The sequence below is a fragment of the Pseudopipra pipra genome, chromosome 6 (genome assembly GCF_036250125.1).
Source record: "Pseudopipra pipra isolate bDixPip1 chromosome 6, bDixPip1.hap1, whole genome shotgun sequence".
In the NCBI taxonomy this organism is placed as follows: Eukaryota; Metazoa; Chordata; class Aves; order Passeriformes; family Pipridae; genus Pseudopipra; species Pseudopipra pipra.
In genome coordinates, this window is record NC_087554.1 from 17,708,115 (window position 1) to 18,673,075 (window position 964,961).

Below are 964,961 nucleotides of genomic sequence, written 5' to 3' on the forward strand. Positions count from 1 at the left end.
TGAGTGAGGAAGTTGAGATTGCGTGTGAGGTAGCAAGTGAAAAAATGAATGAGATATGTAACTATTTCTACCTCAAGATCCTGGAGCCAAACTAAATCAAACATAACCAAAGATACTGGCTGGCCTTTGTGACTGAAAGAGTTAAACAACTTGGTGTAAAGGATTCCTTTCTGTGCTGTTCTGGACAAGCCATGAAAAGGGCGTCATGCTTCTGAATTTTATTTGTCTTGGAGGTGGTGCACGGACATCCTTGTATCTCAGAGTTTCCTTTAAATGACATTGCTTGTTGGAGTTTAATAAAAGCTTCTGTCACTAGTCAGCTTTGATCCCTCCCTCTGTTTGATGACTACTGTTCACTCCATGAACACTGTGACTACTGTCTGAAAACTAGCAGAGCAGGGGGCACACTACAGAAATAACCAGCAAAATCCTGGTTTCAAGCAGTTGCCTGTTTCCTTTAAGCTTCATAAACAGCATAAGTAACCTTAGATGCTTATTACTGTTCTCCCTCTCCCCTCTCTTCCGTGTAGTTTTGCTTTATCTCTAAGAATTCTCATGTTTCATGTTTGTACTGCAAAGCAGAGAGTAATTCTATGCTCTTTTACTACAAGCACCACCATGGCTTAATAAAAACCTGGATAAATAATAATAGGAAAATTCAGAGAGATGTAAACATAATTAAAGTCTAATCTAGTATGGCAAAGCATGCATGAGTGTATTTCAAAGAACTGATTCAGACCATAGGATATTATGGTGCCTAGCACAGGAAAATCCTGATTCATGTGAGTGGAGTTCTTGGCTGTTAGGGTAAAACTAATGCCAAAGCATGCATTTAGTTTGTTCTGAAATGCCTATGCTATTAAACTACACTTCTGAACAAGCATGTGGAATGGAATTGGGTATCAAGTGGAATCTGACTTTTACAGACATCAGTAATCCCAGTTGTTCCAACACAGCTATTCATCAGTTTAGAATTTCATAAATTCTTAAGAATGTTGCTGAGTTGGTAGCTAAGCAGTACCCCACAGCCCTGAAATGGAAATGTCCTTAACAAAATGCAATCAGAAAACTAAAAAAAAAAAAAAAAAAACGCAAAAGAAAATGGAGGGGAAAAAAAAGAGAGAGAGAGTAACTAGAGCAGAATTGCCCTTTTCTTGTTACTCATTCCTCCCTCTAAAGGAAGGTTACCCATGCTGCTGCATGATTTTTGCAGAAATACTTCAACTAAAAGTCCCAGTTCCTGTTCTGTGTTTCTGTAGCCTTCACATGGCTTCCAAACAGACTGTCTTGATTACTTATATTGACCTTTCCATCAAGGAGTACATTTTTGATGTGGACTTATTTTATCTATCAGTAATTATTTTACAAGGCTCTGATTTGTCAGCATGTGCATTGTATTGGAGTAGAGCCAAGACCATGCCTCAAGGACATTTTTAGGCACCAGGCTGCAGGTAATACAACTCACCCACAATGGCAGTCTCTGACTGTTTGCTCTGTATAGATTCAATTTGTGTGACGCTGTTAAATATCTAAGCCTTTGTCAAAATGAATAGGAGATTTATTATCAGAGATAACATGACAACTACCCTCAACCTTTGCAGATGTCAAGAGCGAAGCAGTTTTTCCAGTTAGAAGGAGGACTTTGTCCGCTACCAGCAATTCATGGCGTCACACGCATGGATAGAAGTGGAGGACCCTGAAAAATCCTACCATGGAAACTGATTCAGTAAAACAAACAACCACCACAGCCCCGAACACACCAATGTTAATTGCAGAGGGACCAATCTTTTCTGCTGGGAACAATGCCTCGAGCCCCAAGACCTGTTTACAGGTAAAATACTGACTGCTTGTTTAGAATTTGACATAGTTGTTGCATGTGTATGTGTCTTATATGCAGTGTAGTGAAATGTAAATGTAACACTCCAGTAAGCAAAGAAACACTGTTGTACCAGTACAGTGAATCCTTTACATATAACTATATATATAATTCCCAGTAGCGCTACTAAGTGTTTAGAGTGTTCATAGTGGAACAGAAATTCATGGAGAAAGTAAGATTTTGAACATAATTCTAAAATATCTCATGATTTTTCTTCAAGTGTCAATGATGCTAATGTTTTCCTGAAGCTGACCGTGGGCCAAATTTTGTCCTGACTGAGCAAATCCAGTCTCCTCACTTCAGCTGAATGGAGTAGAAGAGTAGAATTGGGCTGGATTTTACCACTTCCTTAGGTAGACAAACCTAAGAAATAACTCTCTGATGACAAAATATTTAGTCACCTTTTCTTGAAGCTCATTGGAGATCTGCTGTGCTAAAAAGCTCACTTAATTTTTCGAACTGTGCCAGCAGAACCAATAAAACATCATCTCTACCTACAAACCTTATATAATCTCTGACATTCATTTGAGAGAGAGAGAAGGCTAGATAGACTTCAGAGAAGTAGTGGTACAAGTACTCCAGTTTGATTACTGATAATAAGAGAAAAAAAGTTCTTTGAAATAGCAAAAAAAAATAGACAAAAAAATCTGCACTTTCCCTGTAGATCCTATCCCTTTTGGGATCCTTGGGCATTAACTGCAGAAAGTACTTTTAATGTAAGAGTTCATATACATATCAATGCAGATTGCCTAACACAGCTGAAGTATCTGAGTCACATCCTAGATGACACATAGCCTTTGGGGAAAACAAAAGGAACAAAATAACCTGTCGCCTCAAGCAAAACACTCTGTTTGCTATTGCATTGTAGAGAAGTTTAAGGTTAACAAGATAGACCATTGATCTTCTATGCAACTGCTGATAGGTGAATAAATCAACTGCACAGCTGTGAAACTTCCTATGTGATTCTGAAAGCAGCTCCCTGTATTTCCTGGAGACTAATAACAAAATTTCTTCATAAAAGTGAAAGCTTTTGAGTTTAACTTAAAATATAAACACGCATTGTAATTTTAAAAAGTAATATGTTTAAAATAGGTATTTCGAAACTTTAAGAAGTTGTATGTCAGTAGTCAGAATGAAAGTCAGTAGGCTATATCATGTAACAGAAGAAAGGCAATATAATCATAAGTGCAAATACACATTAAGATACATGATACAATGGACATTAAGAATGAAACAAAGAATAAATAACAAGACAGACATAGCCTCAAGAAATATAAGCAGGGATAGAATTGCTCTTTCAGTAAGGTGGAAAACAGGCTGTCCTTGCATACATTCTGTTGTTTCCTTGTAAGCAATCTTGGCAGTCATGACTTTTGCAGCGAGGATACCTGAGTTCATTGGTATGACACATCAGGTTCTCAGCAGCACCAGAACACATGTATGGCACAGTTTATGGAGAGGAATATGTACAGCTTTGAGCCTTCCCTATATTGTCCTGATTCAGCCCATTGTTCAAACTAACAGAACCCTCAGGTTCGCCTGAAGATCCTGAGAACAGAGGAGAGACGTGCTCCCAGCAGAGACCAGGGGAGCATCTGCTAAGGCAGAGGTGGCTGTAAAATGCAACCAGGCAACCAGGGTCAGCCAGAAAAAACTTGCTGATAAAAACAAAGAGGTTTGGATACATTTTTCTCTTTCTTCTCTTTTAACCTCTTAAGAAGATAAAATCATACCAAATCCCAGAGACGTTAGAAGCTGGACTTTATGGAGAATGGACTAGTATGCTTTGTTCACCTGTGCATAAATTCTACGTATATACCACCTGTATAACTACTGCATGGTGTGTGCTTTGCCACAGAGGATATAGGACAGAAGACCATTGCCGTGCTCTGTCTGCAAGGGTTGAGAGGGGCTGACCCTGGGCTGCAGCAGGGCCAGGGCACCCCTACCAGGGTTGAGTGGTGTTGGGAAGCAGTTTGCCAACAGCGCTTTCCAACCCTTTACATGTAATCTTGGGCATGAGTTAACAGGTTACCTTGCTGAGGTGGATTAACTTGTGCTCCACTAAGTCATTTTGGGATGGAAACCTGTGATTTCATTTGCAGTGCCTGCTTGCATAGAGGAATGGGCATGCTCTACCCCAAATTCCTGTTGGGAAAAAAAGGAAGGAACAATTAAAAGAAAGGGAAAACAAAGTCCCAGCCCTTTCAGGCACAATCTTGGTTGCTGTCCCAGTAGCCAAAAAAATTATGTGAATAATTGTTAGTAACGACAATTATTTTAATAGTGCAAACATATGTTGGTTACTCATAACCAAATTTTAGTTATAAATTAGAGTTATAATGAATGCCAAAAGCAATCTAAGACTCAAGAAGGAAGATAATTTTTGAAACAGTAAGGTGAAAAGGAAAATTTGCTAGAATCACTGCATCATTTGCAAAAATGTACTTTCTGTGCATTTAATTTTGTTTTATTATTACATTAATAATGTTTGAATAGAACTAGTCTTTTCTATTCTAAAACTCTGTCTTAATCTGCCTGGTAGCAATAGAGCTGCTCATTTTTGCAATAGTACAACAAAACCTACTGAGGAGGAAGAAAGCTTCCTTCTTTGAGTTGGGTTTTACTATTATAAAATTTGGTTTCCATTTGTGAGTTGTGTTTTATCAGCCCAGCTCCTGAGTTGTGCCACAAACAATCCTAAGTCTTTCCATAGCTGTTTTCAGAACATGATGTGGTTTAAGCACACTTTGTCCTGCTTTTAGAGGCAAATGAATTACTTGAAGTGGATTGCTAGTCCGAATCTGAATAGACATATAATTTAAGGTTATAGTTTATACATTGCTGATAATTACAAAGCATAATTGGAAAGTGATTATTAGTAATTTGTTATTTACACTGCAAAGTTTTAATATGTTGTTTGAAAAAGGGGAAAAAATAAGCTGGTCATGCAATAGTTGGACTACATAACAAGAGCTCTGAGGGGGGGAGCAAATATATGAATGCCCAAGGAAGCGTTACTGACTGCCAATACTGAAATTAGACCCAAAATCTTTGAATGTTGGTGTTTTCTTCAGCTGGCATAACTTGTTTCCTAAGTGAATGATTTCAGTGTTGCAACTTACTTGTGTTTCAAAGATGATCAGATAAGAAAAGACAAAAAAATATGTGATGTATAAACAAGTTTTGTTATGTGGAATGGATGCTTGTAGATTCAAGACTTAGTTAAGGGCGTAATTTAACTTCTTGATCTGAAAGTAAGGAATAGTTAATGTTGCTCACTTCAAAATGCCTTGAAAGAAACCCTTTTGACAGCAAATCTGTTCTTCCAGGCCTGTAAACTGTGAGCCTGGAGCCCTCTGGTGTTACTGTCCATGTAACATACATTAACCATCTACACCAGCACAGTTCAGGGTGACCTGTGTCAATAAAGAGCTACCAAGCCAATCACTTTCTCCCACCTAATCATTTGTTGACTCTATTATTTATCTATGCTTTAAAAAACCCCCAGTAATTTAGTTTTGAGAAAGATAACTGATCTCATCCAGTTTTTAGAAAGGTTTACTTCAGAGCTATTACCCCATCTGTGTCAGAAACAGAGCAAAGATAGGTCCTGTATAAAGGAAAATTTAGGAAGCCTGTAAGGCTGCTCTACTACATCCATTGCAGCACTCTGGTTTCATTTACTCCATGTCTTGCTTCAATGAGTCCTTACAAGATCTTTCATCTGGTCTTTCATGCCCAAAGCATGTTGTCACCTGTCCTTCTCTTGAATTGAGGGTTCCCATTTGCACTCTCCTAGCACTGGGACTGCATCTGTGATAGAAGACCTTCCTTCTCCAAGGCAGGGTCTCCAGTACTTCCTCAGCCACAGGTTCTTCATGCTTCCATGATTTGCCTTGGCTTATGTGTCCTTTGCTTCCTGTTTCCCCATGCCAGGACCAAAGCCTATCTGTTCTTTTGCTTCTCTATCTGTTTTTTTTTTTTTTTTGGTTTTTTTTTTTTTTGTTGTTGTTTTTTTTGTTTTTGTTTTTTTTTTTGGTTTGGGTTTTTTTGTTGTTGTTTGTTTGTTTGTTTGTTTGTTTTTCTCATGCCATCAAATTCTAGGCTGGTTTTGGCCTCTGCTGTCCCTGTCATTATCACCTCTCAGTCTTCCCCCATGCCACATCTCCCATTCCCTTCTTTCTCACTATATTGGTTTTTGCTCTTTCAGTGAGTTGTATGAAGTGGCTAGTGGCACAGACTTACTACATATAGACATTTCCAGGGAAGAGGATAGCTTCTGGGATGCTGAGATACAGGTGTGGAAAAACAACTAATGATCTCGAAGCAATATGCACGAAATCTGTTATTTCAGTAGGTTAACTGTGGACAAGGAACTGTTGTGGACCAATAAAGTGCATAATAATTGATTTTATATTATAGACAATCTCTTTTCCCTTCTGCAGAATGAGTAGGAGAATAATAATTTCCTAGCTTGCCTGGTAAGGTCAGAGAATCTGTCACGTGTTGAACTGGTCACGAATTCAGTAATAGTGCTGCATTGAGAAGCCTGGTGGGTTAGCTGGAAAGCAGGGAACAGAGCAGGGCGCCACCTGGAGCCTCACTGGGAAGCAAACAAGCCCAAGGCTGGAAAAAACCAGACATCGAAGTAATAGTTTGTACAGGAAGCTGGGAGGGAGGTAGGGATTTTTGGCAGCGGGAAGTAGGATGTTACTAGTGATGCTCACGGAAAACTCAGTGCTCACTTCTGAGTGGGGAAATATATGGGTGGTGGTTGTTCTGTGAAAGAAAAACAGGTGTGAGAGCAGCCTAAGCTGCTGCAGGGCACCAGCGGAAAGCCTATGTTGTTACCCTGTTACTCCCTCTACTGAGCTGTCCAAACTGTAAGGTAGGAGAAACCTTTAGTTTTTTACTATTCCCCTTAGCAATCCTAGAACACTTATAAGTTATGTAAAAGATGTTTCTTGGTAGTATACAATCTGCAGTCAGATCTGTGCTGGCTGGTTCGAAGCATACTGTAACTAAAGCTGCAAAGTAACCCGTCAAACGCGTAGATTTACAATAGCACAATTTCAGGTTTGAGATTTATATGTATTGCAGTGGGCTCTAAAATATGAGACTAACTGGTTTGAAATACTTTGGATAGTTTCTGTCGGTCAGGTAAAGAACGTTTGGAGCCACAAAATATGTATAGACTCAGATGTGCTTGCTTACTGAAACTTCACTAATTCATAGCATCTGAAGCCTTGTGCTTGGAACACTAAGTATTTACCCCCTCTATAAGGGGCTCAGTACCACAGCCTAGGGTGACTTTTGACTTGGAGCTATGCTTTATGGGGCCAGCAACTCTAACTCGAGGGATTCAGTGAAAAGTCAAAGCAGATGTGCTGTAAAATGCTCAAAATTTATTAATCATCATTGCTTCCCCCCCATAAGGAACAAAAATAAAACAATATTCAAAAACAAAAGAAGGAAATATACCATACCCAGACAACATGGCTGAGACTAAGAAATGGGATAACATTAATTCTGAAAGAAATGACCCAATAAATCAGTTTTCCAAAAAAAATAATAAATAGCAATGGTTCAACTTTTACAAGCTTCCTAAGAAAGAATTTACAATTATTATTATTAATAATAAACTTTTGTTTTAAAAAAATCCTTCATATGCCCCTGTTGGCAAATATATATATATATACTTCTTCTGTAAACAGTTAACCACAAACAAAACAAAAAAAATCCATATTTTCATACGGTTACTATGCTGATGGTGTTATGTAAACAAAAAGTAGTGTGCAGCAGCTTCTCATAATAGGATTTTTTCCTTTTTCTCACAAAAAATATATAGGGAAATATGTCCATCATAAATTGTCCAAAATATTGAAGTTTACAGTTTTGAAAAAGTATGGCTTTCTGCAGTCTAAGTTTTCCTCAATGCAAAAAGAAACATATAGAAGCAGAGAGGTACAGTTTTCCTTGGTTTTTGTTTGTTTTCTGGATTTATCTTTTGATTTGTCTCAATGAACTGGAATGAAAATGTTATTAAAAATCCATCTCTCAATCTTATGTTACAGCACTTCTCAGAAGACAAATGCATAGAAAATGACAAGATGACCTTATGCTGAACTTCTCGGGGTAAAAGACATGAAAGAAAAAATGGGAGATATATCAATAATGAAAACTGAAATAATGTAGACAAGACATATTGGGATTTTATGCAGAAAATATCATCTGTTCATCCAAAATTTTAGCTGCTCTTGACACTTCCATATTTTTTCAGAGTTTTTTTATTTTAGTCTTATGTCCAGCCCTTGTTTGGCGACTTGTCTCCAGTTCTAATTTTTGACATTTGCCTGTTCCTGAGAGGTCTTTGTCTGGCTTGTCTCCTGTTGGGTGCTGTCTTGGGGAATGCACTGAGCAGTCACACAGCTGCATTTCTCCACATAGGTGTATGAGTGATCAAGGTAGGTTCCGTCACTGCATGTCAGAGTCACCTTTCTTTGGCTGGTCTTGATTTCCTGACAACATGAGCATTTGTGTTCCATTGTGTTTGTCTTTTGAGAATATCTGATGGAAAAACCAATCAAAGAGAGAGATTCAGAATTTATATGAGAAATACCACTGCCCCTTCCACCCATTACAAAACATAACCAAAATTTGTTTACTTGCATGTGGGACTATTGCTCAATATTACCATTCTTTCAGTATTGTAGTGAAATATAGGTAAGTTGTTCCTAATTATAAAAATCAGTGGATCTAACTCTTCATTAAGGCCCAGAAAAAAATAAAGGAGTTAATCCAGATCACACAGTGAGCCAGTTCAGTGAGAGGAAAACAAGAAACAAATAACCTCGCTTTTACATGGGCAAAATCTAAACTGACACTGAACAGGCCGATAAACATTGTGAATCTTGAGGTAATTTAGTACAACGTCATGTCTGTTTAAAATTCTAGTTAATTATCACAATGCAAACAGTTGATGACTAGGTGGATGTTGGACACATCAGAAAATCACTTGTAGTTTGCTTTGTGTAACTGGTGTAAAGAGTAGAAGACAAGAGACCACAATTATCTTTTATACCACTCACCGTGAGTAAGCATCACAGCTGCCTTCACAGTATGTCATCTCAACAGGTGCAGGAGATACACATCCATTATATTTGATGACAGCCGTAGTATTGTGCTTCATACAAACTAAAGCCATCACAAACCAAAAGGAAATAAGTTAAGATATATGTGCATATAAATAGATAGCTGTGTATGATAGACAGTTGGTAATCAAAAACTGAGGGATGGAGCTGAAATAGGAAATTAAGTCACAGTACACTTTTTTTTAATAATTGCTAAGGGCCAAATGAAGATTCTTGCTTTTTGTGTTATCAAATGGGTGAATTTTCCCCTTTTTCTTATGCAACTTTGGTGCAGGATGCAGAAATAAAGAGCAGTACAATGGCAACTGCTCAGTGCACACCCACCTCCCAAGACTGGCTTCCCTTTCTTCCTTAAAGAGGATGTATCTATAGAAATTGGAGGGTATTCATAGTCTTTGCCCTCTCACAAAAAAAGCTAACATTTAACAGTATGGGATGGGAAAGTTCACCATGTCTTTGTTTCCCAAGGCCCTAAAATGCATGCTGGAGATGTTCTGTTCCTTTCTTTTTCCACCTGTTTCCTTTCTCACCCCAGTGTGAAACAGCGATCCCAAACTTGGTCTATATAAGATGGGCTAATATACCTAATAAGGCACATATTATCTTTACTTGCTCTTAACAAAATTATCTTTACTTACGCTTTGGTTTTCTTCGGCACTCTATACAGCAACCATCGTCAGATAACTTGATGTCATTCTTTAGTGGGAAAACATACAAAGATAACTCAGATTTCATATCTGCATACTGAAGCAGACTTTCCCTGCTTCCTAAGTTTCTCTGGCACCAGAAGGGGGTTTTTTTGTATTGACATGGAATCTAATTTCAAGCAAGGGTAAATATTAAGGGCACATAACTACTAAAATATTAATAAGAGTTCTTTGAAAGCTGAAACAGGGAAGGACCAGAACTGCTTTGTTGTCATCAGAGTTCAGTAGTAAAATTTCAGATATAAAGCTTATAGCAAATGTAGCTCAAAATATTGAGTGACCAAAGCCAGCACAGGTGAAGGATTATGTCAGACAGGGTAACACAATGAATGAAATAACTGACTTGCCAGAGGTGTGGGGCTAGTTCTAATCTACCCTGAGTATTAATTTGAATGAAGTAGCTTGTTTTCCTTCACCTTTCCTTTCAATTAGTGAATTCTAAAAAAAGCCCCTAAAATAATTTATAATCTTAAATAATTTAGGAATAAACCCCCAATTATTTTTCAAAAATCAATATGATTTTTGCATCTATGTCACCTGACACTTTTAGGAATCCAAAACATTATGCTGTACCCTTTTCTGTACTGCCCAATCCCCAATGAGGATTGATATATCACCCATTTTAATTTTGAGTTGCTTTTCTGAAATAAAATCTCATAGGGACCAGATTCAGAGAGGACAAAAAGAAAGCTACTTCCTATATCATGCTTCTGCTAGATATTTTCCTTGGACACTATGACCCTTTTGTCACTGGTGTTAGCCACTGCAATCTTTTCAAATATGAGAACTGGTAGAGCAGTACTTACTACATCACATTCATCAGGGTTAAAGGCAGGACAGCTTGTCTGTCTGACGACTTGAATGAACTGGTCAGCATGTTTTTCACATGTGTAGACTGTACAGTTATCACCAGGTGGGTTCCAGTATTCTCCTTCCTGAAAGGAATCAAAATTAAAGTGGATAAAAATCTTCTTAAATAAAAATGAAAAAAAAAAAATCAACACCCAAACCCCAGTGTCTTATCATCACTGTGTACAGCAGTTTGATTATTCTGAACAAATTTCCTTGAATTTCAGCTGATCGTTATTTGCCATGTTATCATACTGCCACAAGTGTTTTTCATTAACCAAGTGAAGAGGTTCTATTTTTATCTGGATATAGATGAACTTTTTGTGTGAATAGGGTAAGTATGTGGACTCATTTGGAAGGAATTTTTGGGTATGTCCATTCAGATACATGGAAGAATTTCTCATGGCTTCACTGACTCATCCTGTCATAAAGCTCTCAGCTAATTTAAGATAAGCTGTTTGGAGCTGAAAGCTGCCTCCACAAATAAAATTATCCTTTGAGCAAAATGGCTGCTACATTTTCAGAGCTGAAGGGGCAAATAAGGGCCCATTGCTTTCATCTGTGTATTTTTCTATGTTGATTTCTGAAAGCTATTGTTCAGTATCACAGTTCCTTCTTGAAGTCTTAGAACTGAAGTTTCATGGCGTAAGATACTATTTAAACTGTGTGGAGGCAGTCCACTCCCTGCCTGAATAAGCATGTGTCTAACATGAGAAAAGATGCAGGAAATAAATGTGACAAATACAAGGAGCAGAAAGAATGAAAAGACTGGCAGAGTTCCCCAAAAGTGAACTAAACTAGTGATAATTACATAGACCACGTGTGTAATGTTGTGTCCCACAGTCACCACACAAGCCTCTGCCTTGCATGTGCCGCAGCATTGTCCCGGTTCCTCTGTATACTTATAACCCTGTTTTGAAAGAAATAGAAAGGAAATGACATTGAGTCAGGTCACTGACCTTAACTAGTGGTTATTAGAGCTGAGTGGGGAAGGAATTTCTGACAGCAAAATAGCACTCACCAGTGGGCAGTATGTGTCACAGGTAACAGGCTTGCACTTGACAGTAACATGGTGAGGCCTTAAGTAAGAGGATTCAGAGCAAGTGCATTCTTCGCAGGGGCCTGATGGAATGACAGTTCCAGGCTAGGAGGAGTCAGGAAAAAAGTCATTATTAGTCAGTAAACGTAAGTTACTCTGTGTATGTAAGTCACAGACAGTACAAAGATGTATAGGCTAAGCTATCCATAAATACAATTTTAGTTTTATTTAAGAAGAGTTTCTGGTTTGGTAATTACAATTTTGGAATTAAATTCTGCTCATGCAGAAAGTAGAGCAGAAAATGCTTTTGCTTTTACAGAAGGTGTTGATTTGCTAACCCTGATTAAATAATTAATAATATTATATAATTATATCTCACGCCTTTCTGCAAAATATGGACCATGATAGAGATCTCAAAACCATTGTATGGTGAGCTATGTGAAGGTGTATTTTTATAGTGATTTACTCTGTGTACTTACCGCATAGTAAGTTTCATTGACTACACAGCCATGTCCTGTAAAGAAGGAAGAAAGATGGTGTCTTAGAGGTGTAAGTTTTAAGAGGCAGAAGTGTGTAAAAAGGCTCCTGCTTTGCAGGCCTGTGGTGGTAACCTTAAAATACTCGTTCACAGTGAGGCCCAATATGATAATACAGATAATAAGGTTTTTGTATTCATAAACTTAGAAAAATATAGCAGTAAATAACACATGAAGAAAGTGCACAATACTTACTGCATTCAAAGGTAGGACAGCATTTTCCAGGCTGCATTATTGTGATTATTTCTTGTCCCTCTAAGCACTGGGGCGTGACCTCAGGGCAGAGGCTGGTGTTGCAGTCTGTTTCATGGAAGAGAATACACAAAATAATGAACTCAGAATTTTTAAATGAAAGCAATTTTGTTTGACATGAACTTCAGAAGTTTTCCAGTGGGGCAAATATGATGTTGTTTGCCTAAGACAGTTTAGTGACTATTTCAGTCTGCATGCCCAGGTGTTTTCAGAGTGAATGGGCTTTTCCATAACACTTGTAAAACAAAACATTGTATGAGAAGAACACGGTGATGATTGCTGGAAAGAGATAACTCCAAAGAGAAATTTGTATCAGTTGGAAAATCTGATGACTGTCAGTGGGTCAGGAACTTTCCTGAGCAATTTTTAAATGTTCAAGACTATGTTTTTTTTAAGTTAAGATAACTTTCTAATACTGGTCTTTGGAACAGAAAATATTGTGAATAGTTTCTGAATATTGTTTCAGATGGTGGCAGCATTAAAGTTTTTCAGTGTTAAATTATAGAAGATTTCAGTTACTTCTGTGTCTAACTATATAAAATCTTTTAATCTTTAAATTTGTTATCTTCAGACATTTAGTATATGCTATGCAAGAAGGCCCTAAAAAGTGTGATGAGGGAGAAAAGCATTATTACATCCATGCAAAGTATTAAAAAAATTGCTGTAGTTTCCCAAAATGAATATAGTGTATTCCCCATGATAAAGAACTAAGACTACTTACAGCACTCAGTCCTAGTACAGCATGGATCTTCTGGTATCTGTATCTGAACAGGCATGTAACCTGGTTCGTCACAAAATACTTGCTGTGTCAGAGAACATTTGTGTTTTGTACAGTGCACCTTAAGAGTATTTTTGTCACAGACACATTCCTGGCAATCTTTTGTCCATTTTTCTCCTGGCTATATAAAAAATAAAAACACACACAAAGAGAAGAAAAAAAAATAAGTAAATTCAAGCCAAAACAATTCTATTTCCTTTTAGTTGACATATTCATGGATACAGTGATACCTGATTATATCAGCCTTTTTGTATTTTTAGATTTTACAAAAGACCTTCAAACTGAAGCTTCTTAGGGGAAGATACTGGAGGCCACTGAAGGTTCTGAGTGTGTTCACAAAGCTATGACTTTGTTATGTCAGCATGAGTGATAAAGGATTTCTAAAGGAGAAGTGATTGAGCTTTGCATGCATTTTTGAATATGAAATGATCATATGACAAACTCATTTGCACATTAGGTTGCAGATTTGTATGCAGCTGAGGAACTAAGAATGCAGACTGTGAACAATATCAGCAACAGGTAAAATTTGTTATCCATCTCTCCATTTATAGTAACTTTAGCAAGACAAACTTCTGTAAATAAAAGAAACTGTATGTGAGGTTATTGAAAGAATACTTCACCACTTCCTGTTACATTTCTGAGGGCTGCTCTAGCACTTATTATTTTTAAGACTAAAAGGGAACCAACATTTGAAAAGACAAAGTCTTCGCCAACCTAAGCAAAGCTTTGTTTTAGTGGAACGCTAAGTATCCTCTTGTTCCACTTATCTGTGCACTTTAAGCCACATTGATTGTGATACTCACCCATCTGGGTACTCCATTTGGTTCCCTGCAAGCTGGAAAGAAAAAGAAAAAAACCCAGACAATGAAATGAATGGAGATTCACACCACTAAAAATTGACATATGTGCAGTTACAAATAAAAATATTGTGAAGATAAAGCTAACAAGAAAATGAATATGCAGACTAGTTCTGAAATATAGAGTTCTACCATCTTGGTAGGTATCATATAAGGAGGGATGATGAAAAAAAGATAATATTATTATTCAATTTTTAGATGGGGAGACTAAAGGAGCTTAAAGAAGCTAATTTGCTGATGATCTGACCATGTAGAAGACAGCAGTAGAACTCAGGCCTCCCGACTAACAAACCTGATCTCTATTTGTTCCCCAAACTAGCTACAGATTACTTACAACATTCAGGGACACAGATATTGCTCTCTGCACTCAGGAGTGTCGTTCCTTCAGGACAGAAACAGCCTTCAGTTATTCCAAAGCCAGGATGCTCAACAGAGCTAGAATGAGAGGAATGTATGTATTTGAGTACAATGTTTTTGTGATGAAGCAGGAGACAGAACAGCATATACAGAAGGTTGACATATCAGATACAAGAGACAAAAAATTTAACCTTCCTGGCGTGCAACAAGAAGCACATATAGACAGAGCTGATTGATATTTATAAATCTTGAATAAGTTATCCAAATTTGCAACACATTTTGTTATGAAATAACTCAAATTTCTAAGGAAAGTGGATAGGTAATAATAGAAAAAAAAAAAAAAAGAAAAATATAAGCAGTTGTTTCAGGATGAGGGGTTTTTTTGCCTTTCCTTACCTTTGATCACAGGTATCAGGATTAATGGGCCCACATGGCTTGTATACCAAGCTTGCTGGACAGCTGAATGCTGTATGGAAAAAGACCAAAAAAAAATTAAAAATTGACTGTAGATGCATTTTTGCTGCAAAAATGACTACAGCTTTGCCTTCGTCTGCAGCTTCTGCGAGAAAGGACCCCGCTGGATTTTTGTCGACAGCAGCCAAGTGTTAGATAGAAGACATGTTTACTGAATAAAAAACTAACTTCTACCATTTATCACATCCATTTTGAGTTCTGCAATACTTACAGCATGTATTGTTGGTCTTTCCTCTCCAGTCAATGCAGACACCTCTAGACGCACACTCTGTAGCATATATCTCCAAACTGGAACACTGCATGGATTCATCATCTATGCGACATCCATCGAAAACACAGCCTTTGAAAAATGGTTCTGGTGGTATCACAGCATGACATTCTGCAAAAATCCTGCAGACAGTAAAGAAAGCCCCTTCTATGTTAATGAGCCATTATATAAAGTCTGTTCCTGTCAGACAACACTTTCCACTTAATAGTATGTGACTTTCTGCTTCAGAAAGGAAGGTGTGAAGAAACAAACCATAGGAATGGCCAATAAACTGGGAGTTAAGTTCAGGAAAGATTAGGAAATCTGAAGCTCCTTTTATTTTCTGGAGAGGTTAATGGTCATAGTGTTTCTGTATGTGTACACAGCTTTTCATCAGTCTGAGACCATAAATTTAGTGTAAAAGGCAACTACACTGTGTTGAGGAAAAAAAAGGGTTGACAAAAGTAGTCTAGAGATAGAAAAATTGCACATAAAATAGCTCAGAACTTATAAGACAGTACAGAAAGCACATGTAAGAGGGCCTTTATAAATGACTCAGCTAAAAAAAAAGCTGTTTTCAGCGTACACAAGTATAGGAAATACTTCAGGAAACAAGCATTTGTGCTTTTGGAGCTCCATGTTTTACATAAAATGTACAAAGAATGAAGGACGCTTCTTGACTGTTTGTGTCTCATTTCTTAACCTGTTTGATAACCAGGTTCTTTATGGTTTGTACTGAATACCCAGTTCAAATGTAGAGTTAAACCTTTGCTTAATACTGTAACTAAGAGTTATTAAGCATACCCTGGCAGGATTGCAAACAGGGAGTATGGATTTTAGTGCTTGCTGCATCCCTTATATTCTCACTTCACCTCTCCTTGCTCAGTTATCTTTGGCTTGCAAGTCATTTAGGCAGAGCTGTTTCCTTTCCAAAGGCTTTATATACATGTATATATTCTGTCGTTAAACAAACATTTTCAGCTATTATAACATGGTAGGGCTATAGTTGTTATTCTTCTTCTAAGATACTGAAAGTTTTGTCTAGAAAGAAAGAATTTGTTCAGGTTTTTTCCTTACTCGCTCAAGATAAGCTTGCAGAGAGGAGGTGTTTCACAATGAGGCTTTGGTGGAGGTGTGGTTATAGTTGGTACTATTGGTACTCCATGACACGTCTTGTTGTCATCAACAATCCAGTGATGAGCCATTTGGGGACAGGAAGAAATGATCTTACCACTTGGTAAACGGCATTCATCTGCTTTGTTATTTGTACATGTTCCTGGAAGAGACAAGCTGAGTAAGTCTCATAAGCCACGTCAGAAATGCACAATACATTACTGTGCCGATATGTCTGGATGTGCTCATGAAATGCATATGGTGCCTTGCTTCATAGGTAGTGCTTTCTTTACAGTTATATGAACTTTAATTTATGTTCTAGAAAAACAAACAAGTCTAAAACCCCAGTGCCAAAGAAAAAAAACCTGATTGCTGAAATATTGAGCTTTTGATATCCTACAGAAGTTGAAGAGCAGAATTGTTTTCATTTCCATTTTACTGCTCTTTAAAAATTTCTGTCAGTCATGAGACTGCATAGCCAGAGTGGGTGAGAACAACCATGGTAGGATAGGGAAAGAGCACCACCTCCAATGAGTGCATCTGTCTTACCACACTGTCCTTCGGTGTTGTTGCCAAATTTGCTGTATGGGAGTTTCACAGAGAAGATTAGACCACTAAAGGTGATAGTTGCACCAATCTCTTTTATTTCAACAATCATATTGATGCCAAGAGTGGAGAAAGAAATGCCGTCTTTTTCGAAGCCTGGTTTGACAATCTTTTTGTTGAAGTACATCTGAATACAAGATTAAAAAAAAGAAACAACAAAAGACAACTTCAGAATAAGCACTGCTTCTGACTGATTGTTTTAAGTAATATTTAAATTTTCTAATCTTCATAATTATTGCATAAGTCCATATGGTTTTGCATCACATCCAATACTCACTGGCATCTCAATAACAGCATATGTTTACATTGATATCTCAGCTTGAACTACTATATTCATAAAATGTGATAATAAACTAAGTGGCCTTTATGTACTGTGTTTGTACAGATTGTGTGCTAATGCACGGTATTCTATATTCAAGTATTTTCTTTGTATCCCTCCTAATTTTGTGTATTGCGAATATTTTTCCTATGAAAATGAGCGGTAGTTTTCTTTAGCTACAGAAATATTTCTGCCATTGCATAATAACTTTGCTGGATAATCACACTGTTCTTTTACAACACATTAATTGGCACTGGAGGAGTTATCTGAATTCAAAATGAAGTCAGATGTCCCTAGTGCCAGTTTTATGTAGTGGTCATATTTATTTGTTAGCCGAAGCTTTTTAGTTTGCAGCCAGTATCTTATATGAGCTAACGAAGGTGAACATATTTCCCTAATAGCTTTTTGTCAGAAGTTATTCTGCAACTCCCTGCTCAGTGAACTGGGATAAAGTTAGAGTTAAAACTGTCAGTTACTGTTTTCTTTTGCAGGGAATCACTAGAACCAGCATGCCTTTCTGACTGAGAGTTTGGCATGGCTTTGTAAGGGGAGAGTGCCTATTTAGACAACCTTTTCCTCCCCATCTTTGCATTGTCTAATTAACTAATAGATTCCTCTATATAAGAGTGGGACTGACTTTTCATTTTCACTGGCTTGCCAGCGCTAGTTCAGGATCACAAAGGTGACACTCAAAGTCATTGCTTTTCTTCAGCTATACCTCTTTTCCCGGTAGGAAACTGAAGGGGGAGTCATGTCAGGGCTCTATTTGGCACCTGAAGTTCCCTATGCAGAGAAAGCAGTCCCTAGTCATCCAGCTGACAAGTGATACATACCCATATTCACTCTAAGAGTAGAATCACACTTGTGACTAGCATTTGTGTTTGCTCATTATCTGTTTGTTTACAAAAGTGAATGGCACAATGTACCAGTTTTCATGAAATATGAATCAAGCACCAGTGTGAGCATTCTTTGTGCCTTCTCTATCAGCTCTATTATTCTGTTTCCTAGTATTATCTACATGTAAACATACATAATATATAATCTGCATAATGCTAAGCTGTTTATGACCTTTCGTTCTTAGAATCCAGTGCAATCCTTTTTCCCCCCTCCCATAACAATACCCTCTGCCCTCATCACCTCCACAATATGATATTCTAATAGACTATCTCAAATCAGCATCAGTAAGGCTTGTGGACCTTATTTCTTTTTTGTAAAAATAGAGAAAAAAAAAATGTATTTTACCACATTGGTCATGACACCATTCATGAGTTCCCGAGTCAACACCACTTCTGCAGATTTGTAGAAAATAAGAATGGATTTAGGGCAGGAGAGTCCGTCTCTTGCATCGCAGTAATAATTGTCGATGTAAACACGGAAGTTGTCATATTTAGGAATAATCTGTTTCACCAGGACGTAAGTGCAGTTTTCAAGGAAAGTATAGTAGATTCCATCGAATGTGATGTAATGAGGGTCACCCCATCCACTACACACACCTGGTACAAAGGAAATATTTGGAAGATTAAGATGATAATTAATGAAGAAGAAAGATTGAGAAACTCAAGTGAATATACTGTAATTAAAAAAGCAACCTTAAGAAAAGAAAATACCCATCTAGTCCATGCAAAGCTTTGCTTTTTTCAAAAAACCTAATTCCTTTATCTACTGGTGCTTACATTGACACTCATATCGGTAACAGCAGCCATTTTCATAAGGTACTAGGACTGGAGGATATTTGTTTGCACAGGTAATTTCCTTTACAGGTGGGCAATATGTTGGTACTATGTCTATATCATTGTCTCCTTTACAGATGACTTCTGTACAGTTGGATAATTTGTAACGTTCTCCAGGCTGAAAAGGAACAAAAAATTCTTGTCACAGAAGATAGCAAATGGGTATAACCTTTATTAAATCTGAAGCAAAGACTAAAATGAAAAACTTCATTGGTAGTAAAAGATTGCCAATATTACACATGATACATTTCTTCGATGCTAAAAGAAGGTGGGAGCCTTAATTAGAGCTGTTTCTTCTGCATGAGAAGCTCTTCAGGGGTTTAGGGTGATAAGTATTAGGTTAAAGGAACTTTATACTAACTATTTATAGTGCACTTCACTGTCAGCACAGACCACCACAAAAGGAAAAATAAAAGTGTATGGAAATAAAAGTAAGAGGGCAGAAGAGAAGCAGATACAAGCCTCCAGAGGAGCTTAAATATTTCTGTTTAGTGACACAAGAAGATCCACAAGAAAACTCATTCTATTATGGCAGAGAGATCTTATTGTTGATCAGTGCATCAGTGTTTTACTACCACTAAAGTAATTAGAAAAGAATAACGTAACTTGCTTTATCAGTATAAAATCCTGAAATTAAAAAAAAAAAAAATTCAAATTTTAAGTCATATTTTGCCCATCACTAGTAAAATAATTACAACAACCTGTACATCTAAGCTTTATGGACTACAAGCTACTATGCACTGCTGTCACCTGAAAAAGTACGTTATTTCAAAAGTCATAAAAGAAGTCAGAAATTACATACCTGTAGGGGAGGATATGTATTAGAAACACAGCCGTGAAAATGAGAACTTTTTGTAGTGGTTGACAGAGGAACTGATGTTGTTGTGGTAGACCACTCAGAGGAAGTAGTGGATAAAGGAGTAGTGACATTACAAGGTACACTGTGTCGTTCAATAGTACATACTGGGCTACAGATTGCATAAAATCTACATCCATCACTATCCATTCTGTTGTAAATCAGATCACCTGTAAAAAAGGAGAAAACATAGAAATACAAAATAAGACAAAAGAGATGTTAAAAAAGAAAACAGGGAAAAAACATGATAAATAAAAATTTTAAAAAGTAACAAAAAAAAAATTAAGATGCCGCAAAATTAAAAAAAAAAATGTTACAAAATATGAACTATATTCCCCTGAAAACCAGAAAACTAACCAGGTGAAAAAATAGAGTCGCCAATCTTGCAGAAACATGGCGTTGTTAATATTGGAGATGGAGTCCTGGTCCAGAAAGGTTCACTTCTGGTACTGCTGATGGTGGGGCTGGTGGTGGGGCTTACGCAGTTGTAGTTCGGGGTGCAGCAGAGGACGCGTATCCTGTAGTTGAGGCACATCTTGAATTTTCCAGTCTGGTCCTCGTTCTTGCACACCAGTCCATAGTGGACGTCGCACTGCACGACCTGCCCCACCTGTTGGATGGGAACGTCGGGGTAGTCCTCCGCCCGGCACTCGATCTCCTTTGGACGCTGGCAGATGCGCTTCCCGGCGGCCCGGATGTGCTGGTAGGTTTCGAAGTCTCCCTGGTTGGGCCCGGCGGAGGGGAAGTCGACGTCGAACCATTCGCTCCAGGTGCACACTTCGGGTTCACAGGGGGTGGTGGATGTGGTGGAGCTCACGGTGGGAGTGGTTGTGGGAGGCGTTGGCGTGGGGCTGGTGGTGGTGGTGGAAGTGGACGTGGTTTCTGAGGAGGTGGGCAGCGTGGTGGAAGAGTGGAAGGTGGAGGTGGAGGTGGTGACTGAGGTGGAGGTTGGGAGCGTGCTGCTTGCCGTGGGCCTGGTGATGGTGGTGGGGCTGGTGGTGGGGCTGGTGGTGGGGCTTACGCAGTTGTAGTTCGGGGTGCAGCAGAGGACGCGTATCCTGTAGTTGAGGCACATCTTGAATTTTCCAGTCTGGTCCTCGTTCTTGCACACCAGTCCATAGTGGACGTCGCACTGCACGACCTGCCCCACCTGTTGGATGGGAACGTCGGGGTAGTCCTCCGCCCGGCACTCGATCTCCTTTGGACGCTGGCAGATGCGCTTCCCGGCGGCCCGGATGTGCTGGTAGGTTTCGAAGTCTCCCTGGTTGGGCCCGGCGGAGGGGAAGTCGACGTCGAACCATTCGCTCCAGGTGCACACTTCGGGTTCACAGGGGGTGGTGGATGTGGTGGAGCTCACGGTGGGAGTGGTTGTGGGAGGCGTTGGCGTGGGGCTGGTGGTGGTGGTGGAAGTGGACGTGGTTTCTGAGGAGGTGGGCAGCGTGGTGGAAGAGTGGAAGGTGGAGGTGGAGGTGGTGACTGAGGTGGAGGTTGGGAGCGTGCTGCTTGCCGTGGGCCTGGTGATGGTGGTGGGGCTGGTGGTGGGGCTGGTGGTGGGGCTTACGCAGTTGTAGTTCGGGGTGCAGCAGAGGACGCGTATCCTGTAGTTGAGGCACATCTTGAATTTTCCAGTCTGGTCCTCGTTCTTGCACACCAGTCCATAGTGGACGTCGCACTGCACGACCTGCCCCACCTGTTGGATGGGAACGTCGGGGTAGTCCTCCGCCCGGCACTCGATCTCCTTTGGACGCTGGCAGATGCGCTTCCCGGCGGCCCGGATGTGCTGGTAGGTTTCGAAGTCTCCCTGGTTGGGCCCGGCGGAGGGGAAGTCGACGTCGAACCATTCGCTCCAGGTGCACACTTCGGGTTCACAGGGGGTGGTGGATGTGGTGGAGCTCACGGTGGGAGTGGTTGTGGGAGGCGTTGGCGTGGGGCTGGTGGTGGTGGTGGAAGTGGACGTGGTTTCTGAGGAGGTGGGCAGCGTGGTGGAAGAGTGGAAGGTGGAGGTGGAGGTGGTGACTGAGGTGGAGGTTGGGAGCGTGCTGCTTGCCGTGGGCCTGGTGATGGTGGTGGGGCTGGTGGTGGGGCTGGTGGTGGGGCTTACGCAGTTGTAGTTCGGGGTGCAGCAGAGGACGCGTATCCTGTAGTTGAGGCACATCTTGAATTTTCCAGTCTGGTCCTCGTTCTTGCACACCAGTCCATAGTGGACGTCGCACTGCACGACCTGCCCCACCTGTTGGATGGGAACGTCGGGGTAGTCCTCCGCCCGGCACTCGATCTCCTTTGGACGCTGGCAGATGCGCTTCCCGGCGGCCCGGATGTGCTGGTAGGTTTCGAAGTCTCCCTGGTTGGGCCCGGCGGAGGGGAAGTCGACGTCGAACCATTCGCTCCAGGTGCACACTTCGGGTTCACAGGGGGTGGTGGATGTGGTGGAGCTCACGGTGGGAGTGGTTGTGGGAGGCGTTGGCGTGGGGCTGGTGGTGGTGGTGGAAGTGGACGTGGTTTCTGAGGAGGTGGGCAGCGTGGTGGAAGAGTGGAAGGTGGAGGTGGAGGTAGTGACTGAGGTGGAGGTTGGGAGCGTGCTGCTTGCCGTGGGCCTGGTGATGGTGGTGGGGCTGGTGGTGGGGCTGGTGGTGGGGCTTACGCAGTTGTAGTTCGGGGTGCAGCAGAGGACGCGTATCCTGTAGTTGAGGCACATCTTGAATTTTCCAGTCTGGTCCTCGTTCTTGCACACCAGTCCATAGTGGACGTCGCACTGCACGACCTGCCCCACCTGTTGGATGGGAACGTCGGGGTAGTCCTCCGCCCGGCACTCGATCTCCTTTGGACGCTGGCAGATGCGCTTCCCGGCGGCCCGGATGTGCTGGTAGGTTTCGAAGTCTCCCTGGTTGGGCCCGGCGGAGGGGAAGTCGACGTCGAACCATTCGCTCCAGGTGCACACTTCGGGTTCACAGGGGGTGGTGGATGTGGTGGAGCTCACGGTGGGAGTGGTTGTGGGAGGCGTTGGCGTGGGGCTGGTGGTGGTGGTGGAAGTGGACGTGGTTTCTGAGGAGGTGGGCAGCGTGGTGGAAGAGTGGAAGGTGGAGGTGGAGGTGGTGACTGAGGTGGAGGTTGGGAGCGTGCTGCTTGCCGTGGGCCTGGTGATGGTGGTGGGGCTGGTGGTGGGGCTGGTGGTGGGGCTTACGCAGTTGTAGTTCGGGGTGCAGCAGAGGACGCGTATCCTGTAGTTGAGGCACATCTTGAATTTTCCAGTCTGGTCCTCGTTCTTGCACACCAGTCCATAGTGGACGTCGCACTGCACGACCTGCCCCACCTGTTGGATGGGAACGTCGGGGTAGTCCTCCGCCCGGCACTCGATCTCCTTTGGACGCTGGCAGATGCGCTTCCCGGCGGCCCGGATGTGCTGGTAGGTTTCGAAGTCTCCCTGGTTGGGCCCGGCGGAGGGGAAGTCGACGTCGAACCATTCGCTCCAGGTGCACACTTCGGGTTCACAGGGGGTGGTGGATGTGGTGGAGCTCACGGTGGGAGTGGTTGTGGGAGGCGTTGGCGTGGGGCTGGTGGTGGTGGTGGAAGTGGACGTGGTTTCTGAGGAGGTGGGCAGCGTGGTGGAAGAGTGGAAGGTGGAGGTGGAGGTGGTGACTGAGGTGGAGGTTGGGAGCGTGCTGCTTGCCGTGGGCCTGGTGATGGTGGTGGGGCTGGTGGTGGGGCTTACGCAGTTGTAGTTCGGGGTGCAGCAGAGGACGCGTATCCTGTAGTTGAGGCACATCTTGAATTTTCCAGTCTGGTCCTCGTTCTTGCACACCAGTCCATAGTGGACGTCGCACTGCACGACCTGCCCCACCTGTTGGATGGGAACGTCGGGGTAGTCCTCCGCCCGGCACTCGATCTCCTTTGGACGCTGGCAGATGCGCTTCCCGGCGGCCCGGATGTGCTGGTAGGTTTCGAAGTCTCCCTGGTTGGGCCCGGCGGAGGGGAAGTCGACGTCGAACCATTCGCTCCAGGTGCACACTTCGGGTTCACAGGGGGTGGTGGATGTGGTGGAGCTCACGGTGGGAGTGGTTGTGGGAGGCGTTGGCGTGGGGCTGGTGGTGGTGGTGGAAGTGGACGTGGTTTCTGAGGAGGTGGGCAGCGTGGTGGAAGAGTGGAAGGTGGAGGTGGAGGTGGTGACTGAGGTGGAGGTTGGGAGCGTGCTGCTTGCCGTGGGCCTGGTGATGGTGGTGGGGCTGGTGGTGGGGCTGGTGGTGGGGCTTACGCAGTTGTAGTTCGGGGTGCAGCAGAGGACGCGTATCCTGTAGTTGAGGCACATCTTGAATTTTCCAGTCTGGTCCTCGTTCTTGCACACCAGTCCATAGTGGACGTCGCACTGCACGACCTGCCCCACCTGTTGGATGGGAACGTCGGGGTAGTCCTCCGCCCGGCACTCGATCTCCTTTGGACGCTGGCAGATGCGCTTCCCGGCGGCCCGGATGTGCTGGTAGGTTTCGAAGTCTCCCTGGTTGGGCCCGGCGGAGGGGAAGTCGACGTCGAACCATTCGCTCCAGGTGCACACTTCGGGTTCACAGGGGGTGGTGGATGTGGTGGAGCTCACGGTGGGAGTGGTTGTGGGAGGCGTTGGCGTGGGGCTGGTGGTGGTGGTGGAAGTGGACGTGGTTTCTGAGGAGGTGGGCAGCGTGGTGGAAGAGTGGAAGGTGGAGGTGGAGGTGGTGACTGAGGTGGAGGTTGGGAGCGTGCTGCTTGCCGTGGGCCTGGTGATGGTGGTGGGGCTGCTGGTGGGGCTGGTGGTGGGGCTTACGCAGTTGTAGTTCGGGGTGCAGCAGAGGACGCGTATCCTGTAGTTGAGGCACATCTTGAATTTTCCAGTCTGGTCCTCGTTCTTGCACACCAGTCCATAGTGGACGTCGCACTGCACGACCTGCCCCACCTGTTGGATGGGAACGTCGGGGTAGTCCTCCGCCCGGCACTCGATCTCCTTTGGACGCTGGCAGATGCGCTTCCCGGCGGCCCGGATGTGCTGGTAGGTTTCGAAGTCTCCCTGGTTGGGCCCGGCGGAGGGGAAGTCGACGTCGAACCATTCGCTCCAGGTGCACACTTCGGGTTCACAGGGGGTGGTGGATGTGGTGGAGCTCACGGTGGGACTGGCTGTGGGAGGCGTTGGCGTGGGGCTGGTGGTGGTGGTGGAAGTGGACGTGGTTTCTGAGGAGGTGGGCAGCGTGGTGGAAGAGTGGAAGGTGGAGGTGGAGGTGGTGACTGAGGTGGAGGTTGGGAGCGTGCTGCTTGCCGTGGGCCTGGTGATGGTGGTGGGGCTGGTGGTGGGGCTGGTGGTGGGGCTTACGCAGTTGTAGTTCGGGGTGCAGCAGAGGACGCGTATCCTGTAGTTGAGGCACATCTTGAATTTTCCAGTCTGGTCCTCGTTCTTGCACACCAGTCCATAGTGGACGTCGCACTGCACGACCTGCCCCACCTGTTGGATGGGAACGTCGGGGTAGTCCTCCGCCCGGCACTCGATCTCCTTTGGACGCTGGCAGATGCGCTTCCCGGCGGCCCGGATGTGCTGGTAGGTTTCGAAGTCTCCCTGGTTGGGCCCGGCGGAGGGGAAGTCGACGTCGAACCATTCGCTCCAGGTGCACACTTCGGGTTCACAGGGGGTGGTGGATGTGGTGGAGCTCACGGTGGGAGTGGTTGTGGGAGGCGTTGGCGTGGGGCTGGTGGTGGTGGTGGAAGTGGACGTGGTTTCTGAGGAGGTGGGCAGCGTGGTGGAAGAGTGGAAGGTGGAGGTGGAGGTGGTGACTGAGGTGGAGGTTGGGAGCGTGCTGCTTGCCGTGGGCCTGGTGATGGTGGTGGGGCTGGTGGTGGGGCTGGTGGTGGGGCTTACGCAGTTGTAGTTCGGGGTGCAGCAGAGGACGCGTATCCTGTAGTTGAGGCACATCTTGAATTTTCCAGTCTGGTCCTCGTTCTTGCACACCAGTCCATAGTGGACGTCGCACTGCACGACCTGCCCCACCTGTTGGATGGGAACGTCGGGGTAGTCCTCCGCCCGGCACTCGATCTCCTTTGGACGCTGGCAGATGCGCTTCCCGGCGGCCCGGATGTGCTGGTAGGTTTCGAAGTCTCCCTGGTTGGGCCCGGCGGAGGGGAAGTCGACGTCGAACCATTCGCTCCAGGTGCACACTTCGGGTTCACAGGGGGTGGTGGATGTGGTGGAGCTCACGGTGGGAGTGGTTGTGGGAGGCGTTGGCGTGGGGCTGGTGGTGGTGGTGGAAGTGGACGTGGTTTCTGAGGAGGTGGGCAGCGTGGTGGAAGAGTGGAAGGTGGAGGTGGAGGTGGTGACTGAGGTGGAGGTTGGGAGCGTGCTGCTTGCCGTGGGCCTGGTGATGGTGGTGGGGCTGGTGGTGGGGCTGGTGGTGGGGCTTACGCAGTTGTAGTTCGGGGTGCAGCAGAGGACGCGTATCCTGTAGTTGAGGCACATCTTGAATTTTCCAGTCTGGTCCTCGTTCTTGCACACCAGTCCATAGTGGACGTCGCACTGCACGACCTGCCCCACCTGTTGGATGGGAACGTCGGGGTAGTCCTCCGCCCGGCACTCGATCTCCTTTGGACGCTGGCAGATGCGCTTCCCGGCGGCCCGGATGTGCTGGTAGGTTTCGAAGTCTCCCTGGTTGGGCCCGGCGGAGGGGAAGTCGACGTCGAACCATTCGCTCCAGGTGCACACTTCGGGTTCACAGGGGGTGGTGGATGTGGTGGAGCTCACGGTGGGAGTGGTTGTGGGAGGCGTTGGCGTGGGGCTGGTGGTGGTGGTGGAAGTGGACGTGGTTTCTGAGGAGGTGGGCAGCGTGGTGGAAGAGTGGAAGGTGGAGGTGGAGGTGGTGACTGAGGTGGAGGTTGGGAGCGTGCTGCTTGCCGTGGGCCTGGTGATGGTGGTGGGGCTGGTGGTGGGGCTGGTGGTGGGGCTTACGCAGTTGTAGTTCGGGGTGCAGCAGAGGACGCGTATCCTGTAGTTGAGGCACATCTTGAATTTTCCAGTCTGGTCCTCGTTCTTGCACACCAGTCCATAGTGGACGTCGCACTGCACGACCTGCCCCACCTGTTGGATGGGAACGTCGGGGTAGTCCTCCGCCCGGCACTCGATCTCCTTTGGACGCTGGCAGATGCGCTTCCCGGCGGCCCGGATGTGCTGGTAGGTTTCGAAGTCTCCCTGGTTGGGCCCGGCGGAGGGGAAGTCGACGTCGAACCATTCGCTCCAGGTGCACACTTCGGGTTCACAGGGGGTGGTGGATGTGGTGGAGCTCACGGTGGGACTGGCTGTGGGAGGCGTTGGCGTGGGGCTGGTGGTGGTGGTGGAAGTGGACGTGGTTTCTGAGGAGGTGGGCAGCGTGGTGGAAGAGTGGAAGGTGGAGGTGGAGGTGGTGACTGAGGTGGAGGTTGGGAGCGTGCTGCTTGCCGTGGGCCTGGTGATGGTGGTGGGGCTGGTGGTGGGGCTGGTGGTGGGGCTTACGCAGTTGTAGTTCGGGGTGCAGCAGAGGACGCGTATCCTGTAGTTGAGGCACATCTTGAATTTTCCAGTCTGGTCCTCGTTCTTGCACACCAGTCCATAGTGGACGTCGCACTGCACGACCTGCCCCACCTGTTGGATGGGAACATCGGGGTAGTCCTCCGCCCGGCACTCGATCTCCTTTGGACGCTGGCAGATGCGCTTCCCGGCGGCCCGGATGTGCTGGTAGGTTTCGAAGTCTCCCTGGTTGGGCCCGGCGGAGGGGAAGTCGACGTCGAACCATTCGCTCCAGGTGCACACTTCGGGTTCACAGGGGGTGGTGGATGTGGTGGAGCTCACGGTGGGACTGGCTGTGGGAGGCGTTGGCGTGGGGCTGGTGGTGGTGGTGGAAGTGGACGTGGTTTCTGAGGAGGTGGGCAGCGTGGTGGAAGAGTGGAAGGTGGAGGTGGAGGTGGTGACTGAGGTGGAGGTTGGGAGCGTGCTGCTTGCCGTGGGCCTGGTGATGGTGGTGGGGCTGGTGGTGGGGCTGGTGGTGGGGCTTACGCAGTTGTAGTTCGGGGTGCAGCAGAGGACGCGTATCCTGTAGTTGAGGCACATCTTGAATTTTCCAGTCTGGTCCTCGTTCTTGCACACCAGTCCATAGTGGACGTCGCACTGCACGACCTGCCCCACCTGTTGGATGGGAACGTCGGGGTAGTCCTCCGCCCGGCACTCGATCTCCTTTGGACGCTGGCAGATGCGCTTCCCGGCGGCCCGGATGTGCTGGTAGGTTTCGAAGTCTCCCTGGTTGGGCCCGGCGGAGGGGAAGTCGACGTCGAACCATTCGCTCCAGGTGCACACTTCGGGTTCACAGGGGGTGGTGGATGTGGTGGAGCTCACGGTGGGAGTGGTTGTGGGAGGCGTTGGCGTGGGGCTGGTGGTGGTGGTGGAAGTGGACGTGGTTTCTGAGGAGGTGGGCAGCGTGGTGGAAGAGTGGAAGGTGGAGGTGGAGGTGGTGACTGAGGTGGAGGTTGGGAGCGTGCTGCTTGCCGTGGGCCTGGTGATGGTGGTGGGGCTGGTGGTGGGGCTGGTGGTGGGGCTTACGCAGTTGTAGTTCGGGGTGCAGCAGAGGACGCGTATCCTGTAGTTGAGGCACATCTTGAATTTTCCAGTCTGGTCCTCGTTCTTGCACACCAGTCCATAGTGGACGTCGCACTGCACGACCTGCCCCACCTGTTGGATGGGAACGTCGGGGTAGTCCTCCGCCCGGCACTCGATCTCCTTTGGACGCTGGCAGATGCGCTTCCCGGCGGCCCGGATGTGCTGGTAGGTTTCGAAGTCTCCCTGGTTGGGCCCGGCGGAGGGGAAGTCGACGTCGAACCATTCGCTCCAGGTGCACACTTCGGGTTCACAGGGGGTGGTGGATGTGGTGGAGCTCACGGTGGGAGTGGTTGTGGGAGGCGTTGGCGTGGGGCTGGTGGTGGTGGTGGAAGTGGACGTGGTTTCTGAGGAGGTGGGCAGCGTGGTGGAAGAGTGGAAGGTGGAGGTGGAGGTGGTGACTGAGGTGGAGGTTGGGAGCGTGCTGCTTGCCGTGGGCCTGGTGATGGTGGTGGGGCTGGTGGTGGGGCTGGTGGTGGGGCTTACGCAGTTGTAGTTCGGGGTGCAGCAGAGGACGCGTATCCTGTAGTTGAGGCACATCTTGAATTTTCCAGTCTGGTCCTCGTTCTTGCACACCAGTCCATAGTGGACGTCGCACTGCACGACCTGCCCCACCTGTTGGATGGGAACGTCGGGGTAGTCCTCCGCCCGGCACTCGATCTCCTTTGGACGCTGGCAGATGCGCTTCCCGGCGGCCCGGATGTGCTGGTAGGTTTCGAAGTCTCCCTGGTTGGGCCCGGCGGAGGGGAAGTCGACGTCGAACCATTCGCTCCAGGTGCACACTTCGGGTTCACAGGGGGTGGTGGATGTGGTGGAGCTCACGGTGGGAGTGGTTGTGGGAGGCGTTGGCGTGGGGCTGGTGGTGGTGGTGGAAGTGGACGTGGTTTCTGAGGAGGTGGGCAGCGTGGTGGAAGAGTGGAAGGTGGAGGTGGAGGTAGTGACTGAGGTGGAGGTTGGGAGCGTGCTGCTTGCCGTGGGCCTGGTGATGGTGGTGGGGCTGGTGGTGGGGCTGGTGGTGGGGCTTACGCAGTTGTAGTTCGGGGTGCAGCAGAGGACGCGTATCCTGTAGTTGAGGCACATCTTGAATTTTCCAGTCTGGTCCTCGTTCTTGCACACCAGTCCATAGTGGACGTCGCACTGCACGACCTGCCCCACCTGTTGGATGGGAACGTCGGGGTAGTCCTCCGCCCGGCACTCGATCTCCTTTGGACGCTGGCAGATGCGCTTCCCGGCGGCCCGGATGTGCTGGTAGGTTTCGAAGTCTCCCTGGTTGGGCCCGGCGGAGGGGAAGTCGACGTCGAACCATTCGCTCCAGGTGCACACTTCGGGTTCACAGGGGGTGGTGGATGTGGTGGAGCTCACGGTGGGAGTGGTTGTGGGAGGCTTTGGCGTGGGGCTGGTGGTGGTGGTGGAAGTGGACGTGGTTTCTGAGGAGGTGGGCAGCGTGGTGGAAGAGTGGAAGGTGGAGGTGGAGGTGGTGACTGAGGTGGAGGTTGGGAGCGTGCTGCTTGCCGTGGGCCTGGTGATGGTGGTGGGGCTGGTGGTGGGGCTGGTGGTGGGGCTTACGCAGTTGTAGTTCGGGGTGCAGCAGAGGACGCGTATCCTGTAGTTGAGGCACATCTTGAATTTTCCAGTCTGGTCCTCGTTCTTGCACACCAGTCCATAGTGGACGTCGCACTGCACGACCTGCCCCACCTGTTGGATGGGAACGTCGGGGTAGTCCTCCGCCCGGCACTCGATCTCCTTTGGACGCTGGCAGATGCGCTTCCCGGCGGCCCGGATGTGCTGGTAGGTTTCGAAGTCTCCCTGGTTGGGCCCGGCGGAGGGGAAGTCGACGTCGAACCATTCGCTCCAGGTGCACACTTCGGGTTCACAGGGGGTGGTGGATGTGGTGGAGCTCACGGTGGGAGTGGTTGTGGGAGGCGTTGGCGTGGGGCTGGTGGTGGTGGTGGAAGTGGACGTGGTTTCTGAGGAGGTGGGCAGCGTGGTGGAAGAGTGGAAGGTGGAGGTGGAGGTGGTGACTGAGGTGGAGGTTGGGAGCGTGCTGCTTGCCGTGGGCCTGGTGATGGTGGTGGGGCTGGTGGTGGGGCTGGTGGTGGGGCTTACGCAGTTGTAGTTCGGGGTGCAGCAGAGGACGCGTATCCTGTAGTTGAGGCACATCTTGAATTTTCCAGTCTGGTCCTCGTTCTTGCACACCAGTCCATAGTGGACGTCGCACTGCACGACCTGCCCCACCTGTTGGATGGGAACGTCGGGGTAGTCCTCCGCCCGGCACTCGATCTCCTTTGGACGCTGGCAGATGCGCTTCCCGGCGGCCCGGATGTGCTGGTAGGTTTCGAAGTCTCCCTGGTTGGGCCCGGCGGAGGGGAAGTCGACGTCGAACCATTCGCTCCAGGTGCACACTTCGGGTTCACAGGGGGTGGTGGATGTGGTGGAGCTCACGGTGGGAGTGGTTGTGGGAGGCGTTGGCGTGGGGCTGGTGGTGGTGGTGGAAGTGGACGTGGTTTCTGAGGAGGTGGGCAGCGTGGTGGAAGAGTGGAAGGTGGAGGTGGAGGTGGTGACTGAGGTGGAGGTTGGGAGCGTGCTGCTTGCCGTGGGCCTGGTGATGGTGGTGGGGCTGGTGGTGGGGCTGGTGGTGGGGCTTACGCAGTTGTAGTTCGGGGTGCAGCAGAGGACGCGTATCCTGTAGTTGAGGCACATCTTGAATTTTCCAGTCTGGTCCTCGTTCTTGCACACCAGTCCATAGTGGACGTCGCACTGCACGACCTGCCCCACCTGTTGGATGGGAACGTCGGGGTAGTCCTCCGCCCGGCACTCGATCTCCTTTGGACGCTGGCAGATGCGCTTCCCGGCGGCCCGGATGTGCTGGTAGGTTTCGAAGTCTCCCTGGTTGGGCCCGGCGGAGGGGAAGTCGACGTCGAACCATTCGCTCCAGGTGCACACTTCGGGTTCACAGGGGGTGGTGGATGTGGTGGAGCTCACGGTGGGAGTGGTTGTGGGAGGCGTTGGCGTGGGGCTGGTGGTGGTGGTGGAAGTGGACGTGGTTTCTGAGGAGGTGGGCAGCGTGGTGGAAGAGTGGAAGGTGGAGGTGGAGGTGGTGACTGAGGTGGAGGTTGGGAGCGTGCTGCTTGCCGTGGGCCTGGTGATGGTGGTGGGGCTGCTGGTGGGGCTGGTGGTGGGGCTTACGCAGTTGTAGTTCGGGGTGCAGCAGAGGACGCGTATCCTGTAGTTGAGGCACATCTTGAATTTTCCAGTCTGGTCCTCGTTCTTGCACACCAGTCCATAGTGGACGTCGCACTGCACGACCTGCCCCACCTGTTGGATGGGAACGTCGGGGTAGTCCTCCGCCCGGCACTCGATCTCCTTTGGACGCTGGCAGATGCGCTTCCCGGCGGCCCGGATGTGCTGGTAGGTTTCGAAGTCTCCCTGGTTGGGCCCGGCGGAGGGGAAGTCGACGTCGAACCATTCGCTCCAGGTGCACACTTCGGGTTCACAGGGGGTGGTGGATGTGGTGGAGCTCACGGTGGGACTGGCTGTGGGAGGCGTTGGCGTGGGGCTGGTGGTGGTGGTGGAAGTGGACGTGGTTTCTGAGGAGGTGGGCAGCGTGGTGGAAGAGTGGAAGGTGGAGGTGGAGGTGGTGACTGAGGTGGAGGTTGGGAGCGTGCTGCTTGCCGTGGGCCTGGTGATGGTGGTGGGGCTGGTGGTGGGGCTGGTGGTGGGGCTTACGCAGTTGTAGTTCGGGGTGCAGCAGAGGACGCGTATCCTGTAGTTGAGGCACATCTTGAATTTTCCAGTCTGGTCCTCGTTCTTGCACACCAGTCCATAGTGGACGTCGCACTGCACGACCTGCCCCACCTGTTGGATGGGAACGTCGGGGTAGTCCTCCGCCCGGCACTCGATCTCCTTTGGACGCTGGCAGATGCGCTTCCCGGCGGCCCGGATGTGCTGGTAGGTTTCGAAGTCTCCCTGGTTGGGCCCGGCGGAGGGGAAGTCGACGTCGAACCATTCGCTCCAGGTGCACACTTCGGGTTCACAGGGGGTGGTGGATGTGGTGGAGCTCACGGTGGGAGTGGTTGTGGGAGGCGTTGGCGTGGGGCTGGTGGTGGTGGTGGAAGTGGACGTGGTTTCTGAGGAGGTGGGCAGCGTGGTGGAAGAGTGGAAGGTGGAGGTGGAGGTGGTGACTGAGGTGGAGGTTGGGAGCGTGCTGCTTGCCGTGGGCCTGGTGATGGTGGTGGGGCTGGTGGTGGGGCTGGTGGTGGGGCTTACGCAGTTGTAGTTCGGGGTGCAGCAGAGGACGCGTATCCTGTAGTTGAGGCACATCTTGAATTTTCCAGTCTGGTCCTCGTTCTTGCACACCAGTCCATAGTGGACGTCGCACTGCACGACCTGCCCCACCTGTTGGATGGGAACGTCGGGGTAGTCCTCCGCCCGGCACTCGATCTCCTTTGGACGCTGGCAGATGCGCTTCCCGGCGGCCCGGATGTGCTGGTAGGTTTCGAAGTCTCCCTGGTTGGGCCCGGCGGAGGGGAAGTCGACGTCGAACCATTCGCTCCAGGTGCACACTTCGGGTTCACAGGGGGTGGTGGATGTGGTGGAGCTCACGGTGGGAGTGGTTGTGGGAGGCGTTGGCGTGGGGCTGGTGGTGGTGGTGGAAGTGGACGTGGTTTCTGAGGAGGTGGGCAGCGTGGTGGAAGAGTGGAAGGTGGAGGTGGAGGTGGTGACTGAGGTGGAGGTTGGGAGCGTGCTGCTTGCCGTGGGCCTGGTGATGGTGGTGGGGCTGGTGGTGGGGCTGGTGGTGGGGCTTACGCAGTTGTAGTTCGGGGTGCAGCAGAGGACGCGTATCCTGTAGTTGAGGCACATCTTGAATTTTCCAGTCTGGTCCTCGTTCTTGCACACCAGTCCATAGTGGACGTCGCACTGCACGACCTGCCCCACCTGTTGGATGGGAACGTCGGGGTAGTCCTCCGCCCGGCACTCGATCTCCTTTGGACGCTGGCAGATGCGCTTCCCGGCGGCCCGGATGTGCTGGTAGGTTTCGAAGTCTCCCTGGTTGGGCCCGGCGGAGGGGAAGTCGACGTCGAACCATTCGCTCCAGGTGCACACTTCGGGTTCACAGGGGGTGGTGGATGTGGTGGAGCTCACGGTGGGACTGGCTGTGGGAGGCGTTGGCGTGGGGCTGGTGGTGGTGGTGGAAGTGGACGTGGTTTCTGAGGAGGTGGGCAGCGTGGTGGAAGAGTGGAAGGTGGAGGTGGAGGTGGTGACTGAGGTGGAGGTTGGGAGCGTGCTGCTTGCCGTGGGCCTGGTGATGGTGGTGGGGCTGGTGGTGGGGCTGGTGGTGGGGCTTACGCAGTTGTAGTTCGGGGTGCAGCAGAGGACGCGTATCCTGTAGTTGAGGCACATCTTGAATTTTCCAGTCTGGTCCTCGTTCTTGCACACCAGTCCATAGTGGACGTCGCACTGCACGACCTGCCCCACCTGTTGGATGGGAACGTCGGGGTAGTCCTCCGCCCGGCACTCGATCTCCTTTGGACGCTGGCAGATGCGCTTCCCGGCGGCCCGGATGTGCTGGTAGGTTTCGAAGTCTCCCTGGTTGGGCCCGGCGGAGGGGAAGTCGACGTCGAACCATTCGCTCCAGGTGCACACTTCGGGTTCACAGGGGGTGGTGGATGTGATGGAGCTCACGGTGGGACTGGCTGTGGGAGGCGTTGGCGTGGGGCTGGTGGTGGTGGTGGAAGTGGACGTGGTTTCTGAGGAGGTGGGCAGCGTGGTGGAAGAGTGGAAGGTGGAGGTGGAGGTGGTGACTGAGGTGGAGGTTGGGAGCGTGCTGCTTGCCGTGGGCCTGGTGATGGTGGTGGGGCTGGTGGTGGGGCTGGTGGTGGGGCTTACGCAGTTGTAGTTCGGGGTGCAGCAGAGGACGCGTATCCTGTAGTTGAGGCACATCTTGAATTTTCCAGTCTGGTCCTCGTTCTTGCACACCAGTCCATAGTGGACGTCGCACTGCACGACCTGCCCCACCTGTTGGATGGGAACGTCGGGGTAGTCCTCCGCCCGGCACTCGATCTCCTTTGGACGCTGGCAGATGCGCTTCCCGGCGGCCCGGATGTGCTGGTAGGTTTCGAAGTCTCCCTGGTTGGGCCCGGCGGAGGGGAAGTCGACGTCGAACCATTCGCTCCAGGTGCACACTTCGGGTTCACAGGGGGTGGTGGATGTGGTGGAGCTCACGGTGGGACTGGCTGTGGGAGGCGTTGGCGTGGGGCTGGTGGTGGTGGTGGAAGTGGACGTGGTTTCTGAGGAGGTGGGCAGCGTGGTGGAAGAGTGGAAGGTGGAGGTGGAGGTGGTGACTGAGGTGGAGGTTGGGAGCGTGCTGCTTGCCGTGGGCCTGGTGATGGTGGTGGGGCTGGTGGTGGGGCTGGTGGTGGGGCTTACGCAGTTGTAGTTCGGGGTGCAGCAGAGGACGCGTATCCTGTAGTTGAGGCACATCTTGAATTTTCCAGTCTGGTCCTCGTTCTTGCACACCAGTCCATAGTGGACGTCGCACTGCACGACCTGCCCCACCTGTTGGATGGGAACGTCGGGGTAGTCCTCCGCCCGGCACTCGATCTCCTTTGGACGCTGGCAGATGCGCTTCCCGGCGGCCCGGATGTGCTGGTAGGTTTCGAAGTCTCCCTGGTTGGGCCCGGCGGAGGGGAAGTCGACGTCGAACCATTCGCTCCAGGTGCACACTTCGGGTTCACAGGGGGTGGTTACCCTTGTAGTGCTTGTGATCTGGGGTCCAGTGGTTTTTGTAGTTGTCATTGTGAAGTGTGTTATGGTAGTGGCAGGAGTTGTTTCTTTTTGAGTTTGTGTTGTTGGTTTTGTTGTATTTTTGGTAATAATGTAATCTGTTTGTGGTTGATGTGTTTCTGGTGGTGTTGTCTTGTGTTTTGTTATCAAGTGTGGCGTTGTTGATACTTCTGTGTGTATTGTACTGAATCGTGTTGAAGAAAGTGTAGTTGGTTCTGTTGTTTTTGCAGTACTAATACTTTCAGTGGTTGTTTGGCATGGTACTGTTATATTTTCACAGCATTTAAATCTTAATTCATAATTATAGCAAATGGGCGGCAATTGGTCTTTATTGTAACATTTCAAGCCTTCTTCTGTATTGCACAGGATGTTTTGCTCCAGGAGAGGATATGGTGTGTTAGGAAACCTCACTGCTCTGCATTCCACATCCCTTCTGTTAGCACAGACTTTGTATCCTTTTTTTTTAATGTTCTCAATGGTGTCGAAATCTCCATCATCATAACCAGACCCTGGATAACTGACATCATACCATCTGGACCAGTAACATTCTTCTTTAAAGCAAAGAGAAGGTGTTGAAGGAAATGTGGTGACTGGTCTTGTCATTATGGTTGTGGTTGTTGTTTCTTCAGATGTTGAATGTATCAATGTTGTACTTTCAGAAGTTGTAGAGACTGGATATGTTGAGGAAGAGCATGGTACAAAAACACAGCATAGGACTCTGATCTCATAGTTGTTGCACATTGTTGAAATTTGGTCTTTGTTGTAACATATAAGCCCAGCTGTTGTACTGCATTCTACTTTTTGGCCAAGGTCTTTCAGTGGTATATCAGGGAATTTTTCTGCTCTGCATTGAATATCCCGTGGAGCTTTACAAACTTCATAACCTTTAGCTCTTAAATCATTGAAGGTTTCAAAATCTCCACCGTCATAGCCAGGGGTTTGCAGACTGCCATCATACCATTCTGACCACTCACAGACTTCATGAACACATACTGACGTGGTTGGTGACACTGCAAAGGAGAAAAGGAAGAGACTATGAAACTTAAAATAAATTCCTGTAGATATGATCTTTTTATGTTATTTTGAATGGGTGAACAATTTTCCTAGTGTTATTTTTCTTGCATTGTGATCCTGTAGGGCATCAGTTTAGCATACTTTTAATTTAATGTTAAATATTAATTTAATAGGATGTAATTTCATGTGGTGTTTCAGAAGCGGATTTGTTTTATATGTTTATTTCCTTGTTACTGCTCTCATTTATTGTGAGGTTGTATTAATTTATTCATGCTGTGTGTGTGGGCATCATTTTGTAGCTAAATTTTACTCACTAGTAAACAGAATACACTCTTATGTCCTATAAAGAATTTACCTGTGGAAGTACTGGCAGGTGGTGTAGTGCTGAAATGAAATGTTGTTGCTGTTGTGGGTGATGTTGAGATTGGGCACTCATAGATAATCCTTTCAAGTGTTCCATTGGGACCACAGATTGCAACAATACACCCTCCTGTTCCATCTGTAGTGTTGTAGACCACATCTTTGTAGTTATATTTCTGTCCCTCATAGAAGCAGACACATTCTGTAAATCAAAATAGGATGTTATTCCTTGCTATCTGAAACACAGAACAGAATACCTTAAATGCGTCCTAATCATATAAAAGCAACTTTGTCAACATACCATGTTCGTCATATCTGCATTCTTTGCCATGAATTGTACATTCACTGGAAAAGAGAAAAATTGAGATTATCAATGTGAATATATCAGTTCATGACAATTTTTTTGTTTCAACTATTTTTCTATCAATCTATTCATTGTGTGTTTAAATGTAGAATGCCCCTATCTTCTCTTAGTTAGAGCTTCAATTCTGCTGTACAAATTCAGGCTAGGTTATCTTCACACAGTTCTCTGGCAAGAAAGATAACTCTTCTGTGTCAGCCCATGAAACGTGCAGCAACCTTATCAGTGCTTTTGGGAGCTGAGCAAAGGTGTGAACAAGGGTCATCTGAGATGTTCTCATCACTCTGATAGGTCTACTTATTTTTTGGAAGGGAAAGTGCAGTAAATGTATTATTTACATTCGTAAGGATATATACCAAGGATCACTGTATCATGGATGTTGAAGTAATCTACACATTTCCATCAGACTTCCAAAAGATGCAAGAATGCATTCTGGTTTTAGATGGAATTTGTCTATTATGTTTTAATAACTGAATCTTGATGTACTTATTTACAGTAACTAAGGGCATCTATACATTGAATAAACTTAAATAAATATAAATATGTACTTATTGCTTCAGGTTTAGTGCTGTTAATGGCCTAGACAATGTAGACAAAGATGTCTATGAACTGCAAAACATGCCAAAGTTGGGTTTGCTCAAATGGGCTTGTGTTAAGATTTTTTGCTATTTGCATTGCACTGCTTACTGTATTCAGGCGTAGCTACTTTAAAGGTGTCTTAAGACAATTGTTAACTGCTTCTGCTAACTTTGTACTATTTCATAGAAGGCTTAGCAGCACTTGCCTCAACTTGCCATCAGTAATGTGTGGGAATACTTGCAACTATGGGACAGTTGCAACTATGCAAGTACCAGTGAAATAGCAGAAACAAGCTCAAAACCACGTATATGAGTTGGCTGCTAACTTCTAGAGAATTTCATACAATGAGTTTAGGGATATCTTAATACAAATTCTAGAACTATTCCCTAACTATTGTTATTTTAATTTATTTTTATTTGATTTAATAATGATCATAATAATTTAAAAGCACTTTAATAAATATACAGACTAAGTAGTAAATTAATCTCTCAATGGTGAAATGTTTCACCATGGTATCATTTAAGTTCCTGGGAAGGGAAGAAAATTAGACATTATTCATCAACCTCTGACTAGTCTGCTTCCTGTTGGTAAACAACAAGTTTAATGTGTGATAAATTATGTTCCACAACTTTAAACTCAATTTTTAAAAATCTTTACTAATCTTACCATGATTCACAATTCTGCTTTGGAGGCATCTCCATTCCTGGTTTATAATTTTTCCCATTTTCATAACAGCCACAATTAGAAACACAGGTCATGGTTTCTTCATCAAAATAGGGCTTATTTTTTGGACAGTGTGGATAGCAGCCTGCAATAAAAAGAGTCAAGTTGAAACTAGCCCTTTCACAAGTAGAATTAACTCTAAACTCATATCTGCTTTCTCGAAATTGTCCCATGTGGTAAGTGGAATTTCAGACCCTCTTACTGCTATTTTGATTGCATATTAAGCTTTAGTGCATTTTGTCCTCATCTTCACTCCAAACAAGTACGATCCATTAGGTAGTAAGATACTAAATTAGAAAATCTCTTCTTATAATTTCTACTACAAGCATGTCATACACTGAGTAATCTAAATTTTGTTTATCGTACTGCATTTTAAGCTTTTATAACTAGAACAAGAAACATATTATTATGTTTACCTTCCAAACCTCTCATCTCATGAAGGCAGTTCCCACTTGGATTGTTGCAGGTCTTCATACAAGGGGCTCCACATGGTTTGTAGTGCCACTCACATTCCCCTTGTGGATTGTAGTAATCACAGAACAGAGCTAGAAGAAGGGGAAATGTCAGCAAAATACCTTTGATCTTTCAGCTCTATAGTCTCTCAGTTTTGCTGGGTAAAAACCCCATGGGATCAGCATAGTCACGTAGGTGGTGAACAGTATATTGTCTTATTGCTAATTTGATAAAATTGTTGTATTTCTACCACCTTTTGACATAAATTAATTTATAACACATAGAACAGAATTACACATTAAACAAGAAAAATCAGTTGATTAAATCACTGATTTTAGCTAGTATGCACTAGTATTTATTTACATGGAGCCTGCTATAGACAGGTGGGAGTGTAATATAATACTATAGTTCACTAGTTGTGTATTATGATTGACAAGTTAATCAGACATTAATCACACCACTAGTAAAGTTACTATCTGTGGTTTCATTTTAGTAGGATAGGTTGTCTTCCTGTGATTTACCCAGATTTCTTTGTTGGGGTTTTTCTGGTTGTTTTTTAAAGAATACAACAGTGCCTCTTACAAATACAATTTTGTCTTTTGTTTTTTCCTACTTTTTTTTTCTTTTTTTTTTTTTTCTGTTTTCTTTCCCTCTGGACCCCTCCCAAAGGTAATAGGTCGAAACTTACGACATATGGATGGGGTTCTCCATGAAATGCAAATGTCCAGCTCATTGCATGCTTGAGCATAGGCAGCTACTGCTGTGCAGAAACATTCACAGTCTCCTCCAGTGTCGCAGGCACAAGCATCATCCACACATGCTTGATAATACTCGTTTGGTTCAACCTGATGGAGAAAACATTTAAGTTTTCATGCCCTTGTCCCGTTTGCACTGTCCTAAAATAGCTGAATAAAATATCTGAAACTGACAGCTGTTTGTGAGGAAGCTAAGAAAGGAAGAAACCATGAGAATGCTTTGAAAAAATCAGGAGGAAAATGTAGACTAAAGCTATTGCTACTAAGCTGTAATACTAAGAACCGTGTGATGTTGAAGGTACAATTGCAGAATACTGTTAATTACTACAAGCTAGCACACAATCATACATATCAGGTGGCTGATATTTGTATTAGTAGAAAATGATGCCATTAGAAAATAAGCATATCCTGAAATTTATCTATGATTTGTCCTTCTATTAAAAACAAACAAACAAACAAACAAGAACAACCAATCCAAACTATGGATTTCTTTAGTGTACTTGTTCAAGGCTAAAGCTGAGAAAACCAAAGTGAAAATACTTTCGTGAAAATACTTTCCATGCAATCTCCATAGAACTTGGTCTGAGCTCACTTTGTAAAGCATGAAAAAGCGTATTTTAGGTGTCTGTGTTTGGGGTTTTTTTTATTTGTTTGGTTTTTTTTTAATCTCACATAAGAATTGATGTAATCTTTGTCTCAAGAGAATTTAAGACTAAAGTTTTTGTCATACCTGAGAGTGACACTTTGCAAACACTTCACTGGTAATGATGCTGCATTGCTTCTGTGCCCAGGCTTTCCTGTATGGGTTTGCAGTGCATGGATCCTTCGTACGATTGGCATTTGGGCAACTAGAAGACACTTTCCAGCTATTGGCAAACTCCAGCACATTTCCTACCACAGACTGACTGCGAGTAGTGAAGTCATTATTTCCATTGCCATCATAGTTTCCACAAAGTCCACAAACATGTCCCTGCATCCGGATAAATACACAAAAATTACAAAAATAATAAGGTACAGTTTCTCAGTATCTGTGAGTAACAGACCTCAGAATGAATCTTATTTAAGATTATCTGTGCCTCTTAAGTAACAGTGTTGCAAATTTTCATAAAATGCCTTTCATAAAGAGATTATTTCTGAATTGTTGCTAGGAAGGATAAACAAAGATAGGAAGAAGAGTAGACTTATGGGTTTTGTTCTTAAGTACTGAGCTATTTAGTTTTAGCTGATCATGAACATATCTCTTCTGTGAGATCTTTTCATGAGGAAAGGTACTGATGTAGTTGCTGAATAATGTAATGTAAGGAAAATGCATAGTACACAATCTGATTCAACACAGCAAGGATAATAATACACAATTGCTGCTCTTGAAGTCTTTCATGTACAGCCTAAATTTCCACACTTTTTCTTTGAGAGATAATACGGATGTGTTTCAGAATTAATTTTATCAAGGTTTTTGATTTTAAAGTGTACCTGAAAGCTGGGACTAAGTTTGATGAATATACTGGTCTTCTTGTCCCACATGAGTATCAGACCAGCAGTGGTGTCAACTACCAGGTAGATACCCATGGAACGGATTTGGAATGGCATTTTTCCTCCAGGTGTCCTCTGGATGACATCAGAGTGTCCATCACTGAGTACCAGCTCATAGTTCTAAAGACAGGAAAAGAAACAGTTGGAGGCCAATTAAAAAAAGTTATTTTGGTACAGGTTTATCTGTTGCCAGTAACTAATTGAAATAATAACTATTATCATTAAAAGGATTCTATTCGACAGCCTCACATTAAGAAATGTTAGAGTTTCCTCCTTTGCTTTCTCTAGCAGAGAGCAGAATCATTAGCAGTGAGCAAAGTAGTCTAGTAACATTTTCACTATCTTGGAGGACACTTCTGCAATGCAGTCTATCTGGGACAGCTTGTTCCACCCTTCTGGCATAACTTAAAGAAAATACTCACCCCCAAGAAAACTTTAATAGACTTAGAGCAGGTGGTTCCTGTAGTGCCACATGGAATGTTCTCAGTGATGACTCTGAAGGTTCCCTGATTCATAGCTTGTTGACCACAATAGTTCTGAAACAGAGGAATGGTATTCACTATTAACTATGCTACATGGTCATAAGTAAAATGTAAGGTACTTAATGCGAAAATCTGAGAAGGACTCTGTTACCTGGACCAGAACATATTCACAGTCTCCTTCAAAATCAAAGCGTTTGCCATCAAAGGTGGTATAATGCCCATCTCCATAAACAGAACACGTTTCCAGGCAGGGTTCCTCAGAGCAATGCCATTTTCTGTTTCTACATGTGCTACATAAGACAAAAAGCACTCAAAATGTAAAAGCTATACATACACGCAATATAGGTACATTCCTGCATTTTACAATGTGTTAAGATGCTAATGAAAAAATAAAGTTTGCTTAGTCTCAGAAATGCAGCACAGCTCAAGAACTTTTGGGATTTAGCCAAAGACTGTTACTTAATGATGTAGTAAATAATTTGGATAAAAAAACATTAACTCTTTTACATTTCTAAATCCTCCTGGATGTACTGAAATGTAAGGATTTCCTGGGAAGAAAAAAAAAGATTTCTTGACTTGAATGAATATGACAGCCTCCAAACCATAGTGTTCTTCTGACCACTTGCAACTTCTGGGCTGTATACCATCAAGAAAAACAGACAGAGCTTGCTTTTTAGGTACTAAGTGGATCATTTTATGCAGGATTCCTTTTATGAATCTTGATGCTGTTAGAGTGAAATGCTATTCACTCATATGTTACTTCCCTAGAGCTTGAAGGAAATGTTATTTTTCAATATGCTCTTACCAGTTGTTACAGCCAACTCTGATTGATTCTCCTGGATTGTAGGAATTCCCATTGTGAATACATGGACAGTCTTCTGGAGCTATACAGCCTCCTTTGCCATCTAACACTTGATCATGAGGACATACACAGCCAGAGACACAGTGAGTTCTGTACTGTAAGAACCATAGAGAAAACATGTCTTGAAACATTTCCCTCCCGGAAGAGTCCAGCGGCAGCTGGTTATTGTAAAAGAGATCTAGTTTAATATGCTCTCAACTAATTATAAAGACTCTATACTTACGCATTCCATATCTAGAGTCTGACAGCTCTTCTGGCATCCTGCTCCTACCACATCTGCAGTGGCGTTACCACAGTCGATATAAACCATGGGAGGTACACAGACTGAAAGAGAGAAAACCCATGAGAAATATGACAGAAGCCATGCATTTGTATCTTTGTGTTTCCTTAATACAGACTGAAGAAAAATGAGAGAAGACTCCTGTGTGACATATGGGTACCTTAAAATGATATGTTTGACCAGAAAGAGAAACTGATTATTGTTTTGAAATCATATTTATCTGCTTTTTGTGCTTATGCTTGGACTAATCCATTAAATTAACATTTAGTTAGCTTCGTGAAACACCTTTCAGAGAAACAAATCAAGAAAACAAAGATCTTTGATTACTTTGTTTGTGTTTTATTTTTGGCTTTTACTATTTTCAGTTAAAATGTGGATGGTTTTCCCCTCACATTCAGTGAGGTGACCTTGTACTCTTTTCTACTGGGTAACCCAGGGGGTTATAACTTATTTCAGCCATCTGAAAGGTAAGAAAGTATTTATTTATATTTTGGGAATATCCTCTACATTACAGAAGTCCTCAATTAATTTTCTTGATTGATTTCCTACTTTTACAATTTGCATCATTATGACAAAAGAGAACTGAAGAGGATGAAGATGGAAAAGGAGAATTGAAGAAAAGGAATAAACTGATATGTTACCTGGTTCAGGTTTCTCTCCAATGCAGCTCAGTTTTCCATAGGTGCAAGTGCTATTAAAAAAAAAAAAAGTAACGGATATGTTTAAACATTTTTTTGGTCAATTTTCAGCCTGTTTCCTAGTGAATTGGAAATAATGAAAAATTACTGTGTGATAAAACAGATAAAACAGATAAAACATGTCCTTTACCAAAATATTTTTTCTCTTCAAAAATATTTTATGTTAGAGCAGAACAAAATACAAGTATATTCTATATAAAGGAAGTGTTTACTCTGTCTATTTGCCTGGTTTAAAAAATGTCCTTTGGGACAATTCAGATTCTATTCATAAAGGGAATAATCTGTAACGTTATTATCAAGTATCTTTCACCATAGAACAAGTCTTTTACAGTCATAGATAAGAAAAGTATGTGTTGTGGGGGAGGAGACAGGAAGGGAGGCAGAGAGAGAGGGACTGGGTAGGAGTTTGGCTGTTAGCAAAGGCTAACCTACCCCAGTATGTTTTGTTCAATTCCTGCACAATCTTCCAAACATGGGTAGCCCTAACAATTTTTAGGAATATGTGATTTTTTAATTGAAATTATTAGGGAAAAAGGTGCATTTGATTTGATTTCGTAACATATATATGATTTCATGATTGGACATAAGCAATCTCATTTTTCTCTTTACAAATCTCTTACCAGACAACACCATTATCATGAATAACTTCTCCGGAAGACAGAGGCATTCCTTTGTAGTAACAAGGACAGCTAGATGCAGGCACACATTTGCCAGTTTCATCCATGTATGTTCCATTTATGCAGGTGCAGCCGTCAACTGGGACAAACTTAATGCTGCATGTGACATCAGGCTCACTCAGAGACCGGCAGGTGGGTTGACAGGTATCGACATTGTAAGTGTACTTCAAAGATTTCGGACACAAGGTGGTGTATTTTGCTTGAAAGTAAAAAAGTGAGTTACATTTGTAGTTCATTTAAGAATCAATGTAGGTATAAGTGAAGTATTTGAGATAAAATATATATGATAAACATGGCAATGTGTATACAAATGCTTTACTGATATCCTCAATAATGTAATTTTTTTTTTTTTTACTGCCGGAGCAAAATTTTCCCCTATAAATGTATCACAAATACAAATATTTTTTCCAAATTAAAAAGAGGACAAAGTTCAACTATATTAATGCATAGTATGTTTCTTCCTCATTGCTATTTTTACTTCTTTTTTTTTTTGTCAAAGTAAATTGAGAAACACCTTACATATTTTATTCCTATTGCAAGGGTATGGCTCTCCACGTTACTTCTGCTGGCTCTGAGCAAGTAATCTAACAAAGCCTCTTCTTTCTATTTCTAACTGTTTATTGCTTGTCTTTTATGATATTCCTTTCCTCCTCAACTTCTTCAAAGTCAATGCTACGCTTAAAACCCAGTTTAACACAATTTACTGTGGGAATCCCTGAGAGCTGCTCTGTAGGGGCTTCTGGGTGATCATTTTCAAAAGGCAAAGGAATGTAAAACTTACTGCAGGCTTTGCTTCTCCATCCAGGGAGGAGAACTCCTTTAGCAGCACAGGCTCTGACATAGCTGGAAAGGGCAGCACACATGCAGTCCTCACTCTTCTCACAGTTACACGTGTCAAACATGCAGTTCTAGGAACAGGGGATGACATATGATCATCAGATTGTCATGTCAAAGCCACGGTGCTCTATAGAGTGTTACATTCGTTAGAGGTTAAAATGAGTTTAATCCACAAGTGTAAATAAACATATGCCTATTCTTCATTGAGCACTTTCAAAGAAGATTCTTTGCATGAAGAAAGAGTAATTAGAGGTCTACAATTTTGAACTCTTTTTTTCATTTTCTTTTTTTTTTTTTCTTTTTCAAGTGTTCGTAGATTTTCCAACTACATCCAGTTTTTCCCCACTGTGCCATACATATTTAGAATAAATAGAGAGTATTTGATGCCACCCAGCTTTGGGAGCTTAGGCTTAAGAGCCTGGGCTCTCTGCACAAGAGGAACAAAGAAAACCAGTTATTTAATGTGTTTCTGTGCAGGGCAGGGATACTATAATATTGTAATTGCAGAAGATGTTTGCTGAACATAATCTTATAAATTTGCAATAACAGGGAGATTTTGTAAAGTACCCAGGGACTCTGTTACAGAGCTTCATCACCTTGAATTCCTGGAATGTTTTTGTTCACATATCTAAATCTCTTTGCTGTTTCTTACACACATTGCTTGCCTTGTCCTTTACATATATGCGAAAGCCTTCTGAGAGCAGTTCAGAGAAACTAAAGTGCTGGTTAAGATTCTGACTAAAGCTTTCCTTCTACCTCAGGAGGGACCTCATAAGGAGTCCAAGGAGTCCAAGCTCCTAGCTTAATCTTTAAGTTCGTACCTAAAAATGCAGGAGGTGCAGGAGGAATATACCTGTAAATTTATCCTCCTGGGAATGGAGGGATACCTTTGCAAAGGAGCAAATTTTATAAGAATGAACCCTTGGCTTGAAAAGAACTACCATGAATGCATATCCTCTCAATTGGCAAGTTACTCTCTCAGGTGTTAGTATCAGAAATCTGAGTCTTTTTCTCTTAAATGGGATAAAGTTAAGAGCCAAATACCTTCTGGTAAACTTCTGGATTCACTGTTGAGTGACATTCAGCAAAAGGTCCCATAGTATCAGAGAGCAGTCCGCACCAGTGCTGAGCATACTGGTCTGTGAATTGAAAACATGGTAAGAGTTTCTATTGTACTTAATTTTCAAAACTCTTGTCTCAGTTTTACTATACTTTCTGCAGGGAGATCGCAGAAGCTTAACTTTATGATATAATTTAGCCCCACATTTGCTGAAACAGTCTTTTGCTTCCTGTAAAGAGAAATACGAACTCTTGATAAACTGAATGCTCTCTAATTTGTGGTAATTGTCATGGAATAAACTAAGACATCCATAACCGAATTTTGAAAAGAAAAGTTCACATTGTAAATTACAAATATGCTTGTTCATCTGAGAAAACAAAAGAGTAAGCTTGTGAATACTCAAAATTATATATTTTATTGGCTAAAATGGAGCTTGAAAGCTTTGAAATTCTGAATTTTAAATCTGGTTCTCAGTTTAACAGTGGAAGGGACACACTGAGTCCAACATTCAGTGGGGCTATGCACAGTTTTTTTCCTATATGACAGTCAGCCCTTTCCAGGAATGGATCCCTAATATGCTCTATGGTTCCACTTTCTCTTAAGTAAGCTGGCAAAAACAGTTGCTGTCTTGATCCCAAGGAATATTTTTACAGATCCAAAATATTTTCCTAGCTATTGTTTATTAATTGAAGACTTCTAGTGTCAGCTGAGGAAAATAGTGCGTGTGCAAACAGTTCTGTTATTTTGTCTGAATACTTGGTGACTGATCAGCTTATTCTGTCTTTGCATCTTAAAAGAGAATAGAAGAAGTTACTATATGCTAAGCTTACCGTTTTGTATGCTGACAGTACAGGGGTTCTCAAAGGTATTTTTGGCATCAGGACAATCAGCCCGAGTTTTCCAAGTATTGCCAAAGGCAGCTGAAGTACCCTCTATTACACCACTGGTGGTTTTGAAATCATCTGTCTGCATGTCATTGAAGTTTCCACAGAGACCTAAAAGGAAGCAGGTGGTCTGTGAAAGTGCCCTACAGAATGACACATACTGGTGAAGGCACTTGTTACGCTAAGGTCACTTACCACAGGTCTGCCCTTTATGTGAGGGGTCTAAGTCTATAAAAAGTTGCATGAAAGGCACAAGTTGAACCTGTAGCTGAAGACCAAAGGTTGTTTGCAGAACGATGAAGAAAGATGAAGGTCTGAAGATGGTGACATTTGCTAGGGATATAAGAACAAAAGAGTTATAATTTCATATGATATGAGCATTTGAAATTATTGTTCATCACACAGAGGAATTCTACAGCTGTGTTTGATATGATCCTAATTTCTGAAGAACTGGGGGGGAAATGATCCATACAGGATTTCAAATCCAGCACCAAAACAGGCTAATATAAACACCTAAACAATAAACGTATACAAACCCTGCACTTTCTGTCAGGTGTTTTAAAATAAGGGGAAGAACACACACTGTCATTGCTATTTAAAAGGCTGCTTTTCCTTGGTGAAAATGATATAGCACTATTTAATGGAAGACTCCAGCCTGGTCCTATTAAGTCCTTTCATGGTTTGCTTTGTGTTCAGGTGCAGTAGTATCTGAGAAGAACTGTCATGAGAGAAACTCCAGAGATTAATGTGCTCCAGAGGGAACACAGGGAACTAAATTACTTGAGATATTGGAGTCCTGTTGCATGTCAGATTTTTTCTTTCATCTCTTATGTCAATGTTTGGATCTGGAAGTGTGCAATGACACTGTTTCCTTGAACTGAATCTCCATTTCGTTAGATATTTAGACCTTAATTTTGCTAAAATTGTAAGTTTTGAATAGGCACACCCTATTACATTAGAAGTGGGAGACTATGCTCTACTGCAGTACTTTGGGTAGAATTTGGCTTTAGATTAATTCATGTAATAACATTTTAAAGTAAAAAATGAGAAACATTACAGAAGTCTTCCAAAGGAACTTACCTGCTGAGAATGGCAGCTGTGTGTAGATCATATTCACAAATACACTACCAGAAGGTTGGATCACAATGTTCTGTCCACAACAAAAGGCAATTATTACCAAACATATTTAGGAAAAGTGAAGTACTTTCAAAATATTTTCTAATACTGTTCAAGATGGAGGGGAAAAAAAAAGTGGAGGGAGACTATGATGATGTTCTGATTCGTATATTATTTCTTTAATGTTATTACTGCGGTCCATTGACTGTCTAAAAAAGCAAAAGCCCAAAGTTATCTAACTAAGAGAAAACTACTAGGATCTTGTCTTCTAATGTACTTACTTTATTCTTAATTTTACTTTGAATAATGTTCAAATGAGATAAAAGGAAAAGTAAGTGCAGATTTCCTGTGTGTGCTGTTATGTGTCCTTTGCAAACTACTTGTCTGTTAAGGTTTGAGAACATCCCTGCAGAATGTTAGGTGTTTACATTTGCTACTCACAGTTTGTCCTCCACTCAGGCTGATGGCTATACCCTTGAGGCACGTCTCAGTTTCAGTCAGGCCACACTTGTGGATGTCTCCCAGAACTGTGAATTCATTGCTGTCACAGAGCTAGAAGAAGAAAACAAAAGATACCAATAAAAGGATTTGTTATATTAAAATATTGTTAACTTAAAGTTCACACTTAAGTGGAATTCTTAGTAAAGTGAATCTTTCAAAATATTGTGTATTTAATTTCTTCTTGCTCACGTGTATGTATACTGACACCAAGTCAGCTGGCATTCATGCAGTCTGCACTCTGGAAGCTATCCATTGTTCCTGACATCAAGGGCAAGTTAGACATATTAAGCTGAATGTTAAACTACCTAAGGCTTAGGTAATAGTAGTTCCTAATATTAAGGTAATACTAGTTTAATATGCTAGAGAAGAAGGACACGTGCCTTTCTTTCCCAGTGGTTATGAAGTTTACCAGGGACAGGAAAGAAATTGTTTCCAGTCTTCTGCACTGAATAAATGATCAAGGACCTTGGTGATTTGAAGATTCTTCAAACTGGTAGGAAATCATGCATTTAAATATTCTCTAACAGGAGAAAATTAAGCTAAAATCCTCATTCACTAAATTACTGAATAAAGGCAAAATTCGTTTTTTTTGTGTCTTGGTTCTGATTTTCATTGAAGTGTGTTCTGTCATCCACCTTCAAAGGGTGACTAATGGCCAAGACTTAACAGGGCAACACTCAAAGAAGGCTGTGATTCTGAATTGTCTTATCACTTCTTTGGCATAATGAAGACTAAATTGAGGATAGCTGATATGCAGAATTCCAGACATCTGGAAATTCAATATTAAATTTGTGGGCTTTTTGAACTTCTGAGTACAAATTTAGTGATTTTTCTCTACCTTCAGAAACCCTGAGAATCTAATTGGTGCCAAAAAGAGGAGTTTAAAGTGTAAGTCTGATCTATGCTTCCATTGTGGATCAAGAACAATGCTTGTGAATCTCATTCAAAAGTTTCATCAATTTAGTCTAATCTATTTCTAAAGTACTCTAGCTCCTCCCTCAGTTTTTATTATTCTCTTACTTGGTAACATTCAGACTGATCTTATTGATAACAGATTTGATTCATCATGAAGTCCTTATGAAAATAGTTTACATGACTCACCCAATACAAATAAACCATAAAAATAGCTAGGGTTAAGAAATCTAGGTATTCAGTATATCTACTAAAATCTAGGTATTTAATACGTCTGCTAAAAACTCAGTGCAATTCTTAAACAACGATCAAAGAACACAAAACCACTAGTATTATTTAGTATAACCTAACAGACAGGTTCCATGTTGACCCTCTAAATTTCATAAAGTTGATGTGACTGCCAGTAATTTTCAACAAAAAACCTTATATATAATAAAACCACTTTCCTTTAGCAAGGGTGACTCATTTTTACCTTGGTTAGGACATAGCTACAGTCTCCGAAGAAAGAGTAATGTTTCTCATCAAATGTTGAAATGTGGGAGCCTCCTTCAATACTGCAAGTCCCAGGGCATGACTGAGTGACACAAGACCATTCACCTCCAACACAGGTACTGAAATGAAGAAGGCATTCAGTAACCTTGGGTAATGCAAATGTAAATGAAATAGAAGACAATAAGGGCAGATGATGCCTCAGTTTTCCTCTTGAAACACTGATCATATTGTCAAAGAAACCAGTATTACTATGAAATATCAGAATAAGTGTGGGGCAGGCACATTTATATATTAGTGATAATTTTATATATATATTGCTGTTCATTTCCAGTCTTTGGACAGAATTCAGTCCTGGTGAACCTGTCATGCATCCTTCTGCATATGAAGTATCACTCCTCATCTCCATTAGCATGGCTCAAGCTTCAAACATGTGAAGTTTTTCATGGAAGATAACATGGTTCTTGTGTTCATACATAGATGGGTGCATTTGCAGACAGTTAATAAAACTTCAGTAGTTATAGTGATATTCAAAAAATATAGGTAATATTTGCCAAATATGCCTCTCAAATGTGATCTCCCACTCTAAATGCAACATGTCCCTAAGTGTCATGCCCTCTATGATATTTACATGAGCATCCTAATATTATACTGCAGTGCTGCAAAGGATGTAACACTAATTCACGTTTTTAAACACCTCTGATTGTCTTCTTTAATTGATAGGTCTTGAAATTGAGGCATCTATTCAAAAACTTAAATTTTGCTTCCAAGTGTAAGGGGAAAACAGACATGAACTGTCCTCTAAAACACTGTAATGAGGAAATTTCAATTGATAAGTAGTTCCTAATTTTTTTAAGGGGAAATTAGTTATTTTTCCCTGTCTTCGGAATATTCAGATAGTGCACCTAAAAGAAAAGACATGTGTGAAAGTATCTTACCATGATCTGCATTTAGATGAGAAGGAGGCACCAGGAGCATAAGTTTCACCTTCATAGGTACAGTGGCATTCTCTGCGGGGAATGCAGCCAGCACCATTAACATCATCAAACACCATTCCTAGGAAAAGAAATGGTCTGTTACTCATTCTGTGCACTGCACAGCCTGCCTTTGAACACATATCTAGCAGATGCCTGAGAACATGCCCCATTTCTTCTGTATTACACAGTACTTTAAAATAATAGGATGCAAGCTATGTAGAGATTGAAAGGCTATATGCCATTGAAGCCTACCTAAAATCCTAGGGTGATCAAAAGAGACCTCTAGGGAAATACATTTCTGTTATGGACTTCATTAGAATGGAATTAGGATTAAAATTACTAGATAATGAGGTGGAATAGATGAACATTTGTAAGACTGCCCAGGGACATATTTGTACAGTAAATATTTTTGTGCCCAGAGACAGAGGATTGTTTAAGAGAAGTCAATGCCATTACACAAACAAATGATGGTGAATTCTGTGAGACATCATGAGAATGGGCAGAAGAGCTGCAAGGAGTGAAGATCCTACCATACAGTCACTCACAACAGCAACAAAAATTTTCAGCCCCATAAGTGTGCACAAAGAAGATACACTTGCATTGTTTGTCTTGTACTGATACTCAGGTCTCATACATAATTCTCTGAAGCACCAAATTTTACACACTGCCTGGTGCTGTCTCAGCTCCTTGTTGTTTAGACACTCAGCACTTGACAAGAAGGAGATTTGGCGAACCAGATGCAGCTTTGCTAACAGGAGTTATCGTTGTGTGCAAAATCTGATTAAAGATTTCATACTTTCTGGGAACTGAATCTGAGTGCTCTTGTTAGGAACAAATTATCTTATTCTCAGTTCAGTCATTATATACATGTCTTCTCAATGTTTGTTATTTAAAGGGGCATATTTAATAATCTGAATAGAAATAGAGCATGTATATGAAGGAAGAAATGTAGCTTTTCTTTTGATGATAATAATGCTGGTGTCCTGATGAGAATGATACAGAGTGCAAAAGCTGTTAAATGTGTACAAGTAAGTATTCTAGTGGGTTTGGCTGTGAGAACAGGGCAGGAAATAAGCTTGCCTGGAGGACAGACGCAGCCATCTGTACAATGGTCTTCACAAAGTGCAGATCGTTCCGGGTTGCTGCACGTGTCAGAGCAGGGAGAGCCACACTCATGGTATTGCATGTTGAACGGACATGATTTGGCTAAAAGTAGAAAAAGTATTATAAAGCTGGCTTTTCCCCTGAAAGGTTGAGAAAACATTTGCAATTTAGGATGTTTTCTGTCAAGATATGATGGGGAATCCTGATCCAAGTGGAGGCCAAAACATTTTAGTTTTTCTGATATATATTAAAACTGTCCGTAAGGAAAATCCCCTAAACTTCCATATTCCCAAAGTCTTGAGTATGATCAGGTTGAAACTGATTTCACGATAATTGTATGCACCTTTAAACAACTGTCTTTTCAAGGAAAAAACCTCACATATTTGGAGTTTAATAGATGTGGGTAATAAGCACAGGTGGAAGTCCCTTCCTGAGATACTTACGACACAGTTGTGAGGTTCTCCAGTTCAGAGGCTGTCCACCTGCATGAGCACACTGCCGGGAGTATTCAGCAAAAGTGTTACACATACAGAAGTCAGCCATAGAACTATCACAGTGGCATAGGTCTTGTATGCAAGTTTCGATGTAGTCCTGAACATTGACAAGCATGTTGCAACTCGTAAATGCTTTACTGGTTAATACTGTCTCACAGATAGAAGCCTGGGAAGAAAAACAGAGAAGGAAACAAAACATTTAGAAAATATGAAACTAATTATTTAAGGCTTGTGGCAGAACAAATCAAGGATCCATCCACAAAACCCGTACAACAGTAGCCATAAGCAGATATTTAGGGAAAAGTATATCAATAGGGCAAGAACATAAAGGAAATCCTTTAGTTAATTCTAGTATCTTCCATATCTTGAGTTACTTTCACCTCAGGTGAGTTCCCAAGCCTTATACAATTTCTTTATATTAAGATATCCTCAGTGATTTTCTCTTTTGGGAAAATATGCAGTGTTCTCTTAGATGGGGAATTTTTTAGCATTCACTTTGGCATGTTTTTTTCCTTCTAACAAATTTTCTCCAAAGATAGAGTATATTTCACACTGAAAAGAAAAATTTTGAGAGAGAGGTTCTTACAAATTCTGCTGAGCAGTTCATCTGAACAGTAGAAGGAATAGGATCATCACACTGCTCTGTGGGTCCATCCATCTTCTGCCTATTACCAAACTGTATGGGAGTTAGTTTTGTCTCTGTAAAAAACAGTTCAAATATTAGAACAATGTTTACTGGTTTTTTGCATGGAAATGTTTTCTTTTGTGATCCTACCTGCTATCACATAAACATTGATTACCAAATAATATCACTATAGTATGAAAGGTAAAAGAAGATGAACAAGGAACTCAACCCAAAGTATTGCAAAAAAGTTTTATGTGGCAGGTCTTAAAACATCTAACAGTGATGGAAGCAGTCTAATACATCTCAAAGCCCTGACTGTGCATAACTGATATCATAGAAATACATGAAAAAGTATCACTAGTTTTGCAGTTAATACGACCCACAAGCTACGTTACAGTATATTGTAAAAGAAAACAAACAAGCACCAATACTTAATAATGCTTTTTATTACTTACTCCCTGAAATAAATTCATCATTAACTGGAATTCCATTGAAGTCCCCACAAAGTCCACAAGTCTGATTGGCATATTTCTTATCTAGTTCCACCTAAAAGACATGAGGAAAGAGGTTCATAGAAATGTCAGTCTGGATGGTTAGGAGCACAGCCTACATCAGTATTGCTTGTGTACTCAAAAATTGACATATGTTTGCTGTGCAGACTGTGTTGTGTGATAAGAAGGTAGGCATCATTGGAAAGGTCAGTGACAACCAAGAAAAACTTGCTCTTCTTCTAGCCCTGGGTTGTGAACATCAGTACATTGCCAGGTCTGGAATCTGAGGATTACTTCACTGTGAGGTGAAAATATTATAATCGGGGGTCTATTGACTCTGAGCTGAGATTGGTGGGGGAAAAAAAGGGAAAATTGGGAGAAGACTGGAAAAACAATACACTAAAAATGGACACAAATTCAAAAGCAACTAATGTCTACATGACTGATTAATACTGCAAAAACATAAACAAACTATTTTCAAAATACAGACTTTCTGCCATGTTCTGGATGTTTTCTTACCAGGAGGGCATCCTGTTCATTCCAAAGGAAGGTCAGTCCTAACTTGGCAGAAACTTTCAGATAGTTGTTACTTCTCTCTATCAAGACTCCCATATGGCTGTAGGGCATCTGAACCCTGGGGAAAGATCACCAGAAGTCAGCAGGGGTAGGGACAGAATATTCACTGAATATCCACACTGCCATTCTTTCTTATTCTCTTTGAGAATTTTCAGCATCCATCAGTGAGGAAATCAGAGCAGTAGCTAAATACAGACAACAGAGGTTTGTAACATCTTGTCTGTTTCCTGTGCAGTTGCTTCTCATTGTGCAAATGGATCAGCCCTGTTGTTCCTTTTGGCTTTCTCTCAAGAGTGTTTTTCTAGGTAAAGTGTTGGCATATGTTTTTGGTTGTATGGTTCAAAGAAGTGCTAGGAGACTCTGTTTTGCAAACAATATGCTTCAGGCCTTAAAGCATTTGATGATAAAGAGATGGACTCCAGGCTTTCTGTGACATGAGTGACATTCAAAAAGCTGTACCCAAGATAACCTTTACCCTAGCTTGTTGTACATAGCTGCTATGATAGACAACTCACAGTGGGATGGCTGCCCAAATATTTACTTGTCCTTTTCTACAGGTTTCACACCCCATGCCAAAGTCAGTGCTACAATTGCTATTATAGATTGCAAGTTTCCAGAATAGATAATTTTAAATTAACTCAGATGCTGCAGCCACCGCTTTACTGCACGCTGTTCAGTACAAAGACAAAAGCTGTCAAAAACTCCTCTCAAGAATTCTGTTCTAGTAACATTAATGGAAGGTAGGTTTTGCACCCTTTAAGTTTCTAATGCTTTGACTGAATCCAGCTTATAGACTCAGTTGTATATATACATACACAATTGTAGAAGTGGGCCATCATATGGAACATAGTTCATCTGAATAAAATGGACACAGGGATAATGTGCAGAAGTGGCACTTAGCTCACTGTCAAGCCCTCATTTTTGTTAATACTTCAGGAAAGACCTGAGCCTTCCAGTTGCTTGGCAGCAATGTCAGATCAGATAAGGGAAAGGGATGCTTGCTCAAAGAGTTCACTGGGATCAACAGCAGTGATGACAGCTGCAAGTTATGAACATACAATTTGTTGTCTAGTCGGACAGAGCCACGGGTCAGTTCAATCACTGCTCCTTCCAGCTTCATGATGACGTGAGTGATCACGGTAGCATTTTCCCCCATTGTACGCCTAATCTGGATGTTGAAGTCCTCATAGGAAGACTTGCAGTTGGATGCAAAGATGTAATTGCAGACTCCAGGGAAGTAAAAGATGTCCCCATCAAAGGTTTTGAAGTGGAAGTTACCCCATGTGCTGCACACACGGCCATTGTGAGAGGGGTTGCCAACTGTGGAGCCAAAACAAGCAGTATGAATTTCCTGTCATTTGCTGTAATACCCTCCCTTTAGATGCCCTTCCCCTCCTAGGTCTTTCAGTAGCGTCTGTCCCAAAAGCCCATCTTCTGTTTTCCTTCTTGTCATGCTATTTGCTCATCATAATTTTTTTTATTTGGTTCAGTTACTTTTTGTGTTTAATCTGTTTTGCATAGAGAAGGAGACCTCCTGGGTCACTAGATCCAATGCGCTGGTTCTGTCAACACCCATATCCTTTAAATCCTTTTGTAAATGTATGAAGTTCTAAAGTTTCACCATAAACCCAGTTTAAAGTTAGTTTAACACCAATTCATACTCTTACTAGGGAAGGCCACTCATACCTGCAACCTTTGAATGACTGGAAGACTTTTGCCGACATCTTCCAAACAATATTCCTGTCTTATGTATGCCTGGTTGTTCTTGTGCCAAAATTACACTTCACCTTGAAGGGGTTTCACCTGCCTACTACTCCCCCCACCAGTTATAGAAATCTCTTGTCTCTTTTCAGTCTTCATTTCCTTACAAGAAGGCTCTTCTATCTCCCTGATAATCTTCACAGTCCCTTCCTGCATTTCTTCCACATTTACACTCACCCTGCTTGAATTGTACCCTATACCCTAGATAAGATGTCTCCACAGTGTTTTCAACATATTAGTATTTTTCTCTCTTTGCTGGAAATATTGTGCATGATTTTTCCCATTATTGCATATATATATTTTTTTTTTTTTACAGCTGCATTATATAAACACAATGCAGGTGAAGCACTGGATTCACAGATTATCTGTGTTACCTGAGGAACTGATGACTTTTCTGTTAAATTTTTTTTCACAGTGCTAAAGCATTTTACACAATCTATTGATCTCTTCAGTCACTCCATGCTCTGTGTGATCAACAAGAACACAGATATCTGTGCCATGACATTTGGTTAACTTACCCTTTACTTTCAGTGTGTTTTGAAAAGGTGGAATGATTGTCACTTCTTGGGATTTGAAAGCTGGTAGAAAAGCAAAAGGAGAAAAAATGACCAAGTTTAATCTTATTAGAATGCTACAAAATGGATAGAGATAACATAGCCTTTTTAGTGATGAACATTTCCTACTACTATTTACACTCTGTAGGGAAGTTTCCACAAGGTTTTATTGGTGGTTTTTACACATTGCTTTGTGATCTATCTTTCTATAAATTTCACTGACAACTAAATTCCAAAGACTATGCCCTTTGGCTGTAGTACTTTCTTTCATTATTTGTTCAAGACTCCCATCTGATCCTGGCCCAGGTTCTGAACTCAGAGGCAACAATATGATCCTCAGCTATTGTTAAATAATTTGTGGTACACTTCTTGCAGGACAGACTTAGTGATCAGTTGTTTCAGCCTGCCATCACTAATATACCAGTCAGCCTTGTATCCTTCCACCCTTATTTTCCTCTGTACAGTTATGTGTCATGCATGATCTTGCAGTGCTTAATTATGCTAGCATTTAAGGTAGTTACAGTTTCCTTATTCTCTCATGAGTAATGCAGTCATCTTGACACAGCGTAAAAAAAATTAAAATGTGTCCTTTATTGCCTACTATCAAGTACCCTGGTGATACGTATGTAAACACACACCTCTTCTGAAAATACACTTTTAGATAGAAGGTATGTACCTTTCCTGAAGTTAAAGATTAGATAACTCTATCATATCAGTAGAGCAGATCCACTGGCCCAGATCTCATAGGAAGTTCTCAAGTTTAGAGCAGTCAGAGATCGGGTATATTGTACGGAGGACTTCTCTTTTAACGTGTGTGGTATTCTAGCTAGGACTAAAAACATTCTAGTAATCTTATTATTTATCAACTTGATTTGGAACAAAATCTTAGAAATAGATCAACATAAAAATACAGTTTTGTTGCTGCAGGATAGATGGAGAAATATACTTTGTTGTTCACCATCTTGGGCTTGAACTGCATCAAGAATGGTAGAAATGTTAATGTCTAATTTTCTTGAGCTTCCTCAATTTCTCAATTACATCTGTTTTAACATGTAACAGTCAGTATACATAAAAAAAAAAAAAAATCAGCAAAGATATGGTCATGTACAGGTCAAATTTGAATTGGGATCTGGGCTGCGTGCAACCATGATGGCCAAACACCACTCCTTCAGCTTTTCCTCTTTTTTGGTATGTTTTTATTTTTTGGCTGATAAATTACTGCAGGGAAGCCATCAAAAACATGCCTGTGGTAGTTTGAGCAGATCCTTATTCTGTTGCTGTCACAATGTACCCCTGCATTCCCTTATAAGCTTTTCAGATAAAGAACTTAATTTTCTTAGGTTTTATGGTCACTCTGTGCTTTAAGCATCAGTAAAGCCTTTTCTCTAGCCAGAGTGCTTTAAAATTTCCTTTTGTACAGGAAGAATTCATTTTAGGATTATAGGACATATCTCCGGCCTCTCTCACTCAGTTACTCTGTATTTCAGGCACTCTTTGCAGCAGAAGAAAAATAAACACAAAAGCCACACAGAAAAAGAAATAGGTCTTTCCAATACATACATTTGTGCCTGTTGATTTTGCCCCAAAGCAAAACTTTTTGTTTCCAGCAAAGAAACCATTTTTCATTCCATTCTACTGCAGCATCACAATAGGAATAAATACATTATCTGCAGGGACCAGAGGGGCTTTTAATACACTGCTTAGTGAGAGTTCATCACAGGGCATGTTGTAGTGGAGATTATGCTGGCCAGAGAAAACCAAAAAGGCAGGCTCACCTCCTGCTGCACCCTGCAAGGGAAGTCTGTGAGCAGCACCACTAGAGGGGCTTAGGCTGAAACCAGAATTGTAGAGAGCTCTGCAAGTCCCTTTTAGCACTACCCAGGGGTCTGCAGTTGGTGTTGGAAGGACATGCTGTGCCTTTTTTTAAGGTAGGAACCATTCAGTGCCTCTGGGCTCCTCCTCTGCCCAGCCTCAGAGAGCTTTTTGCTTCTCTCTCCATGCACTCCATTCTGTCTCATGCCACATGCATTGCAGATCCCTGCTTCCATTGCATGGTGTGGTAATGCTACAGTTAGTCTTTTGATGGGCTTTTCCATGACACTACCACTTTTTAACATAAGTTAGTATGGAATTGCCTAGGAGTAGGAAAAATATAAAATCATACAATAGGATCTGCACCTGAGATCAAAATGGAAAACTAATATTGTTGTTACCTTAAACTTTAAGGGAAATTATCTCATGAAAAAATAATTTAAAAAATGTAAAAAGTTATTTCAATCCATCTCTGACTATTAATGCCCTCTTAGAATACTTAAAGTTGCTTCATTTGCTTTTAGCCCATTGCAAACCAACCCTGTGTGCTAAGCTTTTGTGCAACCTCATGGGCAAAAGTAAAAGAATTGTTAAAACCTATCGTCCAGTGATTTTCACCAAAACCCTCCTTTTTTCAATACTCTGTCATCAGCTGATAAACAAAATCTTTAAAAATGCATGCAGACAATCTCATCCACTGACTTGTTCCTTTCTAGAGGTACTTTTGCACCTTTTGGTTTGTGCATTTAGAAATACTCTACCACCTTGAAATGGACATAAAAAGCTAAATGCAAATCTTGAGGCATTTTTGTAGAAATGTAAGTTCTGAGTGAGTTCCACTGAATGCAGGGGAGTTGTTCCAGATTTCAACTGGAGAAAACAGGACAGCAGTTTGAAAAGAGGTAATTTCTTCTTCTTAAGAAGGAAAGTATTCATAACAGAAAAGAAAATCTTGCACGAATGTAACAGGTTCATTAACTTTACAAAGCCAAGGAAAAAATGTTTCAAACTCCAAAGCAAGCTATAAATTCTTTAAAACAGTAAAAATGCCAAGAAAGTTAATCTTCCTACCTTCAATGTGTATGAAGACAAGTGCTAGTATTGATATCCATAGTGGTATTCTAGTCCCACCACCTCTGCCCATCTTCTGGAAGTCCGGTAGAAAGCTACCGAACAACCTGCCTCTGAGGAAATACCTCTCTGTTCCTGAGTCTTATATACTGAGAGAGGAGGTTTTGGCTCAGTTCCCAGGTTGTTTCACAAGGTTCTTAAAAGGTGGGGCTTCAGACGTTTTAGTTTTCCTTTGCAGGTGCACAGGTAAATAGAGGATGCTCTGACTTTCCCTCAGGTATTTACACTCTAGGAGGAGTCTTCTTTCTACAGGTCTTTCTGACAAAATGTCAGGAAGTGAGCAGGAAGAATTTTTGCTTAGGCTTAGTCTTTCCAAATTGTTGTATATTATGAGATAAACACAGTTTAAGGGACTTTTAAGTGACTTTTGAGCAGGAACTTGGAGTGAATTACTTCCCTTTTTTTTTTTTTTCCTCCTTATGGTAAATAATGGTAATTAACTTCTCAAGAAAACCCAAACAAGTTCCACCTGGTACAAATTGTTTTTAATGAGTTTGCACCTGCCTATGTAGCTAGTTTGCTTGTGAAAATGGAGAAATCAAGTGCCATCTAAGGTCTGCATTTATTCCACTGGCCAGGCACAACACAGGTCTACATAATGAAGATCCTTCAACATTGGAGAGTCAGTAATATGGACCTCTCCTTGAGGGACCGCTCTTCTCACATGGGCAGTTGTAGTGCTATTTCAGCTGTTTCCCTTCTCAGTAAACATGATTTCACCATTAAAAATTAGATTGATTCTATCTAAAAAAAAAAAACACAACCCCCAAAACAAAACAAAAAACCCGTGATGATTGCTAACCCTAGAGACACACAAATAGAGATACAAAAAGACTGATTTGCAAGAATATTCCTCATCTTAGGAACAATGAGAGAGTGAACAATGCTTTGTGAGTGTGTTAAAATAGTTATTTACAGCTATATTACTTGGTGAATTAACCTTTTATAGTGTTTTACCCTGGGATGCAGAGAAACACAGTCTCTCAGTAGGAGAACAAATCCCATAATCCCACATGGCTTCAAACAGTTCTGGCAAGGAAGAAGTTATGGGATTGTTTCCATATTTCATGATTTTCTATTATTGTTTTCTGAAAAATAATCACGGAATCACAGAATCGTGGAATTGTTTGGGTTGAAGGGACCTTAAAGATCATCTAGTTCCAATTCCCCTGCCACAGGCAGAGACAACTTCCACTAGTCCAGGTTGCTCAAAGCAGCCCCATCCAGCCCAGTCTTGAACACTTCCAGGGACGGAGCATCCACAAATTCTCTGGGCTACCTGTTCCTGTGTCTTACTACTCTCACAAAAAGGAATTTCTTCCTAATATCAAATTGAAATCTACCCTCTGTTGGGACAGTTAGATTTGAGGAAGTAACTTTAACACTAAGAAAGAAATAAAAGGCCCGATTTTTCCCTGAGCAGCAAACAGAAGCAAGAAAATACACTGGTTGTCCTGAACATTTTAAGAGTACAACTGGTTATTAATATTTAAATAAAGGTAGCATAACAAAATGAAATTGGAACTGTTGAGGAAAAGAATTGTTCCATTTCAGTCATGAGTTATATCTCTGGCAATTTCATTGACGTGTAAGTCTGTAGAATTTACCTTAGCATTATTTGACAAGGAAAAGAAGATGTCTACAAGATACTTGTATATATGGAAATACATGCAGTGAAAATTTAAGGAAATATCATTGTCTTTAATGGTTATTATCAAAGTTCCAGGATGAAGATCTAGCAAAAATAAAAAAATTTAACAGATATAAATGGCACATAATTAGAGTAATTATAAAATAGTATGGTAAACTCAGGTGGGTAACACACATAAGCATAGTAAGAGATTATGTTGGTAGGAAGAAAAATATGCTTTATGAATCATTACATTGCTTAGCACTGAAAAATCAGGTCATATCAACAGTTGCTATGCTGTAGTTTCGTATACATTTCCTTCATGTTTAGGGAAGCACTGTGATCTCTGAGAGATCCCAGTTTGGTCATCACAAATTAGGCTGAAACTGGTTTACAATTAAATTTACCCCCTTTAACTGATCTTTAAGACATCATCAAAAGTTGTTTCCCTATATCTGTATTTTTTAGTTCTGAAATCTCATATATGTCATGAATCATGTTATCCTTTCACTCCTAAATGGTTAATTCATTGATTAACTCTCTTGCCATAACTTAAGATAACTTCCTTATCTTGTGCTATTTCTTCTAAGAAATTATTATAAAATGTGTCAAAATATACTAGTCTTGCAAAAATAATCTCCAAATATTTATGATAAATTAATTTAGTAGTATTACTATTTGTTCAAAGATATAATTCCTCTTCAAATTGTATCTCACCTCCATTCACACAATAGTCATACACCAGTGATATGGGAGAGTATTTTTCTGAGATCGGTGTGGGGTAACATGTCCAATTTGTGTAACTGTTTATGATCAGATCTATACAATTGACTACATAAACAGAAGTATTAGTATATTAGAAAAATTTACTGATATAGTTATTTTTATTTTTTTTAACAGAAAAGATAGAATATTTTGAAATCGCATTTGATCTGAAAACCCTGACACTTTTTTCTATATTTTCTCTTCCTTTTTCATGGGGTCATATTCCTAATCTCTACATCTGAAATATTAAATTGAATTAAAAATTTCAGTAAAAGAGTTGCTGGCATTTTCAGAACAATTCTTTTTAGTCCTACATGATCAAATGCTACATGGTGATGATATTAGTTCCACATCTTACTCATGATTTCTGAATCTTATTCTTCATAAGAAAAAATTAGACTATCATAACTTATTTTCATACAGTGAGTAGAATGTAAATAAAATGTCATGGCAAATTTGGTTAACTTTCAGGTACAATAATGATTGAAATTGATGTCTCCATTTGTAGTTAAAAAAGACAGAATGATGGACTCAGAGCCATGTAAAAGGTGTCTAGTCCACCTAGTGTCCTCTTGGAGCAGGGACTATTCATATCAAGGGAAGGATGAAAATACCTGTACTTGATAGGAATTACTCTGTGCCAAGGTGGATAGGAATTACTCTGTGCCAAGGCTAAAATGCAAGTTAACAAGGAGTTGTCTGCTTGGCTTTTCTCTGGTCATTTGGCCACTTCCGAAGCCGTGTTTAAACTCTGCAATGGTGTTGGAACATTTGGCATTGCATTCAGTTGAAGTATCATTCTGATTGTCCCTAAATTTTAATCTGTGCAAATTCAAACTCACAATTTTTATCTGAAAGTTTCTTTGGAATGGGAGGCAACTGATCAGTTTCTACCAAAAGAAAACACTGTCCATTAACATTATAGGTGTTCTCATAGTTACTTGAAGACAAACTACATTTCAAATAGTTGCAGTAGGTATTTCATAGCATGATAGGATATAGTCTATCTAAAGTTAAAGATTAAAATGGAGATACAACTCCTTTTTTTTCCTTTACTAGATCTTACTCAAACATAGTGCCATTGATCCATTCCTTTACCTCCAAATGCTTAGATAAAACACAGATTGAAAATCAAATCACAGTAATACTGAATTTGAAACCATTTCATTAACGTGAGTAGTTCTCATGCAGTCTTTTAGTGTGTACATTGTAGAGAACCAATACATAATGCGTTGACCTCCATTGCAGTCTCTATGTTTCACCATAAAACAAGTAACATGTAACATGATTTGGATCTATTTCTTTTTTTATTTCTATTATCTGTTAATTTTAAAGGTTGATGTGTCATTTAGAAGAACCCAAGCAAAGCATAACATTTTAAATTAGGCATTGGAGACTGTAGCTGCAACATGAGAGGCTAGTTAACACCAATATGACTAGGAAGTAAGAGATATTGAGCATAATACCTCTTATTTTATTTGACATTTATGCTTTGGGAATCAAATCAGTAAGAAAACATTTTTGAGTACTGTATTAAGACATTCCACCTATGCAAGGATACTGTGCAGTTAGTAAAGAAAAAAACAATGTGCACCCTGTACCATGAGAAGTATGAACATGGGGGCCAGAGTAAGGTTTCCATGTTGTCTGAACACGTCCAGGATATCTCTGTGTATAAAGGGGATAAACACTTAAGCCTCTTTACAGTTTGTAAACACAGACACCACAACCGTGCATGCCAATATTTGCAATTGGTATTATAGACTAAAAAATTGATGTACACACACATACCTGAAGGCATATTTGCATTGTGCAGTGGTGCGTGTTGCAGAGATCCCTCTGCTAGCAACAGCCAAGGTAAATTTATAATAGGAAGTAGTGTCACTACATTGATATGAAGTTGCAGCCAAGAGAATTTGCCTTTCTCTGGGGCACTGACGCTGCAACACTGTGTTTGGGATTTGAGCTCTGCCTACGGCTATACAATGCCATAGGGTCATAGTAGTGCTGTGTAATGCCAGCTAAAAGCCTGACTCTGTTACGTAGCACCATAGTGCCCAAAATATAAAATCAGTCTTTAGAAGCAGTTGGTGTCTGCAGGCTCAGAAAAATAAATGGTACAACTGGTAAAAAAGTGGGTGAAATGGAATGCTAAGCTGAGCAGTGCATATAAGCCCTCAAAGGAACCTCTCAATGATGCACAACCTCAAAAAAATCTACATGTTAGTATACTATGGTGGACATAATTCTCCTGAATGACACTTTGTTTATTTGTAATAACGTAAACTACAGACTGTATATAAGTGGAGATATACACACACACACACATATATATATATGCTATTACCACTAGCAAGTTTTGTCAGTTCTATTATTAGTGAATGCTGTATGGCTCTTTCTCCACTGGATCCTTGAATACATATCCTTAACTTAAATCTGTAGCAGATTTTCTTTATCTAAAAAGTGCACAGAAGATATAATAAAATGCATACAAACAAGGACAAACATGGAGAGCAAAACAAAATCCTTTTGTCCATGCACGATTAAAGACTCAGAGAAATTAATAAAATTTATACCTGTGAAAAAAGTTAGCAGACACCTCTTTAGTATTTCAGTTCAAATGTTGCCATTCCTTTTAATAATTAAGGTTTCTGTTATGTCATACTCCTTGAAGGGAGAACATATTGCATGTGAGTGTCTGTGTATATGCATTCAATCTCTATTGTAAAATAACTTCTAAAAGTTCCTTTTCTAAATTTTGCATTTCAGTTTACGAACTTGGATAATGGTACAGCAGAAAAACTTAAACTAATGGAAGATGTGGAACAAAATACAGGGAGGTAAAAATTGGCCACATATTAATTTCACTTGGAAATTTGGATGAGGTTTGTATGCGTCAAAAGACTCCTATAGTTCTTCAAGATCTTATTGCAGTAGAAGGGATCAGGCCATAAGCACTGTGAAGACAAACCTGATGCTTACTCATGTGATTATTAGTATGAGACTTTATTGTCTTCATTGTTTGACTTTTATGCAAAGCTTGTATTTCTTTTATAAAATACTATTAAGTTTGCAAGGTCAAAACACCTGGACGTGTTGGTGTTAAGACCATAAGTGCAGTTCCATGAAATAGTTTTAAATTACACAAGTGAAATACTATGTTTCTTAGAGGGTTCTTGCTTTTTTTAGACAGAGCTTAGGTAATGAGTATCTCTTCAGTCATTTGTCCCATTATTTTTACTTGTGTCCTAACTTTGTTACTGTGTGCCATTCAATACCTTCACTCTAAATATAGACTCATCAATTTCCCCAGTTATTTTTCTGTGGTGTCTATCACTGGAGTACCTGAGAGGTTCATCAATAGTAATGTATTGCTTTTGAAAATATATTTTTAAATAGTAGGGGTATATGATCTTTTGTTTTACATATTCCTAGATGAGGCATAGATTTTTTGGGGGAGTAAACAGTCTAACACTCTTAGGATTGATTTTTTCAGCACTGAGCTTTATTTTGGTAATGTGCATGTTTAGATTGCAGTCTTCAGGTAGAACTGTGAAGGTGCCACAGTTCTGCAGCTGAGATGCTGAAGTGTCCAGCACAATATCTGGAAGAAAAAAAGCCACTGCATGTGAAAATTCCAGTTTAAACAGATATGCACAACATAAAAAAAATAAGGGAGAATTTTAATCCATTTCAACATGGTGGCATCTGTGTGCTATTTTCACTCCATAGCAACCAAATTATCCAGGCAATGAGAGAGAGGACTGCAGACAACCAGCACGCTCACAACATGCTCTCATTCAACCCTGAATCCGGGTTCACTCTCCCTACAGCAGGTGCTTGATGTGCACACAGTCCAGTGGAGAACAGCAGGATCCAATCATGTACTTAGATATTGTGTAATACTGCATACGCACAAAGATGGCACATTACAACTTCAGATAGCCTGAACTCTGCTCACGTAAGTAATCCTTCCTCTTTGAGCCTGAGTAGGCAGAGGAGAACTAGCCTTGAGAAATTCTCATTTCTCTGGGGTGTATAGTGTAAGCTATCATAGACCACGGGTTTTAGATATATTCTCTAAATATGCATCATGGAGGTGACTAATGGAACTTGCACGGTTTGCTAAGCTGAGCTGTCAGCCTTCTTATCATTTTTTAATGGTGAAGTGTGATATAAAACAAGAATGCTGTCAAACTTGAGCAGCTAGTCCTGTACTGTATTAAACATTCAATACGTCAGTGGATGAGTTGTCTGTTGACCTCTTTTGGAGACAGTTTTTGGTTTTATTGATGTGAAAATTACGAAAATTCTTGTCTGCTTTGGTCTGTTGCTGCAAATGGCTGAAAACTGGTGTTGCATGTTCATGTTTTGTGCATAAAAACTGTATTGACTGAAATTTCCTACCTTGACCTGAAATGACTGCCAGAGTTATGAATGAGGAGAAGGTTATTCTACTCTTTTATAAAAATTGTCATCATCAGGCAAACTTTATCCATGGCAATTTTACTGTCAAACAGTCTTCAGTAGGAGTATGATGTTATAAGCTCGTAGTGACTGTTGTAAGCATTGTCTAATTTGAAGAGTGCATCTTCTAACTCTTCACCTCCTTCAAGTGCTAGCAATATTCCTGAGGGAATGAAAGTAGAGTTTGAATTAGTACTAGTAATAAATTAAACAAAGAGAATCGCATGTAGATTTCAGATCTGAAGCAGATTTTGGTGAGCTGCTAATTAGGAAAGTAGCACTGTTTATATTCACCCTAGCCATCAAAATAATGATATTTCTAGATTACATGGACAGTGTGAAATTCACTTGGTTTTCATAAAAAAAATGGTAATCAAACGGTATTCAAACTTCATTTCTAGGGGATAGATTTACCATTTAATTTGCTTTTGTAAGTTTTCAAACGCTTGATTTTATTCTGTATCTCATCTATCTCTTGATACAATGACCATTCTGGTAAGATGGAGTACATGGATTTTTTTTGTCAAATCTTATCTTCCTGATACTTTTGTCCATCATTGTGTCATCCTAAGACTTATTCTGTGTGGTTAGTTCTAATACCTGCTTATGTGACTTAAAGAGTAGAACAGAAGAAGAGCTATGATTCCTTTTGTATGACAAAAAAGCACAATTATCGCTTGTTCATATTGCTCTTAATAAAATAAGAATTTTGTTAAAATTTCTGGAAAGTGTTTTGGACACTACAGATAGAAAACACTGCATTAGATCAAATAAGATATGCAGTAATGAATGCATCAAGTGCAGATCTGAACAATCTTACAGTCTATGCAGTAGATGCTGAAGAGATCTGAAGAAAGCTTGTCCATTGTAGAACTAATTACATGATCATGGAAATGGTTGCAAAAAATATTTATTTGAAAGACTGACTTTTTTTGAAACTGAAAGTGAAATAGTCTTTCTTATCGAAATTTATCTCAGATTAATATTGACACAAAGGGCTGTTTTCTTTTATTAGCCTTATCAGTGCAATAATGTTTTTGATAGAGAAGATATTGTCATGAAATGAGGAGATATTTTTTCTGTCTTCACAAGAATGAACAAATAAATTAGTCTACCACAAACCTTAGAAAGAAGTAGAAAAATTTGACATATGTTTCGTAGCAGGCAGTGAGCTCTTAAGCATTCTGAAACAAGCAGAATCCAGAAGGTTGTTCATCTCCATTTTGTGTTTTTGTCCAACAAGAAGAGAAACAGGAAAAGTAAGTTTGCTTTTATGGTGTGGATCTTGCAGTTTTGGAACTCCTTTGTATGCTCATTTGTTCTCTCTGAATCATTCTTGCAAACAGGTGGGGAGCGCTTTCTTTTCTTACAGGTTTTGGATTGAATTCAAGACTCCAGGAAACTGATGTCTCTTATTCTGGTCTACTTTCAAAGTAGTTCAGCATAATTTAATTGAGCTGCACAGAAATAAACCCTCATGTGAGTTCCATGCTTTTTCAATGATATTCCAAACAGCACATTTCCTAACTCAAAGATTTAAAGCCATCAGAGAACATTGTGATCATTTTGTTGAATTGCACTTCTCTATAATCCAGACTACACACTCGTACACTTTTTATCCTATATTTTTTTTCTTGCAAATTAGAAATTCACATTTCATGTAGGGTAAATCATTCCGGCAAACATCCCTTCTTGGCTCAGGAAACCCCAGTGACAGAGAATTGCCTGCATCTGTTGATAATCTGTTCTAGTTGTTATGTACTTAACATTGCTAAATGACAGCCTTATTTTTCTAAAGGAAGAGTCAAGGGGGGACAGCATACATATATCAGCAGCTGAAGAATTGCCCAGCTGCACACTAAGTTAGTTTGCCAAAAGATTTATGCCAAAATTTGGTTAAAATTGTTTTGACTGCCTTGTTTCTCATGGACAGTTTCAGCTTACAGGAACTTGGTCCAGTTTTATCTCACACCAAGTGAAGGTGGATCAGATCAAGACAGAATACTGACTGCAGGTGTTAAAAGGGAGAGAAGCCTTTCACTGTATTAGGAATTGTTTGGGTTGCATGTAGCCAGAGGTTTTGACCACATTGGAGCTGTACAACAGTCACTTCAGCACACTCTCTAGGCTTTACGGTGCATTTCAACTTTACTGTAACTGCTGCATATCAATCGGCTTAAACGATTTTGTGTTTTCTCTTACAATCTATATATCACTTACTAATTGTTGATCTGCTTATGCACATTATGGCTTGATGCTCCATCAAGCTAGACCCTTGTTTGAACCAGCTCACATTAATTCATTGTATTTACACTGATTAAGGTAGCTGAGGAAATATGTTTCCTTAGTGCATTTTCCCTTCTAGTGATTCCAAGCTGAATTGATAAGTATTACTAAGACTTCATAATACAAATTTTGTACATTTTCTCTCATGTAACGATAAATTATCCTAGATTCTTTAGTAGTAGAAAGAGGTTTCATTGTATCTGACACATAAAATCTTGATATTCAATTAAACTTTCTCCACCAAAGGTTTCCTTTGCAGATATTCACAAAATTTACTACGCTGTTCTCAAAACAAAGCCTTTGCTCAGCTTATCCTCAACTCTAAAGGAAGTAATGATTACCTCTGTGTTGTGCAATCCACTAAATTCAGTGGTCCTGAGAGATGATCCACCTTGATAAGCAATCTACTTTGACAATCAACTTTTACACTAGAGAAATTAGGGGGAAATTCCATGGGCTTAGAATATGCATCTTTTTAACTTCTAAACTGCAAAAGGTAGGTTTGGGTTTTGGTTTCCTTTTTTTTTTTTATTTGCATGAGTGTTTTAAGTGAAAATGGGTATTCACAGCTGACTCCTAGCTTAGAGGTTTAAAAATCAGAGAAATTGAAGGGATGATGATTTGTGCTGGTTCCTACCCTGGAAAATAAAGCAATAGGGTAGAAACACCTGGGAAACCTGGTCAGAGCCAGAATTGTAAATGAATAGGTAAATAAATGGGTCTAAGGACACTTTCCCTATATAAAGAGCAATGACTGTTTTACACTTTGTAGTTGCAACATGTAAGATTAGCCAGGACAAATCCCATTAAAATCTTAAATACACAACAAACCTAGCCACTGTCTAGGGCAGTGTAGAACAAAGCTCAGCATTTAATAACACAGAATGTCAGGTTAAGTGCTAAGAAAGGGTGGAGCTATGGCATTGGTGTTGATTTTAAGTGCCCACACTCTGGGTGCACAAGTTCAGTCACTCTTGCCTTTGCCATTCCCCGAAAACAAGGCATTTAAAACTCAGAGCCACATTTCAAACTGTGAAAATGGTATTTATTGAAACACTGAAAGTCAGAAACAATGCTTTTGTTGGCAGCCTTCTTGATGTGTGCCTATTCAAAGTAGGGAAGAAATGTTGTGATACACAGTATTGGAGAAACAGCTCCAGACAAGGATGTCCTCAGCATTACTTTTTCTCTTCATTTCTCTTATAGTAATGCTTGTAATAGTAAAACTACCCTTGCTGAAAATGCCACCATAGAGTGTGTCCTGGCAGGTGTGCAGAAAATATTCTTGTTCCCCTCTCATGGGAATGTTGGGAGATAAAGGAGGACAAGTGGAAGAAACCATAACTGTTGGAAGTATCCTGTGCAATGGTAATGTTGCATCTGAAACTCTGGCCACAATCATGACACAGATTTGCTTACATCACACTGTTTCTTGGAGGTATTGCAGCACTGGTTAAGGTGAGCCAAAAGAGTACCTTTGGGAAGAGGTGTTACAGACAGACTGCTTCCTTCATGTGTCACTACCATAATCTGCAAGTAAGATGATTGAGCTAAAGAGAAGGTTTACCCTTGCAATTAATAATGTATTTAGAGACTTATGGAGCTCTATAGCTTACTGGCAATTTCTCCCAACACTTGGAGTCTTACTAGTACATCCTTGACTGCCTTATTTGAGGGTAGTCTTTAAGTCTTTTCCTATTGCTAGCAGGAAATGTAATCATTGTAAGAACTACTGGTAGTTACAAATTGGAGTTTGATTTGAGAATCTCTCTTGTAAGGGTGAAGCTGCAATAACAATTCCTGGCAGCTTGCATACATAGGATTGTACAGCAATGCTGTGGAAGCATAGGACTTGCAAGCCTACCTAATGTTAAACAGGAAGTAAAATGATGCAATTTTACTAACATGCTAACTGGAAATTATAGCAAACTGTATACCATTTGCCTGGCTGGCTTTGGGCATCTAGTTCCCTTTGCAATTTCTGAATTCCTTTTGCCAACCCAAAATCAACGACTGAAATAATGTTTATGTTTTGGTTTTAATTTTAGATATTTTTCCAGTTTATCTGGATAATTTTGATGCCAATTCTTTTTTTTCAGAGTACTTATTGTCCATACAAGGTTGGTGTCATCAAGAAATGCTACTATCCAAATCATGAAAGAAACACTGAATAGAATTATGTCCAGAACAATGCCAATTTACATATTCATGTAAAGAACTAGAATGATTTGTGATATTACTATAATACAAAATAACAATTTTCTGTATTGGTTTAAAAAATTATTAATTTATAGAATTTCTGTCTTAGCAATTTCCAGTCTGTTTGGTATTAATGCAACATCTATGCTGTTTGAACATATCAGTATTTTCTATTGGAGAGAAGAACAGGTTTTTGTCATGACAGTAATTTTAAGCAAAATATCTAGCAAGTACACAGCAATAGTGAATGGACAACATTGCCAAAAAAGTTGTTCTCTCTGGTGCCAAAACACTAAATGAACAACTGTAAACCAAGCATCTGTGAAAACAAAGACTATCTTGTTCAAACCATTATCTAGGAGAACAAGAACAATAGCAAAGAATACCATTTGTTATTTAGTTTTCACCCAGAAATGTATGCTTAATACTGAGCTGTTCTCTGCAGGTAGGTATGTGAAAGGATATTTCTCATGTTGAGTAAGAACAAAGTACAGAACTCCCACTTCATTTTAGACAAGATAAATACCAAGCTTTCTCTTGATAGTAACCATACAGCCCATAACCATACAGTTCCCAAATCTGGAATTCTTGTTCAGCCAAAATGCCACTTATCAAGAACTACAAGGTTAAATCTGTTTTTTGCAATGACTGCGAAAAACAAAATTGCAATTTCACCCGAAGGGGTCTCCTGGCTCATTTAATGTAAATAGAAGAATCATTTATTCCTGGTGGGTGTTGTTGAGCACTAAGGAGTTTAAATATACTGAGCTGAGTACCAGCCTGTGTGGCTGAGCATTCTACTTCACATAGGGCTTCTAAGGATGTCAGATGACATCTTTTACACCACAGAAGGGACAAATATTACTGTTTCTGTTACAGGTCCTTGGAAAAAAACCCAAACATCAGCATGAGCTTCATTCTTGGCTGACTAAACAGCGAGAAACACATGTGAAAGGGCATGTTCTGTTTAATAGCTCTGGTGCAGCAAACAGGAGGGAGTATGCAGGTCCTCAGAAATCTGTCTTGCTACTGTGTGTGCCCCAGGTTCTTTCCATGGTTGCATTCACTCAGATTGACACATTTCAGTCAGGAAATTTAACTCTATTTTGAATCAAAACTCTGTGATCAGGTTAAAACCCGGATGTGTATTCTGTCTTTATCTTTCGTAGAATCTTTGGCTGAAGTCATGGAATATATTGACCCTATAGTCCTTGTAATTAATTATATCAAACATCTGTGCAATTATCCTGTAACTTGTGATTGTTTGCTTGGCTGTTTGAGAACATGAATACCTGCAGTGTGCAACATCCTTCTGACGAGACCGTGCATTTTCATTGCTTGGAAAAGTAGTACTTTAAATTCTGAAAATACTCAGGTGCTATCTCAGTGAAATTCAGTCCAAATCAGGCCTTGTTCCAGTCAGGTTTCCCACTTGTTTGGCAGAGATTTGGGTGATGAGTCCTGACTAGTGTCCTAGCAGGGCTACAGGGAGAAAACAAGACTCTCTGCAAGTGGGAAAAGGCAGAGCACCTCTTGAGGTCCTTTTCTGTATTGGCAAGTAGTGAAGTACGGATTCCAGGAGCAAAGCTCATGTGAGAATGGAGTGATCATAGAATCATAAAATCACAGAATCAACTGGGTTGGAAAATATCTCCGAGATCATCAAGTCCAACCCTTGATACAACACCACTGTGGTTACTAGACTTAGTGCCACATCCAGTCTCATCTTAAAAACCTCCAGAGATGGTGAATCCACCACCTCCCTGGGAAGCCCATTCCAATATCTGTCTCCCCTGGCAGAGTTTAAGACCATGCCCTTTTGTCCTACTGCTGGTTGCCTGGGAGAAGAGACCAATACCCACCTGGCTACAACCTCTTTTCAGATAGTTGTAGAGAATGATGAGCCTCCTCTTCTCTGGGCTAAACAGCCCCAGCTCCCTCAGCCTTTCCTCATAGGACTTGTACTCAAGTCCCTTCACCAGCTTCGTTACTCTTCTGGACCTGCTCCAGCACCTCAATATCCTTCCTGAACTGAGGGGCCCAGAACTGGACACAGCACTCCAGGTGTGGCCTCATCAGCACTGAGTACAGGGGAAGAATCACTTCCCTGGTCCTGCTGGCCACACTGTTCCCAATACAGGCCAGGATGCCATTGGCCTTCTTGGCCACCTGGGCACACTGCTGGCTCCTATTCAGCTTCCTGTTAATCCAAACTCCCAGATCCCTTTCAGCCACTCTGTGCCCACCCTGTAGCACTGCATGGGGTTGTTGTGGCCAAAGTGCAGGACCCGGCACTTGACCTTGTTGAACCTCATCCTATTGGAATCAGCCCAACTCTCCAGCTTGTCCAGGTCCCTCTGCAGAGCCCTCCTGCCTTCCAGCAGATCAACACTCCCCCCCAGCTTGGGGTCATCACCAAATTTGCTAATGGTACACTCAATCTCCTCATCCAGATCATCAGTAAAGATATTAACCAGAACTGGGCCCAACACTGATCTCTGGGGGACACCACTAGTGACCGGCTGCCAACTGGATGCAGCACCGTTCACCACCACTCTCTGGGCCTGTCCATCAGCCAGTTCCTAATTCAGCACAGAGTGCCCCTGTCCAAGCCATGGGCTACCAGCTTTTCCAGGAGTATGCTGTGGGAGACAGCGTCAAAGGCTTTGCTGAAGTCCAGGTAGACACATCCACAGCCTTCCCCTCATCCACCAGGCAGGTTACCTGATCGTAAAAGGAGATCAGATTGGTCAGACAGGACCTGCCCCTCCTAAACCTGTGCTGGCTGGGTCTGATCCCTTGTCCATCCTGTAGTTGTTGTGTGATTGCACTTAGGATGATCTGCTCCATAACCTTGCCAGGCACTGAGGTCAGGCTGACGAGCCTGTAGTTTCCTGGGTCCTCCTTCCGGCCCTTTCTGTGGATCAGCATGACATTCACCAGCTTCCAATCATCTGGGACCTCCCCAGTGAGCCAGTACTGTTGCTGAATGTGATGATGCTGAGGGAGTTAGAACTGGTAAGTTTGGATGAAACTGACTTCTTTTGGGGCTCAAAAGGGGAAAAGGACATTTTTCTAGTTAGCTGAGTCAGAAAATGAGGGAGGAAGATTTTAACTCTTCTCATCATAATTAATTTCATTTGCAAATACCAGTTAAAGAAGAAATTCTGCATTTGCATGAACTTATTGATCAATGGTTGTGGTTAGATGTACTTTTCTGACAATTATTTTTCTCAATAAACAGCTTCCAGATGACTTGTTTGTATCTGTCATCTTTGGGAGTCATAGAATATTTGTCTACTTTTATTTCACAGAATCACAGAATCAGTTAGGTTAGAAAAGACCTCTGAGATCATCGAGTCCAACCTATTAGTTTGTTTTTCCATATTTGTTCAAGGTGCCAGCTGGGAAGTGGCTTTTGGCAAGTACAGAAAGTAACACCTACCCTATCATGGAAACAAGTTTAGATTACATGATTCTTACATTTGGAAAATGGGTGAAAGTGGTGTTTTTCCCACTATGATGCCATTTTGGAATTTTAATGGAGAGTCATGTTTAATGCTGTTTGAGAGGAAATAAGGATTCACCAGTTCAAATCCAACCAAATAAACAGAGTTCAGCAGAGATTTCCAAGTCAAAAGGTGAATTGCCCGAAAGTGCTACATCTCTCCGCTCAATTAGGAACATGAATGCTGCAGTACTTAGTGTTTGTGGTGATTCGTCTCTGTCTCTTGCTTTGTGTAGCAACCAGTAGTGCAAAAGATTGGAAGGAGAGCTCTAATCACCCAAAGTGAGGCAACAAGACTGCCTGAAGGTACATCAGCCATGCAGACCTCTCGCTGGAGGAGGAAAAGGGAATATCTTGGTCTCAAATAAGGTGAAGGGAATACACAAAACTTAGATAAATGCTGTTTTCATATGAAAACACACAAACACATTGCATAGAAATGCAATTTTTCAAATGAATGGTGGTATGGAAGCAGGTTTTTCAGAACTCTTAAGGTTTCTGATTTCACCTCTTGTTTGATTATTGACACTTAAGTAGCTAAAGCAAGGAAGGCAGTGTCCTGAACCAACTAATACTGGCTTTTTCTGCCAGCTCAGACCCTCTGGCTCCTTTGTGAAATTGTTTCCTGGGACATTTGCTGATCTCATTTAATACTCCTTTTGATAACCAGACTTCCAGAGGTGTCTGACCACTGCACTAACTCTGCAGCCAAGAAGACAACAGACAGTAACCTTTGCAAAGCTGTTGCCTCTGAAATCATTATTGAATTTTTACAGAGAGTAACTTAGAGGAAATTTTATTGCCAATATTTAATTTTTTTTAGTTGTGTAATAATGTAAAACTTAAAAATAAGATAAAGGTATTTATAACTGAGTCCTTTGGGAAGTCTGAAAAAGTCTCTTTTAAAAGAAAAAAAATAAAGTAAGTCAAACTAGGATTTGAGGTAAAGGTCAGTTAAGCTTTTGAGTTAGACCTGGTGGAGTAGCTATTAGCCAGGTTAATTTTTTTATATATATAGATAGGCATAAATCTACTGACTTTGATTTATAAGCACAGAGCATTAGGTTTGCATTCAGACTACTCTGTAGCAGGTAATGTTCATTATATGAGTGTATAGACAAGTTTTAAACCAGATATAATGCTTTAGGATGGATAAGAATTCTTTCTTTTTTCCCAAGTTCAGTGTATGTGAACATCTAGCTACAAAAGATCTGTATTTCTAGTATGTGATGTCCCTAAACAGAGGATCACATTGGTCCCTTAAATGAGATTTCAGAACAAAGGTTGTGCTACGCTTCAGTCTCACACTTAGGCTCTCTAAATTCTTAAGTTAAAGAAGGAATTCTAGCAGAGTATATACTCTTTGCTGCCTATCCATGAAAATTAAATTTAAGCTAATGAGAATAACGTGTTATTCATACAACCCTGACAGTCCTCCAGTCTGCTAATACTTTTTGCTACAAATTTTGCCTAAACCCTTGAAAATTTGAATAAATATTAATTTCAGTAAATATTTAAGTCAAATGTCATAGGAAGCCATTGTTCAGTTGCACCTGATTGGAAAATTTCTATTCTGTTACCTAAAATTAATTGAGGTAAATTCTTGGGTACTGTAAACCAACCCTCCTTCTACTTACTTAAATGTAGCTCTCTTGATTTAACTATAAGTCTGGTCCATGAGGTACTGTAAGAGAGGAGCACACAGCCACTGAGCTAACCTTGAAAAGCGACACTACAATAGGATTCTCTTCTCTGCGCTGTGGCAATTCAGATGCATACCTGAACATTAACACTGAAACCATAATTTACATCTTCCGAAAGCCTGAGAAAGTTTGGTCCAGATCACACTCTTTTCTCTTACCTCTGGTCACAAACTGGGCTTTGCGTGTGTCACACTTGTGACAGGCAAGGGTCTGTTGTAACACATGGCTCAGATCATAGGCCTAGTAAAAATGAAATGTTGGGAATTGAGGGAAGATGGCCCTGGAACAATGACCTAAGAAAATGAAGGAGTTGGATGACCTAAGGCCAATCTTGAGGAAGTTGTTGTGAAAGGTGGTGTGAAGTCACGAATATATAAAGAGAAGCTGAACAGTTGTCCTCCTTATATATATTTATATATACATATATCTAGGTCTCAGACCAAACCTCTGCTCTGCTAGGTGTGTAATTAAAAAGCAAAATATTTCTGTCTACCGCAATGGTCTTGCAAACAAAGAACAAAACAACAGACAGCAAAACAGCCTGTGGATGGCACACAAGTAATAGTGTAGAGGAAAAAAACGCAGAAAGCGTGGAAGCAGGATATAGTGCAAGATGCACAGAGTGCAACTCTTTGAGTAAATATTAGCAAAGAATTATTACAGATATTTATCCAGTTTCAAGGAAAGTGCACACGTGTGGGAAATCAGCTGATCTGTTCTGCCACTACCCACCTGTTCTCTTGGAGGCATGCCTTCAACTGGAAGGACCAAGTGCAAGATTGAAACGCCAAAACACCCTGCCACAGCCCATTCTGCTGGACTCACAGCATTGCATAAGACAATCATGAAAGGAGAAATGCATGAAACTGTGTGCAAAATGAAAATACCCTGCAGGAAAAACGTCTGCCTCCTCTGAACGTTTCCCTTCAAGATGTCACAGTTAAGGCTGGGACTAGGTCAAGGAGGGAAATGAGCTGCATTTTAAACCTCTTTACCCTCCAGTTATTTGTGTTCAGTCAGTCACCCACAGCTAATGTTTCTCCTTTTTTTATATCTCTGTTATGACAGAATTGAGCTACACAAGATGTACCATTTGTAGAAACAGCTCTTCAGGGCATCAGGAAGTCTATGAGGACCTCCATCAAGACATATTCACTCTATCATGGTGATGATGGCAGAGATTCTCAATCACTGCTTACTCCAACAGCCACCATATATGGCTACTTCAACAGCCATGTCAACAGAAAGCAATGTTCAGAGAGGAGAATGGTTTTGATAATGACGTTTATTTAATTTCTTTTTTTCAATAATGCTCTTAAAATCAGGTTTGACAGTGCCACACAGATCACCAGTTCCCAACAAGTTTGCTGTACCAATAGGGAAGAGGAGATTTGGAGCAGAGAACAATCACATCATAAACATCATTTATCTTCTCAATGTAGTCTGGGAGGTTGACTCCACACTTCCAGTCATTTAACTGTGAGTTCGTGGATGTCAGAGGAGTAGGAAGAGTGTTAAGCTGAGGGGAAGACAGCCAGGAGGTGAGAAGGAGAATGTAAGAAGTGACTGAGTTGGAAGGAGTAAGAAGAAAAAGAAGACTATGTCAGCAATGAAAAAGGCTGTAAACTAGCTGTTTTAATATTGGGATGGGAAAGGTGATGTGATATAAAGCAAGATAACAGAGAAGATGCTAGGGGTTTTTTAAGTGCAGTGGGATTGATTCGCTTATATGTCTTGAAATATTTTGTTAGGATGTCAAATATAAAATAGGATTCAAAAACTATAATGAAAATGAAATTGCCGACTTTCCATGTAGGGTTGTTTAAAGAGCTGTGAACAAGTGTTTTACTAGTGTGATGGCTTTTGATTTGTCACAAGCAGGTGAAAATGTTTTGGAGAATCTCTGAATAAATTGCTGAAAAACTCTTGGATGTTGCTGGGTGGCAATCTGAAACAGCAACTGAAACAGAACAGAATTCAGTTCAAGTGACTGAATAATGGTATGTGATTTTTTGTTATCATTTTGAAAACCTGCAGGTTGAAACTACATAATGCTGAGCACCACACACACGTAAAGTGAAATTTAGTCACTCTCTAGTCAAACCCACACTCTGAATAGATGTGAACACTGAAAAAGAGTTATCACGTAGCTTGTTCTTTGCCCTCACATAAACCCATGGTGGAATTCAAAAGGGACTACAGATCTCTTAGTGTGGTTGTAGCCACTAGTTTACATAATTTCCCAAATTTCCTCTCCTTATTGCTATTCTTCTCCATCCTTTTCATGCTACAAAAGAGGAAAAGTTCTAGTGTAAGGAAGAGTCTATTACAAGTTTCTAAAGATTGGTGGATCGTTAATGTTTAAGCAGGTGTTATTCCAAATTATTCTTGCCTTTTACAACTACATGTACTTAAATATTTCAAAATCACAGATCTTTGTCTAGCAATCCATTACATTTCTTACTGGCTTGAGAATAGCAATTCTGAGCTAGTTGCTTCTAGGTGTAAGCCTTGCAACTTATGTTTATGTGTTCTTTCCTGGGGCCCAGTTACACAGCATATTTTACATTAAAAAAAAAAATAAAAAATTGGATATTTCAGAAGAAAGCACACAGGAAAATATTTAGAGTTCTCAGTATGCAATATCAAGAATATGAATGTAGCAGTGAAGAATTGGCATGTATTTTTCATCCCTTTCCCTGTTTTTCTTCATGGTCCCTAGATCAAATCTCAAGATATCTCCAAACATGACTTCTCATTTTTCCTCATATTTCAGAATTTTTGTGACAGTAACTCCTCACCTTAATGAAGTCTTAGCACAGATAAGTTTGGTTCAGCACCTGCACTCAGGTCTTTCAAATGCCATGTTCGCCGGAGATCAGTCAGCTCTAACAATATCTTCTGATGGTAAAGGCTAATTATAAGAATGGGTCATATAGAAATAACTCATCCCCACCTATATGCAGAGATACAGTCACAGGTCACCAATTAACTGTAAGGGATTCTTGTTCTGCTTGGTGGCTTCCTGAAATAACATTATATCAGTTCTAGCATTAAATTAGGATCCCTCTTCCATGTCAACATGGGTCTTTATTTTGCTATCAGTGCTGTGCATATGCAGATGGGTTGTGGGTCATATGTAGATTTCTGGGAGGAAGCTGAGATCCTGTAGGTGGTTTACCCTTTTGCAATCTTCATTAATAACCTCTCCCCGAGTATTGCTCCAAGAAACAAAAAGATGCACAGACCTTAATGGATGTAACACTCTCCAGCTTAATTTTGTCTGAAGTCCCTAGTTCATAGTTGCATTCCTCAAAATTAGAGTCCTCTAGACAGCAGCTTCTCCCAAAATTCAGATCCAAAGCCCCAACTTATTTGATAAACCAATTTCACCCTCCCAAGGATGGAGGGCTGTGCTGTATTTCTGTGCTTGCTGTGCAGAGGAGCAGAAGCAACACTTTAGCCTGTTACCTGACACAGCATCTGGTGACAGGTTCCTGCTGTTCTGGAGACTGTAGAGCTTACCCATAACAGCTCTCCATCTGGGCCTCCTACTGTTTGAGTTTTTGTGTGCACCAGTGAGGAGGGATAGCTGCATCATCAGTAATGGAAAGGGAGAAAGCAGAAAAAAACCTTGAAGCATATAAGCCCTCCACTGAATAATTGGTTTTACTGATGTGCTAAAATATCTCTAAAAAGACAGAGGATTTCCTGCCCACCAGCTACGTTTATTTCACCTGGGTTTTGGGGATAAGCTGATTGTTTGGCCATTTGCATGTTAGAATTGCAGCCAAAACCAGAAGAGATATGAAGCCATAGTGGCACAGACACTTCACAGGTAATTGTAATAGGATATGGTATACAGGAAAAAACTGTCAACTATTTTTCAGAAACTGGTAAACCATTTTTAACATCTAATAAAACAAAAGCAAACTCTTTTAGTCTTCCCTTTGACACACTAATGTGTCCCAGTAGAGCTCATTTTCTCTATCTAGCCAATAAAAATATTATCAGTGCATGCAAAAGTAAAGTGAGTAATACTTTCCTTTAAAAAAACCACAAAAATGATATAAAGAAAGTAGAGTTCACTTATATGAAATCCATAAATGTTCTAATAAAGGGCTTGAGATAGATATGTCTATATCAGAAGAAATCAAGCAAGAAGCTCTTAAAAAGAAGGAGAGACTTACAAGAAAGAGGGGAAAAACAGTTGGCATTAGCTGAGAAAATATCGAGCAGGAAGTTGCCTGTTTAAAAATAAATTAGAAAGACAAATCAGTAATTTTCAAAGGTAAAATACAGACAGAGGAAAGGAAAAGGGTAAAAGAATAAGAAATATATTTTAATTTGAAATAAACTCCTTTGGGAACAAAACTAATGGAAATGGCTTGTGAAAGACATTATTTCATTTTAACAGGAAGCAGAAAAATGCTAAAAGCAAATATATAAAAATAATGTGCAGGAGTAAAGATAATAGTTACAATTATGGTTATTTTTCTTTTATAGGCTTTCAAAATCCCTCATTCCTCCAAACCTTAGACCTAATTGTTTTTGAAGTTGTTTGAGGGTGCTTTTGGTTTTTCTTCTATTCAATGCTATCATAACTTCATACAAGTACATGACAGTGCTTCTATTAATGCCCACTGCTGGTAGCTCTAACTGTAGTACTATGTAGCATTAAAAATGGACTTCATCATCCACTTGGAATTTAAGTGTCTCAACCTGCTGTTCATTTCCTGTGCTTTGTCATAGTCAAATTCTTTGGCTTTACTTCTGAGTAAGAGCAGGTGTTGCTCAAGGAAGCATTTAGGCTGAGAGCATCTCTGGAAGTCCCTTTTATGGGTTCAAAAGAATAAATATTCACAGCCAAGTTCAACTAGATTTTCCCTCCTCATCAGTGGAATATACTATTCCTGCACTAGTTTATGAATGCAAAAACTTTTGAAACCTCACCGTTTTCTGTCTGAGGTGAATGCTGAACCAGGAACTGGAACATCCTGATTTAATGATTCAACACAGTCTTAATAAGGAAGATGCTGTAGGTTATTTTTCAGGTATGATAGAAAATGTGTAATCCTTTGTTCACCTCTGTGACACTTTCCCCTTTCTTCCCTTTAAACTTGGAACCACTGCTGTGAGAAAATTCTACAGTGAGTGGAAAACCACCTTTCCACCAGAAATGTAGTAAAGATATGTAAGGGGTGTCAAATTAACATCTTCAGTATATACTTCTCCCTGACTTTTTAGATGTTTATGAAAATGAGAATGGAAAAAAAAAAAGGAAGTAATTTCTCTTGAATTTTTTGCTTTTAATTTCCTTTGGAGTTGTGTTTTTTTAAAGTGCTTTCTCATTTGCTGAAAGAGCCATTTCTATCTTTAAAACTGATTCAGATGAGAAATCTTCTGACTATATTATTGCATATGAAACCTAGAAAAGTGAGAGAAGTAGAATTTTTACCTGGTCTGCAATTATTTTAAGTCTCTTGATCTTGTCTCTGGCCCGTGATGATATTACTGTGAAGCCTGTGGCAAAATGCCAGGATGAGAAGGAAGCTTTGAAATTATCGTGGTCAAATTTGTGTTACACCCTCTGTGATCTGATAGCAACAAATTTAACAGGTAAATCATTGCAGAGACATACACATTCGGGTAATCCACTTATTTGCAGACTTAAATATTGACAGAAGCAACATCATACCTGCGGGTAATGACCCACCAGGGTAATGACAGATCATAGCCCTAACTGGAGCTTGTGCATGAAGATCCTGGATGTACAGAGCTTGTCTCCCTTACTCCAGCAGTATAATGTGTTTTATTCTTTTGTGTTAAAATTGATCAAGTCAAAGGAGTGACACTGGTCTTCCTGGATCAAGTGTCAGAAGCTGCTTCTGAATGCTGCTTTGGTGATGTTTGCTACAGAACGATGTAACTTCAGGTGGAGCTATACTACATGTTCCAGTCAGATTTTAGGTGGGCTGAATGTTGTCCTGGGGGTGCCTCTCTCCACTGTTAGTAGAGTAGGACCAAGAAACTTAGTGCTGGATTTCAGACACCCAGTTAAGTCATTTCATACTCTGAATTTTTCACCTCCTCGGATTCCATTTTGGCTGGGATGCTATGGGCTAGGTGGGAGAGGTTTTGTTAGATCAGTGTAAACAAGAATGCATGTGAAAACCTATCTGCAAACTGCTTTTTGGAGAATACCCCATCCAGTTTTATAGATGCTAGAGGTTTTGGTGTGATGTGTATAGTAGAAATATAATATATTTGAATTACTGTTATTGTATTTATGTTATTTAGTGAAGTTCAAAAATGTATCAGTAATGTTTTTGTGATGGCAATGGTCTAGAGATATTTTAAAGTAATTTTTTTTGGGTAAAGATCTTAAATACAGGCATAAGTATAAAAATTCTTAGGTTTAATTGCTTTATCTTCCATTGCTTATAATATCATCCACTTTTCAATCTGACTTTTCATTCTGGAGCTCCATCCCCAGTAAAGATGTTGAGTCTGAGATGGCCAACATCACTGTAGTTCAACAGCAGAAAAAAAAAGGGAAACTCTTCTGTTATTTTTAGAAGAAAAACCACCTTCCTACATGTTCGCCAAGTACTCCTTCCTCAGTACATCTCATATACCTGCTTGATGAGGAACCACAGGCTTTAGTGTATCTGCCTCTTCAAGGAGTATACTTTGTAGGTGTGATGCCAACGTGCAGCTATGCAGTCAGCACCCCACACCTCATAGCATGGGCCCTGTAGATTCCTATCAATACAAGGGTTCTACTAGAAGAACTGGTCAGGAACATTATGCCAGGATAATTATGCTGAAAAGGTCTTTCTAGCAACCAGTCAGCTCCAAAAAAAAAATATCTCTCTGCTTCTATCCCTTCCTCCCAGCCAACAGGTAAAGCTCTCCATCTGCTTGCTTGGAAGGCTCACTTTTGGCCTGAAGAGGACCCTAATGTCAAAACCAGCAAGCAAAGACATTGCAGGTTGATTTCCTCCCCATTTTCCTTCCCTTTTCATCCAGATTTTGGGTGAACATTTCCTTCAACCACATTATAGCTTTTTCTTTTCCTTTTTAAAATAGGGAAGGTATGTGCGATTTTAATATAACTCTAATTGTATTCCATAGCTTGGTGAAGCAAAGCTAAAATTATAACTTTCATGGTGACAGTGAATCAACTTTTCTGCCTGTTTGTGTGGACATGAAGGCTAGTGTCCTGCTGGTGCCATTGACTCAAGACTCCTAAAGGAAGTCTTGTGAAGGAAAGTCTTATCACTTGGCATTTCTGACTTTCTAATCTGATTTCAAAGGAAAATTGTTTATAGGAGTTCCTGGTTCAGATCCTCCTCCTTGCTAAAGTTAATGTCAAAGCATGTGCAATGGTAACTGGATGAGCAAGTCAGGCTTGTTGAGTTCAGATCCAGATATGCTAACAATTTACTGATCTTGCAGCTCTCAGTTAATAACCAGAGAAATAGGAACCCATTCAAAGTTACTGGGTCAGACAACCTGACTTCTTCCTGCGCTGGTGCCAAAACCCAAGTCTAGGTGATGTCCCAACTCAAAAATCTCTGGGTCAATTATTGTATTTATTGATGTTCCTGGCTACATGAACTGATTAAAAAAAAACAGCCTGTGTTTTCTCCCCATTCTAAACCTCTCTTTACTAACCATTGCTATTTACATGATTTCATTACCCACACTATATGTCTCTTGTAGCATAGTCTGACCAAGCAAGTGATATGGTGAATGAAGAATGCAACTGAGACTACTTTTTGTGTGCCCATTCAGCCTCTTCCTGATAGGTTGTAGGGGAATATCAGCAGTAACAGTCTATACTTGCTGGGGAAATCACGGGAGTGGGAACAAGCTACATGGTACCCTTCACAGGATCAAATGGTAGAGAAGGAATTGAACCCACCAGACGCTGAACAGGATTGTTAGCATTTTCCAGATGTTTTCCTTATGCCCTAAATCAAGTTTCCAGTTCAGGTTTTAAAAGTCTGTATTCCTGACAACATAAAAAACGTATTACAGGAATTAGACATCTGTGGTCACAAAAAGAAGACAAAAGTTTTCATGAGTTTTTTTTTTCGTATATATTTTTTTAACCATAAAATCATCTCTCTAAAGTATTGACTCAACTTGTTCAAGTATTGACTTTGTAAAATCAATAATAAAGTTCTTACTTATTCTTATTTAGTCTTAATTTGCAAAGATTTCACCTTCATGATGCCTTTAGGGACTCTATCCAAGCAGTCAGTAAGAATCTTTATGGTGATAGACTTGGTCATGCCCACCAACAGAAAGCCCTCATCACCCAGGGTTAACAGGGATGTGGAAACCTTTTGAGAGACCACAAGATTCAATTCTGCATGGCTGTTGTCAGCACTCAGAGCCCATGGGGTTGGTTGGTCAGCTTGTCTGCACTCGTGGCCAGTGACAAACCAATATTTCTCTATGGTAACACTAACTATACATCAGTTCTCTGCAGAAAAAAAATAAAATAGTGTCCACAAAGGTGGGCCACTTGCATCCTGTTGGCACGGTCCACATTGATGGTTGTTCCTACTTGGCTCCATTCCCTTGAAGAGACGAGGAGCAGCTGTCCAGGAAATAAGCAATAGCCACACCACCCAATGCTAAATGTACATGAGCTACAGAGCCTCGATAAAGGCATGCATGGTAGTGCCAGAGTCAATTCACCTCATCTGCATGACCACGCAACCCAAAAGAGGACTGCCACAACTGGTGGGCAGACCAGAGATGTCCCATAGCTGGGATCTGACCTCCACAGCTGCCAATATTGCAGAGACTTGTGAATGATGACTCAAAACATTCACCTCTTAGACAGCAGCCCTACAGATTAAAAATTAAAAGAGGGCTGTTCTTGTCTGAAAAGGTATTCCAGTTTTCTACTAAAATATTAAAATATTTGTTACCTTAATTCCATTATAAAAACTTTTTAATCCCTTTTCCACTGATTATTTTAAGACAAATTATATGCGGAGCTGTTTCTTTATTGTTTTTTCCATTTGCCACTTATCAAAGAATGGAACACTGACTTTTATTAATTTATTGGTATAAGACAAGGCAAAAGGTAATGCTTGTCAGCTTTCTTTTCATGAATGACTGATTAAAATTTCATTTTGCAAGCTCTGTTGATGTAAATACAATTTATTTATATTTTCATAGGATAATTATAGTAGACCATAGATACTACTGCAGTTCTATCAGAGGATACAGAAGGAGTTTCCCAGACTGTACGAGGAGTGGGCTTGTACTTGTGTTGAGAATTAGAGTTCAGTAAGCGAGCCATTGGCATACCTGCCCAAGTCAAAGGGGATTTCAAAGCCTGTGGAAACTCGTTTCATGAACAGATGTCTCACTCATGAGACCTGAGTAACTCTCATCTCAGACTCACTATCATGAACTCACTTATGAGCAGATGTTTCTCAGCACTTCGTTATCTTCTTGCATCTGAGAGCACTGAGGACTCCCAGGTACAGCCTGATTTTGGACATTTTTCTTTAGGAAAGGATCCAGAAGTAGGATTTAGTTGCCCGAACACAGAGCCAGTGAAAAAGCCTTATGCCCCTTTAAGTGCCCCAAGCTACCTGAGAGTCATGAACAGAGAATTTGTGCCCTTCTACCTCTGCAACCAGAGACAATGCCAGATACTTGTGAAGAACATGGCTTGGCTATGTTCTTGTAGCTGTATCCCACCTCTTCCACTGCTAGGGGAGAATAGCAGGATGCCAGATTTGATGCTGTAAATATTCCCCAGGAAGAACTTGATTCCCTCCATTGACTTCAAAGGGAATATGGTCTTCCACCTCAGGTGTCTGTGTGCAACCCTGAAGTTGAGTTTTGTGAATATTCACTGCTGCTGCAAAGTGGACCAGCTGGGAGAAGGCAGCAAACCTAAAACCTGGTGATGGTTACAGCTGTGCCACCGAGCCAGCCACATCACTGCTGAGGCCTTCAGCAATGGCTCCCTTTGTCCCATTGATGGTGGGAGAAGGATTCAACCCTGTGGAATAAGGAGGTGAAAGACAGATTGAATGGGTTGTTTGTTCCTGTCTTACCTTGGTATAACCTGTATTATTTGCAACTGCAAGGGTTATTAACACAGACTTCCAGTCAGCTCAAAATCTGCCTGAAATTCTCCATAAACAGACCCAGTGCTTTCCCACTGGCATAATGATGCTGGTACAAAAATCTGTAGGTTGAGTACCTCTCACAGTGTAATCTTCTGCATAGAGTTTGAGCAATTTACCTAAAAAGCCTAGCTGCATTTACCTCCTTGGAAACTTAGCAATTAGGTAATTCTACATGACTCTATAAAGAACTGCCTTTCTGGAAAGCTATTAGCAATGTTGCCATTTGATGGCAGCTGTCCTGATAAGAACCCACTGAACTACAGCACAGGTTGAACAGTACTACATAGAAGTTAGGAGATGATGAATTGCAGTCAGTGGAGCTAAGGTTCAGAATTGCCTTGGTGTTGGTGGAAATAAGACTTTACGTTTCAGTACTAATTCTCTAAGCTATTCAGTATCTGCCCTTCATTACCAGGATAAACCAGTGTAACCAGAGATTATCCAAGTCTCATCTGGAAAACATACTCTGTATTTTTTACCTCATATACCCCAACTAAGTAAACTAATCTTCTTTAAAATTTATTACTGCACTAGTCTTTAGTGTAAAGTACTTACTCTGATACAACGAACTCCTGTGCATATGCATACATCATGAAACACAGAATTGATTTCCAGCTCTGCTAAAGTGCCTTTGTAAGGAAAGTGGAGCTTTCAAATCTAGGAAGCAACATTCAAATTAAACTTTCAGGTTCTTAGCTGAATGATCCCCTTTTCTGATTGCACACAATCTTTTCAATCAATAATGTCAATGCTCATTTAAGCAGTGCTCTACCACCTGATCTCTTAAGAACACCATGGGCGGGATGGGTCTAACAACGGTAAGGTGATAGTTAGGATTTTTTTTCTGTCTTGGAAGGTAGAAATTTGTTCAGCATTACTTTAAACTATTCAAAGTCAGTGTCAGGAAGGTCTTTGCTTAGGGTTTCTTATTCCCTTAAGATGATTCAGATTCTCTGATAATACAATTATAGATCTGAGGCACCTATGTTAACTGTGAATGCTTCCTTTGAAGCATGTTGGCTTTAGCAGAGTGTGGGATGGTCTTTTGCATTTTTTCACCCTATTTGAAGATAAAGCTTCACATAATTTTGTAGGGTACACCGGAAGGAATTTTTTTCTTGCAAACTTATAATGGATGTAATTTGTTTGATCCTTAAGCCTTATTAATTTCCCATGTCAGCTGATACCTTCAGCAGTCTTATTGCAATACTGCTCAGAAGCACTTCCCTGCTACTTTGTTGATCCTAACAGAATAAAGTTATTTATGCATTGGACATGTTTAACATCATTTCTGACATTGCACTTGATGAGGCCTACCAGACTATTGTGCTAAGTAACTAAATAGGAGGAAAGGTGGAAGGAGTCATAGTCTCAGTGTGCCTGGTAAACCAACTGCTGATGGTGTTTGTAACAGGACTGTGAAGCTGAGTCACTGTGTGCTCTATGTGCTAGGGATGCTGTGCAATGAAACCCAGCACACCACCACAACAAGTTGGGCACTTCTGCCCTGCAGGTTGAAATTCATTCCTGAAAGATGAGCATGTAACTACCACTGCCACCAATGCATTAGATACCAGTAAGTTGGATTTGATGATCCCTATGGGCCCCTTCCAAATTCAGATATTCTTTCTATAAGAAAAATACCCTTTCTGACTTCTATGTTTGAGTAATTCTATGTTTAAAAGCATTATTAGGGACTTGAAACAGAATATTTCTAATACATGCACAAGATGCTTTAAACAACTTTAAAATTTTTGTTTTGGTTTAAAAAATAATTTCAGAAAGAAAATTATTTCCATGCTGATCTTATGACTGGCTCTTTTGACACAGTGCGTTACTTTCTCTGACATAAAGCATTAGCAACAAGATGATGGCACTAGTATGGATGTATTTTTTATGAATGGACTTCTAAGAGTTCACTGAATGCCTTGGTTTTGTTTATGGACTCATTTTCTCTTAATTTACAGGAAAAGAAAAAAAGGAAGTTAAGAAGGCACTGTTTCTCATGCAGGAGTACAACATTAAGGTTTCTAAGTGCAGAAGAAAATCAAAGCCAAAGGTTTACCAAAAGTCATACAAGCACTCAGGAATGAGATGTGGAGTCATCACAGAGATCTGCAAGATAAGAAATAGGGTTCTGACTGGCAGCTATTCTTAAGGTAAAATTTTAGTAAAACTGCAAAATACTTAATAAAATGTTCATTTTTCTTTACTTGGTATGAGTTTTTTGCCAGTTTAACCACAAAAAGCTCGGTGTTCAGAGAATGCATTTTGCTTAGCTAAATCAAAATCTCAGCTATGTGGCAATTGAAAATGAGAAATTAGGCCCTGGGTTCACAATGTCACACAGCATTGCCAAGGCAACAATATCAAATCATGATAAGCAGAATCATGCTGAGCAGTAGACATAGCTTAAAATGAGGTTAAAACAGCTTTTTCTGAAGGTTGAAGAGCCACAACATTCACCAGTTGCCTTTAAGTAAACAGCACCTACAGTACCTGCAATATCTTTAGCCTCTATAATGCATAGCATCACTTTTGTGCTAGATATCCTATTGACTCTGTGTGACTCATATATTATGACCTCACCAATGAGATAACACCCTCATTCGATAAAAGACTATATCAATTAAGAAAAGCCCCGATAACCTGCTGCCTGATAACCTGATTAACAGCTGAGTACTCAGGGTGGTGTTGTGAGACCTTTCATTTCTAATCAAGTCTGCCTTCTTGTTGAGCAGCTTTATGGAATTCTCCAGCCTTTGGCAAACTTGTGTATGATAGTTATTGCACCTAAAGATAAATTACCCTTTATTTGTTCAATTTGCTGCAAAGTGGGGCCCGTCTGCTTGTAGGGATCCATTCTCTAAAGACTTGGTATAAGAAGGGTCATTTTCCATATAAGTGTCCTTGGGGCTTTTGTATTTTGCCATTTTTAGAAGTCAAAAAATGAAAAGAAAAAAAAATCAATTTAGAAATTTCAGTTGAAGATCAGAGATGTGCATGTCAGTTTGTAAGTTCTCTGACCAGAAACATCAGTGATTTATATCAAATTTGAGAAAAATCCCCAAATCCAGAACTGGAGGCAGGGTTTTCCTTGTCTGTATAGTCCAGTAACTGCAGATCATACAATACATTCAATATTACCACAATGTGCCCAAGCCCTTCCCTCTGTGAAACTGTTGTCACACATCACTATCACAAGGTAATGGAAAATTTGATATATACTGTGACACATACTATTACGGCTTATGTTCCCTTTTCCAAGGGTGGAAACACCTATGGGAAAATGCCATATAGTTTACTTCATAGTTCAGTTCTCCTTTTGCTGCTCCCTTTTGGATTCTAATCTGTTACTAACATGGCTGTTAACAAAGTGCCTGTGTAGGAAGGATATGTGTCCCTTTTTTCTGTTTCAGTTTAAATAAGACAAACTTCTGATAGCACTGATGTAAATAGAGTGAGGTTTTGCTACTTGGTAACCGGCAATGTTTTCTGGTGGCAGCAGAAGCTCCAGGCGGTGCTGGAAGCCATTGGTGGAGCACCAGGGCTCAGGATAAGCCTTCCTCCACCCTGTCTAACGTGCCGGCAAACCAGAAAGCACTGTGCTACTCTTTTTCATTTCTTTGTTTTGGTGTATTTTTTTTTGAAGATTCAAGCCCATCAGTTTAAAAACCTGTTACTCAGCTGACTTTTGCCGCTAGTATGACCACAGTTTTACTTCGTGAGCTGAGATCCTGTACAGAGAGTGTTTTCTCTGATAGCAACCTTTCACAACTACTTCAGAACCAAGGTGATTTATCCCCTCTACTCTGCCCTTGTGAGAGCCTACCTGGAGTGCTCTATCCAGGTTGGGGTTCCTCAGTACAAGAAAGACATGGACCTGTTGGAACGAGTCCAGAGCATAACTGTTAAGTTGATCAGAGGGCTGGGGCACCTCTCCTATGCAGACAGGTTGAGAGAGATGGGGCTGTCAGCCTGGAGAGGAGAAGGCTTTGGGGAGACTTTAGGGCAGCCTTCTAGTACCTAAAGGGGGCTTACAAGAAAGCTGGAGAGGGACGTTTTATACAAGTAGATATTGGTAGGACAAGGAGCAGTGGTTTTAAATGAAAAGAAGGCAGGTTTAGATTATATGTTAGGAAGAAAATTCTTTACTCAGGGAGTGGTGAGGCACTGGAACAGGCTGCCCAGGGAAGCTGTGGATGCCTTGGAAGTGTTCAAGGCCAGGTTGGATGGGACCCTGAGCAACTTGATCTAATGAGTGGCATCCCTACCCATGGCTGGGAGTTGGAACTAGATGATCTTCAGGGTCCCTTACAATCCAAACCATTTTATGATTCTGTGATATATTATTCTTCTGGGATATCTCAGCCATGCCTTACAATCAGCAGTTTAGAAACTTTCTGGAACATGAAAAACAGCAAGAAAATAAATCATCAGATATTTATTCACAAAACTATCCATAAGACCTAGGGCACGAATACCATAATGATGTGCCCTGCCCAGGATTGTACCAGGATGCAATGACATATGGTAAGGGGACAATCTCATGAAGTTAGGACCAGGCACCCTTGAGATTATACTAATCATATCACATTATACCATATAGTATCTTATAGATACATGTAATTATGTACACATATATGTACAAGCAAAGGCATGGAGGAATGTCCTGTCAGATCTATAAAGAGGAAGACTTCTCCAGTTAGCATGCTCACACTGGTAAATTTATAGTCTGGTAGTGGTAGGAAATCCTTCAGGTATATCACAAGCCTGCATGAATCACAAACTGCTTAATAGTGCATTGAAAAGCAGTCATTAGCCATGACTGGTAGAAGATGCACTATCTGATTTATCCTGGGCAAAATGTCCAGAGGGGGTGGTAGCACATTAAGTTAGATGAGACATCCATGGCATACCTTTCACTTGTTATCAGCTGTGGGTGATAAACTGACCCTAGAGACATTCCGGTGTGAACTGAACTAGAATTATTTCAGACATAAAGACTTCCTATTTGCAGGAAGTAAATTTCAGGGAAGAGTCACCCTAGGAACTTGTTAGCAAGCAATGAAGGTCAGTGTATATTTATAGTGAAAGCACCAAATGGAAATCATAGAGACCGGAGATTATTTTATTGGTTCTGGAATCAAGCAGTAAGGAAATGCTAATTAAAACTAGAGGGCTGGAGTCCAGAAGTTGTGGAGATCACTACAAATTTATACACACTCCATTCTTATCCTGCAGTTTTGTTTTTCCTACAAATGCTTTCACTTTTTTTTTTTTTTGCTCCCTCTGAAGTAATATGCCAGCTATGCAAATGTTTGACCCTGTGAACATTCAAAAATTGATTGTGTTTTCTGGCCTTGCTGAATACAAGCCAACCCATGTCTGCAGAAAGTGTTTTCCAGAAGTAGCAGTGAGTACACAAAGACATGTGCTCTGTACTAAGGGCATTTGCCAAAGCCTTGTGAATGTGTCCAGGAAAGAAATACTCCTGGTCAGTCAAATCACTAAAACCTTTACCATCAGGAGTTAGTAGAAAAGATCCCTCTTTTAAATAATTACTTTTTATTTATGCAATATGTGTTACACAATAATAATATGTTCCCTAGTGTAAACATCTATCTGTTCCCCAGAACATTTTCTGGATCTTTGGCCAACTTCAATCAAATTTGGTAGATGGCTGGATGTCTCAAGTTTATGTAAGTTTCTGCAAAGCTAGAGAAATTAGTTACCCAGGTAAAAGAAAGAAATTCTGCTAAAGACTTTCCATTTCAGGAAAAGCTTCAATCTTAATTAGTGTAATTCACCTAAAGTTTCAGTGGACCAAGAAGAGAGAACCCTCTAGGAAATGAGATTTTAGTAGGTCTAATACTTGTGAAACTACAGTTCAAGAGATTTTTTTGCCCTGGAGCTGAATGAATCCACTGTGGTCATTCCTCATAGTACATTACTCATCTGAGAAGGATGAATGGCTCCCCTTTTAGCTGTAAAAATAGATGTATTTTTTTAGAAAATCATAGACTTTTTCAGGTTGGAAAAAACCTCTAACATCATCAAGTCCAACTCTCAGCCCAGCACCACCACCATGTTCACCAGTAAACCATGTCCCCACGTGCCATATCCAAAAGTTTTTTGAACACTCCCAGAGTTGGTGACTACCACTTCCCTGGGCAGGCTGTTCATATGCTTGACAACCCTTGCCATGAAGAAACTTTTCCTAATATCTAATCTAATCATCCCCTGGCACAACCTGAGGCCATTTCCTCTCCTCCTTTTATGTAATCATGTACTTTCCAATCAGTGTGAGTCACAAAAGCGTTTTCAGCTCTACTGCCCTTTCTTCCCCATTCTTTGTTACTTGTGAGCCTGAGAGCATCCTGGTTGTCTGAACTGGGTCTTTTGCTCTGTTTTGCCATCTGTGCACACCAGGATAATGCTTTTGTTTGTCTGACTTTGAGAGCTTCCTACTTTCAGGTCCTTGTTCCTGGTACTGTCATTGAACTGCTATTCTTTGCAAATTCAGTCTGAACTTCAAATTTTTCTCTTGTTTACCAAACTGTTGTTAATTGTTAAATCTTCATTTCAAATTTTTTTCTTTAGTATTCAGTAAGTTCTTCTGCAGTTTTCTCTTTGGGTCACAAGGTTATTTTGAGAATTACAAAACCTGAGGAACAAAAAATAAGGCAATACCATTTCAGAGCTGGCTTCCTCCACCTGTATCTATGAACAGGATCATAACACACACAGTGCATCACAACTCGCCACTATCAGATATAAGCCTGCTACCTCATTGTCTTGCTTTCCACTGTCATTCATCTATTGTAGCTATGGACAGAAATACTACTGAAATATCTTTATTTTTTTCTGGACAGTCTTACCATTGCATTTCCCCAGTGGGGTCACTTTCTTTTGTTTCTATTTAATTTTTGTTGTGCATCTTATTTGGGAAACAGTTCAGACCCAAATACAATCAAATTCAGAGTGACTCTTGACATCTGAATAAAGGCATCTCCCATGCCCCTTCTCAGCCTTTTTGTTTCTTAAGCAATGTGTTGAAGAGTGCATTTCTCAGAAATACCATAGAAGATTCTCTTCATAGCAAATAAGCAATCATTTCCTCAAAATTACAAGGTTAGGCTTCGAAGGGATGTACTGAGGGACAAAATCCAGTGCATTACCTTGAGGATGAAAACTGTAGTAAGAAAAATAATGATGGACCTAATTCAGGCATGAGGATGCTCCCCCAGGCCTGTCTTTGTGAGAGAATGAGCACTACTTCCTCTTAAAGACGTGTATCAAGACAGAGACCTCTCGGCAGCTGCTCTCCCACACAAGATAAGTGCATAGGAAACCTGATCCAAAGTCTCTTTTCATGGACTTGGGACCTTTGCACATAAGCTTGATCTTTATATAGTCAAGTTTTGATTCTTGTGGTAGAGGGGGAACTGTGGGAACAGCATAAAGGTTCTTGAAGCCACTGCCAATCTCCCAGGGAGCTTTTCCCAGGTAAATCCATCCAAACAAAAACCTGCACAACTCAGTGCTGTACACAAAGATTCTTCAACAGTCCCTCTTTGTCTCCCTGCAAATTGGGGTCTCCCATCTTTGCTGGAGTTGGCCACAGCCATATTCCAGACAGTATTTTGTCTTCATCACATGCTCAAAGCCTAATCCCACACGTGATCTCCTGTCAGTCTTTAGCCTTGTACAAGAAACAGCCCCCTTTAACATGTTGCTACCTGAAAGTTAAGTCATATTGACCAGCATTTTCAGGAAACAGGAACTGCTCTGTCTTCCCCATTGTGCACGGAAAATTACATTACTCTCTGTCTGGAACTTAGGCTTGAATGCCTGTAGGCAAAGAGGATCTATTTCCTCAGTCAAATTCTTGATGGAGAGTGGGCAGGATGCAAGCATTTCTGTCCACATATCAGGTGGAAAAGGCAGCAAACATACACACCTTTTCAAATGCACATATAGCTCCTGGATAAATCGGGAAAGCAGGCTGGGGAATTTTAGCTCTTTGTGCGACAGTATTTTTATTTGTGCTGTTCCTGGTATGACACCTACATTTTCCACTTTACTCTCCTCTCTTTAATCCACATGCAAAGGTGAAAGAAAATCTGTTCATGAATGATTTATCAAAGTGCTATGTGAGGGTCAGTCCTTCTGGTGCCTTTGTCAAGCAATGTGACATGTTGTATTACACCACATGAGTTATTGGCCTTTGTCATGCTCCTGGGGGTGGTAGGGAGGGGTGTTGGGTTGTGCTACCAGCAGTGTAAATTTTACTGTACAGTGTGTGTGACATGGGGATTCAGAGTTTCTTCCTGGTTCTCCAAAGTTATGCATCTGTAAGGGGCACCTCACTACGTTCTTCAGCAGCCAAGAAGGAAACCTCTAGTTGTGTTATGTTCACAACAAAAAGGGAAAATACAATGCAGGAAATAATACAATTGACTTGTTTTCATTTACTTTGAGGGCTATTTTAACTCTATAGCTTCAACATGGGTGATATTCAGCTCTATTTCCTTCAGTTCTCAGTCTCCAGTAAATTTACTAGCGTTTCAGGAGATATTTCCAGATCTGGTGTCCTGATTTTCTTTTAAAAGCAGAGCTCCCTTTTCATTATAGCAGTAGGGGAGTATATGATCTGACAGGCTGTGGCATTAGGAGGTGGGAAAGGGCAAATGGGGAACGAACAAGGGTTGTTGCTCTTCCTGATTTAGGAGAATACAGGCAAGGAGCAAAGTGTCTTGGGGACCAGATAACTGAGGACAAATGGGAAAAATTCAGAGGCATTTTAAAAAATTAAGAAAGCTGTTTCAAAACTGATTTGAATAGGAAGAAGAGACTAAAACCTGTACTAAATGGATTGTGTATTTCCCTTCCCAGAGCATCTTCAAAATTCTGAAGTTTACAGGTTCAAAGAATGAGTCACAGGTCTCTCTATACACTTCACTTATTAAAATCAATCATGTTTCTTTCCATTTTCCCTACTTTGGATTTTTTATAAGCTATGGCCTTTGTGAGGAAGTTTTTTTTCCAAAAACAGGAATGAGAAAGGTAATTGAAAGACTTAATCTGGTTTTCCAAAAAAAGACCTTCTGCTTATCAAAAAATTAGGCAAGCTAATAGTGAAAAGAGTTTTACTTTGATATGAAATAACGTCTTTCTGTTTCTGGTAGGAGGGAGGTGACTAATGTTATTTTTCTTCTTAGTGTAGTGAAGCCCAAGAGAGTATTTGCCTTACTCACTTATACATAGCTGATGCCTCCCTGTTTCTATATTGCATATAACTGTGACTCACTTATTAAATAATAATAACCTTATTTGTATTATTCCTCTCAACCTTTTATTTATCTGAAAATTCAGCTAAGTGGGCAACTCAGGCAAGTTACTAAGCAGAAAATGAAGATTGCAAAAATTACATGACAGAAGCCAACACAAAAACCAAAGATATATTAAACAGGGGTTAATCTCCAGCATGCCTACATGGATGGAATGCAACAACCTTTATCTAGTTATCCTCTGACTTTTTTTTTTTTTTTTTTTTTTGGCCACAGTGAAATAAAGTTATTTGGTACATGGGAATCCCTGATGTCCTTCCTGGCTTACATGGCCTTCCTGCCTCATTTCTGTCCAGAAGGAAAATGAAAATGGGCATGCCTTGAAGGAGGCACCTGAACAGGATGTATCTGCATTTGTCAGCAACCTCTGCTCCTTCATTTTCACTAGGCCAACCTTGATATTGAGCTAATGGAGGATATGGCCTATTAGCTCTCTAACTTTCAATGTTTCATGGAGATGTGCTCCATGTCAAAGTTTAACTCCCCACTTAGAGGTTTTGCCAGGGTTTGCTGATGATGGGGAAACTATGCAACAGAAAAGTACAACTTCTTTCCTGGTTCTAGCTTTTGCATTTGCCTGACTGTTAAGTTGTAACCATGGCTGTAGGAGGAAGATATGTACAGTGTCTAGTAAATATTATATGTGTCTTAGAAATTGTATTGAATAAAGAGGAAGTCTGTAACTGAGACAAATAGGGGAGTAGCTCTGCCATCTACCTCTGTGGTCAAATTTCAGTGCTGATAAACTGAAAAGCATATTAAAATACTACTACACTATGTCTAGATGGGCAGAAAAAGATCAATTATTTATATTTGAACTTGGGAATGTAAACATCCCTGAAAAAACATTAGAGAGGTGGGGTTTAAGGTAAATATAGGGGAAACCAGAGAAATCTAAACAAACTTTTCTAACAAAATTTTAAAAAATGTGAAAACTTCAATAGATTGGAATTTGTTAGTTAAATTAATTTTTCAGGCTGGATTTTCATTTTTTCTGGTTTTTTTTTTTCTGGTTTTTTTTAATTTCAGTGTCTTGATAGACTTGGATCTGTGTAATGTATGCTCAGTAAAAGCTTCTATGTGTCAGTTTGCATACTACATTAATTTCAGTCTATATGCCTTTTATCTGCATATTTTTAAACCAATATCTTATGAAAGGGAATATTTTTTATCCTTTAGCTCTCTAAATTAGACATCGTTCAGATTTAAAGAAAACTGTAAGTGTCTCAAAGAGAAAGGAACCCTAATCTGAATCCAAAGTCAACTTCAGAGCTCAAAGAACAAGATGTTCTTCTTCAAAGGGATTCAGTCTTTCACAGACTGGAAGTATCTGTCTCTCCTACCAACACTCTCACCTCCCAGGACCGTCTGCCCTCTCAACACAGTTTGTGTCTCTGGCCTTTCTTTCTTGAAATGAGAGGAATTGGTGCTGGCAGACTCCACGTATAGTTTTCTCAAGTGCTGGCAATGCAGGAAGCCCTTCTGTGATTTTTTGGGAATCACTGTGAAGCAGTTATGGTAGGAAAACACTAAGAACATATTTACAAAAAGGTGCATCAATTCTGGCAGCCAAGCCTTTGGCAACAACTGGCCAAGTTTCCAAGGAAAATGCAAGAAACCTCACAACAGGCAGCAAAAGGAATATCTCACCATAATGTAAATGTAACTTGCACATAGCTGACCTATGTAAAGGAGCCTCAGTGATTTTCCAAAGAGAGGAAAATATGTGGATTTGAAGGAAATCCAAATGAGCAATAGAGACACAGGGGTGACAAGCTTGCAGCAGGGGTTGGTAATTCTGGTGAAGGTCAGGATGATGAGTAAGGAAGGATGAAGTTGCAGCATTCTCTGTGTAAATCTCTGTACCTCAGATGAACCAAGGGGATCCCTGGTATTTTACTCTGGGACTAGAATGAGCTAGCTTTGTCAATCTCAGAAATAATTCTATACTGTAGTGAACAAAACCTCTAGACTGAGACTAATACTTCAACTGTGAGTGAACATGTTGGGTCAAAAGCATAGATGTGCTACTGTTCACGTAAATGATGTTTATCAGTCTGCTTAAGTGCCTACTCTTAGCTTATAAAACACTTGAATTTACTGTATAATACGGTCAACTTCGAGAAACAGCTTGTAAATAAATGTTTCTGATGAAGACTGATAAGTCACAGAACCACAAAACCATTTTTGTTTGCCAATTAAGGTTCAGTGGTCTGAAGAAAAAGTAGATAAGGAAAGATATTTGTTCTCTACAAATAGCTTCTTTTTACTTTTGGTAGTTCACACATGTTTGAGATAAATGCCAGATAAACAGGGATAGCTTCTATTTCTCTCTACATAGTGCTCATGGAAGGGAAACAATGCTTTCAAGATATTGTGCTGCCTTTTGAACTATATTACTTATTTAAGAGAATATTAGTGATGTGCAAAAACCAGATTTTTTTTTTTTTTAATGCAAGATCGAGAATTTCAGACAGAACCTTGACCATGATGATTTTCACTATGTAGTATCTGATTTGTTCATGGCTTTATTTTCAGTTGCTCTTATTACTTTGAAAGAACATTATAAATGAGAAAACAAGTAGTACACTGAAGTAGTACTGAACAGTGTACACCCAGTAGCACCCAGCCGACAATCAGCACATTCATTGTCAAGGCTTCAGGGCTCTAAACGCCTTGCATGAATCACCGGATAAACTGGCATCCGGTTTCCTAAAGGCATGTCTACCCTGCCGTCACTCCAGCAGCAGCAAAGTGCAGACATACCACAAAACCTACGTAAAATGAATCTAAAACGGCCCGTGATGCTGTGGTTGATTTATGAAAGTATCTGTATTATTTTTTACATAAGCTAAATCTCTAAGGATACATGCTGTTGTGTTTAGGAAGACTCCTTTCACTTAAACTGAGCCATCTGAAGACAGCTCTCTGGTCTTATGGGTTCATATGGATCTTCATGAGAGAAGAGAGAGAGATGACCACTTCTCGAAAATGATTCCTCTCTCTTGGGGTAAGACAGGGAAAGTGAGGTATTTACGTAATCTTATGTGCCCGGACTTCAGATCCCCAAAGTTAGGTGAAAAGAGCCTTCTGCAATGTGGTTGCTCTGTGTTTCTATCCAGTTACTGTGCACTCACATATCCCTCCAAACCAGGACTCAATCAGTTTTCCATGTGACATGACCCCTTCAGTAAGGCCCCCTTTGGTGTCCCCACTGAAGGTGCTAACACAGTTCTGGGAACAATAAATTCTGATGCAATGCTGAAGACATGCACGTACAAAATGAGAGCTGTGTCAGGCTCTAATACATAAGTACATGAATGTAGAAGGCAGGTAGCTAGTCATGGAGAGGTATTTATTCACTATATTAAACTTCTATCTCTAATGACCATAGAGTTGTGCAAACAGAAACCAGTAAGTGTTTGAGAGGCCTTGCTAAAAGCAGCACAATTGCTCTAAGAGACAAAAGAAGGTGCGAGCATTGAACGTGAGAATAAAAGAAGTATATTGTGGTTTACCTTAATATCAGAACAGTCACATGGCTGCCTTTCAAGGAATAATATAAGAAATTAATCTTGCAGTACATTCATGTTGTAAGATTGAAATCTTTATAAATTGCACAGGAAAGATATTTTAGGGTCAAATATCCTTTTAAGTCCAGTAGTATTTTTCAAGACATTCGCCAAGTTAACATTTGACATTGTTTCCAGTTGTATTAGTAATATGAGTGATATAATTATAATGTTAACCAATAAAATTAGGGGTGTAAAATACAGAACCAATACAAACCCCTACAAAACACTGATCAAATAACTCTTCCTCTCCAGTACCTGCTATTCTTGCTTCTCTTAAGCCGAAAACTTTGTATGAAAAGAAAAACAGTTGTGATATAAGCTTACTACTGAAAGCTTCTAGACTATTAGAACTGCTTAAGATAGTTTCAATTACACTGTAATAAATATTGTGATTGTATTGAAACATGATACTGATTTTTAAATTGCTCTTTAACTAACCTGTCATTATTTAACATTTTATGCATGTATTTGTATATCATTGATTTTAAATACTTTGAATGGTTTGAAAGCCTTATTTAAATGTGTAGCTTTTACTCCACATTTTCCATGTTGATAATCTCTGATTTTTGTCAATCATTCCTGATATCCCTAATATTCAACATAAATTGACACCACGACCTTTAGTATTCACTTTAACGTATGCTTTTGTGGGCTTTCATGACTATTGTTATTGTACATCTGCAGGTAAAATGTTTAACTTGAAAAGTTTAACATGTACAACTTAAGTCTGTTTTTTGAAAAGCTCATGATCAAGAATTTCAACCTGGAAACACACTGTGAACTATTTTAAAACAAACAGTGTTGTATGTTGTTTTCATGTAAATCTGAAACCCTTTGGAAAGATCCATCAGTGGTAGAGTAGTGGCTTGGGGAGTCCTGCTACAGGCTTATAAACCCAAAAGTTGCTAAGTGAAAATAACACTCTTGGATGTCATTTTTAGTAACTGTGGCATCCCAGAAGCAGTCTAGTGTTTTTAAAACATCATGTGCTAGCTCATGAACTAAAGTTTTCTTTGCATTTCTAACTTTTTTCTTTTGATCAATTTGGTCAAAAACTTTCCTTTTGTTCTTTATCAACATTAGCAGCTATGCTGCAGTCACTGAATTGATAATGAATTATATTTTTTCAGTATTTGGAGATCTTAAATCTGTAACTAGGTATATACAGTATATACCAATTTGAAGTATTTGTGGTCCGGTGACAGCCGAAGGCAAATATTCCTAGTTTAGTTATATTTGCTGAAAAGCAGACAGCAAAGTAGTAAAGCTGTGAACAATATTATTGTAAGTTATTACATAGAGTATCTACACTTGAAAGAAAATATAAAACTGGTACAGTCGTGTTCAATCAGTCTATACACTGATCCTTTCTCTGGAGTCCTCCTTTTTGATATAGTTTTTCACTTGATCATATGAGAAATAGACCCATGCTGCCCGTGTCATCATTTCCTTCCTTTTTATTTGTCACTGGCTGGAAGTCCCAGCAAAATTTCTATTGCTGTTTCAGCAGTGAACCTCAGTTCCTAGTGAGATGCCTTCTTAAAGTCAGCAAAATGGCCACTTGCAACGTTCAAAACGTTTTCACAGCAATAGGGTTTTTTTCATATCTTAGTAGAAAGGTTGCTTTGTATTGACCAGAAAAACTCATTCCTCCCTTTCTATTAGATGTACACTAACACCCCAGCAATAAACATGGCCTTAGTCAATAGGTTCAGCACCTCTACAGCACTTCATCCTTGAGACCTGCTCCAATTCTTCTACATTAAAATCCCAAATCAAGGTAATGTTAACAGACTTTTAAAATAATATTTCCATCTCCACCCCTTCTGTGCTAAGCTGGTCATTGACAGTCCTCAAATCCAATTGTTGCAATTGCAGACCATTCCTCAGCAAGGTGTAATATACTGAGGCAATCACTCAATGACAGTGTGTTGTAGGATGGTAAGACCTAGTCAAGATCTTATGGGTTTATATCCCTTTTGAATTTGAAAGGGCTCTTTCAGCAAGGCCAACTTCAGTAGCTTGTATTCTGTGTTCCTTCTTTAAGCATCTAGACAGCTACTGCAAGTTCTTGCTCTAAAACGGACATCGGATACATTGTGTTACTTGCTACTTCTGTACTCTACAAATATGAAGCCTTGGCAGGCTGAAGTTGTAATTTTCATATAAACAACCTAAATACTTCTAATTGATTTGCAATTGAAACAGTCCCAGATGGCTGAATCTCCAGAAAGGCCCTGTGGCTTTTCTGACAGATTCTGCAGTAGAAGCAAGGAAGGGGTGACCACTGCCCAGCAGTGAGGTGTGATGCTGATGAACAGCTTTCTCAGCGAGCCTAAGGCTGTCATGCAGAACAGCAGGGGCAAAGAGCCTAGAGTTATTTGAGGAGCAGCGAAGCAAGATAGCAATGAAAGGTTTGTTGCTTTTCCTGTGTAAGATAGGACTCCAAGCTTTCCTCCCACACCAGCTCTTTTACACTCCTGCGCAATGAATTTCATTGACCTATACAAAGAGTCCTTTTACTTGGAAAATCACTCAGCGAGCTTCCCTATCCCCTCAGGACCAACTGCCTTGTAGAACAAAGGAACAGTGCAAAAACCCTTCCTGAAGTTGTAATTTTCATATAAACAACCTAAATCAACTTCTAACTGATTTGCAATTGAAACAGTCCCAGATGGCAGAACATAAAGTGGCATCATCTTGCAGCTCCCACATGGAAGGTGGTGTGCCTTCTACAGCTTGGAAACAAATGAGGAACTGAAGCTATTTGTTGAGGAAGGGCTGAAAAGAGAGGGTCTCATTGTTGGATAGCGTTTGTTTCTGTGTCACATGAGGTTGAAGCAGATGCTGGGAGAGAACTGTCTTATCACCTTGTTGTGCAAAGCACATGTCACTAGAGCTGACCATGGTCATCCTTTGCTGGGGAGTCTATGAGATGAAGCCAGATGCAAATCACAGACTTTCAGATATTCATCAAAAATTCTTCTTAGTGGAGTGATTTAATATGGGGCTTTACAAATTACTCGGGGCTGTTGGAAACCAGATCAGCCATATTCAGACCTGGTGATCCATTGAGCTCACGGTGTAGATGGCAAATAGAGCTTCTCCCTTGCTTTTCTGGCTGTGCATGACATTTAATGATAGTCATGTAGAGTGACCATTTTCCCTCTGGCGTCGTGTTTACCCCATTGACTCACTAGTACCAAGAGGCACCGTTCCCATGCATGGAGGAACAACACCATGAGGCTAAAGGTGCCTTAAAAAGGCAGGGGGTGAATGTGTAGATCATTATCTCTAGTAACCATAACAAACATCACTACATTGTATTGCATATTTTTACGTTAACAATATTGAATGAAAGGGTATGACGTAAAGGAGAACCTCCCAAAAGATCTGTAACAACGATAACAATTTATGGATATGGCTACTATTTCTAGAATGTAATTAATGAAACAAAAGAAAAATGGTGGACTTCATCTTATGCCCTGTTGGATATCTGCAGTGTTTGTATCAGATGCCTATACCTCTGCTTGCAATGCCAGGCCAGAAACAGGCTCTTTTAGCATATTATTCACACAACAAGATTCATAACATAGGACTGAAAGTAAGTTGGATGAACTTTATCAAAGGCATTGTGTTCTTAGGGTTCACGGAAAAAAGGTTGTGTGAGGAGTGTAGTACTGCTAGACCCTCTCAAAGATTGTACAATCTCATTAGACTTTTTTCCTGTTTCTGTATAATCCAGGAAACTGGAATGAGCTGAAAATACTGTTAAAGAAAAAAACTGAAATAATTTCTATGCAATTATCTAGTTTGTTCCGAGGATGACTTCTTTCTCTTTTTTGATGATAAACAATCTACAGGAAAAATATTTTTTTTTGCAAGAGGTAGACTCAGCCTTCCTCAGTGTTTGTGGACATTCTCATACCTACTTATATTTTTGACTAATTGCATAAAATGTTTATCACACTTTTGAGATTATCTGCAAAAGGGTTAAACTGCTACTTCCTCAAACAAAACTATCAGCAATTTCCTCAGGGCAGCAGCCTTCTCTGGACATGTTTTAGCCTCCTGGATTTCATTAGGTCTTGAGAAACATTGATTGAAAAAGAGAATTTCCTATAACACTGACGATACTGCAGCATTCATTAACTTCAACAAAAAATTGTCTGTTTGAATCCCTTTTCATCTTACTGATGCGCAGCTAGCAGGTCAATCTGTGTATGAATGTAGACAGAGCAACTGTTGGCTCCTTGTGCTTTGATAATATATTAAAGGCGTTGATCAATAAGTAGCTGTGTGGCCAATGAATGAGCCATGTTCAGTAAGTAAGTTCACTGAAGTCTCTGCACAGGTGCACAGTAACTGGTTTTGGAGAATATTCCAGATGAGCAACTAAAGCTCTGAGGAACTAAAATACATAAATATATCACCCTTGGAAATATATCACCCTTGAGCAGGCACCTGAAAATTCATTGTGAAAACAGATCAACATAGTTGCAAAGGAGGTTGCATCCAGTCAATTCACTGACAGGTTACTTTTATTTGAGAAATAAAAACAAACAAACAAAACCCCCCAAACAATAAAGGATCAATAAAGGATCAATAAAGGATATTCCAAATTGTTCAAAATATTATGTACTGCACGTGATAGATAGATAGACAGATAGATAGATAGATAGATAGATAGATAGATAGATAGATAGATAGATAGATAGATAGATAGATAGATAAAATAATTATAGGAGCAATTTGATGAGGCAAAGTAGAAACTGATTGCTGTAAGAAGTTTCCAAACCAATAAAAGATTGCCTTCTGAATGTAAATCTGACGGGATGTCCCCATAAAGCACTTACAAGTGTACTAGGCACGTATCAAAACCTGTTGAGCCACTATGGTACAGTCACGTAAAGCTCGTTTACAGTATCTTTATCTTGTCTGTGATTATATTACGATATGTGAATGTTTCCATGAATCTTGTTGCCCAGGCAAGAACTGTGAACCAGCAGCAAGGCCTAAGTAAATATTCTTAGAGATTATATGGCAGTGTGTGCTGGTCAAAATGAATGCCAGTAGTAGAGATTAGGAAAAGGTCTTCAGAAGGAAGTTTTGACCACAATGCTCTTTCTTCTTCCGGGGTCTCTAAGGTTAATCAGTTAATATAGTGGGGTACACCTGTTATCTTCAAGATTATCTTTACATTCCTAGGTATATCTTTGCTATGCCAGTTGTAGTTAAGAAACTTGAAACAATATTCCAAACTCTAGAGTAATTTTCCACATAGGTGGTTGTTTTTTCCTAGTAAAGCAGTAGGTAAAAATACCAGGAATTTTGGTATTTAAACAATCAAAAATTGGACAAGCAAGGCAGAAGTAGCCATTGGCTCATATCCATTGAAAATTCAGTAATGTACATACAAAATCACATACTTTCTCAATTGTTCTAATGGAAAACACAGCAAAATCTTAGTCATGCTGATCTTGATGAAAGTCTAAACAAAATCGGTGGAAATACTGCACTTCACTGATTTTAAAACCAGAGCCACGATGCTAACTTTAAAACCACAAGGTTTTTCAAGGGACTCTACAAGAACAGAAACCTGAAAAATATGTTCAGATGCTGATTGTTAAGACCAGCCTGTAAGAGCTTTGTTTTGGATATATTTTTGTCCATGTTTGTGTTTATGAGTTTCTCAGTGTCATGAAGGACATGAAGTTTTAATAAACGCATTACTAAAGGAGAAGTAATTATATATTCAGGAAAGTAACTGCCAGAGAACATGTCTGAATTTAGCAAATATTTCTGATATTTCCTTTATTTGGTTTTCAATGCCAGTAAGTGAGTATGACATGTGTGATTCCTGTAATTACTTTTGTTGAACACAGGCCGATAGCACAATCTCAGCCATTTTGCATTTGAATGGCACCTCTCAGAGACCCTTAATGTGTGGCATAAACAATTCAGTAGGTGACTCATTCACCTTTTATCCCAGCATTAGATCATTGTTTCCCTCCATCATCTATACAACTAAAGATGATATTTTTCTGAAAGAACAATTGTACAGGATAAAAATTGATGATCAGAGGTAAATTCAGTAAAGGAGAAGATACTAGTCCCATAGCAGTCTGATTCCAGTTTGGAGGAATTTTCATGGCTAGAAATCTTGCCTTATATTTTCAACTAAGTATAATAAAATTACTATCCTCTGTTCTCCAGTGTTTCTCTGTGCTCTGCATAGCCTATGAATGGAAATCACCTATCCACACTATATTCTTGAAACAGCCTGTGAAGCCATAGCACATGAAAGGCCCTGAATTAATGTGAGATAGTGTTATTACTGGGGGTCTATCTGTGCTGGAAGTGCAGAGAATGATGCAAGTTAAATAGCATATACTTTCATTTCAGTAGTTTTCATTCTCGTTCTGGTTCATTTTTGTCCTAACTGCCTAGCATTACAAAGTAGCAGGATTAAGGGAAGCGAAAAACCAGCATTTTTTTCTCCATCTATTTCAACAGTACAGGTTATTACCTACGAGAACTTTTCTGGAGGAAGTCAACACCTTGCTGTTTTGCCTAAAGCTTAACCACTGCAAATAATGGGGTGACCCAATGAAAGCATTCAGTGAAGAATCTGTGTACGTGTGTTCTTACAGTTTGCATAATTCTGCTATGTCAGTAAAGTTGTAGCTGTAATCAAAATTACACAGTCCCTAATGTTGGCCTTGGGCCCCTATCTGCCTTCATCTCAACCCTAAGTTTTTTTACTTGGCCCCAAACAGCAGTGCAGCCTGACCATGACAGGAGGTCTGGTCACCTCTGGGCAGCAGACTGACCTGCCTGGTGCTGGCCTTCCAGCCAGTGTCTGGGGTATCAGCCCATGTGCATATCTGAACACAGAAAGCCGATGGACAGGAATTGCACAATTCCTTGTTTGTGGCTTCTGACCTGTCAGCATACTGTGCCTCACATTCGGTATGGAGTAGAGAGATGTATGGAGAAGAAGCAAGAGTCTGCAGAGATCTTCCTCACAGGAATGGACATGGCATTCCTAGCCCTTGGCAGGAATCTTTAGTGCTGGCTTAAGAAATGCACATAGTATGTGCATTTCAGTACAGGATACAGGATACAGAATACAGGATACAGGACCTTATGTAAATGTGGGAGGGTGGCTAGTAGAGGGCAAAACAAACCAACTCCAACCATCAACAGAGACAACTTCTAAGTGGTCTTTATTCTTCTGCAATTGCAAAAAGGGTGGGGGCATTGAAGTCAAGTTCTAATTTACTTCCCAAATGAGACTGAACAGTTCAGGCATGCAGATTGTTTGGAGTCTCGAGTTTGTAAATCAATGTATGCATCCTTCAAAAACATAGTAAAAATGACTCAACTCTTTGGGACTTTTTAAAATATGTAGCAGGTCTTTTTAAACATATAGCAGATGCAGCAGCATACTATTCTCAGTGGTGCAAAATGAATGAATTTGGTGAGCAGCAGCTCCTAGGAAAAATGGGAACTGCTGGAAGGCATGTTACCGAGAAAGCTGTGGAGTATCTGGAAAATTTAAAACTGTAAACAAAACTGATAAAGGTAATGGGAAGGTTCCTTGGGAATATGATAGGCTTTAAATGAAGACAACAATCAGTTTCTTTCATGATACCTCTTTTTTTTTCCCCAAAAAAAGAAAAGGTAGCTGGTGGAGACATTTACAGACCTTGCCTGTGTTTTGCAGTATTCCTTGTTTTTAACTCCTGAGTTCCCTGAATTCCTATTGTTCCAGACTCAAACTAGGCAGGCGACAGCACTAGCTTTTGCCCTCCTGAATTTCAAACATCTGTTCATATAATTCCTAGCCCAAAGTTAGAAGTGATATTGATAAAAGTTGAAATTTACATTTGGATAATACCTTTCATCCAAAGGGATTCCTAAGTGAATTCACCAGTAGATGTATGCCAGAAATATCATCATTCAAACAGCAACATGAAACCAGAGATGCACATCAGATAATTTCTCATTCCTTGGGCAGAAATATGCAGAGATTTAAATTGCATGCCACAGACCTCCCAGGAATTCATATCTATCTAAAATTTCATAGCAGGGGAGATATCATAGCCAAAATTATATGTAGAGGGAAGTAAAAGCTTAAAGGACATATTGATGGCTCATGTCTTCATCAAGATTAACCATCTGTACTAAGCCAGTGTTACTGCTGCAAATAAGTTTGTGCCTTATCAGCTTGACCGCAAAGGTTAATTAAACTTCTTTCTGGACTTGATATCTTTCCAAGAACATGTAGAAAATGATTTGTAGAGGCTAGCCAGTTTGCTACAGGTAATGCTAATACACATAAAAGAAAGAAAAATCAATCAGAGCACAGTGAACCTATCAGAAATCTATGTAGAAAAGAGGGAAGATGTTCCACTTGCATAAAATTTCCTCATGTCAAAGAGACTATATGCTTAAAGTCAGCCTTGACATCACTCACTACATCATGACAAGCCTCAGAATCCTCTGGTGCCTGTCATAAACATAGCTGATGATGAAAGATCACATGAAAATCCCAACTTTCCATTCAAGGCAGTGATAACAGGATAAAGCTCTAAAGTCATCATGGGGCTGTCAATAAAATAAACAGTCCTATGTAGGCAGAAGACCTTGTGGAAATGTTGGAGCAGATGTCTGCTTGTCACTACTGCTGCATAAATTTCAAATGTCACTGTGCCCTTCATTATTTTATTTCCTAAAAACATTTGCCTTGCCTCTTGAAGAAATATCACATTAAAGACACAAATTTGAAATACTGCTTTCCTGGAGGAAACTCACCTGCAGGTCATAAATCAGGAAAGCATAAATAAAACAGCCTAGACAAAACCTATCTCTTTAAAGACATCTTATAATGATGAACAGAGCAAAGAGTACAGAAAAGAATGGGGTTTAAGTTTTGCTATGTACATCGACTTTGCTGAATCACACCCGTAGCTGAGAAAAGAGAAGTAACACCTCAAACCCAGCAATTCCTTCCAGTATACTTCAGAGGGAAGAAAAATTCTCTCTGCTCAAGGTCTAGTTTGACTCTCTGTGTGCAAACAGATTACAGCAGTTGGGTACCTTGGGAGGGGAATGTTGCACAAGCTTTGCTGCGCCCTCTTACTTCTGTCCAATTTCCAAGACTTTGGAGGCTGAGAATCACATCTGAAAGCCAAATCATGCATCAACAGACATGGAGAAATGATTGTTTCCAACCCTGTCCTTCAACACTCTCCCAGTTCCTGGAGCTGTTGAGAGGTTAAGGAAATGGCAAGGTACCACAACTCTAAAGTCTATTTGCAGGATTTCTCTTCCAGACTTACCTCAATCCTTCCACAGGGGTTGAGCTCCATCTTCAAGTTATTTTATTTTCTAATAGCCTTTTGGAAGACCAATGGCAAATCTGATGCTTTAAAGGTCATGACCAGTTTATCATTGTTTGATATTTTGTCTATTTCAGTTTCCAGTTTGCATCAGTTTCTTTTCATCATTCTTCTCCCCACTTCAGATTCAAACCTTTTCTGCGTATACAAAGAAATGTTATAATTCCCTCCAAATCTTTGGTTATATAGGTTATCCTCTTTTAACTTTAATAAACTACTTCATAGCTCTTACTCCTTTTAGCAACAGAGACTCAAGAAAAAAGAGATCATGTGCTAAAATACATGTATTTTATAGAAAAAGCGAAAGATTGAGCAGATCAGACAAATCAAAGACCAGGGAAAAGACACGAAGCCATCTGTATTTATATTCATGTATGTATATGTACAAGTGCATTTATGTACAAATTTGTTTTTCTCTTCATATAAACAGATATTTTACATGATTAACTGTCTCAATCTCTTATTATACAGAAAAGCTATGGACATGATGTTTTAGTACACGAAGGAGTTATGTGCATTTAAAATGTTAGAAGATACTCAAAATCACTGCCTAATTCTTCATTACCCTTCAGTAATTTTTGTCCAGACAGGAGCAGCAAGACAAGAAATTTCTGATTTCATGTGCAGTGAGAAAACATCTACATTGAGGTAAACCAATTTTTTTTGTTTCCAGACAATGAAAATCAGAAATTTTGCTGGGTGCCTTCACAGGAATGGCATTAGTTGAGAGCAGTTGAGAGCACTTGGGAATTTATTTTGGGTGGGTTTTTATTGTTTATCTGTTTGTTTCTGTCTTAACCTACCTCACAACCAGAAGTGTTTAAATCTGGCTTTTGGCTTCGGATAGTTTTTGTGTGTTTATTTGTTTTGTTCATGGACCCTGTCAGTGCAACAAGCCAAATGAAACTAAACACTTCCCCCTCCAAAGTGATTGAAATCCAGATCTGATTTATTTTATGACTTAAGTTCTTTCTTATCCTCTTGCAGCAAGTAGCTGGAGAGTTAGTTCTCTGATGAAACACTGCAGCGAACATTCAGTGTTTGATTTGGATCCTCTGACTTATCCTCTGATTTCCATGGAAATCTATATAGTCCCTATAGTGACTGCTCAGTGCTTATACAGTGATCTATATAAGCTACCAAGTCATCATTTTCTGTAGAATAAAGCTACGAGTTAACACACACAAGTTTTATCTATTCAATTGTGTACATATTAGGGAGAATTAAACAAATCAAGACACAATACCAATATTAACTTAAAAGATTTGTACTTTTTGGATGATATGTTCAAAGATGATGTCCATACATCAGCTGGCTTCCTCTTAACAAAGGGACAGCTACAGAATACCGTAAAGCTTTATTGCTCACTCTGATGTGCCTGCACTACCAGACCAAGAGTTACCCGTTTATCCAACATGAAAAATTAATATGTTCTCTTGTTAAATTAAAAGAATGCATTTTTAAGATATAAGCCATCTATTTTTCACATTGGGAATCTTAATCGATTCTGTTTTTTACTGGTTCCTCTTTCAGAAGACCTAGTAAAAATTCAGAGCAAATGCAGTATTTAGTAGTAGGATGCAATAACTTTAACCCAAACTGAGTAAATAAAGAATACTTAAGGCAAAGTCACTCAAAGGTAATAAACTGAGCTAATCTGAAAAACATTAATGAAAATACCAATGAAGCACTTTCTTCTTGAAATGAAAGAAAAAGGGAAATACACTGCAAGACCACATTAAAGAAAATGACATTTCGAATCAAGAAAAAGATGTCTCAGCAAGGTAAAAAACCTTGCCAAAATATTCTTAAATATTATATTTCTAATATATTTTAATTATTATAATTAATGCAAGTATTATAATAGCACTCTTTGTGGTTCTAACATGTATTAATTTTTTGTTATGTTTTATGTTATGAGAAAATATTTATACAAAATACATGGACTGTATTTAATACTAAGAGAACTGTATATATAGCTTTGTACACTTGCATCTGAGGGCATTTAAATAAATTGAGACTATAATACTGTAACACATAAACTGAAAACTGAGCAAAAAAAAATACTTTTTGCCTTTTTGCCACATCAAGGAACTTACTTTAAACCAACCTGAATGTTGAGTATCTTATCTACTGTTTTAGTTTTTTTTATTGAAGTCCCAGCAGCTACACTTTTCAGCTGTGTTGCTTATAAACTTTCATTATTCAGAAGCTGTTGACAGAAGACAAATTGCTAAAGTGTGGCTCTGTCCATATGTCAAGAAAAACTGAGGGATAAAGACACAAGTCTTCTTTACCTGAAACCATATGGATAATAGTCTGCACAGACAGCTGTGTTAGTGATTTGATTTCATGGCAAGCAAACAGTGCTTACTTAAACGGGATTTATTAGACTATATAAGACAGCCTACTTTCTACTTCTCTGGAAGTGTCAATATTGCTAAAGAATAATATTCTATAGACTTTATTACACTCTTAACTCTCAATTTTCTGATCTTTGGTATTCACATAACCTGATAAGGCACCACTGAGGCATGTCACTTGCTATAAATGCTTTATGTTTTTTCTCTTGTAATCTGGTTATGCTTGAGATAGATTTTTTTACTAGCTCTTCAACATCAATTTATTGCTTAGGTTTTGTTTGTCCCATTCTCCCCCACTGCAAAGCACACACACACAAGTGCACACACATAGACTGGCCTAACCACTTGGGGAAACTACACTGCCCTTCAGCCAAATTAACATCCCCTTCATGTTTCTGAATTAAATCTGCAAAATACAATATCACACTGAAATTTAACATTTTAAGATTTTGTGCAATTCTGTGCACTCCTTAGCATCTGCAGGAGTTGAACTTTTAACCCATTCATTTAAAATCATTCATTAACCCATTCACACATTAATTTCACCCATTCATTTCAACCCATTCATTAACCCTTTCACTTCTCATAGCCTTAGGGTAAAGTTGTTCCAACAGTTCTTAGGCTACTTTTTCTTTCGGACTGCTACCTTCTCTTAATACAAAAGAGGATCGTGCCTCTCAGATAAAGAAATGAGAGATACTTTGGGTAAAATTTTCAGCTGCTCTTTTATCAGGGTTTTACTGTTTTGCCTTCCCCATCTTGGTGGACTTGCTAGTCCTGCTCTGTAGTGATGCTATGACAGGTCCAGCACAAATTGGGACTGGTTTGAGGTAAGAGGCAATTTAGCCTTTAGGTTAATGGTTTCATACAAATATTTCGAAAAATAATTTGGAATGAGATGAGTATTATTATCATGAGGAATTAGCACTTCAGTTCTCTTTAGCTAGCTCATCTGTCCCTGTTAAGCCACTGAACTGGCTTTCAACGTTTAAAATTGCTCCCATGACAACTCATATTTAGCTGTAAATTGCATTGCTTTGATTCTGAGGAAGAGAAGCTGTAAACATACAAAATCAATAACTCCTGACCATTCCAGCGGTGTAACATTTTTGTCAGGAGCCTGTTTATATCAGATTTTTAAGCATCCTGACAAAAAAAAAAGTATGATTTATGGTACTTTAACCCTGAGAGCTGTCACGTAAGTAGCCACTATGAAGCAAACAATATGTTTTGCATTTTAACTGCTTGGGCTTTGGGGAATGGTTTCCTCAGGCAAAAAGCAGCCTGCTCAACCTACAACAGATCACGTTTCCTTCACTCCTGTTTTTCTTGAATGCATCTGATGGATTTTGGTATAACAGCTGACCATTGTCCCTATTCTTATTTATCTCCAGCCCTTCCTACTCTGAAGTCATTCCTGCAGTAGAAGCCAAGGATTTCTTCCTGGCAGAACTGTTCCATAGTGAACTCCATGTTCCTCTTTGCTGATATTACTAAAGCCTTTGCAATCTGTTCTGTATCAGGAGACCCATTGCTGCAAGGGTCCTGGTATTAAACATCCGTCCAGTGAATGTTGCTGTGCTCCTCACTGTCAGCACAAATGTGATCTTAAAAATTAAGGAGATATCTGCTAGGAAAATAATGGTGAATAGAGACATTCACTGCTAAGAAAAACCTGGTGCTTACAACTCAGCAACTTCTCTCCTTCATTCCTCATCATTCCTTATGCAAAAGCAGCATGGGGAATAGGAGGGGTGTATCTTCATGACGATTAGGGAAGGTAGTATAGGGAAGAGACTCAAAGTGGTAGAATAGACCTTATTAAACATTTACCTCCCTGGCCAGTTATAAGAACTGATGAGGTCTAAACTGAGCAATCCAGATTATCTCTTTAGGGTTACCTCTGGATTTGCTTCATCCAGTTATTCAGAGCAAACTGTTTAGCCTAGACTTGAAAAGTTTATCTTTAAATAGGTAGCAATGTCTCATTGAAGGAAATCTTCTTGTCTGAGTGCAGCTAGGTAAACATACAACCATTGTTCATTATTGTGGAAATGCTATCTAACTATTCCCTTTTATTTAGCTATTACTTCATCCCCCCCCCCCAAAGAAATTGATTTTTATTCACCAATGCACATTTAATTTTGTATAACAGTTTGGTGATCATATAAAGCTATGGTAGCATTTTCCTAAGTTCTATTTAATCAGGTTGTTTTTGATCTAAAAACAAACAAAGTCAAGGAAAGAAGTGTTCTTCTGAAATGGTGGCTGAAAAAAACCCAGCAAAATCCTAACATGTAAAGATTGTGGGTTATAATACTGTTTTAGAAGTCAACAATTAAACAGTACACTATACTAGTATTTCCCAGAGTTGATAAAAACCCCAATCCATAAAGAATGGTTTCATTTTCCTGGGTCTTGAAATACTTAAAGGCTTTGTGAAAGGTTGGTAAACAGGTAGAGGATAAAAAAAGTAGGATAAAAGTTCAGCAGCTGAATTTAGTGAGTGGGTCATATATTTTAGAAAAGGATTAGCCTTCATTAAGTGACACTTCATAGAGCAGCATGAAATACAGTGTGAAAATACTCAGTGTCCTGGTAACACCAATAAAGTAACCTAAGAAGTGTAAGCTTTCAGCAATGGATGGGATGAAGAAAAAGAGCTGGGAGAGAAATTCACAGTGCTAAGTTCTTCATGGGATACAAGGAGACTGGATGAACTGATGATAATAGAGATGAAGACCCCTGACATTTTGCGAAAAATCAGTATTCTTTATCATTAATATTTAGTCATATTATGGGAAGTTCCTTCTTGTTTACAACCACTTCCACTGTTCACCAGTTATGGACATTAAGTGCAGATACGGAGGCATTTGGCCTTTGTCATATTGACTAATGGGTGACTCTCTGTTGCTGAGTTATTCCTGCAGTTCTGCTGAAGAAGGTCCTTTGATTTCCTATTGCCCCTGAACAGGGCTTCTCTCCTGGCACCCTGTATTACATGTAGCTACGACACTGTTTTGGAGTCACCTGATACACAAAACCATCAAAGGCAGTGAAATGAAGATGACAGATGGCATCCAAAGCCAGCTGTAAGCAGTGAGGATCTTCCCCTTGACTTCTCTGCCCTTGAAATCTGATGCTTTGCATTAAATGGACTGTTTCACTCGGGATGCTGAAACCATCCCCAGACAGTGAAATATGGTCCTTCCTGGAAGCTCACATGTCTGCTGGTTTGAACTGTCTTCCATGAAATGCCACTGATCCCAAGAGCACACATGACAAGGGTGATGTTAACACTGGGAAGCTTTGAAGGCCTAACAGATGGAAATCTGCCTTCAGAAATCCAAGTAATATTTAGCCTGACATTTGATGACAGCACAACTGAACTCTGCTTCCCCAAGGCTGTGGAAAGTTTTCTTGGGCATGAAGTGACTACTATTTCTATGCTGTCATTCCAGTCATCACTGAGAGTCTGTAATCTCCAAGCAGACCAATTGCAGGATTTGTTGTGTATGATTGATTGTAATTTCAGGTTAGACTGTGAGCTTTGTGGACAAGAGGGTTTACAAAGCATTCAGATTATCCAAGGAGCACACAGAAGGACTTGCAAAATATCTGGATAATAAATTGCAAGATAAAGACTGTCCAAATCTGAACTATATTCCTGATGCTATCTCTCTTCATATCAGACCATACGTATTCGATGGATTACTGATAGGGAGGCTGAGAAACACTTTGTGCTCAATAAGTCAAGGAGCCTTGATAGGTTTCTTTAAATTAGTATTCACAGCAGATTCTAGTGTTAATGGACGTCAAAAGATTACTTCCCTATAAAATATGAGGGCCCACTCAATCTGATGTGGCCACCCAAGTGAGATATTTAAGTTAGGATAGAGTCAGTGAAGAATAACACAAGGAGATTTGTGTTTCTAATTGGCTGAACTGCCTTGGTGGGGTATTGACTTGGTGGGCAACTAAGGACCTTAGCTCACTAATGCACTTAAATGGATGAAATCAGATAGTATAAACTCAAGGTGACATTTGGGGTATTCAGGGTCTGACCTCATCTATACAGATTAAAACTTTAAGAGGATCTTAGGAATCAAAATCTAATTTGATGACCCCCTGACACTCCATCATACTGCAATACATTATACTGCTTCACCAAGCAAGCTGGTACCCCAGCTCTTCCTCTTAGGCACCTGTAAACATAGGAACAAATGGAACAAGGATCTACATGTTACTGTACACCTGGCTCCACTAAATTTATGATCAATGTTGGTATTATGTCAACCTACGATATGCAAGGTAGATCAAGCAGCAGGTTTTATTTTCTTATTAAATGAACTTAAAATAGTGTTCCTATGGAACTGAACTGCCAAGTACCTTCATGAAGAATGCAAGTACTTAGAAATCATCTCAGTTACCTTCGGGAAGAAGCAGTCATCTAGGAAAAGACAAGGCATAATGTGGGAAAGAAAAGAGACTGAAAATGAGATCAACTAGTCCACAAGTAAGAGAAGACACTATCATGTACTGTTCTGTATTGGGAATCTGTGTAACACTTCCACTAGTGATATTTCTTCTTTAGCACTCATTTCTTCTTCTAGAGATTAAGTTCTTTTTACAGATAAGTTAGCATAGCAGCTAACGTTATATTGACCAACTGAAAAATATCTTTGTTAGAAGAGGGATTTAAGAGAATAATACAGTGAATAGCCATTTTTAGTGATTCACTCTTAAGATTGGTTTTTCTATGTGTTACTCAAGGTGCTTTGTTACCTCTCCTAACACTCACCCCCTCCAGCTTTGATCAGTCACTGCCTACTGTTCTCCACAGTTAGCCAAGCAGGAAGACTCAGGCTTACATATATCCATCCAGCACACTTCTCCCTTCCCATTGCTACAACTCCAATCTCAGGTGCTAAACACTACAACTCTGATCGCAAGTGTGAAGTCTTCACTGAATGATACATCAGGAGGAAGACTAAATAACCTGGAAAGTTTCAGTTTACTTGGAATTGTTTGGAGTAAATTGCTAAGATTCTTTTTTTCTAAAGGTGTGACCAGATTCTACCAATCCCAACTGCCTATAACAGGAAAAGTTTTGACTTTCCCTTCTGTGTACGAACCATTAATCCAGAAAACAATACCTCAATTCTTAACATCTCTCCCTCCTCTCAAGTTGCCTGTTGCCGTTTACTCTTCATTAACTCTTCCAGCTCTACAAATGCTGTAATCTTGGGGCTATAACATTTCTGCTGTAAGTGTGGGCTGAGGCCACGTGCTGTTCCTGCAATTGCATCACAAGCACATGATATAGGAAAGAATGAGTAGAGGAATGAAGATAAGCAATGGGAGAGGCAATTCAAAAGGAGTTTAGCTTCTGCAATGCAAATGTATCACATCCTTCTATTTTCTCTTTTGGAGTTGTGAAATAGGGAAAGGTCCCATACGGAAAATCAAAATGCAGAATTCGAACATCTTAAAGTTTGGTTGGTTTTGGTTCCAACATTTAGTTTGAAAAACACCTGAAGTCTTTCAAGTTTGCTTGGGAGAAAAAGCTCTGGCCTTAGGCATAAAAGAACAGTGTGTGTACACATAGGGCCTCTGTTTATTCAGTAACTGAAGATGGTGTGTAGTGAAAGCTATGCTAATTACTCTCACTTTGAACTTCATGAGTTTTAAATCTTCTCCTTCACTTCCCTAGAGGTAAATCCCAGGTGACACAAAGGAACAATATCTATCTCATTCCAGCCTCCTTATTCTTCTGCAAAGGTGGAAGTGACCAAAACAACAACAGGAACAGCCACTGGAGAACAGTAATCTGGGGGGTGTGGGTGTGTCTTACATCATATAAGGGTAACAACATGCATGAAGTTAGTTGGGAAGGGCACTGGACCCTGATGAGCCTTTCACTCACAGCATAGTTCTGAACATCCTTGAATGGGCCTAATTACACCAAAGGCAGCAGGTCCCAACCAGGGCAGAGTCTTTATTCGAGAAGCAAATTTTAGCATCTGTTTCAACTTAGGTCTAAATTTCACTAACATCACATAAAGTCTCATTCAACTGAGGACCAAAAAATGGTGTTTAAAACTTCTTGTTTTCTCCATTTATATTATATTTCAGTGGCTCTGTTCTTTTTGCTCTGGTTTTCCTTTTAAAAGAATGTTACAGACCAATGGTAACTCTGATTATCAGCTGTGCTGATGCTGTTCTTGGCAATGAACACAGGGAGACTGGAAAATGATTTTGTTGATGGAATTTCCTCAATACCTTTGGCATTAGACACAATGGAGTGAACATGACTTTGACGTAATAAATTCATTGGAATATTTGTTTAAGACCAACCCTCTGACTCTTGAAAACCCTCAATCAAGAGGGGATGGGCTAGAAGCTCAGTAATTAATTTTTAAAGGAAAAAAATTTTTTTTTTTCTGAAATTTACTTGGCTTTAAGATCTATAAAGGCAACAGGTTGACAAATTAGGGATTTTTCATTATTAGGGCAGACATGGTCTATCCAACACTCAATACTTCCGATACAGTAACAGGAAAAATTTAATCAATTTCCTGGTACTGTGTATGTTTTGAAGTCACAGAACTGCACACTGTGACCCTTTAAGAAACAGAGAAATTCCTCTGTAAATGCAACATGACGGTTTGGGGTTTTTTGCTTAAAACTGTCTCTACCTCCTCCTCTTACCTCCTGCTCCTAAGCACTCCTCCTGCACTAAGCAGCAAAGGAGTGTCAGCTACAACTCTGGTTTCAAAAGAGACCAGCATAAAGAACTATCAATTAGCAATTGGTCCAAGATCAGAACAAACAATTACTAAAATTTAACAATAATTAGTTTTCACTTATTTGCCTTTTCCTGAAAATGGCTATAGAGTTTGGAGCAGTGGAATTTTCTGAAAGCAGAACAAAAATTTCCAGATGTGTGTGAGAGGTCTTATGATACTGAATGGTTTAGAACAGCAAGAGGAGAAAGAGCAAGTAAATTTTGGTCATGCAGAAGCCTGTTTCTGACTACAAACTCAATTAAGGTGAAATAAAATTTACTGGGGGGGCAGTGCGTCAATGAGTAAAAGATCAGCTGCAGGTAAAGATATGCTACAGTGAAGAGGCACAACCTTAAGTTCTACATGAAGCTGGACTTTGATGACACCCCAGAAGGACTGGCCAGACCTGTCCAGGGTCACACAAAGCCCACAGCGTCCCACCACACATGTGCCTTCCCAAACTGGAGTACTGTCGCCCTGCATCTCCATTCTTCCTACTCCTGCCTCTTCATGTTGTCTGACCCACACCTCTCTAGGGAAGAAGACACCAGTTTAGAAAGGAGCAATTCCCCCAGTTTCCCAGTGGACACAAGTACCACAATATGTGAGTCAGTGTACAGGCAGAAGGTCCATATCTGTAGCTTCAGCTGTTCCACAGCAATTTCTGTCTGCAGGCACCTAGGTTGGGGGCCATACAAAGTATCAAAAAAAAGATGGGGGGGGAGGAGTCTCTATGCACGTGGTGAAGTTGGTAGCCAGATGCAATTTGGAGAGGGACAGAGATACTCTCTATAGGACTTCCAGAAGGTCAGCACTCCAGGTAGTGGCTTGTATTGCTTATACCTGGAGCTCACAGAAATTAATCCACAATCTGGAAGAAGGTCCTTGGAAAATATTTAACAGTTTGCAGCTGCCACTTCCTTCCCTCCCTCTCTCACCCCACTAAGCACTCCTACCACGTGCAAACAAGGCAGCTGGGATGCAGGAATCAGAGTGCTCCCAACTGGTGAGGGGAAGGAGAATAGGCAATTCATGCAGGCTTTTGCAAAATCAGCCAAGATGAACTCCCCTCCCCTTCCCCACACTATGTAGATTTTTGTGCTATTTAAAGAGGAAATGTGTTGACAAGTCTTAGCAAAATCTAACTGGGATTGCTGTAAATCCAGAGCACCCATTGGGCTGGAGATTGTGCAGAGCAGATGGTGATGCCGGGGGTGGTGATGAAAAAGCAGTGGTGGAGTTCTTTCATTCCTTCTGGGAGAGAAGCCATGCCAAGAATATGTAATTGAGGGACAAATGGTAAAGCTATCACTAATATCCCCATCTACCTGGGAAGTTTAAAGGTAAATGGGCTCAGTGTAGGGCCCAAATGCATCAGACCGGTCACCACCTGCTTCTGTGATAGGTGCACTCATTGAAAACACTGGGCTGCTTTTTTTTTTTTCACTTGAAGTGAGTTAAAAAATTAACCACATGCAGTAGAATAGAAAAAATGCTTTAAAAGGCTGTACAACATGGAATAAAGAGGGTTTCCCCTTGGCTTACATGTGTTAGGAACATTAAGTAAACTTGTTTTGTAAGAAGAACACTGACCTCCTGGTACTGAAAAAAACCCAACATATGTTGACTGCAAAAATGGGAGAGCCAGGAATGTATTATACAGAAATGGGTCTTGCCAAGGTAAGCAAAGTGCAAACATCCCACACTTTCCAAATTATCTTTCTTTCCTGCTTAATGCACAGTAAATGAAATTCAGTTGGACTTTGACATTATTGTGGACTGGATTCAATCCCATTCCTCTTGTACATAGATAGGAACTGATGATAAAATAATATTGTTTGAACAAATAGCTCACTTCCTTTGCAATAATCCTTACAATTGTTAACATATTAATAATTATAATAATGTGTTGCATTTATAATAGAGCCTTTCTTCACCAAGAATCCTAATGTTCTTATGAAATAAAGTGATTGTTCCATGTCTATGATATCTTACCTGAAAACATACTGGACATCACAGTTCTGGTGTAAATCATGCTTTAAAACATTAGGAGATTAACTTTCCTACTAGTCAATTGCATTTTCAGTGCCTTTTTTTTTCTTAAATATGGCTCTGCTCATTCCTCCACAGACCTTATAAAATGCTTTCCACCAAAATGAATGTGTGATAAATCTGCAGCATTAGGCAACCGTCCTAGGGGAACTCTGTTTGTTTTCCATGTTGCAGGCATTCTGGTTAAGTTTGATTTCCCTTGATTCTCAAAATTACAAGTAAAAAATCAGTGGCGGAAGAGAGACTACTTAATGAACAAAATTGGTATTTCAATGGTTCCATTCAGCCATTACTGTTGACACTCTGGGTGTGAAGAAAATATGAGGTAAGGCCTCATTGCCCAGTCTTGAGTGAAGCAGGAAAGTGCATGCTGTTTTTAGTCAAGAAAGGTGTGTGAGGTCAATCTTGGGAAAAACACTCTTAAAAGTAGCTCTTGCTGCTTAATATCATTAGACTATACATCCTAGAAATTTAGGCCACCTATCTCAATTAAAAATAAGCATAAGTCATTACATATTCATGTAGATGGACTCTTAGGTCTCGAACTCAGACAGGCTTGCAAGGCTCATGACATTCACATCAGAAACAGACATATGGAGAAGTATTTAAGGGAGCCGGGTATTTCTTTAAATTCAAAAATAAAAGCCTTCCAATACAAACTTAATATGAATGATTCCTCTTTCTCTTACTGCTGAATTGTCAAACACAGGTGCTTTGGAGGAATTTCTGGGGTACTGGACAGTGAAATGCTTTCCACCATGTGTGGTATAGAGCCACTGTAAATAGAGCGTGTCCCTTTGCTGCCTACATTATTTCAGCCTTTCTGAGCAATGGGGATAAGAACATAAAATCTGTACTACCCTGAGAATGTTGAGAAATCATTAATTTTTTTCCCTCTTAGAAGCTGTGAGTCTATTATTATTATGTTTAGCCAATATAGATAGTAAAAGTAGTCAATATTGGCACTGCTCACAAGCCCAGTGTCAAGATTAAATCAATTTCTGTTCTTATTAGTATAGATTTTTATTTCTGATCTAAGAGTTAGTATGCTAGTTGTACTTATTGGCCCTTTTAATCATATGTAAAAATCAGAAAATGGGAATAAGAATGTCAATCACTCATAAAAGAAAAGAAGTCAGATGAAGTAGTCAAACTACATTTCTAAAAAAACCAAAGTCTGGAAGCTGTTTTTCCAGTAAAAATAAAACAAACAAAACCAATCCCAAATCTCTTGTTGGCCAAGAATGGAAAATGACCATTCCTTAGGTAAATGTTTAGATAGCTTAAAGAATGAGGGAAAGATGGTGACAGCTAAAATGTTTTGTGCATGTGTGATATAACAAGCTTTCTTTACAAGACAGGTGTAATAACAGTGCAAGCCATAGGAATGCCCTGCCCTGTGAGTCAACAGACTGACATGGCAATTATTTGCCTGTTTAGAACAAGAAGCAGCAAATGGTTTGGCTACAGGAGATGGAACTACAGGGCTAACATGGGTAAATAAACTGGAAGTATGCATTCTGGAATATATCCAGGATACCAGGCTGTTAGCACTTCTAGCTCTATGAAAAATACTATAAAGACCGTATTGGCCACAAATGAGGCAGAATTTTAAATGTTGTCCAAGATTCCAAATTAATCACAGAAGGCATTATAGAGACCTAACAGCAGTAAATACTGTTTCACCCGTCATCAGCTCTTGTGGGTTATGGGAAAGGTCGTGGGTTTGTGATTGATGCTCTACAGAGCCAATAGCACAGCTCTAGTCTTGCAACCCTTCCTGCCTCTTTTGAACATCTCATTCTAGGACTTACTCCCTGGCTGACCCTGTTATCCCAGTACTTTGTAGATGAAGGCAATTGAGAAAAAAAAAATGTTTCTGAAGCTGGAAAGAGTGTTTTGCTCTGAACTGGCTTTGTGCACAGACCACTCTTACTTCCCAGATAAGAGCAATTACCCAGAAAGCCAATCAATGACAAGCAGCACAGTTTAAATTCATACACACACCCTTAATCCAAATTCACTTCCATAAGGAGATAAGCTTTCAGTAAGTTCACTAATCAACCAGTATAAATGGAGAAAGCAGAATGAGAGGTGTGGTTTCACTACTAAGTTTATTTTCCAGGATTAACATTTAATTTAAATCAAAGGTAAAACGAAAGAAGTCCTCCCATGCTAGTTTACATCAGAAACATTTCTTTTTTAACAGACCAGCATTTGCTGATAAGCTCAGTCAAAAAAAAAAAATAAACTAAGGACCAAGACACAAAAGGGTTGCAAAATTATCATATGCTTGAACCACACAGAACATTGGGTGATTTGCAGTACATTTGATATGCTTCAACCAAAACCCTACAGCAACTATGCTAACACTTGTCTCTGCAGAGACTCACACTTGGAGAGTTTTCCTACTGATGTTACTAAAGGTCCCTTATTTTTTCAGGAGAAAACCTGAATGGTGCTAGTTTTCAACTATTTCTTAGGAAGTTTGTTGCACAGGAGCATTTCTGGTTTGTGAACCTGAGTTACACAGTTTAAGAGGGAGGAGATGGGTCCATTGTCTCTGCAAAAAACTTGCTTCTTTAAGTCTGGGTCATTTTTACAGGAAAACAGTCCTTGTATAGTAGACCTGGATTTGTATCTTTATTGTTTTATTATCACCTCCAGTGAACATATTGAAAGCCTTTTGCGTCAATACCTTTTTGCAGTGTTGGCCCTTATGATCTTCCCCTGTAAGTGTTTTGATCAATAGGCTGCAGGACTTCTCCAGACCCCATGTAGATCATCTGCTTCTCCCTAGGTCGCTCCTGTCACTTACACTGACACAGCAAATTTACCAAACTCATAAATTTTTCACATTTGCCATGAAGCTCACTGGTATGTGATGAAAAAGACTCAGGGCTGGACATGTATAGAAAGAATGAAGACTTTAGTGCCTTAAAAGCTGTTCAAAAGCTCTTGATCAGTTACAGAACATATAAGTTTTGTCTGGTAGTGCTTTGTCTTGTTTTCAGAAATGCAGTGACTTAAATTTGTAGCTGCTTCCTTGTCATTAACTAAGGACAAAAGCTGAACCCATGGAAATTGTACAGTAAACACTGCTGCTTACTGGTATACAGGAAAGAACAATGAGAGCACAGACTCCCATGCTAAAACCTAAGAGCAGCACCATATATTGTATTTTGGGGTGATTCCATTGTGCTGGCATTTGATTTAGAGAGAAACAGTTGCTTTTGCCAACACAGAAACAAATTTTCTCCTGCCATTATGTTTGGGCCCCTTTTCACCTCTCCTGTGTAGAGTGTTTGCTGAAGTCTGTCTGGCCAGTTAAGCAGGAGGTTAGCTGTGCTGCAGCAGACATGTAGAAAGCAATTTAATGATTTATTACCTCTATTGAACATAGGTTTTGAAAAGCAAACATTGTCCAGTGCAATATCACCACTAGTGACACACAGCAATTTGCTTCTCTCATGTTTTCTTTTAGGACCTCACGAAACATGGCAGAATACCACTGGAGTAACACTTTGTCCCACAGGACATGTAATCCTGAAAACAAAATGTGGCTAAGCTAGGATGAAGAAGATAGGGTCAAGTTTTCTGCAGTATGAGCACCAAAGAGATTCTGAATTTCTGACAGTGAATTTCAAACAACATGTGATTAATGAAACAGAGAGAGTCTCACAAGCCTCCACAGCTCCCTGCCAGGCACAGCAAAAAAAGCCAGATTACTTGATTTAATTTCAAGCTTTGAGATCAGCACATTCATGGTAAAGAAAGAGTCACAGATAAGTTAAGGGGGCACTCATTGACATTACTGTAATTATACCAGAAATTATAAAGCTGGTGCTAAAAATCCAGTGTGGGAGCTGGGTAAGGAACACTAGTTCAGGATAAAAGCTACATTAAACGCTCAGTCTGGCAAAGGTCCTGGACATGCCATTGTAGTCATGACTTATGTCAAATCATGTACTGAAAGCAAGAGGCTGAAGTTTAATTTGGGTCTCTGGACAGAAATACGCCAACAGTCCAGAACATGTTGTTCAAATAGGCAACATGGACTTCAATGTGCACTGAAAGTATCAACATAGCTTTCTTGACTTGTGCCACTAAAACTCATACACCTGGTCTACCCAAGAAATTTACTATGAACCTCAAACTGGAAGAGAGTTCTGACGTCAGCAGATTCCCTTCTTGTATCTAGAAAGAATTATATCAGGTAATCTCTCATAAGTGTATCTCTATCTTAAACCAAATAGGTTTTTTGGTGTTCCTTAAGAAAAATTATTACAGGGCCTTACATGTTCGAGGGCTTACAAAATATATCTTATTTCAGATTAAGGAAATAAAAACAAATACCTCTGTAAAACATGTTGATTGTTCCACCCTTCTTGTATTGACTTTCTGGATACAGATGGTGTGTTCATCAAGATATGCAAATGGACTCTATCTTTTATGTGAGAAAGCTGTCAGCATCAGATCTATTTGGTTCTCTACAAACATTCATATTTACAGACATTTTACAGGACTATGGTTGTAATTTCTAATTAGGAGAAATATAATGCAGAACACATAAAATAACAGGATTGTTATACAATCAAATGGATGTAGAACTAATAAATCTAATGTTTCACTCTAAACAAAAGAATAACTCTCTCTTCCCACCATTTCATTATTGTCTGAGTTCTGTTGACTTCAGTGAATTTTGTTCTAGCTTATATTGGCCTAAGTAAAAGCATCAACACCCACAATAACAACACAAGATGGTTTCAAATAAAGGGTAACACAATCAGCAGTACTTAATATTTTATCAGTATACACATATGTTATGCTAAAATTGATGCAAAGTTATCCACATTAAGATGTTCAATAACTGATGACGTAAATGTATTGAGAGAATACCATTAATAATACGAGGGTACTAGACTCTGATGCAAGCAAAAGGAAAAAAATGTTATCAAAACACATTTAGGAAATCATAAATTATATCTACAAAAATAATAGGCCATTTAAGAATAGTTAAGCCTATCCATAAGAATTATAAATAAAACTCTCATCATGCTAAATATTCTGATATTTTATGAAATGAAAGACCATCAAGTGGTTTTGACTTCAAAACTGGCTTAAAAAAATTTTTTTCTCTATGCTTCTCTTAAATCCAAAATAATTTCCAGGATATCAAGAAAATGTTAACCTAGGTTTGAGATACGGTCAAACTGTGGTGCTTTTTTTCTTAAAATGTCACCTTTGTGAATGCAGTTTAGTCAAATACTCTATCAAAATATAAGAAAGCATCTCAGTACCTTTAGGTGTAACATAGACTTCTGATTTATAATCTGTTAATAGCTTCATTGTATTAATTCTGCTCTCTAGATATTGTAAAGGAAAGATCAAGACTTACCAGAGTGAATGAACTGGCACTTTATAAAGTTTCATTTCTGGAATGCCTACAATGCTCCTGGCTATTCTTCAAAAGCCAGAGCACAAATAATATTTTTAATATACCAGTATAGTAATCTAAGTCAAAGAGTTTTAAAAAAAATCACTTTGAGAGTTTTTTATCTTGACAGTTTGTCACATTTAAAAATACTGCAGAAGTTTCAGACCAAGGTTATTTTCTGACACAATGCTTCAAATCTCAATGCTCAAAGAAAAGCAGGATTTGTGTAAACAAATAGGATGACCTTCTGAGCATTTGTAGTGAGCCCAGGAGTAATAATGTCACTGAAGTAGAAAGACAGATTTGCAAGAGTTTTCTGTTCCAGTGATGTAATTATGCACAAAAATTCAGCAGAAATTACTGTAATTTGCAGACACTTGCCTAATATTTCATGGCACAAAAGCCTGGGGTATGGCTCTGCAAAATGGTAGAGACCAGCTGAAAGTTAAACAACTAGAAAGCCAACCAATATGCCTTGGCAGGTTAGAGACACAGGCCGAGAAAACAAGCAAGGAGGGATTTTTGGTGATAGTACTGGAGGTACTAGAGTAGCTTTCTCTTCCTAAAAGGGATGCAGAACACTGCCATGTTTTTCACTTTTATTAAAAATAAAAGCCCCCAAAGTAACTATTACTGATTTTCAGTTTGGTGAAAGTAATTGCTGTTTGTTGCATGTTCTGACAAAGAGTGTGTCTAGTCCAATCCCCCTGCAGGGGCATCTTTTGCTACACCAAGTTGCTCAAAGTGCCATCTAACCTGACTTTGAACACTGCCAATGATGGGGCATTCACAACTTCCCTGGGCAAACTGTTCCAGTGTCTCACCACTGCTATTATAAGAAACATTCTTCCTTATCTCCAATTTAAGCCTAACCTAACCTCTTTCAGTTTAAAACTGTTGTCCCTTGTCATGTCACTACAGGTCCTGGTAAAAAGTCTTTCTATATATTTCTTATCAGTCCCTTTAATATATTGAAATGTTGCCTTCTCTTCTCTAGGCTGAACAAACCCAACTGTCAGCCTCTCTTCATAGGAGAGGTGCTCCAGAACTCTGACCATCTTCATGGCCCTCTGGAACTAACATGTCCATGTCTTTCTTGTACTCAGGACTCCTGTGTTAGATGTAGCACTCCAGGTGGAGTCTCACAAGAGCAGAGTAGAGGGGGAGAATCACCTCACTAAACATGCTGGTCACACCTCTTTGGAGGCAGCCTGGGATGCTGTTGGCTTTCTGGGCTGCAAGTGCACATTGCTGACTCACTTCCACTTTAACATCCCTCAGTAGCCTTAAGTCCTTCTCTGCAGGGCTACTCACCATTAATTAATCACCCAGTCTGCACTGATACCAGGAATTACCCAATACTTCTTGCAGCCTGGAGTACAACTCTCAAGGAAGCAGGAATGGCTCCTTTCCTGAGAGTAACTGCACAGGTTTAGTTTGGAGAAGATTTGGGAGGGCAAATGGATCCAGAGAGGGTGTGAAAGATACGGGTTGAGCCTGCAACAGGAATGCAGGCAGGGAGAGAAGGAGCAAGGGCTTCCTGCAGCCAAGAGCAGACCCAAAGCCAAATTTGAGAGGTGAGGGAGAGAAGGAGGCTTGCCAGAGACCTTGCCAGGGACCCTGAAGAGACCTGGCAACTCAGAGGTGCTGGCAGGGGCTGGAGTGGGGGAAAGCACATACTCTTCATGAACTGACTTCACAACTGACAGGGGACCTATGTAATAGAAACTTTTAAAATCAGATTCACCCAACAGCTCTGCAGTCCCTCTCAGGGTCATCCTATTGCAGATGATTATTTTGTACTCTAGTAAAATCCAGCTGTAAGTATCTGGTGGGTTTTGTTGGTTTTGGTTTTTTGTTTTTTTGTGGTTTGGTGTGTTTGTTGTTTTTGAAGGGAGGACCCTTTCTACTTTAAAAACATTTTACTTCAGTGAACTGGCTGCCTAGAGATCCTGTCACACCACGTTTCCATCACATCATAACACCATTTTCAATGTCAGTTTGTATCAAATGACAGGTTGGCGTTTTCAGAGAAAGCAAAGGCTTTTCTCACTTTCAGATTCTGCTGGTGTAAGCATGTATTTCACTCTAAAGGACAGTGCTGACCCATCTCATGTCTCCAGCTGTAGTGCAGACTGAATACATAATTAATTTGGTTTCCCTTCAAAGAAAACTGTGGAGAGGAAGCAGGACCTGCCAGTCCAGTCAGAATCCATTAGCAACAAAGATTACATATTTCAATGTTTGCTCTGTTGTTTTGACTGCAGGAACAAGGAGAAACAGTTCTTAATTACTAATAATCCCTTGCATGCATTATTAACAGACTATTTTGTTCAAATAGTTGGAGCCTGCAGTGTTTTACAAGTTCCACGTACAAAGTAATTCATCTTTGCTGATGATAATGAAAAATTTTGCTGTTTGTTAGAAGAATCTTTCTCAGGCAAGGCAGTCCACCTTATGAAGGAAATAAAAACTAAAAGTATAGTTCAGTTTTAAAGTTGCAATCAAAAGGTTGATTTAAAAAACCAAAAAGATTCCTGAATTATCACAGAATATGCTGAGTTGGAAGGTACCCACAAGGATCATCAAGTCCAACTCTTAGCCCTGCACAGGACTGTCTCCAAGAGTCATATATTTATAAAATAGAAAGTAGAAGAGAATCAGGCCCAAAGCTATTAGAAACCAGGGAATTCAAAGTGATACAGTACCCTTGAAATGGAACTATATTATGGAACCCCCCAGTATCTACGAGCAAGGGTGATACTACACAGTGAAGCAGAACTGTTCATCAAATAAAATAACAACTCATTTTTATAGAACAGACAATTTTGTTACCAGAAGTGCCATGCCATCCCAGGACAAATGTCAGTCAGGTAGCCCCAAGACAGAGTGGTAACCCTCGTGTCCAGGATGAAAAGAAACTCCTTTCACCAAGTTATATTCTGAAGTGAAAAATCAACATCAAAAGCAAGCAGCTTAATTCATTAGTTATTACTAAAAACACATCAGGGAAGTTGAGCACACTCATAAACATTGCTGTGAAAACAAAATATGAGACTGCTGGGAAACCTTTGGGTTTTTTTAACTTGACTGTTGTTTGGGTTTTTTTCTGATGTTTTTCAAGTCACTGAGCTTGAGGGAAAGGTGAATTAATAGGAGTAGCTTCTGTTTCTGCCAGAAATCTTTGCATGACTAGTAATTGCATACCTAATTGAATACCCGTTATGAAAGTATGGTTGTAGGATGAGAATGTGCTTGAAACTGCTTTTCCCTTTACAAAGACTCTAAGGGTCATTATTGTCATCCAGTATGAACAGCACAACGTAGGATACAAAAATGTCACCCAATCAACTACTTGCTCCTGGAAAGGCACAGGTGTCTCTAGGAAGATGTCTGGTCCAATTGATTTGGTGATGGACAAGAACAAACTTTCACACTGGTGCTACAAGGGCTGTTCTGGTACTCAGTAAACAGACTCCAGACATTTCCCCATACAGAGCAGCACTGCAGGCTATAAAAATTCTTTGAAGGATTTTCTAAAGTAGTTATTTAAGAAGAGTGTGATGAATTGTAACACTTCCTGAAAATTTTCCTGGGGTAACAGCGAAGAAAGATGGATTTATAGCATACATTACATACCCAGGAAATCTTTTCCATGCCTCACCTGAAATCTGAAAACAACAGAGAACATCATCAAAAGCAAGCAGAAAGTTTAAGTGACAAGCTAGAACTAAGTCAGGGTGCTTGGGGATGTTAAGGTGTGTGCACTGGTCCTTGAGAGAAATAGCTCTTGGGGAAAAGCTAATTCCAGGCCATAAAGTAGCAGCTGGTATGGCTACATTGCACTTTAGTAGCCTTTTGTTTATAGAACAATGCTCACTGCAGGTCAGATTAAACTCTGGGTTTAAGCCAAGATTTTATGGCATTACGGGAAATTTAGAGCAGTCAATATAGAGTAATGTCTGGATATGTAAAGAAGTGAAGTCAAGATGCTGTAAAGGAGTGGTAATGGACTTGCCTCATGATTCTCTTTGAACAGCAGTGTAGGGAGAGATTGTAACATAAACCATTTCAGAGCTGGAACATGAAAGCGTTTATGCAGTTCTTCAGTGGCCTTCAGAAATCGAAGTTGAATATAACTTACTTACACAACACATGGGAATGGCACCAAACTCACTCCCAGTTTATCCCAGTTTTAAGCTCCCTTTGATTTGCTGGTGTCACGCTAAGGGACATTGATGTAGGTCAAGATATGACTCATTCTGTGTCAGGGTTTAGAATGAGATCAGTTACTAAGGACTACATTTAAAACACCAAAAACAGAGTAAAGGGAAAATTCAGAAGACAACTACAAATGCTAAAAACAAGATGAAGCCCTCTACAAAGAACCTATCAAAAATAATGAAACTGTTCTTAACATTACTCTTACTAAAAATCAGGGTGAAAGAGTCTTTCACTGAAAGTGAAAGCACTGATAGTTGAGATGTTCAAGGTAAGATACAGGGTTGACAGAATTTGCAGTAAATATCTGGTGCTTCCTATTACAAATATATAACATTGGCATTTGGGATCAACTTCTTACATTGCTTTAAAGGATTTAGATGAAGTAGGGCTGTACTCAGACTGCCTAGGAAGTCAAAAGGAGAGACAGAGGCATTTCCAGATGATAGTTGAGCTGAGGTGAGGTGCATAGCAATTTTCAGTAACTACACAGAAAGATTACAGTGCCTCAAGTCCTGATTTATACATACTTTTTTTTCCTTTTTTTTTAGGTAAATGGGATGAACCAGAGCCTTCCTACTCAGTCTTCCGTGATTTCTTCACTCATATCAATGGGAGACCCCACTAGACCAGATCCTCGGGAGAATCAATAGTTAAATAATTTATTTTTTTTTATGGAACAAGGAGGGTGGTTTAAAAACAGGCCTTCGCAAAAGTCAAGCTCAAGTGAAACAGGGATATCTATGACCAGAACTGTCAACTCACAGTTACATAAATCCACTGTGCAGATTCCCTTTGAATTTTTATATATATATATACACACGCATATATGTATATATTAAAGCCAGTGAGTATCAATTAAACTGCCTTACAGACTACTGATGAAACCTGGACACACGTTTTAGAGAAAAGTTAAGTGTATAAGAAATGACAACCTTTCTGTAGTTCCATGATGAAACTCTGGCCTACTCCTGACAAAAAGCCAATTACCTGGGCACACCTCTGATGGGGTTGCTTTCCTAAGAGAGGGATTTCAATTGTCAAAGGTTTAAATGGATGTGAGAATGGCCTTGTACAAGGCAAACTGAGACTATTGTTGCCCTAAAGATACTGAATAATCAGATCCTTTGAAGTGGAAAAACAAGAAAGATTTTCACAACTGATACCTTTGTCCTAGTATCTTTGGAAAATTGTCACAGTTCTTTCTCCTGAAGGATGTTTGGGATACCAAACAAAAGTGTGTAGCCTTGGGATTGCAAATACCGTGCTGTATATCCCTGCAAAAAGGCTTTATGAATTTAAATGTTACAATCACATATAAGAAACAAAGGCCTACCTTTATATTAGATCAGGAAGGAAATACAAACAAGGCCAAGAACATGTCTCTGAACATACAAATCTGTAGAAGCATCAGGCAGGACTCTCAGACCACTCAATCCTTAGTCTCCCCCTTACCTGAAACAGGATCCATCACATTTGCTAGATTACTTTCTTTTCTGGTTCATTACTAATCAGATAACTTTCCCGAGTGATATTTAGACAAATTTTTTCATGTTTACCTTGCAACTTTCTAATTGTTAAGCTGGTACGCTGAAACAAAATAGGGGCAGCATTCTTTTAAACAATCCCTTCTGTATTAGAGGGCATTTACAGTTTACAGTCTTTGTTTTCAGCTTGAGATTCTAGATATCAGAATAGATTGTTATCGATAAGGCACGCTGTAGATAACACCAAAGGTCTGATTCCACAACCAGGGGATCTGCTCAGTGGAAAACTAGGTCAAAGAAAAGTGCCTCTCTCCAAATAAAAATCCGGAGCACACCCTGAATTTTCCTTTTCTCCTTGCAAACATTAATAATTGGTAACAAAAGCCAACCCAAAATTTAGCTAAACTGCATTAAAGTGGTGTTGTGAACTGACCTTTCCAAACCTCAAACCAATAGGTAAGTCAGAGTTCATGTCATAATGGCAACCCAGACTCAGAGCACACCAGTAAAATGGTAGTGCCTTAGGACTTTTCACCTGACATGAGGCAGTATCTCCAACAAATATTTATTTTAGCAATATGGGACAGTACTTCCTGGTGTGTTGGTTCAGAACTGCTCAGTGACTTGGAAGTACCATCCTTGCATGATAAGAAAAGAACAGTTACAGGCTGAAACCAGCTGAGCCCTGGCCCAACTGGCTCAGCTGAGCACTGGTTCTCCTGGGGTTACCCCATTGAAGTTTACGCTGCTGTAAAGAATTCACGCAAAAGGAAGAAACAGTACTTGGAGCAATGCCACTGATTTTTCTTGAGTTACGCCAGGGAAATATTTGACTTGCAGAGACCAGTCAGTAACAGGAAGAGATGGCTTTGGGCTACAGATGAAGGCTTGACCGTGCACACGTGAGAAGCAGCCACACAGCAACGGCAGCCAGATCATGGTCAGATGAAGCTCTTACAGGCAAATTCTCCTGGAAGAGACACCTGCGTTTAACTTTGCCCATTCTGGTGGGGAGCTTGTGGCAACAACCTAAAGAAGGACACAAAGAATTTAGTTACAGTCCAGCTGGCTCTGTGCAAACAGCAGTGATGCTGCTGCATGCAGAGGCAGTCACTGAGCAAGAAGGGCCAGCTTGCCAGTGGGGTCGATCAAGCACCCTTCAGGCTGATTTGTTTCTCTGCATTTTGGGCATGGCAGGTAGGAAGCAGAGGGGGGGAAATGTTTGACCCATTGACTGTCTCTCAGGTGAAGAAGCTGAAAGTTCTCATTAAATAGACTTTACCTTGGTGGTAGCTAAGTAGGACTCTGCACCTGCAAACAGAGGACCAATGAGTTCTCTCTAATACCCACCATCAGAGCTCTAGGTAGTATTGCATAGGCCAGTTAGATGCTGGACTGAGTGAGTAAATGAAGTGCCAGGTGTAACTGGGAATGAAGAAGTAGCATGTGAAATTTCACATAATCAAAAGCATCCTGGAGACGGAAATACACCTTTGCTTCTAGCATTTCACTTGCCTGAAAAGCAAAATACCTGCCAAAAATGAACAGGAAAGTATGCCTCTAAATCAGTGCCATCCTCAGCTTCTGTATAAAATCTCATCATCACTTAGACAGGAGAATAGAAATCTAAAGACACCTGGTTAGATTAAGTTGTGGTTTATTCCCTTCTCCCAGCTGAAAATAAGGCAGGGATGCGAAAGGTTCCTGATCATGTTCTTGGTAAGTCATGTTGCTGAGAATGATTGATTTGTGGGTTGGTTTGCAAGCTGATTTGCATGAGTGTGTATATGACTACTTACAGAGTCTGTTTCCTATTCTGATGAAAAAAGGACTCAAGAATGACCTCTCTCCCCTCAGGGAAAGGCAAGGAGGAAAGAAAGGAATGCCTTTTTTTTGTTTTGCTGCTATTCTTTGTAATAGCATGCATGCTATTGATTTGTATCAATAAAAACAGTTTTCTGGACTAAGGTGAAATTTATACATGAGCCTCAGAGTCAAGCAATTGTAACATGTGCCTTCCAAGGGAGTTACATTGCACTGACAGTTAACCAAATTATTTGGAGATTCCTGTAATTTATAATCAAGCAAACTGGTTCACTGACCAGTGCAAGGGCTGGGAATGGGAGCATTAGGTTCAAGTCAGTGGGTCCCTTACTACTTCAGATATTTTATGATTCCATGATTCTATAATTCAAACTTCATCACAAACACCTGTTTGTCGGATTTTGTTGTCCATCCCTCCCAAAGATATCTGTGGTGCACCTATTTCCACTGTGATCATTAGATACACGCAGCCTCTCTTTTATTGTTTATAAGGAAACAGAATAAAAGCAAAGGGTGAAATTCACCTCCTCTGAATTCAGCGGTCTGACCCAGCTACCCTGGCTCTCAGAACCTCTAGTGCTGAGAAACTGGTAACTTCCCAAGGGCTCTTACACCAGTGTTAGGCTGAGACAAATCATTCCAGAAAGGGGCTGGACTCCCATGCCTGTTCAAAGTTAAGGATTCCTACAATTTTAAGATCAGTAACACCATAATGAAACAGTACACATCAAAGTAACCTGACATCAGCTAAAATAATTTATTATGAAAACGAAGCAAATTAAATATTTATTGGAGCTCAAGAGCTGCAACATTTTAAAACAGAAAGCTAAAGTTTAATGCATTTCATATCTACTTGGTCAGTTCAAATGCATTCACTTCAAAACAATTCTGAAGACTCCTGCACAGCAGGCTGCAGGACACTATCTACAAAAGTCACAGTCTTGTCTCTTTCAGGTCACAGAAGACCAAATTACTCAAGTAACAGAAGCATCTGCCTTTCTTGAGTACTCCGAAGGTATTGTGGAACATTTTGGTCACTGTCCACATAAGATACTGTCACCAGTGGCACTGGACATGCCAGCTGGGAGTCAATTATTTATAACACAAATCACAGTCATGTAACCAGTACTGAGACTGAACTAACAGCTGAGAGTTTGATGCAGGCAAATAATAAAAAAACCCAGTGAGATAAGGACTCCCAGTAAGAGTGCAAATATATTCGGTTTGTAGTGTGTATGTAAAAAACATGTTTTTACACTTCTGATATAATGCTCACTGTGCTGAAGGAAAACAAAAAGCACCTTGATTTCCTCCAGTGAGCCAGTCACAGCCAAAGTAGGTTCAGGACCACCAGGGAGAACACAAATGTGGCCCTGAGCCGAGTCCTGCCTCTGTCTGAACCACAGCTGTGATTGCTGTTTCCCTTCTAAGAGAAATGAAGTGATACATGTGGTTATGGCTTTACGACATGCACTTTCTTCAGGTAGGACTTTTGAAAGGCATCACTGTCTTGAGAGTGTTTTGCAATAACCTTGGTTTATAAGCCAGCGTGGGATTAAAGACATTAGCCACCTTGCCCCATTAGCAGCATCACTGAAACAGGAGAACAAGTCCTCTTTGAAATGCAGTTTATTCTACAAACATTTAGAGTAAAATCTTAGCTAATTTCCATAACTGCATATAATACCAGAAAGAAAAAGCACTAGTATGGTCATTTGAAGGTTACTCACAGCAGTTTTCTAAACTACTCACTTGCTAGGGAAGGAGCAAATAGGAGGAAATGTTTCCTTTAGTTATGCTCATGTTATCCTCTTTGGGCATTTTGTTTCCACACATCCACATTCATCTACATACACATATGTGAACTGGACTGTCTTATGCTTAGAGCAAATCAGTTCCACCTTCACTTTGTGACTTCTTTTTTCATGGCAGCAAGTGCATTTGTGTTCCATTTCATTGGTCTCCAAGGAATACCTATAGAAATGAGGTTTTTCACATCAGTATGCTGCCTGTTATCTTCCCAAACTGATCCATATTTGCTGCTCCGAACAGAAGCACTTCTAAGGAGCAGAGGAGCAAACTTTCCCATCTATTTTTCTGCTTATTCATTACAGCCTTTCCTCAGGATGCTATTGGCCATGCAGGGCCAGATCCTCTGACACCAATGGGGAAAACCCCAGTAACTTCAGTGGATTTGGGAGTAGGCCCATTTTGGCAAGACAGAAAAGAACAACTCATGCACAGAACACAGGGCAGGAAAAAACTTCAATAAACACCACAGCTGTTCAAAAGCCACACAATGACATATTTAAGAGTATGTTTAATAAATTTAGCTGATGTCTTTCCAGAGGGACCTGTTTTCCTAGCTAAGATAAGGCCCTCCTATCACATTGAAGACATTGCTAATGGCTGTTGTTCTGCACTCCCAGTTTCCCAACCAGGTCCTTTTAAAAAGCAGGAAGCTGCAGCCCACTGGTAACAAGAACCCAGAAAGACCAGCCATTGGGGAGGATAGAGAAAGGTTTCCTACTTACACAGAATAGGTACTGCACATCCCTTCACAAAAGGGCATTGGGACTGGAGCAGCTGATCTACAGTTGTCATGCACGATATACTGCTCTTTCACGTTGCGTTTGCATTTGTGCGGCAGGTCGATACCTGAGTAGAAGAACACTTCTGTTAGACCTTTTCAGACTGAGGAATAAATGTTTTGAAAGGTATCTGCTAGTAAACCAAGGGTAGATCATCCTAGTAAAACTTTTTACAGTTCAAATGCATAACTGAAACCACAACTGAGAGTGCAAAGAGGCAGTAATTGAGCAAAACAATTTCCCGCTGGTCAAGGTACTTTTCCACTTGTGGACTAGCTTTAATCATGCAAAGATACTGTTGAACCAAGACCTAAAGGAGACATGAAGGGTTCTGGTTTTACTAAAATTGCTATAAATTACATTCATGACTCTATTCCATCCTAAGATTTCTGAGTGGATGCTACAGAAAAAAAGACCTTCCTTTCTATGCAATTTTCCAGTGGAATAACACAAAGAATATTTTCTACAAATTTTTGTATCAAGAGTATTTTTCAAGCTAACAGTATTTCAATTATTTAAAAACACATAAAAGATGATAAAAAAAAATTTAATGTCCCCACTGAAAGAATGTGGCAGATTTTTAGTCTCAGCTGAGAGGTAAAAAACAGTTCTGTTGCTGTAAAACTGTCTTCCAGTCTGTGGAAACTTCGGACTCTCAGTGCATACAGAAACAGGACTACAAGCAGGAAGAATCAAACAGTATTGGAAAAGAAAATCAGTGATTTAATGCACTCACATGTCTTACAACAGCCATCTGAAGTCACATCAACTGTCCCCTGTATTGAAAGCAACCAGAACAGTTAGTTCAGATGCAGGTATTGCTAAGGAGATAGTAGCAATTATGAGAGTTCCATTATATTCCCTTATCTCTAATCAATGCAGATTCCTCATCAGACCTATTTGTGTACCAATTATATCTAAAACTGCTTAAAAAAACTAAACCAAACCAAACCATCCAGTAAGGAAGGGAATTAACTTTCTTAAAACTATATATCCTCCTACAAGCCAGGTTAGATGCCCTGGCCTGACCTTATGCAGGTCTTATTGAAGCCAGCTTAAGAACCCCAGCCGCAGAGAATGACAGCTGCTCCTGGAGTTGAACAGCCTGGCCTACGCAGAGCCTGTGCCAAAGCTAACTCAAGTACATGGCTGTTCTTGTCCCTGCTTTGATTTTCAGATCTGCTGTGAAGTCCCAAAATGCTTCTGAAAGTTACTGGAAACCACTAATAGATGAAAACCAGGGTGTGAATGATATGACCTTGCTCATTCATGTTCCACTTCTTTGCTTAATGATACACCACATATCAGAAGGCACTGTGTTCATCAGACCCCCAAGGATCTATGGTGAGTTACCATTTGTTCAATTGCATTTTGTAACACTGATGTTTCTCAAGTGATGAAAAATCCCACTTTGCTATTGCCCCAATACCCTTCTCTTTCAAGCTCCAGTTCTTATCCCACAGCAATGTAAACTGTGTGGGTTTGTTTGCTTTACTGCCACGGCACACTTCATTTAGGCTGAAAAAGCACATTTCCTTCAAACAAGGATGACCAGCTCAGAAAGATCAAGAAATACTGAAGTGACTCATTCAAAACAATAAAGATAACTCCCAGGCCAGCAGCATCATGGCTCACTCTTGAAGTCTTTCTCTGGCTGTAAGATACTTACTGGCACACAGTTTGCTTCTTCAAATGGTAGGCAGACTTTTATCATACTAGTCAAGGAAAACTGGCCCGCTGATTCAGTGCATGTGTACTGAGTACAGTTATCATATGGATCTTTATAACTTTTTCCAACCTGATAAAAACAGGAAAAAAAACCCCAAGCCGATATAGTATAGCAACAAAAATAGAATACTGCAACAGTAATACAATCAATGAACTGGCAGAGGGACTGGGTTGTTCATATTACTCTGAAAGGGCTGAGATGTCTGCAACTCACATCTTCAAAGCTCACCTACCACTAGCCTATGCAAAATCCCTTCTGAGGCCAGCCAGCGGGAAAGAATGAGAAGCTGGTAGCAGAATGAGCATAGAGGTATGAGCAGAAATGCCAGAAGATAAGTGTGTTAATGTCTGTGAGATAAAATATACACAAAAAGAAAAATAACTCTTTTAAAAGGTTTGAACAGTTTTCATTTTTAGTAGATGGAAGAATACAAAAAAGTGTGAAAAAGGACAAAAGTCTTTGCAATAGAGGTTAATGGGTAACAGCAAAGCCTCCTCATGGAAAGAAAAAAATTGTATATTGGAACAGGAGAATCTAGCTTGCAAGATTAATTATCAAACAATAAAAGGATGAAATAGAAAATATGCAGGAGAGCTACCAGAGAAGCAATAGCATACAAGACAATAGTCACTGGTTGAAACAACATCATTAACCATTCACAGGAGTAGCAGACTGTAATAAAACCAAAGAGCTAGAATCATGGAATCATAGAATCATTAAGGGTGGAAAAGACCTCCAGGATCATCAAGTCCATCCTTTAAAGGCTTGGTTCATTGACTACACAACTCCACACTCACAAGACATGGTGTATTACCTCAGGGTGTCACCAAGTCACTACACTGCAGTAGCCATTAATTTCTGCCTCAGCAAATTCAGAACTAGTGGTAGTACAGCCATGTGAGCTTGCTCACACTATTTACCCCTGTATGTTCAGAGAAAGAAAATGAAACTGTTTCCAGATTGGAGCAGTATCATGTGAAGCCTGCTCATGTATCTCTGCAAGAGCACTATTACACAATGTCATCATTCCTTCCAAATTCTTTCTTGCTATTCCATGTCAGGATAAAGGGGGGGGGGGGGGAGACATGATTTCCATTCCTACCCAAGATACATAATTTTCAACACACTAGTGCCTGTGAGATGCACACAGTAGAGACCAGCTGTATAAACATCTACCTTTACTTTGGAAACACAGATATTTTTACATCTCCTAGAGATCCTCCCAGCCTTAAAATGCATTACACTGGGAAAAAAAATGCTGAGGTCTTTTTGGTAATTCAATCTTGTGTGCAAAGCAAGGGAGTGCTTACCTCAATGGTCACATTGCCAAATGGAAAATTTGCCACACATGCCACTTGCTGGCACTGGCTGCAGCACTGACCCTGCTCTTCCACATAGCGAAAGCCCTGTGGAAATAAAGTTTCCATTTATCCATGTTAACTGATATCATATTCATGAAGCATCTTTGGATCAAAACTACACTGAAGACAGCAGAGGAAATGAGCCAATCTCCTTGTTTCATCTTTGTTGTCTTTAGAAAACTGTTGGAACCACTTTAAGCCTGACAAGCAAAGCCAGTAATTTTTCTCCCTTATTGAACAGTGACTACTGGACACTTTAGTTGCCATGAAGACTCTGTAATTGGCTATTCTTCTTCAGGCTAACACACAAGACAGGCCAGATATATTAATTCAGCATATAATTACTTAAATATTAATTCACCACTCTGCCACCAGTGCTTGGTCTGATATCATTATCTACAAGAACTATTGCTGTCAGACATGTTAAGATTCCCTCCCCTGTGTTCTAGGTATCCATTGGTCTCTCAGTGGGTGTGGGTGTGGCTGGCTTCAGGGTAAAAGACAATTAAAGGTTCTGTCCATTTTTAATGCTGGTGGGTCTGGCCTTATCTGGGCATGAATGGAAAAGCAACCACTCTGTTTATATTCAGTAATAGACTGAACTGGTTTTGTGCTGATTCTCACAAATACTGAGAAGTAGCAGAGTACTCTCAGCTCACAAGTACTGAGAACTGTCTGGAAAAATACAGACCACTGCACAGTTTCTTCACAACCTTAATTTTTGATCTGACAATGGTCAATGCCAACAGAATGGCACAAACATCTTTCAGCACTCAAATTTTAATAGGTTTGAAATCATTTTCCCTTAGAGCATCTTTCCAAGGGTGACCTCTTTAATTTGCTAAAGCAAAAATAATTTGGCACCCTAAAAAGGACTTTACAAAAAAAATAACAGAAGAGTCTATCCTGCTATCTTGCAGTGAGAAAGCAGTTACACTATCCCGGTTTCAGAGTATATCCCTTCTACAGCCAATGTTCCTGGTCAAGGAGGTGCTGACCTGCTGGCAGGTGGTTTGGCATTTCACTGGAAGACACTGGATGAGGTTGGTCTGTGTCACGAGATCCTGCTCATCTGTGCACACACAGTTCTCACAAGAGCTTTTAGGCACCATTGCTCCCGGCTGGAAACACAGGGGGAGAGAGAAGGCAGGCCATGACAAGAATTCAGAGGGTTCTAGAATAAACATCCCCCTTGACTATCAAAAAATTAATGCTTATGAGGTTTACTTTTGGAAGAACTTCCTGAAGTGAATACTTCCAGATCTCTAAAACCTCACAATCGGTATCACAAAACGAACACAAGGCTGACACTCCCAAGTGCATCAATGATGTCAAATGAGTTATTTCATAAATTCCATGCATCTACTTTTGCTCAGTTTGACATAGAAATTAATCTTGCAACACTCAGTGAAGTTTAAAATTTGTATTCAATCATAATTCTGACCTATTGACTCTAAAACATAGGTAAGATCTCATCTAGAAAGCAGTTACTGGTCTTTAACATTACCTATTCACTAACCTATCACAGAATCACAGATTGCTTGGGGTTTGAAGGGACCTCTGCAGGTTATCTAGTCCAATGCCCATTTCCAGTAGTACATAAGACTATTGGCAGGGAAAAATTACCAGCCATTCTAATCCTGCTTTTTGTATAAGTATTGGCAATAGCAACTTCAGAAAATTCTGACTCAGGCAGCATTAACTTGTGGAAAGAAGTGTCTAGAAGAAGACCTACCTTAAATTCAACTCCTTCAGAAACACATACACCTTTTGGTACTGTAAAAAAAACCAAAATGAAAAGGATGTGCTAGGAATGATGCAAATAGTTAATGTAGTCATCTCTGAATTGTGAGTGATCCAGAGAAGTCAAAGAGTAGAACTGAACTTAATAGCCCACACAAACAGGGGAAAAAAGTAACTAGAACATGGTGCTTATTGTTATTCAGAACCCCACATATTATTCAGAAGTCCACATCTGCTTAGATGTTATGCAGGAAGTGGGAGGTAATTCTATATCCTGGAATTTTCCATAAGGGAAAATCTATTTACCTCATGGTTTTTTTACCCACACTTGAAATTACTTGACCTTTTCTTCATTGTTAACCACCTTGCTGGTAACAAAGCCAGTGGGAAGCTGGCTCATGTATGTGCATCTAGAAATGTAACTTGGCAGCAGAGCTTCTGGATGGGTTCAATTAAACCATCATTCATAATCTGATCAATAGCTTACACTCACTGAATACTGGCTACAGAGAACCTAAACCAGTTACTTCAACTCCAAAAGAAAAAGGAAAAAAAAAAGCACCACTTGTAAAGGCTGATAGAGAAGGGAAGAGGCTATCACTTATGATTTTAACTCATTCAGTAAAAAATTAAATAATTCAAGTAATAAATAAAACACCTTCAAGGTACTTACTACAGGAGAAGATAGGACAACAACCATCCTCAGATATAGCAACCACTGGTTGGAAACCTAAGTCACATCCTGTTTTGTTGATAATGCAGGTTTTTATATCACATTCTGCAATAGATAACAGAGATAAACTAAGCCAAAGCATCCCATCCAGCAGTGTTACTTGCAGACAAAGCTTGAACATCCAAGAAATTGTGTAGAAATAGATGATTCTTGCATCACACATTTTTGGAGTTTGGGACATGTTCAGGTGAAGTATCTCTAAGTTTGCTCCATTGTAAAGCTCTTCCTTGGACATATATTTACAGCCCTTGTTCCTGCTTCTCTTCCACCACTGGATGTCATCTCTAAAAAACTAAACACTCTTAGACAAGTGACAGGGAAACAAGTTGGAGTAAAGATAAATGAGGCAGAGAGTGAAAAAATGAAGAGGCAGTGGATGAGAGCCAGAAATGCAAAGGTTGGGAGGGACATGCAAGGCAAAGGACCTCGACAATGTCCACTGCTCCCTTAAGGCATCCAAGGAGCCTAATGGACCTCTTCCTGGTAGATTGAAGGGATGAGGAACAGAAAAAACATCCCACCACCATTGTCAGGATCCCCTGTCCTACATCTTGCTATAGGTGCTGGGAATGGCCAGCGTTAGGAGCAGGCTAGTCTTGTGCTGTGGTGGCATTTGAGACTGGGAGGATGCAAATGCAAAGGTGAGGGCAAACATATATCAGGAACATCCACAGGAAGCCTTCGGGGAGCCTGGAAGATAAACCTATCTTCCTTTACTGGAGGGGTCTCTGTGAAAGGATTACCCTCTCATCTCAGAAGGACAAGAGCCAGAGGATCCTGTGAAGCACCTGGTAGTCCAAATGATCTATGGGGAATATTCCAATGTAAGTATCTGTCAGGTCATGGCACTAATTTAGAATGCAAGTTGGACCAAAGGAGTTCTGTTCTGATAGCAAGAGCTCCTGGCATGTAGATAGAAGAAATGACGACTTCAGTGTTTATTTGAATCTGGTATCCTTGGGATACCAGATCTCACTGGAGGATTACTGCTGAAGGCATGATGCCACATTATGACATGTGAACTATCTACTCACCACAGACAGTCTCTGTGCAGCATGGGTCATCCAGACGTGGTTTTGTTTTGCGTACAAAGCCCTCTTTTGTGCAGTTGATGGGTGGAGATTTAGCACAAGGGCGGGGGAAGCAAGAGATATTCAAAGTCGCTTCATCACAGGTACAGTATTGACAGTCATGCTCCCAAGCCTCTCTAGGCTATGAAAACAATAAGAATAGCAGTTCAGAGAGCAAAAACTGGAAATATTATATCAATGAATGCCTGCTGCAAGACAGTGCAGGGCTGAGTTCAAATCCCGGAGGGATGCGAAGGGAACAGTAAGAAAAAATCCTATTATTTGCCACCTTCCTCTGCTGGTTTATGTGTTTGCAGAAGGCAAGCCTGGTAGTTCTACCAAGAAACCGATTCCCACAAACTGCTATTTCTGCTTCTATGCCTCAAATGATTAACTGCACTTCTGCAGGTAATAAAATCTGCTGTTTTCCTTCCCAGTGTCTTTGCAGTTCACTGGTTTTTAAGCTTAGAATTAGAAGAAACAACTCATGCAGCCATTTTTACAGGAGGTCACAGAACCCAGATATAGTATAAAGACAGTATTTTCCTTTCTCTTACCTGTTTCACTAACCCATCTTGTGCAGTGCAGCCTGTAAAATGAATTACATATTACTTTAATGACAACTGAATCAGGGAAAACGAGAGAAGCAGGAAGACAAGAATAGAAGGAAAGTCTTCAAATCTGAGAAACAACCACAAAGAGAAAGAGGAATCCAGAGTTCAAAGTCACAGGTTGTATACTCAAAAAAATCTTCCCCAAAAAAACATTCTTCCTTTTGTTCTTTCGGAAGTTGCACCTTCTGCATAAGAACAGGCAGAAACTGTCAATCTGAAATGCTTCCAGCCTAACTAGAAAGAGTCAGTATCAAGGTCTCCCCCCGTTTCCTCTGTGCCCGAAATATCCCCCTTAATGTGCACTTCTAGTGAGGATCTTACCCACCCCCCTTTCCCCCTTCCCATCACACCATTTAAATTATTTCTTACCACAAACAGAAGTGCAAATGCCATCATGATCATTCAGCAGAGTTTTCCCATCAGGACAGTAGCATCCCTCAATAAACACTGATGTGTTATTTTGGGAGGGGAGGGTGTCCATAACGACTTCTCTGCACAATTAGAATATAAACAGGAATGAATGAGAGGCAGAAATGTAGCCCAGGGCAATCAGACACCTAAATCCCATGGGAATGTGAACTTCAACTTTCCCTGTCAATTTTCACATCATGGACTTGAAAAATGCCTTAGGAAATGACCCACCTGCTGAAGCAAGTTTTTCTTCTTGCTTCACCACATGGCTTGTACACCTGATCCCGAGGACAGATGGCCTCTGTGGAGCATTGCAACACACAAGTTAAGCAGTCTAGACCCACGTGTACCCTTCAACGCACAGCGGGCAAAGCACCCACGCTATCACAGCCCACCTCGTGGGTCCGCACAGCCCAGGCTCCTGCCCAGAGAGGGGGTCCCTGCAGCTTCACCAAGACGGGCCAAAGGATTCAGCAAGGTCTAGCTACAGTACTAGCAGAGCTCACCCCGGAATCGCAGGGTCCCCCTGAGCAGGGCGGAGCACGCAGAGAGAAGCGGCGTGTTGCCATCTAGTGCCGAAGCTTTAGGAAGCACATCGGAGTCAGCTGAGCTACTCGGGAGACAACACAGGCCTGTTTCCCCCTTGTTTTGCATCAGTTCTGGGCTGGGACAACCTTTTTATTTGTTCCTGCTTTTTCCCAGGTCCAGAGCAGCTCAGAAAAGATTGAAGCCTGATGATGTGGAGGACCATAAGCAAGCATGTAGGTGAGAACAGACCGGACCTGCTTGACCACTAGCAGTGTTTCCCAGACTTACCACACTGGCCATTCGCCTGCCTCCTCCAGTCCACGCAGACCCCGTGGAGCCCGCACAAGGCTGCGTACGTCTGCATGCTCTGGCACTCGGTGCTGGGGTGCTCTTCTGAGCACCCACTGGCCACACATGCCTCATAGTAGGGCTGTGGGGGGACCACGCCGTGGCACTCAGTCAGGGTCCTTCACAAAGGAGACAGACCTTGGGTGACTTTCAAGGAAGAATTCAAGAAGCAAACCATCCACACCCAGGCAAAGCCTCAAGGTAAAGATACAACTACAAATTGCTCTTGTAGGCAATGTACCCACGCAGCTTAAATAAGAATGAGCTTTACTTCCCATTCTTTATAATGCTTTGAAAGGAAGCAATTTTATGTTAGGCTGAGACCTGCAAAGGCTCCTGCACAGCTCATAGCTATAAATCTATATGCTGACGTTTTTATATTAGCATGTTTATAAATTCTGTTTTAAAGCACAAAATTATTTTAAAAACAGACACACACGCTTACTATATTTTGATTCTGTATCTTTCAGAGCTTTCAGATCCTAAATCATAGCTAGCTCTCCAGAACTGATAGGCAGAGGGAGTGCCAAGTGGAAGACACTATTAAGGCAGGACTGATTTTGATGGTGCAGCTGAAAAATATCTGCCAAACTCAGTAACACTCACACATCAGTTCACTGCTCAGTTTCACAAGGTATGCGAGACTTCATATTTTCATCATATCCTGTAATCAGTTCACCCAAGCCATGTAGTAAAACACTAAATTATCTTGTGGACTTATTCCTCTGATACTTTTGGGAGTTGTCTTACCAGATGATTTTACACAGATTAGAAGGCTCACAGTGCTGTTGATATTCAGTCTTAGCTGGTTCTGAGACACCTGGATTGCAGTATCTGTTGGTAGGATATGGTACTTTCCAATCTAATGCCATGTCTTTGAAGGACTCAATAACCTCACCATTCCTCTTCAGAGCATCATCAGGCTTCTGGTTGGTGCAAGTACCTGGTAGCAATATAAAAGCAAAGTGACAATTCAAGCTCAGTTGATGCCGATGAAGCTGGTTTTAGAGAACATTTGGAAGGAAGTTCAGGTCTTTGTGGGAAGGTAACAACATGTGGGGTCCTGGATAAGTTCACAAAAACTTTTTGTAGGAAGAGAAGGCTAGAAGAAATAGTTTGACAGTTACTCATGAAAACCAGAATTGACATGTTGGTTGATACATTTCTCTGGGTGGCAAAATCAACTGAGATGGCTCTATCTAGGATAGGACTGTCCAGACTTTTTTACATTCCCATATAGAGTATATATGTTCAAGAGGAAGGGCTTAGAAAAAGTCTACCTCCATCCACCAACAGACTGCAAACAGAATGAAACGATGTGACTTAAAACTCTATCTCCTGACAGTGTCTTTCCACTAAATAGTGATAAATTTATTACAATTTGTGAAAAATAGAAATCAATGGAGTTGCAAGCATTTAGAGAAGTTTACAAGGGGATGAGTGAAAGAAGGAGGAAAATTTATTGCATTCATTATTATCGGCTGATGAGGACACTCACCACATAGTCCCATGGTATTATTATAAAACTTTCCAAAAGGGAGTTTTATGTAAAATGCAAGTTGACTGTAGGACACATAAACCTCTAATTCAGGTATTTCAATTATGGCATAAAGTCCAGAACTGGTTATCCTGATACCATTCTTGGAAATGTCTGGAACAACTTTTTTATTGTTAAACAAAATCTAAAAAGAAGAGAAACAAAAGGTCTCCATGAACACTCTCCTGTTAAGTAAGTTAAATGATCTGTGCAACTTGAAAGCTGAGCAGTACAAATTCGGACCTTAGGTGCACCAAATTAAGTCTTTCAAAGACAGTTATCTAAGCAGTTTCTAAGATTATTTTTAACATGTCATAACTTATATTTGAGTGCTCATATCAGGATAAAACCCACAATTCTCAATTACGTGATCTTTTCCTGGATTTTTAGAATATAAAAGTTTTTGTTGATACAAAGCAAAAAAGAGAGAAAACAATGCAATTACATTTCCTACCCATTCCGTATTTTACAAGCTTCATCCTTTGTTGTGGCAAGACGTTTGGCAGTACAGTAAACTACAGTAACTATGGCAAAATAATATTGAAAATTCATTTTAATACAATACTTTACCAAATTTGTTTTTTTATCATGTTCCATTGCTTGTGTCAGAATAACAGTAGAGTTGGAGTAAAAAATGATAAGGGACATTGAACAAATTGCTCCATCAATGGCACCACAGTAGTAGTTGTCTATGTGAATCCAGAAATTGCGAGAGTCAGGATGAATTGACTTCACAAGGACATAGGTGCAGTTTTCTTTAAAATGATAATATGTCCCATCAAAAGTCACATAATGTTCATTTCCCCATCCACTGCAAATACCTGGAAGACAGAGTGACAGTCTTGAAGTTTGGCTTATAAGCTTCCTGCAAGTACAAGCTGGTTTTAACTCTTTTACTTGCATCCAGTGAGAGCCTAAATAACCAGTTTCATAAAGAAAAACTAGCCTAACAGGGACACTCCTATCCACTTGTAATGGCCAATGTTTTAGAAGGCATTTCTGTTCCATTTTATCCTACTGAAATAATATGAATGTAATATAGATGTTGACCACATAGACTTATCCTTCTTGGATACATAACATAAATTTCAGGTGTTTTTCTGCCACTTACACTGACATTCGAAGACTTCACAGCAACCGGTTTCATCGTAGTGTTTTGTGAACGGGAAACCATTGACACAGAGTTTCAGTTGCTGAGGAGGGCAAGTCATGCTGGACAGTTTGATATTGTTTCCTTCTCCCAGGCAAGTGGCAGTCTGGCAGCGTCCAAAATTCCATGTTTCATTAAACTATTGATGGATTGAAAAAAAAAAAAAGAGGAGAGGCATATAAAAACATAATGTAATAAAATCTTTAAAATCATGCATGGTGACTGTGTTCTATTCAGTTAATCATCTAGCACGGCAAGAGTTGGCGTCTGCTCTGTGTCTGGAAACCAAGCAATACGAAACATATAGCAATCAACAGAGCCTTAATATCTACTTTTTGTATAGGACTAAATATTAAGGTCCTGACCACTTTTGATCATGGGATATGGCCAGATGTGATTTCCTAGTCTTTGTTCAATTTGGGAAGCTCTGCCCACATACAATCATTTAGATGTTTCAGGCGAACAGAAAAATCTTCAACTTATTCTCTCAGTGGAGGTTTCTGGTATAAGTCTAAATCATCTAATTCAGCCACACCTATAGTACAGCTGTAGTGGTGGATACCAGCATCAGAGGAGAACACCAGATCTTGGCTGCAGACAATGCATGAATGATGAATGATGAAACACTTGGACTTCTTCCAAGTCTCTCACCTTTCTGGGAGGAATGAGTGTGAGACAATCGCTCACAGGAGCCCTTGTGGAAGCAGGAACTTGATTTGTTGCACTGGGAGTAGATATTGGTGGACAGGTTTCAGAATCTGGATCACAGCCCTTGACGGTCTCAGTATGACCAGTTTTACACTCTGCCCAAATTAATTCAATCTGACACAAATTATTGCAGACAGAATAAGCACAACGATCCGATATATTCACTGGCAGAGAAACATTTTCTCCTGCAAGGCCAAAACCCAACTGTTAGCACCAGACTGTACATGAAATTTCTAACTCCCAAGGCCTATGCATCACAGATCAGCTACGTACTCAGCCCTGGATTTAACTATCTGGGGCTGCCTGTACCCAGCAGCCACATTCAGGTGTGACTGTCTGTCTGCAGCACCTTGAATTTAATGACTAAATGGGAGCTCAATTCATCCAAATGGCAAAGGCTGAGGGAGGGCCACAAGTGGCTTATCTGAAATTCTGCTCTTAAGTACATTAGCAGGAGTTGAAAATGAGTACAAGAGGAGAGAATACTCCATACATCACTGAGTGCATCTGGGGTCTTCACAAACACAAAACAGGAGGTAAGTGGATCAGGAGCTACTAATAGAAGAAGAACAGTCTTTCCTCCCCTGTTTTTGGAGTATTACTGTGAGTTACAAGCTTGTGTTCAGCGGTTTGGGATTCAGGTCTCTGCTGACATTAGCATCTGCTATAAGTTTCCTTACACTAGAGATATTCAAACCAGAACAAAGTTACTGAATGTGAGAGAGTTGTACTTCTGAAGCTGTTAGTTACAGTTTAAAGACACAACAGCTTCTTGTGTCTGACTGCAAGAGGCAGAATAAGCCCTTGCTGAAGCATCTTTATATAATAGTACATCTTTCCACATCAATGGTGCAGAACAAAAATTTGCATAGTTTCTCACCCATTTGTATCAATTGCCCATTGTCATTGCAGAAGCAGGGAGTGGCTACCACTGGCGATGGAGGTGCAGATGTTACAGTCTGCGTATGTAGTTCTGCAGGAAATGAAATCAATTAATATTCAAATGCTCTGCTACTCTACTTTCAAGCTCTAAGACATCTATTACATTCTTTACAACCACAAAAAAAAAAAAAGGAAAACATAATCTTTTTTTTACCCCCACTGCATTCTATAAATGTACACACTGAAACCATCCTCTGTATTTATACACACTCTATTACACAGTATGGTGCTATAATACAAACACACTTCCACTTGTAGGGAGTTTTATATATGCATACATAAAATACAGTAAATCCCCCTTCTACTCTGACTTAATCATTCCAGTTTTCTAATCCTGCAGTACTTCACCTGACTTTGGAGAGGTGATTTCCAGTGGCACTCCATTTGGCTTTTCTAAGCCTTGTGGCAAAGAAACTGTTGGTTTAAATACAGACAGATCATATAGACATTTTACTATGCCACCTACACTCTGCTTTCAATAATTCTTTCCTACCTACTACTTCATTATACTTCTTATTTCACTTGTTATCACTTAGCAAATACCAAACACACGGAGTCACTATCAAGTCTTTAGTTTTTCAACTCATGTGAGTACAGATGCTGACTTTTAATATTCCTTGTAGTCTTTGTATAACTTTGTATAACCAGGATAAAACACATTTTTTTGGCCACTTATTTTATTTACCATAATCATGTGACAAAATTCCCACTTTTCTTTCTCTCTTTTTACTTCCTAGTTTCTGCTCTTTCACATTCTCTTCACTCTGCAACTTATCTTTTGGAAAGGGAGATAACTGCCAGGCAGTTTTTTTCATGTTCCAGTTACCCATTTGAGACTCACTTATTTCAATGCAGAAAACAGTACAATAAGAACCGTGCTGTGATATAGGTGATAAGAAAGAGAAAAACAAGGTTTGAAAGTATGAAATATTGAGACTAACACCACCAGTGTCAACTATGATATGCCGAAAATTATTGTAAAATCTGTACTGAAAAATGGCCAAATCTCTCTATTCTCTCTTTACCTCACTGACAGTAAGGTCAGTAAGAATCTATAAAAATTACACTTTTGGTCCTCAGTACAAGATCCACAAGCTCTGATCCCTCATTTTTGAAACTTCAATAGTCTTAAATTCTTTGCTTGTCCTAGACACCCAGTAGGAGTCTTTGTCCAAGATGAATAGATCTTACTACCATTACAGATTTCCACAGAATCAGAACCAAACCTCTTACAGATCTAGTACCTTGTGCTGGTGTAGATGGTGTTCTGCATGTGGTAAGTGTTTTAATGATCTCTCCATTAGGGCCACAGACAGCTTCACCACACTCAGTCCCATACACATGGCTGTACACAGTTTCATTTAAGGTGTAGGTCTTTCCATTGTAACAGCAAAGGCAAACTGAGGCACCAAAAAAGCAAATACCACAGTAACAGAGGACACTTGCAATATAAATACAAATGAAAAGAAAACCAAACTCTGCATTTATAGTTTTGAAATTCACAACATCAAACACGAATTATCTGGCTGAAAAATTTTCTCAGTTTCTACTTAAGAAGCTGCACTGGTAATCTGTCTCATTTATTTTAAAGTGGATTGCATTTTTCTGGTTGCTGGTGTTTCTTGGAGTCAGCTTGCATAGAGTGATAACTGATTGGTAAAAGCATCAGAACTGGTATTGCCCTAACCCCACAGGGAACACAGGTGAATTCCCTCTTGGCAGGGAACGTGAGTGGGATTACTGCCTTGCTGAGTGATAAAACACTGGCTCAGAAGGTGTTGCACAGCTATTTCCACCCACTAATGAGAAGCATGCAGTGATAAACAATTTCATTTAAATATATGAGAAGCTATCCAGATTTTGGAGAATGTACATTCAGAAACCAAAGGAAATATATCTATTACTGCAAAACTGAAAATGTGTTGTTTGCTGGGTCACCCTGCATTTTGGGATGTGGTTTCTCCCAGATATGGGAATGAACTGATACCATACTTAAAGTGTGTCCTTTTGGCACACAAATATATCTGTCATACGCTAGCTGTCTCATCTTATTTTATGAAATTAATGGACAGGACTTTACAAGATTTGCCCTGTTCTAAAAGTACTCATTAAAACAGGTACCATGAGTGGCCTGCTACAGACTAATGTCTGTTTTCACTGACTACCAAGGAGGTGTAAAAGTGGAAAAAGTGGTATTTACCTGGATAGAATGAATCCCACATGTCATGCCTCTCTCCTTCCTCTCTATGACTATCCTTTAGACAGTACTTGAGGTCAAAGGCTGGATTTTCCTTATCAAAGTATATCTGTATTGCTGTGCATCCACCTATTGAACTACCTATCTGGATTCCTATTACCAGTATGTTTGAAGTAATATATGATATTGGGTTGTTTCAGTCTTATCATCACTCAGTGCATGGTGAAGGTGGTGAAAAGTTACCTTTGGAGTCTTCAGTACATAGTTTCTCTACAGGATCACTGAAGATAAAGAGAAAAGAAGACTTGTTTTATTGACTTGAATCAGTATTTGGTATAGCAATGCCTGCAACGGTATCTACTTTTACATAAAATCTGCTCCTGGAAGATTTAATAATTATTGCCACCACCTATGATCAGTAACAAAACATTGCCTAGCTTGTCCTTTCCAGTCCTATTCCACCTTTCTCTCCATTAACTGACCTACCATGAAGTGCAGTTGGGGAGGGAGACACACTCCCTGCTCTCCTCATCAAAATATGGCTTGTCAGGACTACATTCTGGGTAACAGCCTGGAAAGTTAAAGTAAGCAAACCATTTTTAGTCTTCATTACATAAATACAGGAAAAAACATAAATACCTCTATCAGATGGAGATTTTATTCCAAAATGAACGTGATTCCAGTATGAATGTTCTTTTTACTATTAGTTATCTTTCCATTCCTCTTTTTTCCTCTCTCCCAAAAGTTTTAATTAACTCTGTCAACAGATAATTATTCTTTGCAAATTTATATTGAATGGCTTTTTATTTCTCCCCATATTTAAAGGCAACAGGCAAATTATGCTACGAATGGTACCATCACATGGAGAGTTAGCCTAGATAAGGCATGGTCAATGAGCTTCTGGGGCAAATGGGATAACCTTTCAGTCACCTAATGCTTAAGACATTAAAAGCAGACTAGTAGCTCTTGAAAACTGCATTAAATGAAGAATTACCTTCTAGACTATACAGCAAGTTCCCACATTTCCCTTGTGGGTTCCTGCAGGTCCTTAGACAAGGGGCTCCACAGGGTTTGTAGAACCATTCATGTTTGTCAGGTGGATTGTAATAATCACAGAATACAGCTGGAACAGAAGAATAAAACACCTGTAGGTCTGAGACACTGGGCAGGGATTATTTTTAAATCTTGTTTAAAAGATTTAAATAAGATAAACAAGACTAAAAAAGCTTGTTAATCACACATGCATTGCAATGTCAATGTTCTGTCTCTTTATCTCCCATGTGCCTGAGCACATGGAGCACTGCTTTTCTATGTGCATTTTCAGGGCAATACTTACGGCAAATGGCAGGTGTTCTCCAGTTGATACAGATGCCAGCTCTGCTACAGCTTCTTGAATAAGCAGCAACTGAGGTACAGAAGCACTCACAGTCTCCCACACTGTCACAGCCACAGAAGTCAGAAACACAAGATTCATAATACGGTATTGGGTTCACCTATCAAAATAGCAACAGATCTGTCACCACAGCTGTTTTGGGTGCACTCTGTTTTAATGAGGGAAAAGGTTCTGAATTTCTGTCATGCACTGGAAGTTTGTGACAGGCTGGGATTGTCATGAAGGAGCTATGATATTTTACAACAGGTAGTTTTCTATTTTCATCTGCCTAGTAGAATTGGACTCTAATTCTTCTCATTCTCATGTGTGTAATACTGTCACTTATCCTCAAAATGTCTTTCCAGTGTGATTTCTCCAAGACTGAACTATCTTGCTTCAGCTTAGCACAACCATATAGTGTGCATTCTCTAACTGAGAGACAGTGATCAAGTGAGTATAAAAAGAAGTTCTGTTTCCACTGAACTTCATGTCTCTTGTGTTTTAACCTGTGTTAACATGAACTAACCAAGGAAATTAAATGAAGTTTGTTTTTAAAATGGCTTATTAAAGTGCATTGAAGCTTTGTATACACATTTTAATTAATAATTAGTACCCTTGTTTCTGTTTAAATTAATTCAATTTGTCTGAAATAAATCAAATAATGAATCTCTTTAGATAATTTGAATGAACTTCCTAAAGTACAGTATGCAGTTTTGGGCACCACAATGTAAAAAAGACATTAAACTGTTAGAGAGCATGAAAAGGAGGGCCATGAGGATGGTGAAGGGTCTGGAGGGAAAGCCTTATGAGGAGCTCCTGAGGTCCCTTGGTTTGTTCAGACTGAAGAAGAGACTGAGGGGAGACCTCACTGCACTTTTCAGCTTCCTTGTGAGGGGAAGTGGAGGGGCAGGTATCGATCTCTTCACTCCCGTGTCAGTGACAGGACCTGAAGAAGCAGCATGAAGCACTGGAAAAGGCTCCTCAGAAGGGTGGTCACAGCACTAAGCACCAAGTTCAAGAAGCATTTGAACAACACACTCAGGTACATGGTGTGCTTCTTGGGGTGTCCTGGGCAGGGCCAGAAGTTGGACTTGATGATCCTGAGGGATCCCTTCCAACTCAGCATATTTTATGGTTCTGTAAAGATCACCACACAAACAGACTTACACTGGCTTATCTCTGGGTTTTATGAACAACTACCTAACTTTTTAACTCTGCTGGCCCAGTATTATCCTCTTTATCTTCAGTTACTCAAAACAGGTACTGCTGTTTCCTCAATACTGTGCTACAGGATTTAATGGGCATAGCTGTAAAGTGAGGTTCTGAGTGAGGTAGCCCTTGTACTCGTGGATTCTGTGTAGCAGGCCATTATAGTAAAAATATTCATGCAAATGTACCACCAAATAGCAACAAATACCTAGTGGGAAACTACTGAGGAGGACAGAACAGGATTACCTTACTGTGACAGGCTTCAAAGATATTACTCTTAATGATGCTGCAGTGCTTCTGTCCCAAGGCAGACTTGAAAGGTTGATCAGCACACAGGTCCGTCATGTTTATATTTGAGCAGGTGCTTGTTATTTTCCAGCTGTTTCCAAATTCCTGGATGCTCATCTCCATGGACTGCCCTCTGGTTGTGAAATCATTCCTTGAGCGGCCATCAAAGTCCCCACAAAGACCACAGACTTTTCCCTGGGAAGTTTGTGTAGGCACAGTAAATGGCTTGGTTATTTTGAGTGCAGCCCACTCTTTGACAGAAATAAACTATAGAACAGGTCAAGGCAAAATAGCTGCAAGTTGCTAAACAGACATCAAAAACAGCTTAGAAAAAGCTGGACTTAAGTGACAAGAACACTCTGTTAGTGTGTTGCCAATACTGCAAAGTGTCTGGCTTTACTTTTACCTCCAAATATTTTTGAGTGTTTCATACTGACTGAACAATGAAATGAAACATAAATTATGACCTGCTTGCTGCTTCTTCTTGAACACTAAACCAAACTGTTTTCTGAACGCTGCTTTTCAAACATAACTCTCAGTCCATCCCATACCTACCTGGAAAGATGGTGCCACATGAACAACAACAGTAGTCTTTTGGTCCCACATGAAGTTCATTCCTTGATTTGTTTCAATCACAATATAACCTCCTCTGAGGTCCACTTTGTAATTTTTCTCAGCTCCTGGATCAGTAGCTATCTCCTGAATTCTTCCTTCCAAGAGCCTTATTTCACTGCTCTACAAATGAACAGAGACATTGCATGGAAGGAAATCAAGTAGAAAACTTAGTGTAACAGCACTGGTATTCTGCCTCTTGTTCTTTGCTTTATTTTTCTGTAGTCTTTGCACCATGTTGTGGTTTGCTGCCAGACGTGAGCCACAGACAAGACCCACTGAGTTTGAAGGGAAACGCCTGCCCTTCCATGACAACTCTTAACCTCATGGGCACATAAACTGTCCTCATTCTAGAGGAAGTCTATTCTGCTGGCACAGCAGCTCCTGAGCACAGGGGCAACTGGGCATGCCAGAACACCCCTTGCCACACTGCTTTGTTTAACTGCTTTGTTTCACTGCTTTGTTTCACCATCCCCTTACTCCCCACCGTGGGAGAAGAAACTCTGTCCTGTGCTCAAACCATGGTACAGAAACATGCTTCTCTAAAAGCTTCACCATCACTCCTATACCACTAATGGTACAGATACAAATACACACACACAAATGCATGTACATAGAGTGCTGTTGACTCCTTGCATCTATCTCCTCACCTGCAGAAGTGTTCAGTGTCCCTGTTAACACCAAACATCTAAACCTTTCCCATCTTGCCTGCCTCTGCTTTCTGGCTGTTTGACTTCCATAGGTGCTCTCTAGCAGCAACTAAGTAGGAATATAAGGGGATGATATACTAATTGCTACAAAATCAAGACTACAACTCCTTGGTTATAACCCATTCTAGACAAACCTCAAAAATCAATGTGATCTTTAGGGAGCAGATGGAGCGTGACTTTCCACAGGCGTTGTTCTGAATTACAATCCGGAAGGTGCCAGCATCCATGTTATTAGGGCAAAAATCCTTGGAAAAATAGATAACATTCTGTTAGATCCTTTGAGGCAACTACTCCAGTCATAAACACTTTCAGGAGCCCTAAGTGAATGACACTCTGTTTTGACTTCTATTATTTTGTCACTTCTTTATTCATCAAAACTCTAGGAATTTTAGAAGAATGCAGTGGAAGCTGACCTAGTGGCAGCTTCGCACTTGACCAGGATTTTCAAAAAGAAAAACTAAGGGAAAAAAATGAGCTTTTCATAGCAGCAGTCCTACCCAACAAAAAAGGAAATTTTTTTTTTTTAATTAGCAAAACCAACTGCAATTTCAGGATGACAAAATGTCTCACTGAGTACTGTCTCAGTACATGCAATTATTATACATGAGGCTCACACCTTAACCTCTGCATGCTTCTGTCACAACAAAAATAATGTCAGTCTTGGATGGCTAAAAGAAAGACTTTTCAACACCATGCCAACCTTTCCCTTGCAGGTGCTGGAATAATGTCCAGAAAGGGCTGTCCAACCCAGGAGTTAATCGTTTGGGATCACACAGTGCCCTCTTGTGTCACTTCTGAAGGTCAATTTGCTTTGTTTTATCTGGAAAATAGCACTGTGTGTGCTCTAGGTACAAGAGGAGGGGACTAAGCCCTGCTCATGAGTGTTGATTGTTTTACATGGGAATGCCTTTTAATTACTCAGAGTGAAGCCTACAGTGTAAGCTGTGAAAAGCATAAGGATGGAAAAAATGAAAAAAATTGATACCTGAGCTAGGATATAGTCACAGTCTCCCAGGAAATCAAACTTCTCCCCATCAAAGCTCATGTAATGCCCGTTTCCATACACAGTGCAGGTTCCCTTGCAAGGCTTGTCTGTGCAATTCCACTGCCTTTTGTTACAGGTGCTAGGAGGCAAAATGCAAAGAATCACAATGTTTGTATGAAACGTGGGTTTTCCTTTACCCCCAAAAGGGGCAGAATAATGAAAATGTTTGGGTTTTTCAGTGCTTCAAAGAAAACAATCATCTCACACTCTTCAAGCAATTTCCTCTCAACTGTTCTGAGATCATGCCATGAGATGGCATATTAATCAGAAAGTTCATGTTTACTACCCAGACACATTTGAACTTTGTCTATTTTTACTCTATTTTTTCTTTCAAATACATTTTAAATCACTTAGTCCTGGCAGGAGACAGTGGGGATTTAAGAGACAGATTCAAGATGAAGAACTGAATATTTCAACCATTTCTGAATATTAATTCTTGAGAGACCATGTGGTCAGTTCTGTTCCTGACTACAGTGCTGTAAACAAAATATTATCTCTGTCTTCCCTTGGATGTTGGGTCTGGCTGAGATGGAGATAATTTTTTCCCACAGCAGCTTTGCATTGGCATCTAGAAATGCATTAGTAACACCCCAGTGTTTTGGCTGTTGCTGAACAGCATTAAGGCTGTCTCTTCAAGCATCCCCCCCTTACCAGCTGGCTAGGGGGTAGGCAAGGTCGTGACAGGGGACAGAGACAGGACAGCTGTCCCAAACTGGCCAAAGGGATATTCCAAACTATGTGATGTCTGCTCAGTAATAAAAGCTAAGAGTATGGGGTGGTGTGAGAGGGTGAGGGGCCATTTGTTTTATGATTTTTTTTTAGGGAGCAACTGCTATACATACTGAAGCCCTACTTCCTGAGAAGTGGCTGGACATCACCTGCTGATGGGAAATAGGGAATAAATATTTTATTTTCCTTTGTTTCTGCACACAGCCTTTGCTTTTGCTTTATTAAACTCTCTTTATCTTGACCCATGAGATTTTCCATCTTATTTTCTCCCCAATGCTGTCCTGCTGAGGAGGGTAGTGATAGAGCAGCTAGGTGGGCACCTGATGTCCAGCAAAGGTCAACCCACCAAACCTTGACAAACCTTACCTCTAGTTCAGGAGGATTGCAGACAGAAAATTTTTGTTGTTATACCTTTGACACAGAGAATGCATGTTTTTTCCCATGTGTGTACTGTACTCATAAGAAAACAAAGCTGTTGCTGCAATAAAACTTCTTAATGACTCTGCAATAGCAACAACTGCTTACCAGGCTTTGACTTTACACGTTAAACTTGATTGCCTGTACCAATGGTGCTTTGACTAAAGTGTTTCCTCTTGGCAGAACTATACAGTCTCATCCTCACTAAATAATGAATAAGGATTCAAAGCATTTTACCCACCATGATTAGTAACAACAGTGAAATCTATGGCAGCATTATACCAGAAATTGGAGCAACTAGAGAATTCATTTATCTTGAGAACCATGTGACTGGAAGCACTGCAAGTCATGAGGATGGAGCATTGCAATTGCTCATGTATCTAAATTCAATCCTTTTCTAGAGTTCAGTTGTGCCCCCATAGACACAGACTCAATTCCCCCTTATTGAAGGAGCAAACACAGACCAACTAGGGTAAGGCTGTTATTTCTGAAGCTAGTGTGAAAGCAGAAAAGGATGGAAATGGTTTGACAGAAGATCTTGGTACGTGTTCTCCCCAGGTGCAGGCTCCTGCAGTGGGTTGCAGAGAAATATTTTCCCTGTTATTTTTACAAGAAGTCTGATGGTTCTAATGATGAAGAGTATGGCTCCAAAGTGCATCCTGCCCCCTGGGTGCACTATGCAAGGACAATTTTAACATATTTTCTTATAAAACAAAACTCCCTGGAATAACATACCATGTGTTGCAGTCCACTTTGATGGTTTCTCCAGGTTTATAAAAGTGTCCTCCATGGACACATGGACATTGATCTTTGGGAATACATCCTCCACTGCCATCCAATACCAGCCCATCAGGACACATGCAGCCAGAAACACATTCTGTGACATACTGCACGTTTAAAGATGAAACAGAAGTCAATTCCTTAATGCACAGAAAGAACAGGGAACCAGCAGAGGTGCTAGTTCTGGATGCCAAACTTCTAGATTTTTAAAAAAATTCCTTAACTGTAAGCTAGTGACAATCAAGCTACAAGTATCACAGCTACATTTTTAGCTGTTAGCTATAGCTGCTATGTGATCAGTAAAGCAACCAGTTTGTGAACAGCATAACATGTTACCATCAGTGTTTGTTAAGGACAATCACACATGCACAGTCATGTTGCCCCATGTTCCTGCTAGGAGGTGAAGTCCTTACACAGTGCATGTCCTGCGTCTTACAGCTTTTCTGACACTCCGACCCGATCGCCCCGGGACCTGCGGAGCTGCAGTTGAAGTAATACATAGGAGCTGGGCAATCTATAGGAGGAAGAAAACACTTTAGGAAGGTAATTTAGTGAAAGCAATAAGGATGCCACCAGCAATTGTAAAACTAGCCAGAGCATTTCAGAGGGCAGTAAGTGGTTCTCATTTAAAGTTTCTAATAGCTTTTGCTTCTGCTCAATAACAGTGCAGGGAGAAGGCAGATAACTTCAAAGCTTTGGGAAGTATCCTCATCTTTTAAAGCATCCAGTAAGGATGGTGACATTTTACAAAGACAAATATTATCAATAACCAGCACATTTCAAGGAGAATGAAAGAAATGTGCAGAATACCAAATGTTACAGAAAGTGAGAGATAACACAGAAAAATCTTATAAATACTAGCTGACATCATAATGCCATTATTTTAAAGAATCTCACCTTTTACCAGGATGGTTTCTCCAATGCAGTCTAATCTTCCTTGAATGCATTTGCTAAAGAGATTCCATAAAATGAAACACATCAGCTCTTTGCCCGTTTCTCCCTCACGAGAGAAAAAGGCACTGTAAAGCTTCACTAGTCACATTCAAATTCCTATCAAAATGAATATTTGGTACAGCTATCAGTTTCACAGACATGAATTACCATTCCCTGAAGGAAGATTAAGAGACCCTGCTCTTAAATATTTTTCCTTTATCTGTCATTGATTTACTATACATTTTCCCTAAATCAAGCTTTTCCTAAGCATTTATTTTCCACTCCATGAGATTAGAATAATACTTTATTAAATAAGAGACCTCTTAAATTACTAAATGAATATGTGTTTATAAAATAGTCTAGAGTCCTCAGTTGGAAGACAGAGAGAGAGAGAGAATATATAAACATCTGAAGATAATAAAACAGCCTTCTGGTATTTGTTTGCATTGCTGCCCTAAAGTGATTGAAAATGAGAAAATGACAATTTTTTTTCGCTGCAGATGCAAATTAATTGTACTATTTTTAGTATTTCCACTTTAAAAACTGAGATTTGGGGTTGGGTTTTTTTCCTGGACCATTTTTGGTTTTTAAATAGCCTACAGTATGGTGTATTGGAGGGTGGTTTTCACTTTGCTTTTCCATTTCAAAGCCTGAAACTCTCCTGAGCCCTCTGTCTTCTAGGAAATTTGCTCTCATTGTGTATGGATACTTTGACACAACAAAGTACTTTGCATAGAGATAGGTTACAAATATTGCTCTACTCAACACGTTTTCAGGTTCTTGCTTGCTAGAAGGAATATAAGATCTTAACATTTGCTGTGGCTGCATTTCCTGCCTTGATATTGGAATATTTGCTTTGGTACAGTCTAGGAGAAATTAATCATTATTCCTTACTGTAAAATTATACCATTTATGGATTGGAGCAGAGACTTTCCCAGTGAGCCCTGACATTCCCAGGCATGCAGCAGCCTTTGCATCACCACAGAAGCTTACCACATCAGTTTGTCCTCTTGGAAGGAGTTGCCAGGTTGAACAATCTTGCCTTTGTAGTAGCAGGGACAGTCATCTGGAGTTACACATTGCTCTTCATCGTTTAGGTAGGTCCCTTCAGGGCAACCACAGCCCTCCATAGGAGGGATCTGAACTTTGCACAGCGGATCAGGTTCATCCAGTGAGCGGCAAGACTGGTTACAGTACTTCACACTATAGTTATAAACCATAGTCTCAGGACACTCCTCAGAGGGATCTTTGTAAAAGAAATAAAAGGAATGTATGGCCTTCTTTGTGCAATCATCTCTCATGCTGTTAATGTGGCTTTCTGCACATTAGTAACCATAAATGTGCTGCTACCAAACTAGAAGACCTTGTCTCCCAGTGTTCTGGGGGAAGTCTGCTTACGTAGGCTGAACTACATAACACTGAATACTGAGATAATCAGCAGGGTATGTATTTTGTAATTTGAAGAATTTACATTTCTATCTTCTGCCAAGAACTGAAAACAGTAATTTCTGACTTGTCTCTGTAGTTAAAAATTAGTTTTCTGACCTTTACTAAAGATTTCTTTTGCTGGGAATAGCTGGGAAATGAGCATATTTTGTAAGAGGCGAATTTTGATGTTAAATGAGTGGCGACAAGGAACTTATTAATCATTTGATGCTGCCAATGAAAGTGTGTTTCAATTTTCGTGGATGTCTTGAGGAAAACTCTGTTGTCCTCCTCTGGGCAAATGAGAAACAATAGTTTCTAAGACCTCTGGATGGACCAAACAGTTAAATACCAAAATCTGAAGAGCTCAACTAACCCTGTAAGACAGTGAAAAGCTGTTTAATTTTCATAGGCTGCCAACATGCAACACCTTCAAAACTCTGTCATAAAATCTGCAGTAGTGATCCATAGGGATGACACCAAATTCTGTCAGAAAACATCGTCCACATTAAGGCTGTGGTTTTCAAGAAAGTCTAGCATCCAAATTCCTCTGAAACGCAATGAAAAATGGAGATCTAGTCATGTTGGGCCTCTTTCTAACTCACATCTGCAGATTTAATCCCACAGCTCTTTTTCAGATGTATTAGAAAGTACAGAGGAGTTGTTCATGAGCAATTGTGCTAATCAACTTTCCAGCAATACTAACAACATATTGGCAATATGTTCCATGCCTAAACAAACCTTTGTATGGTTTTCCAGTCCATAACCATAGTACACTTTCTTAGGTTACTTAGCATCCTAGGCTTGTGTACACATGCAAAAACAGCACCTCTACCAACAAAACCCATTTGATTTTCTGGTCCTAGCTGGAGCAAACACAATATCCTGTGTATAAATCGGGCAAGCCATATTCTCCTACTTTATAGGCATCCTTTGAAGATGCAGCAACTGGTATTTGTAAAACAAAATAGGCCAAATAAGAAAGATATTAATAAGGATGCTGAACATGAATTTATATCTGTCTCAATTGGTAGCTATTATTGCAATAAAATAATGTGTTTACTTTCTCACTTTAATTTTTTGTGGAGGAAAAATATCTCTTTTGGTAAAGCAAGATCTTGTAGGAGGAAGGTTATTTGCTTACAGTACTCATGGTCAGAGATTTGCCATCTTAGAGTACATATAACTGGAGGCAAGAGTGCAGAGAACATGAGCATACCAAAGATATCTTCACGCTAGCTTGCACGAGGAGCGCTAAAAAAGCAGTTCTATGATTTAGCAAAGACTACAAACCCCAGCGGTCTGCTGGGTAACCAGTAACTCAAGTAGTGGTTCATCCCTCTGCTAAAGATTGTGTAAGGCACAGCCAACAATTACCTAGAAGGCTTTACTTATTTCATACACTCTACTTACTGCAGTGTAGGCATCCACCTGGGATATAACCTGCCTTGGATGCTGCCTGCAGCCTAGCAGAGTGGACACAGCTGCAGGAGTTGGAACAGCCTTTCCACCCCCCACACTGGGATAGAACTCTGAGAGTGACTGTTGTTTCCCGTTTGTTCTTTCACTCATGAGTAGTGCAACCTTCACTCTTATCACAGGCATGTTCCCAAAAGATTATTTCTTCTTAAATAAGGCCTGAAATGATTGTGCTGATTAAGCCATTGACATTTTTTCCCAAGGTTACTGCGCTGAGTCAATATTACCTACTGTGACTTAAGTCCACAGATTTCAGTCAAACCCATGCTGCAAGCCAGTCTTGATTTGCCATGAAAAATGTCAGTAATTCCATGTTGGGAACAGAGCTTTCAATAAACAGTGGCCGTGTCTAGTACATAAATCTTCATGCTTCTAGGACTATTTACTGTGCACCAGACTGTGTTCCTCTGAATATTTCAGCACAGGTTTGTGAAATGGTTCTTAGCACAGTCTTAAATGCCTTTGACAACACACCATACAAGTTAAATTGCTAGTCTTTATTAAGTATCCCAGCTAGCCTCTAAGTCAGGCAATTAAATAGATCATAGCTGCATCAAAGTTGCATAAACATAACTGTTGCAATGTTTTCTGTTCAGATGTGCTATTAGTCAGGAAACCAATATATCTATTTTCTTGTTGATAGAAGCAAATCTCTCTTGAACTATCTGACCATCAATGAAAAACTGGAAATGTTGAAGTAAAATTCAGAATATGGGACTTTCAAGTTATATTCTCAGCTCTGATATTATCTTATAATAAATTCTGGCAGTGCCAAAGGGAGATATATACATATGTGGACTCTAGACTCAGGATTTAGTGACAATGTGTATGTCCAAGAAACTTTTGTTCATTTGTTAGATAGTCCTGAGCTGAAAATGCCTTCAAACACTTTCACCCTCTCATATATCACCAATACATATTTATTTAAAAAATTACTATTTTACTGTAACATGGAAAAATGCAGTTAATGAGAGTGATATCATTTGTATGGGGAATGTCTGAGACAAGAGGGCTGAAAGAGGGCTGCAAAAAAAGGTATCAGAATTAAAATACATGGGGAAGGCCATGTGTTCAAAAGTAACCTAATTGCTAGCTAAATCTAAAGTGAAATTAACCCTAAATCCTGTTTTGATGTGATTAATACACCTTATACTATTTTGCTTCTCTGAGTACTGAATTCAGCTTTTATTTTACACAAGGAATATGCATCATAAAAGTATGAAGCAGCCATGAACTGGCTTTGGCAGGAAGAAGAACTTTATAGAATATATGCTTATTCTGTTTTTTCAAAGACTTTCTAACTTGATGACTAAACACAAAAGACACTAGCTGACAAAAAATGGGCTCTCCTGAAGCTGTTCCCCCAAGGTATTCTAGGACACATACCACAGATGCCCTGCCTCCAGCCCTTCAGGGACACGCCTGCTGAAGCACAGTCTCTGGAGTAAGTAGAGAGCACACTACACAGTGCAACTTCACTCTTCTCAGCATTACAGGTGTCATACATGCATTTCTAAAGGACAGGAAAGGACATAGGCATTATTATGTCCAGCTCATAGAAGAAGCAGGGAAACATATAGCAATTCACAAGATAGTCAACAAATATATTTTTTAAAAGCATTATTACCAATGAAACTTAATATCTCCAAGAGAAAATGTATGCAGATGAAATACTATGCAAACCTGAGAACTAGCAAATCCATGACAGAAACTGTAGTGACATTATGTCTAACACTCATGAAGAAATGAAAAATAAGAAAGATAAGGGCACCTATAGTTCATTAAAACACTAAGAAATGTCTATACCAGTCTCCCATGAGGATGTACAATCTAGGACATGTCAAAATATGTCATCTTAAAATATACATAACTGAAAATGTTGCACAGTGATGATGGCACTTGTGTACGTATCTAGTGTGTAGATAAGATACACTCAATTACATGACAATTGCAACAGAAACACAGAGCGCTGACTTTGCTTTTCAAAGAGTGAACAATTCTCACTCTTTGAAACTTTGAAATCTTGAACTCATTTTTAGTATTTGCTTCTAGGTTGTGCAACAGATGTCGGTGGTGACAGTCACAATTATTTCCAGGGCTGCAGCCAAAAAGATCCATCTTACCTTGCATAAACTCTGATTTTGTTATTTTTCTAATCAGCATCAGTGAACTTCTTTGGGAACAGACACTATTGTAACCTCTTTCACTCCCCTAGGCCAGGTGACCTTCATGGCAGATCAGTCTCTGGACTAGATTAAACAACCCATTTAGACCAGTGCTTACCTTGATGTACGCAGAAGGGTCTACAACAGAATGGCAGGCAGCAAACACACTGCTTGTATTAGACAGAAGAGCACACCAATGCTGGGCAAATTTTTCTGAAGTGAGCAAAAATATTGTCCATAGTCACTTAAACCACATTACTATCTGAATCAATATTCTTATCTGGTACCACATAGAAGTAGAATGACCTGAATCATTTAGATAGTGCTGGATGGAAATACAAGTCATTAACACATCAAAGTGATAAGCATAGTTTGATGGGTGAGCAGCCATCTTCCTAAAAGGAAGGTTTCACTTTCCAAGTGCTAACATTACTACTGCAGCTGGATTTGCAGAACATCTACAATACCTTCCCATTTGCATTGGTTTTTATCACACTTTCCTAATTCTTTACAGTCAGATAATTTTTTATAGTCAAGCAATAACATCAAGCATCTAATAATCAGGGAGCTGCAGCTTTAATAGCATGTGACAATACCCAGGAGAGCACAGTCTGAACCCTATATATATCCAAATCCAGTCAGAGTGATAAATCAGACAGGGCACCTATTACAGTACAACGCTTGCCTAAGTCAGTATTGTTGATAATTTCTTCCTTTTGACTTCAGCTGTAGCAACCAGATTGGATGCAGAACTTGCCCAAATGTTGACAACCAAGTATGCTCTACCTTAAACCTAAATCACTCTCATTGATGCTGTGTGTGCTTTTCAAGTCATCAGTGAATAAGGTGTTGGCTCTCTTTCTCCAGCAGTGCTGTTTCTTGTTTTAAAACCAAAGTTGTAATCTTAAAGACCTGCAAAACCCAATGTGTCCTCTCTAGTAATAGCCTCAAAGGCAGTGGGTTTTGATGTTTATGAGATTTCTAAAGCTTTTTTGATCATGTGAAAATTATTTAGCACTGATAAACTAGAGATGAAAAGCGTGGTACCTTTATCCACACTGTTCGAACAAGGATCTTCAAAGCTGTCCTCAACATCAAAACAGCTGGCTCTAGTTTTCCATGAGTTACCAAAAGCAGAAGCTGAATCTTCCACAGCTCCAGTGGCTGTTCTGAAGTCATCAGTCTGGATGTTATTGAAATTGCCACAAAGACCTTGTGTCGGGGGGTAGTGGGGAAAGAAAAGAAAAGAAGAAATCACTACATGCATGGAAAAAGGAGTGGCTTCTAGATGAACACTCAGCTCTATAATGGACCTTGCCTAAGAGAAACCCATTTTCCTTCAGAGACTTCCTGATGTTCCCACAAATCAGATAAGACACTGTCTTTAGAGTGTAATTATTATTTTTCTGCATTACAGTAGCACTTAGTGATAGCACAGAGATTGGAAGCTGCTTGAATGTGCTTCAGTGAACACTAGCAGACAGAGAAGTATCTTCCCCAAAGGCTTATAAGCAAAGGAAATAACAAAAGAAAAACAAAATGGGTCAGAAAGACAGAATGTAATCCCATTTCACAGATAGGAAACAGAAGCACAGAAAGCTTAAATGATGTAAACAGGAGATTGGTGGCAAACCCCAGTACATTGTCTGTATTTCACAAGTCTCTAATGAAGGCCTACTTAAGAGATAGAGTCTAAAAGACCCGTACACACAAAACATCACAGGGATGATCTAATTTTCTTCAGCAAATTGAAGGATTTAGCCAATGCTTTGTTTCAGGACAGCTACAGATCTAACCAGCAGCTGTAACATACCAAAGTGAATATAAAATCAAATATTTTTTTCACTTAAAGAGATAGACAAGCAGCTATAATTCAGTTTAAGAGAAAACTGAAAGAGGATGATGTGTCCTACCAGATGTACGATTCTGAAAAGAATGATCTACTGTTATGGAGAGCTGCATTACAGGTTTCATTTGCACTCGAATCTGTACCCCAGCTGAGCTCAAGATTTTGATGAAAAATGTAGATTGTCTGAAGATGGTGATGCCACCTAAAGAAGAAAGAAAAAAAGGAATGTATGCACTTGCAAATTTTTATGAAACTGAGTAAACAGGAATATCCATTTACCAATGCATCCAGTGTAACACAGGAATTCCCAGGGAGTCCCAGACCTAGCCTAGTCTCCACCTAACAATGAGCAGAATCAGTTCTTTTCAGAGAAAGGAGCAGGAATCCCTCTGCAAACACATGTAGGCTACTGTGGGGAAGCTGTGAAGAAGGGCATTTACCTTTCCTTACTGGCAGCTTCACAATGAAATTGTTCATGTAGATATTTCCACAGGAACATATTTTTATAGTCTGCAGGGAAAAGAAAAAAGCCTGCAGTAGTGAATGCATATGACATGACAGACAGCAGCAACCTGACAAACTTCATTAAGCATCAAGGAATAGTGTCTTCAGAACTTGATCACCTCTGTGGTCAATGTAACTCAGTGTCCAGACACCATAAAATAATGCAAGGAAAATCTCTAGGCCTTAACAAAAAATGAAAACCCCTCTCTATAATCAACAGTTTTGATTGAATGTTCTCATACACCTAAAAGGTGAGCCATCTTTTTAGAACTGCATGTGAGATGTTCTGTGTAGGTTTGGATCCATCTCACTGGAAATGTAACATATGCAAAATGAGAGCTATCTGACTCAGACTCCCTCAGTAATCAATGGAGGGAGATAGGCCCCTCCAAAAGAACACCTCATACCTTAGGTGGGTTGACTTAACTTGTCCTTTGGAGATCCCCATCTTCCTTTATTGACTATAGAAGTAGGTTAGGATGTCAAACTTCCTAACAAGGTTAGGACTGCAACAGCTAAATTTCAGGTGTGCCAAATAGATCTGTATAATTTTAGGAGTGTATAAATACCAATCCTAACTCAGCTTCCTCTGAATTTAGTGTGAATCATGCCATAATTTTCAGTAGAAGCCTTTGGCCTTCATTTGGAGAATTCTGCTACTTCGGTCACTGCATTAGGAAAAACCTGAGGACTCAGAACTGTTGTAAAATAAAGGGGATCTTTTCTTTTAAAAGACTCAATCTTTCAAAAAGAAACAAATGAAAAAGTTTGAAGTCATGAAAAAGAGAAGGAAACTTGACTAGGATAATTTTTAGACATCTACCTCTAAAGAAAATGGAAAAGAATCCAAAAGAACTGGAAAAGAAATAACTCTTACAGGAGAAGCCTAACAAACACATGCACTGCATCATCTGCTGGTATTAATCTTCCCATCTCAGGACAGCAACAGACCAAAATGAGTCCACTGTGTTAGAGAAATCACATATTTGAACCCGAATAAAAGTGATCTATTATGTGTCACTAATTAAAGCCAATTACTCACAGTTTTTCCTAGTGTAACTAATACATTCTTCAAGCAAGTCATTGTCTTTGATGTCCCACACTGAATGATCTCTCCAATCACCACTATTGTGTCATCCCTGTTCTGAAAAGATATGAAAAAAGGGATGTGCAGACATTGTTACAGGATGGGAGCTAGAAGGGAAAAAAGTATCTCTGAAAGGCTAAGATGGAATAAGGAAAGAATAGGAGTATTTGATCTCTAACTGCAAACTGTATTTCATTGCCAAAATCAATAATGTTCATTAACTTTCCTGTGCACTCTGTTTCCTTGCTATCAGCCTGTGTGGATCTCATATTTGCAGACAGTCATATTCAACCTTTTTGTGGAAATTTTTGCTCATCCACTTCCTTTTGACAATCACACGTAAAGAAAACTTCAGAAGAAATGCTTAAATCTACACTAATACATCAATTAAGAAAATAATTTCAATTAAAAAAAATACAACTATGTTGAAGCTGCAAAACTTTGAAGCTAAGCATCAGCAATTGACATGCCATTCATTGCAAATTCAAAAATTTATGGGGTTTGAGACTGAGTATGTGTTGAAGTGCTTTGCTAAATTGGTGTCATTTAATAAAATTAAGTCATATAAAGCTCCAGCACAGTTTAATGCCTTATGCTACTCAAGAGATTTAGGATTGAAATGGGAGATTGCTCATACCTTAGCTAGGACATAATGACAGTTGCCATGAAAATTGAATCTCTTGTTATCAAATGTTGTTATATGGAATCCTCCATCTATGTGGCAATTTCCTGAACAGGGCAGAGAGATACAGCTCCAGTGGCCTCCTTTGCAAGTACTGTGCAAAACCCAAAAAACAGCAGTTAGAATAAACACAGCTTCAAGGGAGAAAAGGTGATATGCCATTTGAATCTGCACAGGTGCACTCACTTTGTCTTTTTACCTTGTCTTCTCATTAAAACCAGGTGGGAAGAAGACTTAAGGCCCTTAAAGTGTGAAGTTTGAATGACTCTCAATGAGAGAGTGAAATGCCCTGGGCTTTGAACTAACTCCCTCACAGAGACACTCAGATGGTCAAGCAAGAAATGTTTTTCAGGGCCTAAATTGTTTACTTGACCTTTTAAGGAAAGAAAGAAAGAACTTCCAACAGGATCTTGCTACATTTTGTGCTACTGATGCAACTATTCAGCAAGTTGCTGATGCAACATTTTGGCAGCTAATTGTGGAGGACCTGAGATAACGAGCAGTTATAATTCTTACACCTGTGCACACAAGAGGAAAACAGTCCTGCCACATAGTCAGGCTTTGAGAGGAGTAAGTGAGGATGTGACTACATGGGAACCACCCAAAGCCCATTAATTTCAGTTACTCAAAATTGCAGGAAATATTAATCCAAAAGAATTTGCAGAACATCTACCCCATCATGCATCACAACACATTTCACTCCTCCCTAACATAAAGGTCAGGCCTATGGTCAAGAAATGATACTGTGTCACAGGAGCTCAAATAACATATACAACTGTTCATTCACCAGATGGGTATCAGAGCAAGAAATAAAACTGTTTTGAGAATAATATACCTAAAGTTGTATCAACTTTCGCTAGTGCAGAGTGGAGATGGGTTCAAGCCACCAGGTTTTTTCTAAATCAAATCATTTTCAAGGATCATGATTTTTGAGATTCAGGCCTTTATACAGCCTTTGTAAACCCAGAGATTGTTGAAAATGTCACTTATTAACATGGTCTGACTTCTCGCCTCGCTCTAGTGGCCAATGTCTCTGAATTAACCAGCAGAGAGTCTCATTTTTCTGCATTCTGAAATCTCAAGCTCAGTTTTCACAACCATTTTCAAGTGAGAGTGGTAATAACTGTGTGAGGTTGAGGACTACCTCTAAATTTTCCTGTATTGTTGAAATTCAGACCCAAGCTTTGCATTGTTATTTAAGATAAATATCGGGAAAAGGAAAAAAGAAATGAGAAAAGTACAAAATGGAACTCATCAATGCTCAGAAATAAATACTTCTGCCTTGTTAGTGCAATCAGGATCACATCAGTACCAGTTTTGGCAGGGAGTGGAGTAAGTTCCTCCAGATGAGTAGACTTTGCCTTGAAACATACAGGGGCAGCTGTCTCTGGGGATGCATTTCTTGCCACCGAGGTCATCAAGGATCGTTCCTGTTCAGACACATTGGCTAGTTAATATTGCTTTGGTGAGTCTGGGAAACACCATCAAGGAAGATTAGAGTACGGAAAAACACTCAGGAGTATTCAGCACTTCTTTGAACGAATGGGATACGTTTTAAGGAAAACACCCCAGATGTTAATGGATGGGAAATATTTCTTACTAGAGCTCAAATCAAAGCAATGAAGAACTCAAAGAATGTTTACTGTTATGAAATTTTTCCTCTGTCACAGGATTATCTAGTGTCAGATTGCAAGGATGTAAGCCAGTTTCCATTCTTTTCTAATAGTGAATCTAACAGAAACCAGAACCTCATCTTAGACTCTATTTCACGTACAAATTTACACATGCACATACCTGGAAATGCATTTATATTATGTGTCACTTAACCTACATCAAGATCTAGTCTCACAACAGGGAGGCACCTCACCAGACATCTTCATCTGCATTCTTACTTCTAGAGTAAGAATTCTTACTTTCTACATCCGCACAATTTTTTTTCTGCCTTGTACTTAGAAATCTTTCCCTTTCCTCCTCCAGTGTCAGGATCTTGAATCTTTAGAGATCTGATTCTTCCAAGAAGAAAGTTTTTTAATTATGCTAGAAGAAACAGTTTATTTGTTGCGTAAAATGCTAAAGAAAGGGAACAACCTCCCCTTTGTCCCCCGATGTGTGTGATCGCTGGGAGAAGTGAACTGCCTTACCGGGAGGACAGAAACAGCCATCTGTACATGGGGCTTTACAAATCTTGCTCCTTTCTGGATCTGCACATGTGTCAGCACAGGAGTTTCCACATTCCATGTACTCCATGTTGTTTGGGCATTCCTGATCTGCAGGATCAAATGAAAATGGAGTCTGTTAATGATGTACTTATAAGATCTCTCAAATCATTGTACCTGACTCCTTCTTCCTCCTTTCCTGCTTATCTCATTTGCAAGACCTTCTGTCCAGATATGTCATGTTTGTTCAACCTCTAAAGGAACTTTTTATGGCCACTTTTACTTTACCTGCAGACAAAACAGTACTGCTGGGAAATATGAGCTGTTTTACATTATCTTACTAGCTCAAGGTTGGCTGATGTCGTGATAGAAGCAATGAACACCAGATTCATTTATGGAGTCATAATGGTTTATTTTTGCCTGAAGCATTAGTCATTCTGGCATGAATTTTCTATCCCAATCCACACCAGCAGTTTGGGTGAACTACCTGTAGCTTTCCCCCTGGATTTACAGTGATTTCCTGCTTGGTAACTGGACTACTGAGTAAGAAAGCACAGGATAAACTAAGTACAAACATATTATACTTTTCAGTAACTACTTCTGTCTAGTTGTCAACATTTGAAACAAGGTTATTTATGACTTAACTGTGCATGGTAAAATTCAAAAAAAGAACTGGAGAAAACTTACTTGCAAGAAGGAGGGGGGCTACATCAAGCTATAGTTCTAATTCAAGAGGCAAAATCAAATTAAATTTGTAGAAGCTTTTCCACTAACAATGTTTCTGCCTAAGTACTTCTACAGATTGATTCACAGTAGTTAACAGAGCCCCTAGCTTTGCTCCACTGGAATCAGAATACTTGCATAAATGTCTAGCCTGAGAGAAATCTCCAGAACAGTAGTTACTTACAGCAGAGTTCTTTGGTTCTCCATTCTCCAGGGTCTCCCTTCCTCAGGACACAGTCTCGAGAGTACTGGTTTAAAGTGCTGCATATGCAGCTGGAAACCAGATCAGAGTGAGAAGAATTAGCTGCACAGTGACACATATCTTCAGCACAGGTCTCTATGTAGTCATCAAATGCAACCACTTTGGGGCAGTTTCCAAAACGGGACATAAGTTTCTTGCATCTTTTTTTCTGTTAAAAAAAAAAAAAAAAAAGCTATACTTGACATTTGACCACCTCTCGGGTTTATGGATATACAAGATTTCATTGATGACAAAATTCCAGGACCACAGGATAATTCAAGTTGGAAGGAACCTCAGGAGATTATCCAGTTTAACTTTCTGTCATGAGGTTTTTTTCTTGGACTGGAAGCTGTCATTCAATTGTGCATTCTCCTGCTATCTATTTCTCTAACACTATAATAGGATATTCTTTCAGCATTTTGCTCAAATTCATGTGTAAAGTCCTGAAAAATTCAGTTTAGTGCTTGCTCTGTAATTAGCACATGTTTCAACACAGTTTCTCCAGCACTGTAGTTCAGGAGGGGTTGTACTTCTTGGTCACACATACTTACGTATATACTGCATCTATCATCTTTCCTCCTAGGATGTCTTCCAGTATGGTCATCTGGGCTCACATCAGCACACTTTTGTGATGGATCCTCTACTTTGTGGAAGTTCCCAAACTGTCTTGGATGCATTTTATATCCTGCAAAATCCCCAGATGCATGTCAGTAACTGCCTGCAATTCTTTAGATCAGTTAATGGGCTATAAAGATGCACTTAATTTTTGGTCTCTAAAGCAGTATGCACCTCACCAAAAGCCCAAATTTAACCAGCATCCATATTATAAAGGCTGAAAGCCTGATATAACTTCTGTTGAGCTAGAGCCAGGAATATGGCACACTTGTATCAAGGCCTGCTGTCAGCTTGGGAATTTAAAATCACATGAAACTCTTGACCTTTCTATTGCATCTCATCATTTCCAAAGACTTTGTTTTGTTTAGGGTGTATTTGATCTTACAGAGTTTTGTATTTGCATGTATAACAGTAATACATTTTAACTTGCCTTCTACTATCAGAACCTAATGTAAAGCCTTAGGCTTGTATGTTCTATAACATTCTCTACCTTTTTTTCCCCCCCAATGTTTAATAGACAGATTCCTGACCAGATCTATTCTCCTATACTAACTCAGTCCCCTAAATATTAATTATTTCCACTAAAGCATTGTTTTCAGATGCTTTACCACTAATGTTTTTGGAAACAGGTGATCTTTTAAAGCTCTGAGCTCTTGGAGCCACATGATTTTCCAAGGATCTCAACTGACATTAAAGAACATAAAGAACAAAGTTTCAAGATGAGCTACTTCATGTAGATATGGGATTTTTCTTCCTGATAAGAGGAAAGAGTCTGTAGGTAATGAGAAATTTTGAACCCTTACATGCAGTGGATTTTAGCCTGGACAAGTATACTGAATTCTGCCTGCTCATCCCAGAGAGAAAGTTGTACTCAGGAAAGATGTGGTAGGCCATGTGGTCCCCAGGCATGGGAACCTGTTTTATATGGAACAAGATGCATATGAGAAGAGTTTGGTTTTCTTAGAGCAATGGTTCTCAGTAGAAAACTGTTTCTGCATAAAAAATTGAGCCACCTTTAGTTTTTACATATTGCACTTGTGAAGTATAGGGCACAAACATGATTAAAATGTGTCCAATACCTAATACAAAATATGAAAATGACCCCCAAATATATTACTACAAATGGTACTTTTAATCAAACCTCAGGATTCTTTCTGAATGGGTGAGGTAGGTGACCATATTCTTCTGGTGACCTAAGAAGCCAAGGTATTATACTAAGGGATATTGTTATTACCTTGGCTTCAGTCCTGCAGCTAATATCTCAAGATGCAGGTTTATCTTCACTCATACAACCTTCTGCAGGACTTAGCCTCAGCTATTTGTAATATCTGAAGGTGTCAGTGGATGGCACCACAGTTTCTTCCAAGATGCTCAATGAAATCTCTGTGATTTCTCTGATGCTTTCATTTCATTACAGAGACAAAAATCATCACATGTAGAATGATTAAAATGGAAGAAGAGAAAATACAATCGTGCATTTCCTTAAAGTACGTTATTATCAATGGGAAACCTGGCAATGTTGCTGCAGGATAGCCAAGCAATTAATTTGGGTCAAAGAGGTTTGAGACTCTTGCAAGTTTGAAAAGAGCAGAGAAGCCCAAATCATCCCAAAAGCTCTTAAAATACATCTCCTGTATATGAAAATGTTTATGTGCCTGTCAGGAAATCCAAAACCCTGCTAAATATACAGATATCAAGTTTTATGTCATGTATTAAGAGGTCTGTTCTGTGTGGAATATGCTGTATTTATGACCTACCATCCAAAATCAAATCATTCTTCTCACTGCCGTCATAGTTCCCACATAGGCCACATATTTTCTCTTTATATGTTTCTTCCAGGTCCAGCTACAAAAGAGGAAACACAGAGTTTAAAGGCTTTTCTCCACATCAGCAGCACGTTACAAAGTCATTCATGCAGAAATGCTCATTCCCAATTTGTAGCAGTTTCCTTTTCTTTTACAATGCTGTCGTAAAACTTACCTTCAAATGTGAAGATAATCCTCTAGCAACTGTCATTCCTACCTACTAAAGAGCTAAGTGAAGCATGCTGAACACTGGACTAATCCTTGAACCAGTGTCTCCTAGTATAGAGACACCGGTATATAGACATTTTGTACCTCTTGCATGGCACCACAGCTCCTCTCCAGGCAGGTCAGATAACTGTGCTCTAATGCTGGATGCTGCAAAGAAGCACCCTCTAGTTAGCTTTTAGCCATATCTAAGAGTTTTTCCAGTCCATAGGGTAAATGGAAACCTTTATAACACTTCTAGGGATGGGTCTGCCCAGCATTACTTGTTTTGCCCATAGTTAGGGGAAATAAAGATCCAGGTTAGCACACTATTGCCTTGCTAGATAAAACTACAGCACCTAATCACTCTCACATACTCGGAGGATAGTACTGGCATCACTCACATCCACAAAAAAAAAAGGCGATGCTTTTCCTACAAGTGTGTCACCCTAAAATTGTGTCCACTCTGCAATCATGTACTGGTACTGCATTCAGTATTTTAGGTATTAATTAGTACAGGGGAAAGAGGGAAGCAAATACTTCAATAAATCAGAATTTCAGTATAACTTGATTGCTTCCTGGTTTTTTTTCTCTCTATTCACCTTTTACCCTCTCTCTATCTCTGAACTATAAAACATGACACACAATTTCAATTTAGTTAATCTCAGTCCTGATTGTGAAGGATAAGTGTTCACACACGAAAGTGTAAATACACTGTTGAAGAAGAGGATATTATAGGGTAGATCTTTAGAGGGGAATTCTCTCATAGCATGGCTTTGGAATGACAGAGGCCAATGCCTGAACAAGGTCACACAGATTAGTTTCCCATGCAAGATGTGCATGAAACAGAGGGTAATTAGCAAGTCAGAGCTGGAGGGACTAGCTGTGTTGTTGTCAGTGCCCCAAGGAGCAAGGAAGTAACTAGAGATGTGTTACATCCAGGGTTAACAGTGGCAACTTTTGTCACATAAAATCAGCTGGAAATGCCCAGGGGTTGTGACTCCATGAACTCCATGACCCTGCCCCACAAAACTATTACCTAGTTTGGTACTTCCCTATCAGCTTATGGATACAGTGACACCTCTCTCCCACAATTTCTTTCATTAACACAGTGCCTGCATCCAGCTCTGCTTTTCATCATTGATGAGTTTCACCAGGAGAAAAACAACTAACTGGTTGTTCATACTAGGAGAGTGTCAGCCCAGTTCCACTTGAGTGTCAGGCCCAGCTTGGAAGTGACTTGGAAGTAGGTACAGGTGTCCTCAATCAGAATGCTCTTCAAGCTGAAGGGCATGGGGATCCTAGAAATTGGAGGGAACAAAAGGGATTGCATTAAAAAAAAAAAAAAAGACTGATGTAATGCTCACAGAGATATAGGAAGAAAACCTAGAGTCAAAAAGAACTAAATAAGATGTGGGAACACTCTTTTCAAAATCAGCCTCCATCCATCCAATGCACTGAATTTAGGTGTGATCACATTGTCCACTGTGACCTTTGACCCACCTTAATCCACAACACAATGTATTTTGGTCATTTGTTGATACTACATTACCCACTCAACAGATACCAAAGGAGCTCTGCTTGTTTACATATCCTAGGACCTAACCCAAAAGTTTATAAGGAACAAGAAGACAATATTGGGAAAATGCCCTCCACATGAGGACACTGCACATTATCATCATCCCTCCAGGATTTCCTTGACATTTGGGATTTGCAGAGATGTGAAAAGAGCTCTGTTCTGTTACTCACCTACTGATGCGACTCAGACCTACATTAGTTTTCCCTCTTATCAAGACAATTACCGTTCATTTTCCCACAGCCTAAAAAACTTAGAAATTCAGAAAAGGGCTAAAATTTAGGAGATTTCTTGTCCCTTTGATTTAGAAGACACATATGGGCTTTGGTGCTATAATTACAACTAGTGACAAATGCTGTTCTATATTTGGTTGTTTCTAGAAGGCTGTCAAGAGAAGACAGCCCATACGCTTGCAATTTTCTCTCCAACAAGATTGTGAGGGGTTTTCCCAGAGTCAAAGATTGCCTTGGCCCTTCATAATTAAATGCTAGGAGAAGAACTCCGTGCTTCTCATGAGGACTGCCCTTAAAATTGTGCCCAACTTACAACAGTACAGTCTTTACTCACTTGTTCCCGTTCACAGTGATGCCTGTCTCCTTCACCTCCAAGATCACTCCATCAATGGTGACAGTGAAGTAGATCAGGAAGTTATTCTTGTCACTGCGTCTGATCTGAATGTTAAAGTCCTGGTAGCTGTCATTGCAGTGTGAAGCGAAGACATATGTGCAGGTTCCAGGAAAAGTAAACTTAACATGGTCGAATGTATGAAAGTGGAAATTGCCCCAGGTGGCACATTCACTCCTACCGACAGTAGAGACCTGGACTAAAGAAAAAGTCATAGGAAGAGAGCTTAGAAATTCATCCCATTTGAGGTGCTTTGCCCTTTTTTTGTTGAAAAATATTAAAGGAGAGATTTTTCAAAGGGAAAAAATAATAACTCCTGGAAGATACTAGCTTGTGGGAAGGAGTTTCATCTCCCTGATCTTTTGAAGTCAATGACAGAGATACCTCCAATGTAAGCAGATTAGCCCTGGCTCCTTTAGGTTAACAGTGAAGCAGAACAGGTTCAGCTTCCCTACCTTACATATCTGCCTAACAAGATTCTCAAAACTGCATGCATCTCTCCATTGTCCATAAAGATTGTGTCTGTATTTACACAGTAGACCCATCCAAAGTCTTGTATTGAGTCCCTTCCAGGAGATATCATAGGTGTCATGACTACAGCAAAACAGCAGCCACTGGTCTCATGGTTGAGGCTGCTACCACCTTCAGCAGTCAGCTAAGAGCTACTTGTTCTTTCTTCTCAACCAAAACTCATGTTTTGGACCTTTAAGTTGTACCTCTGTCAAATGCATAGATACATACCCTAAGTGCATATAAGATATCACTTCAGAAAGTCATTTTCATGCCACTGAGCTTCACAAAGACAACATGAATTACCCTGAATTAAATCATATATGTTTGCTACAAAATGCGTTTACCATTTCTTCTAGGCTCATCTGAAAGAATGACAAATGAAAATGGGCAAATTGCTTTGTGTTGTTTAGGAATATCAACATAGCATCATTCATCATAGATCAAATAAAAAACCAATGTAATAAAAAATTAATGCACTCAGTGAATTCTAAAATATTATTGAATATTCCTGCCTAAGAACCACCATGGGAAAACTGAGAAATTCAGATCTTAATGCTAGAAATGTGCAACACAAACTCAAGTACCATGAAGTCCTTACAGAAACACTCCCTTTTTAAAGGGACTGTTATTTGCCATAGGTTGTTGCAGCACTAAAGTGGAGTAGGGCAATTTAGCACTTTTCTACACAATAATGAGGGCAAATGAGAAAGTTTGGCTATTCTTGGAAGTAGAATTGCTAGAATTACTAAGACAGCAATAACTGTTACATGAATTGTTTGTGCATTAAGCAGCTGGGAAAAGTGTAAGACATTCAAAATCAAACCAGGAGATAAGAGTGCAGCAGACCACAAAAAATGTGATTATTCCTAATGCAACATTTCTTGCTGGTCAATCAAGTCTAGCTGCATTATGATACATACTCCTTCTATAAAAAATATAAGTGAAATGTGTTGAAAAGGATATCACCTTTTTTTTTTTTTTTTTGTGATGCAACCTGCATCCAGAGGGTCTCCTCTTAAAAATTAGTCACTTAGGACATAAAATAGTTGATACACTACCTACTAATGGAAGTAAAAAAGTAAAAAAATGGTTGACAATAAGGATGAAAATGTACAATGTTAAACAGTGTCTGGCATGTCTACAGCTCTTACATGAATATGTTACACATTATAACTTGTCAACTCTATTTTTCACCTATGGAGAGCAAAATGAGAGAAAGTAATGTGAGAATTAGATTTTTTTTCTTACCTATCTGAACAGGTTCTTTGCCCTTGCAACAACTCCAAATTAAGCAGAAGATCCAAAATGATCCCCCCTTTTTTATTCCCATCTTGCCATGGAGCTGTAACTTGAAAATCCTTTCAGGGAAGTGTTTTTTCTTGGCTTATAGGCAGATTTTTATAGTCCAGGAGTTTGGCATGAGAACAAAACATTGATGGCAGGGTCCCTGAAAGGTGGAGCTTCATTAAATTTTCTTTCAGTTGTTCATATTAGCACCCAGCAACATTCTGTCTTTCAGAAAAGACAGGTATCCAGTTCTCTCTTGCTTTATGGGAAAAGAGAGTTGTCCTTGTCTAATTTCCATTTTTTAATATAGGTCCCCCCACCTTCCTCCTACATTGTTGTTATTTCTTTGGCAACAATAGTTTTTCTTTTTCAGAACTTCTGATTAGTTAAAAGCAATCACTGGCCTCTTTCAGAGCTTTGCTCTGGCTTGCACATCAGCACAGTCCTCCAGCTCAAGAAAACTTTTTTGTTACCTCTGCTAACTTTGAATCACTAATGGTGACCTCTAAATGTTAGAGCAAAAAGTATTGTAAGGTCAAGCATAATGTATGGTTTATTTAGAGTAAAATCTTATGGCAGGAGGGCATGTCCTTTAAGAAGTGTATCCAAAAGATCTTACAAAAAAAGACCAAAGACTGACTGCTTCAACAGATCAGGAACAACATTAGGCCACAAAGTGCAAAATTCTCACATGTACTGCACAAATGGGATATAATCATACCAGTCAGTCATAGGAAGGTAATTTATTCTTTATGCACACAGAGGTAGTGGTTTCTCCAAACATCATAAAGAAGCAGTGCCCAAGTCCCATCAAAACGTAGACCACAATTCAGTCCTTCACCTCTTAAATTATGCTGCTGCAAAAGCATCCCTTGGTTCTTTCAAAGTACTTTAATACCCTATCACAGACCCATAAAAAATCCAGCAGATTCAGTCATGAGCTCTACGGTCTGTAGGACATCCTGTTACAGATGTTTGATATCAGTAATTTTAGAGTCTCTTCTAGGGATTTACTTGCTTGGTTGACACTAGCATTTCTTCACATCATCCATGTCGTGGGGGGACTGCTTCTGACATAGAGGAAGCCTCTCACCTAGACCCAGCAAATCAAACACAGATGACACACTTCCAGCTGCTCCATGCCCCTTTGGGAATATACTAATGCCAGAGTGATTGCCAGTGGTAAGCAGGCATGAATATAATTGAAGGTGGACATAGGGCTCACTCTGGTTGCAAGGCTTCAGGTCGAGCTTGTGCAGGCACCCATGGGGAAATATGCATGCCCTTTTATCTGGTTGGCAGACAGTAAGCTGGTCCTTGAAAACAGTCTCTTGCTCACTGCTATACCAAGCTTTCTGGTATTGACACAGTTGAGTGAACCAAAGATGGCCTATTGCTTCTTTCAGCTGCTGCCCCTGCACAGTTGTGAAGTGGCTTAAAGAACTGCAGGTGCAAATGTCTGCCAGAGGAAGATTTGCTGCTGCTGTTGCTCTAAAGAAAATTCAGCAGTAGCGGGCAAGAGCATTGTGCAGTACATGAAACATGAGTTCATGTTACCCCTTTGCCACTGTCCGTGTCCCATTAATTCCATTGTCAGTTCCATTTGAGGCAGGGCACTACTGGAAGGCAAAGTCTGTTCTTGAAGCCCTGCCATTTTGGCTGGAATACAGAACCAACAGACTTTATGGCACTGGTGATGGAAATAATGGACTCCTGCTGCTTTTACTTTTAATCACAACACATCTTCCCTGCTGATCTCCATCCAAACAGGTACAAAGTAACCCATGATAATATCTAGTAGATAAACCTAACCACGAGAATATGACATTGTAGATATGAGGATGGTCTGAAATAAATACAGTGCAACAGTAACACTCAAATTCAGCATATTCTCATGGTAACTTTCAAATTGAGTTCTTGTTCATGCCACAAAACAGGGCTAATGGCAGGTGTGGGGAAGGGCAGTGAAGCCCAGGAGGAAAAGCGCATAGGTCAGTAAATCACAGACACAGAGGAAGAGAGTTTAACTGAGGACAAAGATGGAAAGCCAAAAGGTAATAATTTTCCAAAATCAAAGCTAGTGTCAAAATCCAAATGTAGAACTCTGCTGAGATAAAGTTCATAATTTTTTAATCATGGTACTCTTCTTTCCCCAGTCCCGCCCAGGCAATCAAGGCATTTTGGTATGAGAGCAGAAAGAAGAATAAGATTCTAGGAATATGATTCCTGACTCTAGAAAAAAATCCCTTTATTCCCACTGAGCAGTACAAAAGCAGCAGGAACCACATATTAACTCCTTGCCAAAGATACTCTTCAGGTTGGAGTAGTCTTTTGATGAAAAATACACAGTGAGGTTGACCAGTGCAACTCTCAGCCCTTTGTCTTCTGTGCGTGGGGCAGTTCAAAAGACATGATTTCCCCCACAAGCCCCACTTAGCACTTAGGGTCATGGGAAGAGCATGAAAAGCACATGTTAAAACTGTGTTCAAGGAACAGAGAGAATAAAACAAATAACTCACTGAACCGACATCCACTTATGCTCTACTCAGCAGAGAAAGTAATATCAGTCATCTGGGATCCTCCTCTAAGAAAAGTAAGAGCACAGCTCCTGCTACTCAAAGAAACAGGACACTCAGTCCTCTTCCTTTGCATCTAGACATTTTCTTACCTCTGTTTGTCTGCTCTGTCATTTTTGCCATTCCTTTGCCATTTCTTGGGAACAGAGTTCCTGTCAGTGACTAACCAGAGCTGCTGCTTCTGGCTTCTCCACCGATACTGCAGGCTACACTCCTTAGAAATCACTGGATGCTTCACTCCCCTGAAATTATTTCAGGGCTACTGACAGGGGAAGGATATTTGCATTCAAATGAAGTTTTTATATTCAAACGTGGCAACACGGAGGTTTTCAGAAGAAACACATGGAAGCTTTCAGAAGGAAATTCAGACTGACAGGGAGCTTATAGACTGTGTTGATCACTTACCACTGAATCATTGCTATTGCTGGCATGCAAGATATAACTATTCCCCCTGCAGTGACATACTGGGATTAATAACTCTTCCCTTTATTGGATTCTGAGGCATAAGAGGCCTTCCCTCTTCTGCAGCTGTATTACCAAAAAGAACAATTCTTCTTGGCCCCTTTACCGCCCATTTCATGGATCATTTGCCACTAAAGGGTATGTGATTTCAGTAAATACAATAGGTAAATATTAACTTAGCTTCTTTATCACCACTGACTCACTGAAGATAAACCGTCATGAAGCTAATGTAATACAGCAGTGACTCACATCTCATATTTTTTGCTACACACTTGGTAAAGAGGCACTCAAATAGGGGGCATCTGGTGAATTAATATCCAGCCACTGTACTGAAGTCTGGCAGTTGAATTCGTATCATATCCTTCTGCAAAAGGTGATTCAATACATACTGTAAAGCATTAAGGCCATCTTGGATCAGTCCAAACACTTGTGGGGTTCAGCTTGGAAATCCTCTAATAGTCCGCTTCATTCAGGCAAAGTTGGTACTGCTTCTTAAAATGAGTATCCACTATAAAATGGTGTTTTACAAGCACTGCCCAAATAATAACTCTAAAGAAATGATGCATGCTTCATTAACAAGGTAATGTTAGCCAGGAAAACAATTCATTTGGATTTAGTGTCAAGCCTTCTTGTGCCAATAATCCATGTGACAAAAAAAAGTTTGAAGTGAATTTGGCAAAGTATTTTATATAACTGATAGTTTTAACAATCATTTGTGCATTCTAAATTGCCAGGAGAATTCAAGAAGAACATGGATTACATTTTTTTATTTTTTATGATATCATAGAATTTAGGAAATTTACAATAAAGATTTATTTGATCCATCAGATTTGCATCTACCACTCAGTTTGAAACAGCTGTCAGTATGTATAAGGTGATCTGCAGCAGGCAGTGGAAAAGGAGGGAATGGATCTCTGTAATTAATTATGCATTAAAATATATGAAGAATGCCTTCAGTATTTTAATTCTGATAGGTGATGGTTGAATGTTTTCTTACATTTTGCCTTAGAATGAACATAAAGCTCCTTAACCTCTCATCTTGCCATGGGGCTCCTTGACTTTTCATGAAAAAATCAGGGACATTAGTTATTCCTGTTTGCAAGGAAAGAGTTCAGCTGCTCTTTGCTGGGTTTTTTAAAGAAGATGTAGATCTGTCAAAATCCACGTACAAGGAGTAATGACACGGCTGATTGGTGTTCATGCACACAGGTCTCTTTGACCTATTGGCACTTCCTCACGTAAGAAAGACTCCCTGCATAGAAAGCCACCTCATCAGGAGGTTGGGCCCTTGAGATTTTCTACTTGAGAGATTTTTCTTTAAGCAACCTTCCTGGTGAAAAGCATGGAGTACATGCTTTTCACCTTCCTGGTGAAAAGCAGAACAAAGGGAACCCAGGGCCCCTTGTGGGGAAGGATGCAAACTTTCTGCTATAATAATTAGAGCTTTATGGGGTTTAGGCTAGAGCAGATTCCACCTCTTTTTAAAAAAGCCATTTCTTATTTCATGAGTACAAAGATAATTCAGAAGAGGCCACTGCATACTTAATACAGAGGTCTCTATAACCCTGAAATTACATAAAATTACACAGCAAGTAACCATGTTCACTGTGACTGAAAGTTACTGCAAGCCAAAAGAAAGGCTGAGAGATGGGGCAGAGAACAAGTTGATGTGGGAAGCTAAGCAACCTTGGCCTGTTTTTTTCCTAAACTGGACTTACACTATGCCCATTAATGACCTGATCTAAAACTCTGTCAGAGCATTCCTACTGGACTCACAAGATTGTGATCCTTCCAGCATAACCTGTAATATTTCGCAGTAGGCAGCTAACTTTTCTATGTCATCCAAGTTTCAGAGCTGGCCCTGCCTTGAATGCCATAGCCACCAAAACTGAAGCGGTTTTGTAGGTGGCTGAATACCAGTTTTAATTTAAATCCAAACACCTACCCAGAAAGAGGAAAACCAAGGGAAATGGGGACACAGTCTTTCCTTAGGCCTCTGCTTAGCATGTTAGGAAGGCAGAAATAGGCCACCCAGGGACTAGCTGCCCTTAGTGTGCTGTGTTTTGCTCAGACTCCCTTAAGGAGAAGAATGACCATACATCTCCCATAGATCCTGCAAACAAAGGGCAAGAAGTGCTCAGCTACACTAGTCCAAAGGGACAGGCTATTGAAATTTAACTGCTGTGTCAGGTCACAGGCACTGTGTAAAGCCACATTCCTTGATCACCGTTCCTATTGCCTTTTGTTACTGCTTAAAAGAAAGCTGCATGAACCACAGGTGCTCCTTCTCAACCCCAACTCTGCCATACTATAACTCTACTTGATTTTTGTCAAATAGGGTAGTTGTATGTATGTTGTTTCGCTCAGTATCTGAGATTTCTTCTCCAACTTGCTCCCCACATACATGATAATCTTTAGTGATTTGAAAACCTGTTATGCTTCTGTTATCATTATGCTAGACTTATGCCTTGGTATAGTCAGGAAGAAGCTGCTTATGGCTGTGGAGATTAGCATTTGTGTGACCAACTGAATTAGGCTCTCATGACTAGTTTTTCTGTTTAACCTTCAAGGCAAATGACAAGGGTTTCACCGTTCAAATATTTCATATAATGTGACCAAGAACAAACTTCCAGAATGATCTTTTCAAGCTACTCTTTGTGAGAGTACTTGTGTATCATTGGAAGATCCATGATTTCCTGGAACTGGGGAAGGTCAGCGGCATTAGAAGAAACCAGTTCTCTGTCAAATGTGGAGAGGAGGCTAGCCAAAAGAGTAGCAAAAGGCAACATGTCTTTAAACCACTCTGCAGCAGAAAGATATTCTGATATGGAAGCTGCTGCACTGAATATCAAAAATATATTGTGAGTTCTGAGTTTTATTCTTTGGTAGTTTTCTCAAAATCTTGGGATAATAACATTACGGAGGTGTTTTTCACTATTCTAGAGACAAGTTTGTGAAAGCAATTCAAGCATTTCACATATGAATTCTGAAAAACTGGAACACTTAAGGAAATTCATTTTGAACATAACAGATTTTAAATGGGTGATGCTGAAAAAGAATTTACAGGATTAGTGATGGGAATATGGCTTATGTAGCCTGGTTGGACCTGATTGGACTAGGAGGTTGCCAGTTAAGAACACAGTTTGTGGTATCCTGAAAAGATTGAATTAATTTAGGAAATTTGGCCCTGGAAGAGGGCTGCTTTACTTGAAGAACTTGTTCTGCCTTAAAATATCCCCTGCTCCTCAAAGCTTATGCTGGGAGATGAAATTTCAGAAATTGTGTACCAATGTTACAGTTATTTAAATGTATTTCTGTTTTTGTTAGACCTAAAACTCATAAGAATTTTCTTTCCTATGATCTCATAGTTTGTAAGTCTATTTCTGTCTTTTTTTCCGAGTATCTGAGTTTGCTTTTCTAGACAAATGCAAACATTGTACAACAAGAACAGTAACTGCATGATTATTTACTTAGGGCTTTGCCTTTGCTGAAGTCCTTTCATTGGGGCTTATGTGTGGAGTTGTATGTGCTTAGTTCAGTGAAGTGTGGTTTAGCAAAGTACAGTCAAACAGCAAACATACTGAAAATTTTATCTTACCTTTCCTCTCCTGCAGCACAAAATAATAAGATTATATTATATAGTTATATCAGTAAGCAATGTAGTTCTTAGATCAGAAACCTCTACCTTGTATTATTTTGGGGAGAGTTCTTTTTGGTTTGCATGTGGCTTTTTCCCCTGCTTCTGAATTCCATCTGCCTTACCTCAGATAACAGCAGTGATTTTCCATATTGCTAACAAGAACTTTCCTTTCTGTCCCTGGTGTTCTCAAAACACTTGTCCAGTAATGGTTCATAAAACAACCGTGCTCACTTTATCAGGAAATCTTCTGAGAACTCCTTTTTAACTCCAGATGAAAATTCTCACTGTATCGCTGTAGATTCATGTGAAAAACATCTAGTTTCTGGTGTATCTCCAGGTGACTACAAAGAAATTGTCTGAGATTCCAACTATCCTGCAGAAGAAGACTAAAACCCATGTGTTTCACAGATAAGGTGCATTCCACAATTGCCTTGCTTCCAGGGAAGCATGCAACCTACTGTGAGGCTCAGGGTGTGTCTAAGGGAATACTTGTGTGTATTTCCCACCCCCACCTCCTGGTGGCCCACAATGCAATAGGACAAGGATCTCTTTTGTCAGAGTGGGCAAGTGTGTTGTGAGCTGCACTGGAGGCCCTCAGCTGCAGTGCTCTTTACTCATGTGGCAACAGCACCCTCCCTGAGCTGCAGCCAACCCACTCGGGTTTGCTCCAGCATTTGGTGGTCGTCTCCCACAACTAACCCTGTGCTGTGGGGAGCTCCCTGTAAGACTGCAGCTGCCTGGAAAAGATCTTGAGCTTCCAGCTGCCTTGGCGAAGCCTGCCACTGAGGCAAGAACTCAAAGTCACAGCCAGGACAACCATGGCAATAAGCATGCTACATGTAAATTCCAACTCCAGCCTGTAATGGGGAATTTCAGCTCGCCCATATCTGCCCTTCCTTCCCCTCAGGAAAGCAACAATAAGGCCATGATTTGTCTTGTTTTGTTTTCCAGAATGTCAAAGCAATTTCAAGTACTTCTTTGAGGGCCTCGAAGACATGTTCGAACCTCATATTTAGAGGAACTCTGCTTATCTCGTGCTTAGGGACAACAAGACAAAGTGAGGCCAAACCAAGGAGCTTTTGGAGAGTAACAGCTGGGACCTTGTTTTTTGTGCCTTTAAAGGCTATATGGGTGGAAGTCTTGCTTGCATCCCAAGAAGTCTTCCTCATTTTTCAAGGCAAAACTAAAACTGCTAAGTAGCAGGAGATGAAGAAAAAGAAACAAACGAAAAAGAAACGCTTTGCCAGCAATGAAAGTGGGAGGCTAGACAGAAAGTCTAAGAGGATACAAACACAGGACTCAGGCACAGAGACATGACATGGAGCTCTTGCTACTTCTCCCTTTTAGCTATACTCCAGAAGAGAAGGAAATTCTTGGAGAATGGAGTCATTTTTTGAGGACAGAGAGAGTCGAGCCCATTCCCTTCCAGCACCAATGCACTAATGCATTGACTCTCTCTGATGCTGCCAGGGTCCCTTGCCTGGAAGACAATGAGATCAGAAGGTCCCACGATCTCCTCTGAGTCCCTAAAGGGGCAGAGGGCAATGAGAGAGATTTCTTCAGTTTGTCCCCTGGGTTTTTCAGAAGAATCTCTGTTTGTGACCTGCAGACCAAACAGCTCTTGTTTAAGAAACAAAATGCTTCATGGGATCAAATAGTACAGGTCTCCATTTACTTCCAAGAGGGTCATGGAGGGGAGCAAAAGTGCTGCTCACTGTTACTCTTTGTAGGAATACACAGTAAATGCTTCTTTCCTTCCATTCTCTCCCAAAGACTCTTTGTGGATTTCTCCACTGGAAAAAGTTTCATCTGTTCAATTTTGTCATCCAGTTCCACTGGAAATGCAGGCACAAACTGAACCTTAGAACACAGTTCTAAGGTGACTAAGAGTGCAGAAAGGGGTGGAGGTTTGACATGTACAGTTTGACCCAGAACTGCCAAGCACTTGTAAGAATTTTCTGACAGCATCCGCTTGGAAACCTGATTATGGGCAGCACAGACCCAGCACCAAAACTGGAAGGACTGCAATATAGAGCACTGTGACACCACCCGGTGCATGCATGTAAATGCCTTTCAGAATAATTTTTTTTTCAGTGCTTACTAAGAGCATACAAGTGTCTGTGGGGAAACAGGAGCATTGCTTCTTCTCAGAGATAAAACCCTCTACTTCAGGAAATAGAAACTTCCTTTCGAGGCAGCTTGCTTTTTTGGTCCGAAGTAATTTTACATTCTTAGCCATAGACTGCCCTGCAGTGGTGAAGTCAAAATCTGCAGCCCTACTGACTTACATAGAATCTTTAAACTTCCTTATTAGGAAGTAGTTCACCCATCACCAGAAGGGCCAGAAAGAGCCCATGCAAACAGAGTAAACAAAAAATGAATGCAGCAAGGAAGATTTTAGATTTCAGTGTAAATATAGTGCGCAGCAAAATGCCACTACTGGCTAGTAATAGTTTTATCTTTTTTTTCATAGGAAACAAGGTAGATTTGATCACACCTTGTATCTATTTGTGTCTGGAAGTTATTTTCTGACTTCAGCCAAATTTAACTGCAAAAATGAAAAACTCAAAGACAGCTAAATCTCAACAGATTTTGAGAAAAACAGTTTTTGCAAAAGACTAGATGAAAAGTATGGCTGTTGTATCAATAAAGAAATTGTTAGACAACAAAGAATCCACAGAGGAGAGTGACTTTGTAGCTGTCCCAGGAGGTAAATATCAGTCACATCTCACAATAAACACAGAGATAAAAATCCTTAGAAACCCATAGTGAAGCAGAAACCAGGCTTCATTAGCTGCTTTGTAAACTGACGAAACTTCCTTAGATCAGCTACCTCTCCACATAAATTAGCTCTCCACATAAATTAGCTCTCCAGTCATAGTATTGGAAAGCTTAAAAACATCTAGAGTTTCATTTTCTGCGTGTTCCTACCAGTGTCTGCATCCTAAGCTGCAGCACATTTGATAGGCTAGTAGCAGCACAAAATAGTGCCACCGATCCTTTTGGTAGCAAAGATGCTACTATTGAGGTTGGCTGTTGCTCAGGCTCTCAGAAGGGTAAAACACAATTACGTGTTCATTGACAGAGACAAAATAATACCAAAAGCCTTTCTTTTTCACATACAACAGGGGTTGTTTACCCTCATTGTACTTCAGATGATTCAAGAGATGAACAACTTCTGGCTAATCTGCTTCAGCTCCACCTATGGCAAGATCAGATAAACAGGCACTTTTGAATGCAATTCAGCTAACCTGGTTTGGATGTGTTCTTTGTTGTGAAACAAATGAATGTCAAAAATGGCTATTGCTCTCCATTTGCTGTAGAGGAAGGCTAAGATTACAAGCTTAGAGATGGGCATCTGTTTTGCAAAGGTTGGAATTTGAAGAGCTCTTACTATAGTAGTAACTGTACATCTTGAAAGCACTGTGAATGAATATATGTGAACATAGCTGAGGGACTATCTTTTTAGTGAAAATGTATAACTGTGATGACCTGAGACAGTTCCAACATACATAGCCCTCCTAAAATAAGATCTGGTGCTAAACTAGAAGTTTCTCCAAGTAATCTGAATCACTTCATGACAATTATTCATCTTTGGCTTTGTTCTGGCAGACAGAATCAACTTCTCTCCCACCTTAAACGTTGAAATTTCAATTTTTAGGGAGCCAGAAATAGACCCCCCCCAAAATTTAGGATATATATCACTCAACCTCCATTAACTTGAAAAAGAACTTTTCTTCTCTTTTAAAACTCAGACTAATGAAAACAGTACGTAAATAACTACAGAAGCCATGTGTTTTTGAAATGTGCTTTTAATCATTCAGAGAAAATAAGCAGATTATAAAAGGATCCAAAAGGCTGTGCACTTGGAAGAATACAAATTTGTGTTCTTATTTTGGCACAAATAAATAGAGCACTGTTCAAAGTAATCAGAGAACAAATAGGATGCATTTACTGGGAAAAGCAATGTTCAAAAGTAGTCAAGAAAGCTAAGAATGGTGCACAGGCCTTTCAGTCAAATGCTGCTAGTTTTTTTCTGTCTTCATTTTGATGTTAAGCTGATGGCCGTCTTGGTACGGTTCAGAGATCTTGCCTTGTTATTTTCTTCTCCGCGACTCACTGGATTGTGGGATCTGGCATTCAGTGTCTTGACAGCTGCAGCTTTCCACATAGATGTACTTATGTGACAGTGACTGCCCACCAGGACACTTCAGTACCACGTACTTCTCAGTAGTCTGTGATTCTCTGCAGCAGGAACAGCTGTGATCCATAGAATTGGCCTCAGCAGAGTATCTAGTAAAATAGAAAATGGCAACGTTACTCAGTGCCAGAAGCCAACATACAGAAGGAAAGGGTGAAATCACATACAGAACTCCTGTGAGAAGCTGCAGTTGTGGCTAATAGAAGTGCTAAGCTCATCTACCAGAACAGTGATTCAAATAATATGCTTTTAAAATTCATTGCACTTGATGAGATTTCTTTTTTTTGGTAAAACCATTCATATCAAAGTCCTATAAAAAACCCTCAGTGAGTACAAGATCATCAGCTTCCTTAGATCCCTCTCATAATCCTAGCACTGATGGATGTTAAATACACCAGATCAACAGTTTAGGGGGAGACAAAGCCTTGACCTGAATATGAAAACTGCATAGACAAAGGGCTACAAGACCATATAGAATGGCATCACATCAATCAATTGTCTACAAAAGCTACAATTGCATCATGGGAATAAAATGCATATCCCAGTCAGGGCGGTGTTAACAGGAAAGGGAAGCAGCAGCTCTTTCTGTTTCTATCTCAAAGTATTTTTTGCAGTCTTGTGTTCATCAGCTTCCCAAGCACCATTCCTAACCTGCAGAATATGTCTATATCAGGCTATGAACTGCATCAAGATCCACCTTTTTTTTGTATTTGTGTGCAGAAGCAACCACAGAAAGACCCTAGGATGATAAGGTATTTCAAAATACTAATAAACTCCCCAGCCAATCATAGTTTCATGTGATACTAAAAATCAGTTTTCTCCCATGTAAGGTACCCTGTGGCATACTCAGTGATAGGCAGCAAGTGACAGTTTCTTTGGGGAGTTAGAATTGTGTTTTTGCAGTGCTCACTACCAGGTGTCCTACTAGCCACTCTCTTATAGCCACTTTTTTGTATATTCTCTCATTTCAGAGAAAAATGTACAGTCAAAATACTCTACTAATACCATCCCTAAAGCATTAGTTTTCTAATTTATATACTGTATAAAAATTGTAGGTTTGAATCTTCCTTTAAAAGATGTATGTGTTTCATTTTAGATGTTAACTATTGAGAAGCAGCTTTTGAGCTTAAGAGTATCAAGTCTGGCTGCTCCCTGGGCTCATTCCTATTACAGGAAATTATCCACAGGAAATTATCTTTCGTGATGATTTCTAGCAAAGGTGGTCTGACACAAATGACAGACAAGACAGCTGTTACTGGGTGAATAGACCTTATCATATCTGTCTGAATCCCAAGGAAATTTAATACATTCTTCTGCTTTGCATTAAGACAAATCAACTGTTCAGTCACAGATTTCACGATTTTGTGTCTATGATTTGGGGAGCAGATAGTCCCAAGTCTTCTACCATTCTGTAGTCTGCCTATTTATTGTTCCTTTTATATAAACAAGCTCAGTGCCAGCAGAATTTAAATCTCATTGTCTGATAAGTTTACTTACAGCGAGACGGTTCCACATGTTCCTTCACACTCAGTCATGACAACTCTGTCCACGGAACGGCAGCCATTATAGACAATAAAGTCTTCTCTTTCACGGACAGAGCATGGTGTAGTGCTATCCAGAGGTGCACCTATAGGGAAAGATCAGAAAATACGCACAGTGAAATACCTCCAGAAATTCCTTGCAGTTCAGCATTCCCTCGGCTTCACTAGTGCACTCAAAGAACTGTCTTAAGTGGTTTTTCTGCTTCAGTTTAAACTTTTCCAGAGAGATTGGACAGTGAATGCTTGGAATAACAAACATAAATATAAAAATATCTATTTAAATAGAAATATATCAGCCTCTATTGCTGGAAAATGGTTTGATTAAAGAAGACAATTCATTCTCTGTATTGTTGATTCAGATACACTGGGATACTTACAGGTTTTGCAACAACCATTAGGTAAGAATGAAATAGTTCCCTAAAAGAACAAAGAAACAGAAAAAAATTATATTGTTTTATTTCTCAGTATTGAAAGAGGCTTTTAGGCCAATAACTAAAGAGAGCAATTTGTCAATCAATGGCTGGAAACAACCAGTGAACACTGCAGCATCGATCTGAATAAGTAAAGATAATGGTCTCTTCCAGACTTGAAATCTATCAATTTAAAAAGGATTGTGAAAATAAAAATAACTCTTTGAAGGAAGTCTACAGTTAACATAATGTCATTTTTCCTCAGAAACTATTCCAATAAATTCTTTCTTGAAGTTTTCTGTATTTGAATGAGGAGTATGCACAGTGTTACTGGCAGCCTATTGACTGAACAACTTCTGTTTCTGTAACATTCAAGAAAACGTGGTTCCTGTTGAGACAGGACCCCAAACAAAGCAATCAGCAAAGACTTAGTATCTCAGTGCTGACCAATATTTTGGGTACTGAGAGACAGTTACCAGTTATAAGCCTCAAATTCTCACCCAGATATTTTATACACTGTATAGGGCTGTGCATGGATGCATTAGAAACTTTTGCCCTTGTGACTGAGAAGCTAAGGTGAAGGGTCATCTGAACTTAATTTTACTTTTGTTCTTAGTTAGATGGCTGAACTAAACTGAAGTAATCTATACATGGAGTAGAGGGTAAATTTTCCATTTTTACTTACAGGTTTGCAGCTGTCCTCATTAAATGCTGGACAGGTAATCTCAGATGTGGAAGAGATAAGCTGGTTGTGGATCTCTACACAGCTATAAATGGTGCAGTTGTTATTAGGATCATTTTTAAACTCTCCAGGCTGCAAGCAAAATGCAAAATGTAATAAGAAAAGCTGAAGGGAGCTCAGACAGAAATTTTCTTGTCCTCTGACAATGACTTTCCTCTTGTTTCCCAGTAAATTATTTTTAACAGCCATTTCAGATACAGATTGTTACATGTACTGCAATGTGCCATATATGGAAAGAATCTTCAGTTTTACATGGGATTTTCCTTGAGAAAGAAAAATGCCTCTAAACTATGTAGAGTACCTTAACAAAATCACCCACACACAGCTAGACCGTTATATGCTAATTAAGAACAATCCTAAACTTCCACCCTACAGAGGCAATACAATTGTTCCATATGCAGGCTTTACTAGTGTTCATACAGAAATCAAACAACATAGATAAGCCCAAGCTTCCAGACAACTGAAAGAAAATCCCTTCCAATGGTATTGGATTTGTCATTCCAAGAAGAGCCTTCCAGAAAATTTGATTTCATGAGACCTACCTTCAGGTCAAAATATTGTAGATAGGTTTTGCTTTAGATGAGTCTTCGATCTTTCGGGTGCAAACTTACACTAAGCCTTGTCTCTGGCAAGGAGATGTTCCCCTTCTGAAACAGGGAACTTTACATATTTGGTAGAGACACAGAATGTAGAGCATACTTACACTCAAGATGAGCTCATCATTGTTTGCATGTATAATACACTTGGTCTGCACACATTTTCCACAACATTCACCTTTCACTGGTTGAAGTTCATATCCCTAGATATTAAAATTAATTAAAAATAATAGCACTATAATAGATGAATTTTTGAGAAATAAATGAAAACATACCAATCCACTGATTAATTATACTTTGAAGTGCACTCTAGATTTGTGACTTTCTGTGTTCCAACCCAATAGAAGACAAATAATAAAAGCAGATTATAGATGGAATAAATTAAAGCACTGCAATGCAATAAATATGCCTAATAATTGAATATCCCTCCATTAAGTGCTCTACAGAAATTTCCCAGCTAATCTGGCCAATATGAACTGAATACTGTCAGTTATGGAGTCAAGCTGCATGCAGCAGATTGCTCGATGGACAGTTGGCATCCACACTGGAGCTGGTCTCTGAATTTCAACTCCCTGTTCTTTGCTTAATACCACTCATTGATCAAAGTGATTTTCACATAAATGAGTATTTTGGGGTTTTTTGTTTAAGTTTGTCACTTACCGGTGCACAGTACGTATTGCATGGAAGAGGTTCACATGAGATGATATTCAGCTGAGTGCTGACGTTAACTTCATTTGTGCAGAAACAATTCTGACACTTATCAACAAAGACTGAGGAGTTAGGCTAAAAATTTTAAGAAAAAAAAAGCATATGTTAATGGTATATGACATGTTTGACAGATATTTATTAATTTCAAAAAATCTGTAAATCAAGCAATGGAAAAGGAAAAAATCTTAAAGACAATTGGACAGCTATCTGGCTAGCCATTTATAAAGACAACATTTTAAACACTGAATATAATTTAATGTGTCTTTATTGAAGTCCTACATAGCAATGATAAACTCTGATATTAAAAGGACAGGCACAATTACTAGGCCCAAGAGAATTTATTAGAAATCTAGGTTTGTTTAGAATAGCACTTATTCACGTATCTTTTAATTTTTGAAAGCAGAGTCTTAAAACTGCAACAATGTACTGACAATAAATGGGGACTGACTTTTTAAAATGCAAGCACATTTAACCCAAATCTCTCTCCTGATACTGACATCCAAGCAACTCTTCCATTTCTTTCATACACAACAACCTTTTCAGGAGAGATTTAGGCTTTGTGAAATTGTTGACCTCCTGACAGAAATTGGAAAATTTCTAAAATATTGATTGCACTGGATAAACCTCTTCACAGTATTTTTGATCAAGTATACTAACTGGTCTTTTAGGCATTTTTAGAACTTACCAAGAACTCAGCACTCTCGTGAACACAGACCCCCTTGGGAACTGTTAATAAGCAAGAAGTTAGATGTTAACGTAGGAAAAAAGAATAAAAAATGTCTTCGCACCGCTCTAGTCAAACTCATTTCTTCCACAATGAATTCAAATTCATTGGTTATTCCTCCATTCTCGTAGCAGACATGACATGTATAAAGTATAACTAATACTGCATGTGCAAAAAGGGAAGATTTGTCCTAATATATGCAGTCCAGTTCATAGCCAAGAATGTCCAGTTAATAGGTACCAAGTACCTGTTCTTTCAATTACCAAGAACAAAGTAGTCTTTGTAAAACTGTCTTCTACTGGGGATGCTTATAGGGACTTTTTGCTAGATTAAGCTGAGACCACAGTCACAGTTAATTCTGTAGCTGATCTTACATGTATTTACAATCAGGAGAATTGAACTTGAGTCACCTGAGGTGTTTCTGATTTCCTAGTTGTCATAACTATAGCAGTAGTAACCAATGTTAATAGTAACTAATTTCTAGAATCTGACTGTGTTGAATATCTCCTTCAATAGGCTATTGCATACAGTCTTACTAAGTGTAATGATCAATTCTGTAATACATAATGCCAACCATTGTAATATATTTCCAAGGAACTTACCACATTGGTACACAGGACAGCACTGACCACTGGGAATATAAGAATGAAGTTCAAATCCCAGTGTGCACTTGGGAGCTTTAGCTGTGCAGAGGCTTGTATTGCATCCTGAGGAAAAAAAAAAAAAAGAATAAGCCAAAAAGTACACTATATCACGGCTACTAGAAATAAGCATCTATCAAAGCATTTAGGATGAACTTTCCATAGGAAACAGACCAGATTCTCTTCAGATAAACAAATTGCAGAAAGGGAACATATTTTTCCTAGTAAATCTAGGCACTGGTTTGGGGGTACTGCATTAGTTTATGAAACTTTTTCTACTAGGTAATTATCCTGTATTAATAAAGTAACCCAATTCTATGCAGAGAAGTAATGAACAGCTGTTACTCTCTCCAGTATTATAGGCAACTGCTGCAAAATGAAAATCCACAGAGAATTCTTGCTTGAATAAAACTCAAGAACTAGAAATTGAGTTGTGTTGAGTCCCATAACTGTAGATTCAGTTATCCTGAATAATTTCAATATTAAAATGCATTTTAATTGCTGATTTTAAAAGGCATGAGGAAAAATACTGTTTTGGGACTAACTGCTGCAGGTCTCTGGTGCTAAAGTAGTTCAGTCTCTTTCTGTTTCTAAGCAGTATAGAAAAACTAGAAACATAGTATAAACTCACTGCAGGTGACAAGAGGGCAGCAGGAGTCTTCGGGATTGACTTCAGTGACCTGATAGAAGCCTTCTCCATTACAAGTGACATGTTGTTCAGCACATTCATGAGGCTGGCATACAATGCCATATTCCCCTTCCAGGCAAGTACAGTCCTGACAGTCTACTATAAACTTTTCCCCAAACTGTCATTAAAGAAAATAAAATTAGTGATTGCACAGTTACCAATTAAAAAGAACAGAAGTAAAATCAGGAATAAAAAGTTGGGAAACCACAAAACAAGCCTGCACCAGTGGAGACTGCTCTCTTCTCCCAACCCCCAACTTCTACTTTTAATCCAAAAGCATATGGCATCGTACCTCTCTCGGGATCATATCCACTCCAACACAGCCTGTGAAAATATCAAAATAAATCTCCATTACCAGTTACATACCAGTAGGCATCTCTAGTATATGTTGACTGCATACAGTCAGACCTGTGTTGCATACATAAGAAGGAAACAACAGAGAGGAAGGGAATATGCATCCAAGTGAAGTGGTAAAACTCACCACAGGTTTTCACGCAGACATCCACACCAGAGTCATACAGCATTGTTCCATTGGGACAGAAACAGCCTTCCACTTGTTTAGTTGAAGTTTCATTTTGGTGACTATGAAACAAAATGTTCAGAGGAACACCATTACTGTCATAGGCACATAGAGGAGGATTATGCCAAATAACCTTTCACTGAAGATACAGTGGCAAATGATCTGCAGATTTGTGATTACGGATTGTCAGTGTTTGTGTTTGGTCTAGCTGAACAATATAAACAGTAGAGGCACCCAGACATAGGATCAACAGAACAGTGGTAACAAATTTGTCAGTTTAAGATATGAAAGGAGGTTGATTTTCCTCATTCACCTGTGCATTAGATATGAGTGAACAGTTGTAGAAGGTATAACTAGCTAATTATTTACCTTGATTTGCAGGTTGGCTCTTTAATAGGACCACATGCTCTGAACTCTTTTCCTGAGGGGCATTCATGAGCTGGAATGGAAGAATAAAAAAGGAGGAAGAGCTCAGAAACTGTCATATAAAAGCCTCATGACCTTATGCCAAGAACTTAAACAGTGTTTACTCATTTTCCTATGTATCTGTGACAACCCTGAGAAGCAAGGAGAAAAAATCTCAGATATCAGACTCATGTCTCCAAATGAAATTATTTTATGCAATTTAGCCAGAGATAGGGAACCATCTTTACATTAATGTGATAAAGCCAAGAGTCTACATCTCGATTACAATTCTTTTTCATCATTTCAGTCTCTTTTGCACAAGTTCTCAGGAGGGAGTGTATTCCTACTCTTTGTCGTCCTCTTACTACAGCTGAAAAGTAATGCATATATCGCTAAACAGAGTGATCTCCTGATGCCTGCAAAACACAAAACTGTCTGTGTACATAAAAGGTATGTACTGATACAGATGTTTCTGGCACAGTCAATAGATGTTTATTTTTGCAGGCTCATTTATATTTCCATTGTTAAAAATGTTAACTGCAAAATTACTTAAGGAAAGCAGCTGGTGTGATTTATTGTTGTCTTCATTGCTCGGAAAGCAGTACGACATTACTACTGAAATGTTTCCATACAAGCTTCCTTAATAATTCAAGATAAATGGCCAAATACTTACAGCATACACCATTGGTGTGACTTCTCCAGTCAATGCATGCACCTTGATCAGCACAGGTGGCAGCATAGATCTGCAGACTTGAGCATTCCAGGTCTAGGTTGGGAAGTACACAACTATCAAAAATGCAGGCTGCATAGTACTTTTCAGGCCGCACAAACTCATGGCATGGCTTGAACACGCTAGAAACAGAAATATTTATCATGATTAGTTATTGAATGATTCATAAATTTTTCAATGTGCTTAACCTGGTATGATGTGGCAACAGAAGATGTGGACATGGACTATGGATGAGAGATTTTTACTGAGAGCACTTATCCAGATTGTAACCTTTCAACATATCTTAAAGTATTCTCCACTCACCTACAAAGCACTCAGACACAAGTATTTTCAAGCCAGGAGCTACATGAATATCACTGAGTGCAACCATGTGCTCCCTCTTTAAAGACATTTTGTTTGGGTTTGAGTTTTTTTTTAATTCTGACACGGTGTTTTAAAAATTAAGATCTTTGTTTTCAGTTGGACTCTGTTTTCTGCTAAGTGAATGTGGGAAAAGGCATAGGATAGAGGAGGGCAAAGACTGTAGAAGCACATGAGAACATCAGTGAAGGTTAACATAGCAGTCAGCGGGTTGAAAGAAACTGTTAGCAAAGAATAACAACCAGAAAAAGTAAAAGGAGTGGAAGCAACCCACAAAGCTACAAGAAATAAAAGGTAGAAACACTTTTCATTGAAAAATTAATCCTAAAATTGCCAATTCAATTGAAGATACCAGACTTGTAAACCCAAGAGGAATGTCTACCTTCCCAAAAGAAGCTCGCAGATGGAAGATTCTTTGCAAGGCTGTGCTGGGGTTGTGGTAGGTGAACTTGTAGGATTTAGGCCTGGAGAGCACTGTGGTTTGGAGGGATCAACAACCTGCCAGTGATCTGCCATGGTTTCACAGTTTTCTGCAATGTTTCCATTCGGCAACATGCAGTCATCTGCGGTGTTGTTATTGCAAGTACCTAAGATTGGTAAGGGGAGAAAGAATTCACTCACAGATTTGTTATCAAATTCTATTCATCTTTGTAAGCAGGGCTGTCATTGTGGTTTTCTGAGAGTACAAATGCAAGAGCAAGCCTTACCGCACTGTCCCTGAGTGTTGTTGCCAAACAGGCTGTAGGGCATTCTGATAGAAAAGGACAAGCCATTGTAGGTCACATTCATTTTTAGCTCAGGAATTTCCACAACACGATTTATTCCTGACTCATAGATGCTCACCCCAAACTTTTTATAAGGCAAAGCCACTAACTGATTGTTTACTGTCACCTAATAAACAAAGGAAAACAGAAAAGAGGCATATATTTAGTTTGACTTTAGAAAACAATTGACTGTTCATTTGCATTGCAGAGAGAATGTAAAGGTAAATAACATCCTTTTCATTTGTACCAAGTGTCCCTGTGTTTCCTTTTATGTTACTGGAAAGCCAAACTTTTCTTCTCTGAGCCAAAAAAAGCCTATCAACCTCTGTTAAATTAAGATAAAATTCAGGGTTTAAACTAGCTAAATCCTAACACTTAACAGAATCATTAGAGAGACTATGGCATTGAGGTCACCTCGTGAATGTGGAACATAAAATTCTCCTAAATTTATACTGTATATAGTTTTAACTTTCTTGGAATAAAGGGAATATGCTTGTTGGAAAACTGAATGAAAGAAATAAGACTAAATCTGTATTATTTATTTAAATACTGTAGCCAGGATATGATTCTGTGATTCTATGAACTAACACTACTACTTTTACTCAGCAATGGCAGATTTCTTTGCTTCAGAGAAAAAAAGAAGGTCTAAATGTTGCGAATTTTCAACAATATGCTGCAATCTGACATAATATTCTCACACAGTAATGTACAAAAATAAAGGTACAAAAATAAACCGAACAAAGAGCATAAAGCTACAAACACTTCTCATCCAATTTTGAAGGCCCAAAGCCAGGACATCATATTTATCAATGAAATAAACATGTAAGTGCTCTTATTCCAAAAGTTAAAAAGGTGAAACAAATCAGAGCTAGTAATGTAACTTTTTAAAAAGGCTCAAGGCTAGTACTTTATTGTTATGTCTACTTTACATTACCTCCTCCCATTCAACATTTATTGTTTCCTTTGTTACATTAACATTAATTATAAATCAACTTATTTTATATCCTTAACTCTTAGTAATTTGTCCACACTTGCGCATTTAGGAGAGATAGGGCACTGAAAATATTTGAGATTAAAAAGAGAAGAAGAATTTTTTCTCTCATGTTTAGAGTCAAAAAAGCAGTCCTTCAAATCAGTCCCATTTTATAATCTAAACTGTTATGGAATCTAAAACACAGATTACTTTTGATTTTTTCCAAACATTGTGAATATACTTATCATTTTGATGTGATATCAAAATCAATGGTAACATTCTCTCATACCTCTACTTCTACAGTATTTGGTTTCACCGTTGCTATCCTCACTTCCTGAGTTTCATGTCTCACAATGAGCGTTCGAGGACAGGAGACCACATCCCGTGAATCACAATGGTAGTTATCAATGTAGACACCAAAGTTGTCAACTTTCTTATTAATCTCTTCCACAAGGACATATGTACAATTCCCTTGGTAGCTGTAGTACAGTCCATCAAAAGTCATGTAATGTGGGTCTCCCCAGCCAGTGCAGTAGCCTAAAAAAGCATACAGCTAAGTCAGACTCTTATGGCAACATACAGAATCAGATCAGACTACAAACAAAATCTATAGATGTGGGAATCATCTCACTGAACTTTAAGCATTTAAGTTTTTTAAGTGTGTTTGTCAATGCAGGAGCTTGTTATGTAGGAGTCATCAATAAAAAACCAGGCTCTTTCAAGGCACAGTTCATCTGACATTACTGACAGACAACTGAGAATAGGATTAACTGTACCACAGATATATCTTTACCAATAGTCTGAACGAGCAATATATAGGCTTCTACCCTATGGTCTGCATCTGAAAATTTAAATCCTGCTTTGGGAGACCGTTTTATTCTACTAATCCAACAGTTATGTAGAAATTATGGCAACTTAAGCAAACACTTCAGTTAGCAAAAAAGAATCAATGAAGCACTCCAAACAGACCCACATTAGAAGACTGAGGGTCACAGTCTTGTGCAATCTTGTCCCCTAATAAATATTGTTAGTCATGACAGTAGTATTGTTCCCACAGGAGATTAAATACTCAACAAAATATATACTTACAATCACACTCCCAATGCCAACAGCATCCATCCTCATCAATGACTGGCACAGGAGAAAGCCCATTGGCACAGGTAGGTTTAGGAGGTGGATTACAGATTATGGGAATCACCTGGACGATATTGTCTTCTATACATATTGCCTTAGTGCAGTTACAGAGCCACCATGACTCACCTTGCTGTGTTTGAAAAGAGGGGAAGGGGGAAGACAGAGAGAAACCTTATGAAGCAGTGAGTCTGATTATCTTCTGCAGATTTTTAAAACACCATATGTTTAATGACAATTTTTCCCCAGCAGAAATCTGAAAAGCTGCTAAGTTAAAAGCATTACTTACAAAAGTCAAGGCACTAAACTGAAATGGGAATCACCTTTTCTAGTCTCAGCTATCTAAAAGTTACATGTTTGATCTAATCTCATCACCTAGACAGCTTCTCTAAGCAACAGTGAAAGACACTGACCAATATCAATGTTCAATATATGATCAATTCCCTTCCATGAATGTTTAGAACAGATTAACAGCTAAAGCTACAGTGAATCGGGAAAAAATGTCCAAGGTGATTATGTGCATGCATTGTGACTGTATGCATTTTTTCTATCTTCCACTGTTTTTTCAACCATGTATAATTTTCATTCCTGCATATCTACTGAGCAAGTTGATAGGCATCTAAGCTGTGACGAGGCTTTAGAACTGTACAAGACATTAATTTGTCTGTCAGAGATGGAGGGTTCAAAAAAAATTCAGAACTCTCAGTCAAATTTGACGAGCATTTGAATCTGGTGATCTGTTTCATAGTCCTCTCCTGAAACCAGAATATGAACAAGTATGACCCTTTCAAAACTCAGACAAATTCAACGCTCTGGTTTCTTGTTGGGCTGCACTGTAAACACACAATATTTTCCCACTTTGGACCTAGTCAAAAGCAGGAACAGAAAAGATAGTTTAGCACCACTTAGCTCTTGGTTACCTCTTCATCAAAGTTATCCTGCAACAAAGAGAAACACTGAACGGGGATCTAGCTCCTTGAAGAAAACTTTTTAAAAACGATCCTTGAAGAATTAATAGCAGTATATATCAATCTGAATATCATTAGAAGTCTCGCTGATACCCAAGAAAACAGAAAAAAATAGAACAGGCTGAATCTTCCTTTTCTATCCAGTTCAATGCCTACTCTGTATGTTACTAACATTGAAGTTATGTGTCTAGTCTCCATCCAAATCAGAATGCTAAAAAAACCATGAGATCTACTCACCTCATAAGATTCATTAGGTAAAATAGAACATATTTTTTTAGGCGTAGTTGGTGTTAGACCTGTAGTTGAACTTGAGCCACTAACTGGAGTAACGGTACTGTATGTAGAACTTCCTCTAGTGGTGACTGCAGTTGATGTTGCAGTTGGCCCAGATGCACTAGTTGAGCCAGGTGAAAGAGTTTCTAAGGTGGTGGAGGTGGTGGTTGCAGTGCTTATGGTAAAACTGCTAGAGGTGGTTCCTGAAGTGGTGGTAAAGGTTTTGGTTGGAGTAGTACCAGAGGTGGTGACTGGCACAGAGCTGGTTGATGCTGAAGACAGAGATACAGTACTGCTAGGAGTAGACCCCAGAGAGGATGGTCCTGAAGTTGTGGTGCTGACAGGGGCAGTATGTGATCCCGTTGGGGGGCTCGCGGTCCTGGTGGTAGTGGTCTCATGGCTAGGTGTTTCTGTTACTGGTGTGGTGCTGGTGGATCTTGAGGGTGTGGGGCCTGAAGGGGTAGTTTTGGGGGTCGATTCTGTTTCAGTGGTTTCAGAAGTGGTGGCTGTAAGTGGGGTTGTTGATACTGATGGTGGTGTTACAGGAGTGCTACCCAGTCCTGAAGTTGTGGTGCTGACAGGAGCGGTATGTGATCCTGTTGGGGGGCTCACAGTCCTGGTGGTAGTGGTCTCATGGCTAGGTGTTTCTGTTACTGGTGTGGTGCTGGTGGATCTTGAGGGTGTAGGACCTGAAGTAGTAGTTTTGGGGGTCGATCCTGTTTCAGTGACTTGAGAGGTGGTGACGGTCACTGGGCTTGTTGACACCGAGGATGTTGACTGCTGAATAGTGGTGCTTCTGGTAAACACTGTACTTCCTCTTTCTGTTGTTCTAGTTGTTGGCAGTGGAGTAGCTGAAGGAGTAACTGGAGTACTTGTCTTTGTCGGTGTCTCTGGTCCAGGTGTTGTACCCTCTTTATGACAGGGAGAAAACACAGTATTTTAGGTAGGGAAATTGCATTTTCTTCATAATTTCATCTCATTTTCTAATAAGCAAATGTAATTCAACAAATATAAGCATAGGGTCTTTAGATAAAAATAAAACAGAAACTGTTTTATTAATGGATTTTGCATCCAGAGGGATTATTAATAAAATCTCCTACATCTTCTATAGGAGACTGATATAAAAGCTTGATCAACAATCAATCTCAGGTGGAAGAGCTTCTGTAATGTTAAAACTTGATACTGCAGAGAAGAGTTCAGCTGTCCTAAATCCAGGGGAATCCATTGAGTGATCAATGTTCAATGAACTCTTTGATTAATTCTGTATTGCCATCTTACTATATTCTATGGACAGACCATTATTCCCTGTGCTACTTCATGTGGCACATTCATACCACCATTGATTATGCTCAGTCATCTGATTCTAACGAAACTAACTCCAGCAGTTGCTGGAGACAGTACACGTTCTATATCTAACTCCCAGATCCTTAAGATGACTCACTCATAAGATATTTTGGGATGTTAGGAACCCCAATTCACTTTTCTGGTTTTTCATTTTCACATGGCCAGTTTTCATTATGGGCAATGCAGACTCCTTTAAAATAGTATTTAATCAGCATTTTAGAAAGTCCAGGGAACTCAGAGGCCAGCCTCAGAGCCATCTGTTTGTGCTTTTTTAGCATAATGTGACACACAGTAGATAGAGTAGTACTGTGTACATAATAAGAGTGCAGTAATGATGCTGGAGGAAGTAAGATACACTGTTTCTGCCCACACAGTCCACAGAGAGAGTCCTTCAACAAAATATTAATTTGCATCTGGGTGAGAACAGGCAAACCCCTTCATGTACTTCATTGTATTCTTACAGAGGAAGATTCCCTGGGATGGCAGAGGATATTGACATTGCTGCCAAAATGTTAGCTTTGTATGATTTTTTGGAAATACACATCAACCACACTCCTGCAGAGTATAAAAACTAAGAAACATGGTAAGCTGCCAATAAATCCAAATTTCTCAAACCCACAAAGGAAAAGAAAGCCACAGAATTACCTAATGGTAATGTAGTTGGAGGCTGAGGGGTCCTGGTGACAATACTTATAGGAGGAGAGGTGGTTGTTGATAATCCAGGAACAGTTGTGGTTGTCCCTGGAGTGCTGCTGCTGGTGGTGCTGATGGGGGGCACCGTGGTGCTAGCAGTGCTGGTGGAAGTCTCCCCTGGTCTTGCAGTGGGAGTGGTTGTTGATTTTGTTGAAGGGGATGCCGTGCTCAGTGTCGATGAACCTGGGCCTGTTCGAAACAGCAGGCACAGAGAAAGGAGACAAAGGCACAAGATGCATGAGTGGGACCCAATACACACTGAACAGAAATAGCATATTATGCAGCTGACACAGACCTACAGCGCTCAGGACAGTCTTAGCACAGGAAAGACCTCTATAACTAGCCCCAAGAAAGTAGACCCCTTGCAAATCATGGCTCTCCTTTCCCAGCAAAGAGATTACGGATGGTGCTGGAAGTTGCCTCTCACAAAATCAGAAAGAACTACCAGGAGGAGGAGTAATGATTTCGAGCTGCCTTGGGGTTTTCTATCTCTGCCTCATTAACTAAACAGCTCACTGACTCATGGAGTAAGAGGTGAGAGTGGAAGCTATGATCAGGGGAAAGGACTATGCCCAGGAGTATGTCATAAGATTTCCCTGCAGTGTAATGTCAGCCCAATGAAGGGCTTCCCAGAGCACTACTGGATGTCATCAGCCAAAGACCACAGTTCACACCAAGTGGCAGTCTGCAGAGTGAAACTATTCCCTAAAGCCTGCCAAGAGAATCCTTCCTTCCTGCTGTATACCATAGGTCCACTGACTACATTCTGGACAGATGAAGGATGAGGTCCTACAGCAGCAAAAGTGAGGTTTCCCATCAGTTCAGCATCTCTCTAAGCTGGACATCAGGATGAAATATGTCCCCGCAGCCCTGTTGAGTCAGGGAAGCCAAGATCTTCTCCCCAGAAACCCTCAATTGTTGTTCCTTCGAAATAAGCAGCCCAAGGGTCAGCTTTGGGCACAGGTCACTTTCAGAGGATAGCCAGCAGTTACATCTACATCTGATCCCATAGAGAGGCAAGAATAGCCCCTGAGATTAGCTCAGTTGCCTAGAGCATGCTGCAAATAACACCAAGATTGTGGGTTTGATCCCTGTAAGAGCCATTCCATCTCAGAATATTCTTTCAAATCCTTCTGTGAAATAGAGGTGCTCATGAACCTCCATTACCCCCAAAGCAAGGGAACAGATGAAAGCAAAAAATGCAGAAGTACCTGGAGGTGGTAGGGTGGTGGTGTATGTTGGTGTGGGCGCGGATGTGCTTGAAGTAGTTGGGGTGGGTGTTGGTGATCCAGTAACAGTAGAGAATGTCCCCGGGGTGCTGCTGCTGGTGGTGCTGGCAGTGCTGGTGGAAGTCTCCCCTGGTCTTGCAGTGGGAGTGGTTGTTGATTTTGTTGAAGGGGATGCCGTGCTCGGTGTTGATGAACCTGGGCCTGTTAGGAACAGCAGGCACAGAGAAAACAGACAAAGGCACAAGATGCATGAGTGGGACTCAATGTGCACTTAACGGAAATTGCATCTTAAGCAGCTGCCACGGTCCTATAGCGGCCAGCCCACTCTTGGCACACGAAAGGCCTCTATCATTAGCCCTTCATTTCTGCCTCTAGAAAGCACACTCCTCACAAATCCATTGGGTCATGGCCATCCTATCCTGGCAAAGAGACTAGGGATGGTACTTCAGGGTGTCTCTCACAAAAACAGAAAGACCTACCAATAGGCAAGAGATGATGAGGAGTAATGATTTTGATCTGGCTGAGGCTTTCTGTATCTGCCTCATTATCTAGAATATCTTTGTACCTCATGGAGGAAGGGCTGAGAGGAGGTGTGATCAGGGAAAGAAGCATGCACAGGGATATGTTCCTGCCTGATTGTCATGTACTTGTCCTAATGTCACCCTCATGAATGGCTTCGTAGAGTACTAGAGGATGTTATCAGCCAAAGACAACAGTTCACAGGAAGTGGTAGTCTGCAGAGTGAAACTGTTCCCAAAAGCCAGCTATGGGAATCCTTCCTTCCTACGTCTATAACCACTGCCAACTGTTAGCACTGACAGGGAAAAGCAGGAGGAGAAAGTAAGGAAAGTTTGTACAGCTGTGCCCAAAGAGTGCCCGAAATGGCAGTGCCAAAAAATCCAAGCACCACTTCAATTGCACAACATGGGTCCAGGAATAACATTCCCAAAAGCTGAAGGATGAGATTCAACAGCAGCAAAAGCAAGATTTCCCGTCACTTCAATATCTGTATAATATAGGGCTACACTATGACATACCTCCCAGAAACCTGTTGAGTAAGGGAAGCCAAGACTTCCTCCCAAGGACCCATAAATCCTCAACACATCTGAAATATCCAGCCCAATGGCTGGCTTAGGGCACCGGTTATTTCAGGGAATGACCAGCAGTTTACAGATATTCCCAATCCCATACAGAGGTACAAATGGAGGTGCTCATTGAGTTCAAATGCTCCCAAAGAACAGGAACATATGAGAGCCCAGATCAGAGAAGTACCTGGAGGTGGTACAGTGGTGGTGTATGTTGGTGTGGGCGTGGATGTGCTTGAAGTAGTTGGGGTGGGTGTTGGTGATCCAGTAACAGTTGAGAATGTCCCCGGGGTGCTGCTGCTGGTGGTGCTGATGGGGGGCACCGTGGTGCTGGCAGTGCTGGTGGAAGTCTCCCCTGGTCTTGCAGTGGGAGTGGCTGTTGATTGTGTTGAAGGGGATGCCGTGCTCGGTGTCGATGAACCTGGGCCTGTTTGAAACAGCAGGCACAGAGAAAACAGACAAAGGCACAAGATGCATGAGTGGGACTCCATATGCTCTGAACAGAAATTGCATGTTAGGCAGCTGCCACAGATGGAAAGAGGTCAGCCCACTCTTGGCACATGAAAGGTCTCTATCAGTAGCCCTTCCTTTCTGGTCCCAGAAAGAAGACTCCTTGAAAATCTGTGCACAGACAGGGTCATGGCCCTCCTCTCCTAGCAAAGAGACTAGGGATGGTCCTGAAGGTGATTCTCACAAAATCAGAAAGACCAGCCAATATTCAAGAGATTGGGCAGAGCAGTGCTTTGCATCTTGATAGGGCTTTCTGTATCTGCCTCATTGCATAAACATCTCGCTAAGTCATGGAGTAAGCACTGAGGAGAAGGTGTGGTCAGCAAAGGAAGTATGCACAGGGATATGTTCCTGTCTGATTTTCATGGGATTTCCCTGTAGTCTGATGTCAGCCTGATGAAGGGCTTCCCAGAGCTCTGCTGGATGTCATCAGCCAAAGACCACAGTTCATGTCAAGCAGCAGTCTGCAGAGTGAAACTGTTCCCAAACGCCTGCCAGGAGAATCCTTCCTTTCTACATCTACAACCACTGCCAACCATTACTAGGGACAGGGAATGCATGAAGAGAAAGGAAAGAAATTCTGCACAGCTCTGGGAAAACACCAAAAATACCAGTGCCAAAAAATGAAGCACCGCTCCAATTGCACACCATGAGTCCACTGATTTAATTTTCTCCCCAGAAGCCCTGAATCCATGTTCCAAATGAAATAGCCAGCTGAAAGGCCAGCTTAAGGCACCAGTTATTTCACCAGATGCCCAACAGTTACACCCATCCCTGATCCCCCGGAGACGCACAAATGGAGATGCATACACACCTCCATTTCTCTCACAACAAGGAAACACACAAGAGCCCAGATCAGAGAAGTACCTGGAGGTGGTACGGTGGTGGTGTATGTTGGTGTTGGCACAGATGTGCTTGAAGTAGTTGAGATGGGTCTTGTTGATGAGCCAGGAACAGTTGTTGTCCCTGGAGTGCTGCTGCTGGTGGTGCTGATGGGGGGCACCGTGGTGCTGGCAGTGCTGGTGGAAGTCTCCCCTGGTCTTGCAGTGGGAGTGGCTGTTGATTTTGTTGAAGGGGATGCCGTGCTCGGTGTCGATGAACCTGGGCCTGTTCGAAACAGCAGGCACAGAGAAAACAGACAAAGGCACAAGAAGCATGCGTGGGACTCCACACGCACTGAAAAGAAATAGCGTTTGAGACAGCTGCCACAGATGGAAAGAGGTCAGCCCACTCTTGGCACGTGAAAGGTCTCTATCAGTAGCCCTTCCTTTCTGCCCCAGGAAGCAGATTCCTTGCAAATCCATACACAGAAAGGGTCATGGCCCTCCTCTCCTAGCAAAGAGACTACAGATGATGCTGGAAGGCGCTTCTCACAAAATCAGAAAGATCTCTTGCCAATAGGCAAGAGATGAGGAGGAGTAATGCTTTTGATCTGGCTTGATCATTCTCTCTCTGCCACATTACCTACAACATCTCACTAACTCTAGGAGTAAGAGCAGAGAGGAGAAGGTGTGGCCAGGGAACGAAATATGCACAGGAATATGTTCCTGCCTAATTATCATGTGATATTCTTCTGGCTCATTGACCCCCGGATGTAAGGCCTCCGAGAATTCTAATGGATCTCATCAGCCAAAGACTGCAGTTCACATCAAGTGGCAGTGTGCAGTGAAATTGTTCCCAAAAGCCTGCCAGGAGAATCCTTCCTTCCTACATCTAGAACCACTGCCAACCATTAGCAGTGACAGGACAAAGAGGGGGTAGGGAAGAAGGTCTGCAGAGTTGTTCCCCAAAAGCACCTGAAATGACAGTGCCACAAGAAAAAGTCCCACTCCAATTGCACACCACAGCTCCAGTGACTACATTCTCACCACTGAGGGATGACGGAAAAGCAAGATTTCCTTTGGACATAGGCTGTTTCAGTGCATGCCCAGCATCTATACTTAACCACAATCCCATACAGCGGCAAAATGGAGGTGATTATGGACTTCCAGTTTTCCAAAATCAGGGGAATATTCAAGAGCACAGAATGCAGAAGTACCTGGAGGTGGTAGGGTGGTGGTGTATGGTGGTTTTGGCACAGATGTGCTTGAAGTAGTTGAGATGGGTGTTGTTGATGAGCCAGGAACAGTTGTTGTCCGTGGGGTGCTGCTGCTGGTGGTGCTGATGGGGGGCACCGTGGTGCTGGCAGTGCTGATGGAAGTCTCCCCCGGTCTTGCAGTGGGAGTGGTTGTTGATTTTGTTGAAGGGGATGCCGTGCTCGGTGTCGATGAACCTGGGCCTGTTCGAAACAGCAGGCACAGAGAAAACAAAGACACAAGATGCATGAGTGGGACTCCACACGCACTGAACAGAAATAGCATATGAGGCAGTTGCCACAGATGGAAAGAAATCAGCCCACTCTTGGCACATGAAAGGCCTCTATCAGTAGCCCTTTCTTTCTGGCCCCAGAAAGAAGACTCCTTGAAAATCTGCACACAGACAGGGTCATGACCCTCCTTTCCTGGCAAAGAGGCTAGGAATGGTGCTGGAAGGTGCTTCTCACAAAATCAGAAAGATCTACCAATAGGCAGGAGATGGAGTGGAGTAATGCTTTTGATCTGGTTGGGGTTTTCTATCTCTTCATCATTACCTAAACACCTCATTAAATCCTGGAGTAAGAGCTGAGAGTGGAAGCTGTGGCCAGGGAAGGAAATATGCATGGTGATATGTTCATGCCTGATTGTCATGGGATTTCCCTGTAGAGTGATGGCACTCGGATGAAGGACCAGAGTACTAGTGGATCATATCAGCTAAAGACCACAGTTCAAATCAAGTGGCAGTCTGCAGAGTGAAACTATTCCCAGGGCAAAGAATGAGGAGAAAGGAAGAAAATCTACACAGCAGTGCCCAAACAGTGTTGAAATTAGACTGCCACAAAACCAAGCTCTGCTCCAATTGCACACCACGGGTATAATGACTATATTCCTGACAGAGGAAGGACAGGGTCCAACAGCAGCAAAAGCAAGACTTCCCACCACTTCAGCATCTGTCTAAACTGGGCACCAGGATGAAATATCTCCTTGGAGCCCTGTACAATCAGGGAAGCTAAGATCTTCTATCCAGGACCCCTGAATCTTTGTACCTTCTGAAGCAGCCAGCCCAAGAGCCAACTTTGGGCACAGGCTGTTTCAGCAGATGCCCAGTAATTACACCCATCCTTGATCCCACAGACATGTACAAATGCAGGTGCTCTTAGGCCTTCATCACTCCCATAGCAATACAAAAAATGACAACAGAGCCACAGAATCATTTGTTGCTTCTGCAGTTGGAGGCGGAGGGGTTTTGGTGGGAATTATTGGTATTGGGAACATACCTTCAGGAGTTGGAGAGGATGTCGGTAATCCAGGAACAGTTGTGGTTGTCCCTGGAGTGCTGCTGCTGGTGGTGCTGATGGGGGGCACCGTGGTGCTGGCAGTGCTGGTGGAAGTCTCCCCTGGTCCTGCAGTGGGAGTGGTTGTTGATTTTGTTGAAGGGGATGCTGTGCTCGGTGTCGATGAACCTGGGCCTGTTCGAAACAGCAGGCACAGAGAAAACAGACAAAGGCACAAGATGCATGAGTGGGACTCCATATGCTCTGAACAGAAATTGCATGTTAGGCAGTTGCCACAGATGGAAAGAGGTCAGCCCACTCTTGGCACATGAAGGGTCTCTATCAGTAGCCCTTCCTTTCTGGCCCCAGAAAGAAGACTCCTTGAAAATCTGTGCACAGACAGGGTCATGGCCCTCCTCTCCTAGCAAAGAGACGAGGGACGGTGCTGGAAGGTGATTCTCACAAAATCAGAAAGACCAGCCAATATTCAAGAGCAGTACTTCGGATCTTGATGGGGCTTTCTGTATCTGCCTCATTGCATAAACATCTCGCTAAGTCATGGAGTAAGCACTGAGGAGAAGGTGTGGTCAGCAAAGGAAGTATGCACAGGGATATGTTCCTGTCTGATTTTCATGGGATTTCCCTGTAGTCTGATGTCAGCCTGATGAAGGGCTTCCCAGAGCACTACTGGATGTCGGCAGCGAAAGACCAGAGTTCATGTCGAGCAGCAGTCTGCAGAGTGAAACTGTTCCCAAACGCCTGCCAGGAGAATCCTTCCTTTCTACATCTACAACCACTGCCAACCATTACTAGGGTCAGGGAATGCATGAAGAGGAAGGCAAGAAATTCTGCACAGCTCTGGGAAAACACCAAAAATGCCGGTGCCAAAAAATGAAGCACCGCTCCAATTGCACACCATGGGTCCACTGATTTAATTTTCTCCCCAGAAGCACTGAATCCATGTTCCAAATGAAATAGCCAGCTGAAAGGCCAGCTTAAGGCACCAGTTATTTCACCAGATGCCCAACAGTTACACCCATCCCTGATCCCACGAAGATGCACAAATGGAGATGCATACACACCTCCATTTCTCTCACAACAAGGAAACACACAAGAGCCCAGATCAGAGAAGTACCTGGAGGTGGTACGGTGGTGGTGTATGTTGGTGTTGGCACAGATGTGCTTGAAGTAGTTGAGATGGGTGTTGTTGATGAGCCAGGAACAGTTGTGGTTGTCCCTGGAGTGCTGCTGCTGGTGGTGCTGATGGGGGGCACCGTGGTGCTGACAGTGCTGGTGGAAGTCTCCCCCGGTCTTGCAGTGGGAGTGGTTGTTGATTTTGTTGAAGGGGATGCCGTGCTCGGTGTCGATGAACCTGGGCCTGTTCGAAACAGCAGGCACAGAGAAAACAGACAAAGGCACAAGAAGCATGAGTGGGACTCCACACGCACTGAAAAGAAATAGCATATGAGGCAGCTGCCACAGATGGAAAGAGGTCAGCCCACTCTTGGCACGTGAAAGGCCTCTATCAGTAGCCCTTCCTTTCTGCCCCAGGAAGCAGATTCCTTGCAAATCCATACACAGAAAGGGTCATGGCCCTCCTCTCCTAGCAAAGAGACTACAGATGATGCTGGAAGGCGCTTCTCACAAAATCAGAAAGACCTCTTGCCAATAGGCAAGAGATGAGGAGGAGTAATGCTTTTGATCTGGCTTGATCATTCTCTCTCTGCCACATTACCTACAACATCTCACTAACTCTAGGAGTAAGAGCAGAGAGGAGAAGGTGTGGCCAGGGAACGAAATATGCACAGGAATATGTTCCTGCCTAATTATCATGTGATATTCTTCTGGCTCATTGACCCCCGGATGTAAGGCCTCCGAGAATTCTAATGGATCTCATCAGCCAAAGACTGCAGTTCACATCAAGTGGCAGTGTGCAGTGAAATTGTTCCCAAAAGCCTACCAGGAGAATCCTTCCTTCCTACATCTAGAACCACTGCCAACCATTAGCAGTGACAGGACAAAGAGGGGGTAGGGAAGAAGGTCTGCAGAGTTGTTCCCCAAAAGCACCTGAAATGACAGTGCCACAAGAAAAAGTCCCACTCCAATTGCACACCACAGCTCCAGTGACTACATTCTCACCACTGAGGGATGACGTCTAACAACAGGAAAAGCAAGATTTCCTTTGGACATAGGCTGTTTCAGTGCATGCCCAGCATCTATACCTAACCACAATCCCATACAGCGGCAAAATGGAGGTGATTATGGACTTCCATTTTTCCAAAATCAGTGGAATATTCAAGAGTACAGAATGCAGAAGTACCTGGAGGTGGTAGGGTGGTGGTGTATGGTGGTTTTGGCACAGATGTGCTTGAAGTAGTTGAGATGGGTGTTGTTGATGAGCCAGGAACAGTTGTTGTCCGTGGGGTGCTGCTGCTAGTGGTGCTGATGGGGGGCACCGTGGTGCTGGCAGTGCTGATGGAAGTCTCCCCCGGTCTTGCAGTGGGAGTGGTTGTTGATTGTGTTGAAGGGGATGCCGTGCTCGGTGTCGATGAACCTGGGCCTGTTCAAAACAGCAGGCACAGAGAAAACAAAGACACAAGATGCATGAGTGGGACTCCACACGCACTGAACAGAAATAGCATATGAGGCAGTTGCCACAGATGGAAAGAAATCAGCCCACTCTTGGCACATGAAAGGCCTCTATCAGTAGCCCTTTCTTTCTGGCCCCAGAAAGAAGACTCCTTGAAAATCTGCACACAGACAAGGTCATGACCCTCCTTTCCTGGCAAAGAGGCTAGGAATGGTGCTGGAAGGTGCTTCTCACAAAATCAGAAAGATCTACCAATAGGTAGGAGATGGAGTGGAGTAATGCTTTTGATCTGGCTGGGGTTTTCTATCTCTTCATCATTACCTAAACACCTCATTAAATCCTGGAGTAAGAGCTGAGAGTGGAAGTTGTGGCCAGGGAAAGAAATATGCATGGTGATATATTCATGCCTGATTGTCATGGGATTTCCCTGTAGAGTAATGTCACTCGGATGAAGGACCAGAGTACTAGTGGATCATATCAGCTAAAGACCACAGTTCAAATCAAGTGGCAGTCTGCAGAGTGAAACTATTCCCAGGGCAAAGAATGAGGAGAAAGGAAGAAAATCTACACAGCAGTGCCCAAACAGTGTTGAAATTAGACTGCCACAAAACCAAGCTCTGCTCCAATTGCACACCACGGGTACAATGACTATATTCCTGACAGAGGAAGGACAGGGTCCAACAGCAGCAAAAGCAAGACTTCCCACCACTTCAGCATCTGTCTAAACTGGGCACCAGGATGAAATATCTCCTTGGAGCCCTGTACAATCAGGGAAGCCAAGATCTTCTATCCAGGACCCCTGAATCTTTGTACCTTCTGAAGCAGCCAGCCCAAGAGCCAACTTTGGACACAGGCTGTTTCAGCAGATGCCCAGTAATTACACCCATCCCTGATCCCATAGACATGCACAAATGCAGGTGCTCTTAGGCCTTCATTACTCCCATAGCAATACAAAAAATGACAACAGAGCCACAGAATCATTTGTTGCTTCTGCAGTTGGAGGCGGAGGGGTTTTGGTGGGAATTATTGGTATTGGGAACATACCTTCAGGAGTTGGAGAGGATGTCGGTAATCCAGGAACACTTGTGGTTGTCCCTGGAGTGCTGCTGCTGGTGGTGCTGATGGGGGGCACCGTGGTGCTGGCAGTGCTGGTGGAAGTCTCCCCTGGTCTTGCAGTGGGAGTGGTTGTTGATTTTGTTGAAGGGGATGCCGTGCTCGGTGTCGATGAACCTGGGCCTGTTCGAAACAGCAGGCACAGAGAAAACAAAGGCACAAGATGCATGAGTGGGACTCCATATGCTCTGAACAGAAATTGCATGTTAGGCAGCTGCCACAGATGGAAAGAGGTCAGCCCACTCTTGGCACATGAAAGGTCTCTATCAGTAGCCCTTCCTTTCTGGCCCCAGAAAGAAGACTCCTTGAAAATCTGTGCACAGACAGGGTCATGGCCCTCCTCTCCTAGCAAAGAGACTAGGGAGGGTGCTGGAAGGTGATTCTCACAAAATCAGAAAGACCAGCCAATATTCAAGAGCAGTACTTTGGATCTTGATAGGGCTTTCTGTATCTGCCTCATTGCATAAACATCTCGCTAAGTCATGGAGTAAGCACTGAGGAAAAGGTGTGGTCAGCAAAGGAAGTATGCACAGGGATATGTTCCTGTCTGATTTTCATGGGATTTCCCTGTAGTCTGATGTCAGCCTGATGAAGGGCTTCCCAGAGCACTACTGGATGTTGGCAGCGAAAGACCAGAGTTCATGTCAAGCAGCAGTCTGCAGGGTGAAACTATTCCCAAAAGCCTGCCAGGAGAATCCTTCCTTTCTACATCTACAACCACTGCCAACCATTACTAGGGACAGGGAATGCATGAAGAGAAAGGCAAGAAGTTCTGCACAGCTCTGGGAAAACACCAAAAATGCCGGTGCCAAAAAATGAAGCACCGCTCCAATTGCACACCATGGGTCCACTGACTTAATTTTCTCCCCAGAACCTCTGAATCCATGTTCCAAATGAAATAGCCTGCTGAAAGGCCAGCTTAAGGCACCACTTATTTCACCAGATGCCCAACAGTTACACCCATCCCTGATCCCACGAAGATGCACAAATGGAGATGCATACACACCTCCATTTCTCTCACAACAAGGAAACACACAAGAGCCCAGATCAGAGAAGTACCTGGAGGTGGTACGGTGGTGGTGTATGTTGGTGTGGGCGTGGATGCGCTTGAAGTAGTAGAGATGGGTGTTGTTGATGAGCCAGGAACAGTTGTGGTTGTCCCTGGAGTGCTGCTGCTGGTGGTGCTGATGGGGGGCACCGTGGTGCTGGCAGTGCTGGTGGAAGTCTCCCCTGGTCCTGCAGTGGGAGTGGCTGTTGATTTTGTTGAAGGGGATGCCGTGCTCGGTGTCGATGAACCTGGGCCTGTTCGAAACAGCAGGCACAGAGAAAACAAAGACACAAGAAGCAAGAGTGGGACTCCACACGCACTGAACAGAAATAGCATTTGAGACAGCTGCCACAGATGGAAAGAAATCAGCCCACTCTTGGCACATGAAAGGTCTCTATCAGTAGCCCTTCCTTTCTGCCCCAGGAAGAAGACTCCTTAAAAATCTGCACACAGACAGGGTCATGACCCTCCTCTCCTAGCAAGGAGGCTAGGAATGGTCCTGGAAGGTGATTCTCAGAAATCAGAAAAACCATCTGATATTCAAGAGATTGGGTAGAGCAGTGCTTTTGATCTTGATGGGGCTTTCTGTATCTGCCTCATTGCATAAACATCTCGCTAAGTCATGGAGTAAACACTGAGGAGAAGGTGTGGTCAGCAAAGGAAGTATGCACAGGGATATGTTCCTGTCTGATTTTCATGGGATTTCCCTGTAATCTGATGTCAGCCTGATGAAGGGTTTCCCAGAGCTCTGCTGGATGTCATCAGCCAAAGACCACAGTTCATGTCAAGCGGCAGACTGTAGGGTGAAACTATTCCCAAAAGCCTGCCAGGAGAATCCTTCCTTTCTACATCTACAACCACTGCCAACCATTACTAGGGACAGGGAATGCATGAAGAGAAATGGTGGAAAATCTGCACAACTCTGTAAAAACAATGAAAATGCCAGTGCCAAAAAATGAAGCACCGCTCCTATTGCACACCATGAGTCCACTGACTTAATTTTCTCCCCAGAACCTCTGAATCCATGTTCCAAATGAAACAGCCAGCTGAAAGGCCAGCTTAAGGCACCACTTATTTCACCAGATGCCCAACAGTTACACCCATCCCTGATCCCACGAAGATGCACAAATGGAGATGCATACACACCTCCATTTCTCTCACAACAAGGAAACACACAAGAGCCCAGATCAGAGAAGTACCTGGAGGTGGTACGGTGGTGGTGAATGTTGGTGTGGGCGTGGATGTGCTTGAAGTAGTTAGGGTGGGTGTTGGTGATCCAGTAACAGTTGAGAATGTCCCCGGGGTGCTGCTGCTGGTGGTGCTGATGGGGGGCACCGTGGTGCTGGCAGTGCTGGTGGAAGTCTCTCCTGGTCTTGCAGTGGGAGTGGCTGTTGATTTTGTTGAAGGGGATGCCGTGCTCGGTGTCGATGAACCTGGGCCTGTTCAAAACAGCAGGCACAGAGAAAACAGACAAAGGCACAAGATGCATGAGTGGGACTCCATATGCTCTGAACAGAAATTGCATGTTAGGCAGTTGCCAGAGATGGAAAGAGGTCAGCCCACTCTTGGCACATGAAAGGCCTCTATCAGTAGCCCTTCCTTTCTGGCCCCAGAAAGAAGACTCCTTGAAAATCTGTGCACAGACAGGGTCATGGCCCTCACCTCCTAGCAGAGAGACCAGGGATGGTGCTGGAAGGCGCTTCTCACAAAATCAGAAAGACCTCTTGCCAATAGGCAAGAGATGAGGAGGAGTAATGCTTTCAGTCTGGCTTGGGCATTCTATGTCTGCCTCATTACCTACAACATCTCACTAACTCATGAATTGAGAGCTAAGAGGGGAAGCTGTGAACAGGGAAGGAACTGTGCACAGGAACGAAATGACGATTGTCTTGACAGGATAAGAGGACACAGTCTCACACTGAGCCAGGGAACGCTTAGGTTGAACATTAGTAGCTATTACTTCACAGAATGGGTGATTAGACATTGCAAGGGTGGCCCTGGGGAGGTGGTGGAGTCACCGTCCCTGGAAGCATAATGGAAAGACTGGATGTGGCACTTAGTGCCATGGCCAAATTGACATAGTGGTGTTGGGTCATAGGTTGGACTCAGTGATTTCAGAGATCTTTTCCAACCTAGCTGATTCTGTGAATATGTTCCTGCCTGATTGCCATGGGATTTCCCTGTTGTTTAATGTCAGCCTGATGAAGGGCTTCCCAGAATTCTAGTGGATCTCTTCCGCCAAAGCATCAACCAAAAACCACAGTTCACAGCAAGTGGCAGTTTGCAGAGTGAAACAGTTCCTAAAAGCCTGCTAGGGGAATCCTTCCTTCCTATATCTATAACCACGGCCAGTCACTAGCACTGACACTGCAGAGCAGGAGAAAGGGAAGAAAGTCTGCGCAGCTCTGCACAAACAGCACGTGAAATGCCAGTGCCACAAAACGCAGCCATGCTCCAGTTGCACACCGTGGGTCCACTGATGTGTTCTCGCCAGCTGAACAACGATGCCCAACAGCAGCAACAGCAAGATTTCCCATCAGCTCAGCATTTCTCTAAGCTGAGCATCAGGATGAAACCCCTCCTCAGAGTCCTGTACAATCAGGGAAGCCAAGACCTTCTCCCCAGGACCCCTGAGTCCTCAACACTTCTGAAGCAGCCAACCCAAGGGCCAGCTTTGGGCACAGGCTACTTCAAGGGGATGCACAGCAATTAATCCCATCTCCAATTCCACCTAGAGGCAAAAGTGGAGGTGCCCAGGGACCTTCATTTCTCCCATGGCATGGAAACACATGAGAGCCCCGATCAGAGAAGTACCTGGAGGTGGTAGGGTGGTGGTGAACGTTGGTGTGGGCGTGGATGTGCTTGAAGTAGTAGAGATGGGTGGTGTCCCCGGGGTGCTGCTGCTGGTGGTGCTGCTGGGGGGCACCGTGGTGCTGCTGATCGGGCTGGGAGTCTCTGTTGGCACTGATGTTGAAGCAGTTGTTGATATTGTTGAAGAGATTACGCTGCTCGTTGTGGATGTTGTCGTGCTTGGGGTATGAGGTGGAAGACACTCTGGTCTGTCGGGGGTGCAGCACACACTAATCTCGTAATTCAGGCAGACTGGCTGAGGTATTATACCTCCTATGTGCTGATCTCTATTGTTACAGATGAGTCCTGTGTTAACACTGCATTCCACGATCTGCCCTAAATCTGCAATGGGAATGTTAGGGAATTTCTCTGCTCTGCATGAAATATTCTCAACTTTTGCACAGACCCAGGAGGGGTTGACCTTGTGAATATTCTCCAGCGTTTCGTAGTCACCACCATTTCTGTCAGAACTATCCGGGTAACTCACATCAAACCAGTCCGTCCAGATGCACTCACAGCCTGGGAGGTGACAACAAGATGAACAATTAGAAACAGACAGAACAGAGACAACAAGCTGGGAGCACCTGCTCACCCATGGGTGGGGCTCTGGGCATCCACTGCACACAGCAGCACCCCTCAGACACTGCCACAGCAGTCAGCCAGTCCTGACCACAACAAAGCTCACTTGTGTGGGGAGGCCTACCCTTATGTGCCCTACAAACCACTCTGGGCCCAAATCAGGACACAGGCACTGCCGAGCTATGGGTCTGCCCCTCGCAGCTCGGTCAACATTGTTTCGTTTGGCCTCTCATGTGCAGGAACCACTCACGTAAGAGCCACTCATGAGGCAGAGCAGGACTAAGCAGGGACTAACACCACTCTCTCAGCTTCTTGTACCACGTGCACCACCTCCCTGTCTCAGGGAGAAAACAGCCACTGCAATGGGTGCGAGCACAGGGAAAGGAGACGCAGGACAGATGCTGCTGCTAAAACATCAGCTGCTTCCCAGCAGTGCACAGACAGCCAGAGACAAGCACTAACGGTACCACTGGGAGAACCCAGCGGCACAGAGCTTGTGTACATAGAAAGGGGCTACCTCCATACTGATATCGTTTCCCCAGACCCTGAAGGAGAAAGCCTTCAAAGCTTCCTAAACCCAGAACTGCAGGTTAGTGGGACCAACGGCCACAGACAACACGGGCAAAAAACTGGAAGAAAGTCTGCACGGCCTGTGCCCAAAGAGAGACGGAATGACAGGGCCACACAGCCAAGCCCTGTTCCAATTACACACCATGGGTACAATGACTGTATTCTTGACAGAGGAAGGACAGGGTCCAACAGCAGCAAAAGCAAGACTTCCCACCACTTCAGCATCTGTCTAAACTGGGCACCAGGATGAAATATCTCCTTGGAGCCCTGTACAATCAGGGAAGCTAAGATCTTCTATCCAGGACCCCTGAATCTTTGTACCTTCTGAAGCAGCCAGCCCAAGAGCCAACTTTGGGCACAGGCTGTTTCAGCAGATGCCCAGCAGTTACTTCCATCCCTGATCCCATAGACATGCCCAAATGCAGGTGCTCTTAGGCTTTCATTACTCCCATAGCAATACAAAAAATGACAACAGAGCCACAGAATCATTTGTTGCTTCTGCAGTTGGAGGCGGAGGGGTTTTGGTGGGAATTATTGGTATTGGGAACATACCTTCAGGAGTTGGAGAGGATGTTGGTAATCCAGGAACAGTTGTGGTTGTCCCTGGAGTGCTGCTGCTGGTGGTGCTGATGGGGGGCACCGTGGTGCTGGCACTGCTGGTGGAAGTCTCCCCTGGTCCTGCAGTGGGAGTGGTTGTTGATTTTGTTGAAGGGGATGCCGTGCTCGGTGTCGATGAACCTGGGCCTGTTCGAAACAGCAGGCACAGAGAAAACAGACAAAGGCACAAATGCATGAGTGGGACTCCATATGCTCTGAACAGAAATTGCATGTTAGGCAGCTGCCACAGATGGAAAGAGGTCAGCCCACTCTTGGCACATGAAAGGTCTCTATCAGTAGCCCTTCCTTTCTGGCCCCAGAAAGAAGACTCCTTGAAAATCTGTGCACAGACAGGGTCATGGCCCTCCTCTCCTAGCAAAGAGACTAGGGATGGTCCTGAAGGTGATTCTCACAAAATCAGAAAGACCAGCCAATATTCAAGAGATTGGGCAGAGCAGTGCTTTGCATCTTGATGGGGCTTTCTGTATCTGCCTCATCGCATAAACATCTCACTAAGCCATGGAGTAAACACTGAGGAAAAGGTGTGGTCAGCAAAGGAAGTATGCACAGGGATATGTTCCTGTCTGATTTTCATGCAATTTCCCTGTAATCTGATGTCAGCCTGATGAAGGGTTTCCCAGAGCTCTGCTGGATGTCATCAGCCAAAGACCACAGTTCACGTCAAGCAGCAGTCTGCAGGGTGAAACTGTTCCCAAACGCCTGCCAGGAGAATCCTTCCTTTCTACATTGACAACCACTGCCAACCATTACTAGGGACAGGGAATGCATGAAGAGGAAGGCAAGAAATTCTGCACAGCTCTGGGAAAACACCAAAAATACCAGTGCCAAAAAATGAAGCACCGCTCCTATTGCACACCATGGGTCCACTGACTTAATTTTCTCCCCAGAACCTCTGAATCCATGTTCCAAATGAAATAGCCAGCTGAAAGGCCAGCTTAAGGCACCAGTTATTTCACCAGATGCCCAACAGTTACACCCATCCCTGATCCCCCGGAGACGCACAAATGGAGATGGATACACACCTCCATTTCTCTCACAACAAGGAAACACACAAGAGCCCAGATCAGAGAAGTACCTGGAGGTGGTACGGTGGTGGTGTATGTTGGTGTTGGCACAGATGTGCTTGAAGTAGTTGAGATGGGTGTTGTTGATGAGCCAGGAACAGTTGTTGTCCGTGGGGTGCTGCTGCTGGTGGTGCTGATGGGGGGCACCGTGGTGCTGGCAGTGCTGATGGAAGTCTCCCCGGGTCTTGCAGTGGGAGTGGTTGTTGATTTTGTTGAAGGGGATGCCGTGCTCGGTGTCGATGAACCTGGGCCTGTTCGAAACAGCAGGCACAGAGAAAACAGACAAAGGCACAAGATGCATGAGTGGGACTCCACACGCACTGAAAAGAAATAGCATATGAGGCAGCTGCCACAGATGGAAAGAGGTCAGCCCACTCTTGGCACGTGAAAGGCCTCTATCAGTAGCCCTTCCTTTCTGCCCCAGGAAGCAGATTCCTTGCAAATCCATACACAGAAAGGGTCATGACCCTCCTCTCCTAGCAAAGAGACTACAGATGATGCTGGAAGGCGCTTCTCACAAAATCAGAAAGACCTCTTGCCAATAGGCAAGAGATGAGGAGGAGTAATGCTTTTGATCTGGCTTGATCATTCTCTCTCTGCCACATTACCTACAACATCTCACTAACTCTAGGAGTAAGAGCAGAGAGGAGAAGGTGTGGCCAGGGAACGAAATATGCACAGGAGTATGTTCCTGCCTAATTATCATGTGATATTCTTCTGGCTCATTGACCCCCGGATGTAAGGCCTCCGAGAATTCTAATGGATCTCATCAGCCAAAGACTGCAGTTCACATCAAGTGGCAGTGTGCAGTGAAATTGTTCCCAAAAGCCTGCCAGGAGAATCCTTCCTTCCTACATCTAGAACCACTGCCAACCATTAGCAGTGACAGGACAAAGAGGGGGTAGGGAAGAAGGTCTGCAGAGTTGTTCTCCAAAAGCACCTGAAATGACAGTGCCACAAGAAAAAGTCCCACTCCAATTGCACACCACAGCTCCAGTGACTACATTCTCACCACTGAGGGATGACGTCTAACAACGGGAAAAGCAAGATTTCCTTTAGACATAGGCTGTTTCAGTGCATGCCCAGCATCTATACCTATCCACAATCCCATACAGCGGCAAAATGGAGGTGATTATGGACTTCCAGTTTTCCAAAATCAGTGGAATATTCAAGAGCACAGAATGCAGAAGTACCTGGAGTTGGTAGGGTGGTGGTGTATGGTGGTTTTGGCACAGATGTGCTTGAAGTAGTTGAGATGGGTGTTGTTGATGAGCCAGGAACAGTTGTTGTCCGTGGGGTGCTGCTGCTGGTGGTGCTGATGGGGGGCACCGTGGTGCTGGCAGTGCTGATGGAAGTCTCCCCTGGTCTTGCAGTGGGAGTGGTTGTTGATTTTGTTGAAGGGGATGCCATGCTCGGTGTCGATGAACCTGGGCCTGTTCGAAACAGCAGGCACAGAGAAAACAGACAAAGGTCAAGATGCATGAGTGGGACTCCACACGCACTGAACAGAAATAGCATATGAGGCAGCTGCCACAGATGGAAAGAAATCAGCCCACTCTTGGCACATGAAAGGCCTCTATCAGTAGCCCTTCCTTTCTGGCCCCAGAAAGAAGACTCCTTGAAAATCTGCACACAGACAAGGTCATGACCCTCCTTTCCTGGCAAAGAGGCTAGGAATGGTGCTGGAAGGTGCTGCTCACAAAATCAGAAAGATCTACCAATAGGTAGGAGATGGAGTGGAGTAATGCTTTTGATCTGGCTAGGGTTTTCTATCTCTTCATCATTACCTAAACACCTCATTAAATCCTGGAGTAAGAGCTGAGAGTGGAAGCTGTGGCCAGGGAAAGAAATATGCATGGTGATATGTTCATGCCTGATTGTCATGGGATTTCCCTGTAGAGTGATGGCACTCTGATGAAGGACCAGAGTACTAGTGGATCATATCAGCTAAAGACCACAGTTCACATCAAGTGGCAGTCTGCAGAGTGAAACTATTCCCAGGGCAAAGAATGAGGAGAAAGGAAGAAAATCTACACAGCAGTGCCCAAACAGTGTTGAAATTAGACTGCCACAAAACCAAGCTCTGCTCCAATTGCACACCACGGGTACAATGACTATATTCCTGACAGAGGAAGGACAGGGTCCAACAGCAGCAAAAGCAAGACTTCCCACCACTTCAGCATCTGTCTAAGCTGGGCACCAGGATGAAATATCTCCTTGGAGCCCTGTACAATCAGGGAAGCCAAGATCTTCTATCCAGGACCCCTGAATCTTTGTACCTTCTGAAGCAGCCAGCCCAAGAGCCAACTTTGGACACAGGCTGTTTCAGCAGATGCCCAGTAATTACACCCATCCCTGATCCCACAGACATGCACAAATGCAGGTGCTCTTAGGCCTTCATTACTCCCATAGCAATACAAAAAAATGACAACAGAGCCACAGAATCATTTGTTGCTTCTGCAGTTGGAGGCGGAGGGGTTTTGGTGAGAATTATTGGTATTGGGAACATACCTTCAGGAGTTGGAGAGGATGTTGGTAATCCAGGAACAGTTGTGGTTGTCCCTGGAGTGCTGCTGCTGGTGGTGCTGATGGGGGGCACCGTGGTGCTGGCAGTGCTGGTGGAAGTCTCCCCTGGTCTTGCAGTGGGAGTGGTTGTTGATTTTGTTGAAGGGGATGCCGTGCTCGGTGTCGATGAACCTGGGCCTGTTCGACCCAGCAGGCACAGAGAAAACAGACAAAGGCACAAATGCATGAGTGGGACTCCATATGCTCTGAACAGAAATTGCATGTTAGGCAGCTGCCACAGATGGAAAGAGGTCAGCCCACTCTTGGCACATGAAAGGCCTCTATCAGTAGCCCTTCCTTTCTGGCCCCAGAAAGAAGACTCCTTGAAAATCTGCACACAGACAAGGTCATGGCCCTCCTTTCCTGGCAAAGAGACGAGGGACGGTGCTGGAAGGCGCCTCTCACAAAATCAGAAAGACCAGCCAATATTCAAGAGCAGTACTTTGGATCTTGATAGGGCTTTCTGTGTCTGTCTCATTGCATAAACATCTCGCTAAGTCATGGAGTAAGCACTGAGGAGAAGGTGTGGTCAGCAAAGGAAGTATGCACAGGGATATGTTCCTGTCTGATTTTCATGGGATTTCCCTGTAGTCTGATGTCAGCCTGATGAAGGGCTTCCCAGAGCACTACTGGATGTCGGCAGCGAAAGACCAGAGTTCATGTCAAGCAGCAGTCTGCAGGGTGAAACTGTTCCCAAAAGCCTGCCAGGAGAATCCTTCCTTTCTACATCGACAACCACTGCCAACCATTACTAAGGACAGGGAATGCATGATGAGGAAGGCAAGAAATTCTGCACAGCTCTGGGAAAACACCAAAAATGCCGGTGCTAAAAAATGAAGCACCGCTCCTATTGCACACCATGGGTCCACTGACTTAATTTTCTCCCCAGAACCTCTGAATCCATGTTCCAAATGAAATAGCCAGCTGAAAGGCCAGCTTAAGGCACCACTTATTTCACCAGATGCCCAACAGTTACACCCATCCCTGATCTCACGAAGACGCACAAATGGAGATGCATACACACCTCCATTTCTCTCACAACAAGGAAACACACAAGAGCCCAGATCAGAGAAGTACCTGGAGGTGGTACAGTGGTGGTGTATGTTGGTGTGGGCGTGGATGTGCTTGAAGTAGTTGGGGTGGGTGTTGGTGATCCAGTAACAGTTGAGAATGTCCCCGGGGTGCTGCTGCTGGTGGTGCTGATGGGGGGCACCGTGGTGCTGGCAGTGCTGGTGGAAGTCTCCCCTGGTCTTGCAGTGGGAGTGGCTGTTGATTTTGTTGAAGGGGATGCCGTGCTCGGTGTCGATGAACCTGGGCCTGTTCGAAACAGCAGGCACAGAGAAAACAGACAAAGGCACAAGAAGCATGAGTGGGACTCCACACGCACTGAACAGAAATAGCATTTGAGACAGCTGCCACAGATGGAAAGAGGTCAGCCCACTCTTGGCACATGAAAGGTCTCTATCAGTAGCCCTTCCTTTCTGCCCCAGGAAGAAGACTCCTTAAAAATCTGCACACAGACAGGGTCATGACCCTCCTCTCCTAGCAAGGAGGCTAGGAATGGTCCTGGAAGGTGATTCTCAGAAATCAGAAAAACCATCTGATATTCAAGAGATTGGGCAGAGCAGTGCTTTTGATCTTGATGTGGCTTTCTGTATCTGCCTCACTGCATAAACATCTCGCTAAGTCACGGAGTAAGCACTGAGGAGAAGGTGTGGTCAGCAAAGGAAGTATGCACAGGGATATGTTCCTGTCTGATTTTCATGGGATTTCCCTGTAATCTGATGTCAGCCTGATGAAGGGCTTCCCAGAGCTCTGCTGGATGTCATCAGCCAAAGACCACAGTTCACGTCAAGCGGCAGTCTGCAGGGTGAAACTGTTCCCAAAAGCCTGCCAGGAGAATCCTTCCTTTCTACATCTTCAACCACTGCCAACCATTACTGGGGACAGGGAATGCATGAAGAGAAATGGAGGAAAATCTGCACAACTCTGTAAAAACAATGAAAATGCCAGTGCCAAAAAATGAAGCACCGCTCCTATTGCACACCATGGGTCCACTGACTTAATTTTCTCCCCAGAACCTCTGAATCCATGTTCCAAATGAAATAGCCAGCTGAAAGGCCAGCTTAAGGCACCAGTTATTTCACCAGATGCCCAACAGTTACACCCATCCCTGATCCCACGAAGATGCACAAATGGAGATGCATACACACCTCCATTTCTCTCACAACAAGGAAACATACAAGAGCCCCGATCAGAGAAGTACCTGGAGGTGGTACGGTGGTGGTGAATGTTGGTGTGGGCGTGGATGTGCTTGAAGTAGTTAGGGTGGGTGTTGGTGATCCAGGAAAACTTGAGAATGTCCCTGGGGTACTGCTGCTGGTGGTGCTGATGGGGGGCACCGTGGTGCTGGCAGTGCTGATGGAAGTCTCTCCTGGTCTTGCAGTGGGAGTGGTTGTTGATTTTGTTGAAGGGGATGCCGTGCTCGGTGTCGATGAACCTGGGCCTGTTCGAAACAGCAGGCACAGAGAAAACAGACAAAGGCACAAGATGCATGAGTGGGACTCCATATGCTCTGAACAGAAATTGCATGTTAGGCAGTTGCCAGAGATGGAAAGAGGTCAGCCCACTCTTGGCACATGAAAGGCCTCTATCAGTAGCCCTTCCTTTCTGGCCCCAGAAAGAAGACTCCTTGAAAATCTGTGCACAGACAGGGTCGTGGCCCTCACCTCCTAGCAGAGAGACCAGGGACGGTGCTGGAAGGCGCTTCTCACAAAATCAGAAAGACCTCTTGCCAATAGGCAAGAGATGAGGAGGAGTAATGCTTTCAGTCTGGCTTGGGCATTCTATGTCTGCCTCATTACCTACAACATCTCACTAACTCATGAATTGAGAGCTAAGAGGGGAAGCTGTGAACAGGGAAGGAACTGTGCACAGGAACGAAATGACGATTGTCTTGACAGGATAAGAGGACACAGTCTCACACTGAGCCAGGGAACGCTTAGGTTGAACATTAGTAGCTATTACTTCACAGAATGGGTGATTAGACATTGCAAGGGTAGCCCTGGGGAGGTGGTGGAGTCACCGTCCCTGGAAGCATAATGGAAAGACTGGATGTGGCACTTAGTGCCATGGCCAAATTGACACAGTGGTGTTGGGTCATAGGTTGGACTCAGTGATTTCAGAGATCTTTTCCAACCTAGCTGATTCTGTGAATATGTTCCTGCCTGATTGCCATGGGATTTCCCTGTTGTTTAATGTCAGCCTGATGAAGGGCTTCCCAGAATTCTAGTGGATCTCTTCCGCCAAAGCATCAACCAAAAACCACAGTTCACAGCAAGTGGCAGTTTGCAGAGTGAAACAGTTCCTAAAAGCCTGCCAGGGGAATCCTTCCTTCCTATATCTATAACCACGGCCAGTCACTAGCACTGACACTGCAGAGCAGGAGGAGAAAGGGAAGAAAGTCTGCGCAGCTCTGCACAAACAGCACGTGAAATGCCAGTGCCACAAAACGCAGCCATGCTCCAGTTGCACACCGTGGGTCCACTGATGTGTTCTCGCCAGCTGAACAACGATGTCCAACAGCAGCAACAGCAAGATTTCCCATCAGCTCAGCATTTCTCTAAGCTGAGCATCAGGATGAAACCCCTCCTCAGAGCCCTGTACAATCAGGGAAGCCAAGACCTTCTCCCCAGGACCCCTGAGTCCTCAACACTTCTGAAGCAGCCAACCCAAGGGCCAGCTTTGGGCACAGGCTACTTCAAGGGGATGCACAGCAATTAATCCCATCTCCAATCCCACCCAGAGGCAAAAGTGGAGGTGCCCAGGGACCTTCATTTCTCCCATGGCATGGAAACACATGAGAGCCCCGATCAGAGAAGTACCTGGAGGTGGTAGGGTGGTGGTGAACGTTGGTGTGGGCGTGGATGTGCTTGAAGTAGTAGAGATGGGTGGTGTCCCCGGGGTGCTGCTGCTGGTGGTGCTGCTGGGGGGCACCGTGGTGCTGCTGATCGGGCTGGGAGTCTCTGTTGGCACTGATGTTGAAGCAGTTGTTGATATTGTTGAAGAGATTACGCTGCTCGTTGTGGATGTTGTCGTGCTTGGGGTATGAGGTGGAAGACACTCTGGTCTGTCGGGGGTGCAGCACACACTAATCTCGTAATTCAGGCAGACTGGCTGAGGTATTATACCTCCTATGTGCTGATCTCTATTGTTACAGATGAGCCCTGTGTTAACACTGCATTCCACGATCTGCCCTAAATCTGCAATGGGAATGTTAGGGAATTTCTCTGCTCTGCATGAAATATTCTCAACTTTTGCACAGACCCAGGAGGGGTTGACCTTGTGAATATTCTCCAGCGTTTCGTAGTCACCACCATTTCTGTCAGAACTATCCGGGTAACTCACATCAAACCAGTCCGTCCAGATGCACTCACAGCCTGGGAGGTGACAACAAGATGAACAATTAGAAACAGACAGAACAGAGACAACAAGCTGGGAGCACCTGCTCACCCATGGGTGGGGCTCTGGGCATCCACTGCACACAGCAGCACCCCTCAGACACTGCCACAGCAGTCAGCCAGTCCTGACCACAACAAAGCTCACTTGTGTGGGGAGGCCTACCCTTATGTGCCCTACAAACCACTCTGGGCCCAAATCAGGACACAGGCACTGCCGAGCTATGGGTCTGCCCCTCGCAGCTCGGTCAACATTGTTTCGTTTGGCCTCTCATGTGCAGGAACCACTCACGTAAGAGCCACTCATGAGGCAGAGCAGGACTAAGCAGGGACTAACACCACTCTCTCAGCTTCTTGTACCACGTGCACCACCTCCCTGTCTCAGGGAGAAAACAGCCACTGCAATGGGTGCGAGCACAGGGAAAGGAGACGCAGGACAGATGCTGCTGCTAAAACATCAGCTGCTTCCCAGCAGTGCACAGACAGCCAGAGACAAGCACTAACGGTACCACTGGGAGAACCCAGCGGCACAGAGCTTGTGTACATAGAAAGGGGCTACCTCCATACTGATATCGTTTCCCCAGACCCTGAAGGAGAAAGCCTTCAAAGCTTCCTAAACCCAGAACTGCAGGTTAGTGGGACCAACGGCCACAGACAACACGGGCAAAAAACTGGAAGAAAGTCTGCACGGCCTGTGCCCAAAGAGAGACGGAATGACAGGGCCACACAGCCAAGCCCTGTTCCAATTACACACCATGGGTACAATGACTGTATTCTTGACAGAGGAAGGACAGGGTCCAACAGCAGCAAAAGCAAGACTTCCCACCACTTCAGCATCTGTCTAAGCTGGGCACCAGGATGAAATATCTCCTTGGAGCCCTTAAAATCAGGGAAGCTAAGACCTTCTATCCAGGGTCTATTCAGGGTCTATCCAGGACCCCTGAATTCTTGTACCTTCTGAAGCAGTCAGCCTAAGAGTCAATTTTGGAGACAGGCTGTTTCAGCAGATGTCCAGCAGTTACACCCATCCCTGATCCCATAGACATGCACAAATGCAGGTGCTCTTAGGCCTTCATTACTCCCATAGCAATACAAAAAATGACAACAGAGCCACAGAATCATTTGTTGCTTCTGCAGTTGGAGGCGGAGGGGTTTTGGTGGGAATTATTGGTATTGGGAACATACCTTCAGGAGTTGGAGAGGATGTTGGTAATCCAGGAACAGTTGTGGTTGTCCCTGGAGTGCTGCTGCTGGTGGTGCTGATGGGGGGCACCGTGGTGCTGGCAGTGCTGGTGGAAGTCTCTCCTGGTCCTGCAGTGGGAGTGGTTGTTGATTTTGTTGAAGGGGATGCCGTGCTCGGTGTCGATGAACCTGGGCCTGTTCGAAACAGCAGGCACAGAGAAAACAGACAAAGGCACAAATGCATGAGTGGGACTCCATATGCTCTGAACAGAAATTGCATGTTAGGCAGCTGCCACAGATGGAAAGAGGTCAGCCCACACTTGGCACATGAAAGGCCTCTATCAGTAGCCCTTCCTTTCTGGCCCCAGGAAGCAGATTCCTTGCAAATCCATACACAGACAGGGTCATGGCCCTCCTCTCCTAGCAAAGAGACTAGGGACGGTGTGGGTAGAGGCTTCTCACAAAATCAGAAAGACCAGCCAATATTCAAGAGATTGGGCAGAGCAGTGCTTTGCATCTTGATGGGGCTTTCTGTATCTGCCTCATTGCATAAACATCTCACTAAGTCATGGAGTAAGCACTGAGGAAAAGGTGTGGTCAGCAAAGGAAGTATGCACAGGGATATGTTCCTGTCTGATTTTCATGGGACTTCCCTGTAGTCTGATGTCAGCCTGATGAAGGGTTTCCCAGAGCACTACTGGATGTCATCAGCCAAAGACCACAGTTCACGTCAAGCGGCAGTCTGCAGAGTGAAACTGTTCCCAAACGCCTGCCAGGAGAATCCTTCCTTTCTACATCTTCAACCACTGCCAACCATTACTAGGGACAGGGAATGCATGAAGAGGAAGGCAACAAATTCTGCACAATTCTGGGAAAACACCAAAAATGCCGGTGCCAAAAAATGAAGCACCGCTCCAATTGCACACCATGAGTCCACTGACTTAATTTTCTCCCCAGAACCTCTGAATCCATGTTCCAAATGAAATAGCCAGCTGAAAGGCCAGCTTAAGGCACCAGTTATTTCACCAGATGCCCAACAGTTACACCCATCCCTGATCCCCCGGAGACGCACAAATGGAGATGCATACACACCTCCATTTCTCTCACAACAAGGAAACACACAAGAGCCCAGATCAGAGAAGTACCTGGAGGTGGTACGGTGGTGGTGTATGTTGGTGTTGGCACAGATGTGCTTGAAGTAGTTGAGATGGGTGTTGTTGATGAGCCAGGAACAGTTGTTGTCCGTGGGGTGCTGCTGCTAGTGGTGCTGATGGGGGGCACCGTGGTGCTGGCAGTGCTGGTGGAAGTCTCCCCTGGTCTTGCAGTGGGAGTGGTTGTTGATTTTGTTGAAGGGGATGCCGTGCTCGGTGTCGATGAACCTGGGCCTGTTCGAAACAGCAGGCACAGAGAAAACAGACAAAGGCATAAGAAGCATGAGTGGGACTCCACACGCACTGAAAAGAAATAGCATATGAGGCAGCTGCCACAGATGGAAAGAGGTCAGCCCACTCTTGGCACGTGAAAGGCCTCTATCAGTAGCCCTTCCTTTCTGCCCCAGGAAGCAGATTCCTTGCAAATCCATACACAGAAAGGGTCATGGCCCTCCTCTCCTAGCAAAGAGACTACAGATGATGCTGGAAGGCGCTTCTCACAAAATCGGAAAGACCTCTTGCCAATAGGCAAGAGATGAGGAGGAGTAATGCTTTTGATCTGGCTTGATCATTCTCTCTCTGCCACATTACCTACAACATCTCACTAACTCTAGGAGTAAGAGCAGAGAGGAGAAGGTGTGGCCAGGGAACGAAATATGCACAGGAGTATGTTCCTGCCTAATTATCATGTGATATTCTTCTGGCTCATTGACCCCCGGATGTAAGGCCTCCGAGAATTCTAATGGATCTCATCAGCCAAAGACTGCAGTTCACATCAAGTGGCAGTGTGCAGTGAAATTGTTCCCAAAAGCCTACCAGGAGAATCCTTCCTTCCTACATCTAGAACCACTGCCAACCATTAGCAGTGACAGGACAAAGAGGGGGTAGGGAAGAAGGTCTGCAGAGTTGTTCCCCAAAAGCACCTGAAATGACAGTGCCACAAGAAAAAGTCCCACTCCAATTGCACACCACAGCTCCAGTGACTACATACTCACCACTGAGGGATGACGTCTAACAACGGGAAAAGCAAGATTTCCTTTAGACATAGGCTGTTTCAGTGAATGCCCAGCATCTATACCTATCCACAATCCCATACAGCAGCAAAATGGAGGTGATTATGGACTTCCATTTTTCCAAAATCAGTGGAATATTCAAGAGCACAGAATGCAGAAGTACCTGGAGGTGGTAGGGTGGTGGTGTATGGTGGTTTTGGCACAGATGTGCTTGAAGTAGTTGAGATGGGTGTTGTTGATGAGCCAGGAACAGTTGTTGTCCGTGGGGTGCTGCTGCTGGTGGTGCTGATGGGGGGCACCGTGGTGCTGGCAGTGCTGATGGAAGTCTCCCCCGGTCTTGCAGTGGGAGTGGTTGTTGATTTTGTTGAAGGGGATGCCGTGCTCGGTGTCGATGAACCTGGGCCTGTTCGAAACAGCAGGCACAGAGAAAACAGACAAAGGCACAAGATGCATGAGTGGGACTCCACACGCACTGAACAGAAATAGCATATGAGGCAGTTGCCACAGATGGAAAGAAATCAGCCCACTCTTGGCACATGAAAGGCCTCTATCAGTAGCCCTTCCCTTCTGGCCCCAGAAAGAAGACTCCTTGAAAATCTGCACACAGACAAGGTCATGACCCTCCTTTCCTGGCAAAGAGGCTAGGAATGGTGCTGGATGGTGCTTCTCACAAAATCAGAAAGATCTACCAATAGGTAGGAGATGGAGTGGAGTAATGCTTTTGATCTGGCTAGGGTTTTCTATCTCTTCATCATTACCTAAACACCTCATTAAATCCTGGAGTAAGAGCTGAGAGTGGAAGCTGTGGCCAGGGAAAGAAATATGCATGGTGATATGTTCATGCCTGATTGTCATGGGATTTCCCTGTAGAGTGATGGCACTCTGATGAAGGACCAGAGTACTAGTGGATCATATCAGCTAAAGACCACAGTTCACATCAAGTGGCAGTCTGCAGAGTGAAACTATTCCCAGGGCAAAGAATGAGGAGAAAGGAAGAAAATCTACACAGCAGTGCCCAAACAGTGTTGAAATTAGACTGCCACAAAACCAAGCTCTGCTCCAATTGCACACCACGGGTACAATGACTATATTCCTGACAGAGGGTCCAACAGCAGCAAAAGCAAGACTTCCCAGCACTTCAGCATCTGTCTAAACTGGGCACCAGGATGAAATATCTCCTTGGAGCCCTGTACAATCAGGGAAGCCAAGATCTTCTATCCAGGACCCCTGAATCTTTGTACCTTCTGAAGCAGCCAGCCCAAGAGCCAACTTTGGGCACAGGCTGTTTCAGCAGATGCCCAGTAATTACACCCATCCCTGATCCCACAGACATGCACAAATGCAGGTGCTCTTAGGCCTTCATTACTCCCATAGCAATACAAAAAAATGACAACAGAGCCACAGAATCATTTGTTGCTTCTGCAGTTGGAGGCGGAGGGGTTTTGGTGGGAATTATTGGTATTGGGAACATACCTTCAGGAGTTGGAGAGGATGTCAGTAATCCAGGAACAGTTGTTGTTATCCCTGGAGTGCTGCTGCTGGTGGTGCTGATGGGGGGCACCGTGGTGCTGGCAGTGCTGGTGGAAGTCTCCCCTGGACCTGCAGTGGGAGTGGTTGTTGATTTTGTTGAAGGGGATGCCGTGCTCGGTGTCGATGAACCTGGGCCTGTTCGAAACAGCAGGCACAGAGAAAACAGACAAAGGCACAAGATGCATGAGTGGGACTCCATATGCTCTGAACAGAAATTGCATGTTAGGCAGCTGCCACAGATGGAAAGAGGTCAGCCCACTCTTGGCAATGAAAGGCCTCTATCAGTAGTCCTTCCTTTCTGGCCCCAGAAAGAAGACTCCTTGAAAATCTGCGCACAGACAAGGTCATGGCCCTCCTCTCCTAGCAAAGAGGCTAGGAATGGTGCTGGAAGGTGCCTCTCACAAAATCAGAAAGACCAGCCAATATTCAAGAGCAGTACTTTGGATCTTGATGGGGCTTTCTGTATCTGCCTCATTGCATAAACATCTCGCTAAGTCATGGAGTAAGCACTGAGGAGAAGGTGTGGTCAGCAAAGGAAGTATGCACAGGGATATGTTCCTGTCTGATTTTCATGGGATTTCCCTGTAGTCTGATGTCAGCCTGATGAAGGGCTTCCCAGAGCACTACTGGATGTCATCAGCCAAAGACCACAGTTCACGTCAAGCGGCAGTCTGCAGGGTGAAACTGTTCCCAAAAGCCTGCCAGGAGAATCCTTCCTTTCTACATCTACAACCACTGCCAACCATTACTAAGGACAGGGAATGCATGAAGAGGAAGGAAAGAAATTCTGCACAACTCTGGGAAAACACCAAAAATGCCAGTGCCAAAAAGTGAAGCACCGCTCCTATTGCACACCATGAGTCCACTGATTTAATTTTCTGCCCAGAAGCCCTGAATCCATGTTCCAAATGAAATAGCCAGCTGAAAGGCCAGCTTAAGGTGCCAGTTATTTCACCAGATGCCCAACAGTTACACCCATCCCTGATCCCCCGGAGACGCACAAATGGAGATGCATACACACCTCCATTTCTCTCACAACAAGGAAACACACAAGAGCCCAGATCAGAGAAGTACCTGGAGGTGGTATGGTGGTGGTGTATGTTGGTGTGGGCGTGGATGTGCTTGAAGTAGTAGAGATGGGTGTTGTTGATGAGCCAGGAACAGTTGTGGTTGTCCCTGGGGTGCTGCTGCTGGTGGTGCTGATGGGGGGCACCGTGGTGCTGGCAGTGCTGGTGGAAGTCTCCCCTGGTCCTGCAGTGGGAGTGGCTGTTGATTTTGTTGAAGGGGATGCCGTGCTCGGTGTCGATGAACCTGGGCCTGTTCGAAACAGCAGGCACAGAGAAAACAGACAAAGGCACAAGAAGCATGAGTGGGACTCCACACGCACTGAACAGAAATAGCATTTGAGACAGCTGCCACACATGGAAAGAAATCAGTCCACTCTTGGCACATGAAAGGTCTCTATCAGTAGCCCTTCCTTTCTGCCTCAGGAAGAAGACTCCTTAAAAATCTGCACACAGACAAGGTCATGACCCTCCTCTCCTAGCAAAGAGGCTAGGAATGGTCCTGGAAGGTGATTCTCACAAAATCAGAAAGACCAGCCAATATTCAAGAGATTGGGCAGAGCAGTGCTTTGCATCTTGATGGGGCTTTCTGTATCTGCCTCATTGCATAAACATCTCGCTAAGTCATGGAGTAAGCACTGAGGAGAAGGTGTGGTCAGCAAAGGAAGTATGCACAGGGATATGTTCCTGTCTGATTTTCATGGGATTTCCCTGTAATCTGATGTCAGCCTGATGAAGGGTTTCCCAGAGCTCTGCTGGATGTCATCAGCCAAAGACCACAGTTCATGTCAAGCGGCAGACTGTAGGGTGAAACTATTCCCAAAAGCCTGCCAGGAGAATCCTTCCTTTCTACATCTACAGCCACTGCCAACCATTACTAGGGACAGGGAATGCATGAAGAGAAATGGAGGAAAATCTGCACAACTCTGTAAAAACAATGAAAATGCCAGTGCCAAAAAATGAAGCACCGCTCCAATTGCACACCATGAGTCCACTGACTTAATTTTCTCCCCAGAACCTCTGAATCCATGTTCCAAATGAAATAGCCAGCTGAAAGGCCAGCTTAAGGCACCAGTTATTTCACCAGATGCCCAACAGTTACACCCATCCCTGATCCCACGAAGATGCACAAATGGAGATGCACACACACCTCCATTTCTCTCACAACAAGGAAACACACAAGAGCCCCGATCAGAGAAGTACCTGGAGGTGGTACGGTGGTGGTGAATGTTGGTGTGGGCGTGGATGTGCTTGAAGTAGTTAGGGTGGGTGTTGGTGATCCAGGAAAACTTGAGAATGTCCCTGGGGTGCTGCTGCTGGTGGTGCTGATGGGGGGCACCGTGGTGCTGGCAGTGCTGGTGGAAGTCTCTCCTGGTCTTGCAGTGGGAGTGGCTGTTGATTTTGTTGAAGGGGATGCCGTGCTCGGTGTCGATGAACCTGGGCCTGTTCGAAACAGCAGGCACAGAGAAAACAGACAAAGGCACAAGATGCATGAGTGGGACTCCATATGCTCTGAACAGAAATTACATGTTAGGCAGTTGCCACAGATGGAAAGAGGTCAACCCACTCTTGGCACATGAAAGGTCTCTATCAGTAGCCCTTCCTTTCTGGCCCCAGAAAGAAGACTCCTTGAAAATCTGTGCACAGACAGGGTCCTGGCCCTCCCCTCCTAGCAGAGAGACCAGGGACGGTGCTGGAAGGCGCTTCTCACAAAATCAGAAAGACCTCTTGCCAACAGGCAAGAGATGAGGAGGAGTAATGCTTTCAGTCTGGCTTGGGCATTCTATGTCTGCCTCATTACCTACAACATCTCACTAACTCATGAATTGAGAGCTAAGAGGGGAAGCTGTGAACAGGGAAGGAACTGTGCACAGGAACGAAATGACGATTGTCTTGACAGGATAAGAGGACACAGTCTCACACTGAGCCAGGGAACGCTTAGGTTGAACATTAGTAGCTATTACTTCACAGAATGGGTGATTAGACATTGCAAGGGTGGCCCTGGGGAGGTGGTGGAGTCACCGTCCCTGGAAGCATAATGGAAAGACTGGATGTGGCACTTAGTGCCATGGCCAAATTGACACAGTGGTGTTGGGTCATAGGTTGGACTCAGTGATTTCAGAGATCTTTTCCAACCTAGCTGATTCTGTGAATATGTTCCTGCCTGATTGCCATGGGATTTCCCTGTTGTTTAATGTCAGCCTGATGAAGGGCTTCCCAGAATTCTAGTGGATCTCTTCCGCCAAAGCATCAACCAAAAACCACAGTTCACAGCAAGTGGCAGTTTGCAGAGTGAAACAGTTCCTAAAAGCCTGCCAGGGGAATCCTTCCTTCCTATATCTATAACCACGGCCAGTCACTAGCACTGACACTGCAGAGCAGGAGGAGAAAGGGAAGAAAGTCTGCGCAGCTCTGCACAAACAGCACGTGAAATGCCAGTGCCACAAAACGCAGCCATGCTCCAGTTGCACACCGTGGGTCCACTGATGTGTTCTCGCCAGCTGAACAACGATGTCCAACAGCAGCAACAGCAAGATTTCCCATCAGCTCAGCATTTCTCTAAGCTGAGCATCAGGATGAAACCCCTCCTCAGAGCCCTGTACAATCAGGGAAGCCAAGACCTTCTCCCCAGGACCCCTGAGTCCTCAACACTTCTGAAGCAGCCAACCCAAGGGCCAGCTTTGGGCACAGGCTACTTCAAGGGGATGCACAGCAATTAATCCCATCTCCAATCCCACCCAGAGGCAAAAGTGGAGGTGCCCAGGGACCTTCATTTCTCCCATGGCATGGAAACACATGAGAGCCCCGATCAGAGAAGTACCTGGAGGTGGTAGGGTGGTGGTGAACGTTGGTGTGGGCGTGGATGTGCTTGAAGTAGTAGAGATGGGTGGTGTCCCCGGGGTGCTGCTGCTGGTGGTGCTGCTGGGGGGCACCGTGGTGCTGCTGATCGGGCTGGGAGTCTCTGTTGGCACTGATGTTGAAGCAGTTGTTGATATTGTTGAAGAGATTACGCTGCTCGTTGTGGATGTTGTCGTGCTTGGGGTATGAGGTGGAAGACACTCTGGTCTGTCGGGGGTGCAGCACACACTAATCTCGTAATTCAGGCAGACTGGCTGAGGTATTATACCTCCTATGTGCTGATCTCTATTGTTACAGATGAGCCCTGTGTTAACACTGCATTCCACGATCTGCCCTAAATCTGCAATGGGAATGTTAGGGAATTTCTCTGCTCTGCATGAAATATTCTCAACTTTTGCACAGACCCAGGAGGGGTTGACCTTGTGAATATTCTCCAGCGTTTCGTAGTCACCACCATTTCTGTCAGAACTATCCGGGTAACTCACATCAAACCAGTCCGTCCAGATGCACTCACAGCCTGGGAGGTGACAACAAGATGAACAATTAGAAACAGACAGAACAGAGACAACAAGCTGGGAGCACCTGCTCACCCATGGGTGGGGCTCTGGGCATCCACTGCACACAGCAGCACCCCTCAGACACTGCCACAGCAGTCAGCCAGTCCTGACCACAACAAAGCTCACTTGTGTGGGGAGGCCTACCCTTATGTGCCCTACAAACCACTCTGGGCCCAAATCAGGACACAGGCACTGCCGAGCTATGGGTCTGCCCCTCGCAGCTCGGTCAACATTGTTTCGTTTGGCCTCTCATGTGCAGGAACCACTCACGTAAGAGCCACTCATGAGGCAGAGCAGGACTAAGCAGGGACTAACACCACTCTCTCAGCTTCTTGTACCACGTGCACCACCTCCCTGTCTCAGGGAGAAAACAGCCACTGCAATGGGTGCGAGCACAGGGAAAGGAGACGCAGGACAGATGCTGCTGCTAAAACATCAGCTGCTTCCCAGCAGTGCACAGACAGCCAGAGACAAGCACTAACGGTACCACTGGGAGAACCCAGCGGCACAGAGCTTGTGTACATAGAAAGGGGCTACCTCCATACTGATATCGTTTCCCCAGACCCTGAAGGAGAAAGCCTTCAAAGCTTCCTAAACCCAGAACTGCAGGTTAGTGGGACCAACGGCCACAGACAACACGGGCAAAAAACTGGAAGAAAGTCTGCACGGCCTGTGCCCAAAGAGAGACGGAATGACAGGGCCACACAGCCAAGCCCTGTTCCAATTACACACCATGGGTACAATGACTGTATTCTTGACAGAGGAAGGACAGGGTCCAACAGCAGCAAAAGCAAGACTTCCCACCACTTCAGCATCTGTCTAAGCTGGGCACCAGGATGAAATATCTCCTTGGAGCCCTGTACAATCAGGGAAGCCAAGATCTTCTATCCAGGACCCCTGAATTCTTGTACCTTCTGAAGCAGTCAGCCTAAGAGTCAATTTTGGAGACAGGCTGTTTCAGCAGATGCCCAGCAGTTACACCCATCCCTGATCCCATAGACATGCACAAATGCAGGTGCTCTTAGGCCTTCATTACTCCCATAGCAATACAAAAAATGACAACAGAGCCACAGAATCATTTGTTGCTTCTGCAGTTGGAGGCGGAGGGGTTTTGGTGGGAATTATTGGTATTGGGAACATACCTTCAGGAGTTGGAGAGGATGTTGGTAATCCAGGAACAGTTGTGGTTGTCCCTGGAGTGCTGCTGCTGGTGGTGCTGATGGGGGGCACCGTGGTGCTGGCAGTGCTGGTGGAAGTCTCTCCTGGTCCTGCAGTGGGAGTGGTTGTTGATTTTGTTGAAGGGGATGCCGTGCTCGGTGTCGATGAACCTGGGCCTGTTCGAAACAGCAGGCACAGAGAAAACAGACAAAGGCACAAATGCATGAGTGGGACTCCATATGCTCTGAACAGAAATTGCATGTTAGGCAGCTGCCACAGATGGAAAGAGGTCAGCCCACACTTGGCACATGAAAGGCCTCTATCAGTAGCCCTTCCTTTCTGGCCCCAGGAAGCAGATTCCTTGCAAATCCATTCATGGATAGGGTCATGGCTGTCCTTTATTAGCAAAGAGATTAGAATGGTGCTGGAAGGTGTTTCTCAGAAAATCAGAAAGACCAGCCAATAAGTGACAAGGAGGTATAATGATTGCAGTCTGCCTTGGGAATTCTATCTCTGCCTCATTACCTAGAACACGTTCCCATCACACAGAGTAAGAGCTGAGAGTGGAAGCTGTGGTCAAGGAAAGAAATATGCACAGGAATATCTTCGTGCCTGATTGTCATGTGATTTTCCTGTGGTGTCATGTCAAACTGATGGAGGACTTCCCAACTAATAGTGGATCTCATCAACCAAAGACTGCAGTTCACATCAAGTGGCAGTGTGCAGAGTGAAACTTTCCCAAAAGCCTGCCAGGAGAGTCCTTTCTTCCTACCTCTATAACTACTTTCAAGCCTTAGCACTGACAAGGAAAAGGAGTAGGAGAATGAGTAGAAAGTCTGCACAGCTGTTGCCAAAACAATGCCTGAATTTACATTGCCACAAAACGAAGCCCCATCCACTTGCACAACACAAGTATAAGAACTAAATTCTTAGCAGCCTCTGGAATGAAGTCTAACAGCAGCAAAAGCAAGATTTCCCACCAGTTCAGCATTTGTCTAAGCCGGGCACCAGGATGAAATACCTCCTCGAAACCCTGTACAATCAGGGAAGCCAAGACCTTCTATCCCAAGGACCCCTGAATCCTCAATACTTCTGAAGCAGCCAGCCCAAGGGTCAGCTCTGGGCACAGGATGTTTCAGGAGACACCCAGCAGTTATACCCATCCCTGATCCCATATGGATGCACAAATGCAGGTGTTCAAGGATCTCCATTACTCCCAAGCTAAAGGAACATACAAGAGCCCCGATCAGAGAAGTACCTGGAGGTGGTACGGTGGTGGTGAATGTTGGTGTGGGTGTGGATGTGCTTGAAGTAGTAGAGATGGGTGTTGTTGATCCAGGAACAGTTGTGGTTGTCCCCGGGGTGCTGCTGCTGGTGGTGCTGATGGGGGGCACTGTGGTGCTGGCAGTGCTGGTGGAAGTCTCCCCTGGTCTTGCAGTGGGAGTGGTTGTTGATTTTGTTGAAGGGGATGCCGTGCTCGGTGTCGATGAACCTGGGCCTGTTCGAAACAGCAGGCACAGAGAAAACAGACAAAGGCACAAGATGCATGAGTGGGACTTGATACACACTGAACAGAAATTACACATTAGAGAGCTGCTATAGCAATCAGCCCACTCTTGGCACATGAAAGGCCTTCCTTCCATCAGTAGCCCTTCCTTTCTGGCCCCAGTTAGCAGACTCCTTGAAATCTATGCACAGACAGGGTCATGGCCCTCCTCCTCCTAGCAAAGAGACTAGGGATGGTCCTGGAAGATAATTCTCACAAAATCAGAAAGACCATCTGATATTCAGGAGATTGGGTAAAGCAGTGCTTTTGATCTTGATGGGGCTTTCTGTATCTGCCTCATTACATAAAGACCTTACTAACTCATGGAGTAAGAGCTGAGAAGGGAAGCTGTGGTTAGGGAAGGAAGTATACCCAGGAATATGTTCCTGCCTGGTTATCATGGCATTTCCCTGTGCTGCAATGTCAGCCTGATGAAGCAATTCTACACAGCCCCACACAGATAATGCCTCTAGTGATGGCAGCCTGAAGCATGGCCTCCTCTTATCTCACACAACCGGTCATTCCAGGAATGTTGTCTCTAGCAGAAATATAGAACCCCCAAACCTGCATAAGACTTCCTTGCAGCACAGCATGTGCTATAAAGGTTACATGCCTTTAGTAGTCAACAGGCCTTTATTTCTCCAATGGCAAGGTAAAATCAGAGAGTATTTTTCTGTTAAATACCTGGAGATGTTGAAGTTACTGGAGTGGAGACTGATGGTATTAGTTCACTTGTGGTTGAAGCGATGTGTGTGGGCGAGGTGGTAATTTCTGTGGGAATCCTGGATGTAGTGGTGAGAGGTACTGTTGTCTTGGTGGTGGTTGAAGTTGCAGTTTGTGGTGTACTAGGTGTAGGTGTAATCTCACAGGGAATTTCTTGCCACTCACAACAGTTTACCCTGATTTCATAATTGTAGCAAAGTTGCCACATAGTTACATCTTGCTCCTCATTTTCACATATTAGTCCATACGAAACATCACACTGCACTTTCTGACCAAGTTCCTCTAAGCTCACATCAGGTTTATCCTCTGCCCTGCATTCAATTTTTTCAGGAGCTTCACATATTTTGTATCCATGTTTTCTTATTTCATCGTATGTTTCATAGTCACCACCATCTTCTTCAGGATTACTAACGTCAAACCACTCAGTCCAATCACAGATTAATCCAAAGCATGGAGCTGCAAGAGAAGACAGAGATTTCACATCTGAGTTTACAGAGACTATTCTGAGAAGATCAACTTTTTATTTTTTTCCATTAAGGACTAGAGGAATGCATTGCAATTTGTCATCTTTCCAAAGAAAAGAGTTTTAAAATTGGTTCTATATTACCAGGGTTTTAAACTGGAAGTTTTGCATCAAAATAAAATCACCAAACTGACACATTTAAAGGTTCTTCTTCTGTCTATACCAATAACACTTTTGGAATTATAAAAAATTATTTATTTTTGTTTTAAATATATTTTTCTGTAGTGATTGTCTTTATTGTACTCTTCCTTTAAATATTTCTTTGACATTTTTTAACTCTGATATTTTAAAACTTACTTGTAGTCACTGGATGGCTTGTAGTGGTAACTGAAACAGAACAAAAAGAGATTACTCCATCACTTTCAAGCTTTCAAAAAATATAATAGTATGTTTAAATATCCTAATTATAATCCTTTGCTGACGCTACTGAGAAAATTTCTACTACCCCATTAGGATATTGAGATGCTAACATTTTTGTCAGAATTAGGAAGGCACCCTGTACATTTATAGTTACAATTTCTTCTATAAGAAATAAATAAACTCAAAATGTTAAAATCTTTCTTACCATAGTGTGATAAAATTGTGTTGCTCTATCTGTGTCATAAGCATTGCTCTGTGTCATCTATAATCCCATATACTTATACATTCAATATTTAAAATACTTTTCTTTAAGAAAACAATTTTTAAATCACATCTCTGTTGAAGATTTACCTGTGGTGGTAAGAGTACTGCTAGGAAATGAGGTTGAAAGGACTGTAGGTGAAGAAGATGTTGGACAAGGGTAGATTTTATCTGGAACCACAGAACCATTTTCTGCACAAATGTATGTTATACATATGTCACCATCCTGTACTTGTGCCACAGTCTGACCCACTTGATAACTCGTTCCATTGATGACACAAGGACACCCTGCAAGAAAGAGCTTTACTGTGCAATTTTTCTACTACCAGGTAAGAGGCAAAGGCAAAAAACTTATGGAAAAGAGACCATTTACATGAGTTATGCATGCTTTTTCAGAGCTGCACCTGGAGCTTAGATCTAATATATTGTGCTAATTTATCTTTACATTTAAAGTAACACGAGAACATATTTAATCAAGTCCTGCATAAAACATTTGGAGAAACCAACTTAGAAACTAAGTTTTAAGGTTCTGAGAGAAATAATAATTGTAATTTACTATCTGACAGTTTTCCATAATAACTACATATTCAGGAAGTGCAAACTCTTGTAGTGAAATCCATTAGTTTAAATACAGGACATGGGGAGAAAAAATGAAGGAACATGAGATAAAGGTTGAACAAGAAGTACTAACAGCAAGATTCAACAAAAGTGCTGCCCAATTTTCTTTGTTCGGAACTTTCACTGGCACTGGAGAGAATTATTCTAAATCAATACTAACTCTTTTGCAGAGTTAGACCTAGCAGTTCTATGCATTTTTAAACTGTTGTTTGTAGAAAACCCCAAACATTATTTACCTGGAACTGGTTTACATTGTATGGATCCTGAGGGGCCACAGACACTAAAAGAAAAATTTTAAAAAATTAAAATGTTGCTGATGTTTTATGACAGCTGTTAGCAGAGCCAAGAGCACAGAAACACAGAAATTTCTTGCTTGATCTTCATTCACACTACTGTGTATTTTTCTGGATACAATATTCTCTAGTATTGTCTATCATTGTTTCATTCAAACTATGTCATCACTTTCATTCTTTAAGTACAACATTTTAAAACTATCATGAAACACATTGTGTTGCAAGTTGCAACAGTACAATAACAACTGTTTTTCAGAGCAGTGAATTTACAGCTAGATAAGGGTCACCACGTGGAGCCAGCAGTATAAGTGCTATCATTAGCAAGGCTCTATGACTGAGCTGTTAGGACTCAAGTATCTCTTTCAGGGCTAGAATAGAGTATTTCAGATTATAGTGATTTCAGAAGTCCGGTTTTAAGTGAGAATGCAAAGCAGAGTAGTCCCTCTCTTCCCAGAGCCATGAAGAATCAAAAGGTTGTTCTAGAGACTCAGCCAGGTTTCATGCCATTATGACATTTATATCACGTCAAAGAGTATAAATAATGAATTTGGTAACACACTTATTATAACAAGGCTACCAACCAGAAATCTGGATGGTTATGGAAAATCATGAAATGCGAGAATATACTAGCTCTTCAGCTGAAGTTTCATCTCTATTTGCTTGAAGCCCAGTAAAGTAAATGAGGGACTTAGCATATATAAATTATTTCCTGAATTACTGCAAGAGTTTTTGTAATTTTTATATACCATATTGTACAGTTTTCTTCTGTGGGTATTTCATGCCCAGGGGGAACTTGAATTCCATCGATGTAACACCAGCACTGATCTTCAGGCACACATTCGTTTGTCTCTTCATTATAAATAGGCTTGTCCTTAGGACATCTGGGGTAGCAGCCTGTTGATGACAAGTAAACCAGTATACAAGAAGAAGAAAAAGTGTAAGAAGTTAACTCAGTGATAGGCTACCTTCTGAAGGTAAATGATTCTCACTGAATCAAGCATAGTGAAAGAAATCAAAAACTATTCAAATCAATACTTGAACAATTAGTCTTTCCAAAAGACTTAAACAGTTTTCATTGAAAATACTGGGGTGAGGAGGATTGAGCCAGGGTTTTGTAATGAAAACTAGGGAAGCTATTTTTTCCTACCTATTTCAACATCTTGGAGAAACCCCTAATTTATATTCATTTCTGTGGGCAGCTAGTAAGTTTAAGACAAAGAAACATCCTAGTTTTTCTATAGATCACTACATCAACAATACTTTTGTGAGGAATATGGAAGCAAATTCACTAACAAACAAGTTTTTTAATACATTTATTAGAACATTAGCACTTGTTTAAGTGCCTGTAACAGACCAGGTATCTCCACCTCAAACTGATAATTTATCTGCACTTTTCCATACCCTTGGTCAGTAATCCAAACTCCACTGCAAGGGATTAATTGACTGTCAATTCTCATTGCATTTTTCATATAAATACACTTTAAAAAATATTTAATGTGTCCTGCCTCCAAATAAACTCTTATGAAATCCTCTTTATACTACACTGGAGTTCTACATAGCCTTTAAACTGAAGTACTGTGTAATTAACTGATACTTAAAGTCACATTACACTGCCAGACTGTAATAAAGATGTCCTAACAAAAGTAGGACATGCTCTACATTTCTATTGAAGATAAACAACAAAAACAATTTAGAAAGATAATTGGCTATATAATAATCTGCCTTCTGACACTTTCCAAATCTTTCTAATAATCTAAGACAATCTATTTTAAAACATAGAGGTTTGCTGATTTTTAAAAAATATTTTGGTTAGGAATTTTGGGGGGGTTTTTTGTTTTGGTTTGGTTTTTTCCCTTGGGTTTTGTTTTGTGGCTTTTTTTTTTTTCATTTTTTTATTAGCAGTTCAAAGCAAAGTCAAGCTTGAGGCATTTCTTTTCAATCCCTAAACCGGAGATAAGTGCTTCCAGTCCAGACCAAAAGACTGTGTAGCCAAAAATGTGACTGTTTTGTCCAACTTTACCATGTGGTAAAGCAGAAGACATTTGTAAAGTCATTCACATTCTTGGATCATTGCAGTCACTATAACATGAAATTCCTTTTCAGTTGTCAAGCACAAGGACTTTCACCTACTAATATGGCATCTACAAATGAAGTAGAATGTCTGATAAGAATCCAATATACAGCAGCATCTGTGTGTCTGATGTCAAAGATATTTTCCAGGGTAAAGGTAGGAGAATGCTGCATATTAATCCAGTAAAATCAAGATGATCTGATGCATAAATAAGGTTATAAGTTGATGCATATATAAGGTTAAAAACCCCCAATTATCAGTAACTTGCTTCATTGCCATAGAAAAGATTTTTCCTTCCCTGAAATACCTTAAGAAGGGAAAAAATAACCATGGTGTAATAATCTTGCATGTATGAGGATATTACCCAAGCAGAGACCCAGTTTTATGGCTGACAGCATTTTAACTATCGCCCACTGATGTTAATAAATAATAAATTCCATGATAGAAAACATTTATGTAAGACTGGAGACAAATTCAACATAGCAGATTTAGGAACATCTCATCAAGCTGACTGATTATTCCATACTCATTAAAAGGTACACAAAGTTATACAAAACAGAATACAAAAATGGCAAGGAATTTATTACCTTCCAGGTATGCTACTGTAAAGTTGGTGCTGACATTATTAATCATCCTGCAGGTTATGATGTTACTGCCACAGGGCTCATAGTGCCACTCACACTCATCGCGAGGGTTGTAGTAGTCACAAAATATTGCTGATGGGAAAAAAGAGAAGCTGATTAAAAACAGGGTTGTCCAAATGCAGTTCTGATCAGGTCTTTAAAGGCACAAGATAAATAAATTTACATGTTAAGCCAGCAAAATTTCTCTTGAGGTATAGGACCTGGACTTTCTGCTACTATGCTTAAACTTAGGGTACAGCAAAACTCTGGTGCCCAAGATTTCTACTAGCAAACTCTTAAAAATTTTTGCAGTATATACAAAATAGTTCCATCTTGCTGTATCACATAGGCTGTGAGTCACCTGCAGCAGGCCAAGAGCAAGCATATGAGTCATTATGGATATAGCTTAAGTTCAGCTTAGATGACTATGGACAAAGGAGCTTTTACTAACTTATATATCAGAGTTGACTGAAACTTATAATTTTTTTTCACTGACTTCTTACACTGAAAACCAACAATTAGCCCTAATTCTGGAACAGAATGAATTTTTAAAATTAAAAAATTTTATATTTCTGCCATTCTCAAAATTTTGATTTGAGTACTTTTTGGGTAATAAAATTAATTTAAGTACTGTCTTACATTGTTCACAACATTAATTAGGTTCATCTACACAGGAGTGCTACATGCTTTTTGCTAAAATCAAATTCTGAATAATTTGAAGAAATGAGAAAGGAAAAAGATAATGGGAGTTGCAGTTCACTAAATATCAACTGGAAGGATGACTTTAAACAGAAAGGAAAATCAAAAAGAGAAAAGTGGAAAAGAGAGAAAGGGGAAAGGGGAAAGAGGGAAAAGTGAAAATGGGAAAAGGGGAAAAAGAAAGAAGCCCGGCTGAATAAAAGACAATTGAAATATACAAATTTACTAGTCCTGTTTGTTCCCTGATATGCTGTGAAAATAAATTTCATTGTGTAGGCAGCACGACCTTGCAGCAATAGTATTAATGATTTATTTGACTGACTTTCTGACAGCAGCTAGAAAGATACATTTGTGTTTAACTGTTACTCACGGCATATATCAGGAGTTCTCCAGAAAACACAGGCCTCAACCTTGGTACATTCTTGGGCGTAAGCAGCAACTGCAGAACAGAAGCACTCACAATCTCCACCGCTGTCACAAGAGCAGGCATCATGAACACAAGCATCATAGAAAGGAACTGGGTCCACCTGTTGGGGAAAGAAATTATGCCCCAGTTCATCTCCAAATATTTTCATCTCCAATATTTTTCAAATAAGTTTAAGAGCTCTTGAGACATGGGAATTCAGCTGAGTAGAAATGAGACCGTTTCTAAGAATTACCAAATCACAAATAAACATTTACAGGCTTGAAGCTGCTCAATATATTTTGGGTAATAATAGACTTAAAAAATACAGCACCTTCATAATTTGCTATGACTGAAAAAAATAAGAGTCCTTGGCAGTGCCCACATTTTCTAACAGAGTTCCATTTTAGCGCTCTCAAATCCAAGTTGAATTGATGCCAGTGAATTCTTATCTTCCAGCAATCTTTGCCAACCAAGTGGTGAGCAATGTCAGAAAGGCTGCTCTACATAGCAAATATGAATATTGTGCTTGTCAGTATTTAGAGTTTATCTAATGACAAATTAGCAAGGCATTTTTTTGCTTGGGACTGCAAGAGGAGAAATTTAGACTGGATTTTAGCTGCTGAAGTAGAAACATATAATAAGTTAAATAAATTGACAATTATTTGTGACTTTTCTACTATGAGTTAAGAACAAACTGTGTATGCTATGGCCATTTGGAGGCACAGTACCAGCAGCTGCCTGTCTAAACTGCATGATGTCAGTGGTCTCCAAGGAGATCCTTTCTGTGGATTGAACACTACAAGAAGCAGTAGACTCTTCATGAGCACCCTTTCAAGTATAGTATGCATTTCTGTCAGGAGATGGGTCTGATGATCGTAAGGTCTTTCAGAACTTATAATACTGACTGTCTCTCAACAAGAGGTGGTGCAACTGCAGCAAACATGACGTAGACAGGGTAGATTTATGAAGCTGACTTGCAAAGCAGTAGCAGTGAAACTGTGGTGATGAATATGGGTTCATACAGCTGGGGCTGCCACCACTGCTGACACAGTCCCACTGCCACAGAGGCTCAGCCTACTTTGACTAAGGCTAGGTGAAATGTGCTAACACCTGTAGCTATACTGAAGACTTAATTAAAGATCCCTCTATTCATTACTTCATAATAACAATCTCTTCATTAATTTTTCATGGTCTCTCTGCTGCTGCAGTAACAGAAATGCACTGTGCTGTCCCATCATCTACTTCCTTCTACAAACCTTGGAGTGACAAATTTTGAAGACTTCGCTCAGGATGATGCTGCATTCTTTCTCTGCCCAGGACTTCCGATGTGGTTTCAAATCACAAGGCTTAATCTCTTCTGTGACATCTGGGCACATGGGAGACTGTTTCCAGGAATTCCCGAACTTCAGAGCATTGGTCTCCTGCAGTCCGCTCCTTGTTATAAAGTCATTGTTCGACTTGTCATCGAAGTTGCCACACAGACCACACACTTTGCCCTTGAAAAGAAAATTGACATATCCAAGTTTTTAAATATACCATGGAAGTGAGAAACAGGCTCTGGTAAAGTAAGAGCAAAACACTGACATTAAAGATGACGGCTGACTGCCTGTGTAAATGATGACTTTCATCTTTACTCCCAAATCATATGTACAGAAAATAAATTTTTATTTGTCTGTGTACTCAGTAAACTATTCAGCTGCCGTGTCTTCCCTCCTTGAAACCAATTATATCTAGCATATACATTCCATATCTCTGTCTCCATATCCACTTAAAATGCTAAAGAGCGGCCAAGTCTTTTTCAGCTGAGAAGAATTAATTTATTTTCCATTCTTCTCAATTTATCATAGCTCAGCTATTAATATAAGTCTGAGGTAATTCAATTCAGCTCAAAACTGTTTTTTTAAAAAGCTTCTAACATAACAAGCACTACTGCCTCATCCATGGAAAAGAAATTACAGGACCCCTTTTACTTCAAAGAAAGCACTTCGCAATCTACCCTCAGTAGCGAATTTTTGGTAGAGCTATTTAAGGTCCATCAGCCTCTCAAGATATAGTACATCCCTGTTTATACAATGCCTCAATACTCTCCAATTCAGCATGCTGATTTTCAGAAACCGGAACCATCCCCATACAATGCAGAGGGAGTTTGGTTTTAATACAGGGTTGAGATTGCATGTAGGTTTCCAAGTGCTTGTCCTGTCAGTTTGCATCCCTAAATTACTTTAGATGGTTGGCTATCAACGTTCACAAACTCAGAGTGTGTTAGATGTTTAGCTCTACTGCAATAATATTCTATGCATTCTCTGCAATGCATTGTGATAGACTGTAAGAAACCCCAGCAGCACCTCTGCAAGCTGTGGTAGTAATAATGCAAGCTAATCAATGTGAAGAGGATATAGAAACTGAACAGGGAGTCAGAATAAAAGAATATTAATGTTTCCTTATCTATTCGTAATACTACTTCAGAAAAAGACAGACAGGTCCTAACTTTGTAATCGGGGCTCAGCTTGATGAAAACAGTAGTCTTCTTATCCCAGATAAGCATCACACCATTGCTAGCCTCAATAACGAGGTAGAGGCCTACTGTCCTGTTCCAATAAAGCACATCATCACCAACATCTCGCTGAATTTCTTTGTACTCTTTGTTCTCCAATTTCAGTTCAGTTTTCTGAAAGATAAAAGGAGAAATATTGTAACAGTAACTTTTATGATGAGAGAAAATATTAGACACTCATAACAGTACAATTCATTCTGACACTAATAGCTCAAAGTCTGGGATGACTTTGCAAGATGACGAGTGGTGTAGCACTTGTGTTTGTGAGAGGTTTAATCACCTGAGAATCTACACCTTTATAGATTAATTTGATATGGCCTCTAACACTGGTTACAGCTGCTTTTAGGGATGTGGCTTTGGAGTATTACTTTTTTGGTAATACTTGAATACTGATATATACTCATTGAGTATCATTACTCACCCCTAGAAACATTTTGATAGCTTTTGAGCAGGTGACTCCTGTAGTTCCACAAGGGACATTCTCTGTGATGATGCTGAATGAGCCGCTGGAATTTTTGTCACCACAAAAATCCTATTGAAAAAGAAAAAAATAAGCATGAGAAAATTAGGTTGAATATTTCATTTTAGTTCAATGTCATAATAATTACAATCATTTAAGTCTTCACAATGTACAAATCATTACTGCTGCTTCAAATGTGAGATCTTATATACATATATTTTTACAGACTCACAATCACATACACAGATTTCTCTGCATACATATAAACAGTGTCTTGGCCTGGGAAAGCAAGTAGGACAATAAAACAAACTGACAAATATATTTTTAAATATGAGTATCTTTGGTTTCTAAACTTAGAATTTGGATTTATTTTGCAATTGATAATGAGCTGTTAGCTCTCACTATAAAACAGTTCTGTTACATATAGTTTATGACCACTATATGAGAAGAAAAAGTGACATACACACAGCCTGCCTGTACTGGAAATACACAATTTCTCCCAGCAGAATGTGTGAACACCTCAGGAAAAGTGATGGCAGACAATAAAGAATGACAAAACCAAAGAGGAAAGCAGATCTTCAAGGCAATCAAATGCCATTTCAGCCCTCCTGATGAGCATTACCTGAATAGCCACATATTCACAATTCCCATCAAAGTCATAGAATTTTCCATCAAAAGTGATATAATGGCCACTTCCATATATCATACAAGTCCCATAGCACGCATTGGCAGTGCAGCTCCAAACCCCTTTTTGGCAGGTACTAGAAAAGAGCAGAGAAGTTGAATTTTTAGGTATCACCAAGAGTGGACCATTTGGAAAACTGCAAAACAAACCAAGCAGCTGCCTAATACAATATGATAATGTGCAAAATATCCAAGTCTCAATTTCAACAGTTTTGCCTGGTTTTAAGCTTATAACGTGATTTTTAAGTCTGGTCAGCTAAAGATCTTTAGATAACATTTATATTTAAAAAATGAGTGCATTTTCCCAACACCAGATGCCTACTGAAAACAGAGGTAGCTACTGCCCCAGTATTTTCAGCAGAGTCTGTGTCTCCTCAGATAGCAATAAATATTCCTGAAAATAAAAGATGATAGTTGCAGTTTTCGCAGCCACTGTAATACATAAGCCTAGACATGACTATTAATACATGGCATAGAATATATTCTAGAAGAGAGTTCAAAATTATAATTTACCAGGTGTTGCAGTCCACTGTTATCTTCTGTCCAGAAGAATACCACTCGTTGTTATGAATGCATGGGCAGTCCTTCTCCTCAACACAGCCTCCTCTGCCATCATCGTATAGACCTTCAGGACACACACAGCCTGAGACACACTCTGCCTGGAACTAAAGAATATAAGGAGAAACGGTTACCTTATGATAATGTACTGCATTTTAATTCCACTTCTTCACAAGTACACTTTAAAAACTGCATTTATAACCAAACAGCCTAATATTTATTAGTTTTATAAGGTTCTTCTTTCTAGGTTGGTAATGTTTTTCTTTTCTGTTTTGGTTGTCTAAGAACCCAAATCCTATTTCCCTTGGGAGTTACAACTCTACTGAAGACACAGTAAAAAGAAAGAGGAGAGGGAAACTATAAGGGGATTCATCATGAAAATGGCAACAGATTAACATCATTGGGGAGAAAAAACGTAAGATTTAAACCAAAGAGAAATAAACTGTTAGTTACAGCTGTATTTTCTATGTAGCACTCTGTCATTTAGAGAATACAGAATAAAGAAAACATGACCTGAAGAAAACTTGAATACATACATGATTTGTTTGAGGGGTATGACAGCTAAGTTGTACAGGTGTTTGTGAAGTCCATTCTGAGGATGCATCGCAGTCAAAGAATGTCTTGTTAGAAGAACATTCTTCTACACCTGAAAGGTATATTGTTGGCTTAGATCAGTCAAGAAAAGGCAAAAGAAATGTGTGTGAAACATGGTAGTTACTGAGACAGAAATCTCAGCACATGCTCTATCCTTTTGAAAAAAAAGAGGCTCAGTGAAGAGAGAACAAAGTGAAAATGTGTAATGTTTTACATAGAAAAAAACACACAAAACAAGTAAGTGGAGAATTCAAAAGGAAAGTAGTTTGGTTTTGAAGGTTGGTTACGGTTTTTATTTTATTTTACTTTATAGAATGTCACTTACTTTTCATTCTTATTCTCACTGAGGTACACTGGACCTTTGCATTTCGGCAAACACTAAAAAAGTGAAGTAAGTAGAAATTAAAAAAAAAACCAAACAAGCTCAGTGTCTTCAACTTAAGTCTAAGGATTGGTTTATATAAATTTGAGAGTATTTATCAAAGATGTTCTGCATAATTTCTACTGATATTTCAGGTCAATTGTATTGAAACACAGTCACGAATTTTCAATTGGAGAAAAAGTGTAGCAAGATTTTAGGTCTAATGCACAGAAAGGTTGTGTTTTAAGGAGTAACACGCACTTTTTTAATCCTTAATATTGCAGTTTTTGATGGCTCAGGAAATAGATAATAATGAAACAGATAAGAATGAGAATTTAAATCAAAGACTTCATTTGGATACACGATGTATTTTCATGCCTATTCAAGTCACATGCTGCTAATTTGTTGGCCTGTATGCTTCTTCTCCTGGGCGAGAGAAGGTAATAACAGTTTGCACCAATGACTCAGGCAGCAAACAATTGCCAAGGTTCGTGGCAAAATACAACAGAATCGTGAAAAGTTGCTTTCAAAAGCCTATGCTATACTAAATACATATCAAGGGGATCTTCCTCCCACAGAAAACACAAGTGATCTGTCTCTGCCAGGGAAGGAAACAGCAACATAACATATAGTTGGCCTTTTTTCTTCTTTTCACACCTCTGCTTAACAAAGCCCTATTAACAGTGCAGCTTCAAAGTAGTGTTTATCTGTGAAGGCCTCCAAAGCAAGCTGCACTTCTCAATTACTGATAAATTAAATTGCAAAAGCATAATACTTTGCTCGGCATGAAGATATTGTGAAATGTATTACAAATGTTCATTAAGTACCAAAAAAGCTAAGCACCTTACACCTAACAAACAATTTTTTAAAGCCTTTTATCCCAACAAACAAGAAGCCACAATAAAACATACCAGCGGTCTCCATCTTTTGTAAAATATTCCCCAGGTTCCAGGTATGATCCCTTGTAATAACATGGGCACTCAGAGATGGACACACAGTTATCCTGTGTATCCAGGTATGTATCAGATGGGCAGCCACAGCCATCCACAGGAGCAAAGTCTTGCAAGCAATACTTTTCACCATCAGCAAGGGAACGACAGGTTTGCTGGCACCTTGTAATGTTGTAAAGGAAGACTTGATTTCCTTGACAGGCAGACACTTCACTGCCTGGAGGGAAAATAAACAAAATGATAAATAAGAGATGCAGGATGGACAATTTAGCCTTGACATTTCCATTTTGGTTTCCTTGGCTGTGCAGTATGTAATGATAAAAACATTCCCTTAGATTTTATTAAAGTACAAAAATATAAGAAGTGACAAGTAACACTAACCTAACTTTACCAGTCGAAGACTTATTTTTAACTGTTACTAATAGTTTCTTTCATACCTCTATTTATTTCACATACTGATAATCAGAGAGAGAGAGCACAATATAATAAGCTCCTAGTCTCAACAATACCACACTGTTGATGAAAAGCTAGCATGATGATAAACAAAGACACTGATAAACAAAGGCAACATAAAAGCCCTGATGGCTGGGATTCCATTAATCAAAGAAATGAGATTATTACTCAAACTAGGGAAAGAAGGTGAAAGTGAAAAATAATGCTCTCTACTTTTAAATATATCATGAACAAATTACAGCTAAAGAATATAACATGAATTAGTAAACATTATAAACATTGTCTCTTTTAGGTCCATTAGACCTTTCTAAGATACTCCAAATCCCTTAACATTGAGATCACTAACAACCAAATTCAGAGAGAGCCTGCTTCTTTCTCATGGCTAATTAATTCCACAGGGATTACAGTTCCAATACTTACTGCAGACACTGTCTCTCCAGCCTTCCAGTATGATTCCTTTGAAAGCACAGGCTCTCGAATAAGAGGACAGGGCAGCACACAAGCATTCTTCATTATCTTCACAGAGGCATGTGTCATATTTACATTTCTGAAAAAAAGAACGAAAGGGTCAGTAAGCTCACAGGAAACTAATGGGCAATTGCAACTGGGTTGTAACAAAATATCTTGTGTACTTTTCCTGATGTTGTTTATTAATTCCCATGACCAGAGAACAATGGGAGGAATGGACAAAGACCAGAGACTGAAAGTGCTGCTTTATTTCATACACAATGAAAATGTTTGGATGCTTACTTCTAACCTAAGCCAAGCCTCTTGAACTTTTAAAAAATATCCAGCCTCCTGACAACACCTTTTTCAAAGGATATTGATACTGTTCTTTCTCAGTTACAAATTAGAAATGCAGAGATCCACAAAAATTAGAAATCATAATGGTAAAATATTAACCAGATCTTTGAAGATCTTCACAACATTTGAGCTCAGACTGAGTTCCAAGTATAAGAAATAACTTAGGTATTTCTTCTTTTTCCTTAGGTAAGCCTCACTTATGCTCAACACTGACGAGCACAGGGGAAAAAAAATCATGGAGATTCTGGCATGAAAATGATTTGGTGTTACATTCCAACCAATATATAGGAAATTTTTTTTCCATGACTTTATAGCAGCTAATGTTTAAGGGCAGTCAGTGCACATTTGCATCTCTTGAATCTTCTTTTCAGTTCAAACATCCAATCCAATAAAAATGTTCATTAAATACAAAATACAAGAAAGCAAACTTCAGCAGCACCCTGTAAGAATCTCATCAGAGGAGATACTTCATATGCATGCTACGCTGCTTGAGTCAATCAATGCAAAGAGTTCACCACCACTTATGGGCAAGCTACTGGGTAATGTCTCAAACATTTGAACAATGTTAAATGTCTATAGTTAACCATCTGAAATAGTGCAGTACTAAAAAGCGTGCAAGATTACAATACCTTATAGTATTCTGAAGGATCAACGACTAAGTGACATGTTGCAAAAGGACCTTCTGGGTTTTTCAGCAAAGAACACCAATGCTCAGCATAATTTGCTGAAAAAAAAAGAGAAATTCATCACATTTCCTTATCTCGCTTGTGCCACGTCTAGTTACACTGACAGATAAATGCAGGGCAACAATACAAATTAGAAAACTGCATTTTGGGGAGTGAAGAAACTACATGCAATCATTGCACATATATTTCTGTTCTTTGATTCAGAAACGTGTAATAATAAAATCAAAACCTGTATCCCACTGCTGTAACTGGTTTACACAGAATTGTGACAGCCCTTTCCATTTGAGTACCCTGAAGCTAAGTTAAACATAATGATAAACAATACTAGGAAATACAAGCGCCTTTACAAATAATATAAATTAACGATCTTGCTTCCCAATCTTCCGGCTCAGGACCCTTCTACAATCACCCCTTAAACTTTCACTTCAGTTTGGTGGGAAATGAGTGCTTGTATGTGAACATACGTGCAGATATCAATCTAAAAATTACTGCCTGTTGCAGTAATATCCAGCAAACACTGCTCATTCTGGCAAAAGCCAACCATCTGACTTATTCATCTACTTACCACTTTCAATGCTGAGACTGCAGGGGTCTTCCAGGTTTTCTGCCTGGTCTGTACAGATGGACTGAGCTTTCCATGTGTTAGCAAAGGCAGATCCTGTAGCTTCTACCAGCCCACTGGTTGTTTTAAAATCATCACCTTCCATTCCATTAAAGTTTCCACAAAGACCTATTGGAAAAGAAGGTAAAAATTTTACATAATCATTACTCATTCTCATAATAAAAGGTCAAAGAAAAGGGACAACTGGTCACAAACACTAGAAACAGAAGTTCATACAGCTGATTATTCCACCTCAATATTGATGCAAATGACAAATACTGAAGTTTTAGGAGGCCTATTTTAAATCTTCAACCTCTTGAGAAGAATAATCTTCATGAAGATATCTCTGCCTCAGGAGATTACCACCTCAACCCGTAATTTTACGCTTTCTGATGATATTGAAAACACAAAAGGCACCAAAAATCTGTTTTTGTGTATAGTTAAAATGAAACTGAATATAGAAGTAAGGAATATTCTAAGAAATATCTGTGTACTGGCACTAGAGTGATAGATCATTTCAATGTGAAAAACTAAAAACACATTTCTAGTTTGTTTGAGTCCATTTGCTTTCAATGATTTGGTTTCTGCTTTCAGTTTCCTCTTCTTGAATCAACAAGTAGCATGAGTTATCTCTCATGTAAAGAGTACATGAATCTTCAGCTGTGGAACAGCATGACTTTGCTTCCTCTTTGAATAGACACTTGCCTTGAATTTTTCCTTCAGCTGATTGATCCACAGTCACAAACAGTTGCATGACTGGAAGCAGCTGGATCTGCACCTGAAGCTCGAAAGGTGTTTGTACAACAAGGTAGTTGGAAGATGGCTGGAATACTGAGAAGCTGGCTGAAAAACAAAACATGAACTGTGCAGTAAATACACACACAAGCTGCCAGAAGAAATACTTTTTATTAGATTCTAAGGTATCACCTGTCATGAAAACTCTGAGACCAGGATCAAATTAACAATTTTTTTTTTCCTTTAAAAATCACTGGCCTACTAGATATGATGATGGTCCTCACTAATTTAAAACGCTGATTACCTGTAGTGACTCTTCTCTGGCATCAGAACCAAATGGCATACCCACACCATGTAGCCAAACTTGGAAAGTGCTAAATACCTCTCTTCACAGGCAAGGTAAATTATCTGCTTTAACTTTCCATCATGGCAATTCCTTTTTCCCAAGCTACATGCCAAAGTATGTTCAAGAGGTACGAAAAAAGTGAAAGGACTTTTTTTCAGTCATCCACTCTATACAGAGTCAGTGATCCCATTAAATCCTCAGATGTCTATTAAATCACATTCATCCCCAACTTGTTACCAAATCTGAATAAATTTCCTATGCCACTCTTCCACTTTTGCCTAGGAAAAAAACCATTCCTATATGAGAAGCCAGGTGTGACTGGAGATACAAGGCTGTGTCACTTACCTGACACATGAGGCACATTCATTGTCATCTCATTCAGTAGCACGCTGCCATCGGATCTGAAAACCACCACCTGTACAATGGCAAATAGAATCAATGAGGTTCCAAGTACTGAGAGGAAAAGGAACTAATAAAAGGCAAATTAACAAGAAAGGCCTTTTGCACATTTAGGCTGTGACTAGAACTTTAAATTTTTGAAAAGAAGAAACCATCTGAAAATTTAAATGGCAGCAGACCTGAAGGATACAAGTACAGTTTTGTCTTGCTATTCAGTGTTTCGCTCACATCTGCCTACAACAGTAATGAAATATAAAACTCATTTATATTGGGCACTTTGGTTTCAGCAAGTAGAAGAAAATATTAGGTCTTCAGGATCTGTAGCAAGTTCCTATTCCTTATAAAAGCATGTGGCAGAGCTTCAGTGAAATGGTTTAGTATGATTCCGGCATGGTCAGAAAGCAGTTTATTAAACTTCCAAGCAGTTTATTAAACTTCCTCATAAAATGCTAGTCTGTACACACAGAAATATAAAATTATTGGTTTCTGATTCAGTTTTCTTTTGTTCTAGTTATGCTGGCAAAGACATGGAAGTCCAGAAATACATGAGGAAAATTATGTGTACATGTGTGTAAAATTATGTATAAATATAATCTATATATTACCACAACCAAACAGAATACTAAATTGAATATTTGAGAAGGTTGCATTGTATCAACATTTAAAGATAGGATTTCTTCTGAAAAATATCTATAAAACTATATCTGAATAAAGTAAAATACTTTGAGGGGAAGAAGAATGGGATTCTTGCTTCCAGATATCTGGAATACTGTGAGAATAATCATATAGCACAGAGCAGAGGAGTGAAGAGGGGAAAATGTCAGTTCTTTTGAATTTCACCTTTTGTTAAGTTTAGGTCTATTTTGGATTCTCGAGGCAGAAACCTGAGTTGTTCTTTAGCCTGTCTGAGGTGCCTTATCTATCCACAATAACAACTCCAGAAGAATTAACTGTTCCTCCACAATAAGGGAAATATGCTGATTTGCAACATATCTAGCAGAACCCATAGAACAAAACTTACATTTTTTTTGTTATCCACTAACAGCACAACAGTCTTCAAGCAGGTCTGCCTGTCTGTGGAGCCACAGGGAGTCAGCTCTGCCAGGAGAGCATAACTGTCATTTGCAGTATCCTACAATCACAGGGAAATAAATGTCCATTAGTCCAATCAAAAAATCTCAAGAGATTACTTCCAAACAAAAACTAAATTTATCTGTCACAATAACTTTGCTACAGACATTAGCTATTAAGACCACCATGTCAGCACTAGCTCTTACAGCTGAACATTCTTTCAAACAAATTCAGAGGCATGGTTTCTAGTTCAACAAGATTTTTGCCATTCTCTAGAAGAATAGGCACTAGATATTTTGGGGACAGATGAATGAAATAGCTGCCTACCTCATTTCCCTAGCTGACTTCAGTACTCAGACACAGAAACAGCTATTACAGAACTGATTAAGAATTTCTGATCCTGAGATCTGCCAATTTTTGCAGTTTACCTGTCCATGTAGCCAGAGTGACTTTTTGATACACAAAGGACTCCACTGGATAATGACAGCATAGCTATCAGACTGAGTTAATCACCCACTGCAATAAGTCCCCAGCTTCCCCCTAGGGCTATTACAGCCAAGCCTGAACTTTATAGCACAACTTAGAGCATTTCTGCTTCCCTTACCCCCATGAAACAAAACAATAACTCACAGCTGTTACATATCAGCCCACAGACACTTGTATATACTCTACAAGAGAACAGCCCTACAGTACACAGTACCTTGGCCAATACATAGTAACAGTCTCCATGGAAGGTGTATTTCTTCCCATCAAAGGTCCTAATATGGGAACCTCCTTCCACTGAACATGTGCCTGGACAAGGTAAATCTTTGCACGTCCATCTGCCTGAATTACAGGTGCTATAAACAGAGAAATAATAATAAAAAAAATGCTTGTAGGTATTACAGGAGCTGAGAGCACTGAAAGCATCAGTATACCTAGCAAACAGCAAGATATCCCCAGGTTGTTTAAAACTGTATCTTTGACCATTTCCTTAAGATTTGCCCTGGCATATTCCACAGATTCAAGAAAACTTTTCAGAAATTTGATTCTACACACATGCAACATAAACATCAGGTTCAGAATGTTTTCAGGATGTCTCTTATGATCAAGTGGAAATTTGAAGAACACCGACCCACTTACAACCATTCAAAGAAAAGCGTATTCACAACCAGGATCCTTACCATTCTTCACATTCATTGGAAATGTTTTCTCCAGGTGCATACTGCTTTCCAAGGAGTTTGCAGTAGCATTGGCTAACAGGTACACAGCCTTTTCCAGTAATATCATCATACACAGTTCCTGTAAAACACAACATTAACTATTCCAGCTCTTTTTGAAACAAGCAATTTCCACAGAGGAGAAACTCTCAACTTGCCACACGCTGAGTTTATCAAAATTGTGAAGAATAGTGTTTCTACTTTTTGTAATGTAAGACACATGAAAAACACTTTTATCCACCTTTGAAAATCCAAATCTATTCATTTATAGAACTATACACAGATAAAAAAGCTTACTGTAACTATACAGGAACGATCTCAGAATGTTATATGTTTAGATTTTCAGTCCTTCTGGCATATTCTGAAGACTATCATTGTAATCTTTCCCAAGGCTGACAGTAAATCTGAGAATTTCAATCTCAGTCCCTAATTGATACTCTGGTAAATTATGTCCTTTGTCTCAGAATTATTCAACCTAAAAAGGCTGATTTTCTATATATTATCAGAAGTTCACTTATTGAGAATTAAAAAGCAGATTTACTACATCTCATTGTGTTAATATGTTCGAACTATAAAATAATTGATTAATTAATCAATTATGACTGCCTCAAAAAAATCTTATGCCTCAAAAAAATCTTATGTTCCCCTAGAGGGGAAAATAAGGAGAGCAGAACTCATTTTTAAGATATAATTTGACTATATTTAATATTTTAGCTATGATCTTCTTTGCCAGAGCTCTTGGTTTTGTTCCACGCACAATAGGCAGAATAACACTTGCCTTCAGGGCAGAAACAACCATCCATGTAGTGTTCCTCACAGAGGCTGCTGATGTCCAAGTGTGAGCAAGTATCTGTGCAGGGTGAGCTGCTTTCTCTATAGACCATGGTATCAGGGCAGGTCTTGGCTGAAAGAATAAGAAAGACACCAGGAGTTATTTGAGTGGAATATCCATAATCCCTCAGAAACCACAGATCATATACCCTATTCCTCTCAAGCCAGCGATGTCTCAAGCCAGACTCCACCTGGCAAAGCATGTTCATCTATTTGTGAAGTGCTTTCCCTGTTTCATACATTTATTTCTTTTGGTTTCAAATAGATCAAATTATCTCGGTCATCAGCAGTATCAGCCCTCTCAGTCTTACAATGGGAACTGAAATTCTGCTTGTTGAAAAAGATTTCTTAATAACAAGGGTAATAGAAGAAAAAAAAGAGGGAGAACACATTATGTAACTTATTGTACTCCTGGAATGAAATTTATAATATACGCCAATGGTTTTGTAAAGAAGTAATGAATTTAAATGTTTTGTGGTTCTATATCCATGAAATATTTGGGTCTTTGTAAAATTTGTATCGTTGCTTACGGCAAAAGCTCTGCGTCCTCCATTCACCCGGCCGGCCACCGGCGTGCGAACACTGGCGAGAATACTCAGAGATGGTGCTGCAGATGCAGAAGGAGTCCTCAGTACCACTGCAGGCACACTTGTCCTGCATGCAGGCTTGGATGTACGTTTCCAAATTAAGACGGAACCGACAATCAGCAAATGCAGAGGAAGTCAGCAGCCTCTCACACTCGTCACGCTAAGGAGAAAGAGTAATAATGTTTGAGAGATTTGTAAACATCTGAGCTTCTGTCACTTCCTATCTTGTATAAAAACTGTTGTCTTCTGAACAGTTATTCAAGAAAGGAAAAGTAATCATTTGGCCTGGAATGGACAGTCTTCCAAGCTCCTTGCAACTAACTCCCAGTAGCACAAGGATGTGTCCATGCAAGTGAAGTTCACCAGTAGAAATACTCACATGGTCGTTACAGCTTGGAAGAGCCTGAGTTTCATCTGGATCTTCACATTTGGCATTGGGTTTGTTGATCTTCTGCAAATTCCCATATGTAATTGAATTGTAGCTTGCATCTATGAGAAAAAAATTTGGAGAACTTGCTGAGCCCCAAAAATTGACCACAAGTTGCATCTGATTCATGGGATTCTTCTGATCACGGAAAACAATTACTATGGTGTCAAACACACGTCAGACACAAGTGTCTGCTCTGAATTGTGTTTAACAATACTTGAAAATGTAAAGGGGAAGAAAGAAAAGAAGGCTAGTCGAGAAAAGAACAATAAGATTCACCTGGAATAAAATAACCTTAGACCAGGAATGCAGCACTGGAACATGATGCTTAGTCTGGAGCAATCACAGAAATCTCTCAAGTGAAATTTGCTCTCTTGTGATGCTTCTATGTACAGTGCTTGTCACCCTATGTTCTGTGACAACTGTCAGTATGGTAGAATGACTCACCTCCCTTGATAAACTCATTGTAGATTGGAATTCCATTGTAATCCCCACAGAGGCCACAGGTTAGGTTATTAAATTTGTTGTCCAGCTCCACCTAAGTAATGGAAAGAAAGAGGAAAAACATAAAAGAATTCTCTTTTTTTTTTCCTCCTTTTTTTTTCCCCTATTGGGATAGAGAAATATCTCAGGAAATACCAATAAAAAGTACTTTGATTAAACATACCATCAGTGCATCCTGCTGATTCCACATCAGAACCATGCCTAATTTGGCATAAATTTTGGTGTAAATGTCACTGCTCTCAATGAGCAGACCAGAGCTGTAGTAAGGTGTCTTCACACTAGGAAGAAAATTAGAGATTTTACATTAGTTCAGAAACATAAGGCTTGACATGAATGTCTGTAATAAGCCAAATACCCTAAGGAACAGAGAAACCAGCCTCTGACTACCTCATCCTGGCTGCACAGGATGCCTTGTTTTAATGAGGCATAAAATATCTCTCTCCGACACTTGGGACAATAACTCATTGCCTTTAAAAGGCAAAGCTATTTCAGAGGCAAAGCTTACCCAAGGGTACAGGTCCTTTGATGAAAAAACCAAAATGTCAGATGTCTTCAACTTAATCAAAGGAAAATCCATCATCATTGTGCTATTAACAGAGGATATTCAAACACTCACTAAAAATTTACTTCCATGAAGGAAGCTACAACATAAATGAAAGCTTTTCTTTACCAAAAGATCTGATAACCCTTTCAGAGACAATGATTGTTCATTTGAAAAGAACTTCCTCCTCAAAAGAGTTCAAAAAGCACAGGCAGATACAGGGATTGCCAACAAAATTTTGAAAACAAAGGAGCATTTTAAGAGGAATTGAGTAGTTATTTCAGTAGTTAGTTACTTAGTTTTTGGTTGACAGAATGGTGACAGAACATACTTTGCAGAGAGTTGAGCATAGATATTTTTGTGTGATAAAGAATCAATTCACCAGATCTCTCTCCTGATTTTGTATGTCTGTCTTACAAATCAAACTGAAGTGCTGAATTTCATTCAGCAATAAAGGGATTATGGCAAGCAGCCTCATCCTATAAAATCTAGAGAACTAGAATCTGTTCAAACAGAAGTAGTGTAAAGTGAAATCCAGTCAAAATAACTGGCTCATTTTCTACAGATTTGTCAATATAATTGCTATCCATCAGGATTCATGCACGTGTATGCACATCTCCTCTTAACTAGTCTCTTGACTGGGAGAGCTTTATCTCCAGAATTCCTGTCACTGGGATTTTTCCAATTACTTACCTCACACATTTTTAACATGGCCAAATGATTTACACATCTAAATACCAGGTGCAAACACAGAAACAATTATTTCTACTTTTGAATGCATTGTTCATCCTCTGGGCAATGAATTCTTGAGAGATTACGTTTTTCAAGAGGGATTATAAAACATTGGGCATCTTTTCACCTTTCAGCTACCACTGCATGGAATATTTATCTTTTTTTCTAATTCTGAGACATTCACTCAATCAGTGGATCAGGTACCCTAAGGCAAATTCATACATTTTTCTACTTTACACTTTTCATTTTAGTACTGTGAAAGGCTATTTTACATGATAATGGATCATGTATCATTTAAAGATCAATATGGAAAATTCAGTTTTAAAAAAACTAAATTCCCCAGGCAGCAAAAACCTGTTCAGAAGTGAACCACTGTTTTATGAACACTATCTAAGACAAAAAGAGGTTTAAAAGAAACAATTTTTAAAGGATTTCTAAACTTGCTTTTTATTGAGTTCAAGACCCAAGTACCCAATAAAAAGCTTTTTCAAGTTGGGGAAACAATGCATTTTTTAAATATTTCTGTCATTTTTTTATGCATTCTGGTATGATCATTGGAAAACTGGATGCTATTTTCAACCTTTGAACATATTTTCATTCTAGCGGCTTCCAAACTTTAGAGCAAAAGTTGAAATCTCGGCTAAACCAAGTCCTACAATGGCAATAAAATATATTCTTTTTTTTTTAAATTATGCTAAAACATACTAATAGCCAGTTTCTTCAGAATCTTCAGACCTATTTCCTAACTTATGAGTTGCCTCACTTGTTTCAGTGACTATATATACACACACTGAAAGGTTAGGCTAATGATAGGAAAGACTAGGTTAAGACAGTACTTGGCATCAGTAATGCTGTTGGACTAGTTTCTTGTGTAGCCATGTTACAGAAGGAGAAAAACACTGTTGCTTACTGTGAAAAAGCACATATTGCCACATATAAATTACTGTAAATTTTGACCTGTGTTATATCTGTTAAAATCCCTTGAGAAATGGCCATTGGATCTTAAAGAATTATTTATGAAGATCAGAACTGCCACTCTACTGTCACAAAACAAGAGGAAAAGACCCCAGAGAAATGCATCTCTTTTTTCATTATTTGCTAGACCATCTGCTAAGGTAAATTCAGGGTGATGCCACAAAATAAATGAAGCTATGTCATTTTATGCCAGTGAAAGATCTGGCTCATGAACTGCATTGTTTCCTGCACAACTGGAAGAACAATTCACTCAAACACCTCTTCCTTACTTTCATTTAAATAATCCCTTGTGCAAGTGTAGGAATGATGATTAATGCTAAAGCACCGCCCCAAAACAATTTTATGCTGGATTTCAAAAGGCTTTTTTTTTTTTTTTGGATTGTGGAAATGCTTTGTAGAAGTTACCATAATGGTATATAGACAACTGTGTAAAGAATCAATCCTGCTTTTATCTTCCCAGCACATTTTTCTGAAATACTTACATTCGCCCATCCACCACAACCAGTTTTGGTTTGAGGTACACCGTGACATCCTTGAGTTTTAGCAGAATATACTGGATTTCAGGGTGGTTATCGCTGTTCAGAGCACGCTGGATGTGGACAGAGAACTCTGCGTAAGAATCGCTGCAGTCAGAAACAAAATTATACTCGCAAACGCCAGGGAATTGGTAGAAGTCTCCGTCAAAGGTTTTGAAATGGTCGTTTCCCCAAGTGCTGCAGACATAGTGGCCGTGGTTTCTTGTCCTTCCTGTTAAGTGATGAAAAGAAATAGACATGAAAAAAGTGCAATAAACAAGCTAATGTAAGAAAATGTAAGTGTTCCATTTTACAGTAGAAATCACTCGCAATTATGTGCACAGTGATTCCACAGATTTCAAGCCTGATCAACACGTACTAGAAAAAAACCAGTTAGGAAACCAAGAAAGTACCACCTACTCTAAAAGGCAAATAGTTTAAGTATTATGAAAGGACTTGTGCACAACGGGAGATTTAGGAAACTATTTCTTTTCCTAAAAGCAGTAGTGATTTCCATTACTACAGAATAGAAATTCTTCAGAAGATATAACCATGATAGGAAGAAAAATAAAGGTTTTGCAATAGCCAAAACTAAAGATGATTTATTCCCTTCCCAGCCATCTATACTGACTAATAATACAAGTTAACACAATATCTAATAAATCTCCAGGTACTGTAGATTAGGAGTGAATCATAAAAGCTAAGTATTCACGGGAAACTTGACATGTCTCTCATTTTCATAAGATTTTCTTGCACTGTTTACTATGAGAAAGCAAAACTGCTAACACAACCTCTAGGTTACTGTGCTTTGATGGTATCAATCATGCCAGATACATCCAGACAAGCTGCTATCCTTCTCTCCCCAGATGGAAGGCTGCACAGAGATTCTTCTGGAGCTCACAGCTGGGATACCAAATGCAAGGTAATGCTTTCCTCTCATTGCTGATTTCAGGACACAGCAGACCAAGCTCAATACCCCAAACCTGACCACTGGACAAAATTCATCACCTATTCCACTAAAGAACAATTTTTGGTTTTCAGTGTAAGTGTTTCACTTTAACACTTCAAAGTTGATAACAAATAAAGTTAGAGCTTTTACAGCAGGATTATTAGTGTTCTAAATGGCAAAATTAGCTTTGTCCAATGTTACTACATTCCCTTTAGAAGAAAGAATTTATGTTGTTCCAAGTAACAGAAGGCACAGTCATCCACCTCCCTCATTGTTGTAACAATGAACCTCTCAAACTTCTACAGTTGCTTTCTGCAAAGTAGTTGCCAAACCTAGGAAAGACTCAACACATCGAAAGAAAAGTAACATGGAAAATATTTTCCAAGCACATCAAACTAGATATAAACACAGTAGATATAGGAACTAATGTCTCCAAAGAAAGAAAGCCAACCTATGTCGGCTGAGTCATGCTGCCTCAGTATTTGAAAGCTTAAGAAATTTAAAGTATCCTAAAACTGCATTATTTAAGTGCATTATTTAAATGCACTGCCTCCTTCTACCTCTGCAGTGGTATTTTAATTCTCTCCCTCTTTTCCAGGAGGCAGTCTGCTACTATTTCATTTCTAGAGCTTACCTTTTCTGATTTCATAAGCATAGGAAAGAGCCAGCCAGAGTATGAAAAGGCTGGCCACTCTTAGCCCCATGGTGGCTAAGGTGGGTGACTGGGCAACTCCACTGAAAACTCTTCTTTATATATTATCCACTGATGCAATTGATTCTGTCACAGGGGAGGAGATACAGAGGGAGGAGGAAAGAGGAGGGGTGAAAAAACAGGTGTGATATTTACTGAAGATAAGAAGTAAACAGATGCATTTTTCACCATAAATGAAGGAATTCAACAGACAGGAAATAGTATAATATTGATTCAGTAACCATGCCGGGTTTTATTGCTCTATTTCATCTACAGGATGCTGTGCTTTTAAATCCTTCAAATGCTCACGCCAAGTTTAACCTTCAGTAACTCCTATAGCAAATAATGAATTTTGGGGTGGCTGAACAAAGAAATCCCTTGACAAAATTTTAGGGTGAAACCCTCAAACAGTGGCTTCAAAACCAAGGAATTTTTCATTTTCTACCATCACATAGAATGATTTCTGTAAAAATTAAATCATTCATGTGAAGTTCCTTGTAGTTAACAGTAACCCTCACAAATAAAAATGGTACATCATACATTGTAAAATTATTCTGCTGGCAATTGTTTGATTTCTTTAATTTGTAAAGCTCTGGGGAACATCTAAACCAAAATACAGGCCATACCATATATTGTGCCCAAGACATAACTGAGATGGGGTAACAAGGTAAGTTCAAAGAATTCACAGTAAAAGAGGCCCTCTTTTGAACATTGTCAAGGTGCAACAGAAAGTTCATCAAAAAGATTGTAGAGACTCTCCCATCATATTAAGCTTTAGGGAAAAAAGAAGGGGGGGGAAAAAAAAAGGAAAAATGGGAAAACATTACTGTCCATAATCCCCCTAAATATTCTTGCTCATTCTTGCTTACCTTCTCCATGAATGATAAATTTATAGTCTGCTGTCCCACATCAGATCCAACAAAAGTTATAGGGTCAGCTTTGCTTTGTGCAGAAAAAGATGAAGAGGGTTGTTGGGAGAAGAAGAAAGCAGAAAACATAACCAGGAAACAGGTCAGAATGCTGATTCAGAAATACAAGATTTCCATATGCACCTTATTTTCTGCTGAAAAGTTCCTTTGAGAAGGTGTTTCTGCAACTCTCTTCAGAAGACAAAATACAGGCTCCTTGAGGTAAAGCACACTTACTTCAACAGATCTTCTAACACATCTGCTTCATAGCACTAATAAGGTTTACTTCTTAAAGCTCCTATATTTCCTCATCAAAAGATTTTCAACACAGTGTCTAGAAATCTCTAATCCTCTTAATCATCAAGTGTTCCTTAATTTCACTGCTCATATTACCAGTAGAGCTTTTATATTTTTCAAAACACCAAGGAAACATTTTACTTAGCCGTTTTGACTGCTCTAGTCAACAAGAAACATCCTTTTATCATAAAAGTATGTTCTGTAGCTCTGTTTTATTTTATTTAATAATTTTATCTCAACTATAGCCTAGCCTCTACACAAACATCTTCCTGTTTTCCTTTAATACATGTCAAAAGGTTTTAGACTTTCTGCTCCTGCTTGAAAATACAGATTTGCACTTCTCTCATGCTTACATAGGGTATCATTCACTCAACAATCCTGACTGAAATTAAGTACTAGCCCTTTTCTCCTTTGTGAGCCTATTCACTACTAGAATATAATTTTATTTTCCTTCTTGGAAAATGAAAATAAACCCAGTAATAACCAGTTAGAAAAAATCATTTAGGAAAAAAAAAAAAAAAGAAGAAACACTGTCTTCAGAGACATTTCCCTGATGGTTACTTTAGCAGATCTAACTTCTTATGACACTTCAGAGACATATCCCAACCTGGAATTTTCTATCTTTTCTGCTACCAAAACTCTTAGTTCAGAAATATGATTCCCAAGGGTTTTGAGATTTTCTTTTCCTCCTTGTGTTTTTCTATCTAGTCTCCTGGTTGGAACTACCATTGCCTCAGAAAAAAAAAGTCTCCATGATTTAATTCATACACAGTCTTTGCAAACTGTAACAGCAACTTCATGTACACAGCAAACCTGACCCCTTTTTAGATTAAATTGGATGTGTATGTTCAGAGGTGTAAGTTGGAAAGTTGCATATTTTCCATTCAGCTTTCTTTGCCACAAAAGTTCTAGATCTGGAACCAGTCCCATTCATTTGCTGGGACTGGGAAAGGTAATCATCCTTCACCTAAGGTTGCACCATCCCTCAGTTCCATATGCTGGCATTTTTCTTCTGTGCAGGTGAAGAGTTACTCTTGGCCAAGCACCTCTAAATTTTGGTGACTGATTTTCTCCGCCCCACGTTTGTCCTGGCTGCACAGGGAGCCTGACTACTTCTTGAGATATGAAATTAAAACAGGATTATTTTCCTTCTCCAGTCTTTGCTTCTCAGAGTGACCAACAACTTCTCATTGTTTCTTCCTCTGACATGTATATGACTTGCTGTGACATTCCAAACTGGAGAATGGGGAAATCAACATGCCTTTAAGCACTGAGACCATTCTTACAGAATCCGCGCTCAAGCTTACACAGCTGCAATGATCTGAACAGAAGCAAATACAGATCCTTATCTTCAAAATTCCTAGGTACGTACTTCTGCTAGCATTAGAAAATGTCCTAAACTGCACTGTCTCTGTTTCCTTATTGCCAGAAGGGTAATGATCCTGTCTACCAGCTGCTTTATACACCTGTCAGAAATAATCAATCTTTGAGGTAGACATCATAGCCTGTTTTATTTCTTGCTCAGCTACCTTTCAGCTTTTTGGGTTATGCATTTTAATCCAAAAGAATCCTACTGTTAATGCACAGATAACACGCACATGTATGCATTAATTTATTTACTATAAATTGTTTGACAGCCTGAAGTAATCAATCATTTTGCAACAAAGCTAATTCTGCTTTAGCATTAGCATCTTTGTCTTAAGCTTACATCAGTTATCTATATCTGAGTCGACCTGTCTGTGGAACTTCATGCCACTCCTTGCTTCCAGTCATCTCGTCTCCAGTATCAGGTGTTCATGTGCCTTTATTGCCAGTGATCCTCCATGCTGCCACTGTGCAAGCAGCATCAACAGAACAATTGATGAGAAGGAGTATTTTCATATTTAGGTTCCAGAGTTGGGTATTAGCAGAGATGTGGTTTTTTTAAAGTTCCCCAAGTCCATGAATAGAAATACAACTTCCCATAATCTTTCACTATATGCCTGACCCAGGAACCCCAAAACCAGTGCTACAACAGTCATTGCTAAAATTCAAAACTTAAGAAATAAAAGCTGATTGCATGGCAGGCATGTTTGTTATAGCAGCAGATGCAGAAGGACAGATAAAAAATACGTTTTGAGTCATAGCTGTGTCAATGCACTGTCTCCCTATACTCAAACTTTTATGAGACTATTTTTAATCATTCCATCAGTGTAACTAACTTTTAACATTCATTTAGTTACAGTGTAAATTTACTTTGCAATAAAACTTCTTGTTAAAAACACAATCTGCGTGGAAGATTATCTTCATTCTGAATCACACTGCAGAAGAAAATGGCCTATATGAAAAAATTATATAACTTCATGATAAAATTTAGCAGAGACCTGGCTGGGCTTATTTAAGAAAAATAAATAATTTTTTCAAGAATGTGGGGTCTATTTCTATCTGTTAACAACAAGAGGAAATCTCATTGCAGTCTTGTCACAGCAATCCCAGGATGACCACTATACTATATGCACCTCAGAAAGTGCAATTACACCTGGTGACAGAGTTTTTTCCTTATCCTTTTGTATTCCTGACTTGCTGATCACAGGCTGTCAAACCAATAATTAATATTCTATCAGTGATGTTGCTTTGCAGAAATAGCCATGGGATTTTGTTCTACTACTCTTCCATCTGCCAGCATTTCACCAGAGCACACAAAGCCTTACACATGACCACACAACTTCACAATATACACAACACAATATACACATCACTCCTTTTGTCTCAAGCGCAGAGATGGTTTGTCTGAGCTGCCTTGGCACCATTCTAAAACAGGTCTGGCAAAATCTAGTCAGATTATGAATTAAGAGATGTATGATGATACACAACCACAGCACTTCCTTTACCAAGACTCCAGTAAGCCCTCTATAAAGTCAAAAACTTAAGAAAGAACAGAGATAAGCAGCAGGAGGGTGAACAGTGCATGAAAGAGTGTTAAAGCAATGACACAGAAGTAAGGGGGATGAATTTCATTTTGATATGCATGCTGTCAACATATTAACCTAAAATTATCACTACAGAAGGAGACAGTATTTAGACAGACATAAAACTGGTATAAAATTACTGAAACTATTAATTTATAATTTTTATGTTATTAAAGAATTAGAAACAAGTGGCAAAAAGCATCCCTAAAATGAATTTATTGCTCTCCTAAACCTTCTAATGGGGTGTCACTACCAACTACTTTTATGGAAAGAACTTTAATACACAGAATGTCCATTTAAATGTATTCAACAATCAAGCTTCTATTTAACGTAATGTTACAAAATCCCACATACTTTTGATTGCTTCTAGGTCACTTCTGGAATCAGGCTAATATCATGTAATTAATTATCCTATGATTTTACCCTAAGGTATTGATTTTCCAATTGGACTAATCTCAGCTCTACCACTAATTTCATCCCTGTGATCTTGAGCAGTCTTTGGGTTATTGGCATTATTTTTCATTCAAACAAATACAATAGTGTAAGGTATCTGCTGATGCTGTCTGGAGTATAACATTCTCACACGGCCTTCCTTAAGTGGTTTGGCATAGAAATTTTAAGATTAGCATCCATGTTCCGTTCCTAGTACTTCCTTTGGAATTTGGTAGCTCATACTCTGAGACTAAAGTTGAAAAACATTTCCTTCTCTTCCAGTTAAGTCCAAATGGGGATAAACATGTGACATACAATTACTGAAGATTAGGAAGGGGTGTAGTAAGTAATAAGTTCAATTAGTAAGGTTTCCTACTAACACAGCTTCTATAAAAGTTATGTCTGTGAAAAGACTCAGTACAACAGTTTCTACATTAATACACAAGGAAAAATACTTGATGATTCAAAACAAAATTAGAACAGTTCCCCTTTCTCAATCATCTATGGGATTTATACTAGGGAAATGGACTGAGCCAAGAAGAGATGACATAGAAAAGGCATCAAGGGACTTACACTTCACATACCTTTCACTCTGGTAATTTCACCCAAGAAAAGTAGGATTTTCCAAATCTTTTATTTTCTCTGTAGGAAATACTGGAAAGAAAAGTACTGGCAAAACATACATTTTTTTTCCTCTGGCCTCTGAAGAAGATTTTTTCTGAAAAACCAGCTCACTAAGATGCTGGGAAATATTCTAGACAAAGCTTGAGTACCTAAACCTGTGCTCTCTCAATGAAGTTCACATATCAAGGAGATGTTAGAGTTTGAACAAGAAACAAAGTGAGCATATTCGTTTTAATTGCAAATTTTCTCTACTATTTTCTACCATCTCCTTGTCTCAAAATTCCTATTGTCACCAAAGGTGGAACTGAAGTAAATTTGCATTTACTTAATATTTTCACATGGGAAATCAGACTCACTGTCACAAACAAAATTAGATAGGAAACCCTTTCCTCTTTCTTCCCCCTTTGCAGTAGCATATTGATATTGCCTCCAAGTCAACATTTGCTATGAGATATTTTTTAGCTTTCAAAGCAAGAATTTTTGAAAAACAGTGCAAAAATTATACTGAATCTGCTCAATACAGTATATTCTTCTATTTTTCAACATGGCCAGTCTAGTCACGTGACTGATAGATCAAACTTTTCATAATTTTGTCATCTCTTAATGGAACAGCTTAGTTTAAGGCACATAGTCAACAGCTCTACTGAACTGACAGAATTACATAATTTTAAGACTTAATATCAATTAGCTGAGATAAACAATATTCAGATCCATGATATAACTATGGTGGTGGTTCCACAGGACACTTATGGAAACATGAGATCATTTGCACGAAGTAAGAATTGCTAAGAATCTTTAGTCTTCCCCTTCTTACCACCAAATATTACGATCCTACCGGTACAATCTGCTAGACTTGCAAAAGTATAACCAACTTGCCACATTTATGGTGAACATTAACTTTTTTCTGTTATGTAAGTCAGCAGTTACGTAGTTAATAATGCCTGCTGTATTGTGGGAGAGGGGAAAACTACGTCACATGCAAGAATACATCTGACTCGTATCCAAGTCTTCCAGCTGCCACGCACATCTCCCAAGAACATTACTTTATAACGAACGCTTGAATCATCAAAAGGACAATATTGTCAATACAGAGCATTTTATCACAGCAACATCATGAACACAACAGTGCACACTGAAGAACATTTCGAGAGCTGCTACCTCCCACGGCAAAAGAGAGGGAAGGATAAATCAGATAACCTGAGAAATATCTTCCTTCACACAATTCCACTGTATTTTACAGTATTTGTGTTTATTTTGCATGCATTTTCAAAGTTTGAATATGATCACTTGTTAAGGTGTTTTTTGAAAGGGAGGGGAAAAAAACAAAAATAAAAACCACTTTTGAGCATTCCTTCATGCTTCTCCTTTTCAGTAGCTGCTTTTTAAAATGTCAGTTCTCAGAAGCCAATCATCTGCACTATAAAATGCCAAAGACCAGGAAAGCAGGAGTGAAGATGACTCTACAATGAAGAAATTAGAGGGAATTACTGATGAGAAGAGGGTAAAGAGGCACAATCTCCAAATCCAAACATTTGATATAAAATATAGCTCATGTGAACAGAAAATTTGGTATGGACATAAGCCCAAATTGTTTAAGGTTACCCACAAAAATGTTTCTGGGATTATGCAAAGAGAAAGATTATTAAAAAAAAAAAAAAAAAAAAAAGCTTAATTCTTATCTTGACTTGGAAAGTAAGACTTAACAGAACATATCACAACAGAACACTGCTGATGTGAAAGAGCATGCAGAATGTGGATAACAGAACATAATCATCTTTCTCTGCCCAGTCTGAAGAACAGTTATTTTTCTGGCAATGCTTACGTATGTTAGAAACATTATAGAGGAAAAAGTATTTCATAACAACTCTGTAAGAGATGTTTGCTGTAAGCAAACAGCCTAATGAAAACGCTAACTTGAAAGCAGGTCCAGCAGGTAAGTGATAATATCTTCTCTGTACTTTCCCAAGGCAGAGACTGGAGTAAAGTTTCCAGTTCAGAACAGAACTTCACCAATATTGCATTAAGTGTTGCTGTAGTGAAGCAAACCTGTAATTAGATAAAAAGATTCTTTATTTTTTTTTGCTGTGATGGGTTAAGCTGTGATGGCTGGCTGCGAACCCTCACCCAGCAGTTCTGTTCCTCTCCCTACTTGACAGGACATTTATTCCTCCCTCCTCTCTAACTGCTACACAGCATTTTACCCTTTCTTAAATATATTTCCAAATATATTTCCAAATATATAAAATTTGGCTGATGGGCTCAGCTGTGTGCTGTGGTAGGTCTTCTGGAGCCAGCTGGCAGCACCTGTCTGGCACGGCGCTGTCCAAATCTCTTCCTACAGAAGCCTCCCTGCAGCTCCCCTGCTACCAAAATCTTGCCATGTAAACCCAGACCCTGTATATAAATTATTATGTAAGAAATTATTATGAATTATTATTCATAAATTATTATGAAACATCTCTTTACCATCTCAGAGAGTCATTCGATTAAAAAAAGATCTTTTTCTAGTATTTTAGACCAGACTGAACATGTTTGTCTGTAAACTAACAATGCAATTAGTTATTTACTCTAAAGGTATTGAATTCAAGTGCCAGCACTGTCTAACAATTGGGAAATGTCCTTTAAATTACTCATCATTCAGAAAAGGTGTTTAAAACAAGCAAAACTATAAAAAATGGTCAGACTTTAATGCAGATTTATTACAAAATGCTCAAGGTATGGAAAGACTTGAGACAGGCACATGAGCTCTTGAAGACTATTACAATAAAACAAAATATAAATCATACTTTTAGCCATCACCTAAAAAATTAATATATTCTGTTAGTGTTACATGCATTTGGGAGTTAACTTTTCCCTTTCTTTGCAAGAAATTTATAGGAATGCAGATATTTCAAAGAAAAACCTGTTTTTAGCTCTTTCATCTCTTCTTCTAAATTTGTTTTTTCATTTTGTCATCACAGGAGTGTTTTCAGATTGCATCATTTGAATCAAAGCAAAAAATCCCCCTGAACTGACTGATGATGTATGAAAAAGATTTTAATTTGCCACTACTTATACAAATGACAGTATTTTTGATACACAAACCTATATCCAACATGCAGAATATGAATGGAAATACAGATTACAAAACATGGACTACCTGAGTTCTCATAGGAGCTACTTTGTAGAAAAAAAACTTCTTTTGATAAACTACCGTTTGCATGTCGTGCCCCTGAACTTGTTAGGTCTCTCTCATGTAAGCTAGTATGTGGAACATAGCCAAAATAAACTGCAAACACAAAAACCCACCCAATTTTTAACTGAGGGGACAGCACAGTTTTAAAGAGCAATTCACCTCATCCTAATTTGGGATGCCTAGATGATATTTGCATGAAAGGTGAAGGCAGTAATTCAGTAATTTTGAACTAACAGAATTTGGGTTTATGAAGTTAAAGAATATTTATATAATCCTCTATGTTATCTTGACTCTTCTTATATAAATAATGTTAAAATAAGATAGCAAACAAAGCACACCTGAATGAACTTGGAAGTGATTGATGCTTAACTTATGGCATTTACCTTCATAATAAGCTCTCTAATTTACTAAGAAGGTGTATCCTCTTTGTGTGATTACTGAGAAAGTACCATACAGTCTGGCAACTCCTATTTCACAAAGTAAATGTAAAACATATAAAGAGTCTGATGTGAACAGAAGATTAGTGTATGCTACTGAGTCACTGAGCATAAGTTAGGTAAGAGTACATGCACAGTCTACATGTGTTCTTAGGAAAAAGCTTTCTTATTTGATTATCTGGAAGAGAGCAAAATAGAGGCAAGGATACATAGTGAAAATTTAAAGAATAGAAGACTTCAGTTTCTAACTATCTACACAATCCATATCAGATATTTGCATTCAATCCAAGACTGGTATGTCAGAATAACAATTGCCTAAATATTGTCATTTGGGTTAAAAAAAAATGCACTTCATATCTTTCATTGGTACCATTCATATTCTCATTTATTATTACCCCATGAAGTGATCAAAGGCATCTCACAAAAGTTACTTTCTGTCTGGAACTGCTTCAATACAAAAATCACTAAGCAAGAGGAGTAAAAATTTGCAAAAGGAAAGCAGGACTATATTACTTGTAATGGTTTCTTGGAAAGATAAAATGCCATCACTTCAAGTGTGTCACTCCTTTCTCCTTCTTCTCCCAGCTTTATATTGCTGAGCATGAAGCCACATGGTCTGGAATATCCCTTTGGTCACTGGGGGTCAGCTGTCCAGGCTGTGGCTTATCCTTGTGGGATGTAGATTGTTCAGCTACTAAAACAGCAGTTGTTTTGGGTCAAGGAGGCACTTTTGCCTACGTAATCAACATGTGATGTGTTTTTGTGGGTGACTTTTTTTTGTTGGATAGGTTCTCAATTTCTACAGCAATACCTTTATAATATTGTTCATTTACTTTTCTTTAATTGCTAGGGGGGCGAGATTTTAGTGGGAGATTTTTTTGTTTTGTTTTTCTTGCCCATGTACATTAGCTAAGAACAAGATTTTCAATAAGGCAGATTTACAGTGCTACAGTGTTAGAAATCTGAGTATCAAGCAAAGAGAGAACCAGGTTTGCCATGTGTTTTTGTGGGGACTTCTCTGCTATAGGCAGGAATGAAGACATGAGATGCTATTACAATGCTTTAATGTACATAATTCAACACCTATGAGAGTAATGAAGCCATTAATAGCAGATTAATATTTAACTTTAAAAATAGGAAATGCCTATGAACAAACCAAACAGTCAAAATAAGGAGTTACCTGGTCACTGTTTGAAGGTACCATATTAGAGGCTCAAATATGAGAATAGCATGAATCAAAACAGGCCCAAAAAAACTAGGAATGAGATTAAAAACCATCATGGCCAAACACTGCAGTAATAGAGGCAAAATAACAGATTTGTACAAACAAACAAAAGGAGACTTTAGAATAAATTGATAAACTGAATAGTAAACAAACTACCAGGACTGGATGGCATCCCTTACGTGTTCTAAAGAAGCTCAGGTACCAAAACTGCTAAAGTTCAACAACAGTTGAAGGAAGGACAAGCTCCCAGAGGTGGTCACCTCCTGGATTGCTAATTTTTCCAGATATTTAAACAAGCTGTAGGAAAATCAGTTGACACAACAGACAGAAAAAACTGATGGGTCCTGTCAAGGTTTAAAAGCAGCGAACTGTGAAGTTACACCATTTGTTAAGATCCTAGATGACGCAGGAGAACCAAAATTAAAATTAAAGAGAACTGCTAAATTAGCCTATAATGTTGAGAGGGAAAAAACAATAGATGAAAGTCAGTGACTACCAGTATAAAGCAGTGAATTCAATAAAGGAATTCCAGTGTGCTCATGCTGTCCTCCTATCTCACACTCAAGGACACACAAAGGGCACAATGTTAATTTTCAACTCTCAGGAGAAACATCTTGAAAACAATGTGACAAGTATCAGAATAACACCAGCTAAGTGACCATGGACATTCAAAATGTTAATATAGCATTATTAAAGACATAGAGAATAAAACACAAAGTAACACTGTAATACTCTATATGCATTCATGGAGGAACCACACTTAAAGAAAAAAAAAAATTACCTCTTATTCTGGTCAGTCCATTCCAAGAAGCATATTTTAAAACTAGAAAAGGTCAGAATAGGATGCATTCACAAAAGTTCACCTCTAAGTTCTAGTGATGATCTATGAACCACTTATACAGACCCTGGAGGTCTTCAGATTCTTCTCATGGATTGAATATGAACAGTTATGGACATGGACTACTATGGCTTTCTGTCTTCCTCTGCACCATTTTTTCCACTGCTAAACGTGTGTGTTATATGTGAAGTGCCATTGAGTGTGGGTCATTATAAGTCAATGATTTCCAGAACCAGACCCAGAACTAGATAATGGTGAAATTCACTGATGTTCTGGTAGTCTGTTCTAACCCCCCCAGCTTTAGCCTTTGTAGACTTTTTTTCTTAAAGCAACCTAAAACAGAGTAAACTCACTTTTCTGTAGGACACAGTAGGCTAGTGGGTAGAGGTACGATATCTCTTGTCATGCATCTGAAATAAAATTACTAATTTGTTAAGTAATGCTACCAGGACATCAGTTGCATAATAAAAAATATTTGAAACACAGAAATGAGAAGCATTAAGCTTTGGTACGTCTTGTTATGAACTTGGCTTGCTCACCATGAAAGAGAGTGTCTTGTTGAGTACTCCTGAGGGTACTCAATGATGATTCTATCCTAAAAGGCATCATAAAAGCTTCAGGCTATTCCTCAGATTTGATCTTGCATTTCTGATGTTGTATTTTCGTGCATGCTATGTTTTGCTTCTGTTGGCCATGGACAGACAACACTGACAACATTATATGTGAGACAGATGAATACCACAGGCTGACCAAAGCAGTCACATTCAGTCACAACTACTTGTGATTCTGAAATAAAAACTGTTCAAGACGACAGCTGAAAGCATAGTTCAACCTATTAAAACATCTCTCAGAGCTAATGACACAAGATTTGGGGCTGGTATGAATGTACTGTGAATGGAAATGTGTATGTGTGTAAGCACTGGAAAAAAGGAGCAGAACCAGAATGGAAGGAGCAGTTCTCCATTATGGTGAAGAACACTGTTTTCAAGACACTGCTGCCAAGGATAAAGTGGAAGTGTGTTGTTCACATCCAGAAAAAAAAGGCCTGCACTCTGCCAAGATCACAGATGACTTGACAGAGGGAGACCCTGCATCCTGATACCAGAAGGATGGAAACAGATAGCACCATGTCACATATACCATTCCTTTTCCATTACTTCACCAAGAAAACAGACTAAAGACATGTAATTTAAATGGAGGAAAAGAGAAAATGAGCAGTAATCAGATCAAAGATTTTGGAAAGCTGAAATAAGCCATATTCTGTGTCAAATGATCATATCTTACCAGTCAAAGACTACAGATATACAGATCTGTACAAAGTAGTTTGTCACCACCAATCAAGAAGAAATAAAAATTTCAAGGGGACTTGACAACAAAGTCTCTTGTCCTCTGCTTTGCACACCTACGATCCTGGCCAAACCTGGTAAAACTCTGTAACCCAAGCTTGATGCTTGAAAATATGTGGGTGTGAAAGGGCAATTGAGTAAAACTCAGGAGAGAAGGAATGAAGAGGATAAAATAAATTAATTTAGAAGTTTTGTAAATAAGAATCACTCTCCTCTCCCATAAGATCCCACATTTAATTTTATTACAAAAGTTTTCTTATGGAGGGATATGTTACTGATTACAAACTAATTGGGCAGGGCGAGGGAGGGCATGAGTTATAAAGATAATTTTTATACCTGTGATACAGAAACAGAAAGAGAAGAACAATTGTGCACATCTGTCATATTCTTTATTCACTACCTAAGCTAAACTAAACCTTCAGTTTCATTTTTGAGTTCCTTATGCTTACACTGTTTTTCTCATGCTTGAAATATGCTTCCCAGAATAAACATTTGAACTCCTGACTAAAGGAGCTAAAGAAGAAACTAAGTAAGGCACCATTGAAGAGGACAAGACCATAGTTCACTTTGGGCCTGACTTAAAATCTGGAAAAAATCAATATTGTCTTTCACTTCTGTTTAAGAGTTTATAAATAAAGTGCAATTTACCTTACTTACTGGCAGCTCTGACTTACATGAGAGACAAACATATAGTTAATGGCTGACTATCAGGAGAAGGAAGAAATCAAGCAGTTTCATGCCTGGCAAATTTAGCTGTTCATATGCTACTGACCATCCACGGAATGTACAACCAGCAATATATCCATGGAAAAGTTACTTTTTATTATGAACGATGTATACGTTTTTCTTGTCCCTGTTACATAACCCCTACCTTTTGCCCTGGCCATGGTGCTGAACACAAACACGAGCTTGGGCAAATCATAGACTCAAAGAATGGGTGGGTTGAAGAGACCTTAAAGATTACCTAGTTCCAACCCCCCTGCTGTGGGCAGGGACACCTTTTACTAGATCAGGTTATTCAGAGCCTCATCCAGCCTGGTCTTAAACACCTCCAGGGATGGGGCATCCACAACTTCTCTGAGCAACCTGTTCCAGTGACTCACCACACTCACAGTAAATAAAAGTGAAAAAGTTCCACTTTCTGAGGAATTTTTTTCACTTCTTGTACAAAGTCCACTACAGCCTATACTGACAGGCTGCTATAAGGTGTGTGCAGTACAGTCTGACCAGCTTGAGAATTCAGAGACTAGGTGAATACCCTCCAGAAAGAATTTTTAGTCAGAAATCCATTTTTCCAAACTACCTTTTTGGTTTTCAAACCACCAAGATTTTTGGAGTTTGGAGTGGTTGTGGCTTTTTTTTCCCCAGGTGTATGTTTTAAGAGTCCATCTCACTATCTTTGAAAAAGAATCATGAGAAAAAAACAGTACCAGTACTTTCAAACATCTCACTGCTCTGCGTGTACACTACTAAGCAGACACATACTCTGTTCCCTCTGCTTCCTCTCCTAGTCCTGACTCCTTCCTCCACTTCTGACTCTTCCCATGTTACATGAAAAATCAAAAGTGCATTGATATACTCCTAACACGTAATCAACACCTTCCCTAAAGTAGGATAGGATTTTTTTGTAGGCTAGTACAGTGATTTCTGTTAGTACAATGATTTCTCCTCAGTTGTAGACACTGTTCAGTGCAGAAATAAAAATCTGAATTCCTCTTTGGGATTTTCAGAAAAAGTGTATTTTTTAGGAAGGGGAAGATACAGCAATATTAACCACTTTCTGCCAAGATTGGACTTGTGAAATAAAAGCCCCAGTTTGCCCACAATTAGAACACTCACTAATCCTCTCTCTCTGAAGGCTTGACTGCTTATTACTATCTCTTCCTATCAGTTTTGCAGTGAACTGTTATGTAATACATGGGTACTTGGTAGACTTCTTTTACAGGGTTAATTTCTTAGGCAAGACTTGTCCTCTTACCTCTATTTACCTACTTTATTTAAATGCATCCTTTTTACAAACTAAACTGCTTCTGTACACAGTAGTTTTATAGACATTAGTCTTAGTTCCTTCTTACATCATAGAAGTTATTTCAAACTATTGAAAAAAAAGAACTGGAAAAAAAAGCCACATTAAGAAAGAGTGAATATAAAACCATATTTGATCAATCAAATATATTTTGGGTTTTCCTGTCAAAGTGTACAGATTAATGTGATTGAAAGATAATCCCTAATTTATTTGAATGCAGAGGCACACAGTTCTTTTTATTGTCTCTGCTCTTTGCAGATACGCTTGCTTTCTGGAGTATACTTTTTATTTTCTTAAATCTAGCTGTAAATTACCTGGCAATTCCAGGTGCTTCCACTGCATAGTCTCCTGCTCTTATTTTTTAACTCCAGAGATAATTTGTATTCCACTTCTTGACATCTACAGGCTTTGACTAAGTGTGAGTAAGTGTTAAATTTCCCCTGGCAACTATCTACAATTGTAATTTTTCCTTATTCATGAGTTAATCATGGTGGTACAATGAATAGTTATGCCCCTCTTAAATGTGTGGCCATCTTTAGTGTGTAATAAACATACACATTTTGACACTAGCAAAACTAACATATATTGTCAATACTTGCACTGCAATAGATTGTTGGGGACAATCTAATATTTTCCATCTAAAGGAGAAGGAAATATGTTGATGACTGAACTACAACAGGAAAATTATTATTAGCAAAAAACCACCCCCATATATTACATATAGAGTGACCCTCCCTTCACATTTGGGACCATTAGTACCAGATGCCTGCTAGCACTTTGCACTGACCTCAGTTTTTTAAAGCAAAAAGTGAGTGAAAAGCAGAGGTTAAGAGATAATAAATAATAGTATGTCATTGCAGTTTAGTCTTTTCCTTTTATATGCCATCTTAAATTCACACTAAAGTCACCACACACTCAGTTTGAAAAGCAACCTTCACAAATACAGCAACTTTTCTAGTGATCACACACAAAATTAAGAATGACTGGAAAAGGGTAAAAGATAAATACTGAGAAAGGCTACATATGAGAAGCAAAAGCATGAAGTCTGAAAGAGGTATCATGATTTGCATAGAACTGTACATTTTAGACCATGGGATTTAGAGCATTTTTATATCTTGGTCAAAAATTGAAAATCAACTGAGGTAATGGTATTCGCGTTAAATCACTAAAGCTTTAGCAGCACATACATGAAAGTACTGCTTTCTTTCTAGTGTCTGTTGGCAGGCATTCATCTGACTCAAATTATAATCAAAGGCATCAATAATTCACATATTTTTCATTAGTGCCAGTGGTCACTCTGCATCAGCACAGCTGTGATGAGACAGGGTGGAGAAGCACAAAATGGCACTGACTGTGTCATATCAATATATTGGTTATATTAAATGCTTTATACCCCCAGGTCTAGACATTTATTCTATCCCTAAAGTACTGAAGTATTTGTTGAAATAAATAATGCATACTCCACACCACGTTTCAGTGCATACTTTTATTTTCAGAACAGTGAAAATTAGAAAATAATTATCAGCTCTGTGCACTGAGTGTTCTTTCAACCTCACAAATACAGCCCGCTGCTTGTGAAACTATCTCACCAACCACCGTAAGTCTATCCTAAACAAAGAATTTCTGCCTTTCAGAACTGTATTGTAACAAGCTGCACTAACATTCAGCTCAAGTGAATGATATTTCATTCATCACAACACAGATATGCCCTTTCAGTTTATTGCACGTAACACGCTCATTTTTCATTAACTGGATTCTCAATCAAAAGATAAGGCCATTAACAGTCATTGCTCCTTGTGGAGAAAAGCATCTCTAAAATTGAATCACTTTGGTACAGAGAAAACCCAGACCAGCTTTGGGGATGAACAGTGAAGAGAAGCTGATGGTTTTGAAGTAGTTTTAAATTCTCAAAACACGGTAGTAATCCTGAGATTCTGCAGATGAAAACTCTTTTTACAACAGAGAAAGAACAGCACCTTCATTAAAGTAGCTGCCTGGCTCAAGATAAACACCCAGTAAGAACAGTCATTATTTAATCTCCACCCAGTTTCCAAAAGGAACAAGCAATACATGTTACAGGAGGAGCTGAAGAATTAACAACAGCTGCTTGCCACAGCTGATAAAAAAATAGGGTATGAGAGTGCATATATGTGGAGTTTGCACCCATCTTTATGACTTATGGCAAGTTCCTGGTTCAAGGAAAGGAAGTTCCGTTTTTGTAAACAAATGTCCTGCTTAAAGCCGTATGAATATAGGATTCTACTAACCATTTCCTAAAGAAGTTAGCCTCTTCCTGTAACATATAAAGACAGTCCTCATACATGACAACATGTCATGCTTGTATGCAGCAGAGCAGATCAACAAATTTTGACTGTGACCATAGGTAAAATGCCACACATTCTGTTGCACGGCGTATTTTGTTACGCCATCATACTGAAATGGAGTGACTGTTAAAGCATCTGGATTGTAGACTGGGCTACAAACACAACACAGAGGAACAAGGAACAAACTCCTGTCAAAAGCTGAAGCATGTAGCCTAGCTTTGCTAGCATTGGAGTGAGATGTAAGATAAAATACAGGGAAATACGTAACGTGATTTAACTGTCATTCACTCATGTTAAGACATTTTGGTTGGTTCTCACAAGAGTTTTCCTTTACAGAGGATTAATATCGGGAATCAGCTGAATTTGTCATTCTCAACCTCACTGATGTTACTGTAAATAAATATTACCACTGCTAACTGTTGGTAAGAACTGGTTCACATACACATTAGACTTCACATTAAGGTCACACATCCTTCAGTAAATTAACAGCAAATGTCTCTCAAAGTTTAACTTTGCTTGATTGGGTAAGCAAACTGAGAAAACCTGAGTAAAAGGCACTAATCCAAACCAGCTGTACCTCCAGCTGGGTCACTGACAAAATAAGAGTAAACATAAAGTAACCACCAGAAAATAGGAGTATTGGCTATACCAGGATTTCAATTGCAGTATCAATTCACAGACGTACATAGTATTGTCAGTCTGACCTATAGAAAACACAAATCACAGAAAGTTAGAGTTTTTAATAACTCATTGGTCTATCTTCATTTTTCCCAAGTCCCCAGTACTCAAACTTAACATGGCAGAACAAATGACCCTTCAAAACATGGAGAAATAAGGGGATTTGTATTTTAATAAAAGAGCACTTAATATAAAATTAGGGTAAAGGAAGTAACCAAGGTTACAGAAAATTCTGCCCTAAAATTCAGGGCATCGATCTTCCTGTTATTTCCTTACTTCCCATCTCCAAAGTTATAGTTCATTACTCTTCTGCTTACCTTACCCCACTCCTTCATTCCCCCAAATTCACAATACATACTTTAGCTTCCTGCTTCAACTCTGATGCACACTCTCCTCCAACCTCAAACACCCACCACCTTCCTCCAGGGCCTAGGTATGAAACAGCAGGAGACAGCTTTGTCCCTCAACTACATCCAGGGAGCCTCCTCTTCCCCTTTACCTTCCTGCTGTTACAAAACTGAGTGTATGAAGAAGCAATGGGAATTCTGATCCAGTTTCAAACAGGCAGGGGGGATTAGCTTTAATTTTTTGCATTAATCCTCTTTTCTTATACAGGGGGTATGACAAATACTTTCTCTCCAGTATACACTTGTCTAAAGACTAGTCTGTTCATTAGAAGAATGTCAGAAATGCTCTGTCATCTGCAGCAACCCTAACCGGTTGCTTCTCTTGGCAGACAAGGAAGGAGGAAAGCTTTCAAATCAAACAATGCTGGCAAGTCATACAACCACTGAGATCTGAGATCTCAACATCTGTCAACACTGGTGTCACCATAGGCCTAAACTAGAGAGTGTTCTTTGCAAACTCTTCCCATGTTTCCTTCCTCATCCTTCCTTGAACTTAATCAGAGTTCACTACAACTTGGCCTTTAATTGCCAAAACCCAGGAATTCAGAATTATTTCTCTCTAGACATCTGTGCTATTCACATTCACCATCCTGTAAGACAACCTTATCATAGAGGTGAGATTTCTACGTTATGAAAAGCAACTGCTTCCTCTAGTCCACAGCATTTGATATCCAACAACAAATAACACACTTAATAGTCTTAGCATGAGACACAAAATTTGTTTGCACAGAGAATAAATTTATAACATTCCATTTCCAACCCAAATGCACCTTGCATCCTGCAGTTGGTGAAGATGATCAGCAGCAGAAATACTGTTCTATTTCAGGGAGAATGGTGTAGCATTACAAACCCTTCAGAGCCCCTCTGTGGTTACTCATGAAAAAGCATTCCCATGGCCTTCAAAAGGCCTGGGGTTTCAACCACCAGCATCCTGTGACATACATGAAGTCTGCAAAATTAAGCAAGGTCAAAACAGGAAACTTCCTCCATCTGTCTCCTCAGGATCATCAGTTTTCTGAAAAGAGGAAACCCAGGATCATTTATTTTGAGTTCAGAAGACAGAAAGCAACAAAGTCAAATGGGACTATAAAAAAGCAAAATATATTTCAGATAAGGAGAAAAGGCTGTTTGATCTAATTAATCCTTTTCTTTTTAATATAACCATTATAAATTTTCCTTTTGATGTTTACCAGCTTCAGCTGGCTCACATCTGTGAGTACAGCAGTATGAACAGAATTTCAGATGTCCTCAGATGACATGCTTCTCTGATGCATTCACAGTTGTTGTTGGATTTTTTTGTTTGGCTGTTTTTTCTTTTGGGGGCGGGGGGTGGTACTTTTCCTGCATTTCCAGGAGCTGCACTGTGATAATAGTAATATCTGGGGCAATAAGCAAAATGGGGTTATAAAATGGATCCAGGTTTACAATAAAGAAATTACTTAGAGTCATTTTGCAAAGGGGCAGTTGCTTGAGAGAAAAGATTTAAAATCTGACAAACTGGAGTGAAGCCGCTCTCACGAAGTTTCCCTCAAACTAAGAAGAGAAATGGGAGCTGCCCTTCCAAACTAAACTAAGTCCGAAGAATAACCTGCCAGATGTTGTATCAGACTATTTAAAGTGTCAGAGAGACAATAATGTTTTATCTGCGTCTTTCTAGATAGTGAATCAGTATACTGCTCTGGTATGCCCATTCTTGCAAAGCAGCAACATAGTCCAATATTTCTGGAGAGTATTTTACAACATTCATTCATGGACTAAGCATTAAAAGACAGATGAGCAGGGTCTTCCTGTTGGCTCTACTGCTGAGATCTCTAACTGAGGTTAGACAGCCTGAAAATTTTGTTTACTATCTAGGTGGCAACGAAAAGGACCTCCTGGCTTTAGGCATAAATTTATTCTATTTTTCATAGGAGAAAACTGTATTAACATCGTTTTACCTATTAATTAAATTAAAATGAGTATCACATTAATAATGCTTTGTTAAACTCCTTTATTAAAAAAAGGCCAATGGGTACTTGAAAAGAAAATTTCCCATGTACATGGTTTTCTGACTCAAACCTTCCTAAATAATTCATGGACCTCACACAGAAATAATTGCCTTGGTGTGGTATATATGCCCAAGAGCAATGAATCAAATGGGGGGGGGGAGGAAAGGATCTGTAACTTGCAAGCTTTATGAAGAAAGCACCAGGCCCCAGAAGAGGCCTGTTCTATGCCAGCAGATGGCATCATTACTTCTCGCTAGGAAAAGGGATCAAGGGAAAACATCTGTGTCATCAACAAAAGCTGTGGCCACTGCGTAGATATTTTTGCTCTTTTATTTTCACATAAAATAGAATGCTTTGCCTAAAGTGCCGTTTTTGTATTCCAGTGGACAGTGGCAGACAAAAGCAACAATCTGACCACACCAGGAGGCTGAAAGATACAGAAAATAGTGAATCTCACTGTAATGGTACACTATGGATCTGGTATCTGTGCCTGGGAAAAAGAATTTATAGAGAGAGTTCTGAATCTAATTCAAATCCCAGACAGATTTCTACATACTGAATACTTATTTATGACATTTTCACATAAAAACTATTTTGAATACTTTTTCCTTTTGATCTTCCCATGCAGATGGACTTAGAATTTGAATCCACTAAAGAAAAAAACCCACACCTTCCTTTGCTCATATGTCCACAAATTTTGCATCCAGATTTTGAAATCCAATGTCTCAACTGCTTTTTGTATTTTCAGCAACTATCACATCTACAGACCATCAGCAGACATTTTTTTTCCTGAGATCCTTAGATTTTCAATGATTTATCCTGTATCTCGATAGCAACAACACAGGATGACCAAGCCAAACACTGGGAATAACTGATGTCTTGCTAAAGATATAGCCTCCCAGTGTCACTGCAATATCCAGGAGATGTTCCACAGCATTGCTTAAATACCAAACATACATTTCTGCTTCTTAGTTCCCTCCATTTCCAAGAACAGAACCCAGTGGAGATCAACATGCATTTTACTAACTTATGTTTAGTTTTTCTCTATCATACACTGATCAGAGAAATTACTGGAACCAAGCCTGTGAAAATATCCAAAGCCTTCCTATAATGACTGTTTGACAACACTGTTCTGATCTTGTTCAAATACTTGGCTAAGAGGTGTTATGATCTCAGCCTTCTAAATTCTCTGAAAGACAGAATAAAAGCAAACTAGTAACACAGCCTGAACAAAAATGAGGTGGGAGAACTATTCTTTTATGTCACACTTTTCAAAAAAACATTTTATAATAAAACTTGCATTTAATTTGATCTGATACAAACTACCAGAGAGCTCTCTGTTTTTCAGCACTGAAATAATTTCCCAACTGTACAATAAAGTAACATTCATGCACTGCAGGTGAAGTATTGCCTTGCCAAAGTTGGATGCACACAGCTGCAATGAAGCTTTTTGTTTACTATGTCTCAGCATTGGGTGGGGCTACTATTAAGCCAATACGTCTCCTTTTTTTAGATTAGTTTCTTGTTTTTTTTTTTTTGCTTTAAAAGTGTGTATGTATATGTATATATACACATATTCATGCAGAGGTGTTCAATTTACATACTTTTATCCACATATCTGCAATTTGTCCAATAATACTATAGCCACTACTTTTGCTTTGAAATATCAGGATAACTATCACGAAGGAAGACAGAAAACATTTTAGAAAGTATACTTCTTGCTAGGAATGATTCTTGTATTCTAAAATTGTTATTTGGCCATCATTGAAACACAGTTAGACCTGGTATGAAGTGTAGAAGCCATTTAAGGAACAATACAAAACAGTTTTGGCAGTAATATGAAAACATACAGTTGTCAGCAGCATTGGCCTGACTGAAGTGCCCCAGAAGGCAGAACCACATTAGGCCTGTTTTTCACTACACTGGGACACGAATTCATTGCTCAGATAGAAAACATGTTATTTGTGATGTTTAAAGATCATGCCGGGCCAAAGGTCCTTGAGCAATCAGTTCCATCTGTGTCCGCATACCAGACCGGGAGTATCCCCAGCTCCTCCACGGCCTCCTGGCTGCAGCACAGAGCCATTCACAGGGACAGATCTTCACACCCACCCAGACCCGCAGACTGAGCTCTCCTGGAGCCACCCCGGCTTCTCTCTGCAAACTGAGAGGAGCCACTGCGCCGGGGTGCAAGAGCTGGGGCTTCCAATTCTGCTGAGTAAGAACTACAAGTCCCTCAAAGGCTGCGGGTGAGTGGAGGGATGTTCCCGCGTAGTCCATCAGCAGGGTGATTCACTGTGATTAGCTGTGCTGGGTTCACTGACTCACTGCGGCACCGTGTTTGCTGCAGCAACTGCTTCCAGCCTCTCACTGCGACAGTGTTCACTCCACAGGCAGCTTTTCAGTCACGACTTCTCCACTGTGCTCTTCCACCTCTCCCCCCCCACGCCACCAGCAAAGCACAGATGCCAGATGACAGGATAAATTGAATTAGTGAAGCTGCAGTAGCTGAATGATGGAAAGGGCCGGTAAAACACAGTAACTTACACAGTATTATAATTTATACAGTACATTCTAGTTTAAGCTAATCTGTTTTATATTGCATTGCCTCAAACTAGGAACATGGTTTTCAAAGATCAGCTGATGTGGGCAAATGCACTGAATTGCTGAAATTATAATCTTAGTTCTAAACTGTAAAATTAAGAAGAAGGTAGTTTTTCTTCCAAGCTTGGCACCCACTCTCCAAGAACCCAGGTTAAGCAGCAGTGTCACCTAATGCACTGCAGGACTGAGATCGGGCAGATACCTACTCTGCTTTATACATTACTCATCTCAATAGGTATGAAGAAAGTGAGCACATGGAGTAAATGAAGATGCATTAAAAGGTTGTCTGGAAGAAGACAAATACCTGAAGCATCAGCAGAGGATTAGCTATGTCAGCCATCTGGGGATGAAGTCGATTAGTGGGGAGAGGAGGACCTTGAAATGGTTATTCTAAGTGACTCTGAACAGAATACTTCCACTTTTCTAAAGAAAAGAGAAATTCCTTTCCTACAGGAACCATTTGTAGAGACAGTTTAGTACAGAGCTTGCTCTCTCTCTAGCAGTAATGCCAAAAAACTTTGTAATCGTGGATGAGTCACTTCTCCATTTTCTGCTCTAGCAGAACTAACACCATTTGCCACCCCAGCCTTGTGAGAAATTGCAAGCAGCAGACAGCCTTTACACTGTGTTCCAAAGATGAAAGTATTTGAATAAACATTAAGCAGTAGTATGCTGTCAAAATTCACTGGCAACATATGGTGGGGCTGAAAAAATAGAGACATTGCACAGGAAATGGAAAATGATGGGAAGGATGTTCCCCTGGTAAGAATTCATTGACCAAAGAAATGGGGAAAGGACAGGAAGCCTGCAAGCAGTAACACCAGTCTCTCTTCATCACCATGTTTGCTCCCTTTATTCCTGGGCAATCCCAAAGAATGCAGACCCACACTTGTTCCCACAGGAGAGTGATAGTTGCCAGTCTCATGCCCTGTGCGACCTCTAATTAGATCCTCTGTCAGCCAACTGTGCTGTCCAAATTCCAGAATACAGGGAAAAAAAAAAAAGGCAATAAAACAGTCTGTGACCTCCGAAAGTTTGCTATTTACTTTTCTGCATTAATGTGCTCTTCTACATGAGCTGCTGGTTTCCCACTGGCTTTTCACCGCATATATTCTAACATACTTCAAAGTGGGCACTCAAAACAAGACACAGCGAACTATTTCATTGTAAAGCATGCACCATGATCCAGGTCACTTACAATAAACCAACCTGAGGGAACTGTAACTTATTAACCAACTTTCTCTCCTGGCATTGTTCACAGTTCTACAGTCACAGAACTGCCGGGAGCCTGTTGCAATCACCAGCAACCAGCCTGTCTCAGGAAGTTACTCTGGGCTATAACCAGAAGGAAAAGCTGGTTTATGAAGAGTTCTTTGAAATAAGAATAACAGGATAGGTTCAAATATTGCCTATTATGGATCCAAAATTAAGCTCTTTGGACACTTCCCCACATAATGATTTATCTTTCAGATTCAGTGCTATGAAACACTTCATTGATGTTCATTGAGAATTCATGATCTAATTTGTTTTCTTTAAAGTACAGTATTTAAGTTAATCCAGTGCATTTTTGCCCCAGATATGTGGAAGAATAATGGTGATTGGAAGACTTTAAATTTCTCTTTCTACTTGCCACAGTAGGCAGAAATATAGAATAACTGTTTCCCTGGAGAGGCAAATATGTCTCAGGAGAAAAAAAAAGGAGCCATCAAACTTTAAAAGCAAATAATCCTGGTTGTGAAAATCATATGCTGCTACCATCCTGGTTAAAGATGAGACTGACTGTGCTCCAAAACAGGAAAGAACTGCTACTCCCAGAGGGAAGTGAGCACAGTGTTTATGTTCTGGAATCATGATATGCCCGTAACAGAAACACAATGACAATTCCAAAAGGGCAGGAACTCTACTTCCAGCCAATGAAGTTATAATTAATACCCATGAGAAAATTAGAAGCAATGTGAGTACATAAAACTAGCCCAGAGAGTGAGCTGTAGAAGGAAGCAATACAGTTGATCTTGAATGAACATCAAAAGAAAATGATATGAAGACAATTTGCTATCACACTTCCACGTGTGCTGCTTGTCCTGGCATGTAACAGGGAGAAGTCACAGATATTGCAACTATTTAAGTAACACAGAACAAGGTAATGTATTACACGCAACTATTCGGAATAGTTTTCTATTTTCTTTTTTTATCAGCCAGTAAAATTTGCCAAAATAGAAAAATCACCAAGATAACTGCACTGATTTGATTACATGAGCCATTTCTTAAAACGTAGCCCTCACAAATTCCTGAAATTCCACTTTTCTGAGGTAAGGATTGGTGGAAAACAGGAATGCACACAGAAGTAAACACTGCCTCCATTTAGAATAGTCCACAACAGAAAAAAAATGTCTGTAAACACATCTTTCAACACTGCGATCTGTGTTTTAACACTGCGATCTGGTTTTAACTCTGTGATCTGTGAGCATTTAGTACTTCTGTTTGTGCAAAAGTCTGTAACAACACAGCATTACAGCCATGAACTTCCCTAGTCTAGTGATATGCAAAGTGCACCAGGACATACAATCTAATCCTTTTTAAACTGCAACCAAGTATGTGCGAAATTATAATAGTGCTGGTGGTGACAGTGTAACACAGGTACAAATTCCAGAATTACTCCTGGATTCAAATGACAGCATAACATAAAATTACTGAGCTAGAGTTTTGCAGGGCCTAATAGAGGTACTTCCACCTCCCAGGCAGGTGCCTTATCCCAGGATGCTAGAGGGCTGTGATCCTTTTCAACTGTTTTATTTCTCTTCCCATGTATCTTGCTGTAGTGTGTCACAGCATCAATAAGACCATAAAAAGGAGCATTGATGCAAAGAATAGGAGACAGTCTAATGGTGCTCAGTGCACCCTGGTGAAAGTTAAGAGATATGGATTTGTACTCCCACAGACTGAAGAGGGAAGAGAACCCTCTGATTAGCTTCTTAGAGAAGACAGGAGTTCTTCAGATTTGTTTTCATCCACAAATCATTTGGTAGATAGCAAATATTCAAGAAGCATACTGAGAATTTATCTAATGCCAACATATGTACAGTCTGGCAATTGCAAATGACAAATGTTCCCATCAGTAAAAAACAACAAAGAGTTATTCCATGCCCCAGAACAGATTGTCTGGTATTGCTTGACACTGTGAACAGTCATTCTGCTCATCTATTAAGGGTAATTATAGTGACTGGATAAAATAATCTTTTCTGTCTTTTCCTGATTTTTTTCATCATTCCTAAACTGCCACCACATAGAAAATAAGATATGGTGTAGATTACTGACTCTGTTAAGCAACAAACAGGAATAGCAGAATATGGTTACTTTTATTATTTAGAATTAAAATCATAATTAACTGAGGTGAAGTTAACATCAAAATGGTTTCTAGTCAATAGGTAATAGCACAGTTCTTAGTAGCTGACAGAAGTCTACAGCCTACACTTCCCAGAAGCTGTAAAGTACCTTTTTAAAAAATGCTAAGAATGCAGAGCATCTTGCTTGCTTCAGACCAAGCTTTCCCCACATGCCGCCTAACGAGAAGTGTTAACACACGTTTGTGATCTGTCTTCTGGGTGCACTAAGATTGCTCACTGGCCTGCATTTGGGAGTTTCTTGTTGTGCATTCCTTCACCTATGTTCCCAGCTCTGATAAATGGGCAGGTTATTTGTTGATCCGCTGTACTGCTTGGCAGGGGAGAGCCATTCCCTTTTTCCACAAAAGCGTGCCACATAGAGAATGCTCACTCAAACTACATACACAACAAGAGTTTATCCATAAAACTGTATCACTGTGAAAACAAATCCAGTTCTTATATTTCCTTCTTATTTTTTTCTGTACATTACATCAGACTTTGTGGGCTAAATGGCCTGGCTGCTGAGGGAAAATTACAGAATCTTATCACATCGGACTTGAAGATTACAGAACATTTGCTAACTGTTAAAGCAACAGAAATAAACAGATGGGAAAGAGGTTAAACCCCTATCTCAAAATCAGCTTGAGATATGTAGCATTGTTTTTAAGCTCTTGAAATGTCAAATAGAAATTACTCACTCATCAGACTACTGCCATATTTAAAAAAAAAAGAAAAAACAAAAAAACAAACCAAAACCCAACAACAACAAAAAAACAACCAAACAGTATTTCTAGCTGACATGCTTCATGCAGTCTACATCTTGTAACAAAACCCTTAATTTACGAATAATTACAAAGCTACATAAGACCAGATATTAAAAAATTTAAGAGCAGGTGTTTGGAATCTAGCCAGGTATCAAGAAAGAGCTGCTCAAACTGTGATAGATCCTAACAGAAATTTCCTATATCCTGTAATACAGACACAAGGGTCTTTATTAGTCAGTACTATCCTATTGTCTACTACTTCATTCTATCTAGATAGCAAGGATTTATGAGAGAAAACTGTGTGCATCAACAGCTGGATTTTGTCTTGATGGATCCCTCCTCTAGTGCACTCCAACTATGTGACCTATCCCACTGTGTCTTCATTACCTCAATGAGGTGACAGCCCTGTAACTACTCTAAGACATTTAACTTCTGCTTGTTCCCCACGCTGCACTCATCACTGCACAGGCCTTCCAGCCCAAGTATGCTTATTCCTCAGAAGAGGCAAGACAGCTTTTACCCTGCAACTGCTCTGCAGGCACTTTCTTTTTCACAAGTGTAAGCTCAAGATTCCACGGAAGCTCCGTTTTGTTGACTGTTTTGCCACTTCAGTTCCTACCACTTGGGCTCTTGCCTTGCCTACCCTCTCCCTGATTTCCTTAGCTGATTTTCGAGGAAGAAATTCCACCCCCATTGTTTCTCGTTTAAATTTCTACCTAACGACTTGGCCCGCTTGTTGTCAAAGATGTTTTTTCCCCATTCAGTCAACTGGGCCTTGCTGCCAACATGAGCTGTGCAACTAGTTGTTAACCTGCAGGATCCAAGTCATCCTCAGACCCTTCCCCTCAGTGGCAGAATCAAGGAGAACACCTCCTCCACTCTCAAACACTTGATCACTGCCCCACTGCCCTTCAGTTGTGCCCGAAGGTCACCCCTGCCCTGGCAGTATTTTTGGCACATAGGTGGAAAAGTAGCAGTGCATAGTAGGTAAGTGTGAGGTGAGCCTTGGTAGCTTCTCCATAGCATAACAAATCTGGGCACCTAGCAAGCAACAAACCTCCCTAAAAGACAAATGAGGTCAGCAGATGGAGACATTTGTCTCTTGCAGTAGGGAGTCTCCAACCACGATCACTGGACACCTTCCTTCTAGTTGTCCCAAGTGGTTCAGGGTCAGCCACTGGAGATGCTCCATTTCATGACACTCCCTGGTCCTCATCAGCTATAAGGTCACTGAACCTATTCTGTAACTGCAAGTTGTAAGGTGGAGCTGGAGCCTTTCTCCCAGTGTGAGAAGTCACCACCTTCCAGCCTTTGCCTTGATGGGAAATATCCAGCTTCCAAATTCTAAGCCATACCACCAACCCACTACAGTTGAAGGTTGAGGTTCATGAAGCTGCAGGGTCTCAGAGTGAGTCCCATTTGATTGCTTTCTCATCCCTTCAGATTCTTCACAATTTGTGGACCTCCTCCCATAGCTCTTTCACTTGGAGGCACAGCCCACCAACAATTCACAGCTCTGGGCAGACCAGAGGACCAAGTGCCCCAGGCCCAGGCACTACAGGCTGCCTCAGACTTGAGAATCTGCATCCTCCTTTTAAAGCTCTGTCTGGGTCCAGAAGTCCAATAGTGAAGAGACAGTGACTCCAAACCTTGAATTTGGATGTAAACCAGGCCTTGATTCCCTGCTCTTAAGTTTTCTTTGAAAATGTCAGATAAAGAGACATGAGGACATTTGGTAAAATCATAATAATAGATCACAGCAAATATGTTAAATCACAAAAACCAGGAAAAAATAACTTTCACTGAAATTGTATATTAGATTTTCTTAAAAATAATTAAAGCAAAAAGAAAAAAGAAAAAAAATTTACTTCCTCTTCCCCCCCCCAACTAGAATATTTGTTTCCTTTTATCACATGATTAACAATGGATAATTTTATATTAAATGAGGTAAATTCACTATAGGCAAATTAATTACACGATGTTGAGATTTCTGCAAATAACTTCCTGGCTCCTGTATAAGGTATGCAGAAAAATCCAAGCACCTATCACTAGGCACACCTGCTCCTGCCAATAGGGTACACAGTAACCTCTTGCTTACTACTTATCAGGACTGTACCAGTCATGTTTGTTCAGTTCTTACATCAGCAAATATAAACATCAATATGAACAAATATATATTTACAAGTAGATAAATGTTACTGTGCAACACCTGTGTAAATCCACGTAAGGACTCCTATGAAGCAGTAGCTCTTGCCTATGTATGTCAGATCCAATTTTTTCCTGTTGTATGTAAAGCCAAAAATGAAAACTTGTGAACCTTTTTTCTAAATAATTAATTTGTATGTGGTTTGAAGAAGAATTTCTCGGCTTTCAAACTCAGAAATGCCCAAATCACTTTGCACAATTGCATATAAAATATGGTTAGCGCTGTTACTGTGCTGTCAAATCTGACAGCCATTCTGTACTCAGCAATATATCAAACACCATCCAAATGCAACCATACAAATGTCACCTCTGCCTGTGGAACTTTATAAATGAAGCAATATTAATCAATTAAGGGACAGTGGAGTGGATGCAGAAGCAGCCAAGTCTACCTGAGGATTACAATAGGGAGTTCTGGGTGGGTAATCAAGTTTAAACTGCAGAACTGCCAAGGCACACGGATTCTCTGTATGATAAAGCGGATTTCCGGTCACACTGAGGGAAATGGAGAAACTTTTGCTCATGGATAGACAAGAGAAGATTTTGCTCTTACACCATTTATCTATTAGATGCTACTGTACCATTTACCAAATCTTTTTACTTCTGCTCATATATATTTCTGTGAGTAGGTATGTGGCAGATCATCTACACATTCCCACTGTGAATTTCTGAAGACAGCATTTTCATATGAAATATCATGACCCTCTCCTAGGCTGTTTGGTAAGGGAGAGTCCTGTCCAAGCCTTTCAAGCAGAAATGAAGGCCCTCCAAACATAGGTTAATCTGAAGGGTCACTAAGTACCATTTTAATTACCTACTTATCCAGTACCCAATAGATCAGAAGAGTAAAAGTACATCTTGCCCCTTTACATATTATGTACCTGCTATGCTTAATGAAAGGACTTTCTTTCCAAATTACCTCACTTGTCATGTCAGATCACCTACTCCTGCAGTTTTAGGGGTTTCCCTTCACAGGAAGAAGCAACTACGCAGTATTACATACTCCTCAGAGGGGATGCTTTTCAGAGGGGGCAGTGCACACCGAATTAGTTTCTTTCCACCCTTGCCTTCACATACTGTACAAGATTATAAATTGTGTACTGCTCTAAAGGTGTCAATGTTTTTTTATAAACTAGCCCCAAAGAAACACAGTAACAGGCCATAACAGGCCACCATTCATAAATGTTGTTATTCAGAATGGCTGCCATCCTTCTTGTCTTTAAAGGGGCCAAATCGCAACAAGGTCAGCATTTCCTCAAAGCTGTTACCACATACAGACATGTGGATTATCTTTGGCAGCATAAAGCTGTTCTCAGGAGAAATGGGTGCAGCTCTGTGGTACCTACAGTCTGCACAAGGGCCTACACAGCAGAGACCACAAAGCTACATGTAGTAGGTGACAGAAGCAGAGCACTAAACAAGACAGCTGCTAGATCAAGGTTTGCCTTGGCATTGATAAAGTAGCCAGTCACTTAGACTGACAGATTTTAAAGGTGAATAAAAGAACTATAGACCCATATCTAGTTTCCTATAGCACAGGCTGGTACAAAGGATGTGTCAGTTTGTGCTGGTGAATGGTTATTAGGGGTGCTCTGATAGACACAAGTCCTGTCATTAGCTCTTGTCAGCCAAATAATCGGTAAAGCCAGATCCACTTCCACTGCTCTCTCTTCCTTTCCTAGAGCCCTCATCTTTGGATTGGCACAAATAATTTTCTTCCTGCCTGGCAGAGCAGTGTTTACCACACCCTATTTAGGAAGTATAAAGGACCAGTGCTGGTGGAAGTAGGAATTAATAATGGAAGTGGGGAATAGTAGAGATTGAATAATAGCTCCCTACCGTAAAATAGAAGTCACTTTGCTGTGCAACTCAAGGAAAGGCAGAAAAACAGATCTTGCAAATCAGTCATAGCATTTAGGCCTTGCAGGAAAAGCTCATCTTAAAACAGAAACAGCCACCGCATCCCATGATGTCAGTCACGGAATCCAACCTAAGGTCTGTAGGAGACCTCTATGTCTGAACCTTCTATAGAATGCTCTTTACAATTTCTGAGTGCTTTGAAAGATTATCTGCCTTGGGCTGGAAACATCAATGTTTTTCCTAACCTCTAGCCTCCCAGGGATTCTAGTCCTTCTTCCCAGCATTTGTGCAGTAGGCTGTAGGAGAGAGCACGGTCCAAGAACTAAGGGAGGCCTAGGCACATGAAAGCAATGAGGAGAGGAGACAGCTGAGGGAGGATTGTTGGGATATTAGCCAGGAGTCATGTCCTCAGAGAGCAGGAAGGAAGGATCACTAGAATAAAAAGCAATTAGTTTTAGCTCTTGAACAACTAATGGTTACTAAATAAGAGTAATGATTCTATTTAAGGAACTGCTTTTGTTATACTTAAAGGAGAATAGAGATAATTGGCTGGAGGTATGCAACAAATCACAGTAACTTCATATAATTCCTAAAATGTTTTGAATTTTGGAGATGCTGGTATCTTAAGCAATATTTAAGGAATCAAAACACTCTGCTAAGCCACAGAAAGAGATTTTTTAGGGGTTAGACTTTCCAGTAACAGACTGAAAGCTAGCAACACTTCTTTGAAAGTAACTGTTTGCTAGTTGGAGCAATTGATAGACAACGTGAGATCTTGGTACTTCCTCTAAGGGAAAGTCACAGCAAGCTAGAGGCCAGTCAGCCTCACCTCAGTACCTGGGAGAGTGATGGAGCAAGTAATCCTGGAAACCATTTTAAGGCATGTGAAGGACAAGGAAGCCATCAGGAACAGGCAGCACTGATTTACCAGTGGGTAAATCCTGGGTGACAAAGCCAAGTCAAGTCCGTTTTGCCTGTGACAATAACTGGTGAGTGATCTCCTCCTTGTCCTTATTTCTATCCATGAGCCTTTCACTGTATTTTCTCTCCCCTGTCCACTTGAGGAGGGGAGTGATAGAGAGGCTTTGGTGGGCACCTGGCACCCAGCCAGGGTAAACCCACCACAAGTTCTTATTTCAGATAGACAACAGTTTGCTCTGAAAGCTCTCCTGTAAGTTCAGCAATTACACCAAAGAAATACTGCCATAAGATGTCAAGAAAGCATTTCTCCCACATCTGCTCTGCTTCAGAGGATTCAATTTTGTCCTTTAAGCAAAATCTATAAAAATAGCCTATAAATTTCTCTAGATATTGTAGGTAGAAGATGAGATAAACTTGGCTGTTAGACCATCTGAGACAAAAAACCGATGCGAAAATTGCATGCATATCACAATCTGGTATTAACATCATCACTACATGCAGATGCTAAATAGTGACTCACTGACTGCTAGCAATATGTAAACATAGTCTATCTATTGATTGCGTAGTTAAAGTCCTGGAAACTCAGTTAAGAGTAAACATTTTAAATTTGATTGGATTCCTTGATATAAAAGTGATTCTTAAGATTATTAATCTACTCAGAATCCTGGTTTCCACAGATACCAAAGTGCCTGTTGACTCTCTTAGATTTCAAACAATAATACTTACAGCCAACCAAAAAAAGAAAAAAAAAAACAAAAAAAAAAAAAAAAACAAACCAAAAAACACTCATCCTCCCCCTCAAAAAAATGTGTTTTGAATAAAACATTTTCAAAAAAAATTCTATTAATTAGTCTCCTGCTCATGGCCTAGAACTTATCAACTAAACTTCTTAGCAGGCTAGATTTAAATTGCACCACAAAGATTATAGTTTTTATACCTTGCTGGTAACTGGCTTTTAAAACAGAGCATATATACTTTTGAAAAAATTACAGCAAAAAAAAAATTAAGGAAAATTAATGCTAAATTTTCAATAATCAAAATAGATGAAATCAATCCCATAGCTGAATTCAGTTTGATACACTTCATATACATAAATGACCATTATGTTTTATTAGTACTGAGACAGAAAACAGTCCCAGATCTGAAACAAACTCCATCAGATCTACACAGCCAGCATTACTGGTATACATTTATACTTTGGTATAAAAAAACCAACTTTGGCATTGCTCAAAGCTTACCTGTTATTCCCACTTTGCTGCATGACACAACCAGCCAGGCACGGTGCACCCAGTCCCACCAAACACTCCTTGAATCACTTTTCAGCGAGGGGCCCCTGACAGTAAGGGGTTCAGGGAGCTCTGGTAGACTGAGCACAGACATTGAGGATCACAGAGTGATCATTGACGGCAAAAGAGGCACCTGGGGGATACACCAGAAGGCTGTGGCTGCAGAGAGGTTTCAGAGCATGGTTTCCTTGGACTGCTGACAGAGGAGAGCCCCACTCATCCCTCAGTAGTCAGGAACTTCCTCCAGTGACTGCAGAAGGAAACTTATGTTTAAACATCTCTCTGTCTTCTGACAAAACATAAATCCTCCTGATGTACCGGAACAGGAGGTAGATTTTAACACCAGTACTGTCCCAGCTCATCCAGGCTCTCTTAGGTACTTGCACGAGTAACGTCACAAAACATAGTACCTAACAAGCCATATCAGCCCATCTCCATACTCATTCTTTTTCAAAGTACAAGAGACAGTACACATTTTGTCGATTTGTCTGCAATTTAATGTGTATTTTATAGTATTTTGCCTTAAGAAAGGGCAGATGAGCAGCGGAGAAGAAAAATGCCCCCTCCTCCCTTTCGGCAAGTGCCTCTTGCATAAGGTGCAAGGAGCGGTGCGCTTTCCCTGAGTGCAGCTGGGCATGCGCAGGGAAGGGAAAGTTTGGAAGTAGGTGGGAAGAGGACTTCAGATGCGCTCAACAGAAAGTGGGGGAACCTGTAGGATAGCGTGAATGGTGTGGTAGGGAAGGGAGAGGAGCAGGAATCCCTTCCCAGAGGTTAGAGTCCTGAGAACCCACAGGGGAGTTTGTGCTGAGGGGGAAGCTGAGGCCATGGAGGCTTCCTGGGGGGAAAATGTGCCCAAAGTTGAAAGGCTGTGCTATGAGGATACTGTGTGTTTACAGTCTTCTCCCTTTTCTTTTTTTTTTTCTTCTTTTAATCAAAAGCATTCTGATTCTTATCGTTTTAAATGGTAATGCCTCTAGTCTGTTTTTCAGGAAAACTCAATTTTAATGGGAAGGTTGCTTAAAGTCCTTCACATAGTCTGGCTCACTTACCACAGTGCGATTTTGAAGGCTCAGGTGCAGGTCTTTTTGGTTGAATTCTTGAGTCCGAGAGGAGAAAACACTCTAATTGCCAAAACCACCACTTTGTTGAGGAGTACCTGTAGTCCCGTAGCTGCAGTGCAGGCTCAGGATTGAGCTCTGGATGGCAGGAACCCCAGGCAAGGGGCCGTGAACTGCTGACTCTTTGCATAACAAAGGGCAGGGGGACCTGTGGCCCAGCCAGGGGACCGGACATTCAGAGACACAGCAGGAGCTGATGACTCTGCCGAAAGACCCCCGGCTTTGGCGCATAGACTGTGAGAGTATAAAAGCCCAGAGATTCCTTTGTTCGGGTCCCTCCTCGGAGGCACCTTTGTGTTGCTGCACCACGATTAAATTATTTTAAGGATCCGGACGTGTGGGACTCTGCTATGGGAAACTCAAGGCTAAGCCGGTAAGGAAATCTTGTCTGACTAAGTGAGTGTGGGGTGTGCAGGGAGTCAAGCGGGGCACCCCTCGGTTCACTGGAGCTGCCCGTGTGAAGGGCCCCGGTCACAGCTCAGGTGGTGGGACTGTGACTGCCAGAATGGCTCCTGGATGGTTGAACAGGAAAGTTTCCTTAACAACCCTATGAGTCGCAAAAAGATTGCTGTAGGATGGGGTATTTTACAGCCAGTGTTTGCAATGACACTAATTTCATAAGTCGTTTCAAGTAAGATTACACTGCTCGGAAGTTGAGGCTTTCTTCCTCTAAAAGGAGCCTATGAATTGACTAGAATAGACAGAGATCTTAAATCATGGTGTTTGGCTAATTTGCAAGGAAAGTACCGAAAAATTCTGTGAATCACTATAGCTCAAGAACTGATTCTGTTGTTTATCACTTTATGTGTTTGCAGTAGTTCTGAGTTGCTAGACATGACTTCTGGCTAACAATTTGCATGGTAGCTGGGTGTGCTGCTTTCAACACAGCTGAAGTGGTCAGTTAATCTCTTTGAGGGAAGCCCGCCCTAAAGACATTTGTCTTGAGTTTATGGGTTAAAATAGTTTGAGCTCGCCAAATGGTTTCTTAATCAGGCATCCCCTTCACGCTTACATGAACCTACATTGCTGTTGGAACTTGGAGAGTCATCTTCAAGGCTTGAGTCTTGAAGCCAGAGCAGCCAGAACAGCACATTCATGATAGGTTTTCATGGCTTGTAAGTAAGTCTGTAATGAATGATCGGTGTTTAGTATAATATTCAATAGCATGGGGGATTCAAATGGGAGAGTTAGCTAGTCACTGGAGAGAGAGACACACTCTTTAGCTCTGTATTTTACTCCATACCAACCATAAACAACCTACTACAGCCATAATTACAGGATTGGGTTTGGGTTTGGGTTTTTTTTTAATGTGTTTTTTTTTTATTTCACCGATGAACTGTTCTGTGTCTGCATATGCATATTTTTTTGAGCTAGAAACAATGTTATTGCATGGTAGGCTTTATTACTTCAGGCCTATCTAAGTAGGGCAATGTCACATGTGAAAAAGTCACAGATATGACCAAACAAAAGTCCTGGTTTGTCACATTAGAAAGGATAAAATCACATCTCAGTAGCTTACTATTTTTGAATGCTTCTCCCTAATTATGGATGGATATCCATAGAACTTCAGTGTCAGAGAGGTAGGGAAGAATTTCAGCATTTTTTCAAAATTTGAAGTAGAAACCTGTTAAAAATTGAGGAATCGAAAAGGTATACAAGCCTAATGCTTGGATTTTGACTCCAAGGCACTGTGAGTTGAGTTTATCTCATCTGCTCTCAGGTGGATGTCATATAGCTCCAAACTTCTTAAAGTTGCTCAGAAGTTTCTTTCTTAGATGGCTCCAAAGTGAGGATATCAGCGAAGCATGGTACCGTGTGTAAGATCACAAGTCCAGGATGCTTATGCTGTTGTTCTGCTTTTTTATTGCTACATTAGACAGAGTGAGAACAGAACTATTTGTATGGGTGATTAGACTAAAGTTGCCTGGTTCAATGAGGTATTCCACTCAGTAGCAATATTTAGCCATGAGTTTCAAGGTGTGTTACTGGTCTTTATGTGGATCATCACTGCTGTAAGATCCAGAAAGACTCACATTGATGATCTTTTATGTCTCCCGGGTCTGCAGAAGACAGCTGGGGAAACCATTATGTTTCTTTTTTAATCCGTAATATGGACATTTTAAATGCTGATACTTAACAGTACATACTTTAGTAATGATGAGAGTTTCTCGTCCTTCTCTCCTTGCCAATAGCCATGAGTGAACCTTTCCTTTGGTAGAAACAATAGCCTGACTGGTCTAAATCCAGATGCTTCAAAATGGGCTGAGTACTTGGAAAGACAACATGAAAACAGATGGGTTTCATCTTCACTAAAAATAAGTGATCAAAAACCCAGAGTCAACTTCCATCTATGTATTCTTATCTTTGAATCCGTTAAAGAATATTGCTGTAAATATTTCAAAGCCTCAAATGCTCAAGGATATCCTGATGTGTTGAATCATGTTTATGTCATTGTTGAGCTTGAGGCTTGCTGACAAGAATTTTGATCATGGTCATTTAACTGCCTTCTGCTGGTCTTTTAGGATTTAATTTAGCAAGTAGCCAATATTAAAGTGCTAAATCTTAAACTACACACAGAACATTATTTTCACATCTTGTTAAAAAACAATCTTGAGAATTATAACTTTAGTGATGCAACTCAGTGTAGCAATACAGACAGCAGTCATGTCCTAAGAGTTGTGCTGCTTTTACCTGTGAAATTGGAAAGAACTTTCTTTTAGGGAATGGCATTATAGGCAATAAATGTGGCTTCAGGAATCCAGTGGTTTCCCTATCTGACTTACTGTTAGGAAAGCAATTGCAGATGAATGATCATATAAATTATTAATGTCCTCAGCCCAGATTGTCAAGAGAATGGCCAAGATTGTTATCTTGTTTGATCCAAGATAAAGTTCTTTCCAAGTAAGAATCCATTGTCATGGCTTATCTCTGGCTGGTAAGTAAGTACCACACAACTGCTTGCTCACTCCCTCCTGCCTCCACTCTGCCATGGAATGGGTAGGAGAATCAGGGAAGGAGAAAACCCCATAAACTCATGGTTGAAGTAACAATAGTTTAATAATTGAAACAAAGTAAAACATAATAATATTAATATAAAACTCCCTGATGTTATATTAATAACTAATAATAAAACCCAAGGGAAAACCCAACCAAACAAGTGATGCACAGTACAATTGCTCACCATCCAGTGACCAATGCCCACCCCATCCTTGAACAGTGATTGAACCCATCTGTCTAACTGCCCTCAGCATGATGTTCTGTGGTGTGGAACACCCCTTTGGCCAGTTCAGGTCAGCTATCCTCCCAGCTTCTTGGGCACCTACTCACTTGCAGAATCTGAGAAACCGAAAAGTCCTTGAGGGAGGGTAAGCAGTACTTACTGACATCCAAAACACTGGTTTGTTATCAACATTGTTCTCATACTAAATCCAAAACAGTGTGCTGTACCAGCTACTAGGAAGAAAAGTGACTCTGTCCCAGCCAAAACCAGGAAACCCATGATACAGGCTGCCTTAGGCGAGTTCCTTGGTGTATCATGGAATTACCACAGGAAGTTGTAGAAAACGGTAGAAAGCCTCCATCCCGTAAAACCAGTCACTCCACTGTTCTTAGATGTGAGGAGAAATTCAGAAGATACAATTAGTGTGGCAAAACCAGCATAAGTGTTTTCACAGTCACTAATGTCCTTCAGCTGAGTAGTATTTTAATGTAACACTTGGTAGCCTGCAGCCCTCTGCAGAAAATCTCCCTCTGTTTGTCAGTACAGGCTGTAATACGCAAGTCTTCTCAAATAGCACCTAGTGGCTACAAACAGTTCTTTCTATTGTGTCTCGTTGCATATGAGGATATAAGGCTATTAAATAACTTTCAGGAAAACGTCTCGACCTTTTTATTGCTTGACAGAAATAAACAGAGTATAATAAACTGCACATGGAGTTTTTGTTACAAGGGAAATGGCTGCCAATGAAAAATGCTGCAGAGCACCTTCTCAGCAGTCCATTACAAGTATATCAGATATGTCCTTTATTACCTATGCTGCCTTCCCATGCAGTATCAAATCTAGAACTAGCCCTTCAGCAGACTCTCTTGTCTGAATTCAGTAATCTTAAAAGTCTGTTGAAAGCTCTGGAAAAAGGCTGTAGTCCTCAGCAGTGCTCTTCTAGCAAATTGGCAATCTTTTCCATAAGCTAACATTATATTTCAGTAAGCTTACCTGAGAGCCATAATGCTCCTTGCTTGGCACACAATGTGTGCAAGGCATTGACCTCAACTTTCCTTTTACATTTAATGGTGTTCATTAAACACCAGCTCTTTAAACAAGAGCTCCTCTGCGTACATATTTCTCACCCTGGTGAAGAATAAGAGGTTGAACCTGGCAGATATGTAGTCTTGTTTTGTGATGCATTACTGGAAGAAAGCAAGATCATAAGTGTGATACAGTGGAATATAGATATAGCAGTAGTAATTAGTAGGAATGCAGTATGATATTTGAAAGTCAATTTGGCTTGATCCTCAAAATAATGGTGTGTGGAAAGCCCACCTTTCTATATGCAGCCTAGAAGAAGTCTCTGAGAATTAAACTTCCTTGCACCTGTGTTTTGCAGTTTTTGCAGGAGAAGAATGGATAACATCAAGAAGGTCCTCCCATTCTTTTCTGACTCTGTATGAAACATCTGACATTGCAATGTCTGCATCTTATTGAAAAATCCAGAGGCTGCCTGACCCAGAGCACCCAGAAACGTTCACTTCCTCAATGAAGGTAAGGAATACATGACATTCCCTGCACATTTATGCAAGCACTACTCCACCACGTAGCGAGAGGTTGTAGCAATTGGTGAGAGTATATGTAGACATCATGAACTCTAGCTTTTTGGGTAAGATCAATGAAACACTGTTAAATTGAATCCTACCTGGAAATATGTGGAAGATAGATAAAGATGAAAATAGCAAACATTCCACTTTGCTGCCTTTTTTTTTTTTTTTTTTTTTAAATTGTCTTTACATTCTGGTACTTCTCAGATATGAATATTCCACTGCTTTTGAGACTTGGAAAATACTGCCTTTAAAGTAAATGTGAGTTTTATCACAGCCTTCAGCTACAGCCAGCATTCATGGGTGTATTAGTTTTATTTAATTAAAAATATGTAAACACAGGAGTAATTCAGCTTGCCAGATTCCCCACAGGCAATTTCAAGTTCTCATATTCTCAAAAAGCAAGTATTCTGCTGGTACTCGGCTGAGAAATTAAGATAAGCACATAATATACAGCTCAGCAGTCACAGGCCTTGGAAAAACTGTAACGTTAACTCAAGTGGAATTACTGACATCATACCAGAAATGCAGCAGTGAAACAAAACCTGCCCCTGCCATTTTTTCTCGTGCTTTGGGCCACATTAAGCATTTTGTTTGGTCAAAGTTTTCAGTTCTGTTTAGAGCTGTCAGCCCTACAGCAGCTCAGTTCTCTGGACGTACTAGAAAACATCAAAAGAACAGTGTGTATAGGTATATGCATACAGTATATATATGTATGTACATATGTGTGTATATGTACATGTGTATATATGTATCTGTGTGTATATACATTTATACACAGTAAGTATCAGCAGGTGGAAATATTGTTGAGCCTTGTTATAGCATTTAAGTCATTTAAGTTATTTGGATAAGATTTTGGATTAGATGCATTTGGATTAGATGATTTCTTAGAAAGTATCAACATTTTGCACCTTAGAAAATACATTTATCAAATGTCTTATATTGCATTGTAATATGTAACATCATACATGCATGTTTTTGTTATTACTCCCTCTGGGTGTTCATAAACTGAACAATGAGAAACTGGAGATTTCAAGTCAATAATTAATGAAATGGAACATGTACCTGAAAGGAATAAAAAAAGGTGGAGAACAATTTGTGAAGAGTATCTGCTACTAATTTAGCTATTACTTTGATGAAGAGCACAAGGAAGTAGCAATACTTACAAGTGTAAGCACTAAAATTAAGTCTGGATCCTACCTAAGCTCTGTGAAATAGTTCTTTGTATTTGTCATGTACATTTGCATATGAGACACCTACCACCTGACCCAAGGGGAGAAAATCCAAGCTTGAGACACTGAAGATATTACTACATGGCACAATGCAGAAAGTCAGTGCTATATTGTGCTCAGTTTTAAAAACTGAGAAGTGCAACTGCCAAACTGAAACTCCCAAATAAAGGCAATTTAACATTTAATTCTCATTTTCCAACTGATTCTTCATACTTTTTATGTTTAATCTTTCTTAGGAACATCATAGTATTAAAATTACACGTGCACTTATACAGAACTTTCAAATAGTGGTTTAGGTTTTTTTCTCATGCGAAAAACTGTTCTTACTGTGACAGTGATAACTGTAACTGATAATAGCATATAGATTTGATTACATTTAATCATTACATTTAAGCAAAGAGCTTTCAGGACAGAATCTGTAGCATATAAAATTGAGGACAAAACATTCAAATCTTTGTGAGAAAATATAGTGCTGACATCTTTACATTAAAATAAACACAAAATGGTTGCCAGACTCTCCATGCAGTGAGGTCTTAATGTATTAAATAATCCACTAATGGGAAGAGACATGACAGAAACACAGCTGTCTGGCCTAAGAAACCAAGCAGCTGTAAATAATTGGTGCAAGCTGCAGCTGCCATTCATGTATATGTAATAGGCAGAAGTAAAGACACACAAAAGCGGTGCAGGTTGTTTGTTCTTGCTGCAAGGGAGTGTTTGATTTCTAGCAATGCATTCTTCTTGTGATTCTCCATACATAGAGCTCTATGCCCATGGGAAAAATAGCCATACTGTCCTTTTTTCTTGAAACTATATGCATAGAAACCACCTTCGTTAATCCCTCCACACTTTTTACACCCTTAACTGTGTTTCATTCTTCCAATAACTTAATTTCCTTAGAACTGGAAAGATGTATCCAAATTTCAAAACAGGATATAAGTCATGTTTTTCAAATATGTTCTATCGTGATTCAGATGTCCAAGAATTTTGGAACTTTGGCAAAGTGACTATAGTGACTATTTCTATATTTATTTATTTTTTTAATTAAAATTCAAGTCAACCAAAATGCATGAAAAAGAAAAAGGATCAGAATGTATCAAGTAAAGGGTAAACAAAAGTATGTGCTTGACCATATTATCTTAGCAGATATGTTATATCAGCATCAGTTGGAGACTATCTGTTCTAAAATGCATACATATTAAAGGACAAGTTAAACATGGACTGCAACTAACTTCCTGTTCCCAGCTCTTAATATTTGTGTAAATACAGGTCCTATTTTACTTCCTTACCAGTAGAGGTCAAAGCTTGTACTTAATGAATTCCTGGTTCACACAAGGTATTTGCTTTTCATTCCATATCTGGTAACAAAATCTATCTGATTATTAAATTAACAGAGCTGTGCTGTAACAAGTAGCAAATAATTTTACTTTTTCTAAGTCCGGTTTGAACATTAATTACAAAGTACAGATTTAGCTCTGCTGTGTGGCAATTATGAGTATAGCAATTAGGAGAACTTAGGCTGCTTCCTGTTTGTATGACTTAACGAACTGAGTTCTAACTAAGCTACAAACACTTGAACCACAGCTGCTTTCATGTGTAATGCTTTCCATTCCTTTTCTGTATGGTATAGAGTCAAACTGCATATTGCCCAGAAGAACTGATGATGTATAATTCAGGATATTTCTGAATTTCCCTTAGAAAAGGAATAATGTTTAGTCATTAAAGCCTAAAAGCTGGAAAAAAAAAATCTGACCTGCACTTTCACAAATTTTTGCTCATTGTATAAATGTTCTCCATGGTAATGTAACCCTGAGGAAAAAAATACGTTAGGAATTAAAAAATAAAATCAAATTTGTATCAACATTTTCTGTTTCAGTAAAAAAAGGAGCACTCCGAGTTTGGATTTAGTTCAGCATGAAGTCTAATCTGTCTCTAGACTCTATATGAGGTTATCATGAATAGTTAAGAAATAGCAAGAAGGAATAACTTTTTTCTCTCTACTAGAAGCAAATGAAAATGAGAGAATCAATGTCTTCCTCTACAGATTACTTAATCACTAGAAGATAAATTTGGCTTTAAAAGATACTGCACAGATTTTGTTCATGATTATACTGTTTGAGGGAAATTTTACTTCAAAAGTCATACACAAGTATCAGGGGAGTCAGACATGAATAAAGGAGACATTCCTTCTATGGTCTCTCTTTCCATAACTGTATTATTCTGTTCTTCTCTGTCAGCACTGTAGCTAAAATGACCAGAATTCAGGATTGTTATAGAACAAAGTGTGCAGTCCAGACTGCTCCAGATCAGAATGCAAACCAGCTTGAGTCCAGCATCAACAACACAGAGTTCAGGAGCATGGGAAGAGACTGGGAGAAGAGAGCAAATGGAGTTTGCCTTTCCAGTGTTCCTGTGCACAGGAAGGGTAGAGTGAGAGAGCACTGTCACCGTAGTTTGGTCTTGCTTTGTTTTGTGCAGGGTATTTTTTTCCCCAGAGGGGTTTTATTCCAGAAACAGTTGAAATATTTTGTCCAAGTTTATTTTCAGGGCAGCAGATATGCTTAAGACAACAGTGGGAGTGGCAGGCTTTCTCAGCCTCTCATATTGGCAGGATATAAAGAGTGAACTACACCAACTGAGCTCCCTAGAGCTATAGTATCTGAGACATTCATCAAAGTGAGTGCCAGAGGCAGAAAGCCAACACAGGGAGGTCTCAGGCCATTGTCCCCAACAAAGTATAATTAAAAGCTAAGTACCAATCAAGGAAGTCTTTACCACTTTTAGAGACATGAGTTTTAAATTGTTTTCTACATTTTTTTTTCTAACAGGTATCTGGGAAAGATTTGACTTTACAGTCATTTAAGTACAAAAGTACTTTTGGAACAGTAAAAGAGTGCTGTTAGTTAATTCTTAGTTTGTATTCACTTTCATCTATACACACTGTAAAACAAGACATTAAATACTCCATAACACCTATAGCCACCGTGTCTCTGCACATTGCAACCATAATTTACAATGTTAAATGAAATTTTACATTTAAATATCTCTAGTCAGATGCCCAAGGACAGCAGAGCTGGCTCCAAGTGAACGGCAGCCCTAACAGTCTACTCAATGGCATTTTTTTTCTGGTTGTGTGTGAGGTGTCTCATGTATTTCAAAGGTACCAAGAAAGAAAGTTTTCTTGATTTTGGTGGCCAAAAGGAATGCAGAAAATGTGGATTTCTACTAAAAGCATAAGGTGGATTATTTAATGTCTGATGGAACAATCACACTGGGCATCTTTTAGGTACTGTTTGGGGAAGGAGTTTAAGTGTACAAAAAGCATGAAGGGAGGCAGATAGAAAGACACACAGAATGAACAAAAATATCAGGGGATTCTAAGAGTGGTGCACAGGCTGAGGATAAGGGCATAAACTAGTTATGATTTTTTGTGAATACTTCTCAGCCAAAAGTTTCTTGTTTGCCACAATTGGCATATTCTCTGAATATGTATTTATTTTACCATCAGTTTCTTTGGAAAGCGTTTTGGCAGCAGGGACAACCAGCTGGCTGTGTGCTGCCTGCCTGTTTGCCTGCCAGCTACTCACACAACTAGACAGGAGCCCCTGGTGTGTGCCATAAGCTTAGCCTAGGGAAACACCAGTGTATATGATCCTTTGCTTCCTGGCTAAATTACCTGAAAGATAATGATGAGAAACAGGAAGAAAAAAGGGGAGCTTGTTTTCTTATGTTTAGCGTATTAATGCCTGTTATGTTGTTCTTTTGGTTTATTTTTAAGTAGTGGAATGGCAGTGGAATTACCTTGTGCACCAGTGTTTCCCCAATGATTTGGCTAGTCATTATATCCCTCTTTTCCTTCTGGTCATATGTTCATAGTACTGAATATTTGGGGCTTTATTTAAGGAGCTTTATATAGAATACCTAATACTGACTACTTGCCTCTCTTTCTTTAGTTTTTCACTTAAAATTATTTATTGTGACAACAGAAGACTAGGACATAAAGTATTCAGTATGTGGAGGAATATTTCCTTTTAACTCCTTTCCACTGTAGTGGCAAAATCAAAAATATTCCACATTTGTTTTCCACAGTAGTACAGAGAAAAGGTTACTCAGTTCTTTTTATGGTTGACCATGTCCAGAAAAAAATTAATTCATTCGTTGTTTAAAGCTTTGTTCAGTCTGTAGCTAAACTGTGTTTATATTAGTAATTTGCAAATTTTGTATGAAATGCAGTCAGCATATATTCAGTTGTCCATATAGGAATTTAGTGTTTCTGCCTTACACAGCAAAAGTACCACTGTTCAGTCAAAATCTTGAGTGATATGGATCTGCTTCTAGTCTTGTCAAATGCAAATCTGTTTAAGGAAAAGGTGATATTTCTGAGTATCTTCCCCATTTTGACTACTGTACAGTCTTTCATTTTCCACTATGTGGTCTTACCAAGATTTAAAAATGGATTAGACACTGGATGAAAAATTCAGTCATACTTAATGCAAAATTTCTGAGTGGTCTTTTTAGACAGGTTACTGGATAAAAATTGGCCTGAAACCTCCTTAATGTGGAAATCCTATTTTCCAATTTAATGTTTGAAGGATTTTAAGCCTCATTCCAAGTCTATGTTCATACCAGATAAGTTCTAATATGCATACAGTTAAGATATGCTAATAGAAAATAGTGTTATCTCGAGAGAGTCTATACAAAAAAAAACCCTACAAGTTTCCCTGGAATGTCAGACTTTCCTACTGAAATTTTACAGCTCTTTGAATTACAGATAGAAAGTGAGATTGCCCTGCCAGTCACAGTGAATGTGTCTGTCAGAAAGAATGAAAATAATCCAGTTGTTTTCAAGAACCTTATTTTATGTTATTCTGATACAACATTTCTAAGACATTGAATGTTCTATTCATTATACTTAAATGATTCTATAATGAATGTTCTAAAATATTTGTTTGAAGGCCAGGCATCTAAAATAATTTGAAACTTAAAGTGCATATGATTTTAATAGTATCATGTTAATACATCTTACAATTACTTAAGATTTGAATGAGACAGAAGATCAAATTTCAGAGGTCAAAGAAAAAAACCCCACCAGAACAGCTGTTGTGTCAGATTGCTATCAAGCTGTAGCCTGTATATTTGCATTCCAGAAAGAGCAATGGAAGCTTCCAGACACAAGCTTCAAAAGTTGGCAATTGCTTGTACACCCACAGGACTTATGGCTAATCAAATTCTGTATCTTAGTATGACTCTTTAGTGAGATATGTAACTATTTATCCAAAAAATATACAAGGCTACTAAAATAATGCTCAATGAGTACATGACTGGAAATGGAATGTTTTCTTAGCGATCTTCATAAAAGCACCAAAATACTTCATAATTGATATACCTAGAATTTCCCAGGTTAATTAAACTGTGCAAGGTAGTCTGTTACTTAGTTAAAGTGTTATGACTCTCTCAATTTGCATAATTTCTGGCTTTACATAAATTTTGACGTTTCAAAATCTTCCAGAAGTATACATAATGCTGGCAAGTAAATTATACATTAAGTTCCAGTAAATTTACTGGAAAGTAAAGTATACTTCATATACTGTGACTGCATACTGTATATGGCCACAATAATCCCTGCTCTCCTGTACAACAGTTTGTGACAACTGATGATGCTACTAAACCAGTTACAATTATTGAATGGAAAAACAAATCTAGCTTAATTAGAGGCGTCATTTTCTCACTACAGTTGGACAGATAGTTTTTCACAAAGCTCTTCCACATAAAATAGTTGTCTGTGTACTGAGAATTCAGTCTCTTCTCATAGTCCTGCAGCAAATGAATTTTTTCTTGGTCTGGAGTCCTGACTTAAATGTAGTTACAGATGGATGTTTTTGATTAACTGTGTTCACATCATCATAAAATAGCAAAATAGTCGCTGAATCATAAGTATTTAAGCTGATTCAGTGAAATTCCTTCTAGGATACTTGAATGTAATATATCCTGACTTCTCAGACAGAATGAGTGTCAGCTAAGAATGTTGCTACGAACATGGAGAAGGGAAAAAACCACTACTTTCCATAAGTATTTGTAATAACTTTTGCCAGTACTTGCATTTCTTGAGATTTTTGTAAGCTTCATATAATAAAGAAATACAAGTTTTTGGTAAACATAAAGGCTACAGAGAAAAGCTTGAAGGCATGGTAATGGGAGAGAAAAATTAACTAGTAGGTGGTACATAAAGGCTTTGGTGCCTTCTCATGTGTTGCCAGTGATCTGAGTTCCATGGTGTCTCAGTTTGGTAATGATGCTCACAAGTGCCCAGCTCTTAAATGAGCAAGCCATGAAATGCTGTTGATGTCAGCTGCTCTAATTAATTACTGTTTGACAGAAAGATTATGTAAATATGTAAAAAAACCAAACAAAATAACGAAAAAATCGTATTTGACAACAACGATGAATTTTTTTAATCTTCTCTGTCAGAGAAGGGTGAATTTCTGTATGACACTATCAGTTATAAAGTTCAAGTTGTTAAGGGAGCACTATAGTCCCTTATCTTCACATTGAAGATATTTCCTAGAAGTATAAAAAATGAAATTCTGTTTTGGATTAATAAGAACTCAGAGCTAATTTACTAGAAATTAATGTGACATGTACAGTTGTGAAATTGTAATAATTATATATTTATTAGAGTATCTGTTTATTGAGGCTGTTTTGAGGACTTAGTATTTTTGTACTTTCATCAAGATTTTCAGAAGTGATTTTGTTCATTTACTTTAACTTTTTTGTATGGCAGATGCAGATAATTTTCAACAGAAATTTTGGCATTTAGCATCACAATTCTGTTATCAATAACCATATGCTTTATCCTTCAGTTGCTAGGGAGAGGAGTAAGGAATAGAGAAGGAAAAAAAAACCCAACAAAGAAAACCAAAAAGGCAGACCTTCATGTCAATTAAAATTTAATGTTTTAATTTTAATTACAGCCAAGTTGAGCCAGGGCTGAAATTACGTTAAATGATAGTCACTGTCTCTCCTGTGCTTCTTCTCACCACTCAGAAGGGGTATCTCTGAGAACTTCCCTTTCCTTTCCTGACCTTCCCTAGAGGGAAGGTGAGGGGCAATCCAAGTGTAACAGAGCAGGAATTGATCTTCTGGGATATTGGTGGGAAGGTGGAGATTAACTTGTGAAAGTTGCCAAAGTACCACAGTGCAATAGCCTTTCCCATTTTGAGCATAGATTGCCCTCTGCCCTTGGCAGTGCCAAGGTGGTAGGCAACAGCTTAAATGCAGGAAATGAGCTGTACCATGGACAGACCTTCTTACCAAGGCAAACTTTATCATTTTGTTTATAAAGTCACACAAGGGTGAGATGAACACAATCACTCAGGAGTGTGAATAAAAGTTAATGAAAGAAGAGGTAATAAAAAAATCTGAGATCTGTATCTCTGTTCATTCGTTTCTTACCATCTTTTATGCACACAGTCTTTTCAGCAGTTCCACACCTCCTGCACTTCTTTCTTCCACTTTGTGTACTGGCCCAATATTATTCCTTACCTTATCAGCTAGTGATCATAATTTGTGTATTATTTGTCTTTTTGCTTTTGGGTCTAATACCAAATTTGTTCAGTAAATGCAGTTAAAAGTGTTTGAGCTCTTACAAATAGAAGCCATTAAAAAAACCTTGTAAGAATGATAATGAACTTCAGGAGTTTGTGTTTTCTTTTTTCTTCTTTTTCTAAGTGGCTTTTAGGTGTGTTGAACTTGATAAAAAGGAGATCCTGTTTGGCGGGTACTCTGCTGTTGCAATTTCTGAGAGCTATGGGAATGAGGGAGGGCATTGCAATTCTATATATAAAGCATCCAAGCTTGAAGAGGGCTGCCTAGAAAGTGGCAGCAGTGCCACTGTTTGGAACTGAGGGGAGCTCTGAAAGAACTTCTCCAGTCCTGCCATGCATCATGTTCCCAACAGTAGTACTGCTCATCTTCTGCAGTTTTCTGCAGTCTGCTGGTAAGTCCAAGATGCCTGCCTTCCTCTTGGTGTATGGTTTGAAGGAAAGTACACAGCTATTGAAGTGAAGGGGGTGACTCCACTGCAGTATTACAATACATGAGCTTCAGGTTTTGCTCTCCTTTCCCACAACCAGCTGAACTCAATTTACACCTTTTCTTCTCCTTCACTTCATCTTAAAACACAGCTGATTGTTTAATAGTTACATTACTGAAAGAGAACTATTTGCTCTTAACCTTTTTTTTTTTCAGAAGTGTGGTTACTGGTTTGTTGTATCTGTCCCTAAAAGTCATTCAGTAGATACAGGGAATATTTTTTTAATGGGCATTCACTGTGTTTCAAGTTGCCAAGTGTCCTCATCTTTGAGATGGTCTTGATACAAGGTCCTAGCAATGTCACTGTGGAAGCTGTATATCTTCTGTGTAGGGTGATGATCAAAACTATTTTCCTTTGTTATGCCAGCTCCAAAAATATTAAACATGAGCTATGTGATGGCATTACTTTTTTTTGATGAACAATGTGGCAGAAAGAGTCCTGTGCTGGAAAGCAGGCAAATGGTTCTAGTCTAAAAATTTTACGTGACTCTTAATGTATTCCTCCATATATTACTCAGTATAACTCCTTAGTCTTTTAAAGGACTCTGTCTTGCTTTTTTGATCCAACCCATCTGAATACCAGATGAATGTGTAATTTCTAAAAAAGACTTGACAAGTATGTTCATTGGCTCTGTAGCTACTCTGCTTCCTTACTCATTCTTCTTCCTGTGTTGGTTTGGTTTTTGTTGTTCTGGAGGTTTTTTAAATGGATTTTTTGAGAGCGAACCTTTTTTACTGTGGTTTGGCATCACTTAAGATGGTTTATTTTTTGTCTCTTCTGTATATTGCTTTTAATTATCAATTATTACAGTTACAATTTCAACAACAGGTTTCAGACTGCTAAAAGGCATACTTCATTTGCTTTAATTTGAACAAAGTTAAATTTATTTCTTCTGTATTGTGTTTACTACATTAAATGAACCATATAGTTCAAATTGCATGGGGACATTCATTAATCTTAAATCAGTGACTTAAAGTGTAACACTAAAATAATTAAAATATAAGCAACTCAACCCTATTGTAGACTCTCAGAGCCAATTTCTAACCTCAGCTGTATTGTTATAAATCAGGTGTAACTCCATTCACTGTATTAGCACCATTGTAACCAATATCAAGACAAGTACCTTAACATGGGTCCTAACCCCAAATGCAAGATCTTAATCTACATTACTTCCTATGTTAGATGAGTAGATGTATTAATATAAATACTAATATTTGCAATCAAATAGAAAATTACTGTAGACAAACAGCCACAAGATTTATGTATAAACTTGGCAATTATAAATAGGGCCTTATCTACAAAGGACTAAGTTGAATTTAAACATAAAACCCTAGAAGTAGGATCTAGAAAATTCTTACGGAGCAGTTTTCTCCTTTGGGATATATCAATATTTCAGGGCCTTGAGATGCCAAGCAAGGTTGGAGACTGTGAGAACAAATAGAGATCATTCTGTCAAGTAAGATTTTGAAATCAGACCATTTTTGGGTAGTGATCTATATGTTCTAAAACAGGGCAACATGCAGGATGCTCATTGTTTTGAACTCTCTTGTCTCCTTAGAATGAATCAAATCAAAGCCAGGACTTCAGTTCTTCTCCTCATAGGTCTGCATCCAAATTCTGTACCTTGAGTCTGTCTCTAGCTAAAAATGTAAATATTCATTGTAAGGACTTATATTTGATTATTTGATGTGAAGTCTGATGGAAACAGGAAGACCCACTTCCTCTTTTTCTTGATAACTCAAGAAAAATCAGTAAACGAACATTAGCCTGAGTAAAAATAAAACCTTCAGAAGCCTAAAACCCAATTAAAACTGTTAGTTCCAGCCTTCACTTTAATAAGAGATGCTGATTCATTGATTAATTGAGGATTCATACCTTTAGTTATTTCAGTAGACAAAACTGTGCACTGGTCCTTACGAGATGTTTATGTATAGTCATGATACTTTTTCTTACTAAGTATGCAGCTAGGAAGTTACCTTAATTTATGTTGTTCAGACATCTATGTTTGCAAGAGGAAAAGAGAGTTAATAATTTCATATAGAAGAGAAATCATCATGAACATGTGCAACTGATTACTGGTATTATAGCTCTGACTATAGCAGCACACTCACCGTTAAATTTAATTTTAGGCTTATATAATTTATTTTAAAGCTCTTGTCCTTTCCAGAACATCTGACATTTCAACATTTGTATTTGTCCCAAATTAGAAGATAAAGACTGAACCCTTTATAAAACAGAAATCCTAAATTATTTCTGTTTAAAAGTACAAAAAATATTTCATTTCAATGTTTTGTTTTCATTCATTTAGCTGATGTGAAATACTTTAATTGAAGTTATTACAACATAAAATTGTATTTTCACATAGAGATATCTAGTAGTAACTGTAGTATAGGAACAAAATTACTCATTTCTTCACAGTAAGTCATGTTCCCTGACTGGATTGTATTGCTGTCATGAGCTAGCCAGGCTGACAACACAGAAAATGCACTTCAAAAGATACAATTCTCAAGGAAATTGGCCAGCTGGATTAGAGTAGGAATTGAAAGTAAAACCTCCCTTTATCCAAGAAAAGTGAAACTGATTAAGTTCTATTGAGCTAATTCAAAATTAAGTATTTCATGCTAAAGCAAAGTCATCCCATTTCTCAAAGGAAAACAGAATATTGCAGTAATAGTAAAATATCAGTAAGTAAGATTTCAGTACTTTAGAAATCTCATTTAAGGCTAGGACAGCCTTTTAAGTGAAAAATTCTTAAATGATTGAGAGGTACAGCTTCTGCATGAGGCCATGGCCCTTGCTGCATCTGTACTGTCTGCTATTTTGTGTGCTTGTGAATGGCTAATAGTGTTGCCAGGAAGATTTTACTCATCTCTTTAGAGTTAAGTGTGAGAAAGGGAATGTAAATGCTGAGAGTAATTACTGTACTGTAATTAGTATAATAGTTTGATCTGACAGGATACAGACTGATTGGCAGATAGTCAGCAAATGGCTCTGTATTTGTTTTATTAGCTATTCTTTGAGAAAAACCTGAAAGTGGATTTCACATCCTTAGTTATTTTCCTTAGTTATTTTTGATACAACTCTTTCACACCTCCATGTAACCAAGGATGATTGTTATGTTCAAATTTAGTCTAAATACCAAACCTGAAGTATATCTTACATTTTGTTTGCCATGCTTAGGTGTTTGAACTTGAAAAGCTGGCAAATAAGCTTTGTAAACCAACCTGTCCTGATCTAAAATATTTGTCTATTAATTATCAGACCTTTTGCTTTACATCAAGCTCTCTAAGTAGATCTGACTTGAAGTAGTGTTTTAGGCATATATTCAATTTCTGCAAATCAAATATCCTTGCAAGGCAGCTGTTGCACTCTCTTAAATCCCATAAAGGTAGTATTTGAAGTTTAGGATTAAACTGTAGCTATTGGAGAATAGTTAAACCAACAATAATAGATTATTGAACAAATGGAGGTATCAAAAACCAGGGGTTCAGAAATAGCAGCAGCAACTCTAGGCATGGAGAGTGTTAACTTGATAGCTGCAAACTGACTCTGTTACCTTTTGTGGTGTCCATCCTGCGATGCATGGTTCACCAGGAACTTGGAAGAAACATGTTGTGTTCTGGAAATGCCTGATGAGTTGCAGGCCAACCATGGAGGCTGTACTAAAATGCTGGCAAAATTTCAAACAATTATTGACCAGTGCTGACCAATTCTAGAGGACAAGGCAGCATGAGTAGGATCTGCAATGGTTTTCTGATGAGTGGTGTCAGACAACTTTGGAAGTTAAAGTGCTGATCATGCAGTGAGTACAGCAGCTTGCAACTCAGCAGCTAATGAGATTGCTTTGTGCCCTTTCTTTCTTGTGGAAATGTTCTTGTTTATTTTATCAAGAAGTGATTATATTATCTTTTTTATTATTATTATAACTTCAACTTAGAAAAGTTATGTTGAGTTTTATTTTCATTTGTCCCATTCACTGTCCCATTGAAATTAACACAATATCTAGGAAGAAGGGTGGAGGGAATACAGAAGGGTAGAAGGAATACATCTCCCTAAACTGCTGCCTTGGCATTTGCACTGCAGATAGTCACCTGAAGTTTCTTTTACATCAATGGAGAGAAATAAAAGTTTTGTGTATAATTCATTTGTTCCGTGTTAGCCACATGTTTTGCGAGTCAAATTGTAGTCAGTAAATTTGCATTTACTTTTACAGCCTGTGAAAGAAGCCTAGACAACTGACTGAAATGAATGCCATTTAAAGCTGTTAGAACATTTAGGGTGGGAGCACTTCTGTCACTGAACTTACATTCTTGATTTATTTCCCCTCTGTCTGTTAATTGTATACAATTTCACCAGTGTTGTATTTTAGCTCTTATAAACTTAGATTAGTTTATCTAGATAGCATCTTTTTACAATAAGTATTGTTTCAGGCAAGAATTGAGGCATAGACTGATGGGGAAGTTGGAGATATCTGGATCTCAGATCCAAAGCAAAGGCATATGCTGAAACTCTTATTTCCTAAATTCCCTCTTGTGCCTTAATCTAGCCTCACATAAAAAACAGAACCTCACCTGTTTTCCTCCAGTCCTTGAGATACCACATAATAAATATTACCTCACATTCAGCAGCACAGCATGGAGTTGGCTAGAGAGGCTGTTACAGCTGGTGAGCTCCCTGGAGGCTTTCGAATCACTGCACTGTCTAAGGAAGCAACAGAACCCTGCAGAGCTGTAGTGTATATATAGATATGTATTGAGCCTTGTCCTGGTTTATGTGATTAAAGAAACCTTCTGCCACAATATTTTCTATGTTGCAAAAGATCCTAAACATATAATAGAGAATTATATGGTTTCTATGGGATATTTGCTCCTGCTGTCTAAGAAATACCAGACATTAGAAACTGTAAAAATGAGTGTCACATTTCAGAAGCACCCCAGGGCCTTATTCTTGCATCTTGCTTTGGTTGTTACCATCCAGCTGTGGACTCTATGAAAGCCCACTCCATGCCCAGGCAGTGCACAGGGCTCCCTGCTTGTAGATTGGCTGTGGTGGCCCTTTTCCATGTCTCATTCTGATCACACTTTGGCAGGAAGCAAGGCAGGAAGGTGAAAGAGCCTTCGGGTATGTGTGAAAACGTGGTGCAGTTGTGCACATGCCGGAGGTCTGGGTTTGAGATGGAAGAGGGACCGTGCTGTGCTCTGTGTTTGCTAAACATTCCTTGGCTTCTCCTAACCAAAACAGGTTTTGTGAGGAGGTGTACAGAAGAGAGCAGGTAACACCTTCATCATTCTGCCTTAGCATGAGTACCAAAACCAACAATTAAGGCCTGGGGATTTCCCGCTCTTCACCTCCACATCCCATAATTCTTGTGAAGAACACATGGGGCAATACTTTTCCCATGTTGTCCTAGTTTTGGCTATTCCCTCCACTGCTTCTACCCAGAGGGCGGAACAAGAATTCAGAAATATGAGCAAAGATTTATCCCTCTTTTTTTTTTTTTTTTTTTTAACAGGAACAGAGGATTTTAGTATGAAGTACAGGAAGTCTCATATTGCATAGGATTTCTGGCAGATTTTCCACTATAATTTCCATTCAGTTTTGTGTGGAAGCACACAGTTCATATATGCTGACCCTGCTTTGACTTGTAGCATGGTTAAAAATAAATAAATACACAAATATTTTTTTTTTTTTGCTCAGAGGATAACTTCATTGTGTTGCATTGTTCCTTTTGCAGCTTTTGAAGGAAATTATTGGCCCCACATTTTTCTCCAAAAACAGAAAGAATCTCTGCAAAGAAGTAAGTGCCTGACCTGGTATTTAGTGTTCACATTCAACTATGAGTGACAACTCTATTCAGCATCAATTCTGTATTGCAGAAGACACTGTACAAAACACATAATAAAAATCAGTCTTTGCCTCAAGGAGCATACGTTTTGAAGCATTAGTTTTAGAAATTCTGAATGAAAACTTTGCATATAAACAGATGATAAAATGTGTTGTCTCACTCGTAAGTTTTTAAGTAAATGGAAAGTGCTTTAGTGTGCCATGCTGAGGTTTTGATGCCTAAGGATAGAAACCGTGAGCAGTTTAGTAGCCTTCCACATTTAGAAATTTGCTATTGGGGTCATTTGTGTGATATGCTTGATTTTCATTCCTACATATTACTGCCTAATACTATCTAAAAATTTAGGATATGGATTCTTTTGATATTGCAAAATCCAGGAGGTTAAATAAAACTCATTCTCTGTATAGATTAGATCTATAAAAATAATTTTAAAGATTTCAGGTTAAAACAAATTTATATGCAAATGAAAAATCAGAGTATGGAATACTTCTTCCTCACCTTTATAGCCAGCAGCCAGTGGGGAGTGAGAGTATGGACAGATCTCTGCTTCAACATTGAGCTATGCCAGCTGTAGCTACTGCTGCCACAATTCTAGTAGCTTAACAGTGGTTTTCCCATAACTCCAAAGAATGGCTTGTGTGGATGCATCCAAATCTGTACACAGAATTAACTCCAGCCACCTACTTACTGTGAATTTGTGCTAGTCCTTCTGAATCTGAGAAATATAAACAGTAAGATACTAAGACCTTACCTGTGTAAAAATGTGTTCACTGCTAAAATAATTAGTATATTATAGCTTTAAAGTACTAAAAATGTTAGCTATCAGAAGTACCGTTAGAAAGACAGATATCATTAAAATGTTAACTCATAATTAAAATGATAAATTTTGACAGCAGTGATTGTGGCATTTTCTGCTAGAAAGAAATTTTGGTTCTGTTCAAGAGGAGGCTGGAACATGTACTTGGAAACCAGAGCTCAAGGGAGGGGAAAGCAGAAAAATCCCAATAGCCTCACAAAATTCTCTGAACTGGAAATAATTGGAGACTGAGAGAGTTATCTGTGGAGGTATATATGCTTGACTTGATGGTAGTCTTCCCTTGGGCAGTCTGTTAATGATCACTGCTGGAAATAAAACACAGAGCTACATCAGCCCTTGATCAGAACCAATACAACTTTTCACACGTCCTTTTCTGAAGAAATGTGAGACATTAACTTCTAAATTTAAACTTCATTCAACAAACATTTAGTTTTCCATGTTCATGATCAGAATGAATAAATGTCATCATGCTGTCATGGGATACTATATTTTGCATGATATGTTCGTCTGTTAAGCCAGGATATGGAAAGCTATAACCCTTCTAAAACCACACATTTTCACAAGATGCTTTTTAAAAAAGTATGGATATCAGTCCTAGTATTCTGAACATTTTTTTCTATCATATTCTATTTACAAAAAAATCTTCCTAGTAATCTATAATGTTTTGCATTAAAATACTGTGCTTTACTTCTACATTCCATTAAAAAGCAATTCTTGTGTACTCCAAAACTTTTTGCATATCAGTGGTTGGCAATGAAATTCTTTTATCTAGTTTGGGGAAAATGCAGAGGTGTAGAACAAAACCAATTATATAGAATGCAAATTAATTATAATGAGAAGCATTTCTTTAGGCAGAATAAACTGAGAGTGGCTTGCATTAGCTGAATTCTCAATCAGCATAACCATGGAAATCTACATGAAATTCATCCTAAAAGTAAAAATAGTTGAAGACTTGTGATCAGACACAAAAATCCCAAATATTCAGGAACTCATCTCTGCATGCTGTCTGTTCTTACAGCAAGAGGAACAGCAGAGCATGGATATGACAAATTAAAAGAAAATCCCATTATATTAATTAATAAAAGAACTGAACACAAAAGACAAACATATAATCTAGTTTTAAACTTCCTTGAGTTATTGACACTCCCATTTGTTATTTTTCTTTGATAAGACTTAAATAAAAACCAATACACTGAACACGCTCCTGTATTTATAGAAAGGGGCCCCTATTGCACTCTGACCATTGTGCAACCCCAGCTAATCTTTCCGTGGCACACTCTGGGATTTGGTGGGCAGTGTCACTTAAACACAATATGTTAAACTAGCTGGACTTGGGCATGAAGGACCAATGATAACAATTAGATGATTCCTATTTTCCAGTCAGACCTTCAGGACAGAACAGAAGTATGGAAGAGGAATACTTTTTACCAACAGGTAACAGCTCTCTGGGAAACAGTATTTTCTACATGACCTGGATAAAACCAGTGACATTCTGTAATAATTTGATCACTCCTTAGGAGTTAAAAAAAAAATCTTTTGGCTTTAAAACAATGAATATAAATTGCAGGTAGACTTTGCTAAATTTAGCTAAGTGGCTTTGACATATATTCTAAGATACCTGACACCATAAGAAAAATATGACATATAACACTATAAGCAAAAATAATTAAAAAATGAAAATTAACAATCTGAGCCTGGAAATATGAAACCGAGGACATGATTTTAGTTACTTCAGTAGAACTATCAGCTTCAAAGGGACTGTTCAAATGCTGTAAGTAGGTACAGAACTTTTTACAACAAGCGCTGGAGTTGTATCTCTTTTTTTTAGGATTCATTTTCACCACCAAAAATCTGTCTATTCTGATGAAAAGTTCAGATTACTTCTTAAAAATGAAAACTGATTAAAACATTCCATGTATTTATAAGGCTGGTTGAAAGTTTGTCACACAAATACAGAGCCAAAAAAAGTGGGGACTGACAAGTTGAGCTTTGAAGACTGTCTTTGGATATCTAATGATTGACTGTGCAATTATTTATGATACAGTAATGCCGTAGATAGCTTGGTAAATGCTGTGTCTGAGATGTTAAAGGTCTCTCCAGTAGCAAGCTGTCGCCCTTGCAAACAGATCAAACAGACTGAAATAAGAAGGTAAACCTTTATATTACTCATGAAGGAGTTGGAATGGTTTTTCCCAAGCTAGGAAGCTGGGGAACTCTTCTCTATTTACAGTAAGTAATAATATTGCTCTCCCTCTGCATATTGTTTGACTTCCTGGCTTGAGATAAAATTCTGAGCTTACAAAAGAAAAAACAAAAATAGAGGACTAGGATGTTGTTTACAGAATTAATCTGAGTAGAAACTGAATAGCTTCTCCTACTATCTATTTGAAATGCTAGTCAGAATGAGCAAATATGCTTTTAGGAGGCCTAAATGTGTTTTTCTTTCTCTTTTGTAGTTTTGAGCAAGGATTCCTGTTCTACATGGGGTGGAGGCCATTTTTCAACCTTTGATAAATACCAGTATGACTTCACTGGGACTTGCAACTATATCTTTGCAACTGTATGTGATGAAACCAGCCCAGACTTCAACATTCAGTTCCGCCGTGGGATGGACAAAAAAATTGCAAGGATCATTATTGAGCTTGGACCTTCTGTTGTCATTGTTGAGAAAGGCAGCATTTCTGTCAGGAGTGTTGGGTAAGATTCTGGGATGAATAAGAAAAAAGTGTTTAGAGAAGGCAAGGACTTATATAGCAGTTACAGTAAAGATGACTATTTTGTTTTAAAAATTAATTAACAAATCACTGAAGTTAACACACCTAACTGGACTCTGTTCCCATTGCTTCCCATCAAGCATTACACTCTCTAGATAAGTATTGCATTTGCACTTATTTGAACCAAGCTTAGAGTACATTTTTGTAGGCAAAGGGATAAACTAATCTCCTCAGACCAAAACAGTTCTCAGACTGTAACTACAGTTTCCTAGATACTACCAGTCTGCTTATACTTATCTCTACTACAAGCACAGATGAAACAGCTTATACCCTTTAGTAGATACTAGTTGAAATTCCTGTGTTTTGTTTAGAGTTCATTTACCTTGATAAAGGTAACACATACATAGGGCATAAGAGAAACTTTGAACTCTGCAACCAACAGAGAAATACTGGATAGGTTCATTCCTCTAAACAAATTGCTCCCATACCAGGAAATTTCTCCAGGGAAGTTTTCAGTATTCTTATCAGATAGGCAGCCTGGTGCTGAATTTTTATCTCTGAGTACATGTGGATACAGGAAATAATTGACTGTGGATTGTGTGTATCTTATTATACTTACCTGGGCACAGTAACTATTACAACAAAAATACAATTTGCACTATACCTTAATTTAGCAAACTGTATTTAGAAAGACTTCCTTTTTTAATTTTTTTTCCAGAAAAGCTATATCTGTGGGCCCATTCCAGTGACCTACAGTCACAAGAACCAAATGCCATGAGCTGGTCTAGTGTTGCACATAGCCATGCTTCAAGTGGAAGGCTGGTTTGGTCTTTCAGCCCCTTCTCATAATTGTACCACTGAACACTTAGCAAAATGTATTTCTTTTGTAATGTTGTTAGTTTGTAGCATTAAAATTAATCTGCAAGGATGAAAACCTAATTCTGCTACAACATTCATATTATGGGTTTCTTTAATCTTGTCAGTTTTCAGTCATAGCAATAATTCCTATATTAATGGGCTGTAGTACATAGAGTCTCTTCAGGATAATCAAGAATAGTTGTACCACAGAAACTATTGTTAGAAGTTCTTGAAACATGCAACTATACCCTGATAAAAACAAACCAAGTGAAGAAGCCAAGTCCTGTGCAAACATTTTCACTAGTATAATCACTGTGCATCTATCTTTGGTGATTCTTCTATGAAAGTGCTGGCACTGATTTTCAATCAACAGACATTTTAATGTATCTTAAAATGTCACAGCTACGAAGGAAAAAAATTCTATTTCATATTGCTGCAAGTACTCAGACTGTATGTGTATCATATAAAACTCCCCCCACAAACTAGTTCCTGCATATTATTGGAATGAGAAGGTCAGTTTCTCTTCTTCCTTTATTACAGAATTATTAAGTTGCCTTATACTAGCAATGGAATTCAAATAGCGCCTTATGGACACAACATCCGCCTGGTCGCCAAGCTGATGGAGATGGAACTAGTTGTCATGTGGAACAATGATGACTATCTCATGGTTAGTAAAATGTTCTCATAAAGCAGAAAAGAAAATTCTCATTTTATTTACTGGAGTGACAAGAACTCTTTAGACTTACTGGGTGCTTTTGTGTGTATTTACTATTTGGGTAATTATTCTTTTCCTGTTTCATCCATTCCTCTTGCAAAAAACAACTGTTCATTTTACACCTGTGTGTTCCTTTCACTTGCAGCATTGGTAGCTGACTAAAGCCACCAATGCTGAGATTTATGGACACTTTCACACATTTTAATCTTTCCTCAGGGTATTCCAGCAGCTGCAATGTTTTACTATTGTTTAAAGTTGTGTAGAATTTAACAGTGTATGCCATAGTTTAGTCTTTTCTATTGTGCTTCCACAGAACATCTTTTGGTTTCAAACATACAGTGCTTCTACCAGTTTCTTTGTTTCTTTCCTTTTTTTGAATATTTTCAGGTTTTCCCTCCAAAATCCCCAGTACATTTTCTCAGTGTTACCTGTGATATTATTGCCATAAAAGACACTGAAATCTAAATTGATGTTTGCTAAAACAGGGAGAACGACATGTAATAAATTTTCTGGGAGATTTATCAGCATTACTATAACACATATAAGAGGAAAGGCTACTGTGATGGGTACAAATTATATTTTTTCTGTAGTCAGGTTACTTCTGACCTAAGATTTTCACAATAATTAATTGATCGTAGCCAGTAGTAATACTACCACTTTAGTCTCCAGAGCAATGGATAATTGAATAATCTTTCTGAAAACAGTTTTTCTTCCTGTAGCCTTCAATTTCTTAAGAGAAGAAACCTGAAATTTATGTTCTGTCAACAAAGATGTGAGCCAGGATACAGCATCATTTCACTTTTTTGTTTTCTTTTCTGATTCCTTAAAATATTATACCCCCCTCCTTAATTCTCTGGAAGTGTCTTCAAATCCTATTCTTTTATTAAATAGATAAATAAATAAATCACTATTTGCGTATTGGGAAAAGACATTACTATTTACAAAACTTTTCCTGCAAACAAGTAATTGAAATTAATTAGAAGGATCACCTTAAGTTGTGTCCTTGAACTGAATTTGTTTGAGTAAGTTAATGCTGTATAGATAATTTCACTCAGGGTGATCCTTTTAAATGTTTCATTCCATTTTATTTTAGGTTTTGGCTGAAAAAAAATACATGGGGAAAGTCTGTGGAATGTGTGGAAATTATGATGGTTATGAATGGAATGAATTTGTGCGTGAAGGTAAGATACAAGGACGTTTCACATGGAAGGAAAACTAGTTAAAGTGAGTCAAGGTGAAAGCTTAATACTGTAAAAGCACTGCTCTGGCTGCTCACTGAGTTTCAGAAGTGAGTAAAGCGGTTCCATGGGTCACCAACATACCTATTGTAGATTACGGTACACACTGTTATCTGCTGTGAGCATGATATTGTGGGTTCCTCAGACAAGTGATAAGAACTCTCTTATATTTTAGAAACGGGTGGTAAGGGTCACACTCTTCCAAATTTCACACAGTCTAAGCTCACAGCAAGGCCCAGTGAAGGAAATAATTACTATAGGCAGAGGCAAGGATGAGGCAATAATAAGAAGAACATAGTTGACAAGCATATTAACAGTGTGTCTCAATAATTGTAGATCTTTATATCAAAATGGTGCTGAGGAATTGAGGGGGTTCACTTCTGAGTCACTCTAATTGATTTATTGCCCATTAGTAGTTGGAGCTTGTTACTCAAGCTCTTGGAATTTATCTTTCAGCTTGGTTTAATCTTAAAGGTGCTCCATATGACAAGACCACTCCACAACAGAAAAAACCAAAAGGGGATGTTTGGAATATTTGCTTTAAAAGCACACTGCTAATCTGAATTGTAGTGCTAGTGTGGAGACATTAAATTACACAGTAAACTAATCTTAGATCAACACAGACAGATGCAGTTTTCTATACACGTCACAGAAATGAGTTCTAAAAATTATATAATAATCTTTGGGTTGTGATGAGTTTAACCCTATATATAGGGGAAGATATAAGAATGGGGGATAAGGAGAAGAGGTATGAATTAACAACTGGCAAAAGATAACACAGCTGGCAGAAAACCAATAGCAGCATATAAGGCAGTAGATGTGATAGACTGGGAAATAACTTGAAGAAATGATCACGGTAATAAAAGTACGCTCTGTTTAATAGACTCCAGGTAAAGGGCAAAAGAGGCAGTTGTTGTCATTGGGAAAATTCATTTGTAGAACATTTCACAGTCAAAGAGTAGAATTTGAGTTTTGCTACATCACAGCAACAAGTAAACAAACCAACCTGGGCTGTTTCCTGACAAATTATAACCCTTCAATTTACAGGTAAATTGCTGGATACGTACAAATTTGCTGCATTACAAAAAATGGATGATCCATCAGAGATCTGCCTGTCTGAGGAGATACCAATTTCCACTGTTCCTCACAAAAAATATGTAAGGAAGATCTTCTTGGCTTCTCTGTAGTGTGATTCTTAACAGAGGGGGAAAGATAGATAGAAATCAACAACAGAGAGGCAATAAATATAAAACTGACTTCCATGAAAAAACATAAAGTCAACATTTGTATAGCCTGATATGATAAAGAAAATTAGTTCTTTGCATTGAAATACATTTTAATAAAAGCCCATGGGCATTTCTGAGGCTGGGTTTATATCACTCATAAAAACCAACCAGTGTTTAGCTCACGGCTTGCTGGAGTTTCATCCAGGTCATCCCAGGAAATTCAGAGAAACCAGTAAAGCTTTAATAACTTTTTAGAGACCTGACATTATAAGATGTACAGACTTGAAGACATTCCCAATGCCTAAAACATGTCAGATAACAGCACAAGAGGGACAACCTCTATTAACTGCTATCACTTACAGTTCTAGATGAAAAGAAAGTCAGTGTGCCTGAGAGTCTCTGAGACCCTATACTGCAGTAGCCAATGTGACAGGGAACAATTTTCTTTCTCCTTTCATTTAGGCCATGATCTGCTCTCAGCTACTTAATTTGGTGTCACCAACCTGCAGTGTGCCAAAGGACGGGTTTGTCATTCGTTGCCAGCTTGATATGCAGGACTGCAGTGAGCCAGGACAAAACAACTGTGCTTGCTCTACACTGTCAGAATATTCAAGGCAATGTGCTATGTCCCACCAGATGGTGTTCAACTGGAGAACTGAAAATTTCTGTTGTAAGTTCAAATGGTTTATTCGTGCGAGGCTGTGCTTAACTTTTCTGTGTCTTAAATACAGGGATACTGATAAATAACTGGAGTGTAAAACAACTGATAAAAGAAGTCTTTACTGTCTTGAATCAAACTTATTTTCTTAAGAGAACAACAGTGGTCTTTGATAAAATAAGGAGTGCAAGGAAACCTTAAAGGAGAAGAGGGAAGCTTGAAACATAGCTCTTATGTCCAGATCAGTGATAATAAAACAGAGGAACATCACCAAGTGAAAACTGTTTAATTTCTCAAACTTGCAACAGGAGACTGTTCTCTTTTAAAATTTTAACACTTCTGCTGTTTGTTGCAGCTGTGGGAAAATGTTCTGCAAACCAAATCTATGAGGAATGTGGTTCTCCATGTATTAAAACCTGTTCCAACCCAGAGTACAGCTGTTCCAGTCACTGTACCTACGGTTGCTTTTGTCCAGAAGGTATCATTTCATCATATTCTAAATGAATGACACAAATATTTTTTTTTGCATATATCCACTCAAGTGGAATAGGCTGCTTAATAATGAACTAGCCGTGCATTTCGGGGCATTGTGCTGCTAGAACTGCTACTTCTTGTGTAATGTAACTGGAGTCTTGATTAATTATGATCCTTAAAGATGATTGGTCACTATTTGCAAGAACAGAGCTATGAAATCATTTTCTTCACAAAACCATGATTTGTTATGGGATAATGATGTGTTGCCTGCTCAAAGTTCTGTACTATAATTTACATTGAGTTAAGCTTAATTAATTTCCTATCCCAAACAGGTATCTAGCCCTTAAGGGCATCTGAAAGAGGTAGCATACCTCAGATGACTTCTGCAATATCATGGGCATTTTGTAAATTCCCTTTAAAATAGTTCAAGATGAACTTCCTTCAAAAATTGTAATTATTACTATCATATGCCTTGTTTCTGAGAAAATTTCAGAACTGATATATCCTCCAATGTGGGCATTTGCATCAATATCATCACCAATTTATGGCAGTCAAAACTAATGTGTTGTGAGTTACATATTTAAAACTAGACTTAGTACTCTAGGAAATATAATGTGTTTATTCTTCAAAATTCCCGAGTCAATTTAGAGTGTCATAGGGAAAAAAAAAAAAAAAAGGAAAAATAAAAATAACATTCTACCTTACTGCTATTTCAAATTAAGTTCAAATTTCAAAATAAGACATGTGCCTGCACTTTCATATTAGAAAGCAGCCAAACACTGTGAAGAGTCAGTTTTATTTTAATTAAGAGAAATTTTCCTGTATACTCTATATCAAAGTATGGACACTGACTGTGGAAGAATAGCATACTCAAGATAATTTCAGAAAGCACTGAAGCTTTAGTGCTAAGCAAGGATGTGGAAAAGTATTTTGTTTATCTTTGGCAGGAACTGTTCTTGATGATATCTCCAAGAATCGAACGTGTGTTCACATTAGCCAGTGTCCATGTACACTGAATGGGAAACCATACGCTCCTGGTGAGACAATGGAAGCAACATGTAGGACCTGGTGAGTAGCAACAGGTACTTTTATGAGAGATCACCAGGTTATTGGAAAATTTAACCTAACTTTTCAGAGGGGAGCTGCAAATGTGTCAGACCATCTCTGAGGCCACCTTCTTTCAGTGCCACATATCATACATTTGCAATTAAAGAGGTACATGTCTCATTTCATGATTAGTCTGTACAAATAAAAATACCCTTTCAGACCGTATGAAACAGTAGTATTTATATCTCCTCTTTGAAAGTGCAGGTAAAATTAGTACAAAGCAAATATCCAGTATTTACAATTTCTTTTTGGCAGTCTCAGTCTTTCTGATCACCAGATCAGTGCTGAAAACTAAATTTCTGTTTTGCAACAGAAAATAATAACTTAACAGAGTATTTTTTTAAAAGTGGAATAATTTTTTTGGTGTCACGTGTCTTGCTATCATAATTCTAACAGAGAATGTAAAGGAAAAGTGATGGAATTTGATCCTCAGAAATGCAGGGATGAACACACTTTTCATGATTCAGGAACATTAACTGACAATCCATACGAAAGTTCAACAACTTTGAATTAAGATGACCATCTTCAAATGTAAGTGTGAGGGGAAAAGTGGTACAAATGACATATTCCATTACTAGGAAGTAGCTGAGTTTTTAGAGTCTGAAGAAAATTCCAAAGTACTGAAAATGAAAGTTTAGAATGTATGTGTATGTTACTCTGTGTTCACTAACCAATTTTGCATGTTGATCAGCTGCAGAGAAACCTCCAGACAGGAGGATATCAAATCCTCAGCTGGTAAACAGGGCCTTAGTACGAGAATAACCTTACACAGAATTTCTTGTTTTCCGCAGCAAATGTATGATGGGTCAGTGGGACTGCAAAGATTTGCCCTGTCCTGGAAGGTGTTCACTGGAAGGAGGCTCCTTTGTTACCACGTTTGATTCTAGGTCGTACAGATTCCATGGGGTTTGCACTTACGTTCTCATGAAGGTAATTTCCTGCAGTTAAGAAACACAAAATATCAAATGGATGTATTTTAGTCTGTCTTTGTTTTTCTATTGAAACACAGACTGAGGTCTTCCTAAGGTATACATTGATTCTACAAATCAGCATTATTCTGACGTAGACTTCTCTTTTCACTGTTCCCCCCAGAGTGCCAGCCTGCCACACAATGGAACCCTAATGGCAGTATACGAAAAGACTGGTTATTCTCATTCCGAAACGTCACTTAGTGCTATAATTTACCTATCCACAAAGGTAGGTATTCCCTCCACAGGTTCCATCCACCATATCAGTAACCAGATAAGCAAAATAGGTACTTAAAGTCATTGCTAGTAGCCTGAACTGGAAAATTATGGGGAATAGATACTAAAGATATGTTCCTGTTCATGCACACACGGTAAAGATCTCAGTTAGTACATCAACTCAGGAAGTTAGAGTATTTTCAAAGTGAAAGCTAAAAGCAGTACATAATAATATGTGACAAAATGCTTGAATCAGTCTTTTCCTAGTAAGTGACAATATAGTTGTTTATGTTAAAGAACATATAAATACCACCAGTACAGATAATTACTTCTGATTCCATGTCCTCTTCTTACAGGACAAAATTGTGATTTCTCAGAATGATCTCCTCACAGATGATGATGAACTTAAGCGGCTGCCTTACAGATCAGGTAAAAAAAGGGGAATGTAAGTTATTCCCAAATTGCATTAAATGTCTGTTTTATACAACCCAGCATCCTTTGCAATTTCCAGTTGCTAATACCAGAGGTTTTAGAAGAGGGTTAAATTCTTTCCTGTTGCATCTGTTCCCCTGTGGAGAGTTGTGTGTGGGAGAAGAGTTGTAGACAGAATGCTAGAACACTTATATATGCATTAAAATCATTACCTTGCAATATCACCAAAATATCTATTTCTAAATGTCCTTGTTCTTTTAGGAGACATTACTGTTTTCAGACAGTCCTCAATGTACGTTCAAATGCATACAACCTTCGGGCTGGAACTTGTAGTTCAAACATCACCTGTGTTCCAAGCCCATGTGAAAGCTGGATCACAATTCAAAGGCAGAACACTAGGTAAGTAATCTAGTCATTGTGTGAAGGAGAAACGTAGGGAGTATAATTTTGAAAACTTAGTACTCATCCTTTAAGAAATAAGTTTTCTTCTCTGGATTCAAAGAAAAAAAAATAAATCTGCATTGGAAACCCAATGTGCCAAGAATTTTTTTTTTTTTTTGCTAATAACTTTAAAACAAATTAAAGAAATTAAATGGGTCACATTTTTCATGTGTAATGTAATACTGTTCTTTACATGTTTTATGTGTGCCTTTTTCAATATGTGTTTTGCTACACAGTGAAGGAGCAACAAGTAAGTCTGTGTGGTCTCTACATCTTGGAGCACATGGTTCTTTGAATGTAATGCACGATCACTGTAAACACAATGAGCCTAAGAATCTAAAAGCTTCTCAGCAGATAAGCACCAGATGGAGAAGTTTATGTTTATTGCACAGTGACATTAGCCACACAGGCGTATTTTGCATTCTGATCATGGGGAATTACAGAGAGGCTTTATCTTTTACAAATTCAAAATGCATATTTTTTTGTCATTACGGATTTTACATGCATAAGAAAACATGCAATTGCTTAAGTGTTTCATGGCCTTTCTCTTTTATATCACTTAAAACCACTTGTTTCTATAAACAAGACAAAAACTTCTTTATGAATTTGTCATTAAATAGAAGTCAACACTCTTCACTTGAGGAGGCAGAGGATCAGTAACTGAATGTGTACATAATCAAGATTCTCTGGGTACATGATCTATAGTATTCACTGACACTCTACACAGAGCTTTTGAATCAATTTTCTCACTATTATAAAATGAAACATAGGCCACTGTGTACACATTCTTTAATTGTCATCCATCCTTTGCATATCTGATGTTATTAGGTTTGTGTGGCAATTACAATGGAGACACTACAGATGACTTCATGACTAGCATGGATATCACTGAAGGGACAGCCTCCTTGTTTGTAGATTCCTGGAGGGCAGGAAATTGCCATCCTGCTTTAGAGAGAGAGACTGACCCTTGTGCTTTGAGTCAACTAAACAGTAAGTAGATGATCCTGTTGTAACTGATCTCTCCAGCTAGCTTTGTCTGACACTTCCATAAGCTCATACCAGGGAAATGAGAGTTTAGTAGAAGCAGAAACTGAGACATCACAAATTCTGTCACAATAAGACATTTCTGATTTCTAAAATTCATATCTAGTGAAAACTTATCAGATTCCATTCCAGAGATCTGGGATTGAGATGATGAATGAGAATGAGAGGGTTTTGGTGATCTATCCAGTGAAATTGCAATGTCTATGGATGTCTTAGGGTTGCTCTAAAGTACTGTGACTGAAATCCAGACTTTGCCTTCCCAAGTTTCTATTGCTATTGGTCATTAAAAAAAAAAAAAAAACCAAAAAAAAGAAAAACAAAAAACCCTACTGAGCTGTTTGTACAAAAACAGAGTATGGAAGCTAACAAGTTAAGAAGTTGTGCTATTGTTCAATCTGTCATTGCCAAAAGTTCACCTTCAGTAACATATCAGTTTTTTTAAAGTTTTTTTTCTTTTTTTCCCCTAACTTTCTATTTTTAATGTTTATGATTTACTTTCATTAGAAATATCTGCTGAGACTCATTGCTCCGTTCTTACCAAGAAGGGTACAGTGTTCGAGAAATGCCATGCTGTGGTCAACCCTATTCCTTTCTACAAGGTAGGAAATTATGATAGATGCTGTACAGAGGGAGTCCAAATATAAACCAGATTGTGCTCATAGACAGTATCCCACACATGGAATCAGCAATGCATAGAAGCAAAGGAACAGGTGTGGTTTTGAAAATTATGTCTCCTCCACACTGAAAGTCTGTCTGTTCATAGGCACCAGTCCCATTCCTATGAATCAGAAGGTATTTTTGCTCATCCGGCGGTTGTCCATGACAACTGTAACTATTCAAAGTATTGATTTTACCATGGGCATAATTGAGCTCGTTGTATTTGCCAATCTACACAAAACATTTCGAGAATTCAAAATGAGAAGCAGCGAATAAACAGGCATTTTTTAGGTATTAAGTATATTTTATTTACATCAGCAAAGCAATTACTCAGATATTTTCCCTCAGTTTTAGTTATGCAATACTGTGTATTTTGTCTGACTTAGCTCTGCCATTCAGCATAGAATCACAGAGTTTGGAAAAGATCTTTGAGATAATTGAGTCCCACCATAAATATAACACTAGCAAATCCACCACTAAACCATGTTCCTAAGTACCACATCCACACATCTTTTAAACACCTCAAGGGTTTAGCACTTCCAGATGTCTGCACCCCAGTAACAAAGTATTCTCCGTGTATTGGGTTTCAGAGATGTGTCTACCAGGCCTGTAACTATGAAGAGACCTTTCCATACATTTGTTCTGCTCTGGGATCATATGCACGAGCATGCAGTTCAATGGGTTTAATCCTTGAGAACTGGAGAGGCAGTATGGACAATTGTAGTAAGTAACTGAAGCAGCTCTTAATGGTCTTCCATCAGATGAATGCATGCATGCAGGTCTGCCTATTTCCATTTAGAATATTCCTGTGTTTGATTCACCTGTGACAAAACTGAGTAAGAACAAGAACTTATTTTAAAACAACTTGTCAGTGCTTACAGAAATAACTACATATTGCTCAAGTAGGCCAACCAGCAGGTATAAAAACTGTTTTCCCAGGAGCTGCTGGCATTGCAGATGTGTCAAAACAACAAAAAAAACCCAAACCAAAATGGTAATGCAATATTTGAAACGGTGTCCAAATCATCTTAAGAGTAATGAGAAAAGTAGTGAACGGAAAGAAGAAAAAAGCAGAAATGGGATAACAGATACCCAACTTTTGAATATCCTTCTAGTCTCTTTCAGATAAAGATTGTGATTTTAGTCTATATGAAGAAGATTATTAATATGCTTTAAGGTGAGCATGTGGATGCTTCCAGGACTTGATAATTAAGTGATGGAATAGACAGATAAATAGGGTTATACTGTACTGTAAAATGAGAATGAACTAGGAAAAACTCTGGGTGCAGATTTGATTTTGTTTTTATGCAGTTTAGGTACAGGTTTCACAGTTACTCGAATATACATTGATATTTCTGCAAAGCTTCTCTTTGCATTATTTATTCCAAGATACACAAAGAAGCAGTTACATATTTAACCTTCATGAAACTTCAAACAACTAAACCTTCATGAAACTTCCAAACAGCTACATAGTTGCTGTTAAGCCCTGGTCTGCAATATGTTTTGTTAGAGTTCCATATCCATAGGAAGAGAAGCTACTGGAAGCATTAAGCATTGAAGCTGTTGACACAAAATAAGCAGCACATGATGAGCACAGTTACCTTTCACAAGGAAGAGGATCAGTAAATGAAGTTTAACATACACTCTTCTTTTACAGCCATTACTTGCACTGGCAATCAAACATTCAGCTACAACGCTCAGGCATGTGACAGGACATGCTTGTCACTCTCCAACCGAGCCCTGGAATGTCATCCAACTGATATTCCTGTTGAAGGCTGCCAGTGCCCTGAAGGACTGTACTTAAACCACAAGAATGAGTGTGTTCGTAAATCTCATTGTCCCTGCTATTTGGAAGATAGAAAATACATCCTGCCTGACCAGTCAACAATAACTGGTGGGATCACCTGGTAAGTGTGTCAAGTTTAAAGCTTAACAAACTGAAAATGGAGGTGAGGGGTCTTCATGTGTCTCTGCTGACGGTTAAGGTCAGTAAGCAGCTAAGCATCACACAGCTGCTCACTCCACTGCAGCCAGATATGGAAAAGAATCAGAAAGAAAAAATCAAGAAAGTTTTATGAGTTGAGATATAGACAGTTTAATAAATTTCTTTATTATTAATATGCAAAAAAGCTTTTTTAATAAGTGAAGACAATGTGCAATCAAAGCTAAGTAAGAAATTAGTTCAGGACTTTCCATCAGCAGGCAGCTGCTTAGACATTTTCAGGAAAGCATGAATTTGTCATCCATTATGCTTTCTTGGGAAGACAAGTGCTGTAACTCCAAACATCCTTTCTTCCTCCTTCTTTACCTGAGCTTTTATTGCTGAGCTTGATGTAGTATAGTATGGAGTATCTCTTTGATCAGTTTGGGTCAGCTGTCCTGGCTGTGTTCTCTCCCAGCTTCTTTTGCACTCTCAACCTCCTCCCTGGTGGGGCAACATAAGGAGCAGAGAATGCTGTGACACTGTTCAGCAACAGCTAAAACAGCATTGTGTTATCAACGTTGTTTTGGTCACAAATTCAAAACATAGCACCATTGAACTGCTACAAAGAAAATTAACTCCATTCCATCCCAAACCAGTATATACTGCTTTATTTTTAGTAGGAGAAGTTTGTTTTTCAAGATATCTCTTTTACCTTTTCCTAAGCCACTATTGCCTGAAAAGAACTCCACGCCCAATTAGGTAGGAGATAAGAAAACAGAAAGCTTTAGTGAGTCACCATGCTCCAGGAATACAGCTGTCGCACGCGCCCTTTCGACCTGGGTGCTACAATTTTGTAATGATGTCCATCCAATCCCCGCTTGTCCACCCCCAATTCTGCCCCGTTCTGCCCCTCAGCACACCCCTTTGGGAATTGAGTTTGGGGCAGTTTGGGACCCCTCTTTCATCATCTTCCTGTTCATCAAAGCACATGCAGCCCTTGGAGGCCCTCCAGAGTCTTGGCCTGAAGGTCATTGTGCCCATGTTTACATTCCTTGGGGCAGGCATTAAGGTGCTTTCTACAAATCCACATTGAAAAGAAGACTAAACAACTAACAGACTTAACAGAATTTTGATATGGGAAAGGGGTAACAGTGTTGGGAAAATGTGTAAACTACTGTGCTAAGGGGTGAGGGATATAATGCAGCTACTTTAAAATCTACATTCACTACATAACTACTTCTAAAGTCTATAAAAATTAAAAAATCAAAAACTCTAAGGCAACACCACAAATATCCTTAAATGAACAAAAAGCATTTGACTTACCTTAAGCTTGGGAATGTTATAGAGAAAAATAGAAAATATTAGGTAAGATCTGATTATTCCTAGTAGGAGATTTTGTCAACAGCACTTGGACTATATACAATACACTATATACTAACTTCAAGAATGACTTGATAGACCATCATAATAGTGATGATTCCCTACTAGTGATAATAGTGATAATAGCCTACCATACGCTTCCGAAAGTAATGCTACTGTGTAATACAAAAAGTAAAGAGACAAGTTGACTTATGTTCCATTTCAAAGGATGGGAAGGAGCTAGTAACATAAATGAAATATTTCTAATGAAGTCATTTTGCAAAAAATAAAAATTTCTTTCTCAGGAGAGATTTGCACTGAATTTTTTTTTTTCTCCCTAGCTACTGTGTTAATGGAAGGCTAAGTTGCACAGGCAAACCTCAAAATCCTGCAGGTATGGGTCTGATATGGTTTACTTAGGAACATATTTTTTTCCCCTATGTTGTAAAATTACTGCTTCATGATCTTTTCAATGTTTGTTTTTGTTCCTTTTCCCTAGAAAGCTGCAAAGCTCCTAAGAAATACATATCATGTTCTGACAATTTAGAAAACAAGTATGGAGCTGCATGTGCCCCTACCTGTCAGATGCTGGCTACTGGAATTGAATGTGTGAGTTTCACAGATCTGGGATGTTTATCCTCTTGAGAGAGTTAGAATGTTCTAGTTGTTACTTAGAACTTTACTACATTCCCTCTAATAAAATAAAAGGAGATATTTCATCTAGCATGGTACAGTTAAACATCAGGCTTCTTCGAATAGACTGTGGACACAAAAAATGTACATATATTTAAGAAGTGATTAAAGGAATTAAACTGCATGAATTAATGAATTAAATTATATTAAATGAATGGAATAAAAGTCCCTTAAGGATTCTTAACTACATGGCTATCACCTCTGACTCAAGTACTCCATAAGCTGCGCGTTATGCTTCCTTTTCTATTTTTTCTCAACTCTCTGCTGCTGCCAGTCACAGAATGCAGGAGACCTGGGCTAGATGAACATCTGGGCTGTCCTGATAGGGTTTTCTTATAACTTTATATTAAGGAAACAGACTAATTGGAAGAATTGTAATAAGCTTCCTTGATATAAAGAAACTTCTGTTGTACTCTTTCTGAAAAAAGACTGATAGTAAAGGAAGAACAATTTTTCAGAGTCTTCAGGTATGTTTAATATCCCACACCACAAGTATATTTTACAACTTCAGTGAAAGTTGACTAGCACATTAGTACAAGGAACATCACAAAACTAAGATCTAACATCACAAAACTAAGATCAAGTCAAAACAGAATTTAGCACAGGTTCACTCTTGACACCCATTCACATCCAGGATAAAATACGTCTCACAGTTCTTTTCATTTTGCAATCTGTTGACCTTTACCAGATACCAACTAAATGTGAATCAGGCTGTGTCTGTGCTGATGGCCTATATGAAAATCTCGATGGCAAGTGTGTTCCAGCTGAGGAGTGTCCATGTGAATATGGTGGCCTTTCTTATGGAAGAGGTGAACAAATCCAAACTGAATGTGAGATCTGGTAAGAATCACATACTTTTTCATTGCAGAACCTCTGTCTCACTAAACTGTACAACCACATAAAAAAAAGTGTTTAATTGACAGGAGAGTAGGAGATGGCAACAGCTCAATGGAAGAAACACCATGACAAAGTAGAGGATGTATAAAAAAAAGAGTCATGGTACCGGCTTCAGGGATAATTTCTGCCTTATGCATATTCCGGAATAAGGGCATCCAGTAGGGCCTGTAACTGTAAACTACATAAGGTCAATGATTATTGACAACTGCACATAAATAAATATGAGGGCACAATCTTTCTTCTTTTCTGTAGATAAAAGCAAATCCCCCCCTCAAACATTGTTTCCATCTCCTTAGCAGCATTCTCAAAGAACTTTATTCCATTTCCAGTCACTAATCTAACATTAAAAAACCACCACCACCCCAAACTACACAGAACAATGACTTCTGTTCTCATTAGGAGCAGAAATAAATGGGTTTTATATACTCTTTGTTTCATGAAAATAAAAAGGCAAAAATTATGTAAAATTTCTTCTTTATCATGAATTCATTTTCTAGGCAGTCCATGACTTTTAATTAGGGTTCTTTATATTAACTCTAACTTGGTGTCAGTGTACATAAATCAATTAAATTAACATCTTATTTATAAAAGTGGATGTGTATAAAAAGCAGCAGATTAAGGTGGCATTTCTTTGAAATCTGAGTATGATTTCTCTTCTCATCCCAGCACTTGCACAAAAGGCAAATGGAAATGTGTTCAGAAATCAAGGTGTTCCTCAACTTGTAACCTTTATGGAGAAGGCCACATCACCACTTTTGATGGACAGCGTTTTGTGTTTGATGGCAACTGTGAATACATATTAGCTACGGTAACCTGCTTCCTACTGGTGCTTTTGGCAGTATCTTAGCATCAAGAAATAGCTTGATTTAAATGACTAATGAAAACATGATAGGATACATCAATAACCAATAGAGCACTTTGGATCTTTAAAGCCACTTAATGATTTTTTGTATAATCTATTTATTTCAGTGCTTAAGATGAAAATATTTTACTTCTCAAAAAAACAGCTTTTTAATGCAATATTAACCAATTTTAGATTTAATAACATGTTTAAATAGTCATTGATATATATGTATTCCGTACCAGACAACTATATATTTTAGGGAAGTGATGTCAGTTTGACAACCAAAGCAGAGGTCATCACCTCCCAAAACAGGCAGAATCAGTCAGGACATTTTAAGCTTTCTTTATTTCCTTATGCTTTTATATTTTGAGTTGGAAGACTCCAGACACAGAATCTATTGGGGTTTTATGCTTTTTGTTGTTTGGTTTGGTTTTTTTAGGATGGCTGCAGTATTAATAGACCTGTTTCCTCTTTCAAAATTGTTACTGAGAATGTCATCTGTGGGATATCAGGAGTTACATGCTCCAGATCCATCAGCATTTACCTTGGGGTAAGCCCTTCCTTCTGCCATTATCCAGCTGAATAGTTATTTTAAGACCATGTTTACTTTATTTTGGAAACTTTAACTGTATCTTAGAAGAGATGTCTTCTAAGTGAAATTATGTGCTAAACCTACAGCTTCAGTTTTAGTAGGAAATGCCATAGATTGGTTTTTTTCCAGTTCTCATGTTGTGTTTAATTCTCCAAGGTTCTCACATATGTAGAAGCCAGAAAATCTTGCATTTTACTTATCAGTGAATTGCTTGATCAAAAGATACTGACTTCCTGCCCCTCCCCACCTCTCTCTGCCAAACTCAGAAAAATAATAGTATAAAATTGAGGAATTCTCATTGTGGGTGATGAGCAAAAGCTATCAAAATTTCTCTAAGTCCAGATAATATCTGAAATTCAAAATATATCCAGATTTTTCCTGAGATATATCTATGAAACTAGACTAATGAGTAGTTATCCTCATTTCTACTGCAGTGTGACAGCTTCTGGAACTGTATAAGTTTTACTGTTCTCAGTTTAATTGGGCAGTAGTGCCCAGTAGTATCAGCTCGTCTTAGGATCCTTCAGTATCTGACAGAGAGAAAAATATGAACAGATGAGATTTTATCCCAAGGAACAAGCACTACAAAAAGTACACATTTGCCACACTGCTGACTAAATACTGGCAGTTCCAGTTGGTCAGTGCTGTGGTGAAAAAGTTTATTTGCTTAGGATTCCGTTTCATAAATGCATACTCCAAACAAACCTTCCTTCTGATTATCTAGACATGGAAACGCTGCAGTATGACAGGAGTAAAGTTGGCAAAGTACACACAAAAGTGGGAGATGGTTAAAGGCCTCAGGACAGAGAGCTATAGCCCCTGTTACTTTTTGACTGTCCTTAGAAACACATGAAAACATACTTCCTCTACTCTATTGGCCATATGTAGATGATGATATTATTTCCACCAAATGTGGAGTGCTAGCACACCTAACAATAACACCTAACAATGACAGATATTTTTGTTTCCTGTGAAGATTTGCATATGCATACAAAATAATTCCAAGGAGGTAAAAAAGCCTGTAAAATTGATAACAGAATGTTTTGTGGTGGAAGGGACCTTTAAAGGTCATCTGGTCCAACACCTCTGCAATGAGCAGGCATATCTTCAACCAGATCAAGTTGTTCAAAGAAAGCCCTGTCCAACCTGACATTGAATGTTTTTAGGGATGGGGCATCTACCACCAAGCTTGTCCAGGTTCCTCTGACTGGCATCCCATCCTTCACATCAGGTGTGTGAACGGCACCACTCAGCTTGGTGTCATCTGCAAATTTGCTGAGAATGCATTTGATCCCACTGTCTGTGTCACTGATGAAAATATTAAACTGTACTGAGGGACACCACTCCTTACTGAGCTCCATCTGAACTTGGACCTATTGATTACTATCCGCTAGATGTGATCATCCAGCCAATCACTTACCCACCAAATGGTCCACCTAAATCTGTACCTCTCCAATTTAGAGAGGAGGCTGTTCTGGAGGACCCTGTCAAAGGCTTTACTGAAGTCCAGATAAATGACGTCTGTAGCTGTTCTCTTGTCTGCTTATGTAGTCGCTCTACCATAGAAGGCCACTCAGTTGGTCAGGCAAGATCTGCTCTTGGTGAAGCTGTGCTGATTGTTTCAAATCACCTACCTGTCCTCTATATGCCTTAACACAGCTTCTGGGAGGATCTGCTCCATGATCTTTCCAGACACAGTGGTGATGCTGTCAGGTTGGTTCCTCCCAGGGTCATCCTTTCTACCCTTTTAAAAAATGGGTGCAATGTTTCCCTTTTTTCTGACTGCCAGGACTTTTGAAAAACAGTGGAAATGTGAAGATAGTCTGTAATAGTGTCACAGGTTCTGATCTTTAGCAGTGTGACACAGAGTAAGGAAAATACTGAAACCTAATAAGTTATAATTTCTAGATAAATTTTCTTCCAGAATTTGACAATCATACTGAGAGATGAAACCTTCGCTATTTCTGGGGAAAATCCTAGTGTACGATATCATGTGAAAAAGAACGCCCTTCACCTGATGTTTGATATCATTATCCCAGGAAAATACAACATGACCCTTATTTGGAATAAGCACATGAACTTCTTCATCAAGATTTCCAGAGGAACAGAGGTATGGCAGAATAACTTCCTCAGTAAAGTGTCCTTCAATTCAGATTGAACTGCACATTTAATTGCAGTTGCCTTGACTCCCTGTGATGGCAAAAGTTCTTCAGAAAAGCTACTAGCAATTCATTTTCATCTTTATCTCCAAAACAGCAGAGATTTTCACTAGAGCCTGATTTTTAAGTGATTTCTGTACTGCATTCAGGAAATTTTTGAGCTAAATTTTGTATTCTATAGAACTGCATGGTTGAATTTGATCTCTAAATGATGACAGTTTACAGTTTAGAAGACACATTCCTCCAGTGACAAACAGAACCTCCTGCACAAGAAGCTAAGACTGTCTGATAGAGTATTTGTAGATGACATTCACTCCTAAAGCACAGGAAACCATCGGTAATCAAAAGGGAAGGTGAGTAATTGTAACTTGCTGAACTGACACTGCTGCTTTCATTTATTCTAGGAAACTCTGTGCGGTTTGTGTGGGAACTATAATGGCAATATGAAGGATGATTTTGAAACTCGAAGCAAGTATGTGGCATCAAATGAATTGGAATTTGTCAATTCTTGGAAAGAGAATCCTCTCTGTGGGGATGTATACTTTGTAGTGGATCCTTGTAGCAAGAACCCTTATCGTAAAGCATGGGCAGAAAAGACATGTTCTGTCATCAATGGCGAGGTTTTTTCTGCCTGTCACAATAAGGTAAGAATTTATTTGCTCCTCCTTTTGCTTACAGGCATGATGTGCATTCTTCCAAAATGCCACACTCCCACAGGTGATTTTCTGTTTCCAAAAGTATTTCAATAAAATGCATATAAAATGTTTTATATCTCACACTTATGTTGATTTTCATCCTTTCTTATTTGCACTTCACCAGCCCTTTTGTAAGCACAAAAGCTAAGTGTGGTATTAACTGATTACTAGAACTACGAGTGTGAAAAAGACTTAAGAATCAAAAATTAGTCTGTTGGTGATACCTGATCAATGCACTTACTCTTTTGAAACCATTTAGTCTTTGTTATAAAATTGAACTAAAGAAAGTCCTGAAAACTCGTGTTCTCATCAGTAAGTCAACACTGTTACTTTGATGGTCCATTCAAGAATAAGATACCATCAACCCTCCTATTTGTTTTAAGTTGTCCACTTTGTGGAAATGAAAATATCACAAGGGAGCAGGCCTTCTGAAGGGAAATCCCCCATTTTTAGGTGAATCCTCCATTTTCAGGAGGTGAAAACAAGTGAAAAATGGGGATAATGCTGCCGTGTTTATGTATGTACAGAGGCTGTACAGCTGATGAACTTAGATACTTGTGCCTAAATGGATGTGGGGATTTGAGGAGTTTTTTTAGCTAACTATACATAACATGTTCAGTACCAGTATCAATTTAGAAATATGTATAAGGCAAAACATCATCAGTTTCTGTTGTTGATGTGGAGACACCTGAGTCTGGCTAAAAAGATCTGTATGATGTGAGGTTGTAATTGCTTTGACAAGTGTTCGGATGAAATACTAGTTATTCTTAGTGGAACATGTACTGTCTAGCCCAGGAAAAATCATCTTCTTAACAAATTGGCACAAAATAATCTTAGAAAATTCATTCCTTCATTTTCCGACGCAGGTGAATCGGATGCCCTATTATGAGGCCTGTGTTAGAGACTCTTGTGGGTGTGACACTGGAGGGGACTGTGAATGCATGTGTGATGCCATTGCAGTCTATGCCATGGCATGTTTAGAGAAAGGTATCTGCATTGACTGGAGGACCCCTGAGTTCTGTCGTAAGTTCATTTAAGTTCTCCTTAAACAAGTTTAAGACATTATTATTGTTACTGTGGGTATATTCATATGACAGTGCAAGAAAATTATTAATAAGCACCTCAAAGGTTGTATTTTCTCTGTGGGCAAATAGTTGACTTCAGTCACCTAGATTTTGAAATCTGTACTTTTCATTTGTGCTAAATTAAACAAATTATTATAGCTCTTTTTACCATGGAGTAATGAGAGAGAAAATAATGTGGTCACAGAAAGCAGACTGTTTCTTCTGCTACCACGGTGTAGTGCACTGTCAATTTGCCAGCAGAGAAAGCATGAAATGGTAAAAAAATATATTTCATTTTAGCTATGATGAAATCACCTTCTGTGTGGATGTCAAGGAAAGGAAGACAGCTGTGTTGGCTGGAACACTGTAAAACAGGAAAAAGATATCAAGGTGTTCCAGAACACTGTGTATAGAGGAAAAAAAAGTATGACCCTCTTATGAGTCAATGCTAGAGTTGTCATCTTTGATGGTTTCTTTTCCACATTTCACTATATTGTGCATTAAAAATTGTCAAAGTGCTTGCATACTGCATTTGCAAAAAAGAAACTGATTTCACTGAGTTAAAACATAAATTTACATCAGAAACTAATAACTTCAGTGAATTTTTTTAATTTTGTTTATTAATTTTGTCCTCCTTTTAGTACTTTAAAAATACCATGCCATTAAGTAAAAAAAAAAAATCTGATTTCTGTCTTGCTTTTACCTTTTTTAGCTGTCTATTGTGAATACTACAATTCTCATAAAAGAACAGGAGTTGACAGTGCTTATTCCTCTGACTACAATGATGAGAAATGCACCTGGCATTACAGGCCTTGTAATTGCCCAAATCAAAACTACAAATATGTCAACATTGAAGGTAATAAGCTATACTACTCTAAACCAGGAAACAGTAACATAATAATTCTTTTCAATGCTGTTTTCTAAATCAGTCATACCACAGTTAAATAATAGTAATCTAATTGATGCTATCTTTGAAGCAGTTTTGCTAATCCTTCCCTTACTACTACAATTTTAAAACACATAATTAACTCAGGAGTTGTACTACAACTAGCTTTATATTGAGCTCAGCCTATCTGGAAGAGAAATTCTGACTTGCACCTAATAAAATACACTGTACGTGGGGATGAAAACGTGTTTAATATTTTTATTAAACAAATGGATATGGCTGGAGAAACCAAGAGAATTCCTACGTAGGCAGACACTCTTTCTGAGGGTGACACTGGAAATACTTACCTGAATAGATGATGTTGCAATTGATACTATTTTTTAATAGCAGAGATGTAATATATTAGGTGCTAAATAGTATAAATTAAATGCCTTTTTCTGAGAAATGTAAAACAAACTTCCCTTTCTTCAGGTTGTTACAACTGCTCTCATGATGAATACTTTGACCATGAAGAGAACAGGTGCATGCCATGTGGTAAGCAGCATCTCTTTCTCTACAGTAATTGGAAAATAGTATAGCCTCATAGAAGTTATTTGTCCTAGTACCTCTCAATAAATGAGTGTTCATCTGAGCATAACTTTCTTTCAAAATAATCCCATTACTGTACTGCTTGGTAAATAAAGAAGTGAAAAGAACTAATTAAAAACAGAATTAGGGTAGGCAATGCTATAATACAGAAGCTGGATGAACCTGACTGATTTTAGTTAGCAGCACTAGAAGTTATGTTCATGTATGTGTGAGTACTTTTCAAAAGGTGGCTCTTCCAGAAAGTGTATTGCTGTTCTGGTCTGTGTGAGGGACAGTACCAGCAAAGCTGTGAGTCTCAGAGATATTTAACTTTTTTCATTGAAAAAGAGAACATTTAGAAGAAGATTAGACTTAGCTAATGGACTCTACTTAGCAAATCTCTTTTAGAGATTTTCTTTTTAAATTAACTTAAGATTTATTGCCATATCATTTACTCCTGTGAAAACCTATCTTATTAAATAATGTTTTAGATAGACTCAAGCTGCACAGTTTGGATTTGAAAAACTTCAGGAGAATTTTTTTCATGTTACAGAATTCTAACTTGTGTAACCAGAACCTTGGCTGCTGATCTCATTTACATACAAAGCCACGTTCCATTATCCCTGAAAAGTGAAGTGCCCTTAAGCATAAAAGTCAAAAGAAAGACAGCAAACACTTACTAGTGTTCATTATTATTTTGAGATGTATTGATTTCTTTGTACTTAAGTCCTTCCGTGTGAATGTTACCACTGAAATATGTAATATTAAACACTTTCAGGAATCCTTCACTAATTAACACAATCCTTTGAATCCAATCTGAAATTTGCCTTATTTGGAATATTTCTATATGCTTTTATTCACAAACTTAACCTGTTCTACCTTTACACAACAGGAGAAGAAAGCACTAGCACCACAATTGAAACATCTTCACCTTCACCAGGTTAGTTTACACAGTTGACCCAACCAGTATTTACATACTGATATTATGTCCTGATAAGTGTTTTCAAAGTCAGTGATATGTTTTTTTGCATTTTATAGTAGCATCACCAGTTTTACGTGCATAAGATGCAATGATGAAAAATGACCTGGTACCATAATATGCTGGGCTGCATCAAAAGCAGCGTGGCCAGCAGGCCAAGGGAAGTGATTCTGCCCCTCTGCTCTGATGAGAGCCCACCTGGAGTGCTGTGCAGTTCTCAGCTCCAGACAGTGGAGGGTCAGAAGGATGATCAGAGGGCTGTAACACCTCTCCTATGAGGAAAGGGTGAGAGGCCTGGCATTGTTTGGCCTGGGGAAGACAAGGCTCAAGTGAGACCTCATTGCAGCTTTTCAGTACTTGAACGGGGCTTATAAGAACGATAGACACAGACTTTTTAGTAGGGCCTGTTGTGATGGGACAAGGGGTAATGGTTTTAAACTAGAAGAGAGTAGATTAAGAGTAGATATAAGGAAGAAATTGTTTATTATGAGGGTGGTAAAACATTGGAAGAGGTTATCCAAAGAGGCTGTAGATGCCACATCCCTGGAAGCATTCAAGAGCAGGCTAGACTGGCCTTTGAGTAACCTGATCTAGTTGAAGATGTCCCTGCTCGCTGCGGAGTGACTGATGATATAACACTTCAACAATGTAAGAAGGTCTTCATGGAAATGTATGACTGACTGTACCAAATCCCTATAGCCTGATATAGGAAAGGAACCTATATACAATGATCTTAAATTTGTTAGAAATTGCATTAATTTCCTTGAAGACAGATGGTATTGGAAAATATTGCACTGTGGGTTGTGTGGATAATAAAATATTATTCCATTTCTGCTGATATGCACAAATATTTATGCCAAATTCACTTCAAATGAAGAAAAAGGTATAAAGCTTCTGCATGAATACCTGTTTAATGTATTCACTGCACATAATAGCAAAGGAAGCAATGGATAACTGCTCTCAAAGGCTTCATCTAAAAGGCTTCACCTGAAATGTGTTAATAGTAGTTACCGCTAATAGTTATAAAAACAGTGTTTATACTTAAAAAAATTCAATTCATATAGGTACATTATAAATAGATTATTGAGAACTATTTCTTATCCTTTCATTTTGATTTTTTTCTCTTAGTAACAACAGTGCAGCCTAAAGTAACAGGAAGCTCTGCTGCAAGCACCCTACCAACAGTACCTAGTGCTTCTGCAACTGCTGGATCAACTGAGATTACAAATCCAACAATAACTGCAAAAACTACAGTTCCGAGAACTTCACCCATACAACCTCTTGTCACAACGAAGTCAACAACTGGTAGGTTTTTAGTGTTACTGTCTAAAATAAATTACAGTGAGCTCACTCTATACATGAGATACTACTTCCTAGGAAAGAATTGCAGACTCGTACAGCATCCAAGCATTAGACTCCAAATCGTGAGGTAGGCAAAACAGGCTTCCAGAAAGGAGTTTGTCAGCCAGAAATGTTCAGAAGTGTAGATCAAAAGTGCGTGGAAAGGTAAAGGATATAGACACTAGGTTAAAAACATAACCAAAAGTCACTTGTTTGACTCATCTGAGAAGCACATTAGAAGTTCTATAGGCAGTGAGCCAGCCCAGATCCAGTTAGATTTATTAGCTCAGCTTCAGCTTCTTTTCCACAGTTGATTCAGTTATGCAGTCATATTCAAGGAGCAACCAATCTATTAGCTCTGAATAATGAAAGCAAGCCCAAAGCAGAATCACACAGGTATTAGTGTAGCAGCTTTGTCTAGGTTTCTAGAGTCCTGCTCTCAGGAGGATTACTCTGCCAACATAAATTACTTTCTGATTCTATGGCTTGTGGAGACTCATTTAGCCTCACACCAACATGCACTTCAGCTAATTAACCATCTTGAACCCTGGCTATCAGGGAAAGCAGAGTTAAAAAGAGGTCCCAAAGGATTCAAAAACTGACATGATGACAGATAATTTGGACACTGGAACAAGGAAGTCCTATAGTATAATGCTACTTAACTTTTTAATATGAATTACAGAAAGCTGAAACTGGGGCTGATTTGGAACATAATAGTAGCCAATGAAATTGTGATTTGGGCAAAGCCCATACAGACTGTAGTCAATAAGTGACAACAAAGCTAACTTCTTAGAAAAATTATATTAAAAAAAAATCTAGTACAGGAAAAATACAGAAACTGAGAACAAAGACAGACACGAGACAATAGAAAACAAATATAGGTACAGAAATATTTGACAAGCTTTTGAGAACATGAGTGCAACAACAATGCTGAAAATAGTCAAAAGATCAAGGTGAAAAAGGGTCTCTAAAATATGGGTATTTTCTTCATAATTTATCTATTTTTAATTATTCTATGAATTAATTACTCACACTGTACTATTTACCTTTACCCCAAAAGAACATACAACATCAATTTCTACCACATGGAACATGACTACAACCATCACTACTCCTTCCATAACTACCACAACAAAGAGAACCATGACCAGTATACCAAGGTCTACACCTGCTGCCTCATCAACCGCTGCTTCAACAGAGACAGAACAAGTACGGTTCACCTCACCATCCTTCAAGACCACTATCAAAAAGGAAATGACAACCTCCTCATTGCCTACTCAAACCCTGTCTCAGAGCATAACTTCCAGCGAGCCTAAACTAACAACAGCAGGTAAATATCACTTTTTGGTATCTGCCAGGTGACACCATCACTCACAAGACATATGTCAATGTATTACTTAGTCAAAAAACCCCAAGCATTCTTACTGGTGGTCTTAACATTGCAAATAGATAGGAGAGGACAAGGATAACTGAAGAAGCATGATTAAAATGGAAATTTGTCTTGCCAATGGAGCAAGCATTTGACATCCAGATATGATCTTAAACCTAACATTTCTCTTCCAACATTTCCTCCAAATTTAGACAAAATCTCTCATGTCTCAAGGCAAGTTCTTGAAAACCCGCAGACCACAGAATATATATTCTCCCTAGCCAATGTAACAAGTACTCCCAACAATAAATATTAAATAAAAGGATTTTTTTTTTCTGTCTGGCACTCAATATACCAACAAGGACAGTCTCCTCTGAGACTGTATGGCAACATGAATTACTGGATTAGCAACTGACACTAGAGGTTGGGACAGTGTGTGGTGGGAATTCTGCTGTAGTGGGAGGGCAGGTGTACACTCTCTCCCAGTCCATATGTCTCCCACAAAGTACTGCTGGGGTGCATACATCTGGGGCTCCTTGTGCGAGCAATTACAGCTTCGTCTAGGAACCTTTCCAGACATTACTAATATTCATTCTTACTTACTTACCTTACAGGCAGTGAGGAAATCCAAACAACCACTCTGCACCAACTAGAAGGTAAGAGGGAGTAGACAGATGCCCTTAGTCTAAGGCTCTGCTTCACTTTCCCCAGCTTTTCCAGGTGATATTCTTGCCCAGTCTGGAATGCCTGGGAGAGGAAACATGCATATCGAGAGAGGCTCTTTTCTGAGGAGCTTCAGAAAAAGGCAGGGGGTGCTGAATTGTCAGAGGGCACACTTCAGGCCCAGTTTTGTCCCATATTTTTTGAGGGGAGATCAATTGACCTATTTTTCCCTCTTGCCCAGTAAGACTCAGTGGGGTCTAGTTCTGTCTTTCTTACTCCTACCCCATACCATGGGAGTTCTGCCTGGGAATTGTCTACCTCCTTTGCCTTCCCTTCTTGCCCTGCCACCTCCAATCAACTTGTGCTTTTCTCTCTGTAGTTGTCACCCACATAAGAACATTGACACAGCCTGTGCAGCATCTTGTCTCTCAGACACAGACCACCCCTGCCACGTCCACCAGCAGCACCTCTGTCCCAAGAGAGACCAGTCCTGCCACCAGCCCAGGAGTTCCACTGGCAAGGACATCTCCAAGCCCGAGCTCTTTGCCTGACACCTCAGCCTCATCTGCTTCTTCCCTCTCCTCAACTGGGTCCTCGACATGGCTGGGAACATCACATCCTGGTAAGGCTTCCTCATGCCCTTCCTGCTGCTCTGTCTGCTTCTTCCAGATCCCATCATTCTCTCCTAGGCAGCCTGTGTCCCACACAGGCCTCAGTTTTGGTATTGTACCCAATTCCCACTGTTAATCCCGTGAGATACCAGCAGGTCATAGGACTGACCAACACATGACCCTGACTGCATCCTCCTCTTTTACCAATTCTGGAACTGTAGAAGTCACCCAACTTCTCATCAAATCAGCAACATAAAACTGACCTACCTGTGCTTTCCTCCCAACAGCCTTCACCCATAAAAAGTCAACCGTGCCACACACTGAGCCAACGCTGACCACGCAGAAGACCACAGCTGCCACCTCCATCAGCAGCACCTCCAAGACCTCTGTCTCCACAGAGACCAGCCCACCAAGCAGCACAGAACTCCCTCTGACAACAACATCTGCAAGACCCAGCTCTCCACCTGCCCCCAGCAGCCCACTCAGCACCCGGCTGCCATCTGCTCCAACTTCCACAGTCTATTCCACAGCAGCTCCAAGCACCAGCCCCAGGCCTACACCTACAACTCTGAGGCCCAAGCCCTCATTTCCAATGACAAGTGCTCCACAAGAGTCTTCTACAACAGAGTCCTCTGCACCCACCACAGCCAAAACCAGCACAGTGCCATCTTCTGCTCCTTCTCCCTCCTCAGCTGTGTCCTCAACATTGCTGAGCTCCACACAGATTGGTAAGTCCCACTCCTTTATGTCTCAATGCTTCTGCCTGATCTCCCTTTTTCCCTTCTTCATTTCTAACAGTGCAGAACACTTGCACATTTCCTTTGAGTTTGCCCTCCATTCCCACTTCTTTTAGCATCATCAATATGATATGGCTGTCCTTCACCATGGCCATGGGTCACTGGTCTGGCCCCTGTAAGCCTGGATTTAGAGGCTTGGAGTCAGCAGTCCTTAGAGCCTACCTATTCATTGAAGGGTGACATGCACATCTGGATAGGATACTTTTCCAGGAAGAGGCAGAGCCATCTTGGCTGTTGGAAGGCACCCTCTCCTTTTCCACACTTTTTAGAGGACAAAATAAACACAGCTTTTAGGGAGAACCCAGAGCCCCAATTCTGCCCTTTACCAGTAATACTTTATGCAGCCCACTGCTTCCATTTTTACTCATACTTCCAATTCTAAACTTATACCCATCTCCTTTCCCTTCCCATGTTGCCCTTATCCTTAACTGACCTGTGCTTTCCTCCCAACAGCCTTCACCCATAAAAAGTCAACCGTGCCACACATTGAGCCAACTCTGACCACACAGAAGACCACGGCTGCCACCTCCATCAGCAGCACCTCCAAGACCACTGTCTCCACAGAGACCAGCCCACCAAGCAGCACAGAACTCCCTCTGACAACAACATCTCCATATCCGAGCTCTCCACCTGCCCCCAGCAGCCCACTCAGCACCCGGCTGCCATCTGCTCCCACTTCCACAGTCTATTCCACAGCAGCTCCAAGCACCAGCCCCAGGCCTACACCTACAACCCTGAGGCCCAAGCCCTCATTTCCAATGACAAGTGCTCCACAAGAATCTCCTGCAGCAGAGTCCTCTGCACCCACCACAGCCAAAACCAGCACAGTGCCATCTCCTGCTCCTTCTCCCTCCTCAACTGTGTCCTCAACACTGCTGAGCTCCTCACAGCCTGGTAAGGCTCCTCCTACCTATCCCACTGCTTAAGCCTGCTTTCCCTTTTCCCTTCTTCACTTCTCACAGAGCATGTACCTTGCACTGTTGTTTTAGTTTTTGCTCTCCATTCCCGATTTTTTTCACATTGGCACAGTAGTGTGGCCTCACTTTGGTACTGCCATGTGGCACTGGTCTCTCCCACATAGCCTGGCCTTTGAATCTCAGAGTCGGCAGTCCATACACTCTGCCTGTTCCATGAAGGCCTAGATATGCATATGCAGAAAGGATCCTTTTCTAGGAAGAGGCGGGGGGATCTCTACCTGTAAGAAGGCTCCCTGTCCATTTCCTCCCTTTCTACGGGAGAAACCAGGCAGCAGCTTGGAGACAGGACCCACAGTCCCAGTCCTCTGTCTTTCACAGGAATAATCAGTGTAGCACAGTGCTGCCATTTTTGCTTATGATCACAGTACAGGGCTTTGAGCTTAACTTCCTTTGCCTTCACTTCTTGCCCTCATCCTCACTTGACCCTCCTTTCCTCCCAACAGCCTTCACCCATAAAACGTCAACTGAGCCACACACTGAGCCAACTCTGACCACACAGAAGACCACAGCTGCCACCTCCATCAGCAGCACCTCCAAGACCTCTGTCTCCACAGAGACCAGCCCACCAAGCAGCACAGAACTCCCTCTGACAACATCTCCAAATCCCAGCTCTCCACCTGCTCCCAGCAGCCCACTCAGCACCCGGCTGCCATCTGCTCCCACTTCCACAGTCTATTCCACAGCAGCTCCAAGCACCAGCCCCAGGCCTACACCTACAACCCTGAGGCCCAAGCCCTCATTTCCAATGACAAGTGCTCCACAAGAGTCTCTTGCAGCAGAGTCCTCTGCACCCACCACAGCCAAAACCAGCACAGTGCCATCTCCTGCTCCTTCTCCCTCCTCAACTGTGTCCTCAATACTGCTGAGCTCCACACAGCCTGGTAAGGCTCCTCCTACCTATCTCACTGCTTCTGCCTGATCTCCTTTTTCCCTTGTTCATTTCTAGCAGAGCATGTACCTTGTGCACTGTTTCTTTAGTTTTTGCTCTCCACTCCCCATTCTTTTCACATTGGCACTGTAGTGTGGCCTCACTTTGCTATTGCCATGTGGCACTGGTCTCTCCCATATAGCCTGGCCTTTGAGTCTCGAATTCAGCAGTCCATAGACTCTGCCTATTCCATGAAGGAATAGACATGCACATCTGGAAAACGGTCCTTTTCAAGGAAGAGGCAGAGGGATCTTGCCTGTTGGAAAGCACCAACAGGCCAGATCCTTTTTTGGGGAGAAACAGTCCCAGGCTGCCCTCTTTCCCAGGAATAATCAGTGTAGCACAGTGCTGCCATTTTTGCTCACAGTACAAGGCATTGTGCCAACCTCCTCTGCCTTTGCCTCCTGCCCTCACCCTCAACTGACCTGTGCTTTCCTCCCAACAGCCTTCACCCATAAGTCAGCTGAGCCACACATTGAGCCAACTCTGACCACACAGAAGACCACAGCTGCCACCTCCATCAGCAGCACCTCCAAGACCTCTGTCTCCACAGAGACCAGCCCACCAAGCAGCACAGAACTCCCTCTGACAACAACATCTGCAAGACCCAGCTCTCCACCTGCCCCCAGCAGCCCACTCAGCACCCGGCTGCCATCTGCTCCCACTTCCACAGTCTATTCCACAGCAGCTCCAAGCACCAGCCCCAGGCCTACACCTACAACCCTGAGGCCCAAGCCCTCATCCCCAAGGGCAAGTGCTCCACAAGAGTCTCCTGCAACAGAGTCTTCTGCACCCACCACAGCCAAAACCAGCACAGTGCCATCTCCTGCTCCTTCTCCCTCCTCAACTGTGTCCTCAACACTGCTGAGCTCCACACAGCCTGGTAAGTCCCATTCCTTTGTGTCCCACTGCTTCTGCCTGATCTCCCTTTTCCCATCTTCATTTCTAGAAGAGCATGTACCTTGCACTGTTGTTTTACTTCTTGCTCTCCATTCCCAGTCCTTTTTGCATCAGCCCTGTGATATGGCCATCCTTTGGTATGGCCATGGGGCACTGGACTCTCCCATGTAGCCTGGTCTTCCAGTCTCAGGGGCCACAGTTCTCATGCCCTGCCTATTCCTTGAAGGAATATACATGTTCATATGGAAAGGATACTCCTCCAGGAAGGGGCAGAAGGATCTTGCCTGTAGGAAGGCTCCCTGTCCATTTCCTCCCTTTGTAGGGGAGAAATCAGACAGTAGCTTGTGGACAGGACCCACAGTCCCAGTCCTCCCTCTTTTCCAGTAATAATCAGTGCAGGACAGTACTGCAATGTTTGCTTGTATCCCATCAGTGACTTGGGCCTACCTGCTTTGCCTTCCCCCCTTGCTCTCACCCTCATTTAATATGTGTTTTCCTCCCAACAGTCTTCACCCATAAAAAGTCAACTGAGCCACACACTGAGCCAACTCTGACCACTCAGAAGACCACGGCTGTCACCTCCATCAGCAGCACCTCCAAGACCTCTGTCTCCACAGAGACCAGCCCACCAAGCAGCACAGAACTCCCTCTGACAACAACATCTGCAAATCCCAGCTCTCCACCTGCCCCCAGCAGCCCACTCAGCACCCGGCTGCCATCTGCTCCCACTTCCACAGTCTATTCCACAGCAGCTCCAAGCACCAGCCCCAGGCCTACACCTACAACCCTGAAGCCCAAGCCCTCTTCCCCCATGACAAGTGCTCCACAAGAATCTCCTGCAGCAGAGTCCTCTGCACCCACCACAGCCAAAACCAGCACAGTGCCATCTCCTGCTCCTTCTCCCTCCTCAACTGTGTCCTCAACATTGCTGAGCTCCACACAGCCTGGTAAGACCCACCTCTTTTTTGTCTCGCTGCTTCTGCCTGCTCTCCCTTTTCCCTTCTTCACTTCTCGCAGAGCATGTACCTTGCACTGTTGTTTTAGTTTTTGCTCTCCATTCCCCATTTTTTCACAATTGAACTGTAGTGTCGCCTCATTTTGATATTGCCATAAGTCCCAGTTCTCTCCCTCATAGCCTGGCTTTCCAGTCTCAGAGTGGGCAACCCTTAGACTGCGTATTCCATGAAGGAATAGACATGCACATCGGGAAAAGATCCTTTTCTAGGAAGAGGCAGAGGGATATTGCCTGTTGGAAAGCACCAACAGGCAAGATTCTTTTTTGGGGAGAAACTGTCCTAGTCTGCCCTCTTTCCCAGGAATAATCAGTGTAGCACAGTGCTGCCATTTTTGCCCACAGTACAAGGCATTGTGCCAACCTCCTCTGCCTTTGCCTCCTGCCCTCACCCTCAACTGACCTGTGCTTTCCTCCCAACAGCCTTCACCCATAAGTCAACTGAGCCACACATTGAGCCAACTCTGACCACACAGAAGACCACAGCTGCCACCTCCATCAGCAGCACCTCCAAGACCTCTGTCTCCACAGAGACCAGCCCACCAAGCAGCACAGAACTCCCTCTGACAACAACATCTGCAAGACCCAGCTCTCCACCTGCCCCCAGCAGCCCACTCAGCACCCGGCTGCCATCTGCTCCCACTTCCACAGTCTATTCCACAGCAGCTCCAAGCACCAGCCCCAGGCCTACACCTACAACCCTGAAACCCAAGCCCTCTTCCCCCATGACAAGTGCTCCACAAGAGTCTCCTGCAGCAGAGTCCTCTGCACCCACCACAGCCAAAACCAGCACAGTGCCATCTCCTGCTCCTTCTCCTTCCTCAACTGTGTCCTCAACACTGCTGAGCTCCTCACAGCCTGGTAAGGCTCACAACCACCTTTCTGGTGCTCCCACCTACTCTTCCCAGCTACCTTCCTTCCATCTGTCCATCTATCCACCTCTGCCTCCAGCATTCCATCTAAGAACCACACCCCACTTGTGCATTAGTTTCAATGCTCAGCCTTCCATTCCCACTGCCAGCCTGGTTCCTGGTGTAGTCCTGGGTCTGTGCAATGACTCTGCTTGGGGTGGAGCCAATTTCTGTTCCTAGCAGGGTTCCTGGTGCTGTGTTTTAGATGCAGGTCCGAGCCAGTGTTGATGGCACACAAGTGCTTTAGAGATTGCTGAGGAGTGCTAGCACAGCAACCAGGACTTCTCTGTTTCTCCTTCTGCCACTCGGGGAGTGGGCAAGGGGTGGCCATGAGGTCTGTCAGGGACACAGCCAGCATAGCCCAAAGCCAGTGGCCAAGGAGACACTCCATACCACAGAAAGTCACGCTGAGCAGTGCAATGGAGGGGCAGGGCACTTTTTCAAAAGTAGCCATTGCTTGGAGACTGGCTGGGCATTGGCCAGTAGAGTGAGGCAGTGAGTGACTGCTTTTGCACCTCATGAGTGGGTCTTGGTTTGTTTTCCTTTAGTTTCTTCTCTTCTAAAAACTGTCTCTCTCTCCAGACACACTTGTGTACCCTTGCTTTGGCCTCTTCACATCTCTCCCTATGTCTGATGAGGGCAAGTGAGTGGCTGGGTAGGCATATTGCATCCAGCCAGGTCGCCCCACACACATTGGCCATGACAGGATCTAAGCAGGTCATGGAGGCTTCAGAAAGGACTCAGAAGCCCAATCTTCCATATTGGACAAAAGGTCTCAGTGTGATATGGTGCTGCTTTTCTTACCCAATGTATTAGCCCAAGGCTTCTGCCCACCTCCCTTGTCTTACCCTCTTTCCCTTGTCCTCAACTGACCTGTGCTTTCTTCCCAACAGCCTTCACCCATAAAAAGTCAACTGAGCCACACATTGAGCCAACTCTGACCACACAGAAGACCACAGCTGCCACCTCCATCAGCAGCACCTCCAAGACCACTGTCTCCACAGAGACCAGCCCACCAAGCAGCACAGAACTCCCTCTGACAACAACATCTGCAAGACCCAGCTCTCCACCTGCCCCCAGCAGCCCACTCAGCACCCGGCTGCCATCTGCTCCCACTTCCACAGTCTATTCCACAGCAGCTCCAAGCACCAGCCCCAGGCCTACACCTACAACCCTGAGGCCCAAGCCCTCATTTCCAATGACAAGTGCTCCACAAGAGTCTCCTGCAGCAGAGTCCTCTGCACCCACCACAGCCAAAACCAGCACAGTGCCATCTCCTGCTCCTTCTCCCTCCTCAACTGTGTCCTCAACACTGCTGAGCTCCACACAGCCTGGTAAGGCTCCTCCTACCTGTCCCACTGCTTCTGCCTGCTCTCCTTTTTCCCATCTTCATTTCTAGCAGAGCATGTGCCTTGTGCACTGTTTTTTTAGTTTTTGCTCTCCACTCCCCATTCTTTTCACATTGGCACTATAGTGTGGCCTCACTTTGCTATTGCCATGTGGCACTGGTCTCTCCCATATAGCCTGGCCTTTGAGTCTCAAATTCAGCAGTCCATAGACTCTGCCTATTCCATGAAGGAATAGACATGCACATCTGGAAAACGGTCCTTTTCAAGGAAGAGGCAGAGGGATCTTGCCTGTTGGAAAGCACCAACAGGCCAGATCCTTTTTTGGGGAGAAACAGTCCCAGGCTGCCCTCTTTCCCAGGAATAATCAGTGTAGCAGAGTGCTGCCGTTTTTGCTCATGCCCCCAGTACAAGGTATTGTGCCAACCTCCTTTACCTTCCCCTCTTTCCCTCACCCTCAACTGACCTGTGCTTTCCTCCCAACAGCCTTCACCCATAAAAAGTCAACCGTGCCACACATTGAGCCAACTCTGACCACACAGAAGACCACGGCTACCACCTCCATCAGCAGCACCTCCAAGACCTCTGTTTCAACAGAAACCAGCCCACCAAGCAGCACAGAACTCCCTCTGACAACATCTCCAAATCCCAGCTCTCCACCTACCCCCAGCAGCCCACTCAGCACCCGGCTGCCATCTGCTCCCACTTCCACAGTCTATTCCACAGCAGCTCCAAGCACCAGCCCCAGGCCTACACCTACCACCCTGACGCCCAAGCCCTCTTCCCCCATGACAAATGCTCCACAAGCGTCTCGTACAACAGAGTCCTCTGCACCCACCACAGCCAAAACCAGCACAGTGCCATCTCCTGCTCCTTCTCCCTCCTCAACTGTGTCCTCAACATTGCTGAGCTCCACACAGCCTGGTAAGACCCACCTCTTTTTTGTCTTGCTGCTTCTGCCTGCTTTCCCTTTTCCTTTCTTCGCTTCTCGCAGAGCATGTGCCTTGCACTGTTTTAGTTTTTGCTCTCCATTCCCCATTTTTTTCACAATTGAATGAGGCCACAGTGTGGCCTCATTTTGATATTGCCATAAGTCACAGCTCTCTCCCTCATAGCCTGGCTTTCCAGTCTCAGAGTGGGCAACCCTTAGACTGCGTATTCCATGAAGGAATAGACATGCACATCTGGAAAAGATCCTTTTCTAGGAGGAGGCAGAGGAATATTGCCTGTTGGTAAGCACAAACAGGCAAGGTTCTTTTTTGGGGAGAAACTGTCCCAGTCTGCCCTCTTTCCCAGGAATAATCAGTGTAGCACAGTGCTGCCATTTTTGCTCACAGTACAAGGCATTGTGCCAACCTCCTCTGCCTGTGCCTCCTGCCCTCACCCTCAACTGACCTGTGCTTTCCTCCCAACAGCCTTCACCCATAAGTCAGCTGAGCCACACATTGAGCCAACTCTGACCACACAGAAGACCACAGCTGCCACCTCCATCAGCAGCACCTCCAAGACCACTGTCTCCACAGAGACCAGCCCACCAAGCAGCACAGAACTCCCTCTGACAACAACATCTCCATATCCCAGCTCTCCACCTGCCCCCAGCAGCCCACTCAGCACCCGGCTGCCATCTGCTCCCACTTCCACAGTCTATTCCACAGCAGCTCCAAGCACCAGCCCCAGGCCTACACCTACAACCCTGAGGCCCAAGCCCTCTTCCCCCACAAGTGCTCCACAAGAGTCTCCTACAACAGAGTCCTCTGCAGCCACCACAGCCAAAACCAGCACAGTGCCATCTCCTGCTCCTTCTCCCTCCTCAACTGTGTCCTCAACATTGCTGAGCTCCTCACAGCCTGGTAAGTCCCACTCCTTTATGTCTCAATGCTTCTGCCTGATCTCCCTTTTCCCTTCTTCATTTCTAACACTTGCACTGTTGTTCTTTTGAGTTTGCCCTCCATTCCCACTTCTTTTAGCATCATCAGTATGATTTGGCTGTCCTTCACCATGGCCATGGGTCACTGGTCTGGCCCCTGTAAGCCTGGCCTTAGAGGCTTGGAGTCAGCAGTCCTTAGAGCCTACCTATTCATTGAAGGGTGACATGCACATCTGGATAGGATACTTTTCCAGGAAGAGGCAGAGCCATCTTGGCTGTTGGAAGGCACCCTCTCCTTTTCCACACTTTTTAGAGGACAAAATAAACACAGCTTTTAGGGAGAACCCAGAGCCCCAATTCTCCCCTTTACCAGGAATATTTTATGCAGCCCACTGCTGCCATTTTTACTCATACTTCCAATTCAAAACTTATACCCATCTCCTTTCCCTTCCCATGTTGCCCTTATCCTTAACTGACCTGTGCTTTCCTCCCAACAGCCTTCACCCATAAAAAGTCAACTGAGCCACACACTGAGCCAACTCTGACCACACAGAAGACCACAGCTGCCACCTCCATCAGCAGCACCTCCAAGACCACTGTCTCCACAGAGACCAGCCCACCAAGCAGCACAGAACTCCCTCTGACAACAACATCTCCATATCCCAGCTCTCCACCTGCCCCCAGCAGCCCACTCAGCACCCGGCTGCCATCTGCTCCCACTTCCACAGTCTATTCCACAGCAGCTCCAAGCACCAGCCCCAGGCCTACACCTACAACCCTGAGGCCCAAGCCCTCATTTCCAATGACAAGTGCTCCACAAGAGTCTCCTACAACAGAGTCCTCTGCACCCACCACAGCCAAAACCAGCACAGTGCCATCTCCTGCTTCTTCTCCCTCCTCAACTGTGTCCTCAACATTGCTGAGCTCCTCACAGCCTGGTAAGGCTTCCTGTTACATGTCCTGCTGCTCACAGAATCCGAGAATTCTTAGCGTTGGAAGAGACATCTGGACGTCATTACCTGCCTGCCAAGAAGGGGTCTCTTAGTGCAGGTTACACTGGAATTCATTCTGGTGGGTTTTGAATGTCTCCAGAGAGGGAGTTTTCACAGTCTCCCTGGGGAGCCTGTTCCACTGCTCTGCCACCCTAAACATAATGGAGTTGTTCCTCAGGTTGAGTGGAATTTCTTCTGCTTTACTCCATGGCCATTGCTTCTTGTCCAGTCAGTGGGCACCACTGAAAGAGTCTGCCACCATGCTCTTGACACCTGCCTTTGAGATATTTGTATACAGTGATGAGATCTCCTCTCAGCCTTCTCTTCTCTGGACTCAACAGGCGCCCAGCTCCCCAAGTCTCTCCACTGATCATCTTTGTATCCCTCCTCTGGACCTCTCCTGCCTGCTTTTCCCAGCTCACTCTATCACTCCCTCCCTTTGTTGCTCTGTGCATCCCTCTATCCCTCCCTTCTTTCTCTCCTTCCCTCTATCCTTCCATATGAGAACCAGATCTCAGTTGGACATTTCTTTGCATGCTTGGCCATCTATTCCCACTGCCTTTGGCCAGCCTGGTTTCTGGCGTAGTCTTGGGCCTGTGCAATGACTCTGCTTGGGGTGGAGCCAATTTCTGTTCCTAGCAGGGTTCCTGGTGCTGTTTTAGATGCAGGTCCGAGCCAGTGTTGATGGCACACAAGTGCTTTAGAGATTGCTGAGGAGTGCTAGCACAGCAACCAGGACTTCTCTGTTTCTCCTTCTGCCACTCGGGGAGTGGGCAAGGGGTGGCCATGAGGTCTGTCAGGGACACAGCCAGCATAGCCCAAAGCCAGTGGCCAAGGAGACACTCCATACCACAGAAAGTCACGCTGAGCAGTGCAATGGAGGGGCAGGGCACTTTTTCAAAAGTAGCCATTGCTTGGAGACTGGCTGGGCATTGGCCAGCAGAGTGAGGCAGTGAGTGACTGCTTTTGCACCTCGTGAGTGGGTCTTGGTTTGTTTTCCTTTAGCTTCTTCTCTTCTAAAAACTGTCTCTCTCTCCAGACACCCTTGCTTTGGCCTCATCACTTCTCTCCCCAGGTCTGATGAGTGGAAGAGAGCTAGTGGCTGGGTAGGCACTTTGCATCCGGCCAGGTCACCCCACCATCACCTGGCACACACATTGGCCATGAAAGGCACTAAGCAGGACATGGAGGCTTCAGAAGGGAGCAAGAAGCCGAATCTTCCCTTGTGGCCAAGGAGACTTAGTGTGATACAGGGATCCTTTTCTTACGCAGTGCCTTAATCCAAGACTTCTGCTCACCTCCTTTTGCCTTACCCGCTGCCCTTATCCTCAACTGACCTGTGCTTTCCTCCCAACAGCCTTCACCCATAAAAAGTCAACTGAGCCACACATTGAGCAACCTTTGACCACACAGAAGACCACAGCTGCCACCTCCATCAGCAGCACCTCCAAGACCTCTGTCTCCACAGAGACCAGCCCACCAAGCAGCACAGAACTCCCTCTGACAACAACATCTGCAAGACCCAGCTCTCCACCTGCCCCCAGCAGCCCACTCAGCACCCGGCTGCCATCTGCTCCCACTTCCACAGTCTATTCCACAGCAGCTCCAAGCACCAGCCCCAGGCCTACACCTACAACCCTGAGGCCCAAGCCCTCATCCCCAAGGGCAAGTGCTCCACAAGAGTCTCCTGCAACAGAGTCCTCTGCACCCACCACAGCCAAAACCAGCACAGTGCCATCTCCTGCTCCTTCTCCCTCCTCAACTGTGTCCTCAACACTGCTGAGCTCCACACAGCCTGGTAAGTCCCATTCCTTTGTGTCCCACTGCTTCTGCCTGATCTCCCTTTTCCCATCTTCATTTCTAGAAGAGCATGTACCTTGCACTGTTGTTTTACTTCTTGCTCTCCATTCCCAGTCCTTTTTGCATCAGCCCTGTGATATGGCCATCCTTTGGTATGGCCATGGGGCACTGGACTCTCCCATGTAGCCTGGTCTTCCAGTCTCAGGGGCCACAGTCCTCATGCCCTGCCTATTCCTTGAAGGAATATACATGTTCATATGGAAAGGATACTCCTCCAGGAAGGGGCAGAAGGATCTTGCCTGTAGGAAGGCTCCCTGTCCATTTCCTCCCTTTGTAGGGGAGAAATCAGACAGTAGCTTGTGGACAGGACCCACAGTCCCAGTCCTCCCTCTTTTCCAGTAATAATAAGTGCAGGACAGTACTGCAATGTTTGCTTGTATCCCATCAGTGACTTGGGCCTACCTGCTTTGCCTCCCCCCCTTGCTCTCACCCTCATTTAATATGTGTTTTCCTCCCAACAGTCTTCACCCATAAAAAGTCAACTGAGCCACACACTGAGCAACCTCTGACCACACAGAAGACCACAGCTGCCACCTCCATCAGCAGCACCTCCAAGACCTCTGTCTCCACAGAGACCAGCCCACCAAGCAGCACAGAACTCCCTCTGACAACAACATCTCCATATCCCAGCTCTCCACCTGCCCCCAGCAGCCCACTCAGCACCCGGCTGCCATCTGCTCCCACTTCCACAGTCTATTCCACAGCAGCTCCAAGCACCAGCCCCAGGCCTACACCTACAACCCTGAAGCCCAAGCCCTCTTCCCCCATGACAAGTGCTCCACAAGAGTCTCCTGCAGCAGGGTCCTCTGCACCCACCACAGCCAAAACCAGCACAGTGCCATCTCCTGCTCCTTCTCCCTCCTCAACTGTGTCCTCAACATTGCTGAGCTCCTCACAGCCTGGTAAGGCTCACAACCACCTTTCTGGTGCTCCCACCTACTCTTCCCAGCTACCTTCCTTCCATCTGTCCATCTATCCACCTCTGCCTCCAGCATTCCATCTAAGAACCACACCCTACTTGTGCATTAGTTTCAATGCTCAGCCTTCCATTCCCACTGCCAGCCTGGTTCCTGGTGTAGTCCTGGGTCTGTGCAATGACTCTGCTTGGGGTGGAGCCAATTTCTGTTCCTAGCAGGGTTCCTGGTGCTGTGTTTTAGATGCAGGTCCGAGCCAGTGTTGATGGCACACAAGGGCTTTAGAGATTGCTGAGGAGTGCTAGCACAGCAACCAGGACTTCTCTGTTTCTCCTTCTGCCACTCGGGGAGTGGGCAAGGGGTGGCCATGAGGTCCCTCGAGGACACAGCCAGCATAGCCCAAAGCCAGTGGCCAAGGAGACACTCCATACCACAGAAAGTCACGCTGAGCAGTGCAATGGAGGGGCAGGGCACTTTTTCAAAAGTAGCCATTGCTTGGAGACTGGCTGGGCATTGGCCAGCAGAGTGAGGCAGTGAGTGACTGCCTCAGTGAGTGGGTGGGTCTTGGTTTGTTTTCCTTTAGTTTCTTCTCTTCTAAAAACTGTCTCGATCCAGACGCACGTGGATATTCTTGCTTTGGTATTTGCAATTCTCTCCACAATGCCTGAAGAGGGGAAGCGAGCGAGAGGCTGGGTGGGCACTTTCCATTCAGCCAGGGTCACTCCACCATCGCCTGGCACACCGAGGGGCCATGACTGAGTCAAAGTGTGACCTGAGGGCTTATGGATGGAGACAGAAGTCCAAACCTCCCTCTTCTAACGGGAATACACAGTGCAACATAGGGCTGCTTTTCTTGCTTATTGCCTTTACCCAAGGCTTCTGCCCACCTCCTTTCCCTCCCCCTCTTTCCCTTATCCTCAGCTGACCTGTGCTTTCCTCCTAGCAGCCGTCACACATAAAATGTCAACCGTGCCACACATTGAGCCACCTCTGACCACACAGAAGACCACAGCTGCCACCTCCATCAGCAGCACCTCCAAGACCTCTGTCTCCACAGAGACCAGCCCACCAAGCAGCACAGAACTCCCTCTGGCAATGACATCTCCAAATCCCAGCTCTCCGCCTGCCCCCAGCAGCCCACTCAGCACCCAGCTGCCATCTACTGCCTCGTCTACATTCTCTTCTTTGTCTGCAACCGTCAGCACAATGCCTACACCTACATCCTTCACTACTTCCACATTTAGGTCTGCTGAGAGTACTCCATATTCTTCTTTCCAAAACACCACATTGCCTCCATATGGCAAAACATCTTCCTTAGCCGTTCCTACCAGTATCTCTGCCAAATCCACTCCAGTGTTGGTCTCGACTGGTTTATCTACAACAATGACATTTGCTCCCCTTGTGATCACTACTGCTTCTACAGAGTCGGCTGAAAGGAGCACCTTGCGAACAACAACGTTAACCACTGCCCGCACAACATCATCTCCTTTCACCTCTAGACTTTCAACATCCTTGTCTTCTATTGTGCCATCCACAGTTCCACATGGTAATGTATATCCATAGCATTTCCTATATCATGCTTTTTAATACCTTTATTTCACGAGTCCATGAATTTTTTCTTTACATATTCTTTATGTATGATACCATTTGTACCCATTGGCTCCATCTTTTCTTTTTGCCCCTTATGCAGTTACTTTTTGTAGAGTAGTTGTCTGATGTCTTAGATTTCATAAGCTGATTCCCTGCTATACAATACTGTAGACATTAAAAAACATGAGTTAAAGAGTCTGACAGGATGCAGATCAGGAGACTCACAGAACCTCTGTTTTCTAATCTTCAAAAGCACTGTAAGAAAGCCTGTTCAAATAAAAAGTATCTTTTGACTTACCTTGCAGCCCTCTTGTTAGCTCTCATATACTTTGCACAGTTCAGCATTTTTGTTCTCTCTTCTGCTGGATACTGTTTTCCCATTTTTCAAGGTACAGAGATGTTTTTTGGTTCCTGTGCATAATTAATCACCTAATAGTTTTTGACTAAAGGAATACCATTTTCTATAGTTTCCACACCATTTCATGTAAAGCGATGCACACAAAGCAATATCTATCTACTACTTTGAAATGGAACTGTCCTACTTTAGGATCCACACTATAGGAGTCAGGAACAAGAGGTGTCTAAGATTTTAGCTGTGCCCTGTATAAGTAGCAGAGGCCTAGTTTCTACTCTTATTTAGAAACAATGAGGCAGTTTTTATTCAATGCTTTCTAGGATATGGGTTAACACCTTCTAAGAATAAACCAGAGTGACACATGCACTGTTCAATCTATGAATGGAAGGTAGGTTTACTGTATGGTTCATTTTTGTGTGTTTATTTGTTTTAACTACCGTTTGAGGACCAAGAGAAGAGTTAACATCTCAGTTTGAGCCACTTTGCATTCTCTTTTGGGAGCTTTCAACATACAAAGGAGAAACTATCTGGAACGTGTACTTTAGCCACATCATACTGCCTTGTTCCCTATTGCCTTGGCCGCTGTCATATACTGACTTCACTGCTTGTTCTCGTTTTCCGTGTGTTTAATTCCTAAAGAAAGCACATTCTTCACTTGCCTTATCTTTTTCAAGAATCAGGAGGGATATGCAGCATCCTAGTAGGCCTGCCCCTTTTCTACCCTGTTAATAATGAGATTATAAGTTTTTGTATCTTTTTGTCTTTGAAGCATGTGTTCAAAACTTTTCCACAGACAAATATGCTACTTCCTTAGTTGTTGTGAATCCTCACACAAAGTCCTTCATTTTGTCATTACAATCAGATCCACTGAACCAGGAACTCTAACAGGAAGAATGAACAAAGCAGAATACCATGCTCCATTCAACCAAGACATCAGTCTTAATCCAGAAGACTGATTATACAAAGGGTTCCAAATAGTCATGTAAGAAAACTGCATTTGTGGTTAACTACTACTCTCAAAGAGTGATGTAAGAATCAATATACAATAGTGGGTACAGTTACCTGTAGCTGAACCTTTCAGCTCCATTTCCACCATTAACATTGTCGGAGTGCAGCCTGGCCAGGTCAGTCAGCTCAGCCACAAGGCATGGGAGAATTACCTACTTGCAGAGAAGTGATTAAATGCAAGTCTGTCCTTCATCCTGCTGTCACACAAGTGCTGCAGTACCAAAGAGGCTCATTGCAGTTTTAGCAGAAAAGAGCCTCAAATTGACTGACTGCTCGAGCATTGGGAAATGACAGTTTGACCCAAAGAGGCAGGATTTGACCCTGCTTGCCCTTCATCCTCATGATTTTCACCTCACAGAATGGGAATCCAAGTAAGAACTCTCATAAGCAGAAGGATTTTCCACAGTATAGTTATGGTTTAGGGGCCTGCTTTGGATTTTGTTCACATTCTTTTCCTAAGAGAAGTGCTTCCAAACATTACATTCCCAACCTAGCATTACTGACTTTGCTCCTTGCAGTCTTAGTCTACTGTCCAGTTATTAGTTGTTTTATTTTCCAATAAGAAATTCCCAAACATATACTACAGTATTAACTGAGTCTTCCCTGCAATAGTGTTCAGGTTTCATCTATAACCTACCTTTAACCAAGGAACCTGACTGTGCTCAAGAGATAATTGTGCAGGAGCAAGTGTGAGCGGTGCGTGAATTGCCTTTGTAGTATTCAACATCTTTGTTCTCCTTAAAATAAACTTCAAACACTGTGTTTAAACTCCTTGGAAAACCTATGTTTTCAGTCAGCTTTTAGCTTCATACAATGTTTAAGAGTCATGCTTCAAGTCAGGAGAAAATAGGAGATTGGTACATCAGTATGTACCATTAGGCATTCTGTCTTGTAAGGAAAGTTGTGAACTTCTGTCTGCCTACAAAAAATTACACCCTTAAAATGAGTAAGCTAAGCATTTTTCCAGGAAGTAAGATCTACTACAAAGTCTGAGAACCAGAAATAATTCCACCAGAATGAGACAGCGGGTTGTTTTATGTGCATCTTAACGTTCTCAGCAGAGTTTTTTTCCTGCTGGACTAAATTTGCACTACGTTCTTAACAGGAATTTTTTTTCCTCATTTGTAATTCCAGCAATCTCTGTGTTCTTAGTTGTTCTCCATGAAAAGTGTCTCATGCATCTTCAGCACCCAGTTTAAAACCTCCTCTTGCTGTGTTACTCACTTGTGACTTGTTAATTATCTCATGCAGTAAGAATGGTGTTCCATGAAACCAAGTATGGAGGCTTTTGGCATCTAACAAAGGTCACTCAAGACCAAGATAAATTTCTGCTATAATTCCTTCTCTTTTTTTACATTTGACAGATCCTTGTAGAGAAGTTGAATATGAAGAAACAATAACTTACAAAGGCTGTTCTGCAAATGTCACTTTAAGCCGATGCGAAGGATCATGTCCATCTTCAACAAAGTAAGGATAGCTCAGAGGCTGTAGAGTACTCAAGTTGTTTTTCTTACTAAGTCATCTGTAAGGAGTGGTATTTTATGAACTACTACTCCTTAAAAGTCAGGGAGGAACATGTGGTTAGAATCCACCCAGTAATATATTATGTTGCCATATAAAGCAGGTAACTAAAACCAGCATTAATAAGGTCATTTACCGTATAGGGATTTACATTCTAAAGAAGGAATGTCATCTCGCTTCCTTAAGTTTTTGTTGTTTTTTAAAAAAAAATAAACAGATGTCAATGCTGCAGGTTTGGGGGGCTATTTCGTTGGTTTGATTGTTGGGATTTTGGTTTTGTTTATTTGTTTGCTTTTTAAAGATGGAAAAGGTTGTTTAGACTACAAATACCTGTTTTCAAATAGCTAAGACAGTAAAATAAGAAATTTCATCTAGGGTACATAATGTTACTTCAGTTGTTTCATAACATTCTCCTGTGAACGTAATTCAGGTATATTTTATAATTACAAGTGTGCTGTCTGAACCTGTGCAGTTCTGCTTGCCCAGTAGGAGACTATTCAACAGAAAATCAAGGCTTCAATACAACTAAACTCAGTGTAGCAGTATTAGAGTTCACAATTATTTGGGGGAAAAAATCAAAATTGTTAAATTCCCAACAACCCAAGCCAATACTATGTTCAAGAAGAAAAGCAACGAAGAGTTTTGTCTTTGCAATAACTAATTTAAATTAATCCTGAAGCTAAAAGCTATCCCCTTCAAAGCAAGTTCAGGTGTCCCCCAGCCTTTTAAAAACTGAGTGACTGACTTTGTATCCTGAGAATATTCAGAAGGGCTGTGAACCCTGGCAGAAGATTTTTAGAGTTAAGGTTTGTCACAATTATTTAGAAAGTTGTAGTTAAAAGCCAGCTTTAACTGAAACCAAGCAAACTTTTCTCCCCTGCAAAGGAGATTTTAAAAAAATAGATTTTTTTCCTTAACTTTCTTGTTCACATAGCTGAATTCTAGCCTACCTTTATACTGCTTCCCACTGACAAAGAGAAAGATAGAACCAAGTCCAGCAGTAGGCTGAACACTGTCAGAAATCAACAGCGTAAGAAAACAGCAGCATCGTGAAAGACTCGAAGCCTCATGTGCCTGTTCAAACAGTCACTTCACCTACGTGTGCTTTATTACTGTGAAGTCAGCAAGATACGTGCAAGTCTACTGTGGCTTTGTTAACTGACCTCACAACCCACAACTGATAATACTATGCAGTCACCAGCTTAGATTCTGGTGCTAACTGCTCAGAGGAAGAAAGGGATTTTCCTTCCTCCATGAACCATGCAAAGGGAACACACACAATTTAGCATTTGTGTTAACAGACCATACCAGGGACCTTTTGCAAACTCTAAGTAGTCAGTGCACAGCTTTAAAAAGATTAAATCCACAGTTACTTTACAATGTTCAGAAGTCCAAAGAACAGGGAAGTCAAATCTTACTAGTTTTCCAGTGAGGTCTGAGGCCTAATAGATGACAAGAACACCCTCTTTTAAAAAGGAAGGCAGCAGCTCAGTACACCTGAGCTCTTGCAGCACCCATCATGAGAACTTCAGTCGCTTGCTGCACTGTTTGTAGTTCTCTAGCTGACAGAACCATTAAGCTGAGTGTTGTGCTCTTTGAACCTCCTACCACAGGAAAAAAAGGAAGTGCAAATACTTGAAAAGCCCGAAGCCTAAAATTCTGTATACAAATGCCAACTCATTCTTCCTCTCTCCCAAACAGGCTGAATGTTGAGAACATGACGGTCATCACAGCATGCGGCTGCTGTCGGCCACTTCAGCTTCTTAAGAAGGAATTCCAACTACCATGCCAAGACCTAGATGACCCTGGAAAAAGGCTCACTATAGACATAACTGTATTTAGTGGTTGTGTTTGTAACTTTGACAGTTGCATACACTAGACTTGCTATCAGGCTTCTGAGCAGCTGCCTGGACTGTCCGTGAACTTGACAGATAAATTATTCCTGATCAGGAGGGTGGGATGCAAAGAGGAAAAAAAGAATGGGCAGCGTGAAGTTCGGGAGGGAAGACCATGTCAGAGACTGCATGGCCTTGTTCAGGGTGATAATAATTAACCAGAGACTAAAAACTGGCCCACGCACTGTGCAGTAACAGAAATTTGACTTTCAAATAAAGTAGAAGGAATTGAATTTCCTAACTTTTCATTATTTGGCCAATTATTTTAACTGAAAATAGTCTGTTAGGTTCACTACAGCTGAACTAGGACCTGTGGAATAGCCCACCACTTCACTGGGAGAACTGACCCATTCCCTTTCCTTTGAAGGTAGACACATTGTGTTCATCATCCATAGATGACTGCTGTTGGAAAGCAAGGTGCTACATGAACCAAAAGCTAATTGTGAGGTTTCTGCATGCACCCTAGAAACACTACTAACAGACATGAAGTGGCTTTTGGATAACACAGAAATTTGACGGCATTTCCCTGCAAGAAATCAAAGCCCATATGCATCTAACAGGACACAGGTTCACTCAGAAGCAATTTCTACTTGCTGCCAGTCAAGAGAATTCTTTATTACTTTGTTTGCAAATAATTTAAGAAAAAGCTGTATGAGTGCACAAAAGCTCATATTTTTTCCCTTTTAGCAAGTTTCAGAGAAGAATCTGAAGCATACATTTAGAGCTTAAGTGATGTTATTTAGCAGTTTAGATACTCTTTACAGTGACATCAACTTTTTACAGCTCCTGCCCATATGTAATACAGATGTGTGCTGTTTAGCCTCAGCCTTATCCCACTGCTACTCCAGTTTACTGCAGTCTGCACTGTTCACATACTTACTGGTGTTGAGCACTCTAGGAAGAAAGATTTTACATCAAGGTTTTGGTTGGTTTGGTTTTTTTTACAGTAGAGTATTTATAACATGTGACTTAACACAGCAACAAAACCAAACTCACTCACTGGAGGGAACAGAGATCTTTAGACCAGATAAGATTCAAGTGAACAAAACCCACTAGTTTTCAGAAAGAAATCACATCAATTGTTTCACAACAACCATTCCATGCAAGTATTTCTTCCACTTTTATGCTCCCAGACAAAAAAAGGACAGTTTGATTACTGTTCTAATCATTTATTTAATCTTAATACGTTCTTCTGATGAATATAGTCTAATATATAGTCTTCTATATGAAAATTCTCCACTTAATTTGACAGAACTTTGTTTTATACAAATAAGACAATCACCATAAATGTTACATACTGGAGTGTAGGTCAAGAATGAACATATGCTACCTGTTTTGCTATTCAGTTATTTTCACATGTCAATGCCTGAAAATACTGTACTTAAAAACAATAACACTGTTTACTGCAGAAATTACTTTGTCTGCTTGACAGGATACATCACTGGTAAGTTAACCATCATTCACAAACAAAAAAAAAAATAAAGTATTTGTATTTAATTTGTTCACTTTTCTGCTCATGGCTTCATTGAGCTGACATTTAATATAAAGAGTGAACAGTCATAAGCTTAACACAGTCACCACTGAAAAGACACTTTTCCCTTACCCCTCCCTCCTTCCCATATTTTAATGCACATTTTAGCACAGCTTGAACCAAAGCAGAGTGAAATAAAGTAGTGCAGTTCTCAAGGTGTCCTTTAATGAGGGCACAGAACATTTTTCAGGGGGACAGATATACAACAGGATTTGGAATAGTTGAAACACAAGCTCCTCCCCTGTCTTTGCTAAGACTCCCTTTAGATCAGCACATCAGATTTGTAATGTAGCAGCCAACAGCATGGTTAACGTAACAGGACTAATAATGAGACATACACCATCCAGAGGAAAAAACATAAGGTATCCCATTAGTATTTTCCAACTGCCCAACATGACTGCAGGAACTGCTCATGAAGACTTTCAATGACAATATTTATGATCAAAGAGTCTTAATTAAGAAGTATTTAAAAGGCCTTAAAGGGGCCAGTTGTTCAAGAGAACTTTTGCAGAATGACCAGGCCTTTAGCCAAATTTTCAGTCTTAATATCCATAGTTACAAGCCATTTCTGGAAAAACAAAACATATCCCCCAAAATCCACACATCACAGCAAAACCTTTGTTCCTCATTTTTCACCTGTACTCAAGTACAATCACTAGCCTTCAACCAAATCAAGTTATAATCTTCCAGTTCCATCATTTAAACTCAAAGCACTGAAGACAAAAAGCAAGGCACACTCAATCATGGAGAATCCTGTCCCCTGCTGTGCACTGGGCAGCATGACAGCAGCCTCATTTAAATGTATTTTCAATGTCATCACTCTTACTCAAAACCTTTACTCCATGGGCACGCTTGTCTGTATGTGCGTGAGACACCAGTCCCAGGCTGCCTTTAAATAACCTTGAGGAAACCTTGACCTGAGGTTCACTTCTCACATCAGCAGTAGATGATTTTGTTCATCATGATCTGTAGTTCTCGCTTACAACTGCCCATGGTTTCTAACTGGGCTACCTCACTTGCTTTGGTTTTGCAGCCTTTGTTGCACCTCAAGGCTTGAGTGTGAGCCAAAATTTCTGCAGAGAGGCTGCGAAGAGTTTGCTGACGTGAAACAAGTTAAAAAGACTCTGGTTGTAAAAACCTGAACGTTTTTGAGTATTCCACTTAAGTTTCAACAGAAGTTTTCTACACCATGTTGGACATTTTTACCACTGACAGAAAGGAAACTGTTCAGATATCAGTTATTCGACCTCTTAAGTTTTACCATTCATGTACACTGGGGAAAATATTGTTTAAAATTACATTTTCATCTAAGAGTGCATGCCTTAGAGCCCTTCAAGGGCCCATTTCCTCTCACTTCTTTTATACAATACTAGACCCTGCAGTTAATTGTATCACATCATTAGGACTATTACTTGTGAAGTCTGATGGAAAACAGAAAAAACAGAGAACAAAGTATTTAACTTCACTGAGTAACAAGGAACAAGTATATACTCATTCACCACCTACCAGAGAAGCTCATCTCATTATTAGAGATAAGCAGAAGGATTAAGAATAGCTTTTGCTTTCAATTCACTTTCCAAAGATCAGAAAACATTAAGATGTAAAATATTACACAATTAATATTTTAAGACTCTGGTCCTGTGACATTTTTTAAATACAAAGATTGGTGACACAACACAAATGTTCACTTGAATCAGATTCAAACACATCCTGGAATCTGCCCTCCCATCCAGCAGACAACTTGTGGGAACGTTCACTTTACAAAGTTTTGACTCTACATTTAACATCTGATTTAACCTTACTGAGCAGCAGTACATTGGTTTCTTTCAACTCAGAGCAGAGGAAGTACCTGTTAAAGGTACTGAAGCAGAATGTTTACTAGCTATTTCCAGCTGAAATCCTTGATTACCACATCTAAACCAACTTCCCTTCAACAAGGTTAAAAGCCTGACCTCTGCAAAAAAAAAAGAGCAAAAACAGCCCTCCCACCCTTTGTGTAACAGACTAAAAGCCATTTTTAATGGAAAAAGTCACTTCCCTGTACTGTACATTTTATATTCTTAATTTTAAACAAGGGTCAAGTCCTATTAAGGCAGGGAGCTGGTATTGGTTAACATTGCAGTACTCAGACAGTGATGTACAAGACATTTATTTGCAGTATGATGACAGTGATATAAGTGGAAAAACCAAAACTGACATGGTTAATATTAAAACTGTTCAGACAGCAATTCACATAATCTCTGAGATACAGCTTCTTTACTTGTTCGTAGTGTGAGCCTGTACATCTGAAAAAGAACATAAAATTTTACTTACTTTTTAAACACAGTTTGGCATTAAATGAACGCACAGTCAACTAGTGAAAACTAACAGTTACCTCCTACTTGCTTTATAAGCTTTGGTAGGAAAAAGACCTCAAATCAAAACATTCAGAGGCAGTCAGCCACTGAGTAATACAGCTTTTTCAAACCACTGGCTGAACCAAACTTATATTCAAATACTTGTAGAGAATTACTTTCATTATAGTATTTTTAGCCTTCAACAGAAAGGTGTTGTCCAAAATTTTTCTTTAAGAGGAGTAAATGTTGTGGAAAAGTTTACAGACCCTCTACTACCACTTCTTCAGGGAACAGAAGACTTACCACACAAAACTTATTTTTAGTCCTTAATTAATTTTGATAAAACCTCTATCAAAAAAGCTTGAGTAAAAATATTCTTAACATTGTGTTCATGCTTTCTCTTTTAGCCACTTTTTTACTAACTTAAAATGGCAAAAGAAAGCATACTTAACCTTGTCTGAGGTGCACAAGACAAAGACATTAAATGTTTCAAACCTTCACGAGAAGATGAGACTTCAGGGACAGTCTGGAATATTACAATGATCTCTTCTAACAGGAAAGGGAATTGCTATGAAGAAGCAGCTTACCAAAATGGTATAATGTCATGCAGGACCAGCTACTACCATTTAATTTCCTGTTGGAGCCTGCAGTCACAATCTGCTATTGCAATAGTGATTTTTAAATACCTTAAGGAGTTTCAGATACACACAGATATTTAGCTCAAATGAGAACCTGTATTTAAGCTGTCGATAGTTACACAGATACCTGTGCCTGGAGGTTGGGTTCAAGGCGCAGCAAGCATCCAATCTGAGTAGTTTTTGTATGTATGATACCAGCACCAACAAAGTTGGCAGGATTGGGATCTACCTCCTCAAGCAGCGCTGATCCAAAGCCTATTATCTGTGAAAGAAATGTAGAAGATTCAGACGTGGGGAGAGGAGGACACAAATATCAAGTCTACCCAAACACAGCCACCACCAAACAGCAAAACAAGTAGGAGACTAACTTTTAAATGTTCAAGACAAAGAATTCTCCAATACCAATTTCATTACAACACATTTTTGAAAAATGACCCTGCTAATGAGCTGTTCCTGTAAATAAGGTTCTTCTCAAAAGCAACTGAGAAATAAGTTAAGATTTAACAGAAGTCTCCCCTGGTTTTGATACAGCCATTCCTGTCTTGCACAGTTACTTCTGTTTTGCCTAAGGCAGCCAGTTCTACAAAAAGTGACTTTTCTAACTAGTAACTCTAGTACAAATTAGGGCTTGAAGTATCTTCCAGTTCAGTTTTAAGCAGTGAATTGGTGTTTTCTTAAACAGCTTCAAGTTTCCAGCTGCTATTGAAGACTATATCTAATTCAAATCACAGTGAGAAACAGTCCATTCATCTCAGCACTGCCAAGACTCTGTTACGCAACATGGATAACATTTAACAGGATGATCCAATTGCCATATAAACCAAAATGCACAAAGTTTACTTATGCCATGTGCTGGTTTTGGTTGGGATAGAGTTAATTTTCTTCTTAGTAGGGTGTGGGGCTGTGTTTTGGATTCCTGCTGAAAAGAGTGTTGATAATTCAGGGATGTTTTAGTTCTCGCTGAGCAGTGCTCACACAGAACCAAGGCCTTTTCTGCTTCGCACCCCACCAGAGGAGGCTGAGGGTGCACAAGAAGCTGGGACAGGGTACAGCCAGGACAACTGACCCTAACTGACCAATGGGATATTGCAAACTACATGATGTCCTGGCTCAGCATATAACCTTGGGGAAGGAAGGAAGAGGAGGATGTTCTTAGTGATGGCATTTTCAGAGAATCACAGAATCATTAAGGTTGGAAAAGGCCTCCAAGATGTTCGAGTTCACCCTTTGACTGAATACCACCATGCCCACTAAACCATATCACAAAGTGCCACATCCACTCATTTTTTGAACATTTCCAAGGATGGGGATTCCACTACTTCCTGTATTATGGTTTTATCTATCTTAATGTCCCTATGGTGCTTTTTTCTTATTTACTGCTTATTATTCCTCTCAGGCTTTATATTGTCCTTATAGCAAAACTTGAATTTTTCTAAGAGTACAAAAGCAAAGAAGTATTTCATAGCTCAGATTATTTTTTATGTAAATTTGCTTGAGCTCCAGATTTGCTGAATATGTCTGCAAATCAGGCTTGCAGTGTTCACTGTGTGGTTTTATGTGCTGCAGTACTGAAAGGTTTCTCTGACTTTCTCAGACATTTATTGAGAGCAGACTGTACCATATCACAACCTTCACCTACAGCCAATGCTCCCATATACAGCACTAATCCTAGTAGGTAAAAACATGTCTCTGTGTAATAGTCTGACCTCAAAAGAAATCCTGTTCTGCTGTTAAAGCTGCCTCAGATGTGGTCCTGCAACTAGGTGCTGTGAAACAAATACTGAGAGCACTGACCACTCAGCTCTTGCAGCTCCTCACCATCTGAACTCCAAGAGCAAGGAGGGAAGGAGGTTGGGTAATACTTTGGTTTCGTTTCTTTTCTTTTTGCTCTTAAATTGCCAGAGCCTGGCTCTGAAGTGTGGAGGCAGAGGATGAGATATAAAATCCTGTTTTAAACCTGCACTCTTACCAGTTGCTTTTAGTAGATAAAACTGTGTATTGTTATGGCAAAGTCAACTGCCATCAAAGAGCCTTATCAAGGTTGTTAGCACTGTGTATAACCTGCTACTGTAGCAAGCTATGGAAATAAGGGCAGTGCCTCTTACACATTTGAATACAGAACACCTTTCACCTCTTCAGTGGAGGTAAGATATACATATATCATCTGTCATATATGCAGACATACATATACCATCTGTCTCTTTTGCCAGTCAGAATAAATAAATTGTGTAGAGTCCATCTCTGGTCAATATTCTTAGTTTCCTATCGATAAAGTAATCTCTCCAAGTAACTGTTACACGTGAGGGAGCCCTGCTGTCCTGGGGATGGCTGAACACCTGCTTGTCAGCGTTAATTCCTTGCTTTGCTTGCGTGCATGGTTTTTGTTTTAGCTACTAACTGTCTTTATCTCAACCCACATGTTTTCTCACTTTTAACCTCCTTATTCTTTGCCCCATCCCATGGCTGTGTGGCACCTAGTTGCCAGCTGAGGTTAAAACATGACATGCCACTAACCCCTTACACTATGAATTAAAAACACCACACTACCACCTACCTTTGCTTTTGTGATCTCTGCATCCATTGGGTGTTTTGCTTTGAAGATATTCTGTACTTCTTGTTTTGGACTGCAAGGCAAGGCAAGATAAACACGTGTTATGTACAGCATTGTTCAACAGCAATTAAGTCTGTTGGGAGAGCTTACAGTTTACAGGATTAAGTATGGGATGAGGTACTGCACCAGCTACATTCTCAATACACCTTTTTCTTCCCTTGGCCCACCACAAGAGCCCCAGGCCCAAGTACCAAGTCTTACTTGCTCAGTTGCTTCCAACGCTGAAAAAAGTCTTGAGAAGACATCTCTGTTGGCTGGAAAAACTTATTCAGTGTGATGGGTAATTTTACTGAAAGATTTTGAAATGTTCCACCATACCTGCATATGGAATAAAAAGAACACAATGTATACGGCAGTGTCAGCAGTCTCTCAGCATAAATCAACCAAGCAACAGAGGATGAACACTAAGGTCCAATTGCTTATGATTAAAATCTATCATAACCAGATGATATTTATAATATAAAGTTTAATCCACTGTTAAATGAATTTATTTGCTCTGCTTAGATAGCACACGAATTGGCCAAACTTTTAACAGGGATCTCTCAGTTTTAACATAGATTGTTATCCTAGATATCACCCAAAGGAGTGAAGAATACATCCCTGTGAAAAAATACCAACAAAACCATTTTAGACTAGAATAACAGCATGTAGCCCAGGAAGCAGGATTTCATAAAGTTGAGCTGATGTTAAGTGGACAGAACAAGATTCTATTTTTGGTTGCGTACATTTTCAGGCCAAGTCATTTGCAGAAATGTTCTTGGTTTCCAGAAGGGAGAAGTTACTGCATATATTCCTGTCAAGATTTCTTAAGCAAACAGGAAGACTGCTGTTTTATACAGATAGCAGAAAGAGAAGTCATGGAGCCATTTTATCAGTAGCTGCTTCTTGATTGTTCGTTTGCTTGTTGTTTTTTTTAAACCACATTGTTCCAAGTAGCTTAAAGCTTAGTTAGATCAATTTTTCAAGTAAGTAGTCTACCCAAGAGAGCTTTGTGTGTCCAGATTCTACATTTCAGTCACAGGACCATGGCAAATTTAACATCTTTCATCTATTTAATTCACTAGCATTTGAATCCTGTGTTTTACCTGAACTGAATGTTCAGGATTGGAGCTTCCATGAAGTCTGACACGCATTCGATGTTCACAACCTGTTGAACCTGTGCACCTCCATCCACTGTGGGGTCAACAGGTTTTGTCTGAAGATTCAGGCATAAAAATGTAGTTAAGGAAACAGATCAATGACTTGATAACTTAAAAACCAGCAAATCCTCCCATAAGCTACGTGAGGAATTAGCATCACATTCACTCATTCTCTACGTGCTACTGAACATTCAAAGCTCAATTCTTGTACAACAAAAAAGTTTGTGGGGTGGGTTTTTTTGGTTGGTTGCTGTTTTGTTTTGTTTTTTTTTTTCATACTTACATACCTACAAGCAATAACTCCAACAATTCTCAATAATTTGGATACTCTCTTAAAGATGCCCTTAAAAAGGTATGAAAGTACAGACTTAACAATAAAAACCCCAGGACTATTTTGAATATTACAGAGATACCTTGAGTCAAACACTGCTGATTACACAGTCTCCCAGAAATCCTAAATTTGCAATACCAAGCATTAAGTATGAGCCATAAATTAGGAGCTTATTTTAAAGTGCGATCATCTTGGTGTACGTGTATTCTTCCATCTCCATGTCAAGTTTTAGGTTATGGGCTAATGCAGTACTTGAAGGACATGTCTCTCCCCTGCCACTTAATGACAGTGGAAAAAGCTACATTACATATTTGTTCAGCCTAATTTCTCCTTATTTCAAGACTAAAATTTGTGTTTAAAACCAGAGCTTTAAAGAAAGAATCTTCCATCCCTGCTGAAGACTTGTTCTTTCTACAAGAACTCTGGAAAGCTATCAGCAAGTTTCCCATTTCTTCATGTTCAAGGACACCATGCCTGGATCCAGTAGCTTTATTACAATTTTGTGCAACATAAACCATAAAACCCAAATAAAACCAGACATGTGCTACTGCATTTAAGGATATTTGACTGAAGGTCATCTGAGCAGATTACTGTTGGAGTAAAATTCAAGAACTGTGTTGATGTCTTATTACCATAGAATATGAACATACGCCCTAGAAAGAAAAGGATGAGACATCAGAATTTTAGGTACACTTAATCATATTGAACTGTTCATGTTTTAATTTCCTAATACACTGCCTTCTACCTTTAAAACAACTTTTAAGAACCAAGCATAGTTTATCTTACCAAGATATTCCCAGTTCAAAATGAAATGATTTAGCCAAACCATTAGATCCCTCCCACAGTAGCTGTCACACAAGCAGTTAAATAATCAGTGGAAGTCTTCCAGTTGCTGCAGAATGTTACTTTTTATGTAAAGAAGCTACTACACCACCAAGAGTTTTGCAGAAGGGGAGAAGCAAGCAATCCTAGTCCTGGCCTGTATTCAATTCCCAGCCCTTTCCTAGATACTTCCAGGATCTCATGCATTAAATCTGAAGTGTATTGTGTCTCATACTAATACAATAAGCTATACTGTAAGATATAAAAATTGAGAAGAATGATCCTTTATAACCCTGGCTGTATCAGTCATACAACTAGGCAGCAAGAGCTGGAGTTTACAGTACCACTTAACATTCCCATTTCATCTCAGCTACCAAAAAAACCAAAAAATTTAAGGAAACAAGAGCCCACACGGAAGACAGGGATGCACAAACAGAGGGAGTCAGTCATAAGACCGCCTAGGCCTATGATCACATTTTCCTCTTAAGCAGCTGAAAATTAAGTAAGTCTATCTGCAATATCATGCTGGCATTGAGACTGATAATGCAGACACCTAACCACTTGGTCCAAAAGATCTTACCCAGGTTCTGCCGAAATTCAGATTTCAAGCCAATTTGTAGCAACTGATTTTCGAATAAGACTCCATTATTTTTACACACAAACCTAGGGGAAGAGAGGGAAAATGTGTTTTAAATTGAGCCACATTAAACAATATTTAGAACCACTAAATTCAGGGTTTACACAGAGGATGAAGATTGCGGTTAACCTAGAATGCATCAGTCTGTGAGAGAGGCCTTTGCAGAAAACTGCAGTTAGAAAAGACACTTTTACAACCAGAACCACCACTTGTAGGACACTAAAAGAACTGAAATTTTATTTGATAGGATGTCTGAGAAACTAGGAAGGAAACCACAATATGCTATACACACACACACTGTCTAATAAAGGACCAAGCAACAGACTAGGATTTTTCTTATTAGTCTTGAGAACTTCTGAAACTCATTAGGTTGGTGCAGAATTGAAAAGTTTGAAGCTTTGACTGTTTAAACCTGAAAGAAAAAAGAATCTCTTGTTTTACCATTCCTGTATCACCCAAGTGAACTGAGAGCTGTACTTTTTCCATTTTGAGAGAGAAAGCCCATTATGCAGTGATTTCAGTCCTTTCTGTCACCCCTCGCTTAAAAGCAGAAGAGGTGGTCAGCAAACATCTGCCTTTTGCATACAAGGCACTTAAAACACACTCCCAAATATCAGTACTTTTGACAAGTACTCTCGTGGGGGTTTTTTTATTTGCGAATAGTTGCAAAACTTAATATACAACTGGCACTGCCTCATTTTAGAGAAGTGTGTGATAGCACTGACTTGTAAAGGCAACCCTAACCTGTGTATTCATGAGCCTGTCACAAAATCCACAGCATCCACAGAGGTGTTCTATAGTCACAAGTCTGACAGTACATGTTTCTCTAGTTTTGCTGGTATTAAGTTAATGCACAATATAGTTTTGCTTTATAACTATATTCTGGAAATTGCCCAGCCTTGCAAGGTTTTAGTATTGCTTACTTGTGAAAAAGCTCATCAGCATCATGCACAGTATCAGCTGGTTCCTCAGAAACTACCTCAGATGAAGCCAGGTCAGGGCTAGTTCAGGCAGCAAAAAGGAAGAAAGGCAGTAGCGACAGAGATAGCAGGAGTTAGTAAAGACAGCTTAGTGCTTAGTTATTTCTTTTACCTCCTTCCTCAAAAATGGCACTGCTGAGTTTAATGCATGAAAAATTTATTAGCTGCCCTAGCTCAGTACACCTAGAAAGGTTTTAGGCATTAGGCAATGTTTTCCCCCACTTTTCTCCCCCATCCCACCCAGACTGTTAGAAAACAGAAATTCTTCATGAAGACAGGAGATAGCTGAAGGCGTTCAGTAGCTTAAATTTATACCTCTTAAAGAAGCAAGTCCTTTTCAGTGTTTAACTGTGACAGCAAAAATGTTTTAGTTCAAAATCATCAATGTAGCTGTATATTAACTACTACAAATGTGTGCATTGAAGCAGAGACCTCATCAACCTTAGCACCCCTTCTAATTACAGGTGCACAATCAGTTCCTAAAAACACACGAGTATTAAGCATAGGCAAGAATACACGGGCACACAGAGAATGACTTACCCAAGTAACAGATTAGAAACAAAAGTGACAACAGCACTAAAAAGAGGCAGGAAACTGTAAAAAGCAACTTCTCAGTATCATTAGAGAAGCATTTCATCATTTACAGACAGACCAAGGAGTTGGGCAATGCTATACTTTCTTCTGCAGAAAGAGAAAACTCTTTTTAGGTAACATTTGCTTATGAAGCTACTAGTATTGGTTTCTTTTTTTTATGCTTAAAAAAAATGCATGAACAAGCTTGTGCAGCTTCCTAAAGTCTTGGTATTGTGTTGTAGGATCAAACACCACTTATGACTTTCCAAGAGAAACACAAGATCAAATCTTAATCACTGCAAACCTGCAACAATGTATTGCCTAGTATAAAATTTTGATGAAAGAGTCAATGATCCAGGCAGATCAGTTTCCCTATCTATATCTTCTATATTAAGATGCATTGCAAATTTGTCATGTCAACATTCAAAATTTGGTCCTTGACAATTGTAATACATTCTTTGTCCAATAAGACAACTGATTTTAAAGACATTCTGTGATCTTGTGCTATTTATTCCCAAAATTTTAGCCAAATGACATTTGAGAGTAGCCCCAGTGGCTTTTAATACTAACAGGATTTAGAACACGTACCTACACTAGACTGGCTATTGTAATTAGAAAGACACTTGCATTAAATCCCCTATTAAAAAAAAAAAAAGAAAACCACTTGTTCTTTATCCCCCTTTTCACACCCGCCTGTTAGACAGTAGCAGAGTAATTTAAGTATATCTTGAAATTCTGGGAAGCAGTATCTCTGGATATAATCCATCTCACTGTTTCAGTATCAGCTTGCCATAAATGGAAAGACACAAGAAGACTTTAAGAAAATAAAATAAGAATAAATATACTCATATCAGGCCAGATAACCCCCAAATTCAAGATGTATTGAGATGCAGAAGCAGCTTAATTTAACAAAGAAGCAAAACCAGCATGAAAACTAGACACTACTGTGTGGCCAATATCCTCGGGTTGGTTACAACAGACCCAGTTTTTCCATTAGCAGAGATATTCAGTAACAGCACATCCAGCAGAGAGTTCAAGAACACCTCTCTTGCTGAAAATGTACCACCTAGGAATGCATTCAACATGCTGAAATAAAACCAAAAGTTATTTACTTTTTTCCTTCAGTCCTGTTTTAACAGACAAATTCTCCTTCAGATTCCTTTCAGGGTGACTTAATTACCTCGCAAAGTTGTCATCAGAACCAGGAGCAAGAGGTGCAACCGCAGAAGCTGAATCTGAAAATACATCCACCAGCAGGCTACCACTAGAGGAAGGTGGGGGAGCTGAATTGGTGATAGGGGCAGCACCCAGACCCAGCAGATCCGCCGATGGAGAAGGAGTAGACTAAGGAAGACAAGACACTTGGGTGTTACACTGCAGGAAAACTGAAACAAAGCTGTTTCTTTTGCACAGACAAGTAAGCTACAGCAAAGTGCCTCTCCCCACCCCAAATCAAGGCTCAAATAGATGTAAACGGGTTCACAAATGCAGTTATTAGGTTGTATTTCAACTTAAGGTCATTTACAGATGTGGTTTTCTTTTTTTCCTTTGAAGAGAGTTATGTCCATCTAAATGTCAGATAAAAAAACAAAACCAAAATTCATCTGTCTAGAATCTGATTCTGCAGAAGAAAGATGACAAAGATGACAAAGTTTTTTCTCCCCTCTCTTCTCTCTTCTTAGTTTCAAGGGAAATTAAGTACTGTAGGGAACAAAATTCAAATTTGTTGCTTTTCTTTCATGAAGAATCCAGCAAGAAAGGTAGCAGCTTTTACACAAATCAAAATCAAAGGTCATCACAGCATCTTTAAAATTGACTATCTATTTAATCCTGGGTTTTTGAAGCTTGGCAAACCTTAGAATGAATGTAAAAGCTAACCAGCAAAAAAAGCAGAGCCTGTAGCCAGTTCAAGCTGCAAACACTGAAGGAAGAGGCAAGACCTTTAAAGTATTTTTTTCTCAAATAGAAAAAATCAGGTAGCCAGGACACAATTGTGGAACAGAGGTTGCATATATGTGTCCAAGTTGCATGCAAGAACAAAGCATAGACTGTTAATCAAAATGTTCATGTTTTAGACATTAGCACCTTACAATATGCCAGGTAATCTGAAGATAAGTCATGAGATACATTTGGATTGAAACTGAAATCTTATGTTTGTAAGCCAACTCAAAGTTATTGTATACTCCAAAGACTGAAGTTGATGCAGTATAATGAAAAATTCCCTGGCAAAAAGTTTTCATAAGCCAATCATTAATAATTACTGAAAACAAACAGTTGGAGCTCATATTTGCAATGTTTCTGGCATCTAAACCAGGGTTACACCAAAGCCACTAATGAAGGTAACACAGTGCAGATTGTTACATGCCTGCAACCCATAAAGTGAAGCTCATAAAACATAATGCAATATTAACTGCCAGTCATCCCAGTCAGTTTGGCATGCAAAGAAAACTTGGCAAGTTTTCACTGGAAAGAGATTTCTGTCCAATCAAAAATGTTGCACTTGGAGTATCTACTTTCATATACTACAGTGACTAAGTATTATGCTCTAACAAACTGGGCAGGGAGCATGCTACAATACTTCCTTCTCTTAGATAATCTTCTACTGTATCTTAAATGTAATTACAAGTTATGCTAGGTACTAAAACCAGAAAGAAGTATTAGATAATGGGAAAAATTGATCCTACCAGCTTTAATTGACAATAAAATGAGAAGTTTCAGCTCAGAAGAAAAAAAACAACTGTGGCCTTGTCTATCATAACTGAACTCAAGTATTACTGTCAAATAAACAGTAACAACATTATATTGATTTAAGGACGTTCCACTTCTAGTAGAAACAGTAACAACCCAAACCAAGATGCAAAATAACATGTTGGACATGTTATGTCCACAGAACAGCTGATACTTTGAAATTCAAGTTAACTCCTTTCAAATATTACTTTTATAATTTAATAATGTAATTTAATAGTAAAATCTAATAAGAGTTTAATTTTATAATCTCGCCTTCACTGCAATTTCACCAGCAAGTAAGTTCCCATTTCTAAGTTTACAGCAACACTTTTCAAATATCGATGTAAAAGGGATTTTTTTAGGCTCAGTTTGTCTCCATTTATTTAATTATTTCCAAAGGAAAACTGCATCCAAGCATGCAGTGGGGGAAAGCAGCTGTGCATTCCCCTGCTTTATAACAAACACCCAATAGTCTTAAGTTTGAGATGAGAAGTTGTAAATGCCTAAAAAGCCACTTGAAGGAAAACATTCTTTTCTCACTTGCACACCATCTAAATTAGTGAAATAACAGCTTTTAAACTCACAACAGCACTGGCATTGACAGAGGCAGGTTCAGCACTTCCATTCATATCAGAGCTCCTCTCCTTTTTGATCTCTTCAAGGTCAGTAACTGTGCCCGGGCCTTTCTTCTTCTTGAGTTTAGCCAAAATAGAAGATTCTCTCTCTGGAAAGGGAGGCATTTCTTCCAACACTGTAGCCTTATCACAAAAAAGAGGTATTAGTTAAACTTAAGACAAAAAGCCAAACCAGCTTCTGAATCTTTGAAGAGATACACCCTTATAGATTGCATAGGGCAAAAGCAGAAGTAATTACCCACAGAGAAAATTACTATGCAGTTTATTGTACAGTGACAGATTGACTGCTTTTTAAAAAAAATAAAATATTTAAAACTTTCAGAAGTCCTCTCAAAGCAGTTGATTAAGAGAACAGGAGCATATCACTTCTCTGAAACACTGCTATTAAATTAAAAATAAAAATTAAAAAAATTAGATCACAGGAGATCTAGTGGTCTTTAAGTCAAGCAGACCTAGACTAGATCCTTGAGTAATCTCTGTGGTTTTACTCAGACCTAAGCATTTATCAGCTTTAGTCAAAACTAAATCTGCTATGCTCTGGTCAGACCTGAGAGCCCCAAGTTAAATCACTGAACTTCTAGAGACAAAAAATTACACTTTTCTTGACAACCATCAAGTAAAGTCCTCAAAGCAAAGCCCTTTGTTATCTAAATACTGTAGGACCCTGTATTATGCCAACTTTCATTAGCTTCTCAGCTCCACACTAACACGTTTTAAAGATTGTTTATCCCACTAAAGCAATAACAACTTTTAATTTAGCTCTAAAGTAATGATCACTGCAGCAGAATGAGGTAGACTAAAAGAATCAGCACCTACATTGTAGATCCTTAATCCTGCATTAAGATTTCTGATCAATCAGGTAAGGTTTAGTGGAGTTAACTTGTTGACAGAAGAGTTCTGCACAAAAAATAAAATAATCTTTATACCTACCAATATATCAGTACTAGCAATAGTACTGAGCCTCAAATACTCAACAGCTCTCTGCTGCAGCTCAACATCAGCGTTCTTTAGCTGACTGTCACTGCGTAAAACATCTTGAATCGTAGTTTTGATTTCTGGAAACAGGTTCACAAACTTGATGTAGGTAGACAGAAGCAGAGCTCGGGTAGGAACACTACACAGATGAAACTTGGAATGTAGCAAGTTGAACTGGATGAGAGGACTTAAAAATGGGAAGAAAAATAATTTGTTCAGTTTTTGTAGACATGATAACCCTTATTAATGCATTACTAAAAGCTGAATCATTTGTTAACTAGCTTTTAGGAATGTTAAATAGATATTAGATTCTCTACAGAAAGCATTACTACTTCAATTCAGTATTTTACAAGGTGTTTTACCTTGATCTTGGATCACCTGCTATCAGATTTCCAAACTCTCCCAAGATGTAGCCACCTACTTTTACAAGATTCTCATGGCATGCTGGAGCTTGAAGGGCCTGTAGAAACATATTAATAGTAATCAATCTGCAACGTATGAAAAAAGATCTTTTCTGTAACTTCCATTTCCAGTTTCCTTGTCTACTTTCCTGAAAGACCAGACCATGGGTCTAGGCACTATAGAGCACTCATGATAAAAGCATGACAGGTGGTATGACTTCACAGAAGACTCTCTAACCTAAGTTATACTTGCTTAAGAGCACTCTTTGGCTCTTCTAGCAGCACTGTGGACTTTTGAGGACAAACAGCTACCTCAGTTTCCCCTGTTATATCACATGGTGTTCACTTAATTCCTATCTCATTTTGAAAGTGAATTGAAAACAGTTATTCTCACCTCAAAAACAGTCTTTGCTGCATATCCTTGAACATCATCCCTGTTGATGACAATCTGAATAACTCGATACCACACTTCTTCACTGACGTAGTCACCAGCAATGCGAATCAGATTCAAGATTGTATCCACATACCAGGTATAATCCACTGCATACTTCTCAGCTAGAATTGCAACTTTCAGAACCTGAACGCACAAAAGAGAATACAGAAGGTTGATTAGCTTCTGCTCTAAGCTGTGCATTATGATTTACTTTCATATACACCCAGTGACACCCCACGGTAGCCTAGAAGCCTCAGTTTCAGATGCATCAGCTTGGTCACTTGTTCCCTCAGTTAAGGTAAAAGATGAACATTGAAATGCTGTGCCAGAACACAGCAGTTGCCAGGTACATAGAGTTTTCCCATAATGCATTTAAGTATGTTGTATCTTTGCCTTTTCAACTGTGTACCTAAGTGATCAAGAGCAATTTATTGAACATTTCTTGTTTGCTATACCATCTAAACCATCTCTGAGACAGGATCAAGCAGGAAATTGAAAACCTCTTAAAAAAAAAAAAAAAAGAAAAAAGGTAAAAGGTGGAAACTCAAGCTAGCAGAGACAAATCAGAGTCACCAAAGTATAGCTGACTTTTTCAGGTCATACTCAGATTCCTACATCCTGAAGCAAACAATCAGCTTAGGAGGAGACCTCTACATACTTTATTATAGTTATATTTACTACTCTTAAAAGAACAGGTCAGCATAAAGGAACAGAATGAAATTCACGTTATCTGCCAAGACAGGGGACGTTGTCAACAGCAACCAGACAGTACAAGAGGTAAATCAACTAACATTGTATTCCATATACACTTCTCCAATCAAGAAACCTCAGCACCTAACTAAGCTAAATAACTCCTGTAAGTACAAGCCTTGGCTACCATCCTAGGAAGGTCATTAAGTGAGTATTTCAACTTCTACATTTTTATCCTACTGGTAGGAAGGAGATAAGTATCAGGCCTCTCTTTCAGCAGATTATAAGGTATTGCTTTTGGGAACCCTTAGGCAGAATGTTCTCACAGCATATACAGTATAAAGTTCTACCTACAAATAAGCATTTACTACACTAATATTTGAAGCTATCGAGCGGTTGACTAGAGTAGGACCCAACCCTCAGATCTAGAGACTGTTTGCTCAGGATTGATAAAATTCACTTTGCTTTTTATATGCAGTGTTCTGAAAGCAAGATCAGTTTTTAAAATTCTTAGTTTCCAAGGGTCTCCCCTGGCCTCCTTTCCCATTAGTTTAACCTAAATTAAGAACACTCTTAGCTATTAGATTACAAACCTAGGGAATTTTTGTTTGTTTCTTTTGGTAGTTTTGTCTGTGGATTTTTTTAAAGCCACCATGAAAAATTATCTCTATCACAGACTATGCAGCATCCTTATCAATAAATGATACTTATGGTACCAAAGCCAGCTATGAAAAAAATAAGGAAAACACAAATAGCTCACAATTTCTTCTCTAATGGAATAATCAGCGGTCTCCAGGTAATTCAGCATTTCAGCCACAATCTGTTGGGCATTGCTTCGGTCACACATTGCATACAGAAGATCTACAGCTCTTTGTCGTACACTTACATCTCTTTCAGTCTGTAAAAGGACACAGTGAAAGGTTAAGGTGATTTCTTCTTTATTTGGAAAGTATATGCAACTTAAGAGATGGAACTTACTACAATCCACAGTCAAATTTAAACCAAGTGCATTTTTATCATCTTGCAGATTATGAATGAACTTACACACATAAGCTATGAGTTTCTCATTCTGTTCTCAGTTTCTGTCACCTAGAAAGAGGTCACTGGAGTCTCAGAACTTCCTGCTTTTAGATAACATCACAAGAATTCAAATCATGAGGTTTTGCTTCTGTAGCATACATATTCAGATCTGTGAGGGTGCTAAAAGAATGGAGGAGTTTGTATAGAACACTCCAGTATTACCCTAAGTAGGGTGATTTGTGGTCCACTATGCACTAATCAGCACCACTGGCCATAAATGCACCAGTAATTGGCTGATATTGTTAAATTGTTACCAGGCCAATGGGACAGTAGCTACCTGCAGGTTTAATGTCAGGCATGCCTTGTAACAACAGAAGCCCAGCTAGAACAGATATGTACACTAAAGTTAGACAAATGTATTATTAGACATCAATACAATTCCAAGCATGAGCTTGGAAGAAAACAATGCTTTTAAAAACCCAGGTGTCCAAGTAAATTTATACACAAATCAGTCTTATTCTTTTGACTTGTGCTTTGTAACATAAACACGGCCTGGGAACATGTCTTTCTGGTTGACTGTCTTTACAATTCTGCACTGGAACCTGATCTGCTCTTCTGCTTCTCATAAACTACTCCATTGAAGGAACAGTGTCCAATACCAGCAAGACAGTAACAAAACTGTCTCCCCAGCATTCTCAGTTTCGAAATTCCACATTTTTAAAGAATTATTCATCCTCAGTCTACAGCTTAAGCAGACACCATAGTGTTACAGGGGACATAGCTACAAGTATCAGATTCACCAGCAAGGCGCAGAAATAAACTGCAGCTGACCTCTAATTGCCAGCACAGCAAGATTTTGCTGGATCAAAGAAAAAAACTTGAGCAGACTTTGAGAATAACTCATCTGGTCCCCAAGTATTATAAACTGAATTGGGGATGGGGAGATAGATTACTTGGGGCAGTGCAGGAGAGGGTATTGAGGCAGGGGACAAAGACAACACTCAAAACCAGATCACACACTTAAATATTTACCTTCAATGCATTGATAACTGTTTCTATGTGTGTTTTCACAGCCTCATGTGAGAATTCAGAGCTGGCAAGCGTGCACATGCTTTCCAGTGCTAGGTAACGCAAATTAGTTTCTCGGTGCTGCAAGAACTGACCTAGCTGGTTACAGGCACGGACTAGTAGATTTGGCTCACTGCACAGAACAGGAGAGAAAGTGAAAGGGTTAAAAGCAACAGGTTTGAGAACACTCAATACAGAATACTATTTTTGCAGTGGAAATTTCTTAAAATGCCTCAAAGTGTCTGCTAGAATGCTTTGCTAGTGAAATGAAAATTCAGACACTGTGAGCAAATAATCTGTGGGATTAGAGCACCGAGGTCAATACAAAACACCAAATAAAGAAGCGGCAAAAACCAAAGCAATAAAAAATATGCTGACAGCAACACAGTTCATTAATACTGTTCAATTCAACTACTGTGGTTGTCTTCCAATCTAGCAAGCAACTTCATATTCTGTTCTCCTCCCCTTCCTCCCCCAGTAAAATTCAATTTACTGTTGAAGACAAAGTCCCAGTTTTTCATTTCAAAAAAACCCCCTCTCATAACAGAATTGTTCTCACAGCTCACCTGTCGTGATGTATAATTAAGCTTATTGCCTCAAACAGGACAGCATTCTTCGCATTTGAGTGTTGTACTTTTTTTGACTTTGGTGGCTCCTGTGCTTTGTTAAGAATAGTTTCCAGGCATTCTGTTAGACGGCCACGTACCGCAGGGTCTTCTGGAGAAGAACAAGCCGTTGGACAACTTCATCTTCCTCAAAACCCTAATCTCAACCTTAGGCCTTTCCCCTTGCTAAGTCTGAATAAACTCAAGTATTCTGATACATTAGAAACATTTACCCTCCCTCAATATACAGTTGGCAAAAGAATTCTAAGCAACAGTTCTATCTGGGTGAGAACAAAAGCCAGATACAATCTGCACTGTAATATATTTCAAGGCTTTAATATAGTTGATAACATTAAAGAATGTTTAAAACGGAAATTGCCACTAGTTTGGAAAATGTCACTGGTTTGACATTCTGTTAGAATTAAACACAACATAATTCAAAAGGCCATGTAGCTTAGAGCTATCTGAAACACTCAAGAATAAAAACCTCAGCATCCTTGTCTTAAGACAATGTGCTTGCACTCCAAGTTATGGTATAACGCTGCAGCAGAGTAACTCTTTGGAGTCAGTGTACTGCATAAGAGCTGACCACTGCTGTGATTTGTGCATTACCTGGAGGGGGATAGCACTGTAACAGCCTCAGAAGTTTCACAGATAGCCAAGGAGCAGGAACAAAGTAGTATGTGTAGTCCTGAAGATCTGTTGATGCAGAAGTTACAATCTGTAAAATAAACAGACAGTATGTCAGCTACTGAAGTGATCCACAATCATTAGAAGGAGCCAAAGAACACTGTAGTTCACCTCAGAGAGGCCTGCAAAACTGCACTAGCAATGTTTAATTCAGTAGATTAATTAGGTGCAAGTTTTCATACTATGAGTATACCATAGGAAACCCTAGTAATAGAAATTCAGTTTTACAGATACAGCAGTCTAGGAAGTTTCTTCCTGAAAGCACACTTGCTTTTCTTAGGCATGAAGATGACCATCTTGTTACACCAGAACGGTTAACTAGAAGCTTGACTTTCTTTGCATCAGCAATTCAAAGACAGATTCAGCCAACAGAAGGCAGTCTGGTGGCTGCTTGTAGGTGAGCTTGGAATTCAAGTGTAGGATCCTATGACAGACTGAACTAAAGAAAGACCAACTAACACCTTCAATAATATCCATACACCAAAGCAAAAAGGAGATGGCTTTCACAAAAGAGGTTTAAATGCATAATAAAATGTTATAAGGATCAGACTAGGTTTCACAGGGAGCACCCCTCTCCATAGATTTCTTTTCCCTCTTTAATTCTAGGGTAAGCATGAGTTTGGCATTAGCTTTGCTGGGAATAATTCTACCTTATTCTTGCTACTCAATAATAGAACAGCTATGAACTTCCCTCAGCACTCCCTTGCTTTTAAGTATTAGACAAAATCTTCATATTTGAAAAGAAATTAAATTTCTTTGAACTACAAGTAATTTTAGGGTATAAGACTACATAAATCTGGGTCTAAAATACATTTCTGAAGTAGCATCTTCACATCTTCCATACTTTCTAAAAGGAAAAGAAAACAAACCAACAAAAAAACCCCCAAAACAGTAACATCAGTTTTCCAGCAAGGAGATGCTAACTTACAGACATGCCCCTCCACTCTTCTCTGCACCTCCTGCCCCTGCTTAACCCCCTACACCCATTTACAGAATATCAAATGCTCATGATTATTAACCTAGCAGCAGTTCAAAAGAATAGGGAATAGGAAGGCAACTCATGTTGTTAGAAGCTTAGATAAAGTTCAAGCTACAGTCTGTATTTTTGAGGGGTTTGTGCAGAAGTCAGTTGGATCAGTATTTGATCCAACTACTCTTTGGTGTTTATAGTAACAAAGTGAGGATTAAGCTCAACTGCATCATGAGGATCCTTTCAAACACAAGTCACTGAGAGAGACAGAAAGACACCTTTTTGCTACATAGACTTGGAGCATAGCAGGGGTTACACCAACAAAGTTTGGGCAAGCCAAGACAGCTTTCTGTCCAGGTAAGCAACAAGCGTTAAAAGATGTTAGGTGAGCCAGCTACATGAAGTGACACTGAATCATCTTCACATTTAATGGTACACTAAACTAATCTGCCTCTACAAAGCTGAACAGTAAGCTAACCTGATCTAGAAAGCTGAGTAAATTAATCAACAGTGAAGAATTATCAGGGTTATCATTGGACTCACTCTGCTTAATCTAGACACTGCCAAGGAGACTGAAGTCTTAAACTCTTCTGGGTTCTTCTGTGCCAAAGTGGTGATCAGGCTTGTAGCTGCAGTAACCACACCCTAGAAAAAAACACACCAATACAATTAAATTTTGTATCAGTTTAAGGTGCTACCAATAACACTTTTCATTTCAACTGCTTTTTAAGAATCAACAAAACTGAGTTTATCCCCATGACAAAGCCCTGCATTAAAAAGCCTTTTATTTGGCTAGCAGCTACACTAATTCCACACCTGCAGAATCCAACATGATACTGGCAGCTTGCAGAGCATTTTATGCTATTTTTGTGTTAGCTTTGCCTCATATTTGGATAGTACATCTAAAATAAGAGAGCTGTATTAAAATAAAGCCTGGACACAAATTGTCTTGTTTTACAAAAGAAGTGTGAGCAGAAGCAAGATGCAGCAGATTCATCCAGGAAAAAATTCTCACAACCCAACATAACAGAGGACTTTGTATAACACAAACATTTTATATTACTGCAGACTAAAACACTCTTATTACTGTTGAAGTATGGGTCCTATTAGCCTTACTTTCATAAAGTAACTAGACTAGGGAAAAAAACCCAGTGTCTTTTATCTAGAACAATGGGTCTTTTGAACCAACAAGATGAGAATGACAACACAAACACCACGGGACAAGAAGTCCAAGCACAGACAAATCAAGTCTTCCATCTTTAGTGCAAGTCTAATATTAAAAGGCCTAGGAAAATTAGTATAACACCTGTACAGTATGACTTGGTATGACAAGAATAATTTATTTATAGCCAGAGCAAAAGAAGAACTTGTGCATACCATTCTTCTATCTCCAAGAAAAAGGCAAAGGTTTATTAAAAATGAACATACACAGCAACTAAAAAAGGACAAAAACTCCCTCCATTTTCTTCCCAAAGCCTGAAGAAAACAGCAACCCACTTGCTTGAAAGGGTCAAGAAGAAATAAATTGTGCATTTAACAGCAGATGTTACATAATTCTCACAGTTCATACACACTAGGCCTGAGAAGCACAATGAAGCTGATTTACCAAGTGCTGGTCATTGAGGAGATGCACCACCCTGGATGTCCAGTCTCCCATGGGAACAAGGTCAGGAGAAGTTCTATACAAACGCAGCAAGCATAAAGCAGCACTTTGCTTCACACTATCCATAGTGTCTCTGCAAGAAAATATGGATTTAAAATACAGTGGTTCAGTCACAGCACTACCTGCTGGACAGCATTATGCCAATCTTCAAACTGACTCAGCATCCCTGCCCAGGTCACATCTTTTCAACAGAAGCTGAAACAGAAGTTCACTAAATTCTTCCTATGTTCAAGTATTTGTTCTTAATTTAATCCAATAAGTTTAACTGGTCAAGTTTTCAACCATTACAAGTGTCTAGTAGTCTCTACAATTATTTGTTACAACTTCAAGTGATATTTCAAATCTTTTGATCAGAATTGAAAGTTTATCTCATCTAATCACCAGAAAAAACTTCTTCCAGACTGACCCAGGTCAAACAGTTAAGGTACACTGTGTTATGAATGCTACCAAAGCTGGATCTCCTGTATAGAAGATACAAATAGGTCCTGTATAGCAGATTCAAATCATTAACTACTCAAAAGTTTCAGTACCTATATCTAGCATGCAAGTCTGCTATCAGCAAGCATGCAAACCACAAATCTATTCACCTCGCCATCTCTGCTGCTGGCACAGGAACAGACTATTTTAAGAGCAGCATGCTACTATTCTAGTTCAGTGAACTCCCTGTCACAAAGTAGACAATTAAGCATTTTGTGTGCTGCACAAACAAAAGCTATAAAATGTACAGAGCATTACCACTAAAAGTTTTAAGAGGTCAGTTTACAGTGTGCAATCCTGATTAAATGTTTAGAAACCTCCACATCCCCAAAAATTCAGCCCAGCTATTCTTCATGAATTTATCACTTTTCCATGAGATCAAATGGTATCTCAATTAAAAAACACAAAACAAAACAAACCCACAAACCTATTCCTCCCCTGCTTCCAATTTATACTCAAGCCAAAAGAGCTACACTGAAGCTGCAAATGTAACTGACAACGCTCATTCTGCACAGGTCACTTAGATAGGACATGTACACATATGTATTTCATACATATTATCTTAGAAATGTAGAGGGAATGAGATCTTGAAGAACATAAACAGAGCTACAAGTCTAAGTTCAAACAAGTCTGAACTGAAGGTGCCACACTCTGTCTGCAATTGGTGACCTTAAGTGAAATTTTTGGAACTTTTTAAGGTTATCTTATTAAAACCCAGGACTCATCCCTGCAGTGTTGTCTCCACTGTGCTACATGGAGAATAACATCTGGCAAGGGCAGTGCTTGACATTTAGAGTATTAATACAGTTCTTATGCCACATGTCACTTTTTATATTAATTTAAGACATTAAGTTTGCTATAGAACAAGATCCATGCATATTCTAAAATATTTCATATCCATAAGAGTCTAAACACACTGTTTACACTTGGACATTTTAAGTTTCACTAAATACATTAGCCCTAGAATCACAAGTTTGACTTCACATTTACTTAACTACAGTTTCGGACATTTGCCAGGTCTGTTTAGAAACCTCTAGCTAGTTACACAAATTGCTGTTTACATGGCTAGCAGAGGAAGCAAGAAAGCCCACAAACCAGTAATGTGTTCCTTATGAAGTCAGTGCCTTTACATAAGAGTTTCAGTTTATAAAAAAAAATTGTAGTATAAACATCTATTTAGGTTCATTTCTTTCTTTCACTAAGAGAGGTAATGAAAGTAAAACACACATTTCAGGGGTGTTTATTACTACACATTTATATAGAACAAAAAACAGATCAGAATAAAGCTGTAAAAGCCTATTCAAGATACTGACAGTCTTAATTTCCATGTATTTCTACACACCTACAAGCAACTCCATACTCAGTTAAGTCCAAGTACCTGCAGCCACTGGAAACTCTCACTCTACTGTAAGCCCAGGGCTGTATAGCTCTAAGCATGGATTAAGCTGCTGCAATGCAACTGAGTTGCTGAAAAGGTTTATTGGTATTGTACTTGAGAGAAGCATCTCATACTCACCCAGCCACAAGTATTTTTGGAATTTCTCCAGCAAATGCTTCCGCCATCTCCCTGCTCCCCACGTTAGCAATGCAATGCAGAGCAAGCCCCATGAAGGTGGGGTTTCGGCTGGCCAGGTCATTCTTGATGGCATTGTTTATTAAGCGGATCAGCTCACTGTTAGAGTTCACTAGGACAGAGATGAAGAGATAGCCCTGGGAGTCAGAAAAAGCAAAACGAAAATTTATTTTAGTTGACTTCAATTCTGCTTTCTGTTAACGACACAGGTCATTCTTTGAGACATACAGTTCTCCTCCAATACTATATGGGCAGAAATAGAAATTTAGATACAGCAAAGGCTAGGAAGATTAAGTAAACAAAAATTTAAGTTTAGCGTTACCCTAATTTATCTGGTTTTAAATGTTTCATCAGTCTATTTCAGCTTACACTCAAAATACCATTTTAGATGAATGGGGGCAAATCAAGAATTCGGTTTATTATTCAGACACTAGTATGTTACACACATCTGATAAACACAACCGTACCTAGGAAGACAGAAAGAAATATTCTGAAAATTAAAAGTTTATTTACCTTTAAATGCAAGAGTCAAGGCAGTTTCTTAACAAGAGTAATAATTTTATGCAGAGCACACATTTTAGCTTTTGCAATTAGTTCAAGACTCCCTGGGCACAAAGGTGTTTAGATTTCAGAATCACTGCCAGAGCCAAAATAAGGCTTTAAGCCAGTGCAGGAGGAATGAAGCAAAGTCCTCTACAGACTCTAGAGCTGAGGCAGGATATTAGACAGACCAGCTTATCTTTTATAGAGCCCAAGTTACTCACAATCTGTTTCTCTGTATATCTATTGGAACTGAGCAGGTTTACAGCCTCCATGTGACCAAAGTCAATGTCATGGCCCAGAAGAAAGATGAAAAGCAGTTTGCAGACATATTTTTTCTTACTGTAACCATCCAGAGCCTTGTCACCTGAAAAGTAAAGAAACAAACAACAATTAAGCCTATGTTATGCCTATACTTGGTTCCACCCCCTCCTCAGTGGAAGTGAGGAACCTCATCCTATCTTACAGTAACAAGACTTACATTTGCACCTAGTAATTAATATTGGTATTTAATTCCATATGTATTGCCCTACAGAAGAGGGACAAATTGAGGGTTCAGCTACTGCAGTACTTGAATTTCACAAATTTAAAATTTATTTCAGCTGCTATTCACTCTGCAGTGAACAAAATGATAAATATATCCCTTTACCTCCAACCTAAAGCACTATAGTCTTTACATAATTTTGTGCTAAACAGATTCAAGTTACCACAAATCATCATCAGATGTCAGACAATCGAACAACTTCTGGGTTTTAAAAAAATTATTCCCAGTCACAGAACACAGGTAGCCGAAAATCTGAAGATTCTTTTGTTAATTACATTTACCATTCATTATCTATATCCTAAAGGATGGTCATAAAATAATGCTATCAGCTAGTCCCTGAATCATCCTGCAGTATCCTTAAAGTATGATCTTACTAAGAGGCAGTGCATATATGTTTGCTCAGTGGAGATTTTGCTGTTTCTTTTAAGAACAGCTATGCCTTTCATACACATGTTCTCTTCTTAAACCAATTATCAAACCTTTATTGCAGTCACAGGTCTCGATGCATGTTCTCAAGTGCACCACTGTAGAGAATTCAGTAGCAACAAAAAAACCCCAGCAAGGTGTTTTAGAAAGATAGAGTGACAGATGTATATCCCAAAGACATGAAATGAAATTACCATGAGAACTTTAAAGTGTTTGTAGATTGCAAGTATTTACAGGTGTTTCAGTTTTAGAAGAAGAATGCACCCTAAAGAGGTTTGGCCTTACATTGCAGAACTGCTGTATGTTAGAAGCTTGTAAAAGCGACATGGAGCAGCACAGCTCACAGTTCATCGGGCAGATCACTGCTTCTCCTGAAGGAAAGAACTGCATAGGAACATACACTGTCTGCATTACATTCTCTCCCCACCTCAAATCAGGAGATAAAAGAATACCCAGTAAATTAGCAAAGCCTGAATGCTAGATAGTTGAGTCAGGGTAGCAAACTTTTGATAGATGCTGCTGCCTAAAAGGCTATACAAGCTCCTTAGCCTCAGCATTCTGGGCCCAGAATAACTAGTCTGTCACATCATTGTGTATTCCTTAGCGATGGGCAAGTTCAGCCAGAACAGCACTGCATACAATAAAGCTTCCATAAGATATCCCTTACTCATCATCTTTGCAAATAAAAGCTCTGTCAGGATTTTTTTAAAAAAACTTCAGATTTCTGTAATAGGTAGTTAAATATATAATAATCTTAATAGTACAGAAGGTTTTTTCCTTCTTCCTACTCATCCACTGATACAGAGGGATGCTAAATTTCTCATGCAACATGAATCTACAGTTCCCATAGATTTCATACTACATTCAGTGATTTTTTTTTTAACTGGCACACATAGTGTTTCAGTTGCCAACAAAAAGCTTCACCTTAAAGCTATTTTTATGCTGTGCAAAGAGAAGTTGTCTTCAGGTAAGCCAATACATGTCACATTTTACTTAGATACAGGCAGCAGCACTACTGAAGATATCCATGACAGTGAAATCCTGCTACACTGGATCCTGTCAAGATCCTCTGACTACAGCCAGCTCTGCAGAAGGATGCTCAAAGACATGTTTTCTTCAAGTCACATTCACAGTTTGCTGCCATAAGGCTATTTTCCTGATGACTCAGCAAACCTATGTAAGGCATTTTGCCTTACTAGACATCTGAATAACTATTGGAAGAAGCAGAGTGAAACACCCAGGGTGGAAGGGGTTTCTTCCTTTTTTGGAAGCAATATGGCCAGAGGAAAGAGCAGATATTCAACTATGTCTGCCTACCTGCTGTGGCCTTCAAACTATGGCTTAAGCAGCAAAGGAATAAAGTATTCTGTATTTAGAACATAAATACTTCCTGCTATCCTATTTTCCCAAATGGCACCCAAGAGCACAAGTTCTTCCTATCCCATCATGACAGGGAGATGCAGATCAAAGATTCCTGGTCTCTCCTAAGGAAAGGTAAAAAACCCAAACAAAACCTCATAGGAAGAGGCAGAGAGACAGTTTCAATTTTCTAACATTTTTTTCAGATACTTAAGAAGAGTTTGTAGAAACTCTTAAAATTTGATTTAGTCAGTAATCTACATGAGATGGAAGGAAAAGAAACAATCAGTGAATAAACCAGCAGGGTTTTATATTACCCAGCAACAAAAAACATACCAAATCATGATGAGAGTGGCCAAGTCTACATAACTGAGGACTTACTATGGTATTGGAAGGCATTAATATCCTTAGTTGCTTCTCTGAGATAGGCAACAGAAAGTAACTTTTACATGAACTTTACCAAAAGTGAAAACACCCCAACCAGTCTCCAAGGCCAAGTTCCCAGCAGGCCGAGAGGTTGAACAGCAGCTTCCCATTAGTGTACAATGCACCAGCAACATACAGAAGTCACAAGTATAAAACTCAATCTCTTAGCTTCTCAAATTACTCTGGTGTTGACTTTGTGAGACCAGAAGAGAAGCAGGCATACAGAATACTACAACCCAATTGCTTAATGAAGAACATCAGCAGATGAAAGTATGAACCACATCAACTTTCACAACCAACTATTTGTCATAGTTTGGAAATTCCTTTTAGTTTTAGGACACAGCTATTTAAAGTATTATATCATTCCAAGACAACAGTATTTTAAGAGCTCAGATTAGGAAGGTCTTTGGATCTTAGGATATTTGAAGAATTTTTGATGGAAGCTATGCCAGGCAATTAAATTCAAAACTCAAGCACCACTTGACTAAAAAGCAGCTTCCTTCTACACCATGTGGTATCAAAGAACAATATTGTAAAATCAGTACCTGAGACAACTATTCAGATAACAGAAAAAATAGTACACTGACTGCTTCAAAACCTTCTCTCCCTTGTATACAGCACTGAAGGCAGTGTGACAGTTCTCAATAACATGCAAGCTTATGAACTAAGCCAAATAATTACTAGAGCTCTTCAAAGTGTTATTAGTTCCCAGCAATAACAGAATAGTCTCTTTTAAAATTTTATTATTTACTTATCCGAGCAATTTGAAAAATGAGCAGTGCAGTCAAAGACCTCACAGTAATTGTCTAACTCCAACTGTGTTTTGAAGAAGTCTGTGATTCAGATTTTTATTGAAATTTTAACTATTCCTCTCCCTCCTGTGTATCATTTACATAGAGTTATAAAGGTTCTATTTTAAACATTAATAACCAGTCTCATTGCTTAAGTATGTGCTAAAATAGTACAGCTTCCCCCAACCTCAAGCAAACATCCGAACAAGAGCAGAAGGAAATGTCACATGTTCTGTTATCTTTATTGCAATACACAATCATTTCTTTTAACTCAGCTCATTTTCAAACGCTTTCAGGAACATTTGCAAGTACTGCAAATCAAGTCAGCAGAAACAGGAAGCATTCACAACACGTCAGCAGGTTTTGAGCACAGTGGGCATTTCAAAGACTACTTGCTTTCCCTGAAAGGTTTATTAGTCATTTTTTTAAGAAAGAAATTATTAACAGCTGATCAACAAATAGTACTATTAAGAAATAATTACTACTTCCACATTTCTGTGCATCACCTCCCTAGCACTGTCACACAACTTTTGGTTTTCATGGCTCATACAAATCTTTCACACGGGCCTCCAAAAAGGAGGAAAGAAGGTACAAAAATCTTATGAGAATTATTTGGACCACAAATTAAAAACCAGCATCTGCTTTTGAATCTAACTCAGTATAGTTAAAAACCAGTCTGGGGCACAGTCAAGAAAGCAGTTGGGATGTTTGCTGGGGGGGTAGAAGATAAGGAAGCCTGACAAGTCAAATCTCACTAGCTTTCAGATGGCTGATTGCTACCTTAAAAACGTAGCTTTTAAAACCACAGCAATGGCCTGTGCAAAACAGAATGGACAACACTGTTTCTTTGCATTCGGTGTGCTTCCTTCCTAGGCTGACACTGACTCCTGGTCAGGCAGCTGGCAGCAATCCAAGGATATACTGTATCAGAAGGCCACCCCTAGCTCAGAGGCTAAGTGAATTTACTTTTTATGAGCGTAGCTACACTTTGAGACAAGATCTGTACTTCTGTAAGAGTGACAGTCCAAGCCTTCTACATCAAACACTGAGTATTTGTGGCAGACAACCCATACAAATTAATAAACTACTACCTAATTACCATACTACTACTGCCACTAGAACAGAGTAGTACTAGAGCAGCCTTACAACTCAGGTCATAGTTGAAGCCTGATTTTACTTTCAACAATTCAGTTTGTCAGTGAAGACACTATTATTTTACTGTCTGATTGTCTTCATACATCTCTTAGATGATCAGAAGACTGTGATTAACCAAATCCATCTTAAATACAAAGACTATGCTTTCACAGCCTGTCAGGAAAGCAATTTACTCTTACACAGTTTCTGCTTAAAACAGGTACTTAGAGGCTTATCTTAACTTCCTCCAAAGAGTTACCACGTATTTTGGGACAACAGAGAAGACTTGCTTGAATACGGAAAAACAAGTCAGCTGAAGTAACAAAAAACCCCAACCAAAACAACCAAAAACCAGAGATTAACAACTGACATTGGAGCACTTTTGCACGAGCCAAAATGAAGATACACTAGCATGTCTGAAATCTAGCAGCCACATTTGTAACACAAACAGCAACCAGAACAAAATTAAATTCTAATGCCAGATAAGGAAAAAAGTCTGAATCAAGCAGACAACAAAGTTCCTTCGCCTGCAGAAACAGCTTATAGATTTGTGGGCTGTTTCATAAATACACAAAGTCTAGTCTGAGAGATCAAAGTGATACAATTTAATAAACTGGTTATTTTTTCACTCACAAAGCAACTACTACTCTGACAGTCAGAATTCCAGTTTGGCTCAAACATGGGAGCAAAATCAGCTTACAGTCTGAATACATAAAACAAAAGGAATAGCATTTCTCTGCTTCACATTTAACTTCTACAACTTCTGCTTTATCACACTGGTGTCGTTTCTCTCTCTTACATTCTTATCTCAGTTAATGCAGAAGCATTTAAAGCAACTGTCAAGGACACACTGACCTCAGCAATGGAGCTTCCTCATGCATCAACAAGAGACAAAGTCACCTTGAGTACAGAGATTCTAAATTCCTGCTGAGCTTGGCGCACAGAAGCTAGATTAGAATCCAAAGCCATGGTATATGTTCCATCAGTTCAGGAAAAGTATTGCTTTTCCAGAGATGCATAGCCTTATCCCAGCCTGTTAAATACAAGGGTATTTTAAATAACAGGTTACCCAAATATAAGGCAGGTAAGAGGCTTGACAGCTACTTGCACAATAGAACAAAAGCAGAAATACTCAGCCTTTTCCGTAACAGTATAAGAATATCTTGCAAGTTACATGGGATGTGGGTCCAGATACTACAACAGTGTGCTGAAGCATGCAGAGATCCAGAGATACACCAGTCTCTTATGCTGTCAAGAAAGAAACTTATCTATGTCAGGAGGTCTTGCTTCTTACTCAGACCCTTCCCTGGTTTCAGCAATGTAGTCACTCCAACAGCTGCATCTTTGGCCAGGCAGGGCCAGTAACCCAGGACACCAGCATTCACCATAACTGTTTGACAGGGGACTCCATTTTAAGTTCACAATCACACATTTCTCTTAATCCAAATTGTTTAAAAACATTTTTTAAAGTCAGAGCTACATTAAAAGAAACTGGGTTAAACCAATAATAAAATGCATATGAAGATTTCTTTATTTTTATATAGCCCTTCTGCAAGGAATAACCCCAGGTCCATGTGGGACTTCTGCAGCAAAGAGATACAAAGCTATCAGCTTCTCACACTTTTAAGGCAGTTACACAACAAGCTGTCTAAACTCAGCTTCTTCCAAGTTGTGACATTTATGGTTTTGGTTTTGTTCAGGCTACATCGAGTTACTGCCTTAAGTAAGATTTTCCACCCAAAATCCATAGAGAATTAGTAATAAAGTAACCATAATGAAGATCAGCTATGTGAAGGTTTAGTCATCTTTCACTCACGCTACTAAATGAGCTTATACTGATACTTTTTCAAAACTATTTAAATAATTCTTAAAGGATGCTACACCAGGTATGCAGGTTAAAGTTATCACACTACTTTGCTGAAAGCACCTCCATTCTCTGATCATTGCTTGATCAGAGGTTCTGCACAGCCAGAGACTCCTATGATCATTTCTCCCTTGCTTCATGAGTAAGCAGAGAAGAATTCACTGCTCATGTACTTTTAACTATTTTTGTACTTAAGTCACAAAATACTTTGCAAAACTTGCTATTCTGACAGAATTCATTTCACTTATAGTTTCATCCTGCCAAGCTTTCTTAAAGCTAGAAATACAGTGGCTCATACTGCTGCATTTATAAAGACATTCACAGAAAAAAAACAGTGGAGACAAGCTCTACCATGGGTAAGGCAGCCATTCACCAGAGGTGACACTAGCAGCCTTCTGAATATACATTCATAGACTCTTCACAGGGCAAGACTCAGGATAACTGGCCTTGACAAAACACTGAACTGTGTGTCAGTGTTCATTCTGTAATCCCCATGCAGGATTTACTGCACTTTACCAGTAAGTGCACTTGGAAGGCATAAATATAATTAGCATTAACTTTAAAGGCTGCATTGACTGCTCTGGTACCCAAACAATTCACAGGTTCATTTTTTTCCCACTTGTACGTTCACAAAAGTTAGAGGGTGCAGATGGACCCAAAGGCAGTTTCACTTGTGTTACTCAAAATGTGTAAATCATCATTTTTTCTAGAATACTTAGCTTTCACATGGATTAAAGGTTTCAATATAGCTTCCCTATTTCATCTTGAAGAATAAAGCTTTTCACATCAGGTGAAAACATAAGCAGTTGGGCAGCAAGTGAGATCCAACTGCTGCTACCTAAAGTGGATTATTTAATAGATTTGATCACAGTCAAACACTAAAAACTGGACTACCCTGCAAGTCAGTAATTAGACAGCCTTAACCACTACAAATTTGTCTGCAATTCCATTGCATTCCTTTACACCAGCAGATTTAACTCTAGCAGTGAAGAGAGCAGGTCTGACAGATGTTCATGCTTTAAGCACACTTGAACATACAGTAGGCAGCAAAAGGAGCTTCAGTAGCTTTCTTTTTTTATGCCTTTTGAAATTTTCAGACCTTCACTGCTAACTGAAGACTTATGCTGATGAAAACCTCCAGTGAAAATTTGGTTAGGTTTTACAAACAAACTGAAGTTTGCCTATTAATCAAATCAAGATAGAATAAGTAGTATAGCCTAAAGTTAAGTTGCTGAAAGAACTAGATTTCTGTGTTAGTGTGACTGCAGCAAAGCTTCCAGCTAGGCATTCACCTCTAGGTGTCCTTGATGATGCAAGGGCATAGGTGGAGTAACTGTTAATATATCTTTATAAAAAACCTGTCCTGTTTGAACAGCTAAGTAAAGAATTTAGGTGTGGAAATGAATTTCAGCAACAGCTCATAACCAATAATCTTGCTATCTGACAGCAAGTAGTTTTAAAAACAAAGACCAAGAGAAAACAAGCAGTCTTTGTGCAGTATCTTCCAGATTAATCAACTTAATGAAATTGGTTGAAAGATAAACTAACATGAAACTTTGATTAAATTCTTATGATACAGAAATTCCTAAACAATTTTTAATTAAACTCAGCCTCTTTATCTGAAAAATATCTTTAAATCATATCTTTAATTTGTCTAATACAGATTTTGCCTGGAGATTAAACTGTTTTATTTAAAAGTTACACCTTTATGCTTAAATTTACTAGGCAATAAGAGGATCCACTTTGATCATACAGCTGGAATGAAAACAAAACAGATGTTACTCTTCTATGCAGGTTCCTAGTAGACCCTTGAACTACATCCTAACTGCTCAGTGTGCATGCATACTTTGCACATGAAGGCAGTATCTACTGGTCACTGGAAAAGAGACACAAGTGGTCACTGTGACTGGAAAATGGACAAAAAAAGTTTTAGACTTGGAATGGGTAAATGAAGAGTAAGTCCATACAACAGACAATGTTGCCTGCTACTTCTGGCAAAACATCAGTGTTATATGAAAGTTTTGCAATGAAAAGAAATTAAAAAACAATGTGACATCAGAAAGAGGTAGCTAAATGAAAGCTCCTTTTCTTATTTAATCTAGAAAAAATAGCTGTTGCAATTTCATTAGTTACCCTATGACTGAAGTCACCAATCTGCATAAAGTATGCTGAAATTTCTAAGATAAAAATGTTAGCACAGAAGTATGTTATGGCTCCTAATTCAGAAGAATTTCTTAACCTTTCTTGAATGCCTTGCACTGTGGTTAACTTTCCCCTCCTAAGCTGTTGTTGACACTTGTGTTTTTACAGGTCCTCACATGCCTTTAAGTGACATACCACTTAAAAGGTAGCAACAGATCACATGGAGCTCAGGAAAGTTATTTGTTAATGCACTGAGTATTCCAAAGAGATATGCTAGTCTAAGTCAGGATAGCTACCTAAGGTAAATGAGTTTAATACAAATACAGCAAACTCTAAAGCCACATATATGACCTCCATGCTGCCCTGCCTTATCTAACTGCACACATAGCCTCATATCTATTTAACCAGAACTTGCCACAGCCACTACTGCTGGAACTCCACTTAAAAGCACCTCAACTACCCCTCAGAATCTTTAAAATTTGAAACCACATACACAACTTGAATACAGCTAAGAGATGAGTTTTACCTTGTACCATTTAAAAATGAATTGCTGCATTTTGGAATTAGTTACTGCATATCCTTTCTTTCATATGAATAATTTGTACTGCTGTTGCTTGTTGTGAAGATGTATAGCTTCATCAACTACACATTTTAATCTTAATTCTGCTAGAAGACAGCCTAACCCACTACTTCCATAAAGGGATCAGGGCAGAAGACAGAGGAAGGAAGAGAAGTTTAAACAGATTCTGTTTTACTGGAAATAATCACATCCACCCACATATCTTAAATTATTCACATCCTCACAGTCTCCTGGAAGCCAACAGACTGAGTAGTCACACGGTTGGGAGGCAAAGTATTAGAAATAGTTTGTGAACACTAGCCCAATTCTTTGATATAGGAAGGAGTTTCCTTTTGTTATGGCCAAGAATCACAGGTCTGTCAGAATGTTCTGTAGTTAAGAGAATATTTTCAACAGTTATTCTAACACACTGCTCTAGCATTTTGCTTGAGTCAGCAGTTGACAAAAGAAGTCCAAACATGTAAAAACAAAACCTCCTAAAAGAATGTCATATGGAAATATGTATAGTTTAGTATGATCAAGTCACTTACCTTTAAATTTTGACCGAATGTTTGCTAGTTCCTTATTTATCCTCTTTATCTCTGCTTCTTTACTTTTGCCTGAAAAGAAAAGAACACATATCAGGACACAGTGCTTTGGACAGCCCTCTGCCACCCTAAACTTCTTTTTGGCCAACCATGCTGTGTGAACATACAAACATCATATTACTCTCTCTTTCCAGTACTGGAACTAAAGGCAAACAAAGGTAACTTAAGCATCACTTTATAGGGGAATTTGAGAAGCTCTAAGAATCTCCCTGTTTCAAGAAGCTTTGCAGACTTCAGACAGTATCACTTGCATATAACCTGAGATGCCTCTGCTACTGACTTCCACAAACACTTCAGTTTTTCTATTCCTGAAACTACCAAGAAAAAAACAAATTTTACATTCAATGTAATTACTAAGCTGACAGAGCTCAGAAGGAAATAGTCTTCTAAGCAGAATCTTATAAACAAGCAGCTTGTGTTATTCCTCACCTTCAGGACAAGCCAATTTACTGTTTCTCCATTGAATGGTCATTCAGTTCAACAGCTTTAAAAACATTCCTAACAGACTGAAGAGGAAAAGCAGTAAACTCACAAGTAGCCCAGACTCAAAAGACACCTCACGCAGCCAGGATACATACATAAGCTCAGACTTTCTATATACCTCATGAAAGTAATTTGAAAACCAGAATTATCTAAAATCTACTTTACAAGCTTACACTTCTCAGGACCATCAGTATTTCATATCAACTTTTGATTCCAAGAATAGGTATTGGGATTTCTAGTGCCAATTCAAGTTAGATATTCAGAGAAATAGCTGCAACTTAAATTTTGATAATTCAAACTTATTCAAGTAATATTTGCACTGCCAAAACCAAAGCAGCTTATTACTCTTTAGTATTTAAGTGTTTAGTGACTGAGATTCTACAGAGGTCTGGGTCCATTATATCCTACATGAGTGAGCACGGAAGGGTAAAACAGCCAACTCAGGCATTATACTCAGTTGCTTGACATTTGAAGGAAGCAAATGAAGTGCACTTCAGCATTGCAGAACTGGCCATTTAGTTCTGGTGTAAATTCAGACCTGTACCTACTCAAACTTTCAAGAAGTCTAAAACTTTGTCCATTTTCCGAAAGTTTCAAGGAGTTTCAGGTGTTCTAAAAACATCAACTAGCTGCAGAAAATGACAGCCTCCTTCTCTCTTCATCATACGTATTTGGCTACAAGGTTATGAATAAACACTTCCTAGCCCTAAGGTCCAACATCATGAGCAGTGGGGATCACATGTCTGTGTTCACACCACACTTTCCCCCCACCACCACTCCAATCACAATTACAGCCACATCAGGGCAAGCAGGTTATGGGACAAGGCTTGAAGAGCAGATCATGACCAGCATCTGAAATACCTTCAATCTCATCCCTTTCTTCCACAGAAACAACTCAAATGCCCAAACTCCTGTGTCACTGTGTGACTGTTAATCTTCCCTTTACGATTCCAAAGATGATCTAACAGCAGGCCTGATGAAAGGTGATAAAGTAACTCAAGGAAACAAGTGCCTTAGGATAGGTTAATAGCAAAATATTTAAAGTATAAGAGAATCCCTTGCCAAGTACAAACAAATCCAGATTTTGTAATTTATTGATTTAGATTAAAAAAAAAAATCAGCACTTCTGAAACCAACTCTGGCATAAGATGGAGAGAGCTGGTTTATATTAATATGCCTGTAATAATGGCCACAGGAATACAGACATGTTAGGCCCAAAATAGAAGCAACTATTACAGTTTGCCTAGTCATTTTAACAAAATAGCTACAGACCCTACATATTTGCTTCAAATTGAATTTTTCCATTCTACAACAGTGTTTTATAAGGGGCACTGCTCAAAAGACTGAAGTGCAAGGTTTAAAACAGCAACACTATTGTATAAATGAGCAGCAGCTCATACAATCTAAGACCTGAAGTGTCTTCTATTATAGATTTTAGATTTGTTTTAACTGGATTAGATTATTTGTACTGTGCACACAGCAGATACTTAAGTGTTTGCTTCTAAGGCACTTGCCAGCATTAGGAGTTCATTACCAGACTGAAACAAGTCCTTTGCTCCGGGGTCCACACTCTGAGAACAGGGAGCCACATTAACATACCAAAAGGGTGCAACTGTTTATGTAAATAAACAATCCTCCAGTTTTGCAACCTATTTCTTAAGACTTGAAAACACTTCCTTTATTTTCAGCCATTCATCTGCTCCTGCTGAAAATTTTAATTTCGAAAGCTAATAATTTATTTTCTCTTCTACCAAGGGAAGAGCTCATTAAGACATTACCACTGAGTCTAGAGATTTTGTACTTCATTTAGATTAACAGGGCAGAGAATATAGACCTCAGTCTCAGATATTGCTAACCTGAGTAGGATTGGAAGCTAGGTCCTTGCTCTATATCTTTAGCTTATGTTTGTAACAAAAGTGAATTGCAATATTTACTTTGAATTATTAACAATTGTTTCTCTAACCTCAACAAGTGTGGCAATGATCACAGATGTTAAAAATGGAGGAAAGGGGAACAAAAATATAGATCAACTAGCTTTTCTTATCCCAAGATGAAATCAAGACCGTCTTTTTTTTTTTTAATCACCAAAACCTCTCAGCAAACCTTTCAAGCAGCATTATCTACCTGCTATGTTCACAGATTACCAGTTACTGCTAGAACCTGGGTTCTTTTTGTCCTAAGCAGCAACAGAGCATTAAGCAAAGCCTGACTAAAATACTTCAGGAATTTGTGAAGTCAGCACCTTTGGTAGAAATAGTCTGCAGCCTCAGCAACACAAACATGAAAATCCCACCCCCATGCTGTAGCAGTGAGATGACAGGAACATCCACATTAAACAGCAAATTCACATCTGAAGGTTTATTCTCCAAATTTAAATACTCGCTTAGCATATGAACAAAAGCCTGTTTCAAATAATTCCTCCAGGCTGTTCTATTTTGAAGGCAATGTATGATCTCATTCAGACCTTGACCAAGCATAAATAGCATAGCAACTAGCTGGTGATAAAAGTTTAACTTCATATATTGGAAATCACAATGAACAATTAAGTTGTCACCTTATTATTGATTACAATCTATACATGCCTGAAAGTGAAGTTTTAGAGAACAGCATCAGCACACCAAGCATTAAACGTCACTGAGGACAATCACATAACAATGCTTAGGATAACTTATGAGTTAAAACCAGGCTGAAGTAGTTAAAACCAAATATCCTTAACTCCAGCGGTTATACTGAAGGGTAACCTTACTCCAACTTGATTGACTGCTTACATTAGAAGATGACAAAGCAACCCAAAATCTCACAGTAGCAGGTAGCTTCAGCTGTACAGGAAAAAAGAAAATAAGAGTATCATAAACCAAGGACCAATTTTTAGCTAGATCTTCTGTCCGACTGCTTGGGGGAGGGAGGGCACAGTTAAAGGAAATATCTTTAATTAATTGAGAAGTTTTCATCACATTACTCAACTATGGTAACACTCACTGAATAATTTCTACATGCATATTTCATTTTTATCATCACTAGAAACACTTAAGTAGCCTTAAGGACAGTGAAAAAGGAAGACAGGCTACTAGGGATGACAGCTGAAGGAATGCTGTGCTGCAGAACTAGAGATTTACATTTCAGAACTTGCAAAGGCAATTGTTCCACCACACTTCCAGGCTGTTACACAGCTCCCACTTTCATGAAATTCTCAGAGCTGTACACCAACAAAATGTTCTGTAGTCACGCCATTTAACTTGGAGAGGCTTTAATAAAGGTCATGTCATGTATACAGACTGAAGGGTAGGATGGAATTTAAGCCAGAGCACAAGAAGATTATGTTCCATATGAGTTCAGGCCACTTCCTTCTAACTTTCACTTATTCAGACTTCTACCAGCTTAACAAGACTATGATTAAATATCCATAACAAGTTATTAAAAGCAGTGAATGCAAGCCAATAAGTTTTGGCTTGCTACTTTGCCGAAAAGACACCCACCGTTTACAGCCTTATAGCCCTAGTACAGGAGTGCTGTGAGTCTTTCCCAAGATGAGCACCCGAGCACACAGATACCCAGGCAAAACATTGTCCAAGGTGCTTAGGAGTGATTACTTCATACTTGGCAGTTTGTCAGGCTTCAGACTCCACCATGCTGCCTACTGCGTTCACTAGGCAAGGTAAATTTAGTCTGCAGAGCACTATTATCTTTAATTACCATCTTGTTTAACAAAGATAGAGTAGGGAACATCAAAAGTCATGCAGCTCATCAGAGAACCAATTACTATTCTTGCATGTCCTAGTAATCCAGGCTACAGTCAGCATTTCAGTACTGCATAAATAACAGCTCCATACCTCAGTTCGGAGCTTTTGCATTACAATCTAAAGAAGGAGAAAATAAGTTACAGGAAAGTGGTTTGTTGGGTCCATTCCTTTGAAAAGAACATCTGACATACCCTAACTTGGCAGTAGGGCTGCAAGATTAAGCAAGTGCTTCAAGGTGAAAATTAGTAGACTGCTTGTGGCTCACTTAGTAACCTGCTCCATCAGGATTAGCTTGTTGCTACACTAACTGCAGACTGCCTAAGCCATGTTTCAGGTACAGAGCACATCTGTGCTGCCCAGAACTGCTACAAGTTCTTAACTTTCACACAAACCACTTAGAGTCTGATATATTTCTGAGGAAGTCTACACATTTATTTCCCAAAGGAACAGAGAAGCACTTTTTCTTTCAGCACCTATACAAATACCAAGCAGAGTAGATTTCTGCAGGCAAGGTTTTGAGACATGGGCATACTGACCACAGTTGAAGCAACAGAAAAAATCACTTCACAAAAGTTTAATGTTCCCAGTACTCATCTGGCTCCAATCTGCTTAGAGTCAGCCACCAGTGTAATTGAGCCCACCCAATAATTCATTTGTTTTGAATGTATGTACAGGTCAGAACTGCTGCACCATGTTACCTCTTAGCCTTACCTGCCCTGTGGCCATCTGACAATCCATGATTATAGATGTGCCATTATTGGCATGAACAACTATAAAGCATGTTGGGTAGGAGGCTCTATTAGCACAAGAAAAAGCCTGTCACAATTCTGTCACACTTTCTGAAGGACAGCAGTAGTGTCAGTGACTATCTGTGGCACTACCACTAATATAACATGACTGTTCACATTCAATTACTAAACAGGGCTTGCAGAGAGGACAAGTCTACTGTTCTGTTTAGGAGAGAGTAATACAAATACTGCCATGGTTAAGAGCAGGAAATTCTCTAAACTTGTTAGTGGCTAAGAACATCTCCTTGGCAAGAACACAGTTCTTACACAAAAGATTAATTCCCAATTTCAAAGACGTTGTTAGACACCTTCCTTGAGAGCTGCAAGTCATTATTTTCCAAACATAAGAATTTTTCTTTTGTTATGTTTTCATTAGCCTCTACACTAAGAGTATCCAAGCTGATTGGCCAGTTCTATGGGAGAGACAGCACCAACAAACTGCTACTAGCTTCTCTTCAGCAAAATGCTGACACAGTATCAGAACCAGTTTGATTCAAGGCTATACTTCTTAAGAGACAACTACAGGCTGTTCCTAAAGTGCTGCTCTCCTCCTGGCATACACATTCCTGCTACTGCCTTGTATTGCTGCAAGTCAGTTGGGGAGCCAAACATCAGAAGGCAAGAGTGGTTTATCCAAAGGGTAAGTCATATCAGCTTTGCTAGAAGTGATAATGCTGGCAGAAGACATGACCAGGTATAAAGCAAGTTCACCACATTCACCATCCAAACACACTTTAGTTGACATAAAGCAACCAGATTATCCACTTGCTTTTCCTACTGCTAAAACAGCCTGCAAGCATGATGCTGACTACACTGCATTCTTGAACCCTGCTGTCAGAGAACAGAGAAAGAAACTGGAAGAAAGAGGCAAAATCAAAACAAACACTAGAGTCTCTACAGTAAAAATAGCAGAAATACTTATATAGGAAAATATTCATGTAAAAGTAAGCAGTGTCTCCATTCTTGCCTTTGTGAAAGAGCTTTCAAAGTACTTTTATCTCATATCAATAAATTAAACCACTACTTTTACCTGCCAGTGGGACAGATACTCATGTTATAGCTCTAGAGTACAGATTAGCCGTTTGCTATGCAGATTATGATCTTCATGAAGTAAAAACACCAAATCCATTGTCTGGCTCTCCCAGTCTCTCAGCTGGCTCTTTAGCACAGCAGGGAAGAGGGCCAAAAGGAAGGCAGGCAGGTTGCATAGCAATACATTAGAGTGGTGTGTTTGCTGTATGCCTGCCCTCACATTATGAGTCTGTCTGCACAAATTTCTTCATTTGGTTAAATTATCTGCAGTACTACAAGAGAGATGCAAGGTCCAGCTCCACCTGAGTATGCTGGTGCTATTGTTTACAAACTCATTGCACAACTAACCCAAAGGGACTACTATAAAATATTGTACCTTGACAAAATGTTACTATGGCTTCACTTTTCTTCACAAATTGACCTGTTCAAGGCTGCAGAACAAGAAGCTTTTTGCTTAATGACATATTAACATCCTGTTAATATGAATGAAAACATGAGTGCTGTCCTTTCATAAGATCTGTTTGATCAGAAGAAAGAAGTGCCTGTCTGCCATGTTGAAGATCATGAATGGCACAAAGGCAGTTGAAGATAGTCATGTCTTCAGACATCCTGCTGTGATTAGATACCCAAAGACAGAGATCAGTGATCTACTGATCATATTTAGGAACTCTGTAAAGTTCAGTGCATTTTCTAATATTCTACTATCCACAGAACTGATTTCTTCGTCCAGTATGCTGCTGGAGATTTACCCCTGTAACAACACTTCTCATGAAACAGCAGGGAGTCACAGGCTTTACTGTAATCCACTAATCCATTAACTCCTTGTCCTCATAAGAGAAGGAAAATAAGAGCACGAAAGTAGCTTCCAAATACAGATGTATTAAATTGCAAGAAACAGCCATGGTGAGCATCTAACGAGGCACCACAAGTTAAGAAAAACGTTACCAGAGTTTGTGGAGTAAATAGGTAATAGGGTCTAAATTAAGACCAGATCTTTCCCCAAAAGAATTGAAAGCTTACTAGAAGTTCATATCTGAATGACTTTATGACACACAGAACATCCATTTAGCAGTTTAGTTGACAAAAGGACATTGACTATCAGTAAAAGCTTTGAGCCAAGAAGATGTGCAAACAGTAGGTGCAGGGTTAGGCTTCTATATAAAGCAGCTCTTCCTCCTTCTTTGACTGAGCAGCACCTAAGGAGTCATTTCCTTGATCAGTCTTTTCACACTGTACAGTCACACTCCCTTCAACAGGGCAAGGTAGTATTTGCACTGAGTTATTACAGGTCACTGGGGATTCTCTTCCACTTTAGTTCATGCTCATATAGATGAACAGTTTGAAGCTTATCCAAAGACTCCTAGTTTAGCTATCACTTCTAAACTACTGTTTCATTGGCCTTAAAAATCCTTTTTTACCTCATTAATTGATGCAGATACGTAATAGTCTCTGCAGTAGTCCTTAATTTCCTCTTATCAGTCCTCATGTGCAGCCTTTATCCAAAGGACTTCAAATTAAGTAGATATCATATTTTCCAGTGTATCTAATGGAGAGGTTGGATATCACATGAAAAATTCTAGCTCTTCACTACCTCTCATCCATTAACTATCTTCTTTGACTATTCTCCCTTTAGTCAAACATGCACAAACTCAAGTGTAAAAAAACCCCAAACAAACAAAAAAACTAAAATAAACCAAAAAACTCACAAACTAACAAACAAAAAAAAACTAACCACCCAACCAGCCCACTCAGTCAGAGTTCCATGAAATGACTAGAAGAAAGTCAAGACAGAGAAGCCATGGGCAGAACACTAGTTTTGTTTTAGACATCCTCCTCAGACTAATCTCAGGCTAATTGTGTTTTCCTTAAATCACTCTCCTGCAAATAGTAGCAAGTGATGCAAGACTTAGTGCTTATTATAGCTCTAAGCAGCACTTAGGATTGTTTTTTCAGGCCAGAAACCACCCATATTAGATGAGCTTCCATAGCCCTGCAAGAGAAAGAGGAGGGCAAGCAAGATGCCTTGCCTTCAAATTCTTTCAATGAGATAAGTAATCTAAGAATACAAGTAAAGTCATTGACTGTCTGCAGAAATAATAAAAGTCCTACTTTAAAACTATACCCAATGCAAATAAGAACCTATACCTTACAGGAACCTTGCCTACACACTAAAAGCTGTATTACAGACATAAAATAATTACTGACAGATAACTAAACCAAGTTGTATGTGCTCAACTCCCCCTGTGAAGAGTTTGTTTCACTGTCTGGCTGTTCTTACAGAGAACAAATAGCTCTATACATACCCATGTAGTCATTTAATCCATGTACATGCTCCTCCCTCATACACCTGTAGTGCAGTCCATAACTACCATTCATTCAGCATATGAGGAATTTAATGAACCAGCCTTTTTCAATCCCCACTTGCTTATACGTAACCTGATGCATCAGTCCCAGTTCAGCCAAGCAAAGCTACATTTTGGGAGGCTCAGCCTCTGGACACTACCCTTGCCCAGCATAAAGAAGAATCAATGCATTAAGTTCTATGAGAGAAGACAGACCTTTGTTTAATACATTTGTTGGGTTTTATTTAAGGAAAAATATAGCCTGAGGAGAAAGAAGCAGCATCTTGGAAGAGAACATATACAGAAACATTTGGAGAACAAACTACAGGAATCCTTCCTCCCTCTGTCTGACTTTTAGGTAAGAAAGTTATCTAAAGTAGTGAGGGAAATTAGGAACTATCTTGTCCTCCAAGCCTGTGACAAAAGCAGCTTTTGCCTCTGTGTAGACACATTTCATCAACTCAAGAGTAGAGGACTTCCCAATTTTACCATGGAGCAGGCAGTTACCAGTAGTACATTCAATATTGTTATAGAAACTATTTCTGCACTACTGCAAATGAAAGGACAAAAGCAAGCTTTCCCAGTTTTCAGGGGGAATAGTAGGTAGCACTGTTGTTGTAGCAGAAGAAGTTGAGTGACAAATGACTTAAAAGTACTTCATTGTGAGATAAGCATAAAGCTGCACTCAAAAAAAATGACAACAGACTCCAGATGATGCATCTGTCAGCTAAGACAGCTGGGGAGTTTATAAAGCACCATCTTGCATAAGCCAAATCATTTCAGCAGTACTGCAGGAATATGCAAGAAAAAAAGATTTAACATACTATTTAAGAATAAACATTTCTTGCAGGAGTCCATATGTGTGTAACACATGCAGATCTTGTTAGGTTTTAGTACATGAGGCACTTAATCCATGCAGTTGACAAGCACTCTTCCTGACCTAAACTCCTGAGTTTGGATAGTACTTCACCAAATCACAGGATTCAGAGCTTTCCAGCTCCACCATCACCACAATCTTTTGTACAGCATAGCCACACCTAATTATTTTCTCAGTGGGTCACATTAACTAAGCACTAATTAACTGGGCTATTATAACCAAGGACTTCAGTCTGGCTTTCAATGTGTAGTTTTCTTGTCTCTTCTCTGGTGTCTATAAAAGATAAGCTACAAAGCTATTTACTGTAGTAATTCATATATGTTATAAAACAATCCAAATGAGCAAGTTTCTAGAAAAGCCCATACGCCTACTGGCAAACTGACAGACATCTAAAGGGTTCTTTTATCTGCCATCTGCAGTAGGACCTCTATATGCAAAATGCAGAGCCTAGAACAAAATTCTGGAGAATGATCAGGAACTGCAGGATAATTAATTGTCTTATATTATCAGATTTTGAAAATTCAGTTGATATTTATACGAATAAAAACATTTCATTTTGAAAAAAGACAATACAACAGTTTCACAGAGACTAGAGCAAAGTCAAAGGGCTAAGAAGACTTTTTTCCCCTTAAAATATTTTACAGTTGCTGCTACAAGTACTATACCAACTTTTTTTTAATTAAAAGCTTCACAGACATTTGAGAAATCAGCATACTCTTAAATAGTCTGCTTTAACAAGTCACATGTGGCACAGAAGCATTCAGGACAGAGAACAGGAAGTTTAACAGATAAGCCAAGTGCCAAAAATATGTCTAATCAACACAGAAGTGACAACCAACCTTTTAACTATTAAAGACAGACTTGTAGCACGAGCTGTTCATTCACAATCAAATACAGTGGTAAACTGCTATCAAGTAAGACTTAATTGAAGCCTGTAACAGACTGGCATAAACAGATAGGCAAGACCAGCATCACTCCTGAATCAGTAACATAATAAACCTGTAAGAGAATAAACCTGTAAGAGAATTATGTATTATTTAGTGCTGCAGATATTGTAGGTACAAATGCCCAAGAAATAAAACTTAATGTAAGATCAGACATTTCCAAAGGTAGGCAGTCAAAATCTATATAAGTAACCCCCAAAGTTTAGGTTACTCTATTAACTTGAAATCTGGGCACAGTCAGCACACAACAACTGCATTTTCATTTTTCAGCAACACCTAGAATGTAGAATCCTTATCTGTGCAAAATCTTTCAGAAAAAAAAAAACTACACCATGTTTCACCATTATTCATTATCTGGAAGGGCTACTGGCAAACTCAAAATGTCAGACCTTACAGCAGTATTACAAAGACACATGAAAAAGCCAAAATTCAGACTGAAATTAAGAATGCCAGCAGGAATTTTGCACATCACTGCAACTGTCAGATATTTAGTCCAATTTTAAGGTTAGAAACAGAGGTCAAGAGCTGACTTGGTGTCTAGCTTCCCTCCCACGTCAGAAAAGGAACACTTTCTTTGCTTTACAAGTGAAAAGATTCCTTTCACCTAAACGGCAGTTACTTTTTGTTCTTGACAACATCTAGCTCCTTACTGAAGAGGGAAAGAGGGAGCTTCAGCCAACACCAGTGCCTGCAAAGCACAGTCTCTAGAGAATACTCTCAAGTATTTTTGGGAATCTTAGTCAGTGTTGCCATTAGACAACTATTAGGAAGTTTCATAGATCACCTATTAGTGGGAACTGTGAGCTCTCCTGCAGCTATTTGGAAAGTGTAGTTACTTTCTTCATTATGAAGATGAGAAGGATACACAAGTAATTACAATTACTATTCTCCCAAATAGCTGTCTGGATAGTAAAAAAACATTTGAGAATACCAGTATTTATTTAAATAGTGATAGTGTTAACATTATATTTGTTTCAAAAGTAAGTTACATCTGCTCCTGCAGCTACTGAGAGCATGAGAGGTTTGTTGTCCCTTTTGGACAGAGAGGTAGTTTCAGCACTGTTCCCACACTGCCTATGCACTAGCAAACTTGAGGGGAAACTAGTAGTTAAGCTGTTATATCCTACAACCTTAAATTTTGTTATTCCACATTTCCAAACACAGGTTACAAACCCAGGAGCTTGAATGCTTCTCTTGTATTTCTCTCTACTGAACTCCACTGAAAACAAGAGTGCACAAATGCGTTAACCAACTGCAAGACACAAGACACTGAAGAATAAAGTCATGCTACTTCTAGCTAAATGAATGAAAACAATGATTACAAAATAGCAGGTACATACAACAGCAAGTCCTAAAGGCCATGACACCAAGTGAAACTATGTTACACATTGCAGTGAACACCAGGACACTGGGAAATTTTCATTAAACAGCCAGGCCAACCAGACAAAGCACAAGAGCATTCGAGTAACCTTGAACCGATATACATCTTATAAGCCACCTTCTACACATACAAGAGTGAAGTCTAAAGAAACCTAAGGACCTGCAACTCTGTTCTTAAAAAAAAGCCAACTACTGAGACAGTTTCTGCTATAAGGAAAATTATCGACCTTGAATTTTGCATACAGAATCCAGATTTACATGGCTAGAAGTCCACATCACCTGACTTTAGTTTAAGGAAGCTCTGCATTTAAATGGTCTCATTTTACCAGTATGATTTTTCCTCAGCTTTTTTTTGCATTAGAAATCATCAATATGAAGAGCTTTCCAAGCCACTACGGTTATACCAATACAAGACCAATTAAGTCATTATAATTCACATTAAAAAATTCTCCAAATCCGTTTTCATCTGTTAGAGAGGGGATCTTATTGTCATTGCTTTTAAAATAGCCTCAAGTGAACTACAGACACACGGGTGGACAAAATAGAGCTGTTTCATCACACCAACCACAGCGACCTTAGCCCTTCCCCAGGCAATTCCTGCCACATCATACACTTAAATCTCTAACTCCGATTAATATTAAACCATCACATGCAATTCTCGGACAGAAAGGAAGGCTGAGCACTGGGCTATGCCCTCAGACATACACCTTGCCCCCCACACCAAGCAGCAGCAGATTTGTGCTCCTCATCTCTGCAGCACACACTCACGGACATGCTCCTCCCGCTTCCCTCAGGGGAACACAACCGCACTCCTCTCCATCCCATGTTTAATTACACTGATCCCAAGCGCTGATCTTCCGTCAAAGCAGTATCTTAAAGCCAATTTAAGCCAAGCCTAGGCACAACGCACTGAGGGCCCTGTTCTCAGGCGCCTACGAAGGCCTGTTTTCCATCAGTGACGTGATGAGCCGAAAGCCGCTCAGGGATTTGGAAGGAGCCCAGGGACGCCTCTCCCTGCCCCGCCACACACCCACCGCGCCCCGGCACCGCTCCGGCATCACGAACAAGGGCGGCACCGACCACCGGCACCCCCTGCGCCGGGGCGGCCACCGCGACACCCGAGGGCGAAGGGGGCTGACCGAGGCGGTCAGGGGCGCAGGGAAGCACTGCAACCCACCCACCCAAAACCGCACAAACCCACGGCCGAACGCCTTACGCTACCCCCCCTCCCCGCCGCGCCGCCCCCCCGAGCGCGTCGCCATTTCGTGAGGCAGGAGCGCTCCGAGCTGCCCGCTGCGGGGACCAGGGGGAAGCTCCGGGCTGGGGATCGAGAGGTGAAGCCCCGGCCCCACGGGGCAACAGCCCACGGCGACGCCCGGCCCAGTCTGGCCCAGCCCAGCCCAGGCCCCGGCCCCGGCGCCACTCACAATTGCGGATATCGGAGATGAAGACCGCCAGGCCTCGCATGCCATCGCCCTTCGACACCGCAGGCATGGTGGCGCTGGATCACGGCCGCCCAGGGACGCGACACGCCGAAACCCCACAGCCGCCGCCCGCTCTCCCCGCGGGCTCCTCAGGCCGCTCCGCCGCCGCCGCCGCCTCCGCAGCGCGCAGGCGCCGCCGAGGCTCCCGCGCCCCCGCAGCCGCCGGGCGGGCGGCGCTCGGGCGCCCCCTGCCGCGCGGAGGCGGGAACGCCGCGGGCCGCGCCGGGCCCCGCTGCCTCCCTGCGCTGCAGCCCCGCCGGCCCCGCCCGGCCCCCGGGATGGCCCCGGGGTGTCCTGCGGCTCCCGGCCATCCCCCGTGCAACCCTGCGGGCCCTGGAGCTCGGCAGTGTCGCTGCTGGGACGCGATTACCAAGTCACCGCACACTGTGGCAAATGGGCCCGGGTCGAGGCGAGGGGCGGCAGGACGGCGTCAGCCGCTAGGTCCGTGTGGGAACCCACTGCGTGCTCCGGGCTCGGGAACAGCCTGATCCTTTCCGCTCCCCGTGCCCCTAAGGGCCGACAAGTTCGATCATTTTTGAAGGTGAAATATCGAGCTTCACAGTTGCCTCAGAGGATGTAAGAGCTGAGGGGAAGGAGAGGGACGGCAGATCAGGAGACAGGAAAATTTTGCTAAGCTTTGAGCAGGCTGTTAATTTGCGATCTTATTGCAAAAATATGGAGAGCAAGGTACAAACTCTGAATGGTGCCATCCGTAAGAACATGCTTTCCACAAGGTGGACCCTGGGAGGCCATGCCTTGGTCCTGCTGCTCCATAGGGACCCCAAAACTGTACATGGGATCTGTTTCATGTACCCTGCATGGTCTCTCTGAACACTGACCAGCCCAGGAGCTACTGTGTGCGGCTCCATCCTTAGTCACATAGCCCTTGTGAGCCTGCCATCAATAGCACGAGTGCTGCATCTGCTCTGTGTTACACAGCAATGTACACCTGCTGGCTCCCCGGGCCCACAGACTGCAAACCCAGGGCCACGTGTTTCTCCTGAAGGCTGCGAACATGCAGAGCAACACAGTCCCACGCTACATCTACTCCTGAGACTGAAAACATTTCAAGGTTAAACTGTCTTAAACATGCCGAAGAGGTAGGACTGCGCAGAGCATTTAATCACATCAGCCAAAAATAGATTCAAATCGTGTCAAAACTGGCCTAGTCTGCCTACCCAAAAGTATGGTGGGAGCTTCAGCTGTAACACAAGTGATTAGTATGCTTAGTGGAAAATAATGGGGTTTAGGGCTACTGGAGACCTAGCAGTCATTTCACCTCTTTTCCAGTATACTTCAAGCCATTTCATTTCACCTGTTCTTCCCCCCCACACCCCTCTAATTGAACCCAATATCTAGCTGTTAGCTACTGTCTATCTTCCAGAAAGGCACTTAGTCTTGCTGGCACAATCAAACTCACTGTTTCCCTGGATAGTTTGTTTCCATGGTTAATCCTTGTTTAAGAGCTTTCATCTTGTTTAGACTCCTCAAGCTCCAGTGCCTTTAAGTTAGTGATACATTTTTCTGTCGTAGAGAAAGAACTACATAATACCTGATACCTCTCTGGTAGTGGCTGTACACCTCAGTTAGGTCACCTCACAAGTGTCTGTTCTGCATGTTTTCAGGATCCCTTGTTATATGAGTGTTTTTTAGGTGTGTAAGTGTCTATTCGAAAGACAAGATGACAGCATGTGATAGTCATGCAGATATCCCTTTGTCCCTGGATCCATTTTGCAGACCAAGTGCAAGTACAGGCAGTCATGCACAACTAGTCTATTATTCTGTACAGATTCTCTGTAGGCTTACATGAAGAAAGCTTTCCTTTTTTACAGCTTTACAAGTAGATTTTTATGCTTATATATAATTTACATATACCTTTAAACATCAAAACCTCATATGTCACTATATGAAGTTTTTTCTGTAATCAGAAAAAAAAAAATCTTTTTTGAGGTATCCAAAATGTTGAACTAACTTCTACTCTTAAGAGCACAGTGACACCTAAAGGCTAGCCTATTGGTCCTGTCTGGCTGTGTTCCAATCAATACTGCAACTGCAAGTCATGCAGGTACAAACACTTCAACTGCCTTCTCAGTGGTAGCTTAAATACTGACAGTGAATAGCTGTGGCAGTACCAAGCTAAGTACGAACTGCAAATGATTCTTGAGAACAGGGCAAATAGTCAAGTGGTTAACACATATGGATATCTCTAATTTTGTAACTATACAGCTAAATGTTTCATTTGAAGGAGCTCAGTGTGCAGTACACATACCCTGATTATTTTATATCAATATCCTTTGACTGACTTTTGAGGCTTCACTATATTCATCCTTGCTCCCTGTCTTTTTGCCTCAACAATGGCTTATGCAATTAGGACAAATGTGTAGCCATATGTCTGCCCTTATTGTGTCATAACTGAGAACTTATTAGTCTATTTCAGATAGTTTTGGTAGGGACAAGATGCAAGTTTTATGTGAATAAGTAGATAGCTAGAGGCAAGAGAGCCTGTAATGGTCTCTAGATGCGTCCTGATTGAAAGAAACATTGTAATGTGAGCTCAGCTGTTACCCAGCTCAGAGTTCACACTAGGAACAGCCTTCTGCAAACACATCGAGTTTGTTATTCTGAAAAACATTTTGGTTTGAGTCTAACATGTATAAAACACCAGTCTGTGTAAAAACAGATGTTCCACCCATCTGACAATGCTGTAATTTTTAAAGAGATTTCTAATTACTGTAAAATCAGCATTAAAGAGGAAATAGTCTTAAGAAACATTTTCCTATTACACAGAATGTTTTGTATCACATCTGTATGCGAGCAAATCCACAATGTCTGTCCCTTCTTTTCCATTTCACATGGAAGTTGCTTTATTAACTTTTCAGAATTTCACTGCACTTCGGTACAAAGACTTGAATAATGCACTGACCTTCATAAAACTATTACTACTCAACTGAATGTATCCAGTTGTGGGAACTACAAAAAAGGAATTGTTCCTTTTCCTTTGTTACTTCTGTCAGATTTGTACCATCAGTTATTGTTTTCTTCTGCTCCTCATGATCATTCCAGCCATTACTGGCAGCAAAAAGAACTAAGTAGAAAACAGAATCGGTGGCTCCTCCATGTGTACACTCAGTCCTGTTTCTGCACTTGACATCTAACATTCATTATCCATTAACAGAGAGCACAATGCCTTCTGCCATGCCAGAGTATCAGATGTGCTGCTTTCAACATTAAAATCCACAAAGTTAGGATAATACCATTATCCTGAAACTCAAAATTTCCAGAAATTTTGGATGGATTGGTTCACTGGCTAGACTTTTGTTCAGAGGAATAATATTTTTTTTTCAGTGCTAAAGAATGTTCATGAAGATCTTCGTTACACAGGAAGGAACAAAAGAAGAGGGCATAGCAGCAGACTAAGGTAACCTTTCAGTTCAGCTTCTAGGAGGTCTCATCAAGAAAGAAAGCAGGCCACAGGAAGGTCTCTTTTGGGAAGCACACTGCCAGGATATGCTGGGCATGACTGCATCATGACATAACACATCCTTTTATTATCAAGTCTTTTGATATGGTATTTAGTTCCTGCAAGCAGCCTGTGAAATAACAGGGTTACAACAAAACTTGGGCTGCAGTAAAAATAGCAGTAGCACAACCATATTGCATGCAAAAACACAAACTGTAGAAGGTCAAAACAGGAGAAAATAAAAATCTCAATTTAAAACATAATCTTTTATTTTTGAACCTGTTAAGAGCCATCTGGGATTTGGCTCCTCCTCTCTGCACACCAAGAGTTAGCAGTATTGCTTGCAGACTCTCTGCAGCCTTGTCTATACCATCATTTTGCCTTCAGGCCAGTGCGTCTATTTTAGCCAAGCTCCCGATTTGCCTACACTATTTCACAGATTCACAGAAACAATTAGGTTGGAAAAGACCTCTGAGATCATCAAGTCCAACCTATGGCCTAACACTACCATGTCAGTTTGACCATGGCATTAAGTGTCACAGCCAATCTTTCCTTGAACACCTCCAGGAACAGTGACTCTACCAGCTCACTGGGCAGCCCATTCCAATATCTAATCATCCTTTCTGTGAAGAGATTCCTCCTAATGTCCAGTTTCAATCTGGTGCAGCTTGAGGCTGTGTCCTCTTGTCCTGTCACTTGGTTGCCTGGGAGAAGAGGCCGCCCCCCGCCTGGCTACAGCCTCCTGTCAGGTAGTTGTAGAGAGAGCTAAGGTCGCCTCAGCCTCCTCTTCTCCAGGCTAAACCTGGAGCTGTAGCTATTTACTACAGCTTGGGCTAAACCAGGAGGCTCTTCACGGGAATTCACTGTTAGATCGTGACTAGCATTTGCTTTCTTGGGGTACTGATGACCCCCAAAGCGACCGCACCCCTGCACAAGACGGGACAGCCCAGCCGGCGGCTCTGCCCCAGGGGCTCGGTCGGGATATGGCGTCGCTCCCGCGGCTCCCGGCCCGCTCGGAGCGCCAGCCTTGAGCCACAGCCGGCGCCGCTCGCTCAGCCCGCCCCGCCATGTTGGCGCGGCCCCGAGCCGGCGGGGCGGTGCCGCCCGCCCGCACTTCCGCGGCGGCGGCGGGCGGTACGTGGTGTCCGCGGGCCGGGCGGGCAGGGCCGGGCGGCGCGGCCGTGCTGCGGCGGCGTGGGGGCCCTCGGCAGTGCCGCAGCCGGCTGGGGGGAGACACGGCACCGGGGGCGGCCAGCGCAGCCCCACCGGGTCTGAGCTCGGGGGAGGCCGCGGCGGGGCCGGCGCTGCCATAGCGGGCGTGCAGCTGCCGGGGGAGCTTTGGTGTCTCAAGATTCAGACGAGTGGGGGAGCCAATTCTGACCGTCAAAGTAGAGCTATCTTACAAGAGGAAAGGGTTTAATGTTTGCACAGGTTAGAAACGGATTTATCCTCGCTCTTCACTCCCCGCTATAGCTTTTATTGATTTCATTTAAAAACGCATCATCAGCGTGCCTCCTGGTCTTTCTTTACTAAGTGATGCGGGCTCCTTCTGCAGCTGTAAGAAGAATCTAATACAGTACAGTGCCAGCCTCCAAGATTATTTAGTTTCTTTGGTTGCTTATTTTGGACAGCCTAAATCTATGGCAGCTTTTCTCCCTTTTAAAAATAAAGATGCATTTAAAATAGCTGACTAAAAGTATATTATCTCAGATGGAGACTGGGGTTAAACAACATTTGTGACCTGGCTAAAAGAGAAACCTGACCTTCAGATCAGTTTGTCAAAAGATGTTTTAAACTTTAAATTGTCAATAGTACCAGTTGAACAAGGACACAGATAGTCTTCAATTCTGGTTGCATTTTGCAATGATAAAGGAGATAAACAAGAATGCCAAGCAAATACAGTTTTACTGAGATTAGTTAGTTCAAGAAGAGTTTAAAAATGGTGGTGAATTTGCAGAAGAAAAACTTGATGAGGATTTCGTTTTGTAAAGCTTGCAAAATTCATGCTTATAGTTTCCATAAAGCACATTTGACTAATTCATCTTCATGTATTAGAGTGATGCCATCTACTTAAATTTCACTAAACTGATGTTGTTAAAGAACAAATTATTAGAATAAGTTTCCAACCAAGAGTCAGAAACCGTTTTGTGACAGGCTCAGTGCCTTCTATAAATTTGGAGTGGATGTTGTGTTGACAATAGTTGGCGGATGGATACAATCATGTCAAGGAAATGAGCACATTTTGATGTCTAATTGGAGTTCAGTAATGGTTTTTTAAACTTCAGCTCTTCAGCTGTTAGACATTATCTTCTTTGCAGGGAAGCGGATGCAGTTGCTAATTGTTTTTGAAAGTGAAAGCAGACACCTCCAAATCAATATATATGAGCTTCTGGAAGAATTGCTATCCTGTCCAAATAGCTAAGACTCGTATTGACTATTCAGGATCTCAGTTGTTCTTCCCTGAAGTAGTTTACAGATCTTGCCAAGCTAGGTGGAACACAGGAGATGATATCAAGAGCAATCTGGTTTTCTGATTTTTTAGGATATGGAAAACAAGGAGGTTACCAGTGACCTTGAAGTCAAAGTAGAGGCATAACACCTTAATTATTAATAATAGTGAATTTCAAACTGTATAGCAATTTAGCTCTTATCCTGCCCTCTGGATCCAAGAAATATTAGGAGGCTTTCTGCTTTTATTTTGCAGTCTTTACAAGATTTGATTAAAGCCTTCAAATAATTTTGTACATGAGGTTTTTGATACTTTGTGTTCTTTGGTGATAGTGACATCGGGTTTTTTTAAGCACTTTTGCTGCCATCATTCTTCTGCTTTGTTCCCTACTCATGTATTCCTCGCTTTTTCGGCAGAATCTCTAACTCCTACAATAAATACCTTTACTTTTTAAAACCTCACTGCTAAGCCAGAGACATCCAAATGTGAGTAAGTTTATTGGGTTGTTGATCTGATCTCTACATTATCCCTGCTATTTCATTAAGTACATTTGCACTGAACCTTTAAGGTTCCTTCTACCACAGTAGTCTTTTAGAATGTTCAATCTGCTGTTATGGGATTCCTCACCTGGTGTTTTATACAGAAACAAAATACTCAAACTTTGAGCAGCACTTCTTATCAGTGTGAACAGGACAAGTATTGTAAATATGACTTGTAGAAATGAGCTTGTAAGTCTTTAAAGTGAGTGGTAGAGTAACAGAGGAAGCAAGATAATTTAAGTGTAACAAAACCTCAGAAAATTGTGAAAAACATAACCTTTTTTCTTGTCCATCGGGATCTCATAATTATGAGAAGCAACCAGAATATCTAGAGCCACTAGTTTATTATACACAAAAGTATATAGTCCCAGTTTGATACTTCCACTATTAGTAACAGATTGCTTTTCATTCTGTTATTTTACTTCTTTTGCCCTGTTTTCTCTAATGCTTAGTATTTTTTCTCTGTTTTCTTCTTATTCACTGCTGGGAATTAGGCTGGAAAACCAGTGCTACATATGAGTGGGGAGAGGTTGAAAAACAAGCTCTGGCTGTATTTGTTTATTCTGGTTTTTTTGTAAAGTCTTTCCTCTTAGAGAAGTAAGGTGTGATAGATAAATAGCACAGAACAGAACTGTTCTCTACTAATTCTCAATTCCTGTTCACAGAGATTTGAACCCTTATGTTTTCAGGGAAAGAGAAACTTACCATGAGGAAAAACACCATGAGGCTTCTCTGTACTTCACTTTCTCTTACCATGATTTGCTGGCTATCTGAAGGTACCTTGTCAAAAACAGATGCAAAGAAAGGCACTACAAAAAAACTGGAAGAAAAGGTAAGAGAAATAACAGAAATGCTTGTCTTATCTAACATGCACAGTGAACTAATTGAACTTTGGTAAATGGACTCTACTTCTGTGAGAACAGTGTTAATGCATTTCCGTTGAAGCTTGTGCTCACAAATAAGACTCTTTGAAACTGTCCTCTTCTTCAGCTTTTTTAAATGTCACAAATGGTTCACTCCTTAAACCAATATGATGTAGACTTCTGGAGCTCTATCCTCCATGCAAGCTGCAGAAGCAGGAAGTTTTTGTCCCCTCAGGAAACGTACTTCCACCCCTTTGGAAGGCGGGGTGGGGAACAGTAATTTGGGCCAAGAGCACTAGATCATTTACTAGTGTAATGGAGCCTTGCCAGTGGGAAGGCTGTATCCTGTTAGAAGAGTTTGAAGAACCTTCTAAGCAGCAACTCCTTTGCAGGCAGAAATTATTCAGAGTCCCCCAGTAATCAGTGCAAGCAGAGCCAACATGCTGAAGTCTCTCCAGGTGCTGAGCATGTTATTGTTTCCTAACATTATGGATATACATCTCTCATTGTTTGTGTTACTTGCTTCCTCAACACCTACCATGAGGAAAATCTAGTCTGCAGTAGTGAGGATAATACAAAGAGTTAAGACAGGTCATATCTCTAAATTCCTTATGCTGAATCAATGGGCGGTTATTGTGTACTCACCATGCACACCTTATTAGGTGTTCCCACTCTTTTTGTCTGCTAAAACTACTTGTGCTGGTTTAGTTGAAGCATCTTCCCTAAGGAAAGGTGTTTAAAACCTTGACCTTCAGTAAATACAATGCAGCATTCTCAGACTAAAACATAACAAGTTGAAAAGTTGTCTTCAAATTCTTGCTTAAGAAGTCCTAACCTTTTTTTATTATTTTAGGGGTAACATGGCAGAAAGCATCGGCCAAAGAGTAGAACACCATCGGCTGTCATGAATGATGTTCTTTAATCTTACCATGTCTTGATTTTTTTTTTGTGTTTGTATGCTTTTTGCCTTCCAAACAAACTAAGTTTACTGAGGATGACAAATCATTTCTGAGGACTTGAACGTTTCAGTTTTAAATCAAACTGCTCTGCATCCTTTTAAATGGAGTGCTCAGAGTTTAATGAAGTGATTTGTTATTTTGTTGTGTTTAAAGTATGTTGCCATTGAAAGTGTTTATTTCATGTAACTGATAATTGTCTTCTCTTCACAGATGCTGCATTCTGATAAAAATGTACAGGACCGGGGACTGGTAGTTGTGGATCCAAAAGCAAAGGATATAATACGGGAACATAGAAGTTATTGCTCCAAGAAGATGAAGGAAAGACATTTCTCAGGAGATGTTCTGGGGTATATTACTCCTGTAAGTTGATACAACAAATAAAATTCATGCTTTGAATGGGTATGCAGCAGAATGTGTTATCCTGGAAGCTTGCATGCCTGCTTTAGAAGCATTTTTATAATAACGAGAACTGCTGGTCAAACACAGTCAAATAACCAGAGGATTATTTGAGAGCTGGCTTGGGGTTCCGGTGGTCTCAAACCCTTGTTCTCTCATCTGTCTCTTGGAGGATGTCTAGGTCATGTTGTTTTTCTTCTCACTGTTGTTGAGGAATACACTCAGTGCTGGTAGCTGGGTGTGCAGCTGCAGTGTGAGCTGCAGGTTGTGCCCTGGGTGGGAGGAAATGGTGGCAGCTCGTGCTGACCCTTTGCATCACGAAGAGCACGGGGACTTGTGGCACCCAGGTGACCAGGCACTCAAATGCAGCAGGAGTTGATGACTCAGCAGGAAGACCCTAAACTGTCATGGCCATAGACTGTGGGAGTACAAAATCCTAGGGATTCCTTTTTTGGGGGTCCTGTCATAATTAAATTGCTTTAAGGATCCAGACATCTGAGTCTCTGCTGTGGGAAGCTCAGGGCTGAACTGGTAGGAAAACTGGTCTGACTGTGAGTGTGGGGTGTGCAGGGAGACAGATGGGCACCTGTCAGTCACTGGAACTGCCTGATGTGAAGGGGCCTCAGTCCCAGGAGTGAAAGTCTGAGGTGGTGGGAGTGTGACTCCTAGGGTGACTCCTGAGTGGTCAGACAGCAGAGTTTCCTTAAGATTGGTTGTAACAGTGATGATAGTATTCTCTTGTTGCTGATGAACCAGGTGAAGTTGTAGCGAAGTCAGAACAAGAGGGCTACTAAGTGTCCTCACTCTGCAGCTGTCATCTTGAATCTTCTAAATCAACAGCTAACAACTATATGCTGCTATGGAACTGATCTCCTTTGCTGTCCTGTCTTACTATTATTCAAAACATTCTTTCTTGAATAATAGATGTTTCATCCTTTTGTTTAGAAGGATGGTTTTCACCTGTTTCAGTCTTACACAACTCAAAAGAGAAATAGATGCCCTATAAATTTTCAACTTTTTTAAGTTCTATTGAACATAAGTACAGAGTCTGTAAATTCAAAACTGTGTTGGAGCCTACATTCAAGTTTCTGTAGCTAAGAATTAGCACAATTTGCACAATTTGTCTTTCATGTAGCTACCAGAGTTTCCAGAGTACTTCCTTATTTAAGGAAAAATAATATCCCAGAAGGTTTCTTCAAATGAACAAATAGAGATCTAGCAGATAATTACATTTGTGTGAAAGAGTTTATATTGGTCAAAAGTAAAGTGTATATCTTGCTTCTGAGTCTCTTTTTTTTTTCTCACTTGTTTTTCAAGTGGAACAACCATGGCTATGACATTGCTAAAATATTTGGGAACAAATTTACACTAATCTCACCAGTTTGGTTACAAGTGAAAAGGAAAGGGAAGGAAATGTTCCAGTTCACCGGGCTCCATGATGCTGATAAAGGTATTATTTTCTTTTCCTTTGAATATGAATTGCAGTATTGTTGCAGACTACGTGGTTTTTGCTGGCTCTGCCTCATGGTGAAGTACTTTCATCCGTTCCATTTCTTTGAGAGTTTTTTTCAGAGTGAACTTCTTTCTGTCCCCATCTGCTACCACAATCTCCTTCCCAAGTGGAAAGATTGGCTTTTCCACTGGGCTACAAAGCCCCTCTTAAAAAATGGAAGGGGCAAAGAGTCTGTATAGGTAGAAATAGTCTTTGCTGTTTGCGCTGTGCAGTTTTTTACCTGTTGTGGGTTTTGGTTGGGTTTTTTTTTTCTTTGCAAGAAACCTTTAGGTGAGTTTGTTTTGGAAATGGAACCTAAATTTAATTTGAAGAGAAGTTTTTCCTTCATTGTCAAGAAACTGGCAGCAAGTTCAAATTTGAGCTAGAATGTACTAGATTATGGTTTTGAACTTGATTGAATGTGGAATTTCATTTGAAACAGCTATGATTCTTACCATGTTAGTGCCTACTAACAAATTCATCCTAGTCAATGACTGCCAAGAGGAGTGGATGGGACACTTTAAAGTACCATCAGAAAAAAACCCAAAACATTACTCCCAAGTGATGCTTGGTGACTCCAAAAGTGTTGTTCTGAGAAGGCAATAAGGTAGTTTCCATAGTGAGGCAGAACTAAGCAGCAGGGAGGGGCTGGGTAGGGACTATTGTAAGACTGTAGTAAAGCTGTGGTGCAGGTTAATAGCTTTAAATTCTGGTTTTGTCTGTGTTGATTGTGAACTATTAGTCAGTGTCAGAAATATACGTATAATGAATCTATGCTACTTTATTTGAAGAATGCTTGAAAATATATCATCATTGTCAACATCATTTGTATTTTAAGAGTTGTCTTAATTAATGCTGTTTGACAGGCTGGATGAAAGTTGTCAGGAAAACCTCCAAAAACATCAAAATAGGTAAGCCTCTGTTTTGTGTTTATTTGCTTGCTTTCTTACCTTCTTTAACTGCTAGCAGAGCAAAGGAAGGCTTTGTTCCAGGTGTGTATGGGAGAAAGGGAGGTTACCTTAGCACAGTCTGAGAAGAAAAATAAAAGCAGCTAACTACAGATAGTTAGGTAACTGAAATGTTGACCTTCTTGATGCCTTAATGTTTTGCCTTAACCTCTTGTCTCTGGATAAGTCTTGGTTCACAGGGTCCTCACTGGAGGGATACTTAGTAATAACATTGTATGCCTCCCCCGGGGAAAGCAGTCTTCAAACTTGTTGCTCAGGGTTCTGTGTAGTTAAAAAGAAAAAAAAAATCAAAATCTGAATCAATCAGACTTTCCTGCATGATAGTAGAAAAGTCCTGCTTCGTCTGTTCTCCCCTTGAAGCTGGGAATTCATGGGATGTGCTACAGTGTGTGTCTTTAGGGAAAACAGCAAACATCACTATAGAGATTCTACTGTGCCAGACTTCTTACATCTGTCTACAGCAAGAATTCTGTGGAAATGTGAAACACTTGTTGATTCAGAAGGGAGTATGAAGTTTGAAATGCATTAGAAAAATTGAATGCTCAGTCAGATATTTTGAAGTACTTCAGCTGCCAGAGTACAAAACCTTTGAAATCTCTCTATACCCTTCTAAAATACTGGTTTACGTCCTTGGTAGGTAGAAAGGGCTTAGACATAGCTCCATAAGAGTTGTTGGCTTTTCCAGTGGGCATAATTTTTGACTCTTCCAACAACAATTTTCCTGACTGTCTAATTTTTTAATGTTTTGTGTTTTTAGAAAAAGAAATTATATGAGCTCAAGTGCCTACTTTTCCCAGAATTAAAAATTTGCCATAGGGCCTTGAGATGAGTAGAAGAGTGAAGTTATACAGGGTTGAGTACAAAAGAGTAAATTAGAGGTGAACTTTTTTACCTCGTTATTGTGGTAGAAGAGATACACAACTTACAGATTGCTGTCTAATATTGGTGCTTTACTTGGGGCCCTAAGTGGTAGTTCAGTTAAGGTAGTTCAATCAAGTGAAGGTGTCTTTTCTTAAAACTTGCATAAGTGTCACCTTTAACTAAACTTAAAATGAAGAAGAATGTTCTACAATGTCAATTTATCTGTGCTGCTGAAGCTGGTCAGAGTGAAAGAGCAATGATCTTAGTCATGGGATGTGATGTTTACTGGTATCTCTGCTTCTATCTGCTGTATTCTGGTTCTGCATAATTTTTCCAGTGTATTTAATAAATTCTTAATTTTCACTACTGATTGATGGCTTTGCTTGATAGTGCCTCGAATTTTGTTTGATGGCTGGACTTATCAGGACTTTGAGAGTGTTTTTGGCAGTGAAGATGAGATAGAGGAGCTTTCCAAGAACATGGTTCTGCTAGCCAAGGTGAAAAGACTTTTTATGATACTTATAAAATAGTATGTGATGATATTTGATTCCTTTTGTAATGGATGTTTTCTCATTTCTAGTGATTTTATATTCTACAAAACAAAATTCTGCTCAAAACAATAACAAGGTGGGATTCTTAATAGTGTGTTCTAGTATGTGTCCAGTTCCTGTAAATGTGAAGTGTAGCATGTTTAAGTGCAGTTAAATACAAGTCTAACATGAGATTACATAACCCTGATCAAGATAACCCCTTGTTCAGTTATTATTGACAGCTGCAATGGTGACCTTTGCCTGCTATAAATTGCCTTCTTTTACATTTCTATTAAAAATGTAATTATTAAGCAGGGGCTGAACTGCTTAGTGGCATTTTCTGATAGCAGAAAAAGGATCATGGGTGCAATGAATGCTGTTTTTCTGTACAGGAGTGCACTCAAGCCTAGTGGCTAAGGAGCCACTTTTAATACCAAGAATAACTCCCTGGATGTCTGTTATTGAACAGTTTTACTCAGGTCTGATAAACCAGTTTCCTCAAAATATCAAGAGGCTGGGGAGAGGAGGATAAATTCTTTAAGGGAATGGTTACTGTTTGCTAAGGTTTTCTTATCTAATGGCTTTAGAGCTATGGATGTGTAGGACTAGACAAGTTGCACCCAAAAGACATTCAGCTTTGGTGCTTGATTCATGACAGCCTTCCTAATTAGTGTCAGAATAAGATTTCTCACTTGCTACATGATGTAAAGAAATCTTACTGTGCTCTGAGGAAGATGAATGTAGAGCTAAACTGAGTAGTTTCTTAAAATTTGTAACCAGTACATCAATTTTAGGTTCTCAATAACAGTTGACTTCTTAAGGAGGTCAAGTCAAGTACAACAGTATCCTTGATCATGCTTAGCATAAATTATCACCAGTGAGATTAATTGTGGGAAATATTTGGAATCATATCTATGCCAAATTAGCATTTACATCTTTAGGCTTAAGAGCTAATGAGTTTTTTTCACCAATATACAAGTAAATGTGCGTGAAATGATTTGCTTAACAATCAATTGTTTAATTAATACCTGAATTTACTCAGTCCAATTTTGGTTTATTCTGTAAGAGTAGAACTCACAGATAACTAATAGAGATTTTCAACTTTTGCATGTTTGTTAAATAATTTGTGCTTCTCTTGGACTTCTTCATGAAGTTAAAGGTGAAGCTGGTATAAGAATACAAAACATGTTCAACCTGTTAATAATATAAGAAAAACTACAGAACTGTGCTTTGATAGTGTATTATCATCTCTGATAGAAACATAATGAAAAGCATGGTTATTAACTGTATATTGTTGTCAAATCTCTTTATTTAGAATGAAAATTTTGATGGTTTTGTAGTTGAAGTTTGGAGTCAGCTGGGAAATCAAAAGCAAACGTGAGTATGAGTCTCTAGGATGCAATTCCTAAAAATCTTTCAAAGCATCTTTTTAATTTGTCCGTGTTGAATTGAATTTGTCTTTATAAATAAATACACTTCATTCTAGAACAACTAAAGATTCTTCTGCTTATCTTAGAAAGAAATAGAAGAGTTCACTCTATATGAACTTAAGGATTACATAATAAACTTCATAATGGATTTAGCAGCCCACATTAGCCTTTCATGTTTGAGTTTTGCATGATGTTACTGTTGTACCGGGGTGAAGAGGGTGCCTCAGTTGCACAGGCACATGTTGCCTCTGGCCTTTATCGTACCATTGACTGGTTTGGGTTACTGGGTGAAGCTTGGAAGTGTGCAGTGCTTTGATAGGAAACCTTCCAAACCTTTATAGAGATCTTTTAGACATCTTGAAGCTAAAAACAAAATCCCCGACCTGAAGTAAATCTAGGGAGAAACTGCTTCCAGTTCCTCCAAGCACAGTGTATTTTAAACTTTGGAGTAGTTGATCTACCTTTTGGTAGCTCTGCTATGAAGTTTCAGCAAGTCTGCATTTATTGTATCTGCTAAAACTAGAGGGCTTATGTATATTAAACTGTTTCCTGACATATTCTAATCTGTTTTGCTTGAGCAAAAGCCCCTTGACTGTTTTAACAACTTGAACAGAGTCAAGGTAAGGCAAGCTACATACTTCTGCTTTGTGAGGAAAAGGCAGAATATGAAATGAATTATTCGGTGCAGCAATCTGAAGATTTTGTGTTAGTTTCTGAGGAAATTCAGGCATCCATTTCCCTAAAGCACAGTATTTTTACCAGATCTCTCTTGCCTAAATGTCTGGGGGAATGTAGTTTAAAGATAGCTGCACAGAATGCAGACTTCATTGTGGAAGATTTCACCTTTCAAATATGGTTACTTTGTTATCCTGTTTAGGGCAAATGTTGCTGACTGAGGCATATAAGTTACTTCTCTAACTGAGTGTTGTTAACAGTCCTACCTTACACTTGGGAACAAAAAATTGGAACTGCAGAATCTTTGTAGCTTTGTCGGGACTCTGCCAGTTGCACTAGAATGAGTAATCCTTAAGCTAGATGCTCTTGCTCATAATTAGGTAATTTGCCAGGTTGTTCCTAAGAGTTGATCCCTATAATGAGCTCTGAACCTATTGCAGTGTCTTAATAAGACAGACAAGAAGGTGATTTCAGCAATTAGTAACTGCCAGCCAGAAGCTGGGAGCAGTGGGCATTTTATCTACTGTGCTTACCTGTAAAATTGATGCTTTTCCTGTTAGTTAACACAGATGTAAGACAGACTATGTAACTGTGATTTTAAGACTCACTGAAGATCACTTTAAGCACAGTGGTATGAAAGTGCTGTATTGCAAATGACATACAGAAGCAAAACATACTTTTCTATTAGCTCCAGGATGAGTTTATTTGTGGTATGGTAAAAATGTTGCTCTCTGCCAAGAGTAATGCTTATCTAAAACAGTGTTGTTTGTCCCACCTTGTGTGATAAAAACTGTACAAGAGGAGGTGCTACTGTTGAGTTGCTTTAGCCTTCAGTACCTGAGTGTTATTCAGGTAAAGCACCACTTACATATTCACTGTCTATCTGTTATTGATAGGAAGGATTGGGAAGTTTTTCCATAACTTCAGAGAAGGAGAGGGTTATTCTCATACAGTAGAGTGGTAACTGCATCCTTTACTCTGAGGCAGTAATGTGGCCACCTGTGAACAACACTTTAGAATTATCCTAACATAAAATGGGTAAGATTGTTTGGTACAAAAACATAAATAGAAACAGAAGCTAGGAATTGCAAATTTTCCTCCATTTCAAGACCAGTTTTGATTTAAATGATTCATTGTAAACTCCTCTGTGGGTTTTTCCTCCCTTTATTTCCACTTTCCTAGAAATGGTTAGAGTGTTTAAGTTGCACAATGCCTTAGGTTGGGCTTGCCTCCTCAGAGAGGCATTCTGAATAAGGCTAATGTAGACAGAAAGCTGTCTGAAGGTAGGCTCGTGTGTGCAGTAGCAGCTGTTTTATAAAAGTAGGAGAATCGCATCATTACATGGAAATTTTGTCTCATGATGCTTCTAAGTTATGGGACCAGTGTCTTCATTTTGAGGTTGTCTGTTTGCCTGTCACTTGCTTTAAAACTGGATGGCCCAGGTGTTTTCCCTATCAATGTCGTTTGGAGTGAACAGCTGCTTTGAGCAGATCTTAAGGGACAGAATTAAGTGAACTTAGCACCTTGGCAAGCCTGTATTTTTATTGCACACTGAGTGCCGTTACTTTGGGATCTGTTAATTTTCTTTTGAGTAGCAGAGCAGAATTATTTCTGATAAACGGGTAAGCATGGATGGTCTTTTGCTTCCATTGTCACTGTCGAAAGAGTTGCAGCAGCCCAATGCCCCCTTTAGCCCACAGAGTGGCAGTGTTGTAACGTGAGTCATGCCTGATCTTCCTTCAGGTTGTCTCTCGAAAGTGACAAACATCAACAGTAAAGCACGTTCTTAAGCTTGGAAGGCTGGGAGTTAGTTGACAGGTAGGTGTCAGCACAGAGATAAAGCCTAATCCTTTGGAAATGTGAAGTGTTCATAGAAAAGTATTTGTGTATGCTCCAAATAAAGCATCTGTCTTAACTGTTAGGTACAGTGTAGGCTTTCATGATTCAGATCCTTCAAGGTCAAACACCTGAAAGTAGCTTAACCTACTTCTGGGTAAAGGCAAACAGATAGTTTGCCTTCAGATTAGTTTCAGAGCAGTCTGACAATATAAGAAGACCTTCCTGGCTAATACAGTTTATTCATATTATTTAAAGTGAACATGTTTTAGCTTAAAAATAAAAGAAAAAATCAGATTTTTTTTCCCCTGAAATACAAGGAATAGTCTCACATAAGCAAGTGGCAATAAGTTATTGAAACTCAACCCAGGTGCATAAAATAGATGGGGATATGCTGCAGCTTCCAGCTTGCCTTACAAAATGTTAGAGCCATAGTGTGGATCTAAGGGAAAATATTTCACAGGGAATCATTATGGTGTTCATTTTTCAAAACCTAAAGTAAGTGGATTTCTAGCTATAAAATTAATAAAATGGCACTCAATATATTTCATATATCTTTTTGAAGGGAAAGCTATGGAAATTATTCCTGTTATGTTTTTAACAGTGTTATGGAGAAGGTCTATGATCCTGTCCAATGCTCTGCCTTAGTGGTGCAGGACCATTTAATATAGTACAAGTTTCTTTATCCCTGTCTGTATCTTTAAAATTACTAGAGAGGTGGGTTTGCTCATGGAACTTTTGTGCCTGATAAGGTGTTTCAGCTCCTGAATGAGTATCCACCCATGTCACAATGTGCAGTGAGACTTTTTAGCACAGTGCATCTCAAAGCAGGTGAGTCTGCAAAAGAAACTGAAAACCTGAAAATTAGTGTTCTAACTCACTAATAAATTGGGTTATGATTTAAATACTACTTCATATATCAGAAAGGTGGATTAACTGAAGCTGAAGCTCTCTGCTCAATAGACCTCAGCTGAGCAAGTGTCTCCATGAGATACCTTTTTCAGTAGCTGAACCTGAATATTGGACGGACATCTTCATAACACATGCTCTCCCTGTTGTCTTGATGTTGGGGCTTGAAACACTGAATTCCCTAAAGACTTTGTGACAATTAAATTCTGTCAGTATCTTCATGTAACAAGGTAACAGTGTTAGCTCTTCTGTAACACATAAATCCTATGACCAGTCTCCTTAAGAACCTGTGATCGCTGAGAATTTTTAAAATGAGGTAAATTTAGACACTCCTCTGTCAGCCCTTTGCATGTTTCTAGGAAACCTTTATTTTTTTGGATACTCACTTCAGCTTTATAAATGAGTGAAAATTATTCCTTCAAGGCCTGAGGAATTATCTAAAAAGGGCCTTCAGTTTCCTATTTATTCTAGCTGGCATTAGAGGTAAGGTGAAATGTTGCTAAGAAGTTATGTTGCTGGCATCCACTAAGACATGAAATTCTGTGGTTTCAGTCTCACTATGAATCTTCTGTTTTATGTCTTCTTAATCAGAACTAACTTAATCTGGTTTGGTTTATTTTCAAGAACAAAAAATTTTCCAACCGTTCTGATTTGGTCTTAGGAATTGTTCTGTAGTGCGCAACAGACTAATGTCTTAAATTATATCAATCTTTTGTGCTGCTTTCTTTTGCATATTCATTTAAATGTTGATTTTACCAACAGTATCAATTTTTATAAGAGAATTATATGCCTAAATATAGTTGCCTGGTTTCATGTGAGATACCCTAAGCAGCCTGCTCTCTGGCTGTTCATGCAGGGTCCTCGATGCCTGGAGTCTTACACAACAACCCTGTATGCATGCTTTTTGTACTTTCAGATGTATAAAATGACATTGAGTTCTTCTATTTAGGTTCTTAGATTTAGAAATACCCACTGTCTATCTGAAGAACCTAAATTGTCTTGATACATGTGTGTGAACCTGTTTTGGGGTCTTTATACTGACTTGTTTGGGTTCCTGTAGGCATCTAATACAGATACTTTGAAGTACCCTCTATAGCACTGGTGCCTGCTTCTTCTCTGTGATTTCTGGGTCTAAAACTATTAATATACAAATCACGGGGACATCAAGTTTAATGTGAGATGAAGGATTGCATCTAACTGATGCTGCTTCCTGTCATGCCAACAATCATTGCACAGTGAAAAAGTATTCAGCTACCTGCCTCTTACTCTAACATATAGGAGATTGATTTCCTAATAAAAATCTAAATGAGCCAAGATATCCTATGCAGATACCTCAATTCCAATGTGTTTTGTTGCTTCTTATAGTTTAAACCTGCTTTTTAGTTAAATAACTGTCTTTTTTTCCTAAAACTTTCTTACCTGATTTTCCAATAAAATATTCCAAGTTATTCATCCTGTGGCATTTAAGTTTAGAAATGTACATGGTAGAAATATTGAGAGACCTGAGTAAGCAAAGGCTCTCCTGCTTGTTTAGTTAATAACTGGCCCAGGACCATGTCTAACTTGCTAATCTCATTGTGGGTTTGCCGGGTGGTTTTTTTTCTCCAGACCTGGGTTGTGAAAAAGGCATGAATGTACTCATCAGAGTCTCACAGCCTACATAAAAATGCACACAATATTCTGATCAGTCCAGCTTTAGTTGACAGATGGCACTGCCATCACCTGGAATCAATCTGAAAAACGTGATTTTTTGTCACCACATGCTGCAGGCACTTGGTATCATGCAGAAGATGACCTTCAGACATCTTATTAACGTTGGTAGGAATATAAGGGGAAAAAGCTCTTCTGGCAATTGTATCCTTCATGTTAGTCCCTGAAAAGTTAATCTATTAATCAAAGATTTACCATAATTCACTCCAGTTTCTTGGTATTAACTAGGCAATGAAATGGCAGGAAAGGGCATTTTCTTCTTCGACTGGACAGCTTTATTTTGTCCAATTTTCTTGACAAGGCATAAATTTTAGGGAGTACTGACTACCAGCTTGTGCAAAAAGGTGACTGAAATTGGTAAGTTGCAGAGTTCTGAAGGGCCATGTAACTGAAGGGAAGGATATAACAGCCTTACATGTCTTCTGCAAAGCTTTTCAAATGCATCTACAGCCCATTCTTGTGCACTGAAGCAAACTGTACTACAAGATGTCCAAAACATGATAGACCAGCAATTCTCAAAAAAGTGATTTCTGTAAAAATAAGCTTCCCATGAGCTTTGGGTGATGAAAATTCAGAGATCTACATACTCTGTAGGGGAGAAGGTACTTTGAAATCATGAACACTTGGAAAATTGACCTACCAAATGGTAGTGCTAAGAGAAGGCCTAAAATAGTAGGAATGAAGTAGACCTTAATTAGCTCAAGATAGAAACTTAAAGCTGCCAATATTTTAGTACCTGCTTTGAAGTTAAACTTGGCTATGGTGAAGTCTCTGGTAAATATTTAATGAAGCTTTTTTAGGAAGATTGATTCTATTCCTACTTTCCTGTACCTCATTAGAATGTTTAAAATGTCAGTAGCTTTTCTTTCAAAGTTACCAATGGTAACATTGGAGAACATTGTGTTTAAACCACTGGAAAGCACTGTTGGGACACAGTAAAGTTTTAATTTATAGCACAGTAAATGAACATTCTTCTATTGCTCTTTGGGGGAGAGGGGAAGCCTGCACATTTTATTTACATAATTTGTCTTGGCCGACACATGGAAGTGAGCCTAAATTAAGTCTTTAACTATTAATCCTGCCTGATTTGCTAAAAAGGTTTCAGGGCCCAGAGACATGGCTTGACAGGGTAGTGAGTGGATATTAATCTGGGTTTCTTGAGCAAAAATCTAAAGTTGTCCAGCTACCCCTTTTCTTCTTGCTTTCCACAAGTTCAAGGTAATTATTTTTTAGCCAGATCGATGCTGCTTGAACTTAGTGGTTGGAGGAGAGGAAGTGGCTGTTTCAGTGTAGTCTGTCTTAGAGTCCCGAGTGCACCAACAATCCAAACTACACTCCTGCCTTTTTATCAGGCCACAAATCTCTGTCCTGTGTTTACAGTTACAGGTTATGGTTCTACACTGTATGTTTTTCCACTTTCGAAATATGACTGCTTTTGTGTAGTAACTGTTCTCGTGGGTATGTCACGGCCTTTGTGGATCAGTTTTTGCCTCTGCTGGCCAACCACCAGTGTCTGACATTGCTGAGGAAGGCTGAAACCTTGAAATTAATATTCCTTTGAATTTCTGTTTTTCTTTGCATCTGGTTCAAAATAATCCCAACTGCTTTTCTTCTTATGCTTCAAAGCATTGCTATCTGGAATGCAAAATTTTAGGAGCTGAGGCAGATATGTGAAGATGCAGAATGGGAGTGAGGGTATTAGCCTTGTTTCTGAATGGAAAAGAAAAATATGTTATCTTGTTCTCTACCTGTGCTAGGTTCTTTTGTCCTATTCTGCCCTTCCTCTTATCCCCTCATCTTCTAAATAATTAAAGTCAGCAAATGTTTTGCATGGTGTAGAGTTCTGTAAGTTCCTACAGCTAACAAAGGCAACCAGGCAGAGAAGAGAGATCCCTGCTGATGAACACTGTAGAATAATCTCAATGCCAGAGGAACTGATTCTTTGGTCAAATTTATCTTGTATTTAACACCTCTGACATCTAATAAAGGTTGCACTCCTACTGTAGATTGGGCATAATTAGTTAAAAAGGTCACTAAGCCATGAGACTCAAATCAGCGGGAAAGCTTGCTTGGCTAGTTTTACTACTGATTATAGTTTTTGATAACATTGTGTCATATGGGAGTTGTGATGCATGTGTTGGTGTCCATAGATGTCTGTTTAGTTTAGTGTTGTAATTTTTTAATGTGTTCCTGTGGAAAAGGATTCTTGTATGCTGTAATTGTTTTGTCTGAATAGTGACATTCTTAATGTGGAATGCATGTGATAAAGTAAGAGGAGGGAAAGCTGTTACTTTCCCGGAGAAAGAATGGTAGAAGTGCATTTTGCAAACAGACCAAAAGCTGATTCCTGTAATCTCATGTCTTCCCCTAGAAGAGAAATATAGGTAGCAGTGTGACAGTTTATTGTTAAGGGCTGTTCAGCACAGGCAGCTCTCAAATTGTAAGCACAAAATACTGCTGGTATTGGGAAAGGGATAAAACTTGCTTTGTTTGTTTACCAGTATTTTGAGAGTAATGGCTTTTATAGGCCTTAGGAAGTTTTCATCAGGCATCAGACCGTTTCAGGGAAAATTAAAATACTGAGTTACCTTTGGATAGTGCAAGTTAAGCATAATTACTGTGATGGATGATTATATTGGAAGAGCAATGATTTCAGAAGAATATCTCTAGGGTGATACTACCTTGAAAGGCGCAACAATACCAAGATGTTTTTCATGAAAGTTCAGATCTTATTCGGTTTAAGTGGAGCAAAAAGCTTGGTTGAATTGCTTTTGTGTATTCTGCCTTTCCTGCTTAAGCGCTTTTAGCTTCCTGGAATGGGTCATGAAGTTGTTCTCTATTCTGTTCAGGTTTAAACATAGTTCTAAACAGATCTAGAGTTCTGTACTGATATCATCTGTCTGACTGTTTGTGAATCCCTCCAGCCAGTGAGTAAATACGAAAGTTTACTTTGTTCTGAAAAATCAAATTACTTAAGAAAGACACTCAAAACGACCATATTTGTAGTGCAAATTTAAGGTAATACTGGATTCTTCTTAAGATAACAATAAACTTTTTTTTATTTCTGCAGTCTGTCTCTGAAGGGTTTTTTATTAATATCACCCTTCAAATCAGGAGTGCTAAAAACAGTTTGCATAAGAATTTTTAGGTTTATTTTCCTATTGAAATGTCTAGAATATGGATATGAAAATCAACTTTTGTGGAAATCTTTATTTAACTGATGCATATGAAAGGTGATACTTCCAGATACAACACTGTCAGACATGCATTTTGTAGATATACAGTAATGTATTGAAAAACAAAAAGAAAATTTATACAGGAAAAAAGTGTTTCTAAACGCAGGCCTCAGAAATATCCCTTGAAGATTGCATGTTTTGCTGTGAAAGCATCTTTGAAAATTCTCAGGCCTCGTGTAGTAACAACTTGAATCTCTTCAAAAGCTGTTTCTTCAGAGCAGTGTTTGATTCTTCTATTGATCTGATTCTTTTACTGAATATTACCTTAAGAGATTACATGCTCCGATAAGGTGTGCTGGTTTGTTTTACGTGCTAACAATGCATAGTTAGATTAAAGTAAAACTAGGAAAAATTTTAACCCCAAGGTGATCACCAGTTCCAAGAAAACTAAGACTGTCTCAAGCAGTTCAGTGTTCTTAGTCCTTGAAGGCGGTAGACCTCTGATTAGTCTTCCTAATTGTTGTTTTTTCTGCTACGGTCATTTGCAACAAATTGTGTTTGGCTCTCTTGCCAGTGAATCTTTCCAATTATTTCTACTGTTACTTGCTCTTGACAATATACAGCACCAGTTTTCCTGCCTTTCCGTCTAACAATATATTTGTATTTCAGGGAGTTGATTCACTTGCTCATTCACCTTTCTGAAGCTCTGCATGAAGCACAACTTAAACTCATACTGGTTATCCCTCCTGCAGTTGCAGCAGGGTGAGTATTGCTATTTAGATGGTAGGTTTCAAATGATAAACAGTAAGTTCAAAGCTGTGTTTATAGCTGTGCAGTTTAAATGAATAAGAAATTATTTGGCTTTGATTGGTAGTTCTGCCTCCATGCATGTTGGTAACTATGTGCATTCATGCATACCATTCATGCAACTTTGGATGTGATAGAGGAGCCAACAAGGAGAGGTGCTGTGCTAGACCTTGTTCTCTCCCACACTCCAGGTGGGGTCTCATGAGAACAGAGCAGAGGGGCAGAATCACCTCCCTCAACCTGCTGGCCACACTTCTCTTGATGTAGCCCAGGACATGGTTGGATTTCTGGGCTGCAAGTGCACAGTTGACCACCAATTGCATAGTTGGCAAAACAAGATTATTTTTTTCCTTTAAGCTGTTCAGCAACTTTATACCTGCACATGAAAACTCAGTAATGTAAGTCAAACTTAAATAGAGAAGCACTGTTAGGTATTTTTTTCAAATGAAACTTGGTAGACAGCTAAAGAAAAAAAACTATAACAATTTCTTATTTTTTTCACCTTGGGCTGTATAGCAGTACAGATAGGCTTACAGCCAATAGAGATTATGACAGTTTAACAGCACAGTTTCAGGACAGCATTGTACAGCCTCCTAAATTTCTTGTAGGCTGTCACATCTTTCAGTGTACATTAATTTTTGAGGTGCCAAAAAAGCTGAGAAAATTGAATGCCTGAGCAGTCTGGTAAATGTCACTTCTGTGGCTGGACTGTTCTCTGTAATGGTCTCGAGTTATTGTTGAGTTTTGTGGGGAGGTCCTATAGCACATGGGGGAAATGAAGCGTTTCTCCCTACAGCTATCTGTGCAGACTCAAATGCATCTTGCTGAAAAGATTTAGGGACACTGTAGTAGGTGACTAAAAAGTTATCTGTGTGCTGAGATCAGTTAGCACCTGCACTACAACTATGATACCACCTCTTCTGTAGGTTAGCAATGTAAACCAATTACTGAATGTAAGTACTTCCTGCCATCTTAGGACTGTAAGGCCAGAATAGTAGCCACGTGTAATTTTGTTCTTCAATAGCTGCATGGAATCTGCTTGCAGTTTTATTTTCTGTAAAACTATGTGCTTGGGGATGTTTTTTGTTTCTTTATATTTTCCTCTGTTGCATGGTATAACCGATTTATATCCTTAAAATGAAGTAGCTAGTTTGATGCAAAAGTCACTTTGCTTCTGTGTGCGGCTGACCACCAAATTTTGATAGGCAGAGAGTTCAATATGTTGAAAACTATGGGAAAAGAAGCCAAAATTAATTCCATGTACATTGATAAAGTAGACAACTCTGTAAAATAATACTTGTGCAGAGCCCTTTTCTTTAGGGAGTGAAGGCCTAGTTGCATTTTGAGGAGGTTCCTTCCTATCCCTCAAGCACTTCTGCTTTTACCTTGGTTCTGGATCATTAATCCTCTCATTTCTTGCAGTTTTCTCTGGAAAACTGTGGGCTGCTATGCCTTTGCGTCGCATGGATTTTCAGTGGTGCTAACAAATACTTCTGGTTTCTTGTGATTTGGTTAAGTCAAAAATAATGAGAAACTACTATGTCTTCTCTCCTGTCTGTCATTTATTCCAATCTTTCATGCTGCCCTCTGATCTACATTTAATCTCAATTGATAGTTACTTTTTAAAGTAATTTTCTGTTGCATTAATTGTAGTCTGTTACAGATAAAGCAAAGGAGAACACTTTAAAACATTTTTCTAAAGTGCTTTATCAGTCACTGCATCACACAGATGCTTTTTAAAATGCTAATGCTCTGGTAGAATTTAAGTAATTGCTGTAAACAGTGTTCACATTTGAAGAGCATTTGTTCTCATGGTGTTAGGGAGAAAATGGAGAATAGTGAAACCTCAATATTCCTGTTCATCGTGCTGCCTATTGACATTACCAGGTTCAGTCTTTTAGCTGGAGGAACCTAAATCTGTTTTGTTTATATAAGTCCCTCTACGGTCTATTTTTTCTAAATCCCTAAACAAGAGTTGAAGTCACTATAGGACCTCTGGATTCTTAAACAAGTTTTGCCTGGACCAGAATTTGCATTGTTATGGTAACTGTATCTTTCAGGACTATTTCTCTGTTGAACACTACACTGAGATTTGGATCTTCTGTTGTCACTGCTGCCTCCTGCTGTCCTGCATATCAACACAATAGTGAGGTCACAGTTCTGAAACATTTCTGAACTGGGCTTTAGGGATGCCCTATTACAGCTTAGAAGAGCTGTCTATCTAAAGAGCAAGTTTTAACCTGAAATGAGTTTTATATGCCTGTCCCTAAATGGCCTGTTTGTAGAGGAGTATTGAAGTGTTTCTGGTTTTCAGCTGTGGGAAATAACAGCTGTAGTTTATATGAAGGAAAGTCTTATTCCTCTAAACCAATTATATTGTTTCTTTATGCATTCCTAAAGTTTGTAGGATTTATCCGTAAACTTTTATTGCCCAGGAGAATACATTAGTGACATTCTTTTCAATCAATAATCTTACATAAGCCACCTGTCTGTGTCTTCCATGTGTGTGTTTTTATTGCATTAACTACAAAAAACACTGTAACTTCTTGAGTAAATAGGTTGTCGAAAATATATTCAGAAGTTACAGAAACATCCTAAAACATTCACGATGTCCATGCATACTTTAAAGCTTAAAGTACGTTGGGTTTAATGATGTCAAATATCAGAATCTTGACATTTTCTTTCTACCTTACTTGACTTTTTAAATAGCATCTGTACTTGAAGATTTTTGATTTATAGGATACAGGGCTTGAACTGAAAAGTGCTTCCTATTGTGTATTGAATATCTTGAAATTCACTTTGGGTTTTAACACTTACACGTGGTTGAAAGTGTGTTTTAATGCATTTTATATTCTTTATTTGTTGGAATCACTGTAGACTGTTAATCAAAAATATAGCAAAAGATATGGAAATAAGTACCATCAAGAATCAAGTAATATATTAGAGTTCAGCAGCTGGCAATAGACTGATAAAGGAGACATGAGCTGTATGTGGAATACCCTAACCAACTGAGATGCTAGGGGCTGAAACATTGTTCCTTTTGTGTTCTACCCTGATTAAAATTTAAAGAGAGAGCATAGTCAAATGTAAGCAGTTTATTTAGGAATTTGTAATTTAGGCTCCTTTGATATGCATTAAGATCAAAGTAGTCTGTCAGCAAATGCTATCTGAAAGGAGACACTTTTAAGAGCTAAAAATACTAGTTTGCTTAGGGAAAAGCAGTCTGGAAAATGCAGCATTGCACGTGAGATTGAGTGTGTGATGCAGGAAGGAAACATGTTGGGTCCTCTGTTTAACTTCTCAAAATCAACTTGTTCAAACAAAACCCAAGTGAAGACTGATCCTCCAGCTGGAGCTTGCTTTGGTAACTAAAGCTTCCGGTGACACCTTTGATTTTTGGTTTGCTTGTGAAATGTCCTGGGCTAAAAGAAAACTTCATTCCCATTTTTTTTTTTAAATATCCAGACATTTTAGAGCTTTTCACAGCATTAACCAGAGGCAGTTGTGCTGGCATAATCAAGAGTTGGGAGTGTGTGTGGAGGGTGATTAGGAGGCAGGAATCTCTCCAGCAAGTTTTACTGTCACAGAGAATGCATGTAGAGCTCCCATGGTGGCAAACAGAGATTGAGATAGTATTTCCATCCACCTGATGTCCAGGAATTGCATGATTTTCCTGCAAACATAAGTGATCTACAAGAGAGAGGAACAGCAGGAGCCAAAGCTATGCTCTGCAAAGTGTGTGTGTGTCTTATACTGTAACTCTTCCTTGGGATTGGAGACTTGGAGTTGCGAATGTCTGAAGAGAGGTGCTAGGATTGCAGTGGTATGTTAAAGTGGTTGCTAGAGCAGATGGGTTGCTGAAGACTTCCAGCCTGTCTTTCAACAGATTGTCTCAAAATGTTAGAATTTTACTGCTTTTAACATGCATGGGTATTGATGCATGTATAAACTATGAGTATCATTTCTAAAAGGGCAATGGGTAGCCAGGCATTTTCTGCCCGTTGGTGATGTTGAGTAACTCCATTTGTCCTACTAATCCTGGGCTTGATTAAATTCCTGCCTTAAATATGTGCACTTCAGTGATTTATTGAGCTGCAGAAATTATACTGGTGAAAGCTGTGTGGATGTTTTTATACTGATTTCACAAGCCTCTTTCCAAATAGGATAGCTGTGCTTGAGTGAACTGTCTTTATGCCTAAATATGCATATGCATGTATATGTTGGGGGAAAAAAAATAAATATGTCAAATGGACCTTGAAGTTTGGTTCCACCTGTTCTCTTAAATCAAAAGAATTGAGTTGGTTATTTTGTTTCTCTTTGCTTACATTCTTTATTATATTAGGGATGCATTTTCAAAGGCAAAAAGTGAGACTTTGAATTTGTGTAGTAACTCTTTTCTGTCTGCAAGTAAGTTGAATTTCATCTTACTAGATTATTGCTTATTTTGTCCAGGTTCAGTAACCATTTTATCCGTTGTGGTTCCCACTTACTGTGAATAAAACAATGAGTGAAGGAAATTAAGATTATTTATATAAACTATCACCAGAAAGAACATCGGTAATACTCCTGTTTCTTTTTGCTCTGAGAAGGAGCAAAGGCAGACAAAATGCTCTCGAGAGCTGTTGGTAGGATGTTGTTTTCACGGGGATTTTCAATGTATCCGTGGATGCATAACCATGGCCTTTCTGACCATTTGTAGTTTATTACAGTCTTTGGACATATGATATCAATATGTTAAGGCTCACCTTGGTGTACACTGTCATTAAAAGCTGTTACTTTTGCTAAACACAGTGTTAAATAACTCTGTATTTACAGACGGGTTGTTAGTAGTCACTTTCCTTTGGCTTTTATTGTTCCCTGAAGTATAATCCTTTGCACAAAGTAACAATAAAAATGACATTGGTTGTACCACTTCATAATATAATACTGTGCAAAATTTACATTTTGATGGTTAGGATATTCATCAGGCAGTTTGTCCTGTGTGATGGATATCCTTTTAAAACACCTGTCTTCAGGTTACAAGACAGTAGCCACTTCTTGAACAACAGAGGATTCTTTATCTCTTGGTGTTGTATGGAATCTGTAAATGAGAAAAACTAAAATCTGAAGTAAATAAGTAAACTCAGTTGCTGAGTTGAGAGGCTGCAATGTCAATGTGATCTGTGGTGGAGCACTCTAGTGTAGTGCCCAGGGAGCGTTCCTGAACTGGAAAAACCTCAAGGAACTCGGAGAGAAGGTGTTCAAGAGAGAAACAGATTGTGGGAATCAGACGATACCTTCCCTGGGAGAGGCCTGTTAGGCAAACAGGGCACATGACACAGAAGATTCCCTGTCATCTGTCCACCTGACTGAACATGGTGACTAAAGGGATAGGGGGCAATGGCAGCAAGTTCCTGCCTGGTTAGGTTAACAGTTGGGCTGGATGATTTTAAGGGTCTTTTCCAACCTACATAATTCTATGAAATATCTCAACTTATGTGACATGCTACTGAGAATTTTTGGGGTCTCTTTTAAGGAAGATCACCTTTGAGATATTAAGAGCTTGTTTTGTCATACTTTGAGTAAATGATAAAGCTACAGAAAGCACGGGCTACTTTGTCACTATTAAGAGTTTTAGAATTACAGATGAAAAGTCTGTTAAAATAGTGATTGCTGTATTTCTGAGAAAAATATCAAAAATCTGCTGAAAATCTCTAAAACTTTGGAGCTTTGTAGGTATCAAGCATAATTAAAATGCATGGAAGACAGTTTTAGGAAGAGATTGTTTCAATTGTTTAAGAAGCCCCAGGTAACACAAAGTAGCTTTATACTTAAGTAATTTTATCAAGTCTAGCATGATAATGACTAGATGTATATCAGACCTTACTCCTTGATTTAAGTAATTATATGCAAAATAGCTGCTGTTCTTAGCGATGTTTTAATAACACCCACACCAGTACAAAGCAGAGGTCATTGAGCAGTAGGATTTCATTTAACCTTATGGGATACAGTGTTTGGGATTATTAGCAAGAGTGAAGGACATTGTAAACAAATCACTGTAGCTATTGCTGTCCTCAAAAAATGCTACTGTTGGTACATTGCATACAGGCTAGCTAGAATAATTTGTTATCTCCTGGCCAGTTTCTGATAGTATATATCAAAGTGGTATTTAAATTAAACCCAAACATGTTTCTCCCTGATAAAAGGTGCACTTAACCTCACAGCTTCTAGAACAAGTTGTCTGTCTTTATTGACTTCTTGAAATGCACAGCAGTAGTGCAGCTGCTTTCACTTTAAAGCTGCAGGAACCTAGACTACTTTTTTCTCTTTAAATATTTGAACATAATGTATGCTCTTGCCTCATCAGAATACAGTAAGCATCCCTAAATTTGTATTTCATATTTGCATATGTAAGGAAAGAAGAATCCACAGCCTCTCTTCCTGTTACTTAAAGCTTCTCTCTAGGTATGTATAGGTCAGTATTTTCTACCACTAAACTAGCACTTCTTCTAAGTTAACATTTTAGCTACTTAGTTTATTCTTTCTGCAAAAGCGTTGTGGATGTAAAGGACTGTCTTAAGTAGCTTCAGCTTATTCTTCCTAGAGTTGCTGTGCAAAGAAAATTACTTGAATCTATGCAGTCTTCATTACTGCAGTAGCAGTGGATACCAGTTTAGTTTTGCTACTCTGCCTCTTGGGAAAGATTGGCAGCAGGGCAGACATCTTGTCCCTCCTTTTGCTTTGTACTGACTTCTTTTCCTATAAATATACATATATATTTGACTGAAAAATTTGAATGAAAAATTGCTTGTTGATCTCACAGTTGTTCAGCTTAATGGATTCCACAATTGACCAGTGTTTTGCATATTGATAAAGGAAACAGATGTTTTGGTCTCTTAGAAACTGATTATTAACAGATACTCATAATTATTAAGGTAATCTGCTTTATACCAGGAGTCTCTCATCTTTAGAAGTTGCTGCAGATTCAATTGTCTGCCATAGCTTTGTGTATAGAGAATGATGTGGTTGTTGGTTTACTGTTCCAGTATATATACACACACTTTTTTCCTTAGAAGTATTTCTAGCAAGTAGTAAATCAGATGCAAAATCTGCAAGTAAACAGCAGGGCAATTTTTATGATAATGTATGGTAAACAAATTCAATTAAATTATAAGCAGCTTCTAACATGTCTCTGATTTGGAGTGAAATGGGAACTGTCACTTACTTTTAACATTATTCTCAGGGCCAGAATTTAAAGCCTTGAAATTTTGGTAAGTGAATAATGCCAGGGATCAAACTAGCAGGAAATGTATTGCTTGTTTCAGATGGAGTTTTCAATTATCAGATTATGTCAAATAACAGTATACTAGAAAACCAACTTTGTAGACTACTGTTTATTAAGTACAATTCTGCTTTACCAATACGCACACTTAAAGTTATGAAAGGTTAAGATACTTGTGAGAAACCTGGTCATAATAGTCTTATTTTGTTGGAATTAATAATGCTGTTGCTGCACTTTTCTGAACTTTATGCATGATTTAAGTTTCTTACTTTTCTTTCCAGTTTGACAAATGAGGTCACAGAAAAGCAAGCAATTCTAAAAATAATCAGTGTGTGTTCATTGTAGAGTTAGCAATTATACACCAAGTATACTCTCCCATGCTTACTGTTGCCAATAAAGAAATCTGATGCTGGAAGACAATGCCTTTGGACAAGCAATATGAAGAAAATGGGACTTGGAAAGGAAAATCTGAAAGCTAACTATACACAGTTTCCTATTTGTTGTGCCTGGTTGATAATAACACATTGTCCTCCATTTTTTTCCATAGTTGTCAATCTTCCTGTAAGTATCCTAAAAAAAAGGACTGTCAGGAATATGGAGAGTACAATTATATATCAAGAAATTTTGAAGTTAGGCTCTGTGCATAAAATTCAGCACCCAAGAAGGCACAGAAATGACTCTTAAGTGGGCTGTCTAGGCATAATTGGGTTTTTATTGCATACTAGAGAACCCGTAAAATATGTGTGACTTGCATCACAAGATACAGCTTGAGATATGAGTTTATATTGAGGGGAACTGAAAGCTGAATAGGAAATGACTACTAACTACTTCTGAGTAACAGTTACTGGAGAAAGTTCAATAATGTCTTCAAATTATAGTAATACTATTGAATCATAGAGTCATGCTGTTGGGCTTATGTTTTTCCCTGTATAAAGGCTTAAGATATAGGTCTGTCAGTCACCTCTCTTTTTTAAACTCAATTCTATTAGCTACTGTAAATCTGGATGCTTGTTAACCACTCCAAACTACAGCTGTTTCCCATGCTGATTGCTTCCCTGGTTTTGCTACTGTTTGTTGGGCTGCCAGCTCAGCACAGCATGGCTCTGACTGCAGCCATGAAAGGTTCCATGCATTTTGTATAGATTCACAAAAGACTCGAGAGGAACAAATCTATTCTAAGAACTGGCTTTTTTAAAGACTATGCCTTACTATGTAAAATTAATGCCACTGTACTGACACTTGCTGAAGCAAGTGTACACATCTGATTTTGAATTCCCACTAGGGAGAATCATTAAAATAACCTGTAGGTCAACTAATAATGGTCAAAGAGAAGAAAGAGTGGAATGTATTCTTCCCCATGGCCCATCATTTGTAGCTCTGCCAATCCTGAGCTAGCTGGTATAGAGCAATTACTGCATAAGTTTCAGTGTAAAGTTGGAAAACTTTCCAAATAAAAAAAAGAGGAGAAGAAAAACTATGAGCATTTTAATCTTTGCAAGGAGGAATTAAGGCTACATTTGGTGTGTTAGAGTTTTTAAATTAGGCTCATATGCTCCAGAGTACAAGCTTGTTTTGCATGATGTTCTGCTGTTGGAGCATGGCTTGCCTGGGCATTAAGCCCTGGCACAAAAGGCACTAGAATAGTTTGGAAATTAGGATAAGCAAATGGTGACACAGTGGATGTTCATTTATGCCTAGCCTTGCTTAAATGACTCTGATGAACAGGGTGAAACAACATAACTGAAACAGCACTAAAGGAGAACAATTGACCTTCCCAAAAATAGTCCCAGTAAATACAGCAACAAGTATCAAAAGAAATTTTTTTCTTCTTTGATATTCAAATTGCCTGTTTAGGTCAAACAGGTGTAATTCTTATGTTGAATTAAGAGTTTCAGATACAAATCCGTAAGTTACTTGAAAAATACAGTGTAAGTGGTGCAGACTGGTCTGCCAGCATGCCTCAGCTCTGAGGGCAGCAGTTTTCAGGCTCATTTGTCCCTAGCTGTCTGCTGAGGCTTCATGCCTTTTTTTCAGGACATATAATTGTTGGCATATTTCTCCTTCTTGACTTCTGTTACTGGTTTAAACCAGATGGGCCACAGGTAATTAGTTTGGCTCCATGAAAACTGTGTAGGCTACTCCATGACAAGAGCATGTCCCATGCTTCTCTCTATTTGGAGAGCAAGGACTGCAAAGGCAACAGCTGGGGTGGGATGTGTATATTAAAGAAGAGTGCCAGCCCTTAATGTTCTGCGAAAAATTCATTAGGTACATAAATACCATTTTGTTTCCTGATAAAAATATAGCAAGTTTTTACTTGTTAATCTGTTATAATTTACAGTCCCCTGGTGATATGAAGCACTTGTAGTGTATGAAGTAACCACTCCCAGTGCTCCTGTATTGTGAATCTGTAGCACTTGGTTACAATTTTCTTGCTTGTGAAGCTGGCTAGGTTTTGTTGTTTTTCAAATACCTATCCTAATCTTATCTGAGAACTTGGTAAAGAGATTTTTGCCATTAAGAAGACTTGAACACAGTCAGTAATGTGGTTTGGGGGGTTCGGTGGAGATGTTTGTTTATTTTAAATTATGGTCTTTTTTGTGGACAACTGACAGATAACCCTTATGCTCTGAAGACATCTGAATGTCACCATTCCTATAATGAAACCAGTGTGGCAGCCAAAGACACTGCACAAGCAGGGTTGCAGGTTTTTACTTCTGAATTTAAGCTACTATTCAGAGTAGTAGAGAATAGTATTGGAAGGTGCAAATAAAAAAAATTATAATAAGGCAAATCCTAACTACATGACTTTTCATAGAAGTTTGCCTAACAAGCTCTTAAAACCTACAAGTGAATGAATTTTAGTACAGTGCTCCCAGACTACCTACACCTACATTAGAAGGTTATCCCTGATGTCTAGCCCAGGCTTGCTAATATCTTGGAATATTCAGGCTGTTCCAACTCCTTACAAATGAACAACTAAATTGTCATGTTTCCATTAAAATTCTCCTTTTTCATTTGCTCATTCTTTTATAATTTTTATGTCTTGGGATGACGTTTCTCTGATTTATTAACAATAAAGTAGCCTTTCATATTACATAAGCAAAATGGGATTTGGAGATATTAAGAAGATGGGGTTTCGTTGAGAGAGGAAGGAACCTCCTGCTTTTGTCTCTGCCTTCATCTGTTCCAATGCTTTAGTGTGTGGAACTGGGAGAGTGTTCTGTGAGTAGAACCAGACTGGGAGAGTGTATGTGAGCAGAGGTGATTGCACTGGTTTTATGGAATTACCTTTCAGTTTTATTTTTATTTCTCTTTTAAGAGGAATAAGATAATCATACAGAGATTGTTTAAAAAAAAAAGTGTGGGGGAAAAGAAATTTATAATAACTTGGAATTTTTGTTATTTGTTTCTCCTGAAATGGACTGACCTCAAGATTGTGATTCAATGGACTAACATTTTTGGTACTAGAATGCACAGTGGCTAATTTATCATATTGATCTGGGTTTTTAGGGCACAAGATCAGCTACTGTGTTTAGATCATCCTTCATCTCTTGCATCATTTTGTCCTTAGAATGGAAACAGAGAAAAAGAATTCTGTATTACAAATGCTGGTAAAGATATTTGAATAGTAAGCATATGTATTTTCTGAACATTCATCTCTGCAAAGGCCTTGATCTGTTGTCTGCAAGGATGTGTTTGCTGAGGGAGAGAGGTCAGAGATGGAGAACATGCTTTGTTTTTTAAAATCTCCAATCAACTGCATGGAATTCATCCTCTACTATGTAGTAAATTTGTTTTCATCAGTCTGAGAGTCTCTCTCTTTTAGTTAAACATTTAGTATGGTCATGTTCTTTTTTTGACAGCAGGGATTAGATCTGTAATTATTGTTCATGGCTTTGAACAGCAGTATTATGTCAAGATCCTGTTGTTGACTTACCTACTTCATACAATGTTGTTGTAGAAAGATCTTAATTCCATTTTTAGCCTGATTTCTGAGGTAACAAGGTGTCTGTAAGCTTTCTCTCTCATGTTTTTCATCTCTCTACTAAAGCTTTTTTGGCATTTGACCAGTTTCAGACTTAATTGACATAAGCATAGAGTATTAATCATCAGATCCTTGTCACTTAAAGAAAATAGACAGCTGGATAGATGAAGATAACATATCTTTTTTTTTCCCCAAGACCCAGCTGTAAGAGGACATTGTAGATGAGACGTCTATAAGACATCAGAAAATCTAGTTGCAAAACATCCATGGAAACCAGGATTCATATGGAACTGTTTTTTAAGTATTGACAGTGGAGAATTCCTTCAGTGAGCTGTCATCTTAGGAGTTTTGAAAAACCTAAAATGAGAAAGGGTAATTACAAAACTGTAGAGGATTTTTTTCTGAGATGAAAATAGTTTCAGATTTAGCTTGTTTATGCATTTGATTACTTCATTATCAATGCCTATAATTGTATGATGAACAGGGTAGACATTTTAGCTCTCTCTCCTGTTTGCTGTAGAACAGACTTCATGCAGAAAGAAACAGTGAATTTTTATTCAGTGATTGTGCATTAACTGAATTCAGTGCTCTGTTCATAAAATAGATTAGCATTATACTATGATGCTTCTATCTGCAACGAGCTGTGAAAACCAATAATATCTGATGGTGAAGAAAGATGGGAGAAGATTTGCAAACAGTTGCTTTACAGAAAATTATACATGACAAGAAAATTAAGTCATGACTGAGAGGCTGACTTCTGAAATAGAATCATAGTAGAAACAGAAAATCAATCAGTTTTCCATTATGAAGGCTATTCAAAGATGTGAGGATACAGGAAACTTCTTTTTTATAAGGGAGGGAGAAGGTGAGGTAACCCAACAAGAATGCAGTTCAAACTTGCAGGGAATAGCAGTCAGTTACACCACCTTTTTTACTTCATTTGGAGAGTAATTGTAGTGAGACAAGAAGTAGCTGAGAATGTAGATTCATTTGAAAGTAAATGAAAGTGTCTTGTGTTGTTGAAGTATTTTTCCAGTCTTTCAATATGAAACACTGAAAAGTCAAAACCTTATAGAAATGCTTATCAGTTAAGCATTAATAGGAATTTTGATACATATGACTGTACAGAATTTGGAAGATTCAGGTAATAGACATTCTAGACTATGAAGCAAACTCCCCTGCAGTTATTTTAGGCATGAAAAGATAGAATGGTCAAAAGAGATTTTGGAATTCTAAGCTAAGAAATACCAATGAAAATAGGTGATTTTGTCTTCTAAGTCTGTGTTGTTGTCCCAGTAATAGAGTTTTTTTATATACATATACAGTGTGCCATTGGAAAATGCTGACAAATTCTCAAGAATATGTGCAAATAAGATTTATGCTCTCAGGGGAATAGTTGTTCTGTGAGTTCTGCCGGGTTGCCATTGCTGTCTTACTGAGGAGAAGAAGTTGTAAAGATCACATTGCATTCCTGAGGTTTCTTATAGGAAGATGGTTTCTATGAATGTTGTGTAAGGAAATTTCTTTATCACAGACTTAGAACTCTGTACTGAAAGTAGACTATGAAGTATATGATGAATTTTTGGATCATGAATTGTCCATCAGAAAGAAAAGTAGGTTGAGTGATGACTCGAGTCTTAACACTTCCTAGCTTTGCATTTTCTTTTCACCAGAGTATTTATCATTGCTAGAGAAGCTCTCTTTCCTGGAAACATTGAGAGCATAATGGATAAGGAAGACATAATAATACAATATAATGCCCAGTCGTATAGGTTCAGACATAATACTGCACTGCCACATTGAAACTGCCTTGAACGGAGCTAAAAACTCCAGTGCTTTTTCAGTAATAGCACAAACCAAACCTGTAACTATGAGAAGTTGCCTGAGCAAGTTTAAGGCCTATTTAATAGCAAAAGAAAACCAAGCATCTCAGAACTAAAAAGAAAAAAAAAATGGTTCTGGTTTATAGTGTAAGGCGAGGTTTTTCAGCAATTCCAGAAAATTGGTCTTATCCTTTTCTTATCCCCATTGCGTGTTTCTTCTGGGGGACACACTGAGGAGCAGGTTTGGTTATAGATTCAGTTTATATAGTTCAATTTTTCTGTTGATTATAGTTCACGTTCATGTGTTTTGTTGAATACAAGTTACTGAAAAAAACCCCCCGGTGCCCTGCACTACGTCTGGGTCAGGGCCCTCGATCCCCCGAGTGCCTCCGGTCCCATTGCTCGTGTGGCCTCCCCAGCCCCGCGCTCTGTGGAACGGCGCTGCCCGGGGATCGTGTCCCGGCACCAGGACACCTCCGGGGCCTGGAGCTCTGGGGCCGTGGACTCTGCCACCTGGGGCATCCCTCCTCCATCATCATCCTTCTCCCGGCTCTGGAGGAATTTCAGGATCTTGGGGGAAGGGTTTGGGTCTGGTTTTGCAGAGGGGCTGAAAGGAGCCCTGGGATGCTCAAGACCGATGGGAGTTTTAAGAACAGATTTACAGAGCAAACTCAGTTGTTATTTTTTCCCCTCCTTCCACAGTGTCTCTTAAATCTTCTTGAGAAAGTTTTAAAATGAAACATGCCATGCTAAAAAACAATCCCAAGTGAGAGCAGAGTCTGTCTCAGTTTAGAAGACTGGAAATATTCAGAGGTCACAGGACCAAGCCTGCCAGAGTTCAAGACGTATTTCAACAGTACTCTCAGGCACGTGGTGTGACTCTTGGGGTGTCCTATGCAGGGCCTGGAGTTGGACTCGATGATCCTTGTGGGTCCCTTCCAACTGAGCATATTCGATGATTCTGTGTATATTGTACAGAGCTAATAAATGACAATGATGAAATTTCTACCACTTCACTGAATATTTTGGAAATGGTATTCAGGGTTTAAAAGAATGACAGGCTTTTCACTTAGATATGGGAAATATTATTTTCGTGGACTTCACATATTCTGTGCCAACTCTCTTGAATTTCTTTGTGCTGGGTTTCTCAACAAAGTAGTCAGTAGAACATACCTGCTCTTGAGCTAAGTTTACAATTTAATATCAGAATGATTGGAAAGCTTCAAATTTTAAGCATAATAGCTGTTGAAAAATATTTAGGTTTTATCTTTGAGTGCCAGTTTTCTTGACTCAGAACAATTCTAAAGGCACGAATCAAATAGTCTGGTTTTTGCTCCAGTGGACAGTTTCCCAAAGTGCTTGACTATAGCAGAGTTGACTGGTGGTACTTGCCATTGAAATGGTGAGTGGTGCTTGCTTTTTTATGAAGAGTGGTGGTATTTTAACACTATACGTGAATGGACAAAGCGTTTTCATTGCTGCTGGGTTTGTTCCAAGTTGGAAATTTATGCCCTTGCCACTTAGGTGGCTTTCCTATGTCATGGAAGTAGTTGAGTTACAAGATTGCTTTGGAGAAAATGATGAGAATATCCATTTTAACCTGTGTGTTTCTTCTTAAGTTACACATGCAAATTTCAATTAAGTAGTACCTAGCTTAATCTATAAAGCAATCCAACTTGCCCTAATACCTAATACACATTATAATTACTTTTTATGCTTTTCCCCTCATGAGTAATCACAATCAATTTAATGAAAATGTGTTTTGCTGGAGTTTGCACTGGGGAATTGCTTTGCCTACAGACATCCAAGTTGCCATGACATTGTTTCAAAGATTTGTTTGATTTTTTTTTTTCTAATTCTTGTAGAACAACTGTAGTTTGCAATTACATTAAATGACAAGCAGATAACTATACAAAAACCCAATAGGTTCCAGAAGTGAGGATTTATTTTAATTTGTTAAAACCCTGGAAGGAAAGGAATGGGATTGCTCCTTCACAGGACCAGTATATCACTGTTTCTGACAATTTGAGACTTCCATAACACTGCTATGCTTCATACAGATTACAGCTACGTAATCCAGGGTGTGTTTGGTTGGGTTCATTGACCTGTCTTGCACATATCATTCATGCTTTGCTCTCTTGTAACACAACAGGCATGTTATGCGATTTAATCTGCCCCTCTTTGTAACCTGTATTCTGTTCACCTCTTTTCCAGTGCAATGGAACAAAAAGTGTCCTTGTAAACTGATAAATGAACACTGTTATGCTCTGGTGATCCACTCAGCACATATTGTTGGATGTAGAATTTACAAACTGATCCAAAAGGGATGAGGGTCAAAATATGTGATTTTTCTGTTTATTACTTGCATCTGTCACTGAGCATCTCTTTAGTTTTTACATTTAAGATGGAATATGAGTGGTTTAAAAGTGTACCTTGTCTAGACAGGGATTGCCTACTAATTTCTAGAGCAAGTGTTGGTTTCTGATATTATTGGGAAGGTCTGGATTCTTCAGTCTCTCTGCTCTACTCTCTAGAGGAATCTTGTGCAATCCTGTAAGTCTGCCTCTTGAGTAGCAGAAATGCATTACAGACTTTGTACCTGTTAAACAGCCTTTTTTTCACTTTTTCTTTTCTTTTATAGTGTCCCACTATAAACTCTGCTCTCCTGGATTATTTAGGACAATATGCTACTTCTCTACCTGTTTGTTTCATGTTAACATGCTTCAGAGCCCTCTGGCTGAGAACATGGTTCTCCTGGCAGCAGCTTTTCCTTTTTAGTTCAGTCCTGTCTTTGCAATGTGATTAAGGCTGGCTTGTGTTCCCTGCTGTGCTATTTGTGCCACTAGTTTGAAGTTACAAATCCTCTTTGAAACAGATTCAGTGTTTTCAGGCAACTTGTGTGAATTAATTGTTTCCAGCTTGAATGGTTGAAGGAAGCCAGTATGAGTCCAAAACTGACAAAATATACACTCTCTCACCCATGAAGCTAAGGTAAATAATAATAATCCAGTGCTATATTTTGTAAATCAAGGGTAGGCAAAAAGAAAGGTGGAAGTATTTAATACTTCCATATTTCATACAAAAATATGCTGAAGGCATTACTAGACTTTTGTCTAGAGAAGGTCATAGAATGGATTTCTTCCTCCCCTCCCTTTCCCCTCTGCAAAGAAAGAAATGGATCTGTTTTTGTTCAAAGAAAACAGGTTTGTATAGTCTTTCTTAAGTACAGCATAAACAGAAATTATTGTTCTTTTTGAGATTAATAAAAATTTATCTTTGCTTTATGTTTTTCTCTCAAAAGCTGAACCCATCCATTTATTTAAGTATGCCTCAGAGAACTTAGTTTTGTAAGTGTCAAAACCAGTTTGACAGGCCAAGCAATTAAAGGTTTTGTAAAAACTTTTAGAGTTCAATTGATTGCTACCTAGGGCAATTTGATTAGTCCATAGCCTTTATAATCAGTGTTGTAGCCATGCTAGAAATGCTTACTTGGTAAGCATGCTGTGGCAGTATGATTATTCCCACTGGCAACCTACCTAGCATTAAATTTATTTTTTTTCTTAGACATTTATTATAAGAATGGCACTGAAATATCTTTTTTTTGTTTTGCCACCTCAGAATGAAAGATTTTTCTTTTGTGATCAAATTGTATGAAACCCAAAGGAGAGAGTAAACCAGGTTATTGTAGTAATTTATCTCTTCCTCTTGTTTCTGTTTTGCTTTGTTTTGGAAGGACTAACCAGCCGGGAATGTTCACAAAGAAGGAATTTGATCAGTTGGCCTCAGCAGTAGACAGCTTCAGTCTCATGACATATGACTATTCAGCACCACATCGGTAAGGCTCCGTCTAACATTTGAAAGATTGTTGAAGGAACTGTTAAGTCGTTATTAAATCTGCAGTATGAGTTAATTTTTTCTAGTAGAGTGGACAGTGTGTTTTGACTGTACCACATACTAAAGTTCTAGATTAGTAGTTGGGGTAGGTGACTTGTGAACAAGCCCATAACTCAGTACATTTTTAACAGCAATGTATTTTTGGGGTTTGGATATTATGGAGACTTTGTACTCGAGCTAAAAACTTATCTTTTTAAAAGGCTAACCTGACACTTATTCTTTTCCAAGCCAGGTTCTTTTGTTTTGAGTTATTTAGCAGAGTTCTGCAGGATAGGTACATGAATAATCTACAACATATCATTGTTGAACAAATTAGCTTTAAAGCACAATTGATAGTTCATCTGCCTTTAGACATGAACATGATTTCCAGCAACATTCCTCTGCTGTATTGGCATATTGGGTTTTAATGGCACAGATATTATGAAGGCTTTGAGGCAGATAATTAGTAGGGAGTAATGTTGATATTTGTAAGACTATACTTCTCCTTTTATCATGTTAGTGAGTGCCTTTTATCATGTTAGCGAGTGTTTGAGGGAAAACCTGGTCTCCTCTCCAAAGAGATAGAAATTAAATGAGTGCAATATTCTGTTATATATATAACAATTCAATTACTCTGTGTATTAAGGCTATACTCTTTTTCTTAATGTAGCTTTTTGTTAAGTTATTGCCTTTTTAGGTTTTTTTCCAAAAGTAAATGTTAAACTATCATTGAAACCTGTCTTGCTTACCAGTCATAATTATATGGTTCTTTCTGTAAGTAAATAGTGGATTTTGTCCCAGTATGTTTTGCCAGTTGGCAGTAAAAACATTGAGGATGAGGATGGTATTGGAAAACAACTGAAGTCATACAGAGTTTTGAATTATAGTGTAGGCATTGTGCAAGGCCCTGTGACAGAGAAAATGTGCTGGGGGGAAACCTCTTCTTACCCACTGTAAGGAGTTTTATGCCCTTGAACCTTGGAATTGAATGACAAAGTCAAGAGTGGGGCAAGCATGTTTTGTGCCTCAGCACTTCAAGCCACTGAAGAATGTACATTTAACCTTCATAGGATTGTAGGCTCATCTTCACTGATTTTTGTGTACCATAATTTGCTTTTTTTACAATTGCACAAGTCAAAAGAGAAGGCTGAGAGTGAACATGTACTTCTTCTGACAACCTATTTGATTTTTGCTAACTTGACAGACCTGGTCCAAATTCCCCCCTTCCCTGGGTACGAGCCTGTGTTCAAGTACTGGATCCTGATTCAAAATGGAGGAATAAAATACTTCTAGGGCTGAATTTCTATGGCATGGACTATTCTGCTTTGGGACCCTCTGGGGAGCCAATCCTTGGTAGCAGGTATGACTTCTCTGGATAGTAAGTACTTATGTATAATATATTTTCTCACCAAACTTAGAAATTCACAAGTATTCTTGTTTAGAAATATGGCTTTGTTAGCAACATAGAAATGGCAAAAGTGACAAATCTGCACCTGAAATAGTAGCTCACTGGTTAAAGTAAGACCTGTAACTTCTCTTCACTGTACAGAAATGCAGATAGATCGCACAGTTATCCTGTCAGAACTCCTGTGGAAAAATGATTCGTGTAGTTTTCCCTCTTTCCTCTATCCATGTTTGTACATGCAGGTTGCCATCTTTGTGTTAAAATGTTCTGCAGTATTTTCTTATGCTCTCTATCATTTTGGGGATTCATGCAGTTTTCCTAAGGATTTTTTCTCTCAGTTCCCGAAGTTGTTACCTTTTACTTTGAAATTTGATACTGATTTCAGACAACAATGTGCCATCAAGTTTCTTTTCAGTAGAAAAAGCTGCAAGAAGCTCACCTGGAGAAAAAAATCTATAACAAGAGAAACGGAAATATTCCAAAGCTAGCTTAAAATTTTATATTGATTCTCAGAGGAGAATGGTTTTAGTTTTGGGTAATAACCACCTGTAATAACAGCGAGCTTTGTAAAAATACAGTCAGGATATAGTACATCTAGCCAGAAGAAAAATGAATTTGGCAGGAAAATCAGGTTTGTTCAGAAATTTGTTACTATATTTTGAAATAGAACCAAACCACGTGGTAACAAACCTAAAGCACACAAGGTGACTGTTCTCACTTTCAGAGGTTACTAAGTTCATTACCACACAATATTTAAATATAATAACAGACTGTTTTATAGACATTGAAATACTATCTGAGGTGGATTGTGTAAGTCAGGGCTCTGAATTTTTGCGTCCATGCCTTCAGTTACACAAACACACACTCATCATTGTGCTTGCCTCTGCTCTCTTCCTTCTTCTCCTTGGCTCTTTGCAGGGATATAATACTCTAGACACAGATTTCTGCCAGTACTGAATTGTGTTTGAATCTGACCGAATAACAGAAAAGGGGAAAATAAAGCCATTGTCTGTAGCAAAAGGTATATAGAGAGTATTTCAGAATGATTTCTGTAAAGTTAGTTGTAGTGATTAGGCAGGAGAAATACTCAATAGTGAAAGCATTGTTGATTTACAGACCTAATTATACAAGCTCAGCAAAATTATTTAGCTTCACTGTAATATTTAGTTCCTTTTGCAAGTAGGAGTATAGCACTATCTAGCAGAGTAAAAGGTTCTTGCTTTTTTTTCTGAACTGCAACTTGTGAAATGAAGTTTCTACTTGAAAAAACACTGAGCACTAGGGTGGCATCTACTTTTACTTTTCATAGGTTCTCCTTTCATAGTATTAATTTCATATAGCATTAATTCATGTTGCTTTTTAATTAATGGCAAAAATAGCCTAACTAAGACTCACGTATGATTACTCTAACTTTTACTGAAAGAGGCTATATTCACATGTAAGTAGGACAGTGGTACACAGTGTGGTACAATATGTTTTATACAGAGAATGGTCCTGTTAACATATTCTTCATTGACACATCATATGATTGTAGTTTTTCAGATATCTACCAGGAGCAAGGTTCTGGACAAAATCTTTAAGACTTTGAGTTTGTACATAAAACACACTCATTTTCAATTTGCTGCCTTACCCACCAGTCAATGGTTAAGTTTATTTTTCCAGAAATATAGTTTTGAGCATGCACAGTTATGGATTAGTCTTTGCTGTATATGTCATGTGTAATAATGTAATAGTAAAATAGATTCAAGGTAAAACAGCTTCAAAATAGGCCAAGCTTCTGACATAGATAAAATGGGGGAGGGGAAAGGTTTTTTATGTAAAATGAGCTTTCTGCCACTTAATTGGTATCAGGTGGTTTGTAAGGAGGTCCTTTGGCCTGCCAGAAGTTTTGAAGATTGATTCATGACTCCTTTAAGGCACCCTCCATATATTGTAGCGATAGTGACGTTAAGCTAAAGTACTGGTATTAAAATTAATTCAAAATGTGTTCAGTTAAATTCAGTATGGTGAGTATCAATTTTGTTGTAGATTTCTGCTTAAGTTTTTGTATCTGAAATTTATTGCTTTTACAAGTACCCAACAAGTCAGTGCTCCTTGACACACTGTAAGGTGCACACTGTTTTGTTGAAGCATATTCATGGGAGTCTGATCCTCTTTAAGAACAGGGATGGAAAACTGCAAGATTCAGTGGCAAACTGTATATTCTCAAGTTGTTTTATGTCAATGTATTATGCACTTAAATTGATTATTAGTAAAGCATATACATAGGATTGCACACAGAATGCAGAAACCTTTGCTGGTCTCATGTTTTTGTTTTTATTTAGGATAGGAATTAGGTGATGGAAAGAGGCTTTGAACATAGGTAGATTTCATTCACTGCATATTTTTTCAGTCCAGAAATTCATAAAATAACTTACAGTAGAATCCCTGTTTGCATAAAATATTATTTGGCAGTGTTTTTTATTGCAGAATGTAATCTAAAGGTAGAAGTACTTGAAAAGATATACAGCCTTTCTGTGTAATATCCTGTTTCCTTCATACACATCATAAGAAGTAATAGGTGTATACCTATATGCTTGCATGTATATATATCTGTATCTCAGGATTAAATGAAATGAAAACAATTTTTCTCTTACAGCACAAGATAGTTTGTCCTTGGTTGTTACAGTAGGAACTACAGTTTCTATAACTGCAGTAACAATGTGTTTGTCTTGCAGCTCAGTGACAACTAGGACTTGTTGATACAATGAGTCAATCTCAGAGATTATGGCACATTCTGGTGCTGTAATCAACCAAGTGCCATTGTGGGTTATGTGGAAGGAAGCTATGTTCAAGTATATTTCATTGGGACATAATTTGTATGAAATCCTAAGCTGGAAATAAAGGTTTTGTGTCTGTGATTCCCAAATCATCTCTAGTGCTTCTGGCACTGTTTTCTGCCCCCTGGCTGTCAAGAATCAGGTGTCTGAATTGCTAAGATGCAGTCATTATAACTTTCCACTGTATTGAAATCTGAACATAACCATCTGGTGCTGCTGACTTGCTGTTCTAATGATCAGCTGGTTCCAGCATGTCCTCTATTGATATGCAACCTGGCAGTATTTTCCTGTTCACCTCAAAAGTGTATGTCATGGGTGAATAATTCTTCAGTATACCCTGAAGCTTAAGAAATTGTTTAGTCTTTCTGAGGAATCTTTGCCTTTGAGTCCTTTTTAGAGACCTGTAGTAGGTCAGCAAGCCCCTCAATCTCACGAGCTCTTACTTCCAGTGTGCATTTTTCACCTTTAGCTATCTGCTGTACAGAATCTCTCTTAATCATTGGGGCATTATATATCAGTTGCAGTTTTGTTTTATAATCTCACGGGAGAATTAGACAATGGTGGGGGATTAGACAACAGTGTAGTGGTGTTTTTCATTCCACACCATCTAAAATCTATATCTGTTATGACCTGGACCAAAGGGGAACTGACAGACTTCATTGCCAGCTGTGAATTAGAAGAAATGTAAATCAAAAGCTGTCATATGGCGATGGTGTTGCTTACCTTTATAAATCAACCTTCTTTATTGAGCATATTCCTGTAAGTTTAATGTATTATTATTATTTAATGTATTATTTAAGTAAAGTATTATTTAATGTATTATTTTGTCACTTTTTTTTTGTATAGTGTTGAAAGAGGGAAGATACATCTCTAATGTTTCACCTGACTGTATATAACTTTTGAGTATATTCTGCATTCAATCTGCTTTTGTTCCAGCCTTAGCTATTGAAAATAGTTATGTGAATAATTCCATTATTTTGAAACAGTGCTGTGTATGCTTACATTTTATTTAAAGTAATCTGAATAGGGATTTTTATGTTAATTTTAAACATTTAAGAAGATTGATATAATAAATTGCCAGATGAAGCAAGGGAGAAACTAATTTGACAATGCATTGTGCTATTCAGAGATAGAAAATAAGATGACTTGCAAACAATATGAGGATATAGAGTTCTACTGAGAATTTTATTGGCTGCCTGCCATTTTGTAAATAGCAGGTAATAAAAAGTGGTACTTAGAAACAGTTAGAGGTGAACTTTTTCTCTGAATTATCATGGCAGTGTCTTTATTAGCAGCAATTTAAGAATATTTGGGCCAACTGTGACTCATGATTTTGTCTTACAGAAGGTAGCAAAAAAGCTACTGCCAGGAACACTTTTACTCTTCAGGCTGCAAGGGTTTTGCAACATTTCTCTTCATGCTGTAATTCTCCCAGGATTTCCATTACTTCCCTGTATGCCAGGATTCTGTCTCCTGATTTAATCCATTTTTCTCATTGGTTATATAATGTTGGGGAGATACTAGTATTTCAAATAAACTGATTGACCAATTAGCTCTGTAGGACTGAATGCCTTGACCTGTTGACCAGCTCTTCTCTTCATTGGAGAAACTGTTAAGCTCTTTCTTCTTAAATTGTACTGCTGGGTCAGATGGTAAAATCATGGCAGTGATGGGAGGAAGTTACAATTGGGCCTGAAATCAGAAGTTATTTCTATATTACAAATGTCTAAATATTTCAGGAGTGTTTAAAAAGGTTTATTCTATTAAATTCCCTCTGGGGTATTCTGTTATGTGTGGCTTCCATCTGTCCCTCCATCCCTTTAGGAATGGAAGGTGAGTGTGAGCTGTTAGCTGAAAGTGTAAGACTTGTTGATTCACGTAAGTTGGATAGAACATCTTATGAAGTAAATTTATGGTCATATTTCAACTTATCCAAGTTGTAAATACGATGATAAATACAAAAGCTATATTAGTTGTTTTTAATGTAAAACATATTCCTTATTTCTTTTGAAATGAGGAAAAGGTGGCTTTTGTTTATTAAGCAAATGATTGGTTCTGAAGTTCAGTTGTACAATGACATATTGGCTATGAGGGAGTATGTATATCTCAGTGCATCTGCTTTAAAAATGTGCTCTTCTCTGTGTCTCAGGATCTTTTTCTGATAGTAAATTTGCTGGAGGCAATATTTAGGTAGTTAAATGTTGACAAAATAATAAGGATAAAGTTCTTTACTGTCTCATTGTTGTACTCTAATGATTAGAAGATAGCATGATGAAATTAGTAAAATTACTTCTGTGGTTTAAAACAAAGAGAAGAGCCAGAAACCTTTACCGTAAATTAAATTTACTTGTGTTCCTAGATTTATATATGGGTGTCTGCACCCAGTGTAGAGTGAAAGACACTCATGCCTTTGGTAGCCTTATTTGGGCTTGTGAGATCACCAGTAGTAGACTTAAAACCACTACTAGCTCTGACTGAATCTCTTCAAATATGTGATGATTATCAAAGAACATAGAACAGATAACACTATGTATGTGTCCAGATCACTCCACTATGAATCCCTTAGCTCCCATTGCCCCATCCTCTCTCATACCCTGTGCTGAAAAGATAATGATTCATTTTTGCTTGGTGTTGGCTGTCCCTCACAAGGTACTCATTGTGTTCAGTTCCATTGCAAATCAATTGGGGATGTGTGTTAAGAGCTTTCTGAAAATGCATGGTGTCTTTATGTAAGTTAGCCTAGAGCTGGCTAAGTGCACTGTGCTGACTTGTTGGACCATATGCATTATAGATTCCTCTGGGAAGCTTCTGATTCTGAAAGCATGAAGTCTTCTTTTGGAGCCAAAAGACAGCAGCCTGGGTGTAGCCTGCCCTGGGACCTAGAAGGCAGTGATGGATGCATAGGCTAAAGTCTTGGCTGCAGGCAGCTGGATATATTTTTGTCTTATTTCTAACCAGGGAGAGTTTTTGACCTTTTCTTGAGGGGAGGAAAAAAAAAAAAGAAACAAGAAACTGGAATTTTAGACTGATTGTCTATTCTCTTACTACAAAAGTGACAGTAATGAGATCATTTGTATTTTGTTGAAGGAGGGGCATTTTTTGATGTTATGCTTGTGTTTTTTTTTAACAGACAAGCTTTTATTTCAAGAGCAAGTAGCTTGGAGTTTTTCTAATCTTAAACTGATCTTGCAATCCTTATTATCTAATTTTAACATTAGTTTGTTCAGTGAATTGAATTGCCATGATTATTGGGGAAACAGTTAGATTTAAAATCAAGATAGGGTTTTTGAAACTGATCTGAATATCATCAGCATGGTTTTAAAAGTTGGAATGAACTTTCTTGGTAATTCAAATGTCATTTCAATTTGTTGAATTTAGAGGAAGACAACTATATACTCCTTCACTTGCTAAAGAGCACAGCTTCCAAACAAAGCTCTGAAACATAAAGTAATTCCTGCTAAAGCACAGTTTTTTGTGCCTCCTCTTTTCTTTCTTTCTTTTTTTTTTTTTTTTTAATGAAGTCATGTCTTCGTTACTTGGCTATTTGTATGCTGTCAAACAGACTGCCACAAAAGTGGTGCCAGGGACCTAGAGCTTACACAATGAGTCTTGGGGGCTTCTTTCTTTGGGATGACTCTAGTGTGGTCTTATGGGCTGAAACTCATTAGCAGTCAGAGTGCCTCTGCAGTTGTTTCATCCAAAAAAGGCAAATATTTTATGCACTCTGAGACTGCTCAATGATGCAGACTGAGGTGTGGTGCTAGTTTTTATTGTAGAAGCTCCATCCTGATATGAACTGTAAGTTTGATATAGGCAGAATCACACAATCCAAATGCCTCCTTTCATTTTGACACAGTGCTTTTAAACACATAAGTACAAATAATAAAAAAGAAAAGGTAAAGTTACATAGATTATTCTTCACATAAGGCAGTGGGAAAATGTCTGTAAAAATATTTTTACGTTTCTCAAGGATTTTTTTGGGGGCATAGTTCTTTCAGAAGGCAAGAATAAATGTGCACGTTTATTGCAATTCTAGAGAAAAGTAGCAATTACAGCAGCAAAGTGTGCAGAGTCATCTAATTACCAATGGAAAGACTCAATAACTGAGGGAAAAGCCAGTGTGGAAATATGTAAGATTTAGGAATAGGCTTGAAGCAATACTTGCAGGAAATAGTAATGGGGCATATAGCTATATAGTCTTTGAAATAACAGAACTCCAAGAATGTTCCACAACATTAACAGCTTTTGATTTGTGCAAACAGCTTGTTTACACTTGGAATTACATGGCAGATGATTGAATACGGTTTCTGGTGATAACATTCAGTATTGGTACAAGGTCCAATAAATTTTTCCCTTATGATTTTATGAGATATTTCAGTATAGCAGTAATGCCAGCAAGCAGAGTGCAGTTTTTCCACCCTGAATTGATTCATGTCTCTGTTAGGAGAATGGATCTAGAAATGCTGAGTAATAAATTAGAGCTAAAGTAAGTTTTTGGATTTTGTGCTCTAGAACTAGGAGAGTTGCATTTCAGAATTTTACTGGAATGCAATGTTGTTCATGGCTAAAATGGAAATCAAGGCAGACTCTGATGCTTCATCTACTTTTAGGAAAAAATACAGTATTATGGAAATTATTACAAATTAGTTATTTGGAAACTCAATGAAATCTACAAGATTATGCCCAAAATATATCTATATATCCTAAATAGTTACCCATTTCTTATATGTTTTATGTGTGGCATTTCATTGTTTAAACCAAATTTCGGGTTTGTTCTACTATTTTAGAAAGACACTGTCTTTGAAAACAGTAAAAATATCTCCGTATACTACATCTTTTTAAACCTTTTGAAAATAGCTTCTGCCTTTTGTTATTTGCCTGTCCTTAAGGTTTGAGAGGAAAAAGAAAATTCCTCTAGAATGGTATTTCGTGTGAAGTACAAGGTGGCTGTATTGCCAGGCTCGGAGAGGTACATTCACCTCCCTGTTTGTGAGTGAGGATATTGATTGGGCAAGAGGGCTAAATAGGAGCCTGTAAGTTCTGTGATCCAGTTTGTGTAAGACTGGGGATAGTCCTGCTGCCAACCTTAAATAGAGGATAGGGGTGTAGATGGCAGATGGTGCTTGCAATTTTGAATATAAATTCATGTACTACAATGGTTAAAACCTAGAGGAAGTCATCTTATCTTTAGGATCTCCTTGTATTTACCAAATTTAGAGACATTAATGGTGTACAAGACTATTTTCTTCCTGTGAGTGAAAGCAAATGTCTGTGAGTCCTGGGCTTTGAGCCCTCGTAACTTAGGAAAATAAGATGTTTCCAACTGAGAAGTAGTTGTGGGTTAGAGGTCTGTGCATAATACACTGATCACTTGGAGCCATAAACCAAGAAAGGTAAAAGTCAATGAAGCTGTCACTTTCCATATTCTTGCACTGCTTTGAATATGTTTTAATGGATATATGTATAGTTACATTTCACTAGATTCTACATTTTATAGTAATGAGACACTAGACAGTTCGAGAAAACTCAATATAGAAGTGGAATATATTTTAGTATTGACAGCAAAATTGTCAAGATTGCTTTTGGGAATAATAATCTATAGAATTGGTCCTAGGTTTTAGCATTTGTGGATTATAAGTGTATGGAGAGAAATCAATGAGGCATGCCTCTTTAGGGAGACCTTTATGTACCAAACCTGGGAAACCAACATGGTCATTGCAAACTGTCATTGCTGAGCCCTCATTACCCAGTGAATACATGAAGAAAGATTTATGGGGAGCGTCGTGTCTCTGCAGTTAATTCTGAGTTATAAATATGGTGTGAGGGTCTCATATCACCTTGATCGCTGCTTACTTACAAATTAAGAGTTTAGTTTCTTTGGATTTTTAACCCTTCTTTTTTTGGACAACATGTCTTAGCTGAGTCTAGGCATTCTTAAGTGTTTAGTTTATCTTCTTTTTTTTCTGTACTTGAGTTTGCATATTGAAAGACTCATGAAAAATTCTCTTTTTGTTGATGTGTGTACCTTTGAGAACATGAATTAGAAGACATGGGAATGGGTAGAATAGTAAAAGATGAATTTAGGATAAATTGTTTGTCATTTGTAATTTCTCTTATAGTTGACCCTGAAAAACAATCTTATAAGCATCTGTATGTGTAAGATGGATATCATGTTGCAAAGGTTTAAATCTTAAGTGTCTGTGTCTCTGTGAGCCTTACTTGAAGATGCCAGTTATAAGATTTTTAGAACTATGAGTTGATGAGGGCAACAGACACAGTGCTTCCATTTAAAGGCATAGCCAAGTATAGCAGTATCTGTGGGATACTTTTTCTGATTTAGAAACAATTATATTCAAGAGTATTTTAGCTTTTTTTTATTATTATTCTTCCTCACAAATGTAATCATGAAAGAAAACTGATCAATCTGGTGATGGAAACTATCCACTAAAACAAGTTTTGTCTTAAGAAAATCAGTTTAAATTTGAGTCAGGAGAAACTAAGGTGCTTGCTAAATATAAAGTAAATTTAGTGTCTCCTCAGATTAAAAAAAAAAGAAAAAAAAAGCCCTGTTCTGCTGATGGTAGTATGTCAAGCTTACAGAGAGCTCCACCAATACATTTCAATCAGAGCTGAAAACCTCTTTCAAAAAATGAAGAGTTTTCATCTTGCTTCTTACCCTTAGAGTCTTCCTTGAGAAAATCCGTAATAGGAATATTAAGAATAAGATGTGCCTGGAACCCTGTAGTTGACTGGCAGCATTTATTCAGCAAATGTATTAAGAATAATTGAAAATCTGTGGGTTTCTAAAGCAAAAATCTGATACTGAATCATGAGCTTGCCTTCAAGTAACCCACTGTAAATTTGCAAAGAAACCATTTGCCATTGGTCTTCTGTGAAATGGTCGTTTTCAAGCTGCATAATGAAGGACTGATAGCATCCATTAGTATGTACAGGAATGTCTTCCAAGATAAATAGTATTTTATTAGAATCTGTTTTATAGTACTGTGAGAAAGAGATGTTTAAATATGAGTGGATTAGGAACATAAAATCTTCAAGTGCATTAGTAGATAGATTTAAGCAGTAGGGAGTCTGTGGCAACAGGTGAAACAAATTGTTCTGAAGAATTCCTCACTAATCTCGTACTTGAACAGGAAAAGAAGTGGTTTCTTTTAGGTGCAGTAAGGAAGAGTAAATGTCTTCAAAAATAGTAGTTTTAGAGCATGGAAAAAAATTACATGGAACCATTTATTTCAAATGACATTATTGTGCATATTTTCACATGTGCTGTTCAGAATTACATTCTAAATAATTTTTTTTCCATTCACTTTCTCTAAATTCACTGCAGTTGGTTACTAGAATTCCCTTAGCAATGGACACAATTTATGATCACCCTTTCTGTTCTGCTACATGTTGACAGCTTCTTATTTGAAATTAGAATGTTTCTGTTCACATGGATTTGATGAGAAGTTGTCCTTGGGATTGTGGCGCTGTTATTTATATACATTCTGTGTAGAAAATCCACTGAAGCAGTCAAATGTAATTCACTCTGATACCTATGGAGGGTTTAAAATGTTAAGAATGAGTTATTTCCAAGACTGTTTTTCCTGTCTCCTTAGTATCCAAATTCCAAAATGTGCTCAGAGACCACTATAGTAGTATTAGCTAATCTAGGTCATATTTTCTGCTTGCTTGTTTATGTTTTGACCACTGTTATAAATATTTCTTGGATTCTGACATTGAATAATCTGCTATTTAAATGTTTCTTTTCCTCCCTGCATGAGTTTTGAAATCTCTGCAATTAAAGTATTTGGGCAGCTTTGATTTCTTGGGTATCTGAATTTTAGTAATAGAATGTTTCTTGAGCTGAATTTTTTTTATAAGATGCTGATGAATACAGTAAAACTCTTTCTTCACAAGGTAATGATTTTATTCCAGAGCTTATTTTCACATTAAAGTTTCAACTTGGAATCTTTGTTTTGAATGTTATTAGAAATGAGAAACACATTTTAACATTTATCTGTTTTACCATATTTTACACATAAAGCCTGCATCCACTGAAAAACTATTTGTTCATGAAAATGAGTCCTCAGCTGGCACAAAATCAGACGTAAAGACAAGAAGAGTGATGGGGGAAGAGAAGGCTTTTGAAACTAACCTTCCCTCATTTATATAAATGCATGATTTGAAAAATGCTGGTATGTGTATTTATTGAGTACTATAATGTCAGTTTTAAAGCTGATTTTTTTTTTCATAGTCTAATTGTATTCTCTAGTAGCCAGTTGTAGCTAAGCTGAACTAGCAATATTTGCAGAAATATGGGAAAAATCCTTGCAGAAATAATTTTGAGTAATGTTTGGTAAAAAAAGAGTTTCTATGCTTCTGCATAGGTACTGGGCCCTGAAGAAAGAAAGAAAAACCATACAATTGTGGCATAAGTGATAGAATGATCTATTTATTTACTGCAAAATGCTCAAATACTGAATTTAACTTCTTTGTAAAGCTCTCATTTTTATGTGGAGCAATGATTCTGTTTATGTAATCTTTCCTAGCTGTTAAAGTCTGGAGCATCTTGCCATTTAGTACAGTTATCTTTTTAAGGATGCATAAAACCCAAGTGGTTGCAGTTATTGGGATATTGGGCATGAGGTATGTTGTGGATGACCATGTTATAATGCTCTGGTGCAATGGCACTAAATGTCTTCATTTTTTCCCCATTTTCTTTAGTTTTTTGCCATTTTAATAGTTGTAATGTAGTGACTACTTTTCTGTAATCGTTTCTCCAAGTTTAATATAATAATAAAACAATTATGATTAATAGAATCCTTCTCTGGAATTATTGTTCCACTATTTGAAAAAAAAGGCATGGCATCAGATTTGTCCTGAAAGAACCATCAAATTGAAGGGATGTATTTGAGACCTTTGACCAGAACTTTCCAATCCATGGCCTGAAGCTATGCTTTTAACTGGATGACCTGCCTTGCCTTTTCAACCTCCTTTGAGCAGTTTCTATTTCTGTTTAAATACAGCTTTAATTATTCCAAGTCGAAGCTGTCCTTTAAATAACCTGACGTTGGGACAGAGGCTTCCCACCTTCAGAATGTTCTTTACTGGGACTGTCAGACTGAGGCCCTCAGTCTTCCACCACTTGTTACTGCCAACATGGTATCTGAGGAGAACAGTGCTGTGCAAATGTTTTCTTTTCCTTTGTTGGTATTTTTGTTAAATCAGTATTTCCAGTCAATATGCTAACTATGATAACTGATGGTGCTGTGTCAGGGGGGAGCAAAGCCTCCCATGCCCTCCGAAGCAAGCTGTTGTATGAGACTAGAACTGTTCTAGAGCTTGGAAAGCAAATAATAGGAAAACATATTCCAAAGAGACGTCTGTGGAGAGACTCTTGTTCCTTTTGCTAGCAAGATAAAAAAATCAAGGTTATATTTATAAAGGGAAAGGAATATAATGGTGAAAAGGCAGAATTTTTAATAGATCTATACCCGCTCTTTTTTATTTCCTTTCTCAATGCTGTTGACTTCACTGTGAAACCTTAGCAGTTTATTTAACCTCTTCTTTATTTGAACTATTAGAAAAGCAAACATGTTTGTATTTTACTTCTAAGAGTAATGCTGCTAGAGCATTTTGAACTTTGAACTTGAGCATTTGAACTTTGGCAAATACTGAGATTTTTAGTACAGATTAAGCAACTTGGCATTAATTTCAATATGCAGCTCGTGCTTTTGTAGAGCAATCTGAAATTGAAAAAATACCACTTAAAACACCTGTGGTGCATTGTTTGGAGTAATGGTGAAAATAGGTAATGCAAAATTCAAGAACACTCTGCAGTAATAGGATAATAAATATTTTGTTGTCAGCTGAAAATCTTAGCTGGGCTATGCATCTGTCTTGCTTTCATGGGTTTGAGGAGTTAGAAGGAATATCTGATCTTTTCACCAAAGGCAAAGATGTGTTTTACCTTACCCAATAATAGCTTTTAATAATTTCCAGTTTCTTGAATTACTTTAATTACATACATTTAGTCAGTTATTTAATGAGTTCTCTCCATTATCTCTAGTTCTTCTTGATTCCTGATTCCTTTGATTTCTCTTAAAGGCTTTTCCTGTTAAATGTCACTTCCTGCCTTGTATTCTGCAGCTTCAAACTCTTACTAATTTTTTATACTTAACCATAAACTAAGGCAATCTTCGTGAATGAAGTCACTTTGCCTTTTCTCTCCAGACAATTTGTCTGGAGGATAGATTTTTGACAGAGAGGAAAAATGGCAAATATAGAATCTGTTAAACAAGCAAAGCCTCCACCAGGATTGCTATAAAGTTGGGGAAAAAAACTAATTCACTCTCATGGGAAGTAAACTGAACTTTTGCTTCTTAAACGTGCTTCATACTAACAGTGGTTCAGGTGCATAATTTTTATCATGCGAGTGGCAGTGCAAGAATCATCTCATGAAATGATCCAGAGAACTCAACCTTTCTCCAGCCCTCCAGTGGATAGCAGTTCTGTTCTCTTCTCCTTATGGTTACGAGAGCTAGTGGGAGAGAATAAATAAAAGGAAATCATAGAATATTCTGCCTTATTTGATAGCCTGTTGAAAGAGAGATTTTTTGACCATTTTTACATCCTTTAAAAGAATTAAATAGATTTAGAGTTTGGCAAGTTACTTTACTGTAGAGGATTTTTTGCCTTTTTTTTTTCCCTTATTTTTAAGAATAACCCCGAAATATTGTGCAACAAGGGATCTTGCTTCAGATTTTGAAAAAGTCTTTTTGAAAATGGTGGCATTTGATACCTTCTCTTCCTTCATGATATTAGTTGGCAGCATTTTCCTCTATTATAGCTAAACAAAGAAGGTCATTTTATAGTGTTCTCTCTCTAATAGAAGGTTGTCTGAGTACTATGTGTTCAAGGATTGTCTAGAGATGTTGTAATATTTTCCCCTACTTTGAAATTACTTTGATGAGATTCCAAGTAAGTATTTTTATCTTATTGTAAGTATTATTATCTTATTATACAGAGTAAAAGTTTTGAATGCTGTCTATCCAAGGAAGAATAATCTTTGTCAGAGAAGGATACATAATACTATCTTTTAGCAGTCCTGGAGGACCATTTTAATGGATTTCTTCTGTGCGGGAAACAAATGACAGCCCAATAACAGTACCAGTGGTGTAAATCTCATTAGAAGTTGTTTTATTTAGGCTTGCTATTTTCTGTGTGATTTTTAAGGTATTTATTCAAAATCTTTAATATTTCTACTACGTGTTTTTAATTTGTATCTTCACCTCATGGAACATTTGCCATACCTTGGCATGTGATAAAGCATAGTTTAAAAAAGTGATTCTATTTATAATTCAAATTTCTACATACTTTACAAACTTTGATACACTGAAATAAAATATTCTCAAATAAGAATGCTTCAAGTGAGTGTTGAGCATGTTGCTTTCAGAGTGGCTTAAACCTTTTCCCAGTGTTGCAGTACCGAAAAGGGACATTCCTAGTGCCAGAGTTGGAACTTACTTAATCCAAATAAGGAAACACAGTTTCCAAACAAAGTGAATTAGATTAACATCTGAAATTCAGCTCAAGATCTGGTCTGGGGGAAGAGGAGCATGTTAATCCTAAAATAAATTAGAAATATAAATAAAATATTGACAATATTGCAGGACTTTTGATCATTCTGACATGCTTGTATTGAAAAAGAGCTCTATCTTAGGCAGGAGCAAACTTAAAAGGAAGCTAAGCAGGGAAGGATGAGGGAAGGACACTAATCGTTCACAATTGCATAGAAACACTGCAACATTTGAAAAGCAGTGAGACTGGCTGAAGAACTTGCATAAAATATATTTCTTTGTTTACTCATATGGTAAATAGCACTGTTAAATTGTAGAATTGTGCTTTCAGTTGCTAGGAAATGTAAAATGTATAAAGACAAAATCCAAGTATTCATTAGAGTAGTCTGAAAAAAAAAAAAGCTGTTTTGAGGACAGGGCTGAAGTAAATTATGCATTGAGATGCTGAGTGATTTTTGAACTAGCAATGAAAAATAGTAACTCTTTATGAGAGCTTGAAGTTTCACTGAACTCTGTTTGCTTTTGAGCTGCTTATGCATGTTATATATATGCTAGTGTTCAAATACATGATGTGGTTTTATTTTGATAAATTTCATATCTTGAATATTCTACACTTGATCATCCAGATTACTAATATTTTTCTAAATTTCTTAAGAAAATGAATATTATACTGTCTCTGTTGGTCAACGTATTCACGCGGTTGTTCTCTACAATGCCTTTTGCATATATGAACTACTTCAAATTTGGCAAAGACCGATGCTCTGAAAGATAAGTAAACTTCTCTGAATATAGATGGCTTAGCAGAGCTAAGTTAGGGTTGTGAAGAAAGCAAGCCTCCCTACCATAAGCTGGTTGCTGGTTGCCAGAGAATCCATGTAAAGCTCAAGGCGTAGGAAACTTCGCTGTTTTTGGAACTGAGGATCTCCTTTCTACTGTGAACTGTGTACTTAGTTGGTCTAGAGTAACTTATGCCTATGCATTTCTCACTGTGATTCCTTGGATGTGGATTGCAGGGAATATTGCAACAGCTTTTTGATGGGTAGACTTAGCTGGTGGGGTGCTTTCTCCTTGACCATAGATAATTTAGGAACGAAAAAGGTATTCGTGTCACATTCAAATGTCAGGTAGACAAAGGAGTTGTCAGTGAAGAATGGTACTTAGCTATGATACATAATTTCTGTTTATCAAAGATACTGTTTTCAGAGCACTAAGGCTATTGATGTAATAGTTTTCTGGGAAACAGGTAAAAAGTAGCATTCTGTTTGTCTCAGGCTACTGTATTCACCCTTCTTTTTTCTTTTTTCCTTCTTCCTTTCGAAACTGTTTGACAGATGCTAAGGTTAATGAATTTTAATTTTAATTTGGCCTTTTCCTTGGGTTGCTGACAGTTCCTTCTATACCACAGAGACCTTTCTTTCCAACTCACTTCATGTTTCAGTAAGAAGTAGAGCGTCTGATGGAAACTTCTTCATGAATAAGTGAACCCAGCTGGAACACAGCCAAACACTGTCAGAACTGGCTCCTTGAATCCCAGTCTTGTGTTTTACCATGGTTTGAGAGATTAGATTCATTAACCTCTCATTAGAAACATGTCAATGCTAAAATCCCACAGTATGCTAGATTCAGCCTATTAGAAATCCCAAAAGGCCAGTTAACATTAAAGAATTAACATTTCTTATTCCAGAAGTTAATAGTAGATTCCTTATTTGGCTCCATTTCATTTCACTGATATGGTAACTTCTTAGGTCCTTTTCCCTTTAGAATTAGCAGAAATGTTGTTAATTCAAAAATAACTGTTTGATAGAAAAAGCTTTTATCATGGTAGAAATTGCAGTATAAAAATGTTTATTTCATTGTAACATTTTCTACATATGTGTATGGAGAGCGCTGCATGTATAGAATATGGTGTACTTTTTACCTATAAATATAATAACACTTTTAAGAGTTGTCTCTGTACCAATGATAACTTAGAGCTTGCTATTTATAGGATATTAAATCCTATTTGAGCAGGTCTAAATGCATCCAGATATTAAAGCAGTATGTTTAATTTCAGAGTTCAGAGTCTAAGGTAGAAAGAAACATAATTTCCATTGTCTTTTGACCTAAGGAGCTTTCTTCTCTAATGAGAATAAGCACTGCAAAATAATTTGAGTAAGATGGAATTCATTCTGCATCAGTCATATTACATAGCTTCTGCTCAAGCTTGATGTGAATGCCTGTTAAAATCTATAAAACAAGAAGTAAATGACCCTTTACTAGCAATACATTTTTGTGTGTATTCATCTGCTACTGTGAGCAAAAAAAGAAATTTCCATTTCATGTGGCTATTATAAGAAGCATGAAATAATGCTTTTGAATCGCTTAATGTCATTGTTTGAAATGGAAAACAGTATTTTCAAAGACATTGCACTTTGTTATTCAGAGCTACGCTTATCAGCCACCATTATTAGGACATTTGGCTGCTATTTCAAAGTACAAGAGTGGAACACAGGGCCATTAGTAGGGAAATGAGAAAGAGTTAGACTGGCAAAACCATGCTTTGCTCTCCCTGAGACAGAAACAGGAACAGCCACCAGAAAAAACCACAAGATCGAGGGGATCCTCTATTCTCACCCTGCCATGCAGAAGGCAGTAACTTAAAGGAAAAGAGTAAATGGAGACAAGTATGTACTTGGAGCAGCAGGCAAACCCCCTCTTTGCCCACCTTGCCTGCCCAGGTATTTCTATACAACAGTTATGATGTGTAAGGTAAGTCAATGGATGATGTGGATAATGGGCCAGCTCCACAAGAGGTATTGCCAAGGTTAAAAAGGACTGCTCCCTGTCTGATGACCATCTCCACAAGGAAGAAAAGATGGGTGGTGGTGGTAGATAACTCCCTTCTGCCAGGAACCAAATATGCCAGACAGACCCTTCTCTTAGGGAAGTCTTCTGCCTCCCTGGGGCCTGGGTTAAGAACATCACTAGGAAACTTAGCCTCGTACAGCCCTCGGACTATTACCCACTATTGCTCTTCCATGTGGGTGACAGTGAAGCTGCAACATGTTGTCCAAGGACATCAAAAGAGATGTCAAGGCCTTGGGATTGTTGGTAAGGGAATTCAGAGCCCAGTTGTGGGCAGCAATATTGGAATAAACAGATATATCCAGTCTGTTAATACATAGCTCCGTGGGTGGTGTGACTCACAAAATTTTGGGTTTTTCTGGTCATGGGATAGGCTGCATGGCACCAGGCCTCCTGGTGTCAGATGGGATTCACCTTTGTCAAAGGGAGAGAGGGTCTTTGCTCATGAGCTGGTGGGGCTGATTGACAGAGCTTTAAACCAGATTTGAAGCAAGAGAGGGACAAGTTGTGGGATAACATGCCAGGTTTAGAGGCGTGGAGTGCTAGCAAGAGCCCTCAGCCTGGTGCATTGCACTGTGCTGGGTACATTGGAGCACACTTGTAAGTCTTACAAAGGAGCCAGGGGCTCCTGAGATAATAGGAGCCAACAGGGAAACACCAGTGAAATCCCTCAAAGGAATTAAGGTGTGTTCCTCTAAAAAGGTGGCATGTCCAACAGCCCAGGTAAAGTGTGTCTGCTCCAATGCACTCAGCATGGGCAACAAGCAGGAGGAGGTGGAAGAATGACCTACTTGCTCTTACTGGAAGTTGATGGGATGAATCCCATGACTGGAGTGTGGCTATTGATGGCTACAGGCTGTTCATAAATATGAACAGGGAAGGAGAGGCAGCAGGGTTGTCCTGTACCTCAAGAAATGGTCAGTGTGAAGAGCTGGCTCTGAGGAAGATCATAGAACAGATCCCTCTAGAAGCTGTGTTAAGGCACATGGAGGACAGGGAGCTGATTTGGAACAGACAGCATGGCTTCACCCAGGGCAAGTCCTGCCTGAGCAACCTAGTGGCCTTCTGTGATGGAGTGACTACACTGGTGGATAAGGAAACAGGTATGAATGTCCTCTATCTGGAGTTCTGTAACGCCTTTGATACGATCCCACACACAACCTTCTCTCTAAGTTGGAGAGAGATGGATGAGCTGGTGAGCAGATAAAGAATGGGCTGGATGATCACATCCAGAGAGTAATGGTCAATGGCTCAATACCCAGATGGAGTTCAATATGAAAATTCTAGCCAGGAATTCAATTTGTTTTACAGATTTAGTCAGGCATCACACGTACTATTTCTGCAATGGAAGGTTGTACCTGTTTCGACAAAGGAAGTATGAAGATACCTCTCACCTGCTTTGATTGTTGAGACACATTTGTGTTTTATTGTGCACAACCTAGAGAATTCTTTGTTCAGTGGCTTGGTGTTTGTAGTGAGGGTCTTTTTCGGTTTTGTTATGGTTTGTTTTTTTCTTAAGGGTACCTGTACTATTATTCTTTACAAAAAATCAAGATATTTTTCTCTAGAATATTAAATTGAAGACCAGCTTTTCAGTAGAATAACTGTAAAGGAACAGATCACTCTATCTGATGGTGGTTCTCAGTTGCATTTATGCTGTGCAGTATGTGGAATTCCTGATCTGCACGATTTGGAAGTCACCTCTGAGATGTACCTTTGTATGACCAAGTGGAACTGCCATAAGTTTTGTGATGAGTTTTAATTCAAGAGATTTTTGCTTTCTCTGGTGCTAAATACCAGAGGTAATGTAGCATATTGCTTAAAAATAATGACATATAAAATCATACTTGTCCACACTGTGATAATACTTGTCTGCTTTCATGTACAAATAGAAACTTTGGTTCACTTCATAACTTTCTAGAAAATGCAGTTTACCAGGAGCTTCCATTGGACCTGAGAAGCAAAGCCTCTTTCCACTCACACAGACTTTCCTGTGGGATTATGGGGGCAGTGTTTTTTTCCCAGGGTTGACATGATTATGTATATTATTCTGAATGTGTTCTTTTGCACAGATGTGCTGCATTGCAGAGTGATAATTTGTAAAGCTCCTTGAGATTTGGTGTTGAATGACATTATTGCTAATATGGTTTTAAGGACCTTAAGTCTCAAAAGTCTTTAACTGTAAACACCTGCTGGTGCTTTACTTTAGAATTCAAGAGATACTTTGGAAGTTGATGGGATTCTTTATTGTGTTTTAGAGGGTTAGGTTTTTTTCCAATTTCATATGAAACAAACCAGTGTACCAGTGATTAATAAATAACTGGTTTCTGAAATTGCAGTGAGTATTCTCACAAAGGCCATTGTTTACTAGTGACACACTTATAAAGATGCAGTAAAAAGGATTCCTTAATGTATGCTGTAAAAAAAAAAGCCATTTTTCTAGTGCATCGTCTTCAGGGGGTAAGGTCACCATTGCACACAGTATATTTGGTTAATAGGCAAGTTGAAAATGAAGGGAGGTTGTTTCCAACCTCTCTGCTCAGTCACAGTTCAGCTTTAATTTTATATTCTCTCATCTTCAGATAGCTTGAACTCTGGGATATAGCACTGATGGCAACACATGCTGATTAAATTTGCCGTGATCTCTGAGTATCACAGGGCCACATAATTTTCTTTCTCCTTTTCTTTCTCCTTCTAGCACCTCATTATTTTAGTAGCACTTTGTTGCAGCTAGGAAGGTTCTTTAACTGATGTTAGTGAAACAAGGAGCAGTGTAAGTTGGTGAAAGTATGGTTTGTTGATCACACACTGTATCTGCTGTTCTCATTTTCCAGAGTGGTATATCTGCTGTACATGTGAGTGGGCATCGTGACCCTTTGTATAACAATTATTTTGGAAGGTTTGAGAAAGAGTTGTCTTTTGGAAATATCGTATTAGCTTAAACAATTGTTAAACCAATGTTTTCTTTAAATATGTGTTCTCACCAGTATTAGGCAAGCCAAGAATCTATTGATGTTAACAGGCATAATGTTTAAGTTAGTTACAAAGAAAACTGGAAGTCACTGTATGACTAATCCATACAATGTGAATCCATAGAAAATATTGATCATTGGAAACTCTTAACTAGAGAAAAGAGGTTTCCTAAGGGAAGCTTTAGGACACTTGACATTCCACCTGCAATAACAGTAAGCACTTTCTTAAAGATATCTTTGTCAGGACTTGGGTGTTAACTGTTTTTCTGTTTCAATTTCTGGTCTTATTGAGGGTTCCTCCTAAACTTAATCTTCCTTCCTTCATCCGTAGGAGAACTTGCTTGTAAAGTGAGTGCTGGGTGATCTACTTATGTATAAACTGTGATTGCTTACCAGGCCCCTGCAATGTGTATTGCCTAGGTGAAAGTTGGAAATTACTGCCTAGTTGCTTACTCTCCTTTAGACCTCCAACTCTGGCAAAGTAATTGTTGCAACTTTGAGCTTTAAGACATCCAGTATTTCCATTAATGATGTTTTCTGGTTGATTCATTCATAACCTGGCAATTGTTGGTAATCCAAGGATTCTGTGCAGTTTCTGATCAGCTCTTTTACTAAACCAAATTCATATAAGCATACAAGAACTATCTCAATGACTGGGTCACATGCACTGTTTATAAATGGATGCAGATCAGCTCTATGCCCTTTACATTGTTGTGTATTTTTAGAGCTAAGGCAAGTCTAGCCTTCCAGTGTCTGCCTACAATCTCATTTTCAATTACTTTTACGGTCAGTAGTTATTCTTCATAATAGAAGCTTATGTAAGCTTTCTATTTTTGTCTCATTCTAGCTGTGGCATATGAATAACTTTTAATACTCTATAATAGCAGTGGCATTGCAAATGCATACTTCAGGGCATTTTCTTACTGAAATTTGCTAATGTCTGCAATTCATAAAGACCTCAATGGTCAAGCTGACTGTTCCCCTCCTGTCATTGAGCCCTGAGTGGTGAATTGACATTCAGAAGGTTGTATCTAATTACACTGGATAATAAGTATACTTCCTTTAACAGTGGCTATTAGCAGAGGGTATACTTCATATTTTGTGTATTCTTTCAAGCTGGTGTAATTTTAGAAGTAATATCCAGGGAAAGGTGGATCAACATTTCTTAAATTATGTTAAGGAGTGGGACCTTGAGAGATGTCAAAAAGCCAGTACTTGATGGAAGGACACAATTCTTGTGATGGACCAACAGAAGCACAACTGTCTTACATCAAGGAAGTATTTCGAGATCTGAGGATATTATTAAGGCATAATATTTTGACTTCTCTAAAATGAAAATTATCTTGCCTTCAGGTAGTGTTTTACATGATAGAGCAGGTTCTTGTACCTGACTCACTGTTTTGAATAACACTGTCCACAAGATTGTATGTAAACATTGTATGTGTTAGGACATTTTAACTTTCTTTGTTCCTGTGTCTGAGACGCTTGTTTGACATATTCTAAGTGCTTTACATGGTCACAGTGTTTTTTTAGAGTTAACCTCTGTAACTTAATCTGTTCATAAAAAGACTCAGGACAAAATTACCACTTGCTTTATGACCTAAAGGTGATGCTTACCACCAACAAAGAATTCACATGTACTACATCCCTGTAGTTGCTGTTGTCTATCAGTATTCTCAGTGCTCTCTTGGCTGCCTTGACAACACTTGCGCAATGCACTGATGTTTGACTACTTTTCACCAGCATCCCCACCTCTTCTGGGTGTTTTCTTTATAAAACACAGGCTTCAAATGCCTTTTTATCCTGTCTTTGTGTTCAAATTACATGGTTACAGTGAAAGATGTAGCAGTCATTTTTGGGCTGAGGACAAGTGGTAGAACAAGTATGCCTAGAATTTAAAATATTCTTAAGCAGCCTTCCCCTCTGAGGAAACATAGGCTGAGTGGGGGTGCTGAATGATAGAAGGATATGTACTCTCTCAACTATGTATTAGTTATTAGTGTGCTGTACTGATGATGCTGAAGCATAATATTGTAGGGCTGAGGAAACAGCCTCATAGCCATTCTTAAAATTGAGCTGTTTCAGTGTTCAGTTGCAGTATCAGTGCAGGGTAGAGCACACCGCTTCTTTCTTTTTTTGATACTTCTCTTGCAGTGCTGTGATGTTGCTGTATTTCAGCAGAGCTTTTTGTAACCTCAGATCAAGTTAGTGTTGCACTCTCTGGTTCTGTGAACTATTGCAAGAGGCAGACATAGTCCCTCTTACTAAGCAGGAGACTCTAGTTAAGTTCTTGATGTTTCTTCAGCAAATTTGACTTTTTCTATTATACGCGTTTCCTGTACAATATCTCTCTTCCTTTGTTCCAAATACTGTCATAACCAATGAGTCTCAACAAGCAAAGAATATGGAGAAGGAAACCTCATATCTAGTAAGATAAGAAATGAAAGCTGAGGGAGGGATTGTTTCATGAGTGACAACCCCCCCTTGCCTTATAGGTCACATGCTTGCCAACACGGTGAAGAGGACTTTAAATAAAGTTGCCAGGGAAGGGAAACCTCAGTTCATCCCACTCCTACCAGTTCAATTCCAGTGCCACTAGTAAATGCCCTGACCCTGGAGAGGGGTCACAGGTCAGCAGAAGGGCACCTGAAAGGCAGCACAAAGGAATCCCAGACACTCCAGCCAGTAAGTTGGCTCAACTTAAACACCTTTGTGCAATCACACACAGCATGGGGAGTAAACAAGAGGAGTTAGAGAGGTGTGCATGCCTGCAGGGCTATGATCTTGTTGGCAGCATGATGACAATAGTTGGAATGGAAGGATACAGGCTCTCTAGGAAGCACAGGCAGGAGAGATGAGGAGTGGGGATCACCTTCTGTGTTGATGAGCAAACAGAGACCTTATGGATCAGCATCATAGGGAGAGCAGGGACAAGTGATGTTTTAGTGGGGTGGTGCAGTAGGATTTTTTTGACAGTTCTATGATATTTCAGTGTGCTTATTTTAGAATTCATGTGAGTACCCCCATTCTCATGTCATTTAAAAACATTTAATGAATTGCATCATCTTGCACTGATTAGGTACTATTGTATGGAAAATCTACTTGTATAGCAGTCTGCTAGATTATGAATACATAAGCCATTAACTTGCAAATTTATTGGCGAAGTATCTTCTAGACTTCAGTGTAACACATCAACCTTTTGATTGTGAGCTAGAGAAATAACAGTTTACTGTCTCATTCTCCACACTGAGCCAAAAAACGAGGGGAGGGGCAGGAATAACTTCATTGCTTTTCTTGTTAGTTGCCATTGAAAAAGGCTGTATGAAGTTATGGGTAAAATATATTTTTTATCATTATTTAGGCTTCATTCCTCTTTCAGTTTTAAGATGTCCATTATTCTGAGCTGGTTTAATGAAGCTATTCAGGTTGGACCTTCAAATACATTTGATTTCACATTTGGGAGTCTGTCTTACTGCTTTACATTAATTGGCTGTACTTATCTTTGTGTACCAAGAGCATCATATTCATAGGAAGATATATCCATTTCACTGGGAACATATGCACTGAGCTGGGACACTCAGCTGGCCTAGTGGAGCCAGTACTGTCCTTTCTACTGTTCTGTGACAGGTGTAAAATTTTCCATGAAGTGTGTGTATCCAGCTGGAGATTTTTTGTTATTTGTGTGTGTGCAAAGGAATGGTCAAAAAGAGGAAGGGTTGTCTGGCAAGTAAAACAATGCCAATGTAGTAATGTGTAAGGGACAAGGGAAAAGGGATATTTATTAAGAATGCACACACCAAGTTCATCTACTTTGTGGGATTCAGAAGATGGCGTCTTATGGAACAATGCAGAAAGGGGTGATCTTGAGCACTGTCCTGAGTGGAACAGGCAACTATGCAGTATCTTTGAGTAGAAAATAAGATAATAATGCTTCTCTGTTTATAGATTTTGAAGTCTGCTTTTTCAAGAAGCTTAAGGGGCTGCAGCACTATCACATTGAGTATATACACATATTTATATATATTCTGTCAGCGTCATTTCTGTGTTTATATTAGAAATATGTGTTGCTTGCCCTGACTTTAAGGACTTTACTGATTAGGAGTTTAATGAATTCAGCGAGGAACTGGACTCTGCTCCTAATTCTCTTATTGACTTGTGTAGCCTTTGGCAAATTGCCTAATATTTGCATTTCTAGTATTTGAAAAATGTTGGTACTTATTTTGATGTACTGCTTCTGGGGGAAGCTAGCTTTAGAGTGAAAAATTACTGAATAAAGTAATGTTTATTTCTATATATTAAGTCCATTACTCTAGGATTTCTTCCATATTTAGTTCCTCAGGCAAATACTCAATAATATTTTCTTTCTGGTACAGTTCCCAAAATTATTTTGAGAGCACTGATTGTGGTATTAAATGTAGAGAGGACATAGAAAGCATGAGAAAAACAATGGATAAAATATCTCTGAAACACTCAGGTTTTTCATGCTCTGTGCACACTAAATATACGGATAAAGGCTTGCTGGATTTTTGCATCATAAAAGTTAGTGGGTTTGTAGTAGCAATAATGCTAATACTTGAGTATTTTTACCTTAATGTTTTGAATGTTGTTTCACTAGAGGTATACAGAACAGTAAAATGTTATCTTGCTTAAGAATATTTTCCTTGGCTATTTAATTTTAAAAAAGGAAAGTTTAATGTACATAAATTAAGATCAGGATGTAAATCAGAGATCAGAAAAGTTCCCAGTGTAACACCTTGCCAATTATATTTTAGTGTTACAGACTACTGATGGATGCATGTGTGTGAGATATATATACATAAAATCTACTTAATTTGACATTTCTGTGAGAGCCTTCCTTTTTAAATTTCATTATGTTTGAGTGTTTAAAATCTGTTTAAAATCTATTTAAACTCTCATGCCTATTGAGAAACTGCATCACCAGTTCGATTTCATTTTCTCAAATAAAATTTTGTGTGTGTATGAGATCTTGTAAAAGAAAAAATTCCCTCCAATATATAATGAAAGGAGTGGACAAGTTTAAGGTAGCTTAATCAGAATTGTCAAAATAAAAGTATTATGTATAGAAAGTTATTTGTAATCAAATAAGGTGGCACTTACATAGGTTACACTGTTGAAGAAAGATTTAAACGGATATAGTGGGAATAGTGTCCTACAAACTTGAGTCAGTAATAAAAGGTGTGGGACAAAAGTTCTTTTCTACAAATTCCACACAATTATTATCAGCTGCTGTCTACAGGCTTGCCAGCCTCTGCCTTCTCATGGGTGCTTGTGAAGACAGGCTGATATAACTAAGTATTTACAGAAATACAAACACTCAAAGCGTGGTGTACTTGAGGATTCAGACTTGAATGTTTGTGTGCACTTTAAGTGCCCACATGTAACCCGCCTGCCTGCCAAACCATTTTAGTAAGTGAAGCCTAGGGGTACCCAGCCACTGGAGGATTACTTGTAAGGTCAGTGGACCTCTGTCTAAGGGGCAGCCCCTGGCTGCCTTCCTTCTCCTGCAAGCTGTCATAGGGCAGACATGGTGCCAGCATGAAAGGAAACGTGGCTTTCCAGCTCTTTAAAGTCGCCTTCTGCCCATGAAGCAGTTCCTTCAAAATGTGCTGTGACAATTGATCAATTACTGTATGTTAGAAAAAATTAATGAACAGGTAATAACTAAAACTAGTGAAGCAAATCAATAGTGCTCAATGAAACAGTAATTTTTAACAGTGAAAAGATCAAATAGTAGAAGACACACTCGGACACGCATCTCACTCATTGCAGGACTCATTGCAGTTATGTGCTGTGTATAACCAGAGGAGTTGTATTCCCATGCAGCTTCCATGACAGCTGACTGCAGGAGGGCACCCATCTTAGCTGAGAGAACTGAGAAGAACAAGGTCATTCTGACCACTCAGCATGACCACATTCAGTAATTATAAAACAATCAGTAATTTAAAATGACTTTAACTTAAGTCCAACAACAAGGGTGAGATTTCAGTGGTTTTTTCCTTTGCGTTTTGATGCTGCCTCCTTTGAGATTTTGTTTCTGCACAGAAGTTGTGCCTGCTCCTCCTGGTGTCTGTTCCTCCAGGGGTTTTTTTGAAGGATCTTGGCCAAAATAATGCAAAAATTCTACTTAGATTAAGCAATTCTTCTGTCCATATTTAATTCCAGTTTTTGTTACTGCGTGTGTTGATGCTCTTTTACAAGCAGGCAATTTTGATCTGTCTTTCTGCAAAAAAATAAAGCTGTACGTGGCAGATATGGACAGGAGGAATCATCTCAACTAGCTGCAAAATAAATGTTTGAATTTCTCTCAATCAGCTGCTTCCGTCAAAACCAGTAACTGTCAAGAAAATATTTTCTCTAGGTTTTGGTTTGTTGTTTTGGGGTTTTTTAATATACAAATCTCATTGCATTCAGATAATTAAAATGCTGTAACAGTTTTCACATTTCATTGCGTAATTAACAGCAGTAAAGACCACGCTAAATCAGGATGAATCTGTAATTTCATCACTAATCGCACAAATGTGAGTGTCAGCATCATAATGAGATGCACAAATCTGGAGGTAATGAGGCTATGGCTGTCTGGAAAATTAGAGCAAGTGCTGGCACAAATTGTACAGCAAGGTTTATTCCCATTTTATTAATTATATACTTGCACAGGGAATTGTAACCAACTCAAATTACTTTAATTTGTGAAATTCATGCTCTAGCTATGAACCTGATATCTGAGCATGAAGTCAGGTTCCCCATCAGTGCAAAAATTGCAAAATGTTTCAGTGCCCTGAAATGCTTGTTTAGATGTGAAGACTTTGACATTTTAACACGTGAGGACATTGCAAAGCTGAGGGCAGTGTGGTTGCACAGTGTTCATTTAGTGATGATGGTACCATCCTACTGTGTAGAACTTCCAGGCTTTCTAAGGTAGAAAGGCATTTAAGTAATACCAAAATGAAAAGTATGACAAATAAAAGTATCTATGGCACAGATAATGATGGTACAATGTAATTTCGTTTCTTGCTCTGTGAAATAAGCTTCTTTGATTGATGAACTGAAAAATACCAGCTTCACTGTTTTCAGTTAAGAGAAAGTATAGTTTTGCATTCTAACAAAAACTGTTACAGTGCCACAGATTGAAAAATACTGATTAAAACTTGCTGATTCCTGTGAAATTACTTGTTTTTATGAACAGATCATACAAGTTAATCTGTTTTAGATCAAAGTGATTAAATGATTTTTGCTGATTCTGTCCTGAGGTTGTATAATAAACTTCTTAGTAATTGGGTATTTATACATCTGAATTGACTTTTTTGAAACGTGTACACATTTTATGTCAATGTGGATGACAGTGTCAAGGATGACAGTGATCTTTTTCACACTGAAATATTTTATAATTAGTTGATATTCAGGACCCAAATGTCATACCTTAAACTTTTGTTCTAAATGCTACTAGACTGGTACATGGAGAATTTTCTGTAACATGCTCATAAAACCACTGTTCATTGTATCTATATTCAGTTTTTATGTTGCAATAATGTTTCTAACCAAATGGTTAATATCATACCTACTATCATTGCCAAAAGGATTGTTCACAAGGAATTGAATGAATTGTTTCCTGGACTCTGTTTGTTATGATGTTGAGAAGTTGTAAAGGTGTTATTGAGGTTAATTATTATCTTCAGTAGCGTGATAAACATTTTACAGGAAGAACACTGACAATCCCACAGTGGGAAATGCTTCATTTACTCTCTTTCACTAGTTAAATGTTGTTACTAGCCGATAATGTCTTGTATCAGGAGTTAATAGCGTAAAAAGTTATTCTGAAACCCTTCTCTAGTCATACTGAATGCAGTGTTAACTGCTGTACAAGCCAACATTCATTAAATCTGAGGTGCTGTTTCCAGTTTCAGATAGTCACCAGAAAGAGCTGTTGTTACCTTATAATGGGTCAAGTGCCTGGTAAAAGACTGTATGAACAGCCATCTTGTGTGTGCAACATGTATTGTTTCAGATGAGAACTATCAGTCAATCACAGCAAAACATTGATGCATTTAATTGCGTCTTTCCTTCAGACTGGCTTGTGCTTTTGTGCATGTTTCTGATCTTGTTGGGTCATTAGGTCTTTGCATTAAAGGAAAATAGTAGTAGCCTTTTAAAACCTGCAGTGGTACAAAAAGTTGTTTCTCCATTTGGGTTTTCTTAATCAGCCCAGCTGGACTTATTCAGTGTTCTGCAGATAACCTGTGTCATTAACCAACATGTGGGGTTTTCAGGTACAACTGAAACCCAGTACTCACGTCTTCATCTGATATTAACAGATGGTATTAGAAGAGGTTCAGTGTGTTTTTTTGTAAGACTTGCTGATTGCTACTTTAGAAAAAATTTGTATCTGGGTCGTTTCCTATTTGGCACCACTTGTTCTTCAGGAATTTGACTTAAAAGTTGAAGTTTGACAGAACCATGGTTCTAACACATACCATTAGGCTGGCTGTTCTGTCTCAAGATGCCATCTGTCAGGATCCTTGGTTTTAGGTTTCTGTTGCGTGGTAAAAGATTTTGGAGATCACAAATCTCTCTGAGCGTTTGGCCTAAAAAGACAGGTGACAGATTGCAGTGTAACCCACACAGTCAGTGGTTGCGTGTTTTGCTCTGAGCTTATCCATAGTCTTTGATGAATAGCAGGCATGTCCTTTGACTGTCTTAGAGGAAAAACTTTCAGTGGAAATTACATCTTTTTCTCAATTTTTGTTCTCCTTCAGATTTCCCAACAAAGCAATTAGATATTTTCCAAATTCAACCTTGTCATATAGCTGTACATATTCTGTGATATGTTATTTGACTTTATGAACATTATGTTGACCATCATATTGCTTTGGAATTTACTTATTATTTGCATCCCAGTACTGATGTGCTATAATCAGGAGCTGTCATTCGAATTTTTTTCCTAGAGTTTTTGCATATCTGTGAATATCAAGAAGACTTATGAGGTTTCAAAACAAGGAATAAGTTCCCTTCTAAAAGGAAACTATATGTTTTGTCTTAATATTTATTTTCTCTACTAGTTTGAATTTTCTCATGCGACATTTTCTTTTCAGTTGTTTTGGTTGGATAGAACAGAGGATTCTATTTGGCTGGAAAATCCCAAAAGCTGTTAAAAAGTGCCCCGTGACATTGGTACTGTGCACAGGATGAATTCCATCTAGCCACCATCACAGCCTCTTGTAGTTTCAAGAGTTTCTATTTATCTCGAACATGGAACTGAGATCCAGGAATGTGAATTTTCTCAAACCTCAGAGAGGCAGAACTGTAGAGAGTATTCTCTTCCCAGGGTCTCATACATTGTGTCCGTGCAAAATTAGTATTGTAAGGATCTCTGTAAGTTTGTACACTGCCCTCATGGAATTCTAGGAAATGATTGGAAAACAAATGAGAGTATAAGGGAATCTGGATTAGAAGCAGCAGCTCAGCACTGAGAAATGAATGGGTTTTTTTATCTACAATTTACTGGTGGCAATGCTAATCAAATATCTAATTGTTACATCTTTTCTTCCTCTTCCCTTGCCCTTTTGTGTAAGTAAGCTTAACAGATGCCTTTTTGAAGGGTAAGAAATATTGAAACATGATTAAAATTTGAATACTTAAGTTTATTGGTAAAGATGATTTAAAGTAATATGTGTAAGACTTAAAGCAGCAATATCAATTGCATTCGACCTAGTTTTTTGTGACTTGATAAGCTCATACTGGTTTTGAAAGCACTCAGGCTTTCATACCATAAACTAGTATTCTGAAAAGTGATTGTCCTGTTGAACTGTGGTTAAAATTCATTGTTACTTCATTTATTATTCAGAAGAGTGTAGCCTTAATAGTAGCTAAAGATACATGTCATGTATTTGTAATGAGTTAATTCACTTTGAGCATTGATCAACGCTTAATGTATAATTAGCAAGCAGATTTAACAATCTGCTAGGATGATACTCTGTTGCATAAGCATCGTGCTCATATCTCACAAAATCCAGAGCAGAGAGAGGCCACTAAAGAAAGGTTGTGACAACAACATTGTTGTTGTTCAACAAGCAAAGATAACGTGTTGTGTGTTTCTGGATTTCAGAGTGTAATATTTGTGTGTGGTATTAACATCAAGTTGGTACTGGAAGGCAAAGTAAAATGGAGTATGATGTATATAACATTGGCTTTAGAATTTGAATGTCAGGAATGCAGAGCTGTGCTGCATAAGGTTATAGCAACGTGAGGGTCAGTCTCTTGTCCCAGGCAACAAGTGACAGAACGAGAGGAAATGGCCTCAAGTTGGACCAGGGGAGGTTTAAGTCAGATATTAGGAAAAATTTCTTCACCGAAAGCATGGCCAGACTTTGGGTTAGGGCTCATAGAACATCTACATGTAGCACTTGTGGACATGGCTTAGCAGTGAAGATAGCAGTTTTAGGTTAACAGTTGGACCTGATGATCTGAGAGGCCTTTTCAAACCTTAACAATTCTATGATAAGGGACATACTGTTTTAAAACGAACCTTAGAAGATCTATAGGAATAACTGAAATTTGTGTGTGTTTGTATATTTGGCTGTCCTATATTACCCTTCAGCAGCATGATTGGAAGGTCAAAGGGGAGTTGTGGCTAAAAACACCTCCCCTCCCTTTACTGAGCTTGCACATTTATAAATAAATTCAGTGCTCTTCACTCAGAACTTTTTTTAAAGAGGTGTCTTGCGGAAATAGTTCAGAGCAGTGTTTGAGTGCTTCCATCTATTCAGGCATATCGAGTTTGAATATCTACAGAAGGAATTTATGAATTAATGAATACAGGAAACACTCTATGCATTTGCTTCTTAGGAATTTCTTCTGTTTCAGAAGAATACTTGGCCTATGCTCTTTGCTGGTGAAAGCCTGGGCACAGCTGCCTGGAATACACATTGATAAAGTAGCTGTACTTGTTTAGTGTAGGTTTGAAACCCTGGTAGATATATATATATATGTATATGTATAGCATTCAACAGGCTCTAATAAGCAAAATTCAGATGATATTCCTTATGACTTTCTGGGTTGCTCTGAGAACACTCGAAGAACTGGTAATGTCATACAGACATCTGCAGTACAGCATGGCAGTCAGCTGCTGACATGCAACAGTTAAGAGCTGTTTTAGTGAGCAAAATTACACTCTTGATGTATTTAAAAACAGTTTTCATATTACAAGCAATTAGAATAAGTTGTTTACGGAGGAAATGAAAAGTTTCTGCACACCAACTATGGTAATCTTATCTCTTGAAATAGAATTCAAATAAAAATACACTGTATCAAATAGTAATTATGAAATATCATCATTCTTGTAATTCTAGCTGGCCAGATGTTTGGTTGCTGGATGTTTTTCAGTGCAAATACTTGCTTAGCCATGTGAGGTGGTGAAACAGCTGCAAGAAAGACTTGAACAAAGTAGTAATCCCTAGTCATAAGAACACTGACTGTCTGAGGTTACTACTTATCAAACCAATACACTTGAAAGGCTTTAAATCTGTTAATTTAGCACACATTTAAAAATGATTCTTCTGACTGCAGCTGTAACCTGATCTAGTGTTTCTCATAGGAACTGTTAAGAGGTAAAAGCTGCTGTGTTATTGCCGAGTACAAAACTACAATAAGTCTCCTGTAAAAGGAGTATCAGACAGGTGGAGTTCAGGAGAACATGCTGCTCTATACATGGGAAGAGTCACAAGCATCACTCACAGCAGCAGCTGTAGCAATTAGCCAAATAAACAGCTTTTATTGATGATCTGGAATAGCTAATAAACTTTTAATGAGCTATATAACACCCAGTGGATCAATCTTGCTATTAACAGCCTGGATCATAACCAATACCTGTTAATTCTAACTAGCCTTATTGTTGGAAAATGGAAGGAGTAATTGGACTATATGCCAAATGTAAGAGTGGTGATATCATTCCAAATGAATTCTGGCAGTTTAGGGAATATTTATAATTTACTTCAGCAGATAAAGCAACCATTTTGAAAAGAAGGGTTTGGGGGCATCTTTTTAGCTTTCCACATCATTAAGTCAAGAATGAGACTTCCAGCCATGGAGTTACAGCACAATCACAGAAAAGCTGATAAAGGAAACCAGGAAGATTTGAGTGGGATAGGGATGTGTTTTCTACACTTCTATATGACACAAAACTGTCTCTAGGGGAAACACTGTTCAAAAGCACAGGGCTTAAGTAACTTTAGTAACTGCTTGCCTGGTACAATATTTTTATCTGATTGCCTGAATGTTATTTTTCTCAACAAAAATGGTTATTTAATGTTACACACTGGCAATTAGGGGTGTGTAACACCTAAGATAAGATAAATAAATAGAAGGCTAATAGGGAGAGATTTAAGGATTAAGAAGTTATAGAAAGTAAAATGTTGACAGATTAGATATTCCTTAAAGTTTGAAAATAACATATGTAGTAAAGAACTCAAGATGTATTTAAATCAGTCTTACCATTGTAGGACAGTCACTGGGATTCCTAGGATTTCAAGTGAGTGACTGATGTAACTGTGAATTCAGGGGAAGTTCTTGCTAAATTTCCTAACAGTGTCAATGTTATTTTAATTACCGATGTCACATTTTCTTGCAGTTAGTGCAGTGCTGTTATTTCAGCCATACCATTACCAAAATGTTGATTCAACTGAAGATTCAGATTGTGGTTGTGGGAAATTGCCATGATCCAGGTGTGTGCATGTATGTACATCCAATTGTGCCTTAAAGACAGAAAATAATATTGCTGAATATATATCTTTATAGCTCTATGCATGAAAAGCACTTACCTCATTGTAACATAAAGTCCATACATTAAGATCTCAAGCATTAAATTCTTGCACAAAAATGTAGTCTTCGTATGTAATGTGTGATGTCTCTTTATAGTTAAGAGTTGTTTCATTCCTGGAGGGTTTTTCTGTATCTTCCTCTGTGTTACAGAATTGTAACAGAAATTTTCTGCACCTGAAGTAACTGATGATCTCAGAGTGTTTGTAAATATTTGCTTGAATACTTTATAAATATTTGTTGCAGTCTGCAAATGTTTGCAGTTGGCAAAAAAAAATATTTGCAGGTATAGCTACCAGGGAAACATTCCCAGTGTGAAGTGTGTGAAAGACTGTGTCACAAAAAAACCCCTCACTTAAATGAGAAATAGTGTAGCAAGAATTACACCTATAACTGTTAAGGCTATCCCAGCAAAAACTTCATTTACACTACCATTGTTCCTAGAAAATTACCACTGGTTTCTTGGCAGTGAGTTAATGGAAAGAATAAATAAAAAATAAAAGCCACTCTACTAGGAAAAGTTTCAAGTGAAATCTGTTATTGCAACAACTTCAGACTTATCTGCAGAATGAACAGAACCAAATAAAGACTGTAAGTAAACAATAAAATGTTGGCTTCAGTTGACTTCATCAGGTCTTTCTTGTTTGCTCTAAAAACAACCTAAATTCAAAACAATACAGTGTATAAAATTACACTTGGTGGTCATTTGGGTTCCTTCTGTTGGGTAGTCAAGTACTTGAACTGTTTCATATGAGCTGTAAGTAAATCTTTTATCAGGGACGAGGGTGGGAGGTGGGGGTGTGTAGGGGTGTGGAGTAAAACTAAAATACATCTGTTCCTATGATATAGAATGAGTACACAGATAAGTTCTTCAGAACAGCTTACCCAAATCTTTGAGATAAGGTGAGATGTTTATTTTCAACTTGCAGCAGTTCTAATTAATGTAATTAATGTGGTGAGATTTCTTTAGGGATTTCACAGAAAAATTATATTTCTGCAGTTGGGTCTTACCTAGACAACTCTTTGCAGGAGCTGCAGACAAAAAGGCTGGGCAAGCAATGGAATGATGGCACAAGCACCACTTTGTTCTGTTGCTGCATATGCAGGTTGCTGGGTTTGAAGTTTACCATCATCTTTGTACTTCACTGGGTCTTGATTGATTACAGTGCTGTCACTCTCCTTACTTCCCTGATAGTTTTCTTGGAGGCAGATCCTTCTTTGTTCCCTGGTAGTGGAATGTGCTTTGCGACTAAGTTCCCAGATGTGCATGAATCCTGAAAATTGACTGTTAGCACAGATTCTTCCTGAGCTCCTCTTGTACAGTTCCTCTTGTCAGATATTTGTGATATTTACAGGAAAAATGAACGAATAAATACCCACTGGGATTTGCTAATGGGTCCAAGAAAACAAACACTCTCCAGTTTAGCTAGAAAAGGAAACATACAGAGGGCAAAATAATAAAAGTCTATGTATTTCTAATGGGTTTACTTTCCTCAGTAAAATATTATTTGAAGGTAATGTCAGAGATTCTAGAAGTTTATTATTCCCCTCCTGCACATAGTTTTTGCCCTTCTGCTTAGGAAAAAAAGTATTGTCTGTTTGCTATTTTCTCCCTAAAGAGCCATTACATAACCCCTCCTTTTATAATCCTTTGTCTCGCTTTCCCAGGCAGCCTTGTCTGAGGATCCAAGTTCATTCATGTATTTAGAGCCTGCTAGAATTAAAAATAAAGTGAGTTTTATCTTATGTAGCAAGCCCTCGTGCAAGGTTGCTCCCTCTGAATAGCTGGTCAGCACATGATTCTTTATTGCATCTGACCTTGGAGACCAGATGCTGCTCTGACAGAGAACTGCAGAGAGTGTGCACCCTGAGGCCGTAAATGCTGCCATGTTTTTATAACCTTAAGCAAAATTCATAACTTAGTGACATTCTCTGAATTGTCAGAGGTATTTGATGGAAATGCATCTCGAAGAAATGAAATTTAAAAGATTTACTGGGGACTACATTGTATGATCTGTACCGTAGAAGTAATGAGAAAATGTTCTGAAAAAGTTATTGTGATGTTGCTTTTGGATAGAACATGGATGGAATGGCAATGCAAAGGCTTGTTAATGCAGTGAAGGTGATAGTGTATTTGGAAAGACATGAATGCGAAAGAAGCAAACACATATCTCTTTATTACTTTTACAAAATATAGTTGGTCAATGCAAGGATTCTAGAATCCATTTTTGTTTAAGTCTATAAACATTATGAGAAGATAGACTGCATACGTCATAGTTTTTAAGTTGCTGTAAGCAGAAAAAAAGTGAGGTGCTCTGAATTGTCCAACTTCAGGTTTTCATTTGGATTATATTGTAAATTCCATTTCCCTATTTTGGAAAGTTTCATTTTCTATGTTTACATAGTTAACTATTTTGTTAGTCTGTTCACTTGCTACAAAATGACAGTAGCTTCAAAACACTTTTTACACCTCTGCAGTGAAATGGAGAAAAAGAATTGGATTGAAATATTTCAGTTTTACAGTTAACACATAGTTTGACTTTGTTCCTTTTCCTATTCTATCTACATTGCACAATCTGCACAAGTTAGATATTACTGATGCAAAAAATTGTTACTCCAGGTGACATGATGATGTAGAATGCTGGTAGTTGCCAAAATATTAGAAAGAAGAGTGATGAAAATTATTCTCCTAACTAGGAAAGCTTTATGCTGACAAAACTCTGGTGCAGATTCCTTTATCGTTGTGCCCATTTTGCTTATTCTGACTGAGTGACTGATCCAGGTGCTGCCAATAAAATCTGCGACAGTCCTGTAGATGTGTTTTCATTTTGGAGGGATGACAAAGTGGGGTTAAATTGTGACATGCCAGTTGACTTTTTAAATATCATTTATTGGATTAGCCTGGTCTTCTTGACAGGGAGAACACCTTTATTATTTTATGGTTTTATGTCTCATCCTGAAATGTTACTTTGTTAACAATGAGAGTAAGATGAAACTTTGAGGGATTGTGCGCTTACAGGAACACCAGGGTTATCCTGTGTTATAGCCTAAAACTGCAGAATGGCAAGAAATATCTGTGCTTTGTGATCTCTGAAGTGCTTGTTATTTATGAAGTTTTTGTTATTTTCATGTCAAAAGTAAAGAATTCTCATCTTTCACTATCACTTGCAAGTTTCCAGAATTTTGATCAGTCTGGACTTCCCTTTTAAATCCTTAGATTTCTCAGCATCATCTTGTGTTATCACTCCTGCTCATGCCTTGCAGGCCATGAAATCTCAGAAGCATGTCTCAATGAACTTACAACCATAATATTCAACCATGATACCATTGCAGTACCACCTCCATTTATGATATTGGGCTGCTTGAATAAAGTGTGCCACAATTATGTTCATCAAATTGTGTTTGGAGTTTTGCAGATAATGTGTTTGCTGCTTTTTTATCACACTAATTTGAAATAATTTTGATGTTACTGAATATTTTTAATAGAGAAGTTAAAATCATTGTAACAAATCCATTTGTATATTAACTGACATTACATTGACACTGACTTTTTTAGAGCCAGTTTCCAGTGGTAAGCAGTCTGTTTTGAAACTTAGTAATGCTCTCAATGGGAGAAGTGAAAAAATAACAAATTACTAGAAAATGTAGCTCATCTCTGTCTGCAGTTGACTTGCTGAAATACCATAACAGTGATTAAAAATAACAGCTATTTTATCAGTGTTCTTAAATTCCAAGCATCAAGAGACTTCAATTTGGAAAAAAATATGGTCATGTTTAACAACTAGTTAGTGTTACAGACCCCATATATAAATGATAAATCAGGGCTTACTCTCTTTTTAAGGCATTTCTCAGCATATTTGCATAGTGTATATTTCTAAAAAACTAATACAAAATTTCAGAACCCTTGGTCCTTTAAGTATATTGTACAATCAGCTTGGCAAATTAGATCAGTAAGATGCCAGGTCTGCTGCAATTAAAATTAACAATCTGGTTCTATTTCTAATGCTTTTCTAAATACTCTGAAATTAACCCACTTGCTTAGATTTACCTTGGAGTTTGGTATGTTTCAAGGCAAGGTTTATGCACCAAATCAGCACTTGTTGGAATACGATTCAGAATCTCATCTACTCTTTTCTAGTTCCTCCTGAGCCCGCAAACTTTGCAGGTGATTGACAGGTTCTGTTAGTGCTTGTTCCTGTATGGAGATTAAACCATGACAGATGGAACTCTGTTCCAGATTTTTCATTTACCTAGCTGTCTCCCACATCTACTGCAATGGCAACTACTTGCCCTGTGGGAAAACAAAATTGAAATAGGTGCTCAAACCAAGATAAGTTTTACATTCACTGAACTGATTGTAGTATTTATGGGCAAAGGAATACAAATGATTTCTGGTTTGTTATTTATTTCTTGGTTCAAAGGGATATGTAGCAGACAATGGCATTGGCTGGAAATTGGCCAGAGTGTGGTTAAATGTGACCCTTAGATGAATGTTGCTGTGTGATTTGTTAAAATCTGCTTGATGGATATCGTGAGCTTCCAAGCACTAGAACTGAGAACTGCATTCAGAATACTGTATTATGTTAGTGAAACAGTTTTTCACTTGTAGCTCATGTTTCTGTGGTCCTTTCTTATTAATTTCTAATATTTTGTTTGACTTCTTGACAATTTCTGAGTGCTAGACTGGTGCTAACAGAGAACCTCCTATATAAACTCCAAGGTCATTTTTCTGGGTGATAGCAGCTTATTCAGAACCAAGATGGTATTTTTCTCATAGTTATTATTTTGTGTTAATTGGCATCAGATTTTGGTTGCCATTTTACTGTGACATAATCTGTTTCTCTGAGCTTCTGCAACTCACTTCATTCAAACTTGCTTTTAATTGGCTCTGAATATATTCTTGCCATCAGCAAATTTTTCACCCTTGCTAATTTTTCCTTTTGCAGATTTTTATGTATGTAGAGTGAACTTCAGAGATCACAGTGCAGATATTTGTGAATTACTGTGGCTTACTTCTTTCTGTTGTGAAAACAACCACTTACCGTTGCCAGCTAAACAGTCCATATGTCTATTGATTTGATGAAAAAGCCCTATTCTGTGCAGAACTATGGATTCCTACTGGTATCTTCTTTCTGTCTTGAGAGGGTTTGAAGTCAGAAAAAGCCAGGCTTCTGAGACATCAGAAGTAGAAAATTATGGCAAAAACTCATGTAACAGCTGTTCTCTCAGGGATGCATCAGTATGCCCAATTTACTTGCAGTCTGCCTGTAGTAGGAGATACCTGCCTGTGTCCTTTGGTCACACAGATTTGTCTCCTTATATTAAAGCAGTTGTTGTCTTCCAATTCTGTCATTTCACATGCTCACAGTTTAATCTACAACTCTCTGCTCCCATTTAGCTGCTGACAGAAAATGGCTAGCAGGAAATTGTAGGCTGATGGAGCCACCCATTACAGTTCTCTGTAAGTGACATCGCGCTCCCGCCTGGCTGCTGAAGATGGGAATGCTCAGGTCACGCAAAATGCTCGTGCAGCACTTCCCTCTGTGTGGGCTGGGCTGATAAGGTCAGAGAAATACTGCCTACCAGTCATAGCTTTGCCATATTCTTTCTGTTGATTCCTCATTAGGCTGCAGGTCAAAGTGTAACTGGAAGTGAGTGGATGGCACGCAGGTATTTCCCAGCATTCCACTGCCAGCAAAACCACGTGACACACAGGTTTTGGGTTTGAAATACCTTCACTGCACCTCAGGCTTAGTGTTGCAGAAGGGCAGGAGCACCATCAGGCAATCTTTGAGTTAATGAGTTTTTTTATGAGTGAATAATGCATAAACCCAGCTCTTACTGCCACCAACAATCCATGTTGTTTTCTAATGAAATATGCATTTCTTTTATATTTGAAAAACATAAAGTACATTCATTTTGCAGGTAGTGCAAAATTTATGATCTTCTTAATTATTCATTCCAATGCTTTTTTAAGTTTGTAGGTATATTTAAATGACATGATAGATGACCACCCTGTCCCTTACCAACCCTTGAAATAAAATATGATATATTTGGAACTCTCATGGCCTGAGCCTTCCCTTTTCCCAATCACTTTAGACATGAGCTCTACAGTCTGCAAGCCAGGTTACCCAAAGCATTTGACCTCTTAGTTCTTACTGAAGTCTTCTGTAGCAAAGGATCTTAATAGAAGGGAAATGTGTGAAAATGTTTGAGGCTCTATGCTTTACCACCTGCAAGGCAGTGCTCAGTGTTTGTTACAGGATCTGACCTAGCATGCAAGTTTTGTGTTACTGTGCCATGTGCAAATCAGAGATAGAAGCATTTGATTTGTGTTTCTTGGCCGTGTGTACATAACTTTATAGCCAGTATTTTATTTATGTATTTTGAGGATTGTAAGGAGGATTTTTTAAAAAGAACGTTTATCTTTGTAGTTGACATGGAGGAATAGAAATTTAGATTTAAGAAACACCAATCTTGAATTATCAGATCTGGATTGTTACATCCAAATGCGAAAAAAGAATAGCTATGTACTGCTTCTGACTTTCTTTCAAGTGTTCTGTATGAGCACTGCTCTAGGTCCTCTAACCCTGTTTTGTGCAATTTATATGCTTTACAAATTGCATTTGTTGATGGCATTGTAAACAGGACACTTGGAGAAAATTCGTACAGACTACCATTTTGAATAATCAAAAAGTGAGATGAAGGGATGTATTTTTGGTTTTAATAGGGTTTCAGGTTTTCCCTGAGAGAAATCCTCAAGTACACCTTTCAGATATTGGTTTCTAAATGCATCTATTTGAAAAACTTGGTACTTGTGAAACTCAGTTCTTTGGAGGCTGTGCACACTGGTTTTGAAACAGTGAATTGCAAACCACAGGATACAGTTCTTTCAGCTTGCTGAACTGTCATTGCAGTGGCCTGCAACTGCTCTCTTTTTCTTCAAATGAACTACCTTGACCATGTGTACATTTCAACCCATTTGAGACTTATCATGATGATTGTAGCTGATTTGCCTGAAATAACTCAGCAAGACATTTTACTGTATTTATAGGTGTAAGACTGGACTTTAACTTTGTTACTTACTGGTTTTAACAAGGTTATACTGTTTTCTGATTCAAGGTTGTGAACTGTACACTCCTTCAGTTTTAGCAAAGTTCTTCCAGAGTTATTCTCTCTCTCCTGCATTGACCTGCTCTCTCTGAACTTTGAGAACTTCTACAGTTGTAGATTTGATTGCTCACTTATTCCTGTACATCTGATTTTATGATATAAAGAAATTAGAAAAATTGTTTTTTCTTCTTGTTGTTGTTAAAAACATTAGTAGTATTCCTTTCACTCACTGAACTGTCACTGTAGCAAGGGAGCTGCCCAGTAGTTTGATATACTGATAGTTCAAATGCAGCAATTAATTTTGTCACAGAATGAGTGCTGAACACAGTGTAACCACTAGACTGCAGCGTGCCCTCCCAAGAAGTTTCTTATTTCCCCTGAAATTATATTTAAATTCAGCCATTGTCCTGTCTGACACATCAATATTAACAGCCCACATACTTCCCTTTATGAAGTCCTCTTCTGGATTTGATCTGGTTCAGCTAGGGAGAATTCCACAAATTACTGAATTCTCTTTGCTCACATGCCTCACTGGGATTGCCAATGCCAGAATGTCACTCATCAGCGTTTTCTTTGATGTATTTAATTTTCTGTTAGTGAATTAAAGCTGAGTTTCACATTCAGCCCATAATGAATATCTTGGGGACCACTTTGACATACTGGAACATGGCTCTTGCTGTCTGGTTCTATTTCGCATCATCTGGGAGTCTTGCTGAGGATTAGACTTCCTTCCCTCTGCTGTACAAGTGTGCTAAACCAGACCCCTTTACTTTTCAACTCCAGCTGTGAAAGGCTTGATCAGCAACTGGTAGCCTTTTCTTGAATGCAGATAAATCTGACTTTGCAGCTCTGTTTTTGAGGTACCCTGAATTCTGACACCATTTAGCAATAGAATCAAGATCTTACATATGCATATTTAGGATACTTATCTTCTGGGATACAAGTCATTTTTCAGGTAATAATTCCTTGCCATAATTATAACTCAATTAGACTTGACACTTGAAATATATTGTGGCAGTTCATAAAGGACTTTAAAATGCAGCAAGGAGAAGAAAGAAAAATGTACACTGCATATTGTACACCACACATATAGACTGTAAAAAATCCTACCAATCAAAAAAACTCCACTGATCATTCTTTTAGTGAGAAACATTGAAAAATAGTGTGGTGTATTTTTGTTTAGTTCTGGAACACACTTTTAAAGTCGGTCTTCCATATCCCCTGCCATTTCTGCTTTTTTAATTCACATTGCAGAGCAGTCTTGGAACATACAAAATTCATTTCTTTTGGACAAGACTGAAATGGAAGCTGAGCTGCGAGAGTGCATTTAGTTCAATCTCCTCCTGAACCTTGCGCCTGTGGAGTGAGATTAGGGCTAGGCCAGAGTAATTCCTCCTGAAACACACGCTGTGTGAACATCCTCAATACCAACCTTTTCACTGGTCACACGGAGGAAGAAAGAGCCTATTTTTTCATTGAAGCAACTGCGTGCATGATGTGTTAAGGAATACACCCAGCACCAGTAGCTGGGTGTGCAGTGCAGTGGGAGCTGCAGACTGTGTCCTGGGGGGCAGGGGGGAGGGAAATGGTGGGAGTCCCAGGAAAGGGACCATAACCTGGTGCCGACTCTTTGCATCACAAAGGGCATGGGGCCTGTGGCACTGGCTGGGTGACCTGGCTCTCAAGAGGCAACAGGAGCCGATAACTCAGCAGGAAGACCCCCGACTAACACAGGCACAGACTGTGAGGGTACAAAATCCCAGGAATTCCTTTGTTGGGGGTCCATGCCCTGAGGCACCAGCTCGAGCTGTTCATCTGTTACTGCATCACGATTGAACTACCAAAAGGAACCAGAAATCTGAGACTCTGCCATGGAAAACCCAGGGTCGAGCCTGTAAGGAAAACCTTACATGATGTATTTTATAGTATATTCTCCATTAGTGAAAACTTCTATTTTATGATATGAGAAACCAGCTTCTTGATGACTGTCTAACCAGGTTATCTTGCAGGATAAATTAAGACAGCAAGGTTCATTAGGCTTCATAATGCTTTGGAATACATAAATGATGGAAGTTATTAGTATGTTTTGCATACAGTGAATGCATAGTTATATTAAAACACACTTTCAGTGCAGTCAAAGGTAAGCAGTCAATTAGTCAAGTTTAAGAGATGCAGAAGTTAAGTTATTCTGTGTTTGTTTGCATTAATGAAAATCACCATCTTTACTATTTCCAGAAAAAGATGTAAAGCTCCAGTTTCAGTTTTTCAGTGCCGACCCATGCAGAAAGATTATTTCCATACATAAGGGCTACATTCTTCAGTATGTGTGAGGGTGGAGTGGAGTACCCAATAACAGCATCCTACAGCCCAACAGAACTCACCTGTGAGATGTGACTTTCGTCCTTGACTAATGAATGTATTGTTTTCTTAGTGGCTGTGAAAATCAAACTATACAGCAGGTCCCATAGTCTTCTACCCCCCTTTGAAAATACTTTAACAGGCAAATCAAATAGTAGTTGATGCTTGTTTAAATAGAGGTGAAAATTCTGAGCCAGTAGACTTCAGTACTGTGGAGAAAAATTGAAGATGGTTTTATTATATGTAGATGTCTTACCCTTCTGTAGAACAGTAGTAACATTGGAGGTAAAATGTAATGTCCTTATGCATGTTTTTAGCAAAATCTGGTTTGTGTTTATAGGTTGGTTTTAGCCCTACTATATTAATGTACTTTTAAATCACTTCTTTGATCCTTTTAATTTATTTTCCTTCGTCTAAATATGATACGTGAATAGGAGTCCTGTGATTAATTCTCATGCACTTGTTCTATCATCTGTTCTTCCATATTAATGCTGGGGTGATAAAGATGGTGATATTACTGTAATTTTTACCCCCAGAAATTCATATAGTATGTCCTTATAAGAGCTTTCAAATGAAAATATTCAAGGATGTCATACTGAAATATTTCATGGACTTTAAGATGAGAATCTTTAAAGCTCAGTACAAATTTTAAAAATAAAATAAGAAATTTATGTAAGATTTAAAATCTTTTGAAAAGAAAGCAAAACCTTGAATATGTTATTTTTTGTAGAATATGAATGTTATGCTTAATAGTAGACACTTGTAAATTCTGAAAATCAAATTAAACAGCAGAAACGCTGTTGTTGTTTGCACAATGAAAGTTAACTAATTTTAACTACTAAATAAACATTTTTAGTTTATTTCTATACTTTTGTGTTTCTTTAAATGTTACTAAAATATCTTAACATTTCAGTAGTTTCTTAATTTATGATTTAACTAAATTCTCTTTTGGAAATATCTGTGGGTCCAAATGCAAGTACTTGTGCACTAATGTGTGCAAGCATTGACTAACAGAGGAGCAGAGTTTAGGCTTTGCCTGATCAAGGAAGAAGAGATACAATTGATACGATACTGACAAAATGGTAGGGAGTTGTAGTTAGTGACAGATAACACAGTTATAAAATTCTGATGATTTCCATCAATTTTGATTATTAGAGCTGAATCTTTTCAAGAAATGATTTAGCCTCTGTGTAAAACAAACACAAATACCCTGTGTTAGCTTTAAATTTAATTTTGAGTATCCAGTAACTCAAATGAAAAGGTAAGAAAACTTGTATGTGTTGCTTGTATTTTATTATAAACAGCATACATTTGCTGGAATGAAAGAGTATTTCTGATTCTCTGAAGCTTATGTATTGTCTTTCTGCATTCAAAATTACAGAACCAATGCTTTCCAGGATGATGTTTTTGTATCTGTAAAAATTGAGTACCTTTCTGAATTCCTCTTGCATTACTCATCCTTTCATTGTGTTAAAAATAAAACTTGAATCTGAGTGATTGACCAAGGTCAAATGGTGAGCAGTATAATTTGAATCAGCTGTAACATTGAACTAAGCTTGCTCCTGACGTTAGACAATTTTGTCATGGAATATACTTCTGCAACTTGGTAACTTCTTAGTTTCCACTTTCCTGCTGTGACCTTTTAGGGGACGTGACGTGACCTTTAAGGGGACAATGATGATTATCTGGAATCGTGTGAAGAAACGTAAGGGGTTTTTATAATTTTTGAATATGTCCTAATTTTTTTTTCAAATTATTTTTTTTTTGCTAATGCCGTTGCAATATTTCTGAGAAATAATAATACATCTTGGCATCTAGAGTTGCTGCCCAGGGAGGGAGAATTCACTGGTTTATCATACAAAATCCCCACCATTATTGACTGGATTGATATTGCTTTTGTCTAGTTTAACTTATAACGTTATCCCAGGCTTCTGTCTTTCAGAGGAAGAACTTGTTTCCACATAGGTTCTTTATTTTAATTAGTAGCCTTTCTACCTCTGTCATAGTTGCTTAATATTTATGCATCATCCCAAAGTGTGAAATGCTGTGACAGTCTGATGGTTTTGTGAATTCTTTCAGCACTCTTCTGTTCATTATGTTTTTATTTTATTGTACGTACAAATTACAACAAAGATGATACCTCTGAAAATGGGGGTGCACAGCAAAACTGTTCTACCATGGGAGGAGAATCTGTAAGACCTGCCAGTCAAGTTCCTTAAATTATGTTGTTATAGCAACTGGTTAGTCTCTTCCATACTTAAAATATCTTGTGTCAAATAATTAATGCTGCTTAATTGTATTTTATTGCAAAAGAGGCAAGTAATTAAAGAGGTTCTTGCAATGGCTATGGGGCCAGAAAGGGTCAGAAACTACTTGTAATTGGAATATGTTTCATGAATATAAATTAATAGATCTCGTAATCTGTGTCTTCTTTCCCCAGGATTCAAAAAATTATCCAGTATATTCGAATTGCTGTTCCTTGCTCAGAAACATTAATGGATAGAAATTACCTCTCGGCCCCAATCTTTTTTTTTTTCCTTTTCTATTCTTCTCAGCTTAAGAAACCTCTAACATGTGTGATGTATTTAGCTCTTCCCCAATGTGATACCCACATAGACAAATGGCCAAATAAAATCCATTTTGGACTTTTCAGTGTGTTTCTCTCTATTTTGGCTGTCAATCATGTTGCAGCAGGTTCTTATGTTTTTCCTCCTAGATTGATCTGCTGCATGGAAATTTTCTGATATCAAAGCCATCACAATCTAGAAATACAGAGCTTTGCAGAAGGGAAGGATGACTAACAACACAATATTTGGGATTTCAAGTCAGCAAGTGCCCAAATCAATCAGCAAAACTAGTTCAACCAATCCTAGTTATGGAGTTAGAGCCTATTAATAAGCCAAGAACCTGCATTTTTCATGATCTGAGGAGGTAATTCTTATTTCTCTTCAGGACTTCTGGATTTGATTCTCATTTTTGATGCCGAGAATCCATCATCTGGCAGTAATAGTTCTTTACTTAAAGAGGAAACTGTGTCATCCTGAGGAAGGGATTGAAATAAAAGAACTTCTGAAGTGGTGCAGTATTTATATAGTAGATTACAATGTGCGTAAAGCAGCACTGACACTTACTGCAGTAGCTACAATGCAAAGTGAAAGAGGAACAGATTACAGCCCTCTGCTTTATAGAAAAGTAAGTACAATTAAAATATTACTCAGCAAAAGCCATACCAATCCCAAATGTAGATCAGTAAGTCTTTCAGTGACTGTAGTTGGAACTTTTTCATCTAATCCAAGCAATATTCCCCATGTTATCCATGTTCTTGCATTGTAGGGCTTTGCAGTTCTACAGCTGACAGTCCCATCTGTTTCTCTTCATCTCCTAGCTTTGCTATCACCCTCTTTTTATGTTTTCTTTACCCAACAAGGTCATTCATACCTCATCTCTGTGCATATGACTGTAGCAAGAGCTTGTGATAATTGGGTATGTGGGGCACAGGGAGTTATTCCCGGGTGGCACTTCTGCCATATGGTTTTGAAATAGCTACTTGCAATAAAAAGTAGAGCTTTACTTCTCCCCTCAGGCCTGCCTTAAGGTAGAAAAGTTGACTTGTTTGTGGGTATGAACCTTTCAGTATCTTGTCAGACGTAATTCAATAGAAACAATTTTTTTAATTAAAGCAATCAGATGTTTTTCTTGAGCTTTTGAAAAAAACAATGTTCACTGATGTAATCAGAAGAAAAAAGGCAAATTAAAGCTTTTTTCCCTAACAGTTGTTTCTAAAAAAAAAAAAATTAAAAATAGATGTTTCTTTATTTCCCATTGTATCAGTCTCTCTTCTGCTATGTTTTTATTAATTGGTGCCTTACAGGATTTTTGCTCCTTAATTTTGCTTTGGGCTTTCAGTATTTACCTTTGTTACATGCATATCATAGTGTTTGTTAATATTTAACTTGTTTGGCTTTACAGTTAGTAAGTGTTTAAAGGACATTCTTGTTTTATTAATTACACAGCTGTACTGGTGATTGCTCCATGTGTTGGATGACTTGTGTAGGGAGTGCAAAGTGATATTTTGAAAGTGTTATTGCAATTCAATGTGTTTGCATATGGAACAACTTCAGATACATAAATGCCTTACTGGTTTACCTTTAGTAGTGTACTAGGATAAATTGTAAACACTTACTGTCTGAATTTCCTCAAATAATTGCAAAAAACAAACTTCTGTCATTCAAACACAGCAAAAGGATTTGTTGTCTAACTTCCCCAAAATTTTAGAATTTGCACAGATCCCACATATGCTGAGTATAATGCTCTTTTTCACTGTTCCTCTAAATCAACAATTTCTTCAGCAAACCAAAAATCCTTTGGGAGAGCCATAGTTGGGGCTAATGTGATAAGTAGTGTTGTTTAATTTAAAAATAAGAAAAAATTATATACATACCTGTTAGAGATAAATAGTATTGCATTTTGAAATTTCCAGTTAGTTTAAAGGAAAAAAATATGGTGGTGATCATTTTGTCCCTTGATTTTCACTCCACATGTTACCATATGATTTAAGTAATGAGTTTTTTGGAAATCATTTTGTATGAATACATGCATATTGTTTTTTGCTTTAAAATTTAGTTTTAACAAATTTTAGCAGCAGGCAGAGATATGTGTGTTCAGCAGAAACTAAACAGATAAAAATATACAAATATTTGTTGGAGGTACAGCAAAGATGGAAGATGGTCTGCTGTTTTGTCATGATGAAAAGTGCCAGGCTTTTCTTTAAAACTGAACATTGTCCCATGAATATGTATTAATTTAACTAAATATCAAGAGATTTAAAAGCTGTGTTCTCAAATATGTACTTAACTGCCCTGATGAAGATAGATTCTTAAAAGGGCATAAACCTCCACTCTCATTGATTTAAAGTAGTTTATTATTACATAGCCTATCTTCGATTCAAGTCAAAAAAGGAGAAATTCTATGCTATCTAGATTATTCTAAGACATGTTAAAAATGTATTAACCCTCTGAGATTTGCATCTTTTATGAGAGATTAATAGTCGTTTGCATGAATTTGTCGTCATTCTGTCTTTTCAAAAAACAAAGTCTGAAAGTCTTCTGTGGGTTCTGTTGGTGTACATCATCAACTGAGAGGAGAAAGGTCCCTCTGCCAAGTATGAAATATTAAATCGAAGGTCAGCAACAATGTTCTTTGTTCTTCACTTAACTTGGTCCCAATAGATGGAAAAGATTTTATAGTTCATAGCTTCATAGGACACTGGAGGTTTGTAGAATTTACTGATCGACCACAGATTTTCCTTTAGTGTAGTTACCTTCTTTAGTTACAATCCTTCCAGTCGAGGATGGAATTTATTATTTCTTTTGTATGAAACTATCTGCTGTATATTGCTTGATAATGTAAATTTGTTGCTGCACATCTATAACTACTTAATGGCAAGAATACCCCTGAACCATGTTTCTTTTATCTTTTTATCTGTGTTTGGTGTTCAGATCCTCCTTTTGCCAATACCTTTGATGGTATTTCTTTAAGCAGCCAAATCACTCATTCATAACGGTGGTGGAAATTGTAGGGCTGATATGATTATCAGCTAAGGAATCTGAACACAATTCTGAGGCTATTTGGAGGTATCTCATTCTCAGCATCTTGTGAAGCAAAGGGAATCCAAGTAGCAGTCAGCTTTCTCAGTCTCCTATTGTAGTTAGTTTTTTCATCACCTGAAGTTCTGGTTCCTTGCAGACAACTCTGCTTCTGTCTGGCCTAAACTATTTCTCTTATTGCTGGGGAGAGAAGTGACAACATTTCTCTCTAAAGGCAGTTGCTGACCTGGGTCAGTTTTACATACCCAGTGTCCTGCAGCCTGCAGGTTTTGTGCCCTGCCTGACTCGAGAGTCATTTGGGAGCTACACTGCCAGCAGATGTTCCCCTTCAGTCACAGTGTCCTTGTCCCATCCTTGGGGCCTTCTGCTGCTTGCACCCAATGTATGTTCCCTTTCTTTCTCCTTTGCTACCAAGTGTATCCTTTCCATGGCTGTGCCCTGCATGGGGCTTGGTCCCTGGCCATCTGTCTCAGCCAAGGCATCTTAGCAACCCTGTGGAGACCCAGCACAGGCCTCCTGCTGACCACAAAGACTCTGGTACCCAGGGTGAGGTGGGGGCTTGGAAGAAGAACTGCACTGCTCCTTTCCTGATGTGGGGTGAGGAAAATATGTTCCTGCTGGCTTTTGTGGTTGTTAAATCTGGTGGATGATGTTGTTACTGACCTTGTATTGTGTCAGGATGATTTTAATTCAAGAATAGTTGGAGAGAGACACAAGAAGCAACTGGAAGAGCTTGGAGTGATATTTAATGGCATTAAGACCATCTGACCTTTTAGGCAAGGGTGGAAAAGAAATGTGATTTTTTTTTTTTTATGTGTACCTTTTTTAATGAAGTAGGAATGGAAGAATTAAGAATATCAAAGTAGATGAGTTTGCACTCAAACTTCATAGCTGGAGTGGATCAAATTTCATTCCCTACGCACTGAATTAAGATTATCTGAATCGTAGCAGGCTCCAAATCCAGTATAAAAGTTTTTATAGATGATCTGTGTGGCACTGTATGAATATAGCTGATATGTATATTTTGAGCAAGAGGAAACTCTATAAAGTTTTTATGATGTGTGTAAAAGAAACCCCAAAAACCCCAATCTGACATGCAGCAGAACTAGCATGGTTTTAGTTTTTGTTATTTACAGCAGAAGCTGAGCAGCAGATCTGTTAGCGTATCTGAACTTTGTTCAGCCTTGCATCCAAAGATATACAGCCCCACTTTTTCAGATGAAGTGCCTATTAGGTCAGTTCTTGGAAGAATAGAGCACAGTATTGAACTTAGAGTAATGTATTTGAAAAAGCTGTAACCTCAACTGAGCATTACTTAAACATTTCAGAAAATGTACCCTTAAACTAACAGTTTTATCTTCAGAGACTTTATTTTTAGGATGAACCTGCTGGTTCTTGAAAGAAGCCCGTAGGGATAAACAAGCATTAGTTTTCATCATGTTGAGAAGTATTTTTAAGCAAAACCACTATGTCTTGTCTCAGATTCTGTAGTAAACCAGATTATTGGGTGAGATGGAGCAGAATTTAAGCTTCTATGTTGTATGGTCTAGGAAGGACTGATACTTTTACTGATTCTTATAGGAATTTATTAGGACCTGTGTTTCTCTGTGAAGGATGGACATTAAGTTGCAGTAATGTCAGTGAACTGGTTCAACTCTGACTGAGGAAAGAAACACCTATAGGCTTCTTAACAATACGTATTTTCAGTTCTCCTTCAGAAAAAGTAATTCTGCTGAACAGCAATGTGTTATTGAAGGTACACAAACAGATATGCAAGCCTTCTGCCTCAATCTAGTTACATCTTCATTGTCTGAGAAATATTTATTGCCTTAGACATAAAGATCTTATTTTCTTTAGGAAGATTTTTGTATCTTCCTCTCATATTTGTCAGTTTGAGTCAAAATCTTAAATGTATAAAGAAATTTTCACACCTTTCTGCCTTGTGTGTGATTACTTCTATTCATAGATCAATACCTAACTGTAAGCTTGTGGGCTTTTTTTGGTAAAGAACCACCATTTTGATTATATTGAGAAATGTTAGCATGCACTAGATCACTTACAGCTGTACTTGAAGTTCCCTTGGGTAATTTACCAGTGGGCCATTGTGTACACTCTCAGGTGGGTCTCTTTATAAAACCTCTGCAAAGTTAAATGATAATAAGGGGCACTATTAACATGTAAACCCATATGCATAGAAATGCCATAATGTTTGTGTTTTCTTCTGTAGCTGCGGTAAGGCACTGAAAGGTTTTGATGCTCATTGTTTCTTGAGACAAGAGACAAGGATGCTTCTGAAAAGCTTGACATTGTCTTCTGTGTCTTCTCAGTTCTGTAAAATAGGAATACTTGGCTGCCTCTCTGCAGTTGTGTTCACCAAAGTATTATTGTTTCTAAGTTACTTTGAGAATGCTAAACAAGGGGCACTTCTGAATAGCCCAGAGTAATGGTAGAAATGTCACTGAGGTTCTGCTTATTTTCATTGGGCTGGTGCATCATGGCAGAAGGTAAAAGGTTAGTGGGTTTGTGTGAGGTTGGTGTGGCAGTGTGAAAACACTGAAAAGTGTCATCTGTCAAGTCAGTGATGAAGTATTGTGAAGAAATCAGAGAGAATGATTTTGTAAAAGTTACTGAAAGCAGCACACATAGAAACTACTCTGTTGGAAACCTATTACTATTAAAATAGTAAAAATATTCTTATTGCCTTTTAAAACTGACAGAGCAAAGTGTGAGCAGCAAAGGGATTAGTAGAGAAAGGTAATGCTTACTTATACATTTTTCATTTCTAGGCTGCTACTTGGATACTTTAACAGGTAGCAGATTGGTTTCTCTCTGCAAACTGTATCTTGCTGTTGTTTTACATTAAATAAACCAAGGATCATAACAGAACTAATTTTGAATAACATACCCTGTAAGCATGCTTATAGAGTGTGCTTTCCACTCCTCTCAAAAGCATAAATCATCAGAGTAAAAACTGTTTTAATGTGTGTTCTTTTAATGATCTAGAACATGTGTAGTAACTGTCTTTTTCTTGGATAACCTGTTTGCTTTTGAAAGAACTTGTGGGATTTGTGTTAGAAAAATCTGAATTCTTTAATGTGCAAGCAAGAGATACAGTGGTATGCAATTTTACCACCTTCTAAAGCTGGAATTTTATACTTACATATAGTAAATATAGTATTGAATGGTGAGAGGAGATGAGTAAAAAAGTACTTAAGTGATCCTGAGGAAACTAGTTTGGTGAAAGCTTAATTGTTCAGTCCATTGCTGACCTTTATTACTGCACACTGTGTAATGCTGTATATATATGTATATATATACACACACATATATAATATTATGCTGTTCTTGACTCTGCCACTAAGCTTTTCATAAATATGTGCATGCTCACAGGACTATTTTAAAGGCTAATATCTAAACATTGTTAAATTGCAGGGCATCTCTACCTTTTGCAAGCTGCAATTTTAGGGTCTGAGTGAGTGGAAACTCAAAATCTCTGTAAAATCTTTTTTCTTTTTCAAATTTGCTTCATTTTGTGTTTTCATTTATTACTATCCAAGGTATCCTTTATCCAAACTGTTAGTTTCATGGCTGAATCATTTGGTAACTTGTAGGATATTCAGAAATTTTACATCTGTTCTTTAGACATAATCTTCTAAGACACAGAGAAGGCAAAATAAATTCTGAATCTTAAAACCTTTTCAATTAAAATTTTTAAAGTATTTCCAGATTGTATTGTTTCTTGACATTTTGTTCCACTAAAAAGGAAGTAGTTTAAGAAAAGCCTAAAATGGAAATTGTCAAGGTAGTTAAAATTAAAAAGGGGTTTGACTTACAGGTGTTATATATATATCCCTCTGAAAAATCTTCTTTTGATGATGGGCATTTGCCCTTTCAGACAGTGTCATGAGGTACACAGAGCAGTGGGGAGACGGACCAGAACTTTTCTGGAAGATATGTAACAAGATGGGGAATGTTCTTAGAAGTGCTACTCTGAAAACTATTTTGTAGCTATTTCTCCATATTTCTTTTGCATCAGAAATCTGAACTCCTGAGCTTTAGAATGTGCCCTTTTATGTGACTTTTCTTACTTTTATTAAAAGATACAGCTCCTTATAAAGGGGTGTACAAGTTTCGAGCTGGCTTCCCACCAAGTCCCCGAAACCCGACAACAAGGACCTGCTTCCCAGAGAGGGAAGAAAAATATTACTTAAGCAGCCAAAGCTATAGCAAAAATATATATATATATATTACATATGAGACAGATATAACTCCAGAAATCCTAAACAGCTCCCTAAAAGGGAAGAGGGGGAGGGAGAAAGGAAAAGGACAAAAAGGGACAGAGACCAAACAAGTCAACCAGCCAACTGAAGGTAAATTAGCAAAATCTCACCACTTCCCTTTGAACAAGCAGGATGGCTGGACACGGCCCAGCACTCTCCCCTCACGTGTGGCAGACACAGCAGTCACTGCAGGCCTCAGCTCCAGATAAACCAGACCCAGACAGGGACCCACCGTTCTCGAACCTCGCTGGAAAGGAAGAGAGCGAGATCCCTCCTGCTGGCTTTATTTATACCTCAAGTTACGCGAAGGAATAGCATGGAATACTTCCGTGATCACCTTCCTAGTTCCTTCCTGGTTACAAGCTGGTCTCCAGGAAGGCCTAGAGTGTAACCATCATAAGGGGGAAGATGGACCCTATCGAGTTGACTCTCAAACATTTGTTGCCTTGCATAGACACTGTTGATAGATATGGAGAGACAATTCGTGGTAGGTTCACAGTTTAATAACTAAGTCTCTTGTGACTGAAGCAAACTGAAAGAAAATGTGTAGTAGAGATTTTCAAGCTGAATAGTATTTTTATCCTTTGACTGAATCGCTCAAGTTTTCTATATGGAAGATAAACTCAGTTTCTTGCAGCAGGAGCAAATGATCCTTCGTTCTGACTAGAGACCTGTTGCTTCTAGTCAAAGTTTTGTTCATGTGAGAACTGAGGAGAAAATATAACGTGTTAGAAAAGAGCATCAAAATGCTCAGTATGCTCAGTAGTGGTTTCCTTTTCACTGAAGTTTTTTGTTGAACAGTGACTCAAGACTAGTAAAGCAAAGTATTTGAGGATTAAAAAAGTTAACCTTCCTTAAAAAATCCCAGTCTAAGAACTTTATATGAAGCTATCTCTTTTCCTAGAATGTATATTCTTGTTGCAAAAGATATACTAGAGACTGGTTCCTTTATATTCTGAACAAAGCATTATCCATGAACATAAATAACTTCTTCGGGGGGACTACAGATTGTAGTTTTTACCTTAACATATTCCAGGGCCATACCATTTTTCATGTTTTGGAAGAAAAGCATCTTAGAAAAGGAAGACCAGCCATGAATCTTGAGAACCTTTCATCTGGATCCTTTATTTATTAGTTGAATGTGCAGTAAAGTGCAATAGTGTGTAGGTGTAACCACATTAGTGTTGTTCAGAGATACACATCTTTGACAGGACTAACTTTACAACTCCATAATATGTGTGTTTTGGCTTCTCATTTACTTTGTGGAAGGGAGTGTTTGTTTGAGTCCAGCCATGCCTGGCATGTTTGGAACCAGGAGTATCAGTGATAAAAATAACAGTTGGTGTCTGTAGGCCAAGGAAGTGTCCCTTTTAAAAGAGGAGTGGCAGCTTAAACAATCCAGAATGGCCTTTGTCTATGTCAGAACATGCATTTGCAAGGTGGACAGGCAGGTGACATCTGCCTTTTGTTACTATTCCTGATGATCCATGCAGATTTATCATTTCTATATGCTGCATTGGTGCTTCCTTAGAGGCTAGCATCAACAATCCAGATACTTCATGCTGACCTCATTTCAGGCTAGGACCACAGAAACAGCATGACTTTCTCTACAACTGGTTACAAACTTCCCAGGAAATATGTAGTGCGAGGCAGTGAAGCTGCGTTTTCAGTGTTTATCATTCTCACAAGTGCTGAGGCAGCTTGGTAAAAGAAGAAAGGTAGTAAGTTAGGAGCTGATGGATGAGGAAGCAAATAAATTAGTCTGGATAGAAGTATAAAAGCAGATGTGAACTGGGACAGTGGCAGCAGAAAGAGGGATAAATTAGAAAGAGAGGAGAGTAAAATACCAATAAATAAGAGTTGAAAGGAGAAGAGTGAGGTGAGAGGTGGAAAGAAGGAAAACTGGCTGTGATGAGCTCCCTGCCCATTCCTTTTCCTCTCTGAGAACTTGGAAATTGGTATAGATCTCTGGTACCCCAGACATACTGATATCCCATCTCTTATTCAGTGTGATGGCAAATGTCACTTTTTAATATTTTTTTTTTTAGATTTTTTGAAACCAATGCATATCAAACATTTGTTGAGTCAAATACTGCCTCAGCTGGGAGATAATATGTTATGGGTGCCTGGTAAGCATTGGTTTGACTCAAGTGAATGTGTTGTACTAGAGGTGCTGCAGTTTTACACAGGAAGCCTTCCACTTAGGATGCACATAGTAAGATACTACAGAGATAATAAGAAATACGGCATAGGATTTCACAGACAAGTATCACAGAATTACAGAACATTTTGAGTTGGACAGGACCCAAAAAGATCATTTAGTCTAACTCTTGAGTGAATGGCCTGTACAGGGATCGAACCCATGACCTTGACATTATTAGCACTATTCTCTAACCAACTGAGCTAATCTTCCCATATAAAGTCATATGTTCAGGAATAAAGCTGTGTGCCAGGATGTCTTGGCTGGTAATTCTGGGCTGTAACATATTGGTCCCATAGTCTATATGAGTGTTGTCTCCTGTCATTACTGAACTTGTCGTTGTGGAATAGGATGGTTTGTTAAAATCAATCTTTACATTTTAAATATACAAAACTAGATATCTTTGCATATGTTTCTAGTGGGGCAACTTAAAATCTTGTCTGTCTTATGGGCAGGTTCCAAGGTTTAACTTGCACTATTTGAAAAGGTCCACTGTTCCAGGGCATGTATGTGAGAGGAAGAGTGCAATAGTTGCTCCCATATGTCTGCTTATGTAGATGGGTAAATAGCATGTCTGGCTTGGGTTCATTTAATGTAAATACAAAATGAAAATCTTCTCTAAAACCACTAGCAGTAGGCAACAATTTGCCAATATATTTGCCAATATTTGAATAAGCAAGCCACAGCTGAAGGGAGAAGATATTCCTGGCAATGCTGAATGTTTTAATTGCATTTAGAATAAGACCAAATAAGAGAAGAAATCTTTTACGAACTGGGAAATGCAAACTGTTGCTGTTTTTTGATGTATATTAGTGAGGTAGAATTTCAGCACTGATGCAGTCAGGATAGTGGCTGATGGAAATTGGTCATAAATGTCGTTGACATAGGAGAGGGAAATTTCTTATTTAGATGATTTGAAAGAAATTTCTCCATCCAATTCCTGTCATAAGCAGAGAAATTATTACAAGAATAAGACCTATTGTGAGAGAGATGGTTTTGACAGATTTTTCAAAAATGGATGGCTAAAGATGCAGGTTAAAAAGATGCAGAAGAAACAGGGGAAAAATACATCTCTTATTTGTGTGACACCCACGTGGCCTCTATCACTGGCAGTAGCTTGCCATCTTCTGGTTCTCTTACATGTGGCAGGCAGAAGCTTTGTTTCTGTTTTCCAGTCAGAAACACAGACACAAGGAGACACTATCTCTGCACTGAGGTGATACTGTGAGTTAACCAAGAACATAAATTTACAGGATCCTGGCTATTCCACACTAGCTATTCCAAACCAGTTCCCCTAGCAGTTCTTTGGGTACAAGTAGTATTCTATTCTCACTGTGTCAAGTGAGGTAGGCCATTCCATGTTCAAAATGTCTGTGCAAGAGAATAATGCCAAGAAATCAGTGGTGGAGAAAATTCTTATGCAGAGATACTTAGCAGTGACTTTTCCTTGACAATTTCATTTTTAGAAGATTAGCTAAGCCCCTTTGATAGAAGAACTTTTCTAATGACATAAGCTACATAGTAGCTTATGATTAAGAATTTCATTGATTAGCCTTAGAGGACACAACTATGCACAGCCTAGAGATGACTTCAGTTGCTGTGCTTTGGCATATGGGCTTCAGGCTGTAGAAATACTGAAGCATTGCTTTCATGTGCCCTTATAGATTTGCAATTGATGAACATTAATTAATTCACAGAATCACACACAATCATGGAATGGTTAAGGGACCACTGAAGGTCGTCTGGTCCAACCTCCCTGCTCAAGCAGAGTCCCCTGGACCACGTTACTGAGGTTTGTGCCCAGACAGCTTTTGAACATCTCAGGGGAAGGAGACTCTACAACCTCTCTGGGAAATCTATTCCAGTGCATAGTCACACAGTGTTCTTCCTCATATTCAGGTGGAACTTCTGTGCATCAGTTTCTGCCCATTGCCTCTTTTCCTACTACTTGACACCGCTGAGAAGAGCCTGGCTCCATCCTCTTGGCACCCTCCTTTCAGATACTTATATAGAAAAAAAAAAACCACCTGAATATGTGAACATGGAAAATTGTAAAATGGTTAAGGAAATTAGGTTGTCAACAAGAAGATATTTTTGATACAGTGTTCAGCATCTAAACATGGTAAAACTGCATTTTCAGAAATTTCTGCAATTTAACTTCAAAACTGCTTCCTAGAAAAATTAATTCCATATCTATGTTTTTAATTTGCAGGTACATTGAAACCTTGAAGGAACACAAACCAAAAATTATCTGGGATGAACAGATTGCTGAACACTACTTTGAATATAAAAAGTGAGTTACATTTATTAACTTACCATTCTGCAAATATTTTTGGGTACCACCCAGTGACTATAGTATGCTACTGAACTGAACAAATGGAAATTCTGCTGTTTGTGATCTGTATGTCAACACTGAACTGCAGTGTAAAAGAGTGCTTCAGAAAAGAGAAGAAAATCAGAGAAGGATTAATGAAATTACATAAACTAAAACAAACTTTGGAAGACAAGTCTGATGAGTCACATCTCTAGAAGTTATCCATCAAAGTTACCTGTTGAGTCTCAGTTAATCAGAGCCTCTCAGATTAGTACTATGATCTGTTGGGTGATTACCAATAACTTGGCCAAAAATAGTTCTGAGAAAAATCTGTGCCAAGAGCCTGGTTTTACAAGACCTACTGATAAGATTGTTCAAGCAACAAACTTCCACTAAATGGAACAGACCAGAGAGAAATGTAATAGGAATAAAATTGACTCCCAGATAAAATTTTTAGGACTGAGAGCATTAAAGATTATAACTTTCTTTGTCCTCCCTTTTTCATAATGGAATGACAAGAGGATTCCTGATCTAGGAAGAATCCATTTAAAATAGATTTAATACCCCCCCCCCCCCCGGAACATCTTATTAATTCTCTGATAATTTGCTATTTTTATGCAAATATACAAAAATGTACTAAAATGATGTAAACAAATCCTACTACTTCTGCAAAGCTGTGTCTTGTATATTATTCAATGTATTGTTAATGTGAAGACACACCACTTGAAAAGTAGAGTAAAACACATTTTAGGGTGCTTTAGGAAAAAGAAATCAGAACTACTTTGTTATTTCCAAAATACTTTCTTGTTTTAAATATTTTTAAATGTAAAAATAACCCCAAACCCTAAAAAATGTTCTATTTTTATGTTTTTAGTTTAATTTTCAAGGTTTCTCTCAGCCTATAATTTTCTTTTGACTTCTCAGCAACTTGTACTTCCTATCAGAAAAAAGAATTTAAAAAAAATCTGTTTGTTCAGCAGAGTTTTAATTTGTTTTCTGTTTTTGTATGAAAGGACTGGGATCTGTATTCCTTCATATTTAATTATTTGGTATCCTGTTGCAAAATTACTTTGTAGAAAACAATTACAAGATTTTTGTTAGCTAACGAGGAATAAATCAGAAGCTCTGTTTTACTGATCTCTAATGCACAATCCAATTGGAGACACAACAAGTCCTGGATGAAAACTTGCTCTCAGAAGAGTAAATCTGAGAGCTCTCTCTGAATGGCATGCTGCTGGGATTCACGTCTGAATCACATTTCTTATGTAGCCCCTTGCAAAATGAACTTGAGGGAAAGGGATAGCTTGTCACTAATATGACATCATTTGCCTTTGAAAGCCAGTCTGTGGAGGTTCTTGTGTGTGGGCTTCCTGGAGGAATATGCATAAAGCACACTATGTCTGAAAATCACTCTAAACTTCACTTGTGCTTGCCAGGCAGCTGAGTGGCTCAGTGATTCTGCAGTGGTTCAGCTGGCTCCAGGGGAGGGTTATTTAAGGGAACTCTTTCTCAGTTACCACTTCTGTTTACAAAGGTTCAGTTACATTGGATGGGGATGGGAGCCAGGCCTGAAATAGGCTTCACTGATGAAGCATCTCACCTGGAAATCTTGCATGTCTGCAGTGGCTAAGAAATGAAATCATGAATCTTTTAAGAAAAAGCACAGCTAATGATTTCATGTAGCAGACAGAGACTGTCTATTACAAATAGTTGCAGAAATCTGCTGTCTCTGAGTGCTTGTCCAAGTGCACAGGCAAGTATTCATTTATGTAAGCTGTGAGATTTTAGGAGCAATTCCTACTTGGTCTGCCCATGCACTCTGTATTTCCTCTTTCCCTAACTGGTAAAGTGGTGCTGTGAGATGACTTGTAGCTAGTCCTTCTCATTATTAGGGGTTTAAAATGCAGCCTTGGTTTTTGTGTCCAATATAGCTTGCCCTGTCTCTATATTTTATACAGCTAGCATTTAATTTAACTGAAAAGCTAGTAATTCAGGGAGTCAGAAAAAACCTTTCACAGTTTGCATCTAAAAACCAAATGTCTTCATCTTTTTCAGATGAGCATTTAGTAGACACAACTCTCTTTTACTATCTGACAATTTTGTCATCCAGTTGCAACAAAATATCTCAGTGTGTTTACTGTGATATGGTATCAGACCATCTCTCTTGTGAGATGACTTCTTGGATCCTCTATTTTCAATGTCAGCCTTTTCATAAAATCACAGAATCTCAGAATGGTTAAGCTTGGAAGCAACCACTGGAGGTCATTTAGTCCAACCTCCCTACTCAAGCTCTAAAGCACATTACTCAGGATTGTATCCAGACAGCTATTGAATATCTCCAGGGAAGGAGATTCCACAACCTGTCTGGGCAACCTGTGTCAGTGCTCTGTCACCCTCACATTAAAGAAGTTCTTCCCCATGTTCAGGTAGAACTTCCTGTGTTTCAAAAGGTCGCTCATTCTATTGCTCAGCATCACCAAGAAGAGCCTGGCTCTATGCTCTTGACACCCTCCCTTCAGAAACTTATAGACATTGATAAGGTCTCGTCTCAGTCTTCTCTTCTCAAGGCTGAATAGGCCCAGGTCCTTCAGCCTTTCTTCACAAGTGAGAGGCTGTAGTCTCCTGTCCTCTTTGTTGCCCTCCACTAGACCCACTCCAAGAGCTCTGTATCTCTCTTGCCTGGGAAGCTCAGACTGGACACAGCATCCAGGGGCTCAGCAGGGCTGATTAGAGGGGCAGGATCACCTCCCCTCACCTTACTGGCAATGCACTTCCTGGGATACCATTGGCCTTCTTGGCCACAAGGGCACACTGCTGGCTCTTGGACAGGTTGTTGCCCACCAGGACCTTCTCCACAGAGCTGCTTTCCCCAGCCTGTATTGGTGCATGGGGCTGTTTCTCCCCAGATGCATTTGCCTTTGTTGAATTTCAGAGGGTTCTCCTGTGCCCACCTCTCCAGCCTGTCAAGGTCCTCCTGAAGGGCTGCACAGCACTCCGGGGTATCGGCCGCTCGTCCCAGCTTTGTGTCATCAGGGAACTTGCTGAGGAGGCATCTGCCCCTTCACCCATGTCCTTGATGAGTAAGTTAAACAATACTGGGCCCACTATCTAAACTTGGGGGATACCACTAGTGACAGGTCCCAACTAGACCGTGCCAGTGATCACAACCCTCTGAGATCTGCCATTCAGACACTTCTCAATCCACCTCACCACCTACTTGTCAAGCCTGCACTTTCTGGGCTTGCCTGTGAAGATATCATGTGAGACAGCATCAAAAACCTCTTTCACCTCCTTTAAGACTTGTTGTCCTTAAAGGCCACCAGTATGGGTAAATAAGTATCTTGTCTGACTGCCTATATTGTATTTTGTTGTAACCACTTCTTGGATGAAGTGTTATGCATAAAGTACTTTGGGACTTTCATCTGAATCATGACAGGAGAATCTTTCTGACAGATTTACCTACAAGCAATACCTGCAGGACAGTGACACAGTTACATACTTGACTTTTAGATATGTTGTGTATCTTCTCCCAATAGCTTTTTGGATTTATGTTCTGTGATGTTTGCACATACGTAGAAAAGGGGCAGGAGTAGAAGTTCTTATCTGCAGTAGAAAAGAAGAAGAAATAGAGAAGATTTTGGCTGTACCCTGCCATCGGGACACAGAGTAGCCAGAGTGCAAATACTGAATGAATGGTAATTGATAGCAAAAGTGTCTGATTTCACAGAAACAGTGCCTCAGCTTCCAGAGTGGAATGAACACTGGGTAAGAAATCTCAAAGATAGGAGCTACTAAATGGCAAGTAGTCCCTGTCTTTGATAAGTATGTATTAATGCTCATGTGCTAAACATACTAGCATATCTTAATTTTACTACCAATAATTCCTTCAAAATAAAGTTGGCAGTTTTCTTCAGCACCGAGTTTGTTTCCTTTTAGTAGAAAGGAATAAAACTGGTTTTGAATTCTAACTTTAGTTTCAAATGCTATTGGAATCTATCAAAGCTATTGTGACTATTTGGTTTTCCTGTTTTACAGAAATAAAGGAGGAAAACATGCCGTCTTCTACCCAACACTGAAGGTAGGTGTCAGTTTTTCACATCAGAGGGCTGTAAGAGGACAGAAATGTTTGCTTGACTTGTTGTGTTATTGAGACATTTCAGAAAATGTTGAACTGAGCTGAAGCTTTTGTGAAAGAAGTTTGCCCTTATCTAAATGTTGTAAATTGTTATGATTCAAAGCTTCAGGTGCCTGTACAAGAAAGTTGTTTTTTCTTTCTAATGCATCATGGGGTTTTGGGATCTCTGAAGGTAAACCATGTCTAGAGATAAGACACAATAGGAAAAACCAGTGCTGTGAGAGGATCTATCAGACATATTGTTAACAGATTGTCAGACAAGAGACCAAAGAAATTTTCTTTCTCATCAGGTTAGCTGAAAGCTTGGAGAACTTTTGCCTTTCTCTGTAACAGGGTCCTGATTCTCCCTATCAGCCTTCATCACCATGTTTTCTTCAGTTCTGTTTCTGTGGAATATATTTCAGTGTTTTGAAAACTTAGGCATTTGGCCTTACAGTCCTTTGGCAGGGCATACAATTTCTGTCTACACAATAGTCTGTGATATACCAGAATACAGAATAAAATGGTTACTTGCAGCCTTAGTTCCTAGGAAATGATCTTTAGATTTTCTCAAATTAAACTAAAGGCAGTATGTTAAGCTGCTGCTGGCTTTTCCTATTGGAGGGGAATTGCTTCTGTAGTGAAACTATATAATATTTACAGAGAACAGAGACATTTTTTATGGATAAACTAGTGTGAAATGATCTAAGTCTCTGTTTTCCTGAACAGGATTGTTATCTTAAAAACCATTAGTACAAGGATATTTCCCCTCATCAATCTAATTTGGTGGGAGTACCATTACATGTGGGATATTAATTACCATGTCTAACTATGTTCTTCCTAGTAGTACCTGTCTTACAGTGTTAGAAAGTTTCATTGTGAACATACCAGCAAAAAGATAGATTGTGCTGGATGCTGTTATGCTACGTTCTCTTTGGCCTTGTGGAAGGATTTCACCCTACCCTTGTCAGTAACGACCAGGTTAAGAGCACTCACTCCTGTGCATAACTTTCACTATTTCTTCCCTATCAGATACTCAGCTGTGGTGGCTGGTAAATGCATGGTTCCATTTTCAACAGGCTTGTACTTAAATATTTTGAGATTTGTATGCTAGGGCAAGTCAAAGAATTGTTCATGTGATGATGATCAAGATGTTTGGGAAACACTGAATTTTATTACCCCATGAGAAATGTCTTTCTTTCTCTTATTAATGGTGTAATCGCTGGTAGCTTGCTCAAAAGTAGCTTGTTCAAGATTAGTTAAAAGCAGTAATGAACACCAGGCCCAGTGGATCTGTTAAAGATGCCTTGATACTTTATTCTGTTTTCCGTGAAAATTAGTTTTAAACACATCCCTAGTGTAAGTAGTTTAAACAGTGCAGTGCTGCACTTCAAAGTAAGAAAAGCTGAAAGCAAAAAGGTTGAAAAATAATTATTTTTCTTGTTTGAACTGAAAAAAAATGCAGAACATGAATTGTGGCATTGCTTCCCTTGTAAAACAAATGGCTAAACTAACTCTAACTCAATGTTTGGAGCTCAAATAGAGATACTTTTCAATATTAGCTCCAAGAATCTCTTTAAAAGAGAACTGTGTTAATGTAAATTGTGACTCTGTCCTGGGAAAAGGCAAAGGTAGGTAAGAGATCTTGATGGTATTTGACAAGTTGTTCTGATTGTCTTTAGTGATAAAGTTTTATTTTACCCCTGAGACATTTTTGGGAAGAGTTAGAATTTCTGTGCATTGTGAAATGATAGCCTAAATTAGAATAGTCCTTTGCATAGTTCATAAATCTGATTTATTTCTGTGGCATTTTGTCAATTTAGCTGGTGATCTTTTATTAGGTCATTGAATTAACTGGTACGATTAACTGTCTCTTACTGAATGATTGCTTGCTAACCAGAGAGTATTTGAAATACAGACTAGGCTTTTCAGTACTTGCTTCAAGGATAGATGTTTTTAAAAGGTCTGATAATGGCATGAAGTCATGGCAGTATGTAGTGTCTAATATCTATGATGTAATTGCTTTATTTGTCTTTGTCTTAGTCCATCCAGTTGCGCTTAGAGCTTGCAAAAGAATTGGGCACTGGAATATCCATCTGGGAACTGGGACAAGGCCTGGACTATTTTTATGACCTGCTTTAAAATGAGAGATGATCTGAGACTTTATTTGCTTCACTGAGGCTCCACCTTCAATTAATTTGGGTATCCTGGAGAACTGATTTTTAAAACATTTTTTTTGTAATTTATATAATATCTGTATTAAACTTGCATTTTTCCCAATAAAGAACCTTTGCTGATTTGCCACACAGATGTGATTGTTGGTATTCGATAAAATTCAGAGTAAAAAAGCAACAGAAATTTTTCTTAAAGCTCCTGAATTCAGTGTCATTAAAACCAGACCAACATAGCTGGATGGAGTCAGAGTTGAAAATATTTTCTGAAGTGTTTTCTACAAGAAATAAAATGAGCAAGTTGATCTGATCAAAGTTTCAGATGGAGATCTCTCAAACAGCTGCTGGTAATAACCAAAGTAATGAAACAAATAAATCCATCAGATTACGTCCAGCAAATTTAGTATCTGCTGGACCCTCTGCATCTTGTCTTCTGATAAGGTAAGTGAACATAAAATGTCGTGGGAGAGACCAATTAGAAGATTCTCCTTCAAGCTGGTAGAAAATCAAGCACTGACAAGCTAAGCTGTTAGCTCTGTTTTTTCATGTTAGTAAATTCCTTAAGTAGTTCAAAGTCACAGTAATCTCAATTTATGACTTGTTTCTAAATCAGTTCTTTTACAAGAGATGCTCTGTGATTTCTCTATTCTGCTTAGCCTGCTTAGTGTCTCGGTTTACACTATTTAGCACTAGAGCATGATGCATTAGTGGCTAGTTTGTGGGAACTGTAACATTTAGCGCTAAAGGCTCTTATGCTGATGATTGATTCCGTGGACATGATGGATTCCATGTCCCCAATACACAGAGCCCCACAGCAGCTCTGACAACCCCTAGGTGCTGTGAATGTGATCAGCATCTTTGTGCATGAAGCTGTCATTCTTTAGTTGTACACAATGTTTCTTTTTTCTCCATAATATAGATTTTTTATGAACCCAAAAGCTGTAACAACTGATCAGTTTAAAAAACAAGCCAAAAAATTTGTGTCCCTGCTTTTTGGTCTATAATATTTGTGTTTGTAGAAATACACAGGCTTCAAAGCAATTTCTTCTAAGGAACTAAGAGATGCTGGGAATTTGATGAGGGTGTCATTGGTCACCAGCAGAGACTCAGCCAAAGAGCTCTGTACTCCCACTGGTGTTCTTCTTGCCACTTACAGTTGTCACAAAGATAACTGCACTCCTCTGTTCACATCCACCCTTCCTAGTAATTAATCTCAGTGGGGAATTTATCTGCCCCTGCTGTTTTCAGAAGAATAAATCCCACTGTAATCCCCCATTGATTAAAGAACTATTGATCTTCACCTTTCTGATTTAGTTCTGGCATCTCTCGACTTCTCACATTGCGAGTATCCAACAGGGCTCACTAATCAGGCTTCTTTCTTCCATACCATTAGTAGTAAGATAATTTGCTACATGAATCCTTGTGTTCAATTAACTTGTGCTGTTCTGGATACCATTGCCAGAGTGACTTTAAATTGCTTTTGAACGAACTAGAAAGTTCAAGAATTAAATTCTATTAGACTGGTTTTTTACTTTCCGTAGCACTACTGAACCAGATTGTCTCAGAAAAAAATACTCAGAAGTGGAAGGGATTGTGTTCTGAAATGGCATCCATTTTTATATTAACTACTATGTAGCTTTCAAAACTGGATGTGGGGAAGAAAATAGCATTTCATTTTAGCTTGTTGTTTTGTCTCTAGAAAAGATACATATAATCTGTCACGTTTTTCATGTGTTTTTTATATTCTATATTGATTCTTTATGAAATTCATGATTCCAATTTGTCTGTGAGTTGTTATGTTAGAAAGAAACATCTTTTCCACCCTTAGAGATAGAACAAATACCTCTGTGTGTCAAAGAGATCAAACTAACTCTTGCTGTATCATGAAAAATAAATACCAAATAAGAAGTACCAGATAAGATTTTGAGCCATCCATGGTACATAGGTGCTCGAGACCAAGGATGTTGCCTTTTGTCTTTAAAGACAAAACATGTTTGTTGCTTTAGAAATAATATTCCAAAAGAAACAAAGTTGGTGTTATTCTTTATTGTGAAGTTCTGTTCAAAAAAAAGGAAAGAAACAAAAGAAGGGGTGAGCACCAGAAGGCATGTGAGCTCCAGAATGAATGAAAAACAGCTTCTGAGGGGTTAGTCTTGTGTTCCCCTAATTTTTCAGTGTGTAGGAATGTCAGGTCGTCTTGTAATAGATATGAGAGATTTGGGAAATCAATGAGCCACAATGAGCTTTCTTTTGAAATTTGCACCTCACCAGATTTATGGAAAGATGACACAGAAAAGAGATGCTGATATGAAAGGGGGTTCTGCAGAGCATCTGTTCTTAGGAGAAGTGGGGAAAACTGAGTGAAGGGTAGAAGGTGGGGGGGAGTGCTGGAGTGGCAGTGCTGTAAGGTGAATGTCATTCCCTTCGTTCAAAAAGAACAGAAAATAAACAGAAAGCACTGTTTTACAACACAAAGAAACATTTTTTCTGTATAGAAAAAAAATTAAAAAAACCTGAAACAAACAAAACCGAAAAACACAAATATTCCTAAAATGAGGTACGTAGCAGGGCAAGGCCAAAGATACTGGACTTAAAGGATCGAGAGTATGACTGAGAAGAAATATTTAGTGTTTCTGTTAAAACAGCTTATATATATAAGTATAGCAAACAGCTTATATATAGCAAACAGTGACATGGAAGTGTGTTTATTTCAACACAGTATAACATAATTCAGTTTTCTAAAGTACACTTAAGGTAAAAAAAGCTGTGTTCTGCTGTCTGGCTCTGTTGCAAGAAAAATTTCTTCTGATTTAGATAAGATCTCGGGTGCTGTGAATGTAAAGGTATCTTTGATCTACCCTATGTCAAGTGGAACTTTTTTCCACCTTTGCTCTTGTGTTTCTGAGTGATTTGCTTTTTGGGGTTAGACTTACACAGTTAAGATAAATTCATTTCTCTGCACAATTTCTATTGCATTCACTGAGAAAAAGAAATAGCAGCTGATTCTGTTGCAGCTGGCCTTCAATAGGGAGCTAGTATTTTTGTCACACACATCACTTTAATAGGTATCAAAGGAGGTTTTTGTATCTGTATACATCTAAGTATCTTATTGAGACAGAAAAAAGGACTTATCTGGCTACTTGCAGGATCACATGGACCATTCTTCTGGTATAACAGCATCTCAGCTTATCTCAGGAAACATGTCTCTCGTGTTAAAGTGTAAGTCTTGAAAACTAGAGTTGCCATATAGTCTTTGTAATCAGAGGCAGATTTAACAGAGAATTGTGGAAAATAAATTGTTTAGTTTGTCTCATTGTGAGATGCTACTTCTTTGATGAAAATTGCTATGATATCTCATGTTATAATTCCTTTTTGCTTTCATATGTAGGTGTGAAACTGCAGAACCCGGTGTAGCTTCCACGTAAGAAAGCTGGGAGTGAAAGAGAAGAGGTAAGGTAGACCAAAGGATGACAATAGGAAAACAGGTTCTTTAACCACTTCTTAGTTATAAAGATTGTTGAGGAAGTTGTAACAATTTAGTGTTTATGGGCTGGAGTGAAAATATAGAATACCTTTTCCATTTCTACTATGAGCTACTAGTGGTAATTATTTGTAAAAGTGGGGATGGTATTTTGTGCTTGCTTGTGTGTGGAGACTGCAAACTTAATGGATGTAATTGTAACTGTAACTGTAATTACAGTTTCTCCTGAATTTGGGACATGTCTTTTGAAGTTTACTGTTTTGATTAATACACAGTGCAGCTGTTTGACTTCAGTTAAAGAAATGTCAGCACAAAGAAGATGGATTCTACCTCTGCAGCTTGAAGAGCTTGTATGCCTGTATGCAGCTATTTCCTGAAAATAACATTCCCTCAGTGATCACTTTATATGTAGTAAGTGAAAATTAAGTCAGCCTGAATTGGTGGTTTTTAGTCTACCAGGCAATCACTTTGATAGTCCATGTTGGAGAAATTTGTATCTTTGATTTGATTAACACTGCTTACTCAAACAGCTGCAAAAATAAATCACATCACTTATAAGTTTTAAAATGCATTCTATTGGAACAAGAACATTATAACAAAATGTTATTTTGCAAAAAATGTGGATGAATGGAATCTAAGACACAAAATTTAAAATAGTTTGCTGTTTTACATTCCTACTTATATCAGTTTTTCTGGATATATTTTAATGTCTAATTGGTTACAATGTAACTTAAAATTATTTTAGTAAAAACACTGTAGAAAAACTTATATGCTATTTTTCCTAGAAACAAACAAACAAGTTTCTTACAAGCTCTTAATGAAAGCTCTTAATATGACTTCCAACATGTTAGAACTTATTCCCCACTTAACTGCTGAGACCAAAGCGGAGTTGCCTTCATGTGGCACATAGATTATCATGTTTTGTTCCTTCCATTGTGTGGAGTTTAAATAAGATAAAATTTGGCAATTGTCTAGTGTGGGAAGGCAAAATAGCCAACAGGCAGTTACTGCCCAATGTAGGAAATTATTTAGGATTGTTTATGTCCATTTTCACCGAATCTTTAATGTTTCTTCTCTGATTTTTCAGGTGAACTCATGTGGGGCAGAAAAGTTGCTATAGATTATTTAGTTATTATTACAGTTTTTGCAACCTTTTTGTGTTTTTCTTTGCTCCTTTTGGAGGCTGAACAAAACAAATGCTGAGTGGACATGTCTGTATATCATGCATAGATGATAGGCTGGCAGTAGCAGCATCAGCATTCTTGTGCTGTGGAAACTTGGGAAAAGACGCCTTGGAGTGTTGAGTGACCACACAGACAGAGGGGGAGAGAGTGATTTATGTCATTTGCAAAGCTGGCTCCCTAATCCCTATAGTTACTGGAGAGATATTGTTGTAGGTAGGGTGGCAAAGCTCAGCTCTGGTCATGGCAGTTCCCTCTGGGCTGATTTCCCCCTTGGTACACAAATGCTGTTTCAGTTGCTGTGATGGGAGGTTTTGTGTAAAACAAGTGAACAAGTGGTTGTGTTATTTTTGCTCTGCTATGTCATGTCCTTATGTGAAAAAACCTTTGTGCTAATAATCTTTTTCATTTTGCTCTCATGAGCAAAATGCTCTCAACTGATCAGCCTGGCTAATGAAAGCCAAAGTGCCTTTGTTTTGCACTAGAGCTGGAGCTAGTGAGGAACCAGGTGGAGATATTTGGCATATTTAATGCAGACCACTTCTGCTATCGTAAGTAAATGAGAAGCACCCCTCTTCACAAATATATTGTCGCGTGTTGCAACTGTAGATGGAGCTTTAAATTAGTCAATTCTTTTTTTTAACCTTGCTGATATCATTAGCTGAAATTAACATTAGAAAGTGTTTTATTCAATGATGCTTTTAGAACCACAGCACTGAATGGTTGTCTGCTCTATCAGGCCTTCGTGTCTTGCTTTAACTCGGAACAATTTTTTAAAATTAAATTGCATTTGCTGTTAGCTTAGAAATGTTTTAGATGCAGTTTCTGTGTCAAACAGGGGGCCAGGATCCATTTAATTCCTCCTTTCCTCGTTCCCATCAACTCTGAAATTGTGGTTGATGTGAGGATGCAATTGCACACAGGACATTGGTTGAGCTCATGTCTTGAAATCCTGGTTTAGAAGTTGTTGACTATTTTAAGGCACTGGGGGTTAAATTGTACCTTTAGTATTTGCTTTAAGATTTGGGATTACTGCCTTTGATATACAAGAGGGAGTGATTAGTAATTTTTAAGAGGTTATTTTTTTTTTACTGGATCAGAGTTTTCAATTGCTTGAATAAGTTAAATAAATATATAATGTGGCAGGGAGAATCTTCATCATCCCCAGAATGAAGTCTTTCTTTTTGTGTCTAATATAGAGTGCTTAAATCTGTGACAGGAGCAAGGTCCCAGTTTTGTATTCAGATTTCATCTTCTCCCCTTAGCAGCAGCTATTTATCTAATCTGCTCATGTCTCTTAAGGTGGTGGGCAGGGCAGAGAAGGGAAACAGAGTGTTTGTGGCTGCTTGAGGGAGATGAGGAGGAGGGAACGGGGCAAAACAACTGCTTTCAGAAAAAATGCACTTTCTCCTTTTCTCTCTCTTGTAGGACCCAGAGAGAGAGAGACTTAGCAAACTGAAACCCAAACCCCTGTGTTCCAAGATGATCCCTGTGCATTTTTGAGCATTGACTGTCTTGGAGCCAAGGACTGCGAAATACTTTGGCAGGCAGTACTCCATCCTTGGCATATATATTTGTAAAAACCGACATTACTTTTCTGATGGCTTCTCTCAGTGCTTTTTGGCAGAGCACTAAGTTATTGAGTGAATTTTGCAGATGACAACATGAATACTGTAAATATTCATCGCCTTTCCAGGTACACATATTAGTGTATAATTTGAATTTCAAGTGTGTGCAATATTAAACTCCTCATGATATATGAGAAAAACTCATCATAGTTATATGAGAAGATTTTTCCCTCTCCTTCTCAGGAGCCCTTGATTGTTAGGGATAACTGCACTGAAAAAAATGGTACACTTCTAAGGTAAAGACTTGGAAGAGGACAGTGTTCCAAAGAGCACCCAGCCTTAAACAGATCTTGCAGTCAAAGTATGATGAAGAAAGAAAAGAGAAAATTACTTTTTCAGTGCTGGGTAGTAAGTCTGTCACAAAGTCAAATGGGAGCCAAGGTTTCTGACTCTCCGTGTCCTGGGGGGCATCAGGCACAGCATCTCCAGCCGGTCAAGGGAGGGGATTGTCCCGCTCTGTTCTGCACTGGTGCGACCTCACCTTGGATATTGTGTGCAGTTTTGGGCACCACAATGTAAGAAAGACATGAAGCTGTTAGAGAGTGTCCAAAGGAGGGCAAGGAAGACGGTGAAGGGCCTTGAGGGGAAGCTGTATGAGGAGTGGCTGAGGTCACTTGGCCTGTTCAGCCTGGGAGGGGAGACCTCATCACAGTCTACAACTTCCATGCGAGGGGCAGAGGAGGGGCAGGCACTGATCTCTTCTCTGTGGGGACCAGTGACAGGACCTGAGGGAATGGCCTGAAGTTTTATCAGGGGAGGTTTAGGTTGGATATTAGGAAATGCTTCTTCACCCGGGGGGTGTTTGGGCACTGGAAAAAGTTCCCCAGAGAAATGGTCACAGCACCAAGCCTGACAGAGTTCAAGAAGCATTTGGACAACACTCTCAGGCACATGGTGTGATTTTTGGGATGGCCCTGTGTAGGGCCAGGAATTGGGCTTCGATTATCCTTTGGGGTCCCTTGTAACTGAGGATATTCTATGATTCTCTCTCCCATCACATGCTGGCTAGATTCTGCTGCTGAGTCATCAGAAACCAGAACAAGCCAGAGCAAAGTAGGGTCCCTTCCTCACTTACACTGTGAGGGTCTTCTCAAGATCATTCACTGTATCTGTTGGCAACAAGTTGGGGTTGTGTGTGTGTCAAAGGAAACAGGGCATGCTGCCATTCTGAGTGGTGCTGAGAGAAGTGATGAGTCCCTCCTCTCTCCACCACAGAGTGAGGGAAAATGGCTTTGCTTGTAGATATGAAGACAAGTAATTATACAAAGCATAAATGGAAATAGTAATTTGCACAACATGCAATCAGGTGGAGGAATTAATTACTGCAATAAGTCATAAAGCCACAGACACTAGCTGGATCTTTAAAAGGCCTGAATATTTTCCTGGTTGTGGTGTCACTGATTATACACTTTAAAGGGAGAATAGTGGTGTGTGAGTCCTCCTGCTGTAAGGAGAATTGTTACTCTTCTGAGACATCTTCTCTCCACCCCAACCCTCACAATATTTGAACATTTTTTCCAGTACACTGGTAGTTATGGCTTTTTCTGTATGTTATCTGGATAAGCCGAAAAGACAAAAAGAAGGATCTGTAGTGGATCACGTTTGCATGGCTAACCTTGTGCTTTTTAATCTTGCTTGCGTACACGCTTCAGGGGATATACTTCTCTCCTTTGAGAATGGCTGTTTTGTCTCTATGTTTGTCTGATGTTTGAGTCAAACTGCTGGTCAACTTTCATTTCAAGTTGTTTTCTTTGTAAGTGAAAGCTTTTTTTTCCTTTTGCTGACATTCAAGCACTGTTGGTGTTCAGGGACCATTGCTGCTTAAAGATTCCACAGGCCCCATTTTGCCACTGACTTGCATGTCTGGGAGCCCATTTGTTTTCTAGATTTTTGTTGTTTATAATTAAAACAGAATTTAGCAGTGCAGCTGCAGCTTGATTGCAGCTCTTTTAATGAATCTCAAACGAAAACATAATCCTGCTTTATCTTGTGTTGACTCAGTGAGGAGGAATCAAAAGAAGTAGTAATGCCTTTCCCCTGTTCTGCAGAAAGTTTAAACCCATTATTTGGAAGGACAGAGTAGATGGTGGTTCTTCACAATGAAAAAGAGAACACTTCTGAGAACAGAGCTATGCTGTAAAGTTGTATAGCTCAGCCAGTTTTTATTGATAATGCTACATTTGTAATAAAGAAAGGTTTTAAGGTTATTTCCACAGGCAGCATTAAATGGCTTTCTGGGAAGTAAATGGTTGCATCTGAAAGAATTTACTTCTAATTTCAGAGCAACCCCAAAATAATGAAAGCTTTGCTTAGTGAGAAGCATTATACAGTGCAGGTGTCAGGCACTTAAATTTGGGCAGTTTCTTCATGGTGATGGAGAGATGTTTCTCAGACTGACTTCAGGTGCTAACAAAGCAGGAGGATAATGGCTTGACTCACTGCACGTGAAAATGTTTTTGAATTTCTGGTTGTATTGGAGTGCTCTGGAAATGCAGTGCTTAAAATGAGCCCTTGGAGTTCTACAACGGTATCTCTCTCTGCAATGCTTTTCTTTAACTGTAAAACTTTGCATTCTACCTGACAGTAAAACCTGTGATGCTCAGCTGAAAGGATTTCATGAGTAGCTTATCAAATGTGCATCACTCTGAGGAAGGATGTTTGATTTAGTTTAAAAATTACCTATATCTTGATAAATGTCTCCTCCCTGGGAGGAATCCTTCTATTCCTCCTGTGGGAATAGAATTTATGGCAAGGCAAACTTCTCTTACTAAGGAAAAGATTATAAAAGAATTTATTTAGAAAAAACACGAAACATTTTTATTTAATGAATCATGGATTTTTCTGCACATTATCAGAGTAATTATTTCCTGTGCTTATGTATCGCATTATTTTTCTTCAAACTATTTTGCACCTCAAGTGTTTTGTCAATTAAAATGATTCTGTGTTTTGGTTTTGTTACTTTTGTGTAACGAAGCATTTGTAAGCATGTATAGTTATTACTCTAAAGACTGTTCTTATAAAATAGGTGTTCAAATATGGAATAAAACATGAATAAACAAAACCAGTTGGCACAAAAGGAACTGATAAATGGAAGAATATTTCATTACCAAATCTGCAACTGTTTCAAGGATTGGCCTGTATGTCTTATAAAACAGTTTGAATATTATTTACTTGTTTTAAACTTCATCACTTTGCAGACCTTATCATTTCCCTGGTCCTATGAGCCACTAATGCAAGGAGGACAAAGATTCATAGAGTTCTGGGTAAATGTTGAATGCACATTTCTCTGGGCTCTTGTGAAGGGCTGTGCTCTAATCTTTAGAAATTTAGATCTAAGCTACTGACATTCTTATGGGTACAAAGCTTGGGGAGGGGGCATGGGACACAGAACAAGGAAAAGTGCCTTGCAGGAACATATCACTGAATTCAGTTTTGCATATATAGGATTTAATACATGGGTTATGTGTGTGTGCAAATGATACCAAATGCTGTGATTGTTGTAATCCCCTTTTAATAAAGGGATTGACTTGTAGTACAAAATTGCTTACATAATTCTGCAGCTGCATTATCCATTCCAAGGGTTTTGAAGACGTATGTGTTTTGTAGCTATCAGTACCTCCTAACTGCAGTAACTGCAGAACTTGTTTTTATGAAATGTTATTCGTGGTCATCAAACAGGAATTGAAAGTACTTTGTCCCAGACTGATGGGCCTGTGGATGACATGGGTCAGGGACACATGAAGCTGAGTTTCAGCTAAACCTCTAGCCAAATGCATTCAAATGGTAACTCTGCATTTTGACATGGAACATTTTTGTGAGTATACTGCTTTTGCAACGACTCTTTTGGGTCCATGTATAAATACTGTAATGGAAATGACAGTGCCCGTGTGCTACCCTTGTCAGAGTGGTGTCTGCTGCACAGAGCAGGGCAGGGTCTCCACTGGCTGATGCTGAGGTCCCTGGCATAGTTATGCTGAAAGAGCCTCAGGCAGCTGCTTGGTGTTTTGGTTCATTGTGTTTTACCTCAGCACTAATTCCAGTATTCTACTTTTGATTCATTTCTAGGTTTGCATGTGTATATACAGTCACTAAGCTTCTTATTTCTTTCATCTTTCTGTCAAGATCCAAGTTTTCCCCCTGTGGTGTAATGCCTATCTGATCATTGTTTGATACCTGAGCTTGTCTAAAGTCTAGAAAGGGAAATTCAATTTTGTATTTCTGTTTGTGGAGAAGCTGATGTGCCTCTGATTCCTGACAGAGAGGTTTCAGTGTGCCAGTCCTCAGGGCAATGGTGATGCTGTGAAGAGTGGAGCAGATCTGGTTCCAGTAGAAAACCTGGGCTGAAGAGAAGGGCACAGAGAAAGACAAAATAATTCTGTAATCTAGGAAGGTCTGTCCACCTTCAGAAGTAGGGGTTATGTTTCCCCTTTTCCAGTCAGTGGGAACAGTGTAACAAGCCACACTCCCTGTGATCTCACAGGGCTCCTTCAGGAGGCAGCAGGACTATTTGCACTACAGATCATTCGTCTAAGAGTCAAGTGGGGTTTCAGCACCCTTATGGGTACTCCCTGGCCCCTTTCAAGAAGAGGAATCCCAAAATAGGACCCTCATTTGCTGCTGATGGTTTTCCCAGTCACCATCTGTCTTACTGTTGGGTCCAGTGGAAAGCCTTAATAGTACGAAAAGCTAAAAATCTTAACTGAAAGCTTTTCTGGTTTCTCCCAACCCACTCTGAGTTGTGCTAGATCTGAAGCAATCCCCCTGAAATACAAGAGGAAAGTAGTCCATCTGACTAGATTACCTCCTTCCCCGTTAGGTAGAAAATGATTTTTCAGAAAATCTTGTATTGGATACATATCCAGTTTATGCTCTTTAGTTACTCTAATTTTTAAGCAAAAGCTATCTTGGCTGAATGCTTTTTAAAATAATGTAATGGAAAGTCAGAGAGATCAAATACCAGACATGCTGCTGGTCCTGCTTCCTTTACCCAACTCTTTATCTGTCTGTCTCTTTACCTGTAGTGTAGCATTATTAGAGTAGTGTGAATCCTGTCGTGAAACTCCTTCTAATTGCTAAGCTGGAATTTCAAGGCAGGAGAGAGGTGAGCTGTTCTCATTCAAAGGTAAGCCTGTGAAACCTGGGTCTAGACAACTGGAGGAGAACATGACTGCAGGGATACATGGGCTGCTTTAAAATGAATGGATTTATTACACAATTCTCCTGCTAGTTTGGAGACATCTGCCTTTATCTAATACCACTATACATGTGTGTGTATATATAGAGATAGATATATAAATGGGAAAATGTTTATCTTCTGTGTGCTGTTTAGAAATTCTCAGTCAAACAGAAGTACTTAAGATTAAGACCTTAATATTTAATAAGCTCTCAATTGTTAGAGAGCAGTGAGCCTGCCAGTGTGAGATTGGGCTGGCAGCTCAGTGGATTAATGGAAACATAGAGCTCAATTTAAAAGCCCTGAATGATAATCTTTAAATATGCTTAGACATTGTGGTTGTGCAGTTTCCCTGGGGAATCATCATATTCTCTGCTTCAAAAATTTCACTGAAGACTTAACTGAAACTACAGCTCAACTTTGCCTATTGGGAAATCTACTTTCATTCCCGAGGCTTACATTCCTTCTGTGTGCATCTGTACACCCAGAGTGTGATTCCTTGTGGGTTTTCATTTATTATGTTTTTGCCACAGGAACAATTTTACACAGACTTGAAAAACAAAAATTGCAGAGTTGAGCAACTTTTCTACCTGAACAGAGATCTTGCTTAGGCTTTCAAACAAGCAAATGTTGCTATTTGAAAATACTGAAGTGAAAATTCTGTTGATGCCTGTGATATGTGATCTCAATAAGGTAGGCGGAGAAAATATGTTTTTTTTTAAACTCCTGTATGTGAAATTCTGTGGTGCTTTGGGTTCATGTAACCCATTTCAATAGCACTTCATTCTCTGATAGAGATCTGAGAAGTCCCACTGCAATGATAGTGTAGACACAATGTGATGCATTCTGGGATGTCTTCAGACAAATTGAAAGGCTTGAGAATTATAGGAGATTGCTTTTTCTTATTTATATAAGAACTTGCCAGTCTGAAAGGTGCCTATATTTGGAGTTGCTTTAGTTGTGTATACATTTCTGGGGATTATCTCAATTTCAATTTAATTTGCCATTTCACTTCATGCTATAAAGCTCTCAGGGAATCTTTAATTTCAGTGAAAGCTCACTAAATTAAAATGAAAATGAAATAAGCTTGCATCATCAGCACTGAGAATGGCAGTGTTATCCTGAATTTCTATTAATACTTCACCAGAGCTGCTTGTGCACATAAAGCACCAGGGTACTCAACTTGTGTTCAGAAGTCATTGTGTAGCTGAACACCCTTGCCTTCCGGGTAATTGCACTGATGTCAAGAAAGCTTTTTCACTTGCAGGACACTGTGCTCTGTGTGGCCAGTGACAGATCAGATGTGCCTGCTGAGTTCTTTTAAATCATAGAATCAGAATGGTTTGGATTGGAGATTATCCAGTTCCAACCCCACCAGCCCTGGGCCAAGGACACCTTCCACTAGACTAGGCTGCTCAAAGACCCATCCAACCTGGCCTTGAACACTTCCAGGGTTGGGGCATCCATAACTTCTCTGGACAACATGTTCCAGAGCCTCACCATCCTCACAGTAAATAATTTCTTTCTATACCTATTTCTTCTCCAGGCTGAACAACCCCAACTCTCTCAGCCTGTCCTCATAGGAGAGGTGTTACAGCCCTCTGAGCATCTTTGTGGCCCTCCTATGGACCTGCTCCGGCAGGTCCACATCCTTCTTATGTCCCAGAAGTCCCAGAGCTGGAAGTAATAAGGCAGGTGGGATCTCACTAGAGTGGCGTAGAGGGAGAGAATCACCTCTCTTGACTTGCTGCTTTTCTTTCTGGGCTGCAAGCACACATTGCCAGGTCCTGTTGAGCTTCTCAACCAAACTGAAGTCCTTCTCCTCAGGGCTGCTCTCGGTCCTGTATTGTATTTGCCCAGCCCATATTTGTGCTTGGGATCTCCCTGACTCAGGTGCAGGATGTTGCACTTCACCTTGTTGAACTTCATGAGGTTTGCATAGGCCCACCTCTCAAGCCTGTCCAGGTCCCTCAGGATGACATCCCTTCCCTCCAGCGTGTCGACTGCACCACACAGCTTGGTATTGTTGGCAAACTTCCTGAGGGTGCACTTGATCCCACTGTCCAAGTCAGTGACACAGATGTTAAACAGGGCCGGTCCCCCTGGACCCCCAAGGAACACCACTCATCACTGATCTCCTCTTGGACTCTCTGCTGTTTGACCACAATTCTTTGAGAGTGACCATCCAGCCAATTCCTTATCCACTGAGTGATCCTTCCATTAAACCAGTGTCTCTCCCGTTTAGAGATAAAGGTTGTTATGCAGGACAGTGTCAACTGCTTTGTACAATTCCAGATAGATGATGTCGGTTACTCTTCCCTTATCCACCTCTGTAACCCCATCATAAAAGGCCACCAGATTTTTTAGGCATGATTTGCCCTTAGTGAAGCCATGTCCCAAATCACCTCCTTATTCTCCGTATGCCTTAGCATATTTTCCAGGAGGATCTGCTCCATGATTTTGCCAAGCACTGAGGTGAGACTGATCGGCCTGGAGTTCTCCAGGTCTTCCATTTTTCCGTTTATAAAAATGGGGGTTATGTTTCCCCTTTTCCAGTCAGTGGGAGCTTCACTGCACTGCCATGACTTCTCAAACATGACAGATAGTGGCTCAGCCACCTCACCCACCAGTTCCCTCAGGACCCACAAATATACCTTATCATGTCATGGACCTCAGCATTTTTCAGTAATGTTTAAATTACATATAAATTCAGTGCCCCTGCTTCCTGGACTGATCTCCTACAAGGCTGGAAAAACTGAAGTTGGAGGATGTAAGACAAATCAGTGTCTGTACCCCTTGTAAATGTTCATCCTCTGAGTATTCCAGTGTCCTTCAGTACCTTAGCGACCTTGCTGCACCTAGGAGGGGAACAGGTGGGGTTGCAAACTGAAGAGCACAGGAAAGCAGGCCGTATGAAAGCAGGGTCAAGGAGAAAAAGGTAAACAAAATGGCACTGAACATTTCTCTTTGACCTTGTGTATGCTGGATACGGTTGGTGACTTTCACCTTCTCCTGGTGACAGTGTCAGCTTCAGTAACTCTCCTAGAAAGTTGCCTATGTGCGTGCTGGGGGTGGTAAGATGAAAACTTTATAAAAGGGGCAGACTGAGTGGCCCCAGCAGCAGTACCAGTGGGGCATATTGTTTTTGTCATACAGATGTGAATCACAGTGTTCTACAGAGAAGGACTGCTTTAGTCCAACAACTGAGAGAACCACTACCTACACAAGACTCAACCCCCCAAATCTGCTAAACCACAAGGACTCAGCAGAATAGTTTGAACAGAGACTTTTAACATGCTGCAGCCCTGATTCTGTTCTGGGAGGGCTTTTCTGAAAGAAGTGTCTGTTCTGAATAAGCTGACCATGTATTTCATAGGATACTGCTCTATTTTTGTACCTTACAGTGGGGAAAAACAGTCTGCTCAGGTCTCTTGTCCATTTTCAACCTTCTCCCTTAATTTTCATTTAAGTTTTTTCATACCTGTCATTTTTATTTCCCCTTTTCTTCCTCACCTTTCCTGGTGCAGACATTTGGATAAACTGGAGTCCTGTGTGATCCATAGCAAAGATTGCTTGCATTGGAGTATTCTAGTTCTGAGAAGAACATACACAGATTTTTTGAATGTACATTAACTCGTGATTGCATCAGGAACAAGGGAGTGTGATTTGCAGCAAGCTTTTAATTGTGCCAGTTTTTCATGTGATAATTCTTCTTTTAAACCTGTGAGCACTTATTTCAAAGGACCTTTTGATAATGAAGATTGTTTTGTGTCAGGGTAACCAGCTGTGGTGCACAGTTAGGAATAAGAAGGTGTTTAATAGGGAAGAACTTCAATGCACGGACTTCACAGGGAGATTTAAAACTTCAATTTTTATTAGCACCAAATACCAAGCAAGTTCCATGACAACAAGCTGTACTTCCAAGCTGGTGAGTTATTTTGTTTAGGGAAAGGGGAGTTAGTAATTATATGACACATCAATTCAGTCTATGTACTCTCTTGTGGTTGCATATGCAAATCCGTAATTCCTTCAGTTGTGCACAGGTCTGAGTTCACAATTTCTGTCTTTCCCCCAAAAGTAGGAGTGTTTTCAATCATGAGGTTTTGAGGCAACTCTGTTCTTGAGAGACCAAGTAGTATAACTTAGCTGCTCAGCAGGAGAATAGTCAAAGCACCTCTGGCTTCTAGGGGGAAATAGTACTGTTTCTATAATACTTGTGTGTCCAGTTCCTGCAGCTGAGCTTACAGCGTGAAGAATTTACCCAAACAGCTTCACTTGTACCTCCATGCAGCCTCTCTATTCAACTAATGCCAACATGACTTTCAAATGAAATTAATACAGGTGCAAAGACAGTGGCCGTTGGTGGGGAGAGAGGAGGGTTGTGTGGTGTTGGTGCTCTGGGGATTATAAAGAAGCTTTTGGTGACTTTGACTGTGACAAGAGATCTGGCATAGGCTTATAGAGTGAGAAGTGGGGTTCCAAAAAAGCACTAGAATCAGCACCATGGAGAAGTGCTCTTTTCCTGGAGTACTTGTAAATGCTTCATTCTAATTGCGTTTGTAAACAGATTTAACTCCCTTGGGGGAAGGATGGTTCTGTTCCTTGAGAAATGAGAGCCTGAAAATGAGAGAACTGAGAACACCTCCCCCACACCCCCTTTTTTTTTCTTTCTTTTTTTTTCTTTTGTAGAATTTACCTTGGATAGTTGGGCTGCCACAGTACAAACTGTGGGGATGTATATGCTGCTCCACTCATCTCAACAGTGTATGGATGCAGGTGAGCATTTCAAAAGAACAGCAAAGACATAATTTCTGACATGAGGTATTTTTTAACTCAATATTCTGGATGCTTATTATTCAAACTGAGATATAATATCAGAATCTGTTCAATGCATTTGTGGATGATACAGTTAACACTGAACAAGTTTCCAAGGTAAACTGGGTTAAAAGAAAGAAACAAAAAGGGAAAAAAGCATCCCTGCAGCATTAGTTTCTCTGGAGAATGCTAAGCAGCTAGTGACGGTTCTGCTTGATAACAGTGCTCATCTAGCCACTTGCAGGCTCGCATCAAGGAACTGAGGATATTAAAAGCAATTCAGATTCAGTCACTACTTAGTCTATAACTAGGCTGCATGAATTACTTGGTTACAGTGCTTATTTTACTCTGTTGTGTAGGGACTATGGTCTCCTAAGTCAATATCAAACCCGAACTTCGTAAAGCCATGTAAGATGTCTATCATTAGACACTAAAATTTATACAATACAAATAATTGAATCCTCTCCACATTTGACAGACTGGGACTTTGATTGATCAGGTATTGTAGAGGTGGAAGGGCTGAAGCAGCAACGGCCTTAAGCTTTAGGGCCAAGGAAAGGTATTTGTGGAAGAGGGAGATGATGAGGTGCATCTGAACAGACTTTTAAGAAACCAGGTCCTGAAATCCCTTTATTTCTACAGTAATTTTTAGTTAATCTTTAGGATGAATGCTTTACACCTGAAACTCTTATGCTGTCCATATGAGACATAAACAGATAAGCAATACACATTAGCAGTTGGTTTTTTATGCTGTAGTTTTCTATAGATTTTTGTTTTCTATAGATTTAATTATTTACAGTTATGTTTTATTTTGTTGGCTGTGATTTGAACTATATTCTGTAATAATAGTAGAATTATATTCTATAAGAGGAATATAGGGGGAAGTTTACAGTGCATAATTATCCCATCCTTTCAAATTATTCTTTTAACCACAACTAGAGGGAAGTCGCTGTTAAGCAATTCTAAAGTAACAAAATGTTCTGCATAAACTATTTCTGCATAAAAGATACCAGCGAGTTGTTTGAGAAACCCATTTAACTGATTAGTTATTTCTTCATTAAAAACCATGCAATGCAAGATGACTTATAGGCCATCTATTTAGTTGTCTAACACACATTGCTGTAGATTTGGTAGTAAATGCTTTCTGGCTGTTGGAGGGAAGAATATAAACTAGGCTGTTCTTGCAGGACAACAAACCCCAGGATTTCTAGTGAATATACAGTATTTCCGTGGGGAAACAGTTTATTGTGGGGGTAGGAGGGAAGCAAGGCCTAGGGTAAAATGACCTATGTAGGCAACTGATGGGATTTCAGAAAAAGTCTTTCAAATGGCACTTGTTAGGTGAGTTAGTAATGACCAATTCCTTATCTATTTGGGGTTTTAACATATGGCAGGTAAGAAACATAGGGCTCTGCATTTTGAACTTTTGATGTGTCAAGACAAAACTTTGGATGAGATTTCATAGGCTGTCCTTAAGTCTCTTTGAAAATTATCACCATGCAGACAGAAACTACTTTGTATTACACAGCCAGTCTAGTCAGCTAAGCCTGATATTCCTGGGTTATGTTAAGTGTACTTGAGGAAAAATAGCAGGATGTCAGGTGAAATACTAGTCTAGTTGTTGATTAAAGTAGAAACAGCCTTGTCTATGCCAACATGTATTTCAAAAGCAAAGACAACTAGGATAGCTACTAGGGGAAGGTACACTGGGCTTAGTTGTTTGAAACAATGGGATCTTGAAAATCAATAGATACTCAATTACCTAGAGTTAAGCTTTAGTGGAAAGACAAATTGGCTGTAAAGGTAATACAGCTGCTCTGTGCCCATACGGTTCTGTAAGCATCATTATGTTAGCGTTCCTGAAGTATAGAACCAATGGTGAATAAATGAAATTAAAAGGCAACATTTTAAAATCTGTATAAGAAGGGTTCTTTTAAATGTATGCAGCATGATGAAATTGTGAAATTCTCTGCTACAATGCAAGACTTAAGGGTAAAGTTTCACAAAGTCAGAAAGGGATTAAAGATAGGTGTGGTTAATGAGACCATCAGTGGTACACTGAACAGGACAAAGAAAATTCAAGTACTGTAAACATGCCTACTGAACTGAGGGAGCTGTAAGAAACTTCCACCAAAGGTTTGGGTTATCCCATATGAAGTTTCCTGCAACAAATTCTAAAATGTCTGGGTCTCTACTTCTACAATTTCAATAGTACACCTTTTTGTTGTTCAGAATGCACAGTTTGGAGGCAATTTCGCTTGCAAACCTGTTTGACCTGTAGGGTGCAATAAATTGTATTGAAAAAGGCAGTGTTAGACATGACTTCAGATAAGATACCTGGCTAACCAGACATTTTTCTAATCTGACACAGTACGAGTTCCTAGTTGTTCCATTGTAACACAGTCTAGCGTTAATTTTCTAAGTTTTTCTATATAATTTCTGAATCCAAGCAACTACCTCAGAAAAAGAGAAGTCCAGTCCTTTTGTTTCAAAATTATCAGTAACAGACAAGTTGTAAACACAAAATAATTGATTTCAGCTCTGAGTATTTTGTTAACACTGTAAATCTGATCTCTCAGTAGTTTCTGAATTGTTGCCCTTAAGAGGAAAAAGAAAGGGATGTATCTTTACCTGGGAACGGGTAAATCGCTTAAAAAACAATAATAAAAACAAATATGTAAGGAGGGATAGGACAAATTAAAGATGGGTAATGAGAAGTGATAAAGAATTAGTATGCTGTGGAGGGTTTTTTAATTGCATACAGTGTGTGTGCACTTGCACACACTTGCACAAACACATATCTATGGGTCTGTATATACTCACTGTATAGCTTGTAGTGCAGTTGATTATAAAGAATACAAAAGACATTCTGTTGTAAACTTTAAAGAATATTTAATAACTTTTAAAAAATAAAATGTATATTTTAAATTTTGTTCTTTATATGAATGCACAAAAATGTATCACTGTAATTGCAGCAACAAAATTCAAAGAACTGAGAAGACTTGCCCACTGTGTTAAGATACCAGTGACAAGTTAGGAAAATTCACAATGGAATCCAAACAAATTTCCCATGGCAGGTCCCGACTTGTTTTCTAGCTGTGAATTGTCTACCTCAGTATCTATGAAGATCATTCACACTTAGCAAATCCTTGCTGACTAAGCAAATAAAGAGTCTAGTTTTAAAATAATCACCACAATCAACACCTGATTTCTCTTGCTTACCTTTGGTGCCACATTCATAGCACAACAACGAAGCAAAGGGGTAAGTGAAAGGCTGCAGCTTTGAGGGCACGTGGCTCTGGGCTGCCTCTTACCACGTTCACAGGGTAGGACAGGAGGTTGTTGGCATGGACAAAGTGTAACCAGTTTGTGAGATGAGAGGGGCGTTTGAGTGGATTTGCAAAGCAACCCTACTGCTGATGCAAGACAAAATATTTTACAGACTCTGTGCAGTTCCTTCCTGTCTATATTATAATCCTACACTGCTGCAGTTAGATGCTAATTATTCAATGAAAGAATAAACCTTTATGAGTTTGTATGATCTGAGAGGGAGAACCAAAGAAGTATTCACAGAACAGAAACAGGACTGAATTTCAGTGATTGTGCATTATATGATGTGGAGCTAAGTAATTCTGTTGTATAAGTAATAAGATTTGGCTGCTAGTGGCAGTACAGGAAAATAAACCATATTAAACTAAATATATATATATATGTATATATTTCATTACAATTGTGCTGATGAAAAGCCAAAAGTATATTGGACTGAATCTAAAAAGCTAAATCCTGATGCTGCTGAATTCAGTAGGTGCAGCCATATGTCCTATACCTTCACATCTTGTTATTAAGCAGAAAGAGCAATGAGAATAAATTAGAAATGCTCCTTTATTGCCTTTGGTTCTGTCTTTAATGTAAATGTATTGAATCTTCCTTTATGTTTAAAGATAAGAAGTCAAAATTATAGAAAAGTCTTTACTAAAAGTGACAAGACACTAATAGAAGCAATTGGAATGACTTCTGTGTTGCTCTGCATACATACAATATCAGCAGCCTTTTAAATGGATATGATATACTACAGGTTACTTATTTATAATCAACCAGTTTAACTCGAAGTTTTATGCGTAACATGGAACTATCTTTTTTTTGTTTTTTAAAAAGATTGTTGCTGTTACATATCAGAAAAATCTTCTGACTTTGTCAGCAGAGAAAGGATGCAATGCTCTTCAAAAGAAAATATGGTAAGTCTGAGGCTTGTAATATGTAGTATGTTCAGAGGTTTGAAATTGGATTGTGTTGGTAATGCTGTAAGCACCGTAAGATCTGTTTGGCCCGTGTGAAGAGAGTTAATAACATCAAATATAGAAAACAGTCCAGTCAGAATTATAAACCAGTTGCAGTAGCATCTCAGCTGGTAGTGTAAGGATAGTATTTAAAAAATAATTATTAGCAGCACTATGTGACCTGGGTTTTTTTTTTGGTTGGTTGGGGCTTTTTTGTTCATTTGTTTTTCCCATAACTATATGTTTTTGTTGCAGTTACTGGGATTTACAAAAGGAGTGTTAGTTAAACTCCCTATAGATACTTGTTTCTGAAAACCAAGGCAGTTTATCTTACTGTAAAGACACCTAAACTGTGGAAAATGATTAGAGGGAACCACAAAATGTGACTTGTCTTCAGTCTCTATTTCTCATATTTTCTCTCCACTGTAGGATTAGCTGAATTCTAACAGTGTTCTCTAACAGCTCAGCACGTATTACTGGGAGACTCACCGGATAAGGGTCTGTGATCTCTCTTTTGCCTACACCACCATCAAGCAAATTGATGAGTAGCTCTCTGTGGGAGTTCTGCTGCACAATGGTTTGCTCTTATCAACTGAACCATCATCAGCCTGCTGTCTCTGTGTTAATTTTTAATGGCAGGGATCACTACAAATAGACTTCTCTACCTTTTATCTATCTTTAAAAAAATCAATGTTTTATTAATGTATTCACCACTCTGTTATGCTACTTTTCAGTGGTGGAAACTCTGAGCTGTCAGCAGGGGCACCTCTGTGTACAAACTATAAAGCAAGGCAAGAACTAATGGTACATCTAACCTGGAATTACATCTGTGCAAGTAAGAAAGGAAAAGAGTGGAGAGAGGGAAGGAATGAAGAACAGGACTGTTTGCAGGTGAGCCTGACTCAGGAAGCAGAGAGCATTGGGACTGGTGATTGTAACACCAAGAGTAAGCTGCTTGCTTGGAGTACAGGGCACCTCTGTGTGGGCTGCTCACTCAGCTTGGAGCAAGGTATGTTAACATTTGTCAAGGTTGTTAGTGTGACAGTAAAATCCATTAGTGGTGGTGAGGTTGCTGTGATAGAGAGTGATCGAGAAGCCACATAAAATGCACACAAGTAATACATTACTTTCAACTTAGCCTGCACAGCTGAATGTCCCCTGGGGATAAGATTTTGGAAGATACTTGCTCTTTTACACATCAGACTGTCCTAAGCATTTCCTGGGAAACCATGGAGTAGTTCAGTAGTTCTTGCCTGAGAGTAAGAAGGCTACAGGAAACCAGCAAAGAGACAAAAAAACCCAAGAGCTAAGGAGTGAGAATGAATCTGTCAGTGGTGCAGGTTCAGAAAAGGATTAGTTATGTGTGTAAAGGAGATTGTTCAATAGGCCATGGGTTGGCAAGTCCAGCTTTATGCTGGAAATTGCCTTTAAATCAAAGCACGCAAAATGTCACTCGTAGCTGAGACCTGCTGTTGTAAGCAGGCTAACTTTTTGTGTGAGCTTGATGCATGCTTCCAGTCTCTCACAGTAAGGATGGCTGCATTGAGCCTTCTGGGAAAACGGCTTCATGGCTGTCTCTCTCATCTAACCATCAGTGGCTGAGAGATCCTCCAAGGCTGGCTGCAGTTAGCAGGCCATCTGCATTACTCTGTTTGCCTGTTCCCTGCTGTGTCCTTTCCCAGCTTCTCCCTGTCACATATGCATTATCTGGGGCTACTTGCTGGTGGGGAATTATTTGTTTGAACAATATGATACATCTGATTCTTAACCTCATTGCTAGAAGGGGTGCACAGGAGGGTACTACAGAAATTACTTTAGTTATCAATGAGTGGGGAAATTGGACAGTAAGTGGCTGTTCCCTGGCTAAGGAAAGTTATGGTTTTGATTCCTGCATATTCCTGCGATTCTGTGATATTTCAGAAAGTGTGGGGTATATTCTAGCCAACAGCTAGGCAAAGGAAGATGCATGTGAAAAGGAGTACTGAGAGGTGACTCCAGTTCTAAGAGAGACTGATGTGTCTTGGCTGTTGTCAGCGTGCAGCTGGGAGAAAAAAAAAGCTAAGCATAAAAGCATCTGAAGTCTTAATAACTCTCAGACAAATGGGCAATGCGCAAAAGATTTTTCCTCAGCAAGGCAAACTCTGTCATACCTGCAGATGATGATATCCCAAAGTAAATTAATGAAATGGTGACATTCAGGGAAGGAACAGCTGACAGCTTTGTACACATCTTCAAGTGCAGAAATGAGTGATATTTTTTGGCAGACTAACTTGAAACAGGAATGATAAAAAATAAAGCCATAGTAGACTGACAGAGAGAGCCCACTCACAAGTTGTTTACTGAAATGAAGATACAGCTGAAAGTAATTACTTGTTTCCCAGAGGTATAAGTGATAGTGCCTTGTACAAGAAATAATACTTGGTTATTTCAGTTGGAATGTAAAATAGGATAGAAAGGTTTCCTCTTTCTGAGGTTAGATGCTGGGTATTTTCACTTCCTTTCAGAAAAGTATGTGTTAATGAATGTAATATATGTAACATATGCAGTCAACCATCTATTGCCACTGGCAATTAGTAAGTGAGGCAATGTCCAATATTGTTTTCCATTAACAGCCAGATCTCACTGTACAGATTCTGATTAAAAGCCTGACTTTGCGGTGCATAAGATTAAAAATACTCCTTTAAAACAACATATTTCTGAAGATGATCCTTTCCGGCTACAAAATCATTTTGAGACACTTGGAGGCAGGGCTGCTTGATCTTGACATTTTAGCTGTGGGCAAACTGTAGTAAAATTACAATTGCATTCAGTGCTAGCTACTCTGTACCTTCTTGCTGAAGAATATGCATTTTCTACTTCCTCTCTTCCGGACTGTGAAATGCGGGAAGGAAACCTGGCAGGTTTCTCAGAGGTCGCCTCAGTGCAATCTTTTCCTAACACTGGTTTGCAGATCAGCCTCTTGTAAGCAACCTCCTTTGTCTTGCCATAGGCCATGGAAAAGGAAACATTGCTCTTTGGAGGTTTTCCTCTGTTTAAAGACAAGGCTGCTTCTTACCTGTGCCAGTTCAAGTACTGACTTTTTCTTTTCTTCCTCCTTCAGTGAAGTGGGGTGATTCACAAAATCTTCAGAAAGATAGCATTATACACAGTTTATAGTACAAAGAGGGGGAGAAAGGTCAGATGAATGAGCATGAAGGAGATTTCTCCTGTGTCCTTTGGAGGAGGAGCAGAAAGACTGGGAAATGGTATCTATGCACAGTAGGTATCTGCCTTGACTACCTGACAATACATGGTCATTGCAAAGGTGAGTCCGAGAATCTAAGAGAAAAAAAACAAAACCCAATCATTTTTCAGTAAGTAAAAAAATCCTATTTATTGAAACAACAAGAAAAAGCATGGCACTAGTTTTGTTCACACACAGGAAGACACATCACATACTGCTTTTCCTGCCCATTCATGCCCTTGTTCTGTTCCTAATGTTTGTGTGCCTTTTGTGCTTATCTATGTTACTGTTTCACAGAATAAACAATGAGAGCAGAGGAGAGTTGGTTTCTCTATGAAGAGCAGCCACAAGATACTGGGAAGAGGCATATTGGAAAAAAAAAATTTGGATGTCTTTTGCTTGAAAATATTTTATAGTAGCAACCCACAGCTCTGGGACTTTGTGAGTACCTCTGGAGCTGTTGCTTTGAAAGACATCAGGTTCATCCCTGACCCTAAGGATGCTGTGGTTTACTTTATTGCACTTTACCTTTCCAGGTCTATGTGTGCACAGGTCCCTGTGGGGGAATCACTGGAGACTGAAAATGCATTAATCATGGCCATCAATGCCTCATCAACAATGTATGTGTCTTTCTACTCAGCCTATTCAAGAGAAGCAGCAGGGAGGTGGTGGTTCTTCTGCCAGCCAACTACTGACCTGCTGTGCTGCCTCTGTAGATTACTTCATCAGAAAAGGGGATGGGGAAGAGAGTCTTATCTTCCTTCCAGTTGAAGTACTTATATGAATGTACTAAGTGCTTGTTATTTTCCCTTTGCAACACCACTGAAAGAATTGTCATTGAAATGAAGGTCTGCCAAGTAGAAATTTTTAGGGTATGGATTCTATTTCAAGAACTTAAAATGACCACTTCAAATTTAGTGTTTACATCAGTAGTAGTTTCTGTTAATGAGTACTTTGAAAGAGTATATGAATACACACACTATTCTATTTATGAAGAAAAAAATGGTTATAAAGTTGTTAATCTTCTCCAAGTCTCAGTCTTCCACAGTGAAATAAGACTGTTAGGTTTTAGGGTGCTGTTTTACAGAAAGCACTTGCCTTTTGGAAGTATCCCCTGAACACTGCCTTCTGCTTCCTAGCAAAGGAATACCTTTGGGGACAGCTGCATAATAAAACCGTGGTGGCTGAACTTGTTTTGTAATTTGGAGGAGGCACAATGAAGAATATTCTTCTGTCACATGGGCTATATGTCCTTCAAGTTGTGCCACTGTATAATTCTAACTATAAAATTCTTAACATGAAAAACAAAAGCTGTCGCACGCTTAGGGCCAGAACAACATTGAAACAGAAACAACAGAGGGAGCCCAAATCATTTGAGGTGACAGTGCATCAAAACTTTCATCATCAGTTAGATTCAATCACATAGTGCAGCTGGAAGACAGACTGAAAATCTTTCATGTTCTGAGGGGTTTTCTCTGCATTGCACAGCATTCACTAGGAATATGAATTTGCATTTTTAAATTGTCTGAAGTGTTTTCTTCCATGCAAACTAGTAATGTCTTTCTGTCAGAAAGATAGCATTGTCTTAGAACTTGATTATATTTAAGGTATTTATGAGAAAGACTTTGACATAGGTTGGTGGAGTTATTTTAGTGTATCTTTTAAAGACCCCCTAAATGCTGCACAGATGCTCAAAAGCTGGGTATTTTTTTGGTTTTGTTTTTTTTTTAAGTATGGTAATATATTAACAACAGTCTTAAATTGTCTGTCTGCCATATGATCTGGTTGAGCATTTTTCCTAAGCATATCTGCTCACAACAGTGGAATAAAAACCAAAACTCTACTGAATTTGGGCCTGTGAGGCATCAGGCATTTGCATTAATAAGTTGCAGCCAATACATAACATATGAGAGAGTAAGATGCATGCCATTCTGCCTAATCTGACATTAGTGGGAATGTGAGTAGAATTCTGATCCCAGGCTCTCTCTTGCTGCTGCTAGTGGCATACCAGGCAAAATTAAAAACCAAACCAAAACAAAAACCCAAACGACCACAGGTTATTCTGCAGTTACATGGTGTTAATTAGCTCAGCAATGCCATCCTTTCTGCTTATATCTTGAGGGTGAGAGAGAGGGGGAGCTGGAAACTGAGATTTTCACTGCATTTAGGAATGGGATTTTGGGCCATGAATGAAGCGCTGACATACAGCTGAATCTTGTACCTATTTTAAATAAATTAAAACACAAAGGACTTAAATCTTGCAGAATTTTACTCTACCATCATGTAAAATTATTAAAACCAGCGTGAGCAGAGTATATCTGGATCTATGATTACTTAATTACAATTAGTTAGGATTTGAAAATTGATATTAAACTGTACCTGCACCATAGCTGTGCACAATCCAAAGATTCCCACTGCTAATAAGTTTTCCTGGAGCCATATTTTCACAGTTTCATAGCAAGGCTAGAAAAAAAATCCACATAATATCGTATTAGCCATAAACATACAGCTCTATTACCCGGGGAATATACAGGCAGAGAAGAATCAGATCTGACTAAGGTGCTATGTAGCCTGGACTATAATTTCAGCATTGGAGCAAGTACAGTGTATTTTTGAGTTGAAGCTTGAACATGGAGTACTAATTCTAATGACAAAAAATTGTGCACCTTCAAAATGCTGCATGAGCACTGCTCCATATAACCTTTTAAGAGTAGTTTTAACTACTGTGCTGGTTTTGGCTGGGGTAGACTTAATTTTCTTCACAGTGGTCATAGGGCTTTGTTTTGCATTTGTGCTGAACACAAGGTAGACAATATAGAGATATCTTTGTTATTGCTGAGCAGGGCTTACCCAGAGCCAAGGCCTTTTCTGCTTCTTGTACTCTCACACTGGCAAGGAAGTTGGGGCTACATGGGAGGTTGGGAGGGGACACAGCTGGGCCAGATGACCCAAAGGGAATAAAGGATTTCATATCATGTCACATCATGCTTAGCATATAAAGAGGGGAGAAAAGAGGACGAAGACGAGGATGTTTGGAATGATGGCATTTGCCTTCCCCAGTCAAGGTTACGTGTGGATGGAGCCCTGCTCTCCTGGGGATGGCTGGACACCTGCCTGCCCATGGGAAGTGGTGAATGAATTCCTTGTTTTGCTTTGTTTGAACACGTGGCTTTTGCTGTCCCCATTGAATTGTTCTTAACCCACTCTTTTCTCACTTTTACTCTTCTGATTCTCCCCTTGATCCCACCGCTGGAGGAGTGAGTGAGCAACTGTGGAGGGGTGAGTGAGCAGCTGTGTGGTGCTTAGTACAAGGCTGGGGTTAAACCATGACAAATAAACAAGCAGTGGATTTGTGTCCTCTTTGCCCTCTAAAACCCAACCAGAAGCAGTTAGAACTTTAGAATGAGGCTTTCCTTTTCTCTATGTTTCAGGGAAACAAATATTTCTTATAATACCTACATATATATGAAACCCAAAAGTCCCAGTGAGAGTGGCTCAGTAGCCACTCCTGCTGCACATGGACCCATTTCATAACATTTTCCATCATTTCAATTTGCAGTATGGGCACTCCTCCATTATTTTTTTCCTGCTTTAAATTCTGCAGTAGCTGTAACTCCATGTTGCTGATCCAGTTTTGGGTGGAACTGGCCCAAGTGAAACCTTTCTTGAAATAATAAGTAGTGTCTGTAAGACAACCTTGTGCAAAAACAGTCTTGTAAATGTTCAGGCCAAGAATCATTCAGATTTCAGTTTGTGGCTTTCACATATGTATAAAGGAAAAACTATTAATGCCCACCAGAAGACACAGTGTTAACCTGCACTGATCTGCTTGGGACCACAGATAAAAGAGAAGAACATTTAAGCCCTTAAATGACTTGGGGCTACTTGAGAAGTATAAGGAAGCCATGTTTGATGTGAACTCAGCCTCTGCCAGTGCCAATCCATGTGTATGAAATTTTGCTAGAAAGTGGCCAAGAGAGCTTTAGTCATTGTCTTCACAAACCATTAGAAGCAGCAAAACTTGCTTATAATTCCACTTCATAAGATGGCCTTACTCCACACTCCCCCTGCATAATTGCAATACCTGTAATGAGCACAAAGAATTGCTGAGCTAATTTCAGAGAAGAATTTAGGCTCTGATGATCTGTTCCGGAAAGATCTTACTGAGGTCATTGTAGGGAAATTATCCCATGGAGTTTTGAATTTGATTACAGGCAAGTGCAAAAACTCACTGAAAAAAAATGCTGCCGGCAATTCAGCAGAACAGTTTCCACTTTCCTACTGTGCAGTGGAAGCCCCTGAGCTAGAGTTCCTGGTTGGAGCAGAGCACTCTACGCTCACAGTCCTCCTGCCTCAGGACTGCCTGGGCTATGATAAGCTATGGCTGCTGCTCCAGGGCCTGTCTGTGTATGAGCCATTTGCTTTTATTGCTACCTGACTCCAGTAGGTAGGACATTAAAAAGGACATTCCTGTCATTTCCTAGCTAGTTGTAGCTAGACCATGCTGCATATCAGTGTTGGAATGTACTTGTCTGTTATGTGAAGTAACAGCTTAGAGCTTACTGAAAGGAAACCCTTCGGCTCCTAAAAATAATTAAATAGGAAGTTTCACTGGAGGTCAAAGGCCACAGCTCAACATGAGCCTTCTGGAACCACCTGATTAAAGATCAGATTATCATCTGTATAGCCCTGCAGAGATGACTACCTGCCCGCCCTTCACCTGGGCTGCAAGACAGCTGCTGAGATGGTGCTGGAGAGCTACTCACCGCTTTCCACCAGGTCCCTGGGGAATGAAGTCCACAATTCTCACTGAATTCTAAGCAGCAGGAGTCTGGCACCCGGGTTGTGTTGTACACTTCAAACCAGTCAGTGTAGTTGGAGACTCCACAGCACCTGAACTGGAAAAAGATGAACCGAGGCGATACCGTAAGTACGACCTGTCACTGACTTCTGCTTGTTCTGAGTTCTGCCTTCTGGAGCTGGACACACAGATTATACCAGCAGAGGCTTGAAGTTTTAAAGAAATGCAGTACTTCCTCAGTGTTACCCAAATGGACCCTTTTCTCCACTCTTATATTATGTTTAAATATGGTCTTGTATGTTGATGCTGATGCAAGAAGCAAAGGCACCCATCTGCAGCGGGAGGACACTGCAGGAGCCGAAATCAGACAACCTTAGCTGAGTACTGAGATTAAGGATATGTGACTGAGCAGAATTATAACAAGTTGTTTACAGCTTCTTGTCTGTAAAAAAGATACAGATACAGCACCCAAGAGATGAAGATAGTGGGATCTCTGTGGCACACTACTCCTAGAATCATGATTGAAGTTAACAAGGCAAATTTCTCGCTAAGCTCTTAATTACTAATCACCTTTGAAAGTCTTTGCCAGTCAGTAAAAGATGTATTTCCTCCTCGTCTCTCTGTGGTGCAGTTTCTTAATGTCATCATCTGATGCTGCTAAATAGTGGTGCTTTAAGTGTCTGCATACGAGGACACAAAGATTACAACAGTGCTAAATCAGAAGGTTTGTTCTACTTCGGTAGTGGGAAGAAAGGTATAGGAAACATACATAATGGTACAGGGAATGACTGTAATCATCTTCCCTCTCTGGGAACTGGGATATTCCTGTGATACAAAATAAGCTAAGACTCATTACCATATAGATGTATACACCATCTGTTGCCCCTATGCTAACTCAAAAGTATGAATTTGTTGGTATTTAGGCACTTTAGCACTAATGAGTAAAAAAAGACAACACTGGGCTGCAGAACCACTCTCTGCTATTGGCAGTACCTCACACTTTTTCAGGGCTAAGCCAGCCACCCACTTAGCCTCAAAATGACTTGCTGAGATCTTATTCTTTAAATGTGATCCTATATAAGCCTGTACAGTATCTTTTGCATCCCTACAGAGACCACTCCTCTTGTTTGTGATAGACCCATAATCATGCAGACATCTGTACCACCAGGACCAAGGACCCAATTCAGATCCTGATGTTTACACTGGCCTGAGAGAGAGTTTTCCCTTGCTATGTAACAGTTGTGGAGTTCAGGCTGTAGGTAAAGTTGTAGTGTTCAGGTCTTGTTGCACACACAAAATCTGCCATTCAAGACCTATAGAGGGCAGAGGTGTCATGCGCTGCCTCATGCATCATATGATGCTTCAAGTACTCACAAAAAGTACTCCTTGATAGAGACGTTTCAATGCTCACAGCAGGGTTTTTCTTCTGCCAAGAAAAAGTCAGAAAACTTTCCTGGACTAACATCTATTCCCGCAAGGTTCTGCTCCGAATTTTGATTTGGTCTGTGGTAGGAATCAATCCTTAGCTTGCAACTGTTTGATTTGTGAGTTTACAGGCTTCATTTTCTATAAACTGACGTGAAAGTAAAAAGTTTGTAGCTTTCTTTTTTCCCCTCTATGTTCCTGCACAGAAAACAGGAGGTCCATGAGTAACAGGTCCCAAAAAACGAATAGGAGCAGCATGGAACACATGGTATGCATTTGAGGAAAGCTGGTTTATTTGGAAATCTAACAAGAAGAAGGTCTTGCAGGCTGTCATCATTAGAGTCAGGAGGCAGCTCTTTGACAGACAGTGAGAAGTGACAGCTTGTAAACAGCAAGCCTTAAAAATGTGGCTCATCTGTGATGTAGAGAGCGCAGCGGTAAGGGCTGAGACATTTGAGTGATGTTCTGGCCAAACACAAGTGACACAAGTTTGCATAAATCAGGACTAGACCCCTTCTCCCCGTAATATTGCATGGCTAAGGGTGTCAAAGTCTGACAGGGTAAGGAGATGGAGATGAAGTATGGCTTTTGTAGTTAAGAGCTCACTAACAGGTTGAGGACAGCTGATCCTATGGAGCCTGTGAAGCAGGAGGTGCCTAGGCCATCAGATAGGGTTGGGGCTCCAAAGAGTAAAAATTCCTGGTAAACCAGAAGGTGAAAATAGGAAGGGATGCAGTTGCAAAGACAAGCTGCAGCTGGACACAAATTGCCTGCCCACACAGATTCTCCGTGTACTGTACAAGAGCAGAGCAGACACGGCAGACCCAGCAATAGGAGAAAGGGCTAAGGAAAGATCGAGGACATAGCAGAGGATCAATAGTCTTAGGACTGGAAAAAAATAGTCTGGAACTGTAACGGGAAGAAATATCTTTGGAAGACAAAGGAATTATAAGCATTAAGCAGTGGATGATCCACAGTCCTAAAGGAGAGGAGGTGACGATCACAGAAGAGAACTAACACCACAGAGACCAGAAAGCACCACCAAGTGAGCCAGCACTGCTCAATGAAGGCCAAGTCCAGTGACCGGCACTTCTAGGGGGCAGAGGCACGGATCCATGGCAGTAGGTCAATGACACAAGAACAAGGAAACGAGCCACAGTGGGATTGAGTGGGACACCAGTACAGATGCAGCAAAGGGGCCCAGCTAGAAGCCAAAAAGACAGATAAGCTGAGAACTCAGTAAACTCAGAGACTTCATTAAGGATGTTCAAGTAGAAAAGAGATAGTATGGGAGTGATTTTGGATCATTTGACAGGCAACCTGATTTATCCCAGGTTCACGAAGCTGAACAGTAAGTAGCCAATTGTTGAGGGAGATGAGGGACTATGAAAAGAAAGCGGAATATTGAGGACAAAGAGCAAAATATGAGGACTTCTTTAGAGTCCTCTTAGACTTGAGAGCAATGTTCTCTTTTGAAAATTTACAAGGTTTCTGAGCAAGGACAGTTGGAGACAGTCCTACAACTTGGAGGATGGAGAAAGCTCAGGTCACATGAAGGATAATTTCTGTCACCAGCAGTTTGTTGTAGCCAGTTTTACCAGACTTCATGTTCATCCACAAAGCCTGATGTTCTGCCAATGCCAGACTGATTGTCATGAAGCAATTGAAGACCTGATTCTTTCTACAACTGCATTTATTTTTTGATCACATTTACAGTCCTATCTTGTTCCCTTTACTAGTTAAGTGATAAAAATTAGACAAGGTTGCCTAATTGATTAATTCTGTTCCTAGTTTCACCAAGGAACAATACACTCATGTTTTTTAGAAACAATTAGAAACTACTTGTACTTATTTTGGGGTACCCAGACAAACACACTTTAAAAGAGGATAATCCATTAAAAATGTTAACTGTTGTCTCAAATAGCATAACTTGAGGACACCTTGACTTGGACACCCCAGGTCACTCAATTCTAGGGCTCACAGCTGTGAAAGACCATGCAGTGTGAGAGGCAATTGTGCTGCTCCATGAACAAATGTAGGTACTTATGGCATAAGGTGACAATGAGGTAGTAGTGCTGAGGATGTTCATGCAATGTTTGGCAGAGTTGCTCAAACAAGCCAAAGCTTGTCAAATGCCTTTGAGTATCTGAGCTCCACTTACTGAACAGTGTTTCTAGGAATAATGACAATATGCTGCAGTTTGTTTCGGATGTTTCATGTGGGAGGCTCTCTCTCTCCTGAGATGTCAAACCAGATCTTTTCTCCCCCTTTGTTGTACAGACATAAATCACTCCCTTACTGATAATCTGTGGGGTTCTGAAGTGGCTCATAGGTTTCCAAAAGCTGAGGACATGCAGGGGATGCTCAACACAATGATGCAGTCAAAGGTCATGGTGCTGAGGTGCTTTTCCCAGCCAAGCAGCACCAAACAGCACTGAGGTCTCTGTGTTGTACTTATGGGATGCAAAGCTGCTTGCAAATAGCTTATTTTTTACTTTAACAAGTAACTGCTGCTCTAGCATGGGGTATCTAGGGCTGGTAATTAATGTTAAACAGAATGTTTCTATCTTAGTGCAACAGAAATGTTAACGAGTTGGACACTTGTACATATTTTACAGGTAATCCAAATAGTGAAGGCTAAGTAGGCCTTATCTTTGGCAAATTCCTGCAAAATCAGCCAGGCTGGGTTCATGAAAATAAACAGACATTCAGTCTTTGTTGCAGACAGTTTGTTATCAATGCCTGGTTTTTCTGGTTTTATGAATGTGACAAAGAACTAGAGACAGGGCAGGGTGCCTTTTATATGCTTTTTCATCCATCACTTAAAAGTGGTGAATAACACAGTTTTGTTCTAAAAATCATGTTTAATGGGTGGTTTGGATTGCTTCAGCAGTAATTCTAAAGTATAGCTTGATCTAACAGAATCAATGACTGGACAGAGGGAGATGGGTCAAATTTTCTTCTCAGTTACAGTGGTCTAAATAGACATGAAAGGACATTACACAGCAGCAAAAGTGAGCTGAATGTGGCTCACTTTAGTGAAGCTAATAGGTTTTCTGCATGCCTCTCAAATTACTGCCTGGTTAGTTAAAAGGAGAAGTGTTCAAATATTGATCACAAAGATGTTGGGGATGAAGCAACGTTTAAAAATTAATGCCTGTTTCTCATTTCCTAATGATCTCCACCTGTAACTCTAACCAGGTGGTGGGTAAGGAGTGTAGTGCAGTTCAGGGTAGCTCACCTCCTAAACTGTTAGAATTTTAGTCATGTTTAAAAACTACTTTGTAAGCTTTTCTAGTCTTCAGTCACAACATGCAGAAGTCATCTGCTCGTGTTTCTGATCCTTTTAAAGTTTGAAACACTATCGAGAAAGGCTGTGAGTTTTGTTAGCTGGAGGTATTAAAAAGAAATCAATAGAATGTTCTAATTTGAAACAGCTCCCTGACCTAGAGGCTTAATGTGACTGCAGAATGAGCCCACTGCTTTTCCTCTCACATGTTTTGCAGGTGTGCAGCTCAACCCAAATCCTTTACTGGCAATATGAACAGATCAGTCATGGGCCGAAACTGCAACTTCCTCTTTAAAGACAGACCAGACAGGCCCTGTTTTTCCTTGTTTCCAGTTACTTAGGAATTGTGTGCTTCTTTTAAAAAGAGGAAAACCTTTTCTCAAGGCACAAAGCCTTCAGAGAATAAAGCCTTACTCAAAAGGTGCTCTGGCCTTTCACACTTGACAAAAAAATAGAGTAATCACCTCTCACAAGTCACTGTGTGAGCACTGGGTATCCACACTCCCAGTCAAAACTCCCCTCTGTTTTGTGACTGGGCAGTCCCATAGAAATCAAATGCCATCTAAATGTGGCCCTGTTCCTGGAAAACAGTTTCCTCCTTCTTTAAGCAAAAGCTGCCATACACAGTTGTACCTAGTGAACTCAGGTGGGTGTGGTCTCTATCTGAGCAAACCACGGGAGAAATGAAGAGCTCCAGTGCCAGAGCTCCAGTCCCTCATGTCTGGGCTACTATTTTAACCACTGCTCAAGCTCTGAAAAATACTTTTGCAAAGGAAGGAGTGCAAGACAGAGGGGACAAGGGAGAAGGTCTCATTATGATTTCTGTTACTGTCATGTTTTTCACATGGCATGCTTTTTTCCTGAGGCTGCTGTTTTCCATTCATGTACAGACACAGCCCATAGCTCAACCAATGCCTGATGTCTACTGGTCCCATGAGGAAAGTCAGTTCTGAGACACTGTCCTAATATGCACATGTGCTTAGCTCTACTGTGGGGTTTTTTGAGAGCCTTAGGAGACAAAATGCAAACAGCAAGCCTGGGCTGGGACTTTCCTTTCAGAAAATCCCCTGTATTGCCCTAATCCTCCTATCAATGATTACACCCTACTGATTAGGAAGGTAAGAGATAATGATTATTACACAAAAAAAATCCCCTTGGCATTTAGATAGCACTATTCAACTGCAAAGTGTTTTACATAATTAACCATGCTGGAATTGTCTTTGCTGCACCACTGCAATAGTCTATTCCTAAATAGTTTTGAAAGATACATGTGAAAACCAATTATGTAGAGCAGTAAAAATGGATCTATGGGAGCTCTTTGCTTTCCTCCTCAGTGCCCAGCACAGGGAGCAGGGCGACTCACACTGTGGTACCGTCAGTGGTGCATGGTAATTTCCTAGTGGCCCTGAGAGCGTGATGCCCCATGGCTGTACACACCTTGTGAGATAGCACTTTGTTATCTTATGAGCTCCTAGGAGTTAGATAACATCAAACCCAAGCTTGTCACTGAACATGACCATTTCTTTTAAGCAAAAAACCCTGTCTTGCTCTTTAAGAAATCTACTGTCCTGCTGTACAATGGCATCCTACCACCCCATATGTTTATCTTGAGTTTTTAGCTCTTGGATCAATTACAGAGCCCTTTTCTTTCAAAACCCTTTTTCCTTCCTGATCTCTTTTAATGGGCTGCAATCACATCACTACTTTATATTTTTCTGGTTATATAAAATGGTTAAAATTTCTCACCATACTTTCCAAAATTCTCATTATTCTTTTACCTCTTTTCTGAATCCAATCCAACTTGTGAACATCTTGAAAAAATGTGACTAGGTGAACTAGACATAGCATATACTGTTGAACCTATTTTACAGAAAGGGGAGCAGAAGTATGGTGTTTATATCCCATGAGTCCTCCAAACAATGCTTCTTCCCCCGCCTTTGCTATAGGCTTTTAACAATTCTTGGGGTGTCACTGAAACCTGATTAATATTTACTGCAAACATTTTAACATTAGTAATTTTTACTACATTTTTACTAAGCATAGTTAAGTTACTGTAGAAGAGTAAGACTTCTAATACTCTTTGATATAAGCAACGGTATTTAAAATTTTATCTATATTTCACATGGCTTACTCTTGGGCTAACACCACAAAATGCATTTCTCTTGTTGGTAATTGATGCCTTCTCATATCTGATGTATTGGAAAGAGGAAATAGTATTGAAGGAGGAAAATATTAACAATATTGCAAGGTGCTGAGGCCTTTTAAAGGTAACTGAAAGAACCTATCATGTGCAGTTGTTAGAATGCAAAACTGGTACCAGCTTGTTTGCTGGACCTGAGGTGTTTGTCTTTCACACACAGTACTGTTGCAGGCAACCTACTGCACTCAACACAGACAGCTCCTGCAGACCCAAAGATGCACATAGAGTTTGGCCAACCAGTTCTTTTGTTCTGTTTGTAACCCCAAATTTTTCATTTCTCAGACCATTTCTTAGCAGCCTGTTGCTCCTGTTATTTTGTATCATACAGAAGAGTATTCCTGGGAGAGGTTATCGTCTTTGATCGATTCAAGGCATCAGAGGCAAGACTAAAACCCTCCTGTCTGTACCACACTAGCACCTCTTGGGGAGAAATTGAGAAAGCTACGAAAGATTTTTTGAGTGAAACCAGGGCAGTGCAAGGGCTTCTGCCTAAAGCAGAAAAAAACTTGGAGCACTTTTCCTCGTTCAAGAAGCAGAGAAAATGAAATCAGAAAGATCAACCCCAGGAGAACTGACTGAACTGAATATGCAACGAGAAGTACAGAGCTAATAAACCCAAACTGTCAGTGATGGTGTTTCCTCAGTAAGCCAGACAAGGACAAAAGGAGGAAGCCAGCTACAGTGTTCACCAGTCCTTATGAAACAAACACTGGCAGAGGGCTGTCAGAGAATCAGGACAATCAGAACAGCAGTAGCAAAAAGCATTCCCAGCCCATCTGTGATGGAGGATGATTGAATTCTGCTGGGGAAAATGTACTGACTGTAGGAGGAGGTTGTAAACACGGTGGTCTGTTTCCATCTTCACTACACTAGTGGAAACAACAATAGCAGTGAAAGGAGACAGGACAAAAATGAAAAGGGGCTGAGGTTGTTCTTTGCTATTATGCCATTGCTCCTAATCACAGCATAAGCCACCCCTCTGACTTTAAAGAGAAGGTACTGCTTGTTTCCTGTCTGACCAGCTCCTTCACTCTCCACACAGCACAGAACTATATGATATTTAGGCATCAACATAAACTTTTAAAAGAAAGAAGCTATTCCTGGTCAAAGGAGAAATAAAAATTACTGTTTGTTACAAAAAGCAGAGAGTTTAGTTGCTAATATGCTGACTGGGTGGGAGAAAGAGATTGGCTTGGGGTTTGGAGGTTTAATTAGGTTCACACCCAGAACATGCTGTTAAAGAACTCAGAGGGTAAAGAAGAGAAAAAAGAGAACTCAGACTTACATCTGTTTGAATGATGCTCCATGCATTAGTGAGGCCAATATTTCCATCTGTCCCATACAAATGAAGTCCTTTCTTCAGATCCCGCTGAGCATACTTGTCAATCTAAAACCAACAACAAAAGACACAAACCTTAGAATTTGCCGAGTACCACATTTCAGAATTAAAGTGCAGGGGTGTGTTGGACAATGGTCCTGTACTGAATAAGAAGGGAACCAACACTTCCTAACACCTTTCTCCAGTAGACCCAGTATTTATTAGAGGTACCTGCACTTTGTAAAGAACACGAGGAGTTCCTATTCTGAGTTTATGTTCATGTTTTCCATCACAGAGACCTTCCAAACATTTTTCCCTTCTCACTTAACCACCAAAGTACTATAGGGAGACTGGACACAGTTTAATCACTCGTTTTTGCAAATGAGGCCTATATATGAAAATGTTCACCTACACACAGCATTTCCTTTTAGCTTAATACCTTTAATTGTGACCAAGTACCCCTCAGCATCTTCCTTATGCTTCCTGGGAGAACAACACTGGCATTAACATTGTTCTGATGCTCTGAATTGCGTTTATTCCATCAGCCAGAGTACCCCACTTCTTACAGCAGGATGAACCTAATGATACTGAAGCAGCAGGTAATGAGCTATCTAAAATTCAGGACAGAGAGGATTTCAGAATTTAGTTACTAAACAGAACTGCTCTTTAATAAACACATTTTTCTTGATTGAATCAAAGTACAAAGTTCTGCTTTTGAGGGTTTTGCAATTGAAGATGGTGCTTTCTTGTTGAGAGTCCCTGCTGGTAAAGCAGGCTATTGTTGGATTCACTGGTCACCAACAGGTAGTAATCCAAAATGATTGCAAGTGCTTCTCTCCTAGTCTAACCATACATACACATTTCTACAGAATCAAGCAAACATCAACAAGGAAGTAAATAATTAATGGATATTCATGGTTTAACCTGATTTTTCTGTTGTAAATGAAAAACACTGACTAGTGCTGCTCAAATATGCCCGTACATTACCCCTCCCCTAGGTGCCTGTCAATGTTAGTGGTCTGTTAGACATCCAAGGTATAGCAAGAAGGGTGAGCAGACCTGTCCCATTTCTTCTCCATCAATCTGCTATAAATCTGACTGCAAAATACAGTGCCATCCTGAGATCATCCTGCTGCAATAGCGAAAAGAAAACTATAATTAAAGTCCCAACTTGTTTCATGGGGACAGTCTGTTTTAATACATACTCTCCCATATTGTAGAACAGACTGATGCGGTGTATTCTCTAGTCACTGCCCCTCTGACACTTGTCATTCCACCCGGGGGAAGGATAGTGGGGGGTGTCTAAAATGAAGTAACCAATGCTAATTTTGAGTTAACACAGGGAACAAAGGTATTCTTCTGCCATACACTTGGACTTCCCTTCTGCTTTGTGCAGTCAGAATTGTCTTCAAAAGCACCTGGAAAAAAGGTGGATGCAAAGCATCTTGCACAGTGTAAAAGAGGAATTTTCAACCCACTACATCATAATTTTTATGGGGTAAATTAAAGTCACTCAAAAGTACAACTCCACAAAAAATTATGACCTCAAAAGTTCATCATGTCCATCTCTGCTGTATGTGCAAAAGACTGTGCTCCATTTCTTTTGTTTCCTTCCCAAAAGTTTACCACCATCATGCTGAGCCACTAATAAAATAGCTTTGAGGCAGTACAAGAAAGATGTACAACTTAATCTCAGCGCCTTAACTATCACACAAGGACTTTCTCATTGGTGACTCCCTTAAACAGTAGGTGCTGTGATCCCACTGTAATTATCATGTAAGCTGCTTTTGGCTTTACACAGAGATTATACATAGTCACTGGTACATTAATTAGAAGAGAAAACCAAAGCTGAGAGCTGTCATTAAATTTGAAATTAGTTGAGAAAATTACAGGCAACAAATGATAAACTTACATGTGTTGGGAATTCCTAGCATTCATTTAAGAATTAGACTGAACTGGGTTTCAGCTCTTCACTTACCCTCAGCTCCATGTGTCTCAACTGGATCTGCTGTGGTCTCCAGCAGACACATCAGTCAGGACTGAAGGGTGTGGTTGTGATGCTAGTGTCAGAGAGGCTTTGAAATTTAGTTAATGTCCTATAGAGGTAGTGAAGTGAATTAATTGCTGAAAAACTAATTCTTATTCAGAAACAAACAGAGGTGAAGAGGAACAGTATAGCTGAGGGCAGGTGGGGACAGAAACCCAGCTAGGAGATCTGTTGTCTTGAAAGAGAAAGGTCTATTTTGAATATTAATTAATCACACCTGAGAATATCCACCCTGTACAATGAGAGCTATGCACCAGCCTTAGGTTCATATCAGCACTGATCTGGAACATGGAGGAGAACAGTGATGCTTATCTGAAGGGCAAATGCATGTTACCAAAAGAATGCAAAATGCCAAATTTGCATTTCCTCACTCAAAAAAACTCAAAGTTTTGCTTTGCAAACAGAGCAGTGGCTCAGCATGATGATCCCTTTTACAAGGGCTCACATGCCACCCCTGTTAATGCAATCTTCATGTCCTATTTGAGATAGATAATAATAATAACAACTTACTTATTCCACATGTGCTTTAACGTGGTCTCTAGAGGTGTCCCCACCAAGCATTCCTGATCTTCCTTTCACCTGGAGAAGCCTCACTAGCAAGCATTTTGCTGAGGCAACATAAAAGCAAGTTCTCTCTTACTCATAAAATTAACCACTTTTCCCTGCACAAAGAGTGCAAGACCTTCACACTGGGAACACAACTGGCAACAGATTTCCATGTTTCACAAACTGAGTAAGCAGCAGAGCACTACTTGAGAAAACAGGCACTATGTGACCAGTTCTCCTGCTGCTATTTCAAAAAGCCTCAATGTCAAGTCCTGCACATTGTACGATCCATCAGTATTTGCTGTTTTAAAAAGAAAGTGCCTGCTTGAATCTTGTTTGGAAGAGGACAAAGGCTTTTTAGAATCCACACCCCTGTGTATCTCATTTCCTTATCTCTCTCACCTCTACGTAGGTTGCAACTTTGGAAGAGGCAAAAGCATGTTTTGAAACAGTATCTCCAGATTGTTTTATCTTTTTATTTCATGTCCACTGTCATGGGAAGGTATCTGGAAATATCACAGAGTTTTACACATATACACACAGAACTTTAGATTTATTTGATTGATTGTAAAGGTAGGATTTTTCATAGTTCTCCTTTACTAAAGTTTCTAACTTACTTTCTGATCAGGTGTGCTGTGCATGTACCAGAGTGTGCTATTCTCTGAAGAGCAGCTGATTTAAAATTTCTTTTTCACAGAGCTACTCCTTAAAGCATTCCCACTCTTTTTTTTTTGCTTACACTAGGGTCAGAAAGTTCTTCATCATCCCCTAGGAATAACCCTGTACAGAACAACTGAGGCTGTGGGAGGCCCTTTGGCTCCAGGAAAAAGGGGAAGCAGGCATTGGCCCTTGTGTCTGCAGCTGAGGTACTGGCATGAAGCCCCCACTGTCTCCCCTGTTTCCAGCCAGGGAAACAAGAGCCTTTTTTATTAATGTGTTACCTTGCATGAATTAATCAGTCCTGATGCACACGTAGCCTTGGACTTCCTAAGAGCTCAGACGATACCAAACAAGAGCCCTTCTCTCATGCACACTGTGAGGAGTCCAGTCTCTACGTGCAGTCCTATTAAAAGCACATTGACCTCTGCTTGAATAACCTCTCTATAAGGTTGTAAGATGGATATTTTTCCCCTAATTGAAGCACTGCTTGAAGCTCTAGACATATGATTCCAACTAGCTTTGACTAGAGAGGGGTAAGTAAAACAATGTCTATTTATGGAGCACAGTGGGCAAGTGCTCCTCCAGGTCATCCTGATCCTTTCCAATCTCAATTTTATTTCTTCCTCAAAATATTTTTAGAACAGCAAAAACTTTTCAATATGCCTTTATTCTAATTATATGTTTGGTTTAAATGAAAACTCACAAAACACCCCTAGCTGCCTCTTCTGCCTTTAATTTGACTTTTTCAGGAAATGATCTTTCTGAAAATGAAATGCTGTACCACAGTGATTCATCACATCTCCTGACAAATAATCCCACCCAACATTCACCAATCTGCCAGCTTCTCTTGTTTGTCTCTGTACTACCAGTCCTCAGCCAGGGAAAATGTCTATCTCAAAACAGGGACTATAGGTATTATATTTAATATTCTGCAATTTCAATCTGCTGTATTCTTCTGAAAACAAGCCAGGCCCTTCACAAAGCACAACTCTAGTGAAGGAGTGCAATGAAGTGTAATAAAAATTCTCAGCAGGTAAACTGTTACTTTAAGTGAGGTACCTATTTTTAGACATGTGGAATACTAGAGATTTCCTTAGACAAACAAGTTTCTGAAAGGTTTGGCAGAAAGAACCTTTTATCAATCTGTTAGTGAGGAAGAGAAAAATTCTCTTCCTCCTTGGGATTCATTGGTCAACAGATCAGATGTGAAAGCTTCAAGCCGACATCCCCACCCATGCAAATTCTTATGACTTCTGGGTTCAGACATATCAGAGCCTTGTTCATGCTTATCAGCCCCACCAGATTTTAGACAAATGTGTCCCAGTGTGAATCCACTACAACCCAGGCCTTCAAGAGAACCACTTCTTAGAGCATATTACTAGCACTTTATCCAAGGTAAAATCCTGTTCCCACTGCAAAGAGCACCAATACTTTCTCATTGACTTCCATTAGGCCCTAAGAGTGCTCTCAAATCTCTCACTGTCCTGTTACAAAGACTTTCTAAAAACCATATAGTGCTCTAAGGTGGACAAGTCACCTGCAGAGAGTTTCAGGCAATGAAGGAAACCCAGTATTTGAACTAAAGAAGAGAAAGCTACAAGAGATGTGGCAGAACTGGAGAGAACCTGCCACAGAGGTCAGGAAAAGTGGCTGGAAGCAGCTGATGCAGTGATGGAGGATGGGCAGGGATCTATCTGAGCCTCATCTAAACTACAGCTGTGACAAAACATCCCTTAAAAAATCTTATATAAAGCCCGTATATAAATCCAGGCCAAATTAAAAAGTGTTTCCTTCTTAATCTGTATTCCCTTGAGACAGCTACTTAAAGTGTAGCAATTTACATGTAAGGCTTGTTTTACTGTCAGCTTTGTCCCCTCATTGCTTCAGAAATCTGAAGCCTCCAAGCAGAACCGTGGCTGGCTGGCTGACAAGCCCAGCTGGAGAAGCCAGCATACTTCAAGAGGATCAAGAGCTGTCAGACTCCACCTTGCCCCCTTGAATAAGACAACTCAGGAATAATTGAGACTGAGAGAAATACTGCGTAACAGCAGCGACAACAAAACCCTGCTTGGCCCAGACATGCTGAAAGCACTACATAAACATTCTGCGCTGAAAAACCCAGGCTCATTATTATTTCCATCTCTGTAATACAGGTGAAGGGAGGACTGCAGGAGCTTCTCAGTTCCTGGGAGTAGTTTCACAGACCCCTCCTCTCACTCTCTGTCTAAATGGAAGGCTTTGGAGTTTATGTACTTACTGTTAAGGCATGAAACAGAAGACAAATACTGTTCCCTGCGAAGCCCAGTCCTGTTATTTTACTGCTGATAAGGAGGAGGAAGTGCTTTGGAGCCAAACGCCTTGGGCAAACAAGGAAATTGTGTCTGTGCAGAACATGGGTATTATCAATATTTACAGCTAATATGATGCAAGACTTCGATCAAACTGAAGCTCTACCAATACTGAAGAGACAAAGTCCTTCCACTGCCCCAGCACGCTGAGAGGGAAGGTGGCTTTGCTGTAATCTTCTCTGGAATAAAGGTCAAAAGAAGACTTTGGGGAGACCCTTATTAACTTCTTTTCAACTTTTTGAAAGTGTGAGGTATCACTTAGATTCTGGCATAGCCTTTAGGAAAAGGCCAGAGGATGCCAGCACAACCCCAGCTTTCTAACCTCCAGGCAACTGGAGACTTTTAATTTCAAGCCTCAGTGCTTTCCTACCGTATCCTGAACAAAAATTCTACCCAAAAAGTCTCCTAAACTGGACAAAGCCTCTCAGCAGTGTTTCAATACAGGTAAGCAAATATTCTTGACCTTTCTGGTGATTGCTTCCCCTGCCTCTCTGCCTCTCCACCAGAACAGGAGAGGCTCTAAGGAAATGAAAAATATCCAATAGTTTCCCACTGGGCAAAACTTTTAATTTAATGCCTTGATAATCATTCTCTACAAATAGCAGGGCGTGGGAAATCGAATGTAAACAGAAAGTGCCTAATCTATAAGGTCATTTGTGAGAGCCCTTGCCTGCTAAGAAGAGATGAGATTGATTGTACCAACAGGTGAGACTTGTTTTAAATGAGATGTCCTCAGGCCTGTCTATAAGAAGCTGAGAGCCCTCCTCACCACTGAAATCTTCCTTATATCACCTGCCTATAAACAGAAATCTTGGAAGATTTTAGTAAGTAAAAGATATTCCATGATTTTTGCTGATGTTTGGCAGTTAAGCAACAACATACCAATTTCTTGCCAGTGTCATCAGTGTTACACGACATCTCTGGGATGTTTTGCTCGGCTCTGTAGGATTTTCTCTTCCTCACTTTATCCCCAAATGTGAAACAACTTCACAACTTAACTTTTTTTTTTAGTTGCTTCCTTAAACACAGAAAACCTCTTGCTTAGTGAATTCTCTTTTCCTAGTTTGACTGCAAAAGCCAGTGTCAGAAGTCAAACACTTTACAGATCTTCCACACTTCCATAATTAAATTGAAATACTTATTGCTCTAGCAGTGCTTGATACCAAGAGAGGTGCATTGGTACTGGCTATGTAACTTCAGAAGAAGAGTGAAGAATACAGAAGTGAAGATCAGAGGAAAAGGGCTGGCAGCAGGAAGAATAATGAATGTTTCTGAGAGGTAATGACTTGGGTCAGCTGAGGTAAGACCTTTCAGCTGTGCTGTAGGATTCCTACCTAGTCTTGAAAAGTCATTGTTTCTCTGGTATTTCAGCTCTCTATTTGTAAAACAGGAATAATCTGACTCTAGTCATGCCATGAAGTTAACAGCATAATTTGGAGTAGGTATCTGAATACCAAACCTAACCTGGGAGAGGAAACCCTGTACAGAATCTTAGACAAGGACTGGAGTTTCTGACCTGAGAGAGTCAGTAACCTTCTTGGCACTGAGAGGGTAAAACTGAGGTTCATCAGGAAGCAAAAGGAAGGACAAGTACATCTTGCATTGGCCTGGAGCAGGCAACTGGTGAAATTATAAGAGAAAGAACCTCCCACCATGTGCTCTGACAAGAACCAAGAAGTTGCAATACCTTTTATAACAAAAAGCTAATAAGAAAGTCAAAGAACTTGGGTTTTTCAAACCAATGTTTCCTGGGTCCATGGTTTGTGCATACAATTAATTGCAGTTTCAGTCACTGTCTTCTGCCCACAGGCACCAGCTCGTGCTCAAATGCAGACATCAGCAAACAGCTGAGGCTGCAGGAAAGGAGCCACAGAAACATCCCTGTACTATTCATACTATTAAAATGCCAATGAATCCCACAGCAGCTTTAGTGCTTCTTTGTTTTAAGCAAGAGATCACAAATATGGCAAGTCACTAGGCTCTGCAACTCAAATTTTTTCATGCAAGAGCAAATTCAAATGTTTTCAGCAAACTGTACCTGATTTTGTCCAAATGATTCCTTAAAAGACCAAGGGAGAGACAGGCATTTTATCATTGTTCCATATAAAGTGAATGTTTAGCATTCTGTTACTGCTGATGTAAGGGGAAAGTACATTATTCTGGAGCCGGAGAGGCCACTGCCATATAATCTGTTCTTATACACAGCAACAGCTGAACAACTTGTGCATCAAGCCCCCAGGTTTGTTTAAATAAAGTACATCATAACTAGCTCAGAGATACAGCTCAAAATGTTAAGCTGCAGCTCTGCTGTTTCTCTAAGCAGAGCCAACTGCTTATTTAAGCTCTCTGTCTTGTATGGCACCTGAGCATGGGCACTTCCCAACAAGACAGTCCTAGACCACCCTAAAAAGCCCCAAATCTTGTTCATTTTTAGTGAACCTAGGAATAAAAATTTTAAATATGAATTCTTGGCTGGCTGCTTCTTGTTTTAAAGGAATTTGAATGCTGCAGCAAACATGGGGAAAGGGCTGGGTAAATAAAATCAATTGCATACTCAAAAGTCTGACACTGCAAAGTAATTATCACATTATTAAGTCAATTCTTCTTGAGCATTATGCATTTTGAGTGACAAAAGCCTCACCAGCAGCATGCTGGAGGAATTTCAGGTGAGTGAACAATGAAGTGCATGTTTTTTGTGACATACCTAATTATACAGCATTCAGGATAAATTTAATGCTGCTTCCACAGAAGGAACTTTTTGTTTACATATAAATGGGCTCTTCTTCAGATTATTAAGATGGTTGGGAAAAAATGATACTAGCACCTCAACAGCAGGGACACCAGCAAAGCTGGTGCCATCGTGATCTAACAGTGCCATTTCTTTTCCAAAATGAACTCCCTTTGTAGCAGATTTTCTTCATATACTTGCTCCAAAGATGACTGACACAAAAGAGCTTCTGTTCCTTTTCTCCAGTTACATATCCCACCAACTCTTGCTCTCAGCAATGCTCTTCTGTCTTCACACATCAGCCTTGTGTCCCACAGATCTCACAATCTTTCCTCAAAGCCCTTGTCCCTTTCCTGTGCCACCCCTCCTACTCACAAGCCTTTTCCCAGACATGGTCCTGTAAGAGTCATTCCTTTCCTGCATGTCCCAGTAAATGGTAATTCTGCCTCAATCTCTAGAGGCGACAGGACCACACCTGTGCCAGGGTGTAAAGAATCTGCTGAGCTATGCTCATGTATTGAAATCCCATGTACATTGGATTCAGACCAGCAAGGGAAATGCTCCCTCTTTCAAAACCTATGCTTACATTGAAGATATTCCCAGGATATCTGTGTTCAGCCTCCCTGCCTTTTTTTTGTTTTTTAAATTTTAAAATAGATAATCACTTTCATTTGTCCTCAACAGCCATCAGTATAACCACAGATAAGTAAATCGGGAAGGATGCTAATTAACATGATACAGGCTGTTGAGCCTTTTGTTTGTCAAGAGACGTGAAAGGTGGGTTGCATTTGTGTTTCCAGTGCTAACAACCTGTTATCTCCAACTACACAGACCCAAGAAAAGAGTGCCAAAACCTCCCCAGCCACCTAGGGATGTGCATGTCAATAGAGCTTGAGATCCAATTAGCTGCCAACAAAGGCTTCAGGACTGCAGAGGCAAATCAAAGCAGGGGGACAATCCACTTCCCTTGTAGGAACTAATGACCACTGTGTGATTATATATTAGGAACAGTGACATTGGACACAGACCCCTTCAGTTGCTGCAAACTGGGAAAGGGAAAGCCAGCAGTTTACTCACAGAGATGGACTTGGCCATATGCCCACTAAGCCATTTGCTGCAGCCATCCCATGGGATCAAACCTTCAATTATTTACAATACTCATTCATTTGGCTTAAAGGTGAATGAGAGAGTGTTCCAATAAGAGAGAGCACTATTAAAATATCAGAGAAGGAGGGATAACCAAGGCAAACTATGCCCTATGCTCCCACTGTGGTAAGAGAAGATGAACAAGATCCACACACCATGTTAAGTGTGGGCTATCTGCAAATCCATTTATCCATGTAGCTTAAGTTAATTTCCTCTTAAATTTATGACTTTGGTAGGAAAATATAGGCTAAAATTTGTCCACTGCTGTAAGGTAAATACATCTGTGCAAAAGTCAAAACAATTACACCCTCTCTCTATCAGGCCTTTGGTGTCACCTGAGCCTTGCTGGGGCCATGAGAAAGCTCGCAAGCAGCCGTAGTTAATCACAGGCATCAGCATTGCCCCCTCTTGGTGTCAGAGCTGCTCTGCTGAACACAGGGATTAGCTCCACCAGCAACCAGTGACAACCTGGTAAGCTGTAAAGCCAGACAGGGAGAGGACTGGCTAAATCATGTCCTCAGGGATACAAATTTTCCTGATTCCTTAGAACAAGGGAACAAATTTTGTGCTGATAAGCCACCTTTCTCTGGGCTGGAAATAAAAGACCCATTAAAAACCAAACCAAACCCCCTGAAGGGTTAAAATTTGTAACTCTGCCTGAAGAAACTTGTCTGAAAAGAATGATTCTGTGGAAACATTGAAAGAGCTGTGTCTTCCTAGATCCAGGGAATGTTAATCCTTAGGGGAAAGTGAGGTTTGCACACAGCCTGCTTTATTATTCTTAAGATAAGCTTTCTCTGAAATTAACTCATTTTAAATAAATAATGCTGTGAGAACTACCATCATCCTTGGAGGGAACAGAGCAGCAGGTCTGAAAGTGGGAGAAATGCAGAATGCACCCCTGAGAGAGAGAGGGCAGTACAAATCCTAGATCCAGAGAAGAGACAGAGGGCTTTGGAGGAACACCCAGCTACTCTGCAGAAACAGCAAGAGCTGCCTGGCCAAACACCAGAGAAGGTGATGATCTCCTTACCTTTCTTTTCTTCCTTGAAAATACATTATTTTCTTCCAATCACATAGACAGGTGTACTCACAAGAATCAAAGGATATGCTAAATGCCAGCTCCCCAGCTAGTAGAAATCTGCCTGACTCCACTAAAATCAATGGAGTTGCTCACATTTCTAGAAACTTGGCATTGTCACGTGGTGTCTCCAGTGGCTCAAACCCATGTTTCTATTAGGTGGTACACGCAAGCTTGTAAACTATTCCCTCTCCGAAACAACATCCCTGACACCATGGGAGTTCTGACCTTCAGCAACTGGAATTACTGATTTTAACCCTCAGGTAAGCTTTTCAGTGAAGGTATTACAAAATTGGTAAACAAAATGTCTTGGAAAGCTAGTAAATAGCAACAGCAACAGAAGTGAATAACTGCTATTAAATGCCTCCCTTGTTTTAATGAAACAAACAATTGCAGCTCTTCAATGCACTTGAAAAAAATCTGAAAACAGATTTTATCATGAATGGAATGATTTGGGACTCAGTCACTGCAAATGAATAAACTACATGGAGATTGCTTTCCGTAATAACAGAAAACAAGCAAATAAACAAACTGCCAGTCACAATTATATGGCACGAAGTGCAAGTTTCCAATATACTCTCTACTTCTAATATTGTCAGAACAAAGCCACATTTCTCACTGGAAGTCACATGGGTTGAATGGAGAAGGAAGTGTGTTTGTTACCCCGTATGTTAAACAGAGATAAGTGACAGTAGCTTCACTGAGTGAGATGCTGGAGGACTACAATACTTCCATACAGAACAGAATTATATATGCTGTTTTTTCCCCCAAAAAGTGGCATTTATCAAAGGAACAGCAGACACACTGTGAAAGGGCAGCAAAGGTGAATGAAAGAAGAAACCGAAAATCTCGAAGAAAGGTTCACCTCAAACTGCTCCTACCATATCCCAAGGTGTGGCACATGCACATACTGGCTGCCTAATCCAGCTGCAAACTGGGGAGAGGTTTGGCTCCCCTCCACCCCACTGGGGTGAGCAGGGGAGGACAGCACCAGAATCGCTGCTGTGTGGCAGACCCAGTGTTTCAAACCACCCAGGGCACATGTCAACTTCATTTCTATTGCATTGTCATGTCAACATGACACACAGACTGTGTATCCAGATATCAGTGGCCAGCCAACAGTTAGTGGAGTCAGAAGAAACTGAGTCAACTCAGTTCCTCAACTACCTACTGGTCCTTAATTGAAAGGAAGGGACACTCAGGACTCTCAACTGTAAAAGTCAACAAAAGCCAGTATATACTTTTCATTTGAGCAGCCAAGGGACACATTTGAGATTATGATTTGAGCCACTCTCACCCAACCCTATAAAAACCAACATACCAACATAAGCATTTGAGGATCTGACCTTGACAGGTGGGGCTGCATGAAATTCATGAACCTCAACAAGGACAAGTTGAAGCTTTCCTGCTCTTGGGCCAAGGCAATCCTGAGCACAAACACAGGCTGGGTGGAGAATGGATTGAGAGTGACCCTGAGGAGAACTTGGGACTGTTGATGGAAGAAGATGGACACGACCAGTAAGCCCAGAAAGCACCATATCCTGGCCTGCATCAAGAGAGTGTGGCCAGCAGGTGAGGGAGGTGATTCTTCCCCTCTACTCTGCTCTGGTGAGACCTCACCTGGAGTGCTGCATCCAGCTCTGAGGCCCCCAGCACATGAAAAACATTGACATGTTGGAGCAAGTCCAGAGAAGGGCCATGAAGATGATCAGGGAGATGGAGCATGAGAGTAAGCTGAAAGAGTTGGGGTTGTTCAGCTTGGAGAAATCTCTAGGGAGACCTTTTAGCATCTTCCAGTACCTAAAGGGGCATACAAGAAAGCTGGAGAGGGACTTTTTACAAAGGCCTGTAGTGACAGACAAGGGAAATGGCTTCAAACTGAAAGAGGGCAGGTTTAGATTATATATTAGGATGAAAGTCTTTACTGTGAGAGTGGTGAGGCACTGGCACAGGTTGCCCAGAGAAGCTGTGGCTGCATCATCCCTGGAAGAGTTCAAGGCCAGGTTGGATGGGGCTTTGAGCAATCTCTTCTAGTGGAAGGTGTCCCTGCCTGTGGCAGGGGGTTTGGAACTAGATGATCTTTAGGGTCCCTTATAACCTAAACCAACCTATGATTATTTGATCACACACCACATGTAGCTGGACTAGAGGTAAGAAGTGACTCCCCAGTGAAGGGATGTCCATGTCATGACAGAGATGATTCCTATTCCAAATCCAAATGAGCTAGCATGTAGGAAAAAGGAAGGAAATCTGCAAAATTGGTCTGTCTCAGCCCGTCTCCCTTACAAGAACTGAAGGTCACATCTGAAAGTATAGAGAGTTGTCTGCAATAATCAAGACTCAATCAAATAACTGCTGGCAATCACTTTTAATCAGTTTTAAGCACAAGCTGCATCTCAATCAGGACCTTTAAAAGGCTTAAATCCATTGGGTAATTTTACTTTGTCTTAATTGACTGCCAGTCACCCAGAGGTCACTGACACATTTGTAAAGGTCAGTTTGGACAATCTCCACACACCTCTAGTTTGCCTCTGAGATCAAACTATGTTAATATTAGCTTGGCTCAAGTGTGTAGCTGGTGTCCAGAACTGCCTTTAGAAATGTGAAAATCTTATTATAGTTAATTAATATAATACAATATATATAATTTTATAATTATATAATTTATATTATAAAGCTTATTGTCAATCAACTACAGCTCAACCCACCCCTCACAGTTAATACAGGCCTAGGGGGGGCTGTATCCCTTTACCAACTTACTGTGCTAATCCACTTTCTTTCTCTTCCACAAAACGTTAAGTTTTAAAAGCTTCTGTCAGGAACAAAAACATTATTCTTTTTTTTTCATTTTGGTTGTAGTGTACAGCTACTCTGCTGTCATATAATTGACTTCACTCAAAACACAAGCCTTCTAGAAGAGGTGCTGTGTTTCCAAATATGTTGTGTTTGAGCCAAGGACCTGAAACAAGTTTCTGCCATATGCAAGCGCCCCTTCTAGAAATGGCATTGAGGTCCTGGAAGTAATCCAGGCAGACTGAGCAGCTGTCAATGATGACCTAGTTTGTTCAGAAACAGTCTCTGTCAGAAGGGTGAGTTATCCCTCAGAGAGGAACAGAAACCAAAGTGAAAGGTTAAATCTACCACATGTGACAATGGTCTCAAGAACACCTCTAAGGATGTTTCTCAGCTGCCTCTGGTTTGTTTTGAATTTATTGTTCATGCTTCTACCTTTCAAAATGAGCCCCTCTTTCCTAATTAAAACATTGACTTTTTGCCAAAGAGCAGCATTGATCCCAAGTCTCTTTTTAAAGCTGGAAACTGTCTGCTCTCTCTTATTCCCCTTAGATTCTCTGGTGTTCAATAATACTGGCTGTGATAGCTATACGACATTTTTCTCCATGGGACATTCATTTGGGTCTCTCCACCTACCTAAATTTACTGGTTCTGACGCCTCTAAAGAGCTCAAATGTGACTGAAATTTGCTGTCAGTGTCAAGGCTTATGGGGACACAAGAGAAAAAAGTCACTGTAGCTACACCGAATGTATTTTAAAAAGTAAAATTTACAAATAAGAAACGTTATTAAAAATAGGGGATTCATCAGTGGGGGTTTTAGTGGGTTCTTGACCCAAAGATATTTTGTATTTTTGTAATGCTAAGGAAGGAAGTATAAAAATCTCTGCTAATGGGATTTTGTAGATAACACTCCTGTAACTTGCTGTGCATTAAATAATCTGCTGATGTCACCTGGTCTGCTTGGTTACAGAGCCTCACGGCTTATGCAGCCAAATACCAGAAAAGACATCTAAGAACAAAGATGTGAGGTCACACTACAAGACTGGAAACTATATTCTGGAAAGCAGAAAATCTGTGGAAGGACTGAGGAAATGGAGATGGACATGCTCTTGGGGGAACACTTCCAACTCACAGAGGAAACAGAGTCATGGGTTTATTCAACATAAACTGTATAAAGGTTGAGTTGTACCACTCTCTACACCGCAGAACTGATATTCATGTTTTCAAAAATCTACTGAAAATTTGAAAAGATTTTTAAGAAGACCTACAAGAAAAAGCCACCAGGAGAAGCGTGCTTTACATGACTAACATTCTTGGAAAAATTAAATGGAGTGACAAAGTTAAAAAGGAGCTTAATTGCAGTCTTCAGGTACCTACATGGAGAAGCAATTCTCAACAGTAGACAGCACTTTAATCTATCACAAAAAGGCATAATGAGAGTTAATGGTTAGAACTTTAAGCTAGACAAATATAAGATAGAAACAAGGCATAATTTAACCATGAAGAAAAAAATAAATCCTTGGAACAAATTATTGAGGAATGAGACACAGTCAATGATGTCAATGATGTCTTTAAATCAAGGCCCAAGAATTTTGCAAAATTATAGCTCAGATGTAATTAGTTTGATGACAAGAATACTGATTGAAACACTATAAACCAGAGATGACTGTAACCGTTTCATCTGGTCTTAAAATTTACAAATCTTTCCAGAAGGCTGCAGGGATAGGGACTTGGGTTATTCATGCCAGATTATGTCACCTATACCCTGCATTTTGAACTTTACTTCAAATCCATCCTAAGGAACAGTTGACATAAAACACATCAGCCTATCTAGCACATCCCATCCTGGGGACTCTGGCACTGCTCTTTTTAAACTGACCCTTGTGATTTGGGGGCACAGATGCTCCCTGTTAACAACCTGAGTTCTCTGAATGAGCTCCCTGTCTGCCAAATCCACATCTCCTTGCCCATGTCAACACTCAAAAGTGCTGCTGACTGTGTGACCAAGCAGGGGTCCTCTGGGAACTGTGTCATCCAAGTTACAGAGGCCAGCTGCTCCACAGCCACCATCTGCACGCAGGCTCATTTGCCCTGAAGCGCATTCATGGCATTCATCTCAGAGGCTGCTTTTACGTGGCCTCCCCTGGTTACAGTGTGAGAGCCTGCACGCCATCACCAGCCAGTACTGGGGCTGCACGGGAGAGGCCAAGCCAAAGGAGTCACAGGTGAGCAGCTCTAAGATGTGTTGCCTTAACTCCCCTGGGACAGGCAAGCACATTTTAGTCCTTCTGACATAAAGTCAGGACTCCCAGAGGAACACCAAAAAGTGCCTTCGATTTAACTTTCAGCAATCAATGCCCCATGATTACTTTGTCAGTCCAAAGAGTTGAGTTCTTTGAATTTCACAGGAACACACTGTCCCTTGCCTGTCCTTTGTCTCTTACCTGTCCTGCCAGACACTTCCCTGAGATATCACAGCACTGGCTCGTCAGGGTGCAGCATCACCAGGACCATCTCCAGTCCATACCCAAGTAATGCTCATAAAAGTCAGGGCACCTGGCTCAAATCCCATGGATAAGGAATACATGGACAAGGCTGTGCTGAGTACAGTGCGGCGGCAAAGGCCACCGAGAGCCACAGCCACAGCGCTGTTTGCCGCAGTCACTCACCATTGGTGCTTCAGTTTTGCAGTATCTTTCTTCTAGATAAGGACCCCATGTGCAGCCCTGCTATTCAGAATCCCATTAACTTTTTATTTTAAAAACTTCCACCATCTGAACTGTAACCACTTCAGAAAACATTGCCCTGTGATTACCTGCGGTGACACTACCTGCCATTTGTGACCCAAAGCACAGTAAAAGCACATGTTCACTCAGATGTGACTGTGACATGCTTTCATACTAATATCAAACCTTAATACAGATAGACCTGGATCAATAGCAATAAATCTCCTATGGGAATCAAAGATGCTTGGAGCTGGGATCACAATTTTCCTTACATGATCCTATTGGCCTGAAAACAACAGTAGAGGCCTCCAGGTGTTGCTGTAAGTGAGGACAAAATGTATACACACCAAAGTGCAAAGTGCAGGTTTTTTGTCCCACGTGAATTTTTTTTTAGGTACTGGAAGACTGGAAACCAAACTAACCCAGCAGTATGAAAGAAATTGCAGGCTGGGATTAGCCTGAACATCAGTCACTTAATCCCAAGGAGCAGCCTTGTACTTTCACCAGTATTACCAGCTTTTGGGATACTTAGAGAAGTCACACTGTACTTGCATGGGAGTTTGTAAAATACTCCAGATACTGAATCCAGCAGCCATAGTTGAGAATTAAAAAAAAGGTTTATTATAAAATGTTGAAGCCTCATGGTTTATGCTAAAAGTTTTAAAATATTAAAAAGCAAAAGGCAATCCCCCTTCACCCTAGATTAGTAAGACGATAGAGTGGTATTTGTCATTCTGCCTCACTGCCAATGAAATCATCTTGCATGATTTCATCCGGTGAAGGTTGGCAGCTCCTCAGCTCTGCTAAAGCTCTGGCATAGCTCCACGGGATGATGATATGACCATTTAACAGATGTCGTTGCTATTTAGACTATTTATATTAGTTCAGAATCTAACAAAATAACAAGTACTGGATATACACTGCCTTCCCCTGTGCATCGAAATGCACTTAAAATAATTACTAAAGACCATTTCCTTCTTATGATACACCTGTGGTTGTTTGGTGTTTTTTAATTTATTTTTTTTTCCCAATCAGATTCTATTTAAATCTTATTTTTCTACAAAGCATGGCCACTTTTACAAGAGGTAGCAACCACATGCCCTCAGCTGTGTACCTCAGTGACCAGCAGAAGCTCTCAAGTGGTCATACAAGAACTGCTTGACTACACAACAATCTGACAACAGCTGGGGAAGTCTTTGCTATGCCAACTTTCACCTTCCTTGGGTTTGACTGCTGGAAAATGCAATAATCAAAAAACTGTTATAATCTCTTTATCTATGATAGGTTTTCCAAAACAGAAAAGAAAGTTACAGGATCAGATTTTTTTCCCTTTTACTAAACTTCTTTAATAAGCAAAGGCCCACAACAGCACCATAGAAAGTCTTGAGACAGGGACTGGATTCCAATTGTTCTGAAACTGCAAAGCCCCATCCCCGTGTGCTTTCACTGAGCACCAATGATTTCCTTGCTAACCTCACATTAGTGGTACAACTGGCCTTACAGCCAAATCCACACAGAAGTCTGCAAAAGAAGCATTCAGTCAAGAGTCATAAGTGCTGTAAACTGGAGGCTGAGCTACGAAGAACAGGATCCATCTTTGCCAAAGGGAATGTCCCATCATGTAGACAAACAATTTCTTGATAGACAAATGTGCCACAGACAATCTAATCTCGGAAGAGTTGAAACCATGCAAATCAAAAGTAATGGATATTCAGGTTCTGCATAAAGCAGCTTTGCAGATGAAAAATGACACCCAGCATACATGGAGTAAATGAGAGGACTGAAACAAGTTTCAATTCCTAAACCTGTTGTGCTCACCATTCTCTCCACAACATAAACAGGACAACAGAAATGCTTAGATTATTCGGCCAGGGCTGAATTTTCTCCCACCAAGACAATATATGCAGATGCACGGGAAGAAAGATAAAATAATTTAACAACTTAGGAAATAAAAGTGGAAAACTGTGAAAGCTGGGTATTCAATGGATAACTGTTTCACCACAAATATGTGAGGGAGCAAAACCCTCCACAATTTCTGAAAACTACCACTGTAAATGTCAATAATGAAAAAGATGCAACAGAAGTTCTGATTGTTTCTTAGCTGCATTAGAGAGATTTTTAGTTTCAGTCTATAAGACTGTAGCTCCCATCACCAAATCAGAGACTGACTAGCTTCAGAAACATACTGACTACCACTGTGTTACCATGCTGCTCACAGAGAGTCACCAAATCTAAATAAAGCCTATAGACAAGATTATTCAAGCATTAGAAGTACTCTCCACCCACTCCTCCTTTTTTGGGGAGGGCTTAAAATACTTTTAACTACTCTTATCTCCTTGGATTGGAGGGAAAAGAAAGGATAGAATCAATAGGATAACTATGGTTCTTATGGCTATTTTAGATAGATTTACAACCGTTTGCAAATTGCATTAAATATCCCAAATTTAGGACAGGAAACTTTTCATTTTCTTTCACAAATCTAATTAACTAAAGAAATATGCTCCAAGCAACAGCAATCCCTCATGTGCATTTTTGAGAAAAGTGATTCTCTTTCTCATGAAACTGCAAACCAGCACCAGGCATCCTCTCCTACACAGGGAAAGTAGGGGCCAAAAGGCCTTTAAGTCTTCAAAAGACACTTGGGAGTTATAAAAATATAACCCCATTTAGAAATACAATGGCTGTGACCTTCAGGGTAGCATTTTCGTCCACGGCAGACAAGCAGTCTGAGCAGTTTGGTAATGAGGACACAAGATTGGGAAGTGGGATTAGAAACCATCACTCAAACCAATGTTAAAAACAGACCAGAAGCAGACTGGCACTCACAACGGCTTGTTGCAGCAAAGATTAATTTTTTTCTGCAGGAGCATGTCACCCACCTCACTACACACCAGTAAGAGAAAGTTCTGGCAGCAGGAGACAAATTGCTATTTGCTTTAAAAAAAACATCATAATACCTACAGAACCACCTCTGTCTTGTCCTGATACATAATTTATAGATGGGGGAAAAATGCCACCCTTGAAATTACTTTGGCCCTGTAGTTTTTAACTGTCAGAGATTATTTCTTTGAGATCTAATTCATGATTTGCAGGCTTCATTAAGTTTTCGGAAGTAATTTTAAACTTAAATCACCATTGGCAAATCCATCATTTATTGATAGAAACATTAGGACTCTAATGTAGTGTGACTTGTGATGAAATAAGATAGGAAGGGATGAGGGTGAAAATTCCTATTTGCCATAAAAGACCATTTTGTCAGGCAAAAAAATTCAGATAGGGAAAAAATTACGTTTTGTCTCCCCTGCCACATTGGGCAGTCTAAGAAGAGTTTCTTAAAATCATCTTCTAAAACTTGGATAAGGGGATACAAGCTAAACTCAAGAACAAGTGTAAGTACTAGGTTTTCTGTTTTCTTCTTTACAGAGGTACTATAAGGGTGGACTGCAGTAGAACTCTATCCTCTGAAAGGCATGGGAATAAACGAAAGCATGCCAAAGCAAGTAAAACACAACAGAGAAACCCAGATATCTGTTATCAATTTAATCCCTCACCAAGCCAAATCCCATGATTCTGTCTGAGGACATGTTGAAACAGTACAAAGATGACTATTGCATTTTGATTGACATTTACGGATTTAGTATACCGTTAGCCCAAACTTTACCAAGGAGATGGTTTCCAAACAAACAGCATTCAAGTACACTTTTCAGAGGCCTGTTATATACAGAGGCCTGTATCTATCTGAACCTACCAAAAAAAATCTCCTTCATGCTTTGTGGCCATCTCTCTTCAGTGCAACATGCCACACAGACAGGAATATATTTCTTTTTATATTCCAGATAGCAGTTTTGTTTACTGCATTTCATCATACCATTCTTCCCCTGGTCCAGAAATTATGATTTCTGGCCACCCATTTTAAACAGATGTGATAAATAATGCATTTCCCTTATGAAGTGACATCAGTGCAATTCCCAAAGAAAACACAACTCCTAATGAAGTGCAAAGCACTATTGTCAAGGAAGGCTGGGTGATGCACAAGCAGAAATCCCTGCATCTTCTTACCTGTGACAGAGTGAGGCTGTGCCACAGCAAGGGTTAACAATGTAAAGTCTGTAAGTAAACAGCAAAGAAAGCTGCACTGCAATCAGATGTGAGCACACTGAAACCGGCAAGTTCATGGACTCTGCCCACAGAAGGAATACGAAAAGGAAGGATGAAAAAGAGCCAGAGCAACCTGCAGTACTATGCAACAGCATGAAAAATTAGAAGTATTTGGTACAACTCAAAAAGAGAGCATAATGGAGTTACTCTGTCTGGGAGATGCTCTCTGACTTCAGTGAGGTTATTTCACTCAAACAGAGATCATGAAATGACTGTCTGATTGCTAAGCCAGATTTTACCCCCTCTAGAACAACTACCCTCATCACTTTGAGCCGTGTGAGTATTTCTGTGACTTTCTCATAAATTTTTTATATATAAATAATGAATAAGGATGTATGAGAATATTAAATAAGCTGACTGTAATGCATTTTAAATATACCTGCTACTTCTTTTTTTAGATCTAAATTAAATGCAAAGTAAGCACCTCTTGAATAGTTGTGGCTAAATTTATCACTGGGAACTTAATGGGTGTGCTGATGAAACATTTACATGCATCTGCTTTGGCCATAAAGAGAGAAAATTTTAACATCCAATACATTCAGCTTTACATCCAGCTTCTCCTTTGCAATATGATTGCCTGCTAAATATGTACAAATGGAAGATTAAATGGGAAGAAGTGGCAAGCTTCAAAGTCTGGACCTTTAAAAAACTCAAACATTTTCAGACAGTGTTTTGGCCACCACATACAAAGTGAGATTTATAAAGTTCTGCCATTCACATTTCAATTCTGTTCCAATAAATGCCATTATAAAGTTTTCAGACTAGTAATAAAAAAGCTATTATTGTGTTTCCTCCACGTTAATCAATTCAATATGGGGATTTCAATGTTACTACTACTCTACATTACTGCCTTCATCATTTCTCATTCTTACAATATATAAAATAAACAAAGGGGTTTTGGATTCCTTATTGATTCATTTTTATCTCAAAGTGAAAGCTGTGCAAGATTTGTGGCTTCAGACTCATAGCTGGTGATAAGCTTCTCCTTCCTTCCTCTTTGCAAACTAAATATATAAAGAGACTTTAACAAAATTAATTGCAGCATTCAGTGTTCATGAATTTCTATGCTTTTGTAACTCATTTCCTTGCAGATAGCGAAGCAAAAGGGGATTCTCTTGCTGCCAAGGTTACAGGATTCATGAGCAAGCCTGCTCAGGACTAACGGGGAATAAGTAAAGAATCTCCCTCATCACTCCTTTCACGGGGGGCGAACTTTTAGTTGCACTAAATTACTTGGGCCCATCGGACTGCATTCATTAGGATAGAGGGGCAGACAGAGAACAAATGCTGCTAGGAAAATCCTGAACAGCCATTTCTGCCACAATATGTGTAATGTTTGGCAGTAAACATTACTCCAAGCTTGGGGACTAATTGTATTTATGCTCATCTCTAGCAAGTGTATAGCCCCTCACTCAATTTCTCCAGTCTTTGATCCAGGCATGGTGCAGGAAAGGCAAAGCAGTCTGTGCTCCCTGAGAAAAAGGCAGCATAAAACCTTCATAATTCCCCAACCTAATCCTACTGCCCATAGTTGCTGACTGCACAGGTCAGAAAAGGGGACTCATCCCTGGTAAGGACTATAAACAAAGCCCCTGTGGGTGAGGTGAAGCCACAGAGCTCTGCAGGGTCAATCTGGGTGTTTCTTCTCTTGTTGCAAACCAACAAAATTCACTTTCATGTGCCAAGTATACTTCTTGTAAGAAATAGCTTTATTTGCAGGAGAAGGCCTTTACAGACACCCTTCCCAAATCCTAAAGCCCTTCTTGTACGTTCTGAGATAGTCCAGGCATGGGGAAGGATATTGGTACATCCAGAAAGCAAGGAACATTTCCTGAGCTTTCCTGGATTTTTGAATTAGAGGGTGGAAGGACAATTTAATTTCCTACTTCATAGAACACAACTCATCATTCATTCAGATTTCATAAAAATCTGCTGAGATAAAAGACTTGTTTAATTTATTCTTCCATTTCAGCTTGAAATTGAGGACCAGTTAAGCTTCTAGTTCCTGATAAAACAAAGGAAGTGATCCAAACCTATATGCTTATTAATATGAATGCATCCTTACCCTCCATGTAAAACTCTATTCCTAAGGGAATATGAGAGCCTCTGCACTGTGGTCACAGGACACGAAAAATTCTTACCCAAGGAATTCTTCCCCTGTGAAGTGAGTTGCTGTGGTAGGCAGTGACTGAACCATGTCTCACCACTGTATTGCTGTTCAGGGTCACTCCACCTCAGAGATGATTTGCAGAATGAGAGGGATTTGGGGCTCTCCACATCCCTGCAGATCTCATCTTTATGAACTCTCAACATTCAAGCCTCTCTAAATTATCTCCAAGTGGGTCAACATGGGAGAAACACCCAAATTACACTCAGTTTAAAAACACATTTTCATTATGTAGGATGTACTTAGCTGGCTGTCAAATATAATTTCCCTTTAGCATTAATTTTTGTCTTTATCAGATTCCAATGCCACCACTTAAAAGAGCACCTAGAAGTTGCTTAAGAACAAACTCTGTAACAAGTGTCAAATTCTTGCCTACTTAACTCCACTTAACTGTTCAATCAGAATAAAAGCTGTCAGCATGCAACCTAAAATTTCCACTGGGTAATTGTTTCAAGGACTGAAGGTGAAGTGATCAGCAAGTCAGAATTGACATGGGGACCTCTCAATGTCCTCTTCTCTTGGAAGGTTAGAATAAGCAGGGTATTGCAAGCTTTCAGAGATCAGAAACTTGATCCCCCTAATTCATGCTATTTAAATTGTGGATTCACGATGTTAAGCTGATCAAGGCAAACAGTCTTTGAGGAGAAAGAGAATAACTGTGTGACTGAAGAAACACACTTCAAGTAGTGCATTTGCCCTCTTATCAGCTCTGTTTCTCAATCCCCAAATGTGCAACTTTACACAAAAAAATCTATATAGAACAGGACTCCTTAACTCTTATCTGATAAGATCATCTCCTCTAGAAAAGTTCATATGGGAAAATCTTGAGAGAGTAATATTGGAATCCTTGCATTTAATATGCTATTAAAAAAAAAAAAAAGATCAATGAGATGTATTAACTCTAAACATAAAAACTGTGGAATAGATAAGGACTTACAGAGTGACCCTTACAGGCTATACCACTGCATGGCATCTTTCTAAGGCCAGAAAACCCCCCCCCCATACAGTCTGTGTAATAGTGATTGAAAATATGTTGCTCATTTGCATTGAAATTGTTCCATAAGGGCACATGGAAAAGGTTCATTTGTCTCCCTCTAAATCTGGTGTTTGCATCTACCTGATAAACAAGACATAGCAGGGACCAAACACAGGCAAATTCACACCCGGACATGCCATGAGCCTCTTTAAAGTGTCATTCCAGTCTCATAGGGAAGACTAAAGCTCTCCCAGGCACACAGCAAACAGGTCTATTCCAAATGGCCAATGAAACATTGCTCAAAACAAGCCTGGAATGGGTGGAAAAAGGCCTTTGGATCAGAAAAGTATCTACTATATTTCTAGATCAAGCAGGAAAGTATAGTTTAGCATCTTAGAGCCTGATCAAAATGCTCAAACAGCTACACAGTAATGTTGACAGTTTTGTGGTGTGCTAGTGGGACAGAGTCCTCTCTTGTCTTGTATGGCATTGGCATTTTCTTGTCCAGAAATTCCAACCATGGCAAAACAACAGCTCACGTGCCTGACTGCCAGGGCATTATATATTCTGGAGCAGATGAAATATGTATCTGGTGCACTCCCATTTCAGCCTTTTTGTCTCATTCTAGGTACCAATTTTAAGTATCTGATGCAACTAGTCATCACTTTTCACAAAAATTATGGATATTGAGTGTTGCTGAAATCTGTGTGTCTACCAACCAATTGACTTCTTTTTTTTTTTTGGCTTGACAGTTATTTGTTGAAGGCATATAATGGCAAAAGCTTTCCAATGACAAAATGCTCCCACTGGTGCATACAATAGGCTTGCAGTGATTAAACAAAAGGAGAATATTGGAGTTAAACGTGAACATGCAACTTAAACCTTTTTCTCAGTGATATTTAATGAAATGAGTGCTTTTCCAATGAGGTTTTGGCTGTAATTTACTTGAAGTTACTTTTTTAAAATACTTTGAATTCCTGGAATGTGCTTGATATCAAACTGCTAAGAGGGCAGCAGGGAGAGGCTTCATTCCACATTGCACTGCACTTCTTGAGGGTTTAACATGACCCTTTTCCACATGCTTGTTCATTAGATTTTGTGATTGGTTATGGTTATATTTTTGTATTCATACCATAAGGACCAGCTAGTGCTATTTATGATAAAATGGAGAATTTGGCTTTTTGTTTTCACCTAATTAGTAGGGCCATGCAGATTCCATAGGAGTCGGATTCTGGATTCCTCAGGCTCCTTGCTCCTGATTCAAGGGCAGCTCCTAGCCAGAAATGCACTCTTGAAGCAAAGAAGGACAGAGTGAGGGTGGTCAAATACTGCAACAGGTTGCCCAGAAAGATTGTGGGGTCTCCACCTGTGGAGATAGTTAAAACCCACCTGGACACAGCCCTGGGCAGTCTGCTCTAGCTGTTCCTGTTTGAAGAGAAGGCTGGGCTACCATAACTCAAGAAATCCCTCCTAAACTAAACAATTCTGCAATTCTGTACCCTAGCAAGGGTGCTGCACAGTCATTAAGAACATGGATTGCAAAGCCAAGTTACCAAAGCAGAGATTAAGAAATGAATACCCATAGGCATCTAGATTTCATTAATTACATTTCTTTTGGAAACGTGTGATCTTTCTGCAGCCAAGATTCAACCAATTTCTGAGCAGGCAGCAGCATCCCACACATTCTGCATCACAAGATTAAGACATCATGCTCAAGAACAAAACTCTTTGATTATTGCAGCTGCCATGCAGTGAAATCTCCTATAGCACTGGAATACATAATTTCACACACTCAAGGGAGCATTATTTGGATCACTATGTCGGGAAGTTGGCAAGAGATTTAAAAATCCTAAAATTAAGGATAATAGCTTCATGGAAGACAATAGGCAGCTACCACTGACTTCAGTAAGGTCAGGATTTTACCATACAGACAGTGGTAACTTGTGTATTCATTCAGTGCTGACACCTGATAACAGTATCATGTAGCTAAACTCCTAAATGGCTTGAAATGGATATGGAAAAACTGTGATATCCAGCAGCAATTCCAGTGTCCTAGTCTCACTCATCAAATCACTTCTTAGTGATGCTCTTACGTGAAAATCCCTACATGAACAGAGTGGAAACAGGGAAAACTTACAGCAGTCAATCAGAAAAGCAATCCTCATTGCTCAGTGCTCTTCAGTGATAACAGTCAGTATGAAAGAGCTGCCTCTGCCATTTGTACATAAATCAGTGTCAAAGCCACACAAACCAGGCTTCCATTGAGAACACCCAGATATGGGAAGCCACACCTGGCTGCTGAAGGGTCATCTGTGGTGGTGGCAGCAGCAAGGGCACTCTGCTGACATTTACTTAAATATCAGTCCCATTTCAACACACTTCAAGGTATGCAGCATATTCTCCTCTTGCTTTCTTCACAGTCCTCAAAAGATTTTTTTTTTCCTCCAAGCTGCCTGACCTTGAAAAAATCATTTCTTCTCTTTGTTTGCATGGATTCAGCTGCTTTTGTCCCAACTACAATGCATTTCCTATTCATGGAGAAAAAGGTGGACCCGAAAGAAATCTGCAGGACATTTCCTTGTGTGTGCATGTTGTATAGAGAGTAATGTTGATTCTCTTCACAGCTTTTAAACATCCCTTCAACCATTTTGATTAATTCAAATCTTACTGTAATTCCTTTGGTCCTGAATTTTTAAAAGAAAAACTAAATGTCTTGTGTGATAAATCTAACAAACATCTGGTTTTGAATCAAAATCTTACACGCTTTGTGACTTTCTGCTTTTGTTATTCTTTAGAGAAAGATTTGTAGTTGTTTTCTTAAATAGCTTCAATGATCTTTTGAATCTTTTCCATCTTGCTTCATTTACATAATTTACCAATTTTTAACATGTGATTCAGTTTGCACTTCAATATGCCCTTCAAGGTGACCTCTGAAAAGGTTTCCTAAATGCTGAGGTTAGGACTTTGTCAACAGAGGCAACATCAGTGCTGCTGAAGATGATGACATGTGTTGCTCTGCTTTCCTATGGTTCAAGTGGCAAGGTGCAGATGGCAAAAACGTCTGGCAGAGCAACATCATCCTTGACTTATGGCAGTAAAGTGCAAAAGGGAGCTAGCAGGAAAATCAAAACATATATTGTTGTATAATAATTCAATCATCTATCACAGAAAATCTCGTTGAGAAATTGTACGAAAGACAATTAATAGCAGGAGGGGGGGTGAATGGTGAAAGTGAACCTCTCCCAGAATTTGCTGTTCTCTGGGATGCCTTCCCTGCAACTTAAAGGCATAGAAGAGGGTACACAAAATAACTGCAATACAACAAAGTGAATTAAGATTGTGCCACAGTTAAAACAATTTTTGCACACAGCTCATTCACTACTAATGCCAGGACACGGTAGCAAAATTGTTTTATGTTGCCATCACCCAAATTACCAGAGGCACTGAACGTGTCAAGTAGGAAATGTGTGCATACAGAAATTGTAAAATAAAGCTCTCATTCAGCTTCCTGTTAAGACATATATCTTTAAACAAAATTTACTCCCTTTCTTCCAGCTCAGTCATTTCCTACTGTTAAGTCAATCACTGATTTTTTGCACATAGATGCAGGGAGCCCAAGATTCCAAATAATTAAAATTATTAATCCATATTAAAGATGATTAAGATATAAATTGTATCAGGTATATCAAAAGCAGGTACCAATGACCACTGATTGATAATCACCATTGGCTGTGCTGGTTTTGTAAGTCTGGGGAGTATATGTCAAAAGGTAAACTTCTGGTGTCTAGAACACTTGCTAAACCTCCTTCCTACACCTGAACTTCACAGCCAGAATTCAACCCACAAAATTATCAACTGAGAAGTTTTGTTCATATCACATAATTTGGGTTATATATAAAGTACCTGAGCAGTGTTGTCAACATGTTCCATGCTAAGAGAATCCAGAGCTAGTAATGGTTCAGAGCTGCTGATCAACAGATTTGCCTGTCCTCGTTTCAACTAGTTTTGAGTATACCACTGCTGAGTTAAATAAAAGGAAAGAGTTGAAAAAACCTCAGCTGCAAATTATACCTAATAAAGTGGTCAACCCACCTCATCATTCTTTAACTGCAGCTGACAAATCCAAGACAAGGACTATATGCTATTGGCCTGCTTACAGTCTGATAATGCAAAAAGTCATCTTCCCTTCTCTTATTTTAATATGTAAAAAGTGTTAAGCATTTAGTTTACTGTCATTTTCTAATGTTGCCTGAAATACATTGTGACACATCAAAAATGTTCACAGAATGAATAAAAAATGTGCTGTCTGTTTCAATACACCACCTCAGTCACTCCTCAGTATATGATGTTGCCTGTACTTTAATGTCTAAAGCCTCCTTAAATATTTATTGTATTGCTTTTCTAAAGCATTTTTTTCTCTTTCTGCTATTCTTTCCTCTGTCAAATAAAACTGTATAATAGAGTGCCAGCCGTTACAGCAGATGCAAACTGGGGATCAATCACCAGCTAAACCCAATGTTGATCAGGTGTATGTAAACCGGTGCCCTTCACTTTACTTCCACTGGCACTGAATACTGGCATGCATTCAATTCCAGGTCCACCTAGATGCTGAAATGGCTTCTTATGTGATCATGGATGAGTCATGTAAACACTTGTCTTCTGGAACAGTAAGATCCCATTCTCTTCATTCACACATGAGAGCACTAAGTATTTCCCAGGACACACTGCACCTTCAGGATTTCACCTTCAACAGCACTTCCCCAAGTCAGCAAAAGCAGAGCCGAACTACTGATGCTTGTAACATGCTTTAAGATGATGGACAAAAAAAAGCATGCAGATGTGCAAAGTATTTAATAACCACCACTATTGTATTCTAGTTTTCCTTTGGTGAGGCTGGTTGAAGACATGCACCACTTATATTTTGTTTACTACAAAACCTGAAACTTGAGACATGGGCATGGGAAACAGATCATCGTAGAAGTGCTGCCACGACAAAAATATAATTTGACATGCGGCTGAGGTTGAGTTAACCTGTAATCAGAGACTGCAAACTAGCAAGAAGGAAGCTCAGATACATCTCTTTCTGCTGCAGACTAACTTATATGTTGCCAAATATTTACCAGGAAACCCCTAGATGAACTCAGTGATGTCAGGAAAAAAAAGACAGATCTGGCTGGCTTTAAGCCAGGCATAATGGCAGCAACAGCTGTGTTCGGTTCATCTATACGGATCTGGGAATTAATATCCCAGTTAGCCGGGCTGGAGGTCAGAACTGGATTTCTCCTGAGACAAAAGCACTATTCCAAACCATGCATCAGGACACTATGAAAAATATGGTACTCGTTGCAATATGAGCAAAAATCCATACTGCCTAGGATAAGACACCTACCTCTGTCTTCACTTCTGAATTCAGCCAAAGTAGGAAGATATGCAGCATAAAGAGCTGTCAGGCTGCTGCATTATCTAATCTTTACAAAGAGTATTTGTGTTAGGTATGGAGCTTAATTTAGGAAAGTTTGATTTTCCTTTCCCTGCACCCATTCCCCTGCTAACATTTTATTCAAGGAATCAATTAGGCTTTGATCAACCATTGATCAAGAGTTCCCAGTGGGGAGCCCTAATGCATTTTATCTGCGGTTATTGTTCCTAAATAACACCTATTTCTGAGCATGCATTTAATTCTTTTCATCAATACTGTGCTATCCTTCAACAAGCCTGTTAATAACATTTTGAAAGTGCACTTTCAATGAAATCCTCCTTTGACAAATGAATTAGTGAAACTACCGAGATTTCCTTTGGCGTGTTTGCTTCTTTCAGTCACACAGGCAAATGGATTCCATCCCTCTCACCTCCTCCTGACTAAAAAAAGGTTAAAGTGATGTGTTAGAGTTCAAGATACTAAATGGAAAGCTGTTCAGAACAAATGGAAAAAGATAACCAATAACGCTTTATAGCAAACATTCATTATTTTTCAATAAATTCTCCACAGAATGAAAGATGTGATACATCTTTACCCTCTCAATAATTTTTCACTGTCATTAGCATTTTCCTAGTAATATTTCTTCAAAAGACACAAAAGATGCAGATCAACTTTGACAAGACTTGAGCATATGATTAAGTCAGTCACATGGACTTAAGCACGCTCTTAAGTTATGTACTGAACAGGGAGAGATTTAAACCTATGCCTGAATGCTTTGCTGAAAAGAAGCCAAAATGAATTGGTTATAATTAAATTCTTTTGATGAAATTTCTGCAACTCCCTCTTGTGTGACACCAGTACTGAAATGCTAATAAATTAACTAAAATTAAGCTTATTACCAAGTAAAATAAACCATGGAGACGCTTCTGTCTTTTCTTATATCACCATTTATGTAATATTTTGCATTAGAGAAATAAAATACTGGACCAGAGCAAACATATCAGCCTCACAGTGCAATAACTGCAGTGCATCACCATTCAGGAAGCAATCCATAGATTCCTCCACGTGTGCCTGCAGCGCTACTCTTGATGATCTTGAGAAATAGCTTTTAGCTACCTCAGCACTTAGGCAAAACCTTAACTCCAGAACACTGCCGAGAGATGGTACAAGCCAGAAACTGCTTGACAGCTGGACTCCGTAATCTTAAACGCCTCTTAAACACAAAACAAATGGAACCTTAACTGGAAAACAAAGCATTAGCACACAGGCTGCTCAGAAACCATTTCATACATATATCAGGACTTGCATTCTCTGAAGCTTGTTACGTTAATACAGCACATGCCCACAGTAATACCAGAGAGAGTTAAAATTGGCCTTGTCCTCTTGAAAACCTTCCTCTGCACGCCAACAAGTGCAGACACTGCCCACGCAGACACTGTTCTGAAATTATCCCAGCCCTGAACAGCAGCAAGAACAGCCGTGTTCACTGGGGCAAACCAGGATACATGGATCCAATAACCTCTGCCACCACTCAGGAGTTTCAGCAGTGAGAAATTTAAAAACCTATGACAAGGGGATGGTGTAGGCAAGGTCAAATGGATGATGCACAAACACTGAAAGAAAAGGCAGGCCATCTGACTGAAGAGTGGTGCTGTGACCAACTGCTCTGCCAGTTTTGCACGATTTTCCACAGCCTGTTGTTTTCCAATAACTTAAGACCACCTCTAAACTGCATACGATTTGGATGGTCTTGTCCCTTCGCTTTAGCCTCCATTTCTCCATTTTCAAAAGCATTAACATCTCCTGTGTGTGTGCCCTGGACAACCCTGCAGGCTATGCTGACTAGGAACACGAGGCATTTCATTACCTGAGGAGATGCCTTGCTTTGCTGAAGCTCTGTCAAAGGCAAACTTAGAAAACTTTTAAGCTCTCTTGACAGAAGCTCAATGAAAACAGTTTTCGGCAGTGGACTTGAACTAAACTTTCTGTGTGAATAATTTCTTCAGCTTTTTGTGAATCCCTTCCCCATACCAGCGAGCAGCTCTGCAGAATTGGATCATTTCAGTGAGCAACTGCACATGAGTGCAGCAGGTGGAAGTGTTTTTGGACTTTTAAAGCCAAATGTGAAAGTGGTTGTGAGGACTGAGCTATACTTGAAATCATATTCACTACATTCCAATCTGCTGTCTCTGTATGGGGTGAGGCAAAATATCAATCAGGAATTACAATAATTTTCAAAATTTTTTTGAGAAACAAAGCAAGAAATGCATCAACCTACAGACTATATATTTTTACAAGCTAGCAGTAAAAGCTATAGAGGAGCTCATTACAATTTACCGCAACGTGGAAAACAAGAACGTTTTCATCCATCTCATGAGAAACAGAAGTAGCCATTATTTTTCAATCCTCTGTGGGCCATTCTATGGGCCATTTTCAACACAGCTAAGAAGGCATGGAATTTAGGCTGTAATTTTCCCAGGGACTCCAAGTGAGTTAATGGCCTAATCTTTATTGAAAATTCTCATCCTAACTTTGAGTTGCCAACAGCAGTAACTGCTGCCATAATCAAATATCATAGTCAGTGATCCTTCAGTGCTTTTGTTCCTTCCTGGCTTATGTTACTCAGTTTGACATTTAAAAAGAAAAAAATAACACAACCCCTCTCTCCCATTACTTAGTTATGTTTTTCCATTTGTGGGCATTAAATAGCTCTGCCTGTAAATCATATAAAATGCAGACATCTGAATAAACCTACTTCAAAAAAAAACAAATATAGACTTTCTTTTTCCCTGTGCCTCCAAGAGAATCATCACAGTAAAAATAAATACAGATTCTAAAACTAGAAGGATTATACAAGTTAGAACTGGTTCAAGACTGTGTATTTTATTAGCATAATTTATATTCTAGCAGGATCCAATCTGGTGTTGAGAAATATGAGTATCCAGCCTCTGACAGGATAGGGTTCTGCTGCTTTCTCTTTATCACAATGAAATTAAGGTTAACCCTATCAGTACTTTGTGTATCTCTTATAAATACATAGACAGCCTCCTACAGAAATGATAAACTTATAAAAATGTCAAATGCTGCTCTGTATTAATAGAATCAAAATAAAACATACTAAGAGAATATTCCAGCTATAGATGCCTAGCCATTCACATAACCATGACTCTAACAATGTTACTGGTGTTTGGACTGTTTCAAATGGGGCATAAATGTAGCCTGAAAAAATACTGCACTGGAGAGTGATAACAACCTGCCTTAGTTCTCATAAGCACACGAACTCCATTCAATACTCACATCTCTTGGACTGATACTTCTGACCTCAAAAAAAAAAAAACTACACTTTGGGAACTTGCATATGAACATGCACAAACACCAATAGGAGCTTCCCAGTTTCTTGGGTGCTACTTTTTGCTGAAGACAACCCATGGTGGTGGGGGAAAAAAAGTTTCCCCCCTGGAGTTAAAAAATGGTAACTCCCGAGGGGGTGGTGTCACTTGATGTGGACCCAATGAGCGCTCCTGCAAAATATAAACATATCACAAGCAGACCGGAAAAGAAGGGTGATGTTGTAGTTCTTGGAGAAGAGTGGCCATGTTCTAAAGCCACGAGGAGAAGGGGCAGGAGCCCCTCTGGGGGGCCACGGCCCCCCAGCCCTCGGCTGGCGGTCGCAGAAACTCAGAAACAGTGTTAAACTGGACTGAGGTCTGTAACTGAGAAGCTCGTAGTTTTCTGCACCGTGAGTGGGCAGAAGGAGCAGCGGCAAAACCAGCACTGACTGGAGACCAGTGGCAGAGAGCCAGAAGAGATAAGATGCAGCAGAGATGGCCTGCATCCAAGCAGGAAGACACAGAGATCTCTAATGGAGAGAGACAGAGCAGGACTAAGCTCTACAGAGGGAGAGAGTTTGGGGTAAGAACTGTAATAAACTCCCCAAACCCCTCTGAGACCTCCTAAAGAGGAGGAGGAGACGGACTCCTATTTGAGAGGAGTCTTGGAGTGCAGCATGCACCGGAGAGAGAGAGGAGCTAAGAAGCTCAGACGTCCCAGAGCTGGACCGGGATGGCCAGATGGAATGTGGAGGAGGTGACCTTGCCCCCTCCCCCCTGCTGCTGCCAGGCTGGCAGTATCTGAGACAGAGCACAGGAGCTCTGATAGAATGGCTAAAGCAAAGGTTTTCAACTGAAAGCTGCCCGAGACATTCTGACTCAAGGGAGCTTGAATCCCCTGAGGAAGGGACCTTCATGGGGGTCTTACACCCCATGATATGACGTGGTGAGGCGAGTTCTGTCCCTGCTACGCAGCCCATGGAAGAGAGAAAGAGACCTTCAATTAGAGTCAAAGAGCCAAGAGGGGTAGAGAAGAACCCCCTTGTGTGTAACGGAAGAGATCCAGCTACAACAGTCCAGTTACAGCTGCTGCATGGAAAAAGAGAGGCTGCTGCCCTGAGTGGAAAGGATCTTTCCTTTTCCCTTCTGGACTTTTATTGGAGGGAGAAGAGATTGATCCATTGTAAATACTGATTTATCATAGGAGAGATAGTTAAGATTATGTAATATTTATTTGTACAGTGACTGTAATAGAATTCCCTTCCCCCCATATTGAGTCTTGTGTTCTGTCTGCAAAACCCATCTCACACTGGGGTGAGATGTGGGAGGGCGGCTTGGCCTCAGGAATCGGATTTTAGGGGTTTCAAACCAGGACACCCACGAACCCGTCACTCTGCTGCTTTGGAAACAGTTAGGACAAAATAAAAGGCCTATATGTTTTCCTGACAACCTTCCCACAAGAATGCATTTCATCACAGTCCACATTCACTTCTGCAGAAGTCAAGAGACTTGTATTTTCCAACCTGACTAGTCAGGATAGTTGAAGGAATAGTGAACAAGGTGTAAACTCAGGCCCTGCCAAAGAGATCCACAGTGCAGCTTCAAGAAGCAAGGCATTACAGCTTTTCCTTCCTACACTGTGGATTCCTGAGCTTTCTCCAAGTCCCTCTCTTTAAAATATCAGACTGCATAGCTAGTTCAGAGAAAGAGTTGTAGACTTCAGGGTGCCATTTATCTCATGAGATCAAGATAAACATTTGTCCATCAAGAAAAGACATTCTAGGGCATGAGAGCAAGTTGGCTGCTTCAAAGCTCAGAGAAGCTGCTATCAAGTCACTAGAATGAGAGGCAGAGGTAATTTTTTTTGTTTCTCCCAGGTTGATGAATGAGAACAGATGAGGTCCAGGAGCCTGTCCTGTTCACCTCTACAGCTGCACATCCTTCGACCGTAAAAGAACAAAAGTGCTGTGCCAAAAACCTGTTCATGAATGGCTGTAAAGAACTTTTGTCATTATTTGTAATAACCAACACACTACTAAAGCAACAGTCCCAGCAGTGGATACAGACACTGTTTCACAGCTCAGGAACCCATGCAGTGCCACATTCACACGGATGCACACCCACCTCGTAGCTGATATTGCCGTGGGAGCACTAGCCTGTGGCTGTGCCCGTTCTACAGCAGAAGGAACAAAAGGGACACCATTCACCAGACAAGTGCTACTGAGTCACCTGCAATACCCAGCCCTGCCATGGCACAGCTCAGCCTTTCCAATCCCTCAGCAGCAGCCAAAACATGAACAGCTCTAAATTTAGAATCAGCTTCCTGCAGAGTCTCAGGAAACTCTCTCAGCACCTGCCTCTACACCTAAATAGGGCCATAGCACTGCCTACTCCAAGGAAAGAGGAGAGTATTGATTAAAATTTGTAGCAGCAAGGAACAAAGTATCCGCTCCAAAGTTCCTCCACTTGATAAAGCAGGAGTAAATAAAAACTGCAAGGGAATCCATTATTCAATCTCTTCTCAACCAGAAACAGAAAATAACAATTGGCCCCCATTTTACCCTGGGAAGAATTTTACATGTACATACACTCTTGACTAACAGAAAGCTACAAGGTACTTGAAAAAACTGACGACAAATATATATCTGTATCTATCTACATCTAAAGTGACTGATACAGAGGCCCTCAAAGTCATAATCTGCAGAGTCCTTTTCTCCATTTGCACACAAAATTAACATTACTGTCTTCTGATGGGCAAGTGTTAGTGTAAATTGTTCCTTCACTGATTTTCCAAGGAACCACATTAACTGAATTACTGTGGTGGACTTGTCTGAGTTAAGTACTTCCCCATACACATGGCAATACCGTTCCTCACATCAGGAAAGCCAGCACACAAATTCTAAACATGCTGTATGAAAATATTAGTTTTAGGCTGCTGCTGTTTTATTTATTCTGTAGGCAGGACTGTAAGTGTAACACAAGCTATTGATTTCTTCAGTAGAAGATTTAAATCATACAGAAACATTAACATCTTCAAATTTGATCATCTGTAATAAATACACAGACTACAGCAATTTGTTAATTCAGTAAAACTGCAGGTATATGGAGCCCATATTTTAGACTCTGTTTTGATCTTAAAGACAACTGCAGTGTACCTCCTGCATCAACCTACAGTATGTGACTCAGAGGAAAGTTAATTTCCTGATCTCTTTATTAAAAAACAAAAAAACCCACTGCAAACCACCAGGCTGAAGGAGGGAGGGAATCCCTCCTGATACTTTTTCACTGTTTTTTATCTCTGAAGAGTGAGGACGAACATTCCCTGTGACACACTTGTCAAGCTGACAGAACTGACTGCTTTATGAATAAAAATACTTCATTGCTTTTTTTTCTTTCCTCCATACCCACACATTTATTGAACTATCAGTCTCAACACCAGCCAAAACCAGGGAATTCTACAAGATGATGATGTGGAGTACAACACATATTTATCTTATAAACCTAATCCTTAATATTTTCATATATTTCTTCTGTGTTCAGGTCAGGTCTTTATTTTAGGTCTGTCATTATTTTAGACACGACTAGAATTTCTCTTCTTAAGATCTTCTAAGCAGAGGATCTCTTTCCCAGACTAAATCTAGGTCGTCTCCATAATCCCTCTTCATGACTTCTCTCTCCCACCTTTCTAGCACTTCTAATAGTTTCTGTAACCAAAACTCAATATTACATTCACAGTGAGGCAAGTCCATCAATTTATACAATGACATGATAATATTTTCTGACTGATTCCCTCTCTAAATATAACCAAGTGTTGTGTTTGGGTTTTGGAGGCCCACTGCATATCAAGTAGATGCCTTTATTCATGTATGACATGTAGATCTTTCTTCCATGAGGTGACAAGTAATTCAGAATCCAATGATGCATACAAGTAATTTTATATTGTCCCTTCTACTGTAATTACCTTGCAAGTTAATTCCATGTTCCAGCTACGGGATGTTGTCCAGCAATCTAGCTCTCTTCAGTCCTTCAGAAGTTCACCTGACAATCACTCACAGTGCTCATTAATAAATCTGGAACCTTTCCAGAAAGTAATGTTGACATCTTATCCATTCCTAATCCAGGTTATTGCTAAACATACTGAATATAACTGGGTCTACTGTTAACCTTTATTTTATTTTGATATTTTGTGAAGGGTTTTTGTTTGTTTGTTGTTTTTTGATTTTTTTTTTAAATTTGCTATTTTGCCCTTCCATTCCAGAAGAAGGCATTTATTGGTCATGCACCTGATGGCTGTTAATTAATGGCAAAATTTTGCCACCTAGTCAGTGATTTTCAAGCTCCCTTAGTATTTGACAATTTTGATTGAATAGGCAGGTTGCACAGAATTATGCCCTTGTTTTGGATTTATTAATGTAAAATATTTTAAAGGAAAATTATTTTAAGGATACAGATAATTCAGATAGCCAATACTGCCCTTACAACAGAAGGAACAATAGTCAAACATAAGTAAAATTTGAAACCACAGACAAAAGCTTTGTTTATTGAACTTTTATATCTTTACCTTGGCTTTCCATTAGATTCTAAGTACACATGTGCTGTAAGAACCAATGTGGAAAGATAATGAATTTTGTGCATTTGGCTGTGCTAAGGACACCTCCTTTGTAACAACATCAATGTGGCTTTTAAATTGTACACATTTTTTAAAAATCCTATTCATTCTGATGGGTGTCTCTTCCTACATGCTCTTAGTGAGGCTCATTCACTTCTTTTACTTTTTGTGGGGGTTTTGGTGTTTGTTTTGTTTTTTGTTAATGACAGATGCACTTGGCAATCTCTGTGACCTTGAGCTGTACACATGAGCAAGCAAGACAGCCCAGTCCTGCAAGGCTGTTTATGCATTCTGAGAGAGCCCCTTCTGAGAGGAGTGTCTCAAGGAAGACAGAAGCATGATGTGCATACCAAGCCAAGTGCTTCATGATTTATTTATAGGGAAAAGGGGCATATAAATTTGCTGAAGGGGAAAGAAAAATGAAGAATTTGACTTACCTTGTCGGTGTAGACGAAGAACAGAATCACAACAGTGAGTTCCAACAGAAATATAATTAACAGCATGATAAAAAACTGTCAAGAGAAGAAGGGACAGGGGATAAAACAAAAGCAAAAGCCATCAACATCTATTTCAGCTCTTTCTGGATGCACAGTAAGTACATTCAGCAGATCATGCAGACTGGGGAGTGGGAGTCATATAGGCAGCAAGATACAAATCCGCTGCAACACACAGCAACTGAGAAAGCAGGTAAAATAGTAGTCAGGAAATATGATGGTATCTGTGCATACATATGGCTCATTTATACCACTGGTTTCAGTGGGACAGCCTAAAACCCCCCAAAGAGCAAGCCAGTGCTGTGTTTGACAGCAACACTTGAGGACTCTTCCCACACTAGGTTTTCTTTTTTTTTCCCCATTGGATATCATCAGTGCTACCAGTGAGATATCCAGTGATACCCAGTGATATCCAATGCTACCAGTGAAATCCACAGCTTCAACTTCCCATTGCAAGAGAAGGTAGCCTGGGCCATAACCCATGAAGTCATAGCTCCTTTCAATGGGAATTGTGAGAGAAGTGAAAAGTATACCAAGTAGCCTTAGAAGCAGTTTCAGGTAGCTACACAAATCACCCGTGAGTTTCAGTTGAAAGGGGCTGATTTGTACTGAAGACATCAAAGCAAAGTCAGTCCACCACCTTCTCTTATTAGCCATGGAACTGTCTAAAACCCAGTAGTCAAAAGCTCAAAGGAGTGGATAAAAAACTTTTAACGTAGGGATTTCAGGTAGATTCTCTAAAGCCCTCAGCTTTGATCGACTTCAGTGAGAGAAACTGTTGGCAATGCCAAACACTTCTGGAAAACCATATCCTCTGCATTTTGTTAAGATGCTGGATGGGTCTGCAGCAGCATCAACACAGTAGTTGCACAGGACTTTAGAATGAATGCTATCAGAGCAACTAAATGAAACTGAGTTTTGCAAAGATAGGTAAAGGAAAGAGTAATTTTGGAAATATTTTAGGCTCAGGCAAAGGTCCTGCTCTCTATAACACAAACTCCACACACTTAGCAGCCTGTAAGCAGGCTGGAATTCTAATACTGAGCAACACTGACTTAATTAGAATCTCATCCCCAAGAGAAAAAAACCAGCTACTGTCTCTTTAGCTTCAACCAAAAGGCTGCAAACTTATGAAAGTTTAATAGCTACTAAGCCTTTATCAGAATTTCTGCACTCCCTGGTAAGTCAAACCCAAACCTTTGAACCTATGGATTTCTGTGACTGAATGGAGGGCAAAAGGTCAAGAAGGGGAAAATACTTTTCTCCTCTTGTAGAATTACTGTGTCTACAGAAATCATTGCATTTTGCCCTGTGAATCTTAAATTATTTATTTTCAAATCTTCATCACCAGTATTGTCACACCTGCCTGACCCTAATACTGCATCCTATTACTGCCCAGTTTTGAATCACAGAACCCATTTATGCTCATGATCCAAGCTGATTTCCATGTCATTACCAACCAACACTGACCTTCTGTATGGCTTTGCAAACCAATCTTGGTGCAGCTTGCTTACTTTTTACAATTTTAGCCTTCTGCATAGTATTAAATGAAATAGGACAAAGCACATCACTCTCTGCAGATATGCACAGATACTTTGCTCTATTCATTTGGCTGCAGAGCACTTTTTTGCTCATCTGTAAAGCATTGCTTTTCCAAAATGTGCATGTGAACACCACTCTCTCCCTGTGAAACTCTCAGGCATAGCTAGGATTGCATTAGACAATTTCTAGAACAAAGGAAGGGTTGATACCAATTATTAACAGTGATCAGCATTTCCTACCACAGGATCTCAATTTCATCAGCTTATCGTTTTGCAAAACCGTAATTGTCTGTGTTTATATATTCTGCACTTGTTTCTGTCTAAAGGATAAAAGCTTTTGAAAGAATATCAAAAATAGAACTTCAATTACTTTTAACAATGAAGCAGAGCAAAGTATGTTATTCTGCCCAGGTTAAATTTCTGGTGATTTAATTTGCAATCCTGTCATACCGCACTGTTTAGAGCAGGGACCCAAACCAGTATGGCTCCATTTCAGGCACATGCCTTTTGTCTTACCCAACTATGAGTGCATTTTTGTGGGAAAGTTATTACCCTTCAAAAAACTGTATTTCACACATCCAGTAGAGATGAGAGGGCTCAACAGCTAAAACCTGCAAAGTGTACAATCACATGCTCACGCATGACCACAACCCACAGACCATCCCACAGAGACTCTTTTCTGCTCCTGTGGTGCCCACGCTCACCCGTGATGCCTTTCTGCCATCTCCCCAGAGCCAAAAGCCTCCAGTCCCACTTCACAGGACATGACCTGAAACATTGGGTATGTCCAGGAACTGGAATAAAATTCAGGGACCTGTTTTTCCTTTGCTCTCAAGAAAGCTTTTCCTCTCTACTCTGCGCTCAGCAGCATGGGGAAAGTACAGATGAAGCCAGGGAATGACTTTGCAGGAGAAAGGGGAGCTTAAGGAAGAACATTTTTAACAGCAGATGGAGAACGGTTTGTTTTAGGATATGATCTGGCAACCAGTTTTAGAGAAACTGTACCTACAGGCAGCAGCCAACTGAGGCAGGAGACACCAGACAGTGGCAAGGCAGGGACAGAGGACACCTGCACACATGGATGCCCAGGAGGGGTAAGGCCTTTGAGAGGATGATGGCATGGGGAGGACCCTATGCTGGAGCCAGGGGAAAAAAAAGCAAGAAACAAGGAGTGGCAGAAAAAGGAAAGTCCCCTGCACTGACTCTCATGACTGAGGACATGACATGTACAGCAAGTGAACTGGAGACAAGGGGATGTGTCATTATTTCTCAATACCAGGAACAGCAATTAAAAGTTTATCCTAATTCACAATAAAGTAAGTGAAGTTTCACAACTCAAGAGTGTTTTCCCCTGCAACACTAACTCTGCTAAAACCGCCTCATCTTCAGACTGGAGCAGGCAGCTGCTGTTGCCAGCCATGCTGGTGTGTTCACCAGCAAAAGGAGGGTGGACCTTCTGGCAAAACCATGATGGTGCTCCTGCCTTAGTTCATACGAGAGAAATACGTTTGACATTGTCATCATAGAAGGTGACTTGACTCTGCTAAAATTTCAGAGTCAAGCACTCAAAATTTAGGAAATATGAGAATAAAACTCCTCTCAGTGATGGTTATGTATCATGTCTAAGTCTTTTCCTCAGAGGTTCCTCCAAGCTGGCAATTTGGTTTCATGCACTGCAGATTTTGGAAGTCATACAGTGAACCAAAACTAATGTACGCTGTTCAGAAAATCAAAACCTAGATAAGTAGGATTATCCTTTATCTCCATTTAAAAAAAAATTGGTTTTATAGAAAACATCTAGTTTTATCTTTCTTACCATTTGCATTCATTGACAAAGCCCATGCAGTTATATCACAGATAACTAATATGTATTAGCAATCCCCCTGTGTGCAGACACTAGGGACCTGCACTGTATCTTTTATTACAAAGGTAAATTATGTGAGGTCAACTTTAAGCTGTAGGGTTAAAATTCATCGTCTGGTAAAAGTCACAAGCACCTACATGTCAGCACATGTGTCTTCCCCCTCTAAAGAAGAACCACACCTGAACTCAAATCAACTCATCGCCAAGCAGAAATCAAGGCTTCAGACTGAGCTGGCTGCAAAGCACAGCCTGCACACTTCTGCACATTTTCTGACTCACCATACTATAAAGTGCATGCATGGTCATATGCACAACCTGTTCATCTATTCCCACAGCACCTTCCAACAACAGTTCATTTTCAGTTCAATCCTTAGTGTCATTCCAAAGGGAATGATGCACAATCTGTGGCCAGAACCAGCTTGGCACATACCATTCAAATTTAAAAGGAAGGAACATAAATCCACTGAAGGCTCACAGCACCCAAACCCCCACCACACTTGCTGGAAACTCTCACAGCTCCTTTTCAATTGAGTTCTCTCACTGTGGTGATAAACACAGAGAAGAATAAAAATTAGGTTTTTTTGGTTCACTGGGGCTGTAGGCTGTTGGTATAATAAAGATTTATGCATGGAGAAACAATTCCAAAGCAAAGCATTCATGTGAAACTCCATAAAAAAAGATTAATCTGACCTTGCACAGAGAAATGCTTTACCACACTACTTGTCAAACAGTGGGATACAACCTATAGAGGTTCAGTGGAGGGGTACCTACTCCTCAGCTTTTCATAAATTACACCTGAAATAACCTCACAGAAGTTTTGATCAGAAGTGAGGTAAGGTGATGCATTTTTGTCTACCACTGCTGATTCTGAACCCCTAAGAAAAACACAGTCAGTTTCTCAGCAGCTACCTTTATATTCTACAAAGCCTATGACTTTCTCACAGGTTCTCATTAAAGGAATAGGGAAAAGGCAGTATGCAACTGCTATCAAGCCTACCTGATAGATATGCACCCCCCTCCTGATGTCAGAGAGAAAAATCTGCTAGAGAAGAAGAGGTCCCAACTTTCAACTCCATCCCCGTTGGAGCTGTACCAGGCTTTTGACCCAGTACTTCCACTTTCCTTCATCCAGCCTCATAACATCAATGGAAGAATCAAGAACTGTACCCTACGTACATCATTTAAAGTATGTTTCCATCACAGCTCACAAAGGCACAGAACCAGTTAACTTTATTTCCTTCCCAAACAAACAAGATTCCTTGTTTTCTCAGATGTTACAGACACTTGCCTCTCTGCATGGTGACTGAGCACCACACCCTAATACACAGGATTGGGTCTTCTGCTTCCCCACTGCCTCTCCTTCCTCAATAGTTGTATCATGTTGCTCAAATTGCCCATCTCTCCATGTCAGGAGCAGCTGATCATCTCACAGTCTCCCAAACACAAAAGTGACCCAGTACAATGAAAACCAATGTGTGACTATGTTTTTAGCCTCCTAACATTTTGCTATGAGACTAAATGTGGTATAACTGATGGCAGAATCAAGACTGCTATGTTTAGACTGATTGCTGAAGTAATGAGTTAGTTTGATGGAGGTCTGTCTCAGAAGAAGACAGCAAGATCTAAGTGTGCCAGACTCTCTTCTCAACTAGCTAATGACAAGAGACAGAAGTTTCTTGCAAAGTATTATTCAAATTTTCTTCAACAAACAACATGAAAGTAGTAGGAAGATCCCAAAGCCAGCAGTCTCTTTGGAATAGTGAGACATTCCAAAACGATTCTAAAGTTCATGGCTTAGCAAATAAATTGTTTAGACTACACTGCATTCAAATTAGCACAACCTACCTAAGAGTTTGAACAAACTTCAACAGTCAGCATGTGCTGTTTCCCATCTCACAGTGCCTACACTGTTAAACTGTCTGCAAGGTGGACAGTCAGCTTCTTTTCTGACAGAGACAGTATGAAGTACAACACCATTAGCAGGTAGGTTGCACCTGTGAAAATGCTCTAGCAAGATAACTGCTCTTCACCTGCAGCAGCTCCCAGGATGCAGAGAAAAAAAAAAAAAAGAAGATTTACAGGCAGTGTTTCCTCTGTAACATCAACTGCAAGTTTGATATAGTCAAGGATTTTGCCTTTAAGTGAGGCTGGGTTACCAAGTCCTCACCGATAAGCTTTAATTTCAGTATTACATTTCACTTCCTAATTAATATGCACCTCAGGTAGAAGAAATGACATGAATTTATTGGGCTAAGATAGTTGGTCTTCATAGCCTGGGAGGGTTTTTAATTTGTCTGCCTGGTCCTAATGTATACATATATAACTTTGATATTCAAGAATAGACCAGCTCTGACTGCTAGAAGACAGAGTCTCCTAAAATCACAGAAACATGCAAGTTGTGTAATGACCTCTGAGAATTGTCAACCCCTTTCCAAACAGCACAGTCAACTAGATGAAGCTGTGCAGAGCTATGCCCAGTCACCTTATGAGCATCTCCAAGGATGAAGATGGACAGTCATCCACAGCCTCACTGGATACCTTTTTCCAATACTTGGCTATATTCACGATAACAAAAATATTCCATATCTCTAATTGCAATTTCCTTTGTTTTAACATGTGTCTGTTACCTCTTGTATGATCTCTGTGAATCCTTCCAAAAGCTGTATTTTCTTTAGATTCTACTGTAAGGTAGTTGAAGACATGAATAAAATATCTTCCTTGCTTTAATTTCTTAAGAAGAACAAACCCTGCTCTCTCAGTCTGTCCTTGCACATCATGTGCCCCATAATCATCACAGTGGCCCTCCACTGGATTCCTTCCCCTCTGGTAAGCACACATCTCTTCTACTGGGGAGCTTCCAATCAGGCTAAGCACTTTTGACGTAGCCTTATCTTATTCTAGAAGAAGGTGTTACTGTTTCTCCATGTCAAGAAATGTAAAGGAATGTGGGGCTTGGTATGGTCCACAACTACCCAATTATTACATTTATCTTTTTATTCTGATTTGAGACAAAGGCACATAGATTAAAATGGAGGTTCTCCACACATTTCAAACATCTCTGCTTGATTTTTAGATTACAATTTGATATGAACAGAAATACCATCAAAGATAAGTTTGATATCACAAACTCACATCCTGCACAAATCCTTCACTTCAGGGATAGTGTCCTATCTTTAACACTGAAGGTGTAATTTTTTTTAATAAATTACGTCAAACTTTTGCCTACTGTCATGGTAAGAAAATGAGTTCTATCCCAGCTGAAACTAGGAGACACAGAAATTCATAGAGTTCCAATAAAGTCAAAAGAACTTAATGGATTTTATAGCAGGCAGACTTTACTGAGTTGTCTGAAAATGAAGAACTTTCCCTAAATTTGTTTTGTAATTTTCCTGTTATTTTATCATAGGTTATATTATTTATATTTAAATAATACTTACTGGACTGAGTGGAGATGCCTCATTACTATGGTTGGCATTGTCCAAATCTTCTACCTTCTCTGCAGAAGTGTAGCATTCCCATGTCCAACCAAATTACAACACATGTATCAAACTTAGATGCATAAACTCGAGCACCAAAAGGGGTAACACTATCAGAGATTCTGAATGCTATAAACTATTGCCAAATTTACTGCATATTCCACACTTCGGAAAAAATCAAGCCACCTAAGAAAACTCTGAATCAATGCAAGAATTCCCGCTGAGATACTGCAAAAACTGGAGAACCACCCACTCTTTATAAGGGTCCTGTATTATTGCCAATATTGGATCTGGTTTTGTAAGCACAGCAATATGAAAATCATCCTGAAGCACTTTAAAAGGCTTCCCAGAACAGCTTTTTGCTAACATACTGGTACATGACTTCCACAGAATAAAAACTGATATGGTACAGTTTTTATCAGCATTCAAAAAAACCCCCAAAAAACCCCAAAGAAGCTTTCTTCCACTTTTGAAAGCAGAAGTGTTTCATGTATCACTAGTTCTCACGAGAAGTTTGATTTGACATAATTCCCCATAGGCATTTTGATCTGATATATTAATAGGAAGTGGGAACATTATGAAAGGTTCGTTTATTTTCCTTAAATTTTCTTTGATTTTCTTTTCCAAGGTACTGAGCAAGGAGAAGAGAACAGAAGAAAAAGTGCAATGGGAATTGTACTTGGAAGTGACTTCCTCTGCAGCCTGGAAGACTTGTATAGAAAGAGACAGAGCAGCGAATCAGAAATGACAGGACAGTGTCCAGACTAAAAATAACCGGAATGACAGTCAATAAAATGCCAGTGTATTAATCTACTACATGAACTTCAGAGCAGAAGGGAAAGGGCAGTTTGTTTCTATCAATTTCCCTCACAGTGGATTCAGACTGTACATCTCAGTACCAAAGTTCTTGCTGACACTAGGTTTGAATGTTCCTTTCGTTAGTTCCATACGATTGTTTTTACTTACCACCCTCTGTAGCACAATGCATGCTACCTTCCTGCCCACAGCATTTAGACTCCTTGAATATTTGTAGAAATGTGCCCCAGCTGAGCCTTCTCTCTGCCATGCTGTGCATATTTAGCTCTTTTATGCTCCCCTGGAAGTAAATCTCTTTAGCCTCACAATCATCTTTGTTTTCAGCATAAAAATGATAAGTTTCCTCATAAACTGTAAAAAGGCAGTAATATATATGAGCAAACTTATGAACAGAAACTCCATTATGAAAATGGCATGTATCTAAATTTGGTTCATCAACTATTAGTCTCTAAAAGCCTCAATAGTTAATTCATTCTAATTGTGACAAAGTCTTGCATGCTTTATGCCTGCTGGATATATAGTACATCTTTGTTTATGTTTGGACTATATTTTTTATGAATGTGCAAGAACTCCTGCTGATCAATAAAGCTCAAAGAAATCTGCAGTAATTATTTCTGGGAATATATACAACATATGCCATCTTAACACATTAACAGTGTTTCATTTTAGTCTCATTACTGCTTTCAGTTGGAATCATTCAGTCTTTCTGCATTAGAGAGTGAGAGTTGAGAGACTTGATATTCCCATACTATGCTTCAAAGGATTTTAACTGGCATTTTATGGTATTTTAGTAATTTTTCATATTCTCCAGCAACTGACTCAAAATCAATGAGGTGTAATCAAATATGAGTCAGGTGTCACTCTAATATCATAACAGTAGGTGGGTATAGGCCCACTTAACAGATCACAGATTCCTTAGCACAAACTGAGGACTCACTGGCCTTTTAAGGGTTGGTTCATCTCTTCTGCAAACATGCAGAAGGTGTGACATGACACGGTGTCAATCTTTACACTAGTTCAGAGAAAAACTCATTCTACTCATGAAGTACGAGTGGTTGTAGAAGAAACAAAACACTGGACTAGCTCTTACACGTCCCTGAGCCACTCCATTAATGACAAAGCAGCTGCTTGAGTCCACCTAACACAGGTAATGGATATAGTCAATACAAATAAAAGGCTCTGCCTTGGGTTTAATACAGTATTCTCCATCTATGGTGATGACATGCAACATTCGTTAGTGTCTAAACTTACACCTTTTACTCACACTTTAACATCACCTGCGTATTCAGTAAATGAAGCTTCTTCCCTGGGATATTTCTTGTCATCTGGAGAGCCAGCATGAAACAGGATTGAACAGCTCAGTGCCCCGAGAGGAGGAGGAGAGCAGCAGCGAGTGGTCCCCACACCTTCCGTGAGGAGTGAGTGTGCTGGCAGGGTTGGCTTCACACTCGTGTTCACACTGAACATCTGGCTGACCTCAAGTGCTGGGCAAACTGACAGAAATTTCCCCAAGATGATAAGGGCAAATGACACGACCATGCTGCTCAGCTGAAGGGGAAAAAAATTACTGTGAAATTCTGCAGTCCTCCCTTTACACCTCCTTACAAACCCTGAGCTAAGCTTGCAGTGGGACCTCACCTGTCAATTATAACAGTAGAAGATTTATCTTATTTCTAGGAGTCTCAAAACAGTGCCTAGAAACTGTGATGTATGTGTACATGAAGGAGATGGTGAGAAGATTGTCAAGGAGAGAATAAAAGACAAGGTAGAGTATTTTGTCTGTATTTAAATTCTACTGCTGATTTTATGCCCTGTTAGCTGTTCTCAAATGTGGTACACAGAAGCTGCTGCATCAGATGCACATGGGACAGTCTTTTAGTAGCTTAAAAAATGTACAAGTAGTCCGTTTGGCTTACCTAATTCTGCCTTTAAGGTGGTACTCTTCTCCTACTGGAGATCTGAAATGTTTATAGCACCAAATCAGCTCTGGCTACACCTTGTGTAGGCATCACTGATTTACACACACTAGCCTCCATTTCTTTACCTCCAGATTTGCATTTTTCTGAGGTGCAGGTAATTCTAATCCTTACAGGAAAAGAAGTCAATGTTGCTCTTCAATTTAGGATGCACTACTAAGGTGGTTAAAAATGACAAAAGAATGACTGGGAATACAAGCACACAAGCTGCTTTGGTAAGCCAATTGCTTTCTACCCGAGGAGAGAATTTTATTATCAGAAAAAAAATTATCAAATGTTATGCTCAAAAGTGACATGAATGTCTGCACAAGCAAGGAACACATAGGTTACCTGTCCTTTACTTTCAAAATGGGAGAAATTCTGTTGCCTTTCAGATCTTGCAGGTGATCCTAGGTCTAGAGCAAAAGTCTATCCAAAGCAGCAGAGGACAGTCTTACAGATCAGACAATAAACATATCTGTCCAGAAACTGCCAGCTCTGGCAGAAAACAGGCTTTCTTGAAAGTGTTTTCCAGACCACCATGTAGTCTTATGCTCTAGTTTTCCACCACAAGGTTCCTTAGATTAGTTAGCTCTCCTGGCAATTTGATGTGCAGTGACCCACCTTTAATCCTTACAGACAGTAGAAGGGCAAGATGAGGCTTAGTCTCTGGGTCCACTCTGGAAATGCCTCACGGACAGGCTTTTTTTCCAAGAAACCTCTGGCACATGAGAGTTGGTTGAACGCTGAGGTAAAAGATGGAACGAGGGAGGCTTTTCAAGTGCTAGAGGAACTTAAGCCTGCACAGGTCAGAGAAGTTGATGTTGCTAACACACTGCTAACAACTACCAGTTAACAGATTAATCAACAAGGAATTAGGAACTCGGAAACACTGACAGTCATTTACACAAACAGATTAAATCTTCAACTGATATAAATCAGTATAGCTCTACTGACTCCTGCACATGGTGCTGCCACACTGTTGGACAGCCATAAAGCAGGATCTTGGCACTACAAAAAGGAATGGGGACACTAGGAAAAGGTTCTTCACTGAGACAGTGGTTAGTCACCAAAACAGGCTCCCTAGGGAAGTTGGGCACCAAGTCTGTCAGAGCTCAAGGAGTATCTAGACTACACTCTTAGTTACACAGTTTAGTTTAGTTAGGCAGTCCTGTGGGGAGAAGGTAGTAGGACTAGATGATTCTTACAGGTCCCTTCTAACTCAAGATATTGTATGATTCTATATCTCAAAGCACATCAGGCACTAGTGGTATTGCATCAGTCTGTATTAGAAAACTAACCCTATGAGGTAAGCCCTTCCTACACACTGAGCCTAGAGTTGAGTCTAAAAAGAGGAGGCAAGGAAAACAGCTTTATTTTTTTTCTCTCCTCTGTTCCAAGATCCTTTGATTAACCACCAGCAGAGTTGAAGAAAAGAAGGTTCCATCCCCTCCTGAGTTGCAGTACCAGCCAAGCAGAAGGAGCTAAAAACTGAAAGGCAACAAAGAGCTGATTCTTCCTAACATAGACAACCAAACTAGGGGAGATTGGTGCTCAGTACTTACAGTCCAAACAGGGCTTTCATATGCAACACAGCACTACACAGAGAAGTGTTCATACATGATGTATAACGCTCTCAGGCTGTATATATGGCATCTGCCTGGACTTTGCCCTGCTTGCTGCAGTGGCTGCAGCTACCATCTCCCTGATTTTGCTAGTTTGATTGCTACAACACCAGCTCGTGCTAAACTGGAATGAGAATCTACTGTTTGATCTGTAGCATTTACTTACTGAGATGAAGTAATTCACGGGCTGTTTTTTTCCCATTTAGTTGCTTTGAAATAAATTCCCTGTCACCAATGAAGTTTAAATTATCAGCTCTCTGGATCCAGTGACACTATTGAAAACAGTAGGGTTTTTTAGTCTCCTTTTCTTTCTACTCATTAAGTTTTTCTTCATTTTCCTTATTGCTATTTCACTTACAGATGAGCTGGCTGAAGTTCAGAAAACTCTCAACAGCACAGTACAAAACATCATGGGCACTCATTTTCCCCTTGGACTATTCCGTAAATGAGACTCTTTTGATGTCTGGATAGTCACACAGATATGTATATAGCATCAGCACATTCCACAGTTGGTCCTGACCTACTATCAAGGTTTAATTTTGATCTTATTCATTCCAGCAACTGTGATGAACTACTCGCTATTAACATGAGGTCCTCATTTAAATTAAACTGAACACACAGATCTGTCTGTTATTTTCCTTCCCCTTCTCATTAACCATTGTTTCAACTTTTCTACTATAAAAATCAGAGTTATCCACAAATCAGCAAGAAGAGGAAAGTGGGTGTATCTAAGACATTTTGTTATTTATCTAGTCTGTGATGTGATGGAACATACCCAACACTGGTGCTTTATAAGAAGGCAGCTGGCTTTGGGTAATCAGAGAGGAATGAGCATTTTGTCTGTTTCAAGCCCTTTCCCCTTTCTAGTTTATTCTTGTGTAGGCAATGTGTGGCAAAGAATCCCCTCATCCTCTACCTTTTTTGACTGGATTATTGATCATGCTGCATCCCAATCAGGAGCAGAAGAATGTGTTCTTTGTATCAAATCACTAGGGAAAAAAAAACGTGTCGCAAAATCTGAGGGTGAAATAAAGAACTGCCTAAGGATCTTATTTCCTTCTAGGACCTGGGTTATTATTTAAGTTTCAACTGTACAGAAACACCTATACATGTATGCTGTAACAACCAAATAAATATTAAACTCCTTCCTTCACAAAGGGCCTGATACTGTTTTTTACCAGTATTACTGTGATTTTCTGGACCAAAAGTAAGTTCCTATTTGCAAAAAACATATGCACTAGACCATGTTCATCGACCCTTTCTGGCAGCTTCTCTAAATGTTCTGTTTCACATTTAACTGAAGGCAATGTTGCAATTAGGTTGATCAGCTCAGCTGGGACAGCCTTTGAGTGGAGCCCATGGAAAACAGCTAAGTCTGCCAATTAGGCACTTTCAACAAAATAAAAATTCAGAAATAATTTTGCTTTGGGATGTTTTTATTTATCATTTGGACACAGTCCATATGATAAAAGAAATCAAAATTTGTATTCCTATTATGGAAACATGGATTAAATACTTCTCAAAGGTCATTGAAGCACACAGGATGGTGAGATGTTTTGCTGCAATCACGGAAAGATGATAAAGGCACTGAGATTTAGACAATTTGGGTTTGCTTCACAGCTCTCCCACAATCTCCCAGTGCAACTTACCCAGGGCACTTAGTTTCACTTTGCTGCAGCTCCCCATCTGTCTAATGAGGATAATAATATTTTCCATTTGTCTTATCTAATTAGATGATAAACTCTACTGGCCAGGTACCTCTGCTTACTAGGAGTTTAATACAGAATGAGCATCCCCATGGGCTGCCTGCAGGGCATACTGTAATACAGATAATAAATTACATAATCCATCATGATTTAGTGTCTAGAGCTAAGACTTTTAACCTGAACTATCCATGGAATAATGAAAGACCTCTTTCAGTGCAAGCACACAAATATAGATCTCTGCTAACCATGTACAAAAGGCAGAGAATTCAGGCAATTTAGCTCCTCAAACATAGATCTTAAGCAATTAACCTAAAAGATAATGTTTACACAGACACTGAAGGATCAGGTAGGTCGACGTTTGAGCATGAAAGTACTTAATCAGGCATATATTTCTTTAGCACAGAGAAATGGTTTGGTCACCAAACCATAGAGCACCTGCCTGAAGTCAGTGCTATGATCAAGCCACCATAACTGATTGTGCTGGAGTGGTACAGAAAGGTGGTGCCCCAGCTCCTGCAAGGACCTGCCCTCAGCGGGACAAGCACTTGCATTGCAATGGGTAAAGAGCACACAAGCCAAACCTTTTGTTAGAATTCACAAAGATGATGGATATGGCTAACAGCTATGATGGATGTTATAACTACATCCCATTTGCAAAGGGAAAATGAACAAAGATAGATTAGTAATTTTGTATCAAGATAGCCTATAGAGATTTGCAGCACAGCTAGATGATCCAGCAATGCAGGACCAAATACCTATGAAAAAATCAGTGGAAGTCCATAAATTAACTTTCTCAAGTCAGACTCTTAGCTTATTACCTCTGTCACCAGCTGCAGACAGTGACCCAACCCATCAGAACAATGATGCCATTTTCTAATTACAGCTGAGCTTGTAGCAAAGGGACCTCTGTCATACAATCTTGAGCAACAAGACTAGCAGAAATGTCAAACAAATCTTTCTGAAGCAAGAAATATTTACCTGCTTCATTCACCAGTCTGCATCTACATTCAGATGTAAGATTACCTACACCAGGTTGCATACTTATCTCAAGAATGCCTGTTGCTTTGATTTCCCTAGGGAAATCTAATAATGCAAAACTTTATCTTCTTTCACATTGTAGCTAGAACAAATAAGAATCAGTGCTATTCTGTGTTCACTGAGATCTTAGAATGACAGCTACAAAACTCACCCCATCTATGTACTTGTGCAGAACTCATAGGATGGTTGAGGTTTCCTGTTTCCTTTTTTTAATTTCTTTACATTCGATTTTACATTTTCATACTATTGTATCCCTCTACATGCACAGAAATAGGAATGGGTTTGTTTCTTAAAAGATTAATGAAGCACTTTCCTGACCATACATTGGCACTGAGTAAAGAATATCTGCCAACTCCTTAGTTCATGGACACCAAGTCAGTCCTTTCAAGTCAGTAATCCATGAAGCTTTAGACTATCTAAACTCTCTAATCAGAGAGTTAACGTGGATCATTCCTGACTATGGTACATAGCTACGCAAAAATCTCATTTACAAATTAAACTTTACATCTGCTTTCGACTTCCTTTCTCCATCTGTCCTCTGCTACTTAAAACACTTGGTCTGTCCTCCTTTCTTTCAAAAGTCATTGCCAAATGCCAGAGGTAAGCAACACTAACATTCATACCATCACAGCAGCCTAATACCAAAGAGCTTACAGGTGTGCTGACAACCCAATACAAATGTCATGTGGAGAACACAAAGACACAGGATCAGAGTCTCATCTGCTCTGCAACCTAGTGCATGAAATGAAAATAGATTGAAATGTCTCTGATATTGCTCATTTTTCATTCACTCAAGCAAACTCCTTAGAAAATCTCATCCTTTATCACATCATCAAACAATAGCACTATTCCTAAGGCAAGACCATACACAAACATCCTTTGTCTAACACGTCTAACACCACACAAACTTCTGCTTCTTCAGTGCAGGTGGGTTGAGCTACTAGTTCTTCCCATCCTGCTCCCTCACAGTTCATTTTAGGATCCCAGTAGTGCTCCATGACTCCTGCAATATCTCCAATGTCTTCCTCCAAACCATCCACCCCAGTAACAGCAGCACATCCTCCCAACTAGTAACTGCCACTTTCCTTTCCTTTCCTCTTTCTTCTGATTTTAGGATGCAGAATAAGAGGTGCCCCTGTTGCATAGGAAATTCATGTTTCCAGTCCTTGCAGGGCAGACTACCAACAACCTACCACTGGGATAAGGTGCACTATGGGACATATGAGCAAGTGGAGATCCAAATTGTTCTTGGTTAAACCAGGCATGACCATGTAAAATCAACAACCTAGCTTTTACTTCTTCCTTTCCTTTTAGTACTCCATCAATAACTTTTCAATGGTTTTAAGCCCACCAGAAACCTGCTTCAAATGCGTGCAGACCCTGTCTATCTCCTGTCCCCCCCGTTCTCTAAGTCTATTCAGTGCTTGTTTCTTTACTGGTTTAGAATCTCATGAAGTTCAACAAGGCCAAACAAGGTCTACAAACATTTCCATCTCCTTAAAAGAATGACCAGGTAGGATTGGCTGAGTACATTTGCCCTAGCTGCAGCAATCTCAGCTGATAAAGGGAGGCTTTGCCCTTGCCAAAGGGAGACATGAGGGCCAAAGAACCACATGAAATAAAAGGCTGAAACTCTTCCAATACCAAGGACTGATTGCTAGATTCTGACCTGACCCTTACACACAAGAAGGTACTGCTCACTGCTGGTCACACCTGAGCTAGGCCTTCGAAAAAGCACAAAGTAGGTGATAAATTTTGCACATATAAGCTATACTTTTAGACTCAGCACCCTGTGGGCTCCTGTTGCATTTGCATTGAAGTTGTAATCCATTACATGTGGCTGGTCAGATACTTCCTCCACAAAGTGGGTATTTATAAGACTGTTGAGAATGTCAAGGACTTTCGGCCTTCCTAGTTTAAATTTCCACTCATAGAACTGCCTTAATTTCGATTTATATTGTTCATTTTAGTTTCAAACCACATACCTGCCATAGAAATAGCCGGACTGACTAGTCCTGACTGGTTAAAAATCGGCAGAAACAACTGACTAGGACAGGGGTCTCGCAAGAGTCCTCTGTTGAAGGCTTGGAATCTCACAGTCATTTAGGAGATTTGAGGACTGTCTGCCTGAACTCATTCTGTAGTTCCCAGGGGAACAAAATGAATATGTGAAGCACAGTAAGGAACAACCTTTTACAAAGGCATCACCAGATCACCAAACTGAATCCCAGTTTCACTTCACTGGGAGGTTTGCCAAATCTCATGGGGAAGTCCTAGACTGGAGCAGCAAGATCACCTCACTTCGGGGTCTTAAGCTGAACAGGAGGCAAAATATACAGTAATGCCAACTACAGCAGGTATTCACTACTCCTAAAGTTCAGCTTTGAGTGGCATCAAATTACACTTTGATAAAATACCCCAGGGATGTGGCTCAAGCCTCTGTGAAATCATGGACAGCTGGCACTTTATTAATCTTTGATTTCACAGCAGTATGCTTGTGCTGGTACTGTTGCTTCCTGACATCTCAGCCATTTGAGAGTAAATGATTGGCAAAACCACCACTGTCAAATCTGAAGGTCTTGTTTTTCAATTTAAACCAAAATCAACCTCTTTACAGTGTTTCCTGCCTACACTGATCTTTCTCTCCAGGACTTCAGATCATCCATCCCAACAGGGCAAACATTTGGAACAGATCTCTACCAAAGCTGAGTAAAAAATAATTCAAGGATATATTGCAAAAGATGTCCTCACAAAACTCCTATTTCCCTGAAAAGTTCAAGGAATCCTACATCACCTCTAACAATTCCCTTCTTGCAGGTCTCATCCTCCATGTTAAGATTAAAAGCATGGTCAGGGATGATCGAGCACTCCTTAAAGTGATCGAAGCCTGATTCAAACATGACTCACATCTCATCTGTGTCAAGTGAGCAACTTGTGTTGAAATCCCTGTCACTGTAACATGCATTGGAATAGTAAAAGCACCATAAGACAGCAAACACCACAGCAACATAGTGGTTTAATACTCACACTCAGCAGGAGGCACTTGTTTTCTTTGATGGCACCTATGCAGCCCACGAAGCCAATGATCATGACAAATGTCCCTGTGACGATCAGTAGGTTGGCAGCAGATAGGGACGGGAAAGATGAGGAGAGAGTGGCAAAGTTCCCTTGGGTAACAGCCAGCCAGATGCCTACACCAAGGATTCCACAGCCCCCCAGCTAGGAAAACAAAGAGAAACAGAGAAACTCAATTATTGTATCCAATCAACTCCAGATATTAATCCATGTCAATATGGCAGTGGTAGAATGGCTCTGCTGAGGTAACCCAGCAGTCACACCTAATAAGAAATGATCTCTCCCTACGGCATTTTCAGTAGGGCAAACAAAGCAGAAAGAAAAAAATTATAGAGAACTCATCAGTAAGATGTATCACTCAAGAAAAAGACACATATTTCCTAAATTCAAGACACGACTTTAGATACCAGGTCTCTTCCTCTCTAGTGAAAAAGCAGACACTGAGTAAAGGAGAGGTTCCCAAAGGTTCAGTTCTCCTTTGGGAGAACTGAAAAAATTCAATGGGATTGAAAAAATCCATGTCCAATTTAGGTATCTTTGAGAGCTGCCCAGAATGGCTGCAGCACTTCTGATATCCTGTTCTTCCCATCCTAATATACACTGTCTCTCATCCCTGACACATACCATAAACAGATCTTGCCAGAGCATTTGCCTGGCAGAACACCCTATTATTCTTCTTATTAGTTCCTGTCCAAGGTCTAGCCTGTCTTGGAAGTAAGAGAGCAGTTAAAGTGTCAGGGGACCAGAGAAGGGGGAAGAATCCTCCCATAACGTTAAAACTCCCCAAATATGTTTACTCCTAATGTGACACTTCATTGGTAACTCAATCCTCAGAAGAGGACTTGGCTGGTTTAGGAAAAACTTAAGAAGGAGCAGTAATACAGGCTTCCTAGGCACAGGAACAAGGAAAAGGGCGGATGCCAGCGCAGGCAGCAGCCACCACAAAAGCTTAAAATTTACAATTATTATATACACAAGGAACTTTCAAAAACTGCAAACATTTATAATCATGCTGCTTATAACTGAGAAAACCTGCAGAATTGTAACAATCTAAGTAAAGCTGAGCAATTAAACAGAATTAAATTGAAGGGGGTTTTGCATTATTATATAGTCACAATGCATCTCATTACTTAGGTTTCTTTCTTTCCTGCTCTCCCTTTAAAATAACCAATTTTTATTGAGTTCTATAATTGCACTTTATTAACCAAATCAATTAAAGGCTAGGAAAGAAATTGTGTTCCTAAGAGTATTAAACCAGACACAGGAGCATATCCATTAAATACCTGCATAAAGTGGATGAACATAAGGCAGCTCATGAACCAGGGAAGGAAAAAGATAGAGCTAATCCTGGGGCAGAGCTAAACCTCAGAAATGAAACACAGAAGAGAAACACATAAGCCAAAGTAATTTCTTACACTAATTACTAAGGTTGTCTCTGAATGCCACTGAATTCCCTCCCAGTAAAGGACAATAAAGGCAACTGTGTTTTAAGGCAGGACTCCTCACCTCAGCTGCAAACCAGTCTATTTTGTTCAGAACTAAGGGACTAAACTATACCTTCATTGCAATGCATCTCAGCTGCATCAACCTGCGTCTCCACTAAGAAAAGGAAAACTCCTGGACACAGGGGCTCAAATCACCTCACTCAGTAGCTTTTTCATATTACAAGCATCCCATATCACCATATTCATCCTTTCTCAAGTACCCTCTACAAGAACCATGGAGGGATAGTCCATGCCATGATCATATATCCTGGAAATACCTTCCCTCTATGTCCACTTACAGACCATGGTCTTTAACATGGTCCAAAATTATTAACAAATAACCAAGGGAGAGGAGGGGGAAGAATACTTAAAGAAGGTAACCCATAGAAAATCATTTAGGATAACTGAGGGAATATAAACAAAAGCTATCATCATGGCCTAAGGAAAAAAAATTGAATCAAATTAGGAATAAATTCCCTAAAATGGGAATAAAACTCTGAATGTCTATGGTACTACAGAACAGCATCAAAGGAGAGGTGACAGACACCAAAGCTAAAACCAAAATGGTCAGAATGTTGAAATACAGTCAGGAATAGGACTAAACTGGCCAGGGACTGGGACAGAAAGCACAACTGTGCTTCTGCATCTTCAGCCTGGTGGAGGTTCTGCCTCAAAAATCAGCCTTGGAGCTGCAGGCACAGTGAGGCTGCACCAACAGACCAATTAAGTCGAACAAAGGTGGATGCCCAGCAGCAGCAGAGGCATGACCTTGCAATATGTTTAGCTATTATCTTCAGTCCTTTGTTCTGAAGCAATTCAACAGCACCAGTAAAAGGCAGCTTTTTTCATCAGCTTTCATGCTCCCCGTGTTGCTACACTGCTCTGAGTGATACCAACACCTACAACTATCATCAGTATTAAAGGAGGATGCTGTAAAGGCAAGACCTGCTTGCCTGCTCCTCCATCACCCACTAAATTCTTTATGACACTCAATGCATACTACTTGAGACATCGTTGCCTGGACATTTGAATCCAGTCTCTTCTGACTCCAAAGTCATTCTTGCTTGCGGAAACTGGAAAATCACCAGTAGCACAAAACATCACAAAAGTAGGACACAGTTTGTGCAAAATGCCACGACTGTGGCTGTACCCATTTAGATCAAGGATGAATATTTTAGGTCAGCTGGTCAGCAGAAGTATCTCACTACAGTGCCCTTGATTCAGAGATACTCTCCATCTTCCTGTTTTTGAAGAGATAATGCACAGCTCTTCCTTAGGTTGATTAACCAAACTCTGAAATGCGCAAAGGGATCCCCTGAACATTAAAACATCTGGCTCAAGCTGGATTTCCCAATATCAGCACACACTATTGAAGACTGCTTCACCCTAGTTCAGCCCTCTTCCTTTTCCCACATCAGAACACCCCCTTTATTTGGTCCCCGAATAAATTTCCTAAGTTGTCACACCAGGCCATTGAAACAGGCTGCCCTTAATTCGAGTCCAAATGGCTCTTTAAAGCCCCCTTTTCCCCACAGAGCAAAGCACATCTGCAAGTTCACTGGCCGTTTTAAAACTCAAGCACCTGGTTAAGGAAATGCTTAAGGGAACCAAGACCCACCAAGACAGCCACAGGAGCCTTTCCAACAATAGCCAAATGTTTTCTTTTCTGAAAAATTCAAAAAGCTTGCTCCCTGCCTGCCCTGCCTCATCCCCCATTCTGAACTGAACAGCAGCATAACTCCCAGTCTAAAATCCAGGGATTAGAGGGATCACATTTCGTTATTCTGGATCAGAGCCAAGAGAAAACTGTTGTAGTTGGTTCTGTGCTGCTTGTCTGGTTTTACTTCTTCCTCTTGGTATCTAAGGCCCAGTTAGTTATGGATAATTTTACGCAGTTATTTATGATGTTCCCTTTCCTCCACTTTTTCTCTCCTTACCCCATTCCCACCCCTCAGTCCTTTTTTTGTACCAAACAGTCAGAAGCAGAGTGAAGAGATGATAAGTTTTGACAGTTTTCAGGGCTTGTCGAGACGCGAAATTAAACAAAACCAAAACCATTAAAGAGGCTATTCTTGATAATTTGGGGATTTCCATGCAAACAGTGATGCTGTCATGGTTAAAAGAGAAAACACTAAAACAAAAAGATTAGTGAGAAGTCTACAGTTTAAACCTGATCGATTGGTAGTCAAATGAGAGTCTGTATCAACTCCATTTAGTGAGTGCAGAGTCGACTTTTAAAAAAATCCCCTTGAAAGATGTCAGGCTGATAACAACTTTTTTTTTTCATTCTCTTGTGAAATGTTTAACACATTATTTGCTTAATTGTTCATGATAATCCACTCTCTTGAAAGCAGGGCAGCCCATGGCAAAACCTGAAACAAAATGATGCTTCCTCTAACATTTTTTTCCCCAATAAATGTTGCACATTATTTTGCAAAATCTTTTATTCTAAAGTCAAAACAGTTGGACACCAGAAGGAATACTGTCATAGCCCTGAGACTTAGGAAATTTGAGTCAAGTGTCTGTTCCAGGACAGATGTCAGTGTAAATCTCAAATAGGCTATTTAGTACGTCTGTGCCTGAGCTGCAAAATTGTGAGTAAAAGGACACGAGCAGCGGGTTCTTTGCAGGCCCTGGACTTTGCAATTGGCTCTGGAAGGAGCAGATTATTCTGTTCAAGACAAATTGCTCATAGGCATTTATACAGCAGTCAAGCAGTAAAGCAGTTGCCTTCCTCTAAAAGCATAGACTGAGTCTCTCTTCTTCCCCAAGAGATACACAGACATGTGCACTTGCTCTCTTGGCAAAAAAAGCTGCCTATGGAATTAGATCCTCCACATTGTTCTAATGGGCTAGAAAATAAATTATTCAGGCTTCAGTGCATACATTTAGAATTGATCTTACAGTATGATAATCAAAGTAATCCCAAACAGCCCTGGATATATGCATGTTGGTGGAGAAAATTATTTTGAAGTTACAGCTACACACTTAAAATACTGCAGGAGAAATTGCCTCATTGTTCATGATAATGGTGCTGGTGTCTTTAAGTGGGTTTTTTATTGGTTTTATTACATGGAAAATGCACCTAATTGAGGCTTTTCATATTGTATCTGATTAGGATCCACTCGTCATACTTCCTCTTTTAGCTAAAAAAATTTCCTTGTGTATTAAGAAATATGCTGATAACAGAATCCAAGTGGATTCTGAAAAAACAGTTGTTTTGCAGTTAAATTAACTTCCCTGGAGGATTTTTCTCCCCTAGTCTCTACATATTTAAAATAAAAGGGCTTTCTCAATCCCACTTATATGAATATGCTTCCCCCTCTAAGTATGTAGTTAAAGCATACAGTGAAAAAAATCAACATCAAAGCATCAAGAGCAGCGATCTGAATGTTATCCAGCAAACGTTCTTGCAATATTAGGCATATTTAAATTACTGTCCCTTTCTGCTAGACACATGGAGGAGGTGGAAATGGAATACATATACACACAGACAGGATCAAATGAATCAAGAATCTTACATGGAAAAAGCAGAAGCATGTGTGCAAATGCAGAGGCCGTGGTGCTCTATATAAACGTGTGCGAACAACCTGTTCATGTAGCTGTTGCCTATTTAGGAGGAAGGAGGAGTCACTTCTGGAAAACAACTTCAAACACACTGGCCACTTCTGGAAAACACCTTCAAGCAGGTAGTTAGTTCATGGTCATCATACTACTGAAGACCTCGTAGACATCCATCTGCACCACACTACCAGGACCCACTGCCTGCATGCAGGATAACTGAATTTGCAGGTGGTGTCCACTTTGGCAGAGCTCATGTGACATAAAGTATCACCTCAGAGTAGCACAAGCTGCATTTCTTTCACTAGTCAGAAGTCTGAAATTTAACAAATATGGGATAATAGACAGAAATTTAACAAAGGATGGTACAAAATTTGATCCCTTTGTGCCTCTGATTTTAGACAGTTAAATGGAGTAGTAAATGTGGAACGAAGCACATTTCTACCCTTGAGAGTATCGAGGCTAAAACTAAAGAATATGTGTAAACCTCATCCAAAATGGCCATGATCTGAGCTGTGTCCTTTTAGCAAGAATTTTAAAAGAACTAGGAAAAAAATGTTTGAAAAAAGATCAGTTAGTGGGGACCACAATCCTGGGAAGAGACTGGAACAGTAGTAGTAAACAGTAGCAGTAAATAAACACCAACATGGAATGGGAAAGGTGACTAGAGGATCATTATTCATTTTTCTTAAGATTAAAAAAGATAGAGCTTATTTGGTTTGCAGGTTGAAAACCAATAAAGTAAGTACTTTTTCACAAGACATTTAATTAAATTCTAGAATTCCTCGCCAGAGAATTTTGTGGATGTCAAAATATATGCAGGTTCAAAAAGGGATTACACAAATCAAATGAGGACAAGGTATCATAGCATTTCTTAAAAACGATATTTGACTTGCAGCCTTTGCTCCATTAACTGGTGCAGTGGGTAAAAATGTCCTGTCATGTCTCTACTTTTTTCTTATATTCTCTCTAAGCATTTCTGAGCAACCCTGACCAAAAATAGGGTACTTGTCTAGATGAAACCCTTTCAATGTCATGGCCATTTGTATGTTCTCCTTACTTCACCCTCTTCCCCTCCCTAGTTTAAATGTTCACTTAAAGTTTGAATTGATTTTTTTTTTTCCACTCGCTTGCTTGACTTGGCTTCAGCCTATTTTCAGAGACAGGGCTTTAGATATAGAGTTAAATCCCTGTTTCTCCTTACCTACACATCATATTGGTGTTTTATCAATGAATACATAGCTTATTTCAACCAAAAATTAAAATATCTGTTCAGTCATCAAATTTATCAAATTTAGAAACAAATTCAAAGTCTCTTTATCTCCCTCAGATCCACTGGACCTATAAATGCTGTATTTCTTTTCTTGTCAGCATGCACATCCTATTGAGCCTCTTCTCTCTCAGACAGCAAATCTGAAGTAAGACCTGCTAACCTCTACACACTCAGTCCACTCGATCTTTTTGCAGATTAGTTACAGGGAAATCCTAAAATTTATTCCCAGGCATAACAGACTCTGGTGTTAGTGCAATCAATAGGTAAACTAGAAACAGCACGGTGCTTATGCCCACATTTTCAGTATGGTTTATGGAACTTGGGCAGCTGTCAGCAAATTCTCAGCTGTCATCACTCCAGAGCACTTGAGCTGTCTCATAACTTGCATCAAAAAATCAATGAGAACAGGGCTTACAGATCCTCTAGATCATTCAAAACATCTCTCTGATTTCCCATCCTAGGGAGTAAGCAGCCTTTTAAAACCTTGGCTGAATGCAAGCATGTCCTTTCCACCCCATGCTCCACCCACACACCTTTAGCACCTTGATTGTCAGGCTGGCTGATTAAGCACAGCCCCTTGAAGAAGTTTTTTCAGAGGAGAATAAACAAGAGTAAAAAAGCCTCCAATCTATTGAGTCTTGGGATAGACCTCAAAAGTCTGTGGAGACTTGGGATTTCAACAGTTAAGCACTTCATGAGGTTTGCACAGAAGGAGAGAAGGGGAGGGGAGGAACAGAAAAAGAAAGGGAGAAAAAAAAACCCTAAAAAAACTAAGCCTGTGGTCTGTAAAGCCTCTTGCTAAAAGGAAACAACCCAGAAAAGCCTCTCTTCATCTAATTCAGATAGGCTCTCTGTTGCGTTGCTTCTCTGACAGAACGTCCATTCTCAACTCCTAACGAGTGCTAGCTCCATCCAGTAGACAGACATTATTCCAACTAATTACACATCACAAACAGATGCTGCTCTACTCCCAGAATCAATGCTCTTTTTTAGAACATCTCATGGCAGTATGTTCTCTCAAGCCAAAATCTGGTGTCATTTAATTCCGCTTTCAAACTCTTTCACTAATATCTCCATGACTTACTGGAAGATGTTTTAAAAGAGCACAACTGTGTAAGGCACAAAGCATTTGAAATGCCAAGCTCTTCAGCTCTGCACATAAGCAGCAAAAATTTAAAAGCTCTATGAAACTAGTTGTTCGCCCATATTCTTTTCATTTTTGCTTGAAAATTACTTTTGAATACAAAAATCCCATCTTGCAATATGGACCATTATGTACATGAGCAGCAGAAAAATGCCTCCAAGAGTTGGAGGCCTACATTCCCAGCTGGTGTCAACCAGCATGACCAACTGGTCACCACCCTGACCGACAACTGCCAAGAATCCAGTCTGGCTGTCACATTTTCTCCTGAATTAACATCCTGTCTCCCTCTCCTTTAGAAGCCAGTGTCTTGTCAGTAGTGCCACACAATGTGCAGCATTCAACATAATTTCTAAGTAGATGTGATGTACCATCTTCCATGAACCTCAACTTGATATCCTGCATGACAGGGAAACAACTGCCATATGAACACAGGTAGCTGAGTGCTGTAATCCTAACCTGTGTTCTGCCTGCCAGCATGACATCCTGGGATTCATACCCTTGCTGCCTTCTAACTCCACTGTAGTCTTGTCAAAGGTTAAAAGAAACACATGTCAATAGCTCATGTTGTTGCTTTTCTTCCTTTTACATCCTACAAACAGGCTTTGTTTTAGAGTATTCCACCCAGTGCATGAGCCTGACAAATACCAAGTGATTTTATCAAGCCTAGAAAGACCTCTGAAGTCCCATTTGTAGACTTTGTGGGCAAAGAAACATCACAAGAAGGGCATTTATTTTCATAGTGTCAATAATGAAAACATGAAATGCTGCTTTTTCAGTTATCCTGGTGAGGATTGAGTCTCAGGAACTTAAGCCCTAAGAAATTCATTATTCTTTCCCAGTTGAGTTCAACCACTAAATTGCAGTCTCATACAACTAAAGTAAATTTGGAGACAATTGAAGACGTCAAAAGACAGAATATCATGCTGACACCCCGCTAACAGAGAAGTGAATAAACAGTCATTCAGTTAATCCCTGCTGTTTTACGAGTAGTATTCTCCTACACACTTTCTCCTCCAAATCGTAGTTATCTATCAACTACAGTTACAGAAGACCAGAACTACAACATTTATGAGTTAATACACTCAATCTAAATAGCGATGGCTTCCTTTCATGGGCTCAAAATTCACTGAAACACTTAAATATGTGCTCAATCGCATCCTTATTCAGCAAAGCAATAAAAGCATGTGCTTAACTGCCACTGGCTTTAATTAGCCATGTCTGTACTACACTTAATTGCCCCATGCTGCAAAGCTCTATCATTGAGGAAGCAAAAACTTGCAGAAATAGAAAGGTGAGAATGACCTATTAAGGCAGCATTGCTGACAAAAGATTAAACACGATCAAAGAATATTAAAAAATGGTGATTATCAGTGCCACAAGCACCTAATTTGGCAATTTGCCTAACCTCTAATTCAAATTAAGGATTATTAGGAACACATTGAGTTAATGACAACACACTGAAACAGAGCAAATGCATGAGTTAGAAAAGGAAAAGGGATGAATTCACTACAACTACTCTTTTCAGGTTCTAGCTTTAGCTGCTGCCAAACCGAAAGTGTTAAAGCTTTTTCATCTGCTCCTCAAATATAATTTCTAAATCCACCTGAGATTACTGTAATGAAATGGATACAGTTGTAATGAGGAATACACGCATGAGGTCTGGAATCAGAATCCATCAAACAAAGTTAAATCTTTTAACAGAGAAGCAGAGATGGAAGAAAACTGGGTGTGACCAGGAGTCCCTGTTCTGTCTCATCCCTATAGCAACAAATAACTTTTAAAATTACTTTGTAGCATAAACTGAGAAAATACCAGATCTGGAGCTCTAGATGCAATTTTAGTCACCTGTTGTCACACACGTAGCACTAAATACCGAAAGCAATAGAAGCAAATAAAATTGTAAAGTTTGGTCTTTTATACAACATAAAATGTGATTTCTGTAAAGGGGATTGCTGATGGATAATTTTACCTGAACCATTTGGTGAGATGCTGAGAGAAACTGAGGATAATGAGCCTCAAATAATGACTCCAGAGGCCACAGCTCAGTTCATTGGTTTACCACAGATTTCTTCCATTAGATAAAGTCCAGATTATTTGGTATCTTTAGAGCTTTTCTCTCCCCTAGAGGTACTGGATGGGTTTAGAGTAAATGGTAGTGAAATATTAGGATGACACCGGTCATATAAAAAACAAAGATAAACAAACAGGTTTCTTACAAAAATACAAAGATGACAGAGATGGTCAATCTATTTCATATTACTCAAAAAGTTTTTAAAACATGTTGCAACAGGCACGGTCTGCAGAAAAATAAAACGAAAACCAACTTTATATTCCATATTTAATCCATACAAAGGTATGTAGATAGCACAAGGCTGGTTGCTATAGAAACATCCACAGTGAACACAGATACTACAGTTGAAATGCAAAATTAGTCATGTATCTAAAGAAAATTGCTGATACTGTCAAAAAAAATTACGACAGCTAAAGCTGATACCCTCTCTCACAAAAGCTTTCAAAAAAAAAGTCTTGACTGTATAAACCAATACTTGTTCAGAATATTTAATCAAATAATCTCCCGCAGTGTGCAGTGGCAGAAGCTGAACTTAGTTCTGGAAGTCGAGTCAGATCACAAGAGTCTCTGGTTTCAGAATTTGAGGGCAGGTGGCCTTTACTAACATGTTTGGTTTTTTACACCTCGAGGCTGATTTTAAGAGCCTCCTTTCTCAGGTCCCAAACTGTGCTGATGTATTCCACTGTGATTATGCCTAATTTTCCTGATGAAAACGTCTTGCAAGAGGAATTGTTCTTCTTTGCAAACTTACAGTCTACACGATAGAACATCGTCTTCAATTCCTCCAGCAGCAATGCAGCTACACCACATTCTCTGCTCCCATTCAGCTTTCTGAAGTTTACTCAGTAGCCAGGGACAGTGTCAGCAAGAATATATACAGGGTCACCATCTAACACTGTTCTCAAACCTACCAGCTTACAGCAGAGAGCTGGAGGTGAGGGTCAGTGGGAACACCAGCAATACAGCACTCCCTGCCTCAGTCCCACCACAGATACTGTTCCTGCAACCTGCTCTCTCTGCCCAGGTGCTAGAAACACCTGAGGACAGACAAATGTTCTGTATCACAGGAAGTCCCTTCCCATTATTCTCCATCTCCAAAAACCACAGGACTCTCGGGCTGATTCCTGGAACACCCAACTTTCTTCTTGAGGAGCCCTCCTCAGGAATCGAGCCCATCAAGAGAAGGGACAGAAAGGTTTTGGGAAGCAGTAGAACTTTAACACAGGATCTCATTTCCTGAAGTTAAGCTTTTCATGGGGACGAGGAGAATGACCAAACTTGTACACCACAACTGGCTTTTAATGAGAAGTCTTTTTTTAAACAGTCCCATCAATTAGTGGCTCACGTGGTCATAGGAAGTGTTTCTGCCACATTCAGTATTGATCCCCTGATCAATAACAGACTTGTGAGCAACAATCGCACCCTAAAGCCTCACATCACAAAGCTCATCTTCTTTCACTGAACACCATCAGAAAGCTGAGCAAAACACATTCTGAATCTTTTATGGATTCTTTTTAATGGATTCTTAATAATATTTGTATAAGCAAACGAAGTATTTACTTCCATCGCAATTGCCTAACAATTCCATGTAAGCAGTCCCTTGTAACAAAACCAGCGTTATGTCTGGAATAGCATCTCTCACTTCAATAGTTCAAATGCCTTGTCAAGAAAACTATTCTAATTGGGTAGGAGTACAAGAGAAAGCAAAGATTATTCCCTTGTTTTATGTTAGCAATTTTTAATGATTGTTTATTTATATTAGACTTTGCTATGCAATAGCACATCTGAGGCTGTTTATACACAATTGTTCGCGTCCCAAGCCACTTCCAAGCATGGGCAGTGTGCCATCAGTAATGAATGGCACCTCAAATAATCTCTTTTTCTGTTGTAGCTATCCCCAAAGGAAACATTACAGTCCTCTCTTATCACCAACCAAATATCTGCTATGGAAGCATTTCAGATGCTTTGGAATAAACACATTTAGTTAAACAGATCTGTGATCAGCAGCTTCGCTGCAACGTACAGATAGGAGAGCCCACAGAATCCCCTGCTTTCACATTTTATTTTGCTTTTTCTCTTTCGTGGATCTGTGGAAATGAGCCCAAAGATTATGACATAAAGTGTAAATATTCCCTCTGGGACCGTCCAATCAACGAGTTTACACTAGGGGCTCCCTCAAAATAGTCTTCTGGTTATATAAGTACTGTTGACACTTCTGAACTGCAGAAGATTTCTAGACTAAACTTCATCTTTTTTTGTCAAATGCTAGCTGATACAACACAGAAAGACTGCAAATATTTCTTCTGATTTCAGTTCTATACCACCAACATTTAGGCATCTAGAGTGGGATTCAGGTCACCTAACTTTTGATGTCAATGCTATTACTGGTGCCTAGAAATCAATGTGGCTAATCATAGTGTAAGCCTGACTTTGGTCAGCTGAAGTGCTCCCTAGACACCATTAATGGCATTGACCAGAATTGCCCTGACTGCAGCGGTAGCCCGGACACCTTGAGTTAGGGCAACTCAAACCTCAGCTCAAATTTATATAAGCAAATCTGCCCAGACTCTCCTTCATCTGTCATTGGAAGGAAACAGGCATCTTCAAAATTCACGCCAGCCTGTTCTAGAATATGCATCCAGGACAAATGACCCTTTGGGAAACCTACTGTATGCAGTGTCTGAAGGGTAGCTGGAGCAAACAGCATAGACAACATAAAATCCCTCCTTCGCTTGATACCTAAAAGATAGAAAAGATGATTCTCTCTCCAAAGGTCAGGTTGTGAAGCTTCACAATACTCCCTCAGGTAATTTGGAAATTAACTCATCTATCCTTATTAATTAAAATTTCATATTTTTTTTATTCCTTGTGATAAAATCATGCTATCACATAGATATTAAATCCCCATGTGTGTGCAAATACACACAGAGAGCAAGAAGAATCAAATTATCTCAGTTTAGCAAGTCCCTTCTAGTCAATACTCATGGAAAGCGTTCAGATACATTCTACATTCTTGCACTGCCCGTTACGTGTATTACTTAGTAGCTCTTAATAAAGAGGCATGACTGACATGAATTTATCTCTTTATTACTTTGCCCCTCAGGTTATAAATTCATGAAATGGTTGTAGTTTATTGCATTTTTATGTTTGTCAGTTTTATTTACACACTCTTTCTTGCCATTAGATGGGAAAAAGCTTTTGGGTTTCTGCAGATCCTCAATCATTCTGTGCTGGGGCCTGAAATGAGATGGAAACAAAAACTTCTGGCTCATCTAAAAATAAAGGGTCATCTCAAACACTTTCTCAGCACATCCTTCCATCATAAAGTACTGCTACATAAATATGACTTCATAAATTATATATCTTAAGTCTTCGTGTGCTCACAGCAGTTTACCAATAAATGTTCTGCAATATCTGCTTAAAAAAAACTAGACATAAAATCATTACCAATGATGATAAATGACTACAGCTTAATAACAGTCAAGCTGACAAAGCTGAAATGTCCACAGGGTGCACTGCAATTCAAATGCCACAGGTGAAAAAATAAAAAGCTTTCAAATATAAATGTTCCCAACTTCAGTAAAGAGAGAAAATCTAGAGAATGGCCCTGTGACACCAGGCTGTGCACTAACTCTAGGATGTCCCCCAAAACAAAACACTGGAATTTCATATAAATTTAGTAGGCAAGAGAATAAATGAACTTCAGAGCAGAGATGGTTGCAATGCCTCTGTGCTTGGTGGGACAGGTCTGACTAGAGTATAGAATCAGAGACAGGCATGGGAGCGGGACAGAAAAAGAAGTCAAACATTGAGAAGCTGTGCAAGTTTGGAGTTGGCTTCCTGCCAAATCTCCGAAACTCGACAACAGGGTCTCCTTCCCAGAGAGGGAAGGAAAAAAAAACGAAAAACCAGGCAGCCAAAGTTCTAGCAAAAATATATATATATTATGTATAAAACAGAGATATACAATGAGATTTATATATATGAATCTATGACCCCAAATAGCTTCCCGAAGTCGAAGGGAAGAGGGGGGAAGGGAGAAGGGAAAAGGATAAAATAGGGTGAAAAGGGACAAATAATAAAACAGATCTACACAATCTAAAAACCCAGCAAAGCTGAAGAATTGGCAAGAGCTCACCACTTCCCTTGAAAGAAAGCAGTACGTCTGGACACGGCCCAGCACTCCCCCCTCACGCGTGGCTGATAACAGCAGTTACTGTAGGCCTCAGCTCCAGATAAGCCAGGCCCAGACAGGGACCACCGTTCTCCAACCTCGCCGGAAGAGAAGAGAGCGAACTCTCTTATCAATGCCTTATTTATACCCTAGGTTACGTAAAGGAATAGCATGGAATACTTCCTTGGCCATCTTCCTAGTTCCTTCCTGGTTACAAGCTGGTTTCCAGGAAGGCCTAGACTGAAACCATCACAGAAGTATAACTTCATCCAAACAACAACAAGAAGACATTTTGGACAGTGAACCATATTCTTGGGTTAACTACAAATTTAGCTTCTCTGGATAGGAAAGTGGAAGGCAGCAATGGGACTCTCAGTACGAAATCTTTCTGTTAAGTTCAAGATAAAACTTGTGGTTGTGAATCAAGGGAAAAGTCTTATTTAATAACTCATCATGAGGCCACTTGGACTCTGCAGCTGTACTATAGAGAACCTGCTTTTAATTAATAACCTGTAGTCATTTAAAATAAATGACTGTTTTCAAATTGTAAACAAGCAGTTCTGTATAAAGAAAAACATCTCAAGATTATTTCAGCCATCTTCATTCCCATTCCATTAACCAGGCAAACATAATCCAAGGGGCAGAAAGCTCTCATCTTCAGCCAACGAAGTGAATCCCCAAGAGGCATTCACTTCAATATTATTCCTGGCCTTTCTCACTCTCCCAAGGGTGAGTTTTACCCAGCAAGCAAGAGCAGGACAAGTTTGCCAGGACAAAAACAAGAAAAAAGAATCCAATTTTCAGTCCACCTCCTCTCTTTTCCATATCTCTCTAAAGGTGTGACTGGTCATTTAGAAAATGCTCTCACAACAGGCAGGTATCAAAAGTACACAGCTGAAAAATGAGGAAAGGATAGCAGGAGAATGAGTATCCTCCAATGGAAGCAGAGAGATAAAGCCAAAAAACATGAAGGAAAATATTTTGAGTAAATAGCCTATACTATTTAACTAGTTCCCTTTAGACTCTGATCTGGATGAATGTTCCCTCTCCATTCTTGACCTTCATCTTGAGATACGCTATCTCAGCGACTTTTGTTATCCTACAGGAGCTCTGCATACATCCATAATTTGAAGACTTTCTGTGTTCACTGTACTAAATCTCCTTTATGTTTAATGACTGTAGTCTCTGATTCGCTTATGGAGGGGGAAAGAAAGAATTGATGGGAGAAGGGAATATCAAAAGGATTGCAGTGGTTAAGCCAAGGGCTGGCATGACACAGCTAGAGAGTGACAATCCCAGAGGGAACGCTAGGGATTGAAAAAACTTTCCTAGAGGAAAGCTCTGAAGGAAAAGGCAGAATTCTCAGACCTAGTGTCTGCCTTCCCTTCACTGCAGCAGCACAGGGAGCTGATGAAAATATGTCATTGTACTCCTTTATTTTAAGGGGAAAAGTTACTATTGGCAAGCTGCTGTCTGGGTAATTGCTTTCGTTTTGGTCTGATGAATCTGAGATTTGTTGTCAGCCTTCCAGGGGCAGTGAAAAGCTCATCTATTTTCTCCATTTTATCTGGATAAAATGGCCATGGGATTTGCTCAGCTGGGCAGCATTAGTGTGAATGATTATGAGGAAGTGCTAAAGTGCCACCAAGACATGCATGGCACTACTAGAGCTGTTTATTAGTCCTCTCTAATAAAAACTAGTTCTTATAAAGAATAATTATCCTCAGTTGTAATCTTTAATAGCTATGGCTGGTGCAAGCAGCTAGGTTCTGAAATACTTAAATAAATACTCCTGTCAGGACCTCCAAGGAGTCGTGACCAAAGCATGACACTGTTCTCAGTGAGCTCAATGCTGCATCAAAGTCAGCTCTCTTCAGGCTTTTTGTGTAAAATATCATCCTGCTCTGCCAAGCCCAAGGAAAGCACAGTCCATCTTACCCCGACAGCTTTGTAAGTACAATTAGGCACATTCTATATGCTTACACAAACTCACCCATTAGAAGAGGCAGAGTAGAAGAGATTTTAAAGACAAGCAGAAACAGCTTGCCTTGCAGTGAGACCCTCTTCTTCAAAAGTGCCTTCCCAGCCACTGCTGCTATTGAAAGAAGTTCTCATTTGGGAGAGGCCTGAGTCTGTCACACTTGCTTTCACTCAATACAGAAGCTCAGCAGAGGCTTCTAGGCAATATAACATTTTTCAGACTGAAGAAGAAAACCCTGGCTCAGGCAGGAATCCTACTGCTTTAATATAATGCTAAATAGATTCAAAGTCAAGTTCTTTCTCTTTAAACCTGAACTAACCAGGGCTAAGCATGAAGTGAGCCTGAAACAGCTATAAGCAGCTAGAACAACCCCAAAACTCCAGTGATGTTGGTGGCACAACAACACTTGGTACTTAATATATTGACACTCTTTGGAGCTTTTCCCTAAGAGGACTTCTGACAAGTAAAACTTTTGGCTTCCCACACTATTAAATTGAAAAAAACAAGCATATCATTACCTTAAAGCCAGTTAGAAATGGGAAAATAACTCTGACAAAGGGGATAAGAGGCTCACAGCGAAACTTTCATGTCTCCTACCCAAGAGCAGCTCCTGGAAAGCCAGGTTTATTACAGACACAATCTACTCACAATAAAACTTTGCTACAGGGCAAGAAAGCCAATGGCTGAGAAATAATTTCTCTCTGCAAAGCATCTGCTTGCTGACTTTATTGCTGTTGCCATCTTGAACTGCAAAATTAAATAGTGGCAACATTTGTATGAAAAGGAGAAATGCTCAGCATCACCAATGAGAAATGGTTCTCCTCTCTTTACATCACCCTCCAACTGCTCTCCTTTTTAAAACGGACCCTCAAAGGTTCTAGCAGGAAAAGAGAGTCCAACATTTCTCCAGCTGCCTCTCCATGTATCAACATATTCAACAGCTCTTCACAGAAGCTGAGGCAGAAGCACTTGGATGTAGGGTTGAAGGGGTGTCAAACCCTTTTGCCAGTCCAAGGCATCACCTTTTGCAAAGCAATGGCCATAGGGAAGTGGGAGGCTGTTCCAGCTCTGCAGCTGGAGAGCCGACCAAAGAGCGCTTGTTGCCTGCCCCCAGGTCTTAAGGTTATTAGCCCTGAGCTGCCCTGGGACATTATAAGGATTGTTTCACTGCATCCTGTGCAATATCCAGCCTTTACCATTAAACTGTACCTCCATAAAAGCTCACTTCAGTCTGTTCCTGATGGCAGTGGCTTACAGGAAGGCTCACACTTGGGGGCCTCAATGGCTTACCACCACCTGTCCCACAGCAAACAGATTGATGCAAGGCAGCCAAAGCTCTTCTAGCATAAACTGGGAGAAAAATATCAGCCAAGCAGGAGATAGAGTCTGCAGCAATTCCAGCCTCAACAGGCCCATCTGAGACACTTCAGCATGTTCAGCTCTGAGGACATGATTTTTATGTGATGCCAGATGGGTACAGAAAGAGGGGAGAACCACTTACCCATAATGCTCTGTACCAAGACATGCCATCCACCTTTCTGATGTCAGAGCATTTTTTACAAGCGTGCCATTCACAGCTAAATTCCACACAGGTGCTGCTCATGCCCTCCACCCCCATGATGTCTTCTGTGGACCAACCAGATAAGGAGTTTGTGAAAGTGTTTTTGCATTCACAAACACTGTTCTCTGCTTAGATTTAGTGAAAAGCTGCCAATGTGGCAGGACTAATATAGATACAAAATGCAAGGTTTAGAGCTCACTAGATAGACTTTGGTCAATGAAATGCCTCTTGCCTGGGTCTGCAGCTGCTCTATAATGGGTATGTGATAGGATTTGAACGTGCACCGGAAAGTTTATCCAATCCTAATCTGCTACTGATGATCTCTGCTGTCTGTGTAATAATGGGGTAAACCTACAGACAGGCAGAGCAGATGAGATAGAAAGAAATAAACTAGTTTAAGTCTGTCTGGTCTGCAGAACACATCAGATAAAGCCACTTGTGATACAACAGGAGTTAAGGGAAAGGAAAAAGAAGCAAAAAAGGAACAAAACCAAAAATGAAAAAGCTGTGTGCCCTCAAACACACAAGCACATGATATGTAACGTATAACTCTAACAGAGTATTCACTGTCCAAATCTCTGATGTAATTTATAATATTTCAATTGCCAAGAGGCATGAATCACATGACATAGCCAAACCCAGTGTCTACAAAACAGCACTGACTTCTAAGTAGCTATGCAAACATGCAGAACCTTTTCCTATATGGTTTATCTCTCCTTTCCACCCAATGTGTAGGGGATATAGCATGCAGTAATGTAGAAAAGCAAAACAGAGATCCCTTAACTGTCTTCAACTGAAAGAACTATTGGCAATTCCACACAACTCACTAACTTTCTGAACATAAGCCAGAAACAAGTCAGCAGAGCATTTGCAGCAAGATCAATGGTTTGGAAAATTTGGTCAACTCATACAATCGCACTCTGTAAATGAGAAGAGCCTGAAACAGCAAGAGAGTCTCTCCAGGGGGAGGAGCAGCAGAAACATGAAGTGTAATGAAGCTAAAATAATCGAATCCTTTTTGTTTGTTTTCAAATTCCACTTTTTGAGTTTGTTTGTGAAGAATATCAATCCAAAACAGAGACCCAATTCATAATGCAGAGCATAAAAGCAACAGCGTGCCTGGCTATTGATACAAGTTTTGTCTTTTGAAAGACTCCTGTGTGGATTAGCCCGAGCATTTGTACAAAAAGAAAGAATAAGGCAATTCTCTCTCCTTTCTCACAGTATCTTCCCCTGCCATTCCAAAGCAGGTGTGAAAAACTGACACACATGAATATCATATCTGAGCCAGCCAGGGAGAGCAAGTACAAATGAACCTTTTCGGGACTTTTCTCCAATTGTGCCTCTACCTGAATTTACTGAATTACAACGAGAGGAAGGGAGAAAAAGGCCACATTGCCACTTTCAGGTTTTTGTAGCAGAGGCCTTGGTTTTGACTTGCACAGCAACAGTGACACGCTTAAAGAAATTTTTACTGTAAAATTTTATTACTGAGATTAAACATACGGGTTTTGAAGAGGGATGCTAAGAGCATAACTTTTTGTACATGTGTGTGTCCCTCTTACCCAATGCCATACTTCTGCCCTCTTTATGAGCTACTCTCAAACTTCCTCTGATTTCAAGAGTTCTGGTTCAGGTTCCCACTTAACCTTAGCAAGTGCTTCATGGTCCTAACAACACTATGTAGTATTTTCAAAGCATCCTTTTTAAAAATAAAAGGGTAACACTGAAGACAAATTTCTTAGTTCTGAAGAAAACTGCTGAAGGCCTTTCTTCCTTCCCCATGCCATTGCAGACATTTTCAGCTGGTAGGGCTGTTTTTCAGATGTAGAAATATTTCCAGATAAGTGAACTGAGACAGGCTCCTCTGAAGTTTTTTATGATGAGTACTCCCACCATCACACAAATTCTTGTCATTTTTGAATACAGAACCTACTTGCACATAAATATGCTGTATTCAAGTGCCTTATGACTATTTACCACTTGCTATAAAAGACGACAGGCCCAGAAGGCCGCTGTGCTTCCCCCCACAGCAGAGCAGAGTCTATTCAGCCTCAGTCTACCTTCTCTTTTTGTTGAGGGAGAGAGAAAGAAGGAAATAACTATGTGGTTTTATTCCTATCTCATTTTTTCACTATTGTTGATTCTACTTTGCATTGTATTTCCCTTCCGGAAAAAGTATAATTCAGTAAGGAAGGGCACAAGGGCTCTTTATTGCTACAACAGTGGCATTTAAAAAATAATTAAAAACCCACAACAAAACTGTCAGCTTGCAGAACATTACATGAAAATACAGCAGCAACAGATTTCACCAAAATTAGAGCTGAATCGCAGCTTTTCCCTGCATTCCCAAGTTTTCCCACCTCATGTTTCCAAAGACAGACACCAGTGTCACTGAGCTGTGAACTCCAAAGACTGCGGCTTTACATGAAGAAAGGTATAACAGCTGCGTGAGTCAGAGGTCCTTTCACAGACTTGGAAAAGCTCTCTGCCATTCAGTAAATGCCAGGCTCTCAAAAAACTCTCTGATGGTAGATTATGGAAACAACTAAGCATGAAATAACTGTGATATTCTTAACATATAAATATAGGAAAACACTTAACATATAAATATAGGAAAAAAATCCAACTGAAGGGGGACAACAAGCAAGAGAAAATATGTAGGACATCAAAAACACAAACCTGAAATTGATGTGTGTGCATATAAACAAAAAAAAAAAGATATACTAAACAAGCAAGTTATTCCACAGTATAAATCATGCAGCTCCATGGACTTCATCAAATTTAGGTCTGGCAGTGTTGTTTACGAGCTTCCCTCCACTACAGGTTTCTACTCCAGGATGATACCTTTTCCCTTGTCCAACTAGTCAGCCGTTCCCAGCTGCACAAATGAGCTTTCCTTGTCACCTCCTTGGCTGTTTCCCTACCCTCTGCAAATACAACTGGCACCTCTTGGCTGTTCTGCATCCTGGCCGGTTCTTTCATCCCACCTGCATCTTCCTTATAGCATTGCTCAGCTCCCCCTTATCTGTTAGAAAAGGAGAAGAAAAAAAAAAGGAGGGGGAGGAATGCAAAAAACCACCAAATCTTTGCATTATATTTAATTGCCTTACCTAAAATCATATTCACCCCTCCTCATTCTGGACAACAGCAATTCTTAAAAATCTGATTACACCCTTCACCTGAATCATCTTCTCAAAGGATTTGTAACAATGGTCTACCAAAGATGGATGTTTACTTGTTGCTATACTTCTTAAAATCCCTTTGTCCCAGTATGTGACAGTCTTCACCGAGTAATCCTCTGTGTCATACATTTAGGGAACACTGTCTGTCAAAATTACAAAGGAACCCAATTGAAGCTGACAGCATATGTTGTCCTAAAAATCTCCAACATTTTTTATCAATCAACTTGTAAAGCCGAAAGGTTGTCAAGCAAATCCAAAAGATGAAACTCCTGCTCTTCATAGCAATCACATATGATGTAAGGGACTGCTATCCCTGAAATACTCATTTCTGGGAATTCAGAGCAATCAGCCCACTGTAACTGTTCAATGCTATATTGTGATAAAGCACTTCTCTAGATTTTCTTGCCCAAAAGACCATCTGCAGATAGACACATAACTCAAGAGATCACAGCAGAGATGTTCTACCAACAGTCTGGTCATTCTTACACAACTTGCTGTTTTGGCATTTGATGGGTGAGGGTGCTCATGATGAAAATCCCTACATCCCTCTTTTCATGCTCTTCAAGTTTCTCTACTTCTAATGGTTTCATCTGTCTGAATTTGTCTGGAAGAAAACTGTTCAGTAGGAAGATCAGAAGAGCAAAGAGGTGAATCAATCTAAGCCTGAAGGATCAACACATTCTCACCTTTCTATGTGCTGTGCCCTTCTTGATCCATGTTGTAACTCCAGCTTTTATAATAGAAAACAGATTACCTTACTTCTACAAAAGCTCCTTTTCTATTAATTATTCATCTGCCTAAATTAGAAGTTACTCTGCTCATACAGTAAAAAATTATATGTGTTATAACACCATCTCCCTGCTAAACTAATGGCTCACTAATAAAGTGGGCATCTGCCATTTGATTATAAGATACTTGATTACTTGGGGTAAGCCCAGGAGGTTAAAAAATACTGGCCACGGGTACTTGTCTGTTCTGAAGTTTATGTTTCAGGTTCTTTAATAATTTCCACTACCTGACATAATTAGAGTGGATGCAAAGGTTAACCCCATGCCTGCTTAATGACTTCAGTATCCCAAGATGTTACATCTGCAGGAAATGATGATTGTGGTTGTGCTATTCGAGTGCCAGGACTAAAGTAACTGCAGTGTGTGATGGGACAATGGAGCAATGAACATGTGTCATCAGACTGTTGGCACAATACAATAATAACTAGACAAGTAAAGGGATAGAGAATGCTGCAGGATTAGAAACAATTTCCCTTATCAGCTTTTTCTAGTAGTATTCGCTCAGGGACTCGCACAAATTAAAAACCGTGATTGTGTTTTCTGAGAAACGGAGGTAAGCACACAGGTATCCTGCTGGCATTTTCTACATGCAACCTATTGCCTTTTGGAAGGGTTCAGTCCTGGATCCTTTCCTCAAACAAGCAGCTAATAGCACTGGATGTCTCAGTACGGGTTTCAGAGCATAAACAGGAAACACAGATTTGCAAACAATAGGATTATAGCAGAGAAGGAAGCCCAAATCGATTTTGATGCTAAATGGAAGGATAGCAGGAAAGGCAAGTCTCAGACCCAGTGCTCCAATAATATTTCTACTACAGTCCACAAAGAGCCCTCCAAGTAATTTTGTGAAAATGAAATACCACTGCTGTCTTGTGGTTTTGCGGGGGTTTGTTGCTGTTTAAACCGAATGTTTATGAAATGTTTTTGAATTGTTATTGCTCTTTGTGGGATGTTTACATTTTCCTGCAGAGCAGTATGAGATATGCTTATTCATAGACGTACAGGGTACATATATTGCTATGCAGTAAAATACCACATTAATTACCAACCCCAGCTCCCTGTCTCTACGCTACAGACACTGGTGGTAACTTTAGCTGAGGGCCATGAAGCCTGATGTAGGGCAACCAATGAATATGTAAGCATACCACAGTACAGAAATACATCTCACTCCTCAATCTTTCTACAGGTAAGCAAAAGAAACATGAATTTTAATGTTTTGAACCTATTTCAAGCCTGCAACTCTTATGGAGGCAATGCCACTTCTGCAGTCGTGGTCAGTGCTGCATCAAAACCACTGCAGAAGAAGGATTCCTTTAACAGTACAAGAAAACTAAGGGAAGAAATGTATCTTCCACAGAAATCACTTCCTTATTAACCAGAAGGAATCCATGCACAGCTCTGACATTTCAAAGGCACTTGCTAAATAATTAGATGAAGCTTTGTGTGAGGACAGGTTTCTTCAGGAGACCAGTCTCACCACTGTAACAGCAGCCCCATGTTTACATCAAAGCACACCAATACAAGCAGGCATGGATGAAAAATATCACCAACATGACAGAACTACTCCAAATATCCAGTGACTACAACCTCCAGTATTTTATTACCTTTGTAATCACTGACTCCAAAAAAACTTCCCAAGAACAAATGAATTAAAATAAGCCGCATGCACCACATGCAAGGTTTGTATTAATTGCAGTTGTGTGGCAGAGGGAAAAGATAGAAAGATAAAGTAGAAATGAGCACTCAGCTCTCTTGAATCCTACTCTGATATCTTGTCTACAAGGCTTTTCTGCTCTCAAAAAGCTGTAGCTATGGGCTTTCACAGCATGAAACAGGCTGTCTCCATCAAACCCTGGGCTGGGTAAAGATCTGCACGATACAAACTTAAAGGAGTAAAATCAACCGCTAAAATCCTTTTGCCAATGAAGATTGTGTAAGCCCAAGATAACATTATGTTGCAGGGTTTTGCCAGCTATTAACTGGTTGAAAGCTGAATGGGAAGGAAGCTAGTTAAACTGACACATATGATGCTGAACACTGATTTTTTCACTAAATTGTTGTCCACACAAACCCCAGTATGGACATTCCTGAATTGATTTAAAATTGACTTATAATGATTTAGTGTATGTTTACTCTCTATTGACTCAGGTTGTGGCCACAGCAGGGAAAAAAAAAGTATCTGTGAACAGAACACAGCAACATGTACTGTGAAACATCTTAAGAAGAACAAGGCTGTCTAATATATACTCTTAAAAACATCAAGGTTTGAAGATTTGTCAAAGACAACGTAGAGCCATGGGAACGCTCATGGAATTGCAAAAAATTCAGAGATTTTATTTAACAGAAAATAAGCTATTTCATCTGGAAGTTACTTCTCCTCAGCTAAGGCAGGGAAGCCAAACACGTGCAAGCTGTTTGCTTCAGTTTGTCCATTTTATTCTGTATTTACTGGATAATCAGTGTTCATGCTGGCAGCTAACACAGATGAAGGACAGGGCTTTGTAAAATACCCTATTCTGACTATGCCAAGTGCTGACCCACCAGGATACACTAACACTGACTTAATGTTCTTTGAACAGCAGTCACTGTGCAATGCATGGAAGTCCAGTTGTATCATAACACAACACCAAAGACAACTTTACAACTCAGTAAGTTGTAAGTGAGGATGGTCACCAGAAAAGACCTTTTGGCTCACATCAGACTACACAGCAGCCTCGGTGCCAGCACTAGACTTCAAACAAGAGTCCAGCTTGGGAATGGCATCTTGACTACTCACTAGTGGTTCAAGACCCACAGGTCTAATGTCAAGTCCTATAGCAACATAAACCATTTTCATAATGGTTGTGGAGCATCAGAAGAGGGTTGCACATCAACATAAGGTGACTTAAGCAGAACCCCATCTTTACTAGAATCAGAGCTGGAATATCTGGATTCCTGGAGGGAAGATTTAAAGGGAGGTGAACATAAGGAAGAAACTCTTTACTGTGTGGGTGACTGTGCACTGGAACAGATTGCCCAGAGAGAGTGTGGAGTCTCCCTTGCTGGAGATATTCAAGAAGCATCTGGATGCAATCCTGTGCAATGTGCTCTCGGATGACCCTGCTTGAGCAGGGAGGTTGGACCAGACGATCCACTGTGGTTCCTTCCAACCTGATCCATTCTATGATTCTGTGATTGTAGATCAATGTGAGCTTACCAACTGATAGACAATGCTCTATGCTGAAAATTCTACTGAAAGGAAAAAAAAAAAAAAAGCACTTTCCTTTAAACAGTGGTGAAACCATTACAAACCTAGGTCTTGACACAGGCCCAGCCATTCAAGTTTGCTCATTTCTTTTTGACTTTGAAGTATCCTCTATACAGATGTATTTGCCTGCACAATTGCAGATGCGAAATTAAAATCTTCTTCCCCTTCCCTGGACAACAATTCTTTTCTGCTACACACAGTTTATGGGAGCTCACTCTTTGATATTTTTTTTTAATAACTTGTGTTGTGTCTGGCGCTTTGGGGAGTGCCTGTGACAGAAAGCATTTTATTACTTCTCTGTTTGAGTTCACTGCAGAGAGCTCACCAGGCCCTATCACTGAAAGGACATATCTAGGCAGCAATTTAATCAAGCAGTGATTGAAAAATTAAAGGTGGCGGTGATTAATATGGATTTAAGACTTCTTTTGTTTGAATGGGTTTTAGCTAGAGAACATGGCAGCTGGGCTTTTTTTATTTTTTTTCCCCACTGAAATAGAGAGAAGGATGAGAAGGGAACACAAAGGAAACCTCTAGGCAGATCATTTCCCTCCTTTTAGAATGCAAATAAAAGTCAAGGGAAGAGGTTACACACAGTGTATATTATTATCCTTAGGTAAATAACCAAGTGTAATTTCAGCAATCACAAGCACACCTCTGTGTGTTAGTAAAGATCCAGTCACAGAAATTCAGTTTGGACCAGCAGCAGAAGGGAAAATTTCTGCCCAAGACACAAACAAATTCTGACATTGAATCATTTGCCTGGCTTATGAAGAAATAGATACCATTTAGTAAGAATGAGTACACTCTAAACATACATGTGGTAAGAGTATTTTACATTTAAAATGGATTAACTAAGACATTTGAAAGCTGTTAATAAACCTGCTAGACAGTCACACAAAATTAATCTGAAGGTCCAGCAACAGAAGCAGTGTCCATATCTCTAGTTAGAGGAGGAGGGATTTCTACAGATACAGATATATATATATATAGTATATATATATATATATCTCTTGTGGAAATTTGCATATGCATTCTCATGCCTTGCACATTATGCAACCATTTACAACATTAAAGGAAGTGGAATAGACCACCATGGTTTGAATCAGATTTCAGAACAAGTCTTTGCGTGGTAAAACATCTGCATCAGTCAACTTAGCTGAGGTTATAGAGACACCAGAACCTTGATCAAACCATTTTGTATCGCCCCTGTTTACAGTAGTAACTGTAAATCTATAGAGTCAATTCATAGTGGCTCAAAGTTATTATGTTTGATTGTAAACAACTGTGTGTATGCACTTCAATTTAAAGTTTATAGCCCTTTAGATCATCTGAGAAATAGGGACAAGCCCGGATAAGAATGGCCATGCAAAATTTGCTTCTGCTTAAACACAAATATTTAAAAAAAAAAAAATCTTAGCCAAACTGACATAAGTTGCATATGATACTGACCTTAATTTCTTCCCTGCAACAAATGACTGCTGCCTAAGCATCTTTGCAAAAACATCAGACATGCCTCATCTTCCATAAAGTGTTGAAAAAAGTTAAAAACAAAACTCAAAAAGCATAGGCAAACAAAGACGATTATTTGTGGAATATTAACCTTGTTATAATAAAAGCCTTTTCTGAAAAAGGATTACCACTTCAAGTAATAGACTTATTTTTCCCAAAAGACATATATTTCCTTTTTCTTTTTTCCATGCTTGGTCAGAGTAGGTGATTCACATTTTCCCCATATGTCTCTTGTCCCCATACACAAAAGAACATCTTCATAAGTCGCTTGGGAAGAACTCTAAAGCCCATATTCAAAGCACTTAGATTAACTGAAAAAAAAAGTTACCTACAAAATGGCTCTGCAGAGAAATATGTTTGCATGCAACTTCAGATGATTTTTGCTAACTAACACTTACATAATGGTATGGTTCCCAAAGGATTCATATAATTTAAGTATAGGGTGTCTGAAAGAAAGTGAGTGCTGGAAGGCGGATACCAGATAATCCAATCCCACATACCCCTGGGCACAAGCATAATTGTATTATAAAGTAGCTCTGCCAAAAGTGAAAACAATTAAAGCACAATACATATTTTATTGCTTACAGTTAAGAAGGTGGTTTCATTTTTCGTTCATATCCACAAAATGTAAAATAAAACAATTCAATGAATGCTGCTTGGAAATACAGTAATGAGATACTGCCATGTCATGTGTGTACTGGAGGCATTACACAGTCAGAACCAAAGCTTTCCCAATTCATTGGCAAGAGAACTCCAATTTGATCAGTGTTCTTTAACCATTTTGTTAAAACTGTTAAATCAACCCTTTTAACATTGAGGATAGCTGTGACTGAAATTCTGGAGGAACAAGACAAGGGTAAAGAGCTCTCTCTAAGAGTGCTGGAGTTTCTTGTCTCTTCCACATCCAAGTGTCCAAAGAGAGGCTGAAGTAAAACAAAAGCAGTGCTGCTCATGGTTAAGGTTAGTCAGAACAACAACTCCAAAATGCAAGACTCAAACACAACTTCATCACATAAAGGATTCTGACAGAGACTGAGAAGGCAGGGCGAAGGAAAACAGAGTCACTGTCTAAAGAATTAAAAGTATAAAGAATAATCTACAGTAAAGCAGCAGAGATATAGTAATCACAGCAATGTCCAGGATTCCTATTGAGCTCTTTAGTCCAAGGAAGTCTCCCAGGCCAATATTTTTCAGAGTAGCCTCAGGTTCATACAGAATCGATGCTTTCCAGCTTCATAAATGCCAAACACTTTAGCTGATGTTCAGAGAGGCTCCACATGATCAGCATCTCTGAAAGCTTGGAAAATGTATGCCTTCTAATACAGGACACTTTTGAAAATGCTGGACTGTACTTCTCTGCATGTCAGTCTCTCCACATGCAAATTGAGCATAAAAGTATTCTCCCACCATGAAGGAGTAGCAAATGGCTTTCTCAGTGTTTGTAAAGCTCTTTTAAAAGGGGAGAATACCCAACACTGTAAAAAAGAAAAATCACCATCACTGGTGTACAGATGCCTCATAGCCATCCAGCCCACTTTCAACACCTATAGGGACTGGCTCTTCCAAATAAATGGTTCAAAATCATGAATGGTCAAAAAAAGAAACCTAAAGAGAACAATGGAAGATGCGGATCTGGTTGAGAGAGAACCACAAACAATTACAAGGAAACCCAAGTTCCTAGAATTGCCACTTCAAAGATGTAGCTGCCCTATAAATATGCAGTGGCAACTTGCCAGGGAGAGTAGAAATTTCTTTTTGCTGCTGAATCACAAAGGTTTGGAGAACTTCTAGGGCACTTAATTTTCTGGCAAATCGCTTGAACCAGTTACCTACAGAGCACTACCTCTGCAGCTTCTGACATGCAGCAACTCCACAAGTCTGCTGTCACACATAGCAACAGACCTCACATTAAAGCACTGCAGAGTATTATGCCTTCATTTTTCTGCAGTCAACCTTTACCTTTAATGAGTTTTTTTAACCACTGCTTCCTCTTCTCTTGCCACCTTTGGTTCACAGGACAGCAAGCCCAGGCAGCATGGATTGCCTGATACGATGCTTTTGGTGTCAGTCTTACTGTCCCATCACAAGGCAGAGTTTACTGTGCACATGCTGGGTCTGTCAACCCGGCAGCAACTCCACCGTTCTTCAGCACAGCCCTGCCAAGCAGCCTGCAGAGCTGATGTGTCCTCCCTGCCTTCTCTTGCCTTTCCTCCATGCTTTGCTCAAAACAATTCTATTACTCCCTGCTGCCAAACAACCTTTCCCAGTCCCCAGGGGCTCAAAGGAGGAGCCATGTTGTTCACACCCAGCCCAGCAGCCCCCATTACTGCTCTAGTATGAAAAACTACAGCTAGCGTACGGTGTAAATTGTTACTATCACTCCCTTTCTCTCATAAACCAGGTACTGCCAATATCAGACTGCTGTGCTTCATGCATCATTCATCAGTTTCTTAATGTGCAAAGCTCTCCGCTGCAGCTCTTTTCTCTGCATTAAAGTTATCTGTGGGGGAAAAAAGTCTCCATGCAACCTCTGTTTGAAATATTAAGAGTACACTTGAATTTCAAAGTGTCTGTTGGCTTCTTTAATTTACCATAAAAACAAAAGCATCAGTAGTGTCCCCAGGACGGCAAGTTCCAGGAGGGGACAGAGCCACAGCAGGTCACAGGGGTATTAAGCCAAGCTCTTCTGTAGGAAAGCTGTGGGTATACTGCCTGCCTCTTAATTCTGCCAAAAAACCAAAATCCTTCACAAAAGCCCTAAGCCTCACAGTCTTTGCTGTCAAGATACACAGGGCAAAGGAGAGAGCAAAGCTCTCCCGTCAGCATGCTCTGTGTTTTTCCAAAGGCTCCAATGAAACAATGTTATCATGCGGAGTTACTGCATGACAGTACTGCACACATAACCTTTTAACACACATGACCTTTTAACTATTTTTAGCCTTTCATATAGGCTCAGGTTGCTTTTGGACACTTGTTAACTGCTTTCTTGGGCTTGCCTGTTCCTCCCCAGCCAAACAGCACATGATCTTCATGTCTGCCCTCGCACGCACTGCCTCCCCATCCCCTTTAACTGCAAAAGTTTGAAGCTTTCTCCTGTTTTTCACCGAACACCTCTTCCACATCTCTTCTTCAAATACATTTCCTCCAAAAGTCCTACATATTCCACCTCCCTCCTCCTAGATGCTGCAGAAAATTGGAGGTTGTGGGGTGATAAGAAAGGGGCAGCTTTGCTAAGTCCTCTCTAGCTCCTACCTCATGCCTTTAAATTTCCATCACTACAGGATGAGCACATAATATATTAAACCATACAGTATTGTATTATTCACCATAAACAACACTGCATGTGTCTTACCAGTTGCTGGCAAAAAGCCATACCTGGCTAGGATCTATGGCTTCTGGTACACAGCTGGACAGATTCATGGTTAATACAGTGGCTCTTCCAGCCACCACTGCTCTATAAACAACATTGGACTCACACAGACCCATTGATGCTGCCTTCTCATGCCACCCTGTTGCAGAGGCAGGGTCAAGTCAAAGGAGACTCCTGTTGGAGATGCATGGATCAGAAACCAATAGCAGTAGAGAGAGTGAAGGTGTAAACAAAGGACCCCATAAAACACTCCAGTACTTCTACTCCTCCCTGACTCAACCAGTAATGACTAGAAACTGGTGCACTTTCAGCAGTGCAAACTTCTAACTACTCTTTTCCAGTTTCTTAATCTGCCCTGGTTCAAACTCCTTCCTTTGTAATTGAAAAGCTGGGTCATTTTAGCTCACACTTGACTTTAATATTGATGGGTTTGTTGATGTCAGCTGAGGGTAAGAAGCAAGGCTCTTCCAAAGCTAAGGCAATTTTTCTGTTTCTGCCTACTTTTATACCATCCGTTCCACATCTTTCCTGCAGCAAATAACTGTAAGAAATGTTCACACAACATCGTGGGGAAAAAAACCCAACATGAAAGAGTAACATGACATCTATTTCTACATTACTGAAACAATTACTAATTAATTGTTAACAATTATTAATTAATAGGAAGCAAACAAACACAGGCAAACATTTTCTAATAAAGCTTCCTGCTCACTCAAGTAGCAAAGAGATGTGTGGCTATTTCCCTTTAGAAGGGTAAAACAAATGCTTACAGTAGGCTGTAAAAGAGTTCACTGGTTTGTGAGGTTTTGTCCTTGTCCTGATATTTCTAACTCAGGCCATGGTTACAGTTCAGTTTTATGTCCAGAAGTGGGTTGAATGCAAGAGCTTACTGCCTTCTTCCCTTCACAAAACCTCAACAAATTCAAGTGGGAGAGAACAGATAAGAGCATAACAAAGAGCCAAGGTCTCTTCCCCCTAGGGGGTTGACAGATGACCTCCAGCTGCTATAGTGAGCTGTGACGGGACACAGCTGCCCCAAGGCACACAAGTGCTGCAGGGTTGTGTGTCTCCTGAGAGGAGGGGTTTTGCTTCTTATCTTTGCTTAAACCATTTTGGTACCAAGAAGGAACCTCAAGTGAAGACAACCTTCCTGCCTGGCTGCAGCAGGGTCTCTTTCTTTTCCAAACAACAAAAATTCCACACCATATAATCCAGCACTGGACTTCTCCCTTTTCTGCTGTTTTTTGTGCCTCCAGGTCTGCTTCTTCCTCTTCTGCAGGGAATGGGAAGCCCAGCTCCCCCTCTAGCCTCCAGCCCAATATCCATGCATTAAGCACCAATGGTTCTACCCATCCCTCATGAATCTTCCTAACTGGTTTTACTCTTCCTCTTCTTACATTTTACTTTGCAGTTTCTCTTAGTCTGTAGCTCCAAAACCTGCATCTCCAGCTTTCTCCTGGAACTCACCTCTTCCTTGGTAATTTGCAGGTTCTCATCAGCTAACTGGCTCCAGCTGGGGCGACAGCAAGGTCCATCCTTGATTATTTTTGGTACACCATGCTGTCCATTCAGTAAGCCCAGCAGAGAAAACAACACTGGGATTTAGTTCATCTTACTATAAATATAGGAAAGGAAGACTTGGACCATATTTACACAGTCGTGACCCATCACCAACTTAAAGCCCACATGCAATAGTACAGCCCTCTGTTTCAAGATGGCAAGAAGGATCTGGAGCACACATCTGATGAGGAGCAGCTGAGGGAAATGGGGTTGTTTAGTCTGGAGAAAAGGAGGCTTGAGAGGGAACCTTATCCCTAACTACAACCACCAGAAAGAAAGTTGTTGCCAGGTGGGGGTTGGTCTCTTCTCTCAGGTAACAAGTGACTGGACAAGAGGAAATGGCCTCAAGTGGCACTAGGGGAGATTTAGAATGGATATTAGGAAAAAATTCTTCACTGAGTTATGAAGCATTGAAACAGGCTGCCCAGGAGAGCAGCTGAGCCATCATCATTGGAGGTATTTATAAGACCTGTCAATGTGGTGCTTAGGGACATGGTTTAGTGGTGGATTTGGCAATGCTGGGTTATTGGTTGGACTCAATGATCTTAAGGGTCTTTTCCAACCCAAATGATTCTATGATTCTATGAAAGTCATATACACTTGCATGATATACAGCAATATTTGAGAGGCTGGCCCTACTGCACAGAGCTGTTCAGGCATGGGAATGAGCAGATGGGACGAGTTTGACCCTTTGGACCCACAGAATAACTGATTTCTTTTGCTGCCAACCATCCTGCACATGAAGAATGGAGATGCCACCCAGAAAGGTCTGCAGAAAAGAAAAAGTATATTGTTTTACAGGCAGATGGATAAGCCTGGAACTGGGTCTAGGTTGAGCATATTGTCCCCATAACATATGTAAGAACCAGCTACTGCCTAGAGGGGGGAAGGTAACTTAATCCAGAATAAGAATACTGCAATGCCACTGAGTGATTTTGTGGAGGTAGAGTTCATTTTAGGCAATTATCTCATAGGCTCCCTACAACTGCTCTCCTCAGTGATGATGGGCTGCAGTCCATAATAATCAAGACACTGAAAGTGATCTGGACACTGGAACAATTCCAGGAATAAATTCCCACCTCCCCAAAGGCTGGAACAATCTAGCAAAGAAGGGTATCACACAGCACATATGGCATGCCAGGAGGGGAGAGCTAGAGTCAATCTATTTCATCACCTATAAAGGAAAAAAAAAAAGGGGGGGGGGCAAGAAGAAGTAACAGCTTGTAAGAAATACAGAAAGCAACATTTCACATTGTTTAGAATAATCTATTGGGCAATGCAGGTATGATGCAAGCAGTGTCTTTGTGTCTCCTGTTTCCCCTAAAAAAAACTATCAATTTTACACAGTAAGAAAAGTTACCAATTCCTTCAAGCATAGACTGAAATAGAGATATTAGCATGATTCTTAGGAGGGGTTATGCTTCTATTGCTAATGGATGCTAAGTTATACACATTGCTTCTCTATTCAAATCAGAATTCTTAAGGTCCATCAGGGTCCCAGATCTCTATAGTTCTTTTTGCCTCTAGCAGGCTTTAAGGAAGTTACACCACCATGAACTATGCAGGCCTTTGGCTCTGCCTGAGCATATATGAGCAAGTGAAAACAAGAGGAGATGATACATTTGAACCTAGTAGATGTATGACAAAAGATGCATCAACTGGCTTTGCGGCAAATTGGCTAATTTCCTTTCCCCCCATGTCTGAACATCGTAATGCCAAGAGAGCAGCAAGAGCACACAGAGATCATACCAGGCTTAGATGCAGGAGGAAATCAATGTCCATGCTCTGCCCTGGCCGGCCATGGGGAGCCACGAGAGGCGATGCGGCAGTCAGCGGGCGAGTGTCCGCAGGGCTCCGGAATCAGCGCTCACCTTGGACCGCAGCTCACTTTCACCAGCTGCTATGCAATCACGGGATCTTGCTCAGATTTGCTTTCCTGAACTATTCTGTGCCAGTCTTCAGAATTTAATCCTCGCCATCACTCTCTTCTACTTATACATATAACTCCCATTTCTACAGCCCTCCCATCATGTGGGAAACAAGGCTTTGGATCTAAGTTTTATGTTGATTTAACCTGTTCTGAAAAGGGGCCTTAACAAGTGCTACAGCTTTGTTTCACTGATTTCCCTTTGCATTTCCAGGTTTACATAAAGGTGCCTCACTGGAAACTGTAATCAAGATATTTTTAAGTCCTGACATATAAAATTCAGTTCTTCATAATTCACATGGCTTTTTCCCATATCCCCCTGTTGCCATGTTTTTCTTTAAAAAGAAACCTGTCATGGAAAAGGAATACATTTAGCTGGATTGTGCCTAGTTCTGTGAGTTTTGTACTAAGTCCTAAGAGAGAATAGCTTGTTCATTTTTTTGCTGAGCGTAAGTTACATTAAATATGCTGGACCTGTGGAGGTTTCTGCTAAGATGCCTCTGTAAAACTGAAATTCAATTGTCTTTTGAATGGCTGGAAATGTTCATGAAGTGTAAATCATTTCCCTTCCTCACTCACTCCACAAACTTCATATATTATATAAACATATGGATATTAAAATTATACGTAACTTTTAAAGTAAGTGGTATCTGCCTTTGAGACACTGGGCAGGTAAATTACAGACTCACAGACCAAGGAAAAGATCTGGGGACCATTAGATATATAGTGCAATGAAATCAAAAGCAGAATAAATTAAAACTGAGGTAATTTTAAAAGTTGGATACTGTCCAATTTCTCTAGAAGAAAGTCAAATGGAACAAGGACACTGGAACAGACTGTCCCAGTGGGAACTGAAAGCAGAAGAGGCTTGGACACAGAATCTGCATTTACTTTATTATTTTGTTGGTACTTAGACTGTCAATCTAACTTGGCTTTCTGCCTCCTCATATTAAAACAGCACAACTTTACAACCTTAGTGCTTTGCCCTGTCTCTAGGGATCTCTTGCAAACATTTACACCCTCCTGAGATCTAAGAGAACACAGAAGCTTAGGGCATGCAGCTTTTTAAGGTGAAGAAGGTAACAGAAAAGGACAATGCAATGCTTTGGTAATAATGATCTTGTCTTTTGCTAAACTCTTAACGTTTCCAAGCAAATGCAGAAACTAATTGAATGGATTTAACATGTAATGTATTTGCAGTTGCATATACATCCATATGCAATCCTGTGCATACCCCATGCTGTGTGTAGGGTTCTGGCTTCCATGAAGCAAATGGGATGGCATTTAAATCAGGGCACCCTGCCCAGCAGGCTGCACTCCCTATGATGCCCACTCCAGTCAACGGCTGAGCAGCAGCACTTCCAGCAGCACTGGAGCTGCTGGGACTTAACTGGTCCTTGAGCACTGAACTCCATTTTTAATTTCTCTGTCCTCACAGGATTTGCTTAACACTTAACCCTGTGCACTCCTGTTACTTTTATTTTTGTGTTTTGATTTGCAGTCAGGGAGATACTGAACATAAGGTCAGATCTGTTACACATTTTTCAGTATAAGGAGCTTTATCCCTTTCCACCATGCCCTTTAGTACTTCCACATTGCAGAAGGCAGGGATGGAGACAAGGATTAACTTTATTTAATGTGATATTTAATGTGTGAAAAGATCCAAACTCTTCTCTTTATAGACAGTTCTGCAAAACAGACCAAAGTACTTTTAAAATAAAAAAAGTCAGGCTTTGTAAAAGCATAAAATAGATTAGTTAACATTTAAACTAAAGAAAAAAATTAACAAAAAAGAATACTACAGAGAGAAGAGAAATGCAAATGAATTAAAAACTATACTCTCTTCACCTACAGTCTCCCTGCAAGCAAGTCCTTGTCCTCAAGCTTTATTCCTGCCCTCACTCACTTTGTAAGAAGTCCATAAGGAATACAGTCCTTAAGAAGTTTTCTCTGTCCCCCTGAGCCGCTGCTCTCAGCTCCATACAATGGCTTTCCTGTCTTCCACACTGAGTGTCTCTGAAAGTCCCTTCCCTTTCTCCTTCTCAGTAGGTGTCCAAGGAAGATGTGATTTCTCGCCATGCCATTTACAGAAATACGAGCAAAATAGTTGAGACTGAACAGGTCAAACACAAAGCCTGTCACAAAGCATGATCACCAGTCTGTTATCCTGAGAAATCAATGGAAAGTCTTGACTGCTTCTTTCAAACAACTATCAAAAGTCTACTGTGGAGCAGACAGCATTCAGAGAGTGTTGTCATCTGATGTTTTCATTTTTAATGATGTGGTATAGCCTAGGACAACTCTATTCCCCAACGAGCACTGCTTGGGCCTCGCCACTATGACCTTCTCCTTTAGTTTAACAGCTCTGCAATTTATGGCAGTGATAGATTGTGCTGCTGGCAACCAACAGGGAAACTTAGCAGCCCAGTGTTAAGCCCTGCTACCAGATATCCTGCATCAGGGTTGCTGATGGATTTTGCTGACTAGCTATGTCCAGCACACAGAGGTCACAGATCATGATGGTCACAGCCAGCAGCCAGGTACAACTTCATGGGACTTAAAATGCCACCTCACACTGAAATATTTCTCTTCTCACAAGGCCAAGGAGGAGAGGAACAAACTGCCTTTGCTGTGTGTCTCACCATGCAAGAAGCATTAAATGAGGCAATAAAAAAAGCTGAGAAGCCTTTTCTGTGAAAATTATGCCATTGCTGCAATGTTATTGGTTTTACGAGCTACACAGCACCTTTCATTCAAGAAAGCATTTAAGCAGGGGCAAGGGTTTGAACTGCAGTGGTAAGAAAAACAGGTGAGAATGCTTAAATCACGTCAGTATCTTAATTCTGAATTGCCAGGGGAGGAAAAGGAGGACTGTCAAGCACACAGTGCTAGACTCAGTGATACAAGGAAATCCTACTGTCTGACCAGGTGAGAAAATCTGTTTACTTTAGGTATGATATTTTCTCCATGTTTGACTAGTATGTAATACTCTGGGTAGGTTAGCATATATAATCCAAAACCACTTTTCTCCTCATCTGCAGATTCAGTGAAGCTTGTAAAGGATTCCATAAAAGTAATTTTAAATATTCATGCAGTGTGTCCCAGTAAACCTACAAGGACAACTTTAGGCTTTCTAGGCAACTCCTCTTCAAAAATAGTACTCTTGCATGCAAACATTTGCCTGTGTGCTGCAATGACAGCATATGCCACTGCTTGCAACATTAAACATTATTCAAAGGAATAATCTTTATGCTATTAACACAACAACAAACACTGTGAATGCCTTATCCCCTCTCCTAGAGCCAAATGGAAAACAGACCTCTGTTATCCTCTTCCCTGAAGCACTTTGTCAAACAGCATCATTCTAACACCATCTCCCCCTTTTGCACATCACATCCAAAGAATACCCTGTAAAGACATTCCCTGACTCCTAACTAGACTTATTTTGTCAAGTCTTCATCTTCTACTGAGAGCTGGAGATGTCAACATTGTCCTGCATTTTATCTCTAGTGCCTTATTGTAGACGGAAAAGTATCTCCCTTGTGGACAGAATTACATATTCTCAGCCTGACAGTAACAGATATCACTGTGCTGCACTGAGTAAATTACATCAACTTGAACCAGACAAGCGATGTATCTTGAAATACGAAAAAAGGCAGTCACATCTTTAGGTTTTGTTCAAAAAATGTTTTCCCCTACATCACAGTGGGAACACACAGAAAGGAGACAGAAAATAACTGCAACAGGGCATTAACTAGGAACTGTGATTTGGATCTCCTGCTTTGCATTGGACTGCTACTAGATAGTAGCTATACAAAAACTATTTCATCCCAAAGATTCACAGTCTTATATGTCTAGGGTTTTCAATTTTAATCTTATTTTGACATGTTTTTACAATTTCGTTGCTCATTTCTTTTCCATGAGGTCTGGTCATTCTCTATGGCTGGATCTGAAGCCCATTGAAATCTGTTTCATGGTATTTGAAGACTTTGCTACTCAATGAGATGCAGCAGGGAGGAAACAGCCCATGCAATGTAATACATGGAAACATTTTATTGAACTGTCTGTCCACAAAATACAAACCAAAAAATCTAGCAGCCTGTTTCATATACTATGAAACTATATGAAACCTCTTCAACCATAAAGTCAATTCTTCTCAACATCTGTTGTTAATATCAGATAATTCTTGTTATTTATAAAGATTAGATAATAAACCCAGTAACTTATTAGAAAAAATAAGCATTTAGAAAAAGAAACATTTAAAATTGAGAGACTGCTACGAGCAAAAAGATTTCAGAAACAGCTGACTACCTTTTTGCTCCCTGATTCTGGTTTTCTACTTTTACCCTCCTCAGTCTTGTATAATGAGATTTAAAGGTGCATTTGGTATTAACTGCTCTTTGAGGTCTTATCTGCAGATGAAAATCTGCTCTTGAGAAATATATTACCAATGTTTAATTCATTGTTGAAGAAAAGGATCCATACGTTTTGTAACTCTTTGGAAGTATGTGGATAATGCCTCTCATTTCCAACAGCTCAAGTTAAAACCAGTAACAGTGCACGGTTTTCTCTGCATCTACAAAAATATTTGTCTTGTACAAGAACAAAAAATAATGCCCTTCCTCTCCTTACTAGCCCTGTTCCATGAGAAGAACAGAGAAAAACTATAAAAATGAGTGTTTACACATTTAATCAAAATTAATAAGTAGGCTCCATATGATAAAGAACATTAATGTCAAGGGCCATTTTTTCTAAATATTCTGCTTCTAATAGAATCACACTTGATTTAATAAGCATTGTTTCAAAACAAGGGACTCCCAAGAGTCAGCCAAGCACACTCCTGAGCAAAGTATAAATGGTCTGGATAAATGAGATTAAAGTTTACTCTAAAAGCAAGCAAAAGAAATAAGACACCAGCACTGTCCAACTTGATTCAATCTTTCATCAAGTACAAAGAACTTCATCTCAGGCACAAGACATTTTTGAGTACTTCAAGACTTTTTCAATTATTTAAGAAAATGTTACCTCAGGTTTTCAGTCTGATTATAATAGCAGTTGTTCCAATGACCAAAAACTTCAGTTAATCTGTTTTGTTAATAGTCTCATCCTTTTCAGTGTAACATATTGGGTCTAGTACTCATCCATACTACATCACTGAAATTCATGTGGAAAAAAAAGCAAAGGGAGTAATTAAAATTTATGCAAAATAATGGAGGAAGGAAAAACCCACATGCTTCACTTTTGTTATTCCTCCCCAAAAACTGAATTTGATATTTGCCTGATTGCTTTGTTTTACACCCTCATCACTGATGACTCTGGGCCTCGTAGATCTGGCAATAATGCTAATGATTTAGCATTGTCTATGCCCACACCATTATCTATGCCCACACCAAACTGGAGCTGAGAGGGGGCGTGCAGAGACGTAAAATAAAGCTGTTCTGGGATATTTTCAATAATACAGTATTGTGATAGCAAGGAAAAGTTCTGTGAAATGATGACCACTATCACTGACTTACCAAGGAAATATTTTTCGAGAAAAATTGTAATACTCCCTTTTGAAAACTCAGCCACTGCCAATCCAAGTCTCTAGGATCTGTGATGAGTTGTTTGTGCTTGTGGCTATGTGAAATGTTCCCAAACTATGGTACACAAACAGAAATCAAGATGACCATCTTTTTCTCTTGAGAAGACTGGGTATTGCCTGAACAACCAACCATCTGCCTCTGTACATGGCCTGATATGGAGTCAAAAGCTATTTGCAGTCACTACTGCTGTCACTGCCACATGGTAGCCTGTAATATCTGCTTTTTGTATCTCAGCAGGCTCAGTATGCAAAAACCCCAGGCTATACTGTTAGTACAGTGAGATGCAATAAAAGGATATAAAAGATTATGAAAGGATATTTCAGCAGCAGCACCTGACCCTTGAAAGGCAGAAGTAGGTATGAGGAGAAGGTTGTTTATGTTGACTGGGATGACAGCAAAATGGAGACAGCTACTGCAATGCTGAAGTAGCTGCCCGGGCAAAAAGAAGCCTTGTGATACAGAAAAATGAGTGTACTGTGATGGGGCACAGACATGGCCTGAGTAGGCAAAATCCCAGAATTTACAGATAAACCAGCTGATTCCTCTGCTGCTCTGCAAGGACTCTTTGTTCCTTCTCCAGCATAAGGAGGAGAAATCCGTAGCTGTATAAAATAGAATGCCAGTGTTCTCTGGAAGTTCACTTGCCCAGATCCTTACTCATCTACAATTAACCAGTTTAGCAGTAGCAAGCCAATGCCTATACTTTGCAGCAACAGGTTTACAAGACAATTGATCCCGAGTTGTCATTCAATGGTATTAAGCAGACGTAACCCAATCCAGTACCTTCTTTAAGAAAGCGGGGCTTTTATACTCTCTTAGTTTAGCCAACAAGGACATTGCACCAAGACCAATAGCGAAGACTGCACTCTTTGCAACACAAATCACATCTTTTGTGGTCCTTGGCCCCAGAATTTGCAATTCCCTTCCCACAAATGCAATCAAAACCAAGAATATACAGTCTTGATATTTGGAAAAGCGCTTTTTGTAGTAGTTCCATTGTGTAAATTTCGTATCTACAGGAAAAAAAAACAACCAAAATGAAACAAAAATACCCCACACTCTGTCCCATCAGGATGGCTGTGGAAAGATGTCCAAGAGCAGGTACTTACAATACAAGTGAATGTATAATGTCAGGTAATGACCTCTCCAGTTGTGTGTTATTTATATGTAAAGTTCCCACAGTAAAGCACCACATTAGTTCTGCTCTATTTCAGTGTTCACTAGCTAATACAGAGGTGACAGCATCAGAACAAATACCTGAAAAGAAAAGGATTGATGGAAGCCAAGTTCATATCAAGCCCTGGTGCTTTCAGAAAAGCCCTTGCCTCAGCCAAAACACAAGTGAACCAGGGCTAAATTACAACACTGTGTACAAGTCCTTTGAAATTAAATGGTTCTGGCACAAATATTTGCTTGGTTAGATGATTTCATGCTTTGAAGAGATGTTGGTACATAAGAACATAACACTCCGTTGATTTTAGGAAAAGGAGAGGTATTATAGGACAAAACAGAAAGAATAATAAAAACCCTGTGGGCTGAAAGTTTTCAGAGAACACTTCCTTACAACTTAGTCATATTCATGTCCTTCGGAAACACACCATTCAACCTGGAAACCTCTCTAAGCAGTACTTATTACCACTGATAAAGGGGAATGTATTCACTATCCTTTTAATAAAAAAGGCCATTGGTTTTACCCTTCTTAATTGCTTTTCCTCTGCTGTCATTCCAGTGAGAAAGCACAACAGCTTTCCTACTGCAAAGCTGCTCACTACTGTCTGTATCTTTTCAAGGGAAGAGAGAACTGATACAAAAAACAGAAGTACACAGTAAATTTCATCTCAGGCTCCTACAGAGCTATTAGGCACACGCTAGTATGAGATAACCCTAAATAGGAGTGCTTTATAAAAGGTGATGTAATAGACGCAGACTAAGTACAGGAATTGCTCATTATAAAATCCGCCTTTTTTTTCCCTCCTATTAAAGAAATACTGCATTGTCTCAAAAGACAGCTCTTCCAAACTGAAACTGCCACCACAGAATGCTCCTTTTTAAAAGGATTTTTTCTCAGCAAGCTTTTCTGATGGGTGTCCTTGAAATTTTGCAGAGCCAAACAACTACAGCACTAAAATGATCATTTGGCAGCTTGCTGATGTTTGCTGAATCTCTCTCTGAGCCAGCTCCTCCTTTGTTTTTTTCTCTCTCTTGCAGTGATCTCATACAGCATGGATATCTCAGAGACTGACGTGGAACTGCAGTTCCAAGTTGGTTTTTTTCCCCCTCAAGACAAAGACAGGTATTTGCTTGAGATAAACTGAAATACTCCATCCAGCTTAACTCCACTGCAGTTCAGGTGTGAAAGCAAGTGCACCTGCATATCAGAGGGTTAGGAATCTATCTTCTTCTCACACTAGAGCAAAGTCTAGGATCCAAATGCTCCAGAAATCTGAATGTGATGTTCTCCTCTTTTATTTGCATTGCACAAGCTCTGGTAGTGTAAAGTGAGAGGGCCAAATCACTTGTATTCCTTAAATGAAATAAGCACAAAAGCTTTTGCTTCATTTCCTTTGCAGTAGCTAAGGTTAGGCCTTATACAAAATTGATGTACCCTTACTGCTTAAAGGTATTTATCAGGAAATGATTTTGTCCTTTAAAAAATTATCTGCTTCTGCTATTTATTTGCTCACTGAATTTACATTGAGCTTTGAAAAAAAAATCTCCTTGACTCTTTGCAATTCAACTGTAAGCAATAACTGACCAAGCCAAAACGTTGCTGAAAAATCTGTCTATCAAATATCATAATTTGTGTCTTTTCTACCTGTCTAGTTTCACCCTCCTACTGGATAACAGAAAATACAATTTCACTTTTCAGAAACCAGCCAGGCACATCTTCAGTGTTCAATCTCACTCTTACATGGCATACACTAGTCCTTACCATTTACTTTTGAGACCTTCAAGGTACACAGGTTGCAAAGAGAATGGGGAACCCACACCAGTGTCTGACTCCGGTTTTCACCAGCGGAGCTTTCAGGATCATCAGATCCATTACTTTGTCTTTCCACTGCTGAAGAGGCCTCACAGATCTAAAACAGAAATGCTGGTTCTGAGGCAGGTTCTGAATACATGATATTGTATGTGGCATAACGCAGAAATTTTACTGGCCCTTGTTAAGGATTACATACATAACTTGGTGTGCATGTAAAACTACCCACTAAAACTTGTGGCCACAAACTTTTGCTAATAAAAACCTTCTGTGCTAAATCGTCAAATATTTTCTCTTCCTCTAATTATACAGAAATAAAGTAATATGATGAGAAGGTAGATCCAGACGTTAGGCCAGGATGAGATCCTTCTAACTGTGTTACATCACAAGATATAAACCTGTTCAAAATGACTGGCAGCAATTTAGGAAGGCTTAAAATTTACCACGGCCAACAGATCTCTGATTATCACAGAGGAGTTATTGCCTCCTGTGTAATTAGTTTGTTCTCACCGAGCTAGCCCATGGCTTAGAGGCGTTTTGAAATGTTGTAAAACGCTCTAGAGAAGGATGACTACTGCTGATGGAAAACCACTCTCCATTGCAGCACACGGGCCAGGAGAGCTCCGTTAGCCCTCTGTGCAGGGACTAATGCCTTCGGAGCTGAAGAACCTGGTTTACATCCTGCTGCCTCTACTTGGTGTTTTATGTGCACAGCTGGCTAATGACCATGTTGTATTATGTATAAAACCATTTACTGTGATATGCTCATGTTGTTAATATGCTGTAGAGTATTTCTGCTCTGCTTAAGGGGCAACTTTGGGAAACATTAATGCAGGCTGGTATGAAAACAAGGGTAATTCCAGTCCAGAAGGCAAGAAGAAATCCACAAAGTGGCCAAACATTTCCATCTGCTCAGTGAACAAAGAGACTTTCAAGCCTCAATTTATGCCTTCTGCTGTCAGCTGCCATCACAGTGAGTAAGGAATCTTCCTTGCATTCATAGAAGCCATGTTGTTGAATGCTGCTAGCAGTGCTTCGGTGGTCTCCATGCTCCTCGTCCCTCAGTCTGTGCATGAAGCCTTTAGGCTGTTTTGACTAGTTCTATTCCCCTTGCAGCTTTCCCCAGAGAAGATGCTGAATACAAGGAGCTCTTTGCTACACCAAAAGAAACCAGTGGTCTGATGGTATGAAGGTTTTGAGAGTTTGGTGTTGACACTTGCACTCTTTTCTCAAACCAGCAACTTATCACACACTTCTTGAAAGTGTAAAACAGAAAAAAACCTCTTTGCTTCAGCCTGTCCTGCACAGTTAATCTCTGGAATCTCCACATCCTAAGAGGCCCTTGTCTGCTCAGTATAAAAGCAATGATGTGCAGAAAGTAATGCAGGCCTCCTACCTTCTTGCTACAACTTGTAATTACAAGCCAACTTTTTTCCCCCTTATTTTACTGGTTTTCTACTTTCACTGATGCATCTCTAGAGTGGCTTGAAGAGCACCACAAAGGCACCTTAGAGAAAGCCCCAAGTGACCTTACTCTTTAAGAGTGAAAAAAAATATGCTTGGTACCTAAGAGTGTGGATCTGCCAGCATACACATGCAATGAATGCAGAGTTTTGTTGCTCACAGTTAAATCTGAGCAGGAGTTCCAGGTCATTATCCTGTTAGCATCAAGCAGCATAGAATTAACTGCACTTGGTAAAATTTCCCAGCTATTTCCTTGCCTTCCCCTCTTCCATCTTCTTTCTCAGCAGGATTGTTTTCCAGAATAACAGGAATGATGAAGGAGCTCTAGCTCCCTGGAGTGGCAAATCTGCTACATCACTGACAGTAGAAAGATACTCAGCCCACCTCACTGTTCTCTACATCAAGAGAGAATTCCAACAGTGTTTCTAAACTTTGCCTCTGCTAGTGCTGAGGGATACTGGAACTTGCACCCCAATACAGAAATGCACTAGGTGATGTTAGTCACCTAGTTAGTCACATCAAGGCTTAGTTTATGTGAAATGCTTAAGCCTCTTACATTGTAATGAACAATGTTTCTTAAGATGTCAGATACTCCCTACCAGCCTTATCACCCCTTGCTATCCTGCATACTCAATGCTGTTTGCAGAATTCACAAGGTGACTGCAATAATCATAGAATCATAGAATTTTAAGGGTTGGAAGGGACCTTAAAGATCATCTAGTCCAAACCCTTTTTGCCATGGGCAGGTACACCTCCTAGTAGATCAGGTTGCTCAAGACCTTATCCAAGATGGCCTTGAACAGTTGGGGCATCCACAACTTCTCCGGGCAACCTGTTCTAGTCTCATCACTCTCATAGTAAAGAATTTTTTTCCTAATATCTAGCCTAAATTTCCCTTCTATCAATTTGTACCCATTACTCCTTGTCCTATCACTGCAGTTCCTGACAAAGAGTCCCTCTCCAGCTTTCCTGTAGGCCCGCTTCACATACTGGAAGGTTACTATGAGGTCTCCACACAACCTTCTCTTCTCCAGGCAGAACAGCCCCAGCTTTCCCAGCCCAAGCATTTCAAGTGCTGCCCATGATGGCCATTCAACAATTTCAGCTCATTCAGAGGGAAGCCAGCTGTGAATGTTTCTGCACAGACTCCAATATACCTTTAGGTCCCTGGATCTGCACTGCCTTCCAGATAACTACGCTCTGCTTGGACTAATTTGTTCAATAATTTTTCTGTTGGCTTGGGCTGCTGATAGATCCACCCCCCTCTTGAAAATTATAAAGATGATTTTCCTCTGCTATAGTTCTGCAGAAGCACAAATGGGTTTACAGGCTAGACTCCCAGATAATGCAGTGGGAGACATGGCACACTGCAGTCTGAATCACTGTTTTACAGGTCTGCCACAAAGATGACTTTCTCAGGCAGCTACAATCAGAGAAAGAATGCCTGGCCTGTGTTAATCCTTATCAGGGGAAGACAGGCTTAAATGTGTTTGTTTATAACAGTGCTAAAGTTTGCTAAAATATTTTAATAAGTAGGTAAAAAGAAGAGGCTCTCAAAAAATCTAGTTTTCGTCTGATGCAGGAAGGTGGAGAGAATCTAAATTAAGACAGGTATTTTTTCATACACAGAAAATAACACAGTGTGAAGAGTTGTGATATTTTTCTATGAATAAGATCCATAGAAGCAAGCTACACTTTATAATGTTACTCTGCCTCTGAGGGTATGGGAAGCTTATTATCATTTTTTGTGGTGGTGTGAGGACTTTTTCTATGAAGTTTTCTCAGTCACTGATCCTAATCAATGCAAGAATCACTAAGAGGTTGCACTCATAATCAAGACACAAACAGCATTAATGGACAAAAGAAGTTAACAGACAACAGGTAAAATCCAGAGGGTGGGTACAGCATTTGTTTTTGATGTATGTTTTGTATCTCCCATTACACCTATACACACAGTATGCTTACATAAATTTTAAGGCTGTGACAATTCATCCCTAAGGAAATGAAGATCAGTGCTACAGTTAAAATCTATTTGTCAGGAGAGTCTAAAGCCATTGTTCCTTGTTACATTTTATTTATGGAGCTATTCTGGTGATGCAGATTGATTTTCTTGCCTCCATATTTTACTATCTCACCTATCTAAAAGTGAACACTGCTAGTACATTGATTAATGAATTGAAAGTTTCCATACTTACACTGCTGTTTCAGTAAGCACTTCTCTTTATTCCGTACTGATGATCCTCAAAGGTCTCCTCAATAAATCACAAACAACATTGCTCCACTGAGGTTGCACTCACTGGACTATTTTCTCTCTATTCCACCAGGGATTAAGAAATGCCAACTGTAAAGTCTACATGGGAGCTAGAATCCAGGCTACGTCCGACTTCTGCAGGACATCAGACTGAAGCAAAAGCTTGTCTAGAAACAAGATTGAGGATCTACCAAGGGCTAGAATAAGTAACTCAGAAATGACACAACTATTGATTCCAGTATTTTGAGCTTTTCCCTTCATGTTAAATTGTAACATAAAGACAATCACCATAATATTTATTGGGGCAGTTACCAGCCATTTGGTTTTCTATGTACATATTGTGGATTCAGAATGGTTTTGACAGCAATGGCTGTTTCTGCTTGAGAGACACCATAAGTACAGCATTATGACACTCTGTAATGCCCGATGCCGATTATTGCACAAGTGAGACAGCTTTTCTACCACACATGAAATATTTCATATTGCCACAGCTGGAAAACTTACTTTATGTTCTGCTATAAATATGAAGAAAATATCACTTGGAGAATCTTCTAAGGTAGGGATGCATAAGCTGAAGCAACCATTTTGAAAAATCCATCTGTAAATAGAGGTTGTAACTAACTTGGCTGGCACATGAACACTTGAACTTCCAGGAAGCTATTGCAAGACCAGATTAGAACTAAAGGAAGGACAGACAGTGGATAAAATACATCAATGTTATGGTGGACACTGTCCTATGAGTCCCTTGAAAACAGTATCGTCTCATACGAGCTACATTATTTCCTTGTACCTGACATGATACTGTGCTGAAGAGTTTTCTAAAGTAAAGAATATTTGTAATTTAGGATTCTCCGTAAGTAGAACTTCATGCAAACAACAAACTAGGTCAGGTCATCAGATTCAGACTGAATGACATACTTAATGCACTGTTTGTCCCATTCTTTTCAAATTAAATATTTATTTAACTGAAGGATGATAGGGATTTGCTTCGCTTTGATGTTATTTGGAACATAGTGAATGCATACAGTGAAGACACAATGATGGGATGCCAGAGTAAATTACTGTATCCTCAAACATTAAAACATACCCTTAAAATTTCATTTTTCCAAGGCAACTAGATCTTACCCTCTCCCTCTGCACATGTTATTTACATAGGACAGCTAGCATTTATTTTCAGCAAAACACTCTGTGCTAACATCAATTTAGTTATAGTATAATGTGTGCATACATATATATGTATGTGCAGTACAGCTACACTCTGGAAAAATTCAGTCATGCTGACATCCACTGCAGCAGGCACACAAGCTAACTAATAAGAAGCCTGATCAGGTACCTACATTGTTTCTGTAATGTAAAAACAATCTCAGCACAACAGGTGTATGTTCAAAGTTAACTCTTGAATCAGAGTTATGAGCAGGTGATGAGCTAGTGTTATGGTGGTTTTTTTTCAGTGCATCATTTCACTGAATTCAATATGGCTGTGGGCAACTACTTCAACACAGATGAATCAAAATGACTGAGGTTCATTTAATGTTTGACTCTGCTATATTGAGAACCAAGAATGTGAACCAGCAGATACCAAGTTAAATTTACAACAGTTTCAGCAGGGACTGGAAAAATAAAAAGTTTGGGGTAGGAAGTTCAGGTATGTCACAAGAATTCTGATCTGAATAAGTCTCTTCTCCTTTGACCCATGCCCTATTTATGTACTGTAGGCAGCTCTCCTTTTCCATCAGTGATCCAGAAAATTAGAAAAACAGGTCACACATATAGAAATGCTGGAGGAACTAACAGTTTAGAAAAGAGATGACTCACGGGGAAGATGATCACAATCTATAAATATCTTCAAGGCAGTAACATAAATGTATAAATGAAAAATGGGAATTATTCTGCCTCAGAAGTTGGTAGGTAAGATGGCAGTGTAAGTTAAGGAAAAGAATAACTGGTAAGTGAATAGCGTCTCCAGGGATGCTGGCCAGGAACCATTATCATAAATATTCAAGAACAAGTAAAATCGATACTAGTGGGAAAGATGCACTGAGAGACCTGCGAGACCCCTGGAGCCAGACTAGATGTTGCTAAGGCATAATTTCTGGTGCTATTTTTGCTATCCATGACATTAGGGTAAGCCCCAGACAGATAAAAGATTGCGTTCACCAAAGTAAATGTGGCTGCTTAATTTACAATTATGTGTAAGCAGGTGTTTCATTGACTCAGCACCTGCCATCTACTTCCTAGCAGTGATAGCTTTTATGACATGCTAATGGAGAAGATACTACACACCACTGATACAAATTCAGTTGCTAATTATACTATTAATAACATTGAACCTATCTGCTGCTAATCTTATTGATATAAATAGTATTATTAATTCCATCAGGCGTCAGCAGTGATGTTGAATGACACTGTGTACAGCAATCTCCCTGAATGACTCATTAGGCTCACAGAGAAGGATGACCTTCTTACACAGCTGCACCTGGCCTGCCTGAGGCATTAATGGCTCAGATGTCTTCACTTCCCATCAAACAAATAGCTGGTGCAGTGATGTATTTTTATTAAATTTAAAAAACAAACCAGGAAAACCTGATTTGCCAGACAATAGCAGGTTGCTTGTTGCACTTCAGGATTCTCTGCAGTGCATAAGCACTGGGATGCACTGCCAAAAAACATGTTTCCATAGGAATTATAGCTCATTTAGTGACTCTAGTTACTTGGTACTTCTTCTCAACCTCCACATTCACACTGAACTACATCTTATTTCTATACACCCATGAACCCTAAACAGTTGCATCACACTTCCAGGCCTTTATTTATTACACTAGCTAGCATCAGAAATTTTCTTATTTTGCCTTAATATCCCTAAAACATCTGGCATTATTACAATCTTTTTTTTGGCAGATATGAGACTAAAGCTAGCCATGAGTAAAGCCAAAGCAGCTAAAGCTCTACATTTAAGGAACAAACTTGAGACCCTCAGAGTGTGATTTTTCCAAAGTACTTATCATTTTTATTGCACCCCACACATGCAGAGCACAGATCCAAGCAGTCACGCTTGCAGCTGGGAATGCTCAGCATTTATGCAAATCTGGCATAACATATATCCTATCAAGTACCCGCATAATTAGGAATGTGCAAACTGCAGCCCAGAGTTTTGGCATTGCACAGGCTTATCCACTGCCTGCCAGCAATCCCCGGCCTCATTCACTGCATAGTTTCCAGACAAGATAAGGGGTCTACCAAGATCAGACTCAATCCCTGCGCCATCTTGCAACTTTCCAGTGTTGATCCCTGTGGGTCCCTTCCAACTCTGTGGAACGAAACAGTATGTGAGCACCTAATTAAAGACTATGTCACAGTGTGTGTGCACACAGAGGGTGAGTTAACACTGCAAAGGCAATGAACCAGAATTCCTGTGTCCTTCACCTATCAACTTCTTATATGATTGCCACTTTTGAAAAAAGCAAAGTAAGCATATTTTCCTAGGTAATAACGTAATAACATCCTCACTAGACTTACGAAAGCATTATCCTGCAGTTTCCTACAATTCTTTAGAAATCCACAAACGTTGAATGGCATGGTAAACACAGGAGGATGTGGGGGTTTGGCAAAACCCATACAGTGCCTCCTGTTCCCTATTTAAAAATTCACAGACAAGTATGAACTAGCTCAGCTATCCAGTGCTTTACTCCAGACCTGTGACTGTTCTATCCTGCTATCACATAATGAAGGGATCAAAAACTTCTTAGCACAGAAATTTTTTGCTCAGTGCTTGTATTAAATCTGGCAAACTACATCCCCGCTTCATCGCTGATTCCAACCATGTGTCCTCATTGCATAAATGATGCTTACAGTTTTGGGTAAGTCAATTTGAGCAGTGATTAGTTTTCCTATCTGCTAAACCTTTAAATATTTGATTTGCAGATGAATATGACTTTTCTTCTCAACCACAGTCCCTGTTATTTCACCTATTTTTTGAAAAGGTACATATATATTCTGGAAGATAGCTTCTCCAAGTATCATGCAAGTGCAGGTTCTCTTTATGTTTACTGACTTACAATGTGTGTTGCTTTGTATTTCTATCCTTACTATAATCTCTACATTCATCATGGAACAAACACAGAACAACCAGTTAAGCCTCACCTAAGCCAGCTGCCAGGGAGCCCTGCTCTAGGCACAGAGGAAAGCAGACAGCTCTTCAAGCCTCACTCTTAGTGAAGTTTTCTGGCTCTATTTCTACATGATTCCCTTCACTCCCAAGCTCCCAGGCTGCCTTCTTGGGACAGTAATTTTGCTCAGACAGTAGAGAGCAACTGTGCAATGTCCTGCACTTGGGTTGGGGCCAAGCACAAATATAGGCTGGGCAGAGAACTGACTGAGAGCAGTCCTGAGGAGAAGGACTTGGGGATGTTGGTGGATGAGAAGCTTGACATGACCCAGCAATGTGTGCTTGCAGCCCAGAAAGCCAATTGCATCCTGGGCTGCATGAAGAGAAGCATGGCCGGCAGGTCATGAGAGGTGATTCTCCCCCTCTACTACACTTTTTTAAGACCCTGCCTGCATTATTACATACAGCTGTGGAGTACTCAGGCCAGGAAAGAGGTGGACCTCTTCGAGAGGGTCCACAGGAGGACCATGAAGATGATCAGAGGAATGGAGTATCTCTCCTATCAGAGGAATGGAGTATCTCTCCTATGAGGACAGGCTGAGAGAGATGAGATTGTTCAGCGTGGGGAACTAAAGGCTCTGGGGTGACCTTAGAACAGCCTTTCAGTTCCTAAAGGGAGCCTACAAGAAAGCCCCATCCCAGGAATTTTTAAGGCCAGCTTGAACAGGGGGGACTTAGAGCAATCTGATCTAGTGGAAGATGTCCCTGCCTGTGGCAGGGGGCTTGGAACTAGATGATCTTTAAGGTCCCTTCCAACCCAAACCATTCTGCGATTCTATGATTATTCTCTGTCGTTATTTCCCTTGTGACTGACTGGTAACATCTCCCCTAAGTAGTGCAGCAGCATCAGGAATGCTCTCACTTGCAGAGACCTCAAAGAGCTGCCTTTGCAAAGCTGACATTTCCACAGTGTGGTAGAGCAGGCTGCACTCCTCGCTGTCACAGTACAGGGACTAAAATGAAAAGACATGAAAAGGCAGGCAGCTTTTCAGGAAATCCCAGCTCAAAAGATGCAAATCCTGCTTCGATAAAAAATTAATCTGGAAGATTAATTTCAAGGTGTGAGTGATGGCAAAGATAAACTAGAATGCTAAAGAGCTTAAGTATTCAGGGTCACCTCCAGCCTCAAAAGGCATTGTATTTTTTCATTCTTAAAGTACAATGGTAGATATGAGAGGCAGAACCCAGACGACACGAATAAGGTTTGATTCCCATTTCTGTATTTGGAGGCTCTTCGCTCAGACTTTTCACTCAGGACAGATTCTCTCCTGCAAGCACAAGACCCCAAGTGTTTTTTGCTTGTCAAGTCTTTGGGCACTTCTAATGGGTTCTTGCTGAGATGCTCAAAGGCTCTCTTCAATCCCACTGCTCTATGAACATTTTAAAGCACCCCTTTTCATGTCTGCCCATGATCTGCTAAACTTTACTGCTTCATTCTCTTTATTGATATTCATGCAAGTTATATCTCCACCTGTTTGTTCACAGTGGAGACTCCATCCAGATCTACCACGCAGATCAGTAGAGGTTTGATGATGTAGTTCACTTAAGCTTGAGAACAAGGACACATTTACCAGGAAATAATTTCAATGAACTAAAGAACACTATATTCACCAAATACTGCCAAACAGATCACATGGAAAAAAACCCAACCAAACCAAAACCCAAACAGAAGAAAAGGACATTTATAAAATTCCAATGCTATGCGATAGCAGGAGCAAGTAGATAAACAGTTTTGCGTGTCAAGTTGGAAAGCAGAAGCTGTGTTTTGCACAGACAGGTACAACACCAATAGGTCAGTTCATCCACAGTTCTGGTTTCAGAAGAGAATTTTATTAAAATTAAGTTAGGGAGAAAATTTGTGTGAGACAATCCATAAGCTAAAGCCAAGCAAGACAAAATGAAGACACAAATGAAACTATTAAGACGGTTCCAGTCAGTGACTTGAGACAGAAACAGTGACACAAGAAGCTATAAAGCCCTAAGAAAAAAATGGAGAATCAGAGACAGTAATTTAACACAAATGGTCAAGGATAAGCTTGACTGAGGGAGCAGTAGAGGAGAGCCCTTTCCCACCTTACTGATGAGTAGCTGCCAATTAACCCACCACCCATTAGGTCTCTGCATCTGCAATCAAGACAACTGATGTTCTGCTAGCCTAGTAGTATTTTATCTTAGTTGACTATTACATGCAGTAGTCAATAAATTATCACTGTGTACTCTTAAATTGCACGTAACCTGCTTGCACAGTCTCTCTGCATACAGAGATGCCCAAACAGAAGTGACCCACTAGAGGGCGGGTTACAGAGTCTCTCAGTCTGCAGGAGCAATTTGCTGGCATATTAAAACAAGAAGCATCGCAACTAGACACTTCCATGGGGCTGCAAAGCAGAACCAGAGAACAACACTCCTTATTTTGTTCAGGATTTAACAACACAGAGGCAGGCAACATGCTGATATAGACACATGAAAGCAAGTGCATTGGTTCATTCTACCATTTTGAACAGCATGCCAACAACATGCTGTTTCTGAGTATCTTTTCCTGAATATCCAATATGTATCTGAAAATGATATTCCAAAAGCACAGTAAAAGAAGCTCAAGGGAAATAAACAGACCGAGTGACAGTGTTGCTGGTGCTACTGCCATTTCTGCTGCTTAATCTGACTGGTGATACGAAAAGAAAAATCATACAGGGATGACAGCTGTTTCAGAGCCAAGACCATCAGATCAGCTCTCTATTTTCCACAAAGCAGTAATACATCTAAATTCCTGTGCCCCAGAATGGACACTTAAGTCAACACTTTCCAAAACCTCCACTAGTAACTTATCTTAGGTACCTCTCTAGGTCATGACCCACACCAAGGTAAGCTACATCCAGTAGGACCAGACTGTGAGCAAAACTGGCAGTGCTCATGGAGCCACTTCAAGATGCAGACTTCCTAATTGCCCAGTTGTTGTCTTCACAGTGCCTAAACATTTTCACTTTCCTTGTGTCATAAGAACTTAAAAATTTTAGAAGAACATAAAGCTTAAGCACCTGCTTATGCTATCAGAATATGGAAGAAGTACAAGCCAACATACTCTGGTATTTTGTCTGCATGTTGAAAAGAAGGGTGGAAATAACATAATAGGCAGCTTTTAAATAATAGAGCTAATAAAGGGAACCAGAACAGACATTGTGAGCATATTTAATTTAAAACTCATACTGACATCCCATGACAATACCAGAACTTTAACATAAGGTGAAATGGGGTTTAGGTGAAACTCTATTGCAACTCTGAAGAAATCATAGAATACAGCAATGTTACCTTTAGAACTGACTGAAGAGGGAGGGAAAATTAAATGAAAATTATTTCCGTTATTTTTTCTCCTGTGTTGAAAATCTGTACTGATATTGCAAGTGCATCCTTTCTCATTTGAGTAGGCTAAGAGTGAAGGATCTTTAGGACTCACTCTCAGTAGACTTTATTCCCTTGCACATCACATTCTGCCAGTGGTGATGCTCACTGGGACTGAGTATGTCAGAGCCATTAGCAAAAGCAGAACAAAATGCTACACTTCTTAAAAACCAGTAAATAATTTCAGATATGAACAAAAATGTCCCCATTAATTGGGCCTTCATGTCCATACCTGGGGACAGAACAGTGCTATACATCCCTGAATCCCTAGTGGTGCACTGCACCTCTTACATCAGAAAACAGAAAATATGAGTTTCTCTTGGTCTCAAGAACCCATTCCTGTATGACAACAGTTCTTGGTAACAGCTGGGAGAAAAAAAGATTATAATTTTCTAATATACTTATTACATGATGTAAACAATTATATTGCATGTGTGAATTAAAACTAGACTCTTTTTTAGACAAGATTCACCTCTGTCTCCTCCCCTATACCCTGCTGTTTACTAAGACTTTTCTCCTTTCTGCATCTTCTCTTTCCTTGACAAACAAGTCTCAAGGGCCCTGTCCCTCAACTTCAGATCTTAACAATTACCTGTCTCACTCACTTCAGGTATCTCTTTCCATTCACCTTACCTGTGCCACTTTATCACTTTTCTTCCCTTTTCAAAACCAAAGGCCAACTTCCCCTGGTCTCCATTCCTGATGCTCTTACAGGTCCAACATAGTTACAACCCAAAGGGAACAATGACCAGGGAAATATGGAAAATCCCATCAGGCCAGGAGAAAGGTATGAGAAAGCAAGCAGAAGAAAGGGCTGAGCTGTCCAAGTGCTTTCAGATGGACAACCGGAAGAGTCAAAAGTGGGGACAGCGATAAGACATGAAAGGTTAGAGGTCAGATCAGGTCACTACAGCTCTTTCAAAGTAATGGAAACATTTCTTTCTTAATTTTTGGTTCTGCTTCCATGTGATAGTGTGCTATATACAGTCATTAAAAGCTGAGTGGATTTTTATAGCTGCTATTAGAATTGAATTTTATCTCCCTCCAAAAAGATTTAATAAATTAAATTTCAAAGGCAAAAATAATCACTTACTACCATGCACATTCCCTCATTTTCACTGTGAAAGAAATTCATCAACAAGGAAGTTTTCATCTGATAATCAATATCCATCAAATTCTGAACTTTGTCTTCAAGCCAAAGGATATTAATATTTGAATTAGTGACACACGGCAACACATCCCTGTTCTCCCTAGGTCCCAGGGCCTAAGCATTTGCATGAATCACTAATGCACTGAATTGTTGATTCAGATCAACAAAGCTTTCAAATGCACTGTCTTGTTGATAACCTCTATAAAACACACCCACAGCTCAGAAATGCTGATCCACACTAATGCACTTTCTTCCCAGTACTTAACTATATAGTCTAATAAAAATATTAATGCACTGGAAGTGCTGATGCAGCCCCATTAGAGCAAGATTTCCTCACCATAGAAGCATCCCGGTTTTCTTCCCTGTGAGCTATGCTTTCAGTAAATGTTAGGCTGGAGTATACCAAGGAGGAGAAAATATTACGCAGTTCTGTCCTCATCAGTCAAACAAGGTTACGGAGATTCAGAAATTATGATGTGCTTCTTGCCAAAGAGGCAGGGTGAGAGAAATGGAGAACAAAGTAACCTGGCAGATGAAGTAGAGAAGGGACAAATGTTGAGGTAACTATGCTCTAGGACAGAATCAATTTTATTCTGCTTTGACGTGGTTGCGTATGTCAGGCTGTAGGTCCTAGAGACCCAGAATTAAGCAATTCCCCAGGTGAGTCAGGAAGGAAGGACCCTGGTGGTCTGGAAAAGATGCTGAACTACTACCACCGACTTCAACTGGTGTGACACGCATTGGTCCACACATTCCTCTCTCTTTGGTCCACACATTCCTCTCTCTCAAAAAAGTTGCACAGATTTGGGAACAGATGCTTCTTATAATCTAGAGCACTATTTTAACGACCAGTGAGGATTAGAGAGAGGCAGGCATAAGATGCTGTATGACAAACATGGCTCTTATAAGATGGCCTTTATATAGCTTCACAAATATCAGGAATTGAGTATTAGGAAAAGTATCCCAGAAGGGCATTATATGTCCTGTTGTGATGACATGATGTGGGGTAAGAATAGCTGGTTGTAAACCGGAGCAGCTTTTCTGAAGTCTGAGACTCTCCACTTGAAGAATGAATTACTTGAAATAGGCAATTCCACTGTTTCTATTTTCAAAGAAACTGTTTATTCATCACCTTGGAAGGTGATGTCAAAGCCAAGTGCAACTGCCAATGTTCAGTTCAGCTTAATAGTATACTTGTGATCACTGGGTGTATACGTTTGTAAATAAAAGATATCTGATTAATCAAATAAACATGAGGGTTAGTCTAAGCAAGTAAATTGCTTTTAGAAAGTGTCATTAAAGTAAGCAAACTGGGCACACTGAGGCAGTAATTTCTAAAGACTTCACATATTCTAACCAAGATACGTACTAAAAAAAACACTAGATACCAGAGCACACCAATCCCACCAGCACTAGAGAACACTGGATCAAAAATGATCTCATAACTACCAACATGTTCTAATATCCCACTTGGACTCCTTATACTTAAAAATATTAGTACATTACTACCAATTTATTAATCTACTTCACCTTTTAATGCACAGAGGTTTTTGTTGCTATCACTATACACATTTGTATGTGTCTGCAAATGTCTGTACCTGCTGACCAAGGAAAAAAACCCTCTCCTGAAAAAAAAGATAATTAGTCTTGCATGGAATTGATGCCTTACACTTAAGAAAAACTCAGAAAGGCAGAGGTGAGAAAAACATGTAGCAGAGTAAACACTGAGACACCACAGCAGGCTCATCTTACAGACAATCTGTCCTATGAATCCACCCTGTCTGTGGAACACAATTAAATTTGACTTCACTTGACAGCACTGCATTGAAGCTTCAGAGCAATGCACTTCAAAACGCATTTATGGAATAAATTAAGTATCCTTATAGGTGTTCATACAAATTCTTCTTCTATGCAGGTTTTCACTGAACAGATAAAGTTGGGGGCAGATCTGTAATTACTATAAACAAGTATATTTTACTCAGCTAAATTTAATGGATTTGCTATAGACTGGTTTACTGACCTTACAATTTGTTTCATTAACTGGTTAAAGGCTAGAAGGATGACACCTATAGTGTTATTTTACTTTTTTTTATTTTAAAAATACAACTATATAATCAGAGATGGGTAGAAGGAACTTTAATATCATTTGTTACTCATGGGTAACAATGCCACACAGAGAGATACACAGGATTCTGTAGGAAAGACAGGAATGAAAATGGACTGTCATCCTAGAGTATACTTATCATTAATAATTTGTTCTTCTGAATGCTCCCATAAGCACAACTCCTCACTTACAGTCCAGTAGTTCCTTTTAAATGAAAGCCCTAGAGTATTTTACAAGAAAAAGTAAATTTTGTAGCTCACATATGAGAATCAGTACTGATATGACAAAACAAAACAAAACTCAAAATCCTAAGCTAAAAATAGGCATTGTCATTCTGAAAGCTGGAAGAACTATGAGATTCCAAGTAAATGGTAATGCTGAAGAATTCAAGCAGAAAAGACACAGAAGAGAATGTCTACAAAGAAACACAGTGCAGTAGGGAAAACAGAAAGCAGAACAAACACAGGTAAAGATTATGGAAACATGAAATTATTCCTGAATAGTTATAACTGTCCTTTACTTAGAGCTTCTTTATTTAATAACATCTGTTGATTTTACTGTGAATTGCATGCTCTGGTCAGGAAGCTACTTTTTGATTTCAGATTGACTGCTTATTTCCTCTGCAAGACCTCTGGTCTGTCAGGCAAACAATAAATGTCTTGGAGAATAAAGAACCCATTAAGGTCAAAATTACAGACTTCTGTAAAAGCCCAATGTGCCATTTAGCTTTACATATTTAGAAAGGGACACAGTAGCACAAATAACAACTTTAACTAAACAAAATTTGCTTTATGTCTGCCCTATCAAGTTGGCTTCTGACAGACAATGTCAGCAGCAGCAGCAAGCTCAGAGGAACTGATGCTTAAAAGTTTTAAAAGGCTACCATGCACAGGACAGGACTGTTTCTAGCAGCAAAGCAAAAACTATTCAAATTCCAGAGACTTTAACACACTAGAAACATGCCTCTAGCTATGCTGTTTTGGAAAACTTCAGTCTTGACAGTTCAGGCACTTCCCAGAAGGAGATTGGAGAAAAATACATTGTTTTGCTCATATTCAAAAACAAAAGAAAAAAAATATTTTCTTTAAGAAGCTCTAGATGTGCAGTGTGGAAGTGCAACTCGGCAAGCAAATAGCTTTCCAAGAATAACAACTCACGAATCACTGGAAAAACCGGAGCCAAGTCCTCCTTAGCAAAGATGCTGAAGCTTATTGCAGCTGACTTTGCTGAAAACTCCATTTGCCCTGAGCAGGCTGCAGCCTGGGCTGCAAGGGGCCAGCCAACGTTTTTCTACAAATAAAGATTCCTCACTGCCAGCATCAAAAGCAAATAAACAGTTTCTTTTTTCTCCTCAGACTCTGGCAGGGTGGAAAAAAAGATGAGGTATGAAGACATAAACAATGCCACAAGAAGGTGGTCAGCATGGAAAGCAAAAAACCATCCAAATTTGTGAAGATGAGAAAAGAAAACATTTATACATGCTAAAAAAACCTCTGGACCTCCAAAGCTTGGAATGGAATCTAAAATTTGAGTTGCAGCATTTCAGAAACACCCTTACTGTTAGTAAATAGCTTTGTAGCATATTTAAAAATGTGTGTCTTACTCCTATTTCCATTAAAAACTCTAAGCTACTAATATTTCAGTTACTCCATTAACCAAATTGGTAGAAAACTGATGAATGTGAAGCAGCTTCCTCATTAATACATGATAGAACTGCCACTATTATAGGATGTAAGTACTAAATCTTTACCATAAGTCATTTAACACAGAAAAATGTCAAGTTACTCCAGTTCTGGTGTTTTTTAATTTTAAAGCACTTTGCAGTTTTATTATGATTCTTTTGGGAATTTTTTTTTTTGCACATAAACAGACATGGAAAATGCTGATATTTATGTACAGTTTTTTGAAGATAATGAAAGCATTCTGTTTGCCTTTATTCTGAGACAGGGAAATGACACCAAAAAAATTGTGCCATTCCAATTCAAAGGGCGGGAAATGACCCAACTACAAAATGACCAACACTACAAAAACATAGTAGTTTTCCTCAAGTATTTATAAAATGGGAAAACTGGCTACTTCTGACTTATCTCCAGCTCATCTGCTGCTGTCTGGCACCCAATTCCTTAAGTGTGCCAGCCACATGTACTCAAGCATTTACAGTTTTTACACCTAGAGCTAATGTGAAAGATGCAGCTGCTGAAAGCTTTAAGAGCAGGAGGTGCAAAACAATAACAATATCAGATTCTGAAATTGCTGTTTATGCACTGCTTTTAAGAAAAAAATTAAATAATCAATTCACTAACTTTTAGAGAGACTTGAAGTGCAAATCCCCTCTACCACGTGTTCATTCTTAAGGCACTTCTTTGCAGTTTTAAGTACTTTTATGGCTACACATGTGTATATGAATGATTGCAAGTACACTCACAATTCAGCCCTTGAATGTATCTATGCAGCTACTGACTGATATTTTATAATGTAGTCATGGTTTACTTTGAAAAAGAGAGGCTGGATTAAATGTTGTTCCTATCCTGTGTGCTCAAAGAAGCATGCTTTAACACAGAGCTTCAGAACAGAGTACATAATATTCAAAGGAATGTAAATTATTGAAGTGGTTCAGTTACAAACATGGTTTTGAAAACACTTACCCAGTGTGCTTAAGTTACACTCTTCTAGTTTCTGCACTGGTATACAAATACAGCTGACTTGATTTTCAAATGGAATCGACACCTAAAACATCACACCAAACCCTTTGGTCTCACAGCAGTTCATTTACTATGGAAATACACCCACACTTGACTAAGGGACGAATTTCTGAGAAGAAACATTACCTGCTCTTGAAGGACAGGAAAGATTCTGCTTTTTGGTGCTACCCAATGGACATTAACCAGGAAAAAAAATTGGAAACTGAGGCAATTATGGTTTGATCCAAAGAGCCTGAGATTACAACTGGAACCACAGAGACACCTGAGCCATAGGGAGGAAGGCAGTAAGGCAGCACGTCCACTGCCAATCCCATGAGGCAGTTGCTTGAAGATGTACAGACAAACATTACCTTTCCTGCAAATAGTCCTCCACCCTGAAATGTGGGTATCTACAAGCATGGAAAACACCTTGTGACTCTTTCTCCCCCTATGTATAACGTGAGTTTAAAGAGAAGACAAACAACAGTTCTTTCCCATAAAGAGATGCCATCAGACAGGACAACAATCTTTACTGTATCATTAAGAAGACCTTAATTTCTGCCCCTGTCTACACAGCAATTTTAGTAAAAGCAAAACTGTGCTGTGGTCAGTTTTATGCTATGATAGCAAACTTGTTCAAAGAAGGATCCTTAAAATTACTAATGAGGAAACCCAGAGCTGTAAGACAAGTCTAAACCAAACTCACTGGTCCTCTTCTGTTCTCTCCCTCCTTTCAAAGAACAGATTTATTAAGGCATGGCCCAGCAGTCTAGGTTAATTACTGGGAAAAGGGCAGGGCACAATATATCAATTGAACGACTTTCTACCTCATTAAAGGTGAAAATAAAAGGGATTTGAGCAACAGCAGCCTCTTGTGCTCCTGCTGATGGGATTTGTGATTTGCTATTGATTGTCCAAGTGGAGGCACTTAATTCTCCTTACTTTACAGGAAGGACATTTTGTCATTAAAATGAGTGACACAAAAAAAATCCAACCCAAAAAACCTCAGCCATAGTTGAAGTTTCAGGGGATATGTAGATACCCGGCATTAAAACTCCTCCCTTATTGACTACTACTTTTACAGTGCTTTCCTTAGAAATTTTGCTTTTACCGACATAGAAAAATTAGGCAGAGCACAAGGCATATGTGACTTCCAAGCTGGAAGGTACTCTAGCCCTTCAAAGGCAACTAAACCAAATGAAGTTCTAAAACTGGTGTTCTAGTATCTCAATTCCTGCCCTGCCTCAATTAAATGTGGAATAATGAATATGAAATATAACCCCATGAATTTAATTACTTCAGCTGGAGCCCATGTACTGATATAAACAAATATGTAGGGGGAAACATGCACATTAGAAACAATCAGAGGTAGTCCTAAAGCTGATATAGGCAAGTGAGAATTTGAGGAAGAAAGGCAGAAAGATCTGGAAACTCTTAGTTCCCTGGCCAGAAGTACTGGGCCTTATAAATCTTCCTCTCTGGCTCTGATGTACAATTCCTCTAGCAAAGTTTCCTCTGAAAAACAGAGATAGCTTAATTGTCTTCATGATCTCAGTTTCCATAAAATCAAGATACTTTCTTTTAGAGCAGTCTCCTTCAATTCAGGACCTGCATATTCCTTAGCTGAGGAAAACAACAGAATGCAGCATGATACTGTCAGTCTTGTATTGCATATCAGCCCACCAGCCAAACTGCAGGTCTGAACTGCTGGTCCAAACTTGAATCCTTGAAAACCTTCAACGAGCAAAACCTTGCTTCTGCTCGAACACCCTGCAGTATTTTCCTTTTGCATTTATTTTTAGTTTCTTGTTAATTAATTTAAAATAATACTTTTGGCCTGTTTGTATTCAATTAAATAGATTATGAAGTTTCTGGCGCAAAATAGCATGCTGAAATAGGAGCTTAGTAACACATAAAATACTGCTCTTTCAGGCATTACTTTGTCACAGACCTAACGAATGAAGACAAATTCAAACAACACCTAAGCATTGTTTTTTTAATGGCTAAGACAATTACAGTATTAAAAGAAATCACAGTACGAAAGGCAACCACTGAGCAGAAATATGCCCAGCTCAACAGACCCTTCAGCTACCTTGGGCAGAAACAGGAAGCTTCCTTGAAGCCCCTGGCACTCTCAGAAATCCTGCACACATTTTTCTGGCTTGGCTTCCTTTGTCACTACAGAGCTAATTGTAAAAAAAGGTCAAATTATTTTTCTGCAATTTCAAATTCAGAGCAAAAGCTAGTACATGTCGTTAATCAAGTAAATTGCTAATGCCTCATTCTGCAAAGTAAATTACTTAAGTTAGATCTCTTTTTCTGTAGGTCTGGTTAAGGACACAGAAGACAAATGGGTATTCAGCATTAAAAAATTGAAAGAATATATTCTTCATAATTCATGTGTGGCACTAGGAGGGTGGGTTGGATGCTTGGTTGCTTTTTAAAAGGTCATGCATAGAAGGGCATGCACCTAATCTGCTCCCCTATAAGCTGTCCTAATTCTGAAGTTCAGTTTAGAGTAAATGTAGCTTACAAAATGCACAACTATCTGAATCTCTACAAATAAAAATCACCAACTGAAATCCATAAAGAGGCATTAATTGTTGAAACACCTTTCAAAGCACAGCATAGAAGAATTGGCAAAATGCCTTTGCAATCAGCTGAGATTTCCAAAGTAGATGAAGGGAACTAAGTGTTCAAATGTTTCTGATGTTCTGTAGGAGCTGCACACTTTTCGTTTTCATGAGATTAGTTGACAAGGCTGGATCTATAACAACCGCCTAAGAGAAAGCCACATTGTTTCACATGCAAGACAACTAAGATACTAGGATAACAGAAGGGTGAAAATTTTTTCACTTATCCTTACACTAAACCATTTCTCCTGACCATGGACTTGTTTTACTCTTTCCCAGACATACATAACAGCAGACAATAGAAAATTTCAAATCTCCAAACATACTTTAATTTGCTATTCTAAATTGGCTGCTGGAGGCTCCTCACTTTGAGTGATCCAGGCTACTGATGGCCAGTCTTACCGTACTTTAAGCAGCATTTACACATTTTCAGATCTAATTTAAAATCAGAGAACCCCTTCAAGCTTCCCCTAGTATGAAATCCAGAGGGTACCAGAACACAGCAACTTACTCAAAGATTTAACACAGACCCCCCACTTTGTATACAGAGAATTCCTCTTCTTCCTCTGCAGCTGGAAACACAAAATGTAAATCTGCATGCTAAAACATGCAGTTCAACAAAATAGATAACAATCCAGCTTTCACCCAAAGAGTTAATGGGATCTGAAGAGTTTACTGTACTTTCAAATTAAAAGCAGCTGGAGCAAAAAGAGACCTCTTTCCCCTCATGTCAGAGTTCAGTAAAGAGAGATGTCTGTCAGAGCAACTGTCTCTCTCACCACAGGCTGGCTCTGCAGCAGACTTTCTTGTCCCCTAAGAGTAATGGAATAGTGCACTTTCTCCAAAACAGCTGAGGTTTTTGCAGAATGAGCCCAGAGCACAAGCTGAGCAGAGTATGAGCTGTCTGTCACTACCCTGAGCACTGGGAAGTCAACATGCTCGGTACAAGTAAAACTCTAGGCATGATTTGCGTGTATCATTTAATCTTTATGTCAGCCTGCTCACTTCCTGCTCTCTATTCCTTTGCTCATCTGCTACCTCCTCTCCCATATGTAGGAAGTACACAACTAAAATAACAAGGCATAGGCTCCATGACCATTCCCACCTCTTTGCTTTCGTACCTGTCCCATCTCTGCACCGTGAGTACTTTCTTGTCTCAGCAGAAAATTAGCTCTATCAATAGCATCTGGCACAAGAGGATAAAGCAACTAATGGGAATTTTACTTGCTATCTACACCTGTATAGTGCTGGAGATGCTTATTGCTCCTGTTCTTACAGATGGGTCTTACAGAGAGCAGAAGGAAGCACATACTAAATAGAAAGCAATTTCATAGGCTAAGATATTATAAATTGAGTCTTAAAACATATCATCTTGGAAGCCTCTGGGTAGAAACACACACTTATTCTACAAACTCATGTCTGCTAACATTTGTAGCCTGATATGACGCTATCTGCACATCTCCAGACACTAACACCACAAAAATAAGTAATTACAGTAAATAGTGCAGAGGTTTTTGGAACAGCAGGGAAGGAATAAGCTGAGATAGATGTGCAGGAAGAGTGCTAGAAAGTTCTGCAGCAAAGACTGAGCCACCTGCTGACTGCATAAAAGAGAAGCCTCTTAAGAGGCAAATACAGTCAGAGAGGCAGTAAGTGCAATTTGAGTTGAAGTTTTTCTGCCTTCTAAAGACCTGTAAATACTCCTTTCATTACTAGCCTAACCACTACCTACACATACACGTAGGAATCCTTTAATTCACAAACATATGCAAGAGACAGTGCATAAAATCTAAAGGGAACATATGTTCAGACTTTGAAATAGCCTGAGTAGTTCCTCTTCGTGACAGCAGTGACAGTCACATCCAGCTAACAGCTTCCCTACTGCTGAAGATATTGGCCCCCATCACTGTCAGAGACAAATCAAATCCAAGCAGATTACAGAGGAGCTGCTTAGCTTCTGTGAATGCACAGTGACCCAGCTCAGCTTACGCCTTAGGCTCTATAAGCCAGGTAAAACCATCAGCAGTAAGACAAATAGAAGGAATGACTGAAGAATACAGAAAAGAGGAGGGAGGACGGGATATCACATTCACAGGTTTTACATTGAGTTAATGCTGCCCTTAGCTGGCTTACAAAGGCAGCCACACCTCAGCCTTGCTTCCCTCTCACAGAGTGCTTCAAGGTGCCCAGAAATATTTGTCAGGTACCAGACACAAGATGGATTTTATGAAGCTTTGAAGGGAGGTGGAGAGCACAGGAGGAAATGAAGTGCTAATGCTGATCATAACAAAAACTGCTGGAGCCAGCCATAATGGGACAGTGGGAGCGTGTCTGAAGGGAAAATGAAGGTGTTAACGGATGCATCACGCTACATCAATGTCAGAGACTGCCTGGTGCCTCTGGGCAGCTCACACGCACAGCTCTTTGCGGTTATGGCAGCTCTCTGCATCCTCTCAAAAATCATACAGCAAAAGCTTTCATGAGACAATTCTGTGGCAAGGTTGTGGGAAGAACAGAAGACAGAGATGCACTTTGTAATAAAGATATTCTTTCACTTACCAACTTTGTTTCCCATTTTTGCTTAATATGAATACATTGGAGGGAATGAAGCTAATGGAAAGGCCAAGAGCTGTGGTTAACACAACACTTCCCAAGCCTCAAGTGACTTGGCATCTTCAACAATACAGAACCAAGATGTATATTCTCCTCTCTCCTAATACTTGTTTTTAAGTGCCCCATCATCTGTATTTACACACAGGTTCATAGTCATTCCCCTTTGGACAGGAAAGTAAGGAGAGATTAAAGAGGCACAATAACACTCTTAAAATATTTCAAGTAAATAAAATGGCTTTATAAAAGCTTAGGCAGTGATTATTCTTTGCCAGCTAACTTCTGTCTAGAGTAGCCTATCATTTTTATTATGCTGAACAGATTAAGGGGGCAAAACCTTACTTGTGTCTCATCTGCCAGGCAACCTGGCTGATCTGCACTGGAACGAGCCTCTTGGTGCTTTTGAAGAACTCTAAACAACACCTTGTAAGAGCTGTGCTTACACCAGATCTCTGGTCCAGTTTTGCTTTGTCCCCTCCAGTGTGTGCCTATGATTCCTTACAAGACAATACACTATTACCAGGATCCTATTCTTTCTTTACTCAGATGGTACAGTGTACCTAGACAGCACCCATAATTTCTTGTAAGGGACTATATGTTCTATCCAAATTAGATTATTTTGTCTCATTACCAGGTTTTCATACTTGGTAAAATAGAGTAGATAAATGTACAGTGCTAGTCCTTTACACTGTGAGGAATACATTTTCCCAAGTGTGCATACATGGCATATCCCATTACTTAACACACAGTCATAGGGACACTGGTTCTTAGGCACATGTTCACTTGCTGAGTTCACACACCACTTGTTCCTCACCTACTTACCATGACATCCAAACACCTCACAATGGGACTAGATGCCAAGTAGAAAGGACATAACCTGATCAATGAGAAATGTTAAGTACAGCTGAAACATTATTATTAAGAATAAGGGGCTTTAAGCCGCAGTGAAGCATCGTATACTAGCACCCTAGTATACTAAAAATGAGTTTCTAACAGCCCTTCCTCATTAAACACAGTACACCATCACACAGGGACTGGCACATCCAAAGCCCTTGAGATTCCAAAGAGAACTGAACTTCAGCAGCCCAGGAAGGAGCCGTGGTCGCTGAGCCCTTGGGTGAGGCACTACCAGCAGCAGGTGGTGTTGGACTTCTCCGATGGGTGTGCTCACAGAACACCTGCCAGATGCAATTTGAGATGTGTCTAGACTACAGATTTTGGTAAGTGTAAGCTATGAAGTAGGCTATTAAGTATAAAGTATTTAATGAAGTATAAAACACTGCTTTGGTGTCTGTATTTCTAATATATGTTTCATCATTACACCAACTTTTTAATCCATCCATAAACTGCCCTTAATTTAATAAACTGAGCCTCAAAAATTTGCACAGGTAGATACACTAGCTTGCTGATTAATTACACTACTAGAAGTGATGGCATCTGGGATCTTAATGAGGTCTGGAAAATTATTACTTTTCTAATTCCAAGGTGAAGAAATAGTCAAATAAGGATTTTATTCAGAACTACACATTTCCATGCATTAAGATGACTTTATGTAACTGCCATGCCCAGCCTTTGTAGTCACCAAGAGTTACAATTGTTTATTGTACCTGAATAAATTTGACACAAGAGCGGTCTCAGGCACTGCCATAAGGTTTATGTATGCTTGGGTGGTACAATTTGCATTTCTATCTTTTGAAATATTTAGGTTCATCAATAAAGCTAAAGGGCAGTGAATTAAAAATCAATACAAAGGCAGACTTCTTAAGGCAACACAGAGAGAGTTCATGGAATACAAAATTGCTAGAATTTGTTAAAGACATGTGCAAATAGTGAATTTTAAGAAGGAACCTCACATAAAATAGGTAGTAAAAAAAAAAAATCACACTTTGGAGTATGATACAAAGGTGATGAAGTAACTCCTCTGCCTTTTCAACCTTAAGTAAATTACTGCACACTTGATTAGATAAATTACTGAAAGGAGCTGTGGGTCACCTTGATACAGCTCCATTGCTGCCACAGGCGGTGCACTGATATGCCACAGGAGGCAATGAGCTAATTCAATATGGCAAAGTGTGCATTAACAGACTATTGTTTCCTGTTATGATACTAACATACGGAAGCTTGCAAAGCATTCCTCATCCTTCCCAAAGCATAGAGAGGGAAGCAGTAGGTTTCTGTCTGCCTTATGAGAGCAGTGACCTTGGACAACCTTCAGAAAAAGTAACTACGTACAAGTACAAGCCTATCTGTGACATAATGGTGATGGAAAGAAATTCCTCAGACTTACACTTTTAGAAGACAGAAAAAACAGAATGAGAAGGAAACCCTCTGCCAACACAATCAGTGACAACCACATTTAATTTCAAATTAAAGCTCTTTTTAATCTCATCTGAAAACTGGTGTCAGCACAACTTGAAACAGAGAATACTGGACTCCAGCTAGTTAAGGGAAACCTCATTCCAACTACTTATGCCACTCTGAAAAGCTGTTAGGATTATTTTATCCCCCATCCCCTGTGCCTGTTGGCCAGTGCCTTGTTTAAAGAGAACTTGCAGGCAAAACAAAAGAAGTGAAAAAAAAAAAAAAAAGACGCAAAGAAGTAAAACAAATTTAAAGACATCCTTAAATGCTTCCCATGATACATTCATAGGATTGGCTACACTAATACCTAATATAAGCTGCTTAACAAGGCTAATATGAACTAGATAATACCAGATACCTAATCAGATGGCAGCTGTTATCTCCAGCCTTTTCCCTAAAAAATCTGACTCTTGGTACTTATTTAAAACCTTGACCAGTTCAGGGATGGAATTTTAGCACTATCCTCACCCTCCTTGCACCCTGTTCATCAGGTTTTTCAGATTTCTTCCTCCTTGATTTGACAACTGTAAAACAAACCACTATTGAATCTTAGTGACCTGTGAATCTTGGAATGGCAAACTGACAGCACTTACAAAAACTCTATAGCAAAATTTCCTACAGCCTGACTGGTGTATTTGTACAGTCATCAGCAGAGGAAAGACCTCTGGGTTTGTTCACTCAGTCAGTGAACAAAACTTGTAGAAATAAAAATTTTAGGAATACTAGAGCTTGCTAATCAAATATGCAACTTCTTGAACCCAGTATTTTCCACAAAAAACTGATCTGCTGAAAAATATTATTATTATTATTATCACCATCAAAGGAAATTTCAGGTAAAATACCTCATAAAAGAGTTCCTTGTCCCAAAAGGTGTTTGTAGGGGTTTTTTTTAGAGAGAACTAACCCAAAATATTACCTTGAACTTGAATTGAGAAATTACTAAACCATACGTTCGTAATAGCATGTTGATTTTTGTAACTTGAGGTATGGGCCCACATTTTCTAACATAAACTGAATGGCTCAGAAGATTACATTTCCTATAACGCAACGCAGATCTTCCTCAGAGGGATCAGTATGATACATTATAGAAACTGCATAATTTTGAAAAATCCCTGGAGATGTAGTCCAGAAAAGCAGGCCAACCTAAAAGGGAGAATGGAAAACACATCATGCTTCTTAACTGCAACTCCCATCTTCTATGTAAATACTTAACAGGCTTAAATACTAAACAGGCTCAAAATGAAACACTGCAGAACCAAACAATAATAGAAATTAAGCATTTTCAATATGAAAAGTGTAAAAAGATTTTAATTAAAGAAAAGTCAAATGGACTGTTTTGGAATTCCCACTATGTTAAAATGTCATATTTCACATTTTAGTACCAGCCTGGAATGAACTCAAATATTGAAATGCAAGCATTCCCACTGTGATGGAAACTTCAAATTTTGCCTAGCTATAATCACAGCTAATTCCCTTTTTTAATTTCAAAGGCAAAACTGAAGTTGTGCAAGGAGAGTAATTTGCCCTGTTCCTATGGTTATTTTTCTTTTAAAAAGTCTCAGTTTTTCTGAAATGTGAATGCCTCCAGTGAAGTTTAGAGAACTGCTATTTAGATGATAATCAAATGTATACGGACATATCAAGGCACGGAGCTCAGACAGAAGTCAGCAAGTCATCTACAGAAGTTCACACCACATTAATGACTCATATCAACACTGATCTATGTAAACAAATACCACCACTTCCACGAAAAAATTATGATCAGATAGTTCCCCTGGACTGCAGAATATAACAGAGAGAAATGTCAGTGAAACTACGACACTTAATTCCTCCTCTTCTGAACCGTCCATGCACCAACACTCACTGAGATGTGCTTTTCTGTGTTCATTAGGTAGAGTTTGCCCATCTTGCCCCAAGTACGTATACTAATTTCTCCCAGGTACCAAATGATGGTATAGGCAAACCTACAACAATGGCACACTAGTGACAAGCTGGTGTATTCCTAACGAAACATTCAAGTGCTGATTTCAGGGAGGAAGAGAACACTAGATATTTCTCATGGACGAGCAGAGAGAGATGCTAGCTCCCCAAGCCCACAACACATCTTTTCCATTCCCCACACTGCTAATAGCACAAGACTAGCACAGCAGTAAATAGAAGTTCCTAAGAGCTACCCAGACTCCACCACATCCAGAAGCATGATGATGAACAGCATGTTAAACCCTCTTTCTTGACCTTGTTTAGTTGTCATAAGTAGTCAAAGGCGATAAGCTTGATGCTACATTGACTAAACTACAAAGTTGTAATTTTCATATCACAGAGAAAACTCTAAAAATTTCAGTTTTGCAGTGTTCAGTCCCATGTTCTATAAAGCCTTCTATTCTCATGAAGTCATGGCTTACCTTGAAATTGCTACCCAGGGTAGCTTTGGAAGTGATGTGGCATTTTAATCCCTGCTTTGTAGGTACAGAAAAGGCATGTGAAAAGGATGAAAGATAAATGATGGCAGCACAGCCCACTCCAAAAATACCTTCACTGAATGGGCCACTCTAGGCCCATTCAATTCTGCATGGTTATGCTACCTATATAACATACAGGCAAACTGAACAGAATTTGTCACTGTTTTGTATATTTGGCAGAATACAAGGGAAGCTCAGGCCTTTCATCTGTTACCCATCCCCTCTTTCCAAGAACTGCTTCACTGATACCTATAATAACTGCCAGAGCAAAAAGCCAACAAGATTACCCCATCATGATGACCACAACCACTAACCCAGCTTTCTTCCTCCATCTATTAGGTGTATGAGCTTCAGTCATCTGTATTCCTGCTCTTATCCCTGCCCACACTAGTGTCAGCATGATGAGTCAGCCACTATTACACTATCTCATGCCGAACAGTCCTTTGTAATGCTAACCTATGTGTGGGAAAGCTCATCCTGATCCCAGCTGTTAAACAGATTACATCCCGAAATATTTATTGTGCTAAGGTTTGCACTGTTACACACGTTTGCATCACTGGGGGACAGTGCTGTTAACAGCCTGTCACACACTCATCAAGTTAGGGAAAATTTTTCTTCTGACTGAAGAAGTTTCCCTTTTGGGATTTTAATGGCTGTGTGGCAGGTTCCTCATTGCACATTTCTGCTGACAGGCCATGCTCAGGAAGCACCATAAGAAATAGTACTGCTCCCCTATCTCCATTTCCTCATGTATTATGACCTAGCTGTGCTACATTGACCACATTTACCTTTTGGGAGAAAACATCTAACACAAAATGGTATCATGTGAGCCAAGAGAGGACTGGAGAAGCAGCAAACTGAAACTGGAGGTAGTCGATGAGCACGAGCCCACAGTGGCTCTTACTCTCCCTGCCTTTTTGAAAAGCCTGGGAAAAAGGCATGAATCAGGCTGATAAACACAGGAACTACTCACCTTCAGGTTACCGGTTCAAACTAAATCCTGAGTCTAAAGCAGCAGAAAGTCTCTGTTATCCCCTGAAGGCTATTTGGTGGTTTATAAGAAACTTTCTAGAGATAAGTTATACTCTATGGAGCATTTACGTACTGCCAAATAAATGCCCATCCAAAAGCAGCACTAAAGCAAGGATAAAACACATGGAGCCATCACATTGTCATGGTCCAGCTACACCAAAGCTACCTTACCAGCAGAACAAGGAGAAAAACAACCTCCTGCAGGGAACTTTAAGGGCTCCTAAAATTTCCCTTTTTTTCTTTTCTCAAGTCAGACTTATAGCACCTCCTGTGTTACTACTTTCTCACAGAAATACTTCTATTTTACAACACCCTTTCTCCTGCATAGCTTTACCCTGATGTATTTATAGGCCCCACTCCTCCCCAGTACAGAGTCACTGGACTTTTCTGACAAATGGGTGGAAAAATGCATCTCCTGGAAACAGCCATGCCGTTATTGTGTAGCAGGCAGCACAGCTAAACAACATGACAGCCACAAAGGGAGGCTTTCAGCAATGAGCACTTCTGATGCTGTAACACCAACTCTGAGTACTGACAGGTACCTGAGGCAACACCTGAGTGCAACAGTTATCTCCCATATCTGAAGATCACTGAAAGCTCAGAGCTTCAGGGATACAAATGTACATATGCACCACAGACAGGAATTTCTGCCAAACTTCTGTGCAACACAAGCTGGCACTGGCCAGGAGACCCAGACAAGCCAGTGGAGCCAGACACTGTCCTCAGTGCCATGCCACCACATCCCAGTGGGGTGGGCAGAGCAGGCTGGGGACACTAGTGAGTGCCATTGGCCATACCAAATGATATAGGGTGATGTGAGAAGCCCAAAGTCCACTCCAGAAACCCAGTCAGGACCTGCAGGAGATGGGCTGAAGACACAGCACCCCATCAGGCTACACTGAAGTGAGGGCTGGGGAACTGCTAACAGTGCCCATACAGGAAGAAAACCAGTTTCCAGATACAAAAAACAGTCAGTCAGATGTGTCCTGGGCTGGACACTGGGTCCCCCTGTGGGGCAGCCCCAGTCAAAATGGGGATGGGTGGCCGGGCATGGCCAGCAGGGCCTCCTGTGCCCACTCAGATGCCTTGTGCACAGGTGTAGAAGTTTTAGTCTCAAAAGGTATATCCAGCATGCGACAGGGAGTTATTTTAAAAGCTTCCCTCCATGCTTTGCACACACATTGAGAGGTGTAACAAGTGCAGCAGCGGGATCAGAATAGAAGTAATTGGATTAGAGGCTCAGTAATTCTCCTTATTTCCTTCAGCCAGGTCAGAACAAACTTGTCTGCTTTTCTGAAAATTGTATTACATTTGCAGGGCACCAGACCTCAGCCACTGCTTGCTGTGGCACCCTGCAAGGAACCTACACTGCACCTCAGGCTCCAGCCGGGTGATCCCCGCGAGGGCTCTGCCAGTCTTCACTGGGCATCAGACTTGCCAAGTGTTACGTCTGCAGAACAATATAATTTTTATCTTGCCTTCATTTGAGGCAGATTCGCTTCAAACATAATTTTCTCCCCCAAACACTTAGTGAGAAGAAATCTGTAATAATGAATTGCTGGCAATGCAGGGTTTTTTCCATTCATACCTCTAATCAGGTTTCCAAACAGAGTGCTAGACCCCTGCTGGCAACAGCACACCCCCTCAAAATCCTTCCACAGCCTTTCCTTTCTAACCTTTCCTCCCCTCTTTCTACTCATCAGGATTACACACAATATTTATGAACATAATTACCCTGTCTCTTAAGAGAGTACCGTCTGTGAAAACCAGAGTACACTGACTCTATATCTCACGTCTCATAAATAAACCTGACTTAATTTACAATAGCTGCTTTCTCAGAAATACCAAACTTGCATTCCAGTTTATGATTCCTTGCTGGCTGTTTTAAACATTGGGGTGTTTTTCATACTCGTGTACATATTTTATAGCTACTGCTGCTTTGTACTGCAAAAAGAAAAAAAGGTAGAGAACAGGTTTAATCTCCCCCAATTCAGTAGTAATAAGAGTTGAAAGAAATGTAAAGTAACAGCAGTGAATACACACTTGCTTGAAAAATTACTCTTGCTCCCATTATGCTTTGAAAGGCATATTAAAAAAAGTCTTAGAGGCTTCACTATTACTCATGTTCTAATGTGCTACACAAGAATAATTTCTAATATTGTCTATCTTGTAAAAAACTAGCTGTGGAGACATTAATAACATTTTGTGGTTAGAGAACTGGCCTGGGGACTCAGAAAATTAAAACCAGGGCTCAATACTTGACTGTAATGGATTTCCTGTGCTTTGCTGGATATAGAATTTCACCCATAATTCTAATTAGTTATCTTCTACCTAATTCCTTTTTCATCCTTAGTGAGCAGCCATATAGCTTATACATATGAATGCTAACCAAGCTCTCTCTTGGATTACACTCTTTGCCTACCTCCATGAAAGACCTCATCTATAAAATCAAAATGCAGGGAAATGTGCTCACATTTCCCTGCATTTCTGCCAACTGCACGTTCCTTGCGCTGGCTCGCTCAGGTCAAAAAGCATGGCCACAGCCTGTTGGCTTTCCTGAAACCTCCCACGGTGCACAGTCTCTGCCTGGCAACCTGTTTGGCACAAGTGTTTCTACAGCAGCTCACAGATCAACACTGCTTTCGCAAAGGGGTTGGGATAAATGTTGAGTAACTGGGATAATTTCAAAAAGTAAGGATCTTCCAACATTAGCTACATTGAGGAGACATGGTAAAAAAACCCAACATTTACGAAACATCTATATGTAGAGCCGTATGTTGGGGGTGACCTCAATATGCATTTGTGTGCACACCTCGTGGCTTCCCACTGAAATAGGCATTTGCAGAAGAAGAGCAATGGGTACATAGCACAGAATCACCATGTGTGATCCAAACAGTAAATTTGCTCTACACCAACACAATAATCTATTGATTACTATTAAAACCAGATTTATTTGCTCTCTGTTCAGTGCATTACCTGCCAAGAATCTCAGAGGGAGAACATTCTGGCGATGTATTATTACATTTCAGTATTTCATATTTCCTCCTATTTGAAATAATGCTACAGTGCAGCATTTTATCTCATTTAAACTAGTTAGCTTATGCCTGTGACATTTTTTTAATTATTTTGTTTTTCAGGAGAACATTCAAATAGCCATTCCTGCTATTCAGTCACGGCTCTGGGGTACTACATGCAAATCTTTCTTACAATAACAGTACCTAAACACAGAAAGGCAGGGGTATGAATGGATGTTTTATTCACATTCCCATTGTGTTACTGCATCCTAACAACAATAATTTCAATTAAGCCTAGAAATACAGATGCATAGTCTCTCTCAGTTACAGGTGACATAGCTAGGAGAAAGCAGTGTAACAGCAAGAGAGTCATATACAATAAAGTCACTCCAATGTAAAGAGATCTCCAGACAATATAGGGCTGGCATATCACCATCTGTATAAAATTACAAATTCTGCCTGTTCCTAGTAATTTCTAAGATAAGTACTAATAGCTTATCAGCATTAGTAATATCTGCAATCTGTTTAGTGTTTTCCTTACAATTCTAGCTCCTGGACCCCTGGATAACAGCAGAGTCTCTGCTACCAACAAAAATTACAGTTGTGGTTTCAAAGAGTAGCTAGAAAATACAAGACTTAACAAAATAAGATGAGAACAAAAGCATTCAGATCTCTGTTTGAAGCCTAATAATTTTCTAGGTAGAGACTAGACCAAACAAGTTGAGTCTTTGCTCATAAGTTAAAGAAACTGCAACATAAGCTTGTGACCAGCCTTGGCAAAGTGTAAATTCCATTAAGCAGAGAAGTACAGAAGGACCTACAGTTTCACTTACTGTTTCTTTTGAGTCTCAACATGCATTTTAAGTTTTAAGGTGCAGATTGGAACTTAAGAGAAATGTTAATCAAGTTTGTATGACTAGAAACATTACATTTTTTTCCTCCAGATGAGAATACATTTTTTTCAAAATACACAGTCTTTCTATTTCCAGAACTCTAAACAGATTGCACTGTGCTGAGGTTTTATTATCTTAGACTAAGAAAAGTGTAGAAAGCAAAGCAGCAGAGCAATTTTTTAAAAAACTGTATTTTTTTCCAACAATAACTGCAGTTATTTCAAAACCTAAACAAGTTTAAATAGAATAACTATAATAAATAAGATTGACTATAAGAACTTCCACTTAAACCATTAATGCTCCACCCAAAATTTAAAGAAACAAAGATAAGAGCATAGTGATGTGCAACTCTTACTTTTCTCACTTGCTTCCTTCCCTGGGACCATCTACACCTTGCACAGAAATGCTGAAGTAGCAAGTAGAACAATTAGAAAAGTAATTATGTGCTTTAGCAGAGGCAGTAAACACTGGAATATGATTAGAAGATATGAAATTATCTGGAAGATGCAAAAATCAGGCACTGGATATAGTCCTGTTTCGTAAAGACAGCATCATCTTCAAATACATTTCTGCATGTTAAATTTGATCGAGGTGAAGAGTCCCACTGACTGCCCTGTTACTTCTTAAAGGTACACTTTACTACCAAGGCTTTGCTGAATGCAAGACTGAGTGCTCAAATGGAAGCACAGTACCCCAAATACCTGATCCTCTCACAGCAAACAGTGGAACACAAGCCATCTCTCTGAAGTTGCCGGGTACAAATCTCCTAATTTGTGAATTAAGTAGTAACAACATTCCCATTCAGTTTAGACAGACCAAACACCACTCAACTAACACTAAAAAAAGTAAAGGAGAACAGAAGTAGACTTGAAAAATACAAGCTGTTGGTGAATGAGGTAGCAGACAAACTGGAAATAATTTTTGAGGTTTCTCCCTAATTTTCCAAAGCAAAAATGGGAAGGATAAATCAGTCACGATTATAAGGTCAAAATTAAAAGAGAAAGGTTAGTTCGCCCTTAAAATGATTTAGTATTTTCTTCTGGTAAGTTGGAAGGTAAGCATTTCTGAATAAATTACCCTTTTTAAGTCTTGATTCATGCTTCAGTGCTTTTTTTGAACACGTGCTTAAGTTCTGTTGATAGGGAAACTTATTTATTCACCTGCTAAAGTACTTTTCTAAATTGAGACCTAAATAAGCATCTATAAAAGCTTCATTCAAATCAATGGGGATCTTTTTATAGACCTTACTAAGAGCTCTATCAGTCAGTAAGTCAAAGGAGACTGAACCAAGAAGTGGAAAAATCCAAGCTTCTCCTGGAAGAATAAGCTCCAAAATCTCTGTACCTTTCATCTTCTAATATTAAATGACAGCACTAATAATATGCAATATCAAGTTATTAAGCATCTAGTCCCGAGCCATCCAATTAGTCTGCTGTGATGTAATTAAAACAAAACCAACATTAACTCAAAAGTGAAATTCACTGCCATTGAAATGAGCAAAGCCAAAGAATAAAAGTTCATTAGAACTAGATGAAATTCATATCCAGATTGGTGTAAACTCCGGGTAATTAGCTTGAAACAGCTTGGCATTATCCAAGGAGGATATGGATAATTGGGTTCAACATCCCTGAAGATCTGCTATGTTTCTTGAGACAATAAACCATTTGTGCTTTGAAGCTGCTTCCCGTTTTCTCAATCAGTCTCGTCTAACAAGGGCTATTGATCTGATAATTTACTTGTCAAAACTTATTAGTCAAGGCAGGACAAAAGCAACAAGGCATGTGGCTAATCCAAGAGATGAATTTGTCCTAATGACTTTCAAGGATCCCAACCACTGTGGTGGAGATCAAACACATCTAAGAAACAGTTTAGTCTAAGCCAGGGATCACATGGTAGAAGAAAATAAGCAGGCCAAGAATTATTATATTATTTTATGCAAAGTGGCTACAGAAAGATGAAACCAGTGTATATAAACACACTTTTATGTTTATATAATCACTTTGCTTCAGATCCAGGTGCAATGCAGTCCTCTACTTAAAATACTTATGTATGCCTAAATTCAGTGTCAAGGAAGGGCTTCCTTGAATCTATTGTTTCCTGATTCCAACCAGCAACCTGTGTGGGACAAGTTATAGCTGAAGAAGGAACCAATCACGCAATCTGGCCATGGGGATTTGTTATCCTGCTACTGTGTCAAGAAAGATGATGTTGCAAAACTGACACAACATTATCCCCATTTGTCTCAACTTCTCTTAATTGAGAGAACAGTTTGTAATTTATTATGGAAGACTGGACATTTTCTGCTTGAAGGTTTAAGAAGATATAGCACTTTCCAATCATCCTTTATATTATCAGTCATGTAGCTGACCTAAAGGGATAACAAGACAGCTCTGACAACTTTCCATTATACCTAAAATGATCCTTGGGCAACCTCACCAGCTCCCATAGTCTGTTTTGATTTATAGTTGACTGAGGTTGAGTCAGCTCACTATATTTCTTGCGTGTTTTAGATACAATAGGAAGAAAATCCAGCTCAGTTAAATACCTTTTATCTTACATATATAGAAATCAGGAATCAAACTCCTAAAACTGTGAAGCTGGATTTAAATGCAGGATGCGTTTCTTTTGTTAAATGTTAGGACTCTGAATATTCTGGAACTTTGAGAGACTCGATAGTGTGACATTTGAGTGACATCTTTTCATCTGGGAAAATGAATTTTAAAATGTGCTCAGAAAAAAAATGAAAACTAATATTCTGTAATATTAACATGATTATAAAGGTTGGGATTTTATGGAAAACAGTAAATATTGCAAGTACTACAAGAAAATTCCGTGAGGAAAACACACTCTCATTTTGCTACATTAGTCTTCTAACATTAATAAGGGTAAAAAAAAAAGATTATCTCTTTGTATTCAGCACCTCAAATTCTGATGTCACAAGCAACACAGTCCGAGAAGTACAGCCATCCACCTTTTCCACAGCTATTTTCCAGAACAGAAATACAATTTCACAATCCTATATGAGTTGGAGAACACACTTGCTTTTATCAGCTATACCATCTCCTCCAGTGCTACTCTTGGCAGAAGAGACAGGAAGGGACTCCAGAACTGGAAATGACCCGGAGTGATTTTTTGCAGGGTTGCAGGATACGCAGTTTTTAGCATGCAGAATTCCATCCTACTCCACGTCACAACTCCCTCAAGCAGCCTCTCTTCCACCAGCTTGCTCTGCAGCTGAAAGTCTGATGTTCGCAGAGAAGAGGTACCAGGGGAAACAAAAAATAGCAAACCAAATATGCAAGGCCTTTCACATCCTACTGATGAGCAGATATCACCAGCTATAGCAATAAAAATGTTTTCTTTCCTGCATGCACATGGGAGAAGGAAGCAAAATTTAATTCTAAATGCAAATCTCAGGAAAAAAGAAATCTCGAAGAAGAGTAAGGGCAGTAGGGAAATCCTAGAAACAAAATAAAGCATATGAGAAAGCATATATAGAAATCAGAGATGGTAACTCAAGGATTTTTGGTTGTTTGTTTTTGTTATTGCCTTTAATGAAAGAGTCTTCATTTTTTTATTCACATGGCTCATTTTCCCCTTCCCATCCGCCAGTAAGAAACCTGGCCCTTAAAGGTTATTTTTCAGTATTGTTAAGGTTCATCATCAGTTTTTCCACCTCTCAGTTCTGGCTGTGGGTTTCTAGTCTCCATCTCACTGGGAACACTGACTATGCTGGATAAAGTTGCTGTACGTGAGACCAAAACCCCAATAATTCTACAAGCTAAAGATACTGTTAATCAGGCTTAAGGGGTAACACAATTAAACAGGTTTGCACGCAGATCTATTTTCAAAAATATTTTAAAAATCTATTTAAAATCTATTTTAATAAAAAAGAAAGGTCATTTTACGTAAAGTGGAGATGTAAAGGAAAGCCAGAGACTTCTGGATTTGTCCAACATTCTCCAAAGGAAGGAGAAAGTGAAGAGAGTGACTGAGAATATTAGATCAGGCACCCTCTGTTCCTGTGGGCCACTGAGGCACTGAAAATGCACGATGCCTAGAAGGCCTCCCACACTGTTGCCTAAGGCACTTCACAGATAATTTCCAGAAACACATGCTCAAAATCAGACTACCTTGGTGAAATTCCTCAAGGTGGGACATATGGGAGACCAGATCAGATGATCCACAGTTCACTTTCCATCAGTAGATATGAAGACATCAGCAATTCCTTCAAAGGAACCCCAAACAGTATGACATCCATGAAAAAGCTAAGACATCAAATTCAAGTGATTTGCCCATAATAATGGGAAAGATTCTCATAGTGTGGAGAATATTCTGCTTCTGTTGATTCTGTCTCACAGGTATAAGCTGCGAGAGCTTTCTCCCCTTCTCTTAACCACCTCTATGATTCCGCAGAATGCATGGAAAAAGAATATACTGAATGTGAAAATCATCAAAGCCCTTTTCTCAACTCTTCCATCCAATTAAACAGTGATGGAAGAAAAAGACAATTTTTCAGCAAATGAATAAGTGAAGATATTGTGACATTTCCTACTGCCTTGTAGCCAGCTTGTTACTACTTGTTTATAACAGGGAATGATGAGAGTAAGAAAAGTCATTCTGTTCTCATTAGATTTTTAGATGTCTCAGACCAAGCTTTTCCATTGCATCATTCTTTTGGTAGTCATGTATTTACAGAATAAAAACAGAAATTAATTTGCTTGAGAGCAGTCAGCCACTGGAAGAGGTCCACAGAGAGAGACTGAGAAGTCTTCCATCCTTGAAGATACTTAAACAAGTTCATGAACAACCTAATCTAGTAAGACCTGCTTTCAGTTCACCTTCATAATCACCAGAGATCCTTCTGAATCCAATTGCAATTCTGTAATTGATTATCTTACATTGCTCTTCTGCAGTCCAAGGCAGCTTAGAGCACTTCTTCCTCAAGCAATCAGCTCCAGAGAGGCAACACAACTACTTCAGAAGGGGAATGCAGCTGTCATTTGTGCTGATGAAGGCCCTGAGGTTGCCTCCATTCTTTAAGCTGGATTCTGCTGGAGTCATTCAATGCCTCACACAGAAGCCAGCTGGACACAGATCTGGCTTCCTGAATAGGAAAGACTGTGAAATGTGCTGGTACTGAACACAAAAAAAAAAATTCAAAAACTGGGTGGACAACTAAAAAATAATAATACAAAAATGTCATAGGCATAAGACACAATGAAGTCCAACATGTGAAACAAAATAATTCATACATAGTGCCTGAATTACAACTCTAGACTTAAAGCTTCTTACATATATTTTGTCCGACAAAATGCAGGATTCTGAACCTTCTAGGTGTGCAAAAAACCTTATGATGAATATTATAAACTGAAAGAGTAAATGCAGAAACCATAAAGAATACGTGGCTAATTCTCTTAGCTTGTTTCACAATCATTTTGAACCACACTATACAAAGAATGTGGAACAAGAGTTCATGTGAAGCACAGTATCTAGTTTTAGTAGAAAGTATTTATGCTTTTAGTAGAGTGACACCTCCAAGACATTTTTCAGTGCGTGAAAGTTCACCAGGACTCAGGAAAAATGCAAGTGCTACTGTGATTTTTTTAGCTCAGCAGCAAGTACCTCTTTGGAATTTGTGGAGACCAAGAAGTGCTCTCAGATTGGGACAGCACTAAAATGCATGTAATGGGCTAGGAGTTATTTTAAGTTACCAAATCTATAGAAGGTAGGTCACAGCATTCCAGAGTGGAAAATGATCTGCATTTATTTTTGCCTCTTCATGGAAAGGCAAGACCCAATGCCCTCTAGTCAAAGTCAGAAACAAAGACTCAATTTGGAACTAATTTTTATGTGTAGATGGCAAGGTACACACCTTGGATTTGTTTACTCTTCTCTGAGGCTTAACTACGGCCTTTATTTTGAACTTTGAAGTTGAACTGACTTTGCACAGGCTATTTAATTCACCCTAAGTGACTTCCCAACCACTGCAGAATTGTTAAATACACTTTACCTACCAGTCATCCAGCTTTGTGTTATCATGCTGGCAGCCATCAAGACTTTTGCAGATGAAAAGAAGATTTTTTGCCTCAGTAACACATTCTTTCTAAAACTCATTCATTTGATGTTAAAGAATTTCTTTCCCCCTTTCCAATTTTATCCCTCATGTTATCATACTTCTTTTTCTCCCCTATATTCTACCAGATTCTTAAACCATGCTGCTCAGAACCACCACAATTCTTTTTCTTACCCTGTCATTCCTCTCCTGTAATTTACATACACTATACGAAACCTCAGTGGTATTAGAGAATTCAGAACCAGATTTGATACATCTTATTTGAAAGGCAGGTAAAGGAGAAGTTGTCACCTCTTTATTATGGGACATAATTTATTCAACAAAACCTGCCTGCACTCCTGCTTGTGCTTTCTATTGCCATACCATGCTGTAGACATGTACCATCTGATATACCCAGTTTACCACTTCTGAAATTACTTGTTTCCTTCCAACATCAGTGCAAATTATTTTATCAGACATACTCACTTGAATTCTGCCATGATGAATTTCATTTTCATTCCTACTCCTGTTTACCCTTTCCAAGTTTCTTTAAAATATTTCCTTATCTTCCTTACTATTCAATGGGCCTCTCAACTTCTTTCTTTCTTATCACTTCTTCCAAATACTTAATGGAACTAACAAATAATACTTTTCCAGATATCAAGTAATACAAATTATTTATTAAGAAAATAGGAAAACTTAATGGAAAAAAACAGAGTTAAGTCATACCAAGCTTCTGCTTATTAGCACTTACCTGCATTTCTCTCAGCAATTTTTAATCCAACTAATAACAATGTAGCAATTGTTTTTGTCTGAAGTACTCTACCTACTTTTCCACAATAATGATATTTATCTGTTCTCCCCCCATCCCATCCAACATGCAAATACAGAGCTAAAAATATGATTTGTGCCATCATGGCCTCACTGAAATCAACCACACTGTGGCAGTTTAACCAAGCTGAGAATATTGTCCAATTTATTTTCATTAAAGATACGCTTTTTCTTACAGTACACTGGTAGTCTAACCAACTGAATATTAGTCAGTCTAACCAGAAAATCTGATCTTTGCTTCAGCTGAAATTGCCAGTCACAAGCACTACTAAATACTTGAGCACAGCCATACTAAAGCAAAGCAAGGCATTCTGTGAACTCTATCAGTGAATGACACTCTCTTGGAAGTTTCAGGAAGCACTAAGAGTCCAGGAAACTTTAGAGACTGAATCACAAAAACCACAGTTTATCATGGCCAGTAAAAATTGCTATGGATCATCTAATAACTTCATACTTTAAAAAGTTCAGAAGAAACTCATCCCTCTGAAACAGGAATTAAATCCTGGGGGGTGGTGGGGCAGGGGAGAGAAAAAATATTAAAAAATGTAAAGACCAGATTTAATTAAAAGCAAAAAGACAGCTGATGGCAAGAGGTGGAAGCAGGACACTGTCAAGGGACTCTGGTTCACTATAGTCTATTTTTAGCTGAGTGGTTTTTAATGAAGTCTCATCCAGAGGCAGCAACAACTGTGGTGTGTGTCAAATAAACTGGGGGGAAATACCAAGAGATAAGCACATGCATTCACCCCATTACCAACCAAATCAATGACCCACCTTGAACAGTTCAGTGCCCTGAGATCAAGTTGAGCATGACTCAGTGACGCTGCTCCCCTCCTCTAGAGGTAGCTCTCTAGAGTAGGGGGCTGGCCAGGAGCTGGGGTTTACACAGACTGCAGAAGTGTCAGTCAGCAGGTCTCTAGCCCAATATTGTTTTACAAGGAGGACTACTGTAAACACTAGATCAGCTCAGCCATGGTTTGGTCTATCTTAGTCCTGAAAATGTCCAAGAATGGAGAAAAATTATCTCCAGACCTTGGTACCAAACTGTAGTTTGGTACTATTACAAGTTATCACAGAGCTGCAGTACCAAACAAATGAAAAAGCTCATGTTAAGTAGTCTGAAGCTTCCGAGCTGCCGCTTCTGGCCACAGCACTCTTGAATTGCTGGGAAGGTTTGGCTTGGTCATTCTTGTTCCTCCCTTCAAGTAGTTGTAGGTTGTTATTTAATGACCCCTTTCCTTACCCTCACTACTTTACGCAAACCCATTCCTCTCAAACTCTGCCCATAATTCAATTCTCAAACTCTACCCATCCAAGCAGGCTTTTGCTGGTCCTGCAAAAGCCTTCTTCTTTAAGAGAGACCCAGAACTAGACCCAACACACCAGGCAAAGCCTCACTGCTCTCAAATGACGAGGAATAATAATTTTCCTTCAATCTGCTAGCCACAGTCCTCCAAATGCAGCCCAGCATTTAGTTCATCTTATTCACATACAGAGTGCAATGTTGGTCAACATTAAGCTTGACATCCCTCGTAACTTGCAAGGCCCTCACAGCAGGATTGCTACTCAGCCACTTGGTTCCCAACCTGTACAGATACCAGGGTTACTCTACAGCAAAAGCGGAACTTTGCACTTCTTGTTAAGAGGTCTCCCTTGGACTATTTTCAGGCTTCTCAAGATGCCTTTGGATTAAAGCTCTTCCTTCTGGCATTCCATCAACAGAAGTACATAGTTTTCATCTCTAAGGCTTTGCAATAAGAACTGGTCACAGCTATAGCTTCTCCTTTTCTTTACAAAAGATTCCACAGTCCAAAGAAAATAGCTGAGCTCCAGCAGTATAAATTCCACTCCCAAATATGAGGTGTGAAGTGCCTCAAGTATCTTTCTTAGGAGTAAATGTTTGAAAGTTATTTTCCAAAGGGAAAGCAGTATTGCTGCTATGTAAAAGGCAAAAAAACATTCCCAGACATCTAGTCAAAGAGTCAGCATCCAACTGAAATGACACATGCTATAAAAAGCAGGAAAAGCCACACAGAGCAGGTAGCATGTAAAATGTGGTTTGGGATGCCTCTGAAGCCTTAAAGAAACTTTTCCAAAAGATCTGGTATTTCTGCTGATAAGCTTTAGTTTTCCTTTCAAAAAAAGCAGAGACCTGCCTATTAGATTCTGTACCACTGTAGCTCTCCACAAGTATAGGATGTCTTGCACTTTGCAGAAGCGAGTAGCACCTCCTTCTGAAACCACTCATACCACGTTCTGTGCAAATAATTTTAACACAAACTTGTGTTGTAGAAACTGAAAGAACACCACTGTATAATCTTTTGTATTTTAGGATACTTGAACATATCTGAGGTAATCCACAAAAGGGTGCTGATTCCACTTTGGTTACCCATGATGGTCTGAGCTTGCCTGCCACCCTGAATTGGGCAATTTAACCCCAACGGGCATGAAATGGTTTAAAAGTATTGACTGATGATGAAAATTGGACCACAGTGGAATTATTCAGTTAAACCAAAATGATTTCCAGACCCTGAAGGAATAGGGATGGTGCAAGTACAGTTCTTATTCAGCATCATCCCTCTTTAACGGATGTTTTATTTTAAATTGTAGCTATGGATAGAGAAGCGTTTTTAGCTCTTTATTCCCAATGAATAGCTAAATTAGACTTGGAATAGAGATTCTTATGACTAATGCAACCTGACCTGTGACTGTACCTGTAACAATGGCAAACATTATTCATTGTCAGGTTAAAGCTAACACAAGGTAGAGTTCATTACACACTTACTTTAACAAAAAAAAAAAAAATCAGTAAAACACAACATCTTTCAGATCCACCTATGGATCCTTCCCAATTTTCTTTTCCATCTTTGCAGTGGATATCAGGAGATGCTCATCTTTGGGTTCCCTCCTTCTCTGAATTCTTTTCAGAGGGAGGGTTATTCTCCGTTTTTCCACAGTTAGCATACCACCTGCTGTGCAGTAGCTATTGTATGAAATGAACTATTGGGTCAGGTCACATTTCTAGCTGACAAGACTCTACTTTTAAAAAAAAAAAAGGTGATTTGCTTTGGTAACTCTGAGGACAGATCCAGCAAAGGCACTGAAGAGCAGTGGCTCACAGGCTGTCACTTTTCCCTAAGCTCCTCTATTTATCCACTGCCCCTTGACTCACTTCCAAAAAAGCACTGAAGACAAATGAGATTTGCTGGAGATCCCTGAAAGTATATAATTTTAAGAACGAAGAGTAGGGAATGTAGTCCAGCCACAGGCTTGTAGGTAGCACAGAAAAAGGAAGTCACTGCTGACTGACTCTTTCAAGGTTATCTGACTGACTGTGGTTTGCTTCCGTTCATCTGAGACTCGTAAAACCTGTGCAGACAGCTCCTGAGCAATGCACAACAAAATGCAAGTTGGCACTTCACTCTTGAAAGAGTCTCTGTGCTACAGAAACAGTGTGATATAGTCCCTGACCCCTCATGCCCTCACAAGATTCTTTTTGAAAAATTATGCAAAAGCAGCTACTCTGAAAGGAAATCAAGCAATTTATAGCTGATTTATCTCTGCCACAGACCACTTATCTGGAGTGTGTGTTTTCTCTTTCTTGAGAGATTGAACAGGATGAGGATATTGAATGGTTCTAAAAAAAAAAAATTCAGGCTAAAGCCATCAGCCTTCAGAGCCAGCCAAAGTAGTCATCAACATCTACAGCAGCACGAAACTACTGGAGATCCCCAACCAGGTAGCGCACACACACACACAAGCACTTCCACTTGGCCTACCAACTTCCCCTGGATGAAACCACAGAAATGCTGCTTCAGTCACTGGACAAATATTCCTACATTTGAGGGAAGGATGAATGGAAACAGAGGAACAACTCAAATTGGTGCTGCAGCAGCACATGAAGGCACTTCAAAGCTATGCTCAAACCCCAGCTGGTTGAGCACAAGCTCTGTCAGTCCTACTGTCCCAACCATGGCAAGATAAGAGATTGGAAGGTGGTTTGTCTTTAGATTTTTTTCATACCAAAGAAGCAGCAGCTCACTTATGTAAATATCGAGTTGACATCTGAGACAGCAGAGCTCTTCCAATACCCTGATGTGGCCAGCCTGTAGTCAATATAGGGGAATGATTCCCTCCCCACTCCGAGAGTAGCATTTGCCTTTATCTACACAACTGTGGCATTTGTACCAACTGCAAAGGTCCTACAATTTGCTTTGAACCTTTTCTCTTCCTGACCGTGAAGCACAGAAAACGTGAAACTTGGCTATTCTAACACTAAGTGCTGCAATGCAAGTTCAAGGCCAAGGTCTGAGTCACCCTGACTCCCCTAGGGCCTCCCTCATCCCCTCTGCCCGAGGAGCTCAGCCCTGAGCCTTCTGTCACTGCTCAGCTGTTGTAGAGGTGTGCTGGTCTCCAGCTCCAGCCCTGTCTGTGCCAGGCAATGGACCGTGTTTATCTGGACCCTGTTCTGCATATTAACTTCCCAATCCGACCTCAAACCTGCCTCGCTCACCACTATGGGCCTGCCTGGTGTCACTCGATGTGGTCCTGATCCTGACTTGTGTTCTCAGCTTGACTTTGGACAAGTCTCATTACCACAGGCATGTCTAATGATCTGGACTCCCAGCTGACCTTGAGACTACCATCCCCAACCTGGCCCCACTTGCCTTGCTGGGGGGTAAAGTGGACATAAACCCTGATCAGCCAGACCCCTGCCCAGACCACCGTGTTATGGTACTCAGGTACTGGGGCACAGTCAGCCTTCATTGCAACCCAACACTCATGTCAGAGGTGACATATACTGAATTCATCTATTACCTGAACAAAACAAGCCCAGGTTGTGTGGTAAAAAATAACTGGATAAAATAGATGTTCACATGGCAGAAGGTAAGAAAGAAAACCTCTAGTATGCTTCAGATGTGATTTTTGCAGCAGAAGGAAATTCTCAAATGACTCTGCCCTGTGAAGTTTCTGTGCTGCATCTCTCATGGAGCTCTGGCTTGCAGGGAGCTGGTAGGGAGGCAGTCACATACCTCAAGCTAAGGCACAGTCTGGTGCCAGAGAAAAGAAAACTACTCACGCCTTGGAGACAATGGAGTTTCTTAGGTATCTATACTGTTGTATCTATAACTTCGCTGAACTTCAGAAAACGTTCCTTTTGTGAAGAGCAGTAGCTTAGCAGCTGACAGGGATTCCAACTGTGTACATCTCTGTTATAGTAACTGCACTGGCTGGGACTCATTAGCTAGATGCACAAAAATATAACCAAAAATAGAGAGGATAACACCCTTCCCTCTTCTCAAAAAAAAAGTGCTCTATCAGCACAGAGCTACAAACTGCACAGTTTGCATAACCATGGAAACTGGGAAGACACTAAACCAATGCAGGTCAACCTTGCTTGGAAGGAACTAAGGTCAACTTAAAACCTGAATACAGGAACTTGGGACTTCTGGAGTCAGGCTTCGCTTGGTCCACAGCAGATCATACAGACATAAGGACATTCATCCCATGATTATACATATCGAAGGGAGTATCAGTGCACTTTCATTTTCTTCTAAAAACATGCCCTCTAGTAGTACTACTATGCACTTCATACTCCCCGGAGCAAATGATGTCAGACTTAGAACTTGTCAGCCCTGGGAGAACCTGTTCTGATTATGCAAGTCTTCAAATGGGGGCTCTCCAAGTTGTGGTTGATTGACACATTTAATGTGCTTCTCTCCCCCAGAGACTATTACCTGATTTCATAAACTCCAGTGCCATCTGTCCTCCTGTCTGTGGAGTAAAGAGCTTGTTTTGATTGCAGTCGCTTACATGCCTGGCCTCATTTACTGGACAGACTTCCCTTCTTGGACCTGCTGCCTTCTGAGCAGAATGTCACTCTGGCAGATCACACTGCCAAATGTGACCACAAAAGGAGGGTCGCATTCAAAGTAGGTAGCATTTATCTCTGGATCACTCTAGGTATTTCTCTCCTCTCCCAATGGCAACAGATTCTTCATATGTGCACTAACACTGACATGTAAGTAGGCAAAATATGCAAAGATTGAAACATAAGCCTCAAAAGAATGTATGAACTTAAACTGGGAACTGCCTTCCACACACTGAGAGCACCCATGGTTCTGGACACAGCTTCTATCAAAATGGGTATCTGGCAGCCCAAGAAAATGCTCAAGTATTGAAGCTTGCATTGAAAAGTAGGAAGGGACTTTGAAAATACACTCCTGCACACAAACAGCAGAGAACAGCAGGAAAGAATTCAATCACTTTCAAGCAGAAAATAAGAAATTCACCACCCATCAGTTTCTTACTTGTGTATAATTACCGAGCATTACAATAACCTCACTGCCTTGCTTATTATGCTAATCTTAATTAGCTTGCTGTTTCTTTGCACACCCTCACATCTGTCATTTTTGTTGGTTGTCCCTCCTCTGACACTTTGACTGCAAACTCTTTCGAGTTAAGGACTCATTTTCTGTTAAAGGTGTAGAACACCTGGTCTGAGGAGGTCTTGGTCTCTGACTGGGATTTTCAAATTAACTGATTAGTTGGCATCAAATATACCTCAGGTTATTTCTGTTTTGCTGTTAAATTAACTTTCACCTTGAATCAAGTGGTACTAAACTGAAAAGGACTCTCTACAATTCTCAGCAAAAATATACCAGGGAATAGCAGTGACGGAATCAAATCTGTAATATCATTTGCCTTTCCTTTAACTCTTCCTCTCCTCTTGCTTTTAAATATTTATTTAGTGTTAGGAATGAAAATCTGTCTCTGAAAATCTGATTTCTCAAAAATCCAATACTTCCTAACAATCAAAGAACCTGTGAGCAGCAGATGTATAGGCTGTCATGGTCACAGCAAAATAAACACCCCAAATCAGAGGTTCCTTTAGAAAACAGTGGCTTTTGTTTTGGTCTTTGTCCTTTCATAAGTTTGCTCCCTGAATACAGCTTAAATGAGTAAGGTAATTTCTCTGATGTAGCACTGATTGCTACAAGGTGTCATCCAAATCCTGAGACCTGGAGACCTCCTCCCAGAGAAAGACTTCCAAATCTCTGCATCAGTACAGCCTGAGTCCCTAAAGACTAAATATCCATTAAATAATAAGTGTGTGTCTCAGCTTGATGGACCTGTTTCTATAATGATCTGAAGCGGATTCACTTTCAGAACTACGTAGATGCAAGAGTATCAGGACAGTAGTGTCCATCTCTTTCAGAAAGGTAGCAAAATTGCATGGGAGATTCCATTACTAGTTTCTATCTTAATACAGCAAAGCACTAAGCCACAGTCTAAACTAAACCTAAAAATTTCCGGTTTTAAGAAAAATACCCTTCACCCACACCTTTTCCAAAAGAAAACATAAATGAGAACTCATTTGGCTTATATTGAGGCTGTTTGTGAGAATAAAAACCCATTCCTGACCAGCTATGGCCAACACTGCTTAAGAGGGAGTTCGGACGGTGCAAGAGGCATGGATCCTATCTGTATTATGTCCAAACATTGATGAACAAGCTGCCAACCAGCTTCTGAATTCAGAGTCTAGGGGCAACACAGTAGGCAAAATTAAAACAAACAGTTCCTCTCCACATCTACCACACAGCATTTTGCCCCGATTTGCACCGTTACAGTGTGTTGAGTTGGCTCAATCCACACTAGGATTCACAGCCCTGCCTTTTCCCCAGCTCCTGCAAAACTTTCAGAAGCAACTTGCCAGATCAGTACAGAGAAAAGCCATAAGCTTCTGTTACTAGAGACATATTGAATGCATGCTTATTATTAGTTTCAGGAAGTTCTGGATTCAAGTTTGCTGCCAACAAGACACAAGTGCCTCTCTGCTCACACAGAAGCAGAAGGGTCACTCCAAGACTCAGACCCAGAAGCCAGCTGGACATTACAGCTCTGTCACATCTATGCTAGGACCTCAAACAAAACACTTCATATCAAGGGAGTCTAAAATTCATGGGGCTTGGAATCCAGGCTGAAACTGAGATTTTTCATTTCAGCTCCATCTTGAACCAGCAATGCAGCAGCTAAGCCTCATCATGCCTAAGCAGTTTGTGGTAGGAGTGAAAAAAAGAGCACAGTATAGAGTCTCCTGCTCTGCTTACTGTCAGTTTAACCATTGGACACAGATGTTCACTCTCCAGAAGCACAAGACTTCATAAGGCACAGAAACATAGAATCAGCCGTGTTGGAAGAGACCTCTGAGATCATCAAGTCCAAGTCTTGATCCACTACCACTGTGGTTACCAGACCATGGCACTAAGTGCCACATCCAGTCTCATCTTAAAAAACCCCAGGGATGGAGAATCCACCACTTCCCTGGGCAGCCCATTCCAATGCCTGATTACCTTCTCTGTAAAGAATTTCTTCCTAATATCTAACCTAAACCTCCCCAGGCAGAGCTTAAGACCATGCCCTCTTGTCTTACTGATAGTTGCCTGGGAGAAGAGACCGACCCTCACCTGGCTACAACCTCCTTTCAGTGAGTTGTGGAGAGTTATGAGGTCTCAGCCAGTGTGACAGGACTAAGAAGACGACACAGAAGAAGAAGCACATTGTTCACCACAGATGCATATTTTATGCTCTTCTCTAGTAAGACATACCCTTAACCCTTACCTTCTGAAGTGGGCCAGTGCTGAATGCGGTGAGCACCGACGAGCCCACCACTGGAGCAATCAGTTTATAGAGAAGTGTCAGCAAAGAGTCTGCACTCATTCTGTTATTGCTCAGTTTACAACTCAGTGATGGGCTTTTTCTCTCCTGACAGTTCAGAAATATAATTTTGAGACTGGAAAAATCATGCTACATTTTTCCTGTCTCTAACAGCAACATACGTAATAAAAACTCTGAATTGCATATTCAGGACTGTGCCTAGGAGTTAAGTATCAGATGCTCTAGGCAGAAAAGACTGCAGGGCATTCTTCCATAGTTTTATAAGGTCTGCAGGGAGAAGCACCATAAAGATTTCTATTTGTCAAAATAATCAAATGTCTTGAAAATACACTAGGGAACCATTCTGGAATCAGAATGGAGTTATTTTTACTTTGTTGCTTCCCTGATCAAAACCACACTTTAAAATATATATTCTCTGGCTCTAAAAATCTTTGAGATATAGCAAGTAACTCATCAGAGATAACAGCACTGAAGGGAGTCTGTACCTGTATCTAAATATCTGGACAGAAAGTCAGTAAATATAAATATTAACACAACCCTGCAATAACAGGAAGCAGTGGCAGGTGGGAAAACTGGCCAAAGCCAGTTTAGACACAGCATATTTGCCTCTAAGGCTGCTTTTTCAGCCAGGCTGCCCAGGCAGCAGATTGCTGTCACTGTCACCCACAGTGCAGCCCCGTGCCTTCGAATCCACTCTGATCCAGGGTGGAGACTAAAAGGTTGCCTCTGCCAGCATCACAGCAATTTCAAAGATAAATTGTTATTACTAATGACCCTTACTGATGTCTTTTATGGATAAAGAGATACTTTTTTCTCCTTTGCATATTTTTCTCCATGGGAATGAATGTTAGTGCCCTGCAAAGTTTGAGACCAGACAGAGTGTTCATACAGGCAGAACATGGAGAAGTGTTTGTGCAGGTCTGTAAATACAACCCTGCTGACAACACTCAGTGCAGATTCACAATTCTTCCTACCACTTCAGGTTCTTTGGAGCAGAGGCTGTGAGTCAGATCAACCTGTCAAATGACCTATGGAAAGCACAGAAAAATTATGCAAGTAGAGGTGCCAGGCCAAGCACTCCTTAGAGCCTTTGGGATCAATGTCAGTGCTTAGATCTCTAATGTAAGCGATTCAGCTGTGCTGAGGTTACTTCGCCTACATCCAACAGCAAACATGAAACAAGCACTTGCCTTTTCATCGCGCTCAAATCCCATATGAAAGCTGTCTTTGGAACATGCTCCCTGTTTGATACTTAGGCAAGTTATTTAACCTCACAGGGCTCGGTGAGAGCCCAAGTCCTGGAGCAAGACATCAGTCCAAGCGTCAGTCATGATGGTAGTGCCTCTGGGATAACAGATTTAATAAGAGGGGAAAAAAACCCCTTTGCAATGGGAGCCAAGGAGAGAAGTAAGAGCATGTGACAGGAACAGCCCTGAAGGCACCAAGGTCAGTTGCAAAAAGAGGGGGAAGAGGCGTTCCAGGCACCAGAGCTGCGGTTCCCCTGCAGCCTGTGGTGCAGACTGTGGTGAAGCAGCTGTGCCCCTGCAGCCTGTGAAGGTCCACAATAGAGTAGATATCCACCTGCAGCCCATAGAGGACACCACACCAGAGCAGGTGCCCAAAGAAGGCTGTGACTCCACAGGAAGCCTGCACTGGAGCAGGCTCCTGGCCTGTGGACGTGAGGAGAGAGCAGCCCCCACCAGAGCAGGTTTGCTGGCAGGACTTGTGACCCCATGGGGGATCCACGATGGACCAGGGGAAGAGTGTGAGGAGTCCTCACCCTGAGGAGGGAGGAGCAGCAGAGACAACATTTGAGAAACTAACCACTGTCCACATTCCCCATCCCCTTGTACCACTGAGGGGGAGGAGGCAGAGAAAATCGGGAGTAAAGTTAAGCCCAGGAAGAAGGGAAGGATGGGGGGAAGCGGATTTAAAGATTCGCTTTTATTTCCATTACCCTACTCTGATTTGATTAGCAATAAATTAAACTAATTTCCCCAAGTCAAATCTCTTTTGCCTGTGACAGTAGCTGGCGAGTGATCTCTCCCCGTCCTTATCTCAACCCACCAGCCTTTTGTTGTATTTTCTCTGCCCTGTCCAGCTGTGGAGGGGAGTGATAGAGCAGCTTGGTGGGTCCCTGGCATCCAATCGTGGTCAGCCCACCAGAGGTGTGAAGATAAACCAAGTTTGTTCCTTGAATATTCTAAAGGAATTGCTATCCTATTTCAGAAGATACTTCTGTCATCAGAGAGCACATACATATCACAGCTGGCAATAGCTCCTTCACATATAAGTCTTCAATCAGCTTGTATAAATATGTATACTGTGGAGCTGAAAAAACTCAGACAGGTACACAGGAAGCGTGACAGGATAACCACTCCTCTGCCTACACGCACTAAGCCATCAGGTAAATAACTCTTCAAGCTTGTGAGCTTTTTTCTTTCTGAATACATTCTATTTACTTGATCATCTGTAATGACTTCTCTCTGAAATCATTAAGCTCTATCACGTAGAACCATATTTAGATGGGATTACACTTGCACTCATAACAAGAAATAAGATGGCATCACTCACCTAACACTGTCACTTGGCATGAAGTATTCTCTTTTGCTCAAATAATAACTAAATTCCAGTCCTTGTTCCTGCAGCAAATAATACCTTAATCTAAAAGCTATGCCATATTCCTGGGGTCAGGCACAGAGCAAAGTGATATCCGTTACATTATTTACAATTAATGCTCTGAAAACTGGCATTTTATGTCCTGAAGTGCAAAGAGGGATTTGAAACCATCTAATTTTTTGTGCCTAAACGGAGATGTTCTCACACAGCCTCTTCCTCAGGAGGTGAGAGGTCGGTATTTTACTCAGAAATGGCTGCATCAAGTCAGAACAAGATTCTATCGAGGACAAAAGCAAATCTCTAGCCATATATCCTACCCCAGAGGAAAGAGAAAATGCAAGGACAGAGAACAATTCTCCAGAGTCCTGCCTCAGGCTCCAGCTCTTGGGCACTTTCTGAGTCTGAAGCAGCTTCTTATTTCATAGATTTTCATAGGTTTTATTGTCTATTTTCTCATTTCTGAACTCATGCTGCCCACAGTGTATTCTGTGACAACAACATCCACAGGCTTAGCCATATATTCTTCAAGAAACTGTTCCTTACTCACCTTTCTCCATGCAACTCTGAATTTTATACTTACAAAATCTGTCAAGTCCATCATCAAGTCACCCGGTTCGTAGATCGAAGAGATCTACTCTATTTAACTACCCCTCATGTACAAGTCATTCCCTATCTCTGATCATCTCATCTTCCTTCTCTGCATGTTTTACAGTTGTTCCAGGCTTTTTTGAGAGGACAGGACCAGAACTTTACACTACATTCAAGATACAAGTGTCTTATTTTTGAGACATCAATGCCCCTCACAGGAGGCTCACAGGTCAAGCACAACAGAAAAGAAACATCCAAAAATCACTTGTATTTTCAAAAGTCTTGGCCTTTAATTTAGCTGTATTTATAGAAAGACACGTTTTTTCTCACTGCTAGGCACTACTATCTTTTTAGATAGGGAAACTTTAAATTAGACCAGTAATTCACCTATTCTTATAACTTATCTCTGACAGGGGCGAATGCTTCAGAGAATGTGAAGTAAAACGTAGGGCACATAGTGATATAACACAATTTACATAGAAAACATCTTTCAAAACCCATAAGTGTTTTAATTCTTAACACATCAATATTACTTTTATTATGTGCAGAAAACTCAGGAGTTGAAGACACTCAAGAAACCCAAGTATTCTCAATGCCAGAGAAATTTGGAAAAAGAGCCTTTGGAAAAAGAAAAGGAACACAAGATCCAAATTGCTTTTCTATCTTCATTAAGATAACAAGCACAAGTAGGTTAATTTCCAAGTATTTTCCTTTGTCATTGAAAAAGTGATTTTCTATGTTTGCTACTCATCATCTGTTCTTACTTTATGGGAAATGGAAAACAGGAGCCTGTGATATTGCATTCATCATTCTGTCCTACATTTACCACACTTTCTTTGATTTAACTATGTTAAGTTCTTCACACGCCAAAATGTGTTTTGATGTCAGTAATCTTCATTATTCCTTAATAAAACTCTTTTTGAGCAGGATGGAAATGTCAGCTGAACAGGACCAGTGACTCAGTCCCAGCCTCTGTACAGCCAAGTGTCCAGAGACAGCTTTCAGGGAAGATAAATTTCAGGCTTGCTCTCATCACTGTTCTCAGCAGCTCAATTACAAATGATGTTAATAGACATGAAATTATAAGCATCTTTCAGGAATTTCAGCAACTTCTCTGTAGTAGTGAATTTCTGAGACTATCTTGCCTCTGAAGTAGATTTTTGACTTTGATACTATTTTTTTTCTGACCTTTCATTGCCCCGGAACATCCTTTTTTCTTATGTCTTGGAAGCTGATAGCAGAAAGTGCCTAATCACTGCATCTTTACTGGCAGGACTAAAGGTATGTGAATACAAACATTAAGCAAAATTCACAAGGAACAGAAACGCAGCAACAAAAATAAGAGTTATTTAAAATTAATAATAAGCAGAAGGACATTGGAAGACTTGCAATTTAAAAAGCAATGGCTTGTTAAGCTGGCTTTAATACCAGCTAAGTTCATTACTCATTACAGAGTGACAGGAAAAATAAAGCTGGAGGAATTGCTAATGATGCCAGAAGTCTGTAATATGCATTTTGTAGTTCCTAATCTCTTAAAACTAAACACACACCAAAAAAAAAAAAAAAAAAAAAAAGGCTAATCATCTGTTCCTAGTCCCCTGATTTCATATCAAATTGCCAGCAAACAAATCCATTTATGGGGAATTTTTTAGTTTCTTTTCTGCAGTACTGTAATTAGATTCAAACGATAAGTCTCTGAAAGGAACATAATTTATTTTCTCAAAGCAGTTAGATGAGGCTTGTTCTCTTTATGTGAAAACAGTATTTGCTGTCCTACCTCCTTCTGCTGAAGTACTAGACATTGGTCCACACTGCCCTGGCACAACCTTCCTCTTGGTCAGTGCCTTCCAGGGTTGCAAATCAACTCACTTCCTACAAGTCAGTGCTGTTGAACCTGCTATTCCAAAAACTAAAAAGGCATTTTCCCCCCATTTCTCTTAGGGATGTTTTGTCTGCAGACACATAGGTGAAACAGATCTTGGGTGACCTAATAAATCCATTTCCACAGAGTTCTGGTTTCATTCAGCTGTGTCTTGGTTTTGGCTGGGATTGAGTTACTTTTCTTCCTAGTAGCTGGTACAGTGTTGTGTTTTGGATTTAGTATGAGAACAGTTGTGCATAACATGCTGATATTTTAGTTGTTGCTAAGTACTGCTCACTCTAAATCAAGGATTTTTCAGTTTCCCACGCTCTCCCAGTGAGGTGATGCTCAAGAAGCTGGGAGGAAGCACGGCCAGGACAGCTGATCCAAACTGGCCAAAGGGACGTTCCATACCATGGAATGTCAGGCTCAGTATAGAAACTGGGGAGACTTGGCCTGCAAACACCAATCACTGCTGAGGGACGAGCTGGGCATTGGTCAGTGGGTGGTAAGCAACTATACTGTGCATCATGTGTTTCTTGAGTTTTATCCTTCCCTTCATTAGTATTTATATTATTAGTAGTCAAATTATTATATTTTACTTAGTTTCAATTATTAAACTGTTCTTATCTCAACCCACAAGTTTTACCTTTTTCCAGTTCTCCTTTCCATCTCTCTACAGGGATTGGGTAGGGGAAGGGAGAGAATAAGCATCTGTGTGGTACACAGTTGCTGGCTGGGGTTAAACCATGACAAGCTGTTTCCCAAATCATCTATGACAGTGCTTTACTCAGCCTGATTAATTTCAAGTGTTGGAAATGGTGAGTGAGAGCTGCAAGTAGAAAACTCTTCTTATGTTATCGCATAATAACTAGTTCATGCAGCCAAAGACACTGCAAGAGGCAGCCCAAAGGACTGTAAAGTACATTCCCTCTTATGAATTTCAAGCAAATGCTTTCCCATATGCTTTTTTCTAAAGATCCAGTCAGTGATAACAGTTAAAACAACACAAAGAGACTGCATATACATCCACTATGAGGCCAGAATATGAAATACTGGAAATGTATTTTTCCTCTGATAAAGACAAAATATTGACGAGAAGAGTCAATTTGCTATCAGAAATAGAAACTTTCAAGTCTGTAAGGTTACTTGGAGCTTTGTTTATCCACTCTCACATCTAGAAAGACATACAGCATTTAGAGGATCAAAAAAATCTGCTTTACAATGTCAGCTAATTTATTGGATGAGCCTTGTTGAAAATAACAGGACTTAACTCTTGACAAGCAATTCTGTCTGCTTGCTCCATGCATGTCTTTGAAGCATCTCTGCTTACTTCATGGATGCAAACAAGTCTTCATTCATTATATGCATTAATGCACAGCTAAATATAGTGCTCTCAAGAGAAACTGGATCTTCTTTCTCCCTTAAAAATTTCTGACAATTTCTTTGCTGAATTTTGATGACAAAGGCATTAGGAACACAATTCTGTAAGCAAAACTGTCACAGCAGACAAAAATGTCATCCCACTGGAATCATCAAAATGTGTACCTCCATTAAATGATCCTACTCCTGTAATAATCCTACTCAAATAAATGCCTGGTATTAAAATGTCATCTGTCTCATTTAAAATGAGATCATAAGGTCTTAAAGAGTTGGTAAAGAACCCCAAATAACCACTCATATCCTTCTTCACTATTCAGAAGGAGACTGTACTGTCAAAACAGAAGACACTAAAAGGTGTAAGTGATTTCCAAAGTGCAGGAAAATGGAATCCAAAGATGATGCATAATGGTGCATCCACTGAAGCATTGGAAAAAAGATCCTTAAAATCAGTGGTGCAACGCTAGACCCCAAAATAAATTCCTTGAGACTCCAGTGCAAGAAACAGGATCCTTCCTTCCTGCAGGCAGAGAAGATGCTCTCTCACAGTTCTGGGGTCTACAGAAGTGTGCAAACACACAACCAGTTTTATTGAATTGCAAGATCAAAACCTTAATGTACTTGTTCTAGCAGTTCTAGAATATATGAAAATTCCATCTAATGAAGTAAAACAATTGCCTTTGAAGTATTCACTGTGCACTTGGGAAGGGCCATGTAAAGGAAGGAGGATATAGTGGTTTACATTACCTTTACTTGCACAGTTTCAGCAGGAGAGAAAAGAAAAGCAGGACATCTCCTGCAAGTTTGTGTGCAGTTTGTAAATCTTACTGAAAGGAAGAGGCAATGACAAAACACACAGTTGGGACAGGCATGCATTTGCAAATGGTTTGGGGGGGGCGGGGAAAGAGAGAAAAGAACAAAATTACCTGTAAGTGCTTTTCCCTACCACTTCTTATTTAGTAAATAGGCAGACTTGGAGAACGGCCTGCTGTAAAGCCAATTAAGTCAGCTTCTTTCCAATTGTTTTAACTGGCTTTTGATGAGGCTTAGCTTTTAGATCTTCCTATTCCTAATTATCAGGATCATTACAGTGTTGCTTGAGGACCAACCAAAAATAAAACCCCACTGCTTTAAACACAATGCAAACAAACCCAAAGACAGAGCTTTGTATATAATTAAAAAAGGAAAAAGACAGGAGGATAATCTGCAACAACCTGTACCATATCTGCTGGTTTGCCACCTGAAAGCCACGTGTGGCCAATGGAAGAAGAAACAGATTTCTGCTCTAGTTGTCTTATGTTATTGGAGAGCTGCTCAGAGAAGCTCTGCAATGAATTGTGTGGGGCATTAAGTAAAATACAGTCATTGTGATCTTCCCCATTCCCTGAAACTGCATAGCCAGGTAAAGGATAAAACTATGCAATACAGTCTTTAAAGAGCCTGTGTCATCTGACAGAGCAGTCCCGATTGCTCCCAGTTACTGCAAGTTAATACAAAGTATATTCTTTGGTAAAATCACAGAGCAAAAGTGCTTTCAAAGGAGTTGAAAATATTTACACGTCAATCTCTCTAACCAACAAGAACAAAAATATCTAAGGTAGAGCTGGTGAAATTTTAGTGAATTCCTGATATATCATGAGACCTTGTGTTGATTAAAATATGCATTAATATGCATTAAAGAAGCTCCAGGGCATTCTTATTTTCACCAGAATTATTGGCTCACAGCATGGCAACCACTTGCAAAGACCTCATAGAAAATTATGCGGTATCTTGGGAGGGGAAAAAAATAATAAAAAAATAAAAGGGGAGTATGAAATTACAGTGTGTCACTGTAGAACAATACCCCAGTCAGATCTAATCAGAGAACTGAAGAAAAACTGAACAGAGTACAAGAAAAGTTAGAGATTAGATTGATCCCCAAGTCAAGAAAAAATCTAGGAGACAAGAACAAAATCAATTCACACTGCACAGAACAAAGAAATAGTTTGCTAGAGTCCACAAGAAAGCACACAAGATCTTATCTGTAGTGGGTAATATGCACTGGCACTACTATTTATTTTTGTACAATAGAACAGGTTAGAAGGTGGAAGAAGAATGGAAAGTTGGAACTAAACCAAAAAAAACCCCACCCAACCCAAACCATAGAACAGAACACAATTGATTTTTATATAACACGCTCATTGTGAAGTGGTGTAAATCACCTTGCTGCAAGACAGTCAATCACAACCTAAGGGAACAATAAAGCTTTACAGCAGGGTAAGTAGAGAGGAAACTGCTTAGAGGAAGAGAGAAAAAATATACTGGGAAAAGAAAGTCCAGCCATGTCAAACATGATAGGATCGGTTTGGAGAAAAAGGGCATTAGTGTATGAGCTAAAAAAGCAGTAGCCTTGAACGCATCTTTATGTGAAGATTGAAAGATTTTTTTCCTCCGCAACAATAACAAGTATTCAACCAGATGGAAATAATCCAGTGGCACCAAAACATCGATAACAACAATTCTATCAGAGGGGAACACTGCTTTCTAGCTCCCCTCCCTTCTACAGTAGCTGATCAGTATCTTAAACAGTTATTTCAGTGAGCGTGCAGAGATTTATTTTTAAAGGTCAGAATGGATCATTACAACCACCCAGGAACACCCAGGAACACCAGGAACATGTAGTATTGTACTCTCCAAGGTTCACATCCATAGACACTGTGCCAAGAAAGCAACTCTTGAACTCATTCCAGAATCCTTATCCAAACTCACACCCTTACAAACATCTATATCCTAGCAGACTGATTCCAATTCATCTGTAACAATTTCTTAAATAAAACACTGAGTCACACATGTCAGGTGGTTACACATCCAAATCTACACTGCCTTATTTGTTTAGCCCTTACACCTACTGACACATCCACAATCCCCTCTTCTCATCCCAAATACCACCCTTTCCTGAGTGCTTTCTTTCCTAGCCACATGAATATAGCCTGTAAATCCTTTTCATAGCAAGGACTTTCTCTCCTCATCTGTATTCACTGCTGCCATCACCTGAAGAGGGCTCTGCTGTAGGCAGTTTCCTGCCATCACCACTAAGTGATGATTACTTGCTAGATGGACAGGGGAAACTGGAGCATGTGAGCAACATTATTTACCATAGAAACCAAGAGCTTTGCAATGAGAAGTGAAGCTGGAGAGAGAGGAGGACAAGGAGAAGGTTGTCAGGGTTGAAGGATGCCCTTGCCCAGGCAAAGCCCATGGTTCTGGAAGGGCAAGTGAAATCGATTATTTGCAATGGCTGGATTTCTAAAGAAATCATCTTTAAGCTCAGTCTTTAACCTGAGAGTGAACATGGCCTTCACGATTAGTGGGGAACAGCAAAGATAAAGAATTGTTGGATTAAGTATCTCTTCCCTTTTTGGATTAGGTCAGTGGTACCGTAGAGTGCACTACAGCTCAGAAAATTACTCTGGCAGAGGAAATGGAGAGCAGTATTGATTCCCTAGCATTCCTGCAGACACTTAAGGTCTGTAATGAAGTTTAATGAATGTAATGAAGCAGAGAACAGTGCCTTTTCTCTAGAGAGCTGAGCAGCTCCACACCTTTGAGGTACATGCAAAACTGCAGTACAAGCAATTTTCTTTCTCCCATCCCTGAATAGCTTCCAACTGGCAGAAAATACCAGGGTGTCTACTGTTGTTCACTGGTTAATTATGTACTTCGAAGGCATCCTACTCCTACATCCTAAACACCCGGAAGAGTCATTTGAGAGTCTGTCACCTTTACAGAAGATTTTCTGTCCTGGAAGTCAGATCAACTTCCCAGAACAGCAGTCTGTAGAGAATGGTGTCACAGAAAACTTAAGAGCTGTGGTCAGATCACATTCCTACAGCCTACAACATTTTTGATCCTAACAGCATCCAGATGAGTAGCATAACAGCATAGCTTTAACAAAACATAGTGAAGGAAGGGCAACGGTTAAACAAACTACATTTGGAGATATCAGGGGAAAGCTCCTTAGTAAGATGCTTCCCATCCCCCCAGGCTGCCTCTCCTCTTTTTTATACACTACCCTATCAAGGGGAATAAATTGGTTCAGATTACTTGCTAAAAATAGAATACATCAATAGAAGTCACTTCCAACCTTTTAAATCACTTCATACTACAGAAAATCTGCTATTAAAGGAAGAAGGTTTGAGCATGCAGGTCCATTTCCATCCCTTAGTCATGTGCAGTCTCACATATAAACACTGAACACAGAGGTGGTGTGCTCCTACAAGAAACCATCTTAAATAGTATCGTTTCCCTCACATTGTGCACAAGAGCCTTCACAACTAATTGGGAACAGAGCATCACTGCTTTCAAGACCATTACAGCTGTGCATATTGCTAGGAATTTAGCTCCTAACACTCTGTGTCCAGATCTGAGGATTTTGTGTCCAGATCTGAGGATTTTCTGTCTATTTTTCAATAACAGAGATTTTTTATTGCTGATTCCTCATCATAAAAAAAAGGAACAGAAGTCTTTGAAGTCAGAAGTATTACTTAACTCTGTAATAACTGTAGGATAATAAGCATCTTTCAAGAATAAAAAAGGGTAATTTGAAAATAATTATGCACCTAAAGATACACATAGACATGAAGACACCTACTTTGTGTTTTGTTCCCCAACAAGTTTAAAAACCTGACTCCTTTGGGTATCCAGCAGAAAACTAGCCTCAATTTTTTCTTTTTTCTTTTTTTTTTTTTTTTTTAAATCTCTTTTACAGTAGCAATCTGACATCCTGGTGCTATTATTCATTGAAACACTCCCTCTGTTCCCCCAGTTTCTCTTAACCTGAGAATCTATTATGTAAAAAGAGCAGTTGACAAAACACAGTTCTTACAGGTGCACAAATGTCAGGCTGAAATGCTGCTACAACCTTTTCCCTTTGCTGGCCCCTCCACCCTGCCAAAGAAAAAAAGGATTATAAGCGCAAGGCAACTGGGAAAAAGTGTATCTGCCTGGCAGTAGGAGTGCAATTTGTGAACACAATACCACAACAGTGATGATTTTCCTGAAGCTCTGTAAGGGATGGAATCATGCAGCGTGTCACTGAGCTTCCAAGCCATGCCTGCTTACTGTTATGAGTTTCTTGAAGATTTCTGTCCATCACTGAGTGTGTTCAGAGGCAAAGTTTTCACTAAGAATGTGTATTAAGCAAGCGGCTTAGGACTTAAAGGTTAACAAGACCAAGCACTTTGAGCAAGTAATCTCTGGAAGAACTGCGATCTTAAACAGGGCAAATACTTTATTTTCAGAGGAAAGTACCATCAGTCTTGACTCAAGGGTGGCAGGGGGTGGGGGGAGAAGGGAAGCCACTACTGCTGCCTTCTCTGTTTGTCAGACCAGGTTCTGATGCCTTTTCACATAGATGAGTAAATCACACTAGAAACTAAATCACAAAAATCATTAGGGTCACCAACTGAACACAGTAGTATTCAATGCCAATGAGAAACATAGTATCTATCCATAGAAATCCCACTGCTGAAAGCATGACCCTGCTCAATTCAGAACACATAACCTAGTACCTTTGAACTAAGATCTCAATCCCCAATAAAATTAGCTTGGTTTAAAGGGTTACTTGTCAATTCATCTGTTATGATACTGCCTGCGTACTTCCAGCAACAGTAACTTCAAGAGTGAAGCTAAGCAGGATTACTTCAGATATATCATGGATTACAAGTGGAGACATAGACTATCAACAACACTCAGCTGAAATGATAATTGGATCATGCATCAAAGGCCTAAATTTTAACTAGAGACATATAAAACCCACTATGATTTAAAACCTGATGCATAGCATCAAATTAAAACTATTATTGTTAAATCATAATGGCACCTAGGTACAAGACAAATTCCCAGTTTGGGGAGTTTTGTCTTTTAATAAGACCAGTATGCAGTGACATGAAAAGGTGGGTATTTCCACACAGAAGAATTATGATTAGCAATGCTGGTGGTGGACTCTGCAATTTAAAGGATGTTTTGCAGTGAACAGTATGATACAGGCTGTCACCAGTTCCAACTCCCTGCTCAAAGCAGGACCAGCTTACATACAAAGTAGAAAGCTGGATGCAAAAGAAAGACTGGCATAAAAAAAGTAAGAAATTAATGAAGGAGAAGCAGCAAGATGAAGGAGGGTGGGGAAGTACAGAATAGCACTTGATTGATCTGATTTTTCATCATAATACTATACAGACTTCAGAGACCACAAGTGCTACTAAAAAGATACCAAACGTAGGCAGGGGAATAAGATGGATGATTGTGAAGCAGCCAGATCAATGTCAAGAAACACACCCCCCGAAAATAAAATAAATTCAAAGAGGCAGAGAAGAGAGAGCTTTGAACTGGCCTTCATTTTATCCTATAGGTAAACAGGAGCATCTCTGGTAGTAATTCCTACCTATCAGGTAGTGCCTAGACCTGTCACTTACAGCCAACGTCAGATAAACTCTCTTCCAGATGGGTGATAACGGAAAGGAATTTCAAGGGAAAGGAATCTCAGAAAGTCAACAAAGAGCTCTATATCACACCTTTTACACTGCCCTCCCATTTCTTTGCTCCTGCTTACCCTGAAATAGAATGTGCTTACATCTCTGGAATAAGTGTCCATTTGGCACCTCTTCTAAAAAGAAAAAGCAAGGTATGATAGCTTCCAGTACCATAACGGCTCTGTCACACTTTCTCTGTAGGACAAGTAAAAGCAAATATTTCATTAATAGAAGCTTTGTGATAATTTGCTGTAGCAGGTAAAAGCACAATATTACCTACAGCCGAAACGGAGTCCTGCCTGCACATGGAACAAACAACACAGCAACACAAAACAAATGAAAAATTCTATATGCAATTGAAGGATAGAAGGATACTGAAGTGGTCAAGCTATATCACATACTGAAAAACATCAAGGATCAAAATGATTCTTTTACTAAAAGACTATCATTTAAGTACCTTTGAAATGTTCTAAGCTCGTCTTATATTTTGGCCAAAGCCTTCACTTCTAATGACATATTTGTCTCCCGGTTGCTGAAGTGGACACTTTATAGTGTCTGTCTCATAATGATGCCTCTGCTCATGGTATTTGATGTTTCCTGATGTCCCCCCCAGCTACTCTAAAGTGGATTTAGTTTGCTGGCCTGAGTAGCAGCAGACATGATGCTGCTATTAAGTGAGATTTGGTGAATGTTTCTGCTAACACTGTTTTCACATAAAGCTCTGGGAGCAAGGTCAAGAAAAGTGAGTGCAACTTTTCTCTGAATTCAGGTTAGGCACCAGGCATTGGGGGTTATTCAATACACTTCACTTAAAAACCAAGGGTTTGCCATCTGTTCTGCACTCTAATTACAAAATAAAAAGCAAATATAACTCACTATTGAATAACAGAAAGTAAGCTGTGGGAGATTTAAATTCATAGGGAAAGCTCTTTATTTAATGCAGAAAGCATCTGCAGAGTTTTTGTTATGTTATCTTTTATGCAGTAATCTAAGGAAAATGAGAGTACTTCTCCAGGACCCTGACAAACACATTTCTGGCAAACCTGGATGAGTCCCTGGGGTGGGATGTTCAGTTTAGGAAAAATACATTGCAGAACAACTTCTGCATCATTATATCTATCTATCTATCTATCTATCTAGAAGTAGAGGTGTTACTATAATAAAATGGGTAATACAGTCATAACCCAAGGAGGTAACCAGGGCAAGAATGTAAGAAAAAATTTGCCTTTATTCAAGTGATTGATAAAGTTTGCTATAAACATAAAAATAACTTTTAAATAAGGAAACAAAAACCTTCACGGATTAGTTTCTGGCCATGCAATTTATTGTTAATTCTTTTCTCCAACTATATACAATTATAAGACCACAGTTTTTCAGTTTGCTGAGTGACACAGAGTCTCACTATAATGGGAATACAGATATAAGGAACAGCTGAAGACAACAGCATGGTTTCTTAGAAGCTGGAATCACTTTTGTGAAAGAGCAGCAAGAAGAGGAGGAATCTGGGGCTTCCCTTTTATTCAGTCTGTTGTGTCTACAGTCAGCTCTGCCACCTGGGGTTGTCCATACTGCAAAATTTTGGAGAACCATTGCAACACTCCATGCACTCTGACACACAGCTTCATTACAGACTGACATATAATGAGGACTGGCAGTCACCACAGGAAAGCAGTCCTTGCATCCTCCCCCACAAACAGGCAGCAAACAGCACTATGGAAGCATCCTGACAAAATGGGCTGTTCCTGTTGGGCTGGTGGTCCTTGCACAAACTGGTATTTCATAGACTTGCAGCATTTTGCTTAATCAGGAGCTCTCTGCCCTACCAGATGAATGTGCCTAATTGCTATTTAGTGAAGAGACACCTATAAGTGATATACTTAATGAAAGCAGAGATGTGGGAAAGGAAGAGGCAAATGTAAGGAACAGCCATTGGATTTTGCAGAGTCAAACGTAACCACTGCTTCAATACATTTTAATACCCAGCATCTTTCCCTAAAACTGGGCACATTTAGTGAAACCAAATCGGGTGACAGTAGGGAAAGTCTGACAATAAAAGCCTTCACAGACAAATGCCAGCATGGACTAGCTCTCTTACACATAAGGAGCTACAATATATCAATCACAACCTCCATCATAAAACAGGGAATGAGGCCAAGCTAAAATGAATGTGCTAATCAGATCCACTGTGGACAATCTTCCCCGACCTACCTGTCATGTGCATCCTGGATTTAGGTTCCATACACATGGGGTTTATGCCAATCAGGTGTGATTAGTTTGAAGGTGAGGAATGTAGCAACTGATTACATCAACTGAAAGATACTTCTATCAGATAAGTCAGTCACTAGTTCCTGCACATACCAGGAAAACAGGTTCTATTAAGGGGCTGATAAAACTCCTCCTAACACAGGCAAATGCCCACTTTTTAAAGGCTGATTTGACAAGACATTTGAATGAGTAGAGCATCCTGTTTGCCAAAACATTCCCTACCGCACAATGTTAAAGACAAGACAATTTCTAGAATTGGAAGAAGGTTGGAATAATTGCCAGTAAAAGAGGGTTTGGACAAGAGTTCACTTCCTGAGCATGGCAGAGCAACAAAAATCAATGGGATGCCATTCAGGAAGCACAGATAAGGGCATAACCACTGGGAAGGTTACTTTACTGAAAGATCCCTGTTATCTACCAGGATAATACTATTGAGTGAACAGAGAAAACTGTATCTTCAAAACTACAGCTATAGGAGTACATGTATTCTAGAAAAATTACTATCTTAACCTTCAGAGTGGGCAGAAATTGCCAACAAAACCCAGATCTTACTGGAGTCTGTAGAACTTCTCACACTGGTGTCAAAAGAACTGAAACACCATTCTGGGCTTTATATACATGGTCTTGACATCCCCAGATAAGACAACCATCAACAATTTGGAATAATTGTCTATTTTAGGTTTTCTGCACCTTCTTCTGAGGTGTCTGGCACAGGGTTCAGATTAGAAAACACTTGTCTAATCAAGTACAGTAATGCTTGTGTGATGAAAAACAAATGTCACATAAATAAAAGGGAAAAGGCTGAGGATCCAGCTTATGTAGATTCAGAACAACCATAATAGCAATAATAAAAGTCAGTTGTAATGAAACCATCCAAAGGAAATGTTTAAATCGACTCCTGCAGATAAAGAGAAAGGAAACGTTCAGTTGAGCAACCACCTCCGCAAAGGCACTGTCAGTAGCAAACTTTCCTTAGGATCTTTTCCCTAAAGAAGATAAGGAGAAGCTGAAGTCAATAGGGAAAATGCTGGGTAAAACACACAGAATCAAGGCAATTCAGAGCAGTAAGCAGACTGCAGCAGCGTCACCAGTTCTCCTCAAAGGTGTGCTGAGAGGAAATCACTGTGCAGGCAAGAGCTGTGATAAGTGCTGTTGATGAAAGGCTGGGAATGATAAATAATAAGTGCTTTGTAAGACACAAAAATGAAAACTACGCAAAAATGAAAGTTGCACTTTTCAGTTGTGAATGATACATGCAAATTCCCAATCAGGTTCTCAGCACTCCTGTCCTCCCTCACTGCCTCAACACCTAAGTCTGTACATGCCTAAGATCTTCCTGCTACTCACAAGTTTCTTCAGACAATGAGTGATGGCAAAAGGGTCCGGCTCCAACAGCCCTAGCTAGTAATATAATTTCTCAATAGTCAAAAGTTGCATCATATGTGCAACTAATAGAGCATGGTTTGGTATCACAATCCATAGCACTTCCATCGAAGATGACGTGGCTAAAGGAAGCGTGAAGAATGCTCCACAGGAATTGGCATGTTTAACCCTTAGAAGATAAATGACTTTCACAACCGAGTGACCCATCGCTTCTAAAAATTATACAAATTACATAGGAGAGGGCACATCACTAGCCACTTTCACTTGAAGAAAAATAAAAAGCACCTTGATGTCTATTCACACAAAATGTTGCCAAAATATCAAAATTAAGGATTTGTTGGGGACTCGCTCCAAATACAGCAGTGCTGCTGCCTCTGTCCCTCTGACTCTGGTATGCTATTTAACAGGCATGTGCTCCTCTAAAACACTCAATTTGAAGTGGAGGCAGCAAGTGCTGAGGGTTTCACATTTATGCTATATTTTACATTGTTTCTGTAAAGCTGCCTTCACATTTTATGAATCTGGTCAAGTAACTCATGAGTAAACATTTTTAATAGCTTATTCTGCTCTGCTTGATAGCAGAATTAAACTCTCCCAGTTGTATGATCTGTCTGTCAGGCTTACAGGTAGTAGATTAGAAGGAACAGTTAAAAACTTAGGATCAAAGGTAATTAAAAAAGACTGCCATGTATAAACAATATCCAGATCACTGCACAAACCCTCTAGAGTGTCAAGGACAACTATAAAGTTGAAGCCAATTATACAATTTCCTCCTCAATTAATAATTACATTTTCAAAAGAAGCAAACAGCAAGTCTAAGGCTTCCTAGAGGAGAGCACCTACCAAATGGAGGCAAACAACCAGGGCAGAGGAGAAAACTTAAGAGACAGCTCATTAATAATATTTCCTTGGGGAAAAAATCTTCTTGGGGATACACAGGTCCTCCGGTTCAATGGCCCCAGGTGCCTCTTCTCAAAACTCAGGCAAGTACAGTCTACACAACTGAGGTGAGAAAAAAGAAAACCAGAAAAACCCTGTCAACACTGTCTAAAGAACAAACCCACCATTGTGTACCTGCAGAGACAAAGTAAATTGCCAACAGAGACAAAAGAGCAAAAACTGAGGCCAGAAAAGGAAAATCCCAAAGCAGGGAGCTGTGGAGGGGTAAGAGGATGCCTGCCAGCCCAGCAGCATCTACAGAAGCAGTGCAGTGGTATGTCTCCACTGTAGGTTGCTTGTAAAATTGCAGATGTATTCTTCTCAGATTATAAAAGTTACTTAAATTATTGAACATACAAGAAGTCCAAACCCTCTGCAGCTGCTTTTTAAGCAGATCTTTTTTTCTGGTTTTCAAAAAAACATATCCAAATGCAGCAATAGGAGCAGAGGTAGGAGGTGAAAATTAAATGCGATCTGACAAAAGGTTATCACAATGTTACAAGAAAACTCAGTCTTGCTGTGCCATTCTCAGGGCTTTTCTCACTTGAAAAAAGGGACTTAATCAGACAACTAGAAGCAGGGCATCTAAGACTACTGAAACTACTTCAGCCTTCTGCCTTTCCCATAAATCCTGGATTATATGACACCACACACAAGATGGTTAACACTTCTGCTCAGACTTGATATTTGCTAAGAGAACCGTGAGTCTGGAATGAGAGAGGTGAGGACCACTTTCTCGAATTCATGTCACAGATGCCTTGTTCAAGGGCAAGTCTCCTCCTGTCTTCTGCAGGTAGAGGAGAGAGACTTGGAATAAAACTTCAAAGAACTTAAAACATGTCCAGCTGTAAGGGAAATTCAACAGGACATGGATATTTAAGTCATATTAGTCCCTTTGAACATGCCAGGCTCAAAACTCCCTAGTATGGATGACTCAGTCATTCCCAGTCATGGAAATTATACAGTAATTAATGACCAAGTAGTGGAAAAATCTTAAAGAAGTTAAACACACGGGCTCTTCAGAAGTTAAGAAACACGCAGGCTCTTCAAACATCCCCCTTTTTTCTTTTCCTCCTACCTACGTATATAACTGTAACACTCGAAATGTCATACACCCAAAACACAACTCTTTTGGAATCCCCTCACTTCCAGCCATAACATCTGACAATTTTTTTCTCTTCTGGCACACCTATTAACCACATAATAGCCTGGAATGGCTGTTGGTAGATAAGCTAAATGGTAATGGTGGCTGTGCAGAGGCCAAGACTAAGCTCACCATATTGATTTTAAAACAACTATATAGAAACAAGGATTTTCTTTGATGATACTGCTCATGTGGTTTTCTGAGAACAGAAGTATTTATCTTCATGCCTCAGGTACTGTTTTTAATTGGATGGAAAGGGAAATTGTTTGTTTTGAATCTTTTGAGATTTCCCCAGTAATGTTAGTGATAATCTTTTGTTTTATTAAAAAGAGCTTCAAATAAGTAACAGTAGATAAATAGCCTGGTTTGTGAATTCCTTCCCTAACACATAACCTGCAAAAATGTCTACTGGCATTTTCTATTTCATGACCTATGGGTCTTGATAAGTAATTACTTTGTATTATATCTCTCTTAAAACTCTCATCTCTTAACTTATACCATTTATCTCACAAAAATGTACACTATTTTCTCCTAATATCCCTAAATATTCATATAACTTGATGTATATTTTTTTCCCTAGAACAAAATACACCTGTGCAATATATACACCTACTGTTCTGGTGTAATCATTATAGCTTCCAAACCTGGCAGATCTTTTAAGTCCCAGAGCTGTCACTTGTTTTTCCAAATCCTAAGTGAAATAAGGTTTTGTTAGCCAAAACTGAACACCCACTCACAAAAGCTCAGTTATCTCACTCTCTCATGCACATGCACACACACATGTACACAGTGATGAAACCATCCAGATAAAACAAAATTATTTTACATCCTGCACAAAATGAGAGTATGTCTGGGGTGAACATCCAGCTGTTGTTTCCTATAGCTCTTCATAGTTTTTTTTAAGCATCTGCTTGTCCAGTTCAGGACCAAGTCAGCAGCAGCACTGAACTGTCACAATGAAGTATTTTTAAACTTTTTGGAAGACTCTGGAGATCTCGGAACATGTGCCTAAGACTTTGATAAACTTGTAAAATCTTTTTACTGTCCCTTTTATAAAGCTCAGCTTTATCTTATGATTCCTACTTGTTTGTATACTGGAAAATAGCCTCATTCCATGATACTTGCATATAACAGAACATACCACTACATCCCTACTAAACTGTGGCAAACGCCATTGGTAGTACTAGTACCAAGATGAGCAAGGCTGTACCTGACCCTGTAATTGCAATACCACAGACAGGCTCTGTTCCCTCTCCTTCTTGCCACTGCCTGGGCAGAGGTAGAGGTACAAGTATTGACTGGCACAAGGACATGGCACCAGCCTGAAAGCCACAACATGTACACCACTTTAGCACATCCCTGCTCCCCGTGACAACTCCTGCAGTAGGAACTGGAAGGCACCCGTGCCTGTGGTTCAGGAGCCACAGGCTGGACAGCCCAGTGCAGCACAGTGACAGGCTTTTAAGCACCATCTGAGCCCTCTCACACTGTCTGCCCTGTCTTCTGCAGCAGAAGTCACATAAACTTTGAAGCAGAGTCCATGGGTAGCTGAGGCTTAGAGGGTTGGAGCCAGCTAAAACACCACAGTTATAGGGAAACCAGCTGTGCCCCTGCAGTTTCCCCACTGTTTAGAAAGAAAGGACAAAGTATTTGGCAATAAGGGCAAGTGCCTAATTCAGGAACGTAACAAAGCAGGTGTAGCTGCAGAGACAAAATCAAAAATCAAATTAAACCTATTGTGTGCAGCACTGGATCTGTGGGCAACCTGCCACGCAGTCAGAAAAAAGGACTGATATTTGGGGAAATGGACCTGTTTGGTAATTCAGTGGAAGATTTGACACCTCTGCTGAGTGACTGAAACAGTACACAATAGCTAATGATATCTGTTAGGAGAAAAAGATGGCTGTTTTACCGAATGTAATGGGGACTTAAGCCTGTAACTTGCTGTGCAACCTAACAGCTTCCATTATACCAGCAGACAGCAAAGCATGTGCCAACACTATGAAAATCCTACGGAGTCCCCAGCCCACAGACACCGTATGGTCACAGAGCCTTTCCACTTTTATAGACATGAAAAGATCCCCAAACCTCAACATGTGGCTGAAATAAAAAAATCAGCAGAGTTCTGCCAGTTATGACAAAACCAGATGGTACACAAAGAGGATTAACTCACGAGTGGTAAGCAAAGGGAAGTAATCCACAATCAGGTACTGATGGGATCAAATGTGACTCTGAAGTACCAAGGTCTGGCTCAGATCTCACCAGCAGTATGGGGCATTTGCAGCTGCTTGGCCATGTGATGGAGGACAAGTGCACTTGCTGCACCAAATGGTACAGAGTATCACACCTCTTATCCCTTTCAATTTTCTTTCTTATGCTTAATAACTTTTCATTCTATATATATGCCAGGGAGTTGTAATATTATCACCCACATGCACGTTTCCTGAACAAAAGTATGCCATGAACAAAACAATGTAAGGGTGTGCTTTTGATGGGCCAATTTCATAATCCAAATGAACCTTGGGTCAAAGACAAATCCCATAGGGACTGTAAAAAATGGCAACGCATACAGAAGTTGTAAAAAACACATGAAATGAAAATCATCTTCTTTCAGAAAAAAAGAGAGTGACATGAGAAAGTACAGCCAACTGAAGAAGAATATCCCAGGGAACGTCATATTTCTTAGTTGGTCAGTTACATCTGGAGTCCATGGAAAAAAGGGAACAAGTGCCAAGCACAGGGAACAACAAAGTACTACATATATAGAGATATATATAGATATATATAGTCTTCCAGCTAGTAGGGGTGAGATTTAAAATGAAGGGCCTTCTGTCATTTTCCTAATTTCACATCAGAATTATCAAGTTACTAAAATGGATTAGGTTTCAAAAGGGAGCGCTCCTAACACATGCACAAGGAAATCCACGCTACTGTCGCAGGTAAGTCGACATGTAACTGCAAGCAGCTTGTGCTAAAAATACTAAGCCAGGAATTTAATGGGTTGGATATTATTTTGGAGAGAGAAATTTCAACTGCAGTAACAAAGCATGAAGTGTTTCTAAGCTCCAGCCTCAAAATAATAGCTGTACTGCAACTTCTGGATAGAGCAAGTAGAACCTTAGAGGAAGGTACTAGTAGCTAAGAAATCAAAGGAAAACAAAACCTGTGTTTGATGAAGGACCAGTGCCTTAATCTTGAATAGCCCATGGAGTATTTGCTGAGAAATGAAGGTAGAAAGAAATTCAGTACATAGAAAATGCAAGAATTTCGTCTAAGGCTTTACTAGAGTATTGAAACAACCCTTTAGTGTCAGCAGTGGAAAAAAATGGGACTGTCCAGTCTGTGTTTTTTCAGGATTACAATTTAACCAGTACCATAAGTGGAGACACACGCTCTCCTTAGCTACAGGACATTTTTCTCAGTGACTGTTAGTCGATTTTTCTCCAAGAATTATCTACCTAAAACCTATTTACAAAGGGAAATTGGAGAGCGAGAAGGGATAAATGTTGTAAGTAACACACAGGAGCATATTCAAGAAGACAGACTGGTGAGACTATGGTAAAAATGTTTCAGGTCCTGTGTGAATTTACCCAAGTATTATAAATGGAAGTTGTCATAAATTACACACAGGATTTCAGTGATGCTTATTTCAAATAAATAGATCTTAACCCACTATGCTGTTTCTTTGCCTCTGACTTGAACCTGAGACCTCCCTGTGGCACTGGAGCAATAATTCTACAAGCCATATGATCCCCCTGAAAGACGTATTGTTTTGCTGCCATGTTATCATGCCTTTGCAGAATGCAACAATACTAACACGGAAAAGGGATGCAAGAGTTTAGCCTGAAGCATTACAGACACGTCCCAGTTTGGCTACCAAAACCACTGATCATATTTACCTCTAATTTCAGCTTTCTGCAGTAAGGAGCACCAGGAAGCCTGACTACGCAGAGAAGCAGTATACCTGTGCACTCCAGCTGTGACACCGAGCTCTAGCACACCAACCAAGAGACAAATGGAGATCCCTTAGCACATCTGCCACTGGGAGAGGAGGGCAAGGGCACCAAAGCAGTGCAGGACACAATCAGCATCTTCTCCATGGTACAGACTGAATCCCACCACTGACAAAAGACATGGAACCACGAAAACCTGTAAATGATACATATGGCCACAATAATCATGCACACTCAAACTGCTCCTGGTTTTCTATGCACTGAAAGACCAGCCAAAAAGTTCTTAAGGTTGCCTCCTTTTTTGCACCAAATTTCTATTACTACACAGTTTGGGGCTTGCAAACAGCAGAAAAGTACTAATACACTTACAAAAGTGAAAAAGTCTCATTGTTGGAGGTCATGAAGTGACTCACAAATAAACAACAAAACAATGTCTGCTTTTTCATGTCCAAAGATGCTTCTTTGTGTATTCTTGGTAGTGGCTGCACATGTATATAGGATGCATTAGACCATTTCTGTGCTTTTTATTTTAATTTGCAGAGTCCTTCTAAAACAACCAAATATTCTGCATTAATATAGTAAGTACAAAGCAGATGGATGTGTTGAAAACTCTGGCCTTCAAGGATTGAAACTCATAACAGATTGCAAGTGGCAGTGGAACTCGATTCATATCAGGAGTTCCGATTGTTTTGTTCAAGAAAATGGTATTAAATGTGTCACCCTCAGCTCCTTCCCATGCTGCTACAAATGGATTAGTGAAAAGATTTATTCAGACATAAATAACCAATTTGTCCTACAACCTTGGATGAATGTCACTAGCAAAGCAGGAGTACAAATGTTCAATCGGCCAGTGTGAAGGCAGTTTGTTTACAAACATTTGCAAACTTGTCAGGAGCAATGTGGTGGATAGCACACAACTTAAGGTTAATTTGTAGGGGGATTTTAGAAAAAAAGTAATGTAATAAAATGACCATGAATAATCACATCCAAAGTTCTAGTTTCAACTGGGAGGAAACAGGATGTTAAAAAATCATTATTGAAAGACAACCAAGAAGGGGTTTGGAATGCTTGAGTAGTTCTGGACAAACTGGAGCTCTGTTTTATGTTTTACAGAAGAGCTGTAAGTCCATCTCACCCAGAATATACCTTCATAATAGCCACTGGTGAATACTGAGGGAGTAAAGACCATCAGCAATGTCAAAGAAATGCTCTATAGCAAGATGACTTAGAGAAAAATCCAGTGTTCAACAGAACCAAATGCACTCATGTATGGTGTTTCCCAAGTAGACTTGCACCCTTCCCACTACTACAGGGACTCCCAGGTTGTCACAGGAACTGCAACAAGACTAGAAATCGCAAGTACCACTAATGAGAGACAACAGCACGGGACGGGAAAAAAAACCCTTAGAAGTTCTGAAGCCCACAGCTGCCTCCTATGGAGGAATCCATCAGTTGAGCCTTTCCGAGCACAGCAGCACCAAGAGGTACTTGGTTTTGGTGCTCGTAGAGTAGGGAATTAACGCATTTACTGAGAATGTAACTTCTTTGTGCTCTCCCTTCTAAATATTGTAAACACAACAAGGGCAAAACAACTGGCAACAGAAGAAGGAAGGCAGAGGTATAAAGTAAGTTGGAGCTATTATCTAATTTTGCCACAGAAGCTGCTGGCTACTATCTTTCCTTGGAGATTAAGCTCTTACCCCTTTCCTTTCTGCTGCTAGGGAAAGCACCTTGCTCACAACTCAGAGGGTAGTGCCTCCTCATGCTGTTGCATAGGTTAAGCACACAGCCACTGAGCCACAACAAAATCTTGTTTACTACAGTTAACATTCACCTTCCCTTTACCCATTCTGCCTTTTTGGGTCCCACGCTGTCCAATAGCTGCACAGAGAGAGTATCACCATTCTTACACCCTGTGGGCTAAAAATCCAATTGTCTACATGTTAAATCAGCAAAGCCCCTACTGGGGGAACAGCTAAGACTAGGAAAAGCACTTTTTGCCATTACAGCCTACACCAGTTCTCTGAACAAAACAAGCCTTCTTGACATGAGCACAGTTTTGCTGGTGTAGCTGCAGGTTATGTGAAGGCTTTATAATCCCACCACAGGCCTGCCACACAGCCACTTATTAAGTCAATAAGATTTTTGTTTCTGAGTGCTAAGCCTTTTTAAAATAAGAGACTTCAATTGTTTAATTCCAAGTATTGTACTTTGTGCTGGCTGTTTCATCATTAAAGTTGGTCACTGTGGCAAAGGAAAGCCACTTAGGAAAAAAGAAAATGAACTTCACATGAAAAAATAAAGTGCAAACTGACAAATGCATGAAGGGCAGGTCATTGGTTGGGTTTCGCTCCCTCACAGCAGAGTTTTCATTGTTCTCCAGGTCTCAAACTAAATCCTGTTAGGCACAGGGGTAAGACGACTGTCTGTCTAAATGGTGTAGGAGCAGACACTTCGTAGTTTTATCAACAAAGCATGACTACAAAGGATGGTCATGAAAGTTCGTTCCCACTGTAAGTTATATCCAGAGGCCTCTACATTATCAAAGTCACCATTGATAGAGCCAGGAATGATACACAGAAAAAAACTAAAAGTACATGCAATGGAGATGGGCGATAAACAACATCAGCACTAGTAAATCACTATCATTTCACTGTCATCAGATGCAGCGTTCACAGGCATCACAGCACATGATTTCTCAAGGAGTTTACACAATACAGCTGAAGGGGAAAATGAACTGTTCATAAATCAGGATTTTCCTGTAAAGGATGAATTGGGGAGAAAACATGAAGATGCTTGTGAGATGAGCAGATAATCAAGTACCACATAATGTGCAGAGCAGAAACAAAAGTAGACAAAGTAATAATATAATAAGCCAGTATGGATTAAGCTGATCCGGATTTAGAGCCACTCCTAAACCATACAGCTCAGAAGGACTCTGGCAATAAGATGACATAGATCAATAGCTGCAGCTGCACTACTTTCAAAGTACCTGAGAACAAACAGAGTTGTTATGGCCAAGGAAATGAGCAATCTGGAAAAACAAGAAGGGGAAAAACCACAACCAACCAACCAATTAAAACAAAACAAAACAAAATAAATAAAAACCAAAACAAACATCCCAAAGTCTTGAAAGCCTGTGCATAAAAACTTAAACCACCAAGACATTCTGGTCCTTTGTCCTTGTGTATCAAGCCTTCTGTCTCATTCAAACTACTATTTCAAATGCATGGCATCTTTAGAACAAGCCTCAGTTGAAACATAGTAAATTATAAGGCTCTGCATGCATTCACACTTGAATCAGGTTGGGAGGGTTTTTTGGAGGGTGTTAGTTTTTCTGTTGAAGACAGATTTAAGACATGTTACAGTATGACAGTCTAATTACAGACTGCAATTTCAATTTCATTTACTTCTGTTGCATCTTGTGATGGTTTAACATTTCCCGGAGAAACAATTACAGGACAGTATTAAGAAATACAATTTACTGTCTCCAATCTGTATGAGTATGCAGAATTCATTCCATTCAACTCCACATTTCATTTTTGACCTCGCACTGCTCACTTTGCACTACAAATACCAGAGAGAAGTGTCTTTATATGTTTTATACAGAGATTGTATATTATTCCAACTTGTACAGATTTGCAACCTCAGCTAAAAGTTATGTTCTAAATAAATAAACCACATTGCAGTATTAATAGCTACCATGTTTTAAACAGTAGCATCTGGAGACAAACTAAGACTGAGATTTTACTCTTCTAGATACTGTGTGGGTACAGAATTGCAACCACTCCCCTGACCAAAAGGTTATTCTTCTAAAAGAAAGTCTCAAAGGGGGTGAAAAGGATGTAATACATGGGCAGAATAAAATGTGAGGTGACAGCATATACTGTAGCAGTAACTCTCACTTTGATCATGGCCCCAATGATGAGAAATCCTGTGTAAGAAAGAAGCACTGGCAAGCCTTCAAAATTCTTCAAGCCAAGAGACGGAGGAAGAGGAATAGATAGAAATTATCTCACCTGCCTGTTTCTTCCCCTGTGTAGTTCAAAGTATTGGCTGCAACAAATTTAGTATCTGTCACTGTCCAGAAGAGGGAATTATGTTTGCAGCCTTTTCACTCATTGCTTTAAAAAGGCCAGTTTGTCCACAACTGCAACATGCCCTATCCTGTGGGTCTGCTCACTGATGGGTTTCCTCAGTTTTTTGTATTACCAGTAAGTCTGAGTTAGGTACAGTGGATATACTTGACAGTAAAACCTATAAAGTGAGGTGCTTAGTCCTTGCCAATACTCGTGGCCAAAATCACATCAATATAACAGTAAACATACATAACACTATGATACCACTCCTTGTCATCAGCAACAGAAGCATAATCTGGCATACAGTGAGCAACCTGAAGATGGCATCTATTATATGGTCAACTTTAGGGTAATTTTTTTCTTCTCTATGAAGAGCCCTCTGAATCTGGTTTCCTAAGGAAAAAAAGAAGATTATGCAAAAGAACTGTATTGGCTGAGTATCCCATGAATAACTCGTGAGCACACTGATCACTGTTAGCCTGATTTGTCAGATATGCATTCTTTCAAAGTTATTAACTTCTTAAAAGTTTTCAGAAAGTATGCATTTAGATAGCAAATGTAGTCCTTAGCAATGCCTTCACTGGGAGATAAGACTCCAGCATGATCCCAAATCCCTATGAGACATCAGAATCCACACAGCAAAGAGACTGTATGAATGATGCTGCTATGGGAAAAGCTCTAATTGGTGCCCGTACAAATCAGACATCAGGTAACACAATCATCTCTCTCTCACACTTGATATCAGCTCTCAATAGTTCTGCTTCTCATGGAAATGCCATTTTTGAAGTCTGTAATTCCCATATCAAATGACTCTCCTTTCTTTAAAAGCAATGCTCCTTAAAAATACATCCTCAGAGAGCCCTCAGAAAGTCAGAAGCAGAGATAAGATGTCAATCAGACTGAGCAGTTTCTGGAAGGGCTAAGTAACAAAGGAGAATCAGAGACTCAGGCAGTTAGAGAAAATGACATTCTAGTGTGTCATTTCACGTTTTAATTACACAGAAGCGAAGTCTGTTTTGCTGATAATTCAAGTTTTTGTTTGCCACATATTTTCCACCTCTTATACATTTGAAAGTACACAACCTGTCTTATTTCTAATCAAACTTTCTTCTCAGAGCACCACCCAACTGGTAGACACAGGACTGTCTACCCTGCATAACAACCTGCAGCAGCTCCACGGATAAGTGGCAGCCCTTGCCCATCAGAGCTGAACATGTACACATAATGATGATGAAATGGGGGGCCTGCTTTTAAAATGACTTACTGCTCTATCGGTAATTTTTTTTCCACAAACTTAAGATTGCAGCCAAGTATAACCACAAAATGATTGCTGTCCTCAGCCACTAACAATCTGCAGAGTTTCAGGCTGTTTCAGCCATCAATCTCATTCAGCTGACTGATGGAAGAAGCAAATGAAGGGCAAGAAATCCACTTCAATAAAATCAGCTGCTTCTCTTACAAAATTCTCCAGCTTCCAGCTAATAGCTCTTCTCAAGCTAATAATGCCAGTTGGTTTCCCAAGGCACCAAGAAATGAAGAGACACCCCTCTGCTTTCACCCTCTGGCCAAATTTGGCCAGGATCACTCAAACACAACCCATCACCCCATGGTGCATTTTCAGATCAAGCCGTTCCTTTTTCCAGAAGTCCTGCCTGGTCTTCCACATATTATAACTTCTTGTACAGTTATTGTAAGAACTTCTGTGCCACTAAGTTGAAGTGCAAGGAAGGAAGAATATCCCAGTGATAGGGGAATTCTCATTTTCATTACTTCCCCTCCTTCTTTCCAACTACATACAAATAATAAAGACTGACTGCTGGCGGTATTACTTGTGCACCAGGCCAGCAGGACTCATTAGTACGGAGCTTCCCAAACTCTGGTCCATGAACCACCAACAGCAGCAAAGCCAGAGCAAGAGACCCATAGCTGGACCCTGGAATAAGATTCAATAGGTTCTTTGGTTTTCTCCACACAGATCCTAGTGCATTCACTAGTGCCACCTGCCACTTCCTTGGCTCTGTTTCCATACATTTTAGATTTGCACTTTGTGTCTCACAAGCCAAGATAAAGCATTCCCAGAAATTTAATACTGAACAAATGGCAAAAGAAAGCAAAGTGACTTGCCTCATCTCATCATCCAGAAAGGTGGAAAGCAGAGCTCCAGCTGCTCATCCCAGCCACAGAGTGTCCAGCAGATGGCAACTCCCAAGTTTTCAAGCTATCAGAGAATTCCCCTGTGTCTTTGGGTGCCTACCCAATGGAATCAGAGCCTTTATATAACTTTTTGAAGGCTTTGACTGCTTTGTAATACATACAAATTTAGTATGTTTTAACAACAGAAAGGAGACACAGGCACAGAAATGATTAATGGTAAGTTTGATAACAAATAAACTTCTTTGCCTCCTTTCTTTTTGTCACTGTCTCCCCTATATAACTTCTAACAAAAGCATTCTGCAAACTGTGCTTTACTGAATTTCTCCATTGGTTAAAGCACTGCCTGAAGAGTCAGAAAAAGGTACTCAATTATTTGAGGGGCAAATTGCTACCAATCTAGCCAGTTTTCCCTAGCGCAGGATCTAAGGAAAGCACAAGCCACCTGGCAACACGAGTCTTCGAGTCTTGGAGGTTTGGGAGTTAGAAGTCGAAGCAAGTGGGAATGCTGCATAAGCCAAGGGGATTAAGGGGATGACCTTTTTCTTTCTGTAGCACTCAGCCTTTAGGATATATCCCACCTTTTCCAAACAACAACAACAAAAAGAGAAGGCAAGCAGAGCCTTGGATTAAAAGCACAGAAAGAAAACAGTTCGTTTTACTGACTGTAAAGAAATGTTGGATGTCCGGAGGACAGAGTGAGGAAAACAAATGTTCTTCCCTGGGTATTTCACAGTGAAATACAAATATTTCATTATGAAATAAAAATAGTCTGCTCTGCAATCATCTGAGGTGATCTTCAGTCTCGAGGGTTCAACAATTCAACAAATGAAAATCAAAGTCCATAAAAATGAATGAAATCAGACAAGTATGATGTATCAGGTGACAAAAGTTATTTTGGGAGCTTACAAACCAGTGCAGTGATACAATGATGGCTCCTATACATCTGGTAATATTCCAAGAAATGGCCTCTGAATGGCAATTCCCATTAGAGTGGCAGTGCTGCTCTCTATTAATGTTTTGCCTGCGTTTCAATATCTTAATACCCCAGAGTAGTTGCAAATGCATCAGGAGCAATTTGCACAGGACTCTTCATGAAGAAATGAGCTATTCTAGGAGTATCCACTTTTTTTCTCTACATGTAATAGCTGCTAGTCTGCTGTACCAATGGACTGATTCAGCACCAACACTGACAGGGCATTTCAGCCTCTGACACTTGTGAAGGAGCTTTGTTCTCCCTTTAACCATCAGAAAGGGGAGGAGAAATTCGCTCTGTTTTCACAGTTATATGACAGCTCTTAAAAATTTTACAGCATGAGCGCTGCACCTAATGCAACAAAGCCTGCCAGGAACATTTAAAATCAAGGTCTCAGAGATTTTGTTTCCTATAAATTCACCAGTATTCTAAGAAAAGGATCTTTTCCTCAGAAATGCAGTACCAATCCCACTGGAATTGCACAGGACTGAGGACTGTTTTTCTGTCGTACTGTGGAAAAGATAGCTGAAAGTACTGGGAAATAGGCTGTAGGGATGCACAAGATGTACTAGAGTTAATGAACAGGAAGAGGAAGAAGAAAATATGATTTCTGAAGGAAATCAAAGCATTTGCTCAAAACAATAAAAAGCAAGAACAACCTATAATAGGCATTTAATTCATTTAATGTAATGACTGCTCTCAATACATGAAAATAACTGCAGTTTTTATTTGGAGGTCAAAGCATGAAAAAAAAAAAAGTCCTCTTCCTACTTAAACTCTTGTTTGTCACTAACCAACCACCTAGAGAAGGGTGGAGGGGAAACGTGGAGCCAGCAAAACTTCTGTGAGCATGTATGCAAAGAAAAATCCTGTTTTCTTGCAGAGATGCTTTTCCTTTAATTTCACAAAGTAATACATGACAGATAACTGACAGCACAATGGAAAACAAAACAACAGCATCATCAACGTGTAATCACTCTAAGATTTTTGATCACTAGAAATGGAAATTTTTTTCTGCTTTTACTAAGGATAGGTCAGCTTAAGCCAGTACTTTTAAAAATCATCCATTTTAGTTACTTTCTACACTGTGAGAGGTGAAGAGCTGCATCTATTATAACTACATGCTGTGCAAACTTCATTTGGACATGATCATCATCAATCACTCCTGCTGTGCAGGTAGCATGTGAAAGGGAAACAAAACAGAAATCGTGCTGCAGTATTTGACACCACCCACTCCTCTGCTCATATGCTTTAGTTCATGAAGAGCCCTGTTGACACACAGTTATTCTCTTTTTGGGACCCCTGTCTTTTCTCTCCCTCCAAGCACAGCTTGGAATAGCTCTGATGGCTTCAGGGGGAAAACAAAAACCTTCCCTTCTCTCTCAAAGTATTAAAGCTTCCCTACTGAAAAGCATGCCAAAGATAAACTACTATGTGCCACCTTGCCTTTGTAAATACACACACATTACTTGCAGCAGTACCTCTTCTTATCACACGTATATGCTTCAGTGGAAAATGAATACTGTAATAGGATTCAGAATGCCTGTGTCCTTTGTGGCAGTGCCGTGCCCAGTCCTGAAAAGAGCTATTAATGCCAGCACCCAATTGCTTTTCTCTAGCAGACACTTCAACTACCTGTCAGTGTTAGAATCTTGACCAGGGACAGTCAGTAGAGGCACAAGGCTTAAAAGAATAAGGAAGATAATGTTCATCTTTTTCAGAAAGGTTCATAGAAAGCTGCAATAAACATTAGAAAATTTTTAGGAAAGCAGAAGCAACCAGAGTCAGCCTTGAAAGACACACTGCAGTCTTACCAACACACTTTCTACCAGCTTACTCAGGATGAAAAGATAGCACCCTCATTGTGTTTCATAGCTCTGGTTAGTACTCTGCCAATTCAGTGGACTCAAACTAGTTTATCACACCCCGACTCCCTGGTATGACTCAGGTCAGCAGAAGTTGCCTGCACTTTGTATTTTCTGATGCACTGCAGCATGCTAGGCTTTAAACAGCTGTACAGCAGTGCACACTAGAGAACAGCTCTTTGCATCTCACTCACAGCCCTCCATGTACTCCATCAATTCATTAGAGCACAGGCAATCAGTAATACAGACACAGTAACATACAATTGCAAACATATACCCTCTCCTTAAGTGCCAGGACAGAAGTGGTGTCACTTTATAATATGCCTTATTTGCCTCAGCATGTTAATAGACCACTCGGGAAGAACGAGCCATTTAAAGGCACCTCCTGATGATCTCGCAACAGACTCTCCCACATACGATTCTGGACAGGAGACACTGAACTACAAACCACTTCCTGCCCCAACAATCATGCTACTCCCTTTTTAACAGGACAAACAGCGTTTGTGACTCGAATCCCCCTCAGTGAGCTTCTTTAGTCTCCAGCTACAGCCTACACTCCATGTCATGGGAGCGAAATGCCCAACCAGTGTGTTGTTGACAGCCACCTCATTTATCAAAAACGAGATACAGAGATGCACATCCATGTGTCCTGCTGACACACGCATGCCTCACAGAGATTTGTAAGCTCCTCCACAGAGTGGCAGCCTCAGAAGCAGTGACGAGGGCTCTGGTCTCCCTCCACCCTTCAGAGCCATGTCTTCAACTGGGAATGGCAATGCCAGAACCCATCACCGACTGGGACAGAGAATGATTACCTGGAGATTCCTGACACAGGCTTTCATATTGTGGTGTACCAAATGTGACATCTGCAATATAGCAATGGATATAAGCATGTGATCAACTCTACAGTCATGAATGGCCTCAGCAATTTCTGTAGGACTGTGCATGACTTTTGAGGCAAGCACATGTGAGAATGAAAGATCAGGGCACAAAAAACCAGTGTACAGCTCACACTGGAAAAAAGTGATGAAGGCATTCATGCAACTGGCCTCTAAAACCACATTCTTCTGCCTTGTATCACAGTTTTCAAAAGCAGTTGAAGGCCAGGAAAAGAGAGGATGAAGAAAATCCTCAGAAGGCTGCCTACACAAATTAAAGAGGCCAGACATCACTTTGTTCAACTTCCAAGTTTAAACTTTTAAGTTTAAAAGAAGCAACAAGTTCACCTTCCGTCTTAGTAAGCAGACACAAAGGTAACCGTCTCACAGTTTCAAATGTGTACTCACCCAGAAGAGAAGGTTGAAAACAAACATTAGGTACTTGATACACTGCAGGCAGTTGTGAGCCATGCTGCACCTCTTCAGTTCTAGGAGAAAAATAAATGAGAGATCCAGGTAAAAGACAACGTACTTGTTTCCCTTGGGGGACGTGTACTTAGCCTTGGTGGCCTTTGGGCCTGGGTTGGTGTGGAATCCAAAAAAAGAGTTGCTGGCAGCCCCAAACTGGCCACCATACATGCTGCTGTAGCGACGAAAGGTGCCATTTGGGAAACTGTAATCCTTGCTGTCCAGGGAAGGGCTCCTGTGATAGGTCGACTCATCGGTGCTAGACCTGCGCATGGTGGCTTCAGCTGTCCCTTCCACTGCTGCTCTGACAGCTGCCGGGCGTCGATGGCGCGGGTGAAAGGTCTGTGATCTTCTTTCCTCCTCCTTGCTACGAATCCCCTATTGCTTTGTGCCAGCTGTTCTTTTGTCTGCCATCCTGTCAAGGAGTTACGTCTGCTGTACGGCAGCAAAGTTGGTGAACTGAAGTCTGCTTAGCCAGGAGTTAGGGAGCAGCGTGCTTCCACATGAGAAAGACTTCTGCACAAGTAAACATTCCCGTCACTGTCACAATCGTCCCTCCCGGCCCACCCCGCTACCAGGGAAGAAAAAATCAGAGAGAGATATACTGTACCCAAAGCAAAGAATTTTAAAAAAAGGAAGTGTGACCTCGCTCGGCTCCCAAATGCCATATAAAACCCCGGCTCCGCATGCCACACACAAACAGGAGAGTGCCGCCGCACGAGACCCGCGGCAGGGGCAGGTATTATCCAAAAGGCAAGCAGCTCCCGTGGCCCCTTCCTCCTCGCCACATCGCTCTGCCCCGAGACGCCGAGCTCACTTTCAGCATCCCCGCATCCCCTTCCAGCGGCGGGAGCCTGTGGCACGCCAGCCCCGGCGCTCCATTCCCGGCGCGGCCGCCCCTCCTCCGAGCGCCGCGCCAATGGCGCTCCCGGCCCGCCCGCGGCCGCGCCCCTCCCGCCCCCGGCCCCCGGGCACACCCCGGCCCACACCCCGCCGACCGACAACCTCCCCTCGGATGGGGATGCGGCGGGAACCCTCGCCCGGGGCAGGTCTCGGGGCCGCGGGTCCCCCCCCGCTCCGAAACTCTGAGCACGGAGAGCGAACCTGGTGCAGGTGGGTCCTGAGGCTGCCCGGATACACCGACGGCGCTGCCGAAAGGAACGGGAATAAGTAACCGCTGTAAAGGTTTCGCACGCATAAGCGCTGGGGATGCTTTGGGGAGAGCGGGGTCAGGACAGGCCGTGCTCCCCTTGCCGGAAGGCTTGTTTGTTCCACTGCAGATCCATCACCGGGATTTTCCTAATTCGCTCAGTCCCACAGAATCATCACTCAGCACAATGTACGGCCAGCTCATTTGTCCCCCTGTCAGGTAAGGTACTGATCGGCATCATGCTCAGTACGCTGGGGAGCACTTCCCTAAAATCTGACAGCTCCCACCGGCAGTAAAGAGTTGAAAATCTGCCACACACAACTTTTTCAGAAAGGAAAAATCTTACTGAAACGGTGGGAATTACAGTATTAACACTCAGGAAAGTAAGACTCATTTACCATCTTTGTCCCAAATTCCCTGTGAAAGTAACTCACTTGTCTCTGTAGTGCCACTTCTGATCTGTGAAATGAGCTGGCTTGTCTCTGCCTTCCTCCTCTCCTCCCCTGTCTGCCCTTTGATTTTGACTGTAAGCTACTGGAGCCAAGTGAAAAGATGGCTAGCTAATATTTTTTAAAAGGCTTGCCCCAGCAGAGACTTAATCAAGATGAAAACAGGTTTCTTGCATGAAGCATCTTGCAAGTCTCAGCACAAACTGAGAGACACAGGCACCAATTAATTAAAGAACAAATTAGTAAAAGTAAAATGAGCTGGTTATGCACATAGCCTGAGCACTTCACCCTTGCAAACCACCCTCTAATTCTGTTAATTTACAAACTGCAAACCTAGAGTCTAATTATTTCTCATTTCCTCCATAAACTATAAATACACTGACCATACCTGGTGCAAGCTTTAGAGAGAAAGAACTTGAGCACAAAACACGAGGGTAGTAACTCCTGCGCCATCTATTTCAACAACTTAAAACGTTTCCACTTTTTAATTTCCCTACCCTTAAAATTAGAGAGACTTCATAGCCCTGATAGAAGTCAGTTTTCTACTCTTCCTCCCTCCCTTTCTTGCACAGTATAAACTCTGTCCCTATAAAGGAGTCCTCCTTTCTTAGCACATAAAGATGGTCCCATGGAAGCAGATCTGTTCTCACTCTGAGTTTCCAATATACCATTAATTTTTCCTGTGGCACAGACAGTTCTGCCTCCAACCTTCCTCCTCGTCTCTATTGCAAATAGACCAGTTTGGCAACAGAAACCAAAGGTGATTCAAATATTTTCTACATTGCCTGTAAGTATACAAAAATGCCTGTGCAAAGAGCTTCATATTAAATGTTTTTTCTCAGTACACAAATTATGCTGAAACAGTGACAAGTCAGATAACTGTTATTTAACAAGAGTGTCCATGGTATTGCATGTAAGGGAGGAGAATTTAGCATATTTACCATAAACTAGACATCTGAAACCCTAAAGGCAGCTCATTTGCTATCTGGATAAGAAGAGACTTAGAAATCACTTGACTTCACCTTCCCTTGAGGCAAGAAATCATCAATTCTTAAGAAATTAAGTCCTTAATATCGGTGGAATAATTTATAAAGCCAAGCTCTGAGGTACAAGGGAGAGTTTCTAAATGTTGCTTTTAAATAATAAGTAATAAACATCAACACACTGTGGATATATTTCAGACAGCTACAGAAGAATGCATGAGGAAGGCAGAGGTCCTGCATGACCGATAAAATAAGGGTACTTTTACTCCAGTCTCCTTTCAGCATCATCCCTTAGCACACCTCTTGGAAATGACAACTTTTTAAAGGCCCTTTAGTGTAAAATTTAGTTCTCAAGTCATTGCTGTTGTTCTTTCTCGTGCCAATACCAACAACTAATTAAAAACAGATTCATTGGGGATACAGACATTATACAGATCCAGAATCATTTTTTATTACATCTTCCATGTTAGGAAACCCAGTCAGAATCACTAACCTAAATGGGAAATCCTTGGGATAGCAATGTTGTTCCAGCAGGCTAACCATAGCTTGGATGACATGCTTATGTAATGGAATAAGATCCTGCATGGGAATTGGGGAAAAACAAAAAGAGAAGGGCTGATGTACTCTACTCTTGCCCATCCCTGGTGTAAAGTGGATGAAAGGCACATGCTGGTACCCACATTTACATTTAAGCTGCTTAACAATAAAGTTATATATGAATGAAGAAGAATACACTTTGGAAGCATTGCCATTATGGCCATTATGCCTATAAGGATGACTCAAGGGGCAGGTGAATTGAAGCTTTCACAAAACTTTTTTTAATGACTGAGCCTAAAATCACAGCCACATCACTGGACTTAGTGACCTCTGTTCACCTCTGCTTAACATCTACGTTTTCTCTCCCTAACTACATCTGTATATTCCCATCCTGTGGCCAATTCATATTGATTCCTCTACACAAGAAAGCAGGCACTGTGCAATCTCGCCGGCAGAGGTTCAATTTGTATTGATTGTGGTGGCACGCTACCATTTAGGTTATAACAACTCTGTCCCTGCTGCTCTGAGTGGAGGTCTGGTAACCCTTCAACATCTCCAGCCAAAACCCTGCCCCTGAAAGAGGAGAGGCAGCACCCTGACTCTACCGACATCAGATGAACTCCAGGCAATAAAGGTTTGGCCATCAGCAGCAAATCTGTTAACTGTTATCCCTCACACCCTTTATCTGAGCAGCCTCACCTGAAGACAAACACCTACGTGTTCAGCCCACACTTCCCACCTCACCCTAAGCTTGCAGCCACCACAGACCCCACTCCCTTAGCCAAATCTACTTCCAGTTTCCTAAGCTGTTCTTGTTGCTGTGCTCAGTGTCCCCACTGCCAGCCCCTACTCCATTGCCTCCGCTCGTTACAGCAACATTCCTCCTTTAAAGGGGTCATGGGCACCTGGGCCAGTCAGGATGGAGTACATGCAGTGCACATGCAACAGGTACATGTGAGAGCACAGGCAGCAGTCCCAAGTCCCAAGTGGGCTGCAGCTGGGGAGTGCTGCTGGACCCTGACCCCAGGATAGGGGTATCACCACTGCCAAGGCTTGAGCAGGCTTTGTGTGTGGACTCTGAGCTTAAGTGATGGTTAATGCATCAAAACTTTCTACCAGGGATGCCAAAAAAACCTGCTTGTCCCCATAATTTTGGTGAGAGCTGCCTTCTGGCCCACTTCGGCCCTCAGCTCATCTTTGGCTCCTCTTTTGGTGTACCATGTTTTTCCAAACCCAGCTTCTTTGCCTGTTCCATGTTCAGGGCTTTCCCTCCTCATGCCTCACTGTGTGTGATTCCTCTGGACCCAAAGGAACCATCAACTGAAACCAACCAGTATTTCAATATCATGTTGAATCAGGCCTTCCTTTTACCCATTTTGAATCCTGCTTTCTCTTCCTCCTCCATGATTTAACTCTCATAATCACAATACACTAGTGCCTTCAGGTCACACAAAATGCAACCACTAACTCGCCTCCTCATTAATTTAGTCTCATAAGTCTAACGGTTGCAAAGGCTTTCTCCCTACTAATGCCTCTTGTCACTGTCTTCAAAACTCTACATACCTGCTCATCCTCCTAATGAAACAATCCACTTGGCATTAACATCAGTAGACTGTTTGTTAAGAAGTGATCTGTGAAATAAAATAAATTTTAAAGAATCCTGCTAGAAACTAATACTGAAATATACTGTATAAATACAGTACGTGACAACCGCTCCTGTTCTGCAACAGGAAGGTGTACAAAGCCATGCATGTGACAGGTGACAGTCATTCCCAGTAGTTTCAATGAACAAAATGTCTAAGATCAAAAATGACTAAAAGAGTGGTCCTCTTTTGTGGGTTATTAGCTTTGCTTCACACCACAACATTGAAATCAGCTAAGGGTGATCAACTGATAAATACACTCCAAGTGCTGAACTTCATAATTTCATGTACAGAGATCACCACACAAGGACGTTGTGTGCAATATGCCTGGAGAGCAATCCCTTCTTTCCTCCCCCAGTGTACTCTTTGCAGCTACTGTGTGGTTACATTTGATTCAGTGATGCAGGCTTTGTAAAAACTGTGCCTCTTCCAAAGACTAAGAGAAACATTACCTCTTCTGACTGGAGGGTGAACCAAAGTTCAGGGGGAAGCTGGCTGTTTCAGCTGGGAGGAAAAAGCCTTGTGATGGAGTCTTTGATTTGTTTGCTTTTGTATATTCATTTTGCATGAATATAAATGACTAAAAGCGCAAGGCAAAGGGAGTGAGAATATGATTTTTAACCTGACAACCTCACACTGCCACAGGCCTTCAGTCTCTGCTCAGCCCTGGCCAGTACTGTTTAATGTCTTTATCAGACATTAAATTAATGTCTTTATCAAATCGAGTTCACCCTCACCGAGGCCACAGAAGACACCAAGCTGAGTGATGCAGCTGACGCACCTGAGGGACGGGATGCCATTCACAGGAACCTGGATAAGCTCGAGAAGTGGACAAATGGGAATCTCGTGGGGTTCAACAAGACCAAGTGCAAGGTCCTGCACCTGGGTTGGAGCAACCTCCAGCATCAGTAGAGGCTGGGGGATGAAGGGATTGAGAGCAACCCTTGAAGATGGACTTGCAGGTAATGGCAGATAAAAAATGACATGAGCCTGCAGTGTCTCCCTGCAGCCCCGAAAGCCAACCACATCCTGGGCTGCATCTAAAGCAGCATGGCAAACAGGTCAAGGGAGATGGTTCTGCTTCTGTATTCTGATGAGAGCCCATGTGGAATAGTGCATCCAGCTGTGGAGTCCTCAGTTCAAGACATGGACCTCTTGGGAATGTGTCCAGAGGAGGGCAACAAAAGCAATCTGAGGGCTGGAACACTTTCCCTATCAGGAAAGGTTGAGAGAGCTGGGGTTGTTCAGCCTGGAGAAGAGAAGGCTCTGAGTAGATCTCATTGTGGCCTTTCAGAACCTGCATGAGCTTAAAAGAAAGATAGGGACAGATTTTTTAATAGGGCCTGTAGTGACAGGAGTAGGGGTAATGATTTTAAACTAAAAGAGGGTAGGTTCAGACTAGATATAAGGAAGAAATTTTTTCAAGTGAACTGATAAAATACTGGAAGAAATTGCCCAAAAAGGTTGTAGATGCCCCATCCCTAGAAACATTCAAGTCCAATTCAAGAAGCAACCAAAGGATTTCATGCCTAAATCCTGCTCTCTCCTAAAAATTCTCATGGTGCAATAGGCCTGTGCTGTCATGTGCTGCCAAAGGCTTTAAGAGAGGCTCAAGTGGATCAGAAGTGGCTCAAGTGGGAGCCATATAACCAGCTCCTGAACCAAAAGCAAGACATGTTAAAGCAGCCTAAGAAATAGTTAAGTCAAGCAACATCAGTCCTTATCTGGGCAGCAGGTCCTCCAGCTCAAAGAGTCTTACCATGGGACTGTAAGCTCAGAATCTCTCGGGAACCTTTTATTTTAGAAAAAAATATGAATGTTTTTTAATAAGTGAAGCAGAAGAGAGCACGTTTCACTGAAACCTCAAACTTACTGCATACATAAGAAGATCCCATACCTTCCCTTTTATTTCCGTGGTCCTTGCTCGTCCATTAACAATTTCAGTATCTGTAAAAGGCTTTAGTTGCTGGAAAGAGGTTGAGCCCTGGATTGGACAGGCAAGAGGTCAGACGTCCTAGAGATTTCCTCAGCTAATACAAAGATCTTTTGATATTCACAGTTGTACTTCCAACTCATTAAAAGATTTACTGATGCCTGCAACAAAACTTTGAAAACATGTTCCAGTCAGAAGCAATTTCACTTACATAGCAGAACTCAGGGTTGGTTCATTTGGTTTCTGTTTGTTTGTTTGTTTTTGGGTTTTTTATTTTCGTTTTTCCTTTATAAATAAGGAAATTTGCATAAAAAAAATTTCTTCAATACTTAATAACTCATCTCCTTCTGCTCACATGTCACCTGAAGTCATGATCTTTGGTTTATGGTATAATTAGTTGCTATGGAAATAACATAATCAGAGACACAGAGAAAATATTTTGGGTATGATTTGCAACACTCTTTATTTAAGCCTGTGAACAAGTTACTTTTGCAGAAACCTCACTGCTTTTTACGTGCTCTCATCTGCATAACTGCTGCCATCACCTCTGCCTGTGCACTCAGACATACCGGTATTGGTACGTGCATGACTCACACTGAGGGCATTTTCTTCACCCATATTTGAACATCTGTATGTTCAAACAGTGATGAGACTGTACATGCATGCAGGATAGCTGGTCCCAAGTCAGATTAAACAAATAAAATCTCTGAAAAAATTACCTGGTATCGGTCCCCAGAACCCTGTGCACCACAGACCTCCCTTGCCATTTGTGCTTTCTGGGCTTTTGTCATCCTATTCTTTGCTAATGATTTCTCTTGTCCAATAATGAAAATTTTAAGTAAGGAGATTCCCTGTTTCCCCAATAAATTCTGCCTATTTCAGCCCTGGACGCAGAGGATTATTGCTGCAGATGAAAGACAAGCAGGGCCAGTCACTGAACTCCTGAAGAAGCAGAAGGCCCTGTTTCCCTACTAATGTCCTCAGTAATAAAGAACGTAAGAACAGAAATAAAGAACCCATCTGACACCCTGTACAAGAAGAGTTGTAGCTCAAATAAAATCTTTGTCAAGACCTATCTTTGCAGTGTCAGCAGGTCTTAGCAGCACAAATGCAATTTATGTGCTAGTTTTCTTAAAATCAGGTTACTTTCTCTAACCTGAGAGATCAGCTGACATTCAAAGAAATACCACTTCAAACACACACGTGGTACTTAGGATCTTTCTGTCAAGTATAAAGTAATCAGACATGAAAATCCTTAAACTGCACAGTTCTGCAGGCTTGTGAAAGCAAAAGCAAACAAAACAAAACAATGACTTAGAAAAATTCAAAGATTCAATAATGTTCCCTAACCAGTGTTTGCCTTTTAACATCTTTATGGATTTTTCCCTTGGAGATTCAAAATGGATTCTTTTCTTGTCTTGCATCCTTAAAAACAGGACTAAGGTTTTGCACGCTCATGAGCATGAAGCAGAGTTCATATAACCATATTTCAGCTCCAGCTCCAAAGCAATGAAGGCCCAGAAGCATTCACTGACCTCACAGGCATCCAAGCACTCAGCACATTTCAGAATCAGGTCACAGAGAGCCCATTTCAACTAAGTACTCAACCACAGTTTCCCTGCATTGAGATATTCATGTACCTAAACAGTAAGCACACACTTAAATGCTTTCACGAGTGGGATTGTACATAAGTATGAGAAATGCAGTGTTCAAAAGGCTTCACATCAACCTGGGCTCTCCATACAGCTGCTGTAGCAGAAGGAGCACACACCTTTGAGGCTACTGCTTTGCAGATCTACTGGCGTGCCTTCAGCCAAAAGAACATAGTTTGAAATGGGGAAAGGAGCTCTCCTACCATCAACTCAGTCAACAGATGTGAGCAAGCATGCCAAGACCCCAGGGCTGGCTCGAGAAATGATCTCTGCTGCTGCACTGCTGGGTCTATCTTTCTCTTCATAGCCAAAAGTCCTCAATTTGCTCCTAGTTCCCTTAGGGTCCTTCTGAAATCCTAGTTAAAAGACAAATACAGGGAGCAATAGATGTACTTTCTTTCATCTTGAAAGGCAACTTCTTAGAGTAAGCAAAAGGCATTATTTTTTATTATATGGAAGGTTTGTGACACCAACTCAATGCATTTCTTGGAATGCAAGATGTGTTGGAGAGAGTTTAAAATTAAAATTGAAGTATTAAAGAGCCTGCAGCAAATTAAGAGTATTTGAAAGCAAATAGTAAACAAAACCACTAGGTGATAATTAAATATTGATATTAAAATGCAATGGACCTGTACAAAGAAAATGCAAGTGGCCATATATTTTCTTATATATTAGGTTATCATCTGTTCTTTTCTGTTCTTAATGTCATATGGAATCACAGGACTTACATCATCCCACATAATAAAAGTAAACAGCAATCTTATCCTTGATCTCTTATCCTTGACATCTCTATAACCATTCAAGCAAAAAGAAAGGAGCTTCTGCTATCAAAAAGTTTAAAAAAAAAATTCTGGGTAGTACCACAAGCTTTGGCTTTTTGCTTTGCTATTCTGAGCATTCATAACAGTGAACAGTCAAAAATAACTTCAGGAATGCTACCAGCAGACATACTGTCAAACACAGTTTTTGAACAGATAACACATACAGGTAAACAATTTAAAACAATAACCTAGGATTTACACTCCTAAAAGGCATATTAGTGAGTACAATAGCGATAATGCTTGAAATAAAAGTGTTCTTTTGGAATAAAAAGTATCACCTGTGCTGGAAACTACATATCTGTATTTACTTGTTCCCATCACCACAATCCAGCTTTTTATATTTCACTGTCAAAATCTGTAAATAGGCTCATGTCCCTAAGGAAGGGTACATCAACACAAAGAGAAGAGGCACCTGTATTTTAAAGTAGCAGGATACTGTTTTTGCAAAACATACCCAAACTCAGTTACCAAAACATAATACATGAGCTCTAATTCAGCAAATTTGAGATGTCTAAAAAAATGAGAAACTTCTCTCTACTTATTAAGGGACTTAATGTTATTTAATTTAAATCGTGGAGGCTTTGTTTGGACAGAAATAAGGATGTAACTTAGAGCTTTAATGATAAAAAATGAAAGAGAATCAGTGCCTGAATTTAGGTGCTCATTGAAAAGGTACTGCCAAAATGTCTGTTTAATCCTTAAAGTCACTGCTCATTTTGCACACTGGCTAAGATTCTGGATTTAATCAAAACCAAATTTGTGCCTAAACTTCACTTGAGCATTTGTGCTCAGTGTTTCCTATTAGTTTGCACTAGGCTTTCAGACATTTCTACTCTGTAAGAAACACCTGGCACTGGACTTTTGCAAAATTTAATTCCTGCTAAATCTAAGCCTCAGCCTACATTAAATTGCTAAAACTGCAAGCTCAACCTCTTCTGTATTCTGACCTCCAAGCAGTTTTTTTTGCCGTGTTATATTTATGAGGATGTTTATGAAGGCAGATTTATATACTAAAAAAATATTTCTGCATCGAATCACCAAGAAGCCATGTGAAAAATTATTAGGAGCATTTCCACAGAAAAATGGTATCTATTCCATGATGGTTTTCAGAAATGGCAGGGAATGTACAAAGAAAAACCCAGCCTCGTAATTTCTGTATTCTGCATTTCTGTCTTCAGGCAAGATTTCTTATTTGATGGGGAAGGAAGACCTTCTTAGAAATACATTTATTTTACACATATTTCCAGGTATATAAAGACCATATTAAGTTTCTGCATTGCTCTGGTATTGCTAATGGTATTTATCTCAAAAACCACATGATTATAAGCCTAAAAAACTTTAATTAAAATGCTTTACAGCCTTTTGTAAATGTTATCCAAACCTATGCTGTAGGGCAAACTGTACTTTTAATTTCTATTTGTTATGTTTACACTGTATAAAGAGATTCATGCAGTTAAAACTAGCCACTATTTCTTAGAAGGCTACATAAATTCCTTGGTCAAAGTCTGTCTGGATAGAGCACACAATCATTTTTGTTTGCTTCCATTTTGCTTGGAATTCCAAATTTGATTTGGCAGTCAATCACTACCAAAAAAAAAAAAAAATTCCTATAGGGGTCAAACACTATAAAGCCAAAACTATTCCTCTTAATCAAGCCAATAATCAATATGCTTGATGTATTTTCAAGAGTCAAAAACTGAAAATACCTAGAAGATGATTATACTCACTGCCTGGCTCACACACCACACTGTGTTTGGAGCCTGATTCAAAACTGACTGAATTCATGGCAAGGTGTTTTTCCAATCTCAAAGCCTCAAAAGTCTGACTACTTTTAGTCCAGACAAGTCTTGGAGCAAGCTTCTGCCCCCATTGATGCCTGGATATTGTGGTGAGCAGTACTTGTCATATTTAGATGAGCTGGCATTCAATTTTTTAATGTGAGACAGAGAAGCAGAAGGACTGAATCCAGGATTCCCTTTACCACTGTGGAATGGAATTTCTTTATTGATCTGTTTAAGACAGGATAGGTATGACAAGTATGACAGGACAGATGTAACAGGGCATTAAAGCTCCAAAAAACGGGAAGGAGAAGGGCTGACATTCTCACCAGAGCCTGTGAGGACTCCCTGCTGGCCTGCCAGCTCTGTGGGGCAGACAAGTGGTCCCAAAGGCATTCTGGACCCTTGTTCCTTCAGACAGGTCTCAGATCCTGTTCTACAGTGAAATGTGTAGCACCTTTTGCACCTAAAAACATAATCACGGGCAGAATTTCAACAGAACACAGCCCTTACAGACCAATTTGTAAAAATGCAACCCAAAAGAAACCAAGAAACATCAGCTCCTCAATCACCAACTAAAACGAGAAAACCATGAACCTTTGCAATGTGGAACTCCCCTGCCTTCACCCAGCCACGGAGCCCATTCTCCCTTCCCTGTGAAACAAGGACTCAAAGCACTGCATCTGGCAGCCTGATGGCAGCTGTTAGCCCTGCTACAAGTCCCGGCATAATCCCGGCCTGGCCTTAGCTGCTCCTCCAACAGAAAACTCTGCTAGAAAGGGAACCAAGCCAAGTTGGCTTTGGCAAGACAGAGATGCAAATCTGATTTTCCTTCATGGGGTAAGTTATAGATTCTGCAGACTTGTGCCTCTTGCAGCTGGAAGCTGACAGCTTCAGATGAGAGGAATTTATCATTATTATTTTAGTATGAGAGCAGTTCACTGATTGCAGCTTGACAACTCAAGTTAATTAGCTGATGAAGGGTCTGATACATGGTGGCTGGCTCCACATCTGTGGACGATGACACAATCAGCAGGATGAAACCCATACTTAAAAGGTCTTTGGTCTTTTTAATCCTAAACTACAAATCACAAAATCCACATAACAAAACCTGCAGATCAGAGGAATTACACAAGAGGTTCCCCTACCCCTGGCCCTTGGGACAATCTGGTCTCTGCTACTTATTGAAGCTCATCAACAGACAGACTTGACTTCAAAAGCATCCTCTTTTCTTCCTGGACTCCCGATGGTTCTCAATAATAAGATAACTGGTTTGAGCATAACCTGGCAGTGTTCCCTTACGGCTGCTTTCCCCAGCAGGGAAATACCAACTTGCAGGTTTTCCTCTGCTCCTGCCAAAGAGCAGGTGGGATTCACCCACCCTGTCAAAGCGATTATGTCAAAATCATCTGGCCCCACCTAGCAGATCAATGCACAGAGCCCACGTTGCTATTTTGTATCCAAGCTTTCAATAAGTTTTGGTTCTTACTAAACTAACAGTTAAAATAGTACCTGAGGCCATAATGTCCCAAGCTCCTAAGAAGCATTGGAGAAGCACAAATGGCAGGGAAAGCTGGCTGGGAAGTGATCTACATGGGACTGGAGCCACTGAAAGACACTAAGCAGTGAGGGACAGTTCTTCCCTGTTGGGAACAGGGACAGGCTGTTGCTGGTAGACCTGGAGCTTCACATCAGTGGGAGCTACCGCAGAAATTCAGTCTGCTCTCTGCCAGACTCCACACGTAACTATACAGCATAGCTGTAAACCTCTCTGTGGCCCTAGTTTTTAGCAACAAGAAAAGCATTTTTTGGTCCGCCTTCCACATCCACATTTCACACTTTTCAGGGTGCAGCCTGCTTCCATCTCCCTTTTCACTTATCACCTAGAAAGATGAACCGCACTTGAAAGCAAAAAAGGCAATTCCAAGCATCACTGAACATGTCTGAAATGTGGTTAATCAGAGGTTGCTGGAGAGCAATCAAGAGAAAGGAGGCTTCTTCCTTTAGATGAAGACAATGAAATTCCAAGACAAGCAGCTCTTGTTCCCAGAAACAATGAGCAGAGTATATAACCCACAGCCATCTCACCTGGGCCTCCCAAGTCCTGAAAGGGGCAGCACAGAAAGGCACACAGCTACGGGCACAGGAGCCAGTATTTAGTAAGAGATGTGCACAACAAACTGAAATGGATGGGTTGAGAACCCACTTACGAAGCTTTCCTAGTTTCATCCTGGCATGCTTTAATCCCATTTTAATCATCCACACAAGGATTCTCTTGATGGAGCCTGCATTCCTCCAAAAGAAACCTTTCAGTCCTGGATCCCTGCTTTTCTACACTTCTTGAAGTACCATAAAAGCAGATGAAGAATTTTTTGTGTGTGTGTGCTATAGGACTGTTTCTTCCCAGTTTGAGAGCAGTTCAAAGGAATTGGCTTCAACAGCTTCCCATGATTTAAGTTTCTTTTTGACCATGTTGAGTTCTGAAGGAAGAGAGGTTCCAGTGAGAGTCATGCTTTATTCTGCCTCCACTAGGATGTTATTGTAAATCTTAGGATGAATCAGGAAAGCACAGGTGCTGCACACATAATTTAGAAGCAAAACATTGTGCTGCAATAATGTTTGAGCATTTAGGGGACCTCAAAAATGATTTTTTGTTATTATGCTCTAAACAAACAAAACCAAACAAATAAACGAACACCCAAATCCCCAAAAAACTCCAACATTTCCCATGTTCACGTTAATTTCTGTAATACAGCTTTAAAAACAAAACAATCCCAAAATTCAATAGTGCACCCAGGATGGCAATGCCTCAAAATTTGAAGCATGATGTTGGCATTTTTCCCAGGAAAAAACTATATATACATGTGTGTATACATACAGACACTTTTTATTTTTTTGCAAGATCAATGAAGCTCTGGGGCTTATTGCCACCTCAGCCAGCCAGAGCCAGAGACGGGCTGGTCTGTGCAGTGCACGAACACTTAGGCATGAGAAAGAGTTTGATTACCTGAACAACTGTGTGTCTGTGCATCAGAAGTAGTGAACAGCAAGGCTCTCTCAAATCCATGATGCTGAAGCCTTATCCTTCCTACCGAAGACAGAGGTCTTAATTTGAGGGCTGCCTGCACTTCCAGGACAAAATTATTAGGCTATAGTAAGCAAGCTCCTCACAGCAGGCTGATGAGATTTAAAGAATCCCCTTGGTTATACCCAGTCAGTTGCAAACAAATCCCTGCACTAGCAGCAAGGCTAGCTAGGGTTTTTCTGTGGGAGCACGTTACAGAAGCTCCTAATCTTCAATCCTCTACCAAACCTACTGCAATGATGTCTGCAGCTCTGTTTGAACCAGCAAGAAGTGTGAGTCATTTCTTGTGGTAACAAGGCAGAAGAGATGCAGTTCCACACATACTCTTACGCATTCTTGAAGAGGCATCTGAATGCTGTCCAAAAATTAATTACATAGCATGACAAGCTCTGACAATTAGCTAAGTAGACTGCTTGATGGCTAGGCTTTTAAATAAGGATCTTTCAAGGGGGAAACTCTGGAACAGGCACTGCTACTGTCACAACATTCTGAGCTGTCATGAAAGCACAGCATCAACAAGACAACCCTAGGGGCTTCACAACTGTGACTGCCAAGGAAAGACAAGATCCTGTGGGAAAAGGACCTATTTAACTGCACCTGTACCTCACATCTATCATCAGGATGTGAGGATGTGCCCCCAAAAGGGCAGGAACACAGGAGGATTTGGGTCTTCTCCAGAATACAGCTGGCCCCCATGAAGCAGCAAGAGAAGCCAGGACCACCACCTACTCTCACTGGAGCTGGAAGAGAGGCTCTCTGTCACACTTCATCAGGCAGAGGTCACAGGCAGCCCTGCCAATACAGCCACACCCTGTACGGTGGTCAACAGGCCCAGCACCCTTGACCCCTGCTAGATGCAAAAGCGCACTGCCTCCAAAATCCCTCACGTGTCCACTCCGAGCAACCCTAAAGGCTCCTGCTCCTCCACCTCGTCACTGAAGAGGAGTTTTGACAAAAGGCTTTTGCTGCCGCACACCGTTTGTGCAGATTCCTCTGATGGCTGCTTGTGGAAATCAGTGTTTCACTCGCATAGCTCTCGCCCCCTTTGGGTAAGGAAACAATGCTCCCACTTCTCAATTTTCTCCCTTTGTGTGCAAAGGGGAGGGGCAGAGAGGCAAGGATTTCGGGACAGTAAATACCCAGAGTGACCGGACAGCAAGCAGTGGAGTGTTCATGGCAAGAGCTTTTGGCATTGCAGGAGAAGAAACAATTCATTACACAACAAATAAACTACAATTTTGTATTTACAAGGCAGATTTTCTGTGCAGCCAATTACTGTACATGTAGTAGTGACTAAAAGTCTTACGTTACGATTTTCAGATTATCTATGAGATGACTCGGTTTTATCAGTATATCTTCTTTATGAAAAAAATAATCAGGGAATGTATTAAATAAATAGGGAAGATGAGTTTCACTGGAAGCTAGGTGCCTGTTTCCCTTCTATACATGTGAAAATCTGTCTCTCACAAATCTGTTACAAACATATTTTAGTCACAAAAAATATTGTTTCAATAGTGCATTCTTCACAATTTGCTATTCTTCTGTGATACATTAATTGGCAGTTTCTTTTCCCTTAATGGATGACTCCCTGAGCCTTTAGAAGGTTTCAGGTTGGTTCTGTATGTATACTTATAATGAATATATATTAATAAGCATGTGTCAGTGTATACACTTTCACAGAAAATTAGAATCTTAAGAACTTTACTGATACCCCTGGAAAATGGATAATTCAACGTTTTATTTTTGGGTTGGACTTTGTCACAGTTGAGCCACAACTTGCCAGCTCATCTTTTTTCTTTAGAATCAATATCTAGATATGTGCACTGAAGCACCGTTCACTTAAACTAAATCTGCTTTTAACACCATATGCTAATTAACCTTTGGGTTTTGATACGAATCCCTCAGCAGCTCACGCTCCTCAGTCATGATTCAGATGTGTAAGCAAGATTCTCAGCCACTGCAAAACAACTTAACTACAAGTAAATCAAAAGCACTGAGTGTTTACACCAATTGAGAACCCAGCCAACCGTCTTAAAATTGCAGAGGCTTCCACTCAGGTAAGCACCACTGCTGAAGTATTTCTCCCCCATGTATATGCTGCCTTTTTCGTTCCTGTTGATGCAGTGAAAATATCTGCAGCAGCATTTCTGAACTGCACCCTAGGATTTGCTTAGAGTTCTCCCTTTCTTTGAATAGGGACTCTGTTTTCCTGATTCAGTTGAGCTGTGCGTGCCAAGCCTTGACTCACGTAGTTTATACTGCTGGGGCACAGGTGAGATGCCCTTCCCTCAAGCTGTCACCAACCTCAGCGGAGAATCAGCTGCCAGCCCGGCCTCAGCATCTACGGAGGACCCTCACATGTCACAGTGTTAGACTCCCTCTTGCTCCTCCATCTGGGAGCACAGCCGTCTCCTTCCTCTCTCAAGGAAAGCAGCCAGTAAGGGCCAGAAGTCACTTCACACTGTTATTTGCTACCTGTCAATCCATATACCCAAGCCAGCTTTGTTTGAGAATCTGTCTTTTAGATTTAATTTTCTTTCCAGGCAAAGGCGTAGCAGGACACTGCTGCCAAATACATGTTTTGTTACAGCCTCCCATTGCTGCCGAATGCCATAATTTATTCTGTTTCAGTCTGTACACTGTAGCTCCATTTTATGTTTTTCAAAGTGGAAGATGCATGGTCAGAATGAAGACTGCCCAGGACAGTGGCGCAGGGCAATACTGCATGGAAATTTCCCTAAGGCAGATGAGAGAAGACGAGGAGGCAGAATGGCTCCCTGGGGTAGGGACCAACGCAGGCATGGCAATGAGAAAGCTATTGGGATTTATCAGCTCAGCTAGTGTTTATTCCAAAATTCAAGTGCTCTTTTCCTTCTCCCTGTGTGGGCTAATCCAGTGCACACCGAAGTCAGTGGGAGCTCTACCTATGAGTCTGAAGAGCACAGAGGCAAACTTTTGAGAAATTTTTTCATTTAGAGAATAACTTAAAGTCATCTCTCTGGAGATGCGAAAGACCTAAATATCAGACACCTGCAACTACTTTACTGGCAGCTGCCCTTCTATATTGAGCCTGTAGAATTCAAAAAACTTGATGTGCCTCCCAATGTGCTGAACAAGAGGATTAGATCTGACCTTTCGCGAAGAAGCAAGAGAAAGATGGGGGTCAGTCTACTTTGCAGATGAAACAACAAAAAGGGCTAAGACTTTGTCCTCAAAAATTAAGTAAGCTTTCAGACCGAAGCCAGAAACAAAAGTTTCCATTCCACCTCTTACACAATCCTCCAGCGCTGGGTACGTGATTCAGTCCTTGTGCTTCACTTTGCCCTCCAGTCCTTTTTTTTCATACTATCTCTTACCAAGTTATTGAGGTTTCTAGATATCAGTTCAATACAATAGCGATGGATGTGCTGTATGATAGTATCAAGAACAGCATAATGATGATAATGACAAGGAGGAGGTACCCAGCACAAACCTGAAATATGATTATGAGCACAGAAACACAAGCAGGAACTCATTAACACATAATGTATGCTAAGATGCTCTTTAAATTGTGTTAGTGGGTACCAAGAAAAAGCTTTTCTAACTTTAGTGTTAATTACCATTATAACGACTACTAGTCTTAACTAAAGTGTTTTTTGCTTTTACTTGCAGAGCAATTACATACAGTTAGTTATTCCAGTGTTACTCTATTCTCAATCATTACATGTCTGGATGAAAACTCACTTCAACCAGAACAAGTATTACAACCTCTGAGACAGGTCTGAAAACAGAAGTGGAGGTCTCCCACATTTCTATTAATCTTGGCATTGTCCTGAAGTAGTTCACTAACAGATGGCACTCAGTGTAAGTGAGAGAAAACAATACAGAAATGGGGAAATACAGAATGGACAGGTGGTGATAGTGAAAATGAGTGAGACATCCTGTCATCACACAGGGAGTATTCTAGCTTTGCTTAAAAAAACATCGCATCTTACATACCAAAAGGAGCTGCTAGCCACACAGCTGGAGCCACGAATTTCATTGGATTTGGGCAAGCAGTATAGAACAGCTTCGTATTTCCAAAACATACAGCTTTTCCAGAGTGGTAACTACTGCATTCCCACCAAGCTGACGCAAAAGCACAGCATTGGACCCACCTGTCCAAGGTCTGAGTAAATTGCAGAGTCTACCTCAAGCCCTGCTTTCCCTTTCCTCTCTCTACAGCCTCTCTCTCAACATATTCAAGCATGTTTGCAAGAAGGGAACAAGTTGTTGTTCAGCCACAATGACAAGTCTCCACAAAGGAAGAGTTCACTTTTTATTGCTGATAGACAGCAAACAGCTTTGCAACCTACCACTCAAATGCTAATAATCAAGTTTAGGGGCGTTATTTGAGATAAAGTCAAAGAATTCCTCTATGATGTGTGCATGTGGAAGCACAATTCAGTGTAGGTAGTTCATGGTAACATTCACTAAATTTCAAAAGGCCAAAGAAAAGCTCTGCCACAGGGATACAACAAAATACAAAAATGTGTCAGGTGGATTTTGGCAGATGTTATAGCAAGTAAAGTATATATGAAATATATATCAATAAATGCACCATTCAGCTCTCCTGTTTTTACTCTGTCTTTGCTACTGACACAGTATAAAACAGCATCTTTTTGGCTCACAGAAAGATTCTGTGCCATCCACTTTTTCAAGACCTACATACTAAATCATATCTGCAGCATAAATCATACTTTGCAACAGATTATATTTAAGAGAAATAATCTCCAAGTGTAGTAATCTCCAAATGTTGTATACGCAATAAGGCCACTCCTTACATTAAAATTCACATCTGTAATATTTTAGCATGCATGTTAGCCAACAAAAGACCCACAAACAGGTCCACTTAATGTATCTTTACAAAGCTTTAAAAATACCTTTCCCCTATTTTTATTAACATTTTTCCAAAGAGATAAAAAAGCTGAAAACCCTAGCAGCCTCACAGTGCTGGAGCCATTTATCATATTGCAAAGCTGAGAAATGCACTTCAGTTGGTTTTACCAGCACCCCCCACATAAGACTCGTCTTTTTAAAAAGTCCAGTAAAAGTCTCTACTAGAAAGATGCTGCCAGAGCCTGAATCAAAGGCTGATGGATAGGAATCATTTGATCAAAGCCTGAGAACAGAAAAGCATTTTTTATTAAATGCTCTTATGCTTTAATGCTTTTGCTCATTTACTCAAGGACATGGGCTTTAGCAACAGCTCACTTTTTGTACTGCACCATGTCACATACTCAGTGCAAATAACAAAAGCCCTCATCAACAGAAATGCAACTGGATTTTTGGTCATGAATACGAAGAGTCACTATTTGGTCTTATTTTATTATGCCTGCACGTGCAATTTTCTTGGTACCAAAGATAAGAGTATTGGGCTAAAATGGTCACTGCTGAGAGGCTTATGCTGATGATATTAGAGTAGAGGAGGTGTAATTAATATCTAAATATGGTAATTCATATCAAGCAATGAGGTTCCACTTTAGATTGCTAATTTACAAATAAAAAACACCAGTGGAAAAAAAACCCAGAGAATATGCTGTTTCTTCACTTCCTATCTCCTGGCCTTTTATCCACCTCACACCCAAATACTCCCTTCTGATAGAAGCAAGAGCTTTCTGGCTTTCTGTCTCAATATTTCTTCTAACTTGGAAATTACTTTGAAATACATTTTTTACTAGTGACATTCTGTACGCTAATTAAAACCAAACCAGAACAAACAATAACCCCCGAAATTTTGCCTTCACCATAGGCCTCTAGGAACACAGAAGGCACCAGCACTGCAGGACATCAGTCTCACACAGAAATTGCACAGGGGCCCTAATCTGTCAGAAGATAAATGAGCAGGAAAGCCAAGTTTCCAAATGCCCTCTGCTGGCACCTGTCAGTATGACTAACAATTCAACCCTGTTCCTAAACTAGAAAACTAATTCTGAAGGTTTATCATCTGAAGATATCGTTAACAGGCTGCAGGAACTCAGCCATCCTCCTGCTGCAGGTTCCAGGAGCAGAGTGGCTTGGCCAAGTTCTTACCCCCATGACGTGCTGGCTCACAACACGCAGCACAGCTGTCACAGCATCACAGCCACCACCAGCCACAGCAACCAAGGCCACCCCTTCCCACAGGTACCCCAGCTCTCCGTGCACTACAGGCTTACAGCTGTAACAGCATGAACAAAGTGATAGGCATTTTTTGAGTTATTTTCCCCCAAATAAGTGGATTTCCAAGCATGATGGCGTGGCCACCTTATTTCCAATATCCCCCTTAATCATTCACTAAGAATTTGAAAAAGTCATTAGGAACTGGTAGAGAAGAAAGCCAGGTTACAGTTCCTTAATATTCTGGCTTTGAATTACTATTCCTTTACTGTTAACTTTGAGTTAATTGAGGACATTTTGTTGGGTGATATTTAAAGTTATGTTTCAATACCATGTTAACAAACAAAGCCATTGAATCAGAATAGACCAACAGTTAATAATACAGATTGGAAATACATATCCTGGAAGAACCACTAACTTCGTGAAAGAGATGATTATGTGTTTGCATGCCAGAACTCACAGAAATAGCTGTTGAAGACATTGGCCTGACAAAGCAACCTATTTTCCATGAAGCACTCTAAGGGATGAAAGCATTTCAAGCACGTTTGTTAAGAAGTGCTGCTGGGAGAAGAAAAGGAACACTCCTGCCTTTCACGGTGTGCAAAGAAAGGGACCATGTAATAACACACTAGCTAAAAATGTCTAATCTCACCCCATGAAGAAAGAGTTATTGCACTAATGAACTGAAGATGATGGACCAGTCTGGTTTAGGTCTTGCAGTTGGTTCATGGGGTAGGGAAATTCAGCCTAGTGTTTACTGTTACTTGTATGGAGTAGATACAGTGACTACTGAGTTACCTTTTTGATTTTGTGCTATTTTAGCCTGTATATATGACAGAATTAAATTTTGTCCTCTTTTGCCATATTTGCATTTGAGTGCTTTTTGGATGGGATAGGGAAATAATTCTGTTCGATGTAGAAACCTGCAGGGTGCCTTGCTTCCAGCAGGAAAATCAACTTGATCTTCACATGCTGGCCAAGCAGAACCCACAATCATTAGCATGACACAAGAAAGATATTTGAGTTTTGACATGGAAAATGCCAGGATGCAAGGGATGGTATGAGAGGAAGAGCTGTCACTCCAACACAAGAACAGCAGCATACCTTTGTTTTGACACTGACAAAGTACATTCAAGGAAATACACCAGTGGTAAAGCAGAATAACAGCATCCTCTAAGGAAGCCCACAAAATAGCATTTTCTACTCAGAGACAAAGATGCATTGCCATCTTCCTCACAGCATGGTGATACCTGGGGCTTTCCAAGCTTTACATCTCTACAAGCAACACAGGGAGTGGCTTCTAAAGCAGCACCATAGTATTCTCTTGCTGATGCTCTTCATGGAATTTCAAATCAAACAGACTCAATTTGCTAGAAAGAATATCTTACTCCCCAAAGCCACTAAATTTACTGTGGAAGTCCCAAAACTCCAGCTGGGTTCTTTCTTTGTAGCTAACAGATTTCAAGGGACTTGCACAGAAATAGCAGATTAGAATTTACGAAATAAACACAGAAATGAACCACAAGTTATATCAAAATGCAGCTGACTCCTCTAGTTCCATTTTTTCTGCAGTGATAACAAAACAAGGAGAAAAACACTCCGATAAAACCTGACACTAAGATTCAATGCTGTGTCTTCATGATATTTTTACATATTCTGAAAAACAGGCCATGGTAAGTTATTTCACACTGGACTCCAAATACTGAAAAGCATTAGTTAGATATGTCCTGATACTGTGCTTTGTAGAATGATTACTAGTGCCTGGAAAATAAAAACTCGAAAATAATTCATAAGAAAATAACAACTGTTCTGGATACTACAAGTATTTACTAAGCCTTGGGTTAAAAGGGCAGCTATACAGAAGACAGAGCCAGAGTCTCTCCCGAGCTGCACAGAGCTCCATGGGAGGGGAGGCAATGGTCACAATTTGTCATAATGGAAATTCTCACTAGGTATCAGGGAGGGGGGAAAGGAACAATCACTGTGATGTTGTTCAATATTGGAAAAGGGTCTCTGAGATATGGGGAATCTCCATCTTTGGAGATGAAGATAAAATTTAAGATTAGAAAGGTCCTGAGTGGCCAACCCAATGTAACTTCAAAGCTGGCCCTTCTTAGCACAAGGAATCAGACCAGATGACTTCTAGATATCTCTTCCAACATGATTTTTTCTCTAATTCCATGATCTACAGGAAAGTAAGGGCTGTGTTGACAGAACTCAAACAAGCTGCACATTGAGAGCAAGGCAGGAGTTGAAACACCACAAGAATCAGAGTGCTTTGGAAGAAGAGTGTAAAATGACAACAGGCTTCCTGAAATAAGGAAGATGGAGCTATTGTGTCCAAGATTGCATTCCAAACATTAAATGAGGAGTATATTTTTACTGAGAGTAAGTCACCTGGCAGATAACAAGGGATACTTTGGCAGACTTAAGCAGTAGGGGTAAAGTATATGGAGACCTTCTACAAAAGTTCTTGGAAACGTGGTTACAAATTATAAGTGGCTAATCACAGAAGGCACATATGGAGTTTAAGTACGGTCACACAGGCACAGGCCATTTACATGGTTATGTTAAAAAAATTAGATACATGTTAAAAAAGCCAAACACACAGAATGCAGGATGAGGGGCCTGTCCCAAAGGACTATTGATCAGATTACAAATGGATGTACTTTAGTTGACCTGAGATGTATATAAAGTACAAAACTGACAAAGTTAGAAGTATTGTGCACTGATAGCTCTGCAAAAGTATGACCTATAAATAGCAGAGAAGTAATACTACCATAGATCAGAGAGAGTCATAAGGGAGAAGAACGTACAAATATCACAGGATTTTTCAGTCATTTTCACTCCCAAAGCATCTGCAAAAGACCAGACACAGTGACCACAAGAAATGGAAGAAAGGGAAGATTTCATCACAAATTTGCCTCTTCCACCTGATGAGAATAAAGTGATACAAAACACAAGAAAGGCCATCAAGATGTGACTGACCAGGCACAAAATCACAATGGCAGCTTCTTACAAAGCACTGAAATCATCTGAAGTAGTATCACAGTAGCACAATACGAAGTGGTATTTTTTTTGACCTCAAATCCTTGAAAAAGCACCACGGACAGGGCAGCTCTAAAATACTTCAGAAGGCATTTAAAGTCCCTGATGTTCATCTTTCAGGTAGAAACTATAGCTTCCATTCCCTCACTCCTGGCCTGTGGTAAAGAAAACAAAAAAATGTTTGTGTCCAGATCTTCTGAATGCCCTTCACTGGTATAGCCCAACAAGCTTCAAAACAGATTTTATTATCATTATTGCCATCTGACAGAAAAAGGCACTGAAGCACAATAAGGAAAGATTACTCAGCAGAGCAGTGAGAAAAATAGCAAAGGAGTCAGTCCCTGTATCCCAGAAGCATTTCTTATTCATTAGGTCAACACATATTTTGTTGTTCGTCACTTTGTCGTTAGTCTGGATCTGAGAAGGACACGGACTGAGGACAGTTCAACACCACCTTTATCTTTCTGGCTTGCTAAAGTTGCATTTATGTTTCATATTTCATCCAATGCGTCCTGATCATATCCTCCCATGTGACTAGGCTCTGTCCTCTACATTGATACTGAAAAGCTCCACAGTAGATAAACAATTCTTAGTTTTTAGTATTTTTTATGTAACACAGGAACCGCTTCCACCACAGGATGCTCAATTCACATTAATCCACACACAGAACTTGAATATCCCTCTTCATTTGGCTTAGACTCCCAGAAATGGAAGGAGAAGGAGGGGAATTCACATAGCTACGTTTCTGGTGACTAGCTGGAATTACCAGCAGGAAATGCTTTCATGTGTAGAGAATAACAGAAAATAGCCCAAGTAAACACTACCACTGCGACAAGCAGGAGGCATTTTTACATACCTGTAATCTTATCTTTTAATTGCATTGAAAGCTGAAGGTTGCAGTGATTGCAATAAAGATCATCTTGTTAACAGTTCATGTACCCACTGCATCCTCCCTGATTAAACAATGTAAATCAAGGGAAATGTATGACTTCTGGAAATAGATGCTGAGCTACATATTGGTTTAAAGAGTCACATAGAATTCAAGCCCAAAAAGGCAAAAGAATATGGTGCTATTTTTGACTTCTGTCTTTAAGGAAGGAAGCAAATTTTCCAGGAAAAAGCAAAATACTGTGCATCTCCTGCTTATGATAAGAGTTTGCTGGTGTTAATACTCGGTGCGCAGCTAATTCCATTTAAAAAGCCAAGCAGAGTCCCAGGATCTACACAAATGTATGTTCCAAAGCATAATGCATCTGGCTACATTTTAGAGCCACTATTGATCTAAAAATCCATGTAACTCGCAGTGTGCTTTGCTCCAGTGTTACCCTCACAACAGACATTTCTGTGTGTGGCATGAAGAGAGGGTTTGCAGCCATTCGCCCCCAGCCAGTGCTCCCACAGGGGACAAATCTTACTGTGAAGGTGCTGCAGCCAGACAACATGCTCCCATTCCTTGGTAAGGACAAATCAAATGTTTTCAAACTCATCAGAAACAGTTTGCTTTCTCTTAAGTAATTTGCTATCTGGTCCTCTATGCACCATTGCTATTGAAAGGCACTACATTGATAGTCCAGCCTTCGACTTAGCAATGGCCTGAGGCAGTTGCCCCAGACCAGCAGCACTAAGAGACACCAGCTAACAAGAAATTATTGATCCTACCACCTAACTCAGCACTGCAGTGCCACTTGCACAAAGTCCTGCTATCCCTCTATGTGTAAACACATACAAGTACAGGCAACCATGGAAGGAAGCTCCTACTCAACAATCCATCTGTTAACTTGCCTACAACCTGGTTTATCAAAATTCTTGTCAGTAGAGGAAGCTACATCCAGTTTGATATAGCCACTGGCATACCTGCAAAACCTGCCATACACAAAGCTTGATTATATTGGAGCAGTTCATGAAGTGAACACCTGATTTCCTATAGCCAGCTAGAAGCTGCTCAAATAATTTCACATCCTTGAAGACACATCAAATCCAACAACTGATCTGCAGTGGCTTCAAAGCAGCTGAAGTAAAAGACTCTGTATTTCAATTTAAGCTGCCTAAGCCCATGCATTTCCATCTCTGGCCACACAGCCTTTACTTTGAACTGCACAAATAGATTAAGGTCATTGTCAAAACAACAGGACAATGTCACTCTGGACAAGCTGAACAGTGACAGCAAGCAAGCAGTGGCTGCATGGCAGAGCAGACAGCAGCAAGTTACTAAAGGAAAAAGAAAACTGTCTTTCACAAGGGTGAAAATTCCTGGGTTCTCAGTGCTAAGAACCCCTGTGGTCTGGGATGTTTTAAGCAGACGTTAACCAAATGGCCAGCATTAAAACTACCTCGTGTCTGCTGCAGTGAAACAGAACAGCACACTGCACAGGCCAGCCAGCACAGCTCTGAGAGGTCACCATTATATTAAAACATGCCAAATAGAGCCAATGCCTTATAAAAGAAATCTGGCTGGGTTTATGCATTTGGTTTTGCGCCAAATTAGAAAATTATTGGCCAGAGCAGATTATAACGAGGAGAATTGCAACTGCTTATGATCCTTGTTCTGTGCTTGGGTTAGTGTCTCCTACATGATATTTTTGAGTAAAAATCCTGGCCCCTGTGCATCTGAGGATTCTTCTGCCACCAGCCACAAACTGGTACAGAAAAACACAACAGCAACAAAATAAACCCCACTATTAGGCTACCAAAGCATTAAGAAGTACAGAAGCACGATGTGCTTTGACACAGATCAATTAGCAATTTCATGCCTTCTTTAAGCCTGGTATTTGTATATAAATAAAGTGTTCCTGAACATGATGCCTTTCCAAAGTTCAGCAACAGCAAGACTTTGGAGTGCATAGAGAGATTTCCACCCAGGCTTGAGCATCAGAAAGATGAAGCCAGCAGCTGTGATGCTATAAACCTCTTTCCTTGTTGAACCCTGCTGCTGTCGATCATGCCTCATGCAGCCATCATAACTGCTCCACATTCCTTCCCATCCACTTTTATCCCTTCATTTGCTGCTTTATACCTACAGCAGAGGGTGAGGGAAGAGTGACTTCTTCATAGCATCAAACCAATTAACTCATATATTAAATTGAAACACTGGAGAAAACATGGCTTTCAGAAGCTCTCGTAAGATGGCCAATAAACAAAAATATGTGTTTTCTTCTACACTTATTGCTTAGTAAATCCCAAATACATTAGTATTATGGTAAATTGGCCTTGCATCAAATGATGAATCCAGTGATTTCACAGCTAGACACTTTGGCTAAAGAGTACAAATGCTTTGGGTGGATATACCCACACACGTGTGCATCGACTGTTATATTTGCTACAGAACATAGACAAGAAGGTAATTCAAGAAGTAACAGAGACATCAGGTCTGATCTGTCACAGGAAAATTAAAGAATCTGGTGGATGGAATGCTTGCAAGTATGTGCAGGAATCCTCACATCGTAAAGTGGGTAAAGAGATCTTTGTAGCTATATTCCTGAGTGAAATCCACAGACACCTCAGTCCTCAGATAAAATAAAGTCTTAATACCTGTGTAGGGCACAGTAATACACTTTCTTACATATTATACAATATGTCAGGAATCTGGACTGAAGGTTAATTAGCCAAGATCCTGTGAACACAAGTTTTATTTGTGACTTGGTTCTCAACCAATTATGCCCTCTGGATTAGTACTCACACTCAAACAAAAAGTCATTAGCAATAGCTAACAAGGTGGTAAAAAAAGAGAAGATAAAAATCAAAACAGGAAAGATATATCCTGTTTTTCAACAGAGAAAACAGGCAAATTTGACAAACGAACATTACTCTGAAGCAATGATGTATGTATTTCTTTTGGGGGAGAGGTCAGGGGTTGGGAGGGATGGGTCCAGACTGGCAAGACTACCTGAAGTGTCCAGGAAATTCAGTAAGCCACGGAGAATGAGAGCACAAACAAGTTTCCTAGTCTGCAGAGCTGGTGATGGGAGTGTGGAGGAAAAGGGAACAAACATGCTGTTGTTGGAGAGAGATGAGAGGCAGCAGCTTAGTTTGCAGGTAAAGAGCATGGAGGGGGACCATACAAGTTGTGAACAGGCCTGTAAGGGACAGAGGGAGATTCTGATGGAAGATTTCAGTTCCCTCTGCAGAAAGACAAACATAAAAATACTTGTACCAAAGAACCACACTCAAAAGGCTGATACCAAATTAGCTTAGCACATGGCTCTGTTAATTCTGCCCAAGTATTTTCTGTTTGATGACAGACTGAATTGCTGCTCACTGAACCAAGGTTATCTCTCCCATGCATTAACTAGCCTGGCAATCAGAAGGGAACCTGGCAAACTTGACTGAGAACAAGGACAAAGTAATCTCTCTGAGACCTGCTGCCAAGCAACAGAGCTGCCTGCCTGCCAGCAGCAGCACTTACACCGGGGACATGGTACAGGAGCTGCTCTCTCTTCCCTGCAGGTAAGCATGTGTCACCTCAGGGCAGCCCATCTGCTAATTTCACCACTTGATGGACACGGAGGAGGATGCAGGAGGGGCACAGCAGGAGTCAAGGAAAAAGCCTTTTGGCTTTTCTCTGCCATCAGCACCCAGTGATGCTCTCCCAAGTGCTGGTAACTTCAAGATACAAGGCACCGGGTGGTCTTATGCTCTCCCTACCCTGCTACTCCAAGCAGCCATCCCATGTTGTAAATAAGACAGCACTAAGTTCCCAAGGAAACCACAGTTCCTTGGTACTGCTGACTATGATTTTCCAGTTCATGCAAAGAGAGCAGACCAAGTTAGGTCAGACTCTGTAAGAGACCTGATGAAGCACAACCAATTACCAGAATTGCTCCCAGGACTCCTGAAGAGCTGACAGCACAAAGGCTTGGCCATTATGCTCCAGGCTCACGACTAATCATGTCATAAGATTTCATTGCTGTCCACCACCTCCCAAAAGTGGTTTATTCAAATACTGCTGTGTTATCTTCTAGTGGTGTTTTCCTTTGGGGCTGCACTGTGAGTCCCAGGAAAACATCTGGAGAGAGTGTGGTAGAGTAAAAAGCCAGACAGTTGCAAGCACATAATAAACCACAGGTGAAGTTTCACACAGCAGCTCATTGATACCTGCTCTGTGGGCTTTGATGTTAGAACAACTCACTAGAGCTTTTCAGAGTCCTCACACCCCACCTGCCACAGGCTAAGGCCCAAACTGTTCCTCAGTACTTAAAAAACTTGCTGCTTCCCAGACAGTTGACACCTTACTAGCAAATAAATTTCTTTCCAGACTGGGTTATATATTCAAGGATATTGTGCTAAAGAGCAGAAAGTTTTCTTCCAACAGTCATAACATTTTTAGTTTCTTTTCCACTTGTATTTCCACAGTCTTTGGCTGCTGCTTCAGCTTGTGGAGAAAAGGGAATCATGCACATGCTCCCCTCAATCAGGTGGTCTAGGGCAGCCCCCCAGCTCAAAGTTGATACCTCAAATATATATATAATCCTCTCCATGGTAGTTGTGTTACAGAGAGCTCCTCAACACTGGGTTTGCACGCAAAACCAACTTGCTTTATATATCCTCCCCTCTGGCACACCCCATTGCCAAGTCTTAAAAAGGGAGTATTTTTTTACAGCCACCCACAGTAGCCTACCCCAGAAGCCTAAGTTGAGAGTTTTGCAAAAGATTGTTTTTAGCTCAGAAATTATACTGAATTTTAAGTTGTAGTTTTAAGCGGTTGCAGAACATTTTATCAGCTGCTTTCTGCCCTACCTTCATTCCCCATTTCTCCCTTCCCATTTCCACTTGTCTCAGTCCACTGGGGTGTTTTGGGCTCTTTGCCGATAGCTCAGATAGAGGAGTCAAATCAAGTTTTAATCAAGCATTCAAATCACTGCTGGTGGGCTCATTCGACAGCTTCCATAACCAAGCCCTCTTGTGACAAAAGCCACCGACGCATGAAACTCACATATGCTGTGCCAAAGCTGAAGTACTAATGCAACAATATCACCAGGGACTCTCCACACAAGACTACTAACTACACTGTGTAGATAAACTTAGTATTCATAACGCTAATTCACCACAAGAGACACTAATTTGGGGAAGAAGAAGGGGGTGGTACAGAAAATTTCCCAGAAGCCCAAGGTTGGTGCCTCTTTTCCATATGCATGAGCAAATCACTGGACTGATTCCTGGAATCACAGTCCTCTCCTTGAGCTATGGGAGTAGCTCTCCTTGGCATAGCTGTCCTGCAAAGTACTCTCCTTTCAGTTATTCTCTGGATCTTCAGCCAAGTGATGTCACCTCCTGCAGTTAGCCAAGGGGTACAAAAGCTAAAGGTGAACAAGAGGCAGCAACTGCGCTCAACAACTTGGATGAATAAGCAGTTTGGTGCTGAGCCCTGACAGCACAGTAATCCCAGAGCAAAATTCATTTTTCTGAAGGCCCAAATCTTTCTGCTAAGCATGAAGAAAGTTGTTCTCGTGTGACAAAAATCTGAAAAGCAGTTTCCATGTGGAAACTGTCACACAAAAACTTATTTTCAGTTTCAGGCAAAAGCCTGACTGCTTCTGTGTGCTCATGCAACATAGATTCCTAGAACTACAGCAGGGTTTACTAATAGTCTATCTAGTCCAACCTTGACATTGGGGATGTCTTCCCCATTTTGGGAAAGTTGGTATACAACAGCATTTCTAAGCACTTAATTTTCCAAAGTACTGAGCACTGACATAATCACCGTCTCTCTTTGACATCCACAAAAATTTTACTGCTAACCTCAATGCAAAGGGAGTTTGAACAACAGCAGGTACCTTTAAAAATTCCACCTGGAGAGATTTGTTACAGAAATACGAAGACGCAAAAATGCAGTCTGAACTGAAATATTTAGGTACAAGCACCAGAAGAAACAGGACAAAGGGTTAAAAATAGGACTATTGCTAATGAAGACCACACCAAGGTTGTAGAAGTGTCACACTCACACACTAAGGTTGTGGCAGTGCCACATCAACCACTCACATCTTCCTTATCCCACAGGGAAAACAGGTAATGGGTGATAACCTGGCCTAAGATTTACAGAAGATGAGGTAAGCAAGGCTCTACAGGAAAGCACCGCTCTGCAACTGCTGCTGAATCTTAAAGGGCACAAAAGATCTGTCGAAAAACATGCTTGTTACATCAGATTACATCAGGAGGAACGCCAGAAACGTAATATCTGGCACCCTTTGGCCTCTACGTCACACACAACTGATCCTTGCCAGACACCCTGGACATACACCTCCTAGAGCTTGTGGACATGGGCATGTCTGTTAAAGCATGCAGATGAATGAAATCTATGAGAGAATCAGCATCAGCAGGTAAAATCAACTTACTTAAAGATTATTTTTTTTTAAATAAATACTACTTTCCCCTTCTGTAAGATCTCCCACTGAATTTTTTTATGCTGATTTCCCTACACACCCACAATTTCTGTGATACTCAGCCCTTAACTCCAGCAGCAGATGAGCCCATTTAAGTTTCCTTCTGCTTGTTCACTCTGTATTTAGAGCACCTCACCAGTATCAGAGTTGCTCAGACCACAGACTCTCTGTAGGTTATCTTGTGAGAGACTTCTCCATTAAAAGCTACTGTAACACTTTGTGTGAATCCCTGGTTCTTTACAGTTCAGGTAGTAAGGACTGAACATTCAGTCAAAGGAGGTTAACAGGATAGACTATGTATAATAATTGACTAAAACTATATTAACATCCTCATATTATCATCCTGGTTGAAACTTTAATATTTTCTCCACTTACGGGAAAAGGACAATGCTTCTAAAGTTAATGGCACTTTCAGGCATCTTAAAGTAAATTTTCCATTTTATAGGAGTGTTCTGGTGCCAACATGCCTCTCTTGTTCTTCATTTATGATAAAACAGAAATTACAGTTGGACAGTTAATGAGCCACTTATATATGCCAGAAAAAGGAGAGATGCTGCAGTACCAAACTTTTTAGTATCTGAGTCTGTTGAAGAAAATAGCTTTATAATTCATACATATTAAAAAAAAAAAACTACACTAAAAGTAAAACCAGACATTGAACTTCCTATCTGCAATAGGCTGTCTGTAAGATATAAGGCATCTCCCAGCCTCCACTAACACCGAGCAAAAGAATTGTATCCAGCTTGTGTTGGAATGATACATTTCCTCCTCCCACTTTCTTTTCTTGACAAGATTAGTTTCCCTAGGATGAAGGGGAAAGAGAAGCATGTGGCAGTGATGCATACAGTCCCGGTTCTGTGATAAGCAGAGACTGCAAACCCACCACGGTGAATCCTGCCAAACATACGCTCTCGTGAACTAGATTATGGGACTATCTGCTGGTTGAGTTGTTTATTTAAATTATACCAGGGAACTGAATTTACATCTCTTAACCCTATTTTGCTTCCTTGCATTTCAAATTGCTTATGCTACATTATTTGGTCATTAGATTCCATTTAGAAGGAAAAGAAAGCTCCCCAAACTCTGTCAGTATTCACATGCAATTTAATGTAGGAAAAAAATGAAACTCGATGAGAATCTCAGCAATAATTTGTAACATATATAACACTTGAAAGGATTAACTTCTTTAAAGGTCAGATTCTACCAGTGGATGGATAAAACCTGTCTTACCTTGTGGATGAACTTACCATTAAGAATGCTGTTACTTGCCTTAATAAGATACCCCTAACATTTGATACTCAGTGAAAAGACAAGAAGACGTTGATCCTTTTTGAGTTCAATCTAGTCATTAACAAAACTTGGGGGCAGAATGGTATAGATGTGCACAAACAAAGGCTACTCAACACAAGACCAACATCTGAAGGTCTAAGTGACCTTCATAAATAATGCTCCACTTTCAGCAAACGGTGATTAGTCACTTCTTGGTCCTCTAAAAAAAAAAAAAAAAAAAAAAAAGGTGCTCTCTCACTTTTGTCCTCTATGGAAAAAATTTCAAATTTGGACTCCTGGGTCCAAAACCCCAGTTACAGGCCATTTCAGGAAACAAAACTTCCTCCTGACAAAACAACAAAGACTACTAACCACCTCATATTATTTAAAAGTACAAAAGCACAAAGAAATGAGGAAGTCAAGGTTTATTCAATAGGGAATTCTGTGCAAACGCAGTCAGAACTTGGCCATGAAAAGGAGAATACAACTTTTCTAAAATATTGAACAAATTAGAATTCAAATCTTTATTTCATAAATTCAAGTTATTGTGTTGATAGCCCTTTCACTTTAGGGCATGAAAAGAAAAATCAATAAACTGAACAATTTCCATAGATATTACCCAGACCTACCAATTTCAAATAGGACCAGGAAAGGTTATACAAAGGACAAAGAAAAGAACATTGCACTGGCATTACTGCAGAATTTAGAAGAAGTTAGGTTATGAACAGCAACTAAATTGGGTTATAGAATTTAAATCTGGTGCCCTGAGACTAAGTTGTTTCCAAATTCAGCTATGGACTTGCACAGAGAATATGGCAGAATTGCAAGGTGATACTGTTTACATATTTTCTGTGAAGCCCAATGTAATTATCCTGTGGTTTACTAATACCATCATACTGCAAGTCCGGAGGTCTTACTTGTATTACTGTATACATGCCTGAACTTTTTGCCCCATGAATGCTTTTGAGATTTCACCATTCCATGGTCATTTTTGTCCTGCTATTCAGTTTACATTGTCCTCTGCTTGGCATCCTCTAAACAACCTAGCACTGCTATTCTGCCACCACGTGTGATAACTCACGCTCAGCTTCTCAGATGTTTCACGGCTGTCTTTTTCTGTGTGTAAAAGTATTGATGTGAGGGAAAAGGACCACAGCTGTCCTTCCCATAACACAGATGCTTCTTAGGTGGGTGGCTACATGGAGAAAGGGAAGGATACAGCCTCCCAGCTCCTAAAGTTGCATCCACCTCAGCATTAGGATTGATCCTATCTTTGAGCATTGTATACTTCTAACCAAAGGGACTGTTTGTATATGTGCACACCTCCATTCATACATGCATGCTCATTCTTCATTTCCATGCCTGCTGAGCATATCTACCGCTAGCAACTTCTTGTCATTAATTCTATCACTGTCTGTTTTGTACAATTTTCTATGCCCATAGATTAGCTCTCTGCTAATGTTTCTATCCTCTTTTGTCATAGAGCATCCTTTCTTAGTCATTTGTCATTTTAGCACTAGCACATGTGCTCCTGGAGTTTGTTTACTACAGCTCCAGGCTCCCCTCTCCCAAACCTGGCTCCTTCCTACCCAGCTACACATACATAAACTCACGATTTCCACTGGTCTCCAGACTAGGTCTGTCAACATGGGGCAAAAGTTCAAACAGGCAAAATCTCAGCAAATCTTGCTGCTTACTGGTTAGTAGGCACCAGCAGCTGCAGGTAGTAAAGCCAAAAACTTGGTGGGGTAGGCGGGTAAAGGTTCCCAGTACAATCTGTGAAGCAGCGTGTGCTGCTTTTAAAGCTGCCTGCCAAGAGAAGAGTGCAAATGTCCAGCCTCTGCTCATGACGTGACTAAATTGGCAGCATTTCAACTGGAAAAAATCTCTGTTCACTTCTCAACCCTGTTCTTCCTGAAAGTGTATTCCAAATCACCTACCAGATGGCCCCTTTTCATGCTGAACTTGTGCTCCCATCTCCTGCTATGACAAGGTGTCCCACATTTGCTCCCCATCACAAGCTGTGGAGAGGACACCCTTGTTTTCTTACACTTAATCTTCAACAAAGTGGAACTGAAAAGTCCACCTTTCCAGCTTGTTTGTCAGCATAGCCTCTTCTTCCTCCCACAGAGAACACAGTTCTTTACACCACCTCCCACAGCAATAAAAAAGAAAGGCTTTAGCATTTCTCAGCAATCACATTAACTTTGATGAATTGTCTGGCAGTGGCACCTGCTGCTAAGGATACAGATGTACAGGATGAACTAAAAGGCATTTCTCCATGAACCAGATGATATTGCTGCAGATATGTCACTGTACAAATATGTATTTTTCCTCTCATTTGACCAATGATTTTAGCTTTGGCAAAGGCATCAATAAAATAGCTTTGAAGAACAAACAACTTCAAATAAACTTTGCAGAAATCCTAGTAGTAAAACAGAGTACATAAGGAAGAATTTCCTTATGTTTCACTGAGAGAAGCTGTTCTTCATTTTGAGTGGAAATTCGCCGTATTTAAAACATCATTAAATACAGCTCCGGGAATAAGGAAAACAAACAACCTGACATGTAATTCATAATAACAACTTGAGTATCATTACAACTGCATTCTGCTCTGTGGCTACCAACATTTTCTAATGGAAACACATACACATTCATATTATCAGTTCATTATCAGGAAGGTAAGTTCTTCTGCAGGGAAATTTCACTTCAGCAAAGCAGATCAAAAGGTCAGATGGAATGAATTAGTGTGCACCAAGTACGATATCCTGCAGAAAAATCTCCCATTCTATTTAGGACTTTAAAATAACTACAGTAGAATAGCCATTAGAATATTTATTATAAGGTATATTCAATATATAATGCAAACCCTGAGAGCATATTTGTCACTTGCACAAGGACTATCAAGGGATTGTTGTTATTAACTGTCAGGGTGATTTTTTTCTTTTTATGATGGACACATGAGAACAACATAAAAGGTTAGTTATTCAGTTCCTCAGCTGACTTCTTTGGTTGTTCATAAAACACAAAACAACTGCAAAGCTGCTATCAAAACAAATCAGTAATTTTTCAGCATCTGGCATTCTCTGTCGCAGACAGCACCATTCTGGCATAGATGGTTCAAAATGGATATAGGGGTTGCTGAGGGCAGGGATAAGGCAAGGAAACTAGGTCAGGTACAGGAGGGTGTGCTGTTCAGGTGTGTTCAGTCAATTAGTCTATGATGAGATCCCATTACAGTTACTAAGTCCAAAGGCATTAATTTAAATTAGCTTGCAGTCTGCTCTAAGTTCTGCAAAGGATAAAAGTTTCTCTGTGCAACATCATTTCTGGCTATAGTTACACCAACTAGGGCCTTCCTTTCCAAGACCTTTGCAGGATGTACACTAGGACTGGACTTCTATATGGCTCATAAAATCATATGTGATTATGTTAATTGAGATTTAAAATTTATTCCTAAAATATGAAAGAAACCAATCACTAAACGAGGGGCTTCTATTCTATTAGCCAATGTCCAGATTTGTTGGGTCAATGCTTTGGTAATTTTTTTGTCATGCCTACAAAGTACAGTCCTTTTGAAAATAACACACATTTTAATTCAGAAGACTTAGAAAATTGTTTGGGATGCAACTGCAGTGAAATTTGCTTAAGAAATATTCAAGTGATCCTTTCTTTTTTCAACTTTAATTTGAGGAATCTTTTTTCAGGGTCTCTAGGTTACGGGTATCTACATGAAATGCTTGGGATGCTTTTGCTTTGTCTGTGACATTAGAAAAACAGAACAGAGGATTATGACAATACCTAGGCATTAACAATGTTTTGAGGATTTGGTAAGTATACCATTTTTCGACTTGAAATAATGATTTCTAATGAGTACTCTAGGCCAAGTACAACTGCCCAAAATGGAGCCAACCCTCAAAGGACTTTTGCCTCCTATAGCTTTGTTCCAGATTTGTAAAGGTATTTTAGCCTCCTAATAAAAGCGTTAGGTACCACACCACCTTTTCAAATCTCAGCACCAGTCTTTTGCACATTGATCAAGGCATTGTGCTCTAAAACTAGAAGACACTCTTCCATATTAGTGTATGCCTCATTGTGTACAAAATTGCTTGGATTTTGTTGGTCTAAGCACTTCTCATGAGGACATTATTCTGCCTGATTTTCATTTTGTTATCAATCTGCACACCGTCTGCCAGCAATACTCCCTCTAGCAACATGCTCCAGCAGGTTGACCCATCAGACCCTATTCTGTAACAAGCTGAACATGACCAGAGGTGCTTAGCACTTGTTATGGCCTTTCCTGGCCTTGTGCTCTTTTATCAGACAGTCTCTGCCATAGTACTCAATCCTCTTCAGTCAACACTTTGGACTGTTTGCCCCATGGGTAAAATTCATAGCTTACTCCTGTCAACATACAACATCTCAGCCTTCGCCGTATTGATCAACATAACTGGTCTACTCTGGCCTCCAATCGGGAGACCTGGAGACACACCATCTATAACGCTGCTGATGCTTTTGAGAAAGCACGCAGGATCCCCCTTGAGGAGAAAAGACAATGCAGAAAGAATCGTGCCTTACAGAATATACCACCTAAGGAGTCTTTCTGCTGTGCCTTTTGCAACCGGACATGTCTATCTCGTATTGGCCTTTTTAGCCACCAACGCGCTTGCAACAAACGTGGGTAGAGCCCTTCCCAAATCTTCGTTCGCGAAGCCCAGCCATGATGAGAGGACAGCTTATAGGCAGAGAAGCACCAAGAGCCTGCCACTTGCATGCCACCTCCTGGCATATCAATCCCATAGAGGTGTGTCCTCATAACACATAATCCTAATAGAATGGCAGCACACTAGCTACAAAAATTAGGGATCTGGAGCATCTCTCTTATGAGGAGAGACTGAGGGAGCTGGGCCTGCTTAGTCTAGAGAAGGGAAGACAGAGAGAGGATCTCAACAATGCATATAAATATCTCAAAGTTGGGTGCCAAGAGGATGGTGCCAGACCCTTTATGGTGGTGCCCAGCAACAGCACGAGGAGCAATGGCCATAAACTAAAACACAGAAGTTTCACTTCAATATGAGGAAGAACTTCTTTACATTGAGAGTGGCAGAGCACTGGAACAGGCTGCCCAGCGAGGTCATGGAGTCTCCCTCTCTGGAGACATTCAAAACCCACCTGGACGAGTTCCTGTGTAACCTGCTGCAGGTGACCCTGCCTTGGCAGAGGGGTTGGGCTGGATGATCTCCCAAGATCCTTACCAACCCTAACGATTCTGTTAAATTATTTTAGGATAATTCATAATATCACCCTGCTAAAGACAGGGCAATTTTGTGTGAGAAAAGAATTGACACATAGCATTTATGTAGTTTTTATCTGACCTTGTTCATATACTTCTTGGCTATTTGCAGTTCCTTCTGTAAGCCATGACAAGCTTTGTACTCAGAAATGTCTCTCATGATGGGGCTTCCTAAGCTATTCTTAAAAGCAAAGACTTGACACTTCTCAGTACAGTTCTGGCTGGAAATAATTTAGGAAGCAAATGCCCTGAAATTCCCAGAGAAGACATGAGAATGCCCAGTGAGTAGGAATGAATTTTTGCTGCCTCTTCCCATTCCATCTCAGCTGTTTCACTGCACTTCTTGGACTGAAGTGGGAGTGCTTGACAGAATACTTCTCAGATGGGAACAGAAGCTGTCCCGGTCAGGGCTCTTCTCAGATCCTGACAGGCAAAAGGCTATTTTAAATGTGCTGATTATCAGGCATGCAGATACCACCACAGGCTGTGTACTGCAGACTGGAGAAAGAGAAAACCCTTCTTCAATATATTTTGGACCCAGTTCTCTCTTCAAACTCTGACAGACACCACTTGCAAGTGCCAAGAGTATAAGAACAGGACACAAATATAGCAATAGCCTCCATAGTATCCAAGCTCAGCCTCCAGCAACATGTGTCTCGGGAAATTCTCAAGCTAGAACTCGTTTAAATGCTTTTGACAGATCTGCTGGTATAATATTGCCTAATTGCTTTTAGCACCCAACACATCTAACAGCAGTAAGTTCCTCAGGTTAACCAAACACACTGGGGAAAAATCCTTACCTTTTGTGCATTTACCACCTGACAGTCCGAGTGGCTGTCGTACAGCTTTTGTACTATGAGAAACTGAGAACAGCCAATCATTCCTGACTCATGTCTCCGTGTTGTTTATGACTGCCAAAAGGTTATGTGTCCACTCAACCCATTCCCTCTGCCCAGCTACTATTATCTATAATAGCATCAGCCACAGTTGCAGGAGCAGGTTTCTCTGGGAGACACTGAGCACAGTGTCTGCTGCAGAGGATTAAGGACATCAGTTTCCAACTCAAAGCATATAATCATGCAGGATTATAGAATCAAAAAGTTGGGAGAGACTTGAAAAGATCACACAAATGACAGCAGAACAGGCCATATCTATGTCACTCCAGAGAGACAATTACTTCATCTATTAACAAACCTGAATCTTCTGTTCTGTGACTGAAGCCTATTACATTTTACCCTAGGCCTACAAAGAAGAGTTCTTCCCTTCCTCCTTCCAGTAGCCATTTACACATTTGCAAAAGGCTGTTAAATATCCTTAGGCATCTCTTTTTTTACCAAAGAACTCCAATTCATGCAATCTTCCCCCTAGATTTTATTTTTACCTCGATCATTTCCCCTGCACTCAGATCAAATTGTCCGGTTGATCCACATCTTCCAGCTGTAGCTCCCAAAATCTGAATTATATCCCAGCTGAAACTATACTAAATGCCAAAGAGATGGATCATTTCACAGGTCTCACAGGTGATATGTTCTACTTTTGTATTGCAAGATGGCTTTGCCTTTTGAAGCAACACAGTATTCCTGACTTAAATTCACTTTGTGAACCCCAGATCCTCTCTTATAGGCCTATTTTGATTATGCAGTTGATTATTTCTGAAGTGAAATATATTGCATTTATCCATTTATTTCAGGTTGTATCTCCAATTTGTCAGCATAATTTTGGCTACCAAATGCATCTTCTCTATTTCCTGCCCTCTCAAAAAATCAGATCAGGACTGAATACAATTGTAAAAAAATATATGGGGATGCAAAAACTTTCAGATTCTAAAAGGGTATTTTTTATATTGAGCCATGAATCAGGGTCTGAACTACCTTCAAAATAGTTCCTTCTTAGTATCACAGGTGCACATCATCTCTAATGAGGTTTCACAGGATAATTAAACCCAGACAGCTTGGGCTAACATCCAAATCTTCAGTTATTCACCTTATCTGACAACTCTAGCAAATAGTTTGAAGTGTTGTAATTCCTAACGCAACGGGCGCATAATATCTGGGACTACTGACTGAATATTTGAGATACCTCTCATTGCTTGATCCGCAGTAGGCAAAAATAGCCCTAAATAAAGTGCTGTAGTTAAAAAATACTTTCTCACGTTCTTGTTATTTTAGGCAGCTCTGCTATTGCTACAATTACACCAACAGTTTTGCCATGTCACTTCTTTAAAATACCCATTCAACTATTTTCATGCAGAGCTGATGGCTAACCCAGGTCTTGCAACATATTTCTAACTCTTACTGAACCTCACGAAAGGGGAACATACAGCGAGGCGAGCACGCAGAACACGGGTAGGTAGCATTAAAGCACTTGTTCTTGTCCCCAGACATTACACAACTCTTGGAATGCACTTTTCACTATCCACAGTCCATATTCACCCTTTCCAAAATGGTTTTAGTGAGAAGAACACTAAACTCCTGTTTAAGAAATGGGATGGGCCTCCCAAGAGTGGTGTACTGGCAGTTAATCTGGCAGCTCTGAAAAGGCAAAGATGGCCTTAGCGCTTACTTTTGTAATAAATAAGATTTTATTTGCATAATACCTCTGTTGTAAAATCATTCTCATTATACAGACTGGGAACAGAAAAGCAAGAAAATTAGGTGACTCAATTCTGTCAGCAAGACTGAAATAGAATCTAGGTCCTGCACCCAAGCTCAGTGCTTTCCACACTAAGACATCTCAAGTAAAATAAAACAATATAGATCTAAAAATTCCTTGTGTTCACTAATCATCCCATAGCTGTACCTAACACCTCATTAACTCAGCTTACAGCATGGAACTACTTTGACTTCTACAGTTTTATTCCTCATCTTAGAGCAATATGCTTCTCACTTTACAGAGTTGTTATTCCAAGTGAGATTTCCAAATTCACTTCGGTTATGTTACAGATCAGCCTCACAATGTGGGAGTCCATAAGAAAACAGTATCCTCTACTCTGAGTATCAGCAATGTTCAGGGAAGTAAAGCTGTGCCAGCACACTAGAAGGGAAAAAAATGAGTCGCAAATAGCTTTGGCAGTTGATTTGCTAAAGCAGGATCACCTGTATTCAGTGCTGTGCTAAGCTACCAAGCTCTTCCAGCAGAAGCCCATCCAGCAGTACCTGGGCAGAGCACAGCTGCAGGAGCCCATGTGACATGTAAAGTGCCAGCACAGCAAAAGGCAGGTACGTGCAGCTGTGCCAGGCCCACAGGGGTAGCACAGAGCAGATCAGCACGAGGAGATACACTGAGAGTGTCAGACAAGCGTGTGTGGATGCATCCCAGAGCCTAGGAAGAAAACAGATGAATGCACTTGAACACTGTGCCCAACTGCAAGGTTACCATGTGTGGATTTGCATAGCTTTGCCCTGGGCACTAATGGAACAGACAATCTGCACACACGGCTGGCATGGGTACTTCTAGCAGCATGAAATCTAGCAACTCGCTCTGGAAGGAGGATCACACAGCTACTCAACTCACAGGGCATGCCAAAAACTGCATGAACATCGATTTCTCAAGGTCCTACTAGCAATAGCCCGGAGAATAGATTTTTGAAATGTCTCAGGTACAAAAAAAAAAAAAAGAAAAGGGGGAGGTTTTGTTTACCACTTTCAAAGGTAATGTTGGTCACAAAAACTTTGGTAGCATCCTAGTAACACTTTCAACACGAACCCTGACTGTAAGTACAAAATTCATTCTTTCATTAAATAGTGTTATATTTTCAACCACTGAGAATAATCATCTGAACTCTGTCAAAGTGGGATTTAAACCTGCATATATCTCATGCCACAACTCTTGAAGCTTTAGAGATCTCTAAGTTAAGCAGCCATGTTTTAGGTATAGTTTTAAAAAGCACTCTTGCAGGAGGGTTTCAAAGGACTACTATCTATGTATCTAAATTCCCAGGAATTTCCAGGCCAGAAAAACACGCAAAAGCAAGGACAAACACTCACAGAAAACAGTGTTCAAGTGGGGATGAAAAGCATGCCCTTCCAATCACAATATATCATCCCAGGTCTCTGGAAGCTTGTAAGGTGTGAAGCTACAAGTCTCTGTGAAGCTGAATTCACACAGAACAAATCAGTTCTTAAAAGTCACCTTTGGCTGAGCAGGAAATTTTGCATGGTTCAGTAGATTTTTAATTATTCACACTCAAGTAACTAGACTCCTACTGGAAATCAAAATATTAATGTACAATACCTTGCTGAGAGTGTACAAGCAACACAGGTCCCTCCCAGAGTATCAGCGGTGCTGGGCTCGGACTCATCTCAGCCAGCTGCTCCCCTCCCGTGTGTCTGCAGAGCTCTCGCAGTTGGTCTCGCACAGACCGAGAGCTGAGCCCTGATTCATGATTTCAGGCTCCAGCCATGGAATGTAGCCATTGAAAACCCAGAACTATTTTTACCCCTCAGCAGCCACAGCATTTCTGCCCCATGAAGACTGCTAAAGCTAATGCCTTACCCTGAACACACATCCCCCCTGACTCTCACCAGCTAAGATGCATTTTAGTGTGGTTTTTAAACTGTGCAGTTGCTATCAACAGGACAAAGCAGCTCAGCCCCTGGCATTATTGTCAGCCCTCAGAAGTCAGACATTTGATCCCAGTTGTCAAAATTAGAAATTCCTCAGAAATGCTTTGCTCCAGGAGATAAGATTAGCTCAGAGCAATGACTGACTATATGATCTGTCCCGTACACCATCACCCCCAGCCTGCATTTAACAAATATGTGATAACATCTTCAGCTGACAGGCTACAGACACATATAAAAATCAGTACACACTGAACAAAATCATTACATGTTTTAAAGAAAACCACAAGGTCAGGCAATCCCAAAGAATTCAAGAAACAGACAAAAATGCCACTTTGTATAGAACATTCAGAAATACGGAACTGTCTTAAATAAATAATTAGCTATAAACCAGAGGTAGACACCTGTATTAACTTTTCAAGATTATACAGAGAGTACTGACCACTTGAAACTTTACAACTGTGCTGTCTTGAACCTACAGGATTCCTCAAGTGTACTTCAGAAATAAAAAATACTGGAGGTATAAATAAACAATAAAAACCAACTAATTGTATTTTAACATAATCAACTATTACCAACTATAATCATTTTGGCAGAGAACAGTCCACAAGTGCATAGCTGGGCATACATGAGGGGTCCAAATACCTGAGAACCAGCAGACTCATTCACTTAACTTGCTCAAATATTGCTTTAGACCATTGAAAATAACTGTAGGCATTTCTCAGAAATATGTGGTTAAAACACAAGAGGGAAAATGCAAAACTGACAACAGTCAATTATTAGTTCTTAACCTGTGGAATGATGTGGAGGTTTAGATAAAAATCAACAGTATCACATCTTATATTCAAAAACGGTCCCTGCCATTTGGAGTTTTAAGGATGATGAAAAAAATAGGCATGCAAAAGGTGAGACTGCCAAGTTCATAGGAAGACAGTTAGAGCCACCATTAAGCAGCAAATGCCATAATCAGCCAAGCTTCCTACTGAGTTTTGGGGCAGAAACCCCTGTAAGGTCCCTCTGAAAGGCAGCTGCAATGGAAGTTATAGCACACACATAGATCTGGAGTGACCTTCACGCCAGGTGTAACTTAAAGACAAATACTTGACCAGATACAAGCTGGGGCACGTGGTGTTTGGGATGATACTCCATTTATGAAAACATAATGGAATAATTACAGGATTATTTCAGATCACTCGTAATTAAGTACCTCTAGCATCATGCACACTGATTCTGCATCTCTGAAGGATCTGTCCCTTTTCAGTAAGACCTCGTACTGGGAATGTATCCTTTTGTTGTTTCATACTCACAGAGAGACTCCGAAGAAAGTGTAGGTGGAGAGTGCGAGAAAAACAGCAAGGAAGGAGACCACTTGGGGAACAAGAAAGCTACAGTTAGAGTGTGTAAAAGAACATGAAACACACTTTAAAGTGGGCCAGATCTGACATCAATGACCTAAAGCTCAGAGAAGGTTAAAGGAGCAATACAAGCTTGTAATGTCCAGAAGGTTGAGCCACTTTAGCTCAGTGCTGGGGGAAATAAAGCAGAAGAAATGCTGTTGCTGTGAATTCATGTCTCTGTGAGAGATTATTCTCAGTGAACAGCCTTCTGCTATTTCTGCAATGAGCTGACTCTCCAGAAGTCCCTTTCATTTGCAGTGAGACACCAGAAACTCCATCAGCTACAAAAAGCCAGGAGAGAGTATGTCTAGCTAAAAAAAACCCCTATGCAAGTAGCTTCACAGTTTTTATTACTTTTCACCTAAGAATTAGGAAGTACATTTTTCCCACCTGCTAAATTATTACCAGTTCAAGGACAGTGCCTCAAATTATTTGCTCTCACAAATAAGAGGAAGTGAAAAAGACTGGTATAAAACCCATTTCGCTCCAGCAGAATATTTAGTTCTCCCTTCATACCACCATATAGAATTCAAAGGGGAGAAAAAAGGTACACTAGTACAAAACTGAGGCTGTCTGATAATACCTTCTGCTTTTAATACCTTATTCAGCAAACTTCAAGCTTTTTGAAAACCTGAGAGTGAAGAGCCGAGATAACCTCCATGAACTTTTAACCAGGCTCCTTTGGAGACTGCCAACACCAGATAGTAAATTATTCACTATTTTCCCAGCTGAACTCACTGATTCATATAGTGATGCTGAGGAACGGTCAGAGGAGTGTCTAAAACAGGGAATAGTAATATGAGGCCACCTGTGGGGGCCTCAACATTTGCTGATTTGTTTCAAAATGAAGGTTTTAAAACAGTTATTTAAACATTCACCGCTTTAAAAGCCAATCTTTTTCCCTGTCTTCAATTTTATACCTGACTTGGTATCAATGGTCAAAAAGAAAAAGGAAAAAACCCTACACAAAGCACACAAACAGTTCTTAAGTATCCAAAAAAAGAAATCACAAAATGTAATGTAGCAGTCCCCATGACAATTACCAGAGAGGCTTTGATACATGAGAAAGAAGGATGGAGAAGAAATGCATTTAAAAAGTAAATTTAGGGTGTCAAATTCCAACAAGTTTTTGTTCTTCTGGAAAAACCACACTACTCAACTCACTTTTCAGGATTAGCACCATGCGAGGCATCTTCTAAGACATTTTCAGGCATAATGAAGAAATCCTAAATCACTTTTTCATAAAGATCCTATATACTTATAGGAGAAGAGCTATAATGAAGCTATCCATCACTGATGTTAAACAGTCCATGCAACTGAAGACCAACAGAAAAAAGAATCTGAAACAATTCATCAACTTTATAGTTTCAATTTTCAGGGAGAATATCAAATTACTATAAATAGCAGTTATAATGCAGAAACTGAGAGGCATCTCCAAGTATTTCTGCTACTCTTCAAGAAGTACATCCAGGCTGTGGATCCTGGTTAAAAAGAAAGGGAATGACCTGACAGCTGATAAAACTGCTTCCACTTTCTAGCACCGCTCTGGTGAGACTGCATGAGAAGGAGGGGAAAGGAAGAGGTTCCTAAAGAGGAGATGTATTTCTAGCTTAGATCCCAAACTAACTGCCTGATAAACCTTTTGCACTTGCATGCAGACAGAAACCAAACACGAAAAGACACCCACACAACATGCATTTCTTTCCTGTTCTTCAGTAGCCTCAAGAACTAGTAATCATAAATAGTTATCATCACTATCCATCCAAAATGCACATGGCATGAGAGAGACAAACACCTGTACAGCTACCATGATCCAAGTTTGCAATCACAGTGCAGGACAGCTGCGAACTTCGGACTTAATTTGTGTTCACGTCATTGCAACTTTATGCCCAGCATATGAGAAGTCTTGCCCACTTCACAGAGTGAGATGTTTACAGAACCAGCCCCACTTGGGAGTCAGAGGTCTAGAACTGATCCACCTGCACTGATGCAAATCCAGATTGTTCATGTGGAAAAGCCCCAAGTGTGATATTTGCACTTAATCCTGTTTCAAAGAGGAAAACCAAAAGTAGTGTCTCTGAGCCTCTGCTTAGGGCTTGCACTGATGTAGTCATTTGGCTTGGTAGCTTCTAAGTACACTCAAGAATTGTCACTATATGTCTTATTTGTTTTACCACTTCCTAACCATTTGCTCTGAGCTACTGCTGAAAAAGGATGCTGTGCTATTGTTGCTCTGACTCACAACTGCCTTCCTTCATGAACTCAGGACCTTACAAAAGAGCTATTTAATATGTATATATATAGGAATGTACTGCCAAAAAGAGGTACAACTATTGAAATTGAATGTGCCTGTAATATTAAAGGGTACAAAACATTGTCCATCAGTGAAGTCTGAGGGTATGTGGCAGTGTTGTATATGTTCACAGGAAAGCTTAATTCTACTCACAACAGAAACGCCAAATTCTCTGCAACGATCAAACGTCAAATCAACAACAGGAACTGCCAATGTTTTAAATTCAGTACTGAAGCCCACCTCCCATGTATTTACCTCTAATTTGGGCTTCTTTTATTTTTATATGATTCTTGGCAGATAATGCAAAATGCATCAAATCAAGGTTTTCTTTCAGAAATTCTTGTAAATAAATTAAATTCTTGTAAATTAAATTCTTTCTTCGGTCACAGCTTGAGGTTTTTTTCTACCTTTTCAATTCTTTGCCTATCCCCTCTTTTTATTTCACTTTCCTACATCAAGAGCTATAATGTCAGCAACCTCTATAAATATAGATATATATATAAAAAAATAAGGAATGTCATAGCACTTACTGAACAATATAATAATCTCCTGTATTACTATATTCATGTAACTGCTAATAGTCCAGTTCCTTAGAAAACAAATTAGGAGGAAACGGAGGACCAAATATAATCATAACAAGACAGTAAGGTAAATGTTCAGTTTTTAAACTTTTCTAAAGGGAATCACACATACAGCATTCAACAGAAAATGAATTAAAAATTACTCTTCTTCTTCAGGTAATTTCATTTTGAACAGCGCATTTAAAACTGTTATTTAGCTTGTATGACTTGTAGCAGGTGCTTTTCCTACAATAAAGTCTTCTTTTATAAGTAGCAGTGGCTATGCTAAAATACTTTTCAGCACTTCCAGGCTTTCCAGAGAGGAAGACTAAAAAAGCAATACATTTTCCGAACTTGCGACAATCAGCCATTGATTCAACGTAGCAATTCCATACTTCAACCGTTCCCCAGGTAAATCCAGTAGAATAGTTCATATTTACCCAAGGCTGCCACACATCTGGGAGTCCTAACCATATCCAGCATGCACAGTAAGGACAGCAGTATTTTTCAATATAGTCCAGTATTTTTCAGAGCAGGCTCGAAGACTGAGGACAGCTGCTACTGTGTTAGTTCACAGCTGCCACTTTTTTGTGGGTTCTCAGCTATGCTCCTGAAACAGAACAGCTAATGCCCTCTGTTCTGACCAAAGGGCACCAGAACAGTGCAAGGTGTTCTTATTTGTGAAAGTGAAATGATTTATGTACAACGTAGACACAGGGATCAAAAACTGAAGCTGTGATCAAAGGAGACAGCTGAGCCTTGACTAATCACAGCAGGATGTCTTTTGTCGGATGGATCAAGTCTGGAAAGGGTGTCTCTCCAAAAGGATAGGTTGGATCCCACCAGTTTCTCAGTAGCACACAATGTAACCTTACTACCCAAGAAAGAAATCTGAGAGACATATCCAACATCCCACAGACTCCGCAAACGTCTGACCACCTGGAGGTGGGATTCCAGACAGATCCAATAGCACCCAGTTTAGGTGATCAGACAGGCAGCTGCTACCTGGTCCCTGAAAAAGGGCAGATAGTGGGAGAGGCAGATATTGAAAGGAACACCTAAAGGTTAATGTCAGTGCCTACACACCACACGGTTACAGGGCATGAAGGCCTCACCCAGGCATGCACTGCAGCTACCAGCAAAACAGCAGCTTAAATGCTATTTATTCTGACATGAATGTAAGTACATGTTCTTGTCTCCCAAGTGCTCACCACTTACATCAAAGTGTTCTTAGGAGACAATTTCTGAAAGTGCTCATATCATAATTACTCTGCACCGCGTGGTTTTTTTCCCTGAAGCTTATTCTGAAGAGGTTCTCTGTAGGTGTATCAGCTGATTTACCAAAACATAACACCCCTCCCTGTAAATCTTAAGACCACCGATGCTACCAAGATACAATGACTAAGGTGTTAGTAGTATACACTATTACCAACATAGGGATCCCAAAGGCATTATTGTACCTAGCTTACTTACAAGCTTTGGAAAAGCCACTGATTAAAAGGCAATAAAATACACATCCAAATCCTTTAACTTGTGCAGTCGTACACCTTCTCTGCAAAAAATACGCAACTTTTACAGTAGTGCAGAGAATACTTTATTATGACAATTACTGTTATAATTTCTTCATAAGTAATATACACAGAAGGCTATGGATTCAGAAAGGCACTTCAGGATACACTTAACTAAGGAATCAAATAGTCCCATCTCATACAAAACCGTGCAAAACAAGAGGTGAGAATCAGGGGCTCTCTACTGCTATCTGATAAGGCTGCATTGCATTTTTTTGTCCACTATGATATCCAAAGATAAACAGCAGGATATTTCCTGGTACACTGACTAACTGCAAATGGGAAATGTTCCTCTAGACCTAACCGGTTGCTTTAGTATGAAACAAACAAGAAACCCCAATCAAGTATTAGCAGTCCAGAATTTCTGGGGTGTCCTCCATACTCAGCAATGCACTGTCTACAGTTACAAAGATCATAATGCCACATTAGGTTTTGTGCAGTTCTTGACCTCAGGATAAATTACTTGTTCTTCTCCCTTTACTTCAGAATACACAAAAATGAGAAGAAAGCAGTATTTCTGTAGGCCAGTAGAAGAACTTGCAAACATGCATGTTTCTCCCTCCATTTAAAAACGTCATTAGGGATCAGTGAAAACATGATGAGGAATGTTCAGCCTCTATTCTGGAGAAATAAGAAACACAATTGACAATTAATGAAAGCTGAAGCCACGCAATGCTCAAGTTCCTGCTACCGAACCAAGTTTCTGCTACAAACTGAAATTGGAGCTACAGAGAGGAAAATTCACTTCCCTAGTGTTCATCATAAATTAACAGCATTAGTCACTTTACCATTTGGAATAAAATATTTTTGTACATTTTCTCAACTAGTATTGTTCTATCATTATCACAGAGGCTGGTATTTAAATTTCCCCTGAGTTCCCTGGCATCTACAAAGATCTGTCAAGTGTAACTTCTGGCCCTGCTTCCCAATTCAGCATTAACCCATGTATGTTTGATTCCTTCTAAACACTAGTTTTCCTAAAAGTAGTAATTTGCATTAATGATGCATCATTGTGCTCAGTCTTCCAGCACTGTAGATTGGCCCAGCTCCAGCTACTTCAGTGGAATGCCATGGATTTACCCCTGCTGAAGGGTCAGCCTGTGTATTACAGGCTATGAGGACTATTAGGTTCATGTAGGGTGCAACACACCAGCAACCAAATTTAGCAACCCACAGCCATAAACTGGTTCAAGTGTTTCTTCAAGGAGTTAAGACACATGTAAAGATGACAAAAAATGAGCACAAGAAGCAATGTCAAGATAGTGAGAAAAGAACGTGAGTGGATTTCATAAACACTGCCTACCTTTTCCTCTGGCACTCAGATTTCTTATTAAATCTTTACAACTCTAAGATCTGAATGTTCTGGGAATAACCCACTGCAATGCATCAGATAATTGTTAAGCCATAATCATTTTAACTAAGAACATAGTATTTATGACAGCTCCACCATTTTCATTACAACTTTGGCAAACATGGAAAGCTTTTTACTCCTCATTTAACAGCTATTTTTGTCAAGGCCACGATCACTATTAATACTACAGTATTACAGCCTCTGGCTGAATTTTAATCAGAACTGTTCTCTCCTTCATTTCAGGCAGAAGAAAAGTGTTGTGACCTACCAGTTTGTCTGGCTGCTGCTGCTGCTGTGAGTGTACAAAGGGCATCCATCTCTATCCAGAAAAGCAGCAAAAAGAAAGGGCATTCTGTCTGTGGCATTTAATTCCAGATTTTCTTTCAAGGCAGCAGGGTATCTAACCAGGTAAATGAATCTGGGGAAACCAAAAGACAGAAAATACGGCAATCCCTGACTAATGTTATACATCTGCTGTTGCAAAAAAAAGACGAGGTGCGTTTATGTGGAATTCGAGGTGCTGCTGGAGCCCCTGTCGCTCTCTGTAATTTCCTATCTGCAACTGCCATTTGAACCATGTCTCTCAACCCAAAAATCCAGCTGACAGGCAGAACACACAATTTTAAGATTTCCAGAATCTGAGCTTGTCAACCACAGTAAAAACTTTAGTGTCAAGGTCAGCACCTCCAGTATCCCTGCTGGGGACCCGTGACAACATATGCCTTTGGATCTGTGCAGTACACAAAAGGATGCTCCTGCATACAACAAAACTCAGAATTAAATATTTTTAAAGGAAGTAGGAAAGCCAGCTGGAACAGCAGTTGTTGATCTCTGCCTAGCTAGAAATTACTGATGACATTCATGGTTAAGGCATCAGATGAGTCATCTTTGTTTCAATCTGCCTCTCTTAATTACCTCATTCCCCTTCTCATGTTCTTCAGTGGCTCCTAGAAGCAACCTTCTAATAATATATCCATGGCTGATGTGCATACGTCTCTTCAGCCAGCCTAAGACACATGATGCAATAATCATAGAATCATAGAATGGTTTGGAAGGGACCTTAAAGATCATCTAATTCCAATCCCCTTGCCATGCGCAGAGACACCTTCCACTAGACCAGGTTGTTCCAAGCCCTGTCCCACCTGGCCTTGGACACTTCCAGGGATGGGGCATCCACAACTTCTCTGGGCAACCTGTGTCAGTGCCTCACCACCCTCACAGCAAAGACTTCCTCCTGTCTAATCTAAACTTACTCTGTTTCAGTTTGAAACCATTCCCACTTGTCCTGTCACGACATGCTCTTGTAAAAAGCCCCTCTCCCATTTTTCTTGTAGGTTCCCTTCAAGCACTGGAAGGCCACAATTAAGTCACCCTGAAGCCGCCTCTTCTCCAGGCTGAAAAAACCCAGTTCTCTCAGCCTTTCATTGTAGGAGAGTTGCTCCATCCCTCTAATCATCTTGGTACCTCTCCTCTGGACTCACTCCAACAGGTCCATGTCCTTCCTGTGCTGAGGACCCCAGAGCTGGATGCAGTACTTGTAAGATCCCAAGTCTTGAGTTACAATATCACCAAGGGAGTTTTACTCTAATAAATATACAGAGCTCCAAAAATTCACCCTTTGAATTATTAAAAGAGCACTCAGTTCTTTTAACACCTTAAGACAGAGTCCAAAGGAGAAAAGCCACACGCGTTTTGTCAGAGGGTACTTTTACTGGTAAATGTTAGGAAATAAGTGATCTTTGCAAAAGGTTAAAAGGTAACATACAACCAAAACAAAGCAGTCCACAAACCACTAACTCAGCACATGCTAACACATACAACCTAGCAAAATCCAGCCCATTCAGTCCCAAGTTACCGAAAATATTAAGAAAGGAGATTACGAGAAGAAGGAGAAGTAGAGAAAAAGAGAAAATTACATACCTACCACTAGAGACCTGTGAGAATACAGCTTCCACGTGGCCATGTGGTAGGTCTTGAATGGCCTGGACAGTACATGTTCCTGGTTTTATTGCTTTGGCCCCCAGCTGTTCCAGGGCTTCCGCAGTGCTCACAGTGGCTGAGATATGGGTTAGGGCATCACCTCACCTCTGTGAAGTTCAACCTTTTCCCTCCTCCTCACCACCCCCCCACTCCAACTTGAGTTGTTTCGACCCGATAATTAATGTTATAATCCAGTGTCTCACACCATTCCAGGTGGGGTCTCACCAGATCAGAGTAGAGGGGCAGAATCACCTCCCTCAATCTGCTGGCCACGCTGCTTTGGATGCAGCCCAGGATATGACTGGCTTTTTGGGCTGCAAGTGCACATTGCCAGCTCGTGTCCATCCACCATCAATAATGCTCCGTGCACCTTCAACTCCTGCTAAGCTGGTCCAGGTTAAGCACAATTTAGCTAACAGATTTCCATTCCAGCCTACTGCCAGCTCACATCCACCTCCAAACATGGAACACAAATCTTGTCTAACTTGTGGAGGTGCACAGGCTTCTTGCTCTGCAAACATCACAGCAGCAGGGGCTGTCTAATAGGAACATGTGAAGAACCAGCTCCACAGAAGATAAGCTTCCCATTTCTTTATTCCCACAAACAATAAAAACCACTGATAAAGCAGAGAAAGATGATCAGAGTTCTGTATGAAATACAACCTGGTATGTAATTAGCAATGCAAGAGAAAGCATTCAAAACCAAATGTAATTCAAATCAGCTCAGCCATCTCCAGCAAGAGCTACACAGAGCAAGGCCTGGCCTTCTTTTCAGCCCAGATGATTCAAGGTTTCCCATGTTTCTGGAAGTGCAAATTTCTCTTGACAGCCATAAATTCATTTAAAGAGTGATGACAATTGAAGAAACGTAACCTGTCACATTGCAGGGTTTTATTTTACTCGATAATACATTGATATATATACACACACAAGAATGAAAAGCATATTTTGACATTTAAACCATCCTAGCTTGTCTGTGCCACAAAGCCCAAGCTGTCAGGAGAAATGTGGGAGTGCTGCAAAGTTTTTAGATAACAACAACTTCTAATTAAGTGATGAAGTTTAATTTTTACCAAATTAGAGATGCACAGCTTCTCTCACACAAACACAAATATGAAAAACATTTGGCTAACACTCATTTTTCCAGCCAGTCACTTCCCCAAAGCTACAACTTTGACTGCTGTAGGCTTTTCCTCTCCAGAACAACAGTCCTCTTTGGAGGCAAAAGCGCTAGTTTGAGATTCAGATGATTATGATTCAAACCCTGGCTCTGACACAAGCCACTTCTCTAACTCTGGGTAAATCATTTAACTGACACTTACTGTGCTTCCAATATAATCTGTAAAGTCAGGATAATCCTATTTCTTTTTCTTACAATTTGTGAATAGGATAGGATAGCTCGGATACCAATAATGATCTTGGGCAGCACACAGCTCCTCAGAGGGTCATTTCACCATCCACAAAGAGTAACTGACACTTTATGAAGCGGCTTGCACTTTTATGGATGTCTAGTGATGCTCATTCTCCTTACCTGCTAAGATAACCACCATGAATGGATGGTTCTAATCTTAAGAATTATCAGTGTGCAAATCCATAACCCTACCAAACTTGTATGAAACTTCCGTAGGAGGAAACTGTGAACCTTTCTTTCAAGAAAGATACATTCTCCAAGGATACATGAGGGAGGAGGAACACGGTTCTGCAATATGGATAAGAAACTGTGCACTACAACCATATTTCTTTAATTGGAAGCAAGACATATGTGTCTCATGACAGAATGATACGAGGAACATTTGAAGAGCACCAAGATAATCCCATGCCTTTACAGTTGCAAGAACATAATGGCTGGCAAGGGTAGTTATCACTTGCCTGTCTCCCACAGAGAGCACCTTCAGGACCCTGCACAGCTATGGACCATTCCAGTCCCTGCAATGGAAAGGAGAGACACACCACTAGTTGCAGTGATAAGTGACTATTCATGTCAGCTAATGTCACCTCCAGTACCAGCTTAGTTAATGGAGGATGTAAAAACAATCTCCTATGAGGAGAGGCTTAAGGAGCTGGGGTTTTTTAGCCTGAAGAAGAGGAGGCTCAGGGGAGACCTCATCACTCTACAACTCCCTGAAAGAGGTTGTAGCCAGTTGGGGGTTGGTCTCTTCTCCCAGGCAACTATCAGTAAGAAGAAAAGAGGGCATGGTCTTAAGCTCTGCCAGGGGAGGTTTAGGTTGGATATTAGGAAGAAATTCTTCACAGAGAGGGTAATCAGGCATTGGAATGGGCTGCCCAGGGAAGTGGTGGATTCTCCGTCCCTGGAGGTTTTTAAGATGAGACTGGATGTGGCACTTAGTGCCATGGTCTAGTAACCACGGCGGTGGTGGATCAAGGGTTGAATTTGATGATCTCAGAGGTCCCTTCCAACCTGACTGATTGTATCAATTTTTCAGGTTATTACTGTAGGATGGAGTAATGGGAGGAGGATGTAACTACAGGCATGTCCTCCTCCTCTCCCTTTTTCCTCTCCTTCTTTCCCAATAGCAGAGGAGACAGAAAAGTAGTTGCTCCCTCCCTTTGCTTTCTCTCCTTTCCTTACATCTTTTGTATCAGTTACCTCGAGAACAGCTGGTCATATAAATAAATAAGAGTGAGCTCAAAGCTGGTACAAAAAAGATTGATTTGACCTAGAAATGTTTTCAGAAACACTGTGTAAACAAAATGCCTGTGGAATGTACCAGGGAAGAACAAAGACATAATGGGTTTTTCTCACAGGGACACCTACAAGGAAAACATTTGCTCTGCCCCCCTATCTCTTCTCTCATTCCAAAAACCAGCAGTGTGATGCACATTTAATACTAAAAGGGTGAACAAGTCATACTTTTCAGTCCCAAGAGATTGTCAGCATTCAGAATAAAGAAGGGTCACAACCACACCAAATGCGTGGTTACTGGGAGATTGCTTACCTGACATAAAGGAAAAGAAATTTTCTCCAAAGCAGTTCCTTCCATAAATTTAGACAGACATTGTCAACTTCTGCAGTCTCAACCACAAAATACAGAATTTTAGTCACAGAGGATTCTGTGAGGTGGTTGGGGTTTTTTTAAGGATGATATTTACTGATACTTACACCTGATAGTGTTACAAAAATAGTTTGGGTTTCAAGCCACAGTATGAGAGAGGTGCAGGGATTAGAGTTTTAAATGCATGTTTCAGTACTTGCAATAAACTGACTCCTGAATTAGATGGCTCACAAGGTTTCGGATGTTGGCAAAACCCCCCTAAAGGAATTAAACAGCACTATAGGAAATTAATCTCTCAGTTGTTCTGCTATGTGTCTAAAGGCACCACGAGGCTGTAGTAAGTCCTTGATTCTTCATTAACTTCCCATTTGCTGCAACTTGGCACCTTAACTATGCATATACAAATATTTGTGGGCCATGTGGTAAACTGGGTCACTTAAAGATCAAAAGACCCCTTCCACTTGCTGCCATATTTCTGCCTCTCCATCATTTTTATGTTCAAGTTTCATGGTGTAGCCCCAATTATTTATCATTTTACCATGCAAATGGTAAAGCAGCAAAACACACTGTAGGGCAGTTAAGTGCTCGGGTTGGCCTCTTTGCCCATACTGCTATTTGTCACAGCTTTTAGAATTCAGAGTTGTCTGAAGCCACGTGGATACAGTGACACTTTTGTAAATCAGGAGTCACAGGCTAACCTGCAGACAGTGATTTTATCCTATGGAAACCATATGACATTTTCAGGAGAGGTGATTTTTAACTCACAAGCTCTGCAGCCTGAGAAAATAAAGCTTAGAAAAGGTCTGGACAGTTATGGCAGTGTGTTGAGAAGTCTCCCCTTGTCTCTCTTTTAAGCTAGCAGAAAGTAACAAAGCTTTCTTGTCAGCCTTGGGTTGTCTCATTGCGAATTAGAGAAGAGAAGCAAGACAAAATACGCATGGAGGGATGGGGTGGATTTGTTTTTACAATGGCTTTTGTTCCATGCAGCAATATGGAAATGCAAGATAAGGGTTTCTGTTACCCAGAGTACGCTGCACTCGAAGCACAAGTGTAAGTCCCACTCCTGCTAACAGGTGCTGAGCCTGGCAAGAGCCAAACAGAGTCAGTGCATTTTCACAGAGGTGTTTACAGACAGGAAACACTTGCTATCTGCTTGTCTTCAGGGACAGTCCACTGCAGCATTCACTTGAACAAAGTAAAATGGAACAGAAACACAGGTGCTAATTAGCTGGAACCATTTACATTATACCATCATTCAACAAGTCCCCACCTGTATCAGTATTAATGCAATGTCTCAGTAGTCTCACCTGAACACAGCAAGCTGACTGCATTAAGAGGTGATGAAAATTTTGGCTAAATCTATGGAAAACACACTTTAAAAAGGACCACAGCAGCAAAATAAGTAAACTAATTTGTACTAGTGATACTGCACAAGAGAGTGCAAAACCGGCTGAGAAGAAGCAGGAGTCTGTGTCTCCTGGGACACAGGACAAGCATTCTCAGCTAAGGCACAAACGTGTGCCTAAGATATCAGAAAGGCATGGAATAATTCTTGGATGATTAAGAGCTTCATGGGGCATTTGCAGCAGCTCAGTCTGTCCCATGCAATATTTGATGCATGACATCAGGAAGAAACTGCTCTGACCCTACTTTAAGCCCTCAGGATTTCATGGACATGTCCATCATGCCTTCCAAATGCCAGAATAAACATCTTTCAAATAGCCCCCAGAGTTAGACATACATTGACTTAAACAGATCACGAAAAATAATCAATCTTAAAGGGCCAAATTCTCATTAAATGTACATTGTAGACCACAGTGTTACATGATTAGTCCGATGCGACTGTCTCAATTATAGTTCAAGTCATTAATTTTCTTGTTCAAGGGATCATTGATTGATGAATGACAAACGTCTCCTGCTATAACTAACTCTGTTTATAGAGATGATCTCACTGATCATGGACCTCCCCTGCAACCAAACTTCTCTCCTTGTAGCTCTTCTTTTCATAATACAAATAAACTTCAAATCTGTTTTGGCCCCTCCCATCTTGAAAAACCCATGCCAAAACACATTTGCCAGTCTGAGATCACTACAGTAATTATCTAGAATTCTTTTCAAGAAAATGCGGTCTACAAACATCTGGTTTATGCTCTTACTGTCCGTGGGAATTACTTCTAAAATAACTTTACAACTTCTTAGTTAAGATCTTCAGTAGCTTTGGCCATGCTCCTGCTATTGTGCTGTTTCTTTCCACAGTGTCAGAGATAGCATGCCCTGAATCCTCCTCCTGATTCCCTGAGTGCTCCCTCAGTGTGTCCCCTACTGAACCTTCCTCATGCTTCACACCTCTGTTTCCTTCTGTAGTTCCACTGGCCTCTATCCTTTTTGTTCCTTCTTTTTCACTTCCACATTTCCTCTCATTGGCAAACACAAATTCAGCTTGCTTGATGACTTACAAAATGCCACACTTTCTGTTCAAATGGGAATCTCAGCTTCTTTTCTTATATTTTTATGTGTATATTTAGCAATTAGCACAAACTCACCATGGCTAAAGCAGGTAACTTAATTTTTTTCCCAAGACTCTCCTGCCCATTATCTTCTTCCCTCATGAATTGTGAAGAATAACCATCTTCCTGTTGCATCAGCCCATAACTTTATTATCATCTTCATCTTGGAGTTTGCTCTTGACTCTTGTATCTTGTATCTAAGCTGCACCTTAGCCCAGCAGAGGGTTTCCACACAGTGTCGCTAATAGGCCATCCATAGCATCCTGTCATCTGCAGAGATAAAACTCCCTTGACAGATTCAATCTTGTTCCACAGCTATTTATCCAAAGTGCTGCTTTAAAGGCCATTTTCCTAGACCATCCCTTTGGCAATGTTATTACTTTTATGCAAGCCTCTGCTCATTTCCTTCCCTCTTTCACATCAGTAATAAGTTGTGTATAGTTCCTAAGTTTCCACAGTTTACCCAAAAGTCACACCTCTTCTTCAATATCAAAAGATCAATTTTTACCTCTGTTGCAGCCCTGGGGGTTTTATCAGCTCTAGTCCAGAGTTTGAAAGTGTTTTATGCCCCGTGGGTGGCTTTTAGCTCCACTGAAGTCTGTGAAATGAGGGGCCACGATTTTATCTTATAAATAATTTCTGAAATCAGTGAAATTATTTGCTGTATGTAAAGTTAAGCATGTGCCTCAGGCAAGGTCTACTTCAGAAATGGTTTGCTGGTATCATTATGCAATTACAACCCATCTTGGCACAACCGAAGCTGCTAATGCTATCACAGCCACAGCCTATAGCAATGACATTGTCTTTTGCTGGTATGATTTATATCAGTGTGTTGAATTAAAAAAAGTCAAACAATTATTTCAGCAAAAGCATTTCTCACAATTGAAATGCATTAGTTAAGGCAGCCATTAGCATGGAAAAGCTCTAATAAACAAGAAAACAAACAAATCACAACAAAACTAATCCCAGAAACCTTTCTGACATAACCTTGTCTAAGATTTTTCTAGGACTGGGACATGGGGATGAAAAAACCAGCCAAATTATAAAATCTAATCCAAACATAAATGTGTATGATCCATATGAGTATGCAAATACATAGGGATCACTTTAAAAAATATGTAGTTTTTCTTGAAAAGTAGGTACTTCCACTGTTGAATTTGAAAAATTGACAGTCCAAGGAATAAAAAAACCAAAAACATTAGGCTTCAGTGTAGAATGTGATTTTTCACACTGTTGCAGAATTACATGTAAATCAGGACATTAAAAGATACATCTGGGATTAAAGGACTGCTTAGACATGACATCATTGTTTGGCTTCTCCAGAGACTATCTGGAAGAGTGATCATATCACTTAATGCTTATTGCCAGAATTACTCTTACAGATAGAGACAGCATCAGCAATGGTATATATGTAATGATGATCTAAAAGTGTCTAATCCATCAGTCAGACACTAACATTAGATCTCTACAATGCCAATGATACAAAAAGAAGCCACAGTGATTTTATAGTAATGTTAAAAGTCTTAAATACAAAATAGTGTTACTGATGGACCAAAAGTACCAAACTTCATGCTCACACTAAAAGTTTAGCTCTGAGATGGTAAGTACGAAGGACTGCTATGCTTTTTTCCATCATGTTATACTTATTTTACAGCACTGCATTGTTACTGATGGCATTAGAATTATGTTAGCATAAACTTTTATAACATACTAAAAGGATGGGAATATATTTCTTTTTCCTGGCTTAACTAAGAAATCGTTGGCAGACATTTTTGCAGCTGCTTTTAAAAATTAGAGCTCCTGTTTAAAAGCACTTCCTCTGCCTACTAAAATCTTCGGTCTGCACATAAACCAGGGTAGCTGTTGCACTGGGAAGAAACATTTTGCATCATTATGTACACGCCAGTAGTAAGGGCAGAGAAACTACAGAATGATGATTTCTCTGAAACCAAAAGCATTGCTGGTACACTCTTCCAAGGAGTAGAAATCTGAGGTTTCTGAATGTGAGACAATAATATAAGTAAATGTAGATCAGCATCTCCTAAGGAATGATAGCACATTCACAGCATTTGATGTTTTTAATGAACATGAGACATGAGTGGCAAACTGTGTGTGTATTTCTATAGCACTGCTTTTTTGAGGGGCTTTGCAGTTACTTACAGTCTGATATTTATCTTATTGCTACAGGGAAGTTCTATTTAATGTTAAAGCTGTTTTGTTCTACTTTAATAGCAATTTTTATGTTCCTGAAAGGCTGGGAAATGCACATTTATGTTCACTTAATGCATATCTGTTTCTTTACCTACATTAATGGAAAGTTATCTATTCTTCCACTCTTATTCCACAATTTATTGTAAATATTCAAGGCTTCAACAATTGCTATTCCCCTGTTAAAGTCCAACACATACAAAAGGAGGGTACTCTACCCCACAAGAGTCTAGGAATAACACTGTACACTTTATGGGACAATCTTACATTGCAGAAATTCACAAAGCTTTACAAACCCCATGAAGTTCCACAGATTTGTTTATTAACATTTTAAGACAGAAGAAAGGAGTTACAAATGACTCGAGGGAACAAGCCCTAGCTCTCAGCTTCTCAAGCAATGGATCAGACCAGCTCCTAGAAATTATTAGCTCCATTTATTCTGCAAAGCCCAATGCTGCTGCACATTAGAAAACCAAGAGGGATTTGCATGGCCTTGTGGACCATACACATTTTTAAGCCTCATGAAATTAAAGAACCTCCTTTATTTCACTGCAATTGCTTTATGTCTGCATAAAAACCATATCACCGAACATGTCTATTCCTGGATTGGAAGTGCCCTAACAGCTGCAGACTGACACTCTTCCTCTAGAAGGCATGCTTAAGGCAGAAACCCCTTGAGATAAATAACCCAGCAGGGGCTACCTTGCCCCTATATAAATATGCACATCCCATTCAGCACAATGATCTTATTCCTTTCTTAACTTTCACCCACAGTCCGCCAAGAATATCCTTTTATTGTGATGCTGAAAGTCATACTCTGCCTCCTTTGCTCAGATCTCTCCTTTTAGGGTGGATATCAACAGTGCTCCTCTTCTTTATTCCCAAATCCAGCACCCTCCAGGCACACAACAGGAGGAAAATTCTGAAACATGTCCCAGGGGACATCACCAGCAAGGACAGCTTGACTAATCGCAGTGATTAGACTAATGGGAGAAGATGATCTCATTGAAACAACAGGACATTTGTCACATCCTACCCACCAGGAAAGGCCTGCTTCCTATCCCCAGGGCTGCTGTTTAGCTGCCATACAGAGCTTGTGCCCTGGCACTTCTGCCTGCAAGTGTTCCTGCAGCTCCTTCCTTGGCAGAGAAAACAGAAGAACCCCTGTGAGGCCTGGCTGCTGCAGCAAGGTGTCGAACACACATCTGCTCTGAAACTCCATGGAAGACCCACTAAAGCCCCAGCAGGATACAGTACAATGACAGCAAATGGAATTAAGCACATTTGCTTTCTTCTGCCACACGCTTGCCTGTACATTCCCTACATGTAGCTATCTTCCTGGCTCCTCTTGGGTGGCCATGCTGCTTTCAAATGTTTCTTCTGCTACAGGCAGCTTAGCTTCTCCTATTTCTGTCTGAGCTCAGCTTTGCAAAAAACCTTTTAAATATAAAGGCTTCCCAAAACATCTACTCCTCATCCACTTTATTTCTGTCTTTTCCACCATCTCACTCCCATCCTAATTTCTTACTCTGCTCTGCCTGGATCTCTGTGAATCTCTCTCTGACTTATCCCAGTTGCTCAGCATGTCACGGGCTATCTCATGCTCACCTACTCCTTTGAAGTCAGACAATGGCTAAATGAAACATCTGTGTCTGACATCTCCTAATGCCCTCTGGCACTTAAAATTAATAGGAGAAATGCATGTTTAGTATTGGCCAGCTCCCAAAAGGCAGTAAGGCAATTGTTTTCAAATCAAAACTGTTCGCTCTGATAAAGCTTCATCTCCTCATTCAGTCGCCTTTTTTCTGACTGATATGCTTTGCCCACATATAGGTCTCTCTCTCCTTGATTTCCTTTACTAATCTGGGTTTTTTGATGGTTTATCATTTTCCCTGATAAAAAATGACTTATCCAGTGTGCCCCACTGGGTAGCTTCCCATTCCAATGCATGACACTGCTCACAGCTTCCACACAAGCCTGTCCTTTGATGCAAGTCTGAGACGTGCTTTCAGCACATCACTGCACTTACTGAGCCTCATCCTTTCCATTTCTATAATAAATGCAAGTGCGACAGCTACAGAAGGGTTTTACGGCTTTCCTTTGTAATCTCACTTTAGTGGCATGCTAACTTTGCATGTTTACACTGTTTATTTTCTTCCAACACAGCATAAAGAGTGAAATTATACATTCCCAGAGGGGCTTTCTTTTGCTTATTACTTCCTTCTTTTAATGCATTTATTAGAGCTTCTGAATTAACAGTGGCAGATGCAGGCAAAGAAAGAAAATTTTAATTTTGCAAATTATAATGGATTACAATACATTAACACTACTGTAAAACCTACAAAGTGGAAGTACTCAAGGGATGTAGGAGCAATTAATGTAGTTAGTTTATTTACCTAAGTCTGGCACACTGTTAGGGCATTCAGAAGCAACTGAAATTCTGTTCACACAAGCAGAGCCATCAAGCTTCTTCAATATTGCACACAAATAGCCTGTTCAGGATTCAGGGGGACATCAGCCGCTTCAGGCAAAGGAAAACATGAAAATGTAAACTGAAATAGCAACTTGAAAAACATCTTTAAAACTTTAAAAACAGATTGTCTCCATTAAAAGAGTGGGCAGGGATAAGATATTAGTAAGGTCATGGTATAAAGACAGTTCTCAGCTCTCAATTTCTGGTATTCTGAGAGATACTCTGTATAAGTTACAAATAATCTCATTTATCATATGCTTTTATCATTCTAAAACAAGAATTTACAGGAAGAAATAAGCTAAGGTAGGCATAGATGTCCACCCAAGTTAACATATATATAACCTAAGTGTGTAATTTCAAGGAAAAAAAATACTTAGAACCAAAGCTCACAAACATTAGGGTTGGGAGAAATCAGCAAATGCCTCATTTAAATGCAATGGCAGTGTGTAACTCACGCAGCTGCCTCCTGCACATCTGAAACACTCATGTCTTCATCACCCCTGAATTCTGCACTTTGAACAAAGTCCCAGCCTGTGCATTGGAAACAAAAGGACTCAGCCCACTGAGTGTCCAGTTCTGCTTTAAGTAGCAATCACCATCTGAAAGACAGGGCAACTTTATAACTCCAAAAATTAAGCTGTTCCAAAACACAAGATTCACATGCATGTGGAATTCATCCTGTCCAAATGAAGGCAACAACTATGCTGAGAATTTAGTACCCTTAGTTGCAACTGGAATGGGTTCAACTAATGTCAAGTCAGACAGACGGCCTCAGCTGACAGCTGAAGGGATGAAGATGCCATCCCATACTATCAATGTACACCCTGGGAACTAATTTCTAACAAAACAACTCCAAGACTTCAGCTGGTAAAAATAAATTAGCAACAAAAATCAAGCCTCTCCCACATTGAAAAAGACAGCACAACTTCAGTTGTGACCAGAGAGATACATGTTGTAATGGATTTATTACGGAATTCTGTTGATCTGAGAAAATGGTAAAACTAAAGTCTGGCAAAATGGACAACTGAAACACTTGGATGTCTCGAGAATGACAAGGTACAGCAGAAACTTCCAGCAGCTGCAGTCACTAGCAGTACTTTTTTCTAGGTGCCTCTAGGTATAGAAACTCCAGTAGCAAGTAGACACTCCAGAATAAAACCAGGCAAAATTAGTCCTCGATGGCAATGTTCATCTTGAGCGTCGGACAAGAAGTCAAGAGGGGACGCAGCCAGGACAGCTGACCCCAAGTGACCAAAGGGATATCCCATAGTCCATGGTGCCATGCTCAGCAATAGAAGCTCAGGGAAAAGAGGATGGAGGAGAGCTGTTTGCTGTTCCAGCACTTGCCTTCCCAAGTAAGCATTTTGCCTGCTGGCCTACGGGAAAGGGCCAAACATCTGCCCGCTGACGGGAAATAGATCCTGATTTCATTTTGCTTGCACACAGAGCTTTGCTTCACTCAGACTGATATTTTCTCATTTTTGCAGTTCCAGTTCTCTCCCCCATCCCACTGGGGGAGCAGCAGGCAGTGAGCAATTGGTCAGTGGCTATTTAGTTGCTGGCCGGGGTCAAATCCCCACATGCTGCCACTGTGTAATATATGTAATTGGACTTCAGTGAACAATATCAACTTAATTTACTGGATTTTCTCTTGTAATAAAAGATCATGGGCACACACAATATATCCATTAATGTGCTCACTTTTTCCATCTGCTTTCCTTACTGTGAATGTTGCACCTGTTTCACTTCCTGCTATGAGGTGATGGTTTTTAATACTATGAACCTGGTTCAAATTGATTGACTTTCATTGCTTGATGCTACAGTGAAACTATAAAATCTCCTTTATTTCTGTTTTAGTGCTTATACAGAGCTATCTGGAAATTACTTTATTTTTAAATCTCATTTATATTATCCTACTTTCTATTCAGAGCTGTGCTGCATAGTTTGAGTTGAAACTACAAAAGAGAAAAGTCTCCAATTTTTCAGATTAATCAATAAAATGACAAGAAATATAAACATTTGTTTTAGGCAAAGGAATAAGGAAATCTTATCCACTTCCCAGTTTCACAGATCATATCACTACTCCTCATTACCCCAGAGGGAGTCTTCGCATTGGTCTTACACTTTCTGCTACTTTTCTAACCAGATACAACTTTCCCTTTGCCTTTTCAGAAGTGTCTTAAATGTATGATTTTCAGAAACAACTAGAGCAGTAATAGGTCTCTCTATTCTTCAAGTACAGTTTCAAACAGTTCAAGAAGTTCAACTTTCAAAAGTGCTACTTCCTTTCCCTTAGTAAACCCTGTCTCATTAAAAAGATTCAGGCAAAGTGCCAAAATAGCTACACTTTTTTTTTTTAAAAATGTCATCTTTGAGGCCCTCAATGACATTTAAGTTTGTTATTTCCACAAAATGTCTACCTCTAACTTCACATACTGCATTATCTTCATAAGTCTTATTCTAAGTGACTTTGGAAACCCATCATTAACATTTATAATTTATACAGCTCATTCAAAATTTTTATCCACTGAGAATGTTTTCATCATTTTTAAAGTATCTTTGCAATGACTGACCCATGGCAGCCTGAGACTGAAATTTTATTTCCAACTAACATTCTTCTCTCATAAAAGGTGCCTGCAAATGTATCAGCCAAGTTGCTCTCTAAAACTCAGCTCCTGTATCATAACAGGGTTTGACAAACAAGTTGAATTGAACTTCTATTTCAGTATTTTAATACCAAAATAAAAAAACTTAATTAATCAGATTTAATGGTAATTCTGTGAGCACTACCTTATACAAAAGTATTAAACAGCTGGACCAGACATCCTACTGTAGTTATATAGCCAGTAAGACACTGACAAATGCTAAAAATTAAAGCAGCAAGGCCAGTTAGTAGAGTCAGCTAAATGTAACTTGCCATCCATTAATGGGTTTAAACTCCATGAAGTCAGCGTGAGAGTCAGAAGTGACTCCAAAGAAATCACTGCACTATTGCTTACTGGTGTTATTTTTGTCACTTGCCTGTTCCTACATAAGCACCATGTCTTGGCTAGGATGAAGTTCTGGCACATCCATTTGCAGTTTTCCCTGTTCTTGCTAATGCTCTGCCATCTCTGAATGGATGCTGAGGCACAATACAAGACTGAGATGATCTCATTCCTCTGCTGAATGTTCAGCTCTGCAATTCCGATAATGACACTGCTAAAGTGTTAAGCCAGTTCCATGATCTTCTATTAACCTAATGCAAGTTCTTTTAGTGACTTGATTCATACAAGCCACTTCAACCCTTGTTGAAGAACAGGGAAACTTCTTTTCAGGGAAAACAAATTTGGGGCTGTTCATCATTTGTTGATGTAAGGGTGTCATGGTTTAACCCCAGCTGGCAACTACGTACCACACAGCTGCTTGTTCACTCCCACCTCCCCCCTTTCCTGATGGAATGGGGAGGAGAATCAGTTAAAAAAAAAAAATCAGAACTTGTGGGTTGTGAGAAGAACAGTTTGATAATTGAAACAAACTAAGATATTATAATAATACTAATCTCAATAATAATAACTGTAACGGAAAGGAGAAAGAGAGGAATAAAGCCCAACAAACACAGGTGATGCACAACACAGTTGCGCATCCCACCACTGATCGATGCCCATCCCATCCCTCAGCAGTGATCGGTGTTTCCAGGCCAACTCCCTCCAGTTTCTATACTGAGTCTGATGTTCTGTGGTGTGGAACACAACAGCTGTCCTGGCCATGCTCCCTCCCAGCTCCTTGTGCACCTCCTCACCAGTAGAGCGGAGGAAATGAAAAGTCTTGCTTTAGAGTGAGCAGTACTTAGCAACAACTAAAATATCAGAGTGTTATCAACAACTGTTCTCATACAGCACTGTATCAGCTATTGGGAAGAAAGTAACTCTACCCCAGCCAAAACCAGGACAATGGGCAAAAAACCCATAAAAGTATTCAGCAGTATTTCTCTCAGCCATAATGTAAGAAGGGGCTGATGGTTGAAAACGTGCTCTGCAAGAGTTAATCATGCAAGGCACTTATGAGTGCCTTAGTCATCCTTCTTCAGTGTAAAGCATTCTTTCAGTTGACCCTGTGTTGAAAGCTTTCAATCCTGTGATAATTTTTTTTTTAAGAGTAGAAGCAGGAAAAAAAATTGTGCAGGACATAACAGATTTTGGATGAAAATGAAAGACATCCCTTGTAATAAGGAACAGAGAAGAGATTTCCAGTAGACAGCTCAGTAACTAAGTTGAAGCAAACAAAATAAATTTTCTCTGAAAATTCCCTCCTTATACATATTCTTAAGGTTTTACCATTCTCCCATAGGAGATGAGTTAAATCCTGCTGACTTCTGTGGAGGAAGGCCAAAGTTTGCAGTAGTTCAGAGAGCTGCACTTTGCTCCCTAGGAGTATGAAACTGTTATTCTCTTGAGAAAAGCTGCACACAAAATGAGTAATCAGAAGAGCAGAAGTCCTGGTTATTGTCCCATAACATTAAATACAGCGAAAACACAGCACAGTTATGTATTACACACTACAGAGCCTGACATTTTCATTGCTAATGTCACCTACAGTTTAAGACTTTTTTTCTCCATAAATCAAGCCAGATTTTTTTATCCCTTCAGAAAGAAGTCTAAAGGCTATATTTCACAAAACAGTATCACAGTTGTCACACACTAACCACATTCATTTAATAAAAAAAGAGAAGACTCTTTGGTCCACAAGCAAAAAGTCAGTCCTGAGCCAGATGCATCTCCTCCCTCAGTAATAACTTTGTGTTTATTCCCCTCTTGTTTTTTTTTACTTCTAGTGTACTGCTAATTTAAAACAAACAAATAAACAAACAAACACCTGAATAATTCTGAAAAACCTTATTTCATTCTGTTTTTTTCTTTAAAATAAATTAGGAAGCAAAACTGATGACAAGTTGAGGAATAGTTTCTTTTCCTCAAAGCAGGCAAAGAGTGATTAAGGTGTAATGACTCTCCAGCTCCCTGCTGAAACCATCTCTATTAGTTTTCCCATGTATCAATAACCCTGTGTTTACAAGACATGGAGGTGTTTTCATATTTCAGTCCAATTCTGGTAGATCGTTTCACAGCTCTTCCTTTACCTTTGTCATTGCACTAAAATCACTGGATTTTTAGCCAATTCCAAGACACACAGCAGAGCAAACAGATAAATGAAAACTCTAGAAGATGGATACTAAAATAAATATTGACAGAGAAGGAAAGGGAAGAATATAGGGTTTTCTCAGAAACATTTGCTGAACATATAGGATTAAAATGGCTCAAAAGTGACTTTCCACCAAGAAACCTTGATCTCTCATGTCTCTGCTTTACAGTCAATTAGGACACAGGTCTGGACAGTTCACTGGGACCTCAAAGAGGAGGTTCACAGTGTGCTGGGTGAAGAACCTATGAGAGTATCAGTACCAAATGTCTTACTAAAATAAAAAAAAATTACATCCACTGCTTTCACTTCATCCACTAGGTGGGTGACCTTACCATACAAAGAGATCAAATTAGTTAAACAGGACTTTCCCTTTGTGAACCAATGCTGACTTTACCTGATGAGTGCATTATTCTTTAAATGCCTTTCAATAGTACCCAGTATAATTTTTTCCATAGCTTTTTCCAGGAACTTGAGGGTAGACTAACAGGTCTGTAGTTCCCTGGGTTTTCCCTCCTGCCCTCCTGTAGACTGGAATAGCACTGGCTAGCTTCCAGTTAGCAGGGACCCACTCCCAGACTCCCAAGACCTTTGCTGGATAATAATGAGGGATCCTGCCACAACATCTACTAGCTCCTTTAGAATTCCAAGATGAATCCCATCAGGTCCCATGGACTTTTAAACATTTAGTTGACACAGTTGGTCCCTTACAATATCAGTGACTGTTCCCGCACTCGTGGTCCTCCAACTCAGGGGGTTGGGCAGTCCAAGGTCTATCAGTATTATTATAGACTGAGGATGCCTCCACTTTTTCTTCATCCCTATTAGATCCAGAAATTTCTTCTAATTCCTACAGAATAACTCATCAGTGCTTATACCCTGGCTGAGCTATCAGTATTAGCTATTCTCTGTAACAACTTCTTTGTTTCCCATTCCCCTAATCCTTACACAGAAACGCCCAACCACATCATCACTAACTGGAATTGCACTAACCTGCAATCAAAACCCTCCCTTATGAATAATGCAGCACCACCACCTCGCCTGCCCTGCCTATTCTTTTTGAGCAAAGTGCTTCCTTGTCTGGCAGAGGCTATACAGATGGCTCAGATGTTTCCTGTTGATCCAGGAACAGAACATCCTTGTTCAAAATCATGCAGGCATCGAGGAAATCATAGCATTAGATTTCAATTACATTTACTCATTTTGTGAGTGCCTTAAGCTGCTTGCAAAATGAGATACCTGATGCAAAGCCCTTCCCTAACTGTGTCCCTGGAACAACAGTGTCTAGCACAGTAGTGAGCCATAGCTGTCTTTGTAACCTACAGGATCAAAGGCTAAAAACTTGACAGATTCTTACACAAACCCAAGAACACAGTGAGATATGCTTAATTCTAAAGATCACACAGTTTTTTTAGCATTCCAAATGCCCAAACTGTCTTTAGCAACCATGACAGGAAAGAAGGTACAGTTTGCAGAAGAAGCATCTGTTTAATCAGTCAACTCACTCACCTCCACTCTACCTACCAACATAGGTCATTCATTTCTTGCAGCTGCATCCCCAGATTTTAGTCCCTACACAACAGGAACAGCTCCTCAACATTGCACAGTATGAGCTACTAGTGAAAATCCATAACACCAGGAGCCAATACAGCTTTTAATCGCAAACCTTCCACCCAAGCCCATTCTCGGAGAAACGCGAAGAAACCCAAAAAAACGAACTTTTTGGTTGTTGTTTAAATCTTTTTTTAGTTGTTGCAGTGACTCCACTACTGATCTGCACTGGCTATTCCATATCTTGTAAATGTTTACCAACCCTCACAGGAAATCAGAAAAAAAATACGTACAACCACTTTTTAAACCACTGCACATAATCCTTTTCCAGGAATTCTCCCACGTATCACAAATTACTAGCCCTTTCCCTCTTTCTCTCATTCTGTATTGTTAGTCCATTAACAACACAACGACTTTGTACCTCCTATATCCACATAAAAACTGCAATGGGCTGCCATACTCAAGAAGACTCACAAGATGCTAAACAGTACAGCAAATTAAAGCCCATTATCAATGTCTGATCTCAACATTGAATTTGCTAGGGCGCAATGCCTATCAGAAGAATGATCAAAGTGGCAGCAGACAGGATTGGAGTCTTACTTTTTACCCAGAATGACTTCATGAAGGGTCTTTCTTTTATATCCATATTTTAAGTTCTGTTTCACTTTTTCAGTGTCACCTGCACCCACAGTGATGCTGCATTTAAATTTCCAACTTGCAAGACAGAGTTTGAAAAACACCTTCCCCCATAGTGAGTAGGAGGTTTTTTCCTGCTGAAAACAGAGGAATGTATTAAAACCAAAACATAATCTAAACTTCCACTGAACACTGCCTTTTTTCCCCATGGATTTGTCACATTTGTTTTGACTTTTAAATTAAAATATAATCTTGTAAAATGCCATTTTTAAAGCATTATTGGAATTTGAAATCATAGAATGACAGAATCATTAAGGTTGGAAAAGACCTCCAAGACCACAGAGTCCAACTTCTAACCAAACACCACCCAGAGGGGACTCTTTGTCAGGAACTGTAGTGATAGGACAGGGAGTACTGGATACAAATTGAAGGAGGGCAAATTAAGGTTAGATATTAGGAAGAAATTTTTTACTGTGAGGGTGGTTAGACACTGGAAAGGATTGCCCAGGGAAGCTGTGCATGTCCCATCCCTGGCAGTGTTCAAAGCCAGGTTGGATAAGGCCTAGAGCAACCTCTAGTGGGAGGTGCCCTTGCCCAGTGCAGGCGGGGTTGCGACTTTAGGGTCCATTCCAACCCCCTTAACATTCTATGATTCTATGACTTTATGTCAATTAAACCACAGCACTAAGTGCCACGTCCAATTATTTCTTGAACACTTCCAGGAACGGTGACTCCACCCCTTTCCTGGGCAGCCCATGCCAATGCCTGACCATCCTTTCAGTGAAGAAATTTTTCATGATGTCCCACCTGAACCTACCCTGGCACAGCTTTAGGCCATTTCCTCTTGTCCTGTTGCTAGTTGCTTGTGAGAAAAGGCTGATCCCCACCTTACTACAACCCCCTTTCAGATAGTTGTAAATGTGGGGATATCACTGGGGACAAAATCCCTGGGGAGCACGTGCTTTCTTGTCCTCAGTGTAACTATGCAGTGGCAAATATGGCTTTTTGTAGGTAAACCTCTCCTTTTGTCGTAGAAATTTGGTCTTCGAGGAATGTGATAGGCAGAATTAGCACACTTGCATGATTTCTTTTTGAGGCAGATTGCAACTGTTTACTCAGCCACAGCTCATGTTTTGACCTACCATACTGCTTACACCAAGGCCTGGCACATGCTGGGAGCAGCATCTTATTGGGCCAAAGCGAGAGCAACAGGTTTGATGGAGGCAGGAAGAGAGAAGGGCCATTCTGCAGCTGTTCTTACCTGCAGTGTGCACTATCACCTCTTGTAACTCTGCAGAGTACCTGCCTGGCAGTTTCTTCAAAATCTTCTGACAGAAACATCACAGACCCAGCTCCAAGCTGAGAAGTATAAAAAGGGTCAGCTTAACCAAAAAGCTTTTGACTCAGATCGAACACAGCAGCAGGACTGCTGAGGCTTTAAAGGCAAAACAAGCAAACAAAAAAACCACCTGATATCATGTTTGTAAGCTTCAACCACCATTTCTGCCTGGTTCAGCAACTTAACCTTTCCAAGCTTGCAGGTTTTTAATTCTAATACTAAAAGCTCTACTTGAAGACTAGAAGAGAGAATAGTATATCTCAATGCATTATATCTTTCTCAACACTCATCACTTTTTATTTTCTCACAAACTAAGCTGGAAATCCCCTCAAAAAGTATCAGCATTTGAACTGAAACATGCTACAAAATACAGAACGTAGTTTTCCCATGGAAAGAGGAATGTGATCAGTTAGAATCCATTACTCTACATCTTCAAGACATTTGTTTCAACATCTACGTTGTAAGTCCTCCTTGTAGCAAAGTCACCTTTATGGATGCCATTATTTTACTTCAGGAGATAAAAACAACCTTGCCAATTAAAGGTTGCTCCTCTGCATCATTCAAATACATGTATCTGACTTTTGGGCTCCACTGATGCCTCAAGCCTCAGAGAATCTGGTGTTCACTTTGTTCAAAGTCAATGTCACGTGTCTGACAGTTGGTAAATTGAGTCTCTCTTGTTTCCTGGGCAGGATTTCTCACTTGTTATCTTTCAGTACCAAAAAAGATTGCTCTCAAAACTGAACTTGTCAAGTCAACCAGTTCACTTCTGAACAATCTCAAGAATGTGCTCCTTCCAAGTCAATGCATTTTCATTCATTCATTGATTTAGGGCACCTTGAGAATCAATGCAATGAAAGAAAACACTGGCAGCCCACTCCCACAGATGATGGTAACTCATATTGCAACAGAATTGTGTAAGCGTTTAGGATACATACACACATGCATTTAAACACACATCTATGACTATATGCCCATAAGCACCTGTGGCTGTCATTACTACTTGCAGACCAGGTGTTACCAAATCTGAAATGAAATCAGAAAAATAGATGAAGCATAACAAAGACCACTCAGTGAGTTAACTGCACGGCATTTCTGTTGCCAAGCCAAGGATTTACAGCAGCTTCTACACCATCCAGAATACTGAGTACAACGGGACATGGGGTAAATGTAAGAGCTGGAATCTGCCAGTACTTTGTTATGCCTGATGGATTCTGTTACTGTAGCCAAAAGCCTGCAGAGAAAGTTAAGTTAAAAAGCAAAATTAAAAGCAACCACACCCCACCTCAATGCCTCCCCCGCCATTATTCTCTCAGAAACATAAACTCCTAGAAAAGTATGACTTTTCCTTAACTCTAGTAAGAAGTCTTGTATTTTCAAGATACTGATCTGAGGGGAGGGGAAAAAAGTAAGTAAAAACCTGCTCTTCAATTCTTCCTAGAACTGACAGAGCATTCAATCTGATTTGATATGCATTCAAGCCTACAAGCATGTTCCTAAAGCTAAGTACCTGGTTTTGTACTCTATTAGGGAAGTACAAGTTTACACAACAGTTCAAGGTTAAGAAATTGCATACACAGCTTCACTGAAGTCAAGATCTGAAGCCACAGGGATTTAAAATTGTCTAGAGACCAAGCAACACGATCTTAACTGAGCAGTTAGCTTGAGGACAGTACATGAGAGACTGACAAAACCTGTAGGAAGCTTTATTTACTCCTTCAGTGAGCCTAGCTATGCCCAAATGGCTCATCACACCAACAGCTGTAGGTGGATGGGGATGAACAGGAGATGCACCCTGGGAGGAATCTAAACCCCACTCCAAGCAAGAGGTAGGAATTAATACTATACACAGTACACATCAACTCTGCAGCTGTGTCCAAGGGGAAGAACTAATCAGCCAGAATGTGCTATCTTGAACTGTATTTCCTTTCATATTCAGGGCTTTCCCAAGAGGAAGCTAATATGGACAGGAGTCCAGGATTTGCAAGGAAACATAATGCAAAGCATCATTAACAATTAGCAAACATAGTTTTCTTGTTAGTAAATTAGTGAAAACAGCAGAATACTTCCTTTTCGTAGTCCCAATTTGAGAGGTATTTCGTATTGAGAAGGGTCTCAACTGGCTCAGCCATGTTCAAATTCAGGCTTCACCAGGCCTCCTGGAGACATTTATTGCAAAGCATCTTTGTACTTGCTGCATTCCTCACAGCACTAGGAGATGCTGGAGATCTTCTCACTTGGAAAGCAATCCTTCTAAATTGGAAAGAAGGCACAACACCTTCCCATCATGCTGTCATATTGGATTTTGAACTCTTTTTGACACTAGATTGTGTCAAAAAGCAAATAAAAATAAAAATGCAAATTGACAGCTTCTGCAAAGCTTGAGAACTTTCCTTGAACTTAATTAATCTGGTTTAGAAACTATCCTATAACACCATCTGACATGCAGCAAAGAACAGAGGTTTTTAAAAGGAAAATGGCTGCTCCCAAAGGTGGCCTTTGCTCCTCTTTCTTACCAGCACAAAAGACTATTAAAAAAAAGAAATAATACATCCAGGAACCATAAGGGGTATAGAGACCACTGTACTCAAGGTTTCTAAGAAATGAACACTGTGTTTTCACAGTCTGCTTTTCTTTAGGGATAAAGATACATATATACACACACATGCATAAATACAAATATATTATAAAGAGAGTATGCTGTCTTATACAAATTTTTTCACAATGTTTGCTTGACTGTAAATAAGGCTGTAAAGAATCTTGACTTTTTTCCAGATGCAATATTGAATTGGTTAAAAAATTGGTTTCATCACAATTAGCTCTATCAGAGACTTCACAAAGAAAAGGAGACAGAATACTTGGACTTCTCTCTGTTCAGAATGACTGATCTTGATGGGTATGTTTTTCTGTATCCTTACACTACTAAATGTATTTTGGCTAACGTGCATCTGTGTGTATGTATCCTAAAGATTTTAAAGGAGTGGTTCAGCAGGAAGCGGCAGCTTCATGGGCTGCTCTCTATGGATCACACGTTGCCTTTGCTGATTTCTTTGTCCACACGCACTAGGTGAGATGAGACAATCTACACACTCCTATGCACGCTGTATCCCCTCTAACACACAGTGTAAGAGAGCTCTCCCAAGCCTAGAAACTTCCAGCAGTGAAAGTCTTCCCTTCTATGACCTTTTCTGTGTCATGGAAAGAAGGCATGGTATAAGGATAGCCAAAAGCCAAGACTCCCTGGTAAAGAATCTGGCCAGCCTTTTTCCCCTCCTTCAGCTTTGCTGACACTTTAACACTTCATGTTGATCTTAGCAATAAATACTTCTAAAATTATAGTTTGCCCACTGTGATCAGGCGATAAACATTATTAGTTATGTGTTTGCCAAGAGAGGGGGGAGAAGCAGTGACCAACCAACATATGTCTATGTCTGTGAGAACATTTCAATTTAAGTCCAAGGGCTTTCCAGATGTACACCAAGGGACGTGGCTAACATCTGTCATAACAATCTGTATTTTTCTGTCCCTTCACATCTGTAACAGAACTAGACAACAGCAAAATTACTCGTACTTAACAAGGCCTTGTTACTCAAAGCATTCTGCAACACTCTCTATACAGGTGGAAAGCTTCATAACATGCTTGCAGCCTATTTTCTATATTTAGGTTTGAATATTGCAACTTCTGCAGAAATACTACCAAAAAAAGAGGTCAGTAACTGCTAAGCAGAATTTCGTTTGCTGTCATTTATCACATCAGACTGCTTATCAAAAAGCAATATGAAATCAAGCTTGTTGAAATTCATCCATATGACAAATGCCTATTTCCTGTCTCTGCTTCAATTTTATAGTGACATGTCTGCCCTTATTAGATTTAGTACCTCTTGAAGTCAAAAGAAAAAAATTCAAAATGGCAAAAAATATCTAAATCTGTGCCACAGACATGTCCAGAAATTCCAACTGAGGCCTGACTAAACTTCAAAAACCAGGATTACCCAAGTATCTTTCACTTGTACACTATCAAAATTTTAAAAAATACTGTTATGTGACACTCTCTCCAGTCCTTTGGAAAGTTTCTATGAAACTATAAAGCAATATATAAGCAATAGATAAAATTTGGCAAAATTAACTAAAAAAAAAATCTATAGCTCAAGACACTAGAAGCATTATTCAGCTGACATGAAGGAATTGCATAGATTTAGCTTTAAACTAAATTTGAAACAGCTCTGTAATAACAGAAAGACATGTTGAGACTGAGCCCATAAACAGCCCTTGCATCTTCCAAACCCATTACAAACAGAATCAGTGCACTTTTAGAAAAGTTAGGCTTAAATTAATAGGACTTCAGTATGTAGTTGGACTATGAAAAGGACTTCCAGAAGGTTAACTTTGTTTTATCATGCCACTGGCACAAGATCACTAGTTTATGAATTCATGATACGGAGTATATGACTCGCTCTTAGCCTACCTTCAGTGTCCGTCATACTGGTAACTCTTAAGACCATTTTCAGATGAGAGCAGCTTTCATAATTATGGCAGTCAGCATGAAGAGCAGGGGGTGGTGGGTAAATTAAAGTTTTGCTACCAGTCATATCAGGAGCTGGTATAAAATTGCAGCACTCTATTAAGGCTGTAGTTCCATATAATTACTTTTACTGACAGCACATCTGATTTAAGAGGGCTAACTCTCCCTCCCAGCTCTGATCTACTGACAGCAGAGTCCACTGCCACCTTACTTAAGCTGATTCAGTTACTCTCAATGCCATGCTCTAAACAAGAGCTGTGAAATCCCGCTGCTAAAATAATGTAAACATAAATAAATGAAACTTTAATGAAGCTACAGTAACTTTCACCAGTTTTGAATCTGACTCTCTCTTGTTCATGAACTGTAACTATTTCTTGATTTCAGGAATGTGTTTATGTTTCTGTCATTTGTTTCTAAACAGTGACTGCTGAGAGACAGAGACATCTAAACAGACCATCACATTCATCAGCTGCTCACTGGGTGCAAAGTGTTGGAGTTTTTTTGGTCAGTGCTATAGTCTAATGTATGTATCATATTTTCCCCTTAGCAGAAATGAAAGGTGAGGGCAAACTCATGTTTGCAGGCAGATACTTTTAACCATTTCCTACCCAGCCAAACAGTCCTGGAATAGGGAGACCTTTTGAAGCAACGAGGTCCAAACAAGGATTAATTAATTTCTGTTGACCCCAGAAAAGGGAGCAATACCAAGCTCTCAGAGCTGACCTGAAGTCAAGACCTCCAATGAGTGACTAAGTTCTCCAGTTTTCACCTGGTGTCAAAGCAACTCCTCTGAGAACTGGACATAGACCTTTGGGCACAGCCAAGCCAGGTCAGTTCTTGGCCAAGTAAAAGATGCAGATTCACCAGAACTGCAGGCAACAAAATGAAAGCAAACAGAACGTCAGGAACGTAATGAACTTGTGGTCCAACACCAAAGAACGTGAGGCTTTTCATGAGCTCCATGCAGAGGAAAGACTTTTTTTTGATGAAGAAGAAACTGTGCACACTGCCCAAGGGAAGGGGCAGGAGCCATGTGCTTGAGTAAGCTGAAGGTTATCCCTAGCTCTTGATTATTCAAGCAGATACTTGCCTTTGGTATCTTCACCCATTTCTGTTGGAAATAGCTGACCTATCACACCAAATTTCTGTGAAGCTTCATCCAAACAATAATAAAACTGTGTTACCTGAGGTGAACAGCATTTATTTTTTTTCAGTTTTAAATACTGCTACTGTGCACACAGTCTTGGCTGCAGCACAGTTGAGGCCTGCATCCTTTCTTTTTGGGAACCTTGAGGAGAACTGTGGGAGCTGCTTTGGGGCTTTTCTTGGGCTGAGGCTCTACCATTTGGCCTCCAGCTGAGCTACAGCACCAATCCTGGAGCAAGCTCACGCATTCAGCAGTTCGTGCCTTTAGACAAGCACAAATAATTCACAGGACAGTGGGTGACTATGACAGATGGCAACCTCTGAGTGACGAAGGCCAAGTTCTCAGCTGAAGTGAACAGGGACTGCATGGCAGGGAAGCCAGTGGAGCAGGGAGCTCCGACCTATCCAAAGTCTTACTTTAATTTCATCAGGACCTTACAGCCTCTCCCTGCATTTTCTCCTCTGTTTCCACTCTTTTTACTTCTGGTTTTCTGTCCCTCAGTACTCTTCCCTTGCTTTTTTCCAGTCTTTTCCATTTGACACATCTCATCCCCTCACGTATCGCTTCATGTGATGCACTGACAACCTCATCTCATTTTCTGAGCCAAATATCCTTCTCTGACTTAAGAGATGTTTCCACATTTAAACTCTACTGTTATGAAAGAGATGGTGGCAAAGGGTGGGAGGTTTGTGGAGTCAGCACACAGATACACAGTGCAATGTTTCAATCTGTGATACGCTTTTTTAGATGAAGCATCAAGAAGATTGTTCTCTTCTGCTAGTTTAAATAAAATGAAAGGGCACAATTCGGAACCTGACTCATTAGCGGGGACAGTCTCTGAGCTTCTTTAAGCAAGCAGTGAGGTACAAAAGCTGTATCAGCTGTAATCACTGTAGGTCCTTAGAAATTGCTTAGAAATCAATCAAAGTAGCCACTGCAGAATAAATACTTTCAAGTAGTTTCAGGAGTTCAATTTCTACATAGACACTCTGATTCTAGAACAAACATCCACATAGGGGATTATACCTATATAATTAATTTAAAATAGCGTATCCTAGGAAAAGTCCAGGAATAGACAGATCTCAGGATTTGGCTGATCACACAGTGAAAACTTTCCAATCAAATTCACTTTCCCTATAGCTTTGCTCATTTTGTTTCAACTTCATTTCAAGTCTTTACCGCCTACTGAGGTCACTTCCACTACAACCTATGATCTTACAGAAGAAACTAGAGAATGAAAAGTATCCACTGCATTGAGGAGAAGGAGGGACAGGTGTAAGAATAGGGCTATAAAGAGAATACAGCATTTCCCCCTCTAGTAATCAGCCATGACAATTTGCGGGTTGAAACCAGAGGGAGATCTCTCTTTACACAAGGCAAGGAGCTAATGAACAATGCTGTGACACAGTGCTACTGAACACCAAACAAGTAGAAGACAGGGTATGTATCACTGAAGGGGTATGCTCCAGGATAATATTATTTTTATGTCTCTTTTTTCCAAGTTGAACAGCCAACAACACTATGAGCCTGATAGAAGGAGACAGGTTTGAAGCCTGTTTCCACTTTTTTTAAATAGATGAGAGTCTTTGAATTTAAAGGACTGTGGATCAGGACATTAGTGTGGCTCCTACCCCTCACCGTAAGACTACACCCAACAGCCAAGAAGTAAAAACAGAGGTTCTGCCTCTTTACTACCTTGCTTCCTCTTCTCTGTGCCTGGTGAAGTTCTGATCAAACTGAGGGGGAAAAACCTTACCTGCTATTGTAACAGAAGGAAAACATCATATCTCATGCTTATAAAACCCTTTAACTCCGAACACCACTGAGAAGTTCAAACTGCCAATAACTGCCATTTTGTTTTAAGGAAGATGGGCTTCATAGTGAAAAAAGAAAAAATTAGTTACACTGCTAACCACCTGGCATGACTTGTTTCCACCAGAGTGTGCTTTATGCAAACTTCTCTGTTCATAGCACAGCTTTTTTTTTTCCTGTTTCCTGAACTCCAGGAAAGACTCCCCACCATTACAATCTCACCAAGTTATATTGGCAGAGCTCCAGCCAGCAAACACATGACAGTCCACAGCAGCCTCTCTCAGGCCCTTTGCATGTCCATATGTAAAGAGTTAAGCAGTAAAAAAATAACAACGTTAACACTGATCAGGCTGCACAATTCACTGTAGAAGCTGCAGAAGATGTGTAAAAAGCAGAGGATAGAGATTTTTTTTCTGAAACGAATGTTCTTTATACTGCAATCCCACTAAACTGTCTTTGGTAACACATGCCATGTCTAAAATGCTGGCATTTTCCAAATGTATTATACCCAATGGCATCACCTTTATAACCTTTTTTTCTCGGGGGTCCCCAAGGAGTTTAAAGACCAGCTTGTATCTACATTAAAACAAAGAGCAAAGCCCTAAGTCCTTCTTCTACTATTCTCTACACTGTATCTTTGCAGCTAAATATTTCCAAAAGAGCCCTTTACTCAAGTTTTCAGAGGAGCTCTGGTGTACCTCTTAAGCAGCTGAAGAGGGGAAGAGCTGTTATAAATGTGCTTAGAGCTCTGCTGCTCTTGAGATGACATCAAAGGTCAGACTTTTTCAGTACTAAATGGACATGCAGCATCCTAAGCTCAGAAAACAGAGCCACACATTTAAGAAATCAGGAACTGAGTTGGTAATTTTTGCCTCATTCTTTTAGAGCCATAAAATACACCCTAAATCAGAAAGTGAATAATCAGCACCATCTCTGACCACATGAAGTTGTTCCTATTTTCAGTCTCTTTATCCACTCAGAGCCAATCTTGTCACCATTGCTTTCAGAAGCCTGATTTTATCTTTTTATCACTGCTGCTACAAGACAGCTTGACTGCAATGAACATGTCTGTAATGAAATCAGTTGACCCAGAAAAGAAGTGCTAACACCAGTCTGGATTAAAAAACAAATACAAGTAAACGTTCTCTCTGACTGCAGGCAGTCCATGCTGAAATGCTGGAGCAATACAGGCACTGCAAAAGGAGACTGGAATAAAGGTCCCTTGGTTCTGTGCTTATGCCAGGTTCCTAAGCTTCCCTAAATTTTCCACAGTTTAAGCATGTGAGCGACCTACTTAAGATAATGTAATTAAAAAAAGCAAGAGTGCAATTATCTTTGCTTCAGAAAGGTCTAAAGTTTTCTGTATTTTTTTTCAAAAAGCAAAAGCTTTCTTAGATGTTGTATATTATTAAGATAAAGAAATTTATTTCTGCAGGCCTGAGTTTTAAAATCCTTTCAAAAATGTGGATATTCATTTACTCTCACAAAACTTGCTTAATAATATATGCCTGCTCTACTTACTTGTTTCATTTACCTTACATTTTTCTCTAATATGAGGAAAGCTCCTTCATGAAAGGACAGATTTTTTCAGTGCCAAGACAAGGATCTACCAGAATCCTAAAAAATATGTAGCAGGACATGTCTTCATCTAGGCTTCTATTAATCAGATGCTTTTTATCTTCTTTGAGTCAAAATGTAAAATAGGGTGCTCACACACAGAAAACTGCAAATCCATCTCAACTGGTTTTCTCTGCTTCTTACCTGACTCTGAGCTTTCTCTTGGCCCCTCAATAAATCCCTCCTACTGATAGTGCCTCCCAAAGATCATAATCAAATCAAATATTTATCCTGTGTTCCCAAATGGAGAGTGTGTGTGCATGGATGAAGGTGGAATCAGGAAATCATGAAGCAGGGAGGACTGTACACCAGAATATCAACACAAAAACACTCAAAGCCATTAAATTTAAGAGCTTTCAGCTGATGCCAAGCATGTCTGAACTGGCTGAGGAAGAAATAAGTTCAGTCTAAATGACGACCATATAAAATGGTTCTTATTCCCCTAAGTAAAAGGACTTTTTGTTAACATACTATAGTTCCCATTATAGTTCACACTACTGACAGTACACATTCACCAGTGACATCAGTATTTTAAATTACATCTGCCCTACTGGTCACAGCAAAGTCTGCTCTGGGAGCAGGAACCCAACTCCACTCCAGCACACCCCCTCCCTGCAGTGCTTGTTCACTCTGACTGCAGTTACTGGGACCTTGGCAGTGCCAAAGGAAGACAAAGCTTCAGCACAATTTCCCACTTGAGATGTACGGTGTGCAGGGCTCAAAACTGCTTTGTATGATTGAGGAATAAGCAACTTACCCTAGAGGGTGTGGGATTCTGTTTGTAATCAAATCTAAATCTCCTGAGCACCATTTTTCCCAACCATGAGCCCAGAATTCTCCTTTACTGCAAAGCTGACACTCCACTCTGTGAGTTCATATTTCATAGTAAAAAAGTAACAAAAGAAGCTTCTGTATTTCCTGGTTAACATTTTAGCCTTCTCAAGGGTAATAAAATAAGATCTCCCTACAACAACAGATAAGTCAGACAAATAAAATGTCAAACTACTTTATAAATAAGCTATAGTCAAGATAATAGAATGAATCTCTTGAGTAGCCATTAATAGCATTTGGCAAAGATGCTTCCAGAGGACATATGATACCTAATATAAAGGATGTGCTATTTTTGTATCTCTCCTTTAAAATTAATTTTGTGCTGACAGAAAAATATCTGGTTAATATCTAAAACCTTCCCCACATCCTTAGGAGGAATTATACCACTGACAGTTCTATGAGCAAACCAAAGCAGAGCATGGTCAGACAGAGGGAGCTGAGACTCAAGGCCAGGGATACTCAGTTCAGTTCTCCTGCCAGCCAAGTGACAATGGGGGCAAACCTCTTTCTCTGTCACATATCTGCAATGTGAGGTTAATCACACTTCATGAAACACTGAGATGTATCAGTGCAAAGCTTGCGGCAAGAGCTCTGTGGTTTTATTACCACTAAATTTCCTAGCTGAACCCAAAACATAAAGGGAATAAAAACTCCCCATCAACAAAATAAGCAGCTAAGTTGTGAGTAAGACAGCAATACAGGATACAGACCTATTTATTTGCTTGCACTGCTTCCTGCAAAACAAAGACAGCAAGACCCCATATTACCAATTACTCAACATCACAAAACAAGAATATATCAGCTAGACTTAACTTTTCCTATTGTGCTTTCTGAATGACTTGCCATTATCACTATAATACAGCAGGAAAAATACTGCACTCCTAAGCCTCTACTTTTTGATTAACCAGGTGCTCTGGGAATTTCTGTCTATCCCCATTCATAATTAAAAGTTGTTATTCCCATTTTCAACATGACTTGCTGGCAATTAAATCTATTTGGAAAGAAAAAACTTTTTTTCTTCCATAGAAATTATTTACTTATTTTTAAAAATAAAGTAGACCTGATAGGTTAAAAAGTTAATTCTGATCCCTCCTTCTGCCTAGATTTTATTAATAAAGTTTCCTCACCTTCCAGTGACTCTCACAAGAGTTGGAGAAATTCACCATCTCTCATAAGGCAAGTAGGAACTTTGGAGAAGCGTGAGGTTTGATAATGAAACTTCTTGCAGCAAGTCTTTAATAGTACCAGTTATCCTCAGGGTACCGAGCCCTCTGAGCTGGAAGACAGAGATGAGGAGCAGACTGGAGCCCCCATAACCCAGGAGGAAATGGTCAGCAACCTGCTACACTACTTAGACATACACAAGTACAGGGACCCCGATGGGATACTGAGGGAGCTTTTAGAAGTGCTCACCAAGCCACTTTCAATCATCTGTCACCAGTCCTGGCTAACTAGAGAGATCCCAGTTGACTGGAGGTTAGCCAGTGTAATGTCCATCCTGTAGGAAGGGTCAGAAGGAGGATCTGAGGAACTACAGGTCTATCAGCGTGACCTTGGTGGCAGGGAATATTATAGAACAGATCATCTTGACTGCAATTACACAGTACATACAGGACAAACAGGGGATCAGCCCCAGCCAGTGTGGTTTTAGGAAAGGCACGTGCTGCTTGACCAACCTGATCTCCTTCTATGACAAAGTGACCCACTTAGTGCATGAGGGAAGGCTGTGGATGCTGTCTATCTAGACTTTATTAAAGCTTGTGACACCATTTCCCACAGCATTCTCCTGGAGAAACTGGCTGCTCGTGGCTTGGATGTGTGCACTGTTCACTGGCTAAAAACCTGGATGGATGGCTGGGCCCATTTACCCCAGAGACTGGTGGTAAATGGTAGGTAACAAGTGATAGGATGAGAGGAAATGGCCTCAAGTTGCACCAGGGGATGTTTAGATTGGATATTAGGAAAAATTTCTTCACTTACAGGGAGGTCAGGCATTGGAACAGGCTGCCCAAGAAAGTGGTGAAATCACCATCCCTGGAAGTCTCAAAAAATGTGTGGATGTGGCACCCCAAGTGACAAGGTTTAGCAGTGAACATGGTGGTGCCAGATTAATGGTTGGACTCGATGATCATAGAGGTCTTCTCCAACCTTAACAATTTCACAATCCTAAATCCTGAGGGATGTACTAAGCGAAGCCCCAGCTTATGGGCTGAGGAAGGCATTTTAGAGGACTGTCTGGCACAATGCAGTTCTCCCCTTGGTTGAGGTGCACGCAGACAAGCAGAAAGAAACTCTTGGTCTGCAAATCTTTCCCCCGGGCTCAGATTCCTGGTCCTCTGCCTTGACAGTTTGATCTAAAAACCAGGGTTTCACCTTCGTGACCTTTATTGCCATTTACAGCTGGAAAAGGCCTTCTCAAAGTGAGATTTTTCACTTCTTATTGATTATGGCTGCCAAAGAAGCCTCTAGGTTTTCTCTACCCTGTCAGCCCCAAGGTGTTTAGCATGGCAAACCAGTCTCCCTGTCAGTAGTGAGGCCAGAAGCAGGAAGAGCTAAAGAAAAACAAACACTGGTGGGAAAAGCAAAGCATTATTCCCTTCCACAACAACTCCACTCCTAACATCAGGCATGCGGGCAGAAACTCTTTTCATGGCACAAAGATCCTTTTAAATCCCTCAGCGTCTACAACCTGACAGCTTCTCGTCTAGACTCCCTGTCTGTGTGTAAGCACTGCACTGACACAGGCAGACCCTTCCCTCTTTCTGTTAGTAAAGAAGACAACAGTATGCCATTTTTCCACCAGTTCATCTGCACATCTGTAGATGATTTTGGTTATGTAGATGATTTTGGTTAAATCTCACCTCCCAGAGATGCTGCACTTGAGATGATAATTCATACTGCCTGATTTCAACAGTGAAATACTACTTGGGAAACCTACACTTCTTTTGTATTAAGTACAAACAATTACTATATGCATAATCAAACATATTCCATGTCAACCCAAACAGATGCCCCCAGCACTCATTCACCATGTTTCTCTAGAAGCCCTTATACCACAGAAAAAAAGAATTTGCCTTTAGCCTATAAAGACCACCTTAAAGACTCAATATTAAAAATTTCTGCAGAGAAACAGATTTTGTTTGGGTTTTTTTTTTCCTGCACACTTCATACAGAAGTGCTGTGCACAATGCTGTAAGGATGAGGGAGTAAACATGGCCCTAAGAGCTGTATCCTTCAAATTATACAGTCATGCTGTGTGAATATTTACAGTAACAAAGAAAACGAAGAGGCCTCCAACTCTTCTTTGAATCTTGCCTATTGGAAGCTCTGCTGAATTAAATATATAGTCACACAAAACCAACAAAATCATCACTAACAATGCAGAAAATTGGGTCAGTCCACCCATTGAAATCCTGTGTTTGATGAATCTCCTTGGCCTAAGCCTGTGATTCAGTTTGAGAATTGAAAGCAAAGTTGTTTAAGTTTTGACACAGTATTTCAGTAAATAAAAAAAAAACCCTAGTACGATTAAAGATTCTATTAGTTGGTAAATTATGGCCACGCTACCAATAACTACGTTTCCTGTTCCATTTAACTGCAAAACCTACATGGACAGAATAGCCCTTCTAAAGGACAGATATTTTAGTTTTCACAGACAATAAAAAAGGGTAAAAAAGAAACAAAAAGAGTTCTTTTCTGGCATAAATCATGGAGCTTCGGTTGATTCAATTTGATTGACACAGAGTAATGTTAACTATATAGAATAGATCTTAATTCCAGTTGTAACTAACATGGAAGTCACATAATACACATTAAAGCAAAGAAAATACATTTTCCCACCAAAAAAAAAAAGAAAACCCAAAACCAACAGCAAAACTAAAGCCAAAACCAATAACAAACAAACAAAAAAAACCCCAAAACCAAAACAACCCAAGACCTAGGAGCAGGAGGAGAAGGGTAACTGAAAATCAAGGAACATAAAAATTCCTGATAGACACCAGTTTTTTAGAGTGCGAGATTACCAAGTGAGAAGTCGATTCACATTAACATCAGATACCCAACGTCCACTGCACTTCACACCATGGACCTTGGGCAAATCCTCAGTTTGGATGTGCTGCAAAAGTCCACAGACCTACACAGACTTCAATAATCCCCTGCAATTCCCAATGAAAAGGGACACCATGCAATGGTGACTGCTTTTCTGAGTGTTTCCAGCAACTTGCCAGCAGTAAGTACTTGCTATTTACTTTCACCTGTATTTTCTTTTTAACTGCAAACTAGAAATTATTTTTCTTTCCAGATTTCTGGCAAAATCTGACTTTCAGGTGGAGGTTGGGATCGGTCATTATGTCAGTTGTAACTGTTTAAAGGAAACTAAAATAGGAAGTACTTAAGGTAAATAAAATAAAGGGGGAAGACTCACCCTCTACCTGAAAGCTTCACCGCTTCAGATACACCAACTTGGAAGTTATTACAGTGTTTTATTTGTAGCTTTAATCTTCCAGAAGATTCAAAAATATTTTTCCCTACAAGGCTCTAGAAAGGACTGAACATAAAATCCTGTGCATCATCTTCCTTTCTGCCCACTTCAGGGGCTGTACTCTGTGAGGTTATCCCAAATATATCTCAGCATCTCAGTCATTTGTTGTTGGGTGATCAACTGTATAGGTACAGCAACTGTGCCAGGTGCTGCAGCATCTCTATTTTAATCTGTTTATCTGTCCTTCCCTTCCCACAGCATATTCTTCAACACCTTCACTGTTTCTGCAGCATGACTGGAAGGACTGGGCTGTTTTTTTCTCCTATTCGAAATACACAGGCTGTGCAAAAAAGATGTAAGTTTGGGGGAAAGAATGAAGATGGACATATTTCATGCCTGACTTTGGTAGACAGGATCTTATTTAATTATTTTTTCTTAAACAGTGAAATCTCATAATATAGCAGCCTTCATCATAAATAGAAAAAAACTGATCTGACTTGGAAAGAATACAGTTGCACTCGGTATTCACATAAACAATACCCACATCGCTTAAAGTTAGTTTGCCAGTAACACTAACACAAAAAAGGAGGATCTTGGGACAATAATTCAATTCCCATTTCAGTCCCCTCACCCAAAGGGCTCAGCACAATGTTTTCCAGGCCACCTCACTTGGAGGGAAACAAGGAAACACAATCCACATCAGCAGTAAACAACATTTCTGTTACCAGCCTAACTCATTATATTAATTGTAATAGCTTCTGCAGATTGTCATTTCTACTCTTTAAAACGCCATTCACTGAGGCCTAAAGTTGAAAAGCAATTACCCACTTGGAACGTTATTTTAGATCAATAAACTGATCACAACTATTCACATACCTGATGCAGGAATGGGAGCTCAGAGCACCTGATGTGATCCCAGCTGACAAGGTGGCCTTTCCACAACCCGTAAACTGGCGACCTGCAAAACAAGAGCCTGTGAGTCAGTAGCTATGTGTCTTTTACAAAATATAAGGAAAACAGCTCTCTCTAACTGTGCCTTTGGTAAGGACAAAAGAGACACCACCGCCACCCCCTAGTTAACTACTCTAAAATCACTGGACTGAAACCTAATAGAGAAAAACCTGGCAAGGTATAAGAGTTTATCAGTGTGACTATAAAGGGATGGTGCATGAAACCCATAGCTTGGCTCATGAAGTCATCAGAATGACAAAACCCACCAACAGCAGCAGGAGCAGAGCAAGGGGGAGACATCATGTTCTCAGGCTAGTGGGATCATCAGTGGGATTTTAAACTCCTTTCTCCTGGGCACTTCTGAACATCCCACACAGCATGTTTCCACTTAAGCCCATGTTCGAGCACTTCATTAGAACATGGTAGCATTATCAGCTTCTTTGCATAATCTGAATCCCATTAAACATTGGATCAGAGATGAGCACTTCAAGGACTTAAGATTCAAAAAAGACACATACGTAAATCCTACACATCCAGAATATATAATATATAAATCCAAACAGGGGGGAAAAGGGGAAGAGAAGTTGGTTAAAACCAGAAAATACAAGAAACCGAAAAGAAAAATTAAAAATCAGCTTTCTAAAAATCAAAATGTTTTCATAAGACAGAGAGCATTAGAATCTATTTATTACATAGTATTTTGGCTTTTTAGAAAGTTGTACTTTTGATCCTTTTTTGTATAACCACAAAAATTAATTTTTTATTTATATGTTCAAAAGAAAGCTGAGCTCTCCCCAAAATCTCATGCATACAGAAATTGAAGGAGTTTTAATGAACTAAAAATAATTGGAAAAAAAAAATCAATATAACAGCAAAAGGTGTCATTAGTGGGACCACACTGTACAAAAGAATGAGATGACTGCACATAGTGCTGGAGGAGACAAGATGGCTGGAAAATTAAACCTCTGTTCCAGGTCAGGTCATTACCTACATGATGCTCTGCATTAAAATTTAGCTTCACAGAATCTCAGACTGGATGAGACTGGAAGGCATCTCTGAAGGACACCTGATCCAACCACCCCGTTCAAGCACGGGCACTTAGAGCCCATTGTCTCGGACCGTGTCAGACAGCTTTTAAAGATCTCCAAGGATGGAGACTGCACAACCTCTCTGGACAACCTGTGCCAGCACTCAGTCACCCTCACAGCAAAACTTTTTCCTGATGTTCAGACAGAACTTCCTCTGTTTCAGTTTGTGCCTCTGTCCTGTCACTGGGCGTCACTGGTAACAGCCTGACTCCAAACTTCTTTGCACTCTTCCTTCAGCTATGTATATATACTGATAAGATCCCCCCTGAGCCTTCTCTCCCCTCCAAGTTAAACAGTCCCAGCTCTCTCCTCTCAGCCCTTCTTCACAAAAGAGATGCTCATCTTTGTGGCACTCCACTTCCTCATGATAAGATTCACATACAAATGCACACTGCTTCTAAACTACACATAAAGTTTTCTCAAAGCCCACAGGACTCTTGGCAAGTGCAGATGTTAGATCCCGTTCTAATGCAAAGCACCTGGGAATCAACACTAACAGCTTGCTAACAGCTGTTTTAGTAAAAACGTGGCTTGGTGACACTTCCCTTGCTCCAGGAGCCCTTAAGAAAAACGATTTATCAAGTACTATGGCTCTGCTCCTGCTTCTCGTCCCCCATCACCCCGATTATGAACTGGCGGAAAGGCTCTGAAGGGAAAGCTTTTGAGCGAAGAATGTTATAAAGCAAAAAAGCAAGAGCTTTTATGCCAATGCAATGACTGACATAGTTATTAAGGCAGGATTAGTACACTTGGAGTGACAGAAACCATCACGAATGGACAATTAAGAGTTCAGACTAATCCTCAAAGACAAGATGCTTAAAGACCTAACAGCCTGACTGAAACCAGTGAGATCAGAGAGTGATTTAACTCTTTCAAAAGGCCTACGAGGCCTTTGATGCTTATTTTCGCAGTAGGCTTTCCTTGCCTTCGGTTCAAAGCCATCCAAAAGGGTGAACTTCAAACACCTGTTTCAAGTGAAGAGGATGACACTGGAGGATGTCTTTTATTCAACCAGACAGACTCCACAGGAACAAACACAGATGTTCAGCACTCCCGTCTTCTACTTCATGAGTAAAAAAAAATCTGCATGGTCTAATTACTGAATAAATGAAATAGATTAATTAGATTAGACAGATAGAAGAAGTAAGGCCATTGCTTTTCATTTAAGCACACTCTCAGTTCAAGAGAAGTACCAAGAAGGAAAAAAAAATCTATTGCATAAATTAAACAATTCAAGTACAGCATTAGAAGATCTTTCAAGTAAGAAGTAATCTTATATGGGAAAGGAGACTGTGAACTACTGATTGCATTGACAGTCCTTACTCAATTTTGAACATTTCTGCTACTTAGAATAGCATTACTGCATCAGGCATGGAGCCTAAAGTGCCATGCTTTCCCTCATAATCTCTTGAATCCAAATTGCATCCATACTACAGAAACAGGAAGATTATTCACAACTGGAAAATTGCATCCAAACTCCATTTCCCAGCAGCTTTTAAGAGAGAACTTAATAGAAATAAGGCACGAATGGAAATCGTCTTGGGAGAATTCTATGTATTAAAAAGGACCTCACTGGGACAAATGTGTCTTTATTTTCATTTCCAGCTTATTAGGATGAACAGAATCCCACATTCGTTCCAGTTTCAAAGGGCAAAAGCAGCAAAACCAATGAAAAGGGAAGAAATTTGAGTAAACTTTAACTTGTAGCAATTCTTTCTACAATGTTTCTGCTTTGTTTCCAGTCCAAGGGAGTGCTTGTGTCTTATGTATCACTTGATCTAGGTTGATTTATAATCTTAGAGAGAGAATTCACTTGACCTAGTGATCTCTCTTAGAGATCACCACAACTTAAATCTCTTTGCTGTAAATCTGTTTGCACTTGAGCACAGAGATCTACATATGAAGATACAACTGACCAGGCACATAGCCCAGAAATAAATTCTGAACTTTTGCCTGAAGAGAGGAGCAGCTCTACTGCCCACCTAATGAAACATATCTATAGGCAACATTACTAAAATCTAAAATTTAATAAATTAATAAATTAAAATAAACAAAATTAACAAAATCTAAATCCTTAGTAAAATCTAAAATAGAATTCTTCCCTTTTCATTGTGTTCAATCTTTTTGTTTTATGAACTTATTTTTTCATGTCTGCCAAAAAAGTAGACTACTAAGGAATGTCAGCATCCATTTTGTTGAAAATTTCTAAAATCATACTGGCCCCATCAAAATATTGACCACAAAGTTCTTCTTTACAGTTTTCCATTTAACTTTCAAAGGATAAAAAAGTCAAGATTGCTTTGTTGTCATAATCTGGAAGCTCTGCTAGCCCATGACTGCAGCTGTTGATTGTTCACTGAGGTTAACTCACATTATTGCAGATAACAAGCTCAAAGCCTACACAACTTTAGACTTACTTGACATCAATCCCACTGCGACTTTTCAAGCTCCTGCTACACAAGTTCCCTTCAACAAAATATTAAGCTTCTTGAGCTTATGATTATGTATTCAGCCTAACTAGTCCCAGTTAAAGCAAAAGAGATGTAAGGTCAAAAAAATGTTTCTGTTCCCTTTCTTTGCTTGGTATTTGTTTAAATTCTGCCTGTTCTAGAAGGAGGAAAGCGCTGAAAATGTTTTGATAAATTAATTAGAAGTTTTTGTTCAATAGTACTCCATTCAATACTTTCTTTAATGCTATAAAATAGCATCCTACGAACATACCTAGCTGATTTTTTGTATGAATGTTTCAATAGCATTCTTAAAAATGCATACCCAGTGCTGACACTGAAACACATCCAATCATCTTAGAACCATAAATAATTTCTTTAAAAGCCTGGCACAAGGCAGAATTCCTTGCTCTTCAGCAGCAACTCCAACTGATGAAGGGAGCTCAGTTTGCAGAGGAAAGAAAAAAGTATACAAACCAGAAATCTGAAGGGTAGTGGCAGTACAGCCAAGGTTAAACAGATCAGATTAAATGACTGGTATTTCCATCATGCCCTAAAGGCAACTAACGAGACATTCTGTGTCCTGGGAGAGAAGACATCTCTAGCTCAAGACCTCCTTGCCCTGGTACCAAAGGTTCAGTCTTGACCAAAATTCAGGATTAAGAGCAGGTGTGAGGACAGCCAGGAAACTGAAAGAAGTGGAGATCACTCCAAATGTGCATTAGAAAATATCTGAACACCAGCAACTTAAGTCACAGTCCTTGCCCTCGCAGCTGGAGAGAAGCTCTAACTGTTGTAACTTATACAGTAACTCCCACCTGAGAGCGTGTCTTTAAGCAACAAGGATTATGTACCACCACCACCACCAGTCTCTCACATACACAGATATGTCTAACACAACAGCCAGACAATCATTACCTCACCTCCCCTGATGTGTGAGACTCCTTACCAAGACAAAGCTTATCAGAAAACACTTTTTTTAAAAAAATACTGGCACACTGAAGGTTCTATTTTTCACCAGTATTCAAAATCGGTACATTTTCCAGTCCTTTGTGAAACATTTCCTTTCAGCATTATTAATTGGACTGCTTTCATTGCAAGGGGGGAATGATTGACAAAACCCTTCTACCATCAATAAAGAATCACTAATTGTGACATTTCTGTGGGAAAGGTGACTATCAAAAAAGTCATTTTGGTATGAGAACTTGACAGCTCATTGACAACACACCCCAGCACCCGCCGTGTTCATGGAGCGCCTGAATGGTGCTGTCTGCTGCCTGAAGACAGCATCATCTACAATGCCTACTACTAAAAGACAGCTTAAAGCCTGAGGTATCAAAAGTCAGTTGAATCTGGAATCCCTCAAGGTATGGCATCCTGTAGCTCATTTTCGTCTTCTCTGCATTTCCTCTTTTCACTATTTGCAAAGATCCTCAGGGATCACATTTCTCTGCTCTGCATTTCTTGAAGCACCAGAGCAGAAAGAGTAAAGGACTGAATTTTCTCTCTTTCTTTCCCTTGACAGAAATACCTCTACTGCTGATGGGCTACATGGTACCAGAATGCTGCAGTCCACTATTTGATAAGAATAGGCAAGAATGATGAGCTTCACAGCCTCCCAAATCCAACACAGCCATCTAAATATGTTTATCCCTTGCACTGCATATTAGCTTGGCACGGAAATGATTTGTGTCTATGCTGTACACAGACTGTTGACAAGTAAATAAGATTAGAGCTGAGGCTGGGAAAACTTTATACAAATAATAAATTCCAGCAGCTCAAACAGAGATCAGTAGTACCATGGAGAACAGGAGAGTACTGACTGAGAAGAAGTCACCCAGCTCCACCCTCGAGCAACTCATGTAGCTGAGGTATTCCAGAGGATAAACTCATATTTGAATCTTTTCAAATTTCCTCTTCAGATATAAATTAGTAACAAGTATGCCTAAACTGTCCAGAGGCCAGCACGATCCTGAGGAAAACAAAACCTTACATCCGTCTCATGAAGGTCACAGGACCAGATACATAAATGAGATTGCAAGGAAGTGAAAATATTTATCCTGTCCTCAGAGACCCAGCAGACTTCAGAAAAATGACAGGGCCCTTTTGCAATACATTTAAACTTCAATATCTGAGATCAGAAAGATTATAAAATGTCAAGACAATTCAATCTTTTGCTTTTGCTTACAAAGAGCAAGCCATTTAACCAAAGAACACTTGAAGGGTTTTGATCTCATCTGCTACTTAGAAGACATTTAAAATAACAGGACAAGGCAGGTAAATCCTGTACTCCCATACATGACTTCAGACCTTGGAGAGCAAGTACAGATATACAGGGGAGACTAGGAGGAAATTACTGTAGGACATACTTGCTCTCCTCTCCAGCTTCCACTGACAACTGAACTACTGTGGTTTATCCTTAACAGCAGCACTGGCAAAAATAAAATTACCAGGAATGCACTGATTGTCAGTCCCACAATACCAGCACTGCTACTGGTAACAGGAGTTTTCAGGGAATTTCTCAGACACAAGGCACTGAAATGAAAGAGTTGTGATGCTTTCTGCTTGCACCTGGGGATATCTTTCTGTCTGCCTCTGCTCAGCGAGACTGCTGATCAAGACTTTATCGTCTCCCAGCTTTGCCTGCTTTGGTTGGGCTTTCTTTGCTCTAGGATTAGACAGAAGCATTTAAAACAGAAAATTTCAACCCATGGTTGAATGCACATTTTTCACTGCTATTACAGTACCATGCCAAAGATGAACACATTCTTTCCTGTGATAAAAGACTCAACACTCACAAACATTGAGGTAAATTCAAATAAAGAAGTAAAAAAGGGTTTTGTCATTTGCCTGGCTTTCATAAAGTTTTTCCAGTTTCAGGTTGGAATTCCAGGTGGAAAAAAAAAAAGGGGTGGGGAGGAATCCCTGCCAATAGTAACCAAAGCCCTGGCAAGAGACATATTCATCTCAGGAATAATCAGTTTTCTATAGAGCTGCAATGAAGATCAAGCCCTTGGGTCTTCCCTGGTTTGCACAAACTTTTGCCTGGCCCTCTCTGCTTTGCTGACCTGAACTGCAGCACCCCAGCCTGCTCTTGGACCTGCCTCGTCTCCAAGCACTGGATCACTGCATTTTTGGCCATAGAGATCGCTGCGGATCTTTGGACAATGACACAACCTTGTCAGCACATTCAAGTTTTCTAAGTCTTAAAAGTTCCTTGAGGGGAAAAAAAAAAAAAAAGGCATCCTCCCCCTCCCACATCTAACTATAACCATGCAACCTTACAGAAGTATAAAAAGCTTTCTGCAATATTGCAGAAATACTGCAAGGTGATCCCTTTTTATTTGAGTTGTTCTGTAGCAATATTTCCCAATTCTTTCTTCTTTGCCACAAAGTGAATCACTGAAAATTCTGTCACAAATCCACAGCAGTTAAATTGCCCACTTGCCTTTCTCCATTATCTAAGTTGCATTAATTATGTTCAGCTTAATGGAAGCAATTATTTAATTAGTACCAACTGCTCTTCACCTACATACTCATGTAGAAACATTTTGGGTTACACACAGGCCAATTACCTGCTGAATTGCACAGCACCTCATCACAAACTTATTAAAAGTTCAACAGAAAACTCCCTAGACAGTACACGGCATTCGTTTTCAGAAAGCCGTGACACCAGTGGAACGAAACCGAGAGAGCTGACGTGTACAGCTTTGAAACAGCTGCCCTCACATTAAATGAGTTTAGCCGTTATAGAAATCAATAAATTATTCCCCACCTCCGCCACCAAAATTAATACTGTGACTGCTGCTGATATGTGCACAGTACTGGACTGCTGTGAATCCCACTTCAGTGAGAGCCGAGCACCCTCGCACATGCACATACGCTTACAGACAGTACTCTTTCTAACAAGTACACAACTAGATGGCTTACACAGAAGACAGGAGGAAGAAGCCTGGCCTATGTATCTCTCTTAATGTAAGTTTTGAACTTAAGACTTCAGGTACTTGACTAAAACATGGTACAGACAACCATGCCTAAGAAGTTTATGGAGGCAGACACAGTTTAAAAACACCCCCTTGAAAAAAAAGCTACTTCGTATGAAGGACAGAGAAGACAATAAAAAGCTGAGACTTTGTTTCCTGGCAGTCTGAATTCCAGCCAGCCAGAATGGCCACTCTTAGGGATCCTGTGGAATTGGTCAAAAAAGTTTAGTTCAAATGAGCTATTGGCCATGTGGAGGTCCACATGGAAAGGCCAAGACATTTATCAAATTTCTCTGCTGACGTCCAGAGAATTTATAACCAGATCACAAGACACAATTTTAACCTATTTACAAGCAGAACAAATCCACATTTGATGCTGATGCTTCCACTACCCTCCTACAAGGATGGATCACAGCCTACAATGTGCAGAGCTACCATGGGCCTCTCGAGTGACATGAGAAATCAGTGACAAATATAGCCAGACCTCAGTTTTTAGAGGGCTGCATGTCAGCCAAGGATGAAGTGGGAAGGTAGTGACAAAGTTTAAAAAATCAATGCACACTCCTTGCTTTGTAAAGCAACTCCTCACACCTCACCAGTAACTTCTCATTAGCACTGAGTGTTTGCTCTCTAGGAGCACACAGTCATTTTGCACTGCACACGTGCTGAGCACAAAGCTGAAAAACTCTCAGCCCCCAAAGGTCCATAGCCTGATGAAATGACAACACTGGTGGAGTCCCTAGGCTGAGGAAGCATTAGATAATGGGAGACAGGACAAGGATCCTGAGGAGGATCATCAGAAGTATTAGTCAAACTGGCCCTCCAGATTTAAGCCAACTAATGCATAGTAGGAATGCCAAAAGACTGCCTCTCCTTCCCCTTAATTTAAATGATTTCTATGAATTAGCAGGCCTCCACATGTTTGTTTTAAACAGCAATTTCTTTATATTTCACTAAAAATATAGAAATATAAAAAGCATAACTGCCATTCTGCACAGAGGGTGCTGAAAAATTAAAATCCTTTTCTTCATCCAAGTGAGCAAAAAATATTCTAATGCCAAGTGTGGTTCTAAAGATGCAGACAAGGTAAGTTGAATAACATAATCTACTGGAGCATAATACATTAACAAACTACAGATATATCTGACCCCACGTTAATTGACTAACAAATCATTGACGAGCAGGGGAATGAAGGCCAGAATGAGGAAAATTCTTCTCTCACTTCCTGTCACCTTCACAGCACATCTTCTAACAATCCCAGGGTTGCATTTTACAGGATACTAAAACACAAAAGGCAGACAACTCAAAATTTATGAGGAATGAACCAAGGGACCCTACTGAGTGCCACCTTTCTTTTTTCATTCCTCATGCCACTGGCATAAATTGGGTTCACAGTCTTCTCCCTCACTTAACAACCTTAGGTATCTTGCATTCATATATCTCTCCCTGTCTGCTAGCTTTTATTGCGATTTACCAACATTCATTTCTTCAGCTGTCTTTCTCCCTCCAGGGTTCTCTGTACAGCCCTAAGGGAACTCAGGAAAATACATATCCGAGCATTTATGTTACAAGTCCTTAGGGTAAGGCACTGCACTCATCCTTTCTCGGGCTGAAGAGGACCAGGTGGGATTCTCTCCATTACAGGCGTAAAAAGGTTGCTATTTAAACTTGGATACTTATAGTAATAGAGGAGACTTGCTGGTACCACAAAAGGCTCAGGAGCTCAAAATGAAAGGTAAGTCAAGGCCAAGTTTTTTCCTGTACAGGATGGCCACACACAGGAATCAGACCAAAAGGGTTGTTTTTTAAGAGATAACGACAGTATAAAAATGCAGAAGTGCTTTTTCCTGTCAGGTATTTGTTTCTCATTTCCTGAGTTTTCTGTATATGTCCTACAGCATTTAAATCTAGTTGTTGGGAGCCTCAAAAACACAAGGTACCTAATACAGTATTCCAACTAAATTCCTGTAAGAAATGCCTCAGAACCATTTGACTGAAGGGAAGAAGCAGAAACATTTACCATCAGGTGGCCTTCTCAGCTACAGAAATTTGCATCATAAGCATCAGCACTCTACTATTTGCAAAAGCTAAGTCTGCCAGGGCTGAAAATATTATTCAGGAGCAATAAAAATTACTGACTGTGGCTTGTAGTGAAAGCAAACTTTTTGGATAACAACTTCAAGCCACGGTTGAGATGACAATTCCTGTATGGAACCAGTCAACACTCAGTGTCTGCTAACAGCCAAGAGGCTCTGAAGACACCCATTTTTACAGAAGTTTCAACCCTCCTGTCCCTCAAAGCAGAGAAAAAAAACTGTAGCAAAACTGAATTGAAGGGTAAGATGCCAAAACAAAAGAAAACAAGCTCAAGAGAGGTGATCACGTGACTTCCTGACATAACCAGGACTTGTGACTCTCTGCTATGTGTCATATACAGAATGTTACACAAAGATGTGGACAGACGAAGCAGCAGTAAGAATCTAAGTAGAGCAGCATGCAAAACTTGTTCTGAGATGCTTTCTAACCCAGAGGTTAACCTGGACTGGGGTTCTGTTTCTACTGAGAAGAGAAAGCCAGGAAAGATATGGCACTTCCTGGGTAATATTTATTTGCAATATAATACTTAGAAAGTCTTGTTTAGCCAAACGAAGAAGCTGAACAGCAAGACAAAGTTGTTCTGATTCTATCTCAGCTTCAACATTCTTGTCAATCTGTCCTGTATACAAAAGTTTGTTGTTAGCTTTTTCTGGACTCTTGTTACAAGTAATTCCCTGACTGTTCATAGGCCTGGTTGCCAGTACCAGAGATGCTTCTCGTATTTTTCCTCCCTCTGACATTATTTGAAATACTCATTCCTGCAACACATCTCAAACTCCAACTGGCCCTGCATAAGGAGCAAGGCGTCACGTAAGGTCAGTTCTGCAGGGTGTTCAGCACACCACAATACCATGCAAAATGCAATTAAACTACTGCAGTAAAGCACACTGAGTCTAGTTTCTGTTCAGAAAGGGGGTAAACTGCCAAGTTTCTAAGTAGGTCTCTAATAACAGCAAAATGTAAAATTTAACCTCAGGAAAGATGCAGATTATGATCCTGGCCTTTAATGTTACAAACAGTGCTAAAATGCTGCGTATCTTCAGAATATGAAGTAACCTGAGCATTTAACAGCACAGTAAGACCTATTTTGTCAGAAAAGAATAACATCTTTAATTGAGCTTTTAAAAAGTGACCAGGATTTTACAACAGTAGATTCCTAGCATTACTTGAAATTAAGACCTTTTAAATAATTTCATGTTATACATCACTAAGCCGAAGCATTCAAAACCAAGGTAGAGGACAAAGCACAGGGAGATAAAGCGATCTGCCCAAGGTCACCTGAAAATTTTTCTGAGAGGCAAGAAGAGAAACTAATTTTTGACAAATCTCTATGTCCTGACCAGAAAGTCTTTCCTCTAACACTGTATCTTGGAGTGATTAAGATCATATGCAACTACAAATATATTTATGCATGTAATAGCTAAGCTCATCCCTGAAAAAACGCAAGCAAGGTGTCTCCTGACTTACCCAAGCAAACTATACTATAACAAATAAATCAGGACTGAGTCAGTGTCGTGCTAAGGCTGTGCTCTATCCCTAAAACAGAATGCCATCTTGGGTGGAATAAATGTCCCCATCATATTCATAATGAAGCTAATCAATTTTGGGCTTGTAAAATAACCCTGTCCAGAATTTTGATGAACCACACAACATGTCTTCCAAGGAGTCTATTGTTAAAGATGTCTTTTTCCTGGAATTTCAATAATTAATCATGTTTTGGGGTAGTTTTATTTCTGTGTGGCTTACCCTTTGATGATCTAATTTACATTTATAATGATCTATTCCCTTGTGGATTAATTGCTCATGTTATTTTCTCTATTAATCAGACATCAACATTTGCATTACAGATTACTCTTTGCGCTATTTTCACACTACTAAATCTGGCAGCACGATACTAATGATAAATACTTTCCTCAGTTCTAGAGGTGAATTAGTGTTTCAGTTCTTTTAAACAAAGGCATTATTAGGTTCTTACCACTCTTCTGAAGTAGGCTGGTCATTCTGTGGTATTATCCACATACTTACTATTATGTCTAAGAATTCATTCTTTTTCTGCAAACCATAAATGCACTTAGTTCACCCACTGCTGTCAAACAAGCCCTGAGCACAGGGCAGAGAGTTATGAATCTGAGGCCATCACAGATTTCTTTCCTAGATTCCCATGTACCTTTAGAAGAATGTTCACACCTTCCAGCATTGCAACTCCTTTCTCAATGTTCCCCACAGTGTTGCCTGAAAAGTTGCTTTTTGTCAAAATCGCTTACTTACATTTAGGAAAAATAAATTATCAGTACTAGTATAAAACAACACAAATCATTGACCTGAGCTAGGCAGCCTGATTATGCCTAGAGCAGATAAGGAAGCACTCACACATTGCTCTGTCCACAGATTACTGAGGCAGTAACCTTTGGCAGGTGGCTGTGGACAGTCACCTCCTTCCCAGCTCAGCTAGGTCCAAAGGAACACACCTGGGCCCTGGAGGAATTGCAGTCTGCACCTCTGCTACCAGATGGGTGGCATTACATTGAGCCCTGAAGACTTGCTCATGATCCTCTCCCCAGATGTGACTCAAGACAACACAGGCCAACAGGGAGGAGGAGCCTGGCTACTCCACTCCCCACACTTTGCTGCTGCATCCTCACTTACCTGTAAAGAATTGGAAGCAATAGCAGCTCCAGGGATGCTCTCCCTGGGCTGTTACTCTGACATGGAGGCTTGGGCATAGCAGGGTTGTTATTTGTACAGGAACAATGGAGCACTTCACAAGTCCAAAACACTCTCAACATACAAGTACAGTCAAGGCCATAGTACATCAGATTATTAAGAGACATATTGTTTCTATATAGAAGCATCCCTGTCCCCTCAGGGTCAGCAGTTTCAAAAACAGACTTCTTGTCCTCCAGGTAAAGACTTGCTAAGCCCTGCCATTTTCCACTTTTACAATGGCAGAGAAAACTTGGACACATGAAATACTTATGCCAGTGTCGGCAGCATGAACAAATGGTGCACCACAAGTAAACATGGTGGTGACCACACTTTATACAGCACAAGACAAAATTCCCAGCAGATCTGTCATACACATCTGAAACTCCTCAACTGTAGGCTGCCTCTTCTCCTCAAATGTCCTTTGAGACACCACTACAACTGCTGCCTTGAAATCTGTCACAGAGGAAGCAGTCCTGTGCTTGCCACAGAAGTTTCCAAGCCATTCCTTTCATTCTGGGATGGTTAGCGTTTCTTCCATGTGACTCCATTAGACAGGGAGGAATAAATACCTCCTCTGTCCATTGCTACACAGGAACTGTTTTCCTACTCCATCAAAGAAAAAATCCATTCTATCTTATGGCAGTCCACACTGCACTGTCTGCACAAGCAGGACTGCCAGTTATGGAGTTCCAGAATAAGTGACTCCTGAGGGGGTACCTGGAACCTGCACAGCAACACTAACAGGTTGTCTTACAAGACAAATTGAAGGAGATCTATTACATCTTAAAGTGATTAAGCCCTTTCTAACACCTGTTTGATTCCTTACTCAGCTCCTGCCCTAGGGCCAAAATACAATCTATTCCATTCCCAAAAAGCATTATTTTTGTCTGCAGAAATCAGGAGGGCCACTTATAGTGTAAAGTATGTTTTAGGTAAGTAAATGTCTCAAGGTGGTCCTCAGTGAGAACACCTTCAAATCAACCTGCTCAGCATAAGGCATCTGCTGCAAGACATGAAGTATTAAAGTACTGGCTGATAGAGGCTCATCTAGGCAATAACTGGGAACATTACTTTGATAACCTATTTATGGAATGTCCTCATTTTCCAGCCCATGAATATAGTTCTTCCCTTGACTTCATGGTCTGGTTAGTAAAGCTCAGCAACTCTATTCATTTTGGACACAAATAATACCTTCATATCTGCTGGCAGATGTTGTGCAGAAGGCTGCTCATTTCACAGCATAAAGCTTTTCATACCTATTTCATTCCTTGTAGCATACTGTTGGAATTATGTCACTCCTATATTGTATCAGTTCTTCCTGTGTCTTCATACTCTTGAAATTACACCTTTGGTCTTGCCTCATATTCCTGGGGTCATAAAGTCCCTGAACTGTAAACATTCCTATTCTCTATCACAACAGATCAGAGAGAAAATTGTGCAAGGCAGATCAGAGCAGCCCCCTCTAACAAGAAATTAAACTCTCGACTTTGCACACAGCTCCAAAACTTGTGCTACTGAGCTGCCATAATGACATATTACATCCCATTAATCTGCAATTAAACACTGACAGAGACTGTCAATCTAATGCTCTATCCGTTCGGCAGAACTAAATGTACCATTTCTGTCCCCAACACCGTTCCTACGACTAAAACTCTTCAAAATAAAGTTAAATGTGGGATTTAATGGAGCGGGGAAGAGTCCAAATTCTGAATTAAAAAGGAGCGAGATTAGAGCATTTACAGCCTCACCATATCTGTGACTGTAAAGCCTGAGAAACAAAATTACTCCATGGGAGTATGTGCAAGCACAGAAATCATCTGCTAACACCTACAGCAAACTTGCAGTTTGTTCTCACAAATTCCCCTGGTACAACCAACTTTTTGCTATCTGTATGTACTCGCTACATCTGAGAGACATAGTCCTCCTCAGTGCTATCCTGTCTGAAGTGTTCCTTGGTATCTATTACACCTGCCCTCAAAGCACACCACATTCCCCGATGGTTCATCTTAGCTTGGCAGAACATATCAAGTTCAACACTCTATCACACATACATAGCTGAGAGACAACAGCGTTTGAACATCCCTGGAGGCTTTAGATGAGACACGAGCTAGAGAACAGCACAGTCCAGGGGATGGAATCCAAGCTGAGACCCCCTGTCTCCTCTGTTGACACTGCAGAAAGACATTCCTTTTACACTCCGTAGTGCCACTGAAATGTTTGCTGCCATCACTCTGCTGGTGGAAGCGTTACTGCAAGTGCTGCTGGGTCTGCTTTGGTTAAAATCCATCAGGACAAATCAAACCAAAAGCTGCAAATTGTTTACAAAAACTGATAAGATTCAGCTTCCTGCAGACTGCCCTGCTGTCAGATCTCTGTGGGCTTGTCACTGGGTCTGAAAAACAGTGACAGGTAGTGACATCCTAGCTGACACAGCTGGAGCCAGAAGGGGACATCTGGTAAGAGCTGGAGGCCTCGTTCCAGGAAAACATGTCTGCTCAGGGGGAGGAGAAGGAGGTTCCCAAGTGCTGTTCTGAGCAGAAACTTTATCCACCAAGAGCACATAACTGCTGTCTTAAATGACACCAGGAGGCTGCAAGCTCTCCCAGGCTGTGGGGCTGCTCCAGGGCTGAACTCAAATACAGAATCCAAACTAGTTCTCTATGTACCCTGCAGCCAGTGGAGACAGACTTCATCTGAGCATGACTTATCCACCCTAAAACAGGCACCCAAAATAGCTGGACTGAAGCACTTTCTGGCCTAGATGCTTTAATTTTATACAGTTAGAGACAGATGAGATGATGAACTTTGATGAACTGAGCCCTGACATGATGGGATTCAGCACATGGGGCTGCAGCAAAATATATACATCCACTGAGTGACTTTAGGTTTCCTTCCTAAACACATTACAACACACAGTTCAGTTTCAGTGGTACTGAACAACTTGCATAGCTGTTTATATTTTGAAAGCATTAAAGAATTTTAAAATTCCAAACCAAATAAAGAATCACAAACATAGAAATGACCTCGATGTTCTTTATAATGTGCCACTCCCACCAAGCATTAAAAAGCACAGCAGCCACTCCAGGAGAGCATGGGCACCTAACAATTGTAAATGCTGGTTTTGGAACTGCTCCTGCCCTTCCTGATCTCATACAACTGGTAACTGTGGGCTCCCACACCCAGGTGAGAACTCTGTAGTAACTGTTTCTTGTGACAGAACTGTCACTTTGCCAATAGGAGGAATATGGCTACAGGCAAAATTAACCCCAGTAAATGACTTTGCTGAGTATACCTGGTTATCTGAACAGCTATGTTCTTTCTCTCTTTTAACCAGCTACAAATCTCAGTTTTTATCAAGGTTTTTTTATCCCCAGTAGTCCAGAACAAATATATATGCCAGGTGTTTAGGGCTTACAATAGGGCCCTGCAATACTTTGCAAGTGAATTTTCGCACAGTTGGGGGGTTTGCAACTCTCTGCTCATTTCAAGTGCTCTGGTCAGAGTCCAGCATCTACCAAACTCCCAACAACTGAGGAACAACCAGCCATATGATGCTACCAGACTTGGGCATCTAAGTCTGTGGCATCCAAATTTAGAAGCTATTCAAGAGACTGAGTCAGAGAGCTGATGTTTAGGAGGTGTCATGACATGTGGATCTGGACATCTTGCATGAGGGAACACTGCCTGTAGCACCAGACACCCACCTGCAAGGAGGGCCTTGTTAAACAAGGAGAGATGGTGTTGCCAACTGCATAAGCACCATGCCAGCACAGACCCAGATGCTCCACCTTACACCAGAGATAGCCAAGGCCTGATGTCTAATCAAAAGCCTTCTCACTTGGAAGCTCCCTTATCCATCTGCACAATGTGAAAGGACACTCTGCTCCCGCCCAAACATGCTGCCAGCTATACTGACTTCACAGCACAGAGTGTCTGACTGCCACCCCACTCACCACTACAGTTTCTGCTCCCCAGGCACACAATGTTAAAAGGTCACCTACATTCTTGACCAGCCACTTTTGTAGTATCATCTCCACTTGCTGATTTTACTTTTACAAAAGGAAAGTAAAAGTGTTAAACCAAAAGACCTTGATAACCCCTTCTGCAACAGACTATTAACTCCCTATGACATCACAAATCATTGGCTGCTAACGGAGAGCATCAAGGAAACTAACACCATTTGTGTTGTCTCAAGGAAAGGAAATGCTTATAAAGTGATGAAAGGCAAAATATTTTATGTCTATATATACACCTGTTAAGGCTGCATTATCTAACAAGCTGCCTGACTTTTATGTGCTCAGAGAACAAAGCATAGAAAATAAGGATGTGGAGTCCAAAGAGATTTACTTTCTCCCCTTCTCACACTATCTACTTAGACGAAATTTCATTTCATTTTCATTTTTGTCTTACAAAACACCACAAATCTATAATGCTAGGCTGCCAAGAAGGTTTTAAGCCATTCAGCACTTCCTAGGTCTTCCATGCTTAACCATCCCAAGTGGGTGAGTAGCATAGAAATCTGATAGAAGGAAATTCAAAAGACATGTTCTCCGATGTAAAAGATACTTTTAAATATCTTTCAAAAAAAAAATCGTATGACCGTTAGTCCTACTGGAAGCCTAAGGAACACATTCTCCTGCACATGGACCTGAATACTGGAAACTTTAAGCTGCATATTTTACCAAGTAAAATCACCTAGACAGCAATATGATTTTCAGTAATGGAAAGGAACTCCTAATATAGCAAAAAGGGCACACTGAGAACCATTCAAGCTAAAGCTGGGCAAAATGGAAACTGAAGAAAAGCTGATTAAATTTTTACAAAGAGTAATTAACTCCTGCCACAAAATAATAATTTGCATGGTACTTTGTTACTTCAAATCCTCAACGAAAGCAGTATAGTTTCTGACATCAGACTCTAGCAGAAGTCAAAAATTAAAGATTAGACACAGGAACTGCCGAATTAGGGTCTTCAGCCCACATTAATCAGAAAATCTCGGTGATCATAACACTTCCTCCTGGAAATCAATTAAGCCTGCTTGTGTTTATTAGATGATAGAGATAGCCCACTTCTACTAAGATAAGTCTAGCCCGTCGAATAAATCAGTACTTTATTATGAGGACAACAGAGCTGTTTAAACATACAGAAAATAAGGATCCAGCATACAATGGCCATGATTCATAGCCTACAAACAAAATCAAAAGTCACCCAATTCCTAGCACAATGCTATACTGTAAGCATTAGCAACAGGGACACAATCAGCTAAATAAATGTATTTTTAGAATTAGCACACTGTGCTAATTGAGTGCATATTTGCAAAATCAATATAATCCACCAGAAAAACTTTCTCCTGACTGCAGGGCCACAGCTGGAAGGCATGGTATGAAGTACACAGACCATGACTCATATGATGATGTAACAGCATCACTAGCTCTCACAAATAAATCATAGCACACAGGATTCAGCACTTGCAGGACAATTGCAAGAGTCCTTGATGTGAAGTGAGTAGTTCCTTCAGCTCTATTATTTTTAGGTCTGCTAATACAAGTAGAGTTTTGTGTAGGACCCTGAAGCAAAATAGTCCCCAATTACCTAACTTGGGGATTTTTTTCTTCACAAGGGGCTGACAAAAATCTTTTCCTCCATCTTAAGACACACCTGTGCCCATTACATTCAAGCTCTGTCATTTCTTATTCTCCAACTTCTGTACTGTTCTCAGTTTTCCCCCAGCATAATTTTTTATTCCACATACCAAAGGGCCATATAGGAGAAAAAGTGGAAAGGCCGGAGAGGAAAAGGGTCATAAAGAAGGTGGGTGATGATTATTTTAGCTGTGGAAAAGGAACAATGAAGGAGTCACTGTCGCAGCACACAGGGAAGTCTATGAAGGTGAATGCATTTTTATGTGCACTCACAATCACATTGTTGACCACCCCCTCCTGCAAATACAGCATAAAAGTCAAAAGAGACAATAAATTCAAGATACATTAAGAATTTTTTTATTTGTTTGGTATTTTTAGAACTTCATGATTTAGCTTGATCTCTTGCGATCAGCAGTGTTGTATGGAACTGAACTCCTGTCTCCGAGGAACCAAGGAGAGCTTCTACCTTCCTTCATATCAAAGACAGCACCTTATCAAAATATCTGGTTGAGAGATGCAGCCTTTCTGATTGCAACTAAGCCAGCAAGCTCCTCTCTCCTACTTGCAAGTGCAAACATCTATGAGTCTCATATTTGCATCCAGCATAAGACCCCTGCAAGAAATATAATGTCTGTATGCACAAATTAGAATACCACAAGGAAAACTCAGCAGATACAGACACGGTTGAAGTACTTTGTGTTAGCAGTGAGGAGCAGAAGAAGGCCAAAGGGGCAGGCTGCTTTCATTAAAAACCTTCTTAGGATGCTGGGTATCCAAGCACCTGAAGTCATGAAGCCAGCACTAAGCCTCCAGTTGCTGCAGTTGCTCATTTAAATGAGCCACCTCAGCTGCAGCTGCAGCTCACAGCTGCAGTGCAGAGCAGTGCTCAAGTGTGAGACCTGCTTAGTTTGATATTAAATCTCCTGCCCACTGTGGTGGGTGAGCTTTGGCTAAGAGGCAAACGCCCTCCCAAGCTCTCACTCACTCTCTCCTCTCAGAAGGACAGGGAGAAATTATTAAGAATAGCAATGACAAAGCTTGTGGGTTGAGATAAAGACAGGGAGATCGCTTATCAATTTACTGTTGCATGCAAAGCAGGCAAAACAGACATGACTTGACAAAAATTACTTATTGCCAAGTAAAATAGATTCAGATAGTGAGAAACAAAACCACAAACATTAGAATACCAGCTTTCCTCTCCCCTGTCCCAGGCTCAACTTCAGTGCTTTTCTCAAGACTCCACCCCTCACCCCAAGAAGCACTTCTCCAGGCTGAACAATCCAAACTCTCTCAGAATTTCCTCATAGGAGAGGTGCCCTCAGGTCATTTTTGTGGACCTCCTCTGGACCCACTTCAACAGGTCCGTGTACTGAGGACCCCGGAGCTGGATGCAGCATTCCACATGGTGTCTCACCAGAGCAGAGTAGAGGGGCAAAACCACCTCCCTCATCCTGCTGGCAACACTGCTTTTGATGCAGACCAGGATAAAGTTGTCTTTCTGGGCTGCAAGTGCACATTGCTGGCTCACGTTCAGTTTTTCATCCACCAATAATCCCCCAAGTCCTTCTCCACAGGGCTGCTCTCAACCCCTTCATCCCCAACAGTCTGTATTGATACCAGGGATTGCCCCAACCCAGGTGCAAGACCTTGCACTTCGTGTGGCTGAACTTCAAGAGGTTCATGCAGGTGCACTTCTTGAGCTCATGCAGGTCCCTCTGAATGGAATCACGTACCTCATGTGTATCATCTGCAAATGTGCTGAGATCCCACTGTGTCATTGATGAAGATACACTGTCACTATGCAACAGTTCCTCTCTTCTCCTTCTTCATTCTCACACCTTTCCTCTGCTCTAGCGTGGGCTCTCCTCCTCCAGCAGTTCTTTGGGAACATCCATCTGCTCCTGTGTAGGTCTTCTACAGGCTGCAAATAATACCTGTCCATCATGGAGCACCTTCTCATCCTTCTTCTTCCCTGATCTTGGTGCTCCCTCTGTTCTTTCTCACTCTCTTCTTTCCCCTCCTCCTCTCCCTGTGTGGCATTTTTTGCCCTTTCTTAAATATATCTTAACAGAGGCAGCATCAACCCAGCTGATGGGCTGACCTTTGGCATGCAAGTGCTCCTCTTAACATCTGTAAATTTGATGATTTGAAATAAAGTAACATAAAATAGACAATCAAAAGGTATTCTAATAAATTTCAAAACAGTAAGAGTATTTTCCTTAAAAAAAAACAAACCCATACTTTGTGTTTTTTAAAGGTCAAGCAAATTAGTTTTGCCACTGTCCATAATTAGAATGTAGTAAATAAACAGTGTTGACTGCCAATCAAGCTTTAAAATAAACAAAAATAAATTAGAACCATATTTTTCATTTCAGGAACACAACCTGCCAGAGGACTACAGCTGTTCAATTGGCCCAGACCAGATAACTGAAACACGTGGTCCCTGGGACACAAACCATTGTCAAGCCCATACAAAACACCGTGGCAAACCAAGGACCCAGCAACACAAAGAGAAACAAACAGCAGCAGCTGCAACCAAAACTTAAAAAAAAACCCCAAAAGGTAAAAAACATACAAAAGCCAAAATGCTGAACACCGTACTCATGGTTAAAAACTGCCAAAAACCAATTAACTCTCAGAATGATTTTTTTATGAACATTTTTAATTAAGTTCTCATTTGAAAAAATGTTCCTATGCACCACCCAGTCCTTTTCCCCATCGGAAAAGGGGACTGTTCACAGTAAAAGCTGCAATAGCTGCTGAGAGACAGTCCATAGAAGAAAACACCTAGGCCAGTGCTGAGGCTTCCTCTCTGCTCCCAAAAGGGTATTCACTGCAGAAATCCCACTTCTCTCCTAAGAGCAAGACTACAGCTGTTCCAAACAAGAACAAGCTCTCACTGATTCCCAACAAAGCAGCATCTTAAGAATATTCAAAGCAGTATCTTTTCAAACTCACTCCATCTGTGCTCGCTTAAATCCCCTATAATCCCTATGCATGCTCAAAGGTCCCAAGCATATAGGTGAGCCTTGCAGAGGTGGTCCAAAGCTCACCCAACATGAACTAATGACAGAGCCACCATTCATGGAAGGGTTACCTAGGGAAAGAGCCCAACACCAGTGAATTTGTACTTTGTATGCTCTTGAACTGTCAGACATGAGTGAAATAACAAATCATATATGCAGGATACTGTATTTAAATGCCTTTTTCTTTGCCTGCTCCTTGTCTCCCTTTTCTCAGCACACAGAATAGTTCATCAGAGTGCAATCCTGGGAGGTATTGATGCCAACACTTCAGTTTACAGCAAAACCTCAGCAGTTTTGGCAAGTTCCTGTACATGTGGACAAGCAGACCATATCAGGAAGAGCTTAAGTCCCTAACTCAGCAAAGCATAGTGGGGAATGCTTAGCACCTCCCTGTAGAGAAGCCGAGCAATCAGGCTCAGGGTTTAGTGTAGGACTTGGAGATCTGTGCTTTAGGAATCCTGTGTGACTACAGGCAACTCAATCCATCTCCCTTGTGCCTTAACTCCCCATCTATAAGTCGGAGACACTGATCTCTTCGCCTGTACTAGGCTGATAGGGCAGCATATTGGAAGCTGGACAGTACTTATACAATAAATGTTAGTGCTAAGGAGAGACAGATTCACAAAACCCTTGGAGAAGGTAAAGAAGGTACCTAAAAAGATTAAAGAGCACAAAGTTTGACTAGAAGCCAAAGGGAACCACACTCTTAAATCATTTAAGCACTTCAGAAAACCATTCCTTGATTCAAAGGTTAAAGCACCGTTTGTCTCGCACTTTAAAGAATAAAGACTACCAAAGAGCAGTGGACCTGATACAATCTAGCACTGTCTAGACATCTGCTGAATACATACTTTTCGTGCAAGGATGACAACAATTAGGTGAACAAGCAAATGCAGTCAGTGCAAGAGGATGATGAGGTCACAACAGAGAAATATTTTAAGAATCCTACCTGTCCCTCTTTTTCTCAGCATAATGCTAAGAACGCACTGTAAAATGTTAAAAATACTGAGCTCCAACATATTCAGTCAATAAACACGACCAAAGATCAGAATTTCATCTTGTGAAATAAATAAAAACTATTACCCTGTTTATATTTGGCAGCTCAGGCCTATAACTCTGTGATGTTCAATTAACCAACAGCTTTGAACGGGCATTAGCACCTTAAATAATCCATGGCATTGCACACATACTATTAATTTTCTTACTATGGTGCAAGCTTCCAAAAGAAATAAAACAAACCCAAAATAAACAAAATACCCCAACACCATGAAGCTGGTTTTCTGGGCAGCAATTTTTTGGTCAAAGACAACAGCACAAAAATGTATCTACATAAATCCTACCCATGACATCAGAAAAAAGAATCCAAAATATCTCACCTGTGTTTAGCCAGCCAAAGGGACTGGGCAACAAACTGCAAACTGCCTTTGAATTCTCTATCCAGCGTGAGCTGTGGCAATGATTCTGGAGTAACACTGAAACCCCTGCTCTTTAGAGTGTGTTCTAGACTCATTGGTATTCGCAGGAGACACAAGATCTCTACAGCTTTTTCAGTTTTTTGACATTTGGGGGTTAGGTTTTTTCCTTCAACTGAAATTATCTGCAAAACAGAGTCTTTTTAGCCTAAACCAAAGACTCTTACTAAAAGTAAGTTCAAGTTCTGCTGTCAGCCATGTGGACAGTCATAAACAGTCACAGCTCCTCAGAAATGCTTGATAATCCTGAAACCCCAAGATTTCTGTTTAAATGTACACATGGAGAACACGAGTGCTCACACAGCCTTCAAGAGAAAGAAGAGCCAGGACAGAACTAAGCTAGACTATATTGTGAAGATTAGACACACCAAGAGTGGCTCTTTCTGTAGCATTTCAAGCTGCAGATGGAGGTAGGGATGGTATAAACACGGCACTAATATTTTCCTTCCACAGCTTTTGTGTGACCTTTGGTAGATCTCAGCAGACATCTCTCCCATCTGTGCTAGTTTCAGTGTACCTCTTCTGTCTTCAAGACAGCCAGGCAGGGACAAAAGCAGAAGTCAAAACATCTGCCAGCCTGTACTACCTACGGAAAAGAGTGGCTTTTTGCTTGAGAGACCACAGCACCACAAAAGCATTGGCAGGAGGCCTAGATCTGCCAGGCTCTGTAGCTGGCTGTGTGAGAGGGACAGATCTGACAAGGGCAAACATTTCCAGGACACAAGCTACAAGCACACAAATGGGCTTAGGGAAAAAAACCAGTCACCCAGGAATTGCACTGAGCAATAGGGGGACAAATCTGAAAGGGAAAGATGAAGCTGCGGCAAGATGAGAGGGAGCAGGAGGGCTGGAGCTATGCAGAACAAGACTGGCAGCATATCTGGGAATTAAAATTAGCCTTTTGCTGATCTAACCAGCCTTGACTGCATTTCAGCTCTCACACAAACACCCTGATGCTCTCGGCCAAGGACAACCCCTGCTGAGGGCATGTAAATCAGACAGCAGCACTGCCCCCCCATTCTCCTCCTGCCTGTCATCCCACAGCCATCGGTCCCCTCACAGGGCCAAGCACACATCAGCTCCTGCTTGAGGACATTCCCAAAGCAAGAGTGACCAGGGATGAGGCTGGGGAGGAAGAGAGGGCCGGCCAAGTAGCTGCCTCATGCTCCTTTCTCCAGGGTACACTCTCACTCCTGAACAGTAGGAAAACCCCCTACATGTCCTTTCCCTTCCTCTGCCAGCCAAGATCACAAATCAACCTTGTCTGAGTGGCACAAGCAGCCACCTAGGCTGCAGTGCATCCATCTGAGTCCACGTCAGCTCTTGCACTGCTGGGGAACAATAAAAAGAATAAAAATATTGTTCTGCATGTGCAAGGAATAAAACACTGAGACAGCAATTTTCAGGCAGCAATGCATTCCCTTCCCTCCCCTCTTCTCTCCCCTAGCCCTGTTCCTGTTGTACTTTCATGTGCCTATCACTGCAAACAAAAGATATATGCCAAGCTAATGAAAAGTCTGAGCTGTGGTACGTGGGTGTATAAATGAGCCAGCACGGCCCCTGTGTGCATGGATTAACTGTGGGAAACACATTTCCAGACCTGTCAAGAGTCATTTGTTTTAGAAGAAATAAAAGATAGCTGACTTATTTTTCCTTCAAGCAAGAAAAAAATAAAATAATAATAATAATAAAAAAGATAGAGAGAAAGGAAAATGTATTAATAACTAAAAGGTAAGAAGAAATTTCTGAGAGGTGCCCTCCTTCCTATTGTTTTTAGTGTGATGGATGTGCTGAGAGACCCCAGCTGCTTGTACAACCTGGTGCTATACAACAGAGGGCTTGATGCAGTCCCCTCCTGGCAGTAAGACAGGAATAAACAGAGAAAAAAGAAACATTCAGGGGAATAGAGAGATCTGTCTGAGGTGGCACAACAGATCTGCAGCAGAGTCAGAAATCCTAGCCAAAGGAAACCCAGATTTCTTACATATATCTCAATGCTGCAGCTATCAGATGCTCTGCTTTCCTGCAGTATCTCTACAGCAGCCTGGTCTCCTCACAAAGGCAGCTGTGAGCATTCTCTGATCCCATTGGAAAGCACTGTAATTTTCCAGTGTGTTCTCTGCCATTTCAAGGGTCAAAAGATCCTATCATAACTCTTAAGTCCAACGTTCCTGTTCTACACTCTCTGCATGTGGTAAGAGCACACACGTCAGGGCTAAGGAATGAGCTGTCACCACATCAGCTACGCTTTGGCTTAAACAGAAACACTTCCTGACTTCCAGCTCCAAGGGCTCAGGTCAGCATCTGCTCCACCACAAAGCAGCAGCACCCAGGATGATGAATGTTTGATACACACCGATGAAATCAAGTCAGAGATACCAATGAAGTCCCACATTGTGGTTCCTTGTTCTTCAGAGGGTAGGCTGAATGCAGACAACTGCAGCCTCTAGCTAATACACAGATATTCATAGATACACAAATAGCACAAGCAATGCAGACTTGTTCCTTTTGATCCAGAGTTCCCAGGTTCATTCCCCAGGGATGCTGCTACTCAAGAATTGTGTCCTTTTTTAGGAAGCAGCAGAACTTAAAAACATCACATCTGATCATATTTAATGAAGATAAAGTACTTAGCAAGGCTGTACAAAGAAGTAGTCAACTGGAAGGTAATTTCTGTTCTGAATTAATTTCATGAGGGCAAAGGATTCTTTTTCAGTGCCTTCAAACATTAGGCTGGAATTCTTGTTGGCTCTCTAATAGATCATAGTAGATCACAGTACTTAGACCTGGGCTCAAAGCAAGCAAGAGCTAGGGTAGCCCCACCACAAAACCATAAAATCCAACAGCCCTGATCTGGAGAAGTGCCTGCTCCCCATATCCTGGGTTACTCAGGCAGTGCTGCACTTGCAGTACTTATTAAAGTCACCTGCAATTACATCCCAATATATCAGGGATGGTCAGGGATTCAGTCTCAGTAATGGTTCATGGATAAACACAGATCTGTGTATGGCCATTTGAAGCCTCTGATCTTTAACCCCAGTGACCAGTAGATCCTCCTGCTCCCTTGTAAGTCATCACTGATGCTGGCAGTTGTTTTCTAAGATGCAGCCAAAAAGCCAGGATTAACCGGAATAGTAAACTGTATGTCTACCACATGTGAAGAGCCAAGAAAACAAATCCTGTTGCAGGAAATCCCCTTAGATTTTTTCCAACACTCTGACTGGGCTGGGGAGCCACTCAGCACCTTTCTGTTGCCTGCTGGAGTTTTCAACAGGTTGCAAGGGATTGGTTCATAAAAGCCTCCATGCCTAACTTGAATGAGGAAAACACCATAAGGACCTTGGGAGTGGGCAGACATACTATCTCGGATAAAAGTTTTTACCTTATACCTTTGGATACCTCAACAGTTTCAAAACCTTTATCAGCCTATGCCCACAAAGTCAAGGAGTACCACTTTGTCACCTCATTCCTGACAACCTGAGGCATTGAGAGGCCATTTGAATTATTCAAGGCCACACTTAAAAACCTGAGACAATGTAAAAATACTAGAATGGTGTTCTTGCCTCACCAGCACAGTAACTGTTCTCCTGAGGCTGTTTTATCATAGAATCATTAAGGTTGGAAAAGGCCTCAAAGATCACTGAATCTGAGTGTTAACCTACCATCACCTCTAAACCATATCCCCAAGTGCCACATACACACATTTTTTTCAACACTTCTACTGAGAACACATTTTTGAACACTGTCTATTAAGTAACTTCCAAAAAGGGACTCCCTAGTGGTAAAGCTCTACTGGAAGTAAGAAAGAGAATTTATTTAAAGTGCAGCAGAAGCACAGGACCTCCATCCAAGTAATAAATTTCTAATTATAGAGTGAAGCTGTGCTTTCTCCAATAGGAAGTTCTCAAAGGAGGTTTCTTCAGGGTTCCCACTGCTGCCCAAGAGCCTAACCCTGATACACCAGCAGGAACTAACAACAAAGGTTTAAGTTCCCCCTCTGCCCCACGCATGCACTCAGCCTCTCTCTCTCTCTCACACAGATACATTTACTTACTTTTCATTCAAATAATAATAATAATAAAAAAAACTAGCCAGAGTTTCCCAACAGTCTTCACAGAGGACAGGGTTATGCAACCCTTCCCAGCTCATGGCAAAACACAGTCTGAAACCAGTTAATACTTGGTTTTCCCTGTATAACACAAAATACTATGGTTCTGTCTTTGTTTTACATCTGCTACACATTAGTGATGTAGGGGGAAAAGGGAAAGAATGAGGAATAAGATGGTTTTTATTTATATCAGCTGACAAGGATTCATTTCTGGAACACTTTCAGGGCAAAATTTTAGTTATAAGAATAAAGAACACAACCAAAGCTCCATAGTTCTCACCCGTACCTTACTCTTTCCCCTCCTTTTTCATTCTGCTGATTGCAGACTAAGGGAGATTATTGCTCTTACTTTATTAGAGGAGTCCTGAGGACTCAGCCAAGATCACAGCACCAACACACAGCACACAGGAAGGGCACAATATTAGTACATCAGTGGGAGAGGAGGCAAGAGAAATGCAACGTTCTGTGCTCCTGAGTAGCCCTCCTATCCTCAGGCCTATGCTGCCTCACCAAACCCCTTTTTTCTTTTACTACATAATTCATGAACTTCCTTAAAGGTGGGGCTTATGTGTTTGTATTTGGGGTTTTTTTACCAAGCTATCATGCTTTCCCACTATTTTCTTCTCTGAGGCCAAACTTGTCCTCTTCTGTCACCATTCTCCAATATTTCTTATGTGACCTTCTCACCCTCTCCCCAGTCATTTCCTTATCTTCTATCTCTTCTGCTCTACTTTGATCCTGTGCTGCTCTATGCACTCCAAATTACCTCAGAAAGCTTGCCAATACTCTGCCCTCTTGAGGCTGTTTCTTCTGTGTAATGCTCTTCTTTTCAAGAGTCTGATTTGCAGAACAGATGAACTACCACCACTCCAGCAGGTTTCCAGGGGAGCCAGCGGGTGTGCAATGCTTCGGGAGAAAAACAGTTTCATTTGTTCAACTACATAAGCAAAGGCATAGCCCAGATTAATAGCTTCAGAGTGGTTATTTCTGTCTGCATGCTTGACTGGAAGCCAGAGCTCCCATTCAGTTCCTACCTTTGCTATCATCTTACTGATTCTGGGTAAGCACCTGAACTTTTCTTCCCTGGTTTCATCTGTAAAACCAAGGTGACTGCACCCCTGTCACAGAACTGCCGCAGATTTAACTCATCTGAGTTCACAGTGCTCTTTAAGTTCTTCAGATCAAGGGTGCTGGAAATTACACAGTGCTCCAGTTACAGGAGACATGCTTTTGCATGACCACGAGCTGAAGAGCAATCAATCCAGGGAACTGGTGCTCTCCTGACACCCCTGTGCCTTAACATTTTCCATTTGAAATACAGTCTTGTTCATATTTCATTTCTATCCTCTGCTTTCCCTCTCTTGCTGTTGGAAGCAAGCATCTAGGTACAGCCTTTCTGATTAGAGCAAAGAAAGCCCTCACTTCACAGTGACCTACTATCCTAGACAGCCTTTACCAGCAATCCAATCATCCAAGCAAACACGGGAAAGCACTCTTTGTGCCACTACTATCAGGAAAATAAGCAACAGTCTCCAACAGCCACAGGGAAAACAGCAACACAAACAAATTAAATTACAGTATCCACTATACATATTAAAAAGAAGAACATTCCTGAAAATCCTTATGCCTAAGCCAAATTTTATGCCTGCAGGAAGATTCTGCAAGGCAATGAGACTACCCAGAAATTTAAAGTTCCTGTTATGTAGAATTATCTGCATTCCAGATTTGCTATTGCAGCAATTCCTACAAGGCTGCTTCTCTCACATACACACACCAAGAGGCACACTAGGCCTGCCCATTGGTCTCCATAGCTCGCCCTCTGCAAGCTCAAGAGCAGCTTCCATTAACACGCAGTAGAAGTCCATATGAATGTCCCAAACATATTTCCTTGGGAAAGAGAACTTGAAAGAAGAATAGGTAAAAAAACCACCTGAGTCACATGACATCTTAAATGTGTGCCAGCTTTCTGGTTGTTGGATTTAAACAAAAAACATATGGCAGGTTTCTTTGTATCTGCCTTCTTTGGATAAACTTTACCTGGGCTAGTTTCTGTGCCTTTCTCCTTTCCTGCTGTTTGTAACAGCAGACGATGATGAGCTGAACCCTCTTTCTGATGCAGATAAGGCTTCATTTCTGTGTCAGTTAAGGTCACTTGCATCTGCTCAGTCTTGTATCTCAAGGGCTTCAATTAATCATTGCCAGCTCAGCCAGAGACTGGGATCATCCGTTTGCGATGGCTCTGAGTCTGGTTCAGAATCTCAATGCAGGCAAACACTTGCCAAGCTTTCCCCTGGTGCACATGCAGAGAGGACGAGAGATATCCAGGCTCAGGCACACTTCTGGTCACTGCCCATGCACCTCCAGCAAGGCCAATGTTTTTCCTCCCAATTTTCACTGAGAAGAAAACTCCTCTCTGCTGTGTATTAAACTTTACTATACAGGAAGAAGGCTGGATATTGCAGGACTGATTATCCTGTTTTGTAAAAGCAAAATGTTCTGTTGTGCCACATGCTGAGAGCACATGATGAATCTTGTGCTCCATGATTTGCTAGATTTTATGGCTAGACAGACACTAGCTATAGGATCTTCTGCAGGCTGAGTCAGAAATAGTGAGCTTCAACATGAAAATTCTGGTGCCTAAAACATAGGCATTTGGGCACGCAAATCCCTCTCTTTGGTTTTTTTTTTAAGTGGCACAGATCCATTCCTCTCTTTGGGGTAAATTCTGAAAGACTCAATCAGCCAACATAGAAAACACTGTTCAAAGCCCTCAGATTACAACCTGTGGTCAATCTCAGCAGATTAACATGACTCCCTTGAACCACCTTGCACTATTCAACTCCCAGTGCTGAAGATTTCAAAACATCTCCAGCTGTTGTAATGCACTGTCCAGACACACAAAGCAGCGGGAGGCAATTTCATAAATATCAACTCTCACTACTGAAGAATTAATATTAACTTAGTTGATTAGCACAGTTAGAAGGGACAGAAAAAGGGAGGAGGAAGAAAAAGAGTGGAGAAATTAAGAGCACGGTAAGTCTGACATTTCTTTCCTTGGTTGCCTTTTTAGCATGAGAATGAGCTTTGTGAGCTACACCACAAATTATATGGCTAGATAAACTCTGTTTCTTCACTGGGACCTTCTGGAAACTAGTTGCCAGATCCTGACTTGAATTCCTAACCTATCAGAACAGGGCATTATTTTGGAATTTTTTTTCTGCTGCACAGGCTTCTAAGCATTTGTGTACATTGAAAACATAAGGGAGCACAAAGTAATGCTATCCAGGAAGAAATCTAGGGAAGCATGACATTTTGGGTTCCTACTAAAGATTGTCATCATACCACATTCACCAAAGGAGCAAGCAAGGAAATTGTCTCTAAGCAGCAACTTAGCAAACACAAATGCAGTACCACCCACTCATCAATTGTCCCTCTTCCAAGGAGGGAAAAACTATGCTTGAGGAAGAGGCAGGATGATAATTTTTTTTTCATTCGAATTAAAACCTAATGCTGATAGTGAATACATCTGTGAGGTACAGTAATCTCTTTGAAAAGCAAAGCCATAATCTGACACATCTGCAGTGACTTTCTGAAAGTAAAAAGAAAAGAAAAGATATTTGAAGAATGCTTTGCCCTATGTCATCATGAAAGGCTACTGTTGAAAGTCACTTGGAAGAAATTAGTTTGTGCTGATTCAATTCTCAGCTGGGCAGCAAACCTGGAGTGAGACCGAGAACTTCACACTGCCCTGACAGTGCTGGCCCACATCCTTATGGTGTCCTGCTGCTGTGCAACACACCTCACTTCTCCTGATGATTTTTTTCCCCTCAAGAAGTCGTCTCAACAAGGGGAAAAAAACAAAAGGACCACTACAAAAGCGGTCAAGAAAGGATCCTGAATTCTCTACATCCTTGGCACTGAAGCACTACCAACACACTGGTTACTAAATCAAGCTTTAGTTCAGGTATTTAGTTCACTGCTTTTTGAAAATGCTGGCTTAAAACCATTCAATCTCTTCTCCCACCCCACAGCTATCCCTGCCCTCAGTCAGGCCCATGACTCTCAGTGGGTGTCGAGTCAGCTCTTCACAAAGCAAGGTAAAGAACAGGACCAGGGAACTGAGGCAGCTTTAAAAAGAAAAAACTACCTTCCCATTACCTCTCCTTCCCAAAACATGTTTTCTGTGTTTTCTCTCTGAAAAGGTGAGTCAGGTTTGTGCCCTGAGAAGGGTGGTAGCATGTGCAATTACACAGAACAATGGATGGAGATGCTGCTATGCCTTACGGTTGCAAGGTAGCCCAACAGTAGCTAAAACGGTATTGCTGTCAAAAAAACTGTATCACAGAGCTACAGCCTTAATAAAGTAATGTTTTACACTCATTTTGCAAAGGGTTTGATGACTAAACAAGTGGCAAGACCAGGTACAAAGACTACTTGTCCTCCTTTGTCATGATGATTGATGATAATGTTAAAGTTAATGGTACTTTATGCATCCATCAAAATATTATTCCCCCCAGGGGGGTACAATGTGGCAAAGATAAATGAGGAAATGATGTCTAGCACTGTATATTTGCTCCTCAAGTCTCCTAATTTATACTGCACAGGAGGGATGCCTTGCACTGAGCTGATGTGTGGTAGAGTCATGCAACTGCTCAGTTATTTCAAATAGTTCAAAGACAGCTGCCTGCTTCATCAAAAGCACCCACGTGTGCACTAACAGTGCGAAAGGCCACAAATACATAAAACAAAAATGCATGAAAAATATCTGTTAAGGGTACCACATCCGTTTTTGTAACATTATTTTGTGCACACAGGAGTCTGGGGAAAGCATGATTATTAGGATTTAAAATTACTGGTCATGTTTTTCACTAGTGATTAGCAATTAGAAACTTAAGAGTTTTTACAGAACCGTAAAGGAGCCACTCATGTTAAATTTCAAAAATCTTTCTCCAGTAATATTAACATTAAATGAGATAGAAATGGGAGAAAGAGATTAAGTATACGCAGAGCTCTCCACTGCTAGTAAAGCACTGATTAGCCGGCTCTTCCCAACATTAACCTTCTTCACCTTCCCATCCCAGCAACTTTGAGGAGCTACATGAACTCAGGCAGTCAGCCTACTCCATTAATTATCTCTCTCACTATAAAGAGAGGCACATTTGCAACAGCTATCTTCACACTGATAGTCTCTCCTACACCAAGGAGTTAACATCAGTGTAACTGGTGTCAACTGCAAAACCAGCTACGAAACCACATATGCAGATGTACAACAACCCCAGTCAAAGCTGCCAGGGAAAGTCAACAAATCCTTATGTTTAGTAGTTTCTGCATCTTATATAAGTGCAGGTTAACTTTTTTTTGAACTATAATAACCACGAGAAGGAAAACTTAAAAAAAAAAGAGAATGAAAGATCTATAAGAGGTGCCTAGAGACAATGAAAATTGCAGTCTCTGTGAACTATTCAAATACATCCAGTTCTCATCTCTCAGCAGCCAGGAGGGCCCATTTATCTTGCATTAGGTTTTTATGGCGTGCTTTTGCCTCGTGCAGGACTTTTGAGCTGTGACTATCTGAATGGGGAAGATTTACATTTAAAGAAGAGAGTAAATGTGTCATTTAAACACATTATTGCAAACTAAAAACATTATTGCAAAAGGTAATGCAATTCAGAAACTGCCTCTTTTCAATTAGTACAAAAGGTAGAAGCCAGGAGAGTCCACTCTGCTGAACTAAAGCTCTGGCATAACAAGCAGGGGAGCATCCTTCCATAAATTACAGTGTGTAAAACATGAGCTCCAGCTATCTACAAGTTCACCCGGTGCTGTCCTTACTGGAGTTGTCCAGGGACACATCAAACAAGTCAAGTGCAATGTGTGTTCTAGTGTGTGCAAAATTAGATTTCACAAAATGAAACGTATGAATAAGATTTGTGTTGATTTGGAGCGCCCAAGAGACTTTTTAAGTATTTCAGCCATTTGCTATGCCCCAAAGCTGAGATTATCAACTCTTTTTGGGCACCTCAGAGTTGGCCTTTCAAAACTCCAAGCGCACATTCATATTTTCCATATGCAATACATACAGGGCATTTGCTGGAAAGAGACAAGACTGATCCTCAATTAGCAATTATCTCATTAACAGTGGCAATAACCAAAATCACTCCCCAGGAAGTAAGTGCTCAATTTAAGAGGATATATAGTCATCCCAAATCTGAACACAGAAGATGCAGGTGGATATGTCCCTTGCTATTTTTGTTATCAAGAGCCACATGTTAAACCTGTCATACAAGTCCTAAACCTTCAAAATGGTTGCAAACTCAGAATTAAGAACAGTACTTGCTCTCCTTAACTTCAGTTGTCCTGATGATGATAAAACCATGCATCATCACTAGAAATCATCCCTGCTAAATGTCCCATTTCATGCCAGAGGGGCAGCACATGTTTTCTCTCCCTAATCCAAGGAGAGAGCAGGCTAATAAATTGTACTGGATATAAAGACAAAGAATACCAGAAGGCATCACAGGAAACACATGGAGTACAGGAAAACATGGGGAGGGTTCAGATGTGTTGGTCTCGTGTGTGACAAAGCTCTGGCTGCTGCAGTAGACCATGTTGAGAGCTTGTCACAGCTGAAAGGTAGTGGCCCTGTGACCCAACCTGCTGTCCCCCAGTGCCAGTCCCCATCTTCCATCTTTTGTTTGCTATTTAGTAAAGGTATTTCAGTGCTACCCATTCCCAATGAGAGACAAGGTGAGTTAATACATCAGTCCTGCTGCTGAACTCCACCAGCAGAGCATTAGCATTTGGAGGACTGCAAAGTCTCAACATGAGTTAACCTGTTTTATGCCTCTGCTAAAGACGCTTCAAGAATAAATATCTGTGATGAGTAAGTCTCAAGAAACTGCAGTCAACTCAGAAGGAATCTGGTGTGACTGTTCCTTGAAAACAGATATTGAAGGCAACTCAAAAATACGTGAAGACATCAACGGAAATGTTCCCTATCCTTTCAGATCATTCCATTTTAACACAAGCATCCCCTTTTCCTTTCAGTGAAGGTGGTTGTTCTGTTTCCTCTTCCACTTCTCCCAAATAAAACACCTGATTATTACCAACTGCTACTACAGGTGGTATCAGTGAAGCTTAAATGCTTTATCCCTGTTAAGCATTGCAGAAATAAGTAAGTATGTGTATTTCCACATATCACAATTTTTTCTGCCTTCTCTTCCATCTCAGGTTATGCAGACACAAACCCAGACAAGCCAAAAAATATCAAATATTCTCAGATTTAGGAAAAGTCAGGTTAAATATACTATATTTTACCAAGAAACCTGGGTGTGAGAACTTAAACTGAGCCTAGCATGCAACTGGAGATGAGAATTCATACCTTCCATTCTTCCTATGGTACAATAACACAGATATTTCTCCATTTGGAAATCAGTAACAATGCAAAAATGCAAAGCTGGGCAGTAGATTGTTTGACTCAGACAGGCTTCTAGGAGAACTTCTAGCATCCTTTCCTACTCCTTCCCATCCCAAACCCTTGCTCTGCAACAGTCAGGTATGACAACCATGTACCAGAACAGAAACCAAGGACATGGAAAGTGATGCTGCCATTCTCTCCAAAGAGGAATGCTTTGCCCCAAAATCTTCTACAATGACAACACATAACAGAGTGTACACACCAGCCCCAAAAGGATGCCAACCTTCCCACCACCCTTTATCCAACAAGTCCCTCCAGTCCATTCATATTCTGTCCATGAGCTGGCATGTTTCCCATCTGACATAGGAGCAACTTAATTTTCTTATGGTAAGTTGGGAAAAAAAATTTCCACCTTCCCTGCTTTCTGGTCCATGTTTAAATGTCCAGGGATGCTGTATCAGTGATGAGATTCTGTGCCACAGTAATGACAAAACTAGCACGAACCAGGAAAACACAATGGCTTACACCAACAGCCATGCACCAAGCAAAAGCAAGATCACCTAAAAAGTCTGATAGAAACAGGTGACTCATCTTCTACTCATATATGCTTCTATTTATTGTCAAGGTATATGGTCATACAACCACCATTCCCTACATTTATACACACATACTTTTAAAACCCCTGTATGTTTAAAATGCTGCTCATTGTCCATGAGTTTCTTCCCAGAAAAGACTCATCTACTGGGCAGATACATACAGGTAACACCATCATCACTCACTGCCAGGGACCCTATGTATAATGTCACACTTTATTTTTTCATATTGATTAAAGCAAATAAATATATAAATCACAGCTCCCATTCTGTTTTCTCTGATGGACCATAAATTCCTCTGTCATCAATTGATTTATTTGTCATGAGCAACCTTGCTCTGACTTACATTTCCCAGCTAGAATACAGCAGTAACAAATCTATGCCATACAGGGAATTCACTTGTTTAGATGAGAAGCAATTTGCCACCACCTCTACCATAAACCTCATACACCTTTAAACTTTAAAGGACTAGAAGACCTCAGCAATCAAGAGAGAACCACCACTGATTAAAGGCAGATTCTAAGTAGGCAGATGAGAAGAGATCCTTACAGTTTCATTAAAAACAGCAAAGCAACATAATATTGAAACAGTGTTCATTAGAATTGAATATATTTAATAACCTGCTATACAGCATGCAGAACGAATTTGGAGTGGGGTAAGTGGTGTTATGCACTTTCAATCAAAAGGAAAGGATTGACTAGGCCTAGGCTAAGATGCCTTGCAATAAAGAGATGTAAAATGAAAGGATCATATTAAAGTGAGATGGGGAAAAGAATACATGAATTAACAGAGACCAAAGCAACTGTGAGAAGCAATTTGTGTGAAGGAACAGGATGGGGGAAAGGAACAGTTCAAAAGCACAATAAGCAGCAAAGTATGAAGGCTTGCAAGGAGATACTCATCCTGCAGAGACAGTGAAATGGTAAGTGAACACTATTCATAAGAGAGTTTCGGATATGCTTTGCTTCTATAGTCTTGATGACATAACAACTTCTTTGCAGATGTCAAAAGCAACAAAACCAGTAATTCCTCTACGGTTCAGCGGTTGTGCTGAAATATTAAAATATACTTCAGTGTTATTTTTATTTCATCTCATTCTTCTCTTCCTTCCTTCTTAAGCACCTTGGACAAACAACAAATGGGTCAAAAGTGATGAGCTGGGAATGGTATTTATTGAAGAGTCATTAAACATTGGTACAGTGAACAAAGGTTCCTGAAACAAGGAGCCATAATTATTTTCCCCCTTTAAATAAGTCACTGAAGCTAAAGATGAAAGGCCTACTATATTTTCAGGAAATTTATTACTACTTACTTAGTGCACAATTTCAGGCATTGAAAATGGCTAGAGTCAGGAAGTTTTAAAGTCTGTGCTCTCAAAAGCAGAGCCATTTAAAACTGCATTTTGCACACTTAGGACTAAAACAAAAGTACACTCCATGGGCTATTGATTTACTCCAGCCAGCTGCAACTTTAGAGAACACATCTCATTATAAAATGTTCGTGGATGTTCTCCTAGTTCGTGGTTCATTTACACATGATTATAGCACTGTTATTTCATACACCAGTGCTTTGTAATAAACAAAAGCATTGCTCTGGAGGGGCTTCAGTTTAACTGACATTTTTTCCGGGCACATTCTGTTTGAAGATGGTGAGAAACTACAGGAACTTCCTCAAGGACAACAGTCTTACAAGGGCACCCCATCAATTTACTGAAAGCTCACATATCAATTTGTCCATGTGAGGCCAAATGACAAGTTCTTCTCCCAGTATGTGGACTGGCAAGGCTAATCTGTCTCATAATTTACCTATCTCTTTGAAAGCTAAAATTGACAAATTGACTTCAATAGCACAAACGGCTGAAAGTGAAACACCTCATTTGACAGATGTCACATCACCAGCTCACATTTGATCTGAGCCCCTGAACTGACTAGGGTTATGGTTAGCAAGTTCTTGAGATCATTTATTCAAAATAAATTTAAGCCATTTCACTAATACACACACAATGCAGGAGATTAGGGAGTGCTAATGTTTTCTGGCTGGTAGGGATGGCCATTGAGAGCTACTGCACAGATGCAGTGTGCAATTCCTGTTCCAGAGTGTCGGGGTGCCAGGAGCGGGGCTGGCACATGTCATCTGTCCTTAGCACAGCAGGGAGATTAGGTCCAGAGAGACACCTTAGTGTTATAAATTGTGGTGAGAATGTACCACGTGTCCCCAAGAAAGAGCCACTCCAGCTGACATGGTTTGTGATCTAGGGCAAGAGGTCTCCCTGTAAAATTAGAGCAAAAGATTCTATCACCTTTTGCAAAGTGGTTTTAGAGCCTTAGACAACAGGCATTACCATAAATACGAAGGATTTTTTCTACAACATATGCACTGTCCTATAAAAGCACTTCACACCATTAAAAGCCTAGAGAGTGCACTTGGACAAAAATTTTTACACCACTGTAGGGTTTTAAAGTTTTATCTTGTTTAATTTCCAGTGAAATACCCATTCTCTATTTAATTTTAGTTGTGGTCCAAGTATTACTTCTGAGATGGAAGAGATTTGAAAGTTAAGTGGCTCCTACTCATACCACTGCAGCTGAGGGAGCTAAGGTTGTTTAGCCTGAAGAACAGGAAGCTCAGGGGGGACCTTATTGCTCCCTAAAACTACCTGAAAGGAGGTTTTAGCCAGGTGGGGGTTGGTCTCTTCTCCCAGGCAACTGGAAAGAGGAGAGGAAAAAATAGCCTTGGCTGTTTCAGAGGAGGCTCAGGTTGGACATAAGAAAGAATTTCTTCACAGAAAAGATGGTCAAGCATTGGAATGGAGTGCCCAGGGAGGTGGTTGAGTCACCATTCCTGGAGGTATTCAACAAACCACTGGACGACCACTTAGTGCTGTGGTTTAGTTGACAAAGTGGTGATCGGTCAAATGTTGGACTCGATGACCTTGGAGGTCTTTTCAACCCTTAATGATTCTATGATTCTAAGAACATAATTCATGCAAAAAATAAGGTCAACGAAATTACAAATTCCAAATGATCGTTTGGAAATCACAGTTCAAAGTAGGATACAGGACACCCTCACAGGTCACAGCAGATCCCTGTATGGGAGCTACAGCAAATACTCCTGTATTTTATGGAACAACACAAACAGCAGCTTGCAATACAAATCTTAGCCAGCAAAGCCCTCAAACTCCTAATTTTATTTCATGATCCAACATCCATAGCCAGCCCCAGCAGAAAGAGTTCAGACCAAAGTATAAAAACTTGTTGCAAACAAAATAACAAAAACTACCTCCAAATTATGAAGTTGTAAGGTTCTTGTTCTTCAAGATTCTTAGAGAGCTTTCCCTAATAACTCACATGGCCACCAGTTTGAAAGGCAGGGTTGGTTTTTCTAACAATTCACCCGCCTCAAAGGCCTCTCTCTCTCTCTAAATGCAGTTTAGTAAGAGTGGATACATGTAGGCCAGTTCCATGATTGCTGTTTAGGAAACTTCCCTGTCTGACCATCCAGGAGCCACTCTGCCAGTCACATTCCCACCACCCCAGACTTTCACTGCTGGGACTGAAGCCCCTTCACATCGGGTGGCTCCAGTGACCCAATGGGTGCCCCATTTGACTCCCTGCACACCTCACATTCACAGTCAGACAAGGTTTCCTTACCAGCTCGACCCTGGGTTTCCCACAGCAGAGTCCCAGATGCCTGGTTCCTTTTAGTCATTTAATCGTGGTGCACTGACACAGAAACAGCTCCAGCTGGTGCCTCTGGGGAGGGACTCCCAACAAAAGAAGCCCCGGGATTTTGTACCCGTAAGAGTCTGTGTGCCCAGATCCATGTCACTCCTCACATGCTCTTCACATCCCTTACATGTGCCTCTTGGTCCAATGGTGCTATTTAGCCTGGGGTCTTCACATTGTTTATTTGGTTTTCCAGCATCTCTGGCCAGTGCTGCAGGTCACTATGCCCTTTGCCGTGCAAAGAGTCAGCACCAGGTCACGGCCCCCTTGCCTGGGGCTCCCAGCATTTTCCCCCCATCCAAGGCACAACCTGCACTTGCACACCCATCTACCAGCACTGGGTGTATTCCTCAACATTCAAAATGGCTGTGTCTTTTATGTATAACATACAGATGTATTGTATACATTAACTAATAACCACTTGTTTTTGAAGAGCAGGAACAAGTTGAAAATTTCTTAGAAATGCCTTCTCCCTATGCATCTAATTTTCTAATGAGTCCATATCTCCACTCCCACTCTACTATGGTTGAATTCAAGTAGTTTAAACACAGCTTCCAGTGATGCCACATTCTGTGCTAAGTGTTACACTGAGCAGCCGGAAGCAAAGATGTAAAGAGAAGGAGAAGGAGGAGAAGGAGGAGATGCCACTTGGCTAGAAAATGAGCCAGGAATCAGATGCCAGCCGGAGAAACAAATTGACTTTTACTGAAGAGGGCTGGGGGTTTTTTATTAAAAGATTAAAAAAGCAGATTGGCTGGCTGAAAAATGAACAGGTGTTGACTCTACTTAAATTCTGTTTTGAAGCACAGCCCAGGTTGAAGAACGAATAGAAATGATTGCTGAACTGTAAAAATACATCATCATCGTTGCCATCAGTTATACCCATCAGAATAACAGCTCACTGTGAGTGAGCATAGTCACCTTACAGTCACACCAAGGCACGGTGATACAAGGCAGTCTGTTGCAGTGGACAGATTTCTATAAAGAAGATCAAGGACAATGACAAGTTATGGCCTGATGCTAAATTTCACCAAGCTGGTCCCTATGAATTCAAATGGGCCTTAAAGGATATCTCTTTCCAAAACTCTTTGTATGGAGCAAGGGCCTGTGCTTTCCTTCAAATAGGACAATGCTATGGATCTACGGTCAGAGTAGCAGTGGGGTATGTATATGTCAAAGTAATAATCCAAAAGTTCAAGAGTGAGACTTAAGTGTCCTGCCAAAATCCTCCATCTAGAAACTAAGATTCCATGCAAACTGGACTGGCTAGAGGAGATTTTTGTCTTAAAACATCAGCCTGATCAGCTGTGAAATAAGATGTCCAACACTTTATTCAATGCCCACATTACTTAGGTTCTCAAGAGACATACAGGTTGGCAATGCTACGCATGACAGACCAGCAGGCACTGAGCCTTTCTAACCACCAAGGGTCACTGTTGATTCACACAGATAAGGAAACAGTGAGGAAAGTACTTTGGATTATGATAACAAGAAACTGACTAGGTCTGAGAAGGCCACCTAATCCCTAAGATGCTTGTCATGGCTTGATGGTGCTCTTCTAGAATATGTCCCACAGTGACAGCAGTCCTGACTGCAGTGCACAGCCACTACGATAGGATGCCAGTCGGTTGCTGCTTCCCTTCAATTAATTACAAATTCCTCCTCAATCATTTACATCTCGCTCCAGAAAGATCCTTAACTTACACAAGCCCATGAACACTAACAGCAGCTTGGATAACTGACCTGTCATCCCCAAAGCCTATATTATCCATTAGCAAATTACGACCTGGAATTTCTAAACCATCTTGTTGAGCGTAGGCTAAGGAGTCACAGAACCCTCTTCCCTGTTGCTACAGATAAGAGCAATTCCCTATTTTTTTCCTTGGGAACAGCCTTTTTGTTGGTTTCTGACTTTTTTCCTTCTTTTAGGATAGTTCTCAAAGTTCTCTGTCCACTGGGTTAATATCAACTGATTTCACTACTCAACCTTACATTATTTTCCTTCTTGGGCAAAGAATCGCTATCATCTCATCATCTTACTTTAAAAAAGGAGGAAAAGGTGATTTTGAGCACCAATTTTCTCCATCTCAGGCTCTCTGTCTTCAAGTGGCATAGGGAAAGAACTTCAGTGTTAACAAGACAATGTGCTAATACACACCCCAGAGTGCTGTATTACCTCGGAGAGTGGCAGCACACCTTACACACATGTAGCATTTCAGCTTTTTTTTCGGTTTAAGAAGGAACAGTGTGCAGCCAGAAACCACCCCAACATGACTAATTTTCATGCTCCTGAATAAGCCAGCTGCTATACTGCAGCTTCACACCTGCAATTGTGTGCTGAGCTCTGCACAAGCTCTGCAAATGTTCCATCAGCTTCAGGTTAACACTCGCGGAGTGCAGTGCAGTGAGCCTGCACTAGGCTGAGGAACGGGATGGAATGTTCAGCAACAGCAGCTCCAGGCTGAGTCAGAACTGGACACTGCAAAAGTAAGAGAAGCATATGGGACTACTCCAAGCTCTCCCTGCCACCACCAAGGCAGAGAAAGTGGCACATGAACCAGGGAAAGAAGTCAAACACCACCCATGGAGAGTGACAAGCAGGTGACTGAAGACACAAGCATTTTTAGAAGCTGGTACAGAGCAGCAAGGATTGTGGCAAAAGCAAACTAAGACTGAAGAAAAAGGGGCAGAACAGGAAATTGCAACTGGCTGGGCAAAGGCAGAGAAACTAATAAGAAAATACTGTATTGGATGGAGTCAGGTGAGAAACCCTAGGTTGAAGGTACACAAAAGTTGCTAAGTGATCAAGTGCACAGGGACTGAAGCAGAGCTATAGGGAAGGGCCCTGACACTGGTTGTCTGGCCACATTGTGAAAAGACAGGCTTGCAACAAAAATAATCTAGAAAAAGAGGTAGAAGAGGTTGCCCTTTGAAAAAGAGGCACACACATAAATCCTTCACTCCACCTCCTGACCCAGTGGATACTTCCTAAGTCTCACTGATTGTCTGCTGTCAACAAATTCATGTGCAATCTACTGGCAAGACATCTCAAAAAGAGCACTCGTTAATAAAGATGAAAAAATTACAAAATTTGAATCTTATACTTTTGTTGATGTGAAGTCACTCACATGGTGCTCTGGTGGAGGAAAAGTGGTTACTCAGCTGCAAGTAAAGACAGGCAGTATCAGACTTTAGGAAACCTGCTGCAGGAATTGGTGTTAGCGCATACGCAGCCACCTGGGATTCTCAGTCAATCAGGAAGACTGGCTGGATGAATATTCAAAGCCAAATACTCAGAGGACAGTGGGCAAGAAGCCTCTTTTGTTGTAAATTTTCAGAAGGAATATAAAGGCAGAAAACTATCTTTAACTCTTCAAATTACGTTACACATTAATTAAGTACATTAAATATTTCCTGCACATTTTAGATATAACTTACATCACTTATTTGTATCTCTGTTGAATTAGGGGACAATTCATTTATGGGTCAGTCACAAAAATCCCATTTACCCAGCATCAGCATGATAGCACTTTCACTTGAGATCACCCATTACAAAAAGGTGCAGCACATTCACACTGGGGCATCAGCACACAGCAAGTCCCTGCCCTCCACACATTCATAGGCTTGTTTAGTGCCAAGACCCTCTATGGCCAGTAACAAGACTGGTCATGAGAGGAAAGCAGACCCATGGGTACAGACCATATTGAAGCTTAGCTGAGAGAAAAAAGGATGAGTCCTGGGGAGCCAGGGCCGAGAAACTGCATGATAAAACAAATACAGAAGTATAGTCTTGAACATCAATCTCATACAGACTCACACCAGCAGTAGTATTCAATCTTCACTCTCCAGAAAGAGACAACTGGCTACAGCCTCCTATGCAGCAACTGAGTGAGGGTCAGCACCCCCTCCTTCCCTCTGAACCTCTGCTGCAGCAGTGCACGTGCACCAGCAGAACTTCTTGTCTGGGATTCAGAATTGTGTAACAAAACAGTGCTTGAAAAGCACTGACTGGGCCTGACAATTTGCATACAGACAATAAACCTTACTTTAGGAAATGACAAAATAAAATGTCACCAGGAAAAAAAGCAAAGGCTTCAATAATTTGTATCCATTTACTAATGGCAGACTATTCTCCCCATGCCAGGATCCTCCCTTCCATCTATCAGTACAAGTAAGGCAGAGTATTTCTGACCTGCTGACGAGGTCGTAGCTGATCTCAAGCACAGTGGACCCAAGTGAAAAAAAGGGGAAGTATTATTGTCATTGTTACAAAAAAGACTTGAAAGATTGTATTCAGCAGCAAAGCAATACTCTGAAATGTGTACTACTGAGGGACTGTCACTATAAAAGTTTCAGCAGTAAATATTGTCTCTGCAGTATCAGAAACAGAAAACATTCTGTGTTCAGTGTCCAAATAGAATTAAAAAAAAGTATCAACAAGTCAAGCTATATACATATATACACACAAACACGCACACACATAAATCTTTCATCAGTTGGGAATGTTTCCAGACTTTGATGCTCTGCCTTGTATTAACATTGCAGTTTCTCTCTGAGTTACCCCAAAGCTCTAACAGATGGTTGCAGTACTTGTATTAGCGCTCACCTGAAACGTACAGAAGGGAAAGATGGTGAGGGGAAGATGGCAAGCAGCATAGCAAGGTCACAGTTGTTTAGGTAATAAAATAGAAAGTAACTGAGGCCATTTGACTCTCTCATCAAAAGCTCTCACTTTAGCACAAGACTGAATTAATTTCTGTCTTCGCATACATAACTCACCAACTGCACTATAGATGGTTCACATACACATGAGGACAAAACTGAGCCCAAAGAGATACTGAGTGGCTGTGCCAGCCACTCAAAGAAAATGTCCAACCACATACTGATGAAAGCTGCATTTGAAAAACACACTGGCTGCCCAGCCCTAGCTGCCATCATCCCTCCAGTCTCCTACTGTCATGACCCACTGGTCTGTAACTGGTTGCAGCCTGACATAAATTGGTTCTTCAAACACATCTAAAACCAGAAGATCAATGAAGATACAGGGCAGGCAGCTTCTGCCACTGCACCAACATTCATCAGCTGAAGCAAGGAAATGCACACCAATCATTTTGTATAATAGAAGTCACCTTAACAAAACTTCGTCACAGCATCCATGTCACTTGCTGTCAAAATAAACACTTTCAGTCTGAATTCCCTTTAAATAGCTACAGAGACATCAGCCTCTGACAACATTTGATTCTGCTAACATTCTCTCTTAAGTTTATTTTGGATTTCACAACATATCTGCACTGGAGCTGCAAGTACCTGGTAACATTAACAGCTGTTCTGGTGGACACTACCTTGGTGCTTCCTGTGGAGGGAAGGAAAAAAGGAAGGACAGGAAGAAATGACAAGAAATGACAAGAAATGTCCAAGAAATGACAATTGCTTTGAGGCTCTGCAGCAGTTGGACAATTCTCCTGATAAAAGCCAGTAAAATGTCCACCTGCTTGGAAGAACGAAGGCTGAAGTCCCCACCTCCCAGTGCAGACTACTGATAAAATTATGCCCCAGCATTTATTTATTTGTAGTAATACAACAGTGCTGAAACAGAAATGAATGGAAGAGTTCTGCCTAACTTTGAAATCGAAAAAGCATTTTCTAAGGGAGCAGGAGAAAAAACCCAAAACAACACATACCAGATTCCAGCCATGCATCCTTTCCTGCTTCTGTGTGATTTTATATAGACAATTTACTGAAGTTTACAGGCAGTAGTTCACCAACCTCAATACAGAAAACTGCTGGTTGTCAAGAAAAACAGAGCACAAACAGCATCTCTTTGCTATTCTGTTCCAGCAGGTCTACATCTTGTCTTTCTTTCCTTCTGTAAGATGTTTCTCCAGGGTAAATCAAACTCCAAGCTTCATTCAGGTCATGGACCTTCCACAAGATCATCAGCAAAAGCTTATACATATAACATGAGCCATCTTAACCAGTGGATCATGCCTGCTTTACGATCACACTACTACTTATATCCTTAACGCATCTCCAGATGATTAGGGTAAAGAAATTAGGAAGAACCTCTTAATAAAATCCCTGTGAGAAGCAGACACACTGACTACTCATTCATTCAGAGCCCTATGATGCAGGTATGTGCTCTTTCTACATAAAAAGATCACCAAATCTGTTCATGAAGGCCTTGTATCAGCTGTGATAACTATAAGCCATTTAAAGGTAAAATGCATCTGAGCAGAAGAAATTGGAGAGCAAAATCTGCTGCCTGCTAAGCAGGAGGCCCTGTTTCCCCAGCAAAATGTTTAGTATTACTTGAGGCAGTGCCTATGCACATCAAGGTGGGCAAGTGCCTATGCTCACTGAGTGCCTGTCAGAAAACTTACTGCTGGCTATCTCCTGGCCTAAATTCTGATTCAGAGAACTACAAAGCAAAAGCGAGCAGTCAATATCCCAGATGGTTTTAAGTCCAGACAGACCTGGGGGAACCATGTAAATGTATTACAAGCACCAAGATGTATATTAATGCCTGGAGCTGGCAAGGTCTCTTCTTATTTAATTGCCCACTCATGACTAAGCTAAGTGAGTCCATGTGGGACCATGAGGTAAAGATGAGTGGCTCTGTCTAGCCTCAACACTGAATGCAATACAACACTAATATAAAGAGCAAATCTTCCAAGCACAGATCACTATATTATCAAGCATTTGCTGACAGCTAAAATAATTCAATTTAGGGCAGAAATATACCTTGGAGTGCATAGACAGACTGGTTTGCACACTAATCTGGCAACCATCTTGCTAGGAAATTTGCTACTGAAATGTCTACCTCTCCTACTTAACACTTGTTTAAAAAGATGCTGTAGAGATTCCTCCCCAGTTCAAACACACAACCACAATGTTAAATATATTCACTGCCTCCTCCTGTCATCAGAGATCTCATCAGGTAGAAAGACCAAAAGACAGACAGACAGACACAGACAGACAGATAGATAGACAGAGGATACTCCACTGCCATGTTCTCCCTGTTCTCTTATGTTCTTCATATCCATTTATTGCCTGTGACTTGACTGCAAGTTCTTTGGGGCAAGAACTCCTAGATAATAAGCCTTTGTGTAATGCATTATTGATGTCCGTGTGGGATTCTAGGCAAAACTGTGATACAAATCCTAAATGACAGTGGTAAGACAACTACTGGCATAAGCTTACAAGCCAAGCTGAGCCCTTTAGAAAAGTCTGGCCTCAGTGATAAATTCAGATTTTTAAATAACCCATAGTCCCAGAGCATTTCTGAGTGACTCATCTACACCAATTAATTTATTCTTACAACACCTAGGTAGACAGGGAAATTTAAGCTTCTTCACTTAAATGACTTTCGGATACTGAAGGATGCACAAAGATAGGGACTGAATTCAAGATCTACAGCCTTTGATCTTAACCACAAGAGTGTATGTTTTCCCATAGGGAACTACAGCCTGAGTCCTGAGCTCAAGTCACACATCATCCCTATCATGCCCAACTCTCTTCTAATAATTAAGAAGTCATATGAATAAGTCACCTCCGAAGAGCAACATCCCTTCTTCCATTTATGAAACAAGGTCAGAGAAAGTTAAATATGCAGTGTTAACCTGTGCAACCCAAAAGAGAGAATTCATTTAAAATGTGTGTTACTTAAATCCTAAAAGGGTAGGTATGAGCAAAAACAACAGATGCACAGTATATGTGTAACACTGGGAGAGAGGGAGGAAGGGAAAATTCGATCAGACATATTTATTTTCATCTTTAAACCATATTAACTGTCTTCCTGACACAGCAAAAAAGAAATGAACCTCTTAATTTATCCTCACAGTACAGTATTAAATAGGGAAGCTTTAGCTCTGCTTTACAGATGAAAATTTGACATGTATTGACTTAACTAAACATAAAAGAGTGAAACATTCAGCAAATCAAACAGCCCATCTGGCTGAGTACTTTTAGAAGCTATGTAACAAGATGGAAAAGCAAATAACCAATAAAACAACACATGGGGGAAATGCCTATATCACACCAGCCAGGACAAGAAGGGACTGTGCAAGGGACAAGAAGCCTTGACCCTCACAGTGAAACTTGGAATTGCGTCCAGTTTCCCACAGACCTGACCCAAGCCTACCATTTTTAGAATCCTGTTTCTGAAGGGAGTATAATATTTCCTTTTCATCTTACCCATCTAGATGCTAAATTCTTCAACATCACTTACAGTGTGTTTGTAGGGAGCACAGCACAATGGGATCCTGACCAGGCACAAGGCCATCAAGCCACGTCATGGCAGGTATGATAATGCCTTCAAGTGGAATCACCAAGTTTGCACAATTATACAGGTGGATAATTACACTTTATAGGGTTTGTATAGTACAGGTGTTTGCCCAAGCATCTTAGAGTTAACTATAAGTACTGCCCTAAAACAACTTGGCCATTAAGATCATGTATGAGTGCTGCAAAATGTTATGACACTTTTCAGGAGCTTGCAGAGAGCAAGCATAGATAATATCTAATATGTTGTTATAAGCAGATATCTTGCAACTGTTCCTAGATAACTGTGCCTCTGATAATAAGAGCCAGTAATTGCATTTAACTCACTGAATGCTATTTAGCAATATACTTCTCTAACAGAATTTTCCAAACAAGTCTCAAGAAAAACACACTGAAATCACTTATTATAAGCAAACTCTTCAAAGAGCAGAGCTAGAAATTAGGAATCATGAGTATATACACAAAAATTTGTAATTCTACATGGCTGCATAAGAGGCAACAACAACTGCCTGGTATATTTACATATGAAATGAAGAACACTGTTGCCAGCGCAGAATACATACACGTACAAGAGAAACAGCAGCAAAAAAATACAAGGGCCAGGAATCCTCTCCCGTGTATATGACTAGCCAGAGAAATTTCCACAAGTTTCCCAAGAGATGCCTGTGCCATGCAGGAGAGGAGTGTGGGAACACTCACCCAGCAAAGACCCATGTCCACAGACTTGTGACATACACAGCCAGGCAGTCCTAGAAAACCGCTGCCTTTTCATGTGGCACACGAAGCCACGTCAGTAAAGACACAACCACACCAATATCTGATGTGGCTTTCAAACCCGGCACTACCTCCAACCAGCATCAGCTTAGTTTGTCCCACAGTTTTGAATGCACAGCTCGTGGTTTGGCTTTAGTGAAGCTGTGTATTAATTCTGCCCTCTCCCTGAACACAATGAACATTCTGGAAAAGGAAAAAAAACTAAAACATAAAACAGAGCTCCCTTGTACTGACAAAATCCATGCGAAACTTTGGGATAGAAGAGAGCCTACTCTCTTCCAGAGAGCCTCAACTGGTTCAACAAGGCTAAAATTACTTAAGTCCAGAAACAACATGAGCCATAGGAAACAACAGACATTAATTTTTGTAAGCATTCAGACTCTAAAGACATTGAAATGGCTACACTTGTGTGAAAGGGACCCCTCCTGGAAAGATCCAAAGTGTTTGACCATACAGAAACGATACCCAGAGAGATTTTTTTTTTTTTTTTTAAGTATAGCCCAGTGGGGCAGACCTCTTTGAAGAGGCTTCAGACTCAAGTCTGCCATGGTGCTGAGGAAGTTAACTAAATAGGTGGACTTGAGGGGGGGTTTCATTTGCATTTATTTCTAAACGAGGTATCATTCCTGCCTCCTCCTGACTTACACACATTGCATTTGGACTCCACAGTGAAGGAAAAAAAGCCCAACAGAATAGGAAAGAGAACAAGGATATGTAACAGAAGCAAGAAACCTGCATTTAAAGCAAAGCCTAAACAAACCCAGACAAAGCCACTTCAAGTGCCCCAAAAACAAAGGGCTTCAGATTTACAGAGAAAGCAAAAGCTGAAATCATTCAAATGAAATCCTCATCTGGGAAAAGTTCACTGTGGTTTTGTCAGTGACATCAGCAGGGTCAGGATTAGCTGCTCTATGTGTTGAAATACACAACCCTTATTGGCATGTTCTCTGTTTTGAGGATTCTAGTTAGTACTGTGAAAATCTCATCTAAATTCTGCCTCTGTGCATCACAATAATGTAGTTGTAGCAACAGCAGCAACAGGAAAACAGCATTTCAAAACATCCACAACTCGTCAGTACAAGCATTTCTGCTGAAACCTGAGTGTTTCATAAAATCAAGACAACACTGACAATACTAAAAAAAATACAGGGTGAAAGTCATACAACCCCACAGGGTTTCCAGAAGAAAAAGGTTTTTGCTCAGCTCTTGTTTTTAAATTACTTTCCCTTATTTTAAATTCCATCCTTTCTTTTCCTAGATATTATATTTACACTTCAGATGTCAGAATCTAAATGAAATATTTCAGTTTTGAAATGTGAAACAAAAAAGTAGGCTGTAAGTCACATACCTCCCTATACACACTTGTGAGATTATGGAGTTCTCCTCTGTGGAATCTCAGCAATTTTAGATTTTGCACCCAGTCAGTAGGAAGCAGTTTCCTCAACGAATTTCCAAATGCCAGAGAGAGCTGGCCTTCCACCCTCCACATGGCTATTTCCACATCCCTTTGCATCAAATGATTTTAAACAAGAATGGTGGGCCAATTTCTAAGGATAATTAAGGAGAAATTCCAGAAAACCAAAATTCAAACTTGATTCTTTTTAACTAATGCTATAAATGAACTCACACAGACAACACCATAAACACATGTCTACTGAAGAGTACTGAAAAGTTCATACCACTGAAGAGTAGCATCCAAGGCTCAGAAGGTTCATGCAGGTTCCTTGAGCTGAGCAGCCTGTGCAAGCTCTAAGGCAACATACCACATTTAACAAAATAAACAAAACTGGCAACACGGAATGAGGATGCTTCACACTGCAGAAGAAAAATTTAAATTTAAAAAAAAAACAGTAAAGTTAAACAACTAAATTGAGTTTTGTGTTACATTGCAATTGGTCTGTCTCAGAGATGACATCAGCTGTTGAGCAATAAGGGCTGCAGCCAGTGCCGAGCACCTGCGCTTTGTCCAGATACACGTTGTAGAAATGTCCATAGAGAAACACGGCACTGTCAGCACAAGCTGCCTATCTGAGAACACTCCACCTACACGGTTACTGCTCCCATTCAAACACAGCCTAGAGTCACATAGATTGACAAGTAATCTCAGCAGACAGTGCAAGACAGCACATCCTGTTGACAGTCAGTAGAGCCAGAGCTAGAGCCAGTCCAATGTCAACAACCTTAAACATACACAAACATGGGTGTTGGGTTCTTTAGCTCTGTTTTGTTCTACAAATCCAGGTGAGGCTGTTCTACTTACACACATATAAATATATATATATACACACACATAAATACATTTATATTCTTAGAGAAATACCTGAAGAGTACAGGACAAAATAGTGTGAATCACTGAATGAGACCTTGAAAGCTGGAATTCACTATCCTTATTACCATGTTTATGTGTTTCATAAACAGCGCAGTGCAAACTCATTAATCACTTTTTCACCAACTTTTCTACACTAACACTTAATAAACAGAACTAATCACTTTTTTCTCAGCATATGAGCTTTAGTCATAGAAAATATATACTTACACAAATCATTAATTACTCTCGTCGACATCTACTGTACCTCAAACACGTGGTCTTTTTCTCTCTTAATCAATGCAGTTCCTGCGGGCTTGGCATTTTAAGCACAGTTATTTTAAATAATTGCAATTGTCAACACCAAATCATGTTGTGTGCCTTTAGATGGCTGCAGAGGGAATTACTAGAGACAATGCATCAATTGCTAACGCCTGAACATGTCTACTGAGACAGAGGCTCAGAAAGGACATGCATTCCTCTGTTCCTTACTGACTTCTGCATATTTATATTGGTCTGCAGGACTGTTACAAAAGAGCACAGAAGACTCCTTGGAAGCCATCATGAGGTATGAAGTCATCTGCTTCATACAACTCCCACTGAGGAGCATGCATACAGACAAAGCAATACAGTCTTCTCCTTCCTATTCCTAGTCACAAAACAAGCTCCTGATAAAGGGATCACATGCTGTAAGAATGTCTACTTTATTCTCTATTACCAGAAATAAAGGACTAAGGGAAGAAGGATTAATTATTACTTACAGCCCCCCCAATAAAAGGTTTCTTCTAAGTCTCCCACATATTATAAAGCTGCAGTGCTTCCAAAGCTGTGGGGATCCTGGTGTTAGCCTTTCCATTACCCACAACAAAAAGTATTTTGTCACCTCTGACTCTGAATGAGTCCTATTTCTAAAACAGCTGTCTTGCACCATTTTTCACTTAAGAGAAAGCCCTGAACAAATGGAGAGTACATTGACCTGGAGCTAAGAAAAATGTTGCTAAGACGCACAGCTTAATTGCATCTGTCAAAAATTTATTTGAGCTCACTACACCTGATGAATCATCACCACACACTTGTGACTGCCAGATTGAACTCTTTCAGGACAACAGAAGTCTTGGAACTCGTCCACCTAGAAATTCTTAAATAACAGTTCATAAATAATAACAGAGCTATTATATGGGTCTTCATGCATTATCTCGGATAAATTCCTTGTTGTGGCACTAAAACCACTGTGCTTACAGTCTTCCTGAAGTTTCACAGAAGGGTATTATCACTTCCTCCTTCTAGCCTTCAAATTTTACTGTATCGCCTGAAATGGATATCAATCACAGCCACCCTCTCCAGCTATGTTTCAGCTGAAAGATAAGTGAATTTTATTGGCTTATATTTATTTTTGTTTCAGGCTCAGTTAATACTTGCAGTATGTCATCAGTGATTTCATCTGCAGGATTAGTAATAGACAAGATACCATCGTATAAATAAACTACATTTCAGTGACTTCATGATGAACTTTCTGGTAGAAAAAGGAAAACAATGTTTAAAATATGGTATTTCTATGAATCTTGCAGTGGTGTTGCAACAGAGCTTTGCAAACTGAGAGCTCAGAATAAGGAAAACCATATATATTTGTCAGCTGCTTTGACTAAATGTTTTACTCAGATACACTCATCAAAGCAGAACTCCAGATTACTTCTCTAAGCATGATTTGGTTTTCCAGGTACAGCTTTGTAAGCAGAATGTCACACCAAAAAAAAAAGCATATTAAAATAAAGGAAGTCCCTGCTACTTCAGTGTAAGATTAAATTTCCTTCAGTTTTTTTATCATTTTTCTTCTCTTTTCAGTCTCATCAAGGGTTGCCTATAGTCTTTCTGAGTCTGTATCAATACATATATATGGGCTATACAACGCCCAAATCCCTCTCCAGTGTCTCTCCCTGGCATCCCTCCTAAGCTTTAAGGCAGGTTCTGGCTACCAGTTTCCAGGAGTTTATGTGAAATGCAATTATATTTCCATGAAGGTGAAAGAGTCTTTTAGGTTCCACTTGAAATATTTTACAATGTGCACCAATTATTCAACTCTTTTCAACCAAATCTTGGTTAAACTACACTTTATTACTGATCTGTCTGCTTTCAAGTATTCTACTTCTACAATAAGCCATTCATACAGCATATTGATATGGTTTATATGCTACCTAAGACTCTAACCTGTATTTATTAAATTGTCCTAATATTCTAGATTGAGGAAAAATTTCTTTCCTTAATAATCAACAACTGGTTCTGCTCTTTTACTGTTGAAAAAAAAAAATCTTACAGTCAGAGCTGCTTCTCTTTCACAACAGTGTAAGACTGTTCTACGGTTCCAGAAGAAGTCACTTGATGTCTTCTTGATTGACAAGTTCCTAAAAGTCATATTCCATCTACAGCAGGTAAGACTTTGCTTTACCAGTTGTAATAACTGTGACTGCATGTATGGAGATCTCCAACATTACTGTTAAAATCCTGATCAAAGAACTCTGCTTTGGTTCATTGCCTATGACTGAGGAAAGTCACCTGACTCTTCTGTATACCAGTCTCTTTTGTAAAACGGGGGACACTGACGTTTACCTCCTTATAAGAAAATCAAAAGCTTGTTAAGTATTTAAAAATCGTTGGATGGCAGATGCTAAGTATTTGGAATAGGATTTCACACCAGCAAGATTTTAATTACTGTGTTTCCTCATTTGCTAGATTCCCTGATGAACTAATAGGCAGACTCTCATTTATTCACAGCTGAATACCCAAAATGTCAACTAGGGCTGAGACAGTGTTGTACTCAACTGAAGTCTGCTACATTACTTGCTTTTTGGCCTACACACCTGCAAGGACAGCAGATCTGTTCTTCTCTGTGCAAGAGACCCCACATGACGCTGACCACCATGACATACTCAACCAAATGACATGACACGCGTAGCAGTGCCTTGAGCTAAGCTACGCTCGTGGGTTTCACGGCTAACGCTAACCTTTGCAAAAGCAGGATGCCCCAGGTGTGTCAATCAAGGAGACAGAGGCTCATTCTACTTAGAGTAGATGAAGCTGCACTTTCAGTTGACTAATCTGCAAACTAACCTCCAGCGTACTGGACAAGCTGGTAAAACCTCATGCAATGCTATTGCCACTTCCCAGGCTTCTCTCACCTTGCTACCAAGTTATATAGGCATTGTCTCTGCATGGACCTTTGAAAAACTCAACTGCACCCCAAACTGCTCTTCAAAGTGATCCTCAAGCTTTAAATTTAGTTAAGCAGCTTAGCTTCACTTCAGACTTACTCTCAGCTGTAGTTCAATTTAGCATGTACTTTATGTCACACTGACCCAGGAATTTTTCACTTGAGCTCAAGGTCTAGCTGAGATAGAATCAAATTTTGTGCAATAGTTGAAGAGTCAGTGACCGAGCTGAAGGTGACTCTCCAGGTTGAATTACACCTGTGTCACACAGAGTACTGACTTGGCTTTCATCTCAGCAGCAGCACTCTCCTCTCATATCATGCAGGCAGGCAGGTGTAAGCTGTCTCATGCATTCTAACTCCTTGACCCCTGCCTGCCTCAGATTTTTTGCTGCCACAGGAGACAGTGATGTAAGCACCTGGGAAGTCACTGTCTGGCACCTCTGATTTTATATTACAAAATGGCTTGGATCAAGAATGCCATCAAATTGGATAATAGAGATTCTGAGCAGCATAAACCATGAAAATGGTCACTTCATTAGTACAATTATTATCTCCAGACTAGGCTGCTCCAGCCTCAGGAACTTTTTTCCTAGGCATTATATAAATTTGGGGTTCTATCTTTTGCCCCACAGCCTCCTCAGGCGACAGCAGAGCAGCAAACCTCATCACATGCTATTTGCTTATGTAAGTGAAAAGTCTCCTTGCCAAGGCAACAACTACCAAAAGCTTTCACAGATGCTGCTTGTGCAGGATTACTAAAACAGTTCCTGAACAATATCCTTAATGAGGAATGGTGAGACTTAATTAAAGCATAAAATAATTAAAAGGCAATCAAGAGCAATAAGAAGTTTCTTATTATTTTCCTCTACATTTAAAATGTAAGATGTGGGGGAGGTGATTGCTTAATCTCCATGGTTTTCAAACGTCTTTTAGAAAATGAAAGAATGAAGAAAATATTAGATAAAAATGTGTAATATAGGTTTCAACAAAGCAATCAAATTATGGACTGATATAATAGAGATAAAAAGGCACACACTGATCATGCAAATAAATAGCCCCATCTCACTTTTCTCAGTATATAAACAAAACAGTAAGCCCTGGGATACAAATGCATAAATGCCCTGCCCATTGGTGTCAAACAGACCTTTGTTCCCTTGACACTCATTTTCATGGTCTAGGCTCACAGTATTTCCAAAACATAATTATTTCAAAGGAAATGGGTAGCTGGAGCAGGAAACATTCTCTAACCTTGAAGAAACACCTTGAGAGTAATTCAGTTTGAGCTGATTTTCCCTCTTTCTTTTCAGGAGGAAAAGACAGAAGGGCTTGAAGAATACTTTGTATTAAATTTTATAGCATTAACTCAGGATAACACTTTTACCATTACAATGAACAAGTGATTGAAAAACAAATTCTTTCTGTTTCATTACATTAAAAAGCAAATTTTAATTATATTAAAGTAATTTTCTTTAAATCCTGAAAAATGGGCATGGTTCGCTTTGGTTGTATTTTTTTAGTTGTGGAGTTTTCTTGGTTGTTTCTTTTTTGGTTGTTCTTTTATTTTTTTGTTTGGTTGGTTTAGTTTGCCTTTTTTTTGTGGTGGTTGTTGGGGTTTTTTGTTGTTGGGGTGTTTTTTCCTTTTAAACAGCTTTCCTACTACTTAAGCACTGGAAACAGCAATTGATTTGTAGGAACAAGTATATGCCAGACCTTGCAGCCACATAATGCAGGCTGCTTTGCTCTGTGTATTCTATCCTTGCTCCCAGCGTGCACACGGTAGAGCACATGACAGTCCTTACAAAGTGAGCATGTGGGAGGAGGGTACAGGACATCCTAACTGCTCTTGCTGACTGACTCCATCATTGACTATTTCCTCAAATAATGTATGCTCACTGAGGCCAAAGCATGTAGAGACAGGAATGCTTTTCCCTTATGAGCCTGCCAAGCAGGCAATTCCTTGTCCATCTTCTCATTCCATAGAGCAACAGGAGCCTGTGCTAATGATACAGCTCTCCTGAGAGTGATGATCTGCATCATCCCCAGGTATAATTAGCCAGGTTTACACTTGCACCTCTTTGTGGAGTGGGGCAGGCCAAACAAAAGTCTGGTAGGAGAGAAAAATCTCAAGACAGGCTTGCCAGCCATCAAAACAAAGACAACAAAAAAATTTTGCTAAAATAATGAGAAATTAAAAGCTTGAATTGTGTCGTGTTTGCATTTTCCTGTGATTTACACACACAGGAAACTCTTCAAGACAAGCCACATCTCTCCCTCACTTCACAGCAATAAGCAAACTGGTACAGAACATGATTTGTTCAATACAACACTACTTCTACACAAACAATGAAACACACGCACTCCAAACACGTACCTGCGACAGGCAGAGCTAAAGACAGAAGAAGAAAAAAAAAGGCTTACCCAGTTTATGAAATTTATTACTTTTCTCAAACTCATGCTGGCTTGTACCAAAGAAATACAAGCAGGCAAAACATGGATTTGTAAAAGAGTTTACATTTTTTCAGTTAAAAATCCAGGTGCTTGTTTGCTGTGAAACCAGAGAAAGGAAACCATCCTGGAAATAAGCTGCAAAACACCTGTACAGAGTCCTTTCCTCCTCATCACTGCTGGCACCCTTTCGCCACTCTCCTTTTCAGTCCTGCGAACTTCTGTCCTAGAAAACATTCATCAAAAACTAAGTTGAAGCTGAATGAGGTACTGCCACACCCTTTTCATTCTTCTATAACTTCTTCTTCTCCTCCTACAGGGAACTTGTCCATTGGGATTATCACCTCTCCAAAGAGGAGTTAGCACACAGTACACATACAGCAGTTGACACACCACCTTGGACCCTGGACAACAGGCTGTTAAGAGTAATTATTCAGAAAGCCAAAACCCACAGAATAACACTTGCAGAGGCTGCCATCTCTTGGACTTAAACTTATTGCTATCACTATGTTTCAGAAAGGCTCCATGGCAAAATTTGTCATGGATATTTGTTATTTGGGGCCCAGGACATCATTCTTACAGAAGCTTGAATTGGTCTTGAAGTCAGCTTTAAAATGTGGATCGAGTGACAACTAGTGGAGATTTTCCTAAGTGCATCACTGTAGATTTTTCTGCACGATGTAATTTGCATCGAGATCCCATTTCACTGAAATAAAACGGATGCAATCCAAGTATGTAGAAAATCTTTCCAGGAAAATATATGAAGACATGAGGAATGTGAATGTGTTCCTGTGACTCTAAGCTGTCCAGTTACAGAGGCTCACACAAACAGAAGCAACCAGCCCCATAGGGACATGGAAATAAAGATGGTAGGAGTCAGAAATTAGAAGGCAGCATTACCTTCCTCATGATACACCCTTAAAGAGGATGTACCTTTCCTTTCCTTAAAGGGTTTCAGCTGACTATTAGAACCTTATGGCTCCTCAGCTAGAAGCTGAGATTGAACTATTCTGTTTTACAGCCCATAAATCTCTCCTCCATGGATTTCTCTAGTCTCTGTATCCTTTTAACACTCAACATGATGTAGCAATGAGTTCCACAGCTCCATTCTGTGTTACAGGAAAATGTATTTTTATTTACTTAAAATCTACTACTTATTTCATTGGATAGTTTCTAATGCCTTATTTATGAGAAAGTGAACAATCATTCACTAATTTATCTTCTTTCCTTTCCTCATGATTTCATTAGCCTTCTCCTGTGACCTCTAATTTACCTCTTTTCCAGGCTGACGAGTCTAGAAATTGATGAATTCATGCACGGTAGGAAAAAGTCTTTCATTTTATTTGCCTCTTTAATCACCCCTGCACACAGAGCTTATTCTTCCAAAGACTTATCAGGAGCAACTTTCCAAAAGCAGCATTAGTTGAAGTTTGACTCACTACCCTCATATACTTTGTGGGGTTTTTGGTAGAGAAGGGAAGGTTATTTTCTTCTTACATTAAATACTTTGCATTCAGTGGTGATGCATTTTCACTATCATTTTATCACCTGGTCACTCAGTATTGAGAGAATTTCTGCAACACTTCAAACTGCTTTTACATATGGCTATCCTGATTTTTATAACACCAAGCTCTAGTAAAGTACTACAGCTCTAATACAGCCATCAAAATATTAGGAAAACAATCCTCCCACACAAATAGCTAGAATCAAACAAGGGCAAGAAATTGCAACAAGATCTTTAAGGAAATTTTTGGAATTTACCCTGCTCAGGTTTCCTGCCAAAAGCACCATGGTCCTGGTGCACTGACACCGAGAAAGCGATGGCTGATGTTGTTATAAAAACTTCTGAATTTGGTAAAAGGGGGGTGGGAGTGGAGGAGTGAAAGAATGGGAGGGGGAAGTGCCAACTACACATGTGCTTCAAGAATCCTCAATTAACTTTATTCATTGCTGGATAATTCAGGAAGCTGAATCTTTAAAGTGCTTTGAATCACAACTGAAAGAATACAGAGAAAGTTGTAGATCTGTCAACTTTTACTATTATTATGTCTCCTCTTGAGCACAAGTGTCCTGTCTTTAAAAAAAAAAATAAAGTACAAAACTAAGCTTCTGCTCCTCCTGACTGCAGAAGAAAGCCTAGCAATACTAACCCCAAATGTTCAAAAAGCAGAAGACAAATTAAAAACAAAACCCAATACCATGAAATAAACTCATCATTTAAAAAAAAATCTCCTGCTACTGAAGATATGAGTCATCATATGACTGTTTGTGGATTGGCTGTATCATTACAATGAGACTAGCAAATGTGTCAATTAATTTATTAATATTTGCAGTTTCAATTTTCATGGGTGATAGAGAGATATGAAATACTGAACAAGAAAACAGTTTAATCTCTCTCCAGAACATTTCATGTTTTTAAATCATCTCTCTATTCAATCAACATACTGAACGCAGCTAGCTCAATACATAAATGCAATAAATTAACGTGGGCTACAGATAAAATTCAGATTCTGCAGAAGCTCAAGTTTCTCAAGATATAATAAAGACTTCCTAGCTGCTCCCTAAAATGCCTGCAAATATTTTCAGACATGACTTCAAGCAGCAAACAATGCAGTGTTGTTCCCCTAAAAAAAAAAAATCACCGAGAAGGGGCACACAGCATGTGTTCAGCCCTTCCAGAAGGTAATGATGTCACTACAAAGTCTGAGTGGAGATACTAAGACTCAGGTATCACTAAGGCTATGTTTGTGATATGGGGCAGTCACTCAGACATTGATGGGTAGATTGGGGCGGAATCACAAAGGTAGATTTGGAAGATAAAACGTTCACAGCCACTACACTTCCACCGTGGGCAGCACAGTAGGGTATCTGGCTTGTTTGTTCAGGTAGAGGCATTTGTCCAGGGATCAGGACAGAAATTTGCAGAGCTCCAGCAAGCTGTCACACAGCCTACATCAGAACATAGCTAGTTGTCTTCAATACATACAGTTTCAAAACCTAGACTGTTAACTAGGAGTAGAGGGTTACGTTACATGAATGAGTGCCTGGTGTTCAAAACACAAACAAGGAACATGCCACTGGATCTTGGTTTTGCATCCCTCTTTTGGTCTCTCTGCTTGGCTCCCCAGGCTCACGAGGCTGCAGTCTGTTCCTGTGAACACTCACATAAACAAGTGCCTGAATTGTGACTACATCAGTGAACCATCCTGATACAAATCCTGCTCCTGTAATCTTCCTCCTGGCTGTCAGGAGGAAGACTGAGCTGATGATCTTTGTCTAGATGAATGCACATCCAAAGCACCCACTCAGCTCCACAGAGGATGACTGGCTGCCTGTCCAGTGCCCCACGAGATAAGAATAAGCCATAAAACACCAAGGAGTAATATAGTAAGTGACATTCACATAGCCAGGAGTAGAAACCACTGGGAAAAAATGGGGATAGAAAAGGCAGACACATACAAAAAGAAGCCACACAAAATATCAACAGGGCAAAAGGAAAAGTGTAACAGAAGACTGAGGGTAGCCACAGTCACCCATTTGTACCCTACATGTGAGACACATGGGCACAGAGGGTCTTGCACTACAAAGGCTTTGTCTCCAAGGCACAGCAAATGCTGCAACACTTATTAACATCAGGTTGCTAAAATATAAAGTGATCATTGCACAGGTGAAAAAAAAGGGAAGGCTCCTGGGAATACATCTCCAAGGAACGGAATGATCCTTATCTCATCAAGCAAAGTAAACAGAGCAGCACAGATTCACTGAGAACGATAGGTAATTAGAGGTACAGTCAAAACCTGTGGAAAAATCAATGGGAAGATTCACAGTCCCATGCAGATTCTCAATCAGAACCTTAGCTGTGATGCACATATATCGATAACAGAGCTGGATATATCATTTGGCCACACTAAAAAATATTTCCAAGCTTAGAAGAGAATTACAGTCAGCTAAACAAAAAGCATTAGATGTGGATTCTAGCTTTTCTGGGGGAGCACAAGCACTGGGAGGGGGTACAATATATGGTGTTCTATAAACAAAGACTAAAAAAAAATTCCATGTGAATTCCATGAGAAACACATAGATTCAACATTGAGGAGTTTATTCAGTAATTCTACTTTAGAGTCTATGAAGTATACAAACAACTGAGGCACAGAGAACATAATGAGACAAAAGTAAGCCCATAAAATTGTCTACCAAGGGAGTGGAAGGGAGAAGAATTCTCTTGTAGGGAGGCTTTGGTTGCTGTTGGTACTGAAACCACAGCTGGCATTATTTCTCTCATTGATGAGGGAATGTGTGCTCCCTCTTATGCAAATTTAAATTTCACTGTGCTTTTTCATGGCAAGACAGAAAGACAAGGCTTAATCCAGCATATAGTGACCAGCAGTGGAAGTACTGAAGGTATTGCTGAACATCTAAACCACAGCAACACTTCAAAGTTCCTGCATATTTTGAGAAGCATCTTACCAAAGATAAGATGCCCCATAACTGGGCACACAGTTATGGGGACATTGTCCCTGCCCCAAAGGGCTCGTCATCTAGGTCTCCAGGAGTTTCACCCAGCTGCGAGGGAGACATGTAAAGGAGACTGTCACAATGGCATCACTCCCCAGCTCAAAGCTTCTTAGGAGGGCACCCATTACTGAAGGCTGAGGAGCACTGAGCAGAGGCTGCTGCTGGAGGAACAGGAGCAGAGTAGCTCAGCAGGGACCACACCAGCCTGGGCAGGCAGCGCTCTCCCACCCTGCACATGCCCTCCTTCCTGGGCAACAACACCGTACTGACATGGGCAAAGAGAGGGGAACATGGACAGTTCTGCCACACTCAGCAGCTTCTCCCTTGAGCAACTGCTTCCAGGGCCATGTTTGGAGCTGGCTTTGCAGGTACTCCCTGTGCAGCATCTGTCTCATCATCTTCCAGCTTGCTGCTGGCACAGGAGAGTGCTAAGGGAAGATCGAGAATGAGAAAAGTTGTCAGCTTGGTTGACCTTTAACTAGGACTCCTCTTGGATGCCAGATGTGACATGGAAGAATATATGAAGGAGTTTTTTTGGAAATGCATGACAAATCAACACTGTAGGCTTGACAGAGCAGATGGGGGTGATGTCTCAGTGCTGCACTGGACAAGATACACAGGACAGGAGTAGGCTACAAAGAGTGAGTGTTTTGCAGTTGGGTAATAGAAAAGGAAGCCCTGTGAAGTGGCAGAAAAAGTGTTCAAAGTAATAAGCCAGAAACACAGTATTTGTAACCACATTGTTGGAACAGGGGAAAAACATACAGCTCTGACAGACAATGAACTGTCTCAGGAGCAGCACAGACCAGAATGAACTGCACAGCTAGACATTTTGCAGATCACTGTTGTAGAACTGTGCCCTGGTGCCTTAAGTCTGGAAATCCTGGGAGGACTGTATTTTAAGTACTGTCTGAGCTTGCAGTCAGTCAGCCACAATGGACCAGAAGGGCACAGCTGCCTTCCAGGCAACCAGTGACAATATTTAAATTCTTTGTTGACCCTCCCAGGGACAGAAAAGAAACCAACTTACTTTCATCTAATTTGCAACACTAGAGCATGGTCCTCAAAGCTCATGTTCTGGCCACTATTCCCCCATGCTCCCCATTTGTTTTTCAAACCACCCAGGGCTGCACAGGGCAAAGCTTAGGAATTAGTCTGTCCAACTCTAAACTCATGAGTCCTTGGTCAGGATGAGACACAGCTCAAGAAGCCTAAGAACAGAAGAAAAAAAAGTACTATCTTTCCTGCTGTTTACAGTGAGATGACTACCACATCTTGGCACCTCTTCATCCAGAGATCAGCAGACAGCAGTCTGCATGGCAGTCCTGCTACCAATCCTATTCCAGGACCCTGGTACAAAGACCTCCCCCTCATAACACTGATCCCAATACCAATCTCAGAAGTCCTCTCCTTGCTAGACACATTATACTGCTTCACAACAAATCTGCAGCCAACTGAAAACACTCAAAACAGAACGTGAATGTATTTTAATAGAACAGCAATTCTACTCACTGGAGCTTTTTGCTTACTCCACACCTAACCAAATACAGTTCTGTTTTCTACTTCTTGCAAAACCCCTGAAGAACTGCTAGTTTCCACAGTAGTGCCAGAGCTTGAAACGCAATACAGATGTGACTGGTCAAGGGATGTGTGTCAAAGTGTCAGATCCGTCAGCAAATTACAGTAAATCAAGCAGGTTATAGTGTACGTGCTGAGACAGTTGTTTTTCACACGTGTCCTCCCAACCTGCTGCAGCCACAGGAGATTTAAGCTATGTATCTATGGACTCTTACAGCTGGCTAGACCAAGACATTTGTTACTACAGCTCTGTCCACAATATGTCCAAGGTTGAAGGCACACAGAGATTACATTTCAGTCCTGGAAAGGCTCTGTCTAAATACCATGCCATGATGCCACACTAGGAATGATGTGACCCACAAATTCAATAAAAGTCATGAGCATAAGTTACTGATTCACTATTGATATTCACAATTATAGCTGACAAAATATTTATCCTAATAAGCAGAAGGTACACCAGTTAACTCCACACAGATTCATGAAAACCCCTCAAATACACATATAGAATCAGTGGGAAAAAGCAGTAAGCATGGGGGTAGAGGGGAAAATATGCAAAACACCATAGTCTGTTTCTCAAAAAATGTAAATGCTAGGGTGGGTGTTTTTCTTCCAGACAAAAATCAGCCATCATATCAGGTGATGTGGGTTTTAAGTATAATTTACAGTAACAATGCTGGGATGAGACTTTATCAGTCACTTGGTAAAAAACAACTTGTACGAAAAAAATATGGACCATGACTGGGATTAAAATCAGTCTCAGCAACTGAAAAAGATGAGTTTTGTGAGTAGCAAGATGATGGCAGCTTTCTTCCTTCCAAAGAAGGAAGAGAAATTTTAAATTTAACCCTAAGCTTTCCATTTCCCACCTCTTCAGCAGCCAGCTTTTTGTACCTGGCAAAGCCAACTTCAAATCTCGTCCATAAGTGTCCTGGGAATAGACATTGCAAACTCCTGTACCTTACCTGGAAAGGACACTGAAACTCTGAAACAAATATAGGGGTTTTTCCCCAGAGTGGACATGGAAGAAAAGGAACATGATTCAGAAGCAAATTTTACAAGTCTCAAAGAACTACATAGATCTGATATTTGGAAATGCTTTTTATTTTAGTAGTCCTTCAGCTATCACTGACTCTTTCAAGAAGTATCTGCTCTTTGTGCTCTTTTTACCCATTATATGATGGAAAAATTCACAAGCCAAATAAATATTTGTTTTCTCTTACAAGTCACCTTTAAGATTACAATCCATCCTGACACCAGGATGAGGAGTTCATTTTCAAGTTTAAAGTAATTCATCACCGAGCTGCATCAAGAATAAATGTGCTTCAAAAATATGTAGTTGCCAAGTCTTTACACAGCCATTTGAAATGTCTAATGCAATCACAGTTCTGTGGTTTGCTTCCACTAGAAAGGCTCTTACATTTATATTAATCTCTGGGAATTGTCCTACACTACAGAAAACCACCAAGTTTTCAGATTATTGATTTGACCACACATTACTTGAGCTGCAGACTCCGACTTTACTATGTGCTTGAGCAGAAACCTGTGACAGCTCTGTATCCTGACATAAAGCAATGATTACTCTGTGATGAGAGCCCCAACTGAGAGCATGTCCCCACTGTTTTAAAAACAAATCCTCAGGATAAATCCCTGGCATCTTTACACAGCCAGACTGGGAGGTAAAAAGAAGAGGTAGTATTTTACTGATTTTGCAAAAGAAGAACTAAAGCAGGTACTTTTGATATACAACGTCATGTAGGCACCTAATCCTCTCGAGATCAGTGGGAGTCAGAAACCTAAATGATTTTTGCACCTTTGGCCACAATAGATATGTCCATAGTCACACCAATGAGATTTGTTTTCCTGGGCAGTTGGGGATCACCCTTGAGCCTCAGCCCTGAATCCCTAACTCTCAGCCTCTGGCCTCAATCTTAAGAAACCTGATGGCTCTGAAGGTTGTGAAGTTCCACCAGTACAGGGGGACTGGCTCAGGCTATGGCTCTGCCCTTCTCTGCAGCATGGACAACTAACCAGTCCCTGGCTTTCAAGTGATATATGTGCATAGTTGCCAAAATCTGTATCAGAGCACCTGAACCATTGTCTGGGAGCTTACATGCTCTCTTCTCATACACATTTTGGAAAGCAGCAGGGAAATATCCACTTGTTAAACAGGCCACAGAAATCTAGCTACTTCCTTACTCTGAAGGGAGAGGTAGAATAGCTCTAGGCCAGGATTAGGAATATAGGCCGACTAATGTGGGAAAAACTGCCCTGTTATTATCCATCTTTTACATCAGCTCTGCCAAGTCTCCCCATTCCACCTATACTTGACACTTCACTAAGCACCTAAGCTTCTCAAGAGAGATCATTATACAATAATCACTCTTTTATTGTAGGCTATGTTTAATTTTAAATTTTTGGCCCTCGTGTTTGTAAAGAAAAGCTAAATGTGACCTTGAGTAGGGTTTAATGCAAAATGACCTGGGGAAAGCAGCACATTATAACTTTGAGAAGCTTAGAATGTCAGATTTGGGGATGCTCAGGGACCACAAGACAGGGACAGAGGGCTTCAGCCTCAGAGGCGTCTACAAACTAAATCATGCCCATAAGAGAACACAAGAGGCAGAGTTCAAATCATTGGACCATTTTAGGAGGGCTTCTTGTCGGGTACGTTGTGTGCACACAGTAAATCAGCCTTGCTGATTTACTACACCTCATGCACAATGAGAGCAGGCTCACTGCATACAAACCAGATTGTAACAGATACCGTGACATTCAAAGTGGCACTTATGAAAAAGGGCTCCAGGACACAGGTTTGTGTCTTCTGGTGACACGTCCAGAAGAGGCAAGAGGTACAGGCAAGTACTTGAACAAACATAGGGCTTCTGTCTGGGTACCTCCAGCCTTCTTAGCCATCAAGTTCTTGTGACATTGCAGAAGATCATGTCAAAACATTAAGTTTGGAATTTAAAAAGTCACGATAGCAGTATGACAGCATTTTGATAGTAAATGCAAACGCCATTCAAAAAATTCAGGAAAAGTCAAAATTCTCACAGCAAGGTTAAAAATAACATATGCACCATGTGGATATGTTAATGTGCTGTCTTCAAGCCTCACAGGCTGGGCCGGGGGATGGCAGGGCTAATTTTTTTGTGTGTTTTAAGAATAGTTATGACCTTAAAAATAGTAGTTCTTGCTCACTCGCTCTCCAGAGTTCACACTTGGGATTTGCTGTTCCTTAGAGGCAAGAAGACTTCTTTTGTCTTCAGAATCTTAGCAATGCCATTTCAAGTAACACAGTGTTAGAGTTCTTACGCTACCAGTACAAGGTGCCGCCTCCACAGCCCCATAAATTGAAATCCTCTCTACTGCAGCTTCAGTTCAACCATGGTAACACACTGCCCTTCAGCTGCTCCTTGGCCTGATTCAGCATCCAAGGTGATTTGGCTCCTCCTAAAGACCATTAAACTGTTGACCTCTCCCTCAGATGACCCAGTGTGGCTGTGCCACCTGTGCCAACCAGCTGGCCCTGGCATCACAGCACTTCATTAAAGCCATTGAAGAGCTAGGACATGGCAGGATTAGAGAGCAATGCCATATTAACAAGGAGAAACACTTACTTTTAGGGTGAAAATCAGGATAGATGCATGAGTTTCTCTTGAAAGCATATTGTCACTGAACAATAAAACACAGCACTGAAATGGGGGGATTTAAAACTGCAGCATTTAACTCTGCCACTACCAGAGGATATGTTCCTGCTCCAGCCTGGCATAGCATAGGACAAAGCCTCAAGAATCTCCACATTGATAAAGAGTGCTGAGTGACATGTTTACACCCTGGACACTTCACCATGTTCCAATCTCCTTGAGTAGCAGTGAAATCTCCCCTAAATTTCCTCATCTGCATGCCCTGGACTGTGCTACAGAAAAGGTCTCTGCACAGCATTCAGCTCCAGTTTGATTGAACAACAAAAGCATAGTTTTGACAGCAGATGCTTGTGGAGTGGATTTTGCAGCAGACCACCGAACAACAGGTAGCAGTAATTTCAGGAAAGTACCACTTTAGTCCTCATACTGGCCAGGTACTCAATATTTAAAGACTACGTGGCCGGGTCTTTGATTGCTCATACTCAACACAGCTCAAAAGAACAAGTACTGCATTACTTAGCCTCAGTTGAAGCTTTGGCCCAAAGTCCTCAGTACCCGTACGAGCAGCAGCAGCTTGATTTAAGTCCCCTCCCTAAAGCCAAGATTAATCATTTCCAGCAAAAGGAAAGGACAGTATATTTGTTCTGTGCCTGAATCCCCTGAGACTCAGAAGACAAGATGAAATGGAAATTTTCTTCTTCCTTTTTTTTTTTTTTTAAACAGGTTTATATGACCAGTAAGGGCCAGATGAGACAAGATGGGTTCTTAAGAGGCAAGGTCCCCTGGTACTGAGCACAGACTGAATGTTATCAAGATGGTACACGCCAGTCATTAGGATGCTAATTGGCCCTGACAGGGCTCTGGTGACTGAAGTGAACATCCAAACTGTCACTACCTGGAAGCACTGCTGCAGGGAACAGCTCCAAGGAGCCTAAAGGAAAGAAGTGGGTGTGGGGAGGTAGAGAGATGGGGGATGTTTATATCTCCCTACAGCTGTCTGTCTCACATATTTAAACAAGGGGGAAGAGAGTTCTGTCTTTCTACACTGTGCTGATAAAATATTCCACTAAAAATCACTTTGGGTAATTTACATTTAAATGGACTTTGCACATAAAGTAGATTATTTTGCTGGTCATGTTTACAGTTCTTTTCCTCCTCCCTTTTCCCAGGACTCCATGACTCTTGTCTCCTGCACCATCTTTTCTTTTTCTGTCTCCCAACCTATCCAATTAAAACACCAAAAATAAATTAACTTGTCAGATTTCCCCACCATCAACTCTCTTCTACTGCTCTATTCCTGTCAGTGTTTTACCTCATCTTGAAAAATTCTGGTGTGTTGAATGTTTTTGTTTATTTGCTTAGATGGCCAGATTTGTCATCTATGAACTAGATTTACAGCACTTTCAAAGCAGAGAATCGAGAGTTTCTGAACAGCTTACTGGTTACAGTGAGAGACCATTTCCAATTTTGGTTGGACAACATTCTTGTAAGGTTGGGAGAGCACCAACAAGAAGGTGCAAAACTGAGACTAGATTATCTACAAATTAAAGAGCAGGCTGAGGGTTATCAAAACGTAGATTACTGAAAAATAAATGTTATTTGAATATATGCTTTGTAGTTCACTGCAAATAACCAACAACACTGACTCACTGAACTGGTGACTTGGTGGCCCTAAATATGACAAGTTAGCTGTATCCTTTAAGAGACCAGCTGCGAACAGGAAAACTCTGCTAGTGAGATGCCAGAATAGACACTTAAAAAGATGTGTCTGCAACCCTGAATCACAGGTCAACATTTCATCCAGGCCCTGTGCTTGTGACATGAAACCAGAGAAGCTACAATCACATTTAATGTATGACAAAATCAAGGAGGCTCCGGAATAATATTCCTGGGGGGGGGAAAAAAAAAATATTCTCCTTACAGCTACAGTCAGATGTCCACTTTTCTTAATCCCTCACTACCTCACTACCACAATACCTTGACAACCCAATGTATTATCTACCTAGAACTTCAGGGGATGCAGAACCAAAGCAGCTGAAGCAGGTGATGAGATTCCCTCTCCATCCCAGCAAACTACCCAGGTGTTCCTGCACAGCCTAATATGCCCCATAAATGTCAGTTCTGTGATCCAAAAATCTGCTATGGATGAGAAGATCCTGGAAGAAATGAATCAAGGGCTTCCACACCTGAGCATAACGCAAGTAAGTCATCCTTCCTCCTTTGCATGCCATGTGAATGAATTCATAGCCTTCTAAAACATGCACACAGTAAGACTGTGTCAAGACTATATGACTAAGGTGATGAGGGGAGGGAAGGGGAGAAAAGTAACATGAAAACTAGATTCAGTTACTGGAATTCCAACAGTGTCTCTTAAAATGACTGTAGAACACAGAGGGAAGGGAAGGGGAAAAAAGGGGGGAGGGGGGGCTGAAGGTATGATGCAAGTCTCCATGCACTGTCTTTTGCACTGGCACTGCAGGAATAAAGTTTCTTCTTGAAGCAGTTGCAGTTCAAGCAGACAAAGAACAGTGTGGAAGAGACACAGAGGTGCAAAGTATCTGGGATTTCCACGCCTCTAGCATGAGCAGGGAGAATGGAATCCTATTTTGCCACCCCCTCTGCTCACCTTTCCAGCTAACCTCAGCACAACTCTTCCCAGATGGACTGCAGAAGGGAACATATGCACACAGCCAGAAGGATCCTGTAGAGCCCCAGAATTTGTGCCTCTCTGCTAGACCTCATCTGCTAGACAACAAACATGACTGGAGAGCCTGTGCTTCCTATTTTCACTTCCATCAAGCCCCTGCAACCAGCTTCGTTTTCCTCTGTAAATAGGTTTCATTGCTTCATAAAATGGATGCATTTAGTCATGAATAAAAACTAAAAAGTTACTGGGGAAGGAAACAATACTCAGTGTACCACAGTCAATAAAAGACAGAAAAGAAAAATATTAGCTGGAGAGTTCCAAGAAGGTTAGGGTTACAAAGAAACGAAATATTGGCTCTGACACAGGAAAAAGCTCTTCTGAATACCAATGTGTTCCACAGAGTGACAAAGAAGCTATACCTACCTTAAAGGAGATTAAGTAATATACTGCAGCACCTGAGGAAACAGAGGGAGGTAGGAAAAAAAAGGCAAGCAAGCATAAACACAAAGAGAATAAGGCCCCTGACGTCTCTTTCATATAGCTTCTTCTCCTTCACAGAGGAGATTTATATCTTTTCCTTGAAAATTCAGCATTCAGGAAAGTGGACTTAGTATAACTCCATAATAATACCCTCTTTTCCAGGCCCCAGGAAACTATAATACTGATTTACTGGTCAAAGAAATAAATGTGCCTCAGAGTTCCATACAAGGTCTTTCTGAAGTTAATCCAGCTCTAAGATGGATAAGCAAAAGTGGAAAAATACCACAGAAAGTATTTGTGTAGATAAAAGGAGCTTTCTAAAGGCCAGTGTTCCTGTCATAATGGAATAATTTTCATTCGCTAGATAAAGAGCTGGAGAATAAAAGTAGAAAAAGTTATAGCACACAACTGGCTCCCTTGGTACCAGGACATGTTTGGTGGCTGGGGACTACACTTTATTGAAAACGCCTGATCAGTTAAATTTAAAACTGGAATATTTCATAAAGGATTCATTTGAGCAAATGTTGAGATCAACATCTGACACTACAGTCAGTGGAGAGAAATAGTCACCTGCAGGGCAGGATTCATCTGTTTCTAAAGCAGTTGGCTAAAACAGGGTCAGATGAACTATGTCCTAAAATATCTCTTTCCCTTTCCTGTCTGGAAGGAGAGTCCCTACAACTCTGTCAGATGCAGGCAGCTAGTCTGTAGGCATCTGAAGCTAATGGTGGACTCATTTCACCATGTATTAAAATGATTGCACAGATGAGACTCAAGTACACACATGGAGTTTGCAGAAATTAATCCACTTTCTTCTCACTATGACTCACTATATGGAAATCCTACTCTGGAGAACACAAATACAAGTCCCAGGCTTCTGTACAGTCTGTGGTACCAATTAAAATGGATCAAAATAATAGCCCTTACAGTTGCAAAGATAGCCTTTTAAATGCAAGGAAAATGCAAGTGGAAGCAACACTATTCCTGAGCCTACAGATTGATACAAACAGGACTTAATAACGCTCAAAAGCATCATAGGGAAATCCACAAGACTGACAGTTTTATCAAAGAATTCTCCCTTAGATTAATGTCAATAGAGCTGTTCCTCAATTCCTAGTCCTGGGTTTAAATGCAACTTGCAGGAGCAGAGGGGAAGATAAGTTCCAGATTTCTGCTAAAAGCAACTTGTTTTGGTTTTTGTTTTTTTTTTTTTAAGCAGTGGACAAGGCAAATGAGTCCTTAAATAGAACTTAATGATGTAGACCACAAATGTTCAAATATAGGGCCTGGCAGAACAGCCCATAAAGCCCTAACTGACTACCCCTAATATAAGTGGAATCCTAAGCTGTTCCCTTACCTCTCTCCTGACAGGTGCTGCTTCATCCCATAACACAGATGGCTAGGAGCATTGTTACAAGAACAATCCACACAGCCCACAGCTCCTCTCCCCATTCACTTGCAAGGGGTTCTCCTGGAAAAGCGCAGGCAGGACTGGGTCACCTTCACCAGGACACCATAAGCCCACTGCTGGTCACTGTCTTTCTCCACATGCTACTCAGGAAGAGAAATAGCCTGTGCACAAGGATGTTTCCCAAGTTTCACACTTGGGAAACTTTAGCCAGCTACCACAGATAGAGCAACTGCACCGTGTATGCACGAAGTACAGCTCTCACCAGCCTGTAGTATAAACTCGGTGTTCCCTCCACCTCGAAGGTTTAGGCACAGATAGGATGAAGTCTCTATTCAGGCAGGAGTGTTTACTAATGCAGTGGTCAATTATTCCACATAGGCTGAAACCTCTGATCAGGGACCATTTTCTTGTCCTGCAGTTGTACAGTGCTTACATAGCATGAGTTGCCAATTGGGGCTTGTGAACATGCTGCGCTACAAACAAATAAAATCAGACTTATTCAGACCAAATTCCAAAGCAGAGGCTGCTTGCTTGCCCCCATTCTAGCTTAAATACTGAGGTCTGGGCTAACCTCTCAATTCAGAGTAAACCAGACAATGACCTTCTCTCCTTCAACAAGGAAATATAGCTATGGGGAAGCTGCTTCAGGACTCAAAACAGTGATTTATTGAAACTGAGAGATTACATCTATCATCTCCGCCAGGACACATGAGAAATTGTCCAATCTTAACCTCCGTTTCAAATGCTAATTACTTTCCAGAACACTAACCTGAATTTTTCCTAGCTTCCACGAAGGATAAAAAAGAAAACTAACATGTGTAGAGATCTTCATCTTTCCCTTTCTAAATTTATATGGATTATGTAATTGCACTTTTAAAGGACTAGAGCAAGTGACTAAAAAAGAAATGCAGAATGAACTAACAATACTTGTGACAGAGCAGGGAAAGAATACTTTTAAGAGCAGAAGAGCAGTTTCTCCCCCCAAGAAAAACTTGAAAAGGTAGAAGACACTACAATTGAATATGTGAAAAATTATTCAAGGACAATGGGATGTATGGCAAGTTATCTTAACAGCTGAGTTTATGATACACTCTAAATGATGTAAAGGATGCCAAGAGCACAAGGATGGCTGTCATCTTAGCAAAGATGTATGCACTTAAAGACACATACTTTCTTAACATATATATCTGATAAATTATATACATATAATGACAGTGTAGTCATCAGCAGGGACTCACAGGCATTTTCCAAAGGCAAAAGCTTGTCATTGTGAAAGGATTTATTAATTATTATAAATAAAATTATGATTAACAAAGTTAAATGCCTGGAAATCTTTTGCCAAAATCATTTAGCTCTGGACTAAAACTCCAAGAGGAAATGAAAGAACAACTCATTTTCTCAAGGTAGGATTTCAGTTAAGATTCAGAAAGCAGCTTATATCCACTGGTATTTGCTTTTTTTAAAAAAAAGTATGAGGCATTCACTCAACTGACTTTAGGACAAATGTATCGGTATTACTACACCTTTAATGAAAACTTTAGAGTAAGGCCCTGTGAAGCAGAAGAAAAACAGTACTTATGCTGAGAGTAACACAATGGTTCCCCACCAGAAGCTCACAGGGCCAAGATAAATGTGTGTAGCCCCTCCAATAAGCAAAATTACTGCATTCTGAATGCAAGAACAGTGATGTATGACAAACAAGGAGCTTAGCCTGTCAGAAACTTTGTGTTTGGCAACAGTAGATTGTTCCAAAAATGTAAGAAGCCACTGAATTAGAGTATATTACAAGAGACAGCGTGGAACAAAAAACAGAGACCAGGAGAGCACAAGGAAAAAAAAAAAATAAAATAAATAAAAACCAAACAAAACAAAACAAAAACAAACAAACAAAAAAAAAACAGTCCCCCTGACCAGCATCCTAACAAGAGTATTTCCAACAGTGAGGGTGTTAGGCCCTGCCAGATCATCCTTTCTGGTGCGTTTTGGGACACAAGCAGCCCTGTGCTACCATAGTGATGTAGTAAGCCCAATGGCTAAGCAGTGAGAGAGAGTGTCATCAGAAGGGTTTAGGAAATACAAGAGCTCAGCAGGGCCAGGCACAGTGTCAGTGCCCCCAGCTCAAAGGCAGACCCAGGGAGCAGTTGTGCAGTTCACTGACGGACAGGCAGTGCGCCTGCAGCACAGCCAGGTAACAAACCCTGACGCTGGGCACAGCAGGCTGTGCCTTGCTCACAACCACATCCCACTGGCATTCGGTGCCAGCAGAAGGAAAACAGCACTACACCAAACAGTGGGAGAAATCCCTCAAACCTTCATGATATACAAAGCCTGAAGGGATGCGCATTCCAGAAAGATTTAGTTTGCTGGCATGAAATCAAATGTATAAACCCGAGATTATTCACAAAGATCAAGACAACCTTCAAAGAAACCAGAAATCCAGAGGGAAGCAAAGTATTTCCAAGTAGTTCCACTTTTCTCACACAAGCCAGGGAATCTCAGAGAGAGGGTCATAAATAATGGACTTTATTTTCATTCTTTGCATATACTCTTGCTGGTGCAATGCCCAGTGTTATCTGGAGATGGAAGCTGATAGTGAGCTATTTTTGGATGTTCAAACATAGCTTAGAAGGGACTTTTTCTTGGAATATGAGTGTTCGGTTTCTGAAATACAAACCATTGTAATTAACTGATTGCTTTACATAGTCTACAAGTATAAGAGCACTTTAAGAAAAATCGTATTTCTGATAATAAAAGCCTCTGTAAACTAACAAAGAAAGGCATTTCAAGATGCAGCGACTGAAGGTAGCCTATTCAAATTAAGGTACCTAGTTAAACATCAAAGTAACTAGTCACTGACAGAACTCTCCTAGAGCAGAAGGAGGCACCATTACTTAATGTCTTCAAAGTAAGACCAGAGGATTCCTCTTAAATACATATATGATTGTGCTTAAGTCACAGTTAATGGTTAGATGCTGAAATGAGCATTAATGAAAGCAGCCATTTCTCAGACACGCTTGTTGTGAGCAGTTCTGGTCACAGCAAAATTCAAAGACGATTTACTGAACTGAGAACAGGTTCACAAGAGTACTGGTAAGAACAAGAGCCCTATCTCAGGAAAGTTTGACTCATTTAAGCTGGCAAAACACAGCCCAACAGAGGACAGAATCACTGCCTGCAAATACACTTGAGGAGAGGAGCTGCAAAAAATTAGAACAGACATTTAAATCACAGATTTGCTTGGTAGAGAAAGGAGATATACCTACCACAGACGCTTCTCAGCTGGAGGTCAGAGTATGAAGTAGTGGGATTTCATACTGGAAATCCGAGTATGAAGTAGCTGGGATCTGGAGCAGCCTCCCAGTGGGAGAAGTGGAAGAGGAGAAGAAAGCAGATAAAGAGAGAACCTGAGAGTCCACAGAAATGGCTCCGGCCCCATGTTGATGCCTCAGCAGCAGGGAATCTTCCCCAGGACTAAGGCTTGGAAAGTCAGGTTGTCCTTTCCAGCTCTGAGCTCATACACGGAGTTCAATAACTCAGTAACCAGTTATTACTGGAAGAGAAATAATTATGTGTTTCATGGTTTTTTCCCCTGTGTATTTCTAAAACAAAAAAGTTTTTATTTTCTTTAGATGCAAATATTACTGTTGTTTTTCATCAGTTCTCCAACAGTCCAAGAGAACACACAGCAGGAGCAACACATGGCAAGAAGAGATAATTTAGGATCTAATCTTGAGTAACCTGTGCAGTGAAACAGAACAGCATGAGCAGCTCTACACTCCACCACCAAAGGTGGACTCCACAGATGTTCCATTTTCAAGATCCTTCAGCTCTTATCAACAGGGGGGAGGGAAAACTAAAAGGTACTGAAGAACCAACATCAAAGCACAAGAGATTCAAAAAGCAGCAGTACTCTGCAGTGGCCAGGCAGCACTGGCTCCTGGGTTATCAGTCCATCTCAAAGTACGAAGTAAGTATCCTTCTTTCGACAGACTAGATCCACAGGCCCTGGATTCAGCCACCCTTTCTGCAGCACACTTAACTCAGTAACCATGTGAAAGTTAAAGCCAAAGTCACATCAGCCTAGTAAGGAAGTTGTTTGAGTTGTTCTTGTTCTCTCTACTTCAGAACCAGCTTACCATAAAAACCATCAAAACACACATAGTGGGATTCAGGAGAGTCAGGTTACCCTCCTGACAGTTCACCCTAAGCAAAAGTCATAAGCTTTCCATAACCACTTCATTGTCCCAGAGGCCCTCGCTCTCCCCCTCTGTACACAAAGCTTCCCCTTTTTGGAAAGTGTAAAGATACTCAAAACTAGTGTGAAAACAAAATCGTGTGTTAGTGATCTTTAAACTGACTTAATGAAGCAGTTTCAATTCCACCCTTCCTTCCTTCCAACTCCACCCTCCTCTTCAAGAGGGAAATTTGTTTGGGTTAATATGGAGGGGGAAAAAGCAAGCTAAAAATAGCCTCCTTTTGCCTTAAAAAAGTTAAAGCTATGAATAAACAGCCTGAAACAGGAATGCAGCTAATCTGCCCACGAAATTCCTACAGTGTTTTCTTGTCCAGCTTTTCAAAACATTTTCATAAGGATCAAACACACAGACTTATATCTGCAGAGTCAGTGGTATCCCAGAACAGCCTGCTTCCATGCAGGTAAGGTAACTGGTTTTGGCATGACGAGGGATGGTTTATGAGAATGGATGAACCAAGGATATAATCTATGACTGCTAAGTACTAGAATATTTGAGCAATCTTCTTGTATCAGGGTAATTAATATAAAAAAAAATAAGAAAAACGCACCAAGAGAACACAAAAACATTTCTCGTTTCTCTTTATTGTGCAACAGACAAACTGCATTATCTCCTAAAAATCTACTTTGCCAGTAAAAAGCATTCACACCGTTATCTCTATCTTAGACCCAAGTCACATCTGTCCCTGACAGCAACAGCTGTCAACACTAAAAGAGCAGGGTGATCAGCCATCCTCTTCACCCTGGGCTGGGAGCCAAAGCAAGGTCGGCTTATGTATTTGCAGTGCAAAGCCAAACAACTCTTTATTCTGTTCCCTGTGCTATGCCATTAGCAAGCAAGAAGATCAACCCCAGGGGCTATCCTTGCAATCTGAATATTTGAACTCAAAGTTGATTTTACCCTATTCCCTTTCCACTGTATCACCAGTGAGCTTCAGGTAATGCCATAAGAGTCACGTGTACTATCCTATCAATGCATACAGAAGCCTCTTGGCAGAGTCACCTTTCATTCCCAGCTTCCCACAGCACGAAGCATCAGAGCATGCTACTGTGGAGTGCTATAGACACTGCTATGATACCTGATATGAGTTACATTTTTAAAAAGAAAACCATCTCCCTCCTCTTACAGCAGATGAGTCCTCTGAAAGGAGAAAGGAAATGTCTCACTTTCATCTCAGAGTTCAGAGGGAATGTTTTATAGCTGTCAATCCTATCAAGGTCTTATTCACTGACACACCAGGGATAGCAACTGTTTTCAGGTAGGCTGTGCAGCCACAAAATAGCCAGGTTCTGAAAAGAGCTTTGCCTGGTGACATTTGGAAAGCAAGGTAAAAGACTTTTCTGTGACCCTAAAGTAAATGTTGAAAGCCAACATGCAACCAACAGGCAGGCCAGATGAGTTAAGCAGATGTGACTACACAAGGCAGAACCACATGAGGAACAAAGCAGCATCTGCTACTGAAATCCCAGGTGAGGAATGTGAACCCAAATTGTCTGTAGCCTCTGGTGTCCCAGGTCCAAGAAAGCACTGTCACTCAGAGAGGTGACACACACTCAGTGATCAGTGGGACAGCGGGTGTTGGGATCTCACACTCACACCTCGGTATCACTGCCATGGTATACAACCCTGCATTCCCCAGCCACACACAGTACTCATTATCTCATTTTTGACTGCTAAAAAGACTTCAAGAATACCATTCAGGCTGCACAGAAACATTAGAGAAAGACGTTCTGTTTACTCTCAGTTCCTATCGAAGGTGGAAGTGTCCTTTACAGACAGAAAACTGGCACAGAACTCTGTATCATACTACTGATATACTGATACTACTCTGAATTCTCAGAGGGAATCTGCAAGTGGATCAGGTAGCTGAAACTGGACTTGCAGTGCTCTAAACCAGCTACCAGACCATTCTTCCAACAGGCGTATCCACCAGCACACATTTGTGCCTCTTACTCAGAAAGTCTGGTGGCTCAACCAAAGAACAAGCAAGTCAGAGCAGAAAGTGCAGGGTGTTGTGGGTCAAGAAAGCAACTGCATCAGCAGGGCTCCAGCATCTACTCTGCATCCAGCACTGCACCAGGGATGACCTGCTCTGCACAGAGCCTTGCTCAAGCAGGTACAACTGCAGACTCCTGCCTTCTCATGGGTGCAGTAGCCAAATGTTGTAGCACACAAAAGGTGTTTGACATCACTAATCTCCAACCTCATCTTTTGTTGCCAGCTAGTTTTAGCAGAACCAAGTGGAGGTGGCTTACCCAGGTTCAACAGGGATTCAGCTTTCCCAGGGCACTGTAAAGAACCAGAAGGGAACAGACATTGACTCAGGAGAAATAGAAAGCATATTTAAGTGCATGGAAACAATCTCCCTTTTGATCTGAAAGCAAAAAAATTCAAAAAACCAGCCTAGGATGTTTCTTTGCAGAAACACAAAGTCTAGAGCTCCTTTACACTCAGCTCAGTGTATCTCAGACTGTGCATACAGTCACTCCTCCCAGTGACAAGCCTGTACTCTTAAGAAAACACCCACATTCGCTACAAATGATTTGTCAGGAATACTAATTGATATAAACCAGAATGTCTTTGCCTCGGTAGAATCAATAGTCTGCCAAGTATCTATCCACACACCAACAAGCTGCTCCTTTGAGCAGTGTTGTCCATCAGCTGATACAGGAACATCTCACTTAAATCCCTTCTCCTTCCTGCATCGTATGCAGCCAAAATTCATTGTTCACAGTAAGATTTACCCATCCATCCATCAGGGAAGATGTCTGCAGACAGGTTCAAGTACACAAGTGTTTAACAGGGGAAAGGCTAGGGGGGAAGACAGGACAGGGTACCATAGACAAGCTCTACGACGAGATCGTGCTTCCTTCAGCAGAGGCAAAGCTTGCTCGCAGGTTTACTAGAGAATCTCAGAGGAGAGTACAGAGACTGATCTCTCCACAGCTCTCTAGCTTTTTCTGTGATTAAACCAGTTACTTCTGCACAATCAGAAGGAAGGAAGGGCCAAGCTAACCACCTCATATGATGCTGACATATCCATTGCATCAGCACCAAATGCTTTGTAGTTGGTTACAGAGAAAGGAGAATTCAAAGAGTTAAGAAATCTCAATTACAATTATCAGGAAGAACAGAGGTACAACCGTGGCCCTGATCAATATTCCTAATACAGAAACTACACATCTCAGGGCATGTCTGCAGCACTGGAAGCAGTCTTCCAGCTGAGCAGTTGTTTTTTCCTTCAACTCAGCCTCACTTTTAATCACTCTTGATTAAAACGATTACTTTCACTCAATATTCAATTTCTGACAGGTAATATTTTCTACATATGTTGCATGCTGGCTCCATCCTTCCAGGCAAAACACAAGAGCTCCCTAAAAGCAACCTTTTTTATTTTACAAGTCATGTATAATTTATGCATCCACAATACTGACATTGGCTAGAGATACACATCGTGCCAAAATCATCTCTTATAAGTTTTTAACAGATTTGGGAGGGCATTTTCCTTAACCACTTATGGGTATTTTTGTTCATTTAGTCCTCATGTTTTCAACAAAGTGAACACTTGCACATGCATAGATGTGCTCCTGCCCTTCCAGTCTTGCAGACAGATTCTGCACAGGACATACACAGCTGACATATTCAGCTCTCCCAACGAGGTAAATAATTGTCTGAAAACCAGAGATGGCTTTGCAAGCAATTGTTACACCATTGTTTTAAAGGGTACAAAATATTTAAATACTAAAATCACCTGAGTGTGTTTTACTGAGTTATTGGCAGAGGAGTCGTAGGCAAGTTACAGGGACATTCACAGATAGCTGCCAGGAGTAGGGAAGCATTTTCTTCACTGCACTTCCTTTAGGCAGAAACTAAATGAGGGAACGAGGATTTTCAAGAGTTTTCATCTGGTATCCAAACAGCACTGAATTAGGTAACTTTCTTACACTGCTGAGAAAATTCCACTATCTCATTTTAAGAGTATATCTAGGAATAGACTCAGGACCATTCCAGCACTGAGTCACCTTCTCTTTTCACCTACCACTGCTGTGACTAGATGCCACACAGGTATGATGTGTTTGCTTCTGGCACTCTGAACAAGTAAGGAAGTTTAATCTTCTTTGCCCAAGCAATAGTTTTCTTTCCTTTTTTTATTTAAGTAAGTTTTTCTTTTTGAAGCCATTCTCAGGAACAAAATATTTAGTTCAACTCTCAACTTGGCTATTGGATGAATAACCAGAACACCCACTCAAAGCACACAGTCTTTGATCATCGCCCCTACAAGGTATGCAGGTGGCCAGAAGAGTTTGCAGTGATGAGCTTCCAATATGACCTTTTAGGGAGTGGGAAGTGTGTGTATCCACATGGCCAGGGATTCATAAATCAAAGCCTTTTGCAGTGGTAAGTGAACTGACAAAGTATAAATATAGACAAATATAATAATCACAGATTCCAGAGAACAAATCCTCACTGGAGAAAACAGAGTGTGTGTAGGAGAAACTCACTGTAAATTGGTGGTTTTGCAGATGACACAGGAGATGCAGTTGGAAGGAGCTCTTGATCTCTCACAGCAATAACAGCTGGCCCTTCAATGACACCACTGCAAGACACAAAACAACAGATTCATGAGTAAAACAGGCAGGTGGTGATCAGGAGTCACTTCATAAACAAACTGTTCAATACAGGATTAATGCTCCCTGCTTCACCATCCCCTTCCCCTCCCCTCTGTACTTTCCTACACACTTCTCAACCACAATGGAGTTTGTTATTAAAATGAAACTCGGGTCACCAAATAAATATTGACTTACTGGAGAAAATCTCTTCTTGCACATTTCCAATACAAAATTAAAAAAAAAAAATTAAAAAGAGGTGACTTTTTGACATTGAATCCCCTTGAACATGCAATGGCAACAGACTAAGGTGTGCTGGGCATGCAGAGAAAAGTCTAAGTAAAGCGTGTCTAAGGAACAGCACCCCGTAATTTATGGTCCACTAGCAGCCCAAGAAACAAGCTTTGTGGGTCCCAGGGAAGAACGCACAGAAAGCATTATTCAGAAGAGAGCACGGGCTTACGTTTCCTATACAGGGAGAAGGTCATGGCAAGGAAGAGTAAAATTAGTAACAATTCCTAAACATTCGAGTTTCTGAGGCTGACAAATACCAATGAAGCAAGCTCAGCTGGTGGCAGCAGTTAATGCAGCAAATATCCACAAATCCAGCACCTTCTGCTGGTAAAACATCACCAAGTGATGCTGCACAGGGAGAAGTAAGTTTATAGCTATATTCTAATGCAGAGCAACATCCAAATGCATGATCAGCCAATGTATAACTTTTTAGCTCTACCTACAGAAGCAGCAGTAATGTCTGAGGTGCTGATAAACCTTTCTGAAAAGAACAACCCCTTCCTTTTCCATTGCAGTGGATTATTATAGTGGATAATGAATTACACCACCATTTTGTGGCACAAGATTTTTGTTAATGTATACATTTTCTTAGCATTAAGTTTGGAACTACAGATAGATTTTATAGTTAAGCACAATGGAATTAGCCCCACTGTAAATTACTGAGGGTTAAAAAGCTGACCCCTACGAAAGAACTATTACATCCTTACTGACCACACACAAACAAGACAGCACTTTATCTACCCACTTGAAACACATTTGGTCTGTAGATGAACTGTGCCTGGCTTGCCATAGGGTAACTCCTAGGATTTTTTGTGTTTGTTTGTTTTAATTTTGCTATTTCAGGTGCTTAATGACACTAATTTCCAGATGGTCTAGAAATCTAACACACCAGCAAGCAGACTATATCCCTGTTACGTGCAGCAGTGCTGTTGTCTGATGTTTTACTGTCACATAAATCAAGTTGGCCCCAAAGAGGCATCAGGAATGCATTCCCTAAGCACTGTTTTATTTTGATTTTTCTAAAACAAAGAACTAAGGAAGTAGGTATCAAGTGTTTCTTTAGACGAATGAGCTGCCTGATGATTTTTAGATTTGTTTTTTATCCTAAACTTGATAAATACCATAAGCAACATCACCTTTTAAGGCAAAAGGCAGCTGAAAGCAAAATCCTTCTTTTAAGCCAGAGTGACTCATAACAGCAAAGATTCTTCCTAGAAAAACAAACTCAATCATGAACTAAGAACAAGCTAGAAGGCTTAGTGATAACAATTCAAAAAAACCCTTTTTTTTCCCCCATGACTTTTGTGGACTGGATTGGCTGGTTCAAGCAAGTGCTCTTTGCTACTGCAAAAAAGAAAACAAGCTAGACAGATCACTTGCCTGACCCAGTCTTATCATTCATTTGCATCCCTAGAAAGTACAGTAAACACAACACAGATGCACAGGAACACATTTCAGGCCTTATCTTTTCTACAGGAATGCAGGAGGAAGTAGGTATCTGAAGCTGTATCTACAATCCAGTCACACATGGTTTCAACACAGCCGACAACCAGCTCAAGAGATAAGGTAGAGAAGATGCAGAAGCATTCACACATCTGCCTCCAGCAAACCCCTGTAGTTGTGCATAACCCAGTATTGCCATGTCTTCATCAGGCCTGTTAACAAGGCTAATGAAACCCAGGTCACGTAGGGCTGTTCACACTGCAGTCCTGCCTCCTGAAACAGGGGTTGTTGCTGCCATCACAAGTAGCAGTACTACAGTAATGAGAGGACGTGTAGGCTCCATCTAAATCTACTCCTCAAATCTAGAAGACATCTCAAATCTTCCTCTTTGAGTAGTACCATAGTCATTGCAGTCTTCCCTTAACCTATCCAACATGTGAGCCCAGGCAACTACATTTTCAGCAAAGAAGGTGCTGACACCACCAGCAGAGAGACCAGGGCTCCACTTCCCTCTCCACAATGACCTGTATAACCCCAGGCAAAACATTTTGTCTGCCTGAACCCCACTTCCATTCTCAGGTTGATTTTTTTTTGTCTCCTCTTTTGACCAGGGACCATCTCTTACAAGATGTTTATGTCTATTTATTATTGTTGCTGAGCACAAGGAGGCCTTTAAGCATTAAGTTTAATAACAAGAGGAACCTCAGCTGCAGTGTAACTCCAGTTAGAGCTACAAGGCCTCCCTCAAACCCAAATACACCAGACATCCTGCTCCAGAGACCAGAGGCATGTGTTTAATCTTTCTGTCCTGGCTTGTGTTAAATGCTTCCCAGCTCTCTGGCATGTCCCACACCACCTGGAGTCCATCTAAAAAACTCTCTGACAACTTCCAACCACTTAGGAGATTCTTTTTTTTCAGACTAACTTCACAGGTTCTTAAGGGGGGAAACTACAGCTTAGCAAGAGCAGGTGAATTGAGTCCTAATGCCTAAATTCAAACTATCTGATGAAAGATCTGTCACAGACAGCTCAGCTTTACGGGAACTTGGAGTTACACAAGAGTCCTGCTCTCTGATTTCTTGCTTTGAAATACCTCTCCTTGCTCTCCCTACTCCTGCATTCCTTCTTGGGCACTCCTGTCAAAGACAGATCAAGGTGACTTTCTGGTGTAACCCAGGAGAGGTGTTAATTGGGGCTTATATTTATCTGCACATTGGTCAAGAAACCTGGTTTCCAGATGCAGGACACCTCTCAGTGCTCTAGTACTTTTCCAGAGCTTGCTGCTACATCATAGCATCACAGAAGGGTTGTGTTGGAAGGGATGCTAAAGATCATCTCATCCAAACTGCCTGCCATGGGCAGAGACACCTTCCACTAGACCAGGTTCCTCAGGGCCCCATCCAACCTGGCCCTGAACACTTGCAGAGATGGGGCATCCACAGTTTCTCTGAACAATCTGTTCCAGTGTCTCACCATCCTCACAGTAAAGAATTTCTTCCAAATATCTAATGGAAATCTACTCTCTTTCAGTTTAAAACCATTGCACCTCATTCTACCACTATGCTCCCTGATAGAGATTTCATCCTTATCTTTCCTGTAGGCTCTCTTTAAAGTACTGGAAGGCCACTATAAATTCTCCCTGGAGCCTTCTCTTCTCCAGGCTGAAAAACCCCAACACTGTCAGTCTGTCTTCATAGGAGAGGTGCTCCAGGTCTCTGGTCACCTTTGTGGTCCCCCTCTGGGCTCATTCTAAAAGGTCCACATCCTTCTATGTTGTGGGCCCCAGAGCTGGACACAGTACTCCAGGTGGGGTCTCATGAGAGTGGAGCACAGGGGTAGAACCACCTCCCTTTACTTGCGGGCCACGCTACTTTTGATGCAGCCCAGGATACGGTGGATTTTCTGGGCTGTGAGCACACATTCATTTTTTTCATCCACCAGTACCCTCCAAAGTTCTTCTCCTTAGGGTTGCTCTCAGTCCACTGTTGCCCAGCTCATATTTGTGTTTGGAAATTGCTCCAACCCATGTGCAGGACTTCAGCCTGGGAGTATCCCTCAGGATGACATCCCTTCCCTCCAGCATTGTCAACCACACCACACAGCTTGGTGTCATCAGCAAACTTTCACTCAATCCCACTGTCCATGTCACCAACAAAGATGTTAACTAACAGTGGTCCCAATACAGGCCCCTGAGGGACTACCCTCATCACTGGTCTCCATCCAGACACTGAACAACTGACCACTACTTTCTGGATGCGACCATCCAGCCAATTCCTTATCCACCGAGTGGTCCACCCATCAAATCCATGCCTCTTCTGTTTACAGACAAGGATCTCTCCAGCTCAGAGACAAGGATATAATGTGGGACAGTATCAAATGCTTTGTACAAGTTCAGGTAGATGACGTCAGTTGCTCTTCGCTCATCCACCAACTCTGTAACACAGTCATAGAAGGCCATCGGATTTGTCGGGCACAGTTTGCCCTTAGTGAAGCCATGTTGGTTGTCACCCATCACCTCCTTATTCTCCATGTGCCTTAGCACAGTTTCCAGGAAGATCTGCTCTATGGTTTTGCCAAGCACAGAGGTGAGACTTACTGGACTGCTGAAAGGCAAAGGAGACACTTGGTACAATGATATGCTAAAATTGCCTGAGTTTTCATTCTTCTGAGCTCAGTCAATTTTTTTTCTTTCCCTTAAATCAGAAAACAGCTTCATCTTTTGAGGCAAGACCCACACTGCATACAAAGCTGCAGCCATTGGGGCAGCAATCCCAAGAAACTGAATCATTATCAACAAAGACATCATCGATAGCATTTGATGGTGACCCTAAAAAGGTGGAAAGGTTTTGCTATGTGGGTCTTCCCATGAGGCATTACAACATGGCCTCTTTTTGACAGTGTTCACATAGATAGCCAGGACTAGATATCACCAGGGACAACAGGAAGCAGGGAACTGTCCCGATTTCTGTCACAACAGCACGCAGGGCAAATATCTGTAGTACAACTCAACTTCCCTGTCTTGAAGAGAACACACAAATTCCTAGTGCCACATAGATTAGACATAGCAACCTTCATCAGTGGCAAGGGGTATTTTTCAGTCTTTGCTCTGACTTCAACTACTGCAACTACTTCAGGAAATTTAATGACTGCCTGTACTCTGCTTACATTAGCACACAGTGCCTACAACAAAAAAAAAAAGCTATTCTCTGAAGTCCTACTAAACACAAGAGGTAGTTGAAAATATATTTTAAAGCAGACATGAGTACTGCTTGCTCATTTTTAAGAGAAAAAATACCAAAAAGAAATGTCAGCAAGTTTCTTCTCTCTACCACCACCCACCAGTCTCCTACCTATCTCTTCTTTTTTATGGTTTTTTTTTAAATTAATGTATTTTTTGCCCATATGCTCTCCCCTCAAACAAAACTCTACTTGACAACTTGCAATTATTGGAAATCTCTCCCTTCAATTTCTATTGCTTGATGCAAGACATCTTCGCACCCTCAGAAAAGACTACAACTCTCCTGCCGTGACCATACCCATCACCATGTATTCAAAAACCAGCAAAACTGCCAGGTAAGCTATCTCCAGCTGATACCTTAAATATATGTTATATATATATAAGGCATAGGGGAATATATAAATAGTTATTCCCTTCCAACTCCTATTTTAGGATTTTATAAACTCTACACTATTCTCATCTTCCTTACATCAGCATTAACCCGGACAACCATATTCCTGCAACATTAATTCACTCTTGTCTCTGGAAACCACTGGATTAATTTTGCTACTGGAGTTACTCTTTACTATGTCCAGACTATGCAACTGCAGCATGCCTACATGGATCAGCTCTTAAACTGATGAGCACATGTAACTTCTACTAGAGTTAGTGCAAACAGCAGATTGTCGCTCAGGCACTCTGCCCTAAACATCCACTTGCACTCTGCATCCCTCCTGTGAGCTTGACAAGGCTTTGTTAAATATTTGCATCCTGTGTTTCTGCTTGCAAAGGCATCTGTGCTCAGCACTTAGCACTGACAGGCTGGAAGATCTGTGATCCTCCTCTGGCTGTTCCCAAGCCTCAGTCTAACTGGTGAGAAAGTCCCCTCTTCTCCTGCAGAGAAGCCTCTCATTTTTATCACTTTTATTCCCAACTGCAGAGAAAAAAGATGAGGCTTTAAGGTCTTACATGCCCTGGGCACTCTAGATGGAATAACCAACATGAACAACCCATCTTTTCGGTAGGATGAGAGGTCCCAGTGCATTCTAAGGCAGTTACTCCTCAAAGCAAATAAACCTAAAAAGGAGGCTGAAACACAGCTGACTCCTGAAGGCCTCTCTGCATTAACCACTGCTTTCCATCATTTTCATCTATTTCTCAATGTCTGCCTTTGTATCTAGTATTACTAGATCCCAAGATCTCTGTGGGACGTGCTACACCTCAGAGAGCACAGGAACAGCTCCCATGGTAGCTCCTTCTGCCAGAAGGGAGAGGCTGCCTGAGGATGACCGTTCATTCGTAATTCAGATACTATTATGATCTGCACTAATAATGTAATAGTTCCAATATTCATAATTAAAGTGATTACAAGTTCAAAACATGAAACCATTATTAAGGTCAGCAGCTTTAAACTTGGGTTTCCATTTTTAGCTGTTAAGCCTAAAAAAAAAGGGCTGATTCTCCCTGATTAGTAATTATGAAAACATATAGATGTTTAGATTAAAATACCCCATACACTGAAGTTCAGCATGCCAATTTGTTAAGGAAGATACATCACCATTCATTTATCTATGAAGATATGCAATAAATGATATATTTATTCAAATTTCATTTTTTCCTGTTTGATAAGAATGAATGATGGATTTGCCTTTTACTAAAGTTGGGGTGGGTTTTTTGTTTCTTTCTTTCTTCTTTTGTTTTATCGTCATTGTTTGTTTGTTTGTTTGTTTAACTTTGAGTGTCCTTGAAGGAAAACTGATGTTAAGGAAACTTCCCTGTCTGACCATCCAGGACCCACTCTGTCAGTCACACTCTCACCACCCCAGACTTTCACTGCTGGGACTGAAGCCCCTTCACATCAGGCAGCTCCAGTAACCCAATGGGTGCCCCGCTTGATTGCCTGCACATCCCACAGTCACAGTCAGACAAGTTTCCCCTCACTGGCTCAGCTCTGGGTTTCTCACAGTAGAGTCCCAGATGCCTGGTTCCTTTAAGTCATTTAATCGTGGTTCAGTAACACAGAAACAGCTCAAGCTGGTGCCTCTGGGGAGGGACCCCCCTCAAAGGAATCCGTGGGATTTTGTACCCTCACAGTCCCTGTGCCCATTCCAATTTGGTCTGGGGTATTCTCATTGTTTACTTGGGTTCTACAGAGTCTCTGGGTGACTGACCACTCCTACACCCTGCACTCCCTGCCAGTGCCACAGGATCCTGTGCCCTTTGTCAGTGCCAGATCACGGCCCCCTTGCCTGGAGGTCCCACCATTTCCCTCCACCCAGAGCACAACCTGTAGCTCACCCTGCAGCTGCACATCCAGCTGGGTGTATACCTCAACAATTGAAACCCAATAAAATCTGCAGAAGCAGCATTTAATTACTACCTGAACTGCTCCAAACTTGATGACTCACGAAGAGAATAAAGTACGTTTAACAAACTTTGCATTTTAAATTGTTTTTAAAATAGCATTATCTATAATGAAAGAAAGTAAGGAAAGGTGACTGGTTCTACCAGAATAGAGTATCTCACCCTCCCTACTTCAGTCTTTCTTGAATCCCTCCCTGGCCTAAGCTATATGGCATTCTCAATTCCCAATCAGTCTCACAACTTCACAAGTTGTGGAACTGCTATTGGTGTAGAACTTAAATGACAAATATTCTCCCTAAACCTACAGAATAGGCTACTGCTCTCACAGATTATCGTGGCACTGCAATGAACTCTTTTTCCAGACAATTAGGCCATTGATTTCCTGTGGTTTGAGCACCTTCATTGTCCTTTAAAGCCCTAGTCAAACCTGCACTAGTAAATACTTCTTAATTTAAGTGCTATTAAATGGTTAGGGAAAGTTTAAATCTTGACCTGATTTGTAATTATTTCAAATTCACCACTGAAGAGGTTTCTTTTCAGAAAATACATTTAATTGTGTATCTATGATCATACACACACACACAAATACAGACATAGCACTGTTTAAATGCATTGATTCCAGTACTCATCCAGTGATTCTTAAAACTGTTCCAGGGCTTTCAGAAACACAGGGTGTTTTTAAAATATAATGGGTACTCAGCTCCTGAAATATTCCCAGTGAATATAGCCAACTATCTCCCACTGTAAGCCTTTAAACAGAGGTCAGAAGTATTTTCTAAAGGAGTAATTCCAATTCCCAAAGAGCTGACACATCTCTTAGAGTATCCCAATATTGCACACATCTGTCCCTCTGTCAGCCATATAAGCATAAGAAGGACTGCCCTTCCTATGCTGTGATTGGTATGGACCTGAGACACTATGAGCACGGCAAAACCAGCAACAGCAGGATCCTCCCCACTCTCTAAGCTCTTTCTGAGCAAGGGTAATACAACACTGCCTGAGCTCACTGATGGTTTACTAGCTAGGTCTAGGGTCCCACCACACTCTTTCAGAGATGTTAGTGGCATGACATTGAGTCACAGCAGCACTTCAAGCCATCCTGAGATCATTCCCAACACTTCACATCATGCAGGAAAACAGAAGTGACCTTCCCAAGGAGTCTGCTGCAGAGCTGGGAGATAAACAAGGTGCACCATGTTCCCAGTGAGCACCCAGCTCCACAGGGAGTAATGGCCAGGTAAATGTTATCCCACAGGCATGCCCTGAGCAAACACACAGAGGCACCTGTAGAGGAGCAAGGTAAGACAGGAAAATCAGCCACTGTAGGCAAAGGTAATTTTGATGGTAACAACAACAATTTACATGTCACTTAATTTCCTACCTCAATCAGTAAAGTGAATTTTTCCAATGCAGTAATATCTGCAAAGTACTCACTTGTCTTTTTTTTTTTATTATTTAAAGCTTTTCAGTTTTTTCTTTTAAGCTAGTGACTTAAAACAACTGTTACCTCAATTTTGTTGCTGTGGATACACCAAGACATATATTTTGCTCCCAGAAAATCTCCATGGCATTAAACTACATCATATAATTTTTACCACGGTATTTCCACGGACACACCTATCCTATCTTTGCCCTTTGTAGTAACTTCACGGAGGTTAAACCAACACATTCCCAATTTTAAGGCAAGTTTAGGTCCTTTGCTCTCCTAAACCAACCATCCAAAATACACAAACCAAGAAAGTTTTCCATTTCGGATTGCAGCGATTCCCTCTGCTCTGATCTTCCATCTGGCCACAGAGTAAGTGGATCTGGGCACAGGTCCCCGTGCTGGCAGGGCAGTGCAGCATTGCTGCGAGCACATCAGCCAGCCATTACAAACAACGCTGGCTGGGCCAGAACCGCTGCAGCTATGGCAGGCACTTCGTGGTAAGTGAAGAACTACTGTGCAGTAATTTCAGAGCACTGGTGTTTGGCAACAGCGAGAGCACTGAATGTGACTTAGTCAGGGGGTGAAGTAAAGCACAGCGCAGATCCATCTGGGCCAGGACAGCAGCATTCACATTGTTTAAAGAGTTCTTCACTGTGACAAGTGCTGCTCTAAGCAACTTTCTGACAGTCTTAACTGCTGGATTCCCCCACAGACTTGCAGGCCCATGTTCCCACCTGTCTGGGGTGACGATTCACATTCAGTTTGCTTCCACCCAAACCCTGTTAGACACACAATCACCCTCCTCTCCTGCCACAGAGCATCCCCAGGACTTCACAGCCCACTGCCCTACCCTTCTCAAGGGGTGCAAAATTTTGGATGACTTGGGTAACACTCTCAAACACACAGACCCAGTGAAAAGATGAAAGGCTTATTATAGGATAACTGCACAAAGTGCATTGAAAACTTATTTGTGATCTATATAGAAATCAAAATATCACCTTTCAGGCAGAACCAACTGCAGTTTATAACCCACACTTATTTGGACAGTTTACAAAGCAAAGCATCTAAACCAGTATCTAGGTACTAGTTACCTATACCAAAAGTACTAAACAACTATACAGATTGCTGGTACCTCAAACATCTTCCCTCTAGAGAAGGATTTAAGAAATTCATTTAATGGGATCATTAGCACTATTAGGCCTCAGGAAAACGAAACACATCTCATGAAGAATGTGTTTGCTTTAAGTTTCACTGCAGAAATGTAGGTTGGCTTAAACTACTGCAAATATTTTGGAATATTTTACACTCAGTCAGGAAACACTAGATGGCTTCAGAATCAACATCTTTAAATTATTTAAAGGTTTTTCGAAAGTTTTGTGCAGAATCAGTTACAGTAATGCCACATTGCACCACAGAGGTTAAAGTAACTTGACAGCAGATGCAGTTCTCTACCTCCTTTCTTGATCCCTATTATACAGGCAAAGCAGTTATCTACAGGGCTAGAGTCTTCACTTCTCTGCTCTTGAGTCCTCACATACAATAGAGACAACATTCCAACTAATTGGTCCATCTTGCAAACAAAACCTGCCCTTTGAATCCATCTCTCACAATACCTGTTCACTATGTTTAACTCAGAAAATTTCTGGTTTTGTTTGAGGCAGACTGGGCAGTACAGCATACAAATAACTACTTGCCTATACTTAACAAAAACAAGGGAAAACAGGAAAAGACACATATGTCATATATCCATAAAAATATGAAAAAAAAGTGCTAAGCTCCATACAAGTCTATCATAAGACAAAGTTTCTGAAATTTATAGCAGACAAAATCATCTTGGAGCTTCTGAAATTTATAGAAGACAAAAAGAATCCACACCCAAAAAACCCCAAACTTAAAGCATTTCACTTCAACTGTCCTTCTGTCTTGCAGTTTGCTACAATCACACAAGAGCTGGTCAAGTGGATTAAATGTTACAGGTGGAGACTAAACTTGCAGGGATAGCAATTGTTCACTGGCCACTAGTACTCTAACACCATTATGGCTAACCAGTATATTTCTTGTTAGAATCACACCAGGCCCACAGGTCAGTAACAATGGGGATGTCTATCTTTACCTCTGCCAGCAGTTTCTGCCATCTGCCTTTGCTTTTCCATCTCACCTTCAGCCTGGCACAGTCTAAAACTACTATCTAGTTTATACTTCATACACATACTGTTATTCACTTTGTACAGCTAGTGCTGTACTCTACTGTAATCTCAATACTTGACTGATGCTCATCCATTACTACACTAGAATGCATTACTCTAATGAAAAATGCCTCTTAACACAGAACCCAAAGCAAGCAGGCCCCTTACAGAAATGCCTGCTTATACAGCACTGTAAGCAACTGGGGTTGTCTGAAGACCATGACTTAGCTGGTCCCTGTCCTGAGTAGATGACCAACAAAAGCACGTATTTAATTTTCAACTATAAGAAATGCTGTTGTTGCTACCTACAGTGAGACTACACTAAAGAAATATGCTGTACTGTATCAAAACTTTGTATCATTTAAGATATAAGTAAACTCCAGCTATGAAGATAACATTCACTTCTGATCTGCTTTAACATTAGGCAGTTCATGGGAGGATAAGGCAGAAGGATGATACCTCACAGCTGGATGGGAACAAAAGCCGAAAGTCAGCCATAGGAAGTCAAGCAAAATTCTGGAGCTGACTGGAAGCAATTCCTCATTATGGACAGATTGTGAAATGTAAGCTCATACGAGTTGCTCATGTTCTACAGAGCAGGAGAGACGCTTAAGAAACAACACCCAAACTTAAAAGAACAAGTTTTTTCTTGTAACTGGTCCATGCTTTCCACAATATCCCAATACCATAATATTCCCAACACAATTCCCAGGCACACAATTTCATCTCTAATGAAGAGAAAGCCATCCCCTTTCTATACCTTAATTGCTCAGGGTAGGTGATCAATTCGTATGAGAGTCCCCCCAGTTCCACTGAAGCAAGGTCAGTTGCTACTGATTAATGATCTGGCTCAACATATCCAAGGAACTGACACACTTATTAGTTACCTAAACAGCAGGATATTACAGTAAATTATGACAGCTGCTGTGTATAGTTTTTCAAAACTATTTTCTATGCCTTTAAATACAGCCAGCATTGGAGATGTCCTTTACTAGAAAAAAAAAGTCTATAGATCAGTACTCTGTACAGAGTCCAGCAGTCTGTAAGTGTTACTTGCCAACATTTACAAAGCAGTGATGCACATAGTGTAAAGGCTTTGCTAACACCAGCCACATGTACTGCTTTCAGTAAAAGTAGACAAAAACACCCTCCTCTTATCATCCTCAAAGTAAAGCCTGACATCCTCCCTGCCCTGCCTCTTCTATGAACCATCCAGTTCTTTCTACCATTATAATGTTGCATTTATCTCATTTTAAAAAAGCACATGAATAAAGGCAGAGCTTGAATTCATGAGGAAAGTTTTCCTACACCTTCTAAAATCTCTCCAAATCTAAATATTTAAAAACATTCTGTAATGCTCCTTTATACAAATACCTCCTTACAGCCCTCAAAAATGTCACTCCAACTCTCTGCTTCTTCTAATCTCTCCCATATCCATCCTGCTGTACTTACTGAAGAGTTGGCTCAAGGGAGCAGACAGGACAAGATAGCTTGGGCCCCTTCACCTCCTGTGCATTTGCACAATGTGAATTGTTCCTGCCTCACAGACATCACAATTTAAACAGATGAGGCTGGGAGAAAAGAAAAGCAATTTACCTCATTTATAGGTTTTCAGGAGACTAAGAACTTTGTTCACAATCACACAAAGAAATTTATGGCAGAAATAAGAACTGAACTCATACATCTCAATTCATTAGTATGACTCCAATAACATCTTTCCTTTCAAGAGCAGTGTGCCCAGTCATTTCTCATCATGAGAGGTCAGGAAGGACTTCAGCTGCAGACAGACATTTTTCTCTCATTCTCCCCAACCTGAGGAAAAGTGATTGTGTTTTCTTGGACTTCATTAGTTGAATGCACACACATGAACAGTTAGAGCAAAAAAATGTTAATGCAACAAATAAGGTATGTCCTATTCGTACTGATAACAGTTCTCTGGAGTCCTGTAAGAAATAGCCTCACAAAAACACACCAGCAGAGTCCCAAACTCAGTTCCCTCACTCTGCCTCGTGAATTACTAGATTTGAATGTATAACAACACCTTGAACCTTAGGCACATATTAGAAAGAGGACTAGGGAAAATAATTCCTGCAGACCCATTCATTTTGAAAACTCCTTTAGTTGGGTCTGCAAGGTAAAATAAACTAATAGTCTACAGGTTCAGTGGAGAAGAAAACACCAACCAACTGGGGAGAGGGGGTGGGGTAAGTGGGAGAAGTATACGGCAAAACAAGCTGAGAAAGCCCTGCTTTTACCCCCTTATGGAAGCTACCTGATAGGAGGCCAAGGCTGATACCTTTTTGAGTAGAAGCAGCAAGCAGGAAAAGAACAGGAACTGAAGCCCACTGCCACTTTGTTATAATGCTGATGGAACACAGCAGGATGCTGGTCTTGCTACCACAGGACAGCTGCTCTTATCCTGTGCTCTCATAGCAGGAAAACAACTTCACAAGACTAGTGCAACTGTTCATGCCTCACACCCCAACCCCCTTGTGAGAGCAACCGTGGCACTAAAGGCATAAATCCTGTGCTACAGAGCTAAGGCTGCACAGCAGCAAGCTACAAGGAAGAAGGGATTCTAATTACAGCTCTGACCCTTTCGCTCCTCCACCTACAAGAAAAGTCAATTTTAAGGAATCTGCTTTACCAGTAATTTCTTTGCCAGGGTAGGCAAAAGCCACCCCACTAGCCAGGCAGTGTAGTACTTTCTTAGTCTCCACACCCAGGAGCCTCTCAGCAACTCTACCTGGCCATAATCACATACAAACTTCTACAGAGAACGTGCTAGGCAGTTTTGAAATGGGAATAAAGTTAGCAAATTATCAAACTTGAGGACAACTTCTATCACCTCTCACTAAGAGTCTATGGCACATGTAAAAACCATAACATGCAGCTTCAGAGTATTTCCCTTTTCAGAGGCTTTGTCAGAGTAACAGTCCTCACACACACACAAACCCCGAGTCACCAACTGGAGACACTTCACATACCTCATGTCAACAACTCCAATTTAACAGTCAGAGCAGAGAGAGAACATCAAACAAATTCATCAAGCTCCTCTCATCTCTCACTTGCTAAATAGAACCATATTTACATTAGTTAGCAGCATCTCTCAGGGCATTTATACAAAATCAAGCTTTTTTTTTGCCAATTTAACAAGTAACAAGGATATTTACTGAACAAACACTTCCCTTGCCCTATTAGATGCACCTACCTAACCACCATGCCAGTAAAGGCACACTAGAGTGTCTTTTCTCTTCGGTAAGAGCCATCACAAGAAATGCAACAAAGGGGTTGCAATGGGTGTGAGAAACAGCCTTTTCAGAAAGGCATCAATATGTTTATTTAAAGATACAAGCTTTGCAGGAGCAAATAAATTGCAGTACTTTCCTTCAGATAAGAAATAAGCAACATTTAAACAAGGTAGTCATTTTGCACTGATGGGATCAGTCCAACTACGAAAAAATAACATTTTACTGAAAAAGCTTTCCAGTTCATAGTCATTGGTGTTACTATTCCAACATAAGAATGCTGGACACTGGTATAGTTTGTACTCCTAACAAGAGAAAGTTAGAGTAGTTCATTTATAATACTCTCAGAGAGATAGTAAATGTTATACTCTATTCAATAAAGTATCTGCCCTCCTCCTCAATCCCAGGTGTAATCACCCTCACACATTGTGGGATAAGTCCTATTGCCAGGCAAGGGGATGCTAAACAATATGGATGTGAAGAGCTAGATTCCACAAAATCCAGCCACTGGGGAAGAGAAGAAAGTATGCTTAATTTAGCCTTTGGTTCCCACTTTCTTTATAAGGAACATGCAACTTTTGTGGATCTTGCTACCAGGCACATTTTGTAAAGCAGAAAGTAATTCCATTATAGATTTATCTTTCTCTTCTGCTAACACTTCCTTTATAAGATCAGCAAGTAAAGTTTCTGTAAGGTCAAAATTGGCTTTTCACCCTCTAGAGACACAACTGGTCTTTTCAAGCAGTTTAATAGCCTTTATCTCCAGAAAACATTTCTGTTGTGTGGGTGACTCCTCTGATTCCCCTTGCATTATAAATATATCTGCAAACCCTGCCAACAGCATCAGGCACATATTGTACAGCATAGCCACCAAGCAACATTTTTCTGTTGAACACAGAGAATTACAGGAGCACATGCCAAGGATAACATCTATCCTCTAATGCCTACAAAAGCTAAAGAGACTTTGGGCACGCTCACGAAGCAGCCAAGCTGATTCTCTGACAATATCTATAAAAATTCAGCCTTACTCCCCCCGTTAGTTGCATCATAGCCCATTTTCCAAGACTGTACCACTAGCCATTAGCATCTTCTTCCAAGCAGAGGTAGCCCAGCTTAAAAGTGGCAGGACATATGGTAATGCTTTTAAACTGAAAGAAGGCAGGTTTAGATCAGATGTTAGAAAGAAATTCTTTACTCAGAGGGTGGTGAAGCAGTGGCACAGGTTGCCCAGAGAAGTTGTGGATAATTCACTCTTGGAAGCGTTCAAGGCCAGGTGAGATGGAGCCCTGAGCAACCTGATCTCGTGATCTGTGGTGGAACTAGACGATCTTTAAAGGTCCCTTCCAACCCTAACCATTCCATGATTTTATGTCCTACATGGAAGCATGACTTCATTCAGGCCATGCATGACAGGCTACCGTCAGTTTCCACTCTCCATCAGATTTTCACCCTGGCCATTTGGGGCTATAAGAGCATCAACAAGTCCTGCTAATCACTCCTTGGCTCTCCAGTTGACAAATTTCCATACGGATGGGAATCATGGAGTCTCGGTCGGTGTGATACTGCCAGCAGTGCATCACCGTGGTAGCGATCGGAACCTGGTGTTCTTCAAGCCCACAACAGAAGGGAACTCTGAGAGACTGGGCAAGGCAGACAGCTGCCTAATTTCCTCCATCTCCAAGGCAGCTATAACCAAAAGCCCCCTGGTCCCCTTCTGAGTCTTTGAAATAACCTCTTCATACCACAGGAACATTTCTGAGAAGAAAGGTGAAAAGGTTAGATTTTGACACACCGGATCAAAGACTCTGGTAATTGAAAGCAGCAAACTGAATTCATTTGGTACAATTTAATGCAGCTGGTGAGTGCAAATTTCTTTCAAACACAATCTGGATAGTAAGTCTTAAAAATAAATTCTGCTGCTTTGTGTGCTGTTACAAGAGGAAGGGCCTGTTCTTTTTCGAAGCTTGTTTCAATCCTCCTTTTTATTACTATGCAAAAAACCTACCAAAAAAAAGCAAAAATAATTTTTACTAAGCATCATCAGTTATGCAAAGGTGCAAATAAGATCTTTCCAATAGACATTTTTCTGTAATCAGGTCCAACATCTCAGACAGCTCAAAATTACAGGAAATCCCAAACCAAACCACTGGCACATTAATGGCAAGATTTTGTGATCCAAACAAACAATTTTTAAGAGAGCTATAGAGGAGGAGCAGTACAAGATACTTTTGCAGATTAAACACTTTTACAGTCATTGTGCATGAAGTGCTCCAATTGTATTACAAGGAAGTATTTGTCCCTGATGAGGACCTTTTACTTAGCGTGGTTTTGATTTCCCCCTACACGCCTTAGTGGAGCCTGAAAAATACAAACCAGCTTCTCCCAGGCTTATTTGGATGTTGAGTATTTCAAGCCCTAGGTACCTCAAAACCTTAAATATAGCAAACCAAGCTGAATGCTGTCATCTCACTTAACTTTGCTGACTGCAGAAAAATATCCTAGAAACTCGTTTCCTCACACAGCTAATTCATCTTCCCCGTGTGGGAAGAAACCTGTTTCCTCATGAAACAGAACCGTGTGCCAGAGACAGGCACTGATGTACTGGCTTTTAATGTTGATCTCGTATATCTTGTTGGAGTGAAGCCATGACAGAGGCGTTTGTTATTCCTTCTCCTGCAAGCTTGTACCAAAACAGAAACAAACAAGGTCTTCACCATAAGACCAGTAAAAAGCAGCTAGCTTATATCCTCAAAGCAACATGAAGTATCTCTAATTAATTCTTATTTTTAGAGTGCAAACCTAGTTTTAAATTTATGAGGATTTTTTAAAAGGAATCATGTTCCAATCTAATTCTTCCATATTCTATTTAGGACATTAAAATAACCTTTCAAGTACTCCAGAGAACGATGTCCACCCCAAATTTTAGTGATAGTTTTTTTTCAAGTTGCACACATAACAGAGCTTTGAATTTTGAAGTTAACTCAAGCTTTATAAATATAGCACTGTGTCAAGTAGTGCTTTCATTAAGTACCAAAAAGTGAATGTTCCTATTTGCATTTTCCCCAAATGTCAATACTTCACTTGAGAAACAGTTGAAAAATCAGGATAGTTTGTTTCTTTTTCCTTCTCTACAGCTACAAACAAGGTGGCAAAGTCAGCAATCTACTTGTTCTAGAAATCTAAATGTCATAGTACCCACCTTTTCTTTAAATTAGTGCCTAGCTGCATATTTTAGTGTTAAAATACTTTTTGTACATTTTTTGTACATTTTTGGGAGCAGTGACCAGACACAAACACCTAGTAGTGGCTTTGTTTAAAAATTAGTTAATGTTATATGCAGGACACATTATGATAAATCTATCTTCCTTCCAGCCCCATTTTCTTAAGCTGCATTCAAAATAGTAAAAGCGGGGGAGGGGAGAAGGTCACGGGGAAAATTAATTAAAGTGAAACTAAAATTAAAGTACTGAATGGGTGTAATTTCAGTCTCTATTCAAATTTATTCAAATCACCAGTAATCAATTCAGCTGTAGCAACCAATGACAAAGCTACCTGAATAAAGCACAAAACACAAGACTTAAAAGGGTTGCTGTAGTTTTCTATTTGCCACCACAGATCACAGTCACCATCAGGGTTCTGTGTCTCTAGCCTGAACTGTTGTTCTCAGTTCCAAGCTACAGCCATATGTTTCACATTAAAACAAAGGACAACCAAGGTTTCTTGAAGGATCAGCCACAGTCATCTTTTAAAAATCACGCCCCCTTCCATCTCATGGTTGCATAACCAGGCACGAATGGACCTCTGCATCCTCGTGATTTCCCTGTTGCTGCTAACATCTGACAGCATTCCCATGCTGTACACCAAGAGATGAGGAAACAAATGCAACATTTCAAAATAATGGGGAGCGAGTGACATCTCCAAGACTGGCAATACAGAGGACTAGGATAGGTGAACTGGCTCCCAGCCTGCCAGCAGCTTGGCTTTGTCAGACACCAGCCATTTGGCAACCTCTCTCTGTTACCGCAGACCTCCACTGGTTAGGGATTATTGTTGAGCTATTGAGAAACACTTAATGAGCACCACATGTTTCCCAAGTGTTCTGGGCTGTAACCTAGCACAAGAAAAAAAACAAGAAAGTTCAACAGACAGCTTAATGGCAGTACAAGCATACTGGCTTTTATGTGTGTCCTGCAGTAAAACATGCACTGACCCCACGCCCTCTGCCAGTTTTGGAGAGCCTCTGCCATCAACGTGACCCACAGCATTGCCAACAGTAAATCTATCAACCCCTGCTGGGATGAAACACTCCCATCTTAGCTAGAGCCCCGATCTGCAGCTGGATTAAGACACACAAATCTCTGGTGTTGCAGGTCAGATGCAGAATTTCTGAGCGTACTATGAACATATTATGCAGCTGCATCTGAAGACTTCTCATCAACATGAAGACAGGTAGCATAAGAGGAATGCTATTAGAGGGTCCCATTTTCAAAATGTATTTAGAGACTTAAAAAAAAATGACACTGATTTAAGAGTTTTCAAATCAGGCCTAAAAAAATTTTTACATTCAAAGAGATACATCCTACAACTTAGCTCAGAGAACAAGTTAGCAGCAGAGCTCAAAGTCTCCTTGGCCTGACAAACCCCCATTCTCTCTGCTACAGCTGCAGCAGTTATGCAAAAGTTATACACAGCCATATGTATTTACAGCATTACACAATAAAGCAACATAAAAATCAACACTAGGTTATATTGGGGGAAGTGCCATCCAGATGGCAGGCAGATCTCGAGTTATTGCTGCAGGCAGGCAAGAAAAAGACCCTGGGTGGAGGGATGCCGCACTGGCAGGCAGATGAACTACAACAGCAGCTCTCAATCAGCAAGACCAGCCTGTTCAGCAAGGTGCCAGTGTTGTAGAGATGACATATTAGTGACAGCCTGAAGTATCCCAGTCATAATCCTGGCACCAGGATCTGAAGTCAAGGCATCTCTGCAGAATAATTCAAGGCAGAAGGGAAGTGGATTCCACCAAGGGGAGGAGGGGGAAAAGGAGGGAAAAAGATTAAAAAAAATTAATAAATCTTTTTTACCAGAAAGGCTACAGGAAAATGGGAACCACTGAGCAGAAGAACCTGAACAGCTCTCCTCTATGCAAGACTGAGCTCCTAGATAAAGTAATACCTTTGTATATGTACCAGAGCAATCTGCTTATCTATGTCTCAGGAACAGAAATAGCTAGAAGCTACCCGATAATATACAGAAATCAGATGAGATTTTATTGAAAAACCATGTCACCCTAAGATACAAATACCATCTGGTTGAGATGGCACAACATTCCCATAGTCCCTCTCCTTCCCCTCCACTCCCTACATTTACTGCCCCTTGTAACCAGACAGGCGTTTTCCCAGCCTGGTTCCTCACCATAATCTAGAACAGTCACCTGCTTTCACAGTTAAGGGTAGCACAGCTTCCAAGACCTGGCTGAGACAATGCAAGCCTAAGTGGCACAGAGTCCTTTCAGTGCCAGGATTTAATCCCACCTTGCACAACAATTCAGTAACAAGTGCAGTGATCTCACCACAGGCTCCTTCCAGGGCCTAACGAAAAGCTCAGAGGCAGTAGGGGTCAATGGAAAGCTCCAGGTGGTTCAGGCACTTTCCTTTTTTTTTTCCTCCAAAGCTGTCAAAATAAATTGCCACCAACTCTCAAAAGGTCCCAGTGTTGGATACTACAGATAAGAACTGTTGTGCAATAATGGAAGTGGAGAAATGAGATAATGTATCTCAGAGAAGGACAGACACAGAGAGCATTATAAGTAAAATAGGCTTAGAACATCACTACATTCAGTCTCGAAAGGTCCCTCTTTTAATCATCTAGTGCATAGTCCAGACAAGGAATACATTACTTTTTACTGCTAACTGGCATGGGTAAATTCATTTTCTACAAGGAGCACCATAAAATATGATGGAGCAAATGTCAGGAACAAAATAAGTACTGTGTAATACAAATTTCAGAAACAACTATTTCCCAGCAATCATTTCAACAATTGCAAGGTTTTATTGCATTGGGTTAATAGTCCATTTTTTCTTACATAAACAGAGCCTTGCAAAATGCAAAAAGAAAAAAAAAATCATTGGGGAAAAGTAACAACCTAACTGGTTCTCAACCCAAAACTTAATTGGCAGATTAGCTTTCCCAAGGAGATTGCATTTGACACTAAAGTCCTTAGCATTTCCACTTAAAAAAATAAAATTCATATTGTAAAATAGAAGTTGAAGCAATTTACTCTATTTACTAAATTAGTGGGTTTGCTAAAATTTCCTCCATGAGCCTAACTGACATTACTGTCATACTCATTTCCCAAAGGACGAAAAAAATAATTCAGCAATAAGAAACACTAGAGGTTGCTTCTAACATGAGATGCAGTTTCCTTAAAACAGTGGACCACTTCCCAGCTATCACACCAAACCTCATTATACTCACTGCTTGGCATACAGTATTCCTTGCACGTTTATTTTGGCAATCTCTTCCAAAACTTACTGGAGCTAATAGGCTTCAAAATCAAGTTCTAAAATGGGGATGGGTCCTAAATTGAGCAGCCCAAACACAAGTTATTCAAATCAAACACGTTGTGGGAATGAAATCCATCAATGTACTTAAGAGCTCTTTACCACTGAGCTATCATCACAACAGGAATAATTCCAGCTCTGAAACATGGAGGAACATTTCTGAGTAATCTGTGTGCCTGCTGGATTTCAAGGATAAATTAGTGCACTATTTTTGCACCAGCTCTGCCATCCATCTTCACTGTAAGTTACTCAGCAGGCAAGAATCAGAGGTACAAACACTAAGGTATTGCCCTCCCCCTAATACACATGTCTGTTTGCAATCATGTTCCCATTAGCAGGAGAAAGTGAGGCTGTAATTGTGTGCAAGCTGTATGGTGCTATAAATCAGTGCAAGCATATTTTAACATTCAAGGAACCCCTCTTTTATACAAACTTACTTTGAAGAAGGGATTTTCTCAAAGAATGAGAACAGAATCCCCTCTTTGCAACACGATGGATGCCGATTACAAAAATCCACAAGCCCTATGTGTCTAAAACAAGTATTCTGAGAACATCCTACACCTGCCCTATTGAGGGTCAGATTTAAGACTGGGATCCATTTGCATTTACACAGTTACAGGCAGCATGCAAGTCCCTCAGCTGCAATAAGTAGAGCTACAGAAATATGGAGAGAAGGCAGAGACTCCAGACCTTCTTCAAGTCCTGAATGCTGAACGACAGGCTCTAAGGATTTGCAAATTTATTGAGGAGATTAAAGGCACACACAGACATTTAAAGGGATTTTCAAAAGCACCTAAGCAAGCTAAAAGCTTTGAAAATTTTACTAAGCATCTGTTCACATCTTTAGAAACTTAAATACATTTGAAATCCAACCCCAAGAGCATATTAAAGGCAAATTCAATCTGGGGAACTTAACAAGCATACTAGACTTCATAGTCTCCAAAAACTGTGTTTATTCACACTTGTCTTAGTTGAGGAGAGCTTTTTAGAAGTCTCTCTTTTAGACTGCCTGGCATGAGAAAACAGAAGATTTTTCATGTGAATCAGTGATGAATCTAAGAACGAGAAAAGACAGGTCAGTCTAGGGGACAGCATGCTTTCTTACCAGGGTTCAGAAGAAATGCACTGAAGCAATGTGACCTGGACAGTCATTTTCCCACTCAGAGCCGCAGGCTTCCAAAAAAATTTTCAGACTACTGAGTTTACATGCTTTTTGGGTCAGAGATTTCTCTTACTATGATACCCATACAGGGGCTAGTCCATAGCCATCACGACCTCTAGCAATGCCTGTCCTATAACTCAGACACATACAACCTGATTTCCAGACAATAGCCCCTAAACCTCCCCAGCTATAGACCGCTTTTCTGATGGGAATTTGGTTAACCACATAATTAGAACAAGCTGAGTTTTTCTATGTACGTCTGTATATATAATACCAATGTTCACATGAAAGGATCCTTAAATACCTAAAACATATGTAAACATGTTTTAATGTGCCTTTCTTTATATACATAGATAGACTCATATATAGATTCATATATATATTATATATATATATACACTTACACAGAAGAATGTAAGCAGCAGACTCTTGGGTATGTAACTGGTATTTTATAAAGGTCACCCTTTTTATGCAGAAAGAAAGACTGCTGAAGGTTAATTAAATTAAATTCTACATTTATCCAAACTCTCCAAAGCAAGGACTTTAATAACATGCTTAAATAAAGCCAGCAGTTTTAAAATATCTTTGAGGACATGATGATCAGATAAGTCTTGGAGCAAGACAGAAAATCAACTGCATTGTACACATTTTGTTTCTCAGTTCTCTTAGAGAAGTTTACAGGGGAGTGGGGGAAGGGAATTAGTTGCTGTGTTGGTGGTTTTTAATCGAAAAAAATAAAATGTTGGGAGCAGTTTACAGCTTCTGAGCTTCTGCTGTTCCCATTCCAAATAACCATCTGCATTTTAGCCTATACAGGCCTTCGGATGGCAATGACATCATTCAGTCAGGACCTCTGTGCTGATGCTTGTTAGCACAAAACTCAGCAGAAGAAATCCTATAGTAATGAAACAGCCCAAATCCTGTCAAAGGCCAAAGTAATTTTAACCATTACATTTCTGGCTGCTTGCTGCGAGCATGCAACAAAATACAAGCAGAGTAAAGCATATGAGGGCTTATCTCTCTCTCAAATTCAACACAGTGCATAACGCATGCATCCCAACTGGATTAGGGTATGCTACCCCATACATGCCTATTAAGGCCTCAGGGTTGTTGTGCCCTCTGGACAGGAAAGAAGCCCTGTGATGGCATCTGCTTCCACAAGGCAGGCAGTATGAGGATCAGCTCTCCTGGTAGTAAGGGCACAGGGTTACACGGTTCCCAGAAAAGGTCAGAAGACATTGCCACTTCCCCCATGTCCCATAAATTACACACTACAAGTTAACACTAGGCAGCTCTAATTTATAATTTTTATTTAAACTTTGTTACACATCAGTAATTCTCATACAGTTGCTATTGCCACATCTGTGAACTGACACAAGGAGACAGTGACCTGCACTGACATCAGGACAAAGAGAGAATCTACAAACGTGGGTTTCTAACCTTGCAGTTTAAACCCGCTGTTCACAGACACAGAACGAAAGGAAGGTAACAGCCCTGTGCAAAGGACAACTGCCACAGCAGAGAACTCATGATTCTGCGGGAAATCATGTTTTAAAAAGTTCTTTTGTTCTGGACAAACCTGACAGATAACCTACAAAAAGAAGAGTGAAGTAACAGCCAGCCACCTGCTTCAGGTATCTCTCCAACCATAATGTCATGTCAACTTACAGAGAAGCAATGGCCAAGACAGGTAGTGAGGCTGGAGAACAACATTCGCTTCTTCAGAATTCCATATGAATAAGATACAACAGAGTCTGGTTTCATAATAAACTTCAGAGGAGTCAGGAGGAACAGTCACATACTTTTACCACCTAGAAAAACCTTGTTAACAAATTGTGATCTCAAATACCCAGCTGTTCTCATATAATAAACATACACAAAAAGCCCATCAGGGTCTGTGCTCTGTACATAGGGCTCAGAACATTCAAATTGTTACAGCAGCACTGTTAAAAATAGACTACTTATAAATAATGATTCCCTACCACAGATTTCATTAGTAGTCAACATACTAGTAGAATCAGTATCTACTGTCCAGATCAATTAAAGCAATTAAAAACTTGTAGTTCTGCAAAGAGGAACTACATAATCTCTCAGAGGCATAGCATCATCCTAGCATATGAATTACTGGGGGGTTACTAACTTCACTAGGAATCTCACAATTTACATTAAAATGGCAGCAGGGGAAGTCTCTCATTTCCCATGGTGCTGAAGACACTTCCATCCTCCCACTAGCTCTCCTCATTTAATTAGATCCTCAGCATGGGGAAGGAATTCAATGTGATTCATTGAATGGTATGTAGCCAGGACACCAACATCTGCTCCTATTCCCAACAGGACACAACAGTGACTTCCAAAATCTGCTTCCTAGGGCCTGCCCTTCCTCAAATGCTGCAACAGGAGAGGAGGGGAATCAGCAATAATCTGCATAGGTCCCAACATACCACATGTACACATAAATCTTCATTAATCCCTTGTGATTTGCAGGGAGTGGAAGAAGATGATTCATCATGCTAGTTGATCTTATCAGGTAGAGAGAGAGTGGAACAGAAAACAGACAGGTAGTCTCTGTGCTCTGCCCAGCTCAGAGTCTTCCTCAACTACGGGTCAGTATGGCTGACCAAACTACAGAACTTCATTAACAGGCACTGACTCCTGAAAGTATAAATATTTCCCATGTCTTAAAAAAGGTGGAAATATAGTCTCCTTTAACTAGAGACTGCATTGGTTTATTAGGTAGGGCTGTGTTTTGTATAAATTTGTAACGGTTTTCTTTTATATAATAAAAATCAAGAGTAATTGTGAAGAAATAAAAATCCTCCCCTAGTATTTGCTAACACATACGTATCAGTAATAAAATACAATAGATACACTCATACGTTTACATTTGTATTACCTTTCACATCCCTGTGCACATTTGTCAGTCACCTTACTTACCCAGAAAAGTTAACCTCAGACTTTTCTCTCTTAAAGAAAGAAAATTATCTTGGAGAATACTTGTCAGAAGCTAAAGATGAGAATTCTTGTTATTCCCCTTGTGCTTGTCCTCTTGGAAACTCTCTTCAGAGAAGTACAGAGACTGCATAATCTCTCCAAGCTTCAGGCAAACAATGTTTACACCAAAATAAGGTGGTGAAAAAACACCTGATTAACTCAAAGCTTTTGATGTATTTAGGTAAAATTTGCCAAGCTTTGTTGGCTAGAAAACAGTCCCTGGACAACAGACCCTCCCTCCCTCCTCCTGTTGTGCCTCGTTATTTGATTCTCAAGCGCATCAAAGATTGGGTTCAAACTGATGCTTTTCCCATAGCCAGGAGAGTCATAACATCTAGGTCAAATCCTTGCCACATCAACACAAAGCAGGGATATGAGCCACAATTTAGGAGAGTACATTAGTAACTGAGCAGTTTGGAGCAAGGCTCAAAATTGCTCCCAGAGAAATTGTGCTATTTGGCATAAACAACTCCATACTTGGCGGCCAGAGGAAAGGAGAGAAAGGACAACATGAACTCATGGTCAGTCACCAGGATATTCATTTGCAAGGTAAGAATCCACACTGCAATCTCTGCCATAGACGACCACTCTAATGCGGAGCCAGATGTCATTTATGCAGCTCTAGTCATGCTCCCATTAGAATTTAAATTGAATTTGCAGTGCCAGATCCCCACACATTAAAAAAAAAAAAAAAAAAAAAAAAAAAAAAAAAAAAAAAAAAAAGAAGCACCTTCATTTGAGCCAACAGAGCAATATAAACACTTAACAAAAAATTGCTGTTATCTGTGTGGCTAAACCAAGCCTGTCTGTCTTCTCTGGAGCTCTGGGTGTTTACACCACTTCAGCAACTGGCCCCTCATTTTCATCTTGGGTCAAAAAAAATATCTCTTAAATATGTCAGCTGGAATAAAGCCACATTAGTCTTAAGACACAGAAGAGAAAACAATATAATCCCTGATGTTTGCTATTTATCTACATGACCTAAGATATTTATAATATACACTCCCATCCTCCTACTCCTTATTGGGAATGCTAATATTACTCCTCTGAGAGCCCTGCTTCACTAGTAGCAAATGCTTCCCAATGAGTTGCAAGCAGACAATTTGATTTTAGAGGGATTGCCAACCACTGGCATGTAGCGTAAGATCAATTTGCTTGTTTGTTGTTAATAAAACACATGCAGAGGAAAAAGGGAACAAACTGCACCAAGTTGCATGTTAAATTATATCACTTAACATGTTAGTGGGTGCTCAAATACTATACTGACAAGGAACAAATACCAAACAATAATGCAACTGCTTTAAATGTACAATTATAGGGGAAATCCCAGAAACAGGAACTTAAGCAGAGCTACCATTTGATCCAAAAATCTTCATTTTCTTCAAATACAAGTGTCCTTACTATAAAAAGCAACCTTTTCTCCTTTATTACATATTCAAGACATCAGTAAAACTCAGTATCTAGCACAGTACTCCAATTAAGCTCCAAATCAGTAAAACGTATTTAATTCTCCCTTTAAATACACACATTTAATCACTCTTCTTTCTGTACACAAATGAAATCAATTCTTATGGTGTTTTAGAGAGCTAGTTGCTTTTTTGTGGTGTGGGGGTTTTTTGTGGGGTTTTTTTTTAGTGGTTTTTTTTAATGCAATTATAAGAGTAAAACCATTACTGGAAAAGCAAGTATCATTGTGAAGTGCAGAAAAGCTACAAAATAATAATAGAGACTGTTACGTGGCCAAACTTGTTTTAATTGTCTGAAGAGAGAAAAATACAGATGTAAACAACAGAATAGCTTCAAAAAGGTTTTCAAATACCAAAAAGGTAGCCTTTAAGGACCAATGAGTTCAAACTCTCTAAAAGGTAAGAGTCACTGGGGGCAGACTCTCAATACACTGCCTCTAATTTTGACAGTATCTTGTTAAGCTTATAGTCTGACATTGTGTCTTCTATAGTACAGTTTTCAAACTTTTAATTTCTACCTCAGGTTTAACTATGAAACGGCACCTGATATTTCAAAATGCTACTCATGAAATTATTTTTTAAAAATCTAACTACAACTTTTTATGGTTTCATTAATATTCTCATCTGGTTAATAACAAAAGACAAAATTAATAAAGCATGCATATTTTTCTCAAAATAACAATAATCAAGAAAATACACTACACAGATATCTAGTTCATCTTCTCAATTCCACTCTTTTCAGATAACAGATTATAATAATAGCATTGATACACACCAGAGTGTTCAGTGCTGAGCCTTCACTAGCAATGAAAGAGATGCATGTGGTCAATGGATGGAGAGGAAGAAAATTTTCTAGTATTGTGTACTTTAATGTATGTTCTAGACTATAAGTCTTTGAAAGCCTAATATTGTTCTTAAGAAGAAGGGCTGCTCATATGGTGAATAATAATTGGAGGGAAGGGAGGAAATAACCCCAAAAAAGCCTCACCCAGTGCAATCACATATCCTCCTCCCACCTATCTTTCTCATACTGAAGAGGGAAAAAAAAAAATCTACTTGCTAGTACCACAAGCCACATGTGGAAGTTTTCTAACTGTACCCAAAATACCAAGTGATAGGCTACCTGAAAAAGCCATCTATCAAAGCAGCTTCCACAGGTTAAATGAGCAGGAATCTGATATTCTAAGTTCTGCTCATGGCTCAGCCATCGACTCACCTTGACCCTGGGGAAATCACCTGGAACAAATGAGCAAAACACTCTGCAACAGCTCACAGCACAGCTTGTGGAAGCCCAGGAAGAATCAATTTTCAGAAATTCATATGGGCAAAGGCACTTAGGAAACTAGGCCAAAAGAAAGCACAGCAGTAGCACCATCATGTGTGCTAATTCTGATTGCAGAAAGAGGACAAGTCCATTAAGAAGAAGTTTCAGCTCTTCTATGTCATCACCTTCCATGTACCTCCAGATGTCAGTTTACTTCTATTATGTAAAAAGATATCAAACCATAAAGGGTCAGAGCCCTCTTGCCTGATCGACATACAAATTAACTCATGCCTCTGATATACACTTTGTCCTTGCATCCTCTCCCTAACAGTCTGGTCCTTCCAAAAAAGAACAAGCATAAACTGAAGTTCTACTTTAAACAGTGGGGAGCCTCTTAAATAATTTACTTCGTACTTCCAGACCCAAGTTCACAGGCATTGCTTAGTGACCGACACTACTGGGAACAGACACAGGGGAGCCTCACCACCTTCAGAAGGATACACTTCCAGAACACCACAGAGGTCAGTACAGGCAGCTGAGTGTAATCTCTCACCCAAGAGGGGAGAAGACACCCCAGGCAAGTGACTGGGTGTCTCGCAGTCTGTGCCATGACCACTCTGCCTCAGAAAGCTATCAGGAACTCAGTCATGCAGCGGCTCGTTGGCAAACCCCATTTGCCTGCCTGCCTTCCTTCCTTTCTATGGGTCAAATGGGCAACAAGCAATTTTGCCCCAACACCAGCTCCTACTTTCCATAATCACTGCAATTCAAGGCCACCACAGGACAAAGAGTATCACTGTACACAAAGAGAACCGAGCACTACCAAAGGAGCTCTGCCACTCTTTTTGTATTGAGGGGTGGAAGGGAATGAAAGCCAGCAGGAGTCATGTATGAGGGAAGCAGGGAAATCCCACAAGTGAAATGAAAGTACTTTCCAGTACCTTCCCTATAAAAAGTCACACAAGGCTGGAAGTGACATGATCTGCAGCAGCAGTTGCCAAGCCCTCAGTTACCTGTGACAATGTTCTGCAGGCTTGGGCAGCTCAGGCAGCAGGAGCAGTCACAGACCCCCTCTCTCTGAAGGCTTTCCACACTGCACAGCAGCAGCACTGGCAGGGAAAAGCAGGTCACATGCAGCTGATCACCCTCAGAGAACACAGAAGCTATGAACTGACTGGGAATCACCCAGACCCCTTTTCTGTCCTCTCCTCCCCAGTTCAACACCACAACTGCATTCATAGCCTTCTCCTACCTGCTCTCACTCATAGGTAATTGCAACTTAAGTTCTCAATGAAGGCTCAGCAGCCAGAGCAAATCAAATGCATGTCCAAGTTTGCTGCCCTTTACATGAGAGTCATGCCTCATACAAATGACCAGCACACAGCTATTTCTATATACACTGTGTGTTGGCCTTCAGTATGTTAACCTATTGCATACATCCCTAAGTGTGTGTACAAAATTTCTGTGCCAACAAGTGCCCTCTACTTCTCTCATTCAGGGTCTTCTACTCAAAGAAAAAATACTGAGGTAGCATTCACCCCTCCCCTTTTCTCTGTTCTTCAGTTCTACAATCTTTTTACCTCCTTCTACTTCTGAGAGGAGAAGGTAGGGTACTTACAGCCTCTACACAAAAATGCGTAACTCTGAAAGCAAGCCTCAAAATTACAAGGGAACATAAATGCTGCACCCTCTGGGGAGGTCAAAACTTTGAAGCTGCCTCATTTGTCTCACTGTCACAAGTTGCATGTGAAGTTTATTTCACAAGCAGACCCTGGTAGACCACTCCTCTCTTCCTGTTAGACCTCTACTCTGAGTTGCTGCACCTGTAAACTGGGAACAACAAATGGTAAGACAAAGTTATCAGGTATGTAGCGCCACACTGGAATCCTGCATGACAAAACTGAAAAGCTCAGGTCAATGGTTTTGAAATTTCCACCTCAGTAAATTTACTCTCAATAGAAAAGGTCTGTTCGCATTGTGGTTTAGTCCAAACACTAGTCAGTGTGTTGAAGCCATCAAGCTGCCCAAACAGATTCAACAGGTCTGTAATGAGCCAGTACATATCTGTGCAACTACAGAACACTGACGGCTGAACCAAACTGAGGTACAGGGTACAGCCTCTTCAGAAAGGCAGATAAGTATCAGGGAAACCTGCCAGCTGCATTGTCCATTGATGGCATTGCAGGTGGCACCTGATGGCAACAGAGAAAAGAGCCCAGAGGATTTACTAGGTGTTACAGCTACAGATAAGACAGACTCAAGGACAAGGCTCTAGTTCTGTCAAGAGTTTTAAAGCTATTAGTTTAAATAGATGCTCATCATCACTAAACTGAATGAGACATCTGAGAGTGACCAGCAGCTTTTTAAGCAAAGGTAAGAGATTAATTTTACAATAGCTATTATACAGATCCTACTTCAATTTAGCATCCACAAGGTATATGAACTCTGTTCCTCTGCTATTTGTACAGCCCCATTGCTAATGGTAAACATAGCAGATAAACAACAGTTCATGATCCTTCCCTCGCAAAAAAAACCCAACAACAACAACAAAAAAAACTATCTTCTTTCTATGTACTTGACAAAAGAAAAAAAGAACAAGCTCCAAGAAGTGATACTCCATTTTGCTGTTTTCTTTAGGCTTACTACATATTAGACATACAGATTAAATCTGTCTTTACAAAGCCCTTAGAAATAGCTGCATTCCTTAAAAGTCAGATGCATGGAAAACTTTCTCCTCTCCCCACTTCTGTGAATGGCATCTTGTGGTGATATAACACATTTATTCTTAACTTTAATGGACAGGCACACCAACTTGTTCCAGCTGAAAATACATTACCTAACACTGTACAGTGAAGAAGCCTGAAAAATGACATCTGCAGGAACAAAGTATAGAAAAAGCCTGCCTTTGTACAGAACAAGCTCCTCAGGGCTGAATAGGTAAGAGTGATGCACTGTTCACACACTTTTATATCAGGGGAAATTGATGGCATTTGGTTGACCTGGAGTACCAGTCAATCAAAAGTCAGGAGAGAAAAAGCAGAGGGAGAGGGGGAGAAATTAAGCTTGAGCTGCAGCAGTCATTTGCAGGGAGAATTAAGGCTGAGAATATGGTCTGATCTTTTGGGGATGCTTGCCACAAGCTGGCTTGGGGCAGTGCAGTGGGCCATCTTCTAGTGCATGACACAGAAATCTTTCCTTCTTAAAGGGAGAGGCAGCAGCTCGTAGGCAAAGCATCAACATGTGCACAGGTGTGCAAGAAAAACAGAACAGGACTGGCCTCCGGGTCAGATCTGGCCCATTTGCTAACACAGGGGAACCTCTGAATTACATCTCTAGCTCATGCCTGTGTTTTTAATGCTGTTCCTATCTCTGATTACAATATTAATTTTTAAAGATGTATGTATTAATACCTGCCAAATTACAACTCAGACTTAAAGATAACCTTCCAGAGAGAAAAAATTGTTGTTAGATCTCTGCTGTGTTATCTGGAGTTGTGTGCTTCATTATGAACCCCTGTCACATGCACCATGACTACACATTCAAGGTTGAAACGTGCAGAAAGAAGAGACAACAAATCACAAGAATAAAAGAAAAAGCTGTTAAGTATCTGCTCAGTGTGCTTCCCCTTGCCCTCCCTCACCATGATAGTTTGTTGCTTTTGAACAATTTATGAAGACCTGCAAAACCCCTACTAGACAGGCAGCTGAATACCATGGCAGTAAGTCAGATACCAGAGGCTGAAATCCACTGAAATCTAATGACTGATCACCACCAACTCCAGTAAGCCTTGGATCAAGCCCAACCTCCAAGTCTCATTAAACTCATCTCTATATAAAAATCAATAGCCCTTTTGCCTCCTCCTTCAGCTGGGAGGGAAACAACAGAAGCACTTCTACAATCAGAATTACATCTTATATGTAATAAAGAGTAAAGAGCTCCACAATGAAATTAATCAAAGTGAAGGAGTTATAATAGGCTTAAAAATGAGAGCACATTAATAACCGCTCCCTTGTGGTAAACAGAGCTGGTAATCAAGCACAGGTCCAGCAGAACCTATTCGTCGCTGAAGCAGAATTAGCTCTGTAGAGACATAAATGATTGGCCTGGACAGTCACAGGCAAGGGTGGAAAGGGAGGAAATTCAATTCATCCATCAAAAAATCTCACGGGAAGAAAAAGACACTCTCAGAAAAGAGATCACATTTGTCGGTCATTTCAGAGCAAAGATCAGGTTTCTCTGTCCGCCATCAAGACATTTTGCACTGACAGCACCTCCCATGGCAAGGATGATATGATGGTCCCCAAAAGCAATCCCTTCTCACTATGATTCCAGGTCTAGCACAGGATCCCAGTCTCTAGTTGGAATGACTCTATGATTCTTCAGAGCAACCCATTTGTGAAGACCAGTTGATAGGTGTCCAGTCTTCCTCTTCTGTTCTGTGACAATAACATATTCTGACAGTCTTTGCTGCCTTTGTCTTGGGTCCAGTAATTTGCCCAGAGAAAACACACTCTTCTACTGATCTTTCTTTTGGCAGCTTAGTAGCCTGTGATATCCTGATGCTCTTTGAAATTTAACAGAAAAAGCAAAACAAATGAGTTTTCATCTCTAAGTTATAATTTGTCAGTGAAATGTTTTCAGAATCTTCGAGCTAAAGTACTGAAGTGGGAGAGAAGAAAACAAACCAGTACTGGCTATATACAGCTTTTCACTAGATGTTCTGGTTATATAGGAACATGCAAAACCTTCCCCTTTCTCCATCATCCTACAGGCATTCAAAATATGAACTCGAAATCCTGACTGTACTTACCTTAAGAAGCCCCTTGGAGATAGCTGCCTTCCTTTCACAGACAGATAAGAGGTCTGATAGACAAGCTGGTTTATCGGAGTCAATCAGCAAGTCTGCAGCTCAGCATTGAACTGCATGAGATTGACTATTGCTTTTATGTGTCTATCAGTTTTAGCATTTTAAAATTCATTTGAGGAAAAAAAAGTTGAATGAGAAGAAAGGAAAGCCATACCACTATGGAAGAAAAAAAAGTCCACACGTAGAGGCTAAAAAAAACCTACTGCTTTGGCTGGAGTCTTTACAGCAAGGCCTTTTGTGCACTCTTTAACCAGCTCCACGACACAAGACTTGAAGTGACAATATACCCACATTGACAAAAAAGAGTAGAATGGCTAGATAAGCACTCCCTCACAATGGTTGACCTTCCATATGAATGACAAACTACCAGGAGGAATGGTAGCTGGAACCCCAAAGGTCTGTAAACTTGAACAACAGTGGAATTACTCAGTGAGTTCAGGGGAAAAAAAACACACTCCAAAACCCAATGAGTTAACTCCCAGCTCCAAAACCTTTCATTTTACATACACAATCTCCTATTTCAAAAAGTCCTTTTTGCATTTAAGATATGTTCCCTCTATTTTTTTCTTCAAGTTTTATCGCACCATGCTGACAAAATCCACCCTTCCTCACCATTACTGCACTAAGCACTTAGCTGTCCAAGCAAACACACTGAACTTCTTCCAAGCACATTGTGAAGTCTTTGCAAATAGACCCTGCTTGTTGAACAGGAGAGGCAGGTTATGAAGCTGGGTCTTCTACACACAATTACCATCACACTCCACTAAATACATGTAAGCTACCAGCAGGAGAGCCTCACAAACTGAGCATCATGCTTCAAAGTAAAATATCTCTGGTTGCAAACGCTGCACAACCTCAAGGTACACTCTCTGCAACAAAGTCAGTTGTTGCTCTAAGGACTATGCTTGGGATTCAAATCGTGCAAACATCTCTATCCAAATTGAGCCACTGAACTGTTGGATGCAGTCAGTCTCACAGGGACATCTCCGTTCCTTGTACAGCCAAAGTAAAGAAACAGCAACTCCAATACAGCTGGTTAAGGAAAATTCCCTGTTTGACCATTCCGGAGCCACTCTGGCAGTTGCACTCCCACCACTCCAGACTTTCACTGCTGGGACTGAAGCCCCTTCACACTTGGCAGCTCCAGTGACTTCAGATGAGTGCCTCATTTGACTCCCTACATGCCAGACAATTGTGCCCATATACTGTAAGGGTGTCTTCCAGCTGAGTCCTTGGCTCCTGCGGTGTCCCTGATTGCATCACAAAGAGCATGGGACCTTTGGCACCTCCAGGTGATCAGACAAAGGGTCCACACCAGGTCACGTGGGGCTCCCACCATTTCCCCCCACCCAGGGCACAACCTGCAGCTCACACTGCACTGCACACCCAGCTACTGGCACTAAATGTACTCCTCAACATAGCCCATCTTGAGGAAAGCCCTATTGGAGGTGGGATCAATCTCCCTTTGGTTTCCCCTGTCCCCTACAGAAAGAAACCATAAATTACTAGTTAGATGTTTAATTCTTAGACAGCTTTAGTTACATAGAATTAACATAAGCTGAAGCTTTTACACTTTCTTGACGAGAAAAAAAAATTGCTCCACAGCTACGGCAATCCCTGTTAAGTCAAGCATTTCCTTTGCTAGAACAGCAACTTCTTGATTTGAAAAAAAAAAAAATCCTGGATAATAGGCAAAATACAGTTTTAGGCTCTAAAGAGAAAATTATTTTGGTCTCAATAACCCTCCTCCCCCTAATGCAGTTTTCAGACTTAGAGCCAGGACATTAGAAAAAGGTCTGAGGCAATTCTAAATACGATGTAAAGCATGGAGTTTTCTTGATCTTCAGAGATTTTACTTATTACCTGAATTGCCTTATTTGCCTGATTCCCATAATGAAGGTTTTCAAAACACCACTTTGTTCTTAAGTGATAAAAAAAAGCAATGACTATAAACAAAATCCTCAAGTGTTGTTTCACCTACTGACTAAGATTAGATGCCAATTTAGATCACAGAAAGCTGTAACACTTCAATTTCTGTGTACTATGATATTTTTACTAGGTTGCAAAGATTACCTACATAATTCTCTCTTCATTTTTTAAAGCATAAAACTATCTTCTGTCGTATTTATGTGATGCCTTGAACAAAGCTTTTCTCAACTAAGCTACTGGAGCTTGTTCACACTACACTTTGTCTTGCTTCTGTCATTTTTATGTTGCCCTTTCAGCACAGCTGAGAAGATCATACAGTGTCCCAATTCAAATGCATGACTGTGATCCCTGAAGAAGGGTTTCCACGAAACAGGGTCAAACAGAACAGAAAGCACATGAGAATTATACTGCTGCCTTGTTTCTGCACACAGGACAGAAAAATAAAGGCAAATAAATTTATCCAAGAAAAAATATCTCCAGGTAATTGTCAGTTTGAAGACATTATCATATTTTATGACAGTACTGGCTTCAGGCCTCAAAAAGAAGTAAAAGACTCTTTGAACAAGATACAGGGAAAAGACTATCTTTGACAAGAAATCAGCACAGGAATGTGCCTGAAGTGCTAACATACAGTGCCCATGCAGACATAGCATTTTTATAGATCAAGTTTTTTAAATGGAAACAGTACTTCTAAAGCTCAGTCTTTCATGGCTAGAAATAAACGTTCTCTATTGGGAAACCCTTATAGAAATGAATTAAAAAATCAGAAGCCCGGATTGGAGAGAATAGCTTTGCTATGGGAGGGAGAAGGAGGGGGAAAGATGGAAAAGCCATAGTCTTTTAACATCTTTCCTGCTCTCCAAAAAACTATGTAACTACATTGACTTTAGCATAAGCATGTATTTTTTACACAAAAATAGGGACCAAGAAACTCGTATGTAAGGCATGAACTCTCTGACACCAGCACCCCTTTGCAATATCAACAAACTTTCTTCAGTTGGCAGCACCTGCCACCGCAAGTCCCAGACCCCTGCTATAATCTACTCTATAGGCATTATGGAGACAACCTTCCCCCCCCCGAGATACACAGCTGATAAAAAAGAATCATTTACCTCCCTTGCCTATAAGGCCTCATGATTGTTTATACAGCACTGCCAGCATCTTCAGAAGGATGCTGTAACAGCATTCAGATGCTCTCCAGATAGCCACAGAGAATCAATGCTTATGCGCCCTGAGGAAAGTCAGTGACAAGCAAATTCCTAAATCCCAAAGTTTTGTAAAAATCCTGTCCGTAGAAATCAATCAAGAAATTGTATTGTATTAGTTCATGGATTCAAGCTTTCCTTGAGCAGCAAATAGCACAGGGAAGGCAGGAGCTTGCCAGCTACACTGAGGTGAGTTTTCCCGGCAGAGATGTCTTGCCTCAATCTTATAAAAAAAAAAAAAAGAAAAAATCTACTTTTTTTTGCATTTGCTGGAGCCACAAGGTGCTGTAGCTGTATTTACAGAGTAGTTGGGGGCTGTGGAGCAAAAATGCTTTTGGCTTAGGTGCTTAAACATAGCAGTGCTCTAGAGAAATACTGTGGCAAACATCAAACATCATCTGCTGGCACAGACACTTTCTCTTCTCTGCTGCATCGCTTCTGACACTGCCTATATCACTGTCGTATCCAAGTGCCTCCCAGCAGTGCACTAAGTGCTGCAGCTCATATCTGATGCTCAGTTTATTCTCTCTCCTCCCTGAGGGAGAATCACATGCACAGCAGTATGCATTGTTTTGAGAGTACAACTTTTAAACAGGAGCAAACAGCTTCTACAGGAAGCTGAAAGCATATGTCCTGAATGAAAGGTGCTCAGACACATTATGCTTAACACAAGTTCACAGACTAGGACCAATATCCTCCTCTCCCTTCCATTAACAGTGTCTTCTGCAAAGAATGGCTTTATCCCTTTGGAACAATGTTCTACTGAACCAAAAGCCAAATCATGGAACCATTTAGACTGGAAAAGATCTCTAAGATCATAAGCCCAACCATTAACCCAGCACTGCCATGTCTACATGTTTTTAAAATACTTCCAGGGATGGCGACTCAAGCCATGCCCAGGCGACTTCCCTGGGCATCAACCACTCAAACACTGTCCCACAATCAAAGTTTTTACAACACGTACTGGTGATGAAGTACACCATGACTGTACAACCAAGTCATTCACTGATGCTTGAAAAGTGAATTTGGAATCCCTGAATAAGAGGAACTATCATTTTATTACCCAACACAGGATATCAGCCTTTGCTTCCTCTCTGTTTTGCAGGCTCCCTCATTTTCATGTCACCTGCACCAAAAGCTTATACTCTCCTTGAACTAGAACAATGCCTTCCAGTTCCTTAGCAATACTCCTCACACTAATTTGGCTTCCTCAGCTGTGCACATCTTTATCATTACATCCGGTTCCTGAAACAGGCCTGCCTAGAATATTTGATAAAATCTGAATGAAATTGCCTGAATAGTAATGTTATTAGGAAAATGCCATATGTCATGGGAATGATACAGTAAAGTTTCCTTCATAGCTTGTGTGCTTGATGGACAGAAAGCACTTCCTCCTAATAAATGAGCAAAACCAGATTAAACAATTCCAATAACACTGGAACAAAGAATTAGATTTTCCAATGCAGAACTTTTGCATTGGAAAAGAATGGTCTCCAGAGGTGGCTCAGGGTTTTGTTATTGTGTTTTGACAAGTCATCAAAATCTACAGCCCGTAATAATAAGAATTCTTGTTCACAGACCAGAATTTTTTCTGTACTGAGAAATAGAAAAAAAAAAAACAAAAACAAGAACAATTAAAAAAAGAATTCTACAGAGACGGCATTAAAAACAAACCAATCGGTTCTGCTCAAAAAGAGCTCTCCTATAATTCCCCAGGGGACCTACAAACAGCAACCAATAAAAGAGTTCCGAACTCTCCACCTGTTGATGTAGCTTTCTTCTCCATGAAGAATTAGAGTCCACACTAGCAGCAGAAAATAAAAGTTGCAAGAAAAGAGACAACAGCATCCCCATAGTCTTAATACTATTTCAGATTTTCAACAATAAAAAGTCTTACAAGAGCCAGAAAGTCACATTTGAGTCCCATATGTAGGTCAGAGACAAACTGTTCTTTCTAAAATAAATTAGCAATTAAAATTTAGAGATTTGATATAACTTCACACAAAGAAGTTTCCAGAGAAGCACATCTGCCATCTCTGCTGTGCTGGTGGACTGAGATGCGGTGAGTGCTAGAAGCACTGTCAGCACAGGAACCTAGAGATCCTGAAGGTCCAGAGCTCAGCCCCCAAGCTGTTAAGTCCAAAGTCACTGAACAAGTTCTGGTGACAAGCAGATGTTTTAAACTGTAGGGGTCCAGCATGAATAACCATTTGATTTCCACGGATGAAAAAACAAGTCCAAGGTACGCAGCATGTTGCTGTTACCACAGTGGTCTTCTCTAGAATGAGCATCTCCAAGTCTTGGCTGAGGACTTTCTTGAGGACTGAGGTAGGTGAAAGTGTCAGCCAACACAAACAGGGCAGTGAAAAGGATGAAGATATAAATATGCAAGGAAAAAAGATTCTTCTTGGATTTTGATGAATGCACTATAAAAATGGGATCGAGGTAACTCAAAAACACTACAAGCAAACAGAATAATTCCATGGGGAAATTTGTATCCTGAGTTAGAATTCTTCAACTTGTACTCACTTTGAGCTGTCTGACTGTCTATCTCTTCTATCTATCACAGAGCCAGGCTGATTTTAAGAAATGGTTAACACACAGGTGTAATATCCCTATGTAAATAACAGAAGTACTTTTCTTGTAAGAAATATTCCCAAACCTCTGCAAAACGCTACCACAGAATTTACATATATCTTTTAGTTCTGATGGCATGACAATCCACTTTGAATTGGCTCCCATGGTAACCGCAACATTAACGTCCCCTGAGAGTCATCTCACACAAACACACACACACAGAGGATTGGAAGGGACATGTCTTTAGCTTTGCAGTTGAAGAGACAGAACACAAACTTGATTCAATGCAGGGAGTCTCCCTGCAACCGTACCCTCCTTTCAGCTAACAGGGTTCAGAAACACACCCTTTCCTTCCCTTAGGAAAGGAATTCAGCTCTCAAGTCATCTCCAACACTAGAGCATGCACTTCTCCTTAGGAACTGACCCTTGCTACCTTCTTCCCTCACACCTGATACAGCCTAATTGTATCACATGTACTTAAATCATTTCACTAGTAGCTTTTTGTTCCTCAGCAAGATCCAGTCTTGTAATTTTTCTGGTTTAGTTGGTGGAAGCCCAAGAAAGCCAAGAAACAAAGCTCTCAGTCAACTGGAGTTAGCTACTCTAGAGAGACACTGCCATGCAGTCAGCCCAGAGATGCAGCCCAGGGAAAAGTCCCCTCGCCTCCTTCCTTTGCCATACAGATGGCTCCAACACTCCTGAAAGCAAAGGCATCCTTTGCTCACCCATATCTCATCCAATTCCCCTTTCCAAGGCCATGCCTTTCACCTCCCTCACTAATGATTTTCCTTAACTGGCCAGCCTAAGCTGCTGCAGGACACTACAATATCATGCTCCCACAGCATCCCACCTTGAATTAGGAATACGGGAGTGAAATGCACCTCTCCTACTTCATCACTTTGAGAAGAGGAGCGGTAATGACCAGACTGCAAGCAGTGAGGCGTCACTTACTGTTCCACCACATCACTGTGCTGTTCACTGCCATACACAAAAACAAGTCCATGTCTTTCTCATTTCCACCTGCTAGCAACTGAATTTCATGCAGGACTTGGTCTAACTCAGAGGTTCCCCAGAAAGGGAGCTGATTTAAAAACAAAACAACACACCAAAGGTACATTGTCAATATGTTTCTGACCTCTAGTTTGCTGTGGCGTACAAACTATGAAAGGCATCACAGATTTTTATTAGAAAAATATCACTTTATGTAAGGTATATTTATCATCTTGTTCATGGAATACCCCTTAAAAATTTAGATAAACAGAACTAGAAGAGGCACTTTCACAAGATCTCACTGACAGACATAACTCCATCAGCATCCTCCTTTCCAGCCTGCTATAATATATTAGTATCAGAATCTGCAAACTCAGTCTCTAGCAAGACAGAAAGAGGCAGGAAAGTAGTGTGAGTGAGTCCTATAGCAATGAGAAGGAAATGCTCTTTAGGAGAAAGACCAGAAAGTGATGGTTCACTCTTTGCCCCAAAAGAGTTTGTGCCTCTTGGCAAACCAAACTCTTTTGTTCATCTTCCAAACATATTTTGGGTGAGCTTTCAACTTCTAAAAAAGAGGCAGGAAATAGCAAATTAATTATAGTATCATGAAAGTGATAGTAAGCTAGAAGTTTATACAGCTTTTGTTTAAGGTTTTTGTTGAAAATAAGGAGGGTTTGGGTCAATGGCTTAGATTCTAAAGTTCTGCTTAACATTTCTAGAACTTCAATTACTTGTAGATAACAAGCAATGCACGCTATCTAATGAAAATTACTATGAACACTACTCTTCCTTTGGGAAGTATCTCCAAGTAAATGTGCCAGAGATACTTACGCAAGCAACAGGTATTTTTGATTCAGTTTCTCAGAAGTGAGAAAAGAAGATAATTTAAAATTCCTGCCCATTTGGCACAGCACACTGTTCCCTTCTGCCTACCGTTCTCTCCAAGACATGACATGGTAATTCACAAAGCAAATTCAAGTCCTAAACATATCTGCTATTTTACATCTGGTTCCTGTTATTTTAACCTAAGAAGCAAACTGGAAAAAAAATATTCCTATTACTGATGATTGCTTATACTTTCCTAAAATCCCCTTCTTTTGTTCTATCAGCCAGGTTATTTAGAGGATATTACCCTAATCCAACACAGAACTTAAGAATATTTCCAGCGAAGGCAAAGGCTCTAATGGATCAAAATGCTTTATTTATTAGATTTTATCAGCTCAGGCTTGATATCCTAACTACTTCACCAAAATACCTTGCAGTTTCGTTATTCTGCCTGTTAGCAATAAATCAGGCATAGAGCACGTAGACTCCACATGGGAGTTCACTTCTACCTTCCTAGGGGCAACTTTTCATACATCAGCTATCAGATGATGATACTAGTACCAACTTCCTCTAGACTTTTACCACAGTTATTAACAATTGGGTCAGCTGCCTGAAGAGCAAACGGTCAGAGTGCACATCCAACATCCTGCCTGCCTTGAGGACAACCAGAAAACTAGCAGGACAACAGTCCCACAGAAAACAGCCAGTCAGCTGCTGCTCTTCATCCTCAGTACAGTCAGGATTGCCCAAAGCAGTCAGATAAACACTGGGCCAGGCTCTCCTCAGTTACACCAGGGCACTCACCTACTCACTGCACTGGGTTGTGCTCTTCGCATGCAACTTTGTATGAGCACAGCCTTATTCAATGCAGTTACAGGACAAGAGCTGCAAGCAAGTTAACGAGCTAAAATAAACACTGCTCAAGGAAATTCCTACTGCTTCATTTGTCATGTCTTGTATTGCTTGATAGAAGATCACACAAATTAGGAACCAATGTCATCAGCATTGCAACATTCAGGAATTCAAAAGAAATGCATAAGACTGAAGAGTTGTTCCTGAATCCCTGCTCGCTTGCTGTGTTTGACACCAGCTGTCAGTACTTCCACAGAACTTGCTCTATTCTACTCTTGCTCCATACCATACCAGTTACCCAGCTGGCAGCCCAGGAAACCTCACCTCAAACACAGGTGAGAGAAGGGGGGAGGGGAGAGAGACTACAAACTCCCCAGGCACCTTCTTTCTCAAAGTCATATTGCAACGCCTCCACAGTAGCTTCTGCTTCTTGACCTCCTTTAAAAAGAAAAAAAACCAAGCATTATCTTTGCCTGGAGGTGTCAAGGAAATGAACAATTTCAAAGCTAAGAGAAGCAAGATGCACCCTCACTTGGAACTCCCTGTAGTCAATCCTATGGGACAGAGACCATAGCTAGCACTAGACAGCTGCTATTAACTACTGGAACCTGGATCCTTTTTACCACCTCCTCATGAGAGGCACATTGTACTCAGACATGGCTGTGACAGGTTCCAGGCACCAATGAAGCCACCAGTGCTGTCCAAAGCAGAAACCCTTTCTTTCCTGCACCTCACTCCTGCTCCCAGAAACACCCACTCATGGCTGCTTATGTGTTCCTGATTGTTAAAATTAGCATCTTCCCCAGAACAGAAAAGGGTCTTGATAAAGAAAGAGTCAGCAATTAGCAGGAGTGGGGAAATACATCTGCCCCATGGAAAATCTCCTGAAGTCAAATGGCAAGTCCACAAGTCAGCAGCAACAGAATATTCAAAGTTCTCAGGTTCCCCTAAATTTTCCTGTTACAAAGCTGTACAAAGGATCTTGTTTTCTAAAAGAAAATAGAGCCCATAAAATTGAAGAAACATATTAGTGCAAAAATATTTCAGTGGGTATCTTTGGACAACTGATACAGAACTTATGTATTGCTGGCAGAGTGACAAGTTACTAAAATACATCATTACTCTTCAGAAAGCAGGAATACAACACATATCCTCTTTATTCCAGCTTGTTCATCTAAGCCTAAACAAGAACAGGTACTTTAGGTGAACAAGAACTTTGTATATTTTTCAAGCATTTCATAAAGTAATAGCAATAAAACATCTAGATAAGGAAACACTTTACATTAAATGCGGGAAAAGCAAAACAAACCCAACCAACAGTCAGGACTTCCCAGCAAAAAGATCAATGTATTTAAGAAAGGAAGGTGGTGGGAGGAAGATCAAGAAATAGATGTCCCATACCACAAAGAAGAAAAACTATTGCATATTTAATGGAATAGAAGATTTTTATTTGAAAACCTATCAGATTTTGAAAGCATAACCATCTTCCTTCCCTCCCTTTGTAACCATTTTCCTCTGTGATGCAAGGGGGAATGTGGGGGAGGGCAGACTACCACACCCCATTGTCTCCTAGCAAGGCTGTATTTCCTTTTCCAGGGGACCCGTATCCTGTATCCCAATTCTACAGTAACATGGCCTGCAGTTTATTAGGCTCTTCTCATCCCAAAACACCAAAACCAAAACCATAATCCCATGCTTTGCCAAAGCAAAGAATAACAAAGATTCCCATCTTAAAGTCTTAAAGTCCTCCTGTGTGTCCCATGAAGCTGGCAAGGGAGCAGATCTATCTAGCAATCATGGATCCTGCAATTCCTGAACTGACTGGCCTCACTAATTTGGTCCCAGCATTGGAGTACACGTGTTGTCTGTTGTTCCACAGTCATACAAGCCAGCAGTCTGGAAGAAAGGAAAGTGGTAGTTGACATCTGTGACAATCAGAGAACATTCTTTATCACAAGGAAAAAAGAATTTTATTCAAGGCAGGGCAAGAGAGTCATTGTCACTCACCAAAACAGCTCACAAGCTTCATCAGTTAAGGCACACAGACTGAACCTGCCGTGAGTTTTGAATAAGAAAATGCTTCCCCCCCCCTTTTACGCCAGATCACGATCTAAAATTACTCATCTTTACCAAAGCAGAAAGAAAACACAGTTAGAAGGGTGACAAAAGCATTGCTTAAGAGCTTCAACTAACTGCAGCTTCAGACCTGTACCTTACAGCCAGGACTGTATTTTGAAAAAGGGAAGAAGAGGAAGGGGAAAATAGTCATATTACACACTCACAGAACATGCTCAGGAGAGTCAAACTTTGAGTCTCTCACGTCCAAAACATACAAGGACACTCACACCTATTACGTTTTTTATGCTACCACCACTGCACTAAAGTCAGCTCTTTCACAAAGCTAAAGGATGCCAGTAGGGTACTTCACTGACAAGGTGGGACCTCCATTTTTTGACAAATTTGATTAAAATTGGCTGACAGAGTCAAACATTATCACCATGTGGTAACTGTCTGATTGTGCCTGACAACCTCACACAGTGTGATTATGTAGGTTCATTTTTTTCAAGTGTAGTTTCCCAAGGAAATGGGTGAGGGAAAGGCATTTTTACTGGCACTCCAAGCAAAAACAGAGTTTAATCTGGCACCCTTCACAAGTACTCAATTAGCTTCCAATTCAAGAACAGAAAAGAACAAATTAATTGACCATCAAAGTCTTAGAACAAGCCTGGTATTGTGCCATCAAATGGAAACAAGGGGAATTAGATTGCAAACAGCCTTGCTGCAGGCATCCAAAGCTGCCCTCTGCCAACACTTCTCCCATGGGACAACTTTGGTTCTCATCAAAAGAGCCAACATAGTAATTGCAAGACACACAGTAGATTTGAAGGCATGTACCAAGAGAATTTCCAGCAGTCAAAATCCACATACACAAAACCAGTGAGCTGACACAGTCATATGCACAAATCAGACTACCAAGGGGTCTAGCTTACGCAAACATTAACCAAAGTATAAATCAGTACTGTGACATGTTAAACAAAAGTCGATGGATGAAAGCCACGAAAACGCTGCATCCCAAACTTCATCTTTACACAGGAGGTTAATCAGCATGAGTAAGCGAGTGAACGTGTTCACTTCTGTGCGTGCAGTATTCCCCAATGGTTTAGTCATTACAGCAAGAACCCAAGCCTTTAAAAAAAGATCTGCCTAAAAAGCTGAACACTTCAGAGAGCAAAATTAACTTGGAGGTTAACTTCCCTTCCGAAAGAATTGTATTAGACTATTATCTACAGAAGTCAAAATCAGGCCAACATTTAAGGGCCACAGGGGGAATAATACAATGATTGCAAAGGAAAAAAGCAAACAGTGGCTAGGTGCTCACATTTGTTTGAGTCATATACACAGTGGCATTCATAATGATACTAATTTTGAGTTCTGCTTTATAAGGCATATTCCTAAAATGAACTTATTTTCTAATTATGAGCTCCAGTGATCATGCACATTAAACAATGAAAACAAATGGCAGTAGATATTAATGTTGTGACAGTCCTGTTATCTCTCAAGCAATGCATGAGGATGAAGTTGTTTGCCATCCTCATAGGCGAAATTCACTTCAAATGTCACTTCTAGCAAAGTTCCTACAGCTGTCACTTTACTCTCCCTCTATCCATACCAAAAGGAGGCAATTAGGGAAAACTGAATTAAAGATAAAAATTCTTACTTACCAAGAATATTTATAGTTTAGAGATCATGTCCTTAAAATGGTCTTGCTATTTTTTTTAAATCAAAAACCCAAAACAAACACCCTCAAAAGTGATTGGGAAATGACTGGAATTTTTTCCTTCGTGATGCTGAACTTCTAAGGGGTTCCCTACTCGTTGCCTTCCTTTAAAACGCAGAGGCAGCGAAGAATTGATCTTCAAGGTTTCATGTTTGTCAGCACATGAGGTATTGCTATTTTGCCACAGAGCACTTAAGGTTTCTAACAGTCCTTCATTATCTCCCCAGGAGCCTTCATTGGCAAACACAGCGGCACTGCATTGCTCAGCTGAAAAGTTTAAAGAAATATCTTCTACCTGTCACCTCAAGACTCAAGCTAAGTCCAACAAGCAAAAGCAGAAGTTTGATGCTTGAGAGCCCCAGCATACACAGCTCCTTAGTCTTATTTCCTATTTTGTCTAGATGCATTAAGCAAGAACAAGACAGACACGACAGTTTCCGAAGACTCACCACTTCAACCTTGGAGCAGGTGAATTTCAAAGCCAAATTATACTACTGAGAGCAAGAAAACAGCACCTGATTCAGAAGCAGCAGGGAAGTAAAAGATGTGCAGCCTATGGTAAAGTTACACCGCCTCCTTGTAGGACAACACCCCCTTGTAAGGGGGTAAATTGGGGCTGTTCACCCTAGAGAAGAGAAGGTTGCTTGAAGACCTCAGAACAAACCTTCCAGTATCTGAAGGGGGCCTACAGGGAAGCCAAGAAGGGAGTCTTCGTCAGAACTGTAGTGATAGGACAAGGAGTAATGGGTACAAACTGAAAGAGGGGAAAATTAGATTAGATAATAGGAGGAAATTTTTTACTATGAGGGTGGTGTGGTGAGACACTGGAACGGGTTGCCCAAGGAGCCTGTGAATACCTCAACCCTGGCAGTGTTCAAAGCCAGGCTGGATAAGGCCTTGAGCAACCTGGTCTAGTAGGAGGTGTCCCTGCCCATGGCAGGGGGCTTGGACTAGATGATCTTTAAGGTCCATTCCAACCCCTTAGCATTCTATGATCAGAAAACTCTGTTACTTAATGGTTTTGTGCCTGCTGCATTATTGCTCTCCCAGCATCACAAGTGATTCCAGACAGACATCAAGCCTATAAAAAGAAGAAAAACTTTGAAGTCTCAGCCCATATTGTTGTAGCAGTGGCATAACCGATAGGTGTTTCTTAATGTGTCTTTTAGCTTAAATATGCAATAACTTTCACAATACCATCAACACAGAGCTGAAACAAAAAATAAAAGTTCTACAAGATGGCTCAGAGAAATCACAGGCTTCTCCCAGGACAGACACATGGACAACATCTGGAAGACATTCAGATTATCCCCACACAGAGCAAGCAAGAGTCTTGAACTGAGAGAATAGCATCTCATTTGAATTGGGGGAGCAGGACTGCTCAGTTACTCCTCAATATCCTAAGAAGTCTTCCAGTGATTGCACAGAATAGACGTTCAAGGACAATAGCATGTGATGAAAGAACATTCAGAGATAAGACTGTGTAACTCTTTTTGCCTTCTATGCACTATTCCATCAGGGTTAAAAGGATGTAAGCTGGCCCTCACCTTAGTCTGAATTCCTGAACAGAGACACAAATAGCAGTAATACAGGCATATACTTAAAAACAGCATTCCTATGCTGATTCATACTGAAGCTGGGACAGAGAATGACACATTCTACATAACACGTTTAAAAAGTTTTGAATGAGACATCCAATTTACATTTCTTTCAATAAAAATAGATCTGCTTTATTCAGAATTGCTGCTATTCCTATTGTAGTTCGTAAGAAATGTAAATTCCCAGAAGAAATACGCATTATTCACTTTCAGAGTGTGAAAGAGATATTTGCATAGAATCACAGAATCACAAAATGGGTAAACGTTGAAAGGAACCACAATGGGTCATCTGGTCCAACCTCCTTGCTCAAGCAGGGTCGTCCCAGAGCACATTCCACAGGATTGCATCCAGACCATTCTTGAATATCTCCAGTGCGAGAGACTCCACAATTTCTCTGGGCAACCTGTTCTAGTGCTCGGTCACCTACACAGTAAAGAAGTTCTTCCTCATATTCAGGTGGAACTTCTTGTGCATCAGTTTCTGCCCATTCCCTCTTGTTCTATTGCTTGGTACCACTGAGAAGAGCCCTTGACACCGTCCCTTCAGATACTTCTATGCATTGATGAGGTCTCCCCTCAGTTATCTCTTCTTTAGGCTGAACAGTCACAGTTCTCTCAGCCTGTCCTTGTAAGAGATGTTTCAGTCTCCCAGTCACCTTTGTGGCCCTCTGCTGGACCCACTCCAGGAGTTCCATGTCTCTCTTGTACTGAGGAGCCCGGAACTGCACACAGCACTCCAGGTGAGGCCTCACCAGAGCTGAATAAAGGGACAGGATCACCTCCCTCAACCTTCTGGCAATGTTCTTCCTAATGCACCACAGGATGTCACTGACCCCAGGGGCATACTGCTGGCTTATGGACAGCTTGTTTTCCACCAGGACCCCCAAGCCCTTCTCCACAGAGCTGCTTTCCAGCAGGTCGCCCCCCCAGCTTGTACTGGTGCATGGGGTTATTCCTTCCCAAATGCAGGACCCTGCATTTGCCCTTGTTGAATTTCAGTCCTCTGCCCATCTCTCCAGTCTGTCAAGGTCCTCCTGAAGGGCTGCACAGCACTCCAGGATATCAGCCACTCCTCACAGCTTTGTGTTGTCAGTGAACTTGCTGAAAAGGGATCTTTCCTTTTATCCAAATCAGTGATGAACAAGTTAAGCAATACTGGGCCCAGTATTGAACTTTGGGGGACACCACTAGTGACAGGCCTCCAACTAGCCTAGATGGGTCTTGGCCTTCCTTGTCTTATTTCTACCTACTCTGACAACCTCTCTATATTCATTCCAAGAGGCTGGACCCTGCTTCCATCTCCTGTGCATTTCCTTCTTATGACTGAGTAATGACAGGAGTTCATTTTTTCATCCATGCAGGTCTCTTGCCCTCTTTGCCCAGTTTCTTGCTCATCAGGATGCATCCTTCTTGAGCCTGGAGGAAATGATCCTTGAATATCAACCAATTCACTTGGCTTTTGAGAAGCAGGGTCTCACTTCAAAACACAGATTCAGAACAATCTAATAATTCATTAAAAATACCTTTTCTAGAATGCATTTCCATTACCTTCCATTACTAGTCAGCAGACTGACTTGGAGCCAAGTTCAACTAATGCCAATCACATGAAAAATTATCCACAGAATCTACTCCTTACACAATAGCATTGACTGACATGCATCAGGGGAAATATTTTGACCTATGATATGACACTCCCAACATATAAAGATTTATTTTTCTATGTGAGCATGTAAGTGTAGCCTAGCAACAGCCAGAGTCAGTACCTTCTTTCACATGCATCTGACCCCAATAAAGCATATCTTTTGTCCCAAACCCTAACGGGTTTTTCTGACAGAAAATAGTGAAAGAACAGTGTTCCCAAGAAAATTATGAACTACATACACATACAAACATATTAAAAAAGGAATAATATATCCCAGTAGATTAAAGGTTTTCCAAATTTAGTTTTCAGTCTAATGTTCTCTGGGTGCTCAATGTATACAATCGAAACACTGTTTAGCTCCAGAAAGGTCTACGAGCATTTCATTTCAAGTCCAGGATTGCAATCCTGCTTTTTGTCTTGCTTCTTCCCCTCAGGATCCTGAGCTCCATCCATCTCATGGCCCCTACGACCAAGGCTGTACACAGCTTTTATTCTCAACCTTCCCTGTTTTTAGGTATGTATGTAAGCAGAATGCACTTTTTCTCTATACACTGCTTGTTCACAGCACTTGCTTTCCTCTCCCCTAGCCCCTCACACACACAGTCCACATGAGCACCACCATCCTTACACAAGTTACTTCCTAAGAAGTAGATGTGAGCTGTCTAGGAAGAAACCTGTAAAGCAAATACACTGCTCCCATCATCCACATTTTGGGATGGGGTCCCTTTGGACTAGACTAGTATCCTACGTGCTCCTAGAACACAGCTTCCAGTTTAGTTTTATCCAAAAATGAAAATAAAATTCACACTCTGAAGCTACTTCACTATTCAAATTTAAGTGTGGTAAGGTGGAATAATCAGGAAAATTAGCTTCAAAAAACATACTCCTAATGCAAATTAACTGTCCAACATCAGTGCACACACAGCAGCCTGTGGTCAAATTCACTCTGCCTTTGTTACACAGGACCAGTATTACACACTTGGAAGGTGCAAGATGCTGAGCAGAAAGAAACATGAGACAACCTGAACCCAAGGAAATCTTGCCTTAATTTCCAAATTTTGGATATCCGATCAAAAACCCCAAAACATGAAAAGTTTGGTATCTCTTCCAAAGCACTTGTACAAAAGTGACTGAAAGAAGTTATACCAAGTAGTATATTTTAACTGTTCTACCTCAGTGGCATCTGAATTATTTTTATTGTTATGACATAGAAGTACTTGCTTTTGCAACTCATTAAAGGGACACAATCAGGTTAGAAATAAGCAGACACACTAAGTGGAAGTCAGGCTGAATAAAGATGAATCTTTGGCCACCAGTCCACTGCTTTATTTGCAGCACTAGGCAACATTTCAGCAAGCATGAAGATGTATATGCTAATATACAATGCCCTGTCCCCCAGTCAAATACACTGCTTGAGTTCTTTACAGAAAATTCTGCCAAACAGGGTTTTAAGACAAATGCTGGTGTGTTCTGTCTGCACTCTGACTAGACAAAAATGAACATTAACATATGCTTTCCTAACTATCCAAAGCTTAAGGTTAGTAGCATATTGTATACATACATATGGAGGGCAGGTTTGTGCTCACATGGATAGTATTGCAAATTGCCACAACATAACATCTATTTCCAGCTAAAATATATAACATACACCCCCAAAAAAATCAGCAGGCCAGCAAAGAGTGCCACACACAAGGCTGTGTACCTGTCAGAACCTGGGATGCTGGATTAAGCACTCAGGAGACCCAGGTTCCATTCCCAGCTCCAGGTATGTTGGAGATACGCTCTGCTCATCTTCCTTCATTCAGAGGACATATTCCCGAGAACAGGAGCTTTCTTTCCCTGTGCAGTGCCTTACTGCTTACAGGGTCTCTGATAACCAACAGAGCAAAGATTATTTCCCTCCTTTTCATACTTGCAACAGCAACAGGCTGACAAAACTGCAAGTCATCAGTAACTGTAAATAAGAGAGAAAAATACATAATGGAGGCAAATTACATTTGGAAAAAAAACATTGAGGGGAAAGGAACAAATCATCATTCTTCATCAGCCAAGATATCATTTAGTCATGATCTGGAGTGTTCACACCTTCTCTGCCCAGTCACAAACTTCAACAGCTCTGAAAGGCACTGCAGCAGCACCCCAACTGCCTCTCCTTCCGCCAAGCCTGAGCAGCATAACAGGATCACTCTGTCATTCAAGTTCCCACTTAGTTAATCGCTCTAACACCTTCAAGTCTCTACAGTGTATTTCACACAGAACGTCTGCGCAAACTAAAGCAGCCCCGGGGGTCTGCCCCTTCCAGCCCAGCACAAACTCCTGAGCTGTTGAACATGTGGGCAGTCTTGCCACCCAAGAGCAGTGGGCTTGGCATCCTGATTTACCTGTGTGCTTGGGCCTACTAACAACCCTGTTCTGGCCACTGTCTCCCAACATTATCTGTTGTATCATAAAGCCTCAGTTCAGATAAATACTTTGGCACATGCTGCTCTGCCTTGGCTAAGCCAGACTGATGCAAGACATGTCTCAGAGCCAAGGAAAGGGACTAGTAAGGACATAGGAGGAAATTCTCCATGGACTTTTTAGGCAGAGGGTATCTATGAAGTGCTGCTCTCAGTGCCTTCACAGACTTGAAAACCTCTGGAAATGCACCTCTGAATGCTCAGCTGAACAGGGATTTGTCAGTACATTGCTGAATATGGATTCAGATTGCATGAGAATAAACAATATAGGATATCTCTTTTCTGTACCTTGAAAATTCCTACCCTAAATTTCTTTCACCCCCTCAGCAGTGGCAATTTATCCATGTTACATCTGTGTGGACCTGTTCAGTTCAGCTCCTTCTCCATTACCATACATTTGGCAGGTGATACAAGGAATGTTTTGTTGCTGTGATAAGCACTGTTTGTCATGATGTGGCATTTTCAACTACCTAAAGAAAAAAGTTCATATTGCACCTTCCAACAGCCAAATGAGACACTGTGGTGACAAGAAAATTCGGCAATGTAACTCTTCCTTCCCAATTACAGCTGCAGACAGCCACATGGATTGGTGCCAATAAAACGTAAGCTTCTGCCTCCATGGAAGTGAAATAACTTCTGTAGACTGAAAATGGAGGAGGAATAAACAGAAACTAATGTCAGGTCTTATAACTCATATTAGTGCTTGCATGCAGTTGAGTGTTGACAGTTTCCAAGGCGAGACAAGGGCAGATTTATAAACATATTTTTGAAAATGCAATACAATTGGTAGATTGATGGTTTTCAACCCTAACTGTTCCAAAAGTCCTGGGTACCCCATCCTATTTGGTCAGACATCCTCTTCTGACTCTATAGTATGGAAATTATAGCATTGTCATGATTCTCAGCTCTTGGTCTTCTGCCACAGACTGTGAACCACTATCCTGCATCCAAATGGTCTGGGCAAGCACAGAACCACCTGTCTCACATGCCCAGAACTGGAGTGTTTATCAAAGCCAAACACTACGGTTGCCTCTACACACCAGCTTGTAACCAAGTTTGTAGTGAATCTTTGGCAGCTAAGTGCTTTATTTACAGACAGAACTCTAGTTTATGTTGTTGCAAGGCTAAGCACAAGCAGCTGACCAGAATTATTTTATGTCTGTACAGTGAGAACTTTCAGCTCCCATACAATTGCAAAGCATGCTGCTCTGAATGCTATAGCAAGTTATTACCAGCAGTTTATATGCAGTGTACTTTTTTCTACCCATTGTAGTAGCTGAGTGTTGCCATCCAACCAACTCAGGGAAAAAAAATTAAATTATTCCTATTATCCAATCTTGAACACAACACACTCACCTTTGCTCATCTTACTACAATCACTGCTGAAAATCTATAAAATCAGTTCATCTCAGGTCCAGGGCTTGTTCCACCAGACATCCCACAGCAAAGCACTGAGTGAGTAATAACCTGACCATCCCCAAAACTTACCAGTACCCACCTCAGATAGGCTCAAATTCCAGCTTGAGACCAGCAAAATTCTCTCTCACCATTTATGGGAAGAGCACACAAGCAAGTGCTGGAACCAATCAATGCATCCAGCTGCTGGCAAACTTATCTATTTAATGCCAAAACACCATTCACCGTAAGCAGGTATCAGCTCAAAGCCAAGTCAGAAAGTGAGCTCCTGGTTCAAGTCAGCTGTTTCACCAGCTATTACACTGAAAATCTTCCATCAGGTAACTTAATAACAGCAAAGAAGGCTGCAACGTGGATACTTGTCACCTGTGAACCACAGAGATGTTAATGCCCTAAATGGTTGTAAGATGGAAAGAAGGGGATAATTACCCTACAGCAATAGACATTCATATTTTGGATTTCTTCTGGCCTAAATCTATGAAGGAATTAATTCAATTATTTTTCTGTACTACTGATTAACCATTCAAACACAAAATGCTAGCTACTAGAGCTGTGTTTTTTTCCTTCTCTTTCAAAAGATATTAGCTACAGTTCAGATACTTAAGTGTATAAATTCAGCCAGGCATGTTTAATGAAAGCTTTACCTCCTATCACTGCATTTTTAAAGTAGAGAATAGGCTGCCTTTTACCTTTCAGCATCATAATGAAAAAGTAACTCTTTCCATGGAATTGAAGAAAATACTGTGGCTAGCAGAGCCCTGTTGAGAGACAGATTAATTATCTACTTGGGTGTGCATGCAAGAGTAAGCTTGTCACAGCAAAGGGGGAAAAAAAGGCAATCACTTAGGGAAAGGCAGCAAAGCTGCTGTGCTAACATTCTCCTCCTTTAGACCTCCACTCAGCCTAGCGTAATGAGAGAGATGGTGTTCAGAAACAGCAATAAAGCAAAATCACGCTGGAAAATCTGCTGCCCTTTGAACAGGACTACTACTGGCAACCCACAGCACTGCCTCACCAGAGAGTGCACCCTACTCCATGGTCAAGAGTGGGGAAGCCACATTTAGAGCGGGGAGCTTAGAAAGGAACATGATGCCTTTCAAAACAAGACCAACACTGCAGCCACAAACCAAATCAAGGGCAACCAGTGCCAGCTTTCTAGGGACTAGATGTCACCTGGAGCTGTGCATGGCCCAGAGACACTCAGTGGTTGACTCATATATCACAAGCACATGTAAAGAGTGGGAAGGTTAGGGAAAGCATCCCCTCAGTTCATTTATTTAATACAACCTCAGGCTGACATGATGCTTCTGTGCTCATCCCCAGCTCTCAGACTGGGTGTGGGAATGGATAGGAAGGTCTAGGAGAGAGACCTGATTCTGAATGAGTGATAAACAGCAAGAAAGTGCAGGGAAAAGAAGAATCTGCAAGGTTTCCAACCAAGTTTTGTCTTGCTCCTGTAGACATTATACCAACATCCTCTGGCCCTTCCTGAGAAAGTCTCTACAGTCTACAGAGTCAAATAAGACTCTGCCTTATTTGGGGTCTCTGGCTGAGTTTGGGCAACTATTACCTGTAATCTGAGATACAGGCAAGTGCTATACCACACTGAAGGTCAAATGACAGCAAATGTTCCTTGTTGCCAGCAGCAGCTACGTTTCCTAACTTAAAGGAGAGTTAATGACCCACAACAACGAATCAAGATACAGGCACAAAACAAAGGGCATCACTCTTCATATTACTAACAGCATAGGACCAGGCTCTGTACTAGAAAAAAAAGGAGAAGAAAGAATAGATTCAACTTGAAACAAGCTTTTAGAAGCTCTACAAAAGTATAAGCAGAGTTTTCTTTAACCCAAGTAGCAGCAGAGCCACAAAGGGGTGACACACACACAATGGTGTTCCGTGCAGTGCTCTCCAACCCAGAATAAGGCACTCATGCAATACCCAAGTTAGGCAGATCATCATAGTCAGCTTCTTCTAAGGTAAATGGAAAGAGATGGACAGCTCTTCCCACCAAGATGGAAGTCATCATCTAGACATTAGCATCTCTCCACCTTTTATTTTAGACCCATCAACTAAGTGGTGTGAATCCAAACAAAAGTCTATTAGGAAAGGCTGAATTACACAGGGTGAACTAAACAGGATTAATATTATGCTCCCTTACTTTGCCTGCACTATTGTTAAATGTGAGTAGCAATGCTCAATTCAGATAAAAGTAAATGGTGAAAGCTACTCTCCAGAGAGACACAGAAATGCATGTTTTATGCTGCTTTGTGGCTCCTTCTAGAAAACAGCAGGATAAACTTTGCTTAAAACCCATACCACATGCACAAAGATAAATGCAACCTTCAGTCAAGTTCCAGCAAAGACAGCTTTTTTTTAACTTATTTTTTAGAACTGAATGGTCATTTTTTCTAAAGACACAGTGGTTTTTTGGAAATAGCAACAATATCATAGCAAGAGACAAATATCAGGTAAAAGTAAAAGGTCAAGTACATGAATGGGTGACCCTACTGTGATCATACTGCCTAAGAATTTCAGAATGGTTTCATTCCCTGACAGAAAGCTCAGAAATGCAGCAGCACTAGTAACCCAGAAACACTAGAGTGACTCACTCGTGTTCAATGAACTCAGATGCTCAGGGGAAACAACAAAGGCATCAAACAGGACACAGCCTAGCCAAGTAGATGCAATATGGCAGCACAACCTGGACTCAAGCCATAGCTCCTTAGGCTGCCTTGCTGAGCACTTCACTTTCTGCGTCGCTTCTTATGTCCCATAAAATAAGTCCTGTTTTAGCAGAGCTTTGACCTACAAATGAATATTACTGATAACCAGTAGATGTTCTCAGAGCACAAGCTGATCATGGCATACTGATGACCAAAAAAAAAAAAAAAACAAACAGCACAAGGAGATTTTATGTTCCAACATCCCTGGCCCTGAACAGAGAGAGGAAATGAGGGAAACATCTCCAATAATGCAGGAAAACTCAGACAGAGCAGCTGTGTAAACCTGAGAAAACAGAGAGGCAGGCAAGGCTGATCACTGAGAAGAGCATAACTAGCATGAAATGAGAGCACCAACAAGCTTGGAAGGCTTGAGGTCCTCTTACAAGCAGAGGGGAGCTAGCCCCCTTAAATCACACTCAATATCTGCTCTTGTGCTCGGCCATCAGAATTGGCAAAAACAAAATAAGAACAAACAGTCGAGGGACAGAATTAGGTCTGCAGCCCCTTCTCTCAGCTGCTCAGAGCTCCAGTTTACAGTACTTGCCCTTCTTCAGCCCTGCCCATGCACCCCCCCTCAGCTACCCCCCATATGACTCAAATTTGAGGCCCTTATTCCACACCACCGGGCATACAGGGACATTGACAGTCACACACTCAAATTCACCAGTGACACATACAAGCAGCAAAAAATTAAGTGGGAAGGTTCCTTCTTCTCCCTTCCTCCTCCTGCGTCATTAGAGCCTCATCTTTTTCTCTGTAAAGCTTTTAAAAAGAGAAAACCACTCTGAAATTAAATGGGAGGGGTGTAAAAAGTGCCTGGAACAAAATACCGTATGTGCAATGCCTCTTCTCCTCTTCCATGAGCTGCAAAAGTAAACAGCACCTTCTCTGGCAGAAACAACAGGGCTGTCTTATGTAACTGGGGGATGGAGGGAGAGGGAAGGGTCAGGAAAAACACACACTGTCCACAGTTCAGAAAAGAGCCTCTTTCAGCAGCCATGAGCAAGAAGCCTTCAGAAATGACAGCTTTGCTACCTCCCTGCCCAGCTGGCTCTCTGACCTGGCTAGAAGCAGCATCCAACATCGCAGGAAGATCTGGCTTTGGTTCTGACACTGCTGGCCAGTGGCCTTATACACAGGATGACAGAATGCTGCTCTCCTCACAAGTTATGATGGGGCAATTTATTTTCATTGGCATGAGCAGAGAAGGAGAGCCAGTCTGATCCACTCGGCAGCAGCAGGACATGTGAAAGGCAATTTTACACGTGTACGTCATACAGTCCTAACACAGTACACACATTACATACCCCATCTTTGAAGGAAAACATTCAAGAGAAACCTTTGATTTCAGAAGATGAACTGATGCATTTACAGTCAGAATCTTCAACCTTCAATCCCTGTCAAACATGTGCTCCTACCTCAAAGTAAAAGCCTGTTTTGACTTTCTTCATGACTATCATCTCCCCATTCTCTCTTTCCACAGCAATCTGCTGTATAGAGTCGCAGGAGAATTTTCCCACCCTGTTGACATCCTTTCCTCTTTGCTACACCCAAATCAGTCCATGCACAAGCTGCAGGCTGTACTGGGTAGAGCGTAACAGATCCATCCCAATCCAGCTGCTCATAAGCAGCTATTACAAGTCAAGGCCAAACTAGTAAGTAGCAACTTTATGTGCACCTGTGGCCATGCAGACTGTTCCACAGTAAATCTAGAAACTACTAATAGTCACACTCTGCTCTCATCATCTGCACACAGGCATGCACTTACATTCAGAAGTGCTAAACACCCATCAGGCTTTTTGCATCCTCTGTGATGACTTCCCTTCCCAGTTCCCCAAATTTGTTGTGTCCACTCTGATCCTTAAGACTTAATAAACATTAAGTAGGCTTGGCATATTGGGATTTCAGAAAACCTTTTTTCTCTCCAATACTTCCAGCTTTCAGCAAGTCCCTTACACACCAATATCTTCCAAACTGTGGCTCAGAAACATGTCCTGTTTTCCAATATCCATGCAGCCGACCAAATGCTCAGCTCTACAGTAGCACTATCACGTGTAAATCCTCACATACGTCAAATCATAACAAGAAGTTCCAAGTTAAAAAAAAAAGAAAGAAAAAGAACTCAAAACAAACAACTTAAATGGCTGCTAAAAACATCAATATATCAGCTGCAATAGCAGCACTTTGGAGAAGATTTTTCTGGGACTTTTTATTATTACTATTATCTTATCTGCAGAAGGCAAGCCAAGAAAAGAGAAATAGATGGAACCAAGCCCTGCAACTGAGCAAGCTCTCTGCAAGCAAATGCAGACACGTTTCAGGGCTGGCAGAACACTGTGCTGAAATTAAGTGGTGTGGGTTCTGACAGAAATACAATTTTTCAGATCTGGTATGAAATCTGTAATGCATGCCACTGAATAAAACTTCCATAGGCTGTACAGCAGCACCTAAATATTTGTCTTACTGCTGTTCATCCGTAGCTGGCACACATTCAGAGACTACAAAGACAAAGCCAAACCAAAGCTCAGACTGACTTTTCTACCTCCAATTTGCATTGCACTTTTTCCTCCAGGGATCTTGCATGGCTTGGTTTGGATTCCATCCCAGCTCAGTCCCAAACAGAGAGATGTCTCAAACAATTTCAATACACCAACAGATTTCATTTTAAATTTAAGTATTCAAAATTACTTTGAATGCACATTCTTGACATTTCAATGCTATTCTGGATAACCTTTTAATCCACCCAATTTTTTACAACATAGTTACAGTGTAGGGCATTTGGACTAAACTAAACCCAGAAATTTTAAACAAGACAGCATGAAAGCTCTTTGGGTGGAGTACTGCTTTCCCATGGGAAATTAAAACTTCATCACTAGCCATTCAGAATTTGGTTGTGTCAAATTCTGTCCACCATGAGCAGGACAAAGCCATGAGACAGCAGCAAAAGGAGGAGACTCCATGAGGCAAATAAGCTAGTTCTGACTTTCACCTCTTTCACTGCAGATAAGGGGACAACTAACTATCAAATGTCTTGAGAATGTGGAGCAAATATGCAACTCTACAAGTTATATAAAAGCCTGCCCAACAGAACTAGTCATGAACAGGCAGAGGCAGGGTTAATATATACACTCTGTGCAGGGGTATGCACCCATATACCTACAAGAAAATACCATTAGGAGGGGTCACCAAAACCATTTCCCTCGCTGTAACAAATAATTTAGGCAGCAGTAAAGGATAGCTGGCTCTTTCACAGCAGCACTTCCCTTCAGAATCGGTACTGTGCATGGTAAATGGAGCTTCCATTACCAAAAGCCACAGGGTGCAAAAGCAGTCTGACTTTGGATGAATCCTTACTAGGACTGAACCTGCACAGGTAAACTGAGTGCATAAGGAAAGAACCCTAGGGGGGGAGGAAAAAAAGCCAGAAAACAAGGCTTATTAAACTGTAAATGCTTTCATACAGAAAATTGTGTGTGTTATTACACTGGCCAAAACAATGGTCCAGAACTGGTTCTACTGTCATAATACAGTACAAAAGAACCTGAAACCAATATTGTCTACCAATGGCTCATCATGTGTCCCATGAATTAAGGGCTTGGCAATAACCCAGCAGCCACAAGGCTTATGACAGCTTTCTCAGGAACTTATGAGAATTTGACTTTTTTCCAATAAGTCCCTTAGGCTCCCTGAGGAATCCTCAAACAGCTTTTCAAGCCCTAGGAGTCAGGCCAGTCGACAGAAAAAAGAAGATACCCAAAAGGCACTACAATGACAATCCCGCAGCAGAGCAGGAATGCAGGCAAGCAATAAAACTGATGCTAAACAGATCCACAATAAACTGGTCCTAAACATAATGTGAACAGTAGGGCACTGCCAAAATGAAATGGTCATTTACTGACAGAGAAAGGAAAGAAATATAAAACCTGAATAGAACAGTAAGAGATCACAGACTACTTTCAGAAAGCCTACCACTGCATCTAGATGAAGGTATCTCCTCTTCTGAGTGTAACTCTTTGTATCCTCACCTCTTGCACGGGAGCAGGATGTTCTGGGCAGTTCTTGCTTTCTGCTATAAAGGCATTCTATTGTCCTTTATTATCATTATTCTTCCAGTAAAAAATTCTTTTGTGTGACAAAAAAGTCCTAGTCATTCCAGAGTCCCCTTCTCCAGATGTCCTGATTCTCTGACAAAGGCAGAATGCCCTAACAACACTAGCAGTACAGGCAGAGCAGCACAGCCCCAGCCCACTACCACCATGACTGAAGTTAAGAATGCTGAAAAAAGCGCATCATGCTGACACTTCTCTACAGAAGCAATAGCTCTTCTGTGCTCCAAAACCCCTTCTTCAATCCATAAAGTGGCTGCATATGTGCTGGGGGGAAAGCCATTCTTTCACCCACATACCATTTTGTTCTGCAGAATAGAAGGGAAAGTGCATTTGTTCAGCATGTATTTTAAGAAGATCAATTAACCTAAGTCCACATACTGGGGATGTAGCTCAACAGAGAAGCAGAAAAACACTTCTTTGCAGAAATGCAAATACACCCAAACACACCTCCGGCCCTGGTGCAGACGGGTGGCATCCTTTGTGTAACACTGCCCATGGCCAACATTCACCCACATTACAGATAAACCACTGCACAATTCAGTTCTTACAGAGCTAAACAGAATTCACAAACACATTCATCTTCAGAGGCTTCTCAATACAAACAGAAAAAGCTATCTTTCTCAGAATACAGGCACTTGTTTCATATTAAGATTTTAGCTTCCCTAGTAAAAATGGCAAATGTCATAAATCAAGAAAAGAAGTGAAGCAGTTTGACAAGGTCATACAGGGGGCCTTGAGGAAATGGCCCTGGCTGGAGGGACATCCCAGGAAAGAGAATCCACATCCATGCTCTCAACATGCCACTTCTCAGGCCAGGTGGATGCAAGGGTGAAATGTGGAAAGATGTCTTTGTTTATGCCTACTTGGAAGAGAGCAAATTTAAGGAACCAGAATAATTTGGGGGCATCCTCAAAATACTCAGCATATCCTAAAGGAGAGGGGAAAAGCGCTCTCCAAATAGCTTTGGGGAAAGCACAGGTATATACAGTTAAGTACCATTTTTATATCAGGTAAGATTTTTAGGTTTGAAGGCAAGCTGCAAACAAAACTGCAACCTTGATCTCCCTGTTCTTTTTACTTAAGGCCAAAAATGAATGCAAAACCGCAACCAAACCCACCAGGTCCCTGGGCACAGCTCAAGCAGCCTATTGTTCCAGGAGGACTTATCAATCACTACAGATAACCCTCTCTGAGCACGTCACATGATTGAAGGCTTTCCTTTATTATGCCCTCACACCACGACCAAGCGAAGCAGCAGCAGCGGTATCAGATCAGACAAAGGAAGGGCTGCCCTTCAAAACACACTCCTGAATAACTGCTCCCCGAGGTGCACCGTGTGTGGTTTTGCTGTGCGCAGCGGGAATGCGAGAGTAACCACGCCACGCCACGTGTGCCATCACTTACCGGGTTTAAAGAGGCAACACACCCGAAAACAACCAGGAAATTCAGAAGTCAAGCCAGCCGGTCTTGTAATCTCAAGTTTCTTAAAACTTCTAGACTACTTAACACCCAGTATGCTGCAACATTCCCAAATATTATACACATGCTGAATAGTGTTGAACTGCTGGGTATAGGCAAGAGACGACGGAAAACTCAGCGAAAGCGAGCTCTCCGCAGCTCAGTCCCAGCTCCACCATGCTGTGCTTCACCACTGTGCAGCCCTCAGGGCTTCTCTGCAGCAAGCTGCAGACTCTCCCTCAGGCCTGGGGCTAACACACCCCACCGTTTCCCAACCCCCTGCTACTCCAATGCCACTGTGTTGTGATTAAAATACTGGAACCAGTTCTTGAATAAAAAAGAAATTCACCTGCAAGCAAAACAACTTCAAAATCCATATTCATAAAGAATGTTTGAGGAATGTAAAGGCTTCTCTCCTTTACTCACCAAAACATAACAGTCCTCGGTCTTTCATATAAAACATGCCACAGTTTCTCTCTTTCCTGCAGCGCAGTCACTGTGCCTGTGTCTATCACTGTATTACCTCAATATTTTTTTCAAAAAGCACTTCTCTAACAAAAAGGAATTCACTCGTACAAAGCAAACTGTATTGCTTCTGCAAAATTTCATTTGAGACTCCACAGCTAAAGTGCAGGACCCCTACGGTTACCAGTTCTGCAGTGTGATATCTTCAGCATCCCTTGTGAGATGAAGCATGTCACCTTAATGCATGCTTAAGGTAAGAGAACGACCAGGCTGATTGGCTTCATCACCCTAAGGACACAGAGACTGACATACTTAATCTGATGAGAGACACTAAAGCACTGCCTCTTAATATTTTATGAAACATTTGGCTGGTTTTAATTTTAAAAACAGCAGCTCAATAAACAAAGCAATGGAGCATTCCCTGTGGATGGCACTATGAGAGGTGCACAGCAGCCCACTCAGCTGAGTGATGATACCCAATGTATCCTCCTCCTCACATCCATGCTGGAAGGCCCATACACTGGGAGGGCTCAGGTTCTGCACACCAAGGACTTTTTCAGAAATGATTGTCTTTCCCCAGAATGCAGCACACAGCAGCTCTGGGGGTGGTTTAGGACATCCAGCTTCCATCTAGCACCTTAATCTGGAAACCACAGGCTGACATGCCCAAGATGAGCAAATTGTTTTAATATGAAAAACTGCATTTTCTTCACTACTTGCTCAGTTCTGGAACACGACAAGATACAGACTTGCATGAAACCTAAAATGCAAGCATCCCACTGTATTGCTACCACACACTTGCTTTAAGACTACCTGCTTCCTTAAGTAGCCACTACTGGCCACTTAAAAAGATAAGATATTCAGCAAGATGGATCCTTGCTCCTACTTATAATAACCACCTTCTATTCCCACTCCCATGAAGACTTGCAAGGTGCAAGACCGGTCAGAAGAAAAAGCCCAAGCATCAAGTTTGAATACAGACATAAGGACCCCCAATGGCTCAAAGGATAGCCTTCAGCAGAGCCTGCTCTTTAATTCTGTGCTCCAAATACATCCATCATCACTTATGAAAGCCTCGCCAATAAGACTTAAAACCTAAGTTAGAAATGCCCCCATTTCATTTCACTGAAGTTCAGAAACTCATAGATAGCCAGCTCCTACAAGAGGGATGACTTGCTACAGTCTCATTAAATGGAGATATATCCTGATGAGAGAGGACCTGTGTGTACACCCACAGGAAGAAGTTCCCAGCCAAAGACAGGAAGCACATCAGAGACAAAAGCACATCCATGAGCTCAATGGGAATACACAGTCCTCTCACCATGGGAGACCACCACCTTGGGGCTCCTCCCTTCAAGCATTAATAATTGACAAGTCTTGGCCTCACCTCAACTTCACAGTCCTTTCTTTACTCTGGAAAGAAAGATTCTGCAGAAATTAAAAGCATTATTCCAAGAAAGGGGATTATTTTGTCATCTGAGGACACTTGCATGGAAGAGCAGAGCTGATGGGCAGTCTTGTGATCTTTCTGATTAAAATGCTGCCTCGGGACATTACTCTCCCCCTCCAACATGAAACAGTCAATTAGCTTGTGATATATATTCATGTAATAAAGGCTTTTTCTTATAAAATATGTCAATCCAAGACTGGTTATACTTTTACCTTGAAGTGACCTTACTAAGAAGAAACATGACAATTAAAACCAGTCTTAAACTAGTTAAACACTGGCATCTGAGGTAGCAGCAAAGTGAGGTAGTAGACAGGTGTGTTTTTCAATCCCATCTCAGTGCTTTAAAATAAATAAATAAAAAAGGAAGGGGTAAGGGGGCTTCATTTCCATGAAGAGCTATCTTAACCTTTCATTATTAATTTTATGTATATATATACATATACACACACAACTACCCTTACCTGCTACCTACAGCAACCTCTACAGATACTACAGCATATTAAACCAAATAGAGCAAAATTCTGTTCACAGCATCAGACACAATGGTGTCAGATGACCACCAATGGACAATTCCCAGACCAGTCTCTTACACCACATAAAAAAAGTCATTACTGAAACAAGAACAACCTTTGTGGACCATCCATCCCTAGCCAGACCACCCCCCCAGCTTTGACTTTTAAGCACAACCAGGATGATCACAGATGGTTCAGCTGTGCTTCTCCACAGCAATGCCCTGCCCCCAAGGGCCCACTGAATAGCACTAACATACACAAGAAGCGGGGACAGCTCCATAAGTCTTAGACACTTACCCAACGCCACCACTCCTCCCAGCTCGTTAGCAGGAGCAATTGGTAAATATGCCGCAGAGCTCATTAAAGATAGCTTAATGAATACCCCGTATGCTGTCAGAGTCCCGAGTCCAGAGCACCATCCCAGCATCCTAATTCCTGTCCAGTAAAGCGAAGCATAGTCTCTGCCCCACAAAAATAACAAGATAAAGTCTCTGCCTTCTTCTCAAGTAGTAGGCAGTGATCTCTACGCCTAACACTAGGACACCTTAAACTGTTTTACGGAAAAACATTTGCATTTTTGGATGCATCTATGGGACTTCCTGATACACTCTATTTAGCAGAGACATCTGTTACTCAATATATATATTTCATCTAAATCCCACCCTCTGAATCATTTCCATCAGTTGTCACTAATGAAGCTTTGTGTGCAAAACCAAGTGCATTCTGCCCCCATTAGGAAGCCAATTACGGCAGGAAAAACAAGCAATTAACAAGGTGCAAAATAAACATCTTGCCACCTGCCTTTTAATAGCAACCCCACTTCAAACAAGTCACAGTCTCAGCACAGCTTTCAAAATTGGCAACTGATATTATATATGTATTTATGCAGCAGCTGTTCTTCATTGCAATAAATATTACAGGCTTACCAGATAAGGTCAGCATATTTAAAAAAACATATAGCAAGTATTAAAACCTGCTTTGAGGCCCCGAATGTTGCTTTTAATGAAATCAGCAGCATCAGGCGTGTCTGGTATTACAGTGAAGCTGCAGTCACATCCCCAGCTTAGAGAGATTTCTCCTCATTTCTACTTGCTTAGCAGCTTCTCTATTTGTTTCACTAAATCCAGGGGCCCAAGCAGCTATTACACAGCGTGCAGGGCAACTAATAATGCAAAGCTCTACAGAGTAGATGAGTCTTTCTTCTTTCCCTCATCTCTTCCTCTCCTTGGCTTTCTCCACCTCCCTAGCATCACATCACTAAATCCAATTGCATTGTGGAGCTAGGGGGACACTGCAACCCACTCAAAAAAAAAAATCAAGGCAAACCCAAATCCAGATTCAGCTTACTCTTTGCTCCTTAAGCCTTCATGCTTTAGAAGGGAAAGGAGGGAAATCCTTCCAAAGTCACACTAGCTAGCTCCAGAGGGAGCCACTTTTCTTTCCCTTTTGTGGAACAGGATGAATGTCACACTTCTGAGTAGTTAACCAAGACTAAAGAAAGCCCAAGAGTAAATCTGCAGGATTTAATAACCTTGCAAGTGGAAAATGTGCCTGAGAAAAGAGCAGCCAAGCTTCATCTTACATATTTGTTTGTTTTTCAATCTTCGCCTCTGCTCTGGCTCTCTAGAGCTACATATTTGTTAAGCTTTCCATGTCACGTTTCAGTTCCTGACTAATGTCCAATTTAAGCACTCATTTCAAGATTCATTCAAGTCTTTTTGTCTTAAAGTTCTTCCCTCTCTGGCTCTGTTGAGATATGAGGAGTAAAACACTGAATATGGTACTTTTGCAACCACCTACGGGATTCTGGGGTATTAGCTGGAGATGGAGTGAAAACAGATCCTTCTCTAAATGACCACAGGAAGTAATAGGAAACAGAGCTTTTAACTCCAAACAGGGCCAACAAGGCTACCCACAGTTTTATAGGAGATTGCAAGTCATGATCAATAGTAACTAAACAATCCTTCAGTGAAAAGTTCTTCTAAGAAGCCCTGAATTTAAACAACTATTCACTACCCTTGAATACAACTGCTACCTAACTGGCAAGTCAGATCCCAATGACCCATGTCTTCAGTTCTGGTGATTATCTACAAGTATGCAGAATAAGCAAAGTCAGAAGAAGGGGAATACTGACAGAAGGTGAAAAGTAGTGAAAGGTGAAAGTTTTCCAAACTCATAAGGATGCACACCTAAACTTGACTTACTGCAACCTACAAAGTAAAAAAAATTCTCAGCCACTGGCTTCTCACGCTACCAGTACAAGTGCAGAGATCCCACAACTCTTTCCTACAGCCATAATTACAGAGACAAGGTCACAAAAGACACAATCTGCCAACGTGAGCTGCACGAGGTCATATGGCCACTCTAGCTATAAAAGTATTTTAAGAGTAGTTCAGTCAGTCAGGTCACTTAACTGACTTTATTTTTGTCTGTTTTTCAAACAAGCAGCAATATTTTCCCTTACAGTTTGTGTGTGGGAGAACAGGAAGCAGGATCTACCCCTTAGTCACCAGCCTAGTATTTCAGCACGCATCCCTAACAGTGCCATGGAGTGGTCATGTCTCGCTGTATTTTGTAGGTCTAAATCCACCAAAAATGCCAAGAAGAAGCCTCAGCCCAACAGTGACGGTGGGACAGAGCATTGACAGCTTTCAGAAGTTGTTCAGATCACAGGAAGTCCTGCCCTGCATTAACCAAGAAGTGGGATGTATTATCTGCAAAGCCCCACAACAAAGCTTCATGTGACAGAAGCTGCTCCAGCTGCACATCAGAAAGGCAGCCCACAGTTCTCAAGCTTACTTCAACTTGATTAGTTCTAGGGCAGTCTCTTCCACTTAATGCTGAAAAGAGCCCCAATGTGTTTCCTGACCAGAAGGCTGCCTGAAGACCCCAAGAACCAGCAGTTTGGTAACTGTTGCTTGTTGAAGATAGCAAGAGACCAGAAATGTGACAAGAACTTACTGTGAGAAAGCCTTGTAGTTCTAGGATTAGTTCTAGGACATAGGACTCCAATTTTTCTTCCAAGGACACTTAAAGAGATCTAATTCTCCAACTCTTCCAGCCCTCTTCAGAAAGATGCTTGAAGATACCAAATTTGACTAAATACTAAACTTCAACAGGTGAGTGTCAACAGTACCCAGCTCACCTGAACAAGAGTTGAAAGGTGACAATGCCACAGCTGGCTCACACTGCAGAGTTCCCCTAATCAGTGTGAGCTACAGGCAATTAATAACCGACTGATTCCAAATAGTCACGTGCACACTCCCCCCGTGCCGTCTCATCTCTTTTAAACAGACTTCTGTGGTTTGGCAAATGGTCATATTAAGTAGAGGATACATGAAGTTAAGCAGAGAATGTTCTCAGTATGCAGCAGTCTCTGCAGGTCATAGATCATAAAAATCCTTACAATTCCTAGGATCAAAGAAGCTACAGCCATAAAATACTATTAGTTCGCTAAGTCCATCACCCAGCCAAAGCAGGTTATCCAGAAAAGATGTGACAAAGTTATAGCATATGAATAAGCTGAGTAAATTTTTATTTGAAAAAAAGACAGTAAGCAAAGTCATATACATGAACTAGGTCTGAAAGTTAAAATTTAGTTTTGTTTCTAAGAAATAAGCAAGCACATTTCTACAAGGCAGCTATAACATGCTAACCTACATCTAATGATGTGGCTTTGCCATGAAACCCCGGCGACAGCCCTTCTTTCTCACTCTCAATTGCAAATTTCCATCTCCAAACACAAATGCTTTTCACCACACAGTTCAGTAAGAAAATTACTTTGGAGCCCTAGTGCTGAAAATGCATAAAAGCACAATCTTCAAATTCTCAGCACCCCCCCCCCAAAAAAAAAGAAATCAAAGGAGAAAAAGAAAAGACACAGTTTGGCTCCCGCTGGCCTACAATAACAATAATGATAATAATCTAGAGGTTGCAGGAGGTTCGTCTACACTCCATGCCAAGTCAATTTGCTCCATTCACAACTGTGTATAATTGTCCCTGGGACTGCAAAAATTACTGTCTTTTCACTCGCAACAGTATTGTAAAAATGCTTTCAAACAACCACAAACCCTTATTTGTTAAAACAAAACTATTTGCTCTTTTACGGTTCATGTTAGGTCTGGCATTTCTATGCAGAGGGTCAATAATCCAGTCGTTCAAAAAATAGTCACGAAAGACGTATTAACATAAGCTGTGCATTAAGACACATTTATATGCCTGACAGTAATGGCTCTGCGCTGTGCACTGTATCAACTCACACATACTTTAGCAGGAAAATAAAACACTTCGGAAGAATTTCTGCTCTCCCAAGGACAATTAGCATAACACTAATGCTGAAACAAGAGAGCAATAAGGACTGACAGAGGCATGCTTCATCCCAGTCTCCAGAACAGTAGTGCCTGTCCCTAAAGTTTGCACCCATCACAGCATGCTTCCCTCTGCTAAGCGCACACAGCCCGTGCCTAATGCTTCCCCAATCCTTAGATTAACGAAACACAAGTAAGCAGTTTCGAGATGCATTATCCTCTGCTACCAAACCTCCCCGGCGCGGGGTGCCCAAGGGGATCGGCCGCGTTGCCCGCAGCCAGGCTTCGCCTCCCGAGCCCAGGGAGCTTCCCTGGCTCTCGGACAGCAGCGGAAGGCTCCTGTGGGTGCGGACTGTGCCCGCGGCGCTGCCCCGCACAGCCGGCGGTGCCCCGGGGGCAGCGCACGACGCTGCGGAGCCGCTCCGCGCGTATTCCAGCCGCGCACGGGTCACGGCAGGGCGGAGCAGCACCGCGAGTTAACGGGACGGCGCCGAGTCCCATCTGGCCCCGGAGTTTGAAAACTCTCGGCAAACCCGCAGCCACCACAGCGCCCACAACTTGGCCGGGGCTGGAGGGCGCGAGTGCCTCCAGAGGGACACCGCCTGTCCGGGCTGCGGGAGCCGTGGAACAGCCACAACCCCGGGAGCGGGAGCCGGAGCGGGCTGTGCCGCCGCCTCCCGCCCGAGGGAGCCCCGACACCGCGGGGAAACGGCCCCGAGAAAGCCCCAAAACCGCGGGGAAATAGCCCCGAGCGGCCGCGGCGCCGCTCCGACAGCGTCGCAACACAGCGACCACGGCGGGTCCCACGGGCCCCTCTCTCCCTGCCCCTGCCCGCCTCCCCTCAGCCGGGGTCGGACCGGCTCTGCAGCCGCGGGGACACCGCGGTGGAGCGGCGGGGGGGCTGCGCGGGGCACCCCGGCTCCGTCCAGCAGCCCTGCCCGCCGGTATCCCCCCCCCTCCACCAGGATGCCGGGGCCGCCGGGATGCCCACCTACCTACCCTTCCGACGGGAATGCCCTGAACGCCGGGATACCCACTCACCGT

At 40.3% G+C, this 964,961-nt stretch overlaps 8 protein-coding genes and 2 long non-coding RNA genes across 24 annotated transcripts; 4 read left to right on the forward strand and 6 right to left on the reverse strand.

The window, feature by feature from the left end:
• Nucleotides 1–7,269: 7,269 nt before the first annotated feature.
• LOC135416560 (mucin-5AC-like) lies at nt 7,270–59,331 on the reverse strand. Its single transcript, XM_064659777.1, has 48 exons — nt 59,195–59,331; nt 56,276–56,335; nt 55,055–55,316; nt 53,940–54,054; nt 53,385–53,475; nt 52,891–53,003; nt 52,254–52,470; nt 51,763–51,912; nt 50,668–50,776; nt 49,713–49,851; nt 48,269–48,379; nt 47,792–47,861; nt 46,907–47,044; nt 46,658–46,822; nt 45,812–45,906; nt 44,712–44,838; nt 43,874–44,129; nt 43,197–43,246; nt 42,499–42,599; nt 42,219–42,370; nt 41,565–41,703; nt 41,354–41,467; nt 40,872–41,051; nt 40,132–40,371; nt 39,335–39,491; nt 38,610–38,738; nt 38,137–38,278; nt 36,832–36,875; nt 36,526–36,732; nt 20,108–36,166; nt 19,697–19,920; nt 18,838–19,012; nt 18,407–18,657; nt 16,789–16,972; nt 16,204–16,402; nt 15,091–15,269; nt 14,802–14,871; nt 14,383–14,483; nt 13,995–14,026; nt 13,135–13,312; nt 12,357–12,461; nt 12,105–12,139; nt 11,608–11,730; nt 11,398–11,496; nt 10,544–10,672; nt 9,669–9,726; nt 8,968–9,073; nt 7,270–8,446 (listed from the first exon to the last, which is right to left on the reverse strand). The coding sequence occupies exons 1-48, from the start codon at nt 59,265–59,267 to the stop codon at nt 8,215–8,217; spliced, it is 22,485 nt and encodes a 7,494-aa protein (XP_064515847.1). The 5' UTR covers nt 59,268–59,331; the 3' UTR covers nt 7,270–8,214.
• A 74,773-nt stretch (nt 59,332–134,104) lies between these two features.
• LOC135415631 (mucin-5B) lies at nt 134,105–180,258 on the reverse strand. 2 transcript variants are annotated; one of them, XM_064657602.1, is made up of 49 exons: nt 179,852–180,258; nt 177,145–177,343; nt 175,327–175,582; nt 174,370–174,484; nt 172,932–173,019; nt 171,111–171,244; nt 170,503–170,728; nt 169,581–169,706; nt 168,752–168,869; nt 167,395–167,533; nt 166,713–166,814; nt 165,607–165,676; nt 165,231–165,368; nt 164,365–164,529; nt 163,436–163,530; nt 162,539–162,665; nt 159,242–159,494; nt 158,213–158,265; nt 157,729–157,829; nt 157,271–157,422; nt 155,330–155,468; nt 154,479–154,589; nt 153,578–153,757; nt 152,981–153,217; nt 151,490–151,646; nt 151,148–151,276; nt 150,640–150,724; nt 150,397–150,434; nt 149,201–149,356; nt 148,305–148,370; nt 147,895–147,987; nt 146,958–147,199; nt 146,268–146,445; nt 145,727–145,977; nt 145,118–145,301; nt 144,370–144,562; nt 143,560–143,738; nt 142,975–143,044; nt 142,702–142,823; nt 142,276–142,307; nt 141,683–141,860; nt 140,589–140,693; nt 139,908–139,948; nt 139,171–139,293; nt 138,122–138,217; nt 136,752–136,880; nt 135,819–135,858; nt 135,026–135,149; nt 134,105–134,465 (listed from the first exon to the last, which is right to left on the reverse strand). In XM_064657602.1, exons 2-49 carry the CDS (start codon nt 177,224–177,226, stop codon nt 134,291–134,293), a joined length of 6,393 nt encoding a protein of 2,130 aa, XP_064513672.1. In that variant the 5' UTR covers nt 177,227–177,343; nt 179,852–180,258; the 3' UTR covers nt 134,105–134,290. The 2 variants fall into 2 exon arrangements, with proteins under 2 accessions (XP_064513672.1, XP_064513673.1); XM_064657603.1 differs by lacking the exon at nt 148,305–148,370.
• A 7,399-nt stretch (nt 180,259–187,657) lies between these two features.
• MUC2 (mucin 2, oligomeric mucus/gel-forming) lies at nt 187,658–263,781 on the reverse strand. The gene is made up of 72 exons (XM_064659778.1): nt 263,688–263,781; nt 262,072–262,336; nt 259,505–259,619; nt 259,285–259,375; nt 258,790–258,899; nt 258,354–258,570; nt 257,771–257,896; nt 256,957–257,074; nt 256,494–256,632; nt 255,744–255,854; nt 254,669–254,738; nt 253,948–254,085; nt 253,207–253,371; nt 252,585–252,679; nt 251,572–251,698; nt 250,660–250,915; nt 249,713–249,765; nt 249,330–249,439; nt 248,749–248,900; nt 248,174–248,312; nt 247,513–247,623; nt 247,026–247,205; nt 245,794–246,033; nt 244,502–244,658; nt 243,397–243,525; nt 241,485–241,632; nt 240,682–240,725; nt 239,918–240,115; nt 239,504–239,533; nt 238,645–239,139; nt 237,673–237,912; nt 236,399–236,590; nt 234,662–235,216; nt 233,044–233,283; nt 231,851–232,093; nt 230,720–230,911; nt 229,410–229,724; nt 228,228–228,467; nt 227,086–227,277; nt 225,328–225,882; nt 223,710–223,949; nt 222,521–222,760; nt 221,390–221,581; nt 220,072–220,311; nt 218,890–219,129; nt 217,749–217,940; nt 216,012–216,566; nt 214,397–214,636; nt 213,209–213,451; nt 211,973–212,272; nt 210,767–211,006; nt 209,582–209,929; nt 208,450–208,641; nt 202,226–202,462; nt 200,201–201,147; nt 198,954–199,128; nt 198,154–198,401; nt 196,835–197,018; nt 196,510–196,714; nt 195,711–195,889; nt 195,002–195,071; nt 194,594–194,694; nt 194,405–194,436; nt 194,056–194,230; nt 193,386–193,490; nt 192,745–192,785; nt 192,012–192,134; nt 191,459–191,554; nt 190,699–190,827; nt 189,981–190,020; nt 189,560–189,689; nt 187,658–188,154 (listed from the first exon to the last, which is right to left on the reverse strand). Exons 1-72 carry the CDS (start codon nt 263,755–263,757, stop codon nt 187,959–187,961), a joined length of 14,238 nt encoding a protein of 4,745 aa, XP_064515848.1. The 5' UTR covers nt 263,758–263,781; the 3' UTR covers nt 187,658–187,958.
• Nucleotides 263,782–270,828: 7,047 nt separating this feature from the next.
• MUC6 (mucin 6, oligomeric mucus/gel-forming) lies at nt 270,829–349,850 on the forward strand. The gene is made up of 33 exons (XM_064659779.1): nt 270,829–270,886; nt 320,790–321,030; nt 322,446–322,572; nt 323,714–323,801; nt 324,906–325,015; nt 325,547–325,754; nt 326,098–326,220; nt 327,164–327,284; nt 328,115–328,253; nt 328,416–328,520; nt 328,864–328,936; nt 329,201–329,338; nt 330,209–330,370; nt 330,929–331,023; nt 331,672–331,804; nt 332,739–332,988; nt 334,706–334,758; nt 334,864–334,973; nt 335,746–335,897; nt 336,621–336,762; nt 337,238–337,348; nt 339,315–339,500; nt 339,954–340,193; nt 341,111–341,267; nt 342,021–342,164; nt 342,666–342,728; nt 343,654–343,701; nt 344,869–345,045; nt 346,142–346,411; nt 347,065–347,106; nt 347,493–347,834; nt 348,012–348,452; nt 348,975–349,850. Exons 1-33 carry the CDS (start codon nt 270,829–270,831, stop codon nt 349,445–349,447), a joined length of 5,322 nt encoding a protein of 1,773 aa, XP_064515849.1. The 3' UTR covers nt 349,448–349,850.
• Nucleotides 349,851–349,853: 3 nt separating this feature from the next.
• LOC135416563 (mucin-2-like) lies at nt 349,854–368,144 on the forward strand. The gene is made up of 11 exons (XM_064659780.1): nt 349,854–350,379; nt 350,662–351,309; nt 351,833–352,273; nt 354,143–354,583; nt 355,082–355,519; nt 356,960–357,400; nt 358,812–359,252; nt 359,776–360,216; nt 361,172–361,774; nt 364,546–364,648; nt 366,404–368,144. The coding sequence occupies exons 1-11, from the start codon at nt 349,854–349,856 to the stop codon at nt 366,579–366,581; spliced, it is 4,701 nt and encodes a 1,566-aa protein (XP_064515850.1). The 3' UTR covers nt 366,582–368,144.
• Nucleotides 368,145–370,261: 2,117 nt separating this feature from the next.
• Nucleotides 370,262–415,696, reverse strand: AP2A2 (adaptor related protein complex 2 subunit alpha 2). 4 transcript variants are annotated; one of them, XM_064657613.1, is made up of 23 exons: nt 415,529–415,696; nt 402,459–402,527; nt 392,887–393,029; nt 392,066–392,259; nt 390,016–390,145; nt 388,953–389,054; nt 387,362–387,470; nt 386,711–386,858; nt 386,109–386,277; nt 384,817–384,954; nt 383,328–383,510; nt 382,895–382,992; nt 382,488–382,719; nt 381,507–381,680; nt 379,376–379,539; nt 377,566–377,643; nt 376,586–376,668; nt 375,747–375,836; nt 374,799–374,922; nt 373,915–374,031; nt 373,657–373,726; nt 371,230–371,364; nt 370,262–370,413 (listed from the first exon to the last, which is right to left on the reverse strand). In XM_064657613.1, exons 1-23 carry the CDS (start codon nt 415,593–415,595, stop codon nt 370,336–370,338), a joined length of 2,895 nt encoding a protein of 964 aa, XP_064513683.1. In that variant the 5' UTR covers nt 415,596–415,696; the 3' UTR covers nt 370,262–370,335. The 4 variants fall into 4 exon arrangements, with proteins under 4 accessions (XP_064513683.1, XP_064513682.1, XP_064513686.1 ...); XM_064657612.1 differs by having other exon boundaries at nt 386,711–386,861; nt 415,529–415,695; XM_064657616.1 differs by lacking the exon at nt 377,566–377,643 and having other exon boundaries at nt 415,529–415,695.
• A 197-nt stretch (nt 415,697–415,893) lies between these two features.
• On the forward strand, nt 415,894–520,328 carry CHID1 (chitinase domain containing 1). Of its 5 annotated transcripts, XM_064657609.1 has the most exons (14): nt 415,894–416,272; nt 418,931–419,003; nt 422,723–422,865; nt 424,066–424,215; nt 425,569–425,701; nt 426,610–426,654; nt 427,963–428,069; nt 429,418–429,479; nt 438,508–438,600; nt 455,451–455,552; nt 456,795–456,950; nt 513,807–513,887; nt 517,944–517,986; nt 520,066–520,328. In XM_064657609.1, the coding sequence occupies exons 3-14, from the start codon at nt 422,740–422,742 to the stop codon at nt 520,162–520,164; spliced, it is 1,197 nt and encodes a 398-aa protein (XP_064513679.1). In that variant the 5' UTR covers nt 415,894–416,272; nt 418,931–419,003; nt 422,723–422,739; the 3' UTR covers nt 520,165–520,328. The 5 variants fall into 5 exon arrangements, with proteins under 5 accessions (XP_064513679.1, XP_064513681.1, XP_064513677.1 ...); XM_064657607.1 differs by lacking the exons at nt 415,894–416,272; nt 418,931–419,003 and adding an exon at nt 420,084–420,179; XM_064657608.1 differs by lacking the exons at nt 415,894–416,272; nt 418,931–419,003 and adding an exon at nt 420,254–420,476.
• A 15,180-nt stretch (nt 520,329–535,508) lies between these two features.
• Nucleotides 535,509–894,881, reverse strand: TSPAN4 (tetraspanin 4). Of its 7 annotated transcripts, XM_064657621.1 has the most exons (10): nt 894,768–894,881; nt 818,597–818,678; nt 803,234–803,331; nt 733,504–733,583; nt 611,280–611,471; nt 594,176–594,250; nt 556,972–557,073; nt 548,738–548,869; nt 546,351–546,434; nt 535,509–544,066 (listed from the first exon to the last, which is right to left on the reverse strand). In XM_064657621.1, the coding sequence occupies exons 4-10, from the start codon at nt 733,564–733,566 to the stop codon at nt 543,998–544,000; spliced, it is 717 nt and encodes a 238-aa protein (XP_064513691.1). In that variant the 5' UTR covers nt 733,567–733,583; nt 803,234–803,331; nt 818,597–818,678; nt 894,768–894,881; the 3' UTR covers nt 535,509–543,997. The 7 variants fall into 7 exon arrangements, with proteins under 7 accessions (XP_064513691.1, XP_064513690.1, XP_064513689.1 ...); XM_064657620.1 differs by lacking the exon at nt 803,234–803,331; XM_064657619.1 differs by lacking the exons at nt 803,234–803,331; nt 818,597–818,678; nt 894,768–894,881 and adding an exon at nt 782,697–782,846.
• Nucleotides 623,927–629,179, reverse strand: LOC135415637 (uncharacterized). Its single transcript, XR_010431212.1, has 2 exons — nt 628,225–629,179; nt 623,927–624,097 (listed from the first exon to the last, which is right to left on the reverse strand). It is a non-coding gene; the product is annotated as an uncharacterized LOC135415637 (long non-coding RNA).
• Nucleotides 894,882–930,921: 36,040 nt separating the features above from the next.
• On the forward strand, nt 930,922–932,018 carry LOC135415638 (uncharacterized). Its single transcript, XR_010431213.1, has 2 exons — nt 930,922–931,064; nt 931,842–932,018. It is a non-coding gene; the product is annotated as an uncharacterized LOC135415638 (long non-coding RNA).
• Nucleotides 932,019–964,961: the final 32,943 nt, after the last annotated feature.

Coding starts and splice junctions, on each gene's coding strand:
- LOC135416560 (XM_064659777.1), bottom strand. CDS start 59,267: ATGGGCAGAGGTGGTGGGACTAGAATACCACTATGGATATCAATACTA. Junction 43,247..43,873: donor CATGATAATGGTGTTGTCTG/GTAAGAGATTTG, acceptor TTTTTTTAATAG/CACTTGCACCTATGGAAAAC. Junction 41,052..41,353: donor CTATTAAAGTTTTCTTGGGG/GTGAGTATTTTC, acceptor TCCTGTCTTTAG/AACTATGAGCTGGTACTCAG.
- LOC135415631 (XM_064657602.1), bottom strand. CDS start 177,226: ATGGGAATAAAAAAGGGGGGATCATTTTGGATCTTCTGCTTAATTTGG. Junction 151,277..151,489: donor GAGAACACCTGCCATTTGCC/GTAAGTATTGCC, acceptor CTTCTGTTCCAG/CTGTATTCTGTGATTATTAC. Junction 134,466..135,025: donor ATGTGCAGTACCTATTCTGT/GTAAGTAGGAAA, acceptor TCATTTCTATAG/GTATTCCTTGGAGACCAATG.
- MUC2 (XM_064659778.1), bottom strand. CDS start 263,757: ATGGGGCTAAGAGTGGCCAGCCTTTTCATACTCTGGCTGGCTCTTTCC. Junction 241,633..243,396: donor TACAGTAGCATACCTGGAAG/GTAATAAATTCC, acceptor TGTCATCAACAG/GCTGCTACCCCAGATGTCCT. Junction 188,155..189,559: donor ACATGTGGAACCGTCTCGCT/GTAAGTAAACTT, acceptor CTATTTTACTAG/ATACTCTGCTGAGGCCAATT.
- MUC6 (XM_064659779.1), top strand. CDS start 270,829: ATGTTTGCTGTAAGCAAACAGCCTAATGAAAACGCTAACTTGAAAGCA. Junction 342,729..343,653: donor GAACAGGTGCATGCCATGTG/GTAAGCAGCATC, acceptor TTTACACAACAG/GAGAAGAAAGCACTAGCACC. Junction 347,835..348,011: donor CCACACAGGCCTCAGTTTTG/GTATTGTACCCA, acceptor TCCTCCCAACAG/CCTTCACCCATAAAAAGTCA.
- LOC135416563 (XM_064659780.1), top strand. CDS start 349,854: ATGATCACAGTACAGGGCTTTGAGCTTAACTTCCTTTGCCTTCACTTC. Junction 357,401..358,811: donor GCTGAGCTCCTCACAGCCTG/GTAAGGCTTCCT, acceptor TCCTCCCAACAG/CCTTCACCCATAAAAAGTCA. Junction 361,775..364,545: donor GCCATCCACAGTTCCACATG/GTAATGTATATC, acceptor TACATTTGACAG/ATCCTTGTAGAGAAGTTGAA.
- AP2A2 (XM_064657612.1), bottom strand. CDS start 415,595: ATGCCTGCGGTGTCGAAGGGCGATGGCATGCGAGGCCTGGCGGTCTTC. Junction 390,146..392,065: donor CCAAAAATACTTGTGGCTGG/GTGAGTATGAGA, acceptor ATTTTCTTGCAG/AGACACTATGGATAGTGTGA. Junction 371,365..373,656: donor CAGAGATCACAAAAGCAAAG/GTAGGTGGTAGT, acceptor TTTCTTTCACAG/ATAATAGGCTTTGGATCAGC.
- CHID1 (XM_064657607.1), top strand. CDS start 420,113: ATGTTGGCGCGGCCCCGAGCCGGCGGGGCGGTGCCGCCCGCCCGCACT. Junction 420,180..422,722: donor TTCCGCGGCGGCGGCGGGCG/GTACGTGGTGTC, acceptor TTATGTTTTCAG/GGAAAGAGAAACTTACCATG. Junction 426,655..427,962: donor CTCCAAAAACATCAAAATAG/GTAAGCCTCTGT, acceptor TTTGCTTGATAG/TGCCTCGAATTTTGTTTGAT.
- TSPAN4 (XM_064657617.1), bottom strand. CDS start 733,836: ATGCGCAGGTCTAGCACCGATGAGTCGACCTATCACAGGAGCCCTTCC. Junction 611,472..733,503: donor TTTTCAACCTTCTCTTCTGG/GTGAGTACACAT, acceptor TTGTTTTCCTAG/CTGGGGGGCTGTGGAATCCT. Junction 557,074..594,175: donor TCTTCGTCTACACCGACAAG/GTAAGTCAAATT, acceptor TGTTGGTTTTAG/ATTGACAAGTATGCTCAGCG.